Below are 1,153,433 nucleotides of genomic sequence, written 5' to 3' on the forward strand. Positions count from 1 at the left end.
TGAAATATGTGCCTTTTTTTTTTTTGGTGAGGAAGATTGGCCTTGAGCTAACATCTGTTGCCCATCTTCCCTCTTTTTATTTGAGGAAGATTGTCGCTGAGCTAACATCTGTGCCAATTTACTCTATTTTGTACGTGGGTGGCCACCACAGCATGGCTTGATGAGCAATGTGTAGGTCTGTGCCCAGAATCCGGGCCATGAACCCGGGGCAGCCAAAGCGGAGCACGAACTTGACCACTATGCTACGAGGGTGGCCCCTGGCCTCTCTTGAAAAAGTAAAAAATCTAGCAACTCTGGACCCACACGTCCGCATGACAACGGTTGGGGGAGCGGAGCGAGGGCTGCTTCTTTTAGAAGGTCTCTCACACCAGTGCGTTTCCAACAGCAATGCACGGAGGAAACCTGGGAATTCTGTTAAAAAGTAGATGCTAATATCCAGAAGGGGCAAATCCATAGAGGCAGAAAATATAGTAGTGGATGCCCATGGCTGGAGGGAGGAGGGAATGGGGGCTGAGATTGCTAATGGGTCTGAGGTTTCTTTTTCGGGGTTATGAAAATGGAACCAGGTAGGGGTGATGGTTGCACGAAATTGTGAATATACTAAAAACCACTGAACTGTACACTTTAAAAGGGTGAATTTTATGGTATGTGAATTATATCAATAAAGTCGTTACTATAACAAGGCAGACGCCGATTTGGTAGGGCTGAGGTGGGGCTGAGGATTCCGCCTTTCTGACGAGCTCCCCGGTGCGCTAATCCCCAGGCCAGCTCTACGTAGCTCTTTCATCGCTAGTTTTCAGCCTCTGCTGCTCACTGGAACCACCTGGGGAGTGTAAAAAGCTACTACTCACGCCCCGGCCCCACCCCCAGAGATTCTGATGACACTGGTGTGGGGTGACGCCCGGCCATCAGGATTTTTAAAGCTCCCCAGGTGATTTTACTTTGCAGCCAAATTTTGGAACCACTGTCTTACACCCTGGCCACTTTCCCCTTTCCCGTTGCCTCCCTTGGCGCGCCCTGAGCCATTTGACTCCTGCTCTTCTCCAGATCCCAAAGTTTGGCTTCCCAGGCTGTGCCAGGCCGGCTTGGCCCTGCCCACTGCCTTAATCCCACCCTAGTTCTGGGATTGTGAAGCCAAACATTTCCTCCTTCACTCCTCCCCAAGTCCCTTCTTAGTGTAGGTGGTTTTACTTTTTGGGGGCGTTTCGGGTGAGGACCTTTGTCCGAGACTTTTGAAAAAACGAAAGAACTCCGATCCTCCTCTGGTAAGTAACCCGGGACCCGCAGGGCCTGGCTCCGCCTCCGCCCGCCGCCCTCCCCGCCACGCCCCCGCCGGGCGGCCGCATGGCGGCCCACATGCCCTCCGCTTTCCCGGGCGGCGCTGCATGGCAAGACATGTGCTCACAGGGGAGGGTGAGCGAGACGCAAGTGATGCCGATCTTCCTGGGCTTGGAAGCCGCCTAAGAACCAACCACAGTGACCCTTCAAGTGGGACGAGGAGGCCGAGGGAGGGGAAGACAGTGGGCGGGGCTGGGGGCGGGGCCCTCCGCTAGGCGTACCCGGTAATTCCTCACTGCGTGAGAGCCGCGTAGAGAGGCAGCCTGAGCAAGGTCCAGACACGGGCAAGCCCTTCCAAGTGAAAAGAGGTTATAACCACAAAAAGACAGAACGTTTCGTTCTAACTGAGTGGGAGCAAGACAGCTGGGCAAGGCCAATGGAAAGGGCTCTCCCGCGGCCAGCCCTGCTTTTACAGGACTGATACCATTTTCCAGATGGTTTTAACATAACATCTCCATTTTTCCCCCCACTATTTATTTTCTCTGCAGTCGGCTTGAAGGCAGCTATTCGTGTCCTCTTCTTCTCAAGTCCTTGCGTGTCTCTTTTCCTAGAGATTGGAAAGGATTTAATGAGATTCTACCTAGAAGGTGCAGTAAAAGCTGGGAAAGAGCTGGTGTTAAAGTGAGGGCTTGATTGCTAAGGCGATCCTAATTGATTTAGCACCAGGGACATTTTGCACTTGATAACTCCTCTGAGGCGTGCGTGAGTGCCTTTGAGGGCCTGGTGTTCAGTTTGGAGGGCAGACAAATGCCTCCGGTGGCAAATCAAATCACTGCCTGGCCCTCCTGGATCCCCTTTCTTTTCAAAACTAGCCTTGCCCCTGGGGTTTTCCGTGTGGTGTGAATCGGGGCACTTGGCAAGAGAGCAATGGAGAATGACAGCGCCAGGCTGGGCTCAGGGGCCACTGGGAGAGATCTTTTGAGCTCTTTGATTTTCTTGTTCCTTCCTTCCACCCAAGAGATCAGAGAGCCTGCTGCAGATAGGACTGAGGTCCCAGGGCTGGCTGGCTTTGGACAGGAGCAGGGTTGGCTCTTCTCAGAAAGCCCAGTCTCTCAGTGGCGGCTGGCTCCCCACACTGAAAAAGCGCTGACAGGACAGACTCCCAGCATCTCCTCCGCCTCACTGGCCTAGCCAGCTTGATCCCTGCCATTGCCCTTTGCCCTCCATCTCTGGCTCCTTCTCCAACAATGGCACCAGCGATAAATGCAAAAAGGCTGAGTTGTAGAGGGCAAGTGGCTCTGAATTAGGATGAGAGGCCCCAGGAGAACCACCATCTGTGGAGCAAGGACTGAGCTCCTCAGAGAAGCATCCTCGGGGAAGGCTCTGTGGCCAGGCAATGGTAGCCTGAAGGGGACGGTTCTGAGCTGTGACCCTGGGAAAAAGAATTTCATGAGGCGTGAGGGAGAACAGAGAGGGAATGGGCATAAAATCAAAGAGGGATAATTATACTAGCTAACATTTATTGAATGCTTACTAAGTGCCAGACCCAGGGTTAAATGCTTTACATGGATAATCTCGTTTAATCCTCTCAACTACCCTAATTACCACCATTTTACACATTGGTAGTAGAAATCCAGGCTCAGAGAGGTTGAGTAACTTTGTGCAAGGTCCACAGTAAGGGGAGAGTGAGGCCTAGAACTCAGCTCCATCTGAGTTTAGAGCCACTGCTCTTAACTAGGCAGCCTCCCCACTGATGGTTTAACGGCCTCAGAGGTTACCGAGGAAGGTGCTGGCAATTCCATTCCAGGCCCTGTGGGACCACTGCCTCCCACAGATCCTGGGGAAAGACAGCAGGGATCGTGAGAAAATTCTCACCCCATTCTCGGTGCCCACATTTTCGGCCCATGAAGAGCCCTTCTCTGCTGTCATCCTTCAGTCCCTGCCCGAGCTATGTGCACATCCGTGTGCAGCCATGAGGATCATGGGATCCAGGGGTGGCTGGAGCAGAAAAAATCAACACACAGAAGCAGGCTCTGCCTTCTTGGCTGTTGCATCCCCTAGGAGTGCTAGGCTTGAGCTAGGAGAGTGTTCTAAATGTTTCTGGCCAACAGGGCTAAGATGGGACATCTCTTTCATCAGCTGTGCTAAAAATTGCCCCAGAAAAGGCCAGCATTGTTTAGACACCTGTTGTTTTCCCCTGTGTGAACCTTTCTGTAAGGGTTTGCACAGGGGGCCCTTTGGAATGTTTTGGGGGTTGCCTGGTCCTTGCCCCAGCAGGCAGGCCCTCCTGGCCAGGGACAGTGAATCACCCAGAGCAGAATGCGTGCATCTGCTTGGGAGAACACTGTGTGCTCTGGACTGGCACCGGAGCCCAAGGGGAAAGGGAAATGTGCAGGACTGACCAGCCAGGGGAAAGCTGGGAGGGGTTCTGCGATGGCAGCTGCTCAGGCTCCTCCACCTAAGCTTCCCCAGTGCGTGCCCACCTCCTTCCCCTTGGGGGCAGGAGATAATGGGAGAAAGCACCTGATGATCAGCCCAGCCCCCACTTGAACGCTGCTCCCCCGCGGGGCCCTGGTTGTCAAATTGGAACCTCCATGCCTTACTCCCCCGGCGTGTGGTTAGCATTAATGTAGCATCATCTGACTTGAGCTGGATTGCTCCTGGACTCCCCTCTCTTCTCTATGCCCACCACCTCTGCCATGACTCAGGCCTTGATCCTCTGTCCCCTGAATTACTGTCACAACCTCCTGTCACCACCACCAGCCTCAAATCATTTTCCTCGCCACTACCTGGGCCATTCTAAATGGCATATCTGATCATGTCAGTCCTATAGTTAACCCCTTTCAGTGGCTCCTCATTACCCTCAGGGCACAGGGTAAACATTTTGGCATGGCATTCAAGGCTTTCACAGTTTGACCCAATCTTGCTCTCCACCAGTGCAAGGATGCTCAGTTAAATGTGAATTTTGGACACACAACAAATAATTTTTTAGCTTAAGCATGTCCGTTGCATTGTGTCCTGTATTTTTATTTGCTAAATCTGGAAACCCTACTCCAGCCGCATAACCATTCCTACAGATCGAGCTGCACTTCAGGCCCTTGCTGTCATTCTCTTAGATGAAGTTGCCGGCATCCGAACTGATTGCTTTGTCCCTGGGCTCTCCCTCTTCCAAACCGTCTTCCCTTCTGCCCCAAGCTGTTGTTCAGGCCATTCTCTCACTGCTATCAAAGAATGCTCATGACATTTCCCACTCCTGTCCAAATCTTTCCACACCCTCCAGTTCCTCCACCATGACATTCTAAGAGTCCTGACAACAGTCACTCCCCTTTCTTATAGGCTCTTGACACACTGTCTCACCTAACATTTGGTTATGTCATATTTAGCATTGCAACCTGCTGTTCTGTGGAGAGTGTATCTTCTTGACTAGATTGTAAGCTCCACGAGGGCAGGCATCATGCCTCATCCTTTTATTCTCTCCATCCTCCCATCACCGCCTAGTGGGGCCTCAGAAAATGTAGGTTGGTTGATCAGTGGTTTATTTGTCCTCTTGCAAGACTGTGAGCTCCTCGAGGGCCTTTTCTGGACTACGTCTCATACAGTTCTGCTTGGTTTCACAAACATTGATTGAGCACCCATTGTGAGTCAGGATCTGTCTCGATGTGAGGATACAGAGATGACTAGCAGAGTGCCCCTGCCCTCAAGGAACTCACAGGCTAGCTAGGGAGTTCCGATGTGTGTGGCTACTTACAAGGCAAGTGAGCTGTGAAATGAATAAAGCATATACAAGGTGCAAAGTGCTTACAGAGGTGGAAGTGATGGACAGAATTTGGGAAATGTGATGTTGCAGACATTATAGCAGGGGTTATGCCTCCTTAGGGGGAGAGTAAGGGCAGTCCAGGCAAGGGAACTGCAGGCACAAAGGCATGGAGACAGGAACAGGCCTGGTGGGTGTTAGGGAGCCATAGGAATACAAGAGCAGGGTCAGGCATGAAGGACCTTGAACAGTAACGTGAGCTGTTCGGTGGATGATGGGGAGCTGTTCAAGGGTTTTTTTTTTTTCTAGCTTAATTGACATATAATTGACATATAACATTGTGTCGATTTAAGATGTACAAAGTGATGATTTGGTACACAATATATTGTGAAATGATTTCCGCAATAAGGTTAGTTAACGCATCCATCACCTAGTTACTATTTTGTTCAAGGATTTTAACTGAGAAGACTTCTGTATTAAGAGAGGCAATCAAAGCCAAACATAAAAGACCACATATGGTACGATTCCATTTATGTGAAATGCCCAGAAAAGGCAAATCCATAGAGACAGAAAGCAGATTAGTAGCTGTCTGAGGCTGGAGCTGGGAACGGAAAGTGACTGCTAATGGGTACAATGGGGCTTTTCGGGGTGATGGAAGAGTTCTAAAATTGGATTGTGGTGATGGTTACACAACTCTGAATATACAAAAATCATTGAAATGTACATGAAAAACAGGTGAATCTTATGGTATGTAAACTATACCTTGATAAAGCTGTTTAAAAATAAGAGACCATCAGTCTGGCCACAGTGTGGGAAATAGATTGGATGAGGCAAGCCTGGGTGTGGCAAGGGCAGTGAAGAAACTTCCGCAGAGGTCCAGGCAACAGTTATTGAGCTCTGGCGCTAAGACAGCGGCAGAGGAGCTGGGGAAGAGGGTTGGAGTCAACAGACATTTAGGAGGTCATCAATGAGGTTTGGTAAACAGATTGCCTTGAGGGGATAAGTAAGAAAGACAGAAGAGTCTAGGATGACACTCTGGCTTCTGGCTTTGACAGGTGGGCAGATGGTGGCACCACCAAACTTCACAGCACTTAGTACGGTGCTTGCTGCTCAGCACACGTTTGTAGAATGAATAAATGATTGATTGAATGAATGAAATGCATTCACGTCCTCTATCCCGCTCTATTGCTCCGTCTCACCCGTAGGCTACGCCTTTGGATCCCAGTGTACTTCTTTCTAGCACTGCCCATTTGGAGGCATGGAGTGACCTGGAGAATCTGCTGTTCCCGGGTTCACCTCTAGGAAACCCTCATCTTTCTTCCCTTCTGGCCCAGAAACTACCTGGGCACGCAAGAGATCCCTGGTGGGGGAGCATTTGGGAATGGATGGCCACGAAAGCCCTGAGGACTCTTGTCATGGACTCAGGAGTCCTCTCTTACACCATTAAACCTCACCCTTACCCGGACTCAGCCACTCACCCACAAACCCACTCCCTCTCCCCATCAATCAGTGATGCATCTCAAGTCCTCAGGACACACTGCAGTCCTATGCTTCCACTTAAGTTCCACCGTCCATGAGTCACCTGCCAGTCCACGGGACCAGTGTTCCTCTGAATTTTCTCTTTAGACCACCTGCCTCAGAACAATGTGGGCATGTTTATGAAACCTGCAGATGCCAGGAGCCCATGCCTGACCCCCTCAATCATAATCTCCAGGGATGAATAGCAGGAAGGAGTTGGTTCTCCAGGTTTTAGAAGTTCCCTGGGTGTTTCCGAGACCCAATAATGTGAGAGCTGCTGTGGCGGAGAGTGTGAGCATGGATTAGGGGTTCTTGTGGGCCTGCCACCCCAGCATGCCAACCCTGGGGGCCGCTAGATGGACGGAGAGCCCTCCCCAAAATGCTCCCCCAACATGGGCGTCCTTCCCTGATGCTCATCTTTCTGTCAGGAAACGCACTCCTGCCCTGCTGCTAATCGGATTACTCTCTTGCACAATCTCCTGCCCCCCTCCTTCCCTGCTAAATTTCCACGGGACAATCAGTGCTCAATTGCTCTTTCCTCTGCCCTCCCAGGCACTTAGCACAAGCTGACTGCATGAGAATTGGTTGTTTACATGTGAGCTTTTGAAGAGCCCAGACCAAATTTGGGAAGATGAATGCCTTTCAACCAGCAGCCTCTAGGACGGGGCCAGGCATCCAGCAGGTGCCCAATAGATACTTGGAGGATTGAGTCACCCATGAAAGGAGCAAGAGGCATGAATAACATAAACCAAAGTCTTTTGCGTTTGGCTTTAGGTGTGATCTCATTTGGAGTCTTCCAAGGACAGATTTGCCCCCCTGCCCCGCCCGACAGTGAGGTCAGTAGGACACCACTGCTGCGTTAGAGACCCAGAGAGGGTGGGAACGTAGTGTCCAGGCTGGCAGGGAGCTTCATTCATTTATTCATTAATTCAACCAATTTTTAGTGAGTTCCTCCTGTGTGCCAGGCGCTGTACAAGGTACCAAAGATACAATGGTGAACAGGACCTGACAAGGTTCCTGCCCTCACAGAGCTTACGGTTTAGTGGGGCAGACAGACCTTAAATAATTATAGAAAGAATGATAGTTTTAAGAGGTGCTATGAAGGAAAGAACAGTATGCGGTGAAAGTGTATATAACAGCAAGACCTGAATTAGCCTGGTGGGAGTGGGGGGGGACACTGTTCAAGGAGGGTTTACCCAAGGAATTGACCTTGAGCTGAGGCCATAAGCATGACCAGGAGTTAAACAGGCAAAGCAATGACGGAGAGCACCTCAGGCAGAGGGTACAGCCATATGAGGACCTGAGGCAGATACGATCTGGGCACGTTCGTGGAACATGCCAAAAGCCTGGTGTGGCTGGAACGGACGGATTGAAGGGGTGGCAGGCAGGTGATGAAACGAGGCAGCCAGGGAGGGGCCTTGTGGATCACAGTAAGGAGTTTGCATTTTATTTAAAGTAGGATGAGAGGGTTTTAAGCCGGGGAGTAGTACGATCTAATGTGTGTTTTAAAGAGTCCACTGGCTGCTACATTCTTAATGGATTGGAGAAGGACAGGAGTGGAAGCAGAGGGACAAATTGGGGGGTTATGATGGTGACACGGCCTAGGGTGGTGGCTGTGGAGACCTCAGTGAAGGAGTTCAGCCCACATATTTTACAGAGGAGGAAACTGAGGCTCGGAGAAGTGGCATGACTTACCCCAGGTCACCCTGCCTCCTAGTCCTATTATTTCACAAGAGGGAGGTTAACAGAGAACCAAGCAGAGAAGGCTAAGTGGATTCTGGTAGGATAAATTCCTTGATGCCTCGTGGCACATCTGGGCTTCTGGAAATCGATGCAGATGCTCAGAGTGGGAAGGAAATGAAACCACCCTGTTATCCATTATTTGGGGCACTCTGTAGTTCCACTGCCTGGGGGTGCAGTGAAGCCAGCATTGGCCCTCAGTTGCATATCCCAGCCTTGTTTAGTCTGGCCCTCGCTCAGCCAGGAGCTAAGTACTTATTGGCCAGTTCCTTCCTGCTTCCATAGTATAACGAAGTGCTGAGCTGGGCAGAACTCCCAGTGCTCCCTGGTCTCAGAGCAAGCAAGCAAGCAGCAACCTCATGTGGGGCCACGTGAGGTCAGCGGGGAGGGGCCGCATGCCTGAGCTTGCATGGAATTGGCTGCTCTTTGACACACCACTTCTGTGGCCAGCCAATCACAAGAGCCACAGCATCCTTGCTCCTTTTTTTCCCCCCTCTGCACTTGTCCTTGTGAAAGCCACAGAACTTCCCACCACAAAATGAGCTGGGGAGAGAAATTCCTTCCCTTCCCTGCCCCACGCCCAGCCCAAAAGGCCTTGGGGAGAGGCGCCTTGCTCACAGCTCGAGGAAGATGAATGCTCTGCTTCCCAAAGAGAAACGCCTGCTCTTTGAGGAGAGCTTAGTTAAGGACCAATTAGGGAGAAATGACACCGAGTGGATGGTCAACCAAGGCTTGGCTGCAATAGCCTTGCATGTAGATAATCATGAAAATAATCCTAGATGGGAAAATTCTCACAAGGCCTCACTTGCTGGTCAGCACTGGTGCCCACTTCCATTGCACCAGCCAAAGTGGCATTTGCTGTCACTACCATCTGAGCTCCAGCGGGTCAGGCCACGCTTCACTGCCTGCCTGCCTGCTTTGGGAGTGACTTTCCTTAGGCAAGAGGCACCATGGTGGATTGAAAAGGGTCAGGAGAACTTTTCTAATCCTGGTTCTTTCATTAATGAGTTGGGTAACCTCCCTGTACGTCCATTTCCCCATCTAGAAAATGGAGGGGTCTGAGTAAATGCTCTCCAAGGTCACTTCTAGCTATGACATGCTTGGAGCCTCATAGCTGCCATACACCAGATATCAGGCTAAGCATTTTATAGTCCTCATCACGTTTAATCCTCACAACAACTCCTGAGAGAGATATACCATTATGCCCCTCCACCCGCACTTTACAGATGAGGAAAATGAGGCTCAGAGAGGTTAAGTGACTTACCCAAAAACACACAGCAAAGGGCAGAGCAAGGATCTGAATTTAGATCTTTCTGATCCCACACCCCACCCTTGTAATTGTTTCCCTAAGCAGCGACTTCACAGGCTTTACACCATCCAAACTGCCCTCGAAGCCCTGACAAGCTGGCAATGCCCGAGAGAGAGAAAATGAACGTGCCTCCCCATTTTACACTTTGAGTGCCGGCCTGACAAGTTGGTAGACGCAGGTGGACACTTTGCTGCTGTAAGCCAAGTGGTCAAGCGAAAGCCTCTTTCAATTAGCTCCTGGTAATGGTGCCCTCGGGGCGGGGGGGGGGGCGCGAATCCTGGGCCTCTAGGGAGAAGCAGGAGGGCACTGCCAGCTGGGAAAGTTGGCAGGAGGAATGCCTGATGAAGGCATCGCCTGCTTTATAGCGTCGGATCCCTCCCTTGGGTTCTGGGATGTCTGACAAATGCTGGACAGGTTCTCAGGTCTGTACTCTAATGATATTAATGAGGGCAGGGGAGCCTAGTGAAAATTTAATAGACGAGTATAAAAAGTCTCACAGACTCCGTCTGCAGAAATTCTTTTGAAGGTCTGCACAAAGCCACAAGGGCTGCTTGGAACTCTCCATCCAAGGAAATTATTAACCTTCCTCATTTCTGCAGAATGATGCAATCTGTTTATTAAATGCCTAAATTAAAGGGAGAAGATACGGTGCAGTTGGGGGTTTTCCACCATAATTCATCTGAGGCTCTCAGTGAGGGAAATTCGAGCCTGGGGCTGACTCGGCTTCCTGACCACTTCCTGCTCCCAGGCTTCCTCCAACCTTGTGCCTCTAATAAGTTCAGGTTGTTCCCAGTTCAGCTCTCGTTAACCCTTTGAAGTCTGGGTGGATAAATCACAGCGAGAGTCCACGAACCACTTAATGTACATCAAAGATTGGCCCAGGAAGCAGCTGTTCCAGGTATGCTTCTAGGTAAGGACCAAGTGAGATAATGTGTGCGTGAAAGCACTTCGTGATCCTTGAAGCACAGTCAATTACATTTATTATTATTTTTCTCAATAGGATGGTTTATTTATTTACAAAATGGATGTCTGTCCTCATTAGCGGCCTCTGAACACACCAAATTGGTACTTGTTGAGCCTGGAAGAGTACTAAACTTTCCTTGTCTTTCCTCCCGTGTTCCTCAAGCTAACTGACACTAGATTACCAACCTCCTGATAGGCCTGTAGCCTTGTGCACTTGAGCCAGTATAACTTGCTTATTTCTCCTCAGCAAAGAATGTGAAAGGCAGAAGGTGCAGGAGCATTTCCAGCAATGTAGGCTTGGGTTTGTCCATTGCTCTCCCCAGGGTGGGAATTCTCAAGGGGCAAGGTTGTGTGCTGAGCGGCCAAGGGGCCTTCGTGTGCATCGGGATGGATCAGTCACCGACAAGGACAAGTCAGTCAGGAAATGGAGCTAGTTAATGTCCCGAGAAAACCGTCTTCCGAGAATGCCTGAGGTGACTCTCACACATTACTGCTGGAAAAGAAAGTTGATACAACACTTTGGAGAGGAATTTGACAATCTCTCACAAAATTATATACGCATTTACATTTTGACTCACCGATCCCATTTGTAGGGATTTACCTGATGATACACCTTATCTCCAACAATATGGAAATACACATGTACAAGGTTATTCATGACAGCATTGTTTGTAATTGCAAAATACTTGAAACTACCTAAATGTCCAGACATAGGAGAGTGACTGAACAGACTTTGGTACAGCCACAGAATGCAGTACTATGCTGCTATAAAAAAGAATGAAGATGCTCTCTATGAACTGATAGGGAGCGATTTCCAGGATATGTAGGTAAGTGAAAAAAAAAAACGAAGTGCAAAAAAAAGTATTTGTAGTATGCTTCTTTCTGTGTAAAAAGAAGGGGAAGTCAAAAAATATAGATCCATCTGCTCCTTTGGACAGAAAGAAACACAAGAAGAATAAACCAGAAACTAATAGAATTCATTACCTGCTTGACTGGGTGGGAATAGTGCATAATAGGTACTTAATCAGCATTTCCTGACAATGATTACAGGTGCTATAAAGCACACAGTAGAGGGAATGGTAGATTCAGCCTGGGCGTATCGGGAAAGTTTCTGTTGTTGTCTTGAAAGATGGCTTAGTGGTCGCCAAGTTGGCTGGCCACATGGGGAGATTATTTCAGGCAGAGGGAAGAGTTATGAGCAAAGATCCAGAAGGGGAAGATAGCCTGGTATAGAAAGTAGCTGGGGCATTAGGTGGGAGAGAAGGCTGGGTAGAGCAGGCAGGAACCAGAATGTGGACTTCCTTTTATGCAGTGGTTGGGTGCTTGACTTTTATTCTAAGTGAGATGAGAAGCTATTGGAATATTATGAGCAGAGGAGTGATATGGGCCAGTTTATGCTGCATCAGCCCCCCTGGCTGTAATGTGGGCTGTGGACCGAAGGGGGACAGAGTGGAGGCAGGGAGGCCAATTAGGAGGCTTGCAGCTATCAAAGGGAGAGGGGATGCTGGCTTAGGCAAGGAGGGTAATAGTAGAAGTGGAAAGGAGTGGTCATGTTCTGGATGTATTTTGAAGGTACAGCTGGTGGGACAAATTGATGGATTGGATATGGGGGAGGGTGAAGGAGAAAGAGGAGTCTGGGATAATTGCCAGATCTCTGGCTCAAATGATTGGCTGTCTGATGGAGCCGTTCAGCAAGATGGGGAACACAGTAGAAAGAACAAAATTTATGGGGAAAAGTGATGAGTCATCTTGGATGTGTCCAGTGTGAAGCGTCAGTGGGACACTCAGCAGTTGGATGTATGGGTCTGGGTCTCAGGGGAGAGGTCTGGGATGGGGCCATAGATGTGGGACCATATAGATGGAGGTTGAAAAGATGAGGACGAAATGGGAGAGTGTATTTTTACAGTGAGAAGAGAAGAGGTCCAGGAACAGAGTCCTGGGGAACGCTAACATGAAAGAGGGGCAGAAGATGAAGACCACGTAAAGGTGGCTAAAAGGGAGTGGTAATAGGTACAGGAGGAGGACTAGGAGAGAATAGGGCCGTGGAGGCCTAGGGGAAGAGAGTTGCAAGGGGAGTGTGCTCAGCAGTGCCCAGGGCTGCGGAGGGGGTGCCCTAAGATAGGAGCTGCAAAGTGTCCATTGGGTCTGGCGTTGGCTTGATCTTTGAGCAGATCCAAAGATGGGGATGAGGGAGAAGCCACACTCAAGGACTGAGGAGTGAGTAGGAAGCGAGGAAGTGCGCTCAGTGAGGGGGGCTCTTCTTCAAGGACCTTTGACTGTGAAGGGAAGGCATGAGGTGGGATGACAGCTGGGGGAGGGGAGGGTGAAGGATCAGGAGGACAGTCATTATCATAAGGATAAGAGACAATTTTAGCTCAATTTTGAACCCATTTTAGCTCCAGGGAGAGAGTCAGTAGACATGCAAGGCTGAAAACCCAGAAGAGAAAGGAATTAACCAGTGGAGTCAAGTCGGGGTGGGGGCCTAGATGGCGTGGAGAGCCTAGGGAGAGGGGTTAGGGTTGAGTAGGAGAGGGGAGACTTCTCTCTCTGAAGGGTTACTTCTCATGAAATGATTTTCAATGTGAAGGAGCCACAAAGATCAAATTATCCACGCATGAACTGGGGCTCTTTGCAGACTTGGAGAGTGCAGGCTTAATCATGTGTTAGTTCAAATAGAGCCCTGGGCCGTGGTCAGAGGCATCTGGAGAGGACCGTGCTGACAGAGGCACTGGTTGCTGGCCACGAACTGCAAACAGTGAGCACTTCAGATGTGTTTGTACAGACTCAAACACGGTTGAATGTACACATGGGAGCTTGTGATATTAATCAAGGTAAAAAGTCTCCCTTAAAAGAAATGATGTGACTTTACAGTGAATAAATAGGACATAATTAATGGGTTTGCCAATTGTTCTTTCCTGCTCTGGACTCTGGCCAGAAGCTGGAGGGCTGAGAACAGGACAGGGAGAAAGGCCCCAGACTTCTTCATGGTTCTCACCTCTGAGGCTGCCCCTAGCCCTGAAGGTTCAGCAGAATTTGGGGCCTGGGTGTGGCAACAGCACTGATCTTTTACAAAGCAGAGAGGCCCACCTGTCATGGAGTTTGTGCACCAAGGGCGAAGGACTTAGTGCTAAGACATTCTGTCCCTTTGCAGACAATGGAGCCTATAAGCTGTTACAGAAAAGCTCGTGCAAGTCATTGTCTAACTGAAAAAACAATGTGCTGACCCATGCTACATGGCGTGATATAGATTGTACAGAGAAGCAAAGCATTTGGTTTGGGCCCAGGCTCTGTTACAAGCTTGCTGTGTGACTTTAGGCAAGTATTTTCCTCTTGCTGGTCCTTAGCTGCTCCATCTGCTAAATAAGTAGAGTGGACAAATGATCTCTAAGGGAACTGCCACCCCAACATTCTATGCATTTTTTGAATTAATAGATGATTTTTTAGCGCAGTTTTAGGTTCACAGCAAAATTGAGCAGAAAGTACAGAGAGTTCCCATATACCCCCTGTCCACACACATGCACAGCCTCCCCCACTGTGGAATTGTAACTGAACTCAGTGCAGCCGTCTCTTGGTGAGTGCAGAGCCGAAAAGCACAATCAAGCTGAAGTGGGTGAAGAGAAAGTTTTATTGCTTGCTCAAACATTGGAGAACACTCGGGACAGCCCCCAAAGCAGTGCTTCCCCCACCCTCCAGCTTAGTGCAGGTGGAGGTCTTATGCACCAGAGTGCAGAGGCTATGTTACGACTGTGTAACAACTGGGCTTGGCCAGGGCGCATGTGCAGACCATTATATAACGAGCTCAATGCCATTACATAACAGGTTCAATGCAACATGCCATTTAGAGCTGGAGCAATTTGCAGGGGTCCTGCTGCAACCATGTCAGTTTCACTGGAGGTTGGCAACATCTGCAAAAAACGAGGACATCATATTCCGAAAAACAGCACATTTAGTTTTCTCCTTGTCTGGAAAACATTTGACAGACTATGTTTAGTTACGGATCAGATTTTCAGTAACCCTTTCCTTGCCTGGCTTCTGATCACAGCGTCCTCCACCACAGTGGTACATTGGTTACAACTGATAAACCTACATTGAGGTATCGTTATCACCCAAAGTCCATAGTGGTGGTGGACATTTTATGAATTTTAACAAATATATAATGGCATGTATCCACCATTGTAGTATCATATAGAATAGTTTCACTGCCCTAAAAAACCCCCTATACTCCTCTGATTCATCCGTCCCTCCCCTCAACCCCTGGCAACCACTGATCTTTTACTGTCTCCATGGTTTTGCCTTTTCCAGAATATCATATAGTTAGAATCATACAGTAGGTAGCCTTTTCAGATTGGTTTCTTTCGCTTAGTAATAGGTGTTTAAGTTTCCTCCATGTCTTTTCATAGCTTGATAGCTCATTTCCTTTTAGCACTGAGTACTATTCCATTGTCTGGATGGACCACAGTTTATCCATTCACCTACTGAAGGACATCTTGGTTGCTTCCAAGTTTTGGCAATTCTGCATAAAGCTGTTATGAACATCAATGTGCAGGTTTTTGCGTGGACATAAGTTTTCAACTCATTTGGGTAAATACCAATGAGCAAGATTGCTGGATCATAGGGTAAAAGTATGTTTAGATTTATAAGAAAGTGCCAAACTGTTCTCCACAGGGGCTGTACCATTTTGCATTCCCAACATCAATGAATGAGAGTTCCTGTTGCTCCACATCCTCTCCAGCATTTGGTGGTGTCAGTGTTTTGGATTTTGGCCATTCTAATAGGTGCATAGTGATATGTCATTGTTTTAATTTGCATTTTCCTAATGACATATGATGTTGAACATGTTTTCATATGCTTACTTGCCATCTATATGGTGTCTGTTCAAGTGAGATGTCTGTTAGGTCATTTGCCCATTTTTCAATTGGGTTTTTGATTTTCTGTTTGTTAAATTTTAAGATTTCTTTGTGTATTTTGGATAACAGTCCTTTATCAAGTGTGTCTTTTGCAGATATTTTCCCCCAGTATGGGGCTTGTCTTCTCATTCTCTTGATAGCGTCTTTCACAGAGCAGAAGTTTTTAATTTTAATGAAGTCCAGCACATCAGTTATTTCTTTCATGGCTTGTGCCTTTGGTGTTGTATCTAAAAAGTCATTGCTACACCCAAGGTTATCTAGGTTCTCTCCTCTGTTACCTTCTAGAACTCAACATTGTCATAGTATTACATTTAGATCTATGATCCATTTAGAGGAAAGGGTCTGTGGTCTGTGTCTAGATTTATTTTCTTTTGTACGTAGATGTCCAGTTGTTCCAGTACCATTTGTTGAAAAGACTATCTTTGCTCCATTGTATTGCCTTTGCTCCTTTGTCACAGATCAGTTGACTATATTTATGTGGGCCTATTTATGGGCTCTCTATTCTGTTCCATTGATCTCTTTTATTTTGTTCAGTATTTCATTTTTGGGGTGCTAATATAAATGATAATATGTTTTTAATTTCAAATACCACTTGTTCATTGCTGATATATTGGAAAGTGATTGACTTTTCTATATTAATGGTGTATCCTGTAACTTTCCTATAATGACGACTTAGTTCCAGGAGGCTTTTTTGCTAATTTCAGATTTTTGACATAGACAATCCTGTCATGTGTGAACAAAGACAGTTTTATTTCTTCCTTCCCAATCTGTATACCTTTTCTTGTCTTATCTTGTCTTATTACATTAGCTAGGACCTCCAACATGAGGTTAAAAAGGATTGGTGAGAGAGGATATCCTGGCCTTGTTCCTGATCTAATGGTAAAGCTTCTAGTTTCTCACCATTAAGTAGGCTATCAGCTGTAGGTTTTTTTGTAGATGTTCTTTATCAAGGTGAGGAAATCCCCTCTATTCCTAGTTTTCTGAGAGTTTTTAACATGAATGGGTATTGAATTTGTCACATACTTTTTCTTTGTCTATTGATATGGTCATGTGATTTTTCTTCTTTAGCCTATAGATGTGATGGATTACATTAATTGATGTTTGGATGTTGAACCGCCTTTGTGTACCTGGGATGAATTCTACTTGGTCAAGGTATATAATTCTTTTTGTACATTGTGTTGGATTCGATTTGCTAAATTTGAGGATTTTTGCATCTATGTTTGTGAGACATATTGGGCTATAGTTTCCTTTTCTCATAAAGTCTTTGTCTGGTTTTGGTATTAGGATAATACTAGCCTCATAGAGTGAGTTAGGAAATATTTTCTCTGCTTCTATCTTCTGAAAAAGATTGTAGAAAATTGGTATAATTTCTTCCTTAAGTGTTTGGTAGAATTCACCAGTGAACCCATCCGGGCCTGGTTCTTTCTGTTTTGGAAGGTTATTAATTATTGATTCAATAGGTATAGGCCTATTCAGGTTATCTATTTCATCTTGTGTGAGTTTTGGGAGATTGTGTCTTTCAAGAAATTAATCTATTTCATCTAGGTCATCAAATCTGGGGCACAGAATTGTTCATAATATTCCTTTAGTATCCTTTATTTTTGTTGAGGAAGATTGTTCCTGAGCTAACATCTGTCACCAATCCCCCTCTTTTTGCTGCGGAAGACTGGCCCTGAGCTAACATCCATGCCCATCTTCCTCTACTTTATATGTGGGACACCTGCCACAGCATGGCTTGGTAAGCAGTATGGTAGATCCGCACCTGGGATCTGAACTGGCAAACCCTGGGCCACCAGGGTGGAATGTGTGAACTTAACCACTGCAAGCCCCCTTTAGTATCCTTTTAATGTCCATGGGCTCTGTAATGATGGCCCCCTTTCTTTTCGGATGTTAGTAATTTGTGTCTTCTCTCTTTTTTTCTTACCTTGGCTAGAGACATTGATTTTAATGATCTTTTCAAAGAACCAGCTTTTGGTTTTGTTGATTTTCTCTAGTAACTTTTTGTTTTCAATTTCATTGATTTATACTCTATTTTTTATTATTTATTTTCTTCTGCATACTTTGGATTTAATTTGTTCTTCTTTTTCTGTTTTCCTAAGGTGGAAGCTTGGGTTTTTTATTTTAGATTTTTCTTCTTTTCTAATATATGCATTCAATGCTATAAATGTCCCTTTAAGCACTGCTTTTGCTGCATCCCACAAATATAAGTTCTATTTTTATTTTCATTTAGTTCAAAAAATTTTATTTTATTTTATTCTGCTTTATCTCCTCAAATCCTCCCGGTGCATTGTTGTATATCTTAGTTGCAGGTCCTTCTAGCTGTGGCATGTGGGACGCCATGTCAACGTGGCCTGATGAGTGGTGCCATGTCTCTGCCCAGGATCCGAACCGGCAAAACCCTGGGTCACCACAGCGGAGTGTGCAAACTTAACCACTCAGCCACGGGGCCGGCGTCTAGTTCAAAATATTTTTAAATTCCTCTTGAGATTTTTTCTGTGACCTATGTGTTATTTAGAAGTTTAATGTCTATTTATTTGGGGTTTTCCAGCTATCTTTCTGTTATTGATTTCTAGTTTAATTTCATCATGGTCTAAGAGCAGACACTGTATGATTTCTATTCTTTTAAACTTATTAAGGTGTGTTTTATGGCCCAGAATGTGGTCTATCATGAATGTTCCATATGAACTTGAGAAAGATGTATAATCTGCTGTGGTTGGATGAAGAAGTCTATGGATGTCAATTATATCTAGTTGATTGATAATGTTGTTAAGTTCAACTATGTCCTTACTGATTTTCTGACAGCTGGATCTGTTAATTTCTGAGAGGGGTGTTAAAATTTCCAACTATAATGATAGCGAATCTGAAGTGAGTTCGCTCACCCGTTGCGCAGCAAGCCAATCTCTGACACTGGGTGTGGTGGAAGAAAGTAGGAATTTTATTTTGCACAGCACTGAGCAAGGAGAGAGGGCAGCTAACGCTGAAATCCCAAACTCCCCAAAAAGCTAAAAGGAAGGGTTTTTATTTAGGGTTTTAGGTAGGGGAGGGGGAGCATATGGCCTTGCTGGTCAGACCTTTCCCACCAGCCTGTGTTTGGCCTTGAGACGACTTGCAGAGAGGAGGGAGCCCGTGACCTTGCTGGTCAGCAGCTTTCCCACCAGCCTGTATCTCCTCGCAGGGAGGAGATAGTGAATCCAGGTGCTTGTCCTTTACCGTGTCTGTCTCCATGGAGGATAGTGGATTCTGGAGCCAGGAAGCCAGGGAGTAAGCAGGGAAAGAGTGTTTTGGTTTTAACCCCATATATGCTGGGTTTAATGTAGGGAAACTGATATCAGGGTCCGTATCAATAATAGTGGATTCATCTGTTTCTCCTTGCAGTTCTGTCAGTTTTTGTCTCACACATTTTGCTGCTATGCTGTTGGGTACGTGTGAATTAAGGTTTGTTATATCTTCTTAGAGAACTGACCCCTTTATCACTATGTAATGTCCCTCTTTCTCTCTGATAATTTTCCTTCCTCTGAAATCTGCTCTGTCTGAAATTAATGTAGCAATCCTCACTTTCTGTTGATTAGTGTTAGCATGGTGTATCTCTCCCCTTCCCTTTACTTTTAGTCTATATGTGTCTTTATATTTACAGTGGATTTCTTATAGACAACATATAGTTGGGTCTTGTTTTTTGACCCACTCTGATGATCTCTGTCTTTTAATCAGTGCATTTAAATCATTGATATTTAAAGTGAGTATTGATATAGCTGGATTAATATGTATGATGTTTGTTACTGTTTTCTATTTGTTGCCTTTGTTCTGATTTTTTGTCTTCCACACTTTTTCTGTCTTCTGTGCTTTTAATCGAGCATTTGACATGATTCAATTTTCTCTCCTTTCTTAGTATATCAATTATACTTCTTTTTTTCCCTTTTTTTAGCAGTTGCCTGAGAGTTTGCAATATACATTTACAACTAATCCAAGTCTACTTTCAAATAGCAGTATACCACTTCAGAGGTAGTGTAAGTGCCTTAGAATAAGAAAGTATTCCTAATCTTCCCCGCTGTCCCTTGTATCATTGCTATCATTCATTTCACTTATACATAATTAAACACATTATTGGTATTATTTTGAACAAACTATCTATTAGACCAATTAAGAATAAGAAAATAAAAGTATTTTCTTTACCTTCATTTATTCATTCTCTGATGCTCTTCCTTTCTTTATGTAGGTCTGAGTTTCTGCCCTGCATCATTTTCTTTGTCACAGAGGAACATCTTTTAACATTCTCGCAAGGTAGGTCTACCGGCAACAAATTCCCTCAATTTTTGTTTGTCCGAGTAAGTCTTCATTTCTCCTTCACTTTTGAAGGATAATTTGCAGGGTACAGAATTCTATGTTGGTGCCTTTTTTCTCTCAACACTTTAAATATTTCACTTCATTGAAGTCTTCTTGCCTGCATGGTTTCTGAGGAGAAGTCAGATGTAATTGTGATCTTTGCTCTCTATAAGTAAGGTGTTTTTCCTTCTGGCTTCTTTCAAGATTTTTTTCTTTATCTTTGATTTTCTAAAGTTTGCATATGATCTGCCCATGTGTATTTTCTTTGGCGTTTATCCTGCTTGGTGTTCTCTGAGCTTCCTGGATCTGTCATGTGGTGTCTGACATTAATTTGGGGAAATTCTTAATCATTATTGCTTCAACAATTTTTTATTTTCTTTCCTTTCCTTCTGATATTTCCATTACACATATGTTACGCCTTTTTTGGTTGTCGCACAGTTCTTGGATATTCTCTTCTCTTTTTTTTTTTTCTGTCTTTTTTCTCTTTGCATTACAGTTTTGGAAGTTTCTATAGTCAGGTCCTCAAGCTCAGCGATTTTCCCCTCAGATGTGTCCAGCCTACTAATGAGCCCATTATAGGCATTCTTCATTTCTGTTAGAGTGTTTTTGATCTCTAGTATTTATTTTTGATTCTTTCTTAGACTTTCCTTCTCTCTGCTTACATTATCCATCTGTTCTTGAATGTTGTCGATTTTATCCATTAAAGCCCTTAGCATATTAAGCATAGTTTAAAAAAAATTCCTGATCTGATAACTGCAACATTCCTGCCATATCTGAGTCTGGTCCGATGCTTGTTCAATCTCTTCAAACTGTACTTTTTGACTTTTAATGTTTTTCATTTTTTACTGAAAGGTAGACATGAGGTATTGTGTGAAAGCAGCTGTGGTAAATAAACTTTTAGTAATATGGTGGTAGGGCATGGGGAAGGGAAGCCTTCTATAATCCTATAATTAAGTCTCAGTGTTTGAGTGATGCTGTGCCCCTGAAGTATGAACATCACCAGCGCTTCTCAGTTTTTCCCCCCTTAGGTGGGACAGGATACTTAGAGTGGGCTGGAGTTGAGTGTTTTCCTTCCTGCATATGGAAAACTAGAGCCCACTAGAATATTTGAATATTGAATATTTCCTTCCCCCAGGTCAGTCAGGCTCTGATAAAACCCAAGCAGATTAGGCTCTGGTGAATTGGTTTCTCCCAAGGGCAGGGCTTTTTAAGAACAGAGTGCTCTGGTGTATTTCAAAATGATTACTTTTCACTCCCCTGCCAGAAGCACAGGGAGTTTTTTCCAATATGCAATCTGAGGACTTGGTTGAGCTCCTAGAGATACAATTCACAAGAGTGTGGTGGCCTCCCTATGACTGCGTCCCCTGGAGTTTTTAAATCTCAGGCTTGTCCACATTGAGCCACCAACAATTCTTCAATTACAGTTCAGGTCTTCCAGCTCCAGTTCTGGTTCCCAGGGAGGTTTCTGCTCCTGGGTTTCTGGTCTAAGTTGTGATGCTTTGTATCTCCTTGTCTGTCTCTCCAGTTTCTGAGGACAGTAGTTGGCCCTGTGACCACACTTTTATCCATCTAAGAAGAGTTGTTGATTTTTCAGCTTTCTACTTGTTATTTGATAGAGCAGCAACTTCTAAGCTCCTTACATGCCAGAGTGGAAACCGGAAGTCTCTGGTTTTCTCTATGTGTTGTTTACAGTTTTCTCCCCAACTTTACTATAAGCTCTGTGAGGACAGGAACTTTGTCAGTCTTATTCATCTTTTGTCTTCAATGCTAGCACTGTGCCTGGCACATGGTGGGTGCTCCACACTCAATGTATGGTCTGTGAAAAAATGAGGTAATGGGAGTCAGAAGACCTGAACTGTGTGATCTTGGGCAAGTCCCTTCCTCTTTCCCAGCCTCAGCTTCCTCACTATCTGTTGTTGTTCTTGTTTGTTTCTCTGTTGTCTCTCTCCACTAGAATGTAAGCTCTGTGAGCTCATGAACCTCATCTGTCAGAGAGCCTGCAACACAATAGGTTCTCTACCAATATTTGTTGAGCAAACAAATGGATGACTGAAGGACTGAATCTCCAAAAGGAGGGGGTTGTCCTTGGTGATTTGATGGCAGGGATTTCTGAGAAATTTCCCTTTCCCATAGCCTAAAGGGGTGCGTGTCAGGGCTAGTTTTATCTACTCCTATGAGAGCTTACTGCCTTTCTAGGAGAGGAATGCAAATAGGTCACATGGGTTAAGATGATCAGAAGTGTCTGGAAAAACAACTTGCCAAACTTTGGAACTCAGCAGCTTCCCTTTGTGTCACTCAGGAGAACACAGACCGTGCTCCAACAAGTGTCTGACAACAATTTGAAGCTTGATGTTGAGCCCTTCAAAACCACACAGTCTTAGGTAATGTGACCCAGTTCCTTGGTTTTGCAAAGAAGGGACTGTGCAACTGGGAGAAGAGAATGCAGTTATTTACCAGTTTCTTCCTAAGGGCAAAAAACAGAATGTTCAGCATTCATGGGAGGGGCAGGAGTTGTGTTCTGCCTGAGGAATTCTTGCTCACTGGATGGTCTGGGTCAGGTGACAAACTTCCATAGCTTGGCCTGGCACCAGAATGGGCCCTGCCTAGAGGCAGGAAAAATGTTTTCTTTAAGTCCTACTTTCCCCAGCAGTTTGCAACAATGCCCTGGTGTCCCATTTCCACAGACTTGATGGGGGCTGGGGGGTGGAGACTACAGGTAATTAAGCTGTAGGACCTTCAAAGGAAACTCTTGTAGAAGAATTCAGTTGGGACGCTGGCCCCCAGGACCAAGGTTCTAAAGAGCCCCTTGCCTTTTGCTAAAGGCAGAACAAACCCATTCCTTGACCCTCTCCAAGGTAGAAGCTGCTGAGATGATATGGATGCTTCTGGAGTGAGAAGGAGAAGGGACTTACAGGGAGCAATCTGTCCTTTGGTGGCACTTAATTATCTGTATCATTCTTCATAGGTTAGCAACTGCTCTTCAGCAAGTAGGAAGACTGTTGAAACAGATTCTGTATTTCTAGGTTTGGGGAACTGGGTGTCATCGGGCAATTTTTACCCCCAAAAATCTTTTAGCTGTGCAAAAATCTACATTAACCACAGAAATTGATCCCCTCAAATTAACATCTTCTCTACGCAGCCCGTCTGTCCCAAGTGTGAGGTTGGAGGGTGGAAGACAGTGGTGACTGGGGGCATGAGCCTGGATGAGATGACTCACAAGGCCTCTTGCAGCCTGAAGATTTGAGGATTCTGTGCTGATGTACCTGTGACAGCCATCAGAAACCAACAGCATCTTCTCTAGAATTTGAGTTTGGATATTGGAGCCCCAGATTTTGACATGGGGCTGCCTATTTTAGGGATCACTATCCCTTTTGCCTCCATAAAGACATTTAAGATGGTAGTTTGGGCTGCCAGTTTCTAGAATCTCTCTGATGAGAGGTATCTTGGATCACCTCCCGAGGCTCCCTTGGCTAGGCAATGTTAGGAAAATAGTTCTGCAGCAGCAGAGACACCCCCTCCCCAAAGGGTCTGCTCTGCTCGCTCTGTTCCCAGGGCATATGGGCACACCTGCCAGCCAGCTCTGGCCCCCTGGAGTAGGCACGTCCCCTGATGTGGGAGTCAATGGTCACAGACCCTTTGATGGTGCACTTTTCTATACTTGTATATTCTCTTCCTTTTTTTCTTCTCCCTCCTTCTCCCCTCTCAATGTATCTAAACACCTGAAGAAGAAACTGCTGGTTGCTTACTCCAACATCTGTTCTTCTCTTCCTCAACAACAAAGACTTGAATTTGTTTTTTTTTTAATATATTCTTTTTTTTTTTGAGGAAGATTAGCCCTGAGCTGACATCTGCTGCCAATCCTCCTCTTTTTGCTGAGGAAGGCTGGCCCTGAGCTAACATCCGTGCCCATCTTCCTCTCCTTTATATGTGGGACGCCTACCACAGCATGGCTTGCCAAGCGGTGCCATATCCGCACCCAGGATCCGAACCGGTGAACCCCAGGCTGCCAAAGTGGAACGTGCGAACTTAACCGCTGAGCCACCGGGCCGGCCCCTTGAATTTGTTTGAGGATGGCAATGTACCCAGTTTAAGAAAGTCTCCATTAGAAGGAGTGGCCAGACGAAGTTATGGCCAATAAGTTGTAAGCAGAAGGGTTGTGCAGTATTTCTGGGAAGCTTCCTCAAAAGGAAGGAGTAATTTTTCTTCCCTTTCTTCCTTTTTGCTATCTGGATTGTGGATACAATGACTGGCACTTAAGCAGCCATTAAGGACACTGAGGCAACATGCTAAATATGGTGAAGTAGCAGCTTGGAAGAAATTGGGGTCTCTGGTGACTTTATAGAGTCACCCTAGCAACCCTGGCCTGCCTGCCCTCAGACTTCTCTTATGGGAGAGATAAATAAGCTTCTGTCTTTTGAAAGCAACTGTTATTGCAACCAGAGCTAATCCTAACTAATACAATATTCCCTCCCTAAACTCAGACTGTAGCTTGACAAGTAGCTCCAGATAATAGGGTGGAGTTTTATGGGTTAAAATATGGATATGGAGAAGAGCGAAAATTTAGAATATCTTAAGGGATAACAGTGGGGATTTCCCTAGGCAAGAGGCACAAGAATAGCACTAGGCTGTACGCAGTTTCCCTTCACAGTAAGGCCCATTTGGACCCCATTGCATCTCTCAGATTTGCCACTATATCCCCAGTGCCTACCCCAGTGCCTGACACATAGAACCGGCTCAATTAAAAATTGTTGAAAGAGTAAACAGTTTGTTGCTTTTGTAAGTGCTCTGACCAACAGGCCAATTCACTTCGGAAAGTTCCCCCCTCATCCCCATGCGAAATCTCTTCTACAACCCACCATCACCTGTCACCACCTCTGAAACTTGCATACATTTATTAACTGGTCAGCAGGCATCAGGTACTGTGTTCAGCTTGGAGGATGAAGTGCTGAGCAAAACAGGTATGGATCCTGCCCTCTGGGAGCTTCCAGTGCAGTAAGACAGAAACACCCAGAAATATGTGAACTAGTCATTACAGTCTGGGATCAGTGCAATGAAGGAAATAATCATGGAGGAAAAATAATAATAAAATAATAATAATGGAGGAAACTTGTTTTTTTTAGGAAGATTAGCTCTGAGCTAACATCTGCTGCCAATGCTCTTTTTTGCTAAGGAAGACTGACTCTGAGCCAAATCTGTGCCCATCTTCCTCTGTTTTATATGTAGCACGCCTGCCACAGCATGGCTTGACAAGTGGTGTGTAGGTCCGCCCCAGGGATCCGAACTGGATCTGAACCCCAGACCGTCGAAGCTGAGCATGTGAACTTAACCGCTATGCCACCAGGCCAGCCCCCGGAGGGGACATTTTTTTAGAGTTATGGGCAATATCCTCTCAGAGAGTGAGAAGCTGAAGGATAAGAGCAAACAGCCGTGCAAAGGGTGGGGTGGCAGTGCTGGTGGAAGCATTCCGGGCCCAGGGAACCACGTGCACAAAGGCTCTGAGGCGTGTTTAAGGAATGAAAGCAGCCCAGTGGGGCTGGAGCTTGGGAAGAGCTGGGGAGTGACTGGTGAAAAGGCTGCAGGGGTCAGCAGAAGCCAGGCCACACAGGCACTTGTAGGCCGCAGGAAGGAGTTTGGACTTTATTCTAAGTGCAATGATAAGCTATTGATAAGCTTAAAGCAAGGGACTGCCAGTATCTGGTTTTGCATTAAGAAAGTCTCTCTGGCTGCTGTGTGGAATTGGACAAGGTCCAGTGTGCAAGCAGGGAGACAAATATGCGAGGTTTTTGCCTCCATGTGACAGATGAGGGTGACTTAGACCAGGTAGTGGCAATGGGGCGGGGGAGCAGTAGAGGGATTCAGAGTGTGCTTTGGGGGTCAAGTGATGGAAACATGACGTGACACTGGGTGATGGACTGAAGGTGGGAGCTGAGAGGGAGAGGGGAATCGGGGGTTCTGATTTGAGCAGCTGTGTAGATGGTGGTGCCTTACGTGGAGATGGGGTACACTGGAGGAGGTGGGGTACACTGGAGGAGGTTGGAGTTAAGACTTTGATTTTGGTCACATAGATATTGACGTACTTGTGAAACATACCAGTGGAGCTGTTGAGAAGACATTTGAATATTTGAGTCTGAAGCTCAGGAGTATGCTTAGGATGGGAGATACAAATTTGGGACTCATTAGTGTGGTGATGCTACTTAAGACCTTGGGAATAGATGCAGCTGACCCGAGAGAGTGTGTGTAGAGAGGGCAGAGCTGAGCCCCGAGACGCTCCAGCAGTTAGAGGAGGAGAAACCTGCAAAGGTGACTGAGAAGGGGCCATAGGATTATTTGTATACTGCCTGTCATCCCCAACAGAATGGTCTAGAGTTTGAGGAGGCTGATAAATAGCACCTCTTTTCTTCTGCCTGAAATCAGAAGCAATCAAGAGAGACACACATCAGTCAGACAGGAGATAAGAATATCACCTTTATTAATCATAGAACTGCTTAGAGAAAGAGAAGTAGAGTTGTCTCTGAACAGGCCTGGTAATATGAGCAGCCTGTCTCACCTGCTTTCTCCACATGGAAACATGACAGGAGCTCTAGGAGCACAGAGGCCCTGTCTGACCTGGTCTGTGCCTAGCACAGTGCCTGGCACACAGTAGGTGCCAATGTTTGTTGAATGATTGGATCCAGATGTCAAGATTGAAACAATCCTCACAGATGATCCAGGAATCGCCTGAAGAGCTTAAACATTCCAATGCCCAGGTTACAATCCCAGACCAATTTTCTCAACATTTATGGGGACAGGGTTCAGGCCTCAGTACTGCATTAAACTCTTGCCATGTGATTCCAATGTGCAGCCAAGGTTAAGAACTGTTGCTCTGGTCTATTTCCTCATTTACAGTTGGGGACATGAGGCCTAGAGCAAGAGGGTCATCTCTAGCACTAGAGGGCTCGACCTGGCCCTGCTGCTGACTTTGAGTGGCTGGGATAAACCTATTTCTCTCTCTGGGCTTCAGTGTCCTTCTCCGGAAAGTGAAGAGGGTTGGGGCAGTTGATCTCTAGAGCCCCATCCAGCCCTAATGGCATATTACTCTATTCTCTGACCCTAGATGTGAATTAACTCACTGGGGCATCACTTGTGCCTCAGATGTCTCTGCACAGTGGTTAGGTTAGTTTTGCACTTGAAATGAGTAGATTATGGATTGCAATGGACAGCAAAGAGGAGATGCTTGGGACAGTACAGGACCTACCTTTCTCTAAAGAGTGGAGAATTTGTCTTGTTTTTTCCTAGGTGGTAGCAGCAGGAAGTTCACCAGTGGGACAGCAGAGAAATTGCGAGAAGCCCTGCTGAGGAAGCCCCAGTGGGCTGGGGCCGTCTTGTTTTTTGCTGAGGAAGATTCACCCTGAGCTAACATCTGTGCCAATCTTCCTCTATATTGTATGTGGGTTGCCGCCACAGCATGGCCACTGATGAGTGGTGTAGGTCCGCACCCAGGAGCCAAACCCGAGCTGCAGAAGCGGAGAACACTGGACTTAATCACTAAGCCATGGGGCTGGTGGGGCCATCATTTTTGCTCACGTTCCTCCTCTTCTAGTTCTTGTCTTCCCCACCCACCCCCTCCTGGTCATCTCTTTTTCATTCTTTCCTGTCCTCTCCATTTATCTACATCAGTCACAAATCTTTCAAAGGTGAGCCTGTTCCCTCTGCCTACCCAAGACATCCTCCATGCAGCCCACCTCCTTCTCTCCCACTTGAGTTTGGTGACCCAGAGCTTGTAAGTGTGTTGTCACACCACAACCAGAAGTGGTTCATGAAATGAGACAAGCTGGGAAATAAGGCTGTAAGTGATTCCTTCCTCTACAAAATTACATGGAGTGCTGTGGTGCTGAGCCCTGTATTGGTCTTGAAAACTGGACATTTCCTCAGCAACTTGATAAGAATTCGCTATGAGGCTGACTAGAATCTGGGGGCTGGAGGGGAAACTGAGGCCTAGAGCAAAGAGGTAACCGTACAAGTTTCACTGCTAGAGGGCTCTGCCTGGCCCAGGGACTTACTAAGGCATGGCTCAGAAATGATCCTGGGTAACTGCTTTGTTTTGCAAATTGCAAAACTGAGGTCTGGAGACACCAATGACTTGCCCAGGGCATGTGGCTTGTTCCCAAAGACTAGGACTACAGCCCAGGACTCCTGACTCTTCTTCCTAGAACACCTCAGCTGCCTCAGTCTTCTCCAGAGTGACCTTTAGAGACTAGTTTAATTTTATAAGCTGGTGGGGCTTGCAGTAAGAACTTTGAAGAAGAAATGTCAAAAGGAATCGACAAGAATAAAAATGGAGAGGAGATCACAAAGCTCAGTGTCCCTTGAGGCTTTTCCTATCTCTTTCCTTGACACCTCCCTAGCCAGCCCCTCCTCCTCCCTTGCACGGCCTCACTGTTTGCGGCGTCCAAAGGGTGGCTCTGGCCTCCTCTGCACCCACTTCCCAGGGCGCATGTCCACTCACATCACTTTAGCTCCTGTGACATGCAGACACTTCCACATCTGCTGCTCCTGCCCTGGACTTCACATTTCTTTCCACAGCTGGTTCTGGGATATTTCCATATGTAAATATGCTTAGCTCAGCTGGAAATCAAAATTGGAATTCATCTTCCCTCTGAAAATCTGCAGCCTTTTCCTACACCCCTGTTTCCTTCCGTGCTTCCATAGTCTCCCAGACTCAAAACTTTCGTGTCCCCAGAGGCTGGAGGAGTTGGGAAGGGGAGTCAGTGTTTAATGGGGACAGAGCTTCAGTTTGGGAAGATGACAACGTTCTGGACACGGATGGTGATGATGGTTGTCCAACAATGTGAATGTACTTAATGCCACTGAACTGCACACTTAATAATGGTTACAATGGAGAAAAATGGTTGCAGGGGTAAATTTTATATGTATTTAACACAATATAAAAAACATAAAACAAAAAACTTTCATGTTATCCTTGACTCATGGCTACTTTGCTCTCTCCTTCCCAGCTCACTTTGTCCCCGGGTCATGCTGAGTTTTCACTTAGTGGAAGTTCCTCAAACTTTCACAAACTCCAGCATCATCAGGGACGCTTGTTAGTTATCAATTCCCGAGCCCCATCCCCCTCTTTAGTCTAAGGGTGAGGCCTGGAATCTGCATTTTAAACGAACTTGCCAACAAACCTGACACAAGTGGACTGCAGACCACACTTGGAGAAACACTGCCTTCCAGTGTCTTTCGGCTTTGTCCCTTTGTCTCCTTTCCACGACCCCTCTCCCTCTCTGCCCCGGCTGGCCCTCATCACCTCGCACCTGGATTACAGCAACAGCTGGCCTGTCTTCCGCTAGCCTTTCCCTGCTCCAGCCTCTCCAGCTGCCAGGACCCATCTTCTGCAAATATCTTTGGCATCACATCACTTCCCCGCTCAGAAGCCCACCATGGCTCCCTCAGACCTAGTAGATCCTATCTCCATTCATTTGGCTGGGAGCCAGCCAAGTCGGCCTCCCATCATCCCTCCTTCCTCCTTCCCTGTTCACTCCCAACTCTGCAGGCTCATGGGACATTTTTAATCTTATGATAGCTCCTCTGCTGGTTTGGGGGGGTCTCCTTTCTACCACCCCCCTCCCCGCCTCCAGAACACTTCTGGTTATATGGGAGGAATTATGAAAGCTGTTGAGAGTCTCCATCCTGTTTCTCAATGTGTCTGTCCCCTCTCCCCTACACTCCCGGCGGTGCCATTCACTAGCTAAATGGCTTTGGGCAAGTTGCTTCACCTCTCCGTACCTTGGTGTTCTCATTTTCTCATCTAAAATGGGGATCTGAGTCATATACCTTCACAGATTTGTGGAGAGGGTTAAAAGAGGCAATAGATGCCAAAGGGCTTAGAACAGTGTCTGGCACAAAGTAAGTGCCATGGAAATGTTAACTTTTATTATTAATTATGGTTGTTATGGCCCCTTCCGCCAGCTCTTTCCTGGAAACCTCTTCTGCTCGGAATAGTTAACTGATGGAGTTTTCTGTCAGACCTTGCCGTGTCTAGCAGATGGAGTTAAGTATTAAGTATTTGGGTTCCATCAAGCTTCCCTGCATGAGACAACCTAAGGCGCTGGGCTGTCTACAAAGCTCTAATTATGTCCAATAATTTCTAACCAACTAGGAGGACAACAGGTGCGATCCGCAAAAGAGATTTTTCCAGGATAAGGAGGATGATGTTAGGTCAACTTCAAAATACCCTAAGGGACAGCAGGGTGTGCGCCTTCCTTGCTATGGTCTTTCTGGAATCCTTCTCCCTACACTCCAGGTCCCAGTGGCCCTGCTGCCTCATCTGCTCGGTCCCTGGGTTCCTTCTCAGAGCCCAACCAGGAGCACCTTCCTCTGGTAGTTCCCGCCTGGGAGCCTTGCACCTTGCACCCCAGCAGTCCTTGTCTATAAATAATCTACTGCCCACATTTCTGTTCTACTTTTCAAATCTACCTCTCGCTTCTATGGCAAATACAATACATTCCTTTAAAAGCCCCACTGAATTCACAGTCGCTGTTTGTCATCACATGCCCCCTTTCTCTCTCTCTCAGTGAGTACTAAAAGTTCAACTACTATTGGGTTGGGGGAGGGAGGTCTGAGAATATTTTTTGACATTGAAAAGGGACCCCTGTTGTCACAAAGGCTGGGAACCACTGCCCCATGGGATATGTGAGAACTGTGGGAGTAGCACCGAGCTCCCTGGCTCTCAGTTTTCTTGTCTGTCAAATGGAGGTAAAAATCATAACTGCCTGTGTTTCTGACGGCAGGAAACAGCGGGTTTGTTCCGCATTAATGAGGAGGGGCTCAGAGCGGAGCTCCTCTGATTCTTGTCGATGTTCAGGGAGGGGAGAGCTGCGTGGGCATCAGATGAGATAACAGATAGGAGGGCCCTGGGAGAGGGTGCGTGCCCAGGCAGAGGAGCATTAGTGCCATTGTTCCTCTTGTTCTTTTCCTTGTTCTGGGTCCAGCTGGACTCACTGAGCCCAGAACCCCAAAGCCCGTGAGCGTCTTTCCAGGAGCAGTGTGTGCTTTGCCTTGCCCCACCCTTACTTGGTTTTCGGTGGAACAACAACAAAGAGCTGCTCCTATATGTGACTAACAAACAGCCACAAAGTTCCTCTTATCTAGTCTAGCAACCGCTGTGGCCTGAGAAGTGGCAGTGTTTGTCTCTGTTTAGTCGGGGTTGCCTAGGAAACGAAGTTCTTCTCTCTTTCCCACTATGTGACCGTGGGCAAGTTTTTCCCCTTTCTTGCAGGGAAGGGCTGGATGACCAGAGAGGGCTGTGAGTTTGCTGGGCCATCTTCTGAGTTTCTTTTTTCATCTGTTGACTCTTGTTGGGCTAGAAATCACGTGTGGGAAGTCTACAGACCAGCTGAAGTATTCAAAAGGCCCTCAGCTCATCTTGAAAGGGGGAGGGGATTGGGAGTAAGTGGGAACTGAGGAGAGCCAGTCTGGGTCAGGAGGTGGGGGGTGGCTGCCTGGTCCAAAGTTTGTATCCATTCCAGCAGCCGTGAAATCTGCACGCCAAGACCAAATTGGCAGGTTACACCGGGAACTTGGCATCATGAGTCAAAGGTTAGGAGCAGCTGGGGAAATTGGGATTTGACGGGCTGGCAAGCAGGAGTTCGTAACTTTCTGAAGAAGAGTTTTGGTGATTAGAAGAGAACAGGCCAACATGTATGACCTTTATAGTGAAGGAAGCATGACATTTTGAATATATTGGGCAGTGCTTGGTGCAAGGGAGGGGGCCAAGACCTCTTGGGCCTTGGTTTGTGGCTCAAGGAAATCAAGGAGTTCTGTTAAATTTCAAGTGGCAAAGGGATGGGTATATATCTAGAGGAAGCTGAGATCATATGGAGTCACTCACATAGGGGTGATAACCTCCCTTGGGAACACAGGGGCCTTAGAAGACAGCTCAGGGTCCAGGGTGGGTCCAGGTTAGGGTGTGGTCAAGGAGACACTGAATGCTCATCAACAGAGAATCAGAGAAATGTCGGGACTTCAGATGCCAAGACATGGGGCCGGGGAAAGGGGGATGGGTGAGGATGAACCCCAAAGAAAGGTGGAGAAGGGAAGTAAAGTCAGGATCCTTGGACTTAGCCCTCCCACACGGCTGGTGGGTTTTGTGAGAGAATTTTCAACAGTGACAAGTGGAACAGCAAGGATTGAGAGCATCTTCCCTTGGGGGAGAGGGACGTGGTTTTGGCCATCACATACATTCTGAGTCCTTTTCTCACTAAGGCCTCCTTAGCTCCTTTGCCGAGGTCAAGCATCTCACGTGGACAGGTGTTAAGGAGAACAGGTGACCTGGATGCTGTTTTCAGAAGAGGGAAGTGGCCCACTTGTGTTTATTTGGTTCCTCTCTTCTTGCTCCCTCACGTGTGTACGCTGCCCTTTACTTTTAGGCCTTCTTGGAGTATCCTTCCTCCCAAATCACCCCCTCAAGCTGAGGTTGTATGTTAGTCGTCACCTCACCGCTCACTCTGAAGCTGTCATATGAAAGCAGGAGAACAGAGAAGGATGATGTAGGGTTGAATCCTGCTTCACCCTAATAGCCGTGTGACTTTGGGTAAGTCACGTAAACTGGCTGAGTCTCAACTTTCTCACCCGTACAATGGGGGATATTGTGATGGTTACACAAGATCATGGATGTAGCAGAGGCCTGCCACTTAGAAGGTGCTCATGCGTGTTCAATGAGTCAGAAAAACAGCACCCCCAACCACACGAGGGGCCCCTAATACCCACTCCACTTACACTCAGTCAGACACTAGGTTTATTTTTAGAAAAAAAAAGAGCAAAGTTTATTGAAATTTCAAGCTACATCTGAAAAATCAAAATCCAAATCCTGGAAACATACATCAGGATCAGGTGTCAGAAAGTGGAAAGTGTTCACTGAACCCGCTAGAGACAAGCTCCCTGAGCACATCACCCAGGCACCGTCAGGTCAAAGCCGTTCCCTCGTCCATCCCTTGTCCACATGAGGACACCAGCAAGGCAATCATTCTGTTCACTTGAAAGTTTCCCACAAACATAAAAAAAAAAGAGAGAAGAGTTTTGAATGGCAATGTGAAGTCCTAGCTGATCTTCTCTCAAACCCATTCTTTGTAGTCAGCACCAGTGAATGGTGGGTTTGGCTTTCAAAAGAGGACCTCACAAGTCTTCAGGGGACAGATGGGGCAAGGGTTGCAGCAGCAAGGCATCTGTGGCCACATTCAGAGGCTGGCCCCCTCCCTGTCTTTACGCTTTAGTCTTATTTAACCTAAAGGACAAACTGGATCAACTTGGTAAATGAACACAGTCAAAGAATTAGCCTTAAGAGATAAGGAACCAGTCAATATTCCCAAAGCTGGTTAGGCCCTTCGACACGTAGGTGTATGTGTATATGTATACATCGCTACACTAAGATATAGATCTAGCCCTATGGGTATATATACGCATGTATGGCTATATAGAAAAACTATGCCAATACTAACCAAACAGAACTTTGTAAGCGGTCATCCCAAAGCCGTAATCCCACACTGGGCTGTGCACAAAGCCATGCATTAGACCATATTAACCAACAGAAGGCTGACTTGGCTCAATCTCTCCCATCTGTGGCCCTGCCTTGGCGAGGCGGGGGAAAAGAGAGAGGTTGCCTCTGCTTAAAACACAAGTGGCTTCTTCATAGGAACAGTCATTGTCAGGTGAAGCTGCTGAAGATGTCCATGGAAATGAAAAACAGACCCCTGATACTTTCTGGAACTAACTGGCGTCACATCTCAAACTACCTTTCTCCTTTGCCAGTCACAGCTAAGTTGCCCAGGCTCTGGGAGCCCCTAGGGCGCGGTGGCATTAGAGGCTCACTGGCTTGGGGTGACAAGACCCCATGCAACTCAGCCTCCAGGGACTTGCTCTTTGTCAGGGGTCTGTCACTGGAGTGGACCCAGGTGGCCATGTCCTTGGGACATCTCTTGGCACCAGCTATGCTAGGTGTAAAGTTCTCCACGTGAGATGACGCTTGGGGAGCCAAAACAAACTGGAAAGAACTAGGTAGAACAAGTTTAGTGGCTCTGTCCACCCTGAGGACAGAGCCACTTACACCGCAGAACCACCGGGGGCCTCAGGCGCTTGTGGGGTTTCAGGAGCTGGCTCTTCAGGGCTCAGACGGGACTGGAACTTCTCCAGCTGCTCCGGGCTCGCCAGGGTCTTCAAGAGGGTATTCTCACGCTCCAGCTGGGAGTTCTTCTCCACCAGCTCTCGGATCTGCTCCTTCAGGATCTCTACCTCCTCTCTCACAGCATACATCAGATGATTCTTCACCAGATCCTGTCACGGAGGAAATCACAACAGAGCCATTCATTAGCCATCATGGCCCCTCTGCAGCAGGTTCACCTTGCCACTGGGGAGACGACGCTGTCTCTCATGCCACCAACCTCCAGCCTTCCCTCAGCAGCCCGTCAGCACGCTGGCCCTGCAGCGCTATTTGTCCTGCGCCTTTCTCTGAAGCACTGAAACCCTCTCTCAGGAGAGCTGCACGATCGGCCACGCGTGCACTGGGAGCCCGTCTTTGAGCTGCAAAGGATCCCCCTGCAAGTTTCTAATGACTTTCGAAGCTGGCCACTCAGGACCTTTCAGATGAGGCTTCTGCTGGTTGCTATATCCCCATTTCCACAGATGGTCCTGCGGCTGGCCCAGATCCCAGGGAGCACCCGCAATGCACCCCAGACTGTTTGTCTGCTTTACAAGTCTTCACCAAGAGAATAAAATTGGCTATTTTGAAGTCTCCTCCTTTCTACGTGACCCAGCACACACAAATGCAGCTGTCCTGCAGCCTGGCCTGGCAGGACACTAGCCCTGGGGGAAGGTACTGGGATTGCTGCATCCTCTCTGAATTCCACGGCTGCACTGGGGGCAGGGAACTGTCATTAAGCTCCAGGGCACAAATAAGTGCCAGGCGCCCTGACGCCCTGCAGCCATTTTGGCCTCTACCTGGTAAAGACAGGGAGAAGGGGTGGGGTGCTTTGTTTCCTGTTTCCTCCCAACTCCTGACCCCAGCCCCTGCTCTGCAGAGGCACTGCAGTACGGGTGCATCCAATGAGCTCTGGCCCCTGCCAAATGCGGACACAGACAAATGCAAGTGTCTGAGCTCCCTGCCTGCCACAGGCCAGGAGGGAGCCAGAGGCTGTGGCAAAGTCCTGGGATGGAAGAGGGAGGAGGAAAGAAGGGGGCACAGCAAGGATAGACTGGAAATGCCCTAAAAGGTGCCACTCTGATGAGACTCTACTTAAGGCCCCCAAGGGGATAGGAGGCAGGCTGGTGGCTTCCTCAGGCTCTTGGCTAACGGCTTTTGCACCCACCCCCACAGTCCTGCTCCGAGTTACATAAGCAGCAGCTCAGTCTGGGGATGGGAATGACGCAGTGATGCCACTCACCATGGCCTGCTCGATCTTGTTGTCTATGGCCACCACGCTGGCTCCAGAGGCACTGCCAAGACAAAAAGCAAAGCGACTGAATTACCCACTTGGTTTCACTCTGACGGCCTCGCAGCTGTGGCCCAAGTCCTCCATCTGCCCCAGCTCTTCCTCTCTCCTGCCTCCCTGGACAGTGTTCCGGGCACTCTGCCCCCAGGTCCCTCCCTGGCCCCTGCAGGAAGCTGCACCTCCCCACCCAGGCTGGCTCCCCACCGCCACCACCCAGAGATCCGCGTGGAGCAGCGCGCGGGTCCTGGGCGCACGGGCCAGCGTGGCCTGCTCGGCCCGCCCAGGCGACATGCAAACAATAGGGGCGCGCGTCCCAGGGAGTCCCCTGCCGCCTGCCCATTCCGGCGCCGGCCCAGAACGTCCAGGCCAAACCTACCGGGGCTCCGAGGCTAGCTAGGAATTCCTTCCCGGCTCGGAAGCTTCCGGCCTGCTCCGCAGTGGCGCACGGCGCGCGGCCAGCCCCCTGCCCAGCCCTGCCCAGCCCGGCCCCGCCGCCCTCTGCCTCCAGCCGCCTCTGCCTCGGGCTGCAGCAGCTCGGGCGCGTAGCGGCCGCAGGGACGCTCCGACGGCGGATCCCAGCGCGGCGGTGATGCCCCCCTTCCTGCGTCCCATACCCCCGCCCCTTCCCAGGATGCTGCACCGCGGGGAACGGGGACCGGCAGCGCACGGCTCGCTCTGAGATCCCGCTCGCAGCCCAGCCCCCGCGGGCGCCCCAGCTGGGGAGCTGGGGCCAGTGATTACCTGTTATCCAGCTTAACGGAAACCACATCTCCTCCAAGCAGGGAAGAGAAGAAGGAGATGTTGAAATTGTGCAGCTGATAGACCGCCACCTCCATGGGGGTCTGATACATTTCGGTGTTCATGGCTGGGCTGCCGGGGAGCTCTGGCCGGACTGGGCGGGCTGGGCGGCCGCGGCTGCTGGCGCGCTGCACGGGGCTGGGCTCTGCGTGTCTGGCCCTGGGGCTAGGAGGGGGGCGAAGGCTGCCGAGCGGACCCAAAGCAAGGCAGGTACTCCAGAGTTGAAGGGAAGTGACTCGAGGGGTGTCACCTAATGTGTCACAAACTCCACAGCCGCCAGTCCAACCCAGACTCAGAGATATTTCGGCTCCTGCTTCTTTATATAGGAGGAGCCGGCTGCGTCACATGGCGTCAGGGGCCATGCAAATGAGTCCTGTACCGCTTTGTGGCCCAGTTAAACCACATCCCCTCCCTGAACCTTAGGCTGGGACTGTAAACAGTTCAGCGCTTTCTTGTGCCAACTGGCATCTACAAAGAGGGCTCTGGAGATTGGTAAAAACCAAACTGGAGCTGATTTCTTAGAGCAATAAGTACGAATGCCATAACAGGAGGTAGAAAGCGTTCAGTAGAGGGTGGGGCTGGTTTTAAAAGCGCTGCTTCAGGTGTCAGCCAGCGTACCCCCGTGGCTTGGCAATGCTATCGCCTACCACACCCCCTGGATACTCAGCATCACCATCAGGAGCCTCACCTTCTTCCTACCGGCTGCCTTCTCATCCTCTGTCCTGCACACACCTGAATGTCCCCTCACTTAGACAGCTGGCCTCCTGGCCTGCCCCCAACCCCAGCACCTTATCCACTCACCTCCTCCTTTGGATGTATCTGTCTGTGTACTGACACATGCAGAGATCTGTAACATGCACAGGGTGCGTGCACAGGTCTGAGTTAATCTGCGTGCCACTGTGCATGTATAGAGGAGAGGGTCCAGGAACTCGGATGAGTGGGGGAACATGTACAAGGGAGCAGCTAGGGGCCAAGTGGGTGACAGAGGAAGTGGGGAGGAGACAGTAGGGGAGTGGGCACTAGAGTGACCACAAGATGCCCGCCCTTTTCTCTTTGGTCTCCACACCCTACTCTGCAAGGAAAATACATTCAACATTATCCAGGATCTCATGTCTCTCTTTTTTTTTTTTGTGAGGAAGATGAGCCTGAGCTAACATCTGCTGCCAATCCTCCTCTTTTTGCTGAGGAAGACTGGCCCTGAGCTAACATCCGTTCCCATCTTCCTCTACTTTATATGTGGAACGCCTACCACAGCATGGCGTGCCAACCAGTGCCATGTCCGCACCCAGGATCCGAACTGGCGAACCCCGGGCTGCTGAAGTGGAACGTGCGCACTTAACCGCTGCACCACCGGGCCGGCCCCTCATGCCCCTATTTTTAAAAACAAGATTTTGTTACTTTCCTGTAAACAGCAAAAGGCAACAAAACTATCAACTGAGGCTATATATAAACCGTCCCAGGAAAACACCTGCCCTATGATAGGTCCAGCCATACACAGGGTTAGAGGGTATTTCAGGAACAGATTCCAAGTTCACAAGGAAAACGAGGTGATTGTTGCCTAGTAGGATTTACATATGCTTCCATCAAAATATATTTTCATTTTTTTCAGCCTCAGGCTTAAAAAAAAGGCATCAGAGGCTTGAGGTCCTTTTCTCCTGCTCTATCCTAAGTGAGGCCACCTGGTGGACGGCAGCAGAACTGCAGCAAGAAGGAGCGGCCTAGACAGAACAAGGGACAGGTGATGCAACTCCGAATAGTATTTACACCAACTCAGGGCCATAAGGAGAACATCGGGTTCCACCACATATACAATAGTTTGGATGAAGTCGGGGCCAGTACCCACGAATCAGTATGTGATTCAGGCTGTGGTCCAAAGAAATACCCTAATACAATCATGCTGTTGGAAAAGTACTAGGGCCTCTTATCAGCAAAGAAGGTAATTATTATTTGCTTCAGGATATATCTCCTAACCAGGTGCCTGGCACCGACACCCTTGCCAGGGCCCCGGTTAAGCCAAGTCTGAAGGCCTTGATTTTCTCTAGGCTGCCAGTGCAGTTATGCCACTGAATAACCAACATTTTTCACTATGATGTGGGGTCCCCATGGGATCCCACCAGGGGCAATAGGTGTCTAAGGGCTATTCTATTTGCAAAGGGCTGACAAATCCAAGCAAACTTACTGTACTAGCCCAGGACGGTTTTTCTTCACCGCAGTGTAGGGGGGAGACTATCCCAATGTCAAGATAATCTGTTACCTTTAGGTTACTGGCTCTCTGAACGTGGTGTTTGCACTAAGCTGTGTGTAGCAGACAGGGCAAAGAACAGACTGTATTTATAGGTCATCAAGAATATTAGCCGAGAGAAAAAAGAAAACTTCTTAAATCAGGAGCATAATTGATTTTGGAATTCCCTGCTATCTTAATCTACCTTCCATGCCACATAGAGCTTGTCCAGCTTTCTTGGTCCAGGAAGCGTCTCTGAGTAGATCTTTCGTTGGGTTGTAAATTCTTCCTAAACTAACTCTTGCTACCTACCCCAAGATTCCAAGGGAGATGATGAAGAGAAAAAGGGAGAGATAAGCTGAATTAGCAGGGAAAAACACCACCAGGAAAACAGGGCATGGAGCAGAAGAAAAAACAGCTCCTTCAATGGAAATTCCCTTATATGGAGAAGGAGGCAGAGAAATCAAGGTAGTTTGGGGAGGGAAAGGAAAAGAGGTTAAGTTTGTTAGCAAGGCTGCATTTAAATTGTATGTTAATTATACTTCAATTAAAAATAAGCTGAGTTTGAGACCCACTGACAATTAACAGCTACCATTAACTGAGCATTGGCTATGGGCCAGACCCTCTGCTGGCTGCGCCAAAAAGCCTGTGGTATAGGCGCTGTCACAATGATTTTATAGATGAAGAAACCGAGACTCCGAGAGGCTACCTTGCCCAAGGTGGCACAGCTAATAAATTGTAGAGCTAGGATTCCAGCCCACGTCTTCCAGACCTAGAGACCAAGTTTATTCCTACTACACTTACTAGTGGGACAGGGAGTAGGTTTGTTGAATGAGTGAGTCAAGGCACTTGGGGGTTGGGTTGGAGGTGCCAGAAGGGTGAGCAGGAGGAGGAAAGGGTGAGGGCCAGGAGAAGCGCTCCTAGGACTCCAGCAGCTCTACTATTAGAGAGCGGTCCAGAGACTGACTTTGAGCTCCGGGAGTGCAGCTGGCTCTTCTGACACTCCCGGCAGGGGAGAGCAGCACTGGGGGACGGGAAGAATATCCAAGGTGTCCCACTGAGGGTTCTAAGAGGTCTGTGCTCACCCACAGCATTTCAAAAGGCAGCCACGCAGTCCTCGGAGAAAGCTCTGTCTAGGAAATAGGAAATATCGACTCAACTGGGTTGCTCCCAGAATGGACTATGTAGGCCTGGGGTACACAATGTACTGTATAAGGTATGGAGTCTTAAAATAATAATCAGAGTCCAGTCCAGTCAAACCTCCAGTTCCTAGGGCCCCACTAACTGGCATCCTTAATTAACTCTTTTTTACCCCCCATTCCTGCTGTCCTCAGCTTTTAGGAGAATGAAGCCAACAACAAGAAAACAAGCTCATGTCAGGGATTTAGTTTTAAAAAAACTTCGAAAAGATGGCCCAGGTTCAGCCCCCACTCAGCCAATCTCTCCTCTCCTCTGCACCTCTAGATGGCCCCGAGAAGTGATCGCCCCTGAGCCTTATGATCCTCCATCAGCAAAAAATGGCTGGATCTCAGCGCTCACTGAGGAAAGACACTGTAAATGTCCCTGTAGAGACAGTTTCAAATGGGCAGGTAGAAGGAGGAGGGGGAAGAAGTAGGAGGAACCCAAAAGATTTTCTGCTTAACCCTCGGTGCACCAGAAAATTCCTCAGCCCAGAAGAGCTGCATCAGACCTTGCGGTGAGTGAAGCTTGCGCTGCACAACATAGCTCTACGACCTGATCTAGCTTTTCTGAGTAAAGCGCTGATCCATGAGGCTCTCAGAGCCCTTGTGTTCTGTGGGGGTGGGCCCCAGGCAGGAAACGGTGACCTAGAGATTCAGTAGCCCAGAAACCCCAACATGTGTAAATGTTTCCAAACTCCCTTTCTTCCATCCTATGATACAGCTGGACCCAGAGTCACTGCGGCCACAGTGCCCAGCTGATGAGCCAGGTCCTTCATCGGCTCTCAGCTCTAGCCCTGTAGCCATGGGATTCTGCAATCAAACTGACACAGCTAACCCTCCCTCTCTCAGGGACAAACTTCTAGACAGAGGATGGCATAATGAGGACAGGGCCAACTCCTTCCATTTCAGGAGACCCTGGAAGCCAACTTCTTCCCTTTGAGCTGGAAGAAGTGTCTCAGCATTCCCACCGTTCTGTTCCACTTCAAAAGCCAGACTCTCTAGGACAAGAGCCCTTCCTACTTCCAGTTCCCACGGGACAGTGGGACGGAGACTGGGAAGTCTGGGCTGCAGAAGCCGTGGGCAGGATCTCAGCACGCTGATGAGGGGTGGGGAGCAGACTCAGGGTGGGTGCGGTAGGTTGGGGGCGGCGACGAGGGGGAACATCTCACTTCCCTTTTTGTCACACTTGAAGCATTGTGTGCCACGCAGCCCAAAGGAAACTATTTATAGGCAAGTCTTCCTTATTTTCTACAGGGAATGTTCCGCCCAAAGATTCGGCAATGTTGCCAGCAAAACACAGGGTCTTGTGTCAGAAGAAGCGGAAAAAGACACGATGCGAGAGGTGCAGGATAAGCCACAAAACAAACACTGGGTTAGGAGCTAGAAAAGGAAATCAAAAAGGATACTGAGCACTGAAGCGTTAGCACGCGGTTAATGGGATGGCTGAAAAGCAGCCCTCCCACCTACTCCTCCACTGTGGGCGGCCCCTTCCGGCTGCAGCTCGGTCTACTTCTAATTACTTACTTGTCCCTTTTTCTGAAGAGGCTGGGGGAATAAGGAGGCTGAAATGCCATCATTTAATTTGTCGTTGCTTCTCTCTTATCTTCTCTCTTCCCCTCTGGTTCCACTCTAGTGTGGAGGACTATAGACAGGAAGGCCGCTGCCACTTACAGCATTACTTTGGCTTCATGGAAAATCCCCAAAGTCCGGAAGGAGGAAAGCAAGAAGGAAAGAGAGTGATAGAGAAAGTGTCTTATCCTCTGTGGGTCATGTGAACTGCCCTGCATGGCCAAGGCCCACAACCTCGAATTTGAGGAGCAGGAAAACGGGGAGGAGGATGCCGACGCAGATGCAGAAGGCAACGGTGGGAGGGAGCCCAAGGAGAATCCTGGCGGAAATGGAAACTCTCTTGGAAAAGCAGTTCTAGCAACCGATTTGGGCCAAACTCTCGCACTGAATGATGGCAGGAGCAATGAATTGTGCCTTTCAGCTCCCTCCCGGACAGGGTCCCATGTGAGCTTCACAAACAATCTCTGAGTGACTCTACGGATGACAGGCAGAATCAAATCCCATTTTGACAAGGCATTCCATCCCACTCACCCTCATTCAGACAAGTCAAAAAGTGCTCTTGTCAAATCACCTTTGTCGCCCCAACTTTGGTGGTTAAGTATGGGAGGAGGCGGTTTGTCCTGGCATCTCAGCAAGACTGGAAGTGTTGGCAACATTATCCAGGAATGCAGTTTAGCTCAGTGGATCTTAAATTTCATGAACCTTGTGTCAATATTTATGCCCGTCTCTCTTCCCCTCATGCCTTGCAGCTGGGAAAATTTACCTCCATAATTTGTCTAAGCCCTCTTCTCATTTTCCGCCCTCCCCATTACCCATCTACATGTTTGAAATAGATATTCCTGAAAAAGAGATTGTAAAATTAACCTCAGTAGGGGCCAGCCCTGTGGCCGAGGGGTTAAGTTTGTACGCTCTGCTTCAGCGGCCCAGGGTTTTGCCAGCCCAGGGTTTCACCAGTTCAGATCCTGGGCGCAGACATGGCACCACTCACCAAGGCATGCTGAGGTAGCACCTCACATAGCAGAGACAGAAGGATCTACAACTAGAACATATAGCTATGTACCAGGGAGCTTTGGGGAAAAGAAGAAGAAAAATAAAAAGAAGATTGGCAACAGATGTTAGCTCAGGTGCCAGTCTTTAAAAAAAAATTAACCTTGGTAAATGGAATCACCTCCTCCTCCCCCTCCCCATACTAGTTGCCATTATCATTCAGTTCAATTCAACGCATCTCAATTAAACTCAACGTTGATTGAATGCCTATTCAAAGCCAAGGCACATTTCATGGAAATTTAAAAACAGACAGACAAACTGGTAGTACGAGTCAAAAACTGTGCTTCCTTCCTTCCTGGGCCTCTGGCAAATTCAGAAGTGTCCCTACTGGTTAGATCTCAGTGAAATGTTTGCTTCAGGAAAAAGCCTAGGGCTTGGGGTGCTCAGGAGGGTACCCTGGGGTCCGGGAAGGCCATACCACTGCCATCTCTAGGCATCACTTCATTCCTCAGAATTGAGTGCTTTGTTCCCCCACCCTGCCCTTTGGCCAGTGCCCATCTAAATGGGGAAAACACCGCAGCCATGAAGCTTGGAGTTTCTGTGGGACCTAAGGCTCCTCTGCCATCGTGGCTGACAGTGCCAGGGTCCCTCACTCCAATTCTCTTCCATAACCCCTGGGGTTTGTAAACCAAGGGAACAAGGCACATGTCTTTGCCCTCTGAGTTGCCAGTCCTTTCCTTCTGAGAACGGGGTCTATGTTTAGTGCGGGGGTCACTTCTGCCTGCCAACCTCTTGGCACTCCTTCTTTGGCCAGCTCCTTTTTGTCTTACCCTTTTTACATCTTGCCCTCCCAGACCAGTGAGCACCTTCAGGCAGGCAAACAGCCCCCCTCGTCATGGCCCACCTCCTGGGAATCCTGGCCCACTGCAGCCTTCTCAAGGGCTGAGTAAGAAAGCAGCAAGAAGATGGCCACTGTCCATGTTTGTCTGCACCAGCCCTCCACCAGCCTATCCAAGCCAGGGAGACACTGGCAGGGCCTCTCCCCATCCCTTCTGCTCTGTGGAGCAGACCCAAGAGCTGAAATTCCAAGCCATTTTTCCTGGCAGTTGCCAGGGTTACTTTGAGTGGTATGTGAAGGACTTGGGACTATTGGCAAGGCTTGGAAGACAAGAACCAAGATCTTGTTGGGGATGCAGAGCCAGCAGACAAGGGGCCTGTGAAGAGGCCAGGGGCTCCGAGGTGGAGCACCTGGCTGCACTGTGGGCCCCGCTATAGAAAGGGTGACCTCTGAAGTGGTACATGTTCCCTGGGGAACAAAACAACGGTAATAATGCTGGCCTTTTCAGGCGCTTGGGCTCCTGGGCCGTGATGGGTAAGGATTATGAGCCTCCCCAGGCCCTCACACAGTACACTCGAGGCCCTCGCTTACCTCACAGCCGAGCTATTCACCATAGGCTCATGTGAGGTAGCCCGTTGATCCTCTGTTGTGGGACTCTATGACTTGTGAAGAGGGGCTCTGCAGATCGTAAAGGGCCTCTGGCTCTCCACCCATCCCCCCCACCTCAGGCTTCCTGGATGGAAAGAAGGCAGCCCAGCTGGGATGGGGGCAGTGGTGGGAGGGGGCAGGGGCCACACTACTCCCAGGACAGAAAGAAAGGAGAGAAACAAGGCAAGCTCCTCCCTGGGCAGCCCCCCCACCCCCCACCCCCAACCACAGGAACAGCGCTAGGGAACTCAAAGGAGTGCTGGGAGGGGTTAAGGAAGGCCTCCCAGCCCAGCCCGATTTGAGAATTGCTGACAAGGAATACATACACCTTATCAGGAAGAAAGAGAAGCACGGAAGCACACACACATTTATGCAAATACTGTCTCAGCGTTTCATGAAGTCTAATTCACAGAGATAGGGAGGCAGAGGGCACTATTCTCTTTCTCTCTCTCTCGGCTGTTGCCAGCTTCCCCGTGACCACAAAGGGTAGGAAGGCCACAGGACACAGAAAGATGGCAAGGCAAGACTCTCTAGACTAGGTCAGAGTGCCAAAAGCCAAGGCCACTGCTCTCTCTGACGTCCAGAGCTGGCTGTGTGCTGTGCAGGGGTCATAGGTGACAGGATCTTGGGGGAAGCATGGAGTGGCAGTCAGGTGGCTACAGAGGGAATCAGCCTGCAGCCTCACACTGTACACCAGGTCCACAGTTTTCAAAGATGTCAATCACACATGAAAATGAAATAGAAATATAAACAAGCACTATTTGTGTACAATCAATCATATGAACGCCTAAGAAATGATTCCCACAGGCTCCGCATGAGGACAGTTCCAACTAGAGCCAGTCTTGGCGTAGATGCCGTATGTGACTGGCTACCTGAAGGGCACTGAGAAAACAGTTCCTCTCAGTCCAAGTTGTGTGCCCAACCCGACTACTGCAGTGCCTAGAAACGTCATCATCCCAGTCATACCTTTGGGTTCTAACGATCACTCCTGGAGTTCTTTACACTTTCAGGAATTAGGAAAGATTTTTTTCCAATGCAAAAAGTCCTGGGAAAGTGCCAAATTCTGCCACTATCGGTTACGAGTACTTTGGTATGAACTACATTTTCGTATTACTTTCAAGAGAGTAGTCAGTGGCTGGCCAGCGTTGGAACACAACTGGATACACAGCAGGTAAATCGTCATGGTGGGCTGAGGGATAGAAATGGGTCCAGATGAGGTTCTTAAGATCAGGATTGCCAGGGGGAGCTTGTGGAGAATACAGATGTCCTGGGCTCGAGCCCTGGAAAATCCAGTGGAATAGGTCTGTTCCTCAGGAAGGGTATTTCAAGTGATGGGATGCAGCTCTTCTGGCCCCAGCCCATGGATCTGCTTTTGGGAACCACTGACCTAAAGGTGAGAGCCAATACAGGGTCTATCTAAAGAGCCCTTGTAGTGCCAGGGTCACCAAGACCCGCTCGTATGACACACTCTGATGGGGTTCAGCATATTCTGGCCTGCTGACTGTTCAGCCACCTCTCTTCCTCTCACTCCTGAAAGCTAGATCAGAACGTGAATGACAGCTGCTGTTAGAAGGATAACCCGAACCTGCTCTGATTTATGAATCAATCTGTGGCAAAGTTTGCCTCTCTGTTTTGACGAACAGATTGCTTCTAAGACACGTCACAGCTGTCGGTGGGAGCTCTTGGCCTGGGAGGTTGGGGCCTTGATGTGGAGGGCAGGCATCCCAGGGTGGGAAGGGAGGAGAACCTTGGAGAGGGAGAAAATGGGGAGGGGCTATTTTTTCTCCATCAGCACAGTTTGGTCAATTAACCAGTGCTACCTCCCTTCTACAGAAGCCAGCTCTCCTCCAGCCCTGTGGCGGTCACTGCCCGGTCAAACGTGGGTCCATTTCGAGGTTGGCTGGAGGAGTGTGACTCATTCCCCTCTCAGGAGCCTGCTGGGGCTGACTACAAAGACTTGCCAGGATCTCTGCAAACATGCCCATCCCCGCCCTCATCCAAGCCTTGCGCACTCCCCTGCCCCTAACATTCTCACCACATCCCCATTGCTTGTGAGCCCCTCCCTGGCAAGGAGGCTGCCCCAGAGGCTGACCGGCTGACCGGCTCCCCTCTCCCAAGAGGAATTCACTGCTCTCTGTGGTACACATCCGGCCTGTGTTTTCGTATTTTATTTTATTTTTATGTTTAATTTACACTGCCTGCTAGGTTTGGGGCTTAAATAAACAAAGGCTATGTTTCCCCCAAGGCCTGGACTTCCTGGTTGCCTGTCAGCAACAGAGTGGCCCTTTTAACCTTTTCTCTTGCTCCTTGAAACAGGCAGTGTTGGAGGTGGGGTGGGAAGAGAAAGCTATTTTGGGTCAAAAGCCTGGAAACTCTTAGTGCCAGCCTAAAATACCACCCCCAACCCTTCTTGACAACGTGAATGTTAAGTTCTGAAGCCACCTTACCAACTACAGATTTCTTTTAAAGGCCAGAGCAAGACTGTAAGGGTAAAGCACAAAAATGGAAAATTCAAAGTATTTGCATTGATTTTTTGAAAAGCCTACGTACCGACAAGACAGAGGGGCCCAGGTCTTTGCAGGCGGAGCTGCCTTAAAGGCCTATAGACTGAGCAGAGCACGGTGGGCCTGCCTGGGAAAGGCCTCCTGCCAAAGCTCGTACACCTTAAAAAATAAGAGGAACACTGGCCCCTATGTCCTGGGATAGAGCTCTGACAGCAAAGTAACAAATCCTGGTCAACAGTTCTGACATCCTGTTATTTGCTAAAACTAATAATACCATGGAGTTTGTTGACAGAGTTGCAGAAGAGCTAAAGTAAATATGGAAACTGAGGAATGGCCAAGTATAGACAGTTGCTAGCTCAGCAGTGGAGAAGAAGGGAGTTTCACAGATACTCGTTGGACATCTTGGGGCACTCGGGCCTGAGCACGGTTGGGAGATAATCCAGAAGCATCTGTCATGTCACCGGGCGATTTCTCTCCAACAATAGGCTGCTGCAATAATGGGCCTGGCCCACGGAGCTGGTCTTGAGCCCTCAGACAGAAAGTAATGGTAAGAAGAGCAGAGAGGGACTACCCTAGTGCATATGCCAGGGGAGGTGCTCCCTGAGAAATGCAGCTCTTGCACCCATTCTAAGTGAACTTGGTCAAGTGGGAAGACAATATGTCAGAAGGCCAGAGTTCTTTTTCCACTTTAGCCACTAGCCAGATGGGGGACTGCTTAAAAGGCTTCTAAATCCCCTATGCTTCCAGCTCCTCATTCATGAAATGGGATTGATGCTTCCCTCCCCAACATATACACCACACAAGTATATATATTTATGGCCATCCTATAGTCTGGAAAGAGAGATATTATTATATTTTTTTGCAGACTGATGATGTCCTTGACAACAATATATATATATATATATATATATATATATATATATATTTGCCTATGTTCCCAGACTTGGTGGACATCCTGTAGGCAGCATAGCCAGGTTCCTTGGAGAGTAAGAAGGGCCACATGAATGCGATACATGCTCCATGATGAGTAAGGGCCCTGGGCCCCAGACACTGCTGGCCAAATGGCTCGCCAAATGAGCAGCCCTATCAATGATGTTTCAAAGTCTAGAGCTTCTAACTTTCTGTCCAGTTCCAATTTTTGTTTCCATGGTTTCACAAGTTATTGATACTGCTTATGGGGAGGGGATAGTTTGAAGGATCAATGTTAAAGTGGACTCAGCATTTAAATTTAGTCTCTTGAAAGTCTTAACAATCCTTCCTTGTACATAGGACTTGTAACTTGCGTAATGTTTTGGCCTTGAGGTCCTCTCCAGTGGCACAAGCAGTGAGTAATCAGCAGGACCTCTAGTCGTTCAAGCAGGACCGAAGGCACAGTCAGATAAGACCATGACCAGGAGTGGGCAGTGCACAAGGTCTCAAGTGAGCATTGATTGGCTTCCTAGACTAGAATGCAAGCTCTGCAAGGGCAGGGGCTGATCTGAGTCACCACTGAACCCCCAGGGTCTGGATCAGTGCCTGGCACACAGTCTCAAGGTGGTAAATATGTGCTTAATAAGTAAATAAAAGGTTTGGGTAAGTGTTCGAACTTTGCTAATCGCCCCAGTGGGAAGAACTATAGGGAAATTCACAAATTTGCCTTCTGTTAACATTTTAACTTGGAACAATCATTGTCTGAGAGCAACTCTGCAGTTAAAAACACGACGGACCGGTGAAAATCAAACATACTTGGGAAACCCAACCCAAACACAATTTAATTGAGTAAGTGGCCACTAATGGCCTGGAACCAAGGACCAGCCTCTTCAATAAAAGGGATAATTCACTCATGTGTGTGCTCCTGGTTCTCCACTAATGCTGGGACTTTGGGCAGTTTCCATCTTTAGCTGGAGGGGCTGGGTCAGTTGGGAACAAGGCACCCACAGGGAGCAGTGGAGGGTGATGAAGCCTGGGAGTAGGGCAGCCAAGTCTCAGCTGGCAGCAACATCAAAGAGGGATTTGGGGCTAGTAGGCCTGATTCTGAGCGAGTGACAGCCATATAACTGGAACCAAGGGGGGGGGGGCAAAAAGCCCGTCCTGACTAAAAATATCCTGATGCTTGCCAAAATAAAGGAAATTCTCACCATTAATGTCACCCTTGGGTTTGAAGTCTTGAGGATCCTTGTTAAAATGAAGAGTCTTTCTCAGAAAGGGAACTGTTTAGTTTTACTCAGAGAAGGAACATGATGACCTGCCCAGCGTGGTCCGAATTGTGGGGGGCTTCTGGGAGAAGTGACCTGGGCTGACTAATTAGAGACTGGTAGGGTGCTGCCTCACAATGGGTTCTGGCTAAGTGGTGGCCTTGGGCTTTCAGGGGACAGGCAAATATGCCCAAATATTCCTGGACTCACTGTCAAGAAAGCAAACTGCATGAGTGGGCAGCTCAAAGAGTAGTAGAGTTTATGACCAAGGAGATTGTTTTCTCCTGCTCTTCTCGGTAAACACAAGCAAACTGTTTTGAAGACCCTGTGAGGAGCAACGATATGTCCAAACCTTATTGGGGACATTTATCATCAGTGCTCTCTGTCCACGGGCATCTCATTTGCTTGCTCATCAAAGCATCTTCCCTAGACATATCCTCCTCAAGTTCCACTTACTCATTTATAAGTTGGCAGAGGTGAGAAATTGACCTCCTGGAAGGCTCCGTGACTGATAGGAGGTTGACGTGTTCTTCCCCGGGGTAATTTCTTTCTACCAAGAGACTCCTGCTAACTCAAAGGAATGAGCCTGGGGGTGGGGGGGGGGGAGGCGGGGAGGAAATGCCAGGCAGAAGGGCAGGTTGCTGGGGGAGCTTTCTTTGGCCATTTTCCGCCACTCTCTGTTGGCAGGTTCCTTCTCTGCCTGTGCACCAGGCGGCCCTGGCGGCAGACAGAATCTTCACACCAGAGCTGGACAGGGCAGCCCTTGCCCCTCAGCATCCCTCCTTCTTGCCCTCGTAAAATTCTGGCAAAACCTCATCCCTGGAGCCCCACTCTGGCTTGACCAGGTGAAGGCCAACTGCCTGACACCAGACAGAGCTGGGCTGATGGAGGGAGGCAGGGGAGTAGGGCTGGGCAGCCCCCCAACACCCCCGGGGTCCTGTCGTGAGGCGCTGACAGCTGGGAGAGGACCTGAAACCAGTTAGCCTGGGGCTCCCAGCCAGCAGTGTATTTTCATCTTGTTTTGACTGGGACTGTCCTCCCCTGTGTAAACAGTCCATGTCAGGGGGAAGAAAATGTAGAACAGCTTAAAATAGGTGGGTGGAATGCATCCCACCCATGAATCACCAGCACAGGGAATGCCCTGCAGGTGGGCCTTGCTTTAAGCAAACCTGACATATGAAAACCTCAATTTCACAACAGGGCAGGGATGGACAGCTGTTAGGTCTTCACCTATCACTGGGAGAACTCAGAGCCACGTCTGGTCCAAATAACATCGGCAGCTCCCACATAGTAATTGCTTAGCGGGCACTGTGCTAAAAGCGTTATATACGTTAGCCTTTTGAACCTTGTCAAGAGTTGGACAGTTGAAAGTAGGAGATGGGTATCATATTATCATTAGGCCCATTTTGCAGATGAGGAAACTGAAGCTCCGAGAGATTAAGTGACTTGTCTACGGTCACCCAGCTACTAAGCGGCAAAGGCCAGATGTGAACCCCTGGTGTGTAATTCTAACGCTCTGGGCTGTCTCTAGCTGGGCATTTTGCTTCGTTTTGAGGAGATTTCCATGCAGGGCTGCATTCTAGGCACGAATGTCCCTTCCCACTGAAGCCCCTTTGTCACAGCTGCAGGGGAAATGGAAACAGGCTCTTATCAGGGTCAGGGTGGGGAAGCCCTCCGGTGGGGGCTGGTTCTTTCCATTGACTAAAGGCTTTCTGTTCCAATTCCCTGGAAGAGGGGAGCGCCCCTGCGTGCCAGCATGGGATGGATCTACACTTCAGTTCAGGGGCTGGCAGACTGTTGAAGGACAACTGCTTGATCAGGCTCAGGGAAGGTTTCTCGGCAATCACTACTAAGTACAAACGACTCAGACACCAGGCTGGGGAAGGGACAAAAGACTCAGTATAATCCAGTATAAGGAAAGACCGAATGTAAACATGTATTTTGAAACAAAATGTCACCAACCACGCTGTTGGTGCAAGGTTGGCCCCCAGGCTAAACAGTGAAGCAGGAGTCTGTCTTCAGAACCTTCCTGCTTCCTTTTCAGGTACCTTCCTCTTGCTTGTCCCCTCAGGCGACCTGTGCCCTCCTGCTGCCTGGCGTTTCATGGGGCCCCTCACTCCCGTCGGGGGAGGGGGGTGCCCTGACATCCGTAGCAATGCCCCCTTTACGGGAGACTCCCAGTCTCCCTCCCCCAAATCAAACGTACCTAGCCTTTGGGTCAATCCTAAAGGACAAACCGGAGAAGTGTGTTTGCATAAATGGCAGGTAATGGCTTAAAAGGTTCTCCTCCAGCAGATCACAGGGGCTTTACCCCACAGATTTCAGTCAGTGGTCTCATTTTAGGCATGGGTGGGGAGTGGGGGTGGGGAGAGAACAAGCTGGAGAGGGCAAAAGTGGGAGGGGGAGATTGCTCCTCAGTGATCTTCAAATCTTGCCAGGTAGGCCACCTGCACCTCTGACTATAGGTGAGCCTGGCTCTACACAGAGGGATGAATCGTACTCCCTTATACTTGTGCTATATTCTTTCCAGAATGTGCTGCAAAGACCACTGGCATAGTAGTCAGGAGACCTAGGTGCTGGCCTGCTTTTGCCCCTGGCTACCAGAACAATCTTGGAAAAGTCCTGTAACTACTCCGAGCCCCAGTTTCCTTAAATGTAAAATGAAAGGATCAGGGGTGCAAATTTATGTTTATCTGGGTGCTTAATTGATGAGTGATACCTCTTTTTAGAATAGGAGCTCCATGACACTATATACCAAGGGCCTGTAACAGTGTCTGGCACACAGTATGTGCTTTAAAAATGGAATAACTGACTGACTGAATGAATGAATGGTGAAAGTAACTTCTATGCTTGTTCTCAGTTCTCATAGCCCCAAGCCTTGATCCCCCATGCAGCTATTTACAGCCGTGCCTCTGAGTGGAGAGGCCCAGGCCAAAGGTTGGGTGAGGCCTTCAGGCCCTTGCCCTTAGGACCATCGGGTGCAGGGGCAGCCTGCACTGTGGAGGGGCAGCCTCTGGGACCAAAGGCTGCAGGCAAGAGCTTCCATGAGGCCCAGGAGGCTTGCAGGATGCTGGATGGGGGGTGGTGAGGGTTGTAGGAAGGGCAGGGCCGGTCAGGAGGAGTCAGGAGAGTAACTTTTACACAGTTTTCTGTAAAACGGGAAGCCAAGATAACAGACCTGATGGATGTCTGGGCTGAGGTAGGAAAAGTGCCGGAGTTGCATGGTGACTCAAGGTCAGGAGCTGGAATGGGGCCCAGAGCTCTCAAGCCTCAGTTCACCCCCTTGGGACTGGCCCTTGGCTCCAGGCCAGCTCCCTGAATAGCTCCCCCACCCCCACCCACCCCTCCACAATTCCAGCTTCTTCGGCCAACCTGCTTCCTTGTACAGCGGCTGCCTCCCCCCCCCCCCGACTCCCCCACGGCTACATGGAAGTCCTCCCCCCACCTCCCTCCAAGAATTCTGGTGCAGTCACCCATTAGAGCTCTCCCAGGCCCGCTGCTGGGCAGACTTGCCCCCTTCTCCGTGTAGCCCATTCGCCTTAGGCAAAAGGGAAAAGTTTGCCAGCACTGCCTGCCTCCCCTCCCCTCCCTTCCCCTCCCAACACATCCCCTGCCCTCCCCTCCCCTGCCCCACTCCATGGCCAGGGCCCTCTCCTAGGAACACTGAGGTACTGAGATCTTCTCCCATGCCCCAACTCTTTCCTCCAGCACCCTTTCACGTTTTAACAGGGGCCACAGTTTCAATCCAAAAGAATGAATCTTTAAGAGTGAAATTTCAGGTATTAGTGAACAGAGAGACAGATTTGGTTGCCTCCATACTCTGGATGCTCATTAGGCCAATTCTGGCCTTTGCTGCCCTGGGAGTCAGGAGACCAAAGTTCTGGTCCCATCTTTTCCATTAAAACTGTCTGTGTGACTTTGGGCAAGTCACTTAATCTCTCTGAGCCTCAGTTTCTTCACCTGTCAAATGGGAGTAATTACCCCATGCCCACCTTGGCAGGCTGTTAGGAAAATTAAAGGAGACCGTGTGTGTGTGTGTGTGTGTGTGGCAGAGAGAGAGCGAGCGAGCGCGAGAGACAGCGACAGACAGACAGACAGACAGACAGATGGACAGGAGGTGCTTTCTAAAGGGCAAGGTCCTGGACATATATCAGAGATTATTATGTCTCCCCTCTGCTGGCTTGATGGACTCATTCAGGTTATGTGGTAGAGCCCTCTTAATTTTTTTAAGATTGGTCCTGAGCTAACATCTGTTGCCAATCATTTTTTTTTCTTCTTCTCCCCAAAGCCCCCCAGTACATAGTTGTATATTTTAGTTGCAGGTCCTTCGGGCTCTGCTGTGTAGGACGCCGCATCAGCACAGCTTGATGAGCAGTGCTAGGTCCATGCCGAGGATCTGAACTGGCGAAACCCTGGGCTACTAAAGCGGAGTGTGCGAACTTAACCACTTAACCACAGGACTGGCCCAGATGGAGCCCTCTTTACAAAAAACGCCAGTATGCCTTGGGCCTGCCCCTTTCCTCTCTCCCATCCGCTGTCTCTCCTCCAGGGCTTGGCCCTTAGCCAGATTTAGTCTCTTGTGCACCTCCGCTCAGCTTTAAGAACATGTCCTGCCACCACCACCCCCGTCCCCCCTCCCAACCCCATCCTGTTGCCCTCGGGCCTTCCCTCACCATGCAAGGGCCTTTTACCACTCTGTCTCCGTCTCTGCCCAGGGCCATCGGTGTGCCAAATGACCCCGCTCTCCCAGTCCTGACTTCAGTCCGTTCCTATCAAAGATTTTAAGAGGAAGGACTAAGGGAGGGCGGTAATGACTGAACTTGACAATTTGCTACACAGGCTGAACACAATGCAGAATACCCAGCATGCGCTCAAGAAACACACCACTGTTTGGTGACATATGCTGGGGGAGATTTGGGGGAGGAGCCTGCTTTGGGGCCCCTGAAAACATGCCAGATAGGCAATTGCCTGCTCCACCTCTAGATTGCCAGGCCGTGCCCGCCTGCTCTTTCCACCCATTTTCCCCTTTACCTCTCAACCCAGAGAATGGGCTGGGCTCTTTCAACTCTAGGACCTGCATGCTAGAATGAGATTTCAGGCTTCCCTGGCCTAGTGCCACCGAGTTTCTCTGGTGACCTCACCTTTCCCCCAGGGACGAGAGGCTGGGAGCAGTTTGGGGCACCCTCTGAATTTCCCAGCTTAAGCAATCAGCTCCCTCTGAAGGGCTGCACCCAAGAGTCCCTTCACCTGAGGAAACTTGGGTTTCCCTTCCCAGAATTAGGGGCCCCTGAGCATTTTCTAGGGGCTGGAAAATGACACCCACCACAGCTCAGCTCGGATCTAATAGCTCTGCTCCTATACTAGGCGATGGCAGTGCCCCTGGCTGGAATGTCTGTTGGTTTGGCAAATACTGGGGAGAGAGTTTCTCCCAAATTGTGGGGGCAAACCCCTTACTTTCATCTGAATGCTCCTTCAGGGCCTTCATTTCAACCCTCCTCTTCCCAAAGGAGGAAATTAGTAGCAAAAGGTGACCTTTCTAAGCCTTGCCAGGGAACTGGTGACAGGGTGGCAATTCATGGCCTCATTTTGTTGGCCCCTGCCACCTGTCTCCCTCCCTCCGCCTGCTTCTGGGGCCCCATGTTGGCAGGCAGGTCAAGAGGAGGTGGGACTCTCTGGAGAAGCCACCTGGGAAAGCTGGTCCTATAATGGAGGTGACAAAGGTGGTCTCAGAGACCCAAAGTTCAGCAGCTGAAGCAGTCACAAGATTCTGTACCAGGCACTGTGCCAAGTGCTTTTTGTGCATTATTTCATGTATTCCTCTCAACAACCCTATGTAAAAAAAATTTTTTTTTGTAGAGGCTAGATGAGGAAATAGAAGCTCAGGGATGTTGTGACCAGCTCAAGGTCATACAGCTAGAGCTGGGATTTGAGGACCTAGTTGAGTCTAGAACACACACTCCTCATCTTTCCCCAGCCCTTACTGCCCCTGCCCCTGCCCCAAGCATAGGCCCTGCAGCTGAAGGGCCCAACAGGCACCCTCCAGCATGGTTCAGCCTCCCAAGGTCCAGGGAGCCTCAGTTACCTGGAATTGGTTTTTCTTCACTCTATTTTTTTCTCTAAGAGGCCAAGAATTCCAATCAGGGATTTGTTTAAGAGCATCCAACATATGGAGCAGGGTTTACACAAGAGTACTGGGCTCTGAATCAGGAGAGAGACCAACTTCCGCTCCTGGCCCTGCCGTGAAATCGTCGTGTGACCCTAGGCAAGTTGAATTCCCGTGCAGGGCCTCGGTTTCCACACCTGCCCAGACTCTATGTCCGTTCGTGGGCAGGGATCAGTGATGTCTGTAATCCAAGGGTATCAAACACTCAGTGATGGGCCCTTGACTCCCTTCTCCGTGGGAGAAGGCCTGCCAATTTGAAAGTGTTCCAGCTCCCCCCCCTCCACTCGGGCCTTACCCTTTGGTGAGTCTGCTGTAGCACTTCCACCACCCTCAGCATCTGGTCCGGGCCCCACTTAAGACCTCCACGTCAGGAGGTGGCTCCTCCCCAGAAGGCCCTTCAACCAAGTCCTCTCTCACGGAACACGCATCAGTGCCCCTTCCAATCACTCCCTTGAGATGATGACCTTGCCTTGCCTTTTCTTCCTCCTTCTCCTTCCTCTCCTTTCCCCTCAGCCCACTATTGCTCTGGGATTGCCATCTTTCTTTTCCTTTGGCAAATCTGTCTGACCCACACAAGCTGGCATCCTCCTTGAACATACAATTCTCCCCTTTGGCCTACTTAGCATCTTCTGGCCTCTTTTTGTTGTGTTTTGTGTTCCCATATCTTCTGAGAGATGGAAGGAACCTTGAAGATCAACCACTTCAATTCTCTCCTTTTATGGGTGAGGAAACTGAAATTTGGATAGAGCAAACGACTTGTCCAAGGTCACACAGCCAGGCAGGGGCAGAGCCAATACTCCATCCAGGTCTGTCTGGTTCTGGGGCTACTGCTCCTTTACTCTGCTCCCTTGCCCTTTAGGTAAGGTCTTTAGGTAGCCCACCAGCTGCCATTGCTTTCTCCTTTTCCAAATGCCACCTACTGTCCATGTCACACCACTGGGCATTAATTCTATTCCCTAATTGTTTCTCATGTGTATATCTAGGTTTCCCAACAAGAAAGTAATTTGGGGGGCAGGGAGCTAACCCATTTATCCCATTCGAATGAAGTACAAAGAGGGGAAGTGACCTGCCTAAGGTCATACAGCTCATTAGTGGTAGAATTGGGAAGAGGATCTAGGCCTTGGAGTCTCCACTGGGAGCACCTCTCTTGCTCTCCTGTTTTCCCCCTTCTGGACTGTACTGGACTGTTTCGTTCTTGCTCCTTCGTTTCTTCTTTATATTCTTCTCCTTCCTAACTTCAGCATTGTTTACAAACCTGGATTTTCGAGCTGGAAGGGACCTCAGGTATCATTTAGTTCCATCTATATCATTTAACATATGAGAAAACTGAGACCAGGAGAGGGGAGGTCATTTGCTTGAAATCAGACAGCTAATTAGTGACCCAGTTGGGATGCAAGCCCAAGTCACCAACTCCTAGTTCAGTGCTCTTTCAGCCACCCTTTTCCTGTCTGAGATTTATGCCTAGAGTCCTTCTTGCTTGAAAATGCCCTCTTCCCTGACCTCCAGGTCCAGCAAGGTCTGAGAGCGCTTGGGCCTGGCGTCATACAGAGTCCCTGGGGAAAGGTGGAAGGAGCAGAGAGGCCTGTAACCACCCCCACCCTCCCACATCCCACCCCTGGAGGCCCCAGCCTGGCCTTGCCGGGAGTGGTAACTATCAAGTGTGTGTTGAGATAAAGCCATAGCCTCTTGGATTCTCGGTTCATGGCCTAGACAGTGGCGTCAAAGCCCCAGCCGGCTGCGAAACGAGGTCAGTTCACTGTCCTCCCAATGGAAAAATCTTGTAAAATCAATAGCACTTATAATGTCAACAGACCCGGAGACCTTTCCTCTGTTTGTTTTTTCCTCCTGGGCTGCTCTTTCTCACCCACCCTGCTGTGAAGGCATAGACAACACGGGAATCTGGCAAGCGAAGCTGCAAAGGCCAGACCACAGCTCCCAGAGCCCCTGAACCAAAGGGGGAGAGGGGGCATGCTGAGGCATGAGTGACTTGTGAAGACCCCAGCCAAGGCCCTCCTGGCTCCCTCAGGCAATGTTAATGAGATCCAAGGTCCTCCCTGGCAATTAGCACCTAGTTGGGAATAACCAGAAGCTGCCCAGAGCTCCAGTGGAGATTCTGGAAGCTCAGTCCTACCTCAGCTTGCCACACTGGGACTTCACTAAGGAAGAGAACAACTAGAAAGCCAATTAGACAACACCATGGGGCTTTCCTGCACTGAAAAGTGTCTGAGGCCTGCAGACTAGAGTAGATGTTGGCCCTTTTCCCAGACATCCTTCTCCTGCCCCCAGTGGGTGCAGCCTCCCTTCCCGCCATGCACACAGAGGGTGGCTGCCCCCATGTTGTTATTTGCATGGTCACAAACGAGCTTCTTCCTCCTTTCCTCAAACTAGTCCTACCGCAGAGCCTGAAATTTCCAGCATCAAATGTAGTCTTTTATATGAAAATGTGAATTTATTCCAGCCTGGATTCATTTGACAAATATTTATTGAATACCTACTCTGTGTCAGGCACTGGTAGCTTTTATCAATTGTGTTTTGTGCTACTGAAGACTACTGTACCTCATGAGTCCTCACTGAGCATGTAGGGCCAGATGAAATCGCAGATTTGCTGCTACCAGGCAGAGGAAGCTCGGAGAGGAGATATGAAGGTAGGTTTGGAGAATAAGCATGTGTCACGGTGTGGCTCTCTGGAGACTGGAGATATTGAGGCCTGGGCACCTAGGGTAGTGAGCTGGGAGACACCTCTTCCATACAAACTCTTAGGACCAGGGACAAACATCACACCCCAGAGAAGGCGTTCTAGGTGGCCGCAAGAGGCAGAAGTGAGGACAATCACAGAGCCTTCCACAGCTAAGGGACAACTGGGCCTTCTGCCCTCAGTCCTCACGGCAGGGATCCTTGCCTGTTGGCCTCCCAAGCAAGGCAAAGGACAGGACATTCTGGAAGAAGCAGTTCTCTCTTTTCTGATACGTCTCCTAGGCACCTGAGTTTGGGTCCTTTGCTGGCCAAGATGTATCTAAGGTATTTAATGGCATCTAGGGATCTCTTCAGTGGAAAGATGTTCTGGTTAAACACCACCCCCCCACCTCCCAAATGCAGGAACTAGATTTTGTAGCTCATCTTCTCCTAGGCAAGGTCTTGGCCCTGTGCCTGCTCCCCCAACCCTGCCCTCTGGGTGATCTTGCTCAAGGACGCCAAGGGAGTTGGTGGCAGGGGCTGGGAGCAGAGCCCAGGTTTCCTGGATCCTGGCCTGGCACTCCTGCCACCAGACCCTGCTGCCTCGCCCTCTCCTCTCTTGCCCTTTGTGCTCTGTCTGCACCCTCTGGAGGCGCGTGCCCCACACCCACTAGCTTTCACTGGGCGAGATGTTTCTGTCCAACACCAGTCAGCACTTCAGCCATATGGGACATAGGGAGTCTGGCTGTCTGCTGCCCATGGGGCCAGACCCAGATAGGGAGAGGAAGGGCAGGCCACTTTGCTGGTCTGAGACCTGAAAAGCTGGCTCCCTAAGGAAGTCATTTTTTTTTTTTTTAACCAGGGCCCTAAGTGCGGCCCCTAAGCTTGGCATCCCAAAGCTAGGTCCAGGTCACTGTGGGGCCCCTACTCCCAGGCTTGTTGCTATGACACATGGTTCTACAAGTGCTGAGCGGCATTGTCAGGGCCGGATGCAAACAGCACGCAGCAGGGTCTAGCTGTGAGCCAGTTGGCCAGCTGACATTTCAGGGTCCAAAGAGCTTGTGTGTACTGGACAAGCTGTTTATTGTGGTCTTGGCACTGCCCGACCCTTCAGACAGCAACAAATGCTCCCAAACTGGGAAAGAAGAGGAAATAAGGAATCAGCCGTAGCCAAAGAAGACCTGGAATCTCTTCCCTCACACCATTTGCTCCCTGCAGCTGACGTGCTGCTGGTGCCAACCATCGGAAGTGCCCCTGTGAGGGAACTGGAGGGGGCAAGCCCCACAAACCTCCATTCGTGAAGACCTAGATCACAAGTCATGAACATGCCCACATCAGCATCCTTCTGACTGCCCAGCTCTCAGAGGCCGCTGCTGATGGAAGGTCAAGCAGTCAGTATTTGGCTTAGGAATGAGAAATCTTGATGGCACAAAGTTTAAATGTGCAGAGGAACTGGTACCCCAAGGCTGCAGGCTCTAGACACACACACACGCACACACATCCTCAGGGAGACGGTCATCAACAGGCCATGATGGAAATGGTCCTTTCGAATCCTGCTCTGGATCTTTCAGATACACTCAGGGTTGAGAAAATGTGGCAAGAACATGTGTATTAGAGCACAGAGTGGGGTGGACAGGACAAAGAAGACCTCAAATGAGGGAAGCCAGGAAGCCAGAGTCCAGAGAAGTTGTGGGGAAGGTGGAGCTTCCCAGAAGACATTTGGCCCCATCCATGCTGAGAAGCCAGTCTAGTCTGGCCTATGGCTTGAGGGGAAGCCCTGCTTGGGACGGACAGAATCAGGGATATGGGGTTGAACTCTGCCTCAGGCTCTTGACTTCCACACCTTGTTCAACCCAGGATTGTGGCTGCCAGGGCTGGACAAATGGAACTGCCCTGTGTCTTCTGAGTGTCCTGGTCAGGGCCTCCAGGTTGTCTATGGTTTAGCACAGAGTCACTTCTATCAGCCCAGCTGTGTGCGAAAGACAGTCTCAATCCACACACATACACACACACACACACACCACACACGACAGTAACAGTGAACACCAGCAGTTAACATTCGTTGAGTGGCTACTTTGCACCAAACGCAGTTCAAACCACTTCATATCCAGTATATCTATTACCTCAATTAACCCTCCTGTAGGATTGATATTATTTGTATCATTCTCAGTTTACAGCTGGGGAATCTGATGCTCAGACAGGCGAAATAACTTACTCAAAGTCCCACCAGGTAAGGTGAGTGGATGAATAGGGATTCATATCGAGGTCTGTCTGGCTCCAAAGCCTGTGCTCAGTACACCACGTGGTCCTTGTGACTAAGTGTACGAATGTGCCCATTTGTACAAAAAGTCTCAGGGAAAGAAGGAAGAGAAGGGTAAGAGGGAAGATCCAGGAGCGTAGCCTTGGAAGAAGAACCACAATGATGGGAGAGATGGTGGGCGATGGTGTGAAAGAGGGAGGATGGGCAGCAGAATGCCCACCAGATGTCAGAAGCTAAGACTATCTAAGTTTGCAGCCTCATTCCTCTTGGTATCCCCCATACCCCCAGCATGGTGTCTGCCATCACACTGGAACTCACCCAGTATAACTGCTAAAGAAAAAATAAGCTAACGTGGCAACCTTGGTGAATACACAGAGACCAAGTTGCTGCCTCCTACTTGGGAAGACCCAAGCTTTAAAGTGATTACTCCCAAGGCCAGGCCACCAGACATTACTTAAGCTCCTAGCACCTGGCAGGAGAACCCAACAGGGCCCCTGGCCTTGAGACATGGCCAGGCTGGCAGGGTAGATGTTAGATTTTCCTTGAGCCATCCCCAGAGGTCAACTGGGGTGAGAGGTGCAGGCTGTGCACAGTCAGGGAACAGAATGAAGCCTCTAGGCTTCCCCAGGGACAGGGCTGCTGCCTTCAGCTCCGCTCACAGCGCTAGGCAGCCCCACTGGCATCTTTCTCTACTGGGCTGCTTCTACAAATACAGCTTGGAGCAGCCTTTCAGGGCTGTGCTGGCCACTTTAGCTGGCAAACTAGGAGCCTGAAATGGGTGAGGGCTGGGAGAAAGGGTGAAGCCACAGGAAGTTACCCTTGCCCTTTCTCTCTCCTTACAGTCTGCCAGTGGGCCCCCCTTAGGAAGGAGAGAACATCCTTCTTCAGAGATCTCCCCCACCAGCACATCGTTTCCTCCCTTCCTGGGAAGCCCAAGGCTTAGAGAAATGAATCCAAGTAATTAACTAATTAATGAATATGGATGGCAAAGTTGCTGAGCTTGCTGGAAAACACCCTGTTGCCGCCAACACACACAGCCCAGCCAGGCACTTGCCTCCCACTGTGGGCGAAAAGGAGGCTACAGGAGGAGTACACGACTGTATCTCCCCAAGGCTCCAGCTGCAGCAGAAGCGCTTGCTGCCCCGCAGCCCCTTGCCCAATGCCAGGAGACCTGCTTCTGAGCAGCACATCCCCTTGCAAGGACAGCCTCCCCCTCTCCAGCTGGGGCTTCGATCTGCTCAGTGACTCAGCGTCCAGGGTACTCTGTGTGGTCCAAGGAAGTCCATCTGTGGGCTCTCCCAATGCAAAGTGCAAGGCTGCAGGAGAAGAATGGATGAAGATAGGAGAAGGGGAGAGAAAAGGAGAAGGAGAGACCCAGAGGCACACACAGCTGGCAGGAGCCCATCTCCAGCTGTTGGGCGGGCTGTTTCCTTTGATAAAGCACTTGGCAGTACTCCCAGTTCTGTAGTTTCTGGCCTACGAAAGCACACCCGGAGCACGAGCCTGCCTGTGGGAGGACTTCAGCCTTGCTTTGTTTTCTTTCTTTCTTTCTTTCTTTTTTTATGATTTAGAAAATGCCCCCACCCCCCTCCAAGGACGCTTGTCCCTCCCCCTACCTGGGCAAAGTGAAGTTATACCAACAGGTGATGTGGGCTAGGCCACCAGTGTGTCTTCACAGAAAGTCAGAGCCACAGAGTTTCACTTGACGGCCTGGAATGAGTATGCAGTGAGGCCTTGGCATACGCGTGTGTGTGTGTGTGTGAGAGAGAGAGAGAGAGAGAGAGAGACCATGCGTGTTTGTTTTTGTCTGAGAGGCTGTGCTTGTTTGTTGTGGCTGACTCTGTCTTCTGTGTGGCACATCATCACTGTTCTCCCCGCCTAGGCTCCTTCCAGCTCACCAGTGTTTCCCTGGAAAGGACTGGGAAACAGGGGGAGTCCCAGGGTCACGTGATCACACGGGAAAACAAGCCCTCCCTCCAACCCCTGGCCCTCCATGGCTCCAAGGAAGCCTGCTTCCTCCCTCCCTCATAAAATGAGGAGTCAGGCTTGAAGGGCTCCAAGGTCCCTTGGAGGAAGCAGAGCGTGTAGCCTCACAGAGCCCCCTGCCTCCTCCTTTCCCCCAGGTTCATTTACAGCCTAATGACAAACCATCCCCGAGCCCACAGTTTGACCAACCCCCACAGTGCCTCCATCAATCTGAGTTTCCCAGATTCCTGAGCGGAACTTGATCCGGCCCAGGGACCTGCATGGCTCTTCACATTGTCCCCGGAAGTCCCCGCTTCTTGGGAGCCCCAAGCACAGCGCCCACTCCCACACTCAGCCGGCCCCGTGGCGCCCAGCAGCTGGGGTCTGCAAGGGGGCCTCTCGGGGTCAGTTCCCAAGGCCACCACCGAGGGGAGGCGGCCCTGCCCAGCCCAGTCAGGGGAGGGATGGCGGCTCCAGCAGGAGCCACTGAACGTCCTCTGCAGCTTGAGGGGGAGGCGGTCGCTCCATGTGGAGCAGCTCAGGGCGGCCATGAGCAACTGACTCCCACCCCACATTCCTGCATTCACAGCCCAAACCAGAGTGGCCGTTGGCCCTTAGCGATGGGAGAAACCAGTTGGTAAGAAGCAAACGCAACACAAAAACAAACACAGCCTGGGAACTTTGGACCAGCTTCCAAACTCAAAGTCCTCAAACGTCCCTTGTCCCCCATCCCCCCCAAAAGGGTTAACCTCGTGAGAAAATGGAGGACACTTAGACTCCAGGATGGCACAGCCGGATGGTACCTCACGGATCGTCTAGTCCCACTATTTCATCTTACATATGGGAAAACTGAGGTCTAGAGTGGGAAAGTGGCTAGAAGAAGAGCTGGCACTAGAAGTCAGGGAACTATCCCAAAGACAGCCTGGCCCTGGTTGGAAGAAGATATACCAACCTGAGGCCCAAGCAGGAACTTTTGGACTCAGAAGCTGTAGACCCAGCTCCGAGCTGAAGTGGGCAGTGCAGCCTGACGAACTGTAGAGTGGCCCTGAGGGTGGTGTGGGGCTGTGAGCACTCTAGACCCCTTTCACCTGTCATCAGACAGGCCTGTTGACACTGCTGGGCCAGGTGGGTATCACACCTGGTGCTCAATGTCAAGCCTGAGTTGGGCTGGAGGTCTCTGCTCTTCCCTGCCTTCACCCTTTCTAGAGTGCTCTTCCTACTGAGAGCTCAAGCTTTGGAAGGGGGTAGAAGCCCAGCCCTAGCTTTTCCACTGGTTGGGGGAGCAGGGTGAGGACAAAGTCAGGTATGTGGACTCTACTGCTCCTTTGGGATTCAGAGCCCACCTTGCTCCTCCCCATCCCAGATGCAATACTCCAGTTGTGAACATGAAAGAGGAAATGGGTGGGTGGGAATGTCCACCAGCTTCGAGGTGATAAGCCATGGATAGTTTTCTTAACTTTGAGCAAGCTCTGGGCCAGATTGTAGGCAGATGGCAAGGTCCACAAGGCTGACCCTGACATGTTCAGGCCAAAATTAAATCAATGGCGTCTGTGCTCAAGCCATGGGCTGGGGCTGAAGCTGAGTTGATCCCGCCCTCTCTGACATGGCCAACCCTCCACTACTAGAAGCCACCAGCCCTTCACTACAGCCAGCGTGGAAATAGCACATGCTGTTTTCTGAGACAGGGTGACCTGGATATCTGGGAGAAGCTCCATTAAAATAAAGAGGTCAGCATGGAAGACAGTCATGCCCACTACTTTCAATACTTAAACATATGCTTTGGAACCTACTCTAACCACTTCCATTCTCCTTGTTCTTGCTGAGGGTGAGACAGACAGAACTAGGTCCTTCTTGACCTTCTACTCATGAAGTTCTGCACCAAGATTCCAGACAGTTGCAACTGCCACTTAATTTCACCTATCATTTTATAGAGCCCATCATTTTATAGGATATTTTAGTATGTGTTATTTTGCATTTGTGAACACATATCTTTATAATTGTTCTTGAGTGATTTCTCTGCATGTATTCCATTTCCCCAACTTGACCCAAAGCTCCTGAAGGGTGGGAAGCAGGCCTTTGGTAGTTTTTTCTCCCCTCCTCCCTCCTCCTGTGGCACTCAGGACAGTGGTGTGGCCAAGAGGACGGTTTCAATAGTGCTTGTTCAACTCAGTAACAACAATTGGGGAGGCCAGTATAATTTCTGAATTCATCTGCAACTGTATCCAGTGATGACGGAAATCTGCAGCTGGATGTATTTTTTGCAGCAAAGAAAGAGCTATTCTTGAAGGGAGGGCCACCCAAAGCCAGCATGTCAGTTGATTTAACTACCTCTTCCCTGTCCCATCTTGAGGAAATAACGAATCAGCAGTTGTGACAAGGGTGGGGTGCCTCCCACCAAGCAGCCATTAAGCCCAAGAGCTGGACATTCCATTTCCCAGCATCCTCTACTCTGTTTCATCCATCTCTTTGGCAACAGGAGGTTAGGCTGCTTTCTAGGTTTGTTTCCAAGAAGTGGCAGTCTCCCTGAATCTACCTGTGTGACTACATCGGATCCAGAGTGAGTTATTACTAGAAAATTATTTGAAGTTAGGGACCATGTTTGTTCACTAATAGATATTAACATATACCTTGTTTATGGGTTTACTTAGAAGAAGATATAAGAGGACTGGTTTTGATGGTGGACACACATTTATGGATGGGAATCCTGAGTATTTAGAAATACTTTTCTTAAAACACTCATTCCAATCAGAACTGTTTCTAGGTTTTCCTTCTCTCCTGTTTCAAAAATGGCCTCACAGACTGAGCAGCTAGAACTCTTTCATTTCTAACAGGAAGAATTCAAAGGCAGCCTGGAGACATAGCTAAAACTGAGAATTTAGCTAATATCTCTAAAGAGTGAACTACTTACTATTAACCAAGTCATTAATTAGGGTCATATTTAGACTTTGTCAGCCTCAAACATCTGTTTGTTTAAACCTAGGTCACTTTAGTTTATTACAGTTCTAGCCACTGGTGAGATAATCTGCTTAGATTTCACAAGTATGTGTGAATTGCCTACCTCAGCCCTTATTTTCACAGAATAGGAGTTCTCTTGAAGGCACAGGGTCAGACTAAAGATAATAAATGATTTTCCTTCTCAATAGAACTAAAAACAAGGCTTTAATTAATTCACCAACATTCTAGGATTGAATATCTCTATTACATTTCTTAATGATGTTAATCTGTCCAAGGGTGACCCACAGGATTCCCATAGATCCAAGAACAATCTTTAGGCAGACATTTCATTGGCTCGAAGATTGTTTCCCAATCATTGAGCACTGCCCTTCTCAACAGTGGAGTCACCCCCACTTGTTGGTAGAGACTGCAGGTGGCCTGGGAGAAGGGGCAGTGGTGGGGGGGGAGCATAATAGAGATCATGAAACAGAGAAAGGCCGGTGGGGGGTGGGGCGGCGGGTGGGGGGCGAAATGCACACTAGAAAATATCTCCCTAAGAAGGACGAAGGAGAGGCAGAAAACTTAAGGTGGTCTGGGAGTGGAGAAAAGGGAATAGTGGCTAAGATAGTTCCCCCAGGCAAGCCTAAGACTTGAGGATAGTCCAGACATATACACCCTCACAAACTCTCACCAGACACACACACACACACACACACACAGAGGCACACATACCTCTTTCACATATACCTTCCTCACCCTGGCTCTCAAGTCCCATATACGGGAATAGACTCAGATGGAGTTATACACACAAGCCACACACACAAGAACACCAACCCTCCCAGACACCATGCTCCCAGTTGTCCCTTCACAAACAGAGGTATCCCTCCCCCCACTATAAATATATTTACCATACATTTTTCCATACCTTTTGTGCATATGATTTAAACATTTTTTATGTACACCCACATAGTAACCCAAACGCCATCCACACACCCAAGTCCTGACATATGTACACAGCTACACACATACACAAATTCATACACATCCTCCTTCCCAACAAAGGCAAAACAAGTTTGTGCTCAGTAACTTCCAGTGCTTTCTTCTTTGGTGGATGGGATTTGAAGGAGTGCCTGGAGAGCTAGGTGAATTGGAGAAGTGCTTTTTCTAGTGGTTCTTAGTATGGTGGAAAAGTCTATCAAGGACATTTGAAATCCCTCACAGAGTTCACTCCCTTGGCCTATAGACAAGACACCAGTGGTAACCTTTAGTGACTGCCAAAAGCTTCTAAGACTCTCTTAGTCCTGCTATGCTAGCTGACCTTTGCAAGGAATCCTGGGTATTTTGAACGAAGAACATTTAGTATAAGAAACAAAACAAAAACAAAAATCTTTCCCTGACATTTAAGAACAATACTAAAGTGTCTGTCTAAATTCACCTGGCAGGCCTGGCAAGATGGTGACGAAAAAGTTGATGTTAAAGTCTACCAGCCCTGGTTATCTTCTTGGAGCCTGTTCCCTTCCCCCTCCCCACATATACCCTGGAACCTCATGTTGTCCCCCGCCAGGCTGACTCTGTTCTGGCCAAAGAAGACCAGAAGTGGGAAAAGGCTTTTGGATTCAACTAGAAGGAAGTCCTGGGTAAGCTAAGAGGGAGGAGTGAGTCTATTAGAGCTAAGATCCAAGTGGTGGGCACTGTGATCTATGCAGTGCTGTCTACATAGGAAATCTAGGGTCCAGTGAGTTTTCATCCAAGTCCTGCCAGCCTGCCCATTAAAAAGTTCAAATGTGGCTTGGCTGAAAGGCAATCAGATCTGTTATTGACACTGTTTCATTCTGAATAGCACAGAGGACTAAAGGCTTTCTTTACTTAGTTCATTAGTTAGCTAACAAGCATTTTCCAAGCACCTACTGTGCATGGAGCACTGTCCCAGACACTCGGCTCTTGCCGTTGCTGCTCCTGCTATTGAATTTCTGAATACAGGCTGTTGCCAGACATCCAATTTTCTGAGTGCTTGCTCTGACAGGGAACAATGACTAATGAACCAAACATCAGGGAGGGCCCTCTGATCTCCAGCACAGAACATGCCCATAAAGGCAGAGTCTAATTTGTTCAGCAAGCAGCTGCCAATTCTTCTGGGATCTTAATTACCTGGAGCAGTTTATATGGGTGAATCCCCTTGGGAGAGAAACCCTGAACCCTGTCTTTCTCACACCCTACCATACCCCAGGCCCTATAAATGGCTTTAACCCCCAGCCATTGTACATGGGTACAAAGTCCGCGCCACAGCAGTTCACCAGACAGGCATCTGGGCACTGCACACTGCCCTCCTTCACAACTCTACACACACATGCACGCACACACACAGAGGCAGCAGTGGGTTATAGTGGAAAGCACTCCGGACTGTAAGTCGAGAAACCTTGGGATCAACCCAGTTCTGCCTCTGCTTCTCTGTGTGACCTTGGGCAAGACTTTTTTGGACTCTGGGCTTCTGTTTCCTCTCCTATAAAATGAGGGGTGGGACTAGATGATCTCTATGGGCCTTTCCAGTTCTAGAACTTGACATTCTACTTTTTGAGCCTCAAGAGAGCTGTGTGACCAGGTCAAGTTTGTAAAATGGGAATGAGACAAGGTGGGGGCAGTGGCCAGCCAAGGAGCCCGAAAAGTCACCATCATGGAGAAGGGGAAATCTTTTCACCTCCTTGGGTCAGCCCGTCCCAAAGTTCCATACTACTTCTGAAAACTTTCACAAACGAGGCTGGTGGATGCCGCGGCACTGTGGGCTCTGCTGTTCCCTTCTGCCTCATCTCCCTCCCCCGTCATTCCTTTTATAACCCTTGTTCCAACTCTCTGTTCCTTTTAACCAGCCCTTCAGCTCATACTAACTAGTTACCTTTAGCAAGCTCTTCAGAGAGGCCAGTGATTAAATGGTCTCAAGAGTCAGTAAAATGTATATGACAGCCATGCCCTGGCGGCCTTCACAGGCTTTCCAAAGGATCAAATAAGATAAAGTCTGTGAAAGTGCTTTGGAAATTGTCAAGTGGTATGCAAATGCGAGGGATTATTATTAATGATGGGTGGGGAGGCAGCCACGTGATGCGAAGAGCAAAGTGCCAACTTGCCTGCTCTCCTCACCGTCTTCTCTGGGTGAAGGCACTGGCATTGTCAGCTGCCTGTAGGTAGCTAACATCAGTAGGGATGGTTATTTGGTTAGCGTTACTCTCCATTGTCCCCTAGCAGAGTTCAGAACCACAGGAAAAAGGACAAGGAAGATGTAGGTTAATTTGGGTACGGAAGAGAGAAAGGCCTAGAGCAGTGACTTAAAAAAAGTGGACCCTTTCTTTCAAACAGAGTCTCACATGGAAAACTCATTTTATAAAACAGATGAAAGGAGAGCTACTCTAGTTGAAGGTGGGGTGAGGAGCATGGAGCCCCACTGGCCAGGCTCTCTGCTTGCCCTTGAGATCACTCTGGTGGGGGCCTAGGGCTCAAAAGGAACTCACTGGAAAACCACGAATGTAGAGCAGGAGCTCTTTCTGGCACCTGGTGCTCTGGGCATCCAGGGGGCAGCCACAGCTGGGCCATTGGAGGGGTTTGGGTATAGGGCATCATGAGGAGAGATGAGAGGATGCTATAGAAAGGCAGACAGATTTGGGTGCAACACCTTTTGTCTACTCAGCCGCTTTGTCTAGGGTCCCAGGTTTGCATTCCTGGGTGACCCTGGATTGGGGTTGCAGCTTTGGTAATCAGTGCTGGAAGGCCTATGAAAAATGTGGTTCTAGAAATCGGTAAAGGAAAGGCCTGGAACAAATGAATGTGACCAGTGCTCCTGCTTTCTCACTTAGCTTTGAGGGGGGAGGAGTTGCTCCCCAGGGTGAGTCTGCTTAAGCAGCTCCTTCCAATCTGTGGCCCCACCATGAATGGGCATCCCCGGCATGGTGAGGAGGAAAAGGCCAGAAGGAATTGGCCAGACATCTTTAGGTGGGCTCAGTGGCCAGGCAGACAGAAACCTGCCACCAGCCCAGGGGCTGAGCGGACCAGGAGCTGTGGAAGAGTGTGTAAGCACAATTTTGGACCCAGCATTACAGGCAGTCGGTATTGGGCCTGGCCAGGATTGGAACCCAGAAACAGGAGACACAGAACAAAGAGAGAGAGCTGGGGAGCTGGGAGGCAGGGAAACTGGGAACAGCTCCCTCCTGGAGCACTTGCTCCATTTTCCCACCCTCCCCACCCAAACAAGCTCAGCAACAGGGCACAGCTGACTGACTAGGCAGAAACCAATCAGATACTACAGGTACAGGCTGAAGGATTCAGACCGGATAGGGCTATGTGTGTCCAGGACTTTCACACAGCCAGGACATGGGTGGTTGCTGACTCCCTGAGGCAGATGGAACAGCATCAGGGATTTCGCCAGAGTCCCTGAAACTGGGAAGATATAATAATAATAGAAAAAAATCACCTTAGAGTAAATGATGCTGGCATCCTAGAAACTCCAATGCTGGTACTTCTATACTATTCAGGCCCTTTGCAAAAGCCCAGCATCCCTCTCTAGGAGATTCTTATTCCACATGTGTCTTCCCCTGATTCCTTTTCCACATGTGGTGGCCTAGAGCTCCTTCTCAAATTACCTTGAGGTAGCTGCTACAGAGACACGTTCGCTGTGCCAGGGCTGCGCAGGAAATGGGTAACCCAGAGCAGAGGATCAACAGCAAAAGCCATTTGTGCTTGAAGGAAACGAGAGCATTTGGAATTCCGGTGTGCTTGGGCGGAGGGGAAGAGGTCGTTACATTGGCCCAGACAGTCTTTGTCCCTGCTTTTCTGGAAGGGAGCAGTGGGACATCTCGGAAAATGTGTTGGATGAGAGAATCACTTGGCTAGGGGTTACTTCCCCTGCATAAGCCTGTGTGAGCACAGACACGGGGAAGGAGGTGGAGACAGGGGCTCCTGAGGGGCCTGGAGAGGAACAGAACTCAAGGAGGAAAGAAGAGTAAATGAGCCAAAAATAGTTTGCAACAGACCCCTCAGAAGGACTGTAACCCTTGCTCAGTAAGTGGTTAGAGCTCCTTCCTTCAAGCGAGAATGGTTTTGCTATTACAAGTAATTGCCTCACTCTTGTTTTCTCAGATATTTAAAAAGTCAATTGACTCAGGTAGACACGAGGGAAGATTTCTAGTTTCTTGCCTGCATCTTCTAAAAGTGCCTGCCTGGCTGGCGGGGGCAGGGCCCAGAGGCCTAGGCTGAATTCAGCTACCCGCTCTGCAGGTTACACTGGAGCCTTCACCCTGACACCCACTCCATTATGTCTGGGCTTCTATGTGGGTGGGGAGAGGGCACAACCAGGACTTTCCCACTCCCTTCTGCTAAGTCAACCACATCCTCAGGGACGGACTTACATATAAATGCCTGCTTGGCATGATTTGAGGGGCTAAAGGTCAGAGGAACCTGGCCCCTAAAGGCCAGCTCCACTAGCCCACAGATGGGCCTGCAGGTCTCACTTTGCTTGCTCCTTTCAAAGGTCCAGGTTTAAACAGAATTGTGACTGGGGAGGGGGAAGCACACTTGGCTACTACCAGCTGTTTACACCTTTGCTGGAGTCATTGTATCACAATAGCAGTAGCAGAAAGCAAGGCTCCTCCAAGGGGATGGCTAAGAGATCAGGAGCTCAGGAAAGTTCTGGAACATGAGCTATCACCCTGTAGTTGAGAGCCCTGAGCAGCTGGGGGTAGTTTGAGGGAGCTTGTGCTAGAAGGGAAAATTGGCAGAGAAAAGAGCGCGTCAAAACCAAATCCTACCCAGTTCACCATTTTCCGAAGGATGTGTCTGCTTCCTCTACCACAGATGAAAATGCTTTGGACAGTCTCCTCTCCAGACTGAGGCATTTCCCCAGAATTCCTACTCCTCTCCTTCCACTTAATGCAGGGACCATGTGCTGGTGATGAGGGACGAGGTCTGGAGCCGGGGTACCATTCAACTTCCCTACTCGGTTTTAAGGCCTGGCATGGCCCTCCCCTTGCTTCCTGAGAAGAGGAGCATGAATTTGTCATGGGGGTGGGAGTGGGAATTCTCTCCCTTGGCCAAGCCCCTGCCCTGGAGACAAAAATAGGGAAGGAACCCGCAAAGAACTGCACCTGGAGGCCAGGAATCTGTCTCCACCAGGCACCGACCCGAGCAGGGCGGGTACTCCCAAAGACAGCTGGATCGGACTTTGAGCTGGGGTCCCTTTGCCCTGGAGAGGTTAGAAGCTGTCTGGACAACTACAGCCCTGAAGATGGAGCACTGCTGTCTAGCTTAGATTCACCAGAGACACCACAGGAGCCTAAGAGAGGGCCAAGGGAGCGGGTCTGGCAGCCTCATAAGCAGGAGAAGGGACGTGGAGCAAAGATGCAGCCCCAGGCTCAGCAGAGGGCCCCAAGCCAAGATATACACGGCAGGCAAAAATGCAAAAATCAATTCACAAAGACAGCAAGAATTAAGTCTAGATAGAGCCCAACTGAGTGAGCCTCCTGGCCCCTGGGGGCTGCAGGAACTGGAGGAACCCCAACCACTCAGGTTGCCACAGTGCCAGCCATGGTGACATGGCATCAGCTCCAAGCTGCTGTGGCTGGCTCAAAGGCCGGTCCTCTTGGCCTCTGCCAGGCAAAAAGCAGCACAAGCCTCTGCCCTTCTTCCTTCACCTACAGCCTGGCCCCTGGCAGGGTGCACCTGGCCAGCTCTGCTCTGTTTTCTTAAATGTGTGCTGAGGCAGAGAGGAGCAAGTGAGGGAGGGAGGAAGGGAGCAAGGAGGGCGGATGGACTCGAGGAAGGGAGGAGGGGCCAGGATGCCGGCCTCCCGAGGTAGCATAGGCTCCAAATGAATACACTACTGACTGTGAAAGGTAGCAGTGCTGCCTCTTCCAATTCTAGCACTTCTGGGAGTCATTTCTCAGCTCACACTTCCCTCCTGTGACAGATACATAAATCCTTGGCTGAAGAGGCGGCCGTGCCCCTTCCTGTCTCAGACGTGATTTTCCTCAGATGAATTGCACCACCTCCTTCAGACTTGCACAGGTCGGATGACCAGACCAGACATAGTGATACAGCCCTCAGGCTACAGTGAAGAGAGAGAAGGGAACTATGATTTCCTGTCAACTCCCTGGCCCTGTGTCTCCCGAAGTCAAACTGGGCACCAGTGGACAGGCCCCTTAGGCCTTGCTGGACAAATTCACAGCATAAACAACCATATGGCACATTCCAAAGACACACAGAAAAGACTTCTGCACGTCTGAAAGCCAACGGCTAAGTGTTTCTGGGTGGCTTTTCCACTTTTTGAAATGTCTGTGGCAATGCTTGTTCTCAGCTTAGCTTCTCTCTACGCCCAATTTCTCCGCCTAGTTTCTGGATACTCCAGGGATGCAAGGCCATTTTCAGATCAGCCCAAGTAATTAGGAAGGCAGAACTACTGGAAAAAAATATTAGACCCATATTGTAATTTCAAAGCTAGCCATACGAGATTTTTTTATATTATCTTTTATTTTGTATCATCCGTGCCACACGTCCAGTGTTAACCCAGCCACATGAAATTCAACCATGCTCCCATTTGGAATCTGTTTGGGAGTGGATTATTTATTTTTGAAGAATCTTCTTTATTTATGCTCAACTTGGACAGGTGTCAAAGTGACCCTGCATGCCTGAGTACCCAGAGGCTGGCTAGAAGGGGGAGGGGGACAACCTGAGATTTAGTGACTGCTATGGATAATCCACAATGTGGATAATGAATATAGGAATAATCAAGATGTGACTCTACGCAGATACAAGAATGGGGCTGTGCGGGTAGAGCAGCTAAAGACAGAGGCTGCAATGAATTGTTAGCACACAATTTAGTATCATTAAGGAAGAAGCATGATCCTGGATGCTCTAAATAGGAAAGAAGCATGTAGGAACTGTGAGGTCATCTTCCTTCTCTATTCCATGGCCATCGGCCACTGACGAAACCCTACACTGCTCCAGTCTCCTACGGGACAACTAGCTCAGGGGGGTTAGGGCAGGTGATTGGGTCCTCTGCGGTCCACTTAATTTTGCTCCTTTCCTAACCTGCCGTCTTGCAAATGTGTGTCACCGGTCAGGGAAGAGACTGGGATGATTGGCTAAAGGCAAAGGTGAGCTTGCTACACTCCCAGGTGTCACAGAGGACAGAATGAAATCTCTGGGAGAGAATTTGGAGAGTGTCTAAAGGATAGAGAACTACAAGCAGGTTCAAAGTCTTTTTTAAAAAATAGATTTAGCGAATTTGGAAAAGAGGGCTGACAAGGGACATCATAAGACCACTGAAGCATATTAAGCGGTGTATAAGAAAGCTGGAGGACAGAATTTAGAAGGAACAGTCTTGGAGAGCAGAGGTTGTTAAACAGTGGAATGTACGACCAAAGGACATTGTGATATTTCCTTTCTTAAACGTGTTTGAAGCTCAGCTGTCTCTCCTTGAGCTCTTTGCTGAAGACAGTTCCAGGGACTGGACAACATAGGAAGACACACAAGGCTCCTGAGGTACAACCCAGCAGGAAGGCAGGAGACCAGACCCACAACCTTTATCACCTTGCCGCTTCCTTCCAGGGCTCACCCTATAATCGGCAAGGTGAGCCCTGAGAGAAAGCAGGACTAATAGTCGTGTTCTCTATCTCAGGGCAATGGGAGGAGGAAGCGGACTAAGCTTATTTACACAGAGCCCATCACAAACTCCTGGCAGAAGTGAGAACCCTTTTGTCCCGTTTGATTTTGTACAAATTTCCCACCAAATCTTGTCCGAATCTGTCCGGAAATCGGCACGAGTCCATGTGAAATTGCCGCAGTGACGTATTTCCTGTCCTTCTACTTGGGTTTTGTGAACTCAGAGAAAGATTGTACCTCTCTGACTTGCTTCCCGGAAATGTCTCCTTAGGTTTGAGTTGAATATGCCCGTGAACAATGCTGAGAAGAAATCAGTGGAAGCTGGTGAGGACAGCCCCACCAACTTTCCAGGGGCTGTTTCCCCGTGTGTGGCACAGCGTGGTAGAGGCAGCGCCCTGGAGCAAGGGAAAGGCCTGCTGTTAATCTGGAGTGTTGAGTGTCATGGGGCAGAGCAGGACACCAGGGATATAAAAATAGCAGGGTGTTCTTACACTTGGACTAGGGCTGTCAGAAGGGGCCTTCGAGCTGGGTGTACATAGACAAGATCATCTCAACCATACTGTACGGCTCCTATTATCCTCTGACTCCTCTCGCCCGCCCCTGCTAACATACTGTGGTAGTACAGCTCTGTACCCAGGGCTTCGCCTACCACGGGCAAGATTCTGGCTATATCTGAGTACTGCCAGTATTGGTATTTATTTAATATTTTCTCTAAAATATCTTTAAGCAGGTTCACTTTTAAAAATGCCTCCACCTTAGAAATATTTTTGAAATCATAATGTGTATGTGTTAGACACATTTCCCCTTCTAATACATGTTAAATAAATAAATAGCTATAAAAATAGAAAAACAAAGTTAGTCCACGTACCACCTAAACTCATCTTGCACCCCCCCCCAGTGTCTGTTTACCACGCTTGGGGAAACAGTGCTCTCTGTATAGTGCACGCAGATGGTCCCCACTGCCAACAAGCACGGCTTTATTTCCTCCTCCAATGTAAAGCCGGCAGGGCTTCAGACTGGCCGAATGGCTGGGATACCGTCCTGAGCCTGCCACCCTCATGCCTTCCTCTCAGGGCTAGGGCCCCGGCCCTTATTATTTTCCTCCTTTCAGGTGCCAGCCCCAGCCAAGGCTGGAGTTTGCAACAGAACACAGAGCCCTTATTCTCAGTCAAGTGCTCCTTCCCTCGAGCTATTTCCCCTGCTGAGAATTCCACACTAGACCTCACTTAACTCTGACAGTGCCCTCTGTGGAGTGGACTTCCTCAGCCTTGGCCCCAGGGGCTGCATAGGCTGGAGTGCCCCAAGCCCACATCAGTGGCCCGCCTGTCCGCCCTGCTCACACAGGCCCAAGCGACCTCTGGCTGGGGAGTGGGGAGCACGTGGTGCCCCCAGCTGGGAACAAGGTCTTTCCTGGGAAGCCGGTGACACCTCCCCACCCCTCCACCCCCTCCAGGAGCCTGCTCCAGGGTGGTCAGGAGACAAAGGAGGCCCGCAGCAAGAACACAAGAGAAGGGGCCAAAGCACTCTGCAGGCCAGAAAGATGTGTGCTGATGCTGGCTAAACCCAAGGACTCTTCAAGCCAAGGCAGCATGTCCGTGCCCTTGGGGATGCTTTAGAAGAGATTCCTGTTTCTGGTGAAGAGTTAAGGTCCTTCAGTGGCTCACAAATTTCTGTTGTTGTTAAACAGATCATTATCCGCCATTCCTACCCCCCACTCCCAATCTAATCTGGACACTCTCAGGGTCTCTGGATACAAAGTCCGTAGAGGTGGACAGCTGCTCTGAAGGAGGCAAGGCTAAGGCTGGGAACTCCACCTACTCAGCTCCCAGGGCTCCCAGAGCCCCTAAACTCCCCCCCCGCCCCCCACTGAGGGACGCCTTCTAGTTCAGGGGAGCCCAGCTTGAAAACTCTCTGGTGAGGAAAAGCAAGCCAGGTGAGGATCCAGACTCTACAAGCTTTAAAAGACACATGTAGATTCTTATTTGCGACCTTGTTTGTTTGGAGCTATGACCTCTATTTGGCGAGGGCGGCGGCACAATCTGCCTCCCCTCTTTCTTTTTGTCCTCCGAAGTCCCTCCTCCGCTGCTTCCCTCTCTCAAATTCACCTTCTCCCTGGCCTCTCCTCCTCTCCCCTCAACTCTCTCCTTTCTCCCTTCTTCTTTCCTTCTGGCAGCCCCTAAGGCGCCCAGGAGGACCATAAGGGCTCTCTATGGTGCAGCACTATTACCCGCGGGAATTCTAAGCTCCCTTCCAACCTTAGGAATCTATGATTGATTAACCAAATGGTAAGAACTGGTTGTTGAATGAACTGAGCCAAGAAGGAGGGCTAGCTGGGAGGAAGCAGTGTGTGTGGTGGTGAGCATGAGGTCGCTAGGGCAGTGGGCAGGTGTCTGGACAGGTGGGAGTGGTTCCTCTTCTACTCATTCTCTCCACAGCGGTTTCCCCAGCAGTGGAGACACTGGTAGGTACAGGGCTGGCAGAGGACATTGGAGATGGTCTGCCATATGGGGAGCCATAAGTGGCTCCCAAGCTCTCATGCTCGGCCCTCAAGGAGCTCTCTGTTTAGTGAAATGTCACCTACTATGACTTACAGACTCTCATCATATAACCCAGGGAGAGATGACCAACTGAGAAGGAATCTGAATGCAGTGAAACGTACCAACACCAACACTCACCAAGCAGATTAGTTTCCGGTAGCTCATCTGTGCATTAGTTGGGGGAGAATAGCTATAGAGAGCGGCCTTCAAATTCTCAAAGGGCCTCACACTAAGTCATGCAGCGGTGGGTCTGGTGAAAGTTGGGGTTTACCAAGAAAGCAGGTTTCTAAGACAGGCCAGTCTAGTCTCTCATCTTAGGCTCTCTTTTAGATCTGGATGTGAACATCCAAGACCTGAAAATCGCCCCTAATTCAATTGAGAATTTCCGCAAAGACACACACAAGGAACTCAAGAAAAGCATTCTGGGTTGAGTACCTGAGTCTGGGGCTGAAGGGGCCACTAGGAGATATTTGGTGCAGGGTATCATTAGCAACTGCGTTTTAATCACACCCCTGAACACTCTGGTTCTCATTACTTACTCACTCCAAGCCCATCATCCTTGAGTTTTAAAAATCGATCCTAATGTTCTGTTTAGCTTGGACCCCCTCTTGGAGTCACAACTCTTTACACAGTTACCACCTTCTCCTTCCCTTTTCTTGTTCATGTGAACCCCGCGCCCCTACTCCCATCATTCTAACATCCTGGGGTTCAATGACTTATTCGAGTGTCCATGCATCCCATCCACACACATCAAGATTTTAAAGGTGTAGTGTTTCAGAATATCTAAGTTGGAAGAGACCCTAGAGACTATCTTGTCTCTCCCCTCCCCCATTTTGTAAGTAGGGAAAGCAGCCCACAGAAGGGCAGGAAGTTACTTACTCAAGCTCAAGCATCAGATTGGTGGCAAAGTCGGGACTTGAATCCAGATCTTCTGGATCCAAATCTGACCCACTTTCCACTACCTCGAGCTGTAGCTCCTCCAGGAATTGCGTCTCCTCCACGAGTTCAGGGTCCTCTCCAAGCTGGGGCTCCTCCACGAGCTGGGGCTCCTCCAGCCTTTCCCCCTTCATCTCACTGCTGCCTAGGGAAGCCCGGATTCTTGATTGCCTGGCTGGGGTTGGTTCCCTCCTCTCCCCCCCGCCACTTCTCTCTCTCTCTCCCTCCCTCCCTCCCTCTCTCTCTAGCTCTCTCTCTCTGTAGCTGCCGGGCTAGGGCGGGAGCAACTGGAAACTCTTTCCCAGGCTCAGAAGAAAAAGTGCTCAGGGAGCCTCGGGGCCAGCCTGGGCTGGCTCTATTGTGGAGGCGGGAGGAAGTTCCCGGCCCTGAGTGCCTTTGGGGGCTCCCAGGCTCTGAGGGAAGGCTGGAGCTCCTGGGGTGAGCGCTGCCCTCCGGATCTTCTGCCGAGGCCGGGCCAGCTTCCTAAACTAACTCCCAGACTGAAGGGGAGGGCCGGATCCTCCGGGGGAGCCCAGACGGCGGCTCTGCCAGCCAGCCCCTGTGGTTGGAACTTTCAAAAAGACCAATGTTTCAGCAACTGATTTCTTTTCCAACCCGAACAGCAGGCCTTTCTGTCCCCCTTGCATGACTGTGGCTGTGGCATGCAGCCCCAGCCTGAGCAGAAGCAAGATTCCAGGGCTGGGGCTCCATAACACCCAAACCACTGGTCAATTCATTAAATGAAATCAAATAAAAAAACACCTTTTTTGGCATCAGGTGAACCCAAAGCTGGTCTCCTGGCATGGAGATGTTGTGTACCTACTGGGATGGGATGTGTATGGCTGTCTAGAGACTGAGAAGTTGGAAGATCATTGGATTAGAGAATCAGGAGACATGGTTTCTCTTTTCGGCTGGTCACTAATTGGCTGTTTGATTTTGGGCAAATATCCGCCCACTCTGGACCTCAGTTTCCTTATCTGTAATGGGAGGGGTTTAGACCAAATGGCTGCAAAAGCCATACCAGATCTAGCCTCTGTGTCTCTATCTAAGATGCATGTAGAGGCAGAAGGTGCTGGCCGCCAACCCTGAGAAGGGGGAAGCTCAGGGTCTTGAAGAAGCAGTCCCCAGCTCCACTGCCCTCTGAAATCCTTCTTCATTCACCAGCAATGCCAGTAGGGTGAACCTTGTGCTTGTAGGTTTTGATTTCTGGTAAAAATTTCAAAGCTCCCAGCAGCGGTAGCTTGCGCTCCGCCCCACCCAACGCACCCCCCCCCCCACCGCCCGCCCCTGCCTCCAGCAGGAGGAAAAACAGAGCCTTCTCAGTCATTTATACCTGAGTGTGAATGAAGAAGGTTCAGAGAGCAAGCCTTGACAGGGAAAAAGCTTCCACGCTGGGTTGCAGGTGTTAGCTGGCTCTGGGCAGGAGAGGGTGTGTGATGGACAGACAAAAGGGAAGGGTCAGTAAGGGGATTGGTGAGAGAGGGAGGCAAAGCAAGTCAGAGAAGGTTTTGTTCTGGTTCTATATATGACTTGTCTAATGATAACGAAGGCTTCCCTATACTGAGTCCTTCCTGGAAGTGTCCTCTCACTTAACCTTCCAAACCACACTTCCTCCATTTTCTGGATGAGGAAACTGACGTCCAGAGAAGTCACTTGCCAAGGTCACAGAGTCTGTCAATGGTAGTCTATCGGACATGAAGCCGCTGTGCTTCATGAGCACACCACGGCTAATGTCCTTCTCTGCTCCTCGATGGCCCCTCCGTGGTCTTCTTAGGGTAGAGAAGCCCATTCCAGCTTCCCACAAGGGCCAGCAGCTCCCAGCCCTCTGGGAGAGGGACAGGCAAAAGCAGAGTGGGGCCCTGCTTCTCTGGGATCCTGGCTTCTGCTCAGCAGCCCTGGGCACACCTGCAGCTAATACTAGCACAGACCTGACTAGGAGACTGAAGACACAGCATTGTGGAGATACGGTCTTTTCTGGGGGTCAGTTTCAAGTACAATTTTCAGCACTTTGGTTCTTTATTCTCTTCACTGGCCTTCATCCTGTTCATCTGGCAGGTGAGGAGCTCTTCAAAGTCTTTCTGATCCTGACTTTCAGCTGATAGGCCATTATGGCCCCTAGAGAATCACTCGCCTAAACCAAGGCTGCTTGACCTCGGCAATGAGAACATTTCCTTGGGGGTTTGCTACTATCCTAGGGCCTCAGTGAGCTGGAGGGACTTCAAAATGCATGTTGTGGGGCATTAGCAGTGACTGGGTTCCTTTTGCCTTTCTTTCCTACTGATTTGGCGCAAGAATCCCTCACAGAGGGGCACAAGTAGTGCCCAAGATTTTAATAAGGCAACTTTTGTGGATTTTCTAATCCCGGGGAAGCCCCCTTAGCCTGTGTTCTCGTGGCTTCCTGCACCTTTCCTTCATTATGATCAATTGTAATGATACAGCTATTTGTGTAATTATCATTTGATGTCTGTCTCCACCACTAGATTGTAAGTTTCCTGCTGCAAGGATCCTGCCTAGTTTGTTGGTTGCCACTGTATCCTCTGTGTCTAATCTTCACTGTGTGCGTGGAAGGAGAAAACATTCTCTCCAAGTACCTGGGGCAGGTAGTCTTATTCCACTGCCCCCAGCACAGGGGTGCTCCCCCAAATTATTAGCCTGTGGAGAATAGGGGCCCCAATGAGGCTAATTTGGCCAAGAGACGAGAAGATTGAAGGATGCAGACAGGGACCCTAACAGCTTCTTAGTCTATTCCCACACCATTCCAGTCCCAAGAGAGTATATGCTGGTTTTAATGACTGATCTCCAATGGAAATTTTACAGACATTTTTATTATGAAAGTATTTCCATGTAAACACTTTCATTTATCTCACACGCACTTTCCTTTTCCTTATAAGCACCTGCTTCTAACTCCTTTGCTTTCGCCACCTGTCTGTCCCCTTCTGTCCATGGTCCTTATAATAAGCCTCTCACACTTTTATTCAGTTCTTTATTGCTACTGTCACCACCTTCCCCATATTTATAAATTAATATAAAATCCCCTGGTAATTTCTTTTAGCTTCTCTGAATGCTGGTAGTCAGGAAGTTCTTTCTGCTATCTAATCTCAATCCTTCATGCTACAGTAGAGGCCTGTTTCCTCTTGTTCTGTTCCTAGTGTGGTTTGGAAACAGCTAGTCACCATCTCTGAGTTGTGACTTTTCTTATATTTCAAGATCAACTTCTCTTCTCTTTCTCTACCACTCTCTGTCCCTCCCTTAAACTCTTAGATCAATCATCTTAGTTCCTTTAGCCTGGCCCCACAGCTCCCACAAGTCCCAAGTTTACCTCTTGTTGGCTAAACCAATCTTGTAGGCTTTATCTGCACCCTTCACAATCAGATTCCCTTGGATCATGCTGAGCTCTCAGCTGTCACATGCCTTGCCAGTGTGGTGGGGCCACCTCTTTCAAATGGAAGCTCTTTGGAGCCCCTTGATCAATTTCTTTGCCCTTCTTAGAGGTGTAGCCTCCCTTCTCTTTCGCATTCAGGCTGTTTTTCAGCTTGGACAAATATCTGACATTTGCAGCCCAGAAAATTTACACCTCAGGCCTCAGAAAGGAGTGCAGCCTGAAGCTCTGTGCCCCACTGCCTCTATACAATGAGAAGCATTCACTACTCAGAAGGAGGCCCAGAAAAGGAAAAGAAAACCCAGACTACCCTCCCCTTTCTTTTTTCTTTACAGTAAATAATTTACAAAAACAATTTTTCCTCCCCACAGGCTATACCCGCTTTGTCATCGGTCCCGGGGCCAGCCTTTACACATTTCCATACTGTCATGGACTATTTTTAGCAAAGGATGACATTAGTACTAGTTGCCCCGTGGGCTTCAAACTCATCTCTTCCTCTTGTCAGAATGGTGTCAGTCCTCCCTTTTTGGACCTGCTGGCAGGGGTGTGAGAAGCTACCTAGGTGGTATGACTTCAGGAGTTCCTTAGAAAGTCCTCGGTCTTAAAAATGTCCTTTTTGGCCTGGGTCTGATGATTAGAATTTCAACATGAGAGATTCATTTCTTTAGCTCAAGTATCATTTCCTCAGGAAGCCTTGTCTGATCTTTCATTATACTCTCTGACAGAAGCTTATTCCTTTTCCCTCCTGGCACCTACTAAATTTGTAATTACACATTCATTAGTGCAACTCTTTGGTTAATATCCATCCCCCGACTCCACTTATTATTCCACGATGGCTGTGACCATGCCTTTTGTGAGTTTCCCATTCTATTCCCAGTGCCTAACACTAAGCCTGGCACATGGAAAGTGTGCAAGAAATATTTGCTGTTGACTGAATCTGTTCATGAACTTAAATGTGAATTCTCCAGAGCACTGGTGGGAAAGGGTGTGGGCACGGGTGCCCAGGACACTAGCTGGGTGACAGGGCCCCAGAAAGCCAGGGTGGAGCACTGATCATAAGCAGCAGGTCTTTCCTTAGGTGACCTGAGGTTAGTTCCTTTTGCTGTGCTAGCTCCCTCTCCTTTCCTGTCAGCTTGAGGCTGCCCTGCTTCTTCAGCCCTACCCCAGGGCCTTCATTAATAGGGCATCTGGGAAAGAGGGGTTTGACCAAGGTGCAAACAAAGCTAAAATGACACCCTGCAGGGCCACCAGCAACTTTCTTCCAGACACACTTGGGTGACTGATATATATATTCTCATGGCAGCACCTGGACAACCCCCTAGTTCTGTTACCCGCCTCAGAAGGGGCCTGGTGGAGACCAAGGCCAGAGGTGCACAGATATGAAGCCACATCCCCAGGCTCCTCTGGGGCCCACCCTTGCCTGTACTCCAAAGCTCAACTCTCCTGGTTCCAATGAGCTTTCTCCAGGCATCAAGAGAGGTGCCTTCCTGCTCCGAGGATCTGAAGGCCTCCACCCCCCCAGGGCTAGCACAGGTCCCTGAGGAGAGTGTACTTGGGACCAGCCTGCCCTGAGTCAGAGAGGGGCAATGAGAGGAGAGCCGAGAGGGCCTTTCTCTCATTCTCAAAGCTTGGGGATTCTGGGTTCCAGCCCAGGAAAAATGGCAAGTGTTCCTCGTTGTCCCCACTCCAGGCCAGCCCCTTCCTACCCATGAGCCCCACTGAACTGGCAAAATTCCCCTCCCTCTCCCAACCAGAGAGCCCCGCAGCCACTTCCCACTATGGCAGAGCCAATCTATTCTTTAAGTCTCTGCTGGAAGCCGCCGCCATAAAGAGACTCTCTCTTCCTAGTTTGCTTTGGCACTGCCTACGCTCCAGACCTGCAGACCCAGGGCACAGCAAGCTTGAGGCCTTTCCCTCAAGAAGCAAGCACTCTGGCTCAGCCTGTGGTGGCTCTGGTGGAACTGTTTTGTTCTCCACCTGCCTTGGGTGCGGCTGCCCCACTCCCTCAGCTACACTCTCAGCTCCCCACGGCCCGGTCCTAGCCTCTGCCGCCTCTCGTGTCCGCTACAGTGCTTAGCAGGGTAGGCATCCAATAAATCTGCAGTAGGCACTCGATAAATAGCAGGGCCTTGGTCAATAAATGATGGATTGATTAAATGAAGTGCTTGGTCGCTCAGTACAAGGCCGAATGAGGTGCTGCCATCATTCATTCTCTGTGCACCTGGGCAGGCAGAGTACATTGCTTTCAAACTGAGCAGGGTTTTTTTCTTATCCTTTCTTTGTTTCTTTTTTTTTTTTAAGATTTTATTTTTTCCTTTTTCTCCCCAAAGCCCCCCGGTACATAGTTGTATATTCTTCGTTGTGGGTCCTTCTAGTTGTGGTATGTGGGACGCTGCCTCAGCGTGGTTTGATGAGCAGTGCCATGTCCGCACCCAGGATTCGAACCAACTGGGCCGCCTGCAGCAGAGCGCGAGAACTTAACCACTCGGCCACGGGGCCAGCCCCTCTTTGTTTCTTTGTTTTACTACAACTATGAACTGAAAGGGCAGGGGTATAAGGAGAAGTGAGGGGCTGGAGGCCTAGGAGGGGTCTCAAGAAAGGGAACTTCTGCACCTCCACCTCAGGCCCCCCAATACTGACTGGATTCTGGCTGTGGCCCGGGAGACTTGGGCTGCCCAGATCTCCCGAGATGGTGGTCTTGAGCTTGTCTGAGGATTCATGAGTCTGAACTTTGGATACAACCATGCCTGCTGGTAATTCCCACTCCAACTTTTTTACTTTATTTCCCTGTTTCTCTTTTTCTCCAACTAGAGAGCAGTGTCCCCAACTACCCTCAGCCTGTGAGCCATTTACCTGCTGGCAACACAGTGGGACAGGCTGGGATAAAGACAAGGGAAGAGAAGAAGAGGACCTGTTAGTTTAGTCACAACCACTGAGCCAATGGAAGATTAGCTCGATGGGGCTATTCTATGTTATAAATAGTGAAATGAGCTTATTAGAGAAATACGCCATAGAACTCAGTCAGCCCGACTTCACTGAGGACTTGGTTACACGAAGCCAGCCATGTCATTTTCTGAATAGGCCGGGAAGGGGGCTAAGAACCACTGTGAACTCAGGCCAGCCTAAAGTCACCGTGAGACTTCATAGAGAATGGACTGGAAATTGGCTCTTTTAGAGCGTTCCTTTTCTTTTTTTCTTTTTCTTTTTCCGGTGAGGAAGATCAGCCCTGAGCTAACATCCATTGCCAATCTTCCTCTTTTTGCTTGTGGAAGATTTCCCTGAGCTAACGTCTGTGCCAATCTTTCTGTATTTTCTATGTGGGATGCCACCACAGCATGGCTTGGTAAGCGGTGGGTAGGTCTGTACCTGGGATCCGAACCTGTGAACCCCGGGCCACTGAAGCAGGGCGCGCAAACTTAACCACTACGCCACCAGGCCGGGCCTAGAGCCTTCCTTTAAACAGCTCCTCCAGCTTCCAGTAAACACTTCTGCCTGGGGTCCCTAAAACAGTGCCTGAACCAACAAGCAGATACAAAAGAAAGAGGGACTTCTGAGACCTATTCTGGGGCCCCTCCAGATGCACTAGGCTGTCTCTTTAGCAGTGTACTATCAGGTGATAGCAGGAGCCTCCCACCCCCCTAAAATGTCCTAAACCACACTAAGCCCACAGCAGCTCACGTGCCCGCTTGCATTTGCTTCTGAGTGGGAGGGCTCAGGGGGGATCACCTTGGCAGTCTGGCACTTGCCTCTGAGCAGACTGCTTGCCTACCACTAGGGAAAGCAGGCTTTTCCTTTGGAATTCTGATGAGTTTACTTAGACCCCCAGCAGGCTTCTGAATGCCTGGCCCCAGGGAAGCCTGCCACTGAGCAAGCAGAAGCTTGATGCCTCAGTAACCTGGCTCTGTTACATAAGGCACTATGCAAGATATGAGTCAGGGCCCTCAGGCTGTGGGGGGGGGGGTGGGGGGGCGGGGCGGGAAGTAAGCCAGGAAGGAGCCACTGGAACCACTGGAACCACTTCCCTTCCTCTCACTTCTCACCCCCTTCTTCCTCAGGAATAGCCAGAGCCAATCACCGGCCTAGACAGCTCCAGCGAGCAGGGAATCCCGGCCAGACCCCCGGCAGCTGCTGCCCATCTCCCCTGAAGAGAAGACAAGAGGAAGTGGGTTGAATACCCAAGGCTATTTCGTGAGTAAATTCTTCCTTCGAGGAAGGATGGGGAAGGTCCCTGTGGGGCTTTATCCACAGGCGGGGCCTAATTTCAGGCTGGGCCTATTTGAGGAAAGTGTCTCCCAGGGGAGAAAGGCTGATAGCGTGCCTGGGGCATCACTGACCAAACAGGCTTCCAGCTCCTGTTTCCCCTTAGGCTAGCGTCCGCACAATGGGAAGCTTCCCATTCAGCCTCCGTGCTGGCTGGGGTCTCACACCTCTTAGACTATCTTCAAAAGAGCAATAGCTACTTTGAGGCTGGGGTTTCCAGCCAGAAGATACAGGTGAATTTGCCTTGCCTGCTGACGGGATTCCCTCCTGCGTGGATTAGCATTTGGAAAAACTTGCTTTCTACTCTCACAGACCTTCATCTTATCCCCACTCTGACTCCTTAGCTAAGCTGGATTTTGGCATGATAGACAGTGGCCTCCATAAGCCATTCTCCCTGCCCTGACTCATCTAACCTGCTTTCAGGCTGGGATCTAGCCTTCTGGCCTTCATGGGGCTCCCATTAGCCCACGGGGTTCTATGGAGGGCCTGCTCTGACAAAGCTGTGGCCCTGTAGTGAAGCCCTAACCCTTGTCGCATTATTGCAGGCATTGGGACAGCACAACCTGTCCTGGGCCATTATTGCTCTCTTCATCTAAAAGGGAAATTTTGTCTTTTTGACCCCTGTGGTCATGGAATGCTCTCCCTTGAGTGCACTGAGCACACAGAGTACCCCACCAAATGGGCCCAAGCTTCAGTCCCACTCAGCACGTTACTTCTCCAGGGCTTGAGAGGCTATTGCACGACATCAACCAACTTGTTATGTAAAGCCAGCCAGCCATGGCAGATTATAGCTTTGCAGTTATCTTGAGGGATGCCTTACATAAGAGGAGAAAGTTCAGGTAGGAGCAGAACCACAATGAGGAAGCACAGTGCAATGGCCACCATCAGGTGCAGACACAGCCGTCCTCATTCCTCCCAACCAGCCCACAAAGTGGGGGCAAGTGCACTGCTGGCTCTATCACTCAACGGACCGGAGACCCTGGCAGCCTTGGCCAGACACATCCATCTCCATTTACCCAGCCTCCCTGGCCTTCAGGACCTGTACTGGAAAGGAGCCAACACTCTACCTGGAATTGGGAGCTTGTTAGTTTATCTGGAAGTGCAAATATAAGCAGGAGTGTTAACCTTCTCTTCAAGCAGGGAGGGAAATTAAGGTCACCCTGGAAAGAGCTATTTTCTGAGCTGTGGGCTCACATGGGTCCACTCTTGGCAAACTTGAGGAGTGGGTGAAGTTCGTGCTCTGTTCTTCCCACCCTGCTTTAAGAGCACAAACCTTCCATGCAGACCTCTCGAGCCCGCATGCTGCCGAGAGCCCCATGCCGCGGCAGGCTTTCCACAGACTCCCGCCTCGCCTCTCTACCTCTCTTCTTGGCTTTCTCATGTCCCATTCCCCTAGAACCTTACTCACAGTGGGCTGTCACAGTGAAAGAAGTTCTGATAAAGAAATCCACACAAAGGAGTCAATGAGAAGTAATGATGTTACATGTTACTCTTTTAAAAGGTATGGTAGACCCTGGCCCTTCATGAGAGAGACACACTAAAACTTTTGACAGTCCTTAATTCATAAGCATCCCCAAAGCCCAAAGCGTATCATTTTCCCCATAAAACTTCTATTTCCATCACTTCGTTAAACTTCTCAGCTTTCTTTTCATTGTAATCACCAGCACTAGCGGCTGATTGCGGGAGGGGTATTCTCCTCAAAGAAACAGATGTTTGCTCATTTCATGAGAGTTACTACATTTGTACGGACTGACTATGAGTAGAGAACCACAAAATTGGGTTGAAAAGTAGGTACTGGGCAACTTCACTCCTAGGTATATATCCAAAAGAATGAAAGCAGGGACTGAAAAAGTTACTTGTACACTAACGTTCATGCCAGCATTTTTCACCATAGCCGACAGGTGGAAACAACCTAAGTGTCCATGGATACTTGAATGGATAAACAAAATGTGGTATACATATACAACGGAATATTGTTCAGTCATAAAAAGGAATGAAGTCCTTTACATGTGACAATATGGATAAACTGTGAAAACAGTATGCTAAGTGAAGAAGTCAGACACAACAGACCAAATATTGTATGATTCCACTTATACGAAATAATTAGAGTAGGCAAATTCACAGAGACAGAAAGTAGATTAGAGGTTACCAGGGGCTGGGGGAGGGGAGAATGGGGAGTTAGTGTTTAATAGGTACAGAGGTTCTGTTTGGGATGATGACAAAGTCCTGGAAATGGATAGTGGTAATGGTTGCACAACATTGTGAATGCATCTAATGCCACTGAACTGTACAGTGAAAAATGGCTAAAATGGCAAATTTTATGTCATCTACATTCTACTGCAATATATATAAATATGTAATATATACATATAAACATATTATTTTATATACATAAATAGAACACACACATATATCATATATATGATACATATATATAGTAGGTGCTGGTAGAGTACTAGAGTCACTCACCAGCGAAAGCCTCTTAGCACACAGAATTTACATCTGTGTCTCAGCAAAAAGACAATTTCTTACACGTTGAGATTCTCAGGAGGAGGTATCCAAACCGTGAATGTTCAGTTTGCAAATGCATTTGTGTTTTTAACAGGGAATGTGCCTTAATCCAAGAGCGCCTATTCTTTGTCAGACCACTAGGCACTCAGGAAATGGTTATTTTCAATTACCTTGGGCTAGGGAAGAACTTTCGAAGCTTGATACCAAAAGCAAAAATCACAAAGGCAAAGAATGACAGGCTTAACTACATGGAAATCCAAAACCTCTCTACAGCAAAGAACTCCATCCTCAAAATCAAATGGCAAATTAGTTGACAAAGGGTTGCAATCCCTAATTCAGGGTTTCTCACGGTGTGGTCCACATACCACTGGTGCTATGGGAGAGGAGTTTTAGTTGGTACACGGACAGAGAAGTGAATCTTAGAGCATGAATTCAGGCACTACAGCAGGCAGGCAGGAGAATAGTTTTGCCCCTCAAATCACACCATATAAGTGGCTAAGTCCTCAGAAGTCAAGACCAGGAATAAGCGTTTATGAAATCATTAGTTCTAAGACTCAGAAAAGCACAAATAATTTGTTATGCAATTTTTTCTTGGAAACCTGATCCCTGAATCTATATTTTTTCCCTTACTCTATATGTCAACTCAATAGGGAAGGTTAAATGAATTAGCACACATAAAGTAATTAGAAATCTTTGCTATTATTTTCTGAGCATCTAAGTGTGGGAACCAGTTGCTGCCAGCTCAGAAGCTTAAAGGTACTCTTCCAGGGCTTTTAGAGCTGGAGGGGACTCTGATTCAGATTATCTCAGACCACCCTGGGCAGGTGCGCTCAGGGGCTGAAGGCGAATACACAATAGAGCTGATTAAGAAGTTTTGGATAAATCTTATAAATAAATTTGACGTGACAACAATAGAATATGGCAAAAGTTCCCATTTCAGCTTGCTATACCTTACTGATCAGAGAATTAAGGTCCCTCAAATTTCAACTTTGGAAGTTTTTTCATAGGCTACATTTAAATTGGAAATTTTCGCTGTTTGCCCAGCTTATTCTATCCGCCTCCTTAGTTTTCCAGTTTTAGAAGTATATTCAAATGATAAGATAGAGTCCCCTAATAACTGGGTGACCAACTACCCCAGTTTCCCTGGGACTGTCCCAGTCTGAGCATTGAAGGAACTGTGGCCCTGAAATGGGAGGGTTGGTCACTCTACCGAGTAAAGACATTTTAACCATTTGGTTAGTTTCTGGGCTAATATTTGCCTCTGCTTAACAATTCTTTCTTCAGAGACAATTCTTTAGTGTCTGACTGATCTTAGGTGGAGTTTCGGCTCTGCTCTTCATTGTGAGGCATGGGGCAAGTTACTTAATTTTCCCCAGTCTCAATTTCCTTCATTATAAAATGTAGAAGGATGATAACAGTACCCATTTGATGGGGTTGGTGTAAATATTAAATCAGATTATGCGGCTGTAATACACATATTGTAAATGCTCAATAAATATGAGCTATTAATCTGTTATAATTATTAGTTCTAACACAAGCTTGAAGGGATGGTATTTAAAACACATTCTCTCCCCTCTCAATAGTCTAGAGGCACCATTTACATACCAACAACCTGCATGCCCATTACCATGATTCATATGTATACACACAGCACTGTCCATCAGGAGTTCTACCAGGCTATTAGTTACTGCAGGTGGTTCAAACCGGAAAAAAAAAAAAATCACCTTTAAACTTTAGTAAGGATTTTCGAAGACTAAGTTAAAGTTGTAAAATCTTTACATATGACCACACCAATAATTAAGCAGTCATCTAACTGAAAAACCTTTATTGACTACTGGCTGTATAACTAGAAGCCAAGGAAAAACCAAGCGAGGGTACAACACAGCCCAGCCTCACATTGCTTACACTCTTGTGTTCCAAGGAGACCAAGAGCTAAGCTGGGAGCCAGGGACAGGTCAAAGCAGACACACCAGTTAGAAATAAGGATGTGCCCCGTTCTTAGTCTCAAGAATATGGGAGCCCTTTCAGCAGAGGAGTGGGCTGCAGGAGGTGGCGCAGGGAGAGTTGCTTCCCTGGAAGAGGCAGTTTTGAAAGTAGGCAAATTAAAGGAAAAAGACACCCAAGTGGAAATTTGAAATATCAAATCATTAAAAGGAATAGAGGTAAAAATGATGGCATTTGAAATATCAAACCATTAAGTGGAACAGAAGTAGAAATTATGGCTAAGTTATGAAGATAAAAACCTAGGGAATAAACAAAGTAAGAAAGTGGGAATTTTCACTTTGGAGAAAACCGTCCAGCTCAGATGTTGGCGAAGTCCCAGGACTAGTAATACTGGTCTCTTACTTGGCTAATGAGCATGTCATACTGGGCAAAACCTAAAGCAAATTCAGAACCCCCAATCTCTAAGGTCCCAGTTGTCCAGGAAAATGGGAGAATGCTTTGTCCTGCTAGAACTATAAGCCTATTACCACAGGACCCCGTCGCTCCCTAGCCGCACTGAAGCCTGAGGGCTTGCTGGTTCGCTGCTCAGCTGTTTGGGACGCGGAGTTGCTCTAATTCCAGGAGGCAGGGTGCTCAGGTACACAATTTCAACAATCCCAACAATTCGCCCTGCTCCCCCCACCAATGCCCTCAGCACCCTGTGCCTCCACCACACAGCATTTCCAGGGTTTGCCAAGAACCAAGCGTCAACAGACTGGTGTCAATGGAGCAGGTGACAAAGGAGGTTTCTCCGTTTAAGAAACCCGGACAACCAGAAAACCTCCCAAGGTGTGGCACAAGCAACATTTTGATCTCAGGCTCTCAGCCTCACACTCACTACCTAGGTCTGATGGTCCTAGGCCCCGCACCTAGGAACCAGAGCTGAGGAAGCATCCCCTCTTACACCTCATCACGGCCATTTTGGGACAGTTTCTCTCCCAGTTGAAAGAGTGCAAACCCTACAGGCACTCTTTCCAAGTGTCTCTGCTACCCCTCCTCCCGCCGCCACTCTCCTCCTGAGAGCAGAGCTGGATTGTTAAGAGCCTGTTAGGCTTTTAGCTCCGCAGGGTTACAGCACCTGTGGTCTGATAAACTTGTAGTAATCTTTCACCAGAAATGAAGATTCCCTCAAAACCTGTTCCATAAGCGGCCTGGTTTCTTTGAGACAATGAGATAAACTGATACCTAAAGTGAAATAACAGGTGAGAAAGGGCTTTGATGGCGTGGAAAATGCCTGAGAAATACAACTTGTTATAATAATAGTAACGAAGTCAGCAGCCCCGCTTGTTCCCTCCAGGAACTTCTGGGGCTGAGAAAACAAATCTAGTCTTAGCACTAAGTGAGGGTAGTTCTTGCCTATCTCAATTGCTTTCAAAACTTTTTACTTGTGCCTCACCAAAAAGCCATCTAATTATTCAAATATTCTGTGGATGCTCAAAATTTCTTATTACCTTGTCTGAGCACACCATCTGCCCATGACCTGGAATGTCAGAACTAGAAAGAACCTTAGAGACCAGAAAAGGTCAGGCGACTTGCTTAGGCTCACACAGGAGGTAAAGCCATAACTTGTACTACAACCGAGGTCTCCCACAACAGGGTTCTCTTTTTCTTACACAACCTGCGTCATTGAGAAAGAATAAAATCCACCCCCTTACACACACACACACACACACACACACACACACACACAGTGCCCTGTCCCGACGCTCTAAGAACACCAAACCCACAACTGGATTTCCTGAAGTTGCCTCCCTCGCCTTGAAATTGCCTCAGCTGACCCCTCCAGGACTGACTTTCACCAGAGTGTCTCAGACTGGAGGGCAGCAGCCACCTTGTGTCTTCCCATTGTGTGTCACCCCTCCCCTCTCCTTTCCTTGCCCTTCAGCAGGATTTCTAGAAAGTCTGACCAGCACTCGAACACACGCCTGTGAGACATGGATTCATCCACTCTCCTGTCCTAGGATGCTCTCTGGGGCTGCTTTTAGCCGTCATTTGAAATTGAAGGCTGGGATCCATGGAGGAGGTGGGGGTCCCCCCATCTAGACTCTAAACAAATTCTCAAAGGTCTCCAATATTTCTTATTCCCACCCTCCCCCACACCAGCAGCAGCTTAATTTGGACATTTTGCTTGCCCTCAATGTCCGTCAGGGCCGCTCAGTAATTTAAAAGCCCTTGCAGTTTCAATCCGAGTTTGCACATTTAAAAATGAGCTTTGGAGAAGGGTGGAACTCAGATCCCAAGAGCATCCCAGAGCAGAATCTCCAAAGTGACTGTGGAAATACATGCATTTGAGAAGGGGGTGCCGCCAGCTACCCCCAAACCATCTAGAGCTCTGTCCACCGTCTGAACTCCATCATCTTCCCAGAAAAGCCTCTGCAGCCACCGTTCAAAATAGAGCTCCCACCTGCGGGCCTCCCCCCAGTCGCCCTAGGACTCCAGGTAGCCTCAGGGTCGGGTCATGGCAGCGGAGGAGCCTGACCCCCCTAGGGCTCCCCATGAACTTCTTGGTTGCCCCTTTTGTCAGAGGCGAGGGTCCAGCAGAGGCTGGTGCGAGTTGGGATCGCGTGCCTCCCCCTCCCCCCACCCACGCCGTGTGCCCAGCCACCCACCTGTGGAAAAAGAGCAGGATGGAGAGCATGGTCTGGTCGATGTTGCGGTTGCAGATGCCCTCGTTGATCAGGTAGCAGGGGTCCCGCAGCACGGGCTCTAGCGAATCCTGCCGCATTATGCTGTTGAGCTTATCGGTGTTGAGGTTCTCGAAGATCAGCTTCTCCTGCAGCTGCCGAAAGTTGCTCACGGTAGGGCTGCCCGGGTTGTTGTTGTCCCCGCCGCTGTCTCCCTGGAGCCCGCTGCGGTGGGCCAGGTCCAGACAGCAATTGCAGCAGTCGAGGCCGACAGGTGAGCGGCAGTCGGTCTCGGGCTTGGCCATCTTCTCAGGCTCGGGGGCCGCCTGGCCTGCGAGGTCAGGGGCGGCTGGCAGGTGCGCGCCCTCTGGGCTGGTCTGAAGGGACTCCAGGGTGTCTGGAACAGACAAGCTGTGAGGAGAAGAGTTGGAAATTAGCGCCTAAAGCCAGCCACCCCCGGCTTGGTCCCCTTCTGGCTGCGCTGCTCCGGGTGCGAATACAAACAGCTGGACAAACAGCTCTGAGCGGATCCTTCGGGCTCACTTCCTTCTCTTCCTCCTCCTCCTCCTCCCCCTCCTCTAGAGGCTGGGGCCGCCCCCTGAGGTGCCACACGAGGCCCCAGCGCAGTCCCAAGTTTCCCAAGTGTGAGCGGGGATCGGGGCGGACCTGTAGCAGCAGGAAGGGCGGGCAGCAGGGCAGAGGGAGAACCCGGGCGCGCCCTCGCTCCTTCCCTTCTCTGCTCCCTCCCTCCCCGGCTCGCAGGCTCTGCCGCTCTCGGGCTCCCCTGGGCTGTGCCGGCGGAGCGGTGGCAGGAGCCGAAAGCGAGTGAGCGAGCTGCACGCCCAGGAGTCAGCACCGGGCTGTGACAGCATGTAAATTATCCCAGAGGGGCCGGCGGAGAACGCTCCTCAGCCGCTTCCCCTGGCGAGCGCCAGCCCCGGAGCCGGCTTCGTCCTGCCCCCAATCCTCCGCCCCTGCCCCGCCCGCACCCTCGCGCCCTTGCACCCACACCGCCGCTCGCACCCTCGCCCGCGCTCGCGGGAGCCGGACCCGGCTCTCCCTCCCTCAGCGCGCCCGGCGCCTCGGCTCCGACTCTCTCGCTGCTCACGGCGCATCCTCGGCCAGAAATGTACGAGCGGCCGGAGCCGGCGCGCCACCCGGATCTCGAGCTCCGCGGGAGGGCACGTGTCTCTTGTCCCACCGCGGACGAATCTCTCTACAGGAGAGACGCCTCTCTCGAGAGCCGGTCTTGTCAGAGCCTTGTACACTGCCGCCCTCCACAAGCCTGTTTTCGGGGGCGGGGTGCAAAGAGAGAGGTTGCCCCCGCAGAGAGTCTGAGAATGTCAGGCACACATCAAGAGGACCCAATAAATGCCTTGAACAAAACTCGCAGAAGCACGCTCAGACTCTCCTCGGTTTTTGTCCCTTCTCACTTCACTTATCTCCCCCTTCCCGCACTTGCTCTCGCCTCTCTTCCCTGAACCTCATCTGAGGCCATCTCTGTCCTGGCTTCCGCGAATGCTACGCCGGATCCCCAGGAGGCTTCTCGCTGCCCAGCCCCTCTCAATCTCTTTTCCCTTTGCGCCCCTTCACCCCGAAACCCCCTTCCCCCGCCTTCCTTCTCTCAGCATTATTCTCCCACTCTTTTCATTTTCTGTCATTTTTTCTTTTCCTTATTTCTATTTCTTTACCCATTTCCGCTCTCTTCCCTTTCTTTCTTGCCCTCTTTCTTTCCTTATTTCTTTTTCTCTCCTACTGTATTTCCTTATTTACCCCCTTTCTCCTCTATTCCTCTTTTTCTCTCCCCGGTGCCCCTTTATTTCTCCCATTTTATTTTCCCCTCGCTTCTCTCGCTTCAGCACCGCATTTTTCTCCTCACCTCACTTATCTTCCCCTATTTTTCCAAACTCACTCCCTCCTCTTTTTTCTGATCCCCATCTGGCACCATCGGTGATCTCTGTCTTACTCTTTTAAGAGATGTGGTGATTGGATGTTCACGGGCACTAGGGTGTCGTCGTAAAACTGCCGCCAGGGCGGTTCTTGGCTCTGAAGGGAAGGAGACCCTGGAGTTGAGGAAAGGTGAAAGGGCAGATGTGTGGAGAACAAGGCGGGCTGGTGCCCTGGGTCGTACCCCAGCTCTGTGAAATTAGGGATGTGATGAGCGGGCAAGCGGTAGACCCAGGGTGTCTCAGGACTTGGAGACTTGGAACACTTTAGATGTATAGGATTCGATAATTATTGGTTCCTGAAAAAGATTCAAAATACTCAGGATGTTCGGTTTTCGCATAAAACTCAAATGGATTTCAGTTTGTCAGTACTCCCCACCCCACCCTTCGGTTCGTTTCATTCACAAGCCCATGGCCCTTGCAATAGAGCAGTGTATACCGCCATCTTGTGTCTAAGACATGAACGTGCCCTGGGTGGATCACAGAGTGAGATCTTTGGGAGACACCAGAGGTGCCTCCTAGTGGAACCCACGCTGCATTGGTTGTGAGAGTAGGAAGCAAGATGAGGCAGATCCTTTACACTAAGAGGGTGCCTAGCCAAGCTGTGTGCCTGGACACCAGTCAGGGCAGAGGCACCCTCTTTCTAGTTGAGCTCCACTTGCCTGAGTCGCTGTCTATTGGGCTTCCATAGATCTGAAGTTTCCTCCAGATACCACAAGCATCAGCCCTGTGATTAGGAGGAAAAGGCAACCAACAGACACCTGTTCCTAAGGCTCTGGGGGTCTTACATGGGGCCTGGCAATTTTCAGAAATGGAGGGAAGGCTGTACTCTCTCTGCTGTAGGGGCCAGAAAACCAAAACCAAGCTGTATCCCGGGCTCCTGACAGGATCCCAAGATGAGAGATGAGAGAGGTGCTTGGAGGTCATTGACAAGACCAGCAGAGCTGAGAATGTGGTTCCTGTATTCGCACAGACTGCTGAGAATTCCGTTTGTTCTCTCAAAACGCAATCCTTCAGAGGGGCTAATTTCCCCTTTTCTTCTTCGTTGTTGTTTTTGTTTTTTTAATGTTCTTGGGTAAAAGCCAGAGGAGGTAATAGAATATGAAATTTCATGCGCATTGTGTAGACTTATAGCCTACTGAATTGTTTTTTAATTACAGTGTTTATGATTTTCCCTCTTGTTTATAATTATTTTATGTTAAATGTTATAATAAAATATATTAGTTCCATAAATGTTTATTTGAATTGTATTTTGAGAACTACTGGGGCCTTTTGCTTCTTTGCTTGCCTGAGTCCTCTTATCTTTGTGCGTAACCTTGGGATGAGGCCCCGGTGGAAGTATTTCCTTCTTGGCATTTGGCACCATTAAACTCAAGATTTTGTCCCCTTGACATTTCCCTTGTTGTAGTCCTTGCTCTCAAGCAGTATTGTTAATAATTCAGCACAGCGTTGCATACTATATCCAGGCTGATCAAGAGCAAATATAACTTAGATATAGAACAATTTAGATAGTTCAGAGATAGAGTTCAGAAACGTGCTGCGTGTTTGCATACAAGTCCGGCTTGTATTGGCATATAGCATACCTCTGTGTGAAGGCTGACTGGGCAGGACCTCCCTGGCTCTTCTCTGTGAAGCCTTGCTTTGCTCGCATATATTGGGTTGGATGGAGAGACTCCAAGCAGCAAACCATTCTTGTATAAACCCAGCCAGCAGAGGGGGCCTCACTTCCAGACAGAGCTGGTGGATTTCTGGGTGGAGCAGAAAGGGAATATACCAGGCACCTCCTTCTCAGATGGAGTCATTCAACAGTCACGTACTCGGCACCTGCCCTGTGCCAGGTACTGTGTTAGTGGGAATCAGAGGGAAATAAGACACAGCCCAAGCCCCCAAGGAACTCAGGGCCTAGCTGGTAAACAGATATGTAAAGAGACAAAAACAGTACAAATGGGAATTCAGGATGGAGGCCTTGTGTGTGTGGCGGGGAGCAGTGCTGTGGGAGTGTGGAAGAGGGGTCGGCTATGGAAGGACGGAAGGGCAATCTAGGTGGAGAGAGTAGAGAACAGAGGCCTAGAGGTAAGAACAGTGTGTATGCTGGCGGCCGGGTGCGGGTTGCGAAGCAGGTCAGCGATACTGGAGAATAAGATGCGAGAGATGGAACAGTGAGAGTCGAGGCTGGAAAGGGATTTGAGAGCCAGGTTTTGGGGGAACTCGTGTGAAACATTAAGGAAATCCTCCCACTTCACAAGTTTGCAGTGCTTTTAGCAATTATTAAGAAAAAGAATAGATATTTATTGAGCCCCTGCTATGTGCCGGGCACTTTACATATATTATGTCATTTAATTCTCACAACAACCTTACGAAGTAGGTATGATTCCAGTGATGCTATCTGCTTGGGAACATTAAAGAAACTCTCAGGTCACATAAGTAGTAAGTAGTGGCGTTTGGATTTGAGCCCACGGCTTTCTGATTTCAAAGCTTGTGCCTTTAACCATTAGGTGGTTTTTTTAATGATGAGTTTATCAAACATTTGCAAAGCTTAACATCTGTTTTAGGAAGATTGCATACTCAAAGAAAAAGTGCAATCAATGATTTACTGACTAATATATTTAAAGACATTTATTTGTACTCTGGAGAGCCAAGAAAGAAATTGAGGTATCTGGTATAATGATTAATATTATAATAGTTGATTTTTGATTACCTACCATGTGCCAAGTGCTTTACATGGCATCATCCAATTTAATTATCACAACAATATTGTGAGTTAGATATTACCATCATCCCCACTGAAAAGACAAGGAGGGGCTGGCCCAGTGGCGCAGCAGTTAAGTGTGCACGTCCCGCTTCGGCGGCCTGGGGTTCGCCAGTTCGGATCCCGGGTGCGGACATGGCATCACTTGGCAAAAGCCATGCTGTGTTAGGCGTCCCCCATATAAAGCAGAGGAGGATGGGCACGGATCTTAGCTCAGCGCCAGTCTTCCACAGCAAAAAGAGGAGGATTGGAGGCAGATGTTAGCTCAGGGCTAATCTTCCTCCAACAAAAAGAAAAAAGAATAGGAAACTGAGGAACAGAGAGGTTAGATAGCATAGCTAGAGGATAGGTATCTGCCCTCTAAGTACTTACAATCTAGTTAGCTTCAAGTTAAGGCACACAACAGTGATTTTTAGGCAAGCCCATTTCCCTACTGTCGATATTCAATTTTGTTAACCTTTCTTAAGTGGGGAAAGCAGATTATCTTTCCTGAAACTTTTCACAATCGTTCATCACAGATTTGTAGACTGTTATAGCTGGTAAGGGTTAAAACCTTCTAGATCAGGCGTTCTCAACCTTTTTTGTGCCGAAGACCCCTTTGACAGTATAGTGAGCCTATCAACCCCTTCTCAAAACAATGTCTTTAGATATATAAAATAAAATACATAGGATTATGAAGGAAATAAATTATATTGAAATATAGTTATCAAAATATTAAAAGTAGAAAATTATGATATAGTTATGTAAGTGCTTGTTATTAATGTAGTAAATAACAAGATCTAAATGCAGTTCTGATAACCACGGTAACTTCAAACTAATGACGAGTGTAAAAATATTTAAAGAGGCCTGTAATAACAGTAATGTGACATAAAACTGTTTGAGATTTCTACCGGTGACAAAGTCACAGGTACTGCTAATAGTACCGTGATCTGTTCTCTGCATTTGTAATTGAAGGAAATCTAAATTTCAGCTGGAGGTTGGTGAAAATAAAGATGTAACATTTTTCCATTGAAGTTTTCATCTTCTGAATTTTTCAGAATCCTTGTTCTAGGCCAGCCACCTTATAATGTTAATAATAGCTAACATGAAGGAACCTTTACTATATGCAAGGCACTATGCTATGACTTTACAACCATTTTCCATTTATCCCTCATAGCAAGCCCATGAGGTAGGCTTGTTTTACAGCTCTCAGAAAGATGCAATTAATTTTCCAAGGTTACACAGCTGGCAAGTGGAAGAGAATGACAGAAATTTATTGTCTCACACTTCTGGAGGCTAGAAGGTGTCAGCAGGGTTGGTTTCTACTGAGGCCACTCTTCTTTCCTTGTAGATGGCTGTCTTCCCCTGTGTCCTCACACGGTCTTCCCTCTGTATGTGTCTGTGTCCAAATGTCTTCCTCTTATAAGGACATCAGACAATGGGATATTATTCAATGTTAAAGAGAAATGAGATGGCAAGCCTTGAAAAGCGATGGAGGAACCTTCGATGTATATTAATAGGTGAAAGTAGCCAATCATATTGGATTAGGGCTCACCATAATGACTTCGTTTTAACTTAATTACCTCTTTAAAAATCACATTTCCAGATATAGTCACATTCTGAGGTACTGGAGGTAGGACTTCAACGTATGGATTTTGCAGGGGAACATGATATAGCCCATAACAGATCCCAACCACAAGGATTCCGATTGAGTAGGTCTGGGGTGGGGACGAGGGATCTATAATTTTAAGAGGTCCCTGGGTGATTCTTATAGACAATCACATTTAGGAGCTATTATGTTCTCAATCATGAACTTTTTTTAGCACAGTACTTGGACATGGAAGATGCTCAATAAATATTTGTTGATGGGTTGACCAAGGAGAAATAAAATATGGAGATGTTTATATGTAAATAAGATATGGGGAAATTTTAAAGTGTCCTTAGGGATCATCATGTAGAAAGTAGACAGATAGAGGTCTCAAATAGTATAGACACCTCTGTTTGAGGATAGGGAGCTGGACCAGATGATCTCAATGGCCATCCATTCTTACTTTCAGTTTTTTATATGCAAAAATAACAAGGCGCAAATTTATATGCACGTATTAAGGGAAAATTATGAACTGATTTGAATGGGATAGAGTTAATAAGAAAACAAAAGCAAGATCCTATATATGTAGGATATTTGAGTCTTTGTGATTGTGAATGTATTTCTATATGGAGCTTTGCCTATGTGTGGATATTGTGTGTGTGTATGTGGGGACGATGTTTGAATATGGTTGTGTATGAGTGAGAGGGACTTGTATAGAAGAGTGCGTGAATGGGCACTTGTATCATGTTTATTCATCTCAGCTGAGGGCCACTTTACTCTTCCCTCTTAGAGCTCAATAGATGGTTACCACTATAATAATTTTAAAGATAGTAATACTAGCGGTAGTAGTATAAGCACCTGGTACTCAAGAATCTCTAGTTTTTCTAGATCTTCTTTAAATATCGATTTATTTTACTACAGTTTGGTTTTCCATCCTTCTATTACAACTGGGATTTACTCTATTCAGAATTGATGCATTTTTCTCTTGCTTAAATTAAAATATATCCTCTTGTGGAAGAATTCCAACTAAATTGTTGACAGCAGTTACCTCTAAGGAGGGTGCAGGATTAGGCACTTGGGGAAAGGAGTGAAGGAAAGGGACATTTTAGTTTTATCTCTTGCCAAAAAGTTAGTATGTTTTATTTATATAAATTAAAGATTTTTATTGTAAAAGTAACACAAGATTACTTTTTGAGGGGCCGGCCCTGTGGCCGAGTGGTTAAGTTCACCCACTCGGCTTCAGCGGCCTAGAGTTTCACCAGTTTGGATCCTGGGAGCAGACGTAGCACTGCTCATCAAGCCATGCTGAGGCAATGACCCACATAGCAGAAGGACCTACAACTAGTATATACAACTGTGTACTGGGGGCGGGGGGGGGGCCTTTGGGGAGAAGAAAAGAAAAAGAGCAAGATTGGTAACAGATGTTAGCTCAGGGCCGATCTTAAAACAAATATATATTATTTTTTGAAATTGCTAGTACAGGATGTTATAAAGAAGCTTCAAAATTCACCCACAAATCTAACAACCAAGAGCAACTTTTATCTCAGCCTCTCTTTTTTAGAACTATTTCATGGAGGTTATATATTATTACATCCTCATATCTACAGTGTTTTCTTTTGGAGTTGATTGTCTGGTATTTGAGTGAGTATGTGTGTGTCATGAGATGAAAGTTGTGATAGAAGGAAGCATAGGGTGGTGATGGAAGGAATGCAGACTGAGTGTACCTAACCCAGATTGGAAGGGTCAAGGAAGGCTTCCTGGAAGAAGAGGTGGTGCCTGGACTGAGCTTTGAAGGATGAATTGGGAAGGCCAAACCCATTTTCTTGTGCCTACCAGGCATTCATCTAATGAAATAGTGGATATAAAACACTTAGTGCCTAGCACATAGTAAGAGCTCAATAAATGGTAGATATCATTACTATTACCTGACCCTTTCTAGCAGACTTGAATGACAACTTGTGTTTGCTTTAAGGAATCAATGAGATAATGCATGTAGAGTACTTAAGATAGTGCCTGGCACATAAAAAGTGCACAGTACATGGTGGTGGTTGACAGTGCCGGTGGTGGTGGTTTTATTTTTAGGTTCTACTGGACTGAGATGGAATCTGCTGTCTGTGATCTTCTGGGTTGTCTGATTCTACAGTTTGTTCTGTTACATTGTTTCAGATGTAATGTCTCTGATACCTAACCTCTTAATTTCAAGTTCATGTGCCCCATGTGCGGTAAGCCAAACACTGAGACATCAGTGCTTGGAGATTGAGAAAGTTTTATTCAAATTGGCCAAAATGAGAAGGTGGGAGCACAGGCTCTTTCAAATCCACCTTAACAAGAGCAGAAAGCAGGGAGGGCTTATGGAGCTAAGGGGCTTGGCGAGAGGAACTTCGGAGAAACAAAGGGGGCAATCTGACTTCTGGGCATCAACTGCTGCTGGGGGCTGGCGATCAGGTGATTGCAACCTCCCGAAGGCATTTTCTTTCTTCTGCAAAACAGGCTCACAAATCCTCTTGAGCCCTGAGTCACCCCCAAGTTAAACAGGAAAACAGCAAATTGAACAAGGTTGAAAGGCAATCATGTTCTTATTGAATATCTACAGTAACCCTCAGGTACCCGACTTCATCTCCAAGCATGCTTTGGTTTGGAGCTATTCCTTATAACAACAGCTGGCCCAACCAACCACCACTACCACCATCACTGGCCACGTGGTGTGCTCAAGTTGTAGTCTCCAAAAGCACATAGAAAATACAGGAGCTGATGGTGAGAGAAGTGGAGCAGAACCTTGGCTGCCTCAGAAGATATTTTCTGTGTAGTCAAGGGGATAGTCTCTGGTTTTCTGATTAGCACAGTCCCTGTACTGCTAAGACAATATAGAAGACACCTATAGGAATATAGGAAGACACTTATATAGGAATATAGGAAGAACCTATAGGAGATTCTTCCTATAGGAAAACACCTATAGGAGAGACAATATAGGAAGACACCTGGTAGAAGTGAATCAAAAGCTTTCCCCATCTTTCTTGGGTACTTTCATTGTCTGCATCAGAGGGCAGAGTGTACGTGGGCCACAAGTATGTTCCTCAGTCCAACCCCATCTCCCCAGAAGAGCCAGCAGTAACTCCTTCCCCACTAGCAACAGGGAGTCACTTTCCCCCCCAGTTTCCCTTGCTAGTGCAGCTCTTAGTGTTTTTTCAGAGCTTCACGGAGATTTTAATGGGCATTTTTAAATGGTGAGTATCAGACATTGCTAGCTTGCTGCCTTATTAACCCAGAGTTCCCCCAGATATAATTGATCTTCTTGCTAAAGACCTCAGTGAGAAGGCACAAATGTCCGCTGCTTTTTCATGGTCTTTTGTTTCTAGCTTTCCATTCCTATCTATCCTGGGGACCCTGTCATCTCATCAGTCATCTCATATTACCCAATATAGGAGTCCTCTTCCTTTTTGTAAGGGAAAATTGTGTTGTACTTTCCTGAAGCTTTGATCTCCTGCAGAAAGAAGGAGGTTAAGGGCAGAGGGAAACTGACTGAACCCGGGGGCTACCTGCCAGGGAGTGAGGAGGATTGGGGGCCAGGGGCACTCTTCTTATCTTCTTCTCTGAGCTGTGAATCCAGGAAAATTGCAGAGAGCATGGTAGGTGGAGGGTAACCATCTTGTGGAGATAGTTTGTAAGGCCTTGGTATTGTTTGTAGATCCCTAGCTACTGATTAGGGGCCCCTGACCTAATAGAGTGGAAAAATGGTTTGTGTTGTTCTTGTGGCTGCTTTTTAATATCCTTCCTGAGGTGTATCTCCCTTCCTGTATTAGCTTTCTAAATCTTGATACTCTGCACTCAGCTTGATCTATTTGCCCTACTTTCCACTCTTTGGAGCGTTCTTATTTACCTTTCAGCCACTTCTGGAATTCTGGACTTGGTTTATCTAGCCCTTTGTCACCACTCCATATGTAGACACACAGGCAGCCTCCAACTTGTACACTGGCTGAGATCTCAAAGTTCATTCTGAAGTCAATTGTTTGGAAGGTTACATGCATTTTTTTGATAGGAGAAAAAAATTGTTTCCAGGTCAGCCCACAAAAGATTTTTTTTTTAGCTTTAATGTACTAGAACTGTAGGCCATTTGTAAAGAAAAAGTAGAAAATATTACCAATTCAGCAAAAACAGGAAGACAGTCCAATGGAATAAGAAATGCTTTAGCTTGACTGCTGGCTGGTGCTGGAATCAAGGAGGTTGAATTGGATGAGGTGAATGGGGCTTTCATGTGGCCCTTATGGCGACTTTCAGGGACTTTAGAAGTCTGCAGAGGGTCGTAACACTAGTTCTTTATAATTTCTAACCTCACTTCAAAATGAATGGCTTTCCATAATAATGACTATTATATACTGAGCACCTACTGTGTGCCCGGCTCTGTGCTAGGTAGTCTACATAGCTTCTCCTCATTTCATCCTCACAACAGCATTAATAGGTAAATACTATAATGACCTGTATTTTACAGATGAGGATACTGAGGGTCAGAAAGGTCAATGAGCTTGATGAAGCTTGCTCAGACAGTACAATTGGAAACCAAGTCAGTGGTTTCCCACTCCCCAAACCCATGACTTACTGTATGTTCTCAGCCCCCTTTTTCTTTTCCTTGTCTGGATATACCCTGAGCACCACTTCTAGGGCTATTAGCCGTGATTAGAGTTCTCCATTAGTTCACAAAGAAAACAAAGATGAGAGAAATCAAGAGAGGTGGAAGGAGGGAGAAAAGGAAGGAGGATGGGAGAAAGTTTTGCTATGCAAAAGTTCGACTAAGAAACCTGGTACAGTCGTGCATGGCTTAACAATAAGGATATGTTCTGAGAAATGCGTCGTTGGGTGCTTTAATGGTTGTGTGAACATCCTAGAGTGTACTTACACAAACCTAGATGGCATAGCCTGCCACACACCCAGGCTATATGGAATTAATCTTATGGGACCACTGTCATATATGCGGTCCATCATTGACCAAAACGTCGTTATGCAGTACATGGCTGTACCGCAGTGCTTCTCAAACTGCACTGTGCATACAAATAACCTGACGCTTGTTAAAATGCAGATTATTATTCAGCAGGTCTGGGGAGGGGCCTGAAATCCTGCATTCCTAACAAGCTCCCAGGTGATGTTGCTCCTGTTGGTCCACAGGTAAAACTTTTAATAGCAAGGCCTTATAGTGCTAATGATAAACAAACAAAAAAATGTGAGCATCATTAATACACCACTCCTAATTTAATTGGGATCAGCTTCTACACTACACAGTCACTTATTATTCTCCTTTCTCCTGTAGGCTGTCCCAGGCCATTGTCTCTGTTTTGGCTCTGCTTGTCTGTTTCAGCATACGCTCAATTATTCTTGTAAATACAGGTGTTAAAGACGTATGAGCATCTTCCACCACTTCGAGCTCTAAGCAGCCTCACTCAGGCATTAGCTTCTCTTGTACAAGCTAGATTCCTGACCATGGGGTTCCAGGCCTCAACAGCCACTCTCATCTCTTTCTCTACCACTAGAAACAGTCTTATAAAGGTAAGGCATATACCACTGCTGTCCCTGCTCTTTCTAATCTCCTTTCTCAGGGCTATTGCCTTCATCTGGAACAAGAAACAGCCTGGCTTTTTAAAGAATCTGAATCCTTATTTCTTCAGCAGAGTTTAAATAATACCAAGCATTAGTTTAAGGCAGCCATTGAAAAGGTTCTTTGCAGAGTCCTCCTGCCAATTCCAGAAGACCAGTAAAATTTGTTTCCTGGAAGCTTGTTTGCTCTGTCTTGCCACCTTCTCTTCTCCCTCCCTTAGGATTTTGATTGTGATCATTTTGTGCCATTCTTCAAGTTTTTCTTCTATTTTTAGATTCTCTGACTCATTCTTCCCCAATAGCAAGAGCCAGAGAGGGCCTTCTATCCTAGCCAAGTTCTACTTTTTTAAGTAGGAAATAGTCTCTCACAGTGTCTACAGATCAACTTGATCTGTGGCCCACAATGACTCGATTGCTTTTCCATCTTCTCTCTCTCTAACTGTGGCCTTTCTAACTCCCTTCATCTAGCCTCCACTTGAATACACTAGGTAGGTTCACATTTTATCATTGGATAAGTGAAAAACTGTGCTGAAAAAGACTTGCAATCTTCTCTTTGTAACTTCCATCCATTAATCTTACTTTTACCATATGGAGCAGAAATAACCCTTCAAATGTTTCATGATGGCTGTCATATCTTCCTTTAACCATCACTTTGCTATACTAAACATGTCCAATTCCTAATCAGTCCTCAGTGATTTCTTGACCTTATCTAGCATTATAGTTTGTAAATGTTGACTTTAAAATAAGGCACCTGGAAATGGACACATTGCTGCATGTGTTGTTTGACCAGCACTGAGTACGTTAGGACTGTTCCTTCCTGTGATGTTCTAATGCAATTTTATAATTGTGTTGGCTTAAAAAAGAGTAAGTCACCTCTTCACATTTATTGAGCAACTGCTTTGGGTTAGATACTTAACATCTACTAAACCACCTCTCCAAAGGTTCAGTGGTATAGGTTCTCTGTTCTCTCTTACCCCGTGGAGCCAGGAGATGATATAGCTACCCTCTTCCAATCTTTCCTACTGTTATCTACTCTCCTCCAGCTTTCTCACTTTTGAGGATCTCGGCACCTCACTTATAGTCTCGCCAATTCTGGCCACCATCCTGAGTGATTTTAATGTCCTTGTAAATGACCCATCTCCAAGCTTCATCCTTTCAATCATTTTTACCTCCACTCCACTTCACCAACCTATTCCCATGATCCACTTTATTCTCAGCAGATGACCTCACCTCTTATTCCATTATGCAAATCTAAGCCATCAGATGCTAACTTTCATTTTCCTGCCCTCACCCTGCCCTGCCGCATAGCCACATCCTAACATCCTTTCTTTTTGTCTTGCAGGAATAGATATAGGTTCTCCAGTACAAAGCTAATCCATCTACTTACGCTTTGGAGTCCATTCTCTCCACCTTCTTGGGGCCTTCCTTCATTGGTTAATCCCTCACTCATCCATTTCTTCAATCACTCTTTCTCTTTTCACCGGCTGCTTCACATCAGCATTTAGATATGCTCAACTTTCTCCCATTAAAAAAAAGAGACAAATAAAACCTTCCTTAGACTCTATCCCCAACTGGTGCTCACCCTATTTCTTTCCTTCTGTTGTCATGGAAGCTTTTCAGAATAGTTTACACTCACTGTCTCCATTTCCTCAGCTCCCATTGAAAACTCAGCCCTGACCCTCCCTCCAGTCTGCCTTTTCTGACCCCAGAATACCCCTGTCACTGCTCTTCTTAAGGAAAGCAGTGACATCCTGATTGCCAAATATAACGAACAGTTTGTGTTTTACTGGACCTCTCTCTGCTGCATTTAATAATTGATGACTCTCGCTCCACTTCTGTCCTCATGCCTCTCTTGAAAGTGCCTACTCCTAGGCTGTGGTGACGCTGCTTCTCTCCTGACTCTCCTCATTCCTCTCTGGTTACTGCTTTGTGGCCTCTTCCTCTGCCACCCCTTAAATGCTCGTCTTTCCCAGGATTTTTCTTATTCTCTACCTTTCCCTTGGATCATCTCATCTATCTCCGTGCTTTTGTCTGTTGTTGTGTAGACTCCCTCATCTAGATCTGTAACCCCAGACCTCTCCTATGAGCTCCAAAGCTGAATACTCAATTGCAACTAAACACGTGGGACATGGTATATCCCACAGGTACCTCAAAACCAATCTCAGTATGTCACAAATTCATCTTCCTTACTCGCATCTACTCCTCCTCCTCTATCCACCCCACTACCATCATTTTGATGACTTAGACCTCTATCTGCACAGCTGTCCAGGCCTGAAACTTGGGAGTCTTCCTAGACTTTTCATTCAACCAGTCACCAAGACTTGTTAAGTCTCTTCTAAGTATCTATCTGTTATGTCTTTTCTTTATGTTATTACAGCATATAGTCCAGGCTCTCCATCACCTCTTTTTTTAACTACTTAAATAGCTTATCAACTGCCTCTTGGCCTACTCCTCTTTAATCTGTTCTCCACATTGGTGCTAGAATGAGTTTTCTGTAATGCAAATCAGATCACATCACTCCTCTGCTTCAAGCCCTATCATGGCTTCCCTCTCCTTACTGGTTGAGTCTAAGCTGCTCCACATGCCTTACAAGGCCTTTCACAGCCTGGCCCTGCTTACCCTTCCAGTCTCCATTCCTATAATCCTCTCCTATAATATCAAACTGAACACCCCATCCTGCCTCTATGCCTTTGTACACACTGTTCTCTCTGTCTAGAATGACCTCTTGCCTTCCAGCCAAACCTTTCTTCAGCTTTCAAAATTGGACTTGGAGTATGTCTGGATAAATACACAAGAAACTAGTGACAGTAATTTGCCTCTGCAGGGAACTGGGTGGCTGGGGCACAGGGGTAAGAGGCAGACTTACTTTGGCCATCCTTTCGTACTTAAATCTGAATAGATTATTCAAAAAATAAATACGATGTGATCACTTTTTTAAAAGACTCATGGATCATGTCCCCTATAAAGTTGTCTCCCCTTTCCTCTCCTTCTGTAGTTTTCCCTCCCTTCTCTGTGCTATCTCTGGGCCTAGTATGTGCTCCTGTAAGTAGAATAATCACATTGTGGTGTAATTTATCTTTTAAGCTGAATATCTCCTCAGATTGTGAGCTCCTTGAGGGCAGGAGCTACATCTCATTATTAGTTATTTCCCCAGAATCTAGCACAGTGCTCCATAAATGTTGATGGAATGAATGAAGAAATGAATGAAGTATGGGATGCCCCAATTATAAAACAAGGTTCCCAAGCATATGCTCTTTCCAGATCTCCCTCACTCTGTCCTTCGCTATGTGTTGAATCTAAAAGTAATACTTTACATTTATCCTAACTATGATCCATCACCTTTTCACTGTGGGTTCAGCATCATCCAAGGCTGCCTAGATTCTTTCAAAGTCCTGCCTACCTTTGTGTCATCAGCAGATTTGATATGTATTTATATGTCCTATTCTGAGTCCCTGGATCACAGAACTGGAATAATTTATTTAATACCTACTGCTTATTGAACACCTACAGTGTGTTAAGCACTGTGCCAGGTGCTTTTACATATGACATTGTCACTGCATTTGCTTCAAGGTAGATATTTTGATCCCCAGTTTATAGATAAGGACATTGAAATCAATATGGTTAAGTACTTTGCCCAGGGTCACATTGCGAGTAAGTGGTGAAGCTGAGATTTGAACTGAGGTTTTTTGATTATAACACTACACTGATTAAAAGGGGCCTCTCCACTGCTTGACTACCAGGCAAGGGGTTTTCCAAATTTGGCCTGAACTCCTCGGTGCCTAGTGCTTATCGTGACCCAAGGCAGCCCATTCCATCTTTGGGCTGCTCTGATCATTTTGAAAGCTCTTGTTTGTAGTAACACAAAATTGTAAATGAGCCCAAACAAGACGAAGCCAAGAACAGAGTCTTTCTGTTCAGTGCGAGAACTTCCCTTCTAGTCTGACACCAAACCATTCATTTGTTCAACTAGTTACAGACTCATCTCAACAAACAGCTGGAGCATCTAGCCTATATTTTGCCGTCTCATCTACAGGGAAATTATAGGAAACTTTGTCCAATGCCTGGATGAAATGAAATCCTCTATAGCTATCACATTCTCTGATCTGCCAATCTACTAACAAAATAAAAAAAAAAAAAAGGAAATGAAGTCTTGGAGGGAAATTTGTTTTTTAACCAGGCAATTTGTCAATGACTCAAAATAATGAGTTTCCAGTGGCAGACTTTCAGGCATCATTGACAGGCTGTCAGGAACACGATTTTTGGGCAGTGGGCTTCTTACTGCTCTTCAAATGGCATCTAAATAGGCAGTCCCCCATTTTCTTTTCTTTTTTTTTTTTTGAGTTGTATAACACTGTCATTTGCACCTGGTTTTATTTAGGCTTTCATTTCAATTTTCTATGCTTTTATTTTTCTTTGACTGTGTTCTGCCATCGCACATATTTTCTCTGTCTGGTTCATTCCCTACATTTCTACATCCTCCTCCCACATACACACACACACATACCTCTTTCTTGTCCTTTGAGAGTCAGTGCCTACAGCCCCTCCTCTGGAAGTCTTCTCTAATGTCCCCAGTCCGGGTAACTGCTTCTCCTCCTGTGTGATGTAATAGAAAGTGCATGCGGTGCCCACCTTGAAGTAGATCCCCAGTAAGTGTCAGTTTCCTTCTCCCTTTCCCCCATGTATATCTCTAAAGAAGTATTAATAATACATCTTATATTTTCTTGTTTACTTGTCTGGCTTCATCACTCAATTCTGAACTCATGCATTCGTTCGTTCAACAGATGTTTATTGCTTGTCTACTGTGTGTGCAAGTCATTGTTCATGTTAGGTGCTGAGGATATAAGGATTTCTGGAAATCATACTTTCACTGTGCCTTTTTCAGTATTGTATTCACAGCACCTAGCATAGTGCTAGACAAGTAAAGAGTGTTCATTAAATGTTCATTAAGAAAATGCATTTTCTCAGCAGAGTTTCTCCAAGCGTAGTCCTTGGACCACTTGCTTCTGGACCACTAAGAGATGTAGGTTAAATGTTAAATGTCACTTCCTGAATCTCATGCTAGGTCTACTGAATCTCTTCAGGGTGGGCTGCAAGAATCTGCATTTCAATGTAGTTCTGCAGGTATTTCTTTCACACTAATTTGGGAACCATTGCAAAATAAGAGAGAGAGGGAGGGAAGTAATGCCTGTCTTTGAAAAGTGTAGCTAAAATCAATTGAACCATTTTTAATGCCTCTGACTGCTGTAGGAAATTTTAGTAAAGGAGGAAAAGAGCATTAGTTAAAATTCTCTGGGAAGGCTTTTTAAACAGACTTGGAATATTCGAGTAATTAAATAAAAGTCCTTCTAAAGTCTAACATGACAAGTGAAATTATTGCTAATAAAATCAAATCTTAATTTAGGTCAAATTTATGATGCCAGAGACTTTTCAGTTTTATAGAGCTACTTGTATACTTGGTAATATATATAGGGACTCTTTGTTTAACCTAACAATACGTTATATTGATTCCCATATTATAGACTTGAATTGCAAATTCATTACTTTAAATTATGAGCGAGTATGTCTCAACCGTATTTGTGCTTTGATCGAATTATATATGCAATTTATCTGATGCCTAGCCCTTGATCAGGAATGATAGTATTGCTTGCTCCCTGAAGATTTGATCCATTTTACTGTTTTATGCCATACTTTCTAAGAGCATAGTGTTATTAAACGTGTTCTTTGGTAATCAATTAGGCATGTAAGAGCTGCGTTAAGCAAACACAGTGTAACTTCCCTTTCAGGAAGACTTACAAAGCTGGATTTTATGACCACGTTCTTTGTTCTTGGGGCCTGGACTTTTCCATTTTGGGTTTACCTTGACGTGATCCTCATGGTCAAGAGCTGAGATATCTATGCCTCTGGGCACAAACCTCTTAAATATCCACAGTTTTTTATTTCTGTTTCCCCCCTGGTAACTTTGCTTTTTTTTTTTTTTAATTTAATTTACAGTTTGTTGGTAGTGTCACTGCTGCCGAGCTGGATCGCGAACTGCTGCCCTCACGGCGCCCGCTGGGCACCGTGTCCAATGACCTGAGAATTCTGTGCAGCAGCTCCTCCCAGGAGCTGAGCGAGCATGGGGACCAGCAGTTTGGTGGCGGCAACGAAGAGCATGAAAGATTACTGAAGGAAAGCTCGACACTGTATGTGGGAAATCTATCTTTTTATACAACTGAAGAGCATGTACTTGAACTCTTCAGTAGATGCGGTGATGTCAAGAATGTATTTATGGGCCTGGGTAAAGTCAAGAAAGCGGCATGTAATTTCTGTTTTGTAGAATACCATAAGAGAGCTGATGCCGAAAATGCCTTGTGGTTCCTAAATGGGACCCGCCTAGATGACCGTATCATCCGCGTAGATTGGGATATAGGCTTTAGAGAGCGCAGACGGTATGGCCGGTATGGCCGTGGCCGATTTCGAGGCCAGGTAAGAGAGGGGCTTCGTTTTGACTTTGATGCTGGTAGAGGAGGCTTTGGAAAGCAGACTCAGGCCCGTGACAGGAGAGGAATCCACTAGTGAAAAACCTGCCGCTCTAGCCGCTCAAAAAGCCTATTAAAGAACAACACCAGGTCAGCAAATAGCCTATTTCATAACAAGTTCAAATTACTTTATTTGCTGAGCAGAAACTCTTTCAATGTATTTTTCTCTCTGAAACATTATTAAATGGCACAAATAAAAACATTCTTTCGTTCTTGTCTTAATTTTGAAACTGAATGTCAGATTACCAATTTGACCATCAAGTGGTCCAAAGTGAAGTGTCTTCAGGAATAAATTAGGTATGTAAGGTCTGAATCAGTCAACGCACAACTTCCCTTTCAGGAAGACTTCAGCTGGATTTTATGATCATGTTCCCAGGTTGCAAAGTGATCATTTTCTGGAGCTTGCATAAAATAAAGTCGAATAACTGGAAATTTAAAAAAATTATCGAAGGAATACAAGCACGTTATTTTAAAACATAAAAAAAAAATCCAGAAGAGTTTATAATGAAAGCAAAAATCCTCCTGCCCCACCGCTTCCTACCCTAGGCCTCTTCCCTGGGCAATAACTTTTAATTTTTTAAGCAGTTTTTTTCTTGTTTCTTTCATGATGGTTTCCTCCATATTCCTAAATAACATGGCTGCTTATACTATTTATTTTCATTTTAAACACCGTCTATTGACTTCTTGCTTTCATAGGTAAGGATGTAGTTCACTTTCAGCCCCATTTGCACTTCTCTCTCGCCTCTCAATTTAGTTTACAACACTTTACTTATTTTTTCTATCGTTACATAACATAGGTTAGGTTATGCCGAGTAAAAAACAACCCAAAAAGCTTTAGTGGCTTAAAATCACTAAAATCTGTTCCTCATACTACATTTCTATTGCCGATGGCCTGGAGGCTCTGCTCCATGCCGTGATCATCCTCCTTCTGGGGCCCAGAAGGCATAGCCACTGTCATTAGTGTAAATCAGTTATGGTAATTGCCTCCCTCTTGCTGGTCATTGGTCTAGGAATCCAGGCTTAAGCCAACCAGAGGTTGACAATCCCATGATGATAGTTATTAATAAGTTCAGGGATGGGCAATGACCAATGGGGACCCCAGTAAGACTAGACTTTTAGTTTATGTTTGAAAGAGAAGTTGTCTCTCTCCTTCCCACTGGATGTGAATAAGGATGTATATAGCTATTGCTACAAACGGCTTTCTTACAACCACAGGAGAAACCAGTCCTAGGATGAATTGGACATTTTAGATGGTAGAGGGAGGGACCAAAGAAACTGTGTCCTTCATTAAATTATTCAGCTGCCAAATCAACTGAGCTTGCAGCACACACTATGTCTGGATGTCCTATCATGTGAAATTACATATTATTTTAACAAGTAAGCCAGCTTGTTAACATGCAGCTGAAAGAACTCTGATACCAAATACTTTTTCTTAATTTCATTCTTGTGTAAAGGATTTAAATTGCTCCCTCATGAAACCAAGCATACATCTCCAGGGTTCCTGACCTTTCATCTGGAAAGTTAGATAGAATCACCATCTTAGTCCTGCCTCCTTCACCCTGTGACGTGAGATCGTTCACTTTGGTCAGTAACATTCTTTCCTGAGTAGGGGAGGAAAGGGAATGTCAGCTTTTATGGAGTGGCTATTATGTACCTGGTGCTTTGCTAAAGGCTGTAAAACACAATCTCATTTACACTTAACAACAGCTCTGTGCCCATTGCATAGGTGAGGAAACTGAGGATCAGAGAGGTAAAGTCGCCAACTGGTAAGTGGCAGAGCTGGAGTTCAAACCAAGGGAGTGTATGTTAAAGCTGGGGCCCTTAATTATGGTACTCTATTGTCTCTCTCCCTTACCTTCACTCAGACCACAAAGTCCAAACCTCTCTTTGAGGTTCCTTTTTCTCAGGAAATTATCCCACTGACTGAAGTGTATCTGCGCCTCTCTCCCCCAAGCAAGCTTCTCAAATGTGTTCTCCTAGCTGTCCTGACATCCAGGATCATTTAGGCTCCACATCTAATGTCATCCAGCCATATTTATCTTTACTCTCTGGGAGAAACAGGAGCATCTGACATGCGTTTCTGACCAGTTTAGCTTGCTCTGCATATAACAATGGAGTTTACTAACTTTCTAACGTCTCCTCTTTGCAACTTTCCTAAAATAGAAAAAAGAGATCTTTTCAAAGTCATGGGATTACAATTTTGTTTTCATCACAGGATGTTTCTGGAGGAGTGCCTTGGCATATCTCTCAACCACTCCTGTGGCTGCCCACTTGGACTGCTCCCAAGGATGTCTTTTCCTAGGCTCAGAAAAAGCATTTAACAATGTCTTGTGAAGCATACTTTTGGTTAAGTAAAGGATCTTTCATACTACATGGCTAGAAGACTCTTCCACTAGTTCTTACACGTTCTTCAAAATCATGCTGAATATATCAATAGAATAAAGGATAAAAATCACGTGATCATCTCAATAGACACAGAAAAAGCGTTTGAAAAAATCCAATACCCTTTTCATAATCAAAGTGCTTAACAAACTAGGAATAGAACCGAACTTCCTCACACTGACAAAGGGCAACCATGAAAACTCCACAGCTAACATCACACTCAATGGCAAAAGATTGAAAACTTTTCTTCTAAGATCAGGAGCAAGACACCTTCATTCACTGTTGTACTGGAGGTTTTCAGCTAGGACAATTAGGCAAGAAAATGAAATAAAAGATACGCAGATTGGAGAAGAATAAGTAAAAATATCTTTATTTGCAGGTGGCATGAGCTTGTTCAAAAAAATCCTAAGGAAGCAAAATCAATATACAAATATCAAGTGCACTTCTATGAGCTAGCAATAAGAAATCCAAAATGAAATTAAGAAAGCAACTCCACTTACAATAGCATCAAAAAGAATAAAACACTTAGGAAAAAATATTACAAATGAAGTGCCAAATTTATGCTCTGAAAACTATAAAACATTGTTGAAAAATTAAAGGAGACAAATAAATGGAAAGATATCCAGTGTTCATGGATTGGAAGACTTATTAATACAGTAGTCCCCCCTTATCCTTGGGGATATGTTCCAAGACCCTCCAGTGGATGCCTGAAACTGCGGATAGTCCTGAGCCCTATATGTACTATGTTTTTCCATACGTACATACCTATGATAAAGTTTAACTTATAAATTAGGCACAGTAAGAGATTAACAACAAGGAACAATAATGAAACAGAATAATTATAACAATATACTGTAGTAAAAGTTACCATAGATGTTAGCAACCTCAGAATACGATTTTTTTTCTTTCTGTATTAGATCAAGAACTTTCACCTTTTAACTTAAAGGAAGCACTTTACAAATTCTTTTTGGCATATCCAAATTGCCAGCATCACTACACTACTCTTGCACTTTGGGGGCATTATTAAGTAAAACAACGGTTACTTGAACGCAAGCGCTGCAATACTGTGACAGTATACAAGCATTACAATACCGTGACAGTCGATCTTATAACCAAGATGGCTTGAGTGACTAAGGGTGGGTAGCATATACAATGCGGATACATAAGACAAGGGGATGATAGGCTGGCCCCGTGGCCAAGTGGTTGAGTTCGTGCTCTCCGCTGCGTGGCCCAGTGTTTCGTCGGTTTGAATCTTGGGCACGGTCATGGCACCACTCATCAAGCCATACTGAGGTGGCATGCCACATACCACAACTAGAAGGACCCACAACTAAGAATGTACAACTATGTACTGCGGGGCTTTGAGGAGAAAAAGGACAAAAATAAAATCTTAAAAAAAAAAAAAGACAAGGGGATGATTCACATTCCAGGCAGGACAGAGACGGATGGCCAAAAGATGTCATCACGCTACTCAGAATGGTGGTGCACCATTTAAATCTTATGAATTGTTTTTTTCTGAAATTTTCCATTTAATATCTTTGGATCACAGGTAACTGAAACCATGGAAAGTGAAACCACAGATAAGGGGGGACTATTGTATTATTAAGAGGGCAATACCCTCCAAATTGATCTATAGATTCAATACAATGCCTATCAAAATCCAAGCTGGCTTTTTTTGGTAGAAATTAATAAGCCGATCCAAAAATTCATATGGAAATGTAATAGAATAGCCAAAATAGCCTTGAAAGAGAAGAACAAAGTTGGAAGACTCACATTTCCTGTTTTCAAAATTTAGTACAAATCTATAGTAAATAAGACAATGTTATATTGGCATTAGGATAGACATACAGATAAATGGAACAGAACTGAGAGTCCGGAAGTAAACCCTCACATTTATAATCAAATTATTTTTGACCAAGTTACCAAGACAGTTCAGTGGGGAAAGAATAGCCTTTAAGCAAATTGTGCTGGGACAACTGGATATCCACAGGCAAAAGAATGAAGTCAGACCCATACCCCACACCATAAACAAAATTTAACTCAAAATGTATCAAAAACCTAAAGATAAGAGCTAAAACTATAAAACTCTGAGAAGACAACATAGACATAAACCTCGGGTTGGGCAATGGTTTCTTAGATATGACACCAAAAGCACAAACAACCATAGAAAAAATAGATAACTCGAATATCATCAAAATTAAAAACTTTTGTGCTTCAAAGGACATCATCAAGAAAGTAGAAAGATAATCCAAAGAATGAGAGAAACATTTTCCAAATCATATATCTGTTAAGTGACTCATATCTAGAATATATAAAGAATTCTTACAATACAACAATAAAAAGACAGCCCAATTTAAAAATGGGCAAAGGAGCTGAATAGATATTCTTCCAAACAAGAAATACACATAGTCAATAAGCACATGAAAAGATGCTGAGCATCATTAGCCATCAGGGAAATGCAAATCAAAATCACAATGAGATACTGCTTCACAAACACTAGGATGGCTATTACCAAAAAGTCAGATAGTAACAAGCATTGCTGAGGGTGTAGAGAAATTGGAACCCTTATACATCGCTGATGAGCATATAAAGTGGTGCGGCTGCTTCGGAAGTAGGTTAGCAGTTCCTTGAAATGTTGAATACAGAGTAACCATATGACCTAGCAATTCTACTTCTAGGGATATACCCATGAGAAATGAAGACACATGTCCACACAAAAACTTGTACGTGAATGCTCATAACACAATAATTCATATAACCAAAAAGTGGAGACAACTGAAATGTCCATCTACTGAAGAACGGATAAAGAAAATGTGGTATATTCCTATAATGGGATATTATTTGGCTATAAAAAGGAATCAAGTACTGATACATGCTAAAACATGGATGAACTTTGAAAACATTATGCTAAAGGAAAGAAACCAGTCAAAGAAGACCACAGAGTGTGATTCCACTTATATGAAATGTTCACAGTAGGTAAATCCATAGAGACAGAAAGTAGAATAATAGTCGCCAGAATCCAGGGAGGTGGGGAGGAGCGATCACTAATGGGTATGAGGTTTCTTTTTGTGGTGGTGAAAATATTCTAAAATTGATTGTAGTGATGGTTGCACAAATCTGAATATACTAAAAGCTTTAAATGGATGAATTGTATGGTATGTGACATATTTCAATAAAGCCGTTAAAAAATCACTCTGAATAAAAAGCTTGTTGGAGGTGGGGAGAGACAAGGGGAGGCAGGCTATTTTATCTGTGTCTTTCCTGGTAATATGGAAGGCTTCCCTCAGTTAAAAATTTCTTACATAAGACTTGCCTTCACTACAACCCCACTTTCATCTCCAACCCATCTTCTTTCAATTTGTGTTCCTTGAGGGTTTGTCCACGTTGCTAGCACCACCAACACTTTTCTTTGTGGGGACCGGGGAATCTATATTTAGTCGGATATTTGGATTCTTTACTGTATTCTGTCCTAGAGGAGCAGTCTCTTTGTCCAGGCAAAGATAGGGCACTGACCAATTTCTGATCTCAATTCAGGGATCACTGGAATGGATATATAATGCTACGTTTAAATCACCTTCTCTCTGCCCTCTTTGAGCCTTTGGATTCCTTTTTGCATCCGGTCAGTGAATTTCCCATCTTCACAGATTATTCAGATCATAAAAAAATCCCCCTGGAACTTTAACTTGCTGTCCCCAGTGGGTGTGAATTGGGCACAAGGTATAAAATAATGAGCTGAAAATGGCCTTGCATCTCATCTCATAAGATCTTGTTTCTCATCTTATACGATTCTCCCAAAACTCCCTTAATGAGATAACCCCTGCTTTCCTATAATACAGCTCACTGCTTTATTGTACATGTTCATTTGCCGTTGGGCAGATAGGATCTATAGCGAACAGCGAACTCAAGGCTTACCAAGAAATCAGAGAAATTAAAAGGAGGGAAAACTAGTGAGTTAGAAATCCTTTAATATGCTCATAGTAGGTATCTAAGTATTTTGAAATAAAGTGATTTCTCTATGGTTTTTTTTTTTGGTTTCACTATTTTTGAACTTGTATTCATTAAATAAATAATTATTGAGTGCCTACTATGTGCCAGCTACTCTGTAGATTCCGGGAATGTATTAACAAACAAAATGGACAAAAATTCCTGCCTTCAAGGTACTTGTATTCTAGAAGGAGGAGGCAGACAATAAATAAGATATATATTTGGATGGTGATAAGTTCTATAGTGCTAAAATAAAACAAGGATGAGATAGGGAATGTGCAGGGTGGAATTGCAATTTAATGTAGAGTGGTCAGGAAAGGCCTCACTGAGAAGGTGTTACTTGAGCAAAAAATTTTAAGAGGTAAAGGAGTGAGCCATTTGGATATCTGAGTGTGATAGATTGTATGACTGTAACAATTCCTCCTGTCCAGCATGCCCTTTTTTGTAATGTGACTTTGCTACTCTTCCTATCAAGAGGTAGAGTTTTCCCTCCTCCTCGAATCAGGGCTGGCCCTGAGACTTGCTTTGAATAATAGAATTGGACAGGAATGATTTGTAAACTGCCAAGGCTTAGGGCCCACTAAGAGGTCTTGCAACTTCTATTTCCACCCTCTTAGAACATGGCTGCTATACAGAAAAGGCCAAGTTCTCCTGCTGCAGAAGACGCCATGAGGAAGAGAATTATGGTGTCCCAATTGATGGCCAACACCAAGGCTCCAGTCATGTGAGCCATCTTGCATCCTCCAGACCCAATCAAGCTGCCCTATCAGACATCGTGTGGACCAGAGATGAGCCATCCCGCTGAACTCTGCCCAAAGAAGAGACAGAGAAAAAAAGTAAATAAACAGAATAATTATAAATTATAGTAAGTTCTACAAATGAAATAAACAAGAGGCTAAAAGGGAGAATAACATAGGGGTCCTACTTTAGGTGGACTGGGCAGGGAAGGCATCTCTAAGGAGCTGACATTTGAGTTCAGACTTAAATGATATAAATGAATGGCGGTAAGAGTGTACAAGGCAGAGGGAATAGCAAGTGTAAAGATCCTGACTTGAGAGCTTAGTGTGTTTCAAGCACTTAAGGAAGACCATGGAGGCTAAAACAAGGGAGATGAGGCTAGAGGGAGACAGAGACTATATCATACAAGGGCTAGCCAGCTGGTAAAGAATTTGTATTCTCTTCCTAGGTGCACCGAAGGGTTTTAAGCAGTGTAGTGACATGATTTTTCATTTTAAAGGGGTCATTTTGCTGCTGTGGGAGAATGGATTCAAGAGTGAAAGAACACAAGTGGAGAAGTCAGGTCATATTACAATCTTGGCTAGAGTTGAAAGTAGCCAGGTTAGAGTGATGACAATGAAGATGGAGAAGGGTGGCTAGCTTTAAGATATGTTGCGAAGATACAGCCTGCTGATGAGTGAGATATGGAAGACAGGATAAGGGAAAAGGAAGAATCAAAGGTGACACATAGATTTCCGGCTTAAGCAACAGGATTGATGGTAGTGCTCTCTACTGAAAGCAAGGAGATCTTGAGGGGAATCCAGATTTCAATTTTGGATAAAGTGTGATATGTTTGTGAAATATCTCTATATAGGTGTTAAGTAGACAACTAGAACTCGGAGGATGACTCTGGAAGATTTACATTTGGGGGTCATCAGAATAAAAATAGTATTTAAATCTATGGGAATGGCTGAGATCACTGAGTTAGAGAATATAGAGTGAAAGAGAAGAGGGTATAGGGCAGATCATTGAAGAATATCTATATTTTAAAATTAGCTAAAGGAGGAGCAGATAGCAAAGCAGAATTAGTAGTGGATAAGAATTTGGGAGAAAAACCACAGGACTGTGGTGTTAAGAAAGGCAAGTGAGAAGTGTATTTCAAAATGGAAGGAGTGGTCAACATTGCTGAGTGTTGTTGAGAGTGTGAGCAAAATGAGGACAGATAAGTGCTCATTTTATTTGGCAATATCTAGGTCATTGGTGACAAGAACTGTTTCAATAGAATGGTAGACGTGGAGGTCTGATTGCAATGGATTGAAGATTGAATAGGAAGGCAAGAAATGGAAGCAGTATATGTAGAGAGCTCTATATATGAAAAGCTGGCAATTAAAGGGGAATAGATAAATGGGATGGAAGTTGGAGGTGGATATATGGTCAAAGGAAAGTGCTTTTTTAAAAAAATATCAACAGTACTAGAGCATGCTTGAACTCTGATGGAAATGATGCAAAGGAGAGGGAGACATTGATGTTGCAGAAGAGAAAGGAGATAACTGAAGGAGAAGATTCCTTGAGGAAAAGAAAAGGGATGGGATTCAGAGCACAATGGAGATACTGAGTGCCCTTTTGAGGTTTAAGTTCATGAACTTTGAGTGAAACCAATCAGCTTGTTTGTATGATACTTTCCTGTACTATTCAGCTGTTTGGATGCAGGTTCCAAGAAGGCAGATGGCAGAGTTCATTCAGGGCTGGAGTTTTTCCAGTAGAGCCAACAAGAGGGAGAGATGGCCAAGGGAATTGAATGTATTTGCAAGGATGAAACACGGATTCAGGATTGGTTAAAGAATGAAATGAAGTTAAGAGGGAGGCTGATGGATAGTGAGAAGAGTGATGGCCAAGGGATTAGAGGTCTTCAAGAGACTCTGTGTGTGTGTGTGTGTGTGTGTGTGTCTGTGTGTGTATTGGCAGTGAGGGTGGGTGGCAGAGGAGCGGGATGTTTCAAATAAAATTGGCAGAGGTGATAGAATTTTTGTGATGATAAGGTCCAGGGTGTAAGCATGAGAGTAGTAGGTGGCTGAGTTGGAGTGGAGGAAAAAAATCATGGGAGATGAACAGGTCAAGCACTTGAAAATCCGGGGTCATCCATGTGAATGCTGGAGCACTAACTTTGCGGAGCAGGAGGCCAAGTCATCCACAGAGTGTGAGTCAACCACTGTGTTTGCTCTTTTGCAAAGAAACCAATTTTTGTGTTTGGATTTTAACCCCTCCGAACCTCAGCTGAGCCCTCAACAATACTAGGTAACTCAACATTTCCCTGATTAGCTCCCCTCCCCATTCCTTAGAATAGCTATTTTGACTATACACTAGTTCCCAAATTAGGTACCTCTCTCCTTGCACTTTGTAGATGACTTCGCCTCCCTCTCACAAGGAAAATAGGCCATCAGGAGGGGAATCTCTCTCCTCAACTCTTTACATACAAACTTACCTATATAGGCACAGTTCTGTGTTTTCTTTCTTCTTAAGGGGGAATCTATCCATTCTCCTAAGGCTAATGCTTCATCAATGGGGAGCTCTGCCAATGTGCCCCATGCCACCAATATCCCCTCTTTCCTATATCTTTGCCCTATCTTTACTCGATGTCTCCCCCGAAGTTATAAACTGCAACAAATCTGTGCCATCTGTAAAACAGCAGCAGCTGCAACCACTACCACCACTGTCCTTCCTCTGGACTTGCCTTCAGAGGCAAACTTGTTGAAAGAAATTGAAAGTAAAGTAAAATTAGTTGAGAAGAAGTTGCTGTCTCCACTTTTTCATCTCAGAATCACTTCTTTTTTACTCTTTTAACTTTTTATTTTGACATAATTTCAGACTTACAGAAAAGTTGCAAAAAGAGTAAGAAATAATCCCATTTTGCCCTTCACCCAGATTCCCCAAATGTTACCATTTTACCACATTTGCTTCCTCCTCTCTTTCTCTCTCTCTTTCTTTCTCTCTCTCTGTCTCTCACACATACCCTCCCACACCCACACCCACACACACCCTCATTTGTTCTGAATGATTTGAGAGCAAATTGCAGACGTGATGCCATTTACCCTTAAATACTTGAGTGTATTTCCTAGTAATAAGGACATTGTCTTACATAACCCAAGCACAATGACCGAAATTAGGAAATTAACACTGATGCAGTATTAACTAATCTACAGACCTAATTCCTAATTCAGATTTCATTGAATGCATTGTCCCAAACATATCCTCTACGTAGCAGAAGACAGTCTCGGTTCATGAGTAGCACTCAGCTTTCGTGTTTCCTTTAATCTGGAACAGTTCTACAGTCCTTGTGTTTCATGACGTTGACAATTTTGAAGAATACAGGCCAGCTATTTTGTAGACTGTTCTTCAGGTTGAGTGTATCTGCGTTTTCCTCATGATTAGGTTCAGATTATGCACTTTCGGAAGGAACATCACAGAAGTACAGGGTCCTCAGTAGGGACGTGTTGTTGATTTGTCCCATTACTGGCCATGTTAACTTTGAACATTTGGTTAAAACTGTGTGCTACGTTTCTCCACTGTCAAGTTACTATTTTTTTCCTCCTGTATTAATAGATATCTAGTAGGGAGACACTTTGAGACCTTAGAAATACATTTTTACTGCTCAAACTTTCATCCACTAGTTTTAGCATCCACTTATGATTCTTGCCTCATTCAATTGTTATTATAATGGTGGCCAACAGTTTTTTTCTAATTTCACCAGTTCTCATACATTTATTATTACTATAAAGATAAGCTTTCCTTTCTCTTCCATTTGTTTATTTCTGTCAGTGTGGACTCATAGGTTCCTATATTATTCAAAGGGTTGTCATATTTTATTATGATACTTTATTTTATTGCTCAAATTTTCCAGATTTGGCCAGTGGAAGTCTTTTCATACTGGCTCTTGTGTCCATTTTACATGCCCTCATCATTCTTTGAGTACTTTGTTACTTTCTTGCACAAATAAGATATTCCAGGCTCATCTTACACTTTCCTTGCCCTAGCCCTGGAATCTGCCATTTCTCCAAGGAGCTCTGTTCCTTTTAGTGGAAAATGTCATTGAGAAACCAAGATCTGGGTGCTTATTGTGCTCATTGCCTGTAGAAGCTCTCAGTGGACAGAGATAAGAAATAGATGTATGTATATACACCTACACATGTATGTATATATGGGTAAATGAACATCTGCATACCTCTATGTCTATTTCTGTATCTGTCTCTCTCTCTATCTATATTAAACACAACAAATTCACACTGATCCTCCATGCCAATTCAACTCCACAGGATTCACTCTGTCCTTCTCCTTTTCCATATTTTAACTCTTTTTGCCATCACCCAGAGTATGTTATATTCACTTCTTAACCTATTATACTCTGACTTTGGTTCTGCCAATTCACCAAAATTATTCTTTCCAAAGACACAGTTTTTTGTACTTGCTAAAGCCAAAAGTCACTTTCATCCTGATCTTCCTTGAACTCTCCTCTGTGTATGATTCTATTGCAACTCCTCCTTCTTGAAATTCTCCACTTCCTTAGTGCAATAGGCACAAAAATGGTCCCCCAAAGTTCTAATTCCTGGAATTTATGAAGGTGTTGCCTTATATGGAAAAAGGGACTTTGCAGATGTGATTGAGTTAAGGATCTTGAGATGGGGAGAGTACCCTGAATTATTCAGGTGGACTCAATGTAATCACAAAGGTCTATATAAGAGGGAGGTAGGAGAGCAGTTAGAGAAGGTGATGTGGCAACAGAAGCAGAGACAGTGAAGGAGATGTGACAACACTATAATGCTGGCTTTGAAGATGGAGAAAGGGGCAATGAGCCAAGGAATGAAGATGGTCTCCAAAAGCTGGCAGAGGCAAGCAAATGGATTATTCCCTAGAGCCTCCAGAAAGAACCAGTTCTGTTGACACCTTAACTTTAGCTCAATAAGGCTGATTTTAGATTTCTGACTTCCAGGAGTATAAGATACTAAATGTGTGTCGGATTAAGCCACTAAGTTTGTGGCAATTTAATACAGCAGCAATAAAAACTAATACACTTAGCTCCATGATATTACACTGTTCTGCTTTTCCTACCTCTCTGGCTGCTCTTCTTCCTTCCTTTCAGGATTCCTTTCAGAGCTCCTCTTCCTCTGTTACCCTTTAAATGTTGACGTTCCCCAGGGCTCTGTCCTCAGCCCATCTCTTGCCTCGCTCTGCAGTCTCCTCCTAGGTGAACTTACTTGCTCTAATATTTCCAGTGTGCATGCTTATGGTTTCCACACCTCTGTCTTCAGTTTTTATCTCTCTTCTGAGCTCCTCATCCACATATCCATTTAGATAAATGGATTTCATCCATTTATCTCAACAATTCCACCTAGTTATTCCATAGACTCCTTAAACTCAACATGTCCCAGACTGATCTCATTGTTCTTCCCTCACTTTTCCCTACCTCCATTTCTCCATTTCTGCTCCTCCTTCTATATTCCCTACCCCAGAGAGGGACACCTCCATCCCCAAGTACCCAAACAGAAACCTCACTCTTCTCCTTCACTTCTTTGGTCGCAAATTCCTATTCAACATTCTAAATCTCGAATATATGCGCTCTCCTTTTTATCTCTTGCTTAACGTATTGCAATTGTTTCCCAACAGCTCTTCTGCCTCAGTCTCAACCCCTTCAAACCCATCCTTCACACAGCTACCTACAATACAAATTTCATCATGCCATTCCCCTATTTAAAACCATTCAAAGATTGCTCATCGCATAGCTTCTGGACAATGTCCATACTCCTTGGAAAGTCATATGGAATCCTTTGTGATCTATCCTCGGAATATCTCATCAGCCTCTTCTCTTCATTCTACTCCACAGTTAACCTATGTGCCTACAATATTATCTATTTGCTGAGGTTACCATGTTCCCTTTGGCCCCTGTGCTGTTGTACATGCTGTGCCATATCTCTGAAATACCCTTCTTCCCCTGAATAACTTCTACTCTGCTTTTAAGACTCATCTTTTCCTGACTATTCTCCTTCCACTTCCACTGCCTTTTGGCATCCCATTCTATATGCTCTATAGCAGTGTTCATTTATCATATCTCAGTACTTTATCGTAATTATCTATTCACTTGTGTTTCCCCTATGAGACTGTGGACTCCTTGAGGACAGGGACTTAGTATACATTTAAAAAGTAAACTCTAGTATAATGAGTTTGATTTACATAAGACACTAATGAAAACCAATCAAACTGCTTTGTGGTCACAGGATTGTATCTTATTTTATTGTATATGTACACATTGACAATTCCTTGAAATAAAATATGAGAGAGAGAGATATAATAATTGTCATGTATTTTGATATATTTGCTAATCTTCTCATTCTGTTCATCTGGACTCCATTTTCACTCCTCAAGGCTTGTATTTCCTTAGAAGAAAACTTAAAGTCCCTTCTAAATGATTATCTTCAGTGAAGGGGTAAATAATATTCCACAGTTGCACATAACCGAGTTCTTCATCCTCTCGTGAAAATTTATCAGGAATTAGAAAAGCTAAGAGTTGAAAAAGATCTTTAAGGTTTCACTTTCCAGTGCTTCTCAACCCTGATAGCTCATCTGAGGGAGCCTGTAAATACACAGATTCTCAGGTCCCGCTCCCGAGGAGCCATACAGTATAAACTGAGATCAGTATTTCCAAAGTAGTCCTCACTTAGTTCAGATGAACAACCAGGGTTTAGAACCCTTGATCAGGTTTAATCATCCTGCCAGTACTTAAATACCCTGGATAATGCTATAGCGTATGCAATTCTTCTGAAACTTTAATGTGGAATTTCACTTGGTAGGTCTGGATAGGGAGCCTGAGATTTTGCATTTCTAGGAAACTCTCCTATGGTACAATGCTGCTGATCCCTGGACCACACTTTGAACAGCAAGGGCATTAAAAACACACAACAGTGGAGTCAGAGAAACCTGTGTTCAGATCTTACTTCTCCTATGTGGTAGTTGTGCAACCTTGAGCAATTTACTTCACTTTTCTGCTCCTCAGTTTCCTCAGTTATAAAATTGAGATGATAGTGCCCCATGGGCAGCTGTGGAGACTTTTTTAAGTATACAAATTGACACAGATATATTCTTTTGAAAATTCAAGCAATCCAAACAAACTGAAGTTTCTTTTCATCTTGATTAGGCAGACTAATTTGAAGAAAACATCTTTACAGTACTGTGTCTTTCTGTACAGGAATATGTCACTCTTTGTCTTTTTTTATGTGCTGTGATTAAATTAAGTGAGATAATGCTTTAAAAGCACTTAGCATGTTTCCTGGACATCATAAGTGCTCAGTACATGGCAACCAGTAGCTTTTTTTTTAAAAATATTTGGTTATGGAAAATTTTAAACACAAACAAAGTAGCGAGGCTAGTATAAGTGAATCTCTAGGTATCAATCACTCAGTTTCAACAATTATCAACACATGGCCAATCACGTTTCATCTGTATGCCAACTCATCTCTCCTGCCTCTGGATCATTTTAAAGCAAATCCTAGATGTTCATATCATTTCCTCCGTAAACACTTCAATGTGTATCTCTAAAAGATAAGAGCTCTCTTTTTCTCTCTCATTATAATCATTATGCCATTATTTTCACCTAAAAACTTAAAACAAAATTCTTTTTTTTTTTTAAAGATTGGCACCTTAGCTAACTGTGGCCAATCTTTCTTTCTTTCTTTTTTTTTCTGCTTTATCTCCCCAAATCCCCCCTGGTACATAGTTGTATATCTTAGTTGCAGGTCCTTCTAGTTGTGGCATATGGGACGCCGCCTCAACGTGACCTGATGAGCGGTGCCATGTCCGTGCCCAGGATCTGAACCAGCGAAACCCTGGGCCGCTGCAGCGGAGCGTGCGAACTTAACCCCTCACCATGGGCCGGCCCCCCAAAATTCTTAATATAATGAAATGTACAATCAACATTCAAATATCTCCAATTGTCTATAAAGATGTTTTGAAGTTGGCTTGTTCAAATCAGGATAAGATGGAAGTTGTATTATTATTATCATCATTATAATTTCTGTCACAAAAATCTCCAGCCTGGACCTCCAATGATGAGGAGCTTGCCAGCTCCCAGGGCAGTTCATTTTATCTTTGAATAGTGTGACTGTGAGGTTTCCATTCAATATAAAGAAACATTTACGTATCTTCTATCCATTGGGTTGTACATGGAACAAATTTGCTCCCTCTGCTCCATGACAGCCTGTTATTAGTTTCCTAAGGTTGCTATACCAAAGTACTACAAACTGGGTAGCTTAAAACAACAGAAATGTATAGTTCTGGAGACTAGAAGTCTGAAATCAAGGTGTTGGTAGGGTCATGTTTCCTTTGAAGGCTCTAGGGGAGAATACCTTCTTGCCCGTTCCAGCTTCTGGGGGCTCCTGTTCCTTGGCTTGTGGCAACACAATTCAAATTTCTGCCTCTGTCTTCACATGGCCGTCTTCTCTCTGTGTCTATGACCAAATTTCCCTTTTCTTATAAGGATACTAGTCACATTCAATTAAGGGCCCACCCTATGCCAATATGACATCATCTAAACTATCTGCATCTGCAAAGACTCCATTCAAAAATAAGGTCACATTCTGATGTTCCAAGGGTTAGGACTTCAAGACACCTTTTGGGGGGACACAGTTCAACTCATAACACAGCCCTTCAAATATTTGAAGAAAGCCATCAAATCCGTTATAGTCTTCCCTTATCCTGGTTAAACCTTCCTTGTTCCTTCAACCATTCCTGAGATTTGGCTATATTTTTTCCAAACCACTGGCATTTATTGAATAATCCAACTTAGCTCACTGATTGAAATGTTTTCGGGCATGGTTTGACGATGCAGAATAAACCCAAACTATCTCCTCCTCGGTTCCACTACTCTATTTTTATCACTGCAGCCTAAGTTTGAACTAGTACCTTTGCTCTATCTTCCCTCACCTCAGTTCCAGTTAGGTGTTCCTTTTCTGTTCTTCTGTTTCACTTCTATCATTGCACTTGCCACACTACGTTACAATTATTTGTGTGAAAAAGAATTAAGGGTGTTATAACTCAACTCAATGAGCCAACAGTGTGTTATGGCCATAAAACAGCTGATTCATCAAACATTATTGAATTCTTACCATGTACCAGGTACTGTACATGGAGTGATGGATATAACTTTGAATAAAGCATAGTTCTTGCCCTCAGGAAGCTCATAGTCTAATGAGGGGTACAGGCATGTGAGCAGATAAGAAAAATACAGTGGGACAAATGCTGTATTTTAGAAGAAGTTCAGAATGCTTTGAAAGCACAGAAGAGGGACATCTAACGCAGCCCAGGATGGAGTACATTTAGGGAAGCCTTCCTTGAGAAGATGTTACCTGGTTGAGCCTGAGAGGATGATAAGAAGCTGGACAGGCAAAGAGGGAGTGAGCAGCAAGGAAGCATGGGCATCAAAGAGAGGCTGCCACATGAGCAAAGGCATAGAAGTGTTTGGATAATTGTAACATTGAAAGCAATTTGGTATCACTGAAACGTTAGCTGCAAGTGAAACAGTAGTGGGAGATGAAGCTGGCAAGTTTGAGGAGATTTGTATGGCCCTGACATAACTTGGACTCCATCTTGTAGGCAATGGGGTGTTATGTGATCACATTTGCACTTTAAAAAGCTAATTCTGGTAGCTGTGTAGAGAGTTGGATAGGGTCAAAACTGGAGGCAAGGAAACCAGCTAAGAGTTGGTTGTAGTTACTAGGTGTGTGATGAGTTGAGAAATATTTCAGAAGTAAAATTATCAAGATGGGGTCAGGGTCTAGCTATGGGGGCAGTGAGAGAGCGTGAGAAGGCAAAAATGACTTTCAGGTTTCTGGTGTGGGGGTGACTGGGTGATGCCATCAGTTGAGACAGGGAATATAAGAAAAGAAATGGGTTTGGAGAGGAGATACTGAGATTGGTTTTGAACATGTTAACCTTGAGGTATCTTGGGATTTTTCAGGCATAGGGTAAAGTTCTGACCTGGAGATGTAGACTTGGGTGTCATCAGAATGAAGATAAAAACGGAAACAATGAGAATTGATGGGACCATCTGGGAGAATTTGGAAAGTGGGAAGAAGGACCAAGGAGCAAAGATGAAACTCTGTTTACCATCCATATATTGATGGAGGAAGGATCATGTGAAGGGAACTAGGAAACTGTAGTGTCATGGAAACCAAAAAAAGAAAGAAAAGAGCAGCAGTGTTAAATGACACTGAAAAGTCTAGTAAAATAACGGTTCCAGGAAAGACTTTGTTTAATGCTTTGCTAAAATCCAAAGAAAACCAAAATTCTACTCCCATTTCCTTGTTCTCCCTATAGATTAGCCTTATCAAAGAAGGAAATCAGGTTAATCTGCTTTATCCTTAGGGAAAACTATCTCCCTTTAATAATCTGAGTGTCCTAGAATTTTTATTAAATAGACAAATTTTTGTTGAGTACTTACCATATACCAGGCATTGTTCTAAGCTCTGTTCTGGGTTCATCATTAACAAACAAGAAAAGATCCCTGCTCTCCTGGAGCTTGCAGTCGAGATGGAGTATAGCTATGATTCTGGCTCCAATTCTGATGTGTGGTGGGGAGTTTTCGCACACCACCAAGAAATTCTCCGACACCAGCTGGATGTCCTACAATTCAACTCTATCCTGAAACTATCTACCTAGACATAGTGTCAGATCCCACAGGTTAAGGGCTTAGTCCTATAAGACTGCCCCCCTACTTCAGATGCCAATCACAAATCCAGGTTGTCACCTGTGCTTCTGACAGACCAGCTATAGACTGGAGGTTCCGATGACCCTGTTCTTAGGTTCAATTAATTTGCTAGTGTGGCTCACAGAACTCAGAGGTAACATTTTGCTTTACTACATTACCAGTTTATTATAAAAGGATATAACTTAGGAACAGCTATATGGAAGAGATGCATAGGGCAAGGTATGTGGGAAGGGGCACAGAGCGTCTATGTCCTCTCCGAGTGCCCAATCTCCTGGCATTAACATCTATTCACCAATACGAATGCTCTCCAAACTCTGTCCCTTTGGATTTTTGTGGAAGCTTCATTACATAGGCATGATTGATTAAATCATTGCCATTGGGGATTGATTCAACCTCCGGCCTCTCTCCCCTCCCTGGAGGTCAGAGGTGAGGGGAGGGCAGGACTGAAAGTTCCAACCCTCTAATCACATAGTTGATTCTCCTGGCAACCAGGCCCCATCCTTAGGTGGGGTCCACAAGTCACTTCATTAACATAACAAGAGGCACATTTTTCCATTCTTATCACTTAGGAAATCCCAAGGGTTTTAGGAGCTTTGTTCCAGAAAGGGAGACAAAGACTAAATATGTATTTCTTACCATAAATCACAATATCACAATAGCATAATGCTTAGGAACCTGGGTCTAAATCCTGGAATTAGCACCTGCTAAACTATATGACCATGGATAAATTACTTAATCTTGCAGCCATTAGTTTTTCTCATTTATAAAATGGGGAGACCAAGGATTATTCTAGGAGGTTATTATTAAGATGAAAAGAGCTAATACATGTAAAGTGCTTTGAGCAGTGTCAACACGTAGTAAGAACAAAACAAGTGTTAGTTATTATTTTGGTGTGAGGGAGGGAGGACAAGTCAATAAACGAGAAAATATGAGTTAGTGATAGGTGCAATGATGGAAATAATTAAAACTTGGAGATTTGAAAGCATGTAAATTTGTAGTTACTTTAGATTGGATGGTATACTCTGAGACAAGGACGTTTGAGCTGAATTCTGAACAAAAAGAAATTAGCTATGTAACAATCCTGGCAAAGCACACTCTAGGTTGACCAACAATGGCCCTTGAGCCAAATCCAGTGCATGATCTGTTTTTGTAAATAAAGTTTTATTGTTTATGCATTGTCTATGGCTGTTTTTGCACAAAGTTGAGTAGTTGTGACAGGCCATATGGCCCACAAAGCCTAAAATATTTACTGTTTGGCTCCTTACAGAGCCACTTACAAAGTTTGCCCACTTTTGCTCTAGGCAGAGGGAACAGCAAATGCAAAGGCAGGGATGAGCTTGGAGAGTTCAAGGAACAGAAAGAAGTAATAAACTGGATGGCGGTATGAAATGGGTGAAGACTGGTCTGAATCTTGCCTCAGATCAACATTAAGCCTACTGGTTTGTAGTTTGCAGAATCTACCTTCTTTCCCTTTTTGAAAGCCTTTTATCTCTAGCCTTTGAGGATCTGATACTTGTACTTCTCCCACATGTACGGTTTCCAAAGGATCATTGACATTAGTTTATTGACCTTATTTCTATGTTCTCAGTAATCTAGGGAGTAATTCATTCAGGCCAGAAGATCTGAACTAACTTAGAGCAGCATTCTTAACCCATCGAAGGCCAGTATCCTCCAAACAGGTTGATATTAACAGAAAGCACCATCTCCAATCATTGCTTTATTTTAAATTTGAATTCCACTCAACCTCATTTCACTGATACCTTTGAGTTGGATTTTTTTTTTTTTTTTTGGTGTGGAAGATTGGCTCTGAGCTAACATCTGGTGCCAATCTTCCTCTTTTTTTCTTGAGGAAGATTGTCCCCGAGCTAACATCTGTGCCAATCTTCCTCTATTTTTCATGTGGGATACTGTCACAGCATGAGTTGATGAGCAGTGTGGTGCGTTCACTCCCGGGATCTGAACCTGTGAATGCCGGGCTGCCAAAGTGGAGCGCACAAACCCAACCACTATGCTCCTGGTTGGCCCCATCCTTTGAGTGGGAATTTATTGTCATGGATCTTATGTTAACTCTGATTAATATCCATTATATATATCTATAGACACACATATCTATAGATGCACATATCTATTTCTACCGATGATAGTGTTTCCAAAGCTATATTTTGAGAAATGCTAGTGTCCTGTGACATATTAATAAATGAGTAGAACATGAAAGTTCCATAGTCAAATATATTTGAGGAATGTTAAACAAAGCTAAAATAGCTTTTATGTCTGGCAGGACTTAGTCTTAATATGCTAATGTGTGTTCAATAAAATTGCAGGTTACAAAATCAATATACAGAAATCTGTTGCATTTCTCCACATTAACACTAAACTACCAGAAAAAGAAATTCAGAAAAAAATCCCACTTACAATTGCATCAAAAAGAATAAAATACACAGGAATAAATTTAACCAAGGCTGTGAAAGAGCTGTACTCTGAAAACTGTAAGAGAATGATGAAAGAAATTGAAGATGACATAAATAAATGGAGCGATATTCCATGCTCATGAACTTGAAGAATTAATATTGCTAAAATGTCCATACTACCCAAAGGAACCTACAGACCCAATGCAATCCCTACCAAAACTCCAAGAGCATTTTTCACAGAATTAGAACAAGCAATCTTAAAGTGTGTTAGGACCCACAAAAGACTCAGAATAGCCAAAGCAATCTTGAAAAGGAAGAATAAAGCTGGAGGCATCACGTTCTCTGATTTCAAACTATACTAGAAAGCTGCAGCAATTAAAACAGTATGGTATTGGCATAAAAACAGACACGTAGATCGATGCAACAGAATAGAGAGCCCAGCAATGAACACATGTGTATATGGTCAATTGATTTACAGCAAAGGAGTCAAGAATATACAAGGACAGTCTCTTCAATAAATGGTGCTGGGCAAACTGGACAGCCACACGCAAAAGAATGAAACCAGACTGCTATCTTAGACCATACACGGAGATTAACTCCTGAAAATTAAAAAAACAAGACCTGAAACTATAAAACTCCTAGAAGAAAACATAGGTGGTAAGCTCCTTGACCTTGGCGTTAGTGATGATTTTTTGGATTTGACACCAAAAGCAAAGGCAACAAAAGCAAAAATAAACAAGTGGGACTACATCAAACTAAAAATCTTCTGCACAGCAAAGGAAGCCATCAACAAAATTAAAAGACAACCTACTGAATGGGAGAAAATATTTGTAAATCATATATATGATAAGGGGTTAATATCCAAAATATGTAAAGAACTCATACAACTCGATAGCAAAAGGCAAATAATCTAATTAAAAAATGAGCAGAGGATCTGAATAGAGACTTTTCCAAAGAAGACATACAGAATGCCCACAGGCACATGAAAAGATGCTTAATGTCACTAATCATCAAGCAAATACAAATCAAAACCATAATGAGATATCACCTCACACCTGTAAGAATGGCTGTTATCAAAAAAACCCCAAGAAATAACAAGTGTTGGCAAGAATACAGAGAAAAGGGAACCCTTGTGCACTGTTGGTGGGAATGTAAATTGGTGCTGCTACTATGGAAAACCATATGGAGGTTCCTCAAAAAATTAAAAATAGAACTCCCACATGATCCAGCAATTCCACTTCTGAGAATTCACCTGAAGAAAATGAAAATGCTAACTTGAAAAGTATATGCACACCCATGTTCATTGCATTGTTATTTATAATAGCCAAGATATGGAAACAACCTAATGTCCATCGACAGATGAATGTGTAAAGAAAATGTGGTGTGTATATACATATATAATATATTATATATAATGGAATATGTATATAATGAAATATATTATATATATAATGGAATATTATTCAGCCATAAAAAAGAATGAAATCTTGCCATTTATGACAACATGGATACACCTTGAGGGCATTATGCTAAGTGAAATAAGTCAGACAAAAAGACGAGTATGGTATGATCTCACTTATATGTGGAATCTAAAAAAAAAAAACCCCAAACAAGCTCGTAGATACAGAGAACAGATTAGTGGTTGCCAGAGATTGGGGGTAGGGGATGGGTGAAATGGGTGAAAAAATATGCTAATGTGCGCTGTGAGTCTCTGAGAAGGAGGTTCAGTGTGCAGCATTTCCTAAACTTATTTGATCAAATTCTTTTTTCTCAGAACACTAGTGAATACCTTGAGAGACACTAGTGTTTCCTGAGTTAGTTTGAGAATTGCTGGTTTATAGGCAGTTGAGGACCTGCATAATGTGTCTGATTTCCCAGCAGGAATCTGCTATAAATGTACGAGTTCTGCCAAAAGGTCTTTTCCACGTGTGATAGCCTCATCGCAGATTGAAGATTGGGATAAATATGTATCAGCATGGTGAAAATCATCTCTGGACCACACTCTTTCCTGTTTATTACCATTCATCCAGCACATATTAGCACCTACTATGAGCCAGGTACTGTTCTAGGTGTTGGAGACACACCAGTGATGGAGACAGACAAGGTTCTTGTTTTCAGGAAATGTATATGCTAGTGTGTGGTGCATGGGGAGGACATATAATAAACACATCTGGTAATTTTAGCTAGTGACAAGTGCCCTGAAGGAGATGAATAGGGTGTTATATTAGAGAATAATGTGAAGGGGTTCCTTTAGCTAGGATAGTTAGGGAAGGCTTCTCCGAGTGATGCATAATCTGAGAGAAGGAACTAGACAGCCATGTGAAGAGTGGAAGGAAGAGCACTCCTGCAGAGGGAAGAGAACATGCAAAGTTTCTGGGGTGGCCAAGAACTTGTAGTTCAGGAGATGTCAGAACGCCCGTGTGTTTGGACTGTCATGAGCAAGGAACAAGTGAGAAAGTGTAGCAAGTGTGGAACAGGATGAGGTTGGAGAGGTAGGCAGGAACCAGCTAATGCTAAGTCTTACAGAACACGTTAAGTAATTTGAATTTTACTCTCATAGCAGTCAGAGGAGGGAGGAAAATGATCAGATTTCCATTTTGAAAAGATCACTTTGGCTGCAGTACTGATTGCAAGGGGGCAAAAGTGGAAGTGAGGAGACCAAACTAAGACTTGACGGTGAATAGAACGTAGGACGTTGGGGAGAAGGAAGTGTCAAGGATGACATCTCAGTGTCTGGTTTAAGCAGTTTGGGTGGTGCTATTTACTGAGATGGGGAGGCGTAGAAACCAAGAGTTTTCTTTTGGTCACATTATGTTAGCGCTGTCTGGGAGGCAGCCAGGTGGAGATGTGAAATAGGTAGATTCGCAAGTCTGGGCTCAGGAGAGAGGTCTGAGCTGGAGAGATAAAACAGAGGTTGTACTTAAAAGCATGGGATTAGAGGCGGTCACCTAGGGAGTGAGTGTGGATGGAGAAGAAAGCCAAGGACCCAGCCTGGACACTTCTACTTGGGAGGCAGAAGAGCAGGAGGAGCAAACAACAGAGCCTGAGCAGCAGGCAGTGAGATGGGAGAAACCAGGAGGATATGGCATCACGGAAGCCAGACTCTCAGTGACCTAGTGCGCTGGGTAGGAAGACATGGCCAGCAGGAAGATTTAGGATTGGGCCTGAAGATTAATGAAAACTCCAGGAAAATATTTTCCAATGTAATGTAGATATCAAAAATACATGTTTATTGTAACAAAGACAAGTCAAAGAAATTACGAAATTAATACAACAATACCAAAATATAGATCAAAGGAGAACGAAAAGTACCAGGAGCATGCTGTTTCTCCATACTGGGAACATATTTATTTTGAACCACTCTCTTAAGCAGCCGCCATGGCCTGTTCACAACTAGTTTTAGAACAATGTCCTATTGATGAGCCCGTGCCAAAAGGACTTTTCTTCTCGCCATCCTGTTAAGAGCCCCCCTGGTTAGAAAAGTCTTTGGTCAACCTCTGGATTTCAGACAACTAGTTTCTTCTTTTGAGAGCAGTATGAAGGTTTCCTTCTGCAGAAGCAACAATTCTGCACTGCAACAGAATCCCCCTTCTGTGATTTTTTTTCTTCTGAAACAGACTGGGCTCTGTGCTTCTCTCTGTAGAAAGTATCTGGAGCCGTTCCCCCAACTCCCCCCATTCTTAGCTGGGAAAAAGAGCCCATGAGCTGTCCCTTTCATACTCTAGGACTGTGGTGCGGTGAGCCTGCCTCAGACTAATTCAATTAAACACCTCAAGTTGAATCTGTCAAACATCTTTTTTTTTTCCCATGGGCCTGATTTATTTTAATAGGATCAACACATGTTATATACAAAGGTAACCATTAAATAATTATAAACAAATAATTTCATCACATACTCCCAGCCTATTTTGCATCTCCTGCCAGATATAAAACATTTACAGTGATAATTTGCGTAAAACCACTGAAAGTGGGGATATTTTCAAAGCAGCTGCTTATGTAATGTGATTAGCAAAATCTCCCCACCCCGCCATCCCCACCCACACACACTATTAGTCATTCTTTTGAGTTAATACATTGAAGGCCTCTGTTAAAATTAAAATATTATCTACTAATAGAGAGACAAATGAAGCTATTAACATTTAGCTCAAATTAGCCGATTGAAATCCTTAGTCAGTAAGGTCCTTTGTGAAAAGGACTCAGAAGTGGTTAAGTTCTGAGGAGGGAAAGGAAAGGTCCAGAATGTGGGCTGCTGCCTGGGGAGCAAAGATGGGGTCTGAGTACTTTGTAGAGTGCTCTGGTAAACAGGGACAAGCTTGAAAGCACTGGAAGCTCAGGTGGAGGGGAGACTGCTAAAAAGTGAAGGAAAGGATGGTTTCTAAAGGATGATAAAAGCCACTAACAGCAACTCTCCTCTAAGTGCCAGTTCTGCTAAGAGCTAGCTAGTTTGGTTTAGGTGTGTCCGAGATAAAAGTGGTCACTTCACATTTTAGAAAATTCTCCAGCTCCCTGTGGGGATCATAGTAAGTGAGGTTAAAGAATTCTCATGGATCAACTGACTTCTGACTTGATTCTGGGTTTTTTTTGAGACATACTTAAAAAAAATTTTTTAACTACAGAAGAAATTCTCATTGTAGAATATTCAAACAGTTATAAAATATATAGAATCAAACCTGAAAGATCTCCTCAATACTCACTGAAATTCTAGGCTCACACTATTTACAGTGTGCTCCCAAGTTCTTTTCTACGCATTTCCCTGCATATACATTTATCTGTTTTCTTACACAAATACAATAATCTCTTTCTGTTCTGCACACTTTGTTTTTATTTTAATTTTTTATTGTGGTAAAATATACATAACTAAAATTTACGATTGGAACTATTTTTGAGTGTAGAATTCAGTGGCATTCAGTACATTCACAATGCTCTGTAACCCTCACCACTATCTGTTTCCAGAACTTTTCCATCCTTCCAAATAGAAACTTTATAACCATTAAACAATAACTCCCCATTCTCCTCTCACTTCAGTCCATGGTAACCTCTATTCTATTTTCTGTCTCTATGTTCCTCCTTCTTTTAAAGTTGTTTTTGAAAAGGTAATAGAGGGACATTATAAAAAATTCAAACAATACAGAAGGTCATGTACAACGTTGAATACTTCTATGCCTGACCCCCAGGCAACAGTATAATCAGTTTCTCAGGTATCTTTACTCAAGAGTCTATGCATATACGAGCACATGTGGATATATACCCCTCCTCTTTTTTCTACACAAAATAATAGCAAACCATACACAGCTTTCTTTTTTCATTTAACGATATCTGATATACATATATCTCAGATATATATATATGTGTGTGTGTGTGTGTGTGTGTGTTTGTCTCTCTGTATAAATTTTATTTATCCACTCCTCTGTTACTCTAGGATCAGTTTACTTCTGACTCATTAACTTTCTAAAAAATTACGTTTTTATTGTGGCAAAAAACACATAACATAAAATTCACCCTCCCAACAATTTCTAAGTGTACAGTACAATATTGTCAACCACATACACATTGTTGTGCAACAGATTCCCCACAACTGCCCCAGCCCAGTCCTGTATGTCTGAAACTCTACACCCACAGAACAACTGCCCCCTCTCCCCTCCCCCAGCCCCTGGCAAACACTATTCTACTTTATGTTTCTATGAGTTTGGCTACTTTAGACACCTCAGGTAAGTGGAATCATGCAGTATTTGTCCTTCTGTAACTGGCTTATTTCACTTAGCATATTATCCTCAAGGTTCATCCATGTTGTAGCGTATGGCAGGATTTCCTTCTTTTTTAAGGCTAAATGTATGTACCACATTCTATTGTATGCATACGTCACATTTTCTTTATCCATTCATCCATCGTTTGCCATTTAGGTTGCTTCTACCTTTTGGCTATTGCGAATAATGCTGCAATGAACCTGGGGGTGCGAATAACTCTTTGGGATTCTGCTTTCAATTCTTTTGGATATATTTCTAGAAGTGGGATTGCTGAATCAAATGGTAGTTCTATTTTTAATTTTTTGAGGAACCTCCGTACTGTTTTCCACAGCAGTTGCACCATTTTACATGCCCATCAACAGTGTACAAGGGTTCCAATTTTTCTACATCCTTGCCAACACTTATTAATTTCTGTTTTTTTTTAAAATAATGGTCATCCTAACGGATGTGAGGAAATATCACATTGTGGTTTTGATTTGTATTTCCCTGATGATTAGTGGTGTTGAGCATCTTTTCATATGCTTATTGGCCATTCGTCTATCTTCTTTAGAAGAAAAGTCTATCCAAGTTCTTTGCCCATTTTTTTAACTGGGTTACTGTTTTGTTATTGGGTTGTAAGAGTTCTTTATATATTCTGGATATTAGCTCCTTATCAGATACATGGTTTGCAAATATTTTCTCTCTATTCTTGCCTTTTCACTGTTGACTCTATTGCTGTGCAGAAGGTTTTAGTTTGATGTAGTCCCACTTATCTGTTTTTGCTTTCGTAGCCTGTGTTTTCGGTGTGACTCATTAACTTTTACTTCTCTTAGGGCCAGACTTTCATCAGGACAGCCTGGTTGGGATTTTTGCCTTCATTTCCACCTCAGGGCTCTCCAGCACATTGTTTAAAAGGGGTGTTGGCTAATTACTATTGGCTCTCTGATGGGATACACCCAGAGCTACCTTAATTATTCTGGACTCGTTCCCACACACAGTAATGGGAGGCCTATGTGACGAGGGGTGTGCTTCCTCTCATTTTCTCACTTTTTTCCCCTTCAGCTCCCCTTTTACCCCATGGTAGGTACAGAATCTCCTCTGGGGCTTCCTCCTCCTTCCCTTTCGGGTCCCCCACGTGAGTGGGGCAGTGGTCTCTGAGCCAATGACATGTCAGCCACAGGCTGACTCCAGACCAATGAGCAGTTCTCCGTTCCAGATGAACCAATTAGCTTATTAGGGACGTTGAATACCTGGAGAGCTGGCATCTGTCCCATTGTCCTCTTAGTAACCACTCTCTTGTCTTGCCTATCAAGGATTTGAATGTGCACTTTGCATACTCTGTAGAGGTTTTGTTTATTTGTTTTGTTTTTTAAAATTTTGGTGGCTGTAATCCATCCCCACACCTTCTGCACAAGGCCAGTAGAACACAGCCATTCTCCCTTTGTAAAGAGAAAGAGGGGTTGGGTTTCCTTCAATTGTCTGCCCTTTTCTGTCTCCTCCACTATTTTTGTTTTACTCTGTAGTTAACTTTGCATAGAGCAGCTTCATCAGAGGACCTGCGCGGTCGACCTAGGCACTCTCTTCTCACTGCCAGTTGCAAAGGCCTTTTCCTTGTTCTAACTTGGGGGTTTGTGGGACCAGGGAGTTGGCAGGTGGGAGAAGAGTTTGGTCATAGTCTTCTTTCTGCATTTCGCACACAGTCTGCGCGCTCTCTCTCTCTGTCTCTCTCTCTCTCACACACACACACACACACGCCCTCTCGGGCCCCTCTCGGTGTGTCTTCCTTCAAGATGACAGGGCGCTGGAGAAAAGGCTGCTGGAATCAGCTGGTAGGTACAGTAGTAACCCGAACCCCACCCACCCGCTGCCTTTGCTTGCTCAGGTTTCTCCGGTCACTCCTGCCAGGGGAGAAAACATGTAGACGCGCCTCCAAAGGAGGGGCTGGGGGAGCCGGGAGCGGCGGGGGCGGCGGAAGGTGAGCCCGGGAAGGTGGCCGAGCGCCCCTGCTGCCGGGCCCTTCCCGGTGCTCCCTGGGGCGTCAGCCGCAGCCCTGCTTGCCCCCACCCCATTCCACTCCCCTTTTCGTAGAGATTGCCTTTTTTTTTTCCTCTGCGGCGGCGGAAATGACAGTGTGGTGCTGCCGTGGTGTCATGGTGCTGCCCCTGCACTGAGGGGCGAAAACTCTTAAGTTTGGCTGGGAGAGCCAGCCGCGGTGTCGTGGCGGCCGCCGTGCTGTCCCTGGCGGGGCGCGCGGGCGGGCGGATCCCGGCTGCTGCGCGGCGGCGGCGGCGGCGGCGAAGGCGGGCGGCGGCCTAGAGCGGCGGCGGCCAAGGCGGCGGCGGCGGCGGCCCAGGAGCTCGCGCCGGAGCCCAAGCCAGCGAGCGCCGGAGGCAGGCGGGCTCCCGGCGCCCTCGGGCGCACCGAGGAGATGGCTGGCACCCGGGAACACTATGGGTAAAACGCGCCCCCTCGCCGCGGCCCCGGGGGCCGAGCGCCACCGCCCGCACACGGCTCGGCCCCTGCTCCGGCCGCCTCTCAGGTGCCGCCGGGGCCCGGCGCGGGCCGAGGGCTCCGGGGCTCGGCGGGCAGGGGGACGGGGCCCGCGAGGCTCGAGGTGGCGGCGGCGGCGGCGGCGGCGGCGGCGGCGGCGGCGGCGGGGCTCCGGCCGGGCCCCGACTCCCGTGGCGCCCTTGGGGCCGGGCTCCCGTCGCTGCCCTCCTGGGACGGAGTTCGCGCTCCGGGGTGCGGGGCGGGGGCGGCCGAGGCCTCCCGCGGAGCCGGCCCGGCGGGCGCGGGCGGTCCCGCGGCTCCCCTGGTGCCGGGGCGCGAGTCTGGGAAAGGACCCCGCCGCCTTCCCACGCTCCCGCGGCCGGGAGCCTCCTTGGCCCGGGCGGCGCCCCTCGGCAGGCCGTCCGCCCGGCGGTGGCGGTGGCTGCGGCAGCAGCCGGAGATGCTGTGGCCACCCTGCCGGCGGGGAGGCCGGGCGAAACTTAATCCCTTTTCTGCCGGGGGAGCGATCCGCGAATCTCTGTCTGGGTGGCTCCTTATTTCTGGCCTAGCTGTGAAACCAGCGCAGTGGGGCAGCGGGAAAACTTACATTTGTCCACAGGACAGACTGCGACCGAGCCGAGGAGAGGTGGGGTTTTTCCATTCCTGGCTCCTAAGAATTAAGTAAATAACGGCAGAGTAGATTTACAGAAACATTTTTGGTGACGATAAGGTTTAGGTTACTTAACACTTCGTGTGCAGCACGTTATTTCTTGGAGGCGCTTTTTAGAGCAGGAAATTGGGATCCTGGGGTCGTTGGGTTCTTCACTTTCTCTCTTCCACACTCCCCTACCCGTCTTCACGCTCACTCCCCTTCTTCCTACATGGTCACACACCTACCTGCCCACCCAGAAGCCCCCCATCTTCCAGACTGCCCCCATCAACCTGTGAACTCCCAGCCACGCAGCCTCTTGCTTCTCATCCAATTTGCCTTTGTGAGGATTTCGGAGTGTGGGGTGGGGGGATAGTGATGGTGTGTGTCTTTGAGGAGGAGCCCTTATAAAGGAATATATTAGAGACTGTGTAAATAGACAAGTACTGTGTGTGGGGTGATTCCTCTCATTCTCAAGCTGGGCCATAAAGGCTGCCTTTAACCCCATTCTGTTCCCTCCCAGTACTCTAATCAGTTCTCGGGCAGTGTTCCAATAGAAGGGAAACACTCAATCAGGAGATTCCCTCCCCTACTTCTTGTTCTGCCCCAGCTGGTTACCCCTAACCCTCACATCCCCCCTTTCATCCCTCTGCACTCATCACTGCCCTGCGGGGAGGGGGCAGTCTTTGCTCTTTTTATATATTCCTGCCCAATCAATTGACTTAATACAGATATATAATGTGAATTAGATTTTTCCTCATTGTTCCTCACAACTTGATTTATGTGATTAAAATACAGGTCTAGGAGCCAAGAAGATCAGAGTTCGTCCCAAATGTGATGTTGCATTGGCTTTATGGCCTTAGGACATTCCTATGACCTTTCTTTCATAGTTGATGTGCTTGAGTAAAAGGCATAATATTGTGTACTGGCTATTGTGAGTCTTGGCTTGGTCCTTTGAAGATGAAAGGGTACTATAAACCCTCAGCATTATACTTTTGAAAGAAAGTACTTCATTTACCTTTTATTGGGATAATAGATTGAGTGTAAGTAGGAACCCTAGTTTACTGGAAACCCTGACTTGCCATTATTAGCCCTCCTGGGAGCCAAATCTATCATTGTACTTAGGTCCTAAGTCTGTTTTACTTTCCCCTAAAGCACGTAGAACTGAATGAAAACATACATAAAACTAGGCATACAGAATAATGGTGATTATTTTAAGTTGAGGCTTGAATCATATCTAATGTGCTCCAACCTAATAATCTGAGTCAGACTCATTTGAAAACATAACCTCACCCAATTTTAGCCTATACGGGGGCAGTTCGTTAATTTCTACTGAAAAGTGGCATAAGTAATTTTAGGCATGGCTGTATAAGCATGATTAGCATCTAGCAGCAGTGAGTCAACAATATTTCTTAAGCGCCTACAATGTGCAGAGTCCTCTGCTGACTGGGCTGAGGCCTCAGTTTTGGTCCAGTATTTTGGCCTCCTGATTGTTTGAGGCCTATCTCCTTCCTTGCCGCTCCAGGATTAGAACGGGGAGGGGCTGTGTGGGGCTGGGGTAGAGGCTAGGGACATGAAGGGGCAATTGTTTCCCTCCCTTTCATGACTACTAGACTTCTCATCTAGCATGTTGTACCTTGCAAAGCCACCCCCCGGGAAGTACTGCCGAAAATCAGTGAGTTGGTTGCTTCATGAACATATCATCTGAACAGTGCAAATTGATTTAGATGAAATTGGTTTAGTTAATCCCTCCTCTAAGTGCAGGGCAACTTGCTCCAACTTGCAGCTCCTAGAGCAGTGCCAGTGGAGTCTCATAATTGCATCCAAAAATTGCTCTGGGTAGTGAGCCTGTCCGTTCCCTCATCTCTCCTCCCATAAAATCTGCTGACACCATGACAGTTGAGAAGGAAACTGCAAAAGGACCATGTCTTTACCACTCAGTAAACCTCATTGGCTTGGTGAAGAGGAGAGAATGTCCTCTTTTCACTCTATCCCTTAGCGCTCAGATCCTCTCTTTCCTAAGGGACACAGAGCCCTAAAAGGGAATTGAAGACAGGGCTGAGGCACGGAATGTGTCTTTAATGGCTCTTCTCGGAGGTACCTGCTTGGCTTCATGTTTGTCTGTCGTTCAGTCCTTATGGATCTTGGTAACTCCCTCGCTGTTAAGCCATGGGATTCAGCTGCTAGTGGAGGCCAGGGGGTGCTCCATTTCCATTTAGCATTAAGCTTTTGTCCTCTCTTCTGTGCAAAAAGGAAAACGAGGCACTGTATTTGCGAAGCACCTCCTTAATTAAGCTGGGTGTCTTGACTTAGAGCATTGCGTCATCAAAATATGAAGTGTAACATGTTGATACTGGATATATGACAGTTCAGGAGAGTTCACAATTGTTCACTTTTTTGACGAATGAAATTTTGGTAGCAAGGTGGTGTTGCACTAATGTCTGTATTTCAGTTCTCTCAAAATCATTGTGTTGGTCACTGAGCACTGTAGAGAAGAGACTAGAAAAGTGTCTCTCAACCAGTGTGTTGGGTGTTAACACTTGAGAAGACCAGATGAGTGGTGCTGAGACAAGAAATTCCAACTCCACTTATCCCTCTGTGCAGACTGCTAGTCCACTTCTTACTTCCCCTCTCTTCCAAGGATCAGTATATGTTTCTCTCCCCATTTTCATGAACTGAAACTCTGCTAAGAGTCTTCCATGGGTACTGGAGGTCTTCCCATTGTTTCTTTTTTTCCATCTTGCCTGTTTCCATCACCATAGGCAGGCACAATCTTTTCAGTAGTTAATCTCCCAGCTCCTACATTTCCCTTAGAAATCCTATAAGCTGCTAAGACTACTAGATGGCGAAAGTCTGGGTGGTGGAGGGATTTTGAGTAATGTGCCAACATCCCACCACTCCCTTCTCCTTGTGGGGTTCACCTGAATGCACACTAGGGTGTTGGTTCAGCCTAAGTGGGTTAGGAAAGTATCCTTAGTCAGACTTGTCCTACTTGGGTTCTTATCTCCCTGCAGAGCTCTGACTGCCTGACCTTGGCTTTGTCTCAGCCTTTTTCCTGCAGGTCAGACTCCTCTGGTTGATGAACAGTGTCCCCAGTCTCTGAATCTTCCTCTTATAGAGACCAAATGATCCGATAACAAACTCATTATATAATCTAAAAACCTCCTGCAACAGAAAATCCCAGTATTTTCAGTTTGCCCAGTTAGGAGCATAATGTATGGGCATGGTAGACAATGCTAATGCGGGACGGTGACGTGTCTGAATGTATAAAGCCCAGAGATAGAAAAATGGTTTATGGTCCAGAATCCTCGACTGCTTTGTCTATAGCCTTTTGTTCAGTGTTGCTAGGATCATTGTGGTTCCCAGGGGAGTAGAAGCTTGATTTCAAATAGGCTTCTGTTCTCTGTCCCTTGTTTCTGACCTGAACTTGGGGTCCTCTCAGCCTGACATTCAACAGCATGCCCTACATACATATATTGCCAATTTTATTCTGTAGAAGTAGAGATGACTGCCCATCCAGGTGTGTCACTGAACATTTAAAAATTTACAAATATTTCATTGGGTAACAGAGGTTGGGAAAAGCAGTCCTAGAATAGATGGAAATCTGTACTGGTAGCAGTAGGTAAATGAAGTTTGTTCTCCAGTTGTTGCCCAGCCTTGCAGCTGCCATTGTAATCTGCATTAAGATAAAGGGGTTATGAATTGTAGTTAGGATTACTGTCAGTTATCATGGGTTACCTTGGCAAACCCAGTTCTTGGTTACTTAGATTAATCTTTTGCATTTGTAGCAGCTTTAGGACTTTCAGTTCTGCTATTGTGATATTCATTTTAATGTTTATAATGACTGTCTTTTATAAAATAGCCAAGGGTTGGATTTAGGAGCTAATTATTGTACAGAAAATATCATTAAATCCACATAGTATAAAATATTAAGTAGGCTTTAATAACCTATTGGACAGGAACTGACTCTGGCACTCTCTGTCAGTCAGTAATCAACCTCCAGTCCTGAGCTCTCTCTGTGCATGATAAAAGCTTAAGAGAAAAGAAGAGAGACAGTTTTTCCCTTGGGGGAAGTCCAGTCCAACAGAGGAGACATGAGCATAAGAAATACCACAATCAAGGGCCAGCCCTGTGGCCGAGTGGTTAAGTTCGCGCCCTCCACTTCGGCAGCCCAGGGTTTTCCCGGTTCGGATCCTGGGCGCGGACATGGCACCACTTATCAGGCCACGCTGAGGTGGCGTCCCACATGGCACAACTAGAGGCACTCACAACTGAAATATACAATTACGTACTGGGCCTGGGAGGGCTTTGGAGAGAAGAAGAAAAAGAAGAAGAAAAGGAAGATTGGCAACAATTGCTAGCTCAGGTGCCAATCTTTACAAAAAAAAAAAAAAAGAAAGAAATACCACAATCAGACCCATGGTCCTCCAGAGAACGTGTGAGGGAGTGTGGTTGTCCTCCATTATGTCAACTATGTGTTTGGGATGAATTTCCAAACATTGCAAACATTTCCTTAATAACTTGCTGCGTATCTGTCATCTGTGAATGTATTATGAGACTATCTGTATTCTCATCTATATAAAGCAAGTTAATAATTTTATTTTATCCTTATTTGGTCCTCACAAGAACCTGTGAGATGGGTCGGGCACGTATTTTTCATTTGACAGATGAGAAGGCTGTGGCCCGAGTAGGTTAAATGTCTTACGTAGGATCACTCAGGTAATTCAGTTTGGAAGTAGGACTACAACCAGGCTCTATTATGAGGATCAAATGAGATAATGGCTCTGGAACCATTGGAAAAGTATAAAATGGCACACAAATGTAAGATGACTGTTATTATTAATTATGCTTACTGACCAGCTAGCCTCTTTTTTCTGAGTTTCTGTTTTCAGTCTTTATCCTTTTAGGGTGAAAATCCTGTACATTGGTTGCCTTTTATGTTCCCAAATGATCTTTTTTCAGCTTCAAGGGGGTCCTTTCCTACTAATAGTATTCTAGGATTTGTTGTCTTCCTTTTCAGTTCCAAAAGGTGTTCTCATTATTTATACTCCCATGGGACTCCTGTTCCCTTTAGTTGTCCTCTAGAACACCCATTATATCTTCCTTGAGGTACAACAGGCAAAACCAGCCACTGTCCTTCAGCACCTTAGCTTAGCCAAGGGAAAGTAATGCATTTTGTTTATTTCCATTTCCTTTCATGGTGATGCCCATCGCTTGTCAGCCTTTCTAGTCACTCTAATAAATAAGATTTGTGTTTTGAGGAGGTAATTTTCAGTAATCCAAGGTGTCTTTCCTATGTGGTAACAGATAGCAAGAGCTCTGTAATAATAGGATGTCAGAGCTGGGAAGCATCTTAAAGAGATCATCTGGTGATTCTAGTTCAACTTGAATGACATTTTACAGTTAAGGACTCATTCTCTCATCTCCCGAGGCAGGGAGATAGTTTCTAGTGTTTTAAGGAAGAGCTCACAGGACATTAATGTTAATATCCTGAAGAATGTTTATTTTATATTAATCTGTTTTTTAAACAAAACCTGCAACTCAGCTCAGTCCTCATTCTACAGCCCAGAGGTCAGGCTTCGTTTCATACTCATGATTTTTCTGTGAAGGAGAGACCGTGGCACCTCAGGAGGTAGTGAGAGCTGAGAACCATGCTCTGCAGACCTGGAAGATGAAAATTAGATGGAATATAAACTGTTGAAATAAGTGGGCATTTAATTATGTTCAAATAACATTAGAAATAATAGAATTCTGCTAAGTGCAGATCACGGCTTCTCTCTCTGATCAGAGTTAACTGAATGCTGGATTTGGAGGGTGATGCTGAGATCAGTCTTTCATTTTGTAAGTGTACAATGTATTATTTTTATCTTAATCACCCGCATTGAAACTCCTCTTTTGTATTTCTACTTACTCACAGAGCCTTATGAGACCTTATAGTTTATTCTCATCGACTTCTTTTCTCAGGCGTCTCAGCCAGAAGCAGGGATGCAGGATGAAGATAAGCTATACAGCAACAGTTTTGTAATAGAGCAAGAGCAAATACATAAACATACATATTTGACTACATGGTGGTAACTAAATGGAAGGGAGCAAGTCAGTGTATATGGATGTGGGCATTTGTTTCTTAATATGGCCATTGGTCTGTCCTCCCAGACATTTCATCAATGCATTTTTAAGACAAACCATGGTGTTTTCGGGCAAAAGCTTCATGATTACATGTCATTGAGTTGCACTCTATCAGGTTCACATTCTTTCTTTATCCTTAGCACACTCTCTAATTCTGCATAGACTAGTGATTCACAAACTTTCTGAAGTTGCAACACTCTGCCATTCTTGTTTTTCTTTTGTCACACAACTTCCCCCTGTACTTCCTAAACGTATTTTGTGATAGAGGAGTCAAATATTTTTTAAGACTATTATATTTTTTAAATGAATAAAAATTAGGAGCTGAGAATTTTCTGACACCCATTGCTCATTAGAGATCTCCCAGAGTATTGCAAAACCTAGATAGAGAATCACTGACTTAGAAAAACAATTGAAAGGAGTAAGCGATACAATCGAGTTTAGAAATACTCCATAGGTACAGTTGGCAGTATAGTATAGTGATTAACTGTTCACACTTTGGAGTCAGACCTGGGTTTTTTTTTAATTGAGATATAGTTCACATATCGTAAAATTCACCATTTTAAAGTGTACAATTCAGTGGTTTTTAGTATATTCACAAAGTTGTGCAACCATCGCCACTGTCTAATTCCTGAACATTTTCGTCATCCCCAAAAGAAACCCCATTCCCATTAGCAGTCACTCCTCATCCCTCCCTTCCCCCAGCCCTTGGCAGCCACCCATCTACTTTCTATTCTTATGGATTTCGTATAAAGAGAATCATATAATTTTTAGCGTTTTGTGACTGGCTTCTTTCACTTATAATGTTTTCAGAGCTCATTCATGTTGTAGGATGTATCAGTACTTCATTCCTTTTTCTCAATGAATAGCATTCCATTGTATGGATATACCACATTTGTTTATCCCTTCATCAGTTGATGGACGTTTGGGTTGTTTCCACCATTTGGCTATTATGAATAATGCTGCTGTGAACATTTGTGAACAAGTTTTTGAGTGAGCACATCTTCAGTTCTTCTTGATCACATGATAACTCTACATTGAACCATTTAGGGAACTGCCAGACTATTTCCTAAAGCAGCTGCATCATTTTACATTCCCACCAGCAAAGTATGAGGGTTCCAATTTCTCCACATCTTGGCTGGAATTTGCTATTTTTTAAAAATTATAGTCATCCTAGTGGATGTGAAGTAGTATTGTAGCCATCCTGGTGAGTATGAAGTCGTATCTCAATGAGGTTTTGATTTGCATTTCCCTAATGGCTAATGATGTTAAGTATTATCTTTTTATATGCTTAGTAATCACTTATTTGTATATCTTCTCTGCAGAAATGTCTACTCAAATCTTTTGCCCTTTTTTTTTTTGGTGATAAATATTGGCCCTGAGCTAACATCTGTTGCTAGTCTTCCTCTATTTTGTATGTGGGACACTGCCACAGCATTGCTTGATGAGCGGTGCATAGGTCCATGCCTGGGATCCATACCCGTTAACCCCGCCACGCTGCCAAAGCAGAGCATGCGAACCTAACCACTGTGCAACCAGGCCAGCCCCTCTTTTTCCCGCTTTTAATTGTTTTTTTTCTGTCTTTTTATTGTTGAGTTGTAAGAGTTTTGTATATTTCTAGATGCGAGACCCATATCACATAAATGCCTTGCAAATATTTTATTCCATTCTGTGAGCTGTCTTTTCACTTTCTTGATGGTATCATTTGCAGCACAGAAGTTTTAAATATTGATGAAGCCCAATTTATCTATTTTTTTTATTTGCTTGTGCGTTTGGTGTCATCTAAGAAACCATTGCCTAACCTAAGTTTCCAAACATACACCTGTGTTTCCTTCTAAGACTTTATAGTTTCCACATTTACATTTAGGTTATTGGTCCATTTTGAGTTAATTTTTATATATGGTATGGGGTAGGGCTCTAACTTCATCCTTTTGCATAGGGATATCCAGTTGTCCTAGCACCATTTGTTGAGAAGATTATTCTTTCCACATTGAATAGTCTTGGAATCCTTGCCAAAAGTCAATTAGCCATAAATATATGAGTATATGAGTTTATTTCTGGACTCCTGGTTTTATTCTGGGTTTGAATCTTACCTTTGCTGCTTGCAAACATATGTGACCCTGGACAAGTTACCTTTTATTGGGGGGGGGTAATAATCGTACCTACCATTTAGAAGGTTGTTGTGAAAATTAAATGAGACAATGCATGTAAAGGGTATTATTTAGTGCCTGGCATATAGCAAATTCACATTAAAATTTTAAGGAGAAAGGTCCTTAGATAATCAGGGAGGTAGGGAAAATGGGAGATAATTGAAAGGATTCTGAAATATAAGGTGTGATTGGAACAAGGTGGCCTCATAAATGAGACATGAGATGAACAGATGTTTGAAGAAGTTGAAAAAATATTCAGTTTCCTAAAATTGGCTAAAGCAGTTACTACATGATGATAAAATAGTACAGAATAGAAACAGTATAAAAAAGTTACCTACCATAGGGGCTGGCCCCGTGGCCGAGTGGTTGGGTTCGCGCACTCCGCTGCAGGTGGCCCAGTGTTTCATTGGTTCGAATCCTGGGCGCGGACATGGCACTGCTCATCAAACCACGCTGAGGCAGCGTCCCACATGCCACAACTAGAAGGACCCACAACGAAGAATATAATACAGCTATGTACCTGGGGGGCTTTGAGGGGAAAAAGGAAAAAAAATAAAATCTTTAAAAAAAAAAGTTACCTACCATAAGCAACAGACTGTAGCCATCTTATATTAGCCTTTATAGAGCTGAAATCAGTTAAGATAGGCTATTTTAGAGCATTAGAGTTTGACTTTTTTTCCATCTTAGACTCTTTTGAGAATGTTTTGAAAGCTATGGACAGTCCTCTCTCCATGAAAATGCATATATGACATATACACAACGTTCTTGAAACAGTTCAAGGAAGTTCAGAAATTCCTGGTTAAAAGTCCTATTTTGACCCTCTCCAAGGCAACGCTGACCAATAGCATGCTTTCCCAAGTTTAATTTCGTAGTAAGGTTCAAGTGTCACACTTAGTAGGGAACAATTTTTAGCATTCCAGGGAAATTTGGAGAGCTTTTCCTCTGTACAGAAGGGTTTATACGGCACCCTGCTAAGACTTAGAAGGGTTGTGGTACTCTGTTTTTTTAGAGGTTTCAACACATAGACGTCTTTCAGCAATGCTCCTGACCAACTGTCATTTTGGCGGGAGGCCTCACTCTGTTCTCCCAGGTAGCTTCTAACACAGACATTGAGGAATGCAGACATGCATTTCTGGACGAGATAGCAGTAGAAATGCAGTGTGAGGTGGAGATGGGCCTAGAAGAAAAAGATATGATTCTGGAAGGGACTCAGAATGAGAGGCAGATTCAGAGAAAACTCAGAGGGACACGGAGACCAAAATAGAAGCGGAAACATGCTGTTTAGAAACCCTCTTGTAAATAGTCAAGATAAACTTCAGTGAAGGAGGTGAGATGATTGAAATAAAGGTGTAGGGGAAAGAGCACAGGCATTGGCATTAGACTGACCCAGTGCTCTGGGTGTGTACATTCCAGGTTGATTTACTTAACAGTGCTGAACCCCAATTTCCTAACTATAATATGGGTATAGTAGTAGTACCTTCCTTATAGGCTTCCTGATAGAATTTAATGAAATAATGTGTGTAAATTGCTTAACATAGTACTCAGAATACAGGAGGTGCTCAGTAAATCCTAGGTCCCTTCTTCTAACTTCTAGTTTAAGGGGTCCTTCATTTAACAGTTAGTGAATACCTAGTATGTGTGAGGCACTGCACTGTGAATAAAAATATGAAATAGCTGATGCCCTTCAAGGAGCAGGGAGAGATAGCTGGAGACACAGATGTGTAAATGAAATAAAACAGAATGTTCTAGAAGCCACGACTGAGGTGATAAACATGTAAATGAAAGAACTCCTAGGTTTCTAGACTTGGATGATGTTATCCACCAGATAGGGAAAATTGGAAGAGGAGCAAATGTTTTGTTTTTTGGGAGGAGGGGAGAATAACAAGTTCATTTATGGACATGTTGAATTTGAGCGTCTGAGGGATAGCAGGTGAAGCTATGAAAGGTAATATTCCTGCCTTGAGTGGAAGTTGGCATCTGTCATCTCGAAAGTCTCTTCCAATTCTAAGATTCTATGATATATGTGCATTTTAATTGTTTCACTTTTTCATCTCTATAGGTGAATGCTGATAGATGTTATAAGCTACAAAATACTAGCCAACAATTTTCAAGCACTTGTAAATTGTAAAATAAGAATACCACAAGTCTCATCTTTAAAAAAGTGGTTATACAAACATCTGAACTTATCAAACGAACCGAGAGTGACTGTTTTACAAAAAGATTTTTCACTTTTACGGCTCAGTTTCCTATAGTTTCCATTAAATAGCTGGTTAGTTCAATGCACTTAAAAGGTTTGATTTAAAAACACCTTTTTGGGATACATCTATTGTACTTATGCACAAGGTATAATTGTACTCAATAGGTTAAGTATCCTGTGAGAGGGCTATGCAGATATCACTGATAGATGACAAAATCTGAGCAAATATCAATGGCAGAAGCAAATTTTCAAGCCCTGATGAGGTTCTCCAATGATAGTGAGATGATGAACAAAAGCTACTCAAAAGCAAAAGATGCCTTTCTGTTTCATGTGAATAAGATTAACATTTACAGTCAATAAGATAAATTTTCTATTTTTCCTTAGTTAAGCCTAGCTTAGAATATTTATGGGTGTTGATTTTAATTAATGGAAGACCCATGGCAATAAGTATCTCTATGTTCAGCTCAGAAATGTCTGTGAAAGAAGAGATAGATTGACCAAGAGATTAGTTTCTTATTCATTAGGTGACTTATTTTACTCTGATGCACGTACTAAAATAAAGGTTAACAGGTCTGAAAATTTCTGCCTCCCCACCTTGCTAATTTATACCTAGATCTTGATTTGCATCTTGTTATATTTTAGGAAGTATGAAAAGATGCATGGGGGGGCTGGGCTTCATAGTAGGCTTGTGCTAGCTCAGCGGGTGTTTAATAATAAAATCAAACTGAAGCCACGAGGTAATATGTCTTCATTATTGATCAGCAACTATTTCTGAGAAAGTTGAAATCATTTCTCATTCAGATTGATGAAGAGTTTTCTGAAGGTGAGGGAAGAAAGTGAAAGTGAAAACTATCATCTTTTGTCTGTGGTAACTCAGTTTACTGGAAATGGGATGGAACAGAAATTTCCATGTGTGGTAATGGGAAGTAATTCAAGTTCACATTCTGAAGAACTTATTATCCTGCACCAAGAACTACATTTTTCTAAAGTTCTCTCCTCTTTTTTATGCAGGCTCCAAGAATGGAATCCTTTCAAGAACTAGGGAGTTAGTTTGAAATATGGCCTTGTTTTCCTTCCACTCGATGTGAAATAGGAGCAGCTCTTATATTTTACTTTGAAGTAAAATAGAAAACAATATTGGAGAATGGAGATAGAGAATTTTGCAGGGCCTCAGGTTCATCATAGTCCAGGACAAGAGAGGTCAGTGGAGAATATGCGAGAGAATGATCCATGCCAGTGTCGTGAGCTGGCATAGTAATGTTAATCAGTAAACCAGGATTCAGATATGGCCACTGGGTTCTATTTATTAGTGCAGGAAAAGAAACTCAGGCATTGGTCAAAAACAAGGTTTGAAGGGGAAGAAAATCTTTCTCATTAATTCCCAAATCACTTTCCTATTGCCCCAGCGTCCCTGGGGAATCCAGCATGGAAAGCCTCCGTTGGTTAGTGTACAATTACGCCATATCCACGTTTCCTTTGGAAATGCTTAATGACTCTTGCTTTGTATTCTTTGCAGGTGAAAGCCCAGCCTCTGCGGTTCTTAATGCCTCAGCAGGATTATTTTCACTAAAGATGGAAACACTGGAGTCTGAATTGACCTGTCCAATCTGCCTAGAGTTGTTTGAAGACCCCCTTCTGCTCCCTTGTGCTCATAGCCTCTGCTTCAGCTGTGCCCATCGCATCTTGGTCTCGAACTGCAGCTCTGGTGAATCCATTGAACCCATTACTGCTTTTCAGTGTCCTACGTGTAGGTATGTTATCTCACTGAACCACCGTGGCCTGGATGGCCTCAAGAGGAATGTGACTCTGCAGAACATTATTGACCGCTTCCAGAAGGCTTCAGTCAGTGGGCCCAATTCCCCAAGTGAGAGCCGCCGGGAGAGGACTTACAGGCCCAGCACCGCCATGTCTAGTGAGCGTATTGCTTGCCAATTCTGTGAGCAGGACCCGCCAAGGGATGCAGTGAAAACATGCATCACCTGTGAGGTCTCCTACTGTGACCGTTGCCTGCGGGCCACACACCCCAACAAGAAACCTTTCACCAGCCATCGCCTGGTGGAACCAGTGCCAGACACACATCTTCGAGGGATCACCTGCCTGGACCATGAGAATGAGAAAGTGAACATGTATTGTGTATCTGATGACCAATTGATCTGTGCCTTATGCAAACTGGTGGGGCGTCACCGAGACCATCAGGTCGCATCCCTGAATGATCGATTTGAGAAACTCAAGGTAAGGGATCTGGGAGATATCCCTTACACAACCTTGTCTCTTTATACTGTTATACAGTTAGCGAGTTTTCTGATAAAACAGGCCGCTTTTCCTATCTGAGGAGCAAATTAACTCCAAGTTGTTCTCATAAGGAAGAACCTACTGACCTGCAAGCTCTCACTGGAACCTATTTCATCTGTTGCATAAACCTGCTTGCATTCATTCACCTCTGGCAATTCTGGGGGAGTTAGGCCCTGGCCCGTCACACCAGTAGTCTGTCCAGGGAAACAGCACCCTGTCTCCTCTGTCAGTGACATACTGCACACTACATATCTTTGCCATGATCTTTCCACCTCTTCTTTTAAGTATGTGAGTACCTGTGTAGGTGTACTATCATTAGCATATGTGCTGATTTGCATATGTATGCGTATAGCAATGGGAAGGATAGGTGTGTCTCTGTGTAGGTGTGGGTGGAGGTGTCTGAGTGTGTCTATGTAGGTGAGAGATTTTTTGGGGGGACAGTAGTGTATGTGTTTGCACACTCAGTATGCTAAAGAAACAAAAATTTGGCATTGGCCACTACAAATTGCCATTAAGCTTTTAACACCAGCTAATTCTAAGCCTCCCTTAAAAAACAAGACAAACAAACAGTCAAGAAAAGAACTTAAGTGTGCCACAAAGTCAGGAGGGATCTTCAAATATCTGAACTAAGAATTTAAACTGAAGGCAATGAATATTTAATCCAGTCTCAGATTTTGTGCCAGTGTTCGTTTTTGTGGGTTACAGACTGAAGCACCTGTTTGCGGGCCCTGCTTTGGAAGTTCCTAGTCTTTCATTTGTGTTCAGTGGACGGAGTTTTGCGAAGCTGTTGTGCCATGTAATATTTGTGTGCAAACCTAAGTGCCTGTTTTTTAAAGCCCCACTATCTCACGTTGATGTTAATAAATGTCAGATCCAGTAAATTGTTTTATTCCCATTGCCTGCCTGCTATATGGTTTCACTGCTCTTAAGAAGGGAGCTACTTAACAGAAATTAGAGAAAATAAAATTTTTAAATGAATAATAAGATTATCACCCCAAAATAGGGCCTCGATATACAAGGCAAGCTGGAAAGAAGACCCAGATAGGATGGAAAGAGGGCAAGAAGAGAGCGGAGATTTTCCTCTTGCCATGCTCTGGAAAAGTCGTTGTGACTTACGTAAAAATCATGATGCTGGTGAAGGTAGCAATACTCAGAAAACATTTTCCCTTTTGTCATTTATTGGAAGCAATATTGAGAGTAGTCACACTGACAATTATTTGCCTTTTTTGATTACTTATATCTAATATTTATAAATTTGTAGAAAGTTCAATATTAGTTTCACTAAAGGTGATACTCTCATTCATATCGAGACTGCAGAGAGGAATAATTTCATTGACTTCAATGCTTAGAATCATAAGATGTTAGGCCTTGGACTTCGTCTAGTTGAAGCCCTACACTTTAAAGTGGTATACACTGAGACTTTGGTAGGTTGAGTGATTTGGTCAAAGCCACAGAATTGGAACTGGAACTCAGCTTCTAGATCTTGAGTTAAGTATCCTTTCTACTGTATCCTCCTGCCACTTTGTTTTGGATCTAAGTTTTCCCCATGAAATGTGATTTGAAACTTAACTTTTATGCTCCAGCAACTGCACATTTCATGGGTCACAGATAAACCATTAACAACATCAAGGAAAGGACATATTGTATAAACTTAGAGCTTCATAATGGCAAGAGATGGGGGTGGGGTTGCAGGAAGAGTGGGGGAGATGGAGAGGACAGAACAATCTCTGCCAAATATTTGCAGGTGTTGGAACTATAATAAGGCATTGGCCTTGAGAAATATTCCAAACAGAAAAATCTGTATCCATATGTACTATTGAGATAACAAACGACTGGATAGGATAAGCCTGTATCTACAGAACACCAGCTTTTTGAAAACATCCGAAAACATGAAAACATTGGATGATTGATTAGATATTTGGCATCGCACAGCTATAGCCCTTGTCTCCAGGGATGGATGGAGCACAAAAGTATTTTACCAAAAAATACTTTAGTCTGTAACTAATCAGTAATTTTTGGAGAAAGAAAGGCCAGAGTTTGAATCGTTCCCCTTTAATTTTTTAGGAACTGTGCAGAAAATTCTGATTATAAATTAAGTGGAAACTTCTTTTGCTCATTTTTGGACGGAGAGTGGAAACGTATGAATCATTCTCAACCATGTGGTTTGTTATGTTGTCTGGAACATCTTGGACTTTTGGGAGGGAGAGGGAGGTGCTGCCTCTGTGTGTGGGGAGGGTTGGGGGGGCCACTTTGGTTTGGTGCCAAGTGTAGAAGGATATTAGTTCTCCACGTTAAGCAGAGAGGAAGTCTGATCTTTAGTGTCACATATACTCACATCTTTGAGTTAATTTTAATTTAGAAAAGCATTTAGGATTATCCCCTTAATCTGCTTGATTCTTCCCCAAGGAGAAAGGAGAAAGCCTGCTGTCAGAGCTATGGGGGAGATGGCCTTGAACATACTCCTCTGGCCCTGAGGGGAGGATGGGAGCCCTACAGAAGGGGAAGATGATATATGTATATTATTATGGTTTGACCTTATATCTATCTATCTATCTAGGGGTTTGACCTTCTGGTCAGTAACTCATATGGTGTTTATTTGTACTTTTTGGTTCTGGAGCTTCATTGTTGGCATTTATAACTACCCTTTTTATACTAACCTCCCTGATTTGGATTAGTGGTCTCTAATATTTATTTGTTCAGTAAAGAATAAACAAACCATTATGTTATAGTTGAAAGATCAGAATAACCAGAAGCCAGCCTGTCTTCTTAACATGTACTCAAAATGGATTAGAGGGTTTGGGATACTTAGAACAGTTTATTATCCTTATTTGGTTGTCCAGTCTACCTACACGTCCTTCAGAAGGCTACTAGTGGCTCAAATAATTCTTCAATTTCAAAGAATAATTATGTTCTTGAGAGTTATTATAGTAGTAAGGCCTATCAGAGTAATTATTTTCTCCATTACCTCTCTTTTCATGTACTAGCCTCAATATATATCTCAGTTCGTGATATGTGCTGCATTTCTATAAAACTGCTTTGTATTTTAGGTTTTTCATTGTCACGTGAGTCTTCCTCCTAGAAAAGATGGATATTATTATATTAATAAATGTTGGTTTTATAAAAAGAGGTCAAATTTCAGTGGTTCTCTATTGGTGACAGATCTCAATGTAATATTCTAAGCCCTGTACAGCTTGGTTCCCATGCAGCCCATCTGTCTTTTCCCCTTCCCACTCTCAAACATGCTACCTTCATCTACCCAGGCTAGCCTCCTAGCTGTCTGCTAAACATACCATTCTCATTTCTGACTCTCGGCTTTCACTCGTGATCTTCTGTGGGTCTGCTTAGGAATCCTACCTATTCTTTAGTGCTCAGTTGAAACCCCACAAGGCCACTCCAACACACCCCAGCTATACCATAAATTCCCCGAGGCCAGGAACTATGTCTTTTATTTCTTCAGTATCCTCCTCAGTGTCTAGCACATATAGTATATGCTCAAGAAATCCAAATGAATTAAATATTTGTAATGGATTTGCAGAAAGTATACCGACATCTATAGCTTGCTTTGGTTCTCATAAGATATAAATCTGTCTTGCCATTGTGAATACTTTAGAAGCCTGAAAAAGAAACTCCTGTGAACTACTGATAATGTTAAAAACCAGAGTGTTAGCAAAAGTATGGAATGTCCTTAATTTTAAGTGCCTATTCATTTTGATTGCTGGATTTTCCGACTGCCTAACCCTATGGTAACATCTGTATAAATCAAATGTGATTATTGTAATTCTCTTTGAGAGTAATGTCTTCACATTTCCATGCCCACAGCCTGACAAAAATATAGCTGATGAAAACCAGGGGGAATAGAGGAATTTCCTGAAAGGAATAAACAGGCACATTTTCTTTTTCTCATTACATTTCCACAAATTCATTACTACAAATGATTCTTAAAAGCAGTTACATTTACATATCAGAGATCTTGTTATAAAATATTACCTGGTGCTAGAGTAAGCTTTTTGTAATGGTAAAGTGAAATACACACACACATATACACACGCACACACACACACACACACACACAGGAAGAGAGACTGAGACAGAGAGAGTGAAAGATTGCCAGACAAAGAAAAGGGAGATATGAGACTTGGAGAATGTTCAAAGAAAAGCCACAACAAGAGTTAAAAGGTTGGAAAATTTGATATTCTAGAATCTTATCATAGTTGATTACTTGTCCTTCTTCCTACTCAGTCACTCTGTCATCCGCCCACCTATTCTCACTCAGCCACCACCTCCTCCTAGTCATTTGTCTGCTCACCCACTTGACACCCACTTCTGTCTGCCAAGACAGATACCCTCTCAACTTATCTACCAATGGGCATTTGACTGTTTCTGAACCAGTATGAGTATGAATATAAAAGAAAGAGAAATATCTTTATGAGAGACTGGGTTGAGAGAGGCTGTATTTGCATACATATGTATGTGTCACTATATATGAGTGTGTGTATTTCTGCATGGATGAGAGGCTGAGACTGACTCTGTGTCTGTGTGTCTATGTGTATCTACAAATGCGTATCACTATGTGTGAGGAGGAGAGGGTGTCTGTGTTAATCTCCTGTGGGCGTATCTGTAGATAAGTTGGGTATGAGGGGGCCATGAGTATAACACTTCTCTGTGGTCTCTTAATTGTCCAAGACTTGCTCTTCATTACTTACAATATATATAAATCTGTACGTGTTTTGTGTGTGTATGTGTGTGTGTAAAAAATGCATTTTATTCCATCTCTAATCAAACTGTGTGCTAAAACTCATTAGAACCCCTGTTCTTCTCCCTCCAATAATTATATTGGTGATTCTCTGGCTCTGTTCTCATATAGTATTTTCGGGGCCCTGTGTTGAAAGATATTTTCTATTGTTTCTTAGGTTTAAGAGCAAGTTTAACAAGTGGATACCCCTCTTGTCTGTGTTCTTATCTTTCTGTTTTTCTGTTATTTCTTTTGTTCCAAGTCTTCTTCTCCTCATCAACAATCGTCAGTCTGAGAATACTTTACAAAATGTTAACTCAGAGAGTGTTCTTGGGTGGATGAAAATCTCGTCTGTTATTGTTGGGCAAAGTAACATATTACAGAAGTATAATATAGGTGAGGAAAGATTAAGGAAACAAGAATTATTGAACCCAAAAAAATGAATTTTAAAGAGGAAAATGTGATAATGACATTCAAGTTTATGAAGGGTTGATATAATGAGGTAATGTCTTGTTCTTTATCTCCCTTGAAGATAGAACAGACGGTAACTTAAACTGTAGCACCAAGGATTTAGGCCAGGGATTCATTCAGTCATTTAACAATTAATGAACGCTCATTTTGTTTATTGAACATTTTAAATGTTCAAGTCATTGTGGTAGGAGCTGGGGACACAGGAAATAAGGCACAGTCCCTGCCTTGAGAAGCTTTGAGTTTTAGAAAGGGAGATAAGTATATTGAAAATTCCAATTCAGTATGGTAAGTGCCATGACAGAGGTTTGCACAGGATACTCTGAAGCACAGTGGAAGAGTCAGGGAAAAGAAGTCGTCGAGCTCCAAAACAGGGAATCATGAATGGATTTGTTGGAGAAGAGGGCAAACTGGAGAGAGACTGAAGAAAGAATTGGCAGGACTTGGTGAATGACTGTTGTATAATAGATGATTGAGAGAAAGAATTAAAAAATGATTTTTGAGTAGGAGATGTCTTGAAGAATGATGGTATTGGGGACAGAAATGGGGAAATTAGGAAGGGGCTAGCAGTTTTGGTGGGATGATTAGACTTTAGATTTGAGGTTGTTGTGGTGTGGGTCATTCAATATTCACTCATTCATCAAACGCTTACTGTACACCTATAAGATACCAAACACCAGAAGAGGTGTTGGGGTTACACTGATAAAGACGGCACAGTCCCAACTCTGCTGGAGCTCTCAGCTTATTGTGGGGAGACAGACAGTTAAGGACACAGTTCTAAGACAGTGTGGTGAGCGCTATGACAGCGGAAGCACAGGGGCTTGTGAGAGAGCATAGGAGGGACATCAAAAGATATTTTGAGCAGGTTTTTGGATCCCTAGTTGAGGGACAGGGATGGGATGGGGGCAGGGAGTGCTCGAGTCAAGAGAAAATAGTTTGTTCAAATACCTGGAGGAGAAAAAGCATGGGGTACTCTCAGAACTGAAAGGGCAAGTGTCCTAGAAGGAATTGAAATTCAGGCCTTTGCGATGGCTGAAAGATCTGGGCCAGAGACAAAGATTTGAGTGTCTTGAGCGTGGAGGTAGAGCCATGCAGTAGTGAGCTGAATGAGGCCCAGGATTGAGCCTTGTAGCTCACTAGTGGTCTAGAAGGTAGACATAAAGGAAGAGCGAGTGAAGGAGAAAGAGGAGAATGTGTATGAGAGGCAGGAACTAAAGAGGAATAGTGCAAGTGGAATACAGTTACTGAGGCCTCTAGAAAAGTAGAGTTGTCTTTGGCTCACTATTCTGAGTATGTTCAAAATAAACCCTGGATTTAGGTTTTTAGTACGGATTTTCTTTTAAAAGGTCCAAATAATAATTTACACATTTAAGGTAGAGATTTAACCATGCTATGCACCTGAAGAGAGAGGAAAGAAAAGAATGCAGGATGGTTTGTGTAGCATTTCTGATAATCTGACTGAGGGAGTGTGAGTCTTTGCTGGATGATTTTAGAACCTTCTGAAAAGAAGAGGGATGGTAACCTGTTTCACCTGGCTGGAGGACCGGTCTGGTTATTCCCTAACAAACCTCAAGCTGAGTAGACCTTATACATCCAGTCTATCACCCGCATCTCATTCTGATACATAGCCCAAGTCTATGCAACAGCAAATAAATGTTTGGGGAAGGAGTAAACTCTGGCATAAGGGTGTGGGCTTCAGTTTGTGGACCAGATGGTGTGTTCTGCTGTTGAAAGGCCGTATGTAATTGATACATAAAGTGACAGACTGAAGCAAAAGCAAAGTAAGTATTTTAAGACAAGCAGTTAAAAAAAGAAGGCAGAATGTGACCCCAAAAATGTGCTAAGATTTTGGCTCCTGGCTTTTGGAAGAGCTGGAGACATTGGTGAGTAGACAGGATGTCAAAAAAGAGCGTGTCAAAGAATAGTAACGGAGTCATGGGCTCAGATAATTTTTAAAGATGAAATTGCCTTCTGTCAATTGGGATGGCTTGAGTTTCAGATGGGTTGGCCTTTCTTCCCTTTACTTCTCCCCAAACCCCACAAGGCTCAATTCTCACATCAAAACAGTTGGGATCTTGTCTAGGTTTAGATAATGTTCCCCTTGTACCTTTCAGAAAGCAAGAGAGAATACAGGCATTCAATGGAAATAATAGATGTTTCAATAGAACAAACAGAAAAGCTCCGCCCCTTTTTAAGTCAGGTAGGTGTATATAAGTGTGCTCATATACATGTGAAAACACGTGCCTTCACGGAGCATGACAAGTGGAGATCATGGTCAAGTGTGTGCCAAAACGGGGATCTCTGGCTGTAATGAAGAGCTGGTGTTTTGACGTATAGATTTCTTGAGGGAGCCAATGAGAAAGTTAGCTGAGATAACCTCTGTCTAGGGAAGTGAAAAAAGAAGCCAGCAATTATTTCAGAGGGTTAGAGAAGCCGTTTCTTTTTATGGGATACTGTCTGGAAGAATAGCCTGTGCCTGGCTTTCTCGGAAATGGCAACACATTTTCCTCTTTGGGAAGGCTGTAACAGAACACAAGGAGGCTGAAGCTATATGACACAAATGAAGTGGAACTTGGGTAAAAATGGAATCAGTGTAGACTGCCAATTTAGCTAACTTTGGGCCTTTTAAAATCTCAATTATGCAAATCAGCCAAATCTTTCCCTCGCTTTGTGCTGTTTAGACACACGTACAGTTTTGTGAGAACTCTAATGATGTAGTCACCTGGAGGTGAAGAGGGTCTCACAGTTTTATAGCTCAAATGGCTTCTCTAACCCTCACACAGGAGAAGCACAGAAGGACCCAGAGGTAACCTCCTGCAGCAGGAAATGGGAGCTTCATCCTGCTCCCACTGCCAACCTCCTGTCCCGGTTTCCTCCCAGCAGATATCTCCATTCCAATCTTCCCTGTCACTTTGGCTCTCTCACTGTCGCCGTTCAACTGTTCTGAGAAAGATGCACTAACTAGGCTTGGACAGCGGGAGCCTGGCCTGGTCATTAACTGGACAGCACAAGAAAAGGGCAAAACAAAACAGTTTTTCAGAACCAAACAACCACAACACAACAACAAAGAGACATGTTTAGTTTTACATAAGGAGATTGTATACACATACAGACACACACACACATGCACACGCACACACACACATATATGTATCCGTTTTGTTTCCTCAGTCAGAGTATAGACAAGATAATTGCTTGGCCACATCAGTGAAATCATTCAAACCTAGAGTGGCCCAGAATTTCTGGTTCTAAATGATTCGTCAGTGCTAGGCATGATAAGGAAGGGTGGGGAAATAGACTGCGTAATTGCTTCAATTCTCCGCTTCCCTTTGCATATGTTCGTTATTGAGAATCAATGCCAGTTTGAGAGGAGGCTTTAATTCCTTGTAAATGAATAGGAAGCGAGTAAGTAAATGTTCAGTGTTTTCCTCAAATTATGTCCCGTAATGTAAGAAAACAGTGGCAAAAAGCCATCAACAGATGGTGTTTTCATTAGCCAAAGATTTATTTTTCAAAGCATTTTCATATTAATGAAGTAAGGTTGAAATTAGAGTCATCTTGTCAGTTCTAGTTCTGTGTTGTTAAAATGTGCTGGCATTCTGCAAACTGCTAGGGGGCCAGAGCAAAATAACCATTTGCCATAATTTTGTGATGGTAACCCAAGGTCCATAGTCTAACCAGACCCCAAATTATGTGTTCAGCCTTAATTTTTGTTTTCAGTGGCTTTACAGAAGCTGTGAGTCTCAGTTGTGGGCCATAAATGAGGAACACACAGCAGGGATCTTAGTCCTGCTCCGCACTATGAATTATTTATAAGATATCAGTTTCATGACAAGTGTTGCAACAGGTTGCATATACTTTGGAAAACATTCTCCCCGTGGAATCCCATGTTTGAATGGAAACACACTACAGTTTGAAACACAGATTTCTAGTATTTTCTTTGAGTTCATCAGTCTACATTATATTTACCTAATATGTCAATATGGTCATTTGTGATCTGTGGATTTCCATTGATCTAGGAATCTGAACCACTCTGCTAGAGGAAATCACAAACTGATTGGATCCATTAACAGTGTCCACTCTCTAACTTAAGCTGGACCCTTTCATCAAACTACAGCTCTATCATAGTCGCCTTATGGCCAAATTTCTGAAGAGGAGTCCAGACTTATAGCCTCCACATTGACTATGCTGACATAAAGGTCACCAGTGACCTCTAATTACCAAATCCAGCTGCCTTTTATCAGTCCTCATGTTTCTTGCATTCTCTGCGTATTTGACAGCGACAAATCCTTTCTTGAAACATGTTTCTCTCAATTATCCTCTTAGCTTGGCCCAGACCTGCATTACCAACTGCCTTGAATATTGCAGCCTCCTCCTAACCAGTGTCCCTGCCCCCAGGCTCTCCTGTTTCAGTCTGCCCCCACATATTGCTGGTAGGTTGATCTCATAAATGCAGCCCCGATTATGTCATTATCTTGCTCAAAAGCCTTTGGTAAGCCCCCACTGCTTAAAAAAAAAATAGTTACAAACTCCTTACCTAGGCATTCAAGACCTTCATAACAGGGCTTCGATATCCATTTCCAGCCTTGTCCCCCACTACTGTCTTGTACCCTCTGTTTTAGTCAAACTCAATTTATGTTCCCTGAACATGTCCTTTACTTTATACCCTTTTACTTTTGCTTGTGCTATCCTTGTGCCTATAACACACTGCCTGCATCCATCTCTGTCTATTAAAATCCTACTTATCCTTCAACATCCATCTTAATTTCACCTCTTCTTTATCTCTGAAGTCACTGCACCTTGAACAGAGTAGGTGCTCAATACCTTTTGTTGTATTAAATCTCTGAACTGCCATTTCTTTTTTTTCCCCTGACGTCTACCTAGCTTAGAGATCATGTCCAAATCAATGATTGCTACCCTTTTTTTCCTTCGTCCCTCTCTTTGTCCTTGCTAAGGAGAAGGCCACAGATTGAGGTGGTCTTGGAGTTAAAGAAGGCCAGGGGAGACACTGTGCCCAAGCCAAGAAAAATGGAATAAATAGTGAAAAATCACTTTCATGGGAATAAAGCCAAAGAAACTGAGAGAGATCTGGCAAGAAGGGAAGCAAAGATTAACCTGGTTCTCATAATCCAGTTTGAGAACAAGTGAGATCAGACTGTCCATCCTAGAAATACATATCCATGGGAATACATCCTCCGGGATAGATTTATGGGATAGTGCCAAGGATACTAAGGAGCCATAGCTACTTAGTAGTAGAGAAAGAGGCCAAGTACACGAGTCCTCTCCCCCTTCCCCACTCTTCGATGCCCCCCTCATCCTCCCTACCAAAAACATGAACTTTGAACAACAACAAACCACAGGAACCACGGAGACGGCAATGAAGCAATGAACACGACCAAGGGAAGGAATGCCAGCAGAATAAGGGCCAGGAATTTGGGGTATTACATTTGGAACAGATTTTGTGGGAGTGTTGGGGTGGTGAGTGAGAGAGGAGTGGATATTGGGGCATGTCCTCGAGGAGAAGCAGCCCTCAGGGCTGAAGACTTGGGAATGCGGCGGAATAAAAAAGCCCATTATCAATCTAGAGTGAATAACGTTCTATTTTTTCATATAAGGAATGAGAGAGAGTAGCTTGCTCAACTGAAAATATGCTGAGTTTTGAGTACTGTTAGAACTACGTTATGTTAAACAGACGTGCAAAATGCTTCTAATGAGTACCTAAAAACGTTATGCACCAGTAAGCAATGGTAAGCAATGGATGTCCTATCTTGATACAGCCAGGCTTTGCGATTTGAAGTCTGGCATCTCCATGCGCTATTAAGTGCCCAAGAAGGGAAGCTACGATGCTAGATTTTAATGACTCGCACACTTAAAATATCGTCTTTTTTTGTGAAGGAACCTACTGATAAATATCAAAGTTATCAGCAGAAAGACAAAAGAATCATGGAATACTGGGGCAAAGCTGTGAATAAGGGCTAGAGACCTGGGTTCCAGTCCTAGCTTTGCCACATACTAATTATATGACAGTGCAAAAACACTTTACCCCACTCTGAAGCTCAGTTCTCTCATCTGTAAAATGCTGACATCGCCTACTTCATGGGTTGTGATGATTATTAAATGATATATATGAAATTATCTAGCATAATGTCTGGCAATTGCTCAATAAATTATCACTTTCTTAGTCTATTGATCTGTAAAAGAGAGAATAATACCTGTTCTCCCTATGTCACAGGGTTACTATGAAGCCAAAATGACATATTGACTATGAAATACTTTAAAAAGTTAAAAATATTATAGAAAACATAAAGTTGCTTTAATGTCATTAAATTCCTACATCCACAAAGTCATCTTTTCCCGAATAATGACAATGTGGAGCAAATGTACAGCATTATTAATTAGCACCTAGAACAGTTGCTCCATAGCAAGTACCCAATGAATCTTTGAAATATGTGTTGATTGACTGACCTCCACATGATACCGGTTCTCAAGCTCACTGAACATTTGTTCTTTTTTCTCCCCTCTTCCCTGTTTCCTCTCTGCGATGGCAGCAAACTCTGGAGATGAATCTCACCAACCTGGTTAAGCGCAACAGTGAACTAGAAAATCAAATGGCTAAACTAATACAGATCTGCCAGCAGGTTGAGGTACGTGACAGAAACATTTGTGATTCTTTCAGAGGACCTGGACTGGGCAATTCTTTGGGGGCACTTGAGTTTTGTCAGAGTGTAACTCAGCCATTTGGAGTGAAGGATTGAATGGTAGTTCTAGGAAGTCTCATTCCTTTAGGATGCTTGTTCCAAGAAAAGTGGCGGATAGATATTGTTAAGGAAAATAAATAGGTGGTGGTAATGGGTCGGGGAGACAATAGTCCAAGGGCCAATCCCTCCTCCTTTCCATAAAGCAGGCAGTATGAGAATCCGACATGAAATGTATTTCTTCATTCAGCAAACTGAACATCTTAGCTCCTTAAAGAGATTGCTGGACTGTCAGGGAAGTTGGGAATCCTGGGTCCTTGGGGTGGGGTGAGGTTCGTTCAGTGCAATATTGTTTCTGTAACAGTATCATCAGGACTGCTGCTTCTCTTCCTAGCCTCTCCTCCCTTCGTCCCCATGCACCTTACTAGTCTTCACTCATCACCTTTCCACTTATTCTTGTCAGCAACAAATGATGTATATGTTAAAGTTGCTTGTGAATTATAAAGTGTCATACAAGTATAAGGTTTTCCAGATTTTTCACCAACATAGGTTAGATTTAACGTAAAATCTCAGAACAGAACTTACAAGAGGAGTCGACTTCTTCATAAGTGGATGTAATAAAAGAAAGTTATTTTTCTCCCTTTCTTGAGAGCATGAAACTTCAGCTGTAGCATTTGGTTTTGTGTTGATTTTGTTGAAGAGGTGATGGTAGGGATTAAAGTGTAGACAGGGTCGGGTAAAATATTATAGGACTCCTCATGGGCAGTAGTTTGATAAAAATGTTTCTAATTCTATTTACAACCTGATAGTCTAGTTCTAATCTTACCTGTATGACAGATAAGTGTAATGGTTCAAGTTTATTTTATTTTAAGCAATAAAATAATTTTATTAAGATCTCATCTTTTAATCCCACCTGGGGTTTCCTCTTTTAAGAGTGTGTGGAGAATCTTCTCATAAAGCAAAGAATCTTCTTATGTGAGTAACCAGTCCTGATTGTTTGGATTTCTTAAAGTAGGGTATACTTGTATGATGGGCATACCATAGCAATTTAATCCCTGCTGGGCACTCCATTTGTGGAAGAGAGTGGTACTGTATGTAGGGTACATAGGATACCCATTAAACTCAGGTGTGAGATTGTGGAATGGGGTGGGGAATTTACGAAGAAACATGAGGAATGGAAAGAAAGAACACTGGAGTATAAGTTGGAAAATTGGGTTCTGGACTTGACTGCTTTTAACTGGTAGTATGAACTTGAGTAAGTCATTTAGCCTCTCAGCTTCAGTATCCTTACCTTATAAAATGAGGGGTTTCACTGACTACATAACCTTTGATGTCTCTTCCAGATTTCACAGATCATGATTCTGTGAATGGTTACTTTCTTTATTCTCTTCTTTTTCTCTTTGGTCTCATCCTTTCCAAGAGGGAGAAAGAAAACAGAAGGCATTTTACAGTGGTTTTCAGCTAATCAGAGTCCCTCTGTGTTCCACTCTATCAAACCTTCTGATTATGCTGTTAGATTACAGTTTAAGAAACCCACACTGGTGAAAAGACAAGGAAGTATTGTAAGCAGGAGACAAGATAAGGAATCCCTTGGTTTAAAATTTGCATGATTGAGGGTGGGGTAACAGCCAATAGTGAATAAAACGTGGTTAGAAATTATAATCATCATCTTCCTCATTCTCATCAACAAGACTATTAAGTATAGAGCAAGCTGTAGTCAAATTAGCAAAGTAAGCAGTTTATTTTCATGGCTTATTCACTTTAGGACCTCTCTAACATCTTATCATCCCACCCCTGGGAAGCTTATCGCTCTAGCCAGCCTCACCCAAACATAGCAATCTTCCAACCTTTCCCAGTCCATTGCACCAATCAACGCTTTATAGTCAGGGCCCTGCTCTTTTCAAGTGGCAAGGAGCTAGTCTCATAAAACAATGCATCATTGTGTGGTGTTTTAACAGTGCCTTTCTGAAGTTAATATTCCTGCTGGAGCCTTCAGGACATGACACTAGTGCTGCCAAATATAAGCAAAGTAGGAGGGAAGAGCAGCCCCACGATGAACCAGCAAAGGAGGTGTTTAAGAGGCTCCCTTAGGGATGCTTGTTAAATCCAGCGTGTAGGCCACTGTCTGCTCTGGCCCAGAAAAGGTCACCTTTTACTAACACTTATTTATGCATGGCATTTTACCAGGTACAAAGAAAATGGCATAGACACAGTATCTACCCTCAGAGGGCTTACACGCTACACAAATCCACCCTGATGTGGATACACATGTGCAGGAAATATAGACAACAGAATAAAAATGAATCATGAGATACTGCATTACATGTCAAGGGTGAGAGTGTATTTTGGGAGTTAACTCCATAGTCTATTCAGTTTAGAATTCTATCTTTGACAGCGGCCCTACAGAATGGTTTATGGAAGACCATGGCTGTGCTCTATGATATCATTCCTTCTGAAAGGTTAGGGATGTGCCCTAAACTTCCCCGTAATAATAGGGTGAATCCAGGGTACTTATTATGCTCGTTCGGCACAGAGCCTGTGTGTCCAGAAGGCTTCAGGACAAGCCCTGGGATTACACATGCAGTTAAAGAAGGGACTTGAGACTTCATAAATGCTTATAAATACTTGAAAAAATGAAATAAATACTATGATACTGTTTGTCATGAAAGCCAGACACTGAAGGGTGATTTGAATTTTTTTCATTTTATTGCATCCAGGTTTGTCTATAGAGAATGACTATATTCACAGTATAAACCAGGCATTTCACACCGGGCAGGGGTGGAGGATACCAGCTAAGGCACTTCTGAGAAAACTGGAATAGGTTATTTTCCTGCCAAACCTGTTCCCTTTCCTTATTGTCTGCAAATGTTTTTGTCACAGATTGACTTTTCATAAAGGGGCCATAAATACTGCCTCCTTCTTCTGGTTATTTCTCCCTGTTCTCTATTCTCCTCAGAAAGTAAACAAAGCTGCAGTCTTCCTATTATTACAGAAACAAAGATTAGGATCACCACAGAGTTGTTAGCTGAATTCTTTAGTAATACAGCCTGTTATAGGTGCTGCCCAGCCTTCAGAATTCAGAGGGTAGGCAGTTGGGAAATATTTTCTGTTGGGGCTGGAGAGCATGGGAAGGAGGGAGAGGCAGACCCAAGACTCCTTTATTCTGGCTAAGGAAGGGCCTGCTTTGACCTTGCTGCTCTGGCCACTTGATCTCTATATATAGTTCTTTGTCCTGTCTCATCAGGCATCCTTTGTTTACATTTCCAAAGGAAATCTCTGTTTAATGCATAACCAAGGGAAAATGTATACCAACAGATGAATATTTCCTCTTGGCTTCCAAGACTGCACGGTTTTAAGAATAATAAGCATTCCTAAAAATATTGAGGGGAAGAAAAGTAGTTAAATACTTAGTAATCAGTCAGTCAATAACATTTCTTGAGCAAACACTATGTACTCAGTGTGGTGGGCAATTTGCAGGCTACAAAAGAAGCATACGTTGTTGATGGCCTCTAGGAACTTTTAGTACAGCTAGGGAAAACACAGTATTGAGTGCGAAAGAGGAGTATTTATAAAGCAGCATGCAGTCCAGCGAGTAGAAATGAATGTAGTGTAGCCCTTCCATTTTTGCTTACTTAGTCTTGTTAACTTTTAGGGCACTGAGCATATTAGAGCACTTTCCTGGATATTTGGTGTGCCCCCAGTTTTCCTCTCCTCCAGAACTGCTGCAGTGCAATGGGTTAGTCTACCCCACAAACTCCATGGGCAGATTGATTTCTTCCTGGCTCTTATCAAGCCTTTTAAGGGGCTGGGTGGCTCTGCTCTTTAGTGTTAAGAGAGAGAAGAAAGAAAGGAGATGAGTTGAAAGCGAGGGAGAGACTTCCCTTAGTTTGGGGAATTTCAGCTTTCTGTCTTGCCACCAGGTCATAACTTCAGTAGCTTTCAGAAGTCTTTCTCCCAGAGTTCAAACTGTAGGTGGCTTGCTGTTCTCTCCTTTCTGCTCCTGTTCCTCACTGTGAAAGGCTATTTTATTTGGCAAGGGCAAGAATTGGTGTCTGACTGCTTCTCCAAGCATAAAAATAGGTGTTTTCACAGAAATTAATTTTTAAAAAAGCCACTGCTATGGATGATTCCAGCAGATGATCCTTACCTTTTAGAGTAGTTGGGCTGGAATAAAGAATAGAATCTAAATCATTACGGCACGAATATGTTTGTTGGAAGGGTCTTTTACAAGCACCGAGGGCATGAGAAAATGAAGAAGTGATTAGAGTGAAGTAAGTGTGATCAGGGAAAATTTAATGGAGAAAATGCATTTTAGGCAAATGTTGAAGGAGGAAAAATAAATTACTTCCTCTGTTGAGACAGAGAGCAGAGGTCTTAGTGGAGATGGAAATGAGCAAATTGTTTGGGCAAAATGGTATGCTACGCACTTGGGCATACACTGGGTATATAGAAATAAATAGGAACTGGTCCCTGCCCTCAAGGAGCTTACCCAGACAGGTAAAATGTCAAATATAATGTGAAGTAATAATTACTGTAATGAAGGTAAGTGTAAGATGACAAGCTAGCGTAGAGAAAGAAACACCTAAGTCTGCCTGAGGGACTTAGGACAGACTGTAGAATGGAAATAAAAATCAAGTTATCTTGAAATAAGAGTAGAATTTTGCGAACAAAAATGAGATAAGGGACTGAAGGGGGTCACATGCAAGAACACAAAAGGGTAAGCAGCATAGAGGTGTTCAGGAAACCACCAGAAGTTTGGTTCAGCCAGAATGTGAGATGTGAGAATCGCTGCAAGAAGTGAGTGTGGAGAAGTAGCTAGGGGCTAGATGAGGAAGGGCCTTGTATACCATGCACAGGGGTTTGGACTTAATCCTGAAGACTTCGGGGAGCCTTGGAAGGATCTAAAGCAGGTGAATAACTGGATCAGATCTGCATTTCAGGATTGCTCTGACTGTAGTATGCAGGATGGGGCAAGGGTCAAGGGTCAAGGGTGAAGGCAAAGAGACCAGTTAGGTGGCTTTTATTGATCCAGAGAGAGACGAAGGCCCAACCTAAGGCAGTGGCAGTAGGGTTAGGGAGGAGGGGATAAATTCAAAACACTTCTAGGAGGTAGAATCAGTATTACTTTGTCATCAATTAGCTGCAGCGCGTGAAGGGGTGAGAGCATAGTAGGATGATCCGCAGGTTTCTGGCTTGAGTGACTGAATGAGTATGTCGCCTTTAACCAGGCTAGGAAATACAGATGGAGTTCTTTTTAGACATGTGAGGTTTGTTGTGCTGTGGGTCAGAGTCAGGTAGGAGATGCCTAGTAGGCAGCTGGATGGCTGGATATGGAGGTGAGGAGAGAGGTCTGGGAAAGGGATAAAGACTTGGGAGTCATCAGCATCTAAGAGGCACTTCAAACCATGGAGAATGTGTAGAATGAGAAGGCCCAGGACAGATCAATCCAGTTGTTTGTCACTTGGAATACAACAAACCGACCTTCCAAAAATAAATGGAAAGACTCTGGAGCTTTTCATGAGATTACTGAGGGATGGTGCGCATTTAAACAATTAAATATTAGAAGTAAATTATTCGCTTGTGGAAAGAATCAACATTTTAAATATTACCTTCGTAAAAACTATCGTAATAAGTAACACAATGAAGATTTTCTATGTTCCAGGTAAGCACTTTATATGTGTTAACTCATTTAATCCTCACAACAACTCTGTGAGGTAGACACTGTTATTATTACTGCTTTATAGATAAAGACACTGAGATCCAGAGAGATTGAACTGATTTGCTAAGGTCATGCTGCTAGTAGGTAACAGAGTGGGGATCTGAATCCAAGAACTTTAGCTCCAGAGCCTGTGCCCCTAACCACCCCATTACACTTCCTTTTTCAAGGTCAAGGTACACACCACTTAGATGTTCCTTGTTCATCACCAGTGGTTCCTGACCCATCATGAGGATGACTTGTAGTAAGTAAGGGATATGAGATAGGGATGTGAATTCTGGAGGAGAGCAAAAGAGAAACAGAAAGAACAGAAGGGAGGAGAAAACCAACAAAATGGGGTCAGAATAGCAAAGGAATCGAGGCCTTCAAGATGTGGAAAGTTTGAGATCCATTGGAGCAGCGACATCATACAGGAAAATATCATTGTGACTTTTGAGAGAAGGTTCAGTGGAAAGGTGAGAATGGAAGACAGATTCAGAGAGGTCAAGGAGGAAGTGAGTTGTAAGGAAATGCAGGCTTTGAGAAGTTTGATCATGAAGGTGAAGAGAAAATAGAATGGTAGTTTTCTTTTTGAAGTGCAGGACAATCAGACACAAACATACGCAATACTCTAGTTGTTTATTCTGTTACTGGGTAGCTAACAACAGGAATCTCTGGATCCACTGACTCTGACCACACATGCTTTATTTCTCTTCTTGACTTGGCTTCCAGCAACCTTTCCAACCCAGGGCCTTCTTGCCCAGCTCCAAAGCCTCAGTTTCTACAACTCGCTCCTTCTAGAAATGGTAAGTAGGTTCTGGGACGCAGTGTGCTGTGGTAGCTTTGGAGTTGGGCAGACAGGAGTCCTGCTATCTGGGTAACCTTGAACACATAACTTTCTGAGCCTCAGATAGCCTATAGATAGTTTCATCATCTATAAAACTTGGACTCATCATACCTTGAAGGAAAAGGTAGTATATGTTAAAGCACTTGCTACTGTGTCTGGCTGATTGTCAAGGCTCAGGAAATGGTGGTGGTGATAGTAGTAGTAGTAGTAGTGATAGGAGTAGGAGTAATAATAGGAGCAATTGTTACTAGTAGTGATACTAGTAGTATTTCTGGGTACCACACCTTTGCTAGAGATTCTTAGCCCTGACCTCAGGATTTCTAGAGGTATTTATCATTATTTCTGAGGGTGGGGAGGGATAGTCATTCCCAAATGCTCACAATCAATTTCAAATTTAACAGACATGAACTAGAACTTTCCTTAGGAAGGGGGACTGGTAATGAAATTGCAGCACTAAAAATGTTGAGAATCTCAGCCGTGTGACCTTATTTAATAACCACTACCAGTAACTCTGCAAAGGTGGTGCACTAAAAAGGGTTATTATGCTTAATAAGCTGCTGGTTTTCACTTACTAATGTAAACAAATTGTATTTAGTGGGGAGAAGTTCACTGCTCTTCTGCAAAAATATCTCAGGCATTCTTTAAGTTGATGCTAAAGTAAACTTGCCTACTGTCCTGCCCCAGTTCTTTTTGATTACTGCTTCTAAGCAAAGGCAAAGAAAAGTTTTAGGGAGGGACACATGTTTTCATCTCTAGTGGTTTTAAAAAGAGAGATTTCTTTGGGATTTTGAAATGTTTATTAGCTGAAATGTTCTGTGGGTATTTTTGTGAGACATGGAAGAGCAAGCGGAGCAGATTTAATAAGTCCTGAGGAGGATTTGGGCTCCCAGTGCCTCGTGAGAATTAAATAGCTATTTTGAAAGCAATGTGGAATTGCATGTGGAAAAAATGGTTTTCATGAAAAACAGAAAATAAGTGCATAGTGACCTAGTCAGTCTATTCATTTATGCTACTGAAATGACTGATTCAGAGTATTGCATTCAATCATGTTAAGTATATGGCAATTGACATTTAAAATAGATGGAAAACCTAAATCAACTGTGCAATCCAAAGTGTGGGCATAGCCTGTTTTTTTTTTTAAGGAAGATTAGCCCTGAGCTAACATCTGCCACCAATCCTCCTGTCTTTGCTGAGGAAGGTTGGCCCTGAGCTAACATCTGTGCCTTTCTTCCTCTATTTGATATGTGGGACACCTGCCTCAGCATGGCCTGATAAGCGGTGCTTAGGTCGGCACCTGGCATCTGAACCTGCAAATCCCGGGCTGCCGAAGCAGAGCATGCAAACTTAGCCACTAAGCCACCGGGCCAGCCCCTGGGCATAGCCTATGTTTATGCAAGAAAAGAAAACACTTTATAATTTTTTAGACACCTAATGTGTTCAATTCTTTTTCAAATATACTTGGTGACAATTCTTTATATTACAGGGACATGAAATTTTGGGGGACATTAAATGTTGTATTTGAGACTTTTGGGGGGTATGGACACACGACAGGGTTGTGAGGATAAAATGAGTTAGGATTAATATTGTTTTCCTCCCCTCCTCCCGCACATCTAGAGGGCATATAAGCTTTCTGGTGTGGTCATGTTTTCATAGTCAAAACAGTTCATATAGGCATTCACTCTTGTTCTGTTTTTGCACTTTCCTTTGGTGCAATGAAGTTCGTTTTATAGCCCCATTTCCCATATGCTGCCTTCCTCCTCCAGTTCCTGTTTCTCAGTGTTCAAATTCCAGCTTACCCACTAAATGACCAGAACACTTGCCTAATTTTGGACCCTCCTGCTTGCTCCACTCTTGGCACAATCTGCCCAAGTTCCCGTTTCCAGTGTGGTCTTGGAAAGTTGGTGGAATTCTAATAATTCAGGCTAAAGCCCTAGCAAGTTTACTCTGTACCTGTAAATGTTTCCAGTTCCACCCCTACGTTTAGTCTCTCCTGCCACCTCCCAACCAAAAAACAAACGGACAAAACAAAACAAAGACAAAAAACTAAAACTGAAACCACCACCACCATCATGATAACGGACATGCACACAGCCATTAAAATGCCCTTTCTGTCGCTGCCTGTCTAGAGGAGTCCAGCTGTGTGAGATGGTAAGCTGGGGTTGGGAGGGGGAGAGTCACGTTTGAATCATATGTGCTGGGCACTGTGCTAGAGGCATTTTTGTTTCTAATCTCGCTTAGTGTTTATGACAATCCCATAATACCATTGTAGATATTCCTGTCTTACAAATGAGGAACCTGAGGGTGAGAGAAATTAGATGACTTACTCAAGGTCACACATAGAGTAAGCTGGGGTTCAGTCCTGCATCTCTCTGACTCCGAAGTGCATGTTCTTTCCGCTGCACTATGCAGCCCGCTGGAGACACTGTTTGTTTACTTGCCACTAATTCTTTTGTGTTCAGATAGAAAGAAGACATCTTAGGATGCTCACTGTTTTTCTCCCTTCATTAAACGGATCTAGAAAAATAGATGCTCTATTTGGGGGCTTGGCATTCCTGACTCCATGGTAAACCTCTTAGGTACCCCTGCCATTTGCCCGTCTCTGGTAGCCCAGAGCAGCTCTCTGTCCTAACAGCCCTTTGTGGGTAGGGAGCAGAGTGGGGACCACTGCTTGAGTTGGCAGAAGGAATCAGCAATCCGTGCTATTAAGGCACTTACTTGCTCAGATTATTTTTGTGCCATGAGACCCAAGTGAGGGGTGAAAATAGAGTGGGCAGCTCCAGAAATCAATACTGATGCCAGGCATGCAGTCAGTTTACTGTGGGACCTGCACTTCCTTCCTGAGACTGCCTTGCTGGGTCCTCCTTCTGGGGCTGTGTGCATTACTGTGTTGCAAGGAAAAGTAGTCTCTGCACAACACAAATTTTCCTGAATGGTTACGAGTTTGCAGTAACGATTTACTCTCAAAAGTGTACTTAATGTCGTCACATTTAAACAGACTGTAACTAATAAATATAATACCAGAAAGACAGCAAATATATAGATTTCCTCAGGAAAAGAGTGGCTGCATTGTTACTATTAATGGTGGACCAATGTCCTTTGATGGAATGATTACTGAGAAGTGCATGTATGCCCTGGGAATCAGCTTTCTACTACCTCAGGACAGAAAGAGAATCCCACACTTCAGCCCATTCCCACTACCTCTCCCCTCACCTAAATCAAATCTTGAATCCAAGTTTACCCCATCTCCGGCACTTCTAGGAGCTCTCATTACTCCTAAGAGCTTTCCATGCATTAGCTCATTTAATTCTCACAACAACCTTATGAGGTAAGTACTGTTATTCTTCTCACTTTACAGTTGGGGAAACTGAGGCACAGAGCAGGTAACTAATTTGTACAAAGTCACACGGGGGTAAGTGGCAGAGTGAAGGTTTGCATCCAGTTAGACTCTAGAGTCCACGCTCTTAACCACTGTGCTGCATTAAAGCGAAGGACAAAGCCAGCCAGATTCATCAATCAGTGACTCTATGTGCAGTGCTTTGCAGGTTGCTGATTATTGTGCCTATGGTCTGGGTAAGGACAGACATCTGTCTGTATAACCAGTCTGGGTGTGTTACATGAGTGTGTGTTCCTGTGGGAATGGCTCGGTGTGTATCTAGAGCAGGATGCCTTTCTTTGTGGTGATAAGCTTTCTATAGGTCATGCATCTTAATGCCCTTGCACATGCTATGTGGCTGTCTATCTATTTCATAGATGGCTGCCTGGGTGTTCATTTCGTGTGTGTGGGGGCGGTATTGTAATGAGGATATATGTGGAAAGAATAATATATGTCCAGTGAGAGAATTAGTGTTTAAACTGGGTTGTGAGGACTGCTTTGACCTTTGTCTTTTTTCCCCTCTAAGAGTTCTTTTCAAACCCTTGGTATTTTCCCCATATAGAGCGAGAAACTGGGAAACAATCGGAGGAGGTTGCCTTTTGTTTCCTCTGATTGGAAACATTGCCTCTTGTGTTCAGAGAAATTCCCCCCCTCTTATTCTCCATATCCCAGGCCCGTTCCAGCTTCTCCTTAGTAACATCAAAGGCACAAGAAAATCATTGGCTTTGGAATAATTTCTAAACCAATAAAACTTTAGTTATAAGATTGTATGGTACCAGTGGGAGTCCATGTCACATAGAACCAAATAGGTCCACCTTTAGCTCCTCCATTCCCAATCAACATACAGGTAATTGCGCACTGGCACACAACAGCAGGCTCACGAGTGCACAAAGACGTCTTCTTAGAAACATCTCACATGGAGGGGCAAGCACAGGACAGGAGGAGGATTAGGGAAGAGGGTGAGAGGACCAGGCAGGAAAGGACCACGATGGTAGATGGCAAGAAAGTATGTGAAAAGGAAGGGGAAAACAATCACAAGATGCCAGTTTACTATATAGTGCACATACAGTGAAATTCCTGCCAAATTGGTGGGGTGTTCTAGCATCTGAAGAGCTCTGAATCTTCTATCCTCTTGGGGCTATTCTGGGATTCTGATTGCCATCAGCTAAGAAATCCAAACCACTTCAGGAGGATTCCATTGGCTTTCGAATGAAGTGGAATTTATATTATATTGGTAGCACAGAGAGAACATTTATATTTTAGAAGTAAAAAATATGATCTCACAGATGAGTAGGCAAATTGCATATTGTCTGCATGCCAGGGAGTAGAATTAAACATCTTCATGCTTTCACACTCCGTTTCTGTCAAAAGCAGGATATTGGCAGCAAACCATCTGAAAAAACCCACTGACCTACAGTGAGTACTGCCGAGCCCCATGCTTAATGCTAACCCGCTTTAAGGCTGCTAACCCAGTGACACATCATTAGCCCAGGAGGTGAAAGCAAATGGTGTTCCCAGGGTTTTGGTGTTTATTATTTATGGTCTTTTAAAAAATAACTACCCTTATAGAGAGTCAGTAAACCCTGTCACTTTTTCCTTTGTGAACCTTTCTCAAAAGGTATTTATTAAAAAAAAAAAGGTATTTATTAAACTCCACTGTGTGCTTAGCATTGTGCTAAGTGCTACGGGGGAATAGAGCAGGTATGTAAATCACTGTCCTTGTCTTCTAGGATATTATAGTGTAGTTGGGGAAGCAGAACTAACAGTATGAAGCCATGGTAAACAATACAAAATAAAATAATTGAGTGCTAAATTGTGTGATACCAAGTATGTGGTAGGTGTGCTGTAGGAGTTCAGAAGAGAGGGAGATCAAAGAAGGCTAACATTATCATCAATAGCTAACATTTATTGACACTTAATATGTGCCAGGTATTGTGTTAAGTGCTTTACATGTATTATTTCATTTAATCCTTTCAGCTACCACTGAGAGAGGCACTATTATTATCCTCATTTTTTCAAATGAGGAGACTCAGATAACTAAGTGACTTATCCAAGGGGAGTGATGAGACATGAGACTTAGAGAGGCAGGAGGGGCCTGATCACAAAGGACCTTAAGAACCGTGTTAAGAAGTTTGGAATTCATCCCAAGGTCAGAGGGAAGCCAATTGAAAGTTAATATGAAGCTATTTTAAGCTTGGAAGTAGTATGTTTTTAATGAGATTAAACTGCCTGGTTCCTGGATTAAAAACACATCAAGAAGATATAAGACTGGAGACAGAGAGACCAGTTAGGTGACTGTTGTAGCACAGTGCCTGGCAGGTAGTAGGCATTCAATGCATATTTATTGGGTGGATGGATAGATGAATGGATGGATGGATTAATTTAGGGAAAAGATTCTACTGGACAGAACTAGTGAAGTAATAATAAAAGATAGAAGGGAATAGATTTGAATTATATTTAGGAGGTAAAATATATGGGATTTGATGATTAATTGGAGGTGGGAGGATGAGAAAGAGAAGTTGAGAACAATGCCCAGGATTTCTGAGGGGCTGGTGGTGCCGTTCATTCATTTAGGGAGCATTAGAGAAGAATCAGATTTAATGGAAAAGGGTGTGGGAAGGAGACAGATTCAGTTTTGGATACACTGGGTTTGTGGTGCCTGTGGTTATGCGAACGAAAGTGGCCAGTAAGCAGTTAGATATATGGGTCTAACTTTTAGGAAGGGGACAGGATGGAGATAAAGTTAGGCAAATAGGGATCTTTTTGGGGTGGTAGAGTTACTCTAAAATTGGATTGTGGTAATAGTTCCACAATTCTGTAAATTTACCAAAAATCATTGAATTCTCCACTTAAGAGAGATGAATTTCATGGTATGTAAATTATATCTCAAAAGCTCTTAATTTTTTTTTTAAAAGATAAGCAATGCACTGGCATATATGTGGTATTGAGGCCTTAGAAATGGATATCACCTAAGACTGAGTTCACATGATAGAACTCTTGGAATACTGGCTTTTAAGGTACAGGCAAAGGAGTTGGAGTAACAGAAGGAAAACTAGGAGAATTAGTGTTGAGGAAGGTGAGGGAAGACAGTATTTCCAGAAGAAGTAAATGGATGATTTTTTTTAAATGAGACTTAAATATCTTTAGGTGTTAATGAGGAGCCAGTCAACAGGGAGAAGTTGAAGGAGATAGAGGTAAATATTGATGAAGTGAGGACCCTAAGAGGGCAGGAGAGGATGGGATGCAGAGCACAGGTAAAGGGATGAACTTTCTAGAGGAAGAGAGATACCACTTCTTTGTAATGCAAGAGAAAGAGGGAAGGATGGTTGAGGATACAGGTTTCTTTATTGGTTTGTTGTGAAAACTGGAGGGAATTCTCTGGGATGAGTCCTATTTTCTTTGTGAAGAAGGCAGTAAAATCATTTGCAATGAATTTACTGTGAGTGAGATGGGAGGTGGCAGAGTTGGAGCTTTGACGACTGCAGAGATTTGAATTAGCTACTGTGGAGATATGGAGGGAGCTGCTAAGACAAATATAGGATTAATAGGAAATATTGAGAGCCTGCTTGAAGCTGGACACCATGAATTTAAAGGAGAATCAATCTATGCTTGTGTGATCAGCATATAGGTCACACTTAAAACCAAGAGAATGAAAAGGCCCAGGGAGAGGATGTCAGTCAGGTGAAAAGGGGAATGTATCTATATCTATATCGTCAATATTATATTATTATATTAGTGATATTAACCTTTATCTGTCATATGTGGCGATTTTTTCCCAGTTTGTCATTTATGTATATTTTCCTGTATGGCTTTTGGTTTTTCTGGCTTGTGGAGGAAGGTCTTTACTCCTTAAACTTTCTGTTCATAGTTTCAGTGATTTTCGTTTTTTGCATTTTAAGTCTTTAATATAATTGGAATTTATTTTAGGACCTGAGGTTTAGAAATTTATTTTAGGATATGTAGTTTTGTTTTCTTCTAGATAAATAGCTATTATACCAAGACCATTTATTCACACAACAGTCCTTTTCGCATCAAATGGATATGCCACCTTTGCTGTTTAATGGGTGTCCATATGTACTTAGTTGGACCTATTCTAGACTCTACTCTGATCCATTGATTTAATTTTCTATTGTTATGCCAATACCTTACTATTTTGATTAGAGTGGCTTTATGGTAACTTTTAATATTTGGTAATATCTGGTATTTTTTCATCATAATTTCCTTGCTATTCTTGGATATTTTGTTCTTAATATGAACTTTAAAATAATTTTATTCAGTTAAAAAATATACTAAATTTGAATTGTGATCATTGTTGTATTGCAGTTATATATTAATTTTGGGAAGAAATGATGTTAAATCTTCCCAAACAGAATCATGATATATATCTGCATTTTTTCAGGTTATGTTTTTGGAATCTTCTCTTTAATATTTTATTGTTTTCTTCAAATAGGTACAGTACCTTTCTTGTTAAATTGATCCTTAGGTATTTTATAGTCTTGTCCTGGTTGTGAATGGGTTGCATTTCTGTTTCCATTTAAAACAACATATGGAGAAAAGCTCTTGATTTTTTGTATTTTCTTATGTATAATAATCTTACCAAATTAATAATGTTAGATTTTTTTAAATATAAAGTCTCTTAGGTTTATCTGAAGTACTTATATCTCTTCTTTACCAACGTTGATACCAATTATTTGATTTTCTCATTTTCTTTTGCCTCAGCTAAAACATTAAAAACACTGTTGAATAATAGTGGTGATATCAGATACCCTTGCCTTGATGGTGATCTGGGAAGGACCTTCACATTTCATAAAAATATGATGTTTGCTATTTTTTAAAAGCATATTTAAAAGTTGTCTTTTATTTAGAGTTTTTATTTGGGTTGGCTGCTGAATTTTTTAAAAAAACTTTTTAGAATATATTAATATAACCCTAATTTTGATGTATTTTCTAATGTTGAATCATTCTTTTATTTCTGGAATAAACTCTGTATGGTTATAGTATTTTATTGTTTTGTTGCCCTTTTGGATTTTTTCTATTTTATTTCGAATTTTTCAGTATATATTCAGAAGTGAAATCAATCTATAGTGTTATTATTTCTGATATCTTTTTTAGGTTTCTGGTATGGTGGTTATATTAGATTCACTAAATGCATTTGGGATCTTTTCATCTTTCTCTGTGGTCTTCAATAGTTTAAACAGCATGGGGACAATCTGTTCTCTAAGAGTTTATGGAACTCAGTTCTAAAACCATCTGGACCTGGAGTCTTTAAAAAAACTTACACATCTCCAATCACCTTTCCAATATGACCTAAAGTTATCAGTCTCTTGAGGTTTTGTGACTTCTTCTTGGGTAAAATTAGGTAGTATTTAATAGATTTTTCAACTGTGTGGCATAGGTTGCACATAATATTCCCATGTAATTACTTTTATATCTATCCAGTGGTGTGCTGGAGTTGGCTTGCCAATTGTGTGCATTTCTTCCCATCTTTGGGTTTAGTGACTACATTGGCAGCTTAAAGTCGACCATGGTGGGAGTTTTTACATGATGGAAATCAGCAAGCACTACAAATATTGGCTTTTTGGGGGACCCAATTGTTAAGTGTTTACCAGCACACTATTGTTTGTATCTATGAGTGTATCTCCTTTTCCATTGTTAGTATTGTGTTTTTTATTATGTTTTGCTTTCTCTCTTTTTCCTTAATCAGGATTTTCAAAGAACCCACCTTTGATTTTAATTATCCTTTGTATGATAGTTTCATTTTGATTTCATTAATTTTGGCTTTTAAAAAATGAAATCCTTCGCTCTGATTTCTTTTATTGTATTGTCCTTTTCCAATTTCTTAAATTGAAAAAATAATTCATTTATTTTCAATCTTTATACATTTTCTTGAATAGAGTCTTAAGTGTATCCTTTAGATTTTGTTATTAAGTATGGCCTTTTCCTTATTTTCTATACAATCAAGAATTTCAGTTTTGATTTCTTCTTTGATGCCAAAATTGTTTAGGAGTGTTTCTTAATTTCCAAGGATTTAGGGGTTCATATTTTTATTTTCTTCTGACTTTTCAGAATTATGATCAGAGAAAGTAGACTATAAAATCTCTACTTCTTTGAATGTATGTGTACTCTGTGTTTCTTTGAGGCTGAGTACATGATCAATTGTCAATCTTCCATGAATAGAAGAAAAGAATGTATATTTTCTATAGGGTACAAAGTTCTGTATGTAACTATTGCATTGTTTTATTGATAGATTTTTTTTTCAAATCCTCTATATTCTTGCTTATTTTAGTTGAAACCTACTTACTTCATCTGTAGGTTTCACAGTATAACTATATCCTTTTTTAAAAAGTAATTTCTCCTTCTATTTTTAAGAATATTTGTTTCCTAGAAGCGCAACTGACAGTTTAAAGCAAAGGTGCACTTTTAAAGTTATTAATACGTATTGTCAACAATCTCTGTTCACCAAGGCAATTTACAGAATTGTACAAGGGAGCAGATGAGGCTTTCCTATGTTATCCTTTACCATTCTGTTACAGAATGCAACTGAATTCAGTCACCTATGCCTAGCCTTCTTGGTCTTCTAAGAGAAAAATTTTTGGATGCCAGGCAGTAGCTGAGAGCAGGAGCTCCCGTTGGATTAGGGTTAGGGTCAACAAAACTGATGGATGATATCATCCAGGAGGCAAATAAGACCCTTGAGTCTTTGGGGCTTGGGTTGCTTCAATACAGAAAGAGGTCAGAGAAATCAGAAGCAATTTTGATTAAGCAATTAAATATCCCCATTTTGGTCCTTAAGAAGTTTCCCCCGCCCTTGCATCCCCTGACTTTCTCACTCTTCTTGTTCTGCCCAGCAATGACTTTTTATTCTCTCCAATATCTCCTTCAAGACTTGCTTTCTGGGACAGTGAAATTCACAATGCCTCACAAGTCAATGGAAACCATTGTACAGAGATCTGCATTTTCATAAAGGACATACATTTCTGAAGGTAGAATTTTAAGGGTCAATAATTAAAGTAGAAGTGTTACATGGTACTGATGGGGTCTTCTATTTTTTTCACTATGAAGCAGCAGTACTTAATTATTCATTAGAAGTATACATGGCCTTTGAAAAATCAGTATTAAAGTCCTTTTCATAAAGTATCTGATTGAAACAAATCAACCCTAAAGGTATATTTTTTATATAATTGGGAAAACTTAAATATGGAACAAGCATTAGATGAATGATATTAAGGAATTATTTTAACCATTGTGATTATGAAATAAAATATCCTTTTATTTTTGAAATGCAAACTGAAGTATTTAGGGGTGAAATAATATAATGTCTTGGATTTCCTTTAATATTCTCCAACAAAAAAGGGGGAAACGGATTAAACAAGTATAGCAAAATGTTGATGGCTGTTGAAGCTGGAGGGATGAGTACATGAGGTTTCATCATATTCTTTAGTTTTAAATATACTTAGGAAATTTCATAATAAAATGTTTAAAAAGTTGATAGTGACATATGCTGCAACCAGCAAAATAATGCTAAAATATATAGAGAAAAACATTTAAAAGTGTTCCCTACCCTCTTTCCAGTCAAAATCTTCTATGTCCTAGCTTATTTTTTATCTACCAAATCCATTTTTTATCAAAGTCCTATTTCCCCACTCTCAGGACTAGCCCAGTTTTCTCCCATGCCCAATTTATCTCCCTTTTTTGTCACAATGTTTGAAGCTCCTCAGTGAGGAGAATATGACAACAGGGAAAGATCCAGGTGCACGAACTAAGGCACATTACTGTCTAAAGACAGCCCACAGGAAACTGGCTGCTAGTAGATGCATCCTTCCTTAGAAAGTACATTTGGAATCTGGAGCTCAAGATGGATGATCTGGACTCTCAGAGATCATGGACCTGAATTCCTACAGTATGTTCAGAACAAAGGAACTAAATAAGTTAGCTCACTATCAAAATAAGGTCAACCCAGCCCTTTAGATTCTAGATGAGATTCAAAAGAGTGATTTATCCAGATTAGGGAATGGAAGTAATTTCTGAGTAATAACTTAAGCCTTTAAATGATTTAGAAACACATTCATGGATGCACACATACATATTTCCAAGTTATAAGTTCCAGAACTATCTCAATTCACCAACAAAAGATTATGGAGATAAACTATTGAGAGTTGAAATGTCAGCCATCCTATTTTACAGTAAGATGAGTAAGTATAGATGTAAATCAAAGCCTGAATTTCAGCTTTTTGGGAAAGAAGTACTGCATATTCCCAGACTAGAGTAGCAGGATGGAGTGGGAGCGGAGTAGGGAAGAGAATCGATATTTATTTAACTCTTGCTATATTCCAGGTTCTGTGCTAAGACCCTTATCTCTGTTTTCTCATTTGATTCTCATAATAACCTGTGAAATAGGTAATATTATTTCCATTTTACCTGTCAGAAAGGTGGGCTCAGAGATGTTAAGTAACTTGTCTGATATTACTCAGCTTGTAAGTGTCAAAGCTGAAATTCAGACACAGGCCTGCTTGACTTCAAATCAAGAACTCTTTTTACTCTACTTTGATGCCTCCTGGGAGAAAAAGTGCTGAGAAGAAATGGAAACTTAGCACATGAAAATCCTGAAAAAGGAAAAAAAAAGGGAGGGTATTTTTTTCCTCAACAAAAAAAGTTATAGTTACAAAGAGAGTGATCAAAGGGCAGGATTACTTTGGTGGTTAGAATGGAACATGGGGAATCTGAAGGAGCCCTGGCCTTGGAATTAGAAAGCCTAGTTTGGGTTGTAACTCCATCACTTGCTAGCTTATATGACTTTGACAATTCACTGTACCTCTGTGGATCTCGGTTTCCTTATCCACAAAATGTGGACAGTAATTCCTGCCCTATCTAGCTCATAAGGTTGTTGTGAAGCTCAAATATAGAATTCAGATATATCTGAAAGTGCTTCCTAAACTATCACAACTGTACAGTTATCATAACTACACAACTCTAATTAATGGTTTCTTTGATTAACAGTAACAATGTATTAAGGTGATCAGCTCTTTGGAATTTCCCAGCAAGTTGAGATTCCTTCTTCTTTGCTTTATATTTTCTCTAGAAGCTACTGGACTTTCCAAAGTGAGGACCTGAGCCCTGAGCCTCAGGCAGAAAGTAAAGACCCAAAGTAAATCACACTTGGGCCCCCCTCATACCCTCACCATTTATATTTAGGTAAATCAGGTTAAGAGAAATATTAAGGGCAGACCTATAAGGGAAAAGAAGCTCCCAAAAGGTAGCCTTTTGTCTGAGCAAGTATAGGGGTGGGGGACGCAGACCTTCCTGTTTTGCCCTAGTAACGGTGGTGAGACACCATGAATTACAGGCATTATATCCACACAGACACATACACACTCACATACACAGGTGTGAGCCTCAGGGCTTTCCACCATAAGGCAGAACCCATCAGGATAGGCTCTCTGGATGAGCTGGTGTAACCTCGGGCCATCTCTGACTCGAGTAATACTTTCATAATACCCCCCTCTCTGTTTATATTTTTGTCAAGTGCCTCCCAGTCTTGGTCGTCAATACTGCAGGCAGGCTAACTGGTGGATCCTCTGCTCTGTAGAGCAGGAATTGGTTGTGGGAAGGTACATATTCATCAATGCATTGACAAGTATTTTGATGAGCCTCCACGCTATAGAGCTCTACTATGCTTGGAGCTCAGAGTACAGGACAGATGGGGTCCTCTCCCTCAGGGAGCATCGCAGAGGACATGGAAACACATCTATTTCTTCTAATATCTTTTGGGCCCTGAGTCTGGGGGATTGTGTTAATTATGGGGGAGCCCAGAGCAAAAAACAGAGAAGAACAACCTTGGGCCAGCCAAATTCCTTCCCAGCCAAGGATGTGAAATGTAATCGATGTTTTGTCAGAAATCAGCAGTTGCCCTCCCTCCTGGCATGAGCCTTCTGCTCTGAATGGAGGGAGTAGGTGATGGTCTGGCTCCTGGTAGGAAGAGGGGCCATCTTGCCTTCAGAGGCAAGGCAAACTCTGTCCAGCAGTGTGGAGGTACTGCATTCAGGAATGAGATCTAGGTGCTTAGGTGTGAGAAGAAGAAGAAAAGGAACATGGCAATCTCAGAGAAAAGCAAATTGTGACCCAGTACGTTTCAGAAAGCAAAACAGACGCAGAAACTGAATAAAAATAAATCAGATGATAAAACAGTGCTTGCTTATTTGTTCTGCAAAAAACCCCAGAAGATATAGTGGTTATGGCAGTAGTAGTCACAGTCATTGTCATCGTCACTGTAGTAGTAAAAACAAAACAATTGATTGACTATCTATCATATTCAGCAAATGTACTAGGTGCTTTATTTCTGCTGTTTACTAAACATGTACAAAACTCTATGAGGCTAGATACTAGTATTAGCCTCATTTACAGAAGAGAAAACTTGGGTCACTTGCCCAAGACCAGACAGGTGGTTGGTAAGCAGCAGAACCAGGAGAATAACCTGGGGATGTCTGATTTCTAAGCCCGTTCTTTTAACTATTTCCAGTTTTAATTCTGGTTTTTAGTTCAGTAAAAATAACTTCCACCCCAGGACTCCCAGGGACCCTTCACAGAGTGCCCCTGCTCGCTCGCTCACTCTCCCACCATCCCCACCAAGATAACCTGACCAAGTGCTCTCTCCAGGACCCATTTATCCCCACTTGGGCTTTGCCTCATAGAAATGCCTTAGCTTTAGTCTCTGTCCTGAAGCATGAGGTAGTTGAGACCCCTGGAAGTATGTTCTCAAGACGTCTTTGTTACCTAGTCATGGAGTTGGGTATTGTTGTGAGGCCTCCCTTCCCACTGACGTTCTTTCCTTGTCCTTCTCCATCTTCTTTCCCTACCTCCCACTCTTCCACCTCACTCCACCCCCTCAATTTAGGAGCAGTATAGGCTCTTCTTCCGCTTTTTCATTCTCCCATTTGGGCCCTTGCTTCTTCTAGTGTCCATCTACCTTTAGGGAATGTGGAACCAGGTTTTTTGTTTTTCCTTTTGTTGTCAAAAGTCCCCTGTCTCAGAAAAAAATGACTTCTTACTCAGAATAATGCCCTCCCTAACCTTAGTTGTCAGAGTGTGAATTTCCCTGGTCCTTCAAGTAGAGATTCCTTGCTCTATATGTATACAGAGAGTATCAGGATGCTGAAGTCTTCTCCTAGAAACAAGGGTCTTGGGGAGGGATGCTTATGTCAGAATTAGTACAAAATGGGGCTAAATGCTCCCCACAGTTCAGTCTGAGGCTAAAGAAGACATAATCTTTCAATGGCTCGGCCTGCTCTCCTTCCCTTACATAATTCTGTGGCTGTGAAAGGCAGTGAAAGGAGGGCTCGGGGAAAAGCCCTGGCTCTAGGGATCAGGAAACCTGGATTCTAGTACTGGTTCTGCCACCTACATCTGTTACACTGCCTACTTTGCTGTATTGGAATTACCTGATAGCATTTTGTTCCCTTTGTTGGACTATAAGCTTTTTGAAGGCAGTGACCATGGCCATGCCACATTCATTTCGGAAACCACTGTTCCTAACTGGTCTCTCTGACTCATGCTGTCCTCTCTAATCCATTTTCCACGTTGCTGTGAGAATGAGCTTTCTAAAATGAAAAGCCCATATGTTACTCCCCTACCACAAACCTTTCAGTTTGTTCCCCGTCACCATTAAGATAACGTTTTTTAAGACCCATCGTGATCTGGACCCTGCCTACCTCTCTAACATGCCCTTTTACCACCTGCACTTTATACTTTGTTCCAATTCATTTCACAAATATTTAAGCATATTTCTGCCTTGTGCTGGGCATTGGAAACACAATGTGAACATGGCACCTGCCCTCACAGAACTTATACTCCTCCTGTTTTCTGCTGGCTGACCACTGCTTGTCCCTGAAGACTTAGCTCAGGCATCACCTTCTCCAGGAAGCTATCACCCATGCTCTATACCTCTCTCCCCCGTCCTTAATTTGGTTCAGGTGTTCCTCCTCTGTGTCCCTGGAGCACCCTATGCATACTTCCATCATAGCACTTCTGTGTACTGATTTGTCTCCCCATCGGACTGTAAACTTTGAGAGTGGGCACCATGTCCTATCTACTTTTTTATACCCAGCACATGGCTTGGTACACAATAGGTATTGAGAGGATAATTGAGTAAACACTTCCCTCTGGTGGTTAGCTGTTGTAAGTACAATCTTTTATGTATCATAAGGGTGAGTAAAGCACAGCTGATTACCCAGGAAAGGTAAGTTTTTCTTTCCTGTAACATTGGGTAAGGAACCGTTTCAGAATATGTGATCTCCTAGGACCTAGGTTGTTATTCCAACATCTTTTAAACTGTTTCATAATGCAGCAAACAATATGTAAATGACAGAACAAAATTACCATTTTGAGTAATTGTGTAAAAAGAAAATGTAAGGAAAATTTGTCTCATGTAATGAAGAAATGTAACCTAGTCTACAGTTTTTCACTATGCCTCTATTTCAAGGCCAAAACACTCACATTCATTCATTCATTCACCAACAATTTGTTGGAGTACTTACAGTGTGCCAGGTGCTATTCTAGGTGTTGGGGATACAGTAGCAAACAGAATGAAGTCCTTATCCTTAAAAGGCTTACATTATGGCTGAGGGAGATATACAATAAACAGATATGTTTTTTATTAGGGGTTATGAGTGCTATGGATAAAAATAAATGAGGGTACAGAGTGGGGTGTGAGGTGAGATGCCATTTGAGCAAAGGCCTGAAGACATATTAACTGTAACTTCAGAAAACTACATAAATGTTCATTCACCAGACCTGCCTACAACATTATGGGACTTCTCGAATTTTCTTTCTTTTTTCTTTTAAATTTTGAAATGAGTTTAATCCCACATAGAAGTTGCTACAATAATATAGAGAATTCTCACATGCCATACACCTCCTCTTCCCCAGTGTTAACATCTGACATAACCACATAACTACTACAACCAGGAAATTGTCGTTGCTACAATATTCTACTAAGCAAACTACAGCCCTCATTTGAATTTCACCCGTTTTTACCTGCACTCAACCTTTTGGGGGGCAGGGGAGGGTGTGCAGTTCCGTGAATTTTATCACATGTATAGGTTCATGTAATCACCACCGTAATTAGAACAGTACAGTTTCATCACTCCCCAAAAACTCATTGTGCTACCTCTTTATAGTCACATCTGCCCCCCGGCAACCACTGATCTGTTCATCACTATAATTTTGTAATTTCTAGAGTATTATGTAAATGGAATCATACAGTATGTAACATATTGTGATTTGCTTATGTCACTCATCATAATGCCCCTGAGATCCATTCAAGTTGTCATGTGTGTCAATAGTTTCTTAAATTTTTTTTTTTTTGAGGAAGATTAGCCCTGTGCTAACTGCTGCCAACCCTCCTCTTTTTGCTGAGGAAGACTGGTCCTGAGCTAACATCCATACCCATCTTCCTCCACTTTCCATGTGGGACGCCTACCACAGCATGGCTTGCCAAGCGCTGCCATGTCCTCACCCGAGATCCGAACCCATGAACCCCGGGCCGCCGAAGCAGAACATGAGCACTTAACCACTGTGCCACCGGGCCGGCCCCAGTTTCTTAATTTTTTTATTGCTGATGTTCCACAATTTGTTTATCCCTGCTCCCACTGAAGAGAATTTTGGTTATTTCCAGTTTTTGGCTAGTACAAATAAAGCTGTTATGAACATGCATTTAAGTTTTTTTTCTGTAGACATAGATGTTTATATTTCTAGGGTAAATACACAGGGTGAGATCTAGAGAGTTTTATATCTTTAGAACACTGTATAACCAAGTGCTATGCTTCACAAAACAAACAGTAGAGTGGAAAGAGCACTGGATGGGGAGTCAAAAGATCTGGCTCCGGCCTTGCTCTGTCCTTCTTCAGTAATATGATGTTGGGGAAGCCCTTCTCCTCTCCAGGCCTCATATTTCTGTCTGTAAAGTGAGGGGCTAGGAATGGATGGTTTCTTCAGTCTTTTCAAGATTTAACAATTCTCGTGTTCTGAAGAGATAGAAAGGAGGTTTCTGCCTCATTTTATACAGGATTTATAGCTATATACGTAGAATACCAGGTACAAACCTAGATTATACCTCTCCCAGTTTTTCCTTGTACATTCTAAACAGTTACCTTATGTGGAAAGAAAATATGGGGGAGAAAGTAACTAACTGTAAGGTTACAAAGGCTTGAAAGTCTAATCCTTGAGGAGAAAGGACTCTACAACCAACACAGAATTGCCACATGACGTTGGGCCATTCCTAAAGCATATATATGGAGCAAACTGTCCTCTCCCTGTGTTGACAATATTTGTATTAATTAGACTAAGGGTAAAATGAACATGGAATATGTGTGTGTGTCCACATACATGTGTGCATTATATATGTTTTCTAGATGTTACATTATATGCATTTTTGTAGTATATATTTTTTCCAAAAGTTAGGGATTACAGAAAATGTTTGCAATAGTTAACACTACGGAATGTGATTATCTCGAGAGGCAACTCTGAGAGGAAAAGAAGTATGTTTGTGAGTACAGTCTCTCTGTCTCTGTCTCTCTCTCACATACACACACACATTCAATACAGTGGTTAAAATCGTGGACAAGAGCTGGACTGCCTAGGTGTAAATCCTGGCTCTGCCATTTGATAGTTATATGACCTTGGCCAAATTAGATAACCTCTATGTTTCTTAGTTTCTTCTGTAAAATGGCATGTGATAATAATAGTGTCAGCTGCATAGGGGTTGATGGGACAAGTAAATGAGTCACAAGCAACTAGAACAGTGCCTAGTGCATCATAAGCACCCCCAACCTGACAGGAAACGTGTCTGTCAGTCGATGTCTTTGTCTGTCAGGAGGCCTCCCACAGCATGGATCCCTGAACCCAATATACTAGGATTCTCACACTTCTAGAGATGGCCTGGCTGCTGCCTCCCATCCATGCTACTTTTCTAACTTCAACACTCCCATCCCCCACCTACCTCTAACCCCCCTAACTCCTCGCTCTCTCTTCTGCCAAAAATATAAACTGAGGCACTGTGGCAGTAGGTTGCTTAACTACGCCTCAGTAACTTTTTTTTGCCTCCTAAGCTGCAGTTTACTCCAGTACCGGGAACTAAAAATCCTATTAATAGTTTTACATATCCCCTAGCCCTTAAGTAACCACGTTCACACCAAATCTAAAGAAACAGGTAAAATCCATTAAAAAAACAGCCTTGCTTAACTTAGGTATTTTTATGTAAAGCTGGCAGGACCATCTTTGAAATGTTGAAGTGTTTTGCTGTAGAAAACAAAAAAGAAGATTGTCTCATCTTCCTCTTCCTTTTAAACATTCGAACCTTCCTGATACAAAGGGCTGCGTTGATGGTGGTGTTGGTGTTGGTGGTGTATGTGTGTATGTGTCTGTGTGAGATACTGCCCTTTAAAGTGTGACTTGGATTAACACCTTAGCTTAGATGCTGCCACACTAGGTGCTTCATCTGCTTCATAAGCATCGTGTTTTCTTATTTTTTCCAGCTTTATTGAGATGTAACTGACGTATAACTTTGAGGAGATTTAAGGCGTACACGTATATATTGATGATTTTATACACGTATATATTGTGAAGTGATTACCATGATAAGGTTAGTTAGCACGTACATCACCTCATATAGTTACCTTTTTTTGTGGTGAAAACATTTAAGATCCACTCACATAGCAACTTTCAAGTATACAGTACAGTGTTGTTAACTGTAATCAAGGAATCTAAAAAAGCTGAACTCATAGAAACAGAGAGAACATTGCATTTTCTTGAATGCATCATTATAAGACAGTAATCAATTCTTTGCAGCTCAGTAAGATGACAAAGCTGTTCATAACAACTCGATAATCCATCAGATGTCTAGTTTACCTCTCTCTTTTCTGTCTCATCTCCTTTGTACAGAAAGTGACTGCTTGTGGAATGAAGCCCACCTCAGCCTCTTTTCTCTGCTGATATGGAGTCTGAGAAGTTGGGGTAGTGGTCATCTGAGTGGTCCTAGGCAATAATGGGAAGTGAGAGGTTTGTTGTGCCCTCTCCCACTGCTTTGAGTACTGTGCCTGCTTTTTCTCTCCACCTTGTTCTCAACTAAGGTGTTAATTATCAATGGTTAAGGTGTTACTATAGTGTTAAGATCTTGACATTTTATCCAGGTACACTCAAAGACTCAATATGACAGCGCAGCTCTCCGTGACATATCTGCAACCTCCGTTTCTAGCCTTATTTCCCTCCCTTGCATGTCAGGCTGCTGTGCTTTACTCAAACACATTCTCTACTTTCCTGCCTGTGTTTTTGCTCATGCTGTTTGTATCATTCTCTCTGCCTGAAATTCCCTTCCCTTAAACCTCATTTCTGTGTGTCAAAGTCTTGCTCATCCTTCAAGACCAGCTCAGTTACAGGAAACCTTCCCTAATCCTCTGATTGTCCTTTTCCACAGGGAAAATTAGTTTTCCCTCCTCCATGCTCTCATGGAGTTTTGTTTGTATTCTATTATATTACTTGTTCTGCTACTCCTTAAATTATAATTAGCTGAATTCACACTCATTTTCTCCACTAGACTATAACTGCCTTGAAGGCAAAAGCTGAGTCTTTTTCATAATTCTCTCCCACGCGGGAACCCGCAATAGTGCCTTGTACATAGGGCAGGTACTCAATAAATGTTTTCTGAAATAAAAACTTCCCCAAGTGATCTTTACGCTGGCATTTCAAAATCTTCTAGGGGAAGATCTGTTTGGGCAGATTGCAGGGAATAAACTAGGCAGGCATTGACCATATAGAGTGGAGGACACTGACATGGAGATGCCAACGTGTTCTATTACCATATAAATGAATTTCACTTGAGTCTGAGTATAGGGCTCATCCACTACTTCATACGTACACATTGTTCTCCTTGAACAGGAAATCGCAGTTCCTTCTGAACTCCTGTGCAGCGCTCTGCTGGACTGAGCTGAGGGGAGGGTCTGAGTGGGGATGTTTCTCATTGGGTGGGTTGGAGGGAAGGCTGATGAACTTTAAACCCAAGAATAAAAGACCTGTAGAATGAGCATGTGGGAGATCTCCCAAGAAACTATCAAATAAGCTCTCTGAAAGAAGCAATGGGTAAAAAGGTCTAGTCCATTTACATTTCAATACAGAATAGAAACAATTACCAAAATAACTTTATGCAGTCTCCTAAACCTTTACAACTTGTGACTTTTGTGAACTCCCACATATTTATTTCCTTGTACCAACAAGCAGTAAAATCCTTCAAACAGGGGATGTGTGTGTTTGTATCAGGGAAGGGCGGGAAATTGGGGAAGACTAGGTCTGACACTGGGTTTAATCTTTGGGTTGGGAGGTAGGAAAGAACTTCAGGAAATAGAGTAGATTGGGAAGTTGGAAAGAAATGTGCAAGTCAAATTTTTGCTGCCTTTGGGAGGAAAGAAAAGAACACAGAGCAGAGAAGAGGGCCCAGAGACTTAACAGGAAGGCCTGTGTTCCCTTGTGCTTAGGCCTTGGACGACTAGAGCTGAGACTCTGTCTTAAACATCAGAAACTGCCCCAAAAGTCTTCTAGGGTGGGCAGGTTTACACAAGAGGTTACCAAGATTAGTATCTAATGGTACTTTCAGAGAGGATAGGCTTTTCCACAGATATAAAGCCACTTAGTTAAACCCACTAACCCAAACCAAAGAGCAAAGGTCAAATAAAGAGCTGGAGTCTTCCACAAACCAACCAACTGACCAACCAACCAACCAACCAACCAACCAACCAAAGAATGCTTATCAAGGTAACCCCAGTTGTTTTCAACTAAGGGTTAATAAGCAAGTGAAATACCTCACTGTATTTTCCAAGAAAACTGTAGACAAGAAAAATACCAGGGCTTTCAAGTGTCTTCCAAGCAATTTGAGATGTTTTATTCACATCATGAAGACAGTTTTTCCCTGGAGTATTTCCTGTTCAGAAAACACGAAAGGACCCTGCTCTTTTGAACTGCTTCTTGACATGGAAAGATTTTAATGTCACTGCTTTACCTTTAGTTTGGGCTTTTGCCTCTTCAGCCAACTTTCTGCTCTACTAGTTGTGCCTGGCTATTTTATCTCACCCGATGCAGCTCTCTAAACCCCACTCTAGCTCCCTTCCTTCAATCTACATTTTCTCTACAAAATGCATTTACTATAGTAATTTTCTAATGTTTATCATTCTTACTTTGATTTTTCACTTTGCTAAATCAATCAGTAAATGTCTCCTAAGTGTTTTTTGTGTGTAAAGCATTCTGCGTGTTACAGTGGGAGAAACAAAGTGGCATAAAACCTTTCCTCAAGGAGCTTGCTGTCTAATTGAATATTTTCAAACGAGAGTACTCTCATATTTGACCTTTCCTTTCTATTCCTGTTACCCTCCTTGGCTAGGGCCTGTTCATATCACAATAGCCTCCTAAATTGTCCCCAAGCTTACTGTTACCCCAAATCAAATCAATCCAGTTCATCTTCTTAAAAAAAATTAACTATGGTCATTCTCCCACCATCTTACCCTCCTTCTCTTCAAAAATGTTTTTCAAAGATACCATATTACCTAAAGAGTAAAGTTCAATCTTGTTAGCTTGGCTCAAAATTTCCCTCCTTATCACCATTAAAATCTAAGTTCTATCCATTTTAAGGCTCAATTCAAGTCCTGCTGCATTCAGGCATCTTTTCTCTGTTTCCCCACCGAAAGTGATCTTTCTCTTCAATTTCTGTAGATTATAATCTACATCACTCATTGGAATTTAACTATGCTACCTTGACTTTTTTGTGTTATATGTATGTGGCTTTTCCCCATGCAGATTGCAAATTTATTGAGGGCAGGGCCTGAGCATAATGCACTGCACACACGAGATGCTTAATACATGTTTGATGATGAATTTTCCTGGTTTCAGGATATAGGACAGATTATGAGCGTGGATGACAAAGGCAAGATTCTGAAGGTAAGGGGATGAATTAATAAGGCTTTTACAATAATAGTCCAAAAGGGTGATAAGGGCTTCAACTTATTGGTTCCTTGGCTCAGAGCCTCACTGTTTTACCAGAAGAACTTAAGCGAGATTGGAAAGAAAAGGAGGGCAGGACATTGAGATTGCTGTGAATTGATGTGGAGGATGAGGGAGAAGTAGAAGTCAGAGGTAACTGAACCTGAGTAACTGCAATAACGATAGTCGCATTAACAAAAAAAAAAGGAAATCAGAGGTAGAATCCAGATTTAGAGGGAAGATGATGAGTTTGTTTTTAGACATACTGAGTTTGGGGTAACTTGAATAACCAAGTGAACATGTCTAGCAAGAGGTGAGATATGCCCCCCTATTCAATTCAGTGCAGCAAATATTTGCTCAACATCTACCATATGCTAGTCACTTATGCTAGAGATATAGCCAAGTAAGATACAACCCCTGGCGTCCAGAACTTATGTTTGAGCAGGGAAGACAGACTAATAAATTTCTATGATATAAGGGAGTAAAATAATATAATTGAATTATATATAAAGTGCTATGGGACTATAAATAGGGCACCAGTTGTGTCCAGGCAGGTGAGAAAAAGTTACAGAAGTGGTGATCTTTGAGCAGGGCCTGGAAAGATAGTAGAAGTTTGTTCAGTAAACGAATAGAGATGCCAAGACTTGGAAACAATCAGAGTACCTGTCAACAGATGAATGGATAAAGAAAATGTAGTATAGATATTCAAGGGAATACTACTCAGTCATAAAAAGATGAAATCTTGCCATTTGTTCATCAACATGGATGAACTTTGCGGGTATTATGCTAAGTGAAATAAGTCAGATGGAGAAAGACAAGTACCATGTGATTTCAATCATATGTGGAAGATAAAACAACAATAACAAACAAACACATAAATACAGAGAACAGATTGATGATTACCAAAGGGAGAGCGGGGAGGGTGAAGGGGGTAAAGGGGGACATGAGTATGGTGATGGATGGAAACTAGATTTTTGGTGGTGAACACGATGTAGTCAATACAGAAAGTGAACTATAATGATGTACACCTGAAATCTACATAATGTTATAAACCAATGTGACCTCAATAAATAAATAAATAATAAGAAAAAAAAACAAATAGGGAAGTGACTCTCCAAGTGAAAGCAGAGTCTCAAGCAGAGGCATAGGACATGCAGAAGTGCATGGCATTCTAGGGGAACAACAAGTAGTCTGAAATGACTAAAGAGAATAGGATGACAGAATGAAGATGGATGGTGCAAAAGAGGTAATGATTGTCAGAACCTGAAGACAAAGATTTTGTTACACTAGACTGGAGAGGCGGTATAGTGTGATGGTTAAAAGTGTGGACTCTAGAGTTGGACTCCCTGGGTCCAAATCCCATCTCTGCCACTTACTAGGTTTGTGGCCTTGAGAAAGTCACTTAGTGTCTCTGTGCTTAGGTTTCCTCATCTGTAAAATGGGGCTACCAGTATCTTCCTCGTAGGGTTGTTTCAATGACTGAGAGAACTAGTATATGTGAACTGATTAGGGCAGCACTTGGCATATGGTGAGAGTTGTGTAAAGGTTAGTCCAAGGGCTAAATTGCAAGAAATAAGGCACTACACCATTGTACACTACACCAACAGCAGCCTCAAAAAGAAACTATAAGTGGGAAGTATCTAAGTCTCCTGATACTCTGAGCAGGGATCCAGGGAGAACCAGATGGATCACTTATTCTCATATCTCAAGGAAGGTGAAATTATCTGCCTTGGAAAGGTAGATCCAATTAGGGAAAGGATGAGGAGTCTGAGAGAAAAATTAGAATGGCCAGAGTGGGACTGTTTGTTCAGAATAAATGGAAGCTCTTCTTTTGGTATTCTCCTTGGAAAGTGGAAATAATGCAAAATAAGGTTGAAATTCGGCAAGTGTATTTTATTTCAGTTGAGTAAGAAACAGAAAATCGCCAGCAGGGATCTTAGAGGATGAGAGAGGAGGCAGCAGGGTCCAGTGACAGGTATTTTCCTGGGCTTGGAGTATGTAAAGAAACCCTCTGAAGAGGGCTAGCAATTGGAAATGCAGCCTTACCTTGCTAATGAAGCACATCTGGCCCCTCGAGTTTTCATGCTCTCAAGTAACCCATTGTCTGTTCCTCAGCCTTCTAGAGCTCTGCGTGAGTGATCCGTGAATAGACTCTTGGAATGATTGTGCTTCCCCGTGTGACTGCGCTGTGTGCTACTGAAATGGAACTGAGCCTCCTCTGCCCACCCAGCCAGCCCAGGGCTTTCACTTGACAGGACTCGGTTTGAATTCTGGTTTTACCACTTACTAGCTATGTGATCTTGACAAGTCGCTACAATTCTCTGAGTCTCAGTTTCCCCATCTGTGAAATGGGAATAAAAATGGCTCCTATATTATAAAGTGGTTATGTAATTACATGAAATAATTTATCTATAAAGTACTTGGCACATTAAGTGCTTTCAAGATGTAAGTTCATTTCCCCTTCCTTTCCCTTTACACTTGGGAAGCCCAAAGATCTCCTGCTCTCATTTTAGCAGGGGGCTTCATACCATCTAATGTCAATAGTAGTAGAGTTGGGAAGAAGGAGAAATCGGTACACGGAAAGACAATGAAGAGTGGTGGCTTTTTTTTTTCAACCCCACCCTGACTTTGCAGTAGAGATATTTTGATATAGCCAGTCTCCCAAAGTAGGAAAGGTGTTCAGATACTTGACAGCCCAAGGTGAGAAATATCTACTAAGACATGATGACAACTATGTGAAAATATGTATACACGTGCATCTATTTAATGTGAACACAGAGCTGCACATTCCTAGTTTTAAAATTAGACAGGAACAAGGAAAACTGAAACATTTTTGTTAGGATGGTAGACATATGTTGTTGTGATGTTATCTTAATATTATCGTGCCTGTGGAGAGGGATCCTCTTTCCATGACATACTTTTAAATCTCCTTACCCTCTTTCCAAAAGAATAGCAGGACAGGGTGCTGGAGTAACGGGAATTGCACAGTGGGAATAACATGCCCCCATCTCATCTGTCCTTCTGCCCAGCCTTCCATTAACCATCATGATCTACCAGATGCCAGAGAGCTTCCTGTCTGTGGTGCTTCAATGCCCTTGCATCATTAATATCATCATCTCTACCCTTCTTCTAGGAGTGGATCTTATGAGGGAGGTATGGAAGAAGTTGTGCATGCTTAGCTGTCAGTCCGAACCTTTGAGAGCCAGCAGGGGACAAAGGCAGCAATCACTGTGTAATACTCTGGACTTTCTTGGCAGGTGAATACTGCTATGCATGAGGCAAAACTTATGGAAGAATGTGACGAGTTGGTAGAGATCATCCAGCAGAGGAAGCAAATGATTGCTGTCAAAATCAAAGAGACAAAGGTAAAGCACAGCGCTTCAGTGAGGCCAAGGCAGAGTTGACTTTACAAATGTCAAAGTTTCATCCTGATGATTCCAGTTTGAACTTGGATCATGCAAGCAAGAAAAATGAGGTTGTAGGGAGGGAGGCAAAGAAGAAGCAGTGTTTGGCCTAGTGCTATGAATCCAGTAAAAATGATGGCAGTTCTGGGGTATTGGAAACATCCTTTATCTTGACCTGGTTGGTGGTTACATGGGTGTGTAAATATGTGCAAAAAATCATTGAGTGGTACATGTCATATTTCGGTGTTTTATTGTATGTATGTTATAAGTCAATACAAAAAGAAAAAAGCAAAACACTCATGGTAGAAACGTGGGTCAGAATTATGGAAGGACCATGGATGCCAGTATAAGGATTTGGGACTTAATCTGAAAGGCATTGGGAAACAATTCTAGTTTCTTAGGAAGGAGAAGACTGATTGATATGGCAGGGGTTTGCAGGGTAGATCAGAATGGGATGATGTTCAAGTCAGGGCTTACAGAATGATTCTTGGTATGAGTTGATGAAAATCTAAGTCAGGGAAGTGGCAGCACAAATGGAAGAACATAACAGGCATTGCTAAAAGGAAATGATGGGAATCATCAACTGATTAGATATAAAAGATGAAGGAGAGAGAGAAGACTTCCAGGCTTTTAACCTGGGAACTGAAGAATCGTGGTCAAGAAGGTCAGGTGTGAGCCTCTGTGCATCTATATGGTTTTAGGCTGGTTGGTCTGCTGGTCAGTCTAGTGATTATATGTTCAGGTGAGGTGTTATGAGAGCCTGGAGTCATGACTTTGTGCCATGCTGGGTGGTTCTAGCTAACAGGAACTGAAGTTTCTGACAACACAGATGGGTGAACACACAGGTATGCATAAAGATACTTAGACAAATATCTACATAGAAATGTAGATACTCATAAAGAAAAAGGGGATACTTTTTATTAAACATGTATGTGAAAATATATTGACAATAAAATGGAAACAATGGTGATCTCTGGGTGGTAGGGTTTCTTTTTATGTTTTGTTTTCTAAATTTTTTATAATGAGCATGCATTGCTTGTATAATCAGAAAAATTAATGTTATGAATAAAAAGAGGAGGTAGATGGCCTAGAGTATATGACTGAGTGTGTTGCAAGGTAAGTAAGTGGTCCTTAGGTGGGAGGAGGGGTTGGCAAGGCAGACATAGAGGGTAGGGTAAGAAGGTGAGTGGTTCGTACAGAGGCCATGGGATATTAATAGGCCTTATTTTTAGAATCACTGCAGCAGATCTCTGTCATGTTGTTTTATCATTTTTAATTAAGCACTCTATGTTTTCTCTTATTTTTCTTTTGCTAATTCCTTTAAGGTTATGAAACTGAGAAAGTTGGCACAGCAGGTTGCTAATTGCCGCCAGTGTCTTGAACGGTCAACAGTCCTCATCAACCAAGCTGAGCATATCCTGAAAGAAAATGACCAGGCACGGTTTCTCCAGTCTGCAAAAAATATTGCTGAGAGGTGAGTTCCTTATATTCTTTTGATGTGCCTGCTGTTATGAAAAGGGGCCAGCTTAAAGTCACTTAATTCTGTTCAGGCATGTATGTAGCAGCTGCCACCTGAAGATTTTTCCAGCTGGATAGTTACTAAACCTCAGTGGCAGATTGCCCTGTGGATTTCTGGCGCCCTTCTGTCCATCTCTGCAGCCTACCAGTTTTTCTAATGCACAGCCAAACATGTGCCCTAGCTATGCCACAGCTCTCCACTGCCCACTCAGGGCTCGAGCTTTCTATATTGGCGTTAGTTTACAGGCAGAGAAACTTTTGGCCACATTGACAGGTGTGTATCCTTCCTAAGTCTATGTGAAGTTTCTGTGGTTTTCATTTAGTTATTCCTCATGTAAATCCTTTAGAGCAGTAATTCTTAGGCTTTTATTTAGTCAGTCACCCCTTTGAAAATTTGATGAAAGTTATGAGCCCTCTTCCCAAGGGAAAAAATGCATGTAAGATATATACACATAAAATTTTGCATACAATTTCAGAGGACTCATGGATCTTTAGAAGCCCAGCTATGCACCACTTGCGAACAATCTGAGGTATAAAGTGAAACACTGTTCAGTCACCAAGGCTTCAATGGGCTACGGGGGTTCTTTAGGCCAGATTTGGCCTCCTTAGAGCTCCTTTTCATTCATTGAAGATTTTGTCTCCAAATTTACCCTCTTTTTTCTGTTGCTTCTGCCATTGTTCTGGGTGACCTTAGCAGTATCCACATGACTGGCCCATCCTGGCTTCTTGCCATCCCCTCCTCCAGTGACCCTCACCTCTGCTCCACTTCATCCATCCACTTCCAAGGCCCACATGCTGAACTTCTCCATCACTCAGAATTACACTTAAATCATAAATTAAAATATGCCACTTTCTAACCACAAGCTCTGTACTTACAGTTGTCTGTTTTTCTTCCAATATGTCTATTCTTCAACTTCACTGGGACTTCTAACTACTGACTACTACCTACCGGCTACCGACTTTTCACTTCTTCCTTTGGCCTATTTGAGGTCTGTGATTTCTCACTTCAGCTACTCTCTTTTCAATATTCCCAGTTCCCTTGCCCCACTGTCTTTTTATCAAACCAACCTGATAAAACCCCAAGCTGAATCAGCCCAGCTATTCCCACCTTTTCCAGGCCTATATTTGAGTTGCAGGACCCCACTGGAGAAAATTACATAACCAAAAAAGTTGGTACTATGATACCACAAATTTATGGCTTCTACTCTCACCTGGGCCCTTGGTACTGACCTGAAATCCTTCTGTGTTGCTCTGGTCAGCTTTCTTTTTTCCTTGTCTCTATCATGGCTATTTCAAATTTTCTGTACTCAACTAAAACTTCTAAACCTGCCACCTTCCTGCTTATGCTCAGCAAATGACTTTACCTCCTATTTTATAGAGAGAGTGGTAGGTATGTAATGATAAATTCCTCAACTTCGTATCTATGTCCTCAGCTCACTGATGCTATGTTTATTTTTTTAAGTCTTTTTTTTTCCTGTGGATTTCTTTTTTTGTTTTTTGAGGAAAATTAGCCCTGAGCTAACATCTGCTGCCAATCCTCCTCTTTTTGCTGAGGAAGACTGAGCCTGAGCTAACATCCGTGCCCATCTTCTTCCACTTTATATGTGGGACACCTGCCACAGCACGGCCTGCCAAACGGTGCCATGTCCACACCCAGGACCTGAACCGGTGAACCCCAAGCTGCTGAAGCAGAACGTGCAAACTTAACCACTGCACCATGAGGCCGGTCCCTCTCTGTGGATTTCATTTTGATAGTTTCTAATGATAAGTCTTCAATTTGACTAACCTTTTCTTCTATAATGCCTAATCTGCCATTAATTTCTCCAGTATATTTTTCATCTCAGATATTGTAGTTTTCATCTCTAGAAGTTCAACTTGGATCTTTTTATGTCTTCCATATATTTACTTAATATATTTAGCCTTCTTTCTAGCTTTTTGAACATATGGAATACAGTTATAATAACTGTTTTAAAGTCTAACATCTGTGTCAGTTCTAGGTCAATTTCAGTTGGTTGCTTTTTCTCTTCATTATGGGTTGTATTTTCTTGCTTCTTTGCATGTCTAGTAATTTTTCATTGGATGCTGGACATTGTGAATTTTATCTTATTGGCTGCTGTATATTTTTGTATTCCTGTAAGTATTCTTAAGCTTTGTGCTGGGACACAATTAAGTTACTTGAAAATAGTTTGATTCTTTCAGGTCTTGCTTTTAAGAATTGTTAGTTGACGTCATAGCAATGTTTAGTCCAGGGGACATTTTTCCTCACTACTGAGGCAAGACCCTTCTGAGTACTCCACTGAGTACCCCATGAATCATGAGATTTTCTAGTCTGGCCAGTGGGAACAGACACTATTCCTGCCCCTGTGTGAGCACCAGGGATTGTTCCCTCTAATCTTTTTTGGGTGGCTCTTTCCCTAGCATTGGGCAGTTTCCTCACATGCATGTTTTGATGAGGATTTTGTTGAGTACTAGAAGGGAACCCTCTGAAGCTCTCCAGAATTCTCCCTGTGCAGCTTTCTTCTCTCTGGTACTCTGCCCTGTAAACTCCAGCCAACTTAGTCTCCCTGGACTCTCAGCTTGTGTTCTTAATTAGGAACTCCATCAGGCTCCACCTGATTTCCCCTTCATGTACCATTTTACTCCCTTAATTTTGTTGGAGCAAATTTTCCCATAGGTTCATAAGAAAGACTAGATAGGAAGCAAATTTTTGAGAACTTTTTGTTTAAAAAAATACTTAAAATTTTCACATTTGATGGGTTGAAATGAATTTGTTATAATTTTGAAAGCATGGATCTATTGTCTCCTAACTTCCAGTGTTGTGTTGAGAGATTCACTGCTATTTGATTCCTGATCTTTTGAATATGACATATGTTTTAAAATCTGAAGCTTTTAAGGTCTTATCTTTATCTAGTTTTTCTGAAATTTCACCAAGATATGCCTTGCTGTGGGTCTTTTATCATTCGTTTTTGTTGGGCACTAAGTGGGTCTTTCCAATCTGAACTCTACTGACTTTTAGTTCTGGGAAAATTTCTTGTATTATTTCCTAATATTTTCCTCTCCTTTATTTTCTCTCTTCTCTCTTTTTGGGACACTGATTAGTCAGATGTTGGACATTCTAGATTTTTCCTCTAATTTTGAAATCTTTTGTTACCCATATTTTCCATGACTTTATCTTCCTGTTCTATCATCTAAAATTTTTCCTTGATTTTTCATCCAATCCTTCTATTACGATTTTAATTTCAGCATTCATATTTTTATTTATAAGAGCTCTTTCTTGATCTTTGTTTCTTTTTTAGCATTCTGTCCTCGCTTTGTGGATATAAACTATTTGTTTATCTTTCTGAGGCTATTAATGATCATTTAAAAAGTTTTCTTCTAAACTGCATTGTCTTGGTTTCCTCCAAGTTCCTTTTCCTCGTTAGTTTGTTTTAGTTTCTGTGTCTTCCTAAATGTCTGGTAAGCTTTTGGTTGCCTGTTTGAATTTAAGTGCTAAAGGGTGACTGGAAGATCTGAGGGAATGGGAATAGTTTGTTGCTTGGTGAACCTTGCTATAGGATTATAAAGTAGAATGCCAGATTTTTATTGAGTAGAACCCAAGTGTCAGTTCTGTAGGTGTTTTCTCTTGGGTCGTTTACCCCTGGATGGAATCCACCAATCTCCTGCTTCTGTGGGGGGAGGGGGGGTGAAGGGTATAAGCCTGGCTGCCACCATTCTGGGAGCCAAGCAGGAAAAGGGAGTTAAGGGTTTTATGACTGTTATTAGTATAGCATCAAAGCTCTGCAGAAAGTAAACCTCATATCTCCCACCAGGATGAGGGAGGGGTAGTCTCTGGTGAGTGGATCTGGGGGTCTAGCTTTTCCTCATGCGAATTTTCAGCTGTCTGTAACACTAAATCAGCTTGATGTTGCTGGCTTCCTGATCCAGCTTTCTCTGGTCTCTTATTGGTTACTACCCATCTATCCCTTTTTAGCCTCCAAAAATTTTTGACAATCTATCCCTCACTGGCATCTCTTTTTCCATTCCCTTTGTCTTTGTGGGTTTATGACTTTTTATTCTTTGACTGTGATTTCAGTGGGATTTCATGAGAGCAGAGATAAAACATATATTTAAACCACTGTATTTAATCATCCCCACTCACTCTTCAACTCTCTGAAATGTCTTCTGCCACTACTATACTACTGAAAGTGTTCTTTCCAAGGTCCAAATGAATACCTTGTTGCTAAATATAATAGATATTCCTTTGTTTTATCTTACTGCTTCATCTTACCTGATCTCTCAGTAGGATTTGTCCCTACTGACCATTTTTACTTGAAAGTTTTCTACCATTAGCTTCCATGAACACTCCTTGTTTTCTTCCTACCTTTCTGGTTTCTTTTGCCTTTGTGAGCAACTCTTCCTTGACCTATTCCTTTAATGCTATTGTTCTTTGTGATTCTGTCTTAGGTTATTCTCTTCTCTCACTACACAGTTTCCCTGTTGCAAACTTATAGCTCAATTACCACCTAGATGTTGATGATTCCCAACTCTCTATCTAAATCTTCTTTTCATAGGCTCAGGTATAGCCTGTGGGGTAGGTGGAATAGATGGCTATCTATGTGGTATGGCTTGAGAATCATCTACCCAACTTAAATGTCTTTCTCACTGGTCTCTCACAGGGTCTAAAATTCTTCCCCACCATTATTTATTGTAGCATATTAGCTGGGAGAATTATTTCTTCCCCCTTACAAATGACACTTACTATATTGCCCCAATAGAGATCAAAGCCTTGAGAGATACCTAATGTTGTGTTTTGCTTAAACATAGCAACACAGACATACAGACACACACTTACATATACCCCAATGTCATTTTTAACTCATCCTTAACCTTCCAGCCACTGTTAACATTTAGGAGTATAGTATCCCAATATTTATATATATGTATATATTTCACAAACATAAGGTCATGCTGTATATCTTATATTTTAACCTGTGTTTGAAATTTAACGATATATCACACGCTTTCCTTGTCATTGAATATTATTGTATAACCTAGTTTCCAGTGGCCTCTTAGTATTTTAATCTCTTGACATATAACACATTACTTAGCTCAATCTCCATTGGTACACAATTAGGTTACATACAGTGTGTTGAGTGCTCTTGTAGTTGTGTCTTTGTATACGTCTTAGTTATTCTCTTAGTAAAAAATTTATGAAGTAGAACTGTAGTGTCAAATAATATTTACATTTTAAACTATTTTGATATTTAATGCTAAATTTGGTCTCTGAAATTTGTGTCAATTTTAGCCCTAATAAAAATACGTAGGCATTATTTAATATAGGCATAAGAAGCTCCTATATTGTCATTATTTATAATCTTAAATGCTGTCTCGTTTTAATTTACATTTCTTTGATTTCTCACATAGTTGAGCTTTTTAATATATTTGTTTGCTTTTTGTTTCCATGTTTTGTGAATTAACTTTCTATTTTGCCTACACTCCTGTCACCACTTTACTTTTTGCTCATTCCTAGACACCTTAAAATCCGATCTGCCTCCAATTTTCACCTCTCTCAGTCCATCCAATGCAGCCAGAGTTCTCTCCTTAAAATATAAATTTGAGCATATCACTCCTCTGCCTAAAATGTTTCAGTGGCTCCCATTGCTCTTAGGATAAAGTGCACAGTTTGTAACATGGCCCACAAGGCCCTGCGGGACTTTGCCTAATTCTTCAGCCTTTACGTAAGAGAGAACACACACACATCCACAAAGTCTTTGCTTAGCTAACTCGTACTCATCTTGTAGGTCATTGCTTAAAATGAAGTTCCTCTGGGGAGATTTCCCTTAGTACCCAAGTCCCTGCCAGGTGACTCTTGGATATACTTCACTCCCTTTGTAGCAGCACTTCTATTGCCTATTTAATGTTTTTCTCTTCCACGATCTGTGAGCTCTGTGGGGGCAAGGACCACAACTAACTTTCCTGTGTATCTCCAGTGCCTACTACCAGAGTGCCTGGCACATTAGTTGTGCTCAGTAAGTATTGGACAGATGGGTGGGTGGGTAGATGGATGGAAGGAAGGAAGGAAGAAGGTTGAGGAGGCCAGGGGAAATTTCATGAGCCAATTTTCTGCCCTACCTCTTGCCCTAAAGAGGTTGTTGTCTTCTCACTCATGAAATTCTGAAAGATTGGCTATTCAGTGTGAGACCTTAAGATTGCACTGAGTTAGTCTTTCATTTGTTTATCCTGGCCTGCAGTTTATTCTTGAAAGATCTCTATTTTCAGAAACAGCCAGGAGCTATTGTTGGTAGATGTGTAGCAGGGACTAGTACTCATCTCCTTACAACTAATTCACCAAAGAAGTTTTCCCTCTGGTCTTCCTACATTCAATGCCTCTTCCCTCCACTCTAACCTGCATATTGTTGCCAAGTTAATGTTTCTTTCTATTCTGTCATTTGCATGCTCAAGGACTTCACAGGCTCTGATTCAGAAGGTTAGGCACAGGGCTTAAATATGTATGCTTTGGTCAAAGCTCCCCAAGATAATTCCAATGTGTAACTATGGTTAAGAATTGCCAAAGTATATTAAAATATACCTTAATATTTTTTAAAAAGGCACTATCTAAATGGTTAAGGGTATAGAGTTTAGAATTCAGTGAACATAGGTTCAGTTATATTTCTTCTTTTTTCTGACCCTTACTAGTTGTGTGACCTTCGGCAAATTGCTTAACCTTTATATGTGTCAACTTTCTTATTTACAAAATGGAAACAACATTTACTACACAGGTTATGGTCAGGAGTAAATTAGATAACATATATAAAGTGCATGGATGGTGTGATGTATATACTAAATGCTCAATAAATGTTAGCAGTGTGTTGTTGTAGTTAGTCATTCAGTGATTGATTCAACAGTTATTTATTCATATTCACTATATGTCCAACACTGTGTTAGCGTCCATGGAAGACATAAGTGGTACAAAATATGAACCCTGCTCTCGAGATCCCTAGAATTAGTTGAGGAGATAAAACTAGCATAGCATTATACAATTAAAGAATAATAAAATTAAATGTAAATATTATAAAAGATCAAATAAAGTGTAACATTTAGGGGAAGGTTTTAACTTAGCCCCAGCATGCTGGCTTGTTGATTAGCATAAAATAGAGGGGGAGGAAAAAATCTCTCAAACTGCTCTTACCAAGCCTTCAAAGGTCTAGTTTTAATGCTGCTGGCCAGATGGAAAATGATGCAGAGGGGAAAAAATCCTGTATTTTCTTCTCAAAATTAAGACAGGATGGGGGAGTGTGTTTGAGGGGTGAACATATGTGAATAAATATGGTATAACACTTAATTGGTTCCTGATGAATAAAATTTAAATGGTTTCCATTGGAAAAGCACAATATGATATTTTTCACTTAATGAATCAAGCCCTACAACTCATTTATTTTCACCTTGTTAAACCAGAAATCAAACACTGGATAAAGGTTGCAAACTTATTTTGATGTATATTGATGTACTTTTCTCTCTTCCAGGGTCGCTATGGCAACTGCATCTTCTCAAGTTCTGATTCCAGACATCAATTTTAATGATGCCTTTGAAAATTTTGCTTTAGATTTTTCCAGAGAAAAGAAACTGCTCGAGGGGCTAGATTATTTAACAGGTGTGAAAATATTGTGCTTTCCTTACCATTTTAATCCTTTTTTTGGTGTGCTTTTACTTTAAAATAATCTGAAAGGACAATATTTATAACGAAAATGCTTTTATAACCTTTAAAATGATACACATATCTTTTTACATATATTTTAGTTCATGTTTCAAAAGAAAGATTATTTGTCAAATATTTCTGGGGGTAGAATGGGTATACCATCCATACTAAGGTATAAAACAAGAAGTTGCTGATGGATTGCTCCTTACAAGCCTATCAGCAATATATTGTCACTTGTTATGGTAGTAGAACACAGGTGGCAATTATGGAATATTAGAGAATGTCCCACATGGGTACAGGTATGACTCAAATGGTTTTAGGGAAACTCAGGAATTATCAGATTAGGAAGAAAAATGTCAGAAATATCTGGCTTGCAGACAGTTTTAAAAAATGAGGGATGCAACCAGCCTGTTAAAAATGCTGGCTTCCTTCAGGGTTTTTGAATGATTATTGCATAAGAAAAATATACACACACAATAACTGTTTGTAATTATTCTTAATATATTAAATAGCTGTCATTTATTAAATGCTGTCAACTTTATGCCAGACACTATATACTAATTTTATGTCATGAATCCTCACAACAAATCTATGTGGTAATTATCACCCCCATTTTACTGATGAGGGAACTCATATTAATTTTCACTTGGCTATACTGCCAAAAATATATAATAAAATATTTTGAAGTAAAAAGAAATAGGTTGAAGTTCATGTAATAAGAAAACCATATGACCACTTTGCTGTTGTATCTACATATGTTTGTACTGGTAGAGAAGACAACTGGGCAATTATTTCAATAACTTAGGCTTTTATCTTTGCCTAAAATATCTTTATCATTGAAGCAAAAGTGGTTTGGGGGAGCTTGAGGTCTCAGCACTTGGCTTTAGGTGGTATAGTATATGCAATCTATAGCTTCTTTTATTAAGAAAACCTCCTCTTCATGGGATGTTGGCTTGGGCAACAAGAGTAACAATTGTAAAATTCCAGAACAGAAGGTGTGCTTTCCTTACCTCTTTTCCACCTTTCCTTACAGCCCCAAACCCACCATCTATCCGAGAGGAACTCTGTACTGCCTCCCATGACACCATTACGGTCCACTGGATCTCAGATGATGAGTTCAGCATCAGCTCCTATGAGCTTCAGTACACCATATTCACTGGCCAGGCTAACTTCATCAGTAAGTCATGGTGTAGTTGGGGCCTGTGGCCAGAGATAAGGAAATGTAAGGAAGCAGTAAGCTGCTCAAGATTGGCCGGGGCGCCACGAGGCAAGTGTTTGTAAGACATGTCAGGTTGTTTAGTATAGTGTTTCGTAGACAGTGTAAGCTTTTAGGGCATTGCAAAAACCTTACTGATGGGTCACAAGCAAGTTGTGTATTTCTTTGCTGGGCAGTCCCTGGGGATGCTCCCATTTGTTTATGTAATCTTTAGCCTTTCCTCAGTTAATCCATGTCACTCCACTCTCCCAAGTCAGAACACAGCTCAGAAATCATTCCTGGGTAGCTAAGCCACCATCATTGCTGATTCTATGTGTGTGAACATCTCTCTCCTTGACTCTTCTTCCACTTCATTATCATGGTAAAATACACTATGTTCAAAGACTACTACTTCCTTTATTGTACCTATTTGTATCAGTGAATATAGTGACAAGCCTCCTGCCTCTGTCACTCTTCCTTTTACCCATTTTCCCTTTCCTCCAAGACTTACACTGAATATAAAAATATGTGGGTGGGCCATAAAATGAAAGGTATTCCAAAAACAGTCATTTAGCTTACATGTTATGGTTTCACCTTCTGACGAATTGTAGTAAGATAAGGCAGAGTAGGAGCTTAACTAATCAATTGCCAGACAATAGGGGTCGAACTGCAAGTTCCCCTTAATGTGCTGGAGAAAAATGGCAACGAAGGCAGAATGAAAGCTGGATCAAGACTAGAACTGATTCCCACCCTGAGGTTGTATCTGCATAGCTGCAAATTAGTATTTTCTTTTACCTTTGTGTTTGTGCTTCTGTGTCTGACTTCATAGGCCCACATGAAAGGAGTTTTTCCAATGAAACCCTCCTGATAGGCTTCCTTTTCCTGCTTTGAGATAATCCTGGGCCACATGGTGGGGTGGAGAGGTGAGAGGGCATTTGGGGTCAAACTCTAAAAAACACTTGCCTCGTGCAGCTCCCACCTAAGCCACTTGGCCTGGGTAGCTGTGTTCCTGGGTGTTTCTTCAGGTTGTGAAGTCACAAACGTTAAGTCCTCCCCCCACATGACTTGTCTGTACTTGTCTCTCCTGCTCTGGAAAGTCTTAGAGCCAGCAATTGTACTGCTCTTTCCTGATATGGGGAGAGCAGTGGTCTCCTGGGAGTTGAGAATAAGTCCAAGAAGTGACAAAGATCTAAAGGCTGTCACCTCTATTTTCAAGGATATATAGTCCTTTGTAAAGAAAGGCTTAAAGGATAATTCTTAATATCAATAGGATCATAGCATCTTAGAATTAGAAAAGACCTTAAAAGTCATCCTGTTTAATCTTCTTCTCTTCTACCAGACACTCAGTAGATGATCATCCTGTCTCTGCTTGATTATTTCTAGTGATGAGTAGCTCACTTTTAACAAAACAACCCATTCAATTGTTGTGCAGTTATAAATAATTGTCACTGCTTCCTTATAAAAGGCCTAACTCTTCCTCCTAGTAAATAATAATGACAATAATGATTTACATGTGTATTATGCTTTGCCATTTACAAATGCTCCAGCATGCATTATTTCATTTAGTTCTCATGAGTCCTTACTTAGCCTTATGAAATAGATAATATTAATTCTATTTTATAGGTTAAGAAACTGAGGCTCAAGTTAAATGAGTTGCCCAAGGTCACAGAGCTACAAACTATTGGAATCAAAATTTGAACCCAAGCATGTCAGACATCAATCTTAATGCTCCGTGAATTAAAGCACAGATACCACAGAATTGAAGTGAACCACAGAGTGCTCCTTGAATTAAAGCACAGTTAGTCCTAGTCCTGTCCTTTTGTGCCTCACTAACAAACCTAATCCATCTTTCACATGTCACTTCTTCATTGTCCCACTGCAGAAGACAGCTGGGTTATTTCTCTTGTACATTAGCTGGTGCCCCCCTGCCCCATACCTGTTTTCCAGCAGCCACCTTGGCTACTGAGTGTTGACTGAGCATACAGTCAGCTGAAATCCCAAGGTATTCTAAATCCTGTTCCTATACAATTGAGTGTCTAAACTAAAAACAAGACTTTGAATTTGTCCCCATTACATTTTATCTGGTTAGCTTTGATTCCTCAGTCCAGCTGCCAAAATCTTTTTGAATCCAATTTCTGCCTTCCAATGCATTTACTTTCTTCCCAATCTGCTTTTTATGTCTTCCTCCGATCATTGATAGAAAAGTGGAATGGGACAGGGACAAGAGCAGAGCCCTGAAACAAAATTTGGATGATAATGGGCAGATAAGATGAAACGATTTTACTAGGAAAAAATATTTAAATTTTACTAGGAATAAATATTTGCTAGGGATAAACAAATTATTTAGAAATATTAATTAATTAATTAATTAGAGGCCTGCCAATCTGGCCTGCCACTATTGACTGAACCTCAGTTCTGAGAGCTGCTTTCCCTTGAAGTTTTTCCACATTTTCTCTTTTTTTAAACCACTTTATTGAGGTCCAGTTAACGTACAAAAAGTCCATCAGCAGATAAATGGGTAAAGAAAATGTGGTATATACATACAATGGAATATCTTTGAGCTTTAAGAAAGAAGAAAATTCTGCTATTTGCAACACCATGGATGAACCTGGAGGGCATTATGCTAAGTGAGATAAGCCAGACACAGAAGGACAAATACTAAATGATGTCACTTATATGAGGAATCATAAAATAGTCAAACTCCACATTTTCTTTAACCAGAAATTTCTTCCCTGTTGGTTAGAATTTTGTCTGGAGAAGTAGTTCCCCTTATTTTTTTTCAACTGTCTTCCTTCATTTTTAACTTTCTCCCCATCTCATCTATGATTTGAAATGGTCCAAGCCAATAATATTTCAGATGATGCTGTTAGCTGAATGAGAATTTCAACAGATATTTGGATGATTGTCTTCTCCATTACTGTATATCTTACCTCTGTTTCAATTTTGTGTTTTGCATTATGAAAGCACTGGCTATAACATCTGTCTGGCGGGGCAGTCTGTAACATACTGCCACAAAGATATAACTTCTGCTTCCCCTCCTTTTCATTCTCCTGCAAATGCTCTCCACCACACCTTTCCACTCAGGTTCATGGATTTCCATATTGTGGTCTTTCCCTTTTGAACAATATGTACTTTTATTACCATAATTCAGTCATAAATGTCATTTCACCGAGTCTCAATGATACCCAGAGGATCATATGTTTACCTTTTTTAAATTTAGAAATGATTTCAAAATTACAGAAAAGTTTCAAGACTAGCACAAAGAACACCCATATACTTTTTCCCCAGATTCACCTCTTGTTAATATTTTGCCCCATTTCCTGTATCATTTGCTAGCATTCTCTATCTCTATTTTTGGGAACCATTTGAGAGTAAGTTGCATACATCATGGCCTTTCACGCCTAAATTCTTCAGTGTATGTTTCCTAAGAATAAGGAAATTCTCTTACATAACTGCAGTATGGTTATCAGATTCCAGAGATTTAATGTTGATGCAATACTTTTATCTAATCCACCATTCATATTCCCATCTTCACAGTTGACCTACTAATATCCTTTATAATGTATAAAGGACCCAATATTGTCCTTTACAGACTAAGATCAGGTATTGCATTTGTCATATCTCTGGCCTTCTTTAATCTGGAACATTTCCTCAGCCTTTCTTTGTCTTTGATGACATTCACATTTTTAAAAGTGCCCTTTTATTTCTTTATCATACTGTGCTTTATTTGGGGTTTGTCTCCTCATGATTATATTCAAATTATGCATTCATGACTGGAATACTACGTAAGAGGTGTTGTGTCCTTAGGACATCACATCTGAAGGTACACATGTCCACTTCCCCTTCATTGATGATGCTAATTTTGATCACCTGGTCAAAGATGTGGCCTGATTTCTCCACTGTGTAGTTACTGTTTTTCCTTTTGCAACTAATAAGCAATCTGTGTGGTGATACCTTAAGACGATGAAAATCCCCTGTTTCCTCACCAAACCCATCCCACCCTCACTCTTGTTTTAGCATCAGTCCATGACTCTTGTCTGATCCAATATTTACTCTAATGATTGCAAAATGATGATTCTTTAATTGTGCCTTCCCTCCCACGTTTACAAGTTGGCACTCGGCATTTTACTGAAAGCAAAAGCCCCACCCTCCATTTGTTTTTTTATTTATCTACTTATCATTATGGACCCATGAGTTCTCTTTTTTTCAGTGGTTTATAGTTCTTTACTGCTCTTACTTATTTTGGTGCTTAAATTGCCCAGATTTAGCCAGTGGGAGACTTTTAACCTGACTCCTGAGTCTTTATATTCATTCTCCCATCATTTTCTTGAGCACTTCCTTACTTTCCAGCATAATAAAAGGTTCTAGGCTCATTTTGACCATATCCTGCCCCAGCATTGAAATCAGCCATTTCTCCAAGGGACCTGGTTCATTTTTGTGGGAGAATGGTATTAGAGACCAAGACCTGGGTACTAGAAATACACACATACACTCGCGTATTAACATATGTATGCACATACATATACATGTATATATTTTAGAAATCATGAGTTCATACCAATACCTCCCATTCCAGTCCATCCCCACAGCTTCTTTCCTGCCTTCTCCCATTCCATCTTTGTATGTTCTTACTTCCACAATGAGGACCCTGGCTCCCAACAATATCAACACATGTACTCATTTGCTCAATCCCATAATATATCTAAAGTCGTTTCAGAATGGCTTTGCTCATACCACTACACAAACAATAGTTCAGGATTTGTTTGCAGGTCTCCGCCTGCCTCTGTCCCCTTGGTGATGTTGTTTGTCATTTGCAATGCAGTTGGGTTCATTTGTTTCAGTTTCCCTTCAGTTTTAGTCCCCAGTCTTCCCATTCATGTTGATTTCACTTTAATTTTTTGAATTTGTAAAACAACAACATGTTTCCAAGAGGGAGAACTATACAAAAAAACTTATACTCAGAGAAGTGTCCTTCTCTCTCATATTCTTTTAATCCTGTTCCCCCACCCCTATCACTTGTAAGTAGCCAATTTATTATTTTCTGGATTTTTCTTCCTGTTGTCATTGTTTTGTAAATCCAAGAAAATATAGGTATGTTTTCTTATTTGTCTTTTTTGCAAAAACGGTAGCATACTATATATGCTCTTTCACAATTTTATTTTTTCAGTTAATAATATACCCTGGAAATCCCTCCATATAAGTTCATAGAGATCTTCCTCATTCTTTTTTACAGCTGCAAGGTACTTTGTTGTAAAGTTTGTTGTGTTTTTTGTTTTGTATGGTTGGAAGTATATCTGGAAGATCATATATTTTGTATTTGTATTGAAATTCCACGCACAGTTTATGATTCATACTGTGCATAGGTACATAGACAGCCAAGCACTCAAACATTGTTCCGGGCCCTTAATCCTTCTTGTATTTCCATAGGAATCACCGAGCATCTCCACAAATTATTCGTCTTTCTATAGCAGGTCTATTTGCCCTCCATTATGCTTCTTTTCCTTGTTTTAATTTAGATTTTTTCAACCTCCCCCACCCCCAAATTAATTATAAAACCCTCATGATCAGATCTCTTTCAAAATGCTCATTATTGTTTTCAGTTTTTAACCTCACTAAACCCTTTACTAGAGCTGCATAGAAGTGACTAAATTCACTGCTCATTTTCCTTGCCCTTTCCTTTCCACCCTCTGGTAGAATTGTGGTTAAAAAGCTATAAACTGACTGAAAAGAAGATAGTGGAAGAGACAAGTCTTGATCATTCACAAACCAGAATATCGATCCCTCTTTTACTAAAAGTTAGACCTATACATGTTTTTAATTATGTACATTTTTCTCTGTTTAAGTCAATGTTTATGGTCTAAAGAGTTTCAAAAGCAGAAACCTAGATCTCTGATCCCTTTCTCTACTTGAGAGGGAAGAAGGTTCCAGACAACAGTGTGTTCCTGGACCACTCAACTTCAAAAGAGTGTTGGATTCAGAACCAGGAAGGGGTAAAAATGGGTAGTGTCAAGTGAGGAGATGATATTTTGCTTTGGTTATCATGTCATCTCCTGGCTTCCTTGTGATACCTTAGAGCCCAGCTGGTTTAGAAGTAAGGGTGAGGATGGGGTGGGAGAGTTGAGTCATAAGCCCTGAGACCTTGTAGAGGCAAAGACACATTGTTGTTCACCCTACGAATTGTGATGTAGTGGAAAGAACACTGGACTAGGCTTAATGAGACCAGGGTTCTACTCTCAGTGCCATCACCAGCTATCTGTGGCCTTGGGCAAGTCACTTTTCTTCTCTCCATCTTAGTTTCCCATTTGTAAAATGAGGGAAATATGGTGTCTAGGTGTCCTTTCGGCTCTGAGATTCCATGTTTCTGTGCTCTGCATAGGACTTCTCCATCCATATGAGGCCAGACTTAGCTCTCAGAAGATTGGACCTTTGGGGTAAAGATCTAGATACTCCATAAAAGAAATGATTCTGTGGTTCTGTATAGTAGCTTTTCCTGTATTATATGGCAGGAAATTGGAGTAACCTAACTTTCACTTGTGGTTTTATTCAGTTACCACAAGTGAGGAGCCTGGCATAAGCCTAGATCCATGGGAGAAAAGAAGTAGAGGAGATTCATCTCACTAAGTCTTCCAGGACTCAAAAGAAAACAAAATGAAATTCACTTTTGGGGGCGTTTATGATGAATTTTCAGTGTGCTTCTCATCCTATCTCTATTACCTGCTGGTTAACATCCTTGTCTTTCCCCATGTTACAGGCCTGTATAATTCAGTGGATAGCTGGATGATTGTGCCCAACATTAAACAGAACCATTACACAGTGCACGGACTCCAGAGTGGGACACGCTACATCTTCATTGTTAAAGCCATAAACCAAGCAGGCAGCCGGAACAGTGAACCTACCCGACTGAAAACAAATAGTACGTTATGGGGATTCCAAAAGGAGAGGTCACTTTTCCCCTCCATGCTAGGGAGCAGGAACCCACAGAAGTGCAAGAGAGCAGAAGCACCGGGTAGAGGGGCTTTGGGCTTTGGGCACAGGGTTTGCTCGTGCCCCTGGGAGGTAATGTGGATACAGAGATATGCATAAAATAGATGGTGCCTTGGGAGGACAGTAGTGAAGAGTTCTCCGCACTCCACCCAACCCCATGCTTGGGGGACAGTTGAGTAAAAGAGTACTATTTGTGATAATCTGGTAAAATCCTATTGCAGAGAAGCCATACCTGTTAGGAATGCTTTTGAATGCAAGTGACAGAAAATTCAGCTAACTTAGCTTAACAAATAGTTAGTAGCTTAAAGTATTTTTTTCTCTCACATAGAAAGACATTTGAAGGTAGGTGGTTCCGGGCTGGTGCAGCAGCTCTGTGATGTCGTAAAAGACCCAGGCTCCCTCTCCCTTTGTGTTTTGGATTATTGCCACATGGTCACAACCTGGCTACTGCAACCTCTAGATGTCATATTTCCTTTCAAGACAGGAAAAAGGGGGAAAGGGTTGGAATACATGATGGCCATCCCTTTTATTGGAAACCAGGCACTTTCCCAGAAGCTTCCCCGACTTTGTCTGACTTCTGCTTCCATCTTCTTCCATCTTATTAGCCACTCCTAGCAGCAAGAGAGGCTAGGGGCTTGAGTATTTAACTTTGCTAGCCTCTGTAGTGAAGGTGGGTTAGAGAGAAAAAGTAGGGCATGGGTGTTGTATTCGCCAATGGTGTCTGCCATAGATGCATTTTGTATAATACAGCTCTTGCCATACCCAGCAATTGGCTCCTAGTAACTGGTTTTGTCATATGACTTTTGTGAATGATCCTACACAACAAATATTTTCTCTGATCATTGATAATGCAATAGTCACTCTAACAAAGTTACCTAATTATACATTATTTACATCCCAATTGTAAGAGGGCAAAAATTTCCTGTTGCTGAGTTATTCTCAGGGTCTTCTTTGTTCTGCCACCAAGCAGCAATTATCTCATCAATTCCCTCACTTTGTCTCACTGCAAACACTGCTTCCCCTAAAATCTGCTCAAATCCCAAACCACCCACTGAAATAAAGCAAAGTGCAAAATATATTTGGGAACATGAGACCCTGAGAGCCCCGTTTTCATTTGATAATATGTGAAAGGGGGACAGCGTTTTCTTATTGTATTGAAAACAGAGGCTTCTGGCCTGTTTTCTTAACATAAGCCAAAGAGCAGCCAACTTGCACTGACCCAAGAATGATCGTCATATGGAGGCTCCTCTGGTAGTGACGGTCCTGGAGGACAAAGATAGAATTCTTAACTACTTCCTCATGCATTTGCTTTTTTCTGCTCTTTTCAGGCCAACCCTTTAAACTGGATCCCAAAATGACTCACAAGAAGTTGAAGATCTCCAATGATGGATTGCAGATGGAGAAGGATGAGAGCTCTCTGAAGAAGAGCCATACCCCAGAGAGGTTTAGTGGCACAGGGTGCTATGGGGCAGCAGGAAATATATTCATTGACAGTGGCTGTCACTACTGGGAGGTAGTCATGGGTTCCTCAACATGGTAAGTGGATCTCACTTTTCTTTTCTCTTCTCTCCCCTGTTGTTAGGTTCCTGGGAGATTCCGTTCTGTAGCATAAACATAATACCAGTAAGTCAAGGTTAAAAGGCATGTGATGAAAACCACTCCTAGAAAACTTTGCCAGCGTCTTTTAATAAAATCATGGAAAACATACTGAGCTAGGAGTTGGAAACTCCTACATCACTCTAATTGCTAACTTTTCAAAGCTCTAGTGGTGTCAACATTATGGATCTAAATGTAAACTGTTTAAGGAAGAAACATGTATTCTATTTCTTATATATCCTGTATAGTGCCTGGCACAACTCATATCATTAATAAATGTTTATTTCTCTTGCCTTTCCACTGTCTCACAGGTATGCAATTGGCATTGCCTACAAATCAGCTCCCAAGAATGAATGGATTGGCAAGAATGCCTCCTCATGGGTCTTCTCTCGATGCAATAGTAACTTCGTAGTAAGACATAACAACAAGGAAATGCTGGTGGATGTGCCCCCACAGTTGAAGCGTCTGGGTGTCCTTCTGGATTATGACAACAACATGTTGTCTTTCTATGACCCAGCTAACTCTCTCCATCTTCATACTTTTGATGTGACCTTCATTCTTCCAGTTTGTCCAACATTCACAATCTGGAACAAATCCCTAATGATCCTGTCTGGCTTGCCTGCCCCAGATTTTATTGATTACCCTGAGCGGCAGGAATGCAACTGCAGGCCTCAAGAATCCCCTTATGTTTCTGGGATGAAAGCTTGCCATTAAGTTTCAACAGAGCATATAATTCACTGGCTCTCCAGTTCAGCAGTTTTTTCCCTCCTAAACCTCAGTTAGTGTCCAATATCCGAGATACAAAAATAAAGTTCATTTGAAGCATCCAAAATAATTAGATATTATAGATTTAATTTTTGTGCATTAAAGCTTGTATTTGAGTTAATGTATTGAGTTTCTCAGAACAAATTATCTGAGTAGTCTGTGTTCAAGCCATTGGAGAAGAAATTTAGAGAATTCCTCTCTTGTCATTGGAGAGTTAGAAATTCCCAGCGATTTAGGAGTATGAATAATATTGGGCGGAATTATGGTAATTCTAGGTACACAGTGTAGAAAGCTGCTCTGAGCAAAGGGCTAGCCAGCCAGAAAGGGAGGGGTTTCAGCCTTTCCAGTACTGGCCAATTTGGCCAAGTAGAATTTTGAAATGTCAAATGATCACATATTATATGTAGCTTTTGATAAAAACCTAAAATCAAGGATTTATTATAAAGAAAACATGTATGTGTACATATAATATATATAAAATGAATATATAATACATATACCTATGTATTATATATTCATTTTATAATTATATATACATAATAAACTTTTTAATTTGCTCATTTGAGCGAGAAATATACTAGAAGGGAAAATAAATTATATCATCCATTTTTGTCTCCTAAAGGGAACATGAAAATCCTGTTACACACACATGTACATGCAATAATGAGACACTTAGTGGGAAGAGCTCTAGGTTGGATTCAGAAAGATTGGGGGACAAGATTGCACAAGAGATGCTATTGCTAAATAGGAAACTGATCCAGGTAGAAGCGTTCTATGTAGCAGTTTCATTGATGCTACCTAATGGAGGAGGTTCGCCTGAATTGCTAAAAATTCCATCAAAGGATATTTCAAGGACATACAGTTTTATTACTCTCAAGTACATACAGTTACTAGAATTAGGCTAAAAAAAGAGTTGCCTAATGGAGGTTCTTTAGGAACCCACTTTATTTACTTAATCAGTAAGAATGGAGAGTTATAGATGCAACAACTATTTGCATATAAATGTACTTGTATTTTCAGATAAAACACTTCTGAAGTGCTTAAGAATGCCTGAGAACAGTTTGTTTTCTTAAACAGTTAAATAATCATTCCTCTTGTAATCTTGTTTGCACTGTTCATCTGCTCAGCCACCCCTTCATGGCAAATGGAGATGGAAGCTTCATCCCAGTCCTCATCACTGTCAGCGAAGGGACTCAAGCTGTATGGTCTGTTTTTGTCAGTTCCACAGCAGGGAGTGAGGATGTCAGAAACAGAGCTTTCTCCTTTCCAGGAGCTGAGTTTGCTTCAAGGACTCCACTTCTTGGGAGTTGTGAAAATACTATTGTTGTGCAAAGTGGTAGCTGTAACCAGCCCCGAGATTGGAGCCTTGAAACAGTGCCCAAACTTCGCCCCTCTTCCTTTCCACCACCTTGGTGGATGTTCTTCATTAATTCATTCAACGAACTGCTAGATGCCAGGTACCACACTGCTGCTGACATATTGATAGAACACAGTCCCTGCTGTCACATGGCTTACTATTCTGTAGGAGAGACAAAGTATTTATATAAATCCCCCAAATAACAGTTTTGCATTGTTTGTTTGCCTAACGTGGAAAGCAGGACTGATGCAGATAGAGATGGCAGGCTCAAACTTACATATCTAGTGGCAAAGTCAGCTTTTTGGTTTTAAAAACCATATGTACTTACTGCTAATCACGAAATGAGCAACCTCAGTAAGATTCAGCAGTGCTGGGAAATAGTGGCTGTAATGGAAAGCTCATAGCCTTTGGACTGAAATAATCCTAGTTCCTCTGCCATTTAGTAGCAGTAGGACCTAGGGCAAGTACTTCACTTCTCTGAGCCTGTTTCCTCTTCTGTAAAATAATACCTACCTCATGAGGCTGTTGCAAAGATTTGAAAAGGTAGCACATGTAAACTGCCTAGCACAGCACCTGGCATTTAGTTAAGTGTGCAAGAAATACTTGTCTCCTCCCCCAGCCCTAGCCCCAATACAGTGTAGCGGTGCTTTAAAACGTACGCCTTTCATTTCTGTTACTCTGGTCTTTCCTCTAGAGCCTATCCCCAGATTCTTAAAACAAATGATTTTTCCCCTTCATAAAACCTTTCACTGGCTCCAATAGCATTCAGTAGAATGTCCCAATTGCTTAGGGATTGGCTTTTCAGGTCCCCATTTGCTGTCATAGCCTCATCTTTTGCCACTTTCTCTCACAGTGGTAATTCTAGCCAAGCTTAACTGTTTACACAAGTTGTTCTCTGGGCCTGGAACAGAAACATTATGAGTAATTTTGATGCCCAGAGTAAACAGTAAGAATTACTCTTAAATATGATAGTGTGAAAATGCTCTAAGTGCAGAACACTCCACCCCCGCTCCAATCCACTTCCTTTACCTTGTTTGGATTCCCCATGCCATTCACTCTTTGTGTGCTTTAGATTTTAGTGCTCTGGGACAAAGCAATACCCCCACCCTACTTTTGACTCAAGACTGGACTACCTTTCCCCACTCCTGCCCCTCTCAACTAGATTAACTCCAGACCCCTAGAGGTCCCAGGGCACCCTGAGCATCCCCACCTCTCAGCAATAATCACACTGTATAGCAGTGTTTTTCAAAGTGTGGTCCTTGGACCACCTGTTAGGCTCACCTTTGGTGTTTGTTAAAACAGTTGATTCCTAGAACCCCCTACCTCTGATCTACTTAATTAGAGTATCTGGGCACACAGGTGGAACTTTACATTTTTAACAAGCTCCCCAGGTAAATCTGATGCACACAAAAGTGTATACTAATCATCTTCCCTACCAGACTCTGAATACCTTGAGGGCAGGGACTGTGTCTTTTGTGTTTGTTGTATTTTTAACACCTGGCATAGTGTGTGGAACAGAGTAGTTGCCTGGCTAATGTTTATTGAATGAATCAATGAATGATTGAATGATCAAAATTTCCCTGTTGTACTCTGATATCCATACTGGTGTTTGTTGTTTCCTGGGCAGAAAAGCTTGGTTACTTCTCCATTTGGGCTGTATTGATATTATTTTGCCACTGTCCCAGGACTCATACATATAAATGAGCATTGTCGTCCGCAAAAGCTCTTTGGAAGTTAACGTGGGGAATTGTCTGGAGCATGTAGCATCATTCTTTTCAATAATTTTTCAATCTTTTTGAACGTCTTTGAAGGTGGGTTTAAGTTTTGATTATAGCCAAAAGCCACTCAGAGCTAAGCCTACTGAATAAAGTAGGAAATTAAACTGGGTTTGGGGTAAGGAATGAAGTTTCTGAGCCAAATAATGAAAAGTGCTTTTCAGGAAACAGTATGGTGGCAAAGTACTCAGTGGGGGTGTGGTGAGTCCCAGATACTTCAGTAAACTTACGACTTTCATAGAATACTGGCAATGCCAGAGACCTTAAGAGAAGTCATTGACTACCTCTAGCTAAACCCAGCTGGACAAAGGGAATAGGCCCTGTATTTCATATCTTCGAGGAAGGTGACTCCATAAATTTTCCTTGTTGTTGCTTTACTCAATCTATTCTCCTACAATTCTTTCTGCTAGCAAATTATTCTTTCTGTCTGAAATTTGTGCTCCTTACTACTTTTTATATTGTCTTATTGAAGAAAGCACAAAAATAAGCAAAAATAAAGTAAAACTTGTTTTGAGAATATGAAAGAAATTTTAATGTCACATTGGAGTTCTGGCTACTTGTAAGTAAGAGTAACTGCATCTGTATGTGTTTTTATCATGTAATTCCATTGTGTAACTTTGGATGCAGTGACATTCAGATTGCAGCAAAATCACTTATATGTTCTTTTCAGCTAAAATACACTAGGTGAATTTTCTAAGCTTCCATGGTTTACATATTTATATATGACTACCTGGATGGAACAATCCATAGATGGACTTTTTGATAAGCTCAAATATTTGATACCCTATCCTCTACAGAATGGAGAATGTGAGGCTGACAGATAAGAACCACTCTCACACTTACTTCAATTTTTGAAGCCATTTGCAGCCTTGGAAAGCCATTGGGCTGTATTTGGCTATGTATTACAGGTTGGCCAGGTTGACTGTCATCAGGTCAGGTAAAACTGCCTTTTATGGTCTGGTCTGCCAGCTTCAGACATAGGCTGTGTTGTTGTCATTGGCTAGAATATTTATCAGACTGTTGGACTATTTTTTATCAAATATTTTACCCCCAGCTTGTTTGTACTAGGAGCTCTGGACCAATAGTGTCTCTCCTAGTTACAGAAATCTGAGTATCTGTGGATTACACAGCCTCACCCCTCTAAAATATCCCAGCCCATCCAAAATGCTATATTATGAATTAAATAAATATATATGTATTCATGAATTCTTGATTGTCTCTCACTGGAGTTTAAACTGGGTGAAGATTAAAAGGAAGAAGGTCGTCAGTTACTGGAATTGTCGAAATGACTTGGGGGAAATTAATTATCATATAATAGGTAGAGATTTGGGCAGAGAGGATACAGGACATCTAGAAGTCGTGATCCAATCATGAAGACTTTGGTTTCAGGAGCAGAATACAGTCAAGAAGACTAAAGAAATGAAGGTATAAGGCCCAAGGAAACATGGCACATTCAGTTTCAGGGATTGGGGCAGAAGGTGGGAATTAGGGAAGAAAAAAGAAAATCCCAGTGCTGGAACCTATTGGTTAAGCTCAGGACCTGGCCAGAAGTAAGCTGACTTGCTGTTAAACACCTGGATTGTAGGAGGAGCCTGGGAAGGTTAGGAGATCCCTCAGAGCTGGGCTTGGGCCTACTTGAATCAGAGTTGTCGTTGCACCTGGACTAAAGGAGGCATGAAACGTGAAGCAGGCCAGTCAAGGGTGGTGGCTAGAGAAGTGACTTGAAACAGGTTGTCAGACCAAGGCCCTATAGGAACTATAGCCCAAGTCAAGAGGATTAAAATATAAAAGAGAAGAATTTGGACTGTCAGGGGTTAGTGGTCTAATTGGAGATCAGCCTGGGCAAAAGCCACGTATGGGGCCATTACCCCAGCCAAGATTTTATATGCGTTTTTGGAATATGACGTTTGGAAAGGCTTGCTCCATTTAAGTTGCCAGGCTAGAGCAGACCTGGGGTTCCTTATGTTCCCATACCTAGGAATAGGGTTGGTCCTGGAGTCTCAGTGAAGCTGAGCCTGTAGGTGGAGGTGAAGTGGTCTCTTATAAAGGTTAGGAGTAACAGAGGCCAAGTAGATTGCTACATGGATATTGGAAATGTATATAGCATGATAGCTAATGAGAATGACTCTTCTCCACTATGAATTTCCAGGGGTGGAGAATCAAGGTGGTCTTCCTATAACTGTTGGGCACAATATACAAATTATAATTGTGACTGATCTGGCCTGGTCATTCAAGAGGCATTTATGGATTACTCATCATGTTACCAGTATTCCTCTCAGTTCTGTGGGGGCATATTAAGATTATAACACTTATAATCTAGTGGGGTACCCAGTTCAATAATTCTTCCCAAATAGTTTTCAATTTATAAACTCGAGTTACTTGTGGTAGCTGAAAAAGGAAGCCTTTACTGGAGACACAAAGGTGAGAATGGAAGCACTTACCAGACTTGTACATAGGAGATGCTTAGTAAATACTGGTTGAATAGAAATATAACCTGATAAGCAGAATGTCAAGTGGGCCACCTCATACTTTGTGATGTTTATCTTAGGTGAATTCCACACCACCACTCTATAATCACCCTCAGGCACATATCCCTGGTCCAGGTTTCTCATGGCTGCCTCTTGGTAACAGGCTATTGTTCTTTAAGGCAGGTGTCCTTCAAAGGGAACAATTAGATGAATTAATAAATTAGCCATCAATAATGTGCTAAGGGAGAAGTGTGGGTGAAATTCAAATCCCTACCTACTTCTCTACCTCTTCCTTCCTTCTTAGAAAACAAGAAGATGTTAATGAGGACCTTCTAGAGGCAGTGCTTTTGTTGTCTAGCCTGGAGAGTGACAAGGTGGGGAGGGCAAGCTTCAGACTTTCAGGTTTGGAAGGGTCAGCCGGCAATGTGCTGGCAGGCTTGTAGGGGACATATTTTGAGCCAAGAGGAGTCTTTCAAATAACAGAATATAGATGCCAACTCTACTCTCTGTCGGGCTAGCCTTGTCCACAGAATGCAAAGAGGATCTCTTACTCCTCCAGCCAGATTGGAAGTCTCAGAAAATGGAATTCGGGCTGAGTTTCTCTTTGATATACAGTGATGGGAAAAAGCCATTATGGTCTACATATCCTTTTGTCCACCTCAACTTTCTCAGCAATAAGGGAGTGTGCTGTGATATACCAGAGATGTGACATTCACAGCAAGCAGCTGTCAGGCACACAAGGCATGGCTTAGTCCAAGGCCTGACTGATTCAGCAGGTAAAGATACAACGAATCACTTTTAGATTCAAACAGTTTATTATTTACACAGTGAAAGAAAAAGCAGTAAAAGGTTCCTGCTCCTAGTGGTCCTTTTCCCAAACACCAAAAGGAATGACACTGAAACAAAACAGGCCAGAGGACTGCAATGATAGTTTTGGGATATCCCATTGCTAGGAAGCCAATTCTAGACTGCAGCTAAGTGGCTTTATAGTCTGTAGCTCTATTCTGAGGGGGATGAGTCAGGAAGACTCTTATCTTATCAGATCCCAGCGGTAGGAGGTGATGAAAAACTGTCTCTTGACAGCCTCCCAGGTGAGAGGGGAGAAAAGGAGGCAAGTGGGAGATGGCCTTGGAGCAGCTTCTTGCAGGCTTCCCATCCTCTTGTGTTTTGGGAGGATCACGGGCATTTTGCCAAAACTCAGATTAGCTGGGTTCAAGCCTTTGCCTGCAGGGCTTATGTGGATACTGCAAGGTTGCAGGGTACCATGGTGGAGCTGTTCTACAGCAGCTAGCTGAAGGCCCAGGTACCTTCCCCGGGGCGGGAAGCAAAAGAACGTGAAGTCTGAGTCTGTTGACGAGCTTCCTCTCTCCCTCCCTTCTGCTGACCTTCCATTTATGTCTTTTCATTTTTCTCCATCTTTGGAGTTAGGATGGGACCGGGCAGGTGTTAGAGTAATAATGGGACACACAACAAATTCAGGCCCTGCAAGATTCAGTACCAAGGCCAGAGAATTCCAAAGCCCAAGTTCTTTGCTATCTCTGGCTCTTAGGTTTTCAACTATGAATTGAAATCTATGAGTAATTTCTAAGACCTCTTCTAGCTCCAACAGTATGAATTTCCATAAATGCAAATTCAGTGAATGTAGTAGTAGGAGCCTAATCTTCACACCTACCCGAAGAATGCTGGGACATAGGGCAGATCATCAGGAACCCTGTGACTAGAAGAAAGAGATGGATAACATTACTGCTACTTTAGGATCCCTATCAGATTCCCTTTTGGTGTGCCTATACTCCTCCAGACACATTTTGATTCATTTGGAGCTCCCCTGCCAGTCTCCCCCACTTACATTTGCCATCATTACTTTTCAGTTTTCCACTTCAACCCTTTCCCCCTATCCTGCTTTGCTCATTAACTGTACAAGATGCAAATACTGCTCTAGCTAGCCACATCCCACTTTCAAATTTCAGGTCAGCTGTCTGACAGTCTTCCATATGTCCATGTAGGAAATTGCTGAAGACATTAGGTCTTCGAAGGGCAGAAGAGGTCACTTGATAGAGCAACCAACAAGGGTCCTATGTACCACCTTTCCCAATCATTGCCTTTCTCCCTCAAATTTCCGCAAATGCATCCTTTACATGGCAGAGGAGAGAGTCTTGGCATAGCCACTAGTCTAAGCTATAATTCAATCACTCATTCATTCATCCAACAAATAATTTATTGATAGCCTCTGTGTCTGGTGGAGTTCAGTGATAACTAAAACACATAGTCTCTGCCTTCATAAGACTTATATGCTAGAAGGGAGACCATCAAGGAATGAATACCTTTGTAATAATACTAGCGATCACTGTTTGATTGCTTAGAGTGTCCCTGACACTATTCTAAGCACTTGAGATGTAGTAACTAATTCAATCGTCCCAGCAACCCAATGAAATGAAGACTATTATTGGCTCCATAGGACATGAAGAGTTAATCCCTGTGCCCTTGCCCAGACCAGCAGATTCCGTGGTAGCTGGTGAGCTGCTAGCAAGGGTCTTAGCCATGACCGCCTTTGGCACAGGCTAAACGACTTTAAGGCCCAGCACCAAGGAAATGACCCAGTCCAGCGGCTCCCGGATTCGAAGTTGACCAGGCAGTATTCCTAGGACTGCACCGGACACTCTCAACCTCCTTGCCCCCTGCCACGGTTTTCCCATCATCTTTTTTCCTCTCCTTTCCCTCCTGCTCCCCAATGGCCCCCTTTCCAGGCCGGCCCCTCCCTCTGAGCCGCCTCCTCTCTGAGTCATTTCCCCTTTCCCGCCCCAGAGACCTTGGCTGTCTCTCCAATCCCTTCCCTCTTGCAGGAAGTACAGGAAGGGCAAACTGGCTTTGGGAACCAGGTGAGCACTTTTCCCAGCGAGGATGAGAAACGTCTCCCCCGCTCCTATTCGGAGGGACAGGAAATCAAGGAGGTCCCTTAGGCTGAGCGGTGCCTTCCCTGTCGTCTGAGTCGTGGCGGCCGAGCGTAGGAGGTGCCACACCCCGCCCGGTGTCTCCTGGGATGTGAGCAGGGAAGTGGCCGCCCACTCAGGCGGCCCGGGCGGGGCGAGCTCCGCGCGCTGGGGAGGGACCTCGCTGCCAGCGAAGCAGGAGGGCGAGGCAGGGCCCTGGGAAGAGGAAAGCGGAGAGGCCCCAAGGATGCGTGTGTGCGGATGGCCGCACAGAGGTGCGTAGGTGGGGAGGCGCGCGTGCGCGTGTGCCGGGCCGGCGGGGCAGACGCGTGCGTGGGGCGATTTCTGAGGGTGTGCGTGGAGGGCTGTCTAGGGAATCGTAGCGTGTGCGTGGGGTGGGTGGGGTGCGTGCATGCGGGGTGCGTGCGTGGGGGGTGCGTGCGTGGGGGGTGCGTGCGTGTAGGCGTGCTTTGGGGGGAGGGGAGGACGGAGAGGAACGCTGACAGAAGCCGGGGGTGGGCCTGTGGCTGCGTGCGTGCGGACTGAGGTAAAGATGTCAGCTCGGGTGACAGAGCTCAAAGTCAGGATTGTTAACTTTTTTTTTGAGGTGTGATGGGGAGGGTGGACATGATCGCTTTAAAAATCTGACAAAAACTATTGACCGTCTACTAAAAAGAAAAAAAAACCACGCGGTTTGCGTGTAATCCTAGAGGATTGGTGGCTCCGTAGACCCCAGGTCCTGGCTTGAAGTGGGGAGAAAACCCAGAGAGGTTACTTTGTACTTGCCGTTCTGTCTTTTGATTCTGTGAGTGGAGAAATGGAACAGGTGACCGAGCTGTCGCCTCCTCTTCCCGTGGGCCCGTCCTGGGCTTGGTGTGCCTTCCAGGGGTCTCCTGACCTTCCCGGTAAGGCAGGGGCGCCGTGCGTTGCAGCAAGGCCCCTCCGGCAGCGGCAGCTGAGTCACCAGCCTCAGATGTGCTGGTCAGCGCTTCGCTAAGCTTCCAGCGCGGGCGTTAGTAGCTTGTTCTTGTTCGAGCTGATTCCCGCCCCCCAAGGGTCTCACCAGCCTGTGTGTGGCATGGGGAGTGTGACTCTAAGGTTGGCACTTTGTTGGGTAAGTGACTAGAAGAATACCAGCAGACGTGGGTTCTGATGCCGTCTTTACCGTTAACTGCTTGACCCGAAGCTATTTTCCTGATCTTCCTGTGCCTCACTTTCCCCATTTCTAAAATGGGATGGTAGCTCACAGGTTGTTGGAAGTGTAAATAAGACCATAATAAATTCCCAGCACACTGAAGCATTTGATTAGTGACAGCATACTTAGAAATATATATATTTTTTCAGAGAAGTTAAAGCAAAAATTTCATTCTAAAAGAATGTATTAAACTGCTGATTTCTTTTTGGTCTCATCTAGGCACATCTAGTTGTGCTGTCCTCAGCCAAAGCCCACCAAGTTCATCCTGTAAAGTCACCCCCCTAAAGTAGGTGGGACTTTAGTTTGAGTTTTTTACGAAGTTGAGGTAGCTAATTATTCATCCACCATCACCTCTCACCAGCATTGCTGCCTTGGTCTCCAAGCCTTGCACTTGCCTGCTCCCCTCCCATTCATTCTCCATGTTGCCGTCGGTTATCTTTTCCTCTGAAGGACAAAGTAACCTGGTTTGAAGCACAGGCCTTGGTGTCAGATCCTGGTTCAGATCCCAACTCCACCCTGCTCCACCACTTTCTAGTTGTGTGACCTTGGATGAGTTAACTTGACCTTTTTAAGAATCCTTTTTGCTTGTCTGTAAAAGTGGGTAATGATGGTCTCTACCTCATACAGGTGTAGTGAGAAGTTACAGAAAGAATGCATGTAGAGTGGCCCATAGTAACCACTCAGTAAATGGTAGATTAAAAATGGTAAGGGCAGTGAGACTGCTAACAAGAGAGTGGCTGAAGTGATGTGTAGACGGGATAGGGAGTAAAGCAATGAGGTGGTAATGAGCTGGAGAATGGAAGAAGTTGAAGGATGGGAGCTCTTGATGAGAATGAGGAGTGGGTGTTCCGAGAAGCAAGAAGTAATAGGGGTAGGAGGTTGTAGCCAGAGATTGGGATAGCGAAGTTCAGGAATTCTGAAGGTAAGCAGCTCCATGTTTATCAGGTGGTCCAGAACACGGATGGCTAGAAATGGCATGTGAAGTGGAATGTGCTCAGAGATTGTAGAAGTCCAGGAGGTCAAGGTACAGTGAGGCTAGTGTTGGGTGAGTCACCCATAGTCATTGAGGTTGCTTATATAATGGCAGGGCTTGGCATGAAGAGGAAAATGGAGTTAGTACCAAAGGCAAGGTCCACCCTGGTTAACAGGGAGCAGTCCTTTATTTTGCAGATATTTACTGAGCTCTTACTAGATGTCACGATAGAACATGACAGACAAGATTCGTTCTCTCATGAAGCTTACAGTCAGTCTGGTAGGAGTGATAACAGGTATGAATAATCCCACCTGTAATTAGAAAACTGCAAACTGTGACGAGAGCTATGAAGGAAAGATAAGGGTTCTATAAGTGCTTGTCACAAGAGGAACTGACGTTTCTGGAATGTCAGGGAAGGCGTCCCTGAAGAAGTGGTGAGAACTGAAGGATTAGTTGGGGTAAATGGAGGTGGATGAGAGGTGGGTTGAAGAAATCTTCCAGGTAGAGGGAACAGCATGTGCGGAGACCTGAAGTTAGATGATGTATGGGGACTTGAGGAAGTGGAAGGCATCTCCTGCGACTAGAGCATATTGAGCAAAGGGGAGAGTATTGTGAGCTGAGGCTGGATGGCAGGCCCCCTTATTTATTTTGGGCTTTGTCCTAGGAGCAATGGAAATATTCCTATTAAAGAGTTTTGATTAGGTGACTGACATGATCAGATTTCTCTGTATTTGTGTACTTATTTCTTTTTGTCCCAGTTTTATTGAGATGTAACTGGTATATAACATTGTGTAAGTTTAAGATGTACAGCATGATGATTTAATATATGTATATATTGCGAAATGTTTGCCACAGTATTTCTTAAGTAATGCATAACTATATGCTCCTTGTAAAAAAACAACACAGAAGTATATAAATTGTGAAAGTCCAGTTTGTATTTTTGTATGTGTATTAGAATATGTATATCTGTCCACACATATATATAATACGATAGATGCATACATTATTATATATGGATATAATATATTATATATATAATATAGCAACTAGCTTTTTCTACTTAACATTATGTCTTTGACTTTTCCCGTGTCTTCATTTTTTAATTACTCAGTAATATATATTTTCATGGTAAAAGATTGAAACAATACAAAGGTATAGAGAGAGTAAATCCTGAAACTGCCTTTCTTGCTCGCTCCTTACTTGCCGTCCCACCAAAAATAGAGAAAAGGCAAAACAATAAAAAAGTAACTGTCAACAGTTTAGTGAGTGTCCTTACAGTCCCTCTTCCGTGCATTTATATGAAAAATAAGTACTTATACACATAGAATTTTTTCCATAACTGGACTCATTGATATTGTGATGCAGCTTTTAAGTTTCTTATTTGTTGACTTAACTACACAAATGACACGTGAATACATTTTTCTTTTGAAGGATTGGAATGTTACAGGGAAGGCTAAAACCTCCTTTGGTCATCATTGATTTCCTCTCTGCCTCTCCCCTTCCCTACTCACTGTTTGACATAACTTCTCCCAGACCTTTTCGTTTGCAAACATTTCTCTCTCTGTCTCTCTCTCTCACACACACGGAGAATATATGGTATTATTTAGTATTATTAAAAAATATAAATTGTATCATGCTTATATATGCATTGTTCTGCTGCTTGCTGCTCTTACAACATTATGTCTGAGAACTTTTCATGTTAGTACATTTAAGTCTAACTCGTTCTTTTTCATTGTTGAAGAGTATTATACAGAATAGATAGGCTATAATTTGTGTAGCCATTTCCCCATTGACATAGTTATTTCCAAGTTTATGCTAATATAAAACGTGCTGCACTGTATATCCTTGTACATCCTTCCCTCTTTACTTTCTCTATTGACTTCTAAGTGCTACTTTTAGTCTATACTAGATTCTTATGCATGCTTAGGTTTGTTTGATGATTTTTTATTTGGTTCTACTGAGCCATTTCTTTATATTTGCATTCATACCACACTTTTAATTTCTATAGTTTTGTAATATGTTTGATATCTGTCGTGGAAAGAGTCTTCTTTTTTTCCTGCAATTTTATGTTATTCTTGCATATTTACTTTTTTACACGGATTTTAGAATCAGATTGTCATACCCATATAGAATCTTATTGGCATTTCTGTTGGCATTGCATTGAGTTTACAGATTTAACTGGGGAAAATTGCCATCTTTACATTAATGAGTTGTCTTTTATATGAATAAACGTGGTATGGCTCTCTATTCAAGTTTTTAAGTCCTTTGGTAATGTTTCATAATTTTCACCATAAATGTCTTGAACATATCCTGTTTGGCTTATTTCTAGATACTGTATAGCTTTTGGTGCTACTATTAATAGGATTTTTCTTTCATTTTATAATTATTTTGGATGTATGTGAAAGCTGTTGGTTTTTGTATGGAATTTTTTGTCCAACAACTTTACTGAATTCTTTTCTTTTTAATAGTTTGTTCATTGATTCTATTGGATTTTCTTGGGAGGTAAATAGGTTATGTGCAAATATTGATAGCTTTGTCTCTTTGTCTTCCACCTGTATACCACGTGTGTTTTTCTTGTCTGAATGCATTGGCTAAGATCTCCAGTATAAGATTTAATAGTAGCAATGATATCAGACATTGTTATCTTATCCCTCCCTTTAAGGGGAATTCTTCTAAAATTTTATCAAGTATGATGTTTACTCTGGGTTTCTGCCAGTTGTCCTTTATTAAGTTAAATGTTTTCTTTAATTCCTAGTTTTCTGAGGCTTTTGAAAAGCAAGAGTAGATATGAAATTTTATCAATTGCTTTTTCATCTACAGGTTGGAACATATAGTTTTTTCCCTTTTAAATTGTTAATCCATTGAATTGTGTTGATAGCTTTAAAAATTTTTCTGTTATGAAAATTTCCAAACATAAACGACAGTAGAGAGCGCAATAAACCCTCGTGTACCCATCACTCCGCTTCAATAGCCATCAACATTTTGCCATACTTGTTTCAGCTATCCCCCTCCCTTCTTTTGTGCTGGGGTATTTTAGGTTGATTGTGAATGTCATATGATTTCACTCCTAAATATTTCAGTATGCATCACAAAAAATTATAGCAAAAAGGACATCTTTTCGTATAATCATAATGCCATTATCACACTAATGCCCAGCGCATATTCAGATTTTTCCAATTGTCTAAAAAATGTTTTTACCATGGGGTTTGTTCCAATCAGGATCCAACCAAAGTCAACTGTTGTATTAGGTTATATCTCTTAAGTTACTTTTAAGTTTTTAAAAAGCTAAAACAGAACATCATCTCCTCCCTTTTGTTTCATGGCATCGACTTGTTGAAGAAGCTTGGCGTTTGTCCTGTAGACTCTCCCTCGTTCGGGATTTGGCTGATTACTTCCTTGATGTGCTGTTTTACTTATTTCCGTATTGCCTATATTCCCTGTAGACTGGAAGCTAGATCTAAATACTTGATCAGATTCAGGTTCTTTATTATTATTTGGAAAGACTATTTCATGGTTGATACTATGTACTTCCTTTTACATAATGTTTGCTTATCTCACTTTTAGTGATACTAAAAGTGGATTGAACTGGGCATAGTCTAATCCTTTCATTGTAAGGTTCTCCATCATAGTTTCACCTAATGGCCTTACCATCCATTTGACAACGTCTGAATCAATTATTTCCTTAAGGGTTTCAAACTAGTGATTTTCTAATTCTGTCATTCTTTCAGCATTTATTAGCTAGCATACTTCTGTGTGAAGAACTGTCCCTCATCTACTAGGACTATTTGTTAAGCCTAAAATACAGTTCCTATAGGAAAGACAGGATAAATGCTTAACTCTTTCCCTGTAATTGCCAATTTTCCAAGTAAGGGGTTGGTGCCCTGTTCCACACTGACAGATCTGTCAATGTTAAAGGTTCCCTGCATTCCTAGGATTAACCTTTCAGGGCATGATGTATCTTTTTAATGTACTGCAAGATTTGAGGGATTAATGTTTTATTTAGCAGTTTTGTATCTATGTTCATAAGTGAGGCTGCCTGTAGCATTGGTCCTCGGCTTGGAGCTGATCCCCTCCTCTAGGGGGCGTTTGGAAATGTCCGGAGGTGCTTTTGTTTGTCAGTTTATTGAGTGTGTGTGGGGTGAGTCCTACTGGCGTTTAGTAGATGGGGATCAGGGATGCTAAGTGAAGAATTGTTCCATGAAAAATCCCCTTAGCACCCCTGTGAAAAATGATGGGCTATAGTTTTCTTGTGCTTGTCCAATTTTGGTATTAAGGTTATGCGTTTTTATATCTAGGTTCATAGGTGAGATGGGTCTATAATTTATTTGTCTTTACTTGTCAGTTTTGGTATCAAGATTATACTAGCCTTATAGCTGTGTGGTGTCATTTCCTTCTTTTGTTTTGTTATGGAAAATTTTATATAAAGTTTGATTAATCTGTTCCTTATACAGTTTGGTCACACTCTGCCACAAAACTTTTTGGGGCTGGAGACTTTTGAGGAAGATTATTATCATTTCACATTCTTCTATGATTAACTGGTCTGTTTAAATTTTCCATTTCTTAGGCCAATTTTGGTTATTTTCTTGGAAATTATCCACTTCACCAAGATTTTTGAAATTATTAGTATAAAAGTTATATATAGTACTTTCTGATAATTTTTTAATCTCTTCTGTTTCTGTAGTTTGTTTCCCTTTCATTTTTATGTTAATTTGTGCCTTTATTTTTGAAATCATACTTGCCAAAAATTTGTCCATTTTATTGTTTTTTTCAAAGAACTATCATTTTCTTTTATTGATCTACTCTATTGTTTTATTATTGTTTGCTTTCTATTTCAATAATTATTAATTTTTTATTAAGGCGTAGTTGACATATGACATTGTATTAGTTTCAGGTGTACAACACAATGATTCAATATTTGTACATGTTGCAAAATGATCACTGCAATAAGTCTAGTTAACATCTGTCACCATAAATAATTACAGAGGTTTTTTTTTTTCTTGTGATGAGAACTTTTAAGATCTACTCTCTTAGCAACTTTCAAACATGCAATGCAGTATTGTTAACAATAGTCACCATGCTGTACATTACATCCCCACGACTTGTTTATTTTATAACTGGAAATTTGTACCTTTTGACCACCTTCACCCATTTCGCCCACCCTCACCCTGCCCCCCACCCCCACCTCTGGCAACTACTAATCTGTTCTCTGTATCTATGAGCTTCTTTTTTTTTTTTTTTGATTCCACATATAAGTGAGATCATGCAGTATTTGTCTTTCAGTCTCTGACTTCTCTCATGATGCATTCAAGGTTCATCCATGTTGTCAGAGATGGCAAGATTCCATTCTCTTTTATGGCTGACTAATATTCCATTGTACATATATACCAGAGAGTCCCGCCTTGGCAGTTAATCCCCACCTCTGCTTCCCCACCAGAAGTAGTCACTGTTCTGATTTATTGTCATAGATTGGTTTTGCACATTCTGGAATTTCATTTAAGTGGAATTACACAATATGTACTCTTTTGTGTAAAGCTTCTCTCTGTACATAATGAGTCATCCACATTGTTGCCATATCAGTACTTCAGTCTTTTTTATTGCTGAGTAACACTCCATTGTATGGATTATATCACAGTTTGCTTATACGCTCTTGTGTTCATGGATACCTGGGCTGTTTCTAGTTTGGGTTATTGTGAATAAAACTGCTATAGCCATTCTTGTATTATTCTTTTTGTGAACATATATTTTCATTTTTCTTGGGTAAATACCTAGGAATGGAATTGCTGGGTCATAGGATAGGTATATGTTTGTTTTATATAAAACTGCCATATCTTTACCATTTCACTCTCCCACCAACATCCTTACGAACAGTTGGTATTGTCAGTCTTTTGAATATTAACTATTCTGGTGGGTGTGAAGTGATACCTCATTGCAGTTTTTATTTGCATTTCCCTAATGACTAATGATGTTAAGCATCTTTTGATGTGCTATTGGCCATTTGTCTGTCTTCTTTTGTGAAAGATCTGTTCAAATATTTTGCTCATTTTCTTTTTTTTTTCATTGTGGTAAAATATACATAACATAAAACTTATCACTTTAGTTACTGTTAAGTGTACAGTTCAGTAGCGTTAAGTACATTCACATTGTTATGCAACCATCATCACTATCCGTCTCCAGAACTTTTTCATCTTCCCAAACTGAAACTCTGTACCCATTAAAGAATAACTCCTGATTACCCTCTCCCCTCAGCCGCTGGTAAACACTGTTCTACTCTCTCTGAATTTGGCTATTCTAGGTACCTCATGTAAGTGCAATCATATAATATTTGTTCTTTTGTGTCTGGCTTATTTCACTTAATGTACTGTCTCCAAGGTTCATTCATTTGGCATGTTTCAGAATTTTCTTCCTTGTAAAGGCTGAATATTATTCCGCTGTGTGTGTATCCCACATTTTGTTTATCCATTAATCAGTGGACGTTTGGGTTGTTTCCACTTTCCCATTTTCTTTTATAATTGCATTTTTTATTGATTTTTTCTACTTTTACAATCGATTCTTTCTTTTTCTACTTTTAAAATTGACATGCCACATTATATTAGTTTTAGGTGTACAACATATTAACTTGATATATGTATATATTGCAAAATAATTAGCACAATAAGTTTAGTTTATTGATTTTATTTAATATTGATTGATTTTATTCACATACTGTAAAATCCACCCTTTTAACATGTGCAATTTAGTGATTTCTAGTATATTCACAATGCTGTGCAACCGTCACTATCTAATTTCAGAATATTTCCAACACCCCAAACAGAAATCTCGTAACCATTAGCAGTCACTACCGTTCCGCATTTGCCCGATCCCTGGGCAACTGCTAATCTACTCTCTGTCTCTGTGGATTTGCCTATTCTGTACATTTCATATAAATGGAATCATGCAATATGTGGCCTTTTGTGTCTGTATTCTTTCACTGGGCATAATATTTTCAAGTTTCATCCATGTTATAGCACATATCAGTGCTTTGTTCCTTATTATGGATGCATAATATTCCATTGTAAGTATATACCACATTTTGTTTATCCGTTGATGGACATTGTGTTTGTTTCCACCTTTCTGCTATTGTGTCTAGTGCTGCTGTGTATATTCTTGTACAAATTTTTGTTTAAATACCTATTTTCAATTCTTTTGGATATATACTTAGGAGTAGAATTATGGGGTCATATGGTAATTCTGTGTTTAACTTATTGAGGAACTGTCAAACTTTTCCTCAGTGGCTGTGCCATTTTATATTCCCACCAGCAATGTATGAGGGTTCCAGTTATTTCACATTTTTTTCCATTTTCCATTTTTTAAAATTATAACCATCCTAGCGAGTGTGAAGTAGATTATTATTATTCAGTCATAAAAAGGAATGAATTACTGATACATGCTACAACATGAATGAATCTTGAAAATATCATGCTAAATGAAAGAAGCCAAACACAAAAGGCCACGTATTGTATAATTCCATTTCTATGAAATGTCTAGGATAGGCAAATCCTTAGAGACAGAAAGTAGAATTGTAGTTGCCAGGGGCTGGGAGAGTGAAGAGTGGGGGGTGTCTGTTTAATGGGTACAGCATTCCTTTTTGGGATGATGAACATGTTCTGGAATTAGATAGTAGTGATGCTTGCAAAAGTTCGTGAATATACCACAAAGCATTGAATTGTACGCTTTAAAAGGGTGAATTTTATGATATGTGAATTATATCTCAATAAAAAAAGTACAATATAGATGAGTGGAGGTGAAATTTGATATTTAAATTTGTAACGTTGCTCTCCCTTGTTTTCAGCAGCATGCACACCATGTGGAGTCACCATGAAAAGTTGTGCAGTTTGTTGACTGAAAAGGCACACAGCCAAGGGTGTGAAGGGGACTGAAATTAGCTTATACTCTGCTCTCTAACTTGTGTTCCCTGGCTCGGTGCTGCCCTAGCTGAGAGGAAGAAGCTTCACTTTACCAATTTTAATTCAATTGCCCAGAGGAGACATCTTACTTTGATTTGTTTTCTTGGAGAAGGCACCTTTTAGTACTTTGCAGAAAGATTCCATATGTTCTAGTGGAGATCCTGTTACAATGGACACTACTTTCCCATCCTGGAATTTGGGCCATCTCACAGCCTTTTATTCTAACTTGGTCTAATAATCAGTTATAAAATGCCCTCATAATTCCCCAAAGGTCTGTTGACTCTAACTCACTCTCTGGTGTAATTTCTGCGTCAGAGTTCTTAGTTCAGGCAACAGAAATTGATTCTGCGTAACTTAAGCAAAAATTGGGATTTTTGAAAGGACACTAGAGTTGCTCAAAACCAAATGGAGTGTTGTATAACAAGACGTCAAGGAGGTCAGGAACTAAGGAAGCTGAAGGCATTTGGGTAGCAGAACCTCAGTCCCTAGAGTCTCCACTCAGATTTAAAAATTCAGTCACAGAGAATCTGATTATTCCACTAAGAGGGATGGGATCTCTTATCAGATCAAAGATCAGTGAAAGAATGCTGGAGAAACCAAGCAATAGCTACCAAAGGAGGCAAGAAGAAGAGGATGCCAACATCCAAGTGAAGATGTTGAGTAAGCCTTTAGAAGATAAATCTGGATCTCAGAGGAGAGGGCTAGACTAGGATAAACAATTAGGAGTTGCAAGGATGACTGAAATAATGCGCATGGCTGAGATTGCCCAGGAAGAGAGTAAGTGGCCGTGCACTCCTCCAGCTTCATTGCCTGAAGGCAGGAGTGCTTACTGGAGTAATTTGTAACTGGAGGATTGTTTCTATTTTTTAGAGGACATGATATTCCTAGTTATTGAGAAAAGAGCCCGGGATGTGGGAATATAATGCTGTGCTGGGAACACTCCATCTCATGACGATGAAATTGTTATGTGGAGATTTTAATGGAATGTAACTACTTTCTGTCAGTTATAATAAATGCCATCTTATTTTTTTCTCTAACATTCATTATTTATATTGCACTTGGTCCTGTGATAAGTGTTTTATGTATGTCATCTTATTTAATCCTCACAAGAAATTAATGAAGTAGTTATTATTATCACCATATTTTAGAGATGGGTTACTGTAGTCTCAGAGAGTTTGAGTAATCTACTCAAGCATATTGCTACAAAGCAGTGGAAATGGGATTTAAGTAAGGAGTGTCTGAGTTCAAAGACATTTCTACTCCATATTAAATGATACAACAACGCCAACATTAGCTATAGTTTAGGATTTTTGAGCCCTTACTGTGTACCATGTAGTGTACTGAATACTTTATGTGCATTATCTCACTTAATCCTCATAATAACCTTATAAGGGAAGTACCCTTGCTAACCCTATTTAACAGTTGAGGAATGTGAGGTTCAGAGATATTAACTCCATGCTTGTCACATAGTTAGTAAGTGGTAGAATCCGGGCTTGGAAACATCTGTTTGATTCCAAATCTTGTGTGTTTCACCAATACACTAACCTCTATCAAAAATATCTAAATCTTTGAACTGTGGCTTTCTTCCCTTGCTGTGTATTAGAATCCTCTAAGGAGATTTAAAAAAAAAATCAATGGCAAACCTCGTCATCAAAGATTCTGATTTAATTTATCAGGAATGCAGACTGGGCATTGGAATTTTTTTTAAAAAAAGGCTTTTATTCATTCATTCATTCAATAAACATTTTATGAATGTCTTCTCTATGCCAAACACTTTCTAGGCATTTACTTTCTAGCAAGATGTATCAGTTAATTATTGCCACAATGATATATAACAACCACAAAATCTCGGTGGCATGAGAAATTCAGAATTTATTAAGCACTTATTCTCGCAGATCTGGAGGCCAACTGAGATTCAGCTGATTAGGCAGGGCTCTGTTGGGCAACTCTGACTCAGGCTGGGGTGATTCTACTTTTCTTACTGCAGGACTGTGAGTAAATGAGTAGCTCTGCTTCATGTATTTCTTCATCCTCAGACTAGTGAACTAACTGAGGCTTGTTTCTCTCATGGTTCATCTCATGTTAGTGGCAGAATCACGAGAGGGGATATGTTCAACTGTGCAAGCATATTTCACGCCCCTGCTTGAGTCACATCTGTGTACACTCCATTAGCCAAAGCAAGTCTCAAGGCTGAGCTCAAAGACAAGAGTTGGGAAAATAAGCTCCACTTCTTTTGTGTGGACCTGCAAAGTTCATGGCCAAGGCCGAGAATAGGGGCCAGTAGTTCACTTTAGGTGGGAAAGACTGAAAACAATAAGCGTAATACAGAAGAAAATTATCGAGTATGTTAGAAAGTGATAAGTAATATTGCAAAAAAAGAAAAAGAAATTTCAGAGGGTGGTGTGAAGGTGATTTTAATGTGCAGCTGGGACTGAGAACCACTGATCTTACAATGTTGAACCTGAAAAGAAACCTGGGCAATGTTAATTCCCTCAGCCATTTTAAAAATAATAAAACAGACCCAGAAAGTAGAAGAATCTTACTCAAGGTCTATAGGTAGATAGTTACAGACATGGAGCTAGGGCCTAGGTCTCCTGACTCTCTAGACTGTTTCTCTTATACTACAGTATTCCAATCTATGGTCTTAGAATTCTCCCTTTACCAATGGCACCAAAAATATGTTGTGGAAGGTCATAGTTATTCTTTCTTATCTTGACCCTAAACATTAGAGGTATACTCCCTAAATCCTATGCTTTCCATTGTAACCCAACTCAGAGCCCAATTTGACATTCCCTGTATGTGTACTTTTCAAAAGTTTACAGACATTCTATCCTCTTTTAGTATTTTTATCTTCAAGTTGAACACTGTTGGCTTTGGTCTATCTTCGTATGATCCTCCAAGTCCCACCCCAGCTGTCTACTTGCTTATTGGGCCTTCTCTCTTCCTAAGCTCTATAATGCCTGAAATGGGTAGTCTTTCTTGAGTTACTTTTTTACTCTGGGCTTCCACTGTGCCTTACAGTCATCATCTCTGTTTTGGATTACGGTCTTCTTCATTTGCCAGGATGAACAGTCAAAAGAAAAGAAAAGATATGGAACCTGCTTGTACCTGGAGTTTATTGTCTGAACAGAAAGGTGAGTAACTAAATGTGGGAAGAGAGAGTATAATCTAGGTAATCCTGTTCATTATCTTTCCCCAACTTCTTCTCCTCGTAGATTTTGGGATTCTTGCAAATCGTTAAAATTGTGTTGCATGTGCATAGGAGTGTGTATGTTAAGATATTACATGGATACCATATTTGTCCATTAATAATCTCTTGAAACTGCCTCCACAATATTTGTGTTTCCCAAAATGAGGAAAAGGACAGAAAGGAGAAGAGGCAATTGTGGTTTCTACTGTTTTCCATAATTCCAAAAGCATTTATAATCATAAAAGACTCTTAAGTCTCTCCCCCTACTGTAACCACAGATTTTCACAGGAGACAGCACAAAAGAGCAAAGAGTGAAGATTGCTGGAGTCCTTTCCCTTGTGACTGATTCCTGAACTCCAAAGGATGTTTAGTTAAGGGGAATAGAAACTTGTTATCTTCAACAAACCACTCACTTGCCTGCCCATTTCTGTGACATTCTAGTATCTGCCTCTCCAGACTCTGCTTCCTCTCATCCACCTAGTCACACCTTCTCCCAACTATAAGTCTCACTCTTGCTTTTGAAAGTGTGCAAATACTAAAAACCTATAGGAATTTTGAGGAGAGTGTGTGGTGTGTGTGCACGCATGCATGTGTATATTTTTATCTCTATACCTATAGATGTAAGTGTTTGGATTGAGTGTGTGTGTCTATGTATTGAGTGTAAGTCGTTGTATCTATCTGTTGAACTAACATCAGCAATGCCTTATTCCTTCTCATTAACGAGTTAGGCTCAACAGAAGCTGCAGCAGAACCAATAGGCTAATGTTCAGTGGAAAGCAAAATACCAAAAACAGTGTCTTCAAATAATGTATACCCCTTTAAGTTCATGCCTAAAATTTTCCTTATTGATCATATAAATGTAGGTGTTTACATCCTAAATTATCTATATGGGAAGTTCTTACATTTTACTTTATGTTGAACATTAGCTATAAAATACCATGGTGGGTAAGTTAGAATAGATGTGAGGTAACTTACTTTCTTGGTTGTATTTCTGTTTGTGGAACAGCCTGAATGGCTGTAATTGACTAAATTTCTGTATATTTCATGTTTTGGTATAAAGGTGTCTTTTGTGCTACTCTTAACCTCAACTCTTTTCCTCCCACAGCTGCTTCAGGTTCTCTGGCTTCATATTCATGGAAGGAGCTTATAGGTAGATGTCTTTTCTGTTTTATTCTCTTTTTCTGTTTTGGGAATAATGCCTCTCATGAACCTGGCTGCTCATCCCCATTCCTCTCCCATATTCATTGGGCAATAGTTATTGATATTTCTGGTAACATCTATGAAGCCTTTAACTATCATAACAAGTAGGACTTTTATATCGTATAGAATAGGTATTCGAATACTGGGAGGACCTCCCATTATGGTGATCAAGCACCAGATGTACAAAACTTTATGGCTAGAAAGGACCAGTCTGCTTCTGGGATGATCTTGATGGAAGTCAACAAGTTAGAGACGCTGGGCCAAATCCAGTCAGCTGCCTGATTTTTAAGTAAAAGTTTTACTGGAACCAACCATGCCCATTTATTTACATAAAGTCTATGGCTGCTTTCGGCTAAGATGGCAGAGTTGGGTAATTGCAACAGAGACCCAAAAGCCTAAACTGTTTACAGGATTTTACAGAAAAAGTTTGCCAACACTCATCTAGATCAGCATTCCCTAAACTGAGTTCTACAGAACACTATTCTCCAGGAGTTAATAACTTTGCTTTTAGAAAAGGATTCTATATTCATTTAAGACCAGAAAATGCTGGACTAAACAAAGTTAAACACCCCCTTTTTTTTTTTACTGTGGGTCATCTCAGAGCCTTTCATATGCTAATATACATTGAGAAACTCTTAAAGGGGAGAGAGGGTGCATGCCCCTTAACTTATTTGACTGCAGGGCACCTTTTTCACAGCTCTCCTATTAATATCTTGCAAAATAGTGTTCCAAGGAACACTTTTGTGAGAAATCCTACAAGAAGCTTACACATTCACTTAACAGGATTTGGAACTTGATAACTGACTCTTTGGATTAGTTTTTCTAGTTACAGAAGGTGAAAAGCTATGTAGTATGGTATTTAAGCACATAGATCAGGGCTTCAGACAAACCTGAATCTTAATTAAGTCTCTGCCACTTACTAGCTGTTGAACCTTGGACAAGTTACTAATGCTGTAAGCAGGACTAGCTACATAATTTATGGGGTACAGTGCAAAATGAAAAGGCAGGATCCTTGGTTCAAAAATTATTAAGAGCCAGCCCTGATGGCCTAGTGGTTAAAGTTTGGCACTCACTGCTTTGGTGGCTCAGGTTTGCTTCCCCGTCACAGAATCACACCAGCTGCCATGATGTGATGGTGGCTCACATAGAAGAACTAGAATGACTTACAACTAGGATATACAACCATGTACTGGGGCTTTGAGGAGGAATAAAATCTAAATTAGAATTAAAATAAGATATTCAGGATAGCAGCAGCAGAGCATTACACCAAGCATGGGTCCTTCTGAGCATGAGACCTGTGCACAGTTTGCCTACCCATGAACTTATGACCCTGCTTATGAGTGTCAATTTCCTCAACTGTAAAATGTGGGTAATACCTACTTCATGGGATTAATGTGAGAGTTAAATCAGAAACGTATGCAAGGGGCCTAGCACAGTATCTGGCACAGAATAGGTAATAATAAATGACTTGTTTTTAATTCAAAAGCATTTATAGCCATATTCAATAAATATTTATTGAGTGTCTACTATGTGCCAGACACCATTTTGGGTACTTAGGGTACTATGGGGAAGAAGATAGACAAGGTCCCTGCCTTCATGTAGATTATTGTTTAATGGGAAAGACAGAAAATGAAAAAATAAACAAGGCAATTATAAACTTTGATAAGTGAAGTGCTATGTAGGGAAAACAGAGTGCTGGGAAAGGGAATAGTAGAGAGGATATGCTTTAAATTGGGTGGTCAGGCAAGTCCTCTTCTAGAAAGTAATTTCTAAGTTGAGATCTGAAGGATGAGAAGGAGCTCTCCATGGGAATAGCAGGAGGAAGAGTGTTCCAGGCAGAGAGAATAGCTAGTGGAAAGGCCTGGAGTGGGAAAGAGCATGGTATTTGTGATAAACTAAAAGTAGGCCATTGTGGCTTTAGTGTAGGGACTGAGAAGGATGGTGATATAAAATGAGGCTGGGAAGGGAGATAGGTAGGGCCCAGATTGTGGCATACTTTGTAGGATAAGGTAAAGATCTGGATTTTATACCAAATGCAATGAAGAGCTCTTGAAAGGTTTTGGGCAGGGCAGTGACGTGATGTAGTTGATATTTTTAGATCACATGGGCTGCTGTGTGGAGAGGAGCCATAGATGGGCAAGAGTAGATGAGTAGGAGGTGATTTCAGCAGTCCAGGGAAGAGCTGATAGTGCCTTGTACTTGGGTAGTATTTGAGAACCTAGTGATAAATAAGTGGATTGGAAACTTATTTTGGAGGTTTAAATGTTAGGCCTTGCTAATTGATGGGATGTGAAGGATTCAAGGGAAAAAAGAAATAAAGAATAACTCCTAATATTTTTTTCAGCAACTGGGTGGCACCACTTAACTGAAATGAAATGCCTGGGGAGAGTTTTTTTTGGGGAGGGAGCAGTGGCGTAGAAATCAAGAGCTCAGGTTTAGACCTGTAAGTGAGACATCCAAGTGAAGATGGTAGTATTAGTTATAGTTGTTTGTTGCTTAGGATTCTGTGGTTACTAACTTTTGGTGTCACCTCATTAGATTACCGGGAAGTATTTAGAAAACATCTAAAAGAAAAATACCTAAAAATAGGAGTCGATAAATGTTATCACCATGGCAAGCATATAGAGTCGCGACTGCTTGTTGTAAAAGAGCACTGTATATCAGAAGAGGCATCCTGTGGAATTCCTCAACAAGATAATTTTATTGAGATGGAACATGTGTTTGATCCCGATGAAGAGGGCTCCAGCTCATCCCGAACTGTGGTGCTTCAGGGATGTGCGGGGACTGGGAAAACAGCTGTGGTGCACAAGTTCATGTTTGACTGGGCAGCGGGAACGGTCACTCCAGGCAGGTTTGACTATCTCATCTATGTAAACTGCAGAGAAATAAGCCATATTGCTAACCTTAGTGCTGCTGACCTGATCACTAACACTTTTCAAGATATAAACGGACCCATCCTGGACGTTACTCTTATGTATCCAGAGAAGCTTCTGTTTATTCTTGATGGATTTCCTGAGCTTCAGCACACTATAGGTGACCAGGAAGAGGATCTTAGTGCTAACCCCCAGGAAAGGAAGCCAGTAGAGACCCTCTTATGTAGTTTTGTGAGGAAAAAGCTGTTCCCCGAATCATCCCTCCTGATAACCGCCCGACCTACGACCATGAAGAAACTCCACTCTCTGTTAAAACAACCTATCCAGGCAGAGATCCTGTGGTTTACAGATGCTGAAAAGAGAGCATATTTCTTGAGTCAGTTTTTGGGTGCTAATACAGCAATGAGAGTCTTTTATGATCTACGAGAAAGTGAGGGCCTTGACATTATGTCTTCTCTTCCCATCATCTCCTGGATGATCTGCAGTGTCCTGCAGTCACAGGGAGATGATGACAGGACTCTCATGAGGTCACTTCAGACCATGACTGATGTGTATCTGTTCTACTTTTCCAAGTGCCTCAAAACCCTTACAGGCGTCTCCGTGTGGAAGGGACAAAGTTGCCTGTGGGGCCTTTGCTCTTTGGCTGCAAAGGGACTGCAGAACCAGCAGGTCCTATTTGAAGTCAGCGACCTCAGAAGACATGGGATAGGAGTGTATGATACCAACTGCACTTTTCTCAATCACTTTTTGAAAAAAGCTGAAGGAGGTGTCAATGTCTACACTTTCCTTCACTTCAGTTTCCAAGAGTTCTTGACTGCTGTGTTCTATGCCCTGAAGAATGACAGCAGCTGGATGTTTTTTGATCAAGTGGGGAAAACGTGGCAAGAAATATTCCAACAATATGGAAAAGGGTTTTCGTCATTAACGATACAGTTCTTGTTTGGCCTCTTACATAAAGGAAAGGGGAAGGCTTTGGAAACTACTTTTGGCAGAAAAGTCTCTCCGGGACTTCGAGAGGAGTTATTGAAGTGGACTGAGAAAGAAATAAAGGATAAATCTTCTAGGCTACAGATTGAGCCAATGGACTTGTTTCACTGCTTGTATGAGATTCAGGAAGAAGAATATGCAAAAAGGATAATTGGTGATTTAAATTCAATTATACTGCTTCAACCTACCTATACAAAAATGGACATTCTGGCTATGTCGTTCTGTGTAAAAAGTAGTCACAGTCACCTGTCAGTGACTCTGAAGTGCCAGCATCTACTTGGATTTGAGGAGGAAGAGCGAGCCTCAGCATTCATGCCACCAGCTTTGACACTTAATCAGTAAGTATAGTAATGTCTTTTCTCCTGTGTTTTGGCCTTCAGAAACAATGGACTTTACTGTTTATTTTAAGTATTCAGGCACATGATCATTTCTAGCATTGTCTATAAATAAAAAGGAACATCTCTGTTTTCCATATTTTATGTCAATCAACACAATAATGATTTATTGAATATCTATCGCATATTGAACACTGTTGTAGGTAGACACTGAGGGAAAGCTAACATTTTGAGCACTTACTATGTGCCAGGCCCTGGGCTAGCCTCTGTAACTGTGTGTGTATGAGTGTGTGTGTGTGTATCTATTAGTCTTCAGTGTCACTCTGTGAATGTGCTTTGTAATTATAAAGTGTTATGAGCACATAAGTCATCAAGATTATCATTGGGGACTTTGCTATTTTGATGTTGATGACTATTCTGGAAAAGCTTGCAAACTTAGCATTGAATTGTTTGTCACTCTCCTCTGCGTATACTTCATCACTGAGGCCTCCAAGAGCTCCAGGTTAGTAAGGGGCAGAGCTGCACTCCTGTATTTATTGCTGTAAAGCCTGGGCTCTTTCCATGAGACTTGCACCTGCACAGAGCGTCCACAGCTGGAGTTCAAAGAGGCTTAGGTAAACCACTTATATAATAATATGGACTCTGTGCACTATAAAATACAGTTCTCCTGACTTACTGACTAAAACAGCCAAAAAAGCTTATGCCTGTGTTATCTAGAAAATGCCACTGGTTGTAAGTCTGTTCTCAGTACTCAGTTTAAGATGGACAGTTACCTCTCCTTTAGTTGTAGGGCCAGCTGAGGGGTAGTGGACCTTGAGAAGGAGACAAGAGTGAGCAGAAGCACAAGTGAGCACTACTTGGGGAGGGATTTAACCTGAGTCTTTTATCTGATAGTTGTATTTCCTCAGTGGGCAGTAGCATAGAGGTAGAAATGAGCGTGAGCTATGTGTGTTTGAGGAAAGTGGGGAGAAGAAAGGAGGTACAGCAAGTGTTTATGTTTGGGACTAGAAGGAAAGGGGGTAGGAGAGGTTACATGGACTCAGAATTATGAAGGACCTTGGCTATAGTGCCTTGAGGAATTCATGATACCTTCAGTCCAACTGTATATTATAAAGTTAAATAATGGGCAAATACATTGAGAGATTTTTAAACACTGATGGAAACAAAAAGGGGCTTCTAGTTCATTCTGGATTTCCAGAAAATCAACCTTAGATGGAGTTCATACCCCTAACCGTACTGCCTTTATTGGAGGGCTTAAATTCTCTTCAAAATTTAACCCCAAATACTCCTTTCCTAAGCATGTTGACTAAGTGGGAGTTTACTATTGAACTTTCATAGTTCTCAGTTACTGTCATTAATTTTTCTATTCGTACTGATGACCAAGAATCAGTTATATTGTAAAGATAGCTCGGGCAAGTCACTTGACCTCTCTGAGCATCTGCAAAATAGTGACTACAATACCTTTCGTTGAATTAAGGACCAGATAAGATAGTTTGTGTATTTAAAGTGCTTACCTTGATGCCTGGCACACAGTAACGTGGCTTTGGCTTTGGAGTCAGATAGACCTGAATACTGACCTCCGTTCTCTTCCTACCTATGTGACCTTGAGCAAATTATTTACTTTTGGGGGAACTTTTATTTCCTTATTTTCAAAATGGAGTAATACCTCCTAAGGTTTTTGGAAGAGGTAGGTTAGTACTAGTATGATAACAAAAGCCAAAATAAGACTTTGGCTTAAAATTTTGTTTTTAATTATTTTGTTTTAAATTATTTTTGCTTTCTCACCTCTTTTAGGTCCTTCCAGCTGTGCAATTTGCCAGTGTCTCGGCTACACTTGCTCTGCCAAGTACTGCGTAATCCAGATTGTAAAATCAGAGACCTGAAGTAAGTTGAACTTTGCTTTAAACTCTTAGATATTTGCAGGTAAAGACTGGGTTGCTAGAAATTGTACTCCCAGACGATCGCACCTGAAGAAAAAGTATAACTAGTGCTCTGTTTTCTATAGCGAAACAGCAAATGAAAAGATGTGCTATGAGCCTAGAAGGGGTAGGGAGTCAGGCACAGATCCCTGCCAGCCCCTCCTGCCTCTTCCCCTTTTGTAGGTGCTGTTTTTGCTGTAGTAAATGGGTGGCAGGCTGTAACACCTAAGAGATTTGTGTCTGGTGTCCCTGCTGGACCTAACCTCCTTCCTTTTCCTTCCAGAATTCCACAGTCCTCCTGGTTGGTTTTCTTTCAGTTGGGTTCTATCCCAGTCCATGCAGCTGGATGATCCTTTTCTCTCCCTCCATTCCCCACCTCCATCTCCCTCAGTTATTCCCCATAGTGCCGTTGCTCAGAAGCCCCCACTCCCACCCTGACCTTCGGTCCTTGCTCACTCTCAGGTGTCTTGACTGCTTGTCCGTCCACATCACAAACACACAGGCATGAACCCCGTTGGTTTCCCACCCCCTCAACATACAGATCAGTGTCTGTTCTCTTTCCTTCTAGTCCCAGAGGAAGAGGTGGCCTTTCCAAACCCGCCCAACCCAGTAAATTCACTTCCTTTTATTTTTGTATTTTTGTGAGCACTTAATTGTTTAGCTTTATGAAACACAGAAGTATGTAAAGATATGAAAGCCTTCCACCCTACTGCCCTGTACCCCATCCCACCCCATACCTCCACATCGCCAACTCCTATTTCCTATTCTGACTTTGATCCCACCCTCTCTAGGTAATACCTTTTTTGCTGAATATCTCTCCAGACCTTTTTCTATGCTTATTCAAACATAAATCTGTAACGTAAAGCACACATAAATCTATAATATACATAGCATATATATACGCATTTATAGAACTTTTGGGGGTTTTGTTTCACAAAAAAACAAAATTGGCCCTGTCGTGTTTTTTTTTCATTGAGCAGTACCATGGACGTGCCTCCAGTACAGTCTGCAGGATCTACCTCATTCTTTTACATATTTCTTGCGTTTTCAAGCTTTCTTCAGCTATCTCCTTCCTCATGGCTCAAGTTTCTCCCGTATTCAAAAGAACCCTCTCTCAGCCATGCATCCCACCTCACTCCTTCCCTCCGCAGCCAGAAGTCCTTGAAGGGAAGCCTCCCTCACTGAGTGCACATCCTCAACCCTTGCAGTTTGCCTTCTGCCCCTCCTGTACCCAGACCTGCTCAAAGATCGAAAGTGAACGCCAGACCCAGTGCGCACTTTTCACCTCCTATCTTAGGGGCCCCCTGCAGCCCCGGGCACTGCTGAGCACACTCCCCTTGCAACTCTCTTCCCTCTGTTCTGACTACCGCTACATGCCTCATTGCCTCCATGGTTCCCAATCAGGGACGATTTTGCTCTCCTGTGGGCATGTGACAATATCTGGAGATAATTTTGGTTGTCACAGTTAGGGGGCGATGTGCTCCTGGCCTCTACTGGGTTCTGAGGCCAGGGTTCTGCTGAACGTCCTACAGTGTACTGGACAGCCCCCTGCAACAATTATCCAACCTCAAGTGTCAAGAGTGCTGGGTTTGGGAAACCTGGCTCTAGAACTGTAGAAATGAGCCCAAGAACACTTCTGACAAGTGCAGGTTAGGGATCTTGCCGGTGTGTCCCTCAGACAAAGCACTGGAGAGTGAATGAGGACAGAAGGTCGGGGTGGGGGTAGGGGCTTTTGGGCAATGACAACCATCCTGATGTCTGTCCACACCTCCACACCTGCCCCAACAGGAGAGAGCCCAAGGTCACATCCAGCCGCTGCAGAGATATCCCAGGGCCATGACAACTTCAGTCCCTAGGTCCTCAGTCTCCAGGCGATGTCCAGGGCTCCTCTAGTTATCTCAGTCTGGTCCAGGTGTGAATCCTCACCATCCTGCCACCTGCAGGATAAACCACACATTTAGCCCCGCTCAAGACATCTTCTCGTCATCAGAGGGGGAGATGCAGACCATCCTCCACACTCCCCCTTTCCCAGTTTACCCCCTCCCTCTGGAAATTGATATCCCGTTGGGATATGTTCTATTCCACATTTCTGAATCCACTGAGGGCTTTCTAGCCAGACTCCGCTCCTACTATTGTCCTGGTGGTGGGCTGGGGGAGAGAATCCCTCAGGATGGCACCATGCTTTGGTCTGTGGTCTAGCCCAGCCCACCCTTAGGCACCGTCAGTTGCTGACTCACCTCCTTGGCTGTGGCATGAGTTCCTTGATCAGATCTGACTGTCCCCAGTTCTGATCACTGGGCATTGGGGAGGCTTCTCCTGTCATGGGGCTGAAGAGCCATAGCAGTCCTCACCTGCAGCTGGTGCTGGCATCCTCTGTATGCAGCCCTGAGGGATTCCCTTAGAGGTGGCACATCTCTGCTGTGGTGTAAGCCTGGTTTGCCCCAGGCCTGTTTTGATTGTTTCTTGTGATATAACTTGCTGAGAACATGAAAGAGCTTCCTGTCTAGTTCATTCCTGGAGACTCTGGGGATCCAGGAATCCCCACTACCTGGCACTCCCTGAGGACCTCCCCAGCCAGGTCCAACATTTTCTTTGATGGCTTGTGGTTTGCAACTGCTCTTATTGTGTCAGTTTCTGTCTTGGAAGTAACCTGGTTGCCCAGAACAGGAACCCGCTCAACTTAGCTTCAAGAAAAGGGGATCTGTGTAAAGTAGCTTTTCACAAAGCACAATTGCAGAAAGTGGAAAAGTGGCCGGGCTGCCACTCTTTCCATCTCTGGGGTCACAGGATCAACTCCTTTCTACTTCTCTGTGCCTGTGTGTTCCCTGGGACCTCATAATGTCATCCTCTAAAAGACACTTGGCCTCTGTAAAGCACCCAGTTCTGCTCCCCCACAGCCAGGGTCAGGCCTTGGCATCCATGGCTCTGACCTTGGCCCCAACTCCAAGTGACCCATTGTTTCATTTCCCAACACCATCCTGACTTTGGCATCTGCCTCTCTGTTCAGATTGTCTAGTGTGAGAATCTGTTTTGCTCAGGATGGGTCAAATGCCCACTCCTGCTCCCATCATCTATAGCCTAGGTTGGGGAGGGAGTGGTTCGTTGTATACATAGCTGCCCAGGTCCACCAGATACCGGGGCTGGGGGAGAGAGACACAAATAGAAGCTGCAGCACTTCTGGGGTGTGGAATGCCAATGCTCTGGAACGCAAAGGGAGTCATCAAACATGTCTCTACATCTCTCTCCTGCCAGCCCCCTAATCTATAACCTCCCCAGTGGCCACCTCACACCCCACCTCCCATCCCACTTCCCACTTCTCTCACAACCCAGTTGCCCCATCCATCCACCCACCCTTTCCCCCCAAACCCTCCCCTACCTCTTCCCCTGCCTCTGAAAATTGATTTCCCTTTGGGATATTTTTCTGTTCTGTTTCACATTTTTGAATTCAAGGGTTTTGTAGCTAGATTCCCCTCCCGCAGCGGAAGCAAATCTCCCTCTGTGAAAAATTTACGGCCTTACACCAAGGGCAGTCCCAATCCTCGGGCCTGTGAAATACTGGAGGTCTTCTCTGATGATGGGGATCGAAGTCTCTCCTGTGTCTTTGGGATTGAAGGTCTATACCCTGAGCCCCCACATTAGACCCTAAGGTAACACTAGAGGGCCCCCAGTGGGAGCCGTCTGAGATGGAGCCCCTGATGTGAACATTGCTGCTGGTGGGGATGCTGTGGCTGACTCTGGGAAGGGGAGTAAGGGGCATGAGAAGGGGTATGCAAATGAGGCCGGGAGCTGCACAGGAAGGGATGCTGGGGAGACTCTGGACCTGGGCTTCATGGTCTCAGAGAAATAAAACATGGCTGTTTCCACAGACCTGAGACCTCCCTCCCTCTGCCCACCAGAGGGGTAATTATTTCTGCTCCACAGCTCCAAGAACCTGCAGGAGGCCTCCACCCAGCTCCTTTGCGGCCTCTTCCCCCTCCGCATCCTTCTCCTGTCTTCCTCCTCCTCCTGCAGCGGTGGCAGTAGAAGCAGCGGCCACCCTCCTCTCCCTTCTCACTTGCTCCTCCTTCTACCTGCTCCCGGGGAGACCCCAGCTCTTGGAGAGAAGTGGACAAGGTTGAGACCTGTTCTGAGGATGGAAACGGGGGCAGGGGGTGTGGCGGGGAGACAGGGCAGGGAGCAAGTCTGGGGAATCCTAGGGCCTGAAGGAGCTTCCACCTTAGAAGGTCCCGCTCTTTCTGCATCTCTGCCAGGTTGGCGTAAGTCTGCCGCAGCAGCTGGAAGGCTGTCTCCTTGTTCTCCATCTGCTGCACTGTGAGCTTCTTCACATCTGAGGCCAAGGCTTGTGCGTCTGACTTATGTAGTTTGGCGAAGTCCTGCAGCCACTGCACTCTGTGCGCATGAAACTGGCCCTGCCTGCAGGTGAAGTGCAGGCCCAGGGCCAGGCTGCCCCAGGCACAGGCCTCTTTGACCTTGCTGGGCACTGCGCTGTCCTCCAGGATGGCCCTGAGCTTGTCTTCCGTCTCTTCTCAGGACAGGGATATATTCTCAAGGTAGAACTCAGGGCCTTTTGCATGCCTGGCTGTCTTCTCATTGATGAAGGCCACCACCTTGCCATGCTGGAACCCACCACCAAGGTCGTCGGGTTTCAAGGCCGTGGCTGCTGAGGGGCTAAGGGGCTTGACTGGCCCTGTGGGGATGTCCCCTCCCTTCCCACTCGATCTCCTCCCTTCCCCTTGCCCTCACTCACCCAAACCCATGTAAAGACCCCCTAACTGCCTTGCCGCACTATAGGACACCTCCCATCAGGCCTCACCTCTCCAGCTGGGGGCCATAGGAGGTACAGGCCAAACATGCCTGCCTACTGTGCCCAAAGAGAAAAGAGAGAGGCATCTCTCTTTTCCTCCAAGGGCTCTGAGGAAAGACAATGAGGGGGGATGGGGGGTGCTAGTGCTGGCAGATGCGAAAATAAGATCCCTCCATGGGAAGAAACAGGGGTGGTCAGAAAAGACTTAGAATCAAGAACATGAAGCACTTGTAATCAAGTACAAAAAGTACCCCCCCATAATGGTTTTCCAAGAGATGGAATGTTCTAGAACAGGAAACAGCCCCAATTCCTCACTGGCCTCAGGTACCCCCTGGAGGAAGAGGGTGGAGCCAGAGAACAGCCTCATTCTCCATTGGCCCAGGACTGAGCACTGTAGTCACCCTAAATGGTCATAAATCCTGGCCATTTCCACTCCCAAAACGTGTCTCTAATCCGTCAATTTACACCCCCTCCCCCGCAATGCTAATCCAGCCCCCTCCTCCCCCATTTCTTCCCTGGACCACTGCAACCCTCTGACATCAGATCTGTCTTCTGCCCTACCCTGTCATCAGAGGGATCTGACCATGTCTCTTTAAACCTCCACTGGCTTTCTGAAGCCTACAGAATAAACCAGACAGACCTTAGGCTGAGCCCTACCCTGCCACTTACTATGTGACCTTGTGCTATAATTGAATCTGTTTCTAACTATGGGCCTGAATGACAAAGTGCATGTAAAGTTGACATAATGTTTTCCATGGTCCCATTTTTGTAAAATGTACAAACAAATCCTCTGTGTGTGTGTTTGCATGTGTTTCTGTGATCTTGGAGAAAGAAGTGGGAAGATATACACCAGACTCTTAACATTGGTTATGTCTGGGAGGTGGAATTGGAGGGGCGGTTGGGACAAAGTTTTTATCTTTTAAAAATACATCTTTATATGATTTTGTTTGTTACAAAGAACATATAACTCTACACGTATGCATGTATTAAAAATCTGGAAAGTTAAGGGGCCGGCCCCGTGGCCGAGTGGTTAAGTTTACGTGCTCCACTTTGGCCGCCCAAGGTTTCACTGGTTTGGATCCTGGGCGCGGACATGGCATCGCTCATCAGGCCACGTTGAGGCGGCGTCCCACATGCCACAACCAGAGGCACTCACGACTAGAATATACAACTCTGTACTGAGGGGCTTTGGGGGGGAGAAGAGAAAAAAAAGAAAGAACAAATAAAAAGAAGATTGGCAACAGTTGTTACCTCAGGTGCCAATCTTTAAAAAAAAAATCTGGAAAGTTATATACCAAAATTTTAATAGTGGTTGTCTTTGGATGGTAGGAATACTTAAAAAGAAACTTTATTCTTTATATTTTTCTCTATTGTAAAAATTATTTATAATAAGCATGCTTTATGTTTTTCAAAATTTAAAAAAAAGTAATTTTTCGATAGCTTTTGATTATTGTAAGTAATCTTTTGATACCTAGAAAGTAAACGTCCCCCTATAATCCCACTCTTTCCCCAACCTAGAAGATATCACTGTTACTAGTTTGATATAGAGCCTTCCAGGCTGTTAAAATAGGCCATAGCAGATGATTGGCAGTTTTTCAAACAAAGCATCTTCTCTCTTGCCTCCTGGCCTTTGCACAGGCTGCTCCATGACCGGATTGCCCCTCAGCTCCTCCCGCTCTCCTGCTGCCATTCTCCTCATCCACCTAACTCCTGTTCAACTGCAGTTCCCCTTCACAAAAGCACGCAAGCATTTCTTCCTCATAGGTATTTCCTGATCCTCCAAACCTCATCCAAAGCTAGGCTGAATTCTGCCACCTTCTGTGTCCCCAGGATGCCTTGTGCATACCACTTGTGCAGTGCTTTTCACACTGTATCATCACTTATGATTTCCTAACTTTTTCCCCCATTAACTGGGAATTCCTTGAGGGCAGATCTGGGTCTTAATTATTTCTGTGTTTTCAGCATCTCGCACAGTGGGAAGCACCCAATAGATTAATTGTTGAATGAATGGAAAGAATTCGTTACATCAGTAAGGTGCAAACAGGTACCTTTAAAGAGTCTTATTTTCTTTCCTCTCTGAAATGACTTTTTCTCCACACAGACTGATTTTCTGCCGCCTCACAGCTTCTTGTGGTAGGGACCTCTCCTTAGTGTTTGAAACCAACCAGTGTCTGACAAATTTGGAGTTTGTAAAAAATACCCTGGAAGATTCAGGAGTGAAGCTTCTGTGTCAAGGATTAAAACACTCAAACTGTATCTTACAGACATTGAGGTAACTGCTAGAAGGAGAATTTGTCTGTGTTCGTATCAGTTTTTGTCAATTGCTGTTTGTGTGGGGGAAGAGCCTGAATAAGGTAATGAGGTTATTCTTCTGTTCTCTGAAGGTTGTACCGATGCCTTATCTCTCCCGCTTCTTGTGAGGCGCTAGCAGCTGTTCTCAGCACCAGTCAGTGGCTCACTGAACTGGAAGTGAGTGAAACCAAACTGGAAACTTCAGCTTTTAAATTTCTCTGTGAAGGCTTGAAAGATCCAAACTGCAAATTACAGAAGCTCAAGTAAGTTGTAACTATTAAAATTGTTCCATACTGTAGGAAAAATTTTAAAAATACGCAACTCAAGATGGATATTATGTGATCAAAAGATTTCAAGGAGTCAAGGAGAGGATGAATAAAAGTGGCAGTCCCTAAAACTGTTCCTATGTAACAACTTTAGGGAGAGAATTTTCGTTGTAAGTGGCAATAACATCAATGACAATAATAATAACCCACACTTATTGAGCAATTACTTTGTGCTAAACATTGTGCTGAGTGCTTTGTATACATGATTTCCTTTAATTCACACAACAGTTCTGAGAAGTTCAGATTATTATCCTCATTTTAGCAGATAAGGAAATAGAGATCCAAGGTCATAAGACTAAATAACTTGGCAAAGGCACAATTTGAAAGCCAGATGTGTCTGACTTCAAAGTCCATGGTAATGACTATCATATATGTATTAGTCAGGGTTCTTGAGAGAAACAGAACCAATAAGGTGAGTATGAATATATAGAGAGATTTATTTTAAAGAGTTGACTCACATGGACTATGACAGCTGTCAAGTTCAAAATCTTTAGGGTAGGCTGGCAGGCAGGAGACACAGGAAAGAGCCAATGTTGCAGTTCAAGTCCAAGATGCAGTCTGCCAGCAGAATTCCCTCTTCTTCTGGGGAGGTCAATCTTTTTCTTTTCTTTCTTTCTTTTTTTTTTTTTTTTTTAAGATTTTATTTTTCCTTCTTCTCCGAAAGCCCCCCTGTACATAGTTGTGTAGCTTTAGTTGTGGGTCCTTCCAGTTGTGGCATGTGGGATGCCGCCTCAGCATGGCCTGTTGAGTGGTGCCATGTTCGCGCCCAGGATTCAAACCAGCGAAACCCTGGGCCGCTGAAGTGGAGTGCGCGAACTTAACCACTTGGCCATGGGGCGGCCCCACATCTTTTTCTATTAAAGCTTTCAACTGATTCAATGAGGCTCACCCACATTATGGAGGGTAATTTACTTTATTCAGTGTCTACTGATTTAAATGTTAATCTCATCGAAAAAGTACCTTCACAGAAACATGTATAATAATGTTTGACCAAATATCTGGATACTATGACCTAACCAGTTTGATACATAAAATTAACCATCACAATATGTATGTGTGATTTTCTGAAGTGAAGCCCCTTTGGCATTAAAGCTTTCTAAAATCCACTTTAAAGCTCATTTTTTGGGGAAAATGCCTCTATTTAAAATTTCTAAATTGGGGAGATATAGATACATGTCTTTATGAGCCCTCTTCAAGACTGACTTTAAAGCCTGGTAACACAAGAGAAAATTGAGAACTCAAAGTTTGTAGTATATATCATAGACATTCTTAAAAGTGACGAAAGAAAAAGTTGATGGGAAATTGTTCACGGAATTGGACTACTTAACATGGAGAAACAAAGACTGAGAAGGCACGAAGGTCAGTAAAAACTACTCTCTTGGGCCAAAGAAGGAATATTATGTGGATGATGGTGATGGGCTGGGTCTCTCTAAGGATGGCAAATTAATGAATCATGGACTTTCAGATAAGAGGGAAGGAAAGAGCTTTTGACTGTAAAATTTATTAATGATTATTATAGCATTTTCCCCCTGGGATTTGCAAGAAGACATGAGATAGAGTGCTAAATTTATGCAGGGAATTAAAATGAGATTAGGTCATCTTGATATTTCCTCCCAACCCTTTTCTTTTCTTGGGCAGTCACCATTTATTGAGTTCCCACTTGGGGACACAGTGTTGTGGGAGCAATGTACAAGTCCCTTACATGGGAAATGTTGGCTGTGACGTACTCAAGGTTAGGGGTTTTGTATGGATGGGCCTTTATTTTCTCTGCTCATAAAGTATTGCAAGTAGGGGTTGAGTAGGATGATAAAGCAGCCAATTCTATCTCTGTTGGTCTTTCTTTCTCTCCAGGTTGTGTGATAGCATTCTCCCCGAAAGCTCAGAGGCTGTTTGCAAGTATCTTGCCTCTGTTCTTATTTGCAATCCACACCTTACTGAGTTGGACCTGAGTGAAAATCCCCTGGGGGATACAGGGGTGAAGTATCTTTGTGAGGGTCTCAGACATTCCAACTGTAAAGTGGAGAAACTAGAGTAAGTTTCTTAGAACTATCTGCTATCATCTTATGACTATTAAACTTGTTGAATGCCTACTGTGTGCCAGGATCTATGTTGGTGCTTACCAGAAGTTATTTCACCTAATTTACTCCTTACAATAACCATATAAGGTGGGTTTTCTTATCCCCATTGTACAGATGAGGAAACTGAGGATCAGGGGGATAAGTGACTTGTCCAAGGTCACATTGCTAAAAGGTAGTATAGTCAGGATGTGACTCTCCAAATCTCATGCTCTTTCCAGTATACTATGGTCTTGTGTGTTTACAGGAATGACACTAATTACATTTTAACTCTGTAAAGATTACCTACCATGCACTCAACTAGATGTGAGTGGAGTTAGCAGAAGAACTACAAGTGACAAGGCTTTCCTTAAGGACACACAGATGTAAAACAATTGGAGAGCGACACAGTTCAACGTGTAATCAAGTGCCCAACACTGTGGAATCATTTAGAAATGTCAGATGAGCCCTGCGAAAGGGAGGAGGTTGCTGTGGGTTGGAGACCTCAGAAGGAGACTCTGTGAAGGAGGTGGACCAGGAACTGAAATGTGAAGGATGGCTAGGACTTAGCTAAGTGAGGAGGCTGGGAAAACATTCCTAGGAAGCTAAATGCAGCAGTGGCTCATTTTTCTTCTTTTTCTCTGGGTAGCTTGAGCACATGTCACCTCACGGATGCTAGCTGTGTGGAGCTCTCTTCTTTTTTGCAAGTGAGTCAGACTTTAAAAGAGCTGATTGTGTTTGCCAATGCCCTGGGGGACACAGGAGTACAGCATCTCTGTGGAGGTCTGCGGCATACCAAGGGTATAATTGAGAATCTTGTGTAAGTGTCTGCTTGTCTTAGTCCTTCTCATGGGCTTTGGCATTTGAAGTTCAGTGGGACTCCCTGCTTCCGTGGTTAACAGCCACCTTGATGTCCCCATCCCTCCAGGCTGTCCGAATGTTCCCTCTCTGCAGCTTGTTGTGAGTCCCTCGCCCAAGTCCTGCGCTCCACCTGGAGCTTGACAAGGCTGCTTCTAATTAATAACAAAATTGAAGATTTGGGACTGAAATTGCTGTGTGAAGGATTAAAACAGCCTGACTGTCAGTTAAAGGATCTGGCGTAAGTATCATGGACTATAGCCAAAGGCAGAATTTCCTGATGTTTCAGCAACTCCCAAAATTAAATGAGTATTTTTTGGCCTGGTGATTGAATCTCCAGGGAAGCAATAAATGAAGAGCCAAATAATTTAGGGGGAATAAATTTTCCCCTCTCCACAATCTCTGCTTGGCCCTGGTCGAAGGGATTATTTTTTTTTTACATGACACTCTGATTTTCTAACGTGTTTTTTTTAGTGGGCAAACACAGTTCTTAAAGTGACCCAGTGCAGATGAAATGACGTCAGCCTTCTCTCCCTTACTTTCTGGCAGATTGTGGACCTGTAACCTGACAGGAGAGTGCTGTCAGGATTTGTGCAATGCACTCTACACTAATGAACAGCTGAGAGTCCTTGACCTTAGTGACAACGCCTTAGGGGACGAGGGCATGCAGGTGCTATGTGAAGGGCTAAAACAGCCCTCCTGCAAACTACAGACCTTGTGGTAAGTGCACAGGGACTCCTTGGCCATTGGACTCTTATTCCAGTCTGTATATGAAATGGAGGGTAATTGTGGAACTTGGGGTAAAACTGATTTATTTCTTGAATCCCCAATCCCCCGTAGGTTAGCACAATGTCATCTCACAGATGCATGCTCTGGAGCCCTCGCATCTGTCCTCAACAGAAATGAGAACCTAACATTGCTAGACTTAAGTGGAAATGACTTCAAGGACTTTGGAGTGCAAATGCTGTGTGACGCACTGATTCATCCAATATGTAAACTTCAGGAGTTCTAGTAAGTGACTGTGGTGGAGGAAGTGAGAGGGAGGGGTCAGGACAGGCATCTTGGGTTTGATCATAGCCCATTGCAGTGAGAAAAGAAAAGAAAAGCTGAGGGCAGGTCATGCGTAGGCCAAGTAAGTGAAGTTGCCGGTAGGCCTCCTCCTTGGACACAGGCAGGGAGAGAGGCAGGGAACAGGTGGTGCTGGATCTCCCTGCTAAGTGAAGCAGCTTGGTGCGGGAAAAAGAGCTCCAGAACTAGATTCTGCTACGTCTGCCTTAAACACTAAGTCTAGCATCTACTAGCTACATGACCATGCTTACTTAACCTCCCTGAACTTTAGTATCCTTGTCTGTAAAATGAAGCTAATACCAGTACCTGACTACCTGGTGTTAGCACGGAGGTTAAATGAAGTGAGATGTTAATTACAAATGTACCTAGTACAATTCTTGGCACGTAGGAGGTATTCCATTAATGTTAGACCCTTTCCCTTTTCTCTTCAAATACTTGCTAGAGGCCTTAATGTTTACATTTTGAGAGTCTTCAAGACTCAAGGGGATGAAGCTGTAATGATGCAATTACAGAAAGTGGAGGTCTTGTCCGTTCCTGGTCAATGTCTGTCTACCAGCTCAGCAGGCTGACATGACACACAAAGTAATTCTTGATTAGGATACAACTATGCTTGTTGGCAGCTAACCGGTGGCCAAATGGCCATTCATTTCTGGTGTTCAGAACTGGAACACATGATGGGAAATAAAAGCTGAGTACAAAAATTCCACATTCCAAAGCCAGTTTGATGGACTTAAGCATAAATGAAAACAGCATAAAAGCCTGTTTACAAGTCTTGCTGAAACAGAAGCTGGTTCTCTACTAGCAAAGTGAAGTCTGTTAGTTTCAAAAGCCTGAGAGTGTGTTGATTACTGCCCAGGAAGAGGGAATTATTCACAACATTATAAGCTTCAGGGCTTTAGGGACCTCCGTGGTGTCTTTCTCAGAAAGAGGTGCCTGGAGTCTATATTGTCAACAGATTGAAATAAACTCAATGATCAATCCCAATGTTTCTTTAAATGTAGAGTAATTTAATGTGGTAGCACTTTATAGTGTGTATGCTTCAGCAGAGGTCCTAAATGACAGCAAGGAGAAATTATTTTGTTGGTGATGCCATGGGATTATTTGTCTTTTGGGGTTTTTTTGGTAAATTGTTGCACCTTTTTCTGTTTCTCTTGCTTTATCTTTTAAACAGTGTGCTTCCATTGTGTTTTCAGGCCAACCTTCAAACCTTTATAACTTGTCAATTGACAGGTTGATAGCAGTGTGCAATAATAGTTCAGAATACAAAATAAAGGACACACACACGCACAGAATAGACACCATTCACTGAGCTCAAATAAATTTTGAATGTTAGAGTATACATAAGACAAACAACACTGAAATCAAAAGAAATATATACTTACTGAGGTAAGATGAGAGGAAACTATGGATCATTTAAAGTGGTGGTGGGCTAGAGGAGGGTAAATCCAGGAAAGCCTCCTATAAAGGAGGCATCTTCTCTGCAAATTGGAAAGAGGGGAGGAAGAAGGTTATTTTCTAAGAACTGCTTGAGTGTGGAATCTGAATCTTATTCCTCATTGAATTTTCCCTTGTAAACTTCCCAGCTCAGTGCTCTGTATATAGTAAATACATATAGCAGACCAGTTCGTAATTTAGGGCATCTAGGGGCAAGGCAAGGAGACAGTTAATGATATGTTCAATAAAGACTAGGTGTCTAGACATTCAGAAGGCCAAGGGTAAAGAAGAGGTTGTGGCCTCAGAGTGACAAAGCTTACCTTCATTCATTCCACAAGCACTTGCTGAGTATCTGCTATGTGCTAGGCAGATGTACCAGGTGCTAGGAGACAGGAATGAATAAGACACGAGACACGGTCTGTACTCTTCAGGGCCAGTGGGCCTAGTAGTATAGACAGGCACGTAAACTGATGAATGCAATCGGGTAATCATGGCAGGAGACAACTCACCCAGCCCAAGAGTGTCAGGGAAAGCTTCTTTGGAGAAAGAGCCACCTGAGTTGAGTCTCAGGACTATAGCCAGGGGAAATGAGAGTAAAGATGAAGAAGGGTAGTCCAGACTCAGGAGATAGCATGAGCAAAGTTAGCCAGACAATAAGCAGCACAGTTTATGGTACTTGATGGGGATAGAGGTGGGCAATCTCCAGGAAGTTTGCTATTGCTGGAGCATAGAGTACAAAGTAGAATGTGTGAAAAAATGAGCCTGAGGGGGTAGGCAAGGCCTTGTATGCCATGTGTGATTACTAAGACCTATTAACAGAATTCTGGGGACAAATTCAGTCATCATTCTCTTTCTCTCACATACTCTAGTAGCAGTGCATTTTGAGGCCTCTCCTTCCCTTTCTAAACTGGTCCCAAAGATGGAGCCAGTTTTGCTTACAAAGCTGGTTGGAGAATCAGTCCGCTGCTGCTGCTGTTTCTCACTGCCACATGGGACCGATCCTGAGAACTGCTCCTGCCCAGTCCCACAGAAGCTTGGTGGCTGGTTGGTGATGCCCTGGCTGGTCTGGATCCCTCCCAGCCCTGCAGTACCATTATGCTTGGGCTCTGAGGCACAGATACCTTGGTCCACAGCCAAGTGTGCAGCCATCGCTTTTTAAAGTACCGTATATATCAGGGTGGTTGGGTCTAGAGGAGCTCCTTGAATCATCCACAGGTATATATGTGTGAAACTCTCCCTTGCCCACAAAGGTGTAAGCCCCTGAGTTGAGTCAGGGGCCCCACTTAAACCTTCTTTTGTCAAGATAATTTTGTTTTAGGGGCCTTGGTGCCTTTCCCAGGCACTGGACCCTGGAGAAAACCTCCTAGCTCACCCTGATACATGCTCCTAATTCTAAATTTGGAAAGATGGGATTGAGAGTAACCGGTATCTTAGCTCTCACAAGACCTCTTGGCTTCCTAAGCTGTTGGCCCACTCATTCCTCAGAAGTGACCTCTACATATGAGGAGGTAAGACAGCTTTTGCTAAGTCACTCAGAAAATTCTTAAGGTCTTGTTACCCTTCCATGGCATTAAATGTGTACTTACCCTACAATTGCATAACTAGCAGGGCTACTCATTTCACTTTGCTAGATAAAGATTAGCTTCTATCCATTTAAAACTCAAAACTGTACTTCACTACATACTTGAAAGAGCTGGACCTTCTTTTGTAGTCAGTGGGTTTTAATCGGAGACATGCATGTGGAGTTTGAAGTGCCTGTGGGACACTGTAGGAAGTTTTCTAGTAGGTAGGCAGTTGGATGTAGGAATGTGCCCTGGAGATGATAGCTGAAGCCATGACAATGGATGAGATCTTCTAGGGAGAGTCAGAAGAGAACCTCTGAAGAACATCTCTGGGTAATTGGCCCTGGGCAATACCAATTTTTAAGAGGCAGATATGGAAAGGAAAATCCTTGGAGAAAACCAAGAAAGAAAGATGTCCTGGAAACTATGGGAAAAGTGAGTTTCAAGGAAGGAAGAGTAAGTGCTCAACAGTACCAAGTGTAGCAGTGAGGTCCAAAAGGATGAGTACTGCAAAGTGTCCATGGGATTTTGCAATTAGAAGGCCATAGATGACCTTGTCCAGGGCCATTTTAGTGGTGTGGTGCGGCCGGAAACCAGATTGTAGTGACTTGAAGAGATGGGAGAAAAGGAAGTGGAGAAGGAGTGGAGACTACTTTTTCAAGAAGTTTGTGAAAAGGAGAAGCAATATGGGGTCATAGCTGGGGGGAATTGTGGGACTGCAGGAAGGAGGGAGTTGTTCTTTTTCTTTTTTGCCTTATTTTAGGATAGACACATTTGTAGGCTGAGAGAAAGGAGCCCAGAGAGAGGAGAGGGAGAGGTTATAGTTACAGGAGCGGGGACTGAGGGATTACTGGAGCAGGGCCTTAGACAAAGGCAGGGAGGGACAGAAGTGAAAATCCAGGAGGAAGTTAAGTGTTTTCTCTTTTGAGACCCAAGGAAAGGAGCTAAGGCTGAGGAAGGAGATGATAGACAGCCAAGTGGGTGAAGTAACTGAGTGGTGCCATGGAGCAAGTGTGAATGGGAATCTTTTCCTTGATAATAGGAAAGCTTCTGATGGCGTCTGCTGGCTTAACTTGACACAAGATTCTTTTCATTTTTCATAGCATTGACACGGATCATTTACATGAAGAAACACTCAGAAAGATGGAAGCTTTAAAAATAAGCAAGCCTGGAATCACCTGGTAGTTTCCAAGGAGAGCCCCCGAATCAGCTGCACATAGACCCCCTCCATCTGGCACCATCTTTGATAGTATTCTTGTTCTAAACCTGTTAACCTTTGCTGAGGACACTAGTGTGAAACAAGCAGCAATGATTGCTATTTCTTATATAGATCCATCCACTAAGTAGGATGTAAAAGGCAGAAACACCTTAGTTCAAATGTCTTCAGCAATAATACCTTGCATTCTTATATTGTGTTATAATGTTGACTGTGTCTTCACAAAAACCCTGGAAGATGGGAAGATGAGGCTCAGAGAGGTGGTGACTAGCTCCAGGTCACAAAGCTCATTAGTGGGACAGTTGGGACTGGAATCCAGCCAGGTCTCCCAATACCCAGACCAGGCAGGGAAACAATAGAAAAAGGACATGTGAATGAGTCCACTTAAAGAAACAAGATACTTTCATCCATTTTGAGTATCTTCTTTCTTTAAGTGGACTCAAGACTTGAATGTAAGACCTGAAACCATAAAACTCCTAGAAGAAAATATAGACAGTACACTCTTTGACACTGGTCTTAGCAGCATCTTTTCAAATACCATATCTACTCAGGCAAGGGAAACAAAAGAAAAGGTTAACTAATGGGACTACATCAGATGAAAAAGTTAACTAATTGGACTACATCAGACTAAAAAGTATCTGCAAAGCAAAGGAAACCATGAACAAAACAAAAAGACAACCCACCAACTGGGAGAAAATATTTGCAAATCATTTATCCAACAAGGAGTTAATCTCCAAACTATACAAACAACTCATACAACTCAACAACAAAAAAACAAACAACCCGGTCAAAAATGGGCAGAGGACATGAACAGATATTTTTCCAAAGAAGATACACAGATGGCCGGTAGACACATGAAATGATGTTCAACATCACTAATTATTAGGGAAAAGCATATCAAAACTATGTTGAGATATCACCTTACACCAGTTAGAATGGCTATAATTACCAAGACAAAAACAGCAAATGTTGGAGAAGATGTGGGGAAAAGGGAACCCTCATACACTGCTGGTGGGATTGCAAACTGGTGCAGCCACTATGGAAAACAGTATGGAGATTTCTCAGAAAATTAAAAATAGAAATACTGTGCTATCCAGCTATCCCACTACTGGGTATTTATCCAAAGAACTTGAAATCAATGACCCAAAGAGATTTATGCACTTCTATGTTCATTGCAGCATTATTCACAAAAGCCAAGACATGGAAGCAACCCAAGTGCCCTTCTACCGATGAATGGATAAAGATGATGTCATGTATACACAGACACACACAGACACACACAGACACACACACACACACACGCACATACACGCACACACTGGAATACTACTCAGCCATAAAAAAGACATAATTGTTCCATTTGCAACAACATAGATGGACCTTGAGGATATGATGTTAAGCGAAATAAGCCAGACAGAGAAAGAGGAATACTGCATGATTTCGCTTGTGTTTGGAAGATAGAAAATACATGGATAAAGAGAACAGATTAGTGGTTATCAGAGGGGAAGGGGGTTGGGGAGTGTGAAAAGGATAAAGAGGCACATATGTATGGTGATGGACAAAAATTAAGACTACTAGTGGTGAGCACAATGAAGTCTATTCAGAAATTCATAAATAATAATCTACACCTGAAATTACACAATGTTATAAACCATTATGATCTCAATAAAATTACTGGGAACAAAAGATACTTGAAGTGATTAAAGGACAAGAGGGTATACAAACACTTGTTATATATCTTATGGTGCTGATTTTAAGTAAAACTGTAATTCACAAAAGAGAGAGGAATGAGCTGGATTAATAGGGAAAGTGAGACTTGAGGTGGGCCTTGAGAATGAGTAGGATTGAAGTAGGGGGAGATATACTGGCCCGTGTCTGTAAGACTGTAAGCCACGGCTGTGTTTGTGAGGAGCTCACCAAAAGCACCTTGGGAGAGAGAAATGTTTGCATTAGAGTTTCTTAGCTGGGTATCCGTATCCCAGGCTCCTGAGGGTGCTCTCCAGTTCCCAGGCTCAACTCCCTCTCTGAACTTGTAACACCTCCCTCACGTGTGTGTTCTTGTTCACGGGCTCCTCTGACTGACTCACTCCTCATCCCTGACAGCATATAGCAGAGTCTGGCGTGGATCCTGCACCACCCCATGTTTCTGTCTCTGCCTGGCCTCCACAGAACACCAGATGAGACAAGTGGAGAGAGGGAATGCCAGGCAAGGAATATAGCACAAAGTCTGTGAAATAGGAGCGAATGTGGTGTGGGGTCGACAGAAGAGTCGGCTGTCCTGATTAAGGTGTACAGTTGTCTCTGGAAGCTACTTGACTAGCAGTGTGACCCTGAATAAGTCACTTGGTTTCTTGGAGCCTTAATTTTCTCGTCTATAAAATGGACATAAATTGACATTAACCTTTCAGGGCTGTTGTTCACAACATGGTGCCTACCCCACAGTAGGTACCGATTAATGGTAGCTGTTTGTATGAGTGTGGACCTGTAATATCACTCAGCTGTGTAGTCTTGGAGCTCCCAGATTTTCGTGCTGTGTAGTCAGTGTGAACTGTGTGTTTGAACTAAATGAGTGTGCTGAAGGCAGTGAATCTAGTGGGAGAAGAGACACACAGTGGGAAGTTATTGCAAGCGAGAGGACCAGCTGCTCCGTGACCTTATCCATCATCATGTATTGTTCCCCACTGCCCTGGGAGATGGTACTCTCAGTCAGGAGACCAGGTCCGGCCTGAGAAGAATGGTCAAGATCGCAGTTTGTTTCCAGTTTTCTCAAGTTCTTCTTTCCCCTTAGTTATTTAACACTTATTTATTGAGCATTTATTATGTGCAAGTTTTTGTGCTAAGTGTTGGCTTTTGAATATGCCTTTTCCTGTGCACTTCCCCTACCATGTTCTCTGACTGCCCTGGTCTCTCTTTTAGTCTGGTAAACATGTGATAATACTCAGTCACATTAAGAGCTCAAAGATATAATGTTAAATTAAAAATTTCAAAGCTCTGTGTGTGTGTATGTGTGTGTGTGTATCCTATTTGTGTGCAAAAGGCTAAATATGCATGTGTCTGTATGTGTCCAGTATATGTATGGAAGGAAGGATATATACAAGAAATTGCTAACAACAGTTACCTCTGGCAAGTGGAATTTGGCAAGCAGGGGCAGTGGGAGAAGAGGAAAGGAACTTTTCATTTTCATCTATAGCCCTCTGTTCTACTTGATGTTTTTACCATGTGCATGTATTATTTTTGTAATTAATAAACTTGATGCTAAAAATAAAACTCATTTATACTGAGGAGTTATTTCTTTTTCTTTAAAACATGATGATTTAGAAGAAAATATGGGGCAGGCATTTATAAGCATGCATAAAAACCCAAAGGAAAAGAATGAAAGATTTGATGACAACAAAATTAAAAACCTCTTTATGAAAAAAATAACCCATAAATTAAAAGGCTAGTGATAAACTGGAAGAATGTATTCAGCACTTGTATAAAGACAAGGCTGATGTCCATAATATAAATAACAAACCAGTATGAAAAACAACATAGAGGACTTCTACTTCTATAATAACAAGTCTCAGCAAAGTTAAAGGATTCGAGTCATGCAAAGTATGTTCTCTGACCACAGTGGAGTTAAGCTAAAAATCAGTAAAAGAAAGATATATGAAAAGATAGATGAAAGATATACCGAAATTAACCCACTTCTAAATACTCCATGGCTCAAGAGTAAGTCTCAAGGGAAATTAGAAAGTATTTTAAACTGAGTGAACATGAGACATACAGATTTGTGGGATATAGCTAACACAGTACTCAGAAAGAAATTTATAGCACTAAACAGCTACATTAGAAAAGCAAAGTCTTAAATCAATGACCTCAGCTTCCAAAATAAGAAACTACAAAAAGATTAAGTTTAATTCAAAGTAAGCAGAAGAAAGGAAATAATAAAGATAAGAGCAGAGTACCTATATACTGTATGATTCCATTTTTATAAAATTTAGAAAATTAAAAGCATTATATATAGTGACGGTAGATTAGTGGTTACCTAGCGACAGAGTTGGGGACAGGAAGGGATGCATTATAAAAGGGCACAAGAAAATATTTGGGGTGATTGACATGCTCATTTTCTTGTTTGTGGTGATTTCACTCAAAATTCATCAAATTGTATTCTTTAAATATGTCTAGCTTATTGTATATTAATTATACCTTAATATAGCTATAAACACACACACACTCAAAAACATATCTTAAAGAGTCATTTAAGGACACCAGGTATCTAACCCTCTATTCTACAGAGAAGGAACCTGGAGTCCAAAGAGGTCAAGGTAATGCAGCCAATCCATGATAAGACTGGGATTAGAATTTAAGTGCCCTTATTCCTGGTCTTGCTCTTATTAGTATATCAAAGGCAGAGCTCAGATCAAAGGAATAGATCAATTGCAACTGGTGGGTTTTCAGTCTTTTGTGGCATACCAATGGGAAAGAGACGTGCAAGATGAAAAAGGATGATTTTTCCAGGATTCTTTCAGTGATGTGCTGGAACTGGCTCACACTGACTTGTGACAGTTGATGGTTAAATTTTTAGGAATTTTGTGTCAGCTGCTAAACAAATCCATTATTAAAAATTAAATGATACAAACTTGCCGTTACGTAAACTTTATTAAAATTAAGGTAATAAATACTCTAAACTCATCACTTCCTAATTGTTTTGCTGCATTTTACTGCCATCTGTGCTCTTGAGGTTATTCACATGTATTGTATCTGTGTGGTGGAAATGTTAAATGAGGTTCTACTCTGCATCTCTTCTCTGTTCCACATTCAATGACATCACACTGGTAGCTTGAAATTGGCTGTGGTGGGAGTGTTTACACCATAGAAATCAGCAAATGCTACAAATTAGGGATCTTCCTCCCCTTAACCCCAGAGAGCTGCTTGTTAAACATTTACCAGAACATTTCTGCCTCAAAGCATCACTTGCCGTGGCATTTGTTTAAGGCTAGCCTGGAAGGCAACCCATCAATGCCTAGTGTCATGCTGGGTAATCAGTAGGCAGTCAATAAATGTTTGGGGGTAACCGATTATCCTGGGTTATCCAGGATTTTCTTGATTCCTGAACATCCCAGGAAATTCCTCAGTCCTGGGCCAGCCAGCATGGTTCAGCACTCTAGTGTTTGCACTTTTTTTTTTTTTAAAGGAACCAGGTGTGTAAATAAATTGAAAGCTATCTTCTTTCTTGGAAAAATAGCCCAAATATATCTCCTCGGTGAGATAGCTAGTGGCACATTTGTGCATAAAGCCCCACAGTAGTAGCTAAGTAGTATCTAGGAGGAAAGACAGGACCTTGCATGTGGTAGGCCCTCAAGAAATGTCCATTGGCAGTATATGACTGGAGAAAGGCAAGTCTGCAATGGGAATGGAGGCCCAAAGATGGTGGAAAACTACAGAGTCTGGTCTACCAGCAGGTGGCAACTGCAGGTGGCCAGAGACTCTGGATCTGAGGCAGGCAGGGGTTGGGGAAGCCTCAAAAGAGCAAGGATCGAAAAATATATTGTCAGTGAGAGCTGACAGTATAGTGAGTGTGAATGCTAAAGAGGGTGGCTGCAACTTAGAGGTGTTATTGTGGTTGTTAGCACTTTGAGGACCTCAGAGGAGTTTACTCTCTGCCTGCCCCTTCCACTTCGTTTCCTTCCTTTCTTTTTTTCTGTTCAAGAGTCACTCCACCAAGGGCTGAGTAGGCAGTTGCATATGCAGCATGGGAAAGTTTTCTCTGCCCAAAGACCTGCCCCCTCCTTCCTCTCCACCACCCAGACCTGCAATTTTCACCACAAGTCAATCTCTGTCCTGAGTTAAGCTGCTCAAAAGCACTGAACAGTAAGGAAACAAAAAGCTATTAGCAGCCTGTTAGCATTTGACTTCAGATTAGTAAATTAGTTCCTAATTGGTCCCCAAGAGGCTGGAACATACAGAGCAAGTGAGCTTTGGTGGTGAGAAGAGGAGAGGAGAAGGCTCTGGAGCATTGGCCTGGTCTGGGCACATCACTAAGAACCTGAATTGGAGAGAGAGGTAATGACCTAGGCACGGAAGAGAGATACCAGAAGCAAATGTCACCCATTTCCCAGGTTTATTTATGGTTGATTCAGTGTCTCTTGCTCACTTGTCTCTCTCTTGCTTTTCCAACTCCAGGAAATCTTCCTTGAAAAAGTTCCATTCCCTAGTGTGAAAGTATCACACTCCCTCTCACCAAGACACTCCTTAATCCCCATCAGAATGCCGGGGATTGGGAGGGAGCGATGCCTCCTTTCCCGGAAGAAACAGATAGCAATAATAATAACAATAGCAATGATAATAGTAAGAATCATTACTGTTCAAGTACTTAGTTATGACAGGCATTGTGCTTTACTATATTTTTTCACTTAATTCTGTGAAGTAGACATTTATTTTCTTCATGTTATATGTGAGATGCTGAGTTGTCAAGTAATTTGCCAAAAGTCACACAGGTGCTAAGTGGCAGAGCCAGAATTCAAACTTGTCTGATCCCAAAATCTGTGCTCTTAACAACCATAACTCTTCATGTAGACTCCAGCTAGGGTTGGAGGAAGAAGGAGGTAGACGTAAAAGAAGAATTATTTCATTCAACAAATGTGTATGCACTTCCTACTATGTGCTGGGCCTATGGGGTATAAAAAGATGAATGAGCACAGGCCTTGCCCTTAATGAGAATACAGTTGAGCAGAGGGGATATGTCCACTGTTCCAATAGCTCTAATAGAAGACAGACTTGGGTCAGGACCATGACATAATCATGATAAGAGCTACCAGTTATTGAGAGCATACTATGGGTCAGGCACTATGCTAATACATTCTACATATATTTAATGCTCATGACAACTCTGGGACTATTACTGCATTTTACAGATGAGAAAACAAGGCTAACAGAGGCTTCATTAACTTCTGTGCCTCAGAATAGTGTGTTACCGGGCTCTTCAGAGGCAGAAGGAGAGAACTGGACTGACCGTTCACTTATACCTCCTTTTTGAGTGAACTAGAGGTATCTGCACCAAGCGCAGAGCCCACAAACCAGAGCCACCAGCTGTTTCAAGATCATGTGTACCTCTGCCAGCACCTAATCTGCAGCAGCTTGACACTATTTTCATTGCATTTGAAACTTTGAAAACAGTGAGGGCCACCAGAGTGCCATCATTGGCCACCACCACAAATGCGCCCCACACCACCTTTCTTGGGTTTAAAATCATTTATTAATTATGACTACTAAGTGCCACTGAACTGTACACTTTAAAATGGTTAAAATGGTACATTTTATGTCGTGTATTTTGTCACAATAAAAAAATTTGTTACACAAAATGTTAACTTTTAGACAAAGTTTAATATACATTGCATGGTTACAGAAAGTCACTTTCCTGCAAAAAATGTTCAAAAGCTAAATACTCTATGATCGAGTTCATAATCAGGGCAACAGAGCCTTTTTCCATGAGATGAGCTCTGCCACCACCATGCTGCCGTCATCTCTCACGTTCTCATGCTATTTTGTGCCTCTTCTTCCCAGTCCTTTTTCCCATGACTCCCTTCTTGCACAAATATTTCCACTGTGTCCCCAGATCTTTTGTTGTGTGATAAACAAGCTCTCCTACATACTCCTCCTTGTCACCAAATGCTACTTGCTCCTCCTTGCCCTAGCTGACTCTGGCACTTTGCCAAGGACAAAGAGACTCGCATCCTCCTGCTTTTCTGAGGTAGCTTTGAGGTCCTTGTTTCTCTGCTGCGCTGGAAAGATAATGTTAAGGCACATGCCAGCTGAATCAATCACTTGCCACACCTCATCTCTGTCGCCTAGGCACTGGTCAGGCCCCCAGAGTAATACAGGCCTTTTAGCCTCTTAACACACAGTCTTCCTTGCCAAAATTCATGTCATTGTCCTGGGGGTTACACTGTTCACCTGGTTTATTCACTTAAAACTTGTGCCTAGCAGTTCTTGACTTCTTAAAACATAATGCCCTTGAACTGCCTCCGTTTTAGTCACCCTCTTTCATGGCTACCCTCTGGACCTTTGCAGCCCAATATAGTAGCCACTAGCCACAGGAGGCTATTCAAATTTAAATTAACTAAAATTAAATAAAAATTTAAAATTAGCTCCTCAGTTGCACCAGTCACATTTCAAGTACTCAATAGCCACCTGTGGGTAGTGGCTTCCATATTAGATAAAGCAGATAGAGAGAATTTCCATCATTAAAGAAAGTTCTGTTAGATAGCACAGCTCATGACATTGTCCTTACCCAGAACTGTTCTACCTCAACGATATTTAAAAACATGTTGTATATCTATAATTTGCTAGGCATTGGCCAAGGAGCTGAAGATACAATGGTGAACAAAACAGATATCATTTATTAAGGCTTACTACACAGCTATAGTAATCAAGATAGTGGGGCAGTGCAAGAGGGGTAGACACATAGATCATTGAAATAGAATAGAGAACCTAGAAATAGACTCACAAATATGTCTTTTTTTTTTAACAAAGCAGTTCAGTGGAGGAAGGATAGCCTTTTCAACACATGGTGTTGGAGCAATAGGATGTTTGTAGGCACAAACACACAAAAAAGAAAACATGAACCTCAGCCTAAACCTCACACTTTATACAAAAGTTAAAATGAATTGCAAGCTGAAATGTAAAATGTAAAAGCATAAAACCTTAGAAAAAGCATAGGAGAAAATTTTCGGGATCTAGGGCTAGGCAAAATTAAAACCTTATTTATAGACTTTCACTCTGCAGAAGATTCTGTCAAGAGGATGAAAAGACGAGCTACAAACCAGGAGAAAATGTTTACAAACCATGTATTCAACAAATGATTCATATCTAAAATATATAAAGAACTCTCAAAAATCAGCAGAAAAAACCTAGACAATCCAATTAGAAAACGGGCAAAAGACAGGAATGCACATTTCACTGAAGAGGATATACACATGTCAAATAAGCACATGAGATGATGTTGAACATCATTAGCCATTAGAGAAATGCAAATAGAACCACAATGAAATACCATTGCACACCTATCAGAATGGCAAAAATAAAAAACAGTGGTAACACTAAGTGCTGATAATGACGCAGAGGAACAATCACTCACACATTGCTGGTGGAAATATAAAATGGTAGAGCCACTCTGAGACAGAATTTGGCAGTGAGAAGAATTTGGGAGTGAGAAGGATCTGGGAGAGAAATGGGTTTGGCTATAAAGGGCACCGTGAGAGATCCTTGCAGTGATGGAACTGTTCTTTGTTTTGACTGAATCAATGTCAATATTCTGGTTAGGATATTGCAGTATAGTTTTGCAGGATGTTACTGTGGGGAAAAACTGGGTGAAGGATACATGAGATCTCCCTGTATTATTTCTTACAACGGCACGTGAATCTACAGTTATCTCGAAACAATGAGTTTAATTTAAAAAAGAAAAAGCCAAGGGAGGCGAACATTTCAAGAAGAAGAAAGTGATTAACTGATCAAATGCTGCCAAGAAATCTAGCAAGATGAGAAATGAAAAATGCCCATTAATTTTGACAATATGGAGGTTACTGCAACCTGGGCAGGAGCTGTTTTGCTGTAGTAAAGGGGCTGGAAACCAGGTGGAAGTGGACTGGGGTGAAACAGGAGGCAAGGAAACAATGATAGTAACAAGAGACCACTCTCTCAAAAAGTTTAACTGTGAAGGAGAAGGCAGTAGCTTGAGTGACGTGTGGGGTTAAGCAAGTTTTTTTTTAAGGGGGGGTGTTTTGTTTTTAATGGAGACAATTCAACCTGTTTAAACCTGTTGGAAAGGATCCAATGGAGATGGAAAAATTGAACAAACAGGAAACATAAGGGATCATCAATAGTGTAAGGCTCCTGAAAGATAGCAGACAATGGGACCAAAAGTGTACAGAGAGAGATTGCCACTGGAGAGAAGTAATTAACACCTTTTTCTAATGTAATGGAAGAGAATAAGATGAGGATGGAAGCAGATAATTTTCTCTGTGATGCTGGAAGAACTCTGAGAGCAGGAGTGGATGTGGGGGGAGAGGGAGGTATGTGAGGGAGAACTGGGGTTTAAGGAGACAGAGAAGGTTTGAAATATTTGTTCTGGAGAACGAGTTAACCAAAGAGATTTAGTAGGATTGTCTGGCAGTGTTGTGGGCCCCTTTGAGGATTGATGATCTTGAGTTTCTTGTAAAGCAGTATGCCTTGTTGTGTGAATTTCTCTAGCAGTGCTCAGGTGCAGGTGCAGAAAAAACAGAGTTGGGTTTAGCAGGATAGGGGTTTTAAAAAACAAGTTCAAGGCAAAGGAGCTTAGTACTGGCAATAATGTTACTGAAATGATAACCACAGCGTCTAATCTAAGTAATGAGGGAAATAAAAAAGAAGAGCCCTAATAGATTGAGAGGAAGTAGAGGGATACACAGACTTCAGGAGCTGAGGAATGATCATGGTTCTAGTTGAAAAACTGGGAATAGAGAGGTTGTGGCTGGAAACTGGGATGCTTGAATTCATGACTTTGGGGATGAAGCACTTTCTGGTAATAACAAGATCTGGAGTGGGGCTATGAGTGTGTGTGACTAAGGTGAAAGAGAAGGTCTTTTGAGATAAGGAGGTCAAGGAACTGAGATGTTGGATGAGTTATCCTTGGGAATTTTGAAATCGCTAGAATAGTGCCAGGGTTTGAGGTGGAAAGAAAATCTGTGGACCACGGGTGAAAGTCATCAGTAAGTAACGAAGAGAGGCTCAAAGGTAATTTGATGAGTGATGAAGAGAGGAAAAATGCATGTAATTAAATGGCGTCAAAGGATCTAATATGGTTTTTATAGTTTTTGCTTCTGTTTTAGGAGCATAGGGAAGTAATGGTTTAAAAGCAGAAATGTGGAGCAAGCAGGACATCGATCCCACCCTTTACTTTGCTTTGAGGACAGAAAAGATAAACCCTTTTCCACAAGGCTGCAGTGGTGGCCGCCAGGTTTCAATTAAGATCAGGGGATGAAGGGAACTCTGGATGAAGAGTCTGAGGATGTAGGAGGGCTTGCTAAATATGGTGAGGCAGTTCCAGTGGGTACAGAGGAAAATTTCAGGGGGTTAGGGAGGAGTGGAGCACTGGATCGGGGGCCAGGAAGTACATGGCATTATGGGGATGGTGGTGGAACAGATGCCAAGGAGAGAAGGAGTGATGACAAGCAGGGTGAGGGCCTGGTGGATTTAGTCTCAGCAGATCTTGGAGGAGAGAAGAAACTAGGCCTACCATCCAGAATTCCCTCAGCCTCGCATCTATAGTCTCTGCCTGTTTGGACTAATGTGGTGGCAAACCTAGGGGTTATAGTTTCTGCACTGGAAAGGCCTGCAGTGGCATTGGTCTCAGAAGAGGTAGCTTCAGTCTCAATGCTTGTGGCAAGGATTTGTGGCTTCTTTGGTGGCTAGAATTCCACTTCTCTGACCAAAATCTTCTGTCTCTCTAGTCTTTGTCTTTATTGTCACTACAGTTATTTTTCTAACTCATTCAACCCTTTAGTCCTTTGACCTCTCCATTATTTCTCAAGCAACGTATCAACCCTCTCTTCTTCATTTCCGCTCCTGACAACTATCTTATTAATATCTTCAAACTGCCATGTTGCTGGTCCATCCATTGTACTTGCATAGTACCAGAACCCCAAACCTAGACCAACCCAAAATGTCTACCTCCTATGCATGAGGATTGGCTTCAGTCTCAACTGGGCTTTCCACACTGCCATGGATCCTTTGTATGCCCTTCGACAGCATTCTCTCCCATTCAACCAAGAACCCAGTTCAGCTCTTCACTCGTTTCCCTAAATCCCCTTCCCCCGTCTCTCAGCAGGTAACCTCTCAGCAGATAATCCCACTTTACCATAAATACAGAGGCCAGAAATAACCTTAACTTCCCACCACCCAACATGATACACCCCTTGTAGACTTACAGGCATTTGTCTAAGGTTAATCATGGTATCTATGCTCTGTGTCCTCCTTCCTTCTTAGGACCTTTGATCCATTGTTTGGAAACTTTCTCTTCCTGCCCCACAGCTATATCTTCACCCTTTCCCTCTCTACTAACTTCTCTTTATCTCTAACACACACACCTGCCACACACATACACTGCTAGGTATAAATATGCTTAAGTATAATTCAACTTAAAAAAACAAATTATCCTTTCAAACAAGTATTTTTATGACACTTTCTTCAAAATTAGGTCTATTTGGACTGAATTCATTACACTTCCATTGCACAGTAGCTTGTTTTGGGGGGTGGGAGGGAAGAGAATGGAAGAGAGTAGAAGAGAAGGGAAGGGGAGGGGAGGGGAGGAGAGTGAAAAGAGGAGAGGAGAGGAGAGGAGAGAAGAGAAGGATGCTGACAGTGAGAGAAATGATGTTTCAATATGGCCTGTAGGAATATCAAGCAGCTATTAGAATGATGCTTACACAGCACATTTATTATAATGGCAAAGTGTTTACAATGTATTTTAATTGAAAACAAGTTATAAAGCAATATGAAAACATTTTTGTAAAAATGTGTGTGTGTGTAGTTCAATGATGGGCCAGAAAGATAAATGCCAAAATGTTACCCGTGATTATTTCTGGCCTGTGGTATACCTTTGATTTACCAATATCTTCTAAATCTTCTATATTAAACATGTGACTTTTGTAATAGGGAAAAATATCTCCCTAGACACTAGATTGTTCCCTTCCTATAGTGACCCCTTTCTCTCTCTTCTTTCCTTCAAATCTAAACTTTTTGAATAGTCTCCATTCACTGTTTCCAGTTGTTTCCTCCCCAACCTCTCCTCAGTTGTTTGCATTCTGGCCTAAGTTCCCACCATCTAATGAAACCATCCTCACCAAGGTCGCCCATGGCATCCTTGTTGCTAATCTCCTGGACATTTTCTGTACTTATCTGAACTGCCCAAGTTGTTGGACTGGATTTGATACTATATTATGGATCGCTCTGTTCTTCCTTATACTCCTTCACCTCTTGGGTCCCAGGACCACATTCTTTCCTAGGTTTGCTGGCAGCAAGGGTGTGAACTGGAAAGGCAGACAAAACTGGGTTTGAATCCTGGCTGTGCCACTGACTAGCAACATAAACTTGGGCAGGCCACCTTAGTGTCTCTGAGCCTCAGTTTCCTCTCAGGAAAATGGGCATGATAATGTCTACTTCCTAAAGTTTTGTTATGCCTGCTTCCTAAAGTTTTGCTTAGGATTAAATGAGACAATGCTTGTGAAGTACTTAGCACAGTCATTGGCATGTGGCAAGTGGTAGTAAATGACAGTAGCAGCACTAGTAGAATTATTGTTATTCCTACTTTTCTGAATTCTCTTCTCAGGTTCCCCTGTAAATGTCAGTGCTCGCCAGGGTTCTGTCCTGGGTCTCGTTCTCTTCTGATGCTGTACCCTGTCCCTGGGTGATCTCATCCATGCTCATGGCTTCAACTGCCTCGTATGCTGATAAACTGTCAAATCTGCACCCTCATCCAAACCTTTCTCCTGAGTTCCAGATCCCTCTAACCATCTGCCTGAAGTTCACCACTTGGACGTCCCCTACCAGAATTTCAGAGATAGGAAGATTGTGTAGATCAGTGGTTATCAACTGGGGACCATTTTGTCCCCTCAGGGGTCATTTGGCAATGTCTGGAGTCATTTTTAGTTGTTGTGACTGGCAATGGATGGGGGTGTCCTACTGGCTTCTAGTGGGTGGAGGCCAGGGATGCAGCTAAACATCCTACAATGCGCAGGACAGCCCCCCACAACAAAGAATTATCTGACCCCAAATGTCAATAGTGTCAAGGTTGAGATACCCTGGCGTACATAATCTCTAAAGGCCCAGCTCTGACATTCTTGTAGGAGATATTTAAGTGGTGATGAACATGGACCATGAAGTCTCGAGAAGGAGCTGACATGATTAAGATCAGAGGGGTTTCAGCAGCGGAGTAATCGTTGGCCCCATCCTCCTCCCTCCTTGTTTGCCTTCCACCCCTCTTGCTGCTCTCCCTCTGCCTCCTTGGTAAACTCTTCTTCCTGTCTCTTTTCCTTATCTCTGCCCCTCTCAATATCTCTCCCTGAGTGACCTCATCTAGTTCTGTGGCTTCAACTTCAGCCTATACGCTGATGACTTCTGGGTCTACGTTTCCACGTCAGACTTTGATCTCTCCTGCTCCAGACTCACATAGCCACATAGCTATCTACTTACCATTATTCAGAATAACTTGTGAACATAATTTCTATTCTCATATCCAAGGTTTGAGGATTTTGAAGGACTACATACATGCTATGTTCTGCCCTGTGCCCTCTGCTTTATTCACTTAGCTGCCTACTGTCTCACGTTCACTTTTTTCTATCAAAATTTACCTATCTAGCAAATTACTCCCTGGAATTCTAGCAGATGGCAAGTGCTAATCTTATAAAATCATTCATACAAGTATTTGCCAAATGACCTAGTATGTTTGAGACACAGCACTGCCCTTAGGGAATTCAATATAAGGCTTTTGTAGGAGATATAAATGATTAAGCTTTATTCTGATTCTGTCACTAACTGGCTGCATGACTTTGGGTAAGTTAGTTTCATTTTCTTGACCTCAGCTTCCTCATCTGTAAATTAAGAGAGTTAGATGAGAACACTTTCCCTAATGGGTATGATTATAACAATCACCAAAGCTACTTGTTAAAAATAAAAATTTCCAGGCACTTCTCCAGAGGAGGATTCGGTATGGGTTGTATGTCGTGGATTTAACCAGGTAAAATCGCCTGTAGCAACCTTAACTCCAAGAGACAAACTTAAGTGCAGAAATCTCCATCTGCAGAAGTCAGGATTCTCCCTCCAATCCGGCTCTGTCCCATCCCAGAGGACCCAACACTCTTCCGCACGCCCAGCATTAATGCCTCTCCATATCCCTCCACACACTCCATAGCCACAGGAGAGGTCACATCTGTTGGAGTTAAGAGGGGACACAAAATCAAAGAAGACTTCGTGGAGGAGGTTGCATTTGGGCTGGGCCTTGAGGAATGGGACAGGATTTCACCAGAGATAGAGGGAAAGAATCGTTCAGAAAGAGGCTATGATGTGAATTCATTTATTCAGACAATGTTTACTGGTATCTACCATGTGCCAGGCTCTAAGAACAAGGTGAAAGAGGGCACAGGCTTTGGAGTCAGAGGGACCTGGGCTCCAAATACCTATTGTACCTTCCTCCATCCCACCCTACTCACTGCTTACGGCAGCCTCCTGTTCTCCTGTCACAGAGGTGGCTCCTACACCCGCTCTCACTGCTGAAAGGCAGCTGTCTAATGGGCAGCCGTGTTGCTTCACTTTCCGTCCAATTCCTGCTCCCCAAATATGCTTTCTAGGCAGCTGGAATTCTGTCCTGACACATCAGAGGCCCGTTTTGGTGACTTTGGAATTTGTCCGTAGCAACTTCAACTAAAGTATGCAAACTCAGGTGCAAAACTCCGAGTCCCTCACCGCCAGTGTCTGGTCAGGAAAAGCCCCTCAGAACCTTTTTGCACATGTTGCTGCCCACCCTCCCCAGTTTCTGTGCGCAAGTGCAGTGGTCTTGTAATGACCCTGTTGTCTCCCTTTCCTCATGTGGTGTGCCTGTGGTCACGTGGTTCCCAGGGGCTGCGTAGGCGTGTTTGTGAGGTTTTCTGCTCTAACCCATCGGTATTAGTGTGAGAAGGTTTATAGTTATAGTGACCCTATAGTTCACTGTTGCAAGCTGGGCTGTAAAAGCAACATTACTAATCTTTACACCATGACAAGAATGATCATATATCAAGACTTGCCTCCGGCGGAAGTAAGTCACAGAGCTGCCGGGGCAGGCTGTGATATATGGTCACCTTATTCATACCCTTATAAGAGTCTCAACTCCGAGACACAAAATCAGGAGTAAAAACCTCCACATGCAAGCAGGGCATCTGGCCCAGAAAGGCAGTTTAAACCTCTTGGTGCTAAGTCTGAAAAGATTGCATTAGTCTTTTGTAATATTGGGTTGTATCTGCTTGCAACAAAGCGGAGTCTAAAATCAGCATGTAATGCCCAATCTCACTGATCTGCCTGTGATGCATTCATAAGGTGACAATCCATGTTTACCAGAAGAAAAGGACCCCCCCTTAGGACCAATGAGACCAAGGTAGTGGTAAGTATTCAGAAAATTTAGGAATTTTTTTTCGCTTTTTTAAAAATGCTTTTTGGTGAGGAAGATTGGCCCTGAGCTAACATCTGTTGCCAATCTTCCTCTTTTTTTTCCCTCCTCAAATCCCCAATGGTTAGTCGCATATCCTAGTTGTAAGTCATTCTATTTCTTCAGTGTGTGATGCCACCACAACATGGCTTGATGAGTGGTGTGTAGGTCCACACCCAGGATCCAAACCGGCGAACCCTGGGCTGCCAAAGCAGAGCACGCAAACTTAACCACTTGGCCATGGGGCTGGCCCAAGTTTAGGAATTTTTAAGCTTAAAATCCCATTAGCTGAAGTAGTCAGTTCTAGCAGAAAGCAAGGGGAGACTGGAGCTCCAGCCCCAGACACTTTTCAGCCAGGCTGGCTTGTGTATGTACGCATAGGAGGCCCAGGGCTGGCCAGTGGCTTCAGTACTTCAGCGACCCAGACCCCTTGCCACCACAGCCAGGGGGGTCCTGGCCCTGAGGCAGTGGCAACCCCACCCACTCCCACTCCCTAGACATGATGGCTGCAGCAGCCTCCCTAGGTCCTGATAGCACCTACAGCTGACCAACTCCTGTCCCACCCTGGCCAGGCAGCTAAGGATGGGGCACCTCTGTGCGGTGGGCTTGGTGGGGCTTGAAGAATGGTGGCAGCCCAGATGCTAGGAAGACCATGAGGAGTCTTGAGGGCCCGAGAAGGCAGGTCAGCATGGACGCCAGCTGGGCCACCTCAACTTCAGACCATGGACCCACACAGTTCTGGGGATGTGGTGTGTCTGCTGTTTTCCAGTTGGATGAGATACTACCTGGCCCTGGCAACAATGGACAAAGGCCTTGCTGGACCAGGTGCATGGAATCCTGAAAGAAGAAAAATGGAGGAGTCAGTGGTCAATGGGTAGTCTTCATTCTACCAGATCTTGATAATGGGAGAGAGAAAGGGTAAAATAACATACCACATTTGGTCAATAGGAAGTGTCCAACACACTTTGGGACAGTTTTCTGTCCCTTTTTAGAAGTCCTATATATATAATTGAAAAGGCTACTCTTAACTTTTCCCCAACCTTTTTAAAAAAACCTTGCATTGCTATATTAACATAGGTCTTTTAGATGTAAAGTCTCTTGTAAATGCACCATTTTTTCTCTTTTTAAAAATTAAATTTTTTGAGATAAATCTCACTATTTTAACTATTTTAAAATGTACAACTCAGTGATTTTTAGTGTATTTACAACCATCACCACTATCCAATTCCAGAACATTTTCATTACCCCAAAGATAAGTCTAGTACTCACCAAGCAATTGCTCTCCGTTCTCCCCCTGATAATCACTAATATACTTTCTGTCTCTATAGACTTGCCTATTCTGGACATTTTATATAACTGGAATCATACAATATGTAGCCTTTTGTGTCTGGCTTCTTTAACTTAGCCTAATGTTTTCAAGGGTCATCTGTGTATCAACACTTCATTCCTTTTTTATGGCTGGATGTTAATTCCATTGTACAGATATACCACATTTTGTTTATCCATTCACCAGTTGATGGACAATTACCTTGTATCCACTTTTTGAATAATGACTAATTATTATGAATAATGATGCTATGAACATTTGTGCACAGGTTTTTGTTTGAACATAAGTTTTCAATTCTCATAAGTATATACCTAGGAGTGGAATTGCTGGGTCATACGATAACTCTTTGTTTAATTTCTGAAGAACTGCCAAACTTTTTTCCACAGTGGCTGCATCATTTACATTCCCAGCAGCAATGTCTGAGGGTTCCAATTCTTCACATTTGCACTGACACATTGTTATTTTCTATTTGTTTAATTATAGCCACCCTAGTGGGTGTATCTCATTGTGGTTTTGATTTTCATTTTCCAAATAACTAATGATCTTTTCATGTGTATATTGGCCATTTGTGTATCTTCTTTGGAGAAATGTCTATTCAAATCCTTTGCCCATATTTAAGTTGGGTTGTTTATCTTTTTACTGTTGAGTTGTAAGAGTTCTAATATATTCTGTATACCAGACCACTATCAGGCCTATGATTTGAAAATATTTTCTGTAATCCCATAGGTTGTCTTTTCACTTTCTTAATAGTGTCCTTTCACATACAAAAGTTTTAATTTTTATGAAATCCAATTTATTTTTTCTTCAATTCCTTGTCCTTTTGGTATCATATTTGAGAAACAACTGCCTAATCCAAAGTATGAAGATTTATTACCTATGTTTTCTTCTAAGAGTTTTATAGTATTTGTTCTTACATTTAGGCCTTTGGTTCACTCTGGGTTAATTTTTGCATATTGTGTGAGGTAGGGGTCCAAATTATTATTATTATTATTTTTTCATGTGGTATCTTTTTATCCCAGAACCATTTGTTGAAAAAACTATTTTTTCTCCATTGAATGATCTTGGTACCCTTGTCAGAAATCAGCTGACCATAGATGGTTGGATTTATTTCTGGACTTTCAGTTCTATTCCATTGATCTGTATATCTGTTTATGACACAACCCCACTGTTTTGATTACTCTAGGTTTGCAGTAAGTTTTGAAATTGGGAAGTGTTAGTTCCCCAGCTTTGTTCTTCTTTTTCAAGATTGTTTTTCTTATTCACGGGCCCTTGTATTTCCATATGAATTTTAGGACTAGCTTGTTAATTTTTCCAAAAACTGCAGTTGGAATTTTGATAAGGATTGCTTTGAGCCTGTAGATTAATTCAGCAAGTATTGCCTTCTGTACAGTTTTAAATCTTCCAATCCATGAACATGGGATGCCTTTCCATTTGCAGTAGTCCCCCCTTATCCATGGTTTCACATTCCATGGTTTCAGTTAACCATAGTCAACTGTAGTCCAAAAATATTAAATGAAAAACTCCAATAAGATATTTTGAGAGAGAGAGAGAGACACCACATTCACGTAAATTCTATTACACTATATTGTTATAATTGTTCTATTTTATTATTAGTTATTGTTAGTCTCTTACTGTGACTAATCTATACATTAAACTTTATCATAGGTATGTACGTATAGGAAAAAACATAGAATATGTAGGGTTCAGTACTATCCAGGGTTTCAGACATTCACTGGGAGTCTTGGAATGCATCCCCCATGGATAAGGGAGAGACTACTGTATTTAGGTCTTTTTTAATTTTTTTCTACAAATTTTGTAGTTTAGAGTGTATAGGTCTTGCACTTCCTTGGTTAAATTTATTCTTAGGCATTTCATTCTTTTTGATGCTATTGTAAATGAAATTGTATACTTAATTTTATTTTTGGATTTTGCATTGTTAGTGTATAGAAATACAACTGATTTTTGTATATTAATCTTGCATCCTGCAACTTTGCTGAACTCACTTATTAATGACAGTACTTTATTTGTGGATACTTTAGGGTTTTCTACATATAAGACCAAGTCACCTGTGATCAGTGGTGCTTTTAATTCTTTCTTTCCTATATGGATGCCATTTATTTATTTTTCTTGCTTAATTGCCCTGACTAAAACCTCTCATACAATGTTAAATAGAAGTGTCAAGAGCAGACATCCTTGTCCTGTTCCTAATCTTAGGGGAAAATATTCATTTTTTCACCATTAAGTATGATGTTAGCTGTGGGTGTTTCATAGATACCCTTTATCATCTTCAGGAAATTCTCTTCTATTCCTAGTATTTTGAGTGTTTTTATCATGAAAGGCTGTTGAATTTTGTCAAATGCTTTTTCTGTGTCTATTGAGATAATGATGTGGGTTTTTTTTTTCCTGTTTGGTCTATTAATTACATTAACTGACTTTCATATGTTGAATCAATCTTGCATTCCGGGGAAAAATCCTGCTTAGTCATGTTGTATAATCCTTTAATATGCTGCTGTATTTGATTTTCTAGTATTTCATTGAGGATTTTGTGTCTATATTCATAAGGGATATTGGTCTGTAGTTTTCTTTTCTTGTAATGTTTTAGTCAGGTTTCTGTAATGCTGGTGTCATAGAATTATTTGGGATGTGTTCCCTCCTTTCCTACTTTTTGGAAGAGTTTGAGAAGTATTGGTTTTTATTCTTTAATTGTTTGGTAGAATTCACCAGTGAGACCGTCTGTTCCTGGGCTTTTCTTTGTTGGAAGATTTTTTTGTTTTTATGTTTACTACTGACTGTCTCAATGATTGTACCCATGGTATTTTAATTTGTAGAGGTGGCTGAGTGTTGACATGAAGAAGCCAATGGTATTGAGAGAATATTTTTATTACTTACATTTCCCGAGAGCAGTGATATGACATGCCATGCAGAGCCACATGGGAAAGCACCAGTGTCAGGCAGTGGGCAGAAAGGAGTGAGGGGAAAGCTTAGGCCAGAGCCTTTATTGGGGTTTCCACAGGAAGGGAAAGACAGGGCAAGGTAAGCAGCTTAGGACTGGCTAGTTTGAATAATTCTGATGGGCTTTTGGGCATAGGAGCTGTCCCTGTTTGTCTCATACCTGGCCCTGGATTGATTTAGGGCAGGGGGAAATGTTGGTTTGGTATGTGACGGTTCGATAAGGAGGTGATTCAAAGTGTGGGGGCTGGATCGCAGGGGAGATATAAACAACTTTGGCCATTAGTTTGGCCCTGTAATTAACAAATGCCAAACAGACAAATACAGCATCTAAGAAAACACAGAACACTGACTCAATCTGTTGCCTTGGTATAGGTCAATTCAGATGTTCAATTTCTTCTTCAGTCACTTTTTTTTTTCCCAAGGAAGATTAGCCCTGATCTAACACCTACCAATCCTCCTCTTTTTTCTGAGGAAGACTGGTGCTGAGCTAACATCCGTGCCCATCTTCCTATAATTTATATGTGGGACGTCTACCACAGCATGGCTTGCCACACGGTGCCATGTCCACACCTGGGATCTGAAGCCTGTGAAGCGGAACGCATTTAACCACTGTGCCACTGGGCCGGCCCCTTCTTGAGTCACTTTTGATAGTTGGTGTGTTTCTAAGAATTTGTTTCATCTAGGTTATCCAATTTGTTGGTGTACATTTGTTCATAGTATTCTCTTGTAATCCATTTTTTTATTTCTGTAAGGTCAGTAGTAATGTCCTGAGTTTGATTCCTGATCTTAGTAATTTGACTCTTCTTGTTTTTTTGGTCAATCTGGATAAAAGTGTGTCAATTATGCTGTTCTTTTCAAAGAATGAACTTTTGGTTTAATGGACTTTCTCTATTATTTTCTGTTCTCTAATTCATTTATTTAAGTCCTAATTTTTATTATTCCTTTTATTCTGCTTGCTTTGGGGTTAGTTTCCTCTTGTCTTTCTAATTTCTTTCTTTTTTTTTGGTGAGGAAGATTGGCCCTCAACTAACATCTGTTGCCAATATTCCTCTTTTTGCTTGAGGAAGGTTACTGCCAAGCTAACCTCTGTGCCAATCTTCCTCTATTTTATGTGTGATGCTGCCACAGCACAGCTTGATGAGTGGTGCTAGGTCCATGCCTGGGATGTGAACCTGCAAACCCCGGGCCACTGAAGTGGAGCATGTGAACTTAACCACTCCACCACCAGGCCAGCCCCTTTTCTAGTTTCTTAAGGTGGAAAATTTGGTTATGGATTTGCGAACCTTCTTCTTCTCTTTTATTTATTTGAGGAAGATTAGCCCTGAGCTAACTACTGCCAGTCCTCCTCTTTTTGCTGAGGAAGCCTGGCCCTGAGCTAACATCTGTGCCCATCTTCTTCTACTTTATATGTGGGATGCCTACCACAGCATGGCGTGCCAAGTGGTGCCGTGTCCGCACCCAGGATCCGAACTGGCGAACTCTGGGCCGCCGAAGTGGAACGTGAGCACTTAACCGCTGTGCCACTGGGCTGGCCCCACTTCTTCTTTTTTTAATGTAGGTATTTTACTGATATAAATTTCCCTCTGAATGCTGCTTTTGCTGCATCCCACATGTATTGATATGTTGTGTTTTCATTTTCATTCATCTCAAAGTATTTTCTATTTGACTTGGTGACTTCTTTGACTCAATGGCTATTTATGAGTGTGTTGTTTAGTTTCCACTTATTTGATTACTAATTTCATTCCATTATGGCAAGAGAACGTACTTTGTATGATTTCAATCTTTGAAAATTTGTTGAAGCACAACTAGAATGACCTGAAACTAGAATATACAACTATGTACTGGGGTGAAGAAGAGAAAAAAGATGGGCAACAGATGTTAGCTCAGGTGACAATCTTAAAAAAAATAAATGAACAAATTTTAAAAATCTGTTGAAACTTGCTTTGTGGTCTAATATATGGTCTATCCTGGAAAATGTTCCATGTGCATTTGAGAAGAAGGTTTATTCTGCTGTTGTTGGGTGGAGTGTTCTCTAGATGTCTGTTAAGTCTAGTGTACCATTTTAATTTCCTACTTATTTCTTTTAATATATATTTTGAGTTATATTTCTTAGTAGTTGCCCTGGGGATCACAATTAACACTCTAAACTATGACAATGCAGGATCGGGAAAAACTTCTAGCTCTCCAGAGTGAAGGCAGACAATAGTAAGTACATATTCAAATACTTGTAATATAGGGAGTTGTACAAAGTTTATTTGTAAATGTTCAAAGGGTTCCCAAGGCTAGGGTTCTTATCCATGTCTCATCTTCAGCGTTTTTTTCAGGGTTATGGATCTGATAGATAGAACATCCACTGGAGACTTCAGCTACTATCTAATTAAATTTTTCTCAACAATGTTATCCAAGAGTTGTTTTCAAGTTTGTTTACTATGATGGGTCATAGCCTGCAAATTTTCCATCAAGCTTCATTTCAGAGAGACTGGAAATATCAAGGGACAGTCTTGGTGTCTCCATAGCCCATTTGATGGAGAGAACACCCAGATTTCTCTCAATATCTTTTTTCCAGAGTCTGAGGCTTTACTTGCAGTTTGCTCAAGGTTTCATAGAAGTAATCTGGAGTAACCAGATTGTCTTTAATTTGTCGAACCAATTCAACTTGGGTGAAAGTACCCTGTTTAGCATACTGGTCAGCAAAGTATCATTTTGCCTCATGGGTTTGTTCCTTAGTATGAGCTTCAACTTTAATTACAGCCACTTCCTTAGAGAGGAGCAAGGCATCTAGCAAAGCTTGAATGTGCTCACACTGCTTATTGGAAGTACCAGCAGTTATTAGGAAATTCTACTGTTTCTATAGCATACCAAAATAATAAACCACACCAAAGGCATATCTGCTTTCTGTTTATGTTAGCCCTTTCATTTCTTGCTAGCTGGTAGGCTTGAGTCAATTCTACAAGTTCGGCTAGTTATGCTAACTTGACTTCAGGAAGGGAATTGTATTCAATAAGCTCTTGGGAATTAGTGACAGCATACCCAACTTGAAAATGTACTTGTTCAGCCTCAAGATATGCCTTGTCTACAAAGAATTCTGTTTGGGTTTATAGAGATGCTTCAAAGAGATAAGAGAGAGACAGGTAAAGTTCTTAGGTTAAAGTGAAACAGTCATGAGATTCTCCCTTCTCTGGAAGAGGGAATAAGATAAATGGATCAAAACGTGACACCAAGATATACAAATGGCCAATATATGCATGAACAGGCACTCAACAGCATTAATCATTAGGGAAATGTAAATCAAAACCACATTGAGATACTGTTTCATACTCACAAGGACAGCTATAATCAAAAAAGACATGGGCTGGCCTGGTGGCGTACTGGTTAAGTTCACGCACTCCACTTCAGCAGCCTGGGGTTCATGGGTTTGGATCCCAGGCACAGTCCTACACACTGCTCATTAAACCATGCTGTGGTGGTGTCCCTCATACAAAATAGAGGAAGATTGGCCCGGATGTTAGTTCAGTGACAATCTTCCTCATGCAAAAAGAGGACAGTTGGCAACAGATGTTAGCTCAGGCTAATCTTCCTCACCATAAAAGCAAAAAAAAATAAGAAAGACAATGACAATTGTTGTGAGGATGCGGGAGATGGAATCCCCATATATTGATAGTGGGAATGTAAAATGGCACAGTCACTGTGGAACAGTTCGGTAGTTCCTCAAAAGGTTAAACATAGAGTTACCACATGATCCAGCAATTCCACTCCTAGGCATACACCCAGGAGAATTAAAAATATATACCCAGACCAAAACTTGTGCATGAGTGTTCATAGTAACATTATTCATAATAGCCAAAAAGCATAAACAACCTAAATGTCAATCAACTGATGAATGGATAAACAAAATGTGGTACTTGTGTACAATGGAATATTATTTTGGCAAGAAAAAGTAATGAAGTACTGGTGCATGCTACAGCATGGATGACCCTTAAAACATGCTAAGTGAAAGAAGCCAGACAAAAAGGCCACATATTGTATGATTCTGTTGAACGGTCCAGAATACGCAAATCATAGAGACAGAAGATAGATTACTGGTTGCCCATGGCTGAGGAGAAAAGGGATTATGAAGTGACTGCTAATGGGTATGGCTTCGCTTTTTTGGGATGATGAAAATCTTTTGGAATTAGTGGTGATGGTTGCATAACTTTGTGAATATACTAAAACCCACTACATTGTGCGATGTAAAAGGATGAATTTTATGATATATGAATTATATCTTAATTTTTTTTTATAAGCTTTTTCTTTTTTTTTTTTTTTAAAGATTTTATTTTTTCCTTTTTCTCCCCAAAGCCCCCCGGTACATAGTTGTGTATTCTTCGTTGTGGGTTCTTCTAGTTGTGGCATGTGGGACGCTGCCTCAGCGTGGTCTGATGAGCAGTGCCATGTCCGCGCCCAGGATTCGAACCAACGAAACACTGGGCCGCCTGCAGCGGAGCGCGCGAACTTAACCACTCGGCCACGGGGCCAGCCCCAATTATATCTTAATTTTTAAAAAGATTATGGTTCTTATAGGTGGTAATGTGAGCTGAAGACAAAAGCAGCAGTTCATAGGAGCTGAGTATGAAAGCAGAGAAATGTTGGGTGCTTTTGGTGAGAAGAGTTTGAACTGCATGAGGTGCCATTAGGTGGAAAAGTGACCTTGAGATTAAATGCAGCTGCAGCTACTGCCCTTAGACAAGAGGAATATGTTTAGCTACTGGGTAGAGAGAAAGATTGTAATACCCAACGACTCTCTGATTTCCATTACGTTTCTGAGATAAAACATCAAGAACTGTATAAACAGGAAAAAAAAGACAGTATAATTTAAGGATGACCCAGAATGGTAAGGTTGTAGATAGTAGCCTGGAGTTGGTCAAAGACTAACTCTGTAGTGATCTCCGAAGGCAGAGGTTCAGGGATGCCATTTTAGTCATGTCATAGAAGATGGCAGCTAATTTAGAAAAATTGGCACCAGCTGCAATATCCTCTAAATGCTCTAAATCTGCTAAGTTGTCTTTTGGTAATAGGGTGAGGGCAATTTTGAATGGCTATACTTCTATTTGCTCAGAGAGATTTGCCTCCCCATGGTATGTCATAGTTTAGATAGTCAATAGATAGTCAATCTAAGTCTAACAAAACTGTAATTTATCCTTATAGACTGTATGTCCTTTTATAGTCAAGGTTTCCAAGAGATAAAGAGAGCCCTCTTTGGAAGAGGTTAGATCCGGTGAATATAAAAGCAACTCACCTACATATTGGACCAAGGTAGAGGAACAGAGAAATAAGTCTGGGATACTATGATTGAGAACCTGAGATAAGTATGAAGGGGCTTCACTGAGGCCTTGGGGCATTACAGTCCAGATGTATTGTTGTTTCCCCATGTTAAAGTGAAAGGGTACTGGAAATCAGGATACAAGGGAAGAAGAAGGAGGTCGAACAGACATCTACTACTGTGAAGTGTATTGGATTTGGAGGTATAGAAACCAGGGTAGTGTTTGGGTTGGGCACCACCGGGAAATGTGAGCATACTATGTGATATATAGCCCTTATGTCTTATACAAAGTAGTACGTATGTCCATTAGGCTGTTTTTACTGGATGAATAGTAGTGTTGCAAGCACTAATATGAGAAATGATTAAGCTTTTAACTATGAAATCTGCCACAATGGGTCATACTGCCCCTAGTGCTTCGGGTTTTAAGGGATACTGGCCAATTTAGGCAGAGGCATTGTGGGTCAACATTGAGCTGTAAGTGTTCTATGTCCTTTATTTTTCCCATGTCTGTAGATGAGGGGGCCCAGAGAATATTGGGTACTGAAGAAATTAAATCAGAAAACTGAGGTAATTTTAAGGAGAAAGTGAATGGAGGACTCAGGAGTAGTCCTCAGATACTACTCAGGTAGTCAAGGTAAGGCACCATAAGATGGCATACTGGGTTATCAGAGTCTAAGAGATCATGAAAAAGTTCTTTGAGTATACACCTAATAGTAGCCCATTGAGCCAAAAGGTCCTGTCTGAATAGGTTAGGGAGGGTGGAAAGACTGAAGAGAAAGGTATGTTGAGAAGTTAAGGCTCCCAAAGAGATAGTCAAAGGGTTAGAATAGAGAAAGAATATGTTCAGTTGGTAAGTCCTATTACTGAGATGTTTTATTATCACAAGAGAAGGTGGTAGGAAACTAGAAGGAATTAATGGTAGAGAGTTTGGCTCCAGTGTCTACTAAAAACAAGATTGAATGACATTTATGAATAAGTAAAATTATTTCTTCTTGCTGATCCTAAGGCAACTGGGGATACTGTAGGATGCCTCCCTTGGAGAAGGGGAATCACTTTGTTTCTGAGGGAGCAACCTGTGTAGGGTTGCCAGATAAAATGCAGGAAGTTTAGTTAAATTTGAATGTCAGATAAGCAATGAATCATTTTTATTTTATTTTATTTTTATTTATTTATTTATTTTTGGATGTACATCCTAACATATTTCAAATTCTGTGTAGATTACATCATGTTCACCACCGGAAAACTAATTATAGTCCATCCCCTCACATGTGAGCCTAATCACTCCTTTTGTCCTCCCACCTCCCCCCTTCCCCTATGGTAACCACCAATCCAATCTCCATTGCTATGTGTTTGTTTGTCATTGTTTTTGTCTTCTACTTATGAGTGAGATCATATGGTATTTGACTTTCCCCCTCTGACTTATTTCACTCACAATAATACCCTCAAGGTCCATCCATGTTGTCACAAATGGCCAGATTTCATCATTTCTTATGGCTGAGTAGTAGTCCATCGTGTATAAATACCACTTCTTCTTTATCCATTCGTCCCTTGATGGGCACCTAGGTTGCTTTCAAGTCTTGGCTATTGTGTATAATGCTGCAATGAACACAGGTGTGCAAGTATCTTTATGCCTTTGTGTTTTCAAGTTCTTTGGATAAATACCCAGCGGTGGGATAGATGGATCATATGGTAGGGCTATCCTTAATTTTCTGAGGATACTCCATACTGGTTGCACCAGTGTGCATTCCCACCAGCAGTGAACAAGGGTTCCCTTCTCTCCACATCCTCTCCAACATTTGTCGTTTCCTGTCTTGTTAATTGTAGCCATTCTGACCAGAGTGAAGTGATACCTCATTGTAGTTTTGATTTTCATTTCCCTGATAGCTAACGATGTTGAGCATCTTTTCACATGCCTGTTGGCCATCTGTATATGTTCTTTGGAGAAATCTCTGTTCAGATCTTTTGCCCATTTTCTAATTGGATTGTTGGTTTTTTTGTTGTTGAGGCAACGAGTCATTTTTTAGTGTCAGTGTCAATAGTGTCAGATACTTCATGAGATGTACTTATGCTAAGATAGTACTCATTTTTTATCTGAAATTCAAAATTTCCTGTATTCTTATTTGCCAAATCTGGCAACCCTAGTTGAGTGTCTTGTTTCCTGACCAAAGAAGGACAATTGCAGGCCCAGTGTAATTTTCTCTGCAATGTCTGCAAGTATCAATGTTGTCTACTGTGTGGAGGGCCTTTGATTTCCCTCAAGCTCTTTAAATTTTAATTCCATAAAACTGTGGTATGTGGTTTTCTCTTTATTTATTATGCTCTCCACAAAATGCTGAATTGAAAAGTGCCGGACTCAAAGTGCTATAATTCATGAATGGGTGTGGTCTGCCAGCCTCTTTTATGCTTCTAAATAGCTTCTGATAGTTCAGACTTAAGGCCATTAGCAAAGAACATGCAGATTGTTCTTGGTATGCTAGCATTAATGCCCAACCCTGGGTATTATTTAAAAGTAGTTTCTAATCAGTCCCTACAATTAGAGACAGATTCATCGTGCCCTTGTTGACAGGTTTGGATTATTCCTTGGTCAATGGAAGAGGGGAAACCTTCAAGGATTGCCTAGAAGAGACTTTCTCCTATCTATGGCTCTTGCATATCTGGAGAGTTGTGAAGGTAGGGACCTAAAGGTGAGAGGGAACTGAGAAAGGGAAAGAGGAGGAGAAAGAGGGCAGAGCAGAGGACAGAGAGCAGGCAAGGAGAAAGGCCAGGAGGGAATCGGGTTATATGGGGTAGACACAGAGTTAGAAAGGAGGAGGTCTTTGGGGAGGGAGAAGGCTGAGGTTGTTTTAAGACAGGACACAGCAGATTAGAATCTTTCTGAACTGTATCTGTTCTTAGCTTCTCTTTACCAGTTAAAGAAAGCCATTCATTGTTAGTTAGCCATCTTATTTCCTTTTTGTTCAAACGCATGAGTCTCGATGTGTCCCAAGAGTCCCAAATGGACCACTGCAGTTAAAAATTGTCCTCCTCAAAGTCACTCCACCTAGCTGGTAATAAGAGATCCAGCAGAGAAGAAGAGACAAAGGCCCTGTTCTACCTTAGGATCACCTCATTCTCTGCTTCCAGAGAACCTGAAAGGACAGAGAACCCCAAAGACAAAAAGAAAATAGAGGCACTGACTTCAGTCAGAAAATAGGTTAACTCTTTCAAAGAGTCAAAGCCTGCAACTTGTGTGCTAAAACAAAGAACTGGAGCACATGAGTGGGAACAGGACTTACCATTTCACCCAATAGAGGCCTACAAGAAAGGAGGAAGAGCTTCGTTGGCTTGTTCTGTCCTTATCTGAAATCTCAGTAGGCTTGAGGGCTTATCTGGACCTGGTCCAAGTCATAGCACTAGACTGTCAAAGGCAAAAATAGTTAAAGTGACTCGAATAGAAGATGCAGGGTTTATTCAGTTGATGTGCATCTGGGAGCACCTCAACATCAAGTAACACCCTGAGCTGAAGCAGAATTGGGGTTTTTATGGGACAATAAGAAGAGAGGGGTGTAGGACTGTGGTCTTGTCCCAACTTGCAGTTTTCCTAATCTGTTAGTGCCACTCAACTTGCAGTTGGAATGGTTGGAGATTGTTCTGGTTTATTTATGACTCTCTTGGGATTGTTGGTGCAATCTTGTTTTGGCTGCTTTCAGACCAGTTCTTCTGAAAGCTGTCTTTGTAAGCCTGTGGGTTGTCTGTTAACTGTCTCATGCCTGTTAAGATGCAGGGGATGGAGAGCTAGAAAAGGAAAAAAAGAAAGAAAATAAGAAGAAGAAGCAAAAAGAAAGGAAACAACATTTCAAGCAAGGAAAAACTAGAGTTTGTTTTAATTCTTTCACAGTTCTTTCAGCTTCCATGATTTATGCACTCTTCACTCAGGTGCACAAATTCTCGAGTTCAAATCTTGGATTTTTCCCTCCACTTACAGCCCAGCTCTAGTGCTCTCCCCCAATACTCCTCTGCACCCCAGTTTTGTTGCCTTAATATTCTCTACCCCGTAGTCACAGGAGAGGTCACATCCATTGGGTGGGGAGCATGAAATCAGGGAAGGCTCCATGGAGGAGGCTGTATCTGAGCTGGGCCAAGATCTGCCTGGGCAGAGACAGAGAGTAAGACCTTCCAGTAGGAGACAACGGTATGGATTTCTTTATTCTTCAAATAGAGTATAGAGGGCCTTCTTTGTGCCAGGCATTAATCCTATACTGGGTAAGAGTGTGGGTTTTGAGGACAAAGACTCAAACCCCAAGCCTCGCCACTTCCTGGCTATACTGGGGGTTGGGGATCAGCCATAACATAATCAATGAAGCAGTCTGGGTGGATACTGACAAATTGGAGAGCAAAAGCCCTGTTTAATGGGGACAACTCCTGTTCAGATGCTGGCAGTCATAGTCATGTGGGCTAGTCAGGTGCGATACTCTGATACTTCAAGAAAAGCTAAAATTCTGGATTTTTATGTGAAACATTTTAATTTTTAAAGTACTGAACAGTAAGTTTAAAAGAATAAATTTATAGGTCAAACAATACACTTCTGTAGGCTGGTTCTCTCCATGTTTAACGAGTTTGTCTCCTCTGATTTAAAGGCCTAAATCTGTACTTAGTGCAGCAGGCAAGGCCCTCCGGCCAGTGCCTCTGCTTCATCTCCAGCCTTGTTTCTCCCCCATGTCTTCTTCCCTGCCACTCTGTGGCCCAACACGGTAAAGTTGTTGCCCAGATGAGCCTCTATGCTTGTGCATGTGTTGTTGAAGTGCCTTTCTCCATATCCCCACTTCCATTTTCTTCTCCTGACCAACATCTCCTATTCTTCAAGAGCCATCATCTCCTTTGAGAAGCCTTCACCAACTCCTTCCCTGTGCTTCCAAAAAGGCTGGGTAATAATTGCTGCACTGTACTACCATTCCCTGTCTAATCATCTTTCTTTTCCACTAGTCTGAGTATACTATGCCTGGGACATAAAGACATGCAATAAATATTTGTTTGATAAATGAATAAATGGAATGAATATGTTTACAATGTCACTTGGTATATGTAAACATGTACCAAGAAAAATATAGAAGTCCCTTTCTCAATCCACTCATCTATTTACCAAGCAAATATTTATTGAGTACCTATCATGTGCCAGAGAACTGTTCTAGGTGATGGAGATACAGGAATGAACATGCCAGAGAAAGTCCCTGCCTTCACATATCTCATATATTGTGTATATATCATGTATATAATATAATGTAAGATGGTGATAAATGCTATGAGGAGAAAATAAAAGTAGGGTAAGGGCTTAGAGGGTGAGAGATGCACTTTCAGATAGGGTAATTGGAGAAGGGAATCTCTGGGAAGGTGACATTTGAGCAAAGATTTGTGGGAAGGATGGGAGCAAACCATAGAGATAGATGGAGGAGAATATACCAGGCAGAAGGAACAGCAAGTGCAAAAGCCCTGGGGTGGGAGCATGATTGGCGTGTTTGCAGAATAGCAAGGAGGCCAGAGTGGCTACAGAGGAGTACTCTCACTGCTCTGTAAGAGAGTGGTGGGAGATGAGGTCAGAGAGGCAACAGAGAACCAGACTATGTTATCATCACCCACCTCAACCACCCGTTGAACCTAAAACCTAGCTGAATAGTGAAATAAGGAATTTCAGCCTTGCTGGGATGTGTGGTGGTAGTGCCAGGGAGATGTGCATAGGTCAAAACAGCTTTCCCCACAGATATGTGCTTCTCTAAGTGCTCTGTCTACCCAGAGTCTTTACCACAAGGCTCCCAGATGCAGGTCCCACCTGAGACCAGGCACTGTTTGCCTTGGGAGGGTCATGAACTGGTGGAGATTGGCCAAAGTTATTTCCTGCTGGTTGGGGCTGGGACCAGGCTGTGCACCTCCGCCCAGTTGGAAAGGGCTCCAGAACTGTTATTCATCAGATACGCTGCTGTTTAGAATAAGTCTCAAGTTTCCCACCTCTGCACCTTTTCCTCTCCCAGGAAGTTATACCAAAAATGTGAGGAGACCTATGTTCTACTCCCTGCTCAACTGCTACAATGAGTCGTGAGACCCAAGGCAAGTTCGGTACTCTGTGAAATGGAGGATGTGGACTCTATGTTCTAGTGGTGTCACGTCACGTCTGTGTTTCGACTTTTCTGTGTGGTGGGCCACCTGATTTCCAACCCTGGAAGTGGGCTTTCTGTGGCCCTCTTCATGTCGCTGCACCCAGCTGTAAGCACAGCTGTGCTGCTTCTTCAAAAGCAATGGTGGTGGCGGGGTTTGACGGAAGACCCAAGGTCTCTTTTCCCAAATGTCTCCTCCCACAGCTGCTTCTCTCCTGCATGCCCTGACATTCCTGCCATTAATCATTCCTCACAAGCAAAGGTTAGGAGGCCATCTCTAGGGGTGACACCTAGGAGCCAGCGGGCCTGCACACTCACCCTGCCCAAGCAAGATTCAATCATCCTCCTGAAGCACAGAAAGAAAAGCCATCTTCTCTGAGGGAGAGACACAGGCTCTGAGACTGTCAGAAAACCACCGGGGGAGGCTCAGGCCAGGCTCACTACTGAGTGACCCTGAGCAGCCCCAGAGCATGAAGAGCCAGGGACCACTAGGAAGCTCACTGCCTGGGATGGTAGCTCTGAAGAAAAACTTGGTCGACCTTGTAGCTTGGTTTGGGGCTAACTGCTGTGTGAATTCTTCCTTAGCTGTGGAATTTTCAACCTTGATGCACAGTTTAATCCCCTAGAGGAGCATGAGGAGGAGGACACATTTGGTTAAAGCCTAGTAATTCAGGGGACGCCTGTGCATCCCTGCTTTGCTGATCTCAGCTCTGTGCTTCCCCAGAGTTGCTGCTGCAAAGGATTATGGGAACCCTAAGTTCCCCTTCCCATCGGAAGTGCTGAACTGGGCAGGAGGACTTGAAGCAGTGGAGGAGGCCTTGGGTACGGGGGTTCTGGCGCAGCCCAGTGGTCCAACACCTGGGGCCAAGGAGGGACCCCAGCTGGGGGAGGAGGTCACATACTTCCCTTAGATTCTAAGGGTTAGAGCATCCTGTGAGCTCAGCCGGGCCTGGGTTCCTGGCCCAAATCTCTTCCTTTACGAGCTCTCTTTGTAAATATAGGACCGTATTAGGAACCAGGATGTCCCTTTCACTTTAAACCAGGAGTCACAAGAGCACATGAAGTGGGCCAGTTGCAAGCAGCTGGGGGTAGTGGGGGCTGTGAGAGCTGGAGGGTACGAGCCCCATCTGAAGGCAGCAGCTGCTCCTCAGATCTCCTTGATTGTTGCCATGCTGCAATTTGCCTGGATGGCCCCATCTGCCAGTTGTTTGTAAGAGAAAGATCTTTACATAATGACTTTAGAAATTTCCCACGTTTCAATGTCGATAAGGAGTTACATTTGTATTTATACAACAAGCATGTCTACAGCACTTACTATGTGCAGGCACCTTGCAAATATTAACCTGTATAATTCTTTTAACAATAACTATCTCATGAGGTGGGTCTTCTTTGACCCTATTTTATGGATGATTTTAAATGAGGCACAAAGAAATTAAGTAACTTGCCCATGGTACCTCAGCTGGCAAGTGGCAGAGACCGGATTTAAAGCCAAGTTGCCTGACTCTAGAGTCCCTGTTCTTTGTCACTATGCTATGCTGCCTCATTAAAACTAGCAAACGAAAAAGAGCAAGAAGAAAACACTGTGCAGGACAAAAACCAAGCAGATAAGCAAACACAAAAACGGGACTTTCATTTGCTTCCTCTGCCTTAAACAAAATCCCGCAGAATCTGACACCTTTGCCATTTTCTCCTGCTTTTGTTGTCTGTCTTCTTTGTGAGCCCCTTCATGCTGGCCTCCATCTTACAACTTTTTTTCCAATATTCCAAATACTGATTTCTTTCCAGCCCTTCCGTAAAGCAACCTGGCTTCTTTGCTTTGTTGTCATTCTTGCTCTCTGAAATGCTACCTCTCTCTTTTCATCGTTCATTCTATATCTTTACCTTCCAAAAGCATTCTCAAATCCTCCCCAAATCCCTCTCTCCTACCCAGTGGAGACCATGGAACTCATTCTGTAATGAAGACTCGGGGGCTCACAGCCGTCCTTTGCGATGGCCCACATTCCCCTTTCTGTGCTTGTATTTATTTGTTTTCTGTGTTGCATCATGCAGCCTTTCATAATCACATACTTCTTAGTATTAATCCCTGTTTGGGTGTGTTTGTCTTGTCTTTCCAGCAAGAGTTTGCGCCAGGCAAGCAGGGGCTGTGTTGACTGTGTATTCTACTGTCCCTTGTTCGGTGCTGGGAGGTCACATCACATAATCGGCAAGGGCATGGCTTTGGATCAGTCACACTTGGGCCCAAGCTCTGGCTCTGCCACTTACAAACTCCGTGACCAACGAAAACTCATTTTACCCTTTGAACTTCATTTTCCTCATCTGTGAAATGAGGACTATCTCTAATACATCTTTCATAGGATTATTGTAAGACATAATGCATATGAAATGCTTAACCCAGGGCCCGATTGTCATCTAGTAAGCCTTCAGCATTTGGCAACTCTTATTACTATTGTCAGAGGTACCATTAATCAGCTTGAGCAGCTATGAAAGTTTTCAATCTCTTGGCTCCAAAGGATCTCTGGTTTTTAGGGTTAACTTCACTCAGGTATGGCATTTTTAGGAAGTATTGAATAGGACTGGCTAAAACAAAAACAGCAACAGGACCCTGCCATTATACAATTAGAATGTGATTTTTCTTTGTTCAAATCAAGCTTGATCTCTCCTGATTGGAAGAATTTGCAGGGTATAGGACCTCCTTGGGTTGAACAGGTGTGTGTGTGTGTGTGTGTGCGCGCGTACACACGCACATGCTTGTGCCTTCACATACATGTGATTTTTTTCAAAGCAGACTCTATGACATGTGTTTGTACAGTGCGTCAACACAAATTACCTAGGAGTAGGCTTCCCCAAACACTTTAATGTACACAGCAGGTTGAGTCACACTATCGGTTAACATAGAGTTCCTGGTACTAACCCTTTCCATCCTCCCTACTATCGCTAGGTAAGCAATCCCAGGCTACTCGACAGAAGTTGACTCATACTTATTGTAAAAGCACGACTTGCCGAAAGAGAACTTTCTGCATGATTCCTCCCTTCAGGACAGGAAACAAAGATTTCCCAAATTTAAGATGATAGGAACTTGACCCTCCCTAAGTTTACTCTTGCCTTTGCTGCACAGCCTTACTGAGAGCCACTTCTGGTAGTTCTCTGGAGGACTCCCAGTAAGGAGTACAGAGAGCACATTTAGGGACCCTGTGTTCACACCAGGTTGATAGCTGAGAGAAGTTCCTGTGCTTACACACTGCGACGGGAGGGAGAAGGGGGACCCTTTCACTGCGTAACACCATCACAGAATTCACTTGAGAGTTTCCCTGTCTAGAGTCCCTAGTCTGGGTCTTCCAGCCTCTTAGTTTGGAGAACTGTAGAATTATGTGCTACTTCTTTTTATTGTTTTCAAAGCAACTCAGTGTTAACCTGGAATAAGAAAGTTTGTTGTTGTTGATGATGATAATATTATTCTAGGTTTGTTTTTCAGCAAATATATCAGATCATGCACATCCAAATGAGTTCTACCCTTTCAAATAGTCACTTTGACATACCATGAACTTGAAAAAGTGGATTCACCAAACACTACTAGGCCAGGTCCTTGAAGTCACAGTATACCATAAGTTAAGAGCACATTTCCCAGAGCCAGCTGACTAGGGCTGAGGTCTCGACTGTGACATTTATGCGATCTTTGGAAAAATTCTTTCTGAGTCTCAGTTTTAGCAATAAGGTGGTTACCAGAGACTGAGGCTTTGACCAACAATGGCCTTACTTGTGAGGAGGATGACTTGTAGCCATTTCACAACAGGGAACTGGTAAGTGAAGATAAAAATGGCTGCTCACTAGATGTGTGCCAGAAAGGACAGGGAAGGGGAGCAGAAGCCAATAGGTACTGCCAACTGAAGAGAAAAGAAAATTACCTAACTGTGTATATGAAGTAGGACGTGGGTTATATAACAGGAATATTTGAGGTCAGTTGAGAACGGTGAGAATGAGTCCTGAGTCTACCTGTTGCTATAAATGAGATTTTTGCAAATTTCTTAATGTCCCTGTGTTTCTGTTCCTTCACCTATAAAATGGAGATAATAATACTACCTAACTCATAAGGCTGTGAAGAGGATTAAGTGAGATAATGCATGTAAAGCGCTTAGCACAATGTCTGGCCCGTAACAAGCTCAGTGTGTGTGTGTAAAATCACCTAAACCTGGTCGTTACCCTCCTTAGGAGCTTGCATTCTTAGAGGCATGAAGAGGGCCAGTACATGAATAGCTCTGCTATCCTCTAAGTGCCGTGCAAAAGGTATTAACTAATGCTGTAAAAGTGAGATCACATCATGTGGGAATCAGGAGACAATCTATTGGGAAGTTAGCATTTGTGATAAGGCTCACAGGTTGAGTAGGTTTTTGACAATTAGATTTGGTGGCGTAGGTGATCTAGGAGGAGAAAATAGCCTTGTAAAGGCACAGAGGTGGAAAAGTGAGGCGTATGTTCAGGGAACAGAGAGTATTTAGTTTTGTCTGGAGACCACTTGTAAGACTTTGGCCAACACTGACATTCTTTGGTGTCACAAATGGCAGAAAATAGACAGGAAAGTTAGGTTGGGTACCTATTAAATGCCAGATAAAAACGCTTATGTCTAGGCAAAAAGGTGATGGGGAGTCATGGAAGATTTTTGGGCATGATTAGATTGGACATTAGTGAAACTTATCTAGCAAGATTATAAAGGATGGATTTGAGAGGGAGGAAAATTGGAGGCCAGGAGATGGGCTAGGAAGCTACGGCAACCATCTAAATGAGAGCTAACAGGGACTGAACCAGCATATGGCAGGAGATGTAAAAGAGAAGATGGACTGAAGAGAAGTTCTCAGTACGATTTGGTACTGGTGGAATGGTGGGGTGAACAAAAGTAGGAATTGAGGAATACCCTAATGAAGAGTTACAATAGAGGCACCAGCAATAGTGGCTGGGAAGTGGTTTGGAGAGAGCGGATGACATGCGGAAGGTCATGTTTGAAGCGCCAGTGGGGCATATAAGTGGAGATGCCTGGCAGGCAGTTGGTAAGGGGAATGAAGCTTCGGTGGTGCTGTGATTGCACAAGGAATTTTTGAAACACCTTCTATGGATCCATTTCAACAGGAATGAATTAAAATCTTTAGACTCTAAGCACTGACTAGATTGTACCCTTCTTTATGTATTTCAAAATTTAAAACCGTCATACAAAACCATAAAATATGTATAAGCCCAATAGATTCTGATTTACTCAATAAATTCTGACTACTTCAACAATCAAAAAATATGTATGAGAAGCTTTACTCCCAGGTCTCTCTGTCTCCGTCTGTCTCTCTCATAATGGTGCCATAAAAATGGCCTTGGTCTGTCTTTTGGAAACCCAAGACTGATTTCTGAGCCAGCTCCAAAGCCACACAAAGACAGGCTTATTGCATAGTGATGCCTCATTTCTTGACCAAAAAACAGCATTACTGAACTTGATAGCCTACCTTATACATTAGAATTAGCTTCGAATGGGCCAAGCTTTTTCCAAAGAGCAAATTCCCTCAAAGGGTAATGATTCGCTCCTATTTAGGATATTAAGACATTTAAGAAACATCTCACCCTATCTCACACAATACACAAAAATAAATTTCAAATGGATTAAATCCAGATTCAGAAATTCATTCATTTAGCAAATATTTATTGAGTACCTGCTATGTGTAAGGCACTGTTCTAGGTTCCCAGAATAAATAATGAATAAAACAGACAGAAATCCCTGCCCTCTTGAAACTTGCATTCTAACTGGGTGGAAAAGTAAACATAAGTAATCTGTAGAGTATGTTAGAAGGTAATGAGTGCTACAAAAAAGGAGAAGGTGGGGGGATTGGGAGGGCTGGAGTAGCGAAAGCTGCAGTTTTAAATCGTGTGAACAAGAGCGGCATTGAAAACCGGCATTTGAGCCAAGACTTGAAGAAGATGAGGGAGTTGGCCCTGCTGAAATCTGGGGTTAAAGTGTCACAGACAGAGGCAACTTCCAGTGCAAATGCCCAGAAAGGAGGAGTGTCCCTGGCTAGTTCAAGGGTCAACAAGAAGAGAGGTGTGGCTGGAGCAGAGTGAGAGGGGGAAGAATGGTAGGAGATGAGGTCAGAGAGGTGCTGGAGTGGGTGAGGCGGGTTTTAGGGTTTTCTAAGCTATTTAAAGTCTTTGACTTTTACTCTGAGAGAAATTGGGAACTATTGGAGGATCTTGAGAGAGTGAGACGTGATCTGACTACACATAAAAGGACCACTCCAGTGCTGTGATGAGAATCGACTGTAAGGGGATGTGGGGGAGGTAGGAAGACCAGTTAGGAGGCTATTGCAGTGAGCCAGGCAATTGATGCTGGGGGCTCAAACCAGGGTGGTAGCAGCGAAGGTGGGGAAAGGTGTCAGAGTCTGGGTATATTTTGAACACGGACCCAAGGAATTTCCTGATGAATTAGATGTAGTAGGAGAGAAGGAGAGCAGTCAAGGAGGACACAAGGGCTTTTGTCCTGAGCGACTGAAAGGACAGAATTGCCATACCTGAAATTTGGGACAAAATCATAGAAGCATTAGAAAAAAACCACAATATTATGTATATTAAGATTATATATTACATGATAATATATAATAATATTCCTATAGTCTTGGATTGGGGAAAGCTTTCTTAAGTAAGACAGGAAACTCAGAAGCTGCAAAGAAAAAAATTGCTAGATTTAACTACAACAAAAAGCAAACTTCTTTAGCATAAAAGAAAATTTTTTTAAAAAGTGATGAACAGGAAGAAAATATTTATAATGTGTATACCAAACTCAGGTTAAGATTCATAAGCTGAAAAGAGAACTTCTACAATATTAAAAGATAACTCAGTAGAAAAACAGTCTAAGGCCGTAAACAGGCGATTCACAGGGAAAGGAACGCCAATTAGGCCAGTAAACCTATGAAAACAGGCTTGACCTCATTAGAGAAATACAAATTAAAACAACAATGCAATACCAGTTTTCACCCATGATACTGGTAAAAATAAAAGACTAATAATTTGCATTGTTGAAAAGGCTGCCTGTGGAGAAACAAGCACTCTCATACACCCTTAAGGGAAGTGGAGATTTGTAAAGAATTTCCGGTGGACAATTTTTCATAATCTCCCAAAACTTAAAATGTTCATACCCTTTGATCCAGCAATTCCATTTCTCGGTACCTAATCTGCAGAAATAATCACATAAGTGGTCAGAGATATAGGCAAAAAGATGTTCATTGCACTATTGTTTATAGTAGTGAAAAACTGGAACGACCTAAGAATTCACCAATGGGACAATGGTTAAACAACTTATACATTCATGCTATGAAATACCACGTGGCCTTAAAATGGAGAAGGCAAATCTATAGATGTAGTTGTACACATGGTGACATAAAGAGATAGTAAAAATGCTTTTTCAAGGGGAAAAAAGCAAATTATAGAACAATACGTATGTTATGATTACCTTTATGTCAAAAAGGTAACCTTCTGTGTGTGTATAAATTTATAGAAGGTCTGAGAAAAATGTGAAACTTCTATTGCTTGTGAGCATGGTGTGGGATTAAACGTGGGTGAGAGAATGGAGACTTCTTTTCATTCTCTCTATACTTCTTTGTTCTTTGAAATCCCTTTGCAATCAAAATGTATTACTTTTGTAATTTTTAAGTTAAAAAGTGAGAGCCAAGGTTTCTGAAAGTTCCCAAAAGAATAATCCTGGAGGTGGTAGTATGTCTGTGATGTTACATTCACACTGTGCCACTGTGTGGTGTGACGGGAGGGACAGCATCTGATGCGCGCTATGTGGCCTTGGGAAAGACACAACGTTTCTGAGCCTCTGTTTTCTCATGTACAGAATGCAGATAATACCTGCCCTATTTATTTTACTGTCAATTGTGAAGACAAAATGGAAGAGTAGTTTAAAAATTATAAAGCCCTGTGAAAATGTGAAAGATATTTAAGAATATTTCTTGTGCCAGTTAATGACCCACTTCTTTTGAGCAATAGTCAATAACATCAGAGTTTAGTCCACAGCAGAGACTTTAGATTAACTCTTAGAGTTTCTTTTTAATAGAATTCTACCTGTCCAAGTTAGGTCTCAAATAGCAGAAGATTTTTTTACTTAATTTTGCTTAACTGTTCTAGAGTACTTTGTGTTTGTACGAGAGATTCTGGTGCCGATGGGTTTTGGCAATAGTCTTAAATCATACCCTCTGCCCCAGCCATCTCAGAGCCAACTAACAGGAACATACTGAATTAATTAGCAAGGTCTTACTTAGCACCTGTTCTGTGCTTAGCACTCCCCTGTGGGCAGCTGGCCAGACGTCTAAGTTTGCCTGGGACCGTTATGGTTTACACCATCTGTCCCTTGTAATCGCAATTAGGGCCCTTTCACTCTCAGAAGTGACCTCGTTTTAATGATCAGTTGTATGGTCACTGTACCACGGTCACCTATGGGGCATGGAAGGAAACACAGGAAGCCCCCGGCTTACAAATACCAGACTTAGAAATTTCTTTTCCCATCCCAGCTCCCCACCACTGGAAAAGCCAATATTACTTCTAGGGTGGCCAGTATTAAAGCCTTGGGTCTTTTGGAAACTTGGTAGACAGAGGTAAAGGCAGAACCAAGGCTGAGAAGAGCTGTTGTGGTCCTACAAGTTGTCCTCCTCTGCAAAACCTCCTCCCTCAGACCATTTCTCTCCATTGCATTGCCTAACACTTCTGGCCAGAGATTTATCTGGGGGGAAACAAACCTTCTATTTTCAATAGTCTAAATAGGTTGGAGAATGTTCATGGCATTGATATTTTTCCCTCCTAACATGGAGCTGATATCTGCTTAATATGGAGGAGGAAGTGTGTTTCCAGGAGGAATAGATTGGAAAGAAAAAAGTAGTTTTGGAGCACAGGATATTCTGGGGAGTAAGACCCTCCCTTAGGGCAACCTGGGTACACAAGGGACCAGTGGGTCATGAGTGAGGGGGCAAAAAGGGAGGTGGGTAACAAAGACATGCAATGGTTATTTGGGGAGAAAATGTTGCCTTGTGCTCAACCCATGTCTTGGGAAGGGAAAACAATGTCCTTTCTCTGCCACCTGCTGCTCCTTTTTTCCCTCCCCTCCTATATATGCTCAGCACCCAGAATGCAAACCAGTGTTAGACTATGCACAGCATGGGTCTGGGAATGAGACCTCCGTTTATAGCAGTGCTTTGGCAGGAATGTGTATTCTTGGGTCCAATTAATGGGCTTACCAATGCATTTTGGGACCCATCCTTTCTTAAGTTGGGAACTGCCTGTAGAAGACCTGTTCCCTGCCCTGGTGAGGCTCACAGTCACTGAATTTAGTGGAGACCCAGTTAATAAATAGGAAACTACTGGAGAGCGATCAAGCACCAACTGTGGGGTATTGGCTCTGAGTACAATGGGAATTTATCCAAAGGGGAGCCCAGAGAGAGGTAATGTATAGCTTTGTTGAAATTTTCACATAGGACAGCATGACCAATTTGGGCTAAGAATATACTTAGATAACAAGAGGAGGGAGGAGAAATTTTTAAATAGTGATGAAAGTTGCCTGGAGCCAAGGTTTAGCATCGGACATGAGCATGGACAGGGAAGGCTGTGAGAAGGAATCAGGCCTGATGGAGGCAAAATGGCTTTCTGGGAAGCAGTGGGAAATTGACTTGGCTAAGGTGAAATGGGGTCAAATATTTCCTGTAAATTAAAGTTCACGAAACGTATCGCTGAAACTTGCACATATTTCATGTGACTGAACACTTTGAGGCAATAAATCTTGACAGCACTTTTCAAGCGGATGATTTAACATGATGGAGTTCAGATGAGGTGAGGACCAGATCTTGGAAGGCTGGGAATCCAGATTAAGGACTTTGGACTGGATGAAAGAGTCCATAATAGTGATAGTGAAAATGCTTAATCGGGTTTGGAACATTGGTGTGTGGCTGGTACAAAGGATGAAGGAGGAAGAAGTCAGGGAGACCATTTAGGAAGCTGCTACAGTAGGCCAAGAGTGAGGAGCTGAGTACTTGGACATGGGAAGAACCAAAGGAGGCCCTTATGTATCGCAGGGTAACTTGAGCATGAGAGGAACTCTGTTCAAAGTTCCTGTTCACGTAAAGGCTTCTTACCTGTGCAGCCTGCCCTACCCTCCTAGTGAACCCCCTTTCCCAGGAAACCCTATACCACCTATTCAGTAACCTAATTCTGCAAAAATTCAGACATCCATTGGAAGTCTTAAAGCATTTATTCGCTCACTTGATTTTGCAAAATTAGATTAGTGAAAAAATGCTATGGAGTTTCTAAGCTGGAAGACATAAGCACGCAATTCATTCTACCGCCAGGTAGTGAGAACTGCCGGGGCTTCAAAAGAGGGAGAGATGTCCAGAGTTTGTTCACATAGAAATCAGTGCTTTTTCACTTCATAAGCCCTGTGTCCTTCCTGTGAACCCTGTCTCCTGAGAAAATCTTACCAATTTATTAACCTAATTTGTAAAATGAGGTTAGTGAATCAAGGCTGTAAGACTTGTATGGAAATATTTAAAATTAATTAGCTTTGTCAGCTTTTATTTGCATAGGCTTTCTTCCAACTACATCTTTTTCTTCTCAAATATAACTTTTTAATAAGATTGGTTTTTAAACAATAAATCTCAGAGAATCTGTGTACAAAGAGCTTGAAGAATTTAAATATGTGGGTTTATTATTAACACAGTAGCAAATATATCAAGGAAACACGCCCCATAAAAAGTGTTTCAAAGAAACACAAATCTGCTCTGAGAAAGGTCTGTACCCAATAAGTAAGCCCAAAGAGGCTTGTTTGCTTGGTGATGCCGGCAGATAAGCCTGGCAAACCTCGGTGTGATTGAAGAAGCCAGTTTGAGACTCAGCCGAGCCCAAGCAAGCCACTGGCCCTTGGCTGCGCTCAAGGAACCTCGACACAATGGTGTTCGCGTTTTGGAAGGTCTTTCTGATCCTAAACTGCCTTGCAGGTAAGGAAAGGATCTCCAAACCATCAAAGATAATTGGGAATGGAGTTTCCTCTTAAACTGAAATTGCAAATTTTTATATAGAATGTTCCCCTCCTGTACTTCAAAGGAATTGTGATTAGTATGCTGAGTAAAACAATTTTCAGAACTCTTGCTTGGCAAATGCGTGCCATGCTGTAAATATAATTGTTTTGTGTAGCTTCTCAATCAAGCTTTTTTCAGAAAAAATCACATTATCTTTCTTTTTTTTAGTTTGGAAGGTGAACAGATGAATTCACTCAGAAGCTGAAGTTTGTGCTAAGACTACTTTTTTCTTTGTTTTACTTGAGTGTTTCCTTTAAGCCCGCTGTGACCGGCTCGTTTGGCTACAGCAGGCAGAGCCTGGCTTAGAGGGCCTGCCATGCTTTACTCTCTCACAATGCTTGAGGGGGTGCAGTTTTCCAAGCCTAAGACTATATTTAGTTTGGGAATTACGTGAGTGATTTATTGTTGTGCACAAGACGGTTGTTTTTAGGGATTTGAGCGGAACAAAATCATTTCTAGAGGCAAAATCCTGATGTTGGTTAGACCCAGGAGAGGTAATTAATTCAGAAAACACCTTGGCTAGTTTTTTCAAATACCAGGTACGTTTTGAATCTGTTCTTATGGTAAGTTAAGTCCATGGTAGATGCAATAATATTGTTTACAATAATGCTGATGTTTTCAAGCCATTAGTAATATTAGGCAGTCTTTAGAATGAGATTTACTAAGCATATTTAATGACGTCAGAAAATGCTCAGGCTAAAACATTAAGTGAAAAAGCAGGATACATACATATGCCTAGAATAAATTGCTAGAAAGTTGTGTTCCAAGGTGCTCATGGTGATTACTTCTGGGTGATAGGATTATAGATGATTTTTATTTTATTCTTTTGCCTTTTCAAATTTTCCAGAGTTTCTACAAAGTCTATTGTACTACTTTTATATTGAAAAAGCGTTACTTTTCAAACCATATGGTATTTAGTAATAGCTCTCTAAATGTTCATTACTAAATGTTTAAACATACATGTTCTATGGAGTCACTAAAAGGCAATACTGCATTTATCCAGTCATCGGGTCTTAGAGCTGGAAAAAGCCGCCTTTCTCAGTTTCCATCCTGGTGGGAACACGTGTTACTATTTTCCCTTTCCGCCAGGAATGTTCATTTTAAACCTTAACTTTAGACAGTGGAAGTCTTTGTCCCTTCTTAAAGAGCTTCCAGTCATTAGTTAATTGGGTTGCCCCTGGGCCTTCTGCACCAGCCCCCTAAAATCACACCTGTAGTCAACACTTACTCCCCTACGTGAGGCCTTACTCTGGCCTATACTAGACACCAGTTTGGGAACAGTTGAAAGAGTAGTTTTTATTGTAACTAACATGTATATAATTTTTACTGATTATAAATTTAATGAGTTATTTTAGAAATGTTGGAAAATGTGGAAACATATAAATAAGAAAATAAAAACCACCAACAATCTTACTAGAGACTTGGGTGAATTCCTTATTTTCTTTCCTTTGCAAGTGGATATATTATATTAAAAAATTGGGTTTATACCTTGTATACAATTTTTTTTTATTGTTTGAAAAATTGGGGCCAGCCCTGTGGCACAGCAGTTAAGTTCGCACACTCCACTTTGGCAGCCCAGGGTTTACTGGTTCGGATCCTGGGTGCGGACCTATGGACTGCTTATCAAGCCATGCTGTGGCAAGTGTCCCACATATAAAGTAGAAGAAGATGGGCATGAATGCTATCTCAGGGCCAATCTTCCTCAGCAAAACAAAAAAAAAAGAAAAAGAAAAAGAGGAGAATTGGTGCTGGATGTTAGCTGAGGGCTAATCTTCCTAAAAAAAAATTGCTTAGATGATATCACAATCTTACTTGATTGTGACTTTTAGAACAAGGCCCAATCAGAGTGACCAATAAATACTTCAGAGCCTTTGTTCTTCATTTATTGTATAACTGGTTTCGTTGGTGTATAGTGTGTTCTGTGTATCTATACATATACAATCTAGCTGGTCCAAAGCAAAACATGGTGTGGCAGTCTGGCAGATTGAATGAAAATATGGTATGGTATATTGTTTGCTGTGCTTACATATGTATGGAAGTCAGAGAAAGAAAGATTTCAGTAATCTATAACTAACATTAATAGTACCCATCAGTTGATCCAGATACAGCTGTGAAGCAACTGGTAATGTTTCCATCAGTGTGCAATTTGATGTGCCACTTGGACTTGTTTCATGGTCAGGAAGAATGTCACATTTTTGGTGTCAAGCATGGTGCCTGCCATAGTGGGCCCATAGGAAATGTTTATTGAAAGAATGAGTTACCTTCTGAAATCCTGCCATTTGCAACATGGATGGACCTTGAAGGCATTACGCTAAGTGAAATAAGTCAGACAGAGAAAGACAAATACTGTATTATTTCACTTATATGTGGAATCTAAAAAACCTGAATTCATAGAAACAGAGAGTAGAGTGGTGGTTACTGACGGGTGAGGAAAATAGAGAGATGTAAGTCAAAGTTCTGGGGATCTAATGTATAGCATGGTGACTATAGTTAATACTGTGTTATATACTTAAAAGTTGTTAACAGAGTAGATCTTAAATGTTCTCTCCACAAAAAAGAAATGGTAATTATGTGATGTGATGGAAGTGTTAGTTAACGCTATGGTGGTAATCATGCATCAAATCAACACTTTGTACACCTTAAATTTGCACAATGTTATGTGTCAATCATATCTCAATACCTGGAACAATAAAAGAATGAATTACTTTCCCAGCCCCAAACATCCAGAAATGATTTTCACATACATATTTAAAATCAATTTTTCGTACAACTAAGCAAGACTAATTTTATTTTAACCAAAATCTTCCTGATGGCTTCTTAGGAAGTCTTAGGTTAAATTCCATTTGAGGGAAATAAATTTAATCAAAAATGCCTTCTGCAAAAAGTTCATGCACATCATTTTAGGTGCTTGTAATATATATTAGTCAGTCGTTGGAAAGATATGTTAATATTTTCATTTTCTGGAGGTATTTGCTATGCATTTTAAAGCAATAATATATTTGAACTTTGGTTTTGCAGTCAAATCCAAAAAGTGAGTGATCATTTGGTTGTATTATTTCCTAACTCAAAAATGGAGTAATTATATATGAAGTTGCTGGAAATTAAGTTACTTCAAATGCACCAGGTTAAATATGACTATCTGGGGGATATTTTTGCTGTGGTATGTTAGGAGAATAATAATCCCCCTATAAGCAAAGTGCCTGCCACATTGGAGCGTCAAATAAATGAGTGAACAATCATTACCAAAACACGAGGCATTTAAAATCTTTTTAGAGTGTTGATTAATTTAAGTGTATACACTGGATTATTTCCTTTAATAATATGCACTGATTTTTAAAAGCAGTCACACATATTTCAATCACATATGCGTTTCTTGTTTGCTTGTTTGTTTTTTAATTCAGCCAGGTCAGTGAGTGAAATTGCAATCCTGAGTTTTGTTTAAATGAGATACTAGTCTTTATTTTGCTATTCATTCACAGTCTTGTTAAGGTAGAGATTTTTCTGACTTTTCCAATTTTTAAATAATTTCTCAATTTAGAGTAAATTAATCCAAAGGAAGAGAAGTTTTTTCTGCTGTCACAGAATCACCTTTAGTTTAAGACTAAATTTGCACTGTTCACTATCCACATGTGGCTATAAATTTAAATTCATTAAAATTAAATAAAATTAGAAATTCATTTCCTCAGTCATACTAGACACATTTCAGGTGCTCCTTAATTGCGTGTGGGTAATGGCTACTTAATTGGACATTGCAGACATAGAACATTTCCATCATCACAGAAAGTTCTATTGGACAGTGCTGGGCTAGAGCATGATCTCAGAGGTCTAAGTAATGTGCACTAATTGAGTGATGCGACGTATTTAAAAAGCTCATCTGGAAATATATAGCTGTTAGTTCTGAAGTGTATTGTCACTATATTAGGGATGGACAATTTCAGAAAACCATCTTTTCTTCATACTTTAAGGATTGATTATGGTGCTGAGTATTGGGAATCCGGGCAATAAAATGACCTGGAGATATTTCCTTGGCAGTTGTTACCTCGTTACAGGACAATGAGTAGTATTCATAAAAATAAATTGTCTCACCCACAACTAAAATATACAACTATGTACTTGGGGGATTTGGGGAGAAAAAGCAGAGAAAAAAAAAGAAGATTGGCAACAGTTGTTAGCTCAGGCGCCAATCTTAAAAAAACAAAAAATAAAAAATAAATTGTCTCACAGTAGATTTGGAGCTTACTATCCTTATTCTAAGGTAAAATTGTTGAGCTTTTACAGACCTCAAATTATTTACATATTTATATGTCTTCTATTTTAAAAAATGTTGAAAATGTTTAAATCGGATTTATAGTTCCCAAATCTTTGATTTTCATTTGCCTTCATTCTAGTCTGTGCTATGAATGGCTTCCTGCCACATTGACGTGGCAGGCAGAGATTGTGTCTGTCTTGTTCATTATTGTTTCCCTAGTGTTTGGCACTGTCTGTGGCACAAAATAGGTGTTCAAGAGATATTTGTTGATAGGCACCACGGCCTCTTGCATATTTTGTCTTGTGTGAGAAATGTCCTTACCCTGCCTTTAAGTACTTTTGCCAAGAACAGCCTTTAAAGGGTTTTGTTTATTTTAATTTTTTGGCCTTATCTGGTCAGAAGCTCCCATTATTAGCCAATCCCACAACAGATATTGGGACCCAAAATAGAGGACAAAAATAATAGCCAAATAATATCTTAAAAATCTGTTTTTAGGGGAAAGTTTCTGGGAACTTTAGTGGCCAAAACAATCCCCGTTCTATCCCTTTGATTTTGGACACTTTAAAGACATTTGGAAGTCATCATTTAGGCATAGCCGGAGGTGTGGCTCACTTCCAGGAGCAATAAGATGGACTCTTTGAGGGCAGGAGAGAGTCACTTAGCTTTCTCCAGTGCAGTGTCCATTGGAAAGAGTAGCTACTGATCGCAGGCCAATTTTGTTTTTTTGGGAGGCATTATGGGAACCAGGAAAACATGGAGGGGAGAGCATTGGGAAGAGGAAGACTGCATGGAGTTAGAAGATGCTGCATTGCTGTCTACCCTAAAACACATCTCTCAATTCATCAAGACATAGGTTGCCATGTTAACAGCCAACTTCTGGCTGAGAAGCAGCTGGACTAGGTGGCCTGGCTGTGACAGAGAACAAGGCCTTTGAATCCAGGAAACCAGGGGTAATCAGTACAATGATTTTCTTTTTCTTTTAATTCTTCAAAATGTTTGTCAATTTCCTGAGTTCCTTTTGCCTGACTGCTGCCATTTAGTAAGAAAAATAAAATTAAAGAAGGCTTTTGGTATGCAGAATTGGGACGAGGGCCAGGAATTTGTGTTTCTGTACTATTTCCTCTGATCTTCCCAGGATCTCTGTATCCTCATCCCACCCCTATCCCTTATCTGTAACCCTGCAGGCAGCTGGAGCTCTCACTCCAACGCCTCTGCAGCATAGAGAGTGTCTCTTAATATTGATCTTTTCTTCTAATACCTACCTGACAGTCTTAAATTCCTTGCTGTAGAACTCTAGACTCTCTGACTCTGCAATGGATAATAACGAGTTAATGAGATGAGCCAATGCCTCTGTAGTGTTACCCAAAGTATTGTCCCCTATCACAGCCCTTTGGAAAATGCTTGCATAGTACTGAGAATTTCAAGCGCAGTGGTGGGCTGGATTTTTGGGTAGGGGGCTCTTTGATGTTCCTCCAAATTATATGGGCAGCTCACCCTTTTGTAAGGCCAACAGTTCTCAAACTTTGTAAGCTCAGGGCCCTTTTATACTCTTAAAACTTTAGGGAGATTTATGGTCTGGATAAAATGGCGTAGAATTGTTTCTCCTTGCTTCTCTCTGCTAAGCACAAGTATAAACCATCCCTGGAAATAATGCAAGAGATAACCAAGGGAGAACTCTGAAAGATGGTAAGAAAAAAGCAGATTGGTTTGGAACCTTGGGAACAACACAGAGGCAAGGTGTCTTATGTCTCTCCACCCAACAGAAGATGAGTATCCAGCTCTGGCATTTCCCGATGCCAACCTACCAACAGAGGCTGGCCCAGAGAGGCTCATTCTTCCCCCAGATCGAATGGGAGTCCTTCTGACGTAAGGTGAGCCCAACGTCACTGGCAAGGGAGTACTAGAGGAAAAACATCAAAATAAACCAAAAGCAAGCAGAAGGAAGGAAATAATAAAGAGCTGGAACCAACAGAATTTAAATAGGAAAATTATAGAGAAAATTCAGTGAAATAAAAATTTGATTCTTTGAAAAAAATGAATAAATAATATTGACAAACGTCTAGCCAGACTGGTAAACCTAAAAAGAGAGAAGACACAAATCACCAATATCAGAAATGAAACATGTGATATCACTACAGATTCTGCAGTCATTAAAAATATAATAAGGGAATAAAAAAGACTTTACATTCATATATTTGACAGCTTAGAAGAAATGGACCAATTACTCAAAAACAACAAACTACTGAAATGCGCCTAATATATAAAATAATCTCAATATCTCCATAATCATTAAAGAAATTGCATTCATAGTTTTAAAAGCTCCTGAAAAAAATCTCCAGGCCTAGATACTTTCACTGGATAATTCTACCAAACATTTAAAAAATAATTAACACCAATTTTACACAATCTCTTCCACAAAATATAAGAGGAGGGACCACTTCCAAACCATTTTATGAGGCTAGTATTATCCTGATACCCAAACCAAAGACAGTACAAAAATATAAAACTACAGATCAATAGCTCTCATGAACTTAGACTCCAAAACTTTCAACAAAACACAAGCACAGTGAATCCTGCAATGTTTGAAAAGAATTCTACACCATGACCAAGTGGGATTTATTTCATGCATGCAAGCCTGGATCAACATTCAAAAATAATTTAGTGTAATCCATCATATCAACAAGCTAAAGAAAATAAACGCAAATGATCATATCAATTGTTACAGAAAAAACATTTGTAAAAATCCAATACCTATTCATGATAAAAACTCTCAGCAATTTATCAATAGAAGATGTGATACTTTCCAAGAGCTGCTGTAACAAATTGCCAGAAACTAAGTGGCTTAAACAAGAGAAATTTATTCTCTCATAGTTCTGGAGGCCAAACGTTGAAAGTCAAACCAGTGGCAAAGCTTCTTTGGAAACTCCGAAGGAAAATCTCCTAGCTGACTGCTAGCAATTCTTGGCGTTCCTCGGCTTGTATATGCATCACTCCAATTTCTGATTCTGTCTTCACATGGCCTTTCCCTCCGTAAATCTCTGTGTCAAACCTCCCTCTCCTTTTTCTTATAAGGACAGCAGTCAGTAGATTGAGGGCCCACCCTAAATCCAGGATGATCTCATTTCAAGATCCTTAGCTTAATTACATTGCAAAGACTATTTCCAAATAAGGTCACATTCACAGGCACAGGAATTAGAACTTGTACATATCTTTTTGGGAGACACAGTTCAACTCATGGTTGAGAATTACATCTCAATCATGAGATGTGCATCTAAAAATGACTCACAGTTAACATTGTATTTAATGGTGACATACTGAATGCTTTTTCCGTAAGATTGGGAACAAGGCAAGGATGTCCACTCGCAACTCTCTTATTCAATAAGGTACTCCAAGTTATAGCTACTGCAATAAGGCAATAAAAAGAAATAAAAGGCATACAATTGGAAAGGAAGAAATAAAACTGTCTCTACTCAACAAAAGACTGGCATCTAGATTATATAGAGAACTCTCAAAATTCAACAGTAAAAAACTGAACACTGCAATCAGAAAATGGGCAAAAGATATGAGCAGACATTTTGCTGAGAAAGATATACAAATGGCAAATAATCACATGAAGAGTTGTTTAGCATTATTAATTTGCATTAGGGAAATGCTAATTAAGACAACAATAATATATTACTACACAGAAAATAGTGGCAACACCAAATGCTGACAAGGATGTGGAGAGGCTGGACCACTCATACATTATTGGTGGGAATCTATATTGGTACAGCCACTCTGGAAAACCGTGTGTCTGTCTTTGTTTTTCTTGTTTTTGTTTTTAATAAAATGAAACATGTAACTACCATTTGACCCAGGAACTGCACTCTTAAGCATTTATCCCAGTGAAATGGAAATTTGTGTTCACACAAAAATCTGTACATGAATGTTCATTAGAGTTTTATTCAATATCAAAACCTGGAAAGAACTCGGATGTCTCTAAATAGGTGAATGGCTAAACAAATTTTGGTGCATACATACCATTGAATGCTCCTAAGTGATAAAAGGTGGTGAACTACTGATACACAGAATAACTTGGGTGAATTTCTAGGTAATTATACTGAGTAAAAAAAGCCAATCCCAAAAGGTTACCATGCTTCCACTTATATAATATTTATTAAATGACAAAATTTTAGAAGTAGAAGACAGATTAGTAGTTGCAATGCTTAGGATCAGAGATAGGGTTCAGGAGGGACGTGGGTGTGATTATAAAAGGGCAACATAAGGGATCTTTGTGGTGATGGAACTGTTCAGTATCTTGACTGTTATGATGGATACACAAACCTACACATGTGATAAAATTGTATAGAACTAAATGCATACACACACGAGTACAAGTAAAACTGGACAAATATCAATAAGATCAGTGGAGTGTATCAATGTCGGTATCCTGGTTGTGATATTTTACTATAGTTTACAAAACGTTACTGTAGGGGCAGGAGCTGGGTAAAGTGTACATGGGATCTCTGTCTTATTTTTAGAACTATGTGTAAATCTACTATTATCTCAAAATTTTCAGTTAAAGATTATTGAGGACCCCAAAGAGTTTTTACTATGTGGGTTATTTCTATCTATATTGACTGTATTAGAAAGTAAAACTAAAAAAACAACTTTAAACGCAAAAATACACAAGCACACACTCCGTTAGCTACCAGAGCAATAACATTGTTACTGGTTATGTAGCTTCTGGAACATTCCATTGTACACTCATGACAGGATGAGAGTGAAAAAGGAAAATAACATCTTGGTATTATTATGAACATGATTTTGATCTTGTAGCCCCCAAAATGGCCTTAGGGATAGGGTGACCAACTTATCATGGTTTTCCCGGGACTTTCCTGGTTTAAGTACCAAAAGTCCTAGCAAAACCAGTGAGGTTTGCCTGAGACTAACTGGTTTGAAAACTGCGAGTCTCACATCCAAGAAACCCCCTCGGTCCTGGGCAAACTGGATTGGTTGTTTTCTATACTCATGGACCTTTTGGAGCCCTGGACAACGCTTTAAGAACCTCTGTGTAAGGCCATCCTTACACAGAAGAAATTCGCAGGTTAAGTGTTATTACCTCACTATCATGGGATTTGAGTATCTTCACATCGTAATTTGTTAGAAACTCTCCTATCCCCATGCCAATTGTTTGCTCAGTTTTCCAAGTTCATTCTATTTTCTCCTCCTCACCTTGGATTCTTCAAATAAGATATTGAAAGTGCTTTGTAATGAAAAAGTGTCATCATAATGTGAGTGTGTACCATTGTCTTTTTGATGATTTTCTTTTCAGGTCAAGTTACTGCGGTGCAAGTGACCATCCCAGACAGTTTCGTGAACGTGACTGTTGGATCTGATGTCACTCTCATCTGCACCTATACCACCACTGTGGCCTCTCGGGACAAGCTTTCCATCCAGTGGTCATTCTTCCACAAGAAGGAGTTACAGCCAGTTTCCGTAAGGACTCTTTTCCTAACCTATTCCCCTTTGGTAGTTCTGACATGAACTGTGGGTGTTAGTGTGTGAAGGAATGGTAAGCCAATTACAACAGTGGTAGAACCTCAGATACAAAGATTTTGAAGAAAGCTGTTTAAAGAAGTGACTCAACCTTTGTACTCACTTCATATTCAGTTATGGCCTTTTGTCTCAATTCTGTGTAGGTCAACATCAATTATATCATATAGTCTAGAATAGAGAGGAAAGGTCCTCTTCATAGGTGAATTGAGCAGTAGTTCTGAAAGGGCTTCCCCTCCTAAAAAAAATATCTCCCTGACTATTATTTCCAGAAGACCTCAGTTCAAATGCATGTCCTAATTGATCTGCAGATCTTTGTCAAACTAAATATCTGAGATCTGCCTGTCAAGTGAGGTGGCTTTTTGTGCCACACTGAGTTCCGATGGAATGAGCCTCCCCAAATGCATGGAGAAGGGCTAAGGTAGTGATGAACTCTGGGTAATCAAAGGCAGCAAGAGGCTATAGGATAGGGAAATAGGAAGAGTAGGCTAGGATCTGGGAGATGCGGTTGCCACAGGAGGTTGGGTGAAATTCAAAGGAGAAGAATGATTCTATAGCAAGCTGCCTATTCCCAGGTTTTCTTCAACTGCCGTTTAGGGTACTTCCTTCTTTAAATTAGCACAAGGACTAAAATTGTATACTGAAAAGTATGTGTGTGTGTGTGTGTGTGCATGAGTGTGCATGCACATTTGCCAACATATACCACTTGAGGGAAAAGGTCTATAGTTTTCATCAGATTTTTGAAGGGATGTATGATCCAAAACAAAGAGTTCAGAGAAGAGCCAAATCAGTGTGGTTTGGAATAGTCGGATGTAGTTGAGTTGGGTCTTGAAGGAAAGGAAGGGTTTTGACTGGTAAAAAGATAGAAAGAAATTGAGTGGGCTGGAGGAGGCCCAAAGGCAGAGATGGAGAAGAGGGAGATCATTAGCTTGGAGGAGCCACGCCTTGGCCAGTGTCACTTCAGCTATCATTGGTCTTTTGGAGGTTCTGAGTCCTCTCTTTACCAGAGATCCTGAACACTTGTTTAACAGGGAACACTGCTCAAGAGGAGATTCTGTCAATGCCACCCTCTAGTCAAAGTTCAACAATTTAGCCCAGTACTAGTTACCTTAGACGAGTATCTGAATCATTCTGTGCCTATCTTCAAAATATAGTAGAATAGTAATACTCTTCTACATATCTCATGGGAAATCAACTGACATAGTGCACGTGAAAAGACTTGGAAAAAATATAAAGTTCTGTAAGTTTTCTCCCGCGCAAAAATCATCATCATTGGCAGCAACAAAAGTAATTCTACCAGTTTCCGTCCATCACCTGAAATGTCCTTACCCAAGACCTCACGTGGTGCAGTCAACTAAGAAATCATCCCTTTCCTTTGCAGGCTGTGCATGCAATAATTAGATTATGGATGGCAGTAATCACAAGATCTTTTTTTCCTTTTTAAAATTTAGTTTCCTAACTAGTCTTTTCAATACATTCTTTATCTGTAGGCTTGAAGTCCTTCTAATTTTGCCAGTAGGGGCTGAATTTAGGGAGGCCTTGCCAACATATTTCGAAATTTTTTTATGCTTGGTATTCAAATCAAGATGTCCTCAACTGCCTGGAGGCCAGGCCAGACCAGTCTAAATTAAGAAACAAATTCTTCTTTATGCCTCCTCTGACGCTGGAAGTTACAAGGCCACCTCTTGGTTGAACTTTATGACTAGTAAGGAGCTGGGAGAGGCAGGGCTGGAGGATCTTGTGACTGACGGTGAGTTTTTTTCTAGGCCTGGACATGCAGAGGAAGAAAATATAGGTGATTGAACTGAGTGTTTCTTGAGCTCAGGACATCTCTTAGAGGCACTTTAGGAAGAAAATCTATTACAAATAAGTATTTATCAAGTAGCTTATTTACTTGCTGTTTGCCTCATTCTTCAAAATGTCAAGTGCAGGCAGGGCAAGTAATTTAAGGGATCTACTCTTTTGGGGTGTCCAAATCAAAGGAGGTCCTCTGCACTGAGCCACTGGATCAGTGAAAATATGCTCCTTGATCTTAAAACATTCTAGATGCTTCTCCAAGTGCATGAGACCTGTGCTATGCCTATGCCTTAAGTGCATGGAAGACAGGGAGGAGTAGGGCCAGCTCTTGGCTTGGAGACAGTGAAAACCACCTCCCCAAAGGCAGGCTTTCTCTTCCTCCTCTTCTATCTTGTTTCAGCTTGCCCCAGCAAGATGCCCATTATAACCATCCTTAGGTCTCTACTTCTAGAGAACTGGAGTCCCTCCCCTTTCTCTCATACCCTGTAGCCATGTGCTTCTCTCTGCTATTCCAGATGAGTAGTTTTGGAGCCCCAGTGGAAACTTCCTGATGGATGTCCATTCTACTCCTTGCTCTACCACTTACTTGCTGGCTAGATGACCTTAGACAAGTCACTTGAACTTTCAGAGCTTCAGCTTTCCTATCTGTAAAATGGGGCTACCTACCTACCTCATAGGTTTCCTGTGAACATTAAATGAGATGATGCTTGTGAAGCACCAGGAAGCCTTCCACATGGTAACCATTCAATGAACGTGAATTATTATTATTAGCATCACTACTCATAAAATGGTGATTTTACAAAATCCCTATCCCATCCATACCCCTGGGTCATGGGCACTAGGGAACCCAGTCTAACAAGATATACTTAGTACAGCTGAATAGCTGGGACAGAGCTCTTTGGGGAAGCCTGGCCCAGGATTGGATTCCAGTTCCACTGTCTATCAGGTCCCTGTGGCTAAAGGGCAGGGTTAGGCCCCTTATCTGCCTGCTCGTTATCCCTCCACAGAAAGCCTGCTCAACAAAGAGGTTGCAGACATCCTCAGTTGAGATGGTATTTTTCAAAATGGGATTTTGCCTCTATTTCAAATTCATTTCCTCTTTGAGCACTTCCATGCATTCAGAATTCTGCAGAGTGTGCTGTACGTTAATCTAGGCATGACTGGTGGGACATTTGGGGGACGATAAAAAGATACTATTGTGCTATTAGACAATTCTATGATTTACGGGCGTAAGATGTTGCCAGACTGACCACTGAGTGATTCAGTTCAACTCCTGGGTTGATGTGGCAGTATACCATGTAGCATTCAGCTCTCAGATCCACCCATTTCTGCTCAAACACAGCACAGCCCGTGCCTCAGTACTGAGGGTATGGAGGAAAAGGCAGTCAGTCAGTGTCTAAAAATGGCGCATGCAAGAGACGCTCGGGGAAGATGTAGCTGGACCTCTCAGGTAAGAACACCTATTGGTGTACTGCTGGCCCTCTTCATTGTTTGGAGTCTCTAGGGAAGTGGCATCAGCTTTTAGGAGTGAGAGGGGAGGGTCTGAGTTTGTAACAATCCAAGTGAGCACAAACTTCTGGCAAAACTGGGACAGTCTTGAGTTTCCCTTCTCATGCCCATGTCTGGAATTCCTTTCAGCCTCCTCCAAAGGGCTCAGGACCCTATTGCTGCCTTAAGCAGGGCAGTGGCCAACTCTTGTCATAGGCTCATCTTCTCCTCCCTCAAATTCATTGTGTTAAAGGAATAGTTGGTTCCAAGGCTTAATGTTTCTTAGTAGCTAGAGGAGGACGTTATCTCTTACTGACTATCATCTCCAAGAAGTTCCTTTGATGAATGGGGACTGCAGAAGTATCCCACAAGTCTTCCCACCAGGACATCCAGAATATTCATTAACGTGGTCCTCATCTTAGAGAAGCCCTCCTCTCAGAAGACAGGGACAGCTTCAGATGGTCAGTCTCTCAGCTGGAACTCTCAGCTGAAGACTCTAAGCCCTGGGACAGGCAGGCTATCATAGAAGTTTTGGGTGGTCTGGTGCCCTCTGATCACACCAGTGGCCTCCTCTTCCACCCAGCCAGTCACTGGTAAACCTACAGAGACCTCACCTCTCCGTGAACAGAGGCATTGACCCTACTTAGCGTCGGTCTCTCAAACAATACTTACTCTTCTAGAGTATCCATAGTGGAAGAAACCCTTTGCCATCCTCATCCCCCCAGCACACATATAATGTGGACAACTTCTTTTCAGAACCTGTATCTTCATATACTCTGGCTGTTCAGATTCTCCCAACCTGGCCTTTCCTCTGCAGGTGGCATTACATCAAACGCTTTTCAAATGTTGGTGGGGTGGGGTCCTTTTACCTCCTCAGGGGCATTTGAAAATGAGGGGGTTGTTGGTCTAATTCTTATAAAGTGAAGCCACTACTGGCTTTTAGTGGGTGGTGGCTAGAGATGCTAAATGTCTTGCAATACATAAGACAGACACACACAAGAAAGAATTGCCTGCTCAAAATGCCAGTGTTATCCCCATTGAGAAAAATTCCAAGTTTTTCCCTTCCCACCACTCCCCGCCATCAAAGTTTATCTATTCTGTGTCCCATTTCCTCAGATGTCTATTCTTGCTAAATTTCATAAATTAATCTAATGCTAAGGAGTTAGGGACTGGTGATAGTTTATTTTGTTCTCTTCCAAAGAAAATCATTTAAGCCCAGACCTTCCATGCCTTCACCCCAAAAAAGCAATTCAAATGGTGGGTAGCTCAGGCAAATGATAGGCGGGGAAGGGAGTGGCTGGGGGCAGGAAATTCTTCCTTTTGGTGTTATATTCCTTCCACATGCAATCCGAGCCCCCCTAAATACAGTCCAGAGAAAATTCTGGGCTTGAGATCACTGCCACCCTACACTCCTCCCCTCCCATGGCTAGCTCCTTTATGAGCATTGAAGGAAAGCAAGAGGCTGGAAGAGAAAGAATGGGTGGTTTGCTGTGGGCTTCCATACCATCCACGTTTCTGAAAGAAACCAACAAAAGCAGCTCTGGAGGCTAAAGGTATTAACTCCAACTTGGACTCAAACAGAAAGCAGACTGAATTCTCTCAACTCTTGTTTATACTCCAGCCTCTAGTTAGAGAGTAGTGTCACAAAGTTGAGGGGAAAAAGTCTTTTTGGACAAATCTGGCTCCCAGCTGCACAGCCTCATGTGAATAGGAACTTGGCACAGTAGGAGGGGGAAAGGTCATTATTGCAGCTGGCAAACGTTGAAGGCTTCACATGGTGAACCCACTCGGCAAGGGAAGCATCATGCCGATGAATAGCAGCAACTGGCAGGAGAAGGGTCGGACTGGAGTAGGGGATGGAATGGCCCCGAAAGGGGAAGGTTGCCTGGGAAGCACCTTCCTCGCCTAAGTCAGGACTCTGAGTACCATTTTAGTGTATTCAGTGGGAATCAGGGGTTCTGGATTCCAGGTGTGACTATAAATTGTGTGACCTTGGGAAAATCACTTCCTCAGTTGGGGCCTCAGTGGCCTTTTCTGTAATAGAAGAGGGTGAATCAGAGGTTGCAAACTGGAGGCCTCTGGGCTGGATTTGGCCAGTGGATGCACATTGGTTGGCCAGTCTAGTATTTTGTTTTGTTTGTTTCCACAGTTTGAAAGCCTTATTTGTATTGGCTCTCCAGTTCACCACAGTCCCCACCATCCTCTTTGATCTTACCACTATCCACCAGCCCCTCCCAGCCATTTCCCATATTTCTAATATCCATCTGGTTCCTGAAGACTCCTTGACCTTAGAAACCACGAGCTAGGTGATCTTTAAGGGGGTCTTATAACTAATGTGCTATTATGACTCCATGTATCAGCCTCTAACATCACCAAGGAACAGGTAGAGAGGACCTTGGGGAGAAGTGGGGCAGTCTGCCATGAACACAGCCACAAAGGGCAAGTGGGAAAAAAATTAACAAACACCACTTAAGGGAGCACTTCGATGGATTTTCTTAAAGTGGACTGCCCCCTCGACCAAAGGATGTGGCCTGTTGAACATCCATGGCTTTTCCTGGACCTCAATTGCTTTGATCTCTAAATTGACAAAGACTTTCTTTGAAAAGTGTGCAAGCCTCACAGGATCATGAGCCAGGCCTTGGCCATTGTTCAGCTTTCATTTTTAAAAGAGTTATACCTTTATGGAAAATGGAACCAAGTTGCAGTCCTTCCTGTGTGATTAGATAAGTGGTTTCAGGAAAATATTTCTTGTTTTTCTTTACAAAGACAGTGTGACAGCATGGACTTCCCCTAGAAGAAAGCCCCTCCATCTATGTGTCTGACCACTGCCTAGCCCTGGGGACTTTCCTTCTCACACAGCACCCTGAGGCCAAGGCCTTTCCCTTCTAGGTCTCCATTGCTATCCCTCTGTACCCCCATTCCTATCGTTGACTCCTTTAGTATCATTTGTGAGAGGGCAAAATATATTAGGCTACGGTGTGAAGAACTAGGGTAGAAGAGTTGGTGAAGGTCCTTTTCATAGGGAAGTTACAAGTCCAGGGCCTCATTTCTTATTTACTCATTTCACCTTGATTCAGGCCCAACTGGGAGAATTTTAGAGTGGCTTCTTTTCATGTCCTAGTCCTGGCCTAAAACACACTCTCTTGGCCCCCTGCCTTCTGCAGAAACAAAGTCCTTTCATCTAGGCCCTCTGGGACTTACTGTGGGCCATAGGCAGGATTGATGTTGTATCTCATTGTGATGTCACCGAGCCTCAGCATAAAACATGCTGACATACCCCTAGTCTTCCTGAGAGCAGGGGAAGCAGCCAGATGTCCAAGTTGTAAAGGGCTTCTTTGATGGACTGCAGGCTGTCTTGCAGGTAAGAGTCCACAGGACCTCAGATTGCTGATTAGAAAGTAAATAAGCTCAACGTGGCTAGTGAAATGGAAAGCTGGATATCTTGGGTATCAACTCAAATGGAGGTAATAGACCTTTGGAGAGTTGGACCTCCTCCTGGCCCACTTGAATACCTGAAGTTAACACTGATTTTCCAGTTTGTAAGTCAAATAAGACCACTCTGCGGCAAAAGTTTGTGATTTCAGTAGGTGTGAATGGATAAATCGAATTATATATGGCTCATTTAGGGCAGGAAAGAAAGTTAGTTGATGTTAGAGAAGTGGAGGAGAGAGAGAAGTTGTTTTCTCCTTAAATATGCTCTTTTCTTTCAATTTTCCCTCAGAATCTACCTTTCTGCCTTAGTTTAAAAATATATTGGCTTTCTATTTGAAGGAGAATACATTTGCATGTATCTAGCCAATATCTTTTGGTTTGCTGATTGCTTTCCCTCTCTAATTAGCCTAATAAGGTAAAGAGCACTGGGCAAGGAATTAGAAGAACTGCATTCTACACCTGTCCTGACTGTTAACTTTGTATGCGTCTTTCTTACTGCCCTGGGCTTCAATTTCTTCTGTAAAGTGAGGAGAGTGAATTAAATGAACCATAAGGCTCTTCCAGTAGATTTTATGAAGATATTAATTAGTCCCACTGGACTAGAGCAATACGCTTATTGAATAATAAACAACAATCACTTGAATTACACACATTTGTATAAAAGTAACAAAGTGTGTACATAGACTGTGTGTAATAAGGAACCTCAGGAGTCACCTAGTCCAGTGATTCCCAAGCTTCAGTCATTCCCGTCTTATCTTTATGATTTTTGTCATATTTGTGTATCACCAGCAGTATTAATTACTTAATGTTGTTTTCTATATTGACTTGGTTTCTTAAAATCTTAAAAATATCTCCCTTAGTCTCATCCTAAGCAGTAATATCCATGAAGTCACAGATTTCATGTGCTAGATATGTCTCTAATACACATTAAAATTTTTTGAGTTTTTATTTATGTACCACCTAAAATCAACTTAACGGGCCTATACTCAGGGAATACATATTATACTTTGGAGAACATTGCTCTGGTTCCTCGTTCAGATGCGGAAACTAAAGGTTGGAGAGATTACATAACTTTGCTTCCTATCGCAAAGCAAGTTGCCATGGAGACATGACCAGAGGCCACCTCCCCTATGTCAAAGTCAGAGGCTGCGCTGTGGCTAAAACCCAGGTCATCTGACTCGTAGACCGGGCCTCTTTCCACCACACCGTGCTGCTCCCACAGTTTTCATTATGATCTAAATATCCATGTTCTTTAACAGAGATGGGATTAGAATCCAGAGCTTCCTTAAGTCTAGTTAATTATAATAACAATAAATTAATCCTTGTGGTTTTGGATGAGTCATTTAATCTCTCTCAGTTTGAGTGCCTTTATTTGTCTAAAGGAAAGAGTAATTCCAGTTCTGCCTCCTGCCACGTAGGGAGAAGGGTAGTAGCTGCCATTGGCTAAGCGCTTCCTATGTCCTTTGCTAGATTACTTTGTTTCAGCCTCACGTTACCACTATGAGAGGATGAGACCAGACGATTTCTCATGGGCTTTCCTGCTCTGAAGTGTTATCTTCTAACAAACAGGATGAACCCGAGTTTGCTTATCCAAAGGCGTACATGTGTACAAAAAGAGCATGAATATTCTGACTTTTAGGGAAATCAGATATTCCATATAGTCCCACTGGGTAAAGTAAATGCAAATCCAAAAAAGATTAGAAAGTGGAAAAAAATTACAGTTTTGGTTTTCCAATCAGGCACGTGTGTCCTATGCAATGAATTTCCTCCAGATAGATTCGTCAGGTGAGCATCTTGATCTCTAGTCTAAGCTTAGAAGTTGAATCCTGTCAGCTCCAGCTATCTACCATCTGTAAAATAGGCATACCTCTCTGCCTGATGACGTCACAGAGCTGCTTTGAGCACAACTGAGGTAATGGCTGTGCACAGCTGTAAGAAAGCAAAGTGCCCCACTGAGTTGAAAAAACTTTCCCACGGGGAAAAATGCTGCTGTTGATCAAAGAAGGTACCACCGGATAAAGGGAGGTTCCAGGTAGCTTATCCTCGCCCTGAACACTCTCCAGTTCTCATTTCTGTCATTTTTCTGTCCTAGATTTACTATTCTGAAGGTGGACAAGCTGCAGCCATTGGGCAATTTAAAGGTCGAATTGTAGGGTCCAACGAACCAGGCAACGCATCTATCACTATTTCGCATATGCAACCAGCAGATAGTGGCATCTACATCTGTGATGTTAACAACCCCCCTGACTTTGTCGGCACAAATCAAGGCATCCTCAACGTCAGCGTGTTAGGTATGGACAATTTTTTCTACCTTTTCTCTTCTTGGAGCAACTCAGGACATTGAATGAGCCAGGGCAGTGAGTTATGGGTACAATTAAGTCTCAGGGGTAAATATTCTCCCTGCTCCTTTTATTACCAGGGAAATAGGGAGACACCACCAACCCAATCCATATAATAACACTGAGAAATCACTCATAAAACATGTTGAAACAATTGCCAAACGAAAAGGGCTGCCAAAATGACAGATAGCAGTAGATGACCCAACCTCCAGGGATCCTTGTTTCTGAAGGATGGAATGAGAACAGATGGGACAATGCACGGTCCCACTAAATGATCACTCGCAATTCTTTCAGAGGGAACCTCCAATTAGAGCCAGTCCTACCTGGGAGAGACAACTGTCAGCTTATTACCTCTCCTAAGCCAGTCACAATTCCCACCATTAAATCATTCTTTTGAATAAAGGCAGAAGAGTCCCTTTTAAAAATGTTAATGCTATTTGGAGAAAGGACCACATGTTAAGCAAGCATTGAGAATTAATTTTTTTATATAGAAATATTCATTATGTGACATCAGGCAAGTCATATCGGCTCTTCAGATGAATTTGGAGTAGTGCATTTATGCAGTATTTATTGAGTGTCTACTTTGTGCCAGGAGGCATGAGGTTCACACTGATGGAGGCACGGTTTCTGCTCTTGGGGAGTTCACAATTTTGGCAATTTCTAGGGCTCCTTCCAATCTCTGTCTGAGAGGACAATGCGAGTTTCACTCCTCTCTAGAGGGTCAGCAGGTCCTGTCTGCATACCTTCAGAAGCACTGAAGAAAGGGATGAAAGGGCTGTCAACCCACACCAACTAACCAGTTGATCTAAGGGCTCTCTTCTTTTTTTTAAAAATTATTTCATCGAGGTCACATTGGTTTCTAACGTTGTGTAAATTTCAGGCGTATATCATTATATTTCAGCTTCTGTATAAACTGCATCGTGTTCACCACTAAAAGTCTAGTTTCCCTCCATCCCCATACATATGTGCCCCTTTACCCCTTTCGCCCTCCCTTCAGAGAATGAAAGTAGACCATTGTCTTACATCATACACAAAAATTAACTCAAAATGGATTAAAGACTTGAATGTAAGACCTGAAACCATGAAATTCCTAGAAGAAAACGTAGGCAGTACGCTCTTTGACATTGGTCTTAGCAGTATCTTTTTGAATACCATGTCTCCCACTTCTAAGCAACCTCAAATGGAGCTGGTCTAGTCACTGCTCCTTTTAGAGCTGTGTACATTCATCACAGGAAAGGAGGAACTAGATCAAACCAGTGACTTGATAATTGAGTAGCATGGAAAAGTAGCAATTGGTAACAAGGTACATACCAAGGAGAACTGTCCAGAGTTGTCTGAGCTTGCCATCCGGGTGATGCCAAAAATGACCCAGCTATTTACTGTGAGGTTTGTACTGCATTTACCCACCTAGAAAAGAGAGAAGGCAACCAACAGCTGATTTTTAAGAGCAGGGTAGCTCAATCATATTTTTATTTTGCTGAGCCATGTTCTAGGCATTGGAGTACAGGGAAAGACAAGAGAAGTCTACATAAGCCCCTTCCTGGGAGAGCTGATGTTCCAGTTTGGAAGACTCATCATATACATGAGAACTAAATGGTGTGGTATAGATGCTAACACATCAGGCTGGGAGTCAGAAGACCTAGGTTCTAGCTCTTATTCTGCTACTCAGTGGCCTCAGCCCTGTCAGTCCACCTTTTTCTGGCCATTTTGAGATGGGGTTGTAATTCCTGCCCTGTCTTTACAGGTTTCTTATGAGGATCAAATGATATACTGGAGATTCAATGTTCAAAGAATTTGAGGGATTAGTCCTCTAACGGTTTTCTGATGCTCTCTGGCTCCGGGTTGTCCTAACTAGAAACAACCTAAAGAAGCCAAGCCTGTTTATCTCCAAGCTTGGAAATAGCCCTGAGATAAAGTTAGATAAGAAGGTTAATATTCTGAAGTTTAAAGTTCAGAGAATCCCTAATCAACTTCCATAAGAAGTTGAGGGTTATTTCTTCTCTGAATGGTTCTTACTTATGAGTCTTTGGGTCAGTTTTTTTCTGCAATTACTGTGTCATGACTTTGCCTTAAGCATCCAGGATCCAGACAAGGTAAGTCTTTGGATTTCCTTGTTTGTTTTGGAACTCTCAAAAATTCTATTTTTATTAATTGGGCTAAGAACAAAGGCGTTCTACAAATTTACGCTTTCTGGAAATTTTGAGACTGATAATTTTCTCTAAAACTTGCAGAAGCTGTTTGCATTTATCAAATTCCATTACATACGATTGCCTGTTCTGCTTGCCCTGACGGAGGGGTGGGGCATGGTGGGGGAAGGTGGGTAAGGAATGCCAATTGGGGGGACAGGTGTTGATATGTCCTTAAAGATCACTCTTCCTAGCAATGCCTCTTTCAGAGACATTTCATTACCCAGTGATGGACATTGATCCCATGCATTCATTTGTTCCTGCATAAATTCATCGACAAACTCTGAACGTGTTCAGTTACTGTTCTATGCAATGGAGATGGAAAGATGTAAAAGACAGGTTCTCAGCCCTCCAAAAGTTCAGGGTCTAGTTAGGGAGGCAGATATATAGCATAAAAGCTTGCAGTGGAGGTAGGAGAGGACAGCTGGGAGATCACAGGGAAAAGGACTAAAAGTTCTGCAGGGGGAACTGGAGAAGGCTTCCTGGAGAAAGTAACTTTTGCACTGAATGTTGAAGGATGTGCAAGAGTGTGTCAGGCAGAAGAGGGGCTGGTGTGGTAGGGCACGATTTAGGCAAAGGAAACAGCAATGAGCAAAGGCCCAGCTGATTTGGACAACCATTTATTTGAGACTTCCATTAGGTATGACAGCCTTGGAAATGAATCTCTGAAAAATACCCAGTAGAAGTTTGAAAAATTATTTTGTATGCATTTGAAATGAGCATCATCTTCTTTCTGCAATTTGGCACGTAAAAAGAAAATGATGAATTTAGAGAAGGTTTGAGAACACACTGAAGCATTTTCATTTATTTTTTGAGGTGAGCCTCTTCCTCCCACCCCAATTCTGCTGAAAGCAATAAAGCTAAATGGTAGATCAGTGGCTTTGCCAGTGAAACATCCAAGTTCTACTGGGGGCTGTAACTGGATGAAATGTCAATTCAATCCTGATTCAGCACTTTTAGAAAATATATAGGTTTGGGATGTGGCTCAAAGTGATTCACTCAGTGTTTTGTTAAAAAATAAAAGGAGAAAAATGTGTTCAGCAAAAATAAATGCCTATCTGGGTTTGATTTTTGGCTCAAGAAATGAATGCAAGTCATTCCAGGTTTTTGTCTATCACTTAGTGCAACTCCTGGTGTCCGACTTTGTGATGAAACACACCCATTTAATTTTTTGTTAAAAGTGCTCTATTCTGCTGTTAAGCCTATAAAATTACCAATGTTTTTAAAAAGGCAATATCTAAATCTAGTGAGAGTTGCAATGGACTTCCAGTTAAATAGCCTAGTTTAGAGTAGGCAAATCTGACGAGTTGTCGCCATCTGAGGAAATCAATGGTAAGGAAGAGAGAATAAAGAGCTAGATAGAAAAATACTTTTAATTAAAAGACACCTGTTTAAAAGATAGGGGTGATGAAGTATTTAAAAGAGCTACGGCTATATCCATCTGTTTTCTCGCTCATGTGTACAATGGCTTAGAGTACGAGCCTGGAAGGTTAACTTCAGTAGCAAGCTATAAAATGTGGTAGCAGGAATTAGTCCCACCTGTGGCCAACAGCAATTCCCTGTGCAAGGCACTATAGACGTTATTTTATTTATATAAATTCAATGTATTTGGATTAGCTGGAAGGCAGATAATCTCTTGTTCACGTTTTACCGATGAGTCAACTGAAGTTCGTTACTTTAGATGACTTGCCTAAACACATCTAGGGGAAAGTTGCAGAGCCAGTACTGTGTGAATCCAGATTTGTGCTCTTAAATTCTGCCTCCCTCGTGAGAGCTGGAGGGCTGGGCAGTCCAGAGTATTTGAGGTATAACCAGCCTAAGTTAGAGAACCTACGCCTTTGGAGGGTTGTATATCCAAATTAAGATAAGGTGAGTTGGTAAGTATCAAAATCCAGATCATTATCTGTAAGACTAGGGTTAGAATAAGCTGTGAGCAATAAGATGAATGAGGAGATCAGATTCTCAGTTTCCCACAGGACTTCTCCACTGACATGTTTGATAAGCAGCTAAAACTCAGTATGTCCCAAACTGACCTTATCGTCGCCCCATCCTCCTCCTCACTCCTTCCTGCAAACCTGCTCCTGCTCCTGTGTGCTTTATCTCAGGGGATGGCAAAATTATGTACTTAGCTGTCCAAATCAGAAACCTGGGAGTCATCATTGACCGCACCCTCTTCACAAACTACTTATCTATTTGGTCACCAAGTCCTGTCCATTCTACTTCCTGAATACCTCTTGACTCTGTCTCCTTCTCTCTCTTGGTTCAGGCACCCCTGGTGTCAGAGCTATCCATCTCAAACATTTCAGTGACAATTGTCCCTCCCCTACTTAAATGCCTGCTGATGTCCTCCTGCTGTCAGTATTAAATACGTGAAATGCAAAGTCTCCCAGCTACTGCCTTTGCTGCTCTCTAGCCTCATCTCTCACCACTCCCCCACCCCGCTTCAGAATTACTTTTCAATTTCTGATGGCTGGTGCAGTGCTGGGAATACCGAAGGCACTCAAATTAACACTTGTGGAGTGAAAGACGAACAAAGATTTCAGCGTGGTGTAGCACACCCTCTTCAAATTGGTCTTCCCCTACTGATGAGGGAGACAGGCAAATTCCAACCCTCCAATCTTTGTGTCACCCCCAGAAGAATAAATGCCAGAAAATGACCCGTAAAGGAAAAGAAAAATATGGCATGAATAAAACAAATTTTTTAAAAGAATAAATAACAGTTTATCTCAAAGTATTTAAGGGTTCTATTTTCCTTTAAAACTGTGCTTGAAAAGTACAAACTATGTTTCTAGTCATTTAGTGTTTGCTTACATTTGGCTGTTTTTATGAAAAGCATATTTTAAGACAATGCAGAAATTCATGGTTATGACTCTGGGGAGGAGGCAGACAGAAGAGATGCCACTAGAATCTCAATAGCCTGGTGACTGGAAGGTCCTTGCACCTGAAGTGCTCTACTCCCACCTGGTGGTACAATCAGAAAACTGTCAAAATAAGTTTTTAAAGTTTTGTGTTTTTTTTTTAATAAGCACACATTCTACAAAATGAAAGTGAGGAAGTGACTACAGTTCTTACAGACTGCCATTCATTATGCAGGATTTTTTACTCTTTGTCATTGCCTTACAGTCAAACCTTCTAAGCCCTTTTGCAGCATCCAGGGAATACCAGAAACTGGCCATCCTATATCTCTTTCTTGTCTCTCCGTGCTTGGAACACCTTCCCCTGTGTACTACTGGTATAGACTTGAAGGAAGAGACATCGTCCCAGTGAAAGAAAGCTTCAGTAAGTATATCCCTCAGCAGCCCCTGGCAAGACCTGGTGTGGGTCTGACGGTATGTGTGTGTGGCTGGCTGCTCGTCCTTAGAGCTCAATCTTCTATTTTTCTGGGAGGGGGATGAAAAAAGAAGTCTAGCTCCCAACAAGATGATTGTGGTCTGGTCTTCTCCCTGACTTCTACAAATCAAGCCTGTTTTTGGCTCAGAGGTGGTGGGTATGGAGGGAATAGGCATAGTCCCACATGGGCGACGTATGGAACAGTCTCAAGGGGTCTAGTTGGACCCTGGACATCTCAAGAAAGGGAAGCCAATGTAAGGAAGTGGGTGGGCACTGAATGATCTACTACATCAACATGTTTTGTACCAACATAAAAGATTTCAGTCTATTTCTTCGTTTTGACAGACCCAGCCACTGGAATTTTAGTCATTGGAAATCTGACCAATTTTGAACAAGGTTATTACCAGTGCACTGCTATCAACATCCTTGGCAATAGTTCCTGTGAAATTGATCTAACTTCTTCACGTGAGTTGATCATACAACTTAGACAGTTTCTCCTTAAGTCAAGTATCCTGGCCTGCCAGCCAAGTAAATTAATTAGGATTCCTGGTTAATCCTCCTGTCTCTCTGGAGATTTTTCTGCTTTATGTATAGGTTGATATGATGAATGACCATTCTAATATCGAATGCTTACATAATATGTAATGTTTGCCACACACTGCCCTAAATTGTTTACAAAAATTAATTTGTTTAACCTTCACAAAATCTCTAGGAAGTAGGTATTACTATTTAATAAATAAAACAACAGCCTCATTGATAGTACCAGGCTGAATTTTCTTTATGATGCTGTTGGTAAATCCAGCATCTGTATGCAGCAATCTATGTCAAACATGGAGCTCACAAACTTTCCAGTTGTTAACTAATGTGTTAAGATCTGCCTCTAATAATAGTAGTAATAATAACACTCATACATACAGTCACAGTAGCTGATATTTGTGGAGCACAAAAGATGTGCCAGACACTTGGCTGAGTGCTGTGAGCATTATCTTACTCAGTCCTAAAACCACCCTGTCTGTCTAGGAGGCAGAATATATTGTTAGCCTTATTTTACTGAAAAGGAAACTGAAGTTCAGGGAGGTAAGTGACTTGCTCAAGGTCATCCATTTAGTAACTAGCAGAACCAGAATGCCTCTAAATCTCAACCTTCCGGTTCAAAGGTGCTTAGTTACTGAGCATAGACTGGAGGGCCTGGAATTGTCAAATTGGGCCAATCAGGGGCAAGATCTCACAAGGGATATCTTGCCACACCTCTCAAGGACCACTTAGTAACATTTAGGATCATGTCATCTATTCATTTTTTTCTAACTTACTTTGAATCTGTGGTTTTATTATATACCATATCCAGGGGGGACCAGTTTCATTGGATCATTGCTCTCCTATGAAGCTGAGCTTTCTTCCTTTTGTTTGTTCTGAATCAAACATTTTCCAACTCCAGGTTGCTCCTTCATTCTCATATTTCTTTCAGCTATTTTCTATTCAAAGGAAAGAAACCCCATCTTTTTGGTCTGTCCTTTTCTGTGGTCCCATTCTACCCCAAGTCCTTTGATCATTTCTGTCCTTTTTCTCTAAATCTTCCCCAATCCCTTTTTGCTTTTCTGGAAGTACTGTCATGCTGCAGATGTAGAGACTCCTAGAATTTGCACTTGAGCCTCACTTCCTTTGAATTCTCTTTCCAATGCTTTTGGCATTTAGCTTCCTCCGTCCTCTCTGCCTCCCTCCTTCCCTTCCTCAAACATTCATTGAATATCCACCATATGCCAGGGACTGTCGGAGGTGATGGAGATATAGAGATTAATAAGATATATGTCTTACACTTAAGGAGCTCACAGTTTAGCTAGAGGGACAAACAGTAAAATGTGTTAAATGCTCTAATAGAGGTCTGCACAGGGTCTACAGGACACCAACAAAGAAATAATTGATGATGCTTATAGAACCAAGGCCAGCTTTACCAATGAAGTGCTATTTGAGCTGGATCTTGAAGGAACTTGCCAAGCCTGTTTCTTTATCTGTAAAATAGGGATGAAGGTGAAAGGAAGTTGAAGGATGACAGCAGAACAGCGGGCTTAGGAGGGCAACCAGCTCGTGCTGAGGGAGGAGGATGGAGGACTCCAGAGGGATGTCTCCAGGGGAAAAAAAAGCCCATAAGAAACCAATAGTTTATTTGACGTGTTTAAATCTACTGAAGCAAGTTTAACAGTTTTGCTGGACATTTGCGGGATTAGTGATAATATATCCAAAAAAAAAAAAATCCCCAAATGAGGCAATTATTAGCCTCGGGGAATATTTTTAAATGCTGTCCAAGAAAGAATCATAATATATACTACGTTCTGCAGCTGTGAATAATATTTAGATCGTCATAATACTGCAAACTTTGATTTAACTATGACTTGCATTCTAACTTTATTAGGAGAATGTGGCGGGGTGTGAGGGGGTGGTGTAAGAGTTAAATCTTCAACTTCCAGAGTAGGAAGTCAATGGAAAATGACGAAAATTGGAAAAGGCAGGACATATTAGAACAAGTATAATAGAAACATGGGGGCAAATACCAGAGGATTAAAAAACAAGAGTTAAGAGTGGTTGCCTCTAGTGAACGGGACTCAGAGATGGGGGAGAGTGGGGAAAGGGACTGCTGTTTTTTTATTAGAAGTCTAGTAAAACTGTTTGACTTTCTAAATTACGCACATGTATTCCTTTAATCATAAAAAGTTCAAATAATAATCAGGCAATCCAAGTACTCTCAAAATATAAGATATCCATCCTTATGTGAGGGGAAGTGGGTGGGGATGGGCCCACCTGGACCCCAGACATGATCTCTCAGGGACAATATCTCAGTGCTTGAAGGTCTGGTCTCAGCTGGATCATCTCGCACTCATTAAGTTTCTCCATAGACTGATCTAACAAACCAGATGCCTGTTTACGGAAGTGGGAGTATCCCTTTCCAGTGGCCAGAATGCATGAGGCTCCTTGGTGAACACGGAGTCTGTGGGAGAGAAGGTTTTTAGGGATCTACTTCACCTATGGTCTGGGAAAGCCTGGCAAAATGTTCCTGCCTAGAACAGAGGTCATTTCTCTGGTGTCCAGATGGCAGTTTAAGGTGTCTCTTTCACTAACCAAGCAAATGTCCACTGAAGACTCACTTCTCTAAACCCCATTTCAAAAGCAACCCCACCTCCCCCAAGTTGGCAAACTTCTTTATGTGTGTAAATGTGAATGGCTAGGCTACATAATTGAGCCAGTCATCTTTCTTCTCCCAATATGAGTCCACTGGCAGAGTTTTAGAGGTTTCCATGCTCCCAACCTATACAAGTCACTTTCCCACTATAAAAATGCTTCAAATATTCCCCACTGCTCACAAATACACATGTATGAGGCAGGCAATATGTTCCACTTTACTAACCAGTTGCTTGTATCCTCCAGATCCAGAAGTTGGAATCATTGTTGGGGCCTTGGTGGGTACCCTTGTAGGTGCTGCCATTATCACCTCTATTGTGTGCTTCGCAAGGAGCAAGGCAAAGGCAAAGGGAAAGGGGAAGGAGAGGAAGAGAAATTCTAAAACCAACCCAGAACTTGAGTAAGACCTTATTTTGTTGTCTTCACTTGAATACAGCCATTTCTCAGGCATAGCTCTTTCAGTCAGCTCTTCCTAAGCACTCCTTTCTAGCATCAGATATCAGAGGTATCTTTCTGCTCACTCTCACTGCTTTCATAAAATGACGATGGTTACCATTAACTGAGCGCTGTGTGCCAGACTGTTCTAAGCACTATATGTATATCAACTCATTTAACTGCCACGACGACCCTTTTAGGTCTAAGAAAATGTTTTAATATATCATAATAATATACTTGTCTTTCTACCAACAGTCATAAAATAGATTTTTTAATATTTTTTATGGAACGAGGTGCCCAGAGAGGCAAAAGTACCTAGGGCCCACGGAAGTCAGAATGCAGCCCTTCCTGGAGCCCATGCTCTTGAACACTCTATTTCTTCTTGAACGTATATCACACTCATCCATTTGTTCATCCCTCCATTTCTATGCTTCCACAACCATGTATTGGGTACTAATCAGGTGCCAAGTATTGTGTTAGATAGAGTGGGAGTTAGAGATGCGCCAGAGCCATGGATTTGGCCCTCAAAGACCTTATTAGATCTTTAGACCCTTTCATCCTGACATCAGTTTTCTCACCTTTTATACACTGGTTTGTCTCTCTCGAACTCTTATCATATTGTCGAGACCTAACCTTTCTGCACCCAAAATGGAGGCATGCGGTCTGACAGTGAGTCAGAATATCAGAAATCACAGAGGTCCTGAGCAGACTGGGACCTATGATCACTGAAGCTACAGAGTCTATGGCTCTACATGAAATGTCAAACCCTAACTTGTTCTTCCCTGGGCCTTCTTCCTGCAGACCAATGAGAATGATAAACCAAAGCACAGAGTGTGAAACAATGCCAAATGAAGATGCTGTCCAACTAGAAGTGACTCTGCCAGTTTCCACCCATGAGACTGACCCTGATACCATCCTGGGGCTGGATCATGAGCCTATCCCTGAGCCTGAGCCTGTCCCAGAGCCTGTCCCGGAGCCTACCGCAGGACCTGAGCTTGTCCCTGTGCCTGAGATTGAGATCCATCTGGAGCCAGAGCCGGAGCCGGAGCCAGAGACGGAGCTGGAGCCCGGGATTGTAGTTGAACCCTTTTGTGACGAGGAAAAGAGAGGGAATAAGAAGTAGGCTGGTAACATAAGTACAGTAGTCATTACTAAGGAACCCGTTACTGGCATTTGGAATTTAGTTGACCTAACCAGTCTCCCACCACCTCCCTCCGTTCTGACCAACCCTCTTCTAACAAGGTGTTCCTACCAACCATCCAAAATAAACAGGTCAAGATAACTGCTAAATAAATGCAAGAGTTCCTGTATTACCAGTATAGAGTACTTACAATTGTACTAACATGTAAGCATAACTAATGACAAGCTGTGTGATTTCTCACCCAGTTGAAAGTGTTTTACACCACCACCTGTGTCATATTTCAGAAAATTTTATTTCTCTATTTTTAGCTACTCTTTGTTACATTCCACATGCACACTTGATTAGGTGGCATTAATTGTATTCAATATTATTTTCTAGGATTAGTTGTCGGGGCTTCCCTATTCAGTTTCACATTGACCACTAAGAAAAGAATTCACCAGCATTATCTCATAGATTAGAAAGAAGTTCTTTGAAAATTGCAGAGGAGAAAATGTAAAGAGTACATATTAATTGGCACATAGCATTTAAAACTAGGTCTTAAAATTAATGCTTCATTTATCACATTAGATTTCCCAAGGAACCGCCCTGCTATTCAATATCTGAGCATAACAAATTTTTTAAATAATCCATTTTTAAGTGAAAAATAATGTACAGGCAAACAATTCCAAATACAGTTTTCCTTCAGTGAATACAAAATGTTGACATCATAGGTGATGTACAATTTAGCTTTGAATGAGCTATTATGTTATCACTGTGTCCGATGCTATCTACTTTGGAAGGGCCAGATTAGGAAACTGTTCTAAAAAAACACTTAAGATTTATTTGAGATAATCTGAACTAATAATTAAATCTGTTTTACTGTTGGTATATTCCACATTAATAGATATCATTCTTGTATAAATGCTAATTATTAACTAAAATACATTGAAATCACCTCTTCACCTGTTAAAAAGCTTTTGCATTGATCATATTTCACTCACATCCCACCTTGAAAAAATTCACAGGTAGACTTTTTCATTTGTGTAATCAATCAGATTTTAAATCTTATTTTAAGGTTCAATAAATAATACTTAATAAAATCTTATTTTAATGACTCCTACGTAAATCTTTTATAAACAACTTTATTGACATACAATAAATTATATCCAATAAACTGCACCTACTTTAAGTGTACAATTTGATGAGTATTGATAGATGTATATACCTATAAAACCACCAAAACAATCTAAGTGGAGCATTTCCATTACCCCAAAATGTTCCCTTTGCCCCTCTGTGCAATGCCATCATCACCCTGGACCTAGGTAACCACTGATTTGTTTTCCATCACTAGAGATTAGCTTTGCCTTTTCTTGACCTTCATATAAATGGGATCATGCAGTACGTACTTTTTTGTATCTGACTTCCTTCTAAGTTGAATCCTTTTTTTTTTTTTGAGGAAGATTAGCCCTGAGCTAACATCCACTGCCAATCCTCCTCTTTTTGGTGAGGAAGAATGGCCCTGAGGTAACATCTGTGCCCATCTTCCTCTATTTTATATGTGGGACACTGCCACAGCATGGCTTGACAAATGGCGTGCAGGGCTTCACCCGGGATCTGAACTGGTGAACCCTGGGCTGCCCAAGTGGAGCATGTGAACTTAACCTCTGGGCCAGTGGGCTGGCCCTGAGTTGAATCCTTTTTAAATGAAGTAATGAATCTCTAACTTATCAGATCCAGGTTTTCATGTAGAGGATTTTCTTAAACTGTGAAGCCCTTTCTGTAGAGATCATACCCATACTGATTGAGGTGTAGAGTCTCTGTAGGTTTTAGGATAGACTGAAATTCAAATTTATATTACATTTGTCCAGAGCCATGGAAAGAAGAGATAGCAAGCTTTCTCTTATGCATTTTCTTTGATGTGTTCATTTTCAGCCAATGGTGGGGATTTTTGAAGCGTCTATAATTCAATTCAGACTAAATATAATATGATATATGGTGTCTAATGGGTTCAGGAAGAAAAATGATGAAGAATGACCTAATATTTAGAGGTTAAAAAATAAATACCAACAGTGTAAAAATCTCAATTACCAGAATGCCAAAGTAGCTGGAATTTACTTTTCTCTTCCATTTTTATGATAGAAGCAAATCACAAGAAAAGAGACTCAACAACAACACCCCAAAATTTCTGATGATCAGTGCTGAGCAGGAAGGAAGGTCTTCTTGGTGGTCTTAGAGAACTCTGTCCTTCTTAGCACTGTTCTGTTCAAAAGAGTAATAGTTAGATCAGTGGTTTTTAACCTTTTTTGAGGTCATGGATCACCTTGGAATCTGCTGACAACTCTGGACCCCTCACCAAAGAAAAATGCTTATACACACAAGTGTCAGGTACGGTTTTAGATAAATCACAGACCCCCTTGAATCCAAGATTAAGAACCAGTGACTTAGATAAAAACACACAACACAATTAATCTGTGGACGTCTTGCTCCTGGGAGGGAATGGCAACTATGCTGTATGACAGAATCATGACTCAAAATGATCTTGATAGCCTGGAAGTTGACCTGAAATCAGCATAATGAATTTGACAGGAATGGAGGGAAAGGTCTGGATTTACAGGTATAGAGTCCTTGTTGCCCATGCAGAAACTATAGCTGGGCAAGGTGGGGAAGGAGGTGAGGACAATCTGAGGCATCTTTGGATCTCTCCTTTCAGTGCCCTTGCTAGCCTTCTGGTGCCTTATTTTCCTAACACCCAGGATTCTCATGTGCCTACTAGCTCAGTGACCCACTCAGGTCTGCATCCCTCAGGCAGGAGTCATTACAGGCCCTATCTCTGTCCTTGCCACCCTTTCAAAAGGTAGCTGTTCTGTGACCTTTCTTATCCAGCAAACATGATCTTTCATCATCCAGTGATGTCATTCAGGTTAATAATGAGTTAGCTCTCTTAAGAATAGTTACCTTTTAACAGAGGACTCTTGAACAGGGATAACTCCTTAATCCAGAGTCTAAACAGTGGAATTTCAAGTACTGGAACAATCCAGAGGCGAGATATTTCTAGAAAAAGGAGCCTTCTCAGCCACTCTCAAATCAAACTATGTGGGTTACCATCTATTCCACCTACTCATAAGGCCACTCTGGGTCTCTGCAACTTTCCTCCCAGTCTCCTTAATCTTCTATTAGTACATCCATAATGCACCATATAATTATGTTTGCGATAAATCCTGAGACTCTATAAAATATGGAGTCATTACAATTTGGTTCACTAAATCTTACTTGGACAGGAAAATGGGCTTATATGTTAAAGAGCTTTCCAATAAGGGGACAAAACAAAGCTTTTTCCTGCTTCCTCATCAGTGGATCAGAAAATAAGTAATGGAATACGTCATTACCCAAATATTCTGATTAAACTTCAACCAAATTCTTTCAACATAATTCTCACTCAGAGAGGGTACTACCTGATTTATTTTGCCATAGTTAAAATCTAAGAAGGTGGTCCCAACAAATCCCAAACCAGCTTTGGGCTCAACCATTCACTTCTCACCACCCAAAAAGATTTCCAGAAACTTCTCTTGTCTCTGTTTCTGTATTTAGCAACTAGGATATGCTAAAGTCAACAGAACAGCTTTTTGGCTGTATGTTATTTTCCCCAAATTCATCTGTTTATTCAGTCACCCACTAAAAATGTATTGAATGGTTACTATGAACCAGGTACTTTGGCTGTGATACAATGGCGAGCAGAATCAGAGCTAGCTCTTGTCCTCATGGAATACCAGCTTTGCTAATTATGACAGGTTCTTGCATGTTACCAACAGTAGTGTGTCGACTGCAGGGGAGCAAGGCTGAATGTGTACTATACTGGGGAGGGCCTCCAAATTATAGTGATCTGTGAGGAAAAGGGACGAAAACAGTAATTCCTGACCAATAGCTAAGAAACCACATATACTGATTATCTCCTATGTCCCTTAGAGTACCAGGTGACATTTTCCCCCAATATCGTATGCTGAGAAGCTAATATTTGCAGCTCTCACACTGGCTTGTGTTTAACTCACGTTCGATGAACCTTGAGTAAAAAGAGCTAGAAGAGCAAGAAGGGAGCTTTGAGATCAATAGTACTCAAGCTTTTTCAATCTCAGCACACCTGAGGGTCATAACACACATAATGGCTTATTCCTGATGATGATGATGATGGTGGCGGTGGCAGCGGCGGAGTGGAAGTGGGAGATGATGCACAACTACATTCTTGGGGAGGGAAACAGGAACGGGTAAATATAGTTTTAAAAAGCTGGGTCATTCCTATATATCTCACCCAATCCCGAGAATACCTGACTGAAGAGAGGTAAAATAATCTGCCTGAGATTATACAAAGTCAAGACAAGATCCGAAGTTCTCTCATTCCCAGTGTAATGCTCTTTCAACTGCACCAAACTACTAATTTCATTGAAACAAACTCAAGTTTTAGTAATAAAAGGATGTTTTACAAGGTCCACATGCTGGAAAACAGGTCAGAGGGTCTCAAAAGTTTCAAACCAATCAATAAAGACTCAATAATCCTCCCTATCTTTGAAGCTTTGGTTTAAAAACAAAGAATTCAGAGATGATAAGGTTTCAGGAAACCAAGGGGAAAAAAACGCCAAAAAAACCCCCCAAAAACAAAGAAAACCCCCCAAAATAAAAAAACACCCCAATGTAAAGCAAAGCACGTGGATTGGAAGGTGCTACAATTAACGGGTTATTATCCAAATACCAAATTACCTTCCGTTTGGTCCACTGTTTTTGAGTAGAGGCAGAAAGAAAATGGATCAGGATCCAGGAAAGCTAGATTTTGGTGTTGGCTGTTTCTCTAGCTCTGGGTGTTTTCTCCTCCGTAAAACGGAGATGATTTCTGCCTTCCTAAGAGCTGCAGTGGAGAATGGATGCAAAAATTTACAGTGTGGAAGACAACACTGCTGGAGAAACCACACCTCCTGGTAATTCTTTCAGTATCCGCTTTTCGCTTGACTAGGGATTCTTTGGCTTTTGGGAAGTCACAGATCCCTTTAAGAATCTGGTGAAAGCTACAAAACCTGCTTCCTAGAAAAATGCACACACAGATTCCCACGTTCTATTTTAAGCAGTCAGTGGACCCATGAAGCTGGGGCCATAGAGCCCCAAGTAAAGAGCTCCCACACTACACAAAACTTGCCGATGGACTGATCTGAGGGCTTGGTAGTTTAACAGGATACGGAAACAGAAAGCAGCAGGCGCAGCCATGTAATGAATTCATTGTAGTCGGCACAGTTGAGAAAGCGGGAAATCAAAACACTGGGGCCATATAGTAAATTCAGTCAGATTATGAAATAAAATGTAAATTTACCTTCAATCTCATAGAACCTCACTGAAATTGTGGTGGATTCCCTCCAATAGATACTTAAGAATATAAATTTTTCCACTGTTCCCATTTACCTATTTCTTCCATCTTATATTCTCAGTTAAGCTTTACAATTAAAGTTGTCATCTTTCTTGAGTTCATTTTGGAAGTAACTGTAAAACCTCCTGACCTTGAGTCAGCTTCAACTCTACTGGGTTTCCTATGGGGAAGAGGTAACAATGTGATCAATATCCGAGGCCATTAACATCCGCAGTTCATACAAATCAGTGATTTAAATATTGCTAACAAGCCACTTTCATTTAACGTGCCAATAGCCTACAAATTACCTGAGGCTTGGGTCCATTTGTACTGCTTATTAAAGATCTAAGACGAGTTTTCTTTTACACCCACAAAGCCGATTAACTCAGATGATAAACTCAATATTCCTGAAGAGTAAATGCCTTCAGAACTAACAGGCCCTATTAGGCACAGCTTTACTCTCCAACCATGCTAAAAAACATTGGAAAGAAATTATCTCCCTTGTCATCAAGTCTGTCCCTGACACTCAAGAAACAAAGTTTAGTTCCAGAAGAAGATGCTTCCGTGATTAATATTTGTAAAGATTAGCACTCAAAATATTTACGTAAAAAGAGTTTGCATATCAACAACAAAGTTCGTGTTGACAAAACTCATTTTAGCTACCGGTCATTGTCTCTGACCCCAAATCAATGCAAGTTTGTGGGCTGACTTGGATCGCTTATTTCAAGCAGTATTTGCAGCACAAAATTCAAATTAAAAAAATAATTTGAAGAGTCACTTGGAGTTCATTAGATTTTATGACTAGTAATCATTTAAGATGTTTCCCTAAATCGAGATCAAGTTTACATTTAATTTTCTTTTGCTCCACATTTAATTAGCAATTCAGAAGATTACTATTTTTAAAGATTTTAGCTGCAGTTCAAGCTTCACTGATTTTATTGACTAGAGCTACCAAAAACTGAGAAATGGCTTTATGAAGGATTTTAAAGCTTAAGCAGGTGTTTGATTTGAAAGAAAAATTGGGAGATTCTCTCAACATTTTTTATTTTTTTACTTTCAGAAATACAAATCGAAATACATTTTTGTTACATATCATGTTAACAAGCTTGACATTCTTTTCAGTACAGGATGACTTAACATAGGAACTTTAAAACTTCCTTTTTAAAAACAGTACATTTTATTTTGGAGAGAAATAGTTCATTAAAGATACATGGGTACGTGGGCTACTATTTGTCGTTATGTCCGTGTTTATGAATGCCAAACTTGGATAGCATGCCCTCCAACTGAAAATTTGGTCCACTGAAATACATAAGTATTCTTCCTATAACAAAAATAAATTAAATCGTACTGTTGAAAAAAAACAAATATTTGGCATAGGCCTCTGAGTGAGCTTGAAAAACAAGTTGAGATGTGTTTCAACTGTAAGGAGAAACATTCTAGAATCCACCTAGAAACATTTGGCAGAACAATTGGCCTGATGCTACTGGGGTTGTTCTGCCCCAGAGGGGAGAGATGGTGCACGGGAGACTGCTGAAGACTCACAACAGCCACACAGCACTTGCTCAGGATCAACAATTCAACGTAGAATAATACACAACAATAGGAGAGCAATCTCAATGCCTGGAAAGCAAGTTGTAAGCTTAGAACACACACTTCAACAGGAAGAATATTCAACATGTTTATAACGCTTTGAAGATGGAACTTCATCATTCATAGATGATGTCTTGTGCACAAGTACATTGTTTCCAGGACACTGGGGACAACCACAAAACTTGCAAAGTAAGAATAAATCCAAGCTGCTTAACCTTCCACCAATCTCTTGAGTATTAAACCCAGACCACCTTTGGCCACTTGCAGAGGTGTCTTTTCCTCTTTATTCTCAATGTAGATACTTGCTCCATGGGACACCAGCAGTTTGGCTTCTTCCACTCTCTCCTCGTCACAGGCTAAGTGTCTGAAATTGAGGACAAAAAGACCGATCGATCACTACCAATTCTATGTAACGGTTAGGATTCCCTGAGAGGCAGTCTAAACTGCACACTGTTAGGGAGTGTAATATTGGAAAGTTGTTTCAACAGGAAAGGAAAAGCAATTTGCATGGGGAAGACTTTGTCAGCTAAAATTCAGTGGAACAGCCTTATAAGACCAGATCATAAATCATAATTCTGGCCCTACAATAGAAGAAGGGATCTAAATGCCAGCCTAAGGAACAACTCCCTCATTCTATGGAGATTAGAAGTATTCTACACCAAACACATGCAATAATTAAGGGCTAGAATTTAGAAAAGCCCCAATTCATAATCCACTAATAGCAATTTGTGTGGTTTAAATTCTGGACAAGCAGTTTAAAAGATTTTACCTCATTTGATCCTTATATCCACTTAACAAGTTAGTAAGGTATTATCATCACCATCTTACAGTTGAAATTCTGACAGGTTAAAGTCCTTGCCTATGATGGCATGGCTGAGCAGTAACTGAGGGCGAAACCTTGTTAGGCAGTTAAGAGTTTACCAGGCAGAGTATTAGGCACTTTACATGTTATGCTATTTTAGCCTCACAACAATCCAGTGAGGAAGGAATTACTATCCTCATGTTACAGATGAGGAAGTTAAGACCCAGGAAGGTTGAGTAACTTCTCCATGTTACTGAATAGAAGTGTTGAACACAGTCGGTAAGTGGCCGAGTTTGGACGGGGGCAACGGCATCTAGCTATCCCTGAATCCCAGGCTCTTGCGAGGACCCTATACCTCCTGAGCCCAAATTCCCTCCAGGCCACCCTGCCTTTCTTGTTATGGAGAAAAGAGCTAGAATCTGCAAGTCTTTCTAAACAGAGTCACCCGGAACTAGAGAAAAGACTTCTAAAACTAAGAATTTAAGAAAACAATACTTGAAAAAGTTGAATCTCACTTTGGACTAAAAAGAAGACTCAGAGAATTTCTGGTTCAAAAATGTCACCATTCAATAAGGAAGAAAAGTGGCCAAGTACTATAGAAAAAATATCAAGGCAGAGGACGGCTTCTGCTTACACACAGAAAGCAACTCCAGACGGATTTGAGCTAAAGGAAAAGCAAAAATAACTCTTAACCAAAACCAATGTAGTGTTAAAAAAAACCCTACATGTGAATATTTAAAATACAATAAAATACAGGTGAATATTTAACTAATTGCAGAGTAAGAAAGGACTTTCTAATCACGAGGGAGGATTAATGGTTTTGACTACGGAGAAGTTGAAAACTGTTATTCAAAAAAATCATCAACAATATGAAAAGACAAACTGGGAAAAATATTTTCAACTAACACAGCAGAAGGTTAATATTTTTACTATGTCAAGGGTATTTCAAAAAGCAGTAAAAATACATTAATCCCCCAAAAGGAAACAGAGAAACGGACATAAAATGTTTAGAGTTTACAGAAGAAATGTAACTAGTCATAGGCATTAAAAAATGTTTAACTTTACTGATAATAAAAAAATGTAAATTACAACTATGAAATACCATTTTTCATATAACAAAAGGCTAGTTTCAGTGTTGGCGAGGGGGTAATAGGCACTCTGAAACTGCTTTTGGGAGGGTACAGCGATACAACTCCTCTGGAAGCAATCTGGCAAGAGGTAGCAATAGTCTTAAAATGTGTATTTGTTTTGACCCAGCAATTCTACTTCTAGCAGTCTATACTAAGGCAATAATCAACAATATCGCCAAAGATTTTTGTATAAAGTTAGTCAGTGTAGCATTATTTATAATAGTGGAAAACTCAAAAAAGTTTAAATATACAGTAATAGGGGAATGATTAAATTATTCACATCCACAAAAGAGAATTATATACAGCCATTGAAAACTGTCTTAAAAATATTTAATAACATTGGAAAATGCTCACATGAGGTGAAAAGGACAAGATCTAAAGCTACATACACAGTATGATCCCCATTTTACAAAAAAATATGTAAAATATGCATATTTGCATACAAAAGACTGGGAGAAAATAAATAAAAATGTTAGCACTGGTCACTTCTGAGTGGGAAGATGATAGGCAATTTTAATTTTTATCTTTATACTTTCGTGTTTATCTTTGTACTTTCAATTTTTTTTGCCATAAACACATATTACATTCATAAGCAGAATAAAAAAGGAAACAATGTGTAAGAATTAGTGAAAGAGGGCTAATGTCAGGTAGAATACAAATGACTGCTACTTGTCACTTACAGAGGAGTGTTACCCTCAGTGTCTTGGATGTTTGTGGATGCTTTGTAGTACAGAAGGATATGAATCATCTTCAAGTTACCCTTGGCTGCCGCCCGGTGCATTGCTGTAGCCTCATAATGGTCCTTCGCATCCGGATTAGCTCCGCCTTCCAGTAACATGACAGCGATCTGGAAAGACAGAGAAGGAAACAATGCAGAGATCTATTTGTGTTTGTGTACAGGTTTAGAACTCAAAAGAAGTAGCCTAGGAACGGAACCCCACCTCATGCCTGTTTTTGGAAGCTGCATAATGTAGGGGAGTACAGCCATTCTGATTGACGGCATTCACCTGAGCACCTTTTCCCAGAAGGGCTTTTACAATCTCATCCCGGCCAGCAGAGGCAGCGATATGAAGCGGAGACCAGCCTGCCTGTAAAAGAGGTGGGCAGTACAAAAATCAGGGGCAACACGCACAGGGATTAATTTAGGCAGGGTCTACAAAGAGCTGTGTGTGAACGGTTTACAAAAATAACATTCTTTCTTTTCCCCTCATTAAGCACTGCAGAGATTTTGGAAAGTAGATGTACACAAACGAAAAGAAAAACCACCCACAATCCTATAACCCTGATAATGATATATAAGTCTAATTCTAACATGTTTTCAAATTGGGATCATAGGGTATAAAGCTCTGTGAGTTGCATTTCCCACAATTTCCACTTATCATTTTGTTGTGAGAATTTTTCTATGTCGTTCTTTGGAATCGTAACTTTATTGGTTGCATATTATTTTCTCATACCTACTGTATCCAAGTGTTCCTCCATTAGACTGCTTTTATTTCTTTGCTATTATAAATATTACTTCAGTGAGCATCCTTGAACAGGACTCTCTGACTACAAAAAGTTTCCATTCTTGTTCTTCACAAGTCTTATTCTAATAAAATCGATACCATTACAGTAAATCTCTAAATAACAAAAACAATACCTGGGCCCTCATTATTCAGGCAATATTCACCAAAAAAAATTTTTCAACATAATGAAAAGAGCTTGTAGTCTCTCAGGGGTCATCCTAATAAGCCTTGATTGGCATGTTTATCTTAAACTACAGGGTATGAGTGGCAAAACTAACATTCTAAAATAATGCACCCACTAGTCCTGTGCTTGGTCACCAGGGTCATGCTGTAACTTTCTAGTCATAAAGGTTACAATTTTGTTTGTGAGCTTAATACTCCGGCTTGAGTAAACACCAGTCTGGACTCTAAAGATAACTGGGAATTTATCAACTCTGCCTAGTACTCACATCATCTTTATCATTCACTGGCACTCCAAGTTGCAGCAAGAATTCAACAATTTCTGTATGTCCAGCTGAGCAAGCCCAATGCAGTGCAGTTCTGCTGTCCTACATGGGAAACAGAGGAGCAGTAAGATCAACATTCTTGAAGAGAAATAGAAGAACTAAGGCAAGAGACCAGAGAAAATTAACATTGGGGCCAGCAAACCTATAGTTTGGAAACAAGAAATGGAGAGCACTGGATCCTCAGGTAGGTCACCTTAAACTATATTACACACTAGTCTAAGAGAGACCAATGCTTTAGCAACATGGGGGAATACACTGATGAATGTAGGTAATCTGGAGAAAACAGCCAGAAAAGCAGTAGAGCAAGAAACCGATTTTAATGTTTTGGCAGAAATAGAGCTTCAGCTGTTTACTATTACATTATTTATGCAGTTTTATGTCAGGTACAATGCTAGGAGTTTTACATGCATCATCTTATTTAATCTCTACAATCCTATGCAGTGGATATTATCCCCACTTTACAGAAAAGGAAACGAGGACCCTTCAGGGTAAGCAACCTGTCCAAGGTCACAGCTAGTAAATGACGAAGATGGGACACAAACCCCTGTCTGACTCCGAAACTTCTAGATGCTCTAGAAAGAACAAATGCATCTTATGGGGAAGAAACGTTCATAAAACTAGTTGAGATTACCTATACAACCATTTAAAAAATACACCACACACAGAATTAGAGAGCAACAAAACAAATTTTTAAAAAAATAATGGGAAGAGTTAGTCAAGCTTCTCAATGGGAATCCTTTTTTGCAGTGACTGCTCTATTTCTTAGCCCTATGTAAACGAAAATGTTCTTTTAAACTTTATGACAAAAATTTTCAAACGCATATAAAGATAGAGGGAATATAACAGAAACCCCTAGGACTATCACCTAGGTTTCATAAATATTTTGCCATATTTCTTCATCTAGTTTTTTTCCTTGCTGAGGTTTTTAAAAAATAAATCCTAAATATCATGACTTTTCATTCCTAAATATTTCAGTATATAAAAAATAAGGATACTTTCTTACATAGCGATGAGAACATTATTACACCTATTCAAATTGGCACTAACTCCTTTATAGCATCGAATACCCATTCTGTATTCAGACTTCCCCACTCTCCCCCAAATGTCTTTTTGCAGTTGGCTTGTTTAAATCAGGATCCAAACAAGGTCCATAAGTTGCATTTGGCTGTTATGTTCTTAAGCCTCTTGATCTTGAGACTTTTTTATGCCATTAACTTGACGAAGAACGGTTAGAAATATTACTAAATCTTAATTTAATATTAACTTTAACGTCTTAAATAATACCAGACCATAATGAAGGTAAACTAGATAAAAGGAAAGCCATTTTCAGGTTGAACAATGCAGGAAAGTTCCAGAAAAAAGAGTCTCCCGATGTATAATTCTCTTCCCCAAGACGCAAAATGGAGATTCCTAAGTATGTGACACTGTCTCGCCAGTGCTTAGCACGGTGTCTGTCAAACAGGATGCAATCTACAAATATTTGGTGGCTTACTGAGGGCACCGTGAATCTTTCTAGAAACTCAGGGTCAAAACATGAGGGTCTTTTGTGCAGATGGGCAGAAGTAAACACTCCCCAAAGTCCCTTCACTTCTGTCCCGCCTCCGCCTAGAAGGCCGTCCATCCCCCAGCGGAATCCCCCTCGTCCCTCAAGGGCTAACCCGCCGCGCCCCCGTCGGCAGAGCCTTTTCAATTAGCCCCCTCCCGGTTTCTCCGAGGCCGATTGGACAGGGCCTCCCGTTACTCGCTCTGAAAGCACCACGCCAACGCCCCTCCCGGGAACTGACCACAATTTGGAATGGACCTAGGATCGGGAGCACCGCCCTAACGCCCGCTCCTCCCCGGGGACTGCAGCCCCAGCGCCTAGCAAACGGCCTGGTACAGAACAGGCGAACAGTTCCATGGGCTTCATTGAATACAATCACTGGCAAAACTAAAGAAACCCATCAAGAAAAAAAAAAGCTTTTCTCCTCACGGATAGCTCCAAGATTGGGCATTTCGGAGAAACGCGGTAAACGTTCTAGAAATATCCAAACTCCGGCGAGCTAAGTACCGGGCCAAAAGAAATATGTGAGGTTTGTGGCGCTAGCTCCTGCCGCCCAATTCCGAGTCCTGAGGTGACCCCGGGGCCGGCGGGGGCGGCGGGGGCGGGGACCTGGCCTTCGCATAGCCGGCCTCCACTTGGGCCGCGCCAGGCAGCCACGTTGGGCTCCGTCGCCGCCGCCGCCGCCTGCGGAGAGGCCCAGCGCTGCCTCACCTGGTCGGTCCTAGTAGCCAGGGATTTATCGGCCAGGATGCACTCCTTCAACTCCTCCAGCTTCCCGCTGTAGGCCAGGTTGCAGACCATTAGGTTAGACACACTCCCCTCCATTTCGCTTCCCCAGGATCTCCGTGAAGCACGACCAAGGGCCGCCTCACGTCCCCGGCTCCGACTGCCAATCACAAGAGCCAGTGGCGCTCCACCAATCATCGATCTTCCTCCCTCCTTTGCTTCTTTTCCCATCGCAGGGCGCCTCTGGGAGTTGCAGTTTGAGCGCAGTTCCACGCCGGGAGGGGCCTTTGCGGCTCTCACCGACTCTGCCCTGAGGAGCGCGGAACTACAAGTCCCAGGGTCCCTTGCGGCCGCCGTAGTCAAGTGGCCGGTGGAATTGGCCCAGGATGACAGCTGGAGAATGGAGTCAGGTACGGGGAGCGGCTTCGAGTGGAACCGGGGTGGGTGGTCGGTGTTGGGGCATTGAGTCGGCTACGCAAAACGGGTGTGGGGTCATGGCAGGAGAGTTATGGGAGCCTAAAGTTCCTGTCCTACGGGGGCCCTGACCTGCAGTGACAGGCGGAAGGGGCAACGAAAGGAGCTGAGTTCTACCTCCTGAGCTCGTACCGGTGGCTGTGGCTACCCTCCCCGCCCTGCCGTGGCTAAAGGAGTGGAAAGGAGTAGAGGTTAATTATTCTGACGTCTCGGTGGAATGGCATCAGGGCAGAATTCTGTCACAGCAGTATAGCATATGACACCATAGTAAGGTGATGTGCCAGGGTGATGCCAAAGGCAGGGTGTGATGCCCTGGGAGCCACTTGATATCTAAGAGACCTCGGCGAGTCCATGGCCTGGTGACATCACAACTTGATGAGGGTCATGTTGATACTGTGGCATGGTGTTGGCCCTTTTTATCACGATAATAACGATGACATCGAGGCTTTGCTAGAACTATTAAGCTAATAGTGTTTCTATTTATGGAAATCCCAAATAGTGCCATAGCAGAAGAGATGTAAGGCTTATCCTTTATAGGGCATTTCCGGAAGGGTATTTTGCCAAAAGTAGATAATGATAAGAATACACTCAAGAAAGAGACTGATCATGTTTATATTTATCCTGTTATGGTGTAGAACAGGGCTTGGCAAACGTTCTGTAAAGAGCCAGGTAGTAAATATTTTGGGCTTTGCGGGCCAAAAGGCAAAATCAAGGATAATTTGTAGATACTTGTATAATGAGAGAAAACAAATTTCCACAAATGTTTTTTGATGAAATTAAAATAATAATAATAATTGAATACTTTTTTTACTAATACAGGACTACTAATGAGAATGATGGAATTCTTTTCTGGGGGATAACATTTTGTTTAATTGGAGCTCACAGTCAGTGTTCCCTATCATCAACATCGTTCCAGATGTTCGTCTGTTAATGCTGATCTGTAATGAGATTTTACCTATTTCATCTCTGTAAATGTCTTTTCACATAAATAGGTAGTGCCAAAGACTGATATCAATCCACAAATGCATTCTTGTTAATTTTAATTTAAATACATCTTTTACTTCAGAATAGCTTTGGATTTACAGAAAATTTGCAAAGATAGTGCAGCATTCATGTGTACCCCTCAGCCATTTCCCCTACTGGTTCTTTTACTATTTTTAACAGCTTTATTGAGATATATTTTACATATCATAAAATTCATCCATTTCAAGTGTATAGTTAAATGATTTTTAGCAACTTTACTGGGTGGTGCAGCCATCACCGTGATCAGTTTTAGAACATTTTCGCTCTCCCAATAAGATCCCTCATGCTCATTTACTGTTAATCCTCGTTTCCACTCCGAGCCTCAAGTAGCCACTGATCTACTTTCTGTCTGTATAAATTTCCCTATTCTGGACATTTCATCTAAATGAAATCATACAATATGTGGTCTTTTGTGCCTGGCTTCTTTCACTTAGCATAATATTTTTGAGGTTCATCCACATTACAGTATGTATCAGCACTTCATTACTTTTTATTGCCAAATAGTATTCCGTTTTATGGCTATAACACATTTTGCCTGTCTGTTCACTAGTCGATAGACATGTCGGTTGTTTCCAGTTTTTGGCTATTAGGAATAATGCTGCTAAGAACATTTGTGTGCAAGTCTTCGTGTGGACACATTTTTCATTTCTCTTTGGCAGATACCTAAGGGTGGAATTACTGATTATATGGAAAATTTATGTTTAATTTTTTAAGAAACTGCAAAAGTGTTTTCAAAAGCGGCAGCACTATTTTGCATTTCCATGAGCAATGTACGATGGTTTCTGTTTCTCCACATCCTTGCCAACATTTGTTATTGTCTGTCTTTTTATTATAGTCATTCTAAATGGGTGTGAAATGATATCTCATTGTGGTTATAACTTGTATTTCCTTATTAACTGATGATGAGCATCTTTTTGTTTGCATATTAGCCACTCGTATATCTTTGTCAGTGAAGTGTCTGTTCATATATTTTTTTCCATTTTTAAATTGAGTTGTTGTCTTTTTATGGTTGAGCTGTAAGAATTAATTATATATTCTGGATACAAGTCCCTGTCAGATATATGATGTGTGGATATGTCCCCCCAGTCTTTTGCTTATCTTTTCATTTTCTTAATGGTGTCTTTTGAAGTGCAAAAGTTTTGAATTTTGATGAGGTTCAATTTGTCATTTTTTCTTTTATGGATCCTGCTTTTGATGTTGTACACTGGAAGTGTACGATATAACGATTATTAGTGTATTTTATAGTTGTGTCTCCATCACCACAGTCTTACTTAAAACATTTCCATTACCCCAGAAAGAAAGCTCACACCTATTTTCGGTCACTCCCCATTTCTACTCCCAGCCCTAGGCAACCACTAATCTATTTTCTGTCTCTATGGATTTTCATTTTCTAGGCTTTCATATAAATAGAATGATACAATATGTGGTCTTTTGTGTCTGGCTTCTTTCACTTAGCATAATATTTTTGAACTTCATCTAAATTTTAGTATGTATCAGTACTTCATTCCTCTTAATGGCTGAATAATATTCCATTGTATGGCTATATCACATTTTATTTATCCATTCATCAGTTGATGGGCATTTGGGTGGTTTCCAAATAGTTTTGGTTATTATGAATAATGATGTTATAAATATTCGTGTACAAGTTTCTGTGCAGACGTATATTTTCTTTTTCTTGGTACGTATCGAGGAGTAGAATTACTGGGCCTCTGGTAAATATATGTTTAACTTTGTGAGGAGCTGCCAGACTATTTACCACAGTGGCTGCACCATTTTCCCCTCCCACCAGCAATGTGTGAGGGTTTGAATTTTTCCACATCTTTACCAACACCTGTTAATGTCTATCTTTTTTATTATAGCATTCTAGTGGGTGTGAAGTGGCATCTCATTGTGATTTTGTTGTTTTGACTTGAGACAGCATGAGAAGTGTATAAAGCATGTTGACATTACTTGTGATTTAAACAATGTTAGTTGTCAAAATGACTTTCCTATAGTGTAAGTTTCATATAAGTGCTGTTTTGCCTTGTAATTTTATGTTGAATTAATTAAGAAACATTATCAAGCCTGCAGCAAAAGCTAATTTCCAGAGCCATTCAGTGTTTGATAATAGTGGTTAAGGGCAGTTCTTCCAACTGTTTAAACATGTAAAAATCATTCCTACCTTGCTTACCATACGAAAAACACGAAGTGGACTTAATTTGGCCCGCCAGATGCAGCTTGCTGATGGCTGGTGTAGAAGAAAAGTGTCCTGTATGTAGCAGGTGTTCAATAAATATTTACCCAGTTGATTACAGTAGGCCTGTTGTGTGGTATTCACAAAAGATTGGGTATAGTAACATTTCACTATAATAATACATCAAGGAATTGGATCTGATTACTAGAAACGGCTGGAAAAACAACTCCAAGTGCCTCTCCTGCTGAGTGACTTATTTGGGTAATCTGCTTTTATAGACAGTGTGTTGTGCTTTTATTTCATTTGGTATGACATGGCGGTTAACTTTCACTTCTGAGTCCCTTAAGGTCAAGGGTAAGGTACTCCTTGACTTTTTGAAAGCTGCAAGACAAATAGCTCTCTAGGGGAGAAGGTCGCTTTTCTTTTGTTGCTGACCCCAAGGTACGGAGGAACAACGTGGTCGTATTTATCTATCGAGAGTCACAGGGGGGCCTTGTTAGGGACTGATTCCCCTGCTGCTCGTATGATTGAATGTTCCCTGTTGCCTTTTCTTCTGGTCACCTAGATTCTAGGTTCTAGAACAAGCCAAGTTCATCTTCTAGATGTAAAGGATAATGCTAAGAATAACTAGCATTTATAGTTCAGCATTTATAGTGTCATATATGGGACTGATCTCACTTAATTCTTCACAACAATCCTATGAAGTCGGTGCTGTCATCCCCACCTTTTTAGAAATGAGAATACAGGCACAGAGAAGCAAAGTAACATGCCTAAGCTCACAGAATTTAGTAAAAGTTGGAGCTAAAATTGAAACTCAGGACTATTCTACCCCAAAGCCCTAGAACTTAACCACTGCAACGTACTGCTCATTGTTGCTGAAGATGAAGTTACGTGTAAATGCAAACCTCAAAATGCAATACTAATTCCTGTCAGCTCTATGATTGTGGGGAAATGACATGCTTTTCACGCTCTAGAGCAATGCTGTCCAATAGAACTTTCTGTGATGATGTAAAAGTTTTATATCTATGCTGTTTTAGTATGGTAGCCACTAGCCACATTGAGCATTTGAAATGTATCTAGGAACTAAAATTTTAATTTTAATTATTTAAAACTTTAATAGCATCATGTGGCTAGTGGTTATCATTTTGGACAGTGCAGAGAGAGGCCATTTTCCCCCACTTGCTCCTTTCTAATTATCACGAAATATTTTACCAAATGCAAATGTTCGTTCTATAGCACAACTGGAAATGAATATATTCTATAATGAAACAAACCTGAGGACACCCTACACAGGGTGAATGCAAATCAGTTAACTATCTGACAGTCAGAGGAATAGGTTCTAGGTTATCCAGAATGAAACTTCTCCATGCCTACCACTTATTAGATAAAGTTTAAACAACTGGCCTGAAGACACTTTGCAATTGATTTTTCATCATTTGCAGGTATACTTTGTTTATGTGGCTTATTAAAGCATTTCGCAATTGTAAGTTGCCTGGTTTAAGATAGATGTTTTAATCTATGGCTCTAACATTGTTTTTAAGCACATGTTTTGATCCTACAGATAAATGTCTTTGGTATTGTATGTCACTGGCCTATACAAACCTTCCCCATTTAAAATTTTTCCCTTCATAAAACTGGTATATTGTTAGAGGCTATGATAATAAAACATTTTATTTACTTACTCCCTGAGTTTTAGCTTCCATGCTCTTGTTTCTGAGCTATTTGCTTTATAAGTGGTTTCTATGTTTTAAGCTTTTTATTATAAATAATAAAAGACTCACAAGAAGTTGCAAAAATAGTACAGAAAGGCTCCATATACCCTTCTTCCGGTTTACCCAGTCTTTACAATTTACATAATTATAATACAATCAAAACCAGGAAATTGACATTGGAATAATGTGTATGTACAGTTCTTTGTTATTTTATCACATGTGTAGATTTGTATAGCCATCACCACAATCAAGATACAGAAATATTCCATCACTTAAAAGGTACCCCTTTATAGCAACACCCACCACTTGCCCCACCATCCATAACCCCTGAGAAATACTAATGTGTCCTCTTTCTCTATAATTTTGTCATTTTAAGAATTTTACATAAATGGAATTATAAAGTATGTGACTTTCTCCAATTTTTTTCACTCAGCATAATGACCTTGACATCTATTCAAGTTGATATGTGTATCTATATTCTGTTCATTTTTATTGCTGAGAAGTATTCCTTGATATGGATCTACTGTAGTTTAACTATTCACCTATTGAGGGACATTTTGGTTATTTCCAGTTTGGGGCTATTGCAAATAAAGCTGTTATGAACATTTGAGTATAGGGTTTTGTGTAGGTGTAAATTTTTATTTCTCTGAGATAAATGCCCAGGAGAGTGATTGCTGGGTCATATGGTAAGTGTCCATTCCATTTTTTTTTTTTTTTTGAGGAAGATTAGCCCTGAGCTAACTCCTGCCAGTCCTCCTCTTTATGCTGAGGAAGACTGGCCCTGAGCTAACATCCATGCCCATCTTCCTCTACTTTATATGTGGGACACCTACCACAGCATGGCTTTTGCCAAGTGATGCCACGTCCGCACTCAGGATCTGAACCAGCGAACCCCGGGCCACTGAAGTGGAACGTGCGCACTTAATCACTGAGCCACCCGGCTGGCCCCTCCATTCCATTTTTAAAGAAACTGGAAAACTATTTTTCCAGAGTGGCTATACCATTTTACATTCCTGCATATTCCAGCAATATATGAGAGATCCGCTTTCTCCACATCCTTGCCAGTATTTGGCATTGTCATTTTTTTTTAATTTTGGCCAGTCTGATAGGAGAATATTGATATCTTATTGCAATTTTATTTGCATTTCTCTAATTGCAAATGATGATCAGCATCTTTTCATGTGTTTATTTGCTATCCCTATACCTTCTTCAGTGAAATTTCTCTTCATGTTCTTTGCCCATTTTCTAATTGTATTTTTTTTTTAAAGATTGGCACCTGAGCTAACAACTGTTGTCAATATTCTTTTTTTTTTCTTTCTGCTCTTTCTCCCCAAATCCCCCCAGTACATATTTGTATATTGTAGTTGTGGTCCTTCTAGTTGTGGCATGTGGGACGCCGCCTCAGCATGGCCTCATGAGCAGTGCCATGTCCACGCCCAGGATCCGAACCAGCGAAGCCCACGAACTTAAACAATTGGCCTCGGGGCTGGCCCCTAATTGTATTGTTCTTTTGTGCTTTTTTTTTTTTTTACTGTTGAGCTTTGAGAGTTCTTTATATATTTTAGATACGAGTTCTTTGTCATATATGTAGTTTGCAAATACTCTCTACCAATCTATGGCTTGTCTTTTAATCTTATTAATAGGATTTTTCACAGAGCAAGAACTTTTAATTTTGATGATGTTCAATTCATCTTTTTTTTTCTTTTACGCATTGTACTTTTGTTATTATGTCTAACAACCTTCACAAGCTCTCATCTCAAAGATTTTCTCCTGAAAGTGTTTTAGTTGCATTTTACATTTAAGTCCACAATCCATTTTGAGGTGAATTTTGTATATAATGTGAGGTTTCGGTTGAGGTTAACTTTTTAACTATGGATATCTGATTGCTTCAGCTCCTTTGAATTGCTTTTGTACTGTAGTAAAAAATGAGTATGCTGTACTTGTATAGGTCTATTTCTGGGTTCTTTGTTCTGATTCATTGATCCATGTGTCTGTCCCTCTGCCATACCACACAGTCTTGATTACTATAGCTCTAGAATAGGTTTTAAAATCAAGTAGAGTGATTTTTCCTACTTTATCTTTTTTAAATATAATTTGTTCCTTTTCCTTTCCCTATACATTTAGAATAAGCTTGCCTATATCTAAAAAACATTGCTGGGATGTTGACAGAAAAAGTATTAGAGCTGTATATCAGTTTGGGGAGAACTGATATCTTTATTATGTTGAGTCTTCCAATCCATGAATGGGATATCTCTCTCTATTTATTTAGATCTTTTATTTCTTTCATTATCATTGTGTTGTTTTCAGCATCATGTGGTTTTCAGCGTACCAGTTGTATACATGTTTTGTTAGAATTATAACTATTTCACTTTTTAAGTAACTTAATGGTGTTGTATTTTTAATTTTGGTTTCCATCTGTTCATTGCTAGTCTATAGTATTACAATTGATTTTCGTGTGATGATTTTGCACCATGCGATGTTGCTAAATTTACTGATTAAGTTCTAGGAAGTTATTCTTTTTATCCATTTCTTGGGATTTTCTTTGTAGACCATCTTGTCATCTGCAAATAGGGACAGCAATACCTCTTCCTTTCCACTCCATATGCCCTTTCTCTCTTTTTCTTTCCTTATTGTTCTGGCTAGGACTTCCAGTAGTATATTGAATAGCAGTGGTGAGAGCTAAACCCTTGCCTTGTTCCCAATCTTAGGGTAGAAACAGTCAGTCTTTCAGCATGAAGTATGAGGTTAGCTGTAATTCTTTGGTAAATATTCTTTTTAAAGTTGAGGCAATTCCCACTCAATTCCTAGTTTTCTAAGGATTTTTGTCATGAATGAGTGTTGAATTTTGTCAAACAGCTTTTTCTGTATCAATTTATATGAACATATGATTTTTCTTATTTAGTTTGTTAATATGGTGAATTATACTGACTGATTTTCAATTATTGAACAAGCCTTGTGTCCCTGGAATAAATCCACTTGGTCATAGTGTATAAATTTGTTTATATATTGCTGAATTCTATTTGCTAATATTTTGTTAAGGATTGTTGTGTCTCTGTTCATGAATGATATTGCTTCTTATTTAATTTTTGGTACTGTCTTTGTCTGATTTTGGTATCCATGAAGTATGGGCCTTGTAATTAGAGTTGGGAAGTATTCCCTCTTCTATTCTCTGGAAGAGATTGTGTAATACTGGTATCCATTTTCCTTAAGTGTTTGGTAGAACTCTCCAGTGTAACCATCTGGGCCTGGAGATTTCTTTTGTGGGAGTTTTAAAAGTACAGATACAATTTCCTTAATAGTTATAGGGCTACTCAAATTATCTATTTCATATTGAGTTTGTGTGTTTGTGTTTTTCAAGGAATTGGTCCAATTTATCTAAATTGTAAAATTTGTATTGCAGATTTGTTTGTAGTATTCCCCTATTATCCTTTTGGTGTCTGCAGAGTCTTTAGTGATATCCCCTGTCTCATTCTGATATTAATAATTTGCGTGTTCTTTCTTTTTTTATTTGTCAGTCTTGTTAGAGGTTTGTCTATTTTATTCATCTTTGCAAAGAACCAGCTCTTTATTTTATTGATTTTCTCTATTGATTTTCAGTTTTCAATCTTACTGATTTCTGCTCTTATCTTTATTATTTCCTTTTGTCTACTTCTTTGGGTTTATTTTGCTCTTCTTTTTCTAGTTTTTTTAAACTAAATGAGATTTTGAATTTGAGACTTTCTTTTTTTCTAAGGTAAGCATCTAGTGCTATGAATTTCTCACTCAGCAGTGGTTTAGCTGCATGTCACATTTTTTTTTATTGTGGTAAAAAATACATAATATGAGATCTACCCTCTTAAGAAATTTCTAAATGTACATTACGGTATTGTTAACTATAGGCACAGTGTTGTAGAGCAGATCTTTAGAACTTTTTCATCTTGCCTGACTGAAACGCTATCCTCATTGAACAGCAACTCCCCATTGCCTGCTCCCCACAGCCCCTGGGAACCACTATTCTGCTTTCTGTTTCTGTGAGTTTGACTACTTTAGATACTTCACGTAAGTGGAATGATGCAGTATTTGATCTGGCTTACATCACTTAGTATAATGTCTTCAAGATTCATCCGTGTTGTAGCATATGACAGGATTTTCTTTTTTTATTGCAGACTGATATTCTGTTGTATGTATATACATTTTCTCTACCCATTCATCCACTGATGGACATTTAGGTTATTTCTACCTCTTGGCTATTGTGAATAATGCTGCAGGGAACATGGGAGGGCAAATATCTCTTCGATTCTGATTTGAATTCTTTTGGATAAATACCTAGAAATGGGATTACTGAATCATATGGTAGTTCTATTTTTAATTTTTTGAAGAACTGCCATACTGTTTTCCGTAGGGGCTGCATCATTTGTTCATTCTCACCAACAGTGTACAAGGCTTCCAGTTTCTCCACATCAGTGCTAAAACTTATTATTTTTTATTTTTTTAAATAGTGGCCATCTTAACAAGTGTGAGGTGGTACCTCATTGTGGTTTTGATGTGCATTTCCATGATGATTAGTGATGTTGAGCATCTTTTCATTTACCTGTTGGCCATTTGTATGTCTTCTTTGGAAAAATGTCTATTCAAGTTCTTTGCCCATTTCTAAATAAAATTACTTGGGTTTTAAAATATTGAGTTGTAGGAGTTCCTTATATATTTTGGATATTAACCTCTTATCAGATATATCATTTGCAAATATTTTCTCCTATCCCGTAGGTTCCCTTTTCATTCTGTTGATTGTTTCCTTTGCTGTGCAGAAGCATTTTAGTTTGATATAGCCTCACCTGTCTGTTTTTGCTTTGGTTGCCTGTGATTTTGGTGTCATATCCAAAAAGTCATTGCCAAGATCAAAGTGATGAAGCTTTTCCCCTGTGTTTTCTTTTAGGTGTTTTATACTTTTAGGTCTTATATTGAGGGCTTTAATTTTGAATTGATTTTTCTGTGTGGCATAAGATAAGGGTCCAATTTCATTCTTTTGCGTGTGGATATCCAGTTTCCCCAACACCGTTTGTTGAAGAGACTATCCTTTTCCCATTGTATACTTTTGACAACCTTGTCAAAGACCACTGGACAGTATATGTATGGGTTTATTTCTGGGCACTGTGTTCCTATTCCATTGTCTATATGTCTGTCTTTATGCCAATACTGTACTGTTTTGATTAATGTGACTTTTGTAATATGTTTTGAAATTAGGCATTGTGAAGCCTCTAGCTTTGTTCTTTTTTTGTCAAGTAATTGTATTGAGATCACAATGGTTTATAACGTGTAGTTTCAGGCGTACATTGTTATTTATCAATTACTGAATATACTTCATTGTGCTCACCCACAGTAGTCCAATTTCTTAAGATTCTTTTGGCTATTTGGGGTCCTTTGTGGTTCCATATGAATTTTAGGATTGTTTTTTCTATTTCTGTAAAAAGTGCCATTGGGATTTTGATAGGGATCACATTGAATGTGTAAATTGATTTGGATAGTGTGGACATTTGAACAATATTGTCTTCCAATCCATGAATATGAGATGTCTTTCCATTTTTTTGTGCCTTTAAATTCCTTTCAGCAATGTTTTACAATTTTCAGTGTACAAGTCTTTCACCTCATTGGTTAAGTTTATTCCTAAGTATTTTATTCTTTTTGATCCTATTTTAAATGGAATTGTTTTCAGATAGTTCATTGTTAGTATATAGAAACATAACCAATTTTTGTATGTTGATACTGTATCCTGTAAAGACTTAACATTTCAAGTATATGCTAGATTCATTTATTAGTTCTAACAATTTTTGTGGATTTTTGTGCAGTCTTTAGGGTTTTCTACATATAAGGTTACATCATGTACAAACAGAGACGATTTTACTTCTTCTTTTTTTTTTTTTTTTTGCAGGGAAAGATTTGCCCCGAGCTAATATCTGCTGCCAATGTTCCTCTTTTTTTTTCCTTCCCAAAGTTCCAGTACGTGATTATATATCCTAGTTGTAACTCGTTCTGTTCTATGTGAGCCATTACTACAGTATGGCAACTGACAGATGGGTGGTATGGTTCTGCGACCAGGAAGCAAACCCAGGCCACCAAAATGGTGAGCACTGAACTTTAACCATGAGATCATTGGGACTAGCCCTTATTTTTTTATGATTTGAATGCCTTTTATTTATTTTTCTTGCCTAATTGCTCTGGTAGGACTTCCAGTACTGTGCTGAATAAAAGTGGAGAGAGTGGGTATCCTTGTCTTGTTCCTGATCTTGGAGGAAATCTTTCAGTTTTTCACCATTGCGTATGATGTTGTGTGTGGACTTTTTATATATGGCCTTTATTATGTTGAGGTAATTTCCTTTTATTTATAGTTTAAGTTTAGAATACTCAGCTTTTCAACATGAAAAGGTATTGAATTTTGTCAGATGCATTTTCTGCATCTATTGAGATAATCTTGTGGTTATTCTGTTAATGTGGTGTATCACATTGATTGATTTGCATATGTTGAGTCATCCTTGCAAGACGGAGAAAATCCCACTAGGTCATGGTGTGTGGTCATTTTAATGTGCTGTTGAATTTGGTTTGCTAGTATTTTGTTGAAAATTTTTGCATCTATATTCATCAGGGATATTAGCCTGTAGTTTTCTTGTACTGTCTTTTTCTGGCTTTGGTATCAGGGTAGTGCTTGCCTCACAAAATAAGTTTGGAAGTGTTCCCTCCTTTTCAGTTTTTTGAAAGAGTTTGAGAAGGATTGGCTTCTGAAACTCTTTTTTAAAAAGAATTTTATTAATTTTAAGAATTAACTTCAAGAATGAAATTAAAGTTAAATCATCAAAAGAAGTTAGTTCTTCTTGAAATGTTTGATAGAATTCACTAGTGAATCCATCTGGTCCTGGACTTTTTTTTATGGGGGGTTATTATTGACTCAATCTCTACTAATTATAGAAATTTCTGTTTCTTCATGGTTCAGTCTGATTAAGTTTTATATTTCTAGGAATTTATCCATTTTTTTCTAGGTTACCCAATTTGTTGGTGTACAACTGTTCATAGTAGTCTCTTATAATCATTTTAATTTTTGTGGAATCAGTTATAATATCTCTTCTTTCATTTCACATTTTAGTTATCTTAGTATTCTCTTTTTTTAGCTAATGTAGCTAAAGGTTTATCAAGTTTGTTGGTCTTAAAAAACCAAGTGTAAGTATCATTGACTTTTTTTTCTGTTGTCTATTTTGTTTATTTATGCTCTAATCTTATTTCCTTCCTTCTGCTAACTTTGGACTTAGTTTGTTCTTCTTTTTCTGTTTCCTTGAGGTGTTATATTAGATTGTTTGAGAACTTTTTTCTTTTTTAATGTAGGCATTTATCGCTATAAACGTACTGCTATTGCTGCCTTCCATAAGTTTTGGTATGTTGCGCTTTCATTTTCATTTGTCTCAAGATATTTTCTAATTTCCCTTTTGATTTCTTCTGTGACTCACTGGTTGTTCAAGAGTGTTTTTAGTTTTCACATATTTGTGAATTTTCCAGTTTTTCTTCTGCTGTTAGTTTCCAGTTTCATTCCATTGTGGTTGGAAAATATAGTTGGTATGATCTCAGTCTTTTAAAATTTGTTAAGACTTGTTTTGTGATCCAAAGTGTGATTTTTCCTGGAGAATGTTCTGTGTGCACTTGAGAAGAATGTGTATTCTGCTGCTATTGCGTGGAATGTTCTATATATGTCTGTTAGGCCCATTTGGTCTATACTTTTTGCTCAAGTCTTTTGTTTTCTTATTGACCTTTTGTCTGAATGTTCTATCCATTTTTGAAAGTGAAGTGTTGAAATCCTCTACTGTTATTGTGTTGGTCTATATCTTCAGTTTTGTCAATGTTTGCTTCATATATTTGAGTCCTCTGATGTTCAGTCCTTTTTATTTATAATTGTTATAATTTCCTGGTGAATTAACCCTTTTGTCATTATCTAATGTCTTTCTTTGTCTTTTTTGACAGTTTTTAACTTAAAGTCTATTTTGTATGATATAAGTATAGACACTGCTACTCTCTTTTGATTACATTTTGCATGGAATATTTTTTTCCATCCTTTCACATTCAGCTTATGTGTGTCCTTCCTTAAATCTAAAGTGAGTCTCTTGTAGACAGCATATAGTTTGATTTCTTTTGTCCGTCACCCACTCTTTGTCTTTTGATTGAGGAATTTATTCCATTTTTGTTTAAATTAATTATTGATAGGGAAGGACTTACTATTGCTGTTGTATGCCATTGTATTAATTATTTTCTATTGTCTCAATTAGAAAGGCTTGTCAGTTTCTCTTCCAGGAGCTTGTATTCTCTTATTCTTGCTGGTGTCTGTCTGCATGACTGCATGTTCTCTGCTTCTACAGAAACAAGCCACCCTACTCTCTTTTGTTCCCAGTATCCACCAGGCATCCACTTTATGCCAGCTCCACATCAGTGCTCCAATTCAGGTGAGACTGGTACCAGTCCCTTGGGCAGCCCTCCAAAAAGCCGGAATGCTGGATGCACATTCTACTTCTCTCCTTCCCTCTTGAGGGAAAAGGCTTCTTCTGATCACACTGAGCCATGCCAGCCCCAGTAAGCTGCCCTCTGCTCTTCTTTGTTCTCAGCAGTCCCCAGGCATCCAAACTATGTCATTACCATCAGTGCTCTAAGTGAGGTGAGATAGATACCATTTCCTTGGGCAGCCCTCTGAAAAGCCAGGATGTTGGAGGCATGCTCCACTCTTCACTTTCTCCATGAAGTTGTGGGCTGGGGCATTCTCTCCCACTGAGCTGTGTCAGCTTGGGGGATGGCTGAAGTGAGTAAAGTTAAATTGCTCTTCTTACTCATTTCAATGTGGCTGTTCTTAGCTTTTTGCTTACCTGGGGTTTTGTAACTTCCTGACTGGATTCTGGAAATCATTTAAAGGTGTTTTGGCCCATATATTGTTGTTAAATAGGTGTTTCTATGAGGGAATGAGGGCTAGGACTTGCAATTCTGCTATGTTGCTTGCATGTCTCATATTTTGATATGTTGTATTTTTGTTTTCATTCAGTTCAATGTACATTTTTTTACTTCCTTTGAGACTACTTTGACCAATGGATTACGTACAGATGTGTTGTTTAATTTCCAAGTTTTTGGATGTTTCTTATTTTTTTTCTATTATTGATTTCTAGTTTGATTCCATTATGATCAACAAAATACTCTGATTTCGGTTCTCTTAAATTTGCTCAGATTTTTTTTTTTGAGATTTTATTTTTCCTTTTTCTCCCCAAAGTCCCCCAGTACATAGTTGTATATTGTTAGTTGTGAGTCCTTCTAGTTGTGGCATGTGGGACCCTGCCTCAGCATGGCCTGATGAGCGGTGCCATGTCCGAGCCCAGGATCTGAACTGGCGAAACTCTGGGCCACTAAAGCAGAGCATGCAAACTTAACCACTCAGCCATGGGGCCAGCCCCTCAGATTTGTTTTATGACTCAGGACATAGTCTATCTTGGTAAATGTTCCATGAGATCTTGAAAAAAATTGTGTAGTCTGCTGTTATTGGGCAGTGTGTTCTATATATGTCAATTAGATCCTGTTGGTTAATTGTGTTGTTCAGATCTTTTATATTTTTACTTATTTCCTGTGTAGTAGATTTATTAGTTTCTGAGAGGGGTTGTTGAAGTTTCTGCCTGTAATTGTTGATTTGTCATTTCTCTTTTCAGCTCTAAGAGTTTTTGCTTCATTATTTTAAGGCAACCTGTTGTTTGGTGCATGCACATTTAGGATTGCCATGTCTTCTTGGTGGATTGAAACTTTTATCATTAAGTAATTTCCCTCTATCCCTGACAGTTTTCTTAATTCTGAAGTTTACTTTATCTGATATAAATATGGCCACTATTGCTTTTTTAAAATTAATGTTTGCCTGGTATATCTCTTTCCACCCTTATATTTTCAATCTACCTATATTGTTATATTTGAATTGAGTTGCTTGGTTTTTAAAAATATAATTAAATTTTATTTTCCAGTTTTATTGAGATATAATTGACATATAACATAGTGATGAGAACTTTTAAGATCTACTCTCTTAGCAACTTTCAAATATGCAATACAGTATTGTTAAATGTAATCATCATGTTGTACTTTATATCCCCAGAACTTATTTATCTTATAACTAGAAGTTTATATCTTTTGACCACCTTCACCCAATTTCCCTACCTCCACCCCCTACCTCTGGAAACCACCAGTCTGAGCTCTGTTTCTATGAGTTTGTTTTTTTATTTTTGACTCCACATGTAAGTGAGAGAAGAAATGAGTTACTTGTTTACAGCATATAATTGGGTCACGTTTTTATCTACTCTGCCAGTGTTTATCAATGGCAACAAAGTCTCTTAGTTTTTCTTCATCTGAGAATGACTTGATTTCCAGGATATTTTTGTTGGATATAGAATTCTGGGTTGACAGTTCTTTTCTCTCAGCACTTTAAAATTGTGCTATTTCCTTTTGGACTCCATGCTTTCTAATGAGAAATCTGCTCTCATTCAAATTGCTCTCCCCTATAACTAAAGTATTGTTTCTCTCTCCTTGCTTTCAAAAATGTTTTTGTCTTTAGTTTTTAGGAATTTGATTATGATATGTCTTCACGTGGATTTATTCTGTTTGGGGTTTGCTCAGCTTCTTGAATATGTAGGTTTACATACAAAATTCCAAATTTTGGAAATATTCAGCCATTATTTATTATTTTTTAAAGGACTTTATTTTTTTATGTCAGTTTTAGGTTCATCAGCCATTATTTTTTTTTAATACTTCTTCATCCCTACACTGTTTCCCCTCTCCTTCTGGGACTCTGATGACATGGATGTTTAATATACTGTTATAGTTCTATTTGTCTCTGAAACTCTGTTCACTTTTTAAAAAATTTCTTCTCTTTGTTGTTCAAATTGGGTAATTTCTGTTATTCTATCATCGATTTCACTGATTCTTTTCTGTATGGTCTGCATTTTGCTGTTGAGCCCATCCAGTGAGGTTTTTATTTTGGTTATTATATTTTTCAGTCCTATAGCATTAATTTACTTCTCCTTTATAGCTTCTATTTCTTTGCTAAGACTTTCTGTTTTTAACATTTGTTTCAAGCGTGCTTATAATTGCTTGTTGAAGCATTTTTACGATGGTTGTTTTAAAATCTTTCTTGGATAATTCCAATATATGTGTTATCTCAGTGTTGGTTTCTGTTGATTGTCTTTTCTCACTCAACTTGAGATGTTCCTGGTTCTTTGTCTGACAAGTGATTTTCGACGGTATCCTGGACATTTGAGGTATTATGTTGTGAGACTCTGGATCTTATTTTAGTCTTCTGTTTTAGCAGATTTGCTCTGAGATTGCTCTGGTGGGAGAATGGGGGCATGGCTTTATTACTGCCAGTTGGGGGTGGGAATCAAGGTTCCTCACTCACCATCTGTTGATACTGGGGTAGGAGTAGGGGCATCTCATTATTACTGGGCAGGGCTGGAATTTCAGGTTCCCCACTAGGCCTCTGTTGACACCATCCTGGCTTGGAGAGAGAAGGACATCTTGGTATTGTCATGGCCGCCTCTACCATCATGTTCCAAAAGCTTCATTACTGCCTGGCAGAGATGAAAATTTCAGATCCCCACTCAGCCTTTTCTGAAACCACCTCAGGGAGGGGGGGCAGGGTGTGTGTGACTCTTTACAGCCAGGTGAAGGTCTAGGCTTCCCACTTGGTCTTTGCTAATGGGCGTGAGGTGGGACTACAGTTTTCTCTGTAGTGCTTGGCTAGAGTATGGCAGTTATTATCTAAAAGTCTTCTGTCTTTCTAGGCTGCTCCTTTCCTATTCCTTTTGCTAGAGCTTTTTGAGAGACTATTTTTCTTCATGCAAAGGCATTTCTGTGTTGCTGCCTTCTCCATCACCAGGTTCAGGATATACTACTCAAAAAGAAAATCCCAGGAACTCATTGCTAGGTCATTGCTTGGATCTTGAGTTCTCTAGCCAGACTGTTAATATAATTAGTATAATATTAATATTGATATATTACATTACCTTCATGTGTTGCTTAATGATGGGATACATTCTGAGAAATGTATTGTTAGGTTATTTTGTCACTGTGTGAACCTCATAGAATGTACTTACACAAACCTGGATGGTATAGCCTACTATACACCTAGGTATATGGTACTAATCTTGTGGAACCACTGTTTTATATGTTGTTTATATGTTTTATATGTTATTGACTGAAACATCGTTATGCAGTGCATGACTGTATATTATAAAATATTATATTAATATATTACATATTTTATTTACCTATTACTTATATATATATTATAATGCCCAGTGTTTTTAGCTGTACTTATTGGGAAGAATAAAGGAAGTGTGTCTATTATATCTTTTCTTGGAACTAGAAGTTGTGTAAGTGGTTACTTAAAGAAAACATGGATGCAGTGTTAGTTATAGGTTTTAAATCTAGGTTATATTTTAAACCTAGTTATAGGTTTAAAAATCTAGTTAAGAAAGGGTAAAGTCACTCTGACCCCTACCCCCATTGGTATACTTCTTTTTTTAGCTGTTTTTTATTGCGGTAAAAAGCCAATAAAAAAATTACCATTTTAACCAATTTTAAATGTACAGTCATGTTAAATATATTCACATTATCATAAAATAGATCTCTAGAACTTTTTCATCTTGGAAATCTGAAAGTCCATGTCCATTAAATAACAATTTACTTTTTCCCTATTCCCTGGTAACCAAAATTCTACTTTCTGTTTCTATGAATTTGACTAGTTTAGATATCCCATATAAGTGGAATCATACAGTATTTGTCTTTCTGTGACTGGCTTTTTTCACTTAGCACAATATTCTCAGGGTTCATCCACGTTGTAACATGTGACAGGATTTCCTTCCTTTTCAGGGCTGAATAATATTCTATTATATGTATATATCACATTTTTAAATTCATTCATCCACTGATGGATATTTGGATTGTTTCTACCTCTTGGCTACTGAGAATTGTGCTGCTATGAACATGGGTGTTCAATTTCAATTCTTTTGCATATTTACTCAGAAGTGGAATTGTTGGATCATATAGTAGTTCTACTTTTAATTTTTGAGTAACTGCCATACTGATTTTCATAGTGGTTGCACCGTTTTACAATCCTACCAACAGTGTACAAGGCTTCCAGTTTCTCCACATCTTTGATAACACTTTTTCTTTTCTGTAGTCATCCTAATGGTGTGAGGTGATAGCTCACTGAAGTTTTGATTTACATTTCTCTGATGATTAGTGATTTCAAGATCTTTTCATATGCTTGTTGGCCATTTATGTATCATCTTTGGAGAACTGTCTATTTAAGTCCTTTGTCCATTTTTTTTTTAACTTAGGTTATTTGATTTTTTGTTTTTAAGTTGTAGGGATTTATTGTATGTTCTAGATATTGATCCCTTATCAGATACATTATTTGCAAAGATTTTCTCCCATTCCATAGATTCTTTTTCATTGTGTTCATTGTGTCTTTTAATGCACAAAAGTTTTAAAGTTTGATGCAGTCCTGTTTGTCTATTTTTGCATTTGTTACTTGTCCTTTAGGTGTCATATCCAGGAAATCATTGCCACATCCAGTGTCATGAAGATTTCCCCCTATGTTTTCTTCTAGGCATTTTATAATTTTAGGTCTTATATTTAGGTGCTTAATCCATTTTGAGTTAATTTTTGTATATGATATATGATAAGGGTCCAACTACATTCTTTTGCATGTGGCTATCTACTTTTCACAACACCATTTGTTGAAAAGATTGTCCTTTTCTCATTGAGTGGTCTTGGCACCCTTGTCAAAGGCCCTTTGACCGTATATGTAAGGGTTTGTTTCTGAGTTCTCAATTCTATTCTGTTGGTCTGTTTGTCTGTCTTTATGCCAGTACCAAACTGTTTTGATTACTGTAGATTTGAAATATGTTTTAAAATCAGGAAATGTGAGTCCTCCAACTTTGTTCTTCTCTTTCAAAATTGTTTTGGCTATTTGGGTTCCTTTGCGATTCCTTATGAATTTTAGGATAAATTTATCTATTTCTCCAAAAAAGGCCATTGGGATTTTGAGGGATCGTGTTGAATCTGTAGATCACTTTGGGTAGTATGGACATCTTAACAGTATTAAGTTTTACAATCCATGAACACGGATGTCTTTCCATTTGTTTGTGTCATCTTTAATTGCTTTCAGTAATGTTTTGTAGTTTCCCACTGGTATACTTTTATATACTAAATAAAAGTTGACTATCAAGTAAAAATTCTTTGCTAAACTTTGCTTTTCCTGTAATTTCAGGATATAGAACTATGAATAGGGTACCATTCATTGTTCCCATAAATTCTTTGCTGCTTGGCACAGTTGCTGCGCATACCTGAGGCTCTGCTTGTTCAGATATTGAAGCCTTAACTAGCTGCTTTATGGTACAATAGAATGGGGCCAGGGTCTGCGTCCTATCTTTCTCTTTTTTCACTGTCATTAAATTTAATTTCTCTTAAGACTAGTCTCTTTTAGTGACTCTGAACCTGAGGCCGTGGCAGGACTGCTTAAGTGTGGCAATCAGGAAAAGGCAGAACCAGGCTTTGGATGGAGAGAGACTTCAAAGTAAACCCAACCCTGAGCCCTGCCTCCTCCATGAAGCTTTCTTTGACTGTGCTATCCCATGCTCATCTCCTTTTTCTGACCTTCTATAACAGTTCTCTCTACCGTACAACCCAACGTTCATCTTTTCTTACCAAATAGAGTTAAACCTTAGTTACCTGACTCATTTTGGGAAAAAGCCATTTTTAATAACCAGGTTTTCCAAATGGCTCATGATTTCCTCTATGTAAGCACCATGAGCTTTTAACATTTTAACTATCCTAATGGAATTCTCCAAAAAACAAACAAACAAGCAAACAAACAAACTACTCCTCTGACTTCCAATGCAGTGTTTTTGGGCATAATTTAATCTTTTCTGATTAAGGATCATCATTATGACTATCAGTTGTTATATTATGCTATAATACAGTGTTATTCTAAGGCCTATTGAAATCTGATTTAATATTTACCCCTGCACTAGGTGGTCCCAGACCATTTAGTCTGTGTGTGTGTGTGCGCACGCGCATATGTGTATTTGAATCCGTATTAGTTTTTTTATGATTCTCTGTCTCTTTCATTGTCAGTTCACCCTTCTTGCTGCTGTCAATCTACTTTTATAAAATTGACCCTCATCTCCTAGCTCAGTAGGCTCAACAAAGACTTCTTAACTGGGACTTGATGCTGAAGGGAATGCTTCTCAAAGATCTTGAGAGGTTCAAGATTTACCATCTCTAGTCAGTTTTGTTTGTTTATCTGCATGCAGGCTTGTTCTAGTTTGTAGAGCTTAACTTTAGGGCTAAGAACAGAATCTCCACGAACAGGAACCACTGGAGCCCTTGAAGACAAATCACCCTAATTTTTCCTTCTGTCAGACTCCTCTCACATTGCATGGCTCTCCAATCAGAGGTTTCCTGCTGGGTCCACTGGAAAGAATAGTTGGTGACAGGAAGCATTTTGAGGCAACTCTGGCCTATATCACTTCCTCTCATCAGAGAAACAAACTTCAAAAAGTGACACAAGGAAAGGCACTTTCCATTTGGGGCTCTCTGACAAGGAGCTCAGAATGAGGAGTATTTTTAAATTTTGCTATAGTGACCGTGATAGATGGCAGAGGGTAGAAATGGGAGCAGCCTTCAGGGGCAGTTATTGTGAAATTCGTAATGGAGAGGGGAACTCTGGCATGGGTGTTGCAGAAGCAGTCCAAAGTTCTAGAAGTATGAACTGAATATAATGGATATTACATAGCTAGAGACACATCTAAAAGTCATAATTGGGAAAAGCAAGGAAGGCATTTATTAATTATACTTCCCTCTACACATCTATTTTCAGTATTTACTATAATGGGATTGTTTCAACTTTTCAGAGATGTTAGAATTTGAGTGTACTTGCTGATCCTAACTCTCTGGTGAAATGTAAGATATGTGAAACTGAAGTACAAGCTTTGAAAGTTAAGTACATTTTCTATTGGGCACACCCAGGCACAAGTTCTAATTAAACACTTAGCTTTGGGGATATTAACACTTCTTGAAAGTTTACAAAACACTTTCACATCTATTCTCTTATTCGTTCCTCACTATAGTCCTGTGGGGAAGGTGTTATCTCCATTTTATGGATAAGGAAAGGGAATCTGAGCTTAAAAGAATGGCCCAAGATGACTTGGCTAGTAAAAGACAGAGCACAAATGGAATCCAGTTCTTCTAATTCTCTTAGAATTAGAAGTGTTCTCTTCAGTCTACCACGCTTCCTTTCATTAAGACTTGGGGAACAAATTCAATGTATTTCTCTGATGAGACCAGCTAATGCTTTAGTAGAGAAGATGAATTAATAAATTTGTGAATTTGTAATCAAAGTGAGCCTATAAAAATAGATAGCACTTCGGAATGCTATAAGTTGAAAAATCCAATAAATCATCCATATATCTAAATAATATCTGGAGCCCCAAACTACTTGCACTTTGATTTGATGTCTGTATACAGGGAGGTGAGATAAATTCAGAACTAAATCTTTACTCCTGATAACAAAAGAATATTTTGTTGTTATAATTTTGGTCTGTATTGCCAATCTGTATTAGAAATAAATCCAGTATAGAGACTTCCCTTTTTCTTTTTTCTTGAATTGAAGTATTCCTTATAGACAATAAAGTGCACAAATCTTAAGTGTACCTCTCAGTGAAAAATGTATGTGTAACCTCCACCCAGATCAAAACATAGAACATTTCTGGCCCCCCAGAAGGTTCCCTCTTGCCTCCTCCCAGTCAACACCCCCTCCCAAGGGTAACAACTATTCTGACCTCTATCATCATAGGTTAGTTTTGCCTAATTTCAAGCTTTATATGAATGGAATCATATTGTATGTATGATTTTGTGTCTGACATTTATTTAACCTAGTGTCTGTGAGATTCACTCATGTTTTGTATATCGTATTAGTTCTTTTTTGTTGCTGTGTACCATTTCCAATTATGATTCACCACAACTTATTTATCCATTCTTCTTGTCTTAGTCAGTTGAGGCTGCTGTAACAAAATTCTCTAGACAAAGTGGCTTGACCAATAAACATTTGTTTCTCACAGTTATGCAGGCTGGGAAGCCCAAGATCATGGCCCTGGCAGATTTGGTGTCTGGTAAGGTCCCTATTCCTGGTTTGCAGTCAGGCACCTTCTTGCTGTGTCCTCACATGATGGAGAAAGCTCATCTCTCTAGTGTCTCTTCTTATAAGGGCACTAATTCCATTCTTGAGGGCTCCACTCTCACGACCTAATTACCTCCCAAAGGTCCCACCTCCTAATACCATCACATTGGGGATTAGGGCTTCAATATATGAATTTTGGGAAGACGCAAACATTCAGTCCATAGCACTTCTGTTGATAGACATTTGGGTTGTTTCTAGGTTTTGAATATTATGAATAAAGCTGCTATGAATATTTTTGACAATATTCTTTGGTGGATGTAAGCACTCATTTTTCTTGGATGTAAGCCTAGGAGTGGAATTGCTAGGGGAGGTGCAGTAAAAAGACATTTTTAACTTAGAATTAATTTAATTTATAATAATTTAACTTGGCATTAATGAAAGGACTGATAGCTGAGCATCTTATGAGAAAACCCGTGTTATGAAGAGCCACTCTTGGAAATGAAAATAGATCTGTGTTTTTTTTAGCAGGTTAAGATTCTTTGCCTGTCACATATTAGAAAGTATTTTTGCTGTGGTTGGTGGATTGGGTCTTTCATGTTTGTGGGTAGATGGATACTTATTTTCCTGGAGTCTGGTACATAGGGTGCACATCAAGGATGAAGAGCCATTTTATTGAGAGCTGTATCTTTTCTGGATGGGGTCGGATTGTCTTTTCTTGGGCAACGTGGTTCAAATGATCATAAAATAACATCGGAAAATCAAGTTCACTTTACAGAAATTTGCCTTAGGATTAACTTGGAATACGTCTTTTGTTTTGAAAGTGAAGGTACACATGTAATTTTATGTAATCCAAAAACTGAACTCTGGCAGTGTAATTTTACATTACATCAAAGGTAAAAAATTTTTAAACATCATATGTCTGCTGGCAACATTCACTAATGAAGTGTGATGTTGAAAGGGTATAGGGAAAATTCCTGTGGTCTGAGAAGTGGGTGAGGTGGTTGTAAACAGAGGATAAAACTAGGAAAGTGCTCCAAATGAAGAGTACTGTTCCTGGAAAGGACTCAGAGTTTCTCCTGTTGTGCTGTACCACTGAGCATGCCACAAGGCAGAGACCCACCTTAACCCCTTCCTTGACAAAGATGGTAACTTCAGATTTTTTTAATGGAATTTAATTTGGTAATCAATATTAAAAAAAAAACAATCTAAGATTTGCATTACAGGCAATTGTTTGTTGCACCTCTTCTATTCTGCAAATAGTAGAATACTATAATTCCTCCTGAGAGTATTTGAAACCCTTCAGGGGCTCCATGAAGCCTGGGTTGAGTCCAGAATCCTTATCAAGCCTTCCAAGGCCAGCATCTCCTAGCGTTACATGCCTCTCCACCCTCCAGCCTTGACAGTCTCCATGTGGTATCACTATTCCACAGTCTCTCAGCCCTCAGCATTTTGGTACAAGCTTCTCCTCTGCCTGGAACGTCCTTCACCTGCCCGATTTGCTTAACTCTCATCCTTTAAGGCTAAGTCCTGCCATCACCTTTTTCCCCAAAGCCTTACCTGTACCCCACACTGGCTTAGATGATCCTCTACTGTGTTCCCTTAGCCCCACTGTGTGGACATTGATCATACCATATCAAAATGAACTGTTTTCTCTCTCTTCCCATTACATTTGAAATTGCTTAAGATATGTTGTTATCCTTAGGGCCTAGCACAGTGCCAGTCATGTGGTAGGCACTCAGTAAAGGATTGTTAAATTGACATTTGGATGGACATATAAACCAGCTTTTAGCTTTTTGTCAGTGTGCCCATTTATTCAATAAACATTTGATGTGCCTTAGGGGATGACTTATTGCAGGGTACTATGATCAGAGCTGTAGGGGATACAGAGGTGAAGACTACGTGGACTGAGACGGGAGTTCATTCCAATAGCAGAGAGATGACATGTCTGCAGATAACAATAATCTGAAGTACAAAGTGCATAGTGCCATAAAGGAGATGTAAGTAAAGGATTATAGAGGCTTAGAAGAAGGAACAAGTACTTTGTGGTAGGAAAATTGAGGAAGAAAGGTGCTTAGAGAAAGTCGCATTTGAGGTGGGACTTAAGTGCAAGTAGGACATGAATGAGCAAAGAGTTTCCACAGTATCATGTGGTTTGTTTTGGCTGAAAAGAGTAGATCTCATGAAGGAGTAATGAGCAGTGGGGAACAACTAGAAAGGTAGGAAGTGGCCATATTGGAGAGGGCCTTAAATGCCAGGCTGATGAGTTTGTATTTGATTCCTATCGGTTGGAGCAATCTTGGAAGCCCGTTGAAGTTTTTGAGCAGCTTAGTGACATGGATGGAGAGATCCTTTGAGATTAGTCGGGTAAAGGCGTAGTTTAGTATTTTCTAAGTTAATCATTATTAACTAATTAATAGCTAAGCTGATAATTAGTTTCACTAAATAGTGTGGAAAAATTCCAATGCCTGTAGCTCCTTGACCTTTTTGCACTAGTCATTTCTCACTGGAAATCTAGATGAGGTAAGAAATCATATGACCAATTAGTTCTGAGCAATGAAAACTAAAATTGACAGAGGAAAGAAACACTACCAAGACAGAAATGGCTCATAAAAATGCATAGACATATAAAGTGTTGTTTGCTTAGGAACCGTGTCCAAAACATTGCCTTCAGCTGTCTGGAAAAATCTGGACACACTATATGAATTATATTGTTAGTATTTATTCCTTAGGGGTAGTTTAGATCACTTCCAGTTAAAAATAACTATAGTGTTCTAACCTCAGACTGTCTACTCTTACTCTCCCCTATAAACAGCAGGTACTGCATTGTCAGTTTGTTTTATAGTATGTTATATAACCAGAGCATCTGGTTTCTTGCCACCTTAGGCCAGGCCTTCAACACTTCATGCCTGGATTATTACAACAACTTTCTCATTGGTCTCCCTGTCTCCGGTGCCTCAAATCCAGCTTTTATCATAACAGCGAGGAGCAAGGTATAGTGGGAAGAATACTGGATGAGAAGGAAGATAAACTCAGTTTACTACTCACTAGCTATATGACCATGGACAAGTCATATCACCACTCTGAGACTCAGTTCCCTCAACTCTCAAATGGAAGTAATGATCCTAGCCCTCGCTATCTCAAGGGGCTGTCTTAAATATCATGTGAAAGGGCTCTGAAAACTGCCAATGGCTTTACTGAGACTTGGACTCTACTGGCTGGCTTTCCACCCTCCACAATCTAGTCCCAAGCCACCTCTCCAATTTCATTTCTTAATAGTCTCCAGAACATACCCCCCTCTCTGACATACACATACTTGTGGTATTCCTCTCATCTGGAGTATTCTCCCCTCTTATCTCTGCTCATCCAAATTCAAGCAATCATTTAAGGGCCAGTTCAAATCCTGCATCTTCCTTGAAGTCTTCCTTGATGACTCCAATGCTCATTGATTCCCCCTTTTCTGAATTTTGACAGCACTTAGTTATTATCAACACTTGCCTGTACATTGCCTTTTATTATTAGCTCTTTCATTTACATGACGCTTATGTCTTTGACTAGATTATGATTTTTATGATGCCTTAGGTTGTTCGTTTAACATTTAGTGAATGTTTATGAGGCTGTTTCCTCTGTATTCCCTAACAGAACCAAATACGGAACTTAATAAATAATTGTTGGCTCATTTATTTAGAAATCCATATACAGACTCTCTTAAGAGAAAGTCAAGTGGACCCGTCCTCTCTTCCTAGAGCTTGGAGTACCCCTTCTAACAAACCATCCAACCTTCACCTCCTACAGAACTGTAGAAAGGCTGTTAGAATAGGTCTATCCAACAGAACTTTCTATGATGATGGAATTAGTCTATCACTGCCCTGTCCAATGTGGTACCCACTAGCCACATGTGGCTATTGAGTACTTCAATTGTGGCTAGTGCAACTTAGTAGCTGAACTTTTAGTTGTATTTAATTTTAATAAATTTAAATGTAAACAGCTGCATGTGACTGGTGGCTATGGTATTGGACAGTGTAGGTCTAGACCAGTGGCTTTCCAATCTTTTTGATCCAACAATACAGTGAGAAATGCATTTTATATTGCAACCTAGTTTATACACACACAAGCAAGTTTCATGAAACAATGCTCATCCTTCTTATATGAAACACGTTCTTATATTTTCTGTTCTATTCAGTTTCGTTTTTAAAAAAATGCTAGTTGCAACCTACTATATACTTTTCACAGCCCACTGATGAGTTACAATGTGCTTTTTGAAAAACACACTGCTCATTTTATAGGTGGAGAGTCTGAGGCCCAAAGAAGTGCAGTAAGTTCTCCAAGGTTACATAGCTAGTTAGTGGCAGGGTAGGGCTAGAACCTAAATTTTAATGTTCCTAGCTAGAGCTATTTCTAAGAGGGGTGAGGAATGATTCCTCCTTCTCATCACCATGCCAAAAAAAAAAAAAACCCTCAAATTTTTTTTCTTTTGATGTTGGAGAAAATCATTTGACACACTCTTCATTTTGACTAAATATTTTCATAGTATCTTGCTTCCTACGTGAAACATGAGCTCTGTATTTGAGTATTGCTGCTTTTTGGTTTCGATACTGTCCAAAATCAAAGATACAATACCATGGAGGCTTAGTTTGGACCCACGACATGGCTTGGCAATGGTACTAATGTGAAACTGTTCTCCTTGAGAATACAACCACACTTTCCACTAGCAGGTTGATTCTTAAGAAAAACAAACCCTGTTGATGAAGAATCAAGATGATTCTCATCTCAGTTTGTGGAATAGTTGCTTCAAGTCTTGAATTATAAAACCTGCCAAATATTTTTCTCCATCCATCCATCCAGTGTGCTTGCTACCCTCTATGTATGCCTTATCAACAAAGATAACCTTTACAAAAGTGGCATCTTTTTAGTTTTCTGAAAAGTGCATCTCTCCAAAAAGAGCAGAGTTACCTTATCAAAAGCAAAAAGAGGCAGCAAAAAGAGGTGTAGTGGTCTATGTGTTAGGTGCATTCTTGACCAGTTTGTGCATGGAATCTCATTTCATCATGGACGTGTTCAAATGCATTTCAGTCATCAGACAGTGAGCAATAATTTGTCCCTAAGTAAAAACAACAACAACAAAATACTTAAAAAGGCTATAGGATTTTCAAAAGCATCACTTTAAAGGAAAACAAGGAGTCCAATTTTGCATTACATTTGATTCTTACCACCATTGTCAGTAGGATGAATTGACTCAATCTCTAAGAAATGTATTTTGTAGGGCCAAGTTATGCATGGCCCAATTAATTTTTCTAACTGAAAAATCAAAAGGTCTTATCACTCAACAATGGTCCCTTGCCAACTGGCCTAGTTATCCCTTTGCTGACTTGCCCTGAAATTTGTCAGGTGCAGCCCCTGGGGCTCCACCTCCAGCAATACTAGTCAGTTCAATAGAATCTCATAAAATCATTAAGTTTAGCTGAATGATAACCATTTGGTTAGGATTCCCTAGTGTAAGTCCAAAAATGACAGTGTTCTCTTAAGGTGTCAGAGTTTATACTGGTCTGTAGAGAAATCATTCATGTTTTTCACGTTATTTGACAGCCCAGCATCTCTAGAGTGTGACCTGCTGAATAAATTCAAGGAAACTTGCTATTTTGAACATGAAAATCCCCCTTGAAATGCTAAGAATTATTGTCCAGTTCTCTATTCTCTAAGTTCTTGGTTGTCAGAAAAGCAGGGCACTGAGAAGAAGAGAAATGCACATGGGGCAGGGCCTGTGCACAGGCAAGCAGAGGCTGGGAAGACCAGGACAGTAAGTGGACCCAGGAGGAAGGGAGTGAAGGCACATTTTGAGCTGAGCTTTGTTCTTCTGAATTCCTCCTGCCTTCCTAGACTCTGCTAATCAACCTGCCATCTACCATGCCCTTCTTTACAATGTCTGTACAGGTTGACTTTCTCTTTACTTTTTTTTAACTTCTCCTTCCTTTGTCACCCAAACCCATGAGTCCAACATATTCTGGCTAGGCCAAGCTTATTATCTCCCTACCCCCACCATGTTTTCCTGTTACCATTTCGTCACCCACACTTGAAAACTGCAAGTTATTTTTGACTCTCTCTCTCTCACTCTCCCCAGCCCTACTCCATACTTAGTTGCTTGCCAAATCCTTTCGGTGTTCCCTCAACTAGGAACTTCCTCCCTTCCCCCCTTCCTACTGATATCTTATTTCCATTAAGACTCAGCTTTGATGCTGCCTTTTCTAGGTTGTGGAAGGCCCATTCGCTCCCAGTAGGAATTAATCATTTGTTGCTTTCCATATCACTTTCCTTTCTTATAGTACTTATTGTTGTTAGTTGTTTCCAGGCCTGTCCTCTCCACTAGATTAAAAGCTTTTGGAGGATGGAGGCTACATTTCAGTGATATTTTATCTTCTGTGCTTAGCACATAGTAGGTACTCTGTAAAACTTTATGGAATGAATATATTAATGAATATTCAGCCCTTACCATGCCTGTCTTCCATGGATGTTTTCTTATGTTTTTGAAGCTGTGACCTGACAGTATGTTAAATATGTATGTATTGCTGAGAAGGCTGTTTGAGAACTAGCAGTATCCTGGCATGCTTTTGGAATCAGGTGACCTACAAGGATGATATGCTATGGTATCTCAGGCCCCCTTCTGGCCCTGAGATTCTATGACCTTTTGATTTCACTTTAGAGAGTTTGTGTTGTTTGTGAGGCACAACCCTTTACAGAATCTAGGGGTCTTGATGGACAAGTGTCTTTGTTAAGCCCTATCAGAAAATTTGTTGTTCAAAGTGATTTTTTTCATTTACCTGCAATTTTACAAAATAACCCTTAGAAATATAGTCAATCACTGGAAAGCTTTTTTTTTTTTTTTGGTGAGGGAGATTGGCTCTGAGCTAACATCTGTAGCCATCCTCCATTTTGTACATGGGACGCCACCACAGCATGTCTTGATGAGTGGTGCGTATGTCCACACCAGGGATCCGAATCCGCAAACCCTGGGCCACCAAAGTGGAGCGTGTGAACCTAACCACTACGCATCGGGCCGGCCCCTGGAAAGCATATATATATATATATAGTTTTAAAATTTTTTTTTTGAGGAAGATTAACCCTGAGCTAAATGCTGCCAATCCTCCTCTTTTTGCTGAGGAAGACTGGCCCTGAGCTAACATCCATGCCCATCCTCCTCTACTTTATATGTGGGACGCCTATGACAGCATGGTCTGCCAAGCGGTGCCATGTCCTCACCTGGGATTTGAACTGCGATTCCCAGGCCGCCAAAGCAGAACATTTGCACTTAACCACTGCGCCACCGGTCCAGCTGCTGGAAAGCATATTTTTTTTTTTTAGACAAAGGGGAGCATTTTTATTTTATTTATTGATTTTTAAAAAAAATTTTTAAAGATTTTATTTTTTTCCTTTTTCTCCCCAAAGCCCCCCAGTATGTAGTTGTATATTCTTCTTTGTGGGTCCTTCTAGTTGTGGCATGTGGGACGCTGCCTCAGCGTGGTTTGATGAGCAGTGCCACGTCAGCACCCAGGATTCGAACCACCAAAACACTGGGCCGCCTGCAGCGGAGCGCGCGAGCTTAACCACTCAGTCACAGGGCCAGCCCCGGAAAGCATATTTTTAAAATAAGACATCAGCAAAAATGGCCGAGTGAGGACCTCTGAAAATTTTATCCATAATAGCAATGAAAAAACTGGCAAAAATGGTCAGAATCAATTTTTTCAGAACTCTGGAAATTAACCAAAGGCTTTCAACAATCTGGGAAGTATTTATTCATGAAAAACAACTGCATTTTGATAAGAATAGTGAACTTTGTGTGTTTTCACTTGCTCTATGCACATTCCTTGCTCTCAGGCCCTGCAGTAGCCTTGAGAATTCACAGGCTGCAATCACAGGGAAAGCCAGCAGCCTGGCAGCCCATAGAGGACACAGAAAGGCGTTAGAGCTCCTATAAATCCTCATTTCTGGAGAATTGTCATTATTTGATCTGTCTAGTGATTCCCCAGAAGACTCCACTTGTAAGACTGTATTTATTTGCCCTGACTCAGAGCTGCAGAAAACCTTTCCCCAGGAATGTTTGAAAACCATTAGAGGTAATCGATTAACTTCATAGCTGCCTGAGGCAGTAGATAACCAGAAAACTTAAAAGGAAAAGCTGGGGAATAACGTGTCCGCTGGGGCTTTGAAAAGTTTGGGCATTTTCCTGGGAATCTAAAAGGCCACGTGCATGCTTAGGGCTGTGTGCATTCCCAGGCAAGACCTGAGAAGGCCCTAAACTCTCACTTTGGCTGATCTTGAGCTGTGCACAAACAGAAAGGGAAGACTAAGGCAGAGTTATCAACTGCCTGACTGAGCGTAGAAGGCATGCCCCAGCATGTACACAGAGCCCTTTGGCCAAGACTGGGAGACTTTCTGGTTCCAGGAGTTTGAGGAAATCTTTGTTCACTTATCAGCTGACCACTAAGCTAACCCAGCAGAGACTTCAGTGCAATAATTATTATTAAAGTAAAATGGAGCAGGGTGAAGTTCGTTGTCCATCAGACCTTGTAGAAGCTGATTCTTGGTCCACCAAGCTGCGATATTTGTTGCTCTGCCTGTATAGTCTTTATCTCTTTAAACAGGTTGAAAGGACAGGGAACTCAGGGGGCTGATGTTTGAGTTGTTAATTTTAAGGCAAGACAAAAGTAGTTTATGCAAAAATTTCATAAAAGGTTTGCTGTTAGAAATGATTCTGTTGGAAATGCGATTTCACTTCTGCAGCTCAACCACGTGCCAGATTGCTTCTTCCTCTCTGAATTCTCCTTGTGGAAGACCTGTTCCTCTTTGCTCTCCCAACCCCTTTGTGTATACTCTCCCCATGTTACTGGTCTTTGCTTCTGTTAATCTCATCTTCTGTTCTGGCTTTCATTTGTTTCATCCATGTCGCTTTGGCTTGAACTGGCTATGGGCTGACACACTGTATTCTGGGAGTCTGTCTTCTAAGAGGAGAATCAGGAAGAAAAGAGACTATAATGACCTTCTTGCTGGCCTGAGAGGGGCTGAAGAACAAGAGGAAAACTCTTTGGCTTCCATTTTGGTCAAAGCCATCCTAACTGAAGCAGCGCAGCTCTCACAGGCTTTAAGGGACTACTAATTTGACCAGATTGCTGGGCAATGACTCACTGAGACTGGGTTGGCGATAGAGAAATGGTTTTTTTAGCGACTACTAAAAAAAGACTCGAGGCTTATATGCATACATGCTGTACATTCATCCAGTGCCACCCTTCCTCACCCCTCCCGGGGAATGCCAGAGAGACTGCCCCTTTCCCGCACTCCTCTCAAGCTACTTCCTTTCTGACTTCTTTTTCTAGGCTACACTGGATGTTCATTTTAACCTGATTTCTCCCGCCTGTGAGGGGAGAGAGTAGGGTGGGAAGGTACACAGTGTGATTTACGCCACCTCAGTCCACCACCTCCTGAGGATGGCCTGACCTGGGTGATCATTTTTAGCCTGGTATTTCCTGGGCACAGGCCAGGGGCTGGGGCCAGTGGCAGAAAGGCTAAGACGGCACAGGCTCCCTGGCAGATTCAACAGTGATGAGTTTTCGCTGGGGAACAAAATGGCTGTCTTGTTTCTAACTTCTTTAGGTTTGAAATACTGCTGGGACTATAACCTTAATGATTTAAACATGTTGAGGAGAAAGGCTACTTAACCCCCTGAAAAATTGGGCTTCTGTAATGTTTCAAGAAAGGCAGTGTCCCTGGATAACTGTGTTTCTAAAATTATAACTTCAAACAAATTCTAAGTTCAACTTGTACAAATTATCCAAGTAACTTCAACCTCCAAGCAAATATTTTGAGCAGGTGAACCTGTTTTCGTGACCAGATACGACTCATTTTTATTTAGGAACATTTATTTCTATGAAAACAGCATGCTCCTACCTTAGAAAAACAAAGCCAAAAGAAAACAATTTGTCCTTTCAAGTTAGTTAAACATATCGCACAATGCCGTTTTTACAGGAAAGAATCCCCACGGGGCTCTGAGGGACTGCTTTGGGAGAGTCCCTGTGGCTCCTTGTAGCTGCAGAAAAGGGTCCCTGCTCTCTCTGAGCGCCCCTCCCGGTAGGAGATGGGGAGCCTCCCAGAGTTGAGAGGAGGTGTGTGTTTGGTATCTTAGCTTTGAACTTGAAATACGGTTCTCGTAGAAATAGCACCATAAACTATGAAAAATCAATTTGATTTTTCTAGTTACACATTAAAATAGGCTTTTGTGGGTTGGCTGGGAAACTTATTTACCACCTACACTATTCTTTCCCTCAGAAAATTACTTAAAGAGAACTTTTGATATAGGACCCCTTCATAAGTCAGTCTTGACTCTTAGCAGACCCTTTCCCCACAGGTGGTACAAAAGTGAATTTTAACTCATCCCACATTACATAGTCATGAGTTCTGAGAGGGTGGCCTGTGAACTTATTAGATTTAATTATATTTTGTTTGGTTGCTTTATCTTGAGAGATAACCATAGTCATTTGTGAATCCCAAGAACAAGTTATATTTATCGCCAGCTTCAAGATCCTTCTTTGTAGAAGTGATGTGTGAATCAAATGACAAAAGTATCATTAAGACATCTGGTCTTCCAGCTAAAATATTACATTTTCACAGTTGTATAATCTTTCCAGCTTGTCATAGCCCCTTCCAAGCCACTGGCCACGAGAAACCTCACCAATTTCCCTGTGATGTGGGCAAGAGTTAGGTATACAAGTATTATTGTAGCACCTCGACACTCTTACGCTAGGAGAAGCTAGATAAGTGGCTGTTTACAAAGAAAACCCCATGAAAAAAAGGTTTTGAAATAACTGTGACCAAATAATTATTCAGAGATGGTGCCAAATGGGACCAAGAGAAAGGGAAGTTCAAAATAAGTGGTCAAGAAGAAATCCCTCTACTAAAGCATCCTGAGGCCTTGTGAGTGTCTTTGTTCCTCAAGGAAAAGGATTTGCTTCCATTAGATTCGAGCCAATGACCTTTCACCTTCAGGACAAAGGTAATAATAATCATTATACCACAGAAGCAAGCCCCCTCTATTAAATTTTGCTTAAGTTTCTTTCCTTTTCTTTCAGTTTTATCCAAGTATGAAAACCAGATTACTATTTTTACTGACTACCTAGAAGAATTTCCAGATACCGATGAGCTGGTATGGATCTTGGGGAAACAGCATCTCCTTAAAACGGGTAAGGTTTGGTAGTTATTTGTCTATGGAAACCTAAATGAGATGGGTGCCTGAGGTTAAGGTCCTATCCTTTTTCCCTCCTTGGGTTGGCAGGGCGTTACCTTGATAATTATAAATGCTACTTCCAGGTGGATTTACCTTATAGCCAAGAGAGTTTAAGCCTCGGGCCTCTTGCTTGTACAGGTCCCCTCCAAGGCCCTGAGAGGCCTTAGCAGCATGTTCATATGGTCATAGGTATTTTTACAATTTACAAAAGTCATATATTGTTATTCTTTTCCTCAAAAGAGAACCCCAGACTTCTATAAGCCTCCGGTTTAAAAAAACATAGACCCATTCCTAGTATCTCTAACCAGTATCTAGTCTTTGATGACTGGACTACATCTCATTCCTCTCATGTCTTCTTCTGTCTAGATTAAAAACGCTGCCACCCAGGGGACTTCTAAAACAGCCCATGGCTGCCAGAAACAATATCAGATGCTGAGAAGTCTTATAGTTTTAGATCTTTTGCTGACTGTAGCACTGTCTCAGTTTATTCTGATTTTGTATAAAACTTTTAGCCACTGCAGCTAGATGGGGAGGAGGCTTGAGTTTTTCTCCTGTACATACCCTTACTCTTAGAGATTGGGAAAGACCTTTAACCTGAAACTGCTGAGGACCTAGCGCCTGGATCAAGCCTGATCTTGGAGGGAGGCAGCTCTGGTTTTTGTATCTGTCTGAGGAAAGACCCTCTTTGGAGGCCCTAGCATGGACAGGAAGGAGCTGATAAAAAGGCAGGAGAGGAAGTTAGCAGCTTCTAGCTCTTCCTGAGTCTGGCTTCATCATTTTGATTGGAGAATCCTGAACAGTAGAGGAAGCCCTGGGCTGGCAATTAGGAGACTTTCTGTATTCAGATTCTTCTCCTACCTTAGATAAGACCCTTTCTCTGTCTGGATTTTAACTCTTTTCACCAGTACTACAATGAAGGGGACTGGAGATGATCTCTTCTAGTTCTGCATTCCATGACAACAAGACTCCTGAGGTTGCCAAATATGCCCATATTCAAATGTTAAGTTGGGAATAGCCTTTCAAAGTGAAATTATTGTTCAAATGTCCACACAACTTCCTCCAGCCTTTCTAGTATCTAGGCAAGCTGAAAGGTGTAGAGCATATCAGAGGAAGAAGTGAGTAGTGTGAACATTTGAGAGGAGGGGTATATAATAACAGCTAACATTTATCACAGGCTTACTGTGTATTGTACCATCTAAGCACTTTCCATGTATTATCTTGTTGAATACTCACAACTCTATGAACTAGATCCTATTATTCTCCCCGTTTGACAGATGAGGAAACTGAAGGTCAGAGAGGTTAAGTGATAAGGCCACACAATTGATAAGTAGCAGAGTGAGGGTTCAAACCTAGGCAGAGTATGACTCCCGGAGTCGTACTCATAACCATTTTACATCTGCTTCCCATAGTATGCTAGGCACTGGGGACATCAAGGGGAGGGAAAATCCAGATAGCTCAAATTTCTGATTTGTTCTAAGGAAAGACAGGTGAGAAAATAGAAACTATTGGCTAAAATTGAATTCCCTTTTCTTCTTTTAAAGTGCAATGGTTACAAGTTCTATGCAGCACAGAAATGTGGATGTGTTGTTGAGAAAGGGGAGAGATAAGACTAAGAGAGAAAGAACCACATCTAGGTACAGATAGAAATGTGGAAGCCATTTATTTGTGGCCATCGAAGTAAATTTATGTCATAAAATAAAAGAAAGCATGCTGTGAAAAAAGATATAAAAGCATTTGTGATGTTACACATTCATTTAGATTAGCAATGCCAGTTGCACTAGGTAGTATTGATAAATTTCTTGCACAATTACTTAGCATCTCCTTTTTAGTTAAACATACATGTGTGCACACATGCACACACACCCTCCCTAGTTTTTGATAACGGACAGTGGGTACTGATGAGAAGCAGGGGCTGATTGCTTTGTTAGTGGCTTATTCAGGATCCTTGCTTTTCCTAGTCCTGGTCTTTTGGCCATGACCCCAGTGTTAGTACCTGCCAGGGCCATGGAGCTCAGTAAGGAGACAGGGGCGCCAGCCCCATCGCCCAGTGGTTAAGTTCGCGTGCTCCGCTTGGGCGGCCTAGGGTTTCAGCAGTTCAAATCCTTGGCGCAGACCTGGCACCACTCATCAAGCCATGTTGAGGCGGCATCCCACATAGCAGAACTAGAAGGACCTACAACTAGAGTATACAACTATGTACTGGGGGGCTTTGGGGAGAAGAAGAAGAAGAAAATAAGAAGATTGGCAACAGATGTAAGCTCAGGGGCTAATCTTTAAAAAAAAAAAAAAAGGAAGAAGAAGGGGACAGGAACCACCCAGCATCATTGTACCAGCCAGTGGGTGAAAACATAGGTGGGGGGAAATACTGAAATTATTTAGCTAAAAGGAGATTGGATTGCCTATGAATTTCCCTAGCCCCATAACAATGGAATTGACTGGTTATCTGAAAATGAGTTTGCTGCTGGCTCAGAAATCAAAGGCAGATATCTTTAGATGGGATATAGTGATTTAATTATGATTTCACATTTAATTACAGAAAAATCTAAGCTGTTGTCTGATATAAGTGCTCGTCTATGGTTTACATACAGAAGGAAATTTTCACCAATTGGTAGGTATATCATTTGTTGTACTGTGCTTTCTTCCTTGTAGATAGTTTGCCTGAGGTTATCAGTGACTTCACAGAAACCTCAGAATCAACAGCTCACTATGGCAAAGAATTTGATTTAGGGGGGTACTTAAGTCTTACACTTTATCCAAAGTTTCATTGCCAAAGTACCTCATCACATATGGTTCCATAGTATTAATGTGTAATGTCAATATACTCTGGAGCCCACCTCCAGGTGTTCAGACAGTGGATAGTATTATTTCTTTTACTTCTGAGAGCAAGAAAAAAGTCAAATAAACTTTTAATTTGGGTAGTATCTATTAAATTACAATCCACTGCTTTGTGGAGCTACGTGATTATTAAAGACAATTGTGCCTTGAAGGAAAGAAACTAATTCCTTCGATTTTTTTTTCCCCTATGACATGAAAACACATTACTACTGGGAGATAATTATGATAGATTTCCTTGGAACTAATTCCAGGCTGTTAGAGTACCAGCTGCTGTCTAGAAAAAACGGAGAGTTCAATAAGCTGAGTGAATAAGCTTGCTCCAGAGAAAATGTGTAAAATGTTTGCAAGTAGGGTAGTCTGTTCCTAGTGTCATGGCCCTGTAGGAAAAGATTACTAAACTCAAATGGTGGAAGCTCTTCTCCTAAGACGAAGCTTGTCTGACCAATTTTGATGCAGGACTAGACCTTATAACTGGAGTGAAGTCAACCTTTCTGATAAGTGCCCAAAATGAAGTCCACACAGACATGTTTTTTGCTCTCCACAGGCAGTAAAACAAAAGAACAAACCTCAGTACTCAGTGATTTTAAATTGTTAACTTTCTCTGGGTGAAGAGATCTTTGCAAAGCTTGAAAAGCTTTGCAGTTCAACTCTGACAATGTTTTGGCAGTAGGTGATCTCTTCTTTATGTGGGCTTCCTTGCATCTTTTCCATATTTATCTGGCCTGTAATCCCAACGTTAGCAAGAGCCAAAGGACTCCCTTTCCAGCTCACAAGTTGGCTCAATTCTCCCCATCTTGCTGTAGCAACTCCTTCAGTCCCTACAACAAAAGGAAAGGGGCTGTTACCTTGGGCCACTTGTCTTACAAGTTGATGACCCTCTTTAAAGTTAGTCTTGTGAGATCATGCTTATAGCATACTTTTCCGCTTCCATGTTGGGAAAGGAAAGCAATGAAAGCAGAATGTCTCCTCTGCCATCCAAGTTATCTGATTTCATGGGTACCTTGAAAAAGGATATTGAGCTCACCCTGGACACATACATGGGATTTTCACTACATTAAGTGTTCTTAAAATGGAACCTGTTGTCTTATTTCATTTATGAACTGGTTTTGTGACTTTTAAAGATGTAGTACATTTCTAATTTATTAATAGTGTTTTTGATTATGACCATACTCATAACACCAAATGTTGACGTCATCCTGAGTGGATTGTAGAACACTTTCACAGATATTCTCTCATTTAATTCTTACAGTGGCCACTGATAGCAGGCAGGGTATGTGCTGTTGTCCCCAGCCTATAGATGAGACTTGGATTAGGTAACTAGAGACTGGTCTTCTGATGCCTAATCTAGGACTCTTTCCTCTATTTTACATTGTCCTTCTTGCTGTTCAGATCTTCATAATGTATATTTGAAACAGTTAAGAGCCTTCCAGATCCTTTGACCATTTTGAGGATTACCTTTGGTAGCATTTATTCCTTAACTAAAGTAAGACTGGCTTCCCTGAGAAGTGAGCTGTGCAAAGCCAGGTTTGGTCAGGCAGATGATAACATGGCATGGACTAGGTGTTGGTAGTCATACATGGCAGTCATCTACCAAAATTACACGCTTGCCTGGAAGTCTCCAAGCAGAAAATGTAGGGGGCAGGTTTTGTTCATTTCTTTATTTGTCTTTGGCTATAGAGCCCATTTTGGTTAACTCAGCATTATCTTTGCAAGTTCCACCCTATAACAAACCCTGTTTGATATCTGGCTATATCTCTTGCCTCTCTTTTCAGAGTATGTGTGTCTGTCTGTCTTGTATGATCCACAAATATGCTGAGTTGCAGGAAAGGCAATTTAAGGAGTTCATATTCATTCCCATCCATTTTGCCCACAGGGGGAACGGGCCCTTCATCAGATGCAGGCTGGGGATGTATGCTACGCTGTGGACAGATGATGCTGGCTCAAGCCCTTATCTGCAGACACTTGGGGAGGGGTGAGTTAAATCTGTTCTCTAACCTGCCTCAGAGACCTCTGCAGTTGCACTTCCTGCTGGTGGGTTAGCGTTGGTGCTGAGCTTTTGGAACACTCAGTAACGGAGCCACAGGTCCTAAAGTGCTCTCTGCAATCTCAGGTGGTGGGGCCGGCAAGTAGACAAAGCCTCTCCTGAGAAGGAAACAGCTGGCATTTCCTCGTGACTCACTAAGCCAGAGTAATTTTCCTGGGACAGAATCGAACCTTGAGGCAGGTGTGTCATTTAGAGTTTCCATCTTCGCTATTGTTTGAGTGAGTCCTTAAACAGGTCAGATAACAAAGGGAGCAGGAAGAAGGGTGTGGTGGTAAGTCTGTTTCTTGACCTCATTTAAAATATCTGCCTGTGAAGGATGTAAATGACCTAAAGGAAGTACTTAATGAGGGGGCTGGCACTATTTTGGTTTGGGTTCACTGAGGGTGTCCATTCCATGATGAAGGAATCCTTAAATTAGCTTCCTCAGGAGGCTGCTTCATTAAGAACCTTCCGGTAATCATTGTTGGGACTCTTGAGTGTTGCTTTCTTAAGACGTGTGCGTGCTTCCCTATGGGCATCTGTAGGCTGACCTTGGCTAGATGCCAGCTCAAGCACTTGGGTGAAAGTCCGATTTGACTTGGGGATGAGGGAGTGAAAGGACACCTTGATGAGATTGGGCTGCTGAACTCATTGGCTGTTGCTCCTTGAGATTCAGAGGTATGGAAATGTCACTCCCTTTTCCCCACTGTGCAGTGTCACGCATCCTACTGCAGTTCTCATGGAGGATTTGGGAAGGGTCTGGGGAGGTTTTAGGGCTTAATGCCTTCTTTTCAGGGTTTAGGATATCATGTACCTACTCCCCTGGGTAGTATCATAATTTCTGTTTTACAGATCAGGAAACTGAAGCTCAGGAAGTAAGGTGACTTGCACAGGGTCAAACCGCAAGAAAGCATAGATTTGGGAATAGAGTGCCGGTCTTCTGACTCCTCGTCCAGCGATTTCTCTTTTGTACACATACTTCTTGGAGCAGATCCGTTCTTACTGTTTAACTTTTTCTCATTTATAAAACACTTCAAGATGACTCTTCTGGAAATGGATTTTGTGGAATCCACTGGGGAAAAAACCCCTCGCAGTCAGCAGTCTCAATTGTTTTAATATAAAAGCAAGTAGCAGGAAGAATTTGGAAATAGATCTTGTAGCTAAGATGAATTAGACGATGTAATTTTGTAAAGAGGTATTTTGGAGTGTTTCCTATTCAGTTATTTTAGAGGTGAGGTGGGGTGTTCACTTATCACTGTCATCCGCCCATATTTAGTGGTACTCAGCAGCCAGCTAATGAGGATTTCCCCAGACTTGGACAATTCTGTACCTGATGAAAAAAAGTTGGATGCAGTTCACCCTCTGAAAACTGTGTTGGATACGATGTTTAAAACTTTGGTTTCAGAAATACTAGAAGCAAAGAGAATGGAAGACTCTGGAGATAATGGCCTTTGGCTTCAAATATATTTCAGTGGTGAATTCAAAGTCTCTCTAAAACCTCGGGAGGGAAAGTTATGTCTTGGAAGCAAACTAAGCCTCAGAACTCTGTCCCGTTAGACGGGGTTCCTAGAGCCAAGGGACGGGAGGAGTGCGTCCTGTGCAGTGTGGTGATTACGGAGAGCTTTTGCAGTTGGCCTCAGGAAGCGATAAGTCACCTCTGTAGGGTTTGGGGGGCTGTGCCTAAGGCACAGATGGGATCCCTAGAGATCTAACTATTTTGGTTTTGGTCATCAGGAAACCTTAAACACCTGATAGCAAAGATACTTGTTTTTCCAAAGCTCAGTGCGGAATTTTGAAAAGGTTATGTAAAAAATAAAAAAACTTCCTTGGTTGTAAATTGGGTCTACTTCCCTGTGAACTGTTGTGTGTCAGAATAGCACTTCCCTGGGGCTGGCCTGGTGGGGTAGTGGTTAAGTTTCCATGCTCCGCTTTGGCGGCCCAGGGTTCACCGGTTCAGATCCTGAGTGTGGACCTAGCACTGCTCATCAAGCCATGCTGTGGCAGCAACCTACATAGAAGAACTAGAAGGATTTATAACTAGGATATACAACTATGTACTGGGGCTTTGGGGAGGAAAAAAAAGAGAGGAAGATTGGCAACAGATGTTGGCTCAGAGCCAATCTTCCTCACCAAAAAGAATTGACAGCATAGACTTTATTAAAAAAAAAAAAAAAGAATAGCACTTCCCCCCATGAGACTCTTTTGGGCAATGCTGCCAAAATATATGGACCAAAGATGTTGCTGTCTACGTGGAGATGAGACACTCTGGTGTCTGGGTGATAGATGGATCTACTGCCAGGTTTTGTGGTGACCCCTTGTTCACTGAGTAGCTGACCAGAAAGCCCTTCGTGACACTGTTTCATGTAATATTTAACCAGCTCCAGCCCTTGGGTGAAGTCAATTCCCTGGTAAACTTCTTCTTTTGCTTTTGCTTTATACCTACTGAGCCTTTGAAAGTAATCAGTTTCCAGATGTCTTTGTTGTCAAAATTAAAGATACTTAGGAATGTTCTAATTTGATTGTTCTTACCTTCTAGATGTAGTTTCTTTGTTTTCATTCTAACCTTGTAGTTACAATAAGAGTTCAGAGATGTAATAAACAGTTATAAAAATGATTTAAACTCATTTTTTCCCTAAAAAGACTGGAACTGGGAGAAACAAAAAGAACAACCCAAAGAATACCAACGAATCCTACAGTGCTTCTTAGATAGAAAAGACTGTTGCTACTCTATCCATCAAATGGGTAAGGTCACATCATAGTTTAAAGGCAATGGCTGTACTTGCTGCTCGTGTCCTCTGCCTTAATATGTGGCCCCGCTAAGTTGTCCATCTGCTAATTATTTATGCAAAAAATTGGGAGTTTGTGGTGTGCTAGAAGACCTTTTGCTAACATGTTTGTTTTTTTCCACATAAAAACAGCACAAATGGGTGTAGGAGAAGGGAAATCAATTGGCGAATGGTTTGGACCAAATACAGTTGCACAGGTGTTAAAGTAAGTAAGAGTCTGGTATCCACCTTATTCTGCTGTCTCCTATGCCTCCCTTCTCCACCAACTCAGTCTAACTATTCTTGCCATCCCCCTACGCCACCCCTGCCGCTAAGCCACCAGACACCTGTACCATTTTGCTCAGTCAGTTGTTTGAAATGTGTAAGTGTGAGCCTCTGTCTTGGTATATCAGAGTTATAGTCATTGGTACCAGTGTACGTGGAGGCACTTCAGGACTCATTCAGCATCCCCCCTTGCAGATTGGTGCTCATGTGCTGGGGAGCCATCAACATGAGGGTCACTTTGAAGCCAAAGGGTTCATGCTAAGTGGGGGAGGCTGAGCCAGCCTAGGCAAGACACGGACTCCTGTAGTACAAAAAAACCCATTCATTCAACATTTACTAGGTGCCTCTCCAGTGCTAAGTGCTGGGTGTAAAGAAATGAACTAGACACAGTCCTTGCCTCAAGGAACTCACCACTTATGGAAGGAGACAAACCCCAAGGGTGTCTTGGAGTCAGTTTGTTATCTCTTAGCAGACTCCAGGTACCCCAGCATGGTACTTTTGTAGTTGTTCTGTTAAATCCCAGAATTCACCTCCCACAGCAAGAGGCGAGGTGAAGGGGCCAGGACCAATGTTCTGGAAGTGAATGAGGTGAGTGGCATGAGCACCTACACTTGCAGGCACCTCACCTGTTGTCACTCTCCTTCCTGACAACCTATCTTCGAATGAAAACTCCGTGAGAGCAGAGATTATATTTGTCTTGGTCACACTGTAACACTAGCATATAAAACTAGCTGGCACACAAAAGTGCTCAATAGGGGCTGGTCCGGTGGCGCAGCGGTTAAGTTCGCACGTTCCGCTTCTTGGCGGCCCGGGGTTCGCGGGTTCAGATCCCGGGTGCGGACATGGCACTGCTTGGCATGCTGTGCTGTGGTAGGCATCCCACATATAAAGTAGAGGAAGATGGGCACGGATGTTAGCTCAGGGCCAGTCTTCCTCAGCAAAAAGAGGAGGATTGGCAGCAGTTAGCTCAGGGCTAATCTTCCTTAAAAAAAAAAAGTGCTCAATAAATTTTAGATGAATGAATGAAAATGGCAGCCAGAATCTGGGGCTGGGTTTAGGCATCAGAAGATTGAAATCATCTACCTTCGTTTAGGATCACCACTTCAATTCCTGGGCTCTCTGGCACATGATGGCGGGACCTGCTCCATTCAAAATACAGATGGGGCACTGTTTCAATTCTTAGCCGACCTTCAACAACCTAGAATGCTTTGGAAATGTGCTTGTGAGGGGAGTAGTCTGGATTTCCCAGGGACCCAAGTGAAACCTGTATCTTGGCTTTACTCCTTGCTAACAGTGCAGACTCTCTGAGACCACTTTCTTGCCTTAGTCCTTAGTGCATTTTGGGGCATCGCTGACTTTACTGAGTGAGGATCTGGCAGTATTTCGGGAACCACTCTAGGAACCCAGGGTAGAAAGTGTAAAAGATTAGAATGGCTCTGCTGAGCCCCAAATCCAGCTTGAAATAGTTGGTTTTTAAATGACATCTCTCAGAATTTGCTTCTTTCTTCTAAATTTTGAGGTTCCCGACAACAAATGAATGGAAATATACATTTTTAAAGGATTTAAGTGGGTTCTGATTCATCATGATTGTTATCATTAACAGCAGTATATTATTATTATTATTTTGGGGGAAGTTAATACATTAAAATGAATAAAATAAAAGTGTAATTAACCTTTTCCTGGGAGCTACTTTGGTTTGGGAGGGGATGTTTTTTCTTTTGTCCAGTGAGACTGGGCTTTGCCCAAGGATCCCAGACTAGCCGGGTTAAACATGTCTCCTTTCAAACTGGCGAGAGGAGAAGATAAGGGAGAAATTGGCATAGTACTTTACTCACACCTCAGATAATCTCTCTTTTAAAGGGATTTTCTTTCTAATCTCCTCTGAAGTCATGCAATTCAGTGTGCTCTGTCTCTTCAACTATTGCCCAGCAAGGCCCAGCGAGGCCGCCTGCAACCAAGGGCTCCCTGAGCAGCATTCTCAGTGCACATGGGGAGGGGTGCAAGAAATCATCCTGGGCTTATTCTCCGTGGTATCTATGCTCCTAACAAATATATATATATTTTAGTGACAGTTTCCTTTTATTGAAAAAAGCAGTATGTCAGACTATCTTTTATTTAAGAAAGGAAACCAAAATCTCTTAGGAGCAGTTGCGCTGGTAACTTCTCTCTTTCGCCCAACAGGAGTAACGTCATTTTGTGAGGTCAACTTTTCCACAGAGCAGGGCCTTCCTTTAGAGGTTTGGAAACAGTGACTGTGGCTTTCTCAAGGTGCCTAGACACAGAATGTTCCAGAGCTCAGTCAGAGGAGTCAGAGTTGACGCGAACCCTGGCTTCCCTGTGGCTCAGCATTCGGTGGCTTCAGGAACATTGGCTGTAGACTGTTCTGCTTCCTGCTGATATTTCCATCTTCCCCAAATGTGACTTCGTTGTATGTTGCTTTGCAGAAAACTTGCTTTATTTGATGAATGGAATTCCTTGGCTGTTTATGTTTCAATGGATAACACAGTGGTCATTGAAGATATCAGTGAGTCCCCAGTCTGTTTATCTTCCCAGGTGTGGGTGATGAGGTTTTTCCTCACCATTCAGAGAGCGGGGGCGACACACACGCATGCACACACACGCTCTGGCCTGCCCCACCAGAGTAGGGGAGCTTAGAGGAGCACAGGACTCCGGTTAAGCATTCCCTGCACCCTTTTTTCTCTTCCCTTTCAGCTTTCTGAAAGGGAGAAAACAATTAGAGGATCTTTGCTGCTCCTCAGTGAGGTACCAGACCCCCTTCCCTGCAGGACAGCCCAAGTGTGGATAATCAGTTAAAGCACCGACACGTCTTCTGTGCAGGCCTCCCCCTTGCCCAGCCCTGTGCTCTGCGCCATGGGGTTGGAGAAACCAGAAGACAGTCCCTGTCCCAAAGGCCCTTGCAGACTAGTTGAGAAATGAGATTCTCTCAGTGAGTGCATAATATCTGACGGGAGGGAAGGGAGACTTCAGTTGCCAGAAGGAAGAGAAGTGAGGGCTAGAGGAGTGGCCTGGGCTTCCTGTGGGAGGTGGGGGTGAGCTGGGCACTGGTGGCAAAGGGGAGGGCCTTCGGGGCAGGGGTGTCATGTGAGGGCTCCCTTAGTTTTGCCCTTGGCACATCTCCTAGGGCTGGATACCCCTTATTTACCCAGCTCTCTTGTCTTCTGTTTCTAGAAAAAATGTGCTGCATCCTTCCCTTGAGTGCTGACACAGCTGGTGAGAGCCCCCCCAGCTCTCTGAATGCTTCTAACCGGAGTAAGAGTACCTCTGCCGGCTGGCCAGCCTGGAAACCCCTGCTGCTCATTGTGCCCCTTCGCCTGGGCATAAACCAAATCAATCCTGTCTATGTTGATGCTTTCAAAGTAAGTTGCACCTTTTCCCGAGCCCATTGCTGCCTGCCCATCACACTGCCATATGAGCACGGAGATCCGTGAGCAGCAGTCCACAAGTGAGTTGAGAATCTTGCATTCTCTTTCCCTCCAGGAGTGTTTTAAGATGCCACAGTCTTTAGGGGCATTAGGAGGAAAACCAAATAACGCCTATTATTTCATAGGATTCTTAGGTAAGAAAAGAGGCATCACAAGTAAGTCATCGTGGGCTAGGGGAGGGTGGGCAGAAGGTTTGCACGGGAAACCAGGCAATTCCAGTTAGGGGGCCCTCATCCAGCCTGGAGGTGTTGTGGCCTCTGGTCAGCTCATTCTGTCTCCGGCCTATCTATGGAGAGTAACACTTGTGTGTGCCTGACAGAGAGCAGATCCCCTTTCAATGCGTCCACTTCCTTGCCTCTTGATAAGATGGTTCCACAGCTGCTTTCCCTCTGGACCACTACAAGGTCATAGCATTGCTTCAGCATATCTCTCTCCTTCCTGTGGGGCCCAGGGCAGTGAGGTTTCACTCCCCTGGCCTTGCTACCTCCCTCTTACTGGGGCTTGGGCATTCAGGCTAGGAGCCATCCTCTGGCTTCTCAGGCCCACATAGCTGGGCCTGCTGGCTCATTATTCAGAGTCGTGACTGGAATTAGAGGAAGCAAAGACAGAGGCATCCCTTTTCTGATAATGGGGGCTAAGCCTTAAAACCACTAACCTTCTAATGCAGATCTTAATGAGCAGCCTGGCATTCTCTGCCTAGGTTGATGTCTCTGGAAACCCAGCTACTTTATTCACTAGCTATGACCAGAGACATTTAAAGCCCTTGGCACACAAGGCGAGCTAGCCTAATGCTTCTCAAACTTTAGTGTGCACGCGAATCACCTTGAGAGCCTATTAAAATGCAGGTTCAGCAGGTCTGAGGTGGGACCTGAGGTTCTGCGTTTCTAACTAGGTAGTGCTGATGCTGCTGATGCACACAGCATGCTCTGAGTACCAAGGTCCTAGACACCCGGTTAGTGCCAAAGAGCACGGGTAAGGGAGTGATGCGGCTGGGAAATCTGGTACTTCTTGCAGGAGTGGAGTGGTCCTGAAACCGGGCTTTGAGGAAGTTTTGAACTTAGATTGCAAGGGAGAACCTTAGATAGGCAAGGGAGAGGCAGCACTGGTATGGGAAATGGCAGGAGGGATGTTCAGAGGACAGGGTGAGATGGACTTGGTCACCCTCCCACCCATCTCCTCCTCTGAGATTTTGGGAGGTGAGGTGGGGTGGAAACAGACATACCTGGCTTTGTATGCCAGTCTCCCACTTGCTAGCTGTGTGACTGCAGGAAAAGGGGACAACTCTTTCAGTCTCAGGTCCCTCTTATGGGAAATAGGGCTAACACTTGACTCCCCATGCTGTCACCTCACAGTAGAGCACTCAGCAGAGGGCCAGGCATGTGGTACGCGCTCAAGAAAAGGTGGCCCCACCCTGCCTGACCCCAACTCCTCTTTCCTTCGCTCGCTTTCTTCCTCTCTTTGGGGCGGACCTTTCTGCAAGGTTGCCTCAGCTCCCTCTAATGCTGCCATCTATTGGTTGAGTCTAAGAACTACAGCTTGATGGAAAATGTGGAAACCGTGGAGGCTTTTATTTTTCTAAGTACAAAATCCAGTATTTGGAGTTATGTAAATTTAGATGTCCTCTGTTTCTAAGCTTTTGGGTTCCTGTCAAAAAACATGTTGCAAAAATCTGTTTCCTACTGTTTGTGCTTAAGGACAAGGTTGAAACAGATTGGAAAATAATTTTGGACGGATCTCAGTGAATAGCATATGTGATCCCTGGGCTTCCTGGCCTCCCTTATCCCAAGTTATCCCGAGAGAATTTGCCAAGCTGGCATAGCCCTGTTTCCCAAGGCCACTGGGTCAGGGTGATTTTGTGAAGTTTGATTACTTATGAAAGGGGTGTGGGCAATCCTCTGTTCCCGAGACCGAGGTTCACGTAGTGCCCACTTGCCCGTTAACTTTCATAAGTCCTTTGTTTTAACAACCTTCACATGAGGCTCCAAAGTCCCCTCAGCTCCCCTTTTCTGACTCACCCCCTTGCTGTATTAGGTCCAGGGGTCCAGATTGGTAGAATGTCTGAAGGGAGGGAACGGATGAGAGCTGCCATTTTCTGCTCAGCTGCCCTGTGCCAGGGATTCTGCAAAGTTTTCTCTCTCAATCTCTCTCTCTCTCTCTCTCTCTCTCTCTCTCTCTCTCTCTGTCTATAGATATTGATAGAGATAAATAACAGATATACTCATATAGATAGATATAGAGATATAGATAGTCATATAGAGATATAGATAGATATAGTTATCACAACCCCTCTGTGAGGTAGAGATCCTTATTTGTATTTACACCTAGTGAAACTAACATTTAGAGAGGTTGTTTCCTCAAAGGTCACCCAAATATAAAGTAGCAAAGCCAGGATTCGATCCCAGTTTGGCCATCCCCACCTGCCCTGCCACATTTCTTCTTGAGTGTCCTCTGGGCTGGTGGGAAGCTGGGAGAAGCTCTTGGTGTTGGAGACTGTGGCCAGGGTAAGACTCTGGCTGTCACATTTTTCCTGCTTAGAGAGGAGATGTTTGTCCCCTGCGCTTTGGTGGAGGTTGCCACCTGGAGATCTGCAGCGTGAGTCCCATGTCTGCAGATGGTTGACCAGCCTGTCTCTTCTCCTCAGGCCTCATTCAAGACGTTGGGTTCGCCCCCGCATCAATTCTAGGACTTTTTAGCTCTTCTAGTATATCTTTTTTAAGTATTCTCATAAACGGGGCAGCCTGTAAAACTCCACTACACACACACACACACACACACACACACACCCATGGGAAAGGGCCAGAGCCAGAGAGGATGCTGTTATTATTCCCAGCACCTTGACTTGAAACACTCTGACAGAATGCTCGGTTCTAAGCCTGCTTTGGGTTTCTCTTTGCTGGTACACAACTTCCTTTTCCTCTTACCTTTCTGTGGTCTTAGGCAGCCTTCCTTCTAAACATCCGGGTTGCTGCTCTTCTTTGTGACTTGAGGCTTTTTTCATATAACTGACCTCACCCACCTGTGATCTGGGGGAATATGTACCTTGACTTTCATAAAGTGAGTCATATGGGTAATTGTTTTCCAAATACTCTTAGACATATATTTGTAGGGAAATACTTTTGAGTCTAAGCAGGATACTTCTATAACCACCTTGTTTTTGTATTGTGTTTTAAGCATTTCACAGAGGTGAAATCTTCTTGTTCTCATAACACCCTGTGAGGTAACTGGAACAGCCCAAAGACCCCAGTTTAAAAACAAGAAAATTAAGATAGAGTGAGTTAAGTAGTTTGTTCTAGGTCTGTGATACAGACAAGTTAAGCTTTTCATCAGACATCAGAAACACATTTTTTGCCAACAGAAGCACTTAGATGTGTCCAGCACAATCCTGGATGCCATTCCAGGGAGGGTCTTTGGGGCATCCCTCCTGCTCCATCCTCCTGCCTGAGGTAGGTCTCTCTTTGGTTGCCTTACCCAATCTAGAACACAGAGGCCCAGATGGTCCTCAGCCCTGGACAGTGAGGTTGGGGTGCCCCCGTAGGTACTTTTGCCTCCTCAGCATGCCAGTGATGAACATTAGAGGGACTCTCAGCCCTTTGAATATCAGATAAAAGTAGAGATTTCATTATCCTAAACTCCTCCCAGGTCATTATTGGGCTAAACTTCTTCAATTTAATGAAACATGGCTTTTCTCTCATTTGTAAAGATCGATCACCCCAAAGTGGGTTTTCCCAGTGAGGTGTATCCATACTGATGTTAACGTGGCCGAGGCGGTGCTTTCTGACAGGAATTACTAACTTGCTAACAATGACTAACTTACTAGCTAGTCAAGATCAGAAGTCAGCTCCCTGGTATGTCATCCCTAGCAGAGTCAGCATTCCCATTTCTTCCAGAGGCCAAGGCCTTTTTCCTTACCAAACGTGCTCTCTGACCATAGGTCTAAGAACCAATGGTCTGGAGCGAGATGCTTGCCAATGTTGAAAGAGGCAGGAAGCTCCCTAGTGGCATCTGGACTCAAGACTTGGTGATTCTACCTGCCACCTCTTTGCTACTGCTGCTCACAGAGCCTGCCATGTCATCTGTGGTCTCTCATTCCCGCCTTTTCCCCAACCTGTCACTTTCTATTTTTGGAGTTGGGCTTTGAGGAGGTGTAAATGCTAGGGCAAGTCTTCTCATTGAATGATTGGATTTCGGTGCGGGTGGCTTCCTTCAAGCATGCTCACCCTACTTCAGGCTTTCTGTCATCTCATTCTCATAGTCACCAAGGGAGGGGTTAGGAAAACCAGAGCGCCTCCCCTCAAGGACAGCAGCGGGTCCTGGGCCAGTAGTTTTTCAAAGCTTATGCATGTCTCGTTCAAAACAGGTGATGAGCTCATTTTCCTGGACCCTCACACAACCCAGACTTTTGTTGACACTGAAGAGAACGGAACAGTTGATGACCAGACTTTCCATTGTCTGCAATCCCCGCAGCGAATGAACATTCTGAACTTGGATCCTTCTGTAGCATTGGTGGGTATCTGAAGGTTGGGTGGGCCGAGAGATATGCCACCCTGTTACAGATTGGTTCCCTGGGAGTTATCCAGGTTGCTAGGTAGAGTGGCAAGAGTATATTCACTTACCACCCCCATGAGCGGTAGGATAGTGTAGTGGGGAATGAATGGACCCTGAAGCCAGACTGCTTTAGTTGGAATCCAGGCCCAGCCACTTACTGACCATGGACTTGGTGGGAGCGGTCCCTTAACTATTCTGAGCTTCAGTCTCCTCATCCCTAAAATGAGCAAAGCAAAGGTTCCTTCCTTGTAGAGTTGTGTGAGGTGTACTGTGCGTAAGGCACCTAGCACAGTGCCTGGCACCTTGTAAGCATTCTATAAATGTTAGTAATTGTTAGTGTTACCATCTGTCCCCCTTTTCTTTCTTGCCCTCTAATTATTGCCACATAGGCACAGGGAATAAGGTGGGACTTAGCTAGGGAGGGGTAAGGGGGCAAGACCTCCTGGGTGGACAGTGCCCATTTCTCTGAACACACAATCCAGGAAGTTGCAGGGTTTCCCCCTTGGAAGTATGACTGCTGTCTCAACACATTGAAGGGGCAGCTGCCTGTGAAGTAGCCAGTGCTTCTGAGGCCTGTCTGCATCCTCTCTTCCAGTTTAACCTGATTGTCAGAGCACCAGTGACCAAGAGCTGACAGAGTCCTCCTCTTGTTTTGAACCATTCTTTCACTGCTGTAGGATGGCTCTGAGGAGGAGGGAAATGGCTCATGGTTCTCTTTATTCTAATAGAAATTCCTTAAGGTCAAAGCCACCTTATTAAGTATTGCCTCCAGCTAGGAGTACTATTTGACTTTTGTTTGCTGGTTTAATGGACTATTCTTTGTAGATATGTATATTTGTGCACTGAATGTAATGGAATTAACCCCACAACTTGGAGATTGGTCTTCAAGTTACTCTGTCTCACAGTATAAGGGGAGAAGGACAGGGAGGGACAGGGATAGAGAAAAAGGGGACAGGGAGAGAACAAGAGAGAAAATGAGTAGATGTGTGTGTCCAGGGGAGGTAGTGAGCTAGGAGGGTGAGAAGCCCAGGCAGTCTTCCTTCTTATTGCCAAAGACACATCCCAAGAGAGTGGCCCACGTCCTAACTCTGGGCCATCTTGCAATACAGCGGGCCTGCCTCGGTGCCCCTGACCAGTGCTAAGTTGTGTTCTTTTGCTTTCCCCCAAGGGATTTTTCTGCAAAGAAGAAAAAGACTTTGATAGCTGGTGTAGCCTTGTTCAGAAGGTAAAGATGTATGTTTTTCTTAGTCTTAAAAAATGAAAATTATTCAATATGACTCCTTTTCAAGATTGTTTTTTATGGTAAAATAAACCTAGCCTGATAGGACTTTATTGCAAGAGAAAGAAACTCAGATATGGGGAATTGTGCATAACTTTGGGAGAATGAAAGAAAAACTTTTGTTTGGAATATGCTTTGTTTGTCAAGTGAGCAATATTTTCATTTACTTACTGTTTCATCTCATTAAGCTACAAGTCATATGAAATACTCAACTAATATTACACTGTTAACTTAAAAATGCTAATTTCATATAGCTCAGCATAAATTCTTTCTTACTCTGCACGTAACACTGAGATGATTGAGAAACTAAACTACTTTTCTATTAGTATAGTGGGCCATTTACAGTTTATGTAATGTATTCCGTTATGGTTTAGAGGGCTTGTCTTTCTATTAACTGTCTTATGTATATAAAATATAGGCATGCTGCCACTTATAGAAAACACAATTTGCAGAAATGTGTGTAAATACTAAAGCGAGTTATTCTTTGTTCTTGGTATTTTATGTAAAAGGGTAGTTATTGTTTTGCTGGCTTACAATCTTTGTATCTGCCTGCCTTGTCCTCAGCTTCTAACACATGCCAAATATGTGGGAGACACTGATAAACGCTTATTGAGAGAGTGAAGGGAGGTCATAGGGAGTCGTTTCAAGAGCCCTGGATGGGGTGGCAGGAGACAGGATGTTTTCTCCTATCTGCAAAACAAAGAGATTGGAGAAATGGGAGCCCAGAGCCTCTTGTAAATGTAAGGAGGGAAGATTTTTTTTCACAAGTGAACAGATAATTAACACTAATGTCCCTAGCCGAACCTGAAACCCCAGTTAAAAATTAGCTGAGACATAATGGAGAATTATTTTCCAAAGGCAATGCTTACCTTTCAGAATGTAGCAAAACTGTATTTATATCACATTTAAAGTTAGAATGAAAATTTTCTGATAAGACTATGTCATTGAGATTAGGACATATACTATAAGTGTGGGACTAAAACTGAAACCATGCCATTATGTACCAATATTCTCTTGGGGCAGATTTAATTTGATTAACCAACATTTCTTTGGAGCCAACACTTCAGGAACATCTCACTCGTAAATAGAGCTGGCCCCGTGCAACTGGTATATGACTTGAACCTCATGATGGCGTATGGGCAGTGAGTACTGGCCTTCCATAAGATACTCCCTCCAGTGTCCTTCCTTCCTGGCCAACAGTATCTAGAATTGAAGAGGGCTAGGTCTTCAGATGGGCCAAGTAGAGGATGGATGTATTTGCCAGGTCTTTACTTTCACCTTTCAGCAACCAGGCTACCCTCTTAGGGTTTGGGGTCATAGATTTCCAATTGGACAGAAATGTAGTGACTCTGCAGTGTTTATAACTATTTTTATGTCTCCTCAGGAAATTCTAAAGGAAAATTTAAGGATGTTTGAATTAGTTCAGAAACATCCATCGCACTGGCCTCCCTTTATTCCTCCAGCTAAGCCAGAAGTGACAACCACTGGGGCAGGTAAGCTGTTGTTCACTGGCTCTCCGGACAGCAGACCCATGCATAGCAGTTTTTTATGAGACAGAAGCAATTGTGGCTCATGCTTTCTGTGGAATATAAAATTTCTACTCAGCTGAATTAATGAAGGAATGGTGCTTCTGATTATTGTAATCCTCTGATGCACTGATATTTACCCATTTCAAAGAGCAGCAGAAAATGAGCTCAGTGCAAAGGTTCCATATAAAATCAAAAGGACTAGAATTTTTTTCATCGTCTGGTTCAGAGTAACAAATCAGAGATGATGGGTGATTCAAAAGATGCCTCAGAGGTCTTAACAGAGCTTCATCCTCATCACTGTGAATAGGACTATGTAACTAATCCAGTTATTTTGATTCTTTATAGAGAATTTCTAATACTTGGCAGTGGTCCTATCTGTAAGTCTCCTCCACATAAGCTTTTCTTTAGCAAAGCAATGAAAAGATACACAGTCTTAACTACTGAGTAATGTATTATTGACCCCTTCAACCTACGTGTCAAGCTGTTCTTCTTTCTCATTTCTGTATTCTGATAGAATTCATTGATTCTACTGAACAACTAGAGGAGTTTGACCTGGAGGAAGATTTCGAGATTCTGAGCGTATAGAATAGTGGGAACTCAACTTGGAGGTCTGTCTTCCACCTGGCGCCAGAAGAACATGAACTTGTCACATAAAACTTTTCTAGTCAGCAAGTGCCTGATATGCCAACAGCACACAAACTTGATAGCAATCATGACTGAGCCAATCACCATTTCTCAGAACAAACAACCAACCAACAACCCTTCCCCAGAAAGAACTAGAACAATCATTCTAGGAGCAGAAAGATTATGTGTCGTCCCTTGCTTCCCAGCTTATCTTACATGGCCAGCGAGTCTGCAGCTACTGAAATGAGGAGGTGGACATCTGGAAGACAGACAGCGACTCCCACTTTGCTTCAAGCACCAGCAGATGAGAGATGGTCACCCTGTGCTTCTTCACCCTTTCAGGTGTGACCTCTTTGGGGCTAAATACTAAGACGCCATCTGTTCTCTTGCTCTAATAATAAAGTGATTGCATCAGGGAGAAAAAGTTCTTGTTCAGTTATTTGAATATGTATGTATTTTAAATAATTATAATTTCTATCAAAAAGTTTGTCAAAGAAATTATGTCAAATGTGCGTGTGTTGATCTCCTTCCTATTTGGAGGAACCTTACTATTTGATCGGTCACTGTTCCCATCCTTACCGATACTTTCGTCAGGTGTCACCCTCTCCTTAAATCAAGTCATGATCATTTAAATCAGAGGTCAGCAAACATTTGCTGTAAAGGGCCAGATAGTAAGTAAATATTTTAGGCTTTGCAGACCACACAGCCTCTGTCACAGCTACTCAGCTCTGCTCTTCAAGTGCAAAAGTAGCCCTAGGCTGTATGCACACAAATGAGCCTGGCTGTAATCCAATAAAACTTTATTTACACAAACAGGCGGAGGGCTGGATTTGGCCCTCAGGCTGTAGATTGCCAGTCACTGGCTTAAACTGTTGATTTTCGTTTGGGAAATTAAAAATTGTGTTTGAATTAGCCTCCATTTTGGTTGACAGCCATAATTAGAATTATTCATGTGGTGACATTTAATCTGTGCATCGGATACAATTCCAAACCATTTCAGGACTAGCACCATACTCAATTTTAGAGTACATATTCATCAAATTGGCTTTGCTGACCACTCTCCCATGTGGATGCACCTCAGGTCCCAGCAGTGTCTTCCAAATTTCTTCTTTTTGCCTTCTTAACCTGTATGCATTTCACCTCCATCCTCAACTGAGTCCCGAGGAAGGCCAGCAACAGTGGTTTGAGAACTAGCACCAAACCAAGCTGTTTTTTTTTTAACTTTTTATTAAGATTATGATAGTTTACAACCTTGTGAAATTTCAATTGTACATTATTGTTAGTCATGTTGTAGGTGCACCACTTCACCCTTTGTGCCATCCCCCCACCCCCCCTTTCCCCTGGTAACCACCAATCAGTTCTCTTTGTCTCTAACTTCCACCTATGAGTGGAGTCATACAGAATTTGTCTTTCTCTATCTGGCTTATTTCACTTAACATAATGCCCTCAAGGTCCATACATGTTGTTGTGAATGGGACAAGTTTATCGCTTTTTATGGCTGAGTAGTATTCCATTGTATATATATATATATACCATATCTTCTTTATCCAATCATCAGTTGATGGGCACTAAACCAAGGTGGTTGTTTTTCATATATTTAGGAATGTTAGAATACTTGTTTCCTTAGATTCCATTTTTTCTTTTTTTCCAGCAGGTAATATATTCTAGTGGTTCAAAATTCAAAAGGTGCAAAATGGTATTCAGTGAAATGTCTCTCCCTCCCACAGGTCAGTTCCTTTCCCTGAACGCTCCCAATGTTATGAATTTCTTGTTTATCCTTCCAGAGGGTATACTTTATGCATATACAAATATATGCATATATGTCTTAGATTTGATTTTAATGACTTTAACATTTCTCTACTTTTGGTTTATCTATAAATGATCCTGAGGCTCCAGAAGTATGCAAATGCCCTTTTTGAACTCTAACATGTGACAAGCTAAAAGCAGTTGTAGACTTATCTTGAAAAAGGTTTTGGATGTGTTGCCTGTTTCTGCCCTTTTAATTGTATTTTTTCCTGCCTGAGTGTTTTGGTATAAAGATTTTTATATTTTATATTTTAAAGGACTCTTTCTGCCCTTTTAATTGTACTTTTTCCTGCCTCAGTGTTTTGGTACAAAGCTCAACTTGCAGTCGCAGGAACCCCCACGGCTCTGAGGGGGGACTCAGGAATTGTAGTGAGATGGACTTTAGAAAAGTTTTCATCAAAGAATGTCAAAAAAGTCAAACGTTCATATTTAATTTCTTTTATTTGCGATGTACAAAGCTGACACCATGCTTATTACTCAGATAAGGAGGTGAAGGTAACAATAATTCAGATTATACTGATTATGCTTTTTCTGTGTTGGCACAGTTTACATAATATTTAAGGAAACAGAATCACTTGGAAGGAATTGCCTCATGTCAACAAAGCTAAGTGTTCTGGGAAATCGATAATTAAAGGAAATGGTTAAAACAAATCCCCCCCAAATAGAATACAATACATTTTAAAGTCAACTCAAGCTTGCTTTAGGTCTGCTAACTGCTAAAGAGAGGTGTGTGCTAGATTTTTATGAGGTTTAAACAAATGTATTAAAATAGTTTAACAGGCTACATGCGAAAGAGCAATTGGATGGATATTTTAGTGGAAAGTCTAACAGCCTCAAAACGCAAAGGAACCAACACACTGCGGCTTCCATTTGCCACATCACACACATCTGGATGGTGTTTGGAATAAACAGGGACTTCTGAGAAATTGGGACAAGGGATTTACCTTTTTGTTCCTGGAGTCAAAAGCAAAATTCACACCTCCTTATCCATCCACCCCTCTACCCCCGGCCTGGGAGAAAGGGCTACAGTTCTTATTTCCCTTTGTGGGCCTGGCCACATTTGGTGCATCCTCTGTTCTACTCTGGACCAGGGCAAGTAGCCTGCCTCTGGCTGAGGAGGGAGCCAGCAAGGAGAAAGTGATTTGTCTAGGACCCTATGAAGTTAATGAGCCCTCTCAGCTGCTGGCTTTCAACCTTCCTAAGCAATAGGGGGCCCAGTTGTGCTCACTCTTGAAGGAGTCAAAGCTCACCCCTGACTACTGGCTGGCACCTTACTGTGGCTCTGCTGCCTGTCCAGACACAGTGCACCCCTTGAAGAGTGACAGCTTGCCCTCTGCAGGCTTGAGCTATCTAAGAATGTTTAGCCAGAGATGTTTTTTTAAATGTGGAAACACTGGGTTCTGGTATAAGCCAAATAATGTGTGGTGACCTCCAGACATAAAGAAATGACTTATCCGCTATTATGAAGAGCTTGCTGATCAAAACAGGAAAACTAGTGGTCTAAGAATGTGGTGGCCCAGCAGGTCTTTCTGAGGTAGCCATGAATAGTCATGCAAACATCCAAATCAAATAGTAGCACCAGGTTGACTGAAATGAGACAACAGATCTCAGCAGGGTGGGCTCACCCATTGGGCCTGAGGGTTGGGGTGACCAGTGTCCAGTAGTCCAGCCCCAATGAGACTCCAATGTTCAATTTGGCAGATGGGAAAAAGGGCTTAGGCCTTCCTTCTTCAGACTGTTCGGCTTTGTGAGGTGACGGTTGTGCGAGGGAGGGGAGGGCAAGGGGCAGAGTGGCAGATGCCACCCTACAGGCTTTTCATACACACCTGGCAGCGGCTGACCCGGGTGTGGAGCTGCCCGGCTTTTAGCGTTTCGGATACAGGCTCCTCCCTAAACTGCTGCCTCTCCTCCACTGTTGTCAGCCAGAAACTGTACTTGTTAGCAAAGTAGTGGCAGGTGCCTCGGGCACCACTGCACTCGATGAAAGGAGTGGCCCGAAAATCCTCTAGGCAGGAGCCAGGTGAGACCAGGGACTGGCCTCCGCCCTCGGCGCCAGCGGCAGTGTGCTGAAACAGACAGGGTTGTTGTGTGAGCTGCGCCCGCCAGGGCCACCATGGGAGATGATGGGTGCTCTGCTGCTCCAGGGGGAACGTGTGCGCCCCTCCTAAGCTCTGCTCCCTTGGTTCAGCCCCAGCATCTAGCCAGCATAGCAAAAGCTCTATTTTAGGACCCGGGCTGCTCATTCTCCCTTGTAGTAGCCTCAGGGCCAGGAGCACCCCCTCCAGGCTCCCTAGTGCCCTCCTAAGCCCCTGCGCATGGGCAGCGGCTACATCTCAGCCAGTGCTTCCCAGACTGCTGCTGTCCCACTGACTTCTGAGATGTGTTAGATGGCCCCCCCGCCCCAAATCTCCACAGATAAATAAGTCTAAGAAAGGCTGGATTAAGGAAAATTCAATAGGTTTCAGAGTGCAGTTGTTCCCAGAGCCCTCTTTCTGCTCCGAGCCCTTGGTGGTGGGCTCCAAGAAGGGAGAAGAGCACGCAGTACTCCACAAAGTGGTTAACCACGGGCCCGCTCCTCCAACAAAGCTATTAGTAGATCTTACTCTGAAGTTACCTTCATTAGAACTTATATTTTCAATCTGTACCACACCATTTAGGGCAACATATCATGTTTATCACCTGCAGAGTACAAGTGGGACTCAAATTGGGCCTAATGTCCTGGCCCTTGCTTCAGAGGGCTCCCTCGGCACACGATTTCAGGATTTCCCCGTTGGTGCCGCTCATGAACCTATCATCTCTAGTCACAGTACCCGCAGACAGCCGCTCCCGTGTCTCCACTCCCCAGCCCCTCTCCCTGCACCTCACTGGGTTATTCTCTGGACCACAGGAGGTGGAGAGAGGCCTCATACACACCCAGGCCAGCAAATGGCCAATGGGACAAATGCCCAGGTTGGACGCGCAGGGATGCCCTTCTTTGCAGAACTTCGGGAGAGTGAGTCTCCATATAAGTGAGCTTTCCTGATAAATGAAGCCTCAAAGTTTTCCTCGTTTTGATCCTCGGATAGGAAACTTTCTAGAACAAATGACACATTTCCCCATCTCACTAAATGGCAGACACTCTGTATCTTACACTTTGCAGGTGACCCAGGCTTGTCGTTGTGAACATTGGTTTTTGTGTTGGGCGATTGTGCAGGGTCCCCATACTAAGGGGCGCAGCTTGTAGAGTTCTTGAGCTGTCTTTCAATCATTTTCTCCTTTTTAGTAGGCATGCCCCATTGCTTCAAGATGCCTTACTAGGCAATCCAAATTCCCAACTTTTCTTCCTTTCAGGAAAATATATTCTAATATGTTAGAGTTATGTGTAAAGTAAAATAAAGAGATTTTGAATAAGGGCTTAAGAGTGCTCCCATGAGCAAAGCACATGAGATTTCATGCATAGCTTTCGTTCTGTTCATTGTGGAAGCTCAGGGACCTTTTCTCCTTATTTCGTGGTCTGGGTGGTAGACAGGACAGAATGATAGGAGAGGTGATTCTATATTACATTGGGATAAACTGTCTAATTCACAAAGAGCAAAACAAGGAAGTACCTCACTCCAGCTAGGTACACTAATGTGAGGAAGCTTGTAACTTTGGTAATTCTTCAAAGACACCGTCTCACCATCTTGCCCCTGGCAATTTGGCAAAGAAGCTCTGGCGAGGCAGGATACTTCAATGGGTGCCACACTGGTTTTCCCTGGGAGTTATCCGGGCCCTAAACCTCACCTTTCACTCATTTAATGTCCCCAGATATTCATGGAATGTCATGGGAGGGACTTGATGCCTCCCTGGACTTACGGAGGTTCTCAGCTCTTTCTTAGCAAGGCACACAGCCTGACTGGCCATTGCTTTCCCACTGAAATAGAGAAGCTCCAAAAATCCCAGCAAGGACCCAGAAACACAGCATGCCTCATCTGAGCCTTTTGGGAAGAGATGGCAGCAGCTAGAGGGGCCTAGGAGGGTATGCAGAAGAGAGGGGAGTGCCATGCCCAGCCTGACTAGTAAGAGTGTGTCCTGGCCCTGAGTGGGGACAGCCTCTCCCTCACTGTCCACCCAAATCGGGTGTTTCCTCCTTCCCTTGCTTGTGGTATAACTGAAGCAGGCAGAGACATGTCAGGGCTTTTGCCAGTGATTCCTAGATGTTCTCATCCCTGAACCATGGGGTACAAACTGCTCCTTTCTACTCACACCCATAACTACCTGTCATTCATGCAGAACTGGGCTCTCTGGTCTTCAGCCAAGCCCAGTCCAAGAATTTTCCTTCCTTTCAAACTCCATGGTTTCTACTCTGTGCCGCTTGAGCCTGGGAACCAACCCAAGGGACCCTCCCAGAGTTCCCTGCCCTCTCCCTCTACCCCGGGGGAGGGGGAAGTGCAGGGCCTTACCATGAGGAAGGAGTACCCGATCCAGAGGCTGCGCCAACCCAGGGGGCACCGTGGGATGGTGATGTCCTGACTGTGCACAGCAATGGCTTGTGAGGGAGCCTCACACACAGAGCAGCGGCTGATGTACTGGGGAATCTGGGTCTGGCCGACAGGCATCATGGGGATGGGGGCGGTGGTGGAGAGCCAGTAGGATTTATCGTTGCGTCCGGCATAGTGGCACACTTCATTGATGTTGCAGTAGATGAAGGGCATGGTGCTAAAGCGGGGAAGACAGGAGCCAGCAAACCCTGGAAGGAGAGATGGTGGACAGGGCCAAGGCTGGGATGTTTCCCAGGGCTGCTAGGACTGGAATAGATGGTGGTTGGGGTTTACATCCAACTGCTTGTAGCAGAGCCAGGGACACCTCTCCTTACAATCCTGGAACACTGTACATACACTGAAGTCTGCTGATCAAATCCTATTTTCAATACACCAGGGAAGTTTGATAATGAAAATCTTTTTATAAACTGAATAATAATTCCCTAATTAATCTGCTTTGTAAAACCAGCATTTAATAGAGTGAATCTGTGGCTCAGAGTCAGCACACCTGTAGACAATACAATTAATTCTTGGGTAATCATTGTTGCCCTGCAGGACATATTATTACTACTACTACTAATTGCTAACGTTTAATAGATGCTTAATATGTGCCAACTGTTGTTCTAAGCATTTTACATTGGGTAATTCATATGATCCTTATGTCACCCTATGGGATAGGTACTAGAATTAGCCTTGTTCCATTAAGGAGGAAGCAGCAGCTTAGAGAGGTTGAATAACTTGTCCAGGGTACACAGTAAGTGCTAGAGCCAGGGTTTGAACCCAGATCTTCCTGACTCCAGAACTGGTGCTCCTAACCCACTATCCAAAAGTAGGCCCGCCAAGGGCTGGGAGGAGTGAGAAGGGTAGCTCTTGGTCCTTGTGGGGACGGATGGCCAGGGCTGGCTGTCAGAGCCGGTACCTACCCAGGTCCTGGTTGTGGGCTTTCTCCTGCCCCTCCACGAACAGCAAGCTGTAACCCACCCACAGCTGGCTCATCCCGATGGGGCACAGGGGCACCTGTTCCGACTGGCTGTGCTTCACCAAGGTGTAGCCCACTCTCACGCTCTGCCCAGGCATTCCAGCCCTCCCGAAGGGGCCCTGCTTCCCTGGAGCTCCTAAGAGGGACAGAGCAGAAAAGGGGTGAGCCAGGTTCAGCCAATAATAATAGCAGCTACTCTTTGTGCCAAGCGTTAAGCAGGGCACATTATGTACACGTGTTAGCTCACTTGATCCTCATGACAACCTTACCACCCCAATTTGTAGATGAGGAAACTGACGCTCAGAGCCACAGCTAGGGAGTGGTGGAGCTAGAATACCAACTCAGATGTCTTGGGCTGCAGAGTCCTCACTTTAAAAAGCACGCTATCCAGCTTCCCTCCCACAGCCACCTGGCCTTGGCTTCTCTGCGAGGGGATGAAGGAGTGCAGGGAGCTACTTCTCGGGCTGGCCTTGCAGGCTCTCATAGGAGATAACTAAGTACCTGCCAAATCAGAGGCAGCAAAAGCAGAGTTGGGATTAGCAGGGCAAAATCACACCCTCCTCTCCTGCCCATGGCAGCTGTGGCTAATCCATCACACCACTTCCCCACTGAGCCTCAGAACGGTTCTCTACTCAGGACAACTGATTTGCCACCTCTCATATAAAAGGGGAGGTAAGTATAACAGCCATACCTTATCTCAAATTTTCTTAATCCTTGAACCACCCCCCTCCTAGCCACATCAGAATCCCTGGGTAGAAAAGGGGAGGTGCAGGGCAGGGGGCTACACTACCGTGTACAGTCATAGCTCTTCAGAGCTGAAAGAGAACCCAGAAAAGGATTTGGAACAGTCCTTTGCCTTCCGGAACGTAGGGCTCTAATCCTTCACAGGCTCAGAACAGGGTGGGAGTGAATGGATTAGAGCCCAGTTTTCCAGCCTTCTGGTAGTGTCAAGTTTTACCACCAGGTTTCCCAATTCTCAGATTTGAGATTTTGACCCACCCCCAAGCCTTAAACCCTCATAGAAGCCCTCTGCCCCCTAGTGCCAACATCACCAGACCTTCAAATCCTGGAGGGCCTTGCAGTCCAGGGAGACCAGGGTCACCAAGAGCCCCAGGAGGGCCGGGGAGTCCGCTGGGGCCATCTTTGCCAGGGATTCCAGGTAAACCTTTAGAGCCTGCAGAGAGAGAAGGCCCACAGCGGAGTTCTCAATGGGGAGCATCTGGAGGAGCCCTCCCTGGACAAACAAGAATTGCATGTCATGCCCAGGACTCACCAGGAGAGGGCGCACTGCCATCATCTTGGAGTGCACGCTGAGCTCAGGGCTGAGCCCCCTGGGCTAGTCCTTAGGTCAGGTCCCTGCATCTCGGCCCTGGGACTGCCGTCTGAACGTAACCCTTCTGAGCCCCTTCACACCATTTCCTCCTCCCTTCCTCTCATCCTCCCAGTATGCAGGGCCACTGCTGGCGTCCCGTGTCAGCAATGAGGACACCGAGCCCTGGACAGACTGCTAGCTTACTCCAGTTGGGGCAAAGCTGGGACTAGAAGTGGGGTTTCCTGTCCCCCAGCCCTGGGCTTTCTCCATTGCTCTTTATCCTCCACCACACTCCCTCTTTCTCTCAGCAGAAGATTAGTGAGGGACAAGCTGTCTGCAGTAGCTGCTATGCTCTGCCCACACATTCTCTAAAGCCAAGTACAACTGCTGGCCCATCCTCCTGGCAAGAAGTTTGGGAGCTCTGTGAAGGAGCAGAGGAAATGCTTGATGAAGGTGCCCCCTTGGAGCTCGGGTTCCCAGCCAGTTGCTTCAGCCTCTCAGTCGAGGCTATCTCAGCTCTCTGAGAAGTCCCCTATTTCTGGCACCCTCCTCACCTTGTAGACCTACAGGGCCTTGAAGCCCAGGGTCCCCTGTGAGGCCAGGGATGCCATCAATGCCCGGTAGACCCATGGGCCCGGGAGGAACCTGGATGGCTTCTGCAATTGGTGTTTGTCCAGGAGCACCTCGGGGGCCGGAAAAGCCTGTTAGTGGGGGAAATGGAAATGTCAGGCGTAGGCAGAGGACGTGGCCAGAGTGAGTCCCCAGAAGCCTTCTTTTCGCCTCACAGTCACCAGCTTTCTGCCCTTGTTTGTCCCCACAGTCCCCACTGGATACTGCCAGGATGGCTCTCACAATACTTTACACAATGTCCTTTTTAGCCATCTATCTCCTTAAGGGGTATAGTGATAGTCCTTGAGGACAGGGACTGGGTTATATGCATCTTGTCTCCTCAGGCTCAGGCTCAGGCTCAGGCTCAGCACAAGACCTGGTATGTGGTAGCCAAGTCAGGATATGTTTGTTGCAAATATGGTGGGCTGAGCCTTTGTTTAGAGGTGGGGTGGTTGGTTTACTCCCTCACTGGTCAAAACACAGTGCCAAGGAGGCCAAAGGGATGCATTTAACCCCAGAGGTTCAGGTGGCATCACAGCCTGGGACCCTGACCCTGGCCAGCTGTCTAATAGAAGCCAAATGAGCCAATTTGCTTGCTAATCCATTGAAAAGTCTTTCTCGAGTGCCTACTACATGCCAGGCCCTGGCAGATCATGGGATAGAGCAGTGAATAAGACAGACCTTTATGGAGATTATGGTCTGGTGATAAAGATGAAAAATGCACGACCTGACAAATACCATTAATCTTACTGAAGATTGTGAGAAGTGCTATGAAGGAAATGAACAGTGGAGTGACAGTGGGAGAGAGAGGAGGGGGCTATGGGGTAGAGAACCTGCTTTAGAGAGATTAATAAGTGGCCTCTTAAAAGCAGTGACATTTAAGCTGAGACCATTAAAGCATTAGAAGGAGCCAGGGGAGCAAGAGTATTCCAGGAAGTAGAACTAGCATGTGCAAAGGCCCTGTGGCCAGCCAGGTGTGGTGTTTTTGGATAACTGAAAGAGGCTAGTGTGGCAAGAGCACAGTGAGTAGCAAAGGGGAAGGGCTGGTGATGAGGATGAAGAGGAAGGCATCACATAGGGCTTTGTGGCCATGGTTTATTCCCATGCCATGGAAAGTGAGTGGATGATTTATGTTTTTATAAGGTCTCTCTGACCCCTGTGTGGAGAAATGATTGTTGGAAGAGGTGCACAATGGACGCAGGGAGACCAGTTAGCAGGTCACTGCAGTGATTCACGTGAGAAATGTTGGTGGCTCAGACCTGGGTGGTAGCAGTGGAGGTGATCAGAGGTGAGTGGATGCATGGCATTAAGGAGGTAAAACCCTCAGGGCTTGCTAATGGATTGGATGTGTGTGAGTGAGGGGGGTGGTGGTAAAGGATGGAAAGGATCGTTCTTCATTTCTGGACTGAGCAAATGGGTGAGTGGTGATCTGAGTGCAAACCCAATGCCCACTCCTGTGGAAATAATGCAGAGAGGGGAGGTCAGTGTCAGGATCCATGGTGGCAAAGCAGCAGTGTCCTTCAGTCTTGGGAGCTGACGGAGGCAGAGGTATCCCCAAAGCGGAGAAACCAGCTCCCTGGAGTAACTTGATCCAGCTGCTTCTGGCATCCAGGCTTTCTTGGCGGTGAGCAGTGACTCCTGAAGGATGTTGCCCTCAGACCCCTCCCTTGAGCTCAAGATCAGCTCAGCACATGCTCTCAACTCACCTCTTGGCCCTGTCTTCCCCTTCATCCCGGGAAATCCTGGGTCTCCAGGTGGCCCAACCTTGCCTGGAGTCCCCATGAAGCCAGGCTCACCTCTCATGCCTGGCAAAGTCCAAAGGAAAGCAAGTCAATGCCTGGCGTGGTGGTGCTGGTGGTGGGGGAGTTGAGACTAGGCAGAGGTGAGGATGGGAAGAGCATTATCAGCTGGCCTCTCTTCACAGGGCTGCAGGAAGGGGCCATCTCTGACTGTGGAGTGGAAAGGGCCCAACAGCCAGCCAAGCAGCCATACCTTTCAGTCCTAGCTCTCCAGGGAGGCCAGAGAAACCTGGAATTCCTTGGTCTCCCTTGGGCCCTTGAGGGCCCGGAATTCCAGGGAAGCCAGGGTCTCCCGGGTCGCCTTGATCAGAGGATGGCCCAGGGGGCCCTCGGGGCCCCTGGGGGCCTGGTCGGCCTAGGGATGAGATCAGAATAGGGATGAGGGCAGGTGAGCAGGAAGTGGCCGCTGCTGAAGGCCTCGGGACTGATAGGAAGCAAAACCCATTCCCAGGGCAGAGAATGTTCCCTTGCCATCTGCGGGGTCCCAGTGCCAGACCTTCCCAAACCCTTTTAGCAAAATGCAGCCTGTTCCAGTCCCCTGTGTCCCTGCTAGGGGAAGGACGTGAGGCCGAGCAGGCTCATGTGTGTCCAGCAATAGGGATGGGGCTGGACTGCACACATGACCTCCCCAAACTCCCAAACTCTGGACAAAAGGCGACAGCCAGCCCTCTCTGGGGCTTCCTGTCTTTACCTCGTTCTCCATCTAGGCCTGGTCGCCCAGGGTCGCCAGGCTGTCCTGCTATGACTGAGGGCAAGGAGAGGCCTGGGGCCCCAGGGAGACCAGCAGAGCCCTGGAGACCTGGGAAACCTGCAAAGAATAGATAAAAGGGGCTGCATGGGTCTTGTGTGCCCTGAAGAGGGCCAGGCTCTCTCAGAGAAAATGGAAGTGGTGAGGTAGGATCCAGACCAGCGAACACCAGCAGAGAACTCTTCTCCCTTCATTCTGCCTTCACAGCCAGCAGATGAAGGTAGCTGACAGGGGCTCAGAGACTCCTCTCTCCTAGCAGGCGTTGCATTTAATTGGGATAGAGCTTCAGAAAGTTCTACCTCCTTGACCTCACTGGTAATGGAAGTCTTTTAGACAGATTTCCCTCAAATCAGGAAGAAAAGAGGGCGTGACCGTGCACCTGGAATTGAAGTTTGCCAAAGTGTTTTTAAACCTACTCTCCCTGTCGCAGAACATTTCATTAAGGTAGCCAGTTATGTCTGATGCTGCTCAGAGAAGGTTACAGACCAAGGTGGGCGCAGGCCCCAACCAGTCAGAACAGACACTTGCTCCATCAGAACGGAGGCAGCAAGGGTGCTGTGCCTCCTGGTGTCTTCTGGGACTAACTTCTGTGTCTTCTAGGCAAACTGTCAAACACTTTTATAGGCAATTCATGATATTAGTTGAATGCTTGCTTAATTGCCTATAGAACAAATTTGTCTGTATTAAATCCCTTCCCCCTTTTGGCCAAAGAGAAAAGCTTATTTATTAGAGTAGATACAGAATACTCGTTTGCTCAAATTTTAATACTGCTGTACGTGTTTTCTGTTTGTGGAACGATTTCTATTATAATATGTTCAAAATCAAAAATCTCAACTTAATACAAAAGATTTATTGAATATGCACATGTTGAATACATAGATGGTAATCTTGATGGGAAAACACATCAAAGCCAGGTATACAAATGTAGAGTCCATACTATACTTGTAGCACGGAAGAAATGTATTTATTATTGTGGTATATTCTGGAATATATTCAAATGAAGAGGAATAGATTCAAACTTGTTGATAAATTGTCCTGGTGGTTGAGATTCTTATTTTTTGTTTGTGACAAGAAAATGCAAAAATATCAATATTGAATTTTATTTTTCTGACAAGAAAAGCTGAAAATATTAATGTCAAATTCCTCATATTTAGTTAAGAAAGGGCGAATCCATGAAAACTTGTAAAGAAAGGTGGTAGATTGGTCAATTCAGGTGTTTTTAACAGCTCATTAATTAATCGAATGCTGAGGGAATGTAGAGAAGGAAAAAAAAAATTTTTTTTAAAGTCTCCAATTATTATAGGTCTGGAAAGGAAACAAAATTAAAAAATAAAAAATAAAAATAAAATAAAAAATAAAAACTAGTTGCAAAGCCATGCAGTTCTACTTTTAGTATTGTCAATTATGTCTTGATGAACCTTGGAAGTATTTTTCTTTATCACAAAGATAAAAATCTGAAAAGAAAGACATTATATATTTTTCCTGAAAATATAGCTTTATATATACACACACACACACACACACACACACATATATATATATATATGCTGAAATTACACAAAACCAATAAACAAGACACCACATATAGTAGAGTGTGGGCAGCACACAGATTATAAAAAGTTCCCATGGCAGATTTTGGAGCTGCCTCCTCTTTCTACCTGTTTCTTGATTTTATAATTACACGAATATATCATGAAACCTGAAATAAAGGTACTTGACCTCAAATAGCAAAAAAAAACAAAGCTCACGTATTTCTTTAAGAATAAGACGCTTTAAATGAGCACATGAAAATGCAAGACGGCATATTTTTCTGACTCATTTCCGTGTCAGAGCCTTAAAACAACATGACATACACAAATGCAGCCTCTAAATATTTAGAGCAAATATGAAAATGAGGGGTGTCATTTAAAGTTATTTAGATCAAAGTACTGCAGGGACAGAGACGGCTCTAGGAAGTCTTCTTAGGGGTAAATCCTCATCTCACACTGATTTCTATGATCAAATGAGAGATGTGTGCCCACAGAGGGATAGGGTATTTACCGTATTCTTTTAAAACAAATTGTTTTAATTAGATAGTGAGAAGAGCAGAAGAATATTTATAAATCGTATGTAAAAAAAAATCCAGCTACAATGAACATCTGTGTTCCAACTGCCCAATGTAAGGAAAAGAAGATAGTGTTACCTTTGAATTTCTTTGCATACCCTTCACAGATCCCACCACCTTCTCCCCCTTGACAGGAGGCAGGCACTCCTGAATTTTGTGTTCAGGACTCCTTTTCAATCACAGTTTGACCGCGCGTATTTGTATCCCCAAACAATATACTGGCTGTTTTTGCTTATTTATAAATGTTTATCAATGGAATCATACCAAATGTATTCCTCTGCGACTTGCTTTTTTTTTGCCGAACATTATATTCCTGAAATGTATCCATCTTGACATGTGCTGTTTACTGTATTTGTAATTGTGATTTTGCTACCTCAGATGGCTAAAGGAAATGCATAGTTTAATGACTAGGCTTTCATAGTCAAGATATGACAACAGAAAAGGCAACGCCCCTGTGCTTCTCTCTGGGTCCCCTCTTCTCTAGCTCCTGTGAAAGAAGCCACACAATCTCCCTGCAGCCTCAGACCCCGTTTGAGCCCTCACTCTGGAGGAGTTGATGGCTTTCAGAAAAGAACAAGTTGATCCATTCCCAAGGAAAGCAAACACAGAGACAGCAGTTGCACCACTACAAAATGCAGCAGGAAATGAATTAATGTCTGAATCGAGTTCCTGAAAAACCTACACCCATTGTACAAACATGCACATAAACAAAATGTGGTGGAACCTCAGGCCCCAGAACTATGAAGAACAGAACATTTTGCAAATCTGACTTCCCCAGTAACATGTAATGATACAATGGCCAACAATGCTTGAGCACCTACTATGTGCCTGGTGCTGTGCTAAGTGCTTTTATATACATTACCTCACTCCTCATTGGTTCCTCACCCAACCTATGAGGGAGAGTCTCTTATTATGCCCATTTTACAGACAAGGAAAACGAAAGGGTTCATTTGGGATTGAGGGGCAAGTAACTTCTTTGTTCAAGGTCATATAGCTAGTGAGGGAGGGGTAGGGCTGTAATTTGAATCGAGTGGTCTGACTTCAGAGCATATACTCAGCTGTGATGCTAGGCTGCATTCATTTCCTGTTTTTACATTGAGTAGGGTATATGTGAGTCTTCAGAACACTCCTAAGGAGAGTTAATGAATAAGCATTCATTATTGCTATTTCACAGGTGGGGAAAGGGAGGCTCAGAAAGGGACTTCAGACAATAACATGAGTCTGGGGCTGAGATTAGGGTGAAACCTGTTTTCCAGTAAATGCAACAAGTCCTAATTGAGTGCTTGCTGTGTGCCTGTTCTAGGGAGACATTTATCCTTAGTCTTGGGCTCCTTCTAGCAGCCACACTGTCTTCCCAGGGCCCTGGGAGTGCCATCCACACTGGACACTAAGGAACTTCTGGCAAATCTCTCGCTATGAGGACAAGCCCTGTCCCTCAGGATCATTATACTCAGGCTCTGGGCAAGTGTGCAAGAGAGGCCCTGAGGTTAATAGGGGAGAGCAGGAGGGAATCTGGAGACTAGAGGGGACTCGTTGAACTGTTCCCTGATAACCATTCCCAGAAAAGCCCTAGGCATGGCCTACCCTCTCTTTCTTAGCAGTCTGTTCCACTGAGTTCTGAGATTCCTAGAGATGTGAAGACATGCACAGCTCAACCCTGTGAGCTGCATGGGCCTGAGGAAATCCAACCCTGGCTCCCCAGCCCCGCCTTACTCAGCTTCTACAAGGCATGACTTGGGTTCACTTACCTCGGTCACCTTTTTGTCCTTTCATGCCTGGCTTCCCTGGGGCTCCCATGCTGATTCCTGGAGGACCTTTTTCCCCTTTGGGACCAGGCAGGCCAGCTGGCCCAGGCACACCAGTTATACTAGGTCCTAGGAGGAGATGCAAAGAGAGCAGGACAGAACTCAGTGGGGGTGACGCCTTCGTGCCTAGCTCACTTGCTGGAGGCCTGCCTGACAGACACCAGAGGCTGAATACTGAAATAACAGGAAGGAGAACTCATTCGAATAGAAGGACAAATCTTATCCTCCTTACTCCCCACATCAAGGCACCCCAAATTGGGGGCTAGCAAGGAGATCTATGAGTCCAAGGATATGAGATACATCATAGTCGAGAACTCATGGCCAGCTCCTGCCAGGCTTCTGGAAGGGCTGTTGCTCTTCTCCTTGCCCTTGAGGGTCTTCCTAACCTGGAGTTCCATGGGTCCCCTTTGTTCCTGGAAGCCCATTCAGTCCATGTAAACCAGGAAGTCCAGGGAAACCTGAGGGGAGAGAATATCAGAAATGGCTCCAGCAACTCTGAATCATGAAAGGTCAGGAAAATGCCCCAAGGGCATTGCAAAGTCCTCCTTTTAAAGACCATGGCCTTTCTTGAGGCATTATTTAATGCCCTAAGGGAGACTGGACCACCTCTAACCTCCACCCTCCACTCTAGGTTTTCCTGATGCTTATTAGAGACTAATACAGCTTGAAGAGCAGGGTGGTAGATAATTAGGTATCTTCAAGTACTCTGAGTGGCAATGCCAAGACCTTGAGTTGCCAGCTCTCAGAGACTCACTGCCCAATCTCTAAGTCAAGGAATGGCTACATACGCCAGGGCAACAACCTTCCTTGCTATTCTTTCCACGGACCAAGTTCTCCTCTACCCATTCATGCTTCCCTCCTTTCTTCCTCTTCATCCTTCTTTCCCATTATCTCTCACGTGGCCCAGTCAATGACTCCCCTGAATATGGCTTAACCCCAGCCAGTGTCTCCTAATGTAAAGTAGTTGTAATCCTTGTTTGAGGGAAGGACCCTTTTCCCCACTGCCTTCTTCCAAATACACATACCTTTGATTCCTACTAGGCCAGGAGGTCCCAGGGGCCCAGTTGCCCCTGGATGGCCTGGAGTACCCGGAAGCCCTGGATTTCCTCTCATGCCTGCAATCCCGGGGAGTCCTAAAAGTGAAACCAAGGCAGAAGTTCAGAATGGGGCATGACTTGAGGTTAATCCTAACTTTTTCAGACTAAAGTTGTCATGTAGCATGGTACCTGGGGAGCCAGGAAGGCCAACATCTCCAGAAAGACCAACTTTCCCATCTTCACCTTTGTTTCCTGGGAAGCCCACATCACCCACTAGTCCAGCTTTTCCTTTCACACCTATAAAGAAAATCAAGAAAAATGCTGTGATTAGACCACATTTTGGGCAATGTGTTCCTCCACGGGAGAGGGTGAGCAGGAAGGTAAAGCCACTTGAACTGCAAAGGGGGATAGATCCAGTGAAGAAATTCTGAAAAGGATCATGGCAGCTGTCTTCACATTTGAAAGGTGCCGCCCAATTGAAAAATAGGTAAACTTGTTCTGAGTGCCCCCAGAAGTAGAAACAATGGGTAGAAATGTTTGAGAAGCAGTTTAGATAACTATAAACTAAGGGAGTGGACACCATTATTCCAAAGGCCTTAGACTTAAGTCTACGAGTCTTGAAGGAAGAGTAGGCTGATTTGCTTGAGGAAACTATGGGCTGCCTGTGAGTGGATACATGTCAGGCAGGAATTTTTCTGCACTGGATAGAAGTTGCATAATTTGAGGTTGGTCTCCAGAATTCCTTCCAATCCTCAGTTTTGGGGAGTCTGTGAGACATATGAGACGAAAGTACAGCAGCCTTACCTTCAAAACCAGTCTCCCCAGGTTGTCCCTTGGGTCCTGGGGTACCGGAAATTCCGAGTGTCTGGCCGTGATCTCCTGGGGATATAAAAAAATTGTTCAAGTGGTCAGGAGAAGCTATAGCTCATTTTGTACAAAGAGATCTTCTGAAGGCAAAATCTTTTCAGATTTAATATAGCCAGAAGAGTTCCTTGACAAGATTACCTGTTGGATAAAAGGGGACCAATCACCAACAAAGAGCTGGGATGCTACCAGGCTACTGGCACGAAGTGCTGCTACATGCAGCATATTTCCATTGGGAAACACATCACTGGCTCATTATGGGCAGAGGAGATGATAGGAGGAGCTCTCAAACATGACCAGAATGAAAGAATGATGACAGCAAGGATGGGAAATTTTCCTGCTCAGTGGACTGGGTTCAGCAGGGGGAGAGACTGTCTAGAGCCGAGATTCTCCTCTGCTGCTGAGTCTAGAAAGCAGGTGGGTCAAACCATTGTTTGTCACATGTCTTTGAGGAAGAAAGACGACAAAGGGAGTTTTGCCAAAAGGAAAATGTAAATCAATTCACTTTCCCATATCCACAGAATCTTCCCCCACGAAAGCCCTGGGCCTGCTAGAAATCCACCTTGCTCTGAAAAAACACATTTAAAAGAGAAAATGCTCCTTACCTTTTGAACCTGGTAGACCAGATGCTCCTGGGAGCCCGGGCGCTCCATTGAGACCCTGTGAACCCTTCACAGCAATATGGGTATCATTATTTCTGCACAGAGCTCAGGGCCTCCCACCCTCTCAGCCCCCTTCCCTTCCGTGAGCCACTGTCTGAGGGATGTCTACTGTGTACTCTGTGGCAGGGGTGAACTGGGGGGCGGGGACGGAAATCCTGCACAGGGGAGGGTGATGAGCAAAGGTGGAAATGTATACTTAGAGTTTTAGGGAGACATTCTATCTGCAGATTAATCCTGGTCTTGTCATTCATAACTTCCCAATGCCTATCAAAATTGAAATCTTGGGAAATCAAGGTGTGGCTTTTTTAGGAAGTCTCTTAGAAAATACAGAATGTGACAGTCAGGCCAGGCACTTGGTGTGCTTTGCAGAGAATTTGCTACCTGCACCCAAGCCAAAGCTCTGGAGCCATTTTGTACAAGAAAAAGTGTTGCTTCACCATGTGGGCCTAGCCCCCTACCACAGGTTCCACAAGGAACACGAAGACTTTCTGCCACCAGGCAGCAGGCTGTATGTGTGCAGGTACTGGAGTCTGAATTTGGGCTAATGTTACCATTTTCACAGGAAAACTTGCCTTCATTGGCTAATGTCCAACACTGTGAGTCTGGGAAGTGAGCATGTCAGCTGTCATCAGTACGGTTCTTCCCCTGCTATCTGGTATGGTTTTGATTCATTTTAAGATGTACCCAGTAAAGACATATGCTACCTAGTGCCTTGGGTGGGAGCCTGGGTTCTGGGCTGGGTCACTATGCTCTCTGGGCAATTACCCAGAACACCCCTGCATTCGTCTGGCTTTATCTGCACATTACCATACCTACTAATTCTGAGCCTTTGCTCTTGCTGGGACTCCTCTCTGAACACCTTCCCACTTTGATTCCATTCCTCCTAGTGTGTGAGTAGTCAGGACCACGCAGTTGAGAATTATTTCTCTTGAAATTGCTTCCAGGATGTGTGTGTGTGTGTGTGTGTGTTCTCTGCACCAGGTAAACTGACCCTTTTAAGAGACAGGGACTTTGCCTGCAGGGAGCACAGGTGTTCTGTGATCCAGTTCACTTAGTCCCTTCAGTAGTACTACTATTATTGCTAGTATTTCTTCAGAGCCTGCCATATGCCAGATCCAATGCTGGGTGCTTTACATATATCATCTCACTTAAGCCTCACTACTGTCTGAAGGAGGTTTGAATATATTTCCATTTTTTATAGATGAGAAAAGTGAGGCCCAGGCAAATTAAACAATACGCACAAAATCACCGAGCCAATGGGTAATGGAGCTGAGATTCAAACCCAGGTCTGTCTCATTGCTAAGTCTACTCTACTACCCTGCCTTTCAAGAACCCAGAAAAGCTGGATTTGATTCTTGGCCAGTTGTTGCCTCTTGTGGAGGCAACAAAGACCTTTCTGAAATCAAAACATTGAGAAGTCTATACCGAATCCTTATGATGTGCCAAACTCAATGCGGGGTGCTGGCAGTGGGGTGCAGACAAAAGAGCATGTAAGGCAGTTCTTGTTCTCAAGTCCTAACAATCTCATTCAAGAAATCAGACCCACACAGGAGCAACTAGGATCAATATAAGCAGTGAGAATAGTAGAGTGCTAGCATGGTGGGAGCTCAGGGACTCCTGGAGGATCAGGCTTCTGGGCTGTGGCCTGAAGGATGGGCAGGTGTTAGGTAACTGCAGAGGAAAAGGCTCTGCTATGTAGTGGAGGGAGCATGAACAAAAGTCCAGAGGAGGGGACATTCAGGAAAGGGTCAGAGGACTCGTCAGACAAAAGGAGAGAGCTTTGTCTGGCGTCAGCTAGAGGAATGGGCTGGGAAGTGGGCTGGGATAAAAACGGTGGGCAATAGGGACATGTCTCCCCTGCTATGGAGGCCCTTTCCTGGTGGAGAGACAAAGATCTGGGCACACTTACACTTTCTCCGGGTATGCCTGGGAAACCTGTGATTCCAGGGGACCCCTTCAGGCCAGGTAAGCCCCGTAGTCCTGTGGGACCAGGGAGGCCTGGTCTCCCAATAAGTCCCTTGATGGTGCTGGGGAAGCCAGGAGGTCCAGGTAAGCCTGGTGGCCCAGGACGGCCAGCTACTCCTTTGTCACCTGGGAAAGAAGCAAACAGCTTGAAAAAAGACTCTGGGCAAGAGAAAATCTGCTCCTCAGGGTGCAGGTGCCCTGGGTCACAGGCAGGCAAAGTGCAGGCTTGGCGACAGTTAGTGTGGAGGTGGTGGGGGGAGGTGCCTTCAGCCTTATGGGGCACGAGTCTAGGCCACCCGAGCTCTAGCACTGGAAAAGCTGCTCAGTGCCCATGCTCCACCATCTGCCAGGCCCCTCTAGGGCTGCAACAGCCTGTGGTTCAAAAACTCAGTTCCATCATGGCAATGCAAGCTGACAGTCTCAAAGTCCAGGCACCCCTCAGGCCCAGGGAAGGCAGCCTCCTTGGATTTCCTGCTGCCACCCACACTGCCGCTCTGGGGGCCTTGGACTGCATGCAGGGCCTATTCTCAGGAAAGAAGTAAAGTTTGGTCATAGAACCTTTCTTGGGCATTTCTCCTGCCCATTCCCTGCCCCAGCACCTCTGGGCCCAGGAAATCCGTTGGATCCAGCTGAGCCCCGAGAGCCTCTGTCTCCTTTGAATTGGAGGTTCAGCATTGGAAGTCTTGGACTGGGTAGTCCAACGGGCCCTGGGTCGCCTCTGTCTCCTGCAGGGATGGAGATCATGAGACCAGTATAAGAGGGAGCTTAGACACAGGGTCAGGCATGCACAGACCTGTCATATCAGCTCTTCTGGCACCACCCCCAAGCCCCCTTTCCAGCCCCTTCCAGCTTCTTCCCTGCCCCCGTTTCTCCAACTTTGCATTTATGTACATGGTCTCTCCTTTGACAAGCCCAAAGTCCACTAGCAACTTTAGACCCTACTCAAAACCCTCCTTCGCTGAGCATCTAGGGAGGTACGACAAGGCCTCTGACATGCAGTGCTAACTCAGAAGTGATGAGGTCTTTTGGTTTAAAAGGACTTCATTTAGGAGCCCTAAATCTTATTATCTAACACAGGGTTGGTACAAGCCACACGAATGACAAAGTTGACAAACAAAATGTCTCCTGGGAAGCATGGATGGCAATTCCAGAATTCAGTTCCCAGCTCACCTTTCTCACCAGGGCTACCAGTCCGTCCAGATGGTCCCACTCTTCCTGGTGACCCAGGAACTCCCTTTAATCCACTTGCACCAGGAATACCAGGGAGACCTGGCATCCCTGGAAAACCTATCAGTCCAACAGACCCTTTCCCACCTGTTGAGAAACAAGAGCTTTTATTGTTATCCCTGTTTTACATACAAGGAAATGGAAGCTCAGAGAGGTCAAATAACTCACCCAAAGTCACACAACTAGGGAGCTGCAGAGAAGGGATTCAAACCCAGGTTTCTCTAACTCCGAAGCCCAAGCTATTAGTCACTACACATTATACTACTTTCCTGAACATGGACATGGCACTAAGCAACAGAAAGGAAAGAAGAGGTGGGTACTTCTCTTATGATTCACCAAGTTAGAGCCCTTGTGTGGCAAGAAAAAGAAAAAAGACCAGGGCTAGGAGTAAGGAAGATGAACTCTAGCCTGGCACTGTTGCTAACCAGTTGCATGACCTTGGACTAGTCACTCTCTCCTGTATAAAATGGAGATGCCTCCCGTTCAGTCTCTGGTGTCCAGCAGGACAATCACAGAAAATGAGAGCTATCAGACTCTGTGGTAGGGGTCATGCAAATGAGCAAACCCAGTGTGGCTGTTACTGTCCTGGGCTTTATTGGCCATGCCCAGTGTTCCACCCAGCAGGCAGTGAGGGTGACTTACCTTGGGTGGGGGTCTTCATTTAGCACTAGCCTTGTCCAATTATCTTGCCACAAAAAGCCCTGCCCACCTCCCTCCTTGTTCCCCTTTCCTAAGCAGGGAGGAGGGGGCAAGCTGGGCAGCACGGATGCTTGTTTTTGGCACCCACTGGTGTCTTCCTGATTGCTTCACTTACCCTTCAGACCTGGCAGGCCTGGCAACCCAGTGACCCCTGGCAAGCCTGAGTTCCCCAGGAAGCCAATTAGCCCTGGAGCTCCAGGAAAGCCTTTCAGCCCAGGGAGACCTCTCTTTCCAGCTGATGCAGGGGGACCTGTCTCGCCCCTTGGACCTTTCTTTCCAGGATGTCCTGAATCAGCACAGGAGAGAACACAGGACAGCTGTCAAGTGAAGCTCTGTCCAGATCTGGGCCATTGCCCATTCCCATGGCTTCTGGTTGGTTGGCTTGTTGGGTTTTGTAAATGGCCCCTTAACAATGGCCTATGCAGGCTGCTAACAGGCAGAGTTCTTAGTTGGCTGAAGTATTAGCACCTACCACCCAGAGCGCCACACCAATGGCTATTACTTCCAGCATGGCACAGTAGCTGGCAGGGTGAGCAAATCCTTTATGATTATAAATTATTCCTCCTTTATGAATGTGATTCACACTTTAGCCTCTGAATGGAGCTCTGGGAAGCCAGGGTGGCAACTAGACTCTGGTTTCCTGGTACTTCCAGTCTGAATCACACCACAATGGCTGTTTCCTGAGCCAATCGGTGAAGTAGAGGTTAAAGGGGAGCCATTGTTTCAGCCTCACAGGGAGCCATGGATACAGGGCTGCCCTTTTAATCCCTCATGCAAGCAGTTAAGTCAGCCAGTTCCTTGGCGTTAAGGTTGAAAGACCCCCTAGTGCCAAGTACTGTAGAAATCCCCAAGGCCCATTTGGTCTCCTAGGTATTCTGAGACTTCTTTCACCATGCTTTAAGTTGGTCAATGGGATTAACCTCCTGAGCTGCTGCCAAAGTGGAATGTTCAGGTACAAAGCAAGAAAATTAAAAAACCAAAGGATTAAATCAGTGACGACAGAGGTATTCGGGCCCCCAAGGACCTAAATGAATGGCTGACTTGGCTTTCTATGGATTGAAAAGCATCAAGTAGCTGCAAGCCCCAGGATTCTAATGGGAGGCCATGAAGGGGACTCCATAACAAGGGAAGGAAATTCAATGGAGGCCAACCCCACAGCATGAGTTCAGGGACCCCCGGCCTTGCCAGGTTATAGTGTATAGTCAGATAATTCCCTAAGTGGCAAAGCTGGTGGGGGTGTCAGTCTGTGAGCTTGTGTGCCGTTTTCTCACCTGGACAGCCTATGCGAAGACCCCAGAAACACAGAAGGACAAAGGGGATAAAGAGGATATTAGTGGCTCTGCAAAACTGCAAATTCAGTCACGTGGCCAGGAGTGAGGGGGGATGATGTAGTCACCGAGACAGGGTGAGGAGGGTGATACAAGAAAAAGGCAAGCTGCAAACACCAGGCTGGGACCAGGGCACGTCAGGCCGCACTGCCCAGTAAAAGACACTCTGCCCACGGGGCCTCAGAGGCATGCTCACTGAGAGGCAGGCTGCCAGCACGGTCACCCTCTGCTCGAACTTCTCCCCCAACCCAAAGCAGGCTCCTCATGGCCCCAGTGAAGGCAATGGAGACGGGCTAAACCCATCTGGACAACAAGGGTGGCATCTCTAACTGGGAAAGGCAGGGGGAGGCTGGAGCATGAAAAGGGGGAGTGAGGCCACAGGGGAGGGGGTGGGAGTGACTTGTGGTAAGATTTTGGAAGCTAAACTGCAGGAATCTCTTCTGCTTGGCACTGCAAGGGTCACTTGAGATTTGAAACTGGAGAGGTGAGGAAAGTTGAGTCTCCTAAACTCTGACCATGCCACGTTGCTGCTATTGCCCCTCAGGGTTCCAGGGCCCAGGGCCTAGTTTAAGTCTGTCAAGCTGGGGCTCCTCCTCCAAAGGACCTACCCGAAGTGCCTGGAAAGCCTGGTGCTCCTGGGAGTCCGGGTTTGCCCTTGATGCCAAATAGACCACCAGCCCCGGGAAGGCCTGGTTGTCCCATGAGGCCTGGTATTCCAGGCCTGCCCCGTTCACCTTTGGGGCCTAGCAAGCCTGACTTCCCAAGCAAACCTAGTGAAAGGAAGGAGCAGATGATTATAGCCTGGATCGACAGCAGGGATTGGTCACCAAACAAACCAGGGAAGATCTTAGCCCAGGATGCATCCTGGGTACCACTGTCTTCTCAGTTCCAGCATTGCTGCTATTCCCAGCATTAAATCAGAGACTTTGCAAGAAATCTGACTATTGGTTATGGTTACTTCTGGAATTACTAAGACAGGTAAATAGACAGGTGATTTAAGAAAAAGTTCCAAAAAAGGAGGGACAGAACAAAATGACTTTTCATTTTAACTGCGTAATTAATCCATCACCCCAGACTCATGCAAGTATTCATGCAAGTATTTCAGTTACTGAAAGGCTGTCTGTAGATTGCTAAATAAGTGGGGCAAAAAGAGTCACCCTTGGGTCCTGGAAAGCCAGAGTCTCCAGGAAATCCTCTGTCCCCTGGTAATCCCTGTAGGCCTTGCTCCCCCGGAGCACCATCCTCAGCACCAAAGATGTCACCAGGGGCTCCCTTGGAACCTGGTAAACCTGGACTGCCAACTTTCCCAGGCAAGCCATCTTTTCCAGGGAGCCCAGGAAACCCAGGCAAGCCCTTCTCCCCACGAGGTCCAGGAAATCCTAAGTGTAAAGAGGCAAAAATAAAAGGCCATGGAGGTTTAGAAACAATAGATCTGAGTAGAAGTCTCTGAGACAGAGTTTTTCCTACTACAAAAGTTAACATATTAATAATGTGTCACTTCTCTTAAAGGTCTGGTCCTGGGAGGACTTGCCCAGAGGCAGGGACTGCACCATGTGACCTGGAAGAGGTTCTAGCTCAGTGAGGCTGGGCCTTGGGCAGGGCTCAGCAATCCGCTCCTGGGGCTCCTACAGTTGCCTAGGAGCACAGGTTATACCCCAGACCTCCCGTCAAAGGCCCAGTCTCTTCTGGAGTCATCTAACTCCTGCCATCATACTTCCCTCTTCCTGAGTTGGGGAGGAAACTGAGGTACCAATAAACCCTGGAGCAAGTGGCCCACAATGAGCCCCATGATATAGAGCAGTGGTGATTCTCAAACTGAGCATGCGTAAGAGTCACCTGGGGCAGGGGGTGCTTGGTAAAACTTAGATTGCTGGGTACCACCCCCAGAGCTTCTGAATAGTAATTCTGCCAAGAGGTCAAGAATCTGCACTACTAAAAAGTTCCTAGGTAATGCTGATGCTGCTGGCCCAGGGAACACAGTTTGAGAACCACTGGTGCAATGTAGAACAATGCTCAGGTTGGAATGACAGGGTGTGAGCAAAGGGATAGAAATGGACAACTTCCCTGTGACTCATCTGAATCTTTTTCTCTGACCTTTAAGGAGTTGATCCAGGAAACTGCCATAGAACTGGCAGCCAGACAACCTGGCGGAGGCCTAGCTCTGTCACTAGTGGCTTAGCAACCTCAGGCAAATCATTTTCCATCTAAGCCTCAGTTTCCTCACCTGAAAGTGAAGGGGTTGTCCTAGTGATCTCAAATGGCCCTTATTGCTTGGACATACTATCATTTTATAGTTCTAAGCTCTCTTGTGCCTGAGTATGAAATCAAAACCATCCCACTCACACCAGAGCACAAACCTAACTTCCTATAACGGGTGGATGGCTACCACAATCCAAACACACACTCCCACCAAAGGAGAAGCACGTGAGGAGAAGCTCCTTTCCTTACCTGGCAATTCAGGGAGGTGAACCAATCCTGGACTTCCGGGCTCTCCTTTATTTCCATGTAATCCAGGCTGGCCTGGAGTCCCAGGGAGGCCACGGGCCCCTTTAGGGCCTGAAAACCCAAAGGTGAGTGGTGAGGGGCAAGGAAAGTCAGTGTGGCTAGGTATAATTTGTGATGTTCAGTCAAGAATCCTAGTTTCTTGGAGGGCCTCTCTTATTCTCACATCCCCACAGTACAGTACAGCCCTCTCCAGCAGCCATTCTATTTCCTCAATCCTCAAAGCTGTCCTCGCAGGAGGAATGTGGATCCCCAAATGCTACCAGGCTGTACTCTGCTTCCTTTGGCTCATGGCCCTTAAAAGTGTGCTCAGTAGCTTTCTTGGTCCTCATTCCATACCTGGGAATCCGGGAGTTCCTGGGAATCCTGATGGACCATATGGCCCAGGAATAATACAAGGCAAGGTAATACCTGTAAACGATAACATGTAAGCATCTGGTGAACTCATTGAGTCAAGGATGATTTCCCCCTAGCATGCTCCTTTACTCCCATTCCATCAATTTGGACAAGCAAGTTCTTCCCACACAGCAGCTGGGAGCCCATGCAGAAGAGTCCTGGCATCAGAAGCTCTTGGGAGTTACTCCTAGTACAACTGCTTATAGATGAGAATGCCTCTAGCGTCCAAGTGCCAAGAGGTCACATTCCATACCGTCAGAGTCCAGAGGGCAGGCAGTCACCTATGCAGTAGGTTACCTAACAAGGTTTCCTAGGGGTGGCCTGTGCAGGAACAGCAGCAAACGGCAATTGCCTACTCACCCTGGCCTCAGATGGAGTCTCCTTATGATGGGTGCTTGGGGTTAATCCTAAGGGTCCATTATGCTCACATGACTAGAGTAGAGGGTTTGAAGCCAAGACCCCTCAAGTTCACATCTGCCCTTTTCTTGGAAAGAGGCTTTTCCCAAACCATTGGGTTCTTTTGATATATCTCATTTGGGATCTACTGAAAACTATTGATTATCCTTGGTCAGATGTACCCGTATGTCTATACCAGGCAAACACTGAAGGCTATTCTCTTGGTCATGATAGACAAATTGTGACCCTTCCTTTAGCTCCTCATGTGAAACTGTCAAATCTGCTACTCAGAGAAAAGGGGTAGTCAATTTCAGTATTCAAGACATTGAAATTGGCATGCATAGCCCTTCGCTTACCAAATTCTTCCTTGCTCATTCATAATGCAAATAAAAAAGAGTCTATAAGATTACAGAGGGGAGGTTTAATAAAATACTGGTGAACAAATTGTTTGTTGGATCTCTCAATTGCCATTTGCAAACAATTGCTATACTAATTAAAAATTAGTCTTGCCTATTCATTACAACAATCCCCCAAGGTCTGCTTTAAGACACAGAGCCAACAGTTCTAATAAACTGCTGTAGCTTTTGCCTGTACTTAAAAGAAATCATGAATTGCATTTCCTAAAGATATGTATACAACTTTTGATTCAGACTGCTTACTCAACTGGCTGGCATTCCTCCTCCAATCCCACTTGTATTTTCCAATATAAAGGCCTGATGGCATTTTTAGCCCACTTGTTCTATTTCTAAATCAAAATTGGGAATTTAACAGTGTACTGTATTGGTTAAGAGGTTGGGCTCTGAAGTCAGACAGACCTGAGCTCATATCCTAGTTCGGCTACTAACTGGTTGTATGGGCAACATACTTAACCTCTCTGAGCCTCATATGTAAAATGGGAGCTACTTATCTCATATGGTGTTTGTGAGGATTGTATGTAATAATGCTAACAGCACTTAGCACAATACCTGGCACCCTGGTATGCGCTTAACGAATAGTACTTTTTTGTTATCTTACTTAAGGAGCGTTCAGAAGAGTTCCTGCAAGGCCATGCCCTGGTTTCTACGTCAGTCAGGTCAGTGGCACTACTCTGTAGCCTGGGCAGCAATGTTCTGCCTTCTAGACCTCAGGCTGCTATAGTCATATTTCCACAGGTAAAGAGATGGCCATAGGCCTGATCTTGCTCCATAGGTGGTCACCCCCACCTTCATTCTGTCACACATTGAGATGATGGAGCTATTTCTGAGGGTTATTTCTCTACTATGGAAATATGCTCTATGGGCAAGCACCTCATGATAAGATGCTTCACTGGGAGAGGGATGCCAATCCTGTGCTTGGCGTGGGCCTGGGTCCTTTGGACTAGGCTGAAGAACTGCCTCCTTAGATGGTATCACTAGAGGGACCCTGCAGAAGACTCTCCTGCTCCAACTATTTCAATAGCCCATTGTCTCCAATGTGTCAAACACTGCAGTTCTATTGCTTTATGTCTTAAAAAACAAACTGGGTGAAATACAAATCTCTCTGGGACAGGTCCGAACATGAAGCCATCCATCCTCAGTTTATCAGATCAGTTTCATAAATTCTTTTCACCCATGAAAGCTAGATAAAACAAAACCTTTAGAGGATGAAGCCGAGGACAAGCATCTGGAAAGGTTCCAGGACAGGAAAAATAATGATCAAAGGGAAGATGAGCAGAAACCAGAGGAAATAAAGCACATACTTCCCTTTTGCCTCAGACCATTCTGTACACCACACCACACTTGTGTATTTCAAGCAGAGGGTCAACATGGTGGAAAGATAAGGACTTTAAGTCACACTAGTATCTGGCTCTTTTATTTTACATCCCTGTCTTCCACTTTACATCCCTGAATTCAGAGCCTTCTCGCCAACAAAGCAGAAATCAGCTCTACCTATGTTCTGTTTTATAAGTGCAACAAATGACCTAATTATTCAGAATTTTCCCCATCAATGCCAAAATTTATCTTCAGAATAAAAAGCACCTCTGGTATCAAGATTCTAACGTATCAGTTTACTCTGGGTCCAATGAATATATATCAGACATGTGTGGGTCCTTCCAGGCACCTCCCAAGGCAAGTTATGGCCCTAGTTAAGTTCACAAAGTGAAGGTGGAGATCAGCCAAGCTGTCAACATGCATGGTGAAGGAGGAAATCAGTCCCTTTCAGAGACTGCATGTCCACTTACTCCTGTATGCCCTCCCAGGAAGTATGTGCTAAGGAGCCTCTGAAGCAGTGTCAGTGTTAGTCTTTGCACCCCAGCCTTAGGATCACCCCTCCCCAACCAGGGGCTCCAGTGTGGTGCTCACATCACTGCGAGTGTCTGAGAAAAAGGTGAACAAAGAGGAAGGGGGGTTTTGCCAACATTGGTGTTTGAGAACCCCTAGACCTAGCTAGCTCTCACCTCCCTTTGTGTCTAAGTCTCCTTTACCAACCTTCTCCTTGCAGCAGCAGTCACCTAGACCAATCAAGTAAAGAAGAAAATTAAACCGGGACAGAAGTTCCTTGAGGCCCAAGGGAAGTCTTCTCTGCAGCTTGAGTATGCCTACCAATCAAATTCCCTGTCTGGATTGAGCAGAGAGAGCTGGCACCCACACAGGATCAAGGACACAGTAGCTGCTTCAGTAATAACCAGGGTGATTGATTACTATGAGCATCTGGACCAGAGCCTCTTTGGAAAGAGCTGGTTGTATGCCTGCCCAGGGTTTGTAATAATTCACACTACTAGGTTGAAAGGCTTCCGATGACTGCATTCCCTCTCCTGGCAATGTAGCTGTCCTAACCTGGGCCACCCCTGGTTGAAGCGAGTACATTTAGGAACAGCATCTTCATTTTTCATGGCAACGGTAATGGCCACAATGCAAATGTCTGGGGCCCACAGGGTACATGTTTTTAACATTGTGTGGAAAGAAAGCTAGGTTTGAGGAGTTGTTGTATTTGGTTGCCATAGTGAGAAAAAGAAAGCTAATGCTCTTAATTGAAGTAATTTTTTGGAAAGTCTTAGTACTGCAACAAGAACATTTTCTGCACAAGGCACCTCTCAGGCTATAGCTTACTTTATCACTATATTCCTAAGAACTTTGTGTCCAAGAACTAGTGAAGCTTGGGATAGAAATGGTCCCAGGGGCTTCCTTCTGTTGACTCAGCTTGTTTTCAAGCAGTTAGAATGTTGATAATATTCAGATTGGAGTGTAAGTTTAGAGGTACCATGTTATTATAACTCAGTTTAAAACCTAGTTGCCTGCAAAATGTGTTGACCTAGAATGAAGACCCCATTGGCAGAGGGGTGGTGAAATGACCATGAATAATGTCTCTGAAAACTGAGCTGGAAGGAAAGCTATAGCTGACACCAGGAATTTCAAAAGGTAGAATGATTTAGTTTGACAAAATTCCTCACAGCCTTCAAAGGAATTTGTGAACTGAAATACCAACTTGGTTTTAAGAATCTTGAATCATCAATTTTTAACCTATCATCATCCTTATTATACCAATTCACAAAAGTAGATTTTAAAATAAATAAAATTTCAAAAGACCTGGTATCTGTTTTATTTTTTGCAATTCTTCAAGGTAACAAGGTGGAAAGAGGTCTAACAAAAAGGCCCTTGGTTATTGGGGAGGCCCTTTCTTCTGCAAGTATATATTAGTGTGCTACGGAACACTGTACTATGCTAGGCAGGTCAAGAAAGGCTGAAATGTATTACTCACCTTCTCTAGTATCCAGAGGCTTATAATGCAGTTGGGAAAAGTAAAAGCATTAATGGAAGGAAATATATAACTTAGGTGGCAATGACATACTTTGGAGGTCAAAGGAAGGATTAGTGGAAGAAGCAGGGCTTATATTCCACCTTAAAAGATGGACAGGATGCAATGACATAGAGAAAAGAAGAAGAGTATTCCAGAAAAAGGCAACGTTGGAAAAATCTTGGAGTTGAAAATGAACATATTGTGTTTGGGGACAGTGAAAAATATTATTGTCTTAGTGTTTTTTGTTTTCATATTTAATCATGAAGAGTGTGAGATAAGGTTAGGTTTGAAAGGCTGTTTGTGTCCATGTTTGGAGACTGTTGAATTCCAGGCTGAGGAGTTTGGTCAGCATCCTTTATTTAGTAGAGACCATTTGTGGCTTTGGACTAGAGGAGCAACATGATGATTTCAGTACTTTATAGATATTAAATTGGCTGCAGTGTTCATAGTAGACTTGAGTGGCCAAAGTCTGGAGGTAGAAGATGAGAAATTGCTTAGGAAGTTGTTGTCATTCACTCACCCAGCCATCCATCCATCCATCCAGCCAGCCAGCCAGCCAACCATCCAACTATTGCAACAAGCATATAGGTGTTTGATAAGCTAGGCATGAGATAATGAGAGCTTAATAGCAAGAAGAGGAAGGAAAGAATATAAGAAGCATTGCAAAAGAAGAATAAGAGATAAATGTCAAGTTTTCAAACTTCAGATGACTATAAGAAGTGTGGTGCCACTAATGGAAACAAAGAAGTCGCGGAAACATAGACGTTGGAGTGAAGAACTGTTCTGGCTCTATGGAAGAAGGCAAGTTATTAGTATAGCACATTCACAGTCTATATGCAGGACTGCCACTCATTATAATTCCTGAAATTCAAGTAGAAAATGAAGTTGTATAAATGGGAGTGATTTAAGGTAGGAAAGGGAGATTAGACTAGATAGAACTAGGGTTTCTTCTCAGTCTGAGATCTTGTGAATTAAGGAAATGTTCTTCCCTGCTGATGATATTATCATACAACTTAGAGGGCACCTTGTCCAATCCCCTACTCATTATTTCAATGGAACTCATAATAAATGGTCATACAGCTTCTGCCTGCAAGTTTTCAGGGATTATGAACTCATAACCTCCCATGGTAGCCCCGTTACATTTTCAGATTTCTCTGTTAGGAAGTTTTTCACTAAGTAGAGCTGAAATCTATATTATTCTGTGAAAGTGCACCACAATACAATTATGGTCCTTTTTCCAATTGGGAACCCTTAAGAGAATTGAAATTAGTGATTATAACTAGCCAAGCCTCTTCTTGTAACACATTTCATGCACCTGGGTCATATCTACAGTCTACAAGGGGTCAGTTTTCCAAATCCAAAGCCATCTGATTCCCTGACTCACCTGGAAGCCCGGGGAGGCCTTGTTGTCCTGGCAATCCATCTAGTCCTTGATCTCCAGGAAGCCCGCGAGGTCCAGGGGATCCTGGTAGCCCAATTCCTGGGGGTCCGGTTGGACCACTATGGCCTTTGTCACCAGGAAGTCCTGGTAACCCCTTTTCACCTGGGAAGCCCTGTCCATCATCACCCTAGACAACACATAAGAAAGAATGAAAGACCAACTTAGTGACTTTACTGGAGAGTCCACTGACCATAGGAAAAGAGGTAACCAATGTAACCAATACTTCGCTCTTTGTTAAGATTCTCTATCATTCTAGTTTATCAATCAACTCCTCTGAGTTTAGTTAGTGGGAATGAAGGTTGTCAACTCTAGGTGATCTGTTAATGCAAAGGTTCTAGATTGGTATGGGGGAGGGGGGAGGAAACAGGAGCAGGATAACAATCTTTGGGGTCACAGAAAGCAGCTGGATTATTGCAAGGGAAAGTTACTGAGAAGTTGAAGCATTGTAAGTGATATGGTCAATAGTTACAAGCATTTATCAAATGAGACAATGACCCATTCTGAGGAAAACAATTCCCATTTTACAGAAAGGAAAAGCACAGAGCAAAAAGTGTCAGGGGCAGAGGTAGGAAGAGATGTTCTGGACTCCCTGCTCTGCCCTGTCTCATGGCCTAGTGGCCATCAGAACCTCCCCCTAATTCAGGTGTGAGGATTTGTAGAGCTAATCACCGGGAACGATCAACTTACCAGAAGGCCTGGCAGACCTGGTAAACCTGGTATTCCGTCCTTGCCTGGGGCTCCTGTCTCACCAGGGAGCCCCTGGGGCCCAGGATCACCCTGGTCTCCTGGCATCCCCAATCCTGTACTGACAGTTGGTTCTCCCTTCTCTCCTTTGGGGCCTGCAGGACCTTGAGTCCCAAATAAACCCTGACAAAGAGACAAAAGGGAATGATCAGGAGATGAAGACTTCATAGAATTCTGGTACCTAGCATAGGTCTGACCTAAAGAAGGTCCTGGATACATTTTGTCACTGTTCTGGGCACTTGATTATGTCATAATCTTGGATTATAATTGCTCCTTTATTTTCTTATCCTTTGTAAATTTTAAAATCTTTGAGGCTGGTAATTTTGTCTTAATTCTAATTTTATCTTCAAGGCCCAGAACAGTGCTAGGCAAATGTAAATAATTTTGTGGAAGAAAGGGAGGGGTTAAGAGAGTGAGAAAGGAACGGAACATAGGTAGGTTAAAGCAGAAAGAGACTTTAGAGATCATCTAGTCTGACTTCTTCATATTATGGGTCAAATACCTGAAGCTTTGTTTTATTCCCATCTTTCTTTTACGTGTTTTAGGAAAATTATTGGTGAGGAGTGAGGGGCACTTGAAATCTCCCATTGCTTCCTCAGGGCCAAAGTTTGGTAAGACTTACTCGAGCCCCTGATAGGCCCCGTGCTCCCCCAGAGCCTGGATCTCCTCTGATTCCTTTAAGGCCTGGGAGGCCCATGAGACCTGGTGGCCCAGGCAGGCCTGGCTCCCCAGGTGGTCCAGTGTTGGGAACACCACCATCACAAGCACAAAAACCTGAGTCTCCTGGGGGAGAAAAAAGACAACTTTAAACAAAGTGGGCCATGTTTTCAAGAAGAAGAAAGATCTGACAGTGGGAATTCGTGACATTGAACAACAGAGGGAATCAAAAGGCCTGCAGAGAACAGACTCAAATGAACTAGGTTCACTCTCCATCAAAGTATATCTGTGCTAGTGATTTCGATTTCATTAGTCTGAGGTGGAGACCAGCCAGCAGCGAGTCTAATGTGCAGCCAGAGTTGAGAACCACTGACCTACGTTTACCAACTGAGAGTCTGGAATCCAAGCCACTCAAAGGTTCTCTCCACCAAAATGTCTTTTCCTCTGTCTTTTATACAGAGAGACAAATGCCAAATAAATTGGTGATAGGGATTTCAGCAAAGCACCTTTGAAGAGGTATCAAGGAACCATCAGTACTATAGCGCAGCCACCCGTACCTTCTATGCTTATGGTCTAGAAAATGAGAATTTGGGCCAATATAGGCAACTCTGAGTTCCCTAAGATCCTGAAGGGCCTCTTGTTACTTTTACGAAATTGGTAATCCCTGAAACTCTGAGAGAACAGTCTGTTCTCCAAATGAGCATTTCTCAAGTGTGACCCACGGACCTCCTGCATGAGTCACCTGTGATGTTTGCTTATAAGGCTGCTTGCTAGGCCTCTCCACAGGTCTAATCAATCAGACTCTCAGGAGGCCAGACCCAAGAATCTAATCTTTAGTAACCTGTACAAGGTAATTCTCATGTATAATTAAGCTTGAGAATCACTATCACCATTCCAGACTTAGAAAAACCTTCTGGTCCCATGGGAACATAGAAGGGGCAGTGTCAAGAGTTGTCCCTGTTTTAGGAACGAGAATGGCATCAAGAAGTACACTAGCTCTGTAGTGAGTCAGAGAAGGGCCAAGGTTAACATCCTAAGTGAAGACTTGCAATTTAATGTCCTTTCCCCTAAAATAGTCTTCCTTGGATCTGAATAGTAGAGATGGAGCTTTCAAAAACTTCTGAACTAGCTCCTATACTTAGGTAGTGACATGTTATGATAGGGCAACGAGAAAGGAGGGGAGTAAGTTAGGACCTCTCTGAGGTTGAGGAGAGCTGTCAATTCCTTGAGAGAAGAGGAGAGATCTCAGGTACCTGAAACCCCTAGGCCATCCCAAAACCTCTCTTCAGCTAGTACTTTTCACCTCTTCCTCCACACTGGCCTGGGCTGCAACTACAATGAGTTGATTTATTTGAGCTTTAGCATCTTCACCTCAGAGTATGAAATGGAAGAATGACCCAAAAGCAGCAAGAAGATGGAGAGAACAGTGCAGCCCAAGGCTTGGGTAATCAATCAGTCCTTCACCAGCAGTGGAGGCTGGAGTTGTTTTCCTAGAGCCAGTTGGCTTTTTCAGAGTGCCAGGTCTTGACCTGTTCAGCCCTTTCCTTCAAGCTGAAGGTAATGATAAGTGACCTCCAGCCTTGGCCTTGCAAACTGGGAGGGGTTACAGCAAGTGCTGGTTAACACCCTGTGCTACTGGCAATAGCTTCTGAAGGTGGAGTGGGTAGGAAGAGAGAGTAGCCTGTGAGCCACTTCGTCCTGTGTGACCTCAATTACCAGCCTCAGTCTTAGAGGCCCAAATATAACACTTCCAACATTCCTATAATCAGATCCTCAATCAGGATCCAAGATCGCTTCTTTTCGGGTTCCCAAGGCTGTCGGGTTGCTCTTTTCCCAGAAAGCCTTTTCCAAGGAGTTCGGGGAACAAAGAAACCCACGGGAACAAAATCACCTTTTACTCCTTTGAGGCCTGGGTTTCCTTTTGGACCTCGTTCTCCTCGGAGACCAGGGAACCCTGGCTCTGTGTTCTGTAGGGTTCCAGTCTCAAATGCTGGACCTTCAGGAAAAAGAAGCATAAAAGATTGGCAAGTTACATGAGCCTGGGCTCATCTGACTAGCACAGCAGCTCAGTTACCAAGGCCTGGGTCTTCAAGGCTCAATAACCAGAGCAGAAACAAACAAACAAAAAATCCAAGTCCAGGACCCAAAGTCTGCAGCAAGTCTATCCTCTGTTAGCTCGATTCACTCTACTACTACTTACAGAATGTCTACTATGTTTCAGTCAGTAGACTAGACACAGGGGATACAGGAATGACCAAGGCAGCTTCAGTAACTCAGCAGTCCCAATGTCTATCCCTGAAAATCCTCTTAGGACAAAAGATGAAGTGGGTGCAAGCTGCAGTGGTCATAGAATTTAGGTTACAAAGAAACATGCTGGGCATATTTCCAGTCTTTCTCTTAGAATCTGGAATCTTACACTCAAGTAGAAGATCTAAGTAGAATAAGCCCTCTGGAGGCTTTTAGCAGCCACCTTGAAGATTCAGGCTTAGCTTCCCATTTATGAGGCTGTCAGGACACTCTCCTGGAGCCCTGAGGAGCAGGGAAAGGTTGAAACAGCCAATGCTTCTTCTTCAGGAGCTGCAAGACTGGAGGCCTCGGGGCTGAGAACAGCGAAGGGTGGAAGGAAGTGAGTACTAAAGTCGGAAGGCGTTAGGTAGTGTTTGGTCATCGAGATGGGCCCAGCTTGCTTGTTCCTTGATGAACACTGACTGTTGTGCTTACTAACTTGTAGAAGTAGGGGTCTGACTCAGAGGATGAGGGTGTCATCACTACCCCTCTGCAGTTATCATGTGTCCTGGCTTAGCTGTTTCACCTGTGAAATGCTCCCTCCCTCAAAAATCATGACTGTTCTGCAGTCTGGGTCACACTTGAGTCTCAAGACCAAAGGGAGAAATGAACAACTTACCGGGTGGGCCTGGTAGGCCTGGTAGGCCTGGCAAACCATCTCTGCCAGGGAGGCCAACTGCCCCAATTGTGGTGCGGCCTGGGTTTCCTTGATCCCCCTTCATGCCTGGAACTCCCTGGGGCCCTAGGGCACCTGGGACACCTGGAAGGACAAGCCCACACAAAAATGCAAATCATATCACCCTATTCTTCAGGAGTATTACAATCAGTGGCATACTTTGGAAAACTAACTCCAAGGGAAGAATTTGAGAAAGCATTCACCTTTCTCTTGCATCAGAGTTAGAAGGGTCCTTAGGAATCATCTAGCCTAACCTCTTGGGAAATTGAGGCCCAAAGACATGAGGAAATGTGGGGTGAGGAGCTTCTCAGTGGCAAACCTGAGAGGGAAACTTATATCTCCAGTATCCCACTTCTTGATTTTTTCCACCCTGGTGCTGGGATCAACTGTACCTCCTCCACGTAACTTCTTTAAAAGCACAGGTATCCTTACAGGGGCCTATCTACAAGGAATTTAGAACCTGGTGCTTTTGAAAGTAATGTCTGAGGCTTTATATTTGGGACATCAATGCCTCCCAGACTCTGGCATGCCCTTTGTCTGTTTACTACTATAGAATGACACATGGGTATGCCCCTCTGATGATTGTTTCAAGGGTGTCATCCATAGGATCCTGGGACCACTTAGTGCTTGAGTTAAGCATAGACTAAGGGTCTGGGTACAAACTTTCCTCTGGGCTTTTGTTAGCCCCTTCTAGCAGGAATCAACTGGGATGGCACATCCACAGAAGAGTGACAGGGCTCTGGCAGTCCAACCCAGGTTCCCTCGGGTTGCTGCAAACCTCAGTGACAGTCTGGGATTGCCTGTTTAGCTACGGTACATTACTGAAGCCAAAGGAAAGCTGCTCACCAAGGTCCTACCCTGATATACATCGTGGGCTGGCAGCAGGGAGCCTTCTGAATATAGCTATCTTTCCTTTGACTTTGGTTAAGTATGTAACCAGATCAGAGGTATAGAAGAGGACGCTGGGCACCAGAGAGGATAGAGGACTGATCTGTGTATGGGGTGGGTTAGTTTGTTTCACCTGGTAAAGCTGGTAAGCCAGGGATGCCAGAAGGGCCAGGCGGGCCCTGGATGCCTTCATCCCCTTTAAGGCCTGGGAGGCCTGGCATGCCGGGGTCTCCAGGATAACCTGGCACTGCAATGAAAAAATAAAGCAGTGAGCAAACCCAGAGCAGGCCCACAAATGCCACAAAATGCCTAACAAGAGTTTCAAGGAGATGTCCTCGTGTTAGAAATGCCTTTCTTATCCTTTATAGGTCTCCCAGGTGCTAATGGCCTCATGTGATAAAGAGGCTACTTGAGCTAAGGCTTCACTAGTGTTCAGAACTGGTCTGACCAGGGCTTGCCTTCTGTGGTAAACTCTGGTAAGTACTAGGAAGGTTCTTCTACTACTACCAATCTGCTGTAATACCTCAAACGTCTACCATTTGGGTTAAGGTGTTGAAGTCTACTATTCATGTTATACACATAGGTTTCCTGGGAGTGGAACACAGGAAGTCACTGTCAACTATTAACACCCCAGCTTCAATGAATTTACCAGACAGGGCATGGGCCTGAGAGGGACAAGTTAGGAGACTCTAAGGGGAAGAGGCACTATAGTAGAAGGCTTTGATCAAGCCAGAGGTATCTGGAGACACTGTGCATCTGGGTCTCTGGAGAAGGCAAAGGGAAGAGTTGGGGACACACAGTAACTAGAACAAGGGGAGGTGAAGACAAACTTTCAAAGCATCATATTGTTGAGTACTGTCAACTAATTGCTCCCCTAGCCAAAGATACTTTTCTACTTCCTAGGAAAGTGTCAAGCTCAAGCATGCATGGGATCATGTAGAAGGGACCCTGAGTGTCCCAAAGTACCAGGCTGAAGTCAGCCTAGGTGGAAAGGATATCAATCCTTCCCTAAACATTAGTAGAACCATTTTTAGCAAATCTAGGCCCAGGCCAACCCAAACCTTAGTCTCGGTGAACCCAATAGAAAAATGGAGTGTGGGGCTTTGCCCAAGATAATGGGGTTAGCTTCATTCCCCAAGTTCAGGACCCATGAGGGGCTCTTGGGAGAGTTGGGTTTAGCAGCAATCCAGTGGCTGACAAATTATCCTTTTAACAATTACAGGGGATATAGAATTTAACCCCCTGTCTTTTCTTCTCCATCCAAATCAATGAAAATTTGCACCTGAGATCACAGCACCATCTCTATCAATGAAAACATCGGGGCCTGGCAGACCAATGCCACCCTTTTCACCCTGAAAAGATTAAATACATTAAACACAAATATTTCCATGACCTCATCACGCAAGATCTATGTGCCCTCAAAGCCATTCCCCAGGAAAACCAAAGGTTCCTTCTTCTGTAACCCCCAATTTCCAGGGCCAACTAGTTCATAGGTTAATTTAAAAGTCCAATAAATTCAAGATGAAGGCGACAAAGCCAGGCCAGAGGCTTGACGCTCAATTGCAAACCTATCAAGGATGAGGGATCCCAATTTTATTTTACAACCTTACTCTAGGATAATTTGCTTCTGGGCCTGGGAAACATCACAGGAATAGACAACATGGCTGCACCCAAGAGGTGCTAAGGAGGGAGCAGAGTTTCAACATTTTTCCCACTCTCAGCAGACCTGGGACTCTGCTACTGTCACTGCCCTTGTTAGTGGGTGATGTTAGGCAGGGGAAATCAAAGGAGTCTTAATGCTCCCAAAAAAGGGACTCAGGTACCAGAATCAGATACAGTGGCATATCCAGGGTGGGGTGGTGGGAGCTATCTGCACCAGGTGCAGGCAATAACGGGATGCATTGTCTGTAGAGAATTTAAAAACTATAATAAAACCACAAAGTTGGCAATTCTAAACAACGTCCATAATAAAATATTCCTCCTTGTAGGGATGGATTTGCTCCTATAGCACCCCCGCCCCCAAATTCATGTTGAAAACCTGATGCTCAAAGTGATGGTATTAGGAGGTGGGGCCTTTGGGAAGTGATTAGGTCATGAGGGCAGAGCCCTCATGATTGGAATCAGTGTCCTTATAAAAGAGGCCCAGAGAGCCAGCTCTCCCCTTCTACCATGTGAGGAAATAGCAAAAAGTAGGAAGTTTGCAAGCCGGAAGAGGGCCTTCACCAGAGCCCAACTATACTGGCACTCTGATCTCAGCCTTCCAGCCTCCAGAACTGTGTGAAATAAATTTCTGCCTTTTAAAAAGCCACCAGTCTGTGATATTTTGTTATAGAAGCCCAAATAGACTGAACAGCATTTATAGTAATTCTTCACACTTCCACCTCCCCAATCCTGCATTTTCACTTCCCAACAACATTACCTTAATTCCTGGGAATCCATTAAGCCCTGGGAAACCTGAGGCCCCCTTCTTGCCCTGTGGCAGAAACATAGTTACAAATAAGTAGAATGTTTAAGAGCCTAAGAGGGGCTGGTCTTTGGATTAGGCTAAGGCAAATGGCACAGGGATCTTGGATGGCATTCCAGGGTATACATAGATTCTACCTGACTCTGGAAGCTGTAAAATGTTCCATAAGGCAATATGGCACTAGGTAGCCAACTTGCACGTTAAGAGGTATAAGGGCCACAAAGCTAGAGATGAATATAAGCAAGCTGCCCTTGCTAGGCCCTGATAACATGTTAAAGAAGTATGACCGCATCATGGCATGGCACCGAAATTAAAACTGAATACAAATCTTCTTTGGTGAAAACAAAAGAAGAAAGTGGCTGAGATTATGCCAATCAAAGGGAGGTGGACAATTTGCATTATAGGCAGCGTCTCCCTTTGGACTGATGACCATGTTAAGTAAAGCAAGGGGGCCTTTTGATTAGGATTTTATACACCAAGGCGTTAATGATGTTAACCAAAATACCTGACTCCCTGGAGGACCTGGGACTCCTTCTAAACCCATGGGACCCTGTAAAGAGAATAGAGGCACCTTAGAAAGATTAATAGCCCACATTAGAGAAAGCCACTAGACTTACATAACAAAGGCATCCAACTGAGTTCAGGATTTAGCGGCTCCTAAAATCAGGTAAGAGAATGTTCCTAGACCTGGCTTAATGACTTCTTTCTAAGCACTAATCCATCAGGCTGAATAGCCACACTGAGCATTTTTAAAAGAGCTAAATAAATGGAAACATTTTAAGTACTAGGTGGAATTTGGTAGAAGGGCTGGGTGGTATTATACTTAGTCTGCCTTAGTTCCAAGTCATGAGATTTTTAAATAGATTGTGGGAGGGCCTCTTGTCTCTCACCCCAAATGCATTCTTTGCTGGTGATTATGTGTTTTCAAGACAAGGGAGTAGGGAAAAGTAGAGAAAGAAATAGCAAGGTAATGGAAGAATATTGCTGAATACTCGAAAGACTCTTAACAAGCTTCATCACCAAGCTAAAAACACAATTCTCTAAAATGCTACTTCTTTAAGGCTAGTGTTGGCCAACTGCTTTCAGCCTAAGACCTAAGTGCCCGAAGCTAGGAATCAGAGGGGCTAACAGTTATTTCTACTCTTGAAATGAGATTATTATTGGAAACTATTGACTTCAAACATCACTCACTATGTTCTAGAACTTCCCAGGCTTGTTTCTGTCCTGTAAAGATTGCACTTGGCCCTCTTCCATTCCTGCAACCCCCCAACCCTTGTCCACATTCCCTCAGGATAGAATGGAATGAAAGTAAGACAACATTCACATCATTCTTCAGTCCAGAAGATAATTAAACATGAGGACAAGGAGAGTAAATAGGTTGAGGAGCCACCTAGTGTAGGGGGGTACATCATTCCTTATTCATGGGAGCCATTAAATCAAGGGAATGGGGCAAAGTAGAGAGGAGGAGGTCTTAGGGACCTGCCAGAGGGTTGAGGAAGAGAAACAAGAGAAGCTTAGATGGCCATCAAGTTACACAACATAAAACACAAACAGGAAAGATAATGGACCAGGTGACTTGATAGACCCAGGCAAGCAATATTCCAGGTTCGTACCCTAGGTCCTGGCAAACCAGGGATTCCCTTTTCTCCTTTCTCTCCAGTAATTCCAAATCCCTAAAGGAAAAAAGAAAACACAAGTTATTCATTTCCTTATAGGTCTCCTGGCACCATCCAAAGCAAGGAGGTAATTTCTAACCAGCTCCACTGTCCCAGTGGGGAGGCTCAGCATGCTGAGGCTCTTGGCACTGCCTGAGAAACACATACGGCCTGAGTATAACTTGGGCCATTCATTCAAGGTTCCCTTTTGGTTCTAGAAGTAACATCTTCTCTCCCAAACACTATTACATGTATTTATAGCAATATGATTAACAGCATAGAAATGATTAAATATTTGATTTTACAGATGGGGAGACTAATACTCAGAGGGCTAAGCATCTTGTATGGGTTACAGAATCAGTGAGACAGTCAGGTCTTCAGACTTCCATTCCAGGGCCCTTTCCATGAGAACAGGCTGCCTTCCACCATCCAGGAGCTTGGTTCTTTGACCCACAATTGAGAATCATGTTAATCCTTGTGGGTCGATACCAGAGGGAAGAGCTTCTGTCCTTTGCAGACATGATGACTGCAACATCCTCTTCAGTGGGAAAGAGTATTTCTATCTAGGCATGGTCTAGAACCCTGCAGACCCTAGGAGCGCTCCAAAGGGGATTGTGATATGGTCTCCAAATCCTCTTGCCCTGCTCACAGGAGGAGAGGGCTTGAAGCCATGGACACAACTTGGGGATTCGCTAGGGACAAGCAGAAATCTAAAAAGCAGAGTAGGTGAGAAAGAGCTTCCTCCTCTCTGGGTTTAAGGCAAGTGGATTCTGGGCCCCTCAGATACAGAAGAGTTCATTACTAAAGTGGATAAAGTCTTTCACGGCAAACTTAATCGAGGCCATTTTGTTGTTATTGTACAAAAGTGGACTTTGTGGAGCATAGATTTTGGCAAACAACATTTAGGCCTATTGTGAGAGTAAAGGAGGCAGTGAAGCTTTCTCAAATGTAAGCTTATGAAAGACGCTGAATGTTGTGGCACATCTCCTCTTGTCCTCTTGATGTGACCTGGCTCAGCTGGTTGCGAGGGCACTGCTCCAATCCTATTTGTAGTTTTTCTTCCTCTTACATACTCAGAGCATTCCCATGGGTACTGAAAGCTGGATGAATAGCCCTTAGCCTTCTAGGCCCAAGGTTTTTTTTTTTTAATGTGGGTTGTTTGTTTTGTCTTTTTATTGAGAGGAAAGTGTGTGTCTGTGAAGGGTCCAATTCAAAGCAGGCTTTGGTTCCTACTTGCCTTTTCTCTTTTCTACATCTATAGTTGTGTGTCAAATAGCTCAAACTTCATGCTGAATAGGATTTCTATTTGAAAGGCCTGTGGATCAAACTGAATGCAAACTTATTTGAAATCTTAGTTCTACATCTCAAATTGGAAACCAAGGCATGCTGCCACCTGGTGGAATGTGTCTGTTGGCCTCTGAAGTCAAACACTTCATGCAGCCTTTCCTGGTCTGACCATGGAAGCTAAGGCAGCTCATGCTGCCCCACATCTTAATATGCTACGATGGATTATATACGAAAGTCTGTAAGCAGAAGGTGTATATTGTACTCACTTCAGTCTCCTCCAAGGCACAATACTGCAGGCTGAACATATACAATGTAGTCTAATACATACTTGTTGAATTAAATGGAATAATGACCCAGAGAACAAAACTGTTGCAAAGGGTGAAGGAAAGAGTGTCCAGGAACCATCTCATGCTTCCCACCTATTTTGCCCATAGCTGTAAAGACAAGGGGACCTTGTTCTTTTTCTTCAGAAAGCAGGAGGAAGCTCTGGACTCTTGCTTTCTCAGCGAGAGGGTCTGAGCACTTGCATTACATTGTGAACAAAAATAAATGCATAAAAAGGAAAAAAATTAAAGACAGTAATTTTTATGTGTGGGTTAAAGCCAATAAAATGTAAATGACTTGGCAAGATATTGGGCTGTAGGCTCAGCTTGTCTCCCAGCGCAGGGAGGCGCTGTACAGGGCGCTGCTGAACAAGCTGTTCTAGCAAGATGTCCTGGGACCAGTCCTCATCAAGAGTTGTCCTGCACCCACCGCTCCCACACCCCTTCTCAGCCATGGCTGGGAAAGCCTCACTGGAGCACCAGCTTGGCTATTTACAGGTCTGCTCTCTGGGGCCCTGGTCTCCTGGTATTTTTGGTTCAACGATATTAGTGGCTCTGCAAAAACTCAACTTCAGTCACGTGGCCAGGTGTGAGGGGGGATGATGTAGTCACTGAGACAGGGTGAGGAGGGTGATACGAGAAAAAGGCAAGCTGCAAACACCAGGCTGGGACCAGGGCACATCAGGCCGCACTGCCCAGTAAAAGACACTCTGCCCACGGGGCCTCAGAGGCATGCTCACTGAGAGGCAGGCTGCCAGCACGGTCACCCTCTGCTCGAACTTCTCCCCCAACCCAAAGCAGGCTCCTCATGGCCCCAGTGAAGGCAATGGAGACGGGCTAAACCCACCTGGACAACAAGGGTGGCATCTCTAACTGGGAAAGGCAGGGGGAGGCTGGAGCATGAAAAGGGGGAGTGAGGCCACAGGGGAGGGGGTGGGAGTGACTTGTGGTAAGATTTTGGAAGCTAAACTGCAGGAATCTCTTCTGCTTGGCACTGCAAGGGTCACTTGAGATTTGAAACTGGAGAGGTGAGGAAAGTTGAGTCTCCTAAACTCTGACCATGCCACGTTGCGACTATTGCCCCTCAGGGTTCCAGGGCCCAGGGCCTAGCTTAAGTCTGTCAAGCTGGGGCTCCTCCTCCAAAGGACCTACCCGAAGTGCCTGGAAAGCCTGGTCTTCAATTGAAGAACCCCACTTGCTTGGTAGTTGCCTCAGATCCACTCAATAGGTACCTCAAGATTTGCGTTTCTTCTCTTCTCTCTCCCCTTATCTCTTTCATTTTGCCTTACTCTCTGTTTGCTTGTCCTTTGGATGAGGGGCATCCAAGTATATGATTCTCTCTGACAATCTCCATGGGAGTAGCTGAGGCCTACAAGTGTGCGTGCATGTGCTGCTGGGGACAGTGGGGTGAAATGTGTGAAGCTGGAGCGGAGTAAGAAAATCAGGGATCTTTGGTCACTGCAGAGAGTGCAAGAGAAAGAAGGTGAGGCATAAATCTGTCAGGTTGGCCACTTAGCAGCTCCTGCAAAGATTTGGGCTCAGAGGGAAAGGGAACAAATAGTTAAAGGGAACATTTTGGATTCCCTACAGATTTCCATCCTCTGCTGCTGCCTTGTTTCTCACTGAGTGTGGATAATTGAAAGGCGTTGCGAGTGCTTTGAGTTTGAGAAGTATGTTTCCTCTGAGAAGCCGAGAGTATCTCAAACACGTTACCACCTTTCTTCTCACAACTTTTCTGTCAGAAGGCACATAAGGTACCTATGAATGTTCTCATTAAGCAGATAGATATTAGGAGCTACATGATTTGGCCAGGGTCACACATCAAATCTATGCCAAAGTGGGCAGAGATCTCTGGTTTCTTGGTTCTCACCCTCTGAAAATATGCTGTGCTATATAAAGGGAGGCATTTTCCAGTTTGGATGTCTTTTCAATCAACTGGGGTTTCTATTTTTCAGCCCACACTGTGAAACACTAGAAATGCTGAGTTTGAAATGGTATTGCAACTTATCACGGTGCCTTGTTGTCAGTCAATCTCTTTCTTTCACAGGACAAAAGGGAACAGGGTGAAAGTGCAGCGGGGGAAATCCTCTGAGGCAGAACAGGGAAGGGAACAGGAGGGAAGGAGCATGAGCCAGTGAACCCGGTAACACCAAAGGAGATGATAAAATCCATCATCACCATGACAAGAACGAACTAGACTGCAGGGGGCAGTATGGTATGGGGAAAAAGGCCTGAATTGGCTAGAATTCAAGAAAGCTGAGTTTCAGTTTCAGCCCTGCTAATAGCTTGCTATGTGACTCTGGACAAATCTCTCCATCTGTTCAGGCCGTGGTTTCCTCATCAGTACAGGGAGATAAGCTTAACCCACCTTGCTTTACTCACGGAGATGATGCAAGGTGACTAGAATCTATGTGAAATGCTCACAAAGAAAGGTGTAAACCTTATTCCCCAACCCACTTGCAATGTACTTTATATCTGTGCTGTCCAATAGAAATACGTGAGCTATTACGTTATTTTAATTTTCCCAGTAGCCACATTAAAAAGTAAAACAAATAAGTAAGATTAATTTTAACAACACTTTATTTAACCAAATATATCATAAATATTGTCATTTCAACATTGACGTAAAAATTTTTAATGAGACATTTTAGATTATTTTTCTCGTACCGAGTTTTGGAAAGCCAGTGCATATTTTTCACTTACAGCACACCTCATTTCAGACTAGCCACATTTCAAGGGCACAGAGGCCATATGTGGCTAGTGGTTCTGGTATTGGACAGCACAGCTTTATACTTTGTAAAGAAACTTCATGTACGTTGTAAGTTGGGCCTCAAAACAGCAGCTATGACCATTGACATATTACAGATATACAGAGAGGTTCAGAGACTTGAAAAAATCCCAGAGCTAGAGATGGGTTTGAAGTCCAGGTGTCCTGTCTCCAACATCAGGGTTCTCTTCCTTTCTGATTCATTAGATACTGAGCTGATTAAAATCAAGGTCATTGAACAGATGATTCTCTGTGCCCCTGTGTTTGTACGAAGCAATACGAATCATCATGAAAGCAACCTGTGCCGCTGGCGCTACTGGCTCTGTTTTCTGGCCACCAGGAGAGACCCAAAGTGTTTCCAACAACTGCAGGGAAGCACTGGAGTCATCTCTCCACACTTTGCCAGCAAGCCGGGGCAGGCCTGGCCATCTTTGATCCATCCGTTTCCCTCCTGACCCCTACATCCAGTCCATGAAAATCTTGTCAGCTCCTCCTTCAAACCACCCCCTGCGATTCAAGACACATATTAACCAAATGTAATGTGTGGGCTTTGTGGGATTCTGATTCAAACAAGGCAATTACAGAACAATATATTTATGAGACAATCATAAATCTGAATTCTGACTTGTTAACTGATGTTAAGTAATTCTGATAATTAGTGATGATGATATTATCACTGTTTGTAGAAAGCCCTTATCTCAGAAATACTGAGGTATTTATGATGAAACAATATGTCTGTTATTTGCTTCAGATTGGCCGTGAGCTGCTAATTATTGAAGCTGGGTGATAGGTACACGGGGGATCATTATGCCATTCTCTCCACTTCATATGTGTTTGAAATGTTTCCTAATAAAAAGTTTAAACTTTTTACATTTCAAATCCATGCCCTTCTTTCCATTTCCATTGCTATCACCCTAGTCCAGGCCACCACCATCTCTCGCCTGGACTCTTGCAGTCGCCTCTACTTGCTGTTACCCCCTCCCTCCATCCTCCACTCTCCACCCCCATTACCACCAAAGTCATCGTCTTAAAAACACAAGTCAGAGCCTTCCAATGGCTTCCCATTACATTTAACATAAAAGCCACTTTTTACCTACAAAGGTCTCCACGATCTGGCTCCTGTGTCTCTGCTTGGTTCTTGGCCTTGCTCACTCTGCTCCACCCACTCACCTTCTTGCTGTTCTTCAAAAGCACTGGGCTTTTGCCAAACTCGGGGTCTTGGCACTTGTGGTTCCCTCAGCCAGAAACACTCTTCTCAATCTTCATCTTCACATGACGCGCTCCCTCATAATATGCACTCCCTCAGAGAGGCCCTTCTTGAGCACTCTGTCCAAAGTAGCCCACCCCATTCCCTATTCACACTCTATCACTTTACCCTTTTCTATCTTCTATGTGTCACTTACCACTATATGAACTTTTTTTGATTCATTTGTTTACTTGTTTGTTGTCTGTCTCCTCCCTCACTCCCCCATTGGAATATGCTCTCCTCAAGGACAGGGACTTTTACTTAGTTGACTGTTATTTACTGTTGTAGCCTCAGAGTCCAGCAGAATGCCTGACACATGGGGGCCCTCAAAAGGTATTTGTTGAGTGAAAGAATCTAAGCTACATGGGCAGATAGCAACGTGAAGACAGGATTACTAAGATTAACTACCATTTACTGAACAATTGATAAGTGCCAGCCTGTACTAAGCCCTTTTCATGCACATTGTCTCATTTAATTTTTATAACCACCCTGTTATTACATTATTATCTCCTTTTCGTAAGTTAGGAAACTGAAGCCCAGAAAAGTTAAGAAACTTGTGCAAGTTCAATAGCTAGAAACTGGTGAAACCAGAAGTCAAGCCTAGGTCTGTTTTAATTCTAGAGCTTGAGCTAATAACCTCTAAGTTATATAGTCACATGGAGAACCATGCTAATGTCCCTATGGATATGAGAAACAAGAAAATTTCCTTAAATCCCTTCTAAAAATGAAGATGGTGGAATTCCCTACAATGACCATAGGAAGGAGTCTTCCTATTAGCCTTCTATTGCTGTGGCTTTTGTCCAATCAGATCCTTGAATACATGTTGACCAAACAGGGAGACTTACCGGGAGACCTGGAAGGCCGGCTTTTCCTGGGAAACCTTGAAGCCCTGGTTCACCCTGGAAAATCAACCAAGGCTCAGTGGGTAGCAGGAGGAAGCAGTGAACATAAAGGAGATGGCTCCCTTGAGCTACTTGGACTGGGGAGTGGGGAACCAAGGGGTATCAGGATTGGGGCAAAAGAGGGTGGTGCAGATTCCCCAGGCTCCCCAACTAGTAACTGCACTAGGATGTCTTACTTTAGGGAGACCTTTGTGGTGTGGGAAGGACGAAGGCTCATGGCAGGGGAAGAAAATGTCTAAAACAGAATCTCAAAAGCTCAGGCTAATTGGGAGACAGAAAGGATTATCATCTGTTTTCTTTCTAGTGGAAGAAGCTGTTTAGTGCGATTTCCTGTAGCAAATTATAGGCTGCAAAGAAATCAATGGTTTTGGGAAAACAGTAACAATTACAATTTGCATAGGGACATATAACACTCTAATCTGTCTTTCCCTGATATGCTAATTTACCTACATGTGCCATAGAAGGGCTCCCTAAGATTTGGGAATGGTCAGGGAGGAAGGTAATCTTTCATATGCTCCCAAACTGTTCCAAAATCAATGATTAGTTTCTGTAAACCTGGAGAAGGCCTGGAGTTGTTGCTTCCACAAAAATAAAATTGAAGAAATGGGACTAAACACCTTTCCCTGTCTGGGTCCCTTGACCACAGGCACAAAATCATAAAACTTAAGGGAACCCCAGGAAGGAAGGGAATTCAGGTTACTGAAAGATATCTGCACACCTTAACAGCATACAGCCATTCAAATACAACCATGTGTACACTGACTCCCAGCAAAATACAGATTATAAAATATCTCTGTTGAACAGGTCTACAGCCTCAGCTCTGGTAGTTCATATCAGGTGAATTAGGGCATCTACTGTCACTTGGTGACAGTATATCCTATTTGCAGGGACAAGTTTTGAGGGCAAATAACTTCTTTAAACAAATAACTCAAAAGCAACCATTTATACCCCTGGTGTTCTGTTGCAGTGCTTTGGGGACATCATAAGTATTGAGAGAGTTGGGAGTTAGGAGGAAAAAACCTAACCATTTAATGTTTGTTTTAAGTTAATCAGCATCTTGATAATTCAATCTGCAAAGCTAAATCACAGAAAAAACCACTTAAATGAATACTCAGAAACCCAGGCACACTCATATCCACTCACCAAAAAACAGACTTTTAAGAAAGCTTGTCATAATGGACAAAACAAAGATGCGTTACCCTTACAAACAAAAAAATCCATTACCCAGAACCCTCTATCTCCAGTATAGTCTGGTTATTAGAGTTGAGTCTAGCCTTAATAGGGAAGGGCTTATTAATTTTTCCTGTTTTTAAATGTTCACTACCTTGGATCCTTTCTTCCCTTTGGGAAACCCCATAAATTCCAGTTCTCCAGTAGATGGTGGGGGTCCTGCAGGGCCAGGGAGGCCAACATCCCCCTGTAAGATCAAAGGGAATGTTAGCAAAGCAGAAACCACACAGGCCATTTCTCCAGAGAGTAGGTTTGCCCTCTGGGTGTAATTCACAAATAAACTGTCCATTACTTTGGCCTCTTCACCCTCACCCTTGCATCAATGAGGAAACAAAACTATCAGTGCCAAGGGGTGAGAAGAATTATAAGTCTGACCAAATGCAGTTTGTACCAGCACTGCAGAGGGAGGAAGCAAGATGGATAAAAGGAAACTGCAGGTTCATGGTTGCCATGGTCATGCATGAAAGGGTGTTCAGAAGAGAGTAAAAAAGGAGTTTGAGCAAGGTGAATAGCCACCCCTCGGCAACAGTGACCAGACTCTAATTGGTCCAATCCTTGCCAAAAGCACAAGCAGAGCTAGTGAAGTCCATGTTGGAACATTGGAAGCTGGATTTCCTCTTCAAAGGCAGTACAGTCTACAAGAGGCAGGCATAAAGACTGGGGAGGGCAAGCTTCCAATCTCCCTCAAGGGCTCTCAAATCACTACACAGTTTGTACAGAGGGAAATAGGAGAATGAGGGAAAGGAAATAGAAGAAAATGGTGAAAGAGAGGTTAAGGACGAAAGACAGAGGAGGAGGAGGAGAAAGAGGAGGGAAGAAGAGAAGGAGGAGGAAGAGGAAGGATGGAGGGAAGAAGAGAAGCAGAGAAAGGAAAGAGAAGATGACACAATATATAAAACACTAGGAAAATACCCAGGAGGAAGGAAGAGGGAATATATTTCAAGACAGTATGTTTGTAAGACATACACACTTCACAGGTAGGAAGCAGGAAATCTACAATATTTTGAAGGAAAAAGACCACAATAACCTATGTGCACATACAGCCCTCAAGGGATCCCACCAGAGGATCTGCGTGGGGTGGGAAAAGCTCATTTCCCAAGGCATAGATCCAAATCCCCTTACACAAGCAGGCACATGTGTATAGCCAGAGATGTTTCTTGGAGCATATGGAATGCAGATTGTATTTTCCAAAATCTATTTACCTTGGCTCCTTTCTCTCCTTGGAAACCTAACCCCATATTCCCCTGGGGCACAGGGGTGCAGGGAGGAAAAAAAAATCAATTACTAAACAAGCTTCAGGAACTTAAATTAGAATGCAGTCTTTTTACCAGAAAGTGTGTTTAACCAAACCAGAATATCTCTGGGAAAACTAGAGTACTTAGTGGTAGGAGGCCAAATACCCCAAAGATAAAGTATACTTACATCAGGACCAGGGAAACCAGGGGGGCCTGGAGGACCCTATATTAAAAATGAAAGGAAAGGGTTAGCACTTGTTAGTTTCAGCCAAAAAAAACTTGGGTATGTTGAGAGTCATTGGAGATAAGTTCCCCACCCCCTTGGCTTTGGTGTAGCAGATTCTAGCTCCCTTTCCTATGATGCCTTTTTTTTTATCTCCTTTGAAATCTCCCCACTGACCTGACAACCATGCTACCAAGCACGTTCATGCTAATGTAGTGAAAACTTCATGAGTCATTCCTTATAATAGGCCAGAAATTTAAAAATGATGATCTTTTGTGAAGCTAAACCAAAGCAATCAGTAGTGGAATTTCATGCACTGGAGAGAGAACAATCTGAGGACAGGACTCGCCCAGAACCACACAGATGACTGGCTCTGTTCTTCTAGGCCAGTGATGGCAGCTAGGTTTGGTATCAGAAAGATAGGTAGGTAGGGAGAGCTGTCCAAGGTGCAGTGTTAAGAAGGATTTTGGAACTTTTTCTGTGTTTAGTGTCAGTGACATTGGTGGTGGTATGATTAACTAGCAGTGCCTGTCATGGGTGAGGAGAATGGAAGGTGGCAATAGATGTGCCAGGTATCTGCCATCCTGGGCTATACTTTAGGTTGAGCTAGACTAGGAGGCTTTGGAAGCACAGAGTGGATGGTCAGAAAGACTCTGATAAATAAAGACAACAAATAGCTCCTTACAAGAGCATGCTTCACTTTAATCCTCCAAGAATGGAAGTTGCCTTTCCCCACTAGGAGGGCCTACCTTTACATAGGCTTACATTTAACCCATGGTCTGGTGAGGAAAGCATTCATGAGAACACTGTGATCACATGGTAGATTTAAGTTGGTCTTACTTGTGCTCCTGGTGGTCCTATGGGTCCTACAGCTCCTGGAGATCCGGGTGCTCCTTGTGGCCCCTGGAGAGGCAAGTTTTTACCAAGATGAAAAAAAGCAAGAAGTATCTCAATAAAAATGAAAATATATGTCCCCAAGAATTGCATGAGAATGTTCATAGCAGTTTGATTCATGATAGTAAAAAATTAGAAATGGCCCAAGTGTCCATTGATACAAGGATTGATAAATAAACTGGGATACATCCATAGAGTGGAATAAATAACAATAAAAAGTAACAAACTACCATATATGAAACAATCTGGGTGAATCTCAAAAGCATTGTGCCAAGTGATAGAAGCTAGACCCAAAGGCTACCTATTGTATTATTCTCTTTATATGAAGTGCTGGGACAGGAAAAATCTATGACGAAAACAAAATAAGAACAGTGGTTGCCTTTGGGGTGGGGTGGGGTGGGGGCAGGCATTGACCAGGAAAGGCAGAAGGGAACTTCATGAGGCGATGGGAATATTCTATACCTTAAGAGGGGTTAGGGTTACACAGGAGTAAGCATTTGTCAAAACTCAGCAAATGGACATTTAAGATTTTTGTATTTTATTGTATGTAAAGTTTACATAAAAATTGTAAACAAATTTTGAAGTCCAGCTAATGATAGGCATGCTGTAGTATTTAGGGGTAAGAATACTGTTGTCTGCAATTTACTTTGAAATGCATCAAAAATAAGATGGATTGATGGATGGATAGAGAAGGATAGATGAATAGAAGTGGGAGGCAGTATGTATAGTAAAATATTAATGGTATAGGTGTTCACTGCAATATTCGTCCAACTTTGCTCTATATTTGAAAATTTTCATATTAAAGTGATGTAAAAAACACAAATTGAAAAAAGAAAGCAAAACAGTTACATTAATATCAGAGAAAGTAGACTTCAAGACAAAGAATATTACCGGAGATAAAGAGGGGGCATTTCATAATGATAAAATAGGTGAATTCATCAAGAAGACATAACAGAGGCTGGCCCGGTGGCACAGCAGTTAAGTTTGCACGTTCTGCTTCGGCAGCCCCGGGTTCGCCCGTTCAGATCCTGGGTGCAGACCTACGCACCGCTTGGCAAGCCATGCTGTGGCAGGCAACCCACATGTAAAATAGAGGAAGATTGGCATGGATGTTAGCTTAGGGCCACTCTTCCTCAGCAAAAAGAGGAAGATTGGCGGCAGATGTTAGGTCAGGGTTAATCTTCCTCAAAAAAAACAGAAAAACAAAAAATGAAGACAGAATAGTCTTAGATGTCTATGCACCTAAAAGCAGAGCTTCAAAACACATGAAGAAAAACCTGACAGAACTGTAAGGAGAAATAAACAAATCTACAACTATAGTTGGAGATTTTAACATCCCTCCCTCTGTAATTAATAGAAAAATTAGACCAAAAACATCACTAAGAACATAGACGATCCAAACAACATTATCAACTACCTTGACCTAACAGATATTTTTTATTTTTTAGATTACTATACACCAAACCAGCCGAATGAATACATATGCTCTTCAAGTGCATATGGAACATTCACCAAGATAGTTCCATATGCTGGGCCATAAAACAAAATTCAACAAATTTAAAAAGATTGAAATCATACAGAATGTGCACTCTAACTGCAATGAAATCAAATAATAGAAAGATATCTGGAAAGTTGCCAAATATTTGGTAATTAAACAACACACATCTCCGTCAGTCAAAGAAAAAATCAGAAGGGAAACTAGCAGTAACTAGACTTATTGTGGTGATCATTTCGCAGTGTACACAAATATGGAATAAGAAGAGAAACTAGGAAATATTTTGAACTGAATAATAACAACAGTACTAAAAGCAAGATGATGAAATCTGAAGAGAAAGATGGCATGGAGATAAGTACGGCCCGATTAAACTGGGGGAGCAGTAATAAGGTGATATGTGCTTAGGTAGGGCATGGAGAGGCTAAGTGAAGCAGAGCCTTAGACAGGAGGAAGAGAAAGTAGGGGTTCAAAGCTTCCTCAGGAGTGTATGATAGTAGAACATTGCTTTGACTGTAACTAATAACCTGTGGTCTCCTTACTGATCACAAATCACTTAATCAGCCACCAACTGCCCTTCCCCAAATCTGACTGGTTTATTTATCATGCCTGTGTAGACGAACACTGTACCTTTGTGGGCAGGGAAATGAATCTCTAAGAGACGCTATGCAGCAAATACAATGGATGTCATCCCACAAATTTAGTTAACACACCATCTAAGCCAGTGTTGTTTAGCTCTAGAGGACCTGTACGCCCTTGGTCCCTATTCATCGCTGTTTGCATGTGTGCTTGCATACATCCTGTTTATTGTCTACAATTTTTCACACTACTCTCTCTGTTTGGAAAGCCTCCTCCCACTGCCAGCCAGCCTAAATATCACCCACACTTCTCAGAGGCCACCTTCTCTATCTTAGATATAAAGTCTCTGATGATATATCCTTAGGCGGACAGCATCTCTTCCTTGAAGCTGTTGTGGAATTCCTATGCCACATTCCTACTAGTGTTTCACATTCTGGGGGGTTGGGGGCAGAGACTATGTCTGCATTGTCTCAGGGGTCACTTGTAGCACTTTGCTGATAGTAGGCGCTCAATATCTGTTCTGGAATGAAAGAAGAAAGGAACCTCAATACAGGAAAAAAGGAGGAAAAAAAGCGCTTTTCTTAAGCCACTTCAAAGGCAAGTGATGACAATGTGGAAACTGAAGGAAAAAGAAAGCTTTTATTAATAAAACTCATGGCCTTTCATGGACTCAATATTATTAAGAGTCTCTAAAAGGAACTTCTATATGGAATGCCTTTTAAAGCAGAGTGTTCTGCTTCTTTTGTTTTACCCACAGCACTCTGAACACACAGAAAACACTTAGTAAATGCCTGCTGAATGAAAGGCAACATTCTTTCCTAACACATCCCAGAGAGTATGTAGGCCCCTGGCCTAAAGGCCTGAAAGCCTGCCTGCTGTGTAACTTGAGGTGGACAGTCCATGGTCTCAGTCCTTTCTCACCTGGAAAATGTCAATAGCATGACCTACTCTACCTCAACTCTATGGATTTTCCTTGAGAAGTTCTAAAAAGACCTTCAAACACCATAGAGAAGAATGAAAAAGGACCACCAGTAACTGTTGACTAAACATTGAGAGCTCAACACATAAATAACTTACAGTGACTCCATCCAGTCCGGGCAGTCCAGGATCCCCCTGAGAAACAGACAAAGACCGGACACGGAAGAGATTAATAAATTAAGCCTGTGGTATTTCATAGATAACTGACCTAAGATTCCTGGGCACAGAAACGCATTGCTCAAGCTTGGGCCTCCTCTGTCAAGGTATTGTGTTTTAAATAATGCATGAATTGAAGATATTGAACCATTTACTTTTTCTTTTCCTAAGACAAATCTGGACTCTAGGAGACACATATTATAGTCTTGGTTAAACAGGATTTCATATTTTAGTTGGATTAATTAATTTTCACCTTTGCTAGGAAGCTATCAACTAGAAACCGCTTCTGTGAGCTGGTGATTTTTCTGTTCCTTTTGGAGGAAAAGCAAAGCTACCTTCCCCGTGTGCCTTCATCCCCAGAGAATCTGTGCCCATATGTATACAATGCAAATCAGACAGTTCAAGGGAGAACCAACAGAGCATACAGTCTCTGATTACGTTTTAATTACTTTGCAGCATCTTAAGTCACTGTATGAATCTGTAATATAACCATCTTGTGGAAATTGCTGTGTTCCACTGGGTCCAGGGTCTCTTTGATTTTTGGCAAAACCATTTAATCAATGTTAGCTATGACAATGGCCATATTTTGACATCTGCTTGTCTTACCCCACTTGGCTTACGGTCAAAAATCAGCTCTCTGCAGCATGGAAAGAGCACTGCCTGGGTTTTAGCTCTTCAGTAAACTGGCTGTGTGACTCTGAGCAAGTCACATAGCCTCAGTGTACCTCAGTTTTTCTATCTGTAAAATGAGCAACGTGAATCCGACAAGCATGAAGTCCTTTCCGAGTCTAACATTCTATCTTCTGCTAAGGCATCTATAGCCAAGAGCCCAAACCCTGTACTTTCTCCAGTTCTCAGCCACCCACCCCCATCACTGCCTTCCAAAGTGATTTCCAATGTTCCTGGCTCTGTGCATGGATGGAAGACAGAAAGGAGCCAGCCTCAGCTGAGTGAGCTCAGGTGCATTTTCCCCTCCGAAGTTGAGCACATAGATTCCCATCTGCTACCAGAGAAACGATGGGTTCGCTTTCCACTTTGCAAGGGAATAGGGTCAATCATTTGGCACCAGCGTTTACTGGGGGCCCACAGGATACCAGGCAGCATACACCGAGAGTACAGTCACAAGAATACAGAAGGTTCTTGTCAATTCTGGGAAGAGATGAAAGTTTCCAGCAAGCTGCCAAGTTGATAGGCAACTTTTGCAGACAGCCAGGGCCCCAGCTAGGGTGATGGGCTGGTGTGCAGGTACAGAAAAGGGTGGGGCTGGGATTCTGGCCTGGTGGCCATGCTGAGATGGGCAGAAACATACACAGTTTCAAGCCAAGGTATACAGACATCAAGGATTCTAGAGCAGACAAACAGTTTCTGCCTCCAGGAAATGTCTTGGCTTCTCAAAGAAACTGATACCCATGCAAACTGTTTGTTTGCTGATCTGTCTCCTAGTTTTGGTCTAGATCCTACAAAGCAAATCTCTTTGACAGTATGGTTGCAAACATTTCTGTCAATGTTTCTACCACAAAAAGTTCCAGATCCTTTTTAAATCCAGCTTGCTCTGCTCCTTAAATAGAGACACAGATGCTAGTTCTGGAAATGTTTTTATTGGAGGCGGCACCCAATCCTGGGGAACTCAGTTGTCTGCCTTAGAGGCTCTTACCTTCATTCCTTTGAAACTACCTTGGGCAAAGACAGGTTCACCTTTAGAGCCCTTCTGACCAGGAAGGCCCTAAGTAAAACAAGAAAAACTTGTGAAGAAATGCACACATACACAGTTTTATTAATAGTATAATCTAATCAGATAGAAGATAGAGCATCAAGAGCCTGAAAGTATGTGGCTTATTCTATGGCAGAATTGGCTGTGCTAAGGGGTAAAGTTCACCCCCCAAACAGGTGCTATGTCTCAAAGCTGTATGCCTGCTTCCCCAACCCCCAAATTAGAAGTCTGGAAAGGGATTAGAAAGTTGGAGACTTGAATCTATTCAGGGCACTGATTTGAACATCCACATATAATACACATGTCATTCATAAGCCTATAGCTCACCTGTTCCACCTCTCATAGGTATAAGTCACTGATGTGGCCTTTGTCTAGGACAGAGGTCAGTGAACTTTTTCTCTAAAGAGCCAGATAGTAAATAATTTAGGCTTTGTGGGCCATATCTGGGCTCTGTCCCATATTCTTCTTCTCTTTTTCTCCACAATCTTTTGAAAACACAACAAGAAGCCACAGGTCAAAGGTCACATGGGCCAGTTTGCTGACCCCTGGACTAAGAGATATCTACAAAGCCATCTCTGTCTTGTGTTTCTACCATACAACTTCAGCTTCAGCTTCAACACCTGTCCAAGAGGCTGGTGTGTCTCACTGTTAACAGGGAGAACAATTCAAAGTATGCCCAACCCGTCTATCAACCAGACTTTTTACTGTCTCAGGGGCAGATGCTGGCTAATGTCTGCTATATGTTGTTCTCCTGGGGAAAATCAACCTCCCTACACCTAAAGGGAAGTCAGGATGAGTATCGGGGGTAGGGCTAAGCTCTAGGGATGGAAGCGTTAATTGAATGATGTATTCCCTGAGCTCAAGGATCACAGGTGTAATAAAAGAACAGTGTGGTCCCAGAAGTACAAACTATTTTCTTTCCTAACACTTCCTGTTTCCCCTTATTCTTGTGGCCACTACTTTCATCAAAGAAGCTTCAAAGAATATCCACTCAGGATTCAGCAGGGTTAGTAAGGTTCAGTTTAGTAAAATACACGCCCAAGTTCCTATTTAGGCTTAAGGGGAAGTTTAGGGAGAGGATTAGGTTTTACCCTTGTCCTTTGCCTGTCAGGAGATGTTTATAACCTCAAGATTTCTTTTCTCTCTCTTGGGGGAAGCATATGGTTACTTCTCTAGATTTCCATTCTCTTAACATAGATGTGATTTATTCTCCTCCCCTGTTGCCATGGCAGTGTTTGGAGCCCTTTGTGACTCATATAGCTCATACTATGTTGGTAATAGATCTTTCTCCCCCCCCCCCATGCTACATATTGGTTTGGTCCTTAGATGTCAAGGTCCTTTATGCAAATCTGGAGCTTGTGCTTTGTCTGTCTCACTCTTTCACACATATCCCTAAACCCACAATGTGGTCACTGAAGGCAATGGTGCTGCTCTTCTAGTAAAATGCCAATAAATTCATGTAGCTATAGAATCTGTCTAATAGATAGTGTGATTTCTAGCTAAATATATCATATCAGTATCCTTATTAGTTTAGATTATTTCAAGTGAGGCTGAGAATGGGCTTGAAATGTGTTATTTTTCTCTTTCCAGCCACTTGTAAAAGCAGCCTTGCAATGGCATGGTATCTATTAGAGATCCTTTATATCCAAATATTTGAGCCCTATCTGGATGAATTAAATTAAATAAAAGTGGTGACACCGAGATCAAATAAATGCCTTATCAATCCCAGAACCAAGGGTTATGATGTGGAGAGCGTGGGCAAGGGGACAAACTATGTCAGTGTATAGTAGGATTTCTCAGCTATTTCTCACTTTGCGACAGTTTGGAACAGATGGTTCCTTGATGTTGGGGGGGGCGTGCTGTCCTGTGCCAGTAGTATACCCCCAGTTGTGATGACCAAGAATGTCAATAATAACTGTCAAATATCCCCTGGGGGAGGGGGACAAAATCACTGCTAGTTAAGAATCACTGGTATAGATCAAGCTTGCCAAGTCCTCTGAGTCATTGTTAGTGCTTCCATGATCCCACATAAGCCTTCCAAGTACTATATTTGCCAATATCGTCTGATGTGGGAACATGTCAAAGAGCCCAAGCATGTACTTTGCCCTGAAATTTACTACAGTCTTTTAACAATCTTGCCAACTCTGAAAGCATCATGAAAAAAAATAAACCCTAAGTAGCGTAGCATGTGTACACCCCTCTGCAACTGGTATTCTTCTTTAGACTTTTAATGTTGTGGTGCTGCCAGCACAGACTTCTGCACTGGACAAGGGGCTGCAGTGGTTGCCCCACAGATGCTTAATGAGATCCCCAGAAAAGCAGAAAAAGTGCACATCTGAGAACAAGCAAAGCCATTTGAAATAATGTACAAAGATCTGGCAGTGTACCGGTGGTCCGAGAAGCCCAGGGTAGCCATCAGGGCCTGGAAATCCAACAGCTCCTTGAGTTCCATTACAGCCATCCAGGCCAGGTGGGCCTCTGGGCCCTGGCTGTCCGGGGTGGCCCTGTTTAAAGAGAAAAGCAGGTATCAAGTCAGCCACAGGACTCTCAGTTACTCCACAAGCTCCACAGTGAGAGAAGCCAAGTATGCTGTCAAACTCTGGCTCCTTGTCCACTCCTTTAGCTCCATCACCTATGCTCTCATAGCTTTCCTATATACTCAGGTGTATGTGGCAGATGACAGCTCAATGTTTCCTCCCAAAAAGATCAATGCTTTAATATGATCCAAACTGAAACCAAAGGAAATCAAGCATGAAGAGATGGGATACACAAGGTACTGCAACTTCACCTTCCCTGAGTACAAAGAGGTACTAAGATGAGGCCTAGCTGTCTGGCAGCTGAACTGCTACCAACAGGGAAATCATGCCAGGCCTTGGGATTCCTCAGAACAGACTGGAACCTGGCAGCCTGGCATGGCTTTCCGTATTGGAAGCTCTGCATAGGCAATGATGCTGGATTTTGGTCAACAGAGCAGAAACGGTTTCCACAGCATCACCTCTCCTGAAAGCTGCTTGGTCAAAAATAAGCAAGTCCTGGAAGAACCACACTTTGAATCTTAATTTATCATTATCACATGTTAGGCTATGGAGCAAAGAGATGAACTGAAAGACCAGAAATCCAGACAGGTCAGTAAAAAACCACCCCCCCCAGTCCTTTTTAGAGCCAAGTATATATATTTAATGATTTGAGGGAAACTCGCCATGTGTTAAAAAATAAACTTTTTAAATTATTAGAGGAAACAACTTTTTGTCAAATTCTTATTGAGAAAATGCTCCATAGAATTCTGTTCCATTTTCATTGTTATTATAGTTGTAGGAGATAGTCTGTTAATAAGAAAGTATGAATCTAGACTGCTCGACTCACGTAATGCTAAGTCCAGAGGACTGGTCAATAAACTTATCTTTGCAATAAAGTTGTTGCAATCTGTGCCTCTCCAGACTCAGGTGATGATTTTTAGTTGCACTGGGGAAACTGAGAGAGCTTACTAGAGTGATCAACATTTTATTACCAAATGAGATGGCTATTCTTGTTTTCTCTGAAGATCTACGCTCTACCTTCCCCAGATCTGTGCCTTGGAAGCCTGACCTCGATGTACTGTACTGCCTAGGCTCCCTTTCCCTCTGTCTCCCAGTTGTATTCAGCCACTGGGAGACACAGGCAGAAGATCGGAGAGCAGGAAGAGAAAGAGCACAGGTTATTTATTTCGCCCATGCACTCCCCCGGCTATATTTCTGGCAATGGCCACATTTCTCAGCAGTCTTAGCTCCTGTTGGGAAGTCCAGTATCTTACAGGGCCCCAGGTCTTACAGGGTCCCACTATCACCATTCCTTATTGCCCCTTTGGGCCAAGGGGTGGTAAGAGCTTTGTGTTAGTTGCTTAACCAGCCATTGTTGTTTCCCTTAATCCTGCTCACACGCTTTAAATACACCTTTCACCCAACTCTATTCAGTTAACTCCTTCAAGTGTAGTGTCTATTTCTTCCTGGGATTCTGATCACCACTGTAAAATGTCCCCGCCAAACTTGCTAGGGGTTATCTCTCAGCTGGGTATCAGGGATGAATTAAGGCAAGACAGCAGGCTGGCTCTGTATTAGGGATCTTCCTTATTCCTTGGACCTTGGTTCTGTTTGACACCAAAACCTTTGCCTGGATTCTTACCTCTTGGTATTTCCATTTTTTACTTGGGGCCCAATCCTTCTGTAGTTTTCTTGCTTGAACTTCTGATATCTCCCACCTGCAGGATTCCAGGGGTACTTGTTCACTCCTTCCTACCTTAGCTGAATTCTCTGGAATTAACCTCTGACCTCTGACTTAGACCTGTCAGCCCTCTCCTGTCCAGTTGACACCATGACATGGTGGATAAAGCATGTTTTGAGCCATTTAGATGTATGTTCCCATCCCAGCTTTGCAACTCCCCAGCCTGAGCCTCAGTTTTCTCATCTGTAAAATGAGACAGATAATACTATCTCATGGGGTTGTTGTTAACAGTAAAACAAAATTAAGATTTTTTGGTAAAAACTAAACGAGACTAGGTTTCTTATGTAGGAGCTTAATAAATGGTTAGTGTTCTTCTCCCAGGAAAGTCAGCAAGGATAAGCCACGGGCTGAGCTCTGCCTCCTCTCAATTCTCAGTACCACAGCATTTCTAGCATACTGCCGTTTCTGGGTATAGCTAATGATTTTACATATGTGTGTGCCAGCTCTCCAAGAGAATGCAGCTCTTTGAGGGAGGAAACCATGGTTCTACCTAACCACAAGGGGCTAAAGACAGAATAGTAGGATCTGCTGTATTCCAGAAAAGCTATGTTCCTCAGAACCCAGATTTCAAAGGAAAAGTTTCAATTTGGTGAGTGGTACATGTTCCCTTTGAAGATATAAATCTGGTGTGTTCAGTTACAAGTCTCTAGCAGGGAAATGTTTGAGATTGACTCCATGGTAAAAGCTAAACATAAATTGCAAAGGACAACTTGAAAACTTCTGCTTCCAACTTATTTGACCTGAAAACATTTCGATAAACATATATTTCTTGTGGGTGCCAAGAGCCCCAAATCACAGCTGTAATATCATTAAAGCCACAGCCCTACCAGCCCTACTCTACGTTGTTCAGATGTTGAATATCTTGATGAATGCTTGTTTGTTCACTCTCTCAAATGGTTGTTGTGCCCCTTAGTGCATAGTCTTGGATGATCATGAAATGACTACTTGCTCATTCATGTTGAAACTGTCTACAGCTACATGACAGCAAAAATGGAAATTTGGAACCAACCCCAGTGACACATGTTAGCGATCAGCCAATATTAAGAGAGGAACCAGATTTGTGGAGTGATCCAGTTTAGTAAAATGTGTTGGGAAAGCTGATGGTTTCAATAAAATTGCTTAATAAGTGCTGCTGAGAGTTGAGCAAAATAATTAGTCTGACTGGGTCTGTGTTTTTCTCTGTCTGAGGGAGTCCTGCCAGTCTGAGAACTGCTGCTTTTATAGGTGCGAGAGGTTGGAGCTAGTCCCCCAAATATTTTTAGAGTTCCTACTATATGCTGAATTCATCCCTGAGGTCTTTGAGGCCTCTGAGAGGAGCAGAAGACATACTCTGTGCTTTCAAGGAGTTGGATAAGACTATCACACAAGACAATCAATACCATGGGCCATATGTAATACGGAGCTAGAGCATGTGAGACAGACACCAAGGACTCCTGGGAGATTAGAAATGGAAGGAAGAGGTAACCAGTGAACAGAAGATGCTCAATAAATACATATCGAATAGCTGGGAGAAAGGGAAGGAACAAGGGAGAATAATTTCATGGAGTAACTGAGGCTTGGAGCCTGAAGCTAAAGCAATTGAAAGTCAAAAGAAAGCATACACAACCTTTGGTCAAGGGAAGGGCCAAGTGAAAGGCCAAGGGAGTGGGGACTTCTACTGGGAGCAGCACACTCATTTGGAGGAGTCTGGGTACCTGCAACTCATTCTCCCAAGCAATGAAACCCCAAAGGAGGTGATCAGTTCCTGCAAGGCCTAGGACTCTCTTGGCTACAAGTTGGAGGCAGTAGTGTCCAGCTGGACTCTGGGGCAGGTTCCAGCTCAGAACTGGAATCAGCCTCTGTACCACAGGATTCACTTCCTTCTAGCCCCTGTTAAAATAGACTGTAGGAGGAAGGGCCTAGTCGATCTGCAGGCTCCAAATCTCCCACTCATCTTCAGTGTAGCCAACTCCACAGGATGAATGGAAGGGGCAGACTCCAGTTTGCTAATTTCCCTTACCCACTGGCTCCCAGAAGATACACACTTTGAGTGGAGACTCTGGATAACATGGCCATGGGAACACAGCCATGAGGATGTCACAAAAAGACAGCCAACTGCATCTACTTATTTCCACAGTGGCCCATTTCCAGGCATTTTGAAGATTCTGCAGGTGAATAAAGTGCAGAAATCTGATGGTTGATTTGTTGATATATATAACAAATACAAGATAAGTGAGCCTTCTATTCTCCAAATCCACAAATGTATACAAGATCTGGGGGGAAAATGGATCAGATGATAATATCTTTGAGGGCAGAGCCATATGCTTTTTCTGTATTTCCATAGTAGATTCCTAGCACTTAGCGGGATCTCATAAAATATCTATAGATTGGCACAAAGACACAAAACCCCTTCCCTGATACTAGGTGGTCATTTAGTATAACACAAGAAGTTGTTAAGTCTAGGGTTTACCAAACTGTGCTTTGATATGGTTCAGCTTTGATATGGTATCCTTGTTGGAAGGATAAAAGTAGGCTCTAGGACCTCCCTCAAATGCAGAAGCTCCACTTTTTCCTGTTCTATATGCTGAGCTTCGACACAAGATTTGCTTCTTCTCTTAAACAAGGTTGAAAACCACTATTATAGACAAACACAGCCCAGGCCAAAGATTAAAACATAGAGAAATGCTAAAGGACATAACTAAAAAGTGATAGCAGCAAGTTCCAAATACTGTATTTTAAACGCTGGTGAAATGTTACCATGGAATCTCTAGTGGTGGGATAAGTAAGGATACAGAGTGAAAATGGAGAAACTAAGGGATTGAGCTGGATGGAGTGGGAAAGCTCCAAACTCCCCACTTGTCTCCAGCCAAGCCAGGTCCTCAGGATGAATGGAAGAGGCTGCCTCCAAGTGATTTTCGGAGTAGTCTCTTTGTAAAAACTAAAGCGAAATTCACTCTGAAATGAGATAAGCCTAAAGGGAACATATTATTGGAAATAAATGGATCAAGACATCACTAAGTATTTTTCTAATTTCATGTACCTTCTTAATTTTCTAATGTGGCACTGTCTCCACACTTCAGAACCAGTCCCTCATCCCCAGTTAAAGCTCCCTTCAACCCACAAGACCTAAATCATTTTGGCTAAGATATTGATGGTTTCTTATGCCTGCGCATGTCCCTGCACCCCACAAACATCTGATTTAGTGCTTCCTGAAACTGAAGCCCAGGGAAACTGTGTGTGACCACTGCCCTTCAAACCTTATCACACACATCCCAACACTTGATCTTGAGCATGCTTGCATGAGACAGGATGTTGCTAAGGCCAAAATGCTTGAGCTATAAGACAGAACCTAGAAATGGTATTAAAAAGTGCCTCTGTGGACACACTCACCGGAATCCCATTGATCCCAAGAAAGCCAGGAACTCCCATGGGACCCTAAGAAAAAAGCAAGGAGAGGAATGTAAGAGACAATCCAAGTGATCTCCATTAGATTCAGTGGGTTTGTTCATGCAATTCATGACCTAACTTGTTAAGAAGCATTTTGTACTTCCCTCTCCACATTGCATCGCCTTGCTCCCTACTCCAGTTCCAAGTGATCCTTTGCCTCTACCTAAGGTCTTGGACATGTCTGTGTACTGAGACCAGTTCTTATATTAGGCAATGTGGTGTAAGACCTAAAATAAAGGCTCAATATTACATGTTATCTTGACATCTGATAACTGATGAAAACTGGGGGTCCTCAAATGGCCTAACCACAAGTTTCCCTCTCTACTCTGCTCCCATAGATAAGGTCTGCTAGGCAAATGACCCTCCTTATCAAACAGACCAGGTCCTGAGTCGTGGGTTTCAGTTCCCTGCTGGCCCAGTGAATTATTCAGACAAGCCAATCACATCCTCCCTCAGGAATCGAGGGGTACCTCATCCTCTTGACACTATAAAGTCTGCCTCCCAAAGTCCTTTCTGGTTCATTCTGTTCCAGAGTGCAACCCCCGTGTGGCCCTGCATGGTATGTGGTGTCCTCCTCCCTGTTCCTGTGAGTGTATATGACTGATAAACCTGTTGTCGATCTCTTCCATTCAGTATCAGGTGTCATGTCTTCAGCCATCCCCAGAACCCATGGGTGGGAATCCCTCTCTCACCAATGGGGTGAGTAGGAGGTGATTAAAATTGTCAGAGAACATAAACTGAGCTGTTAAACTCAGCTAGCCAGCACCATGACATGATCAATCTCCTTTCTTGCATCTCTTTCCCTATATTTATGGCCCAGATTGCTTCTAAGTATTCTGACCCCTTGTTTCCCGTTCTCCTTGCTTAGATTCCTGACCTCTCCTGCCCAGCTGATTGGACTTCTGACCCATGCCCAGTTCAAACCCACATGACTTCCTATCACAGTGAGTCTGCTTGTCCAGCAAACAGCTAATACATGCACTTTATGGCTTGCTTGCCATGGGAATCTCTCCAGAAATTAGCTGATCCATTAGCAGCACATTACCTAGCCTTTCTCTTATTAAAGTATGTATCCTGGTACCAAGGTATTCAGGATTAGCATTATTTCCACAAATGAGCAGAACTGAGATTTAGAACCTTTCACCTTCATTCTTGTGGCCCACAAGTCAAAGGAAAATCAAGCTTTGATGCTCTTACCTTATCTCCTTTTGGTCCGTATGGTCCCAGAGGGCCTGGGGAGCCCCTTTCTCCTTTCAACCCTGATAAACCACTCGGGCCAGCAAATCCTTGAGGACCTGTTGGGCCTTGAATTCCAATTGGTCCTGGTCGCCCCTAAGATGGACAGAAGTGCAATTAGTCAACAGAGGCCTTAACATCAACACTTCCCATTTTCCCATGCACAAAGAACACTATCATCACTTCACTAAATAATTTTGGCTTAGAGATCTGTGAAGCATGCCAAAGTTCCAGACACAGATCAGAAAAGGCTATTTTAGGGGCTTCTAAGCTTATTTGGACAGAACATATTTTATAAGCACATTTAATAAGATTCATGTGCACCAAGATCCTTCAATTTTGTACTTCTTAGGAGATTAGTTATTCAGGCTGGATAATATTGTCCTCTTCCTAGTTAATGCCAGGCCATCCATCAGATTGTCAAAATAGTGAAAGAACAGAACACTGGAGAGCATCGTGACATTTTATAACTCACATCCAAATGGCCAACCACACACTCTCAGTGAAATCCAGAAATGGCTGTGCCTAAAGAACACTACCTCAGGGGTCCAGAGAAAGGAGAACCCAGAAACCCATGGGCTGATCAACCTGTCAGAGCTCATCTTTGTTGGCAGATCCCAGGACTCCATCACCGCAACCGGAAACAGGTGCTCACAGGGAAAACACACACACACACACACACACACACACACACACACACACACACACCTGTTTATTTACTCCCTTCCTCTCTCTCTTTTTCCCTCTACCCCCACCATCTGTACAGTGTTGAATATGCAAAATCCAAGGAACCTGAGAATATCCATTAAGTATCAATTATGATAGCAAGAGGGAGCAGCCTGAGGATTTTGAATGCCCTAGTTATAAAGTGTCTGTGACAATTAAGTCTGAGAGTTCAGGCTGACATTTTAAAGCTGACCGAGACAGAGAATTAACCTCAGTGGGTGCAGCACAGGCAGGCTAGTCTATCATTTAGAACAAATCCCAGTAGGGACTGAATTTTCTTGGCAGAAAAATGAAAACCATTAGTAATGTGCATTACCTCTCAGAGAACACAACACCGTACCAGGTAGAAAGCCTATTTTCATAAATGCTTCCCATCTCTACCTCTCGGCCCCTTTACTGACTGTCCGCAATTTCCTACAGATCTATAAAAAACTCTGAGAAAAGCCCATTAAATATGCCCTTTCATATTCCCCTTTAAGATCTACTTTTTAAAAGGCTGAAAGCAAGACAGATGCTGTATGCGACAGCTAGCCATGTACTGGAGATGCAAGTGGCCACCAGCTGTGTGGGGTCTTTGGAGTAAAATTTCCAGTGTCAATCAGGCCCACGAAGACCTAGGACTCTGGCAAAGAAGTAAATGATGTTCTTCCCAAGGAGATGCAATTCTCTGGGGGCACCACACACCACTCAACCTTCCCCAACACCCAACATGCAGCCTATAAAGGATGCCTGGCTGCAGACTGCTTAATGGGCTTATTGCTGGGAATGATGGGGTGGGTGGTGATCTTTCACTTTTTATGCTCTTACTTCCTGCTGGAATTTTGTTTACAATGATTCTGTTATTTATTATCTTGTAAATTTTTACAAAAAAAATACATACACATATATGAAACTAAAAAGAAAAAGAACAATACTTAAAAAAAATAGTGCTAGGGTGTTGTTGAGGATTAACAAAGAAGTCTAAAACATGGGCCTAGCTTTCAAGACTAATGTCCATAAAACCATAGCAAACAGTACAGTTCCGGAAGAGAGCATAAGTGCTGCAGGAACGCAAAGGAAGTGTTGGCCACGGAGGGTTTGCGGAATGTTTAGCATTCTGTCCATGCCTGGGGGGAGTCATGGGCTACACTGGAAAGACTGAGTGGGTCCCAACTGAAGTGGGCCTGGAAAGCAAGGCAGGAAAGTTGAAGACTTCATGTGGTAGGCAATAGGGAACCCTGAGAGGTTTGGGGACAGGGGAGGGATGTGAGGAGGCTGTGTTTCAGGGCTGAAACTCATCAGGGAGCATTCAGGAGAACATGTGTGTGTCAGCATGAGGCCAGGGCAGCATGCCTGAGGCTGGAACAAGGGAGACAGATAAGAACCAGCTGTTAGGGGAGGAGGAGACTGGTTGGTGGGAGGATAGGGGGCAGGAGGGGTTTGCTGAGGCCATGTTATTACTAGCAGAGAGGATGCAATCAGGGCTCTGAATGCTTGACCCAAATCTGAGCCCTGCCCAGTGCTTTCCTGCATCAAGGAAGGGGAGGTGGAGAGCACGATAAACCATTGACCAGCTACTGAGAGAGCAGATTATGGTATGGCCCGTTTCCATCTTGCTCACATCACTCGAACCTGAGCAGTCCCTGGCATGGGCACACGGGCTGGCACACTCCAGCTCTGGTGTCTTGCCTTTGTGAGCACACGCTCAGCAAGAGTAAGCAAGGAGACTCAGGAGTGAGGCAATTCTAGGGCTGGACTTAACAAGAGATCTGATTCCATCCAGAAAAGGCAGGGTTCCATGGCCCACTCCCTTTCTCTTGGCTGAGTGGGCATGCTGAATTTGCCACAGTTGTATAGCCGACTCCTCCGTTCCTGCCAGAGGACTTAAAGTGAGCCTCTTAAAGAACTCATAGATTCTTTCAATTCTAATTCCTTTTCCAAAGAGGAATTTGAAATGGCATCCCTCGGAGGAACGTGTACTGGCCCCAGCTAGAAACCTCTCAGACTGCACTAAGGGCCAGAAGCAGGGCCTGTAGGCTGTCTCAAGGCCTCTGAGGCACTGCTGGCCCTGTGTGGTGCCAGGCCCTTCTGGACCCTGCAGTCATAGGATATGAGACAAAGAGTCTTCCCACCCACTGAGGTTCTTTTTCATACAGTGGCACAGAGCATCATGAACTAAATGAAGATGGCAAAGGAAAATAATGAGAGAGACATGTTTTTTGGGGGGGTTGTTTTGTCAGCCATCTTTAGACATGCTTACTCTTTGCTTATAGCTGTATGATCTTTTATCCTCATCTCCAGTGTACAGGGTTTCTGTCACAGTGCCCAGTGTACTGGTGAAGCTTAATACTAAATCAGTGATGAACTGCTTTTTTGTTGTTTTCCTCAAAAAAAGCTATGAATGGCACTTTTCATACTGGCCAGCAGAGGTCAGTCTGAGAACACAGTGGCAACATGAGCAGGTGGGTGTGTGGGTCTCTCCCACTACAGAGAAAAAGAAATCAAACCAGTGACAGAGAAGTCATAGAATGTTCGAGCACGAAGGGCCCTTAGAGACCATTCCATTTAGGTGCTATTTTATACGTTTGCGAAAAAAGAGGCAAAGTGAAGGGGAAGGACTTGTTTAGGTCACACAGCTAGTGAGGAATGGTGTGGGACGGGACTTAAACCAGACCAGTGTTTGCCAGTGGCAGATGTCCTAGGGGGTCCTTGAGGCTGCCTCCCCTCAGCCCCGGCCCGCCTCTGAGACTGTCCCCATCAGTAGGCTGCAGCAGCCAGATGCTCACACATCATTTCTTTCTTCCTAACTCTGATCATTTCACAGAACCAATCTGAAACACCATCAGTTTGGACTGCTAGCAGAATTTCAATGGGCTTGGACCAATGCCCTGTCCTGATACATGCCATTTATTTTGGCAAATAGACCCAGACAGGGCAGAAGGGACTCCTCCAAGTCTTTCCAACAAGCTCTCCTGCCTCCATCTGCTCAGGATTTTAAATACGCACATCAGGGTCTAAGTCTCAAGCGAATGAGCTGGGACTTGTGCCTAAGGCCAGGATCTGCAGGCTCACAATTGCAGCCCAAGCTGGCTGCCTCCTGCTGACTACAGAAGGTTGGGGTTAGCATGCAGTTTAAGGTCATCTTAGATCAGACCACACCCACAACCCCCACCCCAGATAAGTGGGGTAACAGACCCAGAAAATGTGTAAGAATATAAAGTAGTACACACATGCAGAAATAGCATCTAAGAATCTTAAAAGCGCATGTCTCAGGTTAGGTAGGACTGTGAAACTGAGAGGGGGTTGACTTTTCATTACTAGGCCCCTTTTTGTCTTTTCATCCCTCTCTCAAGGTTCCAGTGTCCTTCTCCTATAAAATTAAAATTTATTCCTAAGAAAGAATCTGAAACTCATTCCCACTGAGGCATAAGTGACTGACAACAACTTAAAGCTGTACTTCTCCCCAGGGAGATTTGTATTTTAATGGAGAGCAAAGCATCAAGCTAGGGGATGCAAACGATATTTATGAAGCAAAGAAGGGAAAAGGGGTGTGCATAGGCTTTCCTAAGGACCCAGCTATATTGTAGGAGGTGGTGCAGTGCTGTTAGGTGGTATCATGGTGCAGGCTCTGGAGTCAAACAGACCCGGAGTCAAATCTCCTTATTGCCATTTAACAGCTATGTGACCTTGGGTAAGTGACTTAACCACTCTGAGTTTCTAGGACTTTGAGCAATAATAGCTCTGGTGTGGGTTATTGCCACCATTTGAGTGAGTGAATGAATGTAAAACACCTGGCAGATAGCATGAACGTATCAGTTCCCTTTCCTCTTCAGGTATGATTTATGGTAAAAGAATGGAGAAGTTACGATTGGGTACTTAATGTTCCTTCTCTTATATTTAAGTGGGAGATACACGGATATCATTAAGAAACTCTCTTTGGGGCAGAGATGTGTGCCCGGGAATGAATGAGCATGTATGCTAGCACCCCACATCTGTGAGAGTATTTCCCCTCTTACTTAGTGCTGGTGTCCTGGCTCTCTTTGGCACTTGGCTCTTCAGTGTCTGCTCATTATCCTAAAGGAACCTCATCTACATGCTAATAACTCCCCAATTTGAACTTCCAGCCCAGATTTCTCTTCTCAGTGTACCAGATCCTTATAGCCAATGGCTTACCAGACTTTTCCACCTGGATATTCTAACCCAAACTGCACAAGACCAAAGCTTAACTCATCTTCTCCCTAATCCCATACTCTAAACCAGCTCTTTCCTCATGAGTTAATGGAACTAACTGAGTAAATGGCAGTCCATCCACAAAGTTGATCAAGCCAGAAATGAAAACCTCTCTCTTCCCCTCATTGTCCACATGCAATCCACCAACAAGGACTGTCAATTCTACCTCCAAAATATAACTCAAATCTGTCCATTTCTCTCTATCCCCATGGTCTTAGTTCAGGTCTTCCTCATTTCTCCCCTAGAGTGTTACTATAGCCTCCCAGTTTGTCTGCCATCTTCCAATATTGCTTTACTCTCTCTTAGCATCCTGCCCCAGGGCCTTTATACATGTCACTGCTCTCCTAGCTAGCTCCTATTTATCATTTAGACTCCAATAAAGATATCAGCTCCTCTAAGGAGCCTTCCCTGATTATCCCCACCCCACAGTATGGGCTAGGTTGCCTGTTTATGTCTATACCCTGCAACAGACTGAGCTCCTTGAGGACAAGGCCTGTGTCTTACTCCCCACTGAATCATCTGTGCTAAGTACAGTGTCTAGTACACAATGGGTGCTCAGTAAATGTTTGCTGAATGAATGAAGAAGTGAATGAATGAATATATGCACTGAGAAGCCCGTGCTGAGGTACAGCAATATCTTCTTTTGAAGTCTAGATAGCTGCAGTAGAGTGCAATCAAGAACCATCTGATCACAGAACCACAGAAAAGAGAGCTACACAAGACTTAGGAAATCATCCAGTTTAGGATGGAGAAGCTGAAGCCCAGAAAGGGAAAGGGACATACCGAGGTTCATACGGTATCAACTCTAGACATATCACAAGAGGAAGGGAGTGGATGTGGCAGCAAGACGAGAGACACAGATCCCAGTGAGGAGGCTGTGACCTCCTGAAGATAAATAACAGTGACCTGGACTAGGTTCATGGCAGTGGAGACAGGGAGAAGACAGATTTGAGAGATAATTTCAGAGAGTAAAAATGCTAAGACTTGGTGCTAGATTGGAATTGGTGGGTAAGATGGAGGGGAGTACAAAGGGTGACTCCCAGGTTTCTTGACTGGGCAACTGAGTGGATCTCTTCATTGACATGTCCTGTTGGAACAAACAGACACAACCATCCATAGAGCCCTACACTCCACTCGCCTAGTAACAGCACTAATGGGCAGCCTTGTCTGCAGAAGTAAATAAGGGAGAAAGAACATCAATAGGTGAAGAATAGGTCTAGAGTATGGCAGACAAATATCAAACACATACAGATCCATTTTGTGGCCCAGGAAGCCCTGGTTCAGCTTGATAATATTAGCACCATCTACAATTTTCCACCAAGGGCAGTGACCCTGCCTGTCTACCCCCAAAAATGTGATTGGTGTCTAGAAAAGAGAGAAGCCCGCAAATTCTGTGTCTGCCACAGCTAAGAAGCAGTATCAGAGGCTCACCTTCAACACCCAAATGAAAACACGTCTATTTTCTAGTTCTTAAGCTATAATCAGTGTTTGAAACAGCCGGCCCAGGCATGAAGACATGCGTCTACATGTTTTGTTTGCAAACACACACACACACACACACACACACACACACCCACCCATTACATTGGCTGTTGTCAGCATGTTAAAATTTTGGAAAGACACCTCCCAGAGCGATAGTTAACTCTTGCTAGGCAACACTCTGCATCCCTCCTTTCTGCCTGTTTACTCACATTTCTCTTCTAAAATGTAATATTGACTTTTTTTTTTACCAAGCACTTACTAAGTGCCATCTCCTTTAATCCATCTCCAATAGCCCTAAGAAGCAAGTAAGCCTCACGTTACAGATGAGGAAACTGAAATACACAGAAGGTAAAGAATTTGCATAAGGTCACACATCAAGCAATTGGTGAAGCTAATTTTGGCCATACCGAAGCCTCTGCTTCTTCTACCAAGCTACACAGCCTCTGTGTTGAATAATGCTCTGAATGCAGAAACCCAAACCCACATGAAGAGCAGCAGTAAGAGCTACTCTGGGCAGAAAATATTGTTATTTTCATTGATACCAGAACACTTTATCTCAATTTGCCCAATCTTTTCACTGGAAGAGGTACTATTTAATAGAAACTCACTTAATGAAATTAACAAATTGTCATAAAAGGCACTCAAGGAATGGCACTCCCTAGAACTTAAAAAGATGGGAGATTTCTTCTTGTTTAATCATCACCCCCTCCGATTCCTCCTCCTCCCCCTCCTCCTCCTCCCCTCCCCCTCCTTCTTCCTCCTCTTCTTCTACTTCGTCTTCTTCTTCCTTGAGTGTTCCACAATTAAAGTGGCCTCTTTAATTTGCCTGTGGGCAATAGACAGTTTACTAGGCTCTTGTAGACAAATTCTGATATGCTATGAGTCCCTAATGCTAGCATATTAAGTTAGGGGCAAAAAAGGGAATATAGGCACAGTATACTAATTTGATGATCATTGTGCTGAGAAGAAATTGGAGAATTTTGTCTTTAAACATGTTATATTTTCCCTTGCCCTTGGGGAATGCCAATAATTGTTAAAATAGGATGAAGCAGAGATGTCTGCTAGCTAGAGGCAAATAAGTTGACGAAGATTTTTTAGTTCTCCCTTTTCTCTATGACATGTCCATAAAACTACATCAGAAACCAGAACAAACTTTCTTTTTGTGATAATATTAGAATTTGGAAGTGTAAGAAGCAAAATCAAATGAAATTGTAAATATGACCAATATTTGGCCGCAAAAATAAAAACAGAACAACCAAACACTTCTGTAACCATTGCAAATAGGTGAATGAGCCCCTATAGGCCTTCAAGTGGGCACCAGTCTATACAAAGAGCCCCAGCATACCACGAAGTGTGTACCGAGTTTCCAGACTGCATGAAAAAGTAAATACAGCTCCACTTGTGACGAATTTTACCTAAAACTAACATACGAGTTGGAAAAACTTGAAATACTTTATTTGCTATAATTTTTTTTCCTTCTTAGGATCTAGAAGGGCTACTTGTGTGTAATTTGATGGCACAGGCCTCTTAAGAAAGGCTTCTGATAAACTAGGGTTGATGTTGCCTTTGCCTCTCAGAAGATTCTCCTGTGTAAAGCAGAATTACAAGACTTAGGTTCTATTCCCTGCTCTCACTTTCTAACTGTATGATCTTGAGAAAGCCAATGAACCTCTAGGCCTTTGTTTTCTCATCAGCGAAATGGGGATATTACTTGCTTTACCTATTTGCTGGGTTGCTTTGAGCATCAGTTGAGACAATGCATGTAAAAAGGGGCTAAGGGTTCATTCCATTGACAAAGCTTTACTTTTAGGGGAAAACTCTAATAATCAAACTCCTAATTTTCAAAAAAAACCACCTAGTTTGCTGGGCACATAAGGCAGTAAGCCCTTAAATGAAAAAAGGTTCATGAGGAGGAGGTTTCAGTAGAAAACATTTAAATGAAATGAAGAGCAGAATTTACAGCTGTGAAAGGTAGGGGCAAAGTGACTGTCTAGCACAGGATTCTCATTATAGTTTAAAAATGATTGGACCTACACTATTATCCTATTATTGTAGTTTTAAAAAAGTGGTTTATTTTAAAATGCATGGTTTAATTACAACCCGAAGACAATCTTTTTCTTTCAGTTTTTCTAGCAAAACATAGCCATGGTTTTATAATAAAAATCAAAGGGAAACAGAACTTGCCAGAAATTCACTTTACAGCAATTTTTGCAGTATTTTATCCATTCCATTAGATAAGGGATACTTGCGGCATTTTTCTCTGACATAATAAACTACCCACCATTCATATACTGTGTAAGCTTTGGTCCAGTACTGAGCTGGTATGAGCTGATTCCTTCTGGATCAATGTTGGAGTCTCTGGTGAGAAGCCATCAAGTTTTGGGAGTGGGAGGTAATAGGAAGTACCCAACTACTGCTCCTTAAACAGAAGAAAAAGAAGGGTAGCATCGAGGAAATTTCCTGCTAGGAGCTCCTTGCCAAAGAACTCAGGGAGCTCTGGAAGGGGAGGGGAGCACAGGGAATGGAGAGGAACAACTTACTCACATAGTCTCAGTGCTGTTCTCGTGCAAACCCACACCCCTGTGTTCATTTAGAACCAGAGGAGTATTCATATCCACACCCATGCAGATAAAGAGATACACATTCCAACCAAAATGCATATGCCCACAGGCACAGAAGTCTGCTAAAATGGTAGGGCCCGCTGGTACTCTGGCATAACCCACCATACACCTCTCAGCCGGCAATGGATTTGAATTCAAAAAGATGGGATGACTTACAGCTCCCCCTGCCAGCTGTATGTAGTAGTCTCTATAGACAAGTAAAGCCATTTCACAGACACAGGCAGGCCAAAAAGGAGATGAGAAGGGGGTCTGGAGGGCGAGGGCTCCACATTTCTGATACGTTTTCCTTTTACATGACGGACAATTGGAAGCTAAGATGAAATGAAGCTCTGTGTGCAACAGGAAAGATGGGCTGTAGCAGCGGTTGCAGCTGTGGTACAGATGAAAAGTAGAAGCTCCAGAGCCATCGGTCACATCAGGAATAAGAGCTACAAGCTCGCATTGGAGAAGTGCTTCAGATTTCGAAGTGTTTGCACATCCATGACTCCATTTAATGCTCATAATAGCCCTATCATCAGTGTGCTAGAGACTGTAATTGAGGCCCAGAGGTTAACTAACTTGTCCATGGCCACACAGCTTATGAGTAGCAGAGCCATACCTTCTTATTCCCAGTCTAATGCTCTTTCCGCTACTCCTTTTATAAAGTGACAGGTCAATTCCAGGTCAAAAATTCCCACTAGAAGGTCATGTAACTCCACCAAAAACCCTGGTTCTGGACATTATTAAATCCTCTTGGTTCTTCCCTTCATCCTTCTTGCTGCCCAGTGACACCCTTACTAACCAATTAAGTAGATGCACAAAGGACAAAGAACTCAAGTCAATCTACTTGGTCCCCTAGCAAATCATCAATTCAGTAAACATTTATTGAGTGCCTACTATGTGCCAGCCATGGTACTACATGTTGGGAACACAGAGGGGAATGTAACATGGGCCCTGCCCATGAGCTCTCAGTCCAAGTCAGAAAGATGGGTTATGTATGCACATGAGTATACCATAACGCAGGGGAAGGCAGGAGGGATATGATTCTGAATGCAAGGACTGTCGATAGGTTTGTCTTAGTGAGAGGAGGACTTTTTATCCTCCAGACTAGAAGGTGGAGGGGCATGTGTAAAGAAAAAGACCCAGGACAAGTTCTGGTAAGTAAGAGAGAAGTGGAGATAGACCATTTCAAATTGACCTCAATTTCCTCAATAAATGTAGGAAGTGAGGTCACAGATAGGGAGTGAAGGTTAGTTGAGGTTGAGGATGACTGGAAAGTGCTGGGAGGAGACGCTATGGAGGACATGGCAGGAAGTCAATTGTTAGAAAAGTGTGAAGGGCTGCCAAGCAGCCCTAAGCTCTGCTGACACTAGAGAAGATGTTTTTGTGGGGGAGGTTTTCTTAAACAATACTTGGCAGCCCAGGAACAGGAGCAGACAAAGCAGGTGGTGGGGTTTTCCAGGGTTGGGTGCTGGCAGCTACATCAGAAGTCCTGAGGGTGAGAATGGGGGTGAGGGAGAGGGATAGGTCCAAAAGGAGGCCCATTGTCGACATAACTGATCTTGGGGTCCAGGCTAGAGAGTGAGCCAGAGGGGAGCTAGCAATCCCTGATAAACAACTGATTTACTAGAAAATTTGGCCTTATTCAAAGTGAGAAGTCTGAACTACTTATAGATATGAATTATGTACAGCATTTAGTACTTGAGTCAATGCTGTCAAGACAAATCTGGAGCCAGAGAGAGCAACCTGGGGATCCACATGTGGAGAAAATCCACCAGACTCTTAGCAAAGTCATGCCACATCTACCCTATACTGAAGACCTTGTAGCTTGATCTAGTATCCAACTCAAAGGGAGATGGTTTAGGCTGATGCAGAGATAATGGTGCCAACTCCCAGGTCAGAGTCAATGGCATGTGTAGGGAGGAAAGCAGACAGCTCACATGTTTACAGCTCACTGAAGACTCACATTTTATCAGAGCTCTTGGTCCTCTGTACATTCCCCACTTTCACAGTGTCATTTACATTTTTGTTATATCTCACTCTGCCCAACTGTTCCTTTAGAGATAGTAGCAATGAAAGCACTTAAAACAATTATCTGGTCCCCAGAGAAAGCAGAGCTAGGGATAAATCAGGAAACTATTTTGAGAGGAATCCAGGTGGGAAATCGGGGAGGGAGGAAGTGGCAGCTGGAAAAGGAAGCAAAACGAGCCAAACCCTAGGATGAGGGGGAGAAAAAAGAGATGAACAGGGAGCTGGGCAACCAGGGGCCTGGCTTGTGGAGGTTAACTGGGCAGGAGGGCACATGCTCCCCTTATCTCTTCATCCATCACCACTTTTTTCATTCTCTGGTTTTATGAGGATTTTAAAAGCTTCTAGATCTGGTGCTGGCAATCTTTCAGAAGAAAGTTAACAGAAAATTCTGTAGAGATAAAGTCCCCAGTGAAACCCGCTATAGCCAAGAGTAGGGATAATTTTCCCCTAAAGCTGAGTGGTAAACAAACCTTCAAGTACTTTCCCTTTCAAGTCTTTGAGTCTTCAGGTCCTTTGGCCTGAGAAGCTAGCAGCTAATCGCTTCTCTTGACTTGTTGACTGACGAAGGAGCTTTCTTTGCTAGTCCAGGTTCAACCAGTCTCTGGAACCCAGGAAAAGAAAAAAAGGGAGGGGGTGTAATGGAGGGGGGGGGAAGCTCTAGTAAGTCCACCTGGGAGAGGGAAGAGCTCCCAAAGGCAAAGCAAAGGAGCACGATTAGGGGAAAGGTGTGGATCAAGGTACAGCAAGGTTAGCTTTCAATGAGCACTGCCAGGTCGGCTGCTCCAGGGCTCAGAGGAATGTTCCTATCCCCTTGGGAACCTACTCTGGGAACCCTCTCTTCCTCTCCCTTATATCTTCTGGACTGGTTGCTTTCCCTTGGTCTTCAAAACATGCTCTGGTCTGCCTGATACTAAAAAACAAAACAAGCAAAATCTTCCCCCTCACCCCATGACCACCCCATCTCTCACCACTGTTCCAGAACAAACTTCTTGATAGACTAGACAACACTCCCTGCCTCCACTTCCTCTTCTACCACTCTCCCCAACTCCTGGCAATCTGGGGCTACCAACTCCTCCTGCTTGAAAGCACTCTCTGGGAAAGTAACCAGTGACCTCTCCTAAATTCTAATCCCATAGACCTTCTTGGCAGCTTTTGTTATTGCTGAACCCTCTTTTCCCTTCTGAAACCCTCTCCTTGGCTTTCACTACACTGTACTATGGGCTCTTCGGTCTTTTATCACCTTGCAGTCCTCTTCACTGGCCCCTTCCATTCTGCCCAAAGGCTCTTGCCTCTCTCTTGGTGAGTTCATCCACATCCTACACCTTCTACTACCTCCTCTATAAAGATGAGACACCACTCTAATCTGTTTCTCAGGTCATGTCGATTTCTTAAATCCATGTCCACAACACTCTTATTGGTCCCCAAGGGGACCAATAACCAAAGCCTAGCTCAGTCCCTCATTAGCTTTCACCTGGATAATGACAACAGCCTCTGGAGTTCTCTCCGTGCCCAAACGTTGCTGCAATCTATCTAACATTCTGGACAGTAATCTTCCTAGATCTGATCCTATAGTTCCTCTGCTCAAAAACTGTAAATCACTCCCTATTACTTTCAAAATAAAACTCATACTCCTTAACTAGGCATTGAAAGACCTTCCCCATTCAGCTCCCACCTGTCTTTGTAGGCTTATTTTCTACTAAGCAGTCTACCTTCCCCAGACCCCAGTGTAATATCTCCTTGCTGAAACTTAAATCTATCCTATACTCTCTCACCACCCGGCTTCCAACCAAGTGGTTTCCTGCCAAAAATAGAACCCTCTCTCTCTTCTAGAACTCTCTACCAAGGTTCTATCGTTCAGAGCTCAGCTCAAATCTGACCTCTCCCCAAAAGATTTCTCAGACTTCACTGGTTGGAGTTATTATCTCCCTTCTGATAACAATTTTAAAAATATTTTGTTTGGAATCCATCTGTAGAGAGCTGAGTTAATCCCACCCCTCAGTTCATGGCAAAATATCATCATTAGTCCATATAAGGCCTTTCTTTTTATTTTGTCCTTTTATTTCATCCAAATCTCCACTCTCATTCTTGTCCCTTCATGTGAACCTTTTCTAATATATTTGATGGAAGTCCAAGAAATATATGCTGGTTGGTGTGTGTCTATTTAAATATAGATCTCATTCTAGTTCTTATTTTTTCACGAGAATGTTTTCAAAATCTATATTGGTATTTGCACAACTACTTTATTGCTTCTAACCCTTGTTAGTATACATAGTATGCAGTCACCACACTTTACATGTATATTCCCCCACTGATGGACACGTAGTTTGCCTCCAATCCCTTGCACAAATGATTCTGTAATAAATATCATTATTAGCATCCCATTTTAGAACTATGGTGAGGTTCCCCAGGATACATAGTCAGGAGTGAGGCTGCTGGGTTGTAAACATATACATGCTTACTATCAATAAGTGCCATCATACTGCTCTCCAAAAAGCTATACCAGTTTACACTCCCATCAGCAACACATGAGGATTCCTTTCTCCCCACATGCTCAGAAACACTTGGTGCTATCTGACTTTTTGATTTTTATCAATTGGATGCATATAACTTGGTATCTCACTATTATTTTAATTTGTATTTCTCCGAATATGAGTGAGATCTATCATCTCTTCATATGCTTGTTAGCCAATCCAGTTTTCCCTTCTGTGAGTGTCCATTCTGTGAATATGTTTTCTTCTTTTTTTCTATTGTGTTTTCTGCCTTTTTATGGTTAATTTACCAGAGTTCCTTGGACATTCTAGATATCAATGCTTTGTCAGTTTTCAACATTGCAAATATCTTCTCTTAACCTATCATTTGTCTGTTAACTTTGCGGTGTCCCTCATTGAATTGAAAGTCTTAAGTTTGATGTAGTCAAATTCATAAATTTTTTTAGCTTATGTTTTGTACTTTGGGGTCTTATTTATGAAGTCCTATCCCATTTCAAATTATAAAGATATTTTCCTTCATTTATAGTTTCCCCTTTCACATTTAGGCTTTTAGTCTACATGGAAGTCACCTTTGTATGTGATATGGAGTAGTAATCCAGCTTTATTTTTCTGCATAGAGCAGTGCTTCTCCATCATTTCATGTCATGGCACAGAGAGAATATGGAAGTATGTGCTCAGCATAATGTGGTAAACTGATGGGGCTGCTCATGGCCAGAGGTGGAGGCCACCAGCTTAGGAGCTGTGGCCACTTTAGGCCCTGCCTGGACATCCTAAAGGTCAAGGAGAGCAATAGTTCTACACCCTTAGAATCCATTTGTGGCAATCAGTGTGACACACTGATTGGGAAGCTCTGTCCTGTTGATTCACTCTTTCCAGTACCAAACAATCCATCCTTCCCTTGCTGTGAGATTGCATTGATATTATTATCATCTGTTTCTGAGCCCTATATTCTATTCCTTTGGTTTATTTGCCTTTTACTGTGCCAGTGCTACAGTTTATTATTGTTATCATTATTATGTCTTTGCAGCATGTCTCAAACTGTAGAAGGGCAAGTCTCTCATCTGTTCTTTTTCAAAATTGACTTTGATATTCACAGACACTTATTCTTCTATATACATTTTAGAATATGTTTTTCAAGTTCCTTAAAATGGTGGTATTTTGATTCGAACGGCATTGAATTGATAGACATGGGAAAAACTGACATCTTTACAATGATATGTCATCCCGTCCATCAGTATGGTGTATCCCACCATTTATTCAGGTCTTTTATGTTTGTTAGTAGAATTTAAAAATTTTACCTGTAAAATGCCCAATGTACTCATGGTTAGGTGAATTACTAACAAAAAAGATACATTACAGATTTTCTTTTTTATTGTTGTTACTGTGAATGGTGATTTCACATACAGAACTTTGTACCCCTATTATTATATTCAGAATGAGCATTGAACTAGAATTCTATGTGTAAGGCCCATTTCCCTAATTGGGCTTGGAGCATGTAAAGACAGGTCTTTGGTTCATCTTTCTTTCCACTACTGTGCTTTGGCATAGTAGGTGCTCACTTAATATTGATTGACCTGCATTGAGGGGACTGTGAAGTACTTCAGAATGCTTTGGAAATTACCCCCCATGTAATTGTCTGACAAAAGTGCCATGTGATTCTCATTTAAAAATAAACAGCCATGTTACTTCAAATTAGATACTGGAGGAAAGAGAGGGAAACAGGAAAAACAGATTACTAACTAATGTAAAGTTTTGACTTTCGAACCATGTTAATGTTTTATATACCCCCAAATTAAATTAAATTATGAAAGATAGAGGAGGAAGGACCTCTGAAATTGAATAGAAACAAAAACAAATGGAGTTAATTGTGGTAGGTGATAACCAGGAGGGAACATATGGGAGACTTTTGGAGTGATGATAATGTTCTAAATTTTGATCTAGTTGTTGATTACATGGCTGTGTTAACTGTAAAAATTCTTTGTGTTGTACACGTATTATTTGGGCACATTCGATATATAATATATAATTTAAAAGTTTTAAAAAATAAAAAATGAGACGTTGTAGGTGGTTCACAAGCAATATAAATGTATATAAAATACTTAATACAGTGTCTGCACATAACAATAACATCTAGCATTTACTGTATATCACTCCTGTGCTAAGCACCTTGTAACGATGGTCTCATTTAATGCTCAGAAAAGTCTTATGATGGAGGTACTATTATCATCCACATTTTATATATAAGAAAAATGAGGCAAAAAGAGGTTAAATTACTACTCATAGTCATACAGTTGGAAAGTGGGAGAAGCACTATTCACACTCAGGCTTCTGTACTCTTAACCACTATGCCGAACTGACATTCAGGAAATAGTACTATTATGATTCACTGTGAGATATAGATATAGATATAGACATAGATATATCTCAAGCAGGCACTATATATTATATATATTTCACAGTAAGTATATATATATATATATATACATACACACATATATACATATGTATGTTTTTTATAGCTTAGAACCCTGAAACAAAAGCACCTTCTGACCACGTCCGTTTCAGCTACAACATCCTGGTGAGGGGTGCTCTGTTGCACCTTAGCTGCCATCATTTCTAAGGGGCTCAACCTGGAAGCTCTGGAGAAGAAGAGTTCTAGCTCTTGTTGTCTTCTGTCAGATTGTTCTACCGCTCCTTCCTACCTCCTTTTCAAAACGATGGGTCACAATAGAATCATTTTTTCTTTTTTTAATAAACTTTTTATTTTGGAATAATCTTAGATTTATAGAAAAGTTGCAAAGATAGCAGAGAGTTCCCATATACTCCACACCCCCATCACCTGGTTTCCCCTAATGTTAACATCTTACATAACTATTGTACATTTATCAAAACTAAGACATCAGCATTGGTATGATACTATTAACAAAACTCCATACTTCATTGAGATTTCATCAGTTTTTATACCAATGCCTTTATTTGTGCTGGGATCCAAACCAGGATACATCATCACATTTAGTAAAATGTATTAACTTTTTAAAATCATGGTAAAAATGCGTAACATAAAATTGACCATATTAATCAATTTTAAGTGTACATTTCTGTGGAATTAAGTATATTTACATTGTTGTGCAGCCATCACAACCATTCACCTCCAGAACTTTTCATCTTCCCCACGTGAAACTAGTAAAATGCATTTTTACAACAACAAAAAAACCCTGAAGTCCAGAGTAGCTGGAGCCAACAAGAAACACTGACCCCTTTGCAATTAACAACTACATTGTAACAAGACCAGACAAAGAGGTTTGTTTATATGGAAACCATGGAAACAGCTAAGTATGAGCAGTACATATAGGAAACATCTAGACTGGGTTACTGATAAACTCTCTTAATAAACAAAAACTTTGGCAATGTAAAGCTAAGCAATCCCCATTTGAGTGAAATCCATAGCCTGAACAAGAAGCTGCAAATGGTTTTGAGAAGCTAATTCTCTGAAACCAATCCAAAAGCAAATGAATCACCAAGAAGAAATAGGGGACTGTATCCTTGTTTTTAGAAGACCTAAAACCAGTCACTTCACTAACTGCCTGGGAGTTACCCAACAATGTGCATGGCACCTGAGTAAGTGATCAGAATCCCCCCCACCCCCAGCACACCACCTCATGTATTCTGTATCATCAAGCATTGTCAGAAGACTGCACAGTCAAGCATCTGGTATTGGAGATCATCTTATAGTATGTAAAGACCTCACATAGCAATTGCTGCAAGTATTTGACTACATAAGAAAGGAGGAAGATTCTACAGAGTAGAAACATGTTAGATGCTCTCAATCAGCACTTCTCAAACTGTAACATGCATATGAATCACCTTGGATCCTATTAAAACATAGGTACTGATTTGGTAGGTCAGGGGTGAGACCCAAGATTCTGCAGCTATCATAAGCTCTCAGGTGATGAGGATGCTGCTGATCTGTAGGCTGCAGTTTGAACATCAAGGCTCTAAATTAGTAATTCTCAACTTGGCTGCATACTGGAATCACCTGAGGAGCTTTAAAAACTACTGATATTTAGGTCTCTTTCCCAGAGAGTCTGATTTAATGAATTGGTTTAGGGTATCCAATGGACTGGACTGTGTTCCCCCAAAAGTCACAAGTTGAAGCCTTCACCCCCACCATATGTCTGTATTGGAGAAAGGATCTTTAAAGAGGTGATTAAGGTTAAATGAGGTCATAAGGGTGGAGCCCTGATCAGTAAGAACTGGTGGCCTTCTAAGAAGAGGAGGAGATACCAGAGTTCTTTCTCCACCATGTGACTACACAGCAAGAAGGCAGCCATCTACAAGCCAGGAAGAGCGCTCTCACCAGAACCTGACCACGCTGGCATTCTGAGCTTGGACTTCCAGCCTCCAGAACTGTAAGAAAATAAGTTTCTGTCATTTAAGCCACCTAGTCTATATTTTGTTATGATAGCCCAAGCTAAGACAGGGTGTGGCCTGGGCATTGGGATTTTAGAAAGCTCCCCAGGTGATTCTAACGTGCAGCCATGGCTGAGAACCTCTGCTCTAAATAGTAGTTGAAGTGAATGTAACATCAAAGTTACATCACTCTTGCACCTATGTGAACACAAAAGCTATGGCATATACTTGGAGAAACATCACCCCACATCACCAATTCATTACAGGATAGACATGAGCCACTCTCCAGCTTAAACACCTTAGTCATATTCATCAAAGACATGAGTGCTCTACCTGAAAGTTGGGGCAGCTTATGTGATATTTAATGAAATGACAGCTGTCATATTTTCTCTTTTAGTCCTCTTCAGGAGAAAAGCTGTAGACAATGTTACGATTTGTATTTCCTGTTTGGGGACTTAACCAAGACCTACAATCCTCTTATCTGAGTGGGCATATGGGAAGTCCTGTGAAGAATGAGCTCTTCGGATAAGTTCATCAACATTTTTTGCTTCCTTCACAAGAGAATGAAAGGAGAACTATCACACACTCTTGCCCTGATTACACCAAGCAAGGCTGCACTGTGTTATTTAGTGTTCACTTTTAAGCAAAATTCTCCAAGTTAGAGTGCTTGGGATCAACATTGAGTTTGGTCAGAAAAGAATAGATATAATTTAAAAGACTTTTGCAGAAAAATCAAAGGATTGTGGGAGATGAATCAAAGTCTTTTTGTTGGTCATCTACTACGCATTGGTGGCCACCAATCATAAAAACAGGCAACCGTGAACTCAGTTTTCTTAGGCTCTGCTTCTCTTTGGGCTGACCAGTAATGTCACAATTCCCCAAGTCCCAGGCCCAGGGCACCTGGACACACATACTTAAGCACTTACCTGCTGAATGGCACGGCTGTTGACCAACTAATCTAACGGCAGCCCCTAATCATGGAACTTCCACTGCATTGTTATGAGTGTTAAATGAGAATCTTTAGTGGGAAAGTGCTTTCAAAAAGGATTCAGTACTAGGTGAATATGATCACAGCATGGCGATTAGGTCGTGAGAATGTTTGATCATGCTGAAATGGTTGGGATGAGTAAACTGTAGGCTAGTTCAACTGTCCTAACCACCACCCCTTTCCCACATGCAGATAATCAAGAAATAATAATGAAAGTTCCTAATGGCTTCCCTGGGTTCGCCCTTTTGCTAGTTAGCTCCAGGCACTCATCCAAAAAATAGTCAGCTTGGATGGTCACAGAGCTGGGTTTGACCCACAGCAAAGAGATGTCTGTTTTCAAACACCATTCAGGTATTCCTCGGCCACATTAGCAGAGAATAAAAAGACATTCTTGGGGGATCAGTCATGTGCTACAAAACACAGGCCCTTCACAAATTCTCTCCCAACCAACAATTTGGCAGAAGAAGGGTTTCCTTCTTTAACTGTCAGAGAAGTTTTCTGGGGGTAAAATCACTGAGGAAAACATTCCATCAGTACATGTGAGAAGACAATAAAGAAACTTGCAAACTTTTCCAGCTAGCTTAAAAGAAGTAGACTATTTTAACAGAAGTGTGCATGTGTGCATGCACACACATGAACAGGTCAGTCCACTAACAGTCCAAATGCCTTGGTCCAAGAAGCCTCCTTTACCTGTCTGCATTTTGATGCTCCCTACCTTCAGACTCTTCCAACAGAAGGCTCACTGCTCTGAGAGGTTTACTTGTCATTAATTAGCTCAATTAAATGGTGCACTGAGCAGAGGGAACCCCATGTTATTGTAAGCATTCACAGCAGTACCACTGAAGGAACTCCTGGCCCAGTGGATAAGACTGAAAAGCTGTATATGCCCCAACCTTCTCCCACCCACCCCCCAAAATATGTGGCTTGTTGGCCATTGTCTTCCGCCTTGAGCAAAGCAAAAGCTCCAGACCACTGAGCTCAGTGTGAAAGTGATCAACTGGCCTAGCCGCACTGAGAGGACAGAGGGTTGCCTATGAAATAGGCTTTTGTGGTCATCTGTACATGAGCCACGTTAAAAGAGAGCACAGACTACATATTTTAATATGTAGGTGGAATTAGTAGGTAAGGCTTACACCCTGTCCTTAAAAGGCACACATTTTAGCAGAGGAAACAATGTGGTACTTTGGCTACTGCCACCTGGATCCAGCGTAGGTCCCAGTGACCTGAAGAGGGAATTCAAACTCCAGAGTCTAGTATAGTTCTGGGCTGCAACTCAAATGTATTCTAGAATTCTCAGCAAGCAAAAGGCTGGCAGAGGATACAAGAATTGAGAGGTCAGTGTAACCTTTCAACAGAGGCTCAAACCGACATTTTAATAGACTGCATAAAAGCAGCCAAAAGGGAGATAAACATGTCAAACCCAAGCTGCCATTATCTCTATTCCTTTTTCCTCTCTGTTTCCATGGTACTGATCACTTTGGTACCTCTGAACAACTGGGGGAAATAATTTTCTTTCCTTTGCTATACCAAAAGCAGTCTGGGACCACTTACTGCTCCATCTCCATTTTCTTAATTTTTTTCATGTATGGTAGAGTCGGATGGAGCTGGGTTAGAATTTCAGCTGTGTCACTTACTAGGACCTTACTATCTGTGTGATCCTGGACAGATAACTTAACCTCTCTGCGTCTCAGTTTTTTAATCTTCAATTTGAGGTTAAAAATAGCACCTCCTTGTCTGGCTTGTTGTAAGGATTAGATGAGATAATCCATTTGTATCAGTGAAGGTTCTTGATTGCAAGCAACAGAAATCAATCCTGCATATATTGAGGAAAAAAGGGATTTACTGGAAGGATATAAAGCAGGATTTGTGTGCCATACTGTGTTGCAACTTCTCAACTTTGCCACTGTAGCACAAAGGCAGCCATAGATAATAAGTAAATTCATGGGCATAAATGTGTGCCAATAAAACTTTATTTGGAAAAAATGGTAGTGGGCTAGATTTGTAGTTTGCCAATTTGTGATACAGAGACTTCCAGAATAGATGGAATGGTGGAGACTTTGGAGCCTAGATAGCAGGAGCAATCTGGTCAGGCTACTGTAGTCACAGACACTGACTGCCACTGTGGTTGAATTCTGTCTCGTCATCTTAGCTTCAGTTGCTTCAGATTGAAAGTTGCAGGGAAAGTGTCCCATTGGCCCAGCAAAGCTCTATGCCCATACTCTAGCTACCTAGGAACAGGTAAAGGGAGTATCTGGCCTCCTTTGGCTTCCACAGTGAGAAGTGGCGCCCTACTCCACAACAAGACTCATATAATGGGGAATTCTTTCCAATTAGAAAAGGCATTTGGGTGCTGAGTGATTTAAAAATGACATATATTCACTATGCCACATACAGTGCTTACACAGTGCCTTGCACGTTGAAAGTTCCTGGTGGTTTTAACTATGCAGCTGCTGCCACTTATTATTACTATTATTAGAATGCTGGCAAAATGCCTGATCCATGGTGGGTGCTCAATAGGTGCTAGCCCTTTCCTCTGCTCCTCCTCTTCTCTCCTCATTTGTGGACTTTCCCATAATTCACTCCCCACCCTTCACTCTTGAGAGGGCAGCATGGCATAGTGCTCAGGGGCATAGATTCTCGAGAATTCTTGGGTTTGAATCCTCACTCTGATACTTCCTAGCTCTGTGACCTTGGGGTCGGCTGCTTTACTTCAGTTTCCCATTTATAGAATGGAATGATGATATTAGCACTTGCCACATGGAGGTTGTCCTAAGGATTAACTGAATCAATTTATGTAAAGTTCTTAGAACAGTACGTGGTACATAAATGTTTACTATTGTTATTCCGTCTCTTCTCATAGTTGCTCTACTCCCATTGTTTCAACTCCTCAATCTGTGTCTCTTGTCCAGTTGTTCCCCCAAGCATCATCCCCACATTTCTTACTGCCCTCAGACCATTTCTGTTGGGATGCTGGGCTGTCATGTGAATCAGTTTATAATTTCCAGTGATCATTGCCCTTCCTCCACTATCCCAAACTTGAATCCTCAGAGGTGCCATTGATTCCCCTCCCTTTCCTTCATCTGCTATTGATCACTGAGACCTGCCCATGCTTCCTTTGAAATGTCATTTGCATCTGTTCTCTCTCTTCCATTGTTATTACATTTGCATTTCAGGCCTTTGAGGTTTTGAAATAGCCTATTAACTTGTCTCCCTGCTTCTACCATCTGCCCTCCCCGACTCCACCCTGGTCACAGCCAATTCATTTTATGCACAATGACAAGACTCAACTTCGGAAAAGATTAAAGTCTACAGGCCACTAAGCTACTCAAAAGCCTTCAGTGCCTTTCTCCACCCAGAGAAGGGGTTCTTAAACTGGGGTCCAAGAATGGGCATCAGAGGGTTCATCGCCTGCCCCATCCTCCTTGAAATTAACTGTATGAAAAAGTTAAGCATCTGTGCATGGATTTCTGGGGAAAGGAGAGGATATGTAGCTTTCATCAGATTCTTAAAGGGTTCTGTGGTCTCAAAATGTTTAACTGATGCTCTAAAGCAGTGGAATGTAGAGCGAGGGCACAGGTGCCTCAGGGGGAGCACATGATTCTTTCGGGTGTGAGAAGAAAATATTAGAACTTGTAAGTTTTATTACATCATTCTTTATCATTTTTGTGTATGCTTTGTAATGTATTAGTGCATTAGTGTAAGTGTACAGTTTACAAATAAATATACATTTATTGGAGGTATGCTAATGTATTTTTCTGATAGGAGTATAGATCAAAAATGTTTCGAAGATACTGCTGTAAAGGATCAAATCAAAGTTCCTCTGTTCTTCACTCTCTGGTCTGAAGCTGTTTTTTCTACCCTTATCTCCTTTATGTGACCCTTCCACACACATTATAGGCTCATTCCCACCTCTGGACCTTGGTTCATGTGCTTATTTTTGCACAGACTGCCCTCTTCCTTCTTCTCTGCATATTAAAATTATATCTATTTTTCACGGCTCTAGGAAAAGTCCCAGCCCCATCAAGAAGACTATCCTGACTAATGCAGCTGCTACATCACTACAAAACTCTCTATCTGGAGCACTCGTTATGTCACTTAAGCAGATGATTCTTAAATGTATATAGTGCAGATTTTATTGACTTATCTCCAACAATCAGAAAGCAAGCTCATTAAAGGAAGACTATGGAAATGTTTTCCATATCTTCTACAGGACCTAGCACAGGGCTAGAACTAGTGCTTAACAGAGACTTGCTGAATGAAGTTAAATCAACAACCTGCTTGGGATGCACTGGGATGTAGAGTCCTCCGATGGTTTTACCAATGAAAACGCTGTTGATTGGCAGATAAGTGAACTCACAGGGGATCTTTAGTACTTGCTGATGATCTAGGATCCAGGTGTCAAAGGGTAAAAAGCCTAAGCAAACAAAATCCTGTCTAGTCACTTCAGAAAGCTTTATATTTACAGTCTATTTCCCTAGGGGTCCTAATTTTCTGTTGAGATTAATTTGATAAATGTATTTGAGGGATAAAGTATTAATGGCTGATAATGTTTTTAATTTCTGACCCCATCCCAGATAATGGCTGCACTCAGAGACCTTCAATGGAATAATGAATGATTGTCAATGTAGGCACTAACAGGATTGGCTGGGGAGATCTGGGCTGGGGATTTCCTCATGTCCTTCATGTTACACCCCAAAAATAAATAGGGAGAAGAGGAAAAATGAAGCAACAGGATTTTTTACCACACAAAGAGGTGATGTGTCTGTCCGAGGTTAGAGCAGGGTCTAGAGCCCTGTTGTCTGTATTTCTCTGCAGTGCTATCTGCCCTCCATGACACTCCACCTCCTCCCTTTCTGGAGCCTGCAGGGTATATATAACATACAATCTGTGATTAAAATGCCCTCCATTGAACAGTTTAATGTAGGGTACAGTGACATGAAAGACAGGGAGCTTGAAATACTTCAAAATCCAAATAACTCTAAATTTGAGGCTGTATTTATTGCAATGGGCCAATCTCCCCCAGGCTGTGGAACTGTGCAAATGAAACTCCAGGAACACACAATGGCATCCCATTCCCATCTCTGTTCAGCAGGAAGTCCAGAGGATCAGAGAGAGATCCAGCTGGCCAAGCCAGGAAACCGTAAATTCCCAAATGATTTCCAATTACCTTTAAAGTATCTGCTCTCTATAAAGCACTGCCTTTTACTTCAAGTCTTTTAGGTGGTGGTAAAGGAGCTCTGACAGCTGGAGGCAAAAATTAAGACCCCCAACAACTCCCTGAAGAGAGGACAAGTGAAAAAATGGCTCTTGGTGTTTAAAACTTCCCTCCACTACAAAGTGGCGGATGTGCATTGGGCAAACATCCTGAAATGAACTCTTTACCTATCTCAATTCCTCTTGGCTAAAATCTATGAAATAATTCCAGTCCCCTTGTCATCACTTACATGATCTAGAGAAGTTCACGGGCATTGATGACAAGGCTGTCAACCTCTCCCTAAAGCATCATTCCTTTGTGTGCATAGGCTCCCCTTCCAGTCTGCTCAATCTCTGGAGGACAGAGGCCTTTGTCTCCAAAATCCCTCCCTCCACAATACAATCAGGGCTTAAGTGACTCCCTGGGCCTGTAGAACCAGTCACAATGCCCCATGCTTCCTGCCCTGAGAGCCCAGAATTCATGACTGTGCAGATAAATGAATTACACACTTGGCCAGAGATTAAGCCTGGTCCTTTGTACAGCAACCTCTGAGGTCTGGGGGAAGATTTGACCTGTCAGGATCTGTGTTCATTCTGCCTTGATGAGAGGCAGAGCAAAGCAGTCCCGGCTGTACAATCCCACACCCTGGGGTGTGATAATCAGCAAATTGCAGACAAGGAATTGGCTATTGCCCGATTCTCATTGTCCGGGGCCCAGGCTGAACTGTTCAGTGGCTGGCAGGCTGTTTTTCTGACTCCAGATGGCAGACCCATCTCTTGCCAGGCAAGCCAAGGAAGAAGACCATTCTGAGCCGTGGTGGCAGCTACAAAGGGGTCATAGAGGAATTTCAAGAGGCAGAATGAATGCACAGACCTAAGTCTATCCAGAATCCCACACAGGGACTGAGGCAGGAGAGAAACTTGGGTCTGAACTCTGCTTCCTTGGCTTTGAGCCCAAAGATTTAGGTAGAGCTGGGAGACTGAGACAATCTTTTAAACAAGAAAAACTCCCAAAGTGCCACTTCAAACCTGTTCCTTAACATGTTAACTGAGTAGCCTGCAAATGTGAGTCACTTAAAAACCAGACATCTTCAGATTTCCGGGGGCTTTTGTATATCAAATGTGAGCCGTCTGTTGTCTGAAGGGTAATACTCTTGTCTTTGCTAGCTGCTCATGTCTCTGCTCAAAGGTTTCTTCCTCACAGAGACCTATCCTGATGCCCTGATCTACATCAGATCACCTTGTTATAATCTCTAATTACACCTTAATTTATTTCATGGTATTTACCATAATTTTTAATTATCTATATTTACTTTACTCATCTGTTCAACAAATACTTGTTACATGTTCACTAGCTCGGTTCTAGGATCTGCAGATACAACAGTGAATGAAAGAGACAAAGATACCCCTGCTCTCAGGTAGACATTTTGGTAGAGGAGATTGATATACAAAAGCAATGTTATGTTATATAGTAAATAAAGGCCCAAATGTGAATTCTGATGCTAAAACTTTTACGCTGGTCAATGTATATCCTTATAATGTACAGTAATGAACTAATTATGTTTCTCTTTTTTTTTTCTAGTTCAGATAAATCTGATCTTAACCCATAATAACAAAGTGGTCATCAGCGAAGGGAATAATCATCCTTACAGCTATTTACACTATCTGTTAAATAACTAAAAGTCTGCTCACATTGCACAATGTTTGTACCTCTGTAATAACATCTACCACTCTGAATTGTGGTTGTTAATATCTTGGTCTCCTTCAATCCCCAGATAGTGAGGTTCTTGAAGGTAGGGACTATGTCTTACTCATCTCTGTATCCCCAGAACCCAGTCAGGTGGTCAAGAAATATTTGTTGAATTGAGAATCCTGGACTCCATCATAGGTCCTGAGATCACTGAATGATTTGCATGTAAAGGCCCAGGAACCGAGTAAGAATAGAGAATGCATCCAGCCCCTTGGAGTCCAGGTCAGGCCGGAGCAGAATGAGAAACCCCACTTCTTTCCCAAGCTGGAGAAGGCATTGTCTGATTCACGAGCCCTTCCTCAGCCTTTGGGAATTTTATTTTAGGATTTGCGGGTTCCTGTGGGCCCTATTTTTCAGAGAACACATTAATTTATTAAGGCATTTATTAGAGATTACAGCAAATCTTCCATGTAATGGGGACTCTTGGAGTGTGGACTGTACAAGTTTACAGAATTGTATGGTTCATTGAGGCCTAAGGGTAAACCTTTATTGATGCAAATCTTTCTGAATTATCAGAGACAACCTTCCTGCCTCACAAGATAGACTCACATGGAGATGATGGAAAGTCTTTCTTTGCTGTTTGGGGACTAGGTGGGTCTCTGAGTTATTTTCCAGTAGATTATTTTGCATTGTCTGAGACTGTAGTCATTAGAGGTATAGGATCTGGACTAAATGAGTAGGGATCCCAAGACACTACCTGGAGACTTCTTCTTTTTCCTGGGCTATATCCTTGACTTCTCAGATCATTTTCCTATCATATATAATTCTTCCTAAAAGAGGAATGCCACAAATAACCCAGACAGCAAAGGTCTGGCCTATCAATACTTTACTGAGCCCTTCAGTGGGATATCTGTAATCCTCTGGGCACACTTAATTTAAGGGAAATGATTTTCACACTATAATCTTCTTCCCTAAGATGGCTGAAATAGGGTTTCAATAAAAGCACTCCTGGACAGTTGTAATTGATGTCAGGGGGCTGTTGCAGTTTGGGTTGAATCAACACATTACAAGTCCCAAAGAACATGACAGGTTGGTTTGGTAATATGCAAGGGGAATAATTAGTTCCTGTCTAGGGAAGAAAAAAAGGTAAACTCAACCAATCGTACATGTTAAATGCGCATTGATTTGAGGCTGAAATGTCCATTTTATACAGCTCACACACTTCTCTAAATCTTGTATCAATAGATGTGGTAACACCAGTGGGAACTCTCAATATACCTACCTCTATTAGTTTTGCCACCTTGGAGGACTGTGCAGAACGGAAGAGGGGTCAGATGTGGGGATATGCCAGGATCATGAGGGCTGGGGTGGAAGGATGAGTGTGGGTGGGGAGAGGGGAAGTTAAACTTGGACAAACCACCAGTGGGGTAAAACATTTTGTTTACTTTACTTTATCCAGGAAAATCCTGAACTTCTTAACTCCAGTGATAAAAAAGCAACAATGGAAAATGGTGCCTCAGGGAAAAAGCAAACCCTGACCAAGTTTTGCTTAAACTCTTCCCTAGATCTGCCAGGGAAGCTTTCCAAAAGTTGGAAGCCTTAAGAGGGCTCTATTACTCTTGAGAGCACACTTACAAAGAACCCCCAGTGTTGGTTTTCCTGATTGCTCAAGCCACTCTGAGTCTCAGAGGGAAAAAGAAAAAGGAAGGGCACTCCAAAATGGAGGGTGGGCTACTTCCTGAAGAGCACTGTCTGTAAAGTTCTGCTCTGATGGTCTGCTGTATGAACTGGACCAAGGAGAGGGTCTACATTGTCTAGAAGAGTTTGTGTTAGTGCCCCACACTTACTAACAATAAAATGTAGAGCAACCTTTCTCAAAGCAAGGGCCAGGATGCCCTTGGGTGTCAAAGGACATTGAGAAAGGACTGATGGTTCAATAAAGAGACTCAGTAGCAAAATCTATCTCTCCCTTGCCTGCCCATGGCCCACTGCAAACAATACAGCATTCAGAGGCTCTTTTCTCCTTCCCTCTCTTCTCCCCTCTTTCCCCTCACTGTTAAGATCCAAGTTCTGTATGTACCCTGAATCTGTTCTCCAGCTCTCTTGTGACTGGTCTGCCAACCTCATCCTGTCAACAAACCCTGACTCTTTTTCTTGCCCATGTTCATTTTTCACACTTCCTCCTAATTATCTGGCAGTCAACACATTTAGCGTCTCTTCCAACTCTAAGCTCTTAGGACCACAATCAACCATGGCCAAAATCCCTATGATATAACAACAGATACCATCACAAAACCTATAAAATTAAGTTAAATGACAAAGCCTTGATAGAAAATTAAGAATATCCAGTACTAAAGATACAATTACTATAAAGTCATCATAAGGCAGGAGGAGGAAGCAGTGGGGCATTTCTTCCAAGAGGCAGTAGAGAAGGTATCCCAGCCAGGGGGTTAGGAGACTTGGTCTCAGCTCTGTCATCAACTTTCTGTGGTGATGAGCACCTCCTTTTATTTAGATCTGAGTTTCCTTATTTGAAAAAAAAGGCTTATGAGTGAAATCAGTCCTCTTACAAAGAGGGATACCCAAACCACTGATGGTTTGAGGGGGTACATGGATAAATCTTTTTTATTCTACTAGTCTTGTATATATTCTATCTTACATTTGGGAAACACTGGTTTTCCATTTCCAGTTTCATTTTAAAATAAATTTAGCCAGGTAAAACCATGAACCAACCTAAAGAAAAGCATCTAGTAAAATAGTAAGTACTGCATATAGCAAGAGTGAAGCTATTATGCAAATTTTGACTTAGATTTGGTGACAGATGGGCTAGATTATTCCTACTGGCTCTAGCATTCTGTGTCAATTAAACAATAATAACTGACACTCTACAGCATTTATTATGTGCCAGGCATGTGCCAGTGTTCTAAGAAGTATGTATATCAAATCATGTAATCTTCGCAACAATCTTATGAGGTAGGTACTACTATTATCTCTATTTTACAGATGAGGAAACTGAGCCATAGTGGGACTAAAAACTTGCCTAATGTCACACAACTTAAGAGCAGAGTCAGGATTTGAACTCAGGTAGATTGGATCCAGAAGCCACATCTATGTGTTATACCAGTGCTTCTCAAAGTGTGGTCGTGGACAGCAGCATCAACATTGCTTCAGGGCTTGTTGGAAACTCAAATTACTAGGTTCCCACCTCAGACCTACTGAATCAGAAACTCTGGAAGCAGAGTCCAATAATCTCTGTTTTAACAAGCCCTACAGGTGATTCTGACACACATTCACATTTCAGCGTGTACTACATTATAATGCACTATACTGAACCAGTGGCAGCAAGTGTGGAATGATGGGAAGGTGATTTGGATGGCAAATTGAGGTAGAGCTAAGGTTTATGCAAGACTGGAAAAACTTAGATATGTCTGATAGCAGAAGGGAAGGAGCCAGATTATGGAAAAATTATGGAAACAGCAGAAGAGGAAGAAAACAGAGTAGCTTGGGGTCACAAAGGACAATGAGGATGGCTATCTCTCAGAGGAGTGGAAAAGACAGAGATGGACACAGAGAAGAAGCTGATGCTTTGGATTTTTTGCCCACATGACAAAAAATTGATTAATAGCTTTTAGTGATGGTGGAGGGGAACTGGCCAGGTTTTGAGGAAAGAGATGACTGATTCAAACTGCTCTGAGCCACAACATTGACACAGGTGAAATAATATTTACTTATAGTGCTTAGGTCAGAGTAGCAGCTAGAGATGAAGATTTTCCAATGAACCAGGCCCAGTGATTATTAGGGATTTGTGGCAGTCATGAAAATGTGCCACTCATATCTCTTGCTTTGAGGAACATAATTGACAGATGGCCCTAGCTGCTGACCCTCTGAATCCATCATTGCATTTGAGTCGAAGCCATACTTCCAAAGGGCAGTTTCCAGCCAATAACCGAGCATGGCAAACACACTAAAGTAGGCCCATTCTTTGTAAGATAGGGGACTCCTCTGGTGGATGACTTTGGCTTGAGAACTCCCAATTGGCTTGACTAAAACTTTCTTAGCACTATGCTGCAATCTGATACTCTTCTTGTCCAATCCTCTTTCCTTTCCTCTCTCCTTCACAAGAGTTGGACCTGCACTGTGATCCGACAGCTCCTACTTCCTTTGGCTTCTTTCCCATTTTTCCTCCCAGGCACCTAACTCAATAAATCTCTTGCATATCTAGTGCCATCTTGGAGTCTGCTTTTTAGAGGTCCCAAACTAATAAAATGTTTCCCCCAACCATGATTTGCTAGATGAGTGAAGATATGGACTCTGGAAGTATCTCAGGGTTGGATGGTTTGAGGTTAAGAGTAACAAACACGTAAGGAGGTAAAGGGGAGAAGTGGAGATTCTGATAGCCTTAACCCTGGAACTTTACAACGTGGACCTGCTTCATTCAGATTCCCTCAGTAATCTAGAGACAAATGTCAGGCATTTATAAATCAGCATTTGTAAAGCTCACCTTTATACTGGTTTTGTTCTCTATGTGGATCCACAGGATCCACAGGAAAAGTTCACAAGGCCTTGAGCTTAATAGCGTGGAAGGAGTCAATGATCTGAATGAAACCAGTGGATCCTAGTGTGGGATGAGATACCTTCACTCTTGAATGATTGAAAGGTATCTGATTCCATGTGAAAATGAGGATGGTGGTGTCAGTAAGATTGAGAAAGAAGAATGATTTGTTAGAAGTTGAAAGGGATAATGTTGTCAGTCAGACTTTCCTAAGAGTGTACACTTATACTATATAAACTCCTTGGGGGGGCCTCTCCCAGGCTAAATATCCCTGGGAAAAGTAACATCTTAGGCACCAACATCTTATAGGAGATGGTCTGTGAAATAGTTGGAATAGAGCTCATTAGGGATGAGCTATGGAGTATCCCTGAAAGAGGAGTTCAGATAATATGAAAAAAAAAACAACCCAACTTTTCCAACTTTACCTTTTCCACTTTTGCTTTGGTGGGGAGGACACTCGCACCCTCTTCTCTGTCACAGACCCCTGGTTCTTTGGCCTGCTTCTTCCATGACCCTAGAATATGGCAGGAACCAAGCCAATCTTGTAAAGGAAATTACAGGTATAAGTCACTAGCTGAAGGGTAATTCTTCCTATGGAAACTGGGGGATCAGGCCCCTCTCACTCATGCCTTCAGAAGAGGTGAGCAACTTCAGACACGTTGAAATGTAGTTTACTTAAAGGCTATAAGGAACCAATTACAAAAACAAGAACGAGATCTTTAAAACACAACAAAGAGTTAAAAAAAAAAGGGAAGGAGGGTAAACTACTCTAATACAGCTTGCTGCTTTGTGGGAATGTTCAACAGCAGGGGAAATTTCGGATATAAACACGTTTTCTAAACAGAGGCGCCGAATGTTTGCTCAGAAACAGATGCGCTTTGCAGTTAAATGGTAATGCCATTAACCAGAATTATACCTTTCTCTTGATTGTTCATTTATAGTAATTATACTATTTAATAAATAATAATCATGATTCTCACTTTGCAAATCATTTAACATTGCCAACCTAAAGAATCATTTAGATCATAAAGACAATCCAAAGAACTGGTAACCAAGACCCCCAGGTTCTTGCTGTTGCCTCTGATTAGAATAGGAGGCTTCTCTCCTCTCTATTGAAACTGTGAGGGCTCAACTATTAGGTACTGTCTAACAATAATATCAATGTTATTAGACATACTAAACACAATTTTGGCATAGGAACAACCCCTATTGAGGGCACAGGCCATAAGTAAGAGGAGCAAAATATTAGGTGGAGAGCAACACATTAACAAAGGCAAATATCCAGGAATTTGCTAACGATAATGATAAAGGCCATATTTGTTAATTGGTACTACACATTCCAGCAGGTCCTGCTAAGTTAGGACTGGTCGTTTCAATTAATGGGATGCTAGTTCTTCCTTCCAACCAGGTGGAACTGGACACAGATGTCTGGAAAACATGTAAGTCCAGCTCATGGGAAAGTATACCAAATATTCTGTTTGGATGTGTCCATCCCACAAACCAATAGAGTGGCCCTGTTTAATAACCAGGCCTATCCAGGCTCAACTGTCCAGGAAAGTGGACATGATTTTTCAGGAAACTCAAGAGTGATGATAATCCTGCACCAAATATCCAAGGTACAATTACCACATGGTGGGTGGTGTCTTGCTGAGTCTGTCTGAGTCAGGAGGCTGGGATCCAGTCCCATTTTTGGCACCAACTGATTTTGTATAACTCCCCTCCCTTCTTTCAGCTTCAGTCTTCTCACCAATAAAATAAATTAGATTGGGGCTGGCCCGGTGGTGCAGCGGTTAAGTGTGCACGTTTTGCTTGGGTGACCCAGGGTTCGCCGGTTCAGATCCCGGGTGCAGACATAGCACCACGTGGCAAGCCATGCCGTGGTAGGCATCCCACATATAAAGCAGAGGAAGATGGGCACGGATGTTAGTTCAGGGCCAGTCTTCCTCAGCAAAAAGAGAAGGATTAGCAGCAGATGTTAGCTCAGGGCTAATCTTCCTCAAAAAAATAAAAATAAATAAATAAATAAATAAATTAGATTGAGTGCTACTTAGGGTTCCTTTCAGCTCTAGAGCTTTTGTATTTTATTGTGTTTTTTCTTTCTTACAAATTGATCATATCCACATGGTAAAAATCAGACATGGAAAATAAGTTTCATCTTAAATGTTGTCAGTTAATTGCCTTAATTGGTAATGGTTGCTGAGAACACTGTGTTGAGAAGAATTCTGAGGCTAGTCCAAGCTCAGCAGGAAAGAATGCGAAAGACAAAGGAATGGGTAGGAAATGATAGGTTTCATGCTATAGATTCACCATCTCAGACATAGATAACACCACTTGGGCAACTGGATCATATTAGTTAGATGCCTCCATTCTAACCAGTTCATGGAACTGGAATTTAGTATTTTTTAAAATGCTCCCCAAACTTATCATAAGTGCTATATACTCCCTTAAGAACTATGATAGAAAGTCTTGACTAATAAATGCTTATTATTACTTATTTATACTACTAGCAGTAGAACTAATAACACTTAATATTATTTACTATATCAAGACAAATATTGTAAGTTTGAAAGCTAGAAAGGCAAGTCCAGGAACAGCCATAGCTGATTTTCAACTCAATGAGTTGTATAATGAAGACCTGCCACTGTTTTTAATTCAGACAGATTAATAACTTTCTGCAGTCAATGCTACGGGATATAGATCAATAAACTATTAAATGGCAAAGAAACATTTTGCAAATTAAGTAAACAGGCTCTTTTTTTGTGTGAAAAATGTTTAATTAACGTGGACTGATGGAAGTTGATTCTGTGCAATCTGCTGTGTATGTCTTAGAATGTCCTACAGTGACACCGTTTTCCCAGCTTCACATAGTGCAGCTAAAAGCATATTAACATTTCAGACAGAAAAAAAGAGGAAATGAGTTCAACGGCTTGCCACCCACTCCACTTTTTAGTGGAACTAATAAGAACTCAGGAGTTGTGCATTTCGAAAACCTCAACACGTCTAGAATATTTGATTGTATCCCACCTTCCGCATCAGAGAAAGAGCATTCCTACTGAGCAGGGTTTACCAACGACTTCTTTAATCTTCCACAAATTAGAAGCCATCATTAGCACAGATAATGGCTTTCTGTAAGGAGCTGGCCAATACCATTGCTAATCATCTAGCATTTGTTGCCCTGTATGGTAGCTACTAATCATACGTGGTTATTACCTTTAAATTGATAAAATAAAATTTAAAATTCAGTTCCTCAGCCACATTAGGCACATTTCAAGTGCTCAGTAGCTACATGTGGCTATTGCTTACTTTATTGGACGCCACAGATCCCGAACATTTCCATCATTGCAGAAAGTTTTTTGGATGGTACTGCTCCAGCAAGCGTTGAGTATTACACATGGGGTGGGTAGGGGATTCAAAATGTCTCAGAGAAAGCCTCCATGAAGATTCAGAGTGGGAATAAGTTTTAAAAATTCAAATTCATCTCCTTTATTCTATAGATGAGGGAACCGAATTCCAGAAAAGTCACACAGCTAATTTGTAGCAAAGCTGGGACTAGAATCTGGGTTTCCTGATTCTGAGGCCCTGCTCATTCCACGATCCTGGTAATATACCTAGAGTATTTTCCTGGTTGCTCTATTAGCTCAGGGTCAGCTCCCATCAATATCAGTAGCTCTACTCTAGTGGCCAGATGTTCCCATCATCTCCCCCCTGCCACTTATATTTTAGAGAGAAAACATTAGGAGAACACTGAATGGGGTTGGAGGTGGGGGAGGAATATGCAATTATGCAAGTAAATACCCAGCTTCAGAATTAAGAGTAAACATTCCAACTGATCTATAAATATTTAACCAAAGTCATACATCTGGGCCCCAAAGAAGGGGGTTTGTTCTTGGCATTTACAATTAAAATGGATTAATCCCCTGACACAATGTTAATACTAACCTTTCTTGAGTATAAACATGTCCTAGGATACTCCCCACTGAGTGTAAATGTATAGGAACAGATTATTCACTGGATAGCCAGCTCTTGGCGAAAATACAATGGTCTATTCTCAGAGCAGATGGATGAGGACATTGCATCAGTGAGGGGTTTGTTGGGTCCTTTTTTCCATGGGTGGGGAGAAAGGAAATGGTTTTGTTTACAAGGACAATTAGGCTGCCCTCCAAAGCTTTGGCTGTTGTGACTCATTTGGATAGGTCCAAGGCTGGATCCGAAACCTCCTATGGCAGTTCTAGGATGGTCCATTTTCACTGGCTGCCATTCCTTTGACTACCTCGTATCAGATGCTGGGGCTACAGAGATGGCTAGGGCCCGGTTCACTACTTCTCAAAAGACTCACATTGCTTTTCAACACAGGTTACCTCTGCAAGGAAGTCCTGAAATGGGAAGTGCAAGGACAAACCAGCCCGCATGAACAAGAGGCGTTAGTCTTTCTTTGTGAGGTCCTCTCTACCTCTCTCCTTTGTCATTTCTCCACCAAGACAGTCATGGCTTTTCCTTCCTGAGAGTATTGGAGGTATCAGGACTTAATGTGTTAGTTCTGTTTATATTTAAAAACAAGGACCCGAAGAGGGACTGTTGAAATTAAATACATTAATCACTAATGATGGAAATTCAGGCATAAGTGAGGAAAGAAACGTCTTAAAAATGTATTTTGAGGAAGAAGAGGAGTCCCGCTGTACTCTCCCAATCTCACCATCTCTGGTTTGACCTACCCTGCAAGGCTGACTCTTTCTGTCATTGTCTGGCTGTCCTCTACAACTAATTAGCGGTGGGAAAACATACAGGTAAAGCTTCTAAAGGAAAAAAAATAATCTCTCTTCCATTTGCTTCAAAAGGGCCAGCAGGGTGGTGGGGTTCAGGACACGCTACCCCAAAATGTGGCACCTTGGCACATTGAATATTTTAAGCTGGAGGAGTTTGAGAAAACGGCAGAAGCAGGACGGTAACTCTGACCTTCCCCCGACCTTTCTCTCCTGAAACAAGTCATAAAACACTCATGTGAGAGGTGCTCTCTCCATTCCAGGAGGAAAGGAGCATTCTTATCTCTGAAGACAAAGGGACACTGAGAAGAATCTGAACAAACAGGCCTGGCTAAGTTTCCCCCAGTTTGCTACACTCACTTCATGCTCCTTACTTATCATCTTCCTCTATGACTGTCCACTCTTGATCAAACCTAGCATAAAAATACACAAGTCTAACCATTTCTTCTGGTCTTCATCTCCTTAGGAAGGCTCCTGTGTCATGTAAAACTTACATTAAATAAATTTGTGTGCTTTTTCCCTGTTAATCTGTCTCTGTCAGTTTAATTTTCAGACCCAGCCAGGCACCTTGAAAGGGTCGAGTAAAATTTTTCCTCCTCTGTAAGAACCAATCGTGGATTTGTAGTTAAGCTGTCTATTTGCTCCTACCAACTCACAGTGAGGGGCCTTGCAGGCCTCTAGCTTTAAATACAATTTTGTCTTTACAAAGAATCTGTCTCTTAAAAGCATCAATTGCCCTATTTTTCATTTGATTATCTAAAAAAAGGTAAATAAACCATCATCAAAAACCTTTCTTTATAGAGGTAGAAGATATTGGAATCTACATTTTATAAACACTCTGATACATTCAGTAGTTATTTGTTTTAAAAAAATGAGTGAGTGACTGCAGCCAATGTTTACTATGTCCGGGAAGACGCATAAGACCACCACGACCATCATAAATGATAGATTCTAGTGGGTAGACAGGGTTCAGGAAACAGAAGCAATTCTATCACGTAACTTCAAGCCAAAGAGCTAGACCAAGCCAGGTACTAAATCCATAGGAAAAGAGAGATGAAGTTTACCTGATGAGGTTCTCAAATGAGACCCTGCATCCCACTTCTTAGAGCAGTGATTCTCAGTTTTAGCTACACATAAGAATCATCCAGATTCCACCCTAGAGTCTCATTTAATTGATCTGGAGTAGGACCCAGGCACTGGTGTTTTTAAGAAGTTTCACAGGAAATTCTGATGTGCAATCAGGGCTGAAAACCACTGTCCCACAGCATAAGGTTATGCTCAAAGTTCTCATGAATCTAAGGCATTAAGAATAGTTTAGGGCAGTGGCTCCCAAACCTGGCTGCACATCAGCATCCTCCTGTGAGGTTTTCAAAAATACAAATTCTTAGGACCTATCCCCATACTTCCAGATTAGAAATTTGAGGAATCGGTCCTAGGAATCCACAATTTTACAAGCTCCTCAGATAATTCTTATGCAGCCAGCCAGGCAGGTCCTTGTTGAAGTGCACTTGAGAACTACTGAGTTAAGTCATCTGCACATCTGTGATGGTGCAGAGCAGTGGCTCTCAACCCTGGATGCTTGGATGCCTGAATCTCATCTCCAGAAAATCTAATTTAACTGGTCTGGTGTGGACCCCAGGGACAAGTACTTTTTTAAGAAGCTCCCAGTAATTTGTGTGCAATCAGGTTAAGGAACTACTAGCTTGGAGCAAGAGTGGCAAAAAAAAGTAGCCCATTTGCCAGCGTGTTGTATCTTCATGTCCATGGCAGACAACACTAATCAATTCTGGCATGCTTTCTTACAGTGTTCATATGTGGCCTCATAATTCTTCTCACTATGTTGTTCTAGGCAGCCACTCCAATGTATGAAGCAGGCATGCGGCTACTGTTTGCCATCTTTATCTTAGATCCTGCCTGGCAGAATCTAATAACCTCTGGAGAGCCCTTCCTGGCTTTTGTTTCTAGATATAGTACTGAAGGGTCCAGATTATTGTCTGCCAGGACATTGTTTTGAAGCAGGAGAAGGTGGAAGCCAGAGGTGGGTGCCATAGAGATATGCATCATTTAGCTACCTCTACTACCCAGTGAAGCACGTTCAATCCCATCTTCCGCTGCAAGTAGGAAAGTCTTATGCAGATTAATTTATTTATTCATATTGGGTTAATGGAGGGCCTCTGTACGACCTCCTAATAGCAAGTGTACAAGAAAGGCCGAGCGTAAAGGGTGTTCATAAATATTTACCTCAAATCCCTCATGAGAGTTCTTGTTTGTACTTCCCAATCTACTTTCCGTAAACATTCTACCTATTGATGCGTGCTGAACCTTCGGCCCAGGCTGTGGTATGCGGGAGAGCATTTGAGCTTCAGAATGAAACTCTTCTCTTGTTTTGCTGCTTCTTGCTTTGGAGGAGAGAAGGGCCAAGTGGGCTAGAAGTTTCAGCAGTTTCTTCTTTTGCTGATAATTAATGTGATGTGTGAGGAGGGCAGAAAGAACATATTTTTTCCTTCTAAAAAAGGGCCTCTTTCCCTAGGGCCTGTTGTTTCAACAAATGCAGAAAAAGAAGTGTAGGAAGACAGGGGTTTTTCCCTTGGAAACCTGTAATAAAGCACCTTTAAAGGCAACAGATCATAATTCTGATTAGCACTGGGGAGGTAAGTGTGCACTGAGCATGCCAAAGATCTAGAAGTCTGCAAATGAGGAAAGCTCTGTGGGAGGCAAGTAGCCAGGAATTAAGGGAAAGAGGAGGGGCTTTGGAGTCAGAATATGTTGAATGGCTCTACCATTTATTAGCTGTGTGACTCTGGGCAAATTACCTAACCTCTCTTAGCTTCAGTTCTCTCACTTACAAAATAGGGGCTTATAATAATACCTTCCTCATAGGCTAGTGGAAAAGATTAAATTAGATAATGATAGCTTTCCATAAAGCCTCTTAGAAGAGATCAGTGCCTTGTAAATAGTAACACTCAATGAATGGTAGCTAGTATTATTATTTGACCAGGTCACTACACTGCTTAGACACCCAACTCAAAAATCCATATTAGCCTTTCTCAAGAGATGATTCCTGGACAATCAGCATCAGAATGACGTGGGAGATCTTGTTAAAATGCAGATTCCTAGGTGACATGCTGGATCTAAAGAATCAGAATTGGGCTTGGGTTTGGGAATAAGCCATTTTAGCAAATACTGGGTGATTCTGCTTCAATTTAAGTTTAAGCACCATTGATCCATATAATAGGGCCAATTATATCTGGTTTGGTTGTCTCACAAATAATGCAATTAATTCATATGGGGAAAATTGTGAACGAGTACTTGAGGCAAACAACATTACAAACTTTCTAAGTGGTATTAACTAACATTATTTAGATAACAGAAAAGGAAATGGAAAGAATTTCAGGATCCCAGGTTCGGGGGGAATCCTGAAACACAGGAAACTTTGTTTGCCTTCATTGCTTCCCTCTTTATCTATAAACAGCATAAAATTAACAAAGGTATGTTTTGACTGGATTTCACAAAGATGCCAACATTGTTTTTAACTAGTATTTTTTTGAGTATACTGTAAGCCAGGCACTGGTGACATAGCAGCAGTCAATAAGATAGACAAGGTTCTTGCCTTCACTAAGCTTACATTCTAGTTGAAGGAGAAAGATAGTAAACAACTTAAAAAGTTGAGGCTAAGAGATCATTCATTCATTAGTTCATTCACCCACTCACTCTCTTTTTCAACAAACATGGTGCTTATATCTATAGGAAGACAAAAAATCCAAGTAATTACACCTCAATAAGTGCTACAAAGAAATTTTAAGGGATTAAAAAGAATTATGTGTCTAAGGGAAGATACTATCAAGGGAAGCCTAATACAGGGGTGATTTTTACAGAGTGCTAATCGAGTTGTCAACTGGAGGATGAATAAACCAGGTGAAAAGAGTTGGAGTAGGAGTGGGAGAAGAAACATTTGATCATAAGAATTCCAGGAAGATGTAGCACGTTGCAGGCCCAGAAGTTGAAGAGAGCATAGTGCATTTGAGGATATCAGAATGGCTGCTGAAGATAGCGCTATAAAACTGAATGTTTGTGCTCCTGTCAAATTCATATGTTGAAACCTACTCCCCCAATATGACAATGTTTGGAGGCGGGGCCTTTGGGAGGTGATTAGGTCATGAGGGTGGAGCCTTCATGAAAGGGATTAGTGCCCTTATAAAAGAGACCCCAGAGAGCAAGCTTGCCCCATCCACCATGTGAGGACAGAGTGAGAAGATGGCCATCTGTGAGCCAGGAAGCAGGCTCTCACCAGACACCAAATCTGCCAGTGCCTTGATCTTGGTCTTAGCTTCCAGAACCGTGAGTAATAAATTTCTGTTGCTTATAAGACACTCAGTCTATGGTATTTTTGTTATAGCAGCCCAAATGGACTAAGACAGATTGAGTGGGATGTAGAATGGCACTAGAATGTGGAGAGGAAGGTAAGGCTATCAGATCACGATGGCCCACAGTGCTATGATGAAGAGTTTGGACTTTATTCTGAGGAGTGGGAAACCACTGAAGGGGTTTATAACCAGGGAAGTAATAAAATGCAGATGCCACATGCAATAGAGAACAAAGTGACATAAATAATACGGGGCATGAAGGCGTGACTCAGAACTACATGTACTATAGAGGCAAAGGAGAGCCGCTGTGGCTGGGGAGGGCATTGGTGCAGGCAGACATGAGCTGGACCTGATAAATGAGAGAGCCTCGGTCGGAGTTGATGAAGTGGTTCATTTTGCACGGAGGAAAACACCTGAGTGGAGTGGAAAGCTTAAAATGAATATGGCCACCTGGGAAGACAGTGCATGAGGGAACCACCTTTCTCCTTCCCTGGTGGAAATACCTGTTTTGTTCCTGATATTTTGATGTTGGAAGACTGTAGTGATAGAATTCTGGAAAATCACTTTGTGGGATGGGTGAATGGGTGAAAGGGAAGATACCGAGTCACAAATCAAAGGCAATCTGAGGAAAAGGGTTAGAGCAAGAATGGAGTTAGTATGGCTTAAATATTCTGTCTTACAAATGAGCAAAAAACTATGTGTTCCTCAGTCCATAAACAGGAAGATGTTGAGAACCCCCTTCCTGCAAAGTACAGGTTTTGAAACGGGAAGAGATAATGAAAACAGCCTGAGAGCTTCATGAAGACAGACCCTATATCCATGCTGTTCATCAATGTGGCCTTAGCATTTAGTATACTGCCTGGTAATGGTAGGAGCTTAGTAAATATGGTGCTTCTAAGACTAGATCCAGATATTAAGTGTAAATCTTGTGTTTAGGGTACCTGAAAGGGTGAAGGGCCTAGGTTTCCTATGAGCACAGTTGTGTGGTCGGGGTTTGGCGATAGGATTTGTTACCTGTCATCAACTTGGGCTCAACCTCTGCATTAGTTTCCTATTACTGCTGTAACAAATTACCACAAACCTAGTAGCTTCACAACACATATTTATTGTTACTCTTCTGTAGGTCACAAGTCTGAAATGGGTCTCACTGTGCTAAAATCAAAGTATCGACAGAATGACATTTCTTTCTGAAGGCTCTAAGGAAGAATCAATTCCTTTGCCTTTCTAGCTTCTAGAGGCTGCCCGCATTCCTTGGTTTATATACCCTTCCTATATCTTCAAAGCCAGCAACATTGGCCAAGTCTTTCTCATCTCACATCACTCTGACACTTTCTCTTCAGCCTCCCTCTTCCATTTGTAAGCACCTTTGTGATTACATTGGGCCAACCCAGATAATCCAGGATAATCTTCCCTTCTCAAGGTCAACTGGTTATCAACATTACTCCCATCTGCAACCTTAATTCCTCCCTGCCATATAACTTAGCATGTTTATTTGTTCCAGGCATTAGGATGTGGACATCTTTGGGGAGGGGCGGCGGCGAGGCATTATTCTGCCTCCTACAAGCTTCTATCCATAAAACTGGTAAATATGCTCTACTGGACAGTGCTCCCTTCTTGCAAGCCCACAGCATATAAAGTACTTAACATAGCACACTGACCGTACAGTAGAAGCTCTCTTGTATAACACCATAAGAAGAACTAATTGATTGGTTAAAGTGAAGAATCATATAAAAAAATCTATATGGTCCTTAAGCATTTTATTTCAACTTAAAACATACAAATGTACATTCATTCACCAATCTGGTGAGGTGATGTTAAGGCCAAGGCCCTTTTTTTGATGCTGGGTCCTCGGACTGGAATTTTACAAACTCTTTCTTGCGTAAGTTACATCCCTCATGCATTCCATTTCATTTCCGGTTTCAGGCTTTTTTTTTTCTCTAATAGAGCAGTTTTTATTTGTTTATTTATTTTTTCTAATAGAGCAGTTTTTAAAAGAGACTTTGCTTTATCAAATTTTTCCAAAGCATTGAACTTAGTTTTCATGGGAACAGTAGCTTCCCTTTTATACTCATATTTTTGAAATTTACATTTAGTTACCTAATTACATTAGCAATACAACTGGCATAAATGGGTTTGGCAACAAAACAACTAATTCTTGGTAAACATCAACTTGACACACGGGAGCGGAAGCGTAAGGGTTGACCAGAAGGTAAGTTACTGCCCCTGAGCTTTCCTTGTGCCCTGAGCATTGGTCAGTATATATTTCAGTAAGAAGGAAAAGCAACAACTTAATCCAACAAGTCATTTAAGTGGAGGTCAGTGAGGGGAGCTTTTATTGTGTTTAAAAAGCTTACTAAAAAAATGAACAATCAATAGGTACCACATAGCCTCAATGTATTCTTGTACTCAATTCCTTCTTGAAAAGCCCTCCAAATGTGCATCAGCTAATACTAACAATGGTTAATATTTATTTAGTGCTTATTATGTGCCCAACATTGTGGCAGGCACTTTATAAACATTATTTTATTTAATCCTCACAACAATCATATGACGTAGGATGCATTATGCCCATTTTATAGATGAGATAACTAAAACTTAGAGTTAAGAATCTTGCCAAATGTCACACATTGAATGACATTCAAACCCAGGTAGTCTAGCTCCAGAGCCCACACTTATTCCTATTATATTATGTTGCCTTCTATCAGACAAACAAGTCAGAAATCATAGCACGCGGTGCCTCACTGCCAGCTACCTCCTTGATTCCTCTTCATAGTCCAGTGGTGGATCATCCCAAAGAAGGAGGCAAAATATCTATGGCAATGCCCCTAGCCAGACTTCTTTATCCTCTCCGACATGGTAGCTGTACAGCTCTCTCCCTAGAGATGAGCCAGCAAGATAATCAAAGACCAAAAGCAGATACTGTTTGAATTCATTGATGTCCTTTATCAGCAGCAGCTATTTTTTTTACAGCAGCACCTTTTTACAAACTCGTCCTTATTTACGTCCCCTCTGGATTTAGATATCATCTCTGAAGGCTCAAGGACAATCATCATTCTCTCTTGGTTCTACCACTATAGAGGCCACTCACTTACCTTCTGCCTCCAGAAATCACTGCAAAGATTGTCTTCCAGTCTTGAATGGAAGTATGGAGAAAGAGATCAGAACTCAGCCTCTTTGCTATGGCTGAGCCACATTAGCCCTTAGAATCAAAAGAGATTAGGTGGAGCCTCACTGAATGGTAGAGCCAGACAGCCATATTAACCAGCTGCTGGAAGTTATGCTGCAGAAAAAAAGATCAGGAAAGAGAACTGTGCCAAGGAAAAGGGAGGGGCTTTCAGAGATTGGGGTCCTGGAAACCTCTGTCTAGCAGGTTCACGTGAGGCAAACATACTGTCAGTCCGTGTTGGCCGGAAACCCAGAGGAGGAGAATTTAAGGTCAGATGGTACTTTCTACCTTTAGGATGCCAGAAGCCAGATTTAGGAATGCAAGTGTATCGAAAACCAGAGGCATGGGGTTGCCATGGAGACTCACACCTGAAAGCAATTTCACAGGCTGTATCAGAGATACCGACTCAAATCTCTCCAGGCTAGGTTGGAGCAGCTTGGACTAAAATTCTACCCAGACCAGGCTGGGCAAGATGGGACAGATTCAGGATTTGAGGGCCACTAAAAGAACTCTCTACAAAGGCAGTCAGGGAAGGGCTAAGAGAGAACTAGCGTAGACCTATTAACACCGAGTGAAGCTCAGAGTCAGCAATCAGCATGGTGACAGTTTTCAGCTGATTATAATACTGCCATTCTTCAAAGAACTATAGTATGTTGGGGTTTGAGGTCACTCTGGTCCAATTATCATATGATGTTGGGATTTTTTTAAAAGTCTGTTTTTATTTTAAAAATGGAGTGATTGATATGTTTGTTTCAGAAACAGGAAAATTTGTGTTTGTATCTTTCAGTAGGGGGAACTTCATCTATCCTCCACCCCCAAACACGCCCAAGTGGAAGAGTAGATGGTGACGACTGTGAAGGAGGCACCTGGGCAAATCCCAGGGGCATTAGGGGGACTGAAAAAAAGGACCAGGCCATAAGGATTCATCCCTGAAGAGAAAAGAGACATGGACCTTTGACTAGTTGATAGGGCATATGTTATAGAATTGTGGAATTCAGTGTGGCAAAAAGCAGAAAGGATTAGAACTCATTAGAGTTGGGTTTGCATTCCAACACTACCCAAATTTTCTGTGTGACCTTAGGCAAATCATTTCAGCTCTCTGGGTCTCAGGTTTCTCATCTGTAAAATGAGAACAGTTGTATCTGCCCTACCTACCTGTGGAAGATTGCATTATTTACCCCAATTCTTTGCCCTTTGTCTATCTGTGCCATTTGACTAGTTTCTTCCATAAAAAAGGTGGAACATATCTCCCATTCATTGACTCTGGGTTCAATCATGTAACTTGCTTTGGCAAATTGTATGATGTGGATGTAACAGTGAGCCAGTTACGAGCCTAAGCCTTGAGGCATTATTGTTTCTGCTCACTCTTGCAGCTCTGCCTTAACCATGAAAATAACATGCTCAGGCTAGCCCATGGTTCTAGGAGGAGGGTGAGGAACATGTGAAGCATAGCCACTCTCAGCCTAGACTGGGTAACCCCCAGCTTGCCATAGACTCATGACTGAGCCCAACTTAGACTGGCCAACGCCTAGCAAACCTAAAGACTGGTGAGAAATAATAAATGTTGTTTTAAGCCACTGAGTTTTGGGGTGATTTGACTGACACATTGACTCATAGAGGTGATATGAGTCTCAGATGTGATAATATATAGGAGTACTTTTTAAAAAATTTTCAAGGCTTATACAAATGTAATGGACTGTTCTAAGAGTGGCTAAGAAGCTTGAAGGGCTGGAGTGCTGGGTGAATTGGCACCTGGTCATGCACTGTTACTGCAGGTTTTAATTGAAAGGGTCCCTTTTGCCACACAAAAATTAGAGGAACTAAATCCCAAGGTTCCAATCCAGTGACCTCATCCTGAAACCATGGTTGCTCATGAGTCTCTGTTCAGGCACTTGAGGAAGGACAACAATGCCTAGAGCAAAAGGAGATATAGAAAAAGGAGGGCTTAATGAGAAGCCTTGCAGACTTCTTTAGACAGCAGAAGAGGATGCCAACAGCTCTTCACTCTGCCTCTTCAAATACTTATTCAGTTCAGTGAATCAGCCATAAAATTCATTGGTGTTGGTGGAGCCTTGTGGGCTGTGCCGACAGGCTTGCCGGGCAATAATTCTGTCAGCTCTCTATTCCAAGCAACTGTCTCTGAGAGTTCCAGAAGCTAAACACAGGAAAACCACACCGGCCACAGGCCTCATTAACCAATAAACCCTTGATGGAAAGCAGGATCTCACACGGTTGTTTCTGGTACAAAACTCCCCCAAGGGAGGGGGACAGTTGTACTTAAAAATCCCATTGGGCTGACTAAAGATGCTCCTATCCTTCACAATTTATTTCAGAGTTTGGGTCAGGCCAGTATTTCTACCAATAAAATAAATATCAGAAGGGATATTTAGAAGACCTTGGCAAGAAAAGTATAAGTAAATATAAAAGCACAGGCAGGGGTATTTTGAGAAGTAATATTAACTGGGCTCAGTGGAATAGAGAGTAAATTATTTATACTCCTAGGGATTCAGGGCAGACTCAGCCATTTAAGGGAGGGAGGAACGACCATCTGCTGCTCCAGCTACAAGTGACCAGCTTACATGTCGCACGCCAAGGCTTGAACCACAGCCAAAAATATATACCACAACCAGATACAGCCCCAGAAAGTTCCACCTTGAGTGTCCATAAAGGGAAAAAAATTGTGTGCTCTCTTTATTGGTAGCTGGGATTGCTAGTTCTTACTTCATGCAACTGTCCAAAGGGAGTTTTCTCCTTTATAGAGAGTGAGAAACAAGCGAACTATTTTATTTCTACCATATTTCCCTTGTGAAATCCATCCCTCATCCACCTACCCTAGGCAAGGGAGAGTCCACAGTGGATGAATTCTCTTATTATCCAGGGACACCCAAGAACACTTGAAATCTAATTAACCAGTTTACCTTTCCTCTAACCACAATGCCTAAATAGATACCTTTACCTATGGATCAAATTCCTTACTACCATCCTACTAAGCCTAAAGCTTGCAACCCTTCCCATCCTTTACTCTCATATCCGGTAGGTACTTCAAATTTGCCTTTTCTTCAGCTGCATCTCTTGGTTTGTCCTGCTCCCCTCCCCTTCCCTTGCTCTGCCTTATGACAGGCTCCATTTTCTCATGCTTTGCTAACTGTAATAGCCTGTAAGCTTCCTAGCTTCTAGGTTTTCTCTAACTTTTCTTCATGGTGACTCAGGTCATCTTCCTCACCTACTGTTTTCAAAAACCAGTTCATTCCCCTTCTTTTCAAGGAATGAGAATGACTCCTGGTTTCTTATGGCATCAAAGCCTCTGTGTGGCAGTCCTCTTACTCTAACTTCACTCACTGTGTCAACCACCACCTTCAGGCTAGTACCTGGAACACTAATTCCCACCTTTGAGACTTGGCTCGAACCATTTCCTTTGCCTGGAATGCTCCTTGAGACATCCTCAACAATTCTACCACTCCATGTGTGCATAGCCAGCCTCAAGTTTCTATTTCCTCATGAAAATTCTCCTAATAATACTAATGAGATGAGTGGAAATCTAATTAAAAACAAACAAACCAACCAAACAACAACAAAAACAAGATGAGCAGGAGAATTCCCAGTCTTCTTACTTCTGGGTTTTTGGTGGCTTCTTCAACAATGCCTTTTTCACACATCCCTCCTTTTCTATTTCAGTAGGACCGCTTTAATTCAGGATGGCACTCTCTACCTCTGTCTGCCAGTGGTTCTCAAGCTTGGCTGTGTATTAGAATCACCCAGAAAGCTTTTAAAACATTGGATACCCAGGTTGTACCCAAGACCATTAAATAAAAATCTCTGGAGGTGGTGAGTCTTAGGTATCAGTATTTTAAAAATTATTCTAAGTGATTCCAAGGTGGAGACCCACCAATCCATATAACCACTGTAATTTCCTGCCACGTTTCTTCCACCTCTGTTTCTCTCAACTGTACCACATTTTACTGCTGTTTAAATTCTGAGCTCCAAGTGTTTCATTCCCTCACTCAAGATCTTTCAATGGCATGTATACATATAATATACTATATTAAAGGAAAAAATACAGGATAGAAAAGAATATAGCATGTTTAAATATAAATTTTATAAGGGTATTAGTTTTTATTGCTGCATAACAAATTTCCACAAACTGAGCAGTTTAACAGCTTAAAACAACGCAAATTTATTAAGTCACAGTTTCGATGAGCCAGGAGTCTGAGCATAGTTTAACTGGGCCCTCTGCTAAGGGTCTCTTGCTGTTTTAAAATGTAGATTTTATTATCAATCAGGTATGGTGAGGCCAACAGATCAGAGGATGATGGCCATTGAAAAGACACTTTGTCACTCATGGTTCCCAAGAGGAGGGGCCCAGCATGCCACACAGGGCCACATGGGGAAGCACAAGGGTTGGTAAGGAGGTAGAAGGAGCAAGAGGAAGACATGGGCAAGACCCTTTATTGCAGTTTCCATGGGAAAGTCAAGGCAAGGCAGGGTAAGCAGATTTAGGATTGGGTAATTTGAATACTTTCAGCAGACTCTAGGGTATAGGAGCAGTCTCTAGTTGTCTGGTACCTGGCCTTGGGATGCTTAAGGCAGAGGAATATTGCCTCCTGGAGTGTAAGAGCTAGATAGAGGGGGTGGTTCAGATATGGGGTCTGGATTGGTTGATTTGTACATGGAAGGCACCCTCCTGGGCAAGTAATTTGCTATCTCTAAGAACTGCCTAGCCCTGAGAGGGGCAGACTCTCCCCAGACAGCAAGACTCAGATTCCAGAGCATCAAGAATACAGAAAATAAGGAAATACAGTTAATACACTCACTAGGTTGAAATAACAGTATCAGCCAGAGCTGTGATCCAAGCTCACTGCTTTTTGGCAGAATTCAGTTCCTTATGATTTTAGGACTGAGGTCCCTGATATCTTGCTGGCTGACTGTTGGGGAGTCACTCTTAGCTCCTAGAGGCTACTCTCAGGTCCTAGCCACATGGCTCTCTCTCAACATGAAGATTCTTCTTCAAAGCCTACTGGAAACTCTTATATAATGTAACATAATTACAGGCACGACTATCTCAGCATCTTTGCCATAAAACCTAACTCAATTGAGGGAGTGACTCCACAGCATATTCACAGGTCTGCCCACACTCAAGGGGAGGGGATTATATAGAACACATAAGCAGTGAGCAGGAATCTTAGAATTCTGCCTGCCACAATATGGAGTTATTTATAAGTGTATATTCGCATGGGAGAAAAGTCTGGAAATAAATAGATAAATATTAAGATGTTAACACGAATCATCTCTGTTGTGGGGCTTTCAGGTGGTATTCTTTTTTAGTTATTAATTGCTATTCTATAAAGCACATACATTACTCGAGAGGGAAGGAAGAAAGGAAGAACCTTCAGTTGCTCACTGAACTAAGCACAAATTATTCCTGTCAAAACAGGTTCTCCATAACATAATTCTAACTCTGTTCAAGGAGTTATCTTCCAATACCCTTTGCAAATGATCCAATATTCAAGCCAAACTAACTAGCCTGGCCCAAGTTTTACCCTGTGATTTTTCTACCTGTATGTCACACTCATATTACTACACTGCTTCATTTCTGTCAAAATCCTCTTCATCCCTCAAGGCCCATAGCTATCTCTTCTGCAAACTTATTCCGTTCTTTAAGTTTTTCCAAAAGTCTCACCCTGAGCTAACATCTGTTGCCAATCTTCCTCTCTCTCTCTCTTTTTTTTCCCTCCTCAAAGCCCCAGTACATAGTTGTACATTCTAGTTGTAAATCCTTTTAGTTCTATGTGAGTTGGTGTCACAGCATGGCTACTGATAGATAAGTGGTGCGAGTCCATGACCAGGAACTGAACCCAGGCTGCTGGAGCAGAGCACGCTGAATTTTAACTGCTAGGCCATCAGGGCTGGCTCTGCAAACTCATTCTTGATCCCACTAGCCATGGGGTTCTTCTTGCTTTTGAATCCCTGAGCAATAGAGTATAGGGGTTAATCTCCCAAACTCTAAGGTCATACTGCCTAGGTTCTACTCCTGGCTCTTGCTACTTTCTAGTTGGGAAATGTGGGATAAATTGCCTAGCCTTTAATAAGTCAGTACCACTGCTTAGAAGAGATAAAGCAATTGGGAGAAGAGGGACTTTAATTCATAATCCAAGGGGAACTAGCAGAGTGTGACACTGGAATTCGGCTAAGTCAGAAACCCAAAGGAAAACACATGTGCCTTCAGAATGAAATCAACTGTGTGGGACTGAGATTGGGATAGGGAGTATAAACAAGTGGAGCTTTGAAGTTCAAGCCCCAAATGTAACATTTGTCTTAGAAAATTCCCCAGCCAAAGTCACAGATGATAAATAGAAAGCAAATGCTCCATGAAACCAGGCATTGCCATCAATGATGCCTCCCAGGCCATTTCTCCAAAACGAGGGTTCTTCCCACTTAAGTCTCTTTGTAGTGATGTACGAGTATGTTATTTCCAAGTGAGGAAATTTCATTTGCGATTTTTGAGAATTGAATTTATCCAAGAGAAACAACTATCCTCTTTGACAATTTTCTCCTCCATTTATGCCAGTCAGATTATAAGAAGCAAAGCAAAGAATAGTATTTTCCAGACCAGTGCTTAAAGGAAACCCATTACCACATCCTCTGTTTAGCTCTCAGTCCTGGCACAGTAGGGTACACTAAGATTGCCAAATTCTGCTAGGCTCCCTGGGAAGTGAAGGCTGAGCCTTGACTCCACCAAATGATATATGAAATTGGCATTCATCTGGTAAACCAGGATAACTCACCCTGGACCTGGATTCTGATTCACAAATCCTCATTTTCTTGGCCTAAATAATAATTGGGAGCTATATTGCCAAAAGATACCACTTTATGTTCCAAAGAAATAGCTACATTACAAAGATTTACCATTTATTTAGCACCTACTATGTGCCAGGTACTTTGCATGTATGATCTCAATTAATCCTCACAATTCTACCAGGTAGGTACTCATCCCCTTGTGAAGGATGAGGACCCACTTAGGGGCAGGAAAACGGGAGGCTGATATCCCTCACTGATCTCTCCTTTGTCTGACCTCCTAGAGTAACTTAGGACCTAAGCACTTGGTTCAGGATACCCCAAAGCAACTTCCTCCTGCTCCTGAGACAAGTGGCTCTTCCTAAGACAGCAGGCCACTCTGATATTTTAGAAGTGTCTACTGCTAGGCTGATAGGTGGCATGGGGAGGTGGATCACTGGAATCAGAAAACTGAGGGTTACAGCTTCTAATTGGCTATGGACCCTCAACCAAATTCCCTTCCCTTTCTAGGGCTCTGTTTCCTCATCTGTAACATGAGAGGGTTGGACTATATTTATGGCTTGCAAATTTTTGAAAGCTATGGAGCCTTTGTTACACAAACAAAATCTTACAGAAGTTCAAAGCAATGTCACTGGTTGAAAAGAGCGGAGGCAAGAAGGGCAGAGAGGCAGCCTTTGAGGCACTTTGCTGAATCTTAGGGCTTGAGGGTCCAGTTTAGAAACACAGTTGTACTAGGTGATAACTAAAGGTCCTTTCCAGCTCTAACACTTGATAGTTCATAAGCTGGATAGTTTGCTCTTAGATTTTGCAGCGTATTTTCCCTTCCCCAAGCTGAAAATAGAACATCATCCAAGATGGGGACCCCGCCATGCCTGTCTTATATTTCTACTCTGCTACCTAGCTCAATGCTGTACACTTAACAGGTGTTCAGTAAATACTTGCTATCTACCTTTTGGTTCAAAGAGAATGTTTGCCCTGGGGTATCTGTACCTTAAGACGAACATCCTCGTTTGTCCAGAGGGTGGCCCTCTAAAGTTTTGAGAGGGAAGAGAGTCTTAAAGACTCTCATTCTATTCTCTTCAGTACCTAAAGCTGACAATTGTGGGATCTGACATCCTTGATTACAGAGAACAGCAGGACACAGTGCTTTATAGCTGAAGCACTTAAAAAAAGCCCTTAAAATCTACCATGACAATGGCATACAAAGTGACAAGAATGTGTTAGACATGGGCTCCCAAGAAATAAGAGGGCTTGGGAGAAAGGTAGAACCTCTTTAATAGAGAGTGCTGTGGGAGGAAGATTGTTGGATACTAATTTGCTGTTTGAAAAGGTGTCCCGGTGACACAAGACAACATCGAAGAAGGGCCACACTTGAGAAATGTGAGCAAGATGAAGAAGCCCAAAATACAGAGGCAGAAAGAATTGTAACACGTTCAGTAGGTTTCGCGTTATATTTATTGATTTGCTGATACTACTCTATTGCCCTGCCTGACTGGTAGAGGACAGACAGCTCTTGTGCTTTAGGTTGAATTCACCGAAAAGAAAGATACAAAGACCTAAAGTCGAACTGTCTTTTTGTATATTATTGGGTGAAACTCTCAACAAGATTTTTTCTTAAAGACCAAAAAAAAAAAAACAAAACAAAAAACCTTTCTGATTTGCCTCATTTGGGGCAGTTCACTATTTGGATTCAAACACTTCACAGATCTGGAGCCAACCAGTTCAAAGAATGCTACTTTCTTCTCAAATCAATAAAAATGTGGGATCAGAAAGACAGGCACTCAGCTAGCAAATGTTTGCAATTTACATGGCTAATAGTCATTGACAGTTCAAGTGTTCACCCCAATCTTTTGATAGTCATGGTCAATGAGGAGTTAGTTAAAATAAATGGAACATAGTTCTAGTTTTTGGAGCTCACAAAGTATCAAGCTTCGAAAACACCTCCATGCTAACAAAGGTTTACTTCTCACCTTCACCTGGAAAACAGCTTAACCTTTTAATATCCATTTCTTATTGAGTGAAAACACTTACCCAGTCCCATGAGTTATCTTTCCTTTACATCAATGCTCCACCCCTACCTTTCATTTTATCCAAACAGCAAAGTATTACTGAAAACAAAATTGTACCTGAAAAACAGCATTTTGTCAAGTCAAAAACCATTTGCTCTTTCCCAAGTGGTCCAGACAGTATACTCTGGGTCTAGTAGATGCCCAATGAGAAATGTAATTAGATAGGGCACAGCAGGTCAGTGAGTGTGTTTACTGAATCTACACCATCATGACCTCTGTGGACAGGTTCATAGTAGGAGAGTCACGGGGAAAGAGTCTTTCCCCACGGTCACAATCCAGAGTCCAAATCAGCACTAGAAGTTCCATCCTAACCTCTTTCACCAAGCATTTCTCTCGTGTTAGTTTGCTATATGAAACACCTATGAATGATATACTTTAAAAATCACTATTATTTGGTGTAAAAAATAATGAAAGTGGTGATTCTAATAATAGAGAAGCAGTGTGATTATAGGAGGAGAGAGCTTATATGGGGGGAAAGTGGAAATACCACATGCAATGTCTGAGCAGAAGGTTGTTAAAGAAATCAAAGCCATTAGCAACTGGAAAGCCTCCAGGCCTGACTTCTTGCAGATATTTTGGTCTAAGTTGCTCAAGATAGCACACAGAGCTAGTGCAAAATGCTTTGTAGAAACACTCAGTGAGCCAGCCATACACTTGGTTTGTATGGCACCTTAAAAGAACTGCCATTTTTCAGCAATACCTTCTTGCCTGACAAAAGCAGATCAATTGCATGTCCACCTACCATCTCTTGAAAAGAATGGCATCCACTTTGATATTAGGAGAGCAATAATACCCCCAGAAATACTGAAAGGCTGTTGAAAATGATGAAGAAGTTGTAATGACCAAGATACTTGAGATTCAGGAATAGTTATATGGCCAACCAAAAGAATATCTGGGACGGAGTTACATGGTCTATAGGAAAGATTGTATCTATCATGTGTCAAATTTTTCTCCATCAGGAAGAAGGCACTTGGGTTCCAGAGCATGCAATATGGATGACCTTGTGAAAGCTGGTTTCAGCTGCAGGTGTTAGTGACTTTATTAGGAAAGAAAGAAAGTGAGCTATTTCAGGACTAGGGTATAAACACACTGAATGACCCTGGTTTCTTGCCCAGGATAAACATAGTCATAAGTCAAACAAAATGTTAAACTCCACCTCTAGCTTGGTGTCAGTGATCGGGAAAATGGAGCAACTCTGGCAGTCTGTGTGAGATAAGGTCAAAAGAATACGGAGGTCTGGGGGCGGGAAGTCAGACTACCCCAAACCAAATGAATCAGAGTTTTAATTTTTGCATATCAGAAACACTGAGGTGTAGTCTCATTCAGATTACTTTTAAGCCAGGAGTCATAACATTATTCAAACTGAATTAGGATCTCTGCTGCACTGATAAGGCTTTGAACTTGGAAAGTGATGGCTAGTTGTGCCCCTGTTTTGGTTCTCCCATTCTTTACCAAGTGGTAGACTCTGACATTTTAGCTGGACACACAGCCACACGGAATAAAGAGTATAATTCTTGATCTCACTTTCAGATGCTTATGACCTTGGGACTAAGTTCTGGCCAATGAGATGTAAGGGAAAGTGATGTCATGTGATTTCTAAGTGTCTTTAAATGAAGGGGCATACTCTTTTCCTCTAGTCTCCCATCCTGCTTGTTGGAATGCAGATTATGACAGCTGGAGCTAGAGCAGCCATTTTGGATCATAAACTGGAAAACATACGTTGAGAATGGTGAAGCAACAAGACAGAAGAAGCCTGGGTCCTTAGTGATCATGGAGCTGCCATACAAGCTCTCAACTATCTATATGCACTTTTACATCATCTCAGACATTTTTTAATTCTAGAAGTTCTATTTGGGTCTTTTTAAACTCTTCCATGTCCTTACTTAACATGCTCAATCTTTCCGCTAGCTTCTTGAACATCTGGAAAAAAGTTATAGTGACTGTTTAAATGTCTTTGTCTATTAATCCTATCATCTGCATTATTTCTGGGACAGTTTTGATTGAATGATTTTTCTCCTTATTATAGGTTGTATTTTCCTTCTTCTTTTGAATGCCTGGTAGTTTTCGACTGGATGTCAGATGTGAATTTTATCTTGTTGGATGCTAGATATTTTGTATTTCTAGAAATAGTCTTGGGCTTTGTTCTGGAACAAAGTTAAGTTATTTGGAAGCAGTTTGATCCTTTCAAGGCTTGTTTTTAAACTTCATTGGGCAGGTCTAGAGCAGCCTTGAGTCTAAGGCTAATTTGGCACCACTACTGAGGCAAGACCCTTTGGAATTCTCTGATGCTCTGTGAATTACGAGATTTTCCATTCTGGATGGTGGGAACAGGCACTATTGCTAGTTCTGTGTGATCTCTGAGGATTGTTCCTTCTGCTCCTTTTGGGTGGTTCTTTTCTGGGCCTTATATACATGTGGTGATAAGCATTCAGCTGAAGATTCAAGGGAGACTCTCTACAGATCTCCAGAGTTCTCTTACTGTGCAGCTCTCTTTTCTCCAGTAGTCTGCCCTGAAAATTCTAGCTGCCATAGTTTTCCTGACTCTCAGCTTTGTCGCCTCATCCACCTGGCCTTGCCTGGGTTCCCTCTCCCTGCATCACTGCCTAGAAACTCTCTCCAGGCAGTAAGCTGGGGCAATCATAGGGCTCACCTTGTTTGTTTCCTGTCTCTCAGAGATCACTGTTCTTTGTTGCCTGGTGTCCAATGTCTGAAGACTATTGTTTTCATTTTGTCTGGTTTTCACTTGTTTTAGGCAGAAGGGTAAATCCAGTCCCTGTTACTCCATCTTGGCCAGAACTAGGGACTTTTACATCAGAGAGAAATAAATGACTGTATTGTTTAACCTACTGTTATTTTGAGTTTTCTGTCATTTGCAGCCAAGTCTAATCCTAACAAATACAGGGCTGATCCTTGATTTATTTAGAATAGTTTCTGACTTTAATATAGAGAAGCTAAGATTTTTAGAATAACCAGAGACTTGAATGTTGCCTGAGTAAGGTCAAATACCTGGATGAAAACTGAAAGCTCTGTCATTTCCCATGAAAAGAGCGGTGCTTAAGCAGTCAAATCAATTCCAGCTGGTGCCAGTTGACAAAATAAAGTAGATTTTTTGCTTAGTGTGATGAATTTCTTATTCACAGAACTTTACAATTGGAGAGAAATGTATTCAATAAACTTTTCCTGAACACCTACTGTAGCCTAGGCACTAGGCTAAGTTCTAGGAATACAGGTATGTATAGACTGGGGCATAAGCCCCTACCAGCTGTTCACAATTTAGATAAGAAATGCCTTATTTAGATAAGATCCCTTGTCATGTGAATAGCTCATGAATTTGGCTAAGAGGCTTAGTGCCAGCTTTTTTTTTTTTTTTTTAATAAATCTCATCTTCTATTTTTTTCTTTTAATTAGGGAAACTGCCTTTTAAACCCATGGTTCTGTAGTGAACCATGTAATTTATACTTTCAGTAATAAAGTAATTTATACTTTCAACATAAAGAAGTTTCTCCTGGAATAGGATATTCACAAACTCAAATAAAATATGCATTGCATTTACTAGTATCATTGCAATGGAGAAATATGTTGGACATCACCCTAACCAAATGATTAAGCTTAACATTACCAATAATGGGAAAAATGACATCATGTTCCTCCTGTTGTGAGGCACTACGAAGGACATAATATCGTAGAAAGCAAAAAGGTTTAAACTCATGTAGTCATGAGAAATAATCAGATGAATCCAATTGAGAGATATTCTGCAAAACAACTGGCCTGAACTCTTCAAAAATGTCGATGTCATAAAAGACAAAAGAAAAAAAATGGTGGGGCCTGGGATTCTAGATTAAAAGAGACCAAAGAGACTGATAACTAAATGTAATGCATATTTTATTTGATTCTGCATCAAAAAAACAAAGCTATAAAGACATTATTGAGGCAATTAGGGAAGTGTGAGTACAGACTTCATACCTGTATATCGTATCAGTGTTATATTTCCTGAATGTGATGACTACACTGTAGTTATATAGGCTAGTGCCCTCGGTTTTAGCAGATTCTGACTCAAGTATTTAGGGGTGAAGAGTCAAGATATCTGCAACTATCTCTCAGATAGTTCATAAAAATAGAGTGATAAAGCAAATGTGGGAAAATATTAAGAATTGTTAAATCCAGGTGAAGGGTATATGGGTGCTCATTGTTCTATTCTTGCAACTTTTCTGAAGGTTTGAAAATGTTCAAAATAGAAAGTTGGTGGGAAAATGAAAAGCTTGTGACAAGGAAAAAAAATTCTCTAATCCCTATTAAAGGTGTTAGCTTTGGCTTTACTGAGAGGATTCATGAGAGGCCAGACCTGGACTTGCAGTCAGTAACCAGAAGCTCCTCTCTCCCTTCTCCTAAATTGTCCCACCATCTGGATATCCTGGCCCACTACCTTGCACTCCCTTCTCTCTCCCTTCTTCACATATTATAACCAAGCTTCTTGAATAATACCCATACTTTAATTCTTACTGAATTTATATAATCTCAGGAAAGCAGCCAACTTAAAGTTAGTATTCTGCTTCTACTGGAGTGCTGGAACTGGCCTGCACTGGCTTGTACTGGCTAACACTGGTTCACACAAGCCAATCACATTGGTAGTTTGAAATCAGCCATGGTGGAAACATTTACAACATGGATATCTGCACATGCTACAAATCAGGATCGCTCTACCGCCTCTCCCAGAGCCAGCGGTTAAATATTTACTAGTACCCTACTGACTTTAAATCCTTAGCCTGTGAGAGGCATCCTGCAGACCTTGCAATTGTTTTACAGCCTTTCTAAAGGATCCTGAAGTTCTATGAGGATTGCTAACAAAATACCCCACAGAAATGTTTCCTGGTGGTATCCAGTCCAAGAGTAGGCTTTGAGTAAACTGAAGATGTAGCTACGAAGAAGGTAGTCTACAGTAAATAGAAAAACAGTGTTGGCTATGTCCTCATTCAAAAAGGATTTTCACTGGGTGGCAATTTAATGAAGTGGAAAACAGTGCTGGATCAGGAGACAAATGGCCCTGTCACTTACTGACTGTATAAACTTAGGCAAGGCAATTAAACTCTCTGAGCCACAATTTTCTCATCTGTAAAATGGGAGCATTAATAGAAGTACTATCTCATAGACGTGCTATTAGGTGGTATGGGAGTCTCATATCCGTATTTTCAAATTGAGACATATAGTCAATCACATATAAGTCATCAGAGCTAACGTTTAATAGGTATTTACTAGAAGACAAACATTGTATTAATTTATTTAGACATATACTCTCACTTAGATCTCACTATGGTTCTATAAATTTGAAATTAGTAATATTCCTCAGATCTTAGAGCAGTGCCCAATGCAATGTAGTACGTGCCTAGTACATGTTTATTGTTACTAATAATCCCTTGTATTTGTGAATAATTGAAGGTAATCTGCAGAACAACCTGGTAAACAAGCAAGGTAAGTATTTATAGATTTAACCAAGCCTCAAATTAAGTATCTTGCTAATAGGCAGCAGGGCGGGGAGTAGGATTCAGCCCTTTGAATTCCCAGTCCAGTGGTCTGCTTCTTGTGTGACTTTGGTCATGACACTACCCATCTCCCAGTCTCAGCTTTCTTGAGTCTGGGGTGGCCAATTCACCCCAATTTGCACAGAAATTTCCCAGTTTTAACACTTGAAGTCCCATGTCTTGGGAAACTCTTTAGTCCTGGGTAAACCAGGATGATTGGTGAACCTACTTGAGTCTGCCTTCTCATTCACAGAATAGACCCAGGCCTTTTCCCAAGAAAACCTACCCAGCTCTGCTACCCAGCTGTCACCTCATTCCTTCAGCACTCATTAACACCTTACTTATGGATACTTCCTCAATCTTTTCTGTGGGCTCCTCTTCCTCTGCCAGTCCGATGTATCCCCCATAATTATACGCTTTGGTGATAACCACTGATAACTATTTAGTGTATGTTCTTTCAGTCTTTTTTTAAAGTTGAGTATGTATTATAATTATTATCATTACAAATTTGTGATCACACTGTATAAATACTTGTTTCCCATAATTCTCACTTAACATTATATCATAAGCACTTTTCCAAGTGATTAAACATTCTTCAAAGAAACATTTAATGACTATATGATATTCCACTTCAAGGGATATACCATATTTCATTACTTAACCATTCTCCTATTATATGACATTTAAATGTTTTCTATTTTTTCCTATTATAAGAAGGGCTCTGATGAATATCTTCATTCATAAATCTTCCTCTACTGCTCTATTTCCTTCAGCTAAATTTATAAGAGTAGAATTACTGGGTCAAAGGCTGTGAACATTTTAAAGGCTATTGATACATATTGCCAAAATGCAAAGAGGATAATTGTGAAGGGAAATTGCCAGTATTAAATTTAGAGGCACATTTGGAATGTTTTGAACAATATCTGGGTGATTGTGAAGTTTCATTTTATAAATGGCTCTTAGATTACTTTGGAAAGCACTTTAATGTTAAAATCTGAGAAGGTGAAAAAAATTGTTAATAAAATGTTTAGTCAATGGGTATTGTATTGTTAATTTGAGGTGGTATTTTATATTTCAATAAAAAAGATGACACAGCAGAGGCCCCTTTTCTAATTATTGTGTGGAGTTTATCTAAGCCTATTATAAAGCACCTGACTTAATTTTATTATTTAGAATTATTATAGTTCTACTATAATTGTATCTTTGCTAATATGAAAAATTGTTGGTCATATTTTAAATTTGTTTAATACAGTGTCCTTGGTCTAAAACATAGCTCCAATTATAAGGTTGTTCTTAAGGAAACAATTTTCGTCAGCTGTTACTTCCAGAATTGCATTTACAGTCAAAAGTGGGCACCACTTATACCACCATTCTTTCCTCCTCCCACTGACCACTAGAGGGGAGAAAACATTCAGAGGTAGCTCACAGCATATCTCCATCCTCGAAAAGGACCAAGGTGGTTTCCAATCCAGGCCACACACTTTACATTTCATACTCTTCAACTATTTTCTGCTGAGGCTATTTCTTTAGCATCTAGACTAGATCCTTGCAAAATTGGCCCACCTCTTAGAAGAATTGTTCTCATTTAATTTACCAGAAGGTTACAGAGCTCTTTAAGGGAGAAAGAGTCATCTCCTCTGGCTTGTTGCATTTTCTTTATAGATCAAGGGAAGCAGATAAGTTTAAAGGTAGAGTGATGGCAGCTATTATTCTATTTGTGACCACTGAAAATTAGAATATATCAGGCAATCAAGGCAAAATTTCCAGGACACATCTATAGGACAAAGTGAATTTGTGTATAGCAGCAAGAAAAAGAAAACCCTGAAAAATCACTGCAGTAACCTGCCTCAGTCCAACCCAGAATCTCTCTCAGGCCCTCCCTGATAGTCTTAGCTGCACCTCAGACGCTTGGCACACTCCTGCCACCACACAGTAGGAAAAAACCCATGACCCTCACTTCAACAATTCTCTGGCTAAGCATCAAATCAGCTTTATTGCTGGGATCATTTTATCCTCATGCCTAAGTCTCCAAGTGTGTGGCCTGTGGTTCCCAGCAGCATGCTAGTGTTTGGGAAGGCGTTATTATGGTACAGTGGTTGAGGGCATGTATGTTGGAATCTGAACGATCTGGGATTTAATCCCAGCTTCACCACTTTTCAGTTCTGCCATTCTTGGTTTCCTTAATTTAAAATAGGGAGGATAATACTACTTATCCTTATAAGATTGTTGTAAGAATTAAATGAGAGAATTAATGCATAGTAAAGGCCTTAGCAAAGTATCTGGTATGTGGTGAATACTTAGTTAATGGCAAGTCTTATTATTAGTGAAGTCTGGGTCTCTGGTATTTGCTCTTGGATTGTGTAGGGGTATCCTGCTGTTTGGACCTTTGCTTAGTGCTCACGTTGCCTGGGCTTGGATTGGATGTTGGAATTGACTTAAACCCTAAGATAATAATCTGCTTGAAATCTATATTCCAGATCCTCATCCCAACTGGCTAACTAAAATAGCCCATGGGTTATACTCTCAATTGTATTTGGGCCTTTGGTCTTTATCCAACCACACAGGTCTGCCAGGGCTATTTGACCTCAGGCAGGTCAGACCCAACCTGACCCTGTGCAACTCCTGGCTATGCTCAATATCCTACAGGTCAAGTGAAGTTTTGCTTTTGGATGACAACAGGAAATCCCTGTAGTTTCTTAAAGAGGCAAATACTGTGACTGCTTTGAAGACAGCAGTCAGAGATTTAATGCCAAAAGTGATCTTTATGCTTTTAGTTGATTAAACTGGCCAGAATTTGCAAGAACTATTGAACTTGATTGATATACTACTTGGCATACTATCATTCACTTCCCTGCATAATAAATGCTTTTTGTCAAAGCCTGTCTTGTGGGCAGGCAGCCTAGGGAGATTCTAGGCCGTATAACTTGATGAGTGCTCTATAATTCCCCAGTCTATCCATTTGCTGATGCCACCAAAATAACTACCAGCATTTATTGAGCATGTACTTTGTTTCAAGGCATTGCACTGTACAATTAGCATGTATATGCAATTTAGCCCTCACAGCAGTCCCGTGATGTATGTACTATTATTATTTCCATTTTACATTTGAGGAAACTAAGGCTCACAGGAGTTAATTGTCCAGAGTAACAGACCTAGCACGGGGAAACCAGCACAGAACTTAAAATCCAAGCTTGATGCCAAGTCTTGTTCATATCACGATGCTAAATAATGGTTTACTATTAAACAAAAGTAGGGGGCTGGCCCCGTGGCCGAGTGGTTAAGTTCACGCCCTCCGCTTCGGTGGCCCAGGGTTTCACTACTTCGGATCCTGGGCTCAGACATGGCACCACTCGTCAGGCCACGATGAGGTGGCGTCCCACATAGCACAACCAGAGGCACTTACAACTAGAATCTACAACTATATACTGGGGGGCTTTGGGGAGAAGAATAAAGAAAAAGAAGATTGGCAACACTTGTTAGCTCAGGTGTCAATCTTTCAAAAAAAAAAACAAAAGTAGGCCTATAAGGACGTAACAATGGAAAGCTTTATAAGTCTTTTAGATCTTCAATGCAAATTAATGTCACCAGCTGAGAGCAGATTTTGACAGGGAACTGTGTGCTGTATATTAGTGTTTGTATGAAGGAGGTGTTGGCAGGAGGAAGGTGGTTGCTAGGGACACCAAAGCCGTCAATCCCTTGAGGGACAAAGGAGAGGAGGGCAGGAAGTGGAAGAGAGAAAAGAGAAAGATACAAGTTTTCCCTTTGGTGTCCCTATTAATGAAAATGATAATGGACCATGGTACAAATAAAGGAGCATTATGGAGGTAGAAAGAGATGTATGCACTTGGGAGCCAGGGAGATCTACCTTTGACTCTCAGCTCTCTCACTTGCATGCTGTGGGAACTTGACAAATCACTTAACTGCTCTAAATCTTTGTTTCCTCATCTGTAAGATGGGGTTTAAAATAAATACCCACTCCCCAGGAGTACTGTGAAAATTAAGTGAGACAGGGTGATGAAACGTAATGGAATTCCATGGAAGATAGTTATGATGGTCGGACAATCTTGTGAATATACTAAAAACCACTGAATTGTACATTTTCAAAGGGTGAACTTTGTGGTATGATATTTACATCTCACTAAAAACATTAAATGACAACATAAATAAAATACCTAGCACAATGCCTGGCGCAGAGTAAATACTTTATAAATGGCGACAAGTGTTATTATCTAATTGTTATGTGTTATCCTTATCATTTTGATGATGATGATGAAAAATATGACAATCATTATCTCTGATAGCTCTGAAAGCAATCCCGATATCTTAGTAGGAAAAATATGACTCTGTGAGCACATTAGTCAAGAGGATGAGATGAGTGGGTGGTTTCTGGATACATTTAGATCGCAGATGGGATTACTAAGCTAGGAGCTCATTTGGCATCTACAGGAAGCTCCGGGGACTTGGGCAGCTGGGTCACCTTTCCAGAATGAATTACAACTTCCCCCTTGGGCTCTATCAACACTCCTTTCGGGAGCCTCGGCTATCTGTGGGCCAGATGGATATTGAAGGATCTTTGACAAATACTAGGAGAACTGCCAAAAGCCACCAATAGCCCAGCCAGTTGGAAAATCATGGTGGCCTTTTTGTCACTTGTGTATTTATTAAGCACCTACTGAAGGCTTAAAAAACAAGACTCTTGTTAAGAAAAGTTTAGGAATTTAGAAACTCAATTAATTTTTAGAAGAACTTTGCGTTGATGGAAAGTTTAAACTCAAAGAAAATAAATGCTGATTTGAAAATAAAGTTGTATCAACATAATTCTCTTTAAAGTCAATGGTTTGCGTTTTGTGGATTTAAAAAAAACTTCTTTGGTTGTTTATGTAGGCTAGATTAAAATTCTTCTCTGCATTTGGGTAGGTCCCATCTGGCAATTTACAGATAGGCTGACCCATCTGCAAAGCAAGTTGGTCAGTGCATACAGGCTGTAATGCAAGTGAGCAGGAGTGTACGTTTTGGATGGTCAGGGACCGGAAACATATGGGTTTTATTTAATAGCATTTACTAGTCAGAGTCCAAGCTGTGAACATTTTGTTTGGAGAAGGTGGTGAAGGAGAGAAAGGAAAGGCTAGCCATCATTTAGCACTACAATTGGCAGTAGTTAATGGCATGAAGATTATAAAAACTAGACATTCTATTTTTAAAGGAAAAAAAGAAACTTGGTTCAAATAGCCTATTTGGTTATTACCTCATTTTCACTCAAAATGCTGCCAAATTATGTTGTTAGAATCATCAGCAACACCTAATGGAAGTTTTGAATGTTCACAAGTTTTCTAATAAAATTTGTGTTGTGTGCTTTTTCTAATGGCTATCCCTAAGGGACCAAATTCTCAGGCTAATATAAATGCCACTTGCAAATCCATAAAGATGGTGGTAGAAACTGATTAGTGTACAAAGTTGCTCGAAGTTCAAGATGACTGAAAATAAAGTTCAACCAGGACTGTGAGTAAAGTGAATTTATGTTGCTTACTCTGTCAAATCCAACAGATAAGCTCTGTTCATGCTAACGTTTGGCCACACTCCCAGTTCTCCCCCATACCTGGGAGAGGAGGAATTGGGATGATTAATGGGTGAGAACTGCTACTCCCTACCTTTTGTGGTCCCATCATTTATGAAGAGGGGAGTGAAAATGGCTAGGACGTGCTTCCCTTCTGGATGCCTATTCCCATGAGCCTCTAGCCACCCACCCCCACCCTCGATCAAGTTCTTCCAAACCCATTTCTTCTCTAAGGACCTGCTCCAGTCACACGCCCTAGTCAACTACTCTTGTCCATTGCAAACTGTTTTATGGATATATATATCCAGACTTGGATATAAACTCTTGCATTGAATAAAGCTCTATACAAGAAAAGACCAAGACAAGCTAAATATTAATCTCACGCTTAAGGGGCTCATAGCCAAGTAGGGGAAAATAATAATAGCAATAATATCAATGGTAACAGCTGTAGTAGTGGTGGTAATGATGACCATTTATTAAGTGCTTAATGTGTGCTAAGTACTTTACGTACATGATTTCATTTAATTCTCACAATAAACATTATTCATTCATTCAACAAAATTAAACAAATCAGACTGAATCCCACTTCTCTGGAAGCAAAGGAGACTGAGAGGCTTTCTCCATTGAGGTAGGAGGAGAATCAAAGGAGTAGAATCTTGGAAATCAATCAAAGAAAGTTTTTTAAGAAAGAAGGAGTGAAAAGCCATTTCAAATGCTGATAACAAGTCAAGTAAGATGAGGACTGAGAGATGACGGTGGAATTAACAATATGTATGTCACTGGTGACCTTTGTAAGAAAGGAGTGGTGGCAATGAAAGCCTGATTAGAGCAGGTTCAAAAGAGAATGGGAAAAGTGGAGATTTTGAGTATAAACAACTATTTTAAGGAGTTATGCTGTAAGGCGAGTAGAGATACGAGATGGTAACTATAGGAGGAGGTGGAGTTAAGAGAGAGTTTGATAATACTAACAGCTAATAATTAATAGAGTACTTACTTTGTGCCAGGCACTATGTTAACTGCTTTATATGTATTAGCCTGTTTAATTATTATAGCAACCTTGTGAGATAGGTACTATTACTCTAGGTCACAGATGAAACTGAAGCTCAGAATGATTAAGCTGTCTGCCTAACGCAGGGTTTCTCAACCTTGACACTACTGACATACTGGGCTGGATAATTCCATGTTGTGAGGGCCTGTCCTATGCACTGTAGGACGTTTAGCAGCATCCCTGTCCTCTACCCACTATATGCCAGCAGCACCCCACCAATTATGGCAACCAAAAATGTTTCCAGACATGGCCAAATGTTCTATGGTGTGCAGGACTGCTTCTTGTTGAGAACCACTGGATAAAGATCATACATCTAGTAAATGATAGAGCCAGGTCTTAAAAGACTGGTTTATCTAGCTCCAAAACCCATGCTTTCAACCATTGCACTTATTTGTACTACCAAGATGGCAAATTTCCCCTACCCTGTTCTGGGTGCCTGTGGATCTCTGAGAAGTGGGAAGAATATCTGGCCACTGGAGTAAGGGCATTCCTACTTACGAGCTCCATGGTTCAGGCTTGCATATAGCAACCTGTCTTTCTCTCTCTCTCTCTCTCTCTCTCTCTCTCCCACACACACACACACACACACACACACATCTGGCCTTCATAATCAAGGAAATGAGTTTTAGAAAACTTCTTAAAGTCTCTTTCCTACTCTGGACCTCCATACCTAAGATGAAATGGTTGGACTAGATGATCCCTGAGGTGCCATCCGGCTGTGCCATCCTGGAATCTAAATGTCCTCCATTTTCTCATGAGGTAAACTCTTTTTTGGGGGCTAGGGGGTAAGGGACATTTGAGGACTTTGAGTTTGGAAGCTGGTCCAAAGTTCCCAGGCTGTGTTTGTTTTTGTGTTGCGTTTGCTTCTTCCCACCTGGTTTCTCTCATTGTTAAGGGCCAACGGCCACTCTGGTTTGGGCCATGAATGTGGTGGGGTGGGGGTCAGTGGCTCATGACCGTCCTGAGCTGCTCCACATGGGGTGGCCATCTACCACTTGGGCTGCAGAGGAATTTGGTTGCTCCTTGTCTCGCTGGGCTGGGCAGGGCCCCCTCCCCTCGGTGGTGGCCTTGGGAACTGACCCCGAGAGGCCCCCTTGCAAACCTCAGTTGCTGGGCACCATGGGGCCGTCTGAGTGTGGGAGTGGGCGCTGTGCTCTGGGCTCCCAAGAAGCGGGGACTTCCAGGGACAACGTGAAGAGCCATGCAGGTCCCTGGGCAGGATCAAGTTCCCCTCAGGAATCTGGGAAACTCAGATTGATGGAGGCACTGTGGGGGTTGGTCAAACTGTGGGCTCGGGGATGGTTTGTTATTAGGCTGTAATGAACCTGGGGGAAAGGAGGAGGCAGGGGGCTCTGTGATGCTACACGCTCTGCTTCCTCCAAGGGACCTTGGAGCCCTTCAAGCCTGACTCCTCATTTTACGAGGGAGGGAGGAAACAGGCTTCGATCCTGCTCTCAGAGTTTGAGCTAAGTTCGGACTTGATTTGGAAGGTAAAACTCAGAGAGAAGTTAGTTTGTCTTACTCTGATGCCAATCACTGGAGACATATGCCCTCAGTTCCAACAATGGATTTTATCGGCTCACTAAACTCCCTGTCACATGCCTCAAAAACCAGCCCATGTTAGGCACTGTGGGACTCTGGGTGTTTTTGCCCTGCTGAGCCTCTCTGAGTCTCGATGTTTCTATCTGTGCAAGAGTGGGGACCTTTGGAGTTTGCGGGGATCAACATTAGTATCCATGTGGATATACCGGTTTAGGTATATTTCTGAGTTCATGGAGTGTCTGAAAGGGTTTTAAGAATAATAAATGTTGCTCTATATGAACACATGTGGCTTTTCTCTCTATGTATGTTCAGTTAATAATTCTTCAACTGAATTGCAAAAGCTATGTTTAATCCCTGGCTCCCTTCCCTCCCTGAGCTTTGTGAAGTTTAAGGTTCTGTTCTTACAGCAAAGGGGCCGTGTCTGGGGATCCTGTTTAGACCTGTCTCTTCCTTTTGTTTGCTTTCTTTTTGTCTCTCTCTGGGGAAACCTGGCTCCTGAACCCTCGTTACCCCTCATTCCATTCTGGGCCCCACAGCATGTTTCCCCACAGCTCCCTCCTTTGCTCATAGCTTTACTGGCATTCTCCCAGCAACATGTGAAGGGGGCAGCTATCACTGACTAGTGTCAGCTCCAAGAGGGAACCCAACTAAAGCAATGGAATGCCAAGTCACTACAATTACTTGAACTAGCAAAGACATGTACAGGGACAGAGACCATAGTTTTCTTTATATGGACAATAACCAAACATATACATTAATCTCCTTGGGGTCCAAAGGAATGAGCATTATTGTCTTTGGGTTTTCAAAAAGTAAAAAGTAAAACTAAGCTTGTAAAGCTGAGGATAAAAAGTATAAAAGCTGTCATAACAAAGCCAAGTGCTTAGCTAAGTCCATATATGAGCTTGTTAAGTCACAGCTGGTATTTCAGGATAAGGGCACAATTCTAAGATACTCTGTAGATTTCTCTGCTGTCCAAACTTTAAAATCTGTCTTACGTGAAACAATGACTTCCTTCTTTCATGAACCCTACCTTTCATTCATAACTCCCACAACAAAATGTGTCAATTAGGAAACAGATGCTCTTTCAGAACCCATTGACTTGGCCTTCCTCACTGGTCACTGTAGTAACTGCAGGAGCTTTTGGTGACCCATAAAGAAAAGCATCTCACAGATCTCTCTGTACCCAAGACAGGGTCACCTCAGTGCTGCTGATTCCACTTGGTTTTGGAATGAATTTTCCCCAGGTGGGATCAGTAGGTACTAACCAATGGAGATACTGGTTTCCAAGGAGTTAGAGGAATATGAGGGAAAGGAACTAGCACCATCTTCCAGCTAATGAAAAACACAGAAAACTGATGCATTCATTTAAAATGAAGACAAGCCCTCACCATCAAATCATTATTTCAGGTGAATGTGTCTGTGTCTCTGTATGTGTGTTCAAGGTTGGAGAGAATCATTTAAGGAAAGATAGGATCTGAACAGCAGAAAATGCAAAGTTTCCATTCTGCCGTGCTAGGGGATTTTGAACGTGCCACTTAACCTCTAAAAATAGAGAGCATTCTACCTGTCTATCATGCCCTGTACAACCCCCACCAAATTAATCTTCCTAAAGAAACATTTTTGTCATAATATTAAAAAAAAGAGGTTGCTTAATCACTCCAGTCCATACCAATATCTCCTTTTGAGGACATGTGCTCTGCCATTTAGACTTTCAATCAATTGCAGTGGTGCAAAGTTAAGCAATGCTCTGTGTATGTGTGTGTGTGTGTGGGTGTGTACGTAGTCTCCCTAAGTAGACGTCTGGTACTTGTAATATGTTTGTGTTCCCCACAGTTCCTGCACCAATATTTAGCCACCAGAGTGCTTTCTTAAATGTTTGTCTAGTAGGCCTGAACTCCACACAACACAACGAGAAAAACAAAATACAGATCGTAGTCTAGGACCTCTACTTCTATAAGTAAAAGCGGTCATTAAATAATTGACCATGTGCTTCATTTGCTAAAATAAAAAGCTCCTTTGAAAAGATGACAGTGAAGCAAATTTCTGCAAAGCAACGCACATTGTTTCCCATCGACTTTTACTATAGCTTAAGAGAGATGCCATGCAATTAATTTTGTTAAACATTCTTGGAAGACTTCCATTAATACAAGTCTTCTCAGAATAGACACCAAGTTACTTCATCGACATAAACTTGGTAATTTCATCTACACACATTTCTAACTCCTTCGCAGTGAACTTCCATACAGTGTGTGGCCCACATAAAGGGACAGACTCGCATCAAAGCTGTAAAAACTGACATGACTCTCACAAAACTTGTAATCACAGATGAAAACCAGGCTTTTCTTACACATGGATTTCATTTCTTTAACTTTTTAAAGACAAGGATATTAGGAAAACATTTTTAAACCCAGACAAAGATATAAACAGATGCTATACATGCAGTCAGGAGTTACTTCTCACTGGGGCAGGGGAAGGACGATTGATTTGTTGATATCTGGTCTATGTCTTCTTAGCAGATTGTCTCCATTACAAGTATTCCTCCATTCACTACAATCCAACCACAGTGAGCTCAGCTGATTATGGTCATGGGATTAGGAGGCTGTTTGACATGGTGGAAAGAACACTGAGCAAGGTGACGGAATACCTGTTCAAATCTCAGCTATGCCATTTACAAGGGACCTTGGCAGAGTCTCTTAACCTCACTGAAACTGTTTCTTCTAAGTGTCTTCATATTTAAAGTGAGGGAAAGAGCATTCACAGGCATGCTGGGAAAGCCTTTTATAAACTATGATATGCCACTTGGGGCTTGGAACCAACCTCCCAGGCTTGAGATTTTATGATTTTTAAATTTCTTTGTGTTCTCACTTCTCCCAACTCCTGAGATCCCTATTGCTTTATTTTATATGAAGTTGTCAAGATGAGGCTCTAAAGTTGGTGGAACAGCTGTTCTACAGGGAAAGAGCAAGAGATTTCAGGACACTTATTGTTTTCTTATTCAAAGTTTTTTCACCTCTGCTTGTGAGTCGCCATCTATTTTAAGTATGGTCTAGGCCAGTGGTCACCAAATCTTTTTGATTGCATATCCTTTTCAGGTAAAAAATTCTAAGAATGCTTCCTCTCTCTCTCTCTCATGTATATATTTATAATATATATGATTATATATAATAATTTATATATAAATATATTACAAGTTATATACATATATATGTATATGTATACTTTACATATATATGCACATACATATATATTATGAAACATACCTAATAGAAAATGTAAAAGAATGCGATAAAGATGAAATAAATAGCACGTCAAATGTCTTGTTAATCATGATGGCTTCATTACATTATTAGCTAATATTTCAGGTCACAATACATACTTAGGGCAAGATCTTTCATTATTGAGAATGAGTGTAAATCCATATTTCATACACTCTTCTTGATTATTCTTGCATTCCTTTTTTGCTGACTTCGTCTCAGGTATAATTAGATTGTTGTGGTTTTCACCTCATAACGCAGCTGATGGAAAAACACATCCTACGAGTAGGAGAAGTATGAGCACTGCTATTTGCATGGGCTTACATTATTAGTATTATTTTCAATACAAGGTTTAAGCTACTTGTTCACTTTACGATGGTTAATGTAGCTAGATAAACATAATCCATAAATCCACTTAACTGAGCCCAAAGAAATAGCAATATCTCTGGTATACACCCAAGAAAAAAGAGTGAAGGCCCTGGGGTCACCCGCTTCCATCTTGCAGACTCCCATGCTTCCCTCAAAATACCTTACAATGCATAAGCAACAGGAAATCTGAGGATAGGCCCACCTGGTGAGAGTGCCAATGACAATATGTGTATTACATATTTGAAAGGCTTAATACTAGCAATGATAAAAACTAATACTTACATAGAGCTTGGTGCACTACACACTGTTTTAAGCATTTTATATACATTAAATCATTTAATCCAAATCTTAATTTCTTTCTAGGTTTCCTCAATTTAAATGGAAATAGAACTTGTAATATTTTCTTTTACACCCCAATAGATTGACTTGCATGCACCGCCGTCTCCCAATTTTGGAGAGGGCACTACTAATCCAGGCTCTGAGATTTAGAATCTCTGGATAAGTGGGATGCTTCTATAAAGTATATCACAGCGAATCTTTCTGATATCTTGCTGCGATAGTTTCAAGCCTACTGATAGATGACAGAAAACAGGGACTGGTGACACAGGAAGAAATCCCAGGCAACTGAAAGCAGAGGGGAGAAACTGGATGGAGGCCATGGTGGGGAAAATGGGAATGAGGGATGGAGAGCTAGAAATGCTGGAGTAACAGAGATAGAAGCTTGGAAGGAGAAAGGAGGAAGTTAGAGAACAGGGAGGAAAGAGAAGAACAAGAAGAGGAAAGGGGTAAACAGCTGGTGAGGGAAGATGAGGGCAGACTCTAGAAAGAGAGAATATGTTACACCTTGGCATGCAAGACGCTCACCCATGTTTTGATATCCAGTGTCTCTGACATATGGGTTAGCATGGCCAGTACAAGGAAAACTGAGCAGTCTCTAAAGATTCGTGCACACAACTCCTCCCCCAGTATGCAGGGTGAGCCTGCCTCCTCTCATCCGAGAGGCATATGTAATTTATCCAAGCAATGCAAGGATAGGGCAACGCTTAACCTAAAAAATGACTCTCTAAAGCTAGAATGTAGGCAGAATGATTCCTAGGCTAAGCAGGGAAGATATTTTGGAGGTATGGGTGGTGAGAAGATATCCCTGTGACTCTCTTCAAATCACACTAACCAGATGCCCAAGGAGCGGGTAGAGGTGCACATTCCTGCAGGAGCGCAACTTCAGATGTTGGGAGCTTCCAGCCTCAACAGTGAAAAGCCACAGCAAGTGATTTACGTCTGAGGCAGCTGCCAAGAGACCATTCTAGAGGGTAGAACACTGTCAAACATTGCCCTCCATATCTCACTGCAACACTAGAAAGCATGATAAGACACTCTAGGGGCAAGGAATTGTCACAGTACAGTAATGTGGTGTCTGACTTAAATCATCAGAGCTGGTAGGTTCTTTGAGATTACCCAGCCCAAATCTCTCATTTTACTTATGGGCAAACTGACACCCTGAGAGGGGAAAGCACCAGCCCAAAGTCATCCAGTTGGCAAAGCTCAGGCATGGCACTTAGGTCTCTGGATATCTACAGCAGTGCTCTTGACTCTACAGTTGTACATTTATCTCCTCCTCCAGCTCCTTGGCTCCTCTCTAACAGAAGCCTACCTCGCTAGTATGGAAATATGTTTCATATATCCCATATTGTCCCCATATGATCAAAGAAGGGATTAAGATAATCACGAACATCTGCTGGGCTACGATTGCATCTTGATTCAGGGCAGAGACACTAAGTTTTAACATTATCAACAATCATCCTTGACCTAAATAACTATATTTAAATACACAAGGACCCTTGGTTTTTTACCTCCCTCCCCTACTGCCACCCAATAGCTACTTCCCTGCACGAATGCTATTCCTCTCCCCCAACAAGGAAGAAGAACAAGGGAAACTCAAGGCTATCAACTCTGCATAAGGTTAAGGGGCTTTAAGCAAAAGGTTTGGTGGGGAGGAGGGTGAAATCAATGTCAAAAAGAAAGTTTGTGATTATCTTTGGCTCACAATTATTCGTGAAGGTCCTCACCTTGGAGGAAGAATAAATTGCTGGTAGTAAACCAAAAACATTTTGCCAAGTCCCTTGCATTGGTAGGCACAGAGTAGGAAGCAATCAGGCAAAAGAAGAGGTCAGGGTCAAAAACACAGAGGAGTTAGAGCAGAATCCCAAAGCAAGCTATAGGAACCAGAGCGTGAGAAAGAGCTGGAACCCTTACAGTTAATAGGATCTAAAAAAGATATGGAAATGACTGCCTTGGTCCTTTGCCTTCTTTTAGCATAAGGGATTCTTCCCTAGACAGGACACTCTCATCTGCTTCACAGTGACCTAACAGCTAATCCAGGATGTGAAGAGTAGGGCTGGAACCATACCCATCAAAATTGGTTGGTCAGTCCTTCTTGAAACAGCTTGTGGTGCCTACTGCCCCTGAAGAGTCTGAGAAGACCCAGTCTCAGCTCTTTAGGAGTTCACAAAGACAGTGGAGAGCAGACAAATCAAAAGACTGCTGTAGTTTAGTATGAGAGAAGAGCAGATAACCTCAGCCTTGCAGATCGTGCAGCTTTCAAGAGGACATGAAGTCTGTGTTCAGTTTTAAAGGATGGGTAAATAGAAGCAAGTTAGCAGAGAAAGGGTAGAGCAAGTGGAAAGAAGTACATGTCAAGGAAGTAGCAGGTATAAAACCTGGAATATGTCAAATAATGTAGGAGGTTCTGTGAACTCGAAATAGTTCAGTTCATGTGTATAGCTTGTTTTGCTTTCTGAAGGGAGAGGCTCCTAGTGATGAGAGATAATGCTGGAGAGGTAGTCAAGGGCCAGGCCATGGAGGATTTGTAAGCCTACTAGAGTTGAGATTTCATTGTGAGATCTATGGGGAGCCATTGAAGGATTTTAAGCCAGAGTTTCATGATCATCTTTCTGTTTTGGAAAGATTATGACAGCAGAGTGGCAAATGGATGGGAAAGAGTGAGACTAGAGTTTGGGAGACCAGTCTGGAGCCTATTATAGTAATTCAGGCAAGAAATTATACAGGCCTGGATTGGAGATACAGGTATGGAGAAAAATGGATGGTTTTGAGCTCTATTCAGAAAGATAAATGGACAGGATTTGATGATGAATTGGAGGTGGTAGTGGGAAAAGGAAAGGGAAGACCAGAATGACTCCCAGGTTTCTGGCTTGAGCATGAAGTGCTTGGTGGTGCCATTTGCTGGGATGGAAAAGACACAGGACTTAGGAAGGAACATGTCTGGTGGAGGTTGATGGTTGAATTCTGTATGAAACATGTTTGTGGTGCCAGTGAAAATACAAGCAGAGATATCCAGCAAGAAACTGAAGATGCTGACCTGAAGCTAAGGAGAAGGTCTGAGCTACAGTTAGAGATTCAACATTTATAATTGTATGGGAGGTAGCTGAAATTCCTGGAATATATGCAACCACCCTGGGAGAGGCCTACAGTGAGAAGAGAAGTAGGATGAGGACAGAACCCTGGGGAGTGCCAATCAAAGTAGGAAAGGAACTAGGAGAGAATAGTGTTATGAAATGCAAGGGAACAGAGAGTTTCAGGTAAGAAGGAAGTGTCTCATGCAGCCGAGAAATCAAGGAAGATAAGAATGAAAAATGTCCACTGGATTTGGCAACAAGCAGGTTAGTGGTGACCAGTGTTAGCAGTGAGGCCAGCTTGCAGAGGGTTGAGAAGTGAGCGGGCAATGAAGGCAAGAAGTTTGACTGCAGGCAGCTGCAGCAAGGCCTAGCCACCCAAGGAGGTCATGCGCAATATGAGCTTTCACTTTGGAGCAGTAGAAGATAAGGTCATCAGTGTGTGTGGTAGTGGTTGGTCAGGGCAGGGGTCTAAGGGGTACACAGGGAGGATGGAAAGATGTACCCAGGAACTGCTTAATTCAGGAGAAAATGGAAAGGCCCTTTGGTAGCCATGGTACCACTCAGCTGACACAGAGAACGCCAGCTGTTTGCAGGAGGAGAGTAAATTGAAGCACTGGTTGTTAATGCATCTGGGCTCTGGAATTTACGGGAAACACACTTTGTGACAGAGAAGCAGCAGGATGCAGGCACAAGATAAGGAATTCAGAAATCTGGGCTGTTCCTCGTGAAACTCAGGCTAGCCTCATAAACTCTCTAGCTAGAACATAGCTTCCCAAGCCATAAAACAGGGGCAAATAGCTCTTACCAAGGGGGGAATCCAAACATTCCCTGTGGTTTGAGATTATCTGTGACAATGCTCCTCTAGATGGCATGGATAATTAGGAACTCACCATGCTGTATATAAACACCAGAACACTGTAAAAACAGGGAAAACTCTGAAGTTATATTAAGGAATAGTGGGCTTAGAACAAAACAAACAGTCCTGCCTGCTCCCAACTCAGACAAACACACACTGATGGAGTACAATTCAGAGATACCTTTCAGATCCAGTAGGAAAAAAAGGGAATGGATGGAAATGTCAACCTAAAATGTTCTGTTCAATCCAATGGCAGAAAAAAAATACCAGGGAAGAGGACAACTCAAAAAAATACTTCTTCCAGATAATAACACCTACACCCAAGAAAGAAAACTGAAAGTCAAACATTAAATCCAAATTTAAATGTCCGGGGAAGAAATCATTTAGTTTAACATCACTAGGCATGTCATTTTTTAAAGTTGATGTTTTCCTAAAGAAGGCTAAATAAGGTTTAGCTACTAACAGGCTAGTGACCTTGGGCAAGTCACTCATCAGTTTATTTGTTGAATACCAGATAATAATACAGACCCAGGGGAAAGATGCTTTGGAAAAAAGCAGTGCACCGACACTGGGCAAGGGTTTTTACCAGGCAGGGCATACCTTCAAGAAATCAGCTTGAGATAGCTTAAGACAAAAAGCGTTGGATTGCAGTTGTGCAGGAGTGGTAGGTGTTGTGTAAATGTCCCAGTCAGTTCAAGAGGCCTTTGGCAAAGGAAAAGTACACACTGCCCAGCAAGCTATGTGCTTGATGTCTCCCCAAGGCAGGAGGCAGGCCTGCCAAGGGCTGCAGCGTATCTCGGGGGCGACCCAACGTTCCGTTCCCCTCCCAGCTCGCAGACCTTGAGAGGAACAGCTTGAAATCCAAATGGGGCCCTCTTCTCAGCTAAGGAAAACAGTCTCAAATCTTTCTGACATCTGCACAAAAGGGGTACTGAGGGGCTGCCCTGCAGGGTCAACAGTGCTGGGGCCAGTTTAAACAATCCGGCTTGGCCCTGGGAATGCAGGAGGGTAGGGAGGATGACTAAAAGGGACCTGGCAGCACAGGCAGCTTCAAGCATCTGTGTTCACAGGATCTGCCCCATGTGCACTGGCCTCCTCATCTACTTGGGAAATAGGACATCCCTGCTCTTGACTCATGAAATACAGCTTGGTCTGGTTCAATAACCTTGACAAACATTCCCAGAAACTTCAGACTTCACAAATAAACTTTTAGGAACATGTTTAACTGTGTGGACTCTGAGTCTTTCAAATTTGAAGAAAAAAATTTGTGTGGTGATGTTCTATTTTCCTCCATCCCACGCCCCTTCAGCCACTCATATTTTCAAAGGAGAAGCCAGACTAGGGCTCCAGATGTTTGGAACGCAAATGAGGGCTCCTCATAGAGGAAATCCATTGCCTTCCATCTTCAAAGATCAAAATCTCAGCCAGGGGTTCAACAATGAGGTCATCGTAGGCATGTTTGCCTGGTGTAGGACTGACCTCCGTTCAGATATATAATAAGATTTTCTACTTTTAAAGGCTTTTCAACCCCAGAAACAGTCCAGAGCTGTTTCTCGTTTCCCTGGCCTTGAGGCCTGACCAACCACTACCTGTGCCCTACACCCATCAGGAAAGGCCCTTTTGTGTTAAACTTCAAATCTCATCTGCTTCCACTTGGGCCATTTTTATTTGCTCTGTCTTTGCAGAGGTAAAGGGAATCAGTAAGAATTACCTCTTAGGAAAGTGGGTAGAGGATATGTCCAGGAAATTCACAGAAGAAATACAAACGTGCAGTGAATATGGGAAAAGACACTTAAACTCACTTAGTCTGGGAAGTGGGATGGTTTTCACACATACCAGTAAAAATATAAAGTGTTGGCAAGTGGAAAACATGGATACTCTTGTACAATGCTGATGGCAGTGTAAATTGGAACACTTTGTGGGGTAACTGAGCATTAGCTTTGAAAATTAAACATGCCTGTTACTCTGGTATCTGATAATTCTGATCCTTAGTATCTATGCTAGAGATGAATACAAGGAGGCCTGTTCAAGGATTTCCACGGTAGCACTGCTATTTTTTTAAAATAGCAAAAATTTGGAAACAACCTAAGTATTCATCAAAAGAGGAAGGGCTGGGGGCTGGCCCAGTGGTGCAGCATTTAAGTGCGCACGTTCCGCTTTGGTGGCCTGGGGTTCGCTGCTTGGGATCCCAGGTGCAGACACGGCACCACTTGTCAAGCCATGCTGTGGCAGGCGTCCCACATATAAAGTATAGGAAGATGGGCATGGATGTTAGCTCAGGGCTAGTCTTCCTCAGCAAAAGGAGGAGGATTGGCGGCAAATGTTAGCTCAGGGCTAATCCTCCTCCTCAAAAAAAAAAAAAAAGGAGGAAGGGCTGCACTAAACTATGAGGTAGAAGAAAATATCTTAAGGACATATTAAGGGACCAAAAAGACAAAACAAGTTACAGAATATATACTTACAATTATATTTTCAAAAGAAACAGAAAGTGAAACATCTTTTTTACATATTTGTACGTATTTCTGATTATGCACAGAAAAAGACCAGAAAAACAATAGTGGGACTGAGAAAGCATCAAGGGAGAATTTTGCTTTCTGCATCGCTTGCTGTTAAGAATGTATTCATATATTTATTGTAGAATTATTTTTTCTAAAGTGTTTCCTGGTTGTAGATCGGAGGCAAAGGCATGGGTCTCGGTGGCTACAGTCAACATGACGTCCCTGGGAGGCAGCAGAAGGTAAAGTAAATAGGTGAGAAATCAAAGGACCCAGGTAATAGCCCGAATCTGTCATCAATTTGCTGTGTGACCCCGAGAAGTCATTTTCATTCTCAGAGTCTGTTTCCTCTGTATAATCAGTGGATAAGATGAGAAGCTCACTAAGCTACTTTCCCTTTCTGAGATTTTATGATTCTCTAAATCTATGCCTTTAATGTATAATGGGTCTGGTTCCTTTTGATGAGGAGATGGCTTTTTATTCTCTTCCTTCAAATTCTGGCATAGTTTGACATTTCACTTTACTGCAAATGGAAGATAATGAAAGAGAAGTTGGAGCGGTCACTCTGTTCCCTGTTCAGCTATGTTTTTGAGGGTTTGGTTGACCTATTTGTACTACCTTCTTTTGACAGTGTAAGGTCTCAGGCTTGTTTGAGTGTGATGAGAGTGCAAATATGATGCTGGAAGTCAGAAGATCTGATTCTATACAGGGTGGCTATAAATTCTGGAAACACAGCTTATACTTTATTTTTTTACCTATTGAATCCCCTTGAATACTTTTTCTGAATTATAATAAAGATGCAGGTTTATTCAGTGAAAATCAGAGATACAAATAATCCAGGGCAACACATCACATATGCATATACAGGGATTGATGGCAATGTGTCAATGTACTGTGTTCACTGCAATTTGCACAAAAATTTGAACTGTGCATTGCTAATAAGGGACGATGCCAATACATTGTATATAGCACATAATGCTTTTAAACGCAACCTATGCCTTAACATAATATCTATAAATCATTCTTCATGTATAGTCGCCTCTGTTTCTGGAGTTTATGCTACTCTGTACCCTTGATTTTGGATGAGTCACATCCCTAGTCTGTAGATAACAATTGGACCACTTGTTCCCCAGGGTGGTAGGGAAGAACCAAGTGGATATAAATGAGCTATGAAAATTTACACATATCTACAAACATATCATAATCTGGTTTTGCATAACCTAATTGCCTTTTGAAAATACTCCAGATGAAAGCTTGAGGAAACCCTGGCATTAAGTCAATGAAGGAAACCTCTTCCTGGTCCCTCAGAGACTGACAATCTAGCTCTGCCTATCATTAGTTAGCAAAACTCCTTCCAGCTGGTCCTCATCACTTTGCTTGTTCCATGAGGTCATAAGGGTAAATTCTAAGCAGTTTAATTCTAAAGAAAACACACACTTCAGATAACAGCTCCTGTGACTATTTGTCTTTCAACAATGAAAGAAGCAACTTACTCTTGCTCCTTTCTCAGGAAAGCATTTACAGCCTCCACTGCAGTCTTGGCCCCCGCATAGCTTTCCATAGGATTTCTTCTCTCCCTATTAAAGAAAAAAAAAAAAGGAAAAAGTTAGTAAACTGTATGAACCAAGAAGCAACGTTGCCCCAGCGAACCTAATCCTTAGCCACGTTCCTCCTAACCAAATAAATTTAGAGTAGCTTAATCATCTTATTTGATGGTGTCATGAGTCACATGAAATAAAAAGTCATCTTAGTTAGCACCCTTTTAGGTCAGGTCTATACCTCACTAAATAGCCAGTTTGGTAGCTGGTTTGGGAACTGTGACTCAGATACCTTCTCATTGGTAGGAATTCCAGTCACAAAATACAGGAGAATTTCTTTATATAGGGCTGGAAATAGGCCCTAGACATATCCCTGTGTCCCACCGGACTTATATATTTGCACTCATTGGGAAGGCAGTAGCTGTAGCAGAGAACTTGAGAGAAATTCAAGTGATAGAAATGTAATGATAGATGAAAATGGCCACCGTGTACTGTGCTCGCAGAATTGTCCTCCTCAGGCTCCACTCTCAGCACACCATTCAAACCTTACAGCGACACCTCTGTGCCCAGTTAGTCAGATCAATATTCCTCAGGTGGTATTGTACAGTATCTCCCAAACTCTCCAACTTCCTTTTTCTTCTCTGCTTTGTTGTTATGATGATTATTATTACTAGCTGAATTTCTACAAGGCCCCCGCATGACCTGACATGTGCTGACCCTCTCCAACCTCATCTCCTCACTCTCTCCCTGGCTCACTCTGCTTCAATAACACTGGTATTCATTCTATTCTTTGAAAACTTAAGCCTGCTCCTGCCTCAGGGCCTTTGCCCTAACTCTTACTTCTGCCTGGAATGTTCTTCCCCTAGATGTTTTTTTTTTTTTATTATCCAGGTCTCAGTTCGATTGTCTATTCTCAGAAAGGCCTTTGGCTTTTCCTGACCACTCAACCTAAGGTAGCCCTCAGTTACTTCCAATCATAATTACTAAGTTATCTTCTCAACATTAAATGTTCTGTCCCCCATGACCAGAATGTAAGCTCCATGTAATTATCGACCTTATCGGTGTTGTCCAACGTTGTATCTCCAATGTGTAAACCAGTGGATGGCACGTAAGGATTGTTTGATAACCACGTGAATGGAGCTGGGGTTTGAACCCAGGTATGACTAACTCCAAAGCCTTGACCTTGACCCTTATGCCTTAGAGTTTGCTAAGTCCTCTGTCTACTAGAGCCTCAATGCAAGGACCAAAGATGAGGAAACTGCCATTCTGACCCCATTCACCTTGGGACAAAAGCAAAACATAAATTCTAACTATTATCTGTAATAAGAACTCTATCTCTCAGATGGATTTAGTATCATCCAACTTTTTTGTTTAATGTTGGCTGTTTTTTTCAAAAGAGAAAGGCATATTTATGAGCTAGTCTCACACTTAATCATTCTTGCCTCTTTGTACTGTGCGCTTTTTCCTAATTCCCAGGGAGCACTGTGAATTTCTCAGTTGGTCTCTTATCTCTTTAGACATTCCCACAACACTTTATCACCACAACACTTTGGTAATAAGGTAGTGATGGCAGAGCTATGACAGAATACTGCTATTTTAGATGCCAAACACCTTCCTGATATGAGATATTTTATCTCTCTTATATGCCTTTGACATAGTAAGTGCTATCGTACACTTTCCAGTTTGCCCTCCATTTTATGGTATATAGGACAGGCAAGTTTTCATAAAGGGGAGATCAAGAGGTGCTGTGGGAAGAGGAAGCTGGGGGCTGGCATAGAATAGAGAACAGAGAGACAGGGAAGCATTGAATTGAACCTCCACCTATGCTATCACCTTTATCTAATGTTGAGTACTACTCTATTTCTTGGGACTATGGATAGTTTATATTTGCTTCTCCATATATTTCTGTATTTTCCAAGCAATCTTCAGTGAACATATATAATTAGTAAGAAGAAAAAACAATACATTACTAAATGATAAAAGTCATCCTCTTCAAGGGAGAGGACTCAACAGGTGTTGCCAAAGTTGAAGTGGTATTTATTTGAAGCTATGGCCTAATTCCAAACAATGCCTTTTGGTTGTTCCATAAAATTTGTCTATTGTGGATCAAAAGTTTCCAGATCTATAGTATGGAGCAAGGAGACCCGAGGCAAGGGACCTGAATAAGACAGGGAAAAAGTCCCAATAATAGGAGCTGAACATGTAAGGAGCAGAAGCTAAGGTTTCTTGGGAACTTGGCAGAACAAGGAGGCAAAGACACCCAGCTAAGCTAACAGACAGGAAGTCATCACTGTCCTCTGTCACTGAGAAAAGTAACCAGAGAAGCCTCACTGGCCACAGGCAATTTCCTGTAATGCTGGCCCTGGCAGTTCCCCCAGGAGTCTTCAATTACAGTGAGGGGGGAAGGATAAAAGGAGTAGTTTCCAGAGAACATGACAAGACCAGGCCATGAGGAAGTCTCTGCCCTATCCTGGCTTGTCTGGGGACACTTCAATCCCTGCTCAACCAGGCCACATAGCTGGTGTCATTCCTACCCTGGAATGCTCTCCCTCTTCCTCTCAAACTCCAACCCCTCCTTATGCCCACAGCAAAGTAGAACTAGAAAGCCCCTGAGAGATTACCTAATACAGTGGTTCTTAACTTGATCAGACCAGCACATCATTTTTTATTATTAAGTATTTATTATTCTTTCTTGCTATCCTAAGAATAAATTCGTAAGAAAAAGTTATAATAAGGATGTAAGCAATAGTTTTAAAAGCACACATTATACCATAATTGTATTGCAAGGAACAAACAAAAGGAAAGTCATTTATAATGAAACAATGTGTAGTTCAATATGTAAATGCTCATATATGACTGTGTCAGAAGATGTAATAATGTTGTCAGAGGCCAGTGGCTCAATGCACAATCACCATGAATGCAACAGCCTGCTGAAGCAGAATGACATTGGGATATCGTATTGGTAACTCAAATACCATGAATGAAGTTGCCATTAATGCAGTGATTCTCTGAAATGGTGAAAAACTCAGCATCAAGTTCTAGAAAAAAAGTTCAATCTTTCCTTTATTTACTGGATAGTTTTAATCTATAATAACAAAACCATGAGAAAATTCATTTCAATATGTAAAATGTGGTTATATTCTAGGCTCAGATAATATAAACAGTTTTCACCTCCATGAATGTCCAGAGGTCTTCTAAATGTAGGGCAGGATGCAGGACAATTCTTCATAGTGTGCAGAACATCTATTATTCCTGGCCCTTACCTAAGAGACCCCCAATCATTTTGACAAAAAATGCCTTCACAATTTTCCAAAATACCTACTGGGGGTAGGGTACTTCCATTAAGAACCAATAATCTAATTCAAATCATCCATTTTACAGATGAAAACACTGAAGGAAATTACTTTGGTCCAGGTCACACTGCTAGCGAGTAGACTCTAGCACTTCTGACCCTAACTTCATATTCTTCCCACTATGCCATACCTCTCAAGGCCAAGTTTAAGTTTCATTTCTTTCATGACACTCCAGCTCGGTGAAAAGACCCAGCACACACTAATGTCCCACTCGTTGGGCAAGTGTCACATGTTGCTGTGGGACAGTCCTTGTAATGTTCCTTAGGTTTCACGGCTGAGAGTCTTGTTTCCTCAACCACACAATGATGTCTATAAGGGAAAAGTTAACCTATTTACCTCTTCCTTTTTTCAAGGAAGATTAGCCCTGAGCTAACATCTGCCAATCCTCCTCTTTTTTCTGAGGAAGACTGGTCCTGAGCTAACATCCGTGCCCGTTTTCCTCTACTTTATATGTGGGATGCCTACCACAGCATGGCTTGCCATGCGGTGCCATGTCCACACCCGGGATCCAAACAGGTGAACCCCAGGACGCCCAAGCAGAATGTGTACACTTAACTGCTGCACCACCGGCTGGCCCTATTTACCTGTTTGTATATTCCCACAGTGTTAGAGAGGCAACCTACGTTCTAGCCACTACCTGAGGCAGTATACCTTAGATAAGCATATAAGTTCTGAAGTTCGTCTGTATAGGCTTAAATCTTGGCTCTAATATTTCTGAGTTAGGTGACCTCAGGTGAGTGAGTTAATCTCTGATACCCAATTTTCAATCTGTAAAATGGGGATGGCAACAGTATCTACTGTACAGTGGTTGATTGGAGAATTCAATAAGATAAAGCATGCAAAGCACAGTGCCTGGCTTATAGTAAGCTCTCAGTGTCAGCTATTATGATTACATTAGTATTAGCTTTGCCACACTACTCAGCATTTCTGTAACACTCTGGTCTCTCTCTGGAGCTTATAGTCAAGTGGTATGCTACGATATGGCTATGCCAGTTTGTCTATGGCTGGTGTCTACGCTGCTTGGTTAGACATCCATTTGGATTTGTTGATATCTGTGTATAACTGATTATTAAATATTTTTAATATCACCAGTATCTCACACCTTTGTCTGTTCGCTGATGCTTGTCCCTTTGTCAAATGCTTTTTCTACCCCCTTTTCTCATTTACCACAAACTGATCTTCTATTCATTCTTATACACCATCTTTTTGGTGAAGATTCTACCAAATTCTTCCCTCTCAGCGATTTCAGGCAGAAGTTCTTACTCCCTCCTCTTTGCTAATGGTGCTTTGCCATATTTGACTCAATCTATTTGGTTCTGTCATCAAACGGGGAACAGGACTCTTTCTTATTCTTCTTTGTAACCCTTGCACAAGCATGTACTCAATAAAGTGCTGTGAAATAATTGCTTTCATTGAGTTACAAGTGTTAGACCAGCTCCACTTGGGAGTCTCTCTCTCCTTTGGTTTCCTGAGATAAAGAGTTACATCACAGTGTCCCTTCCACAAGCCATTATGTTTTCCCAGTCATCATCAGTGCATTCTGCTATGAGTGGCGGCAGGGATGACAATGACAAAAAAGGTAACCCAGGAAGTGAGATGGAATGTAAGAACAGCTTAGTTTGAGTGACTGAATGGTTGGCAAAGGTGAGTTATCCTTGTAAGCAATTCTTCCAGAAGCTTAGGTCACAGAAGGTTAGCTGTGCAACATTTTATTTTGACCATTTATTCAACAAGTATTTATTAAGCACTTATTGTGTGCTAGGCACTGTGCTAGACACAGGGGATTGAGGTGTATCACACAGCCACAAGTGAAATCAAATCCCTGCTCTCATGGAGTGCACAATCTAGAGGAGAGGACAAACAGTAAACAAATAAATATTTCGTCCATATTTGTCAGATGATACGTGTTATGGAGGAAAATAAACCAGAGTAAGAGGGATAGGAAGTGTTGGGGTCAGGCTGTTATTTTATACAGGGAAGTCAGAGGAGGTTTTGCTCATATGGTGACTTCTGAGCAGAGAACAGTGTTTCTCAAAGCACAGTCCTTGGGCCAGCATCATCAGCCCTGGAAACTTGTTAGAAATACAAATTCTTGCCCCCTCCCAGACCTACTAAATCATAAAATTTAGGGTGTGACCCAGCAATCTGTGACTTAACAAGCCCTTATGGTGATTCTGATGCACAGTAAAGTTTGAGAACCTTTGCTGTGGAAAATGAAGGAGCAAGCTATGTAGTAATCTGGGGAAAGAGTGTTCCAAGCAGAGGGAAGAGCAAGAGCAAAGGCAATAAATGAGAGAACATGCTTGATGTTTTGGCCAAGCAGGAGGGGGCCAGAGTGCTGGAGTAGAGTGAGGAAGGGGAATGGGAGAGACGATGAGGCCAGAGATGTAGCAGAGGCCAATACATGCAAGATTTTATAGACCACTGTAAGAACTTTGCCTTTGGAAAAACATTGAATGGTTTTGAACATAAGAGTGACACTTACTGATTTACATTTTAAGATGACTCACTCTAGCTGCCATGCGAACTGTGGTGGGGCAAGGGTGGAAGCAGGAAGGCCACCTAAGAGGCTGTCATGGTAGGCTAGCAGAAGGATAATGGCGGATTGAACCAGAGAGTCAGTCTTAGAGACTGGCAGAAATGAGAGGATTCTGGATATGTTTTGATCATAGAGCTGCTAGGGTTTGCTGATGGATTGGATGTGGGATGTGACTGAAAGAGAGGAGTCAAGGATGACTCCAAAGTTTTTGTACTAGGCAACTAGAAAGATGGAACTGTCATTTATTCAGATGGAGAAACCTGTTGGGGGGCACTAGGAATTCTGGTTTTGAGATGTCTATTAGACATCTAATTGGAGAAATTGAAAAGCTGGTGGCTATGGCAGTCTGGAGTTCAAGGAAGATTGCTAGCTTAGAGATGTACATGTGCTGTCTTAGTCAGCTGAGACTCGACTATGTTGTGGTAATGAACCCCAAATCTCAATGGTTTAACATAACTAAGGTTTATTTCTTGCTTATGTCACAATCCAATGAGGAACAGGCAGGTCTCCTTAGTGGCTTTCTTCCAAGGGTGACTTGGATTTCTAAGCTGCTTTTGACTAGCAATTCTACCACCTTAGATGCTAATACTTGCTCTTAATTGCCCCTGACTGTACTCATATTCTCCTTAACAGGAACTATACACTCTGCACAACCTAAAAGCATGGAAAGTAGAAGAGAACAGGGATTATTTGGCGAGCACCACCTATGCTACCACAGGTATGTATATAAAGCTACAAGCCTAGATGAGATCACCAAGGGAGTGAATGTAGATAAAGGGAAGAGAAGACATCCTGGAATTGAGCACCAAGGCACTTCAATGTTAAGAGAACATGAGGAGGTACCAGAGAAGGAGTCTGAGAAGGAGCAGCCTGTGTGGTAGGTAGATAACTAACATAGAGAAGGGTCCTGGAAGGCAAGTGAAGAAAGTATTTCAAGGAGGAAAGAGCGATAAATCATGCTAAATTGTTGATAAGCCAAGAAAGAAGGAGTATGAGAACATACCGACGGATTTAGCAACGTGGTAATCTGGACCAGAGCAATTTCAGAAAGGAGAGCTAGGGAAATGTGGCAGAACCGTGAGGCAGCTCTAAGGGCCCACTTGAGGGTAGTGGTCATGGACTTAAAGGAACACACGTTATCAATATTGTGAGGTTTTCTTTAGCCTTGTTCAGCCATGTTGGATATGGATGCAGATTAGCAGGAGAGTTAGATTTAACCAGGGTTGGGTTCTACTAGGTGAGAAGGATAAAGGAAAAGAGGGTCATGGGATTCAAAGCTGTCTGGAAAGAAGTAATTATAATGATGGACCATGGAATCTAGGCTTCCTAAGAAGGGAAGTGAGCATAGGTGGTGGGTAAGAGGCAGCAAAAAAAGTAGTAGACTCAATGGATGATTGATCCTGGCGAGGTTAAAGAAATGAGTGGGGTTTAGAATTGTGACCAGGTCTCAGAAGAAAGAAGAGGTGGTGCTATTCAGATGCTAGGGCCTGTTAATACTCTACGTGGTGCAAAACAAGACAGTCCTCGGAATATACCAAATACTTCCTGAACTAGCTCAGTAAGCGATTGTTGAAATGGCTGCTCAATCCTGGTTTCATACAACATAAGAAAACTATTTTGTTTTAATAATGTCAGCTTTCTTCAAAACACCTTTCACACCAAGTCTCATTTGATTGTCGACCACAAATCTGAAATAGTGTTTTAGATGTATGGGTATGTGTAGAGACACACACACACATGCAATATTACAATGCTTTCTTTATACCTTCACCTACCCCCTAGAGAGTAAGTTCCTCTGAGATAAAGATGTTGGTTCGTTCACTATAAGGAAAATCAATTTAAACTTACCTCTAAGCCTCACTTTCCTCAACTATCAAACAGGGATGATAATATTTGACTCCATAGGGCTTCACGAGGTTAGAGATAATGCCCCTAGCAAAGTGCTTGGCACATATAGCATGCTCAGTGTATGTTAGCTGGCATTATTTATAATTACAGCATCTACTACTGTGCCTGCGGATACCTAATAGTGTTCACTGAATGATTCAAATTTTAAAGATGAAGAAATAGAGGCTCAGCTGTTGGTGACTTCCTCAACAGAGGAAGTTAAGTATAAGAGCTGGGATGAGAAACCAGGTATCCTTACGCTCCGCCTCTTGTCTTTTCCACTAGACCCGCTGCCACTAGTTCCAGGAATTAGCCTGAAATTGCGAAGTCAGGAAAAGAAAGATAAGTGTGAAGAGAGGTGCCTTTTTTATATTTTATGTTTTTTATCAACATTGGTTTACTCACGTTACAATAGTACTGTACTATTTGTATACTTTCTAAACAATCTTCATATATCATTGTCATAACTACTTGTGAAACAAAGGAAGAATTTTTATATGTCAATTTTCCAGATTAAAAAAAAGAATCTGAGTCTCAGAGACTTGGTGTCACTTGCTAGTTAAGTCACAAAGTGAAGACTCAAAGCCAGGGCTTCTCTTTTCAGTGTACAGCTAAATTTCTAAAAGGGGAAAATAATCCAAGACGCTGAGGTGCTCTTTCATAATCTTCATTCCCTCACAGTGGACTCAGGATCCAGAAACCCAGAGAGGCCTCTTTGGCTGGATCAAACTTATTCCCCAGGCCACATTCATAACGATGGCTACCAGTCACTGAATATCCACTATGTGCCTGGCTAAGTACTTCATTTTTGTTATCTCACAGAACTGTCCCAACTACAGTGTAAGGTAAGCACTGTTACTGTCATTGTTTCACAGATGAGGAAACTGAGGCTTAACAGGGTTAAAGAGTTTGCCTAACCAAGGTCACACAGTGTGGAAGTGGCACAAATTCAAACCCAGGTTTAATTCAAAATCTTAGCGCTCTTCCACTAAGCCAGGCCCCCTTTAGCATCATCCTAGGTTTCTGAACTTTGTGCTAATCATACATGGAGTCTGGCTTTACTTTGAGAAATTCTAAAACAAAACCCGTTCATTGAAATTTAAACACACACATATTAAACCAAGCTGAGTCTTGTCCCATGTTTAATGTGCACTTGCCTCTTAAGAACAGCTCCTTATGAGTTTATGAATGAGAGGTTCTGTGGGAGCTGGCTCCCTACCAGGTGGGACTTGTCACCCACACTTTATTTTAAGGATAAAGCTGACACCAGACATTGCTGAGTAGTTCAGGAAGGCATTTCCCTCCAATGTCTGTCTAACTGTGTTCACACACATACACGAACACAACCAACAGGGTCAGGGGGTGGGGAGAGGAACAGGCATTCTGGATTCCACTTGGAAAAGCCCTAGCCAGCCAGAATGAACCAGGGCCTAAGGGGATGTAGAGTCTAGCTAGACTTTAAAGTGAATTTACCAAGCAAATGCTTAAGACATGCAAATAAACAAACTAAATGTTGTCCCATAATGTTCTTAAAATAGATGCCTCCCTTCCCTCTGCCAGTGAGTACTTATTAAACAGCTATTAAAGAACAGCATTTCCTAGGGCCAGTCACAGAGAGCAAGTGAGAAATCTTTGAGCTTTAAGGCTGGAAGGGGCCTGAGGAACAAAGGTCCCACAGTTCACACATAGTTATGGTAGCCAGATTTAACGAATAAAAATATAGGATGGTGAGTTAAATTTAAATTTCAGAAAAACAACAAAGAACTTTTTCATATGTGTGTGTCACAAATTAGCATAAATATGTCCCATGCAATATTTGGGACATACTTATACTATGAATCCATTTGTTGTTTATCTGAAATTCTAATTTAACTGAGCATCCTATATTTTATTTGTAAATCCTACAAGTAGCATCATGACACACTTGTGTGACAAGTTCAGTTGTGAGGTGTGTCTAAAGTAATTGTTAGTAATAATATTTAAAATACGAACTCTGCAACTTACTTATCTTTTAGAAAACTGAGAGGGTATTCAAGTTTCTTTCTGTAATTCAGTTGCTCTTAGTCATCTGCAATCTAATATGATTTCCAAAGCAGAAGGGAAAGCTAGAGTTATAACTATCATTGTAAGGATTAGATTCATTTATTTACTCAATAGATACTGTTGCTTGCTGTGTACTAGGAACAGTGCTAGATGCTGGGGATATGATGATAAAAAATTTGAATATAACTTGTATAGGAATGTTCACAGCAGCTTTATTCATAATAACCCCAGAGTGGAAAGAGCCCAAATTTACATCAATAGGTGAATAGATAAACAAATTGTGGTATATTTGTACAATTGGATACTATTCAGGAATAAAAAAATGAACAAACTATTGATACATGTAACTGCATGGATGAACCTCAGGACAGTATGTTGAGTGAAAGAAGCCAGAAGCCACATAAGAGCATATTCAGCGTGAATTCACTTCTACAAAGCTCTAGAACATGCAAAGTGAATACATAACGACAGTAGTCAGAATAGTGGTTATCTCTGTAGGGGTATGGGGCTGAAGTTGACTGGGAATATAAGAGTACCTCCTGGGATGATGGACATGTTCTGTATCTTGTTTGGAGTGATGTTTATGAGAGTACACATTTGTCAAAACTCATGGAACTATACGTTTATAATTAGTACATTTTATTGTTTGCAAACTAAAATTCAATTTAAAAATAAATATAGTCCCTGCCATCATGGAGCTTACATTCTCATATGGGATATAGATAAACACTTACACAAATATTTGAGGAATAATAATTGTGAAAAGTGTAATGGAGAAAAATAGGATCCTGTGAAAGTTTATAATCCTTAAGTCATTAAGACATAAGAATTATTTCTTCATTCAACAAATACTTATTGAGTGTCTACTCTGTGCCAGGCACTGGATTATACCCTGGAAGCATACTGTTAAATAAAATAGACTTGCTTTCCTGCTCTATATTCTTATAGAGGAGAGAGACATTGGAAGGGTAAATAATCTTTTAATAATAATTGTGCTGTATGATACAAAGGAGACCAATGGAAGGATATGAGAACATATAACACAGGCACTTGGCCACTTCGGTGGGATCAGAGAAGGTTTATCTAAGAAAGTGTAGTTAAACTGAAGTCTGAAGAATCAGGAATCACCAACTAGGTCAAGGATGGGAGTGAGGCAGAGAATATTCCAGGCAGAGGGAACAATATATGCACACGCCCTGTGGTGAGAGAAAGCATGGCACATAGGAGAAACTGAAGACGACCAGAGTGATCGAAACAAGAAAGTAAAGTGGAGAGTGACATGAGATGATGCTGTACAGTCAGGCAACGACTTGCTCACGCAGAGTCTTATAGGCCATTTTAGGGAGGTTGGTTTTTATCCTCAGAGCAACAGAAAGTCACTGAGTAATTTTAAGCAGAGAGAACATGATCAGATTGATATTCTAGAAAAAATTTCCTAGTGGCAGTATAGATAATGGACAGGAGAGGGTGGTAGTGAGGTGGGAGACCAATTAGATTGTTGCAGTGAGAGAAGATGGCCTGAACAAGGGTTATGGTGGTTAGATGGAGAAAAGTGAATGAATCTAAGACCTATTTAAATAGAGGGGACGTGACCAGAAAGGGACAAGAGTAGAACAAAGCTTTCTCACACCAAGTCCACTTCACTGGTTTGAGGAACCTTTAATGCACATCTGCTGTATATAAATGCACTGTGTTTGGCCCTATGGAAAAAAGACAAATATTTAGAAAACATTGATAGCCCTCAAAGAACTGAAAGCCTAGCGAAGGAGATAACTATAATCCAAAGAAGAAAGTAAGAGTGTTATTGGAAAGGCAAAGAGATACCTTTCTAAAACTTAGATGTGATTACATTCTGTCTTCTTTCAAAAACCTTTGATGACTCCCTTATCTGCAAAGTTCAAAAGCCAAGCACGACATTTAAGGGCCCCTCTAAATCAGGATCAATCCACCATTGCAGGCCCACCTATTATCTCTAATATTCTACTCATAGAGGTCTATTTATCAGCTATTCCATTTTCCTGGAATGCCTTTCATATCCCATCCATTTCTCTGAAAATCCTAGTCACATCCTTTCTTTTTCTTTTTTTAACAATTTTATTGAGATATAATTCATATATGACACAGTCACACATCTTTTCTTAAATGTCACCCTCCCTCCTTTCCAACAATAGCACTATTTATGTTTCATTATAATATTCATTGCTCACTATAACAGCCTCTCCTTTTAACTACTTAAGAGAAATTGTGGTGACACTTTTCTAATAAAAATGCATAAGATTATTTTGAGTGGTTAGGCTGAGCCTCAGTTTCCTCAGCTGTGCAAGGTGTGGTGGAACTGCATGTCCTTCTACTTTCTGTGAGTCTGCTCTTGCTACCAGACTTTATGTATACAGTGTCATGGGCTTTAGTGACTTGGCTCAGAGCCTTATTGCTCTTTATAATATGATGTTTTTAGAAAAAACATTCCAAGTTGAAAACAAAATCCTTCAGGGTTTCTAGTTGGGAGCCTAAGTTAGGATGGAAGAGTCGATAGGCTCTCTAAGAATTGAATCTACAGGAATATGAAGGATTGGGATTCCAGGACAGAGACTATAGCTTACTGGAAATATCTTGACAAACTGTTTCATCTGTTATTGAGTCCAAATGAGCAAGGACACTGCCATTTTTGTCTTTTGTACCAGGAGGAGGGAATCTAACAAATTGTTGAGATGGATGGTGAGTCCATGTGCAATTCACCAGCAATAGCAACTATTAGAAGGAGACAAAATGGGAGGCAAATATAGGTTGTTTCCATAAAGATAATACTAAGCTTGATATTTAGCTCATAATATAATAGTCTCTAAAGCCTACTGACATAGATGAGGCTAAAGATGTTTTGCCTTGCTTAGAGATGAGGAAAGATGACTTGGGGAGGAAGATCTGAACCAGGAAAATAGAATAGCTCATAGCAAATCCATCCCTCATGACTAGAAGGAAAATGAGAGGGAACCCCCTCCCTCGCAAAGTACAAAACCCAGTAAATAGCAGACCAGGATCTCTGTCTTCATTTGCCAAGAACAGCATGTTACTTTTACCTAATTTTACGACTGAAATTTTAAGCTGTAAATCCTTTCAGAAGTTAATTTTAATTTTGCTTGCAGGATGAACAAGATAAACCAAGTTGTCACGTATGCCTGCATTTCTAAAATTAGGAGAAACAGCCCTAATCCCTTCTCACATGCAGAAAATAGAAACTAGTCGAGTAGTCTACTTGGTTGGTGGGAACAGACTTTAAAAAGCATCATGCTAAAAAAATAAAGCATTATATGTCATAAGCAAAGTTCAAGCTCCAGTTCAAACTTTTTGGCTTTAGCCAAAGCCCACAAGCAAAGAGCTGGTCCAGCATTTCTGTCTCTGATTCTATGTTTCATGGCCTCAAAACTCACCTACTTTTCTTTTTGTTTCTAGGCAAAGTGATATGCAAAACTTATTTCAGAAAGCCCATCTGTGGCAAGGCCTCAGCTACATTTTTAGTAATTCCTTTGCAGTATAAGAACAACCAAAGCTCACTGAAGAAGAAATAGATAATCTGAATAGTCCTACATCAATTTAAAAAAATTGAATTTGCAGTTAAACTCTCCTCAGAGAGAAAACTCCTAGGCGAAGCAGACTCCCTGGTGATTTCTACCAGTTAAGGAATAAATGGTACCAATCCTATACAAATTCCTCCAGAAAATTGAAGATGAGTGAGTACCTTTTAACTCATTCTGTGAGTCAAGCACTACTATTACAGACTAATATCCTTCAGGAGTATAGACACAAAAATTCTAACAACAATTAAGGAAGTTGAATCCAACAATATATAAAAATAATGGTACATTATGACCAAGTGCCGTCGATCCGAGGAATGGTAGGTTGGCTTAACATGAAAAATCAACCAATATAATTCACCATATTAGCAGACCAAAAGGGAAAAAGACATGATTATCTCAATAAATGTTAGAAAATAATTTGACAAAATTCAACATCCAATCCTGATAAAAACTCGAAGCAAACTAGAAATAGAAGGTAATTGTTCAGTCTGCTATAGAGTATCTATGAAAAATCCTACAGGTAAAATTACACCTAACGGTGAAAGTCTGAATGCTTTCTCCACTAAGATGGGGAGCAAGGTAAAGGTGTCCACATTTACACTCCTATTCAAGATTGTGCTGGAGGTTCTAGCCAGTGTGATAAAGCATGGGGAAAAAATGCATCCAGATTTGAAAGGAAGTAGTAAAATTATCTTTATTCACAATGTAAAAAGTACTGTGACATCTAAAAATAAGCTACTAGAACTAACAAGTGCGTTTAGCAGTGTTTGATAATACAAGATCAATATAAAAAATAAATTTTATTTCTATATGTTAACAGCAAGCAATTGGAAATTAAATTTGAAAATACAATTTTGATAGCATTAACTATATGAAATACTTAGGGATAAATTTGACAAAATATGTGCTAAATGTGTACACTGAAAACTTAATTGCTGAATCCCACAACTGGAAGGACCTACAACTAAGATATACAACTGTGTATGGGGGGGTTTGGGGAGATAAAGCAGAACCCCCCCCCAAAACACACTTAATTGCTGAGAAAATTAAAGAAAACCTAAATAAATCGAAAGCTATTGTTAAGATATTGATTTCTCCCCAATTGCTCACCATAGATTTCATGCCATTTTAAAATATATATGGAAATGCAAAGGACCTAGAATAGCCAAAACAACTTTGAAACAGACAAACAAAGCTTTCATACTTATAGGACTCCAGAGACTTATTATGAAACTCCAGCAATCATGACAGTGTGTTACTGGCATAAAGACAGACAAATATATCAGTGAAATGGAACAGAGTCCAGAAATAGACCCACACATATATGGCCAATTGATTTTTGGCAAAGCTGCAAAAGCAATTAAGCAGAGAGAGGATAGTCTTCAGCAAATGGTGCTGGAAGAATTGGATATCCCTATGCTAAATAAATAAATGGATAGATAAATAATGAACTTTAATCTGTACCTCACACTATATATAAGAGTTAACTGAAAATGGATTGTAGATATAAATGTAGGCACAAAACTTTAAAATTTTCGGTAGAAAAATTAGGAAAAAATCTTTGTGGCCTTAGATTAAGCAAAGATTTCTTAGATACAACACCAAAACTTGATGTAAAAAAGAAAAAATTGAGAAGTTAGACTTCATCCAAATTAAAAATTTCTACTTGTTGAAATATATTTTAAAGAGAATGTAAAGATAAACACCAAACTGAGAGAAAATATTTGCAAATCACATATCTCATAAGGGATTATTAACATGGGTAACCATGAATGAATATAAAAATAAACATGCTAAGTAAAAGAAGCCAGTAAAAAAGCATATATATTCTATATTTCCATTTACATAGAATTTTAGAAAATGAAATTAATCTATAGTGACAGAAAGCAGATTTGTTATTGCCGGGGTGGGGGTTGGGGGAAAAGTGTGAGGGGATAGATCACAGACACACGAGGAGATGTTCGGGAGTGTTGATTGTGTTCATTATCTTGATTGTGGTGAGGGTTTCATGGTTGTATACATATGTCTAAAGTGCAATTACACACTTTAAATACGTGCAGTTCAATGTATGTCAATTATACATCAGTAAAGCTGTTAAGAAAAAAACTATTAGGGTACTCATAAAGACTCAAGAGCCAATCTGAATAGGCTTCCACTGGCCAAATACGCGATGATTTGAGCATCAATAATGATAACTGCAACGAATAAGATGCTTAAAATATTTTAAACTCCATGAGTTCATAATAGTACTCTTCCTCATGCCCCCTAAACAAAACTCCTCACTGGTCACCTTTGGAGGATGCCAGAGAAATAACTAATGCTTTTTAAAATTGATTAAAAAATAGAAGAGAGTGGTGGTGGAATTAAGCATTTATCCTGCCTCTCCTAAATGAACTATAACTCAGGTTAACCATAAAAATTAATGAAGGGATGTTTCTCCTAAAAGAGATGACAGAATTATAGAATCAACGTTTGCGAGCCTCTATGAAGTAATGGATTGAGGCGATGAATATCAACAGCTGCTAACATCACAGAAGGAGAAACAAGCAGACACTGCAGACATTTTGTTCCTCCTAATGGAAGAACAAAACACCACCTGATGAAATATGATGAAAAGGTCTTGGGGAGAGGGGGAGAGAGAGAGAGAGAGAAACAAACTCTGATCAAGTCTCTAGATCTAACTACTGATGTTTTACCATAATGTTACAGTAAATACAAGGGAACAGCAACCAACAAATCAGAACTGTGGGAAACTTAGAAGGCAGAGAGAATTAAGAGACTTATTATCTAGTTGCAATGTAGGGAATTTACTTGGATACTCAAATGTAAGGAAGCAAAACCATTTATAAAACAATGAGGAAATATGAATACTGACTGGATATTTGATTATATTATGGAATTGTTAACTTTGGTTTTGGTGTGATAGGATTTTGGATGTTTTCATAACTTATTTTTAAGAGATACATAATAAAATGCAGATGAAATGAGATGATCTCTGGGATTTGTTTCAAAATAATTGGGGGTGGGGAAAAGTAAGAATAGATGAAACAAGACTGTCTGAATTGGTAAGTTTGAAGCTGAGACATTGGTATGTGGGAGGAGTTTCATTGTACTATTCTGTTTTGTATGTTTTTGAAGTTTTCTATAAAAAAGCATTTTAGAAAATAAATGTAGATTTCTGAATTGGTGAATGGCTGGATTAAGGTGAATGATTGGATGTAAGAGGTGAAGGAAAAAGAGGAGTCAAAGGTAGCTCCTTCAGCCCAAGCAACAGGAAGGATGATAGTGCTATTTGCTGAGATGGGGAAGCATGGAATAGGACAAAATGTGTGTGTGTGCGTGTGTGTGTGGAGAGAACAAGTTCAGTTTGGGACACACTGAGTTTGAGGTGACTGTGAATAGCCAGGGAGACATGTCTAAGCAGTTAGATATATATGGGCTTGGAGCTTGGAAGAGAGATTTGGATTAAAACATAGAATTGTGCATGGATGACACTGTGCACAGAGAGAAGAGGTCCTAGGACAAAAGCCTGAGGACCACCCACATTAAAGATCTGAGCAGAGGAGTGTCCAAAATTGTATGGATACAAAGCATAATAGGATGAAGACTCTGGGGAGTTCACGCTTTAGCCAGGGAGACACATTCAGTGAAGTTCTATAGGCCTGGTACTGGCTCAGATACTGTGGATAAGGCAAAATTTTGAAAATATTCATATTCTGCCTTGCATGACTCTCCAAGTATTCTGTGGGCATTGATTAGTCTTTTCTCTCACATGACTGTAAATGACTCCAGTGCAGGGAGTCAGACAAGAGCTTGCATCTTGGGGAATAACTGCAATTCACCACATTTTAAGGACATAAGCCTGCCCTAAAATACCCAGGGCCAGTCTTTTTGGTGAGTGGTACATACAAGCTAGGTACTGAAAACCAAGGAGGAAATACTTGAAACCAAGAGGTGGAAGGCTGAGGACAGGTTACTACCCCAGCCCACAGGCCTAATTTGGCTGCAATCAAACTGTCAGGGAGACAAGTGGGCTGATTAGGAGATCAGACGTGTGCCTGATTTTCACTCCACAGCTACATCAAGCAACTTCTCCATCCCTAGCCTGGGTTCCAGAGATTAAGCTGAGATTAGGGAGAGGCCCTGCCTGGCAACATTGAGACTTCTCAGATCATCACTACTTTGTCATTATACACTGTGTACAAAGCCAAGATTCAATAGATGTTTATTGAATTAATAAATAAATTCAATCAATAGATTTAAATATCAGGATAGTCTAAAGAGAGGAGGGGAATCTATTTTTTTGCCTAGTGGCAAAGTTTGTCCTTTGAAATTAAGTAAATTGTCCACTTACAGATAAAATCTGAGTATCATTAGAATTATTAGCAGGTGTAAAGTGCATCAGGAAATACACCTGTGTGCTTTTCTTGTGGCTTTGTTTTCCTACTTTGCCCTACCTTTGTCAGCATGCTTTGTCATATTGTACAAATCCTTTTGTATAAAGAGCTCTTCTCTATATTCCCAGAGCCTAGCACTGCATCTGGCACATTAGTAGGTGGTTTAATTGATCAGGATTCTCCAGAGAAAGAACTAAGAGTATGTGTGCATCTATGTGTGTTTACTTTTATGTATATATGTATTTAAAGGAATTGGCTCACACAATGTAGGGGCTGGCAAGTCTGAAATCTGCAGAGCAGGCTGGCAGGGTGGACACCCACAGAAGAGCTGATGTTACAGTCTCAAGTCCAAAGGCAGTCTGGATATATATAATTCTTCTAAAAATTTCTTCTTCCTCAGGGGATCTCCGTCTTTTTCTCTTAAGACTTTCAACTGATTGCACGAGGCCCACTCATGTTACGGAAGGTAATCTGCTTTACTCAAAATCTACTGATTTAAATGCTAATCATATCTAAAAAATAGCTTGGCAGCAGCATTTAAACTGGTGTTTAGCCAAACATCTTGGCATCATAGCCTAGCCAAGTCAACACATAAAATTAACCACCACAGTGGTTAATGCCTGTTTATAAAATAGAACTGAAATCACTTGTGGACTGCCCACATCTGCAATATCTACTTCTGAATATCAAGTAGTAAATACAGTGGGCAAACAGACACCAAGGAAAACCAAGTCACTGGGTCATTTCTACATAGACAAAACAGTTTTTCAATAAGCCCTGTGAAACATGAAATGAAAGTAATTAAGTTACTGGGTGGAATTTATTTTCAGATTCGCTTCAATCTTTTAATCATTTTTTAATTGATGAACCACTACATTATCCATTCATTCAGAGACAATAAAGTCACATAAGCTAGTGTTCTTGGAACTGGTTTCTAGTCCCTGCTTTACTGTCAACTGGCTAAGTGACCTTGGGGAACTCACTTTACCTCTCTTGGCTTCTGCTTCATCAAAAGCTAAACATGATCTCAGACATTCTTTAAAACAAGTGTAGTATAGTAAATTGAAGTCTTCAGAAAGATGTGAGTTCAAATCTTTGTTCTGACACTTACTAGTTCTGGGCAAGTTACTTCTGAGCCCCAGTTTCTGTAGCTCCGAGGTGGGAATATGGATATTTACCTTACAACAGGGTTGTTATGAAGATCAAACAAGACAAATTGAGTGCATAGTGTACAATAGATGTGAATTCCTTTCTCTGCCCCTTCCCCTTTCAGCCCAAATACTATATGATTCTGCTCTGTGTAAGTTGAAAGTGAATCCCTCTTAGAAAAATACAACTTCCAACAGAGACTAATCATAAGCAGGAAACTCAAAAGATACATCTGAGATTACAGAATCTTGAGTTGCTTTTGTTATGGTGGAATTATTTTTTTTTAATTGGAAAGAATCTTTATGACCATTTGATATTCTTTCAGTCTGGCTAAAGTCTCTTAGCTCTTTAACTCCCATGGGCCACTTTGATGGCTTGTGGGGTGTGGAAAAGGAAGGTCAGAGTCGTGGCTATCTCTGTAGCAATCTGGACAGAAGGTTGAGTGCTTGCCAAGTGCCTAGCACCATGCCTGCATTATCTCATTTAATATTCACAATGAACCGAAAAGGGTAGGTACTATTATTAATATCACCATGTTTACAGATGAGGAAACTGTGGCTCAGAGGGATGAGGTAACTTGCCCAAGATTACACAGCTATTAAACACTGAGTTGGAATTTACTCTTATATCTGTCTTGATTCAGAACACATGCCCTTTAACTCCTACATTGAATTGCCTCTTCTCAGAAAGGGTCTGTTTTATAAAACACACACACATTAGGCATTTTAAAGAAATTTTTTCACTAGAATAATTAATATGTATATGTATGTGTGTATCTGCGTGTCTGTGCATACATACACATATACACATATTTAAACAATTTAAACTAGAGTTAAGGAACCATGGTAGCTCATTTATCTGGAAATTAAGATCACTTCCTGACTTCTACAAGATGCGGCAGGAGTTAAGTAGCAAAGTCAATAAGAGGGCTGTGCCTCTACTTATCTGTGATGTTGACTATCACGTTTAGCACGAGACTTATATAGGGTATTTCTAGTAGCTGCCATGTGTCTAGTGCTTATGATATGCCAGGCACTGTGCTAAATGCTTTATATGCATTATGCCATGTAATGCCCCAAACAACCCTATTCAGCAGATGAGAAAACTGAGGCTCAGAGATTATATGAAATGCTCAAGGCCATACAACTAGTAAGTAGCAAAGCTAGGATTCAACTTAAAGTTCAAACCCTTGTTTTTAACCACTATGCTAGATTTCCATGAAAAGTCTGGCATTTCCTCAATAAATTAAACATAGAATTACCATATGACCCAGCAATTTCATTGTTAGTTACACACACAAAAGAATTGAAAACAAGTATTTAAACAAAACGCATACACCAATGTTCATAGAAGCTCTATTCACCATAGCCAAAAGGTGGAAACAACTAAAATGTCTATCAACAGATGAGGGAATAAACAAAATGTGATATAGCCATACAATGGAATAGTATGCAGCCATAAAAAGGAATGAAATTCTGATACATACTATAACATGGATGAGTCTTAAAAATATGCTAAGTGAAAGAAACCAGACAGAAAGAGCCACGTATTGTATGATTCCATTTATATGAATTATTCAGAATAAGCCAATCCCTAGGTATAAAAAGAGATTAGTGGTTATCAGAGGCTGCAGAGAGAGGGGAATGGGGAATAACTTCTTAATGGGTATGGGGTTCCCATTTGGTGTGGTGAAAATGTTCTGGAACCAGATAGTAGTGATGGTTGCACAACATTGTGAATGTACTTAATGTCACTAAATTGTACATTTTAAAATGGTTAAGATGGTAAATTTTATGTTATGTGTATTTCATCAAAATAAAAGCCAATCAATCAATCAATCAATCAGTTAATCAGCCTATTGGTCCTTGATTTTCCCTATACCTAACTATGGGTTTTGCTCTTTAAAGCATTTGAGTGTCTCCTCTCTGCTGGCGCATAAACACCCTGGGCTCATTTTCCACTCTCTGCTATAACTCCTACTGTCCTTTCCTTTCTCTTCCTTGGACCTAGAGTCTTCTCTCTCCTCCCTACCAATTCAAATTTTACCCGTCCTTCACAGTCCAGCTCGTCCTTGAAGACTGATTTGATTATTTCTTCTCTTCTGCTTCTAATCAAGAAACCCAGAATGACCTAGGTGGACGTACTTTATTTTTAAATTAATGTTAAAAGTTAACATTATACAACTGTTTCTAAAACAACACTTTTTGGTTCTCAGACCAGTGTCCTTTCTATTAACACCTCACTGTCTCTCACAGCACTTAGAGTTGTCACACGAGTTGGCATATTATTTCTTATGCATATATCTGTAAAAATTCTAGGAGGGGTTTCTGTGAGTTAGCCTTCTCTGGTAAGACACTCACTTCTTGATGAAGTACCTGTATCTTACATCTTTGAATCACCAAACATGTGCTGATACATGATAGATGACCAATAAATACTTATGATGAGTCATCTACAAATTTCCACAACCTGCCTCAAACCCATCGTTGACATGTAAAATGTGACAGTATAACCCATCACTTCGTTAGAAAGAAAATATCAGTTTATTCTATTGTGTTTTAGTTTCTAACAAATTAAAATCAGATGAACTCTTGCTAGTGGAGCAAGGAGCAGATAGACACTTTGCAAGAAGAGACAATGCAGTGTAGTAGTTAAGAGCATATGTTCTGAATCAAAACAGACATGGGAGTAAATTCCAATTCTGTGTTTACTGGCTGTGTAATCTTGGGCAAATTACTTCACCCCTTTGAGCCTCAATTTCCTCATCTCTAAGCATAGGATATTAATAATAGTACCTACCCTTTTGGGGTTGGTTGTTGTAAATATTAAATGAGATACTGCAAGCATAGTGCCAGCCACATAGCAAGCACTCAACGTATGTTAGTATTTATGATTATCAATTGCGTTCTCAAGCATCCTTCCCAAGGAAACAGTTTATTCATGGACCTAGGGCTCAGGGAAGCATTCAGCCTAGCTGTCTATAATATGGTAGGTTCAACCCTTGAGTCCTAAGTGGTAGCATCAGGACCCAAAGATATACATTAGGAAAGTTCAATAATGAAATACAGGAAAATACAGGCTGATGCTGACATACTGTAATTATGACCTAATAAGTCCAATTAACTGTGCCAGCCAGATTCCTTTTGGAATAGCTGCAGCGTTCCTAAGCCTGAGAACAAAAGTGGGACTTGAAAGAAGGGCTAGTTTGCATCCTGGCAGACGAACAAGGGATCTGCTTGTGGCTTACCAGCTGATAATAGAGAAATCAGTGGACGGGAATGAGATGGCATTCCCAGTGTTTAACCACAAGAATAAGCCTTTTAATTCCCTAAGCCCTATGGATCTCTTGGACACATGGTTATTCATCAATTTTCTTCAAACATCTGATTGCCCATGCATGCCAAGACAGCTGCCCACATTTCAGTAGACTGGCTCATGCCTGGGCACAGGGATTTGAGGCAGAAGAGTGAAGTTATATGAGGTGGAAAGAAGTAGTGGAGTCAGAGCAAGAAACGGCCTTGGGAATTAAAGAGCTGTAATCTTTGTAAAGAATTAGCAATGCACACACACAGCTCTTTCAGACCTCTGTCAGTATTGCTAGAGGGTATAGAAAGCCATTGGGAACGATTTCTGGGATTGTAAACCCACTGTTGGTAGACAGTTGGCTGCTCTCATAATGCACAGTCTCCACTTGAACGATTGTTTTCCTAAGGTCGGATAGGTTTGTTTGCCCCTTTGGGTGGACTGTCTCTAGCCCTTCTGCCATATGCTGTGGTTCTCAAAAGCCATGGTTAGAAATGAGTGTGCACTATTGTAAGCAAGCAAATAAGCAGAGCTTTGTCTGGTCTGGTCCTAGAATTGGTCACACCTTTATGTGTTTTGAAGGTAGGCACTAATCTGATTATTGAGTTTGGAAGATCACAATTGAAATTGGACTATCTATAGCATGTAGAAGGAGGAGGGGTGGGCAGGAGAGACAGGATTTTTATTGTTAAGCTTAGCTTCACAAGGTATCAGAGAGTGACAGAGAATATTCTGCTTGACCACTGCACTTTAAAATGGCTGTCTCTGATTTTCTATTCATACCCAACTTCCCCTGTGGCCACACACCTGTCTCCTCCCTGCCAAAAATGTTGGAAACTAGAAGTTTTTAATCACTACCTCTGACTTATGGAAGCTAGTGGAGGAAGAGCTGGAGAGACTTTCAGGAAAACCAGGAGTGAACTACGGAGCAGTTCAGAGAGCTGGGCAGAAGCCTGGGGCTAGAACTGTACTTGCTGACTAAATCCGACCCACGGCTTCTGAATCCCACACTACATTCCTGCTGTTTTGTTTTGTTTTAATTTATAGAAAGGACTCTACAACTAACTGAAAACCAATATTAAGACCTGTCTAATGTCCCCTTTCATTGTATTCTGTCTTCATCTGACCCTTGCCCTTTTCATCCCCCATTATTTTTTGATCTGTTCTTCTTTTACCACACTTGCTCCCTCCCTGGTCTCTCACTCTTCCCGGAGTAATTACTTTCTCAGAAATGCAGTTCTTAGCAGCCTAGTCCAGGCCCCACCCTCACCCTTCCAAATGTTCACAGCTACTTGTAGTGGGAGCCAAATCCTAATCTTCCTTCACATTCTTACAGATAACCTTCTCCCAATCATAGCTTCCACTATAAGTAGACAGGCCTCCCCTCTTGTGGGTGATGGTGATCTGCTTATGAAATGAACAGATTTTGATCTCAAAGCCAGGAGCACAGGCTTCAGAGATCTCCACATTTTTCACAGCCTCTGTCCTGAACTGCTCTCTCCAACCTGCCTTGCACTCCACCTCTTGGCCTCCTTTTAATCTTTTTGGCTTCTGACCTCATGACTTATTTTCCCCACTCACAGTCTTGCCTTGGATCTGATTCTTGCTACAGCGTCTCTGTTTTTGAGCTATCTGATTTCTTCTACAATAATGATTTCAATTCCTTCTCTTGCTGTGTTGCAGTTGACTGCCCTGGATAAACACCTTATTCAATGATCCTCCAAACTCATGCACAGGACCTGAAATTGCTCAAATCCCACTCCTTCTAAATTTGTTTGGCTATTATTCCTGGATCTCATTGAACACTTACCATATACAACCTTGTAAAGCAATATTTCCACATTCATTTATTTCACAGATATCAAGTGTGTTTTACATTCATAGTTACTGGGAATATGTAAATAAAGTTATTGTCCAAGGCAACACTGGAGAGTTCAATAGAACTATCTGCAAGGATGGAAATGCTCTATAGTTATGCTGTTCAATTCAGTAGCCACTAGCTGTATGTGGCAAGTGAGCACCTGAAATGTGGCTAGTTCAACTGAGGAACTGATATTCAAATTGATTAAAATCTACATAGCCACATGTGGCTAATGGCTATCATATTGAACAGTGTAAATCTAGTGTATATATCTAGGAATGGATTTGCTTGGGTTGAAGAACACGTGTGTTTTCAATTTTACTAGATATGGCCAAATATTTTCCAAAATGGTTGTCTGTATTACTCCAAAAATGGAAAAATAACTTTAATATCCAACAAGGGACAAAACGATAAACAAATTATGATTATATGCATACAATGGAATACTACATAACAGTTAAAGTGAAAGAAACAGAACTATAACATAGATGAATCTTATGACATACTGTTGAATTAAAACAGCAGCTGTAGAATGAATGTGTCTCATATCGTTTACATAAAGTTTATAACTTGTAAAACAATACTCTATGTTTTGGAGGAATGTTGTAAAAGTACAAAGACATGCATAGAAATGACAAATATCTGAAATTAGTTCATTAAAAAGTAAAGTTCTTTCTCTTCCAGGAAATTAAGGACTACTATTAGGGGGGATAGACAGGAGAGCAGGTCAAACTTGTATATTTTCACGAATAACTCTACTTCATAAAGGCCATGAGAGGAGAAAAATGTTCAGAAGCTTATAGGGAAAGGACTCTCATATTTATCTTTGCATACTTAGGACAGATTTTTACAGTTCAAGGGTCAAGGCTTAGCTTGTGTGCAGTGTTTCAGATAGAACAGTCAATAGTTGCTAAGACGCCGAGTTTGTTAAAGCTGATTGAGAGCCATGGGACAGGGATGTACCTGAGTTCTCTGCCATTGGACCTACCTAAACTCCCTGTGGACACAACACCTAATACACAACAGAGCTTACAGGTATGCAATAACATTTACACAAGCTGTTCTCTAACTTGGAAATTACCATATTTTCCACCCCACCCTAAAGCTTCTAATTTGAGATTCAGGTCTAATGTCACCTCTTCCGAAAAGCTTTCTCTAACTGCTCAAGACAAATTTAATCACTCCTACCACTTAATAATCTTTCTTCTGCCTGAAAAAATGGCAGTGACTCTTGGGTCAGAAATTTCGCTCTTCCAAATGAGAGTTGTTCTAAATTATGTAAAGAATCTACAGAAAACCCAGCAACACACCCACCAAACTCTAAGAATTTGATGAATGAAATTAAACCACATTAGATAAGATCAGTGAGATGAAAAATCACCTTAAAAGAGATGGCAGAGGTTCCAGGCTGAGAGCCAGTCCAGACAGTAACCCAATCAAGGTATTATCATACCTAAAGAAAGAGAGTCCATTGGGAGGAAGAAGGTCAGTGGAAATATTGAAAATGGGGATTTTCAAAAGGAAATCCTTGGCGATGTAGCACTGCCAAGGCTAGGAAGAACCTCTGGCTCAAGAAATCTACTTTCCGTTCACTGAGGTCAGCACATCTCCATCCTGAAGATGAACAGATCAGCCCTTTAGAGTTGGCTGCCAGCACATAATAGGATTATACAAGCAACTCCCCTTGCTGCGGTGCCATATATACCAAGAAACCTTTCTGTTATCTTCTGGCTTTCCACATAGATTTTCCTATAGGCTGAAGACTCAGTCATGTGACCATCTGTTTTTTCTTAGTAGATATTTTTTCTTATGCTACACCAATACATTAGTATTCTAATTTAGGTGTCCACCTTTTGTGAACTTGGCTAGTGTGGGTGTGTCCTGAGAAAATTATATACTCCCCCTGGGCTGAGAAAATTAAGTTCCCACATGGGCAAAGCTAAGAGCCAGATTCAGAAATGTAGGGAACTAAGAAAGGTGCAACCAAAAGGGTCATGTAATCTCCCCTGAAAACACTTCTAAGCTATCACTCCTTTTGAACCAAAAATACACTGTGTTCAGTGAGTGGGAACAGCAATGGCACATTCTATGGATAATTTTAGACAGAAATCTTGCTGCACAGATGTGTCTTGCATCTCTATTTAGACACAAGATTTTCAAGGGCAGGCATGTTTTACTAAATTTTTTGGGCCTGCAATAGGGCAGAGCACAGTGCTTGGCTAGGTAAGTACCCAATGGATACTTAATGAAACTTTGACTCTACATGCCCTCTAAATGGTGGAATTAGAGAGTTGTATGGAGTTGGTTTAAGGGGAAGAAAAGGGACTTCGCTCATTTATTCAAATATGTAAAAGTGCCTGATATGTGTTAGACACTGTATTATATACTGAAGATACAGTAGAAAATAAGACAGACGTGGCTCTTATCCTCATGGAACTTATATGACTTACAGAGTTGTTGCAAGTGAACAGCATATAGAAATGTACTAAGCAGTAGTTTTGTATCTATGTAGATATGCAGTTAGGTTTCTATCAATCTATACATTCAGAACTGTAATAAATACTATGAAGGAAAAGAAAAGAGTGCTGTGAGGAGGATGAACGGGAAAGCCTGAATTAGATGAGTACTCAGGGATGGTCAGCCTCCCTGAGTAATGTCTTTTAAGCTGAGACCTGAAGCAATATTTAGCCATAGAAACAAATGGAAGAAAGAACATTCCAGACAAAGGGAATAAGCAATGTGTAGGTCCTGAGTTGGGAAATTATTTGGTACAGCTGAGGAAATGAAAGTGTAGTTAGAACGTAATAAGCAAGGGAGAAGATGGGCTGTGTTGAGCCTGGAAATGAAAGCACAGCCAGACCACACGGAATCTTGTGAGCCATCCCAAGAACTGTGGGAAGCAAGTGAAGAGTTTTAAGTAGTGGCATTGGCTTGAGCAGATCTGCATTTTGAAAAGATCATTCTGTAGAGAATATACCAGAATAAGACAGTGGATAAGGGAGACCTTTAGGAGGCTGCTGCAGTAAATCAAGCTGGAGATGATGGTGGCCTGAAATAATGAGTGGAGACAGAGGGACAAGGACAGATTAGAGAAACGTATTCTGAGGTAAAAATCAACAGGACTTGGAGGAATTGGATATGCGGGGTGAGAGAGAGGAGGAATCAAGGATCAGGCTTCTCCTTGAGCAATTGGGTGGATGGTAGAACCACTCACTGAGACAAAGAACAATGGAGGAGGGCCAGGTTGGGTTTTTGTGGGGAGGGGAAAGGGGAATGTCTTTTGTTGAGTTTGAGATACTTTTGAGACATCCAAGAAGAGATAGCAAGTAGACAATTCAATTGAAATAATCTCCTAACTGGTCTTCAATTGAAATAATCTCCTTACTGGTGTTCCTCCATCTGTTCTTGCCCCTCCTATAGCAGCTAGACATCCTTTTAAAACATAAGTTGATAATGTCTGTCCTCTGCTCCAAATCCTCCAAAGTCTCCCTATTTTACTCAGAGTAAAAGCCAGAAACTTTACAATGGCTTACAATACTCTACATGATCTGCTCACTCCCTTTTTAAACTCTCTAAGCTCATCTACAATTCTATCTCCTTTTCACTTCATTCTAGCCACGCTAGCCTCCTTGCCAAACACCCACTGCTGGGCCTTTGCACTGGCTGTTTTTTCAGCTTGGGACAATTTTCCAAGGCTAATTTTCTCATTTCCCTCAAGTGTTGGTTCAAATCTCACCTTCTCAATGAAACCTATCCTGACCACCCTATTTAATATTCCTACTTCCTTCCCAGCACTTTCAACCCCCCTTACCCCGCTCTATCTTTCCTTTGAACTATAGTGCTGACGACCTGCTGGCATACTATATAACTTACTTATTATATGTATTGTCAGTTTCCTCCTTCAATGTAAAGGAAATAAAAGCTATTGTCTGTTTTGTTTAATGATGAAACCAAAGTGCCTAGAACAGTGCCTGGCACACAGCAGGCACTTGAGAAATATTTGTTGAATGAATAAATGGAAAAGTGGGTCTGGAACTCAGAGCAAAGTTCTGGACTAGAGACATAATTTTGGACGTCATCGGCATATATGAAGTCACTAAAGCCATGAAAATGCTTAAGATTGACTAGGGTACAAAGAAAAGAGAAGGCCTAGGGCCAAGCCCTGGGAGACTACAACATTTAGAGGTGAGAGGAAGCTAATCCACTAAAGTAGAATAGGAAAAAACTTCCAGAGAAGAAGGAAGAGAATAGACAACTTTGTTGAGTGCTGATGAGGGGTTCAATAATAAGAGGGACAGAAGTTACCACTGGACTTGGGAACAGTTTATTCACTGATGGTATGGGCTCCTTATCTTTTGCCTAGATCTTTGCAGTTGCTTTGCAATAGCACCCTGCTCTCTGACTCTCCCTTTTCCTTTATGTCCAATATACCAAAACCGGATTAATAGCCCTATAAACAAATCATTCGCTATTTACTGAGAGATAGTGTGGCAAGAACAAAAGAATTATAATCAGAAGAATTACCAACTAATAGCAATATGTTCCTGGGCAAGCCAATTAACCTCATTGTTACTCAGCTTATCCATCTAGAAAATGGGGATGAGAATAACCGCTCTGATTCACAGCATGAAGATCAAATGAAATGATGAATGTGTAACATCTGGGTCTTGCACCCATGCAATTTGACATTACTTTCATGAAATATGGTCAGATTGGTCTAGCCCTGCCTACCTTTCCCGGCATTCCTGGGGATGTCTGAAATACAAACACTTGCTTATCCTACAGAGTTGCATTAAGAGGCGTAATTGACAAAATATTACACAGTGCACACAAATGTTAGGTGAGAATTCTGCATGAAGACCATGAGAATTCCCATGCAGTATTATTCCTTACAGCACCCCCCTGCCACCATCCCCTTACGATCTACCAACTACCATGTTCCTCCCCTGTACTGGCCTGCAAAACTGTGAGGAGGTGGCAACTTCACTGGTCACAGCTTCTGAGCTTACTTAGTTGGAACTAACCTGAGGGAGCTGACTTTGGCTTCCTCTAAGATCCCCAAATGGGGTTGAAGTTTATTCCTTCCCCAGCTTTCCCTACAGCACCCACCAAATCTTGCAAGTAGGCAGGAAATATTTATCTCCTTTCCACAGCCACAGGCCAAAATGCCAGAGGGTGAGAGTGAGAGTCTGGATGACATGAGGTTATGGGAACTTAGGCTGAGATCAGACCCACTCTGCTTCCAAAGGCCACACAGTGATCTGCAACTCCCCCTAGACTTGCGCAGGCCTCCTAGCTTATTCTCAAGCTAAGACTTATAGTTTGCGAACCCTCCCTGGTTTCTCCAGAGGGTAGGAAGTTCATTCTCTTTCCTTAGCAGTTGTCGCCTTTCTTTTTTCCTTCATTCAGAGTGTCACAACCTCTTCTGGGGACCACCTCTCCCCCCGCTGCCCGACACCTCCTATAAATCTTGGCCTTGGGTTTTCAATTTATATTAACACTAGAGTTTACATACATGATAACGCTTTGGTAAATACAAAGACCAATTTAAAGGCATTATTGTTATCTGCTCATTAGGGGCGTGGCACTGTGCTAGTTGCTGTCTTAGATGACCAAGATTCACTTACCCACAGTAAGTGTATATCTCAGAGGAGAAAAGATTACACATGTTCATTCAACAATTATTTATATAAACCTACTGCATATCAGGCATTGTTCTAGGTCTTGGGGACATATCAGTGAACAAAATAGACACACATCTCTACCCTCATGGAGTTTACATTCAGTTGAGAATACAATTAACTATAATACACAAATCAGAACACAGAATAATACATGTTAATTGCCTTAAGTAAGGCACAAGACAATTCTGTGTATTCAGATTTATCAGTAACTGGATAAATAGCAGCCCAGTGCAAGGTGACAAGCACAAGTTTTAGGATTGACCTGGATCCGAGTTCCCGTTATGCTACTCTATTACCTGTGTGCCTTGGATGAGTGATTTAACTTTGCTGAGCATAATCTTTAAATTGAGGATAAATGATACATATCTTATAGGTTTTTGTGAGAATATGTGATAAATCATGCAGAGCAGGCCTAGAGCATTTAGCTCCTTTCCCATTCTAGACAACGAACTCCACCCATATCTCATGCCTTTAGGATCTTCAGATTTTTGAAATAGAGGTCTGAAAAATAAGCAAAATATTTAATATCTCTGAATCTCAGTTTCTCTATCTGTAAACTGGGGAGTAGAATAATTACTTCCTAGGGTCATTTGAGAGTTAAATGAAGTATATCAAAATCCTCTTGTATAGTGCCTGGCTCATAGCAAGTGATCAATAAATGGTCATTAGCTTCCTTCATTATTCTTTCTGCCTTGACCAGGTCACCTACATAGACTCAGATCCAGTGTCCAAAAGTGACTTAGAAAATCAGCTATCAGGTATTTGTTGATAAAATCTACTTGGCAGGGATATTGTGAGGATTAAAGGAGGCAACTCACGTGCCTGGCCCAATATCCACAAATTAAAAAAAGCTCACATTCCCCATCCCTGAGAAGTCTAACTGCAAAAATATCCCAGCCTGGGACCCCACAATGGGTGATTCAGAGGGGTTGGTAATACTCCACCAAAAACCACATGAGGCTCTTTTTTCTGAGGAAGCAAAAGAGCAGAGAGAAGAAGCAAAAGAAAGGTGGATTAGGAAAGCAGCAGGAAGCCCTCAGTAGGCAGAAGTTGGGAACTTTGGATAACAGTTAAGAACATCTGACTTTTAACATACATGGCTCTTAATTTTTGCCATTGTGATAACAGCGTTGTAGTTATGTAAAAAAAAGACTCATTTTTTAGAGATACATACTGAAATACTTATGGATGAAAATTTGAAAAATTATTGGATACTATGAGTTACATTGCATTAAACTTTTCAATTTAAGAATATGAATACTTCAGCAGTAATCTGGTTTTCTAGCAAAGCACATATTATCCAATTGATATATCATAAACACATATTTTATTTACAAGTTATATTCTAACCAAGGTAATTCTCTAATTCCTACTCTATTCCAATTCAAACACATACTACTAACTCAATTCAGCAAGATTTATTGAGTACCTACTATATACGTGCTATAGACTGGAAGTTGACAATGTGCCCATAAACCACAAGATGGACTCAATTCAATTTAACAAACATCTGCTATGTGTAAGCCACTAAAATATGGCTCCTGCCACACAAACCAGGACAGCAATGTGGCAATCTGGGATGTATAGATAACGATCTATGGCAGCAAAAAAATTGGTTAAGGTCCTCAAGGTTCGTTTTTGTTTGGATGGGATGTCTAATTACAGAATGAAAGTTACTGCTTATGAAACAGCCCCTCTCTTTCAAGAAAAGAAGATAACAAAACAAACATTACCTAACAAGAGTAAATATTCCTAGCTGTAGTGGCATATAGGTTTGGGATCAGAGATGAACAGGATTTGGGGATTGGAAGGGATTTTAAATTTGAGATTTGAGTTCATTGATGAATTAACCCTTGGATGAAATAGAAAAGAGAGCATTCACTGTCCAGACACTCAATAAATGTTCAGAGTGACTGAATGCCAGCAGTGACTACGGCACCAAAAACATTGCAGTAAAACTTTGGTTTTAACCTTCCATTCCAAATTAGGATGACAATGAACATAATTTACCAGTTATTTTTGGCTGCAAAGGCAAAAAGCCAAAAAAGGCGGAGGGGGAGCGGGGGTGGTGAACTGAGGAGAGTTAAGTTGCCTGCCATTTAAACACATCTAGCCATCAATCAAAGGTGCCCCAAGCAAGCAACATGGAAGAGCAACAATAGTGAAATTGATTAGACAACCTTAACTGTCTATTATCAAATGGTAGGGATAAAGTACAATAGCTTGATTTTTGTTGTTTTCCTTTTCATGAATGTTCTGTCTGTAAAGATCCATTTTACCAACTGTAGCTAGTAAGTACTATATCCATTTTATCAGACTCCAAGAATAAAATCAACTCCATCCAAAAAATAATGTTTCTTGAAGGCTCAGATCTGCATTAAAAGTACCAGGACAGTACTCCATGTCTAAAGTCAGTCCCTCAAAACACCCAAAGCATTAGTTTTCACTTAGAAGGTACTTAGAGGCAAAAAGTGCCTCTGCCTTTTACTTCAAGGGAGCAGACTAAAGATTTCAAAACCCTTCATTTGGTAGTGATCCCAGCCAAAGAACAAAGCAGCCCAGGACCTCTCTCCTGGCCACCAAGAATAAACAAGAAAGAGGGAACAGCTTTACAAACAAAACAAAAAACCAACTATCCTCCCCTTCTGCTTTCTTCATCCTACTTGGCAGAATCTCAGAGTTTTGGGGGAGATTTTGGAATATAAAAGATTTGTGCTTAAAACTTGAATTTTGCTGAAGCTCAGCACTAAAGCCCTTCCAGAAGGCATTTTTTTGAACATTTCAAGAAAAATACTTTTAACTTTTTTTTAGCAATTTGTCATGAATTAAAAACCATATTATCAATAATTCATTTCCAGTGAATGTTTATGAGAAAAGAATGCTATAAACTAATACAGTATTGTATGATCAACCATCATTTGTTTCTGATTCAAGATCCTTTGATTTCAAATTGACAAATTTATTTGCAACTGAGCTTTTTGGGGTTCAGACAGTTACTTCATAAATCATGTCCCTGTGTAAAAACCATATCCATTTTCCTCAATCAAGAGCAATGGGACTTTTACAGGAAAGCATAAATGCAAGTATTTGAGTGGATATGATTAATATTTCCATTTTACGTAGGAATTAACTGCAAATTGAGCCTGTTACCCAGATGAATACTAACTATGGGGTGTAAGTGGGGGGGGGATGATTATGCCTATATTACTAATAGGCCCCACCCTGGATTAAGTGTCTACACTAAGCTAGAATACATCATAGACATATAGGGTGGAGACCTGTTCCTAACTGCTACCCTCTCAAGGTAGGTTTTTGTTACTTGGCTTTGAGCCCTCCAAGCAAACAAAAGTTGTCCTACTGTTTTTAACCCCTACTTAACTCAAATCCTAAGTACTATGTTCCCTCCCCCATCTCCTCCACCCCATAAGACTTCATTAACCAAACAAATCTGTTTTCAGATGATTTTTAGTGCGTAATAATGAAGAGTGGATTCATTCACAAATGGGCCCAAATTACCAAAACAGTTGAAAGTCAGCATAATTACAGTTTATCTAAATAAAACACATGTAGTCATCTTCTGGAACTGACAGAAGGGCATGAGTTATAGCACCATCTGGAATTGTGGACAAGGCAGATACATGTTGAAGCCTAAATTAATAAAAGCTGAGCAATAGCTAACAGCCCAAGCATAGAAGATCAGTATTAATGAGGTTAACTCTTAGATTACCTTGTACGTTTACGCAACTAGATTACAAGGCCAGGTGTGAGCTTTTTAGCTCCCTTATGCAATTGGACATATTAAATGGAGAGGAGTACAGTACGGCTGGTGGGGGGGGGGAGCAGTGACATCTGTTAAATACAGGTGGGGCTGATGCAAATTTTGTAGATTGCTGATTATTGCCCTGGGTCAGGAGATTTGGGAGGAATCCATGATCAAGCCTGCAGTGGCAGTAGCGGCATGCCTTCAATAGCATGATGTTAATTTTCATCATCTTTATCACGGATGTGCAGCATCTGCCTAAAATCAAGTGGTTCTAAACTCTCAATGCACATTAGAGTCACTTGGGGAGCTTTGAAAAGTTTCTTTGCCCAGGACCCACCACAGACAAATTAAATCAGAATCTCTGGAGGTGGAGCCCAGGCATCCGTATTTTTTAAAGCTCCCCAGGTAAATCCAATGTGCAGCCAAGGATGAGAGCCACAGAGCTAAACGTTGTAATTCACAAGGATTCAAAGCAACACAATACAGGAAACCAGGGACAACCCCCCCCCCCAACAAATTTAACTGGAGGGTCAGCTGGCTTACAGCTGGGGCCACGAAGACACTGCCTTCCCCTTGGAGAAAACAGCCAGCATTTAATGGGCATTTACTTTGCACCAGGCACTGTGTGTGAAGCACTTCACATGCTCTGTCTCATGTAATCCTCGTGACATCCCTATGAGGGATATATTATTGTTAGTGCCTTTTTACTGAGGAAGAAACTGAGGCATGGACAGGTGAAGTGATTTTCCCAAGGTCACACAGCTAGTACTCTTCACTCCTCTGAAACTAAAAAAAAAAAAAATACTTTGTCTTTCGCAAACTGTCCAGAGGCCTGGGTTCTCTTTTGCCACATTGTTTTCCTAGCTAAAGAGGTTTCTTCTCTGTGGAGGAAGCCTGACAGTCTACCCTCACTATTAATGATGCCCTATAACAAAAATGTCAGCATAAATCCACCAAATATCACCCTTCTATATATATGCAATTTACCACAACCTAGCAACTCCTAATTAAGAGTCACATTTCCCAAAATATTTTGTTGTTATCCATATTTTTCAACTTGGCCTTCAAGTAGGGAATCAAACTCAGGAAACATGGCAGAAGAGGATCAGTCAAGAAAATCCACATTTGAGACTGAAAGCCAAAAGCAAAGATTCGAGAGGTCAGTTATTTTACCTTATCTTTTAGCAATTCGTATTGGCTACTATTCCCAAACTTAATAATGAGCATCTATTTCAGAAAGAAACATTAATTTCCCAGAGTCAGTGATCTAGCATTGTTATTATGACTGTTAAATTTTTCTAGGGTATTGTTTCACTAAAATCAAGACTGAGTAGAGGGAATGAACAAATTCCATTTCTAACAGCGCCCCACTGGGCTGGACATGTGTGAAGGATGGATGGCCCCAGGATACCAGATCAGACCGTTGTATAGTGAGCTGCAGTGAGGCAACCCCAAGCAGGGAGGGCAGAAGAAAACCCATTAAAGCGGCCCTGAAGCCCCACTTCAAACAATGGGGCTGAGCTGCAGGCAGCAGGAAACAAGCAGCAGGCAGGCCAGGCTGGCTGCAGCAATAAGGGAGTGCAGGAGGGGGTTGTTTTTTGAGTTCCAGGATGACCTCAGGTCTCAGATGCAGAGTCCTAATCAACCATCATATCAGCACAGCTGCAAGTGTAACTCAAAAACAGTCTTTGTGTGTACAGTGGTCTATGGACTGGAAAAAGCTGAGACTGTCACCCTGGTCTTTTTAGCCCCATCTGTACTCACAGATAACAATCCCCATTAGTAGTATTATCTTCAAATGTGTGTAGAACATCAGCATAAATGTAGCTAACATACCACTTCCATGAATACAAATAGAGTGGCAGGACCTGAGCAGGGAGGATAATAATCTGTGATATCTTTGCATTTTGTAAATGGATTTCCTTTACAGTAGAGCCATTTAAAAAAATCTATCTGCATATAAGGGAACAAATATTAGAAGTGTGCACACTAAAATGTTAGCCATGTTTATCTCTGGATCTTCGAATAACAGGTGATTTTTTTTAACCTATTTTCTTTTCTTTGCTTGTATTTTCTAAATTTCTGAAAATAAACATGTATTCCTTAGGTTATTTTATGTTTTCATGCTTTTTGGTTGTTGTTGAATTTTTAAAATAAAAACAAAACTTCTTATGAGTGCTTTAATTTATCCTCAATCTCAAATATATCGTTTGAGGACAGGGATTTGCATTTCTAAAGATAGAGCATGACACAATATATTCATGCACGCTTTGGGGGAAAAAAAAGATTCTATAAATAGTCACAAGAGGCCTTTGGCCAGGGCTCAATATTAGTAATAGAGCCAGCCCTAAACTCTAAAAGAAGAGTTGGCCAGAATACCAATTCTACTGAATTTCAGAATACTGGCATTTAAGAAACACTCATTTTTTTCTTGACTATCAGAATCTTACCTTGGAACAATACTCAGGGTTTGGTTTGTTATTCTCCACAAGGATAGACAGTGGTATGCTAGAGCCAGCTCACATCAGCTCAAGACCAGATTGTGTGCATCTCTTCCCAACTCTGCATTCAGTGACATCACCTAGCTAGCTTGAAATCAGCCTGGGTGGGAGTATTTATACTGTGGAAGTCGGCAAATGCTACAAATCAGTGCTTTCCCCTCCTCCTACAGAGAGCTGCTCGTTAAACATGGGAACATCTAACTTCTCCTAATTTAGCAGAGCCGTTGTTTGTCCAACCCTTGAACTGGGGAGTGAAAACTTTTATTTGTACCAAAACTACATTGCTGTAAAAACTGCAGAGATTGGATTCAACCCAAATTTAGCTCTTGGCTCTGTCATTAGTGAGCTGGGGTATCTTGCTCCCCCTCCTAGGCCTCAGTTCTTTCATCTCCACGATGAGAGGACTAGATTATGATGTCTAAGGTCCCTTCCAGACAGGGACAGGTTATGATTCTGAGCTGAAGAGGCAATGGTTAGAGGTTCAATCTTTGGAGAAAAGACAGCTCTTGGTTTAAATCTTGGCTCTGCATTTACTAGCGTCTGTGTATCCTCAGAGGTGTTACCTAACTTCTCCGAGACTCCATTTTCTCATCTGTAAAATAATGATAATAATAATTCTTTCATTATAGGGCTGTCATTAGGATTAGATGAGATCATTCTCAGTAATCATAGTAGTAGGCATCAATAAATGCTATTATTATTAAACCTGTTCCCGCTTGTCCCTGACACAAAAATGCCTTAGAACTAAAGGGAAAACTTGATTTGCTAAGATATCTATGAGATGTTGCCTAGGCTCTATTAGAGCTTTATAACCTATCACTGATTAATCAACATTGGGAAAAGTGGTAAAGCATCACTTACAACACAAATATAGATAGTAAAAGGGGAACGGAAGCCTAACATTTATTGTCTCCTATGCCAGGCCTTTTACACACTATCTTGTCTAATGCTCACCCTCCCTGGGAGAGCCAGGAATTTTTCTGTTTGTTCTGGTTTTTGTCCTTTTTACAGATGTGAGCACTGAGGTTCAGACATGTTATGTAACTTGCTCAAGGATCTACTGCTAATAATTGGCAGAGCCAGAAATCTTCTCCAAAAGAGACTAGCCCAAATAGCCACTGAGGTATTAGAAGACTGTATTTATTCAGAAACACAAACATTGAAGCAATTCTCTTGATTAGAAGGCACACAAGTAGATAAAAAGGAACTCTCAAACAAAATTTCTATCATAGCTCTAAAAAACAAAATCTGCAGTAGGTATGGAGTGGTGAATGGTGGTGGCGAAATCCAATAATTTTCTGTAAAAATTAGCCTAAAGAATAATATTTTGAAAAATTCCAAGTTTCATCTTTTTCCTAAATATTTTGGGATAGGATCATTCCCACACATTCTGGTAGGGCAGTGGTTCTCAAGATCTGGCCCTCAGACCAGCAGCATCAGCATCACCTAGGCACTTATGAGAAACGCAAATTCCCAGGCCCCCCCTAGACCTATTAAGTCAGAAACTTGGGAGCAAACCCTCCTTCTCCCAAGCTCTGCAGGTGCTTCTGAGGCAAACTGCAGTTTGAGAACCAGACCTGTAGGGATAAGTGGAAAGGATGAAAAAATGAATTCAATCCAGGTGTCCAAAGAAATCTTTATATATAAATATATTGCCCTGATATGCTTATGGGTGATGACAATGTAAGTGACTAAAGTACTACAGCTTCAAGAAAGACTAAATCATTCGTCTTTCTACAAGTAACAACTAAATCTTGCAGAACACCGAGCTCCATATCTTTTTGCGACACAGCCCACTCTCCCAAAAAGCACATTTAATTGATTTTTCTGAAAGAATGGTTTCTGAAAACTAAATGATGTTCAAAAGACCTTGGTATTTAGTATTGACTCTGTTTCTGGATTGGGGGCAGTGAGAGGGTGGAGAGTATGGGCAGTTGACTGTCAAAATCTAACCCTTTCCTTCTCAAGAGCTAGAATTCAAGGTTTTAGCTAGCAACAAGGAGGGAAAGTTTTGCTTAAACTACAGAGACTCAACAAGGACAGTCAAGCCCTCAGAAACGGCTTCTGTTCTGGCCCTTAATTTTGCTTTCTCTACAATGAATTCTGCTGCAGCAAAAGGGGTCCCAATCAACTCTCAGGTGCACATCCTAGCACCCTGACTTTGCTTCATTTCAAGTCCCATTACTGTCACCTCCCAAAGAATTGTGCCCTATTGACAGTTTACCTTTCATTACCAAGGTGAAATTAAATGAATTTGTGTCCTGGAAAGACATAATAGCCACTGTTATAAATGTTAACAGTGTCTATTTGGGGGGGTAAAGTGGTCTTTTTTTCTTTATATTTATCTGCATTTTTTAATTTAAAAATAAATGATTTTCCAATAAGTATGATTTAAATTTTGTTTTAAACAAAAAAATAAGCAGTATTTTTAAAAAGTAGATGACCCTGTGTGTGTGTGTGTGTGAGAGATAGAGAGAGAGAGAGAGAGAGAGTCTGTGTGTGTGACTCTGTGTCTGTGTGCGTGTTGGAAGGTTGGCTGGGAAGAATCTCAAAGTCACACCCTGAGCAAATAAAACCTGTGGTTGTGATCTATGGCTAAAGCATGGTTGCATTGCCTCTGTGGCAGATCCCAAATGGTAATACCCTCACAAGACTGTACCTTGATCTTAAAATAAGATGTTTCAAGATGCAAAAGGAAGTTTTGCTTGTAGAGAGACAGAAAGAAGGGGAGAGAAACAAGAACAACAAAATGAAGTTAATTCCAATTGGGATACATAGCAATGTTATATGGAAAGAAAAACCACTGAAGCTGTATTTCTTCAGGCAGCAAGAAATATAAATTAAACACACACACACAAACAGAGGCAAGAGAGTAAAACAAGCTATCTATATATTCACTGCACAAGGCTTGTAATCAGAGATCATTGCTGCCAGAGAGCATACTGGCAGGTAAAATGTCCTTTGCAAATTGCCTGGATAATTGCCATCATATTATAAAACCTCTTCTTCCCCGATCAATGTGGAAAGGTCTCTGGTACATCGGAAGCTTGGTCAGAACGCTCTGGCCTGTAGCCCTTGCTTTGGAGTTATTTGAACACAGGCATTAAAAGGAATATTTGTGAGACTGTCATGAAGTGTATGTGTGTGCGTGTTTGCATAAGTATATGTGTGTGCACACACACATGCATGTTTCTTACCTGGCTGTTGCCTCCATTTTCTTTCCTCTATCTCCAGATAGAAACAGAGGGACACAAATGACTCATCAGAAGCAAATTATAAAAGTGTTTTTAATGTCAATACAACCCAACATTTTACTCTAGAAGGTGTCAATAGCAAAGCACTCCCCTCAAAAGCAGGCTTTCATTTTGCCAGGAAGCAGTGAGTCAATGTGCTTTGTATATATGCTTCACAGAATCCTTGTGATAAATCTTTGAGGAAGATATTAATCTCTTAATGGACAAAACAACTGTACTGAGAGGAAGTAATGACAAACAAGTCCCATATATGGAGCACTTACTATGTGCCTGGCACTGGGCTACATGCTTTCTACGTATTACCTTATTTAATCCTCACTACATCTGAATCAGGGTTGAGAATACTCCTGGAGTATTCAGTGATGCGCTAGGCAGTCCTTGAAAGCTACAACATAAACCTGGTACAGGTGTTTGGAGCGTCAACTTTAACTTAAACATTATTTTAAATATTCAAACAAGCATAATTACATTGTGGAGGAGACTACAATATAGGTCTGGATTTTTATGATAAAGCATGAGAATCAAACTTATGGTAGGTGCTTTGGGCCACCATGCCAAGGTCCCTAAAGAGTATGTGCTTACTGCTCTCTGTTATTGGCATTACGCCATGCTATACTGCTTCTAAACAAGGTAGCAGGCAATTCTTGTCTATCATCTTATGAGATTTGCAAGAACTTGGGGTTCCTTGTGAGAATGTCTTAATTAAGGGAATATACATTGCTTTTCTTTCCTCTTATCAATTCCTTTCCTGTGGAATCCCACTATATAGTTTCCTTGGCATCTGGGTGATAGGCTACTGGTTAAAGATGTGATGGTGAAGGCATTGAATTTTCTCTCAGGGTGGCTGAGCTACATAGGGTAGTGATGGCAAGAAATAAGAAAGGCCAGACAAGGCCATGGTTCTCAGTGTTGCTAGGTCCCAATGCCTTTCCCCCTAAGGCCTGTGTTCTACTCCTCAGTGCAGTGACAAACCAGGTCTCCTCAGAAATTCCTTCCCAGTTGTCAGGTAAGCCTCTTCCTCTTTGCCTGATTATCACTTCCCAAACAATCCCCAAATTCATCTTCTCGTTTTATCGTGGAAGGCAATGAGAAAACAGTCTTCTGTATACAGAATACCTCTTGCCTGCCCTTGCTAGATGGCCATCATTTCTGCCTCTATGGCCTTGGGATATATGTGAATCAACCTACAGTTCACTTATGATTCTACAAATATTCAAATACCTGTATGGAGGCTTTGTGTTAAGACTCAGGGGGATGAAAAGAAGATTAGGAGAAAAGGCTAAAGGAATTTACACCACCAAAAGATCACTTCCCACTGAGGTGGCATTTAAATGAGCTTTAGAAGATGAGAAGAATTTCATTAGCTAGAGATTATAGGGTGAGGGAGAGGCATTCCAGAGTGAAGGAACAGCATAAGCAAACATTTGGTGGGGGAAGGGGTGGTGGGAAAGATCGAACCTAAAGAGCACAAGGGAATATCCAGGAAATGCAAGATAAGTACTCCAGGATGTCTGAGATTAGAGTATATTATGGAAGTGGTGGGAAAGCAAGCTAGAAAGATAGATCTTGAAAGGGTTTTAGTGTCAGATTCAAGGGTTTCACTTTATTCATTTGGCAGGAAGCGCCATGAAATGTTTTGATAGAAAGTGATGCTATCAGAGAAGTGACTTAGAAAGATTAATACAAGGGAAGGGGAAAAGGAAAGAGACCTTGCACATGAGACAGGTTAAGGTGTTATGCAGGATGCAAAAGGAATTATAAGATATGGTCTCTTCCCTCAAGAAGCATATACTCAGATAAACTAAAACCAACACTTGAAATGATTCTGTGCTGCTTAGTACACTTCTATAAGTGCTTTATTATATGACACTGACTATAACAACTTCTGAACACTCTTTTTTTTCACAAATGTTATTTTCTGTGGCAATAACTATTATAGGCACATTGCAACCCTGAACTTTGAACCTTGTGACCTGGAACTCTTCCTTCTTTCTTCATATTAACACATCCTCATTCACCTAAGGGGAAAAGAAAGGCTTTCCAACAACAGCCTTTTCCTTAGGATGGTCTTTAGATTCTCTTTTCTCACTTCATTTAACAAACTAGGACTTTATAGGGTAGCAAGGCCTCTAAGCTACCATAGCCACCCCCTCCCCACTCCCGAGTCACCTGTGCTAATTTGCTGAACAGACTTCTGAGATTACAAGCAAATATCATTTAGGAAGAAAAACATGCCATCTCTATGGCAACCTGAAAGTCTGAGAAGGAGCCCACCTTGAAATCACCAAACAATGGTCTCTTTGAGAAGTCTCTAGGGCCTGGGTTAGACAATCTCTTATTAAGAGGTTGGCTGCTGTTAGTGTATCCACTTCTCAAACCCACAAATATAAGACCTAACTCTTGAAATTCCCATGCAAGTGGTCTCTTTTCTTTCCATGTTTCATTGACATATAAAGTTGTGATGCTAAAGGGAAAGAGGAAAGTTCATTCACATAGTGGACAATTACTGAGCACCTGCTGTGTGCAAATCATGTGCTAAATGCTCTAGGGACACTATAATACAAATGGCAAAGTCATACCCATCGAGATGTCAAGGTCTATCCAGAGAGACCCATGGAAACAGGAGGGAATGACCAACATTAACAGGTACCCATTTTGCAACGACTACTGGGAGACACTAGCATTGCAGTGATTATATGCTTGGATTTTCCAAGCCAGTACTAATGACATTCTCTGTCCTATCCCCACCTAAACTATCAAAAATGTGCAAGAAATTTGAATATTTTGGGATCCAAAGTATATCTTACAGTTGTTTCTTACACTTTGAAGCATATAGATTCTTTGACAGAAGAGGTGCCCTGGTTTTTTTTGAGAAAATACAATTGTATTTACTTATTCATTCAACACATATTAATTGAACACTGCCACGTACTATGCACTACTATATGGATAGAGTGGTGAACAGAGCAGACAAGGTCCCTGGCTTCATGGAGCTTATGTTCTGGTAAGAGTACTCAGACAATACATAAATAAAGAAACCAGATAATTTCAGAGAGTAGATGCAAACAACAAAGGAAATCACAGGGTGATGTGACAGAGCATGGCAGGGAGGGACCTACTTTAGATTAGGTGGCCAGAGAAGATCTTCCTGAAGGATGACATCTGAGTGGACATCTGCATGGTGGTAAAGAGTCAGCCATGCATGTCTCTTAGGTAAGAAAGTTATGGATAGAGGGAATAGCAAATAGAGTCGCAGAGGCAAATAATAATATTAACTATGTGACAGGCACTGTCCAAATGTTTTGCATATTGAAACTATTTAATTTTCAGCACAATCCCATGATCTAGATACTATTAATAACCCCAGTTTTCAGAGGATGAAACTGAGACAAAGAGAGGTTGGAAGGCCAACCTGAAATCAATAACTAGTAAATGGCAGGTCTAGGATTGAAACCCAGGCCAGCTTGCTGCAAAGTCCATACCTTAACCACATAGGGCAGAGGTGTTCAAGCAATACAACAAGCTAACCTTAATAGTTTGAATTTGCATAACATACACTGAAAAGTCTTACAAAGTAACCTAGGAAGTTATAGGGCTAATCCAGTAGCTGGGCTCCTAGGGAGCAGGTAGGTTTGAGCAGTGAAATAACTCACTTCATATTGAATCAGATTTGAAACATGGAATTTTGATCTGTGGAGTTGTGCTTGAGCACCCAGACTTAAACTTTCCTAAAACATTCAGAGGTGTCAGAAAAAGGCAGGAAATACCAGAGTGTAGGAATATTAACCCTCTTCATAGACAATACCCATAAATCCAAGTTTCCATCACCTACCTAAAAAACTCTCCAAGAAAAACAGTCTGATTAATGAGATAACTGTGAAGAAGCTGGCAACATGTCATCAATACAGACAGTTGGTTCAGGGGTGTAATCATCATTCTTCATTTTCCTAGAATTTTTCATCTGCAATACTTATCAATTAAAATAAGAGCAGAAGTAGAACTTTTCAACTGAAAAAAACTAACAATGCCTGTAAACATTAACTCATTGTCCTCATGATATAACACCAAAGTGTAGAAAAGTCTTTTCAATTCCTTTTAAGGAGAAAAAAGTAAGTGTTTTGAACTTTAAATACTTTTTATCTGTGCCACCTCGTTCTAGACTGTTCTTTATTCCTTTTTAGCTGTTTCATGGTTTTTAGTATTATCTTTGCAACATACATACATATATACAAACAGATAAGTAAAGATATATCATTCATCGAATGCTTACAATGACACGCAGAGAGCTTGAAAATACACAAGACTGGGATAAGAACAAAAGGACTGTTAGAGGTGGAGGATATCTAGTAGAGTTTTATTATTATACACACTGTGAACAAGACTAAACAAGATCCAAAAACCTGCAACTAATGGGCTAGGCCTCCTCTACCTGCTATTTCACAGCCACTAGCCCAGAGCTAGGTGACTTCTCAGTAAACACATGATAAAATGATTTGAGTCTATCCCAGCTTTGGCTATAAAAATGTCATTCCAATCTGGAATTTGGCAAAATTTCACTTGCACCCCTCGCCTCAGTTGCCCTACATGACAACTACTGAGATAAGGCAATGACAACACACAGATGGTCACTCTTACACAAAACTGTTTCTGTCGTTTCTCATTACCTTACAGGATAAAGTCCAACTTCCTTACCATGGCATACAAGGCCCTCTACGTCTGCTTCTCTCATCTCTTGTTACTTCCACCAACCTCGTTTTACACTAAAAATTCCCCTGTTTCATCTACTTCCTTTTGCATACATTGTTATTTCTCCCTGCAATGCCACCCCTCTTCTTCCTCTCCTTGCTTCTGCTTCTCCCTCCTTCTCCTGCATAACTCCAATTTACCAACTCTCCTATGGGAACTTCTAGGAGGTTAACTCTGGCAGTTAAGTATACCATGGCCCAGAATAGGGCTAGCTAGGTACTGAGAAGGTTTCCAATTATGAAGATATTTTATAGACTTTTAACCTTTATAGTACATCAACCTGTTAAAATAAGTTGTAGGCTATATCCAAATAATTTGTTACAAACAATTGTCAAAGGACCACCCAACATAGGAGCACCTAAATATATAAAGCAAATATTAACAGGCATAAAGGGAGAAATAGATAGCAATACAATAATTACAGGGGACGTCAATATCTCTGTTATATTAATGGATAGATCATCCAGACACAAAATCAGTAAGGAAAATCAGCCTTAAATGAAGTGTTAGACCAGACGGACTTAATAGATATTTACAGAACATTCCATCCAAGAGCAACAGAATACACATTCTTCCAAAGTGTATATGGAATATTTTCCAGGAGAGATCATATGTGGGCCACAAAACAAGTCTTAATACATTTAAGAGGACTGAAATCATATCAAGCATCTTTTCTGACCATAATGGTATAAAACTAGAAATTAATAACATTAAGAAAACTGGAAAATTCACAAATATGTGGAGATTAAACAATATGCTACCAAACACCCAAAGGGTCAAATGAGAAATCAAAAGAAAATAAAAAATATCTTGAGAGAAACAAAAATGGAAATGCTACATACTAACATTTAAGGGATACAGCAAAAGCAGTTCTAAAAGGGAAGTTCATCGTGATAAATGCCCACCTCAAGAAACAAGAAACGTCTCAAATAAACAACCTAAGTTTACACCTCAAGGAACTAGAAAAAGAAGTATGAATGAAGCCCAAACTTCATCTTAGGAGAAAGGAAATGACAAAAATTAGAGCAGAAATAAATGAAATAGAGACTAAAAAAACAAAGAAAAGACCAATGAAACAAAGAACTGGTTCCTTGAAAAGATAAACAAAATTGACAAACTTTTAGCTAGCCTCACCAAGAAAAAAGAGAGAGGACTCAGATAAATCAGAAATAAAAGAGGAGATGGTACAACTGATACCACAGAAATACAAAGAATCATAAGAGATTACCATGAACAATTATATGTCAACAAATTAGACAACCTAGAAGAAATGGATAAATTCCTAGAAACATACAACCTACCAAGACTGAATTATGATAAAATAGAAAATCTGAACAGACTGATTACTAGCAAGGAGATTGAATCAGTAATCAACACATCCCCCAAAACAAAAGCCCAGGACCAGACAGCTTTACTGGTGAATTCTACCAAACATTCAAAGAAGAATTAATACCAATCCTTCTCAAACTCTTCCAAAAATAGAAGAGGGGGAATTCTTCCAAACACATTTTATGAGGCCAACATTACCCTATATCAAAACTAGACAAGGATACCACAAAAGAAGAAAATTGCAGGCCAATATCCCTGATGAACATAGATGAAAAAATTCTCAACAAAATGTTAGCAAACTGAATTCAACAATACATTAAAAGGATCACACACTCTGATCAAGTGCCATTTATTCCAGGGATGTAAATATGGTTCAACATCTACAAATCAGTCAATTTGATACACCACATTAACAAAATGAGGGAGAAAAATCATATGATTATCTCAATAGATGCAGAAAAAGCACTTGACAAAATTCAACATCCATTTATGATAGTGGGTATAGAGGGAACGTACTTCAACATAATAAAGGCCATATATGACAAGCCTACAGCTAACATCATACTCAATCGTGAAAAGCTGGAAGCTTTCCTCTAAGATGAGGAAGAAGACAGGAATGCCCACTGTCGCTACTTTTATTCAACATAGTATTGGAAGTCTTAGCTAGAGCAATTAGGCAAGAAAAAGAAATAAAAGGCATCCAAATCTGAAAGGAAGAAGTAAAACTGTCACTATTTGTGGATGACATGATATATTATATAAAAAACCCTAAAGACTCCATTAAAAAACTGTTAGATCTAATAAATGAATCCAGTAACACTGCAGGACACAAAATTAATATGCAAAAATCTTTTGCATTTCTTTTTACTAATAATGAGCTATCAGAAAGAGAAATTAAGAACACAATTCCATTTCCAATTGCATCAAAGAGAATAAAATACCTAGGAATAAATTTAACCAAAGAGGTGAAAGATTTGTATATTGAAAACTACAACACGTTCATGAAAGAAATTGAAGAAGACACAAATAAATGGAAAGATATTCTGTGTTCATGGATTGGGAGAATTAATATTGTTAAAATGTCCATATTACCTAAAGCAATCTACAGATTCAATACAATCCTTATAGAAATTCAAATGGTATTTTTCACAGAAATAGAACAAACAATCCTAAAATTTATATGGAATCACAAAAGACCCAACTAGCCAAAGCAATCCGAAGAAAGAACAAAGCTGGAGCTATCATGCTCCCTGATTTCTAACTACATTACAATGCTATCGTAATCAAAACAGTGTGATATTGGAATAAAAACAAACACAGATCAATGGAAGAGAATAGAAAGACCAGAAATAAACCCATGCATATATGGCCCATTAATTTATGACAAAAGAGCCAAGAATATACAATGAGAAAAGGACAATCTCTTAAATAAATGGTTTTGGGAAAACTGGACAGCCACATGCAAAAGAATGAAACTGAACCACTATCTTACACCATACACAAAAATTAACTCAAAATGGATTAGACACTTGAACTTAAGAACTGAAACCACAAAACTCCTAGTAGAAAACATAGGTGGTAAGCTCTTTGACCTTGGTCTTGGTGATGATTTTTTGGATTTGACACCAAAAGCAAAGGCAACAAAAGCAAAAATAAACAAGTGGGACTACATCAAACTAAAATCTTCTGCACAGCAAAGGAAACCACCAACAAAATGAAAAGGCAACCTATTGAATGGGAGAAAATAATTGCAAATCATATATCTGGTAAGGGGTTAATATCAAAAATATAGGAAGAATTCATACAACTCAATAGCAAAAACCCAAACAATCTGATTAAAAAATGAGCAGAAGAAGTTTTTCCAGAGAAGACATACAGATGGCCAACAGGTACATGAAAATATGCTTAACATATTAATCATCAGGGAAATGCAAATAAAAACCACAATGAGATATCACCTCACACCTGTTAGAATGGCTATTATCAAAAAGGCAAGAAATCATAAGTGTTGGCAAGGATGTGGAGAGAAGGGATCCCTTGTACACTGTTGGTGGGAATATAAAATGGTGCAAACACTATGGAAAAAGTATGGCGGTTCCTCAAAAAATTAAACATAGAACTACCATATGATTCAGCAATTCCACTTCTGAGTATTTATCCAAAGAAAATGAAAACACTAACTCAAAAAGATATATGCACCCCCATTTTCATTGCAGCATTATTTACAACAGCCAAGATATGTAAACAACTTAAGTGTCCATTCATGGATAAATAGATAAATAAATTGTGGTATACATGCATATATACACAATGGAATATTATTGAGCCATAGAAAAGAATGAAATCTTGCCTTTTGTGACAACATGAATAGACCTTGAGGGCATTATGCTAAGTAAAATAAGTCAGACAGAGAAAGACAAATAACTTATGACCTCTCTTATATGTGGAATCTAAAAAATATGCACAAAAAGCAAAAAACTAAGCTCACAGATAGAGAGAACATACTGGTGGTTGCAAGCAGTGGGGGGTGAGAGATGGCAGAAATAAGTGAACTGGTTTTTTTTTAGTTTAAATAAATTGAATAAATGTTTTTTAAAGTACAAAGGTTTGAAAATGATTGAAAGGAGAGTCAAGGTTATTCCTATATAATACCACTAGCACACAAGTTTCCCAAAACGTGTTGCCTGACAACTCCCACCCTGTTTAGGGTGCTCTAGACTCCCATAGCACCTGTATGCATAACACTTAGAACTCTGCATTGGAACTATCCGTTTTCTTGTCTGTCTCCATTACTAGACTATGAGTTCCTCAAGAGCAGGGAGAATATATTATTCATTTTTGTATTTCCAGTGCCAGACACAGCACGTGGTACAAAGAAGGCATTTTGCTGAATGGGAGCATGAACATTGACAGGTAAAGTAACTAAAAAAACAGTAAGAATTCCTTTGTGGAGTAGTATGGCTCCATGTTGTTCAACCTGTAACATCTAAGCAGATCTAAATTTGATAGCTAATTACTCTTAGGAAATTGTCTCATCTTCTCATTATATTGGTTATTATAGAACTTAATATTCTTTTTGACTTAGGAGATGGCAGACATAATAGAACAGAAGGCTTTCTTCAGCAATCCTTTCTCTGTTTTTGAATGCTATGAGCTGGCAATTCAGCACAGGGTAAGGCATGGGTAAAATAAAGTAGCTGAAAAGAAAAACTGGCAGTCCAGATCCTTTCCAGATGGTGGTGTTTCTAGATCAGGCATGTGGAGAGGGCATAAGGTGAAAAGAGCTTCAGAATACTGGGGATTGGATCCACATTCGAGATATACAGTTTGAACATGGTTCAAGACAGAACAAAACCCAAACTATTCTGGAAGCAGATCTATCCACAGCATTCAAAAGATATTATCTTCAAGTCCTTGCTGATCAGTGATTCCTTCCCTTTCCTGTATCATCATTTCATTCTCTATTGGTTCCTTCCCTACCTCCTAAAAAATGTGCAAGTCTCCAGGACCATTTTATTTGATTCTCAAACCCATGAAGTAGGCAATATCATTAACCTCACTTTAGAAATGAGAAAATTGCGGGCCAGAGAATGAATTAAATTACCCAAAGCCAAACAGCTAGAAAGTGACCACATCCAGGTATTTAATCCAGATCTGTCTGACACCAAAGCCCTTGTTTTGAACCACTCTGCTAATACTGCCTTTTTATCTAACTCAGGTAAGCTGCATTGCAGGTTTTTTCCCTATTATCCTGTCTTCTAAGGTCATGAAAGACAACTGTCTACACTATCCATGTAATAATCTACCTGTACCAGGTGGTTCATGATCATGTCATTTCTTCTTAAAATTAAATACAGATGGTTTAGCCTTTAGATTCTATTTAGCGAATCTTTAATTAAATCAGGCAAACCTGAAAAAATTTAATAAGTGCCTACTAGGTGCCCATTCTGTTTCAGAACTCAATACAAGTTCTTGGCTTGAAGTAGGAGCAATGTATAAAAATATGGAATGCAAGATAGTGGGGAGTAAGTATGAGTGAGCAAATATACAGTATTCATTTTAAATGCTCACATGTTCAGGAAAGTTAGAAGCTGTCCTCATTTGCCTTTGGGAAGTACAGGTTTCAGGGAACTACCACCTGCACAGCACATTTGTAGTTAAGGAAATAAAAAGGAAGCCCCATGTACACATCTTACTTGTGTGGGATCAACAGATGCTATCCAGAACTGCTATATCCAGAGCAGCTGCTGGAAGACTGGACACAGCTGGGCAAAACTTCAAGAGTGAGGTATTTCTAAGCATACCAACAGCTTGTCAATCCTATTTGGAGGCAACCAGATGTTTTAGTCTGTGTGATGGCTACCATCAAATGCCCTTACTCAACTGCTAAATAATCCCAAACTCCAGAGATCTATCCAATTTCCTTTCATTTCAATTGCTAGGGTCCCCATATCCTTTCATTCATGCCAATATCCAACTGTGAGTCTCACTTTTCCATTCTGTTCAACCGTGACTCTCCTTAACACGAAGTTATCAACCTATTAATCTAGTGTCTACTATGCACATGGTGCTGTTAAGAACACAAGGACATATCATACAAGGCTCCATCTCTCAGGAGCTTACAAACTACTAATATTTGGGAGACAAAATGATTCACATGAGAAGATTACTACAATTTACTGCCTCTAAACTGTGATGTGCCAAATGAGAATACAGGCAAGGCATATAGGATTTCAGAAAACGGAAAAGAGAGATCAATGTTTTGGGTAAGCATAGTCAGGGGAGTTTCATGAAGGCGTTTTCACCTGAACTACTGAAGGACCAGTGGGTTGTGAGTTAAGGATGGGGGGCGGGCATTATAAGCAAGGAGGATGAGAATGCTTCACTGGAGAGAGAAGGAACGGATAAGTCTGGAAAACCAGTCTGGGGCCAGGTCAGGGAGGTCTCGTGTTCCCAGTAAACAGTCTAACTTTCATCCTATAGGAACCTGAAAGTCAGAGCTATCATGATGATAGTCTACAGGATACTGCAAACATTGATTCACCATTTTTAATTTTGTGGAAACCAGTCCCCACAACCTCTTCATGTAATATTTAATTATTTTTCCGCTATCGCTTTTATTTCTCTTTTCAAGGATCTTTTTCCCTCTGGTTGATTAAAATAACATATTTATGGTGTGAATCCCCAGCTTCAATGCCTTTGTCCCAAAGCAGTCACAACCTGAAAAGTGACTAATGCCTATCACACTGCACTCAGCTTAATTAACTGCACAAATAGATTTTTTCTCTAACACAAAAATTATCTGGAGAGAGAAATAAAAGGGTAGAGAAGGAAGCTATGAGAAGCAGAAGCCAGAAGACGAATTTATCTCACTCAGGAAGCCATATTGGTTATCATAACAATAACAAATATTTATAGAGGGCTTTCATTCTGAAGAATCCCAGAGCCCCAGAGCAATGAACACTTACGGTAAATAGATTAAAGGAGCTACTCAGCTATCCAAGAGAGGAAGCCCTCTCTCCCAGGCCCAGTGCACTAAGTCATTCCTGGGACAGCATTCAATTTCAGCCAAGGGATTTTAAAGGAAGCTGGATGGAACTTCCAAGTCATAAAACCTGGACAGTATTCATAAAGAACATCTCAGAATCTGTTCACAGGAGAGAACCTGGGAGCAACAGGCGTGCCCATAGTCATCTTAAGTCTCACGTGTTAAGATCACAGCAGCTTCAGAGGCCAGTGAAACCCCACTGATTTGAGATAAAAGAAGTCTGAAATACCATCAGATATTGTTTTATATCTTAAATCTAAATCTTTAGATTTACCTTACTGACACACACTTCTAAATAAATTGATTCAATAAATATTTAGTGAGAGTATATTAGAGGAAAAGGGTTTACAACCTCTTCAGAAATTCAAGCCACACCATTAACAAAGTGTGTGTTATTTTGGTTCCATTTCTGGATATTAACATTAAGTAGCTGTAAAATCTTGGACAAGTTATTTGGCAGCCCTGGATCTTAACTTCATCAACCTAGGGTGTGTGTATGTGTGTGTATTTGTGCATGAGAAAGAGAGAGAGAATGTACTACATAACTTTAATAATTCCTTAGTAACTCCTGCCTGCTTGTGTGGAGTGGTCACAGGTAATTTGGCTCAAGGCCCTATTTGGAATCCTGAGAAAATACAATCTACTAGATAGCATGGAGCTCCCCACTTACAAGCTTAAGAAAACATTAAAAAAGAGGAGCAGATTGCAAGAGGGTAGAACTTGGACAAATGGGTAAAATCTATAGGTATATTGATGTATGATCACAGGGATAAACTAGTTGTAAAGGTCACTTAGGCCAGCGGTTTTCAAATAATTCCATGGAACACCAAGGTTCCTCGAGAGAATCTCAGGGTCCACCAAGGGGGCCCAATCCAATGCTGAAATGTCCTTTACAACATCCTTTCTATTTTTGAAAAACATTCACCCTATGTTGGAATGGCTGCAGTTAGTGGGAACCCCTTCCATCTCAAGGTGGCTTATCATAGCACCTTTGGAGAGCTCAGATAGTCAGACGGCTCTTTCTCATATTGAGCTGAAATTTATCTTCCATAGCTTCAACCTATTGACCCTAGCTCTAGTCCTTGTAGCAATATAGAACCAAGTTGATCCCATTCCCCATGACAGCCCTTCAAATATCTAAAGACAGCTAAGCTGTCCCAGAAGTCTCCTCTTCTCCAGTCTCAACAGCTCCAGTTCCTTCACCTGTGCCTTCACTGTCCAAACCATTCTCTTCTGAACACAAGTCAGTTGCCTTACATATGTGATAAATCTCATTGGCACAGAACTAGCCCTAAACTTTGCAGAAGAATGCAGGGCAATCAAGTCTTTTGGTCGAGAGACTATGGTATGTTTACTTCTATTTATACAACATGATACTACAGTAGCTCAAAACAAGGATGAACCTTGTCAAACTCAGAGTGGCTGAAGAGAATTGCACTAGTACAGGAGACAGTGAACTGTAGCTGGAGGTGACGTGGGCCTACTGGACAAGTGTAAACATGAAGTGGGATTATTATTTGTTAGGCATATTGTAGAGGGGATTTGATGGGGTAAGCAATATTTTCCCCATTCTGTCTGAGTCTTGAAAGTCTATGATTCCATGAAGCAAGTGACATCCTACAATCTCTAATAAATTTCTGCATCTGGGACTATCAGAACCTTTTGAGAGGTTTCTCCAAAGTTGAGTCAATAAAGCAAGTTCCTGCAAGGAATCTAGCGGGCAGTTAGGAGTGTAACACCATAGCTGCCCCAGTAGTTTCATACAGGAAGATCTTTCCCAAATAGGGAAGGAGGTGATAAAAATAAAAAGTAGCAGGGGCCTATTTTCAGCCCATAAACACAGGCATAACTTGCTGCAACATCACACCACTAGTAAGTAGAAGTGCGAGGCTTGGAAGCTGGGTGTCCAGACCCCAAACCAAAAATCTTTATCTTCACAGCTGTGAGCTGATCTTAATACCAAGCACACGTACTTGCACCTTCACTTTCGAGACACCTGCACACCTGCTACCAGTAGAGGGGGCCTTCAAGGGTTCTTCACTCACATCAGTCATTCTGTCTGGGTTTCAATGACATAATAGCCCGCATCTTATTCAGATCAATTTGTTCTGAGCCTTTAAAGTTGTGATTTGACTGCCATTCTGATAGGGAGGTCTCTTCAGTTAGGCATATTTTCCTTCCCTACTACGGCAGCCTCTTGACAATCCTAATCAAGATTGTAGAATCCAGAGCAAATTAAAGGATATTTTGCCCACATCCTTGAAGGGACTCTGTTCTCTCCTTCCATAACCAATTCAAGGAAGTTTTATTGAGCACTTGCTATGAGATAATATCTGAAAATCACTAAAAACCTCTCCATTGTATAATGAAAGGAAAGACAAATTAAGTTCCTCAGTGTGACAGATGTTATATAGGACTTTTCATATTGTGACTTCCAGCCTAATTTTGAGCCCCCATCATGTAGCCACACTTCACTACTTGCCATTCCCTAAACATACCATTTATTGTGTGTGTGTGTGTGCGCGTGCATGTGTGCGCGTTCATGCTGTTCCCTCTGCGTGGGAGACCCCTGTCTACGTGGGAGTTCAAAGTCAACTTCCAAATTTAACCATAATTTCTTTCTGTAGCCTTTCCTACCTCCTCACTTACCAAATTAGTTAATCACTCGACTGCATTCCTGAGGCAACACTGTTATAGCATTAACAAATGTTTATTAAAGTTACTTACTTATAGTCATATGTATTTCCACTAGACTCAAAAGCAGAGGTTTTGTCTTGGCTATCCTCCTATTCCCAACAACTAGTGCAGTGTCTGGAACAGGGTAATGTTTGGGAAATGTTGAAAGATGGAAAGAAGGAATCCCTCTCCTTACTAGATCTTGAGCTCCTTCAGGGTAGGTACCACCTCTTACTCATTTCTGTAGCCACAGTGGCTTATACACAGCAGACCAACAACAAACATCTGTGGAATTGAAAGAAGGTTAAAAAATGATTCCCAAATATAAAATCATTAAATATATAGCTGCCCTCCAAGTGCTTACAGTCTCAAAGTTGAAAAGAATAGTTTAACTGGGAAGCAATTCAATATAAGACAGACAACCCCAACTGCTGTAGAAGTTCAGAGAAGGGAGAAGTGAGTGAGGGCTGGAGCTGTGCAAGGCAGCACTTCTCAAACTGTAATGCAGTGGGGAATTCGTTAAAATGCAGAAGCTGATTCAGTAGGTCTAGAAGGGGCCTGAAGATCTGCATTTCTTTCCTTTTTTTTGGTGAGGAAGATTGGCCCTGAGCTAACATCTGTGCCAGTCTTCCTCTATTTTGTACGTGGGATGCCACCACAGCATGGCTTGATGAGCAGTATGTAGGTCCACACCCAGAATCCGAAACCACGAATCCCAGGCCAAAGAAGTGGAGCACACAAACTTAACCACTACGCCACTGGGCCAGCCCTGAAAAATCTACATTTCTAACAGGGTCTAGGTGATGCTGATCCTGCTAGAGTTGAGTACCATACACAGAGTAGTAGTGAGGATGTAGAAAGCCTTCTTGGAGGAGGCCTTCTTTTTGTTTTTTTAAGGTATGCTTGTTTGGTGAGGAAGATTTGCCTTGACCTAATATCTGTTGCCAATCTTCCTCTTTTTTTCCTTCTTCTCCCCAAAGCCCCAGTACATAGTTGCATATCCTAGTTGTAAGTCCTTCTAGTTCTTCTATGTGGGATGCCGCCACGCCATGGCTTGATGAGCAGTGTGTAGGTCTGTGCTCAGGATCCGAATTGGTGAACCCTGGGCCACTGAAGTGGAATGTGCGAACTTAACCACTATGCCACCACCCTGGTCCTGGAGGAGGCATTTCCTAAGCTAGATGCATTTCCTAGCTGTTTTAGGTTTAAAAAAAAAGGGCAAAAGCAGGAAGGACAGCCTAAGTAAAGCAACAGAAGCAGTAAAGAGGATATTTTATTCACAGGAGTGTAGACAGAACCATATAAATGGAGCAGAGAGATCTTATAAGGGCATAATTAGGGATAAGGGTAGCGAGATTAGGTAGGGTGAGATTATTAGCTGCATCAAAGACTGACTTTTGACTTTTCCTTGTAAATTCTTAAGAACTTGACGTGTCATCTTCACACCTTGTATTGCTATAGAAATGTTCAGTTTATAAAACACATTTTCCTATGCGTTATTGTCATCTGGTCCTCACAAGAACACTGAGAGTTAGGCCAGGTACTTTTGTTTTCATTCCCATTCTACAGGATGAGGAAACTAAGGCTCAGAGAAGTGAATTTACTTTCCCAAGGTTACCCAAACTTGGATTAGAGATAGTACCCAAACCAAGTTTTTATGACTCCCACTCCAAAGTAATTTTTCCATCACATCATGTTGCAGATTGCCACTTTAAACCAGAGGGTCCTAAAAAGGGGCACTTGTGAAATTATCTTCACATTATTCCAATCTTCTCCTTAACTACAGCTCATTATCTGGTTAAGGAAAATCTGCCTTTAGAATGATAATTCTCTGATCCCAAAGGCCACTAATTTCCTTCTATTTAGTCACTGAAGGATTTCTTCCTGCCCATTCTTATTGTATGTTAAAGAAGAATGAAATTATTCAAGTAAGAATGTGGAGAGGCACCTGCTAATCTATTTTGTTTCAGAAAATTAAATGGAACCAGTTTGAGTGTGTTTATGATAGCATCTGAGTCTCCTCCCAGAGGCCTGGTTATTGTCGTTTCACTTGTCATGCATCTTTTGTTATCTCCCTGGAGAAGTGATCACTCTGTTATTGCCTATTGTGATTCTATGGGAGTCTATTGTTCCCCAAATTTCCCTTCTTTAGAGATTCTTTTTAGGAGATTTGCAGGGCTAGGGGACTGGTAGTGTGACATCAGTGTCATACTTTTTGATGCTTTCTTTTAAGTTGCAAAGAATGAGTTTTGTCACATTGGAATGAAGTAGGTCCAAATTTCATCTAAGTGGCTCAGGGATTAGGAAACACTTTCTCTAGAAAGGAAAAGAGAGATGGACTCAACTGGAAGGTCTACAGGACTTGTATCATCAAACAGGTGCTAGAAACCTAGCAGGTTCTCAATGAGCATTTCAAATTTGATTAATATCTGACATTATCTGTTGAATGTTCAGATAGTATCAAATTGAGTTTGTGTTTATCTTGTTACTAATTATTTGGGCAAGAAAAATTTACTGGCTGTGTGAGCTTGGGCTAGTCCCTTAACCTCTCTGAGCCTCAAATATTGTTATTTGAAAAGGGGATAATTAATTGTGCCTCTTGTAGGATTGTGCCTTACACAAGGCATGTTTTATACTGTCTGGCATAATAGCAGGTGCTCACTAAATGGTTGCTGGTGCTTTCCCACTCACTCTCATGCTTTTTCTGAAAAGAACATGAAAGGAAACTTAGAAAGACTTGAAGAACACATTTCTCCACCTTTAAAGACAGGACTGGAAAACAGAACTGTTATCTGATAAATTGTAATTATATAGAGTCAAGGCAGATCATTTGGAACAGTGATTCTCACTTTCTGGAATGAGACTAACAGTAAGAAATGCATTTTACATAGAATCACAAAATTATTTCTGGTAACGCAATTGGAAATTTTCATTCTATTTCATTTCTGTCTTGCCATTCCATTCTATTGTATTGGGGAACAAATGCTGGTCAGGAGCCATACAACTGATTTTAAAAAATAATAATGGGTTTCATCCAACCTGCAGTTTGGAAAATACTGATTTAGATGCCTCCAAACTCCATTTCCAGTAGCCAAGAAATGAAACAGTTCTCACTAGTACTATGTAGATTATTGGTCCTATGCATCCTTTAAATTCTAGCTGAAATGCTTCCTCAGAAATTATTCTCTGATCTCTCCAGTCCACAGCATGTTCAGTTGTCATATGCTGCCATATGACCATGTTCCTTTTCTTCAGAACAGTTATTACAGTTGATAATTACATATTTATTTGTGATTTTTGTGATTAATATATATCTCCCCCCCAAAAAAATGTAAGGTCCATGAGGAAAGGAACTTCATCCATCTTTTTTATTAGTATTTTTCAGCATCTAGCCCAGCCCAGTACCTAGCACATAGTAAGAACTCTATAAATATATGCTGAATGAAGACACAAATTAATAAATGAATGAATAATGGTGTTTATAAACCCATATTTAAACTTGGTCAGTCATCATCCTACTATGAAATAATTGGTTGGCTTTGCTTTCCAAAGTGAATGATGTGATGAGGTTCTGTTAAAAACTGTCTCCTCCAATAGACTGTAAGCTCTACAAGCGTGAGGATCAGGTCTGGTTTTGTTCCCCATTGCACCCCAGAACCAGCACAGTACTTGGCAAACAGATAATGCTTCAAAGAGTTTTGTTGTATTAATGATAAATATATAGATGGGACATTTCCAAATTTCATGAAAGGTTTCCAAAGTGAAACTATTGATTGCAAATAGTCTCATGCATCCAGCCTTTAGCAGTTCAGACATCACAGAATGTCAGAGGTGGAAGAGACCTTATCGCATCAATCAGTGGTCAGTAAACTTTTTCTGCAAAGGGCCAAATAGTAAATGCTTTCAGCTTTGCAGGCCGTATGGCCACTGGCACAACTACTCAACTCTGCTCTTGTAGTGCAAAACCGATCATAGACAATACTTACACGAACAGGCATATCTGTGTTCCACCAAAACTTTATTTACAAAGACAGGTGTCCGAGTAGATTTGGCTGCAGTTTGCTGACGCTGTCCAACTCTAATCCAACCCTAACTCAACTCTCATATTTTATAGGTGAGAACAGAGAGGAACTATTTCCCAAGAGGAGAAATGACAAAGTAGGGACTTTCAACTTCCACCGTAAATTCTACGACATCACGTAGCAGCCATGTTTTAGGGTCTTCCTGCTTAAGTCCTGGTGTTGGTACTACACTGCCTTGTTTATTAAAGCTAAGAGACTTTACCTTAAATTTGATTTGCATTGGTGGTTTTTCATTTTTCCTTTTTATTCTATCATCTATGTAGTCTAAAAGCCTTGGGAGTGATCAGCTTCACAGAGAGATTATACAAGTCTCTTGATTTTGTTCAGGTTCCTGGAGTTCTGCTCCTCTTATTCACAGACGGTGTGTACTAGGTTCCCTTAGGCAAAATATGTTGACTTCCATGGTCGTAAGAGCTGGATGGGAGAATAGGGAATGAGAGCTCCATCATATCATGTCCTACCATACACTTTACTCAACTCTCTCACAGGTCATTCAGTATCAGGGATTCACTGAGTTCCTAGTGCATATGCAGCACTAAGCTAGGTTTGGGAGGGAAGGAATAAGGATGAGACTATTAATAACAGCTAACTTTTATAGGTTCTGACTATACATGAAGCACACTATATAGGCTTTCCTAACCCTCATTACAACCCTGTAAGGAAGGATCAGATAGACTAAATTGCTTGGATTGGAACCCAATTTGGTCCACATCCAAACCCTGGGCTATCTTTACCACTATTGCTGTCTCAAGACATAGATTCCTGAACACTCTTCTAAGGACTGGAGGTAAAAAATGGAAAGCACCTAGCCCAGTGTCTAGCATATAATATGCTCTCATCTGTTCTTTTTACTCACCACTCTCCCTCACAAGCTCACCCCCAGACACACACTAATAAGTCTCTGACCATACAGAACTTCTCAACACTCCCAGAACAAGCAATGCCATTCCACACCACTTTGCCATTACATGCACCGTCTGTTCTTCCTGGAATGCTTCACACCACGTGTCCTCTGCTCTACCAAGCCTCAGCTCAAATGTCACCTCTTCTGTGGCACTTTCCTGACACCTCTGGAGACACTGAATCAGTTTCCTCCCCATGCTTTCCCAGCCCAGCACTTCGTTCAAATCTCTATTATTGGACCTAGTAAAGCATCTGCTCTCTGGTTTATCACACTATGAACTCTACCGAGACAGGGGCTGTCTTACTGATTTCCCTTTTAAAATAACATCCATTGTGTGTTTTAAATACAGAAAAGTATAAAAAGGAAAAAAAACCCATAATTCAGCTCCCAGAAACTTCTTTTAATCTTTAAGAAAATAAAGCAATACATGAACATGGTAGGAAAACTCAAACTGTACAAAAAGAGTACAAAATGAAAAGTAAAAATCTCCCACCAGCCAACCCTCTTCCCAGAAGAAATTTTTGATAAAAGTTGTTAGCACATCCTACCAGAAAAAAATTTGTACATATATGTCAGAACTTATATATATACACCACATCTTATTAAAATAGATTTTTTTGCACAGAAAAGATTTTTCTAAACACAATATCACGTACCTTAATTTTTTCACTTAATTATATATCTCAGACTTTTTTTTCCCCAAATCACCACATGTAGATCAACCTCATTCTTTTAAGTAGCTGCATAGGATATTATTTGGGATGAATATAAGTTTGTTAACTAGTCTCCTATCTACGGACATTTGTGCTTTTCTCGATCTTACTGTTACAAGTGACACTGCAATAAAAATCCCTAGAGTAACTTGTGAATGTGGGACAGTATCATATTTCATTGAATCAAAGATGCAACTCAATTTCAGAGATATTAAAATGTGCATAAAATGCACATCTATAAAATAAATGTGCATTTTAGAATTTATGAAGTATGGTATATTTGTGGGGTAGTCTCCAAGAAGTAGAACTGATGGGTTGAAGAGTATTTGAATTTAAATTTTTGACATGTGTTGCCAAATTGTCCAACAAAAAGCCTACATCAATTTCCACTCTCACCAGCAAGTATGTGGGTGGCCATTTTTCCATACTCTTGCCAACACTTGGTGATAGCCAATGTTTTAATTGCCAAAGAAAGAGATTTTACCTAACTTACATTCATGAAGTATAGTTTGAAAATGATTGCACTAAATGCCCTCTCACACTTTACCTTGAGATACTCTGATTTCCTGTGTAATTTTAACAACTAATTGGCCCCAACAAATTAGAAGTTTTCAAGTGAAAGTCCATTCAAAGAGAAAGTTTTCCATTCACAGCAGCATTTCTGAGCCAAAGCACAGCAAGATAGACAATAAGGCCAGATACAGGGCTGGAGATTTTGTACAAGAAAAACACTCCCTCCTTCCACAGGAGCAGCTGAAATTGCTCAGATTGGAAGCAAGAGTTCAGCTCTCTGCCCCCTCTCCTAATCTTGCTTAGCTGATTGCCTTCTTAGGTTTCTGGATCATTGTTTCAGCCAGCCCCCAAATCTGTCCCAAATCATGCATCTTCTGGGAAATGATCTATATTCTCTTGGAAAATGTTGTCTCATTTTATCCATTGATCCTGACATCTAGATAACAAAAACCTGCACTGGAGAGCAATGCACTTTTAGCTGATCTAATAACTTTGAGTTGTTCTTGTTGTCTTCTTGGTGTTGACGTGGGTGATTTCTCACCTTCATATAGGTTTACTTCCTACCAAGAGTGAAATGGCTGGTGCAGTTCCTCACTTGGGAGAACTGAACTCATTGGGATCTTCAGCAGAGTGTCTGCTTAATCAAATGCCCCAAAGAAGAGCAGACAGACAAAAGCTACTTAATTTATTCAACAATTATTTATTGAGCAACTGCCAAGTTTCAAGCACTACCCTAAGCACTAGTGGTACAGCAGTTCACACCCAAAACTCCTGCCTCTGTGGAGCCCACATCGTGTGTGTAGGGGGGAAGGGGATACAAATAATAAAGAATCTAACTAAATAAAATATATAGTATGGCAGATGGTGACTAGTGTTATGAAGAAAAATAAAGCAGGGAAAGGCGAGAGGGAACACTAGGGGTTAGTTTAGCTATCAGTTATTGAGCAGCTACTATATGCCAGGCCCAGTGCCAAGTTATGTTCTATCCATGATGAAATGAAAGAGAGGGAGAGGAGAAGAATGGGATGGAGGAGGAAGAGAGCAGCTCCATTTAGCTTAAGCTTGTCTTTAGAATCAGTTTGAGGGCTGACGTGTCCAGTTTTTTGTGCTTTTAGATCTTCCTTACAGCATGTCTTTCAAATTTAATTAGGTGGCTGTTTCAAGATCAGACACACTCCTATTCTGATATTAAGCACAATACAGCACCCAAAGGCAAACTTATACTCTTTTGGATGATCTATATAACTTCTCTTCTTTCAATTACACAAGTAACCAACTGTATAAAGAAGAGCTTGAGTGCAAGGAGCATATACAGTGATAAGGGTTCCCTGTGTCAAAAAAACAAAACGGATGAGTACTATGGAGAGGATTTGGTTTAGATCAATGTAGAACGTGATGGAGGCGCTACTTGGAAAAAGGACCAGGATGGGAGGCGGGGAAGAAGAGTGTGTGCCTAAATGTAAAAGATGGAAAAAAGAGAAAGAACAATAGTGGAGGAAAAAAGTCAGTTGAGCTGCTGCTGAGATCATGGGAAACAAGTAAAAACTGAAATCTCCACTTTGCTTCCCTTGCACAGACTTAAATCCCCACCCTCAGACAAGCATTATCCAAGCTAAGGAGTTGGTTAAAGCGCTTTTCAAGTGCTTTGCAAAATCAAGGAAACTAATAGTCATTTTTCTCATTGGGGAAGGCTGGGCCTCTCAACATCAAAGAATGGCCTCTCTTTTCAATGAGGCAGCTTCCCACAGCAGTACCTGGCTCTCTTAATCTCAGTAACTACAATAAATGCACAAGCCCCCTTTTGTGTGGAACCCCTATCTAATCAAAACTAATCGCCAAACAGATCTTTGCCTAACATATCTAAGTAACAGAGCCAAAGTCTTTACCCTAGCAGAGGCCCCCAGTAAGCCCCTATGAATGAGAGGAAGGGTGGTTGGGGCTGTCTGGCTATGGGAAGTGGCTTCCTCAGTATTCTGTGAAAACTCTTTACATTGACAGGAATTAAATCAGATAAACCCACAGGCGTTTGGAGAACAAGGATACAGTCCAAATCTCCACATCTAGATTGACTGGGACCAGGCAGATCTAGATACTGACAAACTGAAAACAGCAGAGATACTTCAAAACCTATTTTCTGGGAAGGGAGCTGAGGAAGTCTTAATAGTGTGGGGGAGGGGGCTGCCATGTAAGCTGACACGAAGGCCCTCAATTTAAAGATGATAAAAGCTCAGTCTCTAAGGAGGAGCTAAAGAGGCCCCTTTGTGTAACCTAACTTGTCCAGCAAAACAGTCAAGACAAACCAGAGCTCCAGTAATTTGGGAGCTATAAATGGCTACCATTTATTGAGTGTTTATGGCAAGCCAGGTCAGTGCAACATGCTTTGCTCAGATTAACTCAATTTAGTTTTCAAAACAACCCCATTAAGTATATAGAATTATTATTCCAACTTAATAGTTAGAAAATTCTGGCTTTAGAGAGGTTAAGGAACTTGCTTGAAATCACAACTAAGTGGATAAATTGGGATTCCAACTTTGACCACATCTATTCAAAACACATCTATTCCAAAACTTGTGTTCTTTCTCCTACATGATACCACTTCCCCAAAAATCTATCTAATGTATTTGATACAAAATTTTCTCTCTCACATATTTTTTTCTCCATGAGCGACTTTTCTTATTCTGGTCCCAGGTTTTATTAGAGGGGCCTTCATAGGATTCATTCCTCTCCCCTGTAATCTTCTCTCTCTCTTCAGCCATGAGACCTATTGAGAACTTGAGAACCTGACTGGATTTAAAATTTAAAACTCACTTCTTCTGAGGAAGCTTTCAAATCCTAGAATGCCCTGGTTGGAAGTCTCTTATGTAGTCCCAACCCCTGTATTGTGGAGGGGATGACCTAGAGTTCTGAGATGGGAAGTGACAAGACAAAGGTCAAAGAGCTACAGAATGGTGAAGTTTGCATCAGCACTAAACCCAGGCCTCGTGAATCCCAGTCCAGCACTCTTTGCCCTACAGCCTCCCTCTCCCTGTTTCCCCAACCTCTTTCTTGATTAAGCTCTCCTTCCCTGATTAAGCCCATTATAACTACCCCCGCAAGTCCGTCCTACACGCTTCATCTTGTTCATTACTATCTGAGGCAAGGCCTCTACATCAGTCAAGCCTGTCACCTTAAGCCCACTTCAGTGCTCATTTACTGGCGAATCCCTTCACACATATGCATAATGTTTGTGGCTTACAGTTTTTATAACCAGCTTAACCTCCTCAGATCCAGCAGCTCCTTTTAAAATTTTCTTTTATATCCCCCATAGGCCCTAAAAGTGCTTAGTAAACATTGGTTAAATGAACAAATATTGTCTTCTTGAGAAAAACAAATGTTTGCTAAAATAATATATCCTCCCCCAAGAGAAAATAAAACCAGGTAAAAAGACTCCTTATCGATTCTCATTAGAATTTGACAAAGTATACACTAGTTAATTAGCCCTTTAAGGGCCTGCGGATGCTAATTAACCTCAAGGTCTGCACAGACCAAATGCAGAGAAGTGGGAAAATATTTTAAGCAAATTTTGTTTTCAAGAGAGTATGGTTACTTGAAAACCAAACATGGCATATTTACAACATTATATGTTTAACTGTTGTGGCAACTGAGCCAGATTAGAAGCAAAGGGATCATAAAAACATGGCGGTTCATCTTCAAAGCAGCTCACTAACCGAGTAGTCCTCAGACGCCTCTATGAGGTAGGAAAGTATTATTATCTCACTTGAACAATGGGGAAACTGAGACAGCCAGGCTAAGTGACTCATGGGGGCCTAAAGTTGTCCAAGGTATACATACCCGGAATGGAGATTCTACACATTTGTTCACTGTTCATAAACCACTAGTAGGATTGTCCCTAAAATACAGGTGTGCCTGACATTTTAGTTTTCGAAGGTATTTTTAAAAGGGGTGTAAATCAAATCCTATTTTCAATACAGAGAGAAGCTTCCCAGTGGTGAGTGAATTCTTTAGAAATGTAAACAACCCCCTCATTTATCCATTTGGTAAATAACCTCCTGCCTTTTTAATCACAAAGTCCCTGGACGAGCAGTCTAACCAAAGAAAAAGAGCTAGAATCTACTAGTATAATTTACAAAAGAGCAGCAATTTTGGGTGTTTTTTCAAAATGTTGAGAACTACTTCATTCATTATACTGATTAGAACTTCACACTTGCTGTAAGGGTGGGAATAAGGGTTGACCAGACATGACACAGAAGGATTGTTATTATCAGCACTTGGCAGAATTTCACTCAGCTGTTTGAAATCAGGAAAGAGCTTGGATCCATTTTTAAAAGGCTTGCAGCCTCTTTAATAGAATTTATGAAAGTATTTTCAAAGCATTAAGGAAGTAAACTGAAAAAAAGTGCAATGAAGTTGTCTTTTTTGAGTTGTCTGTACCCTGGAAACCTTCACCATCTATGTAAGTTAGCTCAAGGACTTAGTACCATTTTAAGTAATCAAGGGGAAGGCTCCAGGCTTTCTAATCTAATTGCCATCTCCAGGGAAGTGACTTCTTCACTCAGCTAGGATGAAGGGAAAGAGTATCTCAAGGGAGTAAGAAGTGAATGATTTGGACTGTAGATTTTTCAATCATTTTGATGGTGCATGTCTCAGGATTTAAGTTTTTTTAAAAATTTGGTATTTAATGAAACATGCTGGTCTGTGTGGGTATGTGTAACAATGTACCTCTTTGGTGAACACAACTAATCTGTGATGCCTGGTATACTTCTCCTTAACATTTCAAGGGCTACAAATTGCTGATCTCAAGAATCTGGACTAATCTGACTGGAAGATGGAAGAAAATAGTATTATCCTAAAAGATTTTTTTTCTGAGCTGCCTGGGGAAAGACTTTTTTTTTGAGTTTATAATAATTTACAACATTGCGGAAATTTAAGTCGTACCTTATTACTTGGACAAGTAATATAACTGCTCCCCTTCACCCCCTGGGCCCAGCCCCCAGCCCCCTTCCCCCAGTAACCACTGGATTGTTCTCTTTGTCTGTGTGTTTATCTTCCACATATGAGTGAAGTCATATGGTGTCTGTCTTTCTCTGCCTGGCTTATTTCGCTTAACATAATACCCTCAAGCTCTATCCATGTTGTTGTGAATGGAACGATTTTGTCTTTTTTCATGCCTGAGTAGTATTCCATTGTGTGTGGATATATATATATATATATATATATATATATATACACATGTTCTTTATCTAATCATTAGTCGATGGGCACTTGGGTTGCTTCCACATCTTGGCTATTGTGAATAATGCTGCAATGAACACAGGGGTGCATAAGTCATTTTGAATTGTTGATTTCAAGTTCTCTGGATAGATACCCGGTACTGGGATAGCTGCATCATATGGTATTTCTATTTTTAGTTTTTTGGGAACTCTCCATACTGTTTTCCATAGTGGCTGCATCAGTTTGCATTCCCACTAGCAGTGTATGAGGGTTCCCTTTTCTCCACAACCTCTCCAACATTTGTTATTTTTTGTCTTAGTGATTATAGCCATTTTAAGGAGTGTAAGGTGATATCTTAGTGTAGTTTTAATTGCATTTCCCTGATGATTAGTGATGTTGAATATCTTTTCATGTGCCTATTGGCCATCTATATATCTTCTTTGGAGAAATGTCTGTTTATATCCTCTGCCCATTTTTTGATTGAGTTGTTTGTGTTTTTGTTGTCCAGTTGTGTGAGTTCTTTATATATTATGGAGATTAACCTCTTGTTGGATATATGATTTGCAAATGTTTTCTCCTAATTGGTGGGTTGTCTTTTTGTTTTGATCCTGATTTCCTTTGCTTTGCAGAAGCTCTTTAGTCTGATGAAGTACCACTTGTTTATTTTTTCTTGTTTGCCTTGTCTGAAAGATATGGTATTCGAAAAGATCCTTTTAAGATTGATGTCAAAGAAAGAAATACCTATATTCTCTCCCAAAAGTTTTATGGTTTCAGGTCTTATCCTCAAGTCTTTGATCCATATCGAGTTTATTTTTTGTGTATGACATAAGACAATGATATACTTTCATTCTTTTGCAGGTAGCTGTCCAGTTTTCCCAACACCATTTATTGAAGAGACTATCTTTTCTCCATTGTCTGTTCGTAGCACCTTTGTCGAAGATTAGCTGTCCATAGATGTGTGGTTTTATTTCTGGGCTTTCAATTCTGTTCCATTAATTGGTATGCCTGTTTTTGTACCAGTACCATGCTGTTTTGATTACTATAGCTCTGTAGTACATTTTGAAGTCAGGGATTGTGATCCCTCCAGCTTTGTTCTTTTTTCTCATGATTGTCTTAGCTATTCAGGGTCTTTTCTTGCCCCATATGAATTTTAGGATTCTTTGTTCTATTTCCGTAAAGAGTGTCATTGGGATTCTGATTAGGATTGTATTGAATCTGTTGATTGCTTTAGGTAATATGGACGTTTTTAACTATGTTTATTCTTCTGATCCATGTGCATGGATCTGGTATAGGATAGGTGCCCTTTACCTATTCCAATACTATCTTTTCTTCATGTATCTTAATATACCTGTTTTCCAGTCTTTGCAGTCCTCACTTTCAGGGCCATTTGCTTTCCACCTGCAGCCTCAACCACGCTCCAACTCCTAGGATAAATCTAAATAATAGTTGAGAAGGGGGAGCATTTAAAGAGCTCTAACTCAACTCTCTAGTCTATACTTAATGTGGCATCACTGTCATTACCTGTCTGGCCCTACCTCTGTACCCAGTCCTTAGAATTTGATGGCTCTTCTATTCAGTTAACTTCAGCAAGCTTTAATGAGCATCTATTATTTGTCAGGTACTATAGTTAGGCCTTGGAGAGAGCTCAGCTTAGTCAGGTTTCAGGCACATAAGCTTAAAATATCATAGCATTTCTTTAGAGCTGGAGTTAGGCCCTGGGTGCTATGAGAGAGGAGAAGAGACCTAGTCACCACTTTGTATGCTTGTTCATAATAGAAACTGGATCCCTCCATCCGTCCATGAATTGTTCATGTTGACTCAGTTTCCTAGTACCCTTAAGCTCTTAACTTAGTACCCTACTATTTGTACGGTTGGAGTCATGTCGTGGGGTTTATATATAAATGTCTTCTCTCCCTCCCACAGACACACTCCAGTCTCCTTCCCCAGAGCTAGCCACTGTTAAAAATTGCTAAGTGTCAGGGCCAGCCCCCAGGGCCTAGTGGTTAAGCTCAGCACACTCCACTTTGGCAACTGAGATTCGGTTCCTGGGCGTGGACCTATAATGCCCTTTTAGTGGCTAGGCTGTGCTGGCGGCCCACATACTAAATAAGAGAGGCAGATCGGCATGAATGTTAATGCTGGGTGAATCTTCCTTAGAAAAAAAAAATTGCTATGTGTTATGAATGTGAATTTTCACCTGATGTCATGGTTTATGAAGAAAAAAGGTAGAGAAGAATGTTCAAATCCTGTGGTTTTTAAACTTTAAGTATCAGTGTCACTTGAATTTCTTTTCAAACAATAAACTTTTATTTTCTCTTACAGTTTCTGTGAGTCAGGAATTTGGGAGCAGGTTATCTTGGTGGTTCAAGCTCTGGATCTCACATTAGACTGCATTCAAGATGTCAACTGGGGCTGCATTCATTTGAATGCTTGCCTAGGCCTGGAGGATCCACTTTCTAGGTGGCTAACTCACATACATGATTGACCAGTTGATGCAGGCTGTTGGCAGGAGACCTCAGTTCTTCCCCATGTGAGCCTCTCCACAGGGCTGCTTGAGTGTCCTCATGACATGGCACCTGGCTTCTCACAGAGTGAGTGATCCAAGAGGCCAAGTGAAAGTTGAAATGGCTTTTACAACCTAGCCTTGAAAATCACACACTGTCACCTCTGCCATATTCTGTTGGTCACACAGACAGATTCTGAATCAATGTGGGAGGTTACCACACAAGGGTGTGAAGAACAGTCTTAGAGACTGGCTACCACAGGCACAGAGCAAAGCAAAGAAGGGTGGAAAACGAATTGGTGGGAGTGGGGAGGTGGTGGAAATCAGAGAACCAGGACCCTTCTTTCACCACCCTACTTAAAATATTATATTCATTCCTGCCATTTCGTACCCCATTACTCTGTTTTATTTTTCTTCATGAGACTTAAAGCTACCTAATACATTATATATTTACTTGTTAACTATTTTACTTGCTGATTCTCACACTGGAATACAAACTTCATAAAATAAGGAACTTAATCTACTTTGTTCCCTGTTGGCACCTAATAACCTTTAATTAAATATTTGTGTATTTGAAGGTATAATTGAGTTTTTCAAAGTTCCAGATTCGCTGATCCCATCTTTAGAACTTTGGATTCTGGAAATCTGGAATCTACATTTTCGTAAAAGCTCTCCAGGTGATATTTTTAATAATCTAGGTTTGTGAATCAGTGCTCTAAACAATAGGGAAGTTGTCTTTTGATACCCTAAATGGCCTGTCTTAACTGGAGGGTGCCTGGAACTAGAATGGACTATTGGATGGAGTAACAGAGAAAGAGAGAGAGAGAGGAAAACAGAGAGAACATATGGTTTTACCTAGCTGTGGGAACTAAGAGGAAATCTAGTCTATCAGGCAGTACAAGATTTCATTTACGCAACATTTGTTGAGCACCTATTATGCGTAAAGCAGTATTGTAGGCATTGGAGAAACCACAGTGATAGATGAAACAGACAAAAGTCTTTGGAATCACATAATTTTTTTTTTAAAGATTGACACCTGAGCTAATATCTGTTGCCAATCTTCTTTTTTTTTTCTTCTTCTTCTTCTCCCCAAAGCCCCCAAGGTTACAGTTGTATATTTTAGTTCTAGGTCCTTCTAGTTGTGCTATGTGGGATGCCGCCTCAGCATGGCCTGACGAGTGGTGCCATGTCCATGCCCAGGACCCAAACCAGTGAAACCCTGGGCCACTGAAGTGGAGTGCACAAACTTAACCACTTGGCCACAGGGCTGGCCCCTGGAATCATCTAATTTATATTCCAGTGGAAGAGCTGAAGGTGAAGTTGGCACGAGTGACAGCACGCCAGAGGTGTGAGACAGAGCATAGCAACAGACATACAAACACAGTGTATAGAAATTAAAGTAAGTAGGTAATTGGTATAGGTGGTAGGAAAGGATTAGAAGTAATGGTACTTTTATTTTTTAACTATGTGCATGTACTGGCTTTATAATTAGTCTTTTTGTTTTCATGCATAAGGAATTCCTATGAGCATATCTGGGATTGCAAATAGTTCCCCCAGCATTACCTGTAACCCCACTCTCTTCATCTCACATTCAGAATACAGGTGAGCACCATTGACTTTATTATAAAGCAGTTTTTACTAAGTTTTTAAAGTTTTATACACTGCAGGACTTCTCAGAGCTTTGATATGTTGGTATGTATCTTAAATCTCAATGCAGAGGGAGAATCTAGTAAACATATTCCAAATCTTGCATGGCCTCAGATCCATTTTTTTCTATGAAAGTCTCCAGTACATGTGTTGCATGTATGAAATATCCTTTGGGAAGTATTGGTTTAGAGCAAAGTTTGAAGTAATAAGTGGTAGAGATTGGCTAGATGTTTACCAAACTTGTTTCCTCTTCTTTCTGGGCACATAGACTGCATTCCCCAGCCTCACTAGAAGTTAGGTGTAGCCACATGACTGAGTTCTATCCAACGGAATGTGGTTAGGATTCTTATATGCCACTTCCCGGTGTAATCCATAAAAACAACTCGTGCAACCCTCTGCATACTCTCCTCTTATTTGCCCTCAGATACAGAGGATTCTATGGAAGACTGTGATGCCCGAAGCCTGGGTTGGCAAACTATGGTCCACGGGTCACATGCAGCTGCCATCTATTTTTGTAAATAAAATTTTCTTGGAACACAGCCATGCCTGTTCATTTAAGTCTTGTCTATGGCTTCTTTCATGCTGCAACAGCAGAGTTGGGTAGTTGTGACAGAGACTGTATGGCCCACAGATCCTAAAGTATTTACTACCAGGCCCTTTACAGAAAAGTTTGCTTACCTCTGCTTTAGGACATGAATGACACAAACTTGATGGAAGGAGCTTGGGTCCCCAAATGACTGCGTGGAACAGAAGCACCTGTTTCTTCCATGGACCCACATTGGACCTTTATTATGTTAAGCCTCTGAAATTTTGAGTTTGTTTGTTACTGCAGTTGGCCTAGCATTTTGTTAACGAATGTGCTGGAAATTCTGCTTGCCCCTCCAGAGAGAACCTCCATCTTTTTCTATTCTGTTTTGTGCCCAGGGAGAATGCCCACACTTTTGTGAATAGTCGCTTCATTAAATTCTCTTTAGTCTTTTGAGTGTGCCATCTGCTTTCTGTTGAGATCCTGACCATTGCAAGGGAGAACTTTGAGTCTTTTATTTATATTAAAACAATCTACAAATTTCAGTATGTTATTATTAATAAGTTACTTGCAGTACTCCTCACAGCTTATGGAGACACACCAGTAGTATTACAGCACATACAGGTGAAAAAAATAGTAGATTTATCTCTATATCACATTTAAAATAAATTATTATTTAAAAAGGCTCTCAAGGCTCGATGGTACAGAAAGAACATCCCCCCAGGAGTTGGAGATCCAGAGTCTTCTATTTGCCCTGCCCTCTGAGTGACTCCCTTTGTGTCCTCTCCCTCCGTTATTGCCAACAACCAGAGCTCTTCAGAATGCTGAAACTTGTGGTCTGTGAAAAATTCCTCTGTTGCCAATATTTGATAATGACCCCAAGAATCCACTAACTAATCCAACACACCAAGGATTCAAGAGGGAATCTCCTGGGTTTATGTATTACTGAGATTTTTCAGCAGGGGAGTTTCTGCTTTACACTCAGTTAACCAGATAATGCCATCAATCCACTATTTTCAGAACACAAGCCAGTGGAGATCTTAATATATTTAATTAACAAAGATTACATTTAAGAAGACTATTTTTCACTTCTGTGAATCAAGAATGTTGTTGATATTCTTTCCTATATAAATTGATCTCTTCAGCTTAAAGAGATTATCTCGGTAAACTGGTTTATAAACAGCCGAATTTCTATTTAAGAAAAAATGTTTAACTGAATCACTTTTTGGAAACTGGATTTCTTCAGGGCTGCAGACACAGATCATGCACTGGACAGAGTGAATAGTGAGGTCTCCATAGGCCCACAGGTTATTTACTGAGTTTTATAATGAACAGGGGATCGGATACACATTGAGCCTGGGAGCTTTTCCACAAGGCCATAACATTAATTTCAATCCAGAACAATCTGTGGTATTGATTAACTTTTGAGATCTCTTTCACCACTACTGATCTGTCTCATCTTTAATTCAGCAGCTCCCTGAAAGAAATTTAGAGGCAACTCTGGAACACCTAAGCAAACCCTACTTGCAAATTCTCTGCAACACTGTCATCTCCTCAGTTTACAAACTGTCCTTACAGAATAGGGAAACTGTCCAGATTTTCAGCTTTTTTAGAAACTACACTATAAAGGACACTGAACCACAAATCAGGAGCTCAAGGTTCTTGAGTCAATAAGTAGCTGTGTTTCTTTTAAGAAATCACCAAACCTACGGTATGGGCCTCAGTTTCATCATCTGTAAAAAAGAGGATAATAATCTTCTACTTCATAGGTTGTTGAAAGGATTCAGAGATATATGAATGTAAAGCACTTATTACAATGCCTGGGACATAGTGAGCACTATTATTATTAGAGTATTATTTTCCGTAAAGTAGATCAACCCCACCTATGATTTTATTTTCATCCACTCTTCAATGTAAGTCATCTGCTATAAAAATGCCCATTTTATCACTACCCCTTTAAAATGTTGTGCCTTCAACCATGAGTGTATAAATTATATTATAAGTTGTATTATATTATAAGTTATATTATAAGTTATTATTGTTTTATCTATGTTTGTCTTCCTCCAAAATTCCCCGAGAACTGTAGGTATGTCTTACACCTTAAGGTGTGTGACTCATATCCCCACAGGGACAGTCAGGTAACATAAATGAGTTAAACAGGATTGGTAGGCATTGAGGCCTTTGAGATCCCATGCCTTGTCTAACGAGGAAGCTCATTAAGCACAGCTGAACGTTGCCATGTGGGAAAGCAAGCCAAGTGTAGCTAGATTCTAGAATATTTTTTAAAAAGAAGCTGAAAAATCTGTATTTTTTAAAAATGTGATTTGTCTTTCTGTTTACATGTTGAAAACCAATTAATTAAAAAAAAACATTGTGCAGACCAAATAGAGGATAGCTATGGCTTCAGGTTAGATTTGGCTGTGCTATTTATTAGCTTTTATGACTTTGGGCAGTTACTTAACCTTCTTGTACCCCAGCTTCCATGACTGCAAAATGAGAATAATATACCTAACTTATAGGCTGTTATCGGGATTAAATGAGGTAATGTATGTAAAGAAAACCATTAGAACAGTGCCTAGCACATAGCTCGCACTTAGTAAATGTTAAACATATCCTATTCACTTAAAAAGTTATTGGCCATAAAGTATCATTAACAACAACAACAATCATAATGTAATTAAGGACAACAGCATTAGTATATAGGCTAACATATATATGTCATCACATGCAATTGATATTGTTATTAATAATAATTGATCTTATTACTTTTTCTTTCTCAGCTTAGCACAGCACTAGGCATAAAGTAGGCACTTTTCATTTTCCATTTTACTTTTTCCTTTCTCTCTTTATGACTAATACAATATCAGGTCATATTGATTCTAGTGCATACATTGCTCTTTTTCTCTTGAATTTGTACTTTCCCTTCCACCTCCACTATTACTGTCTAATTTTAGGCCTTCATCATTTCTCACCTAGGCTGTAACAACAGTAGTGTCTTCACTGGTTTCTCAGCGCTAGGTTTGGTACCCTCCAATTAATTTCCAATACAGCAGCCAGAGTGATTTTGTTAAAATACAAATCTGCTCATATCTTGTCTCTGCTCAGAAATCTTCAAATGCTCCCCAACAATAATATATAATTTCTCTTTTATCTTCACTATGTCTTCCAGGATTTTACTCCTGGATCTGCCTCTTACCTGCTATGTGACCTTTGGAAAGTTACTGAGCCTCAGTTTTCTCATATCTACTACATTAGGTGGTCGTGAGGATTAAATGATTTAAATTAATGTGTATAAGGCAGTTACCACAGCAACCGGAACATAATAAGTACTTTATAAACAGAAATATTATCATCATTTAGTCTGATTAATGGTTATGTCAACCCCTACATTAATCTCTGAGATCCAGGTACAAAGAACAACTCAGTTTCCAAACATGCCAGATTGTTCCACACTTCCATACCCATGAACGTGCATACTGTGGTTAATTGTAATCCCTAGAGCAAGCACTAGACAATCTCCCTTTAAAAAAAAAACATAACCAAAAGACATAGCTAAAAAGTTAATAATGTGAGGAGATAAAATGGAAAGCAAACCAAAATTTTAAAACATCTTTGATTAATTTAAAAGAAGGCAGGAAAAGAAGAATAAAGAAAGAACAAAGAGGGGTAAATAGAAAACAAATAGCAAGCAAATAAGCTTAAAACTAACCATAACAATTATTACATTTAAAGTAAATGTACTAAACACTGCAATTTAAAGGCAAAGATTGTCAGAATGGATAAAAAACAAGACCCATCTGACTCAACTATAGAGTCACGATTTTAGTATAAAGAGTCATACTTTAAACAAAGATAAAATCAGATAAAGTTGACTTTAAAACAAACAGTGTTACTAGGTACAAAAAGGGCATTTTATAATGATAAAAGGGTCAATCCATCATGAAGATACGATGATTATAAACATATATGCACCTAACAACTGTGCACCAAAATACAGGAAGCAAAACCTGACAGAAATGAAGGGAGAAATAGACGATTCAACAATAATAGTTGGAGACTTCAGTTCCTCGCTTTCAACAAGTAAGCAGAAGTTTAACAAGGAAATAGAAGACTTGAACAACACTATAAGCCAAATAGATCTAACAAGTATCTATGGAATACTCCACCAAACAACAGCAGAATACACATTCTTCTCAAGTGCACATGGAACATTTTCAGGACAGGCCATATTCTAGTCCATAAAGAAAACCCTAAAAATAAATTTGAAGCTAAAAATAATACAAAGCATGTTATCCAACCACAATGCAAAGAAATTAGAAATCAATAGCTGGAAAATATTTGGGAAAACCACACGGATGTGGAAATTAAACCACACACTCCTAAATAACCAATGGGTCAAAGAATAAATCAAAAGGGAAATCATAAAACACCCTGAGATAAATGAAAATGAAGGCAAAACATACCAAAAGTTACAGGATACAGTTCAAGCAGTGTTTAAAGAGAAATTTATAGCTGCAATGCCTATGTGAAGAAAGAAGAAATATCTCAAATCAATAATCTAATTTTACATTTTAAGGAAGAGAAAACTAAACTGAAAATAAATTAATGTACTGCACCATATCAGATGATGATCTCAATAGACACAGAAAAAGCATTTGACAAAACTCAACACTCTTTTATGATAAAAACATTCAACAAACTAGGAATAAAAGGGAATTTGTTAAACCTGATAAATAACATCTACAAAAAATCAACAGTTAACATCATACTTAATGGTAAAAGACTGAAAGCTTTCTCTGTAAGAACAGGAACAAGACAAAATGTCTGTTCTCACCACTTTTATCTAACGTGGTACTGAAAATCCTAGTCAGAGCAATTACACAAGAAAAAGAAATAAAATTGTAAAATTGTCATCCAAATAAAACTGTCATCCAAATTGCAAAAAAAGAAGCAAAACTATCTCTAGTCACAGACAACATAATCTTATACATAGAAAATCCTAAGTAATCCATTAGAACCAGTAAAATAAAAACTATTAGAACTAGTAGAAGAGTTCAGCAAATTTGCAGCATACAAGATCAATATACAAAAATCAGTTGTATTTCTGTATATTGGAAATGAATAATTAAGAAAGCAATTCCATTTACAATAGCATCAAAAAGAATAAAATACGTAGGAATTTATTTAACAAAAGAAGTGCAAAATTTACACTCTGAAATCAACAAATCATGTTTGAAAGAAATTAAAGAAAATCTAAACAAGTGTAAAAACACCTATGTTCAATGATCAGAAGACAATATTTTTAAGATGGCAACACTCCCGAGATCGTTCTACAGATTCAATTCAATTCCTATCAGAATCCCAGCTGGTTTCTTTGTAGAAATCTACAAGCTGATTCTAGAGTCCATATGGAATTGCAAGGATCCCAGAGTAGCCAAAATGATTTTGAAAAATAAGATCAAAGCTGGAGGATTCATACTTACTGATTTCAAAAGCAACAGTAATCAAGACCGTGTAGTATTGGTATAAGGATAGGCATACAGATCAACAGAATAGAACTGAGACTCCAGAAACAAACCCATACATCTTGGTCAATTTATTTTTGACAAGGGTGCTGAGATCATTCAATGGGGAAGGAAGTCTATTCAACAAATGATGCTGTGAGAACTGGATATCCTCATGCAAAAGAATGATGTTGTGTCTTTCCTTCACATCATATACAAAAATTAACTGAAAATGGATCAAAGTCCTAAATGTAAGAGCTAAAACTATAAAACTCTTAGAAGTAAACATAAAGAAAATTCTTTGGATTTGGCAATGGATTCTTATATATGACTCCAAAAGAATAAGGAACAAAGGAAAAATAGAGTGGCCTTTGTCAAAATTAAAAACTTTTGTGCCTCAAAGGACATTATCAAGAAATTGAAAAGATAACCCAGATAATGTGAGAAATACTTGCAAATCATATATCTGATGAGGAACTCGTACCTATAATATGTAAAGAACTCTTACAACTCAATAATAAAAAGACAAATAACCCAATTAAAACGGACAAATGATCTGAATAGATATTTCTCCAAAAGAAATATATAAACACATGAAAAGATGCTCCACATCCTTAACTATTAGAGAAATGCAAATCAGAGCCACAATGAGATACCACCTCACACACACTAGGAAGGTTATAATCAAAAAGTCAAATAATAACAGTGCTGACAAGGATATGAGAAATTGGAACCATCATACACTGCTGGTGGAAATATAAAATAATGCAGCCACTTTGGAAAACAGTCTGGCAGGTCCTTAAAAAGTTCACATAGAGTTACCATTTGACCCATCAATTCCACTCCCAGGTATATATTCAAGACAAATGAAAACATATGTCCACACAAAAACTTGTACATAATGTTCATAGCAACATTGTTCATAAGTCAAAGAGTGGAAAAAATCCAAATGTCCTTAACCTGATGAATGGATAAACAAAATGTAGTCTATCCATACAAGTGAATATTATTCAACCATAAAAAGGAATGAAGTACTGATTCACACTACAAATTAACGAACTGTGAAAATATTATGCTAAGTAAAAGAAGCCAGTTACAAAACACCACATACTATATGATTCTATCTATATGAAATGTCCGGAATAGGTAAATCTCTAGAGACAGAATGTAGATTATTAGGTGCTTAGGATTTGGGCGGATGAGGTTATAGCAGGGTGATTGCTATCAGGTACAGGGTTTCTTTTTGAGATGGTAAAAGTGTTCCAAAACTGACCGTGGTGACGGTTGCACATATCTGTGAATATACTAAATACCGCTGAATTGTACACTTTAAATAAGTAAATTGAATATTATGGTATGTGAATTATATCTCTATAAAGCTGTTACCAATAACTATAAAGACACAGATAGGTTGAAAGTAAAAGGATGGGAACACAAATCACAAAAAGCGGATGTGGCTATATTATTACTTTTAACCTGTCCATCTTACCCCCTAAAGCTTTGAGTTCCTTGAAGGCAGGGGCCACATATAACTGAGCTATGGATTCCTAGCACCTAGCACAATGCCTGGCATGTAAAACATATTTATTATCTACTTGTAAAATTACTGAATTGTTCACTGATTGATTTGCATGAAAATTAATAGTAAATGCTACTTGCAACAGCATGAATGAATCTCATAGACCCAATGAGACAAAAAAGCTAGACATAAAAGAGTACATACTGTATGATTTCATTTTTATAAAGTTCAAGAACAGTCAAAACTAATCTATGGTGATAGAAATTAAATTGAAATGAGTCTGGTGTAATTCTGGAAATGTTCTGTATCCTCATCTAGGTGGTTGTTTTATATATTGAAATGAACAGTTAAAGTCTGTATACTTTATTGAGTACGTATTATTCCTGAATAAAATCTGATACTAAAAATGATCCATATATAAATACAGGTTCCCGAGTTTTAGATTGCCATACACCACTTTCTTTAGGAAGGTATATTTATGTAGATTATTGAGTGAAGCTTGTTTGCATAACATCATCACCATCCCATCCCAACATCTGCCAATTTACCATTGCTTACTTTTGTGTCTTAATGCACTACAGAAAAAAACTAAGGACAAGTGTACAGTTCCTAGCAAAGTTTATAAACAACACTTTCATCAAAGCCTAAACAGGTGTTACTGCATGGCCTTCCACATGCTACCTCTGGAACATCAGATTCTGACTCACAGTTTAAAGTGGGAAGAACTTATGAGTTTGAGAGTTGAGGGAGACTATTGTCCACGACAGCAGATCTTGTGTGCAGTATGAAATTTTCCCCCTGAGCTAAAAAGATAATTCCTTATGTAAAGAGCAAAAGCCCCCCAACAGTATTCATCAATCTCAAAGGGAAAAGTACTATAGAGGGTAAAATCACAGTGAGTGGATGCTATAACTGCAGGTATCTCATATTTTTCCTTAAGCCCATATCTAGAGCATATCACATCTGATAAAATAGAAATGACTTGATTTCAGTTTATCTTGTCAGTCTGATTAAGCACTTTCCGCATTTCCTTCACCTTTTTATGTGCCCTGAATTATATTTTATATTTGCCCTTACAGTTTGCATGGCATCTTGAACAAATATACTATGCTTGTGCCAGCAGATACTTTGCATTTTCTGAACCTAACTTATGTCCCAAGAGTCCCTCACCAAGGCAGTCAAAAATACGTTTAACTAGCTTTTTAAAAGAATTCCATAATAAGTGGGACTAACTCCATTTTCTCTCCTGGTTAACCATCTTGCAGTGTTATGATGAATCAGAAGAAACAAGATTCATGTTCTTCGTATTCCTCATTTAAACACAGCTGATCCAGGACAGTTTTAACCAGCATTAAACCACTCATGTTGTCATTCAGGACATCCTTATAAGTGTTTTAAAATTTTATTTCTCTCTCCTCCTTTTTTCATGGTACCCCTCTCTCCTTCCCCAAACTCTGGGAAAAAAGCAGAAAAAATATTAATTCTTTGGAGCAAACTGTCAACTGTCTATAGAGTAATGGGAGTTGGATAAAAGCTGCTTTCCCCAGGTATGTGAGAGCACTAGCCTGTACCTGTGCCTCTCACTGTTCACACATTCCTCTGTTGTGGAATTCAGGTCAGAAACTCTGTATCCCCCACCTCCACTCCTCCTCCTCCTCTTTCCACCCTCCCTTCTCAAGGCCTCCCAAGAATGAATTCACAACCTTGGAATGAAGAAGGTGAACGGAGCTTTTTCTTCACTCATCTTAACATCTGTGCAGTAGCTTGGGTTTTCCAAAATTGACTGAATTCATCAAATGTGTCGGGACAGAGGTGTTCTCTCTCATTAAGTGCACTCCACTACAAAGGCATTTCTCTTATCTACAGTCTGTGGCCCAGTGCCTGAACTCCTGGCAGTGAGATACCTATAGAAGCTCTGTTAACTATTTCAGGACAGAAAGCTCTGATTCAGCACTACCTCCCAATACTAAATAATCATCCGACAGGCTTGTTGGGGAGACAAGGCTTACAATTCGAAAACAATTCAAGGCACTATTCACTTAAGATTTATAAAATGATGTCGTTCGGAAGGTGAGTCACAGGAAGAGAGTTCAACACTGACCAGGAAGTCAGGGAAGGCAATCAATGTAATTCTGCCTGAGCTCCCTCTTCTTTTCACCCATCCAATTTCCGTGTCTCTTTCAAGGCCTAGTTCAAGTTCCACCTCATCTAGGAAGCTTTCCCTGACCACCAAGGCAAATGCTGAACTCTCTCTTTTGATCACTTATTGCCTGAACTTGGCACTTATTTTAAAATTCTTTCAATTTGAAATGACTTTCTGTGCATGTATATCATGCCTCTCCATACAGGTTGCAACTTTCTTGAGAATAGGAAACTTGTGTTACACATCATATCCTCCACAAAGGCTTTTATGCACACAGTAAATTCTGAACCCTTAACCAAGAAGACCCTCTCTCCTTCACTAAACCAGACCCCATCTATTCTTCATGATCCACAAAAAATAAACATATAATTCACATAAGAATAGTGTTTGCTAATGTAAATGTGGTTTCAAGACAAGTCCTTCAGCCCTCCCATCTAAAGAGATTGCCACCCCCTAAGCCTCTCCTATATTAAAATTCTGAATCAGCCACGATTGTGATGATCTATTCTTTGAGGCCTTCTCCAACCTCTCCAAAGGGAGGTTACTCAACTTAACATTCAATAATTGAGGGGGTTTTTTGTGAAGAAGATTGTCCCTGAGCTAACATCTGTGCCAATCTTCCTCTATTTTGTATGTGGGATGCCACCATAGCATGGCTTGATGAGTGGTGTAAGTCCATGCTTAGGATCTGAACCCATGAATCCCAGGCCACCGAAGTGAAGTGTGCAAACTTTAACCACTATGCCACTGGGCTGGCCCCTCAATAATTTTTATTGTCTCTATCATTTATTTTTGTTGCTTAAATATAGTCAGCCTTGTACCTTTCTTTAGCTCTTCTTTGTTATTATATCTTGTTCCTCAAACTGGTTGTTAAATTAAGGGATGATTGAGAACAGCATATTCTATTTTTGTTTCATCTGCCATAGCCCTTGAATGCAGTGCTGTGTGCATAATAAGCACTCAAAAAATGACACTGATTTAACAGAAGATATTCAGGAAAACAAAAATGCTAGGCAAAAAGAAGCAGCAGATAGGAGCCATCTAACTCCTTAAGCAAAGCACATGGAAGGGTATAGTGATGCACTGACGTCACAAAGACATTTCAGGGAACTGATGCTCATTTGCAGCTTCTCCCGATTAGGTAGATCGATCTCTGCCTACACTTGGAGGTCCGTGTGGTGTTCACCCTCAGTACAAACATATCTCCCTACAACTGATACCAAGCAAACAAATTCCAATGAAGTTTGTTAAAAACTGCCAATTAGGCAAGATGTACCTTTTTAAGAGGACTAATTAGCTGACATTTTATTTCAACATGACCAAATGAAGTGCAAATTAAGTGATCAGATATTTATTCAGCTCCTTTTACATACAAGACCCTGTGCTAGATGAGAGCTTAGTCCACAAAACAGGTAATTCTTAAAATTACTTTGAAGGAGAAAAAAACAAAGCCATGAACAATATATGACAAAATAGTTAAATAAAGCTCATTTTTCTCAGTCAAAAAGTGCTTTCCCCACCCTGCCCTCTCAGCAAGAACTGACTAACGATGAATCAATCTTTGCTAACTTTTGGCACTGCCCATCTATTTTAGGCATTATCAGATTCTGAGTCACTTTACTTTTGCAATTAGTTCTGCAAATTTTCCCTCATTTTATTTGAAGACCCAGACTCTTAGAAATCCTCGAGCTGGAAAGGCCTAAGAGGTTGTCCAGGGGTTCTGCACCTTTGCGGGTGTTGGTGGGAGTGGGATGAACTCTTTTGGCAGTCTGGTGAAGGCTTTGGACACCTGCTCAGAATGATGTTTCTAAATGCATAAACTAAAACACATAACAGTGATTCCTATTACTTAAAGTTCAAAAATAGGCAAAAACTAGTCTATGGTGTCAGAAATCACGACAAGTGTTACTCTTAGGGGTTCTGATTGGAAGGGGGCCTGAAGGACACTTCTGGAGTGCAGATAATACTCTTGTTTCTTGTGCTGGGTGCTAATTATACAGTTATGTTCACCTTGTAAAAGTTCATTGAGCTATATACTTATGATTTGTGAACTTTTCTGGATGCATATTCTTCTTCAATGAAAATTTTAAAAAATAAATAAGACTTATAGGATTACAAAGAAATCTATTACATTAAAATACAGTTTTATCCACAGACGCTTAACGTATACTCTCCCTAGGTTAAGAACCAAGAAAAAAAAGGTAGAGTATACAAAGAGATATGAGACAGGGGCCCCTCATTCTAGGAGTTAATAATCTGGTTGAGGAAAAACACTGACAAACCTACAATTTGAAGAAACCAATAAGTATACTTGATAAGAGCAAAAGAGGGGGAAAGCCAAAAGAGAAAAGAGGGAATTATTACTTTGGAGCTAAAGTGTCAGGGCAGAATAAGCAGAGGATGTGGAATCCATGCTTTAAATGGAAGGGGGTGAAGTGTTTGGGTAAATTGAAAGGAGAGTATTCTTCTTAGAGTATGGCTAGTCAAGGGCTTGGGAAGCTTGATATCTATTTGGCCATGGTGAAGGAGGCATTGCAGTATGTAGTATGAAATAATGCTGGTGACTACTGCTGGGTACAGAATCGGAGAAGGATTTTGAACTCGGACTTCTTTTTAATAAGAAACCATTGAAGATTTTTTACCAAGGTATTAAGAGAGAATGCTGTTTTCAGAATTCAGTTCAATTTTAACAAACATTTATTCAATGCCTACTAGGTTCAATGTGCTATGCTAGATTCTGCTCTGGTTGATGGTTTTAAATAGTCTCTATGATTCTTTGTTTTGTGCCTTTCATAAGTACTAGACCTGTCTAATTTCTAAATTGCTAAATTACATTTACATTCTAAGTTGGTATAAATTAGACTGCAATTTATTCAAAACTGCAACTTTTTAGATATTACAAATCAAGAAAAACTGGGGCAAAAAGACAATAGGATATGTTCCTATTTGGGTCAGGAACATGCCTCAGAGTTTTTAGTTGGATTGTTTCCAAAAGTACTGTTTGTCCAAGTGTTTCCCCTTCAGGCAATGTTCTTTTCAACACAGAAAATGCTCGGGCTGGATAGAAGATGAGACACCCAGAGAAGGCAGCATATTTTAATAACCATTGAATAGCCCAATGATTCACCCTAGTATCTTTCATTATTAACCATTTTGAAAGTTTGATAATAAAAAGGACTATGGAAAAGTCCATCCAAGTAACCCAGATAATGGAGAAGCTTCCAAACTTCCCAGTCCACTTTGTTTTCCTACTTTTCTAACATGGAGGTCACACTAAGTTGTAAATTAGGGATAGTCAGTTTCACATTGAGGAAGATGGTGAAGATTGCTAATTTCAGGGAGTTTACTGTGTTCATTTCAGTGCCTGAAAGCTATGCTATCTTTGTCATCATGACTACCAGTCAAGGCATGCTTTATGATTTCTAAAAGACATTCTACCCAGACTACATGGCTGCCAATAAAACCTTTCTTTTCTGAAGACCAACACTAAGCCTCCTTTATTATGAGGTGAAGGTTAGTAAAGATTAGTATTTGCTAGAAAAATGTGTCTAAGACAATTCTATAAGAAATGGTTTCTCTGCTGCATTTACTGCTCGGCTAATATTTTGCTATTACTACCCCTAGGAAAGAGAAATCCCTAGGTTTGTAGTTTAATTCTGCTCTCTCTCTCCTCTCCTTCTTTCCTCTCTCTTTCAGTGTGTCAAAATATGACTTCTTTATTACAGTGTATAAAACCTTTGGCCATACAAATCACATACAGGTGGTACTGTCTCATTACTCATTTTAGGTTGGAATAGATTAATTTAATTATCAGTGTTTAAAAAGTCACTCCCAGATTTTCATAGCCCAGTTATTTTTGCCCTTAACTCAAGACTACAGCTGCATCTCAGAGAAACGATGAAAGGAAAATGCCTTCTATCTGGGCTCCAAGTATAGCAGAATGAAACTGCTATGCCTCATCTCACCAGAACCTCAGAGTAAAATACCTTTTGTAACTTCCATTTTGGTCTCAGAAAATCTCTTTTCCAGCTCCCAGCTTGAAAAAGGTCAAAAGAGAAAGCTTTGACTTCTCTTTCTTGAAAAAGACTCAAGTAAGTATGTGTGTGTGTGTGTGCGCGCGTGTGTTTATATTTACACACACACATATAAACAATAGATAGCCTTCAGCTATTTACATAGTTATGAATTAAGCTTTTCTTTTGCTCATGTTGTAAATGTTTTCTGAACTTGGCATTTGTCTACTAATTTTTCCATTATATATTTTTGACACAAAAAATTTAGAAACTGGTCCAATGTATTAATATTTTCCTTTATGCTTTCGGATTTTTCTAACAGTAGTTTTTCCCTACTTTACATTATACACTTATATTTCTCTACATTCTCTCCTAGGATTTTTGAAGTTTTTATTTCTTAGATTTAAAACTTCACTATGCGTGGCATATATTCTGGAGCATTTTATGCAATACAGATTTGACTTTTCAAAATTATTAGCCAACTATCTCCAAAAAAACTGATTTGAAATGCTACCTTCACTATATGTTAAGTTAATATATGTACTTGAATATGTATCTGAAATTGGTAATTTCTTGTCTTTAGAAACGTGCACATCTTTTGACTTGGCCATTTTTCTTGTAGTTATCTATTTTAAGGAAAATCATAGATAAGTATAAAGCTTCAGCTATCAGAATGTTAATCAGAGCATTATTCATAAGAACTTACATTGAAAACAACCTAAAATATCTAAAAATAGAGTAGTAACTGAATAAATTATGGTATAGCCATTTGATATGATACAACATAGCCATTAGAAGACTATGTATAAAGCTGTTAGGGGTATGATATGAAAAAAATATTTATAATATTGATAAATGAAAATAGGAGGTTACAACAGAGTAGCATGTACAGTATGATCACATTCATGTAAATTGCAAATGCACATGTATACACAAAAGCTATTGAATGGATATACACCAAAATGGTAGGGATTGTGGAATTATGGGCAATCTTATTTTTCTTCTTTGTGCTTTTCGATATTTTCCTACTTTCTATAGTGAAGATATATTATTTTGTAATCAGAAAATTGTTTTATTTTTAAATAAAATAAAATGTGCAATAGTTACATGTTAACAGGGAGTAACCAAACTGAAATCTGAGACGTAAAATTTATTGCTTGCTGCTTTAAAAATGTTTCAAGCTCTATGGAGGTCACATGAATTTTTAGGGAGTTAGCCATCTACTATTGTGTGAAAGTCTCTTCACTGGGAGGAGCATATGTGTTTTTCTTCTCCTTAATCTATTAATTGGTAAATTACATTTATATATGTCCTAATGTTAAAACTACTATTGCATTCCTGAGATTAATCCAACATTTCGTAAGATTTTTCTTTTTTATATCTTGATGGATTTAATTCGCTAATATTTTGTTTAAGATTTTTATACCTATGTTCATGAAAGAAGCTATCTAGTAGTTTTCCTTTTCCTTGTTGCCATTATCTCTTTTTTTTCTAAAGGTTTTCTTGATTTCACAGAATGAGTTGGGTGTTGGAAGAATACTACCACTTTTTCTGTTCTCTGGAAGCATTTGTATAAAGATTGGGATAATCTTTTTCATAAAGGTTTGGTAAGACTTTAACTACGGAATTCATTTATTTAACAATTATTCTTCTAGGAATGTGTCCATTTTATTTGGATCAAAATTTATTGGCATAAAGTTGTTTATACCATCCTTATTATATTTTTAGTATCTGGTGCATCTGTAGTTACATCCTCTTCTTATTACTCCTATTGATTATTTGTGACCTTTTTTTTCTTGCCCCGGGTTTTCAGTTTTGTTTTTTTCAGAGAACCAACTTTTGATTTTAATGATGCTCTACACTGCACGTTTGTTTTCTATTTCATTAACTTCTACTCCTACTTTTACTTTCTTCAACCTTTTATATTTATTCTATTTTTCCTTTTCTAACTTAAGCTGAATGCCTAGATGATTAATTTTCAGTCTTTCATATTTTATAATAAGCATTGAATACTATATATTTTCTTCTAAGTATACCTTCACGACATCTCACAGTTTTAATATGTAGAATTTTCATTATCATTCAATTCTAATGTTTAATTTACATTATGATTTCTTTTTTAATGTGTAAATGTATGAGGATTTAAAAAATTATCTTTTTGTTATTGACTTCTAACTTAATTTCAGTCTACTTAGAGAACATATTCTGTGGATATGGATTTCTTTGAATTCTGTTGTAATTTGCTTTAGGGCACAATTCATGGTCAATTTTTACGCATGTTCCACGTGTACTTAAGAAGAATATGTATTCTCTAACTATTGGGTACAATGATCTATAAACATTCATTATATCAAGCTTATTAAGTTGTTCAAATATTCTAAGCTTTGCTAATATTTTATCTGCTTTGAGTATCAATAATTGAGGGAGGTGTTTTGATTTGCGAATTTCTTCTTGCATTACAATTAAATTTTGCATCCCATTGTGGTTGGTAAGTGATCTGCTATCAGTCTGTTGGTCCTTTGTAAGTGACCAGTCTTTCTGCTTTTAAGATCTTCTTTTTGTTGATGATGTCCTGAAGTTTCACTACATGTGTCTAGGCTAAGATTCTCTCTCACTCTCTTTCTCTCACTATCCCTAGCTCTCTATTTCTATCTCTATCTCTCTCATCCTGTTTGATATATGTTGTGCTTCTTCAATGTGAGGATTCACATCTTTCATCAGTTCTGGAAAATTCTCAGTGACTATATCTACAAATAGCACCTCTTCTCAATTCTATTCTCTTCTTCTGGGGCTCTAATTAGATATGTTATGTGTTCTCATTCTGTACTCCACATCTCTTATTTTTTGATATTCCAACTCCTTATATTTCTGTCTCCACTGTAGATAATCCTTCTAGATTTTTCTTCAAGTTGACCAATTCTGTCCTCATCTGTGATCTGAGATGTTGTTTTAACCATTCACTGCATTTCTTATTTCAACAAATATATTGTTTATTTCTAGAAGTCATTTAATTATTTTTCAAAATTTCCTGGTAACTCCTAATAGTCTCTTGTTGCTTGTTCATCTTTGTGATATATCTTTAATTTTTGAAAACATTTAACACATAGGTATCCTGAATATTGGAAGTCTTTGGGAATATAAACCTATTCATTATTGTTTATGCTGACTCTTGCTTATGGTGTCTTACTTTCTCAGGTGCTGGTGATCTTTGATTATTGTGAACTCATATCCACTTGTCCATAATATGCTGTAAAACTGCAGGACTAAATATGGTATTTTTTCAAAGATTATTCTTATCTATGTCTCCTGGGGAGGAAGGACACTACTAACCTGGGACCAACTTGATTCCTTCAAGTATTCTGGTTTATGAGGGAGTCTCATGTTCAGAGCCCCCTTGGCTGTGCCCCCAACCTTGCTGCCATACCAAGTCTTAGTGAACTGAAAGTAGAACTACTATAGGTATTTCCCCCAGAGCAATTCCCACATATCTGGCTTTCTTGTTGCTCTTACTCTCAGCTCTTCTTTGAGTTTATGGTTTATTCCCTTTAATTTGGGGAACTAAGATTTTTTTTGAATTTCCTATCTACTTTCTGTGTCCCAGAAATGCATAAAAACTATATTTTATGTAGGATCTTATTGTTTTTCAGTTAGCGAGTACTCCCAGTATGTCTATTACATCACATGGCTGGAAGCAGAAGTATGTAGGCAATGTAAATTTCTTTTTTTAAAGATTTTACTTTTCCTTTCTCTCCTCAAAGCCCCCTGATACATAGTTATATATTTCTAGTTGTGGGTCCCTCCAGTTGTGGCATGTGGGATACCGCCCCAGTACGGCCCAATGAGCGGTGCCATGTCCGCACACAGGATTCGAACCGGCGAAACCCTGGGCCGCCGAAGCGGAACGCATTACCTCAACCACTCGGCCATGCGGCTGGCCGCCGGCAATGTAAATTTTTATGCCCAACCACTGTATTAAATGTCTTGACTCTTGGGCTCAGATAGGCTACTACAAACTAGTACATTCTGCACTACTAATAATTTTCTAAAATGCATAACTTGTCTTTCTTTAACCTAGTGTGAATTATTAAAGAATTGACAAATCATAACAAAAACACAGTCTGCCTTACCTGGATATTTGACTTATCAAAACCCACCAAGTAAAAGTTTTCTCCATTTTCCAGTTGTTGGGAGTGGACCTCCTCCCATCCCCCATCTCCTCATGGCCCTATTCAAGTTCTCCTACACTCCTGCTGCAATGTTTGACCTATGGAATTTCACTTCGCGACCAAACTGACTAGAATACAGGTTGCCCACAAGTGGAGGGAAACCTGGAAGCTTTCATAATAAGAACACAATAAATAAGCACAATTATTTTATTTTTCAATGGATCGATTATAACTTATTTTAGTAAATAAAAGTAATTACTTCACAATAACTACTTCATTTTTCACTTTTTGAATATGCAAACTTTATTAATTTATTTCTATCAGAGAACTATAACACTGATTATCTTTATATGTTTGACTTCCAGGGATTTATTTCCTCTGCTGATAAATCATAAACCTGATATAAATCCTGTTGCTTAATTACTGGAGTGCGACGGAGAAGAGACAGAAGCCATAACCCCCATATACAGATCATCCTTTTCCAAGGTATTCAGAAGAAACACTGACCAACATCCCAGCAGAAGATTCAGTTTGTAGAAATTTCATCATTTAGGAATGGTAATTGTCAATTCACCTCATGTATCATATATGATGAAGAAAAAAGTTAAACTGATGATTGTAAAACACACACAAGGCAGAATCTCACTGGAGAACAATGGCTTCTAATTGTTCATCTGATCATGTCCAAACTCCGTAGTGTAATATTTAAGAATCTACATTATTTGGTCCTGTCTCCTGTGTCCAATATCTCATCTGGCAGGCACCTCCTAAGAAATACGCATTCCACCTTCCCATCTATTATTTCACACTTTACAATATGTGATGATTTAATGTTGCTGAAGAGAATGAAAGAGAACTGAACACCGGCCATATATCACTACCAATTTTTTAACATAGATCTCATCTCTTCTTTTTCACCAAAAGTAGAGGTTAAACCATATAGTCATTCCACATATTTTGGTTTTTGATTATGTTTAAATCAGTCCTTTAGAGAAGTGATTGCCAAATTTCTCTTTTTAACAGTAGAGTCCACCTCACCCACCCACACCCAAACCAAAGTTACAATTAAAACACACACACATGCTTCTAGTAAAGCATTTTCTAGCATGAGTGAGAGGACTGCTGAGCCTCTTCTTTGTCCCATGTAGCAGCCTCAATTGTAGCTCTTTAGAACCCTGGCACTTTGAGGTGCAGTTTGAAAGCCAGTATCATCTTTAACTAGGTTGTAAAGTACTCAAGGTCAGGGCCCTCCTACATTCAGCATTGACACTCAGGAAATATTTGTTAAACATTGGTGTTGCACCAGGGGTCTATTCTCAGATCTCTCTTCTTTTTATTCTACATGTTCTCCTCGAGTAAATCCATCGATTCCCATAGTTTCAATTACCATCCATATATCCATCATTTGTATATCTACATCTAGCTTAAACCTCTACCAAGAACTAGTATTTCCAATTGCCCTATGGTTATCTCCACTTGCATGGAGCAAGGGATATCACGCATGTCAAACATAAAATATCCAAACTGATGTCAAGTTGAATTCCTCCCAAATCTCTTCCCGTGTCAGTCATTGCCATCACTAAGCTAGACACCTAGGATGGGAGTTTTCTTTAATAATTCACCCTTTTCTGACCCCATATGCACTAAATCATGAAATCTTGCCGATTTTATCTCTAAATATTTCTTGAATCTGTTTGTTCCTTTCCACTTCTACAATCTTTGCCCTAGTTGCTGCCCTTATCACCTCTTACTCACTAAAAATCTTACAAAAATTGTTACCCAACCATCCCACTAGCCTTCCAGTATCCAAATTTATACTAGAATCTTCTAGTAGATCACTATCACTTACATGATACATTTCAGGCTTCTTATGTTATCCTAGCTCCTTCTTGATTTGGTGCCTGCTTGTTCTGGCCTTGTTATTCATTGATTTCTATCTGGCACATTGTACTTCTCTAACACTGAGAGTTTTCCAAACACACCATGTTGGTTCTTGCCCTGGTTTTACGCTCAGTGCAGCAACCTCTGCTTTAAATAGTCTTTCTTTCCGTCTTCACCCCTTTCCTGTAAAACTCCTTTCTATCGTTTAGGATGCCCTATTGAGGCTACTTTAGGTGCTTCCCTCCTCAGTGCTTTCATAATATCTTTTGCATATTTCAATTAGAATGACATGCAATAAATGCAGAGGAAATCTGTTTGTGTGTCTGCCTTCCCTACTAGACTTTTAAATTCTTGAGCATGAGGGCTGATGGTGATGGCAGTAATGGTGGTGTTTGCACAATGTTTGTGGGAGAAAGGAAGAAAGGGAAACAGAAAGGCAGGAGTTTCCTGACTCTTTAAGGAATGGCAAAATAAATTTGCCTGCTGGATCATAAGGACAGGTGATATTAATCTACAACTGTCAGAGTTTTACGGTATCTGTGATTTGACTACCAGAAACCTCAACTCTGGTAGCGAATCATATGTAGTCAAATGGCTTCGCTATGGCTGCTAATGACTTTTAGATGGCTGCTAAAACCAACTTTTATAACCAGAAACTGTCAAGTCTAAAATCAAATATTTCTTGCTTCTCCCATGAGAGATTAATGCTAAATGACAGACTCTCGAGAGGACCTTAAGCTGTGCTTTGAGAAGGTGGATCAGTGACCTTTTAGTGACTGGTAAGGAGGAATAATTTTCTTTTCTTCTTTAGAGGATATTCAGGCTCTCAAAATCTGGAGATTCCAGCTGAAAAATGGAGGAACTTATTACCTACAAAAAGGTTGGGGCCCTTGATCCAGAAGATAACAAAAAAATTTACAGAAATGTTGGAAAAAGTGGTGAAGAGGACCAAGAATAAAATTTAATTTTACGCGGGAAGGTGATTAGGGATGATGGGAAATTTCTTTAAAATACTGAGAAGTGAACTTGAATATAATCCAAGAAATAGTTTTGAACATTTGCTGTCCCAGGCACTACAAGGGATACACAAATACATAAAATATATAAACAAAATAAATAAAATATAGCCCCTGCTCTCAAAGAGCTCATTAAGAGGACTTTGAAGAAACCTAGTCAGATGTCCATACTAGTGGTTTCCAAATTGTGTACTATAGAACCTACAGTAAGTATCAGACAAAGATGGGCATTTAATACTCTATGATTTCACTCATACGTGGAAGATAAACAAACACATAGATTAGGAGAACAGATTGGTGGTTACCAGAGGAGAAGGGGGTGGGGGAGGGTGAAAGGGGTAAAGGGGCACGTATGTCTGGTGACAGATAAAAACTGAACTGTTGGTGGGGCCAGCCCTGTGGCATAGTAGTTAAGTTTGTGCACTCCACTTTGGTGGCTTGGAGTTCATGGGTTTGGACCCCGGGCATAGACCTAGCACTGCTCATCAAGCCACGCTGTGGCAGCATCCCACATAAAATAGAGGAAGATTGGCACAGATGTTAGCTCAGTAGCAATCTTCCTCAAGCAAAAAGAGGAAGATTGGCAACAAATGTTAGCTCAGAGCCAATCTTGCTCACAAATACACACACAAAACCGGACTGTTGGTCGTGAACACAATGCAGCCTATACAGAAACTGAAATATAGTGATGTACACCTGAAATTTACACAATGTTGTAAGCTAATATGACCTCAATAAAATATTTTTTTAAAAAAAGATGGTCATTTAAGATTAAGCATTTTACAATTTTGTAAGATACATTTGAAAAAATGTTTCTCACTGAACAGTGAAGATGCAAGGAGCTAAGGAATCTATTGACTAAACCTATTGCTGTATAATTTAAATAGGTGTTAATGCTGGTGGTGGTGATGTTAGTGATCATGATAGTGTCAGTTAGTATTTACTGATTGCTTATTATGTGCCAAGTATTCCGAAAAGCCTGCAAAATTCTGCAAAGACTTTACATACAATGTTTTATTTAACCCTCATAACCCTTTGAGATACATACTATTATACAAATAGGGAAACCAAGGCTCAGGGAAGTTAAGTAGTTTATACAAGACCACACGAATTTTTTCTATTAATATTCTTTTAAGCTTCTGGATCAATTATTAAAACAAACAAATAAACAAAGCCCAACCATTTGCAATTACTATATCTATGTGAATATTATCTTTTTAATACTGTGTAGAAAACAAAATGCAAACAAATTGAATTATAGACACTGATAAAAGACTACAACTGTCATCCTTAGCACCTAGCTTCATTTTTCGCACAGAAAAAATCATATACAAATATTATATATATGAACATATTGAAAATTTCATACTAATAGAACACAATTTTTATATGCTTTACATATGTGATTCTTTGTATAATTTCACTTGGGGAGAAATGGGGGAGGTTACTGTTCAAAAGTTTTGAAAACCACTGGTCTAGACCATTTAAGGACTGGACTTTGGGAATTAAGAAGAGATGAAGCCTAACTGAAATGTTCAGGATCTTTGGTCTCTATAGCTGGGAACCTTGTGGTTGCAATGCTTAACTTTTAAGCAATCTGTACTCACAGAAGGCATAATTACCTTGGGTAGAAACAACTTGGCCTGAGTATGTGAGGAGAGGAATCAAGTAAACTGTTGTCCTCAAACTGTGGCTAATAGAGCTTTCCAGAGACCTTCCATAACGGCCAAAAAGATAGTAAGTTTTTATTTATTACAATAATAATTATAATGAAACTATGACATTGGGAACAACTACCAGCACTAAACAAGTGATTATCATGCTAAGCGACTTAAGTGTACTACCTTATTTATTCCTCAAAACAATCCTGGTAGATGGGTACTATCATTATTTCTAATTTACGAGAGCAAAAATGCAGGCTTGGGTATCCTCAAAGGGGATTAAATCACTTGTGTAAGTTCTCACGATTAGGAAGTGGAAGAGCTGGAATGAAACCCAGGTCTATCTAACACTACCTCCTGTGCTCTTAACCACTATGGCAAAGAGCCCGCCGCCCCCAGTCAGCTATCTAAAAACTCCATTATGCTGCTCTCTTTAAGTCCCTCAACAATAGTAGGAAATGATGGTAAGGCATCAGGCAGAAAATGGGTTGGATACCAAATCTCTTGCTGAAAGCTACGCCCCTCTTAAGGACAATAGTGGCACTGTATGATCAAGGGTGGAAATGGTCTTCATTTTTTCATTGAATGACTAATGAGATTTCCCCTAACAATGTTTTCCCTGAGCTGGGCATGATCAATCCTTCTGTATATCTCAAGCAGCTCATTCCAGGCTCGTCCCTTGAAGTCTTCTTTAGGATCCTTCTCCCATCATCCAGGAGAAAGATCCTTGGGAAAGGTGAGAAACTGAAAATAAGGAAAGAGATCCCTGAGTGGCTGTCAAGCAGCAGGTCTGAAGGTGTTTGGGAAGTGATCAGTACGTTTTTTGAAGGTTTTGAATAGATATATAATTAATATAATTGATTAACAAATATCCTTTTAACAACTGATTATCATCATTTTAGGGTAACAGAGGCTTGCTAATTGCACCCTCCCCTGCAAGACTCCAGCCATTCATGTCACTTTACTACCCCATATTTCCATTTTCTCAAGTGACACTTGCACCAAAAACTCTATTTCCACCTTGTATGAATGAGAAATGAGTTGCGATTTTTTAAAGCTTAAACAGAGAATGGTTTCTCCTAACCAAACTCTACACCAGTCCACCTAGGACAACAGTTGTCTCCCAAACTTTTAATAACTGTTATCTGTCTAGACATCAACTCATACTAAAGAAGCAGAAGAAGCTGTCAAAGGGTGAAACAATCAACATCTGCAAAGATGAAGAATTTGGGCACAGCAGAGGTAGATGAAAAATAAATAAATTGTACTTCAACATGGTGATTAATGCACAAGTAAGATAAGCCCCGAGGTGGATCAAAACAGGCACCAGCAAATATCCTCCCTGAAAAATCTTGCCAGTAAATTGTAATTATGTACCAGGATCATAAAGTCTTTTTGAGGAGGTACTTTTCACTTGGCAAGTGGACAGTGACTTAAAAATAACAAAACTACAGAAAAGACCGATGACTATAATAACTTTACCTTTTAATTTCTTCTAGCTGCCAGCTGATAGGAAGTGGAGGGCAATTTTGTCTCCTCTGTGATAGGAAAGGGAGGTGTCTGAAATAATATAACTTTAAAGTTCTGTGGGGCCTAGTGTACACATCCACTATTGTGTGGGAACTTGGCCACAACCTTGTGAGGTGTGCAGGGCAGATACTGTTATCAACACTTTGCAAATGAAGCAACTCAGGAAGAGTTGAGGTAAATTGTCTAAGGCCACAGTGGTAGGGCCAAAAGACCTCCAATTGGTACCCAGTGAGTTTCCATTACCCTTACCCCCTTGAAACAAAGGGTTAGATAAGGGTACTAGGTCATTTACAAATTTAATTTATCCAGGATATTCTAATCTAACAGCAGGAAAAACAGAGGTTGAAATGTACTTCAACTGCCTTAGAACTCTAAGTATCTGAGACCTGTAAATCCAGGGTGCCTGTATATGCCAAAGTTGATGCTTAGACCATCAAGCTTTATTTTAAAACCTGCGGGCATTTCAAGTACATCTCTTTAGTTTCACTGTTTTCCCTCTACTGCTATTTGGAGGGAAGGGGCACTCGATATTGAGGATATGGGTGGGATCAGAGGGAAGAAGAGAGATTTATGGAGATGTTGCAAGGGAGGCCATAGGGGTCACTGTTATGCTGGGGGCTGCATTCCACATGCTAAAATAGGAATTTTCACAAAAGCACACCTAGATCTTAATGAAGAGGAGCAAGAGATAAGCCTTATCAGAGAAAAAGAAAAGACTCACAGGAATAACATAAGTGTTAGCTTTAACAGAGAAGCAGGAAATGTGTTTTGGGACCCATCCAAAATGCCTGCCCAGTAAAAGGAGAGAGAGATGGTGTCAGTAGATTTGTAGGCTTATCTAGCTTTCCCAAAACAAATATTGTATGTAAATACTGGTTTATTACTACTCACTCTAATTATATTAGTTAAAGAATCTGGCACAACACAACACAAAGATTTATATTCTCAGAAATATCAGATGCAGTACAGCACAATGGCCAGAGTTTCTATATCCCTCTCACTAGAAATTTGAAAACAGAGATAGTTTCTCACTGCTTAACATGTCTTAAGGTGATTGTGTGAAGGAACACTTTACTAAATCCAGAAAAGAATGAGGCAGCAGAGGTGAGGGGTAAGGGTACATCATCATCAAGATGTGGAGGGGCCATTTGCAGTTTGTGGAAGATCTGCAGAGGGATCACTCCACCCCATCCTTGCCCCCACCAATTTGACAAAAGCACTAAATGCTTTTGCCTCTCCCTGTGACTTTCTGGCACACAACCACCTCAGGCACCAACTCCAGTGAATGAAAAGGGAGCCCTGTTGACATAGGAATGGTTCTGATAGCCAAAGTATAATGATCCAAGTGCGTACACCCCTGTTAGGGGAACAACCACTGCATAACAAAGGCATTTCCCTGATCCAGGAAACAACATGCTGAATTTCATGTTACAGCTAATTCAACAAAATTCTGGCACAATCAAAAAGTCACCACAGCCTGGAGTCCCATGAAATTGATTTGATGTATGCATGCCAAATAATCAAAGCTAAGGAAGTGACTTTCTTTTGAAAGGTCTTGTTAGTCATTGCATATCATCTGACTCACTTTCTCTTGTTTGGGGAAAGCTGGAGGTTGGTAATACCTTATTGTGGAATTTGGAAGAGTAGGTTATTTACCCTGAATGTTAATAACCTTAATGGCACACAGAGGATTGTTACATCAGTTAAAGTAATACAAGGTAAAAAGGCTTTATTTAGGGATCTTCATGTTAGAGAGTCAGCACCACAATCCCACACAAAATTAGTGCGTAAAAACGTGAATCTCCAAATGAAAGTACTAATGTTAAAATTCAGGTGTAAGAAGATGATAGACTTACTCTTAACACATTTTAAATGAGAGGAAATAATCTATTTGATGGAATTGAGTCAATAGATTGCCTAGCTTACAAAGTTAACCATAACACTGGGGGTTGGGGTCAGTCCAGTACATCTGAGCTGATACAGCATGTCTTGCAGGACCCCTAAGGGAAGAGATAACCTGGCACGCCATGCTTCTAGCAGCATTCAGGCAGTTCCCACTGCTTTGCTGGAAACAGGATGCACTGGCTTTGCCTGGCTTCTAGAGAGTCCGGTCAGAACTAGTTTCCCAGCCTAGATCCAAGGCACTGTGGAGGTTCATAAAGACTGAAGGCAATGTAGGAGTTAAGCATCTACTACTACTGGTTTTCAGGGAGAGTGTGGATGATATCTAGTGGTTCTCATCTATGCAAAGCTGTTCAGATCCTCACATCACATCCTCAAGATACACTAATTAAAGGTTTCATTCTCTCCCCATCTCATTTGTTACAAAGTGCATGGGTTGAGGGTTAAGTCTACGGCCACCGCCAGGGCAAAGGGAAATTCATAGAGACATGGAAAATGCAGTGTATGACGATTTTTAATGGAACTCTCTAATCAAACCTCTCAAAGTTATGCTCAGTAGTCAGTGACTAATAGGTTGAGGAGGAAGAGATTATATTCAATCTGCCTGTTAACTACTTTAATCAGTTTCAGTGGAAAAGGCTCTGAGGCAGAAAGAAATATAATAGGGCAGTGATCTAATCTCTCAGAAAGCTTGGTGCCATTTTCTGTTTTCTCTCCAATTAGGAAGACACTAATGTTGAGATCATTCCTGTGTATTCTTCATCAAATCTTGCTCACTGAACCACACATGTCCTTAGCTATGAACTGTTGAAACCTGAATCTCCCAGTATAGTTGTATCTCATCACACCAGAGTATCTGGAGGGCCTCATTGGGGGTTGTGGCAAGCCTGTGGGCTCAAAGTGCTTCCCTCTTCTCCAAGAAAGCCAATAAAATCCTACCCACCTAGCATACAGCAGCACCGGTGAAAACAAAACATATCTTTGAACCATATTTGGACCATGGGTCACCAGTTCGTAACCTCTAGTCTACACTACAATTATTAGAGGATTTCAGAGAAAAGGAAGATTAATGGAAGCCAGAATGGTCATAGCATGCTTTGCAGAGGCAGTACACTTTGAATGGACCATGGCAGATGAGTAGGATTTCTCTTCTCTCCAACTACTTTGTTTCATATAAACATACTTTTGAAAGGTCTACAAACATCACCCTACATACACTCACCATTCTCTATCAGTATATATCTATACCACCATCAATGTAGAATCAGGAAAACATATCCCTTTTCCACTTACAGGCTTTCTCAAAGCAGGAGAGAAGTTGATAAAGCATCCTGCAACTCAAATTTCACCTCATCCAAGAAAACTTTCCTGATTAACCTCTTCCCAAAAGGGTTCTCCACTCAACCACTCCAACTGACTCCTCTAGGACTTAATGCCTGTACCATTTATTTGGCTCACAGAGAAGCTTGCAATAAAATAGAAGATCTTTTTGTAAGATGGGATGTATCAAGTCACAGGATGGGCAGAAAAGCAAACAATGTTGGATTGTTGGAAGACCACTAGATTCAGGTTGCAGCTCTGTAAATGGCTTTTCTAGCTATCAGCCAGATGACCACTTAAAATCAGGAAGCTTCAGTCACCTTCACTTATAAAATGAGTATAATAATCCCTATCTATCTCATATAACTGGTGAGTAGCTCAACTCAGATAACATATGAAAACCCTAAACACAAGGGTAAAGGTAATGTCATCATTATTATTATTCATCATTCCAGTCTGTGAAAATGGGTTGGTGAAAGTTCACTCTGGAAGAATGATCAATCTTTCAATTTACCAGTGACAAAAAGCAACTCTCATTATGTATTATTCATTGCTCCTAGTAGCCTTGCATGATGAGAATTATAAGTAACACATTTTGAGCTGCACATTGGAGACAAGACTTCTACAAATGAAATCTGACTATCTTTTTCAGGATCCCTTCGAGAAATAAACAACAATGGAGATCAAGGGGGTAACCAGATAAGCACAAGTAAAGGCAAAGTAGCCAGTAATGCTGGATGAAAGGGAGGTGATTACCTAGGGAAATCCAGGCCAAAATACCTGCCATAGGACTTGAGCCCACAGATTTGCAGTCTCCATTGTGACTTAAGTAAATGTTTGGCTTCGGTATCTTTCTAGCAACCATTTATACATCATTTCCATTCTTCATCCCTGAATCTCCTTACGCCCACTGATTAGGTAGTGCAGGGTAATGGTCAAGAATGAGAGATTTGGGTTTAGTCAGGACTTGGGTTAAATCCCAGTTCTGCCGCTTGCCTGTCTTGGGACCCTGGGCAACTTATTCAATTTTTCTGAATCTCAGGGATCTCATTTGTAAAATGGGGTAATAATAGTAATGAAGGCTCAGAATCTGGCACATAGTTTATTCTCAACAAGTAGTAATTATTGTCATTATAGTAGATAATAAACAATTTGTTAATAGATTCCTTTACAACTCTCTCCACTAGTGATCCTGCTCCAAAATGATCCTTTACCTCTTTCAAAACTACCTTGGCCAAATCCTCAGCAAAGATTAAAAAAGCTATTCTGTACTAATGTGTAAATGACTTGTACTTTCTAGAGGATATGTAATTTAAGATGATGTCTAGGAGCATCAGTGGTCAAAGGAATGGATCTATAATAGTCTAATTTTAGACAGTGTGTGATAAATGGCAGGTAAAATATTTGGGGCCCTCCTGCAGTATAGAGTTCCTAGGAATATTTAGAGACTATACAGCTAATGAATAGCCACGTACTAACTAACGGCAAGCCTTACCAAAATTTATTTTATTCTCCTAGCTCTTCCTCCATTTAAGCATTAAATCTAACAAGCCACGTAAACAGGCATTTATTAAGCGCCTGTTGTATGCCTGACATCATCCTGGGTGAAGGTTATAGTAAATGAGGATTAGTTTCTGTCTTCCTCTTAAGCAAAAAAAAAAAAAAAAAGGTGAATATATGTACTTTCAACAGTTCAAGAGGAGTCAAGATTGAATATAACAGTAGTAGAAGGTGATGGAAGAAGAGTTGTACCTTGAGCAAGTAAGAAGTATTTGAGCCTCCATTTTTTCATCCGAAATGAGTGTAATACTGTGTAATATTTTCCTTTGCTATTTCATAGTGTTCCTGCCTGGATCAAATGAAATATCAGACATAGAAGAGATTTTGTTAACTGCAAACAAACATTAGATGCTAATGAAGTACTCATACTGTGATAGGGGAATGAGTGTTACAGAAGTAGCAACCCACCACAAGATAGGAAAGGAGAAACTGCCCATGTGAAATACAAACGGGTGAACTCTAGGGGCTGCCACCAAAGTACACTACCTGATATCAACAGCAAACTAAGGGAAATCTTACCACTCTACTGCCCTTGGGTTGTTTTGAAGATGAAATAATAATGCAAACAGGATTCTTAGTACAATGACTGGTACATGGTATTATCATCTTCATTTTTCTGTCGTTATCATATTATTAGCAGTAGCAGGCATTAATTTACATAAAATAGTTTAAGCTATGTTCTTTTCTTTTAGAGTTCTGGAGTGAGAAATGAAAGCACTAGTAAGTTTCCATCCCAAAGCCTGCTTAGAATCCTCTAACTGCCACTAAGTAACCTGTGTGTCATCAGAGGGGAGTCCTCCCCCAACAGATTATTGTTCCATGCAACATAGGTATAAAATTAAAATAATGTTCAGTTCTGCATGACAAAAATAGACTAAAACCTTCATTACTGTTAATTTTAATGTTTACTAATGGAGACAAATATAGAGAGAATATTATTTTACTTACACAGTATTAAAACCCAGTACAGAATCCTACCTAGATTTGGAAACACTGTACATGTAAAGTAGCAAACGACTTCCAAAATATTCTCTTACTGAACCTACCAAGTTTACAGAACCTACATAGACAGAAGACAACATTCCCAACCTCACAGAAAACAATATCACATTGACAGAAAATACAAAAGTGCAGAATCCTTAACCTTACAATAAGGTGTTATGTTTTGATTTAAATAATCCAGTTCCAATATACCTTTCTAATTTTAGTTTCCACTACTAACTTTTCAACCTCATATTCTTTGGAAAGCTTTTTTCTCCACCAGAATGCTCATATTCTGTTCACTGAGGGCACAACTAGTGTAACCCTCAGAGCCAATGTATTTGTTTCAATGACAACTTATTTGCTAAAACTCTCAAAATTCCCTATGTTCTTCCCTTAGAATGGTATTTCTCATCCTTCAGAACTCTAAGGAACTCTAGAATGGATTTATGAATCTATTTGAGAAACACTGACATAAGAAAGTTAAATCTTATTTTATACAAATGCCTTCTGATAATGTATTGCCATTTAAAAAGACAAGTACTGGTAAAAGAATTCAAGATGAGTACAAGAGTGAATACTCAGAAGGATTACTACCAGTTCGATATTAGAAGAATGTTTCTTAAACTTAAGAACTTTTGTAGCTCCCCAAGAATACATTTTCTGACATCTACAAGTTGATAGACCACAATATGAAAATCAGTGGTACTTTTCTAACTTTCAAATGATTTGATATAATAGATAGGTCCTAACAGAAGGATGCTGGCTCACTTGCCTCTAAGAATTTCTTAGGAAATTGGTTGATAACATCTGTGGTTGAGCTATTCTAGTGACATGAATATTTTGGATACTATTTTTTAGTGGTGTGAATCAATTCTCTTTCTTTATGTAAAAACCTAATATTTATACTTACAGTTGCCATAAAAAGTGAAAAGCATTAAAAAACAGTTTACAGTCATGAAATGCAAATGACTATGATAATCCTTATAAAGGTCTCATGGTAGATTGGCCATGAGTTGATAATTGTTGAAGGTAAGTGATAGGAACATGGAGTCATATACCGTTTTCTCTGCTTTGTTCACGTATAAAATTTTCCATGAGGAAAAAAAGAATCTGGTAGCTAAACGACTACAGTAAAGGACTCTATGGGAAAATATTATGGAAGATATTCCATCGCCACAGATATACCATAAGTGAAATTGGCTTTGACTTTGCACTAATGGCCAGCATCCTCAGATATCTAGCCTTGTGCTTTTATATGTCAATAATCTCGGGTTTTAGTGTTAGAAGTGTAATCAAGATCACTGGATGCCAGAAGACAAAGTATTGGAACAATTCAGAACATTGGTCCAAGGGGTTCTGTGTGGTATTGTTTAAAAAGCTCCCTTCTTCCTAATCTACAATTTATATTATTGAATCTATATAAAAACTTTATGGTGTATTCTTCTACTAAGCCTGGGCAGAGGTTCATGGTACCTGCAGACACTCTGGACCACTGGACCACGCATGTCATATTTGGTTGATATCTTGAAAAGAACTCTGTGCCTGTGTGTTAAGACTTGTCTTTATATTAGAGACGCCTCCTTTATTACCTATGATTTTTAGTGATAGTCTCATTGGCTAAAGCCTTTTTAAAAGTCATCATCAATAGTAAATTTGGTTAAGAGAGAAAGCATCATTGAAGAGATTTATAGTAAACTATAAATAAAAAGAGCCCATGGTAGTTCACACAAAAACTAACTCCAAATTAAGATAGGTTGACACAGCATAAGCAGTAATGTTCTCACTAGGCTATTAGTGCTATTTGTAATTTTAATCCTTGAACATTGTCTCAAATTCTGAATACTAGTAAGAAACAAACCTGCCATAACACAATGTATACAATGCCTTATTCTAGATTGAGATAGAGTGGGGGTGGTGAAAGTCCTTATTTGTTTGTCTTACAGATAGTAAAGATCATGTCATTGATTCAGGGCCAGTTGTTTGTTTGCTTCAAGAAAGAATACAAATTTATTGGCATAGGAATCCCAGGAATCAAATTTTATGACATAGAATTCATCAAAATACATAAAAGGAGACATTTAAATGGAAAATTCCTTCTGTTCAAGATTAAAGACCAGATTCTGTTGTTACCAGTCCTCTCTGGGAGTAAATTACACAGCTGCCAGTTATACAACTTTCTTTATAATAGGACCTGGTGTAATAAAAATAAAACAGACTCTGAGTCAGAAAACCTGAGTTCTAATTCAGGCTCCTCTAATACCAACTAACTACATACCCTTGGGCAAATCACTTAAGCCCATCTTTATGGTCAGAGGATCACAGAATTATAGCTATTCTGTTACTGTAACAGTAAACAGCAGGAGGTGAGGAAGAGTTGAAAAGAGAGCATTTTATTGAAACAAAACGATTCTAAGCTAATACCTCTGTACATCACTTCATACAACAGCATGTATTCATACAACTGCATGAACACCAAAGAGGCAGAAATAATTCAACCCAAGGGGAATAAACGCCTTGCATCAAACAACGTAGCCTACAGTATACACAATAATTACCAAACTGATAAGAAGTAGCTTGGTTTTTGCAGAAGTAAGGAAACAAGAATGAGTGAAATTGAAGGGAAGTGACTGAGCAAGACATCCCAGGGAAAGGGATAAGGCTGGAGAGACCAGAGATGCCCTTCTACAGGACACATTCAGCAACAGTGTGATTGAATATTTCCAGCTCTCCAACTTCAGGGCACATGGTAGGATTGCTCTTCCTGGCCTCCAACTGGCCCCTGATCAAGACTGACCAATGGTATATGAAGAAAGTGACATGTGTCATATGCAGAAATAAGATTTAATGGTAGTGCAGTGTGAGACCTCCAGAATTCTCTTTCCCTCTGCCACAACAATCAGCAGTGTTCCGGATGGTGGCTGCTCCTTCTGGGTCCTAGATTGAGGACCACATAAAGTCCCCCAGGTAGCCCATGATGGACATGCAGTGTAAACAAGAAACAAACATTTATTATTTTAAGCTACTGAGATGTTGGGAGTCATTTGCTACAGCAACATAACCTACCCCATCCTGACTGAAGGGATGGCAGTTATGAGGCCAAGCACTCCACCTAACAGGGGGCAAAGATAACTTGGCAGCTTTTCTCTCAGCAGATGAGCCTCAGCAAGGACCTTGGTGCTTCACAGAGGCTTGTGCCCTCAAATGTTGTAAGGTTCTCTTATGGATATAAACAAATGTAAGCCACTGTTACTTGCAGCTAATTGTGGATGTGAAAAATAAAGAGAACAGTTCAGGACAGGGTAGGCTCAGGGGACTAGTAACTTGATATAAATCCTTCCTCTCATTCTGTTCCAAGTAAATAGTGGCTGAAAGTCATACGGCTCTTCATTGGCCCGTCCTGAGCAACTGGCTCTAGGCCAGTTGAAGCCAGCAGGTGTCCTTCATAATAGAGTTGGCACCTTCATTTGTCAGTCTATTTAGTAACAGAGTGGGCAAAAAGCTGAACACACAAGAAAGGGAGAACTACCTGAGGCCCTTAAAGGTAACCAGGCTGAGGACAGTGTTACAAACTTTGGGGGGATGAAATTAAAAATATATCCCTATGCAATTTAAAGCTGACTAATCTTCACCTAAATTATTTCCTCCTGAAGATTCTAAGGGTCACTGATCCTGCCATAACCAGAACTATTAATATGTATAGAGCTACTACTAGGATAATGAATAGCAGTGCAGGAAGCTGAGGCAGTAATTGCAGGCTGTCTTCTTGGCATGACCCCTGTCCATTGACAAGACCTTAAATCTGGGGCTGGAAGATGATGAGACACACCACAGTGGTACGAGAATTAACTGCCAATAATAGCTACAATTTATTGAGCACATACAAAAACCAGGCACTTTATGAACATTATAGCTAATCCTCACAACCATATGAAGTAGGTATTATATTTTTCACATGAGGAGACTGAAGAGTATCAAGAAAATGCAGAAGCCAAGGTGAGGGAGAGAGTCTAGAAGGAGAAGTAAGTCAAGAGTAAGATGTCACTGGTAGTTCTCAATGAGGATAAGGACTGAAAAGAAGCAATTGAATTTGGTGATTAGGAAGTGACCATTAAAAAATTAATCTCAGTGAATTGATTGGGAAGAAAGCCAGAACACAAAGAGCTAAACAATAAATGAGTAGCAGAAAAGGATATGCACTAACTGTAGACTATTTTTTTTATGAATCAGGTACTTCGCACACAACTTACCTTTATCTATGTAAATCTCGTCAAAGCTATGGACCTTTCCCCAGAAAAATGCACATACATATCTATTTTTATACACAGTTTCAGGGCACTCATAGATCTACCTAAAACCCACTTAGAAACTCCAGCTCAGGAATGAATGAAATATACCAAATTCAAGATGGTGGAGGTGAGGCTGTGGGAGTGATACACAGGTGGTTTCAACTGCATTGGTAATATTTTATTTTTTAAGCTGGGTGATGGTCGTATATTCATTATATTATGTTCATTACATTATTATGTACGTTCATTATAGTACTTTATATAATCTTTATATATATATTAAAACATTATTGTTGCCTAAAATATTTCATAACTTTTTAAATAGAAAAGAACGATTACATAGCAGAATATCTTTGTAGGAAATGCACACTAAAGTATTTGGGAGTGATGTGGTGTCATGTTGGCAACGTACTCTCAAATGGTTAAAGAAAAACTTTTTGTACCATACTTGAAACTTTTCTGTAATTTTCAGATTCTTTCAAAAATTTTACAAAGACAGTAAAAGACACTTAACACTAAAAAGAAAAAAAATTGATAAACAAAAAACCTTAAATAAACACATACTCTCACAGGTATACAGGAGGGCATAACCAAACTTACAGAGTAATATACACGAAGAAATGAATAGAGAGATCTTTCAAAATAGAGAAAGGAACTGCTGTCAATTTGGCTCTGAAGTACAATATTTTAGGTCAGAACTCTCTTTTCCCCACTGATTTATACTCTGGGAGAGTATAAACTGGGAGTCCAAGTATAAAGAAGCAGCAACCTCTCTCAGCACCTGTGGCCATCGCAGCTATTAGGGAGATTGGGAGCTTCAAGCTACTTTCATGGCTTCACTACTGGAGAGCTCAGGTTGAGGGCTCAAAACAGGTGCTAAACATCAAACCAGAGAAAGCTACAGATCTCTTCCAACTTGACCATTGTACCTTCAATTCTTCTGGTAGTCCAGTAGAGAGAGATTTAGGAGGTAGGCAAAATAGTAGAATGTTTTAATTGACTAGGCACCTGGGTGATGTTACAACTTTTTGAGCAGGGGATGGATAAAAGTGGTGATGTAGGAGGATAGCATATAGAAGGAAAGATACTAAAGGAAAATGTGGTTAAAGCTAGAGTGTTAGTCTTTATAATACAAATACAAATTCAAATAAATGAAAATAAAAGTAGCAGACTCTTGTTTTGGGCAATTGTCTGGCATAAGAAGAGTCGGCAAAAGACCCACTGATCATGTCAGTATTTCCTTCAAATAGTAATCAGTACAGTGCTTTGTAGCCAAATTCTCCTCTCTTCCTGGCTTTTAAGGGCTTCATAGCCTGACCCTGCTCCAATCATCCATAGTCATTTTCCTCCACTTCTGTGCTTTAGCCAGGTAGTTCTCCTCACTGTTCTCCACTCAACCATATCCATTCCTGCTAGGGCTGCAGTATATGATTGTTCATAGGGTTTACTGCAAAAAGAAACTTGATTGAGGGAGCTGAAATCCATATTAGTTGCTGCGCACCAAGGAGTGAGGCTCGGTATGGAGCTCTGAAGAAAGTGTGCCTTTTTCTAATTTCCTCAAAGATGCTGCACCCTGACACCTCCTCCATATTTTTGCTTATGTTCTGACCAGCTTGTCTCTCCAATATTTAATAGGAATGCATTTTTTAATCAAAGATGAAACATCTGTCCTGATAAATATAGGTATATTTATAGAGACCTAGAGAAGAAAACTTGAAATCAGGAATGTCCTGGAAAAATCTAGAATATACAATATCCACATTTATCATTCATTTTCTACTAGCCCTTTAAGGCCCAGCACATATCCTACTTCTGTGAAGCCTTCCCTAACTACAATCTATATTGACTCCGTCCTTCTTTCACCTTCTATAGTACTTCATTCTGTCCCATGAATTTTAATACCTGATTATCATATAATCCAGTGTTTTAAAATCCTGGAGGTATTTCAGCAGTTCCACATCTGATTTGAATTTTATTTAAAAAATATATTTTAAACCATTTTAAAGCTGTGATAAAACACATCATGTACCATTCAGATGGGTTACATACCAAACATTAACACACTGGAAACCACCACTGATTGTGTTAATGTGGCTGACAAGTTAACAAGTTAATGGTGTGTGTGCGTGTGAGAAAGAGAGAGAGAGTGTGTGTGAAAAAGTGAGAGTAGTGTGTGTAGACATGGAAATACAGATTTTCCTGCTATGTCTGCCTAACTGAAGAGTATCCTGAGTTATCAAGACAGAGTGTTAAACAGAAAAGCCCTCAACCCACAATGTCCACTATTTATTTGGATACATCACCATTTTCTCCACATTCTATAACCAAAATAAAACAGAAATAAACTGGAGACTAAGAATGCTCTAGCTCTCAATTTCATATTTTTATGCTTTTTCTTTCTTATTGACTTTACAAATAAATAAATGTAAAAACTGTGAATTATTAGCAAAACACTTATTTTGGTATGGTTTTTATATTGGGGGCCGTATGAGATTTTGTTTGGGGGAAAAGGGTTCACCACTGCAAATTTTGAAAAATGCTCTAATAAATCTTTTTCTTCTTCATCATCATTACATCAACATCAACATTATTATCTATGAGCATGCTCTGGACATCTAATTGCATGCTAAGTGCCGGTAAGTATTTAGGCAACTTAATCACATCTCTGAGGCGAGGTCACATAAATCTTATAAATCTAAAGTTGATCCTCATCTGTAAGCAAACTGCTACACTCAAAAACAGAATTTAGATATTCTAGCCATTTTAGATTTTCTTTGCCAACTCTCTTCCCTCTGGGTAAGAAAAAATGATCACCCAAAGCTTTACAGAGCAAGAAGAAATACCGCTTAACTTTCATTCCCTCCCCAAGAGAAAATCTGTCTCCCAAAGGACCAATTCAGCCTCTCGGCCAGAGGTTCCAGGCATTTCTGTGAAAGCCTGGTCTCTCTGAAGTAAATGCTGTAGAGTTTTATGGACAGGGACATTTCTACTGAAGAGCATCAAGTCCCCCTCAGTACAAGGGAACCAGATTGAAAGATAATGGCAAACTAGCCCTATTGTTGTTAGACAAAGGGGAACTGAGACTTCAAAGATGCCTAGGGAGGTGCCTTCAGAAATAATCTTTAGTTGGGACTCTAGTCTCCACAGGAGGTTACAAAGGTAGGACAGCAGATGTAGAGTGGCTTTGGGGAAACTGGAACGAGTATAACAATTCTCTTTTTCTCCTCTAGGAAGGTTGAAAAACAAATTCAACAAATAATTTAGCAATTTTCTCTAAACTGCCCCCAAATTGGGCTCAGCACTCATTTCTAGTACAGAGGCAATCACAATGAGTATTGAGAGAAGAATATCAACAATAGTAATTCTATAGCTATTAATATATTTAGTGATTTGTCCTAAGGCCATAGTTAGTGTTGGAGCCTGTATTCAAACCTAGGAACATTTGGCTCCAAGTTTGGAGCTCTTTATTTTTTTACCATACTATAATCCATAAAGGGAAAAAAAATCAGAAAATAGACCTCTAGACTTAAACATGGAACCCAAAAAGAGCTTGAAAAAAGACACATACCTCATGGCTTGCCTAAATTTTATAAACCTGGAAGGGGCAGATATGTGCAAGAGGAGTGAGCTCTCCATGCATAAAAGGTTTGTCAGTGCTGGACACAGAGTAGGTGGCCAGAAATAACTATAATGCCTATTATACTCCAGCCAGAGAAATACACCTTAGCACAGGCATTAGGTAAATGCTCTGAGGTGTCAGCGAGCAAATTAGAGTGCAGGGCAGGTCTGGCCTTTCCTATGTCTCCACTGCGTGAGCCTCTTCTCACACAGTGCTCTGTCTACCACCTTCCACTTCACCCTCCCTATGCTCCAGTCACACTGGTTTAGTACTTGCCGTGGTCCTCCAAACAACAGGGATGACCACAGTAGTTGGCACATAGTAGGCACTAAATAAATATCCATTGAAGGAAGGAAGGAAAGAGAAACATGGAGAGACAGAAGGATAGAAAGAAGTGGAGACTTGAGAAAAATATTCACTAAAGTGGGCCTTAAGGGAAGAAAAATACGTCCATCTGCAGAGACAGAAGGAAGGCAGAGGATGAGAAAAGAAGGGTGTTTCAAACAGAAAGAAAAGCAGGAGGAGTGACTATGCATGGCATGTTGAGGCAACATCAAAAGTATAACTGTGATCTAAACATCAGTATGAGGACAATAACAGGAGATGGGGTCTAACTGGGTAGGCAGGGCCAGATAATGATGGGTATAGGGAGCTTTCACAAATGTTGGAGTGGCACGATCATATTTATGTCTTAGAATAGGCCTTTTGCTTGCAGAGAGAATGGTCAGGAAAAAGAGTGGGCAGCAGGGAGTGACTGAAACCAGAACAGTCATGTCTGTTGTAAGAGTTCACACAAGAGATGATAAAAGGCCTGAATTAGAGAGACAGCACAGTATAGTGCGTTTTAACCCAAATTTTGCCATTTGCTGGATCTGTGATCTTGGATAAGTCAGTTAATCTCTCTGGGCTGAGAATATTTGCCCTATATATTTCACAGGGTAGTCTTGAGCAGCTAATAAAATAATATTGAGAAAGTACTTTGTAAACTTAAAGCACTAGAAGTTTTATGTCATTATTGAAGTGGTGGAAGAGGGAAAAAGAAACGAGGGGGACAATTGAGAAATAAGGCCATTCTTCTAGACATACAATCTACAAAAAAGAGAGTCTTCTCTGACATCTCCCTTTTTCTCATCTTGTCATATATCAGTTGTAAAAATTAGGAAATGCCTTGTAACAAGGTTGTTATTTTTCCATCAAAGCAATTTTTATTAGAGTTAACGTTAGTAATTCTTAGATAAATGGGGAAAAGACAGTTGTTGCAGGCCATTAGGAGAATATCTGTCTACTCATTTGAAAGTCATCTATTGATCACCTACTATATGCTTGACAATACCCCGGACGTTGTAAGTACAAGGTTGAAGAGGGAAACATAGACATATAAGTATAGGAATTTCATGACTATGTGGTAGGTGCTACCAAAGGGGTCCAAAGTATGTTTTCAGCACAGGGGAAGGAGGAATAAATTCTTTCTGAAGAGGTCTGGGATGGTTTCATAGAGTAAGTGACATTTTATCTGGGTATTAAAGATTGAGTAGGGGGGGTGGGGGGAGGGTACGAAGGGGGAAGTGGTGTACCCACAACATGACTAACAAAAATGTACAACTGAAGTCTCACAAGCTTGTAATCTATCATAACATTAATAAAAAAAAAAATAAATAAATAAAGATTGAGTAGGAGTTCACTAGGTAGAGGAGAAGGTGTAGACGATGGAGAAGAACATTCCAGATAGAGGGGACAGCATATACCAAAGCAAAGAGATGGGAAAGAACATAAAGTAGTTTGGGAATGGAGAGAGAAGTTCAGTCTGAATGAAGTATAATGTATACTATGAGTTTGAGAAGGAGGAGTGGCAAGAAAAACACACACACATGAGGCTGGAAAGGTAGTTGGGGCCAGATAATGAAGGTCCTTAAATAAGCCAGGCCAAGGAGTGTGTATTGTAATCCTGGAAGAAACAGAAAAACCAACAAAGGTTTTAAATCAGGAGATAACATAATTGGACTTGTTGTTAGTAAAATAACTCTGGTGGCAGTGTAGAGATTAGAATGGAGGCAGGAGGTAGAAAAACTAGTTATGAGGCTATTGATAAGTGATGATGTGGTTTGGAACTGATAGAATATGAACGGAAAAGCTAGATTCTACAGATTTTTGTAAAACTTGTGGAACTTGGTAAGAAGGACGGAAATAACGACTTGGTGGCTGATTCTACAGTTTCTTGCTTGAAACTGAGTGGATGGTGATGACATTTAACAAAGACGAAAAAGACAGCAGGTTTGAGTGTCACAGGAAGGACCAGAAAATGAAAATTTTTGGATACATTGTGTTTGGGGCAATACAAAATAATAATAGCTGGCATTGGTTGACTGCTTATTCTAAGCTCTAGGCATTATTTTAAGTGTTTTGTATATATCAACTCCTTGACATACAGGTACAAGGGCTTAGTAGGTAATTGCCAATATAGGTTTGGAGCACAAAAGAGATGTCCAGGCTGGAAATATAAATTTGATAGTCATCAATGTATAGGAAGCATATGAAAACTGTTGAGGCAAGAAGGCAAAGGATGAACTGCTGAGAAAACATCACCGTTTTAGTACCAGGAAGTGAAGATTGTAAGCTCCATGACAGCAAAGATCATTCCTGACTTTTCACCACTGTGTCACCAGAGCCTGCCATACTATTTAGAATACAGTGGTTGCTCAATAAATAAATGTTTAATGAATAAAATAAAAATATCAGAGAAGTATAAGGAGAAACAATGAGGCATAGTGTTTCGGAAGTCAAAGAGGGAAAGGTGGTTTCAGAATCACTGGAAAATGCCAAACATTACAGTAGAGAAGTCAGATAGAATGGGGACTGCAAAGAAGCTACTGGGTCTGGTAATTAGGCAGCCATTGGTAACTTGAGAGAGGGCAATTTTAGCAGAGTAGACTTAGTCTAGACTGTAATAGGCTTAAGGGTAAATGACTGTTGAAGAAGAGTAGACAATGACCAGGAATTTGGTGGTAATGTGATTGAGGAGGCTAGTGTTATGGAGGAAAATGAAGCCATGTTTTTTTTTAAATTTGTTTCTATAATGGAAAAGACTTCAATATTGTTTGTAGAAGAAAAAAAGAAATCCTAGGAGAGGGATAGATTAAAGATGGTAAGAGAGTGGATAAAGGCTCTTAGCTAATTTTCCCATCGCTCTTTTCCCTTGGCCATGTTTATCTGGTCTTCTACTTACACTTAGCTAGATTTAAAACAAATTAAATCCCTATGATCTGCCTCACTGGGACATTTAGTCAGCATAAAAGGACTTGATAGTTTAATACAGCATGGTGCTTTCCTAATATGTTCTTTGTGTATGTGTATTTCCTGTGATGTATACAGGAGAGGACAAGTATATACTCCAAGCATGGTGGTGAAATTATGGAATTATCCATATAATTGAGGCAAGCACAAACCAATATGCATTGATAATTGAAGTCAATCTATTTGTTTCATTCTTATATTAATAAAGTAATTAGGGGAAAAGCATACTTTCCTCCTGTGACCTGGCTTGAGTATGAGCTTTTGGACTATAGGAGCATATTTACTGGAGACTCCATAATATGCCCAAAATCTAAAATATTGTTGGCATTCAGAGTCAATACAAATGACTTCACCCCTGAATAAGCATTAGAAAGTTACAATTCGTTTATTGTAAAAACCAGTCGCATACCTAATGGTTCTTTTTAATGCCATGGATTACTTTGGCAGTCCAGTGAAGCCTATGGACTCTTTTTCAGAATAATACAGATGGTCCCTGACTTATGATGGTTCGACTTAGATTTTTTGACTTACAGTGGTACAAAAGCGATGTGCATTCAGTAGAAACTGTACTTCCAACATTGAATTTTGGTCTTTTCCTTGGCTAGCGACATGCGGTACAATACTCTCTCATGATTCTGGGCAGTGGCAGCGAGCTGCAGCTCCCAGTCAGCCACACAAGAGGGCAAATAAATGATACACCACAACAATTCACTTTTAGTACATATTCAATAAGTTACATGAGATATTCAACACTTTATTACAAAATAGGCTCTGTGTTGGATGATTTTACCCAACTGTAGGTTGATTTAAGTGTTCTGAGCACGTTTAAGGTAGGCCAGGCTAAGCTATGATGTTTGGTAAGTTAGGTGTAGTAAATGCATTTTCCACTTAAGATATTTTCAACTTATGATGGGTTTATCACAATGTGGCCCCATTGTAAGTCGAGGAAGATCTGTATTTTTAAGTGTAGTCAATAAAATACATGGGATTACAAGAGAAACCAATTATACTGAAATACAATCATCAAAATATATAATAAAACAAATTTATGCAATATAACTGCTTATAAATTTAGGCAATATAACTGCTTCTTTAGTAACACATTAAATAATAATATCTATTTTCCCCTCCTTGCCTGTCTTACAATATGTTTGTGTTTGACCTGTCAATAATGTAACTATATAATCATCTATGTGTTATCCATTTATGGAGTCATTTGATGATTCATTTGATGATGTACTCATACATATATATCAGTATTCCCAGTCATCCCAAGATATATATTCTATGTACAAACATACAAATATATGTTACATATTGTAATTATCAATAGCTAGCTGATACAGGATATTTGCTAGCAGGCAAAGCAGAAGACTACTTTAAAAATTTATATTAAGAGAAGGAAAAGACAAGCTACAGACTGAGAGGAAATGTTTGCAAACGGCATATATGGCAAAAGACTTGTATCCACAATATACAAAGAACTCTTACAACTCAATTATAAGAAGATAACCCAATTTTAAAATCAGCAAAAGATTTAAATAGAAATTTCTCCAAAGAAGATACACAAATGGCTAATAAGCACCTGGAAAGATGCTTAACATGATTAGATACTAAGGAAATGCAAATTAAAACCACATTGAGATACAACTTCACATCCACCAGATGGCTATGATCAAAAAGACAGACAATAGTAAGTGTTGGAAAGGATGTAGAGAAACAGGGAGTTTTACACATTGCTGGTAGGAATGTGAAGTGGTACAGCCACCTTGGAAAACAATTTTGCAGTTTCTCAAAAGGTTAAATATAAATTTTTCATACAACCCAGCAATTTCATCCCTACATATCTACTTGAGAGAAATAAAATATATGTCCACACAAAGATTTGTATGTTAATGTTCATAGCAGCATTATTTATAATAGCCAAAAAGTGGAAAGAGCCCAAGTGTCCATCAACTGGTGAATGCATAAACAAAACGGGGTGTATATCCATAATGGAATATCAATGTTAAATATTTATAGCAATACTAAAAAAGGCGTAAAATACTGATACATGCTGCAACATGAATGAACCTCAAAAACGTTATGCTAAGTGAAAGATGCCAAACACAAAAGATTACATGTTATACGATTCTATTTATATGAAATGTCTTCATTTTATATAAGAGATAGAAAAGTAGATTCATATTTGCCTGGGGTCAAGGATGGGCTTGGGGATTAACTGTAAACAGATATGAAAGATGTTATTGGGATGATGAAAATGTCCTAAAACTGGATATGGTGATAGTTGCACAACTTGGTAAATTTACCAAGAATCATTGAATTGTATGCATAAAATGAGTGAATATATGGTATGTAAATTATATCTCAATAAAGCTGTTTTAAAAAAGAAAAAAAAAGAATTCCTAGAGACACAGCCCCAAACAAGGCAAATATTCCTCTTGACCCCTAGAGTAGGAAGGGATTTTCTCCATCTCTGAAAAACCTCAACCCTCTATTTATACTTTGATGACTGCGAATACAACTGAAAATCACAGTGGAAAGGACAAACCTGGGTGAGTTACAACTTTAAGGAAAGAAGTTTGTACTTCAATCAGACCTTGACTTGAATGTGGCTAGAGGCATTTTATCTATGCTCTTTGCTGAAGGGACAATAGCCATATGTTTTGTCCCCCTTTTATTTTTATTTTTTTTTAGATTTTTTTATTTTTTCCTTTTTCTCCCCAAAGCCCCCTGGTACATAGTTGTATATTCTTTGTTGTGGGTCCTTCTAGTTGTGGCATGTGGGACGCTGCCTCAGCGTGGTTTGATGAGCGGTGCCATGTCCGCGCCCAGGACTGGAACCAACGAAACACTGGGCCGCCTGCAGCGGAACGCGTGAACTTAACCACTTGGCCATGGGGCCAGCCCCTGTTTTGTCCCCTTTGCCCCTTCCCCACCCAAAAAACTCTCCCACTAGGCTTTGACTTTTAAATATGTTTGGTTGTATTAGAGCCTTTCCTGAAAGCAGATTTGGGGCAAAGTGGGAAGAAAACATAATGACCCTGACTACTTCGGGACATATTTTAACTCCTAGATGTGTTGGTGTATGGTGCGATAGGGATCTTTCTAGTCTTTTCTCTAACACGATGCAGATACATGCAGATAATAATTTATCACTAAGTATCCTATCTTTTAAGGAATATCATGACCACCCTCGTATGGGAAAGTAAACTCCTAGAGAGTTAGAGACTATGTTTAAATAAATCTTTGTGTGCTGTGCCTTAGGCACTTAATAACCAAACATGGCTATGGATCTTTTGAAATCCAAGGCTCTATCTCGTTCAGATAAATTGAGCAAATATTTCATCTGGATGAATATCACTACTCTTTTAAAAGAAATTTAATGGAAACTCATTCTTTAATCCTGGGTTTTAACATTTAGCTCTCCATTCCTTTAAATAGCACTGCTTTATAAACTCTGACAAAGAAAGAACTCAAAAGAACCTAAATGACCCTATCTTAAATCCTCGCCACTATTCCATTGTTGGCAACTTAACTCTCACAGTGAACAGACTTTCTCATCGTGAAGCACAACATAGTTCCTGTCAATCAATTTATGTTATTTTTCATTAATATTAGTCAAACTAGGTATGGAGAATTCAAATGTCTAAAACTATCTGAAAGAGGAAAAACATTACAAACCCAGAGGATAAACTGGAATTGAAAGTAGAAGATGAGAACCAGCCAATATAGGTGAGAATCCTGTACAGAGTACAAAGAAAAAAAAAAAACTTCCCCTCAGACAAGTCACCTTCTGAGAACTTACCCTGTGACTCTCCTCTTTTCTTTGCCGTTTTTCCAAAAATTAAAAAATAGCTTTAAAACATCAAAGATACTATGCAGAAGTAAACAACAGGTGAAGAAAGGAGCTCTGGACTTAAATGAGGCAAAAAAAATAAAGTATTGTCAGTATATCTCAAGGTTTATTTTAGTCTTACCAGGGTCAATCACACTGACATAGCAGGAGACATTGTAAAACAATCAGACAAGAGTCTAAAATCCACACACCAAAGCAGTGCTTGATTTTGGAGACACACTTCATTGCTTCTAAGAATTGAAGGCATCATCCTCTAGTGACTTTTAAGGATATCAAGTGATAGGATGCAATGTTTGGGAAGTCTCCAGTTATTCAGAATGATTTGTTAATGCTATTCCCAAAAGTATACTGAATACGCTCAGCCAGACTGTGAAAATAAAGGTTGTGCTGGAGGGTATTCTGTCCAAGCATGACATTTTCACAAGTGGCAAGATTCCCGGAAAAATTGTTCACTAATCAAAACCTGGCATTTTCAATAAATGTAGTATTGAGCCTCAAGGTAACACATAACTAAACTTGTATACTGGAGGAAACAGATGGGGAAGTGTACAGAAGCCTAGATCAATACTTTTGCTTACAAAATCTAGAATTTACCTACATAAGAGCTGATTTCTGAGTTAAGGGGTCACAAGATGTTAAGTCAAGTTTTCTGGCTTCATCCTCTTTTTGCAAGAGAAATTATTTCACTTCATTCTGATATTTTCTTAAAGACATATGCCAAGACAAAGAAATCCATTTTTTTCCCATAAATGTATTAGGTAATTTTAGTTGGTTGGATTAAGGATGGCTCTATAAATAGTATTTACACTATATAAAAAATATTTAAAGTATTGAAAATAGAGCCAATCAGTTAAAATTGTCAAAATCTACAAGGTAAATATTCGGAATATATATTCATCTGTCACCTATATAGTGCATGACTTTAGCTATTATTAAGAGTTTTTTTTTTAAAGAGTAGTGAAATAGTACTCAACAGTTGAAGAACTTCATATTCGAACTCAGCAGTTAACTTTATTTCTGCCAGCATAAGTAGCTAGTGAGACTGGAAAACTGCAGCATCTCTCATTATTTGGGTCACTCCACATTTTGTAAATTATCCTAGTAATTCCACTGGAGGTCTCTCTACTTTCTGGGATCCATTAAACTTTTCTTGACCAGATGTCTACAGAAATTCCTTTGCCTGCAGTCTCTAGCTGATTTGATGGACGATATCTAAACAGTCTATGAAACGTTAACTTTTAGGATTTTTTTTCTATTCTAACCACTTTAACTTTTAATTTTCTGATGACACAGAAAACTAGTAAAAGCAAACAGGCAGAAATCGAACATCATCTATCGGTATCAGTTCAGTTCAGGTATTAAAAGAATCCAGATGTCAGCTGGTACTGTCAAAGGACTCACAAGCGAATACTGAAGTTTAACTCCCATAATATTCACGGAATTTTCAAGTTCCACCCCTCACGCTCTCCTCCCACTCTCAAACTTGTGTGCCAATTCACGTTCGTGTAGACATGGGAAAATTACATTTCTTCTGCCTTGGAGATCAATGTAGAGACAGGCATCACATGTCAGTCATCTCAAGTTGTCCGGGAAGAGGCTCAGAAATGTGTGTCTCTTGTGTCTTCTACTTTTATTTTCCCAACCCGTTATGAAGTTTGAAACAGAAAGATGCCTGAGTCTCAAACTTATTAACCTGACATTGTGCTATTCCACTCTAAGAACCCCATTAACTCCCACCAGAAATCAGAGTGATGTGAACTCTGTCTCGCAGTGCAACCATCTGTAACCCCCTAACACAAACACAAGAGGTGGGATGGGGTGGGGGTCAAAGGAGGAGGAGGGAAAGGGCTCGGGAGAAGAGACTCACCGCTCCTGCCAGTTCCTCTGTCAGGCACAACGTAACAAGCAGCAGCCACAACCTGAAACGGGAGGGAGGGTGAGTAACATGGGCTCTCTAGGCTCCAGGGTCCTGCGTTTGTCCATAGACCCCGGACCCTTTTTGCTGCCTGCCCCCACTTTCTCTGCAGTGACAGAAGTTCAAGTATAGTCCCGGTCTGGCAAAGTAGCCTAAAGTAGGAAAGAGGAGGGGAGCTCGGGGCAGCAACAGCTCACCCAGGGTGCATGCTTGCGGCTCCTCCGGAGCTGGGTCCCGGGAGACTGCTAAGCGGCTCGGCGGCCCCGGCTCATAAGGGCTCCGCTGATGCTTGGCGGCTGCTTCCTAATTCAGGAGGACGGGGTAGGGGGGCGAAGTGGCTCACTTCGGAAGAAACTAAACTCAGCTCCTAGATAAGAAGTGCCCCAAAGGGAAACACGCTCAGCGGTGCCCGCTACAACTTGCCGCACTCAAAAGATAGTTCCATGCACCAGGAGAGGAAGGAATGGAGGGGAAGGGGGCGGGGTTCTCTGCTGTCAATCATCCCCCCTACCTTGGGCAGCTGGTCGTCTTTCTCACTTGCAGGGGCCTCTACATATAACATTCCCACGCATCTCCATAGCTTCAGGCAAAAGCCCATTGAGACCTATACGCTGAGATGTAAGCAACTATGCATCATACACTTCCATAAACCACTAACTGTTACACATATATCGATTAAGGCATACGACTTCTACATAGACAAATGAGCCCCAAGTGTCCTTGCACACTTGCCCAAAATGCATACAACACTGATTCTAATTGATTGTATACTAAGCTCTTGGGGTGGTGGTGGCTTCTGGAGTTGTAAATCTACCCTAAGACAAGTAGAACCTAAGGATGAGTGGGCCCCCATGAAATAAGTCCAAAGCCTTGAGAGACTCAAAAGTGGTAAATTCTAGGGTCTAAGATAACAGAGCTGTTCTGAAGAATTCTTCAGCAAATCGCTGAAAGACCCTCCAAGGAGTCCACATAAAGTGTTTTCTGGGCCTGTTCGTACTTTAAATAACCTATATGTCAGAATTACCAAAGTAGTGTTCAAGTCTATCTGGGAGACATCAATTCGACTGCCATTAACTCCATATAAATATTTCCAATTAGGTTTTTGTGTTAGTTTCAAGGAAAATTGCACTACCATTATTTAATTTCCTGTCCTAAATCCCTCTGAAACAACTGCAATGAGAGTCAATATCTTTTTTGTTCGTTCAATATGAGGTAGATATTAATTATAGCATCCAATGTAGTAAATAAAAAGATATGATTGTATTACAATAACATTCAACCATATAATAATATCTACTGAAAGCTCCAAAATCTTATATGTATGTAATATGCATAAAGTCTTCGCATGCCTATACATATATTCATTTTCTTAATTCTTTGGTTACAAGCATACATTTATATAAATATATTTATATATTTACAATATTTTCGCATATTCTGTTGTACGCAGAATCTCTGCCCTGCGATCAGGTGGAAGGCAAAGAACACCAGCAGCCCAAGGAGCAGCGACCAAAATTTGTTTCTAATCATTAACAATAAAAAGGCCCGTTCCTCTGAGATCCATCCGCTAAAAAAATAGTCCCAGCTCAGGTCTATTTGTAATTGGCTTTAGTGCTCATACCAATGAGAGTAGGACTGGGCAGGGGAGAGTAGTATCGACGGAAGGTGCAAGTGGACGAATAGAAAGGCTTCCTAGTTGGGCTCATGGTGCTCAGTCGACTGGTCTGGAAGTTTCCCTCCCCCAAATAACTGAGCGTCACTCCCTCGCAGGTTGCTGATACAGTCTAAAGCTGTGGCGGAGTGATCCTCAAATTCCCCGGTGCTGGTGGGGAGGGGGCGGTGCGGGAGAAGAGAGGGAGGAAAGTAGATCTGTGGGACTTGCGTGAGGAAAAAGTTTGCAAGTCTGGACAGAAGGGAAAAGTGCTTCCGAGAGACTAGCTTTGGGGAGGGGAGGGGGGAGGGAAGAATAGCTGCTGCTTCTTTTTTTTTTTCCCCTCCACTCTTAAAAAGCTTGTTTCTCCTCACCCAAACCGACCGGCACAATTGGGACACCCTCGCTGTCCCTCTCCGGCTCTAGCTCTCTCCCCATAAACCCTCGAGATTATGTCAATTGGTCAGAGCCAGCCAGGGATTTCGTGCGGGTGCTGAAGAAGCTGCAGGAGCCGGAGAAGAATGAAACTGCGTGGAGTCAGCCTGGCTGCCGGCTTGTTCTTACTGGCCCTGAGTCTTTGGGGGCAGCCTGCAGAGGCTGTGGTAAGTCCTTCCTTCTACCTCCCCCAGCCACCCCATCACCTCATTCTCAAGCGGAAATCACTTTTTGTCCCTTTTACCTTACTTTCTCCTCGACCTTGGCTAGGGAATTCAAATTTGCCTTCACTTGTTTAGGAAGAAACATTATTTACAACGCTGGTAACTCAAGCCTTCGGAAGACCAAAGGAGAGATTCAAGTGTTTAAAAATAGGGCTGCTGGCTTTTCTGCAGCTAGCTGTTCGGGGGCAAGTGCAGAGCCTGAGGTGGGGAATGCATGTTCAGAGATCACTGGGCTCTGGGGGGTATTTCAAACTTTTCCTCCCCACCCTCCGCCCTCGGGTGTTTCCCTGCCTGCCGGCTAACCTTTTCGCTAGTTGTACCCAACCCACGCACTCATTAAACTTTCTCTATAGTTTAATATTTTGGCTTTTCTAAAATCCAGCTTCTATCAAAGCGTTAATCGTGCCCATGAAGGTCTTCCCTTTTGCCCTTTCCTTAAACAACGAACCTCCCCTCACCTCTGGTCAATAAAGCCTCTGTAGAGACTGTGTCCCCCTTTTGACATCCTGATTGCAAATGCTCAGGTAACACACTAGCAAGAATGAGGTGAAGACAGCTGTCCTCAGGCTTCAGCTCTTCTGCATCTTTTTTTATATATATATAAAGTTCTGGGTTTTTGTTTTTGTTTATTTTTTTTAAGCTTACTAAGGCACCTGAACAAATAGAGAATTTGCCCATCACCTATTTAAATGAACCAAATTCTCTTTTTTCAAAGGAGAATGAGCGTTCTGGCTTAAAGGAGAGTGGAGGAGGATGCACATGTGAAATGACAGAGCAGAACCTTCCACTCAGTGTTAAGAATGTAGAATTAAACCCTCCAGATATCTCCTAGAAGAGTATCTGGATAGTCCCACCCACTGTCCTTTGGGGGATGAGAGACAGATGTATAGGAACGAATGGCTTTGTCAGAGAAAATGTTCTCCAGCCTGAAGCTCAACGTCCTTAATTTCACTTAACTTCTAAAGAATTAAGTACGTGATAAATTATGTAAAAGTTATATTTGAGTGATCTTAATGAGTGTTTTTAAAAACACTTTAATGTGAGATCATGGCTTAGGCCTTCACATGGTTGAATGACTATCAATTCTTTATATGCAGCTGCTATATTATAACTTATCTGGGTCCACTTTTAAGTTAGCTGTCTAGCTTCTCATACACTCAGAATGCCTCAGATTACATTGCCCTCCTAGCCTCCAGAAAGTGTGTACTCAAGGTATGAAAACTAACTTTCATATTATTCTAAGCACAACATAATTATGATAGCAAATCTGCTGAAAAAACCATGCACATCAAATATTTTTAATTACACTTATACTTCTTCCTCCATCAAAGTAGATAGATAATTTAAAATTGCTTTTTAATGCAAACCATCTTAATAGGGTAAGGTTTAGCCACTCAATAGTGCTACAGACCCTTGGTAAAACCACAATTGTCTTGCTGAAAAGAATTGCTTTTAAAAACATCTTCTTGGTGCTTACTACTTATGGCGTTTGGCCCAGGGGCAAAGATTTTGCGGCTGTTTAAGTATTTCTGATTTTTTTCTTTTGAAAATGCTTTTAATAAATGTGCACCAGTTACCAATCATACAGGTATGTATAGCAATATTATACATCAATTTATATTAAATCAGGTTTTCTTAAAATGAGATTTCTTTTTATGATTGACAAAACGGGAGCAAGCTTGTTTTCTTGGACTCTAACAATTGAGTGTTCGTGAAGAAATTACAGAAGACACTATGCAGTTTTTCCCTTTTTCCTTCTTTGTAATTTTTAAAGAACATTTCATATCCCATTTTCCTATAATAAGATATTATGCCTCTAATAAAACTAGGGGTTTGTTTTTTCTGCTTCACACGTCAATATCCTAGTTAGATGAATGTTTTAATCATCTCAAAGATATGAATGGTATCTGCTCTCCATACTAGTGCTGGGGATATTGGTGACCTTCTCCAGAATAAACTACATGGTAGTGGGGCTGGTTGTTGACCAAAGTAGTCTAATATTGGGACTTTTATATCAGGAAGAGCATTAATACTTAAATTGCTTTAATTTTTCTTAGTTAAGTCGTGCCAAATTGGAATATCACAAATATGTGGAAGATTTTTTTAGGTAGAGTGTTTATTAGTAAAATAAAGTAACCCCTATGCCAAAGGTTAGCAGTAAGAGAAAAAGGCAGCGTTAGGTCTGAAAGGTCATTTCTAGAGATGGAAATAATGTATTTTTATGTAAAGCTAATTATACCTGTACTGACATTGTCAGTAGGAAATGCACTCAGATTATGGATATGGTGTATAAAATTATACTACTACTGTACAAATGTTAGTAAGTTTTTTTTGTGCAGTAGAATGGATGGGTTTCTCTAATTTAAATGTACTATTTCCTCATGATCAGTGGCAACAACTCATTAGGGGTAGTAGTGTGGTTTGTGGCCATGGAACGGTTTTTCCTCTATGAAGTATACAGCTCCATAGGAAGAATTTGTCGGCATTGCTATCATAACTTACATTTTTGAGTGTTTACTATGTGCCAGGCACTGTGCTAATATAGTAATACAAATCATCATATTTAATCTTCCTGACAGACCTATAAGGTATATATCATTGTTATCTCCTCTTTACAGATCAAGAAGCTACAGATCATAGAAGTTAAGTAACTTGCCAAAAGTCTCATAGGTAGTAAGTTGTGGAGCTGGAAATTTGAATCCAGGCAGTTTGACTCCAAATTCTTTGCCCTTAATGAAAGTCCTATACTGCCTCCTTTGTATGTAGTCTGTGGAGATTTACTTGCTGTTCAGAGTATTTGGATCTCTGCTACTTTTGTTGTTGTCGTTGTGTGGGGAGACACAGGAGGTGAAATGGAAATGATAATGGGGATTACGTCTCTTCCTGCTGATGTCAGGAGAAGCAGCATGGTATAATGGAAATAGCTTTGGGCTTAGAATAAAAAGAACAGATTTTGATCTCTCCCTATATGTCTAAAGATAGATAATTTGAAAGCAATCTAGAAGCAATTGCTTGTTGCAGGTTGTATGATTTTATATAGTCACATATATAAAAAGTTAGATTTATAAAACAGCTATAATTTGTGGTAGATGAGTATTCTGAAGAAAGATTTGCCTTATTGTTTTGATTAGTCTGTTTCTATAATAATTTTAAATATACTGAACTTTTCAGGAGCGTATATATTATGATAAAACAGGATATGTGTATATGGTGGCACACTTTGCTTACAATGCCCAATTCGCTTTTATTGTTTTTACTAATTTACCTACCCATCATATCTAATTATATTCACTCAACTAGCTATAAAACTTTAGCCTTGCACATATATATGTGTGTGTGTGTGTGTGTGTGTGTGTATCTGTCCTGTGACTGTGTAACAGTGTGTACATTTTTTTCCTTTGTTTTTATTTGACTTCTGATGTCTGTATATGCAACCCATAAAAATTTTTACCTTGAATAAAGCTTGATAGCTTGGTCAAGGTTGTGTCTGCCGGGTTTATCTACCGTAAAGTCACTGTTTTTTCCCTTTGTAATTACAAAGTGAGCAGATCTTGTGAGACTATGTAGGGTGATACGTGAGACAATGTAAATATCCTGTTTTTCATCCTACTTTTGCCCACTAATTTTAGCATCTGTTGAGGATTTTGGCCTGAATAATTATCGTTGTGACATTTGCCAAATGGTGATTTTCAGTTTTCAACACTTTCTGCATATTTTAATTTAATTCTAATGTAACAAAGACCTTTACCTTCTCTGATATTTATTTATTTAGTTGATTATTTATAGCAGTATGGACTTAGGGATATTTGTTTTATTCTATGAGTTATAATGAATTATTCTATTTTTACTATTTTTTGTTGACATTGCTCCAGATTTGGCCAATAGTTGTCCCATCCAGTTGCCTCCTGTGTCCTTTCAACATGTGCCCACCATTTTTTGAGCATTCCTTTATGTTCTGGCACCACAAGATGTTCTGGGCTCATTTTTGACCTGCCCTGCCCCAACCCTGGAATCAGCCATTTCTCCAACAGCTCTGATTCTTTTTACTGGATAATGGTGTTTAGAGATCAAGATCTGGGTGCTTAGCATGCTCATTGCTACTGAGTCATTGCTTCTAGGCCTTCTCAGCAGACGAAACTAGGAAACACATGTATATATACACAGACATATACTCACTTCCATATCTATTTCTTACAGTCTCTTTTTGTATACATATGTATTAAAAACCATGAATTGGTACCACTACCTCTAGTTTCAGTCCAAGACCAGAGAATAAACATAATCTTTGAAGTTGTGGCATCTCACTGCTTTCTGGTATCTTTCCTCAGACATGTTTTTTGGGCTTTGTAGAGGTCTTATACACAGTCTTTAAGAACTTGACTTATGGAGTCAGACTTGGAATCTGACTGAGAGGTGTGTGACCTTCAGCCAAGTACTAACCCATGAGCCTTGATTTTCTCATCTGCAATAGGGGCCAGTGGTTCCTATGTCACAGATTGTTTTGAGGATGAAAGAAGTTATGTAAAGCATTTAGAATAGTACTTGGGACATATTAAATGCTCAACAAATTTTAGATTTCATTATTGTCATTACAAACTGTTTATAGTCTTGCCATTTCTTATTGCATTAACTGTCAAATTCTCTGCCTGATTCAAGGCTTCTCATGATCTTTCCCTTCATCCAACCTTATTTTTCATTACATTTTACAGTATACTCCTCTGTTCTAGCCTAGGTGAGCTTTCCTGTAATCCCTTGAGCACTATATACATATTTTGGCTCTCTGTCTTGATTAGAATCCTATGGATCCAAGTCTTTGCTCAATTTCAGTGTAATGTTTACACTCATTCAAAAGATATTTATTCAGCAACTCATAACTTAAGAATTGCATTTATGTTGTTCTGTTTCCACCCTCATGGATATGTACTGACCACAAAATCATTTTGTGCTAGATACTATGGATAAAATTGAGTAAGATAGACAGGGTCCCTGCCTTCATGGAGTTTACATGCTGGTGAGAACAGATAAATAGTCCTTCTGTGAAACTTTCCCTATTATATCAATTAGTGATTTTACCATTCTTTGAACGTTTGTAATACTTAGTTTCTTCCTGTCTAGTATCTAAATGTATTTGATCTTACAAGCATTTTGTTTCATGGGATTTTTATCTGGTCTCCCTATTAGATTTTATACTCTTGGAAGGGAAGAACTGTATATTTGTTCATTCGTTCAACGAAGTTATGTGCAGATTTTGTCCAATAACAAAAGTAATACATACTCAATGTTGGAAGTTTGAAAAATATAGAAAATTATAAAGAAGAAAGTAAAAATCTGCCCACAATTCTAGCAACACCAGAGAAATAACCCTTATTATTGTTTTGATGATTTTCCTTCCTACGTATCTAATCTTTTCTTTAAAAAGTAAGTTGTTAGAAGAAAAGTTGGGATCATTCTATATACAGTTTTATATCTTAATCTTTTTCACTTATCAAGCATTTTTCCATATTATTAAAATTCTTAATTTTAAAAATAGTATTTTTAAGTGACTGCATACAATTTATATTTATACACCCTACAATTAATTTACCTGTTCTGTTTTGTAGAATATATTTTGAAATTTCAAGGTTTTTTAGCCATTGTAAAAAATACTATCATGAAAAATTTTTATTCCATACTTTGTATTATTTTATCAGTACTGCCTCCTTCATGGTGAATTAGTGGGCTGAAGGCCATCAGTATTTTTAAAGTCTTTGGTACATGCAGTAGACGCTAACATTTGAAAGGTTACATCAACAGATAAATTATGATAGCTAGCTTTTTTAGTGGTTGCTATGTTATTCTCTGTTAGGTAGATAATACTAGTCCAATTTTTGTGTACAAGAAATCTGAGGCCTACAGGGTCGTTGAATAACTTGCCTAAGGTGACACAATTAATAAGATACTGCGCCAAGATTTGAACCAAAGCAGTCTGGCTCTAGAACTTGCTCATGAGATTTTCCTTAGTGCTTATTTCGTATATGATAGATAATACAGAAAAATAAAGTCATGTTCAAAAGTTGAATAATTCCCACTGCCCTTTCCATAACACCTTCCTGTGATTGGTCCCTTGACTTGATTCTAAAGATAGACTTACCATGGGCCCATTTTTAATAACTCTTTACTATAATTGCCTAGGCTATTCATCCTCAAGGGCCTAATCTTTAATTTTGTGAACCATGCATCACCCTACATTTCTCCCCTGGATAAAAGATGGAACCTACTCTCCATGAATACCTACCACACTGACCTCTTCCTGGCTATTGCAAGGATACAACATTCTCCAAACCCACTGACATCTCCCTCCCCTAGGAGAGTTTTGGAATGCATCTGAAATGGGAGCCCTTCTGCTCTCCCTCAGCACCTCCTTCACCTGCCCCTACCCAGCAGATGCCTATGAAGCTTACTCTTAAATGGCTGTGCCTTCGCCTAGTGCTGTCCTTTACTTTCATCTCTCCCTTAGTGATACTCCAGAACCTTCCCCCATTAATTGCTAATCTGTTTTTCTGAATTTGAGATGATACTATTGCAGTCTCCATCTCCACTTTTTAGAAGCAAACTTGTAAGTACATCTAGAATGAGAGGTCCCCCATATGTTTTGTACCCCTCCCCGTTTACCTTCTCGTTGTGTTTCCTCACTAGCTAAGTGACTTTATTACCTTCAGGCCAGCCTTGTAGCTTGTGCAATTCAAATGTATTCCTCTGCAAAACCACAAACTGTTATGCATTATGGCTTTTCCAGGTGGCATTTGAATAGCTAAACTTTAAGCTTCTGAATGATAGGGATCTGCTCTTGCCAAATTACTTTCCAGAATGGTTTTACCAATTATACTACTATCAGTAGTGTATAAGAGTGCCTATGAGACCGTCTTAATTTTTTTCTGTCTAGTACATTGACTATGGAATTGATGCTCACTTGATTGCCGGTTGGTTGGCTGATTTGGTCCTATCCCCTAATGATTTTCTTTTTAAAATGTATTCATTCCATCATCTCATCTCCTTCTGACAATAGCAACCATGGAATAGAAGTAATTTTTGAAAATATATTCCCTGTAATTAACATTATAAATGAACTACCCAGCCACTTAACTAAATCTTAATTACAAAGATTTTTTTTAATAGCAATAGTTCTTGAGGGTTTTTTGGGGAAGCATCTTTAGTGTGATCTCTGATACATAGGCACCTTTCATTTTAACAAACCAGATTCTCATTTTATGCATCAATGCTTGAGTTTATTTACCTTCATAATCTGTTCAGCTCCAACTGCCCTTTGTTCCTTCAGCAGCTTCTGCTGGCCTTTAACCAAAAGTGTAGTCTGTGATGGTACCTGTTACCTTGTTGAAATGGGAAGCTTAAATCCCTTGCTATTTACTAACCAAAGACAACCAAAGGCAAATGTTATAAAAGAATAAGCTTTTGTTAAATATAATTTTTAACTTTAAAAATTTTACTGAACTTGATGTAAACATTGGATTTATTTATTAACTTGTAGAGAGAGTTAAGCACCATTTATGAGCAAGTGCTAGTCGGGTTAATGGAATGGTTTCATTACAGTAAATACTAGAATAGGACTGTAATAAATTCTGTTGCTGGCATTTGTAGCATCTTATAATTCAGTCAAATTACGTTTTTCCTATATGTTATGAGAACTAGCTAATTTGCTTCCAAAATTTCTTATGTATGACATTAATGGAACACTGGAGGAGATGTTAGAACTTTGGCGGAGAAAATGGTATGAAGAGTGGGAAACTAGTGAAAAATTGTTTAGTGTATTCTGTATTTTGAGTTCTGCAGGACTTTGCTAAAAGCGGAGAGATCCTTCTCTGTCCGTAATTCCATAACCTAATTGATGTAGTAAAACATTTCTGTATGTAAAAGATAAGCATAATAGTGCTTATTTATATCAGATAGATTGTTTTCTGTTGCAAATGGTAGAAAACACTAATTCAACTGTCTTAACAATAAAGAAATTTTTTAGATCACATAACAAGAAGCTTGGAGGTAGAGTATCTCCGAGGTTAATTCATTCAGCCAAATAATGATCCAGGTTCTTTCCACTTTCTGGTCTGCCATACTATGCCTATCAGCTTATTCTCTCAGATTAGTGCCCTTCATACTTGCAAGATGACTGCTGCAGTTCCAGGGATCATGTGCAGACACCACAGTGTCCAGTAGAAGAGAAGTATGTACTCTTCATTTGTGTCCCTTTTTATCAATGATGAAAACTTTCTCAGGAGTCCCACACCTCTACTCTGAAAACGCCCGTTACAACTCATTGGTTAGAATTGTGTTAAATGTAGATGTTTACACCAGTACATTGGCAAGTGGAATAGGACCATAAAGGTAGAGTTACACCAATGACTTATTAAACCCGCCTCCCACCCTCCCCAAAGCACATTGCTGCCTGGAAAAGTTTGGTGGAAAAATCTGAATAAAATCAAGGTTCTACTTTTAGGAAGGCAGAAATAGTTCCTGCTTCACATCCTCATGAGTTTGTCATCAGGATCAGTTGAATAAAAGATTTGTAAGAAATTGAAGTATTTGTTAAATGTAATATGTAATATTAGGGAAACTAATGTTTTGTAGAGTTGTGCAAATGAAAGGTATTGACCATATATATGACATTTTAGAGCTGGAGGGACATTAGGGATCCTTTAGGTCAGTATTTCTCCAAGTGTGGTCTGTGGACCCCTGGGATTCCTGAGATCTCATCAGGAGGAACATGAGGACTATTTTAAGAATAATATGAAGATGGTTTGCCTTTTTCACCATGTTGACATTTGCACTTATGGTGGGTGAAACTGCCAGTGCGGTGTAGCAAATTGTCCTAGTAGTTGTTTTCTTCATACTCTCGGGAGATAAAAAGCCAATTTTACTTAAGAGTGTCCTCAATGTAGCATTAATTTTATTAAATCTTGATGCTTGAGTGCCCATCTTTTTAACGTTCTGTATGACAAAATGGGAAATATACGTAAAACACTTCTGCATGCTGAAGTAAGATCATTGTTTCTAGGCAAAGCACTTGTGTAGTTGTTTGAGTTGTAGACTGAACTAGCTGATTTTTGCATGGAACACATTTTTACTTGAAAGGACAACTGAGACAAACTATGGTTATTCAGATTTGGGTATTTGGCAGGCGTTTTTGCAAAAATGAGCAAAGTGAGTATATCCCTTCAAGGAAAACTACTGGCAGTATTTGTGCCAATGAGAAAATTTGAGATTTTCAAGTAAGAATTAGAATTTTGGAAAACTTGAATCTGCCTCTGTGAGCTTGACAATTTCCAAAATCTTAGCCTTTTCTAATGAGATTGGTAATTATATTAATGTGTATGACTTTTTGATGTTTTATAATAAAATACGTTAACATCTGCAAGTTCTGCAAATCTCAGTGAACTAATATGTTCCAAATGACTAATGCATGATGTTACAAAATCACGCATGGGTAAAAGATCCATTCAAAGGCAAGATAGAGGGGCCGGCCCGGTGGTGCAGTGGTTAAGTTCGCACGTTCCGCTTTGGCGGCCCGGGGTTCGCCCGTTCAGATCCTGGGTGCGGACATGGCATCGCTTGACAAGCCATGCTGTGGTAGGCGTCCCACATACAAAGTGGAGGAAGATGGGCACAGATGTTAGCCCAGGGCCAGTCTTCCTCAGCAAAAAGAGGAGGTTTGGCAGCAGATGTTAGCTCAGTGCTAATCTTCCTAAAAAAAAAAAAAAAAAGGCAAGATAGATCAGTGAGTTTTAGTGTAATTGAATACAAAAAGTTAATTGGTAAGTTTTCAGATTCTGTGTTGCAACTAACCTTAAAGGCGCTACCATTTGTAGAGTTTGGTGTGGTATCAAAGAATATCCACAATTATCTTAAAAGGCTATTAAAATACTCAATTTTCCAAGTATATAACTGCATGAAGCCAGATTTTCTTCATATATTTCAACCAAGACAACGTATTGTAACAGAATGAATGCAGAAGCAGATAGGAATATCCAGCTGTCTTCTGTCAAGGCGGACATTAAAGAGATTTGCAAAAAAAATGTAAAAACATCTCTCTTCTTGCTATTTCTTTTGTTTGGAAATATAATTAGTTTTCATAAAAATCCATAATGTATGTTTACATGTAATGAGTTCATTGTTGTCACTTTTATATGAATAAATAAATAATTATTTTAAATGTTACTCAGTTTTATTTTCTGTGGTACATACTGCTAGGTATAACCCACATAAACAAAAGCTCTTGGAGTCCTCAATGATTTTTAAGAGAGTAGGGCCTTGGGACCACAAATTTGAAAACCACTACTGTATAGAGATCAAATTCATCATTTTACAGGAAAAGTGAAGTGGTTGATGCAAGATGCAGCTAGTTAGTTGCAGAAGCAGAGATGGAATCTTATTCCAGTCCTCTCTCCAATATACCACATTGATTCAGGTATTGATCAGCTGGTAATATGATTTTTTTAATTTTGTTCATCCTAGTAGCTGCAGTAAAATACCAAATAGAAAGCGAAGATACTAGATTGTATTTGTATCTTACCATCTTCAGTCCAATTGCCAAGTCAGAAACATTTTTCTCTATACAAACCACAGCAGAAGAGACACTGATTAAGAAAGACAGTGAGCCAAAGTTATGGTTATTTTTAGATACTAAATTGAAAAAACTATGAAACCAGTGTCCTTGTCTTACATATCTTTGTGTTTACTACAGTGTATACACTGGTTCCTTGTATATAGTTGGTTCTCAGTAACTAGCATTGAATGAATTATGAATTTAGGGGAAGGGTAGATTTATTTGGATTCTATCGAGGCAAGACATAGAATCAATCGGTGAAGTTACAGAAACTCTCAATATCAATAATGTTCGAACAAGTAAGCTATTTAGTTTAAGTTTTCATGCCTCTGTGTAGTCCATCCCTACCTTCCTACTCCCATCTCCCATCCCCGAGTAACCACTGGTCTACTTTCTGTACATTAGTTTCGTGTTGTAGAGTTTTATATAAATAGAGTTGTGTGGTATGTACACTTTCTTTGTTCTGGCTTCTTTCTCTCAGCATTTGAGATTCACCTGTGTTGTGTGTATCTGTAGTTCATTATTTTCTTACTGAGTAGTATTCCATCATATGGATATACTATACTTTGTTTTTCTCTTCACCTGGTGGTGGACATTTGGGCCGTTTCCAGTTTGTGGCTATTATAGGTAAAGTTGCTATGAACATTTTTATCTTTGCATTTTAAGAGTTATTTCATTGAAGTATAATTTACACAAAGTGATAAGCACTGATCTTAGGTAAGCAGCTCAATTATTTTTTTACAATTGTATACACTTTGATAACCACCAACCAGCTCATCATATAGAACATTTCCATTACCCCAAGCTCCCTCATGCCCCTTCCCTTTCAGTGCCTTTTGTGTCTTCTCTAAGAAATCTTAAACCCCAAGGTTGCAAATATGTAGTCACATGTTTTCTTCTAGAATCTTTATAGTTTCAGACTTTGTAGGCTCATTTTTTTTCTATATAGGTAACAAGTTGTTGCAGTACCTTAAAGTTTGTTCTTCTTCAAGATTGTCTTGACTACTGTCTTGCCTATTTATGCCATATAAATTTTAGATTCATTTTGTCAATTTCTACTAAAAAAACTTTCGATATTTTGATAGGGATAGCAAAATTCTATGGACCAATTTAGGAGCAATTTAAATCTTAAAAGTATTGCTTTTTCCAATCCATTAACACAGTACATCTCTCTATTAATTTAGATATTATTTAATTACCTTCATCTGGAAGTCATGCACAGCATTTGTTCAATTTCTTCCTATGCACATGATTGCTTCTACAGTAAATGATACCATTTTAAAAATTTTATTTTCAGTTGTTTATTGCTAAGATACAGACGTATAATTCATTTTTATATTGACCTTTTAATTCTAAGATATTACTAATGTTTTATTTTTTCTTTTTTAGGGTATGATTTGCATGTTGTAAAATTCACCCATTTCAAGCACAGTTTTGTGAGTTTTGACAGATGCATACAATAGTCTAAGTGTAGTCTATAATCAAGATATAGAACAGCATTGCTAAATTTATTCATTAGTTCTAGTAGTTACTTTGTATTTTCCATGTATGTAATCATATCATCTGCAAATAGAGTTATACTTCTTCCTTTCCAATTTTTTTTGCCTTTTTGTGCTGGCTGCCTTATTGCACTGGCTAGGACCTCCAATACAAGTTTAATAGAAATGGTAAGAAAAGACATCCATTTTTTTCACTCTGTCTTTTCGGGAAGATATTCAATATTTCGCTCTTATGTTAGCTTTGAGTTTTGCATAGTTAGAGATTGAGGAGGTCCTTTTCCATTCCTATTTGCTGAGATTTTTAAAATTGTTAAATTTCATCAAGAAGTAATATGCACATATTTAAACAATCATATCTCAGCTGAGCTGTTAAGTGTCTGAGTAGCCAATTAAAACAAGCCAAAATGAAAGTAACAGTTAAGCCTTTTAATTGCTTACTGTCATTGTATAACCAAGAGGCTAAGCCAGGGAAAGTGCCAACTTCCACTTCCTCCTATTACATTTTTCTCCGTGAGGTGGCTTCAGGTGGTTCAGTACAGACTTGGGGGTCAGGTCATCTCACTGATGAAGGAACCTCAAACAGAAAGCTCCTGCAGTTATATGGACATAGGAGCCTAGGGGAGGAAGAGGAGAAAGACTAGGAGTGGAAAAGTACTGAGTACTAACTAAGTCAGAGTGGAGAAAAGTGTCTTCAAAGTTTTACCCTACTTCCTCTGCTATGAATGTTGTGAACAACACTTTGTGTGGACATATGCTTTTGTTTTCTTGGGTAAATACCAAAAAATGGACTCACTGGGTTGTATCCTAAGTCTGTTTTGAACTTTACAAGAAACTGCTAAATTGTTTTCCAAAGTGGTTGTACCATTGTACATTCCACCAATGTATGAAAGTTCTACTTGGTCCTCATCCTCACCTGCATTTGCTATTGTTACTCTTTTTTTTTACTATTCTAAAATTAAGCGATTTTGATGTCCAAGTATTGCTATCTCCTTGTAGTGTTTTTCAGTTACCTTTTTATTTATATTCAGTGAAATTTACTGTCTTTGGTGTACCATTCTGTGAGTTTTGATAAAAACGTACAATCTTGTAACCACTGCCATAATCAAGATTCGGGGCAGTTCCATCACCTCAAAATATTTCCTCCTGCACCCATTTGTAATCAACCCCTCCATGTACCTGCAGTTCCTGGCAATCACTCATCTATTTTTTGTTCCTATTTTACATTTTTCATAATGTTGTATAGGTTGAATCCAATATATAACCTTTGGAATCTAGCTTTTTTCTCATAACATAACACATTTGAGATTCATCCAGGCTGTGCGCATCAGTAGGCCGTTTCTTTTTTATTTGTTTTCTCATAATTGAGTAGCAGGAGCTCTTTTTATATTCTAGATACAACATCTTTGCCTGATACATACTTTTTTGTGAATATGTTCTTCCATTTGGTGGCTTGCCTTTTGATTTTCTTAGCTGATATCTTTAGAGAATAAAAGTTTAATTTTTACACAGTCCAGGTTATCATCTTTTTATGGATATGGCTTTCTCTATCCTTTATAAGAAATCTTTGACTACAGCAAGGTCACCAAGATTTTCTTCTAAAATTCTTTTACGCTTTTAACTTTGGACCCATTTAGTTATTTTGTGTGTGGTGTTTGGTAAGAGTACTGGTTCAGTTTTTTCCCCATGTATTTAACTAGTTCCAGCACCATTTATTGAAGATACGATCCCTTCCCCACTGAATTATCTTGGTAACTTTGATGAAAATCATTTAACCATGTATGTGTGGGTCTATTTTTGGACTCTAAATCTGTTCAATTAATCTATATGTCTGTCCTTAAGCTAATACCACACTATCTTCAATACTGTGGTTTTATAATAAGGCTTGAAGTCAGGTATTGCAAATTCTCCAAATTCATTCTTCTTTTTCAAATTTTTTGATCTTTTCCTCCTTTTATACTTCCTCCTCCTCCTTCTCCTCCTCCTTCTTGCATTTCTATATAAATTTTACAATCAGCTTTTCATTCATACAAATAGAACTCCTGGAATTCTGAATGGGATTGTGTTTAATTTCAGATCGCTTTGGGGAAGGTTGATGTCTTAATGGTATTCTGGTCAATGAACATGGTATATCTTTCTGTTTATTAAAGACTTCTTTAATTTCTCTCAGCAATTTTTTGTACTTTTCAGTGTGTAGGTCTTATACATATTTTGTTAAATTTATCGCTAAGTATTCATGTGTTTGAATAGTATTATTAATGCTATTGTATTTTATTTTATATTTTCAATTATTTGTTGTTAGTATATAGAAATACAATTGATTTTTTTCTATTTACCTGTGTGTGTACTGTGATCTTGCTAAATTAATCTGTTATATCTGGTAGCTCTTTTAGGGGTTATTTAAAATTATCTGCATATGTGATTATGTCTTCTGTGAATTAGGACATATTTACTTCTTCTTTTCTAGTCTGCGCATTACTTTTCTTCCCTTATCTTATTGTTAGGACCTTCAGGAAAATGTTTAATGTAAGTATTGAGACAACAGTCTTTGATAACTTTTCCCAAAGTCTGAAAACATTTATTTGATATATTTTATAGAGTTTTATGGTTGTTTATGGCGAGAAGGCAATTCCATGAGCAATTTTTCCAGCATAGGCTGCTTTCATTTTTTTGATGACACTGCTGTGAACATTTTTGAACAAAATTATTTGCATTTCAGATTATTTCCTTTGAACAGACTTCTAAAACTAGAAATTGTCATCTATATGCATATATCTATATCTATCTACCTACCTATCCCTCTATCTATCTAAACCTACAGTATGAGTTACCTCAAGAGCAGTGATCATATGTTCTACTTCTTTTGTATTTCACATCATCAAGTAGAAAGTCTTTCATTTAATTGATGGAAAGTAAAGTTTTTATGATTAATTAATTTTCTCATACCCAGGATATCCCTTTAGTCATAGGATAGAGATATTTTTGATCTTACCTGTGACGTTTAAGGGAAGAGAAGACTAGGATCATTACCATAGTTTTAATTTCTTATTACTTTATTTTACTGCATTTAACTGTCTTATTTCTCTTTGATAATGTTGTAGGAACCAAATAATTAAACTATATGTAGGTCTTAGATTTGGTCACTGACAAAAATATTTTAGGAAAAAATATAGTTTAGTTTGTTTTGATGTGAGGAAGACTCTTTTCTGAACTTTCCTTCATTTTGACTTAACTTTGTAAAAGAAATGCTTGAATAACGACCCTGTAGGAAATGGCCTTATCCATTTTGAGTTAATTTGAGTTAATTCAGTTTCAGGAAGCCTTCTGAAATGTGAAATATTTATTTAAGCTTTAGTGTGCCTTCTGAGTAGTTTTCCTAGCTGGCTATAAATGAGCCAATTTGCCCTAGCTTTAAGGTCATGTTAATTTTCATTGTTTTGTTTCAAAATGAAGGAGTCAATTCCTTTTATGTTGTGATTTTTAAAATAAGCTATAAATTTTCTTACGATGTGGCTGTGTTGAAAGTTTCCACTGTCTAGCAAAATCCATCTCCCTGGGTTGCAGATTTCCCCATCCCACCTTCTCCTCACTCCCTAAAGATACTAGGTACATTTTGAAAGAAGAAAAATAATAGCTTTTTCCTTCTAGTTTTTATGGTCAGTTGAGTTTCTGAGTTTTTAATTTTTAAAAATGTTTTTTACTTCAGAGTGAGTACACTCAGTTTATAGTAAATTGGTTAATAGTGAACATATTCATTCTTAGTCCCTACCTCTCTCAGTTCTATTTGCTTGCTTATCTTTTACAACCCATTTAGGCATTTCATTTTTCTCCACATTTGCAGTAAAGACTTCTTTTTGTTATAGTAAGAGCTTATTAGACCTTATCACAGCCTTCATGTCTTCATTTGTATATACTGTATAATGGAAAAAGCCATAGACTAATGCTGCAAAATAACAAAGGAGATTAAAATGAGAAAGGTCACCTTTCTTAGAGGCTGAAAAAGAGGTTCATCTTCAGAGGCTTGGATTTGTTTTCCTGACTAATTTGCCTGACACGTTTCAGTTTGCAGATTGACCCTTATATTAAAAACATGGGCTTATAAACTTATTTGTATCCTAGTAGATTTTCACATACATTTTCTCATTTTTTCCACTCCATGATACCCAGATAGGGAAATGTCTTTTTTCTTTAGATTGTTGAATTGTTATAATTTGAAATTGACAACATGCTAAAAAACAAAGGTGGATTCAAAGTCAGATCTTCCTGATTTCCATGAGGCATTATAAACATTATATTGCCCAGACTTTCTTTTAAAATCAGATCCTGACTTAATTGGAAGAAGCTGAAAATATTCAGAGACAAGAAGGATTAAACTATTTCAGATTATAATCTTTTTCTTAGTTTTGCTTGTATGTCTACTTTTTCATCTGTATTCTTATCTCATGGTACTTAAAAATTCTGTCAAGATTTTTATTGGATTCAAACATTAATGGAATTGTAAATTATTATAGAAGACAAGAGAATAGACATAGATTCTCATTAAATCACAATTAATAAAAATGTGTACTCATAGGAACATTAAATTGGTTTATTTGGGGTAGAACACTCTAAGGCCTAAAGTTTCATCTCCTTTCCCTACTATTGTTTCTAAAAATGCAACCTCAGCCTAAATATGATTTTTTTTTCAGAGAAAGATCTGCCCTGAACTAGTATCTGTTGCCAATCCTCCTCTTTTTTTTTCTTCCTCAAAGCCCCGGTACATAGTTGTATATTCTAGTTGTAAGTCCTTCTGGTTCTTCTATGTGAGCCGCCACTGCAGCATGGCTACTGACAGATGGGTGGTGTGGTTCCACAACTGGGAACCAAACCCAGCCCACCGAAGCTGTGAGAGTGCCAAACTTTAACTACTAGGCCATCAGGGCTGTCTCTGAATTTTTTTGTATTAACATAGGATGCCTCTATGATAAATGTTTATTCAAAAGTAAATAAATGGGGAAAAAAGACATAGAAGATGATAGTGAAATTATGGGTGCTTTTTTTCTTTTTCCTTATCTGTATTTTCTCAGTTATCTACAGTAATTATTACTTTTGCAATAAAAAATGTTTTAAAAATATTAAATATTAGTTTATAGCTCTATATTTCAACATTTTTTGGATTTAGACAATTTGACAACATGTTTTACACTTAACTATTTTTATTCCATCATTGTTATTAAAGGAAAAGAAGGCTAGGTAAATTCATGAAAAACTAAAATAGAATCTTACTATTTTAATACACTTTTCAGGTCAACGTTAGAGTTTTCCTTTACCTGCTTTTATTAAAGTAGAACTTCAGTGGGTTTTTTTAAAAGTAAAATATTCGAGAGGCTGACAGAATAACCTAATGCCAGTAATAATTCTGTAATTAAACACAGTGAAGAGGAGTCATGTTTAATCTGTGTGTACTCTTTCATATAAAGTCTAATATGTGTTCTCCTTATCTTTTCCCCCCACTGAGTGATAAACACCTTTCCACTTTTCACTTTACCGACACTAAAAAGAGTGATTTTGAATGCTGGATGTAACTTTTCCACTTATATTTGGAGCAAAATGTGTAATGTCATGTGTGAAACCTGTGATTTGTATTTTAAGGTCTTGTGAATGTATCCAAAAGTCTTTAGATAAATTAATGCCAAAGTTGCTATAAAATACAAATTCCTTCCTGGTAAAAAAAAGGGAAGAATTAACCTTTATGTTTTAATTGAGTGTTTTCTGGCTGAATTAGGAATATTCAGGATTTGTAAAACATGTACTCACTCTCTAATAAACACTTCAAAAAGGTATCTTAGTTTTTAATTACTAAGTTCTGCGATTTATTCCAAAGCCTTAATAAAATCATTTTAAACTAGTTTATGCTGTTTTCCAATATTGATTGAAGATATTGGATCATATTACCTGTTACTGCCCTGATCTGCACCCCATTTTATACTTTCCCTGAGGAAGAAAATCGTGTCAACCTCAGTGTGTGTATGAGAGTTGACTCCATAGCCAACCTGGAAGAAAGGGTGTTGTGGAAGGGAGATGTACTTTTAGGGTTTGTATTGCTGAGATGATGGAGATTTTCTGATTCTGTCCAGAAGATGTTATAGGTGAATGCAGCTAGGAGAGAGGGGAGTGGCATTCCATTAGGCATGTTATACCCATCCTCTTTTGGGATTCTGCACATTTCTGTGTTGTGTAGTATGGGAGGTACATTTAGCTTCTCCGCATTGTTGCTTTAATGTAGTACTTTATTACAGCATATTATTGGAAAGAGAAGGACTTGGAAGTTAGGTTAGACTTTAGAACTGGGATAGAGAGAATGCTAAGAGAGTTTATGTTGGACACCAAAGGGTCAGGAATTAGAATGATGGACTGCTTTAGCAGTTTGATGTTTTGTGATAGATAGGACAGATTCCTCTCTTTTATGGCAGTATGAAACATCTGCAATAGTTAGTTCTAAAGTCAGTATGGTACTGTAGTGTAATAGTTTAGTAGAGCATGGGCACTGACGTTAGGCTTGGTTTAAGTCATGAGTCTTCCACCTACTAATTAGGCTAATATTAGCTTAAAGTGTCTTAATGCCTAGCACATAGTAAGTATTCAATAAATAACTGATTTTCCACAGGATCTGTAGTCTCTTCCAATATAATTTAGTGAAATCTAGTTGCTTTTCCTTAGGCATAGTAATTTATTTTCCTTCTTGATCAACTTTCGTCATCTCTGGTCTTTACTGTAAAGTGGAAAGATGACATAGAAACACTTTTTTATTTTATTTTTAGATGTACTGGCTAGATATTATGTCAGTTAAATATGCATATACCAATGTTTGATATATTAAAAAGCAGATGTAGTTCCTTAGTAGTGTTTTCTGACTAGAGATGAAATTGTCAAAAAGAGAGAAAGGAAATGGGAATAGTCATAAACAGAAAATTAAAACTAATGTATAAACAAGAAAGCGGGTTTATCTGCAGCCAGAGGGAAAAATTATTAAAACCACTTTGCCCATTTGATTTCCTAGGAAGCTTCTTAAGGTTTTTAATTATTAAATTATTTATTAGGTCGAAATTAAACATTTAGATAATTGCAGTATAGATATGTATGTCCATATGCATATGTTGCATATATGTGTTTGTTATTCCTAAGCTAATTTTGAGGGTTCCTTCTCACCTAAAAGAAATTTAAATAAATAGTTTGAATATTTTGGGAAATACGGCATGCCATTTAGTAAATTTAAAAGAACAAATGAATAACTTAGCTATTCCAACAATGTTTTGCCTCCGCATTCTTTGGCGCAAACAGGGACCTCAATGAAGCGTCCCTCATGGGAGTTGCCTGTGGAAATCTTACTGAAGAGGTCCAAGTCCCAATTCAGACTCCCCTCCCTTCTATTTTTTAAAAATCAACTTTATTGAAGTATGGTTTACATACAGTAAGCTGCATTAATTTTAAGTGTACAGCTTAATGAATTTTGACAAATGTATATACCCATGACAATTAAGATATTGAATAGTTTCATCATCCCAAAAAGTTTACTTGTGTTCTTTCCCAGTGAAAGCCTGCCATGTCCCTGTACCCTGGAGCCACTGATCTGCTATCTTTTGCTATGACCATTTGTGTGCAAATCATTTTGTATGCATAATTTTTATTTCTCTTGGGTAAATGGAAAGGAATGAAGTGTATAATGTATTTAACTTTACAAGAAACTGCCGAAATATTTATCAAAGTGATTGTACTATTTTATATTTCTACCAGCAGCATATAGGATCTTTTTAAATTATAGCCATCCTAATGGATATGAAGTGGTATCTCGTTTTATTTGCATTTTCCTGATGCTGACGTATATTCATGCAGTTATTGGCCATTCAAATATCTTCTTTTGTGAAGTGTCTTCTCTAATCTTCACCTATTTTTAAAAAATTTATCTTGTTAAATTGAAATTTCTTTTTATATTCTGAATATAAATTGTCATATGTACATGCATGTACACAGTATTTTTCCCATTCTGTGGGTTACATATTTTTTTCTTAAATGTATATTTCAGTTAGTGGGATTTTTTAATTTTGATGAAATCCAGTTTATCAATTTTTTCTTTTATCTTTATTGCTCTTTATATCGTGTATAAGAAGCCTTTAACTATATTAAAGTTTTCAGATTTGCCCGTGTTTTCTTCTATATGTTTGATACATTTAGCTTTTGAACCATTTAAAGTTGTTTTTATGTGCACTGTGAGGTAAGGCTCCTGGTTCAATTCCTTAAAAAAATTATTTAGGTGAAATTCACATAATATGAAATTAACCATTTAACATCAACAGTTCAGTAACATTTAGGACATTCACCACATTCACCATATTGTGCAACCACCACCTCTATCTACTTCCAAAAATTTTTATTATTCCCAAATAAAACCTTGTACCCAATAAGCAATTTCTCCCCATTTCTTCCATCCCCCAAGCCCCTGGAAACCACCAATCTGCATTCTGTCTCTGTAGATATACCTATTCTGGTTATTTCGTATAAATGAAATCATATATTATATAACTTTTGTGTCTGGCTTCTTTCACTTAGCATAAGGCTTTTGAGGTTCATCTCCATTGTATCATGTATCAGTACTTCACTCCTTTTTATGGTTGAATAATATTGCATTGTATAGATAATACCACATTTTGTTTACCCATTCATCTATTGATGGACATTTGGGATGTTTACCTTTTGGCAGTTGTGAATAATGCTGCTATGAGCATGTGTGTACATGTATTTGTTTGAGTAACTGTTTTCAATACTTTGGGATCTATACCTAAGAGTAGAATTACTGGGGCATATGGTAATTCTCCCTTTAAGTTTTTGAGGAACCACCAAACTGTTTTCCACGAGGCTGAACCATTTTACATTCCCACGAGCAATACACAAGCATTCTAATTTATCCACATCCTTCCAACACTTATTTTTTGTTTCATTATTATTATATTATTATGTCCATCATAGTTTGTTAATGAAGTAATTCAATGCAATCAAATCGTTTTGGCTTGCATTTTCTTGGTGACTAATGATGTTGAGCATCTTTCCATGTGCTTGTTCACCATTTGTATATCTTCTTTGGAAAAACACCTATTCAAGGCCTTTATTTTTTTATTTTTATTTGTTTTGGTGAGGAAGATTGGCCCTGAGCTAACATCTGTGCCAGTTTTCCTCTACTTTGTATGTGGCATTTATGAGTGATGTGTAGGTCCACACCCAAGATCCAAACTCACAAACCCCAGGCCACGGAAGCAGAGCTTGGGAACTTAACCACTACACCATCTTGCTGGCTCACTTTAACTTTTTGATTGAGCTGTTTATCTTTTTGTTGTTGAGTTGTAAAGGTTCTGTATATATTCTGGATACTAGACAGTTACAAGATTTGCAAATATTTTCTCCCATTCTGTAGATTGTCTTTTTACTTTCTTGATAATATCCTTTTCTGCACAAAAGTTTTTAATTTTCACAAAGTCCAATTTATCCATTTTTTCTCTTCCTGCTCATATTTTTGGTGTCATATATGACTCCATTGCCAAATCCATGGTCATGAAGATTTACTCCCATGTTTTCTTAAAAGAGTTTTGTGGTTTTAGATTTTATATTTAGATCATTGATCTATTTTGAATTAGTTTTTCCAAATGACATGAAATAGAGATTCTAACTTTATTCTTTTGCATTTGGATATCCAGTTTACCTAGCACTATTTGTTGAAGAGACTGTTCTTTCCCTATTGAATAGTCCAGCATTGTCAAAAATTAATTCACCATAGATATATGGGTTTATTTCTGGAATCTCAATTTTCTATTCCACTATTTGTTTATCCTTATGCCAGTACCACAGTTTTGATAACTGTATCTTTGTAGCGAGTTTTAAAATCAGGAAGTGTGAGTTCTCTAACTTTCTTTTTCGTTTTTCAGGTTATTTTGGCTATGTGGGGCCCCTTGCAATTCCATATGAATTTGAGGATTGGCTTTTCCATTTCTGCACAAAAGGCTGTTGGAATTTTGGTAGAGATTTCATCGAGTCTATAGATTGCTTTGGGTGGTATAGCCATCTTAATATGTTGAGTCTTCCAATCCAGGAATGCAAGATGTCTTTCAATTTATTTAGTTCTTCTTTAATTTCCTTCATCAATGTTTTCCATTTTTCTATGTATATGTCTTTCACTTACTTGGTTAAATTTATTCCTAGGTATTTTATTCTTTTGGATGGTATTATAAATGCAGCTGTTTTCTTAATTTCCTTTTAAGATTATTCATTGTGATTGTGTAGAAACAAAATAGATATTTGTATATTTATCTTATACCCTGACTTTGCTAAACTCATTTATTAGCTTTAGTATTTTATTTGTGGATTCTTTAAAACTTTCTAGGTAGAGAGGATCCTGTCATCTGAAATAGACATAATTTTACTTCTTTCTTTCCAATTTGTATGCCTTTTATTTCTTTTCCTTACCTAATTACTCTGGCTAAGACTTCTGGTACTGTGTTGAATAGAAGTGGTGAAAGCAAGCATCCTTGTCTTGTTCTTGATCTTGGAGGAAAAGTGTTTAATCTTTCACCATTGAGTATTGACTTAGCTGTGGATTTTTCATAAACACTTTTTATCATGTTGAGAAAGTTCCCTTCTATTCCTAGTTTCGGAGTGCATTTATCATGAAAGGGTGTTGGATTTTGTCAAATGCTTTTTCTGTATCAATTGAGATGATCATGTGGATTTTTCCCCTTGTTCTATTCATGTGGCATATTACATTAATTGATTTTCTTATGTTGAACCACCCTTGCATTCCTGGGATGAATTTTATTTGGTCACATTGTATAATCCTTTTCGTATGCTATTGAATTTGGTTTGCTAGCATTTTGTTGAGTTTTTTTGCATCTATTTTTGTAGGGGAGATTGATCTGAAATCTTCTTTTCTTTAGTGTCTTTATCTGGCTTTGGTATGAGGATAATACTGACTTCAAAGAATGAGTTAGGTTGTGTTACTTCCTCCTCTATCTTTTGGAAGAGTTTGAGAGGAATTGGTGTGAATTTTCTTTGAGTATTTAGTACAATTCACCAATGAAGCTATCCACTTGTGGACTTGACTTTGTTGTGAGGTTTTTGATTACTGATTCAATGTCTTTGCTTGTTATAAGCCTGTGCAGATTGTCTATTTCTTCTTGAGTTAGTTTTGGTAATTTATATGTTTCCAAGAATTTGTCCATTTCATCTAGGTTGCCTAATTTTTTGGTGTACAAGTATTTATAATATTCCTTTCTATTTCTTTTTATTTCTGTAACATTGCTAGTACTGTCTGAATTTTCATTATTGATTTTAGTTATTTACATCTTCTCTTTTTTTCAGTCTAGTCTACATAAAGGTTGTTTGATGATTTTGTTGATCTTTTCAAAGAACCTATTTTTGGTTTCATTAATTTTCTCTATTGTTTTTCTATCTTTGTATCATTTATCTCCACTCTAATCTTTATAATTTACTACTTTCTTCTGCTAGCTTTGCGTTTAGTTTACTCTAATTTTTCTAGTTTTTCTAAGGTACAAAGTTACGTTATTCATTTAGAATCTTTTCCCCTTTTTAATGTAGCCATTTGCTGCTATAAATTTCCCTGTGACCACTCCCTTTACTGCATCCCATAAGTTTTTGTATGTTGTGTTTTCATTGTCATTCTTCTCTAAGTGTTTTCTAGTTTCCTTTGTGATATCTTCTTCGACTGATTGGTTGTTTAAGAGTGTATTGTTTAATTTTCTTGTATTTCATGATTTTTCCAGTTTTTCTCCTTTTGTTGATTTCTAGTTTTATTCCATTGTGGTTGGTGAAGATACTTTGTATGATTTTAATCTTTTTATATTTATTAAGACTGGTTTTGTAACCTAACATATGTTCTATCTTGCAGAATGTCCCATGTGCGCTTGAGAAGAATGTGTATTCTGCTCTTGAGTGGAGTGTTCTATATATGTCTTTCAGGTCTAGGTTTATGGTGTTGCTCAAGACCTCTGTTTCCTTATGAATCTTCTGTTTAGATGTTCTATCCATTATTGAAAGTTGGTTACTGAAATCTTCAACAATTATTGTACAATTGTTTAATTCTATCTTCAATTCTGTCAATATTTGCTTCATATATTTGGAGTTTTGGTGTTTGGTGTGTATGTTTATAATTATTATAAATTATTGATGAATTTACCCTTTTAAAAATGCATGATGTCCGAGCCAGCCTTTATGGCATAGTGGTTAAAGTTCAGTCCTCTCACTGCTTCAGCAGCCTGGGTTTCCTTCCCAGTCACGGAACGACACCACCCATCTGTCAGTTGTTATGCCATAGTGACAGCTCACATAGAAGAACTAGAAGGTCTTAAACTAGGATATACAACCACGTACCAGGGTTTTGGAGGCTGAAAAAAAAGAGAAAGATTGGCAACAGATTTTAGCTCAGGGTGAAGTTTTCCCTGCAAAAAGAAAAGAAAGAAACCTGAGTAAGTTAAAAAATATATATATATGTAACGCCCTTTGTCTCATGTAACAGGTTTTTACATAAAGTCTAGTTTATGTAATGTTATTGCAGATGGCCACCCCAGTTCTCTTTTGGCTGTTATTTGCATAGAATATATTTTTCCTTTCTTTAGCTTTCAACCCATTTGTATCTTTGGATTTAAAATGAGTCTCTTGTAGAGAGCTTATAAGTGAGTCTATGTTTTCTTACCCATTCTGCCAATTTCTGCCTTTTGATTGGAGAATTTAATACATTTAGATTTAAAGTAATTACTTACAAAGGTATTTCTGCCATCTTGACATTCGTTTTCTGTATGTCTTATACCGTTTCTCCCCTCATTTTCTCCATTAATCTATTCTTTTGTGTTAAATTGATTTTTTGTATTGTACCATTTTCATTCTCTTTTCGTTACCTTTTGTGTATTTCTTTTACATATTTTCTTAGTGGTTTCCATGGGAATTAAAAGTAATATACTTAATTTATAATAATCTGATTTATATTGATACCATATTGTTCTCACAAGTTACATATTTATATATTGTGTGCCCTTTAACATATATTTATAATTATCTTTTTATACATTTGTCTTTTAAATTATATAGGAAATAAAAAGATGAGTTACAGATCAAAAATATAGTGTACTGGCTTTTATATTTACTTACGTAGTGACCTTTACCAAAGATCTTTATTTCTTCATAAGGCTCTGAGTTACTGTTCAGTGTCTTTTCATTCCAGTCTGAAGAAATCTTTTTAGCATTTCTTGTAAGTCAGGTCTACTGGCAATGAACACCCTCAGGTTTTGTTTTTCTAAGAGCATCTTAAGTTTATCCCCATTTTTGAACGATGGTTTTTGCCAGATATAGAATTGTTGGTTTTCAGGGTTTTGTTTACTTTCAGTACTTTAAATATGTCATCTCACTATCATCTGGCCTCATGGTTTCTGATGAGAAATTAGTTAATTTATTGAAAATCCCTTCCTTGTGATCAGTTGCTTCTCTCTTTCAGCTTTGCAGATTCTCTTTGTCTTTTGACAGTTTGATTACGTGTCTTGAATTTCTTTGAGGTTATCCTACTTGGAGTTCATTGAACTTCTTGAACGTGTAGATTTGTGTATAATCAAACTTGGGAAGTTTTCAGCTACTATTTCTTCAAATATTCTTTCTGAGCTTTTCTCTCTATCTTCTTCTGGTACTTCTAAAATGTGTATATTTGTCTGCTTGATGATGTCCCACAGCTCCCTTAGGCTCTGCTCATTTATCTCCATTCTTCTTCTTTCTGCCACACAGAGTGGATAACTTTCATTGCCCTATCTTTAAGTTCATCAGTTCTTTCTTCTGCCAGCTAATAGCTGATGTTGAACTCCTCTAGTGAAGTTTTCATTTCACATATTGTGCCTTTTAGCTCTAGAATTTCTATTTGGTTCTTTTTATACTTTCTGTGTCTGTTGATATTTTCCTTTCATTCACACATTGTTTTTATGATTTCCTTTAGTTCTTGGTCCATGGTTTTCTGTAGCTCTTTGAACATATTTAAGACAACTGTTTTGAAGTCTTTGTCTAATAAAGTCAATGTCTAGACTTCCTCAGTGATGATTTCTGTCAATTATTTTTTTCATGGATGGGCTATACTTTCCTGTTTCTTTGTGCACTTTGTAACTTTTGGTTGAAAACAGAATTTGAATATTTTAATGTAGTAACTCTGGAAATCAGATACTTGCCCATTGCTAGAGTTTGCTGTTGTTGATTGTTGAAGTCTGCAGTTATCCATTTGTTTAATGACTTTCATAACCTATTTTTGTAGAGGCTATATCCCTTGTTATGTGTGGTACTGAAATCTGTATTCCTTTACCTTTTGTTCAGATAATGTTTTGAAAGATATTTCTTTGAATGCCAGGAACCAATAAAAGAGAGAAAGAAAGAAAACAAAAGAAGAAAGAGGAGGAAGAGGAAAAATCTCTCTCTCTTTTCGTGCATTGGCAACATTCCTTTGACACTTAGCCAGGCCATTTGCAACTCTGCCTTAGCTTTCACTTCCTGCTTACACTGTGCCCAGAGATCAGCTAGAGTGAAAGCTAAAGGTTTTCTCAGGTCTTTCTTGAGCATGGGTGCTCCCCTGGGCACACGCCTGGCTTTTTATTTATTTAAGATTTTATTTTTTTTCCTTTTTCTCTCCAAAGCCCCCCAGTAGATAGTTGTATATTCTTAGTTGTGGGTCCTTCTAATTGTCATGCCTGGCTTTTTAAACTCCTCAATACACATGGGCACTTTTCGTGACCTATTTTCCCAAAGGAACTCTCTCTCTTGCTTTTTCCCACAGGCTTTTGGTACTCTATCCATACGCCTCACCTGTAATCTTCTACTTGAGGCAACTGCAGGTTGTTCATTCACCTTAGATTTTTTTCCTGCAATGGCTAGTGACTTCTTTCCTGAGTCTGTTTCAAGTTTGGTGAAACAAAGAAAAGTGCCTTGCATCAGTCCTTTGGATAGCTCCTAGACAGATTGGAACAAACAATTTTTTTTTGTGAACAAAATCTGCTCTGCTCCCTCTGGAACCAGGGACAAGGGTCCCATAGTGTGAGTGTGGCTGCCTCTTGAAGACTGCCACTGAGCTGGGGAGGCACTTGGGTTAAGGCAAGCAAAAATACCAGAGAGATTTCCACCATTTTTAAGTTGTGTTTCTCTTGGTTCAATATTTCCTTGGTTCTTGTAAACCTTGGATTGTTTTCCAGAGTTCTGACAAATTTGGTTCTGAAAGTTCCTACTTGATTTTTTGTGTTTTTATAGAGGGACAGGTGCTTCCTACTCCACTATATTAACTGATGTCCAATTTTTTTTAATGTGAATATCCAATTATCCCTTCACTTTTTTTGGAAAGACAATCCTTTCCATATTGTGTTACATTTTCACTTTTGTTGCAAGTCAATGGACCATATATGTGTGAAACTGTTTCTGGACCTTCTACTCTGTTTTGTTGATCTACTTGTCTATCCTTATCCCAATAACACACTGTCTTGATTACTGTAGCTTTAGAGGAAGGTTGGAAATCAAGCAGGGCAAGTTTGTTTTAACTATTTTAACTCTATTATGTTTCCATGTAAATTTTGTAAACAGCTTGTCAATTTCAAAAAGTCTGCTGGGATCGTGATGGGGATTGCATTTAATCTGTAGATCAATTGACATTAATGATATTGAGTCTTCCTTTACATGTCTATGGTATATTTATTTTATTTTTATTTTTTTTAGGCTGATGAATCTTTATTGACCCATTCTCCACCTTCAACAATTATCAAATATGGCCAAACTTATTTTTTCTGAATCTTCTCACTCCCCACAACTGTATTGTTCTGAAGAAATTCCTAGACATCATATAATTTTATCCATAAATACTTTAGTGTATACCACTAAAATCCAAGATAATATTTTTTAGGATTGCCACAACATTGAACACTTAAAAACTTATCAGTAATTCCCTAATATTAACAAATTACACAAAATTCAAATTTTTGTGATTATCTCATGATTTAACTTTTTTTATTTTACTTGATCAAAAGCCAGGTCCATACAATGCATCGAGCTGATGTTTGAGTACTGTTTGCTCCACAGCCTCACCAAAATTTATCAGTCTTTTTGATTATAGCAATTCAGGTGAATGTGTAGTAGAATCTCTCTTTTTTCTTTTTTTTTACTGCAGTAACATTGGATTATAACATTATATAAATTTCAGGTATACATCATTACAGTTCTTTTTCTATGTAGATTACATCATGTTTACCACTAAAAGACTAATTACAATCCATCACCATGGACATGTGCCTAATCACCCCTTTCGCCCTCTTCCCCCTCCCTCCCCCATCCCCTCTGGTAACCACCAATCCAATCTCTGTCTCTATGTGTTCGTTTGTTGATGTTCTTATCTTCTATTTATGAGTGAGATCATACGGTATTTGACTTCCTCTCTCTGACTGATTTCACTTGGCAAAATACACTCAAAGTCCATCCATGTTGTCACAAATGGCCAGATTTTCATCATTTTTTATGTCTGAGTAGTGTTCCATTGTGTATATATACCACATCATCTTTATCTGTTCATCCCTTAATGGGCAGCTAGATAGCTTAAAAGTCTTGGCTATTTTGACTAATGCTGCAGTGAACATAAGGGTGCATATATCTTTATGCACTTGTGTTTTAATGTTCCTTGGATAAATACCCAGCAGTGGAATAGCTAGATTGTATGGTAGTTCTATTCTTAAATTTTTGAGGAATCTCCATACTGTTTTCCAAACTGGCTGCACCAGTTTGCATGCTCACCAGCATTTTATGAGTTCCCTTCTCTCCACATCCTCTCCAATACTTGTTATTTCCTGTCTTGTTAATTATAGCCATTCTGATGGATGTGAGGTGATATCTCATTGTAGTTTTGATTTGCATTTCCCTGATAATTAGTGATATTGAACATCCCTTTATGTGCCAGTTGGCCATCTATATATCTTCTTTGGAGAAATGTCTGTTCAGATCTTTTGCCCATTTTTTGATTGGGTTATTAGTTTTTTTGTTGTTGAGATGTATGAGTTCTTTATGTATTTTGGATATTGACTCATCAGGTATAGAGTTTGCAAATATTTTCTCCCAAATTGTTAGGTTGTCTTTTTGTTTTGTTGATGTTTCCTTTGCTGTGCAGAAACTTTTTAGTTTGATGTAGTCCAATTTGTTTAGTTTTTCTATTGTTTCCCTTGCCCGGTCAGACATGGTATTGGAAAATATGCTGCTAAGACTGATGTCAAAGAGTGTACTGCCTATGTTTTCTTCTAGATGTTTCATGGTTTCAGGTCTTACATTCAAGTCTTTAATCCATTTTGAGTTGATTTTTGTGTATGGTGTTAGGTAATGTTCTACTTTCCTTCTTTTGCATGTGGCTGTCCAGTTTTCCCAACACCATTTTTGAAGAGATTTTCCTTTCTGCATTGTATGTTCTTGGCTCCCTTGTCGAAAATTAGCTGTCCATTGATGTGTAGGTTTATTTCTGGGCTCTCGATTCTGTTCCATTGATCTGTGTGTCTGTTTTTCTGCCAGTAACATTCTGTTTTGATTACTTCAGCTTCATAGTATATTTTGAAATCAGGGAATGTGATACCTCCAGCTTTGTTCTTTTTTCTCAGTATTCCTTTGGCTATTTGGAGTCTTTTGTTGTTCCGTATAAATTTTAGGACTCTTTCTTCTATTTCTGTGAAAAATTTCATTGGAAATTTGTTAAGAATTTCACTGAATCTGTAGATTGTTTGAGGCAGTATGGACATTTTAAGTATGTTAATTCTTCCAATCCAAGAGCATGGAATATCTTTCCAAATCTTTGTGTCTTCTTCAATTTCTTTCAACAAAGTTTTATAGTTTTCAGTGTATAGGTCTTTCACAACTTTGTTTAAGTTCATTTCCAGGTGACTTTATTCTTTTTGTTGTAATTGTAAATGGGAGGTATTCTTTATTTCTTTCTGCTACTTCATTGTTAGCGTATAGAAATGTAACTGATTTTTATATTGATTCTGGTTCTGCCACTTTATTTTATTGATTTATTGTTTCTTGTAGTTTTTTGTGGATTATTTAGGGTTTTACATATGTAAAATCATGTCATCTGCAAATAGTGACAGTTTCACATCTTCCTTTCCAATTTGGATCCCTTTTATTTCTTTTTCTTGCCTGATTGCTCTGGCTAGGACTTCCAATACTTTGTTAAATAAGATTGGTGAAAGTGGGCATCCTTGTCTGGTTCCTGTTCTTAGAGGGATAGCTTTCTTTCTTTCTCCATTGAGAATGACATTAGCTGTGGATTTGTCTTATATGACCTCTATTATGTTGAGGTAATTTCCTTCTATACCCATTTTATTCAGAGTTCTTATAAATGGATGCTGTATCTTGTCAAATGCTTTCTCTGCATATATTGACATGAATATGTGATTTTTATTCTTTATTTTGTTAATGTAGTGTATCACCTTGATTGATTTGCAGATGTTGAACCATCCCTGCATCCCTGGAATAAATCCCACTTGATCATGGTGTCTAATCTTTTTAATGTATTTTTGTTTTAAATTTGTTAGTATTTTGTTGAGGGTTATTGCATCTATATTCGTCAGTAATATTGGCCTGTAATTTTCTTTTTCTGTATTGTCCTTGTCTGGTTTTGGTATCAGGATAGTGTTGACTTCGTAGAATGGATTAGGAAGCTTCCCCTCCTCTTCAAATTTTTGAAAGAGTTTGAGAAGGATATGTACTAAATCTTATTTGAATGTTTGGTAGAATTCACCAGGGAAGCTGTCTGGTCCTGGAGTCTTATTTTTTGGGAGGTTTTTTGTTACTGTTTCAATCTCCTCACTAGTGATTGATCAATTCAAATTCTATATTTCTTCTTGATTCAGTTTTATGAGGTTGTATGATTCTAAGAATTTATCCAGTTCTTCTTGATTATCCAGTTTGTTGGCGTTTAGCTTTTCATAGTATTCTGTTATAATCTTTTGTATTTCTGAGGTGTCGGTTGTAATTTCTCCTCTTTCATTTCTGATGTTATTTATTTGAGCCTTCTGTTTTTTTTTCCTGGTGAATCTAGCTAAAGATTTGTCAACTTTTTTTTTTATCTATTCAAAGAACCACCTCTTAGTTTCATTGATTTTTTCTATTTTTTTAGTCTCTATTTCATTTATTTCTGCTCTAATTTTTATTATTTCCTTCCTTCTAGTGATTTGGGGGTTTGTTTGTTCTTCTTTTTCCAGTTCCTTTAGGCACACTGTTAGATTGTTTATTTGAGATTTTTCTTGTTTGTTGAGGTAGACCTGTATTGCTATAAACTTCCCTCTTAGAACCACTTTTGCTGTATCCCATAGATTTTGGTGGGTCATATTTTCATTTTGATTTGTCTCCAGGTATTTTTTCGTTTCTCCTTGGATTTCTTCATTGACCCAGTCATTGTTCAGTAGTATTTTGTTTAGACTCCAAATGTTTGTGGCTTTTCTGATTTTCTTCCTATAGTTGATTTCCAGTTTCATACTGCTGTGGTCAGAAAAGATGCTTGGTATTATTTCAGTCTTCTTAAATTTATTGAGACTTGTTTTTTGGCCTAATCTCTGATCAGTCTTGGAGAATGTTCCATGTGCATTTGAAAATAATATGTATTCTGCAGTTTTTTCATGGAATTTTCTGTGTATTTCTACTAAGTCCATCTGGTCTATTGTGTCATTTAAGGCCAATGTTTTCTATTTGATCTTCTGTTTGGATAATATATCCATTGGTGTAAGTGAAGCGTTAAAGGCCCCTACTATTATTGCATTAGTGTCTGTTTCTCCATTTCTGTGTGTTAATGATTGCTTCATATATTTAGATGCTACTATGTTGCGTGCATAGATGTTTACAAGTGTTATATCCTCTTCTTGGATTGCTCCCTTTATCATTATGTAGTGCCTTTCTTTGTCTCTTGTTACAGTTTTTGTCTTAAAGTCTAATTTTTCTAGGTATTGCTAATACGGCTTTCTTTTCACTGCCATTTGCATGGACTATCTTTTTCCATCCCTTCACTTTCAGTTTGTGAGTGTCTTTAGGTCTGAAGTGTGTCTCTTGTATGCAGCACATATGGGGTTTATTTATTTATTTTTTTGCCGAGGAAGATTGGCCCTGAGCTAACATCTGTTGCCAATATTCCTCTTTTTGCTTGAGCGAGATTATCGCTGAGCTAACATCTGTTCCACTCTTCCTCTATTTTGTATGTGGGATGCCGCCACAGCACCGCTTGATGAGTGGTGTCTAGGTATGCACCCAACATCCAAACCTGTGAACCCTGGGTGGCCGAAGTGAAGTGCATGAACTTAACCACGAAGCCAATATGCCAGCCCCTGGGTTTGTTTTTTTATCCAATCGACCACCCTTTGCCTTTTGATTGGAGTATTAATCCATTGACATTTAAAGTAGCTATTGATAAGAATGTGCTTATTGACATTTTGTTACTTACTTTCTGGGTGTTTAGTAGTTTTTCTCTGTTCCTTTCGTCTTCTTTGGCTCTCTTATGGCTTTTTTTAGTATTATGTTTCAGTTCTTTTCTCTTAATTTTTTTGTGTTTCTGATTTGTGATTACCATGAGGTTCATATATAATAACCTATGTATTTAGTAATCTATATTAAATTGATAGTCTCTTTAATTTGACCTCTTGCTAAAAGGTTTACTCTTTTACTCCCCTCATCTGACACTTTATGTTTTTGATATTATGTCTAACCTCTTTTTGTGTCTATGTATATCTGTTACCCTCTTATCATGGAAATAGATAATTTTATTAATTTCATCATTGACCATCATATTAGCTTCATAGGTGTTTGATCTGCTATCTCTACTGTATATTTGCCTTTACCAGTGATTTTATTGCTTTTTTTGGTAATTTTTTATTCCTATTTGGGGTCTTCTCTTTTCCACTTAAATAAGTCCCTTTAGCATTTCTTGTAAGGCTGGTTTCTTGGTGATAAACTCATTTAGTTTTTGCTTGTCTGGGAAAGTCTCTCTCCTTCCTTTCTAAACGATTACCTTGCCAGATAGAATATTCTTGGCTGTAGGTTTTTTCCTTTCAGCACTTTAAATATATTGTGCCACTCCCTTCTAGCCAATAAAGTTTCTGCTGAGAAGTCAACTGATAGCCTTATGGTGTTTCCTTTGTATGTAACTTGTTGCCTTTCTCTTGCAGCTTTTAGGATTCCTTCTTTATCTTTAATTCTTGACATTGTAATTATAATGGGTCTTGGTGTTGGCCTCTTTGGGTTTATCTTGTTTGGTGCTCTCTTTGTTTCCTGTACAGGGATGTCTGTTTCCTTCCTTAGGTTAGGAAAGTTTTCAGCTATTATTTCTTTAAATAGATTCTCTGCCCCTTTGTCTCTCTCTTCTCTTTCTGGGACACCTATAATATGAATGTTAGTGTGCTTGATGTTGTCCCAGAGGTCTCTTAGACTGTTCTCATTCTTTTTAATTCCTTTTTATTTTATCTTTTCAGCTTGTGTGATTTCCTCTAGTCTTTTGTCCAGCTTGTTGATCTGGTCTTCTGTATCATCTACTCTGCTTTTGGGTCCCTGTAGTGGGATTCATTTCCATTATGGTATTCTTCATTTCAGATTGGTTATTTTTTATATTTTTGAATACTTTATTGAAGTTTTCACTGAGTTCATCCATTCTCCCAAGATCAGTGAGCATCCTTATGACTCTTAGTTTGTACTCTTTGTCAGGTAGATTGTTTATCTGTGTTTCATTTTGTTCTTTATCTTGGGTTTGTCCTGTTTCCTTACTTGGAATGTATTCCTTTGTCTCCTCATTTTACCTTTTGCTCTGTGCTTATATCTATGTATTAGGTAGGTCAGCTACATTGCCTGATCTTTGAGAGGTGACCTTATGTAACAGATGCCTTATGAGGCCCAACAGTGTGCTCCCTCTCGTTGCCAGTTCCAAATGTTCCAGGAGTGTCCCTTTTGTGAGTTACATGTGTCCTTCTGTTGTCTCAGGGTTGCTCTTGCTTCAGCTAAATGTGGAGGCTAGGCTGTTCCCCTGGGTGGCTGGTTGTAAGGCTTAGATGCGTGTGGCTGCTATGGACCCTTCTTTTACTTTGTCAGGTATTGGGAGCTCCAGCACAGTTAGCTGCAAGGTCTAATAGCACATTCCTGTTACAGTTTTTCTGTTAAGTGAGGGGGCCCCTAGTGTGGCTGGTTGCTAGGCTCAGGGGCTTAAAATTGCTGAAGGCCTCTGGCCTGAAAGCCTGTTGTCAGCTCTCTTAGGATTGCAGCTGAGTAGGGTCAGCACCAGGCATAGGAACACCAAAATATTTCAGGCTTTGGAAGGTGGGGCTGATCCTCTATGTGGCTGTTTGAGAAACACAAGTCTGTTGCAGCTGACAACCCTGACTGCCCACATGGCCACACACCATGTCAACACAGTCCAGACCCCATGAGCATGCCCCAACCCACTGAAGCAGACCCGGTCACCCCACTGCAGAGGCCTCACACACTCCACCAATGCAGACCCCCTTTTGCACACACCCTGCCCTCCAGAGGAAGACCCACTTGCCCAGCTGCAGAGGTTCCAGGAACCCCACCTATGTGGGCCGTCAAGTTTCCCAAGGGCTTTCTCTTGGGTGGGGCCAGTCTGTAGGGTGGGCTGTCTGCCGCCTGGCTGAGCTGGAATAAGTCAGTGTTCTAGTGGGTAGGGAAGACCCCTAGGTTAACTGGCCATGGGAAGAACTCTGGTGGCGTCTGCCAGCATGTGTTATCTCTCCGGTACTAGGTCACTATAATGGCTTCTGCTAATGTTTTAGTCCCTGGGGAGGTCTCACCTTTCACCAAAATGCACCCAGAGCCTATCAAGTGAGTCACTTTTCACCAAAGGACAGTGCACCTTTCTTTCTGTTGATTTTGGGTTGTTTTCCGAAAAGCAATTTGTGAATTGTGAATTGTGAAAAAAGTGAATTTTTGCTTGAGCCCTTTAAGAGCAGGCTTTTTTTCCTCGTACGTCTGATAACTTTTCTGGAGGTATTCCCCGTTGTAGTTAATAGCCAGCAAATCCAGATATTATGACCCTTGTCTTGGTTGTGCTGAGTCCAAAAGCTGCTTATTGTGGTAATGTTCCCCCACTCAGATCCCCTACTCCTCCAGGGAAGGCTTCATACCTTAGGATTGCTCCTGGCCAGCTGTGTAGCACTGCAGCTCAAAGTTGGCTTTTTTCTCTCCAGAAAGGAGTTTCTGCCTCTTCCACCACAGTCAGCACTGTCGCTTGTCGTGGGGGTTCTTTGTATCCAGTTTTCAGTTCTCTCTCAGGTACAATTTTTCCAAGAGTAGTTGTAATTTTTTTGTGTCTATGGGAGGAGGTGAGTTCAGAGTCTGCCTATGCTGCCATCTTGACACCATATTCTACCGTGTATTTATTGTTATGTCTTCTTTAATTTCTCTTAGCAACGTTTTGTACATTTCAGTTTATCAGTTTTATTATTTCTAGAAGTAGGTTTTTTTAGATTCTTCAAGGTTTTCTATAAGCAAAATTATGATGTCTTTGAAAAGAGATAGATTTACATTTCCTTTTCCATTCTATATGCCTGTTAATTGTTTTCCTTGCCTTGCTGTCCTGGCTAGGACCTCCAGTACAATATTCGGTAGAAGCAGTGAGAGCAAAGTGATGTGATCAGTCATCCTTGCCTTGTTTTCATTATTAGGGGGAATGCATTCACTCTGTTACCATTAAATGTGATGTTACTTCTGTGGTTCTCAATGGATGGGGAAAGTTTGCCCACAGAGGAGAGTTGGCAATATCTGGAGACAGTCTTAGTTGTCATTATTGGGGGCTGTTATTGGCATCTAATGAGTACATGCCAGAGGTGCTGCTAAACATCCTACAATGCACAGGACCACTCACCCACCTAGTCTGTGCAAGAAGGAAACATCCAGGCCAAAATGTCAATAGTGCTGCTGCTGAGAGACTGTGTGTTAGCTCTGGGTTTTAAGTGATGCCCATTATCAGATTAAAGAAGTTACCTCTTATTCCTAGTTTAGTGAAAGTTTTAAGCAGAAATGGCTACTGAATTTTTGTGGGATATTTTTCCTGCATCTACAGAGATGATTATATAGTATTTTCTCCTTTATTCTATTAATATAATGAATTACTGTCTTTGTTCAGGCTGCTATAACAAAATACTATAGACTTGGTGAGAAATTTATTTCTCACAGTCTGGAGGCTGGAAATTCCAAGATCAAAGTGCTAGCAGAGTTGATGTCTGGGGAAGGCCCCCTTCCTGGTTCATAAACAGCTGGAACAAAATCTGGATCTAGGAACTCACTTGATTTATTTGAGATTTGTGAGACTAAACTGGCTAACAGAGCTTCACATTGGGAGATGTAGAAAATAATTTTTACCCCTCTGTTATCTCATTATAATTGAGGTGTAAAATATTAGAGCCATGGTTTAGAAACATGGTAACGCTATTAACATTAGTTAACTATTTCATTTTACTTGGGATTGAACATTTAATTTTTCGTGTGTTATAAGTTTCCTAGGGCTGCTCTAACAAAGTATCATAAGCTGGGTGACTTAAAATAACCAATTTATTGTCTCACACAATTCTCTAGGTTAGAAGTCTGAAACTAAGGTGTCACCAGGGCCTTTCTCTTTCTGAAGGCTCTAGGAGAGGATCTTTCCTTTTCTCTTCCTAGCTTTGGTGGTTCCTTATATTCCTTGGTTTAGAGAAGCATCATTCTGATCTGTGCTTCTGTCATTACATGGTATTCTCCCTCTGTGTGTGTCTCTGTATCCAAATTTCCCTTTTCTTATAAAGACACCAGTCGTTGGGTTAAGGCCGACCCTAATCCAGTATGGCTTTATTTTAACTTGATTACATCTGTAAGACACTACTTCCAAATCAGGTCACATTCTGAGGTTCTGGGTAGACATGAATTTTGAGAGGACACTATTCACCATGTACACCATGCATAAGAAAATTTCTTATTTGTGCTTTCAAAGGACACCTTGAAAAATATTTTCATTTTACTATATTTTGGTCAATATCCCAAATCTAAATAGTCTTATGTGCAAATGTTCACATATACTGTCTAAGATTAAAATAGAATTTCCCAAAGTTTTCAAAACAAGAAAAATGTAGAAGGACATGATATCAATGTTATTTTCTTCTGATTTAAATTTATCACACTAAAGCAAACGATGATTACATTAGAAAGTGGTTGGAGAAGGAGGTTTGTGAGATATTCTCAAAATTTGTGTTTCAATACATCTGCCACTCTGAGTAGTGCATAATCTCCTCTCCCTCAAAGAGTTCATAGTTCTGTTGAGAGACAAATTGCAATATAGTATGATGAGTGCAGTAGTAGAATTATACATAAGGCACAGAAAGAAAGAATTATCTATATTGAGTTCTAAAACTCTGTGTGTGTGTGTGTGTGTTTGTGAGAGAGAGAAAGAGAGAGTTAACTGATTAATTTTGAGAGGAAAAATAAGTAAATCAAACAAAATTTTTTATTCCATTTACACTAATTCAAAAGTAATGACTCTCATAGTGTTGTAATATAGTTCCACTATATGTCCAAAATGTTGATTTGTTTATTCCAAAATGTTGATTCTCTGACCAAGTATTTTCTTTTGGATCTGGAAGATCTGCTAAGGGTAAAGGTTTCACATAGCTAATTAGGAAGCTTCAGTGGGGAAAACTTACCATAATACTGTGAAATAAACATCAATCTGATTAACTGCTGATTTTCTGGCTGAAATAAATTGATTCCTTTGGTTCTTACCCTGCCCCAAGGTGTTTTTTAGACAGGAGAAATTAGCTGTAATAATTTCCTCTGAAAGATGAACTGTGCTAATTAGGATTGTTTTTCTTTTTCTTTCTTTCCCCCTCCCCCTTACATTTATTTTTGATTAGGTAGTACATTCAGGTGGTTCAAATTTTGATATTTATAAAAGAATATACAGTTAAAAGTCTCCCACACTTTGTACCCAGCCATATAGTTCTTCCAAGAGGCAGTTTGTGATAACATTTCTTGTTTTTACTTCTAGAGCTATTTCATACATTTATAAAGCATAGGCACTCATAAACATACACACACTTTCTTGTTTTTCATTATTTTTACACATTTTTCTCTACTTTAGATCATTTCATATTACTACATAAAAAGCTATGGCTACATAGTATTATTTGATTGTATGGATATGCCATAATTTATAATTTATATTTAGCTTGTTTTCTGACTTTTGCTATAGCATTTCTTCAGTGAATAACCTTGTAATAGGTCATTTCAAATGTGTACTATCTGTAGAATAAATTTCTAGAAATAGAACTGCTAGGTTGGATGGAATGTGCCTTTGTCATTTTGATGGATATTACCAAATTGTCCTCCATAGAGGTTGTACCAGTTTACACTTACACCAGCAATAGATGAAAGTGCTTGTTTCCACAACCCTCACCAACTCATTGTACTATGAAATGTTATATCTTTGCTAATATGATAGGTGAAAAATGATATCTCATTGTGGTTTTAATTTGTATTTATGTCCTGAGTAGGGTTGAACATCTTTTCATATATTTAAGACTGTGATATTTGTAAAAAATAAGTTCCTTTTTATGATGGTTGGGGTGCTACTTGAATGATGGGCACAATGTCTTTTCTCCTTAACTTATACCTATGGGCATATTCTTTTACACAAGAGAAGAAGGGTAATTCCAAAGAGCACATTTAGTTCAAATAAACTGTAAGCAGTCTAAGCCAGGAACATATTATATGTTTGAAAAATTCACTAGCTTTTTATAATTCACTCATTATACAGCTAGCATAGCATGGTTGACAGGCAACTGAACCAACATCCCCTAGTAATTTTAAATGATTTAAACTACTTAGAAGAAATTTAACTCAATATTTTGTTGCTTCTTAATATACATTGCACCTTATAAAATATTTTTTCATATCTCGAGAAAAATAGAATTATCCTTTACTTAGAAACTTACCAATGTGTTAGAATTTACCAGAATTATTTAAAATTATTATATGTTTTCATTTGAAATATGTGTTTGCAATTTTCTTTATCAATAATAAGCCACATTACAGGAAGGTTAGAAGTTCAGTGTATATTTAAATGTGTTGGCTGATTCATAAATGGTTCTGGACTCTTTTGCATTATACAATAAATTATTCTCAGAGCTTTGTCCATGGCACTGTAGATCACTTCTATTATAGCACTTATCAGCCTCTGTCATGTATCATCATTAGTTATTTATGTGTCTGCCTTTCTCACTAGATTGTGAACTTTTAGAAGATATAATTTGTATTCCCCTTTTGCACTAGCTTAGAGCTATGCATATACCCCATACTCATAAAATGTTTGTTGCATTGAATTGAGTCACATTTTTTACATTGGAGTTCCAAGGTTGCATTTTTAAAAAGATTTTCCACATATTGTTTGATTTTATTTTTATGTGAAATCTTATTCTAATGCTGCCCATTTGCTTTCTGCTAATATTGTTGACTTTCTATTGAAAAGAATTACTCAAAATGCTCCTCTAATAATAGCTTTGAAGAGGTAGATTTTTTATTGCAATATTTCCTTGATGTTCATTTTTTTTCCATCAAAGTCCTACTTTAATTCTACCTACAGGCAGTTCTAAATATTTCCTAGGCAATGGTGGGTAGATGGGGCACTTTGGTAAGGTATATTAATTGTTTCATTTCACTAAGATTCCAAATTTACATACGCAGTTTGAAATGTGCCATTAAAATTGTGATCACTGCTAATATTAAGTGATTTAGAAGATTCTATAGCAGAGTGAACAGCTTTCCAACTGGCTTTTATTTTAATTGAAATTTTTATGAAAATAATTGTAGATTCACAGTGGTTTTAAGAAATAATACAGAGAATTGTACACTTTGCCTGTTTCCCTCCAATAGCAGCATCTTGTAGAACTATTGCATAATATCATGACTAGGATATTAATATTAACACAATCTACCTTTCTCTTCAGATTTCACCAGATTTACTTGTGTTCATTTGTGTGTGTGTTTTAGTTCTTTGCAATTTTATCACATATTTAGATTCATATATCCACCAGCACATTAAAATACTGAACAGTTCCAACATCACAAGGTTAAGTGTATTGCCCTTTTATAACTACACATACCTCCCACCCCCACCCTCACTATTCTAACCCATGGCAACCAATAATCTGTTCTCCATTTCTAAAATTTTGACCTTTCAAATGTTATATAAATAGAATAATATAGTATGTCACTTTTTGTGATTAGTTTTTTGATCAACATAATTCTCTAGAGATACGTCCAAGTTCTTCTGATTATCAATAGTTTATTCCTTTTTATTGCTGAGTAATATTCCATGTTATGGATGTACCAGTTTGTTAAATCATTCACATATTGAAGGAAATCTGGTCTGATTCCAGTTTTGAGCTATTACAAATAGAGCTGTTATGACTATTACTGTACAGGTTTTTGTGTAAACATAAATTTTCATTTCTTTGGGATAAATGGTCAGGGGTATAATTACATTTACTTTTATAGGAAGCTGACATACTGTTTTACAGAGTAGCATTTTCATTCCAAAGGAATAGAGTGATCCAGTTTCTCCTCACCCTCATCAGCATATGCTGTTGTAACTATTTTTTTATTTTAGCTATTCCTGTACATGTGTAGTGATATCTCAGTGAAGTTTCAATTTGTAGTCCCTTAATGCCTAATGATGTTGAATACCTTTTGATGTGCTTGTTTGCAATCTTTTTATTCTCTTCAGTTGGCTCTTCATGTCTTTTGCCCATTTTCTAATTGGACTGTTTGTCCTTTTTAGTATTGAGTTTTGTGAGTTCTTTATATATTCTAGATTCTAGTCCTTCGTTGGATATGTGGTTTTCAAACATTTCCTCCCAATCTGTAGCTTGTCTTTTCATCGTCTAAAATAGGGTCTTTTGTAGAGCAAAAGATTTAAAATTTGATGAAGTCTGATTCATCAATATTTCCTTTTATGGCTTATACTTTTGGTGTCAAGTCTAAGAACTCTTCACCTAGCCTGAGATATTAAACATTTTCTAAAAGTTTTAGAGTTTTATTTTCTTATATTTAAGTACATGATCCATTTTTAACTAATTGCTCCAGCATCATTTGCTGAAAAGTCTATCCTTTCTCCATCGAAGTGCTTTTTCACTTAGGTAAAAAATCACTTGGGGGCCAGCCCTGATGGCCTTGTGCTTAAAGTTCAGTGTGCTCCACTTCATCAGCTTAGGTTTGGTTCCTGGGTGCAGAACCACACCGCTCATCTGTCAGTTGCCATGCTGTGGCAGCAACTCACATAGAAGAACTAGAAGGACCTACAACTGGAATATGCAACTATGTACTGGGCCTTTGGGGAGGGAAAAAAAGAGGAAGATTGGCAACAGTTGTTAGCTCAGGGTGCATCTTTCCCAGCAAAAAAATAAAAAAGAGTATGTCATTAAAAATAAATCACTTGGGTTTATTGTGTGGATCTATTTCTGGGTTCTCTATTCTGTTCCATTGATCCATGTATCTATTCCTCCACCAATAACATAGTATACTGATTGCTATAGCTATATAGTAAGCCATGATATTGACTAGACTGATTCCTCCCACTTTATTTTTTTTCTGAAGGTAGTTTTAGGTATTTTAGGGCCTATGCTTTTCCATACAAATTTTATAATTAGTCTATCTGTATCTACAAACTCTTGCTGGAATTTTGATAGTCATTGAATTAAACTTACAGATCAATTTGGGAGAACTGACATCTTTACTATGTTGAGTCTTCCAATCCATGAGCATGGTATGTCAATCCATTATTTAGATTTTTCTGCTCAGAATAGTCCGTATTGTATTTCTTTATTTTGATGTCACATAAGAATGCATAGATTAATCTGGATTTCAACTTCTTTAGGCTTGCTGAGAATGATTCAGCTCATTTATTAATATTTATTCACTATTCATTCACTCATTCACAATGCAGGTTATATTTATCTTGCTCCATTGCAATTGACAGATAGTATTTTATGTTTATGATAGTAATATTGATTTTAAAGGTTATTGCATAGTAAATCTGTGAGAAATTGTCTATACTAAAGAAAGAACATTACTTTTTCAGACTAAGGAACCTTTGTAATGATATTTACTGTAAAGATTTTTACCACTAGGCTACTAAATAAGTATGATGGGCTGAAGGAGGGATTGCTGCCTGAAGGAATAAGGACTTATTGGAAGGAGGATGTAATCTTTGAGAAATTTCTTATTTGGCAAGTTTTAAGGTCAATTCAGGAGGTAGGAATAAGTGATAATTATTTAAGAGAGAAGATAAATAAACTTGGGCTGTACCGAAGAGATCCTATCATAGAGTAGCAAGAACATTTTAGGTAAGATTGTAACTCCTTCTTGAAATAGGAAATATCTGGGGAGTTTGCTTGAGTTATTTATTCATTCAACAGGCATTTATGGAGCCCTTACTATTTTCCCCTCATTATCTGGGACCTATTATTATATAGCTGTTCAAAAGACAGGATCCCCAAATTGGAAAAGAAGTGAAACTGTCACTCTTTGCAGACGACATGATTTTATATATACAAAACCCTAAATAATGCACTAAAAAACTTTTAGAAATAATAAATGAATACAGTCAAGTCACAGGATACAAAGTCAACATACAAAAATCAGGTGCGTTTCTATACAATAACAATGAAGTAGCAGAAACAGAAATTAAGAATACAATCCCATTTACAACTGCAACAGAAAGAATAAAATACCTAGGATTAAACTTAACCAAAGAAGTGAAAGATCTGTACACCAAAAACTACAAAACATTGTAGAAAGAAATTGAAGAAGACACAAAGAAATGGAAAGGTATTCCATGACCTTGGATTGAAGAATTAACATAGTTAAAATATCCATACTTCCTAAAGGAATCTATGGATTCAATGTAATCCCTATGAAAGTTCCAACAACATTTTTCATAGGAAAAAGAGCAAAGAATCCTAAAATTTATATGGAACTACAAAAGACCCCGAATAGCCAAAGCAATCCTGAGGAAAAAGAACAAACCTGGCGGTATCACACTCCCTGATTTCAAAATATACTACAAAGCTCTAGTAACAAAAACAGCATGAGACTGGCACAAAAACAGACACACAGATCAATGGAACAGAATCAAGAGCCCAGAAATAAACCCACACATCTATGGACAGCTAGTTTTTGACAAAGGATCCAAGATCATACAATGCAGAAAGGAAAATCTCTTCAATAAATGGTGTTGGGAAAACTGGACAGCCCACATGTAAAAGAGTGAAAGTAGACCATTATCTCACACCATGCACAAGAATCAACTCAAAATGGATTAAAGACTTGAATGTAAGACCTGAAACCATGAAACATCTAGAAGAAAACATAGGCAGTATGCTGTTTGACATCGGTCTTAGCAGCATTTTTTCAAATACTGTGTCTGACTGGGCAAGGGAAACAATAGAAAAACTAAACAAATTGGACTACATCAAACTAAAAAGTGTCTGCACAGCACAGGAAACCATCAACAAAACGAAAAGACAACCTAACAATTGGGAGAAGATATTTGCAAACCATTTATCAGATAAGGGGTTAATATCCAAAATATACAAAGAACTCATACATCTCAACAACAAAAAAACAAACAGCCCAATTAAAAAATGGCCAAAAGATCTGAACAGAGATTTATCCAAAGAAAATGTATGGATTGCCAACAGGCACATGAAAAGATGTTCAACATCATTAACTATGAGGGAATTGCAAATCAAAACTACAATGAGATTTCATCTCACTCTGTTCAGAATGGCTGTAATTAACAAGACAGGAAACAAGTGTTGGAGAGGATGTGGCGAGACGGGAACCCTCGTACACTGCTGGTAGGAATGCAAACTGGTGCAGCCACTATGGAAAACAGTATGGAGTTTCTTCAGGAAATTAAGAATGGATCTGCTATATGATCTAGCTATTCCATTGCTGGGTATTTATTCAAAGAACTTGAAAACACAAATGCATAAAGATACATGCACCCCTATATTCATTGCAGCATTATTCACAATAGCCAAGACTTGGAAGCAACTTAGGTGCCCATTAAGGGACGAATGGATAAAGAAGATGTGGTATATATACGCAATGGAATACTACTCAACCATAAGAAATGATGAAAATCTGGCCATTTGTGACAACATGGATGGACCTTGAGGGTATTATGCTAAGTGAAATATGTCAGAGGGAGAAAGTCAAATACCGTATGATCTCACTCATAAGTAGAAGATAAAAACGACGACAAACAAACACATAGCAGCAGAGATTGGATTGATGGTTACCAGAGGCGAAGGAGGGAGGGGGGAAGACAAAAGGGGTGATTAGGCACATGTGAGTGGTGATGGACTGTAATTAGTCTTTGGGTGGTGAACATGATGTAATCTACACAGAATCCAAAATGTGTTACGATGTACACCTGAAAGTTATATAATGCTGTAATTCAGTGTTACTGCAATAAAAACAAAAAAAAATACAAGATCCCTGAGTTCATGGAATTTATATTGTAATATGATATATATTATACCAATAACAGCATCTGTAGATTTTTCAGCCTGTTAAATGGCGTGATAAACTTATTATTTGAACAGGCGTATGCAAAAGGAATACCGACCTTGTGCATCAATTTTTAAGTTAGGGGGATTTTTTCAGGTTTTAATATTTTTCAAGGTTTTGCAATCTACACATCTGAAGTTATTGATCTGATTGCCAGATGAATTAATTATGACTTAAAGATAGGTGTTTTCTGAGCCATTGATACACAACATTTAAATATTTTTGATGAATTGCTAATAACTGTCAAAAGGAAAGGCATATATAACCTTTGCTATGAGAAATCTGACGTAAGTGGCCGATGACATAAAAAATATGAGTCACAGTGTATTTTCCTCTTAATTCATAAGAGATCAGGGATTCTGTAGAAGCTTGTGTAAAGTTCATATTAAGATAGATACCCTGGAAACCAGTAAAACAAGTATGCTTGCTGACATGTTACAGTTGAAACCCACTTTAAAATATGGTTTAGATTGAATAGCATGTTAACAGGAAGATTGGGAATGATTATATGTTTCAAACCAGTGATTCCTTTGTGTATTTCATTTGTTAGAACACAGCCATATATTTTTCACTTTTAAAAATTCCTTTTGAATATTTTGCATTGTTGAACCTCCTCTTCTTAGTGGATTTCTGTTTTATGTAATTATTTTTGAGATATCGGTGATTTTCACTGTTCACTTTACTATTTCTTTGCTATTCTCACTAAGCAAATTTATGGAAAATTTCCCTTAAGTCTCCAGGGGAAATTAAAGAAAAGTATAATTTTATAGGGACTAACATTTCCAAATTTGTCTGTGAAAATCTAAGTTTTCATGAAATAGAATTGCATAAAACATGGTGTCTCATAGAGCTGCCTTTTATAAAAAGCCAAATCTATGAAAATATTTGCAATTTCCTTAAATTAATCAATGCAATGTGATTTGTTTGAATCTTGACTGGAGAAGCAGTCTGTTTATTTTGGGAAAGAGTAGGGATGATTCGAGTTCTGAGAAATAGATACCCACTCTACCCCAAGATATGAATGAGGTGGTTATTGTTGAATGGAACTGTAGAGCATTCCATAAGTGAGGCAGCAAAGAGAACTTGTTCATGAGCTTCAAGATTCCATATTACCTATACATATTTCTTTTGTTCTACTTTTTCTCTTCCTCATACTTTTTGTTTCCTCAGTATTGGCTTGCACATAGCCAAAATGGCCTTTGTAGCCATTCTGTATCATAACCTCTTGGCTTCGTTCCCATTGCTACCTAGGTTTATCTCTTGCTATTTCGTAGTTCAAATTCATGGGAGGAAATCTGATCAGTGGGGTTGGTACAGTTTATGTTTTCATGCCAGCCACTTCATAGTTCGCTGGCCAGTCTATAGATTGATTGTTTTTGAGTTACCTTGCTGCTTTCTTGTTTATAACTACCTATAGTCATGCATGGGAATTCTGGGTCATGTGATATAAAACATGATTGCTTGTGGCTGTCCTTGTGTAGGGACTATGGGCAGGACCATTTCACTTAAAAAGGACTTTAGATTAGTTGTCACTATGATCAGTAATAATAAAAGGTAATTTATGAAAAGATGCTATTCACATAGGCTTATTTAGGCGTAAAAACTAGTTTTCCAGAAGAATATCTCATTGTGTTATAGTTAGCTGGGGTGTAATGTTGATTCAGAGTTATCTTAGTTCTTGGTTTTAGAAAGTTGCTGGTACACTAAGGTTTGCATTGCACATATTAATTTTGGGAAAATGGATACATTTCAGGTCTTCATATAATAATATTTATGTATATTGTATAATTATAATAAAGTATAAATCGCTTGGACACTGTATACCTTTTGTTCATTATCCAGTTTGAACCTCATTGACTTTACAGAGATAACTAATTGGCCTGGTTTATCTGTTTGAGCCTGTGTCAACATTTGTGTAGACTGAGCCAAGAATACAAATGAAAGTCTACATACTGTATGTGTGAAAATGTCAAAATTTGTAAACCAAGTTAACAAACTGTTAAATAAAATAATGTTCTATTCTCACATTTTGGCAAATACATTCTTTTATAATGAACTGGAATGTTAGGTTCAAGTTTAGAATTCTCAGACTCCTCAGAGCTCAACACTGGAACATGACTGCACTGGGAAAGCTGGCTCCTAGACTTGGGATGGCCTCCTTCTTGTTGGATACCTGGCTGTACCAGGAGGGGCCTCACTCTAATGTATGTTTCACTGCACCCCATGTATACAAGCTCTGTTCATGGTCCCTATCACTGGCCTCCTCTGACCACTCCTTGAGCCTAAAAGTGGGTACATAGATAGCAAGATCAACCCTCCAGAACAGTAGTTTAGAATGAGTTCCAAGAGAGAATTAAGCCATAATACCCCAAGGCATCCATTTGATAGAAAAATTAAAATGCTACCAGCCTTGTACCATATTTGGGAGAAGGGAGAAAATGATTACATGAATAATTTTCTTTAGGGCTGGAGAAAGGCTAGTAGAGTAGGTAGAGAGTAGACCTGAAGAAGAGGCCCACGTGGGCTCATAAAAGTGGCTTGGGGCTGTTTTGGCAGGGAATTTTGGTATCTTGGGTACTCAAATTTTGATCTAGAGGGGGGATGCATAGGCTTCTGATGGTCCTTTTCCTTTGGCTCCACAGACTTTTCCCTCCTGGAACTGGGAGCACCTGAGGAATGGCTAGAGTGAGATCTGTTAAATTATGGGGCCCCTCTTGCCCTCATCAAAATGTGGTACTTCATCCATTAATTATTTTTCATATTTTAACTATTAAATGCTATGTTAAATTTTTTTGGCTTGAAAATGTGTTTAGATGTAATGTGGCTTGATTCCAATGAACATGGCATAGTAGGGAACCCCAAAATTCCATCTTTCCACAAAAGAAGCAAATAAACTAGCAAATACTCTCAGAATCAACTTAATTGGCATTCTGGAAACTAATCAAAATTTACAGCATCCAGGCGAATGCTTAATCAAAGAAAAAACAGTTGAATCTCAGTAAGAGAATTTTGCGGCATTTTAGCTTACCTTCTCCCCATCCCCTGCTCTCCAGTTTGGCAGAAGATTTGAAGAGTCCACATTCCTAGTACACGTTCCTAGAACTGGAGAGAGTATAAGTGACCTTATTCTTAAATAATTGTGGTTGTTCATTTTGACCAGTTTAATGGATCCCTGAAGGACCAGCTCAAAAGTCTTGCCCTTATTTTGCCTAACTCAGAACTCTCCCAAGGCCAAGGCAGCTCTTTGGGGGGCATTTATGGAAAACATTTAAAGGCAAATGTATTAGCCACTGCCTCACAGGGCAGGGAATAACAGTTGGGCAAACAGTGGACCAACAGAAAATAATATTTGGGTGTACAAGTATCTCTTTGAGATTTTGCTTTTAATTCTTCTGAGTACCCAGAAGTGAAATTGCTGGATTACATGATAATTCTATTTTAAATTTTTTGAGGAATTGCCATGTTGTTTTCCGTAGGAGCTGCACCATTTTGCATTCACACAAACACTGCCCAAGGACTCCAGTGTTTCCACATTCTCACCAACACTTATTATTTTTTATTATTTTCATAGTAGTCATCCTAATTGTGTGAGGTGGTATCTCATGGCAGTTTTGATTTGCCTTTGCCTAATGATTAGTGATGTTGAGCATCTTTTCATGTATTTCTTGGCTATTTCTGTATCTTCTTTGGAGAAAGTTCTATTCAAATCCTTTGTCCATTTTTAATCGATTGTTTTCTTGTTGTTGAGTTGTAGAAGTTCTTTACATATTCTGGATATTAACCCCTTATAAGATATGATTTGCACATATTTTCTCCCATCTAGTAGGTTGCGTTTTCACCCTCTGATTGCATCCTTTGATGCATGGAAGTTTTTTACTTGTGATGTAGTCTAATTTATCTGTTTTTACTTGTGTTGCCTGTGCTTTTGGTGTTGTATCCAAGAAATCATTGCTAAATCCAGTGTAATTCATGAAGCTTTTCTCTTATGTTTTCTTCTAAGAGTTTTATAGTTTTATCTCTTATTGTTAGGTCTTTGGTTCATTTTGAGGATGTTGTCATTTTTTAAAAAATGTAATATAACATTCATCGTTAAAGGTGAAAAGGAAGGATGGAAATTGTAGAATGGGAGAGATTTAACTTACTATATAGCTAATTGGACACGTAAAATGGACAAGTGAAATATTTAACACAACTAGAGGGATTCCCATTTGTTAGTGAAATATGCTTTTATAGAGATTGAAAGTTATTCCAAATATGTCTAGCCATTTTTATTGCATTATAACCTATAATTGCATTTTAGGTATTGTTCTATCTTATTGTGTTATGTAGAAGCTAACCCATTTCCTGTAAGCAAATGCATTGGTGAGCTTTTCTCAACTGTGGGAAATCATTGAGTCTTTTACAGGATTTTTGGTCCTTTGTAGATAAAATAGTATGTATAAATCCTTTCCCAAATAGTACCTGGTTCTGCTATGCTTCTCTTTCTTCCAAGAAGATAGCCGAATTCTTAACTGTCTCTCTTGTTACTGTCTGCTGGGAAATTTTATTTGCTTAATATTATGTTAAGTACAGTTGACTATCATTTTCATCTTTATAAAGTAAGCATTGCATAACCAGTTTTAAAATGTACATTTAGTTTAATACCGTTTTAAACTATAGACCTCTAGTAGCTATTGGGACTTAGCAAAGGGATGAAGAATTTTAAAAGGTGTCTATAAGCAAGTGTAGGAGGGAGTTCACTGAGTCTGGAATTGCACATTCATTCTAGGGATCTTATGACATCTTATAGCAAGAAATGTTATCGCAATACTTATGCTGTTGTTTAACTCCAATTCTGTTTTTTTTTTAAGGAACATATGTGTGTACAATGTAGTTTCTCTATTATGCAGGGATTATAGGGACCTAATCCTTGGATCTGTGTAGTCATCAAATAAAGTACCATATTTCACTAGAGGGAGCTCCCCAGTTGCATGGAGGATTAACCAGCATTTATAGGGTTTATCTTGTATCTCCAACGTAAAAGAACTGATGTAAAGAATGGTATCATTTAAATGTTCTTTCACATTTTAGTCAATTTTCACTTTTAATTGTTTTGTAAATTAATATTTTGCCAGGAATGGGCTAAAGCTGAAGCACCTTAGAATACAATGTTAAATTATGACTATGCTTTGTTTATTTTGTGGTTTATTTAAATATTGCCTGATGCTCAGAAAATAATAAAAATCTCCAAAAGAAAACAGATTGCAACTATTTAAGTCTACAGTACTTCTTTCGTGTTTCTATAAATTAAATTTCAAGCACAAGGCTATATTTAAGGCTGTTTTTGACCTAAACAATTAGAGCACTGAGCTTTGTCTATAGTTCTGCAGAATTTCTCTGCAAGTCCAAGCAGATCTAGCATTATGGAGACTGTAAAAGATGTGGCTTCAAGGTGTAACAAGACCCATTATTGAATGTTTTGAAATGGTTATTCTAGAAAAAAAATTTCACTCCAACACATGGATTTTCTTATAGGTCAGCATTTTATATAAAGGATACTTATGGCAAATGGGTGATAGGAAGGGCAAAGGAGGAGAAAATATCCATAAATAAAAGTGTAATCAGCTGCAGTTAGTACAAGGGGCAGGAAGTAAGAGGACATCTGGTTCTTCTATCTTTTCATTTTGGGATGCTTAAATCTTTTATAGACAAAATATTTTACATTTTAATGCATTTATGCTGTTTTCTTAATTTGTATTTCAGCATTCTATAAGCATTTACTTCCAGAAAGACCTTGATCTGTTCTTATGAATTAAAGTGCTGATGTTTTTACAGATGTGTTATTAGTGCATTTATAGGTTAGATAATGTAGAGAGAGGTTTATGGGGAAATGATTGGTTTTATAAATAAACATTCATCCAATGAGTCACTCATATGTTCTCAAAATGTCTTTTATGTATTAACATATATGAGCGGCAGATTCTATACTGCAGAAATACTGCCAATTTTGTAACAGTTAACATAAAATTAAGCTTTTTCATCCTCCCATTCTCTCCATTCCCATGATTGAGTTTCGTGTCTTTGGGGATGAGTACTTACTTAGATAGATATACGCTTGATGTGTTCAGGCTCTGGATTAGAGCAATATGCTTAAAAACTCAGTTATGAATATTGAAAAAGAAAAATGAAGGTGAGATGAATCACTCTACCTGAGATGAAGGCCTACTGTATAGCTACAGTTAGGCAACATAGCTGTGCAATGGTAGAGGGATAGACACATAGATCAGCAAAACAGAAGAGAATCGAAAAGTAGACCTACATAAATATGCCCAGCTAGTTTGTAACAAAGGAGCAAAAGCAATTTGATGGAGAAAGGATTGTTTTTTCAACAAATGATGCTGGAGCAATTGGACATCCATAGACAAAAAGATGAACTTTGACCCAAACCTCACACTTTTAAAAGAAATAACTCAAAATAGATCATGGACTCAAACGTAAAAATAAAACTTTAAAACTTTTCGAAAAAAATACGAAAATCCTCAGTACCTAGGGCTAAGTGAAGAGTTCTTACACTTGATACCAAAGGCCCATTTCACAAGAGGAAATACTAATAAATTGGACTCCATCCAAATTAAAAACTTTTTTTCTGTGAAAGTCTTTGTTTGAAGGATGAAAATATATGCTATAGACTGGGCAAAAGTATTTGCAACACACCTATCCAACATAGGATTAGGATCTAAAATATGTAAAGAACTCTCAATACTCATCATTACAAAACAAAGAATCCCATTAGAAAATGTGTAAAAGACATAAAGATACATTTCACATAAAAGGATATACAGATGATAATTATGTTCAACATCATGAGCCATTAGGGAAATGCAAATTAAAACCACAATGAGATATCATTACATACTTTAAGAATGGTTAAAACAAAAAATAGTGATAATGCCAAATGCTGACAAGGATATAGAGAAACTGAATCATGCATATTATTTCTCTTTTGTAGTGATATCTCATCGTGGATTTAATTTTCATTTACCTAATGATTCATGACGCTGAACGTCTTTACATATGCTTATCTGTGTAACTTCTTTTGTGAAGTGTCTGTTCAAGTCCTTTTCCCAATTTTTAAATTGGGCTGTTTATTTGTTTACTGTTTAGTTTTCAGATTTCTTTGTAAACTTGGGATACAGGTCCTTTGTTTACTATGTGATTTTCGATATTTCTCCTGGTCTGTAGCTTTTCTTTTCATTCACTTAATAGTGCTTTTCACAGTTCCAAACATTTTAATTTTGATGAAGTCCAATTAATTATTTTTCTCTTCCAAGGAATGTGCTTTCTTTGTCATGTCTCTAAGATTACTTTTTTGCATTAGACAAATTTTATTGTCTAAGAATTTTTTTGCCTAAGGAAGATTTTCTATGTTTTCTCATAAAAACTTTATAATTTTAAAGCTTACATTTAGGTGTATCTTCCATTTGTGTTAATTTTTATATACGATGTGGAATTTCATTTAAGGTGTATTTTTTGTATATGGATTTCTGATTCTTTGAATACCATTTGTTTAAAAGACTACCCCTTCTCCACTGAATTGCTTTTGTAGCTTTGTTAAAAATCACTTGAGCATATTTGCATGGTTTTATTTCCTGACTATTCTTTTACATTGATCTATATGTATATCCCTTCATCAATACCACACTATGTTGATTACTGTAGCTTTGTCATTAAGTCTTAAAATCTTTTAGTGGATTTCTTCCTACTTTATTGTATTTAAAAAATGTTTTAGGGGCTGGCCCCGTGGCCGAGTGGTTGGGTTCGCGCGCTCCGCTGCAGGCGGCCCAGTGTTTCGTCGGTTCGAATCCTGGGCGCGGACATGGCACTGCTCATCAGACCACGCTGAGGCAGCGTCCCACATGCCACAACTAGAAGGACCCACAACGAAGAATATACAACTATGTACCAGGGGGCTTTGGGGAGAAAAAGGAAAAAATAAAATCTTTAAAAAAAAATGTTTTAGCTGTTCTACTTACTTTGTCTTTTCATATAAATTTTAGTGCTAGCCTTTATATATCTACAAATTTCCAGCTCGGATTTTTATTGGAATTACACCAAATGTATATATGATTTTGGGTAGAATTGACATCTTTACTATGTTGCATCTTCCAATCCACAAACACAGTGTGTATCTCCATTTAGTTATATTGTCTTTAATTTCTCTTATGAACATTTTGTTGTGAAAATGCTAAAAAAGTATATAAAACTGTTCATACTTTGTTAGATTTATACCAAAGTATTTTATTTGTTGGAGTTGTTGTTAATGATATTTCTTTTTTGTTTCAGTTTCTAATTGCACATTGCTAGTATATAGGAATACAATTGGTTTTTCTATTTATTTATTTACATTAGTCAACTAATTAAATTGACTTTTTGCATGTTATTCCTTTATGCTACAACCTTGGTAAACTCACTTACTAGTTCTAGGAGATGATTTATAGATTCCCTGGGATTTTTTACATAGTAAATCATGTAATCTGTGAATTGAGATATTTTTATTTCTTCTTTTCCAATATGTATGGTTTATATCTTTTTTTTTGAGGAAGATTAGCCATGAGCTAACATCCGCTGGCAATCCTTCTCTTTTTCTGCTGAGGAAGATTGGCCCTGAGCTCACCTCCATGCCCATCTTCCTCTACTTTATATATGGGACGCCTGCCACAGCATGGCTTGATAAGTAGTGCCTAGGTCCCTGCCTGGGATCAGAACCGGCAAACCCCTGGCCGCCGAAGTGGAGTGCGCAAACTTAACCACTACACCACCAGGCCGACCCCAAGTTTATATTTCTTTTTTTTTTCTAACTAGTCTGGCTAGGACTTCCAGTTTAATGTTGGATAAGAGAGATTCTTCTTTCCAAAAATCTTTAGTGCTTTGCCACTGCATGTGATGTTAGCTATGTATTTTTTATAGGTAATTTTTATTAAGTTGAGGAATTTGTTTTATATTTCTAGCTCATTAGGTTTTTATGATGAGTGAGTAATGCAAATTTTTTTAAATGCTTTTACTGCATAAAGTTTTTATTCTTCAGGCTGTTAATATGTAGGATTCTATTGATTGATTTTCAGATATTGAACTAGCCATGCATTCCCAATACATACCCCGTTTGGTCGTGGTAGATTATTTTTTATGTATATTGCTGGCATCAATCTGCTAATATTTTATTGAGAATTCTTGCATTTATGTTCTCAAGGGATATTGGATTGTAGTTTTCTTTTTTGTACTGTCTTAATATGGTTTTGGTGATAGCATAATGCTGGCCTCATAAAATGAATTGGGGAGTGTTCCATCTTTTATTTTCCAGAAAAGATTGTATAGAATTGGTGTTATTGTTTATTCAGATGTTTGTAAAATTTACGAATGAAACTATGTGGGCTTAGAGGTTTTTTTCAGAAGGTTTTAAACAATGAATTCAATTTCTTAAATAGTTACAGAACAAGTAAAGTTATCTGTTTCATTTAGGATGAATTTTGTAATTTGTAGATTTTTAGGAATTAGTTCATTTCATCTAAGTTTTCAAATTTATGAGCTTAGAGTTGCTCATAGTATTTCCTTATTGTCATTTTAAGATCTCTTTGATTAGTAGTGCTGTCTCCTCTTTCATTTCTGATACTGATAATTTGAGTGTAATCTTTTTTTTCTTTCATCACCCTGCTTGGAGGTTTATCAATTATGTTGATGTTTTTTCAAAGAACTAGCTTTTGTTTTCATTGATTTTCTGATCGTTTTACTGTTTTCAGTTTCTTGATTTCTGCTTTAGTCTTTCTCTCTGCTTCCTTTGGTTTTATTTTGCATTTTTCGATCTAATTTCTTAAGATATAAACTCAGATTATTGATTTGAGACATTTCCTAATATATGCATTTAATGCTGTAATCTTCCCTCTAAGAACTGTTTTAGCTATATGCTACCCATTTTTGACATTTTCTGTTTTCATTTATTCAAAATACTTTTTATTTTTCTCAAGAATTCTACTTTGACCCATAGAGTATGTAGCAGTGTTGTGTTTTAATCCAAAAATTTAGGGATTTTCCCAATATCTTTCTGTTTCAGATTTCTATTTAACTATGTTATTACCAGATAATCTACTTTGTATGATTGTTATTCTTTTAAATTTATAATGTCTTTCATGGCCCAGAATATGTTTTATCTTTGTGAATGTACCATGTATACTTGAGAAGAATGTGCATCCTGCAGTTGTGTTGGATGGCATATTCTATAAGTATCAAGATGGTTAATAGTGTCGTTTATGTCATCACGTAGAAATTCTTACTGACTTGTTCATATTTGTTCTCTCAGTTAATGAAAGGACTGATGAAGTCTCAAAATAAAATTGTGGATCTGCTTGTTTTTCCTTTCAATTCTATCAAGTTTGGCTTCATGTGCTTTGAAGCTCCATTGTTAGTTGCATATACACTCAAATATTGTTATGTTCTCTTGGATAACTGATCCCTTTATTATTATGTAATATTCCTCTTTATCTCTGATAACATCTCATTCTGGAGACTGATGTAAAACATTAACATCACTACTACGACTATTTTTTTGATACTGTCATTTTTTTTAATAAAAAGCTTTATTGAGCTGTAATCCACTCATTTAAATTAAACAAATCATTGTTTTTTTAGTGTATTCACAGATTGTTGTACAATCATATCCACAGTCTAATTTTGGAATGTTTTCATTGCCCTATAAAGAAACCCCATATCTATTAGCAGTAACTCTTTATTCTCCCCTAACCTCCCAGATCTGGACAATCACTAGTCTACTTCTGTCATAGGCAAAATAGATTTGCCTATTCTGAACATTTCATATAAATGGAGTCATACAATATGTGATCTTTGTGACTGGATCTTTTTCACTTAGCAGAATGTTTACAAGGTTCAGCCAGGTTGTAACACAAATCAGTGCTTCATTACTTCATTTCTTTTCATCACTGAATCATACTCCATTTTATGGATATACCACATTTTGTTTATCAGCTCATCAGTTGATGGACATTTTGGTTGTTTCCTCATTTTGGCTAATATAAATAATGCTGATATGAACATTTGTGTAAAAGTTTTTGTGTAGATGTTTGTTTTCATTTGTCTTTGGCATTTATCTTCTATAGAAGGAGAATTTCTGAGTGATATGGTAACTATATTTAATTTTTTGGAGGTCTAACATTCTGTTTTCTGAAGTGACTGCATCATCTTACATTCCCACCAGAGAACCTGATGGAGCTGCTGGAGAAGGCTTGTAGAGTGTGAGCTCCTCTATGTTTGTAGCTCCCAGAAGTTTCACACTCATGCTAGTCCACACTTGGCCTTTAGCAGTTAGTTAAAATTTCTAATTTAATCCTCCTACCTGTTTATATGACTTTTAGTGCTGTCTTTCCCAGGTGAGCAAATGCTCTAAACCTGTTTCTGACTAGAGGTTTGTGCTTGTTGTTCACCCTGTGACCTCTGTTACCTGTGACAGGTTTGAGAAAAGTTGTTCATCTGCAACTTGCTTAGCTTTTTTCTTGTTGTAGTTCTCTACATCTCCAAGATAAAAACGCCATTTAATGTTGAGTTTTAGCTGTTGTTTTTATATTGTGGATAACAGTCTTTTATTATATATATGTTTTGCAAAAGTTTTCTTCCATCCTGTTGCTTGCCTATTCATTTTCTTAATGGTGTTTTTTGATGAGCAGAAGTTTTTAATTTTGATGAAATTTACTTTATTATTTTTTCTTTCATTGTTTGTACTTTCTGTATCGTGTCTAACAAATCTTTTCCTATACCAAGATCAGAAAGATATTTCCAATTTTTTCTAGAAGCTTTAAAATTTTATCTTTTATAACTAAGGGCATTAATGATCTTGAAGTAATATTTTGAATGATGTGAATTTAAAAAGAAACCATTTGGATACTTTGTTGTTTCATCAAAATTTATCGGAGTTTTGTTTTTTCTTTCCCCCCAGTGGTCTTTTCTGGAAGCATCAATCTTTTGACTTTATTCGCGTATGTCTAATTTTGGGTTCTCCATTTTGTTCCACTGATCTATCCATTCAGTAATGCCACACGATCTTGGTTGCTGTAGCATTATAGTCAGTGAGTCTTAAAATCAAGTAGAGTAAGTTTTATAGCTTTCTTCCTCTTTTCAATATTATCTTAGATAGTTTTTCTCCTTTGCCTTTCCATATAAATTTTAGAATCAGTTTGTCCATTTCTACAAGAAAATCTCGTAGGATTTTGATGGGGGTTGAATTGAATCTATAGGTCAATTTTGGGAAAATTGATAACAATATTTAGACTCCAATACATGAACCTAGCGCGTGTTTGCATTTATTTAAGAACCTTTTAATTTTTCTTAGCAATATTTTATTATTTTTATTGTATAAGTCTTGACCACCTTTCATTATTTTTATTTCTTAAGTAATTTATGGCTTTGGATGTCATTGTAAATGGTATTATTTAATGTTTTTCATTTTGTAATAAGTATTTTTTTAGTATTAGTTTGATTTTTGACAATTACATTTTATGCTGTGATATTACAAAATTTGCTTATTTAGATTTTATAGTTGTTTTACAGATGACTTGGAATTTTCTATATTTAACAACCATATCATCTTCAAATAAAAAACATTTTATTTTTCCCTTTCCAATCATTTTGCCTGTTAATTTATTTTTTATTAAATTGGCTAGGCACAATGGCACAAAGTTGAATAGAAGTAATGAGAGGGGATATTTATGTCTGTTTCCAGTCATAGGGAGGAAAGTCTTCAATATTTCATTGGTAAGTATAATGTTGGATGTGTGTTTTTTACATGCAAATCATCAAGTTGAGGAAATTTACTTCTATTTTTAGCTTGAAGACAATTTTTTGTTATGAATAGTGTTGAATTTTGTCCAAAAGCCCTATAATTTTAGTCCTTTAATCTGTTAATTAATAGAGTATTTATTAATTTTTGATTGTTAAGCCAGTCTTGCATTTTGGTAATTAAACCCTATTTGAGCAAAATGTAATATCTTTTTTTTTTCTTTATTAATGTTATGATAGATTACAACCTTGTGAGATTTCAGTTGTACATTTTTGTTAGTCATGTTGTGGGTACACCACTTCCCCCTCTGTGCCCTCCCCCCACCCCCCCTTTTCCCTGGTAACCACCGATCAGATCTCCTTATCAATATACTAACTTCCACCTATGAGTGGAGTCATATAGAGTTCGTCTTTCTCTGACTGGCTTATTTCGCTTAACATAATACCCTCGAGGTCCATCCACGTTGTTGTGAATGGGCCAATTTTGTCTTTTTTATGGCTGAGTAGTATTCCATTGTGTATATATACCACATCTTCTTTATCCAATCATCAGTTTCTGGGCATGTAGGCTGGTTCCACGTCTTGGCTATTGTAAATAATGCTGCGATGAACATAGGGGTGCAACGGACTCTTGAGATTTCTGATATCAGGTTCTTAGGATAGATACCCAGTAATGGGATGGCTGGGTCATAGGGTATTTCTATTTTTAATTTTTTGAGAAATCTCCATACTGTTTTCCATAGTGGCTGTACCAGTTTGCATTCCCACCAACAGTGTATGAGGGTTCCTTTTTCTCCACATCCTCTCCAACATTTTGTAATATCTTTTTTATATAGCACTGTATTTGATTTGGTAATATTTTAGTAAATATTTTTACATCTGTGTTCTTGAGGGATATTTGTCTGTAATTATATTTCCTTGTCTACTTTCTGTATCAAGGTAATACAGGCCTCCTAAATAAGTGTTTTCTCTTCTTGCATTTTCTGAAAGTGTTTATAGCATTGGTATTCTTTTTTTTCCTTAAATGTTTGATCAGATTCACTGATGAATCCATCTGGGCCTAGATTTTTCTCTGTGTTATAATACAAGTTTATATTGTGCTTAGTTAATTAACATTATATCATGAGCATTTTCCTATTTTATTAAATATTTTTCAAAGACAAGATTTTTCACTGTTGTATAATATTCATTTGAAAAAATATACCCTGATGTGTCTCACTAGTCCTCTATATTTGGATATTTTGGTTGTTAAATATACTCCCCTTATTGATTCCTTATACCAAACAACAAAACAATTAAATTATGATGACCTTTTTTTCTAAAACATATATATGTGTATGAATATTTATATATAATACATATATTTTATTATATGTTATATAAAACTATATAATACAGTATATCATATATTATGTACATACATGATAAATATACATGTGTATGTATAGAAATATATGTATATACACACACATGCATGCACACATACACACACTGAGAAGGACAAATTGACAGACTCTGGTATTAGATACATCAATAAATTAACACAGTCTGACTTTGGATGTTGGGAGTTTGGGAAGTTTTTCCTCTCTTTTCATGGTTTTTGGTATTTCTATTCACTTTTTCCAGACTGAGAATGTCTCTTTATAATTAGAAAGGAAAGAAAAAACCTGAGCTGTTTTTATTCTTGGGAATTAAAACAAAGAAAAGGATTTCTTAAGTTATCACAGGCACGTTGAGAAATGACTAAAATACCATATGGTAATTAAAATTCTAGCAATGTTCACATGTGAGATGTTTCCCCCTAACAGCAGAACAGTAAATGATGTCTGAGTAGGTGCAGTATTTCAGGCTTTCACGGGAATTGCCGAATGATTAAGGGGGCACTTATGCTCTTTGGGAATAGGTCCAGGTTTTATTTTTTTCCTTCTTCTTCAAGGTCTTAAAGAAATGAAAGTCTTCACAGCAAAATACACTTTTTTATTCCCTTTGGTTTAGAGCATGGAAGGCTACCCAGTGTCAGGAGACGCTGGAAGAATTTGGCTTGACTTTTTAAAGTTGTTTGAGAGAGGAAAGGGAGATCAGAAGAATTACTTTGAAGAATTACCCAGCCAAATCTGGTTAATGTAGCCAATGATGGGATAAAGTAAAAGTTTCAGAACATGTAATCCACTGTGATTCCTCCAGTTTTTCAGGAGAATTAAGGAGTAACCTCAGAGTCTCAAGAAATACTGGAAGAAAATGCATGGATACTTCATCAGGTGCCTACAAAGTTATTAATTGGGTGACAGTTTAGAAGTGTTACCTAAACTCTTTAACTTCTTATTTGGCCTTGTAGAAGTTATGTGACAGCTTATAAGTTTTAGAAGGAGCATTCAGAGAACAAAAACTAGAGGGCTTTTTAAACAGTGCATGCATATAGTCAGAGATCTAGTATTAACCTTCCATTCCAATAAAATTGTGAAAAGGAAGATATAATCATCAGAAATCTAAGTTTACTTATACTGTTTCACATCAACCATGAGGAATGTGTATAGTAGTAGGAATGGGACCAGAGGACCAAAGAAGAATGAGAAATTGTTGGGATGTGGGGACAAAAACCTGAAACAAAATAATTAGAGAAAAATCCAAAAGAGTATTGGGCATAGAGTGAGGAAGTTCTTTTAATTCCCAAAGTTGAATGATTTCAGGATGCTCCTATCAGTATCTGTACCTAAAATATGTTATTCTTAGATCAGCCTAGGATTAAATGATGCTAGGGACAGATAATGAGGCCATAAGGAGATGAAGAAAGAGTGAAAGAGAGGAGTAAAATCTTATTTGCTCTATTTCTCCAGCTCAGTGTTTCATAATGTGTAGTCAGAAGACTTCCCACAATTGTGTCACTTGGGATGCTTGCTAAATAGAATACAGAGTCCCAAATCACCCTTTGACCATAATGAATTTCTGACTGTTTGATCCTGGGATCAGCATTTTTAACAGGCTCCAGAGATGACTTACAGCATAGGAACCTTGAACATTTATTATCCACTGCTATCTAGTGGATAAGACTGACTTGTTCCCATTATTTCCTAATCCGTAACTCTCCTCCTTTTCCACCCCATCACTTCTCCGCTTTTAAACACACATGCGGATCGTTTCTTTCTTCTAAAATAGATGTCACTTATTTAAAAATTGTTCTGCCTTATCACTCCTTTTTTCAGTACTGAACTAAAGGTACATTGCTTATAGCTGTTTGCTATTTTGCTGAGGTACCAAATTGAATAATGCAGCTTTAGACCAGAAAGCAGTACAGGGCAAGTCACGTAGTTTGTGAGTGAGCCTGGGCACTGCCTACTGGAAAGCTGTATCTCCTTGTGGCCTTTTTCCCTCTGCTCATTGTTAGGTGCGCTCTAATTGTTGTGATGTTATAAACAGTATTTATTTATTTTTAGTCAGAATGATCCTTACCAGAGAGCTATATGCTAATGATTGTGATAGAAATGAAGTAGTGTAAGAAAGTTACCTTTAGCCATGACATGGCTGTGTAAATGACCTTTAAGTTACATATTACCACAATTTGTTTGTGACCTTACCTATCTTAGTGCTTTTTGTAACGTGGAGATTTGGTAATTTGAAAATTTATGGGAAGCATTCTACCTATCTTCTCTTTTTTCCCGTTAAGCAATCATCAAAGTCTTTTTGGTTTATTTGTGTTTGCTTATTTCCTTTTGATTATTTGAGAGGTAGGAAACCAAGGGAGAAGAAACTGGGGCTTCCTCAGTGGAGCAAATTGAAGTATCACCTTTGTTTTTTTGCCTCTAGATGTGTGGTGAACATGGAAAAGACCTAGAGAGTATAAACTAGAACCAGATTATAGGGCAGCTTTTGGCAGTAGGCGGTTTGTTAGTCCAGATGTCTGTGTGATCAGCATGGTTGACAGTGTGGTGGGTATCATTCTTAGGTGAGTCGAGTACAGGAGCCCAGGTAGCTGGTAGTAGGTAATATGCAGAGATGCAAGTCAACATTAAAGTTCTGGTGGTGGAATTGGAGCAAAGTTGAGTTTTATACTGACCACTCATGTAACCACCGCCTAGATTTTACCGTTAAATTTTGCTATGGTTTTTTTAATCTATGGGTGAATGTATCCGTTCCATTATCTATCCATTAATCCATATTAATTATTTGATTAATTTAAAGTAAATTGTAGAAAGACATTCCATGATTGTGCATCAGAAGAATTAATATTATTAAGATGGCAATACTCTCCAAATTGATCTAAAGACTCAGTGAAGTTTCCATAAAATCACTGCTGACTTCTTTGCAGAAATTGAGAAGCTGAACTAAAATTCATATGGAAATACAAGAGACCCAGAATAGCCAAAACAATCTTGAAAAAGGAGAGCAAAGCTGGAGACTCACACTTCTCAATTTCAAAACTTACGACTAAGTTACAGTAATCAAGACTGTGATGCTAACATAAGGAGATATGTGACTTATAGACCAATGGAATAGTATTGAGAGTCTAGAAATAAACCCTAATTTTTACAGTCAATTCATTTTTCACAGAAGTACCAAGACAATTAGATAGAGGAAAGAATAGGCTTTTCAACAAATGATGTTGGGTCTGCGTACAAAAGAATAAAGTTGGAACCCCACCTCCACCATGTAGAAAATTTAATTCAAAAATGGATCTTTTATATGAAGTATACAGAAGAGGCAAATCTATAGAGGCAGAAGGTAGATTAGTGGTTGCCTAGAGCTGGGAAGGGATTGGATGAAAATAGGGAGTGACTAATGGGTACAAAGTTTCTTTTTGGGATGATTATAATCTTCTAAAATTAATTGTGATGATGATTACAAAACTGTGAAAATACTAAAAGCCATTGAACTGTGCAGAAATCATGGCTCAATAAGCTATTAGAGAAAACCAAATAAATTGCAGACATCAGTACATTTCCCCCTAAATACTTTAGCATTTATTATTAATATATTTTCAATATTTGTTTACAGATTTTTCTTTTCATGTAAAAATTATATAAAATGAAATGCATAAATCTGAATTGTGCATTCACTGAGTTTTGACAAATGCATACACCTGTGTAATCCGTTCCCCTATCATGTTATAGAACATTAACATTACCCCCATAAAGTTCCATTCTGTCAACTTCCCAGTCAATTTTCCCTTAAACCCTGCTAGAGGCATCCTTTGTTCTTTGTTCTGATTTTTTTCCACCATGGAATCATTTTCCCTGTTTTAGTATTTTATATAAATGGCATAATATAATAGGTACTGTTTTGTGTAAGACTTTCACTCGGTATGCTATTTCTGAGATTAATCCATGGTGCATTCCTTTAATGGCTGAATTGTATTCTATTGTGTGAATTTGTCAAAGATTGTTTATTATCGTAATGGTACATGCCTAACCTCTTTCTAGTTTCTGAATGTTATAAATAAAGCTGCAATGAACATTTTATTAGAAGCCTTTTTGTGAACCTGTGTTTTCATTTCTCTTGGATAAATATCTAGAAGTGGAATTGTTGAGTCATAGGGAAGGTGTATGCTTAGCTCCATAAAAAACTGCCACAGTTTTCCCAAAATGATTGTGCCATTTTCATTTACCAGATACTATGTATGAGAGTTCTAGTTGCTCCACAACCTCTTCAACAGTTGGTATTTTCAGCCTTTTAAAAATCTTTAGCCATTCTGCTGATTGTATAGTGGTATCTCATTGTGCTTTTCATTTGGATTTCACTGATAACTAATGAAGTTGATCACGTTTTCATGTTGTTATTGGCGATTTGTATATCTTCCTTTGTGAAGTATCTGTCCAAATCATGTGCCTATATTTCCATTTGGTTGTTTGTATTTTTATTGTTAAGTTGTAGGAGTTCCTTTTATATCCCAAATACTAGTTCTTTGTCAGATATATGTATTGTGAATATCTTCTTCCATTCTCTGGCTTGGTTATTCATATTAATAATGATGTCTTTTGATGAGTAGACATTTTGAATTTTGAGGAAACCTTATTCATCAGGTTTTTTATGGTTGTTCTTTATTTGTCCTGTCCTAAAAACCTTTGTCTAACCACAAATAATAATAGTATTCTCCTATATGTTCCTCTAAACAATTTTTGTGGGTTTTAGCATTTATGCTTTTGTCTATGATCTATTTCAAACAATTTTTGTGTTTGATATTATGTAGGTAGGTATTGAGGCTCACTTTTTCCCATAGGGATATCCAATTATCCCAACACCAATTTTTTTTTCTTTTTTGTGGTGAGGAGGATTGGCCCTAAGATAACATCCATTGCCAATCTTCCTCTTTTTGCTTGAGGAAGATTGTCCCTGAGTTAACATCTGTGCCACACCTCCTCTATTTTGTATGTGGGTCGCTGCCACAGCATGGCTTGATGAGTGGTGTGTAGGTCCACACCTGGGATCTGAACTTGTGAACTCTGGGCTGCCAAAGCAGAGCATGTGAACCCAACTGCTACACCACCACCCGACCCCCTAGCATCATTTTTTGAGTATATTTTTTCCCTATCGGATTGCTTTGGCTTTATTGAAAATCAAATATACCATATTCTAATTGATTTATTTGCTAATCTTTATGATGATACCACACTGTCTTAATTACTGTATACCTTTATAGTAAGTCTTGAAATCAAATTTGTGACCACCATCTGCAAGATTAAGCAAAAGATCTGGTAAGGAAAAGCAAACTTTTAACTAAGTTATAATATATGCCTTCATCTTCCTAATAAGGGTAATGATTCACTTTGAGTATTTTAACTTGGTTAAATTAACCATCGTAATTTTCAGAGAGTCATTACCACTTAATTGGGAAACTGCTCTAATAATATATACAATTTGGAGCATAATCCTTAGGAATATTTGAACCTAGCATTAGGTAATCTTTCCTTAAACTCTTAGAAGCACTCAGGCATCCAAGACGGCTGGGCTAGTTTTGTACAGTTCAGCTCCATGGGGTGTCATTCACACTGGCATAGTTAGTAGAAAACTAAATACGTAAAAGCAAGAAAGAGATTAGAAGAACAAAGAGGAGGAAAGAGATAAGAGAAATATATGTGGTGTAGATGGTAGGTCATCACATGTCTGGTATCCTTTAGATAGACAAGGAGAGTCAGTTTCAAACCTTTATTTTAAATGTATGAAGAAAGTAAAGCAGATGAAAGTGAAGCTTCTCTGGCTAAAGGATATGTGTGTAAAGGATATATATGGAATGAGTTCATTCCACTCACAGCTCCGCTTCTCCCGCCCATAGTTCCTAAAGTCGAAATCTAGTATATAAGGCTATTATGCTGCATATTGCAGTTTGGGGTTTTAGAAGTTATGGTAGTAAAAAAGTATTGTGCTGTGTGCCAAAGTGGAAACTATGTGTTTATAATTCTTTGAGGTTTTTATGCCATTAAAGCAGTTAGCAATTGTCTTAATGAATTAATTGTCTCTGATTATTGCATCTTCAATTTATTTTGACCATTGGGAATCTTAAATATAAGAGAGCTTTATTTTAAAACATTATATATATTTGAGGTTGCTAACATCTATCTAGTTAAGCTTAATGTAATGAATAAAGTACAATTTGCACATACACTTAGAAATATTTTCTTTATTTCTCCATTTTTTCCAATTTCTTTTCATGTTCTGATAACTAAAAGATGCTCAAAAAGTTGACATCAGCATTATCACCTCAATCAGAAACTATGACTTTCTCCTAACAGGTTAGAAATTCAAAACTGTCATTTGTTCTTGTTATGTGAGAGAAAGTAGAGAAATTTGCTGATTTTTATTACTGTTGTTACCCATTTTTCTATTCATGGGTGTTTTGGCAGGTAGCTGTACCTGTGGAGGTATACTGCAAATGTTACGTTCAGCGATAGCAATGGCATGTTGGTTTTAGGTGCAAGAGTAATAGTTTGGCAGCTTAAACTGAATACCAATAAAAATGCAGACTTCACACTCTTTAATAGTCTTTATCTCAATGCTATTTTATAAATATAGAGCCGATATTGAAGTAAATATAAACATGATTTAAAGGAACTAGCCATCTCAGTAAGTGAGTGTTCAAGAAACTAGACTGAATTAAGTGGATCAATAGCACTTTAGTGAAAAAGTAGTTGGCTCACGCGTACTTAGGCTTATCTACTTGCTCTAAACCAGGAAACTCTCTTTAAAATGGTGACTCACATTTTTTATGGTTTTATTATGGATTTTACCTGTCAGTCTTTTATAATTTTTTTGATAGGATTGTCGTGATTTTTTTTCTAAGAATGTTAGAGCCTTCAGTAGGCAATTCAGTTTTAATAACTTGGCTACTTTAAAGAGGTATCATAAACTGCAGAGAAGCAGTAGTAGACAGCGAGCACCTTCAGATTGCACTGCAGGTCTAACACCTGTGAAAGGACAAGGGGAAGGAAGGACTGAATAGGAAGCCTCTCAGACTACAGTTTTAACAAAGTTTTGGCCAGGCCAATGGAGAGTCCTTGAGCTAAAGACACCTGTTAGTGGAGTCCCTTGTCCCACAGGAATGGATCTGTACCAGCATTCCTGTCATGCTCAGTCATTGTCTGGGAGCAGCCTGGGTGAAGAATGGCCTTGTTCTGAGCATGATGGTGGATCTAGAGGGGTGGCAGCTTGGGCTGTAAATCAACCATGACCCCCCCCCAGCATATTTGAGTGGCACATTTCCATGGCCCCCACATTTCTACGTGCTGCACACATCCACTTCCCCATGCATATTTGGGGAGCAGTTTGTCCATGCATGGTGCCTGTGATCCTGTCTTCCTGAGGGGAAACTTAGAGGAGAGAGGTTAGTTGGATGAACCATGGTCTCCCATTTTTGTGGTTAGTCTTAGGGCTTCCATCTTGGCAGGAATAATTGATGCTAATAAGAAGGAGGAGGTTGGGCTACTTTTACACAGTGGAGTCAGGGAAGAATATATTTGGAACCCAGGGAATCTACTTGATGTTTCCTGGTACTCCCTTTTACCCCCATTTAAACTGTGAATGGAAACTTGGAACAACTGTGACATGACAGCTCTGTCATTACCAAAGGATCACTCCCGTCAGTAATAAATATTTGGGTCACAACTCTGGGTTGTGACACCAAGACCCATTGAGGGAATAGCTAATGATGAGAGAAATTTAGAATGGCTAGTAGAGGAGGGAGAAGATGAGGACCACTGTTTCAGATACTGGGCTTCCCTGGTGAACAAAACAAACTCACTGTCCTCATGAAGGTTACATTCTAGTGTGGAGACGGAAGAGAGATATATATACACACACACACACATACTCCACACTATATATAAATATATACATATATTTAGTGTGTGTGTGTGTATACACACTCATGCACATTCACTCACATGACCACATAGCGATGAGTACTATGAAGAAAAATAGGAAATAGAGAATGATATTTTTGCTTTTTTAGATAAAATGATCAGGGCAGAACTCTCTGAAGAGATAATATTTGAGTTGAAACCTGAATGAAGTGAATGAGTGAGCGAGCCAGGCATGTGAATATCTGGAACTGGGGCATTCTAGCCACAGGCAACAGGAAGAGCAAAAGCCCTAAAGCGTGAACACTCTTTGACATGTTTGAGGCAGGGCAAGGAAGTTAGACAATAGGCTAGTGTAAGAAATAAGATCAGAAAGGTAAAAGGGAAGTCAGATATTGTGGGACCACCTTGCAGTTCATGAAAAGGACTTTAGGGAATCCATATGACTGAATTCTAATTTCATCCAACCACATTTCACTTTTTTATCTATAAGTATATTGTGTCAAACGCCTTGCTGAAATTAAAGTCACTATGCTATTCCATTTCTCTTATCCAAAAGACTATTCTCCTTTCACCTGACATTTATGTTATATTAACTGTTTTGTAGTTCCTATAATCCTTCTTTTAACAATACTGAAAATTTTCCAATTTGAGTCATCAAAGCATCTTTACTACTTTCCATACATGTAAAAATTTTCCTAGGAGTGGTTATAAGGAAGCTTGCATTAGCTTAGTGCATAATTTATTTGAACCTGAAACTTTGAATATGTTCAACAGTTATGACATTGCTTTCCCTTAGATAGGGTCTCAACTCCTGTTTTATCTGTTTTGAAGACCACCTTTCTTGTTGGAGATGAAGGAAGTCAAATGTTCCCAAATAACAGACCCAGCACCTCTGTTTGCTACTTTTGTTTTTCTAAGCATTTTTTCCCCACGAGCTTTGATTCCTTTTAGGTTTTTACCTTTCCTGTGATTGTTCTTACAAGATTGTGTTACACATTTGTGCCTGTCTTTATTTCTTTTTCCCCTTTTTCCATCTTTTCTTATGTTTTAAAAATCTAATTTAGTTAGAGTGTTCCCTGTGCTGTACCTCTGATTTATTCACACATCTCTATTTTCTTTCTCACTGAATTCTGGTGATAGAATTTTATTTTTTAGAATTGCCCATAATCACTATCCTATTAGAGTCTTTGGTCATGAACTCACAGTTATAATTTTGAACTTTCAAAAATCCGCTTTTTAGCTTACAGGGTATGCAGTTGACTGTGCTCAGCTTTCTCTTCCCTTCCTATTAACAACCCCAATCTGACATTATAACTTTTCACCCTTAGGTTCCTTTTACTGCGAAATGTCAATCAATTCAACTATACTCCTCAGGCTTAAAGTACAGAATGCTTTTGTTGAAAATAATCTGATTTCAACCATCTTCTCAAGACTATGAGCCTTCTCAATTTTTTAAACACATTGGTTCTCAGCCCTGGGTGCACATTAGATTTAATAGGTCTGGATTGGGGACAAGGCAGTCGGATTTAGGACTACTATTGTAATGGAAAAGGAAACTGTACAGAACTTTTCCTATTACCCAAGTGATGAGACTTTTTGTGTTTATTCATTATCATGTTCTTAATATTTCCTCTTATCATGAGATAGTTTTTTCCGCTCACTATTCATTAGTCTTTTTTCCTTGGTTCTCTACCTTGTCTATGAATACTTTATTCTCTAGAAGGATAACACTTTGCACTTACAGTCCAAATATAGCTTGCAAGTAACCATCACAATTGTTATTACTTTTGTTTTCTAGATCAGCTTTATTCAATAAAAATATAATGCATGTCACATATATAATTTAAAACTTTTTAGAAGTGACATTAAAAAAGCATAATAAGCAGGTGAAATGAACTTTAGTAGCGTGTTATTTAACCCACTCTATCCAAAATATTATCATTTCAACATGTAATCAATATACAATTTATTACTGAGATATTTATACTCTTTGAAAGCTGCTGTGTATTTTACATTTATAGCACATCTCAATCTGGCCTAGCCATATTTCAAGTGTTCAATAGGCACATGTGGCTAGTGGCTACTGTATTGGAAAGAGCAAGTCCAAATGAGTAATTGTCCATACTATTTTCCTTTAACGTCTGCTATAGAAAATGCCTGTTGATTGTTCTTTTGTCATAATTTCGTCCCTAATTAGAATTAATCCTTTATCTTATCTCTTATAGCACTTTGTTTATACTTCCATCATAGAATTTTTATTTTCTGTTGTTTTTATTACATTGCAATAATTGATTTGCCTGTTTGTTTTTCCAACTAAATTGCCAGGTCTCTGAATGTGAGTTCTGTGTACCATATTCATCTTTGTACCATCTTTCCCCATCGCCAGCAGTTCTCATTTCTTTTTGAGGTAGTAAAGCATACAGTAAATGTTTATGGGATTGAATTGCATACAATTCATCTCTTGATGTGCCTACATATTGCAGAGGGTTAGTAACTAGGGATGTGGTCAGTATTCCCTCACAAATAGAGACATTCCATTTTCAAACTAGTTACAAGTCGAGGTAGCATACATTCTCTTCCCATCTTGTCTATTCACATATGTGTAGCTCTTGTTCTCCCAGATATATGATTTGAATTTCTTTTTATGGTTTTCTGGTATGTAGTATTTATTTCATTCTTTTTGTTTCAAATTCAGTGTTACCTTGAATTATGTTTGTAGATGACTAGCCAGGTATACTTTGATTTCTAAAATTGTTTTGCAAGTCTATGTATGGTTCTTAAAGGTTTTTTCCCAACACTCCAGTATTTGCTTACTAGAAATGGCATGGTGATATAAATCTGGTATAATCCTGTCTTAACAAACTTGATTTGAATAGCAAATTGCCAGGATGTTGCTATTTTTATTAAAATAAAAGCTCATTGATTGACTCTATGTATGTAATGTATATTGTGGACTTTTTCTGCCTGTAAAGAATTTTCCATCTTCGACTCCCAGATCTGCCTGTCAAATCATCTCTTTCTCACCTATACTTCTTCCTAACTCTCTAAGACAGGGCTAAGTAAAGGACAGGTTTTTGTCATGGAAGAGCACAAGTGACAATAGATTTTTGAGTAGTATATAAATTAAAGCTGCTTTGGCAATAATTGCTCTATTTGAGTGACAAATATTGAAAAAGTACTACTAACTTTAATATTAGAGGAAGTTGTAAGTTTTCTAAATATTGACTTGACAGTTACCAGCCAATTACGTTAAGCTGGAGCTCTTGTGATTTGGGAGGGGCTGTGGTGGTGGTGGTGTACTATTTCTCACCTTTAATATGTGATTTTATCTAATCGGTGTCCCATACTCAGGAACATTATTAAGAAGGCATTGTTTTTTTTTTTTCCTGTTGATTGTAAGTGAAACAGCCAGAACTGAAGCCTTCCTGCTTTTTGTGATTGTACTAAACTGGGGTTTTTCTGATTTCTGCCCATGTTGGAAAATACCGTGGAGGCTTTCATGCAGAACACTTGCCTTACTGAAAGTGGTAGCTGGGTTTCCTGCTTTGCTGCCTGTGAAATAAAGATCATATTAGCCTCTTCTACCATGAATAGCAGCTGCTGAGATGATCATCCAGTAATTCTGTTAGAAATGCACAGGAAATGTTGATCTACTCAGTGTAAGGGGAAAAAACAATTTTTTCTTCTTACCTTCCTGCCAGCAGGCAACAGGGAGGCCTAGGGCATGTTAGTACATTTTTATACTGGCATAGAGCCCTGGAGTTGGACTCACTGAGTCTTAAATGCACTTAGAACACCGGTTTTGACTGCTTCATAGGAGACATTCCAGACATATTTATGCTCAGCAGTACTCTGAAGACTTTATTCTTATTATCATGGTACTGTAGTCTTTTTGTTTGTTTCTTTTATCTGTGATGTTAGTACTTTTCCAAGGCCAAGTTGAAACAAATAACTGCAGATAAGTTCAACTTGTGCTAATCTCTTTACATTTATGGAACCGCTTTCCTGCAATCCTAAGAAAGATGTTGAAACTCAGGATATGTCTGTACAGGCCTGGTGGAATAGAAACCTGCAGGGCTGTCAATAGCCCGTCCATAAAAATCTTATTGCCACAAAATCAAGGTTTATCTTACTTCTCAATTTTCTTTTCTCAGTGAAGCCATAGCTGTGGTTAACTCATTTATCTGAAAGTAAATCATTTTAAATGATGTTGGAAGTTTTCATAATATCGAAATAAATTTTAATTTAAAATCCAATAATTTTATTGTGTTACTCATGTTTATTGTCCCATCATTCTAGACCACAATTTTAGGTTTGAAGTTTTAGATACTTTCTTCCAGAGTTAGTAGTGAAAGGAACATGGCATTTGGAGGCAAAAGACAAAAATCTGAGTTCAATTATTAGCTTACTATGTGGTCCTAAATTAAGTCATTTAAGCTCTCTAAACCTCAATTTCCACATCTGAAAATATAAATAAGTATACCTGCATACATCACAGCATTATTACTGAGAGGACCAAATAAGATATATGTCGACCATTTGTGAATTGTAAAGAGCTATGCAAATGTTGGTTATAATTTTTATTGTTTTGCAACCCTTTCACACCAAAATCTTTGATACATCCATCCCATGTATAATCCCTTAGTGGCAGGTTAGATAAGATAGTATCACTTGAGAATGTACGTTTCTTTTTATTGCTGAAAATGTATGTATCACCAGATTTTCTTACCATAGTTTCATATTCAAAATGAATAAAAATAATTACAGCAGAAATAATTTATCTATAAGCAATGCCCATGTCCCCCTACCCCAAAGTAAAATAACGGCTTTCAATTTGAGTAAGGAAATTAAATATTTCTTCTGCTACTTATATTATCACTTTTAAGAAACAATATTAAGTGATCATTGGGTTGATCTCATTTTAAGATGATTTTAATCCATTACTTGCTTGAGTTGCCATTGTTGAATTTTCTTTGTAAGGGATTTAAAACGGGTTAAATCTTTTTCTGCAGAAGTGTCTTAAACCTTACTACTATGGGCTGCCTTGTGAATTCATCATCACTGAAGGTGTTAACTAGGTGAGGCTGGTTGGCTAGAAATGTTTTAGGTGAACATTATAGATCCTACAGAGCAGAGGACTGGAAAGCTTCTAATTCTGCTATGCTATCATCCTTACTTGTGTTTATTTTCTAATTTTGATCATGAATATGCTTATATATACTTATTTCCTTCAAATATTGCTTGTTGTTAGGGAAAAATCTACTAGAGTCACATGTGAAAAAATACGTTTTATGTGTGTTACCAGTTTTCTAAGCATTTTTTCTTTTTTGAATGCTCATAATACTTTATGTTCATCTTATGTCGTTTATCTAATTTTGTCTAATAGATACTAATTTGCTTATTTCTCTAATTCCACTCTTAAGGTTATAAAATCTTCTGGGGAGATAAGATAGTTAATAATCTCCATATATCCCATATTAATTTGTACAGAGCCAGGCTCAATAAAAACTTCTCAAATTTAATTTATGGTTACCGGTACCTATAATTGGGGCAAAAGTTGCTCTTGATTAAGGTAACTTACACTTAGTTTCTTTTCTATCTGCCAATCAGATTCTACTTTTAGCAAATTCCATTCTGATTTAGGGTAATTTTCTAATGTAAAAATCCCATCTACACAAGTGCCATTAAAAGCATCTAATAACCTAATTATTTAAAAAAGGTTTCCAGTTCACATATTTTCAAATGGTATCCCAAAGTACTTGGAAATAAAAATTTACTTGAAATAGGCCTAACTTCTCTACCCTAAATGTAAAATCTCTAGGGCTAATCTGAATAACTTGTCTGTGTATTTTTAAGGTTAAAGTACTTCTGGTAATGAAGCATTTGGTAATTTGTCCAGACTAGATGCCAGAGTAGCTCTATTATCTGATAACTGATGTCTTTACATCTTTGGGCTCACTTTGATCAATGTTAGTTTAGGAGCATCCTTAAAGTCTGACATACTTTTGCCTGGTAACCTTTCTTAGGCCTCTCACCTCATTTTCCCAACCTTCTTCCATCCCCATTGGAAAAAAAAAATAGGATCTTGAAATCTAAACGAGTGTATCTTTATTCTTTAGTCATCTTGAAAATTGTAATGTTTTTAATTAAGGAAAATCATTATCTATGTTAGTATTGGTGAATTACATGTTGTAGTCATATTTGAATGAGTCTCCCCATGTTTTTAGTTCTGGCTTTATAGAAAGTGGCAGCTGCTGCTTTGGTAAAAAGGCTTTCAAACTGATTAATGTGTTCATCTGTAATTTGATTTTTTAAGAAAAACTTTTATGATAGCAAGAAGAAAATGTTTCCTCCTCATAGAAAATCTGGCAAAATAACTTGGCTTTTCCTCAGAATTTGAAAGTAAAATATTGGAAAAGTCAAGAAGCTGATTCTAGCTCTGGCTCTGTAATTGACTGGCCCTCCGTTTCTCATGTTTAAAATGAGAGGGGTAGAGAGCCAGCCCTGATGACCTAGTGGTTAAAGTTCAGTGTGCTCCCCTTAGATGGCCCGTGTTCAGTTCCTGGGCACAGAACCATACCACTCATATGTCAGTAACCATGGTGTGGTGGCGGCTCCCACAGAACTAGAAGGACTTACAACTAGAATATACAACTGTGTACTGGGGCTTTGGGAAGGGAAAAAAATGGAGAAAGACTGGCAATGGATGTTAGCTCAGGGTGAATCTTTCCCAGAAAAAAAAAAGAAAAAAGAAAACGAGGGGGGATAGATTAGGTAATTTCTAAGACTTCTTTCAACTCTGCTAACATTCTTTTATTGATAGCATTTATTAGGAAGAAATAGCAAGATCTGTTTGTGGATTGTGATAGGATATCAAATAAAGGGATATAACAAATAATATGTAAAATTTTTAGCCTTAGAGTGTTAAAGAACAGTGAATCCATGCCCCCCAAAATGGATGTTTTGTGCTAAGAGTAGCCAGGTCAAAGATGACTTCTGTTTTGAAATGTTAGATTTAAATTAATATCTTCTAAGAGTTTATGAGATTTATGGCATAGTATTATATTGTATGCCCATGGTTTAAAAAGTGCAAGTAATAGTAAAAATCATCAGTTTCCTTCCTCATCACTTTTGACTTCCTAGATCAGTTCATTAAGGACAAAAACTTGGAAATAATTTTTGCTTTATCAACATTATCTAATTACTTTCTATTATGACAAATGAAGTGCTCTTTCTGCTATCACCTTTATCTCTCTTCTTCCATCTCCGAATTTGTCACATTGTTTTTAATTAAATCAATAAGCAATGCTTACATTATTTTGAATATATGAATATTATGAATATGTTGCTTATTGTAGAGCCAGGTAAAACTCTGTAATTATATTTTTTTGCATGTGTTGCTCTTTTCCCCAGAGTCTCTAATTACATTTCCTCTACTCTTACAATGCATTTCTTATACTTGTTTTTTTTCAAAAGCTCCATCATATCTAGTTCCCTCACTTTTCTCCTGGGAGACTGCACTGGGGACACCATTGTAAGTGGTCTCTCATTTTATTTTCTGATTTTGTTGATGGTATATGAAAATATAATTTACTTTAATATGTTGGATTTATACCCAGTAACTTTGCTGAACTTTATTAATTCTAATTTCTCTGTATATTCTTTTGAACTTTCTATCTATGCGATCATACCATCTGTGAATGACATTTTCGTTTCTTCTTTTTCAACCCTTTTCTTTCCTTTCAACAATGGCTAGAAAGCCTAGGTTAAATCGAACTTTGTCATATTTTATATAGGATTTTTGCATCTATATTCATTGATAAAATTGACCTATGATTTTCCTTTCATGCTCAGTCCTATTTAGGTTTGATGTCAAGGTTATGTTAGCTTTGTTCCTCCTCTTCTGTTCTCTTCCAGAGTTTGGTTAGGTTTAAATTATTTATTCTAGCTTGAATTGCATTATGGTCAGGGATCATGTTCTGTATGAATTCTATCCTGTGAGATTTGCTTAGACTAACCTTAAAGCCGAGTGTATGGTCAGTTTTTATGAATATCCAGGGTTGTACCTGATAGAAATGTGTGTTCTTCATTTGATGAGTACATGGTTTTATGTATGTTCATTAGAATAAGTTTGTAATCATGTTCAAATCTTTCTATGTCTTTACAGATTATTTTGTTTATGTCTTCTATCAGTAATCAGAGATCTGTTTAAAATTTGCAGCTATGATTGTGGATTAGTCTATTTCTCCTTGTAGATCCGATACTTTTAACTGTCTGTATTTTAGGATGTTATTAATGCATACAAATTTAGGTGTTTTTTTAAGTGTATTTCTTGTGAACCAAACCTTTTGTCATTCTGAAGTAACCCTCTTTTATTTTTTGTAATTCCTTTTGCCTTAAAACCTTTGTCTGAAATTAACATAGCTATACCAATTTTCTTTGCTTATTATTTGTATAACTTTTTTCATCTTATATTTGAACCTTTCCATGTAACCTTATGTTTTTGATGTCTCTGATAAATAACATACTTGTTACAATTTGCCCTTTTTTGCAGTCTGAGGATACTTGTCTCTTAAGTAGTTTTATCAATGTAGTTACCTACATAAGTTTTTAGTAACAATATTTTAAAAAAATTGAAAGAAGATATAATGAATACCAGTGTATTTTCCCTCTGGATTCAATAATTAACATTTTGCTATATTTGCTTTATATTTTTATGTCTCTTGCTCTCCAGTGTCTGTGTGTGTGTGTGTACACTTCTTTTTTGCTAAGCCATTTAAAAGTAATTTGCAGACATCATGACACATTATATGTCTAAATACCTCAGCACACATCATGCCTCACCAAAGGAAAAGGACATTATACTACATAAACATATCATTATCACACTTTAAAAGCATAATGATTTTGAAGTACAATATAATTTTCAAGTCATATTCAGATATCCCTAATGGTCCTAAAAAGTCTTTCATAGCTGTTCATGTACTGCATTTGTTTACTTTCATACATTTTTAAAAATCTGAAATGTGTTAGAATTAAATTTTCTGTGCACCTCTCATGTCTCTGTACATCTTGAGAGGAGAGAAACAGACTCTTTGTTCTGGACTGTCTATTCAGTATATCTGTATAGTGAACAATTAGGAAAATAGAGAGAGTATCTCCCTTTGGAGCAAAAGACAGGTTTGTTTACTGTCCGCTATAATAACAATAACATCTCAGAGCAAAGGTCAAGCTTACTGCCCGTTATAAAATATGTGGTTTCCCTGAACACTCAACTTCTCTCCTGTAGCAACAATGTGTATGTGAAGCCATTGCCTTGTCCTCTTCATGTCACCCTGTGGGAACTGGGGCTCAGGGAAGTCTGGGCTATTGCCATGAGTAATACATTGTCCATTGTTTCTGATGAAGTCTTGTATTTTCTGCCAGCATCCATGCTAGGCTAACTTGTTAACTTCCCAGTAGGGAAAAGTCTCAGACCCTTCACAGTTCTTGACAGAGTGGTCTTCCCACATTTTATTTCATGACACTGATTTTTAACAGCTTCCTTGAGATATAATTTATATAAAATATTCACTCACTAAGTACACAATTCTGTTGTTTTTAGGATATTTGCAGAGTTGTGCAATCATCACCAAGATCAAGTTTTGAATATTTTTATCAATCCCCAAAGAAACTCATATCCCTTAACTGTCACTCCCCATGGCCCCCCAGGTCCATAGCCCTAGGCAGCCACCAATCCACTTGTTGTCTCTGTAGGTTTGTTTATTCTCGACGTTTCATATAAATAGAATCATGCAACATGTGGTATTTTGTATCTGGCTTTTTTCACTTAGCATAATGTTTTCAAGGTTCATCCATGTCGTGGTGTGAATCAGCAATTCATTCCTCTTTATTGCTGAATAATATTCTTTTGTATGCACATACTACATTTTGCTTATCAGCCCATCGGTTGATGGACATTTGGCTTGTTTTATGCTTTTTAAGCTATCCTGGATAATGGTACTATGAACATTCATATATATGTTTTTGTGTGGATATGTTTTTATTTGCTTAGGTATGTACATAGGTGTGGAATTGCCAGGTCATGTGTTTGTTTGAGAAACTATCAGACTGTTTTCAAAAACAGTTGCACAATTTTGCATCCCCACTAGAAAGGTAGGAGGGCTCCAATTTCCTTGGAACCAATTTCTTTAGAATCCTTGCTAACACTTGTTATTGTCTATCTTTTTGATTGTAGCTATCCTACTGTGTGTGAAATGGTATCTCATTGTAGTTTTGTTCTGCATTTTCCTGCTTGTTAGTGATGTTGAGCATCATTTTATGTGCTTAATGAACATTTGTATATCTTTTTTTTGATAAATGTCTGTGCAGATCCTTTGCCAATTTTTTAATTGGGTTATTTGCCAGTAAGTTAGTAAGTTATAAGAATTCTTTATATATTTGGGATTACAAGTCCTTTCTCATATACATGATCTGCGAATATGTTTTCTGATTCTATGGGTTATCTTTTCACTTTCTCAATAGTGTCCTTTGAAGCACAAAATTTTAGAAAAAGAAATTTTTATGAAATTTTAAAATATCTATTTTTTTGTCACTCGTGCTTTTGGTGTCACATCTAAGAAGGCTTTGACTAACCCAAGGTCAGGAAAATTTACTACTATGTTTTCTTTTAAGAGTTTTATAACTTTAGCTCTTGCATTTAATCTATGATCCATTTTGAGTTAATTTTTATGCATGGTGTGAGGAAGGGGCCCAAGTTCATCTATTTGCATGTGGATATCCAGTTGTCCCAGCACTGTCTGTTGAAAAAATGATTCTTTCCCTTCAGTGAACATTCTTGACACCATTATCAAACTAAGTTCACCGTAGATGCATGAGTTTATTTCAGGACTCTCAATTCTATTTTGATCTATATGCCTATCCTGATGCCAGTACCACATTGGTTTGATTACTGTAGATTTGCGGTAAGTTTTGAAATTGGGAAGTGTAAGTCCTCCAACTTTGTTCTTTTTTCAAGATTGTTTTGACTTTTGAGGTGACTTGAAATTCCAAATAAATTCCATATGAATTTTAGGTTTAGCTTGTTCATTTTTGCAAAAAAGGCAGTTGAATTTTAATAAGGATTGCAGTGAATCTGCAGAAAAATTTGGGAGTATTACCATCTTAGCAATATTAAGTCTTGTGATCCATGAACATGGGATATTTTCCATTTATTTAGGTCTTCTCTAAATTCTTTTGACAGTGTGTTATAGTTTTCAGAGTGTAAGTTTTGTATTTCTTTAGCTTATTCTTAAGTACTTTATTCTTCTTTGTGCTGTTATAAGTGGATGTTTACTTAATTTCATGGTAGGGTATACAAACACAATTTTTTTTGTACATTGATTTTGTATCTTGTAAAGTTGTGAACTTATTTATTAGCTCTAATAGGATTTTCTGTATACAAGACTATGTCATATGTGAATAGGGATAGCTTTACTTCCTCCTTTTTAATATGGATGGCTCATTTTCTTGTCTAATTGCCCTGGTTAGAACCTCTAGGATGATGTTGGAAAGAAATGACAGATTAGACAGAGTTGGAAAGAAGTGACAGAGTTGTTTTGTTCCTGGTCTTGCAGGGAAAGGATTCATTCTTTCACCATTAATTATGATGTTAGCCAAGAGTTTTTTGTAGATCCCTTTTATTAGGCTGAGGAAGTGCCCTGCTATTCCTGCCTATGTTGGTGGTAATGTCCCCTCTTTCATTCCTGATTTAATAATTTGAGTATTTTAATCAAAAAGTCTTTCAAAACTCAATAACAAGTCTCTCTCTTTCTTGGTGGTTTGTCAATTTTGTTAATCTTTTCTAAGAACCAGCTGATTTCCTTTATTTTTTTATTCTCTGTTTCATTAATTTCAGGTCAAAATTTGTTTCTTTCCTTCCGTGTACTTTAGGTTACTTTGTTCTCTTTTCTAATGTCTAAAAGTGGAAGGTTAATTTATTGATTTGGCGTCTTTTTTTAATATAGGCACTTACTACTATAAATTTCTCTCTAAACACTGCTTTAAATGCATCCCATATGTTTTGGCATTTTGTGGTTTTATTTTCATTTATCTCAAAGAATTTCTAATATATGTTTTGATTTCTCCTTTGATCCAAAGGTTAATTAGGGGTAAATTGTTTATTTTCTACATACTTGTGAATACCCCAAATTTCTTCCTGTTATTGATTTCTAATTTTATTTCATTGTCATAGGAAAACGTACTTTGTATGATTTCAATCCTTTTAAATTTATTAAGGTTTATTTTATGGCCTAGCATATGATCCATCCTGGAGAATGTTCTATGCATTCTTGAGAAGAATGTGTATTATGCTGTTGTTGAGTAGAGTGTTGAACAGATGTCTGTTAGATCTAGTTGGTTTATACTGTTATTCATGTCCTCTATTTCCTTTTTTGATCTTCTGCCTTACTGTTCAACCCATTGTCGAAAGTAGGGTATTGAAGTTTCCAACGATTGTTGTTGAATTGTCTATTTCTCACTTCAGTCAGTTTTTGTTTCATGCATATTGAGGCTCTGTTGTTAGGTGCATCTATGTTTCTACTTTTTATGTCTTCCTGGTGAATATACTCTTTTATCATTATAAACTATCCTTCTTTATCTCTAGTGATATTTTTTGTTTTGTAATACATTTTGTTTCTTATTAGTATGCCGACTTCAGTTTTCTTTTGGTTGTTGTCTTAGTCACTTTGTGCTCCTATCAGAAAATACCACAAACTGGGTGGCTTATAACCACAGAAATGTATTTCTCACAGTTTTCAAGGCTGGAATTCCAATATCAGGCTGCCAGCATGGTGAGGTTCTGGTGAGAGGCCTTTTCCAGATTGCAGACTGTTGACTTCTTATATTTTCATATGGCAGAAAGAGGGCTAGATAGCTCTTTGGCCTCTTATGAGGGCGCTAATCCTACTCATGAGGGCCATACTCTCATGATCTAATTACCCCCTCAAATCCCCCCCTCCAAAAACCATAACATTGGGATTAGGATTTCAACATGTGAATTTGGGGAGGAAACAAACATTTAGTCCTTTGCTGTTCCTGTTTGCATGATGGTTTTATTTCCATCCTTTTACTTTGAACCTTTTTGTATATTTTGTCTAACATGTTCTCTTATAGACATTGTTGGATCTTGATTTTTTATATGGTCTGAAAATCTCTGAATTTTGATTGGCTTGCTTGATCCATGCACATTCAGTGTTATTATTGATACAATTAGAGTTTTGTCTGCCATTTTACTTTTTAGTTTCCATATTTCCCATGTGCATTTTTTGTTGTTCTTCTGTTCTTCCTTTATAGTCTTCTTTTTCATTAAGTGAATATTTTCTAGTTAATTATTATAATTCCTTTAATGATTTTCTTCACTGTAATTTTTAGCTGTTTTCTTAGTGGTTGCTCTAGGGCTTACTGTGGACATGATACTGTATCAGAATCTACTTAAGATTTATAGCAACTTAATTCCAGTGAGATGTAGAAATAGTCCTTCTATGAAACTCTACTACCTTTTCCTCCTTTTTGTGTTATTATTGTTATACATATTACATCTGTATATATTACAAACTCAAAAATGCATTGTTATAATTACAATGTTATGTAACTTTATGGCTTTTAAAGAAGCTGAGAAAAGCAAGCAAAACAAGTATATATATATAGTTGTTATATTGAACTTATTTAACATTTCTGGTTCTTTTCATTTGTTCTTGTGAATTCAAGTTATTATGTATTGTAATTTTCTTATTTTCATACAGCTTTGCTGTCACCCACCTCTTTTGTTATGTTATTGTTAAATATATTACAGTTCTATATGTTACAGGCCCAACAGCATTATTATACCCATATGTTTTATATAATCACTTTTAAGTTAGTTAAGAGGAGAAAGATACAGAAATATGCATTTATAATGCCTTTTACAATTGCATAGTTATGTTTATCAGCACTCTCTTTTTGTGTGTGGATTCAAATCAGTTTCTGGCTTCTCTTGTTTTCAGCCTGAACAATTTCCTATAGTATTTTTTTGTAAAGCAGGTCTGATAGCAATGAAATTTCTTTGCTTTTGTGTATCTGGGAATGTTGTTGTTTCACCTTCATATTTCAAAGATAGTTTTACTGGATATAAGATTCTTGGTTGACAGTTTTTATCTTTGAGCACTTTTAATATGCCATCCCACTACCTTCTGGCCTCCATTGTTTCTGAGAAGATTTTGTTAACTTTTCTGGGATTCCCTGGTAGAGGATGAGTCATTTTTGTCTTGCTGCTTTCAAGATTTTCTCTTTGTCGTTGTTTTTCAAGATTTTTACTATGATGCATCTATATGTAGTTTCTTTGTGTTTAACCTACTTGGATGCATTGAGCTTCTTTTATGTGTAGAATAATGTTTTTCATCATATGTAGTCAGTTTTTAGCCATTATTTCTTCTATTATTTTTTCTGCTCCTTTCTCTCTTCTCCTTCTGGTATTCTCATTACACATATCTTGGTGCATTTAATGATGCCTTATATTACTCTGAGGCTCTGTTCTTTTTTATTCCTTCTTTTTTCTTTCTGTTTTTCAGACTGCTTAATCACTATCAATCTGTCTTCAAGTTCATTGATTATTTCTTCTGCCAGTTTAAATATACTGTTGAACCCCTGTAGTGAATTTTTCAGTTTTTTACTTTTCAACTCCAGAATTTCATTTGGTTCTTTTAAATTTCAATTTCTTTATTGACATTCTCTTTTAAATGAAATATTATCATCATATCTTCCTTTATTTCTTTAAACATGGTTTCCTTTAATTCTCTGAACATATCTATATAATGGCTACCTTGAAGTCTTTGTGCACTGATTTCAAGATCTAGGCCCTGTGAAAGGCAGTTTCTATACCTTGCCTTTTTTTCCTTTGTAAAGGACACATTTCCATTTCTTTATATGTCTCATAATTTCTGTTTAATCCTGGATGTTTTATATAATACATTGTAGCCAGTCTGAATACTGATCCTCCTTTCCAGGGCTGCTTGTTGTTTGCTTGTTTAATGAATTTGTTGGACTATTTTAGTGAAGTCTATTTCCCCCACATTGTGCAGCCTGTGATGTCACTCTCTAGAGTCTGTAGCCTTGGGCATCTTCACAATCACCTTGGTATGACAGTGGATTTATTGGCGTTCTCTCTGATTGTCTCTTTTTCTGCTCTCTCTGTTAAGATGACTGCCTCTGTAGGTATCTCACCCAGTTGTAAGCCTTCACAAATGGCTTGCTGATGGCTCTATTGTTTTTGACAATGTCCTTGGGCATAAATTTCTCCTTGTTCTGACCCAATTAAGTTTGGGCCTCTTTCAGGGGTAATCTTTGAGGCCAGTCTTTGAGATTTGTTCCAATATCAGGATGGCTTTTCTTACCTGTCTTTTTCTACAATTCTCTGTGGTAAACTTGTGACTGATCTGTGGTTTGGCTTGTTGTTCTCATGAAACTACCTGCCTCCTCTTAATTACTTGCCACCAAAATTTCCGTTGTTTTTCAGAGTGCCATTAGGCTTGAACTTTTTTTCCCAAGTAAAGTCTGGTCCCTTAGGGAGAGCTTCAGAGCTCTCTTTTTTTATGCCCCCCCCCCCAGCAAACAGGCAAAACCTCTGTGACAGTGCTCCAGAACTGGGGGCAGGAGCAGTGGCCTGCTTCTCTTGGAGTGACACTCTGCTTTATGAGCAAGGTACTGGGAAGGACAGTAACATCTGGTCTTCTCAGATTGCTTCTGCTAGTATCAACCTGTGCTCTGTGAGTGAGCTTGGGTTAGGGCAGTCAAGTCCGATACTCTCAGTCTGCCATGCCTGGGATAGAGCTTTTGTCTTATGAGTTGGGGACGTGTGGAAGCCAAGAGGATTAGAACTCATAGCTGTTCTTGCTTGGAATAGAGCTTCTGCAACTTGGAACTGGCCAAGGGGGAGAATGAGAAATTCTGAAGGCCTGTCCCTTCCAATGAGATAGTGTAGTGCTCAACTGGGAGCTGGAAGGAGAAGGAGCTCTGGGTTCGTGTCTGCTCCCAGAACTTTTGTCAAGTTGTGCAGGGAATGGGGAGAGGAAGGGAATGGGACATGGTTAAAATGCCATAGATTCTTTCTGTTCATACTGAGATTTAGTAAATTTTGTTGAATAAGCATTTCTTCATTTGCTGTAGGTTCTTAGGACAGTATCCAGAGACTTACATTTTGTTTTTTCTAAATTTTATCAGTTGTTGTTTTGCTCAAGAGACAGTCCACAGAGGTCCTCAAGCTGTCCTTCACAAAGTCATCTCTCCCATGACATGGCACTGACTTTTTGAAGAGTCCATGCTAGTTGTTTTTCATAATGTGCCACTTTCAAATTTGTCTGATTATTTTCTCATGCTGGGTCATTTTACACTTAATTACACTTAATGTAATTATACTCAAATACTGATATATTTCTTTTATTTGTCCTGTCTTTTCTAAGATATCACTTTCTGTCTCTCTCTTTTGTCTTCTTTTGGATTTAATGAATATTGTCCCCCTCCACTAGTTTGGAATTAATACCTCTCTTATCTTCATTTAACGTTTACCCTAGAAATTAGGATTCCTAGGTTCTATGCTTATCTTATAAAATTCTAAAGTAATTAATACCCATACCTATTTTCTGCACCATTACAAGGACCTTAAAATACTTTAACTTCACTCATCCTCTCCTGATTTACATTGTATTATCACTGTGTTTTTCTTTTAGTTCTGTATTTTTGAACCCTATTTTTTTTTTCAAAGATTTTATTTTTCCTTTTTCTCCCAAAGCCCCCTGGTACATAGTTGTGTATTTTTTAGTTGTGGGTCCTTCTAGTTGTGGCATGTGGGATGCAGCCTCAGCATGGCTCGATGAGCGGCGCCATGTCCGCACCCAGGATTTGAACCCGTGAAACCCTGGGCCGCCGAAGCGGAGCGCGTGAACTTAACCACTCAGCCACGGGGCCGGCCCCTGAACCCTATTTTTATAAGTGTGTTTTATAGTTAGTATTTATTTAAGCTTAGTATTATTTTTTTCTTCATCTTTTTGGTATTTTAGACCTTCCATTTCATTTTCATTTCCTTTCACATAAAGAAGATATTCAAAACCTTTGAATTTCCTTTTGTAAGGTCCTGCTGGGGGCATACTTTTTCAGTTTTTGTCTAAAAATGTTTGTATTTTCACCTTTTTCTTGAAAGGTATTTTCTCTGAGTAAAAAATAGAGGTTGACAGGTTTCTCTCGGCATATTAAAGATGTCATTCCACAGTCTCCTGGCTTCCATTCTACTTCTGAGTACTAATCTATAAGTTAACCGTCACTCTCTTGAAGGCAGTCTGTTTTGTCTTTCTTGATGCTTTTAAGGTCTTGTCTTCAGTTTTATGTTCTTAGGTTACACTATATTGCGTCTAGTTTGGGGTTTTATTTATCTTCCATTGGATCTGTTGGACTTCTTGAATCACAGATATTTTAAGTTATTTCTTTAAAACTCTCTGCCTTTGTCTCTTACTATTGCCTCTGCCCCAGTTCCTCTCTCACCTCTTCTTCTGTGATCCTAGTTACGTGTATGCTATACTCCCTCACTCTTTCTTCCGTGTCTCTTAACTATTATTTCACATTTTCATATGTTTTATCCCTATGCTATATTATAGATAATTTCTTTTCATTTTGCCAAGTATTTTAACTTTACTAATTCTCTCTTCATCTGTATCTAGTTGGCTGTGAAGCCAATCCGTTGAGTTTTAAATTTCATAGTTTTTCTTCTAGAGTTTATATTTTATTTCAATTCAACTACGTGACTTTTTTTTTGCAATTTCCTGGTCCCTTTATTATTGTCATGTTTTTAAAAATAACTTTAATAATTGTAAAAATAGTTATTATAAATTTTGTATCTAGTAATTCCAATGTCTGAAATATTTGCTATGTCTTTTCTGCTGTCAGGTGATTCCCCTGGTTTTTGTGTATGGTATTTTGCTTCCTTGTGTACTTAGTGATATACAAGTGGGCTATCTTATTTTAATTTCAAAAAGAATTTTTTGGAATTCTCTGAAGTTTACTATGAAGGTATGTTCTGTTACATAGGATGTGTATGTATTTCTCCCCAGCCTCTGGGAGGTCAAAGTAGTTTGAGTCTACTCTAAACAAATTTGTTTGAGGTTAGGGGCTCACCCAGCTTAATGCTAATTTGGATTGCAATTCTGTATGAAGGCCAGCTTGTGGTTATAGTTTCTCACGGATTTTTTTCCCCATGTGCTTCTCTGCTAAGTGCTAAGATACCTTTTTCTTAAAATTTTCTGGGGGTGGGATTGTGGGATGCTTTTGTATATGGTACACCCTTACACTGAAGAAGTTGTGAAACAAGAATCTCAAATTCCCCAAGTTTGGGAAATGCCCTCTGGGCAAAAGTAGTTTTATTGGTCAGTTTACTGGGGTTTTTCCCCCACCTAGATTTTGTCCTGATAAATCCTATTGTTCTTCCTTTTGATGCTTTTAAGATATTTTACATTTTTTCAAGCATTTTTAGTTTTTTTAAACAGGGATATCAGTCTGGATACCTAACTAACCACATTATTGGGATATTTATTATTTCTCTATGCCATTATTTTGTAGTATATATCTTGGAACACCAGAATCAGAATTACCTAGAGGTGTTTATTAAAATTTCAAATTCTGGTAGCCAGCCTCAAGCTTACTGAAACAGAATCTCTAGGATGGGGCTCTAGTCTCTGAATTTTTGTTACCTTCTTTAAGTGATCCTATTGCATACAGAGGTTTGCTTTTATTTGTAATTTGAAGTCTCATATCTGGTATTTTTTAATTGTAGGAGCCTGAGATCTAAATTTATTGTTTTCTGTACTTGTCCTAGCACCATATGTTGAACAATCAGTTATTTTCACATCTATTTGGTATGCCAACTTTTATCACGTAGTGAATATATGTGTGTGTGTGCACACAAATCTGTTTCTAGCCTTTCTATTTTGGTCCATTGAGTTGCCTATTCTTTGAGCAATACCATACTGTTTTAATTATCGTAGGTTTATGATGTGTTTTACTACATAATAATAAAAAATATTCCTTACTTTTCATTTTGTTATTTTCTCCCACACTAAAAAATTTAAAATATTACTGGAGTTGCATCATTTTCTTGCTTTAACAGTCTTCAGTGACTTTGTAGAATTAAATAGTTTTTCCACAGTTTTTGAAAGTAATTTTTTGCTTTATCCCCTACTGTAGTTTTATCATATGGACTTAAGAAGTCCTTTAGACTGAGGTACTTAATGTTTGTTTCACCTGGCTCTTTGCTCACACAAATTTTATGTTTTAATCTTAATGCTTAGTGTGGTCACTTTTATTCTAGATATCTTTCTGCCCATCTTTCAAAATTGAAGTCAAGTTTTGTTTTTTTGTTTTTTTTTACTACAGAGCTGGTATGTATACTTCAAGGCTCAAGGGAATTCTCTTTCATGACTTTGATAGCAATTCTTGACTATACTACCCGTTTTTACGTGGTAAATCTTACTGAATCACAGACTGTAAAAGCTGGAAGTCACCTAAAGAGATCATATTGTCTGTCTCTGTCATTTTACCAAAGAAAAAAACAAACCCTGGAGTATGAGAGTGACTTGGCCATACTGTCCTAATGATTTAATTCCTAAGGTAAACTCAAGATGTATTTCTTGTATTTTAGAGCTCTTTTTATTACTGTTGTCTGCTATATCATTATTCCATTGTATTTACATTTGTTTTAATTTGTTTCAGCCTAGTTTTTTTTAACTAGATTGGAAGTTCCTTGAAGGCAGCACCCATATCTAAACATGTTTTTGTACAATTCATTGCCCTAATATTGTGCTTTGTGCTTGTTAGGCACCTAATTAATATTAATAGATGTTGGTAAAAAACAAGTTGTTCCAGTAACCAGATGTCAAATTGGGGCTATTTCCTTGTGGGCATCACCATTATAACTGTATGGAAAGTGGCATCTAGTGGTTGGTGTGTGTATTACAATTGCGTTTTTTTTTAAGCCCCTGTGTACCAGAGTCATTATCGTAACCTAGGTGGAATAAATAGAATATAAATTAAATTTTTAGATTGAATTCAAAGAAATTTGTCCGTAATTACCAAATGTTTTGAGTAGTGATCTCATTATAACTACATATTAAGTAATAAAGAAGTGCAAAAGATGAAATTACTAATGTTTAAGAAAAATACTGTATAAAATTACTTCAAAAATCACATGCAAGAGTATTTAAAGCTTTATTGTTTATTTATAAATTATATTAGGAGTTGGAGGATATTGTTGGATACTGAGAAGTCAGAAATACAATTAAAAGAAAAATCACGTAATGTCTTCTCCATGTTAATGAAATCCTATTAAGCTATTGCTTTACATTATTCCCAGGAGCTTAATTTGTATTTTAAAAAGGAAGATCTTTTAATGAAAGATCAAAATGGAAAGTCACACCATCTTTTACTTACAACACCAAAAAACTGTGAACATATATTTACATATAATGTGCAGACATACATTCCAATGTCAAATGTTAATTATTCTCAGATTTACAACCATTTTTGTTTATCACTATGCTTTACTCCTTCATTAATGCATGTAATTGAGTGTTGATAATATGCACAATCTAATTCAGTGAATATGACCATTGACAGTTCTTATCTTGTGATTCAGTTTCTTCTAAAATTTGTAAGTTTGCACTTTGTAATCTAGAATTCATGTTTGCACAAAACAATATTATATATCTTAAATTAATCTCTGTTCCTGACACACTAATGAAATTTTTGTGTATGGGATTATCTGTCCCATTAGAGAGCAATACTGTACTGACTTTGTATCTCTCCCTGCACCTAACATAACATAGTGGCTGGCACATAACAGATGGTCAATAAATATGTGTTGAATTAGTTATATATATTAGAAGGAATTGTGTCTTATTCATATTTAGTGCCTAACAAGTTTTCTGGCGTCAGTAATGCTCAGTTCATGTTTGATGAGTGTATAAGTCTGAATAAGTTTATTTAACCTGTTATGTTGTTGACATATAATACTAAAACCAAAGTGTATAACCTAATCACCTATGTATAGTAAATAATGACTGTGTAAGAGACTTTCAGTTAGAAATGTCAGGAGCACATCTTTTACTGAAACAGCCTTTTGCAGTGATAGTGAGAGATTCGCCCCAACATCAAGCCATTCTTGTTTGCTCTTATAATCAGGAAAAGGAGTTCCAGCATAAGGGTGGCTTCTAGTTGCGGCTGAGTCAGTTTGAAGTTATGACTAGAAGGATGAGGTCAGTACTTTGATAAGGATTGGGAAAGGTATTCTGGTAGTGATTGGAATAAAGGAAAGCATGGAGTGTCGGGAGAGAGGCTAAGGTTCTTTTTAAGTCATAGACTTTCAAGGCTGAGCATTGATAAACATTATTTGGTATTTACATCACATAAAAGTTTCTCTTACTTGATGAGAAGCATACCACCTTATTGTACATAAATGCTGAGCCATCTACATATGTCAAACTAATTACTATTTGTTTTTCTAAGCAGTTCAGCTTCATGCCAGATTAAAGGATAGTTCTGGATGGCAGAAGTCATCTACTGTCTTCTTGTTTTCCTTATTTACAGGAAGATATTTTTCTGGCTTCAGGACCTCAATTTCTGATATGAGTGAATCAACTTGTTAGCAGTGGCTGCTTAGAACATGTAGGCTGTAGGAACAGCATTTGTGGTAAAGCTTGGAGCTGTTAAGATTGAGCTACTAGTGATGAAGAGAGTGGGAGCCACGAAAAGAAAGGTGGTAAAAGATAGTATTTATTTTATGCTCCATGACTGCTTATCTATGCAGAGAAGCAAGCAACTTCAAGTGGGAGGCATCCGTGTCTAGTTGCTAAGGTCATTGCTAATATAGATTAAGAGTTAGGAAAATAAAGGAGTTCCTAAGAGCTTGGACAAGTAGCAAATTATATTACAGGGAAGTTGTGTGAATTTCTTTTTTATTTTTAACATCTTTTTTTTAAAGATGCTTTTCACTTTAAAATAATAAAAATTACATTTGCTCATTGTGAAAAGTTCAAACAAAAATGTATACAATAAAAGGAGAAAGCTTCCCCAGAGGTAATCATTATTTGCAATTTGGTATATATCCCTTCAGATATTTTTCTGGTATTTGTTTTACAAGTTTGGATTGTTGAATCTAGTTGAGCTGTAAGTCACATTCTGGTTTTGAGGTTCATATTTAATGATTTTCCTTCCTCTTTCTCTTCCTTATAGGCGTGCTATGGATGTTCTCCAGGATCAAAGTGTGACTGTAGTGGTGTAAAAGGAGAAAAGGTAAGATCTGATATGGGCCTTCAAAAATTAAGTAAAACAAGTAAAATAGTGTTTTTAATATTTAAAAAAAAAACAAGGTGTCTACCTTGGCATCTAAATAAATAAAATGAATTGTACTATACTGCTTACTTTAGATAGCTGTGAGAATTAGACTATATCTCAGGAATCAGCAAGCATGCTTTGTAAAAGACCATATAGTATATATTTTAGGTTTGATGGGCCACACAAGGTTCTGTCACATATTTTTCTCTCATTTCTTTTTTAATCACCCTTTAAATGTGTGGAAAAAATGTTCTTAGCTCTTGAACTATACCATCAGTCTTCTGATTGCATTTAGTCTACGACCTATAGTCTGCCAACCTCTGATCAATCTTACTGAAATCACTGACTTGATAAGCAAAGAAGAGAAAAACACTTAAAAAGGAACCAAGCACTTATCAGGCTACTAATCTGTGCTGAATACCATGCTAGGCAATTTCATGTATTTTTATCTAGTCCTTGTAATTTAATGATTGGTGAATCTCTATTTTTATCTCACTTTTTTCACAGCTGCACCCTTATTGTATAGATATGATGATTACAAAGTAAGTATTGGTGATGATTAAATAGCATAAACCTGGCCACTATGATTCAGTAACTGATATTGAAATTAGAAAATTAAAAAGGGGTAATGGGGGCTGGCGCAGTGGTCTAATGGTTATGTTCACATGCTTCACCTTGGTTGCCCAGGGTTTGTGGGTTTGGATCCCAGGGCATGGACCTACACACTGCTCATCAAGCCTTGCTGTAGTGGCATCCCACATACAAAGTAGTGGAAAATTGGCACACATGTTAGCTCAGGGCCAGTCTTCCTCACCAGAAAAAAAAAGGGATGATGAGTTGTGGCCTAAGGAGAGTTATACTAGGATAAAGGGGATCATACTTTAATCTCCATTCTTTGAGGCTCAATAAGTATTTTTGAATGAATTAGTGAATGTTATTGATTATAACTTGGTTGCTTCCAAGTTTTGACACCTCTGAATAAAGCTGCTATAAACATCTGTGTGCAGATTTTTGTGTGGATGTGAGTTTTCAACTCTTTTGAGTAAATACCAAAGACTTCTATTGCTGGATCATATGGTAAGAGTATGTTTAGTTTTGTAAGAAACCACCAAACTGTCTTCCAAAGTGGCTGTAGCATTTTGCCCTCCCACCAGCAGTGAATTAGAGTTTCTTTTGCTCCATAGCCTTGTCAGCATTTGGTGTTGTCAGTGTCCTAGATTTTGGCCATTCTGAGGGGTTTGTAGTAGTATCCCATTGTTCTTTTAATTTGCATTTCCCTGATGACTTATAATGTGGAACATCTTTTCATATGCTTATTTGCCATCTGTATATCTTCTTTGGTGAGATGTCTGTTAAAAAAGTCTTTGGCCCATTTTTAAATTAGGTTGTTTTCTTATTGTTGAGTTTTGAGTTCTTTGTATATTTTGGATAATAGTCTTTTATCAGATGTGTCTTTTGCAAATATTTTCTTCCAGTCTTGGCTTGTCTTCTCATTCTCTTGACATTTGTCAAGAGACATTTGTCTTTCACAGAGCAGAAGTTTTTCATTTTATTGAAGTCCAGCTTATCAATTATTTCTTTCATGGATTGTGCCTTTGTTGTATCTAAAAAGTCATCGCCACACAAAATCATCTAGGTTTTCTCCTATGTTATCTTCTAGGAGTTCTATATTTTACATTTAGGTCACTGATCCATTTTGAGTTATTTTTTGTGAAGGTGGAAGGTCTGTGTCTAGCTTAATTATTTTTTTGCACAGAATGTCCAGTTGTTTCAGCACCATTTGTTGAAAAGACAAGGAAATTTTTGTGAGTGATGGATATGTTCAATATTTTGATTGTCACATATGTGACAGAAATTTTCAAATTGCATAGCTTAAATATGTGCAATATATTGTATGTTAATTTTACCTCGATAAAACTGCTTTTAAAAAGTAAGTTTAACACAGAAATGATAAAACGTAGATTCCGCTGAAGGAATGTGTCCAAGTGCACACTGCTAAAATCAAACAAAACTCACCAGACTCGCAATGACAATGAGAAATTAACCAGATGACATCCTAGCATTCATGTCACAGTAAAACATTACCTAAACAAAGTGTGCCCCCATGTGTATGGTGATGGATGGTAATCAATCTTTGGGTGGTAAACATGATGTATCTGCACAGAAATCAAAATATAATGATGTACACCTGAAATTTACATGATGTTACAAACCAATGTTACTGCAATAAAAAAAAAATAAAAATTTAAAAATTAAAAAATAAAATAAAAAATAAATTAGCAATACATTGTAAACATTTAGACCACAGAACAAGTCAATGCAGTCAGTTACCAAGGGGAATCTCATGCATCCAGTTAATACTGAAGGGTTTCCTAAAATCTTACTTATATTTTCTAATAATTTATTTTTTATGTATTTTTTCCTGGGGTGCCTTGATGAAGATATATTATGACACAATGAGTAATTGGTAAGCATTATGCCTTTTGAAGGTTTCCTAGGTTTTTATTTGGCAGCCTGTACATTTTCTTTGGAACAAAGCCTGGCTTCTGAAGATTTGCATACTTGATCAAAACACATTGTTTTGGCCTCTCATAGACTGACTTTATTGAACTCATTTTGTCACCGTGTCACACAATTCATTGAGGGGCATATCATTAACAAATGTATGAAACTAAAAAGGAAAAAAACCCAAAAAGTAAAACAACAAAGCATGCCCCTCTACCAGTGACATCAGCATTTACTGGGAGCTTGTTAGGAATGCAGATTCCTAGGCTCCATAGCAGAACTACTCAATCTAAAATTGGAGGTAGGGCCAGATAATCTGTGTTTTAACAAGCTATCCAAGTGGTTCTGAAACAAGCTAAAGTTTGAGATTTTCTGACCTAGATTATCTCCATTTTGACAGTTGCCAAAGATACATGTTCTTGTTCTCCCAGTTATATTACATCAAATATTTCTTTGTGATATATAATTACAAAAACAAAACAGAAAATACACAAAAAGAGGGTGAAATTGCCCATAATTGCATTACTTAATTAAATCATTGTTTTCATTTGTCCATTAAGGGTATTGCCTTACCCATATTTTTATATAATTTTTACATTTTTACAATATTAAAATCCAAAATAATTTAAATCTCAATTGTCATTATAGCAGTTTGTCCTAATTTTTATTTTTCCTATCCTCAGAAATCTGACATTTTTCCTTTAATTTCATGTCTTCCTTGAGAACCTATTCTTAAAATATTTTTTTCTCATTTCCATGATCATGTAACTTTCTTATTGTGATGATAAAGTGCCTTTCCTGTAAAATCATAGCATTTTTATGGGTGCCTTTGACTCACAAACTAGGCTCTACTTATAATTAATCAGTCTGTTGTCTTTCTTTTTAATACTGGCTTGTGGTAGATAAATCAGCTTTATCACAAAAAGTCATCCTTTGTACCTTTGTATAATTTCTCCTAACCCGACTCATTTTTTTTTCTGAAGTCTGGGCAAAAGCATGTGCCATGAATTTTATATATTCCATTAAGGAAGTTCATTCATTGAATATTTACTGAGTATTTTTTCTGTTAGGCACTAAGAATACAGTAATGAAGATAACATGATTGAGTAGATGAAGGGGTAATGGAGAGAGTGGAGTCAAGATTATTACAAATTTCTGGCTGAGGTAGCTAAGTTGTGCTATTTCCTGAACTAGGGAAGATGGTAGAAAGAAAATGAATTTAATGTTGCTTATATTGTTTGCTCTTACACAACTTCTCTTCCCCCTAATTCTTCATGTGTAAAATGGAAATAAGGATAGTATTTACCTCATATTGTCATTGGGAGGATTAAATAAGATAAAAGATGGAAAGAATTTAGAATAAACTCTGCCACATAGAAAACACTCAATACATGTTTTCTATTATTATTTTTGTTGAGTTTTAGGCACCTGTGTGATATTCAAGTGGAGGTGTTTTAAGAGAGTTGGCCCTGTGAGCCTAGCTTTTAGGAAAAATGTGTTGATATTTGAGATTTCCCATGGAAAGAGAGAGAAAGGATCAAAAAAGGAATTCAGAGTAATACCAATAATTAAGGAACAGGCAAAGAGAGAAGATTATTCCACAAAGAAAAATAGGAGTGATTTTTTATCCAAATACAGGCAGGCAACATAAAACAGTTTTTTTTTTTTAAAGTTTGACCTTCAGAAATAGACACACTACACCGTTTTCTATGTTTGTGTTAGCAAATTACAGTAAAATCTAGATTAGTTGTAAGGATTAAATGATTGCCAACACAACAGGCACACAACAAATGTCAGCCTTCCTAACCATCTGTATTGAGAATTAGGTGGCAGACCCTGTCTCATCCCCTCCTCATGGAAGTCTTCTGTAGTTTCTACTGGAGGAAACTTTCTCCCTTTCAAAGGCTGAGGATTGCTTTCATAATTCTTTTTGCTACTGTCCAGTGGCTGCCCTTCTATCTTGGTATAATATTTCTCAGTCAGATAGATAGGACCACAACATTCTTTGACTATACTGTGAGGAGATTTCAGGGTATAGAATTTATAGATGTATGATTTTATTAATACCAACACACGTAAGCTTTTTAGCACCCTCTACTTTTCAATTTCTAGCTTATTCCTCTCTTATCTGTAGCCCAGAAAGCAGTTTTGCTTCTGAGAAAATATGGCTCTCTTCAAGCATTATACTCAAGTTTTGGCAGAGGTATACTCTTAAATACCAGCGGAAATCCCAAAATGTAGCAGTGTTTTCCACTTATGGAAATCTTCTTGAACTAGATTTTTTTTTCCTTTTAGCTTCCTTTCTGACTGGCACTTGTGATCAGATTTCTACTACTAGCTCTGCCAGGAATTGGCTATGTAATGATTTGAGGCAATCCAACTCTTAAAATTTTGAATCCTTTATTTCTCCCTTCTTGCTGTATTTCCTTTAAAATAATTTGGTTGAGGTTGAGGAATACCAAATTATCATAATTCTATGACTAACTAAAACAACAAAGAAATATATTTATAGAAAATAGAAAATGTAGTAATATGTCAATAATAATTGTTGTCAAAACTACAGGAATGTTTAGACCTACCATTAATTGGCTAGCATTTGCTTCGTTGGCTTTGAAGTAATAAGTGGAAATTGACCAGAAGTAACCTTTTGAAAGTACTTATATTTGTTATAGGATGATTCAATGGAACAAGGAATTATTCAATAGAGAATTATCTAAGCTTTCTAGACTAAACTTAGTACTTACCACACACATGTGCACACACACACACACACACACACACACACACACTGGGAGTATGAATAAAAGTCTATTGTACTTTAACATCTAAGGGTATGTGCCCCCAATGGCCCGTTAGTCAGTTGTCTTATAGATATGAATGTTTTCTCTTTCTCAGGTGCTGCCTAGGCTGTCACTGTGGATAGAATTTGGTGAGAGGGTTCCCAGAATGAGATCCGGAGCCTCTGGCCAGAGACTCAGCCATTTAGCCTTAGGGAAGTAGAGGAAGGGCTTGCAGCCCTGCAGTTGGGAGCATGTGGAATGGAGCTGTGAGCCCTCAGGATCCTTAAACATAATAGTAGTGAATTTGCTTTCTGTGATTGGATCCCCTGGGGGTGTTGGGGTTCACATGCTTACTATGATTGGCTGTATGCAAGTTAACTAACCCTAATGTGTCGATCTAATGGTATGTTAGTACACATGGTGGCTCTGCTGTCCCTACCTTTCTGGCTGTACAGATATACACATCAGGCAACCTTACTGTGTAGATGCTGATAAGTTGTGGTGGACCCTCACTGGTAGGTAGGTAGCCCTCCCGTGCTGGTGTTGATAAGTGCTGTAGTCAGAACTGGGACTTAAATCACAATTCAAATAGTAATTCTGAGTAGAAGAATTACTGGTGTTGTTTTCTTTATGTATATATTTTTTGTTTTCTTCAATAGACATGCATTCTTTTGAATTTTTGATGTTCTAGAGCCTTTTTCTGGTTAATTTATCTTCAGTCAGCTAATGGTTTCCATTTTGATTATTCCTGCAAGTCTTCTACTTTACAAGTCTGAAAGCTTCTCTGACGGTTTTCTTTTATCCTTCTTCATCCCTGCACCATATTTATTTCATGTAACCCTTAAGACCTGGTTTCCTGGATTTATTGCCATCTTCCCTGTTAAACTCTTAATGTCACTGTGTTTAAACCTCACTTCACCTCTGATATGCTTTTTACTTTTACAAGAAAGCAAGAGATTATATTACCATATATGATATCAATTCAGAGTGGTTTGTGTTTTTTCACTCAGATCTTACAGGTTTCCCTATGTGGGTGGATACTGTGAATTTAGTACCATTAAATCAAGTTAGTTTTCTCTAGATGGTCTTTTGATCTTTTTGAATCGCAGCCATACCTGTGCTTCAAAATTCGCAAATGACTTTGCCTTTCATTCTTGTTCAATTGCAGGGGGAGAGAGGATTTCCAGGTTTGAAAGGCCATCCAGGTTTGCCTGGATTTCCAGGTCCAGAAGGGCCTCCAGGGCCTCGGGGACAAAAGGTATGTGCCAAGTTGCCAACCAGTACTACCAGAGGAATTAAGCCATCTTAATTGTGGAAGTAGGTGTCAAATCAAATACAAACTTACTGAATTATAGCCAGAAACTAATATTTAAATAAAACAATACAATGTCCTAGAGTTTATACTTTATTGTTAGTTTTTTTTAAAAAAATGAAAATTATTGCCATATTCAGATGTTTTTGGAAGATCTATTAATTGTGTGTGGTTAATAGGATCCTTAACAAAAATTAAGTTCTGTCAGGAGCTCAGCTGAGCTGGATAGAGCTGAACTGCCAGGTGTCAGAGTAGTTAAGACAACAAGCCAAAAGGAAAGTAACAGTCAAGCCTTGAGTTACTTACTGTGACAGTATAAGCAAAACGTTAAAGCAAAGAAAGGGCCAACTTCCCCACTGTTCCATTTTTCTGCATGGAAGAGTGCCAGTGAGAGTCAGATGGATCAGAATAGACATAGGGAATTGTTTCACTGCTGAGGGAGCTGGGAGCAAAAAACTCCTGTTGTTTTCTATAGACCCCAGGTGGGGTGGGAGAAGGGAGAGGGGGAAGGGCTAGGAGTGGAAAACTACTGACTCAGAGTGCAGAAAAAGTTTCCTTAAGGTTACCCTCTCTCCCATTAAAAAGGTCTCCAGTAAGTCTCCAGATAAAGAGGTCTTTCAATGCAGACATGCATAAGAGCATGACAAGCCAAGGGGCCTGAATCCTTGTCTACAACTCCCTTTAGAGAGCGCCATGCATTGTCTGTGCACTAAGTCTCGTGTGGGATGGGCAGCTTTCCTGTATGAGGCCTACCATAAGGCCTTTGTAATTGCCTATGGTTGAGCCTGAAAAATCACACATAGGTTTTTAGCCAGGAACCAGACTCCTAAATTCCATCTCTTGATTTTTCAGGACCCAAGTGAGAAACATAGGCTATGCCATCATGGACCTGAATGGGTTGGACTTTGAGGGGCCATGACAAAAATTGGGTAATTAGTCTGAGGCCACAGAGAATCATGGTCATGATCAAAATTATTCCAAGCAGGACAGTCAGGCCTGCCTGGAGGATTGAGTGTTAACCATGAGCCTCAACCATTGCCAAGCTAGGAATAGATGGCCCATAGCCCACCCAATCTAATTTAGACAGCCAAGAGCCTTTTTTCTTAAGCTCATGATGAACTGTTCTACTTTGCCAGTTTTAGGCATCTAGGTGCAACACGAGATACTGGCAATAGCAAGACCCCTCCTTGGTTGGCCAGCAGGAAGTTGAGGGCTATGCTGTTACCCAACACTACTTGGGCCAAGTAATTGAGGCACGTCTCTTGTGCTTCCAAAGCTGAAGTAGTGTCATTAATGATTTAGTAGAGGTCAAGGACAGGTTGCACACAACCTTTTCTAATTGAATGACCCTGATAGTGGGAAAAGTTGCCTGGAGCATACTCATGAGCATAGAGTCAGTAATACCACATGACAATTCTCCTGAGTAACCAGAGTCTGGTTTGAGAGTTCTTCTCTTACTCTATTTAGTATGATATGACCCATGGGAGGGGCTGTTTTGAATGTTCAGAAGTCTCTTTTCAATGCCCCATATGTACATGGTACATTGGTAAGAATGTCAAAGGCCTGGCTTTTACAAAAGAAATAATTCCCCAAGGGGGACACACACAGTATTGGGAGTGTAAAAGTCATTGATTACCATGGGGATCAAATAGCCAGAAGTCACTCCTGGTGGGCAGAGTCCCTGAGTAGAATTGGAAAATTTGTATAACGTTAGGGGAGGGGGAGGAGAAGGTCGCCACTATTGAGGTCGCAATAGCTGCAGTGGCAGACCCCATATCTCTTTTCCCAGATACTTCAGTTAATCCCATCTGAGACAAGAGCAAGTTGACATCTGAGGAGGCGTTTTTTTTCTGTAGTGTCAGGGTCCAACTGTGGCAACACATCAGGTCCAGTGTAATAGGGCTGAGGTATCTAAGATACTAAAAAGTTCCATGTTTAGAGAGATGTCCATTTGTTGTAGTCAGTGGCATAGCACTCAGACGTTTATCTGTGGGGTTGGATGATGGTTGTCATATCCAGCAGTTAATCAAATTCAAAGTGCTGGCAACTACCTGTGACAGGTGTTATCAATGAATTTGGTGAGGTGGAAGTCACACAGGCTCTTCTGTGGGAGAGAAAGAAGGGGATATAGATCCATACACCCTCCCTTTCCCATACCCAGGCTCATGGATTTGAAGATGCTGTCGTCCTATCAGTTGGGAAGACATGTCCCCATCGACTGCAATGTGGGCAGTCTCTCCTATACCATGAGCAAGGATAGCATCTCATGTGCATGTTAAGTAGGGAATGGAAAGAGATAAAGTGAATTTTAAGATTGGGAGAAGTTCCTGTTTTGTTTTTAAAAGAATGGCTCTTTTGGCTCATTGCCCTTTACCATCTGTATTAAGTTGACTGGTGAACTGATATATGAAAGAGCCAGTTCTGTTCATTTGCCTGGAAAGGAAAAGTGGTTTAAAAACCTGTTTTTCCTAATTTTATCTCATGTAATAGTGGCACATCATGTCATTAGAGTATTAAGAAAAACAAGTGGATACTCATCAGATAGTCCTCCCAATAAAGGAGGAAAATTAATTTAAATGTATAAATACTTTTTAACACTTAACTATACCACAGCATAGATTGTGGGGTATGCTTGTGCATGATCTCTGAGGAGGTGGCAGTATGTCACGGTACTTTTGTTAGATTCAAGATCAGAAGGGACTCATGCTAAGTTTCCTGAGTAGAAATTTACACTGAGGAAAAAGCAAGACTTGAAACGACTGCATAGAATTTAAGTAGATGGGGCATTCAACGGAATTTCATATGTCTAAGGAGTTACAAGAACAGCAGAAAGTTTCTCATGTGCCCAGGAATGGGTCAGAGGTAGCAGAGAGATCTGAAAGAGTCTGGTGGATGGAATTGAGCACTAACTCAGCAGCAATCCATCCAGACTTTTGGCATGGGACATCCCAATGAATTCCAGCTTGGACTGGACTCTCCCACCCTCAACACCTTGAAACTACTTAACCTCTCCATAACTTAGGCACAGCCTTGTGAAAATGAGTTGGGACCTCCAATTGACTGAGATTAAATTTCAGCCATGTTAGTGAAATGGATGCTTTGAAACAGAAATTAAGTTGAACCATAGAAAAAAAAGTTACACTTCTTGCACCCAAGTTTATCTGGGATTAGAGGTGGAGGTTCTTGTACACCATGCTTGCTGAGACGTGGCCATGTTTGGGGGTTACTTTTGCTGAGGAATATTCGCCCTGAGCTAACACCTGTCACCAGTCTTCCTCTTTTTGCTTGAGGAAGATTTGCTGTGAGCTAACATCTGTGCCAGTCTTCCTCTATTTTGTATGTGGGTCGCTGCCAAAGCATGGCCACCGACAAGTGGTGTAGGTCTGCACCCCGGCACTGAACCTGGGCTACCGAAGCAGAGCATGCCAAATTTAACCACTAGGCTGAGAGGGGGCAGTTTTAATAAAGATTTGTGTCAGACTAAAAGAAGTTAACTACACCAGAATTCCTTGAAATAATTTAGCATTAACTGGAGCTATTCTACAATAGTATGATAATTTTTAAAGGTGTGGTTGTATGCAGTTTAAATTTAGAAAGCAGTCCGAGCTTTTGCTGTGATTCCATTTCAGTATTCATTAAAATGATAAGGTTGTGCTGCTTTCTAAACTTTTGGGATTCTGAAATTGAAGTACTTTCTGCTTCTACCTACAGCATGACCTCATGCTTCCGAACATAGCTGAATTTGTACATTTTATGTGATTGGATATTCTGGTACATGTGTATATATTAACATATATACTGAGTCAGAATTTTTGTAGGATTATTCTTTAATCTGTATACTCCTATGTTTGAAAGTAAAGATACATAAAAAGAAAAAAATATATATATATAACAAATATATATATATATAGGAGTGTATATATAAAATTTTCTAAAGGATTTCTTTATTCTTACAAATAAAGCTTAGTTTTCGATAGATAATATATTCACTTTATTCAAAATAAATTATCATAAGAAGGTATACAATGAAACAGATCTCCTTTCCACTTGTGTTCATTAGCCACTGAGTTCTACATATCCATAATAGGTACCCATTTATGTTATTTTCTTGTGAATATCCCCAAGAATTTTTAATAAATATTCATGCAAATAAAAATATATACATACACATACATGTGTGTAAACATACAGACATATTTTTGCCTCCCTTTGTTTATGAAATGGTAGCATATTCAACACATTGTTTGACTTTTGTTTTTTATTTCATATATGTTGTAGATATCCCATATCAGTATACAAACAACCTCCGTATTATTTTTTATAACTGCATTGTATTCCATTGTGTGTAGAAACCATAATTTATCAAGCCCAGTCCCTATTGATAATCATTTAGATAGTTTTCAATTTTTTGCCACTAAAAACAGTGCTGCTAGATGTACAATTTTAATAGATTTCCTTTCCCCAATAAGGGATTATCTCTGTAAGGTTACTAGAAGTGGTATTGCTGGATCAGAGGGTACATGTTTTAAATGTTTTTATGGATATTGCCAAATTTCACCCCAAGAAGTTGTATGATTTATCCTTGGTTCACCAATATACAAGGAGATCAATTTCCCTATAGCTTAACCAACCCTATTATGAAACTTGGATTTCTGCCAATATGATAGGTGAAAAATACTCTCTCAATGTACTTTACGTTTGCATTTCTCTTATTAAGAGTGAGTTCAAGCATCTTTTCATAGGTCTGAGAATCAGTTGTGTTTTCTTTTGTATGAACTATCTATTCATCACTTGCCCATTTTTCTACTGGATTGTTGGTGTTTTCAGAGTTCAGTGAGCTATTTATATATTAGCGAGATTACCCTTTGTCTGTGTTGCGAGTTGCAATTATTTCCTCCTAATTTGTCATTTGTCTTTGCTGAGTGTGTACGTGTGTGTGTATATTCATATGTCTCTGTGTGTGTTTTTCAAAGGTATTTTATGGATTTTGAATTTTGAGTAGGAAATGCCTTACCCACTGTAAGATTATAAAGTAATTCTCCTGTGTTTTCTTGCAGTATTTTAATAGTTTTGTTTTTTACATGTAAACATTTTATCCATTTCTAATTCATTCTGGTGTATGGTTTGTGATATAAGTTCCACCTTTATTTTTTTTTTCCAGATGTCCTCACAAGTGTGTCCCAATATAATTTTCCCCACTAACTTGCAGTGCCACTTTCATTATAAACCAAATGTGCATGAATATATGGACTTGTTTCTGGACTTTCCATACTCTTCCAATGGTCTGCTTATTCAAATATCAGAACCAAACTATTTTTTTTTTTTTGAGGAAGATTAGCCCTGAGCTAACTGCTGCTGATCCTCCTCTTTTTGCTGAGGAAGACTGGCCCTGAGCTAACATCCATGCCCATCTTCCTCTACTTTATATGTGGGACGCCTACCACAGCATGGCGTGCCAAGTGGTGGCATGTCCGCACCCGGAATCTGAACCGGCGAACCCCAGGCCGCTGAGAAGCGGAACGTGCGCACTTAACCACTGCAGCACTTGGCTAGCCCCAGAACCAACCTATTATAATTATTGATGTCTTATGCTATAATTTTATATCTGACAAGGCTAGTGTCCCCTCATTGTTCTTTTTTTTCTTCAAAATTTTCCTCAGTGTTCTTACTGGTTTATTTTTCTATATGAACTTTAGAGTCACCTTGTCCAGTTTAAAAATAAACTTGTATTATTTCTATTTTTATTGTATCAAGTTTGTGACTAAATTTATTGAAAATTGACTTTTTTATGTTGAATCCTATTCTCCAGGAGCATGAAGTGCCTTTCCGTTTGTTCAAGCCATCCTTTTTGAACTTCAGAATTGTTTTAAACTTTTCTCCTTAAAAATCTTGTACATCTTTTAAGTTTTTCGTAAATTGCATATTTTCTTCCCTTATGTGTTCTAACCAGCAGTTGTTGGCATATAAGAAAGCTATTGATTTCTTCATATTAATTTTATATACAATTATCTTACTGAATTATCTTATTAATATAGTAGTTTTTCACATAATTAACGGGGTTTCCATGCATACAATCATATCATTTGCAAATAGTGATAGTTTTGTCTCATCCTTTCCAATTTTTATATCTCTAGTTTCTCTCTTATTTAACCATGTTGGTTAGTACAGTCAGTACAATATTAAGGCATCCTTGTCTTATTTCTGTCTTTAGTAGGGAGACACAAAAAAATTCATTGAACAAACTGTCTTTTAGTTGTTTTAAAATAGAATTAGATTTGCTTTAAATCTCCTCAGAGATGCATCTGTTGTGGAAAGAGTAGATTATTAAACTTTTTTAAAGGAAGTTGTCATAGGCAGAATAATACCCACTCCCTAAAGATGTCCATGATCTAATACCCGGAACCTCCGAGTATATTAGGTTACATAGACAAGTGAAATTAAGATTGCAGATGGAATTAAAGTTGCTAATCAGCTGATCTTAAACTAGGGAGATTATCCTGGATTATCTGGGTGGGCCGAGTGTAATTACAAAGGTCCTTTAAATGTGGAAGAGGGAGGCAGAAGAATCAGTGTCAGAGTGATGCAATGTTAGAAAGACTCGTTCAACCGTTGTTGGCTTTGAAGATTGAAGAAGGCCATGAGCTAAGGAATCCTGATAGCTCTAGAAGCTGGAGAAAGAAAGGAAATAGATTCCTCCCCTAGAACCCCCAGACAGTAACACAGCTCTGCCACTGAGACCCCTGTCATACTTCTGACATTCAGAACTGTGCAGTTATGTTGTTTTAAGCCACTAAGTTTGTGGTAATTTGTAGCAGCAGCATAGGAAACTAATCCACCAGGTTAACTCTCCAAATGAAGCTTTTCATGGAACCCCACATGAAACAGATAAAAACAGAGCTGTGCTGGTTAAAGAAGGGCTGTGACATAGGCATCGAGGAACCTCCAGTGGAACCTCTAGGGTTGTGAGTTGAGTAGTTGGGAAACCACTTATGGAAAGCAAGATGTCCCAGTTTAATAAAAGCTATCTAAAGCCTCAGGCAGTGGCCTACCAGCTATATGTTCCACTAAAATTCCTACCTTTTGGAGCAGAATTAGGTTTTCTTTATTCCATTTTTTATAGAAACTAATAAAAATTTAGTCAAGCAAAACTTTAAATTCTCAGCAATGAGGTTGTAGCTAGAAATGGGTAAATAGATGAACATACATGTGGGCAGCCTCTTTTGCGAATCTACAGCAGAAGCTAGAAAGGAAAGTCTATGGTTCTTTCTTGTTCCTTCTTAAGTTCTGCCAGTAGGAAGTGCCTTATAAAACAAAGCAAATGTTTAAAACAGCAAACTCAAGAACAGCACGTATTTGGGCTCAGAGATGATGCTATTTATTACCAGCATGGCGAACAGATTGATATAATACAGAAACCGCACAGATTTTCAGCTCTTATTTTGTTTATGCATAAATGATTTGGGAAATATCTATACCACTATTTCATCTTTGTTTTCTTGCATGATTCATAGTTAACTTTACAGATATAAGTTTCTTTTATGTGTCAGCAGTTTTCCTCTCAGTAAATAAAGGCCTTTCTCATTTTTTGTTATATAACTTACCTGAATGCTTTCAGTTTCAATAATAAATGCTTCTCCGTTGGGTGTGTGAGTTTCTTACTAACGTTCACAAAGGTTCACACAAATTTAAGTCTTTTTTATTATATAAATTAGTTATTTGAAGGCTATTTTTGAAGAAAAAAAACTAAATACGTTATACTTTTCAGGGTGATGATGGAATTCCAGGGCCACCAGGACCAAAAGGGATCAGAGTAAGTGATATTTGCTGTATGTCAAATGCTTTGTTGGTCAAAACAAAGAAAAAGCAGAGCAAGTGTTATGAGACAGCTGGAAAAGACTCATACTGAAATTCAAAAAAGGAAAATGTATTTATCTACAATTAGCCTTTCTTTAGTATTTTGATAGTTACCTTTATATATCCAGATGTCTCATGTAAGAAGATTTTAAGTTGGCTTATGATTAAGAAATATGAAAGTGCTAAATTCTAACAATTTGTCAATTTATTAAAAATATACACCATACAAAGGGTTTAAACAAGAACTTCCCAACCAGTGTGCTCATCTTAGTCCTCCAGATTCATAAGGATGGCACCTCAGTCTGTGTACCCTCCCAGTGTACTAAGTACAAATATTATAATTTTCTTTATATACCTTGAAGAGAATAAGTTTGGGAAGCATTAGTTTAAACCACTCAGTTAAAGAATAACTACTTTTTGAAAAATAAGACATTTCCTCAATTCTAAGATACATGATTTTTCAAGTTTTAATGTTCTGGAAATTAGAATGTGTTTCAAAATTGAAGTGCCCATTTAGTGTAATTTTTCTGAAAAGCTTTTAGGTTGACATATGTTTTTCAGTGTGTTTTAGAATTGAGAGGAAACTATAGTTTAAAAATAGTACTGGCTTTAGATAGAGAAAGACAATCTCCGTATGACTCCACTCACATGTGGAAGTTAAACATGTAGACAAAGAACAGATTAGTGGCTACCAGGGGAAAGGGGGGGTGAGGGGGGGCACAAAGGGTGAAGTGGTGCATCTACAACACGACTGACAAACTATAATGTACAACTGAAATTTCACAAGATTGTAAACTATCATAATCTCAATAAAAATTTTAAAAGAATTAGTACTGGCTTTTGGGAAATCATATTCAACTTTTCTGAGCCTCAGTTTCTTCATTTGTTAGATTAAAAAGTCAAACAACACAATCTCCAAGGTCCCTATTAGCTCTGAAATTCTGTGTTCATAGATTGATGAGGCCCCTTAATTTGAGTATAAAATACACAGGTGGTGATGTAGCATGTTTATGTGTATGAGAAAGACAATTAAACATTCTGAAACTTTGATCTCCAGAAATTTAGCAGATATACACATTTTACATAAATGCTTAAAACATTCTGTTTGCTATATACTTCTTAACAAGATGTAGCTTGCCTTGTGTGCTACTTATGACTTGTGTGGGTAGGGTACTGGAAAAGCATGGAAGAAACTCAAAACCCTTAGTTTATTTTAGCAGACATATTTCTATGTTTTTCTGTAATAAATGGATAGCAATATTCTGTTAAAGCTCTTCATAATAATCATATCTCATAATAGCTATAGCTACCATTAACTATGTCCTAAGCACTATTGAGACTAAAAAAACCCTGTTCGTTATATCAATCCCCATTTCCAAGTGTCTGGGAGTGCCTGAATAGTCCATGTCCTTCAACCAGAACTTCAGAAGTGCTTAGGAATAGGTAACTTGAAAATTCTTGCATCCTCAGATCTCAGCTCACAGACAACTCTTGATATGCAGATTTTAAAAGATTTATTATTATGGAAAATTTGAAGCATACACAAATGTACAGAGAATATAGTACAATGAACTCCCAGGTACACATCACTCCACTTCAAAAATTGTCAACATTTTGATAATTTTGTTTCATCTATATGCTACCACTATGTTTTTGGAATATTTTAAAGCAAATCCCTCGAATGATTCATTTCACCAGTGAATGCTTCAGTATGTCTTTCTAACTGATAACCACATAACCACTATACCATTATTAGACCTCAAAAAATAGCAATAATTTTTCAATATACTTTAAAACTCAGTCCATATTCAGATTTCCTCAATTATCTCAAACATGTCCTTTTAAAATTTGTCTGTTCAAACCAAGATCCAAGCAGGTTCCACATATTGCATTTGGTTGCTATGTTTCTTAAGCCTCTTTTTATGCCAGGGGAGAAACTGGGTCATTTGTATTGTACTGCATTCCACATTCTGGATCTGGCTGATTGTTACCTCATGATGTCATTTAAATTGATCCTCTGTTCCCCATATTTCCTGCAAATTGGAGGTTGCCTTGGAAGAGGCACTAGAGAACTTTCTGGAGATACAGAAAAAGCTGTACACTTAAGATTTGTGCATTTTATTGTATGTAAATTATACTGTAAAAAATTAAATAGGAAAAGAATACTTTATAGATAGTTCTGTGTATTTATTATTGAATTATATCTTACAGCAAAAATATCTGTCTGTCCTTTTTAAAAAAATTATTTTATTGAGGTCATATTGGCTTATAATATTTTATAAATGTCGAGTGTACATTGCTATATTTCAGTTTCTATATAGACTTCATCGTGTTCATCACCAATAATCCAGTGTTTATCTGTCACCATACATAGTGCCCCTTTATCCTTTTCACCTTCCCCCCACCCCCTTCCATCTGGGAACCACCAATCTGTTCTCCTTATCTATGTGTTTCTTTATCTTCCACATATGAGTGAAATTATACAATATTTATCTTTCTCTGTTTGACTATTTTTGTCTGGCATAATACCCTCAAGGTCCATCCATGTTGTCACAAATGGCACAATTTTGTCTTTTTTATGGCTGAGTAGTATTCCATTGTATGTGTATACCACATCTTCTTTATCCATTTATACGTTTATGGGCACTTGGGTTACTTCCACATCTTGGCTATTGTGAATAATGCTGCAATGAACATAGGGGTGCATAAATCTTTTTGAATTCTTGATTTCTGTGATTCTTTGAATACACACCCTGTAGTGGAATAGCTAGATCATATGGTATTTCTATTTCTACTTTTTTGAGGAATCTCAATACAGTTTTCCATAGTGGCTGCACCCGTTTGCACTTCCACCAGCAGCATATGAGGGTTCCCTTTTCTCCACATCCTCTCCAACATTTATTATTTCTTGTCTTGTTACTTATAGCCATTCTGATGGGTATGAGGTGATATCTCATTGTAGTTTTTATATCCCACTTTTCTGATGCTGGGTTTGATCAGTGGTCTCAGGTATATGAGCCTGATTCTGCCATCAAAAATTTCCCAGTCAACTTTCATCTAACGGTTTAGCATCTATTGATGATTATTGCCTAGATCCTTTTTTTTTCGTACAGAGTTGCAAAGTGGTGATTTTTAAAACTCTATCAATCCTTCATTTATTAGCTAGGATTCTAATTTATCGGCTAGAGTTCTAATTGGGTAATGAGTTGGTACACCAGCAACTCCAAGTGATGATCAAAGAAGGTTTTTTGAATTTTTTATCATTATAAATATATGGGATTTATGTGTTTCAATCAATTGTACTCATTATTCTTTTTGAAGCCCAAATTATCCCATCTTTGGTCTGTGGGAGACACTTCAAGTTGGCCCTGTCCTGTGTTCTTTTGACAAAATGCTGTTGATCTTTGATAACTTCCTTGGTTTCTGACACAACAAGATTCTTCTTGTACATTTCCTCTCCAGATCTGGAATTGGCCAAGTCTCAGATTTGAGGTTCTTTTAGTGAAAAATGTGACTTAGATACCACAGTCTGAATGTTAGGGGTTTTCGTTGCTACTGGATTTGACTTTGTTTTGGTGTGTTTTCAGTGGACAGAGCTAGGGAATATGTATTTTTTAAGCGAAAAACTATCATGAGTTTATATTATTACCTCCAATTGAAATTTAGAATAAAAAGCTTTTGCATACTTATTCTCTCTCCTTCCTACCACCTCTCTCTTCCTAAGGTGAAACTCTTGATTACTAATGACATTAATATAATTTATTATTTCTCTTTTCCTATATTATACCTATAATAGCTTGAAAATAGCACTTTACAAATGAACAAAATAGCAATTTCAATGTTAGTAGTAACAGAATTCTTAAATGCCATTAATTATTTCTTGACTTCTTTTTTCCACTTTGAATTGACTAATTTCACTAGGGAAGCACAGTCAAAATAGCATGTTTTCAAGGTACTTGAAGCAATTCTTTTCTCTGATTATGTCAACAACTTGACATACATTAGCTTCATAGGTTCCAGTTTGTTTTCAATTTTTAATGATTTCCTTTTTATCTCTTTAAAATTTTTATTTTTAATTATTTAAAACGTTTATATTGTTCTATAAGACAATGTATATTCGGTGATGCTTCTCATGTATCCTTGCGATCTCCTGGTTCTGATTCCCTCTTCACCCTAGAGGTAATCATTTTTGTTATTTTTTGTTTATATTTTCATTGTTTTGTATCACCATCCTTCTTATAAAAAGAGAATATATTATATATACTACTTACGCTTTGTTTCTTTTACTTAACATTATATCCTGGAGAGCACTACATATTTCAGTGTCCAGAGATCTTCCTCATTTTTTTAACAGCTGCATAGTTTTACATTATGTGGATGTACCATAATTTATTTAGTCATGTCCCTATTGTTTCTAATCTTTAGCTATAACTGTGGTTATATGGTCATTTCTAAACTTTAACTATAATAATGCTGCAATCAATAACCTTGAGTTTCATATTTTGTTTCATGATTTCTAGTGTACCTTTGGGATAGATTCTTAGAAATGAGTTGCTTCAAAGGGTAAATGCATGTGTAATTTTGTTAGATATTTCCAAATTTCTCTCCATGGTGTTTGAATCCCATTAGCAGTGTATGAAAGTACCTTTTCCCCATAGCCTCACCTACAGAAGATATTGTCAAACTTGTATTTTTGCCAATGCTAACAGGGAAATATGATTGAAGAATTATTGGGGTGATCACATTGATGTTCTCAGGGGCAGACGTATTTGCCACTTACCCATTCCCTGCTGAATTCAATATTCATCACAAACCTAGGAGAACCACTTTAGTTTTTAGAAAAGACATTTCATCCACTAATTTGCCTGTTCCTACTAAGTGAAATGAAGACAATGCTCCCTCAAATGGGAATTTCTTGTACAATTTTCTATAAAAGAGACTTTTAAACATAGAAGGGTCTTTTTCTATAATATTTAAAAGAACAATGAGTGGTAATAATCAATGAGACATTTTGCCCATTAATGTAACTTTCATAATTCTCTTAGGTAGGATATTATTTTATTGTTATTGATTATTATTTGGTTGAAGGAATTTATTTCTTCTTATAGGGTCCTCCTGGACTTCCTGGATTTCCAGGGACACCAGGTCTTCCTGTAAGTAGGATTTGGCCTCTTATTTTAAAATCCCTTAAAATGTAATCTAAGAAATACTATACATGTGTTATATCCCTTTTCAAAGGGAATGCCAGGCCATGATGGGGCCCCAGGACCTCAAGGTATCCCCGGATGCAATGGAACCAAGGTAAGATTTCTTCAACTTAATCTTAGCTGATATTCTTGATAACAATAGTCTTAAAAATCTAAAGAAATCAATATGAAGAATGTTGAAGAAAAGATAACAGTAGCTTCATGTCTAGGACATACATAGGGTATGTTCTGAGTTCACATTTTCAATATATTGAAACATCAGTAATTTGTTAAGCATGTGTAATTAGCTGGGATATTGCACTGGGCTGAAGATTACTTACCAAATCCTTTTTTGACTTTAGTGTAAAGTAGGATGAGAGTTAAGAAAGAGTTAGGATATATGTGTTTCAAATATTAAATCAGTTGTTAAGAGTAATACTTGTGAATGTCATTCATTAGCTTTGCCAATTTTTAAGCAAGGTACAATTTACGTTTTCAAAAATTTCATGCTTTTATAATTTTTTTACCTTGCCTAATAACTTCCTTAGGAAAAATTCTCAAAATCTATATATAATACAGCACGTCAATTTTTACTATAAACTTTTAGTATGAAACGTGAAACTCTTCTCTGTCAGCAAAAACAATGAATTGAACAATGTGTAAAGAAAAATAAAACTTTATATATGACAGACATTTTTTCCTGACCCAATTTTTTGTCTTTGGTCTACTGTTTGGATTTAATATAAAGTGATAGCAAGAAAAAAAATTAGGGAAATTTGCTGTTTTTGAAAACAGATATGTCTGTTCTTACTCCCTCACTTTTCACTTTTCCCTTTTCCTTTAGGTTAATGCAATGTTATTATCTTCTGTATATTCTTTTGGTGTTTTTCATTTTGCGCATAATATTCTGTGAAAGTGTTCATGAAATACCCTAGATCTTTCTAATTAATGGCATGTGTCATTTTATATTAAGGCACTTATTTAAAATAACTTGAACAAAGTATTTTGCATTATGAAGGCCGTATTTTATGATAATTATTGTAGTATATACTTGAAGGCAATAAAATTGTTTTTACCTCCAGTACTTCTCCAGGCCAATGTGACCCTTGCCAATAATAGTAATAATAATAATATAATTTTTATTTTGGATTTGTGAGGCTTACTTGTCTTCTTCGTTTCAACTGGGGCAACCTTACAGTGATAAGATCAATGTGGAAATAGTTTGCATGGCACATTGCGTGTTAAAGTGGGCTACATTCTTGTGACTATTCTGATTATTTGTTTTACACCAGTATGCCTTGAGCAACAAACAGATCACTAGCCAAAGCTCAAAATTTGAAGACCAAATGTATCTACAATGATCATAGGATGCTAAATGATTAAAAGGATCTTTTTTTTCTTTTTATAAAGGAGCACCTTAGCAGATCTCATGATTATTTTGTGTCTGAGGCCCCTAATTATATGAACAACAAATTTTTAAAAATGGATTCATTTTGTATACTTTCAAATTAAATGGTTTCTTACATTTCTTACCGTGTAGGATAGAATGAACCCCAGAGACGAAGCCAGAATATATGGGTTCTTTTGTTTTCTGTCTTCTAAATTTGATGTACAGGCCACTTTCTTTCTCTCTGGTTATACTTTTTCCATGTGTAAAAAGTGGTGGAAAGATGGGTATTGGGCAATAACTCAAAGACACACAGCTGTAATAATTTTACTCTTTTAAGCCTCTGACAAGGATGTTTCTAGGATTACTATGGCATATAGGTATTTGAAAGGATGTTGCATAGGGGTTCTTATACAGCAGTTTTAGCTTCTGTTTTCTAAACCAAATGTCCATATTAGTACTTTACAATACTGAGTGAGAAAAATTGGGTGCCTAGAAAACATAATGACCTGCAATTGCTAGGACTATTTCTGTTATTGTCCTCTTGGTGATATTAATGACATTCTTTCTTACCATCTTTTCTTCTTTACAAAAATAATTTGAAATAGTTTACAATAAAAGAAAAATGCAATAGAGCAGTTAAAATAAGAATCTATGGGCAGAAAATTGGGGCAAATCATTAACTATTAAATGTGATGATGGCCAGGAATCTGTGGTGTGATTGTCTCAAAATGGATTTGTCAGAAGAAAATGACTGCGGTAGAAGATTTTTTTCTTTATTTCTGATTGGGATTGATGAGTAGGAATAAAAGTATCTTAGAAGGTTGAATTGATATGGATAGTTGATATTGAAGTAATTGGAAAGTGAAGGCTAATGAATTTTTGGCAATCTGGCATGTTTCAAAATGGCTTTTACAGAAATCTTTTCAATAAGTCATTGTTTGTTGGTATAGTTATGCTTTGTTTCTTGTTCCTCCATTCTCTTTATTTTTAACTCTTTCTAGGGAGAACGTGGATTTCCAGGCAGTCCCGGTTTTCCTGGTTTACAGGGTCCTCCAGTAAGTTATGAAATTGGGGATTATAATGAACATAGGAATTGACATAATAAGCAGAAGTGTAGAAAGTGAGCTCAATGCATTCATGTGGGACAAAGTAGTACATTTTAAAGTAGTAAACTAGAAAAGGATTGAACAAAAAGAAGTTGGTAGTATAGCTCTCTGCTGGGTAAAAGCAAAGCTTCTATGGTATTTAATATAAATGTCATCTCTAACTATCCTAAGATACATTGTACTTAGAATGACCCTATAGTTGTCTTATTCAATTTGGACTCTATTTGGAAAGCACTGTGCTCCCCTATCATATATATATAATAATCTCTTTTCTTTTTAATAATAGGGACCGCCTGGGATCCCAGGTATGAAGGTAAGCATCTCATGCTGGGAAGGAAAACATTTTGAATAAAATATATGGAAAACCTGCAACTTTAATCAGATAATATCTCTGACTTTTGTCTTAAAAGGGATGCTTCTAAAAGTTGTGCAGGGGCACACTTACAAGCTTTCCTTAAGTAGTCTCCTTTGTTCCCATGGCTTTAAGTAACTTCTTTGTGCTGATACACTTACAAATGTGTATGTTAGACTCAAACTTCTTTTCTAATACTTTCAATCCTTATTACATTTTGATGTAATTGACCTGCTCCCTCTAGAAATACCCTTTTCTCCTGGCTTCTGTGACACTACCCTTTCCTGATTTTTCTTCTGCATCTCTGGTCATACTGCAGTCTTATATGCAAGCTCATTCTATCCATCTAGTTGGTATCAGGACACAGTCCTGACCCCTTCTACTCTTCTATGCCTAGCAATATTGTTAATGCTCATGGTATTAATTATTATCTAGTTACTGAATACCTACATTTATATCTCTAAAACAGACTTTTCTTCTGAGTTGAATGCACTTATTAAACTACCTCCATGACATCTTCACTCAGATATCTCTCAGACTTTCAAATTAACATGTTCAAAGTTAAGCCAGACCCCAAAATAAACCTGTTCCTCCCTCTGACTTCCCCATCTCTAAAATTTGCATCACTATATAATATGTACATTTTTACATGAGCCCAAAACCTGAGAGTTAGTAATCTTCTACTCCTTCACACACCCTCATTCCATTCTATCGCTAAATACTGTTAACTTTGCCTATAAAATATATCTTAAATTCATCCACTTTTCTCCATCCTTACTGCCACCACACTAACCATAATATCTCATCTGGGCTGTTGTAATAGCCTCTTAGCTAGTCTCTTTTCTCTCTACTACCCACCCCCCACCTCCCAGCCTGATTTATTCTCTACAAAACAGCCAAGAATGATCTTTTAAACATGTAAATCAATAATTTAATCCCCCTGCTTATAAACCTTCAAGGGCTTCCTACTGCATCCGATATAAAGTCCACATTCTTTTCCATGGCCTGTAAGACCTCAGTATTCTGGTCACTGCCAAATTTCCGGGCTTATCTTTAAACCGCTTTTCCCTTAGCTCACTGATCACACCGGTCTGCAGTAAGTTATATGAATGTGCCAAACTCTTCCCTTTTTGGGTCCTTTGTACATGCTACTTGAACTCCCTAACACTCTTCTCCCATCTAGACCTGGCTGACTCCTTATTATCCTTTAGATCTCAGCCTGAACGTTACCTTCACAGATTGCCCCTCTTTAACTACCCAGACTAATTTCCTCCACTATTTCTTTTTTTTTAACTGAAATATATTTGACATATAACATTGTGTGAATTTAAGGTGTACAACATGTCAATTTGATAATTTATGTATTGCAATGTGATTGCCATCGTAGCAATAATTAAAACCTCTATCACATCGCATATTTATAATTTCTTTTTAGTCCTCCACTATTTCTTTGTCATGTACCATGTTGTTTTTCTTCATAGCTCTTAACAGAACACTTTGTCATCTTGTTTACATATTATGGTCTGCATTGTCCCAGTATATTGTTTGCACCGTGAGAACAGAGATCTTGTTTATTTTCTTCACTGCTGAGTATCCAGAGTCTGACACAATTTTTGCAAATATTAATATTTAATAAATGTTTTTTAATGAATGAGTAATTGAAGATACCACATTCTCTTAATAAATTGGCTGTACTTCAGTGTACTCTGGCCACTTCCTCATTTCCCTTTAAAAGGTAAATTTATTTGTGTTAATTACTGAGATCACCTAATCTTCCAGGACATTTATGTGACAAATTGAATTCTCGGGTTATTTTTTTGTTCTCTTGCCAATTTTTATGTATCATAACTCTTACTTACAACTTCCATTGATGGTTTCTTTCAGGGAGAACCAGGTAGTATAATTATGTCATCACTGCCAGGACCAAAGGGTGACCCAGGATATCCAGGTCCTCCTGGAATACAAGTAAGCATCCAGTGATTTTCTTCTTTGCTATATTGATTAGATTAGATCACAGCATCACTGTTTTCTCCTCAGCCTTTACCACCCCGTATTTTAGTTATAGAAATTATCATATGAAGGTTGGTAGACATTGCATGTACCTCGTACCTGAAAATAAAAGCAATCTGAACCAGGGAGCATTTAAGAAGCACTACTTTTTTCTTTTACCTTTCTATTCAGTTTCCATGGAAATTTTTGTTGTTGGATTTGGCAGAGGAAGTAGGCTTCTACATTCTTGTTCTTCTGCTGTGGGGATCAGTAGGGTAGTAGGAGTAGTCCTAATAATTGTAAATGGTCTAATTAAAAATAAAAATCATAGGTCTCCTATTTAAGATATTAGAAGATGTCGTTTGTAACACTATCAGTTATGCGTAACATATGAACATATTTTTAAGGCTGAAGGAATAAAATTTATGCATGGTGAACATCAAGTATAATCTTAGGAAAAAAAGTTATGTTAACCTACACATAACATGCAAAGAGATATCAATAACTTTTGACTATTTATAGATTAGGAAGTCAATTGCTTGGGGTTTATATTTCACGAGGATTGATCCCTTTGTGAAAAATAAAAGTCAGTACCTTCTAATATTGGATCACTAAGGTACAATGTCAGGGACTTATTTTATAACTAACTTCTCATTCCATACTTGACATCTCCTGTGCATATGCTCTTAAGTACTGTCAATCTTGCCCTTTATCTTTTATAATTTTTAATTATATAGTATTTGAAAATACCAGAATACATGCAAAATATATGTACATTATGAAGCATAACAACCAAGTGAACATCTCTGAACTCAACACAACATATAAGAACTAGAACATTGTAAATAATCTTGAATCAACCTGTAGTTTCCTTGGTAGTCACATCCTTCTGGATTCTTTCAATATGTAACTTCCATCCTGAACTTTCCACTGCTTCTTAAAAATAATTTTATTATGTATGCATGTATCTAAACAATAGAATATTTGGGTTTGCTTCTAAAGTAATATAATGTTTATGTAGTTTTCGGCAGCTTTTTCTATTTGATATGTTAAGATTCATCCATATTATTGTATGTGGCTATAGTTCTTCCATATAACACCCCATTGTGTGAACATACTACAGTTTTTCTCTCCGATCTCCAAAAATATTATTGAATATTTGGGTTGTTTGGGGATTTTTTTAAAAATTACAAAACAATCCAGGTTTTATACCTAGATATAGAATTGCTAGATTTCAGGGCAGTCAAATTTTCAACTTTTTAAGATGCCAAATTGTGTTTCACAATGATTGCACCATTCCCTTATCTTTTGCCCCAGTTATTCTCACTTTCTTCTTTGTCTTTAATCTTACTTATTTCTTATTTTAAAATTAGAGAAGCCACCTCGAAATTAGTAGCCTTTCCCTTTCAATTTCTAGCATGAAAGCCCCACTGAATGTCCATCTTTATCACTTATTTTGTAAAACTTCTTTACTACGTGTTTATCCTACATGTGTTACCTCCACTGTAAAACGTAACTTTTCTAAAAGCTGCATCCATTCTGTTTATTTGAATTTCTTTATAGTTACTTAATTTTTTTAATTCTTATACATTTTTAAATTCTGCTTATAATACTGCAGAATTATGGAATTGTATAACAGAATTCTGATAACTACTTAAGTTTAAATTTCATCTGTTTAGTTCTTTGTACGATACAGTGAGGGTTTTTTTTTTTCTCATCCTTTTCTTTACTTCCTTTATAACAGGGCCTAGCTGGTCCCACTGGTATACCAGGACCAATTGGTCGCCCAGGACCACCAGGTTTGATGGTAAGCTTGCTTCTCTAATTTCATTTCTCCTTCTTTTCTTTGGATTTTTTTCTCAATATTAATATTATTTATCTTACTTGAAAGTATACTGCATTTCAGTGTTCATAATCTATAATTTCTTATTTACAGGAGATTTTACAATGTTATAGTGAACAATATATGTGCAAAATAATAGCTTCATTTTATAGATGGAAAAAATAAGCTATACAAAAGGAGAGATTTAAAGTATTTTGTTGATTACCTTTTGATGTGTCATAGTTGAATTCGATTCTGGCCATCTCATGAAGTCTTCTAAGGCAGTTCTCTAGTCACCTGATTAAACATGTTTCTTCAAACTATAGTTTTTGGTTTAAGAGGAACAAAAACAAGTATTTACCAAAAATATTGGCTTTCATTTATTAGGGGCTTGTGACAGAACAGGATTGGTGAAGGTAGTGAATCACTCTGCAATGGGATAAAGATTTGTGTCCCCGAGGAGAGAAGCAAACACTTCTGAAGACCCTGAATGTGCAACCAGTTCCCTTACTTTACTATGTCTATAATCACTCATGTTTCCTTCTCTAATGAGTTCTAACTATTTTTATCCCTGACATACTTAGATTTCATTCAAGTCATGTTTTGGACTTAGAGCTTTGCTGTTGCCTTCTTAAAAGGGCAAGAAAATTGTACTTCAGTCAAAGTAATTTCTCATGTGCCACTCCCTCTCTCATCTACCAAATAGTTAAGTGACAGTTTTCATTATACCTTTATAGAGTGTACATTTTTGCTTGTGGTAATTGGTACTCTATTCTTCAATGAAGGAAATAATGTTTGGTAAATACTAGAAGACTCTACCAGAAAAGATTGTGATTTCTGCTTTCCTGGAAATTTTTAGGAGAGGATTAGAAAACCCCTTTTTTAGTGTGTTTTAGTTCTGCATGTCTTACTAAGCATGAGACTCTGGGCTATGGCACTTTTTCCTAACTCTGTTGTTAAATTAGTATAACCTAGGTGTGTTGTTATACCTTGAATTTCCTTAACTCGTGTGGCCACATAACTGATTCACTCTGCACTTCTGAATGTCCCTTAAATTATCCCTGATTCAACAGGTGGAGCAAAGTCAGAAATTCCACCAAGGTACAAAATGTAAATAAATAGGTCCATTGAGATCAAGAGGTAATATGTTTGGGCGGAAAAATGACTATTTATCTTTTTAAACCTTGAAACATTCTCAAATAGACAAAGTCAGATCACGTAAAATTAAAACTGGACTCAAAAAGTAAACACATGCCTTTTAGAACTAAAGTTAATTGCCTTGTGGTACCTAAATTTACCTCTAGTTCTGTTATGAGACATTTGATATGTTTGTTGAGATTAACTTTTGTCCTGAGTTTTGGCACGGGTGCTGCCTCTCTGCCTCTACTCAGCCTTGCATTTCTTCCCCTGCCCACTCGTGTCCTGTCGCAAGAAGTCTCCACATTCATCAAGTTAATTTAAATTTGTGTCTCTGACTAGAAAACAGTGAGAAAAAACCCAGGAAAATATTTTTTGAAGGGCTTTTTTAATCCTCACTTTTTATGAAACCAAATAATTTTTAATAAATGTATTCATATAACACATTTTTCCTTTTCTGTGTCTTCTATTCTTAGGGTCCTCCTGGTCCCCCAGGACTGCCAGGACCAAAGGTAATTTTCTTTCCTTTACATCTTTTATTTGGTGTGGATTCATTTTGTTATTGTCAATGAGATTTTAAACTGAAATCTCTCTCTTCAGGGTAATATGGGCTTAAATTTCCAGGGACCCAAGGGTGAAAAGGTGAGTAAAGAAAAATGTTGATTATTCATTCCTCAGCTTTCTCCTTTCATAGTCATTTGAACTTGTCTTTTTCCTTCTCTTGCTTCTTGTAACTGACGTAGCTTACATGTCATATTATTATTGTCTATGTGAATTATGAAATGTTACTTTCTTATTTAATCTTGCAAACAGGGTGAGCAAGGTCTTCAGGGCCCCCCTGGGCCACCTGGGCAGATCAGTGAACAGAAAAGACCAATTGATGTAGAGTTTCAGAAAGGAGATCAGGTGAGTACGTAGAGGGTAAATCAATGAAAATCTTGCAATGAAAATGGCATTCCGTTAAAATGCATCGTAAGCTGGAATATGGTTACATGTAAAGGTATTTTAAAAATAACAAGGATTTGAGATAAATTTTTTAAAGAGTATTATTGAGATATAATTTATATACCATACAGTTCACCTATTTAAAATGTACAATTCAATTTTTCCAGTATATTCACAGAGTAGTGAAACCATCATTACAATTTAATTTTAGAACCTTCTCATCCACCCTCACTAAAACCTCATACCTATTAGTTGTCACTCCCCATTTCTCCCCCAAACTTTCCAGCCCTAGGCAACCGCTAACCTACTTTTGGGCTCTTTAGATTTGCCTATTCTGGACATTTTATATAAATGGAATCATACAATATGTGGTCTTCTGTGTCTGGCTTCTTCTACTTAGTATAATGTTTTCAAGTTCATCCACGTTGTAGCATGTATCAGTACTCCATTCCTTTTTATGGCCAGATAATATTCCTTTATATGTATATTCCACATTTTGTTTATCCATTCATCAGTTGATGGACATTTGGATTGTTTTGATTGGGGATGTTATAAATAATGCATTCATGTCGCAAATTAGGTCATGGTAAGATAGATTCTCATTGTCTTAGATGATTGTGTTCTCTACGTTTCACTGATATACAAGGAGAAAGATGGTGTTACTCTGTAAACCTTTGTGTTTAGAAATGATTATCTGCTATCTTGCTTTTACTAGAGGAGATGAAGGGATCAAACATATCTTTTATAGCATAGTGGCCCATTCTTGAGCAAACAGAGTGTGTGCATGTTGTTTTATTTAAATGTTAATAAGAGAGTTAAGAATAAAAGACAAATCATATTGAAATTTGACCATCAATATGCATTGGGCAACTTAATTCTCTGTCCAAATGTGTGTATGTTATATAGCCCCCAAATTTCCTAGTTTTAGGTGCTCTTGCTTTTTATAAAATATTTATAAGAATAAAAAATCATTAATGCTTTCATTTTAAGTGTTGTCTTATTATTTACCTCAAAACTTGGCTTGTACATACACTAGAAATTAACTGAAGTGGGCAAAGATGGCTCTAGGTTCTTTTGCCTAGCAAATTTCAACTTTGAATTAGAAACATGCTATTATCTTTGGTTATACTACAGGAGTCTGTAGTTCAGGTTGTTAAAAGTGTTCCTAGCTAGCTCTAGGATTAACAGCATTAATATTACTTTCCTTTCCGCTTTTACTACATAGGGACTTCCTGGTGACCGAGGGCCTCCTGGACCTCCAGGGATACCTGGTCCTCCAGTAAGTAACCTGAAATGATTTAGCACCATTTAATGTAAATTGATATTGATACGTAGTACTCCAGCAACCAATGTAAAACTACTTTTGTGTGTACAGGGTCCTCCAGGTGGTGTGAAAGGTGAGAAGGGTGAACAAGGAGAGCCTGGCAAAAGAGTAAGTATCATGACTACTAATATTCTTTGCAAAAAATTTAAATATGTGTGTGTGTGTTTGTAATTTTATTCTTTCCTCCTAAATCCTACTTCCATTGCTTCAAAGTGTCACAACTGACATTTATTTATTATAATATTGAAGTTTAAAAAGTCTGCTTAGGGAACGGCCCCATGGTGTAGTGGTTAAGTTTGGTGCACTTTGCCTCGGCAGCCTGGGTTCGTGGGTTCAGATCCTGGCATGGACCTACACCACTTGTCAGCCATGCTTTGGTGACAACCCACATATAGAGTGGAGGAAGATTAGTACAGATGTTAGCTCAGGATTAATCTTCCTCAAGCAAAAAAAGAGGAAGATTGGCAACAGATGTTAGCTCAGGGCTGATCTTCCTTAGCAAAAAAAAAAAAAGAAAGAAAGAAAAGTCTACTTAATATAGTTCATGGGAGAAATGAAGTTTATTATATTATTTAACCTCATACTTCTTAAATAACAAATTTATATTCTTGCATTTCTATGAATCCTGTAGGGTAAACCGGGCAAAGATGGAGAGAATGGCCAACCAGGAATTCCAGTGAGTGGTTCAAGTCCATCCCCCACTCCCCCACCAAAAACTGGCAACATTTTGTATGTGGCAGTTGAGAAGCAGAATGGAAAAGATGCTTGGGTGTGGAAATAGTTTAAATGAATGGAAATTATCCTTTCTTTCTTTTTTGAATATAAATTTGAGATTCTTCTATGTTTTTAAGTCAGATTTATTGAGATATAGTTTGTATACAATAAAATGAAACATTTTTAGTGTACAGTTCTATGGGTTTTGACAAACACATACAGTTGTGTAACAAACTCCATAATCAAAAACAAAAGTTCCCTCATGCTCTTTTGTAGTGATTCCCGCCCCCCACTTGAAGCCCCTGGCAACAACTGGTCTGTTCTCCACCCCTATAATATCGCCTATTCCAGAGTGTCATATTCATCAAATCATATTGTCTATAGCCTTTTGCATCAGGATTCTTTCACATAGCATAATACATTCTACTGTATATCAGTAGTTTACTCCTTTTTTATTACTGAGCAGTATTTGTATGAGTGTACCAAGGTTTGTTTATTTACCCATTGAAGGATATTTTGGTTGTTTATGGTTTGGCCATTATGAATAAAACTGCTGGAAACATTCACATACAACTTTTTTTGTGAACCTAAGTTCTTTTTAGTAAAAGTTTTGATAGATAAGTCTAATTGCTACCAAAAAAAGAGGAAAATGAAAAAGCCAGGAACATTATTTCAAGCAGCCTCAGTATCAAGATTATCCACAGTAGATGCTAAAAGAGGTTTTCAAGGACAGAAAATCTGATGAAATTTGGAGACCATTCTGAAGGAAAGAGATAATAATTCTTACCAAGACTAGAAGTTTGAAGTAATAAAATCAGATAAATTGGTTTCCAGGTGATTTTGCTAAACAGGCAGTCCTCAACTTACAAACTCTGGATTCGTAAATGGCTTAAACATATAAATGGTATAAGGAAAGGTAAATTCAGGGCTTCAGGTCCTGGCTTCTTTTGGAACAATTGGTCTTTGTGTCATGATTTAGGCAGCTATGATGGTGAATAATTGCTTTCGACAAATATCCCCAGGGCAAAGGCTGATCTCTGTTTGCACTGGGAGAACTCAAGTCAGGTCAAATAAAGATAGTCTTGGGAGTGGGGTCTTTTTGGGAACCGCCAGACAGGTCAAATAATGACAATTCTCTGGGAATGGGGCTTTGAAGAAGCTCCAGCCCAGTTCTTTCCCTTTTAATTGCTGCTAAGCTGCTGGTTTTCACCTTGATTGTGAGCTAGTGAGCCACAAGGCTATTGTGGAGATGAGGAAGGGGTGATGGGAACAGAGCAAGTTAAAATACCACAAACCACTGTGCTCTTACCAAGATTGAGGCATTTTTTTCAACAAATGCTTCCTGGATTGCTGAAAGCCTTTGATTAATTTCTGGAGTTCTAAAACACTTGAGTCTGACCATTTTTGCCAGTGTTCTTGTTGCTTTTATGCAGGACGGGATTTTTGGAGGTCCTTACTCTACCATTTTTGCTGATGTCACTCTGTCCTCTATGTTTTAAAGGGTTTGCCTGGTGATCCTGGTTACCCTGGTGAACCTGGAAGGGATGGAGAAAAGGTAAGAATTTTAGTACTTTGAAGTGATTGGTTTTATTCTAGTTAACATACTCCTTTTCTCTCCCAAAGTTGAGTTATAAATGTAAAAGTTCTAAATAACTAGCTTTTTTATTAAAAACATATCTTCTTTATCCATCTTTTGGTTTTGCTCCTTTTTCTTGTATACCACTCCCTCTAAATTTTCATTCATTTTCCTAAATCACAGTCCATGTGGTCTAAATACATGAAGAATTGTTTAACTTTAGCATTTCCATTGTGAAAAGTTGGTGCCTTTACTTTGAGCGTGTATCGGCAAAACTTTTGTTCTCCAGAAAGAGGACTCAGCACTATTTTGGTGAGGTCCTCATACTAAAAAAGCTTGTAGTTGTGAATTTAGAATGTCTCCACTAAACATTTCCATTCTCTATGCAATTATTGTCTAGAAGTCTGTGGCTATTCTTTGTCATTTTTTTCATTTGGCTATGCAGCCTGACTGAAGTCATTTATTTAGTTACCTATTTTAAAAGTGACTTTGAAAGAATGTATGAAGCACACAATTCCCCTATTTATAGCAGATCACAAAATATCCAGTTTTCCAGTCTCTCTGGTCTCTAATTGCTTTGTATGAAAATCAAAACTCAAAGCTTTGTTTTACAAGGAGGGAGGGAAAGGTGTTATAAACTCAAATATACCCAGAGGGTGCATATTTTAATGGCAGTTTATCTCTAAACTAGATCCAAGTTCTAGCTTGGCCTAAGAGGCTCAGCTAGAATAAAAGAAGATAATAAATACTCAGAGAATATAATTCTTTTTCAAATAATAAGTAAAGTTACAGGACAGAGTAACGCTTTAAACTAAAATGAGCTTATAAATAGATGAAAGGTTCCTATAAACAAGTCTAAACGAGCATAGACATGTAAGAGAGATATCTATCCTTAGGTCTTGACCAGTAGAGTAACAAATGAATACTGTGTTCTTCATGCTGCTGTAGCTACTGGTTAAGGGTAACAGTTTTGTCTGAATTTGTCTTTCATTAGCTTCTAAGAGCAAATTCACAAAAGCTCTTGTGATTTATTAACTGTTTCTGATGATAATTAAGTCCATCAGCTCTAAAATATCTGTCACAAATGGAAATAACACTACATTTATGCCCTTGACATGTTTTATGAAAAGAAACGTGGCTAAATGTAAAAGATTTCATGGTTTCAGCTGATTCTAGTAGTACCAGTTTTTTTTATTCAGCATCTTTTTTATAGAGTATTTATAGTTTGCTAGAAAATAAGAATCTTAAAATCAAAGGATGTTATACCTAGAAATACCTTGTAAATCTGATCTGTATGTAAGGCAGAAAAGTTAATTGATTTGGTCAAGATCGTATAGCTAGTAAATTTGAGACAACATCACAGGTCTTCCTAGGCTTAGCTCAGTGCTGTTTCACCACCTCATGTTGTATTTCTTTTAGAGACATTTTATTATGGATTTCCAGGTTTTTATGAAACTTAGTTATCTGTTACGTTTCTGAGGAAATTGATGTTTTCCTATGATTTTTTTACTAACCTGTTTTACAATTGTATTGAACAGGGCCAAAAAGGTGACGTTGGCCCAACTGGACCTCCTGGACGTGTAAGTTTTTTTTAGTATTCATTTATCAAATTTCTGGATGCATTTTCACTTTTGCGCCTTAATTATATACTCTGTACCTTTTTCTCATAGAACACCAAATTCCAAGTCATTATCAGCTTCTACCAGCTTAAAAGTCTTTACGTCTAAAAACTTCAGTGATGTTGACCTCAAAGTCTTTGTATTGTTCTGCCTGTGTATTATTTCTCTATAGTAAAGATCCAAAATTATGGCCTTGGGTTGTTTTGCATCATGATTGCCAAATCATTTCTCAAGTAACCAGCAGGTGGTGCAAGTGTTGCTTACAAAGCTTCAATGAAAGAAACTGTTGGGGAACTAGGGGTTGGTCTTTTCCCCTGCAGAGCTCAGAAGAAAGATGGATTTGGTCTTAATAGGTTTTCTCAATTTGTAATTGTCTGATTCACACTTCTTTCTTCCCTGAGTGTGTGCTTTCTAGGGGTTCTTAATAACAAATGTAGGGACTGCTCTATAAAAGAGTAATTGGGGAGTTTACAGATTTTCCATCTTGTTTGCATTCACCATGAAATTTAAGTCAAATATATTTCCAATCTTACTAAGAATAAAATATCATTGCCACAGTTTGACATATTGGTTTTCCTTTGGTTGAAATTTGGTAAGACTCTTGACTTTGGACTGCATTAAAGTTTCAAAGGTGCAAGGTCCATAAAACCTTTATGTTCAGACATTTGAGTAATATTAGTTTAATGCTTCTTGTCAAAAGTTAAGTCTCAGATATTGATACTTCGTACTTTACCATATCTAATGAGGATATACTTAAAGAAGATGTTAGACTACTTTTATTCACTTTCATTTTAAAATCAGAGTTTTAGTTCTCTAAGAAATAATTTCTTCATAAAATGAGACGATAAGATTTTGATGAATATCAGAAGAAATGGAAATCTTGAGAGTGCAGTCCTGTCCAGCAGCTCACTTTCCCTTTTGAACTACTATCCCAGTTGTAGGTTCCACGACTTTCAGTCCTCTTTTGTCTGAATATTTCTTATATCCAATAAAACAAGGATGAAATATCACACTTTGCCAGTAGATGTCGATTTGTCCCTCAGACTGACAGTTTCTTAACTCTAAAGCTTATTTACCTTTATAGCTCTATGAGGTTAATTTCTTTATATTTAGATTATGTAATGTGAGCTTCTTTAGGTACTGAGATCTAAGAAGACAGAGAGAAAAGGAATGGTCAGTTAGTTCATTTTAATCAATAAAGCCTTCCCGAAAGAGATGAGTTTTCTATTTTTTTAGAGGAAGAAAGGAATGTGTATGGATAAAGGGAAAAGATTGGGTGAAGGCATTATAGATGTTTGGAATGGCATATTCAAAGACAAAGACAAGAATGTACAAAATGCATGAAGTGGTTATAATCAGACAGACCTCACTCTCCTAAAAATGTATTGCTAGAAATAACAGGAGGTGAAATAAGTGAGAGAGAGAGGACTCTTGACAGAGTCCAGGGTTAAAAGTACCATCAGAGTGGCCAGTCCCATGACGAAGTGGTTAAAGGTCCATGCATTCCACTTCGGTGGCCAGGGATCACAGGTTCAGATCCAGAGCGCAGACCTACTCCACTCATCAGTCATGCTGTGGTGACATCTCATGTACAAAAAAGAGAGGAAGATTGGCACAGATGTTAGCTCAGGGCTAATCTTCCTCAAGGAAAAAAAAAAGAGGAAGATTGCCAACAAATGTTAGCTCAGGGCAGATCTTCCTCACACACACACACAAAAGTAACATCAGATATAGTAAGAAGTAGTAAACAATTATGAGTCCTTAAACAGGATAGCTAACACAGAAAAATTGGTTTTTGAGGAAGCATATCCTAGCAGTAGATTTGGATTCAAGGAGACAAATTCAGAGATGCTTTGTTAGTCTAAGTCTGAGGTGAGGATAGTAGCTGTGGCAACAGGAAAGAAGGGAGCAAATTGGAGAGACATTTTTAGTAAAAATTATCAGACTTAGGTGATTGGAATAAATGGTATGTGAATTATAAGATAAGAGACATCAAAAATAATTCTAGCTTTGTAGGCCTGAGGCTCAGGTGGGTGGTAATATTATTACTGGTATTAGACATTTTCTAATAAGTTGAAAGATAGGAGTGATATAGAATGTGACTCAGAATCTATGTAGTAGTCAATGATTTTGTGTCTGAGCGCTTTGTGAAAATGATGGCATTGTAATCGTATGTAGCTGCTAGGTTATTTTCAGGAAAACAAGCCTCTTCATCTTTAAGTTCCTTTATTTTTTTCTCTCATAATAAAGGTAATTCCTAGGCCTGGGACTGGTGTAACTGTAGGAGAAAAAGGAAGCATTGGATTACCTGGTTTGCCTGGAGAAAAAGGAGAGCGAGGATTTCCTGGAATACAGGGTCCACCTGGTCTTCCTGGACCTCCAGGTAAAAAAGACTGCACTTAACATTGTTGTGTTTATGGCATCTTTACTAATCCATGTATACAGTATTATAGTAGTTTCAGGGTGTGCATGACAGTAGAAGACATGAGTATTTTTTAATTGACAGAACCCTCTCAACTCTTACTTCAGTCTTTCTCACCAAATTCCTTAGCTGTACTTAAAAAAAAAAAAAGGAATCAATTGAATAGTGCCCTTTTGCCTTAAAAATACCATTTCTACCTCTTATTATTAATAAATTACACCAAACATTCCTATGATCCAAAAATTAATCATTATACTTTTCATGCTGTTATGGAAGGAACCGCTATTCTAATAATGCCTAGTTTTGTAAAAATTTTGTGCGTAAAGATAGTCAGCAGCACTATTCACTTAGAATTCCAGAAATGTCTACGTAGAAATCCCCATGGTGATTTTGCTGTGCAAAAAAATCTTGGGGCTCAATACTGGGTTTTATATCATTCCTTTGTTGAAGATACACAGTATAATAGAGTATTTTTAATTTGGCCACAAATAGAGCACTGTCATTTGTTTAGCGTGTTTATTTGGATGTTCTCTGAAATGAGATGATAGTATGGATTTATGTAAAATTTGAAAAAGCATCTGGTACAGTCCTTGGCACACATGCATGTTTAATAAATTATGGTTCCTTTCCCTTCAAAAATATTTGGCTATGAAATATTAACACGATGAGATGACTGACACTCAGTGATCCTCCCAAGGAGAAAGAGGGTAAATGTGGGTCCCATTCTACTCTAACTAAATATGCACTTTAGATTTCTAATTTCAAGATAGTGGACTAAACGCATACTGTGTCTGGAAAATGGAGATAAGGAATTCTCCCTGGATGCAGCAAAAAAAAGTTCAAGAGTTAGATATTATGAAAGAAAAGTTAAGAGACACAAAGATAAACCTAGAAGTTCCAAAATCCGCCATGAAGGAGTCCAAGGAGAAGAGAATGGGACAAGAGGCAATATTCGAAAAGTTAATGACTGAGAACTTCTGTCTATTCAAAAAAGACATGAGTCCCTGTGGAAAGGCTTGTGAACTACTAAGCAAGAGTAAAATAATAATAATATAAAAATACATAACTAGACATTGTAGGGACATTTTAGAATTTAAGGATAGAAAGAAACTCTTAAATAAAATTATCTTGAGAAAAAAGGCAGATCACCTATGAAGCAGTGAGAGTCAGAGGAAGATAATAGAGCACATTTTCAAAGTGATAAGGAAAAATAACTATGAATTTAGGATTCTTCATTACATCAAACTATCATCCTAGTGTGAACATGGAATGCTTAGAAAGTATATCACCTCCAGAACTTCTCTGAAATAGTTAACTGGAGGTTTTACTCCAAGAAGAAGGAAATGAATTCAGGATGAAGTTGGAGATGAAAGTGGGTAAGATGCAAGAACCAATGGATGTGAAAGATATTAATAAAGTATATTAAGTCTAAATAAGTGTTGATCATAAAAAAATAACAGAGGCATTTTAAGGAAGAACGTGGAACTATAATTGTACACATTATTAGCATAGCATGTGGAGGTGCAGAGGGAATAGGGAAAGTCAATGATAATGTTTTTTGTCTTGTTAGAAGGAGAGAAAATAAATATTATTAACTCCGTAAGTTTTTAGAAAAATATAGGATTAAGTACACAGGTTAAAATTTTAGTAGTAATAACCAGAGAAGAATAGAATAAAATACACGATTTATATGCTCATTGAGGAAAAAACATGACCCAAAATCTTGATGTATGTAATACAAGTTAGGATTGGGGTAACACAGGTACAGATAAACCTGGGTAAATAGAAAATAAAATATACGATGGCAAGAAGTTAAAAATAATTCAGTAACTCCAATAAATGTGAAAGGACTAAACACTGACTAAACGACAAAAACTGAAATAAAATTGGAATAAAAATATCTATATACTGTGCACAATAGACATATCTAAAGTAAAAGGATATAGAAAACTTGAAAATGAACCAAGGGAAAGATATTAAGCAAATGCTATCAAAAAGAAAGTTTGTTTAGCAATTCCAATATAGCATGAAATAAAATTCAATGCAAAAAATTCACCAAAAAGACAGAGACGTTTCATATGGATAAATAGGCAAATTATACTACAATGATATAAAAGTCATGAAACTTTATGCATCTAAAAATATAGCTTTGACTATATAAAGTGAAAATTGATAACCTACAAGGGATAAATTGACAAATTCCTAACATATCAAGTAGGTGGAAAATAGATATGGATATAAAATATTTGAGCAACATAATCAAGCTGTATATATGGGAGAGAGAAAAATTTTGTGTACAGCAGAGAATATACATTTCTTTTCAAACACACATGAAATATTTATAGAAATTAACTCTATTAGACCAGGAAAAAATAAAAAAATCTTTAAAAATTATATGTTGGTCATGCTCTGTGACCACCGTGAAATAAAGTTAGAAATTAACAACAAAAAGCATCAAATATCTTTACATTTGTATATTAAAATGCACATTTGGAAGTAACTCTGAAAGTAAAGAGGAAACAGAAATGGAGGTGGCAAACTACTGAATACCAAACAGCCTCATATCAAAACTCATTAAATGTAGCCAAAGTGGTACCCTTAATTTATCACAAAATTAGAGATACTAAAAATAAATGAGTTAAGTTGAAAAAAATAACAAGAAATAAAACATGCACAAACAAAATAGAAGGAAAAACTTGATAAAGGTAAAAATAACAATAAAATATGATCAAGATAGAGGCAAAAGAAGGCACAAATAAAATCAGTAAAGAAAAAAAGTTTATTACCATGAATACAATTAAAATGTTCAAGTTACAAGAAAACTGTATCATATATTTGGAAGTTTAGATGAAATACACATTCCTCGTGAAACAGAAAACATAAATTACCAAAACCATCCTGAAAAAGTAGGAAACCTAAGTAGATTAATTATCATAGCAAATTCTAAAATGTTAAAGAACTCTATGAAAAAGCATTGGTTCTATGGGTGGTTTTATAGAGTTTTATGGATGAATTCTCCCAAGTTGTTGAGAAGGTAATTTTCATATTTTACAAACTATTTCAGAACATTAAAAAAAAGGAAATTTAATTTAATAGCAATGATACCAAACCACCAGGGAGATAAAACCAGAAATAATCATAATTAAGTCTCATTTATGAATGTAGGAGCAACAATTCTAAATAAAATATTATCAAATCAATCCAGAAGTATATTAAATAATATGTTATAACCAAGTAGATTTTACCCTAAGATTGCAAGGATAGCTTAACATTACTGTAGTTGACCACACTGACAGATTAAAGTAGACCAATGGATGCAGAAAAAACAGTCAGTAAAATTCAATACCCATTCATTTTTAAAAGGAAAAAAATCTTAAACTAAGATTAAGAGGGAACTACCTTAACTTGATGAGGCTATCTACTTCATCCAGGAAATATAGCACTCTACAGGAAATGTCATACTTTGTGGTGAAACATCAGGAGCATTCTCATTCAAGTCAAAAATAATATAAAGATAGTTCCGAGTCGCCAATACTGTTTTGTCCTTATAACAGAGATGCCAGCCAGTGCACTAAGTCTGGAAGAGAAAAGGAGGTGTAAGGATGAAACCCAACCACACACATTTTGGTTACTCATAAACCATATGATAATCTACCCAACCCTAAAGAGTCAAATGACAAATTACCCGAAATTAGAATGTTTGCTAGATGGCCAAATCTGAGTTGTCTGAGTTGCATACTTAAATAATTTGCCTTCCTCTACACTAGCAATAAAATTCACAATAATAATCAAATTAACCCCTGAATAAACCCAGCAAAAGTTGTGTAAGACCTCTTTGCAGAATTTTGTGAAATATTATTAAATCATAAAATTAATAAATGGAGAGATATACTTAATTACTTGATGTGATAACTCAATATTATATACACGTGATTCTACCAAAAGTTAATCTTTAAATTCAAGTTAATCTCATTCAAAATTACAATGTTTTTTTTCAAAAAAATGAAACTGACGCTCTGATTCTGAAATTCATTTAGAAGAGTAAATTTCTAAGTGTAGTGAACATGGTTTTTAAAAAGAACAAAGATGGGTATATTTTCCTTACTAGTTTTGAAAACATTATAAAGCTGTAGTAATGAAATAGTGTGTTAATGGTGCAGGAATATATAGTGGAACAGAAGAATGTCCAGAAATAGAGCCATGTTTACCTGAGACTTTGAAATGCCTTTTTCTCTTGCTAATGGCTTTCTAGTATTTCTGAGATTAAAATATCATAATGTCAAAGATGAGTGGGTAGAGAGTTATTAGGACATTTTCAAAGTAATAAAGCTACCTTAAATTATTCTTTCTTACACTCAAACTGGTACTTACATTATTTGAAACTTTCATCCTTTCTGCAGATGTTGATTGTAGAATAAATTAGAATATAACTAGCATTATACATTAAAGGAAGATCTTATCATTACTTAATGTCTTATTAAGATCCAAAGTAGTGTCTTTGAAATAAGATCATTTTGATCACTTTAAAGGTATTTTTTTTTAATCTTAGGGACTGCAGTTATGGGTCCTCCTGGCCCCCCTGGCTTTCCTGGAGAAAGGGGCCAGAAAGGTGATGAAGGGCCACCCGGAACTTCCATTCCTGGACCTCCTGGACTTGATGGACAGCCTGGGGCTCCTGGCCTTCCAGGTCCTCCTGGCCCTCCTGGCCCTCACATCCCTCCTAGTAAGCTATACTTTTCCCTTTTAGGTTCTATTATTGTTTTTGTTTTTGTTTTCATTTATAAGTGAATTTAGCTGAAGGTTAGCATCATTCTTTATGTTTCTGATATCTAACAGATTCTATTGCTGCTTCTATTTTTGATTTTTGGTGATTCTTTCATGTTTAAATTTGCTCTTCAAATTATCACCAATGTTGTATCTTCCTTTTGCTTATACTTAGTTGTACTACTGCAGAGCAGTAACTGAGAATAGGTCCTTTTTTCTAACCTGTCAGGCTTTCTTTTTGTTTAGTCTTCTGGATATTTCACAACAATTAGCTTGCTTTGTCTTATCTCAGGTGATGAGATATGTGAAGCAGGCCCTCCGGGCCCTCCAGGATCTCCAGGTGATAGAGGACTCCCGGGAGAACAAGGAGTGAAAGGTTTGATCCCCAAATTCATTCCTTCATTCTTTCAAATCATCAGGCAAATCCCCTATATCCTCCACCCTAGCTCAAACACTCCCTCCCATGATCATACCCCAAGACCTCCTCATTACCAGTAGTGCACACTTCCATAATCTTGATTTCATGAGTCCCATTCTCTGACCACTATATCCTAGCTTCCTAGCTCACTACCTCTAATAACCTGACTCCAACATTACTTCAGCCTCACTGAGACCTACCAACTTTAACTATCCCTCAACCTTTTTGATGTCCTTTCTTCCCTCTTAACCTAGCTTAAATTCCTTAATCAATCATTGTAATCAATCCCATGAATAAACCCTTGACTCCTTCGCCCTCCTCTCACTTCCTTGTACTCACTTGGAACAAAAGCATAGCCCTGGTAATTGCCAATCACTACGTCTTCTGAGCTTGCACCTTCTCTTCTCTCTTCAAACTTCCAACACCTCCTCATCTACTCTCATTTTAAGATTCTGACTTTGCTTCCTTCTTCACTGACCAATTGAAGAAATAGCAAGAGAACTTTCACAGATTACCACCACTACATTTACCCACCTCCTTGCATCTGTGCCTATATATTCTACCTTCCTGCCTATTATTGTTACTGCTCCTATCTAAAGCCAGTTCTTCTATTTGCATAATAGATTCTATTCCTTCTTGTTTCCCCAAGGATTCCATTTCAGAAATTCTTGCCTCTCCCACATCGTCAATTTTTCCCTGTTCCTGGATCACTCCCAGCAGCATACAGATATCCTTTTTTAATCTATCTGAAAAATACCTTCTCATAATCCTACATCACCTGCCAGATACTGCTCTATTCCTTTGCTCCCATTTGCAGTAAAACTCCTCAGGAATTTTCTACTCACTGTCTCTAGATAGTGTCCTCTCATTTTCTCTTAAACATACTCTAATCTGGGTTTTACTACTCCTTCACCCACCACTCCATAGATGCTGCTTTTCTCAAAGTCACCAGCAGCCTATACCCTGCTAATCCAAATATCAGGTCTCAGGGATTATTTTACTTGATTTTTTCCATGTTTAAGGACTTCCTTCATTTGGTTTTCAGTATATTACATGTCCTGCTTTTCTTCATACCTCCCTGGAATGTTATATAAGATATAGATATGTCTCTCTATATAGATATGTCTCTTTTTATATATATGTCTCTCTCTATATATATTTATCTATATCTATATCTATCATCTCCCATGTGACTACCATCTAAATCAAAATGTAGAACATTTCCAGCACTCTAGAAGACTTTTTAAATCCCCCCTAGTCAGCACTCCCAAAGGGTAACCCAATTTTATTCTCTATCATGCATTTATTTGCCTAATCTTGAACTTTGTATAAGTGGAGTCATACACTATGGGATCTTTTGTGTCTAGTTTCTTTTGCTCGATATATTATCTGTGAGATATATCCATGTTTTTGTTTGTAGCAGTATTTCTTCAGTGCTCCTTACTATTTCATTGTGCAAATATACCTAAATATCCATTCTAATGTTAACATACATTTGATCTGGGGCTGTTATGAATAAAGCTGCTGTGAACATTCTTATACATATTTTTTGTAGGACATAAGCATTCATTTCTGTTGTGAATATACCTGGGAGTGCAGTTGTTGGGTTATAGGGTAGGTGTAGGTTTGTTTTCATAGATAACACCAAACTATTTTGCAAAGTGGTTTTAGTTTCAATTTCTCTTGTGACTTGTTGATGTTGAGCCTCTTTTCTTATAGTCTGTACATTCTCTTTGTAAAGTGCCTATCTTTTTCCTATTTTTAATTGGATTGTTAAATATATGTATTACAACTATCTTCTCCCATCCTCTGCCTTGTTTTTTCACTCGTCTTTTCTTGAATAGAAGTTATTAATTAAAATAAATCCAATTATTAATATCCTCTTTTATGGTTACTGCTGTTTATGTTCTGTTTTAGAAAACTTTACTTATCCCAAGGACCTGATGATATTCCTCTGTGTTTTCTTCTAGAAGTTTTATCGTTTTGCCTTTCACACTTTGATCCTTGATCTATCTTCAGTTAATTTTTGTGTATTGTTTGAAGCAGGGATAAAAGTTCATTTTTTCCCATATGAATATCCAATTGACTCGATATCATAATACGAAGGACTATCATTTCCCCACTGAACTGTGTTAGCACTTTTGTTGTAAATCTTATGACACTGTATGTGTGAGTCTGTTTCTGACCTCTCTATTTGGTTCCATTGTTCTATTTGTTTCTCCTTGCACCAGTGCCAGACTGTCTAAATTACTGTAGCTTTATAGTAAGTCTTGGCTTACTTTGCATTTCCATATACATTTTAGAATTACCTACCCAACATTTGATTTGGGGTTGCCCCACGGTTTAGTTCTTCTTCCTCTTCTCTTCTCCATCTGAAGTCGTTCAGTCTCATGACTTTAAATACCGTCTACTTTCCAGTGACTTCCAAATTTATGTCTCCTGTCCAGATATAAGTCTTTTCCTCTATATTAGTATATCCAACTGTCTGCTTAACATTTTGAACTTGATATCCTGATCAAGTTGAAGTCCTGATCTCTTTCACCTCCTCCCCCATCATTTTTCCACTCATGTCTTCCCTTTCTCATTTAAACGTGTCCACTCCAGCCTTCTGGTTGCTGGGGCTGAAAACTTTGGAGTCATCCTTGATTCCCCTCTCCTTTTGTATTCCACATATGATCCATGAGAAAATCACATTGGCTCTACTTTCAGGTATGTTCAGAATCTGACCAATTCTCATCATCTTCATTGCTGTCCCTTTGGGATGGGCTATACCATTTCTCCTAGATCACTGCAGCAGTAGCCACTTAAATGGTTACACTGTTCCCATCCTGGCACTTAGATTCCATTCTTAACATAGCAGCCAGAGTCATCCTTTTAAAACTTAAGTCATATCATGTTGCTTTTCTGTTTAAATTCTTCTACTAGATTCTCCTTTCACTCACAGTAAAAGCCACAGTCTTTATGGTGGCTTTATGGTATGTGACGTTTTATAATATGGTACTTGCTGTAACTTGTTAACTTTCTGACTTGGTTCCCCTTCCTCACTCTACTCCAACAGTCTGGTCCCCTTCATGTTCCTTGTATATGCCAAATATGGCTATTCTTTCTGCCTGGAATGCTCTACACTTGGTATGAACATACCACGTTGTTTGAGGTTTTTATCATATATCATCTCAATAAGATCTATCCTGACTACCCTATTTAAAGTTGCAAACTGCCACCCATCCCTGGCATATCCAATTCCATTTACCCTTCTCTATATTTTTCCTATAAACATAACATCTTTTGATATATGTATAAATATAATTTAATAATATATATATATAAAATCTCATAATTTGTTACCTTCATTGTTTATTATCTCTTTCCACTGGTAGAATGCGAGCACCATGAAGTCATGGAATTTTGTCTGTTTTGTTTACCAATGTATCACAAATACCTAGAACAATGCTTTGCACATAGTAGGCACTCAGTAAATATTTATCAAATGAATTGATTCTAGATATAGGCTTCTCTAATTACACTGTTAGGTAGGAATGTTATTCTTTAGTGCTAACTTCTTTAGAACCTATCTAAAGAAGGTAGACATACCCTTTTTAGTAAAATTTGTTTTTTTATTATGGTTTTCTCTAGGTGACAAGGGTGACACCTGCTTCAACTGTATTGGAACTGGTATTTCAGGGCCTCCAGGTCAGCCTGGTTTGCCAGGTCTTCCAGGTCCTCCAGGTAAAACATTCTGCCTTAGGGCAACATTTAAAAATATTTCTTAACTAGATTTTAGTGAGCTCTTAGTTCTAGAATGATGCCAGTTTCTCATTTTATAGTTAGTCGCTCATATCCATAAATAATTAAATATGAAATGCCTCTATCTGCTATGAAATAAATTATACTCTTGTTTCTAGTACCTGAAGCTACCAACATTTTCTATTAAAGCATTTTGACAATATTATTCCAGGAAACATATCTTCTATATTTTCCATATGATGAGGAAAATAACTTATACAGAGTGAGATTCCTTTCTTCCAGAAAACCAGGGGGAAAGTTCATAATGCTTGGCCCTGAGTATAGTTTCCAGTGGCAGAGCTTCTAGTCACAGGGAATGTATCACGTGTTGTCATTAAGGAACGAAGCTTCTACTGAAGTTTGGCAACTAACTGCCAATATTCCTCTTTCTATATATAACTCCTCCTTACCCATTTCCAATCAAAAGCATATTTGATATCCATCAGATCCGCAACTGTTTTAGTCAACAGCCTCTGGGGATATCCCAATATTATATTCTCTTAAATCATACTTTATGTCTGTGTCAGGGCTGAGGATAGACACCAGATCTCTTACCTTTCTGTCTAGTATGTCTGCCAAGGAAACCATTTCATTTGGAACTTGGAAATAGATTTTTAGCAAGTCTTATAGCTTTCACTGGAAGGTAATCATGTAGCCTTGTACCTCCAGTCTAGTGTTTTTCAAACTTTGGACTGCATCAGAATTACCTAGAGGGCTTGTTAAAACCCAGATTTCTGGGTCCCACCCCCAAAGTTTCTGATTCAGTAGACCTGGGATGGAGGCCCAAGAACTATCATTTCTAACCAGTACCCAGGTGATGCTGATGCAGCTGGTCCAAGGACCCATTTTGAGAACCCTGCTTTGGTAATATTTTCTCTAGTCTTTGAGCACCAAACGTTTCTCATAAACCAAATTTTCGGGAGTGACAAACCAAAGAAAGGACTAGTAAGACTCTAGGAAAATTGTTTAAGTCAGAACAAAGAAAGATATGCATGCTTTGCCCTTATCTCCTTCTCCCCTTGGCAATGGAATGAGTATAGTAGCCTGAGCACCTCTGTACATAGTACTTGGTAGCTGCAAGCTCTGAAAGGCTTTGAAGTTGAAAATAACTAAGGTTACAATATTGTATGTAACATGAAATGTTAGATTTACTTAAAAGAATGAATGATTTCCTCATTTTGAGAACATAAAATAGGAAAATGTAAATGTGAATTGTTAAATGGGATTGAATGGTGTTCTTATTTTAAAACTTGACTTCCTGACTTGCTGATTTTTATATGAGCTTTGTCATGGGCTCAAGCTCAAAGCTCACATTAATTGTGTGTGTGTGTGTGTGTTAGGATCTCTTGGTTTCCCTGGGCAGAAGGGTGAAAAAGGACATGCTGGTGCAACCGGTCCCAAAGGATTAACAGTAAGTTTTGAGTATATTATAGAGCAAAAGAAGTAGAAGAAAACCATTTACACTTTGATTTTTCACTCGTGGATATATGTAAAGGAAATTTAGGTTTTTTATTAAATTGTGATTTACTTGATTCCTTGACTCTCCCTGACTCACATGCCTCACCTGCTTCATAGCTTTGTACACTAAATGTTATTGGGTGAGTTGATGGGATAAACTGGACAGACAAAAGTGTTAGAAAAAAAAGAAACTAATTTTTTTTTTCTCTTTCTTCTGTTTCCTCTCTTTCTATCTTTTATTTCCTCAGGGCATGCCAGGAGCTCCAGGTGCTCCAGGCTTTCCTGGATCTAAAGGTGAACCTGGTGACATCCTCACTTTTCCAGGAATGAAGGGTGACAAAGGAGAGTTGGGTTCCCCTGGAGCTCCGGGGCTTCCTGGTTTACCAGGCACCCCTGGACAGGATGGATTGCCAGGGCTTCCTGGCCCCAAAGGAGAACCTGTGAGTTGGTTTGATATTCTTGGTTTCATGATGTCAAATTGTTACTTTCTTAGGATGGGCCTGGTGCTGAGAGGAACACCCAATCAATGCTTAAAAGAATGTGATTGTATGTAGTAATGGTGCATTGTTATTGACTATGTAGGGTTTCTGTACCACTCTTTTCTCTCAGTTATTTTATAAGTTCCTTCTTCTTAACTCATTATTATATTGAGTAATATTGGCTATTAATAGGTGGGCAGGAGGTTAAGATGCTTATGTGTCAGTATAAGGTTCCCTTTCTCCTACCCCACTTATTCTTGTTTGGGTTTATTTAGATCTGAAACAGAACTCTAATTTAGTTTTTATATACAGACGTACCTTGGAGATATTGTGAGTTTGGTTCCAGACCACTGCAATAAAACGAATATCATAATAAAGCAAGTCACATGAAGTTTTTGGTTTCCAAGTACATAAAGAAGTTATATTTAGACTATACTGTAGTCTATTAAGTGTGCAATAGCATTATGTCTAAAAAAACAATGTATATACCTTAAAAAAGCACGGTATTGCTAACTAGCCTTTGGCAAGTTATAATATTTGTGCTGGTGGAGGGTCTTGCCTCTATGTTGATGACTGCTGGCTGATCAGTGTAGTGGTTGCTGAAGGTTGGGGTGGCTGTGGTAATTTCTTAAAATAAGACAATAATGAAGTTTGCTGCTTTGGTTGACTCTTCCTTTCATGAACGATTTCTCTGTAGCGTGTGAGGCTGTTTGATGGCGTTTTGCCCACAATAGGACTTCTTTCAAAATTGTAGTCACTCCTCTCAAACCCTGCCACTGCTTTATGACCTAAGTGTATGTAATATTCTAAATCCTTTGTTGTCATTTGAACAATCTTCACAAGGAGTAGATTCCATCTCAAGAAACTACTTTCTTTGCTCATTCATAAGAAGCAACTCCTCATCTTTTCAAGATTTATCATAAGATTTCAGTAATTCAAGCTCCAATTCTAATTCTCTTGCTATTTCTACCACATCTGTAGTTACATCGTCCTCTGAAGTCTTGAATCCCTCAAAGTCATCCATTAGGGTTGGAATCAAATTCTAAACTCCTGTTAATGTTGATATCTTGACCTCTTCCAATGAACCACGAATGTTCTTAATGGCATCTAGAATGGTAAATCCTTTCCAGAAAGTTTCCAGTTTTCTTTGCGAAGATCCATCAGAGGAATCACTATCTATGGCAGCTATAGCCTTACAAAATGTATTTCTTAAATAATAGGACTTGAAAGTCAAAATTACTTCTTGATCCATGGGCTACAGAATGGATGTTGTGTTAGCAGGCATGAAAACAACTTTAATCTCATTGTACATCTCCATCAGAGCTCTTGGGTAACCAGGTGCTTTGTCAATGAGCAGTAATATTTTGAAAGGAATCTTTTTTCCCAAGCATTCGGTCTCAACAGTGCACTTAAAATATTCAGTAAACCATGTTGTAAACAGATGCGCTGTCATCCAGGCTTTGTTGTTCCATTTATAGAGCACAGGCAGAGTAGATTTGGCATAATTCTTAAGGACCCTAGGATTTTCAGAATGGTAAATGATCATTGGTTTCAACTTAAAGTCACCAGCTTCATTAGAACCCTAACATGAGAGTCAACCTATCCTTTGAAGCTTTAAAGCCAGGAATTGACTTTTTCTCTCCAGCTGTGAAAGTCCTAGATGGCATCTTCTTCTGCTATAAGGCTGTTTCATCTACACTGGAAATCTGTTGTTTAGGGTAGCCACCTTCATTAATGATCTTAGCTAGATCTTCTGGATAACTTGCTGCAGCTTCTCCATCAGCACTTGCTGCTTTACCTCGCACTTTTATGTTATGGACACGGCTTCTTTCCTTAAACTTCATGAACCAACCTCTGTTAGCCTCAGACTTTTTTCTGTAGCTTCCTAACGTCTCTCAGCCTTCATAGTATTGAAGAGAGTTAGGGCCTTGCTCTGGATTAGGCTTTGGCTCAATGTAATGTTGTGGCTGGTTTGATCTTCTATGCAGACCCCTAAAACTTTATCCTTATCAGCAGTAGGCTGTTTTGCTTTCTTGTCATTCATGTGTTACTAGAGTAGCACTTTTAATTTCCTTCAAGAACTTTTCCTTTGCATTCACAACTTGGCTAACTGTTTGGTACAAGAGGCCTAGCTTTCAGGCTATCTTGGCTTTCAACATGCCTGCCTCACCAAGCTTAATCATTTCTAGCTTTTTTTTTTTTTTTTGATGCGGAAGATTGGCCCTGAGCTAACATCTGTTGCCAATCTTCCTCTTTCTTTTTCCCAAAGCCCCAGTATATAGTTGTATATCCCAGTTTTAAGTCCTTCTAATTCTTCTGTGTGGGATGCTGCCACAGCATGGCTTGATGAACGGTGCTTAGGTCTGTGCCCAGGATCGGAAACAGTGAACCCTGGGCTGCCAAAGTGGAGTGCGCAAACTTAACCACCACACCACGGGGCTGGCCCCAATCATTTCTAGCTTTTGATTAAAGAGAGAGATGTGCGACTCTCCTCTTACCTGAACACTTAAAGGCCTAATTTCAATACTGTTGTCTCAGGGAATAGGGAGGCCTGAGGAGAGGGAGAGAGATTGGGGAACGGCCCATAGTTGGAGCAGTCAGTCAGAACACACACAACTTATCGATTAAGTTTGCCATCTTATATGGGCACAGTTTGTGGCACCCCAACACAATTACAATAGTAACATGAAAGATCACTGATCACAAATCACCATAACAAATATAATAATAATGAAAAAGTTTGAAATATTATGAGAGTTACCAAAATGTGACACAGAGACACAAAGTGAGCAAATTCTATTGGAAAAATGATGCCTGTAGACTTGCTCAATGCAGGGTTGCCACAAACCTTCAATTTGTAAAAAACATGGTATCTGTGAAGTGCAATAAAGCAAAGCACAATGAAATCAAGTGTTCCTTTATAGTAAGCTTAGAGATTAGGGTGAATAGATGACCATGTTAAATGTGCCACAAAGCCTGAAGATTGAATATAAATGAACAGTCTTGTTTTGTGCATAACACACAGCCCAGGATATTTAGGTGGGAAGTGATATTTTATAAAATTATTACTAGACTGTAAACTGTTCAGCTTAAACTAGAATGTGAGCTTCATGAAGGCAGAGATTTTTGTCTATTATTGTTCTTTGTCATGTCACTAGTGCTTGGCACATAGTAGGAACTCAAAAATATTTGTTGAAGAAATGAATGACTAAGTGGAGTGATCACACATACCATCTGATAGTATCACACACTTATGTAGCTTTTGAGAACTATTTATGGCTGTATCATTTCTCTAGTTGTATTCAGTAATATCAACCTACAGATAGCTGGTATATCTATATGTTTCTGTATTAAACTTTTCCCTTTTCAGGGTGGAATTGCTTTTAAGGGTGAAAGAGGTCCTCCTGGGAACCCAGGTTTGCCAGGTCTCCCAGGGAGTAGAGGGCCTATGGGCCCTCCTGGTTTTGGCCCTCCAGGCCCAGTAGGTGAAAAAGGCATACAAGGTGTGGCAGGAAATCCAGGCCAGCCAGGATTACCAGGTGAGTTTACTATGGTTGTTTTGTTGTTAGTTTGGTGCTTAAAAGCAGAAATCTATTATCTTTTGGCCAGTCTTGGCTTCCTTTCATGAGAGATGTGTTTCCCTGGCCATTTATATTTGGGCTTTTCATAGCTCTTTAGCAAAGGAACACAGTGTGTGTGTGTGTGTTTTAAGGGTGATTTCTCTTTAAATTGTTTCTGACTGTCTTCATTGTTATTGTTTTTAAGTACATGATACATAATGCAAAGTTTAACAAATACTTATAATGGAAACACACACATCAAGGAACAGAACATTGCCAGCATCCTACAAAACCCCCATCCTCTTCTGTCTGTCCTTTCCTGATCACAACCCCCTTCCATTTCTCCAAAGATAAACACTGTCCTGACATTTGCATAATTTCCTTCCATTTACCCCCTAGTTTTATCACCTAGATATGCATCCCTAGACAAATATTTTAATTATGCTTCTTTTTGAACCTTACAGTAATGGAATCATAAAGTACATATTTTTTATATTAACTTTGTATAGCTACAGTACATTCATTTTCATTGCTGTATAGTATCCTTTTGTGTGTGTACCTGTGTGTGTGTGTGTGTGTGTGTGTGTGTATCACAGTTGATTTATCCACTCTATTGTTAATGGACAATTGAGTTATTTATGGTTCAGGCCTATTATAACTAATGCTTCTATGTATATTCTTGTATGTATATCCTGGTGTACATGTGCACACACTTCTCTGGGGCCAGGATCAGCGCACTATGGTCCATGGATCAAATCTGGGTCACCACTTATTATCATAAATGAAAGTTTTGTTTGAACCCATCTACACTCATTCACTATTGTCTATGGTTGCTTTTGCACCGCAATCACAGAGTTGGGTAGTTGCTACAGAGACCATATGGCCCACAAAGCCTACGGTATTTACTGTCTGGGTCCTTTAGAGAAAAAAACTTGTCAATCCCTGGGCTGTGGTATACATTTAAGATTAGCATTTTCGAGGCATAGGATAAATGCATCTTCAGCTTTACTAGATAATCCCAAACTATGTCCAGAGCAATTGTACTAATTTGTACCCCCACCAGCAGTGTTGGAGATTTCTTTTTGCTGTACATTCTCGTAAACATTCTATCTTGTCAGACCTTTACATTTTTGCCAATCTGTTGAGTGTGATATATCTCATGGCAGTTTTATTTTTCATTTCTCTGATTGCATTAAAGTTTAGCACCTTTTCATGTTTATTGAGTATTTGAATTTCCACTTTTGAAATGCCTATTCAAGGGTTTTGACCATTTTTTTCTATTGGATTGTTTCTTTTTCTTATTGATATAGAGGAATTTTTAAATATGTATTCTGTGTATTAGTTCACAGAATTGTTAGCTATTTATTTTGCAAAATCTTCACTCACTGTGAGCCATTTTCACTCTCTGTATGGTATCTTTAATGAACAGAAATCAATTTGAATGTTGTCAAATTTATTAATTTTTTTCTCTCATGGTTAGTCCTTTTTATATCATGTTTAAGAAATCCATCTTTATTCTGAGCCTATTTCAAGTTCCTATTTCAATTAATGAGAAGTAGGTGCAATTGAACTGTGCACACATAAAACCTTAAGGTACTGTTAGTTTACCAAAAAGTAAAAATGTTTTTCTTATTTACTACTGTTTGATTTTATTTTAGGCTCTTTTGACCTATATTTAAAAAATATTTTTATAGATGCCATCTTCAATCATGGAAGCTCTTAAAGCTGTCATCTACTTTTGTCTTCGAAATTTCATCTTTCTGTTTGATATCTTCCTTGAATATATAATATGGGATTGTTTTTCTTGTGGGTTTTTGTTAGTTTGCATTTTCAAAAGATTATAGATACTCTCTTTTTTTAATTAAAGGAGATCTTTAGTCAAGTGAACACTTCTCATTCACTATTGATTCCCTTTCGTTCTTAGGTCCTAAAGGTGATCCAGGTCAGACCATAACCCAGCCCGGGAAGCCTGGTCTGCCTGGTAATCCAGGCAGGGATGGTGAAGTAGGTCTTCCAGGTACGTGAGGAATTTATTTGACCACATCTTCAACACTTAGTGGCTTCTTTCTTGGAAAGTTTCTCTTTCAAAAAACTACTGTTTCTCCCTAGGTGACCCTGGACTCCCAGGCCAGCCAGGCTTGCCAGGAATACCCGGTAGCAAAGGGGAACCAGGTATCCCTGGAATTGGGCTTCCTGGACCACCCGGTCCCAAAGGTATGTAGGACTGAGTAGCAGTCAGGGTAGGTTAGCTAGTTAGTATGACATTATTGTTTGCTATAGTTCACTCAACATATAAAATATAATAATTGTACCTTTTTTCTATGTACTATAAGGAATGTAAATGGAAAATCACAGCATGTATGCACTATAATTTCATTGTCTTTAGAACAAGAAAATATCTAAACTATAGATATGCAAAAATGATATATAAGCTTTAAAAATCACAGTAATTATGGTTTTTTGTGTTCACCATTGTATTTTCAGGGCTTAGAAAAGTTCCTGGCACATAGTAAGCACTCAATAGATATTTGTTAAATGAATGGGTTGTATTAAACAAAAAACAGATTTATTGCATAAATGTATCAAGTAATGTTTTATCCTAAATCATATTCTCTTGATTTACTGAAACTTTTTAGGGCTATTGCTTCAGTTATGCTTTATTCCTCACAGAACTTATTCTCATGAAGGCAAGAGTGTGCACTGGTCTGAGAACAGTGCTTAAACACGTCCTTACTCATTCATACTAAATGACTTCAAAAGTGTCCGATTTGATTTCGTGTGTATATACGTGTGTGATACCTGCAATTGTTTTTAGCTCATTTCCAGAATTATGTGATGAGCCTTTTATCGTACTATATCCAGATGTAAGCAGAAGAAAAGTTTTTCTGTGTTTTTGTGTGGGATTCATTCCTTATGTTTAGTTCTAGCTCATTAGCAATAGGTCTCATTTTCCATTAGAAAAGCCTATCTTCCACACACATTAGCTGTATATGAAAATGATAGGACCGTAAGGTGATTAAGAGGGAATACCAAGTATCTGTAAGGCTTGATCCTAAATAGTTATCTAGAATGTCATTGTGGTTTTAACATCTTACTGTAGTCACTACGCATGACTGGATAAAGTGAAAATGTGGGTTTGGGAGTTTGGATATCTTTCTTAAAGTGATATCTCTTTGGAAATTAAAAAATGACTTATCACTTTACAGGTTTTCCTGGAATTCCAGGACCTCCAGGAGCACCTGGGGCACCTGGAAGAATTGGTCTAGAAGGCCCTTCTGGGCCACCAGGCTTTCCAGGACCAAAGGTCTGGGACATTTTACTTTATTTTTTTCCCTTTTGCTATCTCCTCTACCTTCCTTAGCCCTAGCTCTCTATTTTGACTTAGACATTATCCCAAGCCTTCCCTGTATAAATACAACTTAGCTAATTATATTTTCATTTAAAATATTTAACCCAAAATAATCCAAGAGGTCATATTTGAGGCAAAAAGAAAAAAAGTTTCTGAACCTGTTTTAGAGTGACCAATTATTTGATGAGATGAGATGAGAGATTATAGATGAGAGAATACAATCATTGGCTCCCCCTGGGCTTCCCTGTAGTATCACCATCCCATTTAATCTCTGACCATGCCTGTGTGATGATTGGTTAAAATGGTGTTGAATAGCATGTCAGGAACTTCCCATACTGTTTTCCTCTGTCCCAATTCCATCCCAGATACATAATGCAAATCACTGCTATTGACTTAGTAGTAATAGTAATAATAGTAATAATAATAATAGCAATACTGTGTTTGAGTTACCTCCCATTCCTTTTATTATATCTTAGCTAATCTAAAATTTTTCTCAGTCAACCTTCAGCAAACTGCTGTGGTATGAGGTATCCTGACTGTTCCTGTATTTCATCTGTGCTTAATTAATGTAAGCTTCCTGTGTTTTCATCATTACTACTTTTTTTCACGGGAAGGACAATGAACCATGACCTCAGCTTTCATGAGAAACCACTTCTCTATTGATTGTTTTTATTTGCATGTGAACTTTTTCAAATGAACACAAAAGTAAAGGGAATAATGCAATAAATTTTCATATATCCATCACTCAGATTCCAAATTATCAAGATTTTATCATATTTGCTTCATCCATTCCTTTTTCTTTACTGAAGTATTTTAATCTACATCTCAAAATTGTGTCATTTCACCTATAAATACTTGAGTATTCATCTCTACGTAAATGGACGTTTTATATGGAAACCACAATGCCATTATTATACTTTGTCAAATTTAAAATAATCATCTAATACTCAGTCTATAATCACATTTTCTCACTTGGGTTCTTTAATCTCATGCTCTCTCAGTTATCTCTTTCTTGTCCAGAAACCAGTCCAAATCATTTAATTTGTTTTCTAAGCCCTGTTTCCCATCCTTCCAGATGTTCTCTTCACATACCAATTACTTTTCATTTGGTTGTCCTACTCTCTCTCCCACAGGAAACAAAAAAGTATTACCTTGTACTTTCTGCTTTAAATTCTCTATGGTAAACAATAAACACCAAGAAAGTCATGGGAATTTTTGTTGTGTTTTCTCATGTGTATACTCAAGGGAGAACCAGGATTTGGGCTACCTGGGCCACCTGGGCCTCCAGGACTCCCAGGTTTTAGAGGAACACTTGGTCCAAAAGGGGATCGTGGTTTTCCAGGACCTCAAGGTCCTCCAGGACGCACTGGCTTGGATGGGCTGCCTGGACCAAAAGGTATGGAGGCTTTTACTACTTCTCAGTTTGCTTTTAACTTTTATATAAATTGGAATTGTTGGACAGTTCATAGATGATAAGTCAAATTAACTGGAAAGCCCATGCTGCCACTCTGTCACAGCTTTTGTGTTTTCTTCCTCCGTTGATATTTTTTGTGTTTTATTTCATTGAATAGATGATATAATCGTATATGTATAAAACTAACACTGAGAAGTCTTCCTTTTACCCCATCTCAATTCACTCTGTTCCTCCCATCCCATATGTAGCCACTTTGTAGTTATTTATCCTTCTAGTATTCCTTCATACCAATACAAACCACTAAGAATATATATTTTTATTTCCTACCTTTCTCAAAAGATAGAGTGCTACCTTTTGGCTTTTTGCACTTTATTTACTTCACTTAACTTTGTATCCTAGAGGTCACTCCATATCATTACATAGAGATCTTGATTTTTTTAAAAATAGCTGCCTAGTGTTGAATTGCTTGGGTATACTATAATTTATTCTACCAGTTGCTAGTTGCTATATTGGGTTTTTGATAATCTTTTCTTATTATAAATAATGCCACAGTGAATAATCTTGCTGAGATGTTATTCCTATGTGTACAGGTGTAATAGTAAAATAGAGTAATGAAAATGGATTTCCTGAATTGAAGGGTAAATGCGTCTCTAGATATTGTCAGATTCCTCTCCATTTGCACCATTTTACACTCCCAGCAGCACTGTATGAGTGTGCTTGTTTCCCCACGGCCTTGCTAAGTGAGTATGTTGACAAATTCTTGGATTTTTGCCAACCTGCTGGAAGTAAGTAGGTATCTCAGTATAGTTTTTTAAACATTTTATTGTGAAAATTTTCAAACAGAAAATTAAAACAATTGCACAGTGAAAGCCCATATATCCACCACTTAGATTCTACAATTAATATTTTATCTCTCTGCCAACATTTTATTTTCAAAATTTTCATATACACAGCTAAGTAGAAAGAATTTTATCTATCAACATTTTACTTTACATGATCTGTCATGTATATATCCATCCCTTTCTCCATCCATTGACTTTGATGCATTTCAAAGTAAATTGCAACAAAGCAGTACAGTTCTCCCTAAATACTTCAGCATGCATACCATAACCACAATTTTATGGTGTTTTTCTTTTGATATAAAAGTCACATTAAATGAGATCCACAAGTCTTAAGGGTACATTTGCTGGAGTTTGACAAATGCATACACCTGTGTATCCAAACCTCTATCAAGATATAATCCTAGAAATTTCCCTTTTGCCCCTTTCCTCAGTCCCTACGCCAACATACGCAGTGGCAACTATACTGTAATGATGTTTTTAATCATAAATTAATTATACCTGTTCTAAAACTCCATATGGAATCATACAGTATGCAATTTCTTTGTAAGGCTTCTTTCACTCAGAATATTGTTTCTCAGATCCATTCATGTTGTTGTGTTTATCAGTAGTTCTTTATTTCTTGTTATTGGGTATTTCATTGTATAAATATTCCAAAGTTTGTTTATCTATTCTCCATTGATGGACACTTGGACTGTGTCAAGTTTTTGGATATTATGAGTGAAGCTGTTAAGAACATTCTTTTATAAGTCTTTTTATGGATATGTGCTTTCATTTTGCTTGTAAATATCTAAAAGTATAATTGTTGGGTCATAAGACAGGAATATATTAGTTGTGTAAGAAACTGCTAGACCATTTTCCAAAATGATTGTACCATTTTAAACTCACACCAGAGTAGTATGAAAGTTTCCATTGTTCCACCTTCTCTCCAACATTTGGTGTTATCAGTCTTTTCATTTTTTATTTTGGTAGGTGTTTTGGTAACATATTTTGGTTTTAGTTTGCATTTTCCTGATGACCAATGATATTGAACTCTTTTACATGTACTGGTGGGTTATTTATGCATTCAAATATGTTTCCCATTTTAAAATATGGGTTGTTTCTCTTTCAATCAAGATCAAGTTGAAAGTGATCTTTATATATCTTGTGTATTGGTCCTTTGTCAAATATGTTTTTATGAGTATTATTTCCCTATGTGGCTTGCCTATTCATTTTCTTATCAGTGTATTTTGACAAACAAAAGTTTCAATTTTATTCATGTTTCATTTGTCAATTATTTTCTTATATGATTATTATTTTTTGTGTTTTGTCGAAGAAACCTTGTCTTGTCCCAAAGTTATAAAGATATTCTGTTTTATTTTATTTTTCATAGTTTTAGCTTTTATGTTTAAGACTATTATCCATCTTAAATAATTTTATTCAGCATCATTTGTTTAAAGAGCTCCCTCCCCATTGGATTACTTTTGTGTCTGTGTCAAAAATTAAATGACTATTTGTGTGTGGCTCTGTTCCTATGCTATCAATTCTACTTATCTATTTTGACTATCCTTAAGTCGATACCAACTGTTTCTACTACAGTAGCTTTATACTAAGACTTGATATCAAGTAATATAAGTCCTCCAACTTTGTTCTTTTTTAAAAAAATTCTTTGGATATAATAGGTCCTTTGTCTTTACTCTCAGGGTATTTTAAATTTGTGTTTCCATTATTATAAGTGAAATTGACCATATTTTCATATGTTTGAGACATATATGTTTTTTCCTATAAATGCTCATGTCCTTTGTTCATTTCTCTGTTGATTTCTTCTACTTCCTTGGTTTTGATTCCCCTAATTATGTATAGGAATAGAATTAACCTAGCTGGTTTAGCAATTGTTTTTTCCTTTCTGGTTTGCAGGGAACTGAAGTGTCCTGGTCAATGTTTTGGCCCTCAGAGAATAATCTGAACAGCTCCATGTTCCTGAAACATGTTGGATTGATTCCTATTAAAACAATAAGACTGCATAGCCCAATTTAACCAGGCTAGATTCTGCCAGCAAAAGCCCCCAAAGAGCTCAGTACAAATTCTTGTTAGATAAGCTCTTTAAAAAATACCTTTTGTCTTTGAGTAAACAGTTCTGGCCAGCTGTAAACTGGAATACTCATAGTTACGGGTAGTTTTTTCCACCAGTTATCACCTCCAGCTTAGACCTGTGATCCAGAAAATTGCGGATAGAGACATTCCACGTAATAAGCTATGTGGCAAGCAGTTTCCCTATTGAAATTGCTCACTCAGTGTACTTTGTTTATAAAAATGTCCTTGAGATAGTGGTTGAGAAGAAATGGGTTGAAGCCTATTTTAAACATCAGCTTCTTAGCAGGCATATGCCTAATCTTTGAAAGGAAGTATAGGATCCCCATATCCTAATAGGAATCATTCTCAAGTATTAAAACCCCAGTATAGTTCCTAAGGTGCTAGAAGAAAAAGAATTTGGAATTTTCTGCTATGTAATTCCTTCATTCCACCAACAGTTATTAGGTTCTTATTCTGTGCCAGATACTACTTGAGTCACTAGAAACACAAAGGCATAGACTCTGCTTTTGAAGATGTCAGAGATTGCTCTCTAGTGTAAGAAAATCTAGGTGGCATCCCTGTGATAGTGGTTATCTCAACAGGAACTTTTATGAATTTCTATCACTAATGTTTTGGATCAATACAGCACAGTCAAAACTCAGCAAGCAGATCACAATGAAAGTTCACCCACCAGACACACTTATACCAGTGGCTGAGTATTAGAACTTAGTAACTAAAGTATAGGAGAGATTAATGCAGCACTTTCAAAGCAGCATAGTGACCAATTAATATCCATCAGGAAAGAAGTATATGAGGAAGAAAATGTGCTTAAGACTAACCATTAGAATCATGTTAAGCAAAAATGAAAAAAAGAAGATAACTATTGAAGTATTCAGTCTCGCTCATATGTTACTTTTGTTCAGTGCCTCATCTATGGTGACTTGGGAGGCATCAAATGGGAGGAGACACTTGAACTGAGTTTTTAGGGAAGAACGTCCCAGGTAGCAGGAGTAACGAGCAAAAGTATCATTATGACTAATAGAATGATGTGTTTAGAAATATTGAAAGAAATAAAATTAAAATATAATTTGCAAAAAAACCTATATCATATCTAGAAATTAATAAAACAAAATGTGCCTAATGTATTTGGGGAAAAAATTAAAACTTTATTATTAATGACTTTAAAAAAGGTAAAATTAATTGGGTGATAAATCATATGTTTGGATGGGAAGAGTCTATGATGTCAACTCTTCCCAAATTTTTCTGTAAATATAATGCGTTTTCAATGAGAATTCAAGTAGGAGATTTTAAGAATCACTTGACATGACCGATTCTGAAACTTAATATTTACCAAACATATACCAAAATATATTATAAAATCATTGTAATTATAGCATTGTGAACCAGTGCAGAAACACACAAGTAGACCAATAGAGTAGAAAGAGTCGAGAAACATATTCATGTATACATAGAAACTTGGTATATCATAGAAATATCATCATTAGTAAGTAGGGAAAGAACAGAGTCTTTAAAAGTTTGTAGTGAGTAAGTGGTCTCAATGAAATAAATCCCTAATGCACAATATATTTAAAAAGTAATTAGGGGCCAGCTCCGTGGCCGAGTGGTTAAGTTCACACATTCTGCTGCGGTGGCCCAGGGTTCGGATCCTGGGCGTGGACATGGCACTGCTCATCAGGCCACGTTGAGGTGGCGTCCCACATCCCACAACTACAAGGACATGCAACTAAGATATACAACTGTGTACGGGGGGCAGGGTTGGGGAGATAAAAGCAGAAAAAAAAAGATTGGCGACAGTTGTTAGCCCAGGTGCCAATCTTTTGGGGAAAAAAAAAGGAAGGTTGGCAACAGTTGTTAGCGCAGGTGTCAATCTTTAAAATAAATAAATAAATAAAAAGTAATTAAAATCATAAACATGAAAAGTAAAATTAAAAGAATTTTATGAGAAAATGTGGAAGACAGGGAAAGATAGATTTTTGTGGCACCTTAAGATTATACAACTTTGGCAGCTCTCTTTTATAAGTAGAATATAAAATTACAAATAGAGAATTGGGATATTGTAATGCCTGAAATCTGCTAATCTTCAACCAACTAGACTTTATGCTCAGTCAACTACCATGGGCAACACTTGGTATTAACTTCCTGTAGAAGGATGCAAGGATAGGATGTACACTATTCCAGCAATGCAGTGTCTGGTGTTTCTCTTCAGCATGACTCCTCAACATTGACATTTATAGAACATTCCACTCAACAAGAGCAGAAAATACATTCTTTTCGAGTGCACGTGGAACATTTACCATGATAGACCATAATCTAGGCTCTAAAAAAGACTTTGACAAGTTAAAAATACTGAAGTCATATAGTAGATTCTCTTGCCATAACAGATCTAACAAGAAATCAGTAATAGAAAGCTATCTGGGAAAATCTTGCCATATTTAGAAAATAACCAAAACACTTCTAAAAAACCCATCAATCAAAGGAGAAATCACTAGGAAAATTAGAAAATATTTTAAATTGAATGAAAATGAAAGTAAAACATATCAAAATTTGTAAGATGCAGATACAGAAGTGATTAGGAAAAATTCATATATGAAAAGTTTTTATTAGGAAAAAAGAACAATCTCAAATAAATTCTCTAACTTTTGACCTTAAGAAATTAGACAAGGAAAGCCAAATAAAAAGATGATCAGAAGATAGAGCAAAAATAATAATAAGAGCAGATATCAATGAAATCGAAAACTGAATACAATAGAAAAATTCTCTGAGACCAAATGAGGTTCTTTGAAAAGATTAATGAAATGGATATTCTTCTAGCCAAGCCAACCAAGAAAACAAGAGAAGAGACACATGATACTAATATTAGGAATGAAAGAGGGGACATCATACAGACCCTACAGACATTAAAAAAATAACAAGGGAGTATAATAAATAACTATATGTCCATAAATTTGACAGCTTAGAGGAAATGAATGAATTTCTTGAAAGATACAAACTATTGAAGCTCACTTAAGAAGAAATAGATAATCCAGGTGTTTATTAAACAAATTGAGTTTATGGGGCCAGCCCAGTGGCATAGTGGTTAAGTTCACACATTCTGCTTTGGCAGCCTGGAGTTCTCAGGTTCGGGTCCTGTGCAGACCTAAACACCACTCATCAAGCCATGCTGTGGTGGAGTCCCACATACAAAATAAGGGAAGATTGGCACAGATGTTAGCTCAGGGCAAATCTTCCTTACCAAAACTAAATCAATAAACAAAGGACTTCATCAAAATTTAAAAAAATAAAGAATATGCTTGTAGCTAAATATTAAAAAAAAAACGAAAGTGAGTTTGTAGTTAAAATCCTGCCAACAAAGAAAACTAGGTCCAGATGGCATCACTGGTAAATTCTAACAAACATTTAAAGAATCAGTAACACCAGTTCAATACAATCTCTTCCCAAAAATAGAAGTGAATGGATTGCTTCCCAACCATTGTATGAGGCCAGCATTACCCTGATATCAAAACCAGACAAAGGCATTACAAGAAAAGAAAGCTATAGACTGGTATCTCTCATAAATATCGATGTAAAAATCCTTGAGGAAATATTGGCAAATCAAATCCAACAATATGTAAAAAGGATTGTACACTACAACCAAGTAAGGTTTATCCTCAGAATAGAAGGCTGATTTGAAAAGTAGTGTAATTTGCTATATCAATAGTCTGAAGAAGAAAAATTATATTATCATCTCAATAGATGCTGAAAATTCTTTGACAAAATTTAACATCCATTCTGAGAAAGTACTCTCAGAAAATTAGGAATAGAAAGGAACTTCCTTTGCATGATAAAGAACGTTTACAAAAAACTTGATCCTTCATATTTAGTGGTGAAAGACTGACTGCTCCCCCCCCCCCCCCCCCCCGCCAAAGATACGGAACAAACACAAAGATGTCCTTTCTAACCACTCCTTTTCAGTATCTACTGGAAATCCTATAAGGCAATGAAATGCTACAAGGCAAGGAAAAGAAAGAAAAGGCATGCAGATTGGCAAGGCAGAAATAAAACTATTCATAGATGACATGATTTTCTACATAGAAAATCTTAAGGAATGTACAAAAAACTCCTAGAACTAAGAAATGAATTTAGTAGGATCATAGGATACAAGGCAAATATACAAAAATGAACTATATTTCTATATACTAGCAATGAATAATTAGAAATGAAAATTTTTTAAAAAAAGCGATATTTAAAATAGCATGAAATAACACGAAATGCTTAGGTATAGTTCTAACTAAATATGTGCAGAATGCGTATGTGGAAAACTAGAAAACACTTATGACAAAAATCAAAGATCCAAATAAATGGAAAAATATGTTGTGTTCATAAATTGGAAGGTTCAATATTGTTAAGATTTCAATTTTCTCCCTGTTGATCCATAGATTGAACATATTCCTGAGCAAAACTCAGCAATAGTTTCTTTTTCTAAAATTTATTTAGAAAAACAAAGGACCTGGAATGACCAAAACAATTTGAGAAAGAATTGCAGAGTTGGAGGATTCATCGTACTTAATTTCAAAACTTAATATAAAGCCACAGTAATTAAGATAGTGTGGTATACATGAAATGACAGACACATAGATCGACGGAACATAATAAGCAGCACAAAAATAGACCTACACAATTGGATTTTTAACAAAGATGCAAAGGCAATTTCAATAGAAAAATAAGTCTTTTCAACAAATGGTCCTAAATCAGTTGGACATACATATGCAAAAACAAAACAAAAAAAGATGAATCTTGACCCATACTTCATATCTTGTGCAAAATTAACTCAGAATGGATCGTAGACCTAAATGTAAGACCTAAAATGATAAAACTTTTGGAACAGAGGCAGGCAAACATTTTCTATAAAGGGCCAGATAGTAATTATTTTAGTCTTTGTGGGCCACCTTTGGTTTCTGTCACATAAACTTTTTTTTTTACAACCTTTAGAAATACAGAAACCATTCTTAGCTCAGAGGCAGTTGAAAATCAGGCCTACAGGTCAAATAGCCCACGAGCAGTATTTTATTGTACCTTGTTTTAGACAAAAGCATAGGAGAAAATCTGTGTGATTGTAGGTTAGGCAAAGAGTTGTTAGATACAACACCAAAAGAATGATCCATAAAAGAAAAAAATTGATAAGTTGGACTTCATTAAAATGAAATGTACTTTCATATCATTTGTCTGACAAAGGACTTATAACCAGAATATATGAAGAACTCTCAAAAGTCAATAATAAACAACCAAATTTAAAGAATATAATTGGAAATATAAGCAAAAGATTTGAACAGATACTTCACCAAAGAAGAGATATGAATGGCTAATAGGCACATGTGAAAATTATCAATGTAATTAGTCATCTAAGAAATGTGAGGAAAAACTACAAGGAGATACTACTTCCTGTCCTATCGGAACAGGCTTCAAAAAAGAAGGAAGACTGACAATACTAAGTGCTGCCAAGCATACATAGTAACTAGAACTTTCATATATTGCTATTTGAAATGCAAAATGGTACAGCCACTTTGAAAAACAGTTTGTCAGTTTTGTATAGCATTAAACATACCCTTACCACACTCACCCGGCAATCCCACACCTAGTTATTTATCCAAGAAAAGGGTAAACCTTCACATAAAAACCTGTAAGTCAATATTCATAGCAGCTTTATTTATAATCAACAAGAACTGGAAACAGCCCAAATGTCCTTCAACTGGTGAAGAGATGAACAAATCATGGCATATTCACATAATGTAATCTTATCCAGCAATAAAAAGTAACAAACTACTGATACATACAACAACATGGGTGAATCTCCATGCATTATGTTAAGTGAAAGAAGACATACTCAAAAGGCTACATACTGTATGATTGCATTTATATGATATTCTGGAAAGGGAAAAACTATAACATGTAAAATAGATCAGCAGTTGCCAGAGAATTAGGGTGTGGGGAGGGTTTGACTCCAACCAGGCACAGAGAGCCTTTTAGGTGATGGAACAATATCTATGTTTATCTTCAATGTCTTGATTTTGATGGTGATTATGTGACTATATACATTTGTCAAAACTCATCAAGGTGTACATTAAAAAGAGTGAATTTTAGTATACATAAATTTTTTAAAGTAAGAGGGACAGACAGAAGATAGACAGTGAAGTTTCTAAGGTCAAAGAAATGTTTTACTAATGATGGGAGAGGCTTGAGCATTTTTATAGGCCATAGGCCCAAGTTAGTAAATAGGAAGATGTTAAAGGTTATCTACCTTAAAATAAGTTAATTTGAAAATATATTTTAAACATATAAATAAATACTTGCCCAAGATGAGTTGCAAGTAAAAGAAATGTGTGGTGTGTAATATTTTGTGAAGTTGATTTAAGTACTGAATTTGAGTGTTCATCATAAGTTAAACTACAAGTCTGTAACTTTTAATGGATTCCCTATCATCTGCTCTGAGTACTTGTGCCTACTTTTCTCCCTTAATGAATGGATAGCTTTTCAAGATCCCTGCTTAATATGATATGTCTTTTCACATGAGTATAGTAGTTCCTAAGGACTAGTGACTCAACTGTTGTTGTTTTTAAGATCTAAACTACATTTATTTCTTAAAGGTGACATTGGACCAAATGGACAACCTGGGCCAATGGGACCTCCTGGGCTACCAGGAATAGGTGTTCAGGGACCACCAGGGCCACCGGGGATTCCTGGACCAATAGGCCAACCTGGTAAGATTGGAGTAAATGTGCATTTTTGTAACACTCATTATATAGAAGTTGGTTAGTTCATCAATAAAGTGTAACCTACGTTTTCCAGAAAACAGATTTGAGAGGTAACATATCTACTTGTATAATTTTGTAAAAGTGAAAAAGTACAGATCACAGCATAAGAGCTGTTTTAATCCCTGATATTTCTCCTCCCTGTTCATTTAGAATTGATCTGTTAACGATTGCAGTATGTTGCCACAGCATATAATCATTGAGCTAGTGAGTCTTGAAATCACAAACCTAAGAACTTTTACTGCTGATCATTTCAGACCTGAGTAACTACAGTATTAATAGACCTTTGTCTGTGGAACCTCTTAACATTTCTTAGCACATGAGAACTAGAGTTAAAAACGTTCTATTAAAAATATATTTTAGGCATTCTCATTTCTTTTTTTAAATATTTATTAAGTGAGTTGAATTTTTTCCTCTTTTGCCCCTAAATCAGCAATCACTTTGCAACTCATAAGTACTCTAAATTTTTTTATATGACTACACAAAAGTGTTTTGTCAGCTTGTAACCTTATATCGAATCATATGGTTCTTCTACATTTGTGTGAGAGCTCACTCGAGTTTATGGATTCTGAGCCATCTAGTGATGTGAATTCTTTTTACTTAATGTAGACAGGCACACTAAGGACCACTCTTGGGCCAACATTATGTTTTTTCAAAGCACTGTAATAATTCATAAAAATAAAACAAATATGCAACATTTAATCATTCTTTAATTTACATGAATGCATCAGATGACTTAAGCACACAGTTCAGATTGACATAGATTGATTTTGAAACAACGGAAATATATTTTCTGACCTTAAATGGCAGTAGGTATTTTCTTAGTTATTATGCTAAAAATCTAGAAACACTGATTAACAATATAAAAACCATGGAAAGTAAAGATTATTTTTATGTCCTATTTAAAAAATTTATTTTATGGAACATTGTCACTTTTTTTTATAGCCCGTAACTTGTTACTAGTGATTTAAAAATAAGAAAACTTAGTGTTGCTTTGAACCAGGTTGTTATAAAGTATCTGTTTCAAGGCTCATGAAAAAAACCATTCTGTCCAACTAGCATAGCAGAGAGATCTTGAGAAAAAACAATTAATATTTAGGTTTGGCCATTATAGTCTTGGCCTGCTGTTCCACAAAGGTGGCTAAAATGAATTTAGCATTTCTGTTGTGTTTTGTCATTTCTTTTATTTCCCAAAATTGCATGAGGTTTTGGAAGCATTTTGAATTCTTAAATCGCAGCTGAGCAAAATAACCAATCTGAACAAAATAAAAATACATTTATTTGTGCTTTACACTTTTTCAAATTTAGCTAATACTCTACAATGTTTGGTTCATCTAATGTTCTCTCTCTTTTTGACTGATAGATATTGAGATATATTGGTTTATAAAATCTAGATAGGTTGGGCAAAGGGAAAAGTATCGGTGCTTCTTTTTCTTCTGTAAATGTATACTTTGCTTTAGAATTCAAGATCTTAACTAATATGGCTCAACAAACAAACGATGTTAATAGCAACTGGCATGACAATGTATTGAATGCACTCTGATTAATACAGAATGTTCTCAAATCACAGTTTTTTTTAACCACAGGATGGACCACAGTTTGTGTTTGAAACTAACTGCATAAACAGTCGTGCGTTGCCTAACGACAGGGATCCGTTCTGAGAACTGTGTCATTAGGTGATTTCGTCATTCTGTGAACATCATAGAGTGTACTTACGCAAACCTAGATGAAATAGCCTACTACACACCTGGGCTATATGGTACTAATCTTATGGGACCAGCATCGTATATGCAGTCTGTTGTTGACCAAAACGTCGTTATGTGGTGCATGACTGTACTCACTTTTTAAGTAAATTTTATTTCTATCACCAAAGCGGAATGTTATCTTAGCCCATTTCAAAAATATCATAATTTCTGCTCATACATTTTAATAATTTCTGTTCATACATTTTAATAAGTGGGCGATCAGCAAGGCTATTACTAATATCTTGATACACTTGACTTATACCACATGACTGAAATTCTACCTACCATTTTTTTAAATAAGAAGCTTATTTAATATACTTGCTGTGTTTAATTTAAACTTAATGCAAAGTATTCTATATCGTCATCTCTCCAGTGTAAAGTTTTCGCATTATACTTTTTGAGCTTTTCTTTTGACTCCAGTTTTCTACTCTTATTTAATTAAGCTTTACTATTTGTCATTCTCTTTCCCAAGGCAGGCTATACAGTTTAATGCTTGTTTATGAATTAAGGACCTGTTGAATATCAATTCCTCATTTGACAGCAGGGAAATAAAAGAAAAAATGCCAAGGGACAAGAAGCAAAATGCATTTCCTCCAATGCTCTAGTAACCTAGGCAGAAATGGAAGTTGTTGATTCTTGTTATTTGATCTGGCTATTAGTGAGAAGATTACTACTTTAGTGAATCTTTTTAGAGATCACTTAAACATACTCAATTCCATGCCCACAGGTCATACCCTATCCTGAGCCAAATGTGTTGTAATGCTTGCCCAGTCTAAGGAAAAAAGGCATGCCTGAATCAGTTCAAGCTCATCACTACTAATGTGAATCAAAGAAACAAGGAATTAGTCGTGTCATTTTCATAGATGGAGAGCACATTATATAGTTTTCTAACTTTTTTTGGCTATAAAACCCTTGGGCAGTGTGTGTGTGTGAAGTTCTCACAGATAATATATGTTTTTGAAATTTTCCCTTTTTTTCCGTTAACTGGTTCCATTTGGCTGCCAATAAATTTGGAACTTCTATACATCCCTAATGTGCTTAGCTTCTATAGATATATCCATATAATTCTTGTTATTGTGTAAGGAGATTCAGCAGAGCTTTTGAATTTATATTGACTTGCTTTATCCTGGATTTTACCAGGATGTCTATTCCTGACAGTATTCGTGGAAAAGATCTATTCTGTGGAAAGTGCAGCATAATATCTGTTACTACTACTACTAATAGCAATGAAGAAAGAAATCCTTGCCTAGTACATGTAGGTTGTTTAATCATAGTCATCCACTAATAATTCTTGAGTTCTCTTTTCCATAACCTGTTATAATATAAAATCAAATTAATTTTTCAATTCTCACTAACCTTTCGGAGCTCAAATTCCAAAATGGTTATTCAAAGCAATATAAAGATCAGAGATAAACAAGAGCATAAAGCTGATCTTAATCAAAAAGTATTAATTTTGTGAATGCAAATGTTTTATTGTGTCTCTATTGGCAAATACATTTGATTTATAGAATATGCTATATGAAAATCTGAGTGAATGCCTAAAATAAGTTTCTTTACCCATTACTAATATATCATAGTAGAGAATCAATATCTAATAACTTCTATTTGTAGATTTTTTTGTTCTAATCTTTACATGCTTAGTTTTGTTTCCTAACCTGATGAATCTTTTTGCAACTTGCTTCTGCTTGGGTGGCTCATCTTGCTGCTGAACTGTAACTCCCTGCCTCTTGAACTTCAGGTCTACCAGGTACTGTAGTTCTTTCTCAAAAGCCATATCTTAAAGTAAAACTTTCAACTTGGAAAACAAACAGATTTTTCCAGATTTAAGTCTTTGATTTCTTTTCATTATTTTGTAGAACTGTTCTCTTGAACCATATTTCAAAGGACAAATTAGTTATCTTGAAAACTCAGCTATTAAAAAACTACTTGGGCTATAATATAACAACAGGCAGTGATCCATGTAGAGCTATAATAGTGCTCATTATTAGGTATCTCATCATACTTCGCAAATATAATAATATAAAATCTCTCTTTCCTTTTTATAGTATTTTGCTTTGAAATGGCAGCATTGGAACCACCACCACTGTGCCAACTAAATGGAATTCTCTAATCTTCAAATTGAATTTTATCAGTTTAAGGACATGCTGGTATATAACATCTAACAGCAGCATCTTGCTCTCTTATAAAAATAATTGCCTATGAATCTTCAACAATAAAATCAGATCTTATTGTTGAAGGGACACTTGGAATGGTCACCTGGCTCAGCCCCCAGCTTCCAGTCAGTTACCGCATATCCCTATTTAACAGATGAGGACCAACGACATTAAGTGACTCACTAAGTCACATAACTGATAGGTATTGGAGTCGGAACTTGCACCATGTTTGTAGTTTAATTCTTTTCCCTAAATGTATTCTTTTTTAACCATCTTGTTTTTTGGAGTAGTTCAATTTTACAGAGACTTGCTAAGGTTAAATATTTTGGCAATGTCGTACTTTTTCTGTAAAATCCTGGTTGGAATACCAAGAAACAAAAGTTAACAGCAAAAATTAAGGGTGATGTCTTATTAAAACAACATGTAAAACAAAGGCAAAACAAGTCAAGAGGGTCCATGTAACTGACTTATTCAGTAATTAATCATTTTTATGGATTATGGAAACATATCCCAATAATTCATAATACGGTAGAGGAATGCAAATCCAAGCATGGTCAACGGACCAGTGTCGAATCACAAACTGTTTGTTACCAGTCTGCATTGGAATTAGAAGAAATTGAGAGTAAGCATTTAGAAACCTTTATAGCAATTTGACAGTGTAATTATATTTGTTAAATACAATAGTCAAACAGTAGGCTTGTGTTTTGTATGCCTTTGGTGTTTTATTTTAGTTTTTAGTAATTTTTACTGTATTTTATTAAAAATATTAGTCCATGATGGACTAGGAATTAAGAAAAAATTAGTCTTTCACCAAAAATAGTTTGAGAAGCACTTTCTTAGAGAAACATGCTTGAAAAATCCTAAAGTTTGATTGTTAGGTAATTTTATGTGCACGATGCCAAAAGTATCTCTAATTCACTATTCGTTTTGTTATACACAGGATTCTATCACATGTTTGCTAGAAAAATAATCAGATACATCTCTTAAAACTGCTTCAATACTTGTTAATATTGATGTATTAACTAGGCTTGCATGGAATACCAGGAGAGAAGGGAGATCCAGGGCCTCCTGGATTTGATGTTCCAGGACCCCCTGGTGAGAGAGGCAGTCCAGGACTCCCCGGAGCGCCTGGTCCTATGGGACCCCCAGGATCACCAGGGCTCCCAGGAAAAGCAGGTGCCTCTGGCTTTCCAGGTAATTTGTTTAAGGTTTTCTCTGGTTTTGGATTTAGGAAATTCAAATTAATATGATTCTGGTATATTATTCTCCTGTACTTTTCTGAATTGACACTCTCTCTTAAGGAAAAGTGTTAAATGTCTGATTGCAAGAAACCCACTTTGCTATTTGCATTAGACTTTTTTTCTGTGAGAGCTCCAGTTGTATATTGCTGTATAACAAATGACCCCAAAGTTTAACGACCTAAATCAACCTTTTTATTTTGCTCAAGATTTTGTGGGTCAGGAAGTAAGTGATGACTTGATGGGGTCATCTATCTCTCATCCACATGGCACCAGATGGAGTGGTTAGTGGTGAAGGATCTACTTCCAAGATGGCACTTATCTGACACCTGAGTGTTCCTTGGTCTCTTCACATGGTACCTCATTATCCGTAGTGCATTATCCGAAGTGTGGTTCATTGGAGGGCCATCTTTGGAGATTAGCTTCCCAGTGAGTCTTTTTATTCATGGATGTTGACAATAGTGATCACTAAGTTTACAATAGTTGAGAAGGGTAAAACTTAGTAGCTTCCCTCCCAACCCTCAATAGTTTTCCAGTTGATATCTTAAAACTTATCATTTATCTTTCCAAGGTCAAGGAAAGGTAAAAGTTACTTGTTGATATTCTTCAAAGGTGCCAAAGGTGAAATGGGTATGATGGGACCTCCAGGCCCACCAGGACCTTTGGGAATTCCTGGCAGGAGTGGTGTTCCTGGTCTCAAAGGTAATGTTCAGAGTTTGCTGACAGATGCGTGTAAGAGTGAAAATTAAACATTGCTTTATGTAAATTTGGAATATTTTTATTTGACTGCTTTAAAATGAACAATGCTTACTTGTATTTTGTTTCTATGTGACGTAGCATTTAAATAGGTCCTGTTTTCAATTTGGTGGCATGCTTGGTTTGGATACCATGAAACACGGTAAATGCTTAGCTCAAAATAACAAAATACAGGGTTTACATTTTGATAAGTTTTTTACAGTCTCTGTAATTGTCAAAGAATCCCAGAAGAAAGAGATATTATTATTTGAGTATAAAAATATATGTGAGTTCAAGTTATTCATAGACAATAACCAAGGTGCATAAATGTTTTGGGTGGTCAGCAGCCTACCCAACTATGGAACGTATGGATAATCTTTGTATGCATTAATCCTGGATGAATGAATCTGATCTGTTGTGTCTTCCCCACACATGTTGGTTTTAGGTGATGACGGTTTACAGGGTCAGCCAGGACCTCCTGGCCCTGCAGGAGTGAAAGGTGGTAAAGGAGAGCCTGGCCTTCCAGGCCCTCCTGGACCAATGGATCCAGATCTGCTGGGCTTAAAAGGAGAGAAGGGGGACCCTGGCTTACCAGGTGAGTGAATGCATTTATTTATGAATGTGATTCCTGGTATATCTGAAGTTTAATTTTTAATGGCATGAAAAGTGATTTGTAGTCCAGGATTCATCACCAAAAGGCACTTAGATGCATCAAATTTTGGTAATGAAAATTAATTTTCACTTGATTTGCACTATTTCACTGATCAACTTTTGTTTGAATATTTTCTTAATAGTTTATCTATCACAGCCATGAGGTGTTAAAATAGACTTAGACAGTCACTTTCAGGCCTTCCAGGAAGTAGTATAGAATAATGATTGAGGGGGCTAGTCCAGTGGCGCAGCGCTTAAGTTCATATGTTCCCCTTCGGTGGCCCAGGGTTTGCTGGTTTGGATTCCGGGTGCAGACATGGCACCACTTGTCAAGCCATACAGTGGCAGGGGTCCCACATATAAAGTAGAGGAAGATGGGCATGGATGTTAGCTCAGGACCAGTCTTTCTCAGCAAAAAAAGGAGAATTGGCAGCAGATGTTAGCTCAGGGCCAGTCTTCCTCAAAAACAAATAGATAAAAATGTATTTTTTAAAAAAAAGAATAATGGTCGAGAGAAAAGGGTGTATAAATAGAATCACTTAAAGAACAGATTTCAGTGTTTGGGAAATTTGCTGATTCTTTAAATTTTTTTCCCTTGAAACCAGATAGGGATGAGTGGTACATTGTAACTCTGCAGGGTTTTCACATCCATATCATACTTGGCTTTTAGATACAGTTCATTGTTATTCTACTTTGGCAGAATAAACAAGTATTGGACTATGAACAGCCAAACTCAGCCCTGGGGGAGATAGCTGAAAGTGGGTCTAGGGAACAACTGTGTTATTATAGTTGTTTTATTAGAAGCACATAATGTATGAAGTATAGCAATGATTTTTTGAATAAAAAAGTTCTTTTTTCTTTTTATAGAAGCATAACATATTCATAACAAAGCATCAGAAAATATGGATAAGCACAAATTAATAAATAAAGCACTTACAATTCAATCTATACAGAATAACCTTTCAAACAACTTGGGACTTTAAAACTAGCTATGCTTGTTTGCAGCTTATAGTAAAATTTGTGGCTCTTTTTGTGTTGTAACCATTAATATTGGCAGTTCATGTGTTTGTTTGTGTGTGTGTGTGTGTGTACAGATGTTACACGTTTCCTTATGAGCAGGACTTGGGATTTTTCCTCAAAAAAGAGTTTACAACATTACTGTAGTTTCATATGTAGTCACGAAAGAAGCAGAGCCACCTAATTTTTTATTATTGCTAAAATGAGGTATCTTTCTTGACTTACTCCTTGCAAGACTTCTCTTTCAATTATGCCTTCTGTAAATTAGAGGCAGTAAACTATACTTGCCTCTAATATAGGGGTATTAAAAATAGTTGTAGAATCTAAGAGAGAGCCTAGAGATAATTTGCCCCAATTCCTTCATTTTACAGTGTAAGAAATGGAGGCCTAAAGAGGAAAGTGACTTAATTATTGAGTTCTCTGCATTTCTTAACAGCAGCTAAAAAAAGGTGGAGGATTTTAGTATGAATCCAGCGCTATTGGTACATACTGTATCAGAATATCACTGGTTCCTGTATTTTCATCATAGTTCAGAATTTGGGTAGCTTGCTTGATCAAATTCATTTAATGGATTAATGATATCAGCCTAACTTGTCTTTCTTATACTCATCCTTGGAAGGTATTCCTGGAATTTCAGGGCCAAAAGGTTACCAGGGTCTGCCTGGAGACCCAGGGCAACCTGGACTGAGTGGACAACCTGGATTACCAGGACCATCAGGTAAGTATGATAGACCCCCATAGCAATTGGATAGCTCATCCTGAACCCTGGAAAAGTAATTATGTATTTATCATGTGTGATGATGTTTTGGATCTGGTCATGACAATATGCTTGGGTAGCTGCTAAGATATGGAGCTCTCCCTTAGCAAAAATGTTGCCATTTGGCCCAAGTGTCAACAAGCAAGATTTGTAGGATATTTTACTTTGCTCAATTTCTTCTTTTGTGGCAACAGAATATACATAGAATCAGAAGTCCATCCAAGTAAAGTACTGTGTTTTATTTACATACATTGCAACATATGTAAATAAGGCAATTATCTGGTAGAAGAAGAATTCACCTTTTCCAGTTCTTTCCTTCAAACAAGTCAGTCATTAAACCATGTAAAACAGATGGCTGCAGATTCTATCTTGAAAATTTTCTAGGAATGAAAATGTCACAACCTGCCCTGGTAGTCTGTTACAGCGTTAATCACCCTTATAGTCAACGTGGATTTTTATAATTTCTAATAAAACTCTTTCATGCTGCTTCTTAAGCCATTTTTTTAAATTGGGCCCCTAAGGAATAAAGAGCTTCTGGTTCCCATCGTCATAAGATCCCTTTAGGTCAGCTGTTCTATTCTAGACTCTGCACTACATTGCCTTGGTGTAGTTGGAAAGAGAAATTCTCTCCTTTTCTATACTTCATATCTTCAGTGTTCTCTTCCCCAAGTTGGAAATCAGTGTGAAAGAAAAAAATAAATAAATGTTTAAGGCAACATTTTGGTCCTTGGAAAATACGTAAGTGATACCACAGAGCTCAGGCACCTAAGTTCTGGGAAAAATGTGTAAACAGAGCAACCATGACTGTTAGGGGTGAAAATCCAGTACCCCTCCCCATCAACCCCTATCTATCCCTGGCGTAACAAACTGGAGGTACATCATGACAGGTAACCACTTTCCTCTTCCTGGTCTCACATAGTCAGACTCTACATAGGAAAGCCACTTCTGAATCTTTTGAAAACAGACTCATTATATTGGATTTATCTGTGAGAAATGCAATAAGGGTAGTTGCGTACATACAACAAATAGGACTTCAGGCGACTGGAATTGTTTTAAAGCAAGGAACAAGGTGTCCTGGCAAAATTCTTGTGTTCTTAAAATAAATTTGTAATAGGAGACCTCTATTACCATGATTATATTGTAATATTTTCCTAAGAAGATTTCTTAGGTACCTCTTGCCTGTTTTATGCTGAATTAGATTCTTGGAACTTAATCACATATTAAGATTTGATACATCCAAGCCCATACTTGCATTTTAATTATGATTATGACCCATTGCAAGAAACCAAGCAACTTCAATATTGCTGACTTGTCTTAATTTTACCAATTTGACTTTTCTAGGCCCCAAGGGTAACCCTGGTCCCCCTGGGACGCCAGGACTTACAGGACCTCCTGGACTTAAAGGAAACATAGGTGATATGGGTTTTCCAGGTGAGTGTTTAAAATCTCCCAGATATTTAGTCCCATTAATGGAAGATGGTTCACTATCTTTGTTACCAGCAAAGAGACTGATCTTGATAGAATCAAACTGAGACAATATCTAAGGTAATTAGTGGGTAGAGCTCTCTCATTACACAAATATTTGAAATAGGAATTAAGGGACAAAGTTTTAGAAACCTTAAAAGTAAGAATTCACAAACTTATGTCTTTTCCCCAGCTGTACCCCTTTCACTTAGACTTCCTTAAAAAATAGGCTTTTATATAATCCTGGTTGTAAAGCTCATTATTATATAACAGAATTTTCAGAGTTCTTTTTTAAAATCTTTTTGCTTGGTCATATGCATCACAGATACACCATGAATAAAGTATATTTTGTAAAATATTGCATGTTACATGTTTTTGGCAGGCCCTCAGGGTGTGAAAGGGTCTCCTGGATCTCCTGGAATTCCTGGACAACCTGGCACCCCAGGATTACCTGGACAGAAAGGAGAAAAAGGTGATCCTGGTGTTTCAGGCATTGGTCTTCCTGGTCTTCCTGGCCCAAAGGTAATCCTACTCTAGGCATATGCCTGAGCAAATGTGACTTTTCTTTGATACTGTGCTTGTTCCTAATTCTTCTTTAAACAAAGTATAGAATGACATAGTATATTATGGGCAAGAAATTAATTCCTCTTTTCTCTGATATTGTCAGAAGATATGTTCTAGGGTTTTCAGCCAGTCTAAAAATGGGGCAAATCTTTCTCATCCTCTGTTTTCCCTCTATCTTAATCTCTGAGTATGTTTTGGTAAACCAAAAGTATATTTCTGCCTGGTATTGATTTTCTTTTCCCTTTTTAGTGATGGAGTTGTTGATCTTTGTCCTATTATTACTACTAACTAATTTGTGTAGACTTATAAATAAAGTAACTTCTGTAATTAATGAAAGTTCAGTAATATTCTTAACCGCATATCTAAGGTAATTCCCTAAAAACAGTTTTACATATCTCTCTATGCCTCTGGTCAATGTGAAAACTTTGTTTTTGTTTCTCAAGCAATCAAATTTAGAACTTGTTTTAGAATCATTGTGGTCAACAAATATTTGATAAGTGCTTAGGTCCATGTGAAAAGATAACAACTCTTACTGATTTGTAAAAGTATTTTATAGCTAGCGGAGATGCATCCGTTGTCTATTATACATGTTGCAATTATTTTCTCCCAGTCAATTGTTTGTCTTATAACATTGTTTTAATCATTCATTTAGAGCACAAAGCTAGGGAGTATTAGAAAAGGAATTGTGTAACTCGACTTCCATGGAATTAGTGAAAATTGCCACTGAGATAAGAATTTACTGAATAATATTTTAAAGATAATTTCTTTTTAATGGTATACAGAAAGAATATAGTTTGATTGCCTTAGTCGATCAACGTATCATAAAAGATAATCAAGAGAAGTTTCTGCATATTAATTGCGGTTTAACAATATAAAGTTTATTGAAATGAACTTTAATTTTTTCCTATTCTATTTAAATTTTATCAATAATGCATGAATACATATTTTTATTAAAATAATAATACAGGCATATCAAGGATAAAAGTGAAAATCTTCTTCAGAACATCTCTTCTTTATTCTATTCACTTCCCCATAGAGAGCCACTGTTAATAGTTGGTGTGTATATTTGAATCACTTCCTCTACATATTTTATATATATATATATACACACACACTCACAGAATTTTGGTTTTTCTATGCATTGCATGTATGTAGAGTCATAGAACACACTATTCTGTATGTTGCTTTATCACATATCTTTTAATCTTTCTTTATTCAATGTATCTTAGACAATTTTCTTTGTCATTGTACATTATTCTTTTTATTGAGGTAAAATTAATATATAACATTGTATAAGTTTCAGGTGTACAACATTATAATTTGATATTTGTATACACTACAAAGTGATCATCACCATAAGTTTGGTTACCATCCATCACTATACAAATGAGCCCCTTCACCCATTTCACCCACCCCATAACCCCCTTCCTCTCTGGTAACCACCAATCTGTTCTGTGTATCTATGAGTTTGTTTTTGTTTTGTTTTGTTTGTTCATTTGGTTTTTTTTAGATTCCATGTGTAAGTGAAATCATATGGTATTTGTCTTTCTCCATCTGCCCTATTTCACTTAGCATAATACCCTCAAGGTCCATCCATGTTGTCAAAAATGGCAAGATTTCCTTCTTTATTATGGCTGAGTAGTGTTTAATTGTATGTATATTCCGTGTCTTCTTTATCCATTCATCCATTGATAGACACTTGGGTTGTTTCCATTTCTTGGCTATTGGAAATAATGCTGCAGTGAACATAGGAGTGAATATATCTTTTCAAATTAGTGTTTTCGTATTCCTTGAATGACTACACAGAAGTGGAATAGCTAGATCATATGGTAGTTCTATTTTTGATGAATCTGAATACTCTTTTCCATAGTGGCTGCACCAATTTGCATTCTGACCAGCTGTTTACAAGGGTTCCGTTTTCTCCGCATCCTCTTCAACACTTGTTATTTCTTGTCTTTTTGATAATAGCCAATCTAAAATGTGTGATGTGATGTCTCATTGTAATTTTGATTTGCGTTCCCCTGATAATTAGTGACGTTGAACATCCTTTCATGTACCTGTTAGCCATCTGTATGTCTTCTTTGGAAAAATGTTTAATCAGGTCCTCTGCCCATTTTTTAATCAGGTTGTTTGCTTTTTGTTGTGGGGTTATATGAGTTCTTTATATGTTTTAGATCTTAACCCCTTATTAAATATATGATTTGCAAATATTTTCTCCCATTCAGTAGGTTGCCTTTTCATTTTGTTGATGGTTTCTTTTGCTGTACAGAAACTTTTTTAGTTTGATGTAATCCAATTTGTTTATTTTTGCTTTTGTTTCCATTGCCTTTGGAGTCAGATCCAAAAGAAAATCACTAAGACCAGTGTCCAGGAGCTTACTGCCTCTGTTTTCTCCTAGGACTTTTATGGTTTCAGGTCTTATATTCAAATTTTTAATCCATTCTGAACTAACTTTTGTGTATTGTGTAAGATAGTGTCTGGTTTCATTCTTTTGCATGTGACTGTTCAGTTTTCCTAACATCGTTTATTAAAGAGACTCTCCTTCCCCACTGTATATTCTTGGCTCCTTTGTTGTAAAATAATTGACTGTGTATGTATGGGTTTATTTCTCAGCTATGTATTCTGTTTCATTGATCTATGTAGTCTGTTTTTATGCCAATACCATACTATTTTGATTTCTATAGCTTTGTAATATAGTTTGAAATCAAGGTACATGATACCTCCAGCTTTGTTCTTCTTTCTCAAGATTGCTTTAGCTGGAGGTATGTTCCCTCTATACCCACTTTGCTAAGAGTTTTTATCATAAATAAATGTTAAATTTTGTCAAATGCTTTTTCTTTGTCTATTGAGATATCATATGATTTTCACCTTATGAACCTTATCATTCAATCTTGCCCTAGCTTTTGGTTATCCCTTAGGCCTTGTTGATTGTCTAGGTAGCCTGATTTGTCCTTACTAGATCTCAGTTGTTGAGAGTGTGCTAAGACCTGTCAGTGTTCCAAAGGGAGGGATCTCAGACAGTGCATAGTTTCAGGCTAATCGTAAGCCATCTCCTCAGGCAGCAGCTTTTAAGGTATACAAATATATACAGTTTGCGGGTCTGAAATCATAAACCCTGTTGACTTCCAGACCAGGAGATCCGAAGTGTCTCCTAGGCAACAGTTGCAAAAGTGTGGCTTTATATATGCATATAAGCTCCTTTCTGGTAGGAATCAGCCAGCTGTGGCAAGGCCAAGGGAGAGTGCTAATATGGTTTTTCCCTACCAGCGTTCTGTTGGAGTGCCTCTGTAACCTCTAGATGTGTGGCAAACCTGTGGCCTTCCCCTCAAGCTGAAGCTCCAGGACAAGAAAATAGGCCTTTTTCATGTGAAGACTGTGGATGTGTTTCAGTCTGCTGTTTGTGCAGTGTCCTGGGGGTGGTAGTTTGCCAAGAACTGTCTCTCTGATTGTTTCCGGTCTGTGGGGCCCAGAAACACAATTCTCCCTGGCCACCAGAGGCAGGCAATCAAAGGGCATCCCTTGTGTGGGCTATGCATGCCTGCCTGCTGGAGCAGTCAGCCTGGCTGTGGTTTGTGGGGGGCAGGGCAAGCTGTGGCTGCAGGGTACAGGAGTGGGGCACTCCCAGTGGAGAGAGCAGGCTAGAGGGGTGGGTGTGAAAATGGTGCTGATCAGCACTGACATCAACAGGACAGAAGGAGAATGCTTTTTGCATTTTTTGGCACCCACTAGTACCTCCATCCCCAGAAGAAATCCTAACAGGTTTTTGCCTCTCCAGCAGAGACAGTTTGAGATTAACAAATGACTCTCCTTTGCATATGGTCTAGGCGCATTTCAAACTATTGCTTTTGCACCAGGTGCCTGGGTGAGTGAATCTGTGTGTGATCTCATTAAAGCAGATTTTCTGTTCCTTGTAGCTCTATGGTTCTCCTGGAAGTAAGCCTCATTGGTTTTCAAGGCCAGATGTTTTGGGGGCTCATCTCTGGTGCAGGTCCTGAGGGTTGGAGTGCCCAATGTGCGGCACAACCCACTCACTCTCCAGGGACAAGCTCCATATTATAAGATCCCTCCTGACTCTGGATAGCCACGCCTGGGGTGGAGTTTCTTTTGATGTGTTTCCACATATCCAACTGGTCTCAGTGTGGCCCTATTTTCTTTTATTGTGGAGGCACTGCTCAGCTAGCTTTCAGGTCCTTTTCAGAGTGAATTATTCCATATGTACCTATAGATTTGTTGTGTTTGTGGGAAGAAGTGAGTCCAGGATCCTTCTAAGCTGCCATCTTGAACCCTCCTAGTTGTACGTTATTTGTAATGGCTGTATAATATTCCATTATTGTTGCATATAATATCATAATGAACATTTTTACATGTATCTTTGGAAATATACCATTATTTATACTGTATAGATTCCTAAAAGTGAAATTGCTGGGTCAAAAGATAAGTGCATTTAAATTTTTGTCTTTTTAAGTTTTTTTTTTTCTAAGATTGGCCCTGAGCTAACATCTGTTGCCAATCTTCCTCCTTTTCCTCCCCCCAAAGCCCCAGGACATAGTCATATATCCTAGTCGTAAGTCCTTCTAGTTCTTTTATGTGGGATGCCACCTCTGCATGGCTTGATGAGCAGTGCCAGGTCCCTACCCAGGATCTGAACCAGTGAACCCCAGGCCTCCAAAGTGGAGCACGTAAACTTAACCACTACACCACTGGGCTGGCCCCTTAAGTTTTGATATTAATTGCAACAAATGAACTTGATTTTAAAAATCAACCAATACGAAACAATGTAAAATGAGAAGTCTTCTTTCCACACATTTAATACCCCAAATCAACAGTTCTTCCCCAAGGTAACCACTTTTCTAGGTCCTTTTGAACTTATCCAGAGAGGATTTTTATGCATATATATGCATCCATATAAGATAGATATTTCATTAATTTTAGCTCTCAATTTTTTACATTTAAAATTTCTGATATTGAGATGCATCTTATAATTATGATTGGAAGCATTTTTCCTCAGTTATCAATACATGAAATGATGCTGCATCTTCCAAATGTAGGTATCTTATGTTTTTATTTATACACATGAAATCATACTATGTATCTGCCCTGAACCTAGCCATCATAACTTAGTAAATCTTAGGAAACTTTCTTTATCAGCCCATATATATATATGCCTCATTCTTTGTCATAATTATATAGTATTTTCTATGTGGGTTCCCATAAATAAGTTAACCTATTATGAATATTAAAGTTATTTCTATATTTTCATGATTACGAACATATGTTGCACTGAAGATTCTTACCCATATCTTCCATACATGTCTTAAGATTATTTGGTAAATATCACCATTGAATAAATTCTGAGTGGAGTGTCCAGAACCCAGCGTATATATGCCTTTTTAATATTGATAGTTACTGACAAATTTTCCTACTAAATAGCTCTACTGCTTTTTGCTCTCTTGATCAATGTAAGAAATTTTCTGTTTTCTCCTCATTTTACAAATACTGGATGTTATCAGTCTTCTAATTTTGTCAATCTAATGGGTGAAAAGTAGTCTAAGATTGTTTAAATTTGAATTTTCTTGGTTAAAAGTAAGATTTCCTATGGTTGTATCTCCTCTGCAAATTGTCTATTCATACTCTTTGCCTCATTTTTTTTCAATTATTTTATTGAGATCATAATAGTTTATAACATTGTGTAATTTTGGGTATACATTATAATTTATCAGCTTCTGTATGGACTGCATCATGCTCACCACCAAACGTGTATTTTTTATCTGTCACCATACATATGTGCCCCTTTACCAGTTTTCACCAACTCCCCACCCCCTTCCCTCTGGTAACCACTGATCTGTTCTCTTTATCCACGTGTTTATCTTCTGCATATGAGTGAAATCATGAGGTGTTTGTATTTCTCTGTTTGGCTAATTTGGCTTAACATAATACCCTCAAGATCCATCCATGTTGTTGCAAATGGGACACTTTTATCTTTTTTATGGCTGAGTAGTATTCCATTATTTATATATACCACATCTTCTTTATCCATTCATCCATTGATGGGCACTTGGGTTGCATCCATGTCTTGGCTATTGTGAATGACCATAGGGGTGCATAAATCTCTTTGAATTGTTGATTTCAAGATCTTTGGAAAAATACACAGAAATGGGATAGCTGGATCATATGGTATTGCTATTTTTAGTTTTTTGAGAAATCTCCATACTGTTTTCCATAGTGGATGCACCAGTTTGCATTCCCACCAGCAGTGTATGATGGTTCCCTTTTCTCCACATCTTCTCCAACACTTGTTATTTTTTGTCTTGGTAATTATAGCCACTCTAACAGGTGTAAGGTGATATCTCATAGTTTTGATTTGCATTTCCCTAATAATTAGTAATGTTGAATATCTTTTCAAGTGCCAGTTAGCCATCTGTATATCTTCTTTGGAAAAATATCTGTTCGCACCCTCTGCCCATTTTTTGATGGGATTGTTTTTTTGTTGTTGAGTTGTATGAGTTCTTTATGTATTTTGAAAATTAACCCCTTGTTGGATATATGATTTGCAAATATTTTCTCCCAGTGGTTGGTTTCTCTTTTCATTTTGTTCATGGTTTTGCTTGCCTTGCAGAAGCTTTTTAGTCTGATTTAGTCTCATTTGTTTATTTTTTCTTTTCTTTCCTTTATTTAAATAAACCTGGCATTTGAAAAGATGCTGCTAAGACCAATGTCAAAGAGTGTACTGCTTTCTATAGTTGCTTCTAGAGGTTTTATGGTGTCAGGTCTTACATTCAAATCTTTAATCTGTTTTGAGTTAATTTTTGTGTATGGTGTAAGATAATGGTCTACTTTGATTTTTTTGCATGTGGCTGTGCAGTTTTGCTAACATCATTTATTGGAGAGACTTTCCTTTCTCCATTGTATGTTCTTGTCTCCTTTGTCGAAGATTAGCTATCCATAGATGTGTGGTTTTATTTCTTGGCTTTCAATTCTGTTCCCTTGATCTGCATGTCTGTTTTTGTACCAGTACCGTGCTGTTTTGATTACTCTAGCTTTGTAGTATATTTTGATGTCAGAGATTGAGATGCCTCCAGCTTTGTTCTTTTTTTCTCAGGATTGCTTTGGCTATTCTGGGTCTTTTGTTATTCCATGTAAATTTTAGGATTCTTTGTTCTATTTCCCTCATTAGGCAGGTCATTGGGATTCTGATTGGGATTGCACTGAATCTGTAGTTTGCATTAGGTAATATGAACATTATAACTATGTTTATTCTTTCAATCCATGAGCATGGAATATCTTTCCATTTCTTTATGACTTCTTTGATTGCTTTCAATAATGTCTTATAGTTTCAGTGTATAGATCTTTCTCTTCCTTGGTTAAATTTATTCCTATATATTTTATTATTTTTATTGTGAATGTAAATGGGATTATATCCTTGACTTCTCTTTCTGCTAGTTTGTTATTGGTGTATAGAAATGCAACTGACCTTTTGTAAGTTGATTTTGTACCCTGCAACTTTACTATAGTTGTTAATTACTTCTAATAGTTTTCTGGTGGATTCTTTAGGGTTTTCTATATATAAAATCATGTCATCCACAAACAGCAAGAGTTTCACTTCTTCCTTTCCAATTTGGATATCTTTTATTTGTTTTTCTTGCCTAGTTGCTCTGGCCAAAACCTCGAGTACTATGTTGAATAGCAGTGGTGAGAGTGGGCACCCTTGTCTTGTTCCTGTTCTCAGGGGGATGGTTTTTAGTTTTGTCCATTGATTATCATATTGGCTGTGGATTTTATATGGCCTTTATTATGTTGAGGTACTTTCATTCTATACCCATTTTATTGAGAGTTTTTATCATAAGTGGATGTTGGATCTTGTCAGATGGTTTTTTCTGCATCTGTTGAGATGATCATGTGATTTTTTTACCTTATTTTGTTAATGTAGTGTATCACTTTGATTGATTTGCAGATGTTGAACCGTCCCTGTGTCTCTGGTATAAATCCCACTTGATCATGGTATATGATCCTTTTAAAGTATTGCTGTATTCCGTTTGCTGATATTTTGTGGAGAATTTTTGCATCTATATTCATCAGCAATATTTGGCTGTAATTTCCCTTTTTTCTATTGTCCTTGTCTGGTTTTGGCATCAGTGTGATGTTGACCTCATAGAATGAGTTAGGCAGCATTCCGTCTTCTTCAATTTTTTGGAATATTTTGAGAAGGATAGGTAGTAAATCTTCTTTGAATGTTTGGTAGAATTCTCCAGAGAAGCCATCTGGTCCTGGACCTTTTTCTTTTGGGAGGTTGTTGATTACTGTTTCAATCTCTTTACTTGTGATTGATCTATTCAGATTCTCTATTTTTTCTTGATTCAGTTTTGGGAGGTTGTATGTGTCTAAGAATTTATCTATTTCTTCTAGATTATCCAATTTGTTGGCATATAGCTTTTCATAGTATTCTCTTATAATACTTTATATTTCTGTGGTATCCATTGTAATTTCTCCTCTTTCACTTGTAATTCTATTTATTGAGCCTTCTCTCTTTTTTCTTAGTGAGTCTGAGTAAGGGTTTGTCAATTTTGTTTATCTTCTTAAAGAACCAGCTTTTACTTTCATTGATCCTTTCTACTGTTTTTTAGTCTTTATTTCATCTGTTTGCACTTTAATTTTTTGTTATTTCCCTCCTTCTGCTGACTTTGGGCTTTGTGTGTTCTTCTTTTTCTAGTTCTATTAGGTGTAGTTCAGGATTACATATTTGAGTTTTTCTTGTTTGTTGAGGTGAACCTGTATTGCTCTACATTTCCCTCTTAGAACTGCTTTTGCTGCATTCCATAGAGTTGGTTTGTTGTATTTTCATTTGTCTCCAGGTATTTTTTGATTTCTCCTTTGGTTCATCAATTGATCCAATTGTTGATCAGTAGTGTGTTGTTTATTCTCCACATATTTGCAACTTTCCCAGCTTTTTTCTTGAAGTTGATTTCTAGTTTCATAATATTGTGATCATAAAAGATGCTTGATATTATTTCAGTCCTCTTAAATTTATTGAGACTTGGCTTGTTTCCCAACGTATGGTCTATCTTGGAGAATGTTCCACGTGCACTTGAGAAAAATGTGTATTCTGCTGTATTTGGATGGAATGTTCTCTATATATCTATTAGGTCTATCTGATCTAGTGTTTCATTTAATTCCACTATTTCCTTGTTGACTTTCTGTCTGGATGATCTATCCATTTGTGTAAGTTGGGTGTTGAGGTCCCCTACTACTATTTTGTTGCTGTTAATTTCTCCCTTTAGGTCTGTTAATAGTTTCTTTATCTACTTTGATGCTTCTGTGTTAGGTACATATATATTCGTAAGTGTTATGTCCTCTTGGTGGAATGTCACATTTATCATTATATACTGCCCTTCTTTGTCTCTCATTGTCTTTTTATCTGGAAGTCCACTTTGTCAGATATAAGTATGACAATACCTGCTTTCTTGTTTGCCATTTGCTTGGATTATCATCTTCCATTCCTTCACTCTAAGCCTGTGTTTGTCTTTAGAGCTGAAATGTGTTTCCTGGAGGAAGCATATTGTTGGGTCTTGTATTTTAATCCATCCAACTACTCTGTGTCTTTTGATTGGATAAGTCAATCCATTTGCTTTTAGAGTGATTATTGATGTATGAAGACTTAATACTGCCATTTTATTTCTTGGTTTTTGGTTGCTCTGTATTTCCCTTGTTTCTCTTCCCTTGTATTTCTGACTGCCATTTCAGTTTGGTGGTTTTCTGTGATGGTTTTCTTAGTTTTCTCTTTATTTATTAATTATGTCTCTGCTCTGATTTTTGTTTAGTGGTTACCATGAGGTTTGTGTAAAAGATCTCATAGATGAGAATAGTCCATTTTAGGATAGCCTCTTATCTCCATTAGCTTAAACAAGTTCCATCCCTTTCCTCTTCACCTTCTGAGTTATTGTTTTCACAAATTATTCTGTTTTGTGTTGTGAGTTTGTGACTAAATTGAAGTGTTTATTCTTGATGCTTTCCTTCCCTTTATCTTTTATATTATAATTAACTTTCTGCTAACCTCTTCTGATAGAAAGCTGCAATTTTCTGATTTAGTCTGTCTCTTTATCTTCTTGTTCAAAGCTTTGTAAATTTTTGCCTTTTTGTTTGAGGTATGAGGGCTTCCTTCATCAATATAAGGGAGCTCTTGTGGCGATGAATTCCCTCAGCTTTTATTTATCTGGGAAAGCTTTTATTTTGCCATCATATCTGATGGATAGTTTCACTGGATAGAGTATCCTTGCTGAAAGTTTTTGTCTTTAAGTATTTTGAATATATCATTCCATTCTCTCCTAGCCTGTAAGGTTTCTGCTGAGAAATTGCAGAAAGCCTGGTAGAGGTTCCTTTGTAGATTATTTTCTTCTGCCTTGCTGCTCTTGATATTTATCTTTGTCATTGACCTTTGCCACATTTATTATTATGTGCCTTGGAGAAGGTCTTTTAGCATTGATGTAATTAGGAGTTCTGTTCCTTTCATGTACTTGTAAGCCCAGTCCCTTCCCCAGGTTTGGGAAGTTCTCAGCTATTATTTCTTTGAATAAGCTCTCTGCTCCTTTCTCCCCACTTCTCCCTTTGGAATACCTATAATCCTTATGTTTCTTTTCCTAATTGATCCTGATAGTTCTTGAAAACTGTCTTCATTTTTTAAGTCTTAGTTCTCTCTCCCCCTCCATTTGAAACATTTCTATATTTCTAACCTCTAAATCACTAATTCTGTCCTCCATAATATCAGCTCTATTTTTTTAAGGATTCTAGATTATTTTATCTCATTAATTGTTTTCTTCTTATCCAGAATTTCTGTTTGATTTTTTTCATCATTTCAGTCTCTTTGGTGAAATATTCCTTCTGCTCATTAATTTTATTCCTGAGCTCATTGAAGTGTCTTTCTGAATTTTATTGTAACTTTTGAGTTTCTTTATGACAGCTATTTTGAATTCTCTGTCATTTAGAATGTAAATTTCTGTGACTTCAGGATTTGTTTCTGGAGACTTGTCATTTTCCTTCTGTTCTGAATTGTTACTGTAGTTTTTCATGGTGTTTGATGAACTGAGCCTCTGCTGGCACATTTGTGGTAGTATCAGGCCACAGATTCCACCTGCCACCACTGAGGGGAAGCAAGAGCTGTGTTTCTGATCCTGCCCCATGTGCTGGAAGTTGTGTGTGTGTGGCTGTTCTGTATTTGTGCAGGCTGGCCACAGCCACTGGGTGGATCGATCTTGTGGGGGTGGGGCCTCTGTGCTCAGTGGGTGGGTTGTACACGTCTGGGCCAACACTGTGGTTGCTGGTGGTTTGGGTGAGCAGCTATGCTTGGTGGGCAGAGCAACTTCACAGGGGCTGAACTGCAGCCCCTCTGTGGGGAGTGTTCCCCCTGGCAAGTCTCCTGGAGCATGGTGAGTACTCCTGCAGGCCAGGCTACCTCTCCAGAGGCATTGACATGTGGGCCAGGCTGCCTCCACCTCCTCTTACAGTCACTCCAGCAGCTGTGCTTAGGGGCAGAGCTCTCTCTTAAGGGCCACCATGGCATGGTGGGCACTCCTACAGGCCAGGATAGCATTTGCATGTGCACCTGGTTGCCCCTCCCTGCTCTTACGGTCACACCAGGTGCTGTTATTGGTGAGTGGAGGCTCCTTTTCATGGCTGAGCTGTGGCCTCTCCATGGGTAGTGTTCCTCCTGGTGTGGTTGCTGTGGCATGCTGGGCACTCCCATAGGCCAGGATAGTGATCACATGCAGGCTGAGCTGTCCCTGCCTCCTCTCAGAGTCACGCCAGCCACTGTGTAAGGTTCCATAATCTGGCTCCCTGCTGCTGAGGAGGGAGAGGGTTGCGATCACCTATATCCACTGCTTCCTGGGGATCCACTCCATCCATCTTCAGATGTATAGCTGCATGGGTGTATCAGGTGTCCTGTTGTGCTGTAAGGGTATCCTCGGTTGGTCATTGAATGTCCATTTAGTTGTACTTCAGAAGGGGAGAGACAAAGGGAACAGCTCACTCTGCCACGTTGCTGATGTCACTTGCCTTTGCCTCATTTTTTAAGAGGGGATTTGGTTATATATTTCCTTTTGATTTATAGAAGTACTTTATAAATACCAAACATGCATCCATTGCCTATTATGTATATTGCAATCTCCCAGTCAGTTGTTTGTCTTGTAACATGCTTTACTGTGCATTTCATCATGTATAGGTTTAAAATTTTTATGCAGGTGAATTTTGCACTCATTCATTCATTCAAAAAATATCTATTGAGTATGTACTATTTTAGGTGCTGAAGATAGAGCATGAATGAAATAAACTCACTGCCTGCATGCAGCTTACATCTAGTCAATAAACACAATGAATAAGTTTATAGTATGTTAGAAGGTATGCCAAAAGTGAAGTCATGCTTGGGGATAGGAATTGCTGAGAATTATTACATTTTGAATAGGGTAGTAAGGGAAAGCTTTTCTGATAAGAATTGATCAAGTGACTTTATGCCATGAGTCATTCAAAGACCCTGAGATAGGAGTACACCTGACATGTCTGAGGAACATAAATGAGATTAGTGTGGATGAAGCAGGGTGAGTGAAGTGAAACTAAGCAGGAGATGAGATCAGGTTGGTAATGGGGAATAGATTTTGTAGAGCCTGTAGATCATAGTAAGGACTTTTGCTCTTGAGTGAAATGGGGAGGTATGGAAGGAGTAACATGATTGTACTTTAATTTAAAAAGCATCATTGATCCTGTTTTGGAAGTAGATCATAGAGGAATAAAGATGAAAATAATGAGACCAGTTATGATACATTTAAATAATACAGATTGGAGATGCTGATGGCTTGTATCAGGGTGGTGGCAGTGGAAGTGATAAGAAACAGTAAAATCTGAATATATTTTCCAGTTCAAGCCAGCAAGATTTGATTTTGGGATATGAGAGAAAGAGAGATATAAAGGATGACTCTAAATTTTTTATTCTGAGCAACTAGAAGAACGGGGTTGTTACATACTGAGATAGGAAAGGTTTTGGGAGAAGCAGATTTGATAGGAAAGATCAGGAGTATAGTTTTCTGATTTTTATGAAGACTTCTATATCCTAAGATTATTTACATAGACCTATACATTTTCTTCCAGTACTTTCATGATTTTTTCTTTATATTCACATCTTTAATCCATCTGACTTTTTCTGTATGTTGTGTGAGGTGAGGAACTAACTTTATTTTTTTCCAAATAAATATCCACGTACCCAAACCCATTTGTTACAAACTTCATTCTTGACTCATTGGTTTGAAATTCCATTTTACAAAATTTCTAAATTTCTTCATACATATTTTTTCTGTACTGAGTTAATTTTAACATTTATATAACAGAATGAAAATTACCATAATAATACATCGCTGAAATTATAATGGATAGCAGCAGAAAAACATGTCTCAATTGGCAAATGTCCCCATATATTCAAGTCTTCAAGCAAGAGGCTTTTAGTTTTTCTATGCAGCCTACAAGTACATTTCAATAAGCAAATTCTACACTAAATTTGCATACTTGTGGAACTGATAAAACAAGTAAATCATGTATTTGAAGTGGCCTGTTTTTTCTTTCTGATGGTATTATTTTATCTTAGCTGTGATCCACTGAAAAAATAAGATTTTGTAGCTCAGTTCTATTAGGCACAGGCAGTCCTTGCTTTGTACAGTTCTGATATGCACAAATTTGTTACCACAATGTAATTAAATAACATCAGTCCACAATAACATGGTTCAAATTTAAGTTATGGTGGTATACCAGCTCTTCAATCCAAAAATCACTATGCAAATAACAGCCATGCATCGGTGAACATTCTTTTCACGTCATTCAAATTTTGTCAGTGATCATCACTGTGAGTCTGTTATTCCCTTCACACACTGACAGCAAAGCATGTAGTTGTGTTGCCTCTTTGTCTCATTGGTAAACCAGTGTGAAATTTAACAAAAGTAGACAATCAAAAGAGAAAATTGACCAACAAAGATGGAAGTGAAGCAAAAAAATGAAAAGTGATAACTCTGGAAGTGAAATTCAAATCTAATGTAAATGGAGTTATAGATGAAATAGCCAACCATAGGAATGTTGACACTGCCACCATTTGAGAGACTTTAGATATGCAGCCAAGGAAGTTAGTGAAGGTGAACTTATCAACATACGACTTTTCTCTATATGTGTATAACTGACCTGAAGAAGGATTGTAATATTTTTAGAAAAACTTTTTAAAAATCATGGAACAATCGTATTTTCCCCACTGATTATTAAGATCTCTTTATATGGTCTAAGCTTGAATTTTCATTTTTATATTACCATACAACTGTGCTAAGTGAGGAGTGCCTATATTATAAAGGGAGAGTAAAATAAAAGTTTCAGGAAACATAATAGCATGATTGGGGGATGTCAAGCATAAGAAAAAATTTTATATTTAGTGAGTTGTTAAGAAATAAAGATAGTGGTAAAAGGTCGGATAAGTAGTTTGTTTTATAAATGACACCGTTTATGAGAGAGTGCCCTTGTTAGTCAAAATCATAATTAATATACAACAGTGAAAACCCTGGACAGGGAATCAGTAGGCAGAAGTTTGAGTCCTGAGTTTGTCTACATGACCTTGTAAGTTACTTAATTCTTTTGTATCTTCATTACTTTGTCAATAAAATAGAAAGAATCATTATCCTACCTATTGCACAGTTACTGTAGGGTTTCAACTAGATTAAAAAAACACTTCATAAATTATAAAGCACTCTATACATAGTATTTATCTCTGAAATGAGAGGGCAGGACTAAATGGTATCTAAGATTTCTGCTACCCTTAAATTTAATGACTCTGTGGAACTATATGAATTTGTAACATTCTTTTAATATGGCATAATGTTTCTAATCTCCGTTAATCCTTCTTAAAGTCTAATCACACTACAGATTGAAAGCAATCCCTGTCATAATCCCAGATGACTTTTTTTGATGAAATTGACAAACAGATCCTAAAATTCATATGGAAATGTATGGGAACCAGAGTAGTCAAAACATTCTTGAAAATAAAACAATGGATTTGGAGGACCCACCCTTATAGATTTCAAAACTTGCTATAAAACTACAATAATCCAGACTGTTTAAGACTGGCATAGGATATATATAAGGATCAATTGAATAGATTAGAGACCAGAGATAAACCCATCCATTTTTGGTCAACTGATTTTCAAGCAATTAAAAGAGGCAAGAAAATTCTTTCCAACAAATAATGCTCGAACAAGAGGATATCTATATGCAAAAGAATGAATTTGCACCCCCTACCTCATTTCATACACAAAAATTAACTCAAAGGGAATCATTGACCTAAATATAAGAACTAAAACTATGAAATTCTTAGAAGAAAACATGACTAAATCATCATGACCTTGACTTAGGCTAATGATTACTTAGATATGATACCTAAAGCACAAAGAACCAAAGAAAAAATAAATTGGACTGTATTAAAATTTTCAAAATTTTTTCCTGCAAATGATATCATCAAGAAAGTAAAAATATAACCCACAAAAAGTGAGAAAATATTTGCAAAGTATATATCAGATATTTGTATCTAGAATATATAAGGAGCTCATAATTCAATAAGAAAGCAAATAAATCAGTTTTTAAAATGGATAAAGTCAATTGGATCTAACAGACATATAGAGAACATTCCATGCCATAACAGTGGAGTATACACTTTTACAAGTGCACAAGGAACATTCACTAGAATATATCATATGTTAGGCCACAAAACAAGTTTTAGTAAATTTTAAAAGATTGAAATCATACAAAGTGTCTTTTCCAATCACAGTAGAATGAAAACTGGAAATCAACAGCAAAAGCAAAACTGGAAAATTCCAAATATGTAGAAATTAAACAACATACTCTTAAACAACCAGTGGGACAAAGATGACATCACAAGGGAAATTAGAAAATATCTTGAGACAAGCCAAAGTGAAAATGCAATACACCAAAACTTACAGGATGCAGCAAAAGCAATGTAAAGAGAGAAATTTATAGTGTAAGTGCTTACATTAAAGAAGGAAGATCCTAAATCAACAATTTAACTTTACACCTTCAAGAACTAGAAAAGGAGAAACAAACTAAACCCAAAGCTGGCAGAAGGAAGACAATAATAAAGATTAGAGCAGAAACAAATAAAATAGAGAATAGAAAAACAATAGAGAAAATCAATAAAGAGTTAGTTCTTCAGAAAGATCAAAAAACTGAAAACTCCTTAGTCAGCCTGGCTAAGAGAAAAAGAGAAAACTCAAATAGCTAAAATTACAAATAGGGCCAGCCCAGTGGCGCAGCAGTTAAGTTCGCACATTCCGCTTCATTGGCCCGGGAATTGCCGGTTTGGATCCTGGGTGTGGACATGGCACTGCTTGGCAAGCCATGCTGTGGTAGGCGTCCCACATATAAAGTAGAGGAAGATGGGCACGGATGTTAGCTCAGGGCCAGTCTTCCTCAGCAAAAAGAGGAGGATTGGCAGCAGATGTTAGCTCAGGGCTAATCTTCCTCAAATAAATAAATAAATAAATAAAATAAAGTTACAAAAGAAAGAGGGGACATTATCACCACTTTTATGGGAAAAAAAATTCTAAGACAGTACTATGAACAAGTGTACACCAACAAATTGAATAATTTTTAAATGGAAAACTTCCTAAAAACACACAATCTACCAAGACTGAAGTATAAAGAATAGATTTTCTGAATAGATCTATAGTCACTATGCAGATTGAATCAGTAATAGAAAACTTCACACCAAGAAAAGCCCAAGGTCAGATGGCTTCACTAGTGAATTCTACCAAACATTTAAAGAAGAATGAACACCGGTTGTTCTCAAGCTCTTCCAAAAAACTGAAGAGGAAGGAACACTTCTGAACTCATTCTATCATGCCAGCATTACCCTGATTCCAAGCCCAGACAAAGACACGATGAGAAAAGAAAACTACCGACTAATATCCCTTATGTATATTGATGTAAAAAAAACTCAACAAAATACTAGTACGCCATATTCAACTGAATATTAAAAGGACTGTACACTGTGATCAAGGGAGATTTCTTCCCGGAATGCAAGGATGCTTCAACATACAAAAATCAGTAATATAATACATCACATTAAAAGAATAAAAGGAAAAACCCACATGATAATCACAATGAAAGCAGAAAAAGCATTTAACAAAACTCAACACTCGGTTATGATTTAAAAAAAAAAACCACTCAACAAACTAGTGATAGAAGGAAACTACCTGAACATAATGAAGACTATTTATGAAAAACCCACAGCTAATATCATACTTGATGGTAAAAGACTAAAGGCTTTTCCTCTAAGATCAGGAACAAAACAAGGATGCAAATTCTAGTCACTTCTATTAAACATAGTACTGGAAGTTCTAGCCAGAGCAATTAGGCAAGAAAAAGAAATAAAATGCATCAAAATTGGAATGGAAGAAGTAACTTATCTCTGTTCACAGATGATGTAATCTTATATGTAGAAAATTCTAGAAATTCTACACAAAAAACTAATTAGTTAAAAACTAATAAACAAATTCAGCAAAGTTGCAGGATAAAAACTCAAGATGCCAAAATCAGTTGTGATCCTGTACACTAACAATGAACAATCCTAAAAGGATATTAAGAAAATAATTCCATTTACAATAACATCAAAAAGAGGAAAATACTTAGGAATAAACTCAACCAAGGAGATGAAAGACTTGTACAGTGAAAACTAAAAAACATTGCTGAAATAAATTAAAGAAGATAAATAAATGGAAAGACACCCTGTATTCATGGATCAGAAGATTTCATGTTGTTAAGATGTTCATACTACCCAAAGCAATCTACAGATTCAGCACAATGCCTATCAAAATTCTAATGGCATTTTTTTGAGAAATAGAAAAATTTATCCTAAAATTCATGTGGAATCATAAGGGATCCCAAATGGCCAAAACAATTTTGAAAAAGAATAACAAAGCTGGAGGCATTACACTTCCTGATTCCACACTATATTACGAAGATACAGCAATGAAAACTGTGGTACTGGCATAAAGACAGAAAAATAGACCAATAGAATAAAAAAAAGAACCCAGAAATGAACCCTCACATATATGGTCAAATGATCTTCTACAAGAGTGCCGAGATCACCCAATGTGGAAAGGACAGTCTCTTCAACAAATGGTGTTTGGAAAACTGGATGCCTGCATGCAAAATAATGGAATCAGACCCTTTCCTTACACCATATGTAAAACTTAACTCAAAATGGATTAAAGTCTTAAACATAAAACCCAAAACTATAAAACTCCTAGAAGAAAACATGAGGGGAAATCTTCATGACATTGGATTTGGCAGTGATTTCTTGGATATGATAGAAAAAGCATAGGCAACAAAAGAAAACATAGATAAATTAGATTACATAAAAAGTGAAATCTTCTGCACATCAAAGGACACAATCAACAGAGTCAAAAGGCAGCCCAAGGAATGGGAGCAAATAGTTATAAATCATTATCTGGTAAGGGATTAATTTCCATACTATATAAAGAACTCCTACAATTCAACAACAAAAACTAATAATCCAATACAATAAAAGGCAGAGGGCTTGAATAGACCTTTCTCCAAAGAAGATATGCAAATAGTCAATAAGCACATAAAGTGATGCTCAACCTTGCAAACCATTAGGGAAATCCAAATCAAAACCACAGTGAGATTTGATGAACAAATGGGTGTTATCCTTTTCCTCACACTTAATTCTGAACACATTTTAAGTAATTATGTGTTGCATAGTTACTAGAACTGCACCTACCATTTTATAGCCATTTTTGGCTACGTTGGGCAAATGTTTGGAACAATTTGCTATTATTTCTTCTTTGGGTAGTAAAGAATACCATAGAGCCCCATTATCTTATAAACTTAGTTCATATTCTTTTTCTCTAAGTTCATTGCCTTACACATACTCATTGAATCTCATGTACTGTTTTTTGACCTGCTCAGGCAGCTTTGAACCATTATTTATCAATTTGTCCCTGTTTGCTAAAAAAATTTCACTATCTGGGAGAACTAAGTAGTGTGCAAACTTTAAGATCTTCTTGTATACTCACTTTTCTATATCATTTATTAAAATGTTAAATAAAAGTATCTCTGCATCTGCTCTTTAATTTTCCTATTAATATTTCATAGCCAAAGAAGAACCTATGTATGGCTTTGTTCATGGTTCTTTACTCTCCAAAAATAGGTAGAGCTGTAGAAAAATTTATCAATTATTTGGCAACCACAACTTCCAACTGATTGGACTACTGTTGTAATATTCCTCTTGCCATAAAGCAGTGTATGGTTTTTACCCTTTCTCACCAAATATTTTCAACTTGTTGTCCTGGTTTTTTTCTCGTGGCAATGCTTCTTCAGTTTTACAAAGGAATGCAATAACAAATAAGATTAGCTTTCTCACCAACTTTGATATGTTGTATTCTGTAAAAAGAGGCAAAACAGATATTTTATTCTGTGTCTTTGGTTATAGCATGGATGGAAGAGAAGATGCTATAAGAAAGAGATAGTAGAGAATGACTATGATCCAAATACTCTTAGATTACCAATTTGATTTTAACAGCAAACAAGATATCAAATTGACACCTTTTTCTACATGGACTGCATGTTATACAACACAGTGACCTTGAAAGCAGTTCTAGTTTTAGGCTTGTTAAAAAGCATTCTAGTCTTCCATTGTTACTGCATTTGTTAGGTAGTTTCACAGTGTTAAATCTGACTCATTAGGGATGACACATTCCATTTTCATAATTATTTCACAGCTCTCTGCAAACAAATGTCCAGGACCAGATGGCTTTGCTGGTGAATTCTACCAAAGATTTAAAGAATTAATACCAATCCTTCTGAAACTCTTCAAAAAATACAAGAGGAAAGAACACTTCCAAACTCATTTTACAAGGCCAGCATTAACCTGATATCAAAACCAGACAAGGATGCCACAAGAAAAGAAAATTACAGGTTAATATTCCTAATGAACATAGATGCAAAAGTTCTCAGTAAAATATTAGCAAACCAAACTCAACAATACATTGAAGGGATGATACAACATGATCAAGTGGGATTTATTACAGGGAGGCAAGAATGTTTCAACATCTACAAATCAATCAGTGTGATGTACCACATTAACAAAATGAAGGATAAAACTTGTATGATCATCTAAGTTGGGGCCAGCCCCATGGCCTGGTGGTTAAATTCAGCACACTCCATTTTGGCGGCTTGGGTTCAGTTCCTGAGTGGAAACCTACAGCACTCCTTGGCAGCCATGCTGTGGCAGTGACCCACATTCAAAGTAGCAGAAGATTGACACAGGTGTTAGCTCAGGGTGAATCTTCCTCAAGCAAAAAGAGGAAGATTGGCAATAGATGTTAGCTCAGGGTAATCTTCCTCAGCCAAAAAAAAAAAAAAATCATATGATCATCTCGATAGTTTGACAAAATCCAACATCCATATATGATAAAAAAAATCTCAACAAAGTGGTTACAGAGGGAACATACTTCAGCATAATAAAGTCCATATATGACAAGCCCATAGCTAACAGCATACTCAAAGGTGAAAAGCTGAAAGCTTTTTCTCTAAGATCAAGAATAAGACAAGGATGCCTAATCTCACCACTTTTATTCAACATGGTATTGGAAGTCCTAGCCAGAACAATTAGGCAAGAAAAAGAAATAAAAGCCATCTCCAAATAGGAAAGGAAGGAGTAAAACTGTCACTATTTGCAGGTGACATAATATTACATGTAGAAAACTCTAAAGACTCCACCAAAAACTGTTAGAACTAATAAATTCAGTAAAGTTGTAGGATACAAAATCTATGTAAAAAATCTGTTGTGTTTCTATACACTAATAACAAACTAGAAAGAGAAATTAAGAAAACAATTTCATTTACAATTGCATCATAAAGAAGAAAATACCTAGGAATAAATTGAATCAAGGAGATGAAAGACCTGTATACTGAAAACTACAAGACAATGATAAAAGAAATGGAAGAAGATACAAACAAATGGAAATATATTCCATGATCATGAATTGAAAGGATTAACTTTGTTACAATGTCTGTACTACCCAAAGCAATTCAATTGCTACAGATTCAATATAATCCTTATGAAAATTTCAATGATGTTATTCATAGAAATAGAACAAACAATCCTAAATTTGTGTGGAACCATAAAAGATCCTGAATAGCCAAAGCAATCTTGAGAAAGAAGAACAAAACTGGAGGCATCACACTCCCTGATTTCAAACAATATATTACAAAGCTATAGTAATCAAAACTGTGTGCTATTGGCATAAAAACAGACACATAGATCAATGGAACAGAATAGAGAGCTGAGAAATAAACCTGCGTATATATATGGTCAATTAATTTACAACAAAGGAGGCAAGAATATACAATGGGGAAAGGGCAGTCTCTTCAATAAGTGGTGCTGGGAAAACTGGACAGCCACACACAAAAGAATGAAACTCAACCACTATCTTATGCCATACACAAAAGTTAATTCACATCAAAGATTTGATCATAAGACCTGAAACCATAAAACTCCTGAAAGAACACACAGGTGGTAAGCTCCTTGACATCAGTCTTGATGGTGAGTTTTTGATTTGACACCAAAACAAAGGTAACAAAAGCAAAAATATACAAATGGGGCTATAACAAACTAAAAAGCTTTTGCACAGCAAATGAAATCAACAAAATAAAAAGGCAACCTACTGAATGGGAGAAAATATTTGCAAATCATGTATCTGATAAGGGATTAATATCCAAAATATATAAAGAACTCATACAACTCAATAGCAAAAAAAAAATCTGGTTAAAAAAACAGGCAGATGATCTGAATAGGCATTTTTCCAAAGAAGACATACAAGTGGCCAACAGACACATGAAAGGGTACCTAACATCACTAATCCTCAGGGAGATGCAAATCAGAACCATGATGAGATATCACCTCACACCTGTAAGAATGGCTATTATCAAAAAAAAAAAAAAACCCAGGAGATAACAAGTATTGGCAAAGATGTGGAGAAAAGGGGACCCTTGTGCACTGTTGGTGGGGATATAAATTGGTGCAGCTGCTGTGGAAAACCGTATGTAGGTTCCTCAAAAAATTAAAAATAGAACTACCATATGATCCAGCAATTCCACTTCTGGCTATTTATATGAAGAAAATGAAAATACTAATTTGAAAAGATACATGCACCCCCCCCCCATGTTCATTGCAGCATTATTTACAATAGCCAAGATATGGAGGCAACCTAAGTGTCCATCAGTGGATGAATGGATAAAGAAATTGTTGCATGTGTGTATAATGGAATATTAATAAGCCATAAAAAATGAAATCTTGCCTTTTGCAACAACATGGATGGACTTTGAGAACATTATGCTAAGTGAAAGAAATAAGAGAAAGACAAATACCCTATGATCTCACTTATGTATAGAATCTAAAAATAAAATAAGGAAAATTTTTAAAAACCAAGCTCATGGATACAGAAAACAGATTGGTGGTTTCCAGAGGTGGGTAGCAGGTGGGGAGTGGGCAAAATGAGTGAAGGGGGTTATAAAGTACAAACTTCCAACTATAAAATAAATAAGTCATGGAGATATAATGTATAGCATGGGGACTATAGTTAATAATACTATAATTTATCTTGAAAGTTGGTAAGAGAATAAACCTTAAAATTTTCATTATAAGAACAAAAATTTTGTAACTATGTATAGGGATGGATGTTAACCAGACTTATTGTGTTGATTGTTTCACAATATATACAAATATTGAATCATTATGTTGTATACCTGAAACTAATATAATGTTATATGTCAACTATATCTAAATTTGAAAAGAACCATATCAAAGCTTATCATCAGAACGAGTATAGATATTTATGATTTAAGTGTATTAAAGTCATGTCTAGCTTTGGCTAGAAGTGTAAACAGACTAGAATTTTCCTTTCTCAGAGCGATTGACAGGATTCCTGGCAAGTTTGTTGACTTTCTGAGTAGGCTCTTTGCTCACTTCTTGCTTAGCTTTTTTGAAGGTTACTGTTTTTCTCTGCAAGTGTATTGATATAAAAGCTTAGATAAAACTTAAACTAGCTTTTAACTAAATTTAAACTAAATTTTAGTCCTTTCCAGAAGCCCAAGTGAGATATTTATTTATTATTCTTTTTACAACTTACTTGGTTTGAAGGAGTAGGGCCATAAGGTGGTGAGAACTGTGTTAGGGAACAAGTGCTGGTTTAAATTATAAATTGGGGTTATTTGTAGAATTTAACATACTTTATCATAAATTATTAGGTGTTGGTCTACTGACTTTCATCTTTACAATTAGCAGAATATTGGAATTTTCTTCTTGTTTTCTATTTTGGTATATAAATGTCATTGGTTCATGAATAACAAAAAGAATCCTAACAGTTTATTTAAAACTTTTCTGTGTAAATATCTAAGATGGAACCAATTCAATCCAAAATTTAATTGTATATTATGTGTATGAAAATGTGCTAAATTTTTGATTTATAGGGTTCAGACAAAAATATATATATTCCTAGCCCAAGATTCTTAATTGTTTTTAAAAAATTGGATGCAAGGAGAAAAAGCATTCATTTAAAAAGCTTTTACCATAATGCAGAAACACTTGAGTCATAAATAGATGATCTTGTTCACCTAGGCAAGCATACGCACTAAATGAAGACAGAAATATTCAGTAGGTGCTATTGAGCAGTAACACTTTGTTCGAGGGATCATGATCCTCATAAGCAGAGCAGTGAACACTGTGGTAGATTTAGAGTTATGGCATATGTTCTCATTGTTGTTGGGAAAAACATTTTAATTGTGAAAGTGTGTATGAATTCTTTTAAGGCTCTATTAGAAACAAACATAATGCAAATGTTAATTGAGTTAAAATGGTTATATATGAATTGTCTGACCCCAAAGAAATTTTCAGTGTAGTTGAAGAGTTAAGACATGCATATGTGAAACCATTATAGACATGACAGAATAAGAACCTACCCTAAATTCTTAGAGTAACCTCTCTTTGTCCTGGTAGGCTTCATGGAGGAAATGAGATTTGAGATATCCACTAAAGAATTGATAAACTGCTTCATGTTACAATGAAATTTACCTTTTGCAGTAGAACCTACTGTAGCTATTGTTTGACATGCTTATTATAAGCAATGAATTTCATTGTAGCACACTAGGGATGACGATCAGAGGTTCTGAAGTTACACTGTCTAAATCCAAATCCAGATCCACCACTTACGAACTGCATCACTTTAAAATGGGGATAATAATAGGTTCTTTCTTAGAGGGTTTTTAAGGATTAGTGAGAATAATACATCCACATATTGTGGGAATGGCATGAGCTCTGGAGTCTGGCAGACCTCGGTTCAAATGCCAGTTCTGCCACTTATTGGACCTTACACACTTGAGTTTTCCAAGATTCAGTTTTCTCATTTATAAATGGAGATGATAAAGCCTAACTCAAAGGGCTGTTGTCATGATTAAGTGAAGCAATTTATGTAAAGCACTTAGCAGAGTGCCTGACAGGCAGCAAAAGCTCAGTAAATAATGTTGTGTTGTTACACAATCTAAGTCATGTTGAGACTTCAGTTTTATCTTTTTCTTCATGTTTTTAGGGTGAACCTGGTCTGCCTGGATACCCAGGTAACCCTGGTATCAAAGGTTCTCTGGGAGATACTGGTTTGCCCGGATTACCAGGGACCCCTGGAGCAAAAGGACAACCAGGCCTTCCTGGATTCCCTGGTAATATTACTTTTCTTAAATGCTTCCTTCTCCCCTTTCTTACCTACTCTAACCCATATCACAGAGCAACTTATTTGGCAGACTTCTATTCTGTTTCCCAAGAAGATACTGACTAGCAACATAACCTTGAACTAGCTATTTAACTTTTCTTTGCCCCAATTTTTTCATGTATAAAATCAGAATGAGTATTACCAACTCTGCAGGGCAATATCCTGTGGGCAGAGGGAATATTTGGTGGAGCATTCTTCAATCTTTGACTGCTTGCCAGAAGTCAATTAAGAGGCCTTACTATATTCATAGGTGATAATGTACACTGCCAAGCCCTAGTCTGCTGCTGATTCTCTTAGGAAGTTGTACTCAGGCACACAGCGGGTGGCTGTTGGTAGAACAAACATACAGTTCATTCAAATGACAAGGACTGAGTCATGCAAGTAGGGGGACTTAGCACTATAGTCAAGTAGATAGCCTGATTTAGGTCATTATAGTACCTGTTCTGTTTATGCTTGCATTTAATTTTTGTTTGTTTGTTTTGGATTGCATAGTGGCATGGATAGAGTGGGCCTTCGGGTATCTTTTCCTTAACCTTTTTATTGAAATGTAACATAGGTACAGTAAAGTGTACAAAACTATAGATGAGTTTTTACATATGTATATATTCATGTACCCACCATACATATCAAGACATAAAATATTTCCCCGATCCCATAAACTTTACCCATGCCCCTTCACAGTGAAACCCACACTCCCTACTCCCCACCCCCAAGAAATCACTTCTATGACTTCTATCACCATCAATTAATTTTGCCTGATTTTTAAATTCATATAAATAGATTCATATAGTATATATCCTTGTGTCTGGCTTCCTTCACCCATCATTATGTCTGTAAGATTCATTTATCTTGTTCCATGTGTCAGTAGTTTTATCATTGCTCTGTAATATTCCGTTGAAGAAATACACCATAATCAATTACCCATTCTCCTGTTGATGGACTTTTGGGTTGTTTCCAGTTTGGGACTACTAAGAAAAAAGATGCTATTGACATTCTTTGACATGTCTTTTGGTGGACATAAGTACTTATGTCTCTTAGACAAATACTTAATAGGAAAATTACTGAATCTTAGGGTAGGTGTACATTTAACTTTAATAGATGGTGATAGTTTTCTAAAGTAGTTTTATGAATTACAGTCCCATCTGCAAGATATGAAAGGTCTGTGGATGGCTCCTGGTAGCTTGCCATGGTTGTATAGTGGTTAGTACTTTGCATTGTGAAATGTCTAGTTGCCCATATCCTCCCCTCACTTGGTATTGTCAATCGTTTTAATTTTAGCTATTCTTATGGGTATATAGAAGTATCTCATTGAAATACATTTTTCTAATGAACGACAATATTAAACACCTTTTCATATACTTATTGGACATCTGGATAGCATCTTTTTTGAAGTGCGTGCTCTAAGTTTTTTTGCACATATTTTCTTGGGTTGTTTGCCATTTTTCTTGCTGACTTAGAACATTTCTTTATATATTCTGAATATGAGTCCTTTGTCAGATACAGGTATTACAAACGTGCTCTTCCTGTCTCACTTTTGCCTTTCACTCTCTTAAAGCTGTTGTGTGATGAACAAAAGTTGTTAATTTTAATCAAGTCCAAATTATCAATCTTCTTTCATAGTTAGTGCTTTTTGTGTCCTATTCAAGAAATATGTGCCTACTCAAGTTTATGGAAATATTCTTCTAATTTTTTCTATAACCTTGATGTTTAAGCATTTATGTTTAGCTTTGTGATCTTTCTTGAATAAAAAATATTTTTATGGTTGTGAGGTAGAAGTCAAGGTGAATTTTTTTCTCTACAAATATCCAATTGCTCCACACTGTTTTTTTTTTCTTTTAAATAACCTGAGTTCTTCTATTCTTCTGCTTATCAAAAGCCATCATTAAGAAAATGAATAGAGAACCACAGACTAGGAGTAAATACTTGCAAAATATATATCCAACAAATGATTGATATTTGGGATATATCAAGAACTTCTATAACTCAATAATAACAAGATGTACAATGCAATGATTTTAAATGGGGAAATCTTTGAACAGATATTTCACAAAAGTTATATGGATGACCAATAAGCACATAAAAAGGTGATCAATATTACTATCCATCAGAGAAATACAAATTAAAACCACAATGAAGTAGAAGTACATTCTTACCAGAATGGCTATTAAAACAACTGATAATACCATATGTTGTACAAGGATCTGGAGCAACTGGAATTCCAAAACATTATTGTTGTGAGTATAAAATGATTTGGAAGACTTTTTTTAATAAAACACAACATACACCTACTCTTTGACTCAGCAGTTCCACTCCTATCTAGGTATTTATCTAAGATAAATTAAGACGTATGTCCACAAAAATAGCCATGCAACAATATGCATAGCAGAGTTACTCATAATAACTGAAAACTAGAAAGAGACCAGGTTTCCATAAATAGAATAGATATTCATAATAGCTAAAGCCTGACAACAATCCAAATGTCCAACGACAGATGAAAGGATTTAAAAAAAAAGAATATCCCTACAATGAAATCTTACCAATTTTACCAGTGTAATATGGTGGTGATCATTTTTATTATGAATGTATAATAATGCCAGCCTCTGAATAAATAAATTGAAAACTTAAAATTATTCTTAGAAATATCCAACAAACACCCACACATTTTTGGGTTTTCTTTCTACTTACTATTTCTATGCTAAGACTATAAATTGTAAACCTGAATTGTAGCTCTCAAAGCAATGCAGTTTGTCTTGTGTCATTAAATTGAGCTCTTTACTCTAGGAACCCCAGGCCTTCCTGGACCAAAAGGTATTAATGGTCCTCCTGGGAACCCTGGCCTTCCAGGAGAACCTGGTCCTGTAGGTAAGCATGAAAAATAGGGATTTGCTGTTCTGTAAAACTAAGGCTCGGCCACCCCCAGTGGCCTAGTGGTTAAGTTCAGCATGCTCTGCTTTGGCAGCCTGGTTCGGTTCTCAGGCACGGACCTAGGACCTACACCACTAACAGAGCGGCCATGCTGTGTTGGCAGCCCACATACTGAAAAATAGAGGAAGATTGGCATGGATGTTAGCTCAGGGCGACTCTTTCTCAGCAAAAAAATACAAACAAAAACTAAAGCTCATATTCATTTGGGGAAAGTTAAATCATTTCTGGGAGCTGTGAACATTTTCAAGACAAGGAAACATGGTGATCATTCACTTAGCACAGCTTATTAGGTACAAAGTGGACAACTCAATAAAAATTACTATTATGAGACCTTATTTGGGGGGCTCACTTTTTCCAAAGAGAGTTATTTTAACTATCCTATAATAGTACTTAAAAGCTCTGGAAGTTTTTTTTTAGAATGGCAAGGTATAGCACTTTTGTTTGCTTACTGAATTTTAAAGCAAATCACTTCTCTTGAAACCATACGAGGCGTATAATGCACCCCACCCCATCCCCCACACCTCCCTCTCTTGGATATTCCACAGCTAGATTAAAATGAGAAACTGAAAGTTTTTGGATGAGTGAATGATAAGGTTGTTCCTTATTCTCATTATCCTTTATTTCCTTTTGCTTTTTTTTCCACAAAATTTCATGATTTAAAGGAGCGTCTCAGAGGCACTTTGTGTCTTTTGGGTAGAACTGTTTGAAGCTGGTATGGAAAGAATGGGAAATATGGAAGGAAAATGGAATTGAGAAGATAAGTGTAACCTGCTGTACTCTGTTCTTTAGGTGGTGGAGGTCGTCCGGGGCCACCAGGGCCTCCAGGTGAAAAAGGCAAACCAGGTCAAGATGGTATTCCTGGACCAGCTGGACAGAAGGGTGAACCAGGTGCTGTGTTTTTTCATTGTTACTAATTTTCTAATTTCCTCCTTGTCTGTTTTAACTTTTGCCCTTTTTTACCTGCAATGAAATTATATCTTCTTTCTTCCCCTCTAAGCTACCACACACTTCCCCCTTCCTAATTGCTTTCTTCTACTCTGTCCTAAGAATATTACCTCACATTTATCAATCAAGTTGTCTCCCTCTTATGAAAAACTCCATATCCTTTCTTGCCCAGTTTTTCGTGTCAAGAAGTTACCCAGCTTTTTTCAACTTCTCTGGATGACCTCCTTTCACTATGGGATCTATATTCCATTTATATATATATTCATATGATATAAGTATATAAAGATATAGTAACACTCATCACAAATAGAATACACCTTTTTATAGTTTTCACATGTTAGAATTATAGTTCCATGTTGGAACTAAATCTTCTGCATGTTTCGTATAATATGTTTTAGCACTTAATAAAAACCCAAATGATCCAAAAATAATTTGTCCTCGTTTCAGTTATTATTATCTATTTGAGAGATTTTGGTTTATGCTCTGACAGGTCAACCAGGCTTTGGAATCCCAGGACCCCCTGGACTCCCAGGACTTTCTGGTAAACTTTAATAAAATATGCTAAATTGGTCCATAATAAGAGAATATTCTCCAGTACACTTATTTTTCCATCTCCATCATTTACTCTTATAAAATGCACATACAACCCTGGAAAACCCAAAGCTAGAGTTATATCTTAAAGCATTTCTTAATTATCAATTTAGTATAAGGAGTTGTACTATATAAAAATATATCCTTAAGGAAATTTACATGTAGATATCTCTTCATTAACTTTATAAATAAATGCTGAGGAAATGATAAAGAGAGCAAGCACAATTGTAGGAAGAAGTAGATCTCACTAAATTTTTTAAAACTCTTTTAAACTTAAAAAAAATTATTTTAGCCACTCTTTTCTTCCTATGGAATCAAAACCAAGGTATAAAAAAAAAAGGGGGGGCCGGCCCCCTGGCTGAGTGGTTAAGTGCGTGCACTCCACTGCGGTGGCCCAGGGTTTCACTGGTTTGGATCCTGGGTGCGAACATGGCACCGCTCGTCAGGCCACGGTTGAGGCGGTGTCCCTTGTGCCACAACTAGAAGGACCTGCAACTAAGATATACAACTGTGTACTGGGGGGAGGTTGGGGAGGTAAAGCAGAAAAAGAAAATGATTGGCAACAGTTGTTAGCTCAGGTGCCAATCTTTGGGGAAAAAAAACCAAAAAGGTAATATGAGGAAACTCTGTAGAAATATGTACCAATAATAAAAATGTCTCTTGAAAATTCCATCTTAATATATGTCTTGCACTTTGGATGAGTATGTGAGCACACACACATTTACCTTCCCTCACTTGTTCTTAGTCTCGTTGTAAGCACCAAATAGTTAATTGAATGAATGTGCCTACCGATATGTATGTTTGTGTTCTGAAATGAGCATTGGATATTCTATGGAGGCTGTTTTCAAACCACACACATATCTCCTAGAAATTCTAATATCCTTCTCATGATCCCAACATGAAAATGATTACTTTAATGTGCCACTATTATATTGCTCTCAGGTGTGTTGGTGGTGTAGAAAAAATGTTGAGAACAGTTGATCTGGATTTTCATTCTAAATCTTGGATAGAATAGTCTTTGGGGACGTATAGCAACCATGGAAGATCCATATCTTTCGTTAGTCTCAAAACATTTGTTTTAGGAGTTTCCTCCAGCCATCTCTAACCTATTCTTGCAGATATATTATACTTTTCTATTTTTTCTCTTTCTTCTCACAGCTACTGTTCATGTGACCACTGCTGTAATACAAAGTGTATCTTTCAGGATGCAAGCTATTATTGTTTCTATATTTCGATGCGCACCCTAATAAACACTTCTGATAACAGATAAATATATATAATAGGAAGAATGGGTTTTCTTTGGATGGGTTGGGAATTTGGTGGGAGATAGAAATGACCCTAGTAAATTTCATTACTTGTTCTAATAAGTGTGAATAACTTTAACCTTACCTGCAAACCTAATACTCAGTATGGTTTAATGTGTTCTTTAATGTCACTTTACTTTCATAGGTCAAAAGGGTGATGAAGGATTGCCTGGCATTCCAGGAAACCCTGGACTTCCAGGTCCAAAGGGCGAACCAGGCTTTCAGGGTTTCCCTGGTGTTCAGGGTCCCCCAGGCCCTCCTGGTTCTCCAGGTCCAGCTCTGGAAGGCCCTAAAGGCAACCCTGGGCCCCAGGGTCCTCCTGGAAGACCAGGTATGTACATGAGTGGTAGGGGAATGGTCTATTTATTAGTCCATTTATTTCATTTTGCTGGCAGGTTATTTAGTCTTTAGGACTTTAGAATCTATAAGAACTTCTTGCAAGTAAATAGCTTTGCTTATACCTAGTTCCATGCATTTCCAGGGCATCTAATAATTCTTTTCAGTAATACCTTTCATGATTTACTTAAAGTTGAAGTAAAACAAACCAACTTGGAGAAAAAAAGTAAATAGTGGATTTATTAGTCTTTTTATTAAACGTAAAGCTATACTGATAACCTGGCAGCAAAATACCATCTGCATTTTTAATATGAGCTTCTCAGCATGTCATCACAGAAATCATTTTAGTGATCACCCAATAGATGCTTGTGGTCCATATCAAGTGTTGCTGTTTCTGTCACATGATCAGCAAATGTCACCAAGCACAATAAAAAAAATTTATCTTCTCTAGGAACTAGGCAATCAAATTTATCTTCAACATCACAGCATGATTAAATTGAATCGTGATCTCTTCATACCAATTTCATGTCTATACCTCATTTGTCTTGTGTTAAGTGCTCTAGTATTATCAATTTTGCATCCAGTGTTCACTTTTCATTTTGTATCTGTGCTGTGTCATTTCATTTTACTAAGTTTGGAGATGCTCATTTTCATCCTAGATTAATGTCGCTGAGCCCAATCACTGGTGATAGATTATGAAAAGATTTTTGATACTTGATATTCAGTTTTTATATTTCTAATAATTTAAAACTTGGTCTTCATTGATTTTTTTAAAAATAAGAGAAATTTGAGATTAAAGAAACAAAACCATTGTCTTTTTATCCTTTGAAAGTCTCTGACTCATTTTTTAAATGTATTTAAAAATGGAAATTTCCATTTAAATTACCATAAACTCTGAACTGATTGGAGTTAATTTTAATAAAATATGCTCTAAAAACATGAATTAAATAAGATCACATACTTTCTTCAGAGGATCACTTTCAAAACCAGATTTTATTTGATCTGACTTGATTGTTTATAGAGGGTGTTATTTGAAGTTTTACCTTCGTTTACTACTGAAGAAAACCAGTGAAAATCTTCTCAGCCATGTTAACTCTCTTGCATGTGATGCAAAGAATTGGCACAAATATCTTGCTTGGTTATGCATGTAATAATTCAAAGAAACCAAACTATTATCCTTTTTTTATATTTTAATCAGCACTGTGGTCATTTGTTCTTACTAGTAATGGAGCTCACTGTTGAACATTGCTTTTAAATATGTCAACATAAAGATTAGTCACAAAGGCACTTTAAAAAGTTACTGTTCCTAAAGAAATAATAACAAAAGTAATCAGAAGAACACACTCCTGATGAGTGTTTGTGACTTCTCAATTTGTTTATAAACTGAAAATTAAAATAAAGTTTGAAACCCAATTGCTCTTAAAATTGATTGTTTTTGTGACTATTATAAAAATGATTTTTGGCCTTTCAAAATATGTCACATGTGCTGTTTTTATTTTAGTGTTGGCGCTAAGTGGTGATAATTTGGTTTATATATAGATGCATGAATGTGAACCTTCAGAGTATTCTTTTACTGAATTAAAATTTAACTTGAAAGATGTTAGTATAATGCTTTAGTTTCTTGATATTTCTAACAATTTTGATATTTTTCCTTTTTGTTAATGATGACATTGGGCCTTGGTGAACTTTGATCCCTATCCAGGTCCTACAGGTTAGCTCCTTAACTTCAAAGTAGTAACTGCATGAAGTTTGAAACTTTTCTTATATTTTTATATATATTTATATGTCTGTGTGTATATATATTTATATATACATATATGTGTATGTATGTATATGTGTGTGTGTATATATATTCTCTATATATACCTATACCTAATGTTTTCAAGTGTTTGAATATATTTTAAGAGCATATGCCAATTCACTTCTTACATGTTGGTCTATCTATGAAAGTTGTCAGGAACTTGTCAAGTCCAGTGTTTTTATCTATTGTAATAACCCAAAATTACCTAATTAGGAAAGCCAGTTTAAGATTTTAAAATTCATATATTTGCATCATTTTTAGTTGAAAATTTATAGTACCCAAAAGTGTATTGTATAATATTTTACCTTTACCTTTAGAGAAGAGAGTATTCCTTATTTTTGTGTTATATCTGTTAATGTAAATGCAGTTGAACTATCCTTCAAAAAGGCATTATTTTTAAATAATAATAAGTATTATCAGATGTTTCAAATTTGCAATTCCTGACTTGCCATACCTCATGTAAGTTTTCAGATCATCCCATCTTCACATTTTGGGTTATCACAAAGTTCTAAATTCTACTGCTATGAAAATGGACTAATAGACACAGAGTAAAAGAAAAACAATCAATGCAACCAGTACAGATTAGAAGTTTTTTAATCTTATTTTCATCATACACATATAAACAGTACTCACCAAAGAACAGTTACCAAGAGCAACCTAATTGAAAATTGCTGATTCATAGTGAAAGATGTTCACCTAATCAGGAGTAAAAAGAACCACAAATATCTGAATGTGTTTATTATTATTCAATATAAATAGCCCTTTTCAAATTTCTAAGGAGGAACTAAAGGGGGAAAAAGTGACATTGGGCTTTGGTGAACTTTGATTCCTATCCAGGTCCTACAGGTTAGCTCCTTAACTTCAAAGTAGTAACTGCATGAGGTTTGAAATTTTTCTTATATTTTTGTATATATTTATATGTATGTGTGTATATATATTTATATATACATATATGTGTATGTATTTTCCTAAATGGATGTCATCGAAAAGATCACTCCTGAGTTCTGGCTATTGGGAATGGTGGGAAAGTTTTTCTTCTTATGAATTTAAAATTCTTAATTATTCAGGATTCTTTTTAGGAAGCCATCTATCTCTATCTGAATGGATTCCCTAGTTTCTTACTCCCCCACTAACCCATTATTTCATAGAACCATAGAGTAGCCAATCTAGAAGGGACCTAAGTTTCATATTTGTGAAAGAGATATTATTCACTAGACACTTGTTAGAGATGACAAGACACATTTTATTCAAGACTATTGTAATAGAGGAGAGACTATTGCAACAGGGGAGAGAGATTGAGCTCAACTCTGAATACAACAAGGATAAGTGGGGTTTTATAGTCAACTAACAGAGTAAGGGAGTCAATGAATGAAAAATTACTAAGAACAGACATCAAGGGTAGGCAGATTCTTGCTAAACTGGACTAATAGAACACTTGCTAAAGGCAGGGCAAGGCTTAGACATCAAGGATGGGGGATGAAGAACTTGATCAGATGTCAAGGGTCGGGGACTCTCCCTAAACTGACGTAGCAGGATTCTTGCTAAAACTGGACTCAGCAGACCAAAGACAGAGCCCAAGGGTGAGGCCTGGTTGAGAAGAGATCTCAGAGGAGCCTGTCTAAAGTTTAGTCCAGGAAAGAGTCTTTGTCACATATGAGAAAACTGAGGTCTAAAGAGGTTAAGAAGCTTGCTCAAGGTCATATTGTTAGTTACTGGCACGGCTGAGAATCTGACTTAGGGCTCTCCAGTGCTCAGTAAAGTATCTGTTTTACTAGTAACACATATCATCCTTCCACAAAGGCAGTTGTATAGTTTGATAGTTATGGTCTGGCCTCTTATTCTAGTTATAAATATGATAAGTGATGGAGCAAAGCTGCTTCTGCCATTTTAGGATACTCTTAGCCATAGAAGACTGGGCCCTGCCTCCACTTTCTTGTTTTCTGTTACTTCAAAATCTCCATCAACCCCTACTAACTACTTCGTATGCTTTTCCTAAATGGGTGTCATCAAAAAAATTAAGACAAGTGCATGCTATTTAACTATCACCAAGGTAAAGAGAAGACTAGGGTATACTTTGAAATAATTTTGAGTCCTCCACTGTCTGACTTGCATAGAAGTCTGCTGCCTTGATCACTTCCAGACTTTACTATCAGCTAGAAGATTATTTTCTTCTCAGGCACCAGAGTATATTCAAAGAAGAAACAGGAAAGTAGCCAGGAAATTAGCCACATTACCTTAAAACCAATTTGACAACTTCTTATTTACCAGATGTACGCTAAATTACATAGTTATTGGAGCCCGGTATCTGCAGTATTCTCTACTTTGCAACAGTTGAAGGCTACAATCTTAAGTGGAAACAAGACTTAAAATATACCAATCAATTCATCAGCTTATGTTTGGTTATTACCACTTATGTACAAGACTTTAGGTTTTTTATTTTATTTTGTTTTTCAAACTTTGTTAGATCATTTGAGAAATAATGGCCTAAGAGCCTCATATACAAAACTGACTTGGCATATGACTCATTAAAATGTTACCTTTTAGAAATTAAAGTCTTAGAAGTTTTGCTATGATATGATCTGAAGTTTTCCTTATTACTTACTCAGACCGTCTGTACCAAACACATATATAAAATGTCTTGACTCAAACTCTGAATTATCCTAGGTAGAAATTCTAATTTAACTAATTATGTGGCCAGACTCTACTCAAAGTGTTGTCTTGAGTCAGTTTGCTGTATGTGGTTTAAAGACCATTTAAACAAACAGAAGCCAATATTTACCTTTCTAAATTTCAAATTACAAGTTGCTTTCAAAGCTTTATTACTAGGCAGTAATGGTAATGTTTTATAGTTATATGATGACACGCCACCATTTACATCATATAATGTACTTTTATTGTAATCTCCTTGAGAGCAAAGTTTGGGTCTAGCTAATCTTTGTGTTCCCTGTAGCAACTTGCACGTGGCAGATATCAGGTCAACATTTTAAAAATTAAATCTTTAAAACAATTCTACAAGCGAGATTAGGGCAGACAACATTGTTCCCATTATGTGGGTGAAAAAACAAGCTCAAAGAGATTGAATTGCCCAGAATTCCATAGATGTAAGTAGTAGAGCCAAGGATAGATCCTAGGTTTTCTACTTCCTAGAATTCAGTGCTCGAGCACAATTTATTCTCTCTACTAGCCTGTGTTTATAAATCATAGCAAGACTTGTAAGAAAAGAAGATTATGTTTATAGTCAATTAATGTTAACCAAGAGTTGTCCTGTTTGTAAGCTTATCTTTTTATTTAATGATCTTTCTTTTAATAGTTAATAGCGTGATTTAATATGTAAATTGAATAATAATAAAGTAAATGTTATATTTTCTGTGTTTTGGGGCGGACTATTGCATGCCAAATATTTTAAAGCACCCCTTCACTGATGGTCTTCACATCTTTGGCAAATTCAACTCTTTATTTTCAAGTTCAATGATGAACAAATATATATTGACGTTCTTCTCTTTGAGTAATTTATTACAAGTAATAATACGCAGAAGAAAGCCTCTTGATGAATTATGAAAAAAATCAGAATGTGGCGTCATGGAATGATTTTCGAAGAAGACAAACAGAAGTACAGTTGGTAATGACCGTTGTAGACTCATATTTTAGTTTCTCTATTCGGTCACCTATGATCTTTGTATTTTTGTCTAACGAGGTCTTTAAAGTTAACTCTATCTCCTTGGAGCAGTCTGAACATAACAAGAAATTTGCACTTCATGTTTTTACTAAAAGGATGTCAGAGACCAAGATAAAACATTTATCCAAAATTATCCCTTTTTGAAAGGAACGGAAGGCTATCAGTGAAGTGGTACTATCTTGTCAACTTTAATGTTTTGAGATGCTAACTTTTGGAAAGTCACAGTAGCAGTGTTAACATGATGTCTTCAGTAGAGTTTTCCATTTTTTGGATTAGTGAAAACTAGCAGCTTATTTCCTAGAATAAGCTCTATTTGAAAATGTTTGGCTCTCTATACTCCTGTATGGTTCTGTTTGCATACTGATTACGCTATAGGTATAAGAAATGCTGGCAAAAAGGGTTATTGTTTAACTTGTGCTATACTGTGAACCACTTCTAACTCATAATCTTATTTTGTACTGTGTGATGTCTGATACTGCTAACATCGATCTTTGGGCTTTGGTGAACTCTGATCTTCCCAGGTTTTCAAGGTTAGACTCTTCACTGGTCAATTCATTTTTTTTTTAATGCTTTGTATGTATCATAAGAGAAATGCACTTGTTTTGCTATAATTCAGAAGGCATTGAAGAGTGCTGTTATCCTCAAATACTACCTGCTCTGGTATTTAACGTTTTGGTGAAGGTAATGTGACTTATTTATGATCAAGTTTGAAATGACATTAGTTCTTTGTGGTTTCAATTATTTATAATGGGTAATCAATACATAAAGACATGTTGAATTTTAAATGGAAATACACTTATTTTTTTCTTTAAGACTGCATTAAGATGTTTAGGCAGGCATCTGGCCCATTTGTAACCTCTATATATTGATTTTATTTTTTTGAATTTTTGTCACGTGAGACTGCTCTGATCTGTGTTTTCATGACTGTTTTCAGTAATGAAAGAAGGTAACTCTTGAGTACTATTAAAAATAAAACTTATATGTCCCTTATGTCATTGGCAAACTCGTCAATTTAAATTTGAAGGACCCTAGAACAGCAGATCTGAATTAATAAAATATAAATTTCCCAATATTTCCTCTTAATTGCAAAAAGAGCAATGCCCATAACATGCCTAGTTTTTTTCAAATGATGACAATGTTCTGATTGATTTTCAGACTAGAAAAGAGGGTCATAATAGATTCCACTTTTTTTCTTATGTTAATCTTACCTTGTCATTGTTAGGGTAATTCACAGATAATTTACTTTTCTCTCAGTAAGCTGACTTGCTACCTGGTTTCTAGTCCAAATTATACATTATAGATGAAACTAACAATTTTTCTTAGAAAACCCTGTCTAGGGGGTTTGAACTCAGCAGTTGTTTTTGTTTCTTTGTTTAAGTTTAAAGTACCCCAACCCTTTCTTTATGATTGAGAAAGGAATTTCTGAGTGTGTCTGTCTCGTTGCCGAGCTAGGGTGACTATATGATCTAAACTGTTTAAAGATAAAAGGATTGTTGTACTTTTGTGGACCTGCTTCCTTTTCTCATGTGCCAAAGAGAGTAGTGTTATATTATGAAATCACATAGAAATAGGTGAAAGATTAAAAACTGGCTCATATTTTAAAGATATATTCTTACCTTCAGTTTTGCCAATAATGAAGATAATAATACTGATAATAATCATTTTTAAAACACTCTTACATAATTCTTACTATGTGCCAGGCACTGTGTCAAGTAATTTATACATATTGTCTTATATAATCCTTGGAACAATCTGATAAAGTAGGCACTATTCTTATTTCCATTTTAAAGAAGAGGAAATTGAGGCCAAGGAGATTAATAAACTTGCTAAGGTCAAACAGCTAATGAGTAATGGAGCTAGGATTCCAACCCAACATTCTAACTCCAGAGCTCAGATTCTTAATCTGTATGCCCTGTTTCCTTGTTAGTATGTAGCTGTTGATTCTGGGTCTTAAAAGAATTTAAAAAGTCCAAATTTTATTTCAAATCAATAAGAGGACCTTTTGTCCATACATTAACATGAGCTCAGTATTCTAAATCCATAGGTCTGTGATATTTCCTTCAAAAATAATCGCTACATATCTTCCTTTTTTGTCAAAACCAATGAAAACCTAATGTTACAGAGGAGAGAAGGTATAAGTGCTAATTATTGGCTGTTCATTATTTAGGGCTTCATAATTGTTTTCTTAAGGCAGCACTACTTAGTCTCAGCCTCAGCCACTGCTTAACACTCTGCAACAGTAACAGCCATTTCCTATCTAGTGACAAAAAGTGTGGCCATTGATGAGCTCTTTTTGGTTGCTTAATGCATCTGGTATCTTTGTTTAGAAAGAAGAGTTAAAAACATAGTATAAGGAAAAGACCTTAGCAAAATCTCATTTTAAATTATTTATTTATTCACAAGATATATACAGAATTCTTTATTTTTCTTCAAAAATATTTAAAATGTAAAGAATATGAAAACATTTTTAAATAAAGTCTAAAGTACTATATTGAATCAATAAATTTCTGACACTTTAAAATATTCCCATGTCTTAAGCATGCCACTAAAATGAAATGAAACAGTTAGTTTGCTTAAGTAGCTATCTTAATTGCATAATAATAGAAGCTGAGTAAAAATAACTATTTACAAATAATGCAATTTGAGTTTAATCACAATGAGACAAATTACTTGAATCCCTGATTGCCCTACAGCAGTGATTCTTAAAGTGTGGTCTGGAACCAGCAGCTTTAGCTACAGGGCGCTTGTTTATCTACAGGGCACTTGTTAAAATGCAAATTCTTGGGCCCCTCCCCAGAATTCCTGAATTCAAAACTCTAGGGGTAAGCCCAGGAATCTGCTTTAACAAGCTCTCCTGGGGATTCTGATGCAGGCTCCAATTTGAGAGGCGAGCCTTGTGGTGTGTTTTGTTACAGTTAAATCAAACAGTTAGGGATTACAGAAGCAATCTTTATTATAAGGTCCTGAGTCCTTTCTTTAGATAGGAGCTTATTGGATTTAATATATAATAAAATGCAAACTAAAAGGGTCTGCAAACCAGTGTTAATAACAAAAAGAACCCAGCCCAGCTTACATTAGAAAGAGAATCAGCATAGGTCTATATATTTTAGTGTAGTCAGGATTATATTATGCAAACTAATAGGATTTAGATGACTGATATTTTAAAAGCCTGACTTTTATGCTGCTCTTATTCTATACTAAAATGTGGTCATTTGTTGTGCATTATCAAGGTCTACCAGGTCCAGAAGGTCCCCGTGGTCTCCCTGGAAATGGAGGTGTTAAAGGAGAGAGAGGAAACCCAGGCCAACCTGGGCAACCTGGTTTGCCTGGTTTGAAAGGAGATCAAGGACCACCAGGACCCCAGGTAGGAAATGGGAGTAGATATTTGATGAGAAAGGGGTGTGGGTGTTTTGCATTTAAAATGAGAATTCTAAGCTGCATTATTTTAATTAGCATTTACTGGTCAAGGCTCTGTGCATAGTTCATTGGTGAATCACAAAGAAAGAAAAAGGCAACTTTCCTATATTCTTCCAATGAAAGGACCTTTGTTGTCTTATAGTTATCAAGTTCCTCAAAAGATACTTTACCTGCGGCTGCCCCAGTGGCCTGGTGGTTGAGTTCGGCATGCTCCACTTTGGCAGCCCAGGTTCGGTTCCTGGGGACGGACGTATGCCACCCTGCTGTGGCCGTGCTGTAGCGGTGATCCACGGGCAAAGGAGAGGAAGATTGGCACAGATGTTAGCTCGGGGCGAATCTTCCTCACCCAAAAAAAACAAAGATACTTTACCTGGAGTCTTTGGTGTGTATAGTATTTGGATTGAAAGATATTCATTTCAGTGAAAGCAAAGTTATAAATGTAAACATATATATCAGAGCATTGCGTGTGGATGAGTCCACCCATAGGGAAGTAATTATGGTGAGTGGCGGTATTTTAGACTTTGAAATTAAATTTAAGGTCAAATTAAGCTCCACTGCACAATTCTACTTTGTGTCTGTGAGGAAAACAGGCAGACACTTTAGGTTTCTGCCTTCACCTATTAAAAAAAAGAATAATAGTATATCCCCACATCTATATTCATGTGCTTTCCACCTTGGTTTGAGTGACACAGAAAGTCACATACTTCTTTATGGATCCTGAAAGCTTCCTCCATTCATTCAGAAGGGTTGTTGTTAGATTTGATAGCCAACGCAGATTAAACTCAGTCTTTTAATTCTGAGGGCTGCTTTATAGGAGGAAAAAAACAATCTGAAGAAGCGGCCCTTAAAGCTTTCCAACAACTAACTTTTTTTCCCACGTCATCACTGTTCCTCTAGACACCTAGACTTAAAATTTTAGTCCTCTCTTTGTTCATTCTCTGCTCACTCTCTACCTTATTCATTTCCCATTGTACTTCCAGTTCGCATGCCACTATGCCTGATTCAAGACTACTGCCTGATAACAATATTTTATAAATCTAGTATTCTCAAGTTCTATTCATTTATTTTGTACAAGTTAGTTCTTACATTTGCACATTTTCTATTTTATTTGGAAATAATGTTAAATTTATAGAAAAATTGCAAAAAAACCCTCACATGTATCATTTACCCAGATGGACCAATTATTAACGTTTCTCCCCATTTGCTCTCTGTATGTCTGTTACGTGTGTGTGTATATATAATTGTGTGTTTTTTTCTAAAACATTTGAGAATAAGTTGCATCTATCGTGCCGCTTTACCCCTACATACTTCAGTGCATGTGCATAAGATTTTCTAATATTCAAGACATTCTTTTATAGAGCTACAGTACAGTTATCAACTTTAGGATATTGAATATCAACATAATACTTTTATTTCTACCTTATACATTTTGCTTGTGTCAATTGACCTGGTAATGTCCTTTACAGCATTTTCCCCCTCCAATATAGGATCCAGACCAAATCACGCATTGCGTTTAACTGCCATATCTCTTTATTCTCCCTTAGTCTGAAACAGTTTCTAAATCCTATTTCTTTCTTTCATGACTGTGACATTTTTGAAGAAATGTAGCCCCTTCCCATTTTTAAAAAAATAGAATGTCCCTTCTTTTGTCTGCTGTTTCTTTATAATTAGATTTAAGTTATGCGTCCCCAGCTGGAATACTGCATGAGTGACATTGTGTCCTTCTCAGATATGGAGGCCCACAATGTTCATCTGCTCCTCATTGGTGATCTTAGTTTTGATTGCCTCATCAAGCTGTTATCTGGTTTCTCTACTGTATGGTTACTATTTTTCCCCTTGTAACTAATAAGAGAAACTATGAGAAGGTACATTAACATCATGAAAATATACTGCTCCTCATCAAAATTTCCCCTTAGATTTAACATCTACTTATGACTTTTGCCTCAACCAATCAATACTAGGATGGTGGCAAATGATGATTTTCCAACTTTAACACTACCTCCACATGTACTAGTTGGACCTACTGTAAGGAAGAGCCTCTTTGCTCTTCCATTTATTGTCTATTTATTATCAATATGGACCCATAAATTCCCATTTTTTTCAACAATTTGCAATTTCTTAAACTATCATTACTTATTTTGGTGCTCAAATTGTCCTAGATTTGGGAACTTCTTCAAGCTGGATCCTATGTCTTTCTGACATTGACTGCCCCCCACTTTTAGCACTTTCTTACATTTTGGCATAATAAGATGTTCCAGGCTTGCTCCTATTTTATTCCTACTAATAGGAGATTCATTGTCCCACACTTATTCTTCGTTTAGGTCCGTCCTAGAGGTATTTTCAACTCCTCTTTTTCCCATAGTTTTCTTTTCCTTCAAACCCAATTAATTAACAGGCCCTACTATATTTTTTGCTAAGTTTTTCAGACTTTATTGTTTCTGCATGTGATTCTAATCCAAACACTTATCAGCTTGGGGCTCCACTAAAATCAAGTGCCTTGGTTAATGATAATAAAGTAATAGCTACCATTTATTAAGTACACACATGCCAATCAGTTTTCTAAGTTCTTAATGTGAACTATCTCATTTAATCCTCACAACAATCCCATGAAGTAGATACTGTTATTTTCTCTATGTTAGAGGTGAGAAAACTATGAATCAAAGAGGTTAAATAATCAACTCAAGGTCACACAAGCTAAAAAGAAGCAAAATTGGGATTTGGAAACTGGAAGCTTGACTCTAGAGCCAGTGCTGTAAACCATTATGCAATACCACCTATGCCCTCACTTTCTTATTCCCCCCAATTTTTTTCTAAAATTAATGATTTTATTTACTCAGGGTAATCCTGGCCGGCCAGGTCTCAATGGAATGAAAGGAGATCCTGGTCTCCCTGGTGTTCCAGGATTTCCAGGTATTTGAAGAGATATTTTGAGGTTCTCCCTTTACATTAAATTCCTTTGGGTCAAGACACCCATTTTCTGATTTGGCTGGGTAAAGGCTGTGGCCCTGCTGCTTTGCTGTGCAATTGTATGTATCTTCTTTGCAGGCATGAAAGGACCCAGTGGAATACCTGGTTTAACTGGCCCTGAGGGGGATCCAGGACTTATTGGCCCCCCAGGTAAGACTTATTCCTGGAGCTAGTTATACCTGATACTTAAACATATTGAAGAATTTGAAAGTTTGCATTCTGCCTTTTAACCAAACTTTCAGGGTTTCAGTCCCCAGCAACTAAGGGAAAATAGGCAGGACTCTTTCCCTATTTACTAATCTCTCAAGTTCTCTATGTCAATGTACTATCACGAGCAAACCTTTTAAGTTGAAGATAGATGCAAGACCCTCAAGAATGCTTCATTGAGATTTTTATTGGCTTTTATACTAACTTTCTCATATTCAGTTAAACAGATCACAAGAGCAAGTCACATAGGTATGTTTATATATTTTTTATGTGAAAACATTTCTTTTCGCTGAGAGACTTATAGAGGTTTCCTGTAAACTGTGAAATAGAGTGTGTGCTAAATTCCCCTACTAGTTCAGTGGGTCCTTTGACAAGTACAACAAACAAGAACTGCAAATGAGGTTGGAATTAGAATGGTCTTGTCAGGAAGTAGAATCATCTTCCCCTGACACAAGCGTTCACGGATATGGATTAGACTTTCTAGGAACCGAGTCATCCTTCAATGCATGAAAATAGGGACAATATGCCTAATTTTTTCATTGACTCTAAGAAAATTATTTATTTTTTGAGTCTTCTGGGTGAGATAATGATAGTTTTCCCAAACAGATTTCTGTTGGACATGGCAACATTCTAATGCATATAACTTGTTTTTTACACCAGTTCTTATGCTGACCTTAGGTCACTTTTGCATCCATTCCTTCTGACCTTTCTCTTCCCTACCTTCAAATTTGTGTGTGTTTACCTCTTAGGTCCTCCTGGATTACCTGGTCCTTCAGGACAGAGTATTATAATCAAAGGAGATGCTGGTCCACCAGGGGTCCCAGGCCAGCCTGGATTAAAAGGTCTACCAGGACTACCAGGACCTCAAGGCTTACCAGGTACCTTTGCAGATCTTTTTAATCCTTATCTATTTGAGAACACTTCCCTAGGTCTCCTTTCACTTGTCAGAGTTGGTCTCAGAAAATAGGAATCTCAGCAACCAGTAGAATACCAGACAACCACAAGTCCCATTTACTTTTTTCTTGAAAATGTTCATTTCTCATGCCCCAATTTCTTTTAGGCCCAGTCTTATTTCTTCTAGCTCCTCTAGCTATTCTAATTTGAACAATTAGATTAATGTTAAAAAAAAACTTGTAATGAAATTAATATGCATTTAAGATCTAGTGCTTTCTCTATCTCAACCACCAGAAGGATAGAAGGATGATTTGGTGGGCCATCAGTTCCCCACTGTGAGGCCACATGATTTTTAAACTGAATCCTATCTGGTTGGCCATTTGACTCTATTCTTGCAGTCAATTTTGATTATAAAGGAAAGCTAGAAACTAACTTCAGTCTTTTTCTTCTAAAGTCTTTTTTTTTTCTTTGAGTGGCAGTCTTTCCATAAATAAAGTGTACCAGGCAGTAACAGCCTTACCTATGGTGGGATAGATAACAAAAGTTGGGCCTTGCAACTCTGTCTTGTTCTGAAGGCGAAGAGAACACAACTTCCATAATATGGAAGAGGTCAAAAGGATTGTTTAAAACTAAAGCTAAATCCTTGTCTCCTTGTTTTGTCCTGGGCTTGAGCTCATTTTATCTGGATTAAACACAAAACCAGATTATGAATTCAGTGACATTCAAGGACCTTAAGTCTCCTAGATCTCTCTGGATGCGAAATTATTCTATTCACATTCAGAAATCCTATTTCTTTTTCCTGTAGGTCCAATTGGCCCTCCAGGAGATCCTGGACGCAATGGACTCCCTGGCTTTGATGGTGCAGGAGGGCGCAAAGGAGACCCAGGTCTGCCAGGCCAGCCAGGTGAGACAAGTAAAACACTGCTGCTGATACTAGTCTGTAAGTCGGGGAGACCACTGGATGTACGGCCTCCAATTAGAGCTGTGAGAGCCCCCTCTTGAGAGAGTGCAGCTAGCTGATGAGTCTGTTGCTGGGCAAAAATAGGGTAGCACATACGAGGAGATTTGTTAGTATAAGAGAAGCATAGAAAAGTTGTTTTTATTTGTGTGTTTAGAGCACTGGAAAACCCAGCTCTTCCTCAAAATGAAGATTTTCCAGCTACTCACTTGTTCTGATGATTTTCAGTATGTTGATTTAAATTCTATGAGCATCTTGAAACCATTGTGAATATTTCCACATTTGAAAATATCACGATAGAGTGTAATTTCCCCCATAAAATTCAGTAAATGTAATTGTGAAGTTAAGTGATCCCCATAGAGCTTTGAGAGTCATAGTGTCATCTTGTATTGAGAAAAAATATTGGTATGCAGATTTTTGAGGTCACTCATTAATAGGTGCTCCCGATAACACTGAATTGGTATCTGCTAGATTTTAAATCTGTGCTCAACCTACTTCCAAAAAGAATTCGAGTCAACTTACAATAAAAAAAATACTAAAGTAAGATTCCTAAAATAGAAATAAAAGATCATAAACTCAATAGATTTTTTTGCCAGTTTTTTTTTATTGAGTTATTGATAGGTTACAATCTTGTGAAATTTCAATTGTACATTAATGTTTGTCAGTCATGTTGTAGGTGCACCACTTCACCCTTTGTGCCCACCCCCCACCCCACCTTTCCCCTGGTAGCCACTAAACTGTTCTTGGTCCATAGTTTTAAATTCCTCATATGAGTGGAGTCATACACAGATTATCTTTCTCTTGCTGGCTTATTTCACTTAACATAATTCTCTCAAGGTCCATCCATGTTATTGCAAATGGAATGATTTTGTTCTGTTTTGCAGCTGAGTAGTATTCCATTGTATATATGTACCACATCTTCTTTATCCATTCGTCTGTTGATGGGCACTTAGGTTGCTTCCACGTCTTGGCTATTGTAAACAGTGCTGCAATAAACATTGTGGTGCACAGGACTTTTGGGATTGCTGACTTCAGGCTCTTTGGATAAATACCTAGTAGTGGGATGGCTGGATCGTATGGTAGTTCTATTTTTAGTTTTTTGAGGAATCTCCATACTGTTTTCCATAGTGGCTGCACCAGTTTGCATTCCCACCAGCAGTGTATGAGGGTTCCTTTTTCTCCGCAATCTCTCCAACATTTGTTGCTATTAGTTTTAGATATTTTTGTCATTCTAATGGGTGTAAGGTGATATCTTAGTGTAGTTGATCATAAACTCAATAGATTTTTAATATGCATTAGCAACTCCAGATAGTATAAAACATAAAGAGTTTATATTGGCAAAAAATATCAGTGGCAACAAGGCAAAGTGGTGATACCTGTGGCCTTCCTAGAATCAACATCCTGCCATTTCATTAATGAGGAAAACAAACAACTTAGTGTCATCTCCTGTATTTCTAGGGAAGAAACAAGTTAGTGTCATCTTCATTATGTATGGACATTGCTGTGAAGTTTCCCCAAAATGAAAATTTCTACGCACAATGTCCAAAGGCCTGCATATAAAGATAATTTTAAAGTGAGCTCAAATTAAGAGGCTAAATAGAGAAAGGGAACCAGTGGTAGATTGAAAACAGACATTTTGAAAAGGCTTCTTTAGAGTGCCCTGTCTATTCTCTAAACAAAAAGGTATGCCTGAGAATAATTTCCTAGAAAGATTCAAAGGAAGTGTTTTTCAGCACTGAAGCTGGCAGACTGATGGCATTCACACCCTTCCTTTCTCATTGATGAACAGAACAGGAGACTGAAATTTTTTCATGGGGCTTGAACTCTTTGAGTATAGGAAAAGACTACATGACATACAGACTCTTCAAATAAGCATCACTCCTTCCCGTCTAATGTTCCTTTCACACAGAATTTATTTAGTGCCTAATGTCGTCAACCAATTCCAGAAGAAAAAAAATGTATTTAAATCTCTTTGATGGCAGGGACTGTATTTTATTTATCTCCAAACCTGTGATATCTGACAATGCTTTTATAGACACTCTATAAATATTGACTAAATTAACAAATTAAAAGAGGTCTAATGTTTTGTCAGCATCCATAATAGTGGATCAGAGCTTACTTAATCTTGTATACTGATGATTCCATGGAAATAGGTACTCGCGGTTTGGATGGTCCCCCTGGGCCAGATGGATTGCAAGGCCCCCCAGGTCCTCCTGGAACCTCCTCTATTGCCCATGGATTCCTCATCACACGTCACAGCCAGACAACAGATGCACCACAATGCCCGCAGGGTACTGTCCAGATATATGAAGGCTTTTCTCTCCTGTATGTACAAGGAAATAAAAGAGCTCACGGTCAAGACTTGGGTGAGATAATTGGCATCTTATTTCTTACTACGCATTTTATTTTTGTTTTGAAAATCCTGTTGGGTTTTAGAGTAGCCTTGGCTTAAGTGCATCTCTTTTTTTATTTTGGGGCTTCTAAATTGGAGACCATGTCAAGGACAGCTGAATATATTCACCATGAGTTTTAAATAAATAATATTTAACTTTCACCTGAAAGCATTAATTAGCTAGTGTGAGGTACAATTCTTGGCCTAAAGCAAGATGTCTTGGAAAGGGCCACATTTACTTTTGTTAGCTTAGTTATTAAGGAAACAGATTCCCTGGGCTCTCTACAGTATAGCAGCTGCTTGAGTGGGCAGTGTTTATAACTCATGGGAGGTAGTTTCCTCTTCTCTGACACTGGTCTTCATCAAGTTGAAAGATAAATTCTGAAGAGAATCTTGGTTTTTACATCAAAGAAGGTAAGGTCATTGCTTAATTATGCTAGTTTATAGTTCCCAAAATAAGTGCCTTAGGTTTATAAACTATCAGAGTAGTTTAAAGCTATATAAAGCACCATATTTCCATATAAAATCCACTTCATTTAATGTGTTCCCATTCATCTTCTTTATACTGGGGTGGGTAGTTTGATTGATGAGCTAAGGCTGGACTGGATGACTCTCAAGATCTCTCCCAATCCCCAAGGTTTCTTTTTCTGGAATGTTGACTTTGGATTTTGAGGCCCCATTGTTTGACCTATTTTAGGGATCACTGGGGCTACCTATTTTAGGGATCACTATCTCTTTTGCCTCCATAAAGACATTTAAGAAGATAGTCTAGGCTCCCAGCTTCTAGGGTCTGTATGGTAAGAGGCGTCCTGAGGTCTCTTCAGCTCGGCCATTCTGTGAAAACAGTTCTGCAGCAACAGAGATCTCCAGAAATCTGCTCTGCTCACTGTTCCCAGGGCATTTGGCCGTACCTGCCAGGCAGTTCTGGCCCACCAGAGTAGTTATAGCCGCTTACATGGAAGCCAATAGTCACAGGTCATTTTATGAAATGAAATAACGTAAGAGTTTGCCCAACACTTTCTTCTTCTTCTTCTACTTTTCTTTTTTTCTTCTCCTTTTCATCTTTCCTCTGCTACTTTTCCTTCTTTCTTTTGCCTTCTTTATGTAACATCTTCTTTTTCTAATTTTACATTTGAGAAATCTTCATTGTGAAAATACTCTAATCTTTTAGATAATTTTCTCTAGTCTTTCTCCCATAAAATTCCTCTCCTTTTAGTCCATTCTCTCTTCACTGTCATAGTCTAACTTATACCCAAAATCAAGCTTGTAAACTTCAAATGCCTAACCCAGCAAGTCAATAGAAACAATTAGAAGTTTTTAAGTACCATAAAATTTAAAAATGCAATGCAGATAGAAAATAGGATCTGCTATCTAGTATGTCACTATAACTTTTCAAAATGTATGTATTTAGTCAAACAAGGGCTGTCATAGTATGCCTTCAGACTTAGAAGCTATAAGATGGTCCTGACTTGGATACACTTTAAGTTTCAGACATAGGAAGACCATGATAGGGCCCAAGATCCCCAAATGATCTTGAATTACAGAGTCTCTGGTAGGGTTCACACAAGGATAAAATTGGAGATATCTTGATGAATAAACAAAAAATAGAGACAGCTATAGCTTTGATGTTAAAGAAACAATCACTTGATCAAATAAATACATAGTCTGTATTGGATTAGCGAAAATATTATGGTGTATAGAAAAAGAGGGTGGAAGAAACAGATTGAATACTAAAACTGTTTTGTCTGGGAGAAAAACAAAACATACTAAGAACCATTAGTCTATTAAAGCCTTATAATTTTAGAAAATGAGAGACATTGAGAGTTCATGAGACTGCTATCTCTTCAAAAATTTGGAGACTATAACACAGAATTTTGCATCATTGTGGGCAGCCTACAGCACACGTGCAACCAAATACCCCTGTTCTCATCATTATGGGCCTCCCTTTTATGTACCTGTTCCTTTTTGTTCTTTCTGAGACCAGGGATATTTCCAGCTCTGTCCATAATTAGGCAATAATGTTAGTTTTATTTTTAAATTACTTTATAATTAAAAAGCACTTTCATATCCATTATCCAATATGATTTTCACAACTATGATCAAGAAAGATATAGGACAGGTATTGTTTTTTCCATTTTATACGCACACACAAAAACCGGCTAAGAGGTTAAGTGGCTTATTTAAAGCCACACACTCACAAAGTGGTGGAGATAAGAATTGAACCCAACACCTGCCAATTCTAAATCCATTCATTTTTCAGTTATGCCAATTTGTCATTCATGCTCACATGACCTTGAGTCAGCAGTTACCTCTCTCTGAGCCAGTTTTTTTCTCTGAAAAAAAGTCTAAATTAGACTAAATCAATTATTTTCAACATGGAGGACTTTTGAAAAGATTCCTAGGTGATTCTCTAAAAATTCCAAGTGCTTTTGATGATCCACCAGGTTTATGCATTATTGGGCTTTTATCAGTCATCTTCAATCTGAGATAAGCATACTCCTTTGGCTACATGAGTAATTTCCAAGAGATACTCAGGCATAATTTTAAAGGAATCAATTTTCAAATCCTCAAGTTTCATATGTACTTTCTCCTAAAGTTGAACTGCCTGTCCATATGCTTTGGATAAACCCCTTTCCCACATCCCCAGTCACTATCACCCATCTCCCACTATAAAAGGATCATACAATGGTACATTGCTTTGAAGTATGAAAACCTCTAGGGGACAAATTCAAAGGGACAATTCAAAATAATGGTTTTGTTAAAGTCTCCATTAACTGAGGCTCTATAGTTCACTTCTAATTCATCTCATTAAGAAATGCATTTCCTGGTCTATCTCATCTCCAATATTTTTCATACAACCCCCACGGTAACCGCTAAACAAAAGATCAGAGCAGAGCCACAAGTCACAAAAAGAGAGAAAACTGAGAAATCTCCCTCAGAAAGCCACCAAAATGAAATAGCAGTCAGAAATACAAAGGAAGAGAAACAATGGAAACATAGAACAACCAGAAAACAAGAGATAAGATGGCAGTATTAAGCCCTCGACTATCAATAATCACTCTAAATGTAAATGGTCTGCATTCTCCAATCAGAAGACACAGAGTAACTGGATGGATTAAAAAACAAGACCCTACAATAGACAGCCTCCAAGAAACGCATCTCAGCTCCAAAGACAAACATAAGCTTAGAGTGAAGGGATAGAATACAGCACTCCAAGTTAATGGCCAACAAAAGAAAGCAGGTATTGCCATACTTTTATCAGATAGAGCAGACTTCAAGTTAAAAAACAAAACAATGAGAGACAAAGAGGGGCAGTATATAATGATAAAAGGGACATTCCACCAAGAGGACATAACACTTATTAGTATATATGCACCTGACACAAGGGCACCAAAGCACATAAAGCAATTATTAACAGACCTAAAGGGAGAAATTAACAGCAACACAATAATAGTAGGGGACCTCAACACCCTACTCACATCAGTAGACAGATCATCCAGACAAAAAGTCAACAAGGAAATAGTAGATTTAAATGAAATACTTGATCAGATGGATTTAATATATATATAGAACATTCCATCTGAAAATAGCAGAATGTACATTCTTCTCAAGTCCACATGTATCATTCTCAAAGATAGACCATATGTTGGGGAACAAGGCAACCCTCAATAAATTTAAGAAGATTGAAGTCATCCCAATCATCTTTTCTGACCACAGTGCTGTGAAGCTAGAAGTCGACCACAAGAAAAAAACAGGGAAAGTCAGAAATATGAGGAGACTAAGCAACATGCCATTGAACAACCGTTGGATCATTGAAGAAATCAAAGGGGAAATAAAAAAATACCTGGAGATAAACGAAGATAAAAATACAACATACCAACTCTTATGGGATACAGCAAAAGCAGTCATAAGAGGGAAATTCATAGTAATACAGGCCCACCTCAACAAGCAAGAAAAATCTTAAATAAGTAATCTTAAAATGCACCTAACAGAGCTAGAAAAAGAAGAACAAAGCAAGCCTAAAATCACCAAGAGGGAAATAATAAAAATCAGAGCAGAAATAAATGAAATAGAGAATAAAGAAACAGTAAAAAGGATTAATGAAACCAAGAGCTGTTTCTTTGAGAAGATAAACAAAATTGACAAGCTCTTAGCCAGACTCACAAGGAAAAAAAGAGAGAAGTCTCAAATAAATAAAACTAGAAATGAAAGAGGAAAAATTACATCAGATACTGCAGAGATACAAAGGATTATAAGAGAATACTATGAAAAACTATATGCCCACAAATTCGATACCTTAGAAGGAATGGATGAATTCCTAGACTCATACAACCTCCTAAAACTGAACCAAGAAAAAATAGAGAATCTGAACAGACCAATCACAAGTACAGAGATTGAAACAATAATCACAAATCTCCCAAAAAACAAAAGTCCAGGACCAGATGGCTTCTCTGGAGAATTCTACCAAACATTCAAAGATTTAGTATCTATCCTTCTCAAACTATTCCGAAAAATTGAATAAGATGGAATACTTCCTAACACAAACTATGAGGCCAACATTGCCGTGATACCAAAACCAGGCAAGGACATCACAAAGAAGGAAAACTACAGACCAATATCACTGATGAACATAGATGCAAAAATCCTCAACAAAATATTGGCAAACCGAATACAGCAATACATTAAAAGTATCGTGCACCACAATCAAGTGGGATTTATTCCAGGGATGCGGGAATGGTCCAGCCTCCACAAATCAATCAATGTGATACACCACATTAACTAACTGAGGAATAAGAATCACATGATCATCTCAATCAATGCAGAGAAAACATTTGACAAGATCCAACATCCATTTGTGATAAAAACTCTCAATAAAATAGGTATAGAAGGAAAGTACCTCAACATAATAAAGGCCATATATGAAAAACCCCCAGCCAACATGATCCTTAATGGTGAAAAACTGAAAGCCATTCCGCTGAGAACAGGAATGAGACAGGATGCCCCTTCTCACCACTCTTATTCAACATAGTACTGGAGGTGTTGACCAGAGCAACTAGGCAAGAAAAAGAAATAAAAGGTATCCAAATTGGAAAGGAAGAAGAGAAACTTCTGCTATTTAAAGATGACATGTTGCTATATATAGAAAATTGTAACGAATCCACCGGAAAACTATTTGAAATAATCGACAGCTGCAGCAAAGTTTGAGAGTACAAAATCACTTTAAAAGAATTAGTTGCATTCCTGTGCGCTAACAATGAACTAGCAGAAGAGAAATCAAGACTACAATCCCACTTACAATCACAACAAAAAGAATAAAACACCTAGGAATAAACTTAACCAAAGAGATGAAAAACCTGTACACTGAAAACTATTAGACATGTACACTGAAACTGAAAGACGTTATTGAAAGAAATTGAAGAAGACATAAAGAAATGGAAAGATATTCCATGTTCATGGGTCAGAAGAATAAACATAGTTAAAATATCCATACTACTGAAAGCAATCTACAGATTCAGTGCAGTCACAATCAGAATTCCAATGACATCCTTCACAGAAATAGAATAAAGAATCCAAAAATTTATATAGAACAACAAAAGACCCCGAACAGCCAAAGCAATCCTGAGGACAAAGAACAAAGCTGGAGGCATCACAGTCCCTGACTTAAAAATATACTACAAAGCTATAGTAATCAACATAGCATGGTACTGGCACAAAAGCAGGCAAACAGATCAATGGATCTGAATTGAAAGCCCAGAAATAAAACCACACATCTATGGACAGTTAATCTTTGACAAAGGAGCCAAGAACATACAATGGAGAAAGGAAAGTCTCTTCAATAAATGGTGTTGGGAAAACTGGACAGTCACATGCAAAAGAATGAAAGTAGACCATTATCTTGTACTATACACAAAAATTAACTCAAAATGGATTAAAGATTTGAATGTAAGACCTGAAACCATAAAACTCCCAGAATAAAATATAGACAGTATGCTCTTTGACATTGGTCTTTGCAACATCTTTTCGAATACCATGTCTACTCAGGCAAGGGAAACAAAAGAAAACGTTAACAAATGGGTCTACATCAGACTAAAAAGCTTCTGCAAAGCAAAGGAAACCATCAACAAAACAGAAAGATAACCCACCAACTGGGAGAAAATATTTGCAAATCATTTATCAGACAAGGGATTGATCTCCAAAATATATAAAGAACTCACACAACTCAACAACAAAAAAACAAACAACCCGATCAAAAAATGGGCAGAAGACAGGAACAGACATTTTTCCAAGGAAGATATACAGTTGGTCAACAGACACATGAAAAGATGCTCGACATCACTAATTATTAGGGAAATGCAAATCAAAACTACAATGAGATATCACCTTACACCAGAGTGGCTAGAATTACCAAGACAAAAAACAACAAATGTTGGAGAGGATGTGGAGAAAAGAGAACGCTCATACACTGCTGGTGGGAATGCAAACTGGTGCAGTCACTATGGAGAACAGTATGGAGATTTCTCAAAAAATTAAAAATAGAAATATCATACAATCCAGCTATCCTACTACTGGGTATTTACCCGAAGAACTTGAAATCAATGATCCAAAGAGATTTATGCACCCCTATGTTCATTGCAGCACAATTCACAATAGCCAGGATGCGGAAACAACCCAAGTCCTCTTCTACAGGTGAATTGATAAAGAAGTTGTGGTGTATATATATACAATGGAATACTACTCAGTCATAAAAAAGACGAAATAAGCCAGACAAAGACAAATACTACATGATTTCACTCATATGTGGAAGATAACAAATACATGGATAAAGAGAACAGATTAGTGGTTACTAGAGAGGAAGGGGGTTGGGAGGTAAGTGAAAGAGACAAAGGGGCACATATGTATGGTGATGGATAAAAATTAGATTAGACTACTAGGAGTTAGCACGATGAAGTGTATTCAGGAATTGATAAACAATAATGTACACCCCAAATTACATAATGTTATAAACCATTATAATCCCAATAAAATTACTTAAAAAAAAGAAATGCATTTCCGATAGAAGTTTACTTTTCATGGTTAGTAATTATCAAAATTTGTAATATCTATGTTTTTGATCAGTTGTGAATTAATAATAATCATGATAATTCAAAATAAAATATTTAATATGCAAAGCCTTACGGTCACAGAAAGTTTTTAATAGTTACTTTAAATTTTTGTTCTGGAGAAATATGATAGGATAATCAGTGAAAGACTTTCAAAAATAAAAAACATATTAGGATAAAACTGTGTGAGAGGAGTAGAATGGAGATGTAATTTCCAAATGCAAAAAGAGCATTGTTTGATTTCGAATTGTTAAAGACGAGTTTATGTGCTTTTAAAAATGTTTATTGTTAGACTTCAAATTGTTACATTGGATTCGTTTAAAATAGTAATATGAAAATTTGTTTTTAAATATAGGTATTCACAAAATACTAGAAATGACTGCTGGTGATGTTGAAATGTGGCTTGCACAGTCCCAGGCTCCAGTATTACAAAGTAGAGTATAGACGGGTGGGTTGGGAGCCAAGAGACAATAACCAATAACTTAATAACTGCCATAGTATCAATTTAAACTTCTGATGAAATATTTTGGATACTAACTTAAAAATGTGTGAGAGGGGTACATCGCTTTTCATCATCCTTTTGTGAGTAGATGAGAAAAGAAAGGCCTAATCACTGGTAGAGATAACCTCTATTGCCCCTACCAGCTCAGAAATTCAAAGGCTCTAGTTCCTTTTCTTTTTATTCCCTCCATCCTTCCTCTCTCTCTCATTTATCTTTTTTCCTTTTTGTTATTCATCTCCAGACCTGTCCATGGTTTATGTGCATATTGGTCAGCTCTACAATTGTGCCTAGGCTTAAAGAGATTGCATACCCACACAAGATAAATACTGGGGATGTCTTGGAAGAAGAGAGGGCAGCCTGGAGAGGAAATACTGATATGATATTATAAGGACTCAGTATGTGCCCTTGACTTGTCCACAATAAACTGCCCAATATTCTCCATAAGACACCGTTGTTTATAAGATGCATCACCAGTTTAAAAACAGTGTTGGGGAATATATAATGAGCTACCACAGTAAATGTCTACATAAATTATAAGATATATCCTGACTTTAGAAATGTTAAAATATGAGTTAATGTGCATCTTATAATTGAAAAAGTATATTTATTATCTAAGAAACATGGGCAAGTTTCTCTTTGAGAGGTTGTTTGCTGGTGTTTTAGAAGAAGTTAAAGTATCATCATGATGAAGTTCTTCATCTTTTTCTCCTCAATTCTTCCTAGGGACGGCTGGCAGCTGCCTTCGTCGCTTCAGTACCATGCCTTTTATGTTCTGCAACATCAATAATGTTTGCAACTTTGCTTCAAGAAATGATTATTCTTACTGGCTCTCTACCCCAGAACCCATGCCAATGAGCATGGAGCCCCTGAAGGGCCAGAGCATTCAGCCATTCATTAGTCGGTGAGACATTGGTATAGCTTTGACTTTTACCAATCCCCAGTTAGTTTAGCTAGTCAGAAATGAGTCCAAAGCTAATAATCTGAGCATATTCCTCCCAGGTTAGGTAGAACAGAGGTGCCTTTATAATATTCAATTCAGTATTTAGTATGATCCACATTTATTGGGGATCTGCTTTTGACCATGCCCCATGATAGACACAGTGTAATGTACAAAGAACTCAGTCTAGTTATTAGGCAAATGTATGTAGATTAATCTAATATATATCAGGCTTGGGCTAAGTGCTACAATAGACCTAATAAAAATGTTATGAAAGCATAGGAAAAGGGATGTTTAATTCTAACTGGAGAAATTTGGGATGACTATGTGGAAGAAATGTGTTTTGAACTGGGTAGTCTTTGAAAGATGGGAAGGACTTGAGAGGTTGGCAGTTATAAGGGGGAAGGGCACACTACACAGAGAACATGGGTAGTAGATTGATGTGTCTAGAATATAGTTTGTAAAGGTTACATAGGGAGAAGAGACTGGAAAGTTAACTTGGACCCAAATGGTAGAAGGTTTTCAGTATAAGATTTTATTTTGGAATTTATTTGCTATATATTGGGGAGCCCCGAAAAGTTTTTGAGCTACATTTCAGGGAAGATTACAGAGCTATCAATGCGTAACATGGATTATAGAGGGAATAGTCTTGAGGTGGAGAGACCAGTTAAATTGAAGATATTGCTATATTCCTGGTAGGAGTGGATTGGAACTCTCAGTGGGGAACATGTATCACGTTAATAGAATAGATAGGATTTGGCAGTTGATTAGCTATGGGAAGAAGGAAATGATAGCTGAGGTTTGGTGTATGGGTAAGAGGAGGGTGGTACCATTAATAGATTCATAGAATTTTTCCACATTACAACCCTCGTTTAACTCAATCTCCTAGGCATATTAGATATTGCCATTTTCCTTCTGATTATGACCCAATTGATCTAGGCGTCCAGTAACCATAAAAGATGAATCATTGGAAAGTCTAGTTTCTTTCACATGGCGTATAAAGTTTAAATCTAGTTTAGCCTCTCTTTGTAGCAAATTCATGGTGCCCTTTTTAATACATTTGCCCAAATCCTTTGGGAATTAGGTTTTTGTGATTTTTCTCACTCCTAACTCTTGGGAGTAAAAGGTTCCCTAAAGGTATACCGTATTTTGTAGATAAACTTTGCCAAATTGGTTCAGTCATATTTCAAAAAGGTCCCCTCATGCTCTTATTAAAGATTTGGTAGACTCAGCTGTATTTACTGTGTTGCTGTTTTATTTGATTTTATAGATTTAAGCCACATCCCCAAGTACCTGGGTACCTGCCCAGCATTCTGGATATTTTGTACTTCTCCAGATATAGCCAAATGGTTAATAAATATACTTTGGACCAAAAATAATGGGTGGGGATTGAGAAAGTGTCTTTCTTGTCTTTTCCAGTTTACCAGACATTGTTCTTACCACAGTTTCAGCATTACTAAATGTCTACCCTCCAATTGGGCATTTTCACAGCAAGTAGTATGTACAATACACTATGCCAAACTCTTACAGCAATTATGGCATTGACTACAGCAAGTATGAATACAAATTTGGAGCAGAATGGAAAATGAAAATGCTATAGCAGTGATTCTGTAGTTTCTTGAAAAAAAGCGTACAGTTTTTGTTTGTAACTTTATTATGTATATTGAGAGACAAGATTTATGCAAAAAGCAATTCTCAAAGTTCATTTTTCTCCTCCTTTCCTGAGCATTAAAGACACCTTAATGGGCTTCTATACCAGGAAGGCTACCAAAGAAGAGGGACTGCTATTTCCCACCTACTCACTCTGTAGATTGTATTCCTTCTCCCTTTCCCTTACCAGATGTGCAGTATGTGAAGCTCCAGCTGTGGTCATTGCAGTTCACAGTCAGACCATCCAGATTCCCCGTTGTCCTCAGGGATGGGATTCTCTCTGGATTGGTTATTCCTTCATGATGGTACGAAACATTCTTCCTTGTCTTTGTCGTCATAGCTGACTGTCCATCATATCTACGTTTCTTCCCAGTATGAGGAATCCCTGTCATTTTGTGTAGTAAGAAGCTTGAGCCTTAAATAGTTTCTATCCGAGCACTGTGTTCCCCCTCACACATTTTCTGGAACATATTTTCATAATCTGCCTGTTGCTTTGGTTGAGTACCCTTGGTGTGGATACTATTCTCTTACCTCTGGCCCTCTTCCTTCACTGGATTTGAATTTTTGACCAACTTCAGCACACAGCTTTGGGTATTCACTAAGTTATTATGGCCCATGGGTATTATAGCCCATGGGTATTGTGGCACATTTTTCCTTGTCTTTTCTAGCATACAAGTGCAGGAGCAGAGGGCTCGGGTCAAGCCCTGGCCTCCCCTGGTTCCTGCTTGGAGGAGTTTCGTTCAGCTCCTTTTATCGAATGTCATGGGCGAGGTACCTGCAACTACTATGCCAACTCCTACAGCTTTTGGCTGGCGACTGTAGATATGTCAGACATGTTCAGGTAAGGTGCTTATGACTTTAGTTTAGGTCCTAAGCTTCCTTCACAGATGCTCAGGAAGAGAGGCTGTTCACGGACGGTTTATATCCAACAAATGTTAGTAACTTAGTGGACTGTGTCCTTTATTCTTGCTTGTTCTCCTCATATACTAGACTCAGGTCAGAAAAACAGACGGCTAATATTAGATACGTGTGATTTGAGATTGTTTTGTAGTAATCTTTCAATAGCAAAATAGACAGAGCAAGGAAAGGTTATATGATCTGCTTAATAACAAGTGAGCAGCTGCTCAACTAGACCAAAGTCGGCCCCAGGAATTGAAGCTGTAAACTATATTCTCTCCCCTAGTCCAGTAGTCTCCTTTTGCAGAATGATTTTAAGGCTCTCATCCAAGTGTTTGAATGAATAAGGCCACATATGATATGTGTACCTCAGGATACTTCAATCTGTTGAATTTTTTGTTAGTTTGAATTTATTTTTATATGTTGCTTCTTTTGAGTTATCATTAATTCATATTTTTTATGTATTATCTTTTTGTATTTCTTGTGTATCATGTATTATCATTTATTTGTCATCAGTTGCCCATATCCTCCTCAATCTAGGCCTATCAGAAAAATGTATAAAAAAAGAGAGGGAGAGACAAATAGTCAAAAATAATAGTCGTGAGGAGAAGAGTCACAAAAATACCTATGACCCCTAATGGCTCTTAGGCCATTCCATTCATCGCATTAGATCCCATTGCTCAAAAGTTAACCATGAAGTCATCAGGAGAGCTACTTAAACACAAAGAGAATGTTTGGGTATGAATTTGAACCAATAATAGAATTGAAATCTCATAAAAGGCTAATCTGATAGTCTTATTTCTTATTTCCCAGCAAACCTCAGTCGGAAACGCTGAAAGCAGGAGACTTGAGGACACGTATTAGCCGATGTCAAGTGTGCATGAAGAGGACATAACATTTTGAAGAATTCCTTGTGTGTTTTTAAATGTGATATATATGCATATATATATATAAAATTCCCAGGATGCAATGTCTCACTCTCCCCAACTTCACCACTGCTGCCACCAATGGTGCTACTATATATGACCAAGAGAACATGCTGACTAGTAATCATGAAGATTCCGATGTACCTCAGCAATGTGCCAGAGCAAGGTGTCTATTATTTTTCTATGAAAGAAATAAGGAAATGAATTTACTCTTTGGGTCCAGAATGACTTTCTCCAAGGATTATAAGATGAAGATTATATATTTTGCCCAGTAACTAAAATGGCACGTTAAAAATTCAATTAAGAGAAGAATCACACTGAGTGAAATAAAAGACTGCAGTTTGGGGGAAGAATTATTTTTCATGGTGCTACTAATCCTACTGTATCCCAGGTTTTTAATATAAAAGTGTTAAGCTTATTTTGCTCTGTAAGTAAAGAATGTGTATATTGTGTAAACAGCCTTTTAGCGCAAAATGTTCAGTCATTTAGATGTGAACTGACATGACTCACTCTTTACAGAAAACTTAGGAAAACCTAGAATACAGACAGCAAGATTTTATATCCATGTTTATCAAAGTGAGAGAATTTGTATTCTTGCATCAGGTTACTACTGAGAGTAAATTTATTTTGAGTTTTATCCTCTAAGTTCGTATCTGACTTTTTTAAAAATTAGGTCATTTCTAGTCACTTTAATCAGAATTTTAAATGTTCCTGTTACATACCAAATTTATAATATCCAATGGAGCAATTCACTTTTGCTATATTCTCAAAGACACTCTTAACACTAGATGCCCCCTGTTTTAATATTTCTTACATCTTGTTTTTGCTCATCCCTGACTGGGCAAAGATTCTCCCAAATAATTTTGAGAAGCAAAAACATACCAAAAAAAAGACAATTCTTTTCCTGTGCTTCTTATGTAAGAATTATTCTCCTGTGGTCTCTGCTTGTACAAGAACTGGGAAGACAGTACTCGGTTAGTCTTCTCTCATCAATTACAAAGCCAATTGATGTTTCTTACTCTTTTTTATTTTAAACATTTTATTATAAATAGTCATAGAATACTTTATTTCCCTAGCTGTCATCTTCTCACTTGATGTTTTTTAACTCACCAATATCAATTTAATTAAAGATATATGTTGTAAGGATGGCTTATTGTGTATCTCTTCAGCCTATGTGTAAAAATGTACTCATTTACAGATAGACTACACATCTGCACATCAACAAGTAGTCCCTTCTCAGAGAATCATTTAGAGCAGTTCCAAACCAAAAGAGGTTTCTGCAGACTTTGGTCACTCTGATAGCTGATAGAAAACACACAGCAATGTACTTTTTCCAATCAAGAAAACAACCCATTCAGAGGTATTTTTGAGATAATAAATTTATTAAAAACATTGTGTTGATGGCTGGGAAAGGAAGCAGAACTACTTTCTATTTTGGGAAGAATTCATTAATAATGTTTAAAGTAGATTAGTGAGTTAATATTCCTAATTATCAAGAGTGAACACATGTAGCTGAGGACTTGCTAAATGTAAGAGGCATTAAAAGCCTCCAAACTAAAATTTGTGTTACAGCTAAAATATGAAACTACCAAAGTGATTTTGAGAATTTTAGACCCTAATATGAACCCATGAAAAATCTGAAACTTAGAGTCTGTAGTGGTAAAAGTTTTAAGTTCTAAACAGTGGTGACTACCTAATAATACCATTGATTTCAAGGCTAGCCAATTGCAAATTCTAGCTTTATTTTTCCATGTAGCCACATACATGAAAACACTAATGGGTAACTGTAAATGAAAACGCCATATTGCATCCTATAGATTTTTCTACATGCTGTACACTCAAAGGATGCTCCTTGAATTACAATTGCAAACAATAATTTCTGAGATTTTTCTTTTTGTAGCTTTCCCTCTCATTTTAGCTGGTTGAAAACCTTGCCTCAAAAAGAACCTCCTAGGCATTCTAACCAGCCCAGATAACCAGAAGTTTGCTCTTCAAAGCTGAGGATCGACTTGCCCTGCTTTACCTTCCATCCCCTCCTAGACCTGGTCTGTGTCTACATGGGGAGTTTTTAAATTGCCTGAAGGGGTCCTGGCTGGAGGAAACATGCAGAGAAATTCTATGGCATAGCACAGTCCGGATCACCTGACTGATTTTTCATAACAAGGTATAGCAGCAAATTCTTTATCCAGGTCAGCTTCTTCCCTGAAAATTATATATTTTTAAAATTTTTCTTTGAAAAAACTCCAATGTGAAATTGCTTAGAATTGAAGAATATAAAGGCAGTAGTCATGTACTGTTAGTTTGCATATGGTGATTTTGAGATAAAAAATTAAATTTTATCTTATATTAGGGATAGAATTTCAAGCAACTTTCTACAGAAAAATAGCTTGTAGTTAAATTTCCTAATATAAGAGTAATTATTCACTGAAAAAATTGTCTAATCTGTGCCACCTCAAAATAAGAAATGTGCCTCTTCAATGAATGTTGTATACAAGAATGTTACATTTGTAAGAGCACAGGAAACTCAATAAATTTTAAACTATCTAAAGGAAAAAAAAAAGAACCTCCTAACATTTTAATAGTTGCACGTGCAGCTAGTCTGTGTGTTTCTTAGTTCCTGTAACTATCCCAAGCCCTGCTTTCTTTTTGAAAGTACATGAACCCAATCTATTCCAGGACCTTAATGTTGTTGACCCTCCCTTGCCACTGAATATTCAAAGATTATTCTGATGTAGCTGCTCTAGTAGTTACCTATAGTGAGTTTTGCAGTCATGCACAGTTAATGGTTTTCCCACATAGGCAGGCAATGAATGAGCTGTTCTGCTTAATCAGAAACAAAGAGTATCAACCAAGTGATATATATACACACATACACACACACGCACAACATATGCTATGTTGGCTTCACACTCATCACTTCCAAGCTTCCAAAAGAGATTTTATTGGACACCTTGTGATTATACAGTCTCTTTCCTCACCCAGCAAAGTTTGAAGAACTTTTTCTGTTTCTTGTGGCGCCATGGAGGTTCTTTGCCTCAATTGGCATCTTTAATTGAAAACTCACTGGTCATGGCAAACCATCAGAAGTTTATTCATATGTTAATCACAAGAGGGCACTATTGCCTATAAAGATAAATCGACATGTGCAATGATTTGTTGTGCTCATTATTGATGGTGGTGGTGGAGTTGTCTAAAGCCTTGCCTCCAGAGTCCTTGTTTTAAGCTTCATGTATTCTTTCATCCTCGTAAAGATCAATAGCAAGTATTTTAAGAGGTGGCCCAGTTTGCCAATGTCTGCATTCAAAATAAGGGACAGCTCTGCAGTCAAAGATTCTTTTAAGGGCCTGATTAGGAGTTGGCTTTGGTAGTGCTTCCCGGGCCTCTCAACCTAGAAGCAAAGAGCAATCACTTTTGTTTGGCCAGGGCTTCAGTTGACTTCTTTAGCAGAGAAACTCTGTTCTCAGACTGGACTATACAAACACCTTCATCCCTAGGCAGCTCCAAAATAAATTGAATAATATTTTTAAATCATATGTCATTTCCAATTTAGAGGAGTGGTTTCCAGAGTATAATTAGGATGCTTGGAAGGTTTGTATAGTGGAAATACTTATAAATTGGGACACTGAAGGAATAAATCCAGATAGGCCTGTCTCCCAAGTTTCACAGCAACAAACATTCATTACATACTTATTAGCTGTAGCACACTATGACAGATAGCAATCCAAAATCAACTCAATCAGAAAGATTTTAGTCACTATAATACATATCCCGAGAAGAAGTATGGTATGCTAGCCTTGACTACCAAATCTTACTAATTCTAGGCCAGACTCGGATAGGTGATGAGGCTTTTTGCCAGCAGTAGCTTTCCAGAGGAACCTGACTCACCAACCTGTTGCCTAACACATGGACAGGCTAAAATCACATTTGTGTAACCTTAATTCTCTATTTCTGTATGAGTGGACAGCATGCCCAACACCTAATCCCACAGGATGACAAATTGATGACATCATACCAATTTATGCCAGATATCTTCTGTTTTCCTTCTCCAGATTCACATGGCATTCTTTGCCCTGCTTTCTGTCCCAGAGGATTTCCATGCCCTCTGGCTTCTGATTGAGTTCAACCAATGGGATGCTCCCAGCAGGATAGCAGAGTGAGGAACAACACTGAGGTTAGGGTTTTTATTTTCATGGGTCCTGTGGGGTCACCTCAGGTTGATTTGTGCTCCTCAATTGAATGTCCCTGCTCCTCTCAAGATGACCTGCTCTTCTTAATTATCTCCACCTATGGTTCCAGTAACCTCTTTCTTCTCATTTCTTCAGGTCTTTGTTTATGACAAGTCTACTACTCCTGTGCTGCTAGCCTTGGTATCCTGCACTATCTTTTGTGGTTCTCCTACACACCCCCTATATCTTTTCTAATTAAACTCTCCTCAGATTATCCTAATTTATGTGTGTTGTCTGTTTACTGTTGATACCCTGATGAATGCACAACTGTTTCCAAAATCTAGTGGAAGTGCTTTATTCTATGTATGGCAAAATGAGGGTGAATTGATAAAGGAGACAAGCATGATTAGCATCTTCCATTTTGAACTGAGGGATAGACCAGCAGAAATATGACTTAACATCACTTAACCTAAGACCTAGTTAACCAAGCTTTATTGGAAGCTGTGTTCCAAGATTTTTAGGGTGATATGAGGCAAAATATGTTCATTATGATCCTAAATTATTTAACTTTTTTCAAATATTGTCCCATTGGATCTCTAAAGAATGCATTTTGACTTCCCCCTGAGTGGTCATTTGGTTTGCTTCATCCTACTCCAAAGGAAGAATCCCAGTTGCTTCGTTGGCAGGCTAGATTGTAAGCAATGAGGAGTAATCGCTCATAGATCCAAAAAGGAAGCTCCTGTTAGTACCATTAGTACTACTTCCACCAGAGAAATCTGCCAAGCCAGGTGTGTATATGCCTGCAGTCAGTAAAAAAACCCAAAGTATTACTAGGCCAAGAAATAGACAATTTAAACCACCTAAAACAAATATTTTTCTAGCCTCAAGGCTTCTGTGAAAGGTAAGCCCACAGAAGCACTTCAGATCTGCTTCCCTTTTGTTCATCAAGGCTTACCAGGGGGAATGCTTAGACTGGCGATTATAGAAGGTGGGACAGGCTCTAAGACCAAAGGCAGTCTGAGACTACTTGCTAATTTCATCCAGGGTTACATGAAGCCTACCAAGAAGTGAATATACTTTTCTGTAAAGTAAAATAGCTTTCTGGTTGATTTCTTTGGGGCCAGTAAAGTGCTCACTATTAACAGTCTATTATAAGCTGCAATGGTAAATCAGATGTCAGATCTTTGTGTCTTTCTCTGACACAATAATTTGACCTTTGCTTGGGCTCTAAAGGAGAGTACCTCTGATGCCTCAGTAGCAACAAGAGTAACACCTTATATTTATATAGTTCTCATTGAAATGTCATTCTTCACACATGATTTCATCTGAGCCTCAACAACCCTGATGTATTCAAACAGTGCAAGTTGTCTCCATTTTACAGGTGCAGAAGCTGAACCTTAGACTGGTTAAATGACTTTCCCAAAGTCACAGGACAAGTTACTAAGTTCTTTTTTACTCAAAATCTAATCATCACCTTGTAGTCATGAAGATGCCTGTATCAAAAAACTCAGAATCCTGTGTGGTGGAGATTCCTGGCAGTACAAGGGTCTCTGCCTCACGAGAAGTGATAAGCTACATGTTTTGGAAACCTTGGTTGTCAGTTAAGGATGAGTGCTTTTGCCAGCACCGTCGTAGCACTGGAGACCGTTTAGAATTAGGCCTTGGACACAGGGGGCTTACAGTGAATCAATCCACTGTACCTCAGGATACTCTTGTCTGGTTTAATGCTCTGTAGCTAAAGAAAACCTGTGAGTCTGACCTGGTACCCACCACTCATGAGCTTCTTTGGGGTTTTTTAATCCAGATGAGCTCCTGGAATTTGAATGCTCTGTTCTGCAAACCCTCTAGTGCCACTAGTGTCCAAGTAAGGACCAGTGTGTCTTTTCTTTTTTTTTTTTTTTAAGGATTGGGACCTGGGCTAACAACTGTTGCCAATCTTTTTTTTTTTTTCCTGCTTTATCTCCCCAAACCCGCCCTGTACACAGTTGTATATCTTAGTTGCATGTCCTTCTAGTTGTGGGATGTGGGACGCCGCCTCAACATGGCCTGACGAGCGGTTCCATGTCTGCGCCCAGGATCCGAACCCTGGGCCGCCGCAGCGGAGCACGCGAACTTAACCACTTGGCCACGGAGCCGGCCCTTCAGTGTGTCTTGATTGTTATGTAAACCTGAGACCATCCAGATATGATTTATCATCTATTACAAACAATGCAGAAAGTACTCTGTGAAGGGGAATTTTTTTTTAGTTCAAACAGAAAATTTTATTATATTTCATTTACGTTAATATACATAAACACACACAGAAGCAACATGAATTTGCTAACCATAACCTCCATTGGTCATATTTCACATGCAGTAGTTTTCCTTATTTGGCTCCCTTCAAGGGAAATTTAGGCTGGGAATCAGATGAACAAACATCAAGCCAATTGGGCAAAACAGCATTTGGTTATTTATCAGATTAGAGAGGCAGGAAGGGTTAAAGACAAGTTGGAAAACATCTAGACTGAAATAGAACCCTGCTTAGCTTGTAGTAATCACTATAGTAAGAAGCAAGACTTTGAGATTACTGGGTTTAAATATGTTCTTAAGTTGACTATGTAGTTTCAGATGTGGCAGGTATTGCCTATCTTATAGGCCAGCAGCAGCACAGAAAACGCCCCCCATGGAGTGGAAAGAGAGAACAACCTAAAGCCATTTTCACAAACACATCCTTCTCCTGCTCTGAGAAACCAATATTTTCTTTGGTCCTCTCTGAGCAAGCAGAAGCAGCCACTGACGCATGACAATGTGCTAAGGCTTTTCTCCTTACAGCTCTAGCAGTTTTTACTCCATCTATTTTGAAGATCTGTTATTAGGTGCATAAATATTTATGATTTTTATGTCCTCTTGATGAAAGGATCCCTTTATCGTTATGATAATGGTAATATGGTAAAGAAAACGTTTATTCTTTACTCTGAACTCTACATTGATAGCAGTGTAGCCATCCAGCTTTTTCTGTGTTAGTGTGAGCATGATATCATTTTTTCTGTCATTTTACTTTTAATCTATATCTGCCTTCATATTTGAATTGCATTTCTTGTAGGCAGCATATGGTTGGATGTTGCTTTTTTACTACATCTAACAATTTTTGCATTTTAGTAGCCTGCTTTTAATGTGGTTATTGATATGGTTAGGTTTAAATCTATCATCTTGCTATTTGTTTTCTATTTGTGCCATTTGTACCTTGTTCACTTTTTAAAGCCTTGTTTGGGATTGAGTATTTTTCTGATTCCATTATATCTTCTTTGCGACATACTAAGTATAACATTTTGTTTGATTAATTTAGTGACTGCTTTAGGGTTTATGGTATACATCTTTAACTTATCAGTCTACATTCAAATTATGTAACACCACTTCATGTATGCTTTAAGAATGTTGCAATAGTACAATAGTACCTTCAATTCTTCCCTCTTGAGCTTTGTGCTATTATTTTCATACACTGTAGTTTTAATATGTTATAAAGCCCATACTACATCCTTCTTATTTTTATTTAAATAGTACATTTTTTTAAAAGATTTTTTGTTTTATTCCTTTTTCTCCCCAAAGCCCCCAAGTACATAGTTGTATATTCTTCGTTGTGGGTTCCTCTAGTTGTGGCATGTGGGACGCTGCCTCAGCGTGGTTTGATGAGCAGTGCCATGTCCGTGCCCAGGATTCGAACCAACGAAACACTGGGCCACCTGCAGCGGAGCGCGCGAACTTAACCACTCAGCCATGAGGCCAGCCCAAGTACATTCTTTTTTAGTCGATATAACTCACATACCATAAGATTCATCCTCTTAAACTGTGCAATTCAATAGCTTTTGGTATATTCATGAAGTAGTGCAACCATCATCACTATCTAATTCCAGAACATCTTCATCACCCCAAAAGGAAAACTCCATACTCATTAGCAATGATTCTCTATTCTTCACCCGTTTCTCCCTCCCCACAGCCCTAGGCAACCACTAATCTACTTTCTGTCTCTAAAGATTTGCCTTCTTTGGACATTTCATGTAAATGGAATCATACAATATATGGCCTTTTGTGCCTGGTTTCTTTCATTTTCTTTCATTTCATTAATATTTTCAAGTGTCATCCATGTTGTAGCATGTGTTAGTACTTCATTCCTTTATTTTTTCAATGGAGGTGAAAGTCACGTAACATAAGACTAACAATTTTAAAGCGAACAATTCAAGTAGCATTCAGTACATCCATAATGTGCACCAACCACTTTTATCTAGTTCCAAAACATTTTCATCATCCCAAAAGAAAACCTTGTACCCATTAAGCAGTCACTCCTCACTCCCCGTAGCCCCTAGCAGTCACTAATCTGCTTTCTGTCTCTATGGATTTACGTATTCTAGATGTTTCATATAAGTGGATTCATACAATATGTGACTTTTTTTGTCTGGTTTCTTTCATTTACCATAATGTTTTTGAGGTTCATCCACATTATAGTACATATGAGTACTTCAATTTTTTTATGTTTATAATAATCCATTGTATGGATATACCATATTTTGTTTATCCATCTACACATTGACATTTGGGTTGTTTCCACATTTTGGTGATTGTGCATCATGCTGTTATGAACATTCATGTGCAAGTATTTGTCTGAATACCTGTTTTTAATTATTTTTAGTATATCCCTAGGAGTAGATTTGCTTGATCATGTAGTGTTTCTATATTTAACTTATTGAGGAGCTGCCGAACTATTTCCACAGCAGGTGCACCACCTTACATTCCCACCAGCACTGCACAAAGGTTCCAATTTTTCCACATCCTTATCAAAATTTATTTTTCCATTTTTAAATTATAACCATCTCAGTGACTATGAAGTGGCACCTCATTGTGGTTTGGATTTGCATTTCCCTGATGACTAACGATGCTAAACATCATTTTGTGTGCTTGTTGCCCATTTGTATATCTCCTTTAGAGAAATATCTATTCAGATGCTTTACCATTTTTTAATTGGGTTGTTTTTCTTTTTGTTGTTGAGCTGTGAGAGTACTTTATATGTTCTGAATACTATTCCCTTATCAGATATATGATTTCCAATATTTTCTTCTATTCTGAGGGTTATCTTGTTACTTTCTTGATGGTGTCCTTTAAAGTACAAAAGATTTTAATTTTAATTTTGATTTGACCCAAATCCCATTTATCTATTTATCCCTTTCCTTCTTTTGTTTTTGGTGTTATATCTAAAAAACCATTGCCTAATGCAAGGTCATAAAGATTTGCTCTTATGTTTTCTTATAAGAGTTTTATAATTTTAGCTCTTACATTTGAGTCTTTATTTTGAGTTAATTTTTATACATGGTGTGAGGTAAGGGTCTAACTTCATTCTTTTGCACATGGTTATCCAGTTGTTCCGGCACCATTTGTTGAAAAGACTATTCTTTCCCCCATTGAATTGTCTTAGCATCTTTTGAAAAATCAATTGACCATAGATGTATGGGTTTATTTCTGAGCTCTCAATGCCATTCCATTGATCTATATGTGTATCTTTATGCCAGTCACACAGTCTTGATTACTGTAACTTTTCATTAAGTTTTGAAATTGTTGAGTGTTAGTCTTCCAACTTTGTTCTTCTTTTTCGACATTGTTTTGGCTATTCGGGCTCCCTTGTGATTCTATATGAATTTTAGAATCAGCTTTTCACTTCAAGAAAAAAAAAAGGGCAGCTGAGATTTTGATACATTGCATTGAATCTGAACATCACTTTAGGGAATATTATATTTTAACAATATTAAGTCTTCCAACCCATGAACACAGGATGTCTTTCCATTTGTATAGGACTTCTTTAATTTCTTTCAATGATGTCTTGTAGTTTTCACTGTATAAGTCATATGCTTCTTTTGTTTAATTTATTCCTAAGTATTTTCTTCTTTTTTATGCCACTGTAAATGGAATAGTAGCCTTAATTCTATTTTTGAATTAGTCATTGTTCGTGTATAGAAATGCAATTTTATTTTGTATACTGATCTTGTATCCTGCAACTGTACCAAATGCACTTGTTAGCTCTAATAGTTTTTTATTGGATTTATTAGGATTTTCTACATGTAAGGTTATGTCTTCTCCAAATAGAAATAGTTTTACTTCTTCCCTTCCAATCTATTTGCCTAATTGATCAGGCTAGAAATATCAGTACAATATTTAATAGAAATGATGAGAGTGGACATTTTTCCTTGTTCCTAATCTAAGGGGGAAAGTTTCAGTCTTTCACCATTAAGTATTATGTTTACTGTAATTTTTCAATCAAACTGAGAAACTTTCCTTCTATTCCTAGTTGTTGAATGATAAACGTGATAAATGTGATAAACGAAGAGTTGTTGAATATAGTCAAATATTTTTTATGCATCAATCAAGATAATCATGAGGATTTTTTTTCTTCATTCTATTAATTAGGTATATTACATTCATTGATTTTAATATGTTGAACCAGCCTTGCATTCTGATATAAATCTCAATTAATCATGGTGTATAATGCTTTTAATGTACTTTTTAATTTTTTTACTGGTACTTTGTTGAGGATTTTTTGCATCAATATTAATAAGGCATATGGATCTGGAGTTTTCTCGAATATCTTTGTCTGACTTTAGTATCAGCATATTCCTGGCCTCATAGAATGACTTGGGAAGTGTTCTCTCCTCTTCAATTTTTTTGGAAGAGTTTGAGCAGGATTGGTGTAAATTCTTTAAATGTTTCGTAGATTTCACTAGTGAAGCTATCTGGTCTTATGTTTTTATATGTGCTTAATTGGATTTGCTAGTAGTTTTTGGCTTTTGTTTTTAAGATTTTGTGTCTATACTCATAAGGCATATTGGTCTGTAGTTTTCTTTTCTTCTGATGTCTTTCTCTGATTTTGGTATCAAGATTTTGGTATCTGTGGGGTTTTGGACTCATTGAATGAGTTGGGAAGTTTTGCCTCATCTTCCAATTTTTTTGAGAATTTTGTGAATGATTGGTGTTAATTCTTCTTTAAACATTTGGCAGAATTCACAAATTAAGTTATCTGGTCCTGGACTTTTATTTGTGGGAAATCTTTAAATTAATTATTCAGTCTCTTTATTTGTTTTATCTGTTCAGTTTTTCCATTTCTTTTTCTTTTTCTTTTTTTTTGAGGAAGATTAGCCCTGAGCTAACATCTGCTGCCAATCCTCCTCTTTTTGCTGAGGAAGACTGCCCTTGTGCTAACATCTATGCCCATCTTCCTCTATTTTATATGTGGGTCGCCTACCACAGCATGGCTTGCCAAGCAGTGCCATGTCCGCACCCGGGATCCCGACCAGTGAACCCCAGGCCGCCAAAGCGGAACGTGCGCACTTCACTGCTGCACCACTGGGCCGTCCCCTTTCTTTCTTTCTTCTTGGTAGTATGTGTCCTTCTAGAAATCTCTGTATTCCATCTCATGTGTCTAATTTGTCTGCATACAATTGTGCATAATATTTTCTTATAGTCATTTTAATTTCTGCAATGTCAGTAGTAATATCCCCTCTTTTATATCTGATTTTAATAATTTGAGTCTTCCCTCTTTTGTCTTGGTCCATCTAGCTAAAGATTTGTCAATTTTGATAATTTTTTTCAAAGAACCAACTTTTGATTTTGTTGATTGTTTTTTTATTCTACACTTCATTGATTTCCACTCTAACCTTTATATCTTCCTTTCTTCTGCTTGCTTTAGATTTAATTTGTTCTTCTTTGTGTAGGTTTTTAAGGTAGTAAATTAGGTATTAATTTTAGGTCTTTCTGTTCTTTAATATAGACTTTTACAAGTTTCCCTCTAAACAGAGCTTTATCCATACCCCGTAAGTTTTGAAATGTTGTGGTTTTGCTTTTATTCACTTTGAAGTATTTTCTAATTTACCCTGTTATTTCTTTGCTTATCCACTGTTTATTTAGGGAAGTGTTATTTAATTCCATGTATTTGTGAATTTTCCAAATTTCCTGATGCTAATTTTATTCTGATGTGGACAGAGAACAGACTTTGTATGATTTCAGTTCTTTAAAATCTATCAAGACTTTTTTATGGAGTAACATATGGTCTATCCTGGATAATGTTCCATGTGCTCTTTAGAACAATGTGTATTCTCTGTTGGGTGAAGCATTCTGTAGAAGTATATTAGATCTAGTTGATTTGCAGTGTTGTTCAAACCTTCTGTTTTCTTGTTGATCTTCTGCCTAGTTGTTCTATCCATTATTGAAAGTAGAGTATTTGTGTCTTCAGCTATTACTGTTGAATTATCTATTCATCACTTCAATTCTGTGATATTTTGCTTCATTTATTTCGAGACTCATGTTAGATATGTGTATAATACATATATGTATATATACATATATATGTATTTTTGTTATATCTTTTTATATATTTATCCTTTCATCTTTATAGAAAGTCCTTCTTTATCTCTAGTAACAACTTTTATCTTGAAAGTCTATTTTGTTTGATATTAGTATAGCCACTTCATTTCTCTTTTTGTTACTGTTTGCATGGTATATTCTTTCCATCCCTTTGCTTTCAATCTATTCATATCTTTGAATCTAAAATATGTCTCTTATGGACAGCAGATAGATGGACCATGGTTTTTATACCCATTCTGTCAATCTCTTCCTTTTGGTTGTATTGTTTAATCCATTCACATTTAATGTAATTACAGATCATGTAGGATTTCTGACTGCCATCTTGCTATTTGTTTTATATATATTCTGTGGGGTTTTTTTTTTGTTCTTCTATTCCTCATCACTTCTTTCTTTTGTGCTAAATACCATTTTCATTTCATTGTTGTTTTATTTACTCTATTTTTTGGAGTTATTTTCAGATTGTTTTCCCTGTGGATTACAATTAACATCTTGAGTTATAATAATCTAATTCAGAGAAATGGAAACAATTTCGATAGTATGCAACAAGTTTGCTCCTGTATTGCTCCATTATCTATCTCTTCTTTTGTGCTGTTATTGACATACAAATCACATCTTTATACATTAAATGTCCATCCACACAGATTTATAATTATTGCTTTATGCAGCTATCCTTTAAATTAAGAGAAAAAGAGTTATAAACAAAAAATACATTTATACTATCTTTTATATTTACCTATACAGTTACCTGTACTACTGCTCTTTATTTCTTCATGTGGATTCAAGTTACTATCTATCTAATGTCGTTCTTTTTTTTCAGATTGACACCTGAGCTAACATCTGTTGCCAATCTTCTTTTTTTTCTCTTCTTCTCCCCAAAGCCCTCCCAGTACATAGTTATATATTCTAGCTGTGAGTGCCTCTGGTTGTGCTACGTGGGACACTGCCTCAGCATGGCTTGATGAGCAGTGCCATGTCCACGCCAAGGATCTGTACCGGTGAAACCCTGGGCTGCCAAAGTGGAACACATGAACATAACCACTCAGCCATGGGGCCAGCCCCCTAATGTCTTTTCATTTCAGCCTGAAAGACTCCTTTTAGTATTTCTTATATAATAGTCTGCTAATGATGAATTCTCTCAATGATTGTTAATCTGGTGATGTCTTAATTTGTCATTCATTTTTGAAGGATAGTTCTGCCAGAATAAAATACTTGCTTGGTAGTTTTTTTTTCTTTTAGCACTTTGAATATATTATTGCAGTCCTTCTAGCCTTCTGGGTCCCATATGAAAATTGGCTGGTAATATTATGGAGGATCCCTTGTACATGATGTGATGCTTCTGTCTTGCTGCTTTGAAGATTCTCTTTTTGCCTTTGACTTTTGACAGTTTGATTCTAATGTATCTTGTTGAAATTCTCTTTGAGTTATTTCTACTTAAAGTTCATTGAGTTCTTTGGATGTGCAGATTAATGTATTTCATCAACTTTTGGTATTTTTTGGCCATTATTTCTTCAGATATTCTTTCTGCTCTTTCGTCTCTCTCTTTTCCTTCTTGGACTCCCATTATTAGGTATGTTCGTTCACTCAATGGTGCCCTATAGTTCTCAGAGGTTCTGTTCATTTTTCTTCATTCTTTTTTCTTTCTATTCCTCAGACTGGATAATCTCATTTGACCAATCTTCAAGTTTGCTGATTCTTTCTTCTGCCAGTTCAGATGTATTGTTGAGTCCTTCTAGTGAATTTTTCATTTCAATTTTTGTACTTTTCAATTCCAGAATTTCTCTGTGGTTCTTTTTTATAATTTCTATCTCTGTATTGACATTCACTATTTAGTGAGGAATAATTCTTATATTTTTCTTTAGTCCTTTAAACATAATTTCGTTTAGTTTTTTGAACAATAACATAGCTGATTTAGAGTCTTTGTCTAGTAATTCCAAAGTCAAGGCTTCCTCAGGGACAGTTTCTGTTGACTACTTCTTTTCCCATGTATGGGCCATACTTTCTTGCTTCTTTGCATGTCTTATATTTTTTAATTGAAAATTTGACATTTAAAATAATAATGTGACAACTTTGGATATCAGATGCCCCTCCCATAAGGGTTTGTTGTTGTAGCTATTTGTTGTTGTTGCTTATTTGTTTGATGATCTTTCTGTACTAATTCTGTAAAAATCATTATTCTTTGTCATTTGTGGCCACTAAAGTCTCTGCTCACATTAGTGTCCAGATAATTGCTTCGCTGAGATTTCTTTAAACGCCTGGAGCCAATAAATCTCCCAGTCATTGCCAAGTGACTCTATGGGCTCATTGGGGCACATCTTCAACACTCAGCCAGGCAGTTTACAACTCTCCTTTAGCCTTCACTTCCTGCTTACACAGAAGTCTAAAAGTTAGGCAGTGGTGAGAGCTTTGGGTCTTCTCAGGTCTCTGATGCACATGTGCACAGCCCTTGGCATGCTCACATCGCTACACCTGTTCTTTTCCTTCTAAGTTCACAAAAATATTTCAGATTTTTCCAAAACCTCCTGTGGACATCTCATTCCCCAGATTTTCCTTTTAAGATTTTTACTGAGCCTATTGTTTACCCCAACTGTTATGCACAGCCTCAGGCAGCTGCGATATTAAACAACTAATACTGATTGGTATTAATACAATACAATATTAATACAAACACCCCCAGGGAAAAGTTTGTTCACACTGGCAGAGCTCTGTGTTAGGTCAAATGAACACAAGCCCTGTGAGTGGGTCCATCCTGGGAATCCCCAAACAGGTCAATAATGGCAGCTGTTTGTAAATGAGGCTTTGAAGGAGCTCCTACCCTGTTCTGCTCCCTCCAGTGGCTGCCAGGTGGTAGGTTTTCACAATGATTAAGGGATATTAGTTTTCTAGGCTAGCAAATAGCTGGGGAGGGTCAGATGGGAATAGGTCAAGTTAAAACACCAGGAAGGTCACTGTTCTTACCGAGATTCAAATGTTTTTCTTGCGTAAATACTCCCAGGATTTCTGCAAGATTTTGGTTAATTTCCAGAGTTCTGAAAAAGTTGATTCTAACAATTTTGTCAGTATTCTCCTTGCTTTTATGAGGGAGAGAATTTTCAGAGGTTCTTATATTCCCACTGATGTCTTCAAATATCTTTTCAATACTTATAAATAAGAAAAATAGTTTATAAATTTACCCATATAGTTTCCATTTTCAGTGCACTTCATTCTTTTCTGTAGGTCTATATTTCCATCTTGTTTCATTTTCCATGCATGAGAAATTTTCTTTCTTGAAGAGCAGTCTGTTGGTGATGAATTCCTTCAGTTGTTATATATGTAAAAAGTCTTTATTTTACCTTCAATTTTGAGAGCTCTTTTCACTGGGTATAGCATTCTAGGCAGACTTTTTTTTTTCATCCTACTATTACTTTAAAGAAATTGTTCCAGTGTTTTCTCAGTTGCACAATTTCCGATGAGAAAGCTACTGTCACCTTTATCTTTTTTCCTCCGTATATAATGTGGTCATGATGTGTTCGAGTATTGTTTCTTCATGTTTTTTGTATTTGGTATTTATTAAACCTCTTGGACATGTAGATTTGTACTTTTCATCAAATTTGGAAAATTTTTGTCAATTATTTCTTAAAATATTTTTTCTGCCCTTCCTCGTCTCCTGCATGGCCTCCACACGTATACTAGGACACTTGAAGTTGTTCCACATTTCACTAATTCTATGTTAATTTTTGTTACTTCTTTTTTTCTTTGTGTTTCATACTGAATTGAGTATATTGATATGACTTTAAGTTAAACAGTCTTTTCTTTTTCAATGTCTTATTTGCCATTAATCCCACCCAGTATATTTTTTCATCTCCAAAATTGTAGTTTTCATTTCTAGCAGTTCCATTTGTGTCGTTTATATATCTTCCCTTTTTCTACTTAACTTTTTAATATATGTTATAATATAACTATAATAACTGTTTTAATGACCTTGTCTACTAATTTTATCATCTGTGTCATTTCTGGATAAGTTTCCATTGATTTTTCTCTTAATTATTGGTTGTCTTTTTCTGTTTCTTTGCATGCCTAGTAATTTTTTTATTTGATGCCAGACATTGTGATTTTATCTTGTTGGATGTAGGATATTTTGTAATCATATAAATATTCTTTAGTTTTTTTCTGGAACACAATTAAATTATTTGGAAGCTGTTGGTTCCTTTCAGATGTTGCTTGTAAGGTTTGTCAGGGAAGTCTGGAGCAGTGCTCAGTTTAGGACTAATTTTCCCCAATACTGAGGCAAGACCCTTCTGAGTACTCTATCCAATGTCCCGTGAATCTTGAGATTTTCCATTCTGGCTGGTAGGAGAATGTCCTATTTCTGAGCCTGTGTGAGTGCCAACCACTGTTACCTTTAATCCTTTCAGGTGGTTCTTTCTATAGCCTCAGATAATTTTCTCACATACATGAAATGATCAGTATTATGCTGAATTCTCAAGGAGGACCCTCTATAGATCTATGGAGTTCTCTGTCTATGAAATTCCCTTTTCTATGATACTCTAGCCAGTGAATTCCAGCCCCGTTTGCCTCCTTGGACTTAGAAGTCCATCTCTTTAACTCAAGGAATTGGCTTGGATTCCCTGACTCTGCACCATGACCTGAAATTGCTCTCAAGCCAGTAAGACAAGACAGTTGTAGGGCTTACCAAGTTTGTTTCTCACCTCTTAGGAATCACTCTCCTTTATTATTTGATGTCTAGTGTCTTGAAAGCCCTTGTTTCATATTTTGAGATTTTTTTTGGTTGTTCAGTTAGGAGGGTAAATCTGATCTATCTTGGTCAGAGGTGGAAGTCTTATATTTTATTGCTTACAATGACTTGGTGCCAGCACAGGGTATATATTTGTTACAACAGTAGGTCAAAATCATTCCAGAGTTATTTGTTTACTATGTGGCACATAGGGCTTTCAATGTGGTGTCATCTGATGTGTCTCTTGTAATATGAATATTTGTATTAGAATAGCCTAGTCTTTTGTTTCAGTTGTGATTTAGCAATTGGGGTTTCAGATGAGATATTTTTCTCATTAATTCTAGCAATACAGGGTTTTACTTTATCATAAGTGGGAAAAGTAGAAAAAATTGTTTTAGTCTCTGAATCCACAAAGTGAAATATTGTGAGCACCACTGGTGTAATGAAGACATTTCTTGATGTGGGTGGAGAGTACCAAAACAGGGAGGGAGAGAAGAAAACACTATTTTCAAATCCTATATGGCAACTGTCATTTTTCATGGAGTATCATGGGTCATAAAACTCTAGACTAAGAAGAAATCTTTCCAATCATTTCATCCTTTTCACCTACCAGACCACCTATCATGACTTTAATAGATAAGCTAGACGATTAAAATAACTTCTCCAAGGGAGAGAAGTGGATAAATAGAGAAGTAGTTGGAAGGGTGGTGGGGCCTGCTCTACACCATGTCTAAGATCCCTTGTAATTCTAAACTCAATTCCAAAATATCAGCTTTACACAAAGGGAGAGTCAACTATAGTTTTCTAAGGTGTTAAGGGACTAAACTAGAACCTTGACAACTAAAATGTTGACCAAGTATTACTGTCACATCCCCACAAAAAGACATGGTAGTCTTGCAAAAATGGTTTTTTGCAGTATCTATACCTTACATGGGTTTTATCTACTGTGTGATTAATGTGATAATGTTTAGCTTTAATTCTGAGCACTGTCTAAGCACCACCATCAATACTGCCTATCTTCCTGTAATGAGCATAGTCTTAATATAAAGAGGAAAAAAGTAAAACAGCAATGTCAGATATATGGTTTTTAAACTGCTTCTGAGAAAGTTAAAATGAAACAATAACAAAAATCTGAGCATGGATATATTTAACATGGCCTTCATGCATTCAATTCTCTGAAAATGATGCAAAAATGTAGAAAATCTTCTTGGGGGTTACAAGTGTGGAAATATAGAATAAACTGTAAGCTTCACATTTTTCTATAGACACTTAGATATCTGCTTTCCATTTCAATATTTCTTTGCGCCTTTTGTTGTTGAAATGCTAATTCAGATTACTGCCAGTGAAATAGAAGAATTTATAATGGATATTCTGAGATTGAAAAGTCAAGAAGGGGATTGCTTCTAGTTCAGTTCTATAGACCCAAATGTTTAATATTAAGCTAACTCATGGTCTTCTCCTAAATTCTCAGGACTTTTTCTAAGTTTCCCCCATTTATGTAGCACAGCACAGATATTGCTGAAAAATTCCAATGTAGCATGCAACACTGGTTCCTAATTGCTTTAGCATTTATCATGCACAAGAGACAGAAGGGAAATTGTCTCATTTTGTACAGCTTGGTTGCATTTCTTATCTCTGAAGTACACTTAAGCAGCAAACTGGGACTTAAGGTGGCTGCCTGAAAACCAGCATCCATTAACGTGCATGTCTTGGAGGGAAAATGAATTGCTTTTTCTAAAACAGAATACAGTTCAACCTCATTCTGTGCATTAATTTTGCATAATTTCTCTTTTGCACATTTTATAAATTAGGGGATGTGATCTGGCTTACCCACACAAATTTTCATACTCACATTTTCCAGGTTCTGCCTTTGGGCAGTTTTATTTTCAAAACATTAAAAAAAGCATTTTGGTGCATTTCTAAGATGCCCTTTGGGGTCAATTAGCACCTAGTAATATTTTTCTAAGCAGTCACTGGAGGTGCTTAACTAGTGTGTACTTAGGCATGTTGTACCTGAAAAAATCTTCTGAGTAGGTTTTATGCTTTAAAGAAACAGAACCCCTTCACATTCTATAGTAAGCATGTGGTTATTCTGTATGAGACTAGGGGAGTGGAGAAGCTGAAGTTCTGTGCATGCACTCTTCAACGTAAATCTTTCCAGCTAGTGAGTTCTGCTGATTGTCAAAGCAACCACACTGACTATGCCTACTGTTCCAGGAATTCAAGTCCCATTAAGATGTGAATCACCAAATGAGTATACAAAGATCATGTAGACTGATAAGCACAGATATGCATGTCTGTCTTTCAGGGATTGAGATGAATAAAATATGTTTGGGTTATGCCATGACAAAGATTGCCTCCCTTGAAGTGGGGATAAGCATATATATGTATAGGGGCCGGCTCCGTGACCGGGTGGTTAAGTTCGCGTGCTCCGCTGCAGCGGCCCAGGGTTCAGATCTTGGGCATGGACATGGAACCGCTCGTCAGGCCACGCTGAGGCGGCGTCCCACATCCCACAACTAGAAGGACCTGCAACTAAGGTATGCAACTGTGTACGGGGGTTTTGGGGAGATAAAGCAGGAAAAAAAAAAAGATTGGCAACAGTTGTTAGCCCAGGTGCCAATCTTAAAAAAAAAACAGAATATATATGTATACGTGCACATACATTTTATTTACACAGACTCTAAGATGGTCTCTATTGTGGACAGTTTGTAATAATAAAGGCAATCTAATTACACCTTCTCATTGTGATATTGTTTGGCACACAACTTCTCAGATGCTTCAAGTAAGGTCAAGCTGCACAATGAACTCAATTGTCTGCAAATATACAATCCATGTATCTTGTGGATAATATACATGATGTGAGAACTGCCTCCCTGCTCTATGCCCATCTGATTTCACAGATTCCCTCCCTCCCACATTGATCCTCAGGCAAGCATTGATCCCAAAGTCTTATTTACTTTTACTACCCTTCTGTGTGGCAAGGGTGATTTGGTAAAGAATCAAGGAGGCAATTATTTTTCCAGCATTCCTTTGAACCCTTGGTTTCTGATAAGGCTGACAATATAATTTGCTAATTTATTCTTGATATTCAATCTGTCCATCCTTCTATACACCATCAATGCAAAAATGTTTGTCTATTCATTGGTGTATTTTCCATGTACCCATATTTGCCTTCCCAGTGATTAAAAATAAGCAAATGAAAAGGGAGTCACTTAAAGGGCAAGAGTAATGACAAGGGAAGGAGACAGAAAAAAACCCTGTGATTTATTACCTTAATCTCCTCGAGTAGTTCCTTCAATATAGGATTCACACATTATCATTATCAACATGAAAACTCAGGTAAGTTCTACACTAGTATCACCACCACATTTGGAGAATCAAGTGTTGATGTATTAACTCTATTGAAAAGCCTCATATTTCTAGGCATAGTAACTTTAACCTAAACTCTAAATTATCCCAACTGCTTTATTCTAGAAAATGCAGTCAATTCAACCACTGAGCAGAAAAATATATTCATAATGAAGTAGAGACGACACTGTTAAGAAAAAATGAGTCTCCACATAAATAACGTTCATGAACACATTTATTGCGAGTAGCTCTACGGAAAGGCAAGTCAGATATATATAAACACTATACAGAGTTGCAAGCTTGTCTCCCAAAACTGCAAATGAGATGTTTACAAAGAAAAGAGAGTATAAGAATATTTACAAAGGAAGACAAAGCCAAAGCAACTCAAAGCAGATCTGTGAAGCAGAAATAGCAAATGTAATGAGCTGTCGGAACTGTAAAGTTTTAGTTTTTACTGACCAAGTTACTATGTCGGATACCAAATTAAAGATAGAGATCACAGAAAAATCGTTCCATCATTGGTTTTTCTTAACAGCAGCATAAACTGGTAGCTGGAAAGTGATATGTTGGTACACATATTCTAAAAAGATTCTTCCAGCACAATACTGAATAAATTAGTTGTCTCTGTAAACTAAGAAGTAGTGTCAAAAAGATTGCATATTTGTTATGCTGTACCTGTGACTATTTGTACCTGTTACTATTGGTATGTACTGTTGTGTATGAGGTTTCCCATTCATTTATTCAGCAAGTGTTACATCTGTGCTGTACCCTGTCTTCTGGCAGCCCCTGAACCTAATATGCAAATAAAGCAATATAGTATTGTCCCCCAAATAATATTTTCTTTCCACAATTCTGAACGATTATGACTTAACTTACTTGAAAATAAAATGGTGACAGAAGGCTTGAAAAAAGGCTGCCTAAAGAGTGCATTGTTATCATAATGAACAAAAGCCACACTGCATTATTTGATTAGGTTGGGAAAAGAGAAGAGTCTGAAGGAACTGATGAAATTGATGCCCTGGCAGTGACCAGTAACTGGAGTAGTGATTGGTACTGCAGTCACATCCTCTCCTCAGCACCATTCACAAGGGAAAAAAAAGAGCCCCCCCCTTCCCTTCGGTTGGTAGGCAAAGAAAAATAATAGAAGTCTACTCACTTCTTCAGAAAAGTTAGCTTAGCAACATGTACTATAAGCCTGCTCGAAGATAGAAGTACACGTTTAAAGACATCAAAATTGAGTGGTGAAAAACTTTAGGTAAATATTACACTACTTCAAAGTTGCACGTTAAATGCGAAGCGATTTTTTTAACAGAGTTACACACAACAGGTACATCTACAATCACATGTATACAGGTACACAAAGGTGTGCATACACACAAATATGTGCACACACACACTAGCATTCACACACTTATACAGACACTCACACCCATCTTTGATATGATGAGGTTTGCCAGTGATGGTATAAGTCGTGATTTGTGTGCCACCACATAACAAAGCTCTAAGCAAGTTTCAAGACCTTTGTACCTATCCTCTGTGATCACCACCTGTTAGTGTCCTGTTCTCAAAGGTCCAGGTTCCTAAAATCTTAATTCAGTTTCCATCAGAGGCAAGCAAAAACAGGAGGGGGAAGCTTGCTCTGATCTTTTAAAAATTTGGTACGTCTTACATAGGCTCAGTGTCCAAAGTGAAACAAGGCCTTATAAGAGGTTCCTTTTGGCTTAAGTTTTAGTCAGATGATTGACATGTACACACTAATTTCTTGAATATGGGAAACTGATCTCTTTATAGGAGCCCTGGGCATAGGAGGGAGAGTGTGGGTCAAGGAGAGAGCCAGAAAGAGGGAGATAATGGAGGGTGAAAGAGAGGAGGCCCAGAGAGGCAGAGAGGGGCTTTGTCAGGAGACTTTTGCTCTTTTAGGGGGAAAATGTAGGTTTCAAAATTTAAAAAAAATAGTTGTTTTGGAAATGCTCAATTGATTTGCAGGCAGAACATCACACTGTTGTATATGGACAAAGAGATAATCTATTCCTCAGTTCCGCCCTTAAAATGTTGGAAATTCTCTGTCAAGGTATTAGTTTAGTTGACGTTTAATGTGGACAGAATGTTGCAGTTTTTTTAATGAGCAAAAACTGAGATAATCTGTCCTTTGGTTCTGCCTTTAAAATACTGAAAATGTCCCATCAAGATATCAGTTCAGTTGATATTTAATTCCTTGATCAAGAAATGTTTTCATGTATGTACTACACAGAAAAAAAGATTTCAGATCATACCTACCTTCTCATGAACATAACTTTTTTCTTTACCTGCCCTTGTTTAAAAGATTTTCAACATCAAAACTAAATCTAAGTACTACACACCAGTAAAATTGCTATTGGCCACATTCACACATATGTAAATAACATTTTTTTAAAAGAGGGAAAAGAAAGAGTCATGAGCTGCTAACTATTACGATATTTGTTTCTTTTCAAAGAGACAGATTGAGGAAAGAAACCAGAAAACAAAAACATAGTATGAATTTCTCAATTCAAAATCACTGGATCCAAGGGCCGCAGTATGAATGATCTGTATTAGGATCACTCAACTGCCAGCATCCACTTGTAGGCTTTTAGAAATTCAGGTTGCTTTCTATTCAGAAGCCTCTGAATTTTCTTTCTTTTAGGCAGATCTGGAGTAGACAAAGATGAAATTCCATAGACATCACTTTTCTTCTAAAATGTGTTTTTGTGGCAATGTAATCACTCTAGAAAAAAAAGATGACAAAACAGAAGTTATTTTCAAAATTAAAGCGTGAAGTGCTTTCACCCCCACCCTGTTCTAAAACAAAACAAAGCAAAATTGAACTAGTAGTTTTTGAGAGCCATATTGAGGAGACTGCCTTGGCATGGACATGCCTAACTGTGCTGACTGCCTGTGACAAACACCAGCACAAGCCCAGGAAAGGTGCAAGGGTAGTTACTCCTTTTGCCCCCAGGCTGCCACTCTGACATTTCTGGTGGATAGCAGCTTTGTTCATGCATGCACTGTTCTACTTCCTCCCAGGAGGGCCAGCAAGTGAGCCAGGCATTAGGCAGACAAAGAGAATTTTTATCTTCTCCTACATGCTTGATTATACCTTCATCAGCTTATGTGGCACAAGACAAGGGATTTAAGCACAGCCTTGGTGATAGTCTCCAGACTTGATTACTGAATTTCTTCTAAAAGAGTAAAATCATACCTGCAAAGGAGATTTGATTGAAATGCCCATCTGTCTAATAAAAAGAAGTTCTGGTATTACTCTCTTGGCCTTCTGCTTATTGAGAGGGTGCATAATCGGGAGTGGGGCAGAGGAAGGGGGTCTGGTACCTTGAAGAAGGCGCTGGACTGGAGAAGGAATGGGGATAAATGGTCAGCAAATTGATTATGGGATGCTAGTGTTACTTTAAGATCAGGTCACATCAAAGTACCAAGTATTCTATATCATTACAGCCAAAGAATCCATGGAAAGCATCCCCCAGAGTAGGCTTCAAGTACAAGATCTTGCCTTAAACCAGCAGTATACATTTTAACCATTCATTCTTTCATCACAAGTTTTAAAAATGTAACACTTGCAGCTGGATGAAGCATCAAAGGTCTCCATTCCCCTTCCACCTACTTGCGGCTATTAGTCCTGATTCATTGTATAGGGCCGCTCCTCCACATTAAAAGATTTTTAAAAAATAAACACCGTAGATTAGTAAAGATATTAAATTTTCCTGTCACCAGTGGGTTTAGGAAATTTTAGATTCTACATGTCTATCAGGTTTAAACAGCATAAAAGGTGTCCACGATAGTCATAGGTTAACTGTGAGAGTGCATATTAGCAACTCAATTATCTGCTGTAAAATTAGGCTAGACTAGCAGCATAGAATTTTGCAGATACTATCAACTAGGTATTTTTAGCAGAAATTTAAGGTTAGAAAGGTATCTCACCTAATTTAATATAAAAATATGTTCATTACAGCACACTGCATGTGCTTTAAAGGGGATTTCTTACTAACCTATACAATATGCTACACTCCGTATACATTTTTTCCAGAAAGATACAAATTTATAAAGTTCCATATAACTACCCCATCAACATTATACTAAGCCTGAAATAAGGGGTATCTGTTGCTATTAGAGTTGTTTTGCTTTCTTCTTTACTTCTATTAAATGACAGAGGCTCAACTAAAAATTTGATTTATATTTCAATTGCTTTCCTATACCAGCATTGGGTGAATGCTTGATATTATACTAAAACCTAGCAAATAACGGTGTGATTTCAAGTTTACTTTACAAAATATATTTGTCAACTCTTGATTAACCATGCTGGTGGAAAGGAATAATGCTATCCAAAACAAGATAATCCAAAAATAATTTAATTTGCTTTGGAAATGAATTATGGGAACTTGAGCCACAGATTTACCATTATAATCCTGTTTTACTCAGGCCAATATTAAAATGAGTTTACATTCCCTGAGCTCATTCCAAAGAACAGCATAAGGAAGTAACTCAGAAGCTTGCTGGGTGGCAAAGGAAGGCAATTCAGGATTAAAACTCCATCAGAAACAGTCTGCAAAATGACTACCAAAGGGCTGACAATCATATCTTAGCGCTGTCTCCTGTTGATTTTGATATCATTTCACCACCACAAAAGTAAATGGTGATGTCTTTAATAACATGGGCTGTTTTTGATGTATTATTTCCACTCGATACTGATAGGTTATAAATAATTACTGTATTGGGTATTCTTTCTGATTAAACAAAGATCTTTTTAATGACAAGTTAATTCCACCCCTTTTAACGGGAGGTATGCTCTTCAAGCAATTTTTCTCTACAAGAGAGAAAACCTTAATGGACTCGGATGGGTCAAAACATTTTCCTACTGCTACCCCCAAAACCTGGCAGGTATCATTTTCTTCTCAAAAATGAATGAAGTAAACTTTTCTGTTTCAATTTGTATAATGATATAAACCTGAACATTAATCTTTAGTATGCTAATAAAGCACACATGACTTCAATATCCCTGGAAATTTGTAGGGCCAGCCGAGAAGGCAGTTCCTCCAGGGCATTCCAGACTTCTTTATATGAATCATAAACATGCCTCTATTACAGTTTGAAGTCCAAAACAGCAATGGCTCCCTTGCCCAGAGAAAGCCAAAACTATAACAATATATCCAGTTATTCTCTCATTCTCTTTCCACTCTCCCCAATCTCATTGCCTTACTTATCTTTTCAACCCCAATTTTCCTAGAACTCAAAAAAAATATTTTTCAAATTCTTTTGAAAATTCCTTACTCTGTTTATTAGTCAACATACCATCCCTGCAGTCGACTGATGATCACACGAGCAGCGGCAACCAAGTAAAGCATTGAAGGCAAAGGAAAGGAAATGAAGAGAAATGGAAGCATATACCTCAAAGATGAATGTATAATGATACAGTTATACTATTTAGTTTAGCATTGCCTCTGGCTTATAGATTGATTTTTCCCCCATAAGAATAGATCATCACACCTTTCTGTGACCTCTGAATGTAAAGGAGGATGATTCTCTAGGACTTAATAAAAATCTAAGTGCTGTCCCTCAAGGGTGAAAACTAGCAATAATTGCTGCTAGTTTTTACAACACCAATCATACCAGACTATTGTCTCCTCCATAGATCAGAAGATTAAATATGTTTCTCTCCATGGTGGCAAGAGTTTTGTGACAGAATAGTCAAAAGAATCTGCAAGGGAAATGGATAGCAGTTGTAAACCTCCATCTCCTCAAAGGTCAGCTCAATTGTTTCACACTTGCCCTTCACTAGTGGGCCCTGGACCACTTATGCAAGTTCATTCCAGTCTTGATTATCTGGATACAAACTATATGGGGATCAGCCACAGGATTTTCATCCCAGGTCAGCTTCTCTACTACCTCCCAACACACACTTGGGCCACTTCACTCTGCTGCCTAGTTACTGCAGACTTAAAGAATGCAAGTTACTAGAATTCTAATATAGGCAGTCTACAATTTACAAAAGAGACATATTCCAAGGCTCATTGTTTAGTTGAAACTCAGAATAAATTATTCCATAGAAACAGTGCTATAAATAAATGGTGGATAGGTTCATAGGTTTGTCTACACATGCCTCTATCAAACCTAATGTAGTTCCTGAACTAACAGAGGAACTACTTTGACTACACCCGACCGTCATTTATAACATCATTTCTGTGGGAAGATGTATTTGAAGTTTCAACTTGGAACTCCAGGAAAATATCCCTTCTAGCCATGGCAATAGGAATAGTGTCCCCTAAACTCAAGCAGCTAGAATAATTAGGGACAGGGTGACTGTGGAAAGGAAACTATGTAAGAGCTTCAGCCGCAATAAGGAGTCCTTCATGGGAGAGGGCAGGTCTGAGGGTGAGGACAGTGTTGGTATGCCTTCAAGGCTCGAGGCACAACTTATGAAAAAGCAGGAATTAAAAATCACATTTATTGGTCAGATTTTCAAGGGCACCATGGGTGTACATGTGAATAATTTTCAAGATGAACTTAGAGACTTCATTGATATTCTCTCTAAGTTTCAAGTCTAAAAGTAGAAAATTAGTAATCATAGAGAGGCAAATTATATAAATTGTGAAAACAAGCTAAAGAGACTACAGTTTATGGGGAATTGGATATTCAGTAAATCCAGAAGGTCTGGCTAGCATCAAACATATCGTGGTCAATCCAACCATGAAAATAGCTTTAAACACCATCCCAGCTGCCTCTGTGCCAACAACTGAGAGTAGAGCAGGCAGCATAGCCTTGGACCTGCAGAATAGGGAGCCCTGCAAGGAAGGCTGTTCCTGCAAGCTAAGCCCAAGCAGGCTGTGAACCAGGAACGAGCAACATCTGGGGGTATAAGTCCTCCACAGGCCCCATGGGACTCCCAGAGTGACCCTTGCCTTTTCAGCCACGGAAACCAGCCAAGGGCATGTTTTCCTGAAATTAGGGACACACGTTCGGCAAAGGGCACATGAGGGTAAGACTCACATAATACAACCAACGCAATGCTAAGCAATAAGAGGTGTCTAGAAACTAGGGAAAAATAGCAATAACTTTCTCATTTCACTAAATAAATATTTAAGTACATATTTTCCATTAGTTCTAAAAGTAATTAAATCCTCAGCCAGAAATTGTAAGGTGCCCTTTCTTTAAAAGAATCTAAAATAGGATATATGTCTATATATTTTTTTAAATCTTTAAAAATTCATATTTCTCAAGTGTTCAGCCTACATTTCCAGAAGAAGATGGAAATGTAAGGCCTGTAGCTGCACAAGTGTAGTGCACAAGCTGTAGTGCAGCATTGCTAGAGAATATATTTTGAGTTCATACGGCAAGCACATTATCTTGGCAATTTTATCAATAGCTTTAAAGTTAGCAATCTGATAGTTGTGGTAAAACCTGAATGTGTTATAATGTATTCATTTCATTATTATAAAAGGTAGCCTTTTTAATCTCTCATTTTCCCTCAGGACCAAGTAATGTTTTCCATTAAATGATCCTCACCATCTAAGAGCCTGGCAGCACCTCTTAGACAAAACATACTGCAGGCTTTCATTAAACATTTTACAAAAGCTATTTTCCAATACTGCCAATAAAATGTCTGGGCTACTTTTACATAGTCTTAAAACACTAAAAAAAATGGTGCTAAACAAAATGAATTTAATTTTAAGTGAGGATTTTTATGTCCCAAGGACAGGATTTGATTTTCAAGGCTTCTAAAATCTACCTGCCTGACTGTCAGAAGCAGGTCTGCTTTTTAAACAAATAAAGAGCATCTATTTCTACAGTGCTTTTTCTTCCACTTGTCTCAATTTATCCTGTTTTGCCCATTGTGATGGTTTAGATTGGAATATCAGATTTTATACATATGGATAAAGTGAAATTAAAAGACTTTTTTGCTGTAAGTGGCAAATGCAAAGTGGCAAATGCCAATGGATTATTAAGAAAACCAAAGATATCTAACTTCAGTTAAGGAAATGACCATTAATGGAAGTTTACTGAATGCACCCTCCTTTTCATTTTTGTTCCTTTCAATGTTTCTGTGGGACCCAAAGAGATACACACACTATTTGCGTTTGGGAGGTAAAGATTAGCAAACTCCTCCCTAGACCAGATCTAAAACTTTCAATTCCAGTACAGGTCAAATTCTTTTATTCTAAGAGCCATGGCAAACAGTTCAATATAATGAAAATTACCCAAGCTCTGGCAGATGGTTCACAGTTACAACGGTCTGAATGAGGTACAACAAAATTTGCTACTATCAAATTCAAGAAAATTTGTAACATCCCCCAATTCTTGCCTATACAATAATCTTTCATCAATAGGAAAACAACAGATTGAACATCTGATTAAAGGGCAGTGTGGAGTGCTCGGTGGAGCAGGGGACTTGAAATCAGATGTATGGGTTTGATTTTCAGCTCTGCCACTTACCTCTTGGACCATGGGAAGACTCTTCTGTTCCAGCACCTACCGTCCTCCAGTATAACAATGGATGTGAATGTGCTTTGCAAATTATAAGGCAGTATGCAACTGTAAAGCACTCCCTTAATCAACAAGTTGACAGTTTAACAACTCCTTTTAAATCACGCACAATATTCCTTACTTCTCCCTGTACTGGTTACCCTCACCTGTTCCAACACAAAAATTTCGGGCCACGCTAAGAAGCCCGCATTTGTTCTGAAAACAGCTCCCTGCCGATGACTCCAAGGTATTTTGGTTCACGTTTGGTGATTAGGGAGAGAAAAAGAAAGTAAGTGAACTTGTTTGAGGTTTTATGCATGTGTGATAATTCTGCTATGCTCAATTAAAGTCTTGGTCCTTGTTTACAGATGTTTTGCTAATGGCCGAAATTTTTACCCTGGAAATATCACTCTTAGAATGAATGCAAATGAATAATGATTGCCAACAACTTTAGTTAACTTTAACTGAATGAAGTTCTCCTTCATTGTTATAGGCCAAATACCTGACTCCAAACAACTGTCCAATTTTTTTTGAGGCTGGGTGAATATGGCCGAAAATAAGTCACTCATTAATGGTGACTGAGAAAACTCTGCTACATGGAGATTTTATTCTAGCAATTTATAATAAATCCAATACAACAAAAACAGGTTGCTCTCAGCGTCTATAATTTATAGCAAGAGGATTTAGCAGTAGTGCACTGGAAAGAAGCTTACATTTCCTTCATGTTAATAACCCAGTCTAAACTCTCAAAAGGTAATTACTACAGATTTTTTTTGTGCTTTTTAATACCAAATGCTATCACAACACTACTAATTTGACTGACCAATTCTCTGACTCCTCCTAGAGCTGCCCTTATCCTCTTATCTCTGGAATGGAAAAATCAGTGAATTTTTCAACTTAAGTCATTTCAAACTGAATTCTACATCAGATACAGCAGTTAAAAAGGCAAAAATGCACACAGGGGTCAAGAGTCAGACTAAACCATATAAGAAACTATGTTCTCCTCCTAAAAGCTAATGCTTATAACCCACGTGTTTAAAATGTGGACTTCATAATTTTTAAATTCTTTTATTTATAAAAAAGTCAAGTCCAGGTTATATTTTTGGGCGCTTCTTTCTAACTGTCTTGAACAAATGGCTTTAAAATGCTTATATGCAATGTGACTGTAGGTAAGTGAGATTATATATTAATTTTGTGTTATGTGCACAAAGCTGTCTCACTACCTTAAAATTTCACTTCATTTCACTTAAGTTATAAAGAGGTCCCAACTATAAAGATCCCAACTCTGAATAACCATGTAAATTATTTTAAACGAAAGACTAACTAAAAAGTGGGATTTGAGGAGGACAGAGAACTTTAATTTAGCTTTGTGTTTCCAAAGGTAATAATAATAATAACAATGACAACAATGATAACAGTTGTATAATAATTCACCTGCAACCCTTACTATGTGCCAGGCACTGTTCTAAGCACTTGCCATAAAACTACCCTTTGTGATACATAACTCCTAATAAAATCTGTGCCTTTGTTCCTTTGTCAAAGCATATTTTTTGTTTTCTAACATGATATATATTTTTAAATGTGAGATAGGAGGGTGAAGAGAGATCAGAAATGGGGGAAAATTATTCTATGGCTTTATAGTCAAAAAGTGATCAGAATTATGTAGCCTGTAGTTAACACCTCACAGACAACATTCTAACATATCAACTTACATTAAAATGGTAACAAAAGTCATTTCCTGCAATGGGTTCTTTCTATATATCCTTCTTTTTATATATCTCAGCCAATTATGTGCCTCAATCACCATCAGGACCACCCATTTTTGTAAGAAACTAAATCATCAGTTGAAACTGTTGAAACTTCAGTGTTAATCCAATGACAAACTAAAAATATCTTATATTTGTAAAGTGCTTTAAAGTTCCAAAGGGCTTCGACATTCATTCTTTTATTTCAAGCTCACTCAATAAAGGCAGGAATTTCCTCCATGAACGATACATTCAGAGAACATTAAATCTCCAATGTAGCTACGAAGTCATTTAAAGTTATTTATAAATCAGTAACTTATGCCAAAATAATGATAATTAAATCTAGATAATCCTTGAGAAGTCAGGGTTTATTTAAGGAACAAGAAGATTTCACTAATTTTAATCTTTGCCTAAACAAAAAGTTTTGGAAAGTGCAGGCAAACATCTATGAAAACTTGTCCTTTCCAAAGTACCATGGGGACACAGGCAGCTATGGAATACCTACATCAATATCATAAACGATGTCTTCAGCAGTTAGGCTCAAATAATAGCTTGAGACCAATTTCCAGGTGTACTTCACAGAATTAAATTCTTGGAAATATAATTACACATTTTAAATTCATGGTTCTGGTAGTAGTGGTGATCCGTATGTGCCCGCGTGTTGGGGGGGGCTCACAATTTAAAGGAGATCTGAAGTGCATCCTTTGGCAAGCCAAAGCACCCTTTTGTCGTTTTAACGATCACTCTTGAATGTGTCCGTGCCGCAAATGTGAGTTTTTGTATGGCAAGTTTTCTAAAGCAGGGGGAGGAAGGGAGGAGGGCTACACCTGCACTAAATAGGGAGCTTGTTAGGTGACTGTTGTGATCAGTCCCCGACTTGTTCTGCCTGATCAAGCACAGTGGGCAGAGATCCAATCACAAAAGCATTCCACAAAGCAAGCAAAGCAAAAATCTCCACTAAACTGACTACTGGAATGAAAACTGCTGGGGTCCATCCCTTCCCTTCACTGAGAAAGAAGCACATTCTACTCAAGAGGGAAGGAGGTTGAGACTATGGAGACATCATCTTCCAAAATCATTTCTTGAGAATGTCTCCAGACACACTGATAACAACATTGCACAATGTACACAGTAGATCTACTCGAAGTCTTATTTCCAGGTCTGGCACCTCCTACTCTTCCTTCTCCTTTGGGAAAGCAACCCTTTAGAAAATGTTCGCTGTTCCAGGGCAGGCTGCCCCGGGGTCAGGTCTTCCTCCAGTCTTATTATCTTGCTTTCCTGGATTTCCCAGAAAACACACCAATTAGACATTTTAAATGCTTTTTAAAGCTTTCAAACAATATTCATACCCATTATCAAGTTGTCACCATACCCTCTTTTGGGGAGCTACATGAAGAAAATGAGGCACAGTGAAGGTGACTTGCCTGTCACTACTAATGACAGAGGAAAGGAATACTCGAGGTTTCTGGCAATTTATCCTGTGTAAAAACAAAACAAATCAACACAAAAATACATTCCAGAGCCAAATACTCTCTTCTTTTCATCACCTGTTGTTTTGGATTATTTATATTTTGTTCCCTCCAGACAATCATGCTAACAATCGAGATTTAACTTTCTTGGCAAATCACAGCAAACTAGCATAACAATGACTGCTTTTTAAAAAGTAACTCAGAGGAGAAAGTCATTCTCGCTGAAATGTTAATGGTTTATTAATACTGCTTAATATTCTGTGCTCTTAGTAAAATTCCTACAGTTAAACATGGGCATTTGTAGAAAAGTAGCTTTTATTTCTTGACTTGAAAATGAATTGATGGGATTCAGTTAACGATGTCCTGTTTGTACAAATCATTAAGTGTTAGGGACGGATCTTTGAAAGCATGCTCATGATATATCTCCTTAAGTTTTAACTACTCCTACAAAGTAGAACCAATGTTTAAATAAATGATCATCAGTTCTTTCCAGATAAAGAAACTTATGATTGGATTAAAACTTACATATTCGCAAAGATCGCAAAGTATTGCAGGAATAATTAAAAGTGAATTCTATTTTCCACGCCAAATAGGCACCAGTTACTGAAATACTGACTGACTTTTTCTCAACATTGTAGACACAGTAGCGCATGAATACATTAACCAATAACCATTAACTTTAGAAAAATGAATTCTAAAATTACCAACCTCTTCGGGGAGAGTCGAACTTCTTGTTGTCAGATCTGGCGAAGTCCATTCTCACGTATGTGTCGTCGTCGTCGTCAGAATCTTCTTGCTCGGGGGGTCTCGGCATCTGGCGGCGAGGTGGTGTGGGGGGGACGGCAGCTGCAGCCGCAGCCTCGCCAGTCCCGTCCTCATCTCCGTCAAGGTCTGAAGATGGGTTTTGGGCTCTAGGGTTCGAGCCACTGGCAACGTCTTGGGCCCCCATTACTGCTTCGGCATCAGCAGCATTAGCAACAGGTTGGAACCAGCGGACGGAGGCGGAGTCAAATCCAGCGGCGGCCTCGAAGCCCGAGGCAGCTGCGCCGATGCCCGGGGCCGCAGCGAGGGCGGAGGCGGCGGCTAAAGCCCGGCCCACGCCTAAGGTTGGCGCAGCGGCCAAAGCGGCGGCCGAGGCTAAGGAGGCGGAGAGGTCTCTCTCCAGGCTGTCGGTTGGGAAAGCTGAGACAGCGGCTCTGGTGGATGCAAAGAAACCTTGCGAACGGCTTTGTGGGCGTCTTCTCTCTAGCTCTTCTTCCAGCAGCAGCCTAGCTACAGGTGGTGGTTCAGAGCATCGGCTGGGAGAAAGAGAAATGTCCATACAGCACTCAGAAAATGGGTCGACCACATAGATTCGACCTGTTTCAGCATCATAGCGAATGGCACGGTCAGCAAAAGGCACGGCTGGTATCATTGCTGGGTTGAACATCACTTCAATGTAGTCCCCCTCTTCCTCATTAGCATTGCTCCCTGTAGCACTGGGAGGAAGAGGCAGAAGTGGCCACCTAGCACCGTCCAGAAAGAGAGGGTTGGCACCTGGAATAGCTCTTAAAAGATGTGAGAGGTCGTTTCCTGGATTTGGAAATGGCACTCCGAACTCAACATTCACGTAATTAGAAAAGACTGACCGTCTGGGGTCAGCAATTATGCCCCACAAACCTGGCAGTCCTTGAGTAGAGGGTGCTGGTGTATTGCTATCTCTTTTAGTGAAGTCAACGTTGACGTAGCCACTAGAGCTGTCAGCTTCTCTCTGCTCACGTGTGGGCTTTTGTGGTTTTGGCTTGATTTTATTTCCTTTTGTAATAAAAGAAAGTCGGTTAGGTCTCTTAGCCTTGATCTTGGGGGGGCTCTCATCTGAAGGCTTTGAAGGTGACCCCCCATCTCCAGGCTTTGAGAATGACCGCTCAACTGAAGGCTTTGAAGCTGCATCTTTGGGGTCCCCCTGAGATGAGGCTTCTTTGTCCAGGCCCTTCCCCAGTAATTTGCCAGGTAACATTGGAACATACTCACTGTGGTCACTCTGGCCCAACGGGGAGCTCTGAAGTGGATTTGGCAGAGAGAAGTAGGAGCTCCAACTTTTGGAGGAAGAGCCTCCCTGAGGATTTCTGGGGTTTTTTGGAATTGCACCGGCTCCAGGAGCCATAAACATGTAGTCACTGTCGCTGTCGTTATCCTTTGAGTCATCCTCTTTCTCAGGATCTGGTGCTTTTGGAGGATTTGGGGCAGAGGGTGGGCTCACCCTGGGAAACATCATCATGTACCCTCTTGAATCTTCAAAAGGTGATCGAGAATGGCGCTTTTCTGAAGCAGAGACGTTTTGAGGAGCCATTGGCATATAATCACTGGAGCTTGCGAGAGGGGCAGCCACCCCTGGCCTCATTGGCACGTATGGGTCATCCTCATCTTCATCAAAAGCTCTGACTCTGTGGGGACCCCGAGCTGCATCTTCGGGGCTCTCTACATCTTTGACTTCTTTGGCTTCTTTGCGCTCTTTTGTGGCTCCTCTGTCAGCACAAAAATAAAGTCGGAACCTTCCCCCGGACTTCCCTTTTCCACCTGTTGCTCCAGCTGGCGGAGGTGGAGGTGGAGGTGGTGGAGGTGGTGGCATTTGCTGTTGCTTGCTTTGAGTTAATTTGCCAAAGTAGGATCTTTTCTTCAGAGATTTTCCACGTTCACCATTGCCAGCAGAGCCTTTCCCACTTCCTGAGCCTTTGCCCCCTCCAGAGTTCTTGCCGCCGCCTGAGCCATGGCCATCTCCAGGTCCCTGGCCACTGCCTGAGCCGTGCCCACCTCCAGCTCCCTGGCCACCACATGAGCCATGACCACCTGTGGTGCCTTGGCCATCTCCTGAGCACTGGTTTCCTCCTGCACCTTGGCCCCCTGACCCCTGGCCGCCACTTGAGCCCTGGCCACCTCCGGAGCCCTGCCCTCCACCTGAGCACTGGTTTCCATCTGAGCCCTGGCTACTGGAGCCTTGGCCACTTGAGCCCTGGCCACCTCCTGAGCCTCGGCCATTTCCTGAGCCCCAATTGTTCATGGGCATGTAGTCGCCTCCATTTCCTTCCTGACCCTCTTTGCCCTCAGGATTGCCTTCCTCCCCAGAGTTACCAGAGCCAGAACCAGATGCTTCTGGAGACAGGCAAGTTCCAAGGTTGGGGGCTTCCGCAGGGCGCGGAGCACGCACCGGGTTGGGTGCTAAGTGGCGAAAACAGCTGGCTGGCACTGAAACTGCTCTCCTGGACCTGCGCGCTCTGGGCACGTACAGTCTTCCTCTCCTCGAGGGGTGTACAGGCTCGCTGGGCGTTATGTAGCGCCTGGTGAGGAGCATTTCGTCTTCCCCGTCACCGATGGCCCTGAGGTGGCAAAACTGCTCAAAGCGGGACCTTCTGAGCCAGCCGCTGGGCTCCAGCGGCAGCACGTCCAGGTGCCTCCTAGCGGACAGCAGGGTTAACAGGTGGGCGCCGATGCTGATGCTGTAGCTGCGGCAGCGGGCTCTGTACTCGTCTGCACACAAGGCTCTCATCTTCTCCAAAAACAGCTCATGCATGTTTTGGGCCACTACACAGTCATCAACCTGCATCCAGAGTTCCCCCGGACCGATGACGGTGGACCTGCCGACTTCCAAGAAGAAATACTGCTCTGAGTGCCCGCAGCGACGGATGCTCAGGAGCTGGACAACCACGCTGGCCACCTCGGTATTCAGCCTCACAAACACAACCTCCTCGTCGGTAAGACAGAGCCGGAACACGCCGCTCAGCTCTTTTCTGTGCCCCAGCCCCCTGGGTTTGACTACTACCTGCCACACATCTTTGTAGAAGGGTGGCTCCGCCGCCGCTGCAGCCGCCAGCGCCGCCGGCTCTCCATCCGGCTGCGCGCCGGGCGTGCCGCAGCGGCGGCGCTTGCTCTCGAGGATGAGGCGGCTGAGCAGCAAGTACCAGCTCTCTTGCTCCGACTCGTTCTCGGCCACCATCGCGAAATACTCGTCTTGGGTGAAAAGGGCAATGAGGTGTCGGTACCTTGCGTCGGCTCGCTGGCTCACCGAGAAGCACTGGTACAAGGTGATCACGCGCCGCGGTGGGATGAGCGCGGGGACCGCGGCGCCAGAGGCGGCCGCCGCTGCTGCAGCCGCCGCGGCGCGGACACTGTGCCGGAACTTCCTGGCATTTTCGTAGTATTCCAGCCGAGCTGGGGCGTCGGCGGTCTCGAGTTTGAGCACGAAGTAGCGCCTGTGCCCATGCTTCTGCTTCCGCAGGTATCCGCGTTTGCAGACTTCGTCCCCGACGGGGAGGTCCTCCTCATCGGACTCGGAGTCTGACCGGGAGCCAGTGGCCGTAGAGAGCCACATGGCTCCCGGACAGGACGACCCGGTCCCAATGAGTGCGGTCGGGGTTCCCGAGGAAAGAAGTGGGGTGGTCGCCACCGCAGCTAGAGCTGCTGCTGTTGCCGCTGCTGCAGCTCTCCCTCTCCTTGTCGCTTGGTCGCGAGCAGAGGAGCAACTCGCCATGGTGATGCACGATGGTTTTAAGGTGAGCGAGGGGGAGGGGGGGTCGGTGAAGGGAGGGTTTGGGGAAGAGGCCGTCTACCCCTGTCCGCCCGCCCCAGCCCCCTCCCGCTTCGGCCCGCGCCCCCGCCCACTCCACTCAGCGCGGCCGGCGGCAGGCAAAACAACACGTGACCGCTGCCTCACGCGGGGGCCGCGGCGGCTCCTGCTACCGGTGCAGTGGAGGGGCTCGAGCTGCCACTAGTAGAGGTGTGCAAGGGAGGGGGCGGCGGCGGGCGCGAGAGGCGGGGCCACCTCCTACCCGGCCTAGACCCTCTCGGTGAATCTCCTGGCCTGTGGGCCACGGGAGGACCAACGGGAGGAGGCGGGGCTCTCTGCCAAACTGGTCCTAACGAGGAGTCCACGAAGGCACGAGGGGGCAGGAGAAGGCCGAGAAGGGCGGAGGAGAGAGCGGCCCCCGATCGGGGCCGGGCGGGGGCTGCACAGCCCTGGCTCGATTGGCTGGAGGGGGCGAGAGGTGGCGGGAGGGGGCGGAGCGCAACCGTCTCGGGCGGCGCCGGGGAAAAGAGCTGGCACGCTCGCGGGACGGTTTGTTTGTTTATTTGGGAAGCGGGAGCCAGGTGAAACTGTTGCAAGGTTCTCATTGGATGGGATGGGAGCCAATGGGAGTGTCTGGCACGAAGGCGGCCCTGAGTTAATTACTTTGGGGGGCAGGAGGGGAGCTGAGGGGCAGGAGGGGAGCTGAGGGGCGAGGGGGCGTGGCTTGGGTCCCGGAGTGGGCTCGGCTCTCTGGTTGTAGCGCACTCAGGCGGTAAACAACCCTCTGCAAATAGCTGTTAATGGTAGTGATAAACTCGTGCAAATCCCTGAGCCACAGTGACCCGGGAACTGAGCCGGGCACTCTATTTCTCACTGTCCCTCACATAAATTCTCTATTCCTGTCACAGTCTGGTCCACTCGCTCCCGCCGCGCACGCCAAGCTGAGCGTCTTGGGAGAAAGTGTGGGCACCCCATGGAAACGTGTGTTAACGACCGGGGGCCCTCAGACTTGCCGCCCACGGCGCTTCAGCCTCTCTCGAGCCCGCTCCAGCCCTGACAAAAGCCCGCGACTCTAAGGCACACGAATAACAGCGATGCCTTCAAAATGAACATAATCTCTAATCAGAGCTAATTTCTAGCCCACGAAACTCAGGTTGGCTAAAGATGGTGTTTCTGGCTATTTGATTAATGATGACTATGAAAGCACAAATTTGGGGGCCTGCAAAGTATACAGCCGTGTTGAAAAAAATCGGACTCGATTCTTACTGAAATACACCAGTGTTGAGCTGTCGTGATATCTTCCCGTGGGAGATGCTTTGAAAGGCGCCTTTAAGAGAATTTCAAAATAATGTTGTTTCTCTTTCCTTGAATGAGACCCAAAAAGTTTAGAAAAAGAAAAGCTCACACCTAGAACAAAGGATCATACCGAATACATATCCTAGAATGTATTTTACATCCCTCGCGTCAAGAAAAGAAGATTTTTGCTGAATTTCAGTCTACAACTTGACATCACAAAAATAAGAACTACTGCCTCTCTTGTTTCTGGAAAAACTGCTGGAGTGTAAGTGCAACCTCCTAAAGTGTTTCTCAATCCCTCTCTCTCTCTCTCTCTCTCTCTCTCTCTCTTTACTAGGATTTCAGCTTCCTAAGAGTGGAGATGGGTCGATATTACATTAAAATGTCAAAGGAGGGATCGCAATTGCAAAGAGGGATTTGAGGGTGAAAAAAAGGAGACATATGGTATTTCTCTCTAAAAGAATGGAATGCCGTTCACCTTTGCCCTAGGGTAGATGCTGCAAAGGGTATTATTTATAAAATCTAACAGTAAACTAGGCAATGTATACATCGTAAAAATAAACCCCACCCCTGCTTTCTTAAAAATTTGTTCTCTGTTAGAAGCAGAATAAAAATACTTGGATGAGTGGCTCCTTTTTGATGCTTCTATTTGGGGAAAAAAGAAATTGGTTTTGGTTGTCCCCAAAATGTGAGAAACAATCATTAACATTCCCTCTGCTGCCATGGGTTTATAGGCACAGTATATTCACAGGTGCTGGGAGCAGCGATGGGTTCCGAAAGAGGCTAGAGAGAGAAGGGGTGTGGATGCTGAGAGAAACCTGACTGGAGCTGCTCCCTACATGCTTCAGCTGCCTTGGCACATAGGTAGAAGATCCTCTACACTTATATCCAAAATGATAATGAATAAAATAATTTGATATTTTTTATGACAGGTTTTATGATATTTCATGTCTTTCCAAGCACAGGGTTTTGCTTTAGATAGAAATGTTTTTGAAAAGAAGGCAGTGCATTTGAAAGTGCTGTGAGTAAAAACGTGACATTTTAAAATATATTGAAAAACATTAAGCTGTGAGTTAATTAAAATTTGGAAAATACTGAAAAGAATAGATTTAAAAATCCTCACGTCTATAGAATTTTTTCATAGAGTGATAGGCTTACCATGTATATAGTTTTGTATCTTGTTCTTTTCACTTAACATTACACGATAACATTTCCCCATATTATGTAGATCAGCTTAACATCATTCAAAATGCAGCAAAATATTCCAGGCAGCTGTGTATTGCTGTACTTAATCATCCCTCTGCTTTGAAGTATTTAGGTTTTCATTTTTTTCAATATTATAAATAATGCTGCGCTGAACATCTTGTACCTATAGCTTTTTTTTTATGTTTAGAATTATTCCCTTGGGGTAGAAACCGAGGAGTAGAATTACTAGGTTAAAAGGTATGAACATTCGATGCATTATTTTTCAAAGATATTATATCAGTTTACCCTGTCACCACACTGATTGCCAGAATTGACTTTCTTCTTTTTAAAAACATTACTGATAAGATGGGTGAAATGGTATTCCACTGTTCTTTTAATTTACATTTTTGTTTACTAGTGAGATAAGAACTTTTATATATATTTGCTAATATTTTCTTCTATAAAGTGTCTTTTTGTTTCCTTTGCCTTATCTATTTGATTCTTAGTGTTTTTTCTTATTATGTGTGGCTTGTTTACATAATAAAGATATTACAACACTGTCATATTTGTTGCAAGTTTTTTCCCAGTCTATTGATGAGAAACATCACATTTAGACTTGAGTCTCTTCTATTTTGAAAGGTGTGTAAATTTGGCAAGTGAGGTTTGTAGTGCAGTTTAGAAGGGAGCTGTTGACATACACAAATGTAACTGTGATCACTTCTAACTTTCTTTAAAACGATCTTATATATCTAAACTTATATGCTCTTTTAAAGAGAGAACTAAGTTTGTTCTATCAACAAACTCTGAGAGCATCTAAGCTTATTAAATTTTATGTAGCACTCAATACTTTGTAAGACATTATCCTCTACTCTGGGGGAAGCCCCTAGGACTAATCAATACGTTAAAAAAAAGAAGTGTGAAAACAATTTTTAAACAATTACAGTGAAAGATTAACAATGCTGATCATTTGTATGCAGAGTATATTACCTGACTGCAACAAAATGGAATCAGAGATATAGTGAGATGTTTCATGGAGTTTTACTTTGTATGTTTCCTACCAAGGGAGAGAATCGGGCGAATATTAGTACTTGTGAACAGGGAGAATATATGGCTAGAAGAACATTATTTTCTTTACATAGGTTAACCAAATCTCCTCATTTCTAAAAGTTATTCCAACACTGAAGCTCTCCGGAGGAGACCATCGTTACTGAATTGCGCCAGATGCTGCAGCTTGTCTGACGTGTATTTAAACTTTCATCTTCCTGGACAACTTAATGATATAGAATAGTTGTTTAGTTTAGGTCAGGTTTCCATAGGCAAAATAAAGTGGAGGGGTGGACAGACATCGAGATGGTTCAGGCAAAAAGTAGAGACTTTGTATTTGCCCTGAACTCACCAGATGGTTGCTTTACTGCTCTACTCTCCTTTGGTTATAGATTCCTGTCCCTTAATTTTTTGTTTTTATATTTAGGACAAGTTACCCCAGAAAGCTAAAGTTGTTTTCCATATCCAGTTATAATTTCTGTTAAGTTTGGACTCTGAACCAAGAGTCTCACACGCAGATTTTTTAAATAACAGATAAGAAGTAATAAAACCTACACTATTTCTTATTTGTTTGCCGTTTTAGCTGTGGAGGAAAAACGCAAGCATTTCAGCTGGTATTTTACACCTAGAAACTAAGATAAATGGATAAACACGGCCACAGGACATTTAGAACAGTTTTTTTTCCAATGAAGAAATATGCCTTTAATGGTGTTTGTCTTTAAAAGGAATTTCCTGTGAATCCTGTTTTAAGAAAGCAGTTGTTTGACTCAATTGAGTAGTTAGTAGTAATAAAAACTCATCAGCTTTTTTCCTCACGTATATGATCATCAGTATTCTAAACTCCACTTGTGCTAAAATCAAAATGGATAATAGAAGTGTGGATTTACTTAGCTTGAAAATTAAACTGTTGCGTTAAATATGGACATTATTCAAGAGAATAAAGCCTAAGAGGAAAAAGTAACCAAGACGAAAGCACTATTATGCTTATCCAATATTTAAATTGTCCTATAATTATTAACTCTATACTCTTTGTGAGCTAACGTCCAATTTGTTGATAAAAATGCGATGCTACCCTTGATATTAAAAAATGATGCCAGTGATGATGATTCCTTTCTCTGTGTTTAGACATAAAGAAAATCATGCATGATGAACGATGCTTTCTACATTATGCAGGAATAAGGGCTGCCCTGTGATTTGTGGCTGCAGCCACCGCTTGCAGATGATGGCTTTGCATCTCAGCTTCTTTATTTCTATGCTACTCAAAACCTCTGCTGGAGAAAACAACCATCAAATGCCTGACTGCTGCACACAGAACAGGTCTGTTTGCTGCTTTTGTTTCCTAGCAGTCTGCAGCTAAAGTAATTAGAGCAAATACATGGTTTAATTAGGCTCCTAAAGCTTTCCTGTTATCTTAGGAGTCAACTGAAAATTAACTCAGTTAAAAATCAAGCATTTCTTCCCACCTTCAAAAGATAAAGCTTTCGTTTGGAAATGACTTTTAGTAAGTAAACTAAGCATCAGAACAATGAAATCTAGCAGATTTCACACAAATTTCCATGATTTCACAGCATACATTTTCTATGTTAATATAAATGAACAATAAAAAATTTAGCTTAATGCTGTTCCTTGTTGATATCATACAGCAGCCTCGTTCTTAATGTCAAAAAGAGTATCAGTTCATACTGTCTTGTCTTCAGAAGTTAGAATCTTTATTTCTTAAATTAAGTAGGATCGTTACATGGCTGTATTTGCTATTTTAAAGGAGTTAGTATTAGAGACTTGCATTTTTCTTTGGGTGTTCAAAAGATCAGCTCTCATATTTAAGATGTAGTATGTATTATGCTTATTGTCGATTCTTCTTTCTCCACTTCTCACGTGGTCCTGAAGTATCTGTCAAATTGAACCCTTCCTTTCATTTCCACGGTCACCACCCTGGTCCATGCCCTAATCAACTTACCAGGATTGCTGAAGTAGCCTCTTAAACTGGCCTTACCTGTCTTCAGTCTCTGTATAGTCAGCAGAATCTTTTCCCTCATATGTCACTTGCATCATACCGCTTTCTACTCAAGAACATATTGAGTCCCCCCTTCCTTTTCTGCTGGGTCAGAACTAAACTCCTAACCCTAGCATATCAATTTCCCTTTTCCCAATTGATATCACAACCAACTCTGTCTTACTCCCTTACTGCACACAACCCATTCATCCAAATTCACTCCTTATTTGATTACAATACATTCTCCAGTTAAGTTGGTTTCTTTATGGCATTCTGTATATGATTTATCCATTTCCACTGTTACTGAGGCTATTTCTCATGTCTAAATGTCTTCCCTTCCTAATCACCAGTTAATGCCAATCATCTTCCTCAAGACTGAGTTCGAGACTCACTCAGGAAAGCTTCCCTCAATTACATAATCTCACTATAACCACTGCCTAATCTTCCTAAGCATTGGATATAAGTAGAGCTAAGGATTTAGTTGTTGTTCATTGATACAGTCATATCATTGTTAAGTGACAGTTGTTGTTAAAATGACTAATACTTTTCTACCACTTGGTAAATAGCTACTGCCCTGAACCTCCCCTCCACCCCTCAAGTGCTCTTACCCACCCAGTTGTCCTTGCTACTCCAGCCCTTCCCTCAGGAACTCTCACCTCTCCACTATCCATCCACTACAAGGTTGACTGCAGCATAGTAGTGGATTTCCAGGACCCTGCTCTAGAACCTGGACTGGCATACATTCTGATTGATAGGTTTGTGCTACACAGCTTGTTAAATAGTTAAAAGTGATACCCCTGGATGCAACTAACCTCTGAGTTAGAAACACTGTTCTAGACTATAAACTCCTTGAGGAACAGGACTGGGACTGTGTTATATTCATCTTTGTATCACTACTGCTTAGTACAGTGTCTGAAAATCTCCAATACATGTTTGCTTCAAGGAAGGAAGGAAAAGGAGGAAATAAAAGGAAGGGAAGGAGGAAGAGAAGGAAGTAGGGAGGAAGGGAAGGAGGAAAGAAGAGAAAGAGGAGAAAAGAAATGTCCAAGACAAGTTTAAATGGCCAATACAGACTACCTTCTCCTCCAGATTACTTTTAACAGTACCCAAGCTCTCCATAAGTGATGGTAAGGCTTGGTGACGTCTGCCTGATGTAACATCTCTTCCTCCCAAAAGAATCATACTCATTTTTTTTTCTGTCATTCATCATAGCTGAGCTAATCTTTTCCCACACATATCCCTTTCCCATCTTGTGATTGTTATCAAAAACTTCAGGATATGTCTGTATCCTATATTTCCCCCTCCCTTTTTTAGTTCCATTTGGGAGCAAAGAGAAATTCCAACCCTGATCACGTAAGGTGATAAATATAATATTAATGCTGGCCATAAACATAGAGTAATGGTGATGATAAACCTCTATCGAAGAAAAGCACTTATCACTTTTTTACACCATTTTTCTCCCCCACCCACCTCTAGAGTGTAAACTCCATGTGTTCCCACGTGTTTTCTGTTCTGTATTCTCGCCGTGTATTCCCAGTGCCTAGAACAGTGCCTGACACATAGTAGAGATCCTCAATAAATACTTGTTGAATGAGTGAATGAAAATGAAAAAAAAATATTTTGAAGTTAAAATAGAGATACCTCATGGACCACAAGTTCTCTTGAGAGGCATCCCTTTCAGAATCTCCACAGAAGTCTTTATCTACCTGCTTTAATTAAACATGCTCTTTCTCAAGTGTCAGCATTCAAAATATGTTCAGCTACATTTTCTAAACCTATTTCATAATCATTTTCATTTTCCAATTTTCATCTAATTGTTAGTATTACAACACTTTTGCTTTGTACTATATTTTCATAGCAAATATGCAGACAGAATTTCCATCTATTGCAAATTAGAGTTTCTTTTGTTAAACTTATAAATCCAATCAGCATTTATTTGTTACGTTGGTAAAATGTATTCTAAGTTGAAAGCAACCGTCTTAGAAACTGCTTTTGAAGTATAACCATTTTTAGTTCGAGAGTTTCTGTATTCAGTCTGTGCTTTACTATCAGACAATGGTTTAGAAATTGTAAGTACTTTCCAGTTGCCTCATTAGTGGGTGCTTTATCTTCCCTAGTGTTTTGCAAGGCCCTCTGAAGGCAGGGATTATGTTTTTCTGCTTTTGTTCACCCCTTCATGGTGCCTAGTACTGCAATGAACTCGGTAACTACTTGTTGAATAAAGGATTTTACCTAAATGCAAAATACTATGTAAAGTCACAAGCCCAGAAGACAATGTATTATTTTTCGCAAAAGATGAAACATCAGTCATTCAATGCACTCTTCAGTATTTAGGGCCACTGCACTTGAAAGCCATGTTAGAGCCCACGTTTTGTTTCAGCTTGTTAATCATTCCTCTTTGTGAAACTTCTTCACTTGAGGTTTCTTAAAGATAGTAACAATACAGGACGATAAAACATAATTATAAAAACATCAGCAACATAGGTTTAAAATATTTCATTCTTCATTAATTGTATGTTCCCCCTTCCCCTTAAATACATCATCAGGGAGCATTGTGAACTATTATGTAAGGAATTTAATTTGAGTTCAGGATTTAGGAAGGAAGATGTTTGTGCTTATTTACTTCAGGACCTTTTCCAAATCTGGGACTAAGGAGTCAAAAGAGAAGTAAGGAGGGAAAACTTTCACTTTTGATCAAGGAACCACAAGGAAATTTAGACTCTGTCTCATAATAAACTGCTCCCTTCCTTCTGTGACAATGCATTAAAAATACTTGGGATCTTATTTCTTAACCTGAGTGATGGTTACACTGGCATTCAGTATGTAGTTATTATTTGAACTGCACATTGTATTTTATACACTTTTCTGGATATATGATATATTTTACAATCAAAGAAAAGATACCTTAAAGAAAAATCTGGCCCAAAGAGGGAAACATATCAATATTTCACATTGATTCAAAATCAAGAACCAAGTATAAACCATTCCTTCTTTTTGTTAATTAGCATTCAGAAAGGAATAATGTTGACATTTGAATAGAGTGTTTAAGAAATAGTTACATTTGCATCTGAAAAGCGATGTCCCTTGGAAAATAAAATTGGCGCTTTCAGAAGTAAAAAAAAAAAAACAAACCAAGCCACACAAAACATTTTGACTACCAAAAAAGATTTCTTTAAAGATTGCTTCAAGGTCCACCTGAAGACTTTTGTCACATGGTTCAGCACTCTTCTGGAATCTTTGAGGTGTTATAGATTCAAAGCTGAGAGCTCTCCAAACAGTGAAACGTGAAAACTGAGAAACCCTATTCACAGTACCTAATAGAACAAGCTGATATTTATCAGGGAAGACTTGCTTTTCTCTTAAAGTTTATTTTCTACGATTTTGCCCTCTGTGTATATGTATGTACAGTATAATTCTGTTTTAATGTAAATTTCTTCTCATCAACAAGATAGTAAATTTCTTGAGAACAGGAATAATCTATTGTCTTTCATTCTCCCTGCATGGCCTAGCTCTGTGTTAGTCACCTAATACTTTCGCTTGATTTGCAAATGCATACATGTCACATTCTGATGGCTTGTGACTCCTTTGTCTCATCCATTTTATACCCAAAAGAATGTGCTGGAGAATATAAGGATTGCAGTCTTTTGTCTTGTAATGTATATGATCTGGAGGCAGTTATAACCATTTATTGTGAGTTTTAGGGTGTTTGTACAATTAAAATGATTGAAATATAAATGTGAAAGCATGTTGGGATCTAGAAATATTTTAAAATGTTAATTCTACAAGTCAATTTTGAAAGTTTTCCGACATCCAAGTTAAGTTGACTTTTTGGTATTCTGATCCTAAGTTTGGAAAAAAGAGCTCACTCAACTTACTAGAACTATAGGCTCATGCCTAAAATAAAAGTATGACCCAATAGTTAAGAAATATTTCTTTAAATTTATATTACTTGAAGATGAAACTGATTTACTATACACAACCTTTCTGTGAATTGCAAGTCTAATATGTTAAAATTTAATCATTTGTGACATTTTGCAACATTAACAAATTACTTTTAGCAACTGTATTGCAATACATCTGTAACTTCTAGATGCCATCATTCACCTTTTGCTGAGTGTTAGTATTTCATGAGGGTTGTACACGTGTGATTTATCTTTGTTTTACAATTTTAAGTACTCACCCATAGCAGACCACATACTCATAAGTAAAACTTCTTTATTTAATTCATTAGGTCTCCTCACTAACTAGTATACCTGCCTTTTAAGCATTGTTATGCCATAATAGAACCAGTATTTGATAATGATAAAATATTGACTTTTAGTAATAAGAGAGGTATGGCAAGAACACTATACTGGCACTCAAGAGAGGTGGGTTCTAGTCCCATTTCTGAAGTTCAATAGCTATGTGATCATTTAATTCCAATTATCTTTGTTTACTATTTTGAAAAATGAGAGCTTAGGTACAAGTGATTTCTAATGTTTCTGAGACTGGGAGAAAGAGGACAGCCATATACATTCCAGTTTCTGTATATTCATATTGTTCCTTATTTTGAACCATCTACAGAGAGAAAGATTTACTATGCCCTCAGAGCAAAAATCTTAATAAGTGAACATCTCCTTAAATAATTAAACTCGAATTTGTCTTCATGGTTTTAAAAAATTCATTTATTTAAAAATATTTATCACAAATCAGATATGTTCCTGATAGTGTTTTGGGTTGTGCAGACATGGCAGTGAATAAGATAGATGATGTCTTTACTCTCATGGCGTTTACGGTCTAGTAGGGAGTAGCCAAATAAATAAACACGTAAGAAAATATCAGAAAAGTGCTGTTTTGAAAATAGAATTGGGGGCCTGGCTCCGTGGCTGAGTGGTTAAGTTCGTGTGCTCCGCTGCAGTGGCCCAGGGTTTCGCCGGTTCGGATCCTGGGCGCGAACATGGCACTGCTCGTCAGGCCATGTTGAGACAGCGTCCCACATGCCACAACTAGAAGGACCTGCAACTAAGATATGCAACTATGTATGGGGGTGGGGGGTGGTTTGGGGAGATAAAGCAGAAAAAACAAAGAAGATTGGCAACAGTTGTTAGCTCAGGTGCCAATCTTTAACAACAACAACAAAAAAAATTGGGTGATCTGATGGAGACTAGAACTGTGTTGGGCGATCAGAGAAGGTGTCTCTCAAAGGAAAGGACATTTGTTCTGAGATGCAAATGCCAAGAAGGAACTAGCCATGCAATGAGCAAAGGGAGAATTCCAGGCAGAGGACCAGAAAGTACAAGGCATAAAAGCACGTGCGAGCTTGGAGTGTTGGAGGAACAGAAAGGAGGCGGTGCCCTGGAGCCTAGTAGGGTCAGAGAACAAAGGGCCACATCAAGGAGGAGTTTGTAGGGCAGGGTAAGGAGTCTGGAGTTTACTCTAGATGCAGCAGGTGGCCATTGGAGAGATTGTAGCTGGAGAGTGACATGATCTGATTTATGTTTTAAAAAGGACACTCCAGCTATCGTATCGATTGATGGTGGCCAAAAGTGGAAGCTGAGAGATCATCTAGGAGAATATTTTAGTGCTCTACATAAAGCTGGCTTAGACAATGGTAACAGTAGTGGATAAGTGGACAATGTTGGGATCTATTTTGGAGGTGAAGACTATAAAAGTTGCAGAGGGGTTGGACTTAGGGTATGAGGGACAAGGAGGAATCGAAGATAATTCCTAGGTATTCGGTTTAGTGGAGTTATTATTATCTTAAACGTTTTTACAGAAAATAGAACCATTCAATATTAGACTATAGGATTTTGTTTCTTTTTTCATCTTTTAGTATAGAGTCATATAATTTTGTATAACTGTAATCAGTGAAGCAGAATGTTTGAAGATTGGGGCTGTCCTGGTGGCACAGTGGTTAAGTTCGCACGTTCCACTTTGGTGGCCCGGGGTTTGCCGGTTCGGATCCCGGGTGTGGACATGGCATGGCTTGGCACACCATGCTGTGGTAGGCGTCCCACATATAAAGTAGAGGAAGATGGGCATGGATGTTAGCTCAGGGTTAGTCTTCCTCAGCAAAAAGAGGAGGACTGGCAGTAGTTAGCTCAGGACTAATCTTCCTCAAAAAAAAAGAATGTTTGAAGATTATTATTTTTAACTTAACGTTATTTCACACAAATAAATCTGTATATCAACATAATCTGCAATCCTTGTCATTTTCAACCATGACTATATCATTCTCATCCATTCCCATGTTACTAATCCTGTTATCACACCAACATTAAAATTTATATATTTAAAAACACTGCTACTTTAATTTTGGGGCCAGTTCTACACTACTTTCTCGGGTCTGTTTTTCATCTTTATCAAATATTTATTAAGCACCTTTACCTACTAGGGAACTAATCACATCATTTTATTTAAAAACATTGTTTTTCTTTTAGAATTGTACAACTCTGGAGGTAAGGTTGGAGAAGGTTAGGCACATGTGGCACCTGAAAGCACTGAGGAAGTTTTGTCCTGTTTAGTTTCAAATACAGTATTAAGCCACTTTATGACTAATGCTGTGATACATGATATGAATTAACCGACAGTTGTAGCTATCTTCTTGTTTGGCTAGACCTATAGGGCTCTATTGCACAAAACCGGCACAGGTATGAAGATAGTTCACAGTCTCATCATAATCCTTTTTTTCAGATTAAGTGGTGTAATCCTGGAACGTTTGTTTGGAAACAATCATTCAATCTCTAATAGCTACCCAAATCAAACTGATGCGCCTTCTGCTGCTATTTCTCCGCTGAACATTGAATGCTACATTGTTTGAAGTTTTTTTTTTTTAATTCCGTGTGCCCTTGAGATGCTTCTTCTGTTCTCCTTGCTTATTACTTCCTCTCTGAAGATCACTATGCGTGCTTTCATCCATCCTTCTCATTTACTTTGCCGAGATTCTATCTTGTCATTTAAAGTTAAGTGGGACTCATAGAAGACACTAATGAAAAACTCCAAAAGGCCATCAGGCTTTCCATAGTAGTCTATGATTGATAGCCATGAAAACGATGAAGTGCCAAACTCTAGTGCTTCTGTTTAATCTGGAACTATACTTAAGTTGTAGACTCCCGGCAGGGTTACGTTTATGTTCTTGTTTTCATTGCATTTGGGCACATGGTTTCAAAAATTAAATACCTCTACAAAGCTTGTTATACAAACAGCAATCCTCTATACCCATTTTCTCCTCTCCCAAGGCAGCCATATTTAACCTTTATATCTTTGTCTTTTGATACTTATCTCGTTATTTCTGAACTAAATATTTATATTGCTATGTCTTTATTTTTCAGTTTTAGACATCTGTTGACTTCTCACTATGGCGTATGAGGATTTTGCTCTTTTTCAAATACATGCTCGTACCCACACCACACACATGCACTCTTCCCAGGCTTTCGTTTTCTCATTATAAGTATACTGTGTTTACAGTGCTTCGACTATGTAAATGGAATTAACATATGAGACAGGTAATGTACTATGATAGTTTCAATTTCCTCTAAACTTTGTATTATCCTTGGAGTTCCTAATTTTGTTGCTGTTGAATTCTATATGTTATTAGCACTAATTCACCCATGTATTCTCCATCTATTTTCTAAATATGCTTTCAATGCATTTGGATATAGGAAGTCCTCGCATTTTCTTTGATGTCCTGTTTTCCATATTTTTTACTCTTTGTTTTTACTGAGTTTTCCATTTCTCCATTTATATTTTTTATTTTCCAAGAACTCTTTTTATATTTTTGAAATGTTCCTTTTAAAGTATCATCCTTTTATTATTTCATAGTTGTGGTATATTCTCTAATATGACTGGAGATATTGATTATAGTTATAATTATTCTCTCTGCATGTGACAGAGAAAATTCATTGCCTCCTAGTATCTTGAAAATGTGGAGATGATTAGGTAGCAGGTGGCAAGGGCAAGTTTTTCAGACCAGAGATTTGATGGATTTTTGTTAAAGGTAAAATAGTTACCTAGGATATCTCGGAAGTCAGAACACACTCTGCTGACCGAGCCTGTAGTGTTACAGGAAATGATTTTAAAAATTCCAGAATGTTAGTATGTCTTTTGCTTTCTGCTGATTTTAGCTACTGAGTTGTCTTACAAGGAAGACAATGCAGTCCAGTGATAGCCAAAGGGAGGCATGCTATGTTCATGATTCCAATAATTTGCAGAAATTTCAGGGTTGAAAAAAACCAACCACTTTTAATTTTCCAAAAGAAAGCAATGGTAATCAATAAGACAGTATATGTGTATATATATGGGTTTATTTATGTTGAAGCATCTAAGTTTTTGAGAGTATTGAATTGCCAAGAAAACCACAAACCAAGGCTTCAAAAGCATGTGATACAATGGAAGCAAGAAACCCTATGAAATCCTAGTAATAAATCTATAAAATACGTTCAGGAGCTGTATGTTCAAAACTACGAAAGACTGATGAAATAAAGACCTAAAGAAATCGAGAAATATGCTATATTCATGGATTGGAAGACTCAATATTCTTAATATGTCAATACTCCCTAAACTGATCCTTAGATTCAATGCAATCTCAATCAAAATCGTAGCAGGATCTTTTATAGATATCAACAAGCTAATTCTAGAATTTATATGAAAAGCAAAGGAATTATAATAGCCAAAAAATTTTTGAAAAAGAATAAAGTAGGAGTACTCACACATCCTGAATTCAGAATTTACTATAAAGTTACAGAAATCAAGACAGTGTGGTATTTCTGAAAGCATAGACATACAGATTAATGGAACAAAACACAGAATCCAGAAACAAAGGTGCAAAGAAGAAACTAGTCTTTTCGACAAATGGTGCTAGAAAAATTGGACATCCGTATACAAAAAGAATAGAAAAGAAAACCTTGACCCATACCTTGCATTCTATACAAGAATAATTCAAAATGTACCATACACCTAAATGTAAAACTTAGAACTGTAAGATTTCCAGAAGGAAATCTCTGTTAACCTTCAGTTAGGCAAAAATTCTTATATATGACACTAAGCACGTGATCCATAAAGGAAAAAGATGATACATCTGACTTCATCAAAATTTAATCTTCTGCTATGTGAAAGACACTGAGAGAATAAAAAGACAAGACATAGACAGGGAGAAAATATTTGTAAAGCTTATACCTGTTCAAGCACCTGTATCCAGAATATATAAAGAATTCTCAAAACTCAATAAAAAGAAGACAAACAACTCATATATAAAATGGATAAAAAATTTGGACAGACGCTTCACCAAAGAAGATACACATAGCAAACAAGCATATGAAAAGTGCACAGCATCTTAGTAATTAGTGAAATGCAGTTTTAAACCACAATGAGTACTACCCACTTATCAGATTGGCTAAAATTAAAAAAAAAATACTGGCACACAATGTGCTGGTGAAGATGAGGAACAACTGGAATTCTTACACATTGCTGGTGAAATGCAAAATGGCACAGCCAGGTTGGAAACAGCTTGTCAGTTTCTTACAAAGTTAAACATACACTTCTCATACAACCCAGCAATCCTGCTCCTAGGTATTTAGCCACAAGAATGAAAACTTATCTTCACTCGAAAACTTGTACGTGAATGTTCATAACAGTTTATTTTTTGTGATCACCCCAAGCTAGAAACAGTCCATTGTCCTTCAATTGGTGAGTAAAGAAACAAAAACTCCTCTTCATCTGGTACAATGAAATACATCTCAGCAATAAAAGATATAAGCAACAGCATGGATACATTATGCTAAGTGAAAGAAAATAGACTCAGTCTACATATTGTATAATTCCACTGATATGAATCATGGAAAAGACAAAACAATAGGGACAGAAAACAAATCAGTAGTTGCCAGGGGCTGGGGTTGGAAGGGAGGTTGACTATAAAAGGGAACCATAAGGTTAGACTCTGGTGGTGGTTATACAGCTATATGCGTTTTTAAAACCATATATGAGTGTTCAACAAAAAGAGTCAATTTTACTGTATGTAAACTATACCTCAATAAAAATGTATGGAAGAAATGGAACTAAAAATAGCCTGTGATTATTTAACCCGTTAGCCTCCCTCCTACACTCCCAAATTTGCAGCTGTAGGAAGTGGGCTGTAAAAGTTCTGCAGCCCCCAAAGAAAGGCATATCCACCTGAGACCCGCTTCCTATATTCCCGTGGAAGAAAATAGGCAAAGAACTGTCAAAGGGTAGACCTGGGGAATATGAAGGAAACAGATAAGAGAATTGTCACCATACAGCAGAACTAGAGGCTTCCAAAGGAACTTTCTTCACTGCTAAGGTAGGGAGAGAATCATCACAATCATGCTTAGCAGGATCTGATGATTGCTGCAGGCCAGTGATTACCACATGTTCTCATTCTTACCTTGCTTGAATGGAAGTGTTTATTGCATTTATCTTGTCCCGACCCCACCACTTTATATTCACTTTTTTGGGAGTGGGGTAGGGAGAGGAAAGTAATATGTCATTTACATGAACCTGAATCTGTAACATATCTAGTAGACTGAATAGTCTGCTTACTCCAAGTCGATCTCTTCTATTTGTCTTGGTGGCTGTCTTTCATGAGAGAAAGTTATCAGGTTATCATTGGTTGTCTGCTCATGTTAAAGATTGTGGAACCCCAGTTAAAAAAATTGTGGAACTAAAATGTTGATTGGGGGTTTCCACTTCTAGTAATTGTAGATTTGGTAAGTCGGACTAACCCACTGAGGACAAGCACAAAGAAAAAGACACAGTAATTCTTAAAATCTTCGGCAGAACAGAGAATAAACAAGGTAGTGAAGAAACACTGGACTTGGATCAAAGGAGAAGATAGAAATCCGGAAATACGAGCTGTCTTTTTGGGGCAGTTCTTCCCCTTGGATGTTGCCAATTCTACAAGACATGGCAAAGATACAAAGCAGAAATGTTAAAAGATTCTTGAGTCTAGAGGGGCCAAAAAGTCCAAGACTTGCTAAGAGGCAGGAGGCAAGGGTAACCTCATATGTTTTGGATTGCAGCCCTGAAGCCTCCACCAAAGAACTATGATTAACTTCTGCAGGGATTACAACCCAGCTTCAAATCATATCAGTTCCTGAAATTGTAGTAGAGTAATTCCATATTGCTGTTTTCCACAGGTGCTTGGCAAAAGCTAATGTAGATTTTCTCTGGAGGAAGATAATATTATCTTAAATTTCAAATTATTTCTATAAACTAATTTTAATTACAATGTTTCATATGCAATAAAATCACACCAGGAGACAAAACAATATGAACAAGAACCAGCAGAAAAAATAGACAATAGCAACATGTCCCCAGGAGACCCAGCAATATGAAGTATTGTACACAAATTTTAAAATCACTATATTTACCATGTTCAAAGGACTATAAGACAAGTTTGAGAATTTTGGCAGATGACTGAAAACTATTAAAAAAGACATAAGTAATTTGAAAAATAGCAAAATGAATATTTTAGGATTGAAACACTATTATAACTGATATTAGCAATTTGGTGGATGTGTTTTAACAGCAGGCTAAAGCTATCTAAAGAGTAATTTGGTGACCTGAAAGGTAAATCAGAAAAAAAACAGAGGCCAGCCCGGTGGCGCAGTGGTTAAGTTCACATGTTCGCTTCCACGGCCCGGGGTTTGCCGATTCAGATCCTGTGTGCGGACATCGCACCGCTTGGCAAGCCATGCTATGGTAGGTGTCCCACATATAAGATAGAGGAAGATGGGCACGGATGTGAGCTCAGGGCCAGCCTTCCTCAGCAAAAAGAGGAAGATTGGCAGCAGTTAGCTGAGGGCTGATCTTCCACAAAAAAATAAAGAAAGAAACAGCCAGAATGAAGCATGAACAAAAGGTGAAAAACAAAGAAATGAGGATGGAACCATAGAGAATGCATGGAGGTCTAACATATGTGTAGCTACAGTTTCAGAATGAGACAAGATAGAGTATAAGGCAGAAGTAATATTTGTGGACATAAAGACTTCTTTTCAATAAATAGTGCAGAACAATTGAATAGCAATTTAGAAAGAAAAATAAAATTTTATTTTTACTTTATGCCACATATAAAAATTAGTTTCACAAGGAGTGTAGATCTATATATGAAAGGCAAGATCTAAATCTTAGATCTAAAGCTTCTAGAAGATAAGACAATATTTTTATGATGTTAGGGTATGGAAATATTTCTTTTTTTTTTAAGATTTTATTTTTTTTCCTTTTTCTCCCCAAAGCCCCCCGGTACATAGTGGTATATTCTTCGTTGTGGGTCCTTCTAGTTGTGGCATGTGGGACGCTGCCTCAGCGTGGTTTGATGAGTAGTGCCATGTCCACGCCCAGGATTCGAACCAACGAAACACTGGGCCGCTTGCAGTGGAGTGCGTGAACTTAACCACTCGGCCACGGGGCCAGCCCCTGGAAATATTTCTTAAACAAAATAAAGTACTAAAAGGAAAAAATTTAATAACATAAAATTCAGAAAATCTATTCAGCAAACCATTCAGAAAGAGAAAAGTGAAGCCATGGAACGTATTTGCAAAATATCCATTTGACGAAGGGCTGATATCCAGAACACCTACAAATCTATAGAATAATGAGTATTAACATGCACTTCCAAAAACAGGGCATTCAAATGGCCAATAAACATATGAAAAGTTGCTCAACCTCCTTAGTTATGAGGAAAAAGTAAATCAAAGCAATGTGATAACACAACTGATCCAACAAAATGGCTAATACGAAGTGTTGAGAAGGATGTGGATTAACGAAAACTCAAACAGTGCTAAGGGGTGTGTATATTGGTACAAGTACTTTGCAAAATTATTTGGCTCTATCTACTAATTTAGAAGTATCTGTACCCTATAACCCAGCAAAGGTATATTCCTAGTAGATATATGTGCATGTGTCCTTGAAGAAACATATACAAGACTATTCATAGTAGCATTATCCAAATAGCACCAAATTGGAAACAATCCTAAGGTCCATTATCAGTAGAATGGATAAATAAATTACGACATAGTCATACATGGAATATTATACAGCAGTGATTCTCAAAGTGTGGTTCCTGGACCAGCAGTATCAGCATCATCACAAAAGTGGGTAGAAATGCAAATTCTTGAGCCCCATCCTAGACCTACTGAATCAGAAACTCTGGGGGCATGGGCCCATAAATCTGTGTTTCAGCAAACCTTTTGGATGATTCTGATGCACTCAAGTTCTACAATAACGAAAATGAGTGAACTATAGCCATACGCAACAACATAGATGAATCTCACAAATATTATGTTGAATCTCAGAAGCCATACACAGTATATGCTACATAATGTTGTTTATATAAAGTCTAAAAAATCAAGCAAAACTGAACAATAATATTTTAGGGATGTATGCTGAGGTAGTACACTAGAAAGAAAATCAAGGAAATGCTTGCCGTAAACATCAACATAGTGGTTACTTCTAGGTGAGGAAGGAGCAGGTAGAGATTTGAAAGGGGCTCTGAGGAGTATTCTGAGGCTGGCTGCGAATTTCCTCCATCCGAATGGTGGTTACTCAAGTGTTGTTTGTGATGATTCATTTGGCTGTACTTTGTTTGCTTTTCTGGCATATTACACATATTACTTCTAATAAACATGTATATACGTATATAATATTTCACAATAATTTTTAAAAAGGTGGTTGGAAGTTCCAGGTCATTTTGAGGAGAAACCCCAACTTTTCTTTCTCTAAAACTTTTCTTTTAGAGACTTGTCAGATTTCTGAGAAGAATCCTTAAATCTCTTGTCTATGAGGCCTAGGCCTGGCTTCCAAAGTGCTGAGGACTGAGTGGGGAGAGAGGACCTTTCTCACACTTGGCAGTTACCGCTTGTCCGTCTGCTTACCTGAAAGGTGGTTGTTTTCATCTCCTCTTCCATCATTTTGTGTGTATGTCTGTGGGTTTAAGCCTATACACAACTACCCTTACTGTTGCTTTAGTGGGGTTTCAAGAGGGAGAGAAATAAATGTATGCCTTCAGTTTCCCATCTTTGCTTCAAAGTCCTCTACCGTTAGGACTTTATTTTGTATGCTGGAAGACTTCATGAGGAAATGCTCGTTTTCTATGTTCATAACTTAAACATATTATATGGGTAATACAGTCCCATTGAGAAAAACATAAATATAAATAAGAAATTAAAAATCAATCTTATTTAGGCTTTTTCATATTCTTCTTAATTAAAAACATACTATAACTACAAGTCTATTTTTTGTTTAATTTTGTATCAGCTTTGCATTTTCTCATGTTATATAATCTATAAGAGAGTAACGTCAGCAAAATGGCAGAATATGAGGTTGCCTGCTCTTATACTCTCTCCACAACAATAATTTGGCAGCCATCCACAGACAAAAGTTCCTTTGCGGGAGCTTTGGAATCCAGGCAGTAGATTGTGACACTCCGGTGGAGACTAAGACTGAGGAGGAGCATTTTGAGAAGGCTAGCCCATATCCAGGTGGCAGACTCACCCACCGTGGTCCTGGCTACAGGCTGGGCAACAGCCCTGTCTCCCTGTGGATTCAGATACGGCCCCATTTAGCCTTGGTCCTACCACTAAGTGGTACCATCTGCCGAGGGACTTGGCAGGAGTCACACCTGCCCATGCCTCAGGTATCAGGCCCACCTAACTTGGTCCTGGTTGTGGACCCTGAAGCAGCCAGTGACCTGACTTTAAGCATTCTCAGCTGTGTTCAGCGAGCAGTCCTACCCACCCAGGGATGCACTGGGATTCACACCCATCTGTGCTCCCAGAGCTAAGTATACCGGCCTTCACCTGACTGCAGATCTTGAAGCAGTATTGTAAGCTAGTTCCAGCCACTCCATGCCATGATTCAGAAGCACTCCTGCCCACCCAGGGACCCACCAGGAGACACATTTGTCAATGCCCCCAGAGCCAGGCCCACTAACCTCAGTGTGAATGCATATCCTGAAGCAACCCAGTGAACCACTTCCAGCCCCACTTAACTAAAGTCCAGGAGAATTCCTGCCTGCCCAGGGACCCACTGGGTCCCCTTCTGCCATGAGAAGACACAGCAAGAAGTCAGTTGTCTGCATCCTAGAAGAGGGCCTTCACCAGAATCTCACCATGTTGGCATCCTGATCTCAGACTTCTAGCTTCCAGAACCGTGAGAAATAAACTTCTATTGTTCATAAGATAGTCTGTGGTATTTTGTTATAGCAACCTGAATGGACTAAGACAGCTTCTGTACAGCAAATGAAGCGATCAACAAAGTGAAAAGGCAAGCTGGAGAATAGGAGAGAATATTTGAAAACCATATACTGATAAGGAGTTAATATCCAAAATACATAAGGAACTCATACAACTCAATAGCAAAAACACAAATAATCCGATTAAAAAATGGACAGAGGATCTGAATAGACATTTTTTCTAAAGAAGACATACAGATGACCAACAGATATATGAACAGATGCTCAACACCACTGATTATCAGATAATTGCAAATCAAAACCACAATGAGGTATTACCTCATGCCTGTTAGAGTGGCTATCATTAAAAAGATAAGCGTTCTGTTCTCTTCAATTTTTTGGAAGCATTTGAGAAGAATAGGTATTAAATCTTTGAACGTTTGGTAGAATTCACCATAGAAGCCGTTTGGTACTGGACGTTTGTTTTTTGGGAGGATTTTGATTACTATTTCAATCTCATTATTTGTGATTGGTCTATTCAGATTCCCTATTTCTTCCTGATTCAGTTTTGGGAGGTTATATCATTCTAAGAATTTATCCATTTCTTCTAGGTTATCCAATTTGTTGGCATATAGCTTTTCATAGTATTCTCTTATAATTCTTTGTACTTCATGCCATTATAGTAATTTCTCCTCTTTAGTTTCTGATTTTATTTATTTGTGTCCTCTATCTTTTTTCCTTAATGGATTACTACTCGGCCATAAAGACAAAATTGTGCCATTTGTGACAATGTGAATGGACCTTGACGGTATTATTCTAAGTGAAATAGGTCAGACAGAGAAAGACAAATGCTGTATGATTTCACTCATATGTGGAAAATAAACACACAAACACACAGATAAGGAGAACAGATTTTGTTTACCATAGAGGAAGGGGGCGGGAGGAGCGTGAAAGCGGTAAAGGCACATATGTATGGTGATGGATAAAAGCTGGACTATTGGCAGTGAACACGATTCAGTCTATACAGAAACTGATGTTTAATAATGTATACCTGAAATTTACACAGTGTTATAAACCAATGTGACCTCAATAAAATATTTTTTTAAAAAAATAAGAGAAAAATGTTGATGAGGATGTGAAGAAAAGGGATCCCTGTCGTGCTGTTGGTGGGAGTGTAAACTGGTACAGCTGCTATGGAAAACAGTATGGAGCTCCTCAAAAAATTGAAAATAGAACCACCATATGATCCAGCATTTCTACTTCTGAATATTTATCTGAAGAAAACAAAAAACACTAACTGAAAAAGGTATGTGCACCCCTATGTTCATTGCATCATTATTTACAATAGCCAAGATATGGAAACAACCTAATCATCCATCCACAGATGAATGCATAAGGAAACTGAGATATATATATTTATTTTTAATAGCTACATAATGCATATGCAGGTATATATATACATGTATATATGCAATAGAATATTATTCAGCCATACAAAGAATGAAATGTTGCCATTTTCCACAACATCTATGAACCTGGAGGACATCATGCTAAATGAAATAAGCCAGACAGAAAGACAAATACTGTATGATCTCACTTATATGTGGAATCTAAAAAAGTTGAGCTCATAGAAGCAGACAATAGAAAGGTGGTTGACAGGGGCTGGGAGGTAGGTGAAATGGAGAGATGTTGGTCAAAGGGTATAAACTTTCAGTTCTAAGAGGAATAAATTCTGGAGATGTAATTTACACTGTGGTGACTATGGTTACTGTTACTGTATTGTACACTTGAAATTTGCTCAGAGAGTAGATCCTGTGTTCTCATCACACACACACAAAATGTAACTATGTGAAGTGATAGATGTGTTAATTAACTTGATTGTGGTAATCATTTCACAATGTATGTGCATATTAAATCATTACATTATACACCTTAAATATTTACAATTTTTATCTGCCAATTATACCTTAATAAAACTGGAAAAATAAAAGAAAAGTATCAGATCATTTTCTTTTTAGTAGCTACATAATATTTCAAGATAGAGGCAAACCAGAAATTTACTTAACTATATGACACCCAAACTTTCAGTTATTATGAGCAAGACTGCAATGAAGAGCTCTGTGATTAAACTTTTGTTTGCATTCTTGATCATTCCCTTAGGATGCATTTCAAGAAATATATCAAAGAGCACAAATACTTTGTCTATTTTTCTTCCAGAAAATGGAAGAATTTATTGATTTTTTCTGGTTGTAGAAGTGATATACATGCTTGTAAAATTCTTCAGAGAGTAGAGAAAAGTTGGAGGAAGCAGGCAAAAGTCACCCAGAATTCCACAAGCTAGTCCTAAAGATAACCACTGTTAACTTTTTGCTATTTTCTTCCACAAATATGCACAAACACAACTATGATTTAAAAATAAATCTATTCTTATAACTTACACTTTTAAAAAATTGAGATATAACTGACATATAACATTGTGTAAGTTTAAGGTGTACAACATGTTGATTGATACATTTATATATTTGCAATATGATCACCCCTGTGGCATTAGCTACCACCGCCATCATGTCACATAATTATCCTTTCTTTTTTTGTTGTGAGAAAGTTTAAGATCTAGCCTCTTGGGGCCGGCCCCGTGGCCGAGTGGTTATGTTCGCACGCTCTGCTTTGGCGGCCCACGGTTTCGCCGGTTCGGATCCCGGGTGCGGACATGGCACCACTTGGCAAGCCATGCTGTGGTAGGCGTCCCACATATAAAGTAGAGGAAGATGGGCATGGATGTTAGCTCAGGGCCAGGCTTCCTCAGCAAAAAGAGGAGGACTGGCAGTAGTTAGCTCAGGGCTAATCTTCCTCAAAAATAAATAAACGAATAAATAAAAATGTTTTCTTATATAGCCACACCGCAATTATCAAAATAAGGATATTAACATTGATTCCTTACTATTATCTAATATACAGACTTCACTCAAATTTTGCCAATTAAGCTAATGATGTCATTTATAGAAAAAGATTTTTGTTTTCTGGTCCAGGTTCCAATCCAGCATCACACATCACATTTGTTTGTGATGTTACTTTAGTCTCCTTTAATCTAGGACAGTTCCTCATTCTTTCTTAGTCTTTAATGACCTTGGTAGTTTTGAAGAGTTTAGGCTAGTTATTTTTGCAGAATGCCCTAAAATTGTGTTTGTTTGATGTTTTTCCATGACTAGATTTAGGCTATATATTTTAGTAGGAGTACCACGGAAATAATATTATGTATGTCTCAGAACATTATATGAGGAGTCAACGATGTTAATTTGTTCCTTTCTGTTGATATTAATTTTGTTTACTTGGTTAAAATAGATTCTACCACTTTTCTCCACTATAAAGTTCCAACTTTTCAGTTTATAAGTAACAAATGTCTTAGAGAGAGATATTTTGAAATTATGTAAATATCCCATTACCCCGTAAACTTTCACACACTTGTTTTAGTATCCATTGGAAATTCTTGCCTGAGTCATTTATTGTTATGATGATTTGGTTGCCACATTTTAATTTTCTAATCCCATGATTCCTTCTACATTTATTAGTTGGCATTCTAATGTAGAGATGAGATATTTTTCTCTTTATTTATATATTTATTTATTTACTTATAGTAGTATGGATTCATGTACTCTTATTTTATTTGATAGGTTATAACCCATTACCATCATTATTTATTTTGATAATCAAATAGTCCTAGATCTGGCCAGTGAAAGCTCTTTCATACAGACACATGCGTACCATTGGTGTGTGGTCATCATTCTTTGAGCATGTTTTTACTTTTTCATTCTATAAGATACTCCAGACTTATCTCTTAATTTCTCAGCTCCAGCTGTGGATTGAGGAATTTCTTCAAGGAGTCCTGCGTACTATGTGTGCTTGTTGCTACTGGAGTGCCATTGCTTCCAGGCCCTCTATATCTATATAGACCAAGCTTATATATATTTTTATGCTTATTTATATACATAAAATGCAAATTTGTTATGTTAATTATGATGTTATAATTATATATCATAATATAATTGTATAGTATATATATTATGACATGTATGCATAAAAACCCAGAGTTCACACTGATACTCCAGTTCTAGTCCGATACCACAGGACTGATTCTAGCCTTTCCCTTCTCCATAGTTGTAACTCCCTTTTCCAACAGTGAGACATGTGGCTCCCATTATCCATAATATATATATTCATTTGCTCAATCCTAGAATGCACAGAAAGCAGTTTCATGATTGCTAACCCATTCCACTGTGAGAAAAAAACCCCTGTAAGTCAAGTTCACTATTTGTTTACAGGTTTTTTTCATTTTTAGTCTTAGGATATATAGTCAGAATACTGTGTTCAAGCATCATTTAGGTTTGTTCTTCCCTCTCCTTCAGTTTGGTTATAAGTTAGTTTCATTATTTTCTGTTTCCATTTTATTGTGTGTTTTTCCCCATCCTTTTTCACTTTAGCTGGGTTTTTTTTTTTGAGTATGAGGAAGGTTAACATGGTTCCAAAAGTCAGAACTATAGAGAAAAGAATACTCAGAGAAATATAACTACATCCATCTTTTTTTAACTTTTTATTAAGATTATGATAGTTTACAACCTTGCGAAATTTCAGTTATACATTATTGTTAGTCATGTTGTAGGTGCACCACTTCACCCTTTGTGCCCTCCCCCCACCCCCCGTTTCCCCTGTTAACCACCAATCAGTTCTCTTTGTCTATATGTTTAACTTCCACCTATGAGTGGAGTCAGAGTTTGTCTTTCTCTATCTGGCTTATTTCACTTGATACCCTCAAGGTCCATCCATGTTGTGCATGGAACGATTTTATCCCTTTTTATGGCTGAGTAGTATTTCATTGTATATATATACCATATCTTCTTTATCCAATCATCAGTTGATGGACATTTAGGTTGCTTCCACGTCTTGGGTATTGTAAATAATGCTGCAATGAACATAGGGGTGCGTGGGACTTTTGGAATTGCTGATTTCAAGTTCTTTGGATAGATACCAAGTAGTGGGATGGCTGGGTCATAAGGTATTTCTATTTTTAACTTTTTGAGAAATCTCCATACTGTTTTCCATAGTGGCTGCACCAGTTTGCATTCCCGTAATATGTAAAGAACTCACACAGCTCAACAACAAAAAATCAACAACTCGATCAAAAAAATGGGCAGGGGACATGAACAGACATTTCTCCATAGAAGATATATGGATAGCCAATAGACACATGAAAAGATGCTCATCATCACTAATCATCAGGGAAATGCAAATCAAAACTACGTCCATCTTTTATATCACATTCCCTTCCCCTATCCTTTCTACCCTGTCCTTTATGCTGCCATAGGTACAAATCTCATTATTTGTGCTTTTTCCTTCCTGAGTTTCCTTTTACATAAGTGAACAGACATATGTGTGTGTGTGTGTGTCAATATTATTATTTCCCTTTCTTGCTTACACAAAAAATAACATACAAAAAATACTGTTAGACTTTTCTTTTTCCATCCACTTAACAGTATATCCTAGAATTGATGTTCAGAGATTTTCTTCATTCTTTTTTAAAACTTATAACTAATAGAATTTTTATTTTTTGAGCAGTTTTTGGTTTACAGAAAAAATTCAGCTAAATGTACAGAAGGTTCCCATATGCCCCTCACCACCAAACAATTTCCTTTATTTTTAACATTTTGCATTAGTTGGTACACTCGCTACAAATGATGAGCCAATACTGATACATTATTTTTAAGGTCCATAGTTTACATCAAGCTTCAATATTTGCATTGTACATTCTATGAGTTTTGACAAATGTGTAATGGCATGTATCCATAATTATAGTATCATACAGAAAAAAATTCACTGTTCTAAAAATCATCTGTGATTTAAAAATCATCCATGCATCCCCCCAAATCTCTGGCAACCACTGATCTTTTTACTGTCTCCATAGTTTTGTCTTTTCAGAATGTTATATAAGTGGAACCATGCAGTGTGTAGCCTTTTAGGTTTGGCATCTTTCACTTAGCAATACACATATAAGGTTCCTCCAAGTCTTTTCATGGCATGATAGCTCATTTCTTTTTATCGCTGAATAATATTCCATTGTAAGGATGCACCATGTTTTATCTTTAGCTGTTGAAAGACATCTTGGTTGTTTACAATTTTTCAAATTATGAATAAATCTGCTATAAGCATTTGTGTGGAGGTTTTTGTGTATACCTAAGTTTTCAATCCATTTGGGTAAAATACGAAGGAACACAATTGTTGCATCATATGGTAAAAGTATGCTTAGTTTTGTAAGAAACTGTCAAACTGTCTTCCAAAGTAGCTGTACCATTTTGCATTGCCACCAGCAATGAATAAGAGTTCCTGTTGCTCCACATCCTCATCGGCATTTGGTGTTTTCAGTGTTTTGGATTTTGGCCATTCTAATGAGTGTGTAGTGTATCTCATTGTTGTTAATTAGCAATGCCCTAATGATATGTGACACTGAGCGTCTTTTCATATTCTTATTGCCACCTACTTATCTTCTTTGGTAAGATGTCTGTTCAGATCTTTTGCTCATTTTTAAATTGTGTGGTTTGTTTTCACACTGTTGAATTTTAAGAGTTCTTTATATATTTTGGATACCAGTACTTTATCTGATATGTGTTTTGCAAAGATTTTCCCCCAGTCTGTGGTTTGTCACTTAACAGTGATTACTGTAGAGCAGAAATTTTTAATTTTAATGAAGTCTAACATAAATTTTTTTATGGATCATGCTTTTGGTATGGTATCTAAGAAGTTATTGCCAAAGCCAAAGCCACATAGATTTCCTTCTTTATTATGTTCTAAAAGTTTTATAGTTTTGTGTTTTACTTTTAGGTCTGTGATCATTTTGAGTTAATTTTTTGAAAGGTGTAAAGTCTGCATCTAGATTAATTTTTTTTGCGTGTGAAATCGTTCTAGCACCATTTGTTGAAAGGATTATCCTTTCTTCAGTGAATTGCCTTTGCTCCTTTATCAAACATCAGTTGACTGTATTTGTGTAGATCTATTTCTGGTCTCTCTATTCTGTTCCATTGATCTATTTGTCTATTCTTTCACTAATACTGTACTGTCTTGATTAAAGTAGCTTAATAGTAAGTTTTGAAGTCAGGTAATGTCAGTACTCTGACTTTGTTCTTCTCCTTCAATATTGTGGTGGCTATTCTGTGAATTTTGCCTTTTCATGTAAACTTTAGGATCAGTTTTTTGATATGCACAAAATAACTGCTAGGATTTTGATTGAGATTATATTGAATCTATATATTAAGTTGGAGATTGTTTCTTCCTATCCATGTACATGGAATATCTTTCCATTTATTTAGATACTCTTTGATTTTTTCCAACAGAATTTTGTAATTTTCCTCATATAGATCATACATATTTCCTCATATAAATTGTACACATTTTGTTAACTTTATACCTAAGTATTTCATTTTCCTGGTATTAATATAAATGATATTGCATTTTTAAAAAACTTTTTTAGCTTTATTGAGGTTTAATTGATAGATAAAATTTGCACACATTTAATGAATATATCTTGATGAGTTTGGACATGTGCATATGCCCGTGATACCATCACCACAACATAGCTATTAAATATATCCACTGCCTCCAAAAATTTTATTGTGTTCTTTTGTATGTTTTGTTTTGTTTTTGGTAATAACACTTAACATGAGATATACCCTCAACATATTTTAAACTGCATAATACCGTATTGTTAACTATAGATACTATGTTGTACAGCAATAGTATTGTGTTTTTCATTTCAAATTCCAGTTGTTCATTGCTGGTATATAAGAAAGCAGCCAACTTTTGTGTATTAACCTTCTATCCTGTAATGTTGCTATAGTCACTTCTTAGGTCCAGTTTGTTTGTTGATTCTTTGGGTTTTTATACATAATTATGTTGTCTGTGAACAAAGAGAGTTTTATTTCTTCCTTCCCAATCTGTATACTTTTATTTCCTTTTCTTGTCATATTGCATTATCTAGGACTTCCAGTATGATATTGAATAGGAGTGGTGAGATGGAACTCCTTAATTTGTTCCTGACTTTAGGGGAAAAGCATCTTGTTTCTTACCATTAAGGAGGATGTCAGCTGTAGATTGTTTGTAGATGTTCTTTATCAAGTTGAAGAAGTTCCTTTCTATTGTTACTTTGCTAAGAATTTTTATCACGAATGATGTTGGATTCTCACATGCTTTTTCAGTATCCATTCATATGATCATATGATTTTTATTCTTTAGTCTATTGGTGTGATGGGTTACATTAATTGATTTTCAAATGTTGAACCAGCTTTGCATACCTGGAATAAATCCCACTAGGACATAGTGTATAATTCTTCTTATACATTGTTATATTCAGTTTGCTTACATTTTCTTGAGGATTTTTGCATCTATGTTCATGAAAGGCATTGGTCTGTAGTTTCCTTTTCTTGTAATAGCTTTGTCTGTTTTGGGTATTAGAGTATTGCTCATTAGGACCTATCACCTCTGCTTCTATTTTATGGAAGAGATTGTAGAAAATTAGCATAACTTTTTCCTTAAATGTTTGGTAGATGTTGCCTTGGTAGAATTCACCATCTGGGCTTGGTGCTTTCCATTTTGGTATGTTATTATCGGTTTAATTTCTTTAATAGATATAGACCTATTAAGATTGTCTATTCCTTCTTATGAGAGTTTTGGTAGATTGTGTCTTTCAAGGAATTGTTCCCTTTCATCTAAGTTATCAAATTTGTCAGCATAGAGTTGTCCTTATTAGTCCTTCATTATCCTTTTAATGTCCATGAGATTATTTTATTGATCTTTTCAAGGAATTTGCTTTTGGTTTTGTTGATTTTCTCTGTTGATTTCTTACTTTTAATTTCACTAATTTCTGCTCTAATTTTTATTATTTATTCTGCATATTTTGGGTTTAATTTGTTCTTTTAAAAATTTCTTTTTTTATCATTTGCTAAGGTGAAAGCTTAAATTATTGGTTTTAGATACTTCTTATTTTCTGTTATTCAGTGCTATATATTTCCCTCTAATTGCTACTTTTTCTGCATCCCACACATTTTCTAAGTTTAATTTTAATCTAGTTTAAAATGTGTTTTAATTTCTCATGAAAATTCTTTCTTGAACCATATATTATTTAGAAGCGTGTTGTGTTTTGGAGCTTTCCAGCTATCTTTCTGTTATTGATTTCTGTTTTAATTCCATTGTGGTTTGAAAGCATATTTTTATTATTTCTCTTCTTTTAAATTTGTTAAGTTGTGTTTTATGGCCTAGAATGTGGTCTATCTTGGTGAATGTTCTGTGTGAACTTGAGAAGAGTATGTATTCTGCTGTTGTTGGATAATGTATTCTATAGATATCAATTAGATCCAGTTAATTGTTGATGCTGTTCAATTCAACTGTGTCCTTATTAATTTTCTGCCTGTTAGATCTGTTAATTATTGATAGAGGGGTTTTGAAGTCTCCACCTATAATAGTGGCTTCATCGATTTCTCCTGGAAGTTCTATCAATTTTTGCCTCATCTATTTAGACAATCTGTTGTTAGGTGCATACAAATTAAGGATTGTTATGTCTTCTTAGAGAGTTGACTTTTCAACATTATGTAATGCCCCCCTTTATCCCTAATAATTTTCTTAGCTCTGAAGTCTACTTTGTCTGATATTAATAAAGCTACTCCAGCTTTCTTTTGATTAGTGTTGGCATGTTATATCTTTCTCCATCCCTTTACTTTTAATCTATATGTGTCTTTACATTTAAAGTGATTTTTTTGTAGACAATATACAGTTGGGCCTAGTTTTTCAATCCACTCTGACAGTTTCTGTCTTTAACTGGTCTATTTAATCTATTGGCATTTAAAATCATTATTGATATCATTGGATTAATATCTACCATATTTGTTATTGTTTTCTACTGGTTGCTCTTCTTCTGTGTTGTCTTTTGTCTTCCATTCTTTTTCTGTCTTCTCTGGTTTTGAGTATTTTGCATGATTTCTTTTTTTCTCTTCTCTTATCATATCACTTATATTTCTTTTTTTACTTTTTTAGTGGTTGCCCATGCATTTGCAATATACATTTACAACTAACTCAAGTCCGCTTTCGAAAAACAGTCTACTACAACATGAGTAGTGCAAGTATGTTGTAACAAAGTACTCCCATTTCCTCCCTCCTGTACATCATAACATTGCTGTCATTTGCTTCACTTATCCATGAGCTATATCACTGAATACATTGTTCCTATTATTATTTTGAACAAACTGTTACCTGTTAGATTAATTAAGTATAAGAGAAATACAAAGTTTAATGTTGCCTTCATTTATTCCTTCCCTAATGCTTTTCCTTTATTTATGTAGATCTGAGTTTCTGACCAATATCATTTTTCTTCTTTCAAAAAAATCTTTTTAAAACATTTCTTGCAAGGCAGATCTAGTAGCAACAAATTCCCTCCTTTTTTTCTGAGAAAGCCTTTATTTCTCCTTCACTTTTGAAGAATAATTTCACTGGATACAGAATTCTACATTGCTGACTCTTTTAACACTTTCATATTTTACTCCACTTTCTTCTTGCTGCGTGGTTTCTGAAGAGAAGTCAATGTCATTCTTATCCTTACTTCTCTATAGATAAGGTGATTTTCCCTTCTATTTCTCCATCATTATTCAGCATTAATGCTCAAGACAGCCAATTTTACTTTTGATCTATTGGAAAGGCAGACTTATTTCTAGATTACTCTTAAATCGACCTCAAAAGTTTGGGGTGCAATATTTGTATAAGGACTCTTGTGTTGATTCCACACATTGAGGAGGCCCTAGGCTTTGTCTTCTGTTCCATTTGTCCTTTAAATTTGCAAAAAGTAATGCTTAATTCCACTTAGTTTGGCAAGTGTTATCAAGATAAAAGCTTCTGTATTCCATTTCAATTTCTGGAAGGCCATATTTTTTAACACCTAGGCAAAATATTGCCCACTTTTTGTCAGATCCTAAAAGGCACTAAAAATATATATTTTTTTAATGTTTGACCCATTATTTTTGTTGTTTTCAGATGGAAGATCATTCTGGTCATGCAGTCTGTTCTGTTGCTAAAAATGGAACCTTTTCAAGTGGACAGAAATGATAGTGGTTTTATGTTTTCCTATACTTTATGTGCCACAAAAATATATTCTACTATTTTTGGTCTGAAGATATATTTTTATTTTCAGATAGTCATGGTTGATAATACAGTTAATCCAGAAGGGCTAGAGACAACATGTCAATAATGGAAAACAGATAAATTATCTGGTAATCATTGTCTCAACTGTTTTCCCTTTCTATTTGATGAACAGATTACAAGAGAGAGCTTTGAAGTCTTTTGGCATTATTCATTGCTTAATTTTTTAAGAGAAAGCCTTTAAAGGTATCTTCTCTTACCACTGTACTTGAAGATACATTATCAAAACCTTTAGTGTTATCTTTCTTCATAGCTGTGATAAATTTGAATGAAAGCCACATTAAAGCATCTTTCAATTTCTATGGATTATAGGGCTCAGTCTTTCAAAATGTAAAGGTGTATGATGCTGAGTGAATGATCTCTGTTGCCTCTTTGGGAATCCCCCCATCTTTGTGATTAGGGAAGAACCATCTTCTTTTTTGGCAGTGATACTGTGAAAATATGGATATATTTTGTGCATTTATCTTGATGATATAATATTCTTTAGTGATATAATAATTTGAGAAGCCCTGAATTTGTGCAGTAAAGAATTAATTTGTCATAAGCTTGTCAAACAATGCCATACTTTGAAGTGAAAAAAGTTATCTTCAGTTAATCTTCACAATTTCTGAATTTATGACATTTCCCTCCTTTTATATTTTTACAAACTTTTCTAAATCTTAATAAAAGCTTTTATTATGCCCTTACACTATTCGAAAGTATTTATGTACTATTAAAATATAAAATTTCTGTCAATTTATGCTACAAATAAAGAGTTGCTATCTATAGACGGCTGACGCAATACTTTTTTTGATCTGTGGCTAGCTGTGATACCAAACAGAAATGAAACCTCCTACACTCACGTAAATGTTATTTTAGACCTAAAAGACATAAATTTCAAGGAAAAATAATTGAATGTTGTGAAAGATCCAAATATCAATGTTAAGATTTCCAAATCTTAAATAGACACTATTATATACTATCATATGATAGTTTATTTTATGATGAAATAAACTTTATATTTCTTTCTGTCGGCCTCTTTGTACCTATAGTGCTCACTGAGAGTTTTAATACTCCTGAGAGTCAAAAGCACGATATTCAAGAATTATGGAATTTGCAAAATATTAAGAATTTTAAAATCTCCTATTCAGATTACTATGATCATCTCTAATGTATAATAAGACTATTATTTTAAATGGACCTTGAACTGGAGTCCTAATTCTTCTGTCTCCATGCTAAACCTTTCTTTTTGAGATCTTTTTGAATATGCATGCTTTGTTTCCAGTGGTGGATATAATCCTAACAAATTTCTAATCTCAATTATGGCATTGGAACTTGAAGACAAAGTAGTTATAAAGAGTCTTATCTTTGATGCAACCAAAGTCGAATCTATCACCATTGGTGCTTCCAGTTATATTTCTCAACTACTACCTTGATTGTTTTACTTCCAAGTTTAAAAACTTTTGCTATCTCCTCAGTACTCAAAGGATAAAGTTAAACTCCTTTCAAAGACCTTTCAAAGTTAGTCATAATCTGCTCTCCAGCCTCCTTTCCTATCACTTTCTCTCTGTGTCTCTCTCATTCTCTCAAGCTCCACATATACACATCTTGACATTCCCACATCACCTTGTGCCTATATGCACTTTTACATGCTATTCCTCCTGCCCGAATGTCCATTCCCTTCATTGACACAAGGACAACTCATTCATTTTTACAGGCCCAGCTCAACTATTACTTCCTCTATGAAGCCTTACCTTGCATCCTCAAGCACAGTTAAGTTATTCCTTCTTTATTATTTATGGTGTACCAGGCTGCAGTAACAAATAGATCCTCAAATTTTATCACATTGGCACTATATAAATATTTTTCTTTCTCTTTTAACAGTTGTGAGAGATTTTTCAGGTTGGTTGGATAGCTTTCCTCTATGTTGTCATTCAAGACCTAAGCTTAGAAAGCACTTCAGTCCTCAACACATGGCTTCCATGTTGCCCTGAATGTCAACATCCTAGGCAGCCAGAAGGGAAAGAGTACTGAGGAGCATGCATGGGAGCTTTTAGGATCTAGATCTAGAAATGGGGTATGTCACTTCTGGTCTCATTTTGTTGGAGACAACTTATTCACTTGGCCACACCAAACTACATTAGACACTAGACTGTGGTCTAGTTGTGTGCCTAAGAATGAAAGAAACATTCTGATGGAGAGCTGTGATTTCTGCCGTATCATCCTAGAGGGTTCCCATAACACTGCTTCAGCACATTTCCACTTATAATGCAATTATCTTTTTAAATTTTTATCTCCCTCAACGGTCTGGTCCTAACCTGTGAGTTTCTTGAGAACTTTGACTTTTGTCAGAATTCATAATTCATTCCCTCAATAAATGCTTATTAAGTATCCTCTGTATGACAGTGTCTCAGTACCTATTACAGTGCTCAATGCATGCTTACTAAATAAACGTGTGTATAAATTAATGAATGAAAATTGATATTACCACAATTGGGTTCTGGTCATGCAGTAGTATCATCCTCTCTTGCTAAAAAAATTCACTCTGTTGCTTGAATTGATATCTTACTTACCTTCTCTTACTTTTTAACATCATGATAATACACCTTTATGTAGTAGTGTCCATATTTCCAAATTAATCAGTTAAATAATAGAGCTTAAAATATTACAGTGTAGGGATTGACAAAATTTTTCTGTAAAGGGCCATATAATAAATATTTTATTCTTTATAAGACTCATATAGTCTCTGTCACAACTATTCAACTCTGATTTTGTAATGTATGGGTTGCCCAGCTTGGTCGATGAAAGATCATAGTTTGACAATCTCTAGTATGGGGTAATATATGCTAAAATATAAAATCATTGGCTATTTCTATAGCCCATGAAGATGTAAAAGACGTCAAATAGTTTTAATGATTACTTGGAAAGCCAATAAAAAAGGATGTTGTTGGCTGGGGAAAGATGACAAAGATTCAATTTTCCCTGCTTCTTGACTCTAAATACAAAGAAATATGATCACAAATGGGGCTCCAGAATATGGAGAGCAAAAGGTGTACTGGCTAGAGGCTCAGAACTTGGAGAAGGACACTACAGTGTGCTCCCTGGGGCTTTATTTTTAATCTTCCACGTATCCTGGACTGGGTGCTGGGAAGATCTGCAACCCGGAAACACCAACATGTATAGACAAAATAATCCCCAAAATAAAAACAAAAATGTTTGCTCTCTCTGACCAAAGAACTGGAAAAAGGGAAATCCAGCAGAAACTTAGTGGGAAGACTCATATCCACTGGCAGTAGTGGGCTTGATCTACTAGAAGCAGTGGCAAAATTGGAATGATCCAGGGAGTGATGACCGACTGCATTTCCCACATCTGCTGGCCGAAGTGAGCACAACCTGCCCACAGTGGTAACAGCAGAATCTGGGCAGGACAACTCCCTCCACACCTAACACCAAGAGATAGCAGGCAGGCCTCTCTGCTCATACTAGAGGCACCAGTGTGCTTGGTGTCTCCAGCTGTCCACCCAGCAGAGTATGACCCAGACCTAGCCTCTCCCAAACTTCCTCCCAGTGACAGAGAGCCACCCAGGCTTGGTGGCTCTTGGCCAATCCACTTAATGGCAGAAGGTAGCCCAGGGAGGCACTTTCCTTCCCTGGAGGCAAAGCAGAGATATAGTAGGAAGTCCACCAGCAGGCACGCAGTGGTGCGAAAACAGGTCTGGGGAAATGCTGTCAATCGTGTGGGTCTGGTATACCCACCCCACATCTAACGACACTGAGTGGCACGAGCAGGGATCTAGCAGGAGCTCAAGCAGACCCAGAATAGCATCATAAAAGCTCAGGAAACTAAATTGTCATTGAGATTATGGATCACAACAGTCAGCCAGAACCTACATGCTAAACCTAAACAAAGTGACTGCTTGCTCCATTAGATTTAGATAGGATCAATAGCCTCCTAACATCCAAAATATACATAATATGATAGAAAATCACCCATCATACCAAGAGCCAGGAAAATCACAACTCAAATGAGAAAAATCAATTGATGGCAACACTAAGGTGAATGAGAAGTTGGAACTATCTGACAAAGATTTTAAGGATGTCACCATAAAATTGCTTCAATGAGCAGTTACAAATTACCTCAAAAGAAATTAGAAAAGGAAAATCTCAGCAAAGAAAGAAAAGTTATAAAAAAGAATCAAATGGAAATGAGAGAACTAAAAATGCAATAACTGAAATAAAAACTCACTGGATGAGTTGAATGATAGAAGATATAATCTTAAGTAGAAGACAGATAGAATTTACTCAATCTGAACAATGGAGAACAGACTGAGAAAAAATGAACAGAACCACAGGGACCTGTGAGACAATAATGAAAAATTTAACCTTTATAGATCCCAAAGGATCCATGAGTCCCAGAAGGAGAAAAGAAATAATGTGGGGCTGAAAATGTACTGAAGAAATAAAGGCTTAAAATTTCTCAAATTTAGCAAAATGCCTACATCTACAGATTTAAGAACTGAGAGAACCTCAAATAGGATAAACCCAAAGGAACCCATGCTAAGATACATTATAATTAAACATATGAAAACTAACGGCAAAAAAAAAAAATCTTCAAAGCAACCAGAGAGAAATGGCACATTCCTTATAGGGCAACACCTATTTGAATGGCAGAGCATTTTTCATCCGAAATCATGGAGGCCAGAGGAAGGAGTAACGTTTTCAAGTGGTAAAATGAAAGAACTACCAACCCTGAAACCTACATCCAGCACAGCTATCCTTCAGGGATGAAGTAGAAATAAAGACATTCTCACACAAAGGGAAATTAAAAGAATTTATCACTAACTGACCTGCTCTGAAGGAATGATTAAAGAAAACTCTCCAGAAAAGAAAGGAAATTATAACAGAGGAAGGCTTGGAAACTCCAAAAGGAAATAACAATACATAAATGGATAAAATAAGGGTATATAATAGACTATCCTTCCCCTCATTAGATTTATGTCATATGTGATATTTGAAGCAAAAATTCTAGTGACATCTGTTATAGTGCTCAATGTATATAGAGGCAATGCTTGAGACAATCGTATTTTACACGTATGAAAGTAAAAGGAAGTAAGGTTCAATACTTCTTTCAAAGTAGTAAACACAGATGCAGTAGACTGTGATAAACTATAAATGTATATATAGTAATATCTACAGCAAACACTAAACAAATTGTGCAAAGTGGTATACTCAGAAGCAGTATAAATAAAACAGAAGGAACCCTAAAAAAATGTTCAAGTAACCTATAGGAAGGCAAGAAAAGAGAAACAAAGGAAACAAACAGAAAACAAATAATAAAAGGCAGATTTAAGCCCTACTGTAGTTATATGAAATGTAGGTGACCTAACTACACTAATTGAAAGACAGAGATTCACAGAGTAGATTAAAAAAGTATAAACCAACAATATTCTGTATACAGAAAACATTTAAAACACGTCAACAGAGGTATATTGAAAGTAAAAGGATGGAAAAGGATATATCATGTTAACATTATTTTTTTAAAAAAGACGGAAATGGCTATATTACTATTGATAAAGGGAGCAAAAACATTACTGGGGCCAAACAAAGACATTATTTACTGATAAAAGAGTCCATCACCAAGATGTCATAGTGATCCCAAATGTGTATGCATCAAACAACAGAGCTTCAAAAATACATGGAAGAGTTCAACATCCGCAAGTCAATCAACGTGATACACTACATTAACAAAATGAGACACAAAAACCACATGATCATCTCAATAGATGCAGAGAAAGCATTCGACAAGATCCAACATCCATTTATGATAAAAACCCTCAATAAAATGGGTATAGAAGGAAAGTACCTCAGCATAATGAAGGCCATATATGACAAACCCACAGCCAACATCATACTCAATGGACAAAAACTGAAAGCCATCCCTCTGAGAACAGGAACAAGACAAGGGTGCCCACTTTCACTACTCCTATTCAACATAGTACTGGAAGTGTTGGCCAGAGCAATTTGGTAGGAAAAAGAAATAAAAGGAATCCAAATAGGCAATGAAGAAGTAAAATTCTCACTGTTTGCAGACGACATGATCTTATATATAGAAAACCCCAAAGAATCCATAGGAAAACTATTAGAAACAATCAACAGCTACAGCAAAGTTGCAGGGTATAAAATCAATATACATAAATCCGTAGCATTTCTATACACTAATAATGAACTAACAGAAAAAGAACTCAAGAACTCAATCCCATTCACAATCGCAACAAAAAGAATAAAATACCTTGGGATAAATTTAACCAAGGAAGTGAAAGATCTATACAACGAAAACTATAAGACTTTCTTGAAAGAAATTGATGACGACATAAAGAGATGGAAAGACATTCCATGCACATGGATTGGAAGAATAAGCATAGTTAAAATGTCCATACTACCTAAAGCAATCTACAGATTCAATGCTATCCCAATCAGAATCCCAATGACATTCTTTAGAGAAATTGAACAAAGAATCCTAAAATTCATAGGGGGCAACAAAAGACCCTGAATTGCTAAAGCAATCCTGAGTAAGAAGAACAAAGCCTGAGGATCACAATCCCTGACTTCAAAACATACTACAAAGCTACAGTAATCAAAACAGCATGGTACTGGTACAAAAACAGATACACAGATCAATGGAACAGAATTGAAAGCCCAGAAATAAAACCACACATCTATGGACAGCTTATCTTTGACAAAGGAGCTGAGGGCATACAATGGAGAAAAGAAAGTCTTTTCAACAAATGGTGATGGGAAAACTGGAAAGCCACATGTAAAAGAATGAAAATTGACCATTCTTTTTCACCATTCACCAAAATAAACTCAAAATGGATCAAAGACCTAAAGATTAGGACTGAAACAATAAGTCTTGTAGAAGAGAATATAGGCAGTACACTCTTTGACATCAGTTTCAAAAGAATCTTTTTGGACACCATAACTCCTCAGATGAGGGAAACAATAGAAAGAATAAACAAATGGTACTTCATCAGACTAAAGAGCTTCTTCAAGGCAAGGGAAAATAGGATTGAAACAAAAAAACAGCCCACTAATTGGTAAAAAATATTTACAACTTACTTATCTGACAAAGGGTTAATTTCCATAATATATAAAGAACTCACCCAGCTCAACAACAAAAAATCAAACAACCCGATCAAAAAGTGGGCAGGGCACATGAACAGACATTTCTCCAAAGAAGATATATGGATGGCCAATAGACACATGAAAAGATGCTCATCATCACTAATCATCAGGGAAATGCAAATCAAAACTACACTAAGATATCACCTTACACCTGTTAGAATGGCAAAAATAGCCAAAACCAAGATTGACAAATGTTGGAGAGGCTGTGGAGAAAAAGGAACCCTCATACACTGTTGGTGGGAATGCAAACTGGTGCAGCCACTATGGAAAACAGTATGGAGATTTCTCAAAAAGTTAAAAACAGAAATACCTTATGACCCAGCCATCCCACTACTGGGTATCTATCCTAAGAACCTGAAATCAGCAATTCCAAATGTCCCATGCACCCCTATGTTCATCGCAGAATTATTTACAATAGCCAAGACATGGAACCAACCTAAGTGCCCAGCAACTGATGATTGGATAAAGAAGATATGGTATATATATATGCAATGGAATACTACTCAGCCATAAAAAAGGACAAAGTCGTCCTATTCACAACAACATGGATGGACCTTGAGGGTATTATGTTAAGTGAAATAAGCCAGACAGAGAAAGACGAACTCTGTATGCCTCCACTCATAGGTGGAAGTTAACATATAGACAAGGAGAACTGATTGGTGGTTACCAGGGGAAAGTGGGTGTGGGGGGAGGGCACTAGGGGTGAAGTGGTGTACCTACAACATAACTAATAATGAAGTACAACTGAAATTTCACAAGGTTGTAAACTATCATAATCTTAATTTAAAAAAAGATAAAAGAAATACGTGGAAGAACCTGATAGAGCTAAAAGAAGAAATAGAGAAATTCAAAATTATAGTTGAGGACTTCAACACCCTCCTCTCAGCAATTGCTAGAGCTGCCAGCTGGGAAATTAGCAAAGATCTAGAATAACTGAATAAAACCATCACTGACAGGATCTAATTGGCATTTATAGAACACTCCATTCAACAACAACAGAATATACATGTTTTCAAGTGCCTGTGGAACATTCACTAAGATAGACCATGCATTAGTCTTCTCATGCTGTCATAACAAAATACTACAGACTGGGCGACTTACAAAACAGAAATTTATTTTCTCATAGTTCTGGAAGCCGAAATCCAAGGCCAAAGTTCTGGGCAATTCAATTTCTGGTGAGAGCTCACTTCCTGGCTTGTAGACAGCCCCCTCCTCACTGTCTTCACATGGCCTTTCCTCTGTGCATGCATGGAGAGAGAGGGAGAGTGAGCTCTCTGGTATCTCTTCTTATAAGGATACTAATCCTCTCAGATCAGAGACCAATTTTTATGACCTCATTTAACTTTAAATACTTCCTTAGAATCCCCATCTCCAAACACAGCCACATCAGGGGGCAGGGCTTCAACGTATGAAGTTTTATGGGACACAGTCAGTCCATAACAAACCATATACTGGCTCATAAAACAAATCTCAACAAATTGAAAAGAATCAAAATTATGTGGAGGATGTTCTTCAACTGTAACATAATCAAACTAGAAATCAGTAACAGAAAACCAATGAGAAAATCTTCAGACATTAAGACTTAAATAGCACATTTCTGTATCATCCATGGGTCAAAGAAGAAGTCCCAAAAGAAATTTTAAAAATGCAGAGAACTGAATGAAATAAAAGCACAACATAGCAAAATGTGTGGGATGCAAGTAAAGCAATGCTGAGAGGGAAATTTATAGAACTAAATGCTATGAAATACAGTCATGTGTCACCTGATGATGGGGATATGTTCTGAGAAAGGCATTGTTAGGTGATTTAATTGGTGTGTGAATATTATAGAGTATACTGAAGGGGAACAACATATGCCACCCAAAAATGTGTCTCTTTAACATTAGGATTACTTTAAGCTGATGATTTCTAAGAAAAAAAGGATTCAGAAAGTTTTTCTTGTTACCTCTTCCTTAACTGTCTAAAAAAATTCAGATAAAAAACCTGTCTCAAGAAGAGAGCTATCACCTTAGTATAACATGAACTAGGTGGTAGGCAGGGAGGAACCTAAAAAAGCCTGTTTGTTGAGCTCCCCTCTGTGTTCTTCTGTTTCTGTGTGGCCAAACACTTGTTTCCCAAACATTTGATTGCTTTCACCTAACTGTGAATCACTTTCCTTCCCTTTGAAGTCTCTGACTCTCCACACCCCCAACATCTTTTTTTGTCTTGCCGAGGATGGTATTTAAGGTGAGGGCTTTGGCCATTTTGGCGAGTTATTCAGTTTTCCTGGGTTTCTCCCATATATATATATGCTATTAAACTTTCGTTTTTCTCCTGTTAATCCGTCTCATGTCAATTTAATTCTTACAGCAGCCAGAAGAACCTAGAAGGTTAGAGAAAAATTTTTTTCCTCCCCTTTAGTACTTATATAGTATTGCCTACTACACACCTGGACTACATGGTACTAATCTTATGGGACCACCATCATGTATGCAATCTGTCATTGACTCAAACATCATTATGCAGCATGTGACTATAAAGAGGAAAGGTCTCAAATCAATAATCCAAGTTTCAAGAAACTAGGGGACAAAAAGAGCAAAATAAATCCAAAGCAAGCAGAAGGAAGGAAATAATAAAGAGCAGAAATCAATGAAATTGAAAATCAATTCAAGAATCAAATCAAGAATATCAATGAATCCAAAGCTGGTTCCTCAAAAAAGTCAATACAATTGACACACCTCTAGCAAGAATGATAAAAATTAAGAGGGAGGCATAAATCACCAATATCAGGACTGAAAGAGATCATGAAGCCATTAAACGATACTATGGGAATACTGTAAGTAACTTTATGCTCATAAATTCAACAACACAAGAAATGGACCAATTTCTTGAAAAGCACAAACTGAAACAAGATGAAATAGATAACCTGAGTAGTCCTACAAAAAGAAATAGAATTTATAATTAAAGAGCTCCTGGAAAAGAAATTCCCAGGCCCAGATGGTTTCACTGGGGAATTTTACTATGCGTTTAAAGAATTAACAGCAATTGTATACAATATTTTTCAGAAAACAGAAGAGGAGGGAACACTTTTCAACTTATTTTATGAAGTCAGTATTACCTTGATGTCAAAAGCAGACAAAGAATGTACAGAGAAATATACAGACATATTTCTCATGAAGACAAACACAAAGATCTTCAACAAAATATTAGGAAATAGCGTCCAACAATTTATAAAAATAACTATGTACCATGACTAAGTGAGATTTATTCCATATATGCAAGACTGGCCCAACATCCAAAAATCAATAAATGTAATTAACAGACTAAAGAAGAAAAATCATATGGTCATATCATTTGATGCAGAAAAAAATTTGACAAATTTAACACTTACCCATGATAAAAAAAATCTCTGCAAATAAGGAACAGAGAAAAACTTCCTTAGCTTGATAAAGAGCATATACAAAAGCTATATAACTAATGTCATTGTGTTAGTTTCCTAGGGCTGCAATAAAGTGCCGCAAACTGGATGGCTTAAAACAGTAAAAACTTCTTCTCTCACATTTCTGGAGGCTAGAGGTCTGCATCAAGTGTCAGCATATAAATACTTATTGCAGCTTTATTCCTAATAGTCCCAAACTAGAAACAACTCAGATTTTCCTCAACAGGTGGATAGTTGGATGAATTGTGGTTACGTCCATGCCATAGATAGTACTCAGCAATAAAAGTGAACAAACTATTGGTACACGCAACAACCTGGATGAATAGTCAGGGAATCATGCTGGATGAAAAAGGCCAATCCAAAAAGGTTACATGCTGTATGGTTCCACTTATATAATATGCTTAAAATGATAACATTATAAAAATAGAGAATGGATCAGTGGTTGCCAGGGGCTAAGGACGCACAAGAGAAGTGGATGTGGTCATAAAAGTACAAAATGTGTGATCTTTATGGTGATGGAACTATACAAGTAAAACTGGTAAAATTTGAACAAGATCAGTGGATTGTGTCGATGTCAGTATCTTGGTTGTGATATTGTACTACAGTTTTGCATAATGTTTCCATTGAGGGAAACGGGATAAAGTGTATGTGGGATATTAATATATTATTTTTCACAACTGCATGTGAATCTACAATGATCCCAAAGTTCAATTTTAAAGAAAATATGGTGTTGGCACATACAGAGTTCGTAGCTGGTTAAGTCTATGAGAAATGATTTTTAAAATTCATAAGAAGTACACCATCTAATAACGCTGATTTTTGGTAGCCAAAATGGGAAGCAGAATTATGAGAAGTATTTTTATGGAAAATGTCTCTGATGGTCAACTGTGTATTAAAGGAAAAAAATTGAAATATGAATATCAATAGGAATGGCATTCTATTATCTTCTTTGGAAGTAGTGTTGAATTTACTTAAAACTGTAGCAAGTAACTTTACTGATATATTGCTGCTGTATTTATCTGATGAAGTAATACCGGAATAAACTACCAGATAGATGTGGATTTCCAATTCCATGTGGGATTTCAGAATCTGTGTTGGTGCTCTTTGCTTTGGCAAGATCGCTGTTGTTTGGGGGCCATGATTCCTGCCCAATTCAAAACCCATCTGTAGGAAGAGGGAGCCTGTCCTCTTTAGGGAAATTGTGCCAGAAAAAATTTTTTTTGCAAAGACCAAAATGCTGGCAAGGTTTGCCATCTTGGTAGGGATTATTTCAATTTTTCAGAATTTGTCTTCTGAAATTTATCGAGTGTCATTTCTATTGGATGAATATATTCTGACAGAGACATCACTTGGTTTAGGGAAAGGGTGAAGGAATTTGAGAAGAGAAGGGGGACATGTTCAACCTCCATAGCAGCTGAAACATAGACACCAGGGTTTTTCTCTCTCCTCAACATATTATGTCTATTTCAGGACTCAACCTAGTGCTATTTACTCTGTCAGGTAGCTAATTATGGAAGCACATTCCCAAAAGAATTTTTTGGTGTGCGTTTTTTTTTTTTTCCGATGGATATAGGTCATCTTAAAAATCTTCTGGTCCTGTCTCGGCAACATATTACAACTTGAAGCTACTGTTCCACCATTTCACCATTCAGTTCATCAAAAAATTTGGGTAAATGATACCTGATATGCATATCATTTACTATCATGTTTAGAACTCTGCCTGCCTGACTGTTTATGATCTGATGTCTCTGACTTTGTTACTTCAAATTTCATTTGGATTCAGGATTCTCCTTCATGGCTTCCTTGGTAAAGAAAAAAAAACCTCTCACTGGGTCTTTGTGCTACCACTCTTTCATGCCTGAGTATACCTTTTGCGTGATCATAAAGCAGCCCCACTGATTCTCTTGCTCACCTCCTGCCTTTGATGTCTTAAAAAACTTTTTAATATTAACTTAGGAATGTCTCATAGGGTGATCCTTGAAATTATTATTTTTTACTTCATCAGCCACACATTTAGAGATTTCTTTTTCTCTTCATATAGGCAGTTTTTTTTCATTTTCGAAAAATAAACTCCTGTTCCCTGCTACCATCTCCCCAAGCCTCTTTTATTTTGTTATATAGTCATGGAGATCTTAGATTATTTATATTGCTAAATTGTTTTTGGTCCACTGCAGACAGTTTTGGTCTTTTTATTTTATTGAGATATAATTGACATAGAATATTGTGTAAGTTTAAGATGTACAACATATTGACTTGATGTATTTATATTGCAATATGATTGCCATGTTAGTATCAGCTAATACTTCTATCATGTCGCACAATTATCATTTCTTCTAGCGATGGAAACAATTAAGATCTAGTCTTTTGGCAAGTTTAAAGTTTATAATACAGTTTTGTTTTCTGTAGTCCTGCACTTTGTGTTAGATCTCAAGCATTTATTTATCTATTAGTTGCAAGTATGTACCCTTAAACAATAGCTCTTCCATTCCCCCGCTCCCCAGCCCCTGGTAACCACCATTCCATTCTCTGTTTTTTCGAGTTCGTTTTTTCAAGTTGCACATATAAGGTCTGTCTTTGTCTGATTTATCCTAGCATAATGTCCTCAAGGTCCATCCATGTTGTTTAAATGGTAGGATTTCCTTTTTTTCTCAAGTCTGAATAATATTTCATTGTATATATATATAACCACATCATTTTTATCCATTCATCTGTTGATAGACACTTAGGGTGTTTTCATATTTTGGCTATTGTGAATAATGCTACAATAAACATGGCAGTGCATCTATCTCTTCAATAACCTGTTTTCATTTCCTGTGGATACATACCCAGAAGTGGTATTGCTGGACTGTATGGTAGTTCTATTTCTAATTTTTTGAGGAAGCTCCATACTGTTGTCCATGGTGACGGAACCAGTTTACATTCTCACCAACAGTGCCGCGAGGTTTCCCTTTTCTCCACATCCTTGCCAACACTTATCTCTTGTCTTCTTAATGGTAGTTATTCTTACAGGCATGAGGCGATATCTCATTGTTTTGATTAGCATTTCTCTGATGATTAGTGATGTTGAGCACCTTTTCATGTACCTGTTGGCCATTTGGATGACTTCTTTGAAAAAAATGTCTTAGTTACTCTGCCCATTTTAAAATTGGATTGTTTGCTTTTTTTGTTATTGAGTTGTACGAGTTCTTTATAAATTTTGGATATTAACCCCTTGCCTAATACATGGTTTGCTAATATTTTCTCTCATTCCATAGGTTGCCTTTTCATTTTGTTAATTGTTTCTTTTGCTATACAGAGGCTCTTAAGTTTGATATAGTCTCTCTTGATGATTTTTCCTTTTGTGGTTTGTGCTTTAGATGTCACATCCAAAAAATCATTGCCAAGACCAATATTGAGGAGCTTCTTCCCTATGTTTTTTCCTAGGCGTTTTATAGTATTAGGCCTTATGTGTAAATCTTCAATCTCTTTGGAATTAATTTTTGTGAGTGGTGTAAGATAAGGGTCCAATTTTATTTTTCTGCATGTGTTTATCCAGTTTTACCAACACTATTTGTTGAAGAGACTATCCTTTCCCCATTGAATGTCCTTAGCTCCCTTATCAACTATTAGTTGACTGTATATGCAAGAGTTTAATTCTGGGTTCTTAATTCTGTTCCATTGGTCAATGTGTCTATTTTTATGTCAGTACCATACTGTTTTAATTACTATAGCTTTGTAGTATAGTTTAAAATTAGGAAGTGTGCTGCCTTCAGTTTTGTTCTTGCTCCTGATTGCTCTGGCTATTTGGGGTCTTTTGTGATTTCATACAAATTTTAGGATTTTTTTCTATTTCTGTGAAAAATGCCATTGGAATTTTGCTAGGGATTGCAGTGAATCTATAAGTGGCTTTGGATAGCATGGGCATTTTAATAATATTAACTCTTTCAATCCATGAACACAGGATGTCCTTCCATTTATTTTTCTCTTCTTTGATTTCTTTCACCAAAGTCTGGTAGTTTTCATTGATTTTTGATATTTTTAAGTGATTTTAAAAAGCACTCTTTGGGCTTTTAATTTGTAAAGGTATGTTTCAAAAAATAGCAATTGTCTACATTTTATCGTCACTCTCTCTCCTAAAATTAACTAACCAAGTGATTGATAATTCTGGTTTTCTTGCTTAAGCTAGTATGCAAAACTTAATTACTATTATGCAGTAGTTCTTATGGATATTTCTGATCGCTCAAAATAATATTCTTTTATTTCGAGTCATACAAAGCTCATTACAGGAAGCAGTCTTTTTTTATGGAAACCTCAATTCTGTATTTCATCTCAATGAAATATTTGATGAATTCATTTGTGAATAACTAAAAACCTCCAAAATTATGACATTGCCTATTCTATATTTTGGGGGGGCAAAATAGTATTAGTTTGGTCAAGTCTTCTGTAAAGTAGACCTAAGCTACTAACTTTGTTAACACATTTTACATTTTAAAAGTGATGTCTTTGCACTCAGAAAGTTTGTACTGCGCTTTCCTTGTCCAGTTATTCTATGCTTATACTATGCATGTTGACCCTCATATACACAGCAACGTGCTGATTGGCTCAAGCTGGGCCTTCCTATAGTTATGTGTAACTTGGCATTGTAAATGGCAAATTTTCTTCCTTCTATCAAACTGCTTAAAGTCTAGTTATATACCCTTACATGCTGGTGTACATTCCAATTCAACTATTTTCCTTTTAAAGCTTCTAGGAAAAGTGTAAAACTATATGTATGTATATATTGTGTTCTCACTTATTTTTAACCACTTCCTATATATGTCAGTTGCATATTTAAGAAGCTGGAATCCTAAGTTGCCCTCAATTTTCTTTATACTGCTGTCATAGCTCGGACCCATTTTTTGTAGCTTTCATTAGTTTCTTTTATTCTAGTGGGATCTACATCAGTCTAAATATTATGCTTTTATACTAGCTTGCCTCATGGTCTTTCCTTTTTAGTACAAAATTCCTGGTGACATTTTGTTCAAGAGGAGCCTAGCCTTCCTGTGTAGCCTACAACTATTAAAAGAGTTCTTCTGGGTTCTGAAGAATTTGGAGTATCCACGCTTTTTTTCTCTCTACAGAATAGACGGTTTTTAGAAAGCATCAACATAGAGATTTTGGCCTTGAGTTTCTTGTCTAGACCTCTAAATGTGGCCTCCAAGACTGTATTTTCTTAATTCTTCATATTTAAATGTGTAGTGACCACTGACTTTTCCTCCTGCCATCACTTGAGGTTGGCCTGGCGCATGTTAGCCATGTGAATCTTCATTATTGTTATGGGCGTGGCTGCTCATATACTCTACAATCTAATCTACTAGTACCACTTGTTACTAACCCATCCTGGAGACATACTCTCCATATATAGGACACTGTGGCATCATATTGATGCTTGGATCTCATCTAAGGATCTTTTCTTATTTAAGCCCACCTTCTTTAAGGCTCTTTTTCTCCTGAACACCACAATAACTGCCTTCATGGAAATGGGAATATTCTACAATAATCTAGAAGTCCTTTGATGCTGTTTGTGTCTGCTACTTTTCCTGTATGTACAGACAGAAAATGAGCCTGTTCTATGAGGGCCAAGAGTTCTTTGAACCCAATGTGTACACACCACACTTTTCAGGGGCACTATAGTTCCCACGCTAATCCTGGCATTTAAAATTGAAGGTAGAAAACCATAATAAACAGAGTGGTGTTCAGAGTCTGAAGCTCTGACTTTGAGTCCTGACTTCAACTATATATCCTTGAAGAAGTCTTTTAAACCCTTTGAGCCTCAGTTTCCTTATCTGTAAAATTGTCCACCTCACAGAGTTGTTGAAAGGATTAAATTAATTAATGCATTCAAAATGTTATATAAATTTTTACTGTATAACTATATATAAACATATATAAATAATATGATATATAGAATTAATATGCTATAGTATATTGGTATAGTATATTAATACTACATATGTATTTTTATGACAGATTTCATAAACTCATAAAATGTTAGACATGGAGACAACCCTAGAGATCATCTAATCCAAATGCATATTTTTCTAGATGATTAATCAGAGTCCTCAAAAAGGTTAAGAAAGGTTAAGTTCACTAAAGCTAGTATGGCAAACCTGGAGCTAGAGCACAAGTGTCCTAATCTAGTCCTCTTTGTTTTTTTTTGCTTTCTTCAGTCAGTCACCAGGTACTATAGCTTCTGCCTTGGAAAAGTGCTTGAATAATAGCTAAAATTTATTGAATATTACTGTGTGCTACACACTCTTCTAAGTATTTTGCATATCTTTCCACACTCAAGAATAACGATATCTTCAAGATGTAGGCATTATTTTTATCCCCATTTTGCAAATGAGAAAATTGAGGAGAAACACTAAGTAATTTTACCAAAAGATATGTACTCTTCCTAAGATTAAAGTTTAAAAAGCTAATGAAATGATATGAATAGTTGGACAGAAGTGATGCAATTGGTGTCAAAAAGTAGGGTAGGGTAATGTAGAATATAAGTAGCAATAACAGGTTCCAGATTCTATCTCGGCAGTCTGCCTCCAGAACTCACATTATTAACCAAAATACTTTATTGCTTCTCCTCTATCCCTTTCTCTATATTTCCATCATCACCACAATAGAGCAGGCCCTCGATTCCTCCTAAAGGATTTCCCTGCCATCTTCTTGTTCTATTTCCATGAAATCCATTATTTTCACCTTGGTCTGATCAATATGCCTAGGCCACCACTTCATTCACATCATTATCTTTTTCAGAAAAAAGTCATGATTCCTAATTACTTATCAAATCAAGTCCCAAATCCTGTCCCTTTTACTCAAGTTTCTCTATAATATGGGCTCTCATCATTGTCCGATATAATTGTCCACTATTCACCAAAATGAATCCTTTGCTCTAGTCAAGAGAACAGTTGGACAAAACCCGATCTCACTCAAATAAAGGGGATTTACTAGCTCATATAACTGAAAAATGCAGAGATGATTCTGGCAAGGATTGATCTAGCACCTTAGTGATGCTACCAAGTATTCAAGTTTACTCTAAATCTCTTTCGGTCTGCTTTCAGTGGTGTCAATACCAGCCCTCAAGGTCCATATAGTAGATCTTTGGCCACTCTAGGCTCCTCCTACCACACACATGTGATTTGGTTTTAAATGGCTAGAAACTTTGAATCTTCATAATACACTATCCAGTAGAAGAGAAAATCTGTGTCCCAGCATTCCCAGAAAATGCACAGAACTTTACTCTGATAGGAACCTTTTAGTATCTCCTTTAAATTAATTACTGGGCTCAGAAGAATAAGATGCAGTAATTCACTTAGGTTTAGGTTGCATGCCCGTCCCTAAGACAGTCACTAGTGCCAGAAGGATGGACTATCCTGATTGACTTAAGACAATTATGATGCACACCTGGAGCTAGAGTCAACTCTGCCTAAAGCTCTTGGCTGAGAGTTGCTAATGGAATGGTTTCCCAAACAAGAATTGAGTGGTATTGCCAGGAGACGGGAAAACTAGATTTTTGATATTCAGCAAATGTGTGCTACAGTTTTCCTCTCTTTCTCTTCAACAATTCAAATCTTATCTTTTCTTTGATGTCCAACTTAATTTTGCTCACGCTGGCTCGTACTGATCTCTGAAGCCATATAGCATGTACCATATTTTATACTCTATACTTGCGTTTACTGGTATATTGTTTTGATAGTTTATAATTTACAACTTATTATCCCAACAAAATTGTAATTTCATTTAGGGCACAGACTACATCTTCTGACTATAGCCCCCACAGCATCTAGAACATTTCTGGGCATATAGCCAGTACTATACAAGCACTTGTTCACTTAATTTATTGACTTGTTGAGTTAGGTACAGCCACTTTGTTCATTTTGGCCGTCCTCAAGATCGATGCTGATTGCTCTTGTTCACTCAATCATTTGGTTCTCCACATCAGTCATAAAGATAACCAAAATAAATGGGTTGTCTGGGTTTCTGTTCATTCATTGTGCACTTATAGATAGATAGAGCCTTGCTAATAAATAGTACTCATCTGTATGTACCCAAATCATGCTCCATAGTTTTATGTATGTTTTAGAAGATGTATCTTTTTGTTTGGCTATAGTTACTATTAAAACTATTTCTATGGAAAACATTCTCTAATGATTAGTTATGCCTGAGTTATTGGTAAGTGCTTTCCATTTTGTAATGTTTACTTGCACTAACTATTGTACCCTATTTGGTGTGCATCTACCTTAACCTTTTTCTATTTTGTTTTATTATATTTTCTATGTCCTATAATCAAATTTCTGGAAAACAGCATTAGCTATATTGAATGCAGTTCATCTTGTACAAATAATCCACTATTAGCCTGATTTCCCTCAAGTGGAACACTCAACTTTTTCTTCAGATCCATGGGACCTTTATTTTCCTATTAAAAAAAGGAAGTGGTTCCCAAAGAGTTGTCTTGTCTTGACTTTTTAAGATTAAAGTCTCAAAGCTAATGAAAGATGATGTGGATAGCTGAATACTAGCGATATGATTGACATCCAAAGTAGGGTAATAGAGAGTATAAGATTTGGAGTCAGAATACCTCAACTGCGGTCTTAATTGTACTCCTTAGCTACATGATCTTACTGAGTTCACTTATCTTTTGAACTTAGGTTTCCTCCTATGTAAAATGGAGAAAATGGTACCTACCCAACAGGATGTGGAAATATAATGTGTACAGATAGGCCTCAGAAACTTTCAAGTACCACCACAAAACTTAGTGGCTATAACTATAGCAAAGGAAGTTTTAAAAGCGATCTTTTTAAAAGGTACGATTGATTATATCATCCCCTGCAATGGCTTCTTATTGAGCTTAGGAGTATTATTATCCTGCAAGGCCCTGCATGATGTGGCTGCCCTCTCTCCATCTTCATTTTTCTCCTCACTGGCTCCCTACACTTTAGCTATATTCTTCCTCACTCACTCGTAGGTCTTGAAGCATTTCAAGCTTTTTTCGGCTTCTGGAAATTTCCAGCAGCTAGTCACTCTTCCTGAAGTAGTGTTTCCCTTGAATCCTCACCTAACTATTGTTCGTGCTCATTCTTCCAGTCTCAACTGAAGTTTACTTCTTCAAGAGAGCAGATATTAATTCTGTTTTGTTCACTGCTGTATTAGGTATTCAAAAAACATTACTGACTGAATGAGTGAGTGAATGACACATTGTTTACTTCCATCTCTACTAAATTTTAAGTTGCAGTGAATTGATGTAAGTATTATTTTTAAGTCAATGCAACATCTAATTTAGAAACCAAGAGTCATAAATATTTATCTGTTAAATAATTTTAAAATTTTGGAGGTTTCTATTTTAAAGCAAAGCATAGACATCTTTACATTAAATGGAGATAAGCTTAAGTAACAATAAAGATCTACACTAACAACTTCCTGTCCTGAAAATTTGAGAGTAAAGGAAATAAAACCTTAAGACTTAACTTTGAAAGATTTCTATAAGTTAATAAAAAGCTTGTAAACAGAGAGTGAAGAACCTACTTCCAAAGGAAAGTACAGAGTAATCTTTGTTATTTGGGAAATTTAAGGTAACTAAGAGTTATATTTGGTTTTTATTTCTTCCAAATGTCTAAAGATTTCTGCTTTCTAATTCTGTACTTTCACCCACCAGATATTCTTATCACTTTTGAGTTTTTAAAAATATTTTTACACGAGTATTGCACATTCACGAAAGAAAAAACAAAGACAAATGTAGATAAGAAAAATAAAATGAAATCACCCACAAAACCACCACATGACATAAAGTACTGTTAACATTATGGTACTTAATCAAGTGAATATTTTAGTAAACATATACACATATGGTAGGTACAAAATGGGGTGATGTTGTACATAGTTATTTGTGATCTGCTTTTTTAAAGTTGTGGTAAAGTATACATAACATAAAATTTACCATATTAACCATTTAAAGTGTACAATTCAGTGGCATTAGGTACATTCATAATGTTGTGCAACCATCACCACTATCCATTTCCAGTACTTTTTCATCATCCTCAACAGAAACTCTGTGCCCATTAAACCATAACCCCTGTTCCCCTCTCTCCTCAACTCTGGGTAAACTCTAGTCTACTTTTTGTCTCTATGAACTTGCTTATTCTAGGTACCTCATATAAGTGAAATCATACAGTATTTTTCCCTTTGCGTCTGGTTTATTTCACTTAGCATACTGTTTTCAAGGTTCATCCATGTTGTAGCATATATGTGATCCACTTTTTTTGTCCCTTAAAAACATATTGTGACCTTGTCTCTATGTCAGTAACATAAAAATAAGAATTTTAATGGCTGCGTAGCATTCCATTATAGTATGGATTTACATAATTTAAGCAAGTGACATTGAGATTATTTCCAATGTCTTACTATTATAAACAACACTTTTCTGGATATTCTTAAATGTACATCTTTTCACCTTTCATTATTTTCTAGAAGTAGAATTCTTGAATGAAAGTGTATGCACATTTTAAAAGTTTTTGATCCTTACTGACAAAAAGACCTTCAAAATGTTTGTACCATTGGCCACAGCCACCTTTCGTAGAGGAATGGTATTTCATGCATCCACTTGATTATTTTTGCTGATCTGATGGATGAAAAAGGTGTATTGTTTTGGTTTGCATTCTTTTAATTGCCAAGGATGTTTAGCACTTTTTATTGCGTTGTTGGCTATTGCACCATTTACTTGATAAATTGCCTGTTTACGTCTCTTGCACATTTTCCCCTGGCATTGTTGCCTTTTCACATCGATCTGTAAAAATGCTTTGGATATAAATATAGTATATATCTCATTACACAAGTTGTATATTATCATTCTATAAAAATTAAGAAATATAGATGAGCAAAAGGTGAAGAAAAGCAAGTACAATTCCACCATGTAGAGTCAACTACTGTTGACATTTTGGTATATATCTTCCCAGAAATTTTCCATACAAATGTAATCATAATATGCATAACTCTTTCACTTAATTTAATGTGAATCTTTTTGTGTCAATAAACATACATGTATATAATTGTTTTAATGGCTTCATAATAATGTATTGCATTAAGTAAAGTATTTAACCGATTTGTTATTGATAATTTGTTTCTAATTTTTGAATTCAAAATAATAGTATGTTGGATATCCTTGTACACAAATCTTTGAACATTTGTTCAATTATTTCCTTAGATAAATTCCTAGAAAAAGGACTGCAAAGTGAAATGGTATGAACTCTTGGGGACTTTTGATACATGTTTCCAAGTTGCCCTCCAGAAAAGTTATGACAATTTATCTGCTCACCATCCAGCATTTAAGATAGTGTCCATTTTCCTCCATCTGCTTAACAGTGAATATTTTCATTTTTTCTGAGCTTTGCCAACCTGATGGACAGAAAATGATATGTCATTATTTCATTTGCACTTTTTTGATTACCACCAAAGTTGGATTTGTTTGAAATTTCTTTTACTGTATTGGTCATTTGTATTTCTTATTTTGTAAATTGCCTGATCTTGTTCTTTCTCCATTATTTTCACCTACTGGTGTATGCATCTTTTCTTTATTAATTCATAAGAATATATGCTATATTAAGAATATTATTATTTTGGCTGTCATATATATTTCAAATATTGTATTTTATTTTGCTGTCATTTTTATTTCATCAAAGTTTTCCAGTTTATTGCATATAACTTTATAACACTTCTTTTTTATTAAGAATCTGTATTCTGCTGTAGAAATTGCTTAATTTTTTAATTCTAAATTTTGATTATTTCTTCTTCTCTATTGTTGCTCTTTTAATATTACTTTTTCTCAACATTTTATTTTGAAAAATTTTAAAACTACAGAAAAGTTGCAAGAGGAGTATAATGATCACTTGACTATATTCTTTACCACTTTCACTACATTTGCTTTCTCTCTCTGTTTTTCTCTCTCTCTCTAATATATGTACATATATAACTGTTGCTTACTTTTTAAGTTGTAGTAGTTTGATTTTGCCCTACATAAATTTTGAAATTTTTATATAGTCCAGTCCATTACTCCTTTCGTTTATGAATTCTGCCTTTAAGTTCATATTGGAAAGTCTCTCCTCACCACAAGATTATGCATATATTCACCAGTATCCTATTCTTTCTTCTTTTATGTTCACATTTTAAATTCATGTAGAATTCACTTTGTCTTATGGCATTGTGTAGGAATTTTTTTTCCAAATAGCCAGTCAATTTTCTTACAATAATTCCTACAAGTCAATGAGCAAACAGATCAACAATATGCTGGGGAAAATAGGCAAAAGATGTGACTAGACAGACAATTTGCATAAAAGGAAATAAAAATGATGTCTTGTGAACAGGTGAAAACATATGAAACTTATTTTTTAAAAAAGAAAATTAAACAACTCTGAGAAGGTGGTCAAAGGGTACAAACTTCCAGGTATAAGATAAATAAGTTCTGGGGATGTGATGTACAACATAATGACGATAGCTAACAATACTGTATTGTACATTTGAAAGTTGCTAAAAGAGTACATCTGAAAAGTTCTCATCACAAGAAAAAGATTGTAACTATATGAGGTGATGCACGTTAATTTATCATGGTGATCGTTTTGCAATATATACATATATAAAATCATTATGTTGTACACCTTAAACTTACACAATGTTAAACGTCAATAATATCTCAATAAAATTGAAAAAATACATTGGCATACCCTCTATGAAGAGCATTTGGGAAATAATCTATCAAAAATAAAAAGGGACAAACCATTTGACTTAGAAATTCCACTCCTAACTATTTATCCTAGAAATATAGTCATATTTGAGTGAAACAATTATTATAGCCTTGTTTGTTCTTGCAAAAGATTGGAAACAATCATCATAGACTGCTAGTTAAATTATGGTACATATATATAATGGAATACTATGTAGTTATTAAAAAGAATGTGGCAGCTCAACATGTAGTTATATGGAAAGATATCCAAGATATTTTTAAGTGAAAAAATCAAGGTGCAGAGCAGTGTGGTATGCTATCATTTGTGTGGGGAGAAAGGAATCTATAAATGTAAAATCTTTGAAATTACAGAAATTATCTCTGGCAAGATACCCAAGAAACTGTTAACACTCCAGAGACATTATAGTCCAGGGGAGAAAGGGACACTTAGCTAGTTATCTCTACATTATTTATTGAATAATCTACCTTTCACTACTGGCAGTAGTTCATGCAAGATGCTGCCTTGTCATATATTAAATGTCACTATGAACTTGGCTCTGGTCTGGACTTTCTATTTGATTCTATGGATCTACTACTCCAATTCCTTACCAGTACTACGCTATTTTAATTATTCATTATGTGATTTTTAACATTTAAAAAAATGGCTGCTCTGGTAAATTCCCCTCCTTACTCTTTTTTTCTCAAAAATTTCATGACTATTATATTATGCTTGTTTTTTTTCAAATGACTGAATAATTTCTTTGTTGCAGACCCCTTTCTCCAAATACTACTAGAATTTGGTTGAAATGATTTAAAATTTATAGATTATTTTTCCTTCATTCATTCTATCTATACATTTATTGAGCACCTACTATGTATCAGACACTATTTGCATGCTGGGAATAAGTGAACAAGTCAAGTAAGATCATTGTTCTTGAGGAGCTTACATTTTAGTCAGTGGTGGTGGTGGTGGTGAGACGGGTAATAAACGAGTAAACAGATACACAAGTAGGATAAGTTCAAATAGTAATGAATTCCATAAAAACATTTAAATGGCATAATGTGATATTAATATCTGTTTCAGCAAGTGGAGAGAAGTATTGTAGATCAAGTGGCCTAGGCAGTTGACACTTGAACTCAGACCTGAATGATGAGAAGGAGCCTTATGAAGATCTGGAGGACAAGTGTCCTAAGCTGAAGTTAGAAATCAGGAGTTCTGTTTTGTACCTTTGAAGTTTGATATGCCTAAGATTCATCAGTGTGATGATGTCAACTAGGTGGTTGCACATATGACACTGGCAGTCAGGAGAGAGGTCAGGGCTGGTGTCATCAACATATAGCTAGTGTTTGAAATCACAAGAGAGGATGAATTCACTTAGGGAGAATGCAAATAGAGAAGAGAAAATGGCTGAAGACTAAATCCTGCAGAGGTTCCTGGGAGAAGGAGAATCCAGGAAAGGACACTGAAAAGGAGCAGGCAGTAAGGTAGAAACAAAAACAGGAGAAGCTTGCAGCATAAATACAAGAGAAAAATGAGTTTCAAGAGGGAGAGAGTGGTCACACCTTTACACTGTTAAGTCTGCCCATTGAGAAACATGATATGTCTCTCCATTCATTCAAGTCTCTTCTTTTATGTCTTTTTTGTTTCTCAGTGAGGTTTTCTGGTTTTCTTCACAGAGGTCCTTAACACACTCACAAAATATTTAGTTTTGCTCTGAGTAGAAAAATGACTCACTTCAGATTTGATCTGGCAGTTGCAACTCAATATTTACATTTTTATCGCTGATTATTTGAATATCTATGTTATACTTTTCTATACTGTGTATATATGCTTAAACTGATTTTAGCTCCTTATATTTCTAGTCAATCTTCATTGTGAATGATTCGCTCTTTCTCTTGGAATTCAGAAGATTTCTACCCATGTGAATTCTTTTAAGTGGAAAATATTTTTAATATTCATGAAAGTAATTTATGTTCATTGTAAAACTATGAGCAGTACAGAAATGTATGAAGTAAAAAATGAAAGTCTCCACTATTCCCACCTTTCGAAGAAAAACTTTGTTAATTGTTTTACGCATATCCTTTCATATATTTTTCTATGCATATATGAGCTTACATATACATATGTTTTTTTACTTTCAAAATGGGATACTAGTTATATATTACAATCTGCTTTTCTTCCCTTAAAATATATGGTGACCATCTTTCCATGGCAATACATAGAGTTTTAACTCATTCTTTTTTTTAAAACCAAGTACAGATTCACTTACTGTTAACAAATTATTCCTCTTACTCTATCACTTGTGCACAGTCTATTATTTTTTCTGGGGTTTTTTTGCACTATTTTAGAATAAATTGCATCACAGTCCTTTACTCCTAAAAGTAATTCAGTGTGTATTTCTTAAAAATAGGTTTATTCTCGGGGCTGGCCCCGTGGCCGAGTGGTTAAGTTCGCGTGCTCCGCTGCAGGCGGCCCAGTGTTTCGTTGGTTCGAATCCTGGGCGCGGACATGGCACTGCTCAACAGACCACGCTGAGGCAGCATCCCACATGCCACAACTAGAAGGACCCACAACGAAGAATATACAATTATGTACCAGGGGGCTTTGGGGAGGAAAAAGGAAAAAAATAAAATCTTTAAAAAAAAAATAGTTTTATTCTCTTGCATAACAGTATACTTTCCAACTTCAGTAAATATAGCATTGAAACGGTAATTTTTTCTAATCTCCCATCCATATTACATTTGTGTTAATTGACTGCAAAATGTCCTTCATAGGGCTGGCCTGGTGGTGCAGCGGTTAAGTGTGCATGTTCCGCTTCTTGGTGGCCCAGGGTTTGCTGGTTCGGATCCAGGGTGCGGACATGGCACTACTTGGCAAAAGCCATGCTGTGGTGGGCGTCCCACATATAAAGTAGAGGAAGATGGGCATGGATGTTAGCTCAGGGCCAGTCTTCCTCAACAAAAAGAGGAGGATTGGCAGTAGTTAGCTCAGGGCTAATCTTCCTCAAAAAAAAAAAATATTTCCTTCATAGCATTTATTTTTTTTTCCACTAGAGGATCCAGTCTAGGGTCAGGTATTGCAGTTAGCTGTCATGCTATTTTTGTCTTTGATGACATTGACAGTTTTGAAGAATGCAGTCCCCTCCTCTCTCTCTCTCTTTTTTTTTTGCTCAGAAAGATTCCCCCTGAGCTGACATCTGCTGACAATCTTCCTTTCTTTTTTTTGCCTGAGGGAGATTAGCCCCGAGCTAACATCTGTGCCAGTCTTCCTCTATTTTGTATGTGGGTTGCCGCCACAGCATGGCTGATGAGTGGTGTAGGTCTGCACCTGGGATCCAAACCCACTAACCCGAGCTGCCATGTTGGAGCATGCCACAAAGCTGGTCCCCCTCCTCTCTTTTTCAATAGAAGCCTTCTCACTTTTTTCTGATATGTTCTCATAATTAGATTCAGTTTATGCATTCTTGTCCAGAATAGTACTTAAGTGATGCTGTGTCCTTCTCAGGGTACCATACCCATAGGCACACAATGCCCATCTGTTCCTCCTTGTTGATGTAACTTATGATGATTCAGTCAAGGTGTTATCTGATTTTTCTGCTGTGTAATTAGCACTTTTCCCTTGAAAAGAATAAGCAATCTATAGGGAGACTGTTTCAGATCATGAATGTATCCTTCTCTTCATCTAAAAATTTCCCTGGTTTTAGCACCCATTGCTGATTCCTACCTGGACCAATCGTTATCATAATGATTGCAAAGTGATAATTTTCCAACTCCATCACTCCTTTCACATTTACCAGTTGGTGCTCAGTGTCTAGGTAAGCAAGAGACCTCCTTCCTCCTCAATTTATCTAATTATCTATCTAGTTGTTATCAGTATGGATTCACGGATTCTTATTTTTCAATGTTTTATAATTAATTACTGTCCTTTTTTTTTGATCCTCATTTTGTTCCAGATTTTCCCAGTGGTAATTCCTTCATGTTGGCTCCTATGTACTTTTGACACACTCCCATCATTTTTAAAAAACATTCTGCTACTTTCTGGCATAACAATGTATATCAGGTTCCTCTTGTACGTACCCTGCATCATCTCTGAAATTAGCCATTTCTCCCTGGTCCCTTTCAGCGCCATTTTCTTTTCAAAAGCTGTATATTATTCAACTGTATAAATGTAGCATGATTTATTTAAGCTTTCCCCTAAGGTTGGACATTTTATGTTGTTTCCAATTTTCTCATTATTATAAATGCAGTCGTGTGCTCTATTTGTACCTAAAGTGGATTGCACTTTGTAGAACCAATGAGTGCTACAAAACTAGTGTTTGTAGAATCCAATAACTTTGAGGGGAGCTATTTGCATGAGCTGATATACATGGGGGTTTAAAGAAGTTTTGTTGACTGATGAAGATTTTTTGTTGACTAGGGTGGAGAGAGGGAGAAGATAAAGATAATAGATAGGTGGATGCGTTTGGAAAATGCTGTACATCATCACTGCAGAGCCAAATTGAAATTTTGTGGCCTACATTTTAGCAACATCAAAGAGCAAAAAGAGAAGAAATTATAAATCAGACATAGATTTTATCTTTGATTAGGGAAGGCTACTTCATATAAAGGGAGCAGGAAGGTAGAAGGATCATGACACTTTTTTTGTAGTTTCCAAAACAGGGATATTATCATCAGGTTTAAATTATGAGATACTAACTCATAATCTGAAAGCCATGGAACCTGTTTTCTTATGAAGTTGTGTGCGTAGTGTTGAAATTGCCTGATCCTTTGAGGTTTGAAACCTGTATTGAGTCCAATGACCTATTTTTCTCCTTGATCCCTTCTTCAATAAACACTAGCACTATGAGCAGAAAATAGAAGAGCTGATAACTTTAAAAGTAGTCAATAAGGAGGAATCACCTCATTGGCGCATGAGTGAAAGTGGGTGAGTGTGAACTTGATTGCATGATTCATAGAGTTGTTGGCAATTTATGCTTATATAAAGTGAACTGCACTTTTTTGAATAGAGCTGAGATAAAGCAAGTTACTTCCTTGGTATGTAACATATGTGAGGAATTGTGAAATGACATGGGAATAGATAGACAGACTTTTATGTAGAATATCTGATAATCCTTCCTGATGGCTTTTAGTGAATACCAATAAACATCCCCGGAAGTAAGATGTCTTCCCCAATACCCAGAAAGGTCTTCTGCAATATCCAGAAGCCCTCATGCAAAATGCCCTCCCCATTCAGAAATGAGGAAAACTAATAAAATTTTATTTTCCAAAATTCTCAGGTGGCAAGTAAAGCTCATGCTTGTTCATCAGAAATAATTATTCAGCTGCTGGGATCTTGGTTATAAAATCGTCCAGTCTTTAGTCTTTTTCAAACAGAGTGAACTTTGGAAAGGAAGAAATGCTTCAGTTAAATCAAGGTCAATACTTCTTAATTCCGTGCCTTCAAGTTCTTCTCTTATATGAACCATACCCTTGGAAGGAATGGAAACCACCCCTTAGATCCTTCTGTAGGATAATCAGTTATATGCAGGGCTCACTCCCTCCATGTACAATAAAAGAGATACTTTACTCTCTATTCTTTGGTGATTCGATGAGTTTGCTCAATATGAAGATGAAAAAATGAATTTTGGAAAAAAGCTACCTGGATTTGAGTCTCACCTCTGCCATTCACTAGCTGCACAACCTTTGACAAGTAAGTAAACCTTTCTGTGATACAGTCTCCTCACGTAGAAAATAAGAATGAGGATTTATGGTGTGGACAAGATGGCATAGATTTGTCTCTCCCTGCTCCTCCCCATTGAGTACAACTTTAAATCCAGGATATAATGGAAGAAGATAATTCTGAATAGAGGTAGGAGAAAGATGAACTGGTTTGGGACCTGAGGACTAGAGGGACAACGTAGTGGCAGTGCATGCAACCAACCAACAGAAGAAGGTGACCCAAGCCCACAATTTCCTGACTCCCACCCTAGCAACAGAAGGCAGCCCAGGTAGCTTCATTCCTCCTCTGATTAAATAGAAGTCCCGCCGACAAAACCAGGCAAGCCCAGAAGCCGAGACAATGAAAATTGACTGATTGGCAGTCCTGCTGACAATAAGCAGTCCAGCGAAGTGCTCCCCTTTCTGAGATTGGGCCTGAGATTCTGTTCCCCCAGAGAGAAATACTAAGTGGCAGGCACTGGCACGAGGGCCACAACCACTACCAGTGGCCTGGCTTGGAAAACCATTTGTCTTTGCAGGCCAGAGACTTCCTTTTATTGCCCAGAGGCAGCTGGGCTGATGGGTGGCACCGGCAAGAAGGAGTACATCATAATAAGTTGCCAGTTCTGTATCCCTTTGATCTCCTGGGTCTGAGACTACCCTCTCCTTCAGGGGAAAAAAAAAACCTCACTGGATGAGCTCATTAGTAGAGTGGAGAAGACAGAAGATAGAATCAGTGAACTTGAAGATAGATCAATAGAAATTACCTAATCTAAAAAACAGAGAGAAAATATACAAAAAACAAAACAAAACCAAAGAGCAGAGCCTCAGGGATCTGTAGGGCAATAACAAAAGATCCAACATTTATATTATTGGAGTCCCAGAAAGATAGGATAAAGAGGGTGGGCTGAAAAAGAATTTGAAAAAATAATGGCTGAAAACTTCCCAAATTAGCGAAAGACACAAACCTATAGGTTCAAGAAGTTTCAAGAAACCTATAGGTTCATGAACCCCAACCAGGATGAACCCAAAGAAATCCATGCCAAAGTACATCATAATTAAACTTCTGAAAACTAAAATGGGAATAATAAACATTGGGTCATTATGAGGATTCATTGGTGTAATTCATGGAAATTGCCTGAGGCATAGCAAGTGCTGAAAATACGTGAACTCTCATCATGAGCTTCTTTCTTCATTGTCTCTTTAGGCATTCAGAGATGATCCTTGAATCTTCAAGAAGAGTGTGGATATCAATATGTCCAGAAGCAGAGGCTTCTTTCTACATCTTATAGGTTTTAAAATGTTTCACAATTGGGATGTCTAATTTCTGTTTGTGGAAAGAAGGGTGGAGCAGGAAAAAAGCAGGGTAAATAATGCGGGGACCCAGTCAGTATCCTAGCAGGAAAGAAATCGCATGGTTAAATGGTGTAATTGAGGAAAGTTTATTAAAGGTACTATTAGCAGAAGTGTGGGCAGGGTTAGGGGAATCCAGCAAAGGATGGTACAAGATCCTACAACTGGAAACAGTGGGGAGTTTTTTGGCTCAAAGGATCAAGAGGACTGCACAGTTGCCAGAATCCATAAAAAACTGTATGAGAGAGCTGCTTGAAAGAAGATACGGCCTTTGTTCGATTGACTTAGGCAACTTATGGTGATGCAACAGAGAAGGAACTCGGGAAATAAATATCCTGATCTCACTATGATGCCCTTTGATCATCTGTCAGTATCTTCCATTGGCCAAACCTAATGGGAAGCCAGAGGACAAGATGACCTATTGATGCAGTCCATAAAGCTGTTTCCTAGGCCACAGAGCGGGATGGAGAAAGATGGAAATGGATCTGGTGGGGAGCAGCAATGAAAAATAGCTAGCACCGGAAGTTTGAGTCCATTGAGTATTCATACCCTAATTAATATGAATTATTTTATTCAGTAACCAGAATTATTTCCTTTTGGCTAGTCAGCCAAGAGAACAACATCTTGAGGAGAGGGAAGAGTAAGAAGGAAGATTATTTTTAGTATAAATCACTTTTGAGGAGTGCCTCCTGGGTTGCTTTGAACTTCCAGAGGCCATGGGGTAATACAATGGCCATGGATAGTGGTGAAGAGAGACTAACTGGAAGTGAGATTGGGGATCAGAAAAGGAGGTGAGAAGGGTCAAAACCAACTTGACATACTCTGCAATTTTGCCTTTAGCCCCAGTGGTCATGAAAACGCCCCTGCCTCATTTCCTCTAGCACCTTAACCATTTGCCATACAAAATGAGTAAGGATAGCCATCTGAATCTTGGCTCAAAGCTTTCAAAGGTTAGCAGTATCTTAGGAATGACTAATGTCAGAGCCTTTTGAATTTTGAAAAGATAGGTTTACAACTGCCAAAACAACTAAAGACAATAGATTTACAATCAACTGTTTTAAAGCAGGAATTTCCTCTAAACATATTATCAGAGCTCAGATTTTATTTAATGCACACAAATGCACTCACTTGAACACTGATAGTTATCTTAAAACCAAGTGATTCGAATCTTATTATGGCTATTCAAAAGACAATTTCTCTTATGGATACAAATCATCGTTACATGATTCTGAAGCCACATTTGTAACCATCACTAACCAAAAGAGCCACATGATTGACTGCTGTATGTCCTGTAGTACGTCTTGCAATCTAATATTTTAATACAAAAACTAGAGGTCTAGAAAGAGGTACCTGCAACTCAAGGCAACTTATGAGTCTGAGTATCTCTCCTCTAATAGCCTATAAGAAGGCACAAGTTCTGGCTACTGATAAAAAAACTGACTCCTAAAATTTTTGGCTTTCTTCAGGTCTCAAGTCTCCTATCCTGGGAATAATCTCCTTTGGCTCTGTGTAGTTGTAAGAACAAATAAAACTACAACTCCAGTATCTAAACATTGAGTCTAACTGGCTCATTAATGTCTTGCTGAAAATCACAGATAAGGCCACATTATTAAGTTCATGATTTCAAATAAAAAATAACTCTTCTGTGTTCACTCCTCCTTTTGAAGGTGAAAGGGAATGCTTTCCTCCAAGTTTTGTTTTATATTTTATGGTGGATGCTAGACAAAAAAAAGACATCAAATGTTTTACAAATTTTGTTATGACAGCACTACTCAACATGCGTAAACTTGTATTTTCTAATGGATAATCAAATGTAAATAGCATATCTGTAATGAACAAAGCTGAAATGCAGAACAATGTATGGGAATTTTGACTCCATTTCTCAGAATTAATTTTAAGATGAGAAGCAGAATGCATTTATATTCCCTAATGTCTATCTTTTACTGTTTACAAACCTAGCTCTCCAATAGGAGATAGAATTTCTTATTACTGAAATCTTAAAACCTTTATCAATGACATACTTGATGGAAAAGTCATTGTTACAGCCATTTTAGAAGGCAGTTTGGATATTTCTTAGTAGGTATTTGCCTAGGGGAAAGGGAAACATGTCCGTAGAAAAACCTACATGTGACTGTTTACAGCAGCTCTATTCATAATCGCCAAAACAGAAAACAACCCAAATATCCATCAACTAGTGAATGGAGAAACAAGCTCTGATTCTTCTATCTATACAGTGGAATACAATTGAACAATTATAGGAACAAGCTATTGACACATGCAAGAACATGGATAAATCTCCAATTTGTATTGCTAAGTGAAAGAAACCAGACTCAAAAGGCTACATATTGTATGATTCCGTTTATATGACATTTTGGAAAAGGAAAAACTATAAGAACTCAAATCAGACCAGTGATTGCCAGTGGCTTGGGGTGGGGGGAAGAGTTGATTACAAAGGAGATTTTTTGACTGTGGTTGTGGTTACATAGCTGTATACATTTGTTAAAATTCAGAGAATAGTACACCAAAAGGGTGAATTTCACTGTATCTCTATAAATTTCCCTTTAATAAAACACTCTGTGATATATTAAATTAACCATTCTAGCTAACAATTATTCAGAGATGATTAACCATTTGGTGAAATTTCCAGGCCCTTTGCTTCTTGCCCACTTTTTCGTTCATCCCTTGCATATTCACAGTTCTACCAAAGAGTGATGGAGGCTAAAATGAGAATGCCGTAAACCTTAAATCGGTTGATATATATTAATTATGGAAAGTATAGAGGTAAATATAGGAAAGCCAAGATCTAAAATTAGATTTTGGGGCTTGCTATGGATTTTGATGATCTATCCCCATGAAGCCCAAAAGCTTTAGATTGTGTGAGTAATTTCCATCAATATTTACTGTACTGGAAATTAAAACTGAGAAAGGTTAAAATATTTATTTCTTAATTCATTTAAAATGAACAATAAAATAAACCCATTATATGTTAACATAAAAACATGTATTTGTTTATAAAACACAAAACCTGAAAAGGTATTGAAGACCCACAAGGGTTCCCAGACAACACTGTGAGAACAGCAGTTCTATGCTATTAGTGTAGGGAAAAGGACACGATATTTGTGAAATACCTATTATGAGCCAGGCACTGTGCTTAATGCTTTGCATACGTTATTTATCATTATCCCTATTTGACTAGATGAAGAAACAGGTTCAGGGCCATTAAGAGGTTCAGATCACACCAGTAGCAAATGGTAGAGTTAGGGTTGAAGCCTAGGCTTTTCTGCCTCTAAAGCAGGGGCATTCTTGACTGTACCTCAACCTCATTTTCACCGATAATTAAAGTGTTGCCATAGAACCTGCTTCCATCCAGTAGTTGAAAGAAATAGAATTTTATATTACTGGAGCAACTAGAGATTTTACATAATTACTGTTTTATTTCATGTGTTTAGAAGTTATTCCTGATGAAATTGAAAGGGATTAAAGACTCTGAGGAAAGGCATGTATTAATGCTAGTAGAAGTGCATGCCAAACTCTCCTTTCCAAATCCTTCCTTTCCCTGTCTTTTCAAATCCAGAGCACAAGTACCCTCCAACTACATTTTTATGCCTCAGTATCTCTTGCAGAAAGGGATCAATAAAACTAATTCTCACTTAGGTGTTAGGGATTTAGTGATACTCCTTTGAGGAGTATTTTCACTACCTGAGGGTGGAGAACGGTTCCTATTCATCTTTGTAACCCCAGCAACCTGCACACTGTCTGGAACAGTCAGTGTTCAATAAATATTGGTTGCCTTTATAGACTAATGGGAAGTGAAAAATCAAAGAGGGAGTTCTTGAAACCAAGCAAAGAGTGGAATTTCAGCCATCAGTGAAGGAAAGTTATTTATTGGACCCAACAAATTGCAGCACCCAGAAAACTACGTATCTAATGCATGGAAAAACAACATTTGCTTTCATGTAAACGCCCTTTACATCAGTTTTGATTTGACTGTTTGAAAAAGTCTAGAAAGTAATTAATCTTTTAAAATGTTAAAATCAGCTGTTAACTGCCAAGAGTAAAACTAACTTTTTGTTTTCTTATATTATTTATTTTTATGCTGTTGGTTTTCCTCACAGGTGTTGAAGAGATGGAGGGAATGTATAACTCCATTTCAACTAATAGTGATGTTGTTAATTACTGCTCTCATTAATGGTTTGTCTCTATTAGAGCTTCTGTAGTAATTAAAAGAAAGTCCCTAGTCATCTTTTCCATTTGTTTCATTTGGGAGTTTGACCTAATCTAAGAGGGAAGAGGCCTAGTCATTTTGGAGAGGCTTAAGGTCAGGGCATGGCAGGTAGTATGTGTCCTGCTATAAACTGCCTCTGCTTGATAGCAATATCACTTTTGTCTCCAGCCAAATTATGTTTACATTGCATGCAGTTTTTTAAACCTGCAGAGGAATAATGCAAATGATAATTGTGTACAGTGATTAAGGAAATAGGTTTTTAATTTAAAATTTGAAAGTAACCACGTTAAAAGTAATAGCTTCCAGGCAGAACTCATCCTAAAATTGCTGATGGAAATTGGCTCATAATTCATGTAATATTATCAAATCTTTGTTGTGTTGTTTGCAATTCTTTCTAACTTCCTCTTTCATAATTCTAAGCCCAAAACTGAGTTTGCCCATCTATAAATAATGATTGATAGACAAGCTTATTAAGTTTTGTCTTCTTGGTGTGGCGGCTCTCTAGAATAATGAAAAATATTAATTTCTTATCAACCTCTAGAATAGATGGCTGTTCTTATAAAATCCAAGGGACAACTTGCCCTACCTATGTGCTTGTCAGTAAAAGATCAGTCTCAGAGGAATTCAGCTATTAATTATACAAGTTTCTTAGATATTTGGAATCCATTATCACTGGCAGCCACTTTCTATGCATATTGATATCTTATTTCCACTCTGGGCCTTGGAATTCTTATCATGACTGGCAAAGGAGTCATGACGTATGTGCTAAAATTACCCTGGGTAAGGTGGTTTCTATGTCATAGGGAATATTTAAATGTGAGCAGGACTTTCTTTTTTCGTCATTGTTTATGGCTCTGAATTATTGAGCTAATTGGATTCAGATAAGCAACTGTAGGTTGAAGTAATAGCACACTGTGGATCTTGCTAAGAGTGTTTTTCACTCAGCAAATAAAAATAGCTAACATTTTATGGTGACTTTCCTAACCACTTATTTTCTCTTAAAAAGCCCACTTTGGAGTGAAACGCTTCTTCTCCACTCCTGATGTTCCCTGTCATGTGGACAGATGACCATCACTGTAATGCACTTGGTCTCTCTCGACCCTTTACTACTCCCCATGAGAGGAGTGACATGGTTAATGAGTTTGGGAGCAAAAAAATAGATTTGAAAAGCCTGCCCCCCTTTTTCTTGGAAATGAGCTACATTCTCTTTTGTCCTTCTTTTATTCTTACAAGGAAAGGACCCTCTACATACCCCACGAGGAGAGGCCTGATCCTATAAACATTGCCTGTGACTGGGTGGATATCTCTGTTAGTTCTGGAATTCAGTGTCAGGAAACCCTCTTGACCAATATTATAAGATACATCTTCCAGCCTATCCCTTATCAGTAATAAAGGCTAATTGTTTTTATTTATTTCACAATAGATTCAGAATTCAGGCAGGCAAAGGGTAACCTTTCTAAGATGCCAACACAGATCTCCATCATCTACCTACTGAGCCATTCTTTCCAGTGCTACTATTCTCCCATTTACCTGTCCATTCATCTGTTCCATTCTCCTTCTACCCACCTGCCCACCACGCCATATACCACCTGCAAGAACTGCAGTTATCACTATGTTTATGAATAAGTCATGTAACCTTGGATCTTACCTAGGAAGAAATCAACATCCTAGCAACTAAATAAAAAATCAATAATGAATTTGAGGCATGGTTTTCCTTAGGGCACAATGAATTCAAACCTGTCCAGGTCTCCTTGCCCAGAGGGATAGGTAGTGAGAGAGAAGAAGTGATTTCCCTCATGAGCATTAAAATTATTTGAGACTTTTACACAGACAATTAATCTCATAAGATCTCCAGTTACGCCCAAGGTAAAGTAGTTGGGCTACTCCTCCCCACTTCTAACATATTTCCTTTTAACTTTATTTCCCTCATTGAATGTTACCTCCAATGTTCATTGGAATCTTAGTTTACTGTAAGTAAGTTTAGAAATATGAAGAGAGGTTGGGTGGAAGCATGTGCTGTGATTTCCTCCCTGACTTCCTCCTCTGGATGACTTAGGGTTCATGCCACCCTCAAGAATGCCATGATAGGGAGCTACATGCATACAAATTGCCCAGACCAGTGGATACAACCTGGCCAAAGTGTCATCACTACGCCACCATGAATTTCAAGGATGGCAGAAAGCAGGTATTCTGCTACACCTTTGGATCTGAAAATTCAAATACAACAAGAATTCATTCTATTCCTAACATGTGCATGACTATACTAAAAATAGTGGAGAAGATGAAGATGCTACTTATCTTGTGGCAGTGTATTCAATCACACAGTCCTGAAATCATCTCAAAGCTATCTCAGAGTTCAGAGTGTGTACCAGGGATGCCAAAAATGCCAGAAATTCACAACTTATGCAGAGGGCCCCCAGGGCCTAGGACTTCAACTCTGGGTCGTATAGCATGAAGTATACCCTCTGAGGTTTAGTTTTTGAATATGAAATATTAAAGATGGAAGAACCTTAGAGATTATCTAGGCTAGCTTCCACCTGCATATAGGAATCCTCCCTACAATACCCCTTACAGGCAGCCAAATACTCTCAACTTCAATATTCCCAGTGATGGTAAGCTAACTACCTCAACAAGGCAGCATGTTATGTGTTTATATAACTTTTGTGTAAAATTGCATGTTACTTGTGTGTTTGTATGTAATGTAAATGTTTATTTCTATAAATATTTTTTGTACGAAGTACTGAGCAGGAGCTCCTATTACCAGGGCAACATAAAACATGGCACATTATGGATGTTGAACCAGTTGGTTACCCATGGTGCCCATAAAAGATGCAGGTCCACATAGAATATCAACCCAAAATAGGAGGAGAAAATCCTAGGGGGCATCTCTAGTAACTTACAGCAAGTGTACCTTTTGTTAGAGTTAAGCACTGGCTGTGTGGCTACCAAAAGCAATCTAGCTGCCATGCTTGTGGAGTAGGCAAAAATTGTACAAAACATCTCTCTGGAGTACATATTATCAGGGAAAGATGAAAAGCATCCACGACAACATGAAGCAATATTATTAAAAGAGAACAAAGAAGTTTTAGATTCTAACAACATAGAAATAACTCAAAGCTAAGGCAAGACTACCAGCCTTTCTATTTTAGTGATAGAATTTGAACACAACTATGGATTTGTATCTACTGCCCCTAAAACAATGCCCTGCTCATAGTCGAATTTTAGTCGAATGTGTCTCAGATGAGGAAAAGAAGGAGAAATGAAAAGCCCTGACCCAGTGAGGTATATAACATGTTCAACAGGTGTAAGGCCTTTTGCCCAGAGGATGAGGCTTGATGTTTTAAAGAAGCAGCAGCATCCCAGTATCCATGGGGCAAAGAGGTCGTGGCTAAGGGTATCAAAGACAGAATCATGGGGGACGGTGGGAGAAATGTTCACAGCAAAGGAAGAGAAGGAGCAGAATTACTGTACCACTATAAATAAGTAGACATACATGTACAAAACAGATAATAACAGATATGTGATTCTAATCACAAGGGAGTGAACCAGACCATCTTAAAAAGCATAAATTGCATACATGAAAGATCCCTTAGCACTATTAGAAGGAAGAGAATGTGCTACAGTTGTTGAGGAGAGCCAGGTTTTGCATTAAGATCCCCCTTGAAGGTATAGAGGAAGTCAGGAGTAACTCGAATGTGGCCAACCTGAAAGTGTGCCATCTTCCAGGAACGCTTATGCAGGATGTGCCACAGAGGCTGTGAGGACTTACCAAAGCTGTTGACTACTACCCATTCCTGCTGGTTCTTATGACACCATCAGAAGATCAAGGAGATATCTTTAAAGACTGTGAAATTTGGGGCAGTAAATAGAAGGACCTGGGAATCTAGGAACACAGGTTTTCTTTGTTTGTTTTTCTATCTCTTCCTTTCGATGGTTGGGCCTTTGGAAGATGAGTAAACAAGATCTAGAAGGCAACTGCCTGATTATGCAGGTTGTGTCAAATAACTGAGAAAAATGCCCAGATAAACTTCCAAATCTAGTTACAAAGGAGAATAGCAGGTATGACAGGAAGGAAAAAAAAAATCAATGTTTAGGAGTTACCTGATGATTAACATGAGAAAACAATTGAGAAGAGGGCTAGTCACAATACTTGTGTCCACAAATGTTTGTATGCTAATGCCCAGAGACAGTATGTTTAGTAAAGTGAAATCTGTATTAGAATTCAGGACATTGTGAGCCCATCAGTGTCACTGAGACCTGATAGACTAGAACTTCTGGCTGGAAATTGGAGTGGATGGATAACAGGAAGACCTACTGTGAGAAGACTTGGAGTACAATTGGATCAATACTTTCTATACCTGTCTGAAAATTTACGAATTGTGGTGTTAGAAGAGATGGGAGCATGCTGGCATTCTCTGGTCAGTTCCACCAGTAATTCTTAAAATGTATATAGATCTGTGTTTGAGGAGAGTCATCAGGATGAAGGGACTCAAATAAATGCCTTATGAAGATCAAGTGAAGGAACTAGGAATGTGGCAATAACAGAAGGACAACAGGCTTTGGAATTGGAAGTGAATTCCAGCCCCACCACCTACTGGCTCTGTGATTAGGGCACTGAGACTCACCCATTCACGTCAGTGAATGTTTATTTTAACTTCTGCCATGCGTCAGGCACTGTGCCAAGCCTATAACGGTGACATAAACAGGCATAGCCCTTATAGAGTTTTAGTTTATTCACGAGTAAAATGGAGTTCATAATAGCACCTATCTCATAAGATTGTTGTAAGGATTAAATGAGATGTTGCTTGATGCATGCGGAGAGTTTGGCCTAGCACACAGTGCTGGGGCTTAGAAGATGTGTAATAAGTGGTAACTCTGTGTACACATAGGGGTGCATAAATGTTTCCCTTATCTTCAAATATTCAAAGGAATATCCTATAGAAGATGAGATAGGCTTTTCAGTGTGTTAGAACAAGGTACTATGGGTAGAAGACTTGGGGAGGAGCAAATTACTGCTCAGCAGTGGAAGATGCTTCTAATAGAATTGACCAAAGATGGAATAAGTTGCTTCATAAGCTTAACAGTTACCCACTGTGAGAAGTAATGAAGCAGAGGGTAAATAGCATCCTGACAAATATGTGCCCTATCTTAATTCTAAGTTGTGTGGTCCCAGTGTTTTGTTAAAGTTCTTTTGCTTGTGCAAGCTGCATAGTGCAATCAGATGCAGAAAAGACAAAGGACTTTCTTCTGGTTTTCCCAGTCCAAATGTGGCCTGATGGAGTTTGCTTTTTATCCTGAGATACAGGAACAGGAATAGGGTAAGGCAAAAGAGGCACACAGGGTGCAAAATTTAAGGAGGCACTCATTCTCAGGGTCCTGAAAGTGCATGGTCAGCAATGGCATGATCCTGAGAGTGACTGCCTTCTTAAATTTGCACCTTTAGGCATGTCTATTGCCTCACCCTAGTCCTGGCCCTGTTGACATATTACGACAGCGAGGAGTGGGTTTGGTTGGGAGTTCTTTGAAACAATAGTGACATCAACTTTCTAGAGCTCAGGTATCTTGCTTGCTAGTTATGGTACTCCCCAAACCTGCTTTTCTCAGGGAATTGGTGAGCTAGAGGCAGCTCTCATTCCCAGGTGACTCCACCTTGTTCCTCTGCCGCTCAGTGCCAGTGCTGACAGGACATGGAGTGCATAGCATTCTGCACCTGGTGAAAATTCTCAATATCGAGGAAGTCTCCAGGGGAACACTCCCTGAAGTAAATAACTTTTTAAAAAGACATATTTATGGCTTTTCCCTCACTCCATAGGTATGTGCACATTTGTCGCTGTCACCAGAGATGCTCCCAATCTAGGGTTTCATGGTTTTCATCTCCTCATCCATCTCTAAGAACCCTTTCTTCCCCACCCCTTTTGCTTAACCTGCAGCTGAAGATGCAGCACTGAATTCTTTGGCTCCTTGCCTAGCTGCCTGGAGTTTGGAATGGGGCACCCAGGCTCTGAAAGTGCCCTGTTTAGAATGCCTTTACCAGGACTCGAAGAAATTAGAGAGCTAGGTGAGTAATCTCCCTAGGAAGAAGAGTCCTGAAAATAGAGGTATTGGGGCAAGGCGGTTGGAAGCCTCTATTGCATGTAGCTTGGCTTATCTCTACATCTCTGGTGTACCAAGCAGGGAGGGATGCCACCCACACAGTCTAGAGTGCTTGGCATGTGGAAGCCTGATCCATCCTTGGAACCAAGTCTCGGGGTTAATAGGTTGCCCTATTTAGAATACTATTCACTTCCTTATTTTTCTCTGTGTCCTTTTGGAGGATTGCAGGGATTCCAAAGAGAAATATGGTGAGGGTCTGCTTTGGCATCTAGAGAAGGAGCTACACACCTCATACCTCCATCTCTACTTCCATCATGACCAACTGTTGTTAGTGGGCCTAGTTGTATCAGGACTACCAGATTTTTGGGGGGTAATTAGTGAAAAGGACTTGGAGACCAGTAGTCAGGATATAGGACAATAAGATTAATACTGCTGATCAAAGAGGAGACAAAAAGATGTCCCTTACTCCCCACCTTCTGAGGAAGTGGGTCTTGGTGTCAAGGGAAAGGATTTTACCCAAAGGTGGATGCATATTGAGAGCTCTGGACTCTATCCTGGCTCACTGCTTCATTTTCAGTAAGAGCACTTCTGAGTAAGACATAGAGTAAGTAGATAAAATGCTGCCCACCCTAGGTCCTGACAGCTTGTTCCAAGGTCTTCAGCAGATGGGACTGTGAATTCAAAGAGCCAGATTACCCTTTGGGAGCCTCAGGAAATGTTGCAAATGTTAGTGAGGGGAGTAGCTGCCGCACCTCAATCCTGGAGCAGAGAGAGGAGTTTCAGCCTGCTGCCTTGCTTGACTGCCTCTACAGCAACCCCAAGGATGTGCCATATATGCAAGTAGCTCCACAGCCAGGCTCTGACACAACCACAAGCTACCTATACAGCAGCCACTTCTGCTGTGAGTGTGGGGGAAAGTGTCATCTGACTGGTTCAGAGGATTGAGTGGTTGGAAAGAATTTGATGGGTGAGGTTGCAGGGGGTTTGTGACAGAGAAATAAAGAGAAAACAAATCAATCAGCAAGGTAGTGACTAAGTAATCTCAGTAATGTTGGGAAATGAAAGTGGAGTATATGGTCATAATCAGGTGTGCTGGGATGGTTTTATGTCTGCTCAAAGTAGCAGAGTGATTGCAGACCCTCTGAAGAAGAGGTGGGGCAGTGTTTGTGTGCCATATTTATGTGTACAACTGATCTTGGACAAAAAGGTGAGGGAGGCACAATTTATATTTGGTCTACCCATATTTTAACCAAACCAAACAAATTTGGGTAAAATATGTGTGTGTATGTGTGAAAAATTCTTAAAGGCACATAGACTGGCTTTGAATAGCCTTCACTGCTTCTTTCCCAGGCCTATGCTGCAACCTCTGCTCATTACCTCTCATACTGGGTCTCCTGCTTCTCTCTCCCCTGTTCTCTTTTGGCTTCCCTGTTTCCCTCCACTTATGTCCTTTTCCCTCTCAGCTTTTTTCTCCCCGCTGCTCTCCCTTCTTGTGTCATGTTCTCTGCACTCCCCTTCTCTGGACCCCCCTCTCACACTCTCTTCCCTTCCCTCTTAATCCCCCTCCTGTTTTTCTTCCTTCTGATCCATCTGCTCAGACCTCCCAGATTTCTCCCCTCCGGGGCCTCAATGTTGACATTCTGCTCTCTCCCTTAACTTCCTTCTAGTACAAGGCAGAAAAGGATAAAAACCTTAAGTCTTTACATACATTGAAACTTCCCTAATTCATCCTAATTGTAGAGTGGAGGTTGGGGGTGGGAGAAAGGGAAGAGTTAAGGTCAGTCTGAATTAATGAAAAATCTCAGTAACAGAACATTTCGAAAGAAATGTAATTGTGTTACTTTCAAGTACATCCAGTAATACCGCTAACTGGAACAGATCTAAGAGACTCATATAAGTGCTTTAACAAAGAGATAAGAATCATGTATAATTAGCATTATTATTCAGCTGTTAAGGCCCTCACTCTTAAATAGGCTAATAATTCCCTTATTTATACGCTAAATCTGTTAGTAGACCCCTTTTCATAGCTAGAACTAAAATCCTATTCTAAAAGTTCTTTATAACCTTGATTTCCATGTCACTGCAGATGGTCCATTATAGCAGTGCTTTGTTGATCTGGTTGCCAAAATTACTGACAACAATAATGTACAACAATTTTTTTTCTGGTCCCTATCTATCTAATAGCTATTCTCTATAAAGATTGTGAGCTGTTTTCCATTGGCGGAATGGAAATGAGTTATTCTGGAGCTGAGCCATGTAGATGTGTGTATTTGTGTATCTGTGCACAGATCCGTGGCTGTCTATCTGTGAGCACTTACATAAGACAGGAGAAGGATTGAAGGGGATTGTGTGTACAGCAGCATATATAAGGGAGTCTGGCTGTGTATCTGTGTGTATAAAGTCATGGTAGGTACCTGGTGTGTCTTTAGGTCAACAAGTGTGTAAGTATCGGTGTGTGTGTGTCTGAGATCTGACTCTTTTTATGGATATGGGCATGTGTGAGACAACTTGTATAAACAATTGTGTGAAGGATAGAGAGTTTGTGAAAATTGTAGTTTAATTCTGTGAATGTATAGCTGTGTGTAATTTGTATGCGTGTGTGAGAAAAAGAAAGAAAATGTGCTCTGTACATTAGTAATTCTCAAAACAGGGTTGTGAGATCCTCCTTAAGCCCTGCTTCTCTCTGAATACAGATCTTTTTTGTTCTCTCTCACCATTTTTTTCTTTTCAGTTTCCTCTGTACCTTCCCTTCCTCCTCTTCCTCCTTTATTTTTCTCTCTGATTTCAAAGCAAAATGTCCTCAAATCTCAGCCAGTTATTCCTATCTTAATCCTGTCTTTTCTTCTCCATCCATAACTTTGTCAGTTTTCTCTCTGGGAACATTCACCCATGATTGATTCAAAACACTATTCAGAAATGTGCCCAGTACCCTACCAGGTGCTGAGGAAGAGTGCCCCAAAAAGCCTTATAAGGCTGACAGTAAGGAAGAATAGTCTCCTTTGGTGAGTCCAGCAATTTTAGGATACAGGATTCCTCAGGTAATGTTCACACCATCTCCCTTGTGCCCTTATACACACCCTGGCACCATAGTGACCTTTATTTCCTCACTCCCAGTGATCCTCCTCACAGCTTCCTCAGCCCCCTCAGGGAAGGCTAAGGCTTTAGGCTTTGTTACAACTCACAGCTCTTCTACTTCCATGATTGCCCCAAACTCTGAATCTTGGTCTCTCTTGCTATAACCTCCTATTCATTCATCCTCTCAACAAATATTCAGTGATGGATATTCATGTGTCACGTACAGTTTGTTCCAGGTATGTAGGATATATCAGTGAACAAAAGGGATAAAATCACTGCCCATGAGCTCATATTCTAATATGCGTCAACAGATAACCAGCAATGAACATAAAAAGCATGTGAACAGTATACTATGTTAGAAGGAGATAAAGTAGAATGAAGTACTAGAGATTGGGAGTATATGTGTTCAAGTGTGGGGATGGGTGTCACAGATTGCAATTTTAAGCAGGGTAGTCTGAATTGCCCTCACAAAGGTGACATTGGAGCCAAAACTTGAAGGAGCTGAGTGAATAATGCAGATTTCTGGAGGAAGAGCTTCGCAGCATTGGGAACAGCTAGTGCAAAGGCCCTATGCTGGGAGCATGTCTGACATTTTTAAGGCATAGGGAAGATGCACAATGGCTGGATCAAAGTGAACCATTAGCAGGAAATGTGATCCAGAAAAGAAATGGTAATGGTGGAAGGAAGATTTATCCATACAGTGGTCCTCTACTCCCTGTTGTTCACCCTGATCATGATTACCTCCTATATAAAATGCTTGTTAAATAGGCTGTAAGAATTTAAAGAGAAAATGTATGTAAGGAGCTTGGAACATTATAGGCCCTTATGGAATGTTTTCCTTTGCTCCTTCCTACTCTCCTGTAGTACCACATGACTGGCCCTCTCACCAAGATTATTGAGAGATTCAGTGAGAACTCCCATAGTTTCTATTTCAAAATCTTTAACTTCTCCCCCTCTCTCTTTCTATACTCTGTCTTTAAGAAAGAAAACGTTCCTCTCTTCCTGCCAAGGCTGACTCCTCTCTGCCTGTGCTTTGTGTTCCCACCTCTTGTCTTTATCCTCTTTCTTGCAAGCATTTTCATACCCTCCCTTTCAGTGGGCTCCCTCTTCTGCAGACAAGTATGCACAGGCCTCCCTTACCATAAGATACCTTCCTTTAACCCTACTACATACTCAAGCAGTAGCTTCATCTCTCTTCCCTATCAAATTTCTTAAAATAGTTGTGTTGCTTTTTCTGTCTCATCCCAAGTGCAATTCAACTTCCACTTTCATTTCTGTATAGAAACTCAACTCAGTATGGTTACTAATATCCTCTTTCTCAACAAACCCAAAAATATATTTTTAGTCCTTCTCATTCTTGACTCCTTTGCAATGAGTTTTGATGAAAAGAACATAGACTTTGGATCAAATGTGGATTTGAATTTAAAACCCTGGCTCTGCCACTATGCAACTGTTTTGAGTTACAATTTCTTCATCTTTAAAAAGAGGTTGCTGATATCTACTTTGCCAGGAGTTGGTGAGGATTAGAGACAATGGATGTAAAGTATCTAGTATATAGTAGGCACTAATTAAGTGATTTCTCTCCACTTTCTGTGACAGATTTTTAAAATCACTTTTGCTGGATCTTCTTCCTCCTGTCTCCTTAAAAAGATTTGCATGTCCCAAGATTTTTCCCTTAGATCTCTTTTTTCATCATACTGTACCTTCCAAGTGTCTTATCTGCTGCCATTTCTTCAACTAATATGACTATTTGAACTACTTTGACACTTAGTTCTAGGTCCCTAGAAACCGCTCCTAAATGCCTGACGTGCATTTCTAACTTAAAGATACCTTCCAGTATGTACTTTCTGTGATTCTATGTTGGGCATAAATGACAGCAGAGTTTGGGAAAGGCATGGACAGAGAGAAAGCTGAGGTAAAGCACTGAATTGTAGGCTAAAGGTTTAATTTGATAAAGTTAGCAGACGAAAGGGGTTCTGAGAAGTAGAGTAAAATGATTTGAATTTAGCATCTATGAAAGATGCACTAAAGCAAAGAGAAGCTGGGGCAGGGAAGCCATTTAAGAAGATATTATGATAATCTAGATATTATTTGATATGATTTTAGAAAGAAAAATTAAGCTAAAACCAAGGAATTTTGAAGAGAAAGAATTAGAAAGACGACAAAATATTGGATGTAGTATAAAGATTTGAGAGGAATCAAAACATTCCACTGTTTCAAGAATGAGATGTTGGAAAGCTGAGTGGTGCCATTGGTGGTAATGATAAGGTGAGGAGGAATTCTTATTTTGAAAAGAGTCAGGAGAGTGAGAAAGGAGAATAATTAAAATTTTGACATATTAAATTTCAGGGGACATTAGGAAGCCCAAGGGAAAAATATCTTGAGGGCAACTGGAACTAGAATACAAAAAAGAAAATAAGAACGTGGAGTTAATCAGTGCTGGTGCAGGACGTATTAGATTCATTTGTATTTCAGGAGTAGCCAAAATCGGGAGAATAGATCAACTCCCATAAAAGAATGAGTACAAAGGGGAATGGGTGGGGGGCAAAATTGAATGTTGGGAGACAACCAGAGGGAATAAGTGGGAGGAAGAAGGAGAGCTAGAGAGGCCAGAAACAGAGTATTCAAAAACACAAAAGGAGAAGCAGTGTGAGAGAAGCCCACTGACTTTTGCACTAATTCATTGGTTCCTGACTGACTTTTCTGTTATGGACTCACTCTCTTTCCCTTCCCTACCTGGTCCCAAGCTTTTCTTTCTATCTATTGTTTAGCTGGGCTTCCTGGGCCTCAGAGTCTAATTATTACTGCTACTATCTAAATCACTCTCAATTCATGCTTGTCTGCACCCATCAGCTGATAACCATTCCTTCCTAGGTAGTTAGTACAGTCAGGTATACTCATTTACAAAAAACATACAGAAGGTGCTATGTTTGCTAATTTGGTAAGTGACATTGAAGAACTAGGATACAATAGTAGAGTCTTCCTTCTAAATAGGAAGGAAAAAAGGAACAAACACAGCAGATTCAGTCTGTGTTTATTTGGAAACAATGAAAGAAATATCACACCAATACATTCCTATTAAGCCCCTATTGTGTGTCCAGCTGCCCCAAATCAATGAGAATATTGTGAGCAAATTAATATATTACATGAATAATGGGAGTAACGTCTTCTAGACTTATGTGCATTCTTTTTCTATTTTTAAAGCATTCTTTCCTCAACATATACCTTGCCTCCCTCTATTTCCCTTCCTTTTTTTTCTTTTACATTCAATCATATCCCTTTTCTTGCATGTGTTCACATTATGCACATGTGCATAAATACTCTTGAAAACTCAGGAATCTTCTACATTGCACTAACTTGCACACAATACCTTCCATTCGTGTGTTTTTATACTTTTTTCCAGCTTGATTATTCAGCCAACTCAATGAAATAATGTCATCAACAATCAAACATAAGAATTAAATTATCTATACTTTTTGATCTTTACATCTCTAATAATATTTTTCTAATAGAGGGTGAAACATGGGGGTCTAATATTGCCTTCAATTCAGAAATAGATATTTTCCTTTTAATTTATATTTTACTTCATTATGGTTCTAAATTTTTTTTAAATTTTATTCTTTCTTCTGATTACTCAAGTTATATCCATTTATAGTAAAAATATTAAAAATCAGAAAAAGAAATATAATAACCAGATATCCTCTGTAACCATGGCAATGGACTTACCCTCCTGCCACAAACAACAATAAAACTAGAAAAAATATTTGAGGACACTATTTTCAGGAATTGGACAACAGGCAGTACAAAAATATGAGCTCTGAGAGACGGGAGACAAATGAGATGAGCCTCAAATTTTCCCATCTCTCTGCCTGGGGACAATTTTTCAACAATGGCACAGATACCAGAATTTGTGAGAGGGTTTTGTTCAGGTGTTTGCCTGAGGTCTGAACTGCACAAGTGCAGAACAAGATGCCATGAGATCTAACAGAGTGTGGCTGTTGAGGTTGTGAGCAGAATGGAAATACTAGAGGTCACACAATGTGAGCAGATATTGAAATTCTGTACCAGCCGGAGTGGGGAAACCTTGTTAAACCTAGGCACGTGAAAGAGGCATCAGAAAGGCCAAGCCTTAAGAATAAAGACCATGCCCTAGAGATAGGGCTACTCTAGAGACATCCTAACAAAGCTTAAAACTAAGCCTCCACAGGTTAAAGGAGAAACACTAGCAAATAAACTGCATATCAGAATAAAAGTCATCACTCTTTAATGGAAGAAAAATCCAAACTCTATAAAATGTATCATTGACAATAAATGGCACACAATAAAAAAATCACTAGACATGTGAAGAAGCAGGAAAATACAACCAAAATCAAGAAAAAATATGCTGTCAATAGAAAATAACTCTGTGATGATACAGATATTGGAATGATCAACCAAAGACTTTAAATCAATCTTTTAAAATATTTTCAAGGACATAAAAGAAAATATGGTTTTAATGGACAAAAAGATGAGGAATCATAGTAGAATGGAAATTCTAGAAATGAGAAGTGCAAAAATATAACAAATCAAGCTAGATGAACCTAACAACAGATTGAAGATGGTAAAAGAAAAAGGACAGTAAACTTGAAGACAGAGCCATAAAAATGACCCAATCTGATGAACACAGAGAAAAAAGATTGGGGAAAAAAATGAACAGAGTTGCAGTGACCCATTGGAATCCCAGACAGAGAGGTGAAAGAGAGAATGGAGCAGAAAAAATTTTGAAGAAATAATGGTTGAAAATTCCTCAAAGTTGGTGATATTCAGCAACCTGTATATCCATGAAGCTAAGTGAACTCAAAGAAGAAAAAATTACAAACAGCTTCTCATCTAGTTTCATCAAAGTCAACCTGCCAAAAATAAAAATAAAGAGAAAACTTTAAATTAGTAAAATAAAAATGGCACATCACATAAAGAGGAAAAACAATATTAATAAGGGCTGAAGTCTCATGAGAAACAACAGAGGCCAGAAGTTTATGGAACAGTATGAATGAAAACAAACAAACAAACAAAAACCTCATTCAATCCAGAATTTGACATCCATCAAAAAGCAATCTTCAAATATGAGGGTAAAAAAAGAAACATTTTTGGATAAACGAAAGCAGAGAGAATTTGTCTCTAGAGGATCTTCACTATAAGAATTATTAAAAAGAATTCTTCAGGCAGAAAGGAAATGATACTAGATAGAAATGTATGTAAACAGTAAGAAAAAAGGAGTAGCAGAAATGATAATAAATGAAATATGTGGAAAAATATGAGACTAGTTTTTTAATATTTCTTAAAGACAAATAACTATTTAAACAAAAATAATATCATTGTAAGTTTTATTATACACGTTGAAGTAAAGTATGTGGCAACAAACCCACAAAAGATGGAGATGTTAAATAAAATTATACTGTTGTATGTTTCTTATGTTTGTAGAGTATGAATTGTGAAATAATACAACATTAATTTTAAGCAAATTATGATAAGTTAAGAATGCATATGCTAATATCTAGAGGAACCGTTTAAAAAAGAGGTAAAGCTTCAAAGCTAATAGTAGAACTTAAATTAAATATTAAAAAATATTCATTAAGTGCAAGAGAAGACAGACAAGAGAAGCAGAGGGAAACAAACAAATGAGAGAAATAGAAAACAAATAGCAAACATATCAATAATTACATTAAATATAAATTGACAAGAATATGCAGAAGTTGAAATGTAATGATGTACACCTGAAATTTACATAGTATTATAAACCAATGTTACCTCAATAAAAATAAATAAATAAGCAAGTAAATATGAATGAACAAAACACTCTAAATAAAAAGCGAGGACTGTCAGTTTGCATAAAAACGCAAGACTATTCAAATATATGCTGTATATCACACAAATTTTAAGGACACAACGAAGTTAGAAAGATAGGAAAAGATATATTATGCAAGTGTAAGGATATAAAAACTGAGATAGCTACATTAAAATTAGTCAAGGATGAAGGAAAACTAAAAAAATTTGTCACCACCAGAACTATCATAAAAGAATGATTAATAGAAATTCTCTAAATGGAAACAATAAAAGAAAGAATCTTTGAACTTCAGGAAGGAAGAAAGAACAAATGAAAGAGAGAATTTGGGTAAATTCAATAGGATTTCTTTCTCCTCTTGAGGTTTCTCAATTATGTTTTACAGCTGAAAGAAAAATTAAAATCCTGATATGGTTCTCAGTGTACACAGTAAAATGTTTGACAGTCATATTATAGATAAGGGAGGATAAAGAGATATAATGGAAGCTAGATTTCTATGCTTTACTTGAACTGGTAAAATGTTAACATCAGTAAATTGTGATAAGTTAACTATATATACAGTCATGTGTCACTTAAGACAGGGACATTTTCTGAGAAATGTATCGTTAGGTGATTTTGTCATTGTGCAAACATCATAGAGTGTACTTACACAAACCTAGATAGTATAGCCTACTACACACCTAGGCTAGATGGTACTAATCTTTTGGAACCATCATCATATATGCAGTCTGTCATTGACTGTAATGTCATACCTAATGCAAATGCTAAAAGAGTAAACCAAAGAGATGCACTCAAAAACACTATAGATAAGTCAAAATGGAATCCTATAAAACGTTTAACTCACAGTAAGGCAGAAAACAGAGAACAGAAAGATGAAAAATAGAGACCAAACAGAAAACAGAAAGTAAAATGGGAGACTTGAGACTAATATCAATAATTACACCAAATGAAAAGGTCTAAATACACCAACCGAAAATCAGAGATTATCAGAGTACAAAAAAAACTGTGACACAACTTAATCACTTCAAATGTGAAAATATAGGTTGATGGAAAGTAAAAGGATGGGAAAAGATATAACATGGAAAATGTAATCTATAGAAAGCAGGAGTGGGTATATTAATATCAGATAAAGTTGGCTTTGGAGGAAAGAAAATTGCCATGAATAGATAAGAGTATAACATAATGATCAAAGGGTCAATCTGCTGAGAAGACATAGCAGTCTTTAGTGTGTGTGCACCAAACAACAGATTTGCAGAATATGTAAAGCCAAAATTGATAGAACTGAAAGGAAAAATAGAAAAATCCGCAATTATAGTTGAAGAATGCAATACCTCTCATGAAAAATTGATAGGACAGAAAAAAATCAGCAAGTATATAGAAGAGCTCAACAACAGAATCTAATCAACATTCATAGAACACTGCCCCAATGACAGCAGAATACATATTCTTTTCCAGTGTCCTTGGAATATATACCAAAGTACACTTATCCTGGGCCATAAAACAAACCTCAACAAATTTAAAAGAATTGAAATTATACAATGTGTTTTGTGACCATAATATAATTAAGCAACAAATCAGTAATAAAATGATGACAAGAAAATCTCAAAACACTTGGAAATTGAACAAAACAGCTCTCAATAACCTGCAGGTCAAAAAGTAAGTTTCAAGGGAATTTAAAAAATGCATGGAACTGAGTGAAAATTAAAATACAGCATATTAAAATTTGTGGATGCACTGAAAGCAGTCCAGAGAGGGATATTTATAGCACTAAGTACTTGCATTAGAAAAGAGGTAAAGTCTCAAATTAATAATGTAAACTACCTCTTCAAAAAACTAGGAAAGAAGAACAAAATAAACCCAAAGCAAGCAGAATGAAGGAAATACAAAAAATAAGAGCATAAAGCAAAATGAAATTGAAAACAGAAAATCAATGAAACAAAGAGCTGATTCTTTATAAAGATCAATAAAATTGACAAACCTCTAGAAAGACAAAAGAAAAGATACAAATTACCAATGTCAGGAATAAAACAGGTGACATCACTATAGACATTGCAGATATCAAAAAGATGAGAAGGTCCAACATTGGAGCATCTAAATATGTTAAGCAAATACTAACATATCTGAAAGGAAAAATAGACAAGAATGGATTGATCACCTAGACAGAAAATCAGCAAGGAAATAGTGGACGTGAACTATACTTTAGACCAACTGGGTCTAATAGACTTGTACAGAACATTTCATCCAACAGCAGCAGAATACATATTCTTCTCAATTGTACATGGAACACACTCCAAGATAGATCATATGTTAGGTCACAAAATAAGTCTTAGAAAATTTCAAAAGATTGAAGTCATGCCAAATATCTTTTCTGACCACAATGGCATGAAACTATAAATCAATAATGAGAAAAAAATGGAAAATACAAATATATGGAAATTAAACAGCACACATCTGAACAACCAATGGGTCAAAGGTGAAATCAAAAGGGAAGTTTAAAAAATCTTGAAACAAACAAAAATGGAAACACAACATACCAAAGCTTATGTGATATAGCAAATGCAGTGCTAAGAAGGAAGCTTATAGTGATAAACGCCTACATTAAAAAAAAGAAAGATCTCACAGGGCCAGCCCAGTGGTGTAGTGGTTAAGTTCACATACTCCATTTTCGCTGCCTGGGGTTTGCAGATTTGGATCCTGGGTGCAGACCTACACACCATGCATCAAGCCATGCTGTGGTGGCATCTCACATATAAAGTAGAGGAAGATTGGCAACTGATGTTAGCTCAGAGCCAATCTTCCTCACAAAAAAAGAGAAAGATCTCAAATGAACAGCTTAAATTTATACCTCAAGGAACTAGAAAAAGAGAACAAACTAAGCTCAAAGTTAGCAGAAAAAAGGAGATAGAAAAGATCAGAGCAGAAATAAATGAAATAGAGAATAGAAAAGATCAATGAACTAAGACTAGGGTTTTTTTTAAAAAAATATAAAATTGACAAACCTTTAGCTAGACTTACCAAGAAAAAAGAGAGAATGATCAAATAAATACAATTTTAAATGAAAGAGAAGACATTACAACTGATGCTATAGAAATACAAAAGATCATAAGAGACTACAATGAATAATTATATGCCAACAAATTGAACAACCTAGAAGAAATGGATAAATTTCTAGAAACATAAGACCTACTGAATCATGAAGAAATAGAAAATCAGAACAGACCAATAAGGAGTAAGGAGTTTGAATCAGTAATCAAAAACCTCGTAATGAAGAAATACCCAGGACCAGATGGCTTCACAGCTGAATTCTACAAAACACTTAAAGAAGAAAAAACACCAATCCTTTTCAAATTCCTCCAAAAAATTGAAGAGGAGGGATCACTCCCAAACTCATTTTACAAGGCCAGTATTACCCTGACACCAAAGCCAGATGAGGATACTACAAGAAAAGGAAACTACAGGTCATGTCTCTGATGACTATAAATGAAAAAATTCTCAACAAAATACTAGCAAACCAAATTTAACAACACATTGAAAGGATCATACACCATGACCAAGTGGGATTTATCCCTGGGATAAAAGATGATTCAACATATGCACATCAATAAATGTGAAACACCACATTAATAGAATGAGAGATAAAAATCATATGATTATCTCAATAGAGGCAGAAAAAAGCATTTGACAAAATTCAACATCGTTTCATGATAAAAATCTCAACAGATTAGGAATAGAAGGAAATTGCTTCAACATAATAAAGGCCATATATGAAAAACCAACAGCTAACACCATACTCAACAGTGAAAAATTGAAACCTTTCCCTCTAAGATCAGGAAAAAGACAAGGATACTCACTCTAATCACTCCTATTCAACACAGTATGGAAGTCCTAGCCAGAGCAATTAGGCAAGAAAAAGAAACAAAAGGCATCCAACTCAGAGAGGAAGAAGTAAAATTACCTAGGTTTGCTGATGACGTGATCTTATATATTGGAAATCTTAAAGTTTATACCAAAAAACTGTTAGAACTAATAAATTAATTCAGTAAAGTTGAAGGAACCTGAGACCAGAGTGATGCCAGGTGGAAGAAAGTTGTCTGATATCAGGAATGGCAGCATGTGATTGGGGTAGGTAAGAGATAGTTATAATTGGTCACCTCTCTCCAGCAGGGTAAATGGTGGGTAGAGATGGGTCCTAATCATGGTCATACTTGTACTTTAGCCAAATTATATACAGATGTTTAAAGCATCTAGAGTGTAGGAATTTGGAGTGTGATATAATGAATATAACATAATTAAAGCCAGCTGATTCATTTTATGAATGAGATTTGGATAAAAGCAATGCTGAAAATGAATGCCTATACCTAATAATAACATTGCAGCATTTAACCATAATCATTTAGCAGAAACTGTTCCTTACCTGGATTAATGAGGAAAAACAAAATTAAAGGAAATAATGGAAGACTAATGAAGTTTGCATGAAAATTGAGACATATACTTTATTGCACACAATATTGTTACTTTTACTGGGTTGTACAAATGCAAGGTTTTAATTACAACAGAGAAAAAAATCACATAGGAATCTCTTCTAAAAATATTGTCTATTGGTCAGATAGCCCTTATGGTTTATTATAAAATCCAACCTGGCTAATGCTAATGCTGGGTTGTAACGCCCCCATACCCTCAACTCACTGCCTGAAATGCTAGTGTCATGCTTCCCTCCTTTTGCCTCTTCTGGTAAATTCTGGGGAGCTCTCAGAAGTTTCTGTATCTTCTGATTTCAGCAGCAGCTGTCCCTGCTCGTTTGGTTGAGAGACACAATAGTGCCTCTCCACAAAAAGCTTGGAAAATGTTGGATTTAGACTGTAATGAAAATGACTTGCAAATGATCTTTAATTCATTTTCTATTTTTTTCATGTGTGTTTCTTTTCCTTCAATAAGGATAAGGCTGATGAGAAAGTATGAGGAGAACATGTGATGCTTCAGGGCCCTTTGGACTCCATTATCCTTGACATCTAATTGCCTGTAACTCTTAACGTAGATCATCCTCTCCTTTTTGAAATTTTGTTCTCTTGGTTTCCATGACACTGTATACTGCACTGCCCTTGTTCTGCCTCTCTCACTGCCACTTTCTTTCTCTTTTTCTATCTTCTTTGCTGATCTCCTTCACAATCTTGTTTCCCAAATGTGTTTTTTTGGATTCAGTCTTTGACTCTCAGCTTTTCTCTGAATATGCATTCTCTACACTGTTTCAAAAGCCACCAAAATGTGCATGACTCCCAAAACTTTATTCAGGCCCTAATATTTCTCCAAGCTCTTTTCATCTTCAAATCTCTGCTGGCTACTTTTACTTGCTGATTCACCTCAATTCAATACACCTTGAGATAAGTTCAGTACCATTGCTACTCTTCCTGCAGAGTGACTTTTATTCTGACAATTATTTCTTTTAACAGGCTCTTTTCCCAGTTACATACGTGTCAAACCTCAGGATCATCCTTGACTTCTTTTTCCTTCGGCCTTCTACACCCAATCAGTCACCAAGTTCTGTCTGTTCTTCCTTCTCAATTACTCTCATATTATCCATGCCTTTTACTTCCCACTTCCACCACTATATTTTGTCCTTACTATTTCACACCTAGTTTACTATGCTGGTCCCTCTACCTCCTGTATTTCTTTCTTCTAAACCACTTAAACAAAAGTCCAGGTTCATCTTCTTAATACACCATTCTCATTGTGTCATTAAATGCCTAAATCTACTGTCTCTTCATTGAAGTCCTAACTCATTATTTTGGCATTTAATATTCCTAATAATATGGTCCCAATAGTCTTGTCCAAATTTATCTTACATTATTTCTTAGATGAATTTAACTCCATTTGCTCACTTCCAGATTTCTATGCTATGGTTACTGCAATTTAATTCCATATTGTTATAACCCTCTGAAGGATTATTAGTGTGTCAGAAAGTCAATTTTCATTTAGATTTACTCATATGTTTAGCACTTTCTTTGCTCTTCACACCTTCTTCCTTTTTCCTGGAGTACATCCTTTAGAATACCTTTAGTTCTACTTGAGATCTTCTAATGGACATCTTGGTTTTTGTTTGTTTGAAAAAGTCTTTATTTTATCTTTATTTTTAGGTGATAGTTTTGCTGACTGTAGATTTCTAAGTTAGTAGTTATCCTTAAACTAATTAAAGTTATCATTCACTTTTCTTTCCATTTCCTTTGTTGCTTTTGAGACATCAACTGTTGTCTAATTTGCTCCCTTGAAGGTAATTTGCCATTTCAAAACTTACGATGCTTTCAAGATTCCATCTCTGTCTTTGTTTTACTGCAATTACACTATGTTTCAGGTGTGGCTTTCTTTTTAGTTATCTTGGTTGATATTTCTAGGGCTTTTTAAATTTATGGACTTTTTTTTTCAGTTGTTTAAGAAAATTAACAACTATTATCTCCTCAAATATTAACTCTGCCCCATTTTCTTCTCTGCTCTCCTTCTGGGTTCCAATTAAACGTATGTCAAATCTTCTCACTCTATCCTCTCTTACCCTCTCTTCTTTCTGTATATTCTGTCATTTTTCTCTATTCCGTATTCTGGATACTTTATTTTGAATTGTTTTAAGTTTATCAGTTTCTCTTTAGCTGTATCTGATCTTCTGTTACACTGCCAAAGAGCTTCTAATTTTGACGTTTAACTGTTCAGTTCTAAAAGTAGATTTGATTCTTTTTTATATCTGCTATATCACTTTTTATGGTCTCATGTTCCATGCATAGCATGTTCATGGTTGTCTTTTGTTTCTTTAAGCATAGTAACCATAGATATTTTATAGTCTGTGGCTGATAAGTCCAAAATCTGAGGTCCTGTGGACCTGTTTCTGCTGTTTTTCTGCTGGTTCATCCACATGATATATTGTTTCCATATATGCCTGGTTGTCTTTGACTGTAGGCTGGCAATTAGATCTTAATAATTATTAATAAGAATAATTGAAGGTCTAGGATGAAGGTACCCTCACCAGAGAAAATTTTTGTTTGTTTCTGCCAGGCACCAGGGTGCATTAGCATTTGGGGACTACGTTAATCTGAGTTCATGGCTTGAGAGTTCCTGGACTACTCATGAACTGGGTTGCAAGTCTATGGAAGGGCAAGTCCAGTTCCCCTTTACCCTGAGGGCGTAGCCTGTTAGGGTCTGAGCTTATTGACAAAGGGAGCTTATCAGAATCTTCACTTTGAGAAGGTATTGGGCTTTGACTTCTGTCCACCTCACCTCATGCCACTGTCAAAACTACTACTTAATTTCACAGCTATTTATCTCAAACTGTCAAAAGACCTCAGGGCAAAAGCAGCTTTTAGTACAAGGCTTCTCTCTCTGGAATATTGCCTTCTCCTATATTTTGAAAAAGTAATTTCTATCCAATTACTATTTTGATACTTTTAAGATGATTTTTAAATATTCCATCTTTTTTGACTGGGAGCCATCAGTAGGAATTACCTACTCCACAATTATCAGAAGCAGAAGTCCCTCTATTTTTCTTTCCAACGAATACTCTACTCAAGCCAAACTGGCCTATGCCCTAATACCTGAAATGTGATCTACATATTCCCAATAACTAGTCCTTTCTTATGTTATACCCTATCCTCAAATCCGTTCTCTCTGCTTTTCCATTTAAACCAGTTACCTGTCTATCATCGTCTCTTTTAATCTTACCCACACATTGGGCTCTCCACGTGGTCTTCCCTTACTACTGCAGATTACAATGATTTCTCCTCTGAACTATTATGAGTACTCTTTGACTATCCTACTTGTTTGTCACATATCATATATTGCCTTTTGTTTCTTGTCTTACAGGTCCACAAGACTCTGTTCAATTTTAAAATCTATTTTCTCTCTATTGTTGAAATTGTGTAATTTCTATTGTTCTAACTTCAATTTCACTACTTTTCTCATTTGTTCCCTCCATTGTTTTTTGAGTCTATCCATTTTGGGGGTTTTGTTTATTGTATTTTTTAGTTCTAAAACTTCCATTTGGTTCTTTTTCTTCAATTGTGATAAAATACACGTGACAGAAAGTTTACCATTGGTGATATTTAGTACATTCACTATGTTGTGCAACCATCACCATTATCTAGTTCCAGAATATTTTTATTACCCTAAGGAGAAACCCTGTAACTATTAAGTAGTCACTTCCTATTCCTCTCTCCACCAAGTCCCAGACAACCACTAACATACTTTCTGTCTCTGTTGATTTGTCTAATCTGGATATAGCATATAGAGGGAATAATACAATACATGGTCTTTTGTGACTGGCTTCTTCCATCCAGCATGTTCTTTTTTTCTTCTTTTTTTTTAAATTAAGATTATGATAGTTAACAACCTTGTGAAATTACAGTTGTACATCATTGTTAGTTATGTTGTAGGTACACCACTTCACCCCTAGCGCCCTCCCCCCACACCCACTTTCCCCTGGTAACCACCAATCAGTTCTCTTTGTCTATATGTTAACTACCATCTATGAGTGGAGTCATACAGAGTTCGTCATTCTCTGTCTGGCTTATTTCACTCAACATAATACCCTCAAGGTCTATCCATGTTGTTGTGAATGGGACGACTTTGTCCTTTTTTATGGCTGAGTAATAGTCCATTGTATATATATATACCATATCTTCTTTATCCAATCATCAGTTGCTGGGCACTTAGGTTGGTTCCATGACTTGGCTATTGTGAATAACGCTGTGATGAACATAGGGGTGCATGGGACTTTTGGAATTACTGATTTTGGGTTCTTAGGATAGATACCCAGTAGTGGGAAGGCTGGGTCATAAGGTATTTCTATTTTTAACTTTTTGAGGAATCTCCATACTGTTTTCCATAGTGGCTGCACCAGTTTCCATTCCCACCAACAGTGTATGAGGGTTCCTTTTTCTCCACAGCCTCTCCAACATTTGTCAGTCTTGGTTTTGGCTATTTTTGCCATTCTAACAGGTGTAAGGTGATATCTTAGTGTAGTTTTGATTTGCATTTCCCTGATGATTAGTGATGGTGAGCATCTTTTCATGTGTCTATTGGCCATCTGTATATCTTCGTTGGAGAAATGTCTGTTCATGTCCCCTGCCCATTTTGTGATTGGGTTGATTTTTTGTTGTTGAGTTGTGTGAGTTCTTTATATATTACATCCAGCATGTTTTTTGAGGTTCATTCATGTTGTAGCATGTGTCGGTATTTCATTTCTTTTAATATCTGAATAATGTTCCATTGTATGGATATGTTGCATTTTGTTTATCCACTCATCACTTTATGGACATGTGGGGTTTTTTGTCTTTTGGCTATTGTGAATAATGCAGCTGTAAACATTTGCGTATAAGTTTTTGTTTTTAAAGATTTTGTTTATTTTTTATTTTTCCTTGTTCTCCCCAAAGCCCCCCAGTACACAGTAGTATATTTTAGTTGTGAGTCCTTCTAGTTGTGGCATGCAGGACACCACCTCAGCATGACCTGATGAGCGGTGCCATGTCTGAGCCCAGAATCTGAACCAGTGAAACCCTGGGCTGCTGAAGCAGAGCGTGCAAACTTAACCACTGGGCCATGGGGCCAGCCCAAGTTTTTTTTCTTTAACACCTCTTTTCAGTTCTTTTGTGTATATATCCAGGAGTGGAATTGTTGGGTCATATAGTAATTCTATGTTTAATTTTGTGAGGAATTACCACATAGTTTTTCATAGTAACTTCACCTTTTTACATTCCCACCCGCAATGTGTGAGGGTTCTAATATCTTCACGTTGTCACAAACACTCGCAATCCTCTGTTTTTTAAATTATTATTGTAGCCATCCTAGTGGGGGTGAAGTGGTATCTCATTGTGGGTTTTTTTTTTTTTTGAGGAAGATTAGCCCTGAGCTAACATCTGCTGCCAATCCTCCTCTTTTTGCTGAGGAAGACCGGCCCTGAGCTCACATCCATGCCCATCTTCCTCTACTTTATATGTGGGATGCCTACCACAGCATGGCTTGCCAAGCGGCGCCATGTCTGCACCCAGGATCCAAACCGGCGAACCCCGGGCTGCAGAAGTGGAATGTGCGAACTTAACCGCTGTGCCACCAGGCTGGCCCCCTCATTGTGGTTTTGATTTGCATTTCCGTAATGAATAATGTTGCTGAGCATCTTTCCATGTGCTTATTGGCCATTTGTATATCTTATTTGGAGAAATATCTATTCAAGTCTTTTGCTCATTTTTAATTGGATTGTTTCTCTTTTTGTTGTTGAATTGCAAGAGTTCTTTATATATTCTGGATACCAGGCCCTGATCTGATGTGATTTGTAGATATTTTCTCCCATTCTCTGGGTTGACTTTTCACTTTCTTGATTGTGTCCTTTGATATACAAGTGTTTTTAATTTTGATAAAATCTAATTTACCTACTTTTTTCTTTTGTTGCTTGTGCTCTTGGTGTCATGTTTAAGAAACAATTGCCAAATCCAAGGTCATGAAAATTTGCCCTTATGGTTTCTTCTAAAAGCTTTATGGTTTTGGCTCTTATGTTTAGGTCGTTGATGCATGTTGGGTTAATTTTTGTACATAGTATGAAGTGTGTGCATTTACACTGTTTTGCATGTGGCCAGTCAGTTGCCTAAGCATCATGTGTAGAAGAGAACATTCTTTACCTATTGAATGATCTTCACAGCTTTGTTGAAAATCAATTGACAACAAATTTGAGAGTTTATTTCTGGACTCTATTCTATTCTATTGATCTATATGTGTACCCTTATGCCAGTACCACACTGTTTCGATTAGTGTAGCTTTGTAATAAGTTTTGAAATTGGAAAGTGTTAGTCCTCCAACTTTGTTTTATCTCGAGGTTGTTTGGCTACTTGGATAACTTGCAATTCTATGTGAATTTTAGCATAAGCTTTTCCATTTCTGTGAAAAAAGGCTCTTGGGATATTGATAGGTATTGCATTTAATCTGTGGATTGTTTTGAGCAGTATTGCCATCTTAATAATATTCAATCTTCCAATTCATGAACACAGGATGCCTTTCCGTTTATTTAGGTCTTCTTTAATTTATTTTAGCAAAGCTTTATTATTTTCAGTTGTATAAATATTGTACCTCTGGTTAAATTTTTCCCTATGTATTTTATTCTTTTTGATAATATTTTAAATGGGATTTTTAAAAATTTCCTTTTCATATTTTTCATTGATAGCATATATGTGTTAAATAATGTTTATGCATTGATCTTGTACCCTACAACATTGCTGAATTCCATTTGGTTCTTTATTATATTTTCTATTTGTTTACTGAGATCTTTTTCTTTCCTGAAGCTTTCTATTTTGTCATTTGTTTCACATGTGCTCATAATTGCTTGTTGAAACATTGTTTTATAATAGCTACTTTAAAATTCTTGTCAGATTATTCAGATATCTCTGTTATCTTGGTGTTGACATCTATTTGTTGTCTTTTTTCATTCAGTTAGACATCTTCCTGATTCTTGTTTCAAGTGATTTTTGATTGAAACCTGGATTTGGGGTACTATATTATAACACTCTGGCTCATATTTAAACCTTCTATTTCAGCTGGACTCCTTTAAGACCACTCCATCAGAATAAGCAGGAGTGCCACTTTATTACTGCCAGGTGGAAGTAGAAGTCCAGGTTCCCTACTTGGCATCTGCAGATTCCCAAGAGGGACTCTTTGTTGCTGCTGAAAGAGGGAGTTCTGGTTCCCCATTAGGCCTACAGTGATACCTCCCTGAATGGGAGGATTAGGTCTTCTTCATTACTACTCTCCAAGGGGCATCCACTGATACCACCAGATTATGACCTCCTTACCACTGGGTGGTGGTGAAAGTCTTGACTCTTCTCTAGGCCTTTTCTGACACCACCCTAGTGAGGAGGGGGAATGGTGCCTTGTTTCTGCCACATAGGAGTGCAAGTTCAGCCTCCCCAAATGGTCTCAGGTAGGAGTTGTCAGGCAGGAAAGAAGGAGGAAAGCCTCATTACAGCCCATTGGGGATGAAGTCCTAGCTCCCTACTTGGCCTTCTGTGACACCACCGTAGCAGGGTGTTTGGGGTACCTCACTACAGTCTGACTAGCTTGGAAGACTTGGCTTCCTACTTCGCCTTTGCTGGTGTGTAGGTGACCACAGCTTTTTCCTATGGTGTTTGGCTGGAATAGAGTGTTTATTGTCTAAAAGTTTTCTGTATTGTTAGACTGCCTCTTTCCTGGTCCTTTGGCTAGAAAAAGGAGGATTTGTTGGGGGCTCTTTTTTGTCTGGGTCCATTGGCATTTCCGGGTTGCTGGCTCCTTCAGCACCTCGTCTGGAATATATGAGCCAAAAAGAATTCACCACTATGTTGTTCTTCAGATCCTGAGGTTTCTAGTCAGTCTGCTTTCTCTTGTCTCTCTTTATTATGTTTGATTTATATTTTTCCATATATAAATTTGGACTTAGTGGAAGAAATAGAGAAAAGTGTATTTATTACATCTCCTCAAAAAAATGTTTCTAAAGAGGTTTTAGAACAAGTCTGTATAGACTATTTCTTCATAACGTTTCATTTTATTCTCACTACAGATTCATAATGGAAAGGAAAATAATACTCACATATTAAAGATAAAGAAAATGAGGCAAAAAAGTGTTATATATTTCCCCATGCTAAACAGTGATTTTTAAGTCAATACAAAAAGAAAGCTCAGTTTTTCTGACCAATAACCTAGGGTATTTCTATTAGATCATACTTTATAATCTAAGTAAACGTCCAGTCTTTTATGTGCAAAGAAATGAATTTGTTGTAATATCAGAATTCATGCATGCTACAGCATGCTGTGGCAACACGGAGAGTTCTTGAAGAGCTGGAGGAACCTCAGCCATAGGGAACTCCAACCCATAGGTTATGATCAGATGGGACATAGCTTGGGTGTAGTGGCAGCTATTGCAGCGATCCCTGTAGCAGACATCAGGTAAATGACTTAAGGTAAATTTTCTGGCAGGAATTCCCAGTCAGTATATGTTTTCGAAATATGCTTCCTGAGACAAGCACAAATCTTCAGCCTCAGGTCAATTTATAAATGTGAAGTTGAAAGAGGTCTCAGCTTTTTTAATGAACACTTGCTGCTTCTTCGAGCTAGCAATCTTAGAGTTACCAGTCTGTGCTAGATAGCTCTAGAGAGCAAAATGTAGGACCAATGGCAATTAGAGGCAGATGATTGCATCTTGATATAAGACTTTTCAAATTACCAAAGCTGTCCATTATGGTATGGACTGCCCCATTGGGTAGTGAGTCCTTTATCACTGGATAGCTTCAAGCCAAAGGATACTGTAGAATTGATTCTTACACTCGGTGGGCACTTGGCCTAGATGAGCTCAGAAATCCTGACTTATTCTCAGGTTTTATCATGACTTCTTGTGCAAAATCAACTCACCAGTACCCTCTCTCTCCATCTTCGTCTGCTCAGGCTGCCATAACAAAATACCATCGACTGAGCGGCTTAAACAACAGAAATGTATTTTCTCACAGTTCTGGAGGCTGGAAATCTGAGATCAGGGTGCCAACACAGTCAGATTCTTGTGAGGGCCCTCTTCCTAGCTTGCAGATGGCTACTTTCTCACTCTGTGCTCACATGACCTTTCCTCAGCACATGTGCCTGAAGAGAGAGAGAGATTGCTCTCTCTTCGTCATCTTATATAGCCACCAATCCTATTGGATTAAGATCCCACCCTTATAACCTCTTTTAACCTCCTAAAAGGTCTATCTCCAAATATTGTCACATTGGGAGTTAGGGCTTCAACATAAGAATTTGAGGGGACATAATTGAGTCCATAGCACTCTCTTCTGTTCCTGCTCTAGTTTGGGGTTTTGATTTCCGTGTGTGTGACAAGAGCAATTCACTAGGGTACAAGATGAGGGAGCTTGTTACTTGACTGCATCTTATTCATCTTTGTAGTTCTCAAGGTGATTTTGTATAGTGCTTTTCACATAGTAGGTTCTCAATATACGTTTATTGAATTAATGAATAAACAAATAAAGTACTTACACAGGTGGAATTAGATATTTTAGCTCTAGCAGTCAAACACCATCTGTTTCCTTCAAAGGTTCACCACTCAATAAAATGCCCCAGCTCTTTAGCATGGGTTCCAAGTCTTATCCTTCATAATCTAGCTTGTGCCCACATTTATTTCTTCATCTCCCACTGCTTCCATCCCTGTCGCCTAGAACCCAGCCACACCAAATTTCTTGCTCTTCCCTGAACACTTTAAGCTCTTTCGTGCCTCCAAACTTCTGCCTGTGCACAAGTCTCTTGGGCTGAAATGGACTTTCTTATCTTTTTCCCCGGGCAACTCTTACAATACCCAATTCAATGCCACAATCTTCATGAAAACCTTTCTGATTCCTCAAGAAAAAAAATTAGCAGTTCATTCCTTTGTGATTCCACCGGATTTTCTTCTTGCCTCTATAATCGCCCTTCTTATGTACCCTTATAGTTATTTATTTACATCAGTTTCCCCCACTAGCCTGTGAAGTACTCAAGGGCAGGAACTCTTGTCTCTTTGTACTCCTAGCTCCTACTGAATAGTACACAGTGGGTGTTGAGTAAATGTTTGTTGGAAACATATGTGTTTTTGAGCTGCACAATTTGATATTACCTTGGTTACTCTTTTTGTTAGAAGTGAAATTTATTTAAGATATAAATCATGTAAAAATAAGATAAATAGCAGAATGAGACGTAATCTTGCATTTATTGTATATATATATAGCTGGTTTACAGGAAATTTTGTGACATATGGAGGTGGTGTGTTCCTGAAAGGCTAGTAAATTTGATGTCTCAAAAGTTAAATAACCCTGAGGAATACTGTGTGTATGCATACACAAACACTCATATTTGTAATTCTCTTTTTCTGATTCAGCATGATTTTGATTTTGGCATGTAGCCTTGTAAATTAACAGAATTAATACACATTGCATCTAGAGAAAAGTAGTTAATTCAAGTTTCCAGTACACAGATTAAGTCTGTGCATTTTGTCTAGATAGGCTGTATGCAGATATATGTGACAAGATCTGTACCTAAATTTCAGATGTGGTGACTTGATAAATTCAGATACAGAAGATGTTTTTCATTAAATTTTAAATTTTTAATATCAGTCTTGTAATGGAGATTGAGAGATATGGAAAATTAAGGGAGCAGAGATTAAAGAGAAATTGGTGTGCTTTCATGAACATGTAGAAAAAAGGAAATCCAAACAAAACTTGAAAGAGTTATCGCTAGATCTCTCTCGACATGAATTTGACCATGTGAGCTAAGTGAAAAGTTGGAATGATATTTTGCCGATATAGGCTGAAATATGAGAATTATATTTCTATGCTATATTCTCCAGACAAGTGCTTCTCAATATGGTCCCTGCACCAGGAGCATCCGCATCATCTGACAACTTGTTAGAAACTCAGATTCTCAGATCCCACCAAAGACCTGCTGAATCAGAAACTCTAGGGGTGGGGCCTAGCGATCTGTGTTTTAACAAACCCTACAGGTGATTCTGATATGAATTCAAGTTTGAGAACCAGTGCTCTAGATTTCTGGACTTTATGAATTCCCTCGATAAATACATGTCTTCCTTCCTCATTTTTTCCTTTATGGAGCTGAACATATATTGTTTTCAGGTGTTAACTATTATTCTTATCATAAAGATTATCCCAGCTCCCTTTATCCCTGGACTTTGTGATGCTTGGATTCCTATCCCAGAGGCCCCGGGTTGGTTTTCCATCCTTTGATCCATTATTTGGCTCCCCAGTCTTAGAATATAAGCTTTATCTTGCCAGCTCTAGAAACCTGGAGAACACACATTCAAGTGATAGAAATCACACACACTGCTTTCTGAGTGTGCAGAATGTGTGGGAGTGAACTCTGCCTAAAAATCTTGTTCTCCCATTTCTGGGACTCTGTCCTAAGGATATAATAAAACAAGTGTGGAGATAAATATCTACAAAGTTTTTCATTGTAACCCTGTTCGCCGTAGAGAAAAACTAGACAAATGTTCACCAACAGGGAGATGATTATATAAATTACGTAAACTTCACATTATTTAGTATTATGTATCTGTTAACAAAATTTAGTAGCTCAGTATGTACTGGTATGGAAAGATACTCAAGATATATTATAAAATGGTAACACCAAGGACTAGAACAGTATTGTTTATATGATCTCACCACTTGAGAGAAAAAGGCCATTTGAATTTTCAGCATGGACATATTTTACATTTACAATGTAAAAAGATAAACAAGATCTATATATATTGGCAACAAATGATAATCACAATATGATTTTAACTGCAAAAAGATTGCACTACAAAACAGCATGCAGCAAGAACTTTTGGAAGTGATGTGTCTATCTCTTTGGGGCTTGGGTTGCCTGGGTGTATGCATTTGTTAAAGCTCATTAAATGGTACGCTTAAAATTTGTGTATTTCACTTTATGTGAACTTTGTCTAATTAAAGAGTTATATAAAAGAATGAAACTGGACCTCTAACTTAGACCATATACAAAATTAACTAGAATTGGATTAAAGCTTTGAATATAAGACCTGAAACTGTAAAACTCCTAGAATAAAACATGCAGGGTAAGTTCCTTGATGTTGGTCTTGGGAATGATTTTTTGGATTTGACACCAAAAGCAAAGGCAACAAAAGCAAAAATAAAAAAGTGGGACTAAATGAAAGGAAACCATCAACAAGATGAAAAGGCAATCTACAGAATGGGAGAAAATATTATCAAACCATATATCTGATAAGGGTTTAATATCCAATATATACAAGGAACTCATACAATTCAGTATAAAACATGGCCTAAATAAAAACAAAAATAGGCAAAAATACATGGAAACAACCTAAGTATCCATCGATAGATGAAAGGATAGAGTGGTGGTATATATATATATATAGATAGATAGATAGATAGATAGATAGATAGATAGATACATACAATGGAATATTATTCAGCCACTGAAAAAACAAAGAAATCCTACCGTTTGCCTCAATATGGATGGAGATTGAAGGCATTATTCTAAATGAAATGTCAGACAGAGAACGACAAACACAGTATGATTTCACTTATATATGAAATCTAAAACCAAAAACTAAAATAACTCCACCAAACTCATAGAAAAAGAGATCAGATTTGTGGTTACCAGAAGCAGCGGGTGGCGGGAGGGGTGTTTAGACAAAGGTGGTTAAAAGGTACAAACTTCCAGTATAAGATAAATAAGTACTAGGGACGTAATGTACAACATGATGACTATAATGAACACCACTGTATGATAAATAGAAAAGTTGTTGAGAGCAGATCCTAAGAGTTCTCATCACAAGGAGAAATATTTTTTCTTTTCTTTTTATTGTATCTATATGAGATGTTAGATGTTAACTAAACCTATTGTGGTAATCATTTCACAATATATGTAATTCAAACCAATGTGCTGTACACCTTCAACTTATACAGTGATATATGTCAATGATTTCTCAATAAACCCAGAAAAAAAAATTTTTAATGGGCATAGGATCTGAATAGACATTTTTCCAAAAAAGACATGCAAATGGTCAGCAGGTACATGAAAAGATGCTCAGCATCACTAATCATCAGGGAAATGCAAATCAAAACCATAATGAGCTATCACCTCACACCTGTTAGGATGCTTGTTCTCAAAAAGGCAAGAGAGGGGCCAGCCCGGTGGCATAGTGGTTAAGTTTGCACACTCCACTTTGGTAGCCCGGGGTTTGTGGGTTTGGATCTCAGGTGTGGACCTACACACCACTCAACAAGCCGTGCTGTGGCAGCCTCCCACATGTAAAGTAGATGAAGATTGGCATGGCTGTTAGCTCAGGGACAATCTTCCTCAAGTCAAAAGGGGGAAGACTGGCAACAGATGTTAGCCCAGGGCCAATCTTCCTCACACACACACACAAAATGCAAGAGATAACAAGTGTTGGTGAGGATGTGGAGATAAGGGAACACTTATGCACTGTTGGTGGTAATGTAAACTGGTACAGACACTATGGAAAACAATATGGAGTTTCTTTGAGAAATTAGAAACAGGATTACAGTATGATACAGCAGTCTATATATCCAAAGGAAACAAAATCACTATCTTGAAGAGATATCTGTACTATGACATTCATAATAGCATTATTCACAATAGCCAACATATGGAAACAACCTAAGAGTCCATCGACAGATGAATGGATAAAGAAAATATGATACATAGATATAGATATAGATATAGATATAATGGAATATTACTCACCTTAAAAAGGAAGGAAATCCTCTCATTTGTGACAACATGGATGAAGCTGAAGGGTGTTAGGCTAAGGGAAATTAACCAGACAAAAACAAATATTGTATGGTATCACTTATAATTGGAATCTAAGACAAAAAATAGTTGAACTCGTAGAGACAAAGAGTAGACAAGTGGTTGCCAGGGTCTGGGGGGATGGGAGAAATAGGGCAAGGTTGGTAAAAAGGTACAAGCTTTCAGTTATAAGATGAATAAGTTCTGAGGATCTAATGTATAACACGGTGACTATAGTTGATAACTCTATATTGTATAAAAATTTGTTAAGAGTAGAACTTAAATGTTCTCACCCCAAAAAAAGTAAATATAAGAGGTGATAGATGTGTTAATTAACTTAATGGGAGGAATCCTTTCACAACATATACATATTTCAAATCATCATGTTGTACACTTTAAATATCTTATAATTTTATTTATCAGTTATATATCAATAAAGCTGAAAATAGTTTTAAAAAAAGAGTCATAAACAAATATTGAAATCTAGTTAAAGATATTCATACAAAAGTATTTAGGGGTAAATGGTACTGATGTCTGCAATTTAGTTTAAAATGGATCACAAATTAAGATGGATTGGTAGACTGTCAGAGGGATAAATATGTGATAAAACAAGCAGAATGCTAGCAATTGCAGAATCAAAGTGGTGGCCATATAAGGAGTCACTGTATACTTCTCTAAGCTTTTCTAAATCTTTGAGAATTTTCATAATAAAATGGTGAAAAAACCACGTGCGTAGTATACCGTCATTGTAACTCATTTTTCCGATTCTCCATGATTTAGAATTTGGTATATAGTCTATAAATTAACAGAATTTATGTAAAGTTGCAGTACAAAAATATTTATTACTGACATGGAAAGACAGCCAATCTTTTAGGTGGACAAAACAGTTTGCAAAAAATTATGTATAATAAGATCTCATTTGTGTAAAAACCAAGATGTTTATATAGACAAATTAAACGTCTAGAATATACATGAAATTATTAACATTGGGAATCCCTGGGGATTGAAATAACAAGGGTTTTCATTTTCTCTCTACTATTTTAATATTTTACAATATTTGTGTATATTCAGCAAAAAAATAGATATTTCCATTTTCAAATTTAATTACTTGATTTTCATGATGACATATGGTATAATTTAGAGATGAAATAAGAGCTTTCTAGCCTCCGCTTGAATACCTCTGGGATTCGGCAGCTAGCTACTTCAATAAATAGTCTATTCCATTGTTGGAAAGGCCCCAATTGTAAGAATGTTTTTGCTTATAGCAGGCTGAAATCTGCGTGCCTCAATTTTCTTCTTATTGGAACGATACTGAATAAGATGACATTCTACTACACAGTGATCTCACAGTATAAAGGGAACTGAAGTAACTAACTGCGGCACAAAGTACGGGTGATGGACGTAGACAAAAAGGAGCAATAATGATGGCTATAACATGAGTTTTTGAAAAGAAGGCACAATAACTTCTAAGGGATTTGACCCAGGCACTACCTGGAGTGAGAGATGGCAAAGCCACAGAAATTCATTTGAGAGCTTTCTGGAGTCCCCAGTTGTTCTCAGCAGGGCTGGGTGCATTATCTTGTAAGGGGCACTGTATTTCTGGTGATTCTGCGTAGTGGGAACACTACTTGATGGTGCAAACTAGGACTGAAATAAATAGCTGTGCCACTAGAAATCCTCAACAATCAGAAAACAGTGAAGTTCTAATAACTATCAAGATGGCGATTGTCTTTGAGGATGCAATTTTATAATGTCTGAGATATACGTTCGAGGAAAACTCATCAAGTTTGCAGATCTTACTAAATTACACAGGAGTTGCTAAATACTCTCAAAGACAGAATTCAATTCACAATGATTTTGACCAATTGGGGCAAATACCCCTACAGAAACAGGATATGACTCAAAAGGGAAAAACACAAATTGTCTCTTTCAGGATGGACTGATGATTAGGTGCCTGTGTAAAAGGAAAAGACTGAGTAGAATGGAGAGGATCAGAATTTACCAGAATCTATAATATAAAGCTGTTGTGGGGAAAGTATCCAAGCAAATATGGAGTAAAATTAAGGTAAAATATTTCTGAGAGATGGGCTTTTATATTATAAATTTGTCAGAACTATCTCACTCTCATTTTCTTCTCCCTTACTCATTTATTTATACCTTACTTTTTCCCAGAAAAATAGACATTTTATAATGGCACAAAAATAAAATGTAATGTAAATAAAAAATAGATAGCAAAGAAAGATAAACAAGTATGGGGATATAAAAAGACTAGGAACGGGGTTCAAAAAATGCAAATTATAAAAACATAGATTTTTTCTGTTGGTGGAAAGCAAATTTGGCTTTAAACTTACCAGCTGCTAATTAAAAAGAGAAGAAAGTAAAAGTCAGGCCAGTTACACAGTTTAGAAGTGATGGTGTTTATAGTAGACCACTATAATAATAAGGTGTCAAAAAAGTGGAAATGTGATTAAAGAAATTGAAATATCAGTTAAACATTAGGTTAAAGAAATTGGGGCTATTTAGCCCAAAGAAGGGAAAGATAGCGGGTGACTTGATGGCTATTTTCAAATATTTCAGAGGACTTTATGTGAGAGATTCAAGGCAATTGTTTTTTGTGCACCTGGAGAATAATAAGAAAGAAATGGATTTAATTTGTTCTAGTGACAATCTGGGGGAAAAAATTGCAACATATCTAACAGATAAGGATTTGTATCCATAATATATAAAGAACTTCTACAACTTGGTAAGAATACTTAAAAACAATTTAATAGAGGGGCCAGCCTGGTGGCATAGTTAAGTTTCTGCACTCTGCTTCAGCGGCCTGGGGTTCGCAGGTTCAAATCCATGGTGCCAACTTAGCACTGCTCATCAACCATGCTGTGGCAGCATCTCACATAAAATAGAGGAAGATTGGCACAGATGTTAGCTCAGAGCTGATCTTTCTCACACAAAAAAACCCAAACAAACAATGTAATAGAAAAAGGACCAAGGACATGAACACATAAGTTACAGGAAAGGAAATACAAATGACCAATACGAATAAGATGCTCAACTCCACTAGCAATCAGAAAAATACAAATTACACTGGCACCACTTTTTCCTTTGTCAGACTGGAAAACTTTGAAAAACTGTGATAATAGCAAGTGTTGAGGAGACTATGGGGAGATGTGTATGCACCCAGTCTGAAAATGGGAATGCAAAGTGGTATAGCCACCTTGGAGTATAATTTGGGAGTATATGTTAAAAAGGGAAATGTGTATGCACTGAGACCCATCAATTTTACTGATTATTAGAGTAAATAGTGTCATTCACTGTTATTCAGTTCTCTCCTTCTGAGCACACAGTAGGACTGCACTCAGTGGCTTTCTTATGATTGGTTAGGCTCATGTGTCTGGTTCTGGTCAACGAGTTATTTCTGTGACAAGTGGGGAACTCTGAATAGCTCTCTTTCCTTCTGCCATGAAGACTATCAATGTTCATAATGGAGACTGCTCCAGTGGCCTGGGTCCCTGGGTCCAATGAGCAGAGCCCTCTAACCCTATGCAACTTGAGCAAGAAATAATATCTTTTTTGATATAAATCATTGATCAATGTAGAAAGCGCTCAAAAATTTATTAAGCTAAAAACAGATGCAAAAAGATATACATAATATAATACCACTTACGTAAAAAAATTCAAACCACAAAGTAATATTATGTATCTTCTATAACTACACTTATGTATTGCCAATGCATAGAAAAGAGCCAAGAGGAGTACATACCATAACATGCACATTTAAAATGGTGGTTACTTTGAGGGCAGGATTGATTAGACCAGATTTGGGAATGGTAAAAGGTAAATGATAAGAGGGGATTTAGGTTACTCTAAAATGTTTTAATTTTAAAGGAAGAATATATTAATTTCAAAGAAAAAATTATTTAAAATGTTAATATAAACTAGGGAAGATTTTTTATTGTCCATAAGGAAAGAACTTTTTACTGTTAGTTTTAAAACATCAATGAAATGTAAACTCAGTGGAGAATTAATTGGCCAAATATATCCATATAAAAATGCACATATCCCGTGATTGGGTATTCTAGGGGCACATGTGCATATAATGTGTGCACTAGGATGTTTATTGCAGCACTGTTTGTAATAGCAAAAGATTGAAAAAAAAAAACTACATCCTTCATTAGGAGATCGGTTAAATTAGTTGTTGGACATTCATACACTGGAATATCTGGCAGTAGTTTAAAAGAAAGAGGCAGCTCTGTATTACAGACAGGGAAAGATGTCCAAGATAGATTCTTAAGTGAATTAAGCAATGTAGAGCGTGTTGTGTATAGTATATTACCATTTATAGAAAGAAATGCAATAAAAGAATATATCTGTAATTCTTCTCTCCAAACCAACAAACACAGCAGCAGAATGATAACCTCACTGGACAAACTGTTAACCTTCTACAAGGTAGGAGGTGACAAAGAGCCTTAGCATGCCTATAAGTTGCAAAACACAGCCCAACCCAGCCAAGAAACATCCAAAGGATTTTTATTTTACCCTGGAATAGTTGCAAGTATAATAATAGTAAAGGATTACTTTCACAAGGATGCCTATACAGGACTAAACAAACCATGTGTGAGTAAGTAAGGATTACAAGAGAAACCAGGTAAAATGTAAGCAATGGAGACAACTGGGTAGTAGTAGGAGAGGACCTGCATACCACTAGGAGATGCTGGCGGAGCCATTGAGGCTGAGTTGGAAGAAGATTCCAAGAGTGTAGATCCTCTGTTAGAGGAGACAATACAGGAGAAGCTGGACCAGTGTTTCTGAAAGTGTGGTCCTGTGAAGGTGTAGTTGATGTGTAGGCAGCGTATCCTCCTGAGGTGGAACATTAGACTACATGGTATTCCTCTATAACTGATGCTCACAAACATCCAGGTCTACTCTGGCATTAGATCCAGTTCTCTTCTGCCCTCGGATGCCCTCACCATCACAGATGAGGAAGTGAATATGCAGTTAGACTGTGTGCAATGCAAAGTCAGATTGTGGCCTCTCTGTAAGCTTGCATATAAGATGGGCATTCACAGGTACCCAAAGTTATTATTACTTGAACATAGGCAGTTTGTTAATATTAAAAAGATCCCAAAAAGAATTGAAATAAAAACAAAAACAAGCTTCAATCGGGCTTTCATATGTCCATTTATAAGTGTTGCTTGTGCTATTGGCATTATCATTCTGTGATCCTTGGTATGCAGTTTCAGTCCTCAAGGGGCTACTTTTTCTTCCTCAGGTGCTTTGCCCACAATTAGATTATAGTGCTATTATAATGAGGCCAGTAGGTGTCTTGATTCATACAGTATTGTGATTAAGTCTACAAGGCACATGTTTTATCTTCAAGTGGATCGCAGACATTAGTTTCCCCTCAATATTCTTTTATGGTCAAAAATGTAAGCCTTTGTCAAAGCAGTTGAATTTAAACACTAATAACAAAGTAGATAGTCACACAGAACAGTGTTATAAAAAGTGTGGTGGACCACCTGCACCAGAAACAACTGGAAGCTTGTTAAAATTGCAAATCTCTAAGCTCTACCCCAGCTCTATTGCATCAACCGCTGTGGAGGTGGGGCCCAGGAATCTGTCAATTTAATAAGCTTCTCCAGTTGTTTCCAGCTCATACATAAGTTGAAACACCACCAGCCTGTTTGATGACAGGGGCAGCAGAATTAGGGAGAATATAGTAGTGAGAAAAAGCATATTTTCCTCAAAGAAGTGATAATTTAAAAACATTAAGTGTGTGCAGCAAGGGGTTAGATGAGTTGAACATTACCCTGTTACCTCACTTGGGATGTAAGAAAAATGATCAAATTTCCCATTTATGATAGGAAAGTTTAGTCTGGCGGAAGCCACAAAGGATAACTGTATGCTCACACTGATGGTGACACCGATAGACATCTGCTAGATATCTTTTCAGTAAAGTAAATTCATTAAAAGTACAACTAAATGTGATTGAATTTTTGTATCTTCGCAAGTCTTCATATGAATAATTCACAGATCAGAAAAAAAAACAATCCTTTGTCAGGCCATGCATGTGTCTCCTGATTTTTGGTGCAGAAAATATGGTTGCCTTAGTTATACAGGACTGAACCCAGGGATTAAGCTCAGCACAGACAAGTAGATTTGTGTGTCATCCACAGAGATGATAATTGAATCCAAGAGACAGATGTTACTGACCATGGTATGGTAAACTCACCACAGTCAGAATTGTGCAACTTGGTAGCTTCATGATTTCAGCAGAAGCCAATGCTATGGGCAATCAGCACGCAGCTGCTAATCTCTCTTGATAGCACTTGTAACCTGGTAAAGATATATTAATTTAGTCAAGGAAGAGGTACGTCCATCTCTCTTGTTGACATCTTTTAGAATAACTAACTTTTCTCCTCTTCCCATAGTGAAAAGGCCTACAAATCCTCTTGATTTGGGGATCTCTAACAGTTCCTTCAAGAACAGACAGGGCCTCATTTGTATAGTAATTAAGAAGACCAAATGGAGTCGTAAGTCCAGTGGTAAATGCTTTGATGTGTAAGTATGGAAACAGATACTATAGAAGAAGCCAAAGATATGAGATGCAAACCAGATGGAGCCTAATATTCCTGAGGCCCAGACTGGGGAGTGTGTTTAGGATTATGTAGTGATTCATGGTATCAACAGCAGCAGAGAAGTAGATATGATAAAGAAAAACTATCCCTTGATGTGGCACTGAGGTTTTCATTGACCTTAACAAGCCAAGTTGAGGGTAGGAAAATCCAAAGACTTTTAATACACAGTGTTAACAACTCACTCCAGAAATTTGAAGATAAAAAGATAGAAAAGGATTAAAGTTTATTGAGGCCTACTCTGTACCTACCACTTTATATTTGTTATCTCATTTCTCCCTCACAACGAAGATGTGGAAACTAAGGCTCAGAGAAGTTAAGTAACCAATGCAAGGTTAAAATAGCTTATAAGTGACAGAACTTGGATTTGAACCTAGTTCTATCTTATTCCAGATGTAGTGTGCATTTCCACTACAATAGGCTAGCCGCATGACATTTAACAGGATTTTGTGACCCACCAGCATTTTATCCTTTAGGTCCCTACTTTGAGCACAGGAGTAACATCTAGACTGAGATAGCAGTTGTAGGGACTTGATTGGCTGTAGGTTGGAGGAGAGGACAGAAGCCTTATTCTTAATGAGTATGAACTCATTTAGGCCTCACAATAGTCCTATGTTGTAGCTACTACTATCATTTTGCAGCTGAGGAAGAATGAGGTACAGAGCTTTGAAGTAAGTTATTCAAGGTCATACAGCTGGTATTCAAACCAAGCGTGTTTGGTTCTAAAGCTCCTGTGTTTGCACTTATGCCATATTGACTCAGAGAAATGAAGGAGTCAGGTGTTTGTCTGTGCTTTCAGATTGAAGACAGGAACCAGAAGAGAAGGCTAAGAATGAAAGATGACTTGTTTCATTTCAAACGAATATCCCTCCTGTGGCCCTGAACTCACCCTCTCTTTATCTCTGCCTGCCTGACTCTTGATCTTTACTGTATTATTCAATAAAATCCCTCCTTCATCCCTCTTCTGCATGTTATTGTTCCTATTTCAAACCTCTCCTTACTGTGGTGCTCTCTTTAAACATAATCCATAGCATTGTTTCGCTACATCCCTTAAACTACCTCTTGTTCTTTATCATCTCTCTCTTTATTCCAATCCATTACGTAGGACAGCCTCAAATCCCTACCAAACTTTAGAACCTACTCCTCTTACCTCTCCAGTTCATCTTACCAGGGTAGAAGTCTGCCTCTGTCCTGCAAACACAGATTTCTTTATCGACTCACCAAGGAGGTCTTTTTTAGCTCAATGGAGTTCCTTTAAACTCAGTGGAATTGAGGAGGTATGCCAGTAGCACACTCAGAGCTTCACCATAAAAAACGTACCATGAAATATCAAAACCATGTGGGAACTCTACTGATCATTAGTCCAATCCTCCCCACGCCACATTCTTCAAAGGAAAAACATGAGGTCCAGAGATTTTTCCTTAAACTGCATGTAGCTCAAGTTTCATTCATATACGAATTGTAACTCTGGTAGCCTAGACCCGCTTCTCTACTTGCCACTCCTTTATCACCTTCTCTTTTGTGGGTAACTAGTACCTGATGATCTTTTTCCTCTCTACTCCTTCCTTTGCCATTTTCTCAGCAACATCTATGTTGAGCAATCCATCAATCAATATTTATTGTTGGTGACCTGTCAGATGCCAGATATCGAGGAATTATTGCTCCTCTAAACTTTGTTAATGTTTACCTTCATGCTACATTTACCACTCACCAACAATAGAATTTCATTCAGCCTAGCTCTGTTTCAAAACACAATCTTCTTACAAGCTCTCTGTTTTCACTAGGACACTCAGTTACTCTAACTCCACTCATTTCACTCAGATCATTGATTCTCCTCATGCCTTGCTGGACTCTGTCCCCAGCCTGACTCTCATCACTCACTCCTGTGTCTTTTATAGTTCTTGAGTTCTTGTAACTCCCATTTCTTGTCTAACTCACTAACTCTTATCTCAAGGATCTTTGTAACAACCTCTAGCTAAGTACTACGTGCTTACGTATTCAACTATCCTTCCTATCTGTGGCCTCTCTTCACCTTGCCTGCCATGCTAATATGTCTCTGCTTATATGTCTGCTTTTGCCTGTTGACCAACTCTCTTCTTCAGTTTTTATCCCTGAATTGTTTGATACTTGCCTACCTACCATTGGCCCATTGCTCCCAATTGGGCAGGTATGCCAACTATCTGCCCCATAGTGAGTCTTGCTAAGCATATAGATCACACCTTATGCCAACTCTGCTACTTCCTTGGTCTTTTTTTTTTTTTTTGTACTTTTTTGTGTTCTCTCCTACTTTACATCTGTCCCAGTCAAGAGAAGAAAAACAATTGAAGTGATTAATATGTTCTGCTTTAATATTGGCAATTCAGTGGAAGAAAATGATGTCTTTTAATGAAGGTACTAATTGCTACTCTTGTCTTTGGTTTATGTTCCGTATAGTGTATAGAGAAGTGAAGAAAATATGCTAGTTATAAAATTTGTATTTATGTAAGTTTGGTGGGTCAACCTAGACTAACACGTACTTGGTTTGTAGACAGCCAGATGATAGGCATAGGCAGCAGTTCATACTGTGCACAGGGAGGAATAATTAGTAAATTTATGATTTGGAGTTGAGGTTATACTTGTAATGTGAAAATAATTGCTTGTTAGCTAAAGTTAATTGTTAGGCCTTGATTATAATGATGAATAAATAAAATTGTTGATAGAATTTCTTACCCCTACTGTGAAATACAAGATACATGGACTTCAAATATTGATATAAATTTAAATATGTAGTTGCTTAATCATAGGAATTAATGACCTTAATGAAGGCAGATTCTCTTTCTAAAATCAAACGAATGATTTTAGTCATAAAAAAGGAGACCGTTCCTTATTTATGAATGTATTAGTGGTCCTTCAGTGTTGGTTTGCTACACTGAAATCCTCATCTCCTGTCATTTCTACTAGAGGTGGGAGGGTTACCTTTCCTAGCACCCCCGCCCACACACACCTGAATGCCTCTGCCAAACTGAACCAATCCTTTGTTATTTCCTAAATATATGCTTTAATGTAAATGCAGCTTCAGAGAACTTTAGAGCTCCCATAACCTCCCTCAGCCCTCCAAAGCCATCCCAAATAAATACCCAAGCTATGCAATAGTGATGTGTCTCCTATGAAAAAGCTGCTTTGTCACTTTAAGAGAAGTTTCCTAGACCTTGCCACCATTCAGATTATCATCCCAAGTTCCTCCTATATAAAATTTCTGGATCTGTCACTGCCTTTAACAATGCTAGTCTCTATGCTTGTACAATTATTCCTCACTTCCACCACAGTTCGACCAACTTCTACTCTTCCTTCAAGAACTACCTCAAATGTTACTTTCTCTGAGAAGTCTTTTCTGTCCTGGTCCCAAAGTAGTGGAATTTTCCTTTTGTGATCTTATAACGTTTTGCAAAAACTATAGCATTTCTCAATTTATATTCCAATGATTTACTTACATGAAGGTCCTCCACGGTAGACTATCAGCTTCCATATGCAAGAATGATGTATTTTATATCTTAAAGTAGAAAATAAAGTTTGGTTATATTTCAACCAGATGATGGGGCAATACCTGGGTAACGTGGAATGGGCTTCCTTAGATCTGTGAAATCACTCCATTGTAACTGTTACCTTCTAATCCAACTGTGATTTTCACTAGCCTTGCACTAGGTGAAGGGCACAGACATCGGGATATTGGTTCACCTCTTTGTGATGGTATACATTTTCCCCCACTTTGACAAAAAGTTCTGGCAACGTTTAAAGAATTATTCTTTATTATGAAGTGGGTAAATGTGTCCTGATGAGCCCCTGTAGGCTTCCAGGGCCTCTCGAGAGACAAAGCAAACCTTTCTTCTTTTCTAACATTTGATGAATATTGAGCGAGCATCTGAAAGCACGTTTTTTCCCAGAAGTAGGTCTTCTGAGTATCTTTGTCTCTCACCTCAGCTAACCTTAAAATTCCACTGTGAATCATCTGTTAGTAAATAAAAGTTACCAGACTTTCAATGTGTGAGGCCCCTTTCTGCCAATATTCCAGTTTAACGTTATTATAAATTTGTTTAATTGCTGACCAGTTTAATGATTGTGTAATCTCTCTGGAAACATAGAACACAGTAGAGAGCCAGAAACAGATTTTGGTAAGAGTTGACATCAAGATTGATCATCCTCCCAAAGGAAACCAAATGTTAATTTGCAGTCAAATTGTATGTAGATTATGTGGTCATTGGAGGGGGTGCAGGAGGTGCTGAGGAGAGAGAAATCTAAAATAGAATCTGGTATTAATGGAGCACCAAGAAAATCAAGGTAATAAGATTCCAGTCTCAACTTTAATGTCTTAACTTTGCCCACTGGTATCCCTATCTGTAAAATGGACAGGATTTCCTTCCCATGCCTGTCTGAAAGAGCTGACTGAGGATAAATTCGATATTTTGAGTGCCTTCTTAAAAAGGTACTATTGATGTTTAACAATGAACTACTGTTGTAAAGACAAGCCACAGAATAAGAGAGTCATTTGCAATTCTTATATTTGACAGAGGACACATCCAGAATATATAAAGAACATCCACAAGTCAATTTTAAAAGACAGTACACCCAATAGAAAAATGGATAACAGATTTGAATAGACACTTCTCCAAAGTTGATATCTAAACAGTCAATAAATATACAAAAGATGTTCAATCTCATTAGTCATCAGGGAAATGCAAATTAAAACTGCAATGCCATACTACCACAAAACCCAGAATGGCTAAAATGAGAAAGCAAATATCAAGACCAGTTGGAACTCATACACTCTGATGGGAGCACAAATTAAGACAACTCTTCTGGAAAACTCTCACAGTATCTTTTAAAACTGAACACATGTATATGCTATAACCCAGCAAGTTCACTTTGAGGTACTAAACCAACATAAATGCTCTTATATGATCAGCATAAGACATCTACAGGAATGCTTACAGCAGCTCTATTCAAAACAGGTAAACAATGGATTCAAATGTTCATCAACACTATGGATAAATGCATTATAATATGCTAAAAGAGTACACAAAGAAATACATTCAGCATGATTCCATTATGTGAAGTACAAACGTAGGCAAAACTAAAACACGATGTAGTGAGTCAGGATAGTAGTTATCCTTTATGAGGGAGTGACTGGAAGGAGACTGGAATGGGGCTTCTGGGATGCTAGTTTTGTTCCGTTTTTTGATCTGGATGCTGGTTATATGGGGACGTACAGTTTGTGAAAATTCATTGAGTTAAAAACTTAGGTTTTCTTCACTTTTCTGCATGTGTGTTATACTTCAATAAAACTGTAAAAAGAATCACTGACATGTTTTTATTAGGGCTCTGAGACCCCGGTTGGTTCTGGTATTCTTTGCACATGTGCCAGCAGGTGAATAATCTTTGTTTCTAGCTTATCGTCTGAAAATGGGTTGTTACTTACTCTACCTTGTGGGAATCTATTAGGTTCCAATTAATTAATGAATTGTTGTAATGGCAGTTAATGAAAAGAGCTTATCTGAAGCAAGGTATTATTATTTATTGAAGTGTTTTAAGAGGCAACCTTTTATTCTGTGGTCCTCCCCTTCCCCATTAGATTATATATGTAGCCTAGAGTCTTTTCCAACTAGTCTCATTATTTTCCGCTTATTTGCATTGGCATTATTTATTGCTTACAGTAACTATGTAAAGTGTGCAAAATAAAATGTGTACAATTTCTTTTAAATATTGCGACGTTAGCAAGTTTTTCCTGGGAAACACTTTGATCGATTTCGTAAAAGATTCTACAGCAGAACAAAGTACCACTCTTATTTAAAATTTAGTAAACATGCCCTGCTATACAGAGACAAGGCAATTGCAACTACTCTTGAAAAAAAAAGAAAAGCTGGGTGGATGGAGGGGGAATGCTAAAATTGAACCAACTAAATGTGCAGTGCTTTTGACCTACTCTCAGATAATAATGATCTTGCTTATAAAATGCTGCTCCTGCTGATGTCCTTGGAAGAAAATGTACAATAAAGTTCAATAAGGTCTCAATTTTAAGAGAATTCACTTCCAATAGCTTTTCAAGAACCCAAACAGCAGCTGGTACAATTGTCCTGTGTTGTTTCCTTGGAGACCTCATACTCCTCATAAGAGGAGAAACTCAAAGTCTTATTGGCTATGACCCTATACGCACAGATGCCTAGTTGCAGCTAAAACTAGCGGACATCTCAGGATCTTAATAAAGCAAGAAACATCAAAATAGCATTATCTAGGCAGTTAATGAGGTAAGAAACTTGATTTCTTTTTAAGACATTCAACAAACTCTATTAGAGACAAATCTGGATAAGATCTACTCTGCAGCATAGTGAAACAGAATACTATTCTTGTTTGATTCTGTTATTAGTTTCAACTCTTTCATAGTCTCTGAACTAGCTACTCATCTACGGTGTAGAGGGCATTTCCTGTCTTTAGAGAAAATTTATTTTATTTTATTGTTGGAAGAACACATAACATGAGATCTATTCTCTTAACAAAATTTGAAGTGTGCAGTACATTACTGTTGACTATGGATACAATGTTTTACAGCAGATCTCTAGAGCCTATTCATATTGATGGACTGAACTTTATGCCCATGGGATAGTAACTCCCCATCTCACCCTCCCCACAGCCCCTGGCAACCGCTGTTCCACTCTTTGATTCTATGAATTTGACTATTTTAGATATCTCGTATAAGCGGAATCATGCAGTATTTATCTTTTGGTGACTGGCTTATTTTACTTAGCATAATGTCATCCAGGTTCATCCATGTTGTCACATAGTACAGGATTTCATTCTTTTTGAAAGTTAAATAGTATTCCATTTGATGTATATGTCACATTTTCCTTATATAGTTATCTGTCAATGAACATTTAGATTGTGGAAACAACGTAAATGTTGTGAATAGTGGCTATTGTGGATAGTGCTGCAATGAACTTAGAAATGCTAATATCTCTTCAAGATTCTGATTTCAATTCTTTGGATAAATACCCAGAAGTGGGATTGCTGGATCATATGGTAGCTCTATTTTTAATTTCTTGAGGAACCTCCATACTGTTTTCCATATCACCTTCCCACCAACAGTGTGCAAGGGTTCCAATTTCTCCACATTTTCGCCAACAATTGTTGCCTTTTGTTTTTTTGATAACAGCCATCCTGACAAGTGTGAAATGATATCTCGTTGTGATTTTGACTTGCACTTCCCTGACGATTAGTGATGTTGAACATTTTTTCATATACCTGTTGGACATTTGTTGTCCTCTTTAGAGAAATGTCTATTTAAGTTCTTAGGCCATTTTTTAATCAGGTTATTCACTTTTTTTACTATTTAGTTGTAGGAGCTTCATATATGTTTTGGAAGTTGAACTCATCAGATAAATGGTTTGCAAATATTTTCTTTCATTCCATAGGTTGCTTTTTCACTGCCTTGATTGTCTGTTTCCTTAGCTGTGAAGAAGCTTCTTATTTTGATATAGTTCTTACTGTGGTCTGACTGCTGGTGTCCTCCCAAATCCCAAATTCATAGGTTGAAATTCTAAACCCCAAGGTAATGGTGTTAGGAGGTGTGACCTTTGGGAGTTGATTAGGTCGTTAGGGCAGAGCCCTCATGAATGGGATTAGTGCCTTTGTAAAAGAGGCCCCAGAAAGATCCCTCACTCTCTCTGCCAAACGAGGACAAAGCAAAAAGATGGCTGTCTCTGAACCAGAAAGCTCTCACCAGACACCAAAACTGCCCATGCTATGACCTTGGACTTTCCAGTCTCCAGAAATATGACAAATAAATTTCTGTTGTTTATAAGCTACCCAGTCTCTGATATTTTGTGATAGCAACCTGAACAGACTAAGACAGTTCCACTTGGCAATTTTTTGTTATTTCCTGTGCTTTTGGTGACATATCCATAAAATCATTGCCAAGACCAATGCCATGAAGCTTTTCCCTTATGTTTTCTCTAGGCGTTTTACAGTTTCAGGTCTTAAGTTTAAGTCTTTAACTCATTTTGAGTTGATTTTTGTGTATGGCATAAGAAAAGGATCTAATTTCATTCTTTTTCATCTGGATATCCAGTTTTCCCAGCACCATTTGTTCAAGAAACTATCCTTTCCCCATTGTGTATTCTGGGCACTCTTGTCTAAGATAAGTTGACTTTATATGCATGGATTTACTTTTGGGATCTCTATTCTGTTTCTTTGGTTTATATGTCTGTCTTTATGCCAGTACCATAAAATGTTGATCATTGTAGATTGGTAACACAGTTTGAAATCAAGAAGTGTGATACTTCTGGCTTCGTTTTTCTTTCTCGATTGATTTGACTATCTGTGGTCTTTTGTGGTTCTGTATGAATTTTCAGGATTGTTTTCTCTATTTGTGTGAAAAATGCCATTAGAATTTTGATAGGGATTGCATTGAATCTATATATGGCTTTGGGTAGCATGGACATTTTAACAATATTAATTTTCCAATTCATGAACATGAGATGTCTTTCCATTCATTTGTGCCTTCTTTACTTTCTTTCATCAATGTTTTATAGTTTATAGAATTCTCTCACCTCTTTAGTTAGGTTTATTCCTAGATATTTTATTCTTTTTGGTGCTGTTGTAAAAGGGATTGATTTCCTAAGTTCCTTTTCATATAGGTAATTATTAGCATATAGAAATGCAACTGATTTTTACATGTTGGTTTTGTATCCTACAATTTTGAATTCATTGTTTAGTTCTAACGGTTTTTTTCTAACAGTATTTTTTAAATGAAGTCTCTAAAGTTTTCTATATATGAGACCATGTCATCTTCAACAAGGAGCAGTTTTACTTATTCCTTTCTGATTTAGAAGCCTTTTATTTCCTCTTCCTGCATAGTTTCCGGGGCTAGGACTTCCAGTACTATGTTGAACGGAAGTGGTAAAAGTGGGCATCCTTGTCTTATTCCTGATCTTAGAGGAAGAACTTCCAGGTTTTTTTTTTTTTTTTACCACTGAGTGTGATGTTAGCTACAGGTTTGTCATATATGTCCTTTATTATGTTGGGATAATTTCCTTCTATTCCTAGTTTGCTGAGAGTTTTTATTATGAAGAGACATTGAATTTTGTAAAATGTTTATTCTGCTTCTGTTGATATAATCATATGATTTTTATCCTTCATTCTGTTAATGTGATGTATCACATTAAATGATTTTCAAATGGTGTACCATCCTTACAAACCAGGGATAAATCTCAATTGGTCATGGTGTATGATCCTTTTAATGTAATATGGAATTCGGTTTGCTAGTATTTTGTTGAGGACCTTTGCATCTATGTTCATCAGGAATATTGGCTTGTAGTTTTCTTTTCTTGCAGCCTCTTTATGTGGCTTTGGTATCAGGGTAATGCTGGCCTCTCAAAATGAGCTCAGAAGTGTTCCCTCCTCTTCAGTTTTGTGGGAGATTTTGAGAAGGATTGGCATTAATTCTTTAAATGTTTTGCAGAATTCACTTATGAAGTCATCTGACCCTGGACTTTTCTTTGTTGGGAGGTTTTGGATTACTGATTCAATCTCCATACTAGTTATAGGTTTGTTCAGACTTTGTAATTTTTCATGATTCAGTCTGGTAGGATGTATGTCTTTAGGAATTTATCCATTTATTCTAGATTATCCAGTTTATTGACATATAATTATGCATAGTGGTCTCCTATGATCCTTTTTATTGCTGTGACATCAGTTGTAATGACCCTTTTTTCATTTCTGATTTTATTTGAGTTTTCTCTTTTTTTCTTAGTTAGTCTAGCTACAAGTTTGTCAATGCTGTTTACCTTTTCAAAAAAGCAGCTCAGTTTTGTTGACTTTTTCTATTTTTTTTCTATTTTCTATTTCATTTATTTGTGCTCTAATCTTTCTTATTTCCTTTCTTCTGCTAATTTTGGGTTTAGTTTGTTTTTCTTTTTCAAGTTCCCTGAGGTGTAATGTTAGGTTGTTTATTGAGATCTTTCTTCTCTTTTAATGCATGCATTTATCACTATGAACTTTCCTGTTAGTACTGCTTCTGCTGCATCTCATAAGCTTTGGTATGTTGTGTTTTCATTTGTTTGTCTTAAGATATTTCTAATTTCCTTTTTTATTTCTTCTTTGACCAAATGGTTGTTCAAGAATGTGTTGTTAAATTTCCAAATATTTGTGATTTTTCCCGTCTTCCTTCTGCTATTTATGTCTAGTTTTATCCCGTTATGGTCAGAAAAGATACTTGATATGATTTCAATCTTCTTAAATTCGTTAAGATTTGTTTTGCAAACTAACATGTAATCTATCTTGGAGAAAGATCCATGTCTTAAGGGACAGAGCTCGTACAGGGGAATACACTCATTAGACAGCCCAGCCAGGGATTCTGGAGGCCTCTACCAATCCTTGATCTCCAGAGAAAAGCAGGCAACTATAGTTTTTGTCTGCTTGCTTTGTGCTGAGGGGAGTGAGAAGGAGGAGCTATGGTGTCTACTAGCCCAAGCTGCTGCCTCCATTCTCCCCTGGGAGGCCAGACTGTGCCAAACCAGTCAGAGTTCCAAGACTGACAAGACAGAAGCCAGTCCTCTGAGAATCCCCCTCAGGAAAGTTGGGCCACTGGACATGTGAACCAACCCCTTCCCTCCCCAGGGTGAAGCTGGGACCTAGAGGGTCTCTTCCTGACTGTATGGTACTGCACCCGGGGCAGGGATTCTGGTGAGATGGTGTTCTGAATCTCGCTATCAGTTTAATTGAGTGTGATTTTGTGTTCACGCAAGGTACAGGAGACTTTCAATTAGTTTCGGATTTCTCACAAAGAAAATTTGTTCATAAATTGTTGCTGAATCAGTCTGTTTGGGGAGGAAAGGAGAGTCAAGGGCTTCCTATTCTGCCATTTTGCTGATCTCACTCTCTAGAGAATGTTGGTCCTTATCTGTAATCAGGTCACAGTTTTGAATCTCTCAACTTTGTTTTCTTTCAGTAGAGAATGCCAATAAGTGATTCCTTTCACCCTGGGCTAACTCACCCAGCCTACTCTCCTATTTATCCTTACTTTCTCTCTTATCCACCATTCAGCCCTCATCCTTCTTTAACTTTCTTGTCTATCTACCCTCTGCCTTCCTTGATCCTCTCTCCCTTCTTCTCTTCCCCTGTCTCTTCCTTCCATCCTTTTGCATTCTTTCTACCTTTTTTTCCTAACTGTGATCATAGACATCTTGTTGTGGGTCTTTGCCCATCCTATATGCGTTTTTTCTAGAAGTGTGCTCATGTGGTAGTTGTTGGGGATTGTGACCAGCTGTGGTTGAGTGAGTTTGGAGGACCTCAATGGGAGGGAGCAAACATCTGATGATGATGCTTATATATATATGAATAAGGAATTCACATATGCTCCAATTGACATCCGTGAAGAAAACCATTTTAATCCCTTCTCTTTTTCTTACCAAAGTGACTTTGAGTTTCTCTTTTATGGTTTTCATTGTAGATGGCCAGATCAGGATAAAGTTTGCTACCTCTTCACTCTGATGTCACCATCCACATCCTTTGTAAGCACACACACATTTTTCTGTTTGTTTTTTTTTTCTGTTTGGGAGAACAATGTAGGATTTGAGATGGAGAGGATAAAATCCAGGGCCAGCTTCATGGTCATGTGACCAGTGGAGTCATATCAGGGCTCCACACTCACAAGGGTTCCACGCCTGATTTAATGCTCTTCTGTTGCTGTCTTGATATTCTTAATAATTTTATCTTTGAATTTTGGGTTTTGTAAGTGAAGTCCAATGGGACAATGGGGCATGTGTGTGAGCAGAGGAGATATAAGCAATATGCATGTTCATTGCCATTCCTTGCCACTGTATTTGCATATAGTAAATACATATATTTGCATATAACATTCATGATGCTCCAGAGCACAGACTTCCACTCTGTGTGGGAGTTCAACGTGTCTCATAGTGAGAGAGATGCTGGCAGCCAGAGAGGCCACAATTTCCATTCCAACAAGAACTTACTTCAAACACAGGAAAAAACAATAGCATCCTAAGAAACATGCACTATCAAGGAACTCTTGTCCTACCCTTTCTTACTTGTATTCCTTCCCTGAATCATCCAACCACTTAAGCTGTAAACAATGCACATAAGAAAAGGGAAAGATAGAACAAACCATCGTCTCTTTTCCTTTTAGTCCTTCCATATTCATCAACAAACTGAAGGTAGAGAGTGTTGGTAGAATATGAGTATAACAATAAGTGAAATAAAAAGAGTTGAGCTAGTTTTCTGCAGCATTTCCACTGTTCTGGTGAGAACAAAATACATAGGCATGTATGGGCTATGAAATACAAATTGTTTTATTTCAGTGATTCCACATATTAGTTCAGTGCTCTTATATTTGCATTTGAAACTGGCATTTCACAATATAAAGATGAATTGTAAAATTCTTGCTAATAGTTTTATTATTTTTGTTTTTTACTATTTAGAATGACATTAAATAGCAAATAGAAAGCTCTATTACATGTGGAGAGAGAGAGAAGGAGGGAAAGGTGCAGGCCATGGAAAAAAGGAAGAGCTTTATATTTTAGTACCTTTAATGATATTTTTTAAACAAAGAGTCCCACATTTTCGTTTTACCCTGACCTTTGCAAATTACGTAGCTGGTCCTGTTCAGATCAGATACTGTTTCTGCTGTTCTTTTTTTGTGGGGGAGGGGATTCATTTTCACCCCACAGAAATGGGCTGGTGAATATTTCACTGCTCAAAAAGAACAAAACAGAAAGAACTGTTTCTCCTCCTTCCTACTAATCTATAGCCCTATAATTTCATTGTTGTGCAGTTTCTCTATCGGATTCATAGAGTCTACCCATTAGAGCAATATAAATATAAGGTGGCCTGAGAAATGAGATCAGAATAAAGTTTTGTTTTTTTATGAATATTCATTCGACATATATTTATTGATTGTTCACTATGTGGAAGGGACAGTTCTAGGTGTGTGAATTATGGCAGTGAACAACACAGGCAAAGTTCTTGCCTTCATAAAGCTTACTGTATTGTAATAACATTTAATATATTACTAATTGGCGAAGAATGAGAAATCTTGGATTCTTCCATCAGCAAATAACATATTTTATGGTTCCTCATTTGTCATGAGTTCACACAGCTCAATCTACATAAGTATGATTTAAGAAAAGTGTGTTGAATGATTTAGATGGAATTCTTCAAATTAGATCTGAAAACTTTCCTTTTCCCTCAGTAGTCTGTTTCTCCATTCAAATTCTCTAAGTACCTATATAAACTCTTTGTCTTTGTCTTTGTCCATGTAACAATCAGTAAATATTTTACATCTTTGAAGTTATCTAATCAGTCTATTGGGTGAATAACGCCCTTCTCATTGATCCAGACTAAAAACTCACTGTCACTTTTGGTCTCTTTTCTCTTGCAGCCCACATCTAATCAGCTCCACTCCACCGTAGTACTGATGTCCATTTCCTCCTCTGCAATACCATTATCTCTCTGCAGTACTTTGCTATCTGATCTCCCTGCCTCTGAATCCTGAGACTACTCTCCTCACAGTTGTGGTATTGATCATTCTAAAGCATAACTCCAATCATGTCACTCCACGCCTGGAATCCTTCAGTGGCTCCCCTTTGCCTACTGGATGCAATCCAGACCCCTCAGCCTGGCAGTCACAATGCTTCACAGTATGGCACCAATGTACCTCTGCAGCTTCATCTCTTTACATCCTGAATTCCAGCCAAAACTGACCTCTTGTTCTCTCTTCAAACATGACATGTGGCTCATGCTGTTCCCTCTCTTTAATTCACATCTTCACACATACAAATCCTACTATCCTGCAAGTTCAAATGTTATTCCATGAGTCCTTTCTTTAAATCTCCAAATCCCAAAATGAAAATAATTTCTTAATCCTCTGAAGTCCCAAATATTTTATTTGAACATATCTTACAGTATTTACCTCTTTCCACCTTTTTAAATAAAATTTTGCATGATGATTCTATTTCACTTATAATATTTTATACTTATAAAATAATTATGCTTTTATCATAATAATCAAATATAATAATTATAATAATCTGCCTTCAGAGATTTGAAACTCATACCTTGTTCATAAAATGTACTAAAAAATGTTGAAAGAATGAATTAAGGGATAGATGGATGACTAAATGATAATTTTTTCCCAAGAATATGAGCTGAATACCAAGAGGGCTAATAAGATTGGAAAGCTCTCTGAAATTCTCAACTGAAAAATCCCTTTAAGTACAAAATGTAAATTGTTGGGCAAATAAAAACAATTGACCCATGAAGAAAAGTGGAAAGAAGCACTTGTTTTCTAGTGAAACAAAACAAACGAAATTCAGGACAGCTAATCTTGTGGAGCTATCTAAGATGAGAACAAGACCTCATGAATCCCTTATTCCTTTACTCCTTCACATTCTATCCCTAAAGTATCTCGTATCATGTCCCTTCCTATGTACTGCCAGTACCTAAGTCCAGAATTTTACAGTCTTTTATTTGTACTATTGCAAATTGCCTACTTTTCTTGCCACCTCCAGTTTTACCAAACTATCAATGCTTTAAAAGCAGCTGAAACAGCAATTATTCCCCTACTTAAAATTTTGCCTACTCTCCATTACCTACCTAGATAAAGTCTAGCTTTTTAATAAAGGCATTCAAGGCTTTTCACAGTCTGACCCCAACCTATTTGCAATGGTCATCATTGATATTTCTGGCTGCCTATTCATCGTCTTCTGAATAGGTTTTCTATATTTAGAAAAATGTCAATGTAATTAGGCTCACTCTTTAACTATAGATGTCGGAACTCAAATTTCTAGCCTCCCTTGCAGCTAGGAAGCAGGCATTTAATCTAGGATCAACCAAACAGGCGCACTCATGTGAGACGTTGATTTGCAAGTGAGTAACTTGATGAAACTGGCTCTCTGAGGAGCTTTCACTTTTCTGGCACAGGTGGTGTCAGAGCCATCCAACTTTCAGGAGCAGCAGCAGCACAAATGTGGCATTAGTACTGGTGGCAGGAATAGTTGCACTCAAGTTAAGTTCCTGGCACTTAGTGTTTGGCAGTAGCCAAGACTGCAATTTCCTCCTCATTGAGCCAGTTCTGCAGTGTGGATTTGGGCATTATTCCTGAAAGCTTAGCCTTAAGCCTGTTTCTTCAGCCCTCCCAATAGTGTGAGCCACCTAATATCTGTTAATAAATGTCTTTATTGCCTTAGATAGCTGAATTGTGTTTTGTTGTTTGCAGCTAAGAACTATAACTGATATATTCTTTGTTCAGCCGTGTTTATTTATTTATTTATTTTTTTACCAATTCCTCTCATATGTGCTGCCACACCAGATTACTTACTCATGGCTCCATGCCTTTCCTTTGTGCTTCTCTCTTCTTAACATACACTCCATTCTTCCAAATCTCTCAAGCCTAGTTAATTCCTATTACTCTTCAAAATCTGGCATTGATACACTTGGAGCGTATGTTCCAGGACCCTCTTTAACATTCTTAATTTACTTTAGTATAGAGTTCACAGTCTTTTTTAGCATCACAAAGTCAGCTGTCTTCCAGTGAAGTTTATATTCTGAGGCTGTCCTCGAAGACATAGCACCTGGCACATGGAGTTCCCCAAAATGTTCATCCCTTTACAACAACTTGACTTCATTGTTTTACCAGGAGTCTTTTTCTTTAATCAAATTTGTGTTTTTATTTAAAAATTAATACATAAATATATCCTTATTGTAAAAAAATTCAAACACAAGAAAAGCAAAGAAATTATCTGTTTATAAACACCTCTAAATCCCAAAGCAATAAATGTATCTGTGTTATTCCTACTCCCGTCTCCAAATACGTAGTTGGCACTCAATAAATATTTGTTGAATGAAAAAATAATTCTCCTTCTTTCCATCAAATAAGAGAGAATATGACTTAGGTTCAACAAAGTGGAAGCTCTCTCTTAAGACTTTAACCTTTGAGTGAGTGAAAGCAAGCTCTGCTGGAGTACTCTATGGGGTTTCCGTTTTGTGGCTTGGCCTTGAGTCCTGCCCCCTTGGTTCCAGATAATTTTCCACACCAGATCTTCCAGCTAGCCGATGATTCTCTGAGTCCCTGATGATATTCCAACAAACTCTTTTTGTTTAAGATCATCACAGTTTCTCTTTCTGGAAACCAAGAACCTTGACTGACACACTTTTCTTGGATGATCATGCCAACCTTCCTTGTTTTCTTCTCCCCGGAGCTTCAGCCTCAAGAAGATACTGGCATATAATTCACATCTAGTGATACTCTGCCTTTTATTGGTCATTGCAGTTGCATGGGCGAAACTGTATATTTTTACAACTAGAAAAGATCTTAAATATTATCTTATTTGATGCTTTTATTATTATTATTATTTTTGCTGAAGAAGACTAACACTGAGCTAACATCTGTTTCAATCTTCCTGTATTTTTTAGTATGTGGGCTGCCAACACAGCATGGCCACCAACAGAGAGGTGTAGCTCCATGCCCCAGAACCAAACCCAGGCTGCCGAAGCAGGCAGCACTGAACTTAACCACTAGGCCACCAGGGCTGGCCCATGTTTGATGCTCTTATATTAAAGAAAGGGAACTGAAACTCAGGGAGATGTTGTAACTAGTACCCGCGTCTCTAGAACTCTTGTCTCTTAATTCCAATCTAGACAGTTATGTTGCTCTGCCTCCCTATAGACTCCTTGTGGAAGTCCTAATTAAATAGCTCCAAAATGTCCTTAAGTTTTAAGAGTAAGATTAATTCACTTACCTCTCATTTTGTCTTGGAGGGTAAGAGAAAGTAACTCTTCCCCAGAGAATGCATTTTACTTTCAAATTTGTGATACACTTTGTACTTCAGAAAAAAATTTTTTAATAAAAATGAACACAGAGAAATGAACAATTATTCATATTCCCACCACTCAGAATTAATAACTGTTATCCTTTTGTGGTGGTTACCTCTAGTCTTTTTTCTTTTTTAAACGTATATAAAATTACAAAGAAATTAAAATCTCCTGGGCTGGCCCAGTGGTGCAGCAGTTAAGTTCACTGTTCCACTTTGGCGGCCTGTGGTTCACCAGTTGGGATCCCGGTTGCGGACATGGTACCACTTGGCACACCCTGCTGTGGTAGGCGTCCCACATATAAAGTAGAGGAAGGTGGCCACGGATGTTAGCTCATGGCCAGTATTCCTCAGCAAAAACAGGAGGATTGGCAGCAGTTCACTCAGGGCTAATCTTTCTCAAAAAAAAAAAAAAGAAAAGAAAAGAAATTGAAATCTCCTTTAAGGACCACCCCCATTTCTATTGCATTCATTCACCTGCCAAGGGGAAACTACTACCAAAATTTGATATATAGCTTTCTAGTCTATTTTCTATACAAATATATTCTATCTATAATTAATGTATAATATTGTGTGTTGTTACGTGTGTGTTTCTAAATTTACATAAATGATATGAAGCATATTGTTTTACATCTTCCTAATGTAACTCAGTATTATTTGAGATCTACCCGTATTGATATAGCTCTAGTTCATTCTTTTTAGTTGCTAAAGTCTGTCTTACCCTAGGCTTTCTAGAAATAATCTGAGGCAAAGGTTTTGCACTAAGGCTATTGGTAGGTGAAATCCAAGGCATCCAGAGCAAGGAAAAGGAAAGCAAAAAAGGATAGAAGAGAGGAGAAAGGAATTTATTTGCTGGCTCTTTTCCACACCCTGTCTTTTGCGGGTCTATATTTGTCCCTAGAGGTGTTAACGCCATGGCCCCCTATACAAATATTTCCAAGTGTTATCACCTGGACTTTCCCAGCAGCTACTGGGGAAGCCAGATCCCACACCCCATTGCATTAAAATTCATCTGAATCTGAAAGTGCTGGCAAAAGCCAGAGCCTCCGTGGATCAAGTTGGATCAGACCTGGATATTGAAGCTGCTGTAGTTCTTGTCTCAGTAGGTATAAGGGCCATTGCTCAGCCAGGTTGTCCATTGAGCAAATGATTGAAAGTTCAGGAGTTAGCTAAAGTGCATTTGATGAAATGCATAATTTGGGCCCTATACATCTTCCATCATATGACTAAATCACATTTCATTTATACCTCCTTCTATTGATAGATATTTATGATGTTTCCAGTTTTTTACCATTGCAGAAAATGGTGAAGAATCTATGTCCTTTTTACCTGCCTTCTTATGAATGTGTGCAAGATTATTCTTGGATATATAAACTAAAGTGAAATTTTGGGATCATGGACTAGTAATTTTAAAATTTACCAGATATTATAAAGTTGTTTTCTAAAATGGTTGCATCAATTCACACTACTAAGAAGGGGATACGAGAATAACATTTTTTCTACATCTTTAGCAATGCTTGATATTAGCAAATGTTTTGATTTTTTATTTATTTTTGTTCCTTTCGTTTTGTTTTGGTCAATCTGGTGGGTGAAAAATGTTCCCTCACATAGCAATTCTACTCCTAAGTATATATTCAAGAGAATTGAAAATTTATGTCCATACAAAAGTTTGTATGTAAGTGTTCATAGCAACATTATAGCTGAAAAAGTGGAAATAACCCAAATTCCCATCAACTAATTAATGGATAAATAAAATGTAGTATACCCATACAATAGAATATTATTTGGCAATAAAAAGAAATGAAGTACTGACACTTGCTATAACAGGATGAACCTTGAAAACATTCTGTCAAGTGAAAGAAGCCAGTCACAAAGGACCATATACTATATGATTCCATTTATATGAAATATCCAGAAGAAGCAAATCTACAGAGACGGAAAGTGGATTCGTGTTTGCCTAGGGCCGGGGGATGGAGGATTAGAGAATAAAGGATTTATGAATAAGGGGCGCAGCGTTTCCTTTTGGGGAGATCATATGCCCTAAAATTGATTGTAACAATGGCTGCACAATTCTATGAATATAGTAAAAGCCATCAAATTGTACACTTTAAATGGGTGAATTGTATGGTACGTGAATTATATCTCAAAAACCTGTTAAAATTGTTTCTCATTGTTTTTCTTATTTACATATTTCTGATTACTAGCGATATTAAATAACTTTTCACATGTCTATGGAGATTTGTATTTCATTTTCTGTGAACAGCTTGTTCATGCCCCTTGATTATTTATTTATCTTGTCCTTTTTATTATTATTGATTTGTAGGAGTTAAAATGAACCTACTCTCTTGGACAACTCTATATCCACATGCAAAAGCATGAAGTTGTATCCTTATCTCATATCATATAAAGAATTAACTCAAAATGAACCCAATGTCTAAATATAAGAGCAAAAACTATAAAATTCTTAGAAGAAAACATAGGAGTAAATACTCATGACCTTGGATTTGGCAATGTTTTCTTGGATATGACACCAAAAGCACAGGCAACATAAGAAAAAGTAGATAAATTGGACTTCATTAAAATTAAAAGTGCTTAAATCAATGGAAATTTTGAAGAAAGTAAAGACAACACATAGAATGGAATAAAATATTTGCATATCATATATCTTATAGGGGTCTACTATCCAGAATATACGAAGAACTCTTATGACTCAACAACAAAAGGCAAACAATCCAATTAAAAAACAGATCTTGAAAGACATTCCTCCAAAAATGATAGACAAATGATCAACAAACACATGAAAAGACGCTCAACATCATTATTCATTAGAGAAATGCAAATCAAAACGACGAGATACCACTTCACATCCACTGGATGGCTACAATCAAAACAACAAAAAGCAACAAGTGTGGGTGAGGATGTGGATAAATTGGAACCCTCATACACTGCTGGTGGGAACGCCAAATGATACAGTTGCTATGGAAACAATTCAGCGGTTTCTCAAAGGTAAACATAGGATTACCCCACTAGCCAGCAATTCTACTCCTAGGTATAAACGCAAAATAATCGAAAACAGGTGTTAAAACAAAAACTTATACACAAATCCTCATAGCAGTATTATGCATTATAACTAAAAGGTGGAAAGAATCTAAATGTCCATCAATAGATGATGGATAAACAAAATGTGCTGCATCAATACAATGGAATATTATTCCACATTGAAAAGCAATGAAGTACTGATACATGCTATAACATGGAAGAATCTTGAAAACATCATGCCAAGTGAAAGAAGCGAGCCACAAGAATCCAAGTATTGCATGTCTCCATTAATATGAAATATCCAGGATATATAAATCCATACAGACAGGATGCAGATTAGTCGTTGCCAGAGCTGGAGGTAGGAGGTAATGTGAGTGACAGCTTAATGGGTACAGGATTCCCATGTAGTGATAAAAATGTTCTGGAACTGGATAGTGGTGATGGTTGCAGAGCATTGTGAATTTACTAAGTGCCTCTGAATGGTACACTTTTAGATGGCTAAAATGTTGAATTTTACGTTATGTGAATTTTATTACAATAAAAAAGGAATAAACTCTGAATGCTATAATTTATGTAATATTTTTGGTAGATGTCTTCTCCCAGTCTGTTGCTTACTTTTAATATTGTTTTACCTTTTACCATGCAAAAGTTTGAAATCTTGACGTACTTATATTTATCAACTTTATACCCTGAGGTAATAAAAATATTCTGCCAAATTTCTCTCTAATAGTTTAAAAAACATAAAAATAGCATCATATGGTACATGTTAAACTTGTTTTCATGCCACTCAAGAATGTATTTGAGATTTTTTTCATAATAGCACATAAAATTCCAATTTTATTTTCTCACTCATTGCAAGGCAGTCATCATATGACTATGCCATGGTATATTTAGTCATTCTGCTGTTGAGGAACATTTAGGTTTTACCCATTCTTTTCCACAATTGCAGACAGCCTTACAGTGACCATTCTTATACATGCCTGCTTATGCATGCATATGAGTATTTATTGAAAAATGGAATTGCTGGGTCATCAGATATTCACATTTTAAATTTTATTTGCCAAATTATGCTCCAAAATAGTGGCGCAATACACACTCCCACCTACAGTGTATGAAAGTAATCTTTCCCCACATTACTGCCAATGCTTGACAATATAAATTTAAGACATTTGCCCATCTGATGGAAAAAGTATCATTTTATCGTTGGCCCTTTTAAACCAGCTTTATTGAGGTGTAATTTACAAACAGTAAAACTCCAAGTTTTGAGTGTACAGTTCAAGTTTTGACAAGTATATCCAGTCGTGTAACCACCTTCATAATCAAGATATAGAATATTTCCATGGCTTCAAAAATTTCCATTGTGCTCCTTACAATCAATCACCTTCTGTGATCTGTAGCCCCTAGCAACCACTTACATGTATGCTTTCTGTCACAGTATTTTTGCTTTTTCTAAAATGTCATATGAATTAAATCATACAGTAGGTACTCTTTTATGGTAGTTTTTTTCACTCAGCGTGATGTTCTGAGTTTCTCATTCATGTTGTTGCATGTATCAGTAGCTCAGTCATTTTTATTGGTGAATAGTATTCCACTCTATGTATATGCTACAATTTGTTTATTCATTTTTGTGTTGATGGACATTTGGATTATTTCCAGTTTGGGGCTATTATGAATAAAGATGCTATGAACACATATATTAAAGTTATCTTGAGGACATATATTTTTATTTCTCTTCAGTAAACACCTAGGACAGGAATGGCTATAACATAGGGTAGATATATGTTTAATTTTATAAGAAACTTCCAAATTGTTTTCCAAAGTGGTTGTACAATTTTACACTCTCACCAACAACCTACGATAGTGCCAGCTGCTCTACATGTTCAACAGCATTTGGTGAATTTCAGTCATTTTAATTTTAGCTCTTCTAGTGATTATGAAACGGCAAGTCATTTTGGTTCTATTTTTAATTGCCCTGATGACTGATGATGTTGAGCACATCTTAATATGCTTATTAGCAATTTCTATATCTTTTTTTTGAAGCATTTATTCAAGGCTTGTGCCCATTTTTTCAATTGATGTTTTCTCTTTTTATTATTCATTTGCAATAGTTGTTTCTATATCTTGGATACAAGTCCTTTGTTAGATATGTGGATTGGGAATATTTTTCTCCCAGTCTATGCATTGCTTTTTCATTTTTTAATGGTGTCTATTGATGAACAGAATGTTTTAATCTTGATAATGTTCAATTTATCAATTTTTTTCTTTCATGTTCATTGCTTTTTGTATCTTCTTCAAAAAATCTTTGCCTACCACATATTTGTGACGATTTTCTCCAATGTTTTCTTTTGGAAGCTTTATAGTTATAATTTTTATATTTAGATCTATAATCCATCCCAAATTATTTTGGGGTGTATTGTGAGGAAAGAGTTGAGGATCATTTTTCCCCATACAGTTATCTAATTCTTCCAGCACCATTTCTTGAAAACATTCATTTGCCCCATTAAATTGCCTTGGTGCCTTTGTCAAAAATTGATTGACCGGATATGTGTAGGTGTAGTTCTGGACTCTGTATTATGTTCCATTCATCTATTTGTTTCTCCGTACTCCACTATCATGCCATCTTATTGCAGCCTTATAGTAAGTCTTGAAATCAGGGAGTTTGAGTTCTCTAACTTTTGTTTTTATTCAAGATTGTTTTGGCTATTCTATGTCCTTTGCATTCTCATATAAATTTTAACATCAGCTTGTCAATATTTACAAAAGTGCCTACCTAATTTTAAGACTTAATATAAAGGTAAAGGAGTCAAAACAGCGTGGTATTGCCACGATGATAGACATACTAGATAAATACAACAGAAGACAAAATCCAATGATAGACCTGCAGATTTTAACCAACGTTGCCACAATATTCAATGGGGAAAAGATACAAGTAGTGCTAGTACAATTGAGTACTCATAAGGAAAAAATTGACCCTCAACCTCCTACATGACACAATATACAAATTTATTTTGTAATAGATCATGAACTTAGACAAAAAAAAGCTAAAACTATAAAGCTTCTGGAAGAGAACATAAGAGAGAATTTTTGCAACCTTAGCTTAGGCAAAGATTTCATAGGTCACGAAAAGCACTGATCATAAAAAAAATCGGTATGTCAGATTTCATCAAAATAAAAACTTCAGCCCCTCAAAAGACAGCTTAAATAAAGTTAAAGGAAAACTTTAGACAGGGAGAAGTTATTTATAATCCACATGTCTTATAAAGGACTTGTATCCAGAGTATGTAAAGAACACTCACAACTCAACATTCATAGAATCTTGCTACCACAACCACAAACAGGATAGAGAACAGTTCCGACCCCCACGAATTCCTTTGTGCTCCACCTTTGTGGTCAGTCTCTCCCCTTAGCCTCTGGCAGCCACTGATCTCCTTTGTCCCTATTGTTTTTCCTTTTCCAGAATGTCATATAAATTGAACACTAATACTGGCTTCTCTCATGTAGCAGACTCCTTTTGAGATTAGTCTATGTTATTCTGTGTGCCAATAGTTTGTTCCTTTTATTGGTGACTAGAATTTTGTGGTGTGGATTTACTGAAGTTTGTTTATCCATTCATTTGTTGAAGGATATTTGGGCTGTTTCTGGCTTTCACATGTGTCTCTTTGGTATTTCTTCAATATCTCTCAGCAATGTTTTGTTGTTTTTATTGTAGAGAACTTGTATATACTTTTTGTTAGACTTATACCTAACTTTTTTATGTTTTCTGATGCTATTGTAATGGTATCTTTAAAAATTTTATTTCCCAATTTTTTACTGGCAGTATATGGAAATAAAATAGAGTTTTTTTTAAGATTTTATTTTTCATTTTTCTCCCCAAAGCCCCCCAGTACATAGTTGTACATTTTAGTTGTGGGTCCCTCCAGCTGTGGCATGCCGGACACCGCCTCAACACGGCTTGATGAGTGCTGCCATGTTGGCGCCCAGGATCCGAACCAACGAAACCCTCAGCTGCTGCAGCGGAGTGCGAGAACTTAACCACTCGGCCACGGGGCCGGCCGCTAAAGTAGACTTTTGTACATTGACCTTGATTCCAACAACATTGCTTAATTTATTTGTTAATTTTAATAGTTTGTAATTTCTTTGAACTTCCTGTATACAGAATCATATCATGAGGAAATGACACTTTTTTCCTTCCTTCCTTTCCAATCATTAAACCTTCTGATTTTTTCCCATATTACACTGTTACATTGGCTAAGATCTTTACCAAAATGTTATACATATAATCTGAGTTGAACTAATACCTCTAATCTCAGCCCAACACAGGGTTTGTCATTGCCTTTCTCATTTTTACATATTTACATATTTATATCTCCCTCTCCTATATTGAGAAAATTTGCTCCCAACATTATGGCTATATTAGTATATTTACTTATTTGCTCAACATTACAATGCACACACACACATACAAATCATTCCAGAATTCCTGAACAAAATTAACATATGAGGTAAAGTTCAAAATTTCATTGCAGTTTTCATCTTTAGACCGAAGATACATAGTCAAAGTACTATGTTCAAAAGTTTCATGGATTAGCCATTTTTTCCTTTGTGTCGTTATGGTATCAATTTAACAAAAAGTGTAAGTTCATTTGTTTCTGCTTGTATTCTGTTTTAGTTTATTTGCCATCCTTGTTGATTTATTTTATTTCTGGAATGTGTAAAACAACACAGCTCAAAAAGTCAAAACTATATAAAAGGTTATCTTCAGAGAAGTCTCACTTTCTTCTCTATTCATTCGACCCTGTTCGAACCCACCCCCTGTAGGTAACCAAATTTTACTAGTTTCTGTTTTTATTGTTCCTCTTTTTCTTTTAGCAAAAACCAGAATATATGTGTGTGTGTGTATTCCTAATTCCTCTTCTTTCTTACACAAAAGACAGGATAATATACACACTTGCTTGCACATCACTTTTAAAAAAATAAGTTATCGGGGCTGGCCCCGTGGCCGAGTGGTTAAGTTCGCGCGCTCTGCTGCAGGCGGCCCAGTGTTTCGTTGGTTTGAATCCTGGGCGCGGACATGGCACTGCTCATCAAACCATGCTGAGGCGGCATCCCACATGCCACAACTAGAAGGACCCACAACAAAGAATATACAACTATGTACTGGGGGGCTTTGAGGAAAAAAGTTAAAAAAAAAATCTTAAAAAAAACACCAAAACTGAAGTTTAAAAAAAAAAATAAGTTATCCTGGAATTTACCCTATATCAGTTTATAGAGATCTTTTGCATTCTATTGAATCAATTTCCTTTATCTGGACATTTAGTCGTTTCCAATATTTTACATTTATAAATAATGCCCCAATAAAAAGCTGTGGTTTTTTTGCATTGTTTGGAGGAATATCTTCAGAGTAATTTTTTAGATGTGGAATTGCTGGGTAAAAAGCAAATGCAGTTTTCTTAAATAATGCCAAATCCCTCACCCCACCACAGAAGTCGTACCATTTTGTATTCAATCCAGCAATGTAGGAGAGTGAACTTTATGCACAGCCTCTTCAACAGTGTTTTATTAAACCTTTGAACTTTTGCCAATCTGATAGATTGGAAAAGATATCTTGGATTAGTTTTAATTTGCATTTCGTTTATTGTCAGTAAAGTTGAACATCTTTTCATATCTTCAAAGGCCATTTCATATCACTTTCAAAATTATCTGTTCGTGTTTTTTGCCTGTTTTTTAAAATTGAGTTTTGGTATTTTTTTCCTTCTTAAGTTATGAGTCCTTTATGTAGTTGAGCTACTATGATATATGCTGAAAATATTTTCTCTCGGTTTATAATTTGTCTTTCAATTTGTCTTATGTTGTTTCATGTTGTGCATTTAAAAAGATTGTACAATTCAATTCATCAATCTGTTCCTTTATTGCATCTGGATTTTTGAGTCATATGTAGAAAACCTTTTCCCACACTCAACTTTTATAATTTCCCTTTTTTACATTGAATCTCTCTCATTCACTGGAGTTTATTCTTCTCTATGGTGTGAGGTATGGATACAATTTTTTTTTTCAAATGGTTATCTGGTTGTCCCAACACTCTTTTAACAAAAAGCTTATCTTGGGGCTGGGCCCATGCCAAGTGATTAAGTTTGCGCACTCCACTTTGGCAGCCCAGGGTTTCACCGGTTCAAATCCTGGGCCCGGACATGGCACTGCTAATCAAGACATGCTGAGGCGGCATCCCACATGCCACAACTGGAAGGACCCACAACTAAAAAGAATACACAACTATGTCCCGGGGGGCTTTGGGGAGAAAAAGGAAAAATAAAATCTTTAAAAATAAAAAGGACTATCTTTGTCCCTGAGATTTGAAATGCCACTTTTATTACATATAAAATTTCCATATGACTTGGTCTATGTCTGAACTTTTATTCTATTCCATTGGTCTGTCTCTCCATTACTTTTAAATAGGTTATGGCTGGCATATATGAAAGATTGATTTCTATATGTCAACATTATAGCTACCTCCTTTCTGTACTCTCTGTTTAGCTGTATTTGTTTATTAATTTTTACCTCTAGGGATTTTTATGTAGATAATATTTCTCCAAATAATGACATTTCCCTCCTTCTACGAGTGTTTTATGATCATTTTCCTCTTTCTTGCCAAACTTTGTATCTTTCATTTCTTTTCACTCTCATTTATTTGCTAAGACTATAGTAATACATTGAATAATAGGACTAATGGCCAGCATCCTTGTTTGCCTTTTATTTTAATGGGGAGAGTTTTAATGATTCACAGTTAAGTATGACGCTTGATGTAGGTTTCTTGTAGATACCTTTGTGAAGTTAAGGAAGATCTAACTAATTTTCTATGATTTTTTAAAATTATGGAGGTATGTTGAATTTCATTAAGTGCTTTATTTCCCCCAAAATCTTTTGATGATTTTATAGCATTTTTCCATTGTAGTCTGTTAATGTGTAAATTTCATTGTTAAATTTTCTAGAATTTATCTACCTTTTATCATGACATACTATCTTTTCCCCCAAACTTTATTGAGATATATTTGACATATAATATTATATAAGTTTAAAGCATAAAACATAATGATTTGATATATGTATATATTGTGAAATGATCACCACAATAAGATTAGTTAACACATCCATCACCTCATATAGTTCATTTTTAATCTTGGATTCTATTTGTCAATATATTTTTTGGAATTTTCCCAACTAAATTCATAAATAATATTAACCTATAGTTCTCTTTCCTTGTGCTACCTTTTATTCCTGGTACATAAAATGGGAAAAATAAGTTGGATAATGTCCATCGTTTTCAATGCTCTGGAAAAGTTTGTATGAAATAGAAATTATCTCTTCCTTGAATGTTTGCCCATAATACTGCCTAGCCCGCGTGTGTTTTTCAGGGAATATAAGTTTGACTACTGTTTAAATTTCTTCATAAGTATTGGTCTATACACATTTTGTATTTTTTTATGGGCCAGTTTGGGTCATCTTATTTATATTTCCATTTCATCTAGGCTTTATATTTATATTTATATTTATATGGTTTATATTATTCACGTCTTCTGTTTTGTTGCTCTTGATTATACTTGTTAAAGGTTAATTCATTTCGTTTAGGATTTTTGCGTCCACATTCTCAAGTGTGTAGAAGACTTACTAACAGCATATGACGATTTTGAAAGAAGCAATTCATGGGGCTCATAGAGAGGCACAATGGAATGGATGAGCAAAAACAATTAGGAATGTCCCTTAGAGATAGAGATGATCATTAGGAATTATTCAGGGGGCTTGTAAAATAAAAATAAGGGAAAGAATGAGTCAAGAGTTTGAGAACAAGGCAAATTCTCAAAAGCTGTGGAAGATCACTGAATTATATAAATTAGTGGCAGAGAAGACACAGAATGAGCCAAAGGACAGGTTGTGTTTCTCAGGGGACGGGGTGGCACAGTTAAGAATGCGAGCTACATAGAAGGCATTGCCAGGAGAAGCAGGGGTCAGATGGTGGGAAGGTAGAAAGCCTGGGGACTTTTAAGTTAATGGCTAAATTGGCAGGGGTAGGGGGGCTGTACTTAGAAGATACATGCAGAAGCAGATAGGCAACGAAGATTTTGCCAGTGTTCTCCCAGAACATGAAAAGTACAAGTTAGTGCTACCATAAACTTGTATGTTTGCCATAACCAGAGAGAAATCAAGAATTTGGAGGTGTGGGAGAATAATAATAAAAGTTACCATTTAGTGAAGAATTACCACTGTTCTAAGTGTTTTACATATATGACTCATTTCTGTCCTCATATCAACTCTATAGTGTAGGTATTATTATTGTTCATATGTTATAAGTTAGTAAAATGAGTCAGTGAGATTAAGTAATTTGCCCAAGGTCATCCAGCTTTTAAAGTGATAGAGTTGGGATTTGAGCCTGTTACACTCTGACTACAGGTCTGTTTTACCCTACAGTGTATGTGCTATACACAGGCTGCTTCTGCTTCTTCTTTACCTTTCTCTATGAACCTTCTTATGTGCTCAATTTTTCTCCTGTAACTTGACAGAAATGTCTTAGTCATTTTGTTAAATCCAAAGAATCTGAAGGGAGCAGTGAACTTTTGACACAGTAACTTATGCTGGTATATGTTTCTGTTATGGTGTCTCTGTGATCAATGGAGGGGATTCCCAATTTTCCTTATTATTAGTTCTGTCCAGACCCCATAAAGCTGCAATAAATGGGCAGAAAGAATGTATGTCATTGGGTGGCAAGTGTCAGTGATGAAAAAAGACCATGTAGGTCTATTGTGGTTACGGCCAGTTCCTGATATCTGATTCTTTACTATGGATTTATAAAGGTTGTTGTGCTGTGAGTTTGATTTAGAAGTCTTGGGTAATATAGAAATGGGATAAAAATCCTTTTGGAATTAATCTCATTCGAATATCTTTTCAGCAGGTTAGGATTCTTGCATAGGAAGTTTCACCTTGCATTCTCATTCATCAAAATAGAGAATTTCCATTTCAAGTAGTTGCTGCTGCATGCACAGAAAGGAGGTGTGCAGCTGGAGAGTCAGGCCTTTAGTGTTTAACAGTGAGGAAAAGCCCAGTATTATATTCAGGACATGGTATCCATGGCAACTTGCCCAGCAGCTTTTTAACTTTTCAACCTATCGAAAGATGATTTCTTTAGTTTTCCTTTAATTTTCTTCCTCTGCTTTTTCAGTCTGTAGTCATAATGATCCCTGGTTCACAGGGTGTTATTCCTCACTACACAATAAAAATGTTAAATGATCATATTTGATTGCCACTAGTATTTTTATCAGAGGTAGATACATAAATCTTCATAATCCTGACTCTACTAATTAACAATCTTTGGGTGTTGTGATAAGGTAAGGCTGGTTTAAAGCTCATCTATGTGCTAGCTAAAGAAAGCTTGCTAAGCACATACAACTGGAGGTGCAATTTTAAAATTGTATTCATGTACATGTAAACAACCGCTAGGCTCATTGCAGCAAAGTGTTGATTACTTGGACTGCTCAGGGATGGGAGGTTATAATTGATTTACTTTCCCAGTCAATCGAAAATTAAGCAGAAAACCTTTATAGTTCAACCCGTGTTACAAATTCCTCTGAAAGCTGGTGGCTTGCTTTCCAGCTTTAGCAATACAGTCCACTGAAGATAACTGGCTCTTTCTTCGACGCCAGAGGATCCTGAAGTCCTCGAGGCTCATGACTCTGGAAGTCAGTGATCTTTGTTTGGAATCACACATGGAGTTGCAGAGACCAGAGGATGTAGAAGAGAGAGTTCAGTGTGTGCTGATGCCAAAACATACTCTGAAAATTTCTTTCGTTTTGAAAATAAATCCCTGATATCAGATTTTTTACCTGAGGCAAAAGATTGTTTATCTGAGGTAGCACAGTAGTTTAGTTAATAGCACAGAGCTCTGGAGTCAGCCTATTTGGGTTCAAATCTGGGCTCTAATTCTTAACTAACTGTATGATTTTGAGCAAGGAACGAAATCTCACTAAATCTCAGTTTCCTCATCAACAAAATGGGGATAATCATCAAATCTACTTTATATAGTAATTTTGAGGAATGAATGTGACAATCCATGTAAACTGCTCTGAATAGTGCTTACCTGGTACTTAAGAATAATAAACAGGGGCTGGCCTGGTGGCGCAGTGGTTAAGTTCGCACGTTCTGCTTCTCAGCGGCCCGGGGTTCGCCGGTTCAGATCCCGGGTGCGGACATGGCACCGCTTGGAACGCCATGCTGTGGTAGGCGTCCCACATATAAAGTAGAGGAAGATGGGCACTGATGTTAGCTCAGGGCCAGGCTTCCTCAGCAAAAAAGAGGAGGACTAACAGCAGTTAGCTCAGGGATAATCTTCCTCAAAAAAAAAAAAAAAGAAAAGAAAAGAAATAATAAACAATAGCTAGTAGTTATTTCTCCAAACAACGGAGTGTCAAGGTAGAATCTGCTTTCTTGGAAAACTCTCATAGCTAGATTCAGGATAATTGCAATTGTACTGAACAATCCATTCTGAATTCTGTGGAAAGCGGGTCTTTTACCAGGCAAAATTGTCTTAACATAGTTGGAGTAACTGTTTGCACTTAAAAGTAATAAAAATGCATGTCTTTAAAAATATTGTGTATTTCAGATTTTCCACTACTTCAGCCTAGCCCTGCCCCCAGTGACTCACAATAGTGAGATTATATTGGGCATTGACTTAGCAGTCTGTATGTGTGCTTTCGAATGTGTGCCAACACTGAAAACAATTCAAAAAGAAAAAAGGTAGGGTTTTTTTTTTTATTCTCTTTGTCTAATTTCCACTTTTCAATGGTTAAAAGATGCTCTCGGTTTTATAGGGGAATTTTTTTTGCTTCCCATATAGCTGTAGTTGTTTTTGAATTTGCCTTTTTGCCTTTCTATCACCTGATGCACATGCACATTTCCTTAGAAATATGTTCCCTAAAGATTTGAAGTATTTAAACAACATAGATCTACATATATGTGCTAATATGATCATGTCACACTTGCTCAATTGTTCTGAGAAGTGAATCTACTGGAGAATATAGAAAAAGTGTGTAGAACTTTCTTTAGTGTGGGGAATGCAAAGGCTTGACAGAAAATTCTAGCTTTGAAATACCAGCATTTGGGGAGATTTGTGTCTCATTCTATTCTAATCCACTCTTAGGTGGAGTTTCTATGGAGTCAGACTAACTCATTTACCCTCTCTCTTTCACACTTAACTGCTAATTCAGTCTCTCACCTCCACTCCTGCCTCTCCCACCACCTATGGCTTTCCCTACTCTTTTTCTCGTAACTCTCCTCTGTGACTAATTTTTTGAGGGCTTGAAAAATGTGTGTTTTTCTGGATGTGTTCCTTTGTCTCTTTGTTTCTGTCTGAGAGGATGCACATGTCTTTGTAGCTGCTGAGGTCTCTGTTTACCATCGTGTATGCGTGGGTGGGTGACTGTGTGTGTCTCCCATTGAAAAATAGATGTTTGGGTATAATAGGCTGTCTATACTCTGTAAATGGCCCTTAAACAGGAGTGTAAGAACATCCTCAATCCCTGTTGCCTTCCATCTCAGTACTGCCTTAAACTTTCTGGCAGAATTCCCACATAAAGAGGCCCTGACACTGAGAAAGGGGTGCAGAGGCTTGGGTTTTCCCACTCTTGTGTTTCTTCCTTTTTGTCTGTTTTTAGAGCAGTGGCCCCTGGTAACTCGCCCTTTAACTCCTCCTTTTCCTACTCATTTCCCTCCTCCCTTTTCTAGGCTGTGCCAAAATCTCCCCAGCAACATCTAAAGGAAAAGGGGGTGGTGCGGGGAGTCAGGGGGGGACACAACCAATCATTGGTTTGGGAAAAATATACAAGTTAATGAAATGTTGGCTTAGATATTGTTCCTGGATCTGTGAATGAATGTGAGTCTTCTATGAACTAAACGGACAGATTAGCAGTATCAAGCAATAGCATATTGATAAGAGACCTTTTGATTGAGAAGCAAAACCACTACCCAACTTAAAACATGCTTTAAACATTTCAGAGCACCAAGTTTGTTTGATTATACTGAAATCTCTCCCAAGGGTGTGTTAAAATTGAACAGAACACTGATTCCCCCAACAGTCAGGCTTACCTTTCAGTAACCTGCCATGAATTCTCATCACTCTGTGGAACCACACAGAAGACTCTTTCTTCCAACAGAGACCTTTCCCTTAATCATTTGACAGAGAAAATGAAGATCTGGATTCTAGTCCCGTTTCTGCCATTGACCTATTGAGTGACCTGAGACACGTTGCTTAGTATCTCTGGTCTCAGCTTCTCTATCTATAAAGGAAAACTCTCTGCTTGCTCCTTCCATATATATTCACGTAATAAATGAAGAATGTGGGGGAAAGTATGTGATTTACTTTGGAGGGAATATTTTAGACTTTTATAAAGATATCATTTAGCAAATCTGAAACAGTTATCTCCTCAAATAATTGACCCCTAGTGGCTTGACATAACGAGTGGCCTCAAAAATATTAATTAAAAAAATAACCCTGCTTAATAGACTTTTTTTGACATTCATATATCTTCCTTGCTGAAGTGTCTGTTTAAATTTTTTGTTGATAGGATCAGTCTTAGTCTTACAAAATAAACTTTATTTTGGAGTATAATTGACATACAATATATTGCACATGTTTAAAGTGTACAATTTGATAAGTTTTGACATATGTAAACACTCATGAAAAGACCACCGCAATCAAGATAATGAGCATGTCCACCACTCCTAAGTTTCCTTATGGCACTTTGTAATCCTTCCCTCATGCACTTCTCCAACCCTCCCCACCCCCAGGCAACACTGATCTGCTTTATGCCAAGACAGATTAGTTTTCACTTTCTAGAGTTTTCTATAAATGAAATCATACAGTATGTGCTCTTTTTTGACTGGCCTCTTTCACTTGGCATAATTTTTTAAAGATTCATCCAAGTTATTTTATGTATCAATAGCTTATTCCTTTTTATTACTGAGTAGTATTCAATTGTACGATTATACCACAATTTGTTTACCCATTCATCTGTTGATAGACATTTGGGTTTTTCCAGTCTGGGGCTATTACAAAAAAATGCTGTTATGAATATTCATGTCTAAGTCTTTGTGTGGACATATGCTTTTATTTCTCTTGTGTAGAAACCCAGGACCAGACTAGTTGGGTCATAAGGTAGGTGTAAGTTTATCTTTATAAGAAGTTACCAAACTGTTTTCCAAAGTAGTTGAACGATTTCACATTCCCACCATTCGTGTATGAGAATTCCAGGTGCTTCACATGTTTACTAACACTTGGTATAGTCCAATGTTTTCCATTTTAGCCAGTCTAGTATGTCCATAGTGGTATGTCATTGTGGTTTTGGTTTCTATCTCCCTAATGACTAATGATATTGGACATTTTTCATGGGCTTACGTGCCACCCATATATCTTCTCTGGTGGAGTGTCTGTTTAAATCTTTTCTCCATTTTATTTATTTAGTTGTTTGTTTTCTTATTGAGTTTTGAGACTTCTTTATATATTTTAGATATAAGTCGTTGGTTGGATATATAATTTGCAAATATTTTCTACAGATCTGTGGCTTGTCTTTTCATGCTCTTAAGAGTATCTTTGAGGAGCAGAAGTTCTTAATTTGGATGAACTAAAATATTTTCTTTTTTCTTTTGTAGATTATGCTCTTGTCTTGCATGTAATCTTTGTTGTGCCTACCCTGGAATCTTTGATTTGAAAGAGTTCTCTAGAGATCTTCAGGTGTGTTACTTGTCCTACCAGATGTTCTTAACCTGGAGCCCATTGACAGAGTGGTGTGCTATTAAATATTTAATTGTTGGCTCTGCAGGATATAAAGCCCCAGTTTTGTTTATTTCCATGGCTGATTTCAAGTTACCAACCTGATGTCACTGAAGGTGGAGTTGGGGAGACATGGCATGGTAGCATGCCATTATATAGTATTTTTGCCATACAAATGCAACAGATATAAATAAATAACGTCAAGAACATAGACAATAATGGAATGCAATAAAATAATTAGGAAGTGATGAGTTTTGAGTATTTATTAACTTTGTTGTTAATATAACTTATTGAATTGTAAATTTATGTAATTTACTTATTAACGATGTCTGCATTTAGCAACCAGTTTGCAAACTGCCTGAAAACTCAACAATCTCTTGCAAACCACTTCATGTCAGCTCTAGCACACCACTATGCAGACCCCTTGTGGAGCACATAAAGGGTCCATGTTTAGAATTCCGGGGTTTTTTTAACTTTTATTAAGAAAAATTATGTCTTTATTTTATTAAGCTCTAAGTGAAATTCAGCATTTCCTTTCATTATGAACGTATTTTGAAATTACTGGTAGACCTACTAATAGGTCTTATATTTAAAACCTTAATGAAAAGCATGCATGTTTGTTGTCATATGAATTTTTTTTAAATTTGATAACTGAATTGTTTAATAGGTTTTCTTTGTAATCCTACGTATTTATTTTATGTATTTTAAAAGGGCTTTACTAGAATTTTCTATATATTAAAGGGGTCTATTCCACAAAAGTAATCTTAATAACACTTGCAAGGGATTCCAGGTGAATAGATAGCATCGCTGTCCATAAATAGCTTCCAAGATGGACAAGCTACAGTCTACTTGCTTAGATCACTATCAGAAATGTCTACCTCCTTCTTGTTACTGAGTGCCTTGTGATATAAGGAATTTTGGATTCATGTAGTTGTATATCCAAAACTCTGTTCTGTTATTTATTGGTTGCATGACTTTGAGAAACATAATTTGGCTCTCTGTGTCTCATTTTCTTCAACTGTAAAATAGGAATAATAATACTTGCCTCAAAGGATTACGATGAGGATAAAATGAGTGCCTGGCATGCAATAGGTGCTCAATAAATATTTGCTTCCTTTTATTTCATTAATCAATGGAAGAGGGGATTCACTGGCCCATTCCAGAGTGTCTACTGCCTAGATTCATTATATTATAATTATTAAGGTTTTTTATTACCCCTGATGGTCTAGTGGTTAAGATTTGGTGCTCTCACCACAGCAGCCCCAGTTCCTTTCCAGGTCAGAGAACCATACCACCCGTCTGTCAGTTGTCATACTGTGGCAGCTGCAGCATTGATGCTGAAAGCTATGCCATCAGTGTTTCAAATACCAGCAGAGTCACCCATGGTGGGTAGGTTTCAGTAGAGCTTCCAGACTAAGAGAGTAGGAAGAAGGACCTGGCCATCTACTTCGAAAAAATTGACCATGAAAACCCTATGAATAACAGCAGAGCATTATCTATTTTAGCACCAGAAGGTGACAGGATGGCACAAAAAAGACCGGGCAGGGTTCTGCACTACCGTACACAGGGTTGCTAGGAGTCAGAATTGACTCAACAGTACTAACGACAAGGGTTTTTTTTTCGGGAGGCAGGTGTCTCTATGTCTGAAGAGAAAATGATACTCTTTCATGATTTGAGTATCAATCACTGGAGTAGAGTGGAGTCAACTGTGTTATGTTCATCTCAGTTCAAGGCTGGGGACCAGGAGGATATCCGGGAAGAGGATACTAGATTCTGGTTCTCCAGCTTTGAACGTTATGCTGATTTAATCTGCTCCCGACTATAGGCTTTTACTGCCTCTAGTCAAGATTCTGAGTGTCAAGCATTACCTCACTCAAATACACACTTACTTCTTTAACTAAGCCCCAAGGGCAGATCACAGCTTCCAGGACATTGATGTAGTGGCTCTCCATCTTTTTCAGTCTGTGGACTTCTTCCAGTTGTAAAAGCTCTGTGGATCACCTGCACCTCCAACTCTCCCTTGCCACAGGCAAAAAACCAAAATCCAAACTTAAAACTAATGGGAAGTCTGGCGCTGTTTTAAATGAGACACCAATGAGATGATGTCTGGTTTAAATGTCATAAGTGAATTATTTATTCATGCAAGAAACCAAAGTATAGGCCTTGCCATACTGCAAATGTTGACACATGCAAGAGATCAGTCTATGAACCTGCTCAGGATAACCTTTGGAGGCCACTAGTAATCTCATTTGGAGTCACCTATTTTGGGAAGTGTTGCTTTCCAAGAGTACTTCATTCTCACTTGATCATACAGTAAATTCACTTATAAATTTTCTTCTCTTCTATTTTGGTAGAGAGACGGCAGGGAATAGTGGAAAGAGCCCTGAATTTTCAATCAGACAGATCTGAATTTGGACCCTTTCTGTGCTAATAACTGGCTGCGGTTAACTTCAGCAAGTTTTCTCAACCTCTCTGAGCTTCAGTTGCGTCCTCTGTATAATGGATATATCTATTCCATAGGAAAGCTGTGAAAGTTAACTAAAATAATGTATTTTATGTAGCTGGGACATAGCACATAGCTAGCCCTCGAATTCATTTCTTTCCTTCTTCTTCCTAGGCCACAAAACTAAAGTAGAATAAACCAAGAAGAAGCCAGTACTATATCAATGTCACATTTATAAATTTTAGAGGCAGGGTTTGTTCAATAACGGAATCTCCAGGCTCTTTTTTCACATCAATCCCTTCCACCTTGAGCCTGAACTTCATAGTGCTTCACGGAAACCTCTGTCTTAATAACCAATTTCCATGTCCTCCACTGCTTGTTTTTCTGACATAACCACTTTGCTAAATTCTAATCTTGGATCACTCTAACTACCCACTTCTCAACTTTAACAGCCAACAATACTGAGTCTGCTGGAGGAAACCACACAGTTGTGCAAATTGGTGTTGCTGCAAATTTGTATTCTCCAGTCTCAGCTTTATGGCCCTGGTCACTGTCCCTGTCCAAACCCCAGAGTGACAGTTCCAAAACGTCCTACCCTACCATCTCTCCACCCTCTTTAGAAGCTTATTTTACCTCTTATTTCACAGAGAAAATTGAAGCTATTATGGATGGACTCTCAATTTCCCACACCTAAAAATTATCTTTATCTGTATCCACTCTCATTTCCTTCCCTTTGCTCCAAGTTTACTGTCTCCACCTGGCTCTGGTGCCTATCTCTGAATATTTCTTCAAGAACTTCACTGTTTTAGCTATTCTCTCTTGCCTTTGTATCCTTAATATATCTTACCCTTTCCATCAACATATAAACAAGTCCAAGTTACTCTCATGCTGAAAATTCAGTAACCCACTCTGGACTCTGTATTCCCCTCAAGCTACTACCCTTTCTCCTTTCCTTCTTTCACAAGCTTCTTGACTAGTGATTCACACTATTGCCTTCGATGCCTTCCTAATTTCCCGTTCTCTTGTCAGACCATTATAAACTGCTATTTACCCTTAAATCTCCATTGAAACTGCTCCTGCAAAGAACACTAATGATGTCTTAATAGCAGGAGCCAATTGACTCTTTTTTTATTCTCATATTGCCTGATCACTCTAGGTGACTTTGGCGCTGTTTACGATTCCTTTCTTGAAACTCTGTCTTACTTTGACTCCTGAAACACTGCTTTTCTTTTTTTTTTTTAAGACTTTATTTTTCCTTTTTCTCCCCAAAGCCCCCTAGTACATAGTTGCATAGTTGCATATTTTTAGTTGTGGGTTCTTCTAGTTGTGGCATGTGGGATGCCACCTCAGCATGGCTTGATGAGTGGTGCCATGTCCATGCCCAGGATTCGAACCGGCGAAACCCTGGGCCGCTGAAGAAGAGTGCGGGAACTTAACCACCTGGCCACGAGGCTGGCCCCCTGAGACGCTGCTTTTAATTCCACCTCTCTGAGTATTCTTTTTCAGTCTCCTTCGCTGGCTTCTCTTCCTCGGTCTATCCTTTTAATGATAGTTTTCCCTAAAGCATCATCCTTGGCCATCTTATCCTCTTAATCTATACACTATACCTGACCAATTTGTGTTCACGTTTTTAAATACCACCCATAAAATGATTAAATCTCTAACACTAGTCAGCTCTCCCTACTGTGTTTCAACTCCCTACTTGTCTTCTTCAGTTAGATGTTCCACAGATACCTCAAAGGTAAATCAAACCTTAAGAAATGAACTCAGCTTACCCCAAACCTATTTCTATTCCAATATTTCTTATCTCAGAGAATAACAACGCCAACCAACCAGTTACTCAAGCCATAAACCTAGGTTTTGTCTTAGATGTTTCTTTCTTCCTCACTTTCCACTCACAGTGTGTCAACCATAGGCTTGTTTGCCCCTGGGTCCACTCCTCACTCTTCTTTGCTCTGTTCTTTTTTGCAGAGTGGTTCATCCCTACAGGTTGTGTTTCCCATGCTTCCTTGTTAGGAGGCTCTGATAGGATTCAACCAAGAGGAAACACCATCAGGAAATAGGAGGATGGGAGGAAAGGAGAATCCAGTGTCTCCTGGCAGCAACATGTCTCCTCCATGTCTTCAGCTGACACTACATAGGCTTGCTATGATTCCAGCTTCCATAGGGTGACTCATGCTCTTGGTCTCTGACAACAACATCTATTCCTGTTGTCCTTTCAGTCTTGTGAGTGGCAGGGGCTTCTTGCTGTTGCTAATCTCTGCGTAGCTTCAACATCCCCCATATGTCATCTCATCATCAGTGTAACCAATTATTGTATTTAATTACATTTGTGTTAAATACTTAGAATGGTTTCTATTTTCCTGTTTGAGCCATGGATTAATGCACCTATTCACCAAATATTATAGATGCTGTCTACTTAACATCCTCAATATCTATCTGTACTTCCCAGCCTCACTGATACTGGTTTAGTTCAAGCTTTACTGCAATACTCTCCCTATTAGCGCCCCTTTTTCATCTCCTCCATGCTGCAGGCAAACTGATCTCCCTAAACAATAAATCTAATGATTTTACTCTACTAACTAAAACCCATCAATAACTCCCATATAGAACTGGTTTTCAAATATCAGTCATTTGTACATTACCTTCATTATTTTTTTACCATATCTGTGTACTCTCTGTACTATTATTTAGGTAATATTTTTCTTATATTTAATCATTTAAAAAAAATTCTGGATTTGCCCCAAGTAACTACATCTGTGAAATCAAGTGTTTTAAGGTTTAAGTTTTTCCCTAATACAGGTTAAAATAAATACCAAACTATTAAAATTAACAGCAATCACCTATATACCACCTATAACCATCCCTCATATGTACAGCACACTGTGGGACACACTGGCCTATAAGATCAAGCTAAAAGTTTTTATTGGAATTTACAAGGTCTTTTATGATCTGGCTCTTGAGCCTTACTTCCCCATCTTCTCCATAGGTCCCCACTTACACCCTCTGTTCTGGTCACCTTCCTGCCTCTAGTTCAAACTGATCACCCACTCCTTAATGATCCCCTCTAAGCCATATATAGACACATTTTTTGTGCTTACCTATTTACATGTCTGTTGTCCCTACTAAATTGATTTACGAAAATCATTGCTGGTTGGAGTCTGTGATATATATGCCTATGTTATTCTGGAATACTTGATGATAGTGTTCTAGTCTTTCAAAATATTTAATCTCTCCTTAAACAAGAGTAACACCAATATGTTTTTTACTGAAAAAAAATGCTGTTTGTTATCAACATCAGCCTGAATCATCACTGCAAAGTGATATTTTATTCTTTGAAGTTTTATTTAACATGTGGATGCACCTTGGTAAAATTTGTTAGACTACCAAGCATAGACATTGGACTGGAGCATAGAAATTACAGTTTGTACTCACATTAATTTTGATACTTACTTTGGTTTTCAGAGTATAATAAAAGTATCCAAAGAGAGGAGAAAAAAAGGCTGTGTTTCTTATTTTTTCTATGCGGCAGTACAGTTTGAACTGCCTTCCTACTTTTTGATTTTCTGCTGAGGGCAAGGCTCAAAGTAAAGAAGAAAAAGGATAAAGATGCAAGTTTTTACGAGTAGCATCACAGACTCATAGAGCTAGATGGTACCTTAGAGATCGTCTAGTTCAACCTCCTCATTTTACAGATAGGGAGTAAATGAGGTTAAGAGAAAGAGAAATTCCAGCCTAAGTAAAGATTTTTTTGTGTGTGTGTAAGCACAAATGGGAAAAATACTTCCATTTTGAGCTATCTTATTTATTAACACACAATACACATATGCAATTGCTTAGACTGATGTGCCAGGAAGAGGAGACCAGCATGCAGTCCTGGGATTACTCACAAGCCCCAGAGAAGACTGCAGAGTAACCTGTGCCCACATTTATATTCACTTAGATGAGATTCAGAGACTATGGATCCTCAGCTGGCCATACTCTCTCAAGGTAGCCTGCTGGAACCAGAGTCTCTCTAGAACACAGCTCAATGACAATCACATTGACTATGCATTACTTTCTTTACTTTTTTTTTTTTTTTTTACCAAATATGCTCTTTGGTCATTACCAGTTTTTTCTCAACCTAAACCTAGAGTAGTCTAGAGGAATTCCTGTTTCACAGATGGAAAATTAGAGCCCAAGAGCAGAAAGATTGCTCAGGAAGACACAAGCAGTACTAGGAATGAAGCTACCTGCAGTGATAGCTCTAGACTCCAAAACTCTTTGTCTAGAGGCTGTATTTCACATATCTGATACAATTCTAGATTTCTAAAAATTTGACCTTTGCTTTGTTCTTTGATTCCTGATTTGTGGTCCAGTCTTAATGATAAAACCCCAGAAACATCAGGAAGAAACTAAGGCTATATAATGAGCAACATAGATTACTTTTTCAGATCCAGCGACTGATTATCATATTAGTAGATAAAACCTCTTCCCCTGTTCCCCACTCTGTATTTCCCTGCTCATTAGACAGGGATAAAAAAGGAAGTGAAACGCAAGTCTCTACATTTACTTAATTATCACCAGCTCTGATAAAACTTGTGATTAGGAAAGAGGTTGAAATTAATGGATAAAAATGAACTGTAGGACTTACCCGTAGAATTACACTTAATCCATACTTTGCCTGTTCCCCATAACCCTGGTTAATTAAGAATTGGCTGCACCGCACAATGTTCTTTTCTGACTGAGGTGTCTGTCATGAGAGGGTATTGTGTTACCTCTCTATGTTTATTAGCCAAGAAAACATTTCTCTGAGGAAAACATTCAGCATAATGGAAGATAAGTACTAATACAGTGGTAGAAGGACCAATCTTATTTTTAAATTATTTTCAGTGATTGAATCTTGGAAAATAAAATAAATGAAAATATGTACTTAGAATGACATCCATATGGGCAATTTTTCTGCCAGATATAAAACAAAAGTAGGCTTGGGGAACTTTACATACAGAGAACTGATGTACTTAGGCTGTCTACAAGTTATCTTTTTGGAGAAGTGGCTGAAAAATGCCTAATAGCCTTTCAGAAGTGTACTAAGTAGATACCAGAATGAGAGTTCTCAAGGTATCCCTCTGACCTGCCTCTACAAACAGAAACTAGAAACTAGTGTTGATTTCCATTAGCAGGCTCCTTCAGCTCACAGACCCATTTCCTCGCCTCATTGGCAATTCACTTTTGAAGGACTGGCCTTTTCTAATAAGTATCTCATTTGGAATTGTTTGCCAAGACATGGCTAGACTTTCCAGTTTATTTTCTTAAGCTACTGTATTATTTCTCACATCTCATGCCCAAAAAATAAGTTAGTGAGAAGATAGATATTTCTAAGTGCAACCAAAGACATTTGTGACTCTGACTCAAGGGGAAAGGTTAAGTGAAATGATGTTTTTAACCATTTTAAAGAAACTTTGAATGGAGGCAGGTGGTAAAAATGTACTGCAAAATATGCTAATAAAAGAGACAACAGAGCAGTAGCATCTAGAAACAGTCATGTGTTAGAGAAGAGGAGAAATTGAATCTTAAAATTAAGAAAGTAGTTTGATGATCCAACTAAAATAGCAAAATGTCTTTTCTTAGCAAAGAAAGAATGATAGTGGTCAGCAACCACTTAAAATAGTTGAGTGCAATCAGCAATGCCTTGGGGTGCCACTGGGTGCCAGTGGTAGGCCTAAGGCCTGGGTAGGAGAAAAGCAGAATGAGAGAGAAAGAAAGGATAGTTGAAAATAAAGGAAGATGAAAAAGAAAGAGGGAAAAGAGTAATACTTAAGGAGGAAATAGCCAGCGGCAATTCTTCTGATATCATCCTATAGTAGTAGCAGGACCATGAATTATGCCTGAGTTAGAGTTTTAAATATAGGGGATAAAGTAAAAACATTATTTATAAAACTAATGTTTATAAAAAAGCTCAGATTTCTGGTATTCTAGGAGTAAAATCCTTACCCGTGAAATGGTTACATGCATCGTTACTGCTTGCATTCCTTTTAGTGACTGTGGTTGTATAATAGAGTGATTAGAGTTCAGTTAGTTTCAGAATAATTTGGTAGCTATAAAACTGTTGTTGTTTTTTTTAAATAATTTATCCATTGTCTGACTAAGTGGTCCTCAATATCAACATTTTTATGGTTATGAGGATGGCATTTTGTTTTTTCGTTTCAAGAAACCTGGGCATTAGTATGTTGCATAAACCCATCTTTAGTAAGACTAGTAAATACTTTAACAGATTCTCTATATTACAGTAAAAAAACAAATCCTTTACATAAAATCGTTCATAGGAGTTACCTTAAAGAGTTCAAAGTTAGTCAGCCTGCTCACTAAGATTCGTATGCTCAGATGCATTCATTTCCCCAAGGCCTAAGAAAAGCATGGCATCCTTCTAAACATTGATGGTGGCACAGCATATGCCACGGTCATTGCTATCCCTGCTTGTCATAGATCCTCGGATCTGTGACATGGGATAAATCCATAGCATGAATTTATGGGGTTATGGAGAACTCACTGCTCTTCAGCATCAATCATGATTGAGTGACTGAAACAAACATAATTAATAGGCTGGTGAAGGCATTGTTACATTACTTGCAGAGCTGTGCTATCTCCCTTAAGACAAATTTGAAGAATTCTTAGATGTCATGTTGTAGAGTATATAGAGTATGCTCTTTCTATATGTAGAGTTTATTTTCAAATCCTTCAAAATAACTCCTTTGTAAATCTTTAGAAAATTTTAGCACAGTAATATGGTTATGGTTAAAAAATCAAATAGCACAGAAGGGCTTATACAGAAAAAAAGGCAGTTCTCCTCTGCCCACCCTCAATCTTGCTCCCCAGTAGACAATCACTTTTAACCTTTTCAAACATTTCAAATTTCTCTGGTATTATCTTCATATCTGTTAAGTAATATGTTTATGTTGCCATTTCCTAATTGACTTTAGGCATAGCTGACATCCTGCTATGCTAGATGAGAATGTGTCGAGTTTACATAAATCCCTGCCCAACTCTCCTTCTCCCAATATAATTTATATCCTTATTCTCAGTTCTACCACTAGTGACCTCTGAAATGTTAATTACAATTAAACTTTCATCTCTAGTGCCACGTTTCTGGATTTCCCACTTTGTAAGATGAATATATTAACACTCTTATTCTTCCTTTCACTGCTCATCATCTTCTACCTTTTAAACAACCACTGTCAACTATACCTTTATTTTTACATGTTAAGGTTGATAATGTTTGCTTTCTATTAGGTAATCATATTCAATTGTCCCGTAATTTGTCAAATTCATTGATTTTAAACGTTGAATACCAACTAGCAGGATTTATATGATTATAACTATAGCTCACAGTATGGCCAAATCGTGTGCTGGAATTATAATTGCTTCTCTACAAGACCAATGCTAATTTCCTGTACCATTCAATGGAGAACACTCTGAGGACCAAATTCAAATATATTCTCCCATTTTTATGCTTCACCAATTGCCTTGATCATATCGTCAAGTTGGTTTAAACATTCAATCATAATATCAAAGCCTCCCTTTTTTTTCTGGGTACTATTGGCATACCATGGGCAGGGAAGTGGGAGCACTCACTGTGACTCATCAGTAACTTGTTTAGAACTTAGATCAACAAAAGAATTGGTTTTAGGGAGGAGTGTCTTATCACTGACATTTTTTAGAGTTGCTGGTACATGGTGGTAACAAAAAATCTGACCAGCTTTTACTTAGTTTCATTATAGTTTTGTAAATCTCTATAAAAAATGCATCTTATGGGGCTGGCCCTGTGGCTGAGTGGTTAAGTTCATGCGCTCTGCTGCAGGCAGCCCAGTGTTTTGTTGGTTCGAATCTTGGGCGCGGACATGGCACTGCTCATCAAACCACGCTGAGGCAGCGTCCCACGTGCCACAACTAGAAGGACCCACAATGAAGAGTATACAACTATGTACTGGGGGACTTTGGGGAGAAAAAGAAAAAAAATAAAATCTTTAAAAAAATGCATCTTATTGCCTACACCTGGAGAAAATGACTCTTACTGCCCTGTCTCCCAGTACACCTATGCTAGTGACTGCTCTCCCAGAGTCCTCTTCTATCTTCTGTCTTCCCATATGGGCTGCTGCACAGTGACTGTCCTAGGACTTCTCCTTCTTACTATTCCGATTGAGATCTCCTTTTTCTTAGATCCCACAGCATCCTTTTGCTTTGCTCTTCCGTCTTGCTGTAACAATTCTCAAGTAATGTCTAAGAAAGAATGCCGAGGAGGCCAACTTTCTCAGTCTTTTCATATTTGAAAATGTCTTTATTCTTTCATCTTACTTAGTTGATGTATTTGCTTGGTTTAAAACTCTAGGCTCAAAACAATTATGCCTCATAACTTTAAAGGTGTTGTTCTGTCATTGTCTAGTGTCTGGTCTTGATAAATTCTCTGTCAATCTGATTTTTGTTCATTTGAGGGTAAACTTTTTTTTTCACTAGAAATTCTTAGGATCTTCTTTATATTCCAGGTTTTTTGGAATTTCATGATGGCGGTTGTTGTTTTGGAGTTATCTTCAGTTTCACATGTTCTATTTCCTCAAAGATCATTTTTTAATTTAGTCTTTTGCTTTCAAGTTAGAGATTTTCCTCAGTTGTCCTGTGACTAGTAATTATCTGTCCATATTTATGAATGAGAAAATAGGCTGACTAGGAGCTCAGTATACATGAACAGGGCTTATGATCTGGCAGGCTTTAATTTGAGTGAGCAGGCAGTGAATTAGCTGGTATGCTGGGGAACTCTAGATGCCTGAATGAGGTGGGTTTTATTCTGAGACACCAACTTCCACACTAGCTCTTTAGGTTCTTTCCAGGCAGTCTTTGCCTAGAGGTAAATGTTCAGTTTCATAGCATTTTATGTGGGGAAATGGGAAATGTATGGGTAGGAGCTCAACATTTCCATATACAGATCTGCATCAATTCCCCCATTTTCAGCTCACGTCTCACTCCCACTCTAAGATTTTCATGGAAAACCTTGTCCAACTCCATCCACTATAGCTCCCTTCCAAGTGTTTTCTAGGCTTTGGCTTCCTCTTCTCTTCTTTACCACTTACTGTTCTTTCATCTGCTTTTTTGCCTTTCAGAAATTTGTTGAAGTCTCTCGTCTACTGCAACCCATTCCATTCTCTTTGCATTCCTCCCTCCCCCAACAAGTAGTTTTTGGGTAGTCAGAGGACTTTGCACCAGGTACTATTCTAAGCACTAAGAATGTGATAGAGAAAAGAAAAAGCACAAGAGAAAGGTATTGAGGACACAATAGAGAAAGGACAGGCAGTCTAGTGATAATAAACAAGGCAACAAATAAACAAGGTAATCTCAGAGAGTATTAAGTCCTATGAAGAAAATAAGCAAACTAGTGCTATATAGAGATGTGGGGAGAGATAGGGATCTGCTTTAGAGAAGCTGGTCAGCGAAGCTATGTGATTTGACCCTAAAACTGTGGGATCCTAAATCAGGGAAGATTTTTCTGATTTGAGCAAATAGAATGATGAGAAGGAGCCAATCTGGGTAAGATCTGAGGAAGGGCACTCCAGGCAAAGGGAAGAACCTGAAGGCTGGAAAGAAGCTGGCAAATATAAGAGACCAAAAGAAAGACCAAATGACTGCAGAGCAATGAAGAAATAAGAGAGCAGTAGGAGATGAAGTTGGAGAGGGAAGCAGAGGGTCCTGAAACAATGGTAAGAGTTTCTATTTTGTTGTAAATGTAAGGGAAGACAAATGGGGAATTTTTTCCAGGAAATTACACAACTTGGGTTTTGTTTTATAGTTTATTTTATTCCTTCATGATCATGTTAGTGGAACTTTATTTTTTGTAATGCTTTTTGGTGAGGAAGATTGGCCCTGAGCTAACATCTGTTGCCAGTCTTCCTCTTTTTTTTCCCCCAAAGCCCCAGTGCATAGTCGTATATCCTAGTTGTAAGTCATTCTAGTTCTTCTCTGTGGGACACCACCACAGCACGGCTTGATGTGCAGTGTATAGGTCTGCACCCAGGATCCAAACCAGCAAACCCAGGCTGGCGAAGTGGAGCTTGCAAACTTAACCATTCAGCCACGTGGCCAGCCCCTTTAGATGAATTTTAGTGTGAGAGGCAGTATACTGTAGTTGTTACGGGCACGGACTTTGGATGTTTTAGGTGTTGTAAATAATGCTGCCATGAACATGGAGGTAGAAATATCTCTTCAAGACCCTTCTTTCAAGTTTTGAAAGGTATATACCTAGGAGTGGAATTGCTGGATCATAATTCTGTTTAATTTTTTGAGGAACTGCCAGACTGTTTTCCATGTCAGTTGCACCATTGTACATTCCCAACGGCAATGTAGGAGGGTTCCAATTTCTCCACATCCTTGCCAACACTTGTTATTTTCCATTTTTTTTTATAACAGCCATCTTATTGGGTGTGAAGTGGTGTCTTATTGTGGTAAATCCTTCATGTGTTAAGCCAGTGAGATTTGGGGGCTGTTGGTTCCTGCAGCAGAAGCCAGGCTATCCTGACTAATAGAAACACAGCAGAAGTAAATCTAACTTGCATGGAAACTGCCCATCCTCACATGCAGATCAAAACAAAGAGATTTCCATAAGATTTTTTTAAAAAGTAATGCATCCTGTTGGTGAGGCTATTGCAAAACAGGCCTTCACTTATGCTGCTTGTGGGAGAGTAAAGTGTTACAACATTTCTAGAAGAGCTTAGGTAATAGTTATTTCTTTTACCAAGGAATTTCACTTCTAGAAATTGATCTTAAGAAAATGATCTAGAGGCCAGCCCCGTGGCTGTGTGGTTAACTTCACACGCTCTGCTGTGGCGGCCCAGGGTTTCGCTGGTTTGGATCCTGGGTGCGGACATGGCACTGCTCATCAGGCCATGCTGAGGTGGTGTCCCACATGCCACAACTGGAAGGACCTGAAACTAGGATATACAACTATGTACCAGGGGGAACTTGGGGAGATAAAGCAGAAAAAAAAAGATTGGCCATAGTTGCTAGCTCAGGTGCCAATCTTTTAAAAAAAAGAGAGAAAATGATCTAGAATGCCACAAATGTGTATTCACCAAGAGATCCAACGCGTCCTTAGTATAATAACCACAAAACATGAAACATCCAAGATATCCCACAATGAGGAATCACCTAAGTAAATCATGGTATTTTAAATCAATAAAGTAGAAAGTGGAACGTTCTATAGGCAATAGAAGTGATTATTAACATGCACTTTACATAATAGACAAAGGGTAGAAACAGCCTGGGTGTCCATCGATGGGTGAATAGATGGACACAATGTGATCCATCCACACACTGGAACATTGCACAGCCATGAAGGGGACTGAGGCACTGGTGTACACTGCCCCATGGATGGGCCTTGAGGGCATGGTGCTTGGTGGCAGAAGCCAGACACAAAAGTCCACAGGGCATGTGATTCTGTTTCTGTGAAATGTCCAGGACAGGTAAATCCATGGAGACAGAGGATGGGCTGGGGATTATCAGGGGCTGGGGGAGGGGATGAGGAGTGACTGCGATAGGGACAGGGTTTCTTCTGGAAGTGACGAAAGTGTTCTAAAATTGACTGTGGTGATGGTTGCACATATCTGTGAATATACTAAAATTGATTGAACTGTACAACTTAAATGGGTGGATTGTGTGGTATGTGATTTCTATCTGAATAAAACTGTTTAAAAATAATTTTTAAAGAAGATCATGGACTTTGGACCAAGATTACTGGCTCTGCCACTAACCATCCGTGAAACCTTGGGCAGGATAGTTTGCCTCTCTGTGCCTCAGTTTTCTCATGTGGAAAATGGAGATAATAATGGCACCTACCTGATAAAGTTGTGAGAATTACTATAATTAAGGTATGGCAAGCACTATATATGTTAGCTATTACAAATATTATTGTTTTTATTATTATTGGAGAGAGGGAAGATAAATACGTGTAGTCAATCTACTCTCTTGAATAAGAAGTCCAAAAGTGTTGATTTGCTTAAACAAAATAGAGTTTTACAAAGGGTCAAGGAAAGATTCCAGTTGTCTGTTACACGCCATTACATATTACAGAAATCAAAGAAAAAGATTGTTTATATCATTTTCTTTTTTTCTATATCTTTATTTTATATATACTTCAAAATGTAAATAGAAATTACTTTATTTGCTAGAATTCTTCCTTTTTTGTAGTCAAAGAAAGGTATAATATTTAATAATATATGTTATGCACTATTTTCCAAAATAATACGTACATATAATTTTAAAAAATCAAATAGTGTAGTCTTATAATGAAATACAACCTTTCTCTGCCCAATTTATCCCTACTCCCCACTCCTCAGGTTCAATCACTTTTGACTTTTTAGCTGTTTATTCCATAGCTTTGAGTAATATGCGTAAATCACTATTTTTGATATTTCAGTTTTAGATAGTACTTATTTCTCTCTGGATATGACACATGAGGATTTCATTCTCATACTCTACTGCCACTTCAGGTCTCCAGTCCTGCTACTAAAGTTATAGCATTCTTTTTGGTTAAATTGATAAACAGCATTGACATTACTATGGATACTCAAATATTTTTCACTTCAGAGCCCAGTTGGGCAATGAGGTAGGTGCTGAGCAGTTATTTTCCTATAGTTCCTAATTTTCTCTCTTCACTTTCCAATGTCTTACCTAGAATATCTTCCTGTTTTATTCCCCAAAGTTCCGCCATAATAGGTCTTCTATCCTGACCTCTATGTTTTCAGGAAAAATCCTGCTAAACTCTCAGTCCAATTGCTTTAAACTGTGTAATTAGAGGTGGCCTGGTGGCATAGAGGTTAAGTTCTCACACTCTACTTCAGGGGCTTGGGGTTTGCAGGTTCAGATCCCGGGTGCAGACCTAGCACCGCTCATCAAGCTCCACTGTGGTGGCATCCCACATAAAATAGAGGAAGATTGGCACAGATGTTAGCTCAGTGACAATCTTCCTCACACACACACACACACAAACTGTGTAATTATTTTCTCCATAGTTGTCATCCTTGACTACTTTTTTAGATTGGATACACCATTTCCCGAATCCTATGCCTATTGTTTCTTTGTTTATCTATTTCTTTTACTCATGCTCATCCTCAACTAACTTCCTAAGAAAAGGTGCATGGGGGTGTAAATCTCATTTGATTAATAGTTTGGCTGGATATAGGAAATTTGGTTGGAAATAACGTTTCCTCCAAATTTTGAAAGAATTACGTCATCAACTTCCAAGTATTCAGAACTGTGGAAAGCACTGAAACCATCCTGATTCTCACTTTTTTGAAATGACCTATTTTTTATTTGAAATTTTTAGGAACTTCTCTATTCCTGGCATTCTGAAAGTTTGCAATTACAAGACGTAGTGTGTTTGCACATGCACGTGTGTGTGTGTGTTTCTTTCTCCATTTAGTTTTCTAGGAACTTGATGGGCCCTTTGAATGTGATGATCAGTGTCCTGCAGTTCTAGGAAGTTTTCTTGCCTGGTTTCTTAAATAATTTCCTTCCCTCCATTTCTCCATTCTTTCTTTCCGGAACTCCTGTTGTCTATTGTCAGACCTTCTGAGTTTATCCTCTGATTTATTTATTATCTTTTAAAAATAAACATTCAGTAAAATTGACTTTTCTCTGATGTATTACAGTGTTTCAGTCTTTTGAAATCTGTTGATAATTGTCTTAAGACCTATCATAGAGTTTTTAGTGAATATTCCATGTTCACTTGTAAAGAGTGTGTATTTTACAGTTGTTGAATGTAGTGTTCTATCAATGTCAATTTAATCAAGTTATTCAAATCTTCCTTAACCTTACTAGCATTGTCTCTTCTTGTTCTGTCAATTACGGTGAGAAGAGTGTTAAGATCTTCAATTATGACTGTGGATTCATTGAGTTTTTCTTTCAATTATGTAAATTTTTTTCTTTGTTTATTTTGAGCTGATATTATTGAGTGCACAAACCTCTAGGATTTCTGATGACTTAAAGCCTTCATCATTATGACATATTCCTCTTTATCTCTGGTAATATTCCTTTCCTTGAAGTCTACTTTATCTGATATTGGTATAGCCACACAGTTTTTTTGCAATTAGTGTTTGCTTTGTGAATCTTTTTTCATCTTTATATTTTCAACTTATTAATAGTCTTATATCTAAATGTATCTCTTTTAAATAATGTATATCTTGGTCTTCTAAAAACCAATCTGACAATTTTGACTTTTCAATTGAACTATTTAATCTATTTATATTTAACAAAGTTATTGATAGGGTTGACTTTAAGTCTAGCATATTGTTATTTGTTTTATAACTGCTCCTTTGTACTTAGTACTTTCTTTTTTCTTTCCAGTCTTCTTTTTAATTCATCAAGAATGTGTTAGTAATTCAATTTATGTCTTCTGTAGGCTATTTAGTTATACATCTTCAAATCAGTTTTTTAGTAGTTGCTCTACAGATTACAATATACATCTTTAATTTATCATAGTCTATCTTGAATTACTATTCTATCACTTTACAAGCAATGTAGAAAATTTATAATAGTATAATTCCGTTTTTGACCCATCTAGCCCTTGGTGTTATTATTCTCACATGTGTGTCTTCTACATATATTATAAACCCACATATATTCTTATTATTTTTACTTTAAACAGTCAATAATCTTCTAGAGACATTTAAAAAATTATCTTTTATATTAACTGATATATTTACTTCTGGCAGTATTCCTTCCTTCCTGTAGATTCAGGTTTCCACCTTTTTTCTTTTTCCTTTCACCCTGAAAAATTTCTTTTTGTATTTCTTGTAGCAAAATCTGTTGGTAACAAATTTCTCAGCTCTTGTTTGTCTGAAAATGCTTTTATTCTTCTTTTAATTTTTATTCAGTTACATGACAGGCAGCATTCTAAAATGCCGCTTCTCCAAGGTTCCTGGCCCCTGGTTATTCAATTAAACACTAATCTAGGTATTGCTATGAAAGGATTTCATAGATGTAATTAAAGTCCCAAATCAGTTGTTTTCCAGATATCTGGGTAGGTCTGCCCTAATAACATTAGCCTTTTTAAAGCAGAGATTTTTCTCAGAAGAGGAAAGCCAGAGATATTTGAATTGTGAGAGGAGTTCAACATGAGGGAGGTTCTCTGTTGCGGAGATGTAGGAGGCTGTGGAGCAAGGAACTGAAAGTAGCCTCTAGGAGCTGAAAGCAGTCTCTGACAGATATTCAGGAAAAAATGGACGGTGGTAGTTTCAGTCCTACAACCTCAGGGAACTGAATTCTGCCAACAATAAGGATGAGTTTAGAAGCATATTTTTCCCCAGAACCTCAAGATGAGACCTCAACCCAGCTAACACCTTGATTTCCAGTCATGCTATGCTTTTGACATACAGAAACTGTGAAGTAATAAATGGGTGTTATTTTAAGTCAGTAAATTTGTGGTGATTTGCTATACAGCAATGGAAAACTAATACAAATTATAATTTATATTGAGTAAAATGCTCAGATCCTAAGCCATATCAGTTTTTTAAAATGCATATGCTCATGTTATCCACATCCCTATCTAGATACAGAGTATTTCCATTAATCTAGAAAATTCTCTTAAGCCCTGCTAGTCAACCCTACTACCATCAAGTAACCACTGATCTCATTTTTGTCATCATAGGTTATTTCTGTCCATTGCAGAATTTCATGTTACTGGAATTGTTCAGTATGTACTTTTTGTGAACAGGTTTGCATTTCTCTTGGATTCTGCCTGGGAGCATAACTGCTTTGTTATATGGTAGATATATATTTAACTTTGTAAGAAACTGCTGAATATTTTCCAAAGTCGTACCATTTTGCTCTCCAACTAGCAATGCTTAAGAATTCTGGTTACTATATCCTCTCCAACATTTAGCGGTGTGCTTTTTTTTTTTTTTTTTTTAGCAATTCTGGTGGGTATTGCTACATCTCATTATGGTTTTAATTTTCATTTTCCTGATAACCATCGATACTGAGCATCCTTTCATGTTCTTATTGGCTATTCATATATATCTTGTTTTGTGAAGTGTCTTTTCACGTATTTTGCCCAGCTTTACTGGGTAAGATTTTATTTATTATTGAGTTGTAGGAATTCTTTCTTTCTATTCTGGATACAAGTCATTTGTCTTTTTTATGTTGCAAACATTCTTAACCAATGTGTAGTTTGCCTTTTCACTTCCTTAATGTTGTTTTTAATGAGTAGAACTTTTTAATTTTGATGAAGTAAATTATATTAATTTTTTCTTTTATGGTTCATGTACTCTTTGTTCTCTCTAAGAAACTTCTGCTTACCAGAAGTTTAAAAAGATAGTATCCTATGTATTCTTTTAGTAGCCTTATAGTTTTAACCGTTGTGGGTAGATCTATGATCCATCTTGAATACTTTTGTATGTGGGATATCAGGTAGTAATCTAGGATTTTTTTTTCCGTATGGATACCCAATTATCCCAGCATCATAGCTTTCTCCCAGTGAATTGCTTTGCATCCTTTTTGAAAATCATGCATGTGGGTCTATTTCTGGGCTCTGGTTTTCCAGTTATCCTATTTTTTATCCTGTTCCCAGTACCACATTGTCTTGATTATTGTTGCTTTATACAAAGTCTTGAAGTAAGATGGTGCGAACCCTTCAACTTTATTTTCTTTTTCAAGATTATTTTAGCTATTCTAGGTCCTTTGCCTTTCCAAATAAACTTTAAAATTAGTATATAAATTTCTAAAACAAACTCAAAACAATGAGATTTTTTTAGGATTACATTGAATCAATGCTGTCCAATAGAATTTTCTGCAATGATGAAAATGTTTTGTATCTGGGCTGTCCAACATGGTAGTCACTAGATACATGTGGCTGTTGAGCAATTGAAATGTGGATAGTGTAACTGAAAAAATGATTTTAAAATCTTATTTAAAGATAATTAATTTAAATGTAAACAACCACATATGGCTAGTGGCTACCATATTGGACAGCACAGCTCTAGGTCAACTTGTGGAGAATTGACATTTTAATATTAACTTTTCCTACCCAAGAACATCTTATGTTTCTGCATTTATTTAAGTATCTTTTAATTTCTCTCAGCAATGTTTTATAGTTTTAAGTGTATTGATCTTACACATCTTTTGCCAATTTATCTCTAAGTTATGTTGTATTTTGTCAATGCTATTTCTGCATCTACTAAAATTATTATAGGATTTTCTCTTTTAATCTGATAAAAATCTATCCATTTTTATACTTTATGCCAACCTTGTATGCCTGTGATAAACCCGACTTAATCAGAGTATATTATCCTTCTTATATGTTGCTCTGTCTGACTTTCCAATTTGATTAAGGACTTTTGTCTCTATGTTCAGGAATGATATTTGGCTATAATTTCTTTCTTATAAGTTATATTTTAGTATCAAAGCTATACTAGTTTCATAAATTAGTTGAGAAATGTTCCTCCTCTTCTACTTTTTGAATGAATTTGCATAGGATTGGTATTATTTCTTCCTTAAATGTTTGATAGAATTCACCAGTAAGGCCATCTGGGCCTGGAGCTTTATTTGTGGAAAGTTGTTTAAAGATAAATTCATTTTCATTAATGAATATAGATGTCCTACTTCTTGTTTGGTTGTGGCAATTTGCTTCTTTCAAAGAATTTATTCATTTCTTCTGCATTGTTGAATTTATTGGTATAGAACTGTTCATAATATCACTTTATTATTCCTGTAACACCTGTATAATCTATAGGGTTATCTCCTCTGTCATTTGTGATATTGATAATTTATGTTTTATTTCTTTTTTTCTTGATAAATCTTGCTCAGCATTTATTCATATTATTAATTTTTCAAAAAACCAACTTATGGCTTTGTTGATAATCTCTACTATTTGTTTCTACTTTATTGGTTTCACTTTTATTTTTATTATTTCTTTTCTTCTACTTACTTGGGTTTAATTGGTTCTAGTTTTTCTGACTTCTTGAGGTGAAAACAGAGATCATTGATTCTATATCTTTTTTTCTAATAATACAAACATTTAAAGTTATGAAATTTCCTTTAAGGAGTGTTTTAAGCACATCACACAATGTTCAATGTGTTGTTTTATTATCATTTATGTTAAAATGTTTTCTAATCTCCTTCGTGATTTCTTTTTGACCCATGTGTTTTTTTGTAGTGTGTTACATAGTTTCAAAATATTTGGGGACTCTCTATGTATCTCGTAGTTATTGATTTCTACTTTAATACCTAGGTGGTTGGAGAATATACTCTGCATGATATCAATCCTTAGAAATGTATTGGGACTTGTTTTATGGCCCAACATATGGTCTATATTGGTCAAGGTTCTTTACCAAATGTGTATTTTGTTATTAATGGTTGTGATGTTCCATAAATGTCAGTTAGGTTAAATGATTTCTGATTTTTTTCTACATCTTCTATCAATTACTGAGAAAACGGTATTAAAATCTGTACATTTGTAGACTTGTCTGTACTTTCCTTTATTTTCTAGTAATTTTTGCTTCATATATTTAGGGGGTTTTCATTAGGTGCAAAACATTTAGGAGTTATCTTTTCTTGATTAATTAACACTTTCATCATTATGAAATGTCCCACTTTATTTCTAGTATTTCTCTTCATCAAGTTCTATTTTGTATGACATTAATATAGCCATAACATCTTTTTTGTGCTTAGAGTTTTCCTAGAATATCTTTTTCAATCCATTCATGTGTCTTTATGTTTACTGTGTGTATCAAGTAAGAAATATATGGTGTGGTCTTACTTTGTCATCCATTTTGACACTCTTGTCTTTTCATTGGGCTATTTAGTCTATTTGCATAATATAATTATTGTTATTTTAGATTAAACACTATGATCTTGATGTTTGATTTCTATTTGTCTCATCTGTTCTTTATTTCTCTGTTCCTACTTTCCTAACTTTTTTAGAGTTAAATTTGTTAAGTATTTCACATTGATATTTTAGTTATTCCTCTTTGTGCTATTTTCAATGATTATTCTAGAGATTATAATACATCTTTAACTTACCGCATTATTCCTTCAAAATGTACTATATTACTTCAGGAACTATTTAAGAATTTTATAACAGTATATTTCCAATGAATACTCTCCCAACATTTGGGTTCTTGTCAAATATTTTATTTTCATATACACTATCAACTGTACATTCCTTCATTGTTATGTTTACATTAAATACCCAGAGTCTTTAAAGAAATTTAATAATATATATGTATAAAATAAGATTAAATGTGTAAAAGTTTATTTATATTTATTGACCAATTTACTCTTTCAGATGGTTTTCATTTCTTCCTGCAGAACTAGATTTCTATCTGATTACATTTCCTTTCAGCCTATTTAATTTCTTTCAGTACTTTTTATAGTGCAAGTCTGTGGGAGATGAAATCTTTCAGCTGTGCTTGTCCAAAATGTCTTTATTTCACCTTCGTTTTTGAAGGATACTTTTTGTTTGTTTGTTTGTTTGTTTTTTATTGAGGTCATACTAGCTTATAACATTGTGTAAATATCAGATGTACATTATCATATTTCCGTTTCTGTATAAACTGCGTTGTGCTCACCACCAATAGTCTGTTTTTTATCTGTCACCATACATATGTGCCCCTTTACCCCTTTCACCCTCTCTCCACTCCCTTCCCCTCTGGTAACCACTAATCTCTTCTCCTTATCCATGTGTTTGTTTGTCTTCCACATATGAGCGACATCAGACAGTGTTTGTCTTTCTCTGTCTGGCTTATTTCACTTAGCATAATATCCTCAAGGTATCCATGTTGTCGTGAATGGCACGATCTTGTCGTTTTATGGCTGAGTAGTATTGCATTACATGTACATACCACATCTCTTTCCATTCATCCGTTGATGGGCACTTGGGTTGCTTCTATGTCTTGGCTATTGTGAATAATGCTGTGATGAACATAGGGGTGCATAAATCACTTGAATTTTTGATTTCACGTCCTTTGGATAAATACCCAGTAGTGGGATAACTGGATCATATGGTATTTCTATTTTTAATTTTTTGATTAATATCAATACTGTTTTCCATAGTGGCTGCACTTGTTGGCATTCCCACCAACAGTGTATGAGGGTTCCTTTTTCTCCACATCCTCGCCAACATTTGTCATGTCTTGTCTTATTAATTATAGCATTTCTGACGGGTGTGAGGTGATATCTCATTGTAGTTTTGATTTGCATTTCCCTAGTAATTAGCGGTATTGAACTTCTTTTCATGTGCCTGTTGACCATCTGTGTATCTTTTAGAAAAATGTCTGTTCATATCCTCTGCCCATTTTTTAATTGGGTTGTTTGATTTATTTTGGTGTTGAGTTGTATGAGTTTTTTTACATATTTTGGAAATTAAACCCTTGTTGGATATATGATTTGCAAATATTTTCCCCCAGTTGGTGGGTTGTCTTTTCATTTTATTGATGTTTCCCTTTGCCTTGCAGAAGCTTTTTAGTCTTATATAGTCCCATTTGTTTATTTTTTCTTTTGTTTTCCTTGGCTGAGGAGACATGCTATTTGAAAAGATACTGCTAAGACCGATGTGGAAGAGTGTATTGCCTATATTTTCTTCTAGGAGTTTTATGGTTTCAGGTCTTACATTCAAGTCTTTAATTCATTTTGAGTTAACTTTTCTGTATGGAGCAAGATAATGGTCTACTTTCATTATTTAACACGTGTCTGTCCAGTTTTCCTAGCACCATTTATTGAAGAGACTTTCCTTTCTTCATCATATGTTCCTGGCTCCTTTGTTGAAGATTAGATGTCCATAGACATGTGGTTATATTTCTGGGCTTTCAGTTCTGTTCCATTGATCTGTGTGTCTGTTCGTGTGCCAGAACCATGCCGTTTTGATTACTTTAGCTTTGTAGTATATTTTGAAGTCAGGGAATATGATTCCTTCAGCTTTGTTCTTTTTTTCTCATGATTGCTTTGGCTATTTGGTGTCTTCTGTTGTTCCATACAAATTTTATGATTCTTTGTTCTATTTCTGTGAAGCAGGTCATTGGGATTCTGATTGGGATTGCATTGAATCTGTAGATTGCTTTAGGTAATATGGACGTTATAACTATGTTTATTCTTCCAATCCATGAGTGTGGAATATCTTTCCATTTATTTATGTCGTCTCCAATTTCTTTCAATAATGTCTTATAGTTTTCAGTGTATAGGTCTTTCACCTCCTTGGTTAAATTTATTCCTGGATATATTACTCTTTTTTTTTTTGCAATTGTAAATGGGATTGTATTCCTGATTTCTCTTTCTGCTAGTTCATTATTAGTATATAGAAATGCAACTGATTTTTGTATGTTGATTTTGTACCCTGCATCTTTGCTGTAGTTGTTATTTCTAATAGTTTTCTGATGAATTCTTTAAGGTTTTCTATATAGAGAATCATGTAATCTGCAAACAGTGAGAGTTTACTTCCTCCTTTCCAATTTGGATCACGTTTATTTCTCTTTCTTGACTAATTGCTCTGGCTAAAACTTCCAGTACTATGTTGAGTAAAAGTAGCGAGAGTGGGCACCCTTGTCTTGTTCCTGTTCTCAGAAGAATGCTTTTCAGTTTTTCAATGTTAAATATGATGTTGGCTGTGGGTTTGTCACATATGGCCTTTATTTTGTTCAGGTACTTTCCTTCTATACTCATTTTATCTAGAGTTTTTATCATAAATAGATGTTGGATCTTGTCAAATAATTTCCCTGCATCTATTGAGATGATCATATGATTTTTATTCCTCATTTTGTTAATGTGATTTATCACATTGATTGATTTGCAGATGTTGAACCATTCCTGCATTCTGGAATAAATTGTACTTGATCCTGGTGTATGATCCTCTTAATGAATTGTTGTATTCAATTTGCTAATATTTTGTTTAGGATTCTTACGTCTATGTTCATCAGTGATATTGGCCTGTAATTTTCCTTTTATGTGTTGTCTTTGCCTGGTTTTGGTATCAGGGTAATGCTGACCTCATAGAATGGGTTAGGAAACATGCCATCCTCTTCAATTTTCAGAATAAGTTGAGAAGGATAAGAATTAAATCCCCTTTGAATGTTTGGTAGAATTTACCAGAGAAGCCATCTGGTCCTGGACTTTGTTTTTTGGGAGGTTTTTGATCACTGTTTCAATCTCTTTGCTGTGATTGGTCTATTCAGAGTCTCTATTTCTTCTTGATCCAGTTTTGGGAGGTTTTATGATTCTAAGAATTCATCTATTTCTTCTAGGTTATTGAGTTTGTTAGTGGATAGCTTTTCAGAGTATTCTCTTATAATCCTTTGTATTTCTGTGGTATCTATTGTAATTCTCCTTTTTCCTTTCTGATTTTATTTATTTGAGTCTTCTGTCTTTTTTCCTTGGTGAGTCTGGTTAGGGGTTTGTCAATTTTGTTTATCTTCTCAAAGAACTGTCTCTTAGTTTCATTGATCCTTTCTATTGTTTTCTTAGTCTCTATTTCATTTATTTCTGCTCTGACTTTTATTATTTACCTCCTCTGCTAACTTTGGGCTTTGTTCTTTTTCTTGTTCTTTTAGGTATAGGATAAACTTGTTTATTTGAGATTTTTCTTGCTGTTTGAGGTAGGCCTGTATTGCTATAAATTTCCCTCTTAGTGATGCTTTTGCTGCATCCTGTAGGTGTTGGTATGTTGTATTTTCATTTTCATTTCTCTTCAGGTATTTTTGGATTTCTGCTTTGATTTCTTCATTGATCCAATATTTATTCAGTAGCATGTTGTCTAGTCTCCATATATTTGTGACTTTCCTAGCTTTTTTATTGTATTTGATTTCTAGTTTCATAACATTGTAGTCAGAAAAGATGCTTGATATGATTTCAGTCTTCTTAAATTCATTGAGGCTTGCCTTGTTTCCCAACATATGGTCTATCTTTGAGAATCTTCCATGTGCACTTGAGAAGAATGAGTATTCTGCTGGTTTTGGGTGGAACGTTCCATATGTATCTATTAAGTCCATCTGGTCTAGTGTTTCATTTCAAGCTCCTGTTACCTTCTCGACTTTCCATCTGAACTATCTATCCATTGATGTAAGTGAGGTGTTAAGTTCTCCTACTAATATTGTGTTGCTGTCAATTTCTCCCTTGAGTTCTGTTAATAATTGCTTTATATATTTTGGTGTTCCTGCCTTAGATGCATATATATTAGTAAGTGTTATATCTTCTTGGTGGAATGTCCTTTTTATCACTATATATATCCCATCTTTGTCTCTCATTGCCTTTTTATCTTGACATTTGCTTTGTCTGAGAGAAGTATAGCTATACCCACTTTCTTTTGCTTGCCTTTTGCTTGGAGTATCATCTTTCATCCCTTCACTCTGAGCCTACATTTGTCTTTAGAGCTGAGATGTGTTTCCTGGAGGCAGCATATTGTTGGGTCTTGCTTTTTAATCCATCCAGCCACTCTGTGTCTTTTGTTTGGAAAATTCAATTCATTTACATTTTGACTGATTATTGATATATGGGGGCTTAATACTGCCATTTTATCTTTTGTTTTCCGGTTGTTCTATATTTCTATTGTTTCTTTTTCCTTGTATTTCTGCCTTCCATTTCCATTTGGTGGTTTTCTCAGTTTTCTATTTGTTTATGATTTGTGACTCTGCTCTGAATTTTTGTTTTGTGGTTACCCTGAGGGATGTATAAATGATCTCATAGATGAGATAGTCCTTTTTCTGACAACATCTTATCTCCATTTGACTATGCAGGTTCCATCCCTTTCCTCATCCTCTTCTATATTTTGGTTGAGACAAATTATTCCTATTTGTGTTGTGGGTTTGTGATTAAATTGAAGTGTTTATAGCTATTTTTTTTGAGAAAGATTAGCCCTGAGCTAACATCTGCTGCCAATCCTCCTCTTTTTGCTGAGGAAGACTTGCCCTGAGCTAACATCCGTGCCCATCTTCCTCTACTTTATATGTGGGATGTCTACCACAGCATGGCTTGCCAAATGGTGCCATCTCCACACCTGGGATCCAAAACAGTGAAGCCCAGGCCACCAAAGTGGAATATGTGCACTTAACTGCTGCACCACTGGGCCAGCCCTTATAGTTATTTTTGATGTTTTTTTCCCTTTATCTTTTATGTTATAATTGTTTGCTAACCTATTCTGATATAGAGCTGCAATTTTCTGATTTTTTCAGGCTATTTATCTCCTTCCTCAAAGCTTCATAGACCTTTGCCTTTTTGTTTCAGGTAGGAGGGTTCCCTTCAACATTTCTTGTAGGGTAGGTCTAGTAGCAATGAACTCCCTCAGCTTTTGTTTCCCTGGGAAAGCTTTTATTTCTCCATCATACCTGAAAGATAATTTCACTGGGTATTCTTGGCTGATAGTTTTTGTCTTTCAGTATTTTGAATATATCCTTCCATTCTTTCCTATCCTATAAGGTTTCTGCTGAGAAATCCACTGAAAGCCTGATGAGAGTTCCTTTGTAGGTTGTTGTCTTCTGTCTCGTTGCCCTCAATATTTTTTCTTTGTCATTGACTTTTGAAAGTTTTAATATTATATGCCTTGGAGAAGATCTTCCTGCATTGATGTAATTAGGATTTCTGTCAGCTTCATGTGCTTCTAAGTCCAGTTCTTTCCCCAGGTTTGGGAAGTTCTCAGCTATTATTTCTTCAAATAAACCCTCTGCTCCTTTCTCCCTCACTTCTCCCTCTGGGATACCTATAATCCTTATGTTACTTTTTCTATTTGAGTTGTATATTTCTCATAGAATTTCTTCACTTTTTAAAAATCTTATTCTGTCTCCTCTTCCACCTGACTCAGTTCTATATTTCTAACTTTGAGCTTGCTAATTCTCTCCTCCATAAGGTCTATTCTGCTTTTAATACTTTCTACGTTATTTTATCTTATTAATTGTATTCTTCATATACAGAATTTCTGTTTCTTTCTTTTTTTAAAGCTTCAATCTCTTGATAAATTGACCCTCTGTTGGCACATTTGTGGTAGTAATCACCTTCTCTTATTTGGGTACAGCTTTGGTTACTTTGGTTCTGGTCACCTGGGTCTCATGTTCCTCCACTGGCTTTCCATGGGCTCAGATGATGTTGCCACATGCATTACCTGCATTGCTGTTCCCCAGGTGTCTGGGGTTGCTGGTTGCACCACTGCCAGAGGTGCTGGATTCATGATGGGTGGTGATGTCACTGGCAGGGGCCTGGGGACCCAGGGACGTGTATGCAGCCTCCACTGCTGGTGGAATTGGTGTCTGGGGTGCCACCACTGGGGGCTGGGTGTTCCTACCCTGTCTGCTCACAGTTGTGCAGGTCAGGCTGCTGCCACTGCTGCCACTACACCCACCATTACAGGGCAGGGCCACCACCAACCACTGCCACCACCACCCCAGGGGCCTCTACTGCCCTGCAGGTGTTTGAGTAGACAGGCCCAGGCCACCCTTGCCTCTACTCACAGTCACAGGGACCACTGCATGAGGATCTACACCCAGGATTCCTGCCACTGGGGACTACTCCTCTAGTTCTGCTGGTTCCTGGGGTTCCAGTCCACCCACCTTCAGATGTATAGCTGCCTGGATCTCTTAGGCATCCTGTTGTGTAGCGTAGGGAATCCTCTGTTAATTGATGGATGTCTGTCTGGTTGTAAGTTAGAGGGGAGTGACAAAGGGACCCTCTCACACTGCCATGATGCTGATGTCACTCTTTCAAAGATATTTTATAACATTCTAAACTTCATTATTTCTAATAAGAAACGAGCTATCAGTCTTATCATTGCTCTCCCGTGTGAAATGCTACTTCTTTCTCTGGCTGCTTTCAAGATTTTCTATTTACTTTTGTTTTCAGAATTTGACTATGAATTCCTTGTGTGTTCTGTGTGTTTGTCTTTCTTGAGGTTTGCTGAGCTTCTTGGATTCATGGGTTGGTATCCTTTATCAATTTTCAAAAAAATTTGGTCATTATCTCTTTAAATATTGTTATGCTTCGTTCTCTCTATCTTCTCCTCGTGAGACTCCAATCCCATATATGCTAGGCCATTTGATGTTGCCTTAGAGGTCTCAGATGTTCTGCTCTATTTTATTTCTTTATTCTTTTTTTGTTGCCTCTTTGCTTTGATTTGGATAATTTTTCTTGACTTGTCTTTGAGTCCACCAATCCCTTTCTGTTATGTTTAGTCTTCTTTCATTTCAATGAATTCTCTATTTTAGATATTGCCTTTTTTCAGTTCTAGAATTTCAATCTGATTCTTTTTGGAGTTTGTTTTTCTCTGCTGAATTTTTATATCTGTTTACATTTTTTCCTTTCTCTAATTTTCAAAACATACTGATAATAACTATTTCAAACTCTTTTTTTCCCATTGTAATTCCAATAGATTTCTAGGTCTCCTTCTAGTGAATCTTGTGTTTAGTATTATGATTCACATTTTCCTCGTTCTTCACATGTCTATTAATTTTTTTATTGTGTACTGAACATAGTGAATGATATGTTGTAGATGCTCTGGATTATGGTATCTTCTTCCAAAGATTATTAAGTTTTGTTCTGGAAGGCAGTTACATTACTGGAAAATCATCTTGATCTTGTCATTGTATGATTTTAGGCTTTGTTTAGGGGGGAACTCTATTTCTATTTTGCCCCTAGTCCTGAGGTATAGGCCTTTATCCTAGTCTGTGGTTCTCACTCCTAAAGTGTGGTCTTTCTCAGGTTTCAAGTGTATGCTTGGTGTGTTCACCAAGGTCTCTTCACTCTGGATGAGTTAGAACTCTAATATATCCTCAGCACCATGTGAATTCTGAAATCTTTGTTCAGCTGAGGATTTGGCCAAGAAGTGGAGGGGTATTCCTACACAGATTTCTGTAACTCCCTCATTTCCAGTAACTGTTCCAGAAATTTAAGTCAACTTAGCAAGTCATAACTCTGACCTCACTTTCCTTCACCCCAAGAGACTACTGCTTTCTGCTTGGGCTCCACTACCCTGCACTGCTTTTTGGAAATTGCCCATAGGCAGAAAGCCAGGGAGTATATGGACCTCAACTTCAGTATTTCTCCTCTCTTGAGTATAGAAAACCTGCATGTCCATTATCAAATGCTTGCAAAATCTTGTTTTATATATTTTGTCAGGGAAGCATCTGAGTGGTGCAACAGCCTCTTGAGAAGAAATTGGTTCACACCCACTTGAATCAATGTCAAAAACATTTATAAATTAGAACATTTTAACTAGATTAAGTTGTGAAACAAATTTCTCAAGATATTCTCTGAGGACCTGGGAACTTTCAAAAAGTATTCAGTGTTACTCAATATAGATCTAGCCATTGCACTACTTCTCTATGCTGTTTACTCTAAGTGTTAGAAAAGCAAGAAGTTGAGTGTTTCATCAAGTCCTTGCAACAGTTAAAAATGCATGCCCTGTGAAACTGTACAGAGACTATGAGTGTGCTGTGAACAAGGCACTTATTCCCAGCACCACCCTTGCAGCTAGCTCTAGTAGTCAAGCAACTCCTTGATATCTTCTAGCAGGAAAGTCTCAGTAAAATGACCTTGCCCAAGTGAATCAAGCATCAAGAGATGATACCACTGCAGATATCCATAAAAGCATTCTCATTAAGGGGTCTTCTGAATTAAGTACCTGTCATGAATAAAATTGTCATCTTTGGAACTTTTCACTGTTTTGTAAAGACTGCATCTGATGATTCCAGGTGTGATAATGTGTTCCAATAGTATCTGAGGGCATTATTTCAAGACTTGATTAATTAAATCAAACACAAGAAATAGGAAAGTGAAACTACCAGTGTTTCAGTGTTACTTTCTTAGGCAACTGGCATCAATCCTATCCTCTGGTTTATCAGCATATGGACAATTTCCAACTTAAGTTAAGAAATCATTGGCTTCTATGTATGTGCTAGAATGGTGGGATAAACATCAGCCACCTCTTCCTACTTCTGCTTATCCCCAAAAAGTCGGACCATGCCAACATTGCCACTTTCTTGCAACTCAAGAGCAATATTATCTATATATAAGAATTCTGCACAAATTGTCAGAGCAATACTGTTGTAATAGAAATCAAGAAGAACCACAAATAGTTCCATGACTATTTCTTTACTATTTTTACTATACTCACCTTTCTCTGGGGATTACTTTCTAAATCAGGAGGAGATACACTCTGTATCATTTCATTAGGTAGACAACATCAGAGTCCCTAGCTGAGGTCCTAGGACCATACCCATTGAGTGCTGATATCCTGAGCTGTCTGCCCCTGCAAATTCTAGGTTATGTTGAGTCACCTCCTTTGGAAATTTTCATGCTGAAAGACATCCCAGGTTCAGCTCTTTAGGCTGATCAAATTGCACAAATTAACTGCAAGGGACCTCAGGTTAGCCTGGGTCTTGAACCAGACCAGGACGGGTATCCATAAGGGAACTACCCAAAGAATTTAAGACTTCAAAGCTGTCAAGATGAGTTATCTGTCCATAAAGAATGCCTTGTATGGGGGAATTGTAGTGTTTTTCAAGAAGGCAGCTTTCTTGTTATCTTGGCCACGCTAAATGTAGCATATCCAGGATCTGTTTGCATGAAAGCCTCAGATAGAAGCTATTTCTGATGTCCCAAAATTTGTTCTGATATTTAAAAGACTGTAAAAGAGTATAGCCTGTGACAAGCTACTTGATACAACCAATTAAAGATACCTGGTTTTCCAGTGTGTGGAGGAGGATGGAGAAGTAGAGGGATAAAGAGGACTTAGATAAGAATCCATACTGATTTTGGAGAGCCATTCTAAGATAATTTCTTCATTGAGCTAGGCTCCTTCTCAAAATATCCCAAAGGGGTCCCGGTACCACCTCCAACCTCTGCTATGCTAGTTGTTTTCAATACATGGATTGACAGGCACTACTGTTTCTGATAACGTGGCCTATACATTGGGTTTAACTTTGTTCCACTATTTAGAAGATAAAAGTAACTCCAGAAAATTTAGAAAATACAGAGAGGTTGAATATAATGAAAAAAAAATCTTCATAATTCTCTGCCCTCACTCGCCCTTAGAAAACAATTACCATTAATATTTTAGCATATTTATTTCTATTTTTCTGGTGCCTTAAAAAGCGCTAAATGAGTTTTTAAAAATTAAGTGATTTTGTACACGGCAAAATACTTCCAAGCTACTCAGAAGTGTCTAAAATAAAAAGTAAAATGAATTTCCTCATTTCCATCCCCCAGCTGACCTTGAGTCCTGCAGATTGACACACCACTTAGGATTGTATTCTTCAGGTGGTTTAAAATTTAGCATTGGATAATATGTTTATGCTTCTATTTCTTGATGTTTTAAACAGCTTCTATTGACTCATTTCAATTCCGGAGACTTTAGTGGTTAATAGCATAGATTCTGAAGCCAAGCTGCCTGAGTTTGAATCCTGGCTCTGTAACTTCCTGGCTTTGTGACCTTGAGTAAATTCTTTAATCTCTCCGTTTTCTCATCAGTAGAAATGGGGATAATAACAGTACTTACCTCACAGAGTTGTTGTCAACATTATATGAGTTGATACATGTAAGATGTTTAGAATAGTGTTTAACACATGTTAAGAGTTCAATAAGTATTATTTTTATTACCTTGAGAGATGAAAATTTTATCTCACTTTCATTCCTTCCTATTTCCCTTCTATTCTGCCACATTTCTTATGTTATTTTTAGAGTTTTTAAAATCGTTTAATAATAAATTAACCCTGTATTTCTTATTTTACTTTACACAATGTCTATTGATCCTGAAAGGTAGGATATGAAAGATACTGCAATTAGCATCCTTTTGCTTGTCTCCACCTCCTACCTCCTCCCACTTCCCGTTTGTGTTTATGCTTTTACTTTCATATGATCAAGTTGGTTAATATTTACATTCTGTTTTGAAACTATAAGTCTTTTGTAATTCTTTTAGGTCCTTGCTACTCTGGTCTTCTACCAAAAGCCTTGGAATTTTGGAGCCTGGGGGCTTGTAGAAATGCATAATCTCAGGCTCTACCTCAGCTTTGCAGGATCAAAATTTACATTTTAACAATGTCTCCAGGTGGTTCGTATGCACATTAAAATTTAGGAAGACTGCTTTAGAGCAGTTGTTTTCAGCTTGACTTCTTCCTAAGTGATTCTAATATGCATGCAGGGTTGAGAATCATTGGTTAGATATCTGTTGTGGGGATCTAGAGTTACCTCAAACTCTCTGCAGGCCCCAACACTCAAGGAGCCTCTCCACTCCAGGAAGGCAGTTTACACTCTTTATAATGCGGATGCAGTTTTCAGGCTTAATCCTGGGGGCAAGTCTAAACTGCCAGCTACTGTTTGCTCTGTATGGAAGGGAGTGTTTTGGTTAGGAAGAGGAACTCTCCTGGCCTTGAAGTTCTGAATATAGTTCTTTAATAACACTGAAAATTGTCCCATGGCCCACTTATGCTCTTGTGTTTCTTGGAGCTCTTTTGGAAGAAAGCACTCGCACTACCCTAGTTTTGCGTTACAGTTTTCCCTCCTCTATTTCCTCCATTAATCGGATCCCATCTGCTTTCTATCTTTAAGGATTTCCTCAAACTTTCCGGGCTATTGCTACATGCTTTTATTGTTTGCTAGCCTGTTGTGGTTTAATTATTTTGAAAATGTGTTTTCTATCATTTCAGTGAGACTATGCAAAGGAAGAGAAGTAAATACATGTGCTCAGTCCACTGTCTTTCGCCAGAACACCTTCCCTAACCGAGTATAAGAAATTTGTGGTCAAAGGCATTCTCCAAACTGTCACCATCGCACCTCAACACCTTCAAGGAAATAGAAATAGTTATGATCAGGGAATCATGCAGACAACTAAGAAGACATTGAAGTGGATTATTTAGGGAAATTGTCCAATACTTGCTAGGTCTTTAATTGGTTCTTTTGTCATTTCATGTTCAATATAATGAGGCAAGATTGTTGATTTACTAATGGTATGACATCTCCAGCCTTTCCCTGACTGCATCCACTCAGACTTAGATGAGAACTTGAAAGTTCAAGTATGCTACTCTATTTGCACCTAGAACAACGTACTAATGGATGGTACACATTTAACAAATAATTCTTAGATGATGAATGAATGAATATGTGCTTACATAGCGTTCATTTGTACCATAAGACTTTGTCTCTGTAGTAGGTTAGAAGCTGAACCAAGATGGGTTTCTGCTCTCTAGTTTAGGCAACAGACTCTGGGTCATATGAGTCCAAGAGCAGATGGGCAGGTGTGGCATTACCATAATGATCAATAGTAAAGATCTTCCTAGGGAGATTTGTCAACAGCCAAACCATTGGACTCATCTCTGCCAGAGCCATCTGTTGATGATTTTTTAGCTACATCTCTGGAGGACACGTCAGAACAACAAAATGAAGAAAGAAGTAATTCTTCTCCGGGTCCTAAGATGGCCAAAATGGAGTCACCTGGAATTTCTACACTTGCTGGAATAATATGGCTACTGATACCCACAAAGGAGCTCCCTTGTCAGTTTAAAGGTGATATTTTAGATAAGGTAGGATGTGGGTTATGTATGCCAGGAGGCATTGTGGCAGGCAGTGCTTTTATTCCCTGGACTAAGTTACCATTGCAGACTTGTAGGGATTAGTTGATGTGGTGGTGGAATTAAAATACAGTCTTGTTACAGACAAGACAGGATTTTAGTCAGGCTTTGCTGGGTGTAATGCAACCTGACACAATAGAAACAGTTGCCTGGAGGAAAAGCTCCCTTCTAGCCCTCTGAACATATGTAGTAAATGGCAATATTCTAAAGGAATTCTGCTGTCTGTTGGATGATGTGGCCTTTGCTCAAAACACATGCTGACCACCTGTGTCCTACATTTATCCCCTGTTGCTACTTAACCATCCATACTAAGAATGTTTTCTTAAAGTCTTTCCCTTTCAACTTTCCCCTAGTTTAGTTACTTGGCTTTTTGCCTTTTTTTCTACCAGAGTTCTTGCTTCATACTCTTCCCTCCAAAAAAGAGGAAACAAGAGTCTATTGACAAAGGAAAGGTAAGTATTTTAAGGGGTTAAAGTTGGAAGAAAAAAAAAAACAATATGTGGAGGAGCTGGGCTCCCCGAGCAGGAGGGACATTGTTAGAACAGAAAACACTTTGTCTTTTGTGAGAGGTCTTTTTGCTGGAGCTACAGCATATGTTACTTGGTGGTATGACTGTTCATATCCTGGAATTTCTTATAGGAAATAGCTACACTTCAAGTGGAAACTATGCTAGGGACAAGGCCCTAGAGGAAAAACAATCAAAAGGATTTGTGAAAACAGAGGGAGAAAAAGAAATATAGAGAGAAGAAGGAAAAGCACAAAGAAAGCAATGTGATTGAGTTGATGGAAGGCTGTTTATGCATAGCAACAGGAAACAGTCTTGAAAGCTATATTCCTTAATGTCCTACAATGCTAGCTCTGCAGAAGGTAATCAAAGACAGACTCATAAGGGCAAAACAGATTGGGTAACCAACTAGGTAACCCTGTAGAAATCCTCAGTGAAAAGCCATTTGACTAGAATTCTGGCTCATTAGAAGAACTAAAGATTCACTGTAAAAGTTTTTTGGAGGGACCTCCGAAGATCTACATATTCAGTTATCACAGTATAATGGGAAATACATCAAATTTGTAGTCAGATGATTTGGGTTAAATATTAGATCTATCACTCACTAAAGCTACGAATTTGGGCAAGGCAGCAAACCTTCTTGAGCCTTGGTTTCCATATTTGAAAACCAGGCTAGTAACATTTGTCTCTTAGAAATGTTTTCAACATGTATCAAATGAGATCACATATGAAAAGCACACGCTCAAAAATCATTTCATGTTGTCGTTATTTCAGGGCATAAGTTTTCAGTTTATTAAAACAAAAAATTACATTCCTCCCGGGAAGTGTCAAGTACAGGTCAAGACTACCAGGGGAATTATCTATATATATGGTCTTTATTGTGTTAATTTGCAACTTGAACCCCGTAATATTTACTCCTTCATGTTACTTTAGTTACTGTAAGAGATTCTTTGTGGACACTGGAGATACACATTTCTTCTTTACAGAGAGAGAAAATTGGTCAGGGGTGGATGTTCTCAAAATAACATGTGGAAATCCTTCATTCACAGTATTGCTAAGAACACACATTCAAGAACAACCAATTTATAGAATACCTATCTGTGGTGGCCATTCACTCTTAATGAACTCAACTTTTTCAAGGTTCTGAATAAAAAACTCAAAGAAACATCTGGGTAGTTACTAATGAAACTTGACCATAATTGGTTAAACTGAGAAGAACATGGCGTCCAGTTTGACATTTTCTTGTTTACACCTATGTGCTGAGATCAGATCACAGATGTAGCAGGTTAGTTATGTGGTTCTGAGAAGGGTAATGAATTTTAATTTTGAATAACAGTACCTAGAATTTACAGAACACCTGATATTTGAGTACTTCTCAGACATCATCTCATTAATTTTCAAGCCCATTCTGTGAAGCAGATGTTGTTTTTGGTATACTAATGGGAAAAACAAGTCTCAAAAAGGTCAAAAGATAGGGTAAAACAAGTTAAAGGTACAGCTAAGGATTAGAATCCAGGCCTATTGGCTCCCACTCTGTTACTTTTATTGCTTTTCAAAATGTCAAATGTGATAACTTAGGTCAAAAGATGTTCTTTCAACCACATCAAGTTAAGAAGATTGTCATTGGGATGTCTCAAATTTGAGCTTTTGTTTTTTGTTTGTTTGTAGACAGTCTGGTGCCTACCATAGTGTAAAATTCAGAACCAAATCCAAGGAGTTTTGTGACATTTTGTACCTGGGATGACCAGAAAGTCCTTATGATAATTCTTTTCTAGGTGTACTTCCCAAATCTTTTTCATGTATTACATCTCTCCTAAATAAATACATCAATGTTCATATATGAAAGAAGAAAATATTAAATAGGTGGTTGAACGCCTAGCCTATTATCTCTAGATCGTTGATTTGGCCACAACTCAATAAATAGTATCTAAAATATTTGTTTTCCCTATTTATCATATCTTAAGTCTTTTGTTGTTAATTTCTCATGTGAAAAAAGTTAGTGGCCATACTTCGATAAAATTTAATCAAATTATGCCCACACCAGCAAACCACAATCACTAGCTGGTGTTTGTTAAAGTTCTCAATAATTAGTAGGCTAGGGTTCTATGAAATCTGATATTGTAAGGGGTCTTGGAGTCATAGATGCTATTTTCACCCTCAAGATTGTCCACTTATAAGCAGGCAGGAAACTGATTGAGATTGTGTCAAAAGGTTGGAGGGGCCGGCCCCGTGGCCGAGTGGTTAGGTTTGCATGATCCACTTTGGCAGTCCAGGGTTTCACCAGTTCACCGGGCGCGGGCATGACACCACTCATCGGGCCATGCTGAGGCGGTGTCCCACATGCCACAACTGGAAGGACCCACAACTAAAAATACACAACTGTGTACCAGGGGGCTTTGGGGAGAAAAAGGAAAAATAAAATCTTTACAGAAAAAAAAAAGGCTGGAAAAAACATATAGTAATTGATTTTTTTCCTAACTCCAAATATTAGAAATTAATACCTCAATCTTTAGATATAGTTATATATTAGCTGATATTATGAGTGTACAGTATGGTATTTTATATAGATTATCTATTACAGGGTAATCATCAGGGCTATTTTTAAGATCTTCAGCTCTTGATAATAAAGATTAAAGTAAGGTGGTTCCATGTTTCAACAGTCTTAATTTTTTCCAAAGATTGGTTAGCAATGATTATGATTATCTTCCCCTTCTTACTCATTAGCTTAAATCATCAGGACAAGCAGAGCAGTTGACGTGGGGAGACATGATGTTCTTAGGCATCGTGGCACAATTACCAGATTTCATCAAGAAAATGAGAGAAATTTAGTCTTATCAATAAAGTAAATTGTAGGAATTGGATATGGAATCTGTCATCTATGAATAGTAGAGGTTTCTCTCCCCAAGGGTGTCTGGCATTTCTCAAAGTGTGTATTTTGTTTGGGGAATAATGTGCTTTTCCTTTGCATTATATTCACTGTCTCAGTCTTTATATTCACCTAGGAGTCTTGCCGTTTTCATTATATCTAGTCTCATTCACAAACATGGACACTCCTCTAGTACTCTGGGGCCATTTAATAAAAAGTCAAGAAGTGAATCTTTCTTCTTACTAATATGCAGGTCAACACATAGCATATTACATCATAAAGTTACCAGAGTTTTAAATTTAAAAACACAAAATCAGCCTTGTTATTTTCTGTTCAAGAGCTATTTATTGAGCCATTTCATTGGGCCAAACACTGCTAGGTGTTGGGCTACAAAGATGAAAAGACATAGTTGCTTTCCTAAAGATGCTCACAAGCTGTTTGGGGGAAACAGACATAGAAATATGTAACGTCTAACCCAATATGGTAAGTGCAGAGGTGTGCAAAGGTTGTTTGAAGAGCAGTCTCTTATTCCAGATGAAAGTCTGTTATCCAACCCAACCTATTCTTCCAACATCTACCAAAAAATAGGTTCTGATGTCCTGGGAGATTGATCAAAGCCTCTATTATCTTCCCTCAAACTCTCTCCACCAAAGCCTCTGCTATAGATGTTGCTATGTTTCATCTGATAACTATAGTTTCCCTTCCTTTCATACTAGATTGAGAGATATTTTAAGGCTCAAGCCTTAATTTGGATATACCTATCCATTTCAGGAAGGAAGGTTATGTCTTTATTGTTTTTCATTCCTATGAGGTAAGTGCTATCATCAATGCATTTCATGAATCAGAAAACTGAGACTCACTGAGGAAGACTTACCCAAAGTCACACAGCTGATAAGTGGAAGAGCAGGGCATTGAAACATGCGAGAGTTCTTAACCATGACACAAACGTTTCCCAAATTTTGATGTTTTGGCTACCACCTTCATGATCTTGCCACATCTGTGTTAACGTCTATACTATTGTTTACTTAATTTAAAAAATTGGCTCCCTTCCTTTTTAGAAACCTTAATCTTATTCTAGGCAATAGAAGCTGAGTAATCATGGTTTTCTAGTGCTAACCATATATACGTATGTGTGTGTTTGTGTATACCCGTAAAGTAAAATAAATATATAACTATTATCATAAAAAAAAAGTTAGTCCATGGACCACCTAAAATCATCTCACATATCACAAATAGTATGCATGCCATTCTTTGGAAACACTTCCCTACTCTATTCTCTTTGTATAATTAATTTATCACAATTGCATGCAAATTTGGGTAGTCAATAGATCTGATTAAAACTTGGGTAATTAGTTGCTATCTCTTTTTATTTTCTCCAGAAGAAGAAATTAATTTACAGAGCAATGGTGACTATCTGAAGAAGTGGCTATGGCTCAGATATAAGAGAAGGTGAGAGATGACCAGTGAAACAATAACTAGGGGAAAAATGCTTTATTTAGAAGAAAATTTGGACTACGGAGAAAACAGACTTTACTAATAAGCAGTTAAGGGAGGAAGCTTGGACCTAAACGCTGAGAAAATAGGCAGTATTGAGGGACTTGGGGTTATGCACCAGTGATCATAACCTATAGACAGGTAGGGTCAGTGTTTTTCTTGTGTTCAGTGTAAAGCAATGCAAGCTTCTTTCACTCCGGTATCATCATGACTCACTTTGAGGAAATATGTGTGAAATCAGGGTCATCAGTGTTTCTGACATTAATGCCACTCCACTTGAGAGACTCTCAGGACCTCAGGTGCTGGCAGCCTGGGCAAAGAGTAAGCAGTTAGCTGGCTGCCTGGCTGTTCCGATGAGAAGAGTTTGTGTGCGTGAGCAGGCTTGAGTTGTTATCATCTGTGTCTCTCTGGGATACAGCAATGATTATAGATATTAATGAGGACTGTTTGCTTGAGCCCTGGTAGACCATACTCAGCTTAAACATGAGTTCTTGCTGTTGTTGTTTTCAATTTGTACCATTAACAGAAAACATTTAAGAGCAAATCATAAGGTTAAGGATGAAATCAGAAGGCTGGTGGTGAAACCCAATAAGGTAGTATCCCGTTTTGTGCTAATTGGTTTTAACTAGCAATCAAAGAGGCCAGATGGCCTCCCCTGGGAAGGATAGCACTACATTTTAGGGAAATATATGCTTGTCCTTCTTCATGAATATTCGTACTCTTGTTCTTGCCAACATCATAATTTTTCATTTTATCTCTTCAATAACAACTCAGACTTCATTTGCATGTTTTAAAGAATATGACATAGGTATTAAAATCGATCTGTGGAATTTTTTTTCATTAAGATACTAGTTTTGTTAACCTACATTTTTGGTGTACTTTTATAAATTGAGAAAAATGTCATTCTTTGGGATATATTCAGGACAATTTAGAAACAAACTATGTACAGAAATTGACAATAAGATAGTAAGTTTGTTTTTGAGATCTGGAGCCATTTCCAGCAAAGAAATGAAATAAGAGCTGATGAATTAAATGTCAGATGTGGAGCCAGTCAATAGGATAGGATTTGGGGGGTCTGGGAAGGCTCGAGAATTGAGAGAGAAAGGCGGAGTAGTTTGTAGAATGAGAGTTAAACCCAAACTGTCAGATTGAGTTGTAAGTTTCAATATGTAGTTCCATTTTTATGCTCAAAAGATAAGATTGCTCATTCCATCTTCCACGGTCTTCTCTATTTTCTTCCCTTTGGTTTGTGTTAAAAGCTAATTTGAGCACTCATCATCCATTCTATATGATCCTTCAGTTTTTTGCAAGTTTTTTCTATTACAAGTACAATGTCTGTTCAAAACAGCCCAGATGAGATTTACTGATATTTACATGCCTAGATCATAAATAATATTCTGAAGAAAACATGCATCATATTGATTATCAATCTAAAGCATTCACCAAGCATCGACTCTTTGAAAGGCACCAAACAGGACTACAGATAGGACTACAAAGAAACTACCGCCTCTGGCTCTTAGCACTTACAATCTACCTGGGCAGAAAAAGAATCAGCTCCTGAAAAGACAACTAGTAAACACTCTAAAATATAGTTTATGCTTTTAAGAAAAAATTCAAACAAATATATTCTAACTTAACAAAATGATTTCTCATACCTTCAAAGTGGTACCATTGGAGTTTATAAACTTATTCTGAAGTGGCTACCATTGTTCAAGATGACCTTTAGAAATCCTCTGATATTGCCTTCAGAGCTTGTGATCCATTCTTTGGAATTTCCTCAGGGGCCAAAGCATTTCTACTGAGAAGGTGAAATTGATTTCAAGGAACAGTTAAGAGTTATTTGGAGCCAAGCGTGGTGAATAAGAAAGCCAAACAAGCTGAGTAATGCTACTTTTGGGTTAAATTGTGGTGGGACCACAAATCAATAAGGCTGGTTTTCTTGGGTGGTTTGGAAAGTGACTTTGAAAGCAATTTCTCTATATGAGTTCCAAGGAATTTTTTTCCCAATGTTGGTGTCAGCAGAATAGGTGGCCAGCTTTCCAGCTATCAACAGGCAATTCCCATCTGGATACTATGATTTTAGAGAAGCCAAAGAAAGAGTTTCCCCATAGAAACAATGCTGTAAGTGGTAGTTCAATCTCCAGACCAGATCATAAAAACCTATTTAATCTTGTAGTATAGCTGAAGAGAGTAGTAAAACTCTTTTAACCACACCCAGTCAGGATTTAGAGCCTAATTTCTTTTTTTTTTTTTTGATTTTTATTTTTTTCGGATGTACATCATATTTCAAATTCTGTATACGTTACATCATGTTCACCACCCGAACACTAATTATAGTGCATCCCTTCACATGTGACCCTAATCACCCCTTTTGCCCTCCCCCCTCCCCACTTCCCCAATGGTAACAACCAGTCCAATCTCCAATGCTATGTGATTTTTTTTTTGTCGTTTTTATCTTCTACTTATGAGTGAGATCATATGGTATTTGACTTTCTCCCTCTGACTTATTTCACTCAGCATAATACCCTCAAGGTCCATCCATGTTGTCACAAATGGCCGGATTTCATCATTTCTTATGGCTGAGTAGTAGTCCATCGTGCATAAATACCACATCTTCTTTATCCATTCGTCCCTTGATGGGCACCTAGGTTGCTTCCAAGTCTTGGCTATCGTGTATAATGCTGCAATGAACATAGGGGTACAAATATCTTTATGCCTTTGTGTTTTCAAGTTCTTTGGATAAATACCCAGCAGTGGAATAGCTGGATCATATGGTAGATCTATTCTTAATTTTCTGAGGATACTCCAAACTGCTTTCCATAGTGGCTGCACCAGTTTGCACTGCCACCAGCAGTGAACGAGAGTTCTCTTCTCTCCACACCCTCTCCAACATTTGTTGTTTCCTGTCTTGTTAATTATAGCCATTCTGACCAGAATGAGGTGATGCCTCATTGTAGTTTTCATTTGCATTTCCCTGATAGCTAATGATGTTGAGCATCTTTTCATATGCCCTGTTGGCCATCTGTATATCTTTTTTGGAGAAATCTCTGTTCAGATCTTTTGCCCATTTTCTAATTGGATTGTTGGGTTTTTTGTTGTTGAGCTGTATGAGTTCTTTGTATATTTTGGATATTAACCCCTTATCTGATATGTGGTTTGCAAATATCTTCTCCCAATTGTTAGGCTGTCTTTTCGTTTTGATGATGGTTTCCTTTGCTGTGCAGAAGCTTTTTAGTTTGATGTAGTCCCATTTGTTCATTTTTTCTTTTGTTTCCCTTGCCCAGTCAGACATGGGACTTGAAAATATGCTGCTCAGACCAATGTCATAAAGCGTACTGCCTATGTTTTCTTCTAGAAGTCTCATGGCTTTGGGTCTTACATTCCAGTCTTTAATCCATTTTGAGTTGATTTTTGTGCATGGTGTAAGGGAATGGTCTACTTTCATTCTTTTGCATGTTGGCTGTCCAGTTTTCCCAACACCATTTATTGAAGATACTCTCCTTTCTCCATCGTATGCTCTTGGCTCCCTTGTCGAATATTAGCTGTCCATAAACATGTGGGTTTACTTTTGGGCTCTCAATTTTGTTCCATTGATCTGTGTGTCTGTTTTTGTGCCAGTACCATGCTGTTTTGGTTACTATGGTTTTGTAGTATAATTTGAAATCTGGGAGTGTGATACCTCCAGCTTTGTTCTTTTTTCTCAGGAATCCTTTGGCTATTCGGGGTCTTTTGTTGTTCCATATAAATTTTAGGATTCTTTGTTCTATTTCTGTAAAAAATGTTGTTGGAACTTTGATAGGGATTGCGTTGAATCTGTAGATTGCTTTAGGAAGTATGGACATTTTAACAATGATAATTCTTCCAATCCAAGAGCATGGAATATCTTTTTTCTATGTGAAAATGCAGCTGGTGTTCAAATTCTCCCACAATTCTTGCAGCAGAATCTGGGATTCCCTCCTTTCCGTGATGACAGGGCTAGAAAGATCAGGTATTCCAGTTGGAGGATTAGTGATAGATACTCCAGGTCCCATTAATTTGTTCATTCTGTGTTTCTAGAAGAGTCATTTCCCAAGTGTTTTGAAGTGGTTCTCTCCCTTTTCAACTCCTCCCAGTTCTTGCTCTATCAACTATCCTCTCGTGTTTTCTATAGAGACTTACTCAGGTTTTTCCCACTGAAGCAAACAAACTTCCGTCCAGCTTAGTGTTCCTCACTAGACTTCATTCCCTCTTTCCCATATCATTGTTGTCCAAGCTTCTCAAAAGAATAGCCCATTACTGTCTCCAATCCCTCACTTCCCATATGATACTCAGTCTACTACAATCTGACCTCGGTCCTGAGAATCAAGATTGGTGAATTGGTGATAAGAAAATTTCCTGAAAAAACATTTTTGTTTCATGGGGATGGAAGCCTGATTGGGGGCTATTAAGTATTGGGTGGGCAGTGAAGCAGTGAAGGCACAGATACTCACAACTTCTTATGAAATTTAGCAATGAAAAAGAGGAGCATAGGGTAGGAGCTGAGATAAGGTGGCATGTGGGTGGAGTGTGGGGAGGAAGGCTCAAGCAATGGTTTTTGTTTAGATAGGAAAGACCTATATATGACTACAGCCATATAGAAAGGATCCGATGCAGAGGGAGATATTAGAGATGTTAAAGAGATAGGGTCTAAATGGAGGGTCTGGGCTTAGAAAAAGGGGACCTCTCTTTCTGTTAAGAGGATGGGCAGGGCTCAAAAGGCGTTGGCAAGTGTATTAGTCAGGGTTCTCCAGAGAAACAGAACCAATATGCGACAGAGAGCGAGAGAAAGAGAGAGAGAGAGAGATTTATTATAAGGATTTGATTCATGTGATTATGGAGGCTAACAAGTCCAAAGATCCACAGGGTAAGTCAGCAAGTTGGAGACCCAGGAGAGCCAACAGTATAGTTCCAGTCCGAGTGTGAAGACCTGAGAACCAGGAGAATTGATGGCACAGTTCCAGTCTGAAGTCCAGCAGGTTCAAGACCCAGGAAGAGCTGATGGTTCAGTTTGAGTCCAAAGGCAGGAAAAAGCCAATGTTTCAGTTTTAAAGCAGTAAGGCAGGAGCAAGTCTCCTACTGGAGAGTGGGTCAGGCTTTTTGTTCTATTCAAGCCTGTGAATGAGTGGATGAGGGTCATTCACATTAGGGAGGGCAATCTGTTTCAGTCAGTTTACTGATTTAACATTAATCTCATCCAAAAACACCCTTATAGAAACATCCAGAGTAATGTTTGGCAAAATATCTGGACTCTCATGGTCCAATCAACTTTACACATAAAATTAACCATCACAGGAAGTAAAGCTAAGAGAAGTTAAAGTAGAGAATTTCAGTTTCCTCTGAAATCTCATATTCCTGGCCACATTTGGTAAGCAAGTTACAAATTGAATTGATGATGTTAAAGCTACAAGAGACAGTGGAGTATTAGGAAAAATAATTTTAAAACTATACTATGTAAAATTGTACCCTTCTTCTTGATAGTTCTGAAAAATCTTTATTTTGCACCACTTCCTGCATCAGCTTACCTCACTGTCCAAGCCTGAACGTGGGTACCCCCACTCTTAAGAGATGGTGAAGATGGACATGCCTATTATTATTGCTTTTTCCACCTTGATGTTCTTGTAAATATGAGAAGTAGCTGCTGGGGTTTTTCTTAATAGATGACCATAGTCAAGCTTCCATTCAGCAGGATTTAAGAGCCCATCTCAGAGATGTGAATGATTATGAACAGTGCCACTCATTTTAAATACAAACTAACCAGCAGACCATGTGACCCTAGTGATAGACTCACTGTTTATTGCTATAAATTACTGCTGAGAATCTCTAGATGTACCTAGACTGATGGAATGTTTTTACATTTTCCAACCTGGTTCAACCTCTAGGTTGGCTTGAAAATGCCATTCTTCATGTCATGAAAAGTCTTCTTCAAATAACTACTCATTGGAGTCTTTCTATACTCCAAGGTCAAATTTGACTACTGCTTTCAATTTTTATCATGGTTTCTACTGTCAACCAACTGTATATATCGCTGAGGTCATTCCTAAGTCATTGGCTGAATGCACATAATATTCTCTGGCATGACATTATTGGGAGATGTGTGTGCATTTGAAAATTACATTGCAGAAATTACGATTTATCAAGTATGGAATTATTAGTAATGTGGAAGCAAACCACTCTTGAATTCAAGCTATCATGTTGTGAACCAGTCACCATGGGCCAAATTAACAGGACAGGATAATTCCCTAATATTTTGTATGGTTTCCAGTCTGAGTCGAGCAAGTGTTACAGAATCAGAGGGACATTGCTACAGCCAGAACAAGGCAACCAGGAGGATTCTGCTCATACTTTCCCCATTAATCCCAGTCCAAGGAGGGAACACTAATCTTGACCCAAGTCTCCAAATTTTCCTTGCAAGTTCAGGAAAAAGGGGCTCAGAACCCATAGAGAACGCTTGTGAATCCTTTGTTTATGTGTTGTTATTCACAAAAGTATTCTTCTTGGTTTAACTTAAGTATTATAATTAGCAAAACTTTCCAAAGCCCTTCATGGCTTGTCTTTAACTAGATTCAAGGTAACTTGACCCTTCACTGGTCCCCAATGTGGGACTTTCCATGGTTACTTGACCACTCACTTAAAGGTTCCCCATACCAAGATGGTAATAGCCTGGACTGGGATGGGCCATCTGATGATCTTATTTTTAATTCACTTATTAAACCAGCTTTGCTTTCAATTTCCATTCCTGACTAACATTTTACATAATGTCTATTGCAAAGATATCCAATATGGCTCCAGAAAGTAACCAACAAAAGAGTGAAGCTAGGATCACTAAAATATTTGGTCTGGGCTGTGCACTTCTTCATCAAAGCTTATAGAGTAATCTGTATCCCATTATTATCATTTATATTTGGGTGTAAAGACCCCTAAGTGCTTCTATGTACCACGTCTTCTATGTTCTCCACGAAAAGTATTCTTTGCAAACATCAAAGGCAACAGTGATGAGTGACATGCACCTAATGCATAAAATCCTCCTCACACATCCATTTGAAGGCAGCCTGCTTTTCTTTCATGGACCCACACTATATCAATCTGGACAATTCAGGCTGAAAACAACCACATAACAATCTAAAATAATTCATGTAAAAGCAGAAGCTTTTTGCTTAAATTACCTAGGTAATGATAGATGTGTAAAGAGGGTACTAGGGACATTTCTTTTGGATGAGAGACAATTAGATTATCCAATTTTATTGACTTTATTAGTGTCATTAGAAATATGATGTGCTTAATTCTCAAAGATGATTAAACATCCTTCTCTTTTATCTGTAAGAAGCCAGCCTTCAGATTTCAGCTTCCTGGAGAGGTAGCTGAACTCTAGAGCTCAGAGGAAATGTTTAGATGAAGAAAATAACGTAGATAATAATTGATGCTTCTGCAAAATGGGGTTTTCATGATGTCACAGTAATATGGATATAAGTCAACATTTTGTTATGCAAAACAGTGTGAGGCCCAAAAGTATGCTATCTAGAGCCAAATGCTTCCAAAACTTATGTGTTTTGAGGGCCAAAGACTAAACCAAGGGCAATGCCTCAAACAATAGTAAATTTATTAATTCTTTATTTTGCATATTGTTCCCGTTACCCCAGGGCAGTTGTCTAAGTAAAGTTTACTGCTCCGATCAACACTGTGAATATTTAAAAGTGTGAGTCTGGTGTTTTAGTGTAAAACATAAAACTTATGAAACACAAGTATACTTGAATTTCTAACATCCTGTCGAACATCTCCAAAATATTCTGTCAGAGTCTGCAACTCAATATGTCCAAGAAGAAACTGGCAACCTGTCACTCTACCCCCTCCTTCTTCCCACTCATTGATTTTACCTTGTTATACTGAGTTCAGAAGATCTCCAACTAGTTTATCAGAGCAGAATTTTCCTTCATTGAAGCTTTTGCTAAGACTCTTATTCTTACTCTAGTTTGCAGATACCATAAGAGAAATGTGGGAAGTATTATGCACCTAACATCTACCTCAGGATTTGTTTTCTTTGATTTTAGTGATTTGGAAGGCTGGTTTGGGGGTGTCTGTGTGTGTGATTTTTAAGTGGGGAGATTAGTGGGAAATATTTTAAGAATGCTACGAGTATGGTAATTGAGTGAAAATTTCTACTTGATGCCAGGACAAACGTGCATTGAAGATCCTATTTACATTTCAGTTTAACTCTCTTCCTCTTCTGAACACAGTGGAAACCACATAAGATAGGTATTTTTATTATAGGAAAAGGCTGTCAAATGTACAGATGGGGGGAAATTGCCTTTTTGTACAGAGTCATCATTGCAGAGAATTTGCATAACCAATTGATAAAGCAATATTACAATGGGCCATCAACCCAAGCATAGAAACAGTTCTGTTATGCTGAATGTTTCCCAATAGCTACATTTTGCCTGTAGAAATCTTTACTAAAATGAAGAGTATTTACCAAAGAATACAAAAACACTAATTTTAAAAGTTATATGCACCCTTATGTTCATTACAGCATTATTTTCAATAGCTAAGATATGGAAACAACTTAAGTGTCCATCAATGGATAAATGGATAAAGAAGATGTGGTATATGTACACAAAGGACTACTACTCAGCCATAAAAAAGAGAAATCTTGTCATTTGCAGCAACATGAATGGACCTTGAGGGTATTATGTTAAGGGAAATAATTCAGACAGAGAAAGACAAATACCTTATGATTTCACTCACATATGGAATCTAAAAAAACCCAAAATGAACAATCAAACAAAACAAAACAAAAACAAAGTCATAGATAAAGAGAACATATTGGTGATTACATGAGAGGAAGAGGGCTGGGAAGTGGGCAAAATGGGTGAATGGGTTCAACAGTATGGCAATGGATGGGAACTAGACTTTTGGCAGTGATAGCTTTGTTGTGTACAGATGTTGAATTACAATGCTGTACACCAGAAATTTATATAGTGTAATATACCAATTTTATCTCAAAAAAAGAGTGAACATATTTAGTAAAGATGTTTCTAACAAGCAAAAAGAAAGAAAGAAAGAAAGAATAACCTTACCTGTTGAGAGCTAAATAGAATTGCTCATCGTTATTTTCTTCCATCACTTACCTATGTATATTATCTTTTGTATTTGAAGACAGCCCTCGAGTAGTATTGCTACAGAGCCTGGCTGAAGGGTGAAAGTGTATGGTTAAGAAACTGATGTGTAATCAAATAGCCTTAGCAAGCAGTACATGTAGGCAGACTTCCATTTAGTTTGCAATTTTATGAAAGGAACCAGGGTAGGCTCCTACTAGTTGAAATTGCCTCTTGCACAGGGATGGACTAGAAAAATGTTCTGGAGACAAGTGTTAATAGTTGGATTTATGGATTAATCACTGATTTTCTCCAGAAGTGAAAAAAGTGGAGGAAATACTTTAAAAAATCAGAGACATTTTGTAAGCAGGATTTGAGAAGGAGGAAGCTGGTTAGATGACGAACAAAGGTTTAGCAGAGGGTTGGGATAATAGTCTTCCAAAAAACAGTGACATCCCAAAGTAACAAAGGAGAATGGCAGTGTGAATTTGTCCAGAGTGACATCTCCTGGAGCCTGCGATAGAACCAGCTTCCTCTTGGATCCTAGTACTAGGACTTTCCATTGAAAAAATCAAAGGATGATGAGTGCCTTCAGCTCAAAGCCCTGGACTGCACATGTCACATCCTGAGCCAACCCATATGGGAGGAGAAGAAATAAGAGATGGAAGCAGTGATGTGACAGTGAGCTTTTCAGATAAGGATAATAAGATTCTATTCTTGATAGCAAGCAATTTTGGAGTCAGTGAAAAGGTCTGAAGAGGGATTGTGTAAGGTGGCCATGGTAACAAGAACGGAGAATCTTAACAGAAACATTGTGAGCCATTTCAGAGAGAGAAGATGGGGTGAATATGAAGGAGAAAAACCACAATAGAGAAATAAATATTAAAAATATAGATCATGGTTTTAGCTGTCTAGATGAAGAAAGAATGGAGGTTAAGGAAACTGTGAAGAAAGACATTTAGATTTTGCAATAGCCCAAATCTTAGTTTTTCCTTAATAGTGCTTTATTGGTCATAGAAGAGGATGCGGTTTCTTAGGATTCCTCACCCTCTCTCCCCACCCGAGGGAGCATTTAGGGCAGGGATTCTGAACCTGAGGTCTACGGCCCCCGCAAAGAGTCCATAAATATAATTCAGGGGGCCCATGAACTTGTAAGGAAAAAATTTACGTCGTTATTTTCACTATCGCTAGTTGAAATGTAGCATTTCCTTTAATTATGAATGTTAGCAAGAAACTACAGTTGTTTCAACTATCCTTGTAATTTTTCTACAGTCGTAATAACAGATATTTGCATATTATATTAAAGTTTACCAGACGTTTTCAAATACAGTTTATCTTCATCATTATTTTCAAATTATGGCATTTATTAAACTTATCACTCTATCATTCTTTAATGCATTAACAAAAAAAGTACACATATCAATATATCATGTGTGTTTTAATATTTTGAAAACTGTATTTCAATATTGTTGGTTTCCTTTGGAATTATATGTATTTAGTTTTTTGTATTTGAAGAGATTTTTAGAAGAGATCAACTTCTGGCATAACAGTGTGAGGAGCTCCACTGACCCGACCCCCTATGAAAATGGGGAAAATTATACATATATTTTTAAAAAACCATTTAAAGCCTCTGTAAATGGTCATAAGGGCAAACAGGAAATGAAGAAATATCTAGTCAAGAAAATCGATGGAAATTTATTAAGGAAGTCTGGTGTTTGAACCAAGACCTCTCTCTCCCTCTGGCCTCTCAGTTCCGTTCAGTGAGACTCCACTCCAGATTACTGCAACCAAGAACACAGGGCTCCCTCTCCCTCCAGCTTCCAGGAGGAGGGCTTTCTTCCCAGGAGGAGCAGGATGTCTGTATTTCTCATCCTGTTCCCATCTGCCTGTTGCTGAGGCTAAGTCTTGAGCAGTGCAGTCAAGAGGTGGGGACTCCCTTCTTCCGTCTAGCCACCACTTGTGAAACAGTGGCTCTGCCTTGGGTATGGCAAACGGAGAATACGGGGCTTCAATAGCCCTTGCCCCAGTTCATCAGATGGTCTTTCCATACCAAGAGAGACAAGCCAAGAGGACCTCAGATACTGTCACCCCCCCCCCTCCACTGAGCACTCAGCTCCTAGAAATGGATGTCACTCAAAGAGAAGCTTACCACTGTCCTCACCACCAGATGTAGAGCTCAGGCTCAGAGATTTCCCTGGGAGGGGAGGAAAGAAGGAGAGAAGCAGGCCTTAAATCAGATAGCTCCTGTTTTAGGAAGTGACTTCCCTTGCAATAGAATATGAAGAAATTTAAACCTAAAAACAGTGGAGACTGTGGTGAAGGAAAATGGGAGGAGATGTATGAATCTAATGTTGATAAAGCCTAGACTATAGGTCAGCTAGTTTGCAGGAGAGATGAGGGTAATCAGACAGCGTGGAGGAACCCTCATGGGGTCATAACAAATATCAAGGACTGACCTCAGAAGTTATTCTGATTGTATCAGTTTCAGAGGTATTCATGTCCCAGGACACTATTGTAGCTAATAGAGCCATTGGCAGGCAATTGGTGGAGCTTAACAGACGGTTGTGGTCAGGAAAAGAGTAGAAGAGCCTTACCAGTAACACTATGGTCTCAGGGTGACTGTGGGCATATCCAAAGCTGTGATTCCCTAAAAAGCAACACCAAAGACAACACTGTGGAATGGAGGTTAAGACATCATTAAAATATCCCATCAGTAACTAGACAAATAAACAAGCAGATAACAAGCCCCAAAGGACAGGGACCAGTTCCCAGAATTGATACAATATTTTATCTAAAATGTCCAGTTTCCAACCAAAATTAGGAGGCATGCAAAGAAATAGGAAAATATGACCCATATACCATAAAAAGGCAGGCAACAGAAATTGCCTGAGAGAATGAACAGATGTCAATTTAAAAGGAAAAGATTTCAAAGTAGTCATTATAAATATGTTCACAGAACTAAAGGAAAGCTTCATTAAAGAAGGAAAGGAAATGCAACTAATTTTTTGTGCTGTTTTGTACCCACCAACTTTATTGTATTCATTTATTACACCTAATAATTTTTTAGTGAATTCTTTAAGGTTTTATATATATAAAATCATGTCATCCACAAATAGTGACAGTTTTACTTCTTCCTTTACATTTTGGATAATTTTCATTTATTTTTCTTGCCTAATTGGGTAGGACTTCCAATGCTATGTTGAATAAGAGTAGGGAAAGTGGGCAACCTTGTCTTGTTCTTAGAAGGATATCTTTCAGTTTTTCATCATTGAGTATGATGCTAACTATCAGTTTGTCATGTATAGCCTTTATTATGTTGAGGTACTTTCCTCCTATACCCATTTTATTGGGACTTTTTTTTTTATCATAAATGGATGTTGAATCTTTTCAAAAGCTGTCTCTGCATCTATTGAGATGATCATATGATTTTTCGTCTTCATTTTCTTAATGTGATCTATCACATTGATTGATTTGCAGATGTAGAACCATCCTTTCACCACTGGACTTGATTGTGGTGTATGATCCTTTTAGTATATTCTTGAATTCAGGTTGCTAACATTTTGTTGAGGATTTTAAATCTATGTTCATCAGTGATATTGACCTGTAATTTTACTTTTTTGTGTTGTCCTTGTCTGTTTTGGCATCAGGGTTAATGTTGGCCTCATAAAATGAGTTAGGAAGGGTCCAATCCTCTTCAGTTTTTTGAAAGAGTTTGAGAAAGATAGGTGTTAAATCTCCTTTAAACATTTGGTAGAATTCACCAGAGCAGCTATCTGGTCCTGAAGTTTTGGTTTTGGGGACACTTTTCATTACTGTTTAAATCTCCTTGCTAGTGATCAGTCTATTCAAATTCTTTGTTTCTTCTATAACTAATAATAATCTAGCAGAAAGAGACATCAAAAATATAATCCCATTTATAATTACAACAAAAAGAATAAAATGTCTCAGAATAAATTTAACCAAGGCAGAGAAAGACCTATACACTGAAAACTATAAGATATTGATGTAAGAAATGAAAGACACAAAGAAATTGATAGATATTTTGTGCTCATTGATTGGAAGAATTAACATAGTTAAAGTGTTCATATTACCTAAAGCAATCTACAGATTCAATGCAATCCTAATCAAAATCTCAGTGACATCTTTTCACACAAATAGAACAAAGAATCCTAAAATTTATATGGAACAACAAAGACCCCAAAAAGCCAAAGCAATTCTGAGAAAAAAAAAAAAGCAAAGCTGGAGGTGTCACATTTCTTGATTTTGAAGTATACTACAAAGCTATAGTAATTAAAAGAGCATGATTCTGACAGAAAAGCAGACACAAAGATCAATTGAACATAATTGAGAGCCCAGAAATAAGCCTACACATTTATGGACAGCTAATTTTCAACAAAGAAGCAGGTAACATACAATGGAGAAAGGAAAGTCTCTTAAATAAATGGTGTTGAGAAAACTGGACAGCCACATGCAAAAGAATGAAAGTAGACCATTATCTTACACAATACACAAAAATTAACTCAAAATGAATTAAAGACTTGAATGTAAGGCCTGAAACCATAAAACTCCTAGAAGAAAAGAGTACACTCTTTGACATTGGTCTTAGTCATATCTTTTTGAATACCATGTCTCTTAAGATAAGGAAAACAGAAGAAAAAATAAACAAATGGGACTACATAAAACTAAAAAGATTCTGCACAGCAAAGGGAACCATCCACAAAACAAAAAGACAACCTACCAATTGGGAGAAGAGATTTGCAAAGGATATATCTGCTAAGGTGTTAATGTCCAAAATATATTAAGAATTCACATTACTCAATGATGGAAAAACAAAAAACCCAATTAAAACATGAGCAGAGAATCTGAATAGACATTTTTCCAAAGAAGATATACAGATGGCCAACAGACACATGAAAAGATGTTCAACATCACTAATTATTATGGAAAAGCAAGTCAGTATCACAATCAGATATCACCTCACACCTGTCAGAATGTTTATCACTAAAAAGACAAGAAACATCAAGTGTTGGAGAGGATGTGGAGAAAAGAGAACCCTCATACACTGCTAGTAAGAATGTAAATTGGTGCTGCCACTATGGAAAACAGTATTGAGAGTCCTCAAAAAGTTAAAAATAGAATAATCATATGATCCAGTTATTCCACTTCTGGGTATTTATCCCAAGAGCATGAAAACACTAAATCAAAAAGATTTATGCACCCCTATGTTCAATGCAGTATTATTTGTAATAGTCAAGACTTGGAAACAATCTAAGTGCCCATCAGCAGATGACTTGATAAAGATGTGTTATATCTATACAGTAGAATACAACTCAGCCATAACAAAAGATGAAATCTTGACACTTGTGAACAAGATGGATGGACCTCGAGGGTATTATGCTAAGCAAAATAAGTCAGATGGAGAAAGACATCTACTGTATGATTTCACTCATGTGTGGAAGATAAAAAAATAACAAACACATAGACAGAGAGAACAGATTAGTGCTTACCAGAGGGGAAGGGGGTAAGGGGAAGAAGAAAGGGGTAAAGGGGAGCATTTGTACGGTGATGGATGGAAATTAGACTTTTGGTGGTAAAAACAATGTAGTGTATGTGTACAGAAGTTGAAATATAATGATGTACACCTGATTTATATGTTATGAACCAATGTTACCTCAATAAAAAAGAAATAAAGGAAGATATAATGACAGTGTTGCATCAAATAGACATTATAAATAAAGAGATAGAAAGAAATTTTTTCACTCATTTTTTTTTTTTTTTGCTGAGGAAAATTCACCCTGAGCTAACATCCACTGCCAATCTTCCTTGTCTTTGTATTTGAGCCACTGCGACAGCATGGCCACTGACAGACAAGTGGTGTAGGTCCATGCCAGGAAACCGAACCTGGGCTGCTGAAGCAGAGCGTGCCAAACTTAACTATTAGGCCACCAGGGCTGACCCAAGAGACAAAAATTTTAAATAAGAACCAAATGGACATTCTGGAGGTGAAATGTAAATGAAAATAAAATCATTGGAAGACTTAACAGTAGATTTCAACTGACAGAAGAAAGAATTTGTGAACTTGAAGATAAATCAATAGAGATTATGCAAGTTAAAGAACAGAGTGAAGAGTAAAGAAAAATAAAAATTCTCAAAGAAATGTGGGAACCATGAAGCACACCAACATTCATGTAATGAGAATACCAGAAGGAGAGGAGAGAGAGAGAAAAGAGAAAAAATATTTGAAAAAATAATGACTGAAAACTTCCCAGCTTTATTGAACAAACAATAACCTACATGTCCGGGAAGCTCAATGAATTCCAAACAGAATAAATGCAAAGATACTTACAAACAGACACAACATAGTAAAAATGATGAAAGTCAAAGACAAGAAGAAAATCTTGAAAGCAGCAAGAGAAAAACTACACACCACTTTCAAGAGAACCCCAATAAAATTATCCTCTGACTTCTTAGAAGGAACCGTGGAGGACAGAAGGCAGTGGAATAACATATTCAAAATGCTGAAAGAAAAATACTCAACCAGGATTCCAATATGCAGAAAAGCTATTATTCAATAATGTGAGTGAAATAAAGACTTTTCCAGATAAACAAAAACTGAGAGAATTTGTTGCTTCGCAGAGCCACCTTGCAAGAATATGAAAAGAGGTTCTTCAGGCTGAAGGCAAGTGACCTCAGGTGGTAATCTAGAATCCACATGAACAAACAAAGAGCACCAGTAAAGGTAATTACGTAATTATAAAAGACATGATTAATGTATTTATCCCCCTTTATTCCCATAGCTCATTTAAAAAGCAACTATATAAAATAATATGTATATAACATATTGTTGGGCCTCTAACATATAGAAATGTAATATTGTGTAATATATTTATCAATAATAGCACAATAGAGGTGGGTAACATAAAAGCTGTAATGTTCTAAGGAAATGACAATCAATGGAAAAGTAAAAATTATAACAATCTGTGAGTGGATTTGTACCATGAATAACCACTGATGGATGTAATATGTATAACAATAATGTCACAAGAAGGGAGAAAATGGAATAGAGCTATATAAGAGGAATATTTCTATATATTACTAGACTTAAGCTAGTATAAACCTGAAGCTGATTCTGAAAACTTAAGATACAATCACTAAAAATAATACCAAAAGATAAGTGAAAATATCATTCATGAAATCAATATGCTACACTAGAAAACATTCCCTTAATGCAGAAGAAAGCAGGAAAGGAGAAATAGGAAAAAAGGCATAAAACATAAGGAAAACAAAAATAACAATATCAATAATAATACTAAAAGTGAATAGGTTAAACAATTCAATCAAAAGACAGAGAATGGAGTTTTTAAAAAACATGATCCAGCTATATGGTGTCTACATTGGACATACTTTAGATTCAAAGACAAAATAGATTGAATTAAAAGGATGGAAAAAGATATACCATGCAAGTAACAACCACAGGAAAACTAGGGTGACAATACAAATATCAAACAAAACAGACTTTAAAACAGAAAACATTACTACAAATAAAGAGGGACATTTTATAATGACAACAGTGTCAATTCATCAGGAAGATACAACAATTATAAACATAGGTGTACCAAATAATGGAGAACAAAATAATGAAGCAAAAACTGACAGAAATGAAGGGAGAAATTGACAATTCAATAATAATGGTACACCACTTTCAATAATGGATAGAACAACAAAACAAAAGATCAATGAAGATACAGAAGACTTGAACAGCTCTACAAACCAAATACACTGAAGAAATATCTATAGAACAATCCACAGAATGATAACCTGAAATATATTTTTCTCAAATGTACATGAAACATTCTCCAGGACAGATCAAATGCTAGGCCATAAAACAAACCTAAATAAATTTTTTTAATTGCAGTAACATTGGATTATAACCTTATATAGCTTTCAGGTGTACATCATAATATATTTCGAATTCTAAATAAATTTAAAAGAGTAGAAACAATATAAAGTATGTTCTCTGACCACAATGGAATGGAATTACAAGTCAATAAAGGGAAAATTTTGGGAATCTCAAGCATATGTGGAAATCAATAGTACACTTCTAAATAACACAATGGGTCAAAGAAGAAATCAAAAGAGAAGTCGGAAAATACTTCATCATGAGAGAAAATAAAGACAAAACCTACTAAAATTTATGAGATGCAGCTAAAGTAGTTCTTAGATGGAAATTTATAGCTGCAAATGCCTAAATTAAGAACCTCAAAGATCTCATAACATTAAACTAACCTACCACCTTAAGGCACTGAAAAAAGAGGAGCAAACTAAACCAAGAGGAAGCAGGAGGAAAGAAATAGAAAAACTAGTGCACAAGAAAATAAAATCGAGAAAATCAATTAAACCAAATATGGTTCTTTGAAACGATCAGCAAAATTGACAAAACTTTAGCTAATTTGGGGCCGGCCTGGTGGCGTAGTCGTTAGGTGTTCACATTCCGCTTTGGTGGCCCGGGGTTTGCCAGTTCAGATCCCGGGTGCAGACATGGCATGGTGTGGCAGGCCACACTGTGGTGGGCGTCCCACATATAAAGTAGAAGAAGATGGGTACAGATGTTAGCTCAGGGCCAGTCTTCCTCAGAAAAAAGAGGAGGATTGGCAGATGTTAGCTCAGGCTAATCTTCCAAGAAAAAAAAAAAAACCTTTAGCTAATTTGACCAAGAAAAGAAAAGAAGACTCTACTAAATCAGAAGAGGAGATATTACTACCAATCTTACAGAAATAAAATGAATTATAAGGAATGCTGTGAATAATTTTATGCCAGGAAATTGAACAACTTAGCCAAAATGGACAAATTCCTAGAGAGAAACAAACTACTGAAACTGACTTAAGAAAAACATAGATAATCTGAATAGACATATAACAAGTAATCAAAAAACTACCCATGAAGAAAAGCCCAGACCCAGATGGCTTCACCGGTGAATTCTACCAAATAAAATTGTCGTAACATCCAACAATCAATTGATATAATACATCATATAACTAGAGTAAAAAGTTGCACTATCATTCCAATAGATACAGAAAAAGCATTTGACAAAATGCAGCACCCTTTCATGATAAAAACATTCAACAAACCAGGACGAGAAGGGAACTTCCTCAACCTGATAAAGGGCATGTATGAAATTCCCACAGCTAACATCATACTTAATGGTGAAAGACTGCATGCCTTCCCCCTAAGAACAGGAATAAGACAAGGATGTTCACTCTTGCCACTTCCATTCAACACTATACTGGAGGTTCTAGCCAGGGCAATTAGGCAAGAAAAAGAAATACAAGGCATTAAGATTGGAAAGGAAAGAGTAAAACTATGTCTATTCACAGATGCCATGGTCTTGTATACAGAAAATCCTAAAGAATCCACTAAAAAACTATTGAAACTAGTAAGTTAATTGATCAAGGTTGTAAGATGCCAGATTAATATATAAAAATCAATTGTATTTCTATACACTTTCAAAGAACAATCCAAACATGAAAATAAGAAAACAATTCCATTCGCAATAGCATCAAAAAAACATTTAGGAATCACCTTAACAAAAGAAGTGCAAAACTTAAAAAACTACAAAGTGTTGTTGAAAGAAATTATAGAAGATCCAAGTAAATGGGAAACTATCCCACATTCATGGACTGGAAGACTTAACATTTTTAATTCAGTAACACTCCCCAAAGTAATAAACAGATTCAATGCAATCTCTATCAGGATCCCAGCTGAATTCTTTGTAGAAACTGACAAGCTGATTCCAAAATCTGACAAGGGATCCAGAATAGCCAAACTATACAGAAAAAGAATGATGAAGTAAGAAGACTCATAATTTCCAATTTCAAATCTTACTCTAAAGCACCAGTTATCAAAAAAGTGTGGTACTGGCACAAAGATAGAAATATAGGTCAAGGGAATAGAATTGAAAATCCAAAAATAAACCCATACATCTATAGTCAATTGATTTTTGGCAAGGATGCCAAGACCACTCAATGGGGAAAAATAGTCTTTTTAACAAATTGCTGGGACAACTAGCAACATGTAAAATAATGTAAATATGTAAAATAATGAATTTAGATGCCTACCTCACACCATATACAAAATTAACTCAAAAGGATCAAAGACCTAAATGTAAGAGCAAAAACTATAAAACACAGAAGAAAACATAGAGTAAATCTTCCTGACCTTGGATTTGGCAAAGGATTATTAGATATGACACCAGAAGCATGAGCAAAAGATAAATAAGTTGTACTTCACCAAAATTAAAAACTTTTATGTCAAAGGATACCCTCAAGAAAGTGAAAAGACAACCCACAGAATGGGAAAAAATATTTGCCAATCATACAACTGATAGGCAACTTTTATCTAGAAAATACAAAAAACTCTTAAAACTCAATAACAAAAATGCAAATACCCCAATTAAAAATGGGCAAAGAATCTGAATAGACATTTCTCCAAAGAATATATTCAAATTGCCAATAAGCACATGAAATGATGCTCAACACCTTTAGTCATTAGAAAAATGGAAATCAAAACCACAATGAGATACCACTTCATATCTGCTAGGATGACTGGAATTGAAAAGTCAGCTAAGTGTTGGCAAGGATGTGGAGAAGCATAACCCTTATATATTGCTTGTGGGAATGTAAAATGGTCCAACCACTTTGGAAAATGTGGCTAGTGGCTACTGAATTGGACAGTGCAAATACAGTCTGGCAGTTCCTCAAATGATTAAACATGGAGTTATATGACCTAGCAATTTCACTCTTAGGTATATACCCAAGAGAAATGAAAGCATATGTCCACACAGAAACTTATATACAAATGCTTATAGCAGCATTATTCATAGTAGCCAAAAAGTAGAAGAAACTCAAATGTCCATTTATGGACAAATGAATAAACAAATGTGGTGTATCCATCCGTACAATGGAATTTTACTTGACTATAAAAAGGAATCAAGTATTGATACATGCTAATGTATAAACCTTGAAAACATTTTGATAATTGAGAGAAGCCAGTCACAAAAGACCACGTACTGTATGATTCCATTCATATGTGCTTTAATTTTCTAGGCCTGCCATAACGAAGTGCACAAATTGGGTGGCTTAACAGCAGAAATTTATTGTCTCAGAGTTCTGGAAGCCAGAAATCTGAAATCGTGGTATTAGGTGGTCATACTTCCTCTGAAACCTGTAGAGTTGAACTGTTCCTTGCCTTCCCTAGATTCTGGTGTTTGCAAGCAATCCTCGGCATTCCAAGGCTTGCATCACTTCATTTTCTGTCTTCATTGTCACACGGCCATTTCCTCCCTGTGTCTCCACATCATCCTTCTCCTGTACCTGTCTGTGTCCAAATTTCCCTTTTTATAAGGACACCAATCATATTGGATTAGGGGTTTACCCTCCTTCAGTGTGACCTCTTCTTAACTAATTATATCTGCAATAATTCTATTTCAAAGTAAGGTCACATTCTGAGGCACTGGAGGACGTAGGACTTCTTTTGGTGGTCACAGCTCAACCCATAACAATGTGAAAATCCAGACTAGGGAAATTGAAAGACAGAAAGTAGATTAGTCCTTGCTTAGGGCTAGAGGGAGTTGCAGGGGGATAGGGCGATGACAGCTAAAGGATATGAGGTTTCTTTTTGAGGTGGTGAAAATGTTCTAAAATTGACTGTGTTAATGGTAGCACATATCTGTGAATATCTAAAAACCATTGAATTATACACTTTAAAAGAGTGAATTGTATGGTATGTGGATTATATCTCAATAAAACTGTTTCTAAAACAAAAGGAAAAATAATATTTTTAAGAAATTGTCCAGTAGGTTTCACTAGACTTTCCAAGGGGCCCATGGCACTTCAAAGAAACATAAGAACACCTAACCCAAAGCTGCTTTAGCAAGGAAAACTTGGTCCCCTAAAGCTGTGCTGTCCAGTATGGCAGCCACATGTGGTTATTTATATTTGAATGTAAATTAATAAATTGAATTAAAAATTCATGCCCACTAGGCACATTTCAAGTGCTCAATAGCCACATGTGGCTAGTGGCTACTGAATTGGACAGTGCAAATACAGGACATTTCCATCACCACAGGAAGTTCTATTAAACAGTGCTGCTATTGCTCCACTCTGCCCAGATCCATCTACCACCAAATTAGATAAGGACCAAGTGGATTTCTTACAAAGCTGACTTCAGTATCAATCATAGAGCACTACTGTGCTCTTGGAATTTTAGATACATTATTTCATTTAATCCTCCAACAACATAATGGGGTGTTTCCCATGTAAAAATGAATTCCTGAAGCCAGGCAGACTTCAAATTGAAGCTAAAACCTCCCAGCATTTCAAGAGGTGGGATCAGTCATCAGGGTTCATAAGAAATGAATTGGATGGGCCAGTGCAATAGCGCAGCAGTTAAATTCGCACATTCCACTTCAACAGCCCAGGGTTTGGCGGTTGGGATCCTGGGTGCAGATCTACGTACTGCTTGGCAAGCCATGCTGTGGCAGGCGTCCCACATATAAAATAGAGGAAGGTGAGCACAGATATTAGCTCAGGGCAAGTCTTCCTCAGCAAAAAGAGGAGGATTGGCGGCAGATGTTAGCTCAGGGATTTCCTGAAAAAAAAAAGAAGAAATGAATTGGAGATAGACTGGAGAAGTCCTACAACCATAACTGAAATTCTGCTAGGTATTTATGGTGAAATATGTTTGGTAGGAATACCTGAGACTGAATGCTAATTAGAAGATGAATATAAAATGTCATTAATAGGAGGAAAAATAACACAAGCTGATTAACAAAACTGACCTGCTTTGTCTTGCCACTCTGTTCAGATCACTCTCACGTTGTTCGGTTTACAACTGTAGCTGTAACAATAGCAACAACTACAACAACACCACAACTATACAATTTGGCCAAGATTTAACGAAAAGGTTGTCACTGGCTTATCTGACTGCCAGCCTGTGATTTTAAACTTGTATTCTGGCTTTTAAAAACAAATGCATTTCAGGGCTGGCCCTGTGGCCAAGTGGTTAAGTTCACGTGCTCCACTTCGGCAGCCCAGGGTTTCGCCAGTTCAAAGCCTGGGCAGGGACATGGCACTGCTCGTCAGGCCATGCTGAGGTGGTGTCCCACATGCCACAACTAGAAGGACCCACAACTAAAAAAAGATACACAACTATGTACTAGGGGGCTTTGGGGAGTAAAAGGAAAAATAAAAAAATCTTTAAAGAAAATGCATTTCCCACCCTGAAGCCATCTTGTAGACATATTTTCTAGTTCTTTTCTGTTTTACACTGAAATGTGCTCCTTGACATACATCACAATTTATAAATATTGAAAACAGCCAAAATATGAAACTAAAGTTGGGTACAAATTTGACAATATAAAGAAATCACATCATTACAAGCTTCCAACAAGAAATGTTTATAGTGCATTTATCTCTGTCATTTGGCTTACACTGGCCTCTTCATAGTAACAGTGTTTTTTTGTGAAAGAGTAGCATGGGGATTGTTTTTTAGCAGTTCTTTAGTTAATAGCACAAATGCCTGTTCAGACAAGTAATGATGATCCTTAACAATGATTTAACATGTGACTCAGAGATGGACCACCAATGAGAGTCATATATTCTGTTATTGCCAAAACAGTTTTCCATTTTACTGTTTTGTTCTTTAAAAAAGAGAATAGGAAAAGACATATTAATCATGTTTTTTCCTACTTGCAAGACATCATTCTGAGTTTCAGGATTTGAAAGAACTTTATTGATTGGTTAATTTGTGCTAATTTTCTTCTATTGTTGCTTCACATAATACCTTGGTCATAAAGAAGGTGTATAAAGGAGTGATTCTCATCTATAAGAAATAAAGAAAAGGAAGGCCTGAATTCACAATTCTTTTCTGAACCTAACGTACATCAAGCATTTGAGCAAGTAATCTCCCTTTCTCTAAATCTTGAAAGAACTCTTTGCAGTAAAGTACATAAAGTGCACTAACCTTAAATGCACCGCTCAATGAGTTTTTCCATACGTCTACACCCGTGTAACTGTGACCTAGATCAGATGACAGCAAACCCTTTGTGTAAAGGCCAGAGAGTAAATATTTTAGCCTTTGCAGGCCATATGGGCTCTGTCACAACTACTCAACTTTGCCTTTGTAGCACAAAAGCAGCCTTAGACAATATGTAAACAAATGGGTGTGGCTGTGTGCCAATAAATATTTATTTAAGGACACTGAAATGTGAATTTCATATAATTTTCACATGTCATGAAATATTGTCTTTTGTTTTTCCCCAATCATTTAAAATATAAAAATTATCCTTAGCTCCCTAGCCATACAAAAAGTAGGTGGTGGCCCAATTTGGCCCTAAGGCTATAATTTGCTGACCCCTGACCTAGATCAAGATGCAAAGCATTTCCAGTACCAAAGAAGTCTTCCTCAAGCCCCTTCCCTAAGACCCTCCCTGCAGAAGTAACTGTTATTCTGACTTCTATTACCGTTTATTAGATTTGCCTGTTCTTGAACTTCACATAAATGGAATCATCCAATACGTACACTTTTGTGTCTGACTTCTTTCTTTTGTGTCTGACTCCTGTCTGTGGGATTCAGCCACGCTGTATGTATCAGTAATTCATGTATTATTCTGTATAATATTCTGCTGTATGAATATATAATTAATTATCCATAATTTATTTATTTGTTCTCTGTGTATACTCAGGTTGTTTCCAGTTTGGGGCTATTATGAACAAAGTTGCTATGAACATTCTTGTACACATTTTGTGATAGACGTAAACATTCATTTCTTTTCCCCCTTGGGTTGTGTGTATGTGTGTGTGTGTGAGAATGGTATCTCCAAACTATTAGGTCGGATTGATGGTCAGAACCACTTACAAAACATGGACTTGTGAGACCATCTGAGCCTCTCTTTTTGTTTTCGTTCTTACATGGGAACTATTGCAGCGTCTAGTGTTAGGCGGCAGTGGGAAGCTTCCTGTCAGAATAGGTAAGATGCAGAATTCCCTGGTGAAGTAAGCACCCCGTCCGAAGAGCACAGAGAGGGTTCTAAGACTGCAGTGAGTGCCAGAGACACAGACACTGCAAATGGGATCCATCCAGCCCCTGTATCTCCCTTACATGGGGCATAAACCCAGAAAGCACATAACACTGCAGGACTGCTGAGGGATGTGAATGTCTGGCATTGATCTGGGAAACTGCTGGTCAATTTATCATGTTGATCCCCTGTCAGCCCCAGCTTCAGCTTTGGCTCCCATACTCCCGTAATTGTGGTTCTTAAACAATTAAATTTGGTAAACAAAATAGAAAAAACATATTTTGTACAGTCAGATGAAAATATTTGCCTCTGAGCAGCAGATACTGCTCTTATTAGTGTGCCTCTGAATAGGAGATATTAAAATTTAATTTCCAAGCTATATGTAACACAAAAGAAAAACGTTGAAAGCTTCCAACGTGGGGGGAAAAAATGAGTGATTTCTCTCTTCCCCTATCACCATGATTTTCTTCTTACTCAGTCTTAGCTTTTTTCTGTCGCTCTCAGTTTCTCTGTCCTCCCTCTCAGCTTATTTCTTTGGTCTCTGTGTGTCTCTCTTTGTATGTCTTTCACTCACTCTATTTCTTCATGTGTACCTCTCTCAACTTCTCAGTCTCAATTCTATCCTCTCTCAGTTTCACTCTGTATATGTGTGTCACTGTTTTTCTTTGTCTTGCTGTCTTTCTCTATCACTGTCACTCACTCTATCTCTTTCTTTCATTTCTCTGTGTATGAGTGTGTGTGTTTCCCTGTGTATGTGTATATGTCACTCTCTGTGTCTCTCTTTCTTTGTGTCTTTGTTTGTGAGTATGTCTCTTTGTGTCACATTTGTGTCTTTGTGTGTGTGTCTTTCTGTGGGCGTCTCTCTCTCACCACACATGCTCATTCACTCACACACACATACACACAGGCCCGTCTCCTAGACATAGAGAAAACAAAGCAAAGTATTGTGGAACATTGCACCTATTCAGAAAGAAGTGCAGTAAAATGGAACCCGCTAAATAAGAGTGGGAGCACCTTTCACCCTCATTCTACTTGTTCAAATCTCAAGACCAAAATGGTCTAAATGCAAATTCTTATTGAGGTTTTGTCTGAGGCCACTCTTTTTAAATAAGCCAGCAGGGTTAGCCTTAAATATTGAGTAAATATGAAGATGCCCATAGAGTGTGATTTGAGGAAACCCACACACAGTAAAATTTGTCACAGTGCTGTCATGCCATCTTTAGTGATTTCATTTCATAGCCTTCACCATTGCCCTCTTTCCACTTTTCTCCTTGGAAGTGAAAATATTCCTGGGAGAAAGAATGCAATAAAGATATTCACAATGAAATGTTAGTGGCTTGTGAAAGGCAAGAGAAGCTTCTACTGGCCACCTGAGATGGGGTGTGTTTGTGCCTACGTACATGAATGTGTGTTTCTTTTATTAGAGGTGCAAGGGAGTAGAAAATGGAGGTGAGGAAGATGAAAGAAAATTAGGAGACCCACCATCACATGTTGAGTGAACTTGACCGAGTCACTTGGTTTCTGTAGAGCTCAGCTTTCCTAGTCAGAAAGTGTGGGGGAAGAAGTGGTAAGGGAGTAGACTAGATTTCAATCCTCTGGACCTCTGCTTTAATTACTGACTCTCCCCTTTACCATGTTCCTATGTTGAACTTTTAAGCAAGATTTTGATTGAAGAAATTTGAAGAAAAAAATTTGAAAAGAATTACTGCACTAGATAATTTCTAAAGTCCCTTTCTACTCAAAATGTCTCTGATTCCAACCTTAAAGTCCAAAGGTGTGGGACTATCTCCAGAAATTGTGTGCCTCATTTAAGGAAATATGTACTGAAAGGGATGCCAAGTAGTTTCATTAGTCAGTAATTCTTCAATTTTTATATTTGAATGCTTTTGATGTATTCTTTTAAATGACCCTTGGTAATTTTACAGATTTAGTCATGCAGACTTGTAAGCAGAAATTTGTAAACAAAATTCCATTTTCCCTTTGCTTTACATTCTAGTGTCAAAAGTGAGTATACCCATAGAAAATATTAGAACCCCAATATGAACAAAAATACACTTAAAATGCAGCTCAGTTTTCTTTTAAACCACTAAACATAAAAGCAAATACCTTTCTGAAAATATTGGCCTGTGTCTATATTACATTAAATTTGATTGTGCCACCACTAAAATATTGCGTTAATTCGGCATTTGCGAAGATAGAGGGGGCCTTTGGAACTTTTTATCTTCCTAAAGTCCGAAAGTCATCATATTCTCACCCTCAATGGTTCCTAGAACATTTCCCTTTAAAATTTGCAGGCAGTGGCTTTCCTTCTGACTCTGCCTTGAAATTTGCCAGGTATAGGTCACTGTTCTTGAACTCAGTAGCCTCACCTCCATTCAGTACACTCTGTTAATCAAGAATTACTGTTGTTCCTTTCCAAGCATGATGTTTGTATGAACCCCAAAGCACAAAAATTCAGACTAGTTAGAAATAGCCTCATGACCTTGTTCAGCAATTTTAGTGGCTTTCAAACAAAGTTAATCCCTTCAAATTTACTTCTAATGGTTTATAAGCAAAGCTGCTCCCTTATCTCCCTAGCTTTGTCCTGCTCAACAATTTCAAGGAACCCTTCCATGAATCCTTTGGGTTAAAACTGAAGAATCTTACAACTGCAAGAAGTAGTATCTAATTTATGGTTTTTAGGAAAAGTAATAGTTTCACATCAATTGACCCCTTTAGTAGCTGAAGAAAATCTCCACAAATTTTGCATTATATTTTTATAGCAAGACATAGCTACATTCTGAGTGCCAGAGAAGTCCTCTAAGGCTACAAGGTAAAGCATGATGGAAAGTCCCCTTTTACTTGTTACCCACATATCTCCACACTGTCAGAGATAGAGGGTAAGGATATATGGGAATTCATGGATCTTGGCCTCCCAATGCTTCAGAAAGACCTCGGTAAAACTTAGCCCCCATTTCTTCCCATTCTTGCTTAATTGTACAGAGCGAAAAATTTTAGGGAGACACGATAAAGGAAGGATGGGGGAGGCTAGTTTGAGTAGACATGAAGCCTTAATTATAAGCTATTCAAGAAGAAAATAAGTATGGCTGCTTGCTTTCACACATAATAAAGTGAAATAGGCCAAAGAAGGGTTTCCTAGTAGCACTTCCTCTAGGGAACTACTCCCAGAAATTGGGAGAAAGTTTACCTAATTAGCTTAACAATCACACGTAAACGAAGGGGGTGCTTTCAAAGTATTGGACAATGCATGGAAAATTTGTATTTTAAGGAATTTTATAAATTTTTGCAGGAAAATCTAGTTTACTATTGTAATTAGCTTAGCAAATTGGCTTCTTAGAGCATAAAAATAAAGTATGCTGGTTCCTCAATTTTCACTAATTCTAAATGAGTAGATTCCAAACTAAGACCATTTGAGGTTTGACTCTGCTTGCGTCCATTCAATTCTTTCCCCTACAACTTCTCAATCCTACCCTCAAATAATAGGAACTGAACAAGGTTTTCGGGTTTTTTTCTTCTTGATAGTAACTCTTGCATAGAAGGGAACCAGAAAAATGACTATTTTTGTTATTGTTCACCATTACTCCTTTTGGAGAACTGGGTGAACAAAACACTCATTCTACCTGGCATGTGACATAAGAAAGTGGATCTGAACTGCTGGACCTTTCTAATGAGATTGTACCTGTATCTATGATGAAAGAGCTCTCTTCGCAAGCTAATGGTGTAAACAAGAGAAATATTAGCCTACTTCACTGCAAAGACCTCAGCAGCAAGCATTTATATGCCCGGGCTGAATGTCCTAATTATAAATGAGCCATGCCTATTTGTCAAACCACTTACAGATCTCCGAGACATATAGGTTCGGCTTTTATCCTCTTGTCTTAGTCATTGGGATTACTTTATGTACTTGAAAGTAATGAGATTGCATGTTCTCCCCCCAAATATCCTATCACTCATACTTTTCATTTAAGGCAGACTGACCTTTCCCCCCAATTAGAACAAATTAGTGACGTTTTACTTCATCTCAAAACCACTGAGCCATTGTAAGAGCAGAGTCAATGGTGGGGCCCTAATGGGGCCTTGAAAGATGAGCAGAAGAGAAAGGAACAGAGAGAGCATAAGAAGTAAAGGAAGTGGGGGTAGGAGTGCAAAGGACGGTGACAGTGGGGCGGAGTGGTGGTGCCAGTGGTTAGGAATCAAAGGAAAGCAAAGGGAAATGAGAGTGGGGTGGCCTGGAGACAAGGGAGAAAAGCCTAGGGATTGCAGAGGGGGCAGGGTGTTCAGGCTGATAAAGGAGCAAGAAAGAATGAGCAGGAGACAGGTGTGAGGTGCATTGAGCCTCAGAATGGGAGGAAATGGGGAGGGTGATGAGGGGGCTGTCCCATCTGCTTTTAACTGGCTCCCTTGCTCCTTCTCTATACAGGAAAGAGCTCTCGCTTGCTCACTGGCTCTCGTTCTTTCTGTTTCAGGACCCTTTCTCTTTTATAACGATAGGAATGCATTAGGATAAAGAGGTAGATAAGATGTTGCCCAGAACACTATGCTGTTGTAAAAAGAGGATGGCACTGGAGTCAGACAGTTTTATATTCAATCCACTGTGAGGTCTGGAAAGCTACCTAATCCCTCAGAACCTCACTATCCTCATTCAAAATTAAGGATAAAAGAATACTATTTTCTAAAGTTGTGGCTAGTATGAAATGGAATTACGTGCAGGCAAGTGCCCAGCATAGAGTCTAGCACATGGTCAGGAATCAATAGGTTAACTCTGGATCCTCACACCAGCTTTCGCAGATATGCAGAACCTTTTCTGACCCTCTGTTTGTACAGAGTAGGCAAACCACTTTGTGGGACGATTTGAGGGACTGAGGGAATGTTTGCCTTTGGAGGATTTTCTCGCCTCGCCGAACCTGTTAAAATCTCTGGAATTGCATACTAGAGACTAGAGAGTCATTTTTCCTGTTTAAAGTAACATTTGCAGACGGTTCTCTTTCACATCTGACCATCCTACGTGCGACAACAAGAAAAACATTTAATTTCTGCTTTGTGCCATATACTTTCTATCCAACCCCGTGCTCCTTAAACAGTGAACACTTAACCTGTGGAGGAAGGGAAAACAACAAGACAGACATGGCACATCTTGGAGCTTTAGTTTTACTTCCAAATTTACGGGAAAGCAATGAAGTAATTTAACTAATACATAATTGAAAACATTATTATTACATTCAAACAAACACAAATACACCATGAAATAGAAAGAACTGTGAGCGAATTTTAAAGATGAAGCATGAACGTGAGACTTCAAAGTTATTTTCCACTGAGACTACTTTGGGCTGTGCTCTCAGACCCTCTACAAGATCAATCTTATTATAGTTAGATAGGCTAACTTGCCATAACAAATAGACCCAAAATTAAAATGCCTCAACCACAGGAGTATTCCTTGTTCACATTAGAGGATAAGGTGAATGTTCCTGGCCAGCAGGTAGCTTTCTTCTATGTGGTGATTCCAGACCCAGGCTACCTCCGGCTCAAGATTCCATTATCCCCTATGCTATTGTTTCTCAAATTTTAATGTGCATTTAAATTACCTGTGGATCTTGTTAAAATGCAGATGGTGATTCTGTAGCTCGAGAGTGGGGGTTGAGATTCTGCATTTCTAATGAGCTCCCGGGGAATCAGATGCTACTGATTAAGGAATGCACTTTGAGAAGCAATGCCATAGAGCAATGGTTGTCAAAAGTTTCTGCACATTATATGGGCCTGGTGAACATTTTAAAATCCAATTATATTGACATAATTTATAAAAAAAATAAACTGCACCCATTTAAAGGGTACATTTCCGCAAGTTTTGAAGTGTACTTACCCACGTAGCTACCGTAATCAAGATATAGATAATTTCCTTCACCACAAAAAGTTTTCTCGTGTCCCTTTATAGTGCCCCTACTCCCATCTCCAGGCAACAACTGATGTACATTGTCTCGTTATAGATTACTTTGAATTTTCTAGAATTTCACATTAATGGAATCATACATTCCAGGCTTCATTCACTTTGTATAATGTTTTGAGATTTATCTATGTCACTGTATGTGTCAGTAATTTGTTCTTTTTATTACTGAGTGGTATTCTGTTGATCAATATACCACAATTTATCTATTCACCCAATAATGGACATTTGGGTTCTTTCAAGTTTTGTGTGATAGTGAATAAAGCTACTATGAACATTCGTGCACAATAGTTTCAGTGAACATGTTTTCTCTTTCCTTTCTTTTTAGCAATTACCTAAAAGTAGACTTGCTAGTTCATATAATAAATGTATGTTTAACTTAAAAGAAACTGCCAGATTTTTTCCAAAGTGGTTTTGCCATTTTACATTCCCCTCAGCAATGTAGGAGAGTTGTGATTGCTCTATATCTTTACCAACATTTGAAACTGTCAAGCTTTATAATTTTAGGCATTTTAATGGTTGTATATTAGTATCTTATTGTGATCTTAATTTACATTTCCCTAATGACTAATGATGCTGAGCATATTTTCACGTGTTTTTCAATCATTTATTGTTATGTATATTGGCCATTTGCATTTTTTCTTTACTAAACTTCTGTCCAAATATTTTCCTTTTTAAAATAAGTTGTTTATCTTATTATTGAGTCTTAAGGGTGCTTCGCATAGTCTGGATATGTCTTTTTTCAGATATATGGCTTATGAATATTTTCACCCATACTGTGGCTTGCACAGTCATCATTTTCTTTTTCTCAGTGGTGTCTTTGGATGAGCAGACATTTTAAATTTTGATGAAGTCTAATTTATAAATAATTTTGTCTATGGTTATTGCCCTCCATGTCTTTGTCTCTGCCCAGGTTGTGAAGATATTCTCCTATACGTTCTTCTAGAAATTTTGTAGTCTTAGCTTTTATATTCCAGTCTATGATCCACTTTGAGTTAATTTCTGTGTGCAGTCCAAGGTAAGAATCAAGGTTTGTTTTTTTCCACACAGATATTCATTTTTTCCAGCACCATTTGTTGAAAAGAATTTCCTTTCTCCGTTGAATTACCCTGTCACCTTTGATGAAAATCAATTGACCATATATGTGTGGGGTTATTTCTATACCTTCTAATCTGTTCCATTGATTTACCTGTCAGTCCTATGTCAATACCACACTGTCTTGATTACAGTAGTTTATCATAAGTTTTGAAATCAAGTGGTGTAGTCTTCCAATTTTGTACTCCTTTTCCACGGTTGCTTTGACTTCCATGTTGTTTGCATTTCCACATAAATTTTAGAATCAGCTTGTCAATTTCTACAAGAAAAGCTTGCTGGGATTTTGATTTGGATAATATTGACTTAAAGATCAATTTGTGGGTAATTGACATTTTAACAATATTGAGACTTCAAATCCATAACCAGGGTATATCACTTGGGCTCTATCTCCAGAAATTATGGTACAATTGGTTTGGGATGGGCCTGGCATCAGTATGTTTAAGAAGTACTCCTGGTGATTCTAATCTATAACCAGTGTAGATAACCTCTGCCCCAAGACCTCCTAGTTATCTATGCATCTAGCCAGAAAGAAAGAAAGAGAAAGTAGGAGAAGTTACAACTGCTTCTTACAAGCTTTGGTTTGGAAGTGTCCAAATCGCTTTTGCTCTCATTCAGTGACTATACAAACTCATATAGCTGCACACATTTAGATGCAAGAAGTCTTGGATGGGCAGCTACTTTCAGGGTACAAGTGTACATTATGGAAGGGAAGAATGGGTTTTAGTGGCAAATGAGTAGTCTTTGACGCAACTCTCCTGGATCTCTAGATGACTTAGAAGCATTACTGTATTTTAGTTCATTCAATCCTCTCAACTATCCCTTAAAACGATTTTTCCCAAAATGTGATACGTAGATATACTACATGTGTTACTGGTGTTAAGGGAGATGGTTTTAAGTGGTACACAATTACACAAGTCAAATTGTATGTGTATGTGTAAGTATATATGTATGTATATATAATATATAAACACATATATGTATATATAATATATAATGTGTATATATACATATATTTTATATATACATGTATATATACATATACTATACATATACATTTATAAAATAAATATAAGTACTATAGCTTAAGAGGAGACTATTTTAAAAAGTGAGTGGATAGTAAAAAATATGTTAGGTAAATATTAAGTGCTGGGGTTACGTTGTGTGACAAAAATCGAGAGGTGATATGTGAATGGCTGAAGTTTGGGAAAACTTTATAACGGGAGGGTAACCCTTGAGGTCTCTAGCAGTCTTTATTACCTTAGGAGCAATGAATGAAACAATGAGTAGACATGGAGGCCACAACCCAGGAACATGGAGGGATTGACAGTGGGATGTCAGCTTTCCCTATCAAATCACAACAGTGGTTCCTAGGCACCCAGCAACAAAATCTTCCTCTAAATTCAACCACAGAGCGATTTCTTATTGCCAAGCCTCAAAGGACATAAAGCCTATGACTCACTGAAGGGAAGTTAGAGCTGTTTCTGGAAAAGGAGTTTTCCCTCTGACTCAAATAGACAAAGTGATTGTCCACTTTACTATCCTCATTCTTTTTTGGAGTTAGTTTGTGTTGGTTGATCTCTTTTGACTTTGGATTTAGTTGATTTTATGCATCTGTGTATTTTTTTGTCTGTTAGCTTGCTTTTTATTTTCTTTTTGAAGCAACAGGTTCTGGAGCTTAGCAAGAAGCCAGCAGCAGTAGATGGGGTATTAAGCAGGAGACAGGATTATCGCCATTGTTTTTGGCCCTTACTTCACCTGCCAAATCAAGATAGATGATGAGTATGGGTTCTGCCCCCCAAGCTAAAGCATCTATGATTCTGTATCCTGGCCCTGTCATCTATCAACTTGATGGAAGTTCAGTAAGTCCACAAACTAAACGTGCCACAACTCTCTTCTGACTGATGTTAAATGGGCTACGGGTAGGGCAAAGAGTAGACTAGTTGAAAGAGAAGGAAAAAGGGTTGAGAAGAAGAGAGGGAGAGGATAGGTAGTTGTCATCCAGTTTTTCTAGATCACATCTGCATTGTAAAAAGAGAATTTATCTTGCATACTAATTTAAAATCTTCATCTAGTGTCAAGACTGACATTTTCAATCTCTTTTTACTTTTGTCATATTATTAGGAAGTGATTTGGTGTGTCGGTGGACTCTCTGGAATCCCATAGGAATAAGATCACTCAGTATAATGGCAACCCACCAAGCGCAACTTGTTCTAAAACTTTTTGGCTTTGAGAAGTGTCATTATCAACCAAAGTACAATGTCAGTCTAGCAGGGGGTAAGCTAGACTGTTGATTAGCAAAACTATGCATTGGCCACCACATACCTTTTCTGTCATCTTTGTTGTAGCCCATTTGAGCAGTGGCTGTTCAGATGTTCTGCATCGTGGCATCTATCCTTTTTACCTGGACTTCTACCATGGATTTTAAAATGGTTTTGTACAGTGAAACAACACAAATATAACCATGGGTCATCCATAGCAAAAGCTATCACTTACTTTTGCCTCATATTCTACCAATCCCTTAAAAGAATACCAATGTGGGTTATAGTAGCTATATCAATTGGATATGGTAAGGATAGTACAAACTAAATCTTGATTATTCATTTGTAAAAGTTACTGATTAAAGACAAGTGGGACAAATAGCTCTCTCTCTCTCTCCCTTTCTCTGCCTTTGGCTTTTCTAGATGAATACACTCAACACAGTCTGCTGCAAACATATAGTAGAAGGCAGTAGTACTGGAATAGAAGAGATATGAATGCCCTCCCATTTGAATCTTTTTTTATCTGGGAAAAGCCACTTTTGAAGATGTACGGAACTAATGTCTCAACACTGCTTTGTGGATGCAAAAGGATGGGAATTGATGGCACGACCATATGACTTTGTTGCTAAGGCAGTCAGGCTACTTAACCACTGAAGAGATCTTTTTTTCTCAAGTCCTGAAGAGTAGAAATGACAAAGAGAAAGAAACATATGTTTTCAGACACTGAACAACAGAAAGTACAGTATTATAGCTCCTGAGAGAAGAGAAACAAATGAAGTGAACCCTGGCTTTCTGCCTAGAGGCACTTTCCAGAACATGATGCAGGGAAGGGGAACCCAAGTAGAACATAGTGGTTTCACCGAGTTTAGGACACAGAGATCAATACTCAGGAAGGCTGAGGTAGCTGTGGAAGAGGAAGCTACACAGAGAAAGAACTGTAGGAACCTGCTGAGAGGTACCCTGGAGTGTGTGTCTAAATAATAAGCCTTGCATGCCTTAGGGAAAACTCTATGAGGCTGGGCAATGAATGATCAGGGAACTATGAGTTAAATAATTCTCAAAGTTCACATAGAACTAGGAGACATTTAAGTACCTACCAGGCTGAGTAAAGAGGGCTCATTCTGCACCCAGGGCCCCCGATTGAATAGTAGGGAGCCAAGCAGGGTCATGCCTTGCTAGTAGGCCTAAATTAGCCAAGAGTAAAGTCTATCCTACACCGATCTCACAAACTTAAAATAAAGCCTTGAGAGGATCAAGTTGATGTGCAAATAAGTCAAATGTCTCCCAGAAAAAAGTCCAACAGTCTTTAAAGGAGGACAAGAAGATCTAGCACTCAACAGTGTAACATTCACAATTCCGTCCTCCAATAAAAAAATTTATTAAATATACAAAGTAGCTGGAAAATGGGATCCATAACTTGGAGAAAAATCAGTCCAGAGCAATAGACCCACAAATTATGTGATAGAATTAGCCAAGAAGAAATGTAAAACAGCTATTATAAATATGCTCAGGGTTTAAAGGTATACATGAACATAATGAGAAAATAAATGGAATTATTAAAGAAAGAAACAAATGGAAATTCTAGAGTTGAAAAATACAATATCTAAAAATTTCACTGGATGAAAGTAAAGGCAGGTTAGGTACTACAGAAAAAAAATAGTGAAACTGAAGAGAAAACAACAGGAACTTTTCAAAATGAAGCACAGAGAGAACAAAGACTGAAATAGAATTAATAAAGAGGAGTTCATAGATGGTCAATCTGAAGAAATAGTATAAGCAGATGGCACAGTGACTTTGATTTTAAGGGTGAAGTGTTGGAGAATGGTAATATTTCAGTGTGGTTAGAGCATAGAGAGTGTGAGGACAAGCGCTAGGAGAAGAGGTTATAAAATCAAGTTCAGGGGCGGGCCTGGTGGCACAGCGGTTAAGTTCGCACGTTCCGCTTCTTGGCAGCCCCAGGTCCACCAGTTCAGATCCCGGGTGTGGACATGGCACTGCTTAGGAAAACCCATGCTGTGGTAGGCGTCCCACATACAAAAAAAGTAGAGGAAGATGGGCATGGATGTTAGCTCAGGGCCAGTCTTCCTCAGAAAAAAGAGGAGGATTGGCAGTAGTTAGCTCAGGGCTAATCTTCCTCGAAAAAAAAAAATGAAGTTCAGGTCTACCAAGAATGACCTTTATACTATATGAAAGATTTTGAACCTTATCCTATGGACAATGGGAAACAATCTAAACTTTTGGAGTGACTGCTTGACATGATCAGATTTGTGTTTTAGAAAGGTCAACTTGAATGGATGGTGATTTGCAGGCAGGAGATATCAAAATCAGAGAGACAATCCGTGAGCCTTTTGTAGAAGTCAAGGTGAAACAGGACAAGAGTCCAAACTTGGACAGTGGATAAAAAGAAGAAGGCAAATACATAACATTTTCAAGTTGAACTGACATTAGTTGGTGCTAGGACTTTGAGGAGTATAGAAAGAGGGAGAATGAGGATGCTGAAGAAGAGGAGAATTGCTCCCAGGTATCTGGCTTCAGCAAATGGGGGAATATTGATATCATCTCTGATACAGACAATGCAGCAAGGACATCAACTTAGAGGATATAGTTTTAGACATACTGAGTTTGAAGTTTCCGTGGAACATCTAGGTAGAGTGACGTGCTGGAGATAAGATGGATGGAATTGGGCATCATTCACAAACAGTGGTTGAAGGCATGAAAGTAGATAAAGGTGAAGGAGAAAATGTCTAGATTCATATGAGAAGAGAATCAAAAGTAGAACCATTGGTAATATCAACATGTAATGGTCAGACAGAGAGGGAGTGGCAGGCAAAGAGGTCAAAGAACTAAGAGAGTAATACAGTGGAAACAGAGAGAGAGATTTTCCAGGAGAGAGTGGTAAAGAGTATTAAATATTGATGAGAGGTCAAGTAGTTTATGCTACTTAAGGAAAACAGGACGTTTGATCTGGTCGTTGTTTAACTATTCATCAGTGCCTCTAGTAGAGCTGTTTCAGCAGACAAAAGCAGACATCATATTGCAGTGGCTTGAGTAATAAGTTAGAGACAAAGAAATAGAGCCATTGGGTACAATCTGCTCTTTTCAGGAAGCTTAGCTGTGAAGAAAAGGGAATAAGGTGATAGCTTGAGGGAGAGGCACTCTCGAGGGAAGGGGATTTATTTAAGACATAGAGGATTTGAGCATGTTTGTAGGCAAAAAGGAAAAAGCCAGTGCAAAAAGAGGGGCTGAAGACGTAGAACTAGGTGAGGGGGAATCATTGATGGAGCAATCACTCTGTGTAGGCACATCATGAGTGGAATGATTTGTCTTGAAAAAGCTAAAGACATTTCTTCCTATAAGATGAGAGGAAAGGAAATAAATACAGGACAGTCAGTTTAGGGCACTTTTTTGTTTTTTGCTGAGGAAGATTAGCCCTGAGCTAACATCTGTGCCAATCTTCCTCTACCTTGCATGTGAGTCGCTGCCAAAGCATGGCTGCCAACAAGTCATGTAGGTCCACACCCAGGAACCAAACCCTGGCCGCCAAAGCAGAGCATGGAACTTAACCACTAGGCCACCAGGGCCAGCCCATTTATGGCAGGTTTTAATTTCTCTGTGAAGGAGGCAAGATCATCTAATGAGAAATGCATATTTAAGGGTCTTGGGAATAGTGGGATACATGGTTGAGACAGACACTAGTGACAAACCAAAGAAAAAGAACTGATTAGAACAAAAGCAGAAGTTTTACTGAACAATTTTGAGAGTACATGTGAGGTTGGAAAACTAGCTTCGGAAATGGTGCCCATCAGTGTACTTATGCTATTTTCTGCAGTAGCACTCTGCAACCTAGGATTAAAAGCAAAGAAAATGGATCTTTATATTCATCTAGTCTTGGAGATTTGTAGGGCAGAGGTGATGGAAAGTTAAGTAGGTGTGGAAATTAAGGGCAAAAGTCATGGTGTAAGAAAGGATTGAGAATTTGCCCCAGCTTCGCATGAAACACAAAGCCAGCAAGGAATGAGCAACTTTGAGAATAGGGAAGAGTCGAGGATTTGGAAGTGTTAAAGGTATTTAAGAACAAGTTTAGTGTTGGTGGGGAAAACTGAGAGGAGGAAGATTAGGATGCTTTGATCAGAGAGTGACCTTGGAAAGGGATAGGACACAAAAGAGAGATGGATGAGATATTTATAAATGGGCTAACAAGGGTAGACTAATGGGCAGAAAGATTAAAGGTGAAGAAGTGGAGAAAGAGCCTGAAGAAAAGGACTGATGAGCCCCAGGTGCACATGACCTCTAAGTTGGGACACTTAAGTCAATGGCCATTATCAGCAGCTGAAGGCCACACACTGGGTCTTCTGGCATTTAAGCCAGGGGTTGGCAACCTTTCAGAACTGGCTTGCCAAGTCAGCATTCATTCACTCTTAATTTCAGACATTGAATGCCAGTAATAAATTTCTCCACTTAGAAACTCTGTTTCTGTGTTACTAAACTGTTGTTCTGTGTGTAGCTATTTTTAAGTTTAAAGACTAAGAAGCTACATTTAAAATAAAATTATAAAGCAGATTTAATGAAGTTCCTTTTACATTTTCTCTCATTTTGCCATATTAAGTTCGCTAAATTCCTGTGCATATTTGTATACTCAAAGCTGTTCTCAAAGCTATCTCAAACTATTTGTGTCCCAGGCCAGCCCAACTAGCTCCAGAAGTGTTATTATCACAATCTGCGATTATGGCCCAAGAGGCCTGAGTTAGGGCCACAATGGACCAGCGCTCGCTCTCTCCTGGGTCTAAAGTTGCTTGAGGTCAGGGGCACAAATGGTAGAGGGAGTGCAGGTGCTGTGTGAGCATAAAAGAGGGAGACCTGGACTGATCTCTGTGACTCAGGAAAGATCCTCCCTGACCTGAAGAGTGAGGAGCATATAGTACGGAGGCCCAGAGCTGAAAGAGCATGTAATGTGTTCAACAAACTGAACAAATCTAGGACAACTGGAGTATAGAGAACGAGGAGATAATGGTGTGAAATGAGACTGGAGAAGTGGACAAGGTTCACAGTTTGAAAGAGAAGTAAAAAAGATGACATCCCTCTTAGTGGTACAGAATGCAAACACAATACTTTAAATTATATATTATTTTGGTCAAAAACAAACTAGATACTGTTCTAAGTGTTTTATAGATATTAACTCATTTAGTTCCTATTCCATGTTATGAGATAAGTTGTGTCATTATCCCCATATTAGAGATGAGGAAACTGAGGAATACAAAGGTTAAGTAACCTGCCCAAGATCACACAGGGACAGAACTGGAAGTCAAATTCAGAGTCTCTCTTCCTAAAAACTCCACAATACTGCCTTATGCCAATGTAATGTGCATTTTTGGGATAAGCAAATAAAATTTTCTTTAAAATTGTTAGTGGTACTGGGCCGGCCCGGTGGCATAGCAGTTAAGTTCGCACATTCCACTTCAGCGGCCTGGGGTTCACCAGTTCAGATCCCGGATGTGGACATGGCACTGCTTGGCAAGCCATGCTGTGGTAGGTGTCCCACATATAAAGAAGAGGAAGATGGGCACAGATGTTAGCTCAGGGCCAGTCTTCCTCAGCCAAAGGAGGATTGGCAGCAGATGTTAGCTCAGGGCTAATCTTCCTCAAAAAAGAATTGTTAGTGGTACTAATTCAGAGGCAAGAAAATTTTTCGGTGTAGAGCCATTGGACTCTACAACACTCCATGGATGGCCAGAGGCCCAGGAAAATCCACCGAAAGGTGAAAAAACACACACTTGTATGCATGCACACACACACACAAATTAAATTTTGTTGAAATATATATTTGATTACTTCTGATTGTGGGAAGATGGAATAGATTTCCTTTCTTCTATTTCTTCCAAATAAGTACAAGTAAAGAACCTGGACATTATGTATGAAACAAACAAGAGAAGACTCTGAAATTTACAGAGAAGAAAACAGACTGGCTAGGAAAATTGGGACTCAAAGAATGACATGGTGTTGAGTTTCCTGGGTTTTCCTTTTGCTTCATATATCAGAGACATGGCACTGAAGAAGTCTTCAACTGGGAAATGCTGACAGGTGGAAACCAAAAGTTCCCAACAAAAGTCTGTTCTCTTTAGCCAAATGGCTAGGAAAAGGACAGCCTAGCAAGACAGAAAACATTTTAGGTAATAACTGGTCTACTATAGCCAATCACTACAGAAAAAATGGTGGCTCCACCCCATCCATGCCAGTAAAGGACAAGTAGGGAAGGTACCACTCTATGGGGTCTATAACCAGGCAGCAAAACACCCTCACCAGAGTGGGATCAGCGAAGGCCAACTAGGGACCTGGGACTTTCATCACTGCTAGCTGATAACAAGGTCAAACCCTCATCCCCCATAGTGTCAGTGGAGACTACATGGGGAACCTGGAATTCTACCTGCACTCAGCAGTAATGAGGCACTTCTCTCCCTCCCTGCTTGTGCTGTCAGAGGAGGCCTAATGTAGAGAAAGTTCTTTCAGCATTAACCAGAAGTCATAAGGCCACTCCACTCCATGGTGTAATTAGAATGCCACGTGGAGAGCAGTAATGAATTACCCCTCCCTGCCAGGGAGGTATCAGTAGTAGGGAGCCAAAAATGCCACCCCCACCCAGCAGTAATGAGGATGCCACCCCACCTGAATGTCAAAGAAGGCTGAGTAGGGAAACTAGACTTCTACCTCCACCTGGCAGTAACAAGGTTCATTCCCTTTCTCCATCAGAGCAGTGTCAGAAGATGTCAGCTAATGCAGAAGATTTAAATAAAATTCAGACTATCATGTAATAATACCCAAAATATCCAGATTTCAGTAAAAAAATCACTTATTATACCAAGAACCAAGAAGATCTCAAACTAAGTGAAATGATATCACAGGTATTTGCATATGCTCCAGCTCATCAAACTGTCCACATTAAATATGTACAACCCTTTGTGTATCAATTATACATCAGTAAAGCTGTTTTTAAAAAGACAGTCAATAGGAGCCAACACCAAGATGAGAGAAATATTAGAATTACCTGACAAATATTTCAGAGTAACCCTATAAAAATACTTCAACAGGCAATTACTTACATGCTTGAAACAAATGAAAGAATATAGAATCTCAGGAAAGAAATAAAAAGCCTCAGGAATAAACAGAAGATACAAAGAACTAAATGGAAATATGAGAACTGAAAAATACAATAACCATAAAAGAAAAAAATCACCATGGATAGCCTCAACAGCAGAATGGAGGGAATAAAGGAAAGAATCAGTGAACTCGAAGAGAGAATGATAGAAAGTGCCTAATCTGAAAAACAGAGAGAAAGCAATTTGGAAAAAAAAGTGAACAGAGTCTCACATCTAACAGTCACGTCATTGGAGCCTCAGCAAAGAGAATAAAGAGGTCAAGATGGAAAAAGTACTCAAAGAAATAAGGTTTGAAAACTTGCCAAATTTGGCAAAAGATAAAACTAAATATTCAAAATGCTGAGTGAGCTGGCCCAGTGGCACAGTGGTTAAGTTCACACGTTCCACTTCTAGGCAGCCGGGGGTTCGCCTGTTCAGATCCCAGGTGTGGACATGGCACCGCTTTGGAAAAGCTATGCTGTGGTAGGCATCCCACATATGAAATAGAGGAAGTTGGCCATGGATGTTACCTCAAGGCTGGTTTTCCTCGGCAAAAAGAGGAGGATTGGCAGTAGTTAGTTCAGGGCTAGTCTTCCTCAAAAAAACAAAAACAAAAACAAAAACAAAAAGCTGAGTGAACCCCAAACGAGAAAACCCCAAAGAAATCCACACTAAGACATGTCATAGTCAAACTTCTGAAAACTTAAAGACAAAGAAAGCATCTTGAAAGCAATGAGAGAGAAATGACACCTTACTTATAGGAGGTAAACAATTTGAATGACACAGATTTTTGTAAGAAATCATGGAGACCAGAAGGAAGTGGCCTAGCTTTTTACATGTGCTGAAAGAAAAGCACTGTCAATCCAGATTCCTATATCCAGTGAAAATATCCTTCAGGAAGGAAAGGGAAATTGAGATATTCTCAGATAAAGGTAAACTAAGAGAATATGTTGCCAGCAACCCTACCCTAAAATAATGACTAAAGGAAGTTCTCAAAACAGAAAGGAAACAATAAGAATCTCTCAACTTGAGGAAGATAAAACAAAAGAAAGAGCAAGAATATACATAAATAAACTAGGCTTTCCTTTTCATCTTGAGTTTTCTAATTATGTTTAATGTTGGGAGCAAATATTATAACACTGTCTAATGTGGTTATAAGTGTATACTCCAGTAACCCAAAGTAAGGCAGGAAAAGAAAACACAGAAAGGAAAAACAGAGAGAACAAACAGAAAACAAAAATTAGATAGGCAGACATAAGCCATAACATATCAATAATTACATCAATTGTAAATAGTCTAAGTACACCAATTAAAAGAAAGTGGAAGAATGAATTTAAAAACTTGACCCAACCATATATTGTCTATAAAAAACACATAAATTAAGCCATATAGGCACACTGAAAGTAGAAGGATACAAAAAGAAAAGATGTATTATGCTAACACTAGTCAAAGGAAAGCAAGAATGGCTATATTAATATCAGATAAAGTAGACTTCAGAGAAAATAAAATTATCAAGGACAGAGAGAGACATGACAAATGATAAAAGTGTCAATCCACCAAGAAGACAAAGAAATCTTAAATGTATATGCACTAAATAACAGAGCTACAAAATATGTGAAGCAAAAATTGATAGAACTGAAATAAGAAATAGACAAATACAGAATTATAATTTGAGACTTTAACACCTCTCACTCAATAATTGGTAGAAGCACTAGACCAAAAATCAACAGTGACACAGAAGAATTCAACAGCATCATTAATCAATAGGCTCTAGTTAACATTTATAGAACACTCCACCCAATAACAGCAGAATACATATTCTTTTCAAGATCCCACGGAACATTTGCCAAACTAGACCACATCCTGGGCCATAAATCAAACCTCAAAAAATCTGAAAGAACTAAAATCATTCAGGTGTGCTCACTGACCACAACGAAATCAAATTAGAAAACTAACAGGAAAATTTCCAAACAAGTGGAAACCGAAGAGCATACTTCTAAATAACCCATTAGTCAAGGAAGAAGTTTCAAAAGAAATTAAAAATACCTAAACTGAATGAAAATGAAAACATAACATATCTGAATCTGTGAGATGTAGCTAAAGCAATCCTGAGAGGAAAATTTATATCACTAAATGCTTACATTTTGCCTCTCTGGAGAGTTTGCCTCTCAAATCAATAATATAAGCCATACTTCAAGAATTTAGTAAAAGAAGAGCAAAATAAAAACAAAGGAAGCACAACAAAGGAAATAATAAACATAAGAGCAGAAATTAATACAATTAAAAAGAGAAAAACAATAGAGAAAATCAATGAAACAAAGACCTGGTTCTTTGAAAAGATCAATAAAGTTGACAGACCTCTAGCAAGACTGACAAACAAAAAAGAGAGAGAACACAGCTTACCAGTGTCAGGAATGAAATACGGTATATTATTCTAGACCCTGCAAGACTCAAAGGGATAATAAGTGAATGCTACAAAAAACCCTACACACTTAGATGAAATGGACCAGTTCCTCAAAATATACAAACTACCACAACTCACTCAATATGAAAGATAATTTGAATAACCCTATAAACTATTAAGTAAATTGAATTTCTAGTTTTAAAGCTCTCAAAAAGAAATCTCCAGACCCAAATTGTTTCACTGAAGAATTCTACCAAGCAGTTAAAGACGAATTAACACCAATTCTACACAACCTCTTGCAGAAGATGGAGGCTAGTATTATGATGCTATTATTATCCTGATATCAAGACCAGACAAAGACAATACAAAAAAGGAAAACTATAGACAATATTCCTCATGAATATAGTTGGAAAAATTCTTAACAAAATATTAAGAATAGAATTTAGCAATACGCAATAATAATTATATCCCATAACCAAATGAGAATATTCCAGGGATGCAAGGCTGCTTCATATTCAAAAATCAATCAGTATACTCCACCACATTAACAGGCAAAAGAAGAAAAATCACATGATCACATCAATCTATGCAGAAAAAGAATTTGACTAAATTCAATATCCATTCATGATAATCTCTCTCAGAAAAATAGGAACAGAAGGGAATTTCCTCAACATAAAGAGCATCTAAAAAAAACCTAGAGCTAACATTATACTGAATGGTGAAAGAATGACTGCTTTGTCCCTAAGATCAAGGCATAGATGTCCATTTTCACCACTCTTACTAAACATAATGCTGGAAGCTCCAACCAGTGCAATAAAGCAAGAATGGGATATAAAAGGCGTATGGATTGGAAGAAATAAGAGTTTTCCTTTTTAAAGATGACATGATTGTCTACACAGAAATTCCCAAGGAATCTACAAAAAAATCTCCTAGACCTAATAAGTTCAGCAAGATCACTGGATACAAGACAAACATGCTAAAATCGCTTATAGAGTTTCCATAGACTAGCAATGAACAAAAATACAATATCATTTACAATTGTTCAAAAAATGAAATATTTAGGTATAAATCTAACAAAATATGTACAGAACTTGTATTCTGAAAACTACAAAAAGCAGATGGAAGAAATCAAAGATCTAAATAAAAGGAGGGACATGTGTTCATGGATTGAAAGATGCAGCATAGTAAAGATGTCAATTCTTCCCAAATTAATATACAAGTTTAACATAATTCCTCTTAAAATGCCAGCAAGATTTTTTGTAGATATAGACAAGATCATTCTAAATTTTATTTGGAAAAGCAATAGAACTGAATAGCTAAAACAATTTTGAAAAATAAAGTGGGAGGAATCACTCTACGCAATTTCAAGACTTAGTGAATAGCTACAGTAATCAAGATTGTGACACTGAAAGAGTGATAGGCACATCAAATGATGGAACAGAATTGACAACCCAGAAATCCACCCACACATATATGCCCAATTGATTATTGACAAAGATGCAAAAGCAATTCAGTGGAGGAAGGATCCTTTCCAACAAGTGGTACTGGAGCAAGTGGACATCCACAGACAAAAACACTACAAAGAACCTTGACTTATGTCTTATACCTTCTACAAAAATTAACTCAAGATGCTTTATGGACTTAAATGTACACTGTAAAACTTAAAACTTTTAGAGAAACACATAGAAGAAAATCTTCAGGATCTAGGGCTTGACAAAGAGTTTGTAGACTTGACGCCAAAAGCACAATTCAAAAAAGGAAAAATTAATAAATTAGGCCTCATCAAATTAAAAATATCTTGTTCTGAGAAAGACTCTGTGAGGAGGATGAAAGCACAAGCCACTGACTGGGAGAATATGTTTGCAAATCAAATATCCAACAAAGAACTCATATCCATAATATATAATGAGTTCTCTAAACTCTACAGTAAACAAACAAATAATCCAATTTGGAAATTGGCAAAAAAAAATGAAGAAATTTTTTTTTAGTTTAAGTTTTTTTTATTTAGTCTATGTTCTTGTTTTAAAAAAAAATTAAAAAAAAATTTTTTAATTGCAGTAACATTGGATTATAACAATATATAGCTTTCAGATGTACATCGTAATAAATTTCGAATTCTGTGCAGATTACATCATGTTCACCACCCACAAACTAATTAGAGTCCATCCCCTCACACGTGAACCTAATCACCCCTTTTGCCCTACCCCCCTTCCCTTATGGTAACCACCAATCCAGTCTCCATTGCTATGTGTTTGTTTGTCATTGTTTTTATCTTCTACTTATGCGTGAGATCATACAGTATTTGACTTTCTTCCTCTAACTTATTTTACTCAGCATAATACCCTCAAGGACTGACTGAAGAGGATACGCAGATAGAATACAAGTACATGAAAAGATGTTCAACATCATTAGCCAGTAGGAAAATGCAAATTAAAACCACAATGAGATATCACTACAAACCCACAGGAATGGCTAAAACAGAAAATAGTGACATAAAATGTTGGTACGGATGCAGAGAAACTGGACCACTCATACATGGCTTGTGGGAATGCAAAGTGGTACAGTCACTTGGAAAACAGTCTGAGAGTTTCTTAAAAACCTGAACATGCAACTACTATATGACCCAGTTATCATGTTCCTGGGTTTCTATCCCAGAGAAATGAAAACTTATATTCACACAAATCCTCTACACAAATGTTCATAGCAGCTTTATTTGTAATAACCAAAAAGTATAAATAACTCAGATGTCTTTCAATGGGGGGAATGGATAAACAAACTATGGTACATCCATACCACAGAATACTGCTCAGGAATAAAAAGGAACAAATTATCGATACATGCAACACCCTGGATGAGCCTCCAGAGAACTATGCTAAGTGAAAAAAACCAATCCCAAAAGGTTACATACTGTAAGATTCAATTTACATATTTTTGAAATGACAAAATTATATAAATGGAAAATAGATTAGTGGTTTCCAGAAGTTATGGAAGTGTGGGGCAGGAGGGAAGTGAGTGTGGCAATAAAAGGGCAACATGAAGAATCCTTGTGGTGATAGAAATATTCTGTATCTTGCCTACACAAATAAGATCCTGCAATATTGTACTATAGTTTTGCAAGATGTTACCATTAGAGAAAACTGGATAAAGTGTGCTTTGGATCTCTCTATATTATTTCTTATAGCTGCATGATTACCTACAATTATCTCAAAATAAAAAATTTAATTGAGGGGGCCAGCCCCGTGGCCAAATGGTTAAGTTCGCACTCTGCTGCAGCGACCCAGGGTTTCAGCTGGTTCAGATCCTGGGCACAGACACGGCACTGCTTGTCAGGCCACGCTGAGGTGGAGTCCCACATGCCACAACTAGAAGAACCTACAATTAAAAAAATATACAACTATATACTGGGGGAATTTGGGGAGAAAAAGCAGAAAGAAAGATAAAATTTAATTGAAAGAGACATTTGAATTGTTCAATGACCATTAAAATGAAAGATAAGTATTAGGAACATCAAAATGTATTCCATAAATACAACAAATATTTTAAATATTTTATTGCCATTGCTGTTATGCCCTTGGATACTCTGTAATCTTCAAGGTGTTACCTCTTATTACTTTCTTTTGAAATTCTGAGTAGAGCATTAATCACTTTTATAGGTCTCTTAATCTTCCATTAGATTTTCAGTTTCCTGAAAAATAGCCACATCACAGCAAAATTTTCTCTAGGGTGCAGCAACAGGGATCAGACAAACATTGCCTTGAGAGCTAAATATAATGAAAAGAAGGCTGACCTGGAACTTAAGAAACTGCATCTAGTTCCAGTTCTGTCACTAATTAGCAGAGTAATCTAGGAAAGTCTACTTATTCTCTCTGGGTCTCAGCCACCTCATCTGTAGGTGAATGATCTCTAAGGAACCCTTTAGTCCTGATATTCTAGGAAATCAAAGGGAGGGTGCCCTGGGGAAGAGAATTTTCCCTGCCCTGAGCTAATTGGACTAGCTGTGCGAATGCCACTCCAGTTTTTAAATCCTGTAATGGCTACCTCCTCTCCAGAAGCCACTGTGGTTTTAGGACCTTTTCTGTCTGCTGGGGACAGTTGACCAAAATTTGCAGATATGATATTTTGTGTAAATGTTAGGGAAAAAATCTTGGACATCCCAGGAAAGGCCGTCAGGTGAGATAAGAATTTCATGCCAGCCAGATATGTGGTTGATTCAGAGCTCTGTGCCAATCACAATGAAAAGTTCAACACAGAGGCACCAAGGAAGAGGCTAGATGCCTTGAACCAACACCAAAAGAAAAGGTTTCTGTGTGCCAAGATCAAGAAATGCCTACTGAGTGGCATTTTCAACCTGAGGCTACTGAAATTTGACCTAGGACCCAGATAGATAAGGATCCTGCTTCACCAGTGACCCAGGGAATAGACAAGTAGATTGTGTATTGTGTGTGTGTGTGTCTGTGTGTGTGTTTGTGCGTGTGCGTGTGCCTGTATGTAGGGAAGGAAAGCAACTGAGCAGAATGATCATACGTAATATCATGTATGATTAACAGCCTCCTAATTGACCTCCTCAATCTCTCCTTATTTCAATGCATCTTTCATATTGCCATCAAATTCATTTCCCAAATCCCATATCAGATTGTCTCTTTTTGCTCAAAAGTTTTCAGCAGCTTCCCACTACATTCAGAATAAAGTCTTAACTATCTAGCGTGGCTTTTGGCACTTTCCTAGTTTTCACTTCAACCTATCTAATCCAAATTTTATCTGAAATTATAGTTTAACTATCTATCCCATACTACTCTCTGACCCAACCACGTGCTATTCCACAAATAACTTGGCACTCCCAACCTATGCCTTGTTGCTTTCCCATATTTCTTCCCCTACTGCAATTTGACAACCCCTTCCTTTATTAAGTCTTACTTGACCACTCCAGTTGGTGCAGATTTCCTTCTTCTCCTGAACTCCTACAGCACTTTGCATCTACTTTGGAAGGAGGGGAATTAATCATCACCACTGGCTTTGAACATCTTCTTATCTTACAAATTATTTCTCCCAGCCTCATTACTTCACAGAGAAATGTTGGTTTTGATTTCACTTTCCAAGGGAGTATGTAACTGTCTGTTCAACCTATGAAGGCAAAGGCAGACCCTCATACTATTTCACATGCTCTATAGTGGTAACAATGCTGTGCACTCAAAGGACCCTCAAATTTTACTGATTTTACATTGCTGACTAGCTGTTGAATGAGTCCCTTCCTCTCCATCCTCCTTAGCTCAAGCCCTCCTCATCTCTGTCAGGAACCACCGCAGCAGTCTCTTCAGTGGTTTCTGGGATGATCTGGCTTTCTAAGTGTGATCAAGACCGATTTCTTCTCCCAAAATAAACCCACAAAATCATTCCCTAAAGAAAAGATCCAAGACCGTTAAGGTGGTATAAAAAGAAAACCCACTGTAAATATTTGCAGACAAAAGCCGAAGATGTATGAAACTGGGCAGGGGAGTGGAGATAGAGGAAGTGTTTGATATTCTGTCCAGCCCTGGAAAACATGGCTGGGTCATGACCTTTCCAGAGGGAAAGAGTAGCAGTAATTTGAGACCTTAAAAACACTGCCTACTAACTAACTAACTAATTAATGCTTGAGCTGTATGGGTAAGTATTTGAATTGGACTGTGGAGGCTGTACAATTCTAGCTATAAATATCAGCAATTTAACTATTCTTTTGTTTTTTTCTTTATCTTTTTAACAGATTTATTGAGATATAATTGACATACAATAAACACCACATATTTAAAGTATATATATATAGTATATATAAAATATTTTTATATATATTATATATATAAAATATCCATGAAAGCATCACAACAATGAAGATAGTGAATATATCCATCAACCCCAAAAGTTTCCTCTTGGTTCTTTGTAATCCCTCCTTCCTACTCCTCCTCTCACAGACAACCTTTGATCTACTTTCTGTCACTAAAGATCAGTTTGCATTTTCTAGAGATTTGTATAAATGGAATCATACAGTATGTACTCTTTTTGGTCTGGCTTCTCTCACTAAGCATAATTATTTTGAGATTCAAATATAATGTGTATATATCAATAGTTCACTCATTTTTACTGCTATGTAGTATTCCATTGCATAGATACACTGGAATTTATTTTTCCATTTACCTGTTGATGGACACTTATGTTGTTTCCAGTTTTTTGGCTATTGCCAATAATGCTACTATAAATATTTATGTACAAGTCTTTGCATCGATATAGGCTTCCATTTCTCATAGGTAAATAGTCGGGAGGAGAATAACTGAATCACAAGGTAAATGTACACTTAATTTTTAAGAAACTGCCAAGTTGTTTTCCAAACTGGTTGAAGCATTTTACCTTCCCACCAGGAGTATATGAGAATTCCAGTTCCTCCACATTCTTTCCAACACTTACTATAGTCAGTTTTTAAAATTTTAACCATCCTAATATTGTGTAGTGGTATCTCATTGTGGTTTCAATTTCCCTTTCCCTAATGACTAAGATGAGCATCTTTTCATGTGTTTATTTGCCATCGCATATCTTCTTGGGAAAAATGTCTACTCAGACCTTCACCTATTTTTTAATTGAGTTGTTCATTTTCTTATTGTTGAGTTTTGAGGATTCTTCATATATTCTGGATACAAGTCCTTTATCATATATATGCATCATAAAGATATTCTCCCAGTTGGTGGCTTGTCTTTTCATTCTCTTCACAGTGTCTTTCACAGAACAGAAGTTTTTATTTTTAATTTTGATGAAGTCCAATTTATCAGTGTGTTCTTTTATGGCTTCCTTTTGGGGTCATATCTAACAAATATTTGCTTAGCCCAAGAACACAATGATTTTATCCTATGTTGACATCTGTAAGTTTTATAGATTTTGATTTTATGTTTGGGTCTCTGATGCATTTTGAGTTAATTTTTGTATATAGTGCAAAACATGGATCGAAGTTCATGCTTTTGCATTTGGATATCCAATTGTTCTAGCAACATTTGTTGAAAATATTCTCCTTTCTTCAATGAATTGCTTTGTATCTTTGTCAAAAATCAGTTGTCCATATATGTGTGTGTCTATTTCTGGATTCCCTTCTGTTACATTTATTGTCCATCTTTATAGCGATACCACACCATCTTGATTTTAGTAGCTTTATAACAACGCTTGAAATCAAGTAGTGTTGGTCTCCCAACTTTGTTCTTCTTTTTAAAAGTTATGTTAGCTGTTCTAAGGCCTTTATATTTCCATATGAATTTTAGAATCAGCTTGTCAATTTCTACAGAAAAGACATCTGGGATTTCAGTTGGGAGTGTGTTGAATCTATAAATCAATTTGGGGAGGACTGATAGCAATGCTGAGCCTTCTGACCTTGTGAACAAAGTGTATTTCTCCATTAATTTAGGTCTTTAATTTCTATCAGCAACATTTTGTGGTTTTCAGAGTGCAGGTTTAGGGTACCTTTTGTCAGCTTTATCCCAAAGTATTTAGTATTTTTTATGTTATTGTAAATTATTTTTTTACACTTTAATTTTCTGTTCACCATTGCTAACATATAGAAGTACAATTGATTTTTTTATTGATCTTGTATCCTACAACCTGGCTGAACTCATTTATGAGCTCTAATAGTTCATTTGTGAATTCCTTAAGATGTTATATATGCAAGATCATGTCATCTGTGAAAGAAAAGAAAGTTACTTCTTCCATTTCAATATGGATACTTTTTATTGTTTTTCTTGTCTTATTGCACTGATCAGAAACTCTTTTCAATGTTAAGAGAAACTGGTGAGAGCAAACATTCATGTCTTATTCCTTATCTTAGGTAAAAGTTATTCTCTTTCACCATCAAGCACAGTATTAACTGTGGGTTTTTTATAGAAACTATTTATCAGATTGGGGAAGTTCCCTTCTAGTCCTAGCTTGTTGAGTGTTTTGATCGTGAATGGTTATTGGATTTTGTCAAATGATTTTTCTGTGTCTACTGATTGTCATATGGTTTTTCCCCTGTGTCCTCTTGCCATGGCGTAATACACTGATTGATTTTAGTATGTTGAACCAAGCTTGAATTCCTCAGATAAATCCCACTTGTCATGCTGTATAATCTTTATATATATTGCTGGATTTGATTTGCTAGTATTTTCTTGAGGATGTTTCTGTCTATATTCATAAGGGATCTTGCTTTCTAGTTTTCTTATGATGTCTTTTCCTGGATTTGATGTAAAGGTAACACTGGATCTATTGAATAAGTTGAAATGTATTCCCTCCTCTTATTTTTTGGAAGAGTTTGTATAGAGTTGGCATTAATTCTTTTCTGAATATTTGATAGAATTCATGAGTGAAGCCATCTAAGCCCAGAGTTACTTTTCTGGCAATGCTTTTAACTACAAATTCAATTTCTTTAATAATTATAGGGCTACTCATGTTATCTATTTACTTTTTATTAAGCTTTGTTAGGTTGTGTCCTTCAAGAATTTGTTCATTTTATCTAAGTTGTCAAATTTATTGGCTTAAAGTTGTTAAAATATCCCCTTAATACATTTTTAATATCTGCATAATCTCTAGTGACGTTACTTCTCCCATTCCCAATATTGGTTATTTATTTCTTCTTTCGTTTTTTCCTGATCAGATAGGCTAGCAGTTTCTTAGTTTTCCTAATCTTTTAAAGAATCAGCTTTCGGTTTCATTGATTTTTTTTCTCTATTTTGTTTTTGTTTTCTATTCCATTGATTTTTGCTTTGATACTTATTTCCTTTCTTTGGCTTGCTTTGGTTTACTTTGCTCTTTTTAGAAAAATAATCTGTGGTCATTGGTTTGAGAACTTGTTTCTTTCTAATATAGACATTTAGTGCTATAAATTTCACCATAAGTACTGCTTTAGTGTTATCCCACAAATTCTGACACGTTTTCATTTTCATTCATTTAAAATATTCTTAAATCTATGTTCAATTTTCTTCTTTGACCCATTGGTTATTTAGAAGTTTGTTATTAACTCTTCAAATATCTGGGAGGACTTTATAGAGGTCATTCTGTCATTGATTGCAAATTTAGTTCTATTGTGGTTAAAAAAATCTGGTTGGTATGACTTAAAACTTTTTAAATACATTAATATGTGTATTGTGGCCCAGAATATGGGGTATCTTGGTAAATGTTCTGTGAACATTTACACTTAAAAATAATGTGTATTCTGCTGCTGTTGGTGCAGTATTCTATAAACGTTAGTGAGGTCAAGCTGATTGATTGTGTTTTTCAAGTCTACTATATCCTTTCTGATTTTCTTTTTGTTTAGTCATACTGAAATCTTATACTATAATTGTGGATTTTCCTATTTCTCCTTGGAGTTTTATTGTCTTTTTTCTTCATGTATTTTGAGTCTGTTATTAGGGACATAAACATTTAGGATTGTTATGTGCTCTTGGTGAATTGACCTCTTTATCATTATGTGATAGGCTTCTTTATTTCTGGTAATTTTCAGCCACTGTTTCTTCAAGATACTTATTTAGTTTCTTTTGGATGTATACCTAGAAGGGAGATTGCTGGATTATATGGTAGTTCTATTTTTAATATTTTAATAACCTCTATACTTTTTTCCATCATTGCTGTACTAATTTACATTCTCACTAACAGTATACAAGTGTTCCCTTTTCTACACATCCTTGCCAACACTTGTTTGTTGTCTTTTTGGTAAAAGCCATCCTAACAGGTATGAGGTGATATCTTATTGTGCTTTCGATTTACATTTCCCTGATAATTAGTGATGTTGAGGGCCTTTGCATGTACCTGTTGGCCATTTGTATGTCTTCTTTGGAGAAATGTCTATTCAAGTCCTTAGCCCATTTTTTACTTGGGTTGTTATTATTATTTGCTGAGTTATATAAGTTTCTTATATATTTTGGATATTAACCCCTTATCAAATGAATGGTTTGCAAATAATTTCTCTTATTCCACAGATTGCCTTTTCATTTTTTAATGGTTTCCTTTGCTGTGCAGAAGCCTTTTAGTTTGATGTAGTTCCACTTGTTTAGTTTTGCTTTTATTGCCTGTGCTTTTGGTGTCATATCCAAAAACTCATTGCCAAGATTAACGTCAAGGAGCTTTTTACCTGTTTTCTTCTAGGAGTTTTATGGTTTCAGATCTTACAGTTAAGTTTTTAATCCATTTTAAGTTAATTTTTCTGGGTGGTCTAAGAAAAAGATCCAGTTTCATTCTTTTGCAAATATTGCAATATTGGGAAAATGTCCAGTTTTCCCAAAATCATATCCTTCCTCCATTGTGACACCCTTGGCAAGGACTACTTGATCATATAGCCATGGGTTTATATCTGGGCTCTCTATTCTGTTCCATTTGGCTATGTTACTGTTTTAATGCTAGTATTATACTGTTTTGATTATTGTAGCTTTGTAATAAAGTTTGAAGTCAGGAAATGTGATGTCTTCAGCTTTGTTCTTTCTGAAAACTGCATTGACTATTCAGGGTCTTTTGTGGTTCCATACAAATTTTAGTATTTTTTTTGTATTTCTGTGAAAAATGCCAATGTAATTTTGATAGGGATTGTACTGAAGCTGTACATCACTTTGGGCAGTATGGACAGTTTAATATTATTAATTTTTTCCTTCCACAAACACAGGATATTTTTCCATTTATTTGTTTCTTCCTCAATTTCTTTTATCAATGTCTTATAGTTTTCAGTGTACAGGTCTTTCCCCTCTTTGGTTAAATTTATTCCTTATTGTTTGATTGTTTTTGGTGCTGTTATAAATAGGATCGTTTTCTTAATTTCATTGTAAGTGTTTAAAAATACAACTGAGTTTTTAAATTGATTTGTATTCTGTAACTTTACTGAATTCATTATTAATTCTAAGAGTGTTTTTTATGGAGTCTTTAGGGTTTTCTATATATGTGATCATCTAATCTGCAGACAGAGACAATTTTACTCTTCCTTTTCTGATTTGAATACCTATTTCCTTTTCTTGCCTACTTGCTCTGGCTAGTACTTTCAGTGCTGTGTTGAATAGTAGTGAGAGTGCGCATCCTTGTCTTGTTCTTGATCTTAGCAGATACACTTTCAGTTTTTCACCATTGACTTTGATACTAGCTGTGGGCTTGTCATATATGGCCTTTATTATGTTGAGGCACATTCCTTCTATACCTAATTTGTTGAGAGTTATTGTCATAAAAAGATATTGAATTTTGTCAGAGGCTTTTGCTGCATCTATTGAGATGACCATATGATATTTATCCTTCATTCTGTTAACGTTGTGTATCACATTTATTGATTTGCCTATGTTGAACCATCCTTACCTCCCAGGGATAAATCCACTTGATCATGGTGTATGATCTTTATAAGGTGCTGTTGAATTTGGCTTGGTAGTATTTTGTTGGGGACTTTTGCATCTATATTCATCAGAGATATTGGTCTGTAATTTTCTTTTCTTGTAGTGTCCTTGTCTGGCTTTGGTATCAGGTAACACTAGTGTTGTAAAATCAGTTTGGAAGTGTTCCCTTCACTTCAATTTTTTGGAAGAGTTTGAGGAGGATTGGTATTAATTCTTCAATCAATGTTTGGTAGAATTGACCAGTAAAGTTATCGGGTTCTGGAATTTTCTTTATTGGGAGGTTTTTGATTACTGATTAAATCTCCCGATTAATTATTGATCTCTTCACATTTTCTATTTCTTCAGGATTTCCTCTTGGTAGGTTGTACATTTCTAGGAATTTATGTATTTCTTCTAGGTTACCCAATTTGTTGGCATATAATTGTTCATAGTAATTTCATGATTCTATTTCTGTGGTATCAGTTGTAATGTCACCTCTTTCAT

The 1,153,433-nt window shown here is 39.5% G+C and overlaps 11 protein-coding genes and 2 long non-coding RNA genes across 54 annotated transcripts; 8 read left to right on the plus strand and 5 right to left on the minus strand.

The window, feature by feature from the left end:
- Positions 1-877: 877 nt before the first annotated feature.
- Positions 878-30,289, plus strand: LOC103543611 (uncharacterized). 3 transcript variants are annotated; one of them, XR_011535827.1, is made up of 6 exons: positions 945-1,265; positions 16,538-16,621; positions 18,845-18,888; positions 19,683-19,747; positions 22,089-22,170; positions 27,065-30,289. It is a non-coding gene; the product is annotated as an uncharacterized lncRNA (long non-coding RNA). The 3 variants fall into 3 exon arrangements; XR_542943.2 differs by lacking the exons at positions 16,538-16,621; positions 18,845-18,888 and having other exon boundaries at positions 878-1,265; positions 27,065-28,745; XR_011535828.1 differs by lacking the exons at positions 16,538-16,621; positions 18,845-18,888; positions 27,065-30,289 and adding an exon at positions 22,929-24,550 and having other exon boundaries at positions 878-1,265.
- A 2,277-nt stretch (positions 30,290-32,566) lies between these two features.
- On the minus strand, positions 32,567-93,460 carry TSC22D3 (TSC22 domain family member 3). Of its 7 annotated transcripts, none has more exons than XM_070603792.1 (4): positions 92,918-93,460; positions 91,024-91,449; positions 35,206-35,257; positions 32,567-34,099 (listed from the first exon to the last, which is right to left on the minus strand). In XM_070603792.1, exons 2-4 carry the CDS (start codon positions 91,341-91,343, stop codon positions 33,869-33,871), a joined length of 603 nt encoding a protein of 200 aa, XP_070459893.1. In that variant the 5' UTR covers positions 91,344-91,449; positions 92,918-93,460; the 3' UTR covers positions 32,567-33,868. The 7 variants fall into 7 exon arrangements, with proteins under 7 accessions (XP_070459893.1, XP_070459892.1, XP_070459891.1 ...); XM_070603791.1 differs by lacking the exon at positions 92,918-93,460 and adding an exon at positions 92,062-92,576; XM_070603790.1 differs by lacking the exon at positions 92,918-93,460 and adding an exon at positions 91,705-92,025.
- On the plus strand, positions 63,691-116,603 carry LOC139080939 (uncharacterized). Its single transcript, XR_011535829.1, has 3 exons — positions 63,691-63,791; positions 83,716-83,848; positions 116,385-116,603. It is a non-coding gene; the product is annotated as an uncharacterized lncRNA (long non-coding RNA).
- Positions 108,998-109,601, plus strand: LOC103543974 (nuclear cap-binding protein subunit 2-like). The gene has a single exon (XM_070603798.1). It carries the CDS (start codon positions 109,151-109,153, stop codon positions 109,436-109,438), a length of 288 nt encoding a protein of 95 aa, XP_070459899.1. The 5' UTR covers positions 108,998-109,150; the 3' UTR covers positions 109,439-109,601.
- Positions 116,604-136,655: 20,052 nt separating the features above from the next.
- Positions 136,656-215,294, plus strand: MID2 (midline 2). 13 transcript variants are annotated; one of them, XM_070603808.1, is made up of 11 exons: positions 137,232-137,340; positions 149,986-150,174; positions 150,491-151,206; positions 163,015-163,110; positions 195,348-195,455; positions 196,820-196,968; positions 204,515-204,642; positions 205,721-205,864; positions 212,634-212,795; positions 214,195-214,402; positions 214,774-215,294. In XM_070603808.1, exons 3-11 carry the CDS (start codon positions 150,547-150,549, stop codon positions 215,174-215,176), a joined length of 2,058 nt encoding a protein of 685 aa, XP_070459909.1. In that variant the 5' UTR covers positions 137,232-137,340; positions 149,986-150,174; positions 150,491-150,546; the 3' UTR covers positions 215,177-215,294. The 13 variants fall into 13 exon arrangements, with proteins under 13 accessions (XP_070459900.1, XP_070459904.1, XP_070459912.1 ...); XM_070603800.1 differs by lacking the exon at positions 137,232-137,340 and adding an exon at positions 137,680-137,819 and having other exon boundaries at positions 205,721-205,954; XM_070603805.1 differs by lacking the exon at positions 137,232-137,340 and adding an exon at positions 137,680-137,819.
- Positions 215,295-223,679: 8,385 nt separating this feature from the next.
- LOC103564692 (NACHT, LRR and PYD domains-containing protein 12-like) lies at positions 223,680-263,250 on the plus strand. Of its 4 annotated transcripts, none has more exons than XM_008540584.2 (13): positions 223,680-224,029; positions 236,929-236,999; positions 238,161-238,205; positions 240,794-242,453; positions 244,245-244,334; positions 251,275-251,445; positions 251,558-251,728; positions 253,643-253,822; positions 254,495-254,665; positions 254,774-254,944; positions 255,253-255,423; positions 255,544-255,714; positions 259,871-263,250. In XM_008540584.2, exons 1-13 carry the CDS (start codon positions 224,016-224,018, stop codon positions 259,950-259,952), a joined length of 3,168 nt encoding a protein of 1,055 aa, XP_008538806.2. In that variant the 5' UTR covers positions 223,680-224,015; the 3' UTR covers positions 259,953-263,250. The 4 variants fall into 4 exon arrangements, with proteins under 4 accessions (XP_008538806.2, XP_070459916.1, XP_070459915.1 ...); XM_070603815.1 differs by having other exon boundaries at positions 223,874-224,029; positions 236,887-236,999; XM_070603814.1 differs by lacking the exon at positions 223,680-224,029 and adding an exon at positions 224,104-224,301 and having other exon boundaries at positions 236,887-236,999.
- LOC103564696 (testis-expressed protein 13A) lies at positions 247,815-250,863 on the minus strand. The gene is given in 5 exon segments (XM_070605324.1): positions 247,815-248,044; positions 248,047-248,260; positions 248,262-248,374; positions 248,424-248,891; positions 250,794-250,863. Coding segments are annotated over 5 exon segments (1,095 nt in total).
- Positions 263,251-302,288: 39,038 nt separating the features above from the next.
- Positions 302,289-333,152, plus strand: VSIG1 (V-set and immunoglobulin domain containing 1). Of its 2 annotated transcripts, XM_008540586.2 has the most exons (8): positions 302,607-302,884; positions 312,529-312,692; positions 315,889-315,996; positions 321,559-321,757; positions 327,115-327,270; positions 327,667-327,786; positions 330,739-330,892; positions 331,729-333,152. In XM_008540586.2, exons 1-8 carry the CDS (start codon positions 302,836-302,838, stop codon positions 332,048-332,050), a joined length of 1,272 nt encoding a protein of 423 aa, XP_008538808.2. In that variant the 5' UTR covers positions 302,607-302,835; the 3' UTR covers positions 332,051-333,152. The 2 variants fall into 2 exon arrangements, with proteins under 2 accessions (XP_008538807.2, XP_008538808.2); XM_008540585.2 differs by lacking the exon at positions 315,889-315,996 and having other exon boundaries at positions 302,289-302,884.
- A 5,305-nt stretch (positions 333,153-338,457) lies between these two features.
- PSMD10 (proteasome 26S subunit, non-ATPase 10) lies at positions 338,458-345,516 on the minus strand. 2 transcript variants are annotated; one of them, XM_008540587.2, is made up of 5 exons: positions 345,218-345,516; positions 342,907-343,005; positions 341,894-342,040; positions 341,633-341,799; positions 338,458-339,384 (listed from the first exon to the last, which is right to left on the minus strand). In XM_008540587.2, exons 1-5 carry the CDS (start codon positions 345,461-345,463, stop codon positions 339,231-339,233), a joined length of 813 nt encoding a protein of 270 aa, XP_008538809.1. In that variant the 5' UTR covers positions 345,464-345,516; the 3' UTR covers positions 338,458-339,230. The 2 variants fall into 2 exon arrangements, with proteins under 2 accessions (XP_008538809.1, XP_008538811.2); XM_008540589.2 differs by having other exon boundaries at positions 341,712-341,799; positions 345,218-345,405.
- Positions 342,926-398,841, plus strand: ATG4A (autophagy related 4A cysteine peptidase). 9 transcript variants are annotated; one of them, XR_011535830.1, is made up of 15 exons: positions 342,992-343,147; positions 345,469-345,642; positions 378,935-379,045; positions 381,626-381,697; positions 383,798-383,896; positions 386,588-386,689; positions 386,866-386,938; positions 389,442-389,521; positions 390,187-390,374; positions 390,496-390,574; positions 394,798-394,943; positions 396,154-396,210; positions 397,288-397,406; positions 397,649-397,757; positions 398,308-398,841. XR_011535830.1 is itself a non-coding variant. In XM_070603827.1 (14 exons), the coding sequence occupies exons 1-14, from the start codon at positions 343,126-343,128 to the stop codon at positions 398,376-398,378; spliced, it is 1,383 nt and encodes a 460-aa protein (XP_070459928.1). In that variant the 5' UTR covers positions 342,926-343,125; the 3' UTR covers positions 398,379-398,841. The 9 variants fall into 9 exon arrangements, 8 of the variants coding, with proteins under 8 accessions (XP_070459928.1, XP_070459929.1, XP_070459927.1 ...); XM_070603827.1 differs by lacking the exon at positions 397,288-397,406 and having other exon boundaries at positions 342,926-343,147; XM_070603828.1 differs by lacking the exon at positions 397,288-397,406 and having other exon boundaries at positions 342,929-343,147; positions 398,624-398,841.
- Positions 398,842-400,645: 1,804 nt separating this feature from the next.
- Positions 400,646-657,253, minus strand: COL4A6 (collagen type IV alpha 6 chain). Of its 9 annotated transcripts, XM_070603822.1 has the most exons (47): positions 656,840-656,889; positions 656,595-656,646; positions 540,725-540,808; positions 472,362-472,499; positions 463,625-463,759; positions 462,371-462,415; positions 457,132-457,248; positions 454,688-454,756; positions 452,977-453,012; positions 449,775-449,837; positions 448,899-448,934; positions 448,679-448,720; positions 447,571-447,663; positions 446,190-446,243; positions 439,680-439,739; positions 438,572-438,616; positions 438,022-438,075; positions 436,885-436,954; positions 435,736-435,849; positions 434,658-434,798; positions 433,644-433,748; positions 431,718-431,878; positions 431,039-431,218; positions 430,295-430,478; positions 427,571-427,624; positions 424,702-424,773; positions 424,309-424,416; positions 423,018-423,239; positions 422,469-422,630; positions 420,648-420,818; positions 419,777-419,920; positions 419,206-419,331; positions 418,551-418,732; positions 416,585-416,648; positions 415,920-415,994; positions 415,305-415,412; positions 415,104-415,211; positions 414,465-414,536; positions 414,022-414,147; positions 410,113-410,229; positions 409,615-409,776; positions 409,329-409,427; positions 407,568-407,714; positions 406,759-406,875; positions 405,646-405,837; positions 404,645-404,931; positions 400,646-402,289 (listed from the first exon to the last, which is right to left on the minus strand). In XM_070603822.1, the coding sequence occupies exons 4-47, from the start codon at positions 472,362-472,364 to the stop codon at positions 402,029-402,031; spliced, it is 4,983 nt and encodes a 1,660-aa protein (XP_070459923.1). In that variant the 5' UTR covers positions 472,365-472,499; positions 540,725-540,808; positions 656,595-656,646; positions 656,840-656,889; the 3' UTR covers positions 400,646-402,028. The 9 variants fall into 9 exon arrangements, with proteins under 9 accessions (XP_070459923.1, XP_070459921.1, XP_070459918.1 ...); XM_070603820.1 differs by lacking the exons at positions 414,465-414,536; positions 472,362-472,499 and adding an exon at positions 657,154-657,253 and having other exon boundaries at positions 656,840-657,009; XM_070603817.1 differs by lacking the exon at positions 472,362-472,499 and having other exon boundaries at positions 656,840-657,107.
- Positions 657,254-658,315: 1,062 nt separating this feature from the next.
- COL4A5 (collagen type IV alpha 5 chain) lies at positions 658,316-883,917 on the plus strand. Its single transcript, XM_008532626.2, has 51 exons — positions 658,316-658,895; positions 748,100-748,159; positions 754,655-754,744; positions 762,564-762,608; positions 767,761-767,805; positions 767,891-767,953; positions 770,230-770,283; positions 770,621-770,647; positions 772,571-772,651; positions 774,420-774,482; positions 776,111-776,146; positions 776,235-776,276; positions 776,448-776,540; positions 777,805-777,858; positions 777,955-778,011; positions 778,535-778,579; positions 780,119-780,172; positions 781,732-781,773; positions 784,063-784,195; positions 788,784-788,957; positions 789,291-789,374; positions 793,050-793,142; positions 794,540-794,610; positions 794,906-795,097; positions 798,507-798,675; positions 800,621-800,713; positions 800,806-800,910; positions 801,903-802,000; positions 803,291-803,441; positions 812,992-813,105; positions 818,081-818,248; positions 818,905-818,994; positions 819,473-819,622; positions 821,315-821,413; positions 822,794-822,883; positions 823,299-823,438; positions 848,173-848,299; positions 851,131-851,211; positions 852,064-852,162; positions 852,710-852,760; positions 854,260-854,445; positions 863,158-863,291; positions 866,182-866,254; positions 866,390-866,461; positions 867,268-867,396; positions 868,218-868,316; positions 870,524-870,736; positions 879,088-879,265; positions 881,142-881,256; positions 881,620-881,792; positions 882,662-883,917. Exons 1-51 carry the CDS (start codon positions 658,815-658,817, stop codon positions 882,741-882,743), a joined length of 5,058 nt encoding a protein of 1,685 aa, XP_008530848.2. The 5' UTR covers positions 658,316-658,814; the 3' UTR covers positions 882,744-883,917.
- A 19,681-nt stretch (positions 883,918-903,598) lies between these two features.
- On the minus strand, positions 903,599-919,669 carry IRS4 (insulin receptor substrate 4). The gene is made up of 2 exons (XM_070603620.1): positions 915,791-919,669; positions 903,599-906,124 (listed from the first exon to the last, which is right to left on the minus strand). The coding sequence occupies exons 1-2, from the start codon at positions 919,584-919,586 to the stop codon at positions 906,120-906,122; spliced, it is 3,801 nt and encodes a 1,266-aa protein (XP_070459721.1). The 5' UTR covers positions 919,587-919,669; the 3' UTR covers positions 903,599-906,119.
- Between the last annotated feature and the right edge of the window lie 233,764 nt (positions 919,670-1,153,433).

The sequence above is a fragment of the Equus przewalskii genome, chromosome X, assembly GCF_037783145.1.
Source record: "Equus przewalskii isolate Varuska chromosome X, EquPr2, whole genome shotgun sequence".
Lineage (NCBI taxonomy): Eukaryota > Metazoa > Chordata > Mammalia > Perissodactyla > Equidae > Equus > Equus przewalskii.

Coding starts and splice junctions, on each gene's coding strand:
- TSC22D3 (XM_070603790.1), bottom strand. CDS start 91,910: ATGCTGTCACAGCCCGGTGCTGACTCCTGGGCGTGCAGCTCGCTCACT. Junction 35,258..91,023: donor ATCCTGCTCTTTTTCCACAG/GTGGGTGGCTGG, acceptor TTGTCTTGGCAG/TGCCTCTGGAGCCAGCGTGG. Junction 34,100..35,205: donor ACAAGATCGAGCAGGCCATG/GTGAGTGGCATC, acceptor CCTCCGTGACAG/GATCTGGTGAAGAATCATCT.
- LOC103543974 (XM_070603798.1), top strand. CDS start 109,151: ATGGGCCTGGGTAAAGTCAAGAAAGCGGCATGTAATTTCTGTTTTGTA.
- MID2 (XM_070603812.1), top strand. Junction 151,207..163,014: donor ATCGATTTGAGAAACTCAAG/GTAAGGGATCTG, acceptor CTGCGATGGCAG/CAAACTCTGGAGATGAATCT. Junction 163,111..195,347: donor AGATCTGCCAGCAGGTTGAG/GTACGTGACAGA, acceptor CTTTCTTGGCAG/GTGAATACTGCTATGCATGA.
- LOC103564692 (XM_070603815.1), top strand. Junction 238,206..240,793: donor TTCATGGAAGGAGCTTATAG/GTAGATGTCTTT, acceptor TCACCTCATTAG/ATTACCGGGAAGTATTTAGA. Junction 255,715..259,870: donor TGTAAACTTCAGGAGTTCTA/GTAAGTGACTGT, acceptor CATTTTTCATAG/CATTGACACGGATCATTTAC.
- VSIG1 (XM_008540586.2), top strand. CDS start 302,836: ATGGTGTTCGCGTTTTGGAAGGTCTTTCTGATCCTAAACTGCCTTGCA. Junction 302,885..312,528: donor GATCCTAAACTGCCTTGCAG/GTAAGGAAAGGA, acceptor TTTTCTTTTCAG/GTCAAGTTACTGCGGTGCAA. Junction 315,997..321,558: donor GATGTAGCTGGACCTCTCAG/GTAAGAACACCT, acceptor TTTCTGTCCTAG/ATTTACTATTCTGAAGGTGG.
- ATG4A (XM_070603826.1), top strand. CDS start 343,126: ATGGAGAGCACTGGATCCTCAG. Junction 379,046..381,625: donor ACAGCATCTCCTTAAAACGG/GTAAGGTTTGGT, acceptor ATTTAATTACAG/AAAAATCTAAGCTGTTGTCT. Junction 396,211..397,648: donor GGTGTAGCCTTGTTCAGAAG/GTAAAGATGTAT, acceptor ATGTCTCCTCAG/GAAATTCTAAAGGAAAATTT.
- PSMD10 (XM_008540587.2), bottom strand. CDS start 345,463: ATGGGAAAAGAAGCAAAGGAGGGAGGAAGATCGATGATTGGTGGAGCG. Junction 343,006..345,217: donor TGGCTACTAGGACCGACCAG/GTGAGGCAGCGC, acceptor TTTCCCATGTAG/GACAGCAGAACTGCACTGCA. Junction 341,800..341,893: donor CTTCCAAAAACAGGCATGAG/GTGGGGTTCCGT, acceptor CTGTCTTTCCAG/ATCGCTGTCATGTTACTGGA.
- COL4A6 (XM_070603817.1), bottom strand. Junction 438,617..439,679: donor CTGGTTTGCCAGGACCTAGG/GTACGAACCTGG, acceptor TTCTCTTTACAG/GGTCCCATGGGTTTAGAAGG. Junction 422,631..423,017: donor TGGCTTTCCAGGACCCAAGG/GTGACTCTTTTT, acceptor TCCTTTCACTAG/GTTTGCTTGGGAAGTCAGGC.
- COL4A5 (XM_008532626.2), top strand. CDS start 658,815: ATGAAACTGCGTGGAGTCAGCCTGGCTGCCGGCTTGTTCTTACTGGCC. Junction 776,541..777,804: donor AGTTTCAGAAAGGAGATCAG/GTGAGTACGTAG, acceptor TTTACTACATAG/GGACTTCCTGGTGACCGAGG. Junction 802,001..803,290: donor CAGGCTTTCCAGGACCAAAG/GTCTGGGACATT, acceptor TGTATACTCAAG/GGAGAACCAGGATTTGGGCT.
- IRS4 (XM_070603620.1), bottom strand. CDS start 919,586: ATGGCGAGTTGCTCCTCTGCTCGCGACCAAGCGACAAGGAGAGGGAGA.